We start from the raw sequence: 1056999 nt of genomic DNA on the forward strand, positions 1-1056999 counted from the left end.
TCTGCCTACAACAGGGTACACACAGGGTAACTCAGTTACCATGACAACAACTGAGTCCCAGGAACTAGAAGTGGGGGACTTGGGGCTCCTTTCCCCATTTCTTCCTACCTCCATCTCTCCTGATGAGAAAGAAGAGAAAGATTTACTAATCTCTCAATTGATGATCTTTAAAGAGAAAGACAGTGGCTGACGTTTTTCACTCATGGCCATGAGGGTTTTTGTCATTTAAGACTTCATTACTTTTTGCATTGCACAGAATGTCCCGTTACCTAGCATATTAAAGAATACTTGAAATAATTCAAATCAAAGAGACTTTGCCAAATTGAACTGACCAAAGTTCATTCTAGTTATTTCATTACATTGGTAGGTTGTTCTCTTGTTAGTTTTTTTAAAATTTTGCATTATGTATATATATATATATATATATATATATGATACGTTACTACTGATTATCATTTATTGGTTTTAAAATAAAAAGCATAAAAGGCTTCATTTACATGTTGAAAATATCCATCACTCAACACAACAAATCAACTCCAAACATTGATGTAAAATCATTAACCATTTAGCCACTCAGCTAAACAGTTTTATACACTGGCCTTGGGTGCATTGTGCTGACACTTTTGTCTAGATTCGATCATGGATTGATACTCATATCTAATTGCATACAATATATTTTGATTGCATTCTTTCCTCTTCCCCAATTCCTTCCAGAGCCTCCCAATCCACCTACCTACACAGCTTCATATGTTCTCTCTCTCAAAAAAAAAATAAAATAAGGCCAAAGAAAGCAAGCAAAAAATAACATACAGAATTACCAAAACAAAACAAAAATGTACACACACACACACACGCGCACACACACACACACACGTGGGCATGCGCAAACCCAAACCATGGAGTTTGTTTTGTGTTGGTCAGCTGCTCCCAGAGGAGTGGGATTCAGAGAGGTCAAGAGAAGGGAGGAGAGGCTGCCAGGGAGCCAGTTTTGGTCAAGTCCTTGGCTTTACTAAAATAGGTGGTTTCCCAACCTTTGCTGAGTGAGTTTCTTTCTTTGTTCTGTTTTGAGACAGGTTTTCTCGTCATAGCTCAGGTTGGCCTGAAACTCACTATCCTTCTGCTTCCGTCTGCTGAATGAGTGATGGAATTATAGGTGTGGACCATGATTTTCTAAGATTCGGCTTCCTGGTCTGCCAAGTGGTAACATTATTTCTACAGCTGAACCCTTGGGGTGCCAACTCAAGATGGAGATTAATATACAGGTTTGGAGGGGTGTGCTCTTGAGATTGACATGTGTAATTTAAAAAGAGAAGTAAGCAGGCTGTCTGTGGAGAAACACACACATACACACACACATACACACACACACACACACACACACACACACACACACGAACATGAGCAAATTGTGTGTGAGTGCCCACAGGTGCCAACTAGGTGACTTAGCATATTCAGTGTTCAACACAAAGTCAACCTGAGCACAGTAGTCGAGGGAGGGTGAGGGGACGCAGTGATTGGATTCATAATCCTGCTTGCTGCTTGTCCTAGCTTCATTTTCAGCTTGAGTCTCAACTGAAGGATGGCTCATATTCAGATTTGCCTGAAGAGGATCGCTTGACTGTCTTGTTGTAGAAGAGCCGACTGTGGGCAGCACCATTCCCAGAGCAGGTGCTCCTCGGATGTATGAGAAAGTTAGCTTAGCAGGAGCTGAGTGTGGAAGCCAACCAGCAAGGAGCATTGACCTTGCTTTCTATTTCAAATCCTGCTTGGGTTCCTGTGCTGACTTTTCTTAGTGATGGACTGTGACCTAGACATTTAAGTCAAGCAAACCCTTTCTTGTCCTAAGCTGCTTTAGGCCACAGTGTTTGGCCACAGCAGCAGAAGTCAAGCTATGGCACCAATGATCAGCGTGCGTGCTTGGAAGAGTCTCACAACGTCTTTGCGCCTTAGGTTTCTCTCCTGTACGTGTGATGTCCTCAGAGGCCTGTGTTTAAGGTGCTTTGAAAAAAACATGACAGCACGCCTTTAGTCCCAGCACTCAGGAGGCAGAGGCAGGCGGATCTCTGTGAGTTCGAGGCCAGCCTGGTCTACAAAAGCTAGTTCCAGGACAGGAACCAAAAGCTATGGAGAAACCCTGTCTCGAAAATCCAAAAGAAAAAGAAAAGAAAAAAACATGACAATACATTGAACACAGATTATTGTCATGTTCAGTTCAGGTCCAGGGATAGCCCTGAATGGGACATCAAGGGAATAAAGAAAAGACGACTGCACAGACACAACATGCTGGGTCTGGTGGTCGGGACCCTCTGATGGAGACGCTGCAGGGCCTTGGATGCTCAGCGTGTTATGGCTTAGATTTGAGCAGAGGCAGATTGTTGCACAGCTACAGCAAGGGTAGTCTTTGCTGATCTAGGCAGAAGCAGTCTCTGTAGGGAACAGTCTTCAGGCCATAAATGTCCTGGAGGGGAAAGCCATGGTGGATGTTTTCTAGACACTCACACTTGGATCCCCGAGGAAGGGTTTGCCATTTCTTGAGACTCACCCCAGGGCAAGGCTTTGCCATTCACCCAGGGGTCTGGGGTTAGGTTCCTTGGCATTGATGTGCTGTATTAGCCTCCACATCACTCAGGACTTAACTCACACAGGCTTCCTTCACTCCTCGTGGTTTATGGAAATTTACAAGCATTTAATAGCTGTTGGTGGCTTATAATGAGCCCCTCATACCTGTGTGTTTGCTTCCTATTGGAAAGCCTCAAGCCAGGTATCTGAAGTGTAGTCAAGGGTTGGTCTGCTGAGAGACGTTTTTAACCTGAGGGCATCTGCCAGCAAAGAAGCTATTTGTAAAGACACACATAGCTTTAGACAAAGCATTAATGCCAGTTTGGTAGGAAACTATCAGCAAGGCAGTGACTATGTAACCTAAACCATTTTTCATCTTCTAGCACCTCGTTTTCTGCCACAGCCTCTTCTTGCTCCTGTATGGGAGGCCAATCCAAAAATGAATGTCCTCTTTTGGGAATCGGCCTCAAAGCCATTGGAATGTTGGAAGAATGACAAGAAATCAGTATGGACTTCTTTTTGCTGAGCAATTTCCATGTACATCCAAAGATCCTGCTACTCAATATGTATGTATGTGTGTATGTGTGTATTCACCTCCTAAAACCTCTGTGCTAGGGCAAGGTTTCTAAATGTGTGTTGAGAAGAACCTTTTTACAACCATAAGCTAGATTTGGCCCATGTCTGTGTCTAGGCTGTGTCTGGAGAAGAAGACCCTGTGCAGTGGCAGCTAGGCAGTACTCACCTCTGAGGAGAGCGACATACAGTCACCAACAGATGGCTCCTTTGGCTCACATAGGCATGCTGCAAGAAGGGCTCATTCCACCTCAATAGACTGTTCTTTTAGCCTCAGCTTTCCACAGCCAGTGGTCTCGTTAGTGTCCCAGACCTCATAACAGCATGAGCATGGCCGGAAAGCTATGACAAATGCAGGCGTCTGGAATTGCCGCTCCCGAATCAGAACTTGCCTTGTAACAAACTGCCTGGAGAGTCATGTCACACCAAAGTTGGGAATGTTTGTTACCAATGACACATCATAACAAAAGTCAAATGACACATAAAATATATTCATATTAATGTATTTGTTATGACTCTCACATTTTTAGGACTTAAAATATGGCTGTTTGCATGTATTTTAATAAGGAAGATGTGTTATTGCTATCCAGTGAGCCTTCTGGCCCCTTTAACATGCAGCTCTGAGTTTTGGCAGTAGCACTTCTGCTTATGTAAAATATAAAATTCCATTGCCATTTACACTTCAAAGTTCATAGTTCCGTCAGTGTTGACAGCACAGTCGAGATTAAGGAACAGTGCGCTCTCCTCCCAAATTCTTTCCCGGTGTCTCCTCGTGGGTCAGATCCTTGCATCACGTCCTGTCCCTGGCGGCCTCCATCTGCTGCCTGCGTCTGTATTTCCTTTTCCAAAATGTCACGGAGGTGGAGTAACTATTCCATCATAGGCTGGGACTGGGACTAGGACAGTGGATGGGAGTCTAGATGAAGAATTTGGCAGGTGTTGGAGTCTGCGCTTCTGAATTCCTTTGTCCCTCTTTGGAGAGGCAGGTTTTGAGCTAGTGCCTGGCACCTCGCTAGCATTTGTTCCTAAATCATTTAGTCCCAAGGGTTCCATTAAAGGAATTTGCCACCTAGCAGATTCTGAGGCTGAACTTCTGGTTTTAATGCTAGAGACTTGCCAGGTTTTTATAACTGTCAAGAGCTCTTAGTACCTAGGCACAATAGAAGTAGCCTCCACTGTCATACAACTGAGACTTTTAGGGATTAGATCTACTCTACCAAGACTCAACCTGATACTGGGAAGCCATGGAAAAGACCTGAAGGTTTGAGCTAGGCTGAGATCTCCTTGTATTTTGAGGCAAGGTCTTCCACTGAGCCTGGAGGTCATCATGGCTGTGGCTAGACTGAATGGCCAGAAAGATTGACGGCTCACTTGGCACTGGATTTAAAAGCAGCTTTTTATGTCAGGATTGGAACCTAGGACCTCATGTTTGCACAACAAGCACTTCTTTGACTGAGCCATCTCCCTAGTGCCATATATATGTATGGTCTTTGTTGAAGAGGAGAGGCTGCCTATCACACTGGTATGTGGAATGGGCCACAGTCATCAATGTCCCTGTGCAAGCACAGCTGGAACAGCATGTGCACCTCCCCCAATGCTGCACACTGGTTCATCTTCCCCTTGTGTGACATTGCCAGATGGCAGTAGGTCTTATGTCTGCAGAGCCTTCCCTCAGTGCTGTGTGAGGGCACAGGTGAGAGAAGGAGGGAGAAACTATGAATACATTTCTGGAAGTTTCATTGAACTTGCCTATAAACTGTTTGAGATCTTACCAAGGTCAGAAAGCAGCCCTGGCCGAGAGGACTGAAGTCAGCTCTTTGGAGGCTGTGGCAGGCATGAGAAGGTTCCATAAGCAGCACTGAGGGCCGATGCAGTAATTGGTCCAGCATTCAGTAGCTCATTCACCTGTTGTTGAAATTGTTCCTTCACTGTCAATCACGGTAAGAGCTTAACAAGGAGGGTTACACTGCAGGTGAGAAGCCTGTGGCCTTCACTGTCCTCAGCAGCTTGATCCGTGGTGTCTGGTGCAGTACCAATGGCTTGTAAGCATCACGGTTTAGCAGTACACTTGTTAAGAAAATGTTAAAGGATGGGCAGGCCTCCTGTCTTATCAATAATTAGGTGATATTCGCAGAATTCTAAACTTTTCCACTGCCTGACATTTCAGAAGTAGCAGGCTACAGATCAAGATGTCTGAAAGTCTGAGAGTCTGGTTAAATCTGGTTAAAACCCAATACTGGTAAGCACTGCCCAGGGAGGTCGGGAAGAGAGCTGGGTGACAAAGAAGGCGAGGTCCATCAGGAATTCTAGTGGAGCCTTGTTGTCACCGTGAGCATTTTATGTGCCCGGAAGCACGCTCTGGAGCCTGGTCACTGACTTGGTGGTTGTTAGCACATGGCAGCTCCGCTGGATTGGCGATAAGGAAAGGGTGAATGGAAGGAATGTTATTCTAAATGTGGCAGGCAGGACCGCCTCTGCTCACACTCCGTCCCCTTCTGCTTGCTGTCCCGTGTCAGGACATATTTTGATAGCATCTCATTTGTTCAGGCCAGGCTTCTTGTTCTGTGTGTGAAGAGCTTACTATTCTATTTACTATTTCATCATTTCCAGTGCCTTATGAATAGAGCCATTTCTGTCATACTGATTGAAATAGCCCTTCCGTGGAGAAACAGATGAAGCTATGGTTCTTTTCCTCGGGTGTTCAGATCTGATCTGAGCGATGTTAGACATAGCTCCACCACTTCGTTTCTTAAAAAAAAAAAAGACAGGTGTCATGGAGCAGCTCTGAGGCGACAGCTGATTAAACTGGCACTTCAATGTTAGGACAGCGAAGCTCTGTATACACATAGCACTTGGCTAACACTTGGTAGCCAGCAAATAGAGTACAAGTAGAGGTGGGGCTGCATACCTGTGCGGAGTGAGAGACCCTTCCAGGATCCGGTCAGGCCTCCTTCCCTGTTGTCTTACGGGCTGGGGTCAATTAGTTATTCTTTTCTTGAGAGTTTGTTGGGTGTGAGGCATTAGCTCTGGGCAATCAGTGTACAACTCATGATCTTATGAGGGCAAATGCATAATTGAAAGTTTGGTTCAAAAAGCTGGAAGTAAATGGTGGCTGGAGAGGTAGCCAACTTAGCCAAAAAAAAAAAATCCATGCTTTTTTTTCTTGTTATTTTAAAAGGTGAGCATGGTTGATATATTCTTGCCATCCAGTGCTGGAGAAGTAGACATGGGAGGATACCAAGGCTTTATTGGTTAAGTAGCCTAGTCTGCATGGTGAGTTACAGGCCAGTGAGAAAGTCTGTTTTAAAAAACGGTGAATGGCATCTGAGGAATGGCACCAAAGGTCAAGGTCAACTTGTGTGTGAACACACACACATGCTCACATATATACACATGGAACACACACATGCTCACATATATACACATGGAACACACACTCATGCTCACATATATACACATGGAACACACACACATGCTCACATATATACACATGGAACACACACTCATGCTCACACATATACACATGGAACACACACACATGCTCACATATATACACATGGAACACACACATGCTCACATATATACACATGGAACACACACTCATGCTCACATATATACACATGGAACACACACACATGCTCACATATATACACATGGAACACACACTCATGCTCACATATATACACATGGAACACACACACATGCTCACATATATACACATGGAACACACTCATGCTCACACATATACACATGGAACACACACACATGCTCACATATATACACATGGAACACACACACATGCTCACACATATACACATGGAACACACTCATGCTCACACATATACACATGGAACACACACACATGCTCACATATATACACATGGAACACACACACACATGCTCACATATATACACATGGAACACACTCATGATCACACATATACACATGGAACACACACACATGCTCACATATATACACATGGAACACACACACATGCTCACATATATACACATGGAACACACACACATGCTCACATATATACACATGGAACACGCTCATGCTCACATATATACACATGGAACACACACACATGCTCACATATATACACATGGAACACGCTCATGCTCACATATATACACATGGAACACACACACATGCTCACATATATACACACGGAACACACACATGCTCACATATATACACACGGAACACGCTCATGCTCACATATATACACATGGAACACACTCATGCTCACACATATACACATGGAACACACACATGCTCACACATATACACATGGAACACACTCACATGCTCACATATATACACATGGAACACACACACATGCTCACATATATACACATGGAACACACTCATGCTCACATATATACACATGGAACACACTCATGCTCACACATATACACATGGAACACACACACATGCTCACATATATACACATGGAACACACACATGCTCACATATATACACATGGAACACACACATGCTCACATATATACACATGGAACACACTCATGCTCACACATATACACATGGAACACACTCACATGCTCACATATATACACATGGAACACACACACATGCTCACATATATACACATGGAACACACTCATGCTCACATATATACACATGGAACACACTCATGATCACACATATACACATGGAACACACACACATGCTCACATATATACACATGGAACACACACACATGCTCACATATATACACATGGAACACGCTCATGCTCACATATATACACATGGAACACACTCATGCTCACATATATACACATGGAACACACTCATGCTCACATATATACACATGGAACACACCCATGCTCACATATATACACATGGAACACACTCATGCTCACATATATACACATGGAACACACTCATGCTCACATATATACACATGGAACACACACATGCTCACACATATACACATGGAACACACTCATGCTCACACATATACACATGGAACACACTCACACATGCTCACATATATACACATGGAACACACACTCATGCTCACATATATACACATGGAACACACTCATGCTCACATATATACACATGGAACACACACTCATGCTCACATATATACACATGGAACACACACTCATGCTCACATATATACACATGGAACACACACATGCTCACATATATACACATGGAACACACACACATGCTCACATATATACACATGGAACACGCTCATGCTCACATATATACACATGGAACACACTCATGCTCACATATATACACATGGAACACGCTCATGCTCTACATATATACACATGGAACACACTCATGCTCACATATATACACATGGAACACACTCATGCTCACATATATACACATGGAACACACTCATGCTCACATATATACACATGGAACACACTCATGCTCACATATATACACATGGAACACACACACATGCTCACATATATACACATGGAACACACTCATGCTCACACATATACACATGGAACACACACACATGCTCACATATATACACATGGAACACACTCATGCTCACATATATACACATGGAACACACTCATGCTCACATATATACACATGGAACACACTCATGCTCACACATATACACATGGAACACACACACATGCTCACATATATACACATGGAACACACACACATGCTCACACATATACACATGGAACACACTCATGCTCACACATATACACATGGAACACACACACATGCTCACATATATACACATGGAACACACACTCATGCTCACATATATACACATGGAACACACTCATGCTCACATATATACACATGGAACACACACTCATGCTCACATATATACACATGGAACACACACTCATGCTCACATATATACACATGGAACACACACATGCTCACATATATACACATGGAACACACACACATGCTCACATATATACACATGGAACACGCTCATGCTCACATATATACACATGGAACACACTCATGCTCACATATATACACATGGAACACACACACATGCTCACATATATACACATGGAACACACACATGCTCACATATATACACATGGAACACACACTCATGCTCACATATATACACATGGAACACACACACATGCTCACATATATACACATGGAACACACACTCATGCTCACATATATACACATGGAACACACACACATGCTCACATATATACACATGGAACACACTCATGCTCACACATATACACATGGAACACACACACATGCTCACATATATACACATGGAACACACACACATGCTCACACATATACACATGGAACACACTCATGCTCACACATATACACATGGAACACACACACATGCTCACATATATACACATGGAACACACACACACATGCTCACATATATACACATGGAACACACTCATGATCACACATATACACATGGAACACACACACATGCTCACATATATACACATGGAACACACACACATGCTCACATATATACACATGGAACACACACACATGCTCACATATATACACATGGAACACGCTCATGCTCACATATATACACATGGAACACACACACATGCTCACATATATACACATGGAACACGCTCATGCTCACATATATACACATGGAACACACACACATGCTCACATATATACACACGGAACACACACATGCTCACATATATACACACGGAACACGCTCATGCTCACATATATACACATGGAACACACTCATGCTCACACATATACACATGGAACACACACATGCTCACACATATACACATGGAACACACTCACATGCTCACATATATACACATGGAACACACACACATGCTCACATATATACACATGGAACACACTCATGCTCACATATATACACATGGAACACACTCATGCTCACACATATACACATGGAACACACACACATGCTCACATATATACACATGGAACACACACATGCTCACATATATACACATGGAACACACACATGCTCACATATATACACATGGAACACACTCATGCTCACACATATACACATGGAACACACTCACATGCTCACATATATACACATGGAACACACACACATGCTCACATATATACACATGGAACACACTCATGCTCACATATATACACATGGAACACACTCATGATCACACATATACACATGGAACACACACACATGCTCACATATATACACATGGAACACACACACATGCTCACATATATACACATGGAACACGCTCATGCTCACATATATACACATGGAACACACTCATGCTCACATATATACACATGGAACACACTCATGCTCACATATATACACATGGAACACACCCATGCTCACATATATACACATGGAACACACTCATGCTCACATATATACACATGGAACACACTCATGCTCACATATATACACATGGAACACACACATGCTCACACATATACACATGGAACACACTCATGCTCACACATATACACATGGAACACACTCACACATGCTCACATATATACACATGGAACACACACTCATGCTCACATATATACACATGGAACACACTCATGCTCACATATATACACATGGAACACACACTCATGCTCACATATATACACATGGAACACACACTCATGCTCACATATATACACATGGAACACACACATGCTCACATATATACACATGGAACACACACACATGCTCACATATATACACATGGAACACGCTCATGCTCACATATATACACATGGAACACACTCATGCTCACATATATACACATGGAACACGCTCATGCTCTACATATATACACATGGAACACACTCATGCTCACATATATACACATGGAACACACTCATGCTCACATATATACACATGGAACACACTCATGCTCACATATATACACATGGAACACACTCATGCTCACATATATACACATGGAACACACACACATGCTCACATATATACACATGGAACACACTCATGCTCACACATATACACATGGAACACACACACATGCTCACATATATACACATGGAACACACTCATGCTCACATATATACACATGGAACACACTCATGCTCACATATATACACATGGAACACACTCATGCTCACATATATACACACGGAACACACACACATGCTCACATATATACACATGGAACACACTCATGCTCACATATATACACATGGAACACACACACATGCACACATACACAATGGAACATACCCACATGTATGCATATTTATACATAGTACACCCTTGTGCACATATGTACACATAGAACACACACATGCATACATATCTACACATAGAATATACATGCTGTAGGGGGAAAGGGACAACTGGGGCAAGAAACCAACCAATCACTGAGAACCCTGACTCTGAATCCAGAGAAAGAAACACACCCTGGATTTGAGAGCTGAGCCAGGAAAGAAAACATCTTTATCCCTGAACCCAGGACTAAAGAGAGGTGCCCTGGCTCTGAAACTAGTGTCAAAGAAACACACTTTGTCCCTAGAATTAAAGCCAGTGAAAGAAATATGCCCTGGTCCTAAGATTAGAGTCAAAAAGCTGAAAAGGACCAGCGAAAGAAACACAGATCGGCCATGAAGTCAGTCATCCTGCCCCTGACCAGCTAAACCGCCAATTCCTGAGCAGGGAAAAAATCAACCAATCCCCTTTCTTCCTGGGAAAACTCTACCCCTATATAAGCTCCTCCACCCCTTCTGTTGAGAGCTGCTGTTAAGTGGCCAAGGCAGCCACTCTCCTGGATTCCTCCTTCCCAAATAAATCTCTTTCTCAAAAGAGTCTTGGGTGAGGACTTTCATTTCCTGGTGCAGAGAAAAAGAACCTGGCTGGGAAGTCCCTTAGGGGACAGAGCTGAAAAACCTTGCTGAGATGCTCCCTCGGGGGCCTTAGCAAGGCAGAGGAGCAGAACAGAAGAACCTTGCTAGGATGTGCCTTAAGGGGGCTGAGCAAGGCTGAGGAGGGGAGGAGATTGCTATATTTCTGCAGGGGGGTTCCCCTAGCAGAGTGTTAGCAGAAGAAACATCTTGGGCTGGAGAAGAAGCAGATAGCTCTGCTAGGATGTTCCCGTAAGGAAGCAGAGCAAAACTCAGCTGTAGTGGCTCTCCAGGACAGGAGCAGGATCCCTATAACCTGCGCAGAGACCATCCCCCACTGCACCCCAGCTTCAGGTATCCCGGCTTCCCAGTCAGGACACCTTTCCTCCAGGGCTGAGCTGTCCCAGAATGAACCAAACTCTCAAGAAGGGGGAGCTATGTCTCCACAGGAATTCTCTGTTGTAAGCTTAGTCCCTAGTGTGGTGATACTGAGAGACAATGGAGCCTTTGGGGGAAATCCAGGATAAGATGGTTAGTCATTTAGAATGACTAGGAAAGCAACAGAGAGGACTCTCTCACTCTCTCTGTATGTCTCTCTCTACCTCTCTATCACCCCTCCTTTCCTCTCCCTCCCTCTCTCTGTCTGTCTGTCTCTATCTCTGTCTGTCTCTCCCCACTCCCTTCTCAGTGTATCCTCCCTCCTAAACATTTGTACTGTGGCACCTCCTATCATGACGCTTGCCCCAGAGCTGAACAGAAGCTGGTGCCATGCTCTCAAGCCTGTTGAACTCTTGGGCTATGCACTCAGAAACCTTTCTCTTCATAGCCTCAAATGTTTCATAGGGTGGTGGGACACAGCAGTACAGCGAGTGTCATCTCTGTTCAATTTAGTAGCATTTGGTGACCTCCCGCTGTTTATAGAAACTAGTGCTTACGATTAGAGGGAGCACAGAGAAATAAAAGATGAAATATATTTGCCTTTGAGAGACTGAAAGCTGACCTCATTTAAGGATATATTTATTTTCTAATATTTCATCAGGATCATTTTTAAAAAATGACTCACAGTTAGCACATCTGAATAACATATTTTGCTGATCTGGGCTTAACACTTAGGCCTGAAAAAAATTTTTAGTCTCTGTTAGTATCAGGAAAAAGACAATAAACCTTGTTGAATAATATAGAGGAAGTAAATAATGAAAGAGAATTTAGGAAGACAGGGTGCTGTGTGAATTCAATGCCTGACTGTGTGAATAGCCAGGTTCTGAGTTTCTACAAAGCCAGGCTGAACAGGCATCAAGACGGCACAGCTCTAACCCTCGTTATCAAGAATGGCAAAGCATTAGCAGTCCTTCAGGCAGGACCAAGCTTTTCACATGGCTTTGGACATACAGCATGCTGACTGTATCAGCCTGGGTGGTTTCACGGGAAACATACTTGTGAATTTCACAAAGGTGGCTCACTGGATGAAAAACCAACCACCCAATGGTGAACTAAGCCTTGCACTATTTGGGGGACTTAGCTAAGTATGTTTGCTTCTCAGTTCTCAAATGAAAAATATGTAACCCTTGAAGAAGAGATAGGCACAAAACTGAAGGCAGAATTTGATTTAAATCTTTTGGGGAATAAGTGATGGGGTGCTCCTGGCTGGTTGGATGGCTATATTCTCTATAAATATTTTATGTATATGGATGTTTTACTGCACTATGTATATGAACTACCTGGTACCTATGGAGGTCAGAAGAGGGTGTCAGATTCCCTAGGATGAGAGTTACAGATGGTTTGTGAGCCACCATGTGGGTGATGGGAATTGACCCTGGCTCCACTAGAAGAGCAACAATTCAGGCCCCATAGTTTCTACTCTCAGGCATTAGCTAATAGAAATGTTTTGATTTTCTGGTTTTTATTTTCCAAGGCAGGGTTTCTCTGTGTAGTCTTTGCCATCCTGGAACATGCTCTGTAGACTAGTCTGCTCTCAGACTCAGAGATTCGCCTGCCTCCACCTCTTGAGTGCTAGATTAAAGGTGTGCACCACCACTGCCTGACATTTTATTTTTAGGGTCACATTCATACAAATGTTCTGAGAACGAAGGATGTGGGATAACATTATGGAGTCAAGGCGGAGCCTCATCACTCTTCAGCTGTGCCTCTGTGTGTTGGCTTTGCCGGTTCTTTCAGCAATAGATTCTTCCCCGCAGTGACCAGGGAAGTCTTAAAGTAACGAAGCATGGAAGGATTTAACTCAGCTGTCCGAAGCATGTCCAGGATTTGTGATTAGTCAACTTTACACTACATCATTAAAAACAATTTGTGAATATAAAATTAGGCAAATAAATTCTAGTGGCTGAAGAAACTGGACAAGGTGCCAGGAAATATTTTATCCCCGCGAGGTTGCTCTTTGCCTGCCCTGTAGTTTGTAAACAGCTCATAAGTTTGAAACAGTACAGCTCTGTACAAGGACAGAGTCGCAGATGTCCAACCAAGGTTACTAAGGAAAGCATACCAATTCTTTGCTTACCAGTCTACTAACAATAGACCTACGTCTCCGAGTTGTCAGTGCGCACTGTGCTCCCCCACATCTGGTCATGGGCTTGCTCCTATGGCCTTGGGATCTTATGTTGCCATGACAATGCTTCAGCTCCCTAATCACTTACCCTAGGAATGTGATACTGACCAATGAGAAGGTAACTCTTGTAATTTCTTTATTGCTTTAAGGCTCCTGAAGGAGAAGAGATTTTAGAATAGAAGCCGACACTAGGAGAAGTTAGAAGAAGGACAGGAGAATTAGGGTAGGGGCGTGAAAAAGTCCAGAGGGAGAGATGCCTTTTCTGCCTTCAGGTCCCAAACCCCACACTTGCCATGGCTTTCTCTCAGAGCCCTGAGAGGGAATTGAGGCTGGTACTCCAGAGCCCTCATTAACCCTGCATTTAGCCACTGTCAGTATCTCCTCAGTGTGGTGGGGTCTGGGTCAGCTACTGCCTCATCTGCCTACACGGAAGACTGTCTGCTGAGGATGTCATTAGGGGCTGAGTGTTGCCAGGTGGCGTGAGGAATGAACTCCCCTTTCATCCAGGAATGTGACCTGTTTCTAGAGGCATAATGACATGCTTTCCTTGTTGCATCTTTTTTCAAAGGAAAAGAGAAGGGATAGTTTAGGCAGATGTCTCCGCTGGTTTTCCACCAACTCTTCAGCCCACTGAATGCTCAGTGAATAGCCCGTGTGTGAGCCAATGGGCAGATGTGTGGAATATAGGGTCAGACATAAGCAGGCTATCTTCTTTATTGCACACGTGGGTGTCCAAAAGGTTGTTCAGTTATCTGCGGGAATAGAACAGATCTTTGGTTATCCTAAATAGATCCTGAGTAAAGCCTTGGCCAGTTCTCAGCTAGGCAGGGAGCTGTAGACAACCTCTGTGATGGACAGCGGAGATATTATCTTCTGGCAGTCTTATTTTTATAACAGTCTCTTGAATCTCGGTTCCGCCCCCATTTCCTCTTACTTTATACATAGCACGTATCGCAAAGTGAAGGTGGTGCCAGAGGTGTTGGGATTCACACTTTCTGAGCGCCAGCTGCAGTGCGGGTGCTTGGGGCTGCCTCTGCACAGCTGCAGGAAGAATTACAGCCTATATCCGTACAAAATAACAAGTGCACGGAAAGACAGAAGCTGTGTAGCAGCACACTGTTGGTCTCTCCATAGTTCGCAGCACCCAAACTCCGCTCCAAAGGGAAGAGGTTCTGTGTTTGAACGCAGCTGTTGCCCACACCCAGGACAGAGCACTGTACTTGGGCAGCAGCTTGCTGGCTTCCTGCACCAGCATCACAGACTCCTTCCTGGGTTGTGGGGAGTCGGGGATAATGGCTGCCCTGAACTCTTCTGTAGGACCCTAGAATCTTTCATCTCTTAGTTACATACATGCAGAACTGTGTCTGTCTAGTGGGGTGAGGGTGGGGTGCATTTAGAAGCCGAGACATGTAAATCACATTTGTGACTTAGCAGCTTTGCTTTGGAAAGATCATTCAAACTTTTTGAACTTCCATTTTTCCTGCCCCATGAGATGGGAATGATGATGTAAAATGAATGAAACAGAAAGAGATAGGAACGGTGTTCCCTTTCCCCATTGGCTTGTGATGGATGCTGAATTGTATCAGTGATGCAAGCTAATACATGTCAGATAGCCTTGATCAAGCTGGGTTACTCACAAAACCAAACCAAAAGTAACGAAGTTGGGAAAGGAACTGGGAGGAGTGGCGTGCAGGGGAAGCGGGGAGGCTGAGAGAGATGGTGGGATATGAGAGGGTGAGGATGGAGCAGTAGTCAGAATACATTCTATACGTGTATGAAATTGTCAAACAGCAAAATGAATCAATGAAAAGAAATATGTTGTTGTTTCCCATGTATTTACTGAATATTGATGGGAAGGTTGCGTTGGGAGTGTGGATGACTGTGGACGAGCAGAAATATGGCAGACCTGGTGAGGTAGCTGACGTTGGCTGCTCTAACCTGAGACTCCTGACCAGCACTGAACAGTTTATGACTGAAGAATACAGCTCTTGCAAGTATGGGTGTATGGGAATAAGCATTATCTTGAGAAAACCATCCTGGAGAATCTGGAGATTCAGTGGAAGTTTAAGCTACTGGCTCGTGTTTCAGGGAACTGATGGATCTTTTGGTGGAAGCCCTCAAAAGCTGCAGAGATTAGAACTGATTGTTTGCTTTCTGGCAGTGCTGGGAATTAAGCTAAGGACATTGCTAAGTATTTGACCTACTACTGAGCCACACCCCTCTCTCCTGAACTTTTTAGAGGAACTTGTTCGTTGGATGTAATTTAAGGAAATATTAGAACTGGTTACACTAGGCTCAGAAGGTGACTGGGATACAGTGAGCCAGGAAGTCATGGATTTGGTTTTAGTAAGTTTTAATTGCTGAAGAGAAAATACCCAAAGCTCAAGCAGAAGAGGGTGAGATTTGTTGGTGTGTGACTGCCGAGATTTCAGGAGCCTGGCTCCTGAAGTCATGCAGACTGAGTTCAGACTCTAATGCAGTTTTTAAAACCACTAACAACTCTATGGTCTTGAACAAGCTTTCCTTGCCTCATTAAGATTTTTGTATGGGCATCGACAAAAATATGGACAGTGGGGCCTGTTTCCTGGGGTTGTATAATTAAGCCCCATGTGTGACGTGAGCATACAGTGTCTGGAGCATGGGAAAAGCGGTCACTGTCCATGACATTTATTACTTCACTCTCTGCCTTCCTCCTGTGAGTCAGAGTCAATGCCTAGTATGCTGCTTACTGGTCCAACTGATGTTTTAAATCCTAGTGTCTGACTAAAATAGACTGTGAGTGTATAGAAATAGTTCTCTGACTTTGGAGATGTCGCAGTATCTTCTTAGCTCACTGACCCTGGGGACAATGGGTACAAGTGGTGTGGTGATGAGACCACTTTATAGGCGATGGTATGACATTTCAACGCCCATCATGTGCAGAGCTCACTTAGAAGCCAGGTCTCCCAAGTATAAATCCTGATAATTACATGTTAAGTGGGTCTCAGGTGTGACTGTTTCCTTGGAATTGAAAACATTCCCTCCTAGGGGAGGAGGGAGACTAAAGAAGCCAAAGCTCAGGTAGAATTGACTGAAATCTATACATGGAGCTCCAGGGATGCAAAGGAGGTCCAGGGATGCAGAGGAGGTCAAGGGATGCAGAGGAGGTCAAGGGATGCAGAGGAGGTCCAGGGATGCAGAGGAGGTCAAGGGGTGCAGAGGAGGTCCAGGGATGCAGAGGAGGTCCAGGGATGCAGAGGAGGTCCAGGGATGCAGAGGAGGTCCAGGGATGCAGAGGAGGTCCAGGGATGCAGAGGAGGTCCAGGGATGCAGAGGAGGTCCAGGGATGCAGAGGAGGTCCAGGGATGCAGAGGAGGTCCAGGGATGCAGAGGAGGTCCAGGGATGCAGAGGAGGTCCAGGGATGCAGAGGAGGTCAAGGGGTGCAGAGGAGGTCAAGGGGTGCAGAGGAGGTCAAGGGATGCAGAGGAGGTCCAGGGATGCAGAGGAGGTCCAGGGATGCAGAGGAGGTCCAGGGATGCAGAGGAGGTCAAGGGGTGCAGAGGAGGTCAAGGGATGCAGAGGAGGTCAAGGGATGCAGAGGAGGTCCAGGGATGCAGAGGAGGTCCAGGGATGCAGAGGAGGTCCAGGGATGCAGAGGAGGTCAAGGGGTGCAGAGGAGGTCAAGGGGTGCAGAGGAGGTCAAGGGATGCAGAGGAGGTCCAGGGATGCAGAGGAGCTCCAGGGATGCAGAGGAGGTCAAGGGATGCAGAGGAGGTCTAGGGATGCACAGGAGGTCATGGATACAGAGGAGGCTCGGGATGCTGTTTTGGAGGCTTTTGGGTATGCAACTGTGCCTTTGATCACCCATACTCCCGTAAGTAATCCCTTACCTGTAAGTAATCCTGGTAGACTCATTGGCTCACCAATATAGATTTCCATGGAACAATTTCTTTGGTCTGTCATTGGTATCCTATCTAGGATGGATGAGTGTTTGTTTTATAGTCTCTTCAGGAAAATTCAAAAAGTTTTCAGGGATCCAAAAAGCCTTCTAAGTATCTGATCCTAATTGGTGTTTTTTGTTTAGAATACACTTACTTTGTATTGAATGAGCATTTGGACAACTCTCTTATTACTATAGAATATGACCATACCTGTAACAAGGAGCAAAGACTCAAGTTGCGCCCTCCTAATCTAGAGTGAGGCAAGAATAATTCATCCAGACTCTCAGGACCTCTAACATGCCCACCAGAGTAATTAAAGCAGGAAAACCAAGGATCAGAGGCAGAGGAGGCAGACAAGTCCTAGGAAGGCTTTAGAGTTGTGTGGGTTCGTTTTAACTGTCAACTTGACATACCCCAGCATTACGTGGGAAGAGAGCCTCAGCTGAAGAATTAACTAGATAAGACTGGCGTGTGGGCTTGGCTGTGGGAGAGTTTCTTGATGGTTAAGTAACCTAGTCCAGTATGGGTGATACATTCCTTAGGCTGGGTCGTGACCTGTATACGAGAGAAGACTTACTCTTTGTTGTAACTATAACTCAACTGTCTTTCTTTGACTTTTCCACCACCCAGCCACTCTACTTCTATATATTCAGTGTGATTATGTAAATGAGATCATACAGAATTTATGTGTGCCTAGATGATTTCATCTAGCATAATTCTAGATATCTGTGTCACTGCAATGGAAGAGTCACCGCTACTAAGGCTGTGTAATATTCCATACATCTGTACACACTCATACACACATCCTGCCATTCTTTATTCCCTCACACGATGACAGACAATGGGGCTGTGCCGTGTCCTGCCACTCTCATGTCGTTTTTAGTTCTCAACTCGCAGGTACGAGGACGCTGACAGCTTTAAGAAGTGGGTACCTATATGCAAAAGCAGTTCTCAAAAGACTGTCTCCTCTGTCACCTAGTCAGGAAGACAGCTCCTCTGTGATTGTTAGAAACAGGCCATTCAGACTGCCCGGTTTCCTGAAAAGAGAGGGAAATGTTAGCCCCTTCTGCTTTCCTACTGGAATTAAATGTGCTTCAGATGAAAGCCCGAATCAAACAGTAAAAACAATCTAATTGCCCATCACCGTATTTTCAAGTGATCCATAATTAGAGAAAAATTTAAAGCGAATACAAGCATATTAGAATGTGTTTGCATGGATCCTTCATTTGTCTCTATCGCACGGAAAGCCAGGCCCACCCGTTCTCCATGGTTTCAGAGAATCACATCAGCCTCTTCACATTGGACCCATTTCTCAATGTAAAACCACCTTCCCTAGGTGCAGTCAGAAGGCGCCTTTCGTGGCCTCGCTGTCCGAGAACGTCCTGAAGATGTACTAGTCTGTGTTTAGTCTTTTTTTTTTAAAAAAATCACATTTGCAAGAAGCATTCTTGGCCCTGAACAGTGATGCTCACCGCCTGCGCCTTCACCTCTCATCTGTGTCCTGGTGAAGCCCATGCACCCTCAGCAACTGCCTTCCTCTGACTATCTGTAGATTCCTCCTCTTACGGGATGAAATAATAAGGAAGAAGAGAGGAATAAAAGAAACAAGAGAAAAGTAAGGGGAGGGAGAAGAGGTGGAGGTGGGGACAGAAGAAAGCAGTGAGGAGGCCTCACTTACCTGCCTTGGAGATCCAGCCTCCCTTTCCTTCATCTTTTCAAGTTTATTTTTGCTCTTTGACAATTTTGCCTCTGTATACAGTGTATTTAGGTCATCGTCACCCTCATTCTGGTCTCTGAAATCTGACTTCTTCCCAAGAGCTCTCTTTCCTACTTTCTTGTTTTCTTATCGGGTGTGACCAGCCAAGTTTAATTAGAGTTTCCTGCACGGTGAGGGTGGGGGTTCTTTCTGGGTGGAGCACAGCAATTTGTCAGCAGCTGCACCGCTGAGGAAGATGGCGCCCTGTCCCCAGCACCTATTAACCACTACCAGTCCTCAGAGAGTGATGGCTTCTGCGCTGCCCTGCCCTGTCTATGACGAAATGTTTCCAGACCCAGTCTTGTGCAGGTAACAGAAGAGCCGTGAGGTCATGGATGCAATGGCCATGCCTTATTCAGAAGATACCACTCACAAGGTTCATTTGGGGTTTGTTTGCTAGTATTGATATTTGAGGCCTTGTCTTACTATTCACAGGCTGGCCTTGAACTCTTTCCTGGGCTCAAATGAGTCCCCTGCCTCTGCCTCTTGAATACTGGCACTACAGCCACACACCATTACAGCCAGACTGTTGGGACTGTTTCAAGAGCAAGAAGCTCTAAATATGCTAATGATACAAATATTTTGAAAAAGCAATATATATCTCTGCAAAGAAACATGATCCTGACTAGAAGGGGGAGGGGAGACCTGTGTGTGGTCACACCTGTTGTGGTCGTGTGGTGAGCTCTCTGGACATCTTCATTGCCTGAGCAGAGGGAACTTTGGAAGAGCGGCTGTGCTGTGTCCCCCGAGCCTGTGTTATAATCAAAGCTGACATAGTTTATAACACAGCCAGCAGGATGGTGAAGAGCCATTATCAAGATTTTTTTGGTGTACTTTGTATAACTTGGAACATTCTTAAGATGTAATACAAACTTTTTTTTTTTAAAAAAAAGCAAAATATTGGTTTCTTGTTCACCTTTCTTGAGTATTTTCCAAAGTTATTAAGTATTTCAAAAATATAATTAATTTCTCTACACTGTAATATCCTTCTGGGTTGTTTTCAGCTTTTCCCACTCATATATAATGTTGACATAAACTTTTTTTTTAACCTAACGTTATTTTCAGGTTCAGGCTTTTTCCTTTGATAAATGTCTTATAATTACTGGTTTAGAAAAGGTGACCTTTTATTATAATTACTGATTCATAGGGTGTGACCCTTGATGTATTCTGCCAAATTGGTTTCCATAATCCACAAAGATTTATGTGATGCTTCAAATTTTGCCAGTAGTCTTAGTTATTTTTCAACTTATAATTTATTGAACAAACTTGTAAGTTGGAAATCAAACAGTTATTAATGCCTTCTGGTCCTAGTGTGCAGTGTCTTTAAAGGCTCCGAACGCCCCGTGGCAGGAAGACACGATCCCTACCTCTCTGCTCACTGTGTCAGCTCAGCCTGATGTCGGAGAAACAGACGTTTAGAAGCAAACTGCCATGTGATGTGATTGACAGGCGTATAGAGTGCCATGGGAACTCAGCACACTGAGGGCATAATTGTGGTGGTGAACCAGACGGGTCAGATAATATACTTTTCATCGGACGGTCCTTTCCCGCCTTCCAAGGGTAGTTTTAACTCGGGCAGACCTGCAGGGGAAGAGCTGCTCTTCTTATCCTGTTAGAGTTCAAGTATGAACTGTACCTGATGAGGACAAAGAAATGAGATTCACCGTGGCAGTTCGTGTTCGCTATCAGTTTGGTGTTCTCTAGAATCCCCTGGGGGATTATCTTTCTCATATTAATTGAGGCGAGAAGACTCCTCCACTATTGGTAGTGTTATTCCCCAGGTGGGATCCTGAACATGTACATAGAGAAAGGGAGTCCAGCAGAATTTATTCATCTCTCTCTGTGTGGCCTGAGTTGGGTGCAACACGAGCAGCTTTGACTTCCCCGCCATGATGCATACTGTGGCTTTGAACTGTGAACCAGGATGAACATTTACCCCTTAAGTCGCTTTTGTCGGAATAGTTTAACACGGCAACAGGAAAAGAATCTCAGACATGTCCCCTAGTGTATTGTCGCGGTCTGGCACCATTTATGCATTCCTTTCACAGATCCAAAAATCAGGTTCCTTCCAGGGACACATGCATGCATCCTGAATCCGTAACCAGGCCTGATTTCCCAACACCTCCGCCTTCTGCGCTGCATAGGCAGAAGATGGAGAAGAGGATGCTGCAAGCATTGCCTCTGACCTGGAAATGCAAATCCGCAGCTGCCACAGATAGCAGTCTGTACTCTGTGTTTTTCTTTTCCTTTCCCAGTGTGTGTGTGTGAGTGTGTGTGAGTGTGTGTGTGTGTGAGTGTGTGTGTGTGTGAGTGTGTGTGTGTGTGAGTGTGTGTGTGTGTGTGCACGTGTGCGTGTGTGTGAGTGTGTGTGTGTGAGTGTGTGTGTGAGTGTGTGTGTGTGAGTGTGTGTGTGAGTGTGTGTGAGTGTGTGTGTGCACGTGTGTGTGTGTGTGTGTGCACGTGTGTGTGTGTGTGTGAGTGTGTGTGTGAGTGTGTGTGTGTGAGTGTGTGTGTGAGTGTGTGTGTGTGAGTGTGTGTGTGTGAGTGTGTGTGAGTGTGTGTGTGTGCACGTGTGTGTGTGTGTGTGTGTGTGCACGTGTGCGTGTGTGTACTAGTGCATGCAGGAGTCAACCGCAGGATGCCCTCTTCCACCTTGCTATTGGGACAGATTATCTCCTAGCCTGAAGATTATCACTGTCTATGCCAGCTGACCAGCAAGTCCAGAGATCCTCCCACCTCTTCCTCCCTCTGGAATTATAAGCTTGCTCCACCATGACTGGCTTTATTTTATTTTATTTTATTCTGGGGTAGAGCTCATGTTCTCCTGATTGCAAAGCAAGCATTTTACTAAGCTGCCTTCCCAATCTCCACTCCCATATATATATATTATGCATACACATGTATTTATGAAGTATATATTTCAGGAAGTCCTACCACAATATGCAGCTGCCAATATTTTATTATTTTGAACCTGTAAAAAAATTCTAATGGTTCAATATAAAACCCATGATTTAATTCTTCGCAAGACTATCTATATGACATATTGAATCAAAACTTTGTTTCACACCAAATGGTTTCTGCAATACTTGCCCCAGATACAAAGAAAAGAAGAAAAACGTCATTAGCACCGGCTTCTGCTTGTTTGACACCTTCAGTCAGATCATCGGGAAAACAGAATTAGAAGGCAGTGTTTCCAGATCCGCAGTGGGAAAGGGTTACTATTAGTCAGCAGCAGTGGAAGTTCTGCTCCATACGGCATACAGACGTAGGAGCCATGTGGCTAGCAGACCCAGGACCCCACCAAGCAAGTTGTAATCCATTTTCCAGCCCATGCCAGGCTGCAGTGCTCTTCAGATCCTGGCCTGGAGCCTGACTGATCCCGATGTGTTATGGACCAAAAAATGCTTTTCCCTCCTTATCATTTTATCTTTGTCTGGTACTAGCAATGGTGAATAGTGGTGGAGCACGATGTGCCATTTCAGTACACGTACACACTGTTTAGTGACTACATGGTCTTAGGCAGACCTATCATTCGCTGCTCATCATTTCCTGAAATTATTAGTAGGTAAAGCTCTGCTCGCACCAGAGGAAGGGTAGGGGCATTGAATCAGCCTGAACCCGACAGTTATACAAATGTGGGCTGAGTGCTTAGGCAGAGGAAACTGGCAGTGGGCACCAGTCTTTGAGCCTAGAAAGCTGGCCACTCAAGGAAAGCATCAGCATTCTCTGCCATGATTCATTCACAGGTGAATTGGTACATGTGTGCATATTCATCCAGGTGTATATGGGTGTGTCTGGGTATTCATGCACAGGCTAGGGAGCACATCTGGAGGCCAGAGGTCAACACTGGGTGATGCACCAATACACCACAGTAGCCACAAATCTCTCTCTAACCTAAATTCTTTACCAGAAAATTTTGAGATGTAACAGTTTACAGCAAAGTAGCAGGACATAAAATCAATAACCCAATAACAAATTTAATGAGAAAAACATTAGAGAAAAAATCCCATTCACAGTAGCCTCATATAAACAAAAACTTAGGACTACACCTAGCCAAGGTGGTGCAAGGCCTCTTTATTTGTTACAAAGTCACATTTTAGTGTGTTTGCGTATGCTTGTGTGTGTGTGTGTGTGTGTGTGTGTGTGTGTGTATGTTGGGGGGTGCACATGCACCATGGTGCCATATCTGAAAGTCAAAGGACAGTTGTCAAGAACAGGTTCTCTCCTTTTACCATGGGTGTTCTGGGATCAAACCGAGGTCATCTGGCTTGATGGCAAGTGCCTTTACCCACTGAGCCATCTCACTGGCCTTTAGATGAAGACGTTAAACACCCAAGGAAACAAAAACTGAAGGAGACATTAGAAGACAGGACAACCTCCATGGACTGGCAACTTTAACATAGTGGAAAAATGCAATATTATCATAACTGAATTAGAAAAAAACAAATAAACCCTAAAATTTATAAGGAAATGCATAGTTATAACCCGAGTAACTAAATCATTCTAAGGAGAAAGAACAATGCTGGAGGTAGCAAAACATTTGTCCTAAAATTAACCACAAAGCCACAGTAACAGACACGGTGTGGACGACAGAGACACAGCAACAGACACGGTGTAGATGACAGAGACACAGCAACAGACACGGTGTGGATGACAGAGACACAGTAACAGACACGGTGTGGACGACAGAGACACAGTAACAGACACGGTGTGGATGGATGACAGAGACACAGTAACAGACACGGTGTGGACGACAGAGACACAGTAACAGACACGGTGTGGATGACAGAGACACAGCAACAGACACGGTGTGGACGACAGAGACACAGTAACAGACACGGTGTGGATGACAGAGACACAGTAACAGACATGGTGTGGATGACAGAGACACAGTAACAGACACGGTGTGGACGACAGAGACACAGTAACAGACACGGTGTGGACGACAGAGACACAGTAACAGACACGGTGTGGATGACAGAGACACAGCAACAGACACGGTGTGGACGACAGAGACACAGTAACAGACACGGTGTGGATGGATGACAGAGACACAGTAACAGACACGGTGTGGACGACAGAGACACAGTAACAGACACGGTGTGGATGGATGACAGAGACACAGCAACAGACACGGTGTGGATGACAGAGACACAGTAACAGACACGGTGTGGATGACAGAGACACAGCAACAGACACGGTGTGGATGACACAGTAACAGACACGGTGTGGACGACAGAGACACAGTAACAGACACGGTGTGGATGACAGAGACAGTAACAGACACGGTGTGGATGACAGAGACACAGTAACAGACACGGTGTGGACGACAGACACACAGTAACAGACACGGTGTGGACGACAGAGACACAGTAACAGACACGGTGTGGATGACAGAGACACAGTAACAGACACGGTGTGGATGGATGACAGAGACACAGTAACAGACACGGTGTGGATGACAGAGACACAGTAACAGACACGGTGTGGATGACAGAGACACAGTAACAGACACGGTGTGGATGACAGAGACACAGTAACAGACACGGTGTGGACGACAGAGACACAGTAACAGACACGGTGTGGACGACAGAGACACAGTAACAGACACGGTGTGGATGACAGAGACACAGCAACAGACACGGTGTGGACGACAGAGACACAGTAACAGACACGGTGTGGATGACAGAGACACAGTAACAGACACGGTGTGGACGACAGAGACACAGTAACAGACACGGTGTGGATGACAGACACAGTAACAGACACGGTGTGGATGACAGAGACACAGTAACAGACACGGTGTGGATGACAGAGACACAGTAACAGACACGGTGTGGATGACAGAGACACAGTAACAGACACGGTGTGGACGACAGAGACACAGTAACAGACACGGTGTGGATGACAGAGACACAGTAACAGACACGGTGTGGATGACAGAGACACAGTAACAGACACGGTGTGGATGACAGAGACACAGTAACAGACACGGTGTGGATGACAGAGACACAGTAACAGACACGGTGTGGATGACAGAGACACAGTAACAGACACGGTGTGGACGACAGACACAGTAACAGACACGGTGTGGATGACAGAGACACAGTAACAGACACGGTGTGGATGACAGAGACACAGTAACAGACACGGTGTGGATGGATGACAGAGACACAGTAACAGACACGGTGTGGACGACAGAGACACAGTAACAGACACGGTGTGGATGACAGAGACACAGTAACAGACACGGTGTGGATGACAGAGACACAGTAACAGACACGGTGTGGATGACAGAGACACAGTAACAGACACGGTGTGGATGACAGAGACACAGTAACAGACACGGTGTGGATGACAGAGACACAGTAACAGACACGGTGTGGACGACAGAGACACAGTAACAGACACGGTGTGGACGACAGAGACACAGTAACAGACACGGTGTGGACGACAGACACAGTAACAGACACGGTGTGGATGACAGAGACACAGTAACAGACACGGTGTGGATGGATGACAGAGACACAGTAACAGACACGGTGTGGATGGATGACAGAGACACAGTAACAGACACGGTGTGGATGACAGAGACACAGTAACAGACACGGTGTGGATGGATGACAGAGACACAGTAACAGACACGGTGTGGATGGATGACAGAGACACAGTAACAGACACGGTGTGGATGACAGAGACACAGTAACAGACACGGTGTGGATGACAGAGACACAGTAACAGACACGGTGTGGATGACAGAGACACAGTAACAGACACGGTGTGGATGACAGACACAGTAACAGACACGGTGTGGACGACAGAGACACAGTAACAGACACGGTGTGGACGACAGAGACACAGTAACAGACACGGTGTGGATGACAGAGACACAGTAACAGACACGGTGTGGATGACAGAGACACAGTAACAGACACGGTGTGGATGACAGAGACACAGTAACAGACACGGTGTGGATGACAGACACAGTAACAGACACGGTGTGGACGACAGAGACACAGTAACAGACACGGTGTGGACGACAGAGACACAGTAACAGACACGGTGTGGATGACAGACACACAGTAACAGACACGGTGTGGACGACAGAGACACAGTAACAGACACGGTGTGGATGGATGACAGAGACACAGTAACAGACACGGTGTGGATGACAGAGACACAGTAACAGACACGGTGTGGATGACAGAGACACAGTAACAGACACGGTGTGGACGACAGAGACACAGTAACAGACATGGTGTGGACGACAGAGACACAGTAACAGACACGGTGTGGATGACAGAGACACAGTAACAGACACGGTGTGGATGACAGAGACACAGTAACAGACACGGTGTGGATGGATGACAGAGACACAGTAACAGACACGGTGTGGACGACAGAGACACAGTAACAGACACGGTGTGGACGACAGAGACACAGTAACAGACACGGTGTGGACGACAGAGACACAGTAACAGACACGGTGTGGATGGATGACAGAGACACAGTAACAGACACGGTGTGGATGACAGAGACACAGTAACAGACACGGTGTGGATGACACAGTAACAGACACGGTGTGGACGACAGAGACACAGTAACAGACACGGTGTGGACGACAGAGACACAGTAACAGACACGGTGTGGACGACAGAGACACAGTAACAGACACGGTGTGGACGACAGAGACACAGTAACAGACACGGTGTGGACGACAGAGACACAGTAACAGACACGGTGTGGACGACAGAGACACAGTAACAGACACGGTGTGGACGACAGAGACACAGTAACAGACACGGTGTGGATGACAGAGACACAGCAACAGACACGGTGTGGATGACAGAGACACAGCAACAGACACGGTGTGGACGACAGAGACACAGTAACAGACACGGTGTGGATGACAGAGACACAGTAACAGACACGGTGTGGATGACAGAGACACAGTAACAGACATGGTGTGGATGACAGAGACACAGTAACAGACACGGTGTGGATGACAGAGACACAGCAACAGACACGGTGTGGATGACAGAGACACAGCAACAGACACGGTGTGGACGACAGAGACACAGTAACAGACACGGTGTGGATGACAGAGACACAGTAACAGACACGGTGTGGACGACAGAGACACAGTAACAGACACGGTGTGGATGACAGAGACACAGTAACAGACACGGTGTGGATGACAGAGACACAGTAACAGACACGGTGTGGATGACAGAGACACAGTAACAGACACGGTGTGGACGACAGAGACACAGTAACAGACACGGTGTGGATGACAGAGACACAGTAACAGACACGGTGTGGACGACAGAGACACAGTAACAGACACGGTGTGGACGACAGAGACACAGTAACAGACACGGTGTGGACGACAGACACAGTAACAGACACGGTGTGGATGACAGAGACACAGTAACAGACACGGTGTGGATGGATGACAGAGACACAGTAACAGACACGGTGTGGATGGATGACAGAGACACAGTAACAGACACGGTGTGGACGACAGAGACACAGTAACAGACACGGTGTGGACGACAGACACAGTAACAGACACGGTGTGGATGACAGAGACACAGTAACAGACACGGTGTGGATGGATGACAGAGACACAGTAACAGACACGGTGTGGATGGATGACAGAGACACAGTAACAGACACGGTGTGGATGACAGAGACACAGTAACAGACACGGTGTGGATGGATGACAGAGACACAGTAACAGACACGGTGTGGATGGATGACAGAGACACAGTAACAGACACGGTGTGGATGACAGAGACACAGTAACAGACACGGTGTGGATGACAGAGACACAGTAACAGACACGGTGTGGATGACAGAGACACAGTAACAGACACGGTGTGGATGACAGACACAGTAACAGACACGGTGTGGACGACAGAGACACAGTAACAGACACGGTGTGGACGACAGAGACACAGTAACAGACACGGTGTGGATGACAGAGACACAGTAACAGACACGGTGTGGATGACAGAGACACAGTAACAGACACGGTGTGGATGACAGAGACACAGTAACAGACACGGTGTGGATGACAGACACAGTAACAGACACGGTGTGGACGACAGAGACACAGTAACAGACACGGTGTGGACGACAGAGACACAGTAACAGACACGGTGTGGATGACAGACACACAGTAACAGACACGGTGTGGACGACAGAGACACAGTAACAGACACGGTGTGGATGGATGACAGAGACACAGTAACAGACACGGTGTGGATGACAGAGACACAGTAACAGACACGGTGTGGATGACAGAGACACAGTAACAGACACGGTGTGGACGACAGAGACACAGTAACAGACATGGTGTGGACGACAGAGACACAGTAACAGACACGGTGTGGATGACAGAGACACAGTAACAGACACGGTGTGGATGACAGAGACACAGTAACAGACACGGTGTGGATGGATGACAGAGACACAGTAACAGACACGGTGTGGACGACAGAGACACAGTAACAGACACGGTGTGGACGACAGAGACACAGTAACAGACACGGTGTGGACGACAGAGACACAGTAACAGACACGGTGTGGATGGATGACAGAGACACAGTAACAGACACGGTGTGGATGACAGAGACACAGTAACAGACACGGTGTGGATGACACAGTAACAGACACGGTGTGGACGACAGAGACACAGTAACAGACACGGTGTGGACGACAGAGACACAGTAACAGACACGGTGTGGACGACAGAGACACAGTAACAGACACGGTGTGGACGACAGAGACACAGTAACAGACACGGTGTGGACGACAGAGACACAGTAACAGACACGGTGTGGACGACAGAGACACAGTAACAGACACGGTGTGGACGACAGAGACACAGTAACAGACACGGTGTGGATGACAGAGACACAGCAACAGACACGGTGTGGATGACAGAGACACAGCAACAGACACGGTGTGGACGACAGAGACACAGTAACAGACACGGTGTGGATGACAGAGACACAGTAACAGACACGGTGTGGATGACAGAGACACAGTAACAGACATGGTGTGGATGACAGAGACACAGTAACAGACACGGTGTGGATGACAGAGACACAGCAACAGACACGGTGTGGATGACAGAGACACAGCAACAGACACGGTGTGGACGACAGAGACACAGTAACAGACACGGTGTGGATGACAGAGACACAGTAACAGACACGGTGTGGACGACAGAGACACAGTAACAGACACGGTGTGGATGACAGAGACACAGTAACAGACACGGTGTGGATGACAGAGACACAGTAACAGACACGGTGTGGATGACAGAGACACAGTAACAGACACGGTGTGGACGACAGAGACACAGTAACAGACACGGTGTGGATGACAGAGACACAGTAACAGACACGGTGTGGACGACAGAGACACAGTAACAGACACGGTGTAGATGACAGAGACACAGTAACAGACACGGTGTGGATGACAGAGACACAGTAACAGACACGGTGTGGACGACAGAGACACAGTAACAGACACGGTGTGGACGACAGAGACACAGTAACAGACACGGTGTGGATGACAGAGACACAGCAACAGACACGGTGTGGACGACAGACACAGTAACAGACACGGTGTGGACGACAGAGACACAGTAACAGACACGGTGTGGATGACAGACACAGTAACAGACACGGTGTGGACGACAGAGACACAGTAACAGACACGGTGTGGATGACAGACACAGTAACAGACACGGTGTGGATGACAGAGACACAGTAACAGACACGGTGTGGACGACAGAGACACAGTAACAGACACGGTGTGGACGACAGAGACACAGTAACAGACACGGTGTGGATGACAGAGACACAGTAACAGACACGGTGTGGACGACAGAGACACAGTAACAGACACGGTGTGGACGACAGAGACACAGTAACAGACACGGTGTGGATGACAGAGACACAGTAACAGACACGGTGTGGATGGATGACAGAGACACAGTAACAGACACGGTGTGGATGACAGAGACACAGTAACAGACACGGTGTGGATGGATGACAGAGACACAGTAACAGACACGGTGTGGATGACAGAGACACAGTAACAGACACGGTGTGGATGACAGAGACACAGTAACAGACACGGTGTGGATGGATGACAGAGACACAGTAACAGACACGGTGTGGATGACAGAGACACAGTAACAGACACGGTGTGGATGGATGACAGAGACACAGTAACAGACACGGTGTGGATGACAGAGACACAGTAACAGACACGGTGTGGATGACAGAGACACAGTAACAGACACGGTGTGGACGACAGAGACACAGCAACAGACATGGTGTGGACGACATGGATATTCACATGCAGAAGAATGAAGCTATATCCCCATCTTTCACCCAGTAGAAAAATCGTTTTATGGTGCACGCCTTTAATCCCAGCACTCGGGAGGCAGAGGCAGGCGGATCTCTGTGAGTTTGAGACCAGCCTGGTCTACAGAGCTAGTTCCAGGACAGGCTCCAAAGCCACAGAGAAATCCTGTCTCGAAAAACCAAAAATAAATAAATAAATGTGGGTCAAAGACATTTTTTAAAAGTCTGAAAGTGCTAAAGGAAGACACAGAGGAGGCTCTTTTAGATACAGACACAGGAAAAGACTCTCAGAAAAGGACTCTAGTGTCTCAGGAAATAATCACAGTAATTGGCAAATGGAATTGCATCAAAATTAAAAATCTTCTGTATAGCAAAGGAAACAATTTACAGAGTTGAGAGACGGCCTGAAGAACAGTAGAGAATCTCTGTCTACTATAAACATTTGACAGGGGACTAACATCTATAAACACTAAAGAACTCACTGCACCCCACCCCATATCAAGTCATTCAGTCAACACATGGGCAAGTGAACTGAGCAGATAATCATGAAAAGAAGAAACATCAGTGGCCAATAAATATGTGGGGAAAACATGGCTAGTCATCAGGGCAATGCGAACTGGAACTACACTGAGATTTCATCTCACTCCAATCAGGATGACATCATCAGAAACAACAAAGACAACAAACGCTGGTGGGAATGTAGGGGAGAGGCACATTTACACACTGCTAGTGCATATGTGAGCCAGCTGCAGGCCCTGTGAGAATCAATATGGAGCTTCTTTGAAAGCCTAAAGCCAAGCAAATCCACCCTGTGGTTCATATCTAGCACTCCTGGGTATTTCTGGAAAGACTCTTAAGTCAATATGCCACAAGAAATCTGCACATGTTTGATGTAGGAGGTTCTTCTGTCTATGTGCTGCTTTCATTGGTTAATAAAGGAACTGTTTGGGGCCTATAGCAGAGATGTAGGGGAATAGAGCTAGGCAGGGAAAACTAAACACAATGCTGGGAAGAAGGGGTGGAAAGAGACGCTATGGAGCCGCCACCAGAGTGAGACATGCAGAATCTTTGCCAGTAAGCCACTGTCATGTGGCAATATACAGATTAATAGATATGGGTTAAATTAAAATCTAAGAGTTAGTCAGTAAGAAGCTAAAGCTATTGGGCCAAGCAGTGATTTAATTAATACAGTTTCTGTGTGGTTATTTTGGGAGTCTGGGCAGCTGGGAACAAACAAGCAGCCTTCCTACTAATGGTGTGTCAGCCCAGTGCTGTAGACTGCGCTGTGGGAGGAGCCTTGAGCCACCTCCCTTCCCTGGAGTAAGAAGTGTGTGAAGCCAGCAGGACTTGGGGCTCCTCTTCTCAGCCATCCCCTCACTGCACTGTAGTCTGGCAGCACCCCCTCCCAAATTCACACTGATACTTGAAACACACATGGCAGTGTTAGGAGGAGAGAGGGACGTAGGGAACGAAGAAGGAAATGAATTACCATTTAGGAATTAGGAACCACTTAGGGGGTGACCACGTCATGGAAGCCGCACGATCCTAAATAGCCAATGCTCCTAGGAAGAGCTGCAGAGGGAATTGCTCGTTTTGACCTTGTGTCTCCACCGTGTGAGGACAGAAGTCCTCCCCTCTTGAGGATCCAGGAACGTGGCACCATCTTAATATCAGAGAAGCAGTCCTCCACAGCTACCAAACCTGCCCACACCTTCCTCTTAGACGTTCTAACCTTTAGAACTGTGAGAAAATGAAGTTTCATTATTAATAATGGAGTATAACAATAATTGGACTGTACCCGAACTTTGGGTTGACCTCCTCCCCCTAGGACCCACAATGAATAGAAACCCCTGGGATCATGAGAGAAAGAGAAGCCAGCATGTATCATAAAAACACATTTCAGGGTGGAATGATTTTATTCACAACCATCTTCCTATTCAGCTGTCCTACAGGGCCTTAGAAATTTAGAGACTCAGTTAGTGGGCACTAAATAAAAGAATGTGGCTTGATATGGATTGAAGAGTCCTTAAAGCAGCTTTAAAGACTTTCAACTCCCCCCCCCCTTTTGAGAAAGGAAGATGTACATAAAAATGGATAGGAAATTAAGATGGAAGTTCTTTCCATTCGTGAACTGTGACTAACGGCAGTGATAGCCCTCCGCCAGGCACACCCCACTTCTCTTCCAGACACACCCCACTTCTCCTCCTTAAAAATGACAGCCATGTTCACATGAACAGCCTAAAGGATGCTGCCCTCCTTTTCCAAATCACAAACAACAGTGAGAACATCCCCTTAAATAGAAGTTTCTATTTTATGAATCTTGAGGGTCCCAATGCATCATTGTAGAAATAGCAACACGTTCTCCGAGTCTAAGCCTACATCCCCACAGTGTCACAGTGGGGAAGACCCTGGCTGCCCATTTCCTCCTGGCTGCACATGGGTTTATGGCCTGAATGGTTTATTTTCTTTGACCTATAATTTAGAAAACGATTAAAATTGGCTTCGGGTATAAATAGGGTTGAGACGACTCAGAGAAGAATCTGTGTTCCCTCGTGCCAGTGAGGGCTGGCCTCTGGGTGTGTCTGTGTTCAATAAGTGTGCTCTTCAGATCGTCTGTGCCATTGCTAGTATTTTGTTTTAAATTTTTATTTTGCGTGTGAGCATTTTGCTGTGTGTATATCTGTGCACAGTGTGAATGCAGTGCTTACGGAGACCAGAAGAGGGCGTTAGATCCTCTAGAAATAGAATTACAATGAGATGCCTTGTGGGTACCAGGAATCAAATCTACATCCTCTGGAAGAGCAACCATGCTCTTAACCACTGAACCATCCCTCCAGTCCTATTACTAAAGCTTTAAATTTGCCACTCACCAATGATACAGCAAGCTATATTTAAATCCTGTATTAAGAAGACATATCCCACGGGCTGGAGAGATGGCTCAGTGGTTAAGAGCACTGTCTGCTCTTCCAGAGGTCCTGAGTTCAATTCCCACCAACCACATGGTGGCTCTAAACCATCTGTAATGAGATCTGGCACCCTCCTCTGGCGTGTGGGTATACATGGAGGCAGAAAGTTGTATATATAATAAGAAGACATATCCAGTAAGTGGTTTATAATGCTTCATATACTTCTAGTTCGCAGTGGCATGCCTGTTGAGGATTTTTATTTTTCCTTGAGGTTTGAAGTGTTATCATTGTTTAGTAAGTCCTTATCCCTAATAATGAGTTTTTTAAAGGACTTTTTTATTTATTTATATGTGATGGTGTATGAACATATATGTACAAATATTCACACCTGCATGCTCATGAAGGCCAGATGCCCTCCTCTATGGTCTCTCAACTATCCCCTTGAAGCACCATCTCTCCCTAAACTTGGGACTCATTTTCTTGGCCAGACAGACTGGAAACCACCAAGTTACAGCGTCTCTAACCTGGGGCTGGGGCAGCCACCTTGTTGTTACTTGGATACTGAAATCCAAATTCTGGTCTTCATGATTGTTAAGCAACTGCTGAGCAATCCAGCAACTATTTTTTAAAACTCAAAATCTGGCTTGTATTAATATGACCACCTCAGATTTCATTTGGTTATGATCCTCCTGGTGTTTTCCTTTAGTCCTTTTTTATTTTTTCAGATTTGTTTTTGGAGTGTCTCTAGCAGTACCTGGCTGGATCTTACTCTAGTTGGTCGAATCTGTCTACTGTGACGGGGGTTAGAGTAGTGAATGGAATTGCAGTCACAAATAAGATGACCCTGTGAGGAATATTAGCTTCAATAGGGCACCACGCCAGAAAGGATGCAATATTGGGGGGAAAGACCCCAAGGTCAAATGTCCCATGGGGGAGCTTCATGCTACTGAACTGCACACCTGTTTGTGCAGAGCCCTTCTGTCTTTACCCCAGCCTTGTTCTTAGACCGCTGCGTGTGATACCAGGACCAACAGAGGACACCTTATTCATTCCTAATGATTCCTGATGCTTGTCATCCCCAGACAAGTCAAGATGGCAGCGCTAACTGTGTAATGTTCTTTGTCTGTGACTCTGCACCTATGTTCAGGGATGCCTTACAGTACATAAACCACTTTCAGGGCGTATAAAAAGCTGGGTATGAGTCTTTTGCCGATATGTGTGTGAAGGGCTTCGTACACTGTACATATGCCGACATGCATGTGGAGGGCTCCTATACTGTGCCTGAAGAATAGCCTGTGTGATGCATTTTTTTAAACTTAGATTTCATTATAATATAAAATTTCATGTTTTTACCACTTACTGGCCTCTTTGTGAATGTCCCCCCCCCAAAAGCCCAATATATCTAGAGAAGATAAAAGATATATTTTAAATAGTGTCAAAACCGCATGCTTACATAGATGACTGTATAATCGTATACTTTTACCATTATTGTTCAAACCGAGGAGAAGCATCAACACAGAGCAGCTATGCTATGCTGTTTGGACTTTAGATCTCCAGCATATGTGCTATATAATCTCCGTTTTCATCATAAGTAGCCTTGTGTGGGTTATTACCATGATGAAACACCAACACATCCACACTGTGTATAAACACATGGATGAAGGCAAGAGTATTCCTCACGTGCTTTCTGCTGCGTTCAAGGTCTCCGAAAGAGAACTTGGAACACAATCAACCCACACTCAAGCATTGCTGTTGCCCACTGTTGGATGCTGGGGGTGAGATGCTGTATTTTAGCCTCTGCTCTCCTCCCTTCTGAATGCCAGGATTACAGCGTCGTTTCTATAAAGTATATTTTCTTGCAGACAGTCTCTATGAGTGCCGTGTAATCTTTCCTCCCTCTCTTGGCAGATCAGCCATGCAGAAGCTAGGAACGGAAGTGTTTGAGGAGGTCTACAGTTACCTCAGGAGAGCAAGGCATCAGAAGGCCTGTGAAGCAGAGATCCGGGAGCACCTGGAGACGGTGGTTCCTCGAGCCAGCGACTGCTTTGAAGTCGACCAGCTCCTCTACTTTGAGGACCAGCTGCTGACCACAGAAGGAAGAGAGCCCACTCTCCAGAGCCACCACTGTGAAGCTGCCACCAAAGAAGCACATAAATTTCTGTGAAAATCGATGGGGTTTACACTCTGAACTACATTGTGGGAAACCAGTGCGCAACTGGAGCCGCCATCTTTACCTTCGACCCTGGTTAGAAGTTTGGTTATCTGACTGCTGGTGCTTGGAGCCCCAGGTCAAGGTCATAGATGATGTCTGGGGTCCTGGAAGGCTGTCCTTCATGCCTGCAATCTTCACTCAGGGTTTCTAGGGGGGTGGAAACTCTCTGACAACACAGATGCTCTGTGCTGTGTCCATCCGGGACATGCTCAGTGCACCACCACCATAATCTCCAGGAAGTATGGCCAACGTGCTTGTGATGGACACAAGACACTGGCCTGGACATTGGCCTGCTCATCTTCAGTGATTATTTTGATCAACACTTTTTTTCCTTTCTATGACTAATGTGCATGTAGTATGTAAATAATGGGCTTGGATCGAAAAATCCCCAAAGTGATTCCCTTCTGTGATTTATTCCCAAAACTCACTCATGGAGCAATAAAGCCTTTTATTCATGATAAATACAGATCTCATCATTATAAGACAAATCACCTATTTTATCTTTTTTCTATTTACCTGTATTTTTTAGTGAGTGCTCTATCTGCATGTATGCCTGCAGGCCAGAAGAGGGCATCAGATCCCAATGTAGATGGTTGTGAGCCATGATGAGGTTGTAGGGAATTGAACTCAGGACCTATGGAAGAGCAGCCGGTGCTCTTAACTGCTGAGCCATCTCTCCAGCTCTTATCTTTTTCTTGTAACAATATATTGCCAAATGTAACACATTTTGTAAAGGTGATGTTTGCTTTGTTTTGTTTGCTCTTTGTTGCTACTAAAAACATTTAAAAATTTACACGTGGATGAGGTATATGAGTTGATGTTTTAAGGAATATATATATATATATATTTGAGTCTCCATGTATGTGTGTCTTAGTTAAGATTACCATTGCTGTGATGGAGCACCATGACCAAGAACAGGCTGGGGAGGAAAGGGCTCATTTGACTTAGACTTCTACGTGGTAGTCCAGCACTGAGGGAAGCCAGGACAGGAACGCAAACGGCAGGAACCTGGAAGCAGGAGCTGATGCAGAGGCCATGGAAGAGTACTGCTTCCTGATTTGCTCATCTCATGAAGGAGCCTGCTTTCTTATAGACCTCAGGACCACAACCCAGGGATGGAATCACCCACAATGGGCTGGGTGCCTTCCCCATCAATCTCTAATTATGAAAATACTCTGCAGGCTTGTCTACAGCCTGATCTCATGGATTCGTTTGCTCAACCGAGGCTTCCTTCTCTGACAACTCTAGCTTGTGTCAAGCTAACATTAAGCCAGGGCCAGAAGAAATTCTTGGAGCCTGGAACTAGAGTTATAGATGGTTGTGAGCCTCCATGTGGGTGCTGAGAACTGAACCTGGGTCCTCTGTAAAAGCAGCAGGTGCTCTTAAGCACTGAGCTCTCCTTCTAGCCCCAAGATGTGTGTGTATGTGCGCGTGCACATGCGTGTGTGTGCATGTGTGTGCTAATATTATACTTAAGTCACACAAGCTATCTCCTCAGGCATCAATTATTTTATTCATTTTTAAATAATATTTTTTAAAGTTTTTTTTAGATTTATTTATTTATTTATTATGTATACAGCATGCCAGAAGAGGACACCAGATCTCATTCTAGATGACTGTGAGCCACTATGTGGTTGCTGGGAATTGAACTCAGGACCTCTGGAAAAGCAGTCAGTGCTCTTAACCTCTGAGCCATCTCTCCAGCCCTTTAAATAATATTTTTATTTTTTTTTAAATTTCATGGATTTATACATGAAATATACATAAAAATACGATGTATTTTTATGTCACCTTGACACAAAGTAGGGTCATCTGGGAAGAGGGAATCTTAATCAAGAGCTGCCGCCATGGGACTGGCCTGTAGGCAAGTCTGTGGTGCATTTTCTTCCCTGGTGATTATTATGAGAAGGTCCAATGCCACCCCTGGGCGGGTGGTCCTGGAATGTATAATAAAACAAGCTGAGCAAGCCAGGAAGCAGCACTCCCCCATGGCCCCCATCAGCCCCTACCACCAAGTTCCTGCGCTGAGTTCCTGCCCTGACGTCCCTGAGTGACAGACTATGCTGTGGAATAGAAAGCTGAAACAAACCCATTCCTCCCTCCACACATTGATTTTGGTTTTGCCTTAACTAAAACAACCTCTGTCCTCCACTCCCTTCCTCTGCCCTCCCCTGTGCACCCCATCCCGTCACTCTACCAACTTCACAGCCTCCTGTTGTTGTTGATAATTTCTACTCAGAGGAGAGGAGAGGACAGTTTGTGTCTTCACCTCAGGAAGAGTCCTCTGGATGCCCCCAGCCCTTTGATGACCCACCAGATAGCAAAGTGGTCTGAAGAGAAGGGGCTGCAAAAGAAGCCAAGTTAATGAATGTATCCAGTCTCCTTGATGATGGTTATAATATTAGAACGGGATAATGCTTGTGTGAGTTGCTGGGTCTGAGAGGAGTTGCAGTGGGCCCTGAGAACAATGTCTTGTGTTTTAGAACATGTTTCCAAGAAGACAGGTGCAGATAATATCCCACTCCCCAGGGGCTTGTGGTGAATGCCACACCAGCCTTAGAAGAAGGGAGAGCCAGAATAGCAGGCTTTGGGAGCTAACACTTAAAGACGATCACTGGGGTTTACCTTCCCTTTCGCTCACTGGTGTGGGAGTGAGCAGCAAGATTTGACCTGACTCGAAAAAGAGCATCTGTCACCTCTTTCTCCTTTAGTCTTAATTTGGGGCTACTTCAGTGTGGACAACTGATAATAATAACTAATCAAGGAAGATGACAGGGATAAAAGTCACAGAAATGGAAGCTGAAGGGATTTTGTGCCTCGCTGCTCTCTCTCCCTCCCCTGGTTCTCCCTGTCTTTTCTTCCCTTCCCCCCCCACAGACACAGACACACACAGACACACACACACACACACACACACACACACATTCTGCCTTCTAGGTATACAGAAGAAATGCCTCCAGCTATTTTGAGTGCTGCAGAGATAAAGCTCACCAAGAAGTGGAATGAAAGTTAATTATTTAAAGGTTTCTAGCCTGGGGCTGGAAGAAATGGCCTAGGTCTTCTAAGAGTCCAGCCACCACCCTGGGCTTAGCATAAAGGGGAGTGACACATTAAACTATAGCTCCTGAGTGAAGACATTGCAGTCTTCCTGAAGATGAGACATTTAACTAGGGTGTCAGAAGCAAGGAGGACCAGGAAGAGTAAAAGAGAAACGAAGAGAAGGAACAGATGTGTGTGTGTGTGTGTGTGTGTGTGTGTGTGTGCGCGCGCGCGCGCGCACGTGTGTGTGTGCTGGTGAAGCAGGGTTAGAGACACAGTAAAGAAACAACATTTAACAATAGTTCTGCCTCCCAAAATCTGTCTGAGGAAGAAGCTGAACACCAGATGGTGTGGCTCCTAGGCCTTCTCCTGCCATTACTGTGATCTCGAGCAATTCATTTCCTCCGAATCTGTTTCTTGTCCACCGCTGACTAGCACTGAGAAGAGTGCAGCTAATAGAGGGAATCATGGGAAATTGTCGTCATGGTGTGGTCTTGGTGTAGAGGTACTTCAGATGGCTGTAGATGCTCGTAGTGTTGAAGGAAGACCCAGTGACTGGGGTTAGCCTACTTGAACTTCTGTCATTGGACCCTCATCCACAAGCATTCCTTCACTTCTGAGGTTCTACTGTTACCGTTGCAAACACATCCTCAAAGAGAATCATTTGCAGACATTTGAATGATCCTTAAAGGCTGCTCTGCAGATACGGATGAGTGGCTGGCTCACGGGACCAGCTTTATTTTCCAAACAATCTCCACCCACTTCGCCTTGCTAAGCTGCCAGGATAGCCTCAAAACAATCATCACATGGTATCCTCAGGTTTTTCCCAATTTCAGAAAACTGTTCATAAATATGGCTCAACAAATAATTAGTATATTGGTAAATATTGACTAGGAATACAATGGTCATTAGAATCTATGTAGGACCCCAACAAAACCTGTTGATGTTTAATCTTAGTGAGACAGTAAAAAGCAAGACTAGGGGAGCCCTTTAAGCGGTGATTGAGTGAAAAAAAAATCTGCCTGCCTGGATGGTGCATGCAGTAATTGGTCCGCGGATCATCTACCTGTCATAAAACATGGCTCCTCTGGCCGTGTGATGCCTGTGCCACCTGGTGATTTGTCAAAGAGTCTCCATCAGCAAGAAGGTTAGCACAAGATGTAGCGCCTTAACCTTTGACCTTCCAATCTCTAGAACTAACATGAGCAGTGCTTTGTTCTTTATAAATGGCCTGGCCTGTGGGCACTAATGCAGTTGTTATAGCAACAGGATACAGACTAAGACACGCAGAATGGACAACTGGACTCCACATTAGTCCGGGAGGCAGCACTTGAGCAGCTAGAAACATTTTTGTTCTTCAGAAATGAGATTTTCACTGCTCTAAGAGATGGAGTTGTCTGGTTCACCTCACCCCTCCCTATACTTCCTGACGGTGACCTTATAACCTTAAGGCTATTTCTCAATGTCTTGACTCTCCATGGAGCCCAATTTGGTAGAGTTGGAAGTGTGCTGGTCCCGGATATGTTCTGTCATCCTGCTGTCTTCTCTAGCCTGTCCATCTATCATATGACACATGAGTGTGGGAATTGAAGCAGAGTCCCCCTGCAGCAGCCCAGCCTCTATACAACAAAACACAGCCATCCATACAACCTACAAATCCAGGGCAAGAGACCACTGTGTTTTACTGCAAGCTGTTCGGGGCCTGTGCTTGATCATCATATGTCACCATGGCAACAAGCTAACTTTCTAGCTTTCTGTCCTTTCCCTGATACTCAAAGACCAAGACTTTATTTGGGACGGGGGCAATGATTTTTACAAATTTTACAAATAGAGAGGGCTGTCTCACAAAGAAAAAATAGAGACATTCCTTTTCCAAGAAGCCCAGACAAAGCATGGACCCTGTCTTTGTGGCTTTCAGAATGTTTCAAGAAAGGACACAGAATCTACTGGAGCCGTGTCTTCCAAGACAGGGTGCACTCTTTGTATCCCTGCCGAATGCACACTGGGTTTACATTTCTTCCTAGGTACTAAGTTTAGGCACACACTGGTGTGTGTATCAGGGAGAGACTCTCACTCCGTGGTCCACAGCGCCCTGGAATTCTCCATGTCCAGCTGACCTCCGACTTTCAGGGGTCCTCCTACCTCAAACTGCCAGGTCCTGGATCGTGGGTTTGAACCACCACTTGTGGCTCTGCTATGTTTAAAGTTAAAAACAAGGCTCCTTAGCAGTGACCGCGAGCATTGCTGAAGACAGTGCTGGAGTTTGGTGACTTACCTTGTAATCGAAGATCTACAAAGAAGCTTAGCTGTTCGAAGGAGCCCAAGCAAACAACAGAACTAAATAAAGTGTGTGTCTGAAAGCAGAGAATGCTGAAAGATTGAAGCTAAGTTGTAATTCACCCATTTATAAGAAATTCAAATGAATATATTTGAAAGGTAGAGGGGGACCAGGGTAGTCCATGCTGCAGCAGTCAGACCTGGAAACGTCAGTGTGAAGCCGTGTTCTGATTAATATAGATGTAGATGTTTACACATGGAATATTTACATATATAGAGGGGGTGAGAGAGGTCAGGGTCACTGAACACACATAATTCCTTCGTCTTCCAACTGAGGGAGCCTAGAGCTTACAACACAGTTAAATTCTACCTAGACAGTCTTGGTGTGCGGCACAGTGTTGTAGTGGGTACCAACCGGCCCTGGAGTAGGAGCTGTGCTCAGTGAAGTAAAGAAGAGCACAGGAGTCGGGGAGGAGGCGGGGCCAGCAGCCACAGGAGCAGAGGCTGGAGGTTCAGGAAGGACCTAGGACGTCCTGGAACAGCCGAAACACTGTCTGACAAACGACAGCACCACCAATCCTGCCGTCACAGAAGCAGGTTCCACTTCTATCTAGAGAAGTTAGACCCCTTTTGTGGAAAGTCCTGAAACAGCCAGATCTACCTCCACCGTCACTGGATGCAGTAGAGACAAATCCAAACAGGTCATGGAGAAGGCAGCTCGAGATATGGCCCCTGAGGAAGTGTGCCACCTACCCAGACAGTTGCACTAAATTGCTGTTTTACATCTGCGAAACGCGGGAAGGTGCAAAGAGGCAGAATCTGTGTGTGTGCGTGCGCACACGTATATCTGTGAGAGGAGAGAGAGGCTGAGACCCTAGCAAATCTGCTGTTTCACACTGGCGTGTGAGTAATGTGGAAAATGTAAAGCCCTCCAGAGCAGGGTTGCTTGCAGGGTGACTCACTGTAGGCTCCAAAGTCTTGAAGGTTGTTATCTTAGTCCACTGTCACTGCTGCAACCGAATGCCTTAGACCGGAAGAGCCAAAAACTGAGATTTCTTTCTTTGTTGTTGTTTGTTTTTGTTTTGTTATTTTTCGAGACAGAGTTTCTCTGTAGCTTTGGAGCCCATTCTGGAACTAGTTCTTGTAGACCAGGCTGGCCTTGAACTCACAGAGATCCACCTGCCTCTGCCTCCTGAGTGCCCGGCAAGATTAGGGCTGGCAAGTGCAAGATCAAGGGGCAGGCATGTTTGTCTGGTGAGGACCTCGTGTTGTGACACCTCACACATCAGAAGAGACCAGCGAACTCTCTGGAATTTTGTTTTTTAATAAGGTCAAAAATTCACTCATTCTTCCCACACCAACCCCAACCCCCATTCTCCAGTTCTCTCAAGACCAAACCGGAGGTGGCTCTCAACACTGCTCCTTCAGCTCTCTGCACGGCTTGGTAACTTGCTCTGGACCGACGTAGAAAACCTGAGACCCGCAGCTTCGTAGCCCTCCTAACTATGACTTAGTACTGCAGCCCCACCTTTAGTCACGCCCTGGTCTGCGGCCCAACCCCGAGGAAGCTTTTAGCTTCCCTAGGCTCTTCTCCACTGCGGGGGGCCTAAAAGCCCCAGCCTGATTCGCTGCCATCGTTCCCCTAGCAAAGCCCGCACTGGTGTCTCGTTCTGCTCATGAACCCTGCAGGTATTGGTGGTCTGGGGTAAGAATCTTCTGCCGAACCACGAGAGTGAACGAAAGCAAAGATCTATGGCTGCGGCTAAAACAATGGATTTGGCGGAAGCGCTGGCCCTGGGGCCCCCCTGGCGACATCTTTGTTACGTGATGCTGTATGCGCCCAATCCAAAGACGCTCTTCGGTGGCCGCATCCCACTACGCTATTCCGTGCTGGTGAGGAACAACTGCTCGCTGCCCTAGCTCTGCGCCCTTCCTGAGGCTCACCTTTCCATCTCTCAAATATTCCCCACTCCCTCCTCTCTCAGATGTACATGCGCTTTGATGGACGACTGAGCTTCCCTGGAGGTTTTGTGTCCGATAACAGCCCCACCCTGGAGGACGGGTTCAATGATGTACTGCTGAAGAAGCTGGGTGAGGGTGTGTCCACTTTCAGTATGGTTCACAACGACTACCGAAACACCCTCAGGGATGACAAGTCGAAAGTGGTGGCCCACTTCTATACTAAGTGTCTGACCCTCGAGCAGCTCCAGGCTGTGGAAGCCAAGGCACCGCTAGCCAAAGACTATGGATTGGAGGTGGGACTAGCCTGGGATCTCTTACCCCTACCTCCCTTCTCTGTGGTCCCTTTTCAAGGAAAAGCCCCTTGGGAGGTTTTGGTCCCCGGCCATTTTGTCCTTCCCAGTGTGCAGGACTAGTCAAAACTCTAAACATCTCCAAGCTGGGTAATATTGTCAGTATGGCCACCTATGAAAGTATTACACACACACACACACACACACACACACACACACACACACACACACACACACACACACACCATGACTGTCCTCTGCAGAGATTTTTCTAGCACACACTCTCCCAAGTATGATAACGATTTGGGTCCAGGGGAGTAGGGGCACAGGTGTATACATGGAAGGGATTCTCCAATTCTGGCAAGTACCAAACTCCTGGGGAGAAGGGGAGAAGCGACTCCTGCCTTCACACTGGCAGCTCCCTAGGGAGAAAGGAACTTGGAGACTTCCCTCCGACAACCCTCCTTAAAAAGGCCTGTGAGTCTGCAGTTGTCTCGAGTTCCCCAGCCAGGCCTACACAGCTGGAATAGAACTCCTCACGTACAGGGCTATGCCTGCGTCTGCCATGCCTGGATTCAGGCCACAGGATAGCGCTGTAGGCAGGATTAGCATGGAGATGGACCCAGCATGCCTCGGGAACCTTTACCTCTACAGGGTTATACCCAAGGGGCCTCACAGAAATAGGAATACTTGGGACTTGTTCTGCAGGGGTATCTGCTCTAGAAACTTTGCTGCTGCAGTGAGAATTATGTCTTGTCCTGTTTGCTCCCCTTCACAGGTCTTTGGCCTGGTGCGGGTGCCCCTGTATATCTTGCAGGATGGCGTGGGAGGCCTGCCCGCTTTCCTAGACAATTCTTTCATTGGTGCTTCCAGGGATCAGCTCCTGGAAGCCCTCCAGGACTTGGGAATTCTGGATCCTGAAACCATCTTAACCCTAAAGGAACGAATTTTACAAAGGAGGCTGAAATGAAGGACCTTGGTTGTAGGAGTCTGGGGGGGGAAGGAATGTTTTCTGGGCCTGAGAGATGGCAACGGATACCAGATTAAAAGGCAGGAGTGTAACGCAATGTGTTTTGAACAGAAGATCTTGTCTTATGGCATCAAATTCTACAGCTCTTTGCAGGGGCCTGAACATGTGAGTCCTTCCCTACGCATGTGCACACAGACCCGGGGAACCCAGATATGCACATGTGCCATCTCCCTCATGTCCACTTTAACCAGGAACCAGCACCCCCACCTCCTTGCTAAGCAAGGGAGAGTCCTTCCCTTTTTGTAATACTGCCTTCTAGTATCCAGCTTCATGTTCGCTGGAGGAGCAGAGGCGGGAGATTTCCCCTTGAAAATGGCTTTACCTGAGACTCCACCAAACCCGCAGGTTCCATAGAGTTGGGAGAGGCCTTAACGAGCTCTGTCCCTCTCTTTCTTCCCCCATCAACTGAACCTAAGGGCCAGAAGGTGGAGACGGCATCTTGGCTTGACTTTGATTGAACATAAGACCTCTGAGTGTTTTGCCCTCTCTGGAGAATTTAGGAAGGGAATTGACACAGCCTGTCTTGCCTGCCATGTTCTAGGGAAAGACGCTGTGAATGGAGCCTCTGGGCTCTTCAGCTTTCTGGTGTCGTAAGAAGGCAGAGACTCAGCCCTACTGGTGAAGCCTCCACTGAAGGGCCAGATAGTGACCCGTTTAAGCTTTGGGAACCACACATTTTCCTAAATCTGGTTTTAGATGGTTCTAATATATGTTCATGTACTGCATGGTTAACGTTTGTGCATTTTGTGTAGGGGCTAACGTGTGCCGCTCTCATGGATGAACGCACTCCACTAAATCTTGGGATGCTGTTGCTTGTATTATATCTGACTAGCAATCGTTGCCCTTCTTGCACTTAGACATTTACAATTCCCCTGAAACCCCCGCCGTAATATTATTGACGGATGGTTCGTTTTGTCATAAAGAGAGATTCGTGCAGCTCTCCCAGACTGTGAAGATTTAGTTACCACAGCGTGAATTGGCATAAAGTGAAGACAGTTCTAGAAGTTTGTGTCTTCCTGGCATGGTCATTTGCTCTGTGGTTTCCTGTATGTGCTGACGCAGCAGGAGCTGCTAACCTGAAGCTGAGCAAAAGTCAGGTGCTGTGTCTTCTGGACGTCACAAGCTCTAGAACCATGGGTTCCAAGTATTCTGTGTGGACTAAGACAGCCTTGCTTCATCTTGCATGTCATATACTGTGTTTCATAGCCCCAGAATTTGTAAGCATTTTAGTGATGTTTATCTCTTAAAATGCTACTTTAGCCTTGTATTGTTTTCCTGACTTTCTAGAATTGTGTGTGGGTTTTTGTTGTGTGTTTGTTGTGTTTGTTTGTTTGTTACTGGGTTTCCTTAAAACAATTGTTTCCTCTGTCAGGCAATTTATAAATCTTCACACCTTTAGACTTGGTTATGATGTTTTGTCTTTTGGTTTGGGTGGGATGTGTTTTTCTGGTTCTTGTTCTTATGGTGGTTCAGAGCTGCCAGAGAGTATTTCGGGAGACCATGGTGGCAACTTTGAGGCCCTGATTTGGCCTTAGACATGAGCAGTGTAACTTTTTCAAGCTATTCAAGGCCAGCCAAGACTCAAGGGTAAGTAGGTTGAAAGTCATTTGCTGATGTGGGGTACGGGCTAGTTTTATGTCAACTTGACAGAAGGGAACCTCAGTTGAGGAAATGCCTCCGTAAGATCCAGATGCAAGGCATTTTCTTAATTACTGCTTGACAGGGGAGGGGCCCAGTTGGTGTTTGGGGTTCTATAAGAAAGGAGGTTGAGCAAGTCATGGGAGCAAGCCAGTAAGCAGCATCCCTCCATGACCTCGGCATCAGCTTCTGCCTCCAGCTTCCTGTTGAGCTGGTGGCCATGCCAGAGGAGCAGCAGGTGGCACTAGAAGTTCAGGTGCCAGCCCAAGAGGAGGAAAATCCTTGATGGGTAAGACTGTAAGATCACAGACTGCAGAATGTCTTTTGCTTCTGCTGTGCCTTTATATGTCTCCCACCTCTTTCTCTGGTATCTGGTATGGTGTAAATGGGTGTGGGGAGATCCCCACTGCCTATAATGTAGTGTGTTTATCTCATGGAAATATTCTGTCCTATTGGGCATTTTTACCTGTGGATCATTATAAAGATGATTTCTTGCTAGGCTGCACTGTCTAATTGATAAAGTTAGTGTCAATAGAGTCTTGATGATTAAAAAAAGACGAAGGACATGTCACCCAGCTAGAACACATGAGCTTCTATTGAGGAGTCATACAAACTGTGACGTAGGTTAATTATTTTAAAAAATGGACTCCCAGTAGTCCAGATAGTTTAAATTCTAATCTTAATGTTGGGAGATGTGTTTACAGGTTTTCGGGTGCAAGATAGCCGAAACAAAGCTTTGAAAATAACTTAAGACTACAATGTTTTCATCAAATCGCTTTGAGGTAAAAAACCCAAGAAGACAATCTAAAGTTTTAGAAAGGCACAGAGCTGAATGAGGAACGCGTTAAGGTCAGGAACAAGAACAAAGCAGCCCAGTTATCATTAGCAGACATGTCTTTCTTGCTAGGATTGGTGGTTGATGAGTAAAGGTGATGATTAACTTCTTATACCCATTTCTGCCCTCAATCTCCTGATAGAAGAAACTACTGATGTGTGGGTATGTTCCGTAAAGGTTTAAGGTAGAGCCCATGGATTCTTTTCCATATATAAAAGTTTAGGTGTGTGATTCCTTTAAGATTCCTTACAAGATTACCTTTCAAGATAAGCAGTGAAGTAATTGACCCTTTCTTTGTAACTGCAAAATGCAGCCTGCCAGTAAAAGACCTAAGAAAAACACCTTGCTTGCCAAATGATTAATCTATAACAAGTTTCTTGGGTATGAATGCACATGGGTTCTTGGGATAATTTGTCTTTCGCCTATAATATGTAAAATGTTTAAACATGTAAGGGATATGGATGACATGTTTTTTAATGTTTATTTTGTATTCATTGTAATCATTCACTTGGGAACCAGAATGTAACCACACTGTAATTTTATATTGCCTGAAAGATGTTGCTGAGGTATATAAGCTGTAAGGGAAAGAAGAGAGTAGAGTTAGAAGGAACACATCAAGAATGCGAGAAAGAAATCACCAGGAAAATAAAGAATAGAAAATTTAAAAGAAGAATAAAGAAAATGCCTGAAAGGAAACCATTAAGAGAGTGTGTGAGTGTCCTTTTCCCTAAGCTCCTCAGATAGAAAGTCTAGTGTGTACCAACTCTGTGAGTTTCCCTTTGAGCCCTGTGCTGCTGGAGGGTGGTTCCTCGGGCAGCAGTACCGTTCTGTTTCACTTCCTGTCCTGGCTTCCTGTGATGATCATAGAAAAGTGTAAGTCAAAGAAGCTCTTTCTTCCCCAAGTTCCTTTGGTCATGGTGTTTCATCTCAGCCATGGAAACCCTATCTAGGACATGGGGGTAAGTGATGGGCCAGAGCACTAACAAAGATTCGTCGCCAGATTTGACGAGATCAAGATCCAGAAGTAGATAAATTCTAGTTTTTTAGACATCAGTAAAAAGGGAAAACAGCCGGGCGATGGTGGCGCACGCCTTTAATCCCAGCACTCGGGAGGCAGAGGCAGGTAGATCTCTGTGAGTTCGAGACCAGCCTGGTCTACAAGAGCTAGTTCCAGGACAGGCTCCAAAACCACAGAGAAACCCTGTCTCGAAAAACCAAAAAAAAAAAAAAAAAGGGAAAACAATGTTGGAAAACTAGTGCAGGATCCCTATGGTACAGGACCATGGTGATTTGAAGAGAATGGTCCCATGGACTCATATGTTTAAATGCTTGGTCCCAACTTAATGGAACTGTTTGAGAAGGGTTAGAAGATAATAGCCTTGTTGGAGGAGGTGTGTGACTGGGAAAGAACTTTGAGGTTTCAAACACCCAAATCAGGCCCAGTCTCTGTCTCTCTCTGTCTGTCTCTGTCTCTGTCTGTCATCTGTCTCTTCTCTCTCTCTCTCTCTCTCTCTCTCTCTCTCTCTCTCTCTCTCTCTCTCTCTGCCTGCCGTCTTCAGATCAGGATGTAAAGTTCTCACTACTGCTCCAACACAATGCCTGTCTGCTTCCTGCTTTGACAATCATGGACTAACCCTATAAAACTGTAAGCAATCTCCTAATTAAATGCTTTCCTTTGTAAAAGTTGCCTTGGTCATTGTGTATCTTCATATCTTCATAGCAATAGAACAATAACTACCACAAGGACCTTACAGGCCTGGGAGATGTCCTAGTGATGTTTCAAGGAAGTATTGTGCAGATATGGAGGGGTTCAAAGAGCAAGGAGACAGGAAAAGTTGCCCCCATAGTTCTTATGGGAGAAGGTAGTGACCTGGACCAGGGAGAGGGCAGTGGAAATGGACAAAATTATCCATATGGAGGGAGGTCTTGGAACTGGTGTTGGCAGAGTCTACTGATCCCTGTGGGAAGAAACCAGGTAGAAGGTAGAGGGTTCTCAAGTTTGTATATTTAGGCATTCAGGTGACAGAGGAAGCCTGCTAAGTCAACCTCATAGCACACTGTTGAAGGAATTGAGTAGTGCTTGCTGGGTTATTATTAGAACCTTTTCTGTGGCAGTGATCAAATATCATGACCAGGAACAACTAACTTATAGAAGGAAGAGGGTTTGGGGGCTTCCGTAATGTGAGGAAGAACAGGAAGCTGGCTGGTCGCTTCTCATCACACAGGAAACCAAGGGAATGAACTAGAAGTAGGACAAGGCTATAAAGTCTCAGAGCCCCCAACTCGTGACAAATACCCTGCAGAAAGGTCTTACCTTAAAGGTTCCCTAACCTACACAAACAGCAGCAGCTGGAGGCCAAGTGTCTGAGCCTATGGGGGCAAATGGAAGCATCTTTGTTTCTCTTACTGTTCTAGAAGCTTAAGAACGTGTCTCTGATATGTGCTTTGCATCTGGTGGGGACATTCTTACCGGTAAGGATGCTGTCATTTTCCAAAGTGCCCACGGCATGCATGGAAAGACAGAGAAAGCTTGCCAGAGAGCAATTGTTTTCAGAACAACTCCACCTGACAGAGAGCTCATGAATCTATTAGTCCATGAGTAGATTAATCTCTCCTGATTTAGGAGAACCTCAGAAAATTTTGTCTGATCCTCATCTCCTCCTCCTCCTTATTTTTTCTTCAACAATATCTCACCATGTAGCCCTGGCTGTCCTGAAAGTTACTATGTATACCAGGCTGGCCTCAAACTCCACCTGCTGCACCACTATGCCTAGTCTGATCCTACTTCTTTATACCTCGCATGAGGATTACTTTCAACATGAATTTTGTGCACAAAACTTTTGTAAAGTTGACTGAAATTATTTGCTAAGGTTTGTCCACTGATGGTTCGTATTCTGGAGACTTAGCCCTCACTATGACAGTTTTGAAAGAGAACCTTTAAGAAGTGGAATGGTTAGGCCACTGGAAGAATGAAGCAGAGAAAGGCAAGTCAATTCGAAGGTCACACCCAGAAGAGGATATAATGAGGGACAATAGAGTCACCAGTTCCTCTCACTAATACAGGGACGGAGAGCGGTTCACTTTGTGAAACAGCCTGACAATGACGTGGCAGCTGGATGTGGAAAGGGTGCAGTGCGGTGGGTTTAAAAGAAAGGAGTGTTTGGTTACGGAGAACCCGGGAGATCTTACTCCAGGTTCAAGTGAGAACATGGGATGGCTGGTCACAGCCAAGGGTACTGCTTTAAAGTGTTGTATGGAGGAGCAGGCCACGTCCCACTGCCCGATTAGCTTAACCCCCCAAAATAACCACACAGAAATTGTATTAATTAAATTACTGCCTGACCCATTATTTCTAGCCTCTTATTGGCTAACTCTCACATCTTGATTAACCCATTTCTGTTAAATCTGTGTGTCACTACATGACTGTGGCTTACCGGCAAGATTCTAACCTACGTCCATCTCAGGCTGGAGATTCATATCATCTTCCTGTCTCTGCTTTTGTCCTCCCAGAATTCTGTTCTGTCTACTCTGCCCACTTAAGGGCAGCGCTATCAAAAGGCCAAGACGGTCTCTTTATTCAACCAATGAAAGCAACACTCAAACAGAAGAACCTCCTACACCAGTAAAGATTCAGGGGGAATGGGGAGGTAGACGGGAAATGAGCAGTTGAGGGGATAATGAGATCAGGAACTGACATGTTAGAGAGGTCAGGTAAACCGGGCGATATCCTCAGTGACAAAGAGGAGGCACAGAGACATGGCAGCAGAAGGGGAAAGTGGCCACACCAAGACATGCCCTCCTGAGACAGGCTCTCTTGAAGGGAGAAGGGTGAATAGAGGCCTGGAAGAGTAATGCAGGATCATGTGGACTACAGCAGGGCCCCAACTTTTGGCCTTTCAAATATGGGGTAGATGATCAGAAACAGCTCTAGCATTGGTGCCTAGAAGATTCAATTGTTGTGTCTTATCCTCTGATCTAACCCAGATCTAAGGGTCACATGTCATCTGGAAACTCCCAGGTGGCTGGCTAGTCAAAGGGAAGGGAAGTGTGTGTGTGTGTGTGTGTGTGTGTGTGTGTGTGTGTGTGTATCCTGCCAGGTACCCAGCCTGTGCCAAGTACATCTAGGTTGACACTATAGGACGTCAGCAACTTCTGAAAAGGACGTGAGGATCCCTGGGCAAGGACATAAAACCTCCCAGCTCAGGTAATGGTTCTGCAAGGAATACTGAACCCAGAGCTCATCCATGGAGGTTGCTAATGATTATTTTTCCAGTTCCCATGATGCTCTGCTGTGGCAAGGTTAAATGTTCTCCTAACCTGCTCCCGGACCTCCTTGGATGGCTTCAGTTCCACTTTTTACTTGTATGACACTGACTTAGTTTCTGTGCTCTCTGGTACTGGTGAGGGGCAGGTGTCTATAGCTCCCCTGCCTTCTCTAAGGAACATCCCTGTCTCCCAGGCAGTGGGGTCCTTCACCATCAGCCATCACACACTTCTATGGACTGGTCCAGGAGGTGCCTGCCTGGCAGGAGGGAGAGAGACAGGCTAGACTGTACATGTCTCCTCTCCCCAGCTCCCGTCCTGCTGGGGGATGCTCAGCCAGGGTGGAAAGCACACAGGACTCCCTGTGCCCCTTTAAGCACAGTGCTCTGGGGAGGGAAGAAGATGGGAGCCCCTGCAACCTCCACCCTGCTCCCAGCAGGCAGGACATTCAGCTGAGCACTGGACTTCCTTATCTCAAGCTGGGGGTTGTGATTCCTGGGGAGAGGGTTAATGGAGGGAGCCCTTGGCATTAGCTTTGTTCAGATCAGCCTGAACTGTGTCAGCAAAGGCTGCTACTGCTCCTTCCTGGGAAGGAGGGGGTTCTGGTCACCCCACTCTCCCACCCACCCCCACTAACACACATTGATGCCTGTCTCAGCAGAATCAGCAAGAAGTTTCTACTTCTCAACCTTGCGTTTTCCATGTTTGCAGAAATCACTTTCAGACTTCATTTTGTCCCGAGCCAGGCCCTTGTCAGTTGCCAGGTATGAGGCAAAGCTCCTGTTTCCTGGCACGACCATGTTGGGAAGGAGGGTGGTCTCCTGCCAATGAGCTTGGGCTCTGAGGGAGACTCCGTGAAACAGATGGGGCAGTGGGAGTGAACTAGGAAGGAGGTTTATTGCACAGAATGATCTAAATCCTGTACCCCAAATATTCCAGTGTGCCGGTGAACAGAAAAGCAAAAGTGGACAGGAGCATTTCACCCTTGATAACATTTGAAAGGCACGGCAGAGCTTGTGCCATCTGGAAGATGCTGGGTGTGGGGAAGAGAAGAAGAAAAAGGGGGACTACTCTGCTTAACACAACTGCAGTAGAAGGGTGTCGGCAGTGCAGGGAAGGAATGTCACCATTCTTCAAGCCATAGAACGTCACCAAAGGGAAACAGTCCTCCTCAGGTCCTCCAGGTTCCCTCTGCCAGGTTTATTCCATATGGCAGTTCCCATTGCTCGCTGTATTGGACACAGTCTGTCAGAGACACCATTGGAGAATTTAACTACCGATGTGACCCTGCTGGTACGTGTGCCTGCCTTCACTTTCAGACTCAGAAACATGAACTAGTGAAGGAACACTGGGGACATGAAAGACATAGTAGGCTCCTGTCTGCTCCTACATTCCAGACCCATCCCCAAAGTATAGCGTTCACCCTAATCTCTGGAGCAAAACCAGGGCCGCCCAGACCCAACCTCGACCCTTCTCCATGGACCGTTGGCAAAGATCTTCCCCTCAGCATGACAAATTACATGGGGCTCACGAAGTATAAGCAAGAAATATAAATGCAAATGGGACATTCTAGGTAGGAATTGCTTTCTGATCCTCACATTCTCCTCCCTCTAGGACTTCTAAAGTTTCCACCCGATAGATTGACAAGCACCCATCAGTAGTTCCAGGCTATGGATGGAGAAAAAAAGTCTATGGAGCAGGAGAGAAGGGCAACTGAATAATCTCATGTTTGAGGGCAAGGAGTGTACCCAAATCACTACAAATGCATTCCGGGGCAGCCTCACCATTAATTCTAATCATGCATGTGTACCGCTTCCACCCACAACATGCCCACGGGCCGGGTGGTGGGGCATCAGATTAATTGATTCATCAGGAGCCTCTAGTCTGGCATGCAGGGATGGAAGGGAATATCTGCTTGCTCTTAGCTTTCATGAGAGATTTGGGATATTTGCCCCCTTTGTAATGGACTTCGGCTGGCTAGTTTATGTCAACTTGTTACAAGGTCGAGTCATCTGAGGAAAAGAGAGCCTAAGTTGAGAAACTGCGTAGTAACTCTGGGCCATAAGCAAGCCTGTAGAGTATTTTCAAATTACTGATTGATGTGGGAGCACCCGGCACATTGTGGGTAGTGCCAACCTGGCCTGGTGGTTATGAATTCTGAAAGAAAGCAGGCTTAGCAAGCCACGAGGAGCAAGCCAGTAAGCAGCACCCTTCCATGGCATCTGCATCAGTTCCTGCCTTCAGCTCCCACCCAGTTGAGTTCCTGCCTTGGTTCTCCCTCATGGTCTGTGATTCAGGATAGGTAAGTGAAAGAAACTTTCCTCCCCAAATTGTTTTTGGTCATGGTGTCTCATCCCATCAATAGAAACCCTAACAAAGATGTTGGGTCCATGGAGGTCATGCTAAGATAGGGACGGACCACCAAAGTTTAGTAAACCAGAAGCAAACTTTATTCCAGGAAAAAAAAATAAAAAAAATAAATCTCCATGGGGCACAAAAATCTTATCAGCTAGTTGAGACCACAGCCAGAGATGGATTTGTAAGGCTGTGGCAAAGGGCAGCTGTCAAACCCTCCCTTTTTAGATTAAGAAACAATCTGTCTGCATTCGTTTACGCCGATACAGGTGTTGGCCTCTGCTATTGACTTATCCTGCACTCAGTAGTGGCAAGTGCAAGTCCCATCTCTGTCACCATGATCAAGCTGGAGACAATCACAATGTCCCTCGTGGGGTGAGGGCTAGTTCAGTTCGGGCAGGTGAAAAAACTGGGCATGTTTTCACACACCTGTCACCCCAGACTTGGGGAGATGGAGATGGGTAAATCCTGGGGCTTCCTGGCTAACCAACTTAGTCTGGTTGGTAAGTTTCAGAGCAATGAGAGACTCTGTCTCCAAAGAAAAATGGGCAGTGATTAAAGAATAGCATTCATGAATGTTCTCTGGCTTCTTCCCACCATCACAAACTCAAGAGTGCATGCATATCCTCATACACATACCCTTATGTGTGTGCACACACGCATGCACACATACACACACACACCTTATAGGGCTCTACTGGCTCTCTCTGGTAGCACTCCCTTGTCCCTTCATATTAATATATAATATATATATAGATATATTATATATATTAATCTATAGTCTGAAACACTGGATTTTTGATCAATCACATGGGAGAATCCTGTGGGGGCTGTGTGAGTTGGTTTCACTCTGAAGGCAGTTGGAGGCAAGTGGCAGGCGTTGGCCATCTTAGGCCCCCTTAGTCTTCTTAGACATGGTCTTGGTCCTTTAAGAGGTGAGACTGGAGCCTCCTTTCCCCTTCTTGTTCCTTGACCAGGAGGGAGCCCATCTGCTAAAGGGTTTTGTGAAATGCAAAGACTTCATTCAAATGTAAATTACAACCTTTACCTTCAACTCCAGGAGACTTTCTACTTTTAACTTTTACTATAGGAAACTTCAAACTATGTTATATTAAAAAAAAAAGAACATAATAAGCCCTTAATGGTCCCCAGAAACCCAGCTTCTAAAATTGTATTCATACCCTCAGCCTGTCTCTCGGAGGATGATTTTTAATGTGTGGTTCATACATATTTCAGTATGTAGCTATAAAAGGCAAAGAATTCTTAAAATTGTAACAGCACTATTATCCTACCTCAAATAATTATGCTATTCCTATACATCAAGCACCTGATCCCCATCTATAGATACAAAATGAAATGTTTTGCAATGAACGAATGAAAGCAACATTCTCACATTTTAACAACCAGGCCTTGACCTTTTGGAGCCTGACCCTCAGTGACCCATGATGCCTCATATAACTTACTAACTCAGGGAACCTTGCACAAGAAAATTAGCTAATTCTGTAAGCCTTGTTACTCAACAAGCCCAATCTGCCCACTGGGTACGGTTCAGGCTGGAGGCTGTCCGTTCCGCGGGGGGAGAATAAGACCACCGCCACTTCTGGGCTGAACTGGAAAGAAGCTTCATTTAACACTGGCCAGGAGCGTACCTGGGACTCCCAGAGAACAGCGGTGAACTACACTACTCAGGAGCTGAAAAAGGCAAAATCCACAAGGCTACGTGCTTCCTACTTTAGGCTAATCAGGGGCAAGCGAACATCTTGATGTACTTCCGGCCTACTCACCTCCTGCATCCTGTGCAGTTGGAACAACCAAGCTGTCTACAGAGGTAAAATTCCATGGCTTGTTACTTTACATGAACAGCTCCCAAGTGTCCCAGGAAGTTATCTGTCTTTGGGCAAGTGGGACTTACAGGTTAGAGGTGTTTCTGCTTTATAGCTCGCCTAAGTGCAGTAACAAACTTAAAATATAACTTTAGTTATCACAGAGGCCATGAGGATAAGGCAGAGGAACTCCCCCTGCCCCAAACATATCTCTCAACTGTTACAAAAAACAAAACCAAAAAACCTCTCCCTTCCTCTCAGCAACGGGCTTCCCTTTGAGCATTCACCTGATGCTTTTTTACAGTGTATTTCAAAAAATTCTCTCTTTGTCTGCTGGTGTCTTGGTGAATTCTTTTACCACCCATGTCAGCAACCTTCCATGTGACATTTCTCACAGTAGTATTCACAAGGTTCTCATAATTTTATTGTTTGTTCAGTTTTAAACCCAAATGTCACCCAAGTCCAGTTGCTTTGTTAAACCCAACCACTCAGGACCAGAAGGTGTCTTGATAAAAAGGGCCTAGAAATTCTTTTACAGCACACAGAAGCATAGCACTAGAGACTTCCTATTCTCCAGAATGAGGAGAATAAAAATTTTAATTGTTCAGTCGTTGAGGGGGGAGTTACATGGCATTATCCTCATGGTCCAACTACCATGATCCTGTGGGTGGAGGGACCTCTCCTTGTCTTGTTGAGTAACAGGTTGCTTTAGTTGACTTTTCTTGAACCCAGTCATTTGTGCAAGGTTCTCTGAATTGTTAGGGGTTAGGCTCCAGACATCTGTGTGAGGCATAGGTCATTGCAGGTCAGACTCCTAATAAACATAGTTTGATTGGAAATGTAATTTTTGGCAATTTTGTTTCCATAAGTAAGGGTTGGATGTAATATATATATATATATATATATATATATATATATATATATATATATATATATTAGCCATAAAAATCAACCAGGTCCTGGAATGGTTCTCTGAATATCCAACAGCAGGGTTATCAGGTAATAGTTGGCAATGTAAATTAGACCTAAAACTCAGTGTTTTTAAATTAACATTGGAAAAAGAAATCTCTGCTTGCATGGAGACTTCAATGAGAGAGGCGGGATCCTGTGATGCTAAGAAAGCTTGGGGCCAGAGGATCCAGGCAGGGTACTTGCTGTTCCTTGGTTGGTTGGTTGGGTATAGGCAGACAGTTATGGCGCCTGCATGGTCATCATTCTGGGGCTTAAGTCAAAGATTCAACATGAAATGAAGAATAAAGAGTCTGTTTTCTCCTGGGCCCAAGGCTGTAAGTTCTCTGGCTTCTCCCGTTTCTGCTCCGTTCCATCCTCAGGCCGTGTTACTAAATTTAGCACATCTCGTCATTTTCCCCTTCCTGGCTTCAGTTGATCTGTCTACTCAGTCTTTCATGGTAAGATCTGCCTGTGTATCTGATTCTTCCCTGTCATTCAGTTATGGCAGAAGCTAGGTCGATTACCCTGAAACACCCCTTAACCAGAATCTTCTGCAGCTGCCCTCCTGGTTTTTCAAAAATAAAATTAAATTTAGGCAATTTATATATTTACAGAAAATTTGGGAGACTAGTACAGGGCATTCCCACATAGGTCATTCTGTTTCCCCATCAATATCTTAAATTAGTATAGTATAGTTCTTAACACAATGAGCCAGTTTGGAAGCATTATTATTCACCAAAGTGTTATTCAGATTCCCTTGTCTGGTATCTTTGATCCTGGATACTCTTTTTTACATTCCACAGGCAGTGGAAATTTCCATTTTTATTTTATGATTGCTATAAAAATCCCGTGTGAAATTCTACCCTTGTGTTGGTGTCTGAGGGTGGGGTCCTTTCGGAGGGGACCAGATGGTAACACTGGAGCCTTCATGAATAGCACTAGGGACTTTACAGGAGACTACCAGTTGGTCTATGAATCAAGAACTGGAACCTCACTAGACAACAAGTCTTAGACTTCCATGTCTCCAGAACTGTGAGAAATAAGTTTTAGTTGTTCGTACGCCATCCAGTCTAGGCCATTTTGATCCTGCAACTCCAAAGAGCTAAGATTATGCCTTGACAGTTTTGAAGCTTGCCGGTCAACTACATAATGACCTCCCTCTGCTGAGACTGGCTGGGTGCTTTCCTCACACTTCAGGCCAGAACTCCCTCGGTTGATGGGGAAGGCCGCAGGCAAAAGAGTGGTGCCCACCACCTCACCTTGGTTGACCTCTGTCAATGGGACACACCCATGCTGCTCTTGGTTGTCAGGCCTTTGTTGGTCAAGTTCTCCCAAAGTTGCAAAGTTGCTCTGTGGCTCACCTCTCTTTATACTGTCTGCTCGTGGGAAGGAAGTCACTATTCAGCTATGCTCTACCTGAGAACAAAATAACTTTGAAAATGACCTCTAATTTTTCCACGTGGAGGATTCTTTGCCTACATGTATTCCATATCAGTTCAGGTGTATGGATATTGATTTTCTACTTTGCAATATAAATAAATAAACAAACCAAAAGTGAAGCTGCTTTAATTTTTTGCTCAAGTTGTTTCTGCTTTGGAAACTCTTCCAGCAGTGGTGGTGACTTCCTTTCTATCATATGAAAACAGTATGGGGTTTCTTCTTACATTTTTGCTCTTCTTTTTCTTTTGGGGTGTGGCGGGGTGAGCTTCTTTCCTGACATTACAAGATGGTTGATGTTCATTGTACACTCACTGAGCTTGCCTGGAAGCCAGAGAGTAAAACAGCTGCACTGGTCAGCCTTACAGACTAGTCAGTGGTGACACACCCCTTTAATCCCAGTAGCCACACTAGTTTCCATAGAAACCGGGCAGTAGTGGTGTATGCCTTTAATGCCAGCCCTAGAGAGGAATGTAAGACAGGAGGAGACAGCTCTCAGCCACAGTCTTTATTCTGAGAATTCCTGGAGGCGGGATCACCATTTCAGACTGAGGTAGAACAGCCAATGGCTGGCTCTTTTGCCTTTCTGACCTTCAGGTTGAACCTCAATATCTGTCTCTGGGTTTTCATTAATTGTGCTACAGAACATTGTTTTCTTTGTTGGGATATGATGTTATAAGCAACATCTGGGCCCTAAGTGGGTTGTTATCCTCAGGAATCATTGCCTCTGTGGACCTCTCAACTCATAGAACAACAACAAAGTAAGATGTTTATTAATCCTTGAGTGTAGACATTCCCATAAATGCTTCTATGTTTGATGCCTGTATGTTTACACAGGCCAAACATAAACTTACAAACTCATATCAAGTTTTAACCTGTTATTATAATCATAATACTATCTTCGGGATGTTTTGGAGGTAGTCTTTTGAGTTACTATAGATTGGACCGAGATTCACACTTCATCATAAACCTGATGTAAGAATCTTAAGCACCATAATTCTTAACACTCTGCTTGCACCAGGTTCTGGGTTAACTTTCTACAATATTGTAGCCCTGAGAGGAGTCCATTGAACGCGGAGAGCTCTGGTGCTTAATAAAAGGAATCCCACAACTAGCTCAGAACTAAGAAATATACAGGTATTTATTAATAGATAAAACTTACAAATCAGGATTCTCTGTGTGAACGATAGATAAAGATGAGATCCAAACAAACTGAACCAACAAAACCGGGGTCCAGGGGGAAAGACAGAGAGGAAGAGGGCCAGACGCTCTTCTGCATCCAGGTAAATAGTCTATGAGGCCACGCTCCAGTAGGCGGGTAGTTGTTAGCTATACACCTTCCCACAGCAGTCCATTTTCTTTTTAAACAGAGAGGCAATGTGTAATTTATTTCTCTGTCTTCTAAAAAATAGTCATTTGGGGCCCCTATCATCTTCCAAGAATAACCATGGTGTTACTTTTTGACTCTGAACAGCTATCCACATGGAACAGCTCTGGGCATATGGCTCGGTTTCCCTCCAGCCCCAACCACTGGGGAAGCTGCTTCTGTGTGATAGGGTAGGGGACGGGAATGCAGGGACAGGACAGATGCAAAGCATCATCTGAAAGACACAGTGCCCGAGTTTGCTCTCCTGTTGCTGTAATAAACACTGTCATCAAAAGCAACTTGCGGAGGGAAGGGCTCATTTGGATTATATGGTCCCGGTTTCAGTCCGCCACTGAAAGAAGTCAGGAAGAAACCACGGAGGACTACAAAGCTGCTTCTTCATCTCGGTGGTTTCACAAATGATGTGATTTTTAAAAGCCAGGTTGGGAAGAATCTCCAGCCAATAAAATGCCTGTCATAACAAGCATGAAGATTTGAGTCTGGATCGCCGACACCCACACAGAAGCTGGGAGCAGTGGACATCCTGTAACCCTGAAACTGGTGTAGGAGGGTCCCCAGCGCTCAGTGACCAGCCATTCTAGATAGTTAATGAGCTTAGCGTTCAGCATCAGACACTTTATCAAAAATAAGGGAGAGTGCAGTAGAGGAAGACACACAGCATTGACTTCTGGCCTCCCTGCACATGTGAACATGTGCCTGCATGTCTTATACACACACACAAATAATTACACATACCTATACTACACACACACACAAATAATTACACATACCTATACTACACACACACACACAAATAATTACACATACCTACACTACACACACAAATAATTACACATACCTACACTACACACACACACAAATAATTACACATACCTACACTACACGCACACAAATAATTACACATACCTACACTACACACACACAAATAATTACACATACCTACACTACACACACACAAATAATTACACATACCTACACTACACACACAAATAATTACACATACCTACACTACACACACACACAAATAATTACACATACCCACACTACACACAAACAAATAATTACACATACCCACACTACACACACACAAATAATTACACAAACCCACACTAACACGCACACACACACACATACACACACATGCAAACAACAGCAACGAAAAGCCATTATGCCCTCTTAATACCTCATGAAAATTTTCTTGCAGTTGGTCTGGGATGTGACCCTGGGATTGGAAGTTATCAAAAGGGTTTTATAGGCCTTTTGCCAGGTGACCCTAATGTTTAACCAGGCTATTTGCCAGTCCCTTGAACTTTAGCCAGAGGATGGCAATTGTATAACACTCATCACCTCACCATGCTACGACTGAAGGACCCTACAGACCCCCCCTCAAAACCCCAGCTAGCATGCTCCTGTGAGAATGCCCTGTTTGTGTGAAAGATTTACAGGACCTGCAGCTAGCCGGCTCTCATGAGAACATCCCATTTGCTTAGGGAAACAGGATGCCTATAGTCAAACTTAGAATATCAGCAGTTCACAAAAGAAACAATTCCCCCTATGAAAGATCCCAGCTTCACAAGGCTTTTGACGAACAAATGTAAGTGCAGAGTGAGGTCAGGGTCCCTGGCTGCAAAGCAGGATATCTATAAAATAGGACAATCTGTAAAGCAGGATATCTGTGAGATAGGACATCTATACGACAGGATGTCTGTGGCCATACATCTGTGCTGGGAAAGGAAAATCCAAAAGAGGAACAGGATATCTGTTCCCATACATCTGTGCTGGGAAAGGAAAAACCACTTATGCCCCTTGCCCCATTCCAACCAACCACTAACCACGCATCTGCTTCTGTAATCTGCTTCTGACACCCTCTTTCCTATAAAAAGACCTCCCCCCAGTCTGCAGGCGCGCAAGTCCTCCAAAAGACTTTACCACCCGCAGGTATCTGTGTTTACTCAGTAAACCTCTTGCTAATTGCATCCTGTGGCCTGGTCTCGGAGTGTCCTGGTTCTGGGGTCTTCATCGGAGAAAAAGTCCTCTCTGAGGGTCTTTCAAGGACTATCTCAGTAAATGGCATCTCTGAATCCTGCTACTCAGGAGACTAAGAAAAAATATCCCCAGGCACCTTGCTTCTGCCCCTTTTCTGAGGATGCTGGCCTCAACCTTTGACAGAAGACACAGCACTGAGCTTCTGCCCTCAGCTCCAAGAACAGCTGCTTACTATGTCCGGCTCTGGGGCCTGAGGGGGACTTTCCATCTCTCCATCCTAGCCTGGTACCATCTCCATTTAACAGATCCATACCTGGGAACCTGAGGGAGCTGAGTGGCTTCCACTAAAATCGTGGACCAGAGTCTGGGTGAGTTCTGAGCTCTACAATGAACTGGCAACTCCAGGCTATGGCTTGAAACTCAGACCTTCTTCAAAGCCACCTCTTCCCTTCCTTAAACACTCACAGGTTCTTGATATATGGACTAATCTTCGGGGGAGGAGCACCTCGCTGAAGCCAAGGTCCTGAACCCCAGGTTTTCGGCCTTATGTCCTAAAGAGCCCCTACTTTCCCATTCTTCTTCAGAAATTAAAGATCTGAATACATTTGAACTTAATGCTAAACTCCGGGGGTGGGGCGGTGCCCTATCTCTGACTCTTCCGCCCACACTTCTCTGTGTCTTTGTCATGTCCACACTCAGGCCCCCACCTAACTGTGACCGGTGGCATATCCATATACCCTATGTGCCAGGCTCCACACCACTGCCCAGAGCCCAGAGCCAATGCAGTTGCTCGTTGTAACCACACCTATCATTGGCCTCTTCCCTTCCCAAAAGTGTCATCACCCAGGACGAAACCTGTCCTGGCGCTGACCCTGCTCCCCATTTATATTCACTTAGTCCCCACATTTCCAGGACTCAACACTTGTTACACCCATCTCTCCTTTTCCCCCATTGCCCTAGGGAAGGCATGGTCTCAGAAGCCAGACTACTTCCCTCCTAGCCCTAGATTCCAGAAGAACCCAAAGGCAATTTCCTGAACACTGCGTCGTTCCTTCAGCTGCCGGGACTCCTGAGTGAATAAATTTCTGCTCTGGCTCCACAGCCTGCTCCTCCTAGCCCTCCAGATGGCTACTTGAGCCTGTAGCCACCAAGCTTCAGCACCAGAGGCTCAGGGACCTAAGGGCCAATCCTGAGGAGGCTTTCAGTTTCTCCGAAAGCCCTAAGGTATCTTTGGCTCAGCCTGAGAGCCCCATCCTGATTGGCTGCTGCCGGGGTCTCGCGAAGCTCCGCCTCGAGGAGCTGTCCTCGGCGGGAACCCGGAAGTGCGAGCCTGGAGATGGCGGGGGATCGGAAAGTGGAGCTCTGCGAGGCCCTGGCGCTGGGTCAGGGCTGGCGCCACGCCTGCCACGCGCTGCTCTACGCGCCCGACCCTCGCAAGCTGTTCGGCCGCTTCCCGTTGCGCTTCGCCGTGCTGGTGAGGACTCGGCATGCCGGTCTGCTCCCCGCCCCGCTGCCCGCGCGTCCAGGCCAACCATCGTCCCTCTCCTCCCCCAGATGCAGATGCGCTTCGACGGGCGCCTAGGCTTCCCCGGCGGCTTCGTGGACGCGCAGGACAGCAGCCTGGAGGACGGGCTGAACCGTGAACTGCGCGAGGAGCTGGGCGACGCGGTGGCCGCCTTCCGCGTGGAGCGCTCCGACTATCGGAGCTCACACCTCATGGACGGACAGCGCGTGGTGGCCCATTTCTATGCCAAGCGCCTGACACCGGAGCAGCTGCAGGCGGTGGAAGCCAGGGCACCTCAAGCCAAGGACCACGGGCTGGAGGTGGGACCAGCCTGGGACCCTCTCCTATGTCTCTCACCGGAGAAAGCCACTGGGTGGAGATTTTGACATGGCACTCACTCTCTCAAGTGGCATGAACTATTGGGATCGTGGTCATTTCCAGGCTGGATAACACCACCAACTTGGTCTCCCTTAGTAACTTTTGCAGAGAGATTTCTAGAATACACACGCAAGGCTTTCTTCTGCCCTGTATGCTAATCCCCAGGACACTCCAAAGCTTGACCTTGGGCCCTTATTTTCCGTTAGCAGGAGGTGTGCCAGTGATCCTAGTGCTAGGGAAAGGTGTGTGTGTAGGTGACTGTCCAACTGCGGGTGGGGACAATATTGAAACAGGTTACCGTGCGTACTTTGGGTATTTTGCCTTTTTCTTGATCACCCAAGTGACACCTAGACAGTCGTGTAAGTTCTGTGGTTGGACATACTGCTACAGCCATGCCTGGCCCCTGGAGGCAGTAGCCAGCGAGGATGAGGGAGAAGATGGAGCAGGATTAGTGTGGGTGGAGATTGGTACCCAGCATGGGTCATTTGTAAGCTTTCCTGAGGTGGGATTATTGGGCCCGGTTCTATCTGGTTGTTAGGTTAGATCTCCGCTCCGCAGAGCTCTGTTCCACGGTAGGTAAGGGAATGTGTTGAGATACTTGAAATACCGCATGCTGCCTGTCTGCTTTTCGTAGGTGCTGGGCCTGGTGCGGGTGCCTCTGTACATCCTTCGCGATGGTGTGGGAGGCCTGCCCACCTTCCTGGAGAATTCCTTCATTGGTGCTGCCCGGGAACAGCTACTAGCAGCCCTTCAGGACTTGGAACTTGTGAATCCTGACACTATTGCAAACCTCAAGAACCCAGCTTCTAAGTAGAAGCTGCCCACCACGGACCCGTGGAAGCCAAGATGAGGGCTTTGGTATAAGGGAAGGAGGGAGGGAGGGAGAGGCAAATGCGTTCTCTTTGGGGGCCGAGAGGTGAAAGTTGATACAAGATTAAAGGCAGAGGTGTGTTTTCACAGAGGACCTTGTCTGATGGCATTAGGGATCAAAGGCCTTGGTTGTATCTGAGTCCCTCCTTATACATGGATAAACAGCCTGGAAGCTCTAGGTATGCACACGCAATCTGTGATCACATAGCTGGCACACTCTCGTCTGTCCAGTTTAACCGTGATGTGGCATCGGGCACATCCAACTCCTTCCTGGTAATTGATGGTAGGGTTTGGGTTCTTTCCCACCTGCTGCAAGGGCTGCGGTCCAGGATCCAGCCCAGCCCATTCTTGTTAGGGAAGCAGAGGAGGGGTTTCTCCCTGAGAATGGCCATGGGGTGGGGCAGGGGGGTTACCTGAAGCCCAAGCAAAGCTGTGGCTTTCAGAAAGTCGGGTAAGGCCCTAAGCAGCCCTGCACTCTTCCCCAACTGCTGAGGGTTGGCACATGGCAGGGAATTCTGGGCTGAACCTAGACCTGAGACTCCAGTCCTGATGCCTTTCTTCCAGTGTGTTCATCTTTCAGCTCCCTTTGTTTCTGTCTAGCCTGCCCTGCCAAAAACAGTCATCCAAAAAGGCAGGCTGGGGCTCTGTTTCCTCCAGTTCTTTCAACAGATATGGGTTAATTAACCCCTGTTCGGTGGCAGGTATGGCAACTGAAATGGAGGCCCGTTACTCTTGTCCTCCAGACTTCTAAGTGAGGAGTAGGCACATCGCATTATACATAAATAGCACTACATGGTAAATACTATAAGCCTTGTCTGGCACGTGGTGTTCAGGAACTCTTTAACTCTGTCATGTCAAACTTACCCGCATGATACATGGTTTGTGTTGTTGTGTCCCAATAAAGCACTGATGAAAAAGCAGGTGTCAGACTAGACCATAGCTCCGTGACTGCTCTGCTGGGAAAGCTAGGTGACTGCTTGCGGTACTCATATGTGCACATGTTTACAAGGGAGTAAATGATGGAGCGGGTATGGTTCTGTTGACATCCTTTTACTTGGGTTGGTCCCGAATGGCCCTGGTAGAGAACTTTAGGCAGAAAGAAGAGAGGGCTAATCACAAAGAACTCTGGAAAGAAGCGTCTGAAAGGCATGTGTGATGGGCCTGCCGTGGGAAGACCTTGTCGGAACGTCCCCAGCATGGACTTCCCAATCGTGATCTTGCAACGTGTTTCACAGTCAAGTAACTTATTTATTTCAAGACCATTCCTGTGACGGATGTGGATCTTTGAAAACTCTCAGTGGAGGCTGGGGATATAGCTCATGTAGCTTTGCCTAGCATGCATGCAACCCCATGTCTAAACCCTGGCATTGCATAAATAACACCTGTAACCCCAGTGCTCAGGCAGGAGGATCAGAAATTCAAGATCATCCTTGGCTACAAGGCGAGCCTTCAGTCCGTGACAACCTGCCAAGACAACAAAAGTCTAGATAGTATTGAACTGGTAGATAAGGCCTGTCAGGAGAATTCAAGGTAGCTTCATTCATAGATCTGACACCTTAGTAAAGATGGTTCAAAGACTCGCCTGGGACCAAAGTGCCTGTATGTTACCTCCCGGATATGGTGATCTAGTTAGATGAGATTCCTCCATAACTCGATGCCCAGAGAAGGGTACCAAGAGCCTAGGGTAGAAGCTACAGGATGACGGATAGTTGTTTAATACTATAGTTGAGGGTTGGGGATTACACTCCTTCTCTTGCTGGTGGTATAATGGGGGAAGTGATAAAGGATCTGCCACCAACATTGGCAAGAGCCTAGTGTAGAACAGAATAGGGTCACTATAACTAGACATCAGGAAGCAATGGGAAGCTGTGCTTCAGAGGTGGCAGCCCTTTGGGTACAAGATCATACAGGCCTGGGCATGGCCAAGTTCATGTTTCAGGCACGTCTGGTGTGGATCAGAAATTGGACACAGGTTTTCATGGGAGAAGATGGTGACCTGGATCAGGGCTGGGCAGTGAAGGTGTACTCAGACAGGCATGGGAGGTGGGAGGGGGTCATGGTGTTATCCGATAGAGCCTGGTTGTCTGGTTGTTGGAAGAAAGCAGGGGATGCAAAGATGGCTTTAAATTTTGAACTACAAGGTGTTCATGTTGTGGATGAAGACAAAACCCAGTGCATAGGGGAACAGGGTTTGAAGACATGGAGACATACATCTGTGAGTTAACTCAGTAGACAGCATGAAAACTATTCTGAGATTATCGGTAGAGAAAAGAGGTGGGCAGGTCAAAGCCCTGAGGTTTGAGAGGACGGGTAGGACACGGTAAAGGAGACAAGGAACAAGGGGGGAAAGCTGGATTAACAAACTCAACACTTCTAGGTGCTTCAGAGAATTTTAGTGACTTAGCTCGGAGAAGTCCATCAGACTGAGCCTCAAAGCTTTTGCTGGCTTTGTTGGAAGCAGTAAGCAGTGTCAGGGAATGTGAAGGTAGAGGATTGACAACACACTTCTGAGGCAGGGTTGAGCTGTGAGGCGTTCAATTTAAAGGAGAAACCACCCTATACATTCAGAGTTCATTTCCTTAGCTGGTTGCTAGAGTGGGAAGTCAGGCATTCTATTGGGGCAGGTGTGGGGGGATGCTGTACATGCACCCTGTTTCCCTTCCCACCTGTGATGAGGAGATGCTGATTGCCAGCTGGATTGAATTGTGAGATGCCTATGAGAGGTGTGGCCTGGTTGTAAGAAGTGGGACTTTGGAGCTATATATAGCCTGCCTGGTGTTGGCCCAATCTTGTTTCTCTTCTTTTCTTTCTGGTCGCCATGAGTTGACCACTTTTTTTCTCTACTATATCCTTTCCTACACTGTTTCTGTCTTGCCTTGGGCCTCAGATCAATGCAAGAAGCCAGGCATGAACTGAAGCCTTTGAAAAGATGAGTTGAAATTAATCCTTCCCCTTAAAAAAATTTCAAAACGTTGACAAAAGGACTGGCTACCATACCATGAGTGTTCAGAAACTCAGATGGAGACACCCACCACAGTGCTGAGCTTATTTCAGGGAGGAATAAGGGGAGAGGTTGCAGTGGTGGGCTGTGAGGCTTAGAGTCTGGTCTGGGTAAGATGGGCACAAAGAGACAGTTGTCTTGAGCATGATCATCGAGTCATCTTAATGAGGTAGGGACTAGGAAGTGGATCTCAGACAGCAAGAGGCACTTGTGTCTGGGGAGCTGAAATGAACTCAGGGATAGTTAAGGACCAAGTGAGAACACGGGATGACTGGCCAGACGTGGGAGACAGCTGTTAAGGGGTGACACCTTGGGCTGGAGAGGCAGAGAACTGGGTGAGCTGCCAAGTATAATTGAAGCCAGAAGTGGACACATGGTAGAGATGAGGTGTAAATCAGGAGCCAGCATCCTTGGTGACTAAGAAATGACCAGAGCTGACAGAAGGACAGTGTGGACATGCCAACACATGGTCTCCTAGGTCAGTAACACTTGAAAATGGGGAAGCTGGACAAAGCACTGGAAAGCAATGCAGAGTCATGTAGACGCCAGCCACGGGATGGGTTGAATGGTGGAGAGAAGCCATTAGAGATCCCACTGTTCCTACAGGGCTGTGGTGTTAACTTTCCCTCAGGAGACAAATGTCTACTCACTCCAGACAGGGCACCAACAAAACACCAAGTACCAAGTACACCCAAGTCTAGCTTTGCCAACCAATAGATTTATCATGCTTACTTAGAGAAGCATGTAGTTTTACTTTCTCGTCAGGACTACCAGCCCCCAAATAATGACACAGAGACTTATTATTAATTATGAAAGCTTGGCCTTTAGGCTCATCCCACTAGCTTTTATAACTAAAATTAACCTGTTTCTATTAAACTACATTCTGTCATGTGAGTCTTTTACCTTTCTATTCTGTATGCCTGCCCCATTCTGTGTGCCTGCCCCATTCTGTGTGCCTGCCCCATTCTGTGTGCCTGCCCCATTCTGTGTGCCTGCCCCATTCTGTGTGCCTGCCCCATTCTGTATGCCTGCCCCATTCTGTGTGCCTGCCCCATTCTGTGTGCCTGCCCCATTCTGTGTGCCTGCCCCATTCTGTATGCCTGCCCCATTCTGTGTGCCTGCCCCATTCTGTATGCCTGCCCCATTCTGTGTGCCTGCCCCATTCTGTATGCCTGCCCCATTCTGTGTGCCTGCCCCATTCTGTGTGCCTGCCCCATTCTGTGTGCCTGCCCCATTCTGTGTGCCTGCCCCATTCTGTGTGCCTGCCCCATTCTGTATGCCTGCCCCATTCTGTGTGCCTGCCCCATTCTGTATGCCTGCCCCATTCTGTGTGCCCGCATCTCACTGGTTTCTCCCACCATGCCAAATTCTTCTTCCCAGCCGTCCTCTCTTTTCCAGGAAGTCCCGCCTATTTTCTCCTGCCTAGCTATTCAGCTTTTTCTTAAACCTATCAGAAGGCCCCTAGAAAAGACACATCTTCACAGTATACAAATATTCAGCAACAGGAACATATATGAGGGATTACTTAGAGAAGAGAGAGAGAGTTTGTGTGTGTGTGGAGGGGAGTGCATTGTGTGTGTGTATGCATTTAAGATTGTAAACTTGACTGAATGTAGAGTCACTTTTAAGACAAGCCTCTAGGAGTAGCCACGAGTGATTATTTAGATTAGATTTTGAAGCCTTGTCTCTACAGTGGGTGCCACCATCCAGAGGGCTGGACCCTGGACTGAATAAAGCGAGTTGGGTACCAGCCTTCATCTCTCTTTGCTCCCTCATTACGGATGCAGTGTGATCAGCTGCCTCAAGATCCTGCTGCCCCAAGTTTCGTGATGTCATGGACTGCACTCTCAAACTGTGAGCCAAGAGAACCTTCTCCCTGCAGTTTCTTTGGTCAGGGTATTTGATCAAACAGGGAGACAAGTATCTGACCCTCCCAAAAAGCTACATTGATAATTATTTTAAAAAATCCTACCTAGTGTGAGCGATTACCTCCCATAGCTGCATACATGTAGTCTCTCCTTCTGTCAATATTTTATCTCCTGTGTACTCACGCACTCCGAAGACCACATACAGCTAGGGAGGAACCTCATGTAGGTGGGCTGGGTATGCAGGAGGGAACAAGGGGCTGGACCCTCAAGTGAGCTTGTAATGACCCTTCCTTCTCCCTCCCTCTATGAGGAAATATCAGTCAGCAATCTGAAACTTGCTGAGGGTCTCCTGTCAGTTACTACAATTGCAACTGAAAGAATGAGCCCGTGTAATGCAGAGACATGGCAGTCCCTAGCATGGGTTTCATCACCCTGTCTTTTCTACTTTGTGTCTATAATTTCTGTGTGGAAGCTAGACACAACTGTCAGCTTGACACAATCTAAAGTCACCTGGGAGAAGGGCTTCTGAGAATGTCTGTGAGAGATTACCTTAATTATGTTAACAGATGTGGGAAGATTCCTGCGCCCCCACTGCCACGCCCCCTTGTGGATGCCACTGCTTCCCCGATTTGCACTGAACAACAGAGAAAAGTAGCTGAACGCTAGCATGCATCCATCCCTCTCTTCTGACTGCAGTGTGGCCATCTGCGTCAAGCTCCTCATGCCTCGACTTCCCCATCTTGATAGATTGTCCCTTAAACAGTAAGCCAAAATAAACCCTGTTCCCACTTAAGTTGCAGTTATTGGGGTATTTTTTCATGGCAACCAAAAAGGAAACCAGGGCAGCTCCCTTGCCTTCTCTAAGGAGCACCCTTCCTCCCAGGCCGTGGGGGTCCTTCACCATCAGCCATCACACTCTTCCCTGACCTGGTCCTGGAGGTGCCTGCCTGGCAGGAGGGAGAGAGGCAGGCTAGACTATACATGTCTCCTCTCCCGTCCTGTTGGGGGATGCTCAGCCAGGATGGAAAGCACACAGGACTCCCTGTGCCCCTTTAAGCATAGTGCTCTGGGGAGGGAAGAAGATGGGAGCCCTTGCAACCTCCACCCTGCTCCCAGCAGGCAGGATCTTCAGCTGGGCCCTGAACTTCCTTATCTCAAGCTGGGGGTTGTGATTCCTGGGGAGAGGGTTAATGGAGGGAGCCCTTGGCATTAGCTTTGTTCAGATCAGCCTGAACTGTGTCAGCAAAGGCTGCTACTGCTCCTTCCTGGGAAGGAGGGGGTTCTGGTCACCCCACTCTCCCACCCACCCCCACTAACACACATTGATGCCTGTCTCAGCAGAATCAGCAAGAAGTTTCTACTTCTCAACATTGCGTTTTCCCTGTTTGCAGAAATCACTTTCAGACTTCATTTTGTCCCGAGCCCAGGTCCTTGTCAGTTGCCAGGGGTGAGGCAAAGCTCCTTTTTTCTGGCACGACCATATGGAGAAGGAGGGTGGTCTCCTGCCAGTGAACTTTGATGCTGAGGGAGACTGCCTGAAATAGATGGGGCTAGTGGCAAAGGAGGTTCGTCTCACAGAAAACATTCTGTACTTCAACACACAGGTGAAACAGAAGATAAGAAGTTGTGAAATGGACGAGAACATTTCACCTGTGATGAAATTTACAGGTGACATTGGAGTTGGAGTCATGTAGAAGATGCTCATCGATCACCCACTCCACAGAAGAGGAGCAGCAGGCATGAATATGATCAATGCATATTACACGCATGTGTGGGTATGTCATAATCCCTCACTCTATACAGCATCTATGCCCTGGACTAGGAGCTCCCAGGCAGGTGTTCCCACCCTCCCAGTCTCCACCCTCTCAGACTACAGAAGGTCACACCTGACAAGATTTATGGCATCCTGACACTCACTGACACCCTGCAATAGTTACAGGGTGTGGATGGAGGCAAAGGTCTATTGAACAGGCGGAGGGCTTTGAACAATCTCATGTTTGAGGGATCTCATGTTAGAGAGTGGAAGAACTAACTCCAGTCGGCTTCAGGGAATGGGATGTGGCAACATCGGGTCTGTTCCACACCGCAACAAAGAAAGGACTGTGAATCATAGAAGGGGTGAAGGGCTGGCTTGATCTTGTTACAGAAACAGCTCTTACTCGGGGGATTTAAGGAAAGCATGGAGCTTGGAGAGGGAGGAAGAGGTGAGACACACAGGCAACTCTAAGGGAGGAGTTTAAGGAAACTGATCTGTTTAAAAAAGAAAACTTAATAGAGCCTCAGAAGAACAAAGAGCACCTCAACCCAGGGAGAAGTTACTCTGGTGCAGACAGGAGAGTGGATGTCCTCAAATACTAGGAAAAGAAAAAAACAAGCAGTGACCATAGACATGGTAGAATTGAGACCAGACAATAGAAAATGATGATTGTTGCTTATCCAATGGATGTGCTAACAGACAAGTCATCTGGAAAAGAAACAAGATTTTAGGGTCAAAAAAAAAATTCCTAAACACAGAGATCCCAGTTTGTCTGTATAAAAGATGACACTGTGCCCATGAGCATGGATAGTATAGTGCCCATGAGCATGGATAGTATAGTGCCCATGAACATGGATAGTATAGTGCCCATGAGCATGGATAGTATAGTGCCCATGAGCATGGATAGTATAGTGCCCATGAGCATGGATAGTATAGTGCCCATGAGCATGGATAGTATAGTGCCCTTGAACATGGATAGTATAGTGCCCTTGAACATGGATAGTATAGTGCCCTTGAACATGGATAGTATAGTGCCCTTGAACATGGATAGTATAGTGCCCTTGAACATGGATAGTATAGTGCCCATGAACATGGATAGTATAGTGCCCTTGAACATGGATAGTATAGTGCCCTTGAACATGGATAGTATAGTGCCCTTGAACATGGATAGTATAGTGCCCTTGAACATGGATAGTATAGTGCCCTTGAACATGGATAGTATAGTGCCCTTGAACATGGATAGTATAGTGCCCTTGAACATGGAAAGCACCCATGAGCATAGATAGAATAGTGCCCTTGAACATGGAAAGCACCCATGAGCATAGATAGTATAGTGCCCTTGAACATGGATAGTATAGTGCCCTTGAACATGGATAGCACCCATGAGCATGGATAGTATAGTGCCCATGAACATGGATAGTATAGTGCCCATGAGCATGGATAGTATAGTGCCCTTGAACATGGAAAGCACCCATGAGCATAGATAGAATAGTGCCCTTGAACATGGATAGCACCCATGAGCATAGATAGTATAGTGCCCTTGAACATGGATAGTATAGTGCCCTTGAACATGGATAGTATAGTGCCCTTGAACATGGATAGTATAGTGCCCTTGAACATGGATAACACCCATGAGCATAGATAGTATAGTGCCCTTGAACATGGATAGTATAGTGCCCTTGAACATGGATAGTATAGTGCCCTTGAACATGGATAGTATAGTGCCCTTGAACATGGATAGTATAGTGCCCTTGAACATGGATAGCACCCATGAGCATGGATAGTATAGTGCCCATGAACATGGATAGTATAGTGCCCTTGAACATGGATAGTATAGTGCCCTTGAACATGGATAGCACACATGAGCATAGATAGTGCTCATGAGCTCTCTGTAAAATGCAGGAACTTCTTAGTGTAGTACAGGGAAACTAAATAATAGCTAAGATAATGCTGAACTATCAAAGAACTGCTGGAGGCATTCCTGGTTTCAGGTTGTACCATAGAACTGTGGTCATAAAAATGGAATGAATGGTGTTAAAAAGAAGCAGGTTGATAAATGCAATGACTCAAAGACCCAGATGTAAACCCACACACCAATGGACACCTGATTTTTGATAAACAAGCCAGAAATATGCACTAGAAAAAAGGCAGCATCTTCAACAAATGGTACTGGTGAAACTGGACATCTACAGGTAGAAGGATGCCAATAGGCTCATGGGCTGCTATGACAACCTAAACATGCCTCTTCCTAGGATGCAATGTAAGTGTATGTTTGAAATATGCTCTAAAATGAAGCTAAGTCATCTTGAAGATTTCCCTAGAGAAAAACAAAAAGCAAAAATCCACTTCCCCCTTAAATCATGCAATAAAACACTTATTTTCAAATCTGCAGGACACGTATCAACTCACAAGGTTGCCCGCAGGTTTCCTAGCAATTTGTTACTGTGACATTTTCTAATCTTCAAGCGATTGGCATGGTACAGTGGAGCACAATTAATGCTGGGCTTTGAACTGGAGACCAGACTTACTATTAATTGATTCCCTCTGAACGGTGCTAGGAATGACTTCCCATCCTATTCTACCTGTTTGACTGGTCCGTGAGATTCGGTCTTTCATTTTCTTAATGTGTGTGGTGGTATAAACGAAAATGACTCCCATAGGGAGTGGCACTATTAGGAGGTGTGACCTTGTTGGAGTAGGTGTGGTCTTGTTGGGGGAAGGGTGTAACTATTTGTGCTGGCTTTGAGGTTTCTTTTACTCCAGCTTCACTTAAGGTGTTAGGGAAACCACTTCCTGTTACCTCTGAGCCAAGAAGTAAGGAGTCTCAGCTCCAGGACCATGTCTGCTGTACATCAACATGTCTCGTCATAATGATAATGGACCAAACCTCTGAATATATAAGCCAGCCCCGTTGAAATGTTTTTCCTTTGTAAGAGTTGCCATGGTCACGGTGTCTCTTCACAGCAATAGAAACTCTAAGTAGTACAATGTGAAATCCTCTATCATTCATTCTCTTCATATGAAAGCCTTATATCCTTTAATAAAACAGTGCCTCTATAATTTTATTCTCAATTATGCCCAACGCAACATAAGTATCTTTCTGCATTGTCTATACAGAGCTTTTAAAACTAACATGGACTAAACGAAAGGATTATATTCTTTCAATTTGGAGGTATCATTTTAAGGTAATTGATTTAGTAAATCTCTGGTCAGAGCCACTAGCATCAGATGACAGTGTGTTTTACTCTGATCATGGTGGCTAGGTGTCTCTGATCATGATGGCTAGTTGGGGTCTGTAAGAACACATAATAGTGCTGTGGAATAATACTTCTGTACACTGTGTGAATGTATGTTGCTATGATTGGTTAAATAAACGAGCTGACCAGTCAGTAGCTGAACAGGTTAAAGTTAGGTGGGAAAGCCAAACTGAGAATGATGGGATGGGGAAGGACAGAGTCAGAGTCATCTACCAGATGGGGATTGAGTTGGATACACAAAACGGGATAGAGGTAAAAGCCATGCGTGTCGGGGCAGCATATAGATGAACAGAAATGAGTTGTGTTGAAATAAGAGCGGCAGGGCTGCGTTCCCAGCACCCTGGCCACCTGCTTGGCTAGCTTATGCCCGAAATAACAACACACAAACTGTATTCATTTAAACACTGCTTGGCCCATTTCTATCTAGCCTCTTCTAGGCTAACTCTCGCACCTGGACTAGCACATTTCTTATCATCTGTGTAGCACCGGTCTTACCGGGAAGATTCTAGCCTAAGTCCATCCTGGGTCGGAGCTTCATCGCGTGCATCTTCCCGGGAGCGGGGAGCATGGCGTCTCTCTGAGGCGTCTGCTCCTGAGAGGAGAGCTGTGGAGTCTGAGCTCACTTCCTCTTCCTCTCAGCATTCTGTTCTGTTTACTCCACCTACCTATGTTCTAACCAATAAAATGGGCCAAGGCAGTTCCTTTATTAGCCAATGACCTTCCTCTATCAGAGTTAAGTTGTAAGAGCTAGTTAGTAATAAGCCTGAGCTATTGGCCAAGCATCTGTAATTTATATTAAGTCTCTGAGACAGTTATTTGGGGGAGCAGCTGCCAGTTATTTGGGAGCAGGCGGGCAGGACAGGAAAACTCTACCTACATATTATGTATAGCTAAATAATGCCATCGGGGATGCAGGAATGGATTTGTTTCCTCTGCTAAATATAGAATTTAAGAACAGCCACAGGCAGAGGTTCCAGAATAGGGTTCAAACAGAAGTTTGAGGACAATTTATTAGAGTTTAAAAGGCAAACCCCAGGACAGGAAGCCTGCAATCTTTCAGCTGCTTGGAATGTTAGAGAATGGAGAAGAACAAACGCCACACTGCTCAGTGATAACCTAGCATTCAGATACCAAGTGTGAATATCTACACAGTGGACAAAACCACACTGCTCAGTGATAACCTAGCATTCAGATACCAAGTGTGAATGTCTACACAGTGGACCAAACCACACTGCTCAGGGATAACCTAACATTCAGACACTAGGTGTAGGTGTCCACATAGTGGGGAGGGGAGTTTAGAAAAAAGGGGTAAGGGAGTCAAGAACCTTGCTTAGGGACTTTAAAATCTACTTGGGTTCTGGCCAGCATCTGAATGAAAAAGAAGAGAAGAAAAGAATTAGACCCAGGCCCAGTTGATCCTCATGGCAGATCCTAGCAAGTGCATCAGAAGGGTAGAAATTATGAGAAAGAAAAGAACATTATCATAGCAAGGTACATAGTGCACACTTTTAATCCCAGTACTCAGGAAGCAGAGGCAGGCAGGTCTCTTAAGTTCTAGGCCATCTTGGTCTACATAGTGAGTCCCAGGACAGCCAAGGTTACACAGAGAAACCCTGTCTCGATGACTACCCTGCATGAGTCCTCCTTCCTAGTGATCCCTGGCCTGCTCCACCAGATTAACCCTTAACAGGGGACAAGGGCTCATCTTCAGCTAGAAGTAGAGTCCATTCTTTGTAATTGCTGGAACAAGGAAAGGAAGAGAGTGTGGGAGAGCAGGAAGAACAAGAAGAGAGGCTGGAAGGAGAGGGATAGAGGAGGAAAGACATTTAGATATGTCTAAGGAGGCACAGTGGCATCCTTGATTTCATGACCACAATAATGCTATAGAACAATATGTAATCTAAGCATAAGCATGTATTTAGCTCACACATAGGCATCCCTGAAGCCTAATTGTCCTGAACCTCCACTAATCTGACTAGCCTACCAGCTTCAAGCATTCGGTCCCTGCCACCCTCCTTCAACAGAAACTCTGGGCTTACAGGCAAATGGTGCTGTTTCTGTCCTTAGGTGCCGTCTGGGATCTGAACTCAGCTCCTCACTCCTGTGTGCTAAGTGTTTCGCCCACTGAGCCACCTCCTTAGGCATTTGCCTGCTCTTTTAAAATGACAAACAAGAAAGAGAAATTGGCCTCTCAAGGGTATCCCAGTACACGCTTAATTTCTGCTAGCCTGTTCGTTGGCGTCTAGGTGTTAAAGCTGGTTCTTGATGCTCATGCCCCCGATGTTGTTCTGCATTACATGCAGGACATTACATTCATTACATGTAGGGCAGTAGTGATACTGCCTAACTGCCACCACCTCCTTCTCCACCTCCTCCTCTTGCTCCTCTTGCTTTCTCATTCTCCCATTCTCTCTCCCTTTCCTTGCTCCTGGCCACCAAAATTCCTGGAATTCCTTAGTCAAATGTCCAATTTAAGTTGCAAATTCAGGAGCTGTGTTTGACTTCAAATGTGAAGGAAAAACCGTTCTTGCTTAAGTGAGGCCATCTTCCTTTATCATGGATGCCACAGCAGAAGACTGTGGGCCTCCCTCCTCTCAGGAGTGTAGGCAGGCAGATATCATTTTGGAACTGCAGATACATTTCCATTTGCTGATGGGCATGTATTACTTATAAATAACACAAGGCTCAATTTCAACCTTTTATTAGTTCATACCAGAGACTCTCAGAGGCACACGGGATTTCGGATTATTCGGTCAGGCTTATTGAGTCCATTGTTCTCTCGCCGGAGTCTCAGGTGTACAAGAACAGCTCCAAGGCAAAGCCGGCTCATCTTCCTGTGTCCTCTGTGCTGCAGTGATTGGATCGTCATTGGGCCAGTCGCTAAGGTGGGAGGAAGACGTTGGACAGATTGACTCCGATTAAGGAACCTGAGTCAATGTACCAGCAATTAACTCCCAACTAATTAGCAATGATCACATAACGCTATGTAAGGAGCTCGCCATCCCGGCAGTGTGCATGGAAGTGCCCCCAAAGAAGCGACATCTACATTAACATTCTACAAGGCTGAGGGATGAATTAGAGTTTCAGTGATTGTTGGCAGTGGGAACATTGCAGGTCCAGAGCCTACTGATAATTTATCTTCTGCTGTCTTTGCTTTTTAAAGAACATTTATTGCCCACTTCTCTTTGGAACCTAACATCTTAGTGAGTACCAGGTAAACCCTTCTGGAATTGTATAACAGACACCTCAATTCCACCTACGCAAAGGCTAAGAATGTCAAAATAGCATACAGGGCCTATAGTAGAGGCTTCCCCATTGCTGTAGTTGAGGTACCCACCATTGTATTTGAAAAGGTTCATAACTCTCTTTGCTCTGTTGCTATGAGACTGTTACATGGCCACTCATACCTGCCTGCAGAATAAACTCTCTTATTGTGAGGCAGAAGCTGTGTCTTCATATATCAACAGCAGCATGCAGCATAAACATGTATTTCAGTCCTGTGTCTGCAGCCTGCAGCCAGTCCACCTGGGTTAGCTGTTCTGGTCTGGGTTGTTCCGTGTGTTTCTCATGGTTGCTCTTCCATGGCGGGGGGGGCACAAAAACTACAACATTCAAATCAGGAGTAACAGTGCCATGAGATTGGCTCCGAATTAAACACTATTATTTCTTGTCAATTGAAGTGCAAAAGACACAAAATGAAACTTGTATTGTTCTGCCTGATTTCCAACAATTCCCCAGAACTAAAGGATTTATTTGAAATCACTGTCCTCCTAGCCAGACCCCTCACCATGCCTGTATTTTCTCAGAGCCTGAAATCAGAAAGTATCCCCAGGTTCTGTACCATGGTAACTGATCACACGGCTAACAGCACTTCCATTGCTGTTTAAAATACTTGGGTGGAGACACAAAAGACAAACAGCCTCATCTCTGTCGGCCCTGCTGGCAAGCTCAGCGTCAGAGATCAACATCCAAGCCTCCACATCCAGATCTCAAGCAGTCAATTGAAAAACGAGATAAGGCCATTTTCCAAGGATGTTTTGAGCGTCTTTTTGCTTAAGTGACTATAAAATTAGTAATGTGGTTAGGGTCAAATTAAAGCTCAAGTGTTGTCTTTGAATTTATCTCACAGCCTGCACTAGGTTAGGACATTTTTGCATTGATTTGCAACATCCTTAAAACCAGCCAGTCATCAAGATTTCACAACCAAGATAGAGCCTTGCCTCCCCCGGGTGGCCTGGAGGCATGTTTCTGAACATATTTGCTTTAGAATCCAATGACATAGTATGTGAATGTTTGTACATTTCTATATGTCTGTACACGTACATTTGTGTTCATGTTTATATATCGGTGCCTGTATGAATATGTATGTACCTGTGTGTATATGTGTATGCACAAGTTTGTATATGTATGTATGTGTGTGTTTATGCACATACATGTGTGCATGTATGTACATGTGTGTCTGGCCATATTTACCATATGGGCTCACTATGAAGAGGCAATCAAATGTCTACTGTGTACAAGATAGTTAACCTAAATTATATTTTATAAGTATGTATATTTTATAATTTTCCCCATCTACTCTATTTTCTTCTCATTTCTCATGTTCTTGCTTGTATATAATTCAATAATCTATAATATTGTTTGTTAAATATTATACACCTTAATTTCTACAGTTATTAGTCTAAAGCCATATTCATAGTTATTTGCCTATATGGGAATGAATTGTTTTCTCTTATACATTAATCTATCTACCTATAACCTATGTAACTGCCTACCTATTTACCTATCATCTATCATCTATCTATCTATCTATCTATCTATCTATCTATCTATCTATCTATCTATCATCTGTCTATCATCCATCTATCTTCATTCTATCAGGTTATCATCTTTATACTAACAAGACAAATACATTGGCTTGCTACATTTTATTTTATTTCTTTCCCTTCATCTACCTTATTGGTATTTTTTGGGCAGTAGATCTTGCTACAACACCTGAGTTGCTACTAGCTTCTTTATTTCTCGATGTGCCTATTTGGCTTTTATTTTCGTTTTTAACAGCCCCTATCTGGGTTGCAAATATGAGCACCTGTTTATCTAAGAAAAATTTTATTGCACACTCACACATAAAAGACATTTTAATCAGCTATAAAAAAATCTAGATGCAAAGTACTTCTCCATATAATTAAGAGTCTGTTGAATCCAGTATTGCTGTTAGGACATCTGGTTTCATACTGATTGCTATTCCCCTGTGGAATTTCTTCCTAACTCTTAAAAGAATTTGCACTCTGTCTTTTACTTGATATTACCTGATATCAATCTCACTACAATACTTCACTTTTTCTATTTTCTTTCCCTGTCTTTCACCCTTTTCCTTTTTGGTGATGGATCCAGGACTCATGTGTGCTAGGCAACTCTCTACCACAGGCTTATAGCTAACTCTTTTGTTGCTGTTGTTGTTTTGTTTTTGAGACAGGACCTCATGTAGCCTAGACTGGCCTCAATCAAGTTCATCATAAGCTTTAAACTCCTAACCCTCCTGCTTTGCCCTCTCAAGTTCTGAGATCACAAGTGTGTAGCACTATGCACAGTTCTTTCTATTTTGAGACAGGGTCTCACTAAGTTGCCCAGGCAGGCCTTGAACTTGTCATTCTCCTAATTAAACCTCTCAAGAACTGAGGCTACAGGCATGAGTCACATGACCCAGCTTTGTGAACTGTCTTTTGTGTTTTCTTGGCACGACTGCTTCACAAGTTCCAATCAGTACTTGATCTGTTGAGAAGCCACTTTACTCACGAAAAGACTATCCCTGTGTGACACCACCCTGTCTGGAGTGATCTCTATGCTGCCTGTTGCTGTCCTGGGAGTCTGAGTAAGGAAGAGTGAATGGGTGAATGGCGGGTGTCAGCCAGCCAGTCCTGTGTTACGTAATGTTACATAGCCCTTTATTTTCTCCTCAAATTAAGCCAAACCTAAATCTTCTTTTAGATGACTCAGATGCCCTGAGAAGGATTTAATAATAGCTCTTAATGATTCGTTTGCATATCTTCTTCTGAAGTCATTCGCCTTTGAAGAGTGTTGGATCCCAGGAAGCATGGTGAAGCTCTGCGCAGCAACGGCTTGGTAAGACGGTTCTAATAGTAGTTAATAACCGCGTTTCTCTACACCCTGCCAAAGCAGTCGGGTGTTACAAAACCACTTTAGAATACAGCAATAAACAGATGAGTAGCTAAAGTCTTTAATTAAGCGTCTTAAAATAAAGCACTGTTTTGTTCCCTTTTCTGAACCCGGTGTCTACAAGCCGTATAAACTGGTTCTTGAACTAACTGCTTGGGTGGATCTCAGAGATTATAATTTGCAGTGGTGTATTGTTACAAAGAAAGTACAGAGATTCTTAATGCATTTAGTACCCTGTGTTTCGATCTGATGCTGAACCCTTTCCTACATCCTACATTCCAGAGCCAAAAGTGACAGAACCTGCTTGCCTGAGCCTGGCTGTGTGGCTGCAGGAAAGTTCCTTCTCGGTGCCTGCCTTAGTGTCCTCCTGTGTTAGTAAGTTTGCTGAAACAGCTCCTGAGCTCCCTCCTGCTGTGGAATTCTATAGCATCTATAAGTACACAAAGTCTTCCCTACTTTATGAGTTGTTAGTTACTAGCATTTTATTGATGTTAATGAATTCTGCATTCCCCAAATTTCAAACATAAAGAAGAAATTGAAGACTGATTGTCTATGTACCCACCTCCTCGATGGTATCACCGATTTACTCCTGTGTCCTTCCTGTCCATCCCTCCATCCCCTCGCCCCTCCTTTATCCAATGGCATTTTGATCTATTTCAAAGTAAGTCATGGATACCAGTATCACTTACATCTAATCACTTACATGGAGGACCGGAAGTTCAATGATGGCTTAGTGCTTTGTTTTAAAAATAAAGTTACATACTGAAAATTATACTAATCCTATGTGACAGCTGCATACGCTACTACAAGCTAAATCCCAAACATGATTTAGAAAAATGTTGCAATCATCCCTAGAATGTTCCCTTATGCCCCCTAGTCAATTCCTACTTCCCCCACCCTACCTCATATATGCAAAAATAGAAAATGCTTCTTTTGTGGCTGACTTTCACTCAGCGTGATTCTGGTTCTTAGGGCTAGGGAGGCTAAGACTGCCTGTTTCTCAGTCACCTCAGGATCAGAAGTAAACTCCCGTTAAATCTCTCTCTCTCTCTCTCTCTCTCTCTCTCTCTCTCTCTCTCTCTCTCTCTCTCTCTCTCTCTCTCTCTCTCTCTCTCTCCAGTGATGGTACTGTACATATTAGGGAAGCAATGCACATTAGGCCAGCACACCACTACTAAAATATATCCCATCCTCCCAAATTTCATTTTTAGGATCACCATGCTGTGGAAAATTTGGGGAGACTTTACTTCCCGATCCTTCATTTCAAATCATGCCAATCACAGAGATGCTCAGATTATGTTGTATTTCATAGATCTCAGCAGCTACAGTTCAACACTCCGTTTTGAAAAACCAGAATCTGGAGAGCTTCAGGTGGCCCTTTGTAACAAGTCTTTCTCTGTCCTGCCTGCTCTCAAATAATGACACCGAGACTTCTTATTAATTTTAAAAACTTGGCTTAGGCTTGTTTCTAATTAGCTCTTATAACTTAAATTAACCCATTTCTATTAATTTATTTTCTACCTTGTGGCTTTATTAGCTCATCTCCAAAGTGCCCACCCTGCTTGCTTTGTGTCTCCTGGCATCTCCACTTTTTCTTTCCAGCCTCTTCGGTGCCTGGAAATCCTGACCAGCTATTGGCCATTCAGCTTTTTTATTAAACGAATCAGAGTGACACATCTTTACAAAAATATTATTCCATAACAACCCTTAAATGGTATCCAGTAATAATGCAGGTCTACTTAACACTGTTATGTTAATTCCTGCTTTCCTCTGCCATCCCCTGGTTTGAATAGCATTTTTAGTACATTCACACAAATGTGTAGATATGGGCTGGAGAGGTGGATCAGTGGTGAAGAGTGAGACTGTTCTTGAAGAGGACCCAAGTTCAATCCCCAGCACCCATATTGGCTCACAGCTCCCTCTAACTCCAGTTTCAGGGAGATCTAATGCCTCTGGTCTCCAAGGACATCAGTATCTTAGTACACATACATATCTACACACAGGCCCAATCATATACACATACTTAAAGATTTGTAAATCTTTAAAAGTATGTATAGGGATGTATACATACATATATGTTCATCTTTATTATTATTATTTTTTTGCTGTCCAGCACATGAAGTCTTTTATATTGGTGAAAACTCTCAACTTAAGGCCACCTTTCCTGCAGAAGTTGAAAGTGCTGGGTAGAGATAAGTTTCTTTTCCAGACTCCCTTGCAGCTAGGTCACCAAAATTATTCAGGCTCTCCTACTTTGATAGACCCAGGCAGGCTTTATCCCAAAAGACAAATAATTGCTCTCATATAAGACAAATAGCATCAGTGGTTTCCTCACCAGAATTGGTAATAATAGTCATTTAAAGTCTCCTTCAAGGCTGATAGCATTTTTGTAAGCTCATCATTATCTAATTCCATAGCCAGAATCTTCTCTTACTCCCAAGTCAAACCCTTGGCAAGTACAACTAATAAAACTTATATTTTCTACTCTTACTGAACATAATAGGACTTCCATGCTAGAAATTATACTACATAGTTTACATTCATGAATTCATTTATTCCTCACAATAACCCCCCAATACAAGACAGTTTTCATACATGCACTCCACAGATCAGAGAATTGTATCCAGTGAGGAAAAAAATCTGAGCTGGAGAAATGTGTTCCAAAACAAGTAAGAAAATAGTAAGGCCAGGATTTGAATAAGGCTGTCAGGGTAGGTCTAAATGTTTTCTAAAATGCTTAGATTATTTTTATTTTATGTGCATGGGTGTTTTGTTTACATGTGTGTGCACCATATGTGTGCAGTGCCTCTGGAGGCCAGCAGAGGGAGCCAGATCCTCTGGAATGAATTTAAAATGATTGCTTGCCACTATGTGGGTGCTGGGAATGAAACCCAGATCCTCTGGAAGAGCAGCCAGTACCCTTAACCACTGAGCGATCTCTCCAGCTCCCTAAGTATAAGCTATTAAACATTATAAAGACTGCTTTTTCTCAGTTTCTTTCCTGAGTACACAATTAACTGTAGACATATTCAAACACTACAGAAAAGTAGAAGAAAGAAAATACAAATAAATTTTGCCTATTGTTTTTTTGAAGACTATAGTCTGCAGCTATACACACTACTTAGTTTCAAAATTCAAATTAAACAAATTAAAGATTCACTATTTTGGTTACTCAGTGCTCAGAAAATACATGTGCCTCCTGGCTACTGTTTTTTATGGCACAGAAAGAGAACATTTCTATCATTGTGGGACATTCTAGAAGGCAGTCTTCTGGTCTTTACCACAACTCCATGGATATATATATATATATATATATATATATATATATATATATATATATACACATACATGTATTTTTGTATACGTGGAACAACATTTCACATGTTACATGTAAGACTATTATCTTTAATCTGCAGCTTATTTTTTCCCATTTTGACCCTTTTCCTATCTTCTCTCTGATAAACCAAGTGTGTCCAACTCCTCTTAGAATGAAATAGAATGAAAAATAGAACCAAATTCTAAAGAAGGGCACCAAGAAGAATGACAGGAAGTGCTGCTCTCTCATTGAGAGAAATCGAATGGCGAGGGCTGGGAGAAATGGCTCAGAGGGCACGTGTTGCCTTTGCAGAGGACCTGACTTGGTGACTCACAAAGGCCCACAGCTCCAGGGAATCTGACACTCTCTTCTGGCCTTCATGGACACACACACACACACACCAAAATAAAAATAAATAAATCAAATGGCAGTTTGGCAACCTTGATAGTTTTCACCCAGACCTTATTCTAGAACAAGATTCAGTCAGACCAGTGTCCACAATCCAGCACTCTATCTTAGCACAAGACGACCTTTGGAAGTTTTACCAAGTGTAATACTGACATGTGATGAACTTTCTCGCAAAGTATTAAGATTTATCCCAAGGAGACGAAGGTGTAAAAAGTGGTACAATTTGGGAGATTTATTGAGGATGTATTTCTATGAATCTCTGACAAACTAATCCTGCCATGACTTTATTTCATGGGAAAGACACTTTTCAATCTGAAATTAATAAAAATCAATTCCCTACTGAATAACAAGTGAAAATACAATGACAAATCTAATTGGTCTATTGAATACGAACATGAAATTTTTGGCAAATTGTTGACATTTGCATAAGCTAAAACTCAAAGCAGTGACTTTCTTATTTCATTGCCAAGGACAGATGAGGCAATTTTGTCTCTTATTTCAAAACTTGCATTAATATCATTTTAAAATATTACTTTTCTTTTGTTGGGGGATTTTTGATATTCTTGATATGGCAGAAAGACATTTAAGAGATTTTAATTTTTTAGAAAAAAATTTTAAACAACTTTATAAGGCTTAGAGACATCTGTGCTTATAAAATGTTTTATGTTATGTTTTATATTGTTAATATTTAAACTTAAAATAACAAGCTAAAAATTAGGGTCAGAGCCATAAACACCAAAAGCTAACTAGAAACAAAAGTGTTCATTTCATGTGATGCAGAAGACAATGGCCTAAGCAGGTTGATAGAGGGCTTGGAACAGCACCCCAAGCCTATGAATCTCAGTCTTTTAGAGGTTGTACAGGGGTAGTCTGGGACCACCCATATGTCAGATGTTTAAACTGAGATTCACAACATGGGCAAAACTGCAATTGTAAAATAACAACAGGAAAATTCTGTAATGGTAGGATCACTATAACATGGAAAACTATATTAAAATGTAAAAGCATTAAAAATATTAACTAATGGCTTAAAAATGTATTTCCTTGTTCAAGATCTATTCAGGCTTTAAAATTTATGTTTAGCCTCCTTGTCTTTGCTAACTTTGTTGGGTTTAAGCTATTTGGATAAACTGAGTCATACATTTTTGTATTGATACTAAGAGGTTTGGACCTCCTCTTCTGGGGAAAGAGTGTTGTTTCTACGTCAATCACTCTGGGTAATTAGAGATTCAATGGCCTTGTTAGAGAACAGAACACTCTGTTGTGGGGTTGGTGAAGATCTTCTCCCAGTCAGTAGGTTGCCTTTGTGTCTTAGTGACAGTGTCCTTTGCTTTACAGAAGCTTCTCAGTTTTAGTAGGTCCCATTTATTCAATGTTGCCCTTAATGTCTGTGCTTCTGGGGTTATACCTAAGAAGCGATCACCTGTGCCCATCTGTTGTAGGATATTTCCCACTTTCTCTTCTATCAGGTTCAGTGTTTTCGGGCTGATATTGAGGTCTTTAATCCATTTGGACTTGAGTTTTGTGCACGGTGATAGATATGGGTCTATTTTCATTCTTCTACAGGTTGACATCCAGTTGTGCCAGCACCATTTGTTGAAGATGCTTTCTTTCTTCCATTGTATACTTTTAGCTCCTTTATCGAAAATGAGGTGTTCATAGGTTTGTGGGATTAAATCCGGGTCTTCTATACGATTCCATTGGTCGACTTCCCTGTTTTTATGCCAGTACCACCCTGTTTTCATTACTGTAGCTCTGTAATAGAGTTTGAAGTCAGGGATGGTAATGCCTCCAGACAATCCTTTATTGTATAGGATTGTTTTGGCTATCCTGGGTTTTTTGTTTTTCCATATAAAGTTGATTATTGTCCTCTCCAGATCTGTGAAGAATTTTGATGGGATCTTGATGGGGATTGCATTGAATCTATAAATTGCCTTTGGTAGAATTGCCATTTTTACTATGTTGATCCTCCCAATCCAAGAGCAAGGGATGTCCATCCATTTTTTGGTATCCTCCTCAATTTCTTCCTTCAATGCCTTAAAGTTCTTGTCAAATAGATCTTTCACTTCTTTGGTTAGATTTACCCCAAGATATTTTATGCTGTTTGTGGCTATCGTGAATGGAGAAGCTTCTCTGATTTCCCTCTCTGCTTCCATATCCTTTGTGTATAAGAGGGCGACTGATTTTTTGGAGTTGATCTTGTATCCTGCCACATTACTAAAGCTGTTTATCAGCTGTAAAAGTTCTTTGGTGGAGTTTTGGGGGTCGCTTATGTACACTATCATACATGCGGAAGCTGGATGAAAACTTGCTAAACTGGTCTCCTTAACAACCTTGCTTCCAGCTCTAACAGGGCCCTAATGATCTTGCTTCTTCTTATCAACAGACTTGATGGCTTTTGTTCAAGAATGGGTCAGTACTGTCCGACTGATGGTATTGAGGTCCCAGTATTACCCCTCGAGTCCCTGGACAGACAGGACCCATGATTGAGTCCTGTCATCGGTGCTTATGAAGGGGGAAAAGTAGGAGTCAGCCATGATAAGCTAAACAGAAACAGACCACTCAAAGGAAGTTCTTCACTTCCAACCATTATCACCTGCCAGAGTAGGACTTGATAAGTTTAATTGAGGCCTGAGTCTCAGTAGTTTACCCTGAAGCAATACATGGTTGTAGGAAGAACCACAAACTGAGATTACCCGATCACCACCCAAGAAAAAACATCCAAAGGAAGTGCCTAACGTTGCAACCTCTGTAGATAGGATCACCTGCCAGCACACACTCACCAGGACACCCCTAGACAAATGTCAGCCCATCAGGGGTCCTGAATCTCAGAGACCCCCTCACTCCCACCTTTACTACTATAAAAACCCAACTCTAACTGAGTACGGGGCTCTCTGTTTATTACAATACATTGGACATGTGGAGAGACCGAGTTTGCAAACTTGCTAAAATGAAGTCTCTTTGCTTTTACATATGGAACTCGGTCTCATTGTTGGTTTGGGGCGGGGGGGGGGCACTTTGTGGATCTGGGCATAACAAAGGTTGGCCTACAAAGAGTGAGACTCTGGTGGGCTTCATGGGTACAGATTATCTGCAGAACACCACTGTCATCTGAGTAAGAAGGCTGAGGCACCAAAGGAATCATACCTGATTTTATGAGCCACTTGCAGCTCCTCCCTCCCCACCTGGCTTCATCTCTGAGACAAGTGCCTTCCTTTCCCTAGCATTTCCCTGTGACAGAGACTTAGTCTTTTCCTACATTGGTCACCTGCCTACCTTCTATTTATTCTTTCCCATGGGTGATATTTCTTTCAGGGATATCTTTAAAAATAAAATGAAGTCTATGGATTTTTTTTCTTTAAGAAAAATGCATATTTCCACTTGCACCAAACTTTCTACTCACCTTCAGGGGCCTTTGGAGCTGTCCCTTGCTCATATTGCTGATAACAGAAATTCAGACTGATATGGGACAGGCTTGATGCTACTGTGCCTAGGTTTTCTCATTCACAGAATAGGAACACCACCCTTAACCACGGAGAATCAAGGCACGTATTAGATAAGGTAGCGTTTGAGCATTCTAGGCTAGAGATTTTTTAAATCAGTGGAAAGTTTGACTGATGGATCCTTAACCACATTCCCTTCAAATATTTTTTCAAAGTTTAAATTAATTTCCACAGTGTAAAGATGCAGAGTGCTCATACTTTAGAAAACCATCCCACATGCCTAGAAACCCCTGAGGTCCAGCAACAGTGGGCCATCTTGCCACATGGATGCAGGGGGCCAGTCTGGTGACACTGCCTCCTCCCTGGCCCCTTAGCGCACAGATCCTGTCATTCTGTGTGTGCTGCACCACCCAGGTCCTCAGCACCTGGCTGACTGCTGCTGCCCTCTTTCATCTGGTGCCCTTTCTGCATTCTCTTCCTGCTAGGCCAGCCCATCTCTGGACCCGAGACTCCTGTGCTCTCAGTGGATCCTCAGGGTTAGGAATAAAGTTTGTCAAGGGCTGAGATGCTCTGTCCTCTGGGAGAACACCCTGCATCTCTCTAACTGTTAAAAGTCTCAGTTATGATCTGAGAACTGTTTTTGCAATCTGGGGAAAAAAATCCCCAAACCAACAAACTAGTGTGGGAGCTGCTGTCACTCCACCTGCCAATCAATGTTTCCAACTTCTCTCTGTCCCCACTGCCAAGCCACTGCCGGCTGCCCAGACCTTTGAACTAGCAAATACTGTTAAAATACTGTCTGCGTCCTTATTCTTTTAGACTGTGTAAATAAACCCTTGAACTTGAGAAGCAGTGGATTCTCAATTGCTCACTGCTCTTGGTGGCGCCTGTTTGTGAGTTGGGGATTCAGTGGGAATGCAGACAAATCATTGTGGGGAGGTGGGGAGGGCCAGTTAGGCTGAGTGGCAGTGACAGGCGCAGGTGGAAGCAAAGTCGCTGTCACTGGCTTCTCCTTAGGGCAGAGACAGTGAGAGCATCAGGAGTGCTGGCGGGGCTCCCGGCAGGCAGGTACTCCTTAGTGTTTGTTACTAATGTAACCGGTAGACCTGAGCAAGGTCCTGCTGTCTGTGGTGAAACCAGTGCTGAGTGGGGAATCATGAATTTATAGTTTCAAAATTCAGCTTCTGGAAATCAATTCTGGATTTAACCACCACAGAGTCAACAGATCTCTGCGAGTGTAGCTGCCCTGGGAACACCCACTTGCTTAGCAGGTTGACGGGGTCCCTACCTTGTGCCCCTGCAAGGAAACATGCTATTCTCTAAGCATTTTCTCCATTATATTCCAACGCCACCTGGCCTTGATAAAACCTGAAGGTGTCCTGTTCTGCAGCAAATTCCCACAAACTCCACATCTCTTTAGCATCATCGTGTCCTTAGCAACCTGCACAGCATGGTGGTGTCACTATGCTTCCTGAAAGCAGGGTTATGAGCCTATATAACAAATGGAAAGGTGGAATTCAAAGATAATAGGTGTATTTGAAAATCTGCACAATATTGTAGGAGTGTTCACAGCCATCACATCTAGGCAAGGAGTAGCTTGGGCATTGCATGAACTGTTTGAGATCAAATATCATTGACGAAAGAGGTCAATAAGAAGGATTGGATCAGTCCAGCATTGAGCAGGGTTTCTAGACTGGAATTTTCCATGCAAGCTGTTGTTGCTTTTGTCCAAGGTTGATTGGTTTTGGATCTGGTAGAATTTTGATAATAGTTCTTGATATCAGGTATATGGATATGAGACTCTTTACTTCATGACCCCTTCATTTCTTTATTTATTGCATTGGTTAGTGCTTGACCAAAGACTCTACACTGAGTATAGCAACTTCAGACTTGACAGCAGGGCGAGGGGATTTTGCTGGAAATATACACCTTAGGTCTAATTGGCTCCCCGAGTCAGAACTTTCTAAGCTAGTGTGGTGGTTTGGATGAAAATGGCCTCCATAGGCTCATAGGGAGTGGCACTATTAGGAGGTGTGGCCTTGTTGGAGGAAGTATGTCACCGGGGATGGACTTTGAGATTTCAGAAGTTTGAGCCAGGCCCAGTGACTCACTCTCTCTTCCTGCTGCCTGCCAATCCAGATGTAGAACTCTCAGCTCCTCCAACACCATGTCTGCCCGCCTGCTACCATGTTTCCCATCATGATGACAATGGACTAAACTTCTGAACCCATAAGTCAACTCCAATCAAATGTTTTTCTTTATAAGACTTGCTGTGGTCATGGTGTCTCTTCACAGCCAGAGAAGCCCAAAGACAGCTAAGTTCTGAGAACAGCATGTTTAAGCTGGTCACATCTTATGTCCTTCACACTTAAAATCTACCAATGACTTCTCATTGGATTCAGGAAAGTGGGGAGTCAACACTGTATGTTTCCTTGGCTGACCTTGACTGATCAATACCATTAGGCTGTCTTTGCTCCTCCCATAACCAAAATGGTCCCTCAACTGCCTCTCGCAGCAGAGTTCCCTCCATAGGACCTTGTTTGTTCTCTGCCTTGAATGATTCTCTTTTCCCACTTCACTAGCTAACAGTGGTTCATCATTTAGGCTGCAGCTCATCTGCCAGATCATAGCTCTTACTACTTCTTCTCATACGACAATATTGTTAACTCAGGCAGCGTGCTCCTGAATGGCAGAAAATGTCTATGTTTTCTCCCATGGAACATATAAAAAACATAATGTAACCTGGCACATAGTAGGTGCTCAGACCATATTAATTATTGAAAGGTGTTCCCCCACTGTGAGCTCATCCAGTGCTGTGACTCTAGACCCCATCTTACAGTCAGTGACCCTCAAACAAAAGCCATCAGCTCTAATCTCATAGCATTTAAAGCAATGCAAACTGGTCTTTGTGACCCCAGAAAGTGGTATTATTATTCACCAAGTTTCCTGAGCCCCCAAATGTTATTTCTTCTTGTATCTCTGTCGCTTTACCCACCAGCCACTCCTACATCTTCCTTCCACCTGCTCCCTCACTCCTGCATTAGTTCAAACTTCCTTGTCTCCAAAGGCTTGCTTCCAGTATCCTTTTATAGGGGGAAACACACAGATTTGTAAGAATCAATGAAGGCCACAGTAATGAAAACAAATAGAAGATGCTTACTCAGAGTTTGGTACTGTAAGAGAGCAGTCCTTCAGGGCTTGCATTTATAGACTCAAGGCAGGCACAGGGTGTGTGTTGGGGGATAGAGTCTAATGCCCTCCCTTTCCCAATGGCCACAGAGTGTGGTTGATATGTGGTATATCTCTTAGGTTCAAGTATTAGAACTTTGTCCTCAGGGCAACAGTGTGAGAGATGGTGGGGCCTTTAAGAAGTGGGGTAGGATGGGGAAGAGGTTGTTTCTGGTCCCACAGAGTAAATACTTTTGAGAATAATTTGATATAAAAGAGTAAGATATTTTGTTCTCTCGTCTCTGTCTCCCTGTCTTTCTGAGTGACCCTCCCCTCTCACATGCCCCACTATAGGGTAAACAAACATAAATCTAACAGAAGTTGCAACATTTTTAGACTTATAATATCATGAATTAAAGACACCTCTTTTTTTTTAAAAAAAAGGAAAGTACCCAACCCCAAGTAGTTTGTTATAGCAATGGAAAATGGATTAATACAGATAACAACTCATTTCCAAGGAATGGGGAGTAGTGATGCTGTGCAATTGCCATATGTATGTTATTAAAGGTGACACAGGGTCTCTTCTGAGCTCTGTTTGGAGCATCATTGGTTCTCTGGACTATTTGGAAGAAGTAGACTGAGCTAAAGTTGTTACAGTGGAAGGATACAGTCACAGAGAAAATGGTTTGAGACTCCCCAAATTGCTCCAGCTCTGCACAGTGCAGGAACACATGTTTTGTGGATGAAGTAGCCTTTGAGATGACCTCAGGTCCAGCTACCATCTGAGTATAAATACATGAGAAATCCTGAGTAAAATCCATCACTGTGCATGGTCAGCATCCGACCTGTGAAAGGCTGTGATAGAGAAGAAAAAGGTAGCTGGTGTTTATAACTCAGAATGTGGTGACTGTGACAGGGTCCTTGAGCACTGCTGTGACCAGGAAGGAGCAAACCAGAGGGATTGTCAAGACTGGTTGTCATCTACATGGGACTTCATTGTCAGATCCACACTCATGCCAAATAGCAGCTCACATTACCGTGTCTGGCTTTGGAGGATCACCCTGGCGTCCTTTAAAGGAAAATGTTATGAGAAACAAAACTAAGCCTCCATAAGCAATGTAAAGAAAACTGCTAAGCACATCCTCAGGACAAAGAAATTTCGAAAGCATTTGAGTACATCAGAACTTGAGGGAATGGGATAGTCGAGGTGGAGGAAGGCCAGAGATGAGAGCAAGGAAAGAAATATCTTGATTGAGGGAGCCATTATGGGGCTAGCAAGAAACCTAGCACTAGAGAAATTCCCAGGAATCCCCAAAAATGACCCCAGCTAAGACCCTAAGCAATAGAGGAGAGGGTGCCTGAACTGGCCTTGCCCTCTAGTCAGACTGATGAATATCTTAAATGTCACCATAGAACTTTCATCTAGCAACTGATGGAAACAGAGACAGAGACCTGCATCAGAGCACTAGAGTGAACTCCCAAAGTCCAGTTAAAGAGTGGGAAGAGTGAGGATATTAGCAAAGAGGTCAAGACCATGATGGGGACACCCACTGAAACAGTCTACCTGAGCTAACGGGAGTTCACCAACTCCAGCTGGACTGGGAAGGAACAAGCACAGGACCAAACTAGTCCCTCTGAATGTGGTTGACAGTTGCATGGCTGGGGCAGACTGTGGGTCCACTGGCAGTGGCACCAGGATTTACCCCTATTGCTTGTACTGGCTTTTTTTTGGAACCTATTCTCTTTGGATGAAATCTTGCTCAGCCTATATATAGTAGGGAGGGCCTTGGACTTTCCCCAAAGCAATGTGCCTTACCCTCGCTGAGGAGTGGATTGTGGGAGGAGATATGGAGAGGGAATGGGGAGAGAGAGGGAACTTGGATTGGTATTTGTAATGAAAAAAGATAGTTTGTTTTCATTAAAAAAATAAAATCTTTTTTTAAAAAAGGAAAGAAATGCCAGATCTCGTCGGATAGAAGTGGCACACACCTTTAATCCCAGCACTTGCAAGGCAGAGGAAGGCAGATCTCTGAGTTTGAGGTCAGCGTGGGCTACAAGAGCTAGTTCCAGGACAGGCTCCAAAACTATGGAGAAACCCTGTCTTAAAAAACAAAAACAAAAACAAAACAAAACAAAACAACAAGCCAGCTCTAGACAAAGGCTTCAACTCGACACCCTTGGAAATCATCTCAATTTCCATCTGTTGTGATTACAAGATCCATTTTTATTCTTTATTAGAACAATAAGTCATTTTTTCAGTTAATTTTATTACTGTGATTAAATAGTATGACCAAAGGCAACTGGTAGAAGAAAAAGTTTCTGTATGCCGGAAACATGGACAAGAAGCTGATATCCTCTGTCATGTGGTTTGGAGTATCTGGACCATGCAGACTAGGAGTCCCTCTGGAAAGGGATGGAGCTGGGACGTGATGGGAAGAGAAAACAGGATGAGGCAGGCGCTTCTATCACTGCCACCTAGCGTGACACTCTGAAGAGCATTTGGATTCTGAGTGTGGCGTCCCGGGATACTACAAAGAACAGAAACACCCCCGTGTTTCAGTATATTAGCAGTAACTTTAAGTAAATCCAAATATTTAAAAATTACAAGTCTGTATTTATATTCTTACTCGGAGCACCATAAACCTTGGTGAAGAACAGTGGCATGCTGGTCGGTGCCCAGTGAGCAGCCCAGGAGGGTGCAGGTGAGATGAGGGTGGTGTGGCGGAAGCCAGGAGACCAGAGCTTGGCTGGTTTCCAACGCTACGATAGCGAGTACAAGAACAGCAGCTGAATATCTTTGCCCATGGAATTAGTTCTCAGGAGCCAGACGAGTCAGCTACAGTACATCGCCAGTGGCCGTCCTCCCAATGCCATCCAGCAAGCATGTGTCAGAGGCAGACCGGGCTGCAGAGTCTAGATTCTTCTTGGCTTTGCTGCTTCCCATCCAGGCTGTCTATTTCCAGGGCTGTGCCATTAGTACTAGGAAGTTCATAAACATGGCACAGTCAGCTTAAGTAATTCTGACACGCCGGTGGTTAAACTCTGTGGTTGTAACTTGCCACGGCTCACTGGGCCCCCAGAGCTGTATTCCAGTCTGGTCTCCATTCAAGCACCCCATTCTCAGGAGTATGAGCCCACCCCATTCACATGTGGGATATCTTATATGAAGAACATTTCTGATTTCTGTCACTCGCCATTCCCCTTCCTCTGCTCTCCAGAACACTGGACCTGCATGCTAAATAGAGCCAGGGAGCACATTAAATGCACGGAGAAGCAGCTGCGTCAAGCAAGCAGGAGTCCCACCAACCTCATACTGCTTATAATTGAGATGTTATACAATCTTGATAAAATTTTGCAGATATCTAGTTTCCTTTATGACTAAGCATTACTGAGCCTAGACTGATGAAACCCTTCAATATAGTCCAAAATCATAACGTTAAATCTAAGGTTTTAATGGAACCTTGTGGCTTTAGAACTGGATCAGGGGGAAAGTTTTAGATACCTAGAGAGGCCACAGGAGAGTGAGCGTGTCTCCTTCTCTGAAGGAGATGCATAGAGTTATTGAGCTGGGAGTTCCTAGGTCTATGGCAGTGTAGGCTGTAAGTGCCTGTTCCACATGCCCCAGGCACACTGACAGCTAGTTGCCTAATGTGAGTTCCATTGTCTCTGGCTGAGAGTTTTGTTTGATCATGAAGTGTGCTTGGCCATGTACTGGGTACACGGTGAGCTAGGAACTTTGGGAGATACATTTAGAAGTAACTATTGTGTGACTTCTCACCACAAGTCTATTATAATTAATACAAGTGTAGACTCCTAATACATAAAGAAACACTAAAGGGAATTCAGATAGGTTGTGAGAAAATAACAGTGAGTGAAATCGTCAGGGAAAGGAACAGAGCTGGTAGAATTATGTGTGTGTATACACACACACACACACACACACACACACACATATATATAGTATTTATTACTATACACACACACACACACACACAAAGACACTTGAAGATTCATTTAAAGGAACAAGGCAAGTCTATTCCTATTGCTATTTTGTAGCAATTTTGCAGTTGCTATGAGACCAACGTATTGCCAGCCCAGCCTGAGTGTGAAAGAACAAACTGCACACTGTACCGTGGGAGAAACCATCGCTCCATTTCTCTTGAGTTTGCACGCATTTCTCCTATACCCTGACTGCACACGTTCCTACCTTGTGGGAAACATACCCTGACTGCACACGTTCCTACCTCGTGGGAAACAGCAGAGTGAACCACGTGTTTCAGGGAGAAATGATCATTTCCAGCGTATTTGTGGCTTGTTCTGAGTCACGTTTTCGCTGGGGGAAGCTTTCCTCATCCCTCAGAAGTGCATTTTGCTGGGAACTTTCCATTTTTGTCGCCCTGATTGCCTCGTTTATGCTGGAAATCATTGATTTGGTATCTAGGAAATTGCCATGTTTGGGACAGCAACGATTGTAGTTAATGGGTTGATGAGTTTTAAACTTGCTATTTAAAAAAACACATTTAGGAAAAATAAGGCCCTTTACATTTCAGCTCATCGTTTGCTAGGTTTAGGGTAATGATGAGCAGGGGCCTCACATCATTTATTTCAATGCTCTGTGTCTAAGCAACCTGGAAGACCACATTTACCTCGTCTTCACTTGCGAATAGCTCAGTACTTAGTGAGTGGTTGAATAAATCAGTCTGTAACGTCTAGTGCCATCTTCCTGGATGCCGGATCTTGTTGGATGGGATCAGCCCTGGTACTAAACTGTGACCCTTCGCTCTGACACTTCCTGTCTGCAAGGCCCGCTGATGGACTTGGGAAATGGATGCTTAAAGCCTCCTCTGTGTCTGTGCTGGGCCACCTGGATCCTTCCCGGGTTGACTCAGGAGCAGGGGTGAACAGGAAGGGCTGAGCTGTGAACAGCTAAGTGCCCACTCTGCTCCAGACACATTCATTTCTAACCTTCCTTCTGGAGAAATCCCCAGAGAGCTCAGGACTGGAGGGAAACGGGCACCAGAATGCTGCTGCTGTAAAAGACCCAAATCAGCTGGGCAGCGGTGGTGCACGCCTTTAATCCCAGTGCTCCGGAGGCAGAGCCAGGTGAATCTCTGAGTTTCAGGACAGCCAGAACTACAAAGTGAGACCTGTCTCAAAAATTCTCTCCCTCTCCCTCTCCCTCTCCCTCTCCCTCTCCCTCTCCCTCTCCCTCTCCCTCTCCCTCTCCCTCTCCCTCTCCCTCTCCCTCTCCCTCTCCCTCTCCCTCTCCCTCTCTCTCTCTCTCTCTCTCTCTCTCTCTCTCTCTCTCTCACACACACACACACACACACACACACACACATGCTCACACACACTTATTCTCACACATACACACATACACTCATACACACACTTCTCATCAGGCAGGCAAGTGCTGGCGTTCTTGTTTGTAACTCTGGGTTCTCTTGGCCCCTGGTTTCCTGAACCAGCTGCTGCCAATTCCCCCACAGAGGACAACCTTAGAAGGCTAGGTTAGTGTTCACTGTGAGAAGTTGGAGCGGGGCCTCCCAAGTGCTTTTCTCCTGACAGGGATGGTGGGAGAGAGTCAGGGAGATGTCTTGGTCAAGCTCCTGTCCCCACATACTGCGGTGAGGGTCTCTGCCAGCTGCCAAGGCTTTTGGGTGGTGGGATCCTATCTTACTGGTTGACAGTTAGCTTCCCTCTGGGTGACTTCTTAGCAGACGTTTTCATTAGCAGGCAGGGGCTAATCTCATTAAGAATTGATACTGGCAGATTTATTTTTACTGCAGTTGCAAGACGGAAAAGGTTAGATTCTTGCAGAGCCATTCATATGTATGACTTCCTTGCCCCAGAAACCCCTTTGGTGGCTCTTCTGTCCTGGGGAACAGGGCAGCTTGGGCTTTAGAGGAAGGGAAGGAGGCTATGCAGTGCTTACCTAAACAGTCCTCTCCCTGCCTTCTGCTCATGGCACACGGGTACACACTCACTCACACTACACATACGCACACATGCTTGCACACACTGATCACACACACTACTCACACTCATATACACTACACACACAAACTCTCTCTACATTATACACTCACACACACACTACACACTCTCGCATATACTCAAGCCACACACACATAGACTACAAACACTGCACACACACTCATACACAACACACACTACTCACATACATATACACAATACTTAACACTGCACATGTACACTGCACATACATTCACACACACTCTCTCTTTCTCTCTGTCTCTCTCTCTCTCATACACACACACACACACACACACACATTTATGGAGGCATAAATGACAACCACCTTATAGGCTCCCATGGATATTAAATAGAAAAGTGTGTATAATTTCCAGTTTTTGATGCTTAAGCATTTGATAGATACTTCTTTTATGTGGAACACTGTGTGGGGCAGAGTAAGCAATGAGATATTTTGCTAAAGGAAGGGTTACTGCCTTATTAACTGCAAATATCATTGTGTAGTCAAGGACTTTGCTCTTTAATTCACACTGTAATTTTTAGGGGAAGATTATTATTTATCTTTCGGAGATGTAAACTACTCAGGAGGTTGAGTCAGGAGGATCACAAGTTTTGACATTAACCTGGGTTATTAACAAAAATATATCAAAAAGTAAAGCTAAAGACTTGGATAGTTTTACTCAAAGTTACGCCCTGGGAATCATGTCATATCGGAATAAATGCTAGAGTCCACTATTTCCTCTCCTCAAACAAATTGAGTTTTGGAGTTTCCTGTCACATACACACGCACACACACACACACACAATTCCATGAGTCTCGACAAAGATTATTATCTACCTTTCAGAGATTTAAACTACTGTGGAGGTTGAGCTGGGAGGATCACAAGACAAGATATACTTAGGGTCACTAAACAGTCCTTCAGTCCTCAGGTTCTTTGAATTTGCTCGGTGTCTGTTGTAATGCCTTTCCTTTCATCTTTAATTTTGATTCTCTCTCTTTCTGAGAGGTTCTTGATAGAGTCATCTGGGTTCCAAAGCACTTGGACACTCTCAGCCCCTCTAACTCTGATTTCTGAACTTGTCTGCAATTTTCCTTAGTGATTGGATAACCTATGGCATTGATAGCGCCAACATCCTGTGGTCTACACTGCAACCCAGGCTTCACCTTTACAGCTTCATGCAATAGACTTTAAGGGACTGTGTTCAGGGAATCTGAGTCTCCAATGACCCCCTCACACTTCCATCTTTCACAACTAGAACCCAATACCAGGGGGATGATGATGCCAAATTTTGCTGCCAGCTCAAGGTGTAGCCTTGCTCCCTTGGAGCACAGTTGCTGTGTGCATTCTAGGCCTAACACCAGATCTCTCCTGGACTAATGTGAAGAGACATTTCATCCACAAAGAAATGATAGCCAGACACAAAAATGAGAAGCAACCTGATAAAAATGAAAACCACCTGTAGCAATAGACAGCCACAAATAAGGGTCAGGTAAGGGTGGTCGGCTGTTGGGAGGAATGGCGAGGAGCTACAGCCTTTGCTGACCATAGCTTTCTACCAGGAAAGAACAGCATGACGGGAAGACTGAAGCCTAGCAGAAGATAGATTCACTGAAGCAAGGACTGTGGGACTTTCTACCTTTCTAGTACAGTCTTTATTTTATGTTTTCTATTATCATTATATAGTTACAGATTTTATTTTATGTATGTGAATATTTGCCTGCATGTATTTGCACCGCGTGTATTGTTGTTTGCGGAAGCCCAAAGAAGGCATTGGATCTCCTGGAATTTGAGTTACAGAGAGTTGTGGGCTTCTATGTGATACTGGGAACGGAACTCGGGTCTGCTGCAAAAATTCCAAGTGTTCTTAATGACTGAACCAACTCTCCAAATTCTGTAATGTTCTTATATATCTTTAATTACGAATAATGGCTATAACAAAGGTGAAGAGGAGAGAGGGAGACCTCCAGCTCCACTCAAAACCACAGAGCTCACTGAGATGACATGAACAAGGTCCACCCTACCTAGTTAAGAAAGTAATGGACAAAAAATTATCAATGGGATTAAATGATGGCAGACATATCCAGTAAATCCGATGGGGATTTGATTGTTAAATGATTCATATGGCTGATGAATATGTGGAGACGATGCCCAGGGGCAGTGTGATAATGTTTGAATGCTGGCCACATCAGGAAACACTATCACCAAGTTAGAGGCCTGGGGATGAGTTTAAACAATAACTTCTCTTCAGAAACACACATCCCCCCATAGAGGGCTCATTTCACTATGATGTTAGAATCAGGCCATGCATGTTTTCATATTAAATTTTTGCTAAATAAACAAATACTCAAAAATGATTTCTCATGTATTCTCAAAATAGGAGTATTGTATCTTTTTAAAAAATTCTAAAAAGTTGTTGGGTGGTGGTGGTGCATGCCTTTAATCCCAGCACTTGAGAGTCAGAGGCAGGCAGATCTCTGTGAGTTCGAGGCCAGCCTGGTCTACAGAGTGAGTGCACAGAGAAACCCTGTCTCAAAACAAACAAACAAACAAATAATCTTAAAAGCAGAAAAGGGAGATTTATTCAATGTGACTTTGTTGGAAAGAGGGCAGTGAGCCAGTGACCCTTTCAAATACCTTTAAAGGCTCCTTTTTCTAATCTTTTTCAATGTTACTTTTTTTGGCTAACATTATTTTCAAGTTTTGTGAGTTAAAACAGGTTTTCTTGTAGCAAGCTTTCCTATTGGAACATCTTTGGAACGCCAACCTGCAAATAATAACTCAGAGACTTGTTATTAATTATGAAAGCTTGACTTTTAGCTTAGGCTTGTCTCAACTAGCTCTTATACCTTAAAGTAACCCTTATTTTTAAATCTATGTTCTGCTACGTGGTGTTACCTCTCTTTCATCTTGCACCTCCTGTTTCCTCTCCATGTCTGTCTCCTGACTCTGTCTTTCTTATTCCCAGAGTCCTTCTGCCTAACCTCTTCTGCCTAGCTATTTATGGGCTACTCAGCTATTAATTATATAACATTCAAGGACTAAAACTTTACATTGTATTTTAAGATGAACTGCTTAGGTGCAATACCTTAAACAAGAGTAAAAACATATATACAGTATACTTAAACAAAGATAACCTTAAATTTGTATCAATATACAAAAATTCATACCTATGTCAGATATTTGAGATTAGTGACTGTTTAAATGTAGATTCAACAATTCACCCTTTTATCCCATCATTTCTATACTACATCTCTCATTTCCCCTTCAGAAAGAGAGCCCTGAATTTCATCTCCCTGACCATTGCCAATAACAATTTGTAACCCCCTCCCAATCTATGATAAACATTCATAATGCAGCAAATGACCAAAACCACCCATCCCACGTCTTGGGAATGTGGGCATCATGTTCTCTAGACTGCTTCCCATTGTCTTGGGGCAATGACATATTGGGAATATTATTTTAAGGTATGATGCTTTTTGTTTATGTTGCATTTGTTTAATTATGCGAAGTTGTGATACTTTGATCGTCTCAAACACCGGATGATCTAATAAAGATCTAAATGGCCAAAAGCGAGGCAAGAGAAAGGATAGGTGGGACTGGCAGGCAGAGAGAATGCACAGAAGGAGAAAACTGGGAGAAGTGGTGAGAGAAGTAGCCTGACAAGGAAGAGGACATCAGGGGCCAGCCACCCAGCTACACAGCCATCCATGGAGAAAGAGTAAGACTTAAAGAAGTAAGAGAATGAGAAAAACACAAAGGCCAAAGGGTAGATGGGACAATATAAGAAAAGTGGGCGAGAAACAAGCCAAGGTAATTATAAATAAGACTCCGTGTGTGAGTCATCTGGGAGCTGGGTCATAGCCCCCTCAAAAGCCAAAGAACATAACATCATACTACTATAATGGCATCTTTAGGGGTCCCTGAGAAAATTGGGGGTCAAGTCCCTGAGAGATTTGATCAAAAATAATAGGACCAAAAAATAATAGTTGTATTATTTTTTGTTTAGTTTCTGTATGATGGGAAAATATAGTGCTACTGGAAAGGGGGAGAGACTGCATATCAAAGAATCCCAAGCTAACTCCAAAATATTTCAATTATATTTCTTTATTATAAGGGGCAAAGTCATGGAACAGGAGCAAGAAGTCCAACCTCAGGTGTGTAATGTGGAAATATGTGGAAATGAGAGAGAGAGAGAGAGAGAGAGAGAGAGAGAGAGAGAGAGAGAGAGAGAGAGAGAAAGAGAGAGAGAGAAAGAGAGAGAAAAGAGAGAGAGAGAGAGAGAGAGAGAGAGAGAGAGAGAGAGAGAGAGAGAGCGAGAGCGAGCCCTGGGCTGGCCAGTGGTTTTTCTCTGGGTACCCAAAAGGTCTCACCCTAACCTGGTTTAACCTCTTTAAAGTTATTGGCTGGAGGAGGGGTGTCTTTGATGGAGTTGAAGAACAGATAGTTATAGTTTTCCTTAGTCACAATAAAAGATAAAACAGATATAAATATTGTAACTATAATTCTTGCTTGATAACTGTTTAATTATATGTAATTTTACTATGTTAAAGTTAAAACCTTTCTCTTATTCACACAGAAAAAGGGAGAGGTGATGTGGGAGGTGGTGTATGCTGTGAATATGCTTTATTGCCATTGGATAATAAAGAAGCTGCTTTTGGCCAATGGCCATGCCATGTAGCCCTGCTAGAGACAGACACCGGACCGAACTTTACTCGGTAAGCCACAGTCATGTGGTGATACACAGATTAATGGAGATTGGTTAGTTTAAGATATAAGAATTAGCCAGAAATATACTTAAGCTATTGGCCAAACAGTATTGCAAATAATATGGTTTGTGAGCGATTATTTCATGGTCTGGATAGCCAGGAATGAACAATTGGCCTCCTACAACAGTATAGAACTTATCTGAGGTCTTGGCTGGATAGTCTGGGAGATTTGACCATCTCAGCTAGCAGTTTTGAAATTGATGCAGAATTTTGAGAAAACTTCAACAGAGCCATTCTAGAGGTTGGATCACCTGGAGATACTTGTCTTTATTGTTGCCTGTTTGTTGTTGTTGTTTGAAAATACATAAACTTTTAAGTTTAATATTTATATCTGTATTAACACAAATATGGAAATATGCAGTGTGCACAAGTCAGTTAACGATAACGTTTTGTTCTATGTTTAAACAGGTAAAAGGTATCTGTCAACTTTATAAGTTTGTTTGGGCTGTATAACCAAACCCCTATCATGCTGTAAAAAGGGTGACGTGCCAGGCAATGATGGTGCACGCCTTTAATCCCAGCACTCAGGAGGCAGAGGCAAGCAGATCTCTGTGAGTTCGAGACCAGCCTGGTCTACAGAGCTAGTTTCAGGACAGGCTCCAAAGCCACAGAAAAACCCTGTCTCGAAAAACCAAAAAAAAAAAAAAAAGGGTGACGTGTAACAATGAGTCAGGAGGACTCTAGTTAACAAGATTTATCATGTCTTAACAGTCTCAGAGCTGTTCCCATAGTAAAGGGTCAGCATGCATGCCACCTGTCCTGTCAGCTTTTTTGGCTTCTTTTTTCATGTCTGTAGTCAAGATCTTCAGAAGGTCTCTGTCTTAGTTAGGGTTTCTATTTCTGTAATGAAACACCATGACCCAAAGACAAGTTGGGGAGGAAAGAGTTTATTTGGCTTACACTTCTTCCTCGTTGTTCATTACCGAAGGAAGTCAGGACAGGCACTCCAACAGGGCAGGATCCCGGAGGTGGGATGCATAAGCCATGAAGGGGAGCTGATTACTGACTTGCTTCCCCTGGCTTGCTCAACCTACTTTCCTGTAGAACCCAAGACCAGCAGCTTAGGGATGGCACCTCCCCCATTGAGCACTAATTGAGAAAACGCCTTACAGATGGATCTCATTGAGGCATTTAACTGAGGATCCTACCTCTGATGACACACAAAACCAGACAGTATAGCCTCCCTCGATCAATTATGATCTTCATTAATTCTGAAGTGAATCATAATTTTTTTTGCTGCTTATGGAAACAAAGGCATAACCTCTCTCACAATACAATGTATTTCCTGGCTTCCATCTTGAAGCTGAGACATTTCTAAGGTATATAGACTGGTTTAATTCAGCAGTCCCTTCCATAAGTCAGTGTCTCTCAGACACTGCCATTTTATTTGGTCATCATCATTCAAAAACTTCAAAGCCAACAAGACACTGTGCAGGATCCAGATGCCCTGTATATTTCCTCAAATTTATATGACTTTTTAAAAATATTACTTTACTCTTTCTTTAAAGACTTTATTATTTTTAAATTATTTATTTTCTCTATGAGTGTCTATAATATTTTCTTTTCTTTCTTAAGCATCTAAACATGTTCTTAAACTTATTATATCTGTTCATTTTTTTTTCTGTCTGGATCTGACTTCTGTGTTTCTGCACTCTCCTCTGATTGTGTGAGCCAAATCGTAAACTGCTAGGCTGCCATGGCATGGCTCTACTTGGCACATTAGTGCATGGTAGGCTGCTGGTGGGCTCCACCCTCTAGGTCTGCAGGCAGCAACAAGAACAATGCCTAACTGCCCTGGCTCTGGGAAGCTGTTGAGTCCGAGGTGCAGCAGAAGTTTGTACCTAGCACATTGACTGCTCAAGGGCTCTGCTGCACAACAGTTGTGCCTCTGTAAGGCACAATCACTGGCTACTAGGAAGCCCTGTTAGTTTTTGTTTGCTTGTTTGTTTGTTTTAAGATTTCTCAGGTTCTATGTGGAAATACGTGTCCCATGTTGGGTTCCATATATAGCAAGCTTTCTTTTTGGACTACTCGCCTGCAAATAATGACCCAGAGACTTATTAATAATTATGAAAGCTTGACTTTTGGTTTAGGTTCATCTCAGCTAGCTCTTATACCTTAAATTAAGCCATATTTTAAAATCTATCTGTCAGGTGGTGTTACCTCTCTTCCATCTTGCACCTCTCATTTCCTCTCTGTGTCTGTCTGGTGACTGTCTTTCTCCTTCCCCTAGTCCTCTCTCTCTCTGGAAGTCCTGCCTAACCTCTTCCTGCCTACCTATTGGTCAGTCAGCTTTTTATAAACCAATCAGAAGGTGCCTGGGCAAAGATACATCTTTACAGTGTAAACAATAATCCACAACCATTTCTATCAAAGGTTTCTATTAAATCTTTTAAGCTGTGAAGAACTGTTGGTTTAAGAGGCTGAGCATGACCCCCACTCTCTGGACCTGACCAGGAAAGCCACCAGCCCTGGGCAGGGCCCAGCCATGAGGCAACTGGCTGGGCAGGTGACAGTGAGTCCCCGAAGGTGCAAGTTCCCAGCAGCGAGAGGCTGGGTGGGTGAGAGGGTGGGAGAGTGGGTGGGAGACACGTGGACAGAATGGAATTGGATATTTATTAGTTGAATTATGGAATGGGAAGGAAAGGGGAAAAGGGGGAAGAGAGGAGAGAGGGGAAAGAAGGAGAAGAGGACAGAGCAAGAGAGAAAGCGGGGGGGAGGGCGCGGAGAAGTGGGGAGAGAGGCAGAAGTGAAGCTGCCTCTCTGAGAGGAAGGTGGAAGAGAGCGAGCTCATGTCGGAAGTTGAAGATCAGTCTGCCTCAGCAGATGGGGGAGGGAGTGGGCGTGGCTTGTACAAACAATCATAACAATTTCCAAGCAGACTTTTACAAGAGTGATGTTCTGCCTTCAGTGTGTCATATTTGGTGAACTATGGTAGTCATCTGTCACTCAAAAATAAGATTACTTTTAGTATTTTGATTTGCTATTAGTAAGTAATCAGTGGGAGACACTTTAAGACAATATAAATAAATATTCTAATCACCAAGACAATTAGTCTGTCCCTTCCTCTTAATTTGGTATCCACTGATAATTCTTAGTCTGGACGGTTCTTGATGACTGCAAAATGGCACTCCTGGTTCATCTGTCTATCAGTCCATCTGTCCGTCCATCCATCCATCCATCCATCCATCCATCCATCCATCCATCCATCCATCTGTCCATCCATCTATCCATCCATTCATCCATCCTAGTACTGGGGACTGAATGTAGGGCCTTGCCTGTGTTAGTCTTAGAAGTTTGAAGAGATGTAAGCAGTCTTAGTAAGTCTGCAAAAAGGGATCATAAAGTTTGTGTTTTTAACTTGTATTTTCAATTTTTCTGTACTATTATCTTCATGATACAATAAATGTTTTCAATCTAAAACAATCCTATTATTTCTTTTCTTTGCTGTCCTTTAAGATAAGAACACGAGTGTAATTCTCCCATGGAATAATTATATAATAAATTTTGTGTTCTTGACAAATTTTAATAATAAAAACTAAGTTTAAAAAAATCAAAACGAGTCTGTCTGTCCTATGTTCCTCACCACCTCACTAGGCAGAGATGAAATTGGGATATTGTCTCTAAAAAGCTGCAAGAGTTCTCTATTGAAGTAATTGGGACTCAGTACTTGTTTTTAGGAAAGGTGACTGAGCTGTTTTAGCTGTTATGACCCCTTTGACAAGTTTTGATGCCTGGATTTGTTTTCTTAAAGAAAGTCATATGGTGTTTTGCTGCCTGACTTTACTTGCAAATGTAGTCAATCTCTACGAGTCAGACACAAGCCCTGCTCATCTAGCTTGGGGTTCGCTGAGAGGATAATAGGACTGTCTTGGTCAGCCATGTGGAAAGGAGAGATGTTTTCATCCTTTTTTTATCTTTACCACCCCACCATCAACTCCTCAAATAACTACTCAAGTGTTTTCCTCTGGGGACAAGGACAGCAATGACAAAGAGCAACTTTACCCAACTCTAAACAGGGCTGACATCAGAGAGTTCACAACCCAGTGGTGCAGCGACTTCCCCAAAGTCTGCTTTTGCTGGGAGAAATCAAGATTACAACTGTGGCTTGCATTCTCCTACATGCCCCGGCCATGCCAGGGCGCTGTGGCCAGCTGAGTTGGTTTATTAGCTTCTGTTGTGGTACGGACTCATCCATTAGGATTAGTTTGGCTCATTTAACTTGAAACAGACCACCTCATTCATCTACAAAGAAAGAGACACGTGTGGCACGGACCGTCCGTAGGCCTTACACACCATGTTTACAAGTGGAACATGGAAGGGGAAGGCTAGGACTCAGCTAGGACAGCAAGAACATTTTGAGTCCTCTCCCTTCAGGGAGTCCTGGGCAGCTGTAGGGGCAGAATCTGAGTGGCACATCTGTCTGGGGCAGCGCACACCGAGAGACCACCGTCATTTACCAGTCTGATAGTGGGAGAGGCCTCACAGCAGACGTAACAACATTGAAAATGAAGAACTACTGTTGGTAGGGAGAATGGAATAGATGGAAAATTCCCCAAAGCAGGAGCAACTTTCTCTGCTATCTGGTAGCCTCTCGTGAAGGAGACTTCTTATACAGAAAACGTAGCCATAAGGACATGAGTGTGGAGTCCCTGAAGATGCCTGCCAACTTCAGCCTCATGGCATGGTGACCTACTTCTGGGTCACCAAACGCTTGCGTAGTTTAGCAGTTTAGCCCGACAGGTAACAGGAACGAGCCCCTTCTTCCAGGGGTGTTTCACTACAGATCTGCTACCAGCACAGGGTAGGCAATGCAAGTCCATCCCTCCCGACACACTTCCTGTCCAAGCCATTTTCCGGAGTGGTGATACTTTAGCAAGGCAGATGGCAGTGAGTTTTAGATTCATGCCATCCTTCCGAGGGAAAGGTCTCTGCCAGGGGAAAGCCAATCAGGTGGCACCACGGCTCCTGTTTAGGAGACAATTTCTACTGGACAGTGAGGAGTCATGTGTCTGAAGGTTTTCACAGTATCATCTCAGAGGCTCAAACAATGATGTTGCCAGGAACCCGACCACCCGAACACAGCCTTTTCCTCCCACGCTGGTTTGCTGCAGTGGCCAGCAGGGCCTCTGCAGGCAGGGGCTTACGTAGATGGAGGCCGGAGGCCGGAGGCTGGAGCAACATCACCGTAAGCAACAGATGCTCTCCCTGTGACTAACATCCTTTCTCAAAAAGGGTTCTTCCGACCAGCCACAGACTGGTGGAGTCTGCCCTGCAATGAGAACCTCAGGGCTGACTTGGCTCATCTGAGACTGTAAATCACAAAGCTCTGGACACCAAAGACACCTGGCCATAGTTTCCTCTGGATTCCCATCCATTCAAACTGACCTGGGGACCGCTGTAGAGGTCACTCCCATAGGCTATCCCTTGTCTTCACCTCAGTATTGAAGGCCTTACAGTCAACTACTACTGACATAAAGTTCTGTCCTTTACCTGTCCTGTGTGAGAAGTGCGCTCAGAGTGTTCAGGTCATGACAACTGCATCATCCAATCACCCAAGCCAGGACCACCATGTAAACAACTGATCCATATTGATTTTGGCTTTGGCTGCCTGAGCAGGGGGGCTAGAGGCCCTAGAAATCTAAAAAATAATGGCTCATCCTTGTCCAAGCTGGTGACCTTGACCAGTTGGCTTCCTTATTATTGGACAGTCTGGCTGTGTGGCTCTAGCTGGCCCTCAGCTCAAGCCCATGACCTTCCTCAGCTTCTCTAGAGCCTAGATCATGGTGTATAGCAGTCTGCTTATCAGCTGGTCCTCCTGAGGCTTGTGGAATTACTTAAGGCTAGTACTATCCCTATTTTACTGCTTATAACCAGCACAAATATTGGTCAGAATGGCTAATTGGAATGTAGTGTGGCTACAAAAAAATGGTCCCCGATTTCAAGACAAAACCCTGAAATGGCATTTCAGACCCAAATCAGCAGCCAAGGACATCTAAGAAGTGATGCGCCCATCTGCTTACAGTGCTCAGCAGCAGAGAGGAGCACGGCTCGCCCAGAGCAGGCCATGAGTTGTTTATATAGTTTAAAAAACCCTTAAGATCAACATAAATGTATCTAGAGATAAGAGTTGTTTATATAGTTTAAAAAACCCTTAAGATCAACATAAATGTATCTAGAGAGTGATGTCTACAAATGGCAAAACATTGTTCTTTGTTAATTGACAACTTGAACAAATCTAATCCACATGATTACATTATTTAATGTAGGAATTTTGCTAATCAGATTGAAGTGAGGAGGAAGAGATGCATTTGTCTCCTTTGATAAAAACAAGAGCACAGCATCGCACTAAGCAGAGGGACAGGATCCCTGGTTCCATTACTGTTCTGGTTCGAGTGCAGAGCACAGAGTTCTGGCACGTCAGTGACATCAGGCAAATGTAATAGAAGGTGCGCTGGGCTGCAGCACGTCCTCATCATACAAGTCTTCGGCAAGTTCTTCTTCGTCTCCATCAGGAAAGTAAGTAGGGAATGGCAGGCTTTTACAGTAATCCTTATATGCAGGCAGCGTAGAGTCTTTGACCTGAGGGAAAAAAATTATGGTATTTAAAATTACCACTAATAAAGAATATCTGTTCCTGTGTGTTTGAACAGGAATGCAGCCACTCCACGCAGAGGTGATCGATGACTCTACCGTTGCTTCTCTTTGTATTCTAGTAAGCTTGATTAATCAACTTTCCTCAACTGAACCACCTACCTCACAAGAATGAAACCAATTATACTTTATACTTACAATAACTGTCCAGCAGAATGGATATTTTAAAATCACATCACAATTATCTTTTACATCCACATTTATTTTTCAAATATGAAGGTCTCATACTAAATACAAATTTAATACCTAATAATCATCCATTTTATTATCTACTTTTTTGGTCTGTTTTTATTACTTTGTTTTCTATACTTACAACCAAATTTTGAAGGTGAGGCTTAAAAAACATGGAATTTTTAGTTAACTCTAAGAGCACGAAAAGGAAAACGTCACTTTTATTAAAGAAATTAGCTTACGTTTGGCAAAAAGCACTTTTATTAAGAGGTTAAGGACAGAATGCCAACAGCAATCAAAGAGAGCCGTAAGTGTTTACAGTAGCTCTGAGAACATTTTATGGCTGAAAATATTTCAAAGTATGTCTGGATTCATAGCTGACACATTTTAGCAGAAATACTGATACGATTTAAAATGCTCTATTTTAGTTTTGGATGTTACTGGGCACCACAAAGCTTCCATACACCTCATTCAGGAAGGAAAAATACACTTATATATATAGTAAAATAGGATATATTCATTTTAGCAAGAAGAAATGAATAATAGTCAAAATGACAGCTGCTAGGAACACTAAGTGTATAAAGACAGTTCTATCTTAAATGCCCTCATTATGATTGTTTCAAGAAATGAGCAGGACGTTGCGCAGAAGGAAACCATCACGGTCAGTTTTGTTTTGTTTCCAATTCACCAACCTTAGACTCAGCATTAATCAGGAAAACACCCAATAAGAAAACTATGTGCTTATTTGATAAAATCTGTCACAAGGGGTCCAAGTAGTGACTCCCCAGTCACGCTTACACTTTTATAGACCTGAGGTTTCCCATAACAAATCACTGATGATGTTTTCAGTGTAAGTCAATATATAATGCAACAGTTAAGACTGAGACTTTCATTTGTTTCTGCTGGAAATCGACGGTGAATGTTCTGTGTTCACTCAACCATGAACCTCCTGACACTCAGGCGGCAGCTTCTACCCTGCATCCCCAAGGCTTGTCTGAGTCGGCACTGTGGGTTTTATTGGATAGAACTAAGTCTCTGGAAGCTCCAGGCTCCATTTTACTCTATCTGGTCAACATGTTAGTTGTATTTCCTTTTTCCCTTTCTTTTTAGTTTTGAAAATGACAGTAGGTATTTGGGAAGGCAGGTGTGACAGAGCAATGCTGTCATTGGGAGCCCTGGCCTCGTCACCTTTCTGGATCATGATTCCTACCATAGAACTTCTGGTTCTTTGGCTCAAAGCAAAACTCATCTATCCCTGAAAGGACAGAGGAATAATGACATTTTGGCACAGGCTCCTTTCTTTCCCTGAAGCCCATTTTCCCACAAGCTCTTGGCTTTACAACTCCAGCGTGTAGCTATTTTGTAGTGCTCCTTTCACCGAGGTGCTGCTAACACATTCAGGTCAAAGGAGATGAACGAGTGGTAGAAACAAGATCGTTGTACATACCTTCACTAAGCAGTTTTTATGTCCAGGTACAGAGCCATTCACGTAGATTATGTTGTGCTTAGTGTTCACTCTCCACACCTATACATGAAGCGAACAACTTGTCAGAGATAAAAGCCCCAGGAAGTAGCAAATGTGTTACTAAAAGCCGAGGAAGTGCCCACAAAGCTGTGAGCAAACCTGCTACTGAAGACCAAGCAAAGGCTGAAAAGCTCTGAGTCTTATTTAGTGACTGAAGATCGCAGTGCGCCTTACTTTAGGAGTGGCGCTGATGACCACTTCAACTCCATGGAGTCTGCTTACACCAAGACAAACACGTGGAAATTCAGTTCTGGTTTGGTTATTATTTCTTTTCTACAACTAGCAATTGGGAATTCATAACTCATCGAATCTAATCTCCAAAATAAGCCAGGCAAGCAGACTGCCTTTGAAAACATCTCAACATGGAGGAAAACACACACACACACACTGGCTTAAAAAAAAAATGACAGTAAGAGAATAAATGGGCTATCAAGGTATTAATAATACCACACAGAAAACTGTGACAAGCAGATGATCCCTACTAAGGGTAAAATAGTAACAGTGGGAAACAGACTTATCTGATAATTAGCTTCAGGTGTCAACTTGACCGGATTAAGGCATGCTAAGAACATTACCTCCGGTATGCCTGTGGGGAGTCTGTGTGTGGACTTCATTCAGCGGGTGAACTCCATCCAATCAGCTGGGGCCACAATAAATGAGAGAGACTAGCACTAGAAGCCCTGCCCCAAGTCATTTGCGCTTCAGGCTCCCAGACTTTGGACTCAGCGCCTGACAAATGCCGCTGCCTCATTCTCAGGACTTCTGCTTCAGACTGAGAATTGGATCACTGGGTTTCTGGCTGATGTTATGGGCTAAGTCAGGGCTAGAGGCATTTCAGGGGCTCCAGTCTGCAGGAAGCCTACAGTGGGATTTCTCAGCCTCATACAACAATCATAGAAGGGAACCCTAAAAATAACCTTTGTTTACCTATCAGGTTGTCTAGTCAAGCATCCAAAGTCACCTGCTCTGGAGAAGTCTGACATAATTACATAAATTCATGCAGAATCTAAACATTAAATGTATGTAGAATCAACTTGGGAAGAAGATACATAAAATGCAACAGCGACTAACTCTGGGTGTTGTTGGTATGGGTAACTTATTTTGTCTTTTCTCAGATTAGTAGATTAAATATAACTTCTTTTTTAACACACACACACACACTCTCTCTCTCTCTCTCTCTGAATATGCATGTCCCACAATGCAGTGCTCTTTTCCCCTCTACTGGGACTATCCGCTCCATTCTTTACCCACATCTACCTCACTCACACACCTGACATACAATCCGAGACAGCTCAGCAACACCCTTCAACTTCTCTGTGATTCCACAGTACACAGGAGCACAGTGTCGGGGAGCTTCCGTTCTCTTTATCAAGGAAAAGATTCAATCTAATGCTTAGAGTCCCTTTCCTCCTGCAGGAGCTTGTGAAAATACTCCAGTTCAAATAGTAAATCACTGTTTCTTTCTTTTCTTTGTAACAAGTATCCATTTCATGGCTTAGATGTGAAATCTAACTATGCAGCCCCCATTACAGTACAACTCAGTTTCATTTCCTTTGAGTGAGTCTCACTCCACACCTGCAAACCAACCACACACCTCACACCCTAACAGTGAAGCACACTTGCTCACACCTACAAACCAACCACACACCCCATACCCTAACAGTGGTGAAGCACACTTGCTCACACCTACAAACCAACCCCACACCTCACAGCCCTAACAGTGAAGCACACTTGCTCACACTTACAAACCAACCACACACCTCACACCCTAACAGTGAAGCACACTTGCTCACCCCTACAAACCAACCCCACACCTCACACCCTAACAGTGAAGCACACTTGCTCACCCCTACAAACCAACCCCACACCCTAACAGTGGTGAAGCACACTTGCTCACACCTACAAACCAACCCCACACCTCACACCCCTAACAGTGGTGAAACACACTTGCTCACACCTACAAACCAACCCCACACCCCACACCCTAACAGTGGTGAAGCACACTTGCTCAGGACACACATGGACACTGGACCCTCTAGGCTTCTGCATACAAGCTTACAGCCAGTCCTTTACAGACCTACCTTCAGTCCGTACGCCGTCCTGCTCTGGTTTCCCATCTGCCCAGGCATTTTAGTTCCGGGCCAAACTCTGGCAACATCCTGAACAACAAAAACAAAGGTCACGCTTTCAGTACTTCTGATTTGAAACAGTAAGGACTAAATCACAGTGGACACCAGAAACAAGAATGATTAAGTTCTATTCTTCCAAATCCTTTGTTCGGCTATGTCAGTTCTTTAACTGAATACGGATGTTTATCTATTTATTACTCCTATGTTGGAACACAGTCAAAGAAGGAAGTCATATGAGAATTCTGAGTGCTTGTGAGAAAACTTAAAGAAAACAGACAAGAGTCTTGTGACCCCAGTTTCTTCAGAACACAGAACTGTTCTTGGAGTGTTTTGTGCTCCTCCCAGGTGCGGTGGACAGGAGCGAGTTCCCGTCAGCTGTTGTTATTCATTGCCTCTGGAAAAACACATTTTTCTTGTGACTGAATACTTTCTCATGTGACTCCTCTTAACCCTCAGAGTCTAACAGTCTGATGCTCTGAATAAAGCTGGCTATTGCATGAGACTTTAGTCTGCCTCGTTTTTAGGCCCTGCTCTCCGAGGTTCACGGTGCCAATTAGAGCAGTAGGCACTCCCAGACGGGAAATAAAGACAGATGAAGAAGCAGACAGGAGACGAACTCATTAGCAGGAATACTAAGTGATCTAACTCTGACAGGAGTTAAAAATATAGCAATAAGAAACACAGTAAACACAAACACACCACATCACTATATCATGGGAAACCAGTAGGCTGATTTCACCTCATCCTATTTCCTGGCTTACTGGCCCCCCACGCCCCCACAGCCTGAATGGGCTTCTCCCTCACCTGAGAGGCTACTTTCTCGACTCCTGTTATCTGCATCATTAGAATAATGTTCATCTAGCTCCAGCTGGCTCTGAGCATGGATACTAACCCCTCTTCTGAAGCAATTGAATGTGAAGTGAGGGGCCCACTCGCTGAGCTCTTAGTGAGCAGACAGTTTTGTGTGGCAGGCACACTCTCAGAGGCTGACACTCCCCAGAGGAAATGATGAGGAGCACACCAGGCAGCTATGTTAAAATGCCGAGTTTAACCAGGGCTCTGCCCATTCCCCTTCGCTGTGTTCCCAACACTGATTTTGATTTCCTGGCATTCTTGTGAACAGATTTCTCTTCTCAGTAGACAGTAAGACAAAAATTCCACTTCTTGGTAATACAACCTGCTGGGTGAGAACTTAGTATCTAAGGGAAGCTATCATCTCTTTCTTATTGAGAAAGAAATGGAATATGTAACCAACCACCAACCATAAGAGGGACTTTGTATTTCCTCTGAGGCTCCAAAGGTTTTATTCAAAAGCACCCTAGGCAGTCTCTGCTCTACCTCTGGGAAAGAAATACTGAATTAGCAAAACAGAGGGTCTTTTCTTCATTTCTTATGCTATTATTGCTTAGTTCTCCATTAATCTCAATGCCCCCCCAATACACTATAATGCTATCCTCAACAATCTCAGTTGTTTCCCCAGGGCAAAACCAGTATGTGAACCAGTAAATGGAGTAGCTACCTGCAGCTGCCTTAGGATTGCAGATAGGACGCTAGGAAAGGTAGGAACAGAGAGTGCTGCCCATGGGTATTTACGCACTAGAGCACTGGGGAAGCCTAGCCTACAAAAGGGGACGACTACAGACACCCACTGAAGTCAGGTTGAAGTCGTCCGGCCTGACTGACAAACAGCAGTCTGTGCAGAGGTGGAGCACCTGGCACTAAACGGATCAACACTGCTAGTCTATGGCTAATGCCTGCATTTCGAGCATGTCAGAGACTGAGGCAACAAGAGTACTGCAAGGTTTGGGCTAGCCCGGGCTACAGAGTGAGACCCTGCCCACCTCCCACCTCCCTCAATGAGCACTGCTATTTATACTCACTCCAGTTGAAATAGCTCCAGGTCTCCTGTGGGTCTTCGTTTGACCGTGAGAAGCAGGTTGGCCTTTAAATCCCCATCTCTTCATGACACCTTGAAAACCTTTACCAATACTGGGGGAAAAAAGTTAGAATTTACATAATGAGTGGAGTATAAGATATTTCTGACTACACTTTCTTGACAGCACCTTGGAGTTCTAACAAGACTTTTTATCTAAATAGCCAGAAAAGGCCATATAAGCCAAACTGCAAATGAACATTCCTTTGTCTGTCTTGGCTTGCACCTCCCCCTGGAGTCTAACTCTGTCTCAAATGTTAGGTCAAGACTGTGAGATAATAGCAAGTTAAACTCGGGGAATTTACCTAGGAAAGGTTCACCCTCCTAACCTTGTCAGTCTCCTAACAAACACAGCAGGCAGCCATTAGGATGGGCCCCAAAGGTCCCAATCTCCTAGTATTTATGCCGTCCTTAATCCCCTTCCCAGGAGCCTAGGGCTGATTCAGTCTAACAGAAAAATATGCTAGGAGATGAGCTGTCAGCTTGAGGTTTGCTTAGCAGAGACTCCTCCGGTACTCTCTCCTCTTGCTCTGCAAGAAGCCCCCGCATTAAACAAGGAGTTCTATGGAGCGGAAGGTAGAGGGTAGTTCCTGTCAGCAGCTGAGGCCCTGCCGCTGCTGCCAACAGCCATGCCACTGAGCATGGAGGCAATTTTCCTTTAGTCAGGGTCCAATGTAACTGTGGCCTTGTGAGGGACCTGTGCCAGGTACAGCCAGGCAAGGTATGCTGAATTTCTAACCACAGACACTGAGGTTGTAGATTTACTTAAGCCATTGTGTGAGGGCTGCGAGTCAGGGAGCAACAGATGGGGCACAGAACAGAGCACTGATTAATGCACCTCTAGTCTGGCTCTGCCACCTACAAGGGTGCCTTTAGCACGGTGGCTCGCAACAGTTCCTCATGCTGTGCTGACCCCAACCGTAAAATTATTTTGTTGCTACTTAATAACTGTAATTTTGCCACTGTCATAAGTCATAATGTAAATAAATATATCATATGCAAACCCAGATGGGTCATGACCCACAGGCTGAGGACCACTGCTCTAGATGATGGGCAAGTAGTTTTAGAGGACACCAGATGATCTTGATCTGGGCTGATAGGAAGCTAGTGTAAAAGCAAAAGTAGAGAAAGACAGTTTCTTAATAACCTAAACACCATTTTTAAGCCAGATGGTAGTGGCACACACATTTAATCCCAGCACTCAGGAGGCAGAGGCAGATGGATCTCTGTGAGTTTGAGGCCAGCCTGGTCTACAAGAGCTAGTTCCAGGACAGGTTCCAAAGCTACAGAAAAACCCTGTCTCGAAAAACTTAAAAAAAAAAAATTATATGAAAACACTTTGTTGCAAAGTCTGTTAGCTAAAGAAACAAGCTAATGACACCAAGGTTCTATACTAAAGTCCATCTCTGAAGGTCAAGTACATCCATCCCTATAAGTGATGCTATGCAGGTCTGAGGACTTGCAAGTCTACTCCAGACATCATCTACATACTCTTAAGGTGGAGATTTTCTTCACCTTTCACCAGTCAGTGGCGATACACTTTAACGCAATATTGTGGAGTTTCAACAAAGCCAGCTATGACTAGACGTGCACTGTTCAGACCAATTACAAAATAGCATGAAAACCACACTCTTTCTACAAGGACTTTGCTACACGTTTATTAACGAAGACGCATCGGACAATGGGCTGAAGAAAGCCCCTTGAATAACAGCTTTAGATAAACCAAGAACTGAACTTGAAAACAATTAGAAGCTATAAATGGAGTCCAACAGGCATGTGCTCTCAAGTCACACATCAAGACTGGTTCAGAACTAAATTAGACGTAGCTTACATCTCTTTCTGCCAGCATATACTACCCTCTCTTCCCTCAATAACTACAAAAATAAGTCATCCTAACAAAAAGCTAAACTAGAGTGTAACATAAATTCAATGGAAAAGGTACTGGATAATTTCATAGAAAGATGCACTCCAAAGAGAAGCTATGAAAATCAAACACTGAAATTGTACCTCAGATATTATTAATATTTCCACTTAACAATGAATTTTAGGGCATACTTGCAAAGTAATGCAAAAAGCTTAGCAATTTACAAATGAAGAGAAGGAAGTGAAGAATAATTTTGAAGTATTCTATCATTTAGCAAGCAGCAGCTAAGAGCAGCAGGGGAGAGCGGCCAGCAATACTCATCTTGAAGGAACACGCTTTAAAAATATCACATTCAAACATGGCTGCCTTTGTAGACGTTCACCACTGCCTCCAGAGTTCTCAAACTGATTATCTGCCTTAAAAAGACAGCTGAGTGCACGCACCAGCAAACGCAAGCAGGTAAATTACAGAAGATAATTGAGCTCATTTTAGAGTAAATGATTACAAGATGAAAGTGGTACCCTCAAAGTGCTAATTATGTGTCAGCTAATTGCATATTGTTTTCCAGTCTGGTCTGGAACACTTCATGAGCTCCGCTGTGTACAATGGAACCTCTTCAGTAAATAACCTTTAAACAAAAGGCAAGACCACAAGTGACAATTACTGGCTTCTCTCAGGGTGCGGGGAGAGAGTGCACCTGTTGAGCCATGGGAGGCACAGGTAGCGAGGCTCTGGCTTCTCCCAGTTGCTATCCAACTTGAGAACAAAAGGAAAGCAAAAGCAAGGAATGAACAAATCTGTACTTAGCCTACCCTGGTGTGACTCAAATATAATACTTTTGTGAGTCACAGAAGAAAGCTACAGTTACTTTGATACCAAAACCACACAAAGACTCAACCAGGAAGGAGAATTACAGGCCAATCTCACTCATGAACATCGACGCAAAAATCCTCAACAAAATACTGGCAAACCGAATCCAAGAACACATCCAAAAAATTATCCACTATGATCAAGTAGGCTTCATTCCTGAGATGCAGGGCTGGTTCAACATACGAAAATCTATCAATGTAATCCACCATATAAATAAACTGAAAGAAAAAAATCATATGATCATTTCATTAGATGCTGAAAAAGCATTCGACAAAGTTCAACACCCCTTCATGATAAAGGTCTTGGAGAGAATAGGGATACAAGGACCCTACCTAAATATAATAAAAGCTATTTTCAGCAAGCCAACAGCTAACATTAAATTGAACGGAGAAAAACTCAAAGCCATCCCACTAAAATCAGGAACACGACAAGGATGTCCACTCTCTCCATACCTCTTCAATATAGTGCTTGAAGTTCTAGCAATAGCAATTAGACAACATAAGGAGATCAAGGGGATTTGTATTGGAAAGGAAGAAGTTAAGCTTTCATTATTTGCAGATGATATGATAGTATACATAAGTGATCCCCAAAATTCTACCAAAGAACTCCTACAGCTGATAAACACCTTTAGTAATGTGTCAGGATACAAGATCAACTCCAAAAAATCAGTTGCCTTCCTTTACTCTAAGGATAAGGAAACAGAGAGGGAAATCAGAGAAGCATCACCTTTCACGATAGCCACAAATAGCATAAAATATCTAGGGGTAACCCTGACCAAGGAAGTGAAAGACCTATTCGACAAGAACTATAAGTCTTTGAAGAAAGAAATTGAAGAAGACACCAGAAAATGGAAGGACCTCCCTTGCTCTTGGATTGGGAGGATCAACATAGTAAAAATGGCAATTCTACCAAAAGCAATCTATAGATTCAATGCAATCCCCATCAAAATCCCATCAAAATTCTTCACAGATCTGGAGAAGACAATAATCAACTTTATATGGAGGAACAAAAAACCCAGGATAGCCAGAACAATCTTATACAATAAAGGATTGTCTGGAGGCATTACCATCCCTGACTTTAAACTCTATTATAGAGCTACAGTATTGAAAACAGCATGGTATTGGCATAAAAACAGAGAAGTAGACCAATGGAATCGAATAGAAGACCCTGACTTTAACCCACAAACCTATGAGCACCTGATTTTCGATAAAGGAGCTAAAAGTATACAATGGAAAAAAGACAGCATTTGCAACAAATTGTGCTGGCAAAACTGGATGTCAATCTGTAAAAGAATGAAAATAGATCCATATCTATCACCATGCACAAAACTCAAGTCCAAATGGATTAAAGACCTCAATATCAGTCCGAACACACTGAACCTGATAGAAGAGGAAGTGGGAAGCACTCTACAACACATGGGCACAGGAGACCACTTCCTGTGTATAACCCCAGCAGCACAGACACTAAGGGCATCATTGAATAAATGGGACCTCCTGAGGCTGAGAAGCTTCTGTAAAGCAAAGGACACTGTCACTAAGACAAAAAGGCAACCCACTTACTGGGAGAAGATTTTCACCAACCCCGCAACTGACAAAGGTCTGATCTCCAAAATATATAAAGAAATCAAGAAACTAGACCGTAAAAGGCTAATCAATCCAATTATAAAATGGGGTACTGAGTTGAACAGAGAATTCTCAACAGAAGAACTTCAAATGGCCAAAAGACACTTAAGGTCATGCTCAACTTCCCTAGCGATCAGGGAAATGCAAATCAAGACAACTTTAAGATACCATCTTACACCTGTCAGAATGGCTAAAATAAAAAACACCAATGATAGCCTTTGCTGGAGAGGTTGTGGAGAAAGGGGGACACTCACCCATTGCTGGTGGGAATGCAAACTTGTGCAACCACTCTGGAAAGCAGTGTTTCGGTTTCTCAGGAAATTCGGAATCAACCTACCCCTGGATCCAGCAATACCACTCTTGGGAATATACCCAAGAGAGGCCCTATCATACAACAAAAGTATATGCTCAACTATGTTCATGGCAGCATTGTTTGTAATAGCCAGAACCTGGAAACAACCTAGATGCCCTTCAACGGAAGAATGGATGAAGAAAGTATGGAATATATACATATTAGAGTATTACTCAGCAGTAAAAAACAAGGACTTCTTGAATTTTGCATACAAATGGATGGAAATAGAAAACACTATCCTGAGTGAGGTAAGCCAGACCCAAAAAGAGGAACATGGGATGTACTCACTCATATTTGGTTTCTAGCCATAACTAAAGGACATTGGGCTTATAATGCATGTTCCTAGAGAAGCTAAGTAAGAAGGTGAACCCAAAGACAAACACATAGGCATCCTCATAAATACTAACCTTCATCAGGCGATGAAAGGAGACAGAGACAGAGGAGCACGGGACAGAAATCTCAAGGTCCAAATCAGGAGCAGAAGGAGACGGAGCACGAGCAAGGAACCAAGGAACTCAGGACTGCAAGGGGTGCACCCACACACTGAGACAATGGGGATGTTCTATCGGGAACCCACCAAGGCCAGCTGGCCTGGGTCTGAAAAAGGATGGGATAAATCCGGACTGGCTGAATATAGAGGACAATGAGGAATACTGAGAACTCAAGAACAATCGCAGAGGGTTTTTGATCCTACTGCACATACTGGCTTTGGGGGAGCCTAGGCAGTTTGGATGCTCACCTTAGGAGACCTGGATAGAGGTGGGCAGTCCTTGGGCTTCCCACAGGTCAGGGAACCCTGATTGCTCTTCGAGCAGATTAGGGAGGGTGACTTGATCGGGGGAGGGGGAGGGAAATGGGAGGCGGTTGCGGGGAGGAGGCAGAAATCCTTAATAAATAAATAATAAAAAAAAAAGAAAAAAAAATGCAAAAGTTTTTTTTGTAAAATAATTTTTAATATGAAATCGTTGCACCTACTGAAGAACGGAGACTATAATGAAGCCTGAAGCATCCATCACTCACTGACAATTGCTGACTCCAGGCTTTCCATATTTCACCTGATTCTCTTGCTCTGCAATTCCAATAGGGTACTTAAAACAATCTCCAGAGAGTCTATCATTTACATTACAAATATTACAGTAAGGAAAGGTAGAGATTATCTCTTTGTAACCCAACCACTCGTCGTTTCACTAATGTCTAAAAACTTACTGCTCTGAACAGCTAGTAGATCAATTATTGAAAATGGATAAGAAATAGAGGACAAAGTAGAAAAGCCTGTCCTCACATTAGTCACAGGAGGGGGGAAACAAGAGGATACAGAACTTATACTCAAAAGACAAGTCTCCATAGATAAAGGGGAAAACAATACTCCCACGGACACTGAAGGGCTTAAATTCTGAACAGGGAACTGCCTTCCAAATAAGAAGCATTGAGGTTCGGGCACTAGAAAACTTAAGAGGAATAAAGAAAACCAAGCAAATGCGTGTGTGCTGTCCAGACACCCCACAGCCCGGGAAGTCAGTGGCCACGAGGATGAGCCACACAGCTACAGCCAACACTGTACTCGGAAGTTCAATCCAGTTCCACGTGAGCAGTCAGTCCACAAGCATTTAAAGGCACCAGAGAAATGCAGTAATGCTGGCTAGAAGTGGTACAGTCCCTGGAAACACTTGGCACTAGGTTACATAAGATCCAATGCAAGGCAGTCTGCATGAAGATGCACAGACCAGAATGCAGTGTGCTTCCATGGGGGTAGCCCATTTCCTGCACAGCAATGACATGGAAGCTGAGCTGCAGGCGTGCAGCAGCGAGGACCTCCAAGCGGTCCTCCTTTCTTCCAGAGCTGACCATCACTGTCTTAATCCTGAGGCTATCTGTTCTTCCAGAGCTGACCAGCACTGTCTTAATCCCGAGGCTATCTGTTCTTCCAGAGCTGACCAGCACTGTCTTAATCCCGAGGCTATCTGTTCTTCCATGCCTACCTGCTATTTAGACTTAAGACTTCCACATAATTTCAAATCATCTTGTTTTCTAGAAACAGAACCTTACAAAGGAAACATTCCCCACTCTTACTTGATACATAAAACTGGAGTTACCAAAAGAAAAAAAAAGCCAAAGACACTCAATGGTAGCACACGAACTGAAAGCATCCACTGAGCACAGGTGTTTGAAAAGCTAAGCTGCACACCAAGCTAGTCACAAGATAGCTGCTGACCAAGGCATCTGGCTTTGCAAGTCCTTTCAGGGTCTCCATATGTCCTGCAAGTTATATAATGGAATTCACACAGCACTGTATGTAAAGTTCACAGGAGAAGTGTGTGGTATCTTATGATTTGTAATAACTCATAAACTTAAAAGTAAAATAATGTGCTTTATAACCCAGTCTTCACTGGTTAACCAAACCAAAGGTTAGAAAAACTGAATAGTGTCACCAAGAGACAAGTCAAGTGATCTTCAGTAACTAGGGAAACAAAGGGACAGGGTCAGACTTCTAAATGCCGATCTACCCCATGTCATTTCTACAAAGCTGGACAGGTATAAAGGCACCCAGCTGCTTCTGAAGTGGCCTATGTGTGACCTGAGGTGGGCCTGGAGGGAAACCAAGCCCGACACTCACCAGGTGTCTTTGGGTAAAGCAGCTGTTGGGTCGTCACCATCATAGAGTCAACGCAAACAACCTGCTCTCTCCCAGAGTCTATGGACACCTTTACCTGTCAGAGGGCTCCTGGTGAGAATGCCCTGGTAGGCACTATCATGTGACTAAGAGAAGCAAACAGACAAAGGACTGAAGTCAGAATCCATGAGGAGAGGACAAGAATTGATAACAACTGGTGCCCCTGTAATTTTGGCTTTTCTAGGTTGTGTGAGTTCCAGCAGCCAGCAGGAACAGTTTCCAAACATCTACACAGACTTGGGTACTCTACTATAGCAGTAACTTCTCTGAGATCTAGAGAGTTCCTAGAATCATACAGACACCACACCATGGGGCAGAAATGGCTAAAGATTCTCAAATACTAGCCCAGACTAAATGAATCAAAGGCAGCGTTTCTGTTAGAGTGGCAGTCACACACAGCAGTCTCACCAGCTAACACAAGAATCAAGCAAGCTTCATGCTCCGAACGAGACCCGAGTGTGGAATTTCCTCTAGTTTCTGATGAAACAACTGCAAACAGGTTTCAGTTACACTGGGACACTTAAACACAACAACCACGTTCACAAACAGTATAAAATCTTATACTCCAAGAAACCGGAAAGAGCACACCCAACTAAACTACTCCGTGGTCACACAGAAGACATCAGCACTGCTCAGGCGTGTTTCACAATTGAAGTATTTGCTGTCCTGGTCTTCAAAGCAGACCTAACTGGGGATGCACTTAATTCTCAGGACCTTGCTCAGAGCCCCGTGTCTGGAAGCACACATCTCAGCTCACCTGATGGAAACTGCTTGGAACTAACCCAGTGCACCCTTAAAACTGACAGTCAGTGACTTACAGAGAGGCGGGGAGGGCATGGGTTTTTATTCACTGACTTGAATGACCGCACTTTCACCCACTGATCTCTAACATAGGAAGAAACCAAAGCAAAGGAGAAGTGCAGTGCTGAAGACCTACGTTTTGGCTGTGACATCCACATACTGTCCAGGGCGAAAGTGAGCAGCATAAAGAGGGGTCCCTTTATAAAAAGAAAAGGAGAAATCATGTTATCTACCACACAGAAAGGACTATTCTCAGACTCCTCCCCCACAGGGCTCCCAGCTGTGCTTTCAAATGCTTGTAGACCATGGGCAGTTAGGAACAGTAGAAATACCCAAACAATGGAGCTATCCACAAACTAGTTCTAGCTATCACTGAGAAGGCTGAGGGACAAGGGAACCCTATTCAAGGCGCACGTGCTAGAGTGAGCCACAGACCACATCTGACTAAAGCACCTTCATGGGCTCATGAAGCACCGGTCAAGATGAGTGAGTCCCGTGGTCATCCAGTCCTGCTGGCAAACAGATTTAATGATGGCCAGTTGTCTCAGTGAATAAGCATGCTGAATTAAAGTATATTATCCATTTCACACAAGGGGAAAAGAGAAAATATGAGAAGAATGAATGCATTGGAGTCTAATGCAATCTTCGTCATCCAGTGGACTGTGATGCACTGCCTGGACTCAGCCTCTCCTTTGCTGGCCACTGATTACAGAGGGGACATTCAGACAGCACCGGTCATGTCAGATTATTTCTGTTTTAGGCACATGCTGAACAAATCTTTCACCTAGTAGAAGCCTAGGTCTTTGGATTAGATAAAACCTGCCCTTATAGATACTCCTAAATCTGTATTAGAAATATGTGTAAGTCACAGCCCTGACCTAAAAAAATGTGTTATTTTTGGTTAAGAGTCAACAGTACACCATCAATTAGGAGCCAAAAAAAAAAAAAAAATGACAAAAATGACTAGATTCTCAATGTAGCTGAGAATGAAACTGAAGCCAGTTTTAGTTTGTTAATTAGTACACAGAGCAGGGTGTAGTGGTATTTAAGAGTGGTGGCTTTAAGGTAAGATTAATCTAGGGTTGCTAGAAACTTTATTCTGTGTATGCCAAAACATCACATTATACTCTACACATGAATACAAATGATTTGTCAATCAAAACTATTAATTTAGAAAAGAAAATTTAAAGGATTACAAGGGACCTCATTTTTGCCAAGCTGTTTGACCATCACCGCCTCACAAAAATGTAATTTAATATGGTTTGAGCTAGAGCAAAAATTAAAGTGGACTTGACTTTTATGATCATCCTAGACATGACCAGAGACATAATCTTAGACAAACGAGATATGCTAATATCAGTGCCTGGACTCAGCAAATTTGGTGGATATTCAAATTTGCTTCAGAACAAATCCTTTATATTCCAAGTGGAATATATGCCCATTATAAGTCAGATCAATATCCACTACTGAAAGTCTTACCAAAATTTTTATAATCCAATTTATTTTGCCTTAAAATTAAAAATTCACTATCTTCTTGCTGCAATTCAAGTTCAAAAACTGAGGAGCTCTCTTGAAGGTCAAAACACACCAAAATATCATACTTTAGTAACCTTATGCTTTAGTAAAATCACATGTCAAACCTTAATTTGACATTCCACGGACAGGGAAATGAATCTTTCTCCAAGGGATATGTTTGGAGGTTCTCCTTTCAAGGCTGTATTTTCTCACTCTCCAGGGGAGTGTACTATTCCTAGCAGAATCCTAGCTCGCAAATCAGGAACACAGTTTAAAGCTAGAACACTGACTTGGAGAGGCTTTTTAAAAAATGTGACACTCCACATTAGCAAACAAGAGCTCCTCCCTCTCAGGGAAAACAAAGAGGATCCTACAGCTTTCCCCTCTTACCAGGGACAAAGACTTGTTTGTTCCTAGTGACTAAATCAGATAGGTTTTATATTTAAAAATAAGTGTTTGGGACTATGTATTTTGTTTAGCTGTATTGAAAGGGCTGACATTAAACAAACCACATATTTGGGTATTTTTACCTCCCTCCTCTCCCGACCTCAGATTACCTGGCTTAATTACAGCATTATCTGTTACATGAAAGATTTTAATTGTCTGTTTCGGTGGCAATCCAAGTTCTCGGTAAAATTCCAATATAGAATCAGGTTTCTAGAGGGAAAAGTAGCATATATAAGAAGCACATTAAGAGTACAAGGGCCTGAATGCAGAGACCCAAATCAAGATACAAACACCCAGAAAAATAAAAATCAAAGCACATTTTATTTCCCTAATGAACCAACAGCATCTAAGTCCCCATTTACAGGAGATGAGCTTACATCTAAGAACAAATAAACGCACTGCTTAAGATCCAGCCAGGTGTACCAGTCTCAGACAGGATGGATGACCTCACTGGTCTGGAAGCACAACGGGCACTGGTCACAGGTCTGTCATCTCTGTTCATGGGGCCTTTCCAACAAATTTTTGGGTAACTTGCCCTCTTAATTACTCAGGCCTCTTGAATTACTGTCACCTGCCAACCCCTCAGCCTATTTTTTTATTCCTTAGACCTTTTATCTATGTCCATAATGATACACTTAATTAAAAATTGCTTAAATCATCTATACCTGCAGTTCAGTGAACACGGAGGGCACGGCTGTTCTAAATGGGGCTGTGCAGTGAACACGGAGGACACTGGTCTAATGGGGCTGTGCAGTGAACACGGAGGATACTGTTCTAATGGGGCTGTGCAGTGAACACGGAGGACACGGCTGTTCTAATGGGCTGTGCAGTGAACACGGAGGACACGGCTGATCTAATGGGGCTGTGCAGTGAACATGGAGGACACGGCTGTTCTAATGGGCTGTGCAGTGAACACGGAGGACAGTGTTCTAATAAGCTGTGCAGTGAACACGGAAGATACTGTTCTAATGGGGCTGTGCAGTGAACACGGAGGACACGGCTGATCTAATGGGGCTGTGCAGTGAACACTGTTCTCTTGAGAAGCCACTGTTCCCTCTGAAACACAGAAATCTGAAAGCCAGATTCTGCCCTAGTTCTCTGCTCTTTCCCTTCTCTCCTGCTGAGAATACCAAAGCCCCCTTCTTCACCCTCACTGGCTCTTAAAAGAGCAAACACTGAAGCTTTCCTTACAAATCTGGCTCCTGGAATTACTTTCCTGATGTTTAGAATTCACATGCATTTCATTTAGAAGATTTCGAATTTGCTTTTGACATTCACATAGTTCAGCTGATTTATAAGGCATAATATTATATTATTAATATTGAACTTGGAGTGTATCAAGACGCTTCTGAGAAAAATCCCTTACATTTGGGACAAAAATGATAAAATGAACATCACAGCCTATATTAACACTAGGCTCAAACATAAAAAGGACTAAGAAATATATACATTTTAATTACTCTTTAATTTCACTAGAAATGAATAATTGTTTCAACTAAAATTATAATATTATAATACTAGGTCTAAGGACGGAGGAGAGTTTTCTTATTGTCTATTTTTATCTTTTTGTTTGTTTTTTGAGATGGGGTTTATTTGTGTAACAGCCCTGGCTGTCCTGCAACTCACTCTGTAGACCAGGCTGGCCCTGAACCCACAAGATCCACCTGCATCTGCCTCTGGAACGCTGGGATTAAAGGTGTGTGCCACCACTCCTGGCTTTTTATTTTTTAGCTTTCCTTGGAGAAAAAAAAAGCTGAGGTGGGGGGCAGGTGGGGCAGGAGAAGACAACTGAGAGATGAATCGGATTTGGGTACATGGAGTGCGGTTCCCAAAGAATCAATAAAAAATAAAAGATAAAAGAAAATTAGGTTTTAGTCCTGATAAAAACCAAATGCTCAAATTAAACTGAAACCAGACGCACAGTAACAGTCTGGTTGGCCCCGCCTCCTTTCCCCTCTAAATTTCCAAATAAATGATTCAAAAAGGCAATTTGGAGGCTGACAGCATTGTCACACGTGGGTAACCCCATCCATGGAGCTGTCTTCCCTCTGCAGAATGTCTCAGCAATTATCCTTCCTACAGTGCAAGCACTGCTCTGCTCCCAAAATGAATTGATTTAATCAACTTTTAGGGCTACTTAATGTTCTTATGAAGAAACACTATGTACCACATCAATTTTTATTTATAAGACACAGGAATAACAAAAACAAACTAGTGTAGGTTTTTAGAGGTGTAAATTCTTTGCAGATTAAATAAACACAATGGTGCTTGCCCTATTATACACAAAACCATTTTAATCAACTTATTTCGATTGCCCAACTGTCCAATATTTTCTATTCATAGTCTTGTAAAAACAAGCAAACCAACAGATAAAAACAAGACCCCTCTATATAGTCAATCTGTATGCAGCTTCCCCGAGGGCAAAACATGTAAGTAGCCAGGGTATTTTTAGTTTGGAAAAAAATCTCTTCTTTTTAAACAAAAACACTTATAAATGGTGAATGCTTCCCACCCTGGCAAAGCAACTTTTTCTTCTTGTTAGCTCAGATCAATGACACAGGGTAACGGGTTTTACTGTACAATTCCATACATGCATAGCACATACTTTGATCATCTCCCTTCTCATTGACCTCTACCCTTTGTCCCATCTCTAACCCCCTTCCTTGTCTCTAGCAGACCATGGAGCTGAGTGGTCAGCATTTACCACAATGTAAGAAAAAGCACTCCAATGTCAAAATTCCCCCCGGTGCTGCAAATGACGTTAAGGCTTATATATAGAGGAAAGGGAGGACAGCAGTCTTGAGTGTAAAAGTGGAGTGCTATCATTTCTGAAAAAATTTAATTATTAGTAAGTACTGCGCTACTTTGGAAATATTCTTAGTGTTTGACTGATACTACATTTTTATTATTAAGTAAAAGAGAATATATTAAATTGTGCTTCCAAGTGTGTTTTCTTTGAGAACTAAAAGATTCAGAGAATTGATATGCATTTCAGAACTGGAACAGAATTCAGATATCTCCAAATTCTACTTTTATGAGTAGGGTATGGAGGGCTGGGGTGGGGGGCGAGGTGGGGTGAGGGAAGGATGTGAGAAAGCAGATGAAGATGAACTAATGGTAGCACTCAGGGTCAACCCTGTGTTCCCCATCACCTCCTATTTATTTTAAAAAATGATGATTTTTTTTATATATGTATAAGTGTTTTGCTTGCATGTAGTATGTGCACCATGTGTATGCCTAGTGGCTATACAGGATAGAAGACAGCATTAGACGTCCTGTACCTGGAGTCACAGGTGGTTATCAATTGCCATGTAGTGCTGGGAACTGAGCCTGGGTCCTCTGCAAGAGCAGCCCTGCTATCTGCAGGATCTGAGGAGTCACTATTCTTTTGGAGCAGAACAAACTGTCCCAATATGATGCTTAATTTATGTGTCAAGAACATAAGGTCATGGATTTACAAAATTGATAATGAAAATAAAATGACAGTAGTCATATAAAAAACAAGGAAATGGTTCCCACAAGCACTCTTTTTACATTCACTGTTCGTTTCTGTTCCCTCCCTGTGAATTGCCTTGGCCCTCTCCAAGGTGGACTGGCTGTCTCCAGTTCTGTGGCTGCTGAATATATGCTGATTTATGGGATGACTACCTCAGTCACTCCTCTTACCAGTCTGAGGGTTCGCAGGGGGTTAATATCCAGAAACATGTAAGTACACAAGTCTGTGGAGTCTGCCCTGCTCTTACCCGTGGTCAATCAGTCCTGACCAGTGATTCCACTCCTCCACCCCAGAGGCTAAAGTGATCACGTGTGGTAATGAATGGATGCAAGAGGCTTCACATGATGTCACCGGCCGATAGTAGGCACTCAAAAGAACTTAACTGTGACAAGCACATACACGCAGTGTAGCAATTTCCTCTGAATGACACATTCCTTCCAGGAAAGGAGGGGGCACTCATGAGATAAGAGCAAACCTCGCAATTTCCAACTATATTCGTGAGGCTTCACAAGGCCTTCCTGAGCCCACAGAAGCAGCCAACAGCTCAGCCCACTGCATGCAGGAGATTTCCTCAGCCTGGAGCAGTCCACACCTCGTGCCGGGAGCTCCGGGCTTGCAGACTTAGAGCTGTTACCCTGCCTGGGTTGGACTGAGCTGCCCAAACTCCTGTATGCAATCTTCACTCATATGCCTCTAAGTAACCCTGTGACAGCACTGGTTTGCCAAGCTGGCCTTGGTTTTGTCTTTGGTCTGCTGTGGGTTCCCTATTTGCGGGGAGTAGATGTTTGTTTGTGTCTCCTCAGGAAAAGTCACACAGTTACAAGAAATATTTGCTACTTGTTATGAATACATCCTGATTTTTGCCCATGTTTATTTTGTAAACAATGAAAAAAAACTGTTTGGAGATAGTGCTGTGTTCTAGTCACTTACTGGTGACCACCATCTTGACTTCTAGGGTTCGGTCTAGGACACCGGCAGAGGGTAGTAATTGGGGCATTTCCTAACAAGCTACACATTCAGCACCCTGTTAACACTCTACTTAGGAAATAATGCTTTTCTATATGTCAAAACACACACACACACACACACACACTAAAAAAACCGAATAAACAAAGCCAAGATCTGCGGAGCGTGTATGAAGCCCAGGCACATCAGAGCACCTCATTTAGTCCTGCGACAAGCCCACTAGGTGGGCGGTACCTTTAGTCCCCTTACAGATGTACAAACATTACATCTTGTGAGGCTTGAAGGCAGAGGAGGAAGCACTAGGGTCTCTCAGGGTCCAGAAGCCTCTGCTAGTCTGCCTCTCCCAAACAGTCCTCAGGGAAGTCGCATTTTGTGACTACAGAACGTTCTTCAAACACAAAAGCAGGCAGAGCGGAAGCTAATAAAATGCGCCATTTTAGGAATGGGAATATATACTTACATATAAGCGCGACACTGTTTTCCCGCCCACAGTGAGGGCTGCTGTTTTTCCATTATAGCTTTCCTTGGGAGTGTATTTTAACACATGACAGTCTTGTACCTGAAAACAATAAAATTCACAAAACTTAAGCTTGTAGTGTGATTCCCCAGCCAGCATGAGGGCCTCGTATAATTAGGATTTCAGAGTTACTTAACTCATTATCCACGCTGACAGCAACGTGATCACAGCTACAGTCAGGGACTGGAAGAACCGTATGTGAAAGTGATGGATGGGCTTGAGATATTTTCTAAGAATGGACTAAGTGGCAGATCTTTGAGGATCTGTTAGTTATCCCTCTCTGCCAGAGCACTGCTCCAGGTCTCCTAACTGAACTATGGGAAGACTGGTTTAAACCAGACTCCACTTCCCCAGAACCATCAGAGGCAAAGGTCCTCATTATTACCTGTCCCGCTCCCCTTTCCCATGAGGTTTTCTGTCCAGGATACACATTCCAACATTACAGCTTATGTACACAGATCTTGGCACACACACAGATGTTCCTATGTGTTCTTCTATGTTCTATGTTTCTTACCTGAAGTAATGTGACTGCATGTCTTTGACCATCTTTGGTCCATAAAGGCATCATGCCCAGCTTCAAGGCAACAAGGCCAACTCTGGAAGAACCTGGCAATAAATACAATATATTCAAGACTATTTACAGATTTAAATATCTTTAACTATATCAGGCACAATATACTGGTGGTTAATAAATGTTTATAAAATGAGCACATGTAAAACAATTCTAACACTCAGTTTTAATATAACAGAATTATACAGAGCATATAAATCTATCATTACTCTTTCCTAGTTTCAGATCCTGTCCAACATCATCTATCAGAAAACATCTGCTGGGCAGTAGTGGAGGCACACACCTTTAATCCCAGCACTCGGGAGGCAGAGGCAGGTGGATCTCAGTGAGTTCGAGCCCAGCCTGGTCTACAAATGGAGTTCCAGGATAGCCAAGACTGTCTCGAAAAACCAAAAGTCTATTCAAATTCTAAAAGGTATTGATGTTAGATGGTCTTATACTATACAGATGCCACAGGTTGTCCTAATGTACTCTATTGAGAACTTCTGGAGCTAGGAATGTTGCACGGGAAAGGCTCTGAGTTTGATCTCATGAACTACATAAGCTATGACCCAGCACTTAGGTGGTAGAGGCTGGAAAATCAGGAGTTCAAGGCCACTCTTGATTACTGAGAGCTCAAGCCAGGCTAGACTTGAACTTTTGTCACTAAACAATTTAAGTGTCTCAGTAATTTCAGAGACCACATGTTCAACAGGAAAGGCCCATCCTGCTTGGTCTGGTCCCGCATGGATTTAGATTCACACCAGAAACAGAGCGGAGTGTGGAACTATGCTTGTCCAAATGGGTACACAAGGATTCCAACTGAAACAGAGCTGAGTATGGAACTATACTTATCCAGATGGGTACACAAGGGTTCCAACTGAAAACAGCAGTACCCACTCAGGACACTTTACACTAGGTTTCTCCAACCTTTTCTTCATGGCATTTCCCTTTCATTTTACATTCTATGTATCTAGGGGAAGAAGGTCGTATATCCAGAGGGATTTTCCTCTCACAAGACACCTTCCTGAGGTCTTTTACTAGCAGTAGATGAGGAGTTTGGAAATAAGCTGGCAACCAAAACAGACTGAAACCGACAGGCTCAAGACATGAAAATCCGAGATGTCAAATTTATAAAGCAGTTACCACTCTCATGCATCCAGCCATACTGTGATTAAGAGGTCATGTTTTGACGCCCCCCAAATCACCTGGTTCCCAAGGATGTAAAGGCCACGGTTCATCTTTCAGGGGGTTTAGTTTACTTGATAACTGGGCTTTATTTTCATCAGAGACCAGCTGCTTAACAAACGAGGCATTTTCTTCAGAAAGATGCTCATCCCACCAAGTGCTACTGTTGCTGTGGCGAGTTCTCACACAAAACCAGATATTCGTTCTAAAAAAATCAAAAACAACAAGAAAACCAAATCATTATTTCCATTTAATGTAGGGGAGGCCACCGTGTTAGGATAATAACTCAAGGCCCCAGGGAATGGAGTGGATTGTGTACTTTCCCTAACATTTCTTCTTTTTTTTTTTTTGGTTTTTCGAGACAGGGTTTCTCTGTGGCTTTGGAGCCTGTCCTGGAACTAGCTCTGTAGACCAGGCTGGTCTTGAACTCACAGAGATCCGCCTGCCTCTGCCTCCCGAGTGCTGGGATTAAAGGCGTGCACCACCACCGCCCGGCTTCCCTAACATTTCTTATGAGAACTCTGGGGCTTCTACTTTCATCAAGGTTAGCTTGAAGGCTTTTCCGCTGCCTCCGCGAAGAACGATCTTACCTAAACTTATGAGGGGATACTAGCCCAAATAAATGTGTATTTGACAGTCTTAGAGCCAATGGAGCACGGGGCAAGCTGGATTTTCTCTCAGTTTTCCTCCTCCCTGTAATGACATGGCCTACGCTAAGAAACCAAATATACGAAGTTTTAGAAACAAAACTAAAATCCACGAAATGCAAACCTCTGACCAGCTGACACACCAAGCACCAAGAAGGATCTTAGTGAGCTCTGAGGCAGACCAAAGTGTGTGTAATTCTTGCACGGAGTGGGCCAGAACCTAAATGAACCTTTGGGCAGTCTCCTTTGGTTGCTAGTTAGGAAGTTCCAGCTTGGAATCAAGAGTGATTTTCTACTTACAAGCTGAGTGACTCTGGACAACCTATTTCCCTTTGGTGTCAGCTTTATCTAAAAAACTGTTATGACAATGGTTTGCTCACAGGGGGCTGGCTACAGGGCACACGCCTAATACACACTTAACACAAACTCTTCTTGTACAGTGCACACTGGTTAGAAGACATTACTGCTGCTGATAATAGTCGCAGCTAATAGCTAATTTCTTAAATATTAAAATGCTACCCCATTCGAGCCTTTGGATTAAAAGACGTTTTCTTAATCAGTGTCACACCCCTGGACACAGGACCCCTTCCGCTCCTAACGGTCGTCTGCGCGGGCCAAGTCTCTGTTCAAGGACACAGCTGTGATGGCTGTGCACCCCTCCACCCACCCTCTTGCCCATACCCACCTATTCCCTAAGCCCGGGGCAGCACCTAGGCCTCTGGTGCTACAGCCCAACACCTGGGCGCCGGCCTGCGCCAGCAGCCTATAACCCGGCATGGAGTGGCCGAGCAGGGATCGGCTCGCGATTCCCGCCGGCGCGACGCAGCGGAGCTTCCAGGGAGTCCCCAAACCGAGTACCACGCGTTCGAAGCGTGTACGGGACAGTAGTCACGCCGCTAGATCACCCATGCCCTCCGCGGAGGAAGAGAACAGCCGGCCCACTTCCGGTCCGTTTCTCAATGCGTTCCGGGCGGAGGCCCACCTCTCTGAACAATGGTTCCGTCTCCAAATGGACCTACTTAGCCAATGGACGCGGTGACTGACTTCTCTCTTTAGCAATGGGAAAGAAAATGTTTGGGCTTTAATTTTTAGAGAGCGAAGCAAGAAAGGATCAAACTTTTTTAGGAAGCTAAGGAAAGAGAATTCACCTCCAAAAGTCCCCACTGTGGGACGGGACAACTCACAGTGCTAAGCAGCACTTTGGCAGTTTTATATTGGATAATCCTAAGAACAGTCCCGAAGAGGAGTTATTTCTATATTATAAACGAGGGGACACAGACTTAAATTTTATTTTCATGCCAACAATAGATGGATAGAGTTAACACTGAATTAAGTCTGGAGTGTGTTAACAATAGAATGGGACCAAAACCATACAATGGTGTACGACTTTCAGGGCTGGGCATACATAGTTCTAGGCAGTTCTTTGACTCGTGAAAGATCTTGAGCTTGAAACATCCAGAGAGGTCGTTCGTGGATTTGAGATCAGGTGTGATTGCTGCAGAAAATGGTATTATCACAAAGTTTCAGAGTGCTTGTGACACAGCTACCGAGAGTTTCTGTGTCTTCTACGCCCCAGAATGCACAGTACATTCATTTTCCCACTTCAAAAGTGTCTTTCTCGGTCAGATGATCAGATGAGTGTTTTTGGGAAGGCATAAATATCAGTTTGTCCTTTCAGCGTCTTCTTCCTTCCTCTCTCTCTCCCTCCCTTCCTTCATTCCTTCCTTTTTTTTTTCTTTCTTGTTAAAGATCTGGGTAGCCTGGCTTAAAAGGTTCAGGGAAGGACCTAACTACTGCTTGAACTTGTAGTCAGTCTTGAAATCCTTACTTGTTCTTTCATCCCAATCAGCACTGTTGTTGGCCATGTCTCAGTAATGTGTTGATCCTTAGAGAAAATACTGCATCTCTTTATCCTAGCTCCTTGGCTTCACAGATACTTAAGAGAGGCATTTTCTTTGAGTCCTGACATATACTATGTATGAGAATAAGAAAAGCTCCCTACTATCACCAATTCTAGTGTTTTGCATGCCTGTAGTGTACAGTAGCATGTGCTCGGTATTGCATCTGTTCATCAGTCAATGATAACCAAGCGTATAATGAACTCATAGGAAGTTAAGTTTAATTAGCTTGATGCAACAACAAGGAGATGCTTATTATAAGATTTAGGTTTACACTGGGCATTTTAAAGGTACTTTCAAGGAAATGAACTTATTTGAAAATGAATGCTATGAAAAATTAAAGACGGTTCAGCAATTAGGCTCCTAAGTCGTTAATCTGGAGACAGGAAAGCCAATTTGGGCATTAAGAATGATTGATGAGTTTTTTAGCAGCCTTTAGAAATACCCAACGTTGGTGTTCTGTTGTAAACACAACAGGATGGGTGGTAAAAGGATTTATTTTCATTCTCTCAGTATATTTTCCCCCACTGAATCTTTACAATGACCTCATATGATACTGTCATTATTCCAAATGTAGGCAAGGAGAGACTGCATAACTTAAATAATGTTGTTCAGCTAGTAAGTTGTAAAGCCAAGGTCTAAATTGTGGCAGTGTCACCATAGGGATGTTTTCCAAGACACTTTATTTGTTTCTCTGTAGCATCTGTGTTGTCATCCTTGCCCTAGAACTTCTCTTAGAGAGGAAAATGAGTAAGTGTATCACACCCAATGGTCCAGGATGAGGGAGAATCCATATTAAACTTTGTTTTGAGTGCCAAGTTCTACCTGATTCTGAATGGAATTGTTGTGTGGATGAAGCTGCCGGCAGGCACCGCTGCTGAAGTGAGTCGAAGGAAAACCATCATTTACTGTCCCAATTGACACCTGGGATTAGGAGTTGTCATTATTCTTTGTTTAGTCACTGCTGAGTGCTTCTAAGCGACAGTCCCAGGTCCCAAGAGACTCAGCATAGATTTCCTTAGGGAATGCAGGCATTGATTTTAAGCTTCCCATAACTTGTGCTGCTATTCCTCAGAAACTGCCTACATGCCAGGACCCTAGGCCACTTTCCTTCATTTTCTTCACTGGAGCAGAGAAAACCTGCCCAGTCTCTTTTTATTATGACACTTCTGAAGTTCTTACCCCACTAATTCAGACAAGGGCTGATGAAAAAGAAGCTTTGTGGTTATTAAAGTAAGAGTTAATATATTTCCAATTCTGAATTACTACATCCATATCCAGATATGAGGACCACCACAGGAGTAGTTTCAAGGCACAGCTTCACTAGATGTGCTGACTGTTCCTGTGTGTTCTGACCATTTGGTTCTGCCATGAAATTTTAACAGTATTTGTGATGTGTTTTGTGTGGATGACTTATTTCAGGATAGTAACATTTTCATTATCAGGCAATTATATTTTAGTGGATATTTATGCATTATTTAATAATATGCCCTATACTTGACATTTAAAACCTTTAATAAATTAATTTAGCTCTTTAATTGAATTATCCTAGACTATGTCCTATTTTTCCTATATTGTCAAGAATTAGAAGATTTACAAATTGTTAGAGAGGTTAGGAAGATGGGTCATTTCACTGGTAGTGGAGTAGACAAAATGCACTTTAAGAAATTTTGGACTTGGGAATTCCATTGATGGCCTAAGAAGCCATAGTGTAAAATCCCCAGATGCTCATTCACCAAGAAAATGAACTTCTTTTAAATATTCACCAACAAGATCAAATCACATTTGCAGCTTCTCTAGAATGCCTTCAGGATACAATTTTTATTTTTACTAGATCAGACCCCAGACTTTACAGTTTCAAAGAACTATCAAATGGAAATATATTTTATTTGAAGAAAGAAAAAGAAAGAGGTGAAGAAGGGTGCAAATAAGAGGAAATGGAATGGAAGCGGAACAGGAGGAGGAAGGCACAAAAGATGAGGGTAGAGGAGGACAAAGAAAGGATGAGAAGAACAGCAAGAGGAAGCTGCCACCAGTGTGGTTCTAAAAACATGTTATACATATTTTTAAAAGTTTCCCAGAATCTTGTCCCCTTCTGTTGTTTTTAGTGTGGTTGTGATATAATGTAATTATGCCAATGTGCATTTCCTTAATTTTTTATTGTTATAAAAATGTTAGCATCAGAAAACCACATACCAAGGGCCACATGCCTTCTGTCGAGGCCATCTGGCTTGTCTCCATCCTGATGCCAGGCCAGTGATCACTGTTTCTATTTGTAAATGCATGGTACCCAAAGAATAGGTAACTTTCCCACACACCTAAAAAAAAAATGATTGCAGCTTTGCCACTTAGCTTCTGCTCTGAAACATTGGGGAAACAATCATCAGCATAAGAGGAGCTGATAGCAGGGAAGATGGGGGACACAAACAGTCGAAATGTTCATTTCCAAGTAAAAACATACAGACTACTTGAAAAAGATTCTCATAGAAGAGATAACACGAGTGAATTGTTCCTTGCGGGAAGAGGAGGTTGCCTAGGAGTAGAGAAAGGATATTATAACTAAAAGGAACACAATTCCTGCCAAACAATAAACCAACCCATGCCTTTGGTCACAAAACAACCACTTTTGTATTATTCGAATGGATTCTCTTTGCTAGGATTGTAGAAAGGATACAAAGGATAGTTTGTTTCTTCTGCAGTTTCTCAGGTGTTGGCTGGAACAAAGACATGGGCTAATATCAATGGGGCGGGGGCGAAACCACATTTCAGGCTTAGTTACTCCTTACACGGTGATAGATGCGTAGATGCTGCCTTTGAGGCTGAAACCCATGTCTGTTCTGCTTGTGCTTCCTCACAGTGTGGTGGGTGGCTTCTAAGAGCAAGCCTTACAAGTGAACACGCATAGACTGTGTAATCCAACTTGACCTAGCCACTTGAGACACGTGGTGTGACTTCACTGCCACCACACGCTGTTTCATATTCAAGGGGAATGGTCACTCTCAGTGGGGACATGGCAAAGGTACACTATAACAAGAGTGTGGGCTGGAAGACATTATGAGCATCTTCAGAGACACAGACACCATATGTCCCGGCAATAAGTAGGATTGGTTTTTAGGTTGTAGGGACCGATTGGTGGCTGACTGCCATGGCAGAGTGGTCCAGTGAAAACTTTCAAACTAGGCCCAGATGGCTTACAAGAGAGACAATATGACCTGTTCCATATTTTTCTTGGCTCCAGAGAAGTTTCTAGATATAGATCTAGTACCTCTTCCATTTAGAGAGACAAAGGCAAGAACAAAAGAGATTGTTGGTCCAAAGGGTGGGAGGACATGACAGTGGGCCAGCATGAGCATCTAAGACTAGAACCAAAGGGAATCTATCAGGGCAGGGCGGGCTGCTGACCTCAGGGCTGTTTCCTGTGGTCTCTGCATGCCCTTCTGGCAGCTGAGATTTGTCCAGAGGGGAGAGAGTGAACTACAAAGGATGGGAAGACGGCTGCCAGGCTGCTCAGGAGTCATGTGGTGACCGTGTTTTCTCCATCTGTGGCATTTAGACTCCAATCAGGCCCAGAAACATCGTCATGGCAACTTGCCCATCTGCACCGCTGAGCTGAGACAGGATTCCCTTAGTAACGGAGGAGCTGGGAGATGATGCTTAAAATAATCTTTTATGCCCAGACAGAAATGCCTTTGCAGTTTTATTAGCCATGTAGCATCATGGGGCCTGACTTTCACACTCACTTTATAACAAAATGGCTTTTTAACGTGAGAATTTCATTGTCTCCACTGCACAAAGCTTCCATCCCACTGAAGCCAATGAATATAACACCTAAGTTCCTGGAGTTGCTGGTCACTATTACATAAATGGCCTCCAAATAGAACAGGCAGTCTCCATCTGAAATTACTGGGCTTCATCTAATCTCTTTTCTATAGCCTACTGAAGTCCTGGCAGTATCTCTGTAGTGAAAATAGCTATGCTAAATAAGAATTTAACACATAGGTCATTTAGCTTGACAGTTCCTTCCATCTGATGGCCCTCCTTGCTCATGGCTCCCCTCCAATTTTCCCTCAGCTGTGGCTCTGTCTCCTGCATGAGTGCTCTTGTGACTGATAACCCTGGCTATTGAGTCCTCTCCTCTCCTAACATTTGCCATGCCCTTCCATGGCTGCACCCTCATTTGATAGTGAGAAGACTCGAGGTCTTAAACCATCGCCTCTCAGTAAAACTTGGCTCTCAGGGTCGGGGTGGTATCTCAAAGGTTACAAGCTTGCTTAGCTTGGATGGGGGTGGTAGCTCAGAACTTGCATGCTTGCTTAGCCTGCAACCAGCCCTGGGTTCAGTACCTAGCAAAACAAAGCAATTGTAGTTAACCAGGCAAGCTATAAACCCTCTAAGCCTCTTTCTCCCCCCGCCATCATTAGCCCCCACGATACTCATGTATCTCTGACAGTTGGTGACCTTACAACCTTTTTGCCTCCTTTTCCGCAAGAACCCTCCTTTCAAGTGGTTTCTCAAGGTAGTCCAAGTTACTCCCCAGGCAATATAGGTTATTATGCAGCCCTTAGTTACCTCTCAGGGTTGAGCCTGGGCCCGCATTGCTGAAGATACTACCCACTTACGACACAGGACTCTGATGGTTTAAGTTAGATCTGCCTTGAAAACCATGAAAGTTTAACTTTCATGGTTCCAGAAAATACTATACGAGCCTTCAAGGTAGGAAGCAGTTAAATAGTTCTAGTCAGCTGCAACACCTACGAGCCAGTGGGAACTACCAGCAAGGTAGTATATGGGAAATGGTACAAGAAGTGCCACTCACACGTAGGTGGCAGTCAACAGTGGACTTAAGTCACACTCAACAGGAAGGAGGCTGCACCTGGGAAACACAAACTCCTCTTTAAAATTTATTTGTCTGAGTCTTTTGCCTGCATGTATGTGTACACCCACATGTCTGAGCCCAAGGAGACCAGAAGAAGACACCGGATCCCCTGGAACTGGAGTTATGGATGCTTGTAAGCCATCACGCTGATGTTGGGAATTGAACCTAAGTCCGCCACAAGAACAAGTTCTCTTAACTGCTGAGCCATCTCTCCAGGGAACCACGAGGTGGGGTCCAATGTAGAGAGAGAGAGAGAGAGAGAGAGAGAGAGAGAGAGAGAGAGAGAGAGAGAGAGCCATCCTCAATGGTCTCCAGTGCTAATCCTTGTAACAATGCTGATGGACCATTCTGTTACAATTGATGATTTATAATGCCCTTCTATATGTCTCCATTTTCCAGAAGAGGAACCTGCGATCAGAGTGGATAATGCTAGCTAGCTGGAGGAGGGGTCTGCCTGACCTCAAAGCTCTCACTGGTAACCATAATGATTCTCTTCTTTCGGAAGGTCAGGCCAGCTTGCTGTTCAGTTTTCTAGGATGAATCAATGCACTTGTGAAAATGAACTCGAATCTGGAGAACTCGCTCAGCTTAGCTCACGTTGATTCGAAGATTAAACAAAGAGACCCGCAGAGCTGCTGCTCTGCTCAATGATATTTTTAGTCACTTTCAATTCATTGGCTTCATATTAAATTGTAAATTAATTATAAACTAATCTGAGAGATTATGAAATTATTTTCTCAACCTAATTCAGTCCCTGTGGGCATACATGTTTTTAATATTCCACACTCCAGTTCACCTGTGTTTGACATTTGGCATTCTGATTGCTTTCCATGATGGGAGGATTGAGATCCCAGGGGATGCTGGCGTTGCCAGGGGTTTACCTTTGTGTTGTTAATATGCAAGAAGTTCTTTCCAGCATTTTTACATTATTTGGGGGAGGGGGTACATTCAATGCATAAGAGGGAAGAAAATATCTTTCTTTTGAAATTACTAAGTCTTTGAATCACCAGGGAAATAAATTTCTCTTTTGGAAACCTTATCCTGATCATCTAGATGGGAGTGATGATGAGGGGGCTGGTGTCTGGCCATCCTAAAGGGAGCCCTTCCAATTCAGTTCTGTTTGTCAGCTTCACAGAAGCCAAGGCCAATGAATATAAGTGCATATATAATACACAGAGGACATTGCATGCCAGATGAAACCTGCACATGTATTTTTTAAATCCTTCTCCCTCATGTCACAAATTCCAGGCAAGATTCCAGAACTTGAAATCATATCTCCTTTTCAGAAAAAGGTTTTTTGTTTTTGTTTTTTGTCTTTTTTTTTCCTTCAGGAAGGTTGCAGTTTCAGCACCCAGTTCTGGTCTCAGATTATCAACTAGCTGAGTCAGACTGTAGGTTCATGATTGTCTATGAATTTACACTGGAGTTTTAAAGTCACAAACCACTTAAAGGGGGCTGGAGAGATGGCTTAGAGGGCAAGCACGTGTGCTGCCTTTTCAGAGCACCTGAGTTCAGTTCTCAGCATCCACATTAGGCAGGCAGGTCGCAACTCCAGGTGGCCTCCGAGGACACCACCCCACCCACATGGTATATGTTTATACAGACATATATACACAAGTAAAACTAAAATAAACCTTAGAGCACCACACATTTATCTCTGCAGGATACACTCAGAAAATCTCAGTCTACCTGGGTGAGGTATGTTCCCCATTCTAAGGACCCCAAACCTGCATCACCACCAAAGAAAGGGTGTGGGATACAGTTACACATTTCAACAATTTTGTGTGATGATCTCCTTAAACACAGAAGGCTTAAGAATAGTTGAGTAAAAGTCTCCTGGTCAACAGATTAGAATCCCAGGCCTAAGTGGAAACCTAAATTCCATCTGGGCCAGGTCATTCATTTGGCCAAGGAAGGACTCACCATGCTAACTAGGCAGACAGAATAACTAGTGCCTTAATTAAACTACTGTGTCTGTGTGTCTGACCGCCACTCCAGCATAAAATGGTGTGGTGTTCCTGCTTCTCTCCTTCTTTTCCTCCAGGGGGCTGTGGAGTTTTACAGTTGGTCTGCCCTGGGGTATTGCTTTAAATTCTAATAAAATTGTCCTTGAGTTTCAGTATATGCCCATGCTTACATTCTTTAATTAATGAGGCTAAGAATTCCAAAAGGGGATCTTGATTTCCCCTGTATCACAACCTTTAAACTTGAAAGTATACAAACTCAGTGAAGTGGGTACCTTTGGAGGGCACTGCCAGGCTATGCCCCTAAGAGAACACAGCACACACAATAGACTTAGTACAAGAGGTTTATTGGGGTGGGGGAAGGGGAAAGGGAAGGAGGAGAGTGGAAGAGTAAAAGACCCTCTCCAAGTGGGGGCAGAGAAGAGGCAAACAGAACAGATAGACAGATAGTGAGAACCAGCAACAGAGGAATAAGAAGAAGCAAGAGAGGCAAGAGAGGGGACTGTGACTGACAGGCACTCTTAAAGTGCTCAGGTCACATAACTGAGGGTGGAAAGGCATTTGGTGACAGTTGATGATATAACCACCTTGGTGGTCCAGGCAGGCTGGCCATGGAGGCAGGAACTAACAAAACTTGCTCTGCAAAGCACACTTAGAGGGCTGGAGCGATAGCTCTGCAGGCAAAAGCACTTGTTTCTTCAGGGGATGGAGGTTCGACTCCCAGCACCCACATACTGACTCACGACCAACCCTAAGTAGTTTCGATTTCTGGGGATCCAACACCCTCTTCTGAATTATGTGGTCCTCAGGCATGCGCAAGATACACTTACCTATATGCAAGCAAAACACTCATGTGCATACAAATATTTTTTACAAAATAACATTTATATGCATTTTGACGCTGACAAAGATAGGAGACTAGAATTTGGGGGATAGATGCGTGTTATCAGATAATACAAGATTTTTGGAAAAGTTTCATGAAGTTTTTGTTTTCCTCACAGGATGTATTAGCAGTGCATATGATGACCTGCAATTCTTCCCGATAGGCACAGTGTCCAGCTTTAGGTTTATGTGTTGACGAAACATAATTTCCTTTATTCACCTCAGGTTTTCAGGGAAGCTCTGCTGCCCGCTCTGTTACAGGCAGCAAGACAAGTGCAACTTGGTCTTATCATTGACCACCTGAGGGGGGTTGCTCAGGCACTTCACTCAGGTGTGGCCAGGATCTCGACTTGCTCTGCAGGCAAGAATTTCAGGAGGGGTTGCTAACTGGGGGTTTATTAAGGAAATGACAGTCCCACATACCCATAAGGTAGGTGGGGCACACACCCAGGTGTAGAAGGCACAAGAGCTCACAGATAAACACAGGAGAAACCAGGAATGTCAATCACACCAGGCTGTCTCCTCAGTGTAGGAACTGCACACCTGTCTTTTACCCAGAATTCTGAGAATGGGTGTCGTTAATGTTCCGGAGACCTTTGCCGTAGGGCTAGACATCACCCAAATCCCCGAATGATTTATCCCAGACTCTCCCTCCCTAGACCTTTATATTTGTTTCTCAGTCAATAGCACCCATTCTTAGGGGATGTCACGTGTACTTTATAGCCTGTTGACCTCTATACGCTCTTGGTCAGAGACCACACCAGATCCTAGGCCCTTACACTATAGAACCCATTTTCAAATGGCCGCATGCACTTTGTGAAAGAGTTCCAGTGTAATCACTCCTTAAGCTTTATTGTGCAAATGGGATCGATGATTGTTACTAGGAAACCTTTTTCCAAAATTATATTGTATTTAAATATATCTAAATTAAATATATCTAAATTAAATTATCTGGTGTCATGTCCAGAAGTTTGAACCAGTCCAACTAAGTCAGTCAGTACTAAATTTCCTTCTTACCTCCTGTGGATCGTTCCCCTGCTGACTGTGACACTTACCCTCAAGGGGTAGGCGGGGCTCACATCCAAGAGCTGCCATAGTCACTTGGAGAGAACACCCTTCAGTTTGTGTGCTGTCTGCAGGCTGTGTGGTGTGCTCCAGGTTCCCAGCGTTTGTGAGCTGTCAAGTCATGCTGGGGTAGGCCTTGGTAATGCAACTGTCTGTGAGTCATTTCTGCTCCTATAAGGAACCCCTCCCCTATGCTCCTGTAAGGAACCCCAATAAAACTCAATGGCCCACCAAGTTGGACCTCGGAGGAATGGAACTTTGGTCTCCCACGAGCGTCGTATCTGGGGTGAGCTGATGAGTGTAGCATCTCCCCAGGAAAACATTTGTCACCCAGCAGTTTCATTACATTTTGATCTTTCCAAGTCCATGTCCTTTAATGCACTTGGCGACAAATCACAAGACATTCATGAAGGGCTTCCACTTCATTTCCATTTAAAATCAGCCCCCCCCCCCCACACACAGAAAGAGTAAGCCTGTCTTCATGTTTGCAGTGGGATAGTGGCTTTCCCCCCACGGAGCATCGTTCTTCCAAAAACATTAAAAAGTGATTGACAGACACCGCTATTCAGACACGAATGTTTGGAGACATTTTTCTTGAAGTTAAGTGAAGTGAGCCTGCCACTCCAAGAAGAACATCTGACAGGGTTTATTGCCAATGATAACATTTGAGCTTTCTAGCAAAGATTAGGATTTTAAAAAAATTGAATCTGCTGCCACACTTTGACAGATTCTCAATACTTTTTGATGAGATCCGGCGATATTACACAGCAATAGATCACGTGATGCTTTGTTGTTGTTCAATCAACTGTGTTAAACATCGAGACTAATACACCCGAGTGAACAAATATGTTCTCAATGACCAATGCACAGCATTGCAAAATCCACTGTAAGCAAAGACGCTATTGGCAAGGGCCAGGCAGGTTTCATTGCTGATTCTGTGTTCTGCATTTACAAACATTACCATGGCTTGACTTTGAATGAGATGGAAAAATAAAATGAATGATTAAAATCAAAAGTTAAAAATAGGGACATCAATTAGGAAATTGCCTCCATCATTCTGGCCTGTAGACAAGACTTTGAGGGCATTTCTTGGTTAATGATCGATAAAGAAGGCCTGGGGGCAGTGCCACCCCCAGTCAGATGGTCCTGCATTGTATAGGAAACCAGGCTGGGCAAGCCGGAAAGCAGCGCTTCTCCGTGGCCTCGGCTTCAGTTCCTGCCAGTAGTCTCTATGCCAACTTCTCTCAGTGAGAGTGTGACTTGAGAGGTATAGTCTGGAATAAAGCCTTTCTACCCCAAGTCACTTTTGGTCATGGTGTTCAATCACAGCAATAGAAACGGGTGGTTTGCGATTTTCAGGGTCGTACTCCAGCTGGAGCATTGCTCCCCGTGCGGACTAACCTACACCCCCACCTTTCTGCCATCCCCAGCTTCGGTAAGCACTTTCTACTCTTTACTTCTAAGATTCTACGGTCAGTGAGGTCATGTAACATTTGTCTTTCTCTGTCTGGCATGTGTCAATTGACATAACATCCTCCAAATTCACCTTTCTTGCCTCAAAGGACAGAATTTAATATTTTTGACTGAACACTACTCCAGTATAGAATAAACATTCAAAGTGATGGATACGCTCATTGCCATGACTTAGTCATCCTACAATGTACTGAAACATCACACTGCACAAGATGAATATGTTCCACTAGTATGTGCTTATAAAAATAAAAGAAAAAATGGTAAGACAAGAGAAGGACACTGAAGATTTGCAAAATTAGAAGACTATCGGTATTGTTCTATTTTTGAAAATAGTTTAAATAAAAATATAATTTTTATTTGTTTTATTCATTTTTATGTGTGCATGTATGTGGTGTGTGCATGCACATGTGGGCATGTGTTTGGGGGATACTCACACATCGCACATGTGTGTGAGCATACCAGTGGAAATCATTGGTGAGTGATAGGAATCACTGTTTTTGAGATAGGGTTTCTCTGTGTGATTTTGGCTATCCTGGAACTCACTCTGTAGACCTCACTGGCCTCAGATTCACAAAGATCTGCCTGATTTTGCCTCCTGAGTGTTGGGACTACAGGCATGCACCACCACTGCCTGGCTAGGAATCCCTCCTGATAGCTCTTTCACCTTATTCTTTCAGGCAGAGTTTCTCAACCAAACCCAATATGACTGGTCTCATTAGCCAGGTTGCTATGGGAATCCCCCATTTCCACTTTCAGAGGGTAGATTTAAAGGTGGGCTTCCATAGTCACCTGCCCCTGATATTGCTTCTGGGAATCTGAACTCTGATCCTCAAACTTATGTGACACTTGCTAGCTCTTTAACCACTGAGCATCTTTCCAATCCTTTAAACATTTGTAGATGATAACATATAATGAGCTGACTGTTGCTACCTATTACATGTTCAGTAATCTTTTTTTGAGACAGGGTCTCATTTAATTCAGATTGGCCTCAAATGTGCTAGATAGCCTATAACCCTTGGACTTTGTGGGTCTGTGTCTTGACTGCTGGGATTATAATTGGGTACCACCATGTTTGACTTCTAGTTTCAAACTTCTAATACAACAAATATCACAGAACAAACTCAAAGAAGAGCATGACCTCAAGAATTGTGAGATGGGATGAGGAGGGGGCCAGATATGGTGCCAAATTCGTTTTCCAGAGCCAACTTAAATGTGGTTGTTTTTCTTTTGACTGGCACAGTTAGGCTCCTGCACTGCCTTGAAAAACTGGTAAACTGGCAAGTGTTTTAATATGTAATATTAAAGGGTTTCGTGCAGAACAGCAGGGTTTTCAGTTATCCTGAAGACAATCTGCACTGGGTCCATATTTCTGCACTGGGTCCATTTTTTTGCACTGGGTCCATATTTCTGCACTGGGTCCATAGTTCTGCACTGGGTCCATATTTCTGTTTGCTTTCCCCTCACCCCCCATTCTTACCCTCTGCTCTCGAGGTTCTGCATTGCTCACAGGGCTGGTTCAGCTCCTGGAAGCATCCACGAATGTATCTGATCTATATGATATCCTTAGTGGGTAGAGGGTGGGGAGAGCTGGCAATATCCTGCGGACCTACTGAACCCCACTTCACAGTGTGCGGAGCCTATGAAAGGAAGATGATGTCCTCAGACGAGAGAGATATTTCCAAATTTGGACCAATGGTCTGTTTTATTTCTTTTTATAAATTAAATCTCCATGTGTGTCTCCCATGTTTCTATCTGTGAATGCAGGTGTGTCCACACAATGTTGGAAGATAACTTTGGGTGTCCATCTTTTTCGTCCACTCCGAGACAAAATCTCCCATTGCTTGTTATTGTACAGCAAGATAGCCAAGCCTGTGAGCTCCCAGAATTCTCCCGTCTCTGCCTCCCACCTCACAGTACAAGGGAGGCGATTACAGACACAGACTGCCATGTCTGACTTTCAGTAGGTTCTGTGGGTTTGAGCTCAGGCCCTTGCTCACATGGCCAGCACTGTCCCCGCTTTCTTACAGATTCCCTAACGCTCTACTGTTGATATAGCAGATATATTACAGATGAATGAGTGAGTACACTACCGAGAGGTTAGAGATGGGGGTTTGGGTTCAGGGTTCACAGTATCCATTATTCCAATTCTGACTTTGTTATAGATAGCCAATGACATTTCCAGCTGGTGACAGCTTCACTCCATTTTACGGTAATTTCCCCCAAAACCTTGTATTCCTGATTTCTTATTCATTCTTCCTTTGACCTATTTCGTTTCATTAAAAATTTTTCATCAGTGTGTCTTTCCTGTCAGTCAAGGGAAAGTATGTTAGGACGTGTTATCCTGAAAATCACGTGGGCACCACGCTGCCCCGGCTTTGCTGGCAGTGCATTTCCTTGTTAGGTGTCCTCCTCTGACTCTGTCTGTGTGGTTGACACTGTCAAGGGAAATCCTGCATTTGCCTTAAAGCCAAAGCTTCCATTCTGGGTGTCAGAACTATGTACCTACCAGAAGCCAATTCATTACAGTTAAAAAGGGAGGGCTCCACTTGGAGCTAAAAAAAGACCCAAAAACGTTGTTTTAATTAATATTGGCTTTCTTATCTAACAAGGGCAGAATCCTGGGGCTAGCTTTACCTATGCCAAACACATTATTAGGTCCATTCAAGTATCGAATGTGTGCCCTTTCTGGCTGCATACATGTTGTCAATGCCAAGCTTCTTTGGGGGTCAAATAATGACTCTTCAGATGTGTGCACCCTCTTATCCCCCATCCCCAAGTACATAAATGCATGTGTGTAAACTATGTGCATATTTTGCCCACATCATACATACATCTATGTATATTCTCTTGTTTCTTTTTGTCTGCTGGAACGGTTCATAATAAAAAGATGCTGCCTCCAACAAGCAAGATTTAAGAAGAGAGTTGGGACATCAATAGTGAGGCTTTTGTATCTGATTTTGGAGCACTTTCATGAAAAAGAACAACAATTGGCTCCTGGGATGGAGGGCTCAGCTCCCCAGGCTCCTCTGTAGACTCATTCCACCAGCAGAAAAGATTTAGTCAAATTGTCACTAGGGCCGGAAGAGTTTTCTCTGTCTCACTTTCTGTAGAGTGTCTGCTTGTGAGTTCTTCATTTAGAAGGTGTATCCTCAAAAACCTGTCCTGGGAAATGGGTGGCAGGAGGAAGGAAAATACAATTTCCATTCTTCATAGAGAGCCTGGTACTGCCTAGCTGGGGATGCTGGACGGATGGAATGAGATCGTACAAGGACTTAGAACAGTGTCTGCTACAATCTCTTCTTGTTGTAGAATGGGTGTTTGTGCCCCTCCACAATTCTCACATGGAAGATCTGATGTCTTCTCCGATGCTATTGGCAGGTAGAGACTTTGGGATGTGTCTGGGTAATGAGAATGGGGTTCTTGTGGTAGGATTAGAGTTCTTGTAAGAATGACCAGAGAATTCTTTTTTCTGTATCATGGAAGATAAAGCAAGAAGATGTTTAACTGTGAGTTAGAAAGAGAGGGCCCAGATGGCTGGCACCTTGATCAGACTTCCTCAACTCCAAAACCATGAGAAAAAATTTTCTGCTTCTTTAAGCTACTGTGTTTATGGTATCTTGTTCTAACAACCTGAGATAAGATATCCTTAAATGATTGTTTGGTGATGTTGTATTATTCTTTGGAGCTGAACTTGAGTCTAGTTATGAAAAGGGAAAGAAATTACCTAAAAGTTTTGTCAGGGAAAGTGAACTCTGTCTTTACCAACTTGGAATCCCACGGAGTCTGCATCGAGTGAAGACATCCCGCAGATATTGGAGCATGGCATGGTACCTCATGCCATGGTGCTCATGGGTATGAGATGGATCAGAGGCCACATTGACAAAACTATTTATTTATTCACTCATTCTATTGTTCACCTCTGCATGGACTAAACATGTCAACTACTGAGTGCTTCCTACACGCCAGGCACATAGACACAGATGTTCATACACTGGTTTGGGTTAGAAATGGTCATTAGGTATTTCCATAATACAGAATGTAACTATTTCAGTTTTGAATCTGTGATGGAAGCACCAGTCTTCCTCTGATGCCCCTTCAAACACGGGAAATATACACCTCACTGGCAGGAGCTTGCTTTGAAAAGAGGAACAAGACCACAACTCTTAGAAAAAGAATTCTGTAAGTACCCAATTTATTCAGAAAACAATACAATTTAAACATTTATGACTTTTTTCAGTCTTACATTTTTTTAACCATCATTCCCAAAATGTTATGCATTTGATTGACATGTATTTGCAAGATTAGGATCTATAATCATAGCTCTGGAAATTGTACATTTGATTTGCTTAATTAATTGTTACTGCCCTCCCCCTAAACCTACCCCAACAAAACATTTCTTTTGCTATGGATACACATCACCATTCTTTCTGACCAAAACTAAGTTTCACTTTGTGCTTTTTGAAGCTTATAAAACATTTGTCCATTTCTCCGAGAGAAGATCAGAAAAGCAAAAACAAGTCGTTGTTTTGGTTCAAGACTACCGTAGATTCGGACAAAACACCCTGACCCTACACAGTCATTTCCACTTATGGAGATGTGCTCAGAAGTGATTAAAGAGGCCAAAAGGTGGCCCCACAGTGAGCTCAAAGACCAAGTGAGTAGAACAGAAATCCGGGGAGCCACGTTGCTATTTGGCATGGACAAGATTCCATTCAAGATCCAAGGAAGAATCTCAGGAAATAATTTCTAGGCACTGGAACCATCCATGCAGCAGGCTGTGGCTCCTCTTTTAGCCAAGCAGGAGCAAGCCAGAAGGAGCGCTCCTCGGTCTGGGGGGAGGACGAGGTGTGACTGGAAAGCATTGAGACTGACGTGAGGGGTGAAGCTTCTGGAATCAGCCCCACTGCTTTCTACTCTCACCTCTGGGATGGGCCGGCCCTGTATGCTACCGGCAGGGAAGAGGTGCCGCTGGCAAGCAGGCGAGGAGCTGCCCTGGTTGAGATGATCTCTATTGTGAAAGCCTTGAGTTCAGAACCTCACCAGTCCTTGTGAGGAATGCATGAGCATCACCGAGGATCTTGTGAGCCATGCAGAGCCTCAGGCCTGGCATTAAAAAGCTCCATTAGAACAAGATTCTCAGGGAATTTGTGTCTATGGTAGTGTGTAAACATGGGTACTGGGCAAAATGGCCCAGCTCCACTTCAAAAAGGCTACCTCTAGGTAGATAAATTTATTTAGTAGAGAGGCCATTCTCAGCAGGGAGGGGCTATAGATAACAACTGCAAAACCAGTGTAAGATTATTTTTTATTATTATTTTAAACATGCAAAATACAGTCCATGCATCTGCCATTTTGAAAAGTCTCTCATCATATAGGAGATTAAGCCAAATACGTTTTGGCTATCAACATTCAAGAAATGTTTCAAAATGCTTTACAGTGTAAAGATAATAAGAAATTTAGCAAAATTTCAACAAACCGGTATAAAAATGGATACGTATACCATTTTGTTTCAAGGCAACATGCTGTAAAGTGGATGTTACGACTGTATTTCATTGTAAAAAGTCTTTTACAATACAGATCAGGCCTTGGGGCTACACATGCAAAAAAAATATCAATTAGTCAAAAATCACCGAGACGTGCTATCTTTAAATGTATATTATCATTATTTTCTTTTAAAGTACAGGAATAAAAGTAGTAAATAATAGCGAACAGTGCTTGAGAACTCTGTAAAAGTGTGGAGTTCATGGTGCCAGTGTCCGGGAAGACTCATACACTTCCGATGAACACTTTGGTTTAATCCCTTTACCGTTGTAATAGTCCACGACTTGATTTGGGACTTCGGCCAACACACTCTTTGCGAGGGCAGCTGGCGACGCCTGCAGGGGAGAAGAAATGACCGTGACTTGAAGCAGATGCAGACTTTGCCTCACAGATCGGAGCCCTGCTCTCCTCAGCGGGTCTCATTCACTCAGTCACACAGCCACCTGTCCACTCACCATCCTCGTTCTGTGTCCACAGACGCCAATTCACACCTGAAGATGGATTTTCCCGCAGGTTTGTTTGTTTGTTTATTTATTTATTTTGCTTTCTTTACATTTTCACTCAGTTTTAAACACGTTCCATTCACTATGCCAGGAGCAGTGGGAATCATGTGAGGGGACCCACCATGGCGAAACCGAACGCTTCTTATAAGGTAACAAGCTGGAAAGGCTACCCACCAGTGATAGAAAACGCAAAACGCCCATGCTTCCTATCAGGTTAGCTGCTTAGAATGAAGCCAGAGCTCCTGAATGGGGACCTGAATTTTTAACATGATGCTCTGGTGATTCCTACTGAAGTCTGAGGTGCACTGTTGTAGAAAGTACAAACACTGTAAGGCAAAGTTATCTTAGAAGCACACCTCCAAGATATCTCTCTTTGGCAGCACACCTCCAATAGGAAACAATATTTAACTTGGGTGTATATTTCAAGTTCAGGGAAGGGAGAGGGGAGTGGCATTCGATGATTCTAGAGACAGTCAGGCATCTGACGGAGTTGAAGGAAAAGTCCGTGTGTGTGTGTGTGTGTGTGTGTGTGTGTGTGTGTGTGTGTGTGTGTTGGGCATGGACAGGGAGTGAATTTGGTAGTCATTTAGTTGGAAAATTAGCTTGAATGCCCTGTAGTATGCAGAATGCTGCTTCTGCAGCAGAGAACTGGACCTGACTCCTGGGTCTGACCTTTACTACTGCACAACCCCTAGGCAAGCAGCTTCAATAGTCTGAGCCACAATAGTTGCCACTGAAGGAACTGGAAGGTTGGTGAGTTAACAAATACTTGAGATTCTCAATGAAGGAGAACTGCCCTAAGGGCTGGGGGACCATTCTTCTGATCTGCTCTTTCCTGAACCATGCAACACTAAGCGCCAATCTCAGAAACAAAATTAAAAGGAAACAAGCCACTCTGTCTAACAGAGAGAAAAAGCAAGGTATCTGAAAAATCCAGGCACATCACGCAGAGTTTTGAACCCTAGTGGGCTGAAGGTGTTGCAGCTTGTGCCAAATCTGGCCGGTAGACACTCGCTTACTTTACAAATGAATGGTTGGGTTTAGGGTGTGGTCTGTGTATACGTGGTCAGAAACAAAATCATCTCGAGTTTTCCCCTGGTAGAAAGTTTAGAAGGCCAAAACCGACTTGATTTCCCAGCTTTCCGTCCATGTAGGAGTGGCCACATGACCAAATTTTGCCCTGTGAGACATAAGTGGAAATTTTCTAGATGAATTTTTTAGGACTCCTTTCTTCCTGCTTCCAGGGGACAGACCTAGTTGGCTCCATTTCCCCCTTCTTTTTCCCTTGAATGAGACTGTGATTCCTGGTAACAGCCCTTTTATCATCAGGAGGAACCATTGAAGGATCCCATAAAGGGTTGATTTTTCACACTATGGAATCAATCAGAAATGGAGTTGTCTGAGCCACAATCCCCAACATTTAGTTAGCTAAGAATAAGTTTGCATGCTCCTTATCAAAGACATTCCTTCTCGCAGCCTTCAGTTACAGAAAGTCATAACTGGTCAAAACGCAAAGAGTAGTTGGTGCCCAGCCTCAGCTGGTGCAATTACAACACAACCCCTATACCCAGCTCTAAGGGACCGTCTTGGAAGAGGGTTTGGAAAGATTTTAAGAATGAGTGGGCCAGACGGTCTGCTGAGACAGTGTCTTTTATATATGACAGGGGAGCTATACTATTTAAATCTCAGCAATATGGTCATCTAAACAAGAGCTGCAGGCTAACGCCAGTTGACAAGCCAATGTGGATAGGTGGGATCTCAGAAGGCCCTGTCCCTAGAAGAAGATCTACATACAATCAATGACTGTTGAGAAGACAGCCAGTCTTCTCCAGGGATGAGCCTCCCAGTAGGTTACCCAATCCCAGTCCCATGCGGTCTGCCCTGAATACGTGGACATGGCTGCTTGAGATTGAATTCAGGCCCTAACATCTGCACGGCAAGCACTTTATAGAGCAGTTCTCCAGCCCCAATTTCAATGAATCTGAATGAAAATATCCACATGTGGTTAGTGGTCCTGATGCATGAGAAAGCACCAGTCCTAAGACCCCGCCCCCGCCGCCATTGCATATATGTGCTGGTGCATGCACACAGTTATAGGAACAAGAGTAGAGGGGAAAAAGCCAAACCACAACCTCAGTTGGTAATAACGGTAATATGGACAGTATACACTAACCACTTCCACGGAACAGGCATTGTGCAGAAACTCCACTTTCTATCACCCAATACTTCTGTGGCGTTTGCCTTTGACTGAAAGTCTGTGTCACTGAAAGGTTAAACAATTTGCTCAGAGCCACGTAGCTCGAAGCCTGTGCACTTTAGCACCGCGTGCTACTATGTGGAGCAGCAAAAGAGAGGCAACGCATGGGTTACTGGCGTGTCTGAAATATCAGCTCCTAACCTCCCTTTATTTACGGCTTATTGAATTCTGAGTAGATTAGTTCGGATAATGAAATGCTTTTCGAAATCTAATTTGAAATCCATGAAGATAAGGTAGGTGAAAATGTTCCCAGCGCTCTGCCGGTGTCACCCTAGAGAGGCTGGAAAGACACAGCACAGAACGCATGAGGGACACCATGTCCTTGCCCTGCTGGGACAGTTCTCTTATGGGACAGGTCCCTTGTTTCCAGTTCCCCTTCAGTCCCTCTCAACAACCCTCCTTTTTTTTTTTTATTTTGCCAATGCCTAGCTTAAGCTGCAAGGCTTTCCCCGTGAATCTGTCTCTGCTATGAAGTCATTTTAGTGGTGTAAGACCTGTGAGCTGTGGGCCATAAGTAGTTAGGCTGCACGTAGTTAGGACAGGGTCAAAGGCGATCCAACTAAACAACAAACTGACTTCAAGTTGGGAATGTTTTTCTTTACAGTTCTTCCTGGAATTCAATGGCACGGTTCTCAGACATAAACTGTAGATCACAATATCCTGTTACAACGTCAGAATGTTGGACAGAGCTGGGGAGATGGCTCAGTCATTAAAGTGCTTGCCATGAAAGTTTGAGGACCTGAATCTGCGTCTCCAGCACTCATGTAAACAGATGGGTATAAATATTCCTGTGCACTTGCAATTGAAGTGCCGTGGCTATGGTATGGTGTGGTTAGGTAGGAGGGAGACAAACAGGTTCTTGGGGTTCATTGGTCAGCGAGGCCATGGAGCTTGTGTTTAATCAGAGACTCTGTCTCAAAAATAAGGTGGGAAGAAATATAAGAGGTAGAGTAAGGCCCCTAATGTCAATGCCTGGCCACCATAGACATATACCTACTTATGTGTACATGAACATATGCACACATACAAACACATACCTCATACATACACAACACACACACATCAGGCACAACTGTTAGCAATCCTTATCCACCCATGGGCTTCTTAGCATGTGGATTTTCCTCTGATATCCTTCTCCTAAATATTCACGTCTCCAGAAAATTTTTCCAAAGCCTGGACTCCTGCGTCATTAGCTCACAGGGGTCCCAGTGTGTGGATAGCAGAGGAGCCCCGAGTGTGTGAAGTCCTGAGCCCATGTACATTGTTGACATGGGTATGGCTATGTAAAGGATCTCAATGCCTCAGTCCCACGGGAATGGCAAAGCCTTCTCCAGGTGAGGCTCACTTCGAGGGATGGCAAAGCCGTCCTCTGGTATGAGTGAGGATGTTGATAGTGCATACAGAAAATGCCCATCACAGCTCTCCACACCATTTGTACAGCCCAAGTCTGTACCCTATAGAGGCTGCCCCCACCTTGACTACCTAAACCTATCTCTTTGTTCCGTTGCTTCTGGCACGCTGCAACTTCCGCCAGAGCACCAAGTCTGCCCCCCTCCCCCGTACGTCTCCATATGTCTGCCTGTCTATCTTTTTTTTCATCCCCTTGCTGCCCTAATTAGGCTTCTCTGGGAGCCACATTGAATGAGAAAGCAGTGTGTCAGGTGTGCTGGGAATACTTTGGGAATCTGAGGGTCAGCAGGAGACGCAGGATAGGCCAGCACCTTTTATGGCTTGATGGCATTGCTCTTGCGTGGGTCCCATGATGGCAAGTGTGACGGCTGATGGATCAACTTGGTGGCAGTACGTCTACTTTTATTTGGCCTGGGTGATGGAAGGCAAGGCAAGTCTTTAAGAATAGCCTTCCCTCTACGTCAGATGCATTAGGAAGCAGAGAGCATCACACACCACAGCTGCAGCAAACTGAGCCAGCATGCCCATGCTGGGCCTTTCTGATGCCACACTTTGCTGTCCATAAGCAGACAACTTGGGAGCTTGGGGAGCCTTGGTACTTTTCTTTAGAAACCTTCTCCATGGGAAAGCAGAAGACGGGCTGGCTGCCGGGGCAGTTACTTTTCCCTCACAACACTGACGAGAGACCTTGTGGTGAGATCGTCTGTTGCTGCAACTTGAAAATGCCCTCTGCACTCAGCTTGGCAGCAGGGGATTGGTTTCCTGCCTGCTTAATGATTTTAATTACACTGTGGCCATCTTTAAAAGGGGAATAGTGATCACATTGCAGGATAATGACGGACAAATTCAGGGAGCCCTGGAGTGTACAGTCCCTTCCCTTAGAGGTTGGGCAGGCCATGGACTCTAGGGTTCAGCTGAGGCTATGTGGCGAATGCTTGATTTAAATGATCACCGCAAAGCCTGTCACAGAAAGACAGAGGTGCAGACAGCCATGCCTGGAGAGCACAAGAGGATATCTCTGTCGCCGAGACTGCAGGTACTAGTGTGGCTGGGGTGAGGTCAAATTGCATTTGGTGAGCTTGGACACAGCTCAGAAAATGGCTGTGAAGAATGTGGAAACACATTTGAGTGAGCATCGTTGGAGCAGAATGGCTTTTCCAAATAGGCATCCAGTGGGAGAGTGCCTACATTGGATGACAAGACACTACACCTGCCTCTCTCTGTGACCTCAACAGCAATGAAGCCCCACCCAGGGAAAGGACTGCTGGAGAAGCCAACAGGAATGTTTCCAGAGGGGATACACACATATGTGCACTCATGGGACAGGTGACAGAGGAGAAACTGTAAAGGACACTGAAGACTTCGTGTCAGGAGCTCATGTCTAGACCCTCCCTGTGGAATGGTGGCCATGGCAGCAGGGAAGAATCCAGGACTGTAGCGGATAGCAGGGGCTGGGGCTGGGCTCTGTTGTTGGACATTGTTTACAAGGGATACAAATTAAAGGATACTGGAGATTCTCTGTGGCCACTTACAGTACTTCCATGGTTTCTTAGACACTGTTTAGGCATCTTTGAAAGGGCCTGTTATGAACCCAAGAAAGTCTTAATGTTGGTTCTCATGGTTTCATTGAGGGTGGGTTTTGTGGAAATTTCAAGGTACTTCTGTCTCCAAGAACTTGATAATTATCCCCAAATTGGAATTTTGGATAGAGTATAATGAGAATGTTTGTAACATCATACTAGGGCATTATCTAGAGCGGTGGTTCTCAACCTGTAAGTCATGACCCCTTTGGGGGATCAAATAACCCATTCACAGGGTTCGCCTAAGACCATTGGGAAACACAGATGTGTACATTACAATTTCTAACAGTAGCAAAATTCCAGTTATGAAGTAGCAAAGACAATTTTATGGTGGGGGGGGGGGTCACAGCTTTAGGAAGGCTGAGAACCACTGCTCTAGAGGGCTTTCTCCAGCCAGTTAGGAAACACAACTCTGCTTTAAATGCCCCACAAGTGTACAAACTGAGGATACAGGTGATTTCTGTCTAGCAGAGATGTGATTCAAAGATTATGCATTTGTATGTTCTTGATCATGAACCAGTCTGCTTTGAGAAGCCTATTCCAGTATTTTCTCCCCTCACTGACCACACTAAACTACACTAATACCCATTATTATCAGCTTGACCATACTGCTCCTGAGTGAGCAGACTAACTTGCCAATGCGGCTCACTATACAGAGGGTCTATCATTCCGCACACAACAAACACATAGTCTTTGGACAGAATTTCTGCTTATCCTTGCTCCTTTTTCATCTATCCCCGAGCCAACTGCCCAACTGTCTATAACAACCTCAGGCAACCATAGGTCCTAAAATTCCTGAGTGAAAACAAACATTTACAAACTGTTGGCAACTGTAGCCACCATGACTTCCTAATTCTAATTCCGTATATGCTCCTTTCCCCAAATAGTTATGATCTGTATATCCTTCCTACAGGATTTGTTCATCCTAGACATGGTCTGCTAATGCTGCTTAGGACAGGCCACTGTCAACACTGGTGGACACGCGAGAGATGTGAGGACGCCCCCATGATGTCTATGCATACGTGTTTGAAGTTCCGGAAGGGCACAAACTGGACGATGTCTCGAAGGACTGGCTCTCCCTTGGGTGACCTTAGAATTCCGTCGTCACCGTCCAGCATCTGCATGTCACTGAAGTCAGCGTTCCCCACTCCCACGATGATGACTGACATGGGGAGGTGCGAGGCGTGGACGATGGCCTCCCGGGTGTCGGCCATGTCGGTGATGACACCGTCTGTCAGGATCAGCAGGATGAAGTATTGCTGCGGGAGTCGGGAGTCCGGGACAGGCGACAATGAGGGACGAGGGGGGGAGAAAATGACAACAGTATCAGTTAGATATCTATAGCCAGGTGGCCTCCTTGTAGAGTGAATAATGGCAGCAGGGACAATATACATTTTGATGATTTCTTTAACTTTTTTGTTAAGAAGAATGTAATGTAAAAACAAAATAGCCTGGCCACATCTATGGGTTCACTACTGGGCATCAACAATTATCAGCATATGGTCAATCTTGCTTTATTTATTGTCCGCACTTAACTACTTTAAATTATTTTTGAAATATATATCATATATTACAGCATTTTCATAAAAATATGCATAGAGATAAAATTCTACTAATAAAAATAATATCTTATATATGAAACTAAAGGTTATAACCCAACCCATTGAGAAAAAAGGACAGGCTATTTGTGCTTTCTGTACACAAAGTTCCTTCACTTGCTTTAACTTTCTGCCCTAAACTAAAACCTTTTTGGTTTCAAAAAACATAGCAGTTCATTTCCTGATGACCCACATTTCAAAATGCAGAAGTTTTCCCTCAAAGGCGCCTCCAAAAAGAAACCAAGCTACCTCCACCAATCCCCAAAACTCTGTCTCCTTTCATATTCATTTGTTCTTATCTATTGATTTGGTTACTATCTCAAATAGGCTAGGGGTTTTGGCTCTGGGTGACAGTTACGTTTTCACTCCTGAACCAAGTCCCAAGCATTCATGGGTCTGCTAACCTTCAAATCAACTTCACTTTAGTTCACTGGTGCTCACAAGGAATTTGCTGCACAGGGTTAGAACACTAGGGACAAATGCTAACAGACAGAGTAGGGCCAAGGAGGCACAGCTTTGGATTAAATGGGAGATACTTCAGGAATGTCTACACAAGGGACGGAGGGAGGATGTGTTCCGGCACACAAAAGTAGCGGCTGACACTTGGTAGAAATGTGGTCCGCGGTCCGCAGAACCCAAGGGAACGGAGGGACAGAGGCAGCAACCAGGGGAATTATTACAGGATAAGGGTAAAAGGCTATCTTCTTTATGCGAATGTGTCATCCAGGAAGCCACGCTCAAGTTACACAGAGCTTCCAGACAGCTATAGTGCTTGCTCCATTTGGAAAACATCATACAGCTAGATAGGAACAGGCTGACACCATTAAATAACAGGCAGGAAAGGGTGACATGTTTACTTCTAAAATGTCAAAGGACAGGCTCCAGTTTTGTCTCAGCTTTGGAGCTGTAGTTTGTATCTTTCCTAAAATACAAAACAGAACAATGGAAGCAAATGTTTGTTGTGGTATTTTCTATTACTATTCTTCATCACCATGAGGTAGAATCACCTGTGTGTGTGTGTGTGCGTGTGTGTGTTTCACTGGAGTTTGAGGGTGCATGCACTCATGTGCACACACACGTGGATGGAGGTCAGAGGAGGATATTGGGCACCTTCCCCTGTCACCCTCACTTTACTGTCCTGAAAGAGTCTCTCACTGACCTGGAAGTTTAAGGTTTCAGCGAGGCTCAGAGGCCAGAGAACTCTAGATATCAGCATGTCTCCACCCCAAGTGAATGCTGAGTTTGTAGGTGCACAGCCATGCCTGGATGTCTGTCTAGGTGCTGTGGGTTCAAATTCACTTTCTCGTGGTTACATATCAAGCACTATTTGACTCTGAGCATTTCCCCAGCCCTTCAACTACTGCTTTATTTATGCAGTCTGGGTATATTGGAAAAGAAGCTCAGTTTTGGACTTGTTTTCTTTCCTGGGACAGAAGGTGACCACAGCAGCTTCCACTACGGAGTGTCTGTGTTCAGGCAAAGGGGCAGGCCATTGTGTCTGCCCTGAACTTTCCATCCTGGCAGATTTGGGTCTTATTAACCCACTGTTTCTTAGATGAAAAAATTGAAGGTAGAGAAGTTAAGCTATTTAGAAATACTAGGATCAGAACTCATGGAATTTCATTGCTCTGGGGAAGTCTTCACCAGTGATAACCTGCCTGCCTCCCCTCATCTCCTGGATTCTGCTCTCTCAAGTCACACCCCACTACCCAACCCCTCTCACCTTATCAACCTCAGCAGCCATCCCTTCCCCACAACTCCAGTGGACTCCATTGGCCCAGGTACAATTAACATCAGTGGGAAGAAAGGTAAATGACTTACCTTCTAGCTGAGCCTGGGCACTTTGGAGACCCTGATACAGGGCACATCCTTTGGCCCCTCCCCCTTGCTTACATCACCAGACCCTGACTCCAGGGCACATCCTTTGGCCCCTCCCCCTTGTTCTCAGCAGCAGCAGCTTTACCAGAGGCCAGACTGGTCCTAGGGACCCCAGGTAAGACACTACCTACTCCTACTAACACTTCTTAAAGCCAGCCCAACAAACTTAGACTGTACCTTCTCTGCTGGGCTCCATATTCTGGTCTACAGCGTCTCAAGAAGAATGCTTTACTGGAGGCTGGGCAGGATCTAGGGACCAGAGGCCTCCAAAACCCCAGTGGAAACACCCTACTGGGCCTGAAGACTCACCAGTCACCACAACCCTTGGCCTCTTGGGCCAGAAGACCAGAGAGGAAACAGAAACCAAGGGATAAAACACCCATTCAATAAAGACAAAATCAGGAATCAACACCTAAACCTACAGTCGTCCTACATCCAGATGCCTGTACACCAGTGTAAGATCATAATCAATAAAAGAAAGAACAATATGGTACAACCAGAACCCAGCAAGATTCAACTGTTCCAAATACAGCTGAAGCACAAGATGCAATTAATTAATTAATTAATTAAAATAAATACAAATAAAAGCAAATAATCTAAAAACAAAAGAAAAACTAGAATTGATTGTCAGACTATAACAGGTGTCATGACCAAAAGAGTCAGGGTAAGTCCCCAGTATAAGTAACCTGTCCCTCTCCTTACCGATGCCTCCTTGGTGTTGGTCTCCTCTGAAGCTGACTTGGCAACCTTCTGAATGATGGGAGCAATGTTGGTGGGACCGTAAAGCTGGAGTTTGGGAAGACAGCTCTGATAGGCTTCCACAACTCCTTGAATTCCTAAAGTGAGATGGGAAAAATCAACACTTCCATAGTCTCTTCAAATGGATTTGTGCACACACAAAAGTAAATCACCAACTTTGTCCAAATAGTCCTTACCTACACCACACATAGGTTTCCTCCCTTTTTTCTTTTTATTTATTCTTCTCTTATACAATATATCCCAATTTCAGTTTTTCCCCTCCACTCCTTCTAGTTCTTTACCCACTCTGTTCTCTTTCCCCAAGACCCACTCCTTCTCTGTTTAAAAAAGAGCAGGCTTCTCAAGGATATCAGCCAAACACAGCATAACAAGATATAACGAGACTAGGCACAAACTCTCATACCAAGGCTGGATGAGACTGCCTAATAGGAGGAAAAGGATCCCAGGAATAGGCAAAAGAGTCAGAGGCATCCTGCTTCCATTGTTAGGAGTCCCACAAAACTCCAAGCTAACAGGTACAGGCACATGTAGTTCTTAAAGCAAAAGGAAATACTAGGTCAGTGTACTGCTGCCTCCCTTCCCCCACTGAAATCAAACCACAGTGTGAGCCAAATCAAAAGCCATTGTTTCCACAAACTTTGTCCCACTTAAGTCCTTATTAGGTCACCATAGCTGAAGGAAGCAGAAGCCGCAACCATTTTCCAGATGAAGAAGCAGAGGCTTAGAGAGGTTACACAGTCTGCCCCAAGTTCTGGAAAATGTGAGTTGCCGACTCAACAAATACATCCAGGTCTTCGGGCTCAGAGAAGCCCCAAACAAGTTCCTGTTGTGTTTTACCATGGTGCTGATTGTAGAATAAATACTGCCTGGAATGTATGATCATTTCCATTGTTCTTTCAGCATCATTATTTTGTGAAACCAGGTGTGGGAATCTGGCCAGGAGAAAACACTGTCACATGGGCTAGACCAAGTGTTTAAGCCTTGGGGCTCTTTCTTGAACAAAACCATGAAGCTCTTTGTTTTAAATCACCTTGGTCAGTGTGCTGGGAGTGTCAAATGATTTCTGCCTTTCGCTCTCTCTTTAAATCTACACAGAGAGGACGCTGAGGAAAATCCAGATGAAAAGATGAGAAGCGGAAAGAGGAATGTCTCATCTTGGTCCATCATGGGCCATTCTCTTATTTAAAAAAAATTAAAATTAATCTTTAATCAATGAATTCAGTAAAGCTAATGGATTGATTAACTTTATTTTGGTTAGAAGAACCCAGAATTTTATTGAAAGCTCAGGATTTCCCAGCCTTGTCTCTTCCAGGGTGCACCGCCCCACTCTATAATGTAATCCTCCATTCCCATGGAGCAAGGTGGCTAATTTGGATTCTCCGAACCTGTTTCTGTGCTGCGGACACTCCCAGCTGAGCTGCCGCTCTAGGAGATAGGAACTGAACCCAGAGAGGTGCACAGAGCCAGGCTCTGAGACACTGGCTCCCTTTCTTGTTGTGACTTACCTGCACACTCTGGGTTGTCTTCATTAAAGTTGATTGCAAAGTCATGAGAGACCTAAACACCGATTAGAATTTTTTAAGAAAAAGGAAGAAAGGAGAATTATAACTTGGATCCAATAAGGAGGCACTAGGGGCTTAGGGTTTGCAAACAAATGGCCTTTCATTCATTGTGAGTTAAGCAGAAGGCACCGTTTTAAGCCATTATAGAATCAATCTGAGATGGAGGGTGAATTCTCAGCTCCCTGTGGAGCTGCAGTGACAGGAAGATTTTCTAGGATCTGATAAATGCTGGCAGGAGGGAAAAGTAAATCATATGTTTTTTTTTTTAAGAAAAAAAGAAAGAAAGAAAAAGAAAAGGCTTCAGAAAAAGGTAACTACAGATCGTTTCTAGATTAACTGGCCACAGACTGAAGGGTTCAAGTTGAATGAGCTCTGTGTCCACCTGTGTAAGAAAGTAAGCACCCAATGAACTCGAGCTGACTGATAGGCATGGTGCTGCTCACAGAGGCACTGGCTAAGCTGTTGACATTTAGGGATCATTCTGACAGACAGAATTACAGAGCACGAGGATCTTCATGTACACACAGGTGAACTAGAATGACTTCTACTTCGGAAAAAAATGAATAGAGTGATATAGCCTGCAATCTTCTGTCCCAAGCCCCCCTGCCTGGCAGTGCCTAAGCAGAAGGGCTGATGATACACTGCCTGCTATTTTCCTCCCCCTAGAATCTGATAAAAGAAATGGGCTCTTCTGCCATCTGGACAGTTTTAGTAAATCACTTGGAAAATGTGCATGGAAAATTCCACCTTGAAGGTATTTCTGACCATTGAATCTCTTGGGCACTAAAAAATAGGTCACTTCATTAAAAGACAGACGCCTCCTTTCTTCGTGGGAGGTCACAGGTGAAGCAGCTGGTGTGTGCCCACTGACCAGGCAAGTGAGCTGCCCTACTTGGTTGATTTAGCTCAAGTTTTTCTTTAGCCTGCAAATCTGGATGTACACAGTTTGAATCCCTGGAACCCAGTGGTTTGGGGGTGTTTTCTGAGTCTCTCACCATATTAGTGAGTTAAACTAAGGATTCCTGTAACCAGACCTTTAAAATACATACCAAGAATACCCAGATTTTGTTTATTTATTTATTTGTTTATTTATCTATTTATTTTGCCGAAGGCACTCTTGGACCACCATAGCTTCATTGAGAGCAAAAGCAAGCTTGCCAAGATGAGATTCCACAGTGCAGCACATGATCCCACCTCCGCTCACTCACCGTGTACTCTGGGGGTATCCTGGCGCCAAACCCAAAAGCCGGGAACATTTTGTCACTGGAATTAAACAAAAAAGAAGCCACTTCATTTATTCATCTAAGAAGGAAGGGAAATATGAGCCTGCTTAACCTCCCTAGGACACGTTGCCAAGCCAAGTGCTGACTCACGCAATGGCACAAATAATCAAAATGAAGAAACATTCCTTACCTTTCAGTACTCATTAGCATATACTCTCTAGCAATTTTTTTTTAATTTTTAGTTTTTACTAAATTTGATAACCAAGAGTAAAACGGACCCAAAATTTGTATATATCCCACCCCCGTAGCTGTGATTTTATGTTTCCTTGAAATAGTGAATGATGAGGAATTTGGCAACTCCAATCAATGACTGAATTAGGGTCGTCCATATACATAATTAAAAAAAAAGATGATTATTCTTTATTTTTCATGAAGGTAGACACATTGAAGAGAAGCACCCCCGAAGATGCTGCTGCTGATTAGAGCGAGGGTTCAAACAGAGACAACCCAGATCTGAGGAGATATCAACAGGCACAGGGAAGCTCAGTAGGCTGCTACTCCACAAGGCATGATCTCATTCATAGCAGTCCCTGTGCCTTCACCTTAAACATACACATAAGAAACAACTAATTATTTGCATTTTCTTTTCTTACTTCCTGAACTCAAAGGGACCCAGTGTTTTGTGGGGGTGAGGGTGGGATAAAGGGGAGGAGATGGGAGATGAGAACATGAGGGAACGGAATGGTTGAGGGGGGGAGAGGGACAGAGTGGGAGAACAATGGAAGAGAGATCTTGATAGAAAGAGCCACTATGGGGCTAGGGAGAAACCTGGTGCCAGTAAAATTCTCAAGAATGACCCCAGCTAAGACTCCTAGCAATAGTGGAGAGGGTGTTCCAACTAGCCTCCCCCTGTAATCAGATTGGTGAATACCCCGACTATTATCCAGTAACCAATGGAACCAGATGTAGAGATCCACAACCAAGCACCAGGCTGAGCTCTGGGAATCCAATCGAAGAGAGTGAAGGGGGAATACACCAGCCATGTAGGTCAAGGTCATGATGGATGAATCTACAGAGACAGTTGAACCAAGCTCGTGGAAACTCATAAACTCTAGAGTTTAGAGTAGTTGTGCAGTATCCATGGGACCAAACTAGGCCCTCCATATGTGGGAGACAGTGGTGCAGCTTGGATTATCTGAGGGGCCCCTTGCAGTAGGACCAGAATCTATCCCTGGTGCATGAGCTAGCTTGTTGGAGACCATTCTCTATGGTGGGATGCCATGCTCAGCCTTAATGGAGGGGGAAGGGCTTGGTCCTGCTCCAACTTAATGTGCCAGACCTTGTGGACTCCCCATAGCGCCCCTTACCTGTTGGGAGGAGTGGATGAGGGGTGGGCTGGGGTGGAGGCAATGGGGGATGGAAGGAGGGGTGGGAGGGAGAACCGTGGCTGGAATGTAAAATAAAATTTAAGAAATAAATAAATAATTTTTTTTGAAAAAAGATCTTTTTCGTTTACATGTTTCTTAGGCAGGGCCCCACTCTATAGCCAGACTGGTCTAGAAATTGTAATGTAGTCTAAACTAGCTTCTAATGCATGGCAGACCTCAAGCTTCAGCCTTCTAAGAGCCGAGACTCTAGACACATGCCATAGTGCCCAGGTATATTAATATCTTACATTCTCACTGCCTACTGACCCTGACTGCCCTGTCCCCTCAGCTTCATTGCTGTATTTCTTCACTGAAGGTCTGCTCAATAAATAGCCAATGGTACAGTCCACACAACCTTTAAAGTCACTAAGACATGGGTATACACAACTCTGATGAAGATCCATGCGAGTCACACCCACCCTTTGTTTGTCTTGGTGTCTTTTACAATCACTTCTTCTATTTCGTGTGTTATATCTTAAACCTAATTGTACTGCACTCCAGTTAAGAGGATGGGGAAGGGCGGGGGCTTTAACATTTATTGACACACACGATGCGCTAGCTCTCTCCCAGATGCTGTAAATACTTACACAGCCCTGGGAGTTCCACTTATTCTAATCTTAGGAAGACAGAGTAAATGTTATCTTGAGTCCATGATATTCTATTTACCATTATAATGGAATAACTACATGTAATGTTGAACAGCTACTAGCAATTCCAGGACCTCGGTCCCCAAACAGGCAACACACAAGACCTTTCTTAAGCAAATTGTGTGCTGCAGTGGTGCTCTGAAATACCGGTCTTGGGAGAAGGTGTGTCCTTCTCCTGCCAAGTACCTTTGTTGGGGTTCTCTCCTAGGAAGAACACAACTGAGGTTTGTTCCTACAGTTTTCAGTTCTCCCTAGAGTTGGTCAAGGACAAAGAAGGAATTCAGATTAGATTTTCTATAGGAAAAGAGGACATTCAGTCTGGGCCAAGCTCCACTTTCTGAGGGACTTCAAGAAAATTGAAGTAACAAAACCAGATTCTCTCCCATCCCTTCCTATTTAGAAGTTGTTAGCAACCCGTGACAGCTTTGACGAAACCTTCCAACACGTAGTCGATTGCACACAGGTGGAGTTAGAGATCTAGAGAAAGCAGAGTTCTCTAAAGCGAGGGCGGAAGTCCTCTATGAAACCACACACTCCCTCGTCTGCTTGTAGCTGTGTCAGGCCAGGCTCTGTCGTTCACTGCATCTGGCATGCCTTAGAGAAAGTGTGGTTGCAAATAAATCAGAGACTCACCATAGCTTATAGAGGATTAGTAACAGCTCCAAGGAGAAATAAAAAACAGGACTCCTGGTCCTTGGAAAGATTGAAAGACTTTGTCTCAACTCTTCCTCCTTAGCCAAAGAAAGAGTGGTAGGCAAGGGAGGCTCTTGCTGGCTAAGTTAGAAGACTTTCCTGGTGGCAAGCATGGGTCCTGGACCATCCACAGCAGGGTTGCCTCAGGAGTCTGAACCAGGAAGCCTGGGAGGTGTTACATCCTTAACTTACTGTCTGTTTTGATGAGTTTTCTCTCTCTCTCTCTTTTAGGGGACATCTGGTAAGGGTGTGTGCAGATCTAATGCTCTACCTACTTCCCATCACTGACCCTGGTGCCTTAATGATGCTCCTTTCACACCCACTAAACCACCCTTGGGAATTTGAAGTTTGCAAAGGTTCAGGCCCTGTTACGTAATTGAGTTTCAAGAGTGAGACAGTCAGGAAACGCCTCACCTACAAGGAGAATAATTAATGCTACAGAAGGGCTCAGTTCTCTGAAGTCAGCCACTATAAAGCTTCTACTTAATAAACATACTGAAGAAAAAATTCCCAGCCTAGCACAATAGATTTAAAGTCCATTCCTCCTACTTAAAAATAAGACCAGGCAGAAAGGAGTATTATGCAATGACCAAGGGAAGGAAGTGGAATAAAGGAAAGCTTTCTATGAGAACACTTCAAAGAAGTCAGAACCCAATCCACTGGGCACTGAGCAAATGGGCCATTAGCAACTATTGGGAGAAAAACCCAGGCAAACGCTGCCCACCTGGACATTTCAGAAGCATATTACCATGCTGGTAAAGGTTACACTTCTTACCATCACCATAAAGCAAGCAAACAAACAAAAAACACAACAAAAGGGTCCGTGTCCTTCCATGGTGACGTATCAGCTGTCCTTAGTTTCCCAGGAAATGGCCATGTCCAATGTCCAAATATCCCCCAGGTGGGAAATTTGATCTTAAGTACATTTCACTGTGTCCATTAAGGAAACACTGCGCTAAAGCAAGACATTAATACACGCCAAGGGATGCATACTACATGGCAGTGTGCATGCCAGTGGGGGTCAGCTCAAACACGGTGGCCTTCCAGAGCACTTGGGTCTTGGTAAAAAGAATTTTGCATGCAGTCATCTTAAAATTGAGGTCCAGGGATAGAAGTGCAATAGTCTTCTGGGGACATGAGGGTGTGACTTTCTTTTTTAAAAACAAAATCAGCATTCAATTCTCCTACTTCCACACATACAATTTGTTGAAATCAGTCTTCTGGGAGCTCTGTGATAGTGAGACCTGGTCGCATTCATCCCTTTCCCTTCATGATTCCTCTTTTCTTTACCTCTTCTGAGTCTCAACTGCTATGCTGCGTTGCTTCAAAGAACAAAAACTGACAGTACCAAGTAGAGGAACTATCCTACAGGATTCCGGCACCCAGTACAGAGTATGGAGATTCCACCTCCAAGTACAGGGCATCAGGATCCCAGCTCCGAGTACAGAGTACCATGATGGAGGAAGTTCACTGGTTAATTAATAAAGAAACTGCTTGGCCCTGATAGGTTAGAACATAGGTGGGTGGAGTAAACAGAATAAAATGCTGGGAGGAAGAGGAAGTGAGCTCATACACCTTAGCTCTGCTCTCTGGGGCAGACACGATGAAGCTCCGACCCAGGATGGATGTAGGCTAGAATCTTCCTGGTAAGTGCACCTTCGGGTGCTACACACATTATTAGAAATGGGCTAGTCCAGGTGTGAGAGTTAGCTGAGAAGAGGCTAGATATAATGGGCCAAGCAGTATTTAAAAGAATACAGTTTCCGTGTAATTATTTCGGGTTTAAAGCTAGCCATGCGAGCGGCCGGGTGCTAGGAATGTAGCCCACAGCTCCCACAACAGTACCAGAATTCCAGCTCCGAGTACAGAGTACCAGGATCCCAGCTTCGAATACAGAGTACCAGGATCCCAGATCAAAGTACCTAGTACCAAGATTCAATTACTGAACACAAGATTCAAACATCAAGAAAAGGAAAACTTCTACAAAGGTCAGTAGGAACCAAATTTTCTGCAACTCAGGTCATTGCCAATTTTCACTTTAAAAATTGTGGGTTGTAGCTAAGTTGCAGAACACCTACCCATCCCATAGATATCTTTGAGTTCAATCACTAGTACTGTGTAAAAGAAAGAATTTAGGATGTTGTTATTGTCAGTCATTAAATCATTAAAATAATTTTTTGGAGTTGGTAAGATATCTCAGTAGGTAAAGGTGATTGACACCAAGCCTGAAGACCAAGCTTGAGCTGGGCCTGGGACACACATGGCAGAAGCAGAGAACCAACACCTAATAGCTGTCCTCCAGCCTCCACAGGTGTACCATGGCACAATGCTGTTTAAGGATTCATTCTCATATGTGTGTGTGTGTGTGTGTGTGTGTGTGTGTTTGTATGTATGTATGTTTGTCTGTGACATGTGCATGTGAGTGTCAGAGGCCAGAAGAGGGAGCTCTCCTGGAGCTAGAGTTACAAGTGCTGTAAGCCTCCTGATGGGGGTTTTAGGAACTGAATTTAGGTCCTCAGCCAGAGCAGTATGTGCTCTTAATTGCTGAGCCATCTCTCCAGACTCCATCCCCTAAACAGTTTTGGTTATAAACTATTATGGTAGGGGGAGGGATGGTTATGTCATTGGAAGAATTGAGCAATACTATAGGTTAAAAGCCACTTTCACATACTTGTTTATAAGAGCAAATTTCTTAATATTTATATTGACACAGACAAAAAATTGGTTAGAATTTATGATAGATTCTGCATTGTGAGCAATAGGTAGCCCTTACCACCCATAGATATATAAGCAAACTGGGCTCCCCCACCTCCACACACACCATCTGTTTTGTTGAGAGCTGATTTCCAAAACCTTTATATTTCTTATATACAATAATTAAAGTCTGAGATTCTTAACATATGAATGTTTTAGATCAATAATATTCACATTAAGGCTGCAATAAAAATTCAATCCAGAGATATTTTTAGAATAATTTGAATCTCTTCATAATGAATCATTTTAGAAATTAAAAATTACATGCATATAATATCCTTGTTTTCCTTATATATTTATATGACTTCAAAATGACTTCAAACCAAATTTATAATGATACCCTGAGTACTAGAGAAGGGGTTCAGATGGTAGAGTGTCTGGCATGCACAAGGTATTTTTTGTAAAAAAAAAAAAAGATGGCCAATACTCAATCAGCACAGCATTTAAATTATATTGGGCAGTTACAAGAGTTACATGAGAGTTTGTTTTTAAATATCCGTATTTATAACACTCCAGAATTTTCAATTCTTATCTCCACTTAAACTTACAACAAAGAAAGATGTCTCCAGTGAAACACGCGTGAGGGCTGCATACCTTTACAGAATCCCTTCAGAGGCAAATGAACAAAACAATCAAACAAAGGGACAAACCCTTAGAGGTCACTTGTCCAACCTGACCTTTAGACACTGGAATCCTTTCTCCTTTTGTGTTCAGTTTATTTTTAAAGATTGAATTTTGAGTCTTAAAGATAACACCCTCCAGCATTGATTATTTATGACAGGCAGAACTGCATGGGCTCTGCAAAGAAAACTAGATGAGCCTTCAGTTTACAGCCAAAGACATAAATCTCGCGAGAACAGAGGTACCAGGTCTACCTGTCACCAGGACCCTTAAGGGTATGTCATCATACTCTTTCTATTAGCCTTGTTGACTCTTCTCCACAAGAGGCTGGCCTGCTCCTAATGATTCAGAATAAGAACTTCATCTATGTTCTTGTAACAGAGGCCATGTGTGTCAGAATACTGACTACCCCAGTCACCACTATGAAGGTTTTCTCCTTGTCCATCCTCCTTCCAGCAGGGCAGAGTGGGCCTTCCTCCCTTTACACTCTCCAGTCTTGCACAAGATAGGGTTTTCTGGGCCATGCTAAGCTGGGACTATGCTTGTTTTTGCTGTTTTGAGATATGGTCTCTCCACATATTTCATGCTGGCCTTGAACTCCTATGGTCCTCTGGCCTTAGGCTTGCTAGTGCTGGGCTTCCAGGTATGAGCCACAACACCTGATTTACTGTGGCTTATGGACACACCTCTGCAATCTACTAGACTTTGAGCTACACAGGGAAAATTCTGCCATGTTGTTTTTTTTTTTGTTTGTTTGTTTTGCTGTCCCACACAAGGGGATTGGTATCCAGGAGTTCCAGCAGGGACATTGCCATTCTAACTGACCCAGCACTCCTTACTCAATGGTGGATTTCAAGGCTGGATAACCATTAGAGCAACAACAATAAAATCCCATTCAAGGTGCACAGCAGACCACGAAATCAGCCTTGGTGACTTCTTGGTGAGATCCAAGTGCCAGCATGTTTGAAGCTTTCCAAGTGTTTTGTGATGCGCAGACAAAGAAGAGACTCCTAATGGAATGAGGTGGAGTATGGCAAAGGCTATACTGATATAGAACCCTGATCTTCTGTTGTCTCCTGGTCTCAGTTCCCAAAGTAGCTAAGATCACAGGCTGGTGGCCAGCAGGCCTAGCCAGGCTTTTTGTTAGAGGACTGTTCCTGCTTTTTGAGACCCAGAACTATGTTGGCCCCAAGAAAAGTATGCTACTTTGACACTGAGGTGTGCTGTGGGATATTTGTTTACTGTGTGAAGATGAATTTCTGTGATTGGTTTGATAAAGAGCTGAATGACCAATAACTAGGCGAGAATATAAGGCGGGACTTCTGGGTAGAACGAGAGGAAGTAAGAGATGAGTCTAGATGCCATTGAGACATGGAATGAGTTGGACACACAGAGTGGAAAAGAGGTAAAAACCCATGTGATAGAAGGTAGATTAACATTAAAAAATGGTTTAAATTAAGTTATAAGAGCTAGTGGGGTTGGGATGAGCCTAAGCTAAGGCCTAATTTTCATAATCAATCTCCATGTCTTTTTTTGGGGCTTGTGGTGGAAAAGAAAGTCCTTTACAAAGGTGTAGAAGCAGCGTGGACGCTGTGAGTGAACGCTCTTGAAAGAAGCCGTGGCAGCAGAGACTGATCAGGATTTCAGTACTGTGGAGAGACTGGAGCGCTTACATCTATTGGCTAATTGCTTTACCTTGGGCTAGCATTAGCTCCTGGGATAGCCATTCCTTACCCGACTCTAAGTTGGAGCTAATTCCACCAACCTGAAAGCTAAGAATAGTATCAGAAAGCAATCTGGGCCTATAGAAAGCCTTCCCTATCTTACTGTAACTACCTCACTGATGTTCCCACCAATGTACTTTAAACTTGCCTTAATTTATGACTTTATTTGTTCTGTGAAACTATAAAATTTCATGAAGCTGTTTCCACACTGGAACCTGCCACTTGGAGTAATCTAAATCTGTGTTCTCAGGCTGTGGTCATTCAAAATGGCTCCAGAATAAATGGTTTCTCCTTCTCTATAAGATGAGCGCTCTGGATTTTGTCTTGATAGTGCCGACCGGAACTATACTGCATCAGGGAATGTGTATATGTGTGTGCCCAGGTGTGCACGTGCATGTGTGTGCGCACACTCATTTGTGTGGGCAGTCGAGGCATGTGGGCTGGGATCGTTCTTGCAGAGGGTGAGGGACAGCACAGGCCAGCAGCAGTATCTTCTGAATTTGGGGACAGCTATCTTGTGGTTGGGGAAGCCTCTCTTCAAGGTCATTTGGAGAAGAGATTTATGACTCCTCAAGCTGTTCTCCTCAATGGGTCACCGCTAATGATTCAGTAGCGATGACTGTACAAGCCAGGGAGAAAACCCTTGGCCATCAGAGGCAGAGAGGGATTGCTAAGGCTCATGGGAACTGAAACCCCTGCATGGTTGCGGGAGGAGGGTGATGCCTTCTGTCAGTTTTTATGCGAGTTGTTTCTTTTTAAGCGCCAACCTTTCTGACTTTGATGCAAGAATAAATTAATTCCAGAGCCCTGACTTGAAATTTTCCGACTCTGCCTGTCTACTGTCTATCCACCCACACAAAAGAGAAACTGTCCAACCTTGTCAGCTTTAAAGGGAGCAGCTTGCATTCCAAGCTCTCCCAGGGAGTCTCTTGAAAGATCATGGAGGTTTTTCTCAAACCTCTTTTTCTTCTTTAGAATTTGCCATTTTAACGAAGACCTGCCTTCTTTAGACACAAAATGCTGCTTTCCTGGGCTGCCCGAAGGTGATTTACTTGTCCAGCTGGGCATGATGACTTCAGACTTACCCTATTAAAATTTAAAAGGAATAGTTTCTAATGACTCCTCATGTCACACCTAAGGTGACATAGCTTATGTTTATATGGAATCTGTGCTTTTGGCAGAATGCAAAATATCTGTCAACTTTTGTCTGATTGGCATTCTAAAGGGATAAAAAACTTTAAAGGATGTCCAGTCACTCTGACTAATCATTCTGCATGTGAGGCAACCAGGAAGTGAACACACTCTGCAGGGATTAGTCAATAAATGCTTTCTGATGATGGATGCGTATCTGGAGCAGCAAAGGAAGGTGATACAGGATCATGATGCAGACTCTGGGTCTCAGCATCTCAGTTCTGAAAAACTGACCACACCACCCTTTAAAATTTCATATTGGATGCCTTCTTCCCTGCAGGTTCATAGTTCTTGTAATATACTCCATAGTTTTCTTCAAGTTTTTATCCACTTATTTAGCTTTGATTTTATATGGGAGGGGGTCTTACTATGTTGCTTAGGTTGGGCTTGAGCACAGTGTCTACCTAACACTCCTTTGGGAAAGCTACTTTCTACTATCTACATCTCAAGGTCCAAACATTAGGGGCTCTAAAATCATTCCCTCCCTTCCTTCTTATCTCCTTATGTGTACACACAAGATTATACTGGATTATAAACATGCTTCTATGTGAGTGAAGGAAGGCAGACAATTCTCACGCCTCTATCTTGGAGAAGCTTGAAGAAGTCTCCAACACTGCATAGATGCAGTGCATCAGACTCTTTCCTCCCTAGTAAAAATCTTCCCCTGGTTCAAACCCCTCTAGATATCATCCCTGAATTGGAGCCTGAAGAAATCAGAGTGGAAGCTCTTTATTTTCAAATAAATGGGATTTATTAGAATGGCTCACAGGCCGTGGTCCAGCTAGTCCAACAATGGCTGTCTATCAGTGGAGAGTTCAAGAATCCAGGAGTTGTTCAGTTTCCAAGGTTGAATGTTATCAGCTGGTCTTTAGTACACACTGGAATTCTGAAGAAGTAGGCTCTAATGCCAGTGAAGGAATGGACTTGCCAGTGAGGGCAAGCAGGCCAAAAGCAAAAACATCCTTCTTCAATGTCCTTTATATAGGCCGCCACCAGAAGATGTGGGCCACATTAAAGGTGCCTCTTCCTCCCTCAAAAGATCCAGATTAAAAGTGGGTTTCCCCACTTTTAAATGATTTAATTAAAAAAATGCCTCACAGGTGTGCTGAGTCACTTGGGGTTTCGTTAATCCCAGATATAGTCAAGAAAACATGTCCAAGAGTAGCCATCGCCACACACTTCAACAAGGTCATTTAAGGAGGCTTTATGGGTGCAGCAAAAGACGTTGGAGAGGAATGTTGTGCATGTTCATTGCTCATTGATTTAATAGGACCCGCTAATGTACTCTCTAAGTGTCTCTATGACACATCGGGGTACTTTAGCAAAAACATGAATGACCAGGGCTAATGCAGAGACCTCAGCAGGCAGGAGGCTGATTGACCTTTCTTATAACCGTGACCTGGGCTTCACAAGCCTTTCCAGCCTTTACTATGTTGCGGCAGTAACAGGCTCTTTTGTTGCTATTGTTGTTTTTAGCATGGTTATTACCAATAATGAACTCAGGAAGAACAGAAATCACTTTATGTGCTGAAATTTCTCTAAACCCAGCGGATAAAGTTGTTTTGTTTATTTTCTTGGATGGAAAGGTCAGCTCACCACAGCTCATTACTGACTAGCCTTGTGTCACACTCACATCAGGGGGTCCTCTGAGATGTAAACGTTTATGTTTACACTGGTTCTACCTCAAAAAGCCTTAAACAAATGTCTGCGCTCCTTCGCTTTGTCTGGTGACACTGGAGTGACAGCCCGGATCCAGCTTACTGCAGTTGTGCTGATCACCTGTCTGGGGGAAATACTGTGGCGGGGAAGGCTAGCATTTATCATTGAGAAGTCAAGGAGAAAGTAGTGCTACTGACGGGCTCTCAAGATCATCCCTGCATACATATGAACACACACACACACACACACACACACACACACACACACACACACACACGTTCCTGGCCACATAGGTGCACACCTGGGCAGACACATAGCTCTAAAACAGTGATGTTTTGAACTCAATGTACAGAGCGAGAAAGACTGAAGTTCAAACACCATCTCCGTCTGTGTGGTGGTGTACAAATAACTCAGCTTTCCTTTAGTTTTGTGCTTTCAAAAGTGATGGCTGTTATAGAAGGGGTCTAAAGTATGAATACAGCAACATCCGATAAAATCATGTCTAAAACTCGGGCCTCCGAGAACCTCCTTAGGCTGTATGAACAGTTCAGTAGGTCAAGGGCGATGCTGGCTCACGGACAGAGTGTGAGTAGCAAGGATCCCTTCACACTCAGTCCACACAATGAAAGTTAGATTGCTGTTAGTGACTTCGCAAGCCTAATAGGAGTGGCAAGCTGAGAGGGGGACCTGTCGGCTCACTACAGTGAACGTGGCACTAACTCAGTTTCTCTAGGTACAGAGAGAATGAAATATCTGGCCCAAGGCTTTATTCTGTTCTTCCGTGAGCCTCTGCATGAGGGCTTGCTGGAACTGATTGCCACTCTTCTGCCATGAGTCAGCTAAACCCTATGGGACCCCACTTAAAAGACAAGACCACAGTTGATGCCCGAAGCCTCTTACCTGTCGTAATCCTGGCAAATCTCTCCCACAGCCACCAAGGCCTTCAGGTACTCATTGGGCTGGTATGGGTGGATATAGTGCAGGGAACAGCTGTTCCTGGGGTCTCCGTTAGAGGCCGTGAAATCTATAGCTACCTGAAGAGGAAAACCAGAAGAATAGGTGGGGTTGAGTCAAGTGCATTGTTTAGGAGCTAGGACTAACCTGGAGAGAGACCTGGCCTCAGACAGAGAAAAATGAAGAGCACGTGACATATCCGGCTCATTAGGAAAGTGAGAGAAGTTAATTACTTTTCTGAACAGCTAGTTATTAATTTGACTGACGTCAGCTCTGCTGTCTTTTCTAATCCCCATCTCTTCCTGACCAAGCAGAATTTGAGATTATAATTTGGAAAGCCTAGTCCTCATTGATCCATGTCTCCAGGCAGCCAGGGTCAGGGCAGAGTATCTGGTTCCAGTTTTACAATTCGCAACAAAACAAAACAAAAAACAAACAAACAAACAAAAAACCCTCCTGTGCTCTATGGGCAGAACACCTCCACCTATGAAGGACAGTCAAGAATCCTTACGGTCAAATTCAGTGTAGAGAACACCCCATCTCCCCAAGAAAGCCAATGTCATATTTCCATGAATGGTCTGCTGCAGAGATATGTATTGGAGTGGTTTTAACAAATTTTCTCCCAGGAGTAACCCTGTAAGCATTCTCGCCATTCACAGGAGAACTCCTTTTGCAATGAGGAACACACCTGGGTAGCTTAGCGTTTCAAGTTGGAGTTAGAGAACAGAAGCCTCTGTCTGGCTATCCAGTAGTCTTTTCTCTTCCAACTTCCTGAGGTTAGTCTAACTCCCAACTCAAAATTTTCAAAATTAATATTTTAAGACAGCATAAAAAGCAATGAGTTTCTTTATGGAGTTTGTGTACATGAATGGCATCATATTTTATTCTTAATTATCCTTCTGCACAGTGCCTCGTGCCCCTTCTGGCTGAGTCCCATCCTCTGCTTGCTTATCACTTTGATTCTATTACCCTCTTTCCCCATCCCTTAGGATTTCTTCTTCCTCTCGTGGTCCTCTAGTTTCATCACACACACACACACACACACACACACACACACACACACACACACACACACACACACATACACACACATACACTTTTAAATCTAAGTTCCATATATAAGAGAAAACACGATGTTTGTCTTTCTGAGTTTGGTTATTTCACTTCATGCAATGATTTCCAGCTTGCATCCCACTCGTGTTAAGATTTCACTTTTTTGGCTGAGTAAAATTCCATTATTTATCCTACTTTTTAAATCCATTGATCGGTTGGGGGAACATCTGGTTGTACTGCCTCATTACTGTAGCTAGTACAACTACAAACATGGGGTGCCACATCTCTGTGGGATGTTGAGCTGGAGTCCTTCAGGTATATTCCCGAGTGGTGTATTCTGGTCAGAGAGTAGTTCTGTTTGCAGTTTTATGATGAGCCTCCACGCACATTTTCATTGTGGCTACAGAAGTTTATGCTCCCCACCTATAGTGAATAAGGGTCCCTCTCTCCCTACTCCCTCATTCTCATTTGTTATTAGTTTTTTTGATGGAATCTCAAAGCAGTTGAAACCTGCATTTTTTGATGGCTAAAGATGTTGGATAGCTTTCTAAGTATTTATTGGCTACTTATATTCATTATTTTTTGAATAGTGTATGGTACATGTGTGTGAGTGCACATGCAAGTGTGCATGCACATCAATGTTGGATACCTTTCTTGATCACTCTGCACCTTATATATTGAGGCAGTGTCTTTTGCTAAACCCAGAGCTTGCTGTTGGAATAGTCTGGCTAGTAGCTTGGTCCAGGGATTCGGCATCTGCCTTTCACACACTAGGATCATGGCTACACTCATTCGAATTTTACATGGATTCTGGGATCTGAACTCTGGTCCTCACAGTAACTGGACTTGTCAATTCTTGGGCTTATTTCTCGAGCGACTGAAGTCCTTTGCGAAAAGTTTTTGGCTATGACTACATCTTGAAATATTTTCTCTAGGTTTTCCTCTAAAAGTTTCAAAACTTCAGGTTTTACATTAAGGTATTTAATATATTTGGAATTTATTTTTTACATAGGGCTAATGACAAGTTTCATTCATCTGCATGTGGAAATCAAGTTGTCCCAATACCATTGTTAAAGAAACTGTTTTCTTTCCAATGGATGTTTTTGACATTGTATCAATACCATGCTCTTGGTACTGTTTTCCTGCTATAGCTCTGTAATGTAATTTGAAGCCAGTGATTGTGGTACCTCCAATACTATTCTTTCTCATAAGGGTAGTTGCAATTTGGGATGCTCTGTGTTTCTGTATTAAGGTTAGTATTTTTCCCTTTTTCTGTGAAGAAAAATGTCATTGGGATTTTTATTGCATTGGATGTATAGATCTCTTTCACGGCCCTCATCCTATTTGCAACATTAATTCCGACAGTCCATTAGGATAGGGGGGTTTCTAAGCTTTACTGTCTTCTTCAATTTCTTTCAGAGAGCTTTCCCACCTCTGTTGTTAGATTTTTCTTAGTTGTCTTATTTATTTTTAACCTACTGTCAATGGTACCCACCCCAGCCTCACTCTCTTGTTGTGAAGTATAGAGAGGCCACTGATTTCTGTGCACTGATTTTTGTCTACTGTTATTTTGCTGAAAGTGTTCATCAGGCCCAAGAGTTTTCTGGTGGAGTACATAGGGTCTCTATGCTAAGTACAGGACCATGTCATTTAAAATTGGAAAATTTGACATCTTCCCTTCCTCTGTGTATCCCGTTCATTGACTTCTCTTGTTTTATTGCACTAACTAAGGTTTCAAGACTGTATTAAAGAACAGTGGGGACCCTTACCTCTAGAAGCAAATGTCTAAATTTTTCCATTTACTATAATATTGGTTATAGGGTCGTTTTATAATAGCCTTCATTATGTTGAATTATATTCTTTCCAGTTCTGTTTCTCAGTACTTTTATAATAAAGGGATGCTGGGTTTGTCAAGGTTTTTTTGGCATTGATCATGTGATTTTTTATCTTCAAATCTAATCATTTGCTGATCATACATTCTGATTTCTGCTTGTTAAACCAATATTGCTCCCCTGGCTTCAAAACAACTTGGTCATGATGTGTACTCTTCTTAATGTGCTCTTGAGTTCAAGTTTTGAGTTCAAAAAATTTTTTGAGAATTTATACAGCATGTGGCATATCCAGTTTGGCATCAGGATGACACTGGCTTTTTAGAATGAGTTGGTAATGACCTTTGCCTTCCTATTTCAGAGAACCCTTTGAGAAGCATTGGTATTGGCTCCTCTTCAAAGAGTTGGTAGAATTTAGCAGTGACTACCTGGTCCTGGGCTTTCCTTTGTTGAGAGATCTTTCTATTACTGCTTTCATATTGTTTATGGATCTTTTGGAACTGGAGTTACGGACGGGTGTGAGTCACCATGTAGGCGCTGGAACTTGAACCCAGGTCCCCTGGAAGAAAAGCTAGTTCTCTTAACCACCAAGCCACCTTTCTAACCTTAAAAGAGGTCAACTTTTTGATAGAGTCTTCAGATGGTTCTTTATCAAATACTTCTTAACATTGAACACTTAAAGCCCAGGGTGTTAAAGTGAGAGGAAGCATCTCAGATTTCCAACAGTACCACCATCAAAATAACCCAGCCAGCAAAGACCTCTCAAAAACAGTTTAGCTTAGGGTGGGGAAAGTTACAAAGTGATGCCATGGGAGAGAGTAGAATGCTTATGTTATATTGTCTTTTCTTTTTCTTTATACTACAATAGAATGTACTTCCTGGCTCCCTAACAATAAGAAAGCTCTATTTTTCTCATATGATCTTGGGGATTATAAGACAAGAATTATTTGGCTGTGTTATATTAGAAAATTCTATTACAACTAGTAAATGAGATGCCCCCTGGGCTTAAAAATAAGGCATTCTGGAAGGATAAAAAGCTACATTTAAGAGTATGTTGGTTGGAAAATACATTACTTTGTCTTAGGTTGTAGCCCTGTAATCAATTAAAATAAAAATAAGCCAACTGTGAATTACTTAAAACTTCCTTTGCTTTCTTTCATGAAGTTACCCCCCTTCCTTCCTTACTTTTCTACAGGACTTAGTTAAAAATAAACTTAGGAAGGTTTCAACTCTATTTTCAGAATAACATGTTCATGCTTGACAAGGAATATCTACTGATAAGATGAAAGTAGGAGGTGTGCAATAGGGAAGATCATGGAAAGAGAGTCACTACTCCAAGATGTTCTGACCGTGAACAATCATGGAAAAGGAGGAATAACTCCTGCTAAAACTTCCCTCTGTACAGTCTGCTCTATTGGCATTATTCTCCTACATGAAACTATAAGGTAGAGATTGTTGCTTATTTTATTAATAATCATGATGCCCAAAGGTGTTGAAGATCACATAGGTACTATAGGGTGGAGTTGTGTTTAAAGCTATGTCTATATGCCTCCAAAAACAATGCTTCATTATTATACTCTTATACCTCTAAAGAGCATGCAAGTCTCTATTTAACATCCACCAGTAGATGACCAGGATAAAGAAATTGTGGTGTATGTATACATATATACAATGGAGTCCTTTCCAGTCATGAAGAAGAATAAAATTATATTTTCAGCAGAAAATTAGATGGCTCTGGGATCCTGTTCATTGTGTTAAGCAAAATAACTCAGATTCAGAAAGCCATACATTTTCTCTTGCCTGTGGATACTAGATTTTAGATAGATACATAGATTCACACACACACAGACACACACACATACACACACACACACATGATAAAGGAACTGAAGTCAGACTGTCTTGGCAAAGGAAGATGACTATTAGGAGAATAGAGAGAGAAAGTCTGGTCAGTGATTTTGTCAAAATACAAACTATGAATGAATGAAAATATCTTTATAAAGCCAATCACTATGTACAGTAAATACATGATAATATTTTCAAAAATCCTAATGTATGTACTGGGGTATAAATGTCCCCATTGAAAAATGATCAGAGGTAGAGAGGCTGACAGGTAGGAGGCAGAATGTAACTGAAAATTCAGAGGAAGTGGTCTTGAATCAATCAGTTCTCTGTGATTAAACAGTTGTGGAGGGACGGGAAGGACAATCAAAATGTGTATGGCAGATGGATAAGGATGGGAAGACCGTCTACTGAGGGTGGATGGAGGTGGCCCCGAAGAGACCTCAAATGCTCTATCTTTTGGGATGGGCTTCATCCTGAAAGTGAGAACCAACCTTCACAAAGAAACTCCCTTGAATCCAGCACTGTGATGCAAGCCAGAGATAATTGAAACCTCCATGACTTCTGAGCAGGAGACAGGAAGCACCCTGGGACCTGCTCATGAGGCTCTTGCCAGAAAAATATGGTCAAAATGCATGCAGACAATTCCAGAAAAATATTTCTAAGAAGAACATGCAAGAGGGGCTCAGAGACTGGGCATGATGGTACATGCTGTTGACTCCAGCACTTGGGAAGGCAAGCTGATTCAGGAGGGTTGTAGAACAAGGCCAGCCTGGGCTACGGAACAAGAGATGACATTTATCATAGTATGGTAGGTCCCTGGGTTAGCTAAATTCAGCTCAGAGATCCACCATTCTCAACCTTTTTCTCTCAGACAAATTTTGGAGGCAACAGCTCCTCACAGATGCAACTGAGTTTAAAAGGTAAGCCAGGGCTATGGTGGTCAGATGTGATGTCACCACTTTCCTTCCTACTGAGAAAAGCAGTTAAAACTCTTGGAAACCCTAAGCTTGGTGTGATGACATCCACCTGTAATTGCAGTGCTTAGAAGACCCAGGCAGAGGGATTATCAGTTCTAGGCTAGCCTGGGCTATGTAGTAAGACCTTGTCAAATCAAAACCCCAGACCAAACAGCTACCTCTTCCAGAGATTATTTTGACATATGGCTATTACTGTGATGATACATTATCTGAAGAATAAGTCATTGGAAAACGTTGACAGCTTTTGTTGTTATTATTATTGTTAAAATAATGCTGAAGATTGAACCAGAGTCTCAGGCCTGCTAAGCCATCTCACTTCTGTTTACAAAACTATCATGACAGTATCCCTCACAATGGAAGGCATCCTGCCTGTGCCTTCTGACTGTCAATGTAAGCTGCCAGTCAACCTCAGGTCTTCAGAACCTGCAATGTCAAGGGTATCATGTGACCGCAGACACGTATCAGTGGTGTGATGTGAAACTGGGAGATGAAATCAGGTAGAATGGATGGAGAAGAACCCGTTCAGAAAAGCAGAAACTGGAGACAGAAGTACCTCTCCTGTTCTCCCCAGGCAGGCGAGATGCTCTAGTCATTCTGCCGCCAATGGCTGGTGTCTGAGCCTTGGTGTTTCATCTAGATGGTGACATGATACACGGAGAAGTGTGAACCACATCAGATAGGAAGACATAGAATTTTAGCAAAGATACATTTAAAAGTGATTTTTAACATCTCTTAGAGCTGAAACTGGGGTGTAGCAAAAAACATGCTTATATTGTAAACCCCAAGGAACCCTGTTAAGTCATTTCTAGGACTCCTGCATCCTCAGGCTTGGAAGAACCTCATTAGTTTTAATAAACTAGGGTGGAACAGAGATGGTGGTGAGAAGGGGATTGTCACTAAACACATGCAGGGTGGGAACCCAATAGGATTTAGTGGCCTATTTCATGTGGAGCTGGATGTCTTAGGAGAAAGAAGAGGCAGGTTTATTTGTGGTGAAAAGAAGCTAATACACCCGCTGGACAATAGACTAATATGAAGGCTGGGTTAGCAGGTTAGAATCGGGCTACTTGGTTTTAGTGGCCCGAAGCCACCCATAGGATTAGTACTTGTATCTATGTCCACCAGAGAGGCAGGGATAGGCTTTACAGCATTAGCTGGTGAAGAAGGAAATAAACCTGCAGCAGCTAGTATTTCCTGCGTTTGCCATACAGATCTTTCATCATGTGCCTATGGACAGTCTTAAGCATATAGCAGCTTCTTTTTTTCCTCTGCCCAGCAATTATTTCTAAAGTGTTCCTCCAGAAGCTGGAGATAAAATATCCATCTTCAGGAGGTGGCCTTCCACCAGGAGTTCCGTGCTCTTTAAAGTTAGCCATGGTGGGAAGAGAATGCAATGAAAGGTTAGATTTATTTTAGAAAGCAACAGGGGCGGGGGGCAGTGAAAGATGGGATTAAGTTGAGAATTAAAAGCAAGGAAATGACTGAAAATGCCAGTCTGTGGAGGTGGCTGCAGACACCCGGTTTCCTGAGTGCCAGCAAGCTAGCAGAGCTGGCGAGTTTTCATTTTCTGATAGAGAGCACTTAAGGAAACCTGGTCTTCTGGCCGGTGCGCCAATCTTCTCAGCGGGCAGCCGAGAGCAGGCTCCCGGAAAGCTGCTCACGTTTTGAAGCAGATGTGGGAAGCAACTGTGAAAACGGGGCATAGGAAGAAAGCCAAGCGCTCCCTGGATGCTGCCGAGTCTCTGACGTGTGGAGTTGCTTCTGGGAAGGGGGTAAATGTGAAGACTGAATGCATCTTCAGACAATTTTTGTTTTTTTTACACCAAGCAACCTGCTCTTCAGATACCTGCCCAACACTGGACTAACTAGTCATTTGGTGGAATCTGTTGGACACAAGCTGCTGGGTTGCAGAATTTAGTTACTTGCTGAATCTTTTATTACCCGGACCTCACATGTATATGGTCACATTCTGAGGCAGCTATAAAAAATTAGACACAATTCAGACTTATGCAATAAGCCAGGTAATAGGAGATGCAGACTTTGGTTTTTTTTTTTTAATTTGTGATAAGCTAAACTCTTGTTTTCTGTTTCCACAAAATTCCACAAGGCAGTCATGGAAAAAAAATTATTTTCCTGAACCCACTTGGCTCATTTCTTGGAAATGGTAAAACATTTGTCTTCTCTTCTTATTGTACCCAGGGTATGTGTGAGCAGGTAGGGCTTAGTCTTGTATCTCAGAGTCTATCAGTATTTAATATGGGGTCTAAAATAAAGATTTAGAAGCTTAAGCCACGATACTCAGTAGCTATAAGCCATGTTAAATGTGCTAGAGTAAAAAAAGATTTTCTGACAAAGTCTTGAATAAATAATCCAGGCTTCCGATTTGATGGTCAGAGTGGGAGAATCCACATTTGATGTGGGATTTCCCTCTGTATGCTATGATTACTATCGATAAATAAAGGAACTGCTTTGGGCCTATAGCAGAGCTAGAGGGGAACAGAGCTAGGTGGGGAAAACAAAGCTGAATGCTGGGAGAAAGGAGGTGGAGTCAAGAAAAGCTATGGAGCTGCTGCCAGAGTCGGATGTGTTGAAACTTTGCTGGTAGACCTGGTGGTGATGCACAGATTCATGGAGATGGGTTAAATTAAGATGTAAGAGTTAGCCAGTAAGAAACTAAAGCTAATGGGCCAAGCAGTGCTTTAAATAATATGGTTTCTGTGTGATTATTTCAGGGCTAAGCAGCCAGGAACTAACTAGCGGTCTCCCTTCAACACACATTCAGCTTCATATATAATACCATATTACTAAACACACTGTAAAATCAGAAGGAAGTGGAAAATAGCATCTTTAATTTTTACAACCACAAATCACACAAGTAGCTTTACAAAAAGATCAATAAAAATTGCTGCTCGGGATTCTATAGCTTAGGAGGTGATTTTTACTTCTTTTTCTAGCAGTTTTATTCAATGTTTCTTCCATCCGTTTGGTACTGCCATACCAGAATCCTATAGGCTGGGTCATTTACAGATGATAGAGATGGAACTGGGCCATGGTTGCAAGGGCTGGGGTACCCAAGGGCTCACTGCTAGAACCTGGCCAGGGCTATTTTACTGCTTCTTCCCATTGTGGAAGAGAGAGGGGCATGAGGAAGAGTGAACATAGACACATTCTCTTTTATAATTTGAATTATAATTATATTCTACTCTAATTTACCAAGAGGGTAAAACCCTTATGACCTATAAACCTCCAGAAAGATCCTAGAGCTCACTTCCCAATTCTATTGCTTTGAGGGTCAACACGCTCCCTAGGGACACACTCAAATATAATATATGTGTATGTATATGTATATGCAAACATATACCACTCATAGAGACATGCTTCATGATGATCTATTGTATAGCTGTAGTCACAGAGTCTTTCTGGTTTTCTTTTCCCTTGGTGCTACAATAGACATGGCTTCCTCTGATTACCTAGTCCTTGAAAGTATAATTTAAAATGGCTTCATCAGAGTCCACTTAGATGAAGTACTGTAGTTTACATAGGCGTTATTTTACTGTTGAACATTTAAGCTGTAAAAGTTCCTATCTGTGGAAATCTATGTGACAATGAACATTTTTATGCATCTATAAAAGCCACAGCTTTCAAAGGAAGCCTTTAATTCCTCCACCATCTCCTTTCCAAGCACAGCACAGCACCTGCCTCTTCTGCACTGTCTATAATTATATTTTGTCTATGAAGTTCTCATATTTTGTTTTATTTTTAGCTGCAGTGCCATGTGTCAAACCACATGCCTCCCTCTGTTATCTGCTTCACCCCTCCCCCGTTCACCTCCTCCAAGGTTGAGACACCATAGTTGATCTTGGTGTTTATGTCTCCAGGATTCTCATGAGGCATATATAAAGCTTGTCCTCAGGGTGATCTCAATTTTTCACGGTCGTGTGTACATCAAGTGTGCACATTATCTACGGACATAATATAGGTTGTGCATCAGGTTCTCAAATGTTCTAAAATAACCAAAAATGAATTGTTGACTAAGGCTCCTTTAACATCATTTGTCTTTCTTGTATTGTGATGCTAGGGATTGAACCCAGGACTTTGACACTCCAGACAAATGCATGTCTCTGAACCACACCACAGCTCCACAGAGCATCTTTGCCTTGCTTCACTTCTCTGCTTATTGCCTGACCCTAGCCCAACGCTGCTTCTCTCTGACCCTCAACTTTCCATCCTCCCTTTGTTGTTGATGTTCTTGAGTTCACACCTATGATGCTCTTTCTTTATCTTCTGTTTACACACTAACACAGGGTCTCTCTTACCTTATTCTGCTGAAAGTGTTCTGTTAGAGATGACCTATGCGGGCTCACCACATCCCTCAGTCCTTGCTTGTTCTCTTTCCCTCTTTTTTTTAACACTTGGAATTGTTCCCCTGATCTTATAACTCCCCCACCCCCTGGTCATTTGAGTTTCTGGACTTTTCTGCTTCTTTGCTATCTCTTCTTTTGTCCATCGAGGACTTCTGTGACTTCCTGTCATTGGGTCCCTTGTTTTTATTTATTCCCTTTGTCTATCTCATCCAGATGGAGATGCATGTAGTTACGCCTGTTTCTTGGAACTGAGACTTGCATTTTTGTAGATGCTATCCATGGGGACATTCAAACACACTTCCAACATCCCCTTAAGCAAATCCATCCTTTTGTTTGTAGCTCTCTTGCATTTGTCCATGAATAACACTGCCAGGCTTTGCTAGTCAGGCACCAAGTCCAAGTCATCCTAAACTCATGGGCTTCCAAAATTTCTTCTTTGTATCCAAGACCCAGACTCAGTACCTTACTTTCCACATAGCCCCTTCTCTTGCTGCCACACTAGGTCACCTTCTTGTCACCTTCCATTAGATTTGTTGCATCTGCTTTGTGCTCCATTTTCCACCCTTCTCCACTACCATCAGTAACTTTTGATAAGTAGTATGTGGTCAACACCTCTGGATTCACTTCTCGGAAACACATGGCTCTTGTTTCCTGTCCTGTTCGTTATCTACTTGAACATTTCATTATGCACAAAATTACCTCAACACTCAAATCACCTCAACTTCTGATCCAAAGATATCTCTCAACACACCCCTAAATATACTCTGCTGTTCATTTTTAATAAAGTAAGCTTATAGCAATTTTCATTTGAATTCACGTACATAAATGCTTAGTTCATGGGGGTGGTTTCAAACCAAATCCCTAGGGTCATATTTATTCATGCGCTTTGTTCTTTCAGCTAAAACTGATTATTTTTTCTTGAAAGTTTAGGGTTAAGTAATAGTATTTCAAACAATCTGATGTTGGGAGTGGTAAACCTGCTTTACCAGAGTCCCATGGAAGTCACAAAGGTTGCTCTTAGCCATTCGTGACATGTCACGCCAGATGCTCAGAGTCTCTCCAGAAAATAGCTCACTCAGAAGAGGTGACTGGGCAGAGTTTAATAAAGAGATGGCTGCATCATGAGCCTATGAGCATCTTTGCCTCAGGGTGATGCAGGGGTATAATGACTTCCCTCCCTCTTGTGTCTTCCCTGCCATCTCCATACCAGGAAGCCCTCCTCCCCTCACTTCTCAGGTCTCTGCCACCCCTTTTCATGTTGCAGGAAAGTTACTGGGTGAAACATAGGCACTATCAAGCCCAATTAAATCACATGCTACTTTTAATTAACTGCACTACAGCTTAAAATTTACATCAGTTTGTCTTATGAAAGCAGTAAGAATTTTATAATAGGAAAGCTGGCTTCATTTTGGAAGCAAATGCTGTTGGAGTGATGGGTGCATTTTCTTGGACCAGCATGCAGAATTCTCACTCTCCTTCAAGAGTCTAACCTGAGGTCCACAGAAGGGTTTGGTGGTGGAGCCCTTAATGGCCTGGCCCCTTCTCAGTGTTACCTTACATTCTCCTCTCCTTATTTTATGCTCTGGACTGCTATCTCTGCTCATATCTCCCACAGGTCTATCAATTGGCCCCAGAGAAGATGGGAAATTAGGACTTGGGGTGATGTTGATGACAAACACTGAGGTAGCCTCTACCCAGCTGGGGAAGGTCAATAAAGTGAGAAAGTTGAAGAACATAGAGCATGAAAGACAGCTTCCAATGTCAATCAGTCTCAGGCCTCCCCAAGAGTATAGACACTGGTTCATCGACGAGTGGATGGTCACACATTCAGAATAACTGCGTGACACAAATTGGCTTTGATGTGGAAAAGGAGGACACAAGTTCAATAGGAATGAAAATTGGGGAGAAATTAGGTAAAAATGATCAAAATCCATTGTATGAAATTCTCAAAGAACTAATAAAATGAATCAGGATGTGGTCCAGGAAGCCTGTGGGGTAGCTGATGCTCTGCAGCACAGCTCCAAGGGCAAAGCAAGCCTGTGAAGGTTGAATAAGGAATTGTTCAAGAGCCTAGGATCTACAGAATCTAAAACAAACTGAAATCAATAGAGCTTTCCCTTGGAAACCTATAAATAGTTTTCTGACATCAGTCTCTTGCCTAATATCTTGGGAAACTATTTCAGGGACTCTCCTTGACAAATTTTCTTGCTTCACTACTGCCCTGTAGATAGACATAGATCAACAATAAGCCCATCACACAGGTGGTGTTGGGGGTGTGTGCCCACAGGACATGTTCTCGTTGCCTTCATTATATACCCATGTGCATGCAGGAGGGGAGGTGGCTCCATCACTGGAGAACCTTAGACTTTATAGCAGTGACCAGCTCCAACAAGCATTCCAAAGTAAATGGGCAATTATAAGTTTAGACAGCACATAGGGTGATTTTTCCAACATTATTAACAGAAAGAAGTTATCTTAGTCAGTATTCTATTGCTGTGAAGAAACCCCATGGCCACAAAAACTCTTATAAAGGAAAACATTTAATTGGTGCTGGCTCACAGGTTCAGAAGTTTAGCCTGTTACTGTCATTGTTAGAAGGATGACAGCACTCAGGCAAATGTGGCATTGGAGAAGGAGCTAAGAGTTCTACATCTGAATCTGCAGGCAGCAGGAGGAGAGAGTGACACTGGGCCTGGCTTGAGCTTCTGAAACTTCAAAGCCCATCCTCAGTGATACACTTCCACCGACAAACCACACATACTCTAACATGGCTATGTGTCCTAATCCTTTAAATAATGCCACTCCCTATGGGCCTATGGGGGACATTTTCATTCAAACTACCATTTAAGTCTTTTGTTAAAGAGAACTGGCCCGCCAAATGGTCATCTGTCTCAATTCCTCTTTTTAATCCTATGACCCACTATCCCTGGTCCTGGGAATAAATGGATTTTGTCAATTTTGTTGTACACAAACACTTACAAAATTTAAACAACTCATTTTTCATGTTTTCCTCATGTGGCTGATTTGGTCACAAGAACTAAATAGAGCTCAGCTTCACAAGTACAGTCCTGTAAGAAGATAGCTAAGTACAAATTCCATCTCTTCAATGTTATAATCCATATTTCTTTCCTGTGCATTCACCTATATTTTGTTATCTGAGTATGTTCATCCTGAAAGTTACATCTGCCTATATCTCAGAACATTTTTGAATGCCGAGTGAGTAAAGGCAAGTTGTTCCAGGCAGATGGATATAGTTTTTGTGTGTGCATGTGTTCCATGACAATCATGTAGAAGATGGGGCCCACATGTGTGAGTTGGTCTGCTCTTTCCACCAGGTGAAGTCCTGGGGAGCAAACTCAAGTCATTAGCCTTCTGGCAAATTCCTTTACCCACTGAGTCATATCACAGTCTCCTTCATTTGTGATTAAAAGAGAATCAACCATCTAAGCCAAGCATACATAGTAGTGTCTAAATCCCACAAGACCATGGATTACAAATAGAAGATGACCCTCAATTCACCTGCTGAGACTAGATACCCGTTCTCTCTCAACCTGATTTAACCTGGTCCTCTGGTCTTTGAGATTCCCTTTTCATTGCCTGAGAAAGCATTTGGATAGCTTTCCCTTGCTACTGCTCAGTGGGTTTGACAATGATGCCCGTGTTCCAGACACATGAACACAACTAAGGCATCTGTCTTAGCTCAGTCAAATAGAGCAGCATGGCTCTCTTCCTTTTCATCCTTCTGCCTAGCCATGGGCTCTGGCAATCTACAGCCTGCCTAGCATCTCATAGCTCATGTAGTTGCTTTAGAAAATGAAAGCACAAGGGGGGCTTTCCAACCCATCTGAGGTTGAGGAGCAGGGATCATACTCACCAGAAGGAGCAGGAATACGATATCACTTTCAAAACAGGGTCCCATGCCATACTCTAGCAACAGGGCTTAAAAACATGCTTAAGAGTTTGAAAAACTCTTGTCTCTGCATGTCCTCAAACCCAACACCATTCCCACCCGTTATTCCCCAAATAAGAACACACATAAAAACAACTTACTGTAAACTGGATTTGGCAGCCACCCATGATGTAGTCCAAGAAGGAATGCATCTTGTGAATCTACGTGGGAGAGGCCTGGGTTAGTAACAGCATGATCTCTTTCCCTGCAGACTGAAGGTATGGGCTGCTGTGGTGGTGGGAATAGGTACGCCCCCCACCCCGGTAGACTCATGTTCTGAATGCTTAGCCTACAGGGAGTGACACTGTTAAGAGGTGTGACCTTGTTGCATGACAACAAGGAGTGTGTTACTGTGGAGGCAGATTTTGAGGACTTGTGTTCAAACTCTGCCCAGTATAGAACATAGTTCACTTCCTGTTGCCTGCAGATCAAGATGTAGAACTCTCGGCTTCATCTCTAGCACCATGTCTGCCTGTATGCTACCATGTTCTCCCTGCCACCATGAAGATAATGGACTAAACCTCTGAAGTGTAAGCCAGACCCCCTATTACATGTTTTCCTTTGTAAGAGTTGCTGTGCTCATGGTGTCTCTTCATAGCAATAAAAACCCTAACTAAGACATCTTCGAGATCAAGAAAAGGGATAAAAAGATATCTGTGGAGGGTTCTTCAATGTCCATACAGATGGGCTCAGGACTTCTGCAGATTCCTACCCTCTGCTCCCCTTTATTTGGGCTTATCTATTGCTTTAATTGACAACTACGTTTGGGCTGAGACCTAAACCATGTTTTCAATACTCATTACTATTTTAAAACAAGGAATGCCTCATACTTAGTCACTCTTCCTCACACCATTTGAGTATCTTTCTTGAGCACTGCCCTGTGCAGAGAAGGGCCTGAGCTATCACCTCCACTTTGCTGTTCTTTTGGGCCAGGACTGTCTCTGGGAAGGGGAAGGTAGTATTGGGCTGTCACAGCTTCTAGGCCATTCATCATCATATTTCATTTCCTTTGTCTGGTGCTACATTGATTTTATGAATTTTGTCTTAGAGAAGGTCATTCTCTTGTAAAACTTCTTCCCATTTGATCATACAACTTGAACTTCTTCCCCAAGACTACTCTAGCATTGTGCTCCTGGCAGGGATGGGATTACACATACATACCTTACACTGATTCAGAATCACCATGCCTGAGTTCTTGTAATTCTTCTTCTTGGCCTTGTACTTGGGGTTGATGCATTCCCACTGTACCTACAGCATAAAGGGTCACATGTAAGTGAGTACCTTACTTACATGTAAAGAAGTCAAGTCTTTGAATGAGGTCAAGCTTCTGGGGACAAGCATGTGGGAACTGGATAGCCGGAACGTGGCCTTGAGGTGATAACTCTGGCATTCATGAAAATGGCAAGGGAGAGCAATTGACAGAGACCAAGGCACCTGGTGCATATCCATGCCTTCATTTTCCAGCCATGTGTTCTATCCTGGGTTGTTTGACTCTTCTGTACCTTGGATTTCTCTTCTTTTTAACTGAGTTCATGGTCCCTCAGTTCTGAGCCTTTCCCTAGGCTCTGACCCCAGAGGACACTTCATGAAGGACAGAATCAAAGCTTTGGGAAGGACCGAGAACTGAGGAATTAACTGGTAACTGTCTAGAACAATTTTCAGCTCTTCCAGACTACAGAAGATTTCATGAGGCAGAAGTAATTGAGAGTCAAATACTCAACATTCCCTGGACGTTTCTGTTCATGGTCCTGAAGGAGATGGACCCTGAGTCCATCCACTTGGGATACAAAAGTTTATTCTTGACAATCAAAAAGCAGCAGCTTTGGAGGAAGACATAGCAGGCTACAATGACACTTCATTGGCCTCCTAGTGACCTCAGTGCCCATGCACTGGTTATATGACTTGGTTTGGCCAATGGGACACTAAAAATGTTGTGAGAATAGAAGCTAGAAAAACACCATTGTTCTGAAACTGCCTTTTATTGCTTGCAAGTTTTGTTCTGCCACTTTGTAAAAAAAATTATACATTGCAGGATAAAACCTCCACCACCACCTCTGCCTCTAATGCCACCCCACTGCTGCCACCACCACCACCACCACATAACAACAAAAACCAGACATCACATGGAGAGCTTCACCAGCCATCTCTGTTGCTTATACACAAAAGCATGCAAGTTTCATGGCATCATAGGAGGCACTATCCTAGGTTGTAGTAGGAAGAGGGAGCTTGTTTGTTCCTGGCTGCTCAGCTCCAAAATAACCACATAGAAACTGTATTAATTAAATCACTGCTTGGCCCATTAGCTCTAGCTTTTTTTAACACATTTCTATTAACCTGTGTTTTGCCACATGGCTGTGGCTTACCAGGTAAAGTTCTGGTGTTTGTCTCTGGTGGGGCTACATGGCTTCTCCCTGATTCCACCTCCTTTCTCCCAGCATTCAGCTTAGTTTTTTCCCACCTAGCTCTACTCTACCCTATCACAGGCCTAACACAGTTTCTTTATTAACCAATGCTGTTCACAGCATACAGAGGGGAATCCCACATCCCTGGGTGAACCAGACAAAATTGCCAACCAAGAAAACGTGAAGTAATAATGACTGTTTTCAGGTAGGAAGTTAGTGGGCAATTAATTACTCAGCAGCAGATAACAGTAGTGCCTTACCACCCAGGAGGCCACGGACGTGACTCTGAACCACTTCCCTGGTGACTCCGAGACTCACACATCAGTATTATCACTCTAATGACCCTCTCCAGCAGGGTCCTGGGGTTGCCCTCTTATTTGGTGCTGCAAAATTTTCCCTTGATCTCCTCAAACTAAAGATGCTTATGAGATACTCAAGAATTAATGAAGATTAGTTAAGAAATTACCCTGTTCTGTCAGCATGCTGACCCAGGCAAGGAAAAGGAGGGTGAACAATGGGGCTCCTCTTTTTCCCTCTGTTGTAGACACTGGGTTCTCAGGTTCAAGGCTTCCGCTCTCCTGTCTGTCAACTCTCCCTATTTACTCTACACTTTCATTCAGTCTTAACCCTTTCTCTTTGATGGAACCTAAAACACCTTTTCAGATAACAATCCTCTATGGTAGGTCCTCTAAATCCTGATTCTCTGACTTTTGTAACCAACTGGGCCTCTTCCACAAAGCTTCCCTTCTCAGGATCATTGCATTGTCCTTTCCCTCCCTCCCATTCCTCATCTCTCAACAAATCTTACAGTTCTTAAATCTTATTACTTTCATCTCTGTCCAGTGTCATGCAGTCCAGGTCATTATCACATCTTGTATCTTGTCCTACTATGGTAGTGGCTGCCTAACCAAGTACTTCCTCTTTTCTGTAAATGCTTACACACTAGTCATCCCCCCCCCGTGTGTGTGTGTGTGTGTGTGTGTGTGTGTGTGTATGGGTGCACATGTATGTACAGGCCAGAGACCCATCTTCAGGAGTTATCCACCTTTTCTTTTGAGATAGGATCATTTATTGGCCAGGCTAGGCTGGCCAGCTGATAAGCCTCTGCTACCCTCTTGTCTTCACCTCCCTAGTGCAGAGCATGCCACCATGCCTGACTTTCTAACATGGGCTCTGGCGATCAAACTCAGGCCTCGATGCTTATACAGCAATCATTCTACCAACTTAGCTATTGCCCCATGACTGCAAATACAATACTTTAGCAAATTCAAACCAATTTTATCTTTTCCAGCATCACCCAATGAAACTTTCTGCATTGATGGAGATACTCCATGTCCTCACCATCCAATATAACAGCCACTAGTTGCATGAGGCTACTAAGCACTTGGAGGGGGTCTAATATTACTGATAGGTGGATCCAATAACATAGTCACGTGATTGGTGGCCACTGTACTACAGATCACAGTTTGAATATGTCCTTTTAGCATTCAGGTGATGCGCTTAGAGCCAGCTCATCCTGGCCCCCGCTATCTTGACCACTTTCCATGTAAGGTCACCCCATCCTCTCTGTACTTGTTATACTGGTCCCTTTCCATGTCCTCGAGCACACCAAGCTCTTTCCTACCTCAGTACCTCAAATCATTCTTCTCTCTTTTCCCTTACTCATTGCCAGATGGGCTTCTTATCTTTAAAGGATCTGAAACTAAATGTTACCTTTTACCTTGTAACTCATTTTGTAACTAAACTGTTTTTTTCTAATTTTTAAAATAATCACATAGATCTCTATATATTGATAGGCATGTGTGTGTGTTTCTGTGTATGTATATATATGCACATGTGAATAATCCATGCACATATGTAGATGTCAGAGGATAACTTACAGGAGTTGGTTCTCTCCTTCTACTTTTTAGATCCTCGGGGATCAAGCTCATAGGCTTAGTAGCAAGTACCTTTACTGGAGGAGCCAGCTTCTCAGTCCCGTCTTTCTTTTTTAAATAACACCCTTCACAAATTGTAAATGTCTTTTAGCTTTTTGTTTATTTGGTTCATATTTAGACTCTACTTTGGCTCCTATCAGTCTGTTAGCTTCAGGAGAGAAGAGACAATGTTGGCATGGCTGGTCACTGCCCACCTATAGCTGGGCACAGCAGATTTAAAGTCACCAAAGAAAAGAATTGCCCCTGCCATATAAATGTGTCAGCAGAGGTGCAGAGCCTTGAGGTGGAACCAAATTCTCCTGGTATCTCCGGGATAGAGAAAAGTGCAGCGCCTTGCATTTCATGGCCTCTGTGGGAGTTATAGATTTATCTCTGTTTATCTGGAAGTGTCTAGGCTTGGTGGTCTTCAGTCATGATGAATGTTAGAATTCTACTTTGAATGGCCTCTTGGGAACCGAAAGATGAAATGTTTCCCCTCCTTATTGATTTGACTATTTCTGTTTATAGAGGAGAGCAGGATGCAGCTTTATGAGACACTTTGGATCTGCAGCAGGTGGTGTTGGTAAGCTGGCATTGACTTATTAGCTCGATAGGGCCTGACTCTGTACGTTCACTGCAGCAGCAGTTTCTCTAAGCTGTGTTCCTTAATATCCAGGGAGTGATGGCTTATCATTTAGTGTTGACTTTAATTGTGGCCCTTGGGAAAGTAATGCTACTTTTCCAAGATTGCATAGCTAAAGGAAATTAGGCATTTATTCATTGAACCACTCAATGAATTGAAATAGAGAGACTTCTATTTCAGGGTGATGTCTTGACAAGGTCACAGAATGGTTTTCATTAGGATTGTTCTAGAATCATATCCCACAATCCTCCATTTCCACCAGACTCAATCATGGAAGATTTGCCTTTAGAATTTCCATTTTTTTGGTTGTTTTTTTGAGATAGAGTTTCTCTGTAGCTTTGGAGCCTACAGAACTAGTTTTTGTAGACCAGGCTGGCCTCGAACTCACAGAGACCAGCCTATCTTTGCCTCCCAAGTTCTGGGATAAAGGTGCGTGCCATCACCATCTGGCTAGCATTTCTATTTTTAGCTAAAGGTACATTCTAGAGAGTGTCTGGGATAACCACCTACCTGTTTCCCTTCCATGGCTCCTCTCATCTCCTTGAAGGTGGAGGTGAATTCTCCGATAAAGTCATGCTTGCCATTGGAGTCCCAATCCCACACTATGCACTGTAAGACAAAAAGATGATTGTTTTCCCCTAAGATTTTTATCACAGCAGCTACAGGCAGAGTGAACTTTATGAGAAGGAGTATATCAAAGCTGTTTGGTCTGTAATAAAAGGTTGATGTAATATCCCATCGGTTTCTGTAGCGCTTTACTTGTCTTTGTTAGAGACAACATCAGTCACTTGTGCTAACCTAGCAGTGTTTTCAGAAGCCAGTGAGACCCAGAGGAGAAAGTTGTGACCAGCTGGAAGGGTTGTCTAGCAAATGTCAGCCTGAGTCTTGAAGGTAGTTGTCTGGCCTCCAATTTAGATGCCTTTTCTCCCTGATTATGATAAAAAAATATTTTAAGACCATCACAGATAATCTCTGGTTTACAGCCAGAGAACATATCTGAGTTCATGGATTCATAGCTTTCAGAACAGTGGCCTGTTAGTGATTTTGATTGAATGGCATTATTCTTATTTTTTCTATTTTGTGGATGATAAAAGTAAATGCCAACAAAAGCAGATGAAAAGGTCAAAAAGTGAAAGCTTTAATGCCACCTTCAAGAGAAATGGATGGATAGCAGTGACCAATAAATAAGCCACACTGTTAAATAGCACACATTCATCACCCAGTTGTGGCTGTTCACATCTAACAAGAGAGATCCATCTACAACTGTTATGGTTAGATTCTGGGTGTCCTAGCAATACTTTCTATAGTGACTAGATTAAGTCAACAAGCTCTCTGATTGGCTGCATCACTAGATAATTAGGAACAAAGGAATATGTCCTACCCCCAGATACAGGCTTACACATTTAATTTTTTGTTAAGATAAATTGCACCTACATCCATGTAGTTACTACAAACTGAAAATGGCCTCCATTCCCAGTATTTGTCTTTACCCTCCCATGTCACACACTGGTTCTCTCCATGCCGTCTGCTACACATTGCTTGGCTCCACTCCTCTTCTTTTCTAGACTTCTTCTTAACCTGTTACTACAATAGCCACCCAGGTGGTCTCCTGGCCTCCCTTGTATTTCTCCATCCTCATGATCTATTAATTATGCTAATTACCTCATTTGAGTAAAAATGAGTATCAGCTAATAGGTCTTCCAATACCTTCCAGGATCTTTTTGCCATCAGTATTTCCAAATTTACCCCTTACAATCCATGCTTATGATATTTTAAAAATAATTTTTAAACAATAAAAAGTGATGTGGGTGGAAATGTAAAAGACTTATTTTGCTAAGACTTTAATTTTTCTGTTTGAGGCATTGTGAAAAAAACTAATTTCTCAGCTTCTCTCTCCTTAAGCATGGAGGATTTGTTAGATAATCCTTTTGCTTAGAAAATATTAATAATACTTTCTGTGAAAAAAGAATGTATCAGCGCAGATTAGAATGGAAGAGGCAAGGAACTAAATTGCTTTGCTGAAACAGTAAGGATAGACTTAATTTTCCACTGGTAACTAGAGACCCAGGGGTGAGGGCTGAGAATAATTCCAGAAGTTTTCATCAGAAGTCTGAAGATGGGCTCCTGTGCATTGGGACTCGAGTGTGTTCCGAGACCCATACATTGAAGCCCCATGTTTGGTCTCTACCCTGGGTCACTAGTAGAACATGGTGTAACTTTCAGGAGGTTGGGCTAAGAAGAAAGTTATGTGACGGGGCTGTGCCCTGGAAGTAGATATTAGGATGTGTATGAGTTATTGTTTTGTTGCTTTGATAAAGCACCATGACCAAAAGTGACTCATATTGACTTATAGTTCCCGAGGGAAAGTCTGTAATGGTGAGGGACATGACAGAAGATGGGCACAGCTGTTGGAGCAGGAAGCTGAGAGGTCACATATTTATCCTCACACGTGAAACGGAGGGCAAACTGAAACCAGGGCAAGGCTATATACAATTAAAGCTGCTCCCCAATGATGTACTTCCTCTAACAAGATTCCACTTTCTAAAAGGTCCACAACCTCCCCAAACTGTCACCAACCAGGGACCAAGCATTCAAATATGTGAGCCTATGGGAAACATTTTCATTCAAACACAAGACCCTGGACTTTCTTCTTCGTTTTTTCATTTCCCAGCCACCTTGAGATGAGCAGGTCTCCTTGGTCATCTGCTCTCACCATGGTGAGACTTGGACCTTTGACTTGGACCCGAAAGCCGTGGGCCTACTGACCATGTACTGCAGCTGCCAGAACTGCAAGTTAACAGCAATCTTTTCTCTCACTGAGTTGACAACCTCAGGTGTTTTTGTCACAACGACAGAATATTGACTAACAGAGAGAATCAGAAAATGAGGTGGAAGCATGGGTATAAGACACCAGTGGTAACTTTCAGATAGGGAAGCTCTTGAACAGGAGCTGTGAGTAACATGTGTTTGGAAATGCCAACTGTCCAACAAAGGATACAAAGTCAATACCCTAACAGAGCCCTAGATGCCAATTAAAATCAAACTGCTTTCATGTAGAAACTACAACCAATGAAAATAAATTCTTCCTTCAAAATACCTAAGTAAAGATTTCAAGAGCTCCATTAAATACCACTTCATTTTTTTTATAATCCATCCTATATTATTTCACTATTCTTTGGTGAAGGAATTTTTAATGAAGTTCCTGATGTGTTAAAAAAAAAAACCAAAATCTTTCTTTTTAAAATTGGAATTGAGTGGAGAAAAATGTATAGCTTAATTAAAACTATAAAAAAGAAGAAAATTTATTGAAAATAGATTCTTTCCTCATACAATACATCCCAACCATAGTTTCCCCCACTGCCCCCCTCCCAGCTCCCCCCACTTCCCCCTTTCTCCAAGATCCAATCCTCCTCCATTTCCTCTTCAGAAAGAGCAGTCCTCCAAGAGATGACAGCCAAACGAGACAAAATAAGACACAATAAGACATAGCAAACCCCTTCTCTCAAGGCTGGACAAGGCAACTCAATATTAGGAAAGGAGTCTCAAGAGCAGGCAAAAAGAGCCAGAGAAACACCTGCTTCCATTGTTAGGAGTCTCACAAAACACCAAGCTAATATATGTTACATATATGCAGAGGACCTATTGCAGACCAATGCCTCTGTGTTTCCCCTTTCTGTCTCTGTGAGCCCATGTGAGAAGAGGGGGAGGAAAGACTGTAGGAGTCAGAGTAGATAGAGGACAGCAGGAGAGCATGGTCCACTGAATCAACAATAAAATCTTTCAAAGTTTAATAGTTACATCTAAGGACCATCTGCTGGATGAAAAATTAATTTCAAGGTTACATATTGTTTAACTAGAAGTATTGCCCTAGTGTTATCTTTCTGTGGATATTTATTATAATATGGTGTAGGAGGTCCTTCTGTATTTGTGTTGCTTTCATTGGATATTAAAGAAACTGCCTTTCCTAGTTAATAGGGCGGATCTCGGGTAGGCAGGAAAGACAGAACAGAATTCTGGGAAGAAGGGCAGAGTGGTAGATGTTGTGAATCTCTGGCCTGAGATGGACGTAGGTTAGAGTCTTGCCAATAAGCCACAGTCATGTGGTAATACACAGATTTAATAGAAATGGGTTAATCAGATGTGAGAGTTAGGCAATAAGAGGCTAGAGCTAATGGGCCAGGCAGTAATTTAATTAATACAATTTTGTGTGATTATTTGGGTGTAAGCTAGCAGGGTGGCCAGGACAAACAAGGAGTCCCGCTCCCTACTACAACAGTACCAATAACTTTGAGTATATTTCAGGTGACCTGAGCTTATATGATAAACAGGATATCTAAATTCTGTTTACAGTATGGTCGCATCAAGGAAAAAGAACATTCTGAGTACACTAACTGTAAACAAAAAGAACACCTGGAATATTATTATTATTTATAAATTAAAAATAAGCAAAATTTTGTTCTAGAATTCACTTAGCATCAGCATCTTTGATGATGTTCTGATAAAATACCTCAGGAAATAAGCTTAAAAGTAGGAAATAGTTATTTTGGCTCATGGATTCAGCCCATGGCCATTTGGCCTTTAAGTCTGTAGGAGGGTAGTACAGTACAGCAGAAGCATATGGGGCATTGGGGTTGGGAGATGAAGACTTACTACACATTGATCAGGAAGCAAAGAAAGGAAAGATAAAGAGAGGAAGGAGCTGAGCTCCTGCTATCATCTTTAAGAGCATGCCCTCAATGGCATCCTTCCTTTAACCTGGCCCCACTCACTGCCTCCCAGTATCACCATAATCTGAGTACCACACTTCAACACACATCTTTGGCAGGGGGACACACTTAGGATCTAAACCATAGCAGCATATAATGTATTTTCTTTATCATCCATCCTTTGATGGACACCTAGGTTGTTCCATATCTTGGCAACTGTAGGTAGTGCTGCACTAGACATACGAATGCAGATGTCTCTTTACCATGTGAAATTGGTTTTCTTTAGTTATATACCCCACAGTGGAATAGCTGTTAGTTAGATTTCTAGTTAAACATAAATCTTAGTGTGTCTTAATGCCTTTGGTTGTGATGAAGTTTGGACTTCCACATTTTGTGGAATGCTGACTCAGGACCTCAATTTGTGGAGTTATGAAGAACCTGCCAAGTAAATGATTTGTGCATTACAAGAGAGACCCAGAGGAGAGTGGTAGTCTGCTTAGCAATGATTGTGTTCTCAAATCTTTTGGCTGAACTAGATTACATTTCAAATTACAATACATTCTCTGAAAGTGGTTACCTAGGGTTACTTACAAATTCCTCTGTGAGTTACATACCAAAGCAATCAAAGCAATACTTAGTTTACAGAGCATATCCCAGCCCATGTAGGTGACTTTGCAAATATCTGCAACACTATTCAAGGTTCATGCAAGGCTCCTTTCCACAGAGCAAAGATACAGAGTGCTTTCCCCAACCCTCTCTTCTGTAGTCCAAGCTAGTCTGGAACTCAAACTTACAATCATCCTATCTCATGTCCTCAGGGGCTGTGATTATAGAAGCAAGCCATCTCATCCAGACCCAGAGAACACCCTAAAACCAAAACTTCTCATTAGGTAAGATGGTACCTGACTATAATCAAGCACTTGGGAGGTTTGGGTAGGAGAATCACGAGTTCAAGTCCAGCTTGATCTACTTATAGGGACCCTATATTAAAATATTTCTTAAAATCTATGCCTCTAGCTAAAGACAGAAATAGAAGTCAGGAAGATTTCTCTATGTTGTTTTAGAAACTTACACAGAGGCAGTTGAGATGTGAGATGCAGGGGTGCTGTGGGACATTGGTTTGTTCCCTGTCACTTGTATTTTAAATAAACGCTGATTCGCTAGTAGCCAGGCAGGAAGTAGAGGCAGGGCAATGAGAATTCTGGGAAGAGAAAAGTTTCAGTCTACAGTCATCATCCAGACAGAAAGGAAGCCAGACATAGAGCAAGCCACATGTGACTACCTCACTGAAAAAGGTACCAAGCCACATGGCTAACATAATGGCTTAATGGAAGATGTAAGAATTAACTAATAAGAAGCCTGAACTTCTAGGTCAAGCAGTTTATAATTAATGTAGATCTCTGTGCATTTCTTTGGGACTGAACAACTGCAGGACAAGGCGGGACAGAAACCTTGGTCAACACAGGGGTCTTCATCATGAAGAGTCCTTGGTATTTGCTTCCTAATCATCTGGCTTTAGCAATATATGAAACTAGAAGAACTTGCGATAGAACGTGCATGATTTTGTTAAGAAAGGAAGCGAGAGGTAGAGAACCAGCAGGGCAATTCTGTGAAGAAAGTAGTTCCCTGCTGTCTGATTATGAATTCTTGACAGCCTTGGCAAGGCATATAAAAGGAAAGCCACCATCTTGAATAAAAGGACACCCAAGGTGACTAACTTGCCAACAGGAGGAAGGCTCTCAGAATGAGGAAAAGGTGCTGAACTCTGGGACCTAGACCTGCTAATTAGCAGACTCAGGTGTGTTTTGTTTTCATAGTAACCCAGCTCCCCAGTTTAACCGACCCATCTATAGACTGCTGGTACTCTATGGTCCAGCTATGACAGGCTAGACATGGAAACCCAAACCATTAAACCACCAGAGAGAACAAAGACAAAATCAACCCAAGAGTAGTACAAAGCTAAAAATGACCTAATTTACAAGGGAGGCTATTCTCCATCCTTACAGTTCCACACCAGTATGTAAAGTGGTGTGTGTGTGTGTGTGTGTGTGTGTGTGTGGCAGGCATGCATCCCAATTCACTGGACTTGAGACCAACATGAGAAAGCTGCTTTTATATTTTATTACAACTCTGATCAGTAGATAATGCCTGAGTAGGACCCTGAATTGAGGAGGACATGGACAGTTGATTTATCGTTGAGGAAAGGGTAGACTTCATAGGTAGCATTTGCAGAGGAAAAGATAAGGAATGCATAAGAGAAATTTTATGGAAGGGGAGAGGAACAATAATTCTACAAGGCATTTTATATTGTAAATAAACCTAGTTCAGAGATGTAGAGGGGGGGTGAGAGAGAGGAAGGGGGAGGGAGGTACAGCGTCTCTCATAGCTCTGAGGACTTGGTTTCTCTTTCATGAGGGATAAGTTAAATAATTATTCCTTACTTCATAGGAAACACACAAACACACACACCCCTAATCAAAGGGGCCAGTATGTGAGACTATTGGATATCAGCTTCACAGAAGGATCTCATACTAATAAGAAAATGATTTTTCTCTCACAAATGAATTACAGCATTGTCTCAGCCCTCCTTGTGACCACATAGCACCTGAATGATTCTGAAGATTTAAGTAGCTACCCTGGGCAGAGCAGATGGTCCTTCCAGGCCATTGTAAATTTCATAAAACAGTTCGTGAAAGGAAAGGTCTGGATTGGTCTTGTCCACCCTTGCTCATAGTGAAAGTCATTAATAAGCTTTCATCATTCCTTATTGCCTACAAGAGAAGCTTTAGACACATAGAGGACTTGGGAACGATGAGAGAGGGTTATAAACTGCTAATGTTCAAAGCAAACCACAGAAAGGAGATTAAGGGAAAGTAAGTGCTGGTGGCTGAAGGAAAATCTCATGAATCATGAAAACGCACAGAGAAAGCCATTCTAGACAAAGAGGAGCTGGGGATCTCTTCTTTGTCACCCCTACAAAGAATATAAGTAAAAGATCAAGATAAACAGCAAGGTAGACTGGATACCAAGATGCTGCAACCAGTTAGACCTATAAATAGAGTCTCTATGACTGATGGCCTTACAAAACCACAGTCTAGGCAGAAAGTCCTGAAACATCTCAAGTCACCCTTGGCTTCCCACATGTACTCAGTGATGTGTATTTATACAATATGATTGGTTACTCCGTATTTTGCCTTGTCAGTCAGCCACAGTTAATTACACATTATTCTTGAGCATTATTATATATAATGGTATGGCAAACAGTGCTAAATGTAATGACCCTTAACATTCAACTATTAATTTGACAATACAACCACATCAGCATTGATGTATCAGTATGGGTCTTCCCTATCAAGCCTATCAAGGGTAATTTATCTCACTGAGCATGTTGGCTGTCCCATTCTTCTTCTTGCTGACTTATCATTCACACTGATACAGGCAATGAATTTGTCAATAAATGAGAAATAAATGTAGCTTGATTTTCCTTAATCTTTTATAAAGGCTGATCATGAAACAATATGAATTTTATAGCTCTAAGATATAGCCTAAGAGAAATTTGGGCTCACTGTAAAAGTTGCTAAAATGGAAAGAGAAGACAGATGCTGGCAGTCACTTATACCCAGCTGTGGTCTCCACCAAAGGATACCAAAGAGCTAGCCCACAATGCTGAAACACTCTTATTTCCACCACTCTCAAGGCACCTGAGTGGCACTCATCTTCCCAAGTGTATCTTCTGAGAAGTCTTTCCTGGCTACTGGATTTGGAGACAACTGTATTGTGAAGATTCCTCCAGAAGACAACACAAGATACATTCGAAGGTATTTCTGGAAACTTACGTGGGAATGGAGAGAGCAGGAGAGGAGACAAGCAAACCTTAAGAAGGGAATTTTGTGTTCATCTTTCAGGTATACCCCCAAGGTGAATTCTCACCTTGGAATTGAACTTTTGGGGGAAGGGAAATGAAACGTGGTCTAACTCTATAGCCCACAAACTTACCACTCTTCTCCTGCTTCAGCTATTCAAGTGCTAGGATTACAGGTATAAAATGCTAGTTCTAATTCAGGATTGGATACTTAAGCCCCACTGTGTTTTAGTCACTGGTAAAGGGCTGTTCCAAGCTTTTTAGTTTAACACATGCAGTGAAGCTGTCTTGGAAGCCTTAGGATAGTCCTCCAGTGGAGATATTTGTACTAAGTGTTAAGACAGAAAGAATGTAGGGACAAGCATGCTGCTAAGTTCTAAAGCAATCATGTGACATGGGTAAGACATATTGAGAGTGTCTGCCTCACTGACCCTGAAAATATTCTTAGAGTACTTGATAGACTATGATAAAATTGATCATGCTGTTTTATAATTGCTTGGTTAGTTATCTCTCTTTCCTATAGATTTGAAGTCTTGTTGTGGGTTAAACCATAGTTTGTTCATCATTTATTATCAGTGACAAACCTAGTCCCTGGCCCCTGGCCCCTGACCTCTGGTCTCTGGCCCCTGGCTAGTCTTCATAATCTTCAAAAATACCCATGAAAACTCAAATAGGGAGAGAAATGGGGCACATGTATGAAGACATGGGGCAAGAGGATTACTATGAATGGGGTTTAAATAAGCCTCTTGGAAATCTACTGTTTGGTAACCCAATTTAAAAACAGAAAAGAGAGTTTGAAGGCAGATCCCCTGCAAGACTAGACAATGCCAGTCTTAAAAGTCATGGGTTACGAGAAAAAAACAAACCAAAACAGAAATCTAGTACCAGGTGAGGGATATCACCAAAGGAGTTGTTGATGAGGGAGACCCTAGGAGACCTCCAAACAATGCAGGCTCTTGCCGTTTCTTGGTTGTCCACAAGAACTAGTTGATAAGACCTTAATGTTGAATATCCCTCACACTTTGGATACAAGATATGAAGAAATTAAGCTGGTACTCAACTGAAAGCCTCTGCTTTGCTGGCTGGTTTTCATAGGGCTTGGTGGTTGCCATGCAGGCTGCTGAGGTAGTCAACAAATCAATAGTCTTACCCAGATATGACAGTTATGAACCAGAATACCAACATGCTAGGCAAAATATGCCTATTGTTGCAACAGTGGCATGACCATTACAGTTGTAACCAACTGCTCTATGCTTGAATTTGGGGTCTGCTTCACAGAAACTGCCTATGCTACACTGGAGAGTATAAATGTTTGTGAATAGCTTAACAGCGTTACTATTCAACAAATATCTATTATTAACCAGGATCAGAGGCAAGAAGAAAAAGAGTTACAAGTCACTTTTCACTATATAGTGAGCTAAAGGCCAGTCTGGGCTAAGTGAGACCATATTTTAAAATGAAAAAGTTTAAATTATTAAGCACCTAGGATACATAAAGTTCTGTATTAACTGTTACACATAAAGTGGTCGGTGAAATGGGAGTGGTTGTTGCCTCTTGGAACTAACAGTATTTTCAAAGGAGATAGGAATTCATCAAGCAGTCCTGGAAATCTATAATCCCAAATATACATTGAAGGAAAACTTCAGAGAGAAAACAAATTTTATAACAAGCTAGATCTAGCTTGAGTACCCGAGGAAGGAGCATATGAGCAGATATCTGGGACTTGAGGAGCAATAGCTAAAAAGAGTGGAGAGGAAAACACTCCAAGTAGTAGGAACAGCACGAGCTGAGACACAAAAGTGGTGTGAAAAATGTCTGTCTAGTTGTAGTTCCGAGAATAAGAGTCTATGAGCCATGGGGATTATCTTAGTTATTGCCCCAGTTCTAGTGATTTCTTATTGTGTATGTCCTGTATATCCAATGGGTGCATATTGATCTGTGAAGGGCATTAATATACATGTACTAACTTTATATGATTCATGTCCTCCATTCCCCTATATGATGAACCTTAAGTATGGTCTGTTGAATGATACTTGGTCTCAGGGACACTTGTATTTGTCTCTGCTGGCTGTCTAGGGGGTCAAGAACAATACTGTGTATGTCCTCGGGTGTTTGATACTTGATGTCTTCACACATTATTGCACAAAGCACATACTTGCTGTTTCTTGTGCCTGGAAGGTTTATCATCCTCTCATAGTTCAGGCCTCATTGAAACCTTTATCCCAAATTGAGCTTTCTTAATCAGCTTGGTTGGTGGATATTCCATCACACTGTGAAGCCCGAGTTAGCATTTGCACTAATTAAATAAAATTAACCTTGGGTCAGGAGGCTGAGTTAGCAACTAGTTGACAGAGTAATCGGGGAGCCTCAGAGGGCATATGGAAGAGATAGAAAGACACATCGGAAGTAGTAAGGAGGGATTTTGAGTGGTACAGTGTTTTTTTGTTTTGTTTTGTTTTATTTTGGCAAAGCAGAAGAACAGACTTCTGGGGGGATGCCAGCAATGACAGAAGATTAGCTAGTTGCTACTCCACCTCTCTGAGCTAGCGGGTTTTCACCTGAGCCTTTGAATCTAAAGTCTTATTTATAAATAGAACAATAGAGATTTCGTTAAAGCTACCTTTAGTGACAGCCACAGAGCAGATGCCTGGGGGAAGAGAATTCCTGCCAGGCTGCAGCCTGAGTGGCTGGGCTGCTGCCAAAGAAGCAGGCCTGTAACTGTGAAGCCACAATTGCTGGCTGAAATAGCAGCAGATTAAGGTACAGCCATAGTGCTGAAGAGAAAACAATGCAGCTCTATTACGAACACCTCCCTATCTTTCCTCAAACTCCTGGATGAACCAGATGGTGTCTATTCCAATTTCACAATACTCTCTGTTAAACGCACATTCTAGCATGGCACTTACTTGATTGTATGCTTGGCTTATTTGAGCTGGTTGAAAGAAAGAGGTATTTCCACTTTCACATGCCAATACTATGTCATTGCTTTTTTAAATAGCAGGCACTCAATAGTATTAATTAAAGAAGCAAAAAGGTTAATTTATTCCTTAAAATTCTTTTCACAAGACAATTGGACAGCCAGTTTCATCTAAATGCAAATATACATATACAAGCTAAATAATATGGGGAAAGATCATGTATTATTATGCCCCAAACTAAAAGATTATTCACAGCATGCCTTAGTAGGACCTGGCCAGAGTAAAGCGAATAGATAATCAGGGTGGGAAACAGAAGAGAACAGTCACCCTCAGCTTCATGCGTGTGCCAACCCTGCACTTACAGCATCCTAAGAATGAGATGCTGCTTGAGCTGGCAGTGGGGACACCTCATTCTGTTACTATGCTCTGTGCATTTACATGCCAAAAGCTCTGACTTCCTGCAAGAGTCAAAATGGTTTGACTTCTGTTCCAAGGCAAGCCAGATGTATTTGAAGATATAGTCCTTTTGGTTATTAATACCTATTAACCTCCCATAGAACTGGTGCTCTGTGAAATAAAATTTAAAATACATTGTTGCCATATGAATTTTAATATTTTTGTGTTTGCAAGTTGTAGCCTTGATGTAGAGAATGAATTTTTGATGGAAATGTGGGTCCATTTCTCAAAACTACTTTTGAAAACACACCGAATGTTATGACAGTCAGGGAAGTGTCTAACTAAGTTCCCATCCTTTTGCTGGCATCCCAAAGTGGTTATTAGAGGAACGGATACAGAGAAGGTCATTGCCATTGGTGAATGGATGGATTTTCACCTCTAGGCAAGCAGGATGTGTTACATAGTCGCAAAGACAAATAAAGCTACTGGTGTATCCAGTAATAGGAACTGAATGAGAAGAAAAGTTCAATTACTGGGGTAATAGCCTGATGAGATAGGTCGGTGACCCTACTTAACACTGTCAAAAGCTTGCGTTCCACTTGTCCATCTTAGAAATACATGTCTGACTTTATCTGGCTGGAAGGAATGGGTGTCTCCCTGGCTGGACCACGGGATAAAACCCTATCTCTTAGGGACGTGTTCTTCAGAGTCTGTTCGCAAGAAGAGGAGAATTGATTCTTTTTGACAATAGAGAGTACCTGGTAGAAATTTCAGGCTTAACGACTGAATGCAAATTTCAATTTTCTCATTTCATCCAGGACTTCCAAACTGTCTTACACATCAAGCTCAGGAAGTATCACAATTCAGTGAAGTTGCCTACAAATGGCTAAACCAAGACAGGAAGGCTAAGGGATGAAAAGACACCATCTTAGCAAATCAACCAATCAATCAATTTTCTTGAAAAAGAGTATTAAGGTCTAGGGAGATAGGTAAGTTGGTAAAGTAGTTGTGTGGCAAACATGAAAACCTGAGTTCAATCCCCAGAATTCACATTAAAGAGAAAAAGACAAAGCAACCAGTTGTGGTGCTGCACACTCATCTCAGCCCTGGGGAGACTGACATAGATGGGTCCCTGGGGCTTGCAGACCAGCCAGCCAAGCCTGCTTGGTGAGCTTCAGACCTATGAGATCCCTGTCTCAAAATATAGAATGGGTGGTTTCTAAAGGACAGCTGCTGAGGTTAATGTTGGCCTCCACACACAAACACACACAAACACGCTTGCAAACAAGTTCATCTGCATAAAAATGAACATCCATATATATACATATATGTTTCCACAAGAGTGTTATTGGAGAGTGGCTGGGGTAGGCCTACACAAAGCCCAGTAAGTTATTGCTGTGGGACAGTGGTCTTGCACCCTGAAAAGATTGGTCACTTGTATTGGTTTAATAAAATGCTGATTGGCCAGTAGCCAGGCAGGAGGTATAGGCAGGGTGACCAGAATAGGAGAATTCTGGGAAGAGGAAAGGCTCACTCTGCAGTCATCACCCAGACACATAAGATGCAAGATGAGAATCCCTCACTAATAAAAGGTACCAAGCCATGTGGCTAACACAGATAGGAATTATTGGTTAATTCAAAATGTAAGAGTTAGTTCATAAGAAAGCCTGAGCTAATAGGCCAACCAGTTTATAATTAATGTAAGCCTCTGTGTGTTCCTTTGGGACTGAACGTATTTGGGCCTGGAGCAGGACATAAACCTCTGTCAACAAGTTATTCTCAATTAGACTCAAGGATTCGGATCTGATCAGACATGATTGCTACCCTACAGAAAAGCACAAGTGGGAGAATCCCAAAGGTTAGTTGGGCTCTGAAACGTCCTGGACATCGAGAGTCTAGTGCTACTGTTCTCATGGATAAATAAGATGCAGAGTCCAAGCAAGTTAGTGAAGCACTGTAGACACTAGACCTGGGCAGGGATCAAGATAAATAACAATAATAAAATAAGGTCTACAACAATTTTCAAGAATCTAGTGGAATGCTTGTGTTTCCTTTGTATCGTCTGATGGATGGGTGGTCAGTCTTACTTATGTATTTACTATTGGCTCAGACAAGATCCTTACAACACTAGTGTGGTCATTCTGTGTGATTGGACAGGACTAGTAAATTTCCCATGCTTTTAGGATCTGTTTTTCCCCTTTGACAAGAAACTCCAATTCTAAAATACCTATGGTCGAAGCACTGGCACCAATTAAATAAGAGAAGTGAATAAAGAAGCTTACGTTAGAAAGATACAGTAATCAACTTGCCTTACTCTGCCAAGATTTCCTCCTGGCTGTTAGGGAATGCCACATTGCCAACTTGTGGTTTCCAGACTGATTAAGCCATACAAATGAAACCATCCGTTCTCTCTAGGTCTTGTAGTGCCTTTTCTCCCTCGGGGACCCAACAGGAGGTTGTCTCCAGGCATCAAATTATAGCAATCCATAAACCTTTCACAGCACGGCTCATTTAGAGTCAGAAACATGGGCATTTTGCTAGAAGAAACAATGATTACCTGTCATGGGATCTGAGAATCATTGTGTTTATTACAGGTCAAGAGTGCAGACTCTCTGTGACCAAATGTGAAAGTAGCCTTGGGTCTATTCTCTGTGGAATCACATTTTGTGAATGGTACACTCAGTTATCCAAGCTAGTTGTTTGAGGACAATCTTCAATTTCTTCTTCCTTCTTTTCCTCGCATGCCATCCCAGCACTTACTCAGATATTGGGGCCTCTAGTTCACACTTCCTTGGTCTTTTCACAGTCTTTGAAGGGCCATATATTTAATACAGCACCCCAGTGGGCTTCTGTTCCTTGCAACCTCTTTTTCATTCGGCATTAACTTTCTCAATTTGTTGTCTTAATGTGGCACTCCTCTATTTCAAGTGTTTTTCCTTTCTAAATTGTCTACACACTGATAATCCTACAAGGAATTCTGTAGAATACCCCAGCATTTGGCAAATACCAAGTCAAGATAGACTGACTTCATAAAAATATAAGTAAAATACACGAAGCAATGGTTCAGCAGTTAACAGTGTTTAATACTCTTACCAGGGACTGGAGTTCAGTTTCTAGTACCTGGCTCAATTAGTATATAAGGATGGTCTCAAAGTTAAAAAAAACATGGTAGATCTGTAACCAAAGTCCACTCAGTAGTGAATGAGCAGGCCATGTGGTACAGAGAAAAATAACAGTGTTTCATCACACACTGAAAATGGTGTGCTTTGCATCCCAGCAGCAACTGGATTGCTCATGTTCTTCAACACCTCTGTGCTGGCTAGGAATTGTATTCACATGGGCCATTCTCTCAGCCCAACCACCTGTCAGGTCTCAGATCAAATATCAGATTCTCGGGTCTGCCTTACACTGGTAAACCGGTAGAAGATGGTGGCACAGTCTGAGGCAGGGCATAGTGACTGGTAATGAAGACCGACAAAGCCTGCCTCCTTGCTCTGCTCATGCAGCCATGGGGGCTTCGTTCTTTCTAAAGAGCACTGAAGTATGACCTTGCAGAGGTTTAGACAAACATTCTGGAACCCTCAACAATTATCTGAACTAGTCAACCCTCCTAGGGTCATAAATCTCCAAGAAAGCTTCCAGTAAAGAAACAGTTCTCTGAAAAACCCTGTAGCATGCCTACATTCCCCCCAGACATGTGTGTGACCTAGCCTGAAAAAGTCTACACCCCATGGTCTTTCATTCTTGGATACCTCTTCGTCTTTCTTTGTTGAGTAAAAATTTTAGGGTACCATTTGTCCAATTATAGCCTTGGTCCACAACACAATCACTAAGAACTCAAGATAGTCTCTGAATGTTTTCTATCTAGGAATAGGATTTGTTTTTTAATTAAATTGAAGACTTTGTGAGTGTAAGCCAGAATATAATGGCAACTCCTGCCCTCATATCCTACAGCATAGACTCCTGACTCTTCCATCCAGCAAACAAGTGTATCCAACCCTGCAAGGTGTTTACTTCAGTGTGTCTTTTGTGTTCTACTTCACACAACTGAATCAGAGCCTTTGGAGGTAGGGACTTGAAATCTGAAATTTAGCAAGCTTTTCTTTGGATATTCTAAATTCTTAAGGGTAAAGAATTTTTATTGTTATTCCTACAATGCAAACCAATCATATTGATTGCAGACGAAGACTGAGACCCAGAGAGGGGAAAGGTCCTTCGATTATATGTCTCATAGCAAGCTAACATCAAATGCTACATGGAGACCCGAATTTGCGCTTCCCAAGGTCTATTCTTGAGTCACAGTATCCTCATCCTCCTCTTTTGAGGCACTCACTATAGCACAGCACAAGGTCCTAAAGAGATTATTTCAGGGCTCATGAGAATCTCTGAGGTACAAGATCATAAGGCAAAGGACTCAGCCGGACAAATTACATTCCAGTTCTGTGCAGAATGGCATGCAGACAAAACCAAGGAGAAAGTATGTTTGCTTAATCTAATTGCCCCCCTTCAGACACTGGATGCTCTCCTGCTCTGTCCTCACACTATGCTTAGTGAGGTTCTGATATTAGACATTTTTTTCTCCTGTGTAAATAAAGCAAAGATATGTTTTTCTTGCATATGCCATTTACCAGGTGCTATTTTCTTATTTGCTCTCAGAAGAATGCCTTTCCTGAGTGTCTGTATGGAATACTCCTAGACCTCCTTCAACTTCCATTTCTGGCATTTGCACTTTGTGTGACCCTTATATATTTGCACATCTGTCTGTCTCCTGCAATCTGCTATCAGCATCCAGAAGCAAGGACCGAAGTCATTTCTCCATCCTGATTGCCAGCATCATTCTCAATTTGCTGCTGTTGATGAACTCAAGGAGGTGGAGTGAGAAGAGGTGAATCTAATGTGTGCTTTGGCCAAATACCTGATAGAAAGCCCCTTAAAGGAGGAGATGGTGCACAGGTTATGGGATACAGTCCCTCAATTTCAAGGCCTGGAGGTGGGACCTGTCCATGGTACCAAGCGTCTGCTTGCTGACATCTTACTTGATTAGGAAACAAACAAAAGCAGAGCACCAGCCCTTAGCTGGTTTTCTCCCCCCCCCTTTCATTTAGTCTTAGACTTTCTCCCCTTTTCATTCAGTCCTGGACCTTTCCCCCTTTTTAATACAGTGCAGGGGATGGTGCTACCCACAGCTATGACATGTCTTCATCCTCAGTTATCCTCTCTAGTAAGATCCCCACAGAAACATCCAAGTCTCCCTGTCTAGGCACCTCTAAGATAAATCAGGCTGAAAATCAAAACCAAACATCACAAATATTATCCTGACCTTTGCAATGGATAAAATAGGTTAGACAGAAGCAAACTAACTTGGAGAGGATTACAGTTAAAGTAGCATTTGAGTAGAATTCTGAATGATTCCAAGAGCTGTTGCTGCCTCCAGCAGGTCCCTGAGTTCTCTCTCCCTATCAAAATGTTCCCTTCCTTGCAGGTTGGTGGTATTTTTAACCAACTCTCTAATTTTGGGAAAGGAAGTTCTTCCCCATTGTTGCAAATGCAATGAGAGAAATGAAACGACAAATTAAGAGCAAATTTAAAGGTCTAGAATCTATAGACAGAGCAAGGTAAAAGAAAAAGTTATTGTAAATGGTGCTGACTCTATCTTGAAAGGGAGATCAGTATTCAAGATCTCATATATTCAAAATCCTCTGTATTCAAGGTCCTATGTATTGAAGATAGATGCTTAAAAGAATTCCTACACTAGATCAGAATTGAAAATAACAGATGGTTATTTATTTAGGGTTAGACTCACAAGTCAGAATCCTCTGCTGGAACAGAGAACAGAAACTCAATCCTGCAGCCAGAAAAAAAGGCTGGACTCATGCTTTACATCAGCATAAATAGTATAAGAGGCCATGCCCCAGTGGGCGGGTAGCTACTGGCTGTAGAATTTTCCACAGCAATGTATTATTCAAGATCCTATGTATTATTCAAGATCCCATATATTCAAGAACCTATGCCACTGCACAGATCTAGGGTTCAGGACTAGAGAAAGATCCATCAATTTGAACACATGTTGTTAATTGTAGGAAGTGACATAACCACAAGAAAGCAGATGTGCTGTCCATACATCACAGGTATTCACACCCTGACTGTCCCTAGATCACATGCCTTAGATGCCTCGTGTTTCCTCTTGAGGTACAGATCAGCATGTGAGGGCTAGCATTGGGTACAGAAAAATGGGTGGTGGTAGACAAACTCACTAACAAGGTCTGCCCTGGGATTAAACAGTAACGGCACACACAATATTTAGAATAGCATTTGAAGTAGATGCTGGCAGAACTTCCCTTTTATCAGAGACAAGGTCTCAGAATATCAAATGGCCAAAATAAACTTGAATTATTCATCATCCTTAGCCGCCAGGGAAATACAAATCAAAACAACTCTGAGCTTCCATCTTACACCTGTCAGAATGGCTAAGATCAAAAACACTGATGACAACTTATGCTGGCAAGCATGTGGAGTAAGGGGAATACTCCTCTACTGTCGGTTGGTGCAAACTAGTACAACCACTTTGGAAATCAATATGGTGGTTTCTCAGGAAATTGGGAATCAATCTACCTGAAGATCTAGCTATACCAGTCTAAGGCATATACCTAAAAGATGCTCAATTACACCACAAGGACACTTGCTCAGTTATGTCCATAGCACCATTATTTGAAATAGTCAGAACCTGGAAACAATTTTAAATGTTTCTCCACTGAATAATGGGTAAAGAAAATGTAACTTATGCAATGGAGTATTACTCAGCTGTAAAAAACAATGACCTCATGAAATTTCCAGACAAATGGATGGAACTAGAAAAAAATCATTCTGAGTGAGGTAATCTAGACCCAGAAAGACAAACATGGTATGTACTCACTCATATGTAGATATTAGGAATAAAGTACAGGATAACAAACCTGCAGTCCACAGCCCCAGAGAGGCTAGATAACAAAGAAGGCCCAAAGAGAGATGCATATATTTTTCTGGGACGGGAAAATAGAAGAGATCTCTTGGGTAAACTGGGGTTAGGGGTGGGGAGGATGGGGGGATGGGAACTTGCCAGAACAGGTTGAGCAGACTGGTCCTAGGAAGTGGGTTAGAAGTGGAAGAGAGGGGGAGAGTAATGAAAGAGACATCTTGATGGGGGGCATTTTGGGATTATGGAGAAACCTGGTGTCAGAGGAACTCTCAGGAATCCACAAGGATGAGCCCAGCTAAAATTCCTAGCAATAGTGGAGGGGGTGCCTAAACTGAACATCTGCTGTAATCAGGTTGGTGACTATCCTAATTGTCATAAGAGAGCCTTTACCTAGTAACTGATGGAAGCAAAAGCAGAGATCCATGGACAAGCACTGGGCCAAGCTCCAGGAGTCCTTCTGAAGAAAGGGAGGAGGAATTGCATTGGGGGTGTCAAGGTCATGATGGAGGAGCCAACAAAGACAGCTTATCTGAACTTGTGGGAGCAACCAAATTCTGTACAAATAGTTAGGGAACCTTCATGGGACCCACCTAGGCCCTCTGCATGAGTGTGATAGTTATGTAGCTTGGTCTATTTCAAGGCTCCTAGCAGTGAGATCAGAACCTGTCCCTGGTGCTTAGCTGGCTTTGGGAAATTGTTACCTTGTCAAGCCTTTATGCAGGGGGAAGAGCTTGGCCCTACCTCAACTTGTTGTGCTGTGTCTTGTTGAAGCCCATGAGAGCCTGCCCATTTCTGAATGGAGACTTGAGGTGGGGGATAGATGGGAGTTGAGGGGTGGGGGAGGGAACAGGAGGAGAAGAGGAAGGGGAAACTGTGGTCATTATGTAAAATAAAATAAGAAAAATAAAGTAAATATTAAGGAAAAAGACAAGGTCTCACTATGTAGCCTTGGCTGGCCTAGAAGTCATTATGAAGACTGGACTAGCCTCAGAGTCACAGAAATTCACTTGCTTCTGAGTTCAGGAATAAATAGCATGAGCCATCACAATATGCCCAAAGGCTTTTCTTTGATGCCAGTATTTGCCTATGACCACGAGGCATTCACTTACTCATTTACACTTCCTCTCTCTCTCTCTCTCTCTCTCTCTCTCTCTCTCTCTCTCCATTTCCTGTGCAATGACTATTGTCAGGTATGGTGTTAAATAATGAGTCATGGTACCTTGTCCCAGTATGAGTTGGGAAGTGAGATCAGGGTATGGGGAGGTGCCGCTTTGGAAGTGTGTACTGGAGATGGTCAGACTTTATCAAGGGACCCAGAGTGGGAGACTAAGGTGAGCAGCTCAACAGTGTGAGAGTGAGTACTGATGTTGTTTGGGAGGGCAGAGGCAACACTGATCACAATGAATACACATGGATTCATTTCTAAAACTAATTTCATTCCCAATTGAAAACTAATAATTGTATATATTCATAAGATACAATGTGATAGTTGATCTACATATTCATTGTAGAAACAGTCAAATCAAGATAATTAGCATATTTGTCATCTTATGCATGGGAATTTTTTTGTGGTGAGAATTAAGAAAAAATCTGTTCTTTCTACAATTTAAAATATTCAGTGTATTGTTAGTCACCCATTTCCTTCCTTATTATCATGTTTCTTTTGGAAAATTGCATTAATCTATCAGTAATTCACCTGTGTGTTCTATATTATCTGGAGTTTCTAAGAGCATCTCCAATATATTTTTGGGAGGACGGTGAAGTTGGAATAGTAGGAATATTCCTATGAAGTCTAAGGCCAGGCAACAGTTCTCTAAGCCAGCAGTATATTGTGAGTTTACTTTCAGAAGATGGATGATAGGCTGGGTATGGCTATCTCAAGCCAATACATGTCTGGATCTTTTAAGACTTTTAGAGATTATTTCTTTTGTTTCTTTAGATTATAATAGAATTACACCATCCCCTCTCCCTATTCCTCCTCAAAACCCTCCCGTATAGCTCTATTTGTTCTCTTTTAAATTCATGGCCTCTTTTTTCATTAATCTTTGTTATGTGCACAAACACACACACAGAGACAGACAGACAGACAGACAGACACACACACACACACACACATTTCCCTAAATATTTTAAGTTCATTCCTAGAATTTCTGGTTCAGTATGTCTGATTCATGACCCTGGAGTCTGAATTTCTAGCAATTCTTCAGGTACTGCTGGTGGTCTGGGGAGAACATATACTGTCAAGAATGGGAGAAGAAAGAGAAGAGAGTCACAGTGGTTAGGTCCCTGTGAATCTGCCACTTTAGGAAGAGGACAACACACGCAAAGATTCTTTGTGGTTACTAAGAACAGAATGGCTTTCTAATTCTTGTTGAGCCTAAAGCTTCCAAAGTACTTAAGAAAGTGGTCTTTAAAAATCTACCTCATGTCCTAGAGAATGCCAAATGCATGTCAAGATTGGATACATCATGTGATTCCTGTGGTGTCCCTGCTGCTGGTAGACTTAAGACCATGTGTGTGGTGACAGGAAATCCAAGAGCGTCTACCCAAATTTTACTTGTAACCTCATGTGGTTGGGTAGCAAACCAGGCTTGCTTTTTTTTCCCTACAGAAGAAAAGCAATTGGCACCTGGACACTTGCTGAAACAGTGGCTGCCGCAGCTGTGCCTGAAGATTAGCTTTCTTTGTGCAGCTGGGTACTCTAAAAAATCGGGAAACATTAATGAACAATTCCCTGTGAATACGAGGAAGCCATGTGGAAGAGAGTGCCGAGGAACCATGTATTTCCATGATGACGTTGACAACTTGAGGATGAGAACAGCCTGGCAGGAGAATTAACCAAATATTGCTGGCTGTCATCGAATGACAGTCACAGAGTCAGGAGACATTCCTCTGCTGTGAAAGTCACAGTATGGCCAGTATCCCAGGGATACTGGAGGGAAGTGGAGACAGAAAGGGAGAAAGAGAGAGAACACTAATAATTGACAATGATAAACTACAGATGCTTTATATACAGTCGAATGTATACACCATCCTATTCAGCTCTCCAACAACCTATACGTTGTCGTATAGGCTCAGAGTAGCTGAGCAAATTGTCAGCCTCCCTCCGCTTGAAATATTTTCAAATGTGTGCCTCCTTTCCAAGGCCTTCAAAGCCCATCCTGCTTCATCCTGTCAGTCTTACTCATCCTTGTCCAATAATAAGAATCATTGAGAGTGTTTGTTATTCAAGTGGATAACAAGATCTCCACCAAGAGCTAGGAAGTCAGACTTTCCAGGTGAGGAGCCTGAGTACCTGCCTGCCGAGTACATACTCCAGGTGGCTCTTCTTCTCAGATCACTCGTGGGGAGTGTGCAATGCATTCCACCATCTTGACAGGTGGCAGGAGACTGGAGAAGCAGCTAGAAGGGACACAGAGATGAAGGAAGTAGACTTGACAGATGTGTCTGTGATTGTGAGGGAGACAGCCTTTGTTTCTAGCAGTGATTCTGTTTAGAGTTCTGTGGGCTGTAAGCTACAGCCTCCTAACGAAGTCCCTTGTAGGTGAAGAAGTGAATGGCCACTCTGCCACGTTCCCTTGGGTTTGAGAACCAAAAAGCACTTTGGCCAGGGCCCAGCTGCATGTAATTGTCCTGCCCTGGTTACGTAATTGGTAGGAGATGGTTCCCTCACACTCCGAAGTGAAAAGAAATGCAGACGGGTTCCTGGGAGAGCAGCCAACTAGCATGTCCCTGTTTTCAGAACACAGAAATTATTGTAGTTGTTTGGCTGATTAAAACATAATGATGATGATGGATATGATTTTAAGAGAACTTCTTGGAATAAGAAATTATGTAAGAGTTTTTAAAGGCTTCAATTTGGCAAAACTGTAGTAGGATAATTCAGGTTTCTTCTTGCACAGCAGGTTAATTAACTCTTCAGGCCCTCAGCTACTTGCCTCTTCCAGGGCAGATGTGTGCTTTTTTTCTTCTTTCTTTAAATCTTCAGTGAAGATACCATCTATGTGGTAGTTCCTCAAATATGCTCACATCCCGGTCTCTTGAATTGCCACATGCGATTTGTTGCATTTACATGGCTGATGTACTTGGATAGGAAGATTATCTGGATTACCCAAGTGAGCCTAATGTAATCAAAAGAAGCCTTGAGGAGGAGGAGGAAGCTGGGTTAGGACCAGAGATGAAGAAGCTGAGTTCAACTCTTGTGAATGTTAGATGGAGTCAGGAGATCCAAAGATAATAACAATTTCCCCACCTGGAAATCAGCTGATTCTCCCGCAGCCACCAGAAGGAAAGGAGCTGTCCACGTTCTTAAGTTAGTCTAGACTCATTTTGGCTTCTGACCTGCAGAGCCGCAAGACAGAACATTTGTGCTGTTTTTAAGAACCAACTTTGAGGTGATTTACTACAGAACAATATGACAATAATATACCATCACCCAGTGGCTTCTTTGGTATTCCTACACTAAGAAGGAGGGCTTTCATAACCCAGGGGGATCCAGGTTCAGGTTCGATGATGGTGATCATCACTGAGAAACAAACACCGAGAGGATGAACCTAGCTCCTCCCTAGAGTGTGAGAGCGGCAGTTTGTGTTTCTTAGAATCACAGAGAAAGGTACATCTCAGAGTCTCTCCTGTGGTCTCTTCAGCACCTATCTTGACGGTGGCAACCTGAGTGTCTTTTAAGCTATCTATCATTTCTAACAAACAGCACTTTCACAGTGAGCTTCAGACACTTCCCCACTGATTGCTCTAGCTTGTGGATCTTAAGAAAAGCAGCCCAGACAGCTCATTAGTGGCATGTGTCTGTGGCTCACACTGCAACTGTGCTTTTTTGATGACAGCCAAATGGCTTCTTATGCTGACATCCATGCCTCGTGATGACTCTATACCTCAGAGGAGCTATTCGTAAGTGCAAAGGCATTGGTCTGGTTGTAGTTTCTTTTCTGGTTCCATTACTCTTAAAAAATCTCCTTTAACCTTATGTCTTTCCTCTCAGTTTTTGCTTTAGAGAGTGTAGTGAACATCTGACCATGAAGGCGGCTTACTTGTGCTCTACACCAGGGAGAGCGGCAGCTCGAGTTTGCTCAGTTGGTAAACAAATGAGAGCATAGACCACCCATCCATGCTCTAGTGCGTGTGGTTCTCTGAAGCAGCATGTCATGGATCAAGTCCCAAAGTGAGACTCATTTGAAAGCCATGAAGACTAATTCCTAGATTACAGACATGAGCAGGTATGAGTTGATAGCCAATAGCTAAGATTGATGTACCAAATCAGGGCGGCTGACCAGTGAAAAGCAGTCTAAGAAGTAGAGAGCCGTCCTTCATAACTTCTCTCATACTTAGCTATTGTGCTCCAAGCATGACGTGTGTGACAGAGCCATCTCCCCAGTCCTGCTTCTTTTTAATAGCTTAGCAATTAATTTCAATTAGGGAAACAAAAAGGTGTTTTCTAGATAGCCCACTAACATCCTATCTCTCTCCCCCCATTCTCTTTGATCACTCACAGAATTTGCTATACATTTAATGGATTCCAGCTCTAAGCAGGTTTGGTGAAGTTAAGAAATTACAGTAGAAACTATAACTCTTCCTTTGGAGTTCTTTTTAAGGAGACAAATGTCATTTACACTTTCTGTTCTTTTAATGGGGTACTGCATCCTCTCAGAGTGACTCCATTTGAAAACGTCCACTCTCTCTGCACTTATATAACACCTTGTGAGGATATTATGATTCTATATGATGCTATAGAAACCCTGTCACCGCCTGGGGAGATGGTTCAGTGGATAAGAACACTTGATGTGAAAGTAAGGGATCCTGAATTAAAATTCCCAGCGTCCACATATAAGCGGGCCATGTATGCATGTGCTTATGACTTCAGTGTCGGAGGCAGAGACAAGTGGATCTTACAGCTTCCTAGACAGCCATTCACGATGAAATGCCAAGCTTCAGGTTCAGTGAGAGTCTGTCTCAAAAAGTATGGTAAAAAGTAGTAGATCCCTCCCTTTGTCTACATATATGTACACATATGGACATAGATACCTGAATACATGTGTGAATATATTGCATACACACATAAACAGATATATCTATATATAGATGAGAGATGATAGATAAAAAGACAGATCATGCAGACATGCAGGCAGACATACAGATAGATAAATGCAGGCAGGCAGGCAGGCAGACAGACAGACAGATTTTGTGACATTTCAGCAGTTTGTCCTTGTCACATGGTCTCTAGTACTACACTTGTGCATGGAAGCCAATGAAGACACTCAAAATAGGTCCTTATGGCCTATACTCTGTACCAACAAATCTCTATTCCAAGTCAAGAGTCTGCTTTAATTACCTATTGTGGAATATTACTTTAACTATGTAAAGATGTGTTTCATTTGTTTATATTGTGGAATAATATTTTAACTATGTAAAGGTATGTTACATTTGCTTATGCTGCATTTGTTTAACTATGTAAATATGTATTGCTATTTTACATTGCCTGCCTAATTGCTAGGCAGTAAATGGATAGGCAGTGCTGGTGGTCAGAGTGAATAAGCAAGAGGAGGAATCTAGGCTTGAGAGAACAAGAGAAGAGAGAATGAGGAAAAAGAGAGGAAGATACCCAGGGCCAACCAGCCAAGCAGCTTCCAGTAAGCCAGACATAAGAAGCAGAAAAGCAGGACATACAAAATGAAGGTTAAAAAGGCCCTGAGGCAAAATATAGATGAAAATAAACAGGTTATATTAAGTTTTAAGAGCTAGTGGGACAAGCATAAGATAAGGCCAAGCCAAACATTCATAACTAATAATAAGTCTCCATGTCTTGACCGGGGAGCTGGTTGGTGGCTCATAAGAAAGTTTTCTACAATTACTGAAGTTTTCATCTTTCTTCCCAGGATCTTAAACATAATTTATTTCTGATCCTTTATTTCTTCCAGCCAAACAGAAGTTAACAGTACACCTAGAGTCCTCAATCTAGAACTCTTCACTTTCTTCTCATGCTTTCACCAACATGTCTACCAAACTTCTACGAGAAATCGTATCTCCATTATGTTGGCTAGTTTGTATGTCAATTTGACATAAGCTAGAGCCATCAGAGATGAGGGAACCTCAACTGAGAAAATGCCTCCATAAAATTGAGCTGCAGGCAGGTCTGTAGGGCATTTTCTAGGTCACTTCCCAGAGGGTTAAACTGAGGGGGAAGACCTACCCTGAATATGATGATGTCATACAATGATTGATGGGCAAGAGGACAGTTCACTGGAGGTGATGCCACCTATGGGGTGGTGGTCTTAAGTTGTATAAGAAACCAGGCTGAACAAACTAAGAGAAACAAGTCTGTAAGACACAGCCCTCTATGATCTCTGTACCAGTTCCTTCCTCCAGGTCCCTGTCCCTCCTGGAGTTCCTGTCCTGAATTCCCACAGTGGTGGACTGTCACCTAGAAGCGAAAACAAAAGAACCCTTCCCACCAATCTGATTTTGTCATGGTGTTTCATCGCAGCAGCAAAGCCCATGAATAAGACAGACAAGCACCTTTCACATCATGAATGACTGAAGGAAACTGTTATTTCAGGTTTCAATACGAAAGTAAAATCATGCAGATGGTGAGTTAAACAGAGATTTCTCCTCCACCATAAAAATTCATGATTTTATTTTTTAGTTATTTTGTATGTGTGTGCATTCACGTGTGCAGATAGGCATGCTTTATGACATGCATGTAGAAGTCAGAGAAGAACTTTTGGGGAATCAGTTCTGGTGCTGTAAACTGGGTCAAAAGCCCATGATTGGAAAAATCAGAAACCCCAGAGAGGTGTTTTACTGAAGGGTCATGTTGTCAAATTACCCTCTAATTATTTAGGTTTATACCTATATATTTGTGCTGTTTTTAAAAGATGAAAATCAGAAACTGTTCTTTTGATTGTCACCACCAACAGCAATGGTCATATTGACTATAAGATGTTGATTTATCTTTGAGATTCAAAAATGTGAGAAATGCATGTTCTTTAAACTCACTGAACCAGCAGATGTGGAAGTAGAGAGACAGTAACGACCAGGGATGCAGCAGGTGTGAAAATCAGCCCGGAAGAGTATCTAGGTCTGAGTAGAGGCATGCACAAGCTCTAAGTCGTGAATTCTTCCTCTGAGAGAGGCCAGTGCTGTCAGGAGCCACATGGGCTGAGGAGACTGTGTGTGACTAACAGGGGAATTAGCACAGAAATCTCATTACCTGGATGACCTTCTAGGACCCTGTTCTGTGGAAATTAGAACTGACACATTTTTGGATATCTTTCCCCCCACAATATGGCTACCTTTAACCTTTTGAAATTAAATTCATTTTTATAACGTTACTGTGTAATCATTAGAGTAATAAAGTCATTTGCTGAGTCCCAAAAGAATACAGAGCCAGCAGGAGACTCCCAAGTATAGTGTTGTAAAGGCAATTTTCTTGGTGTCTAGTTCTCCCCCAGCCTCATTCTTTGATGTATCTCTGATGATTTTTATTTTTTTACGGCTGACATTTTGGAATATGGTCGTTTTCTATAGGGAATGATGTGGAGCTACATTAGGTCTAGATGTGGCCCCAGTTTGACTTTACACAGTTTTAAAACTGTAGAATGACTTAATACACAGTTCAATTTAATAATGGGATATTTAACTTCAAGAGAAATTACTGGGTGACTTATATTTTTAATCATCTCATGCAGAAAATGAAAATTACTAACACTTTCTTTTGCTTCAGTTCATAACAAGGAGCAATTTGAGAGTGGTCCCCATCATGAAGTGCATGTTAATGAAAGAACCACCTTGTGTAGTGATAAATAATTGCTAGAATGGGATAAAATATTGAAGCAGCAGTTTTTGTTGGAGGCTGGGGTGGGATGGGTTTTCAGGGGTAGGAAGGGGTAGAGCTGTGGGTAGAGATATTAGGTAATTATTGAATACTGAGTCTGCATCATTTCTGTGCCTCGGGCTCCACACCCACTGTTCACATTCTCCTGCAAAACTCTCTGGAGTGTATTTTTATCTTTTAAACCCCAGAGAGGCTAAGTAAGTATCTTGCCAGAAGTCAATTTTCAGCAAACACCAGAGCCGTCTAACACCGCTTTACATCATTGCTCTTTTCACATGGATGGTCTTATCAGTGACCTCATGATGAAAAGCCCAATGGGAAGTTTTCTGGCCTTATCTGTTTTGACTCTCTGTAGCATTAGAGAAGGTCGATCACTTTCTTCTCTTTAATAGACTATCTGTACTTGACTTCTAAGACAAAACGTCATTCAGAGTTTTACTACTATACAGAGTTCTTGAGTGGTTCTGTTTCTTTCAACCGTAGTAAGGTGTTTCCCAGACATGAGCATGTCTAATCCCTGAATCCCTTCTCTTCTCTAGTGGGGCTTCTACTGCCAGCCAAGATTTCTCATCCTCAGGATTGTTGACATTGTAGGTCTGTTCATTCTTTTGGGTGGTGCTGTCCTACAGATCATAGTACGATGGTTCATTTTCATGGTCAATTTGCCAGGATTTAAATCCACCTAGAAGACACACCCCTGATATCTGTGAGGTCATCTTCATGGTAGAAATCATCACCCAGTAGGCGGTCTGAGGAGGAAGCTAAGCAACTTCCCTTCACTGCTTCTTCCTCAGCGCCTGTGGTGGCTACTGCTAAGGCACAGCCGCTGTGGGAGCTCCTTCAGCCAATAGCTCTTAAGAATCTGGCCCACTTTGAGTGTGGTCTCATGTACTATAAATGTAGATGAAAAGTGTGTGGACCTCTTGGCTGCTGGATTCAGTTCCAGTTCCTAGCACACACAGAGGACTGTGGATAGCTACTATTTCTGAGAGTTTATCCCCAATAAATAAACCTTTGTTATACTCCATTCTGGACTATTTTGGAACTCTTTTGTATGATAACAAATTGGTGCCTGATATGGTCAGAGTTGATACCGTTGTTGGGCCCTGCCCAGACCCCCTGTCTGTCACATTCTCCCACCCCACAGAGCTGAACTACCTCTCCACAGCTAAACTACCCCTCTGGCATGTAGCTGCACACAGTTTAACTGGCCCACCATGTGGTGATTTGGCAATTTCCCACCACCCTGGCCAGTGTGACTAAGTGACTGACTTACTGCCTCTGGCAGCTTTTTGCTGAAACTCCTCTACAGCTTCTCTGGCTTCTGACAGGCCTTCGCTAGCCAAGTCTAGCTCTGAATTATGGAGGTGGGTCTTGTATCTTATCGGTTGCTTTCATTGGTTAACTAATAAAGAAAACTGCTTGGCCTGATAGGACAGAAAATTAGGTAGGCAGAGTAGACAGAACAGAGTGCTGGGAGAAAGAAGCCGAGTCAGGCAGTTGCCATGATTGTCCCACCAGACACAGCCGCAGGTTAAGATCTTCCCTGGTAAGGCACCTTGTGGTGTTACAGGGATATTAGAAATGGGTTAGATCAATATGTAAGAGCTAGCCAATAAGAGGCTAGAGCTAATGGGCCAAGCAGTGTTTAAAAGACTACAGTTTCCATGTAATTATTTTGGGGCATAAGCTAGCCATGCGGGCGGCCGGGTGCCGGGGATGCAGCCCCACCGCTTTTAACACAACATCTGAATCCAGGAGCAGGAGTTGCTCTAGCTTGTGTTCCCAGTTTGGATCCGCAAATGGCTGGCCAGAGTCCCAGTCAGTCACCTCACAGCTTGGAACTGCCTGCAAACTCTGAGTTCCTTGATATTCTGTCCAGCTCAAACCTTTCCATATACGGATGTGCTTCTCTTAAGTGATTAACTAAATTTGTAAGTAATTAAGTCTCAGGTAATTCAGGTACTATCTATGACCTGCCTTACTGCCACAACTATGACACCTGCTGGCCAATCAAGGTTATTACACCTACAACAATTTTCTGAAAATTATAATGGTGGAAAGTTATATTGATAAATAAATAAATTTGGAAATTGTAAACAAACCCCAGGATGATTGCAGACACTATCACCACCCAGAAATTTAACAACTTTTTATTTTCTATTATGGATGGAATTCTGCAAGAACTATATGAGCTACCTTGTATACATATACACACATTTTTACTGTAATCTTTTTAATTTTTAATTTATTTTTTAAAAACTAATTTTCTTCATTTTACATATATTTTATGATCATGGTGGCCATTAGTTTTGTTCTTTTGGTTATATCATTAAAGAAATAGTTTGATAACAGAGTCAAGAATGAGAAACTTTTAGGAAGAATATAGTCTTTAGCTGAAAGGATTCATACTATTGAAAATGATAACTTTAATATGATGAGCAAAATTCAATCCATGTCAGTGAGTTATGAAAACTTATAAAAGGGTACTGAGAGATTATCTGAAAGGATTCATACTATTTAAAATACCAATCAAAATCTGTTAAAAAGTTATGATAAACTACCAATAGAAAATCCCTCCAGGAATGAAATCTATATGTCATCCCAATAATATCTAAGGATGAGAAAATATCATTAATATAAAATTTTAAAACTTTGGAATCACATGTTCAGAATGAGAACCAGAAATTAATTGATTTCATGACATCATTAGAAATATTCATAGGCCAAGAGATTCAGGCTTTACAAAAGACAATAATAAAAAGATTTGAATTGTTTGAGGAAGCTGTCAGAAGTGAGAAGAGGAGGTACAAGAAGGATTTAGTGTCACCAGTACCTCTCAGAGTCAGAAATGACTTACCAAGAGTTTTAGCAACTTATCCTGTTGTTATATCTGAGAAGCCAGCAAATACTCAATACCCAAATGGATGCAGAGAATATAAATGGAAACATATAGGTATGAAAGATCTAAAAGAAATTAAGCAAGCAGTAGTATCTTATGGTATGCTTTTACCATTTGTTAGGGAGACGGCAAAGACATGGGATTCAAGCAATGGTGCTACTCCACGATTGGCTTCAATTAGTCTCAGTGGTGCTAGAAGATGGGCCACAGTTACAGTGGAAGTGCTATTGGAGAGAGGAGGTTAAAGCCCTAGAATGGCAAGGTAGAATCAAAGGATTTGAGGCTTCCCAAGATCAAATTATTGGCAAAGACCATTATGCTGACCCACAGAGCCAAGCTATTTACAATGAACACATCTTGTCCCTATGCCATACAGCAACCTTGAATGCTTGCAACAAGACTCAAGAACCAGAAAGAAGAATTGAATCACACACTAAGGTTATACAAGGTCCAAGGGAATCCTTTAGTGACTTTTAAAATGAAGATTAACTAAAGCTGTACAATTAGGAGTAGAAGATTCAGAAGCTAGACAAGTACTTATTGAAAAATCCAACTTAGGATGAAAACAGATACTTGGACCTTTAAAGATCAGATCAGCACCAATGGATGAATGGATCCTGCACATAGACAATGTTAAGACATTTGACTATAATAATGAGTTTTGGGTAGGAGAAGTAATTATGAAGAGATATCAAAATACCAAATGTTTTGATTGTGGTAGAATAGGACATCTGAGAAAGGTTTGTAGACAAGGCATTCATAGAAATAATGTTTCCTCTAGAAATGACAAAAATAGAAGATCTCAATCTTCTTGATTATGTGGACGATGTGACAAAGGCCAATACTGGACCAATGAATGTAGATCATCAAGAAACAAATAAGGCAACCTGTTACCATTGGGAAACTACTTGGGGGGGGGGCTCTTGCAGGCCCCCAGGTCAAATGTGATCCAGTCATTCCCAGTCATTGTGGGAGACATGTCTTCCAAGGAAAATTAAAAATCTAGAGCCTGTTGTAAAAAAAGCCATACTGCTCTCTGGATTATAGAATAAACATAAACATAAAGGAGGAATAAAAAATTCCAATAGAAAATAGGACATGTATATTTTGACAGAGTTCTATAATTGATCAAAGACTAAAGCTGAGAGTACGAACAAATAACATTGTAATTGAAGGATTATTGGACATGGGTATGGCTGTGACTATTATTATTCCAGAATCTTGGCATCCCAATTGGCCTCTTCAGGAGGCAGATGTTATTCCTAGGAATTGGAACCCTATCTTAAGTCAAACAAAGAAATATATGGATTGAATGCATAGGGCCAAAAGAACAGAGAGGAAGGATGAGGCCATATGTGGCTAATATAGCAGTGAATTTATGGGGGGTTGGTATCTATTACAGTAATGGAATACCAAGACTAATATTCTTGCAGTCTCAGAAATGGAACATAAGTCAATTCATGTTTCTAGGAAGGATATCATAAGGTACTGGAACATAAACCAATTCATGTTTCTGGGAGGATAATATAAGGTACTATAAAAACCAACCAGTTTTTTTTAGGCAGTACAAAAACACAAAACAACTAGCAAACCTTCAGAGATACCAATGACCCTATCTTTAAAATGTTTAACTAGGGGACCAATATGGATTAAACAATGGGCTTTAAACAAAAGGAGAACCTGCAGGCTTTAGAACAGCTGGTACAGAAGAAACTAGATGCTCAGAATATTGAAGAATCAACCAGACCTTTGAATTATCTTGTATTTGTTGTTAAGAAGAAATCTGAAAAAATGGAGAATGGTAACATATCTAAGAGCTATCAATAAGGTGATTCAACAAATGTGTCTTTGGTTGAATGTCTTGATAAAGAGAAATGACAGCTCATTCACAGAGGTAACAATTCTACAGGTGGTAAGAAAATCTCATAAGGGTAGGGGCAGGGTTCTGTTCTTGTCTTTGCAGGAAAATACCCATCTTCAAAAAGTTGAGAGACCTTGAATATCTAGATGCCTAAAGAAGAAAGATAGCTATCTAGAAGGAATCACCAAGCAAAGAGAAATCTGACTTATGAGATACCAATATTCTTTGCAAGGAAGAAGATGGGGACCCACAATGATTCCACTTGGTTGATATGATGCCACTATGCTGTGAGCATCAATTTAAGATTGGTTTGGGGTTATAAACTACTCAAGATGATTCCAACTTGACTGGATGACATGGTACACCTTCTTGTAACATTCTGAACAGAACTTCAAATAAGAACTTCAGTAAGACCATACCAACTATTCAGAGACTATCTGAAATTATACCAATCATTAATCTTGAAACTTAGCTATCATTTTAGTTTTTACACGATCCCATAGATATAGCATTGCCCCTATGACAGATGGAAGTAATTATAAAAAAAACAACAACATCCTCCCTCTCAAAAAAGTTTGTTCTCAGGGTTAAGGACATCTATTAGTGGTTGGTTATAAGTGGTATATGTTTGGGGGTGGAAATGAAGTAAGTTCAGGGATCTCTTTTGATAAAAAGAAAAAAAAGGATTGAATGGGATAGAATAATAGGTAGATTCGATTATTACTTGTGAGTTATTATTTATAAACAATTTATATTGGTATAGATTCTTGCATATTGATGCAAATTCAAATTATATTTGTTATATTGAACATGCTCCTATTTCTGTTTACAATATTTGTGTACCTACATATAACAGTTATTTTGTCATATTGTATACATACATGTTTTACCTCTGTTTAAGATATTTTGTATATTGATGCAATTTTAGGATATATTTATCATATTGCACTATACATTTCTACTTCTGATCAAGATACCTATATATTATTTACATTTTGAGGTCATTGTCCTCATTTGCTGCATATTTGTTTAAAGATGGTTTACTATTTTAATATGAACTCTTACTCTTTAAGCTATATAGGTATTAAGGATTATAGGTCTATAGTTATCCATGTTTGTCATACTTATAGTTAGACTAATCAAGTTCTTTAGATGCATAGAGATTGTATTCCACATAGGTAGGTAATCTTCAAACACTTCAAAGAACTGTAGAATGGCATTTAAACAATTTAGGATTCTGTTGACATGAGACACGATTGTTCTTGGCAGCACCAATCTATTCCCAAGAGAATGTTGGGCACTGAAGACACTCCACTTGGAGCTTGTTTCTGTGTGATTATTTTGGGTCTAAGCTAGCCAGGCAGCTGGGAACTAACAAGTGGCCTCCTCTAACACACAAACATTGGCATTCTAGAGCTCTGGAAATGTTAAATGCAGTTCCTGGTCCTGTACCTCTATCCTGGTTGCAGATTTAGACTTGGCTTTCACAACCTGACCCAAGAGAATGTGGAACCAGCCTATAGAGCATGCAGAGGATCAAGTGTAGCTTAACAGTCTAAAGTTTGCTTGGTTAAAAAAGACTAGAAATACACAGTAAAAAGAGGTTCAGACAGAAAACCTCTAAACAGATTCCACTGTGTTTTACAATATGCAAGAGAAAAGAAAATGGGAACAGGCAGTTAAAAAAAGTTTTAATAATTAATTTTAATTTAATAATTGATTAATATAATACCTTTAAATAGACAGTAAAAGTAATATAAAAGAAAAATCCATGTAAAAATGAAAAAACACAGAGAGTTTTTATATTTGGATTCTGTATAGTATTGTGTTGATTTTGAATTTTTTGATTGCTGAAAAGCAAAGGACAGCTGTGTAAAGACCTAGTATTGAAAGAGTATAGTGTAAATGTAATCTTTACTTGATAATTGTTCTTATTGCATACAGTATAAATAGAAGGAGACATGAGGAATAGGAGAGAGCAAATGAGAAAAAGGAGATGAGGATGCTAGGGACCAGCACCCACCCTTCCAGTCAGCCAGCCATGGAGTAAGAGTGAAAGTAAGATCCACAGAAGTGAGAGAAGGAAAAAGCCCAGAGGGGAAAGAGCCAGGATAATTTACAAAAAGCTGTCAAGAAACAAGCCAAGCTGAGGCCAGGCATTTGTAAGTAATGATAAACCTGCATTTGTCCATCAAGAATATCATATTTAAAGCCACATGGACAATGTTTCCACTATTGTAGTTACTAGTTACCCATGCCAGTCATTTATAACTGCAAAATGCACAGTTAATCTCATGAGAAGATTAAAATTAGAATTATGAGACCAAAAGCATCCCATGCTTAATGCCTTTCCTCTGCTTGGGACTGTGCCATGTAGCCACACTTATCTGGCTGCATGCTGAAATCATTCCACCACGCTTGGTACACCAGACCCTTCTTGATCTTGCCCTCTGTGTGGTATATTGATGTATCCTGTGACTGATGTACATGGTCACCTCTCAGATACTGGAACTGGTTTAATAATATGAACTTTTCATACTCTGAGCACTCATTAATTGACTGTGTTTAGAATCTAGGAATCCCGAGACTGGCAAAAACAATCTGTCAAAGCTTTAGCAATATGAAATCTAGGGAGGAGTACTTTATTTGGAATCATTTCCCCAGGTGTAGCTGTCAGAATCAGTGGAGAAAGTAAGTAATCAAACTCTCTTATTATTACAATCCAATTTTGCAGACTTCTGGCCAGTAAAGCAATCCTAAGGATGCTTAAGCCAGGGTCTCCAGCTAAGGAAACAGTGATATTCAACAATTTCTTAGTCACTTCTTACTTGTTTATCTCCATTCTTGAGGTAACATTTTTAGATTGAGTAAATGTGATTACCTCTATGTTAAGTATCAAGCCTTCAAAAATGTTCATCTTGATCCTGATAATACCTTTTAACTGGAGGGGGAAATGATCGGAAGGCAAAGGTGGATCGATGCTCTTTCTGATTCCCTGTGGAAAATTGTTGATTGTAAGGGGTTTCAAGCCATGGTTTAGGAAAGACCACACAACAATATTACATCAAAAGCTGAAAGACTGAGGAGATGTCTCATTCAGTAAAGTTCAGACTAGGCAAGTGTGAGGACCCAAGTTCAATCCCCAGAACCCAGTTGAAAAAGTCAGACATGGTAGCACATGCTTGAAATACCAGTTTTGGGTAGGTAGAGGCAGAGAAATCTCTGGGGCTAGCTCACTGAACATTCAGCCTAGCCTATTCAGTAAATTCTAGGCCAATAAGAGACTGTCTCACAAATATGGGGGACAGCACCCAAGGTTAATCACTGGTCCCCATATACAGGTACAAATGTGTATGCTTGCTTGGACAAACATAAACACTCCCTTGAACACATACACGTTCATGCATACACAGGCACACTACACACATATAAATGCATATACACACATGTGCAGATATACACATACATAGAGATCTACTTGCATACACACATATACATACATGTATACACATGCATAGGTAAACACACATACATACAAGTACACATACATACACACATATCCATGCATATATGCACACATAGGTATGCACACATACACACGTGCACATGTACACACATGCACAGGCAAGCACACACTTGTGGAATCATCCTGAGTGAAGAACAAGTAACACTGGTTTCATTTTTCCTGGCTTAGAAGGTGGCTGGATACGAAACACTGGGTGCTCATCAACCACAGTTGCATATGAGTTTTAAGGTTCATGTTCTTTCATGGGGAGCTTATCCTTTTGAAACACTTGCTTAAGACAGCTCTTTAGTGGGTGACTTGTTGCTTAGTCACAAAGTGAACTTTGATTTTGATTTCTATGACTCTGTTTAAGAACTGTTGTTTACAGATTCTATTATTTCCACCTAATTTGTGTCCAGTGACCTTTCCCCATTTAACACGGATTATCAAAGAGCTGATGTCATGAAAAGTCTCAGAAAACCTACTGTTTCTAGAATGAGTTGGTACCCATTATGAATGGAAGGCTCTTAATTTTTTCAAACTATCCTAGTTGTGGATTTAGAGATAAACACCTTTAACTGGCTCCATAGGTACCTCATTCAGTATTTTAATTGTGTGCACACACAAACATAACCTTATATAGACACTTGAGGGGATGAAAGGTTGATATTGGGATGTCTTCCTTAACATTTTTCCACCTTCTTTTGTGGACGGACATAGGTTTTATTGAACCTAGAGAACTTGCCATTGGATAAGCCGATTGCCAGTATTCCTCAGGATCCACCTGCAGTGCAGGACAGTTCTATATTCTGCCATTTATATTTTAAATAAATGCTGATTGGCTGGTAGCCAGACAGGAAGTAAAGGTGGGGCAATAAGAACAGGAGTATTCCTGGAAGAAGGAAGCTCTTCCCCCAGTCCTGCCCAGACCACAGAAGAAGCAGGATGTGATCTACTCCACTGAAAAAGGTACTGAGCCATGTGGCTAACATAGATAAGAATAATGGGTTAATATAAACTACAAGAGCTAATAATAAGTCTGAGCTAATGAGCCAATCAGTTTATAGTTAGTATAGATCTCTGTGTAATTTCTTTGGCTGTGGGAACTGGGCAGGACGGAAACCCCAACAAGCAGGCCCTCGTGTTACACACCTGTCTTCATCCTCCAGTGCTACAGCTAAAGATGCACCCTGACATGTCTCCTTTATGGGTTCTAGGGAATCTAACTCAGATCTTCATGCTTGCTCAGCAAGCAATTTACCCTGTGATTCACCTCTCCAACTCAAGTGGCATGACAGCCTATGCCAGTTGTACAAAGTGACTTCATTATGACATCTCCACCCATGCACACAGCGTACCTTGATCATCTTTACCCTCCCATCACTCTTGCTTTTCCTTCCTCCCCTTCTATGTCCTATCAATGTTTTCATAAATAGCCCATTCTAGATTACCAATTTGTAAGCTTTCTAAGTACTCTTCAAAAATGCACAATCACATTTCCATTTGATAAATGATAGTGGATGATATTAGTTGAATCTATCAAGCATTAAATATGCCCAACACCATTTAAATGCAAACTCATTAAAATTAAATTAAATTTAAATTCTTCCCTTCTTGCTAAGCTGAATTAGCACTAAATAGCAACACCAATTTCAGTGCTTACCCTACTGAACAGCAACAATATCGAACATTTTATGAATGCTTATAAACATTATAAAACATTCTATTGACCCATTACCTGGGTTGCAGCTAACATACTTCATGAAGATTAAATAGCATTTAGAATAGGAAGAAATCTCAAAACTCTTCAGAGGCCAAGAAGACAGCAATGCTATGCAAAGCAATATGGCATTTAGGAAAGTGGCGTCTCTGTGGAACTGGACAATACAGAGCAGTACAGTCGGCAGCATCCATTCTCAGTGTGTGTGTGTGTGTGTGTGTGTGTGTGTGTGTGTGCATCTGAATCCCCGGCAGGCTGAAATCTCTGTGTTGGGAGGTGGTGGGTGAGGCCTGAGGTATGACATTTCTCATGTGTTTCAAGGTGACATCACTGCTTGCTAGTGAAAGAACAGTACCCTGAGAAATACTAGTTCATGTAATTACTGTCCCTTCTTTTCAACTTAAGTCACTTTCTGTGTTCACAGGTTAGATATAAACCACATTTGTGCTTCTGGGAGACAAGACTGTGTGGGCTGGAAATGAAAGCTCCCAGAGTCATTGTCATCTTCTGGGCCTAGGAGAGTATAGAAGGTCTAAGGGTACTGCAGATGCCAGAGAAAAGTAGCAGGGATAGGAGAGGGCATGGCCAAGGAAGTGTGAAGGCAGGCTGGGCACAAGCCAGAGTTACCGCAGTGTCCTTTCAGTAATGGGTAAAAGCAAAGATATGGCACACAACCTTTTCAGTTTTAGATAATTTACCCGCGGCTCAATAAAAACTAGTTTTCAGATGAGGAATAAAAGACCAAGAGTAATGAATGCCACACGAACAGAAACAGCTCTGTAGTTCAGGAACTACGGCTGGGAATTGGTCGCAAATAGCGATTCAGTATGCTCTGAAGGGAAAAGGAAAACAAGTTTTGAAATCATTCTGGGGAGACTTTCTCTGCAATGAAAGGACCAAGGATGTATGAGACTATGTATGTGCTGTTACCATTAACCATCTGTATTGTCCAAGTGGACATCACCCCAGACTAAAAGAGACCAGGTTTCAGAACTAAGTGCAGGGACCTGCAAGTCAGAAGACATCTTGTTAATTTTTAAGACTATTTTTTTAATCTTCTAGAGTTAGCATCCTCCCCACAACCCTGACACCAATAGTGTTTTGGTACTTCAGGCATCCCTACTATTAATTAGAGAACTTACTTATACTTGCTTATTTGGTATCTGGCCATAAAGAATCCTGGCGAATGATCTATCACAATGTTGAATACTAGCATCAGCACATACTTCCTGACCACCTATGCTTTTACTTTTCTCTGTTAATTTTTACACCTCCATGAGGCAGGGTTTTGTTTGTTATATTTTCATTTTATTAACGATGGAGGTACAGAGACATATTTTAACTAGACTCAGCAAGATTTAAGAAGCACCCCAAATCTCAAGTATACTGTCTTTGTAAAATTAACAATAAGGCAGATTTTCACTTTTTGAGGTCTCAATGCTCTAACGGCCTAATTGCTCTATGAAGTTCTCACTGCTAAGTGGGGATGTAGACAAATTCAAAGTGCTTTTTTTTAGTCTTTCTCACTGACGAAAATTATGTCACTGAGAAGTGGGCAAGAGCAGGCAGGCATGGCCATCTTGGTTCGTGCCATTTAAGCACAGGAAGGCCGCTCCTCTCAGAGAGGAGTTTCTGAACTGTGAGGAGAAAGCTACCCAGGAAGAGTATCTCTATTCAACAGCACCAGGGTAACTAGTTCCAGGGTTACTTTGGGCACAAAGTCTTTCAGATCTGGTTTGTGACTCATTTAGAACACAAAATCTGTGCACTAAGGTGACAAACAGCAAAAGAAACAGAGAATTTTCAACTTATCAGTCCAGAGTATTGAAGGTGTTTACACTTCTTTTAAAAACACACAATGCCCCAAGTGTCAAGAGTCGGGCCAGAGTGGTCTTTCACATCTTGCACCAATATATTTCTTATTGTAAAGTGAATCAGCAGGAAAATAGAGATTGCTTTTTGTGATAACATTCATTGAAATCTAGCTATGTTACCAAACCAGGGGAATTATTTTTCCTGTATAATACCATAGCAAATAAAGGTCACAAGGTCCAATTCTGTCCCGAAGAACCTTCACTGTAAAATCTCTCCCATGTCTCCAAGGTCCCATGGACATAACAGGTCAAATTCAGAAAAAGAATCCAGTTAAAGGCAGTCAAAGGCTGCAAAACCAGGGTTTCTTCTCAATACGGGGCCATTACTACTCTCTCAAATTTGATTGAGTAGCTTAGAGCAAAAGTAAATGGATACATTGAAGAAAATCACATACATAGGTGTATCAGGATGAGGAAAGGGCTGGACAGCCAGAGATATCTGATGCTGACATTATGCATCTTTGTTACCTTGGAAACCACTGCTGTTAAAGCTGTAGATCACAGGTAGTGTCTTTCTGCTACCTAAGCTATTAGTTCCCAGATACGGGGAGCAGAGTCTCATAGAGAAGACAGAGGAGAAGAGAAGGACTTTCTATACCACTTACAGCTGCCTTGAAATTGTTGTGCTGATTTAGAGGGAACAGAATAACTCCTATACACACACTGTCAAGGCATGGCTTTGACCAGACAGGAAGGTCCATGTTGTAAATGACTCCTACAATGAAGGATGCTGGGTCCCGAGAAACTCTGCCAATCAGCTCAGAAACTTGCTCAAGTTTCCTAAATGCTTTATCTTTTGCCTTTCTTAATGAAGCATGCCAGATACATCCCAATATATGGAGCTGTTTGAGTAGCCAAATCTAATGTGACTGTCGGCAGCTGAAGTGATTGATTGCCTGTCTTGACTTCTACAGACGGAGGAGGTGATCAGGTGAGCTCATGAATTCTGCACCCCACCTGGTGGAGAAGAGTAGTGCAGAAGGGATGTTGAGAGGGAGGAAAGCCTGGCTGTCCGACTCCATCCTCTATCTCCAAACCTCCAATGTCCCTGCTGGCCCCTTGTACCACATAGGGGCCCAGGGGAGAAATGTTGATTCAAAGAACAGAGACACAGGGGTTTGAGTGGGAAATCCTGCACTTTATAGACAGATGACTTGGGTTTAAACCTTGATAATGCAGGTTGTACGATCTTAGGAGTTCCTAGATGATATGGGATGCCCCTCTATATGCTGCAAATATGTTTTACTACCATTGGTTAATAAACTGTTTTGGCCTATGGCAGGGCAGAATATAGCTAGGTGGGAAATTCAAACAGAAATACAGGGAGAAAGAAGGCGGAGTCGGGGAGATACCAGCAGTTGCCAGAGGAATAAGATACCAGAGCATTACCCATAAGCCACGGGGCATGTGACAATATATAGATTATTAGATATGGTTAATTTTTATATAGAGCTAACCAGTAAGAAGCCTAAGCCACTGGCCAAACAGTTTGTAATTACAATTAAGCCGCAGAGTGGTTATTTCGGAACTGATTGGTGAGAAACCTCTAGTTACACTCAGAGTTTTTTTTTTAAAAAAATGATAAAAAAATCTTACAATGCAGGGTGGATGGGAATAATTTTTCAAGGTAGAAATTAGAAAGGCCTCTTGATTCCCAAATTGTCACCTTATCTCCCAAATGCCCTCTCAGGAATCAAGGTGATCTCATTTCCTTGGGGTGAGGGAATCTATTAGCCAAATAGACTTCTAAAAATGTCCCTTTTCTTTCTTATCCTCAATGTCGCTGGTCTTCAAGGTCTCACCATCTCATGGTTTTTTTTAAAAATATTTATTTATTTATTATGTATACAATATTCTGTCTGTGTGTATGTCTGCAGGCCAGAAGAGGACACCAGACCTCATTACAGATGGTTGTGAGCCACCATGTGGTTGCTGGGAATTAAACTCAGGACCTTTGGAAGAGCAGGCAGTGCTCTTAACCACTGAGCCATCTCTCCAGCCCCTCACCATCTCATGTTTGTACCACAAGGCACCATCACTGTTTCCTTGCTCTCCTCTGCAAGTATAAAGCACCAGATCACAAACATGGTTGTGACGTCACTCTTCTTGTCTCATCCCCCAGAGTAGATGCCCCAAGGACTTCTCTTTCCCTACTATTTCTGAGCTTCAAAAAACACACATCTGCTTATAAATAGGCATTGTGTTTCTCCACAATATTTGAATTGTTCTGACATAGAGACAATCATCTCTGCAAATCCAGGACCCAGCATAGTGCTTCACAGAGCACAGGTCTTCAGGGTAGCTTTATATGGGGCAGAATGAATGGCCATGCATTCAATGAACATTAAAAGGTTGGGATTCAAAGATACTCTGTGAATTCTTGTTATTTTTAAGGAACAAATACATAGTAAACATTTTAATTTTTATTTATTTGCATGTACACATGTGCACATGTGCACACACCCCCCACACGTGCATGTGTAATCCAGAGGACAACTTGTGGGAGTTGTCTCTATGGAGATACTTTGTTTGTGCTTTGACAAATATAGCTTGCCTGAGGATCAGAGGCCAGGCAGTGGTGGCACACACCTTTAATTCCTACACTCAGGAGGCAGAGGCAAATGGATCTTTGTGAGTTCAAGGCCAGCCTGGGCTGCACAAGATTGATGTAGTCTAAGAGAGAAACAGAGCCAGGTGGTGATGACTCACGTATTTAACACTAGTACTGGGGGGCACTCGCCTTAATCCCAGCAATAGGAAGGTGGAGACAGGGAGGGATATGGTTGGACGGAGAGAGGAACATAAGGTGGAAGGAGACAGGAGCTCAGAGAATTCAGTCTGAGGTTTCATAGAGACAGCATTCAGTCTGAGGATTCATGGAGACAGGATCTTGCCTGCTTTGGTCTGAGGATTCATTCGAGGTAAAAGGTCTCTCTAGTGGCCAGCTTCTTTCCTTCTCTGATCTTTCAGCACTTATCCTGATATCTGACTCTGGGTTTTTATTATTAAGACCAATTAGATTTTGCCTTACTTCTCTTTTCCCTTCTATCATGTGCATCTCAGGGATTTCCATCAGGTCATCAGGCTTGGCTTTTAACTGCTGAGCCTACTCACTGGCTGGGAATGTCACTCTATGGTGGAACACTTGCTTAAAATATGGTAAGTCCTAGGGCCAATGACTTACTTCCAGGTGATTGTACCAGAATAAAGAACCACCTATCTTTAATGTCCCCTTCCTTAATTAAAAGCAACAAGCAATCATTTACAGTGGTAACATTAATTGTACACTGTTGGGTAATGATTTGCAACAAAGGAACACTTATTTGGTATCTCATAATTTTGTGTGCCAGAGTCCACTCATGTTATCCTTAATCAGCTCTTTTATTAAGCGAAACGGGGGAATCAAACAAACGCCACAACAAAGCTCCTTGTGGATTTTTAAAGTAAGAACAATATTTTAAAGCAAGAATCAAATAACTTCCTAGTCTTCGTGTCATAACAGCCATTGTATTTCCTGTATTCCCTCATCTTTCAACCACTGACCACAACAGATACATGAATCTGTCACCTTTTTTCCTGTTACATAAAGACAGAGATTGAATCTGTTCCCTCACTCCTATTTAACCCTAGCATTAAAATGGTAGCTCTCAGGAAGGTAGTGTGGCCAAATAGAAGGACCCCTGAGTCTTGGGACACTTTGGATGATAAAGAATGAATCTGGGAATCAATCAAATCTAGACTTCAGGTTTTGTCTTTAAGAGGTTTGTGATTTATTTTTAGTAGTATACTCAACTCCCTAGCTCCAATTTCTTCTTTGCTAATCTTGCAGGTTTGTTGTGAGGATCAAAGGGACAGCATGTGGGAAAGTGCCGGCATCATTTCTGCCATACAGCAGGAGCATATTGGTGGATTAACGCCTTTTCCATCTATACATGCATGTTAACATCTGGTTTTGGCCTCTAATAAGTCATGTGGCTCACAGCAAACCATTTCTCTTTTCTAGATCCCCAAGGATTTTGTCGTTGGGATCATACAACAGTTGGGACACCTTAAGGATCCTAACCACTCTCTGAAGACTCTGAAACTTCACAGCTCATAGCCACTGTACACAGCTACGAAGAACCTGGGAGGACACTTTGTCCCCTTTCTCACTTCAGGTGAAGATCGGTGTTAGCATTCCTGACTGACTTGGTTTAAAGATAGCCAATGTGCCACAACGGCCATGTGCTTTGAAAAGAAGTGCTATGGCTTTAGCCCCAAACAGATTGAAAAGATTTTCAATTCCTATCTCTCTGTGTGTGTGGGGGTGCACATGCAACCTGACACGGGTGCTAGGAACCACACTCTGGTCCTCTCCAAGGGTAACAAGCACGATGGATTGCTGAGCCAGCCCCCCAGATTATTGATCACAAAGCTGTATCGGTTGCAGCTATGGAATGAACAAGACTGCAGTGTGTGACATGACAAATTCAATTTTGAAAACAAACAAAAGTTGGTAGCCTTGGCTTGCTTGCATTCACGTCAGTTTTGGTCATGTCTTGGCGGGTCACTTTAGGTCTCTACAGGCACTGAATTTAAGTGGAGATCAGGGCAAATTGGATAACTCTGCATAATGTCACTGTACAAAAATAGGACACACTTGCTCATCAGCAGGAAAACCCACTGGGACTTTAAAAATAGTCACTTCAATTTTGAATTTTTAAATAGGAACTAAAAAGGTCTAAGTAAATATAACAAGTTGGCATGTATATTAAAAACGTGTGGGGATTTTAAACAAGTGTTTGCCTTTTCCTTACTGCAAATGTAACACATTCTAAGGTAGAAAATTAAAACAAAACCCTATATTTTTTTTGTAATTTAGCCACTGAGAAATATATAGTTATCATTTTTTATTTGTTTTCTTCTAGTCATACACACACACACACACACACATATAGATATAGATATATGGACACATAAATTTATATTCACTGGGCCTTATATGTATGCCCCAGCTTACATCTCTTCTCCATGAGTCAAATTCATTTATCCAGCTGCCATGTTCACAGCTGTCCTGGTCTGTTCAGGACCCTGTGGCTTCCTCCACGATGTAATTCCCATTGATACACTGGGAGGATTCGGGGCTGTCTACTGAGATGTTCAGAAACACCTCAAACACAGCAACTACAAACCTGAAATCATATTTCCCATCCCAAACCTGTTCTTCCAGTGGCTCATATTAAAGTATGGTCCCTTCTCCACACACACGAGCAAGGTACGGATCAGAGTCCACTCTAGACTTTCTCCTTCTCTTCTTTCTATACCCAGCATATAGTTTGGGGCTGAGTTCATCACCTCCTACTGCCATGACTTTTAACTGGACTGCTTACCTTAACCTTATCCTCTCTCTTTCCAAGGACCACCCCAGAGCTCAAACAGAATTCCATCACCTGACAATGTAAAACCACTGCCTCTCCTTTCCTGAGATTAAAAACCTAAACTTTTAAAGCTGAGACATGGGGCTATGTTTAATTTACTAATTTTGCAATCTCCTATCTGTTCTTGGGGCCTCTGGCAACACATTGAAACAGTATAGCCTCCAGCCCATTCATTACAAACTCCTAGGCCTTTGGGACACAGAATCATAAACACTGTATTTTCCCAGGAAACCCTGCAGCCTCTGAAGCAAATACATAGTACTGATGTTCGAGCCAGTTACTTTGTAACTCACATGGCAGCAGAATCGATTGACTCACTGACTGGACCATCTTAGAAAGCTTTTTGGACAATGTTGTATGACTCTGGGTGGTTGTTTTCCTCCCTGATTTTAAGAAAAGCCTTCCCCCCTTCTCCACTCCATACAAAAAATCCATGTATGGCAGCACAAGCCTGTTGTACTGTCTACTCAAGAGTTGGAGGCAGAAGGATTGTGACTTTGAACCCAGTCTGTACAACACAGTGGGATCTAATCTAAGAAAACTAAAAGGGCTGTGGGCATAGCTCGTTGATGGAGTGCATGCTTGAAGCCCTGGGTTCAATCCTCAGCGGTGAAAACAGCGCCAACAGGGGACTACAATTTCTCAGTGTATTAACTTAGGCAGTGGACTTTCCCAGTGCACATTAGATTTACTTTGGCAGCATCTAAGAAGGTCTGACTGCTTGGCTCTTTGCCCAGAAATTTTGTTTAATTGTTTTGAGGTGCGGGTCTGGGAATCAATGTTTTCCTTAAGCTCCCCAGGTGATCCTAATATGTATCCATGGTTGATTTATGCTTCAAAGGCTGCTGGATGTCCATGCATAAAGGAAGGACTTCGCATTTATATAGCTCTTGTCTTCCCATCTTAAAAATAACTATGGCTTTTCTCACTTGTTGATTTTTCTTTTTCTTTTCAAGACGGTTTCATGTAGCTGAGGGTGGCCTTGAACGTCTCTTCTTCCTGCTTCCAACTCTGGAGAGCTGGTATGGCATGTGTGCGAGCCACAGTTAACCATAACCCAAAGCCTCCCAGAAGTCTTTCTTATCTGGGCATCAAGGATTATCTTTAGCAGCAATAAAATGACATTTTGGTCGCCAGGTTTCTGAGTTAAGTCTTTCGTTTTCACTTGGACCAAGATGGGGTGAATGAATTTTCACTCTTAAGTCCGTCCCCTTCCCCAAGAGGAAGAGATTAAAGAGCGTCTGGCAGTGTCTGGAGGCCAGCCTCAACAACTGAGTAGAGACTCATCACCCATCTTACCTTTCATGGTAAGATACTGTTCAAAGTAAGATGTCAGTTAATGTCCTAGGATCCACCGCACAATTATCCAGCCCAAAATGTGGGTCATGGGTAGGCCGAGAGTCCCTGACTGACATAGAACTCCAAAGTCTCCTTCTAGTGTTAAAATACTTGTGCCAAGGCCTAGCTGGGGGAAGAGTATTACGTCAGCGGCTGGAATGAAGTGGGCAGACGAATGCTGCTTTTGGAAGATGCAGATATAAAGAAATCTAGGGGGAGGAGAGGAAGACTTGAAGGAAATACATTATTATGGCTGTGGCTCATTTCTTCTATATTATTAGTTCTCTCAGTGCAAACAGCCAGCAATACCAGCAGCACCTGGGAATCCATCAGTCACGTGCATGCTCAGCCCCCAAGTCCTGTGGTATCAGAGACTCAGGAATCTGTGTTTTAACAAGCTCCCTGGGTAATTCTGGATGCTGCTCAAAATTGGCAGGATTGCTGGGGATCCCATGCTGACCTCATTGGAAGGTCTGCTGTGCTTTGGTGTATCATCGACTGTCAAGAGTCGATTTCATCATTGGAAGTAGCAGAGCTGAGGGAGTTGTAAGGGGGGGTTAGGTGAAGGGCCAGCTGGCCTGCAGGGGAGACGAGCTGGAGGTAATGCCTCCTGACAAGTCCATTTAGTGATTTTATTCCTTCATGGGATGTCTGCCATAATGTGTTTTAAATGCCAGTGCAGTCAGGCATGCTGGGTAGAGAACAATAATGATGCCGGGTGCAGGTTTAATTGCTAAGGGGAAGGAAAGGGAGGGGTGAGGGATGCATAAGTTGAAGAAAAGTTCTGAGGATTAGCATCTGAGGGACGGCTCTTCTCACACTCTCCTCAAGACTTTTAATTGAATCCTGTTTGTCTCAACCACCCCACCCCCTCCTGATTTATTCCACCGACAGTCTCATGGCTTAAAGGTAAGCCAGGATTTATCATTCTTAGCCTCAGACTTGGTTCATGCCATTTCAGAGACTCTTCAAAGGAAGCAAAGAACTAACCCATAAAATACGGCTTTGAAATGAAAGGGACCTGACATTTGGAAAATCCACGAAGCTACTTTCGTTTCCACTTCTTTTCTGAGAATAATTTAGCCTCCATATCCTCCAAAAGTTGTGCTCTGAGAGCCAGCTCTGTCCACAATACCTTTCTTCTTTGTGGGAATCTCCCTGCAGCCCCTCATTCCTGAAGGCTTGTTTCTCCTTTGCCTTCCTCCCCATCCAGACCTCTCCCTTCCTGTAATCTAGAGCTGGTTATATACAGAGAGATCTGGAGGGAAATATCTGGTAATGTAAAAAGGAGCTCTTAGAAGAGAATGTGGTGATAGTGAGCTTCAGTGGGGGTGTTCCCAAGACACAATGGAAACATTTACATATTGAATTTAAATCTGCCATAGGTGATAGGATGTGTCCCATGTCCAAAGTAATTAGATGGACATATTTCTAATTTGTGAATCAACGGATATGGACGGGCGAGGGAATTGCTTTTTCTTGGGATATTTTAAAAGGGCAGACCAAATAGTAAAACCTACCAGGGATGTTTTTCAAAAGTTCTATCTAATACTAACTATAGGCTTCCACATCCATCCATCCATCCATCCATCCATCCATCCATCCATCCATCCATCCGAAGATGGAATAGGAACGACATGTGTGATTACATCTGAGTAGGTGAATTCTAAACTGACACATGAAGGGTAAGAATTCACCAGCCATGCAGAGACAGGGATATTTAAGGGACAGATAGGGTTTTCAGGTTTATATCTGCCTTTAGAAATGTGGACTCAAGGGATTATTTGAATATGTTAAGAATATTATGCACAATATGGGCTTAAAGACATGGGTGTGCTGTGTGTCCTTTCAATGTCATCGGGAAACTGTTTATCAAGTCCTTCCAAGGGTAATTTATTTCCCTACAAGGACACAATACCGTTTGATTTAAAAACTTACTACTATTAATTAAGGGCTCACACTCTATAAATACATATGTTGAATACTATCTATGTGTGAATTTTATATGTATGCATGTGTATGATGCAATGACTTGTGTATAATAACAAAGATAACCCTGACATTGAGAGTCAGTTGCCCTGAGGATACTAACCCATTTCTATGTAGAAATCTTAGTTCTTCATAGGTGATATGGAAGGAAAGAGGGGATATATGGTGGCAGACATATTTAAGCAGAGATGGGGTGGCCACAGGGAGTAGGGATGGGGCACAGTGGAGACAAAGGGGCAGGGAGAGAGGGCTAACCAAATGAAGGGTGAATGAAAAACTTATGGAATTCTGCTACTCTGAAAGTCAATTAAAAAGGAAGGTTTAAAAAGGAGTTAGAAAATAGTTTCCTGCATGACTGGATGATGTTACTCCCCAAAGCCACAGAATATTAAAACATTCCAGTAGCAAGTATGTGCCAGCTCCTTATGAGTTACTGACCAGGGAGGCCCCAGAGAACATCCGAATGAGACAAACTCTTGCCATTCTACTTGGTTGCCTACCAGGACTAAATGATGAGGTCCTATAACTTAAGACAGCATTATTGTTGGCTGCAAAATATAGAGAAACTGCACTGGAACTTAACCAGAAGCTTCTGCCTGCTGGCTGGCTTTCCTAATCGCTGGAGATACCGTGCCTGCTGCCAGAGAAGAAAAAGGATCAGGGGCCGTATCGACCAGATGTGCTCCTTATGAACCACAAGACCAACATGCCATGAAAAGTGTCCTTATGAACCACAAGACCAACATGCCATGAAAACTGTTCTTATGACCCACAAGACCAACATGCCACGAAAAGTGTCCTTATGAACCGCAAGACCAACATGCCACAAAAGTGTCCTTATGAACCGCAAGACCAACATGCCACGAAAGTGTCCTTATGACCCACAAGACCAACATGCCACAAAAAGTGTCCTTATGAACCACAAGACCAACATGCCACAAAAGTGTCCTTATGAACCGCAAGACCAACATGCCACGAAAGTGTCCTTATGAACCACAAGACCAACATGCCACAAAAAGTGTGCAACTGGAGTAACAGTAATAGCACAACAGCTATAGCAATGACCAACCCTCTGGGATTCAATTTGAGGCTCATTTCTTAAGATGGAATTTACGATTCCATCTTATATATCCCCAGTAAAAACCCACTGCTGAGGAGGTCTCAGTCCGGGGTGAGGGGGCTTACTATTGATGTTCGATGAAATTGGCATGGCACCAAACTCCCTTTAAACACTTAAGGCTACACCCAGAGACAAATGCTACTCCCAATCTTAAACAGAGAAGCTCTCTTCACCGTGAGTGGTGAACCGCTGTCCAAGGTGCTGAGAATAAGTGACGGCTGAGTGTGAGTGAGCGTATTTAAACAGAACATTTATGCTACAGCATCAGAAATGCAGAGAGCAACACAGAAGACGGAACAGAAAGAGTGTAAAAGAGAGAAGATAGGGAGGGAAGCTGGGAAAGGCTTTCTTCGGGGGCAAGACAAGGCTACTGCGAACATGATCTCATGGCAGCTGTGGTCCTGCACTGAGTCTGCACATGACTGGACCTGTCAGCCGTCCTCTGGAGGCTGGAGAGGTGCTCATGGACCCTACTTCTCTCTGCTGAACTATCGGCTGTTGATGGATTCTGCAGGGGGCAATACACTCACTAAGGAGCCCAGGAGGTACCAATGGACAGTTCCAAACCTATCTTCACACAAAATGGCCCTAAATAAAATCAATAGGCAGAAATATATGATCGTGGGAAAGGGCTTAGAGGGAAATGGGGGGATACAGAGGTGGGAGAAAGGTGAGTGGGTGGATGGTAAGAGTAATAAGAATGTATTGTAAGCATCTATGGAATTGTCGAAAATCAAAAAAAGTGATGCAAATTCAAAAGGGAGAAATCCCAGTCATGGTCCTGTTTAGAGGAAAGGACAGTGTAAACTGAATTCCTGAAAATGCTCAGTTTTATCATCTCCTTGGGTTTCTCATTAATTGGTGAGGAGACTACAATGTAGTGAACATGTTCATCTGGAATGCCAGGGAGAATATTGTTCTTGCTTTATCAGCACTACAGTTTGAGAAGGGTCATCCACAGTCCGAGTCAGAGGTCTGGAAAGTTGCCTTGAAAGATTTCAGTATTTATTTCTGCACGGCTAGATGTGTTTTTAACTTAACCTTGTCAATAGGGAGGCGTTCAGAGGTGGACTTGACCTCCTCAGAGGCATTTGCCTCTGAGTCTGCTCTGCAGGGAATAGATACACATGCAGCCTCTATCCTACAACGTAAGCACTAAATAGGAGCGTGGTTTATGGGGTGGGGACCACCATCTATGGTTATCCTGGGCATTTCTCTCTGGAAAGGATCTTCAACAGAATCGTTGAACAAGACGGGAGGAGAGTATCTCTGAGGAAGAACACCAGCTTTTATAAAGACAGCCCTCGAGGCCAGGTTCCTTGTGCTCTAGTTACTGGTGTTCAGATACCAGAGAAGATCCCTCTCTATATGGGTTGTGAGGAATGTAGTTCTGTCAAATAAAATTATTAACACTTCATTAATCTTGTATAAATTAGCATTTTGGCTTCTGGACTTATATACTGCCTCTTGTGTGAGTCAATTCTTCCAGGTCTTGTCAAGCATTTAGACAAATTCTTATTCCTTGCACTGAAGAAGCTGGAGTCTGCACCAGCCTCTGGCTGGAAACCCCAAATGTGAGGAGCCGTTGTAGGCGATGTGAGGAGCCATCTCTCCACCTCTTCCTCATTCACCTCTCACTGCATGAGGCAGAGGTGTGGCTGGCCGATGTACTGTTTAATCTCTCTCTCTCTCTCTCTCTCTCTCTCTCTCTCTCTCTCTCTCTCTCTCTCTCTCTCACACACACACACACACACACACACACACTTTCCCCCACTTCTCTCTTGTTTTTTTTTGTTTGTTTGTTTGAGACAGGGCTTCTCTGGAACTAGCTCTGTAGACCAGGCTGTCCTCAAACTCACAGAGATCCACTTGCGTCTGCCTCCTGAGTGCTGGGATTAAAGGCGTGCGCCACCATTGCCCGGCTAGTACCACCATGAACCTACCTGGTCTTGTCTGTCTGTTTCTTCTCTTTCTAAATAACAAAAAAAGTCACAAAAGAAGACAACCCCCTTGTTATCGGAGAGCAAATAATTGGTTCCTTGCTAGGTTAGTAAGAAGTTTCTAGTTTCCTTCCTTGGCATTCAGTTTAAGGCTCTGTTTCATGTCTACCCACATACCATTGCCTTGACCTACAGTCCCACTTGATGGCCGAACCTGTTGCAGGTAGATGAGATCCTTGGAACACTGTACCTAGGAGGAGAAGCTGCTACATCCTCCGGCTCCGGAGGATGCTCTGCTTAGCATCCTAGTGAGTGAGGGTCACTACCCTGGGCCTCAAGGACTTTCCTCACAAAAGCTAACTTCTCCCTAGAGATAATTCTCCTAGTGTTTATTTGAAGATTCTATTGAAAATATTTTCTGGAGGAAAAGCACACAGAATATCCATAAACTGTGCACCCACCCCAACACATCGCTAGCTATTTAATGTTTATGCCGTGGGAGTGGAGTTGCATGCATATCCTGACTCAGAGGCAAAGACCTCTCAGGAAGTCCACTCCATTTTGACCTCCCTATTGAAAAGGCCACATTAAAACATTTCCAAACATTGCAATAACAAACAGCAAAATATTTGGAGGCAACATTTTCCGTTTCAGTGTTAACAAAGTAGCACAACGCATGATGGAGTGAGTGGCTTAGATTAGCAAGCAAGCAAACCAACCAACTAACAAATAAGCCCGGGAAGGAGCAATCACTGGGTAGCACACAGCATCCTTTGAATAAAGCAGCAGTCTCGCCAGTTAGAATTATCCTACAGCGTATCAAGGGATGCCCTGAGTTCCCACTCAGACTATTTTTTTCTGCATTAGCGACTTTTCTCGTTGCTATAATAAAACACCTGGCAGAAACAACTTAGGAGAGTAAAGGCTTGCCTAGACTCCTGGTTCAGATGGTTTCAGTCTGCCACAGCTCAGAAGGCACTGTGGAATTAATGGTGGCCTGGGAGTGTGTGGTAGAGACTTCTCACCTGGTGGCTGACCAGGAAACACACTGGAACCAGAGCTGGCCATAACCTTCAAAGGCCTCCGCCAGTGAATCACACCTACCAGTTAAGCCCCAACCACACACCTAAAGACTTCTGAGCCTTCAAATTAGCACCCAAGTGGGGAACCTAGCCACCCAAATATGAGTCTGTGGAGGGCTTTTTAGACTCAAATCACATCCCTGTTTTCTTTTATCACGAAGCAGGGTCATCTCTGCTCTGATTTCATCCTGAAAGCTGGCCACCTATCACTTTCCAGCATAGAACTAGCTTCAATGTAAGGAGACTGCCTCCCTTCAGAACAACTGTAAGTTACTCAGTTGGATGTCACCTGTACTGGGGAAACATGGTATCCAGAGGGACAAGAGGACTCCCTCTCAACTTTCATCTGAAGATCTCACCAGAGAAGTGACTGGTGCTCACTCAGAACCCTAAGTTCACAACTCAATTGATGTCTTCAAAAACATTCTAAACCAGTCAAGAACTGACAGGTTATCTTGACAGCCAGTTAAAGACATGACATGGCCGTGGACAATTTTGCTAATAATGAGAGAGTTTGTCATTACTTTGATATTGAAGCAGTGCCTACCACTGACTTCATGTCCCTGGCTGGGCAGTTACTAAGCACAGCAGGCAGAGGGGGATCCTCATTAGCATCAGGGCCATGACACACAGAGAGGGGATTTTCTATTCAATGAATGTTTGAAAGGCTGGTGTGTGGGGAAAAGGATGGGATATTGGCGCCACCTCTACTGTGCTCTTCATTCATAAGGGCTGGGCCAGGAGAGCTCCTCTTCTTCCCACAGAGGTTTATGAAACAGAAGAACCTGAGCGTCAGAAGGACTCAGGGAGCTGCCATCCCCTCATAGGATGTGACTGACAGGATGCAGGAAGTGCAGGCAGGAGCCAAGGCACCACAGACCAGCACTGTCTGGTCTCAAGTTCAGTCATGCTAACAGGAAGTGGATTATTTATTTATTGTGACAGAAGATTTATCATACTGCTTTACCATCAATTATTTTTAAGTGCATAGCTCTGTAGCATTAAGCATGGTCGTACTGTGGTATAACCTTTATCAGCACCCATCACTGGAAAAGCTCTGTCTTCCTCAGTAAAACTCATGCTCATTCAACGCCAGCTCTAAAGAGTCTGCTTTGTGCATTTCCTGAACAAAACAGGATTTGATTTGGGAAGATGGTCTCTCTCTCTCCTTTCTTTCTTTCTTTCTTTCTTTCTTTCTTTCTTTCTCTCTCTCTCTCTCTCTCTCTCTCTCTCTCTCTCTCTCTCTCTCTCCCTCCCTCCCTCCCTCCCTCCCTCCCGCCCTCTCTCTCTCTCTCTCTCTCTCTCTCTCTCTCTCTCTCTCTCTCTCTCTCTAATTCTCACCGATAAAACATCACCTTGATATTGAAGCAGTACCTACTGCCAACCCCATTTTCAGGAGACCTCACTCCCCCCTGCCTTTGGAGCTACTAAACACAAGAGGCAGAGGAGGGCTTTCCTGAGCAGCATGAGGAGGGGCAATTTTTTACTCAGTGAATGGAAAGAGTGATGTTCGGAGAAAGAGGAATGGATTATTAACACAGGACAGCTGAAAACAGGAGGGGGGTTAAAGAGAAAGGGAAAGGCTGGGAGACAATTGGTCTGGACAGGTGTGCGTGTGTGTATAGTCACTGCCCTTCTGAACGCGGAGACTTAACTTAAGGTGTATTTGTCCCCTCAGAAAGTTTAATTGTACATTGCTGGTGTGAAATCTAGTTCAAAAGTCAAATAGACTTGGTTCTGTTCATGCCATTTTCAAACTTTTTGGATCTAGGTGTTAAAATATTATTTTCTTCCTTTTCACCTCAGTTTTCTCATCCACAAAATGGTCAATAAAAACATTTCTCCATGTGAAAGTCAAATAGCCGATCGCAAAAATCTCTTTCTTCTTCTTTATAGGCATCTAACTAGACTGCATTGATCAGTTTGCCTTGCCGCTCAGTGTGACTGGGCTATGTTACTGAGTTCTAGGAATTGGTTTCAGCTAAAACTTCCGGAGATCCAAAGTTTCTGCTTTCTGTTTCCTGGATGCAAACTAGTAGTAGAGTGTGGGTGAGCCACAAATACAAGGAACCCGAGCACCAGCCCAAGGCTTCTCTGATTCTGTGGCCTGTGCAAGTCTGGCACTAGCTATGTAGAGCAGGGTGGCCTCAAACTCATAGAGATCCACCTGCCAAAGCCTCCCCTTGCTGTAGGTGTGTGCCAACCGCATTCAGCAGAAGCCTGAGTTCTTGGATCATGGAGAAGCAGACATTGATTTGAATGGTTTGTCTGTGCTTGCTATATAAGAAAGACATAAACTTCTGTTACTTGGCAGCTCTCTGTTACTATGGGATTGCTCTTTTATTTCTTGTGTATGTGCATACCTGTGTAGACAGGCAAAAGGTGCCAGTGTCTTCTTGAATTGTTTCCTCCCTTATGTCTTGAGATGATGTCTATCTCTAAACTAACTGGCCAGTGGGCTGGGGGATCCCTGTAGCCCCAGTGCTGGGATTACAGATGTATTCAGGTGTGCCTGCCTTTTAATGGGCACTAGGGACCCCAACTCAGGCCCTCACATTTGCATAACAAACAGCCTCCCCACTGAGGTATCTCAACCCCTGCTGGATTGTTTAAGCTAAGAGAATGACAAAGTTTAGTGAGAAAACTTAAACCAAGTGCCTAGCACAGTTCTGGAGCCTGGCCAGCACTCTGTAAATATTGTCTGTTCTTTAGCAGAGACACTGGGGCACGAGAGACCCGGGTTTAACCTAAGACTATGCTTACGTAGCTGTGAAATCTTGAATTGTTTTCTACAAAGCAGATCTCTAATTCCTCATTTGTGAAGGAGGACAATATTAATGAAAGGAAGAAATATTAAAAAGAAGAAGCCATGACCCCGTCTCGGTTCAGAAGCTTAGCTGATTCCTGAATTATTAAAACTGCTTTCTATATCATGGAATTGATTGCAAATCTCAGGTAGGATCAGGGATCAGGGGTGCCATTTACTCAAGTGGAGTCAAGAATTCCAGCACCCCAGATAATTGAATGAAGAGAGACTTGGGTGAGTCTTCAATCCTCCCGTAAACTTCTGATCATTTAGGCAGAGTGAAGGAGTGACAGGCACAAGACCAGTAGCCCTGAGCCCAGAAGGCCACAAGGAAAGCACTTGAATCTGAACAGATTTCCAGAAAACATAATAGGACTGTGGACATCCAAGTCCCACCCCCACTCAGCATTAGAAAGCAGAAGAGAGGGCAGAAGAGTTGCTTTCAATTGCCCAATAATGTCAGGCTCTTATTTCCAATAATACTGAGCACAGTAATGGCCTCTTCAATTCCGGTTCCCCGTAGTTTGCATGAACCACATTAAAAACAAAAAAATAAATAAATCCCCCCAAACAAATAAATAAACAAACCAAAAACTCAGAAAATGTTGAAATAGCCCTTGGAAAGTATAGTGATGAAGCTTCCTGCTATAGATTTGGGGTTTTATGGAGCTGAATGAGAACTTGGGGGGGGAGAGGTTAAACTGGGGTGTCATACCATTTCTCCCTTATAATAAATCAGGTTTATTAGAGATAGTCAGCAGTAAGGAAGAAAAATGTGTTGAAAGGATGGAGATAGACAGAAGATAATGGGTACATTGGAATCCAGAAGTTAAGAACCATGTGGGACTGGGGATAAAAAGCAAACGTCCAACGCCAAGAGAGTCCAAAGCAAAACAGTGAATTTATAGAGAAAATAGAGTAGCAATTAAAGACAGCGCAGTCATATATAGAAGGGGGAGACACAGATAGTTGTATGAGTAAAGGGACAAATGCAAAGGGTTTCACAGAGTGACAAGAACGGAACACTCACAGACATGTCCTCTTAGCTCTGTGTTGAGACGGCAGAAAGACAGCTGAGGTGCCAAATGGAGGGGCCGGTGGGAAGTCTGCGAGGTTGCAGAGGCACTGAGAAGGAGGCAGTGTCATTTAGGGCAGGCTTAGCACATGGCTGAGTTCAGCACTGTGTAACAGCTATTAAAAAAGAAGACTGTACCCTTACTGTTCTGCGGTTTTGACTTAACAGAGCACTCTAATGATCATTCAGAAGTCCAGCTTTGGGAGTGTCCGGCGACAACTTGGAAATATGGCTGTTTTAAGTCAATCAGCATGGCAGCCAAAAAGGAAGAGCAGAAAGACGAGCAAAGCAGGAGGTGGGCAACCGCTATCACGTGGGGGTCGCCTTTGGTCTGCATCAGGGCTTCCTTTCTCACACCCACGGGTCTGGTTTCCACTTTAGCGTCCACACCTTCCTTTCTGTTACTCCAATTCCCTGATGACGTTTTGTCTGTGCCTACCTCACCCTGACCTCGGTTACCAAGCTGGGCCTCTTGCCTGCGCAAGGCATGGGGGCTGGGGTCACAGAAATCACAGTCCCTCCTCTCTGTCTCTCTTCAGGGCAGTTAGCTGTTATCCACTCTTATTCCAAGGACATCAAAGGGACTCTATAGAGGGGAGTCTCCAAGCTGCCTTTGGGATTGAGCTATTAGAAAAACAGATAGAATCTGACCCTTTAGTGTGGGCAATTCAAAGTTCTCGGTGTAAGCTCGTAGAGTCTGTCGAGATTGCTCTGATGTGGTATTTCCCCTCAGTATCAAGCACAATTTTGTGTCAATAAATACTTTTTGATGGTGGTCCCCAACCCTCTATTTCTCTAAGAGCCCCCATCTGGAAAAATCTTTGGTAAGCACTACACTGTCTCTTAAAAATTTAAGTCTTGTAGAGGAGCTGTGTGCTGGTCAAATCAAAGGAAATGATGAATACAACATTTCACCGAGTTGTTTTTTCGGAGAGTACTTTTCCCTTAATGGAACACTGAGTGATTCAGGGTCTCAGACCTCATGAAATATCTTACATGTAGACATTTTTCTTGCTGTTACAATGACATAAAATGAAGCATTTTATTTGAGATGAAAAATATGCTTATCGTGGTGATTTATTTTTTTAATAAATCAAATACAGGAGGAATGGATTCAAGAGGTAGTCAACAACTTTACATTCACATAAAGACATATTAGGAAAAGAGAATTATAAAACCTTAAAATTCATGATTTCAAAGCTTTGGTTTAGAAAGCAAGGAAAACTATTAAGCACCTGATATATGATGTGTGGGTTAGAAGAATTCAAGGGCCAACTCAAAGGAATTTTCTGTGCTCAAATGTGGAATGATGCAGCGTGTTAAAAGATTAGTAGTAGCTGAAATAGACTGAAACACTCATATGAAAATCCATGAATTTTTAATAATACCCAGGGCATTCTCATCAGGAAACAGAACTTGAATGCGTTCAGCCCCCAATGACCCATTTCTAGGCAACAAAGAGTGTAGGAAACACTTCAGGAGAGACCATACTGGCGTTTTCTTTAAGAAAACTGTACAAAACAAAACAAAACTAAAAACACCAAGAGGGAACAAAAACTAATTTGCATTTGGTCTCATTTGCATCCTGGTCCTTGTTCAAAGAATAACAAAAGCCAGAAAAACAGGGGCTGGTGAGATGTCTCAGTGAATAAGAGAACTCGCTGTGTAGGCATAAGATCAAAGCCACAGAACTCATGGAAAAAGCTATGTGTGGCCTCCTGTGTCTGTGCCGGTAACCTCAGCACTTTGTAGGAGTGGGGTAGAGGAAGGTTTGGTGGGGCTTGCTGGCTGTTAGCCTAGCTCCGGATTCAGTGACTTTGTCTCAAGGGAACTAGGTAGAAAGAGAGAGAGAGCAGGGCACCCACCCACACATTCTCCTCTAACCCCAGCACTCCTTTGGGTACATGCACCTAAACGCATATGAACATACACAACAACATGCATATACATGCACACATTAAAAAACAGAAAATCCAACTGTTTAACAAGTGAGTAAATCACGAGGAGAGAGGCAGATAGGCAGAGGGCGCAGCATATCTGATAGCATTAACAACCTCTAGTTAATATTCTCGGGCATGGGATGGTTTCATGGTTGTGTTTATTGGAAGGCCCTTCATCTTTCAGTAGGTAAATCCTGGAGTATTTTCAGGTCAGGAAATATGGTGGCTAAGATAGGGCCATGGCATAGTATGGCTTGGCCTCAGGCTCTTTTTTTCTGGCTGGCTTTTCGTAGGAGAGTCCCATGGGCCTTTAAAACATCATCATTTTATGATGTAGCAAAACATGTAAATATTTCCTCCAGTTTGAAATATTCTTTTCCCTGATAATTTTAAAAGAAACAAGAGAAATTGGAGGTGGGTTGGGGTGTTCTCGAGAGCACCATATGCCTTCTGTCTGCTCACTGGGCTTCACAGGCGTTGACCCTGGTCTCGATTTAATGGCTCGGAGGTATGGGTGGGAGAGGATGACATGTAGTTGGCCATAATGAATAACTGCTGAATCTGTGTGGTGGTATGAAGAGGGGAGTGCCATAGCACTGCTAAAACTGCCTGTGTATTTAAATACTTTCATGTTAAATAAAGACATTTTGAAAAAAGTCATTTAGTCACTATTTTGACTCTTATCATGGATAGGAGTTCCAAACAAACCAACACACAAACAAACAAATGGATAATCAAGCCAATTATTTAAAAGTTGATATTCATGTAGCTGTTGCATACATAGGAAAGGCATTAAGATGATGTATTGGAACAAAAATTGTAACTATTAAGCTTGGATTTAAAAAATCTAACCTGACAGATGGTTTAAGAAATTCACTTTTCTTTTTTGTTGGTCGGGAGGATAACACCCATATGATCAGAGCTCCTGGCTAGCAGCAGCGTGGCTGTCTTTGGAGAAGGCCATGTTAGAGTGCCATAGCCGCTCCTGAAGCAAAATAACCAATAAATACAAACTAAAGCCGGCACAGGAATCCATCTGCCTTACAGAGGAGCCCATTTTACAGTGAGCGGGTGATGCCACCGGGGGCGCCAGCATGTCAGTGGGGGCTGGGCTCTTCCTGAGGCTCAGGAATGTCCCTCCCAGCTTTCCTTGCCACTTCATGCTTTCACAGGTCATTGCCAGAAACAGTTAGTGCATGTGAACTCCAGGCAAGACCTGGGTGTGCTGGGTGCCTGGAACACACACACACACACACACACACACACACACACACACACACACACACCTATATGTGCATCCTCCCTCCCACAAGGGTTTATAAAGTATTGATAAGTATGGCTAGGGAGCACCCCCTAGGTATTAGAGCCCCCAGGAAGGTTTTCTGTGAGTAGGAGAAAACTGAAGAGACTCAAATACAAGCAGTATGCTCCAGGAAAAGCGGAAGAATAAGGCGAGCATCCCAGGTCAGAGAGCCGACTCTAGCTAATCCTGCATGTGGAGAGAGTACAGCCTGGGTCTGAGCACTGGGCAGAGGGAGAGAGTGGCAGGGAGGAAGGCAGGAAGAGAAAGTCAACGTGGAAACTAGTGAAAGCCGCCAACGCTTAATCTCAGAAATGCTGGAACAGGCATATGAATCCCATCAGGAAACCCGATAGGAATGCAGATTCTTATGCCCGTTCTGTATCCCCTGAGTCAGAAACTGGCGGTTGGGGCTTGGCTCAGCCATTGCCATTTTCACAAGCCCTATAGGCATTATGGGTACGTCAGGAGTTTGAGAACATTGCTCTGTTCCAGCAATTCTTAATTAAAAGTGATTTTACCCTCTAGGGAACATTTTTCAATGTCTAAATATGTTTTAGGTTATCAAATTGATGAGAGGGAGGGAGGAAGAGAAGAGAGAGAGAGAGAGAGAGAGAGAGAGAGAGAGAGAGAGAGAGAGAAACAACACTAAGCTTCCTATAATATACAGCACAGTCCACAGTCCCCCCAGAACATTCCCAACTCGTCAGCTGGGAAGATGCTGAGAAACAGATCCTTCATCCATGTTTCACTCTTCCTTCTTTTCCTTTCTTCCTTTATCCTTCCAGCTCTCTCTCTCTCTCTCTCTCTCTCTCTCTCTCTCTCTCTCTCTCTCTCTCTCTCTCTCTCATTTCTGCCTCTTTCCATCAGATTATCTGCATATCTATCTCTTATGAGCTCCTGTTCCCACAGAGATCTCAGAGCCCTCAACAACCCACATTATTTATGTTATTATGCATTCAACCGTATCAAACACTCTTCTTTACCCACTCAGTAACTCCCAATGACAAACACCAAAGGAGGAGCTGTTTTATTCCCAGCCCAAGGAAGACATTTATCGTCCTGAGCACGGCTCGGAGCAGAGTTGGTAATTGTCACCTGTACCCGAAGCTGTCGCTCTCAGGCATCTTTGAAAAGTACCTTCTTCCAAGAAACCCAGGAAGAAGTCCCATGTTTTGGCATGAATGAGAGTTTCCAGAGGTTTTCCTAAAGTAACTATTTTTCTTAAGAGAAAGAGGTAGAATTTGGACTTGGCATTACCGCCATGGAAGCCAGCAAATTTACTTGACAATTCAACCACAAATTTCACACAGCGTGGGGTTAAACAGAGCTACATAATGTTAAAGAGACTACTAGGACTAACCAAGCAGATGGGATCTTACCCCGAGTAATAACACTGAAACCGGAAGAACATCACCCATCAGAACAGTCTTCAGAGTGAACTGGGTGAGGGGAATGCAGTCCCGAAGGCAAATGGTGGCAGGGCCTAAGATGAGTGTTTACTGTCACCCGGACAAACTTGAGACTCGCTCAGGAGGAAGATGACCTCGTAGGCACGTCTTTGTGGGAGTATCTTCATCATGTTAAATGATGAGGGGAGACCCATTTTCATTGTGGATGGGACCTGAACTGTGTTCGAGTGGAAGAAGTGAGCTGAGCACTTTGCGTACGAGTGATTCATTGCTCTCCTGGCCGCAGATACACTGTGAGTAGCTGCTTTTAAGTGCCTGATGCCTTCTCTCCCCCCATGGTGGACTGCAGCCTGGAACTGCAAACTGAGATCAACACTTTCTCCCTTAAGTTGCTTTTGTTAAAGTATTTTTTTTTATCATAGCAACAGGGTAAATACCAAGATAATTTTACAAGAATGTTCCCTAAAGGGCAAGCATGAAGGTTTATTTGGAGTAGTGGGTGAACCATACCTTTTGTCCACATGTGGAGGGGATGCTCTTGATTTTCAGCATCTGGAGCTAATGGCTGAGTTTCTGAACACCCCTGCCTATGCCCTCAGACTCTATTTTCCATTTCCCTCCAACAACTGTCTTCCCGGTTTGCTCACGATACAATGTTCTAGAGAAGCCAGTGGGACCCTGGATCTACTTGATAATCGTGTTCTCACTGAACTTTAATCAACCGTCTGACTTATAGACACTTTGTGTCCAATGAGTTAGTGAGTCATCCGGAATCAATAAAGTCAGCTCTGTGGTATTAGCAATGGAACTTCTTCTGCTTCCACGGTCAAACACAGGCCAGCCCATTGACCACAGAGGATGTCCATAGGCTCTGATTTCTGGCGTTTAGTCTGTTGTCCTCTCTCATGATCCCTGACCCTGCGAGTGCATGGACCCTACACCCCCAACTTCCAATTCCCATAATGCTCCAAACATTTGTGGTAGATTTTTAAAAATGGCCCTAAAACTTGGCAATTCTTCCCATGGAGAGATAGAATCTATTGTATTTGAATTTTGAGTAGGCATGTCACATACTTCGGCTTCGAGACAGTGGAGGAAGTCCCTGAGTTCTTAGCCTTGTACTCAGAGGCCTTGCAGCATGGTTTTGGCCTCTTGGAACACACGGTTATTCTACGTGAAAGTTTAAGGTAGCATGTATGTTGAAGACAGCTAAGGCTCAACCTCCCTCCCACCCTCCACCAATGACACCCTGACAACCTCCAGACGTTGTCACCCTGTTCATGGTGTCGGAACACAGATGCCTAACAGAGACCAAGCAAGCTCAGTCTAAGAACCACCAAACTGGCCCAAACCAGTTTGCCAATGCACAAAGTTATAAGTTAAACATGCTTACTATTTCAAACTATCACACTGGAGGGGGCTGGGGTTGGAGAGTCACACATTATATAGTCATAGATACTTAAGGCAGAAATATTTTCCTTCCAGAAACTTCCAATTATACTCTGAAGTTATTACCACATTTTGTTTCTGAGAAGCCCCAGGCTGTCTTTTGACATAATACGGTAGGATTTATTTTGGGCTTTTGTGTGAGCGTCAATAGCTCTGGCTGTAGAAACAGCCTGCCTTTCTTCCATTAAGATTTTAAAAGGTGAGGTTTGGAAAAAGTGACACAGCAAATCCAGTGTGCCAACGTTCATGTGTAAAAAAGAGGGAGGATTCAATGCACTCTCAAATTCACAACTCTTGGATATGGATCTAACCTTCAGCCGGCGGTCGGGATCTCCACTACACAGAGAATTCACTGATACTTTGAACGACTTCCAGGCCGGGCTTAAGTTATTCATCACAACCTGGGAAGAGAAAGGCATGAAGAGTGATTTGAAGAGTGAAGGCTTGACATACTTCAACATAAAAACGACTCGAGAAGCCACAGCCATGCTTACGAAAAGGACAAGTGTCTGGAACTTGTTGCTTGATGAAAACTTGAAGGAATGAGTATCTTTTTTTTTTATTTTTATTTTTTATTTTATTTTATTTATTTATTTATTTATTTTTGGTTTTTTCGAGACAGGATTTCTCTGTGGCTTTTTGGAGCCTGTCCTGGAACTAGCTCTGTAGACCAGGCTGGTCTCGAACTCACAGAGATCCGCCTGCCTCTGCCTCCCAAGTGCTGGGATTAAAGGCGTGCGCCACCATCGCCCGGCAGGAGTGAGTATCTTAAGAGCGGCCACAAAATGTATCACTATGGGCATAACTCCTGTAGTCACTGGCCCAGATGTTGTTCCATGCATAGCGACAGTGGCATTGCCCAGCATGTGGCTATAGAAGATGACCTCTTCTATAGCCAAAGGCCTGCGGTTAAGGCCTGGCTGCCTCTGGCCACTGATAAGGGATTCTCCAGTCCTACAGTCCTACATCAATCTTATGGCACAAATTCTTTCCCCTTGGAGCCAGCAGAGGAAAGGTATTTGGCAAGGGTGGATGGAGGGGTACTGTTGAAGAATCATCATCACCAACCAAGAGCAGTTCACGGTTGCTGGGGCCAGGGAGTCTTTTAGTCGTGTGGTATAGCTCCTGGTGAGTTGTCCATGTCCAGGAGACAACCCCATAACCATGCTCATGCAAGCAGCCCACATTAAACTCAGTGGGTCACACGAACACACAAAAAGACATCAAAGTAGGAGGCGAACTTTTGATCAGAAGGCATCCAGCGGGGGTGTAAGGTTAAGAGAGGCTTAAGGGTGACAAATGAACAAAATATACTATATATATGTATGTGTGACACACATATATGAAATACATACATACACATATATACATAAATAATACGTATATACATATACAAACATACATACATATACACATACATACATACATACATACATACAGGAGAGCTTTGGTAATCTGTAACCTTGAGTCATATCAGATTGGGGAGTCAGAGAACTTTCTAGATGAAGAATACCAACAGCAATTTTCCATTAGCTGATCACAATCTCAATTATAATAACATGGCCACTCTTCAAATTATAAACTAAGCCAGTAATATAGGACAATTTATTTAAAATCAGCTTACTAGCCATGAACTTGGCTGAATATTGACCAAGGGTCCATGAGACTTATCCTGTCCTTTGATGGCTTGAATAATTCAGCGTGGTTCAGTGTGAATAAAGTACCAAACACAGACTCTAGGACAGGGGCTACTGAACTGTGGTTCCTGGACTTCTTACAAACAGAAATTCTGGACTTTATCCAGTCCTATAAACAGAGGCTTTGTAGGAAGATCTTCCAGGTTATCTGAATGAAGCCTAAGAACTAGTGCATTCTGGAACACACAAATAAAGTTTAAATTGTTAAATTAAACTCTGCCATGTTAATCTTCCTTGATATGAAGTTTTTATGTAGACATCTTTGCAGATTTTTTGAAAAAATAATTCTGTCTCAAAATAATGTAATTATTTCACAAATGATTCCCACTTCTACTGAATTCTTTATTTTACTATGAATTATTGATTAGATCACAGATTCATTGTTAAGTTTATCTTAACATGTTAAAATACGGAAACAATGTTCCTTTGTGACTGTGTCTTATCTCCTGATATTCTGGGCATGATCAAATTATTGTGAGAAGGAGAGCTGAATAGTAAGGCCTGTGTTCATTTTAATTGCTCACATTCACTAGCAACATTTTGATGAAAATATTAAGGAGTGAAGATTTTTTTGGGAAAATTGAATAGAAAATCAAATTTTAACTAAAAATTTCAAATCTATAGGCATGCATGAGTATACATGTATGATTGTGTATGTGTGTGTATGTGTACACCAAGAAAGTAAAGCTGTGTGTTTATTTTGAACCTGCTGAGTAAGCAAGAGAAACTATCAATGCCATGTTATTTGATCTATTAGAAAGCTACGTGATCATCAATATTATGAGATTCCAAGAATTTCCCAGCCCTGGGACAGGGAGCAGAAGTTGCATAGCTTCTTGGGAACAGAAAAAGTTCCCAATATCAACAATTGCAGGACAACTGGCAGGCGTCATGGAAAAGAGGATCTTAGGAGAGAAGAACCCAACAGTATGCTGTGTGTATCTCTTCTCCTTTCCTCTGTTCACTGACTCAGCAAAAGGCATGAATGGACACCGTTGCTCTGTCTTCCCCAAAGCTGATTTTACCGTGGTAGCCTTGATAGCAGCAGGAAAGCATTTGGCGATAGTGAGACGGGAGCACTCAGGGGACCTGTACTTTCCACCCATAGCCAAGTTTCCAGGGACTGGAGCCCGGACAATCACACTGCTTTTCAGCACCCACACGGTCCCCCATTCATACAGCCAACTCTGTGCACTTAGCTATTCTTTAATTAAGCACATATTTTGGTGCCAGCCACATGCCAGATCATATCTGCTATTGACCCATTTGAGACTTCTCAATTCTTGTCAACCTTAAAAATGACAGAATTCCCCTTTGCTGTTTCAGGAAAAAAAGAATTCGATTGACAAAGTGACATGGTAGGAATATGATGCCCCCACTGTCACCCCGTGAAACATCACTGACGTTCCCGCTTCCTTTTCTTTGCCATTGGCACACAGTCTCTCTGAGTGTCAGGTCATTCAGCACAGTTATTCTGTTTCCTTCTTAGAGAATTTCTCGTGTTCTGTCTTGCAAATCTAATAAAATAACAGAGATTGGAGTTGGTTGCTGCATTAATTACTTTCCTTATTATGATGACAAAATGCTCGTCCAAAGCAATGAACACAGGAAGGTATATTTTGTCGTTGTAACAAGGAGAGCATGGCAGTGGGAGTGTGGGGTCACATTGCATGAGAATCAGAAAGCAACGAGAAGAATACGGGCACTCTGCTTGCTCTCTCCTTCTTATTTATTCTGAGACTCCAGCCCACAGGATTGTGCTGCTCATATCCGCTCCTTCCCCAGCATAGCCAATCCTCTCTGGAACTGTCCACATACGCCCCTGTGGTGATTCACAAGAAAATGACCCCCAAAGGGAGTGGCATTTTTAAGAGGTATGGCTTTGTTGGAGTAGGGGTGGCCTTGCTGGAGGAAGTGGGTCACTGTGGGGTGGACTTTGAGGTCTAGGCTCAGGCTACTCCAAGTGTGACGAACCATTTCCTGTTGCCTGCTGATCGTGATGTAGCCAGCACCATGTCTGTCCATGTGCTTCCATGCTCCCTACCGTGATAACGGACTGAACCTCTGGACCTGTCGGCTGCCATGCTCCCTACCGTGATAACGGACTGAACCTCTGGACCTGTCGGCTGCCACCTCAGTTAAACGTTTTCCTTTCCAAGAGTTGCTGTGGTCATGGTGTCCCTTCACAGCAATACAAACCCTAATTAAGACAACCCCATAGGTGTTTTGGTTTTTTGCTTTTGTTATTGTTGTTGTTATTTTTTTCCTAGGGGATTCTAAACCCTATCAAGTTGACAGTGGAGGTTAGCTACCATAGGCACTGGTCATATATGTGAAACAGTCATACCAGGGCTTTATGGTAGGGGATGACATAGGATAAGACCTGTTACAGTATAGCTCTAAAATGTCTCCACAGACATATATTTGAACATTTTTTTTCCTAGTTGGTGGCATCTTCTGAACACCTGTGGATCCTTTGGGAAATACTGCCTAGCTAGGAGGCATTGACCACAATGCAGGGCCCCGTTTCTGGTCCTGGCTCCATTTCCTGATCCTCCAAGATGTAGATAAGCCCCATTGCACAAATCTGTGCCTTTGACAGCACCACTTCAGCTGTTCTGCCTCCTCTCCCACAGCAGGCTGTATTCCTTGACAGCAAGAGCAAAAACAAAGCTCTCAGCCTTCATATTGCTTCTGCTGGGTATTTGGGCACAGGGATAATGAAAGTAGTGAAAACGGGACTCTTGGGAGGCAGAATGAGTGAGAAGGAGCACAGCTTGACCCAGTGACCCAGTGGCTGTGATAACAGGGCAGTAGCTCACATGACAGCTTCAGGATAAGTATTTTCCCCGAGTAACCATATTGCCTTACAAACTCAGTGAAGCTCACTCGAACGGTGCCTACATAAATCTCAGCTCCACTTGTCACCAATTGTGAAACATGGGAAATGGTGTGACTGTCTCAAAGTCCAGTTCCTTTGACTGGAAAGTGGGGACAATAGTATTTCTATCAAGGAATAAGAAGTAAAATACTGCATGTAAATCATTCTAGATGATGCTTCCTTCCCCTTTGTCTCATTAAATGTTAGCTTGTACCATAGTCAATGTCTTCTACATTTACTGTGTGTGTGTGTGCATGCATACACACATGTGAACATGTGGTTGCCAACCCATTGCATGGCCAGAGGTCAGAGAACAAGTGCATTGCAGTACATGGCCAGAGGCCGGTTTTTTGTTTGTTTTGTTTTGTTTTTTGTTTTTTTCACATGTAGGTTCTAGGGATCAAACTCAGGTCACCAGACTGAGCCACGTTGCTGGTCCTAGTATTCTTACTTTGTTATAAATAAATTGCTGGAGTCGGGTGGTCGTGGCACACGCCTTTAATCCCAGCACTTGGGAGGCAGAGGCAGGCGGATCTCTGTGAGTTTGAGGCCAGCCTGGTCTACAAGAGTTAGTTCCAGGACAGGAACCAAAAGCTACGGAGAAACCCTGTCTCAAAAATCAAAAAAAAAAAATTGCTGATTGGCTGTGTTGGAAGTCAATTATGTAAAAATGGATCTTGAAGGGGGGGTGTCTTTTCTTCAAATTTATAAAATTAGAGTAAAAACCCAAGCCTAAAATGCAGAGGATTAGATATTTGTGTGTAAACCAACATGGAAGGGGAACAGCTATGGTCCCCAAGCCCAGACAAAAAACTACAGACCACAAAGGAGTGGTCACAGCAGGAGAAATAGCCTTCCCAGAGAAGAGCCCCTCAACTGCTTTTCCAATACCAAGCGGTCACCTCTGAAATCACAAAGCAACATTTTATAGACTGAGCAGGTTGTACTTCTATATCTAAGAATACTACACACACACACACTAAAGAAAAAGAGGTCATGAATTTGAGAGAGCCAAGAGGTACATGGGCAGGGTTGGAGAGAGGACAGTGAAGGGGGAAATGGTATAATAATATTTTAACTTCAGAAACACTGAAAGTGGTTTGCAGAAAAGGGAAAGGAATCTGGATGCTTCTCTGCTGACCTCCTCAGAGGGCGGACACCACAGGCTTCTTACCTCCGTCCGGTGCACAAGCTGCTGAGTAGCGTCATCATTCATTCTGAAAATTTCCAGAAATGGGTCGGACTTACTGAAGAAATCCTAAAATAGATAAACAGAATTAAGGTTTCTTTCTTCTTCTTTTTTTTCTCTTCTGAACTTGATCTAGTGCTGAGTCCTGGGAGTTGTAATTACCATAAACTGACCTCTGACTTTCTGTGGAATGGGGTGGGCACCCCATTTCTTTTGGAAAGCTCAGCCTCAACTTCACCACTTTCACTTCCTTGCCCTGAAGCAGTGCACAGCACTCTTATTTACTGTGTTCTCGTCCCCTCTAATCCACTCCCTGGCCTGGAATTAGCTGCATCCGAACTCCGGGGTCTTTGTAAAATATCTGTTAGGCTGACTCTGAAGGACTCTCCACAGAGAGATTCAAATGCCAGTTTGTTGAGGAATGAGATAGCTGTTGTCTCAAATACGTCAACCGTGATTATTGCAGAGCCAGTGTCTGACCACTGTGATGTCCGGATCACTTACGTATCTGTCTCTGTTATCTGTTTCTTGGTTCTGCTTCTTGGTATATTTGTTACTTGTGATGAAATAATCACCACATAAAGAAGATTACAAAGGTTTTAGATTCATCCTCAGCATTTATTAAGAAGCTAGAATGGAGGCAGTGCCTTGAATCTAATCAGGATTAAGCTATTCAAAGATTGGATTCCTCCATAAGTCTTTCATAAAAGGAATCCATCTATATCCGAGTCCTTTCCTCCTTGGGTGCTGTCCTTGGAGTGATCTGAGAGTCAGCATTTGTGGAGCAGGTTCTCCCTGGTGAGAATGCAAGGCTCCTGTGGGCTGTTAGTCTCTATGGTGAGAACGCAAGGCTCCCTGTGGGCTGTTAGTCTCTATCCTCTTTTGGCTTCAGGTTTGTGTTCACTTTCTCTGTTGCTGTCTGTTAATTAATGAAAGCCTTGCGAGGCGAAGCCCATGGCTGCGCCCCTCCTCTGTAGCATCCCTATTCTCTTAGTGGTCCTGAACTTCCAGCTTTCCTTTTCCTATCCCAGAAGTCTATTAAAAGTTGTGCTCAGTTTTTTTTTCTAGACACTTCCTGAGAGGCTTCACAGTCTCTATATCCATGCTATTTAAGGAACCAGGCTTGCATGGGAAAGCTGCACAGACTATCTGAATTATCTTACTGGCTTTCTTCTCTGCTCAGTTCTAGGTCCCTTCATCTTCATCTGGATCCCTTCCCTGCCTGAGAACCCACAGACAGATGTCCCTCGTGTCTTTTCTAACACTTATGGATGCTTCTAGCAGGCGGAAGAGCCCATACAAACAGGCGCTTCATTACCGGCATCAGAAACTACAGAATTTACATCCTCCTTATAATTTTTTTATACAGTAGTTGGCAAATTCTCAGAAAGGAGGAGTGATGCCTGGTTGTCACTTACACGTTTACTATTTACTTTCTCAGCAATTTACACAGTGCATACTTTCTTGGTATTTTCCAGTGTATACACTTTAGTAGTATACACCTGGTGCTTATTGAAGGAACACAGGCATGAATGAATACAGAAATGATGAAGTAACGGATGAATGAACAAGCCCTTGGTATAGAATAGAAAGCCATCTATTGCAGTCTTACTCACACACTCTTGTCAGCCCCACCCCATCTAATCTGTAACAAAACAGAATTCAATCTATATTTGCCCTAACAGTCATCAAGTTTACAAGCTGTCATCTGACATTATTCTATTTCCGTTTGGTTTCCTTTGTAACATTTTCTTCTCTACCCAAGTATTGCCAGTTGTCCTCACGTTGAGCTTAGCAAAGAGTTTTCAGGGTGTGTGAAGGCCACGGTCTTTGTGCTGGCGTTAGGATCAAAGGAACACTAGTACCTCATTGCACTCTCTAAATGTCATCGAGTTTGGTGGGAAGTATAAGAAGAGACATGACTTAGCTAAAGAATGAAGGAGTAAGTATGCAGGGTTCTTTATAGAGGAGGGATGTGATCCACTTGACTGTAGACGGCGACTGTGAAGAGGCTGTATTCTAGAGCAGGAATACTGTGAAAGAATAAATATGGAGAGGAGTAGAGGAAGCAGTCTAATTTAACTGTGTGTGTGGCTAGTCGCTGAAGACAACGCTGGCAAAGTAGGCTCCATAGTAAAGGCCACTGATGCTCATTAGGTCTTTGCTATCACATATAGAAAGCACAGAGCTAGCAAAGGACCGGGAGGAAGAAAACAGCACAATTAACTGTCATGAATATCTGTCTACACAGGACCACTGTACATATGAACACTGTGTTGGTTTAAATAGGTATGACCCTCATAGACTCATGAGTTTGAATGCTTGGCCTATAGGGAGTGCCACTGTTGAAAGGTGTGCCCTTGTTGGAGTAGGTGTAGTCTTGTGGGAGGAAGTATGTCACTATGGAGGCGGGCTTTGAGGACTCATATATGCTCAAGCTACACCCAGTGTGGTGCATAGTTCACTTCTGTTGCCTGTGGATCAAGATGCAGAACTCTCAGCTCCTTCTCCAGTACCATGTCTGCCTGTATGTAGCCCACGCTTCTTACCACGATGATAATGGACTAAACCTCTAAAACTGTAAGGCATCCAATTAAATGCTGTCTTTTATAAGAGTTGTCATGGTCATGGTGTCTCTTCACAGCAATGGAAACCCTAAGTAATACACACATACAGAGACTGTAGAAACACACACAACACCTGCAGAGGTTCAAGTCAGGTGGGGTTCCAACATAGAGAGGGACCAGTAGACATAGGGTCCCACACCCAACCAAGAAACTAGTTGCAACTGATACCTATTGGTAAAGGAAAAATTGATGAGTTTTTTGAATGGAGTATCATTGGGTCTATCAAAAAACTACATTCTAGGGAAGACCACTAGTAGCCTAGAAGCAGTTGGCCAACACAAACGAAACAGATACCATGGTTTGGTGTGGGGGATTATCTTGTTTAAGCATATTTTGATTTTTTATTTATTTATCTTGATTTTAATTTTCAAGGCTTGCTTGGTTTGTTTATTTATTTCTTTTGAGAAAGAGAGGGCACATTAATTTCAGTAGGTTTGGAGGTGGGGAAGATCTGGGAGGAGTTGGGCATAGAAAAACACAATAAAATATATTTTGAGAATAAATATTTAAATTCAAATAATTTTTACAAAGAATATAAGCATAGAAACTTTGTAGAGCAACCTAGAAAGAAAAGAGATGGGCAATAGGGGAATTCCCTTCTCTACTACATTCCTCCCTGTTCAATCAAACACCAGCTCTTTCACTCGATATCTGGAAGTATGATAGTACCAAAGCCAACCTCTTACCAAGAACCCACAATATCTACTGTCTTCATTAGCCTAACCCACAAATCTTGTCTCATCCTCAAATGACCCATTTATCTTTCAGACACACTTGTAGCTGATTTGCATGCACCTGTCAAGGCATTTTCATCTTAGCCTATTTCTGTTTCCATATATACATCTAAAAATATTGTTGCCACCCTCTCTTCCCCCTTCCCTTATGGATGTGAGCCACATTTGCTTGTTCCTGTGTGCCCATGGGCCCCTGATTTGCCTCCATAAATAGATTACTGTCCCCTCAGGGGATGTTTATGAGTTATACTTAAAAATTGCTGACCACAGTAAAGGAACTCCATCATTTATTTTAATTTGTCCTCCTTATTGAAAATTTAAAACTTTTCTTAACATCATTTTTACTTCAAAATGGAAAATGTAGAAAAATACAAGATAAAAATAGAAATATTGGAAAACAAGCATAACAGTCATCTGTAACATGGTGCTTGGAAGATGAAGTTTGTATTGTTCATTACTCTCCTGGAAACCAAGAAGACAGAAGTTGGTAAGAGGCCTCATAGAACTCTATAGTTCTCAGACATCCTCAGAGAAGCTTCTTTGTGCAGATTATGGTGGTTAATATGAAATTTATAAGTAGCTAGAGTATAGAGAATAAATGTCTGTGGAGGAGAGCTCAGCCACCAATGGGCACCTATATCCTATTCCTGTCCATAAGACTCAGGGACCCTTGTGGAAGGGAAGATGGTAAGAGCCACAGGTCAGGGAAAATCAGAATGAAAACATCTGGACACAGCATGACCTCTGCACAGAAGTTGTGGTTGCCTGCACAAAGCCTGCATAACATCAAGCCAGTCAATATTTCAGCATGGAGAGGGGAGAGGCCTATGAACTCTCACACAGAGCTGAGGATCTATTGACAGTTGATGGAAGTATGGGGGCAGAGATTCAGTTTTCTTTAAGAGTGTGGTCCTATGTTCCAGTAAACAGCCCCACAAATTGGACTCGCTTGATTATTTAAGACAGAGAGACAGAGAAACAGACACATAGTTGGGAAGGATTGGGATGGGTAGACCAAGGAAAAATTAGGGGATGAATATGCTAAAATATATATTGTATGCATAAATGAAATTCTCAAAAAAAAGTAGTTAAAACACTGTACTACAAAAAAGAAATTGGTGGGAGACAACAGGTTTATTCAAGACTTTGGAATTACCGGGCGGTGGTGGTGCATGCCTTTAATCCCAGCAGAGGCAGAGGCAGGCAGATCTTTGTGAGTTCAAGGCCAGCCTGGTCTACAAGAGCTAGCTCCAGGACAGGCTCCAAAACTACAGAGAAACCCTGTCTCGAAAAACCAAAAAAAAAAAAAAGTACTTCATTTAAATCTATCATCTCAGTAGTCCAACGTGTTATATAGATGCTGCCTCTTGGCCTCCAGATAAAAACCTTAATGAGGGAAGCTCATTAATACACTGGCTGTTAAGGGAGGTAAAACAGTGGAATATCTAATATTTTTGGTTGTGAGCCCAGCCTTTAACAGTTGAGCCATCTCTCCAGCCCTAAGAGTGGAAAATCTTAAGACAAAATGTTTACAGGGAGGTGAAACAAGGGGATGGTGGAAGGGGAGGTGAAATATTCCATCCACTGGGAAACTTGTTAAACTCAGGAAGTAAACAATTAAAAAATCACTTCAAGAAGTTCCCAAAATTGAGCAGATTCACTAGGCCCTCACTTCCCAAGAGCATTTATAAGTATTAAGGTTTGCTGAGAGATGGTACCAGACAAACTGAGCTGTTAAGAAGAGTTTCAGATCTGATAAGCAGTCTGGAAGAAGCAGAGACCAGCAGAGCTGTCTGGATTAGAGTCAGACCAACCAGGCCACCAGAAAGGACACTCAACCAACCTGTTGAGCTTCCTGCAAGTTGCACAGTACAGTGTCCTCCAGATTCCCAGCTTTTGTGAGATGTCACTCATGCTGGGATGGACTTTGGTGATACTGCTATCTCTGAGTCATTTCTTTTTTTATAAATAACCCTTCACCCACTGTAAATAACCCTGATAAAGCTCATTGGTCCACCAAGTCCGTATTTTGGGTTGTTATCGTACTAGTGCTTCCTCATCTGAGAAGAGCAGAAGTCTCATCATGTCCCCCCAGGAACAGTGTCTCACAACACAGGGTATAAAGGTCTTATGGGACACAGAAGGGTTCCACTGAGATAATGGGTGGGATCTGCTGGGTTGAGGAGAGGCCCTTCTCTCTATAAGATCGATTGTCTCCTTGTTCTCTTCTTGGACGTCATTAACAGATTGATCTCATGGGGCTGTGTCAGCACTTTCTTTTTAGAGAAATGCATTACTCTTCAGTGAGTCAATTCATATGAACAAAGGAGATGGGGGGGACACTGGAGATGAAGGATTTACAAGGACTGCCTGCTGAAAAGGATGGATCCTTAAAAGATTAGGGGAAGGATGGAGAGGGGAGGCAAAAGGTAAAGCCACAATTTCTCTCTTTATATCACCATTTCCCTCCTTCAAAACAACCAACTAAAAGGCAGGAGAGATGTGTCTCAGTGGGATAAGTTGCCTGTCACCAAGTCAAACAGCTTTCTGGTCTCCACAACTCAAAATGTAGTAGTAGGAGATAGTAGATTCCTGAAAGTTCACACACACACACACACACACACACACACACACACACACAGAGAGAGAGAGAGAGAGAGAGAGAGAGAGAGAGAGAGAGAGAGAGAATGAAAACATAATAACCAGCCTAAATGTTTTGTACATTTTGTTTCAATTGATAGGTATATATTCTCTCACATTTTACTCGGTCATATGCTAAAACACTCTATTTCAGTTCAGACGTGTGTGTGTGTGTGTGTGTGTTCTATCTGCATGTATGTCAGAAAAGGGCATTAGATCCCACTAGCCCACTAGAGATGGTTGTGAGCCACCATGTGGCTGCTGGGAATTGAACTCAGGACATCTGGAAGAACAGCCAGTGCTCTTAACCACTGAGCCATTTCTCCAGGCCCTTACTTCACATTGTTTAAAAATGTGTATTGGGGTATGACTAAGAATCCCTGGAAGGAAGCTGGGACTGCCAAGGCGATTGACTAATTAGAACTTCAACAATGGGCAAAGGTTGCCAATGCAGAGCCAAATTATCCTAGAGAGAACGTTTACTCCTTTAGTAGCCACTGATTCCTCTGTCTGTACATGACCTAACATCTTTTGTGACTGTTAGGTAGATTCCTTGGAATGTGTGAACAGAGCCCTAGTTCCACCAACCAAAGGGCTAAGAGTGCTGCCAGACAGCATCAGAGGCCAATAGCAGTTCCCCCGGCTTTGCTGTAACTGACTATCTAAGGTACCTGCCAATGGAGTTGAAAGGTGTTTTTCTTTCATGACTGTTTAAATTATATTGCTATAAACATTCTCTTTTTTTGGATTTTCGAGACAGGGTATCTCTGTAGCTTTTGGTTCCAGTCCTGGAACTAGCTCTTGTAGACCAGGCTGGCCTCGAACTGACAGAGATCCGCCTGCCTCTGCCTCCCGAGTGCTGGGATTAAAGGCGTGCACCACCACCGCCCGGCTGCTATAAACATTTTATGGAATGGCTCCCTCATTAAAGGATGTTGTTTGAGAAAAAAAATCTGAATCTGGTACAATGGCCCCTGGCACATTGGGGCTGCTTAGTAACTGCAATTTTTCTGTCATCTATGCAGGCTGGACCACAGTTCCCAGGCAGCCACACACAGACACAGTGAAACACAGGACAGCGAGTAAAGAGTTCACATCTCTTTAAAGCACGAGTTAGCCAACTACAGCATGAGGCCATGGTCCCTCATATGTGGCTCTGGAATAAACCATCCCTGTTATTCCTATGATACGAGAACAGTTTCTTTAATTCAAGGGTTCACATAAAGATGCTGTGAGGGTATCAGAATATGAAAGGAAGAGGAGTTACATGCAGTCTCCAGCTTCATGTATGTAGAAATCTAATATGCTATGCATGGCTTTAGCATTACTCTCAAATTCGAACCCTCCCACTTCCACTCTGGATAGTCCTGGGCCTAGGTTTAATGTCTTATGGCCTCAGTTTCCCATCACAGAGTGCCGAGTTTCATTCTTGCTCCACAGCAGTGTGGGGAGGGTAGAAGAGCTGTCCACATGAATCTGGTGTCTGCTACATGCTACACTCATAAACATTGGCTTCTGGGACATACCAGTGAGAGAGAGAAGTCATGTAGACACTGTGAAGAACTATCCAAATATGAAGATAATGATAATTTGATTCCTGGAAACAAAACCACTCAAAAGCAATTCAAAAAGTATCCAGGCAGATAATAGTTATCTTCAAAACCATGACTCTGGGCACACTTAGTTGTTTGGTCACCTTAATCTGCACTCTTCAGCTTTCTTTGCATTGAAGCAGGCTTTGGGGACAATTTGCTCTGATGAAAGTGAATAAATTGGGCCTTTTAATCAAGTTCTGCTAAAGTGGGTCATTTAATATCCTGAAGGTCATGTTACTTTGCTCTGTAATCCAGTATGAGAGAAATTTGCTTCAGTGAGAGGGCGGAGTAATGGTCACTAAAGACTGGGAAGGAGAGAGGAGTGGGTAGAAGGACGTGGAAAAAAGGAAATACAGAGAGAGGCCCGCTCTAGTGTTCTAGAGCAACATGGGGTGACTAGGAAGTTTGTGGTGCTTTCAAAAACTTTAAAGGAAGACTGAAAAAGATCCCAACAAATAGCAATAACAAATGTTTGAGGAGTTGAAAATGTTAATTTCCATAATATGCTCATTATACACTGAATGTGTATATGAGATTATCATACAAATATTTGTCCATTTTTCAAAAAAGGAAAGAAAACAAGATGCTCTACATCCTTTAACAGAGATATGTAACACATCCATATTTCTATTGTTCCTTTCACAATAGCCAGGAAATCAAATCTGCCCAGAAGTATCAACTGATGGATGGATAAGGAAAACAAGGCACAGTTACACAATGGAGTTCTGTTCAGCCATAAACAAACAGGAAGCTATGGAATGTGCAGGAAGCTGGAAGGAGCTGGAAGACAGCATATTAACCCAAACTATCTAGGCTCTGATAGATAAATACCAAATATCCTCTCCCATACATGACTCCTAGCTTCTGACTGTTACATGTGTGTGTCTAAGTGGGACTAAATGTGGATAAAGGCCAGAAATCCAGAAAGGGTCCATGGGAAACAGGAGGGACCAGAGAAGGTAATAGAAGAAAGTGGGAAGGGGGATACTGGGGATAAATGGGGTGCAGAGGAGGAAAGGGGAGTAGGGTAATATGCGTGCGTGAGAGAGGAGAATCAGCCAAAACCAAACATGCATGAAAAATCATGAGGAAACCCACTCCTTGGAAAACAAATTTTAAAAGTATAGCTTCTATAAAGAAACACAGAGAAAAATAAGCGGTACATATCCACTGCTGTAGTCTTTGTAGAAGAACTGGAAGAAAGTGGCTGCCATATCCGGACTCCATGGATAGTTTGCTCTGTAAGCATAGGCAAAATTTTAAGCTCCTTGTGTTCTATCTGTAAGTTAGAAATAAAAATGCCTACCTTTGGAAACACAGTCAGCATCTTAGGGATGATGTGGGTTAGACATGTGACCCCTGGTACATTGGGGATTCTCAGGAACTACAATTTTTCCATCATCTATGCAGACTGGACCACAGTTCCCAGGCAGCCACTCACAAACACAGTGAAACACAGGACAGCGAGTCTCTTTAAAGCAGGAGTCAGCCAACTACAGCATGAGAGAAATCTAGCCGTTGCTTTTATGAATAAAGTTTTATTGGACCTTTGCCACACCCATTCATTTATGCTTCATTGGTGGCTGTCTTCATGCCTCAAGACACAGCTGAGTGATAGGAACAAAGACCATATGGCTTGCAAAGCCTACGGTACTTAGCCATCTGGTCCTTCAGAGGAAAAGTTTGACAACCTCTATTTTAGAGACAGATCTGCTTTGTCATCCACCACTCCATCAAGCTGGCTTTATAGGACCATTAAAATCAAGTCTGTAATGACATCCTTTACAGACATGGAGGCCAATGGAAGAAGTAGATTCTCTGCACCAGCATGGATACTTTCTCAGGGAAGGGAGAAGGAACATCCTGCGAGCTTTCATGGTCCAAAGTGGGTACCACACATGTCCGTGTGCTTACCTGTTTGTTAGGCTAATTGCTAACTGCCTACCAATGTAAGAAACGTATGCTAATGTAACCAAGGAAGTTATAAAGGCTCTCTCTCCATTAAGCGAGGTGCATGGGTCAGTAAGTCACTCTTCACAAATGTCATTTATTTACATGCTGGCTCTTAATGACAAATGCTTGTCAGACTTCAAAGATGTCCACCCTGGGTAGATGGCTGCTGAGCAGGATAAAGTGAGCTAAAAAAATGACTTCCCACCAAGAAGAGTGGACACACGTCTTTGAGCCTGTGGTTTGCAAAAGTACTTAGCACTCCCTGGTAAAGCCTACAACAGTGCTTCTCAGATTTTTGGTCATAATATTCCTTTACACTCAAAAAAAAATTGTTGGGGACCCCCAAAATTTTTATGTGATGGTATTAGTTAATACATACCACATTATAAAACATTAAAAACATTCATTTGGTATATTATTTTTTAAATGACAAAACCCACACCGTAACAAAACAGCATTTTGCTGAGAAAATAAATGTATTTGCCATTTTCAAGAACATAGTGAGGAGAATGTTATTTAACATTTGTACACAATAGTTTAGTGACCTCAACAGGAAGAAGAGGAAGCTGGGCTCTCATGTCCACTCCCGTACTCAGTGTGATTTATTTGCCCTTGGGAAAACTTCTTTGTTCATGAGGGAGAGAGTGAGAATCAAAAGAGAAAAGATGTCTTGGTGTTACTATGGAAACAGGTTTCATTTTAGGGATTTCCGTTGAAGGGTGCAAGGATACTAGACCTCCCCTTGAAAATGGCTGACCTCCAGCTTACCCTCACCTTCTCTCTCCTGGCTTCCTGTTCCTCTGAACCAACAGTCCTACCTCCTGGAAGTAACCCAAGCTTTGGCTGGCAGTCAGGAGACTCACTGGGTCACTCTCTGTCCCTGATTTTTGTTTTCTGTTTTGAGTGTATACATGTAGCTTTAGGTAAATAATTTCACATCTCAGAATCTCAATTTGCCATCTATAAACAAAGGCAGATGGACAGAGCAATGCTTTTTTTTAAATCTGCAGTATTTAAAAACTTGGAGGTTACCAGACTAACCAGGAAACAGAATTCAGATTGTTCTGTGACTGATATTAACTGGATACAGCCCATTCCTTCCATAGATTCATACTACGATTTTTAGATGTGTACGAAAATCAGTTACTTTAATGTTATTCACTAATATAATAAAATCCAAAAAAATATTTGTAACATCATGGCTTTTAGTCATTGGTTTCTAGCCAGTGACTATATCTGCTGACCACCTAAGTGGCTGCAAAATTACTTAAAGTTAAAAAGCTGGGAAGGAATCTTCCTTGAGAATGTCCAGAAATTACTTTTTTTCTACTCATGAAAGGAAATAATTGTACTGTATTATCTGTACCTAGCAAAAACACAATGGAAGTTCACATTTTCCAAAAATGGATTCCACAATGTTTGGGGCACACATATTTCCCATAACATGGTTTTCCCATTTTCCCATTGACCTGGAGTCTAATTCTCTGCTCCTATGTCTTATGTATGACTTCTCAGATTGAGTCAGCAAATTGTTTGAATTTCCTACCTGGTTCTTGAGATGCCCTGTCTGGGAGAAGCCATGTATGCTACAGGACATGTATTATGCAGGCACTCTGCCAACTATGCTGGCTGAGCCCAGCCTCTGGGGAGCCCGGGTGCCAGGCGCTAGCAACCTTTTAGAAGTACGTGAAAAGTGCAGAGGTCCTTTCATGTGAACAAGTGGTCAGAGGACTAGAGGGACACTGTTCAAGCTCCTTAGAGACCCCAGGGCCACTAACAAATCTCAAGCCCCTTCCCTTGTACCACACCATTAGTTACTGAGAGAACGAATGAGAGACGCTTAGGGAATAACTAGTGAGGAGAAGCCATTGCAAACCACTAAAGGAGCAACCTTGAACTATTATACCGGCTGCAAAGAGACTGCAGAGCATTTTGTGAACTCCTCTGAGACCAGGACAACACTGGAAGAGGAGGGGCTTAAAAGTGGTGAGAGGGTGGGGATTTAAAGTCCATCCCCAAGTCCACTGGGTGCACTGCAGACCTGGTATTCAGCTAGAAACACCAATAGGAACCACTTTGTAAAGTTTTCATAGTGGTTACATAAGACATAAAATGAAACAACAACAAAGCAAATAAACAATAAAAAAAACCCACTGATCTGTACTTAGCTTCTGGGACTAAAGAAATAGCTCAGTTGATATAGTGCTTAATAAAGGTAAGGACTATGTTTAATCTGTGGAACATCTGTGATAGTAAGACGCCACCCACTTTGACTGCAGAACATGGAGAAGCCAGTTGTGAATTGACCAGAAAATTCTCTACCCAACAGCTAGCTTTCGCAGCGCTGGCATGTGCCATGCAGGCTGTTGGGGGAGAAAGATATCAAAGGTCTCATCCAACACCGGACGCTCGGTGCTACAAAACCAACCTACCAGACAGGATGTACCCACGTGTATAATTGTGGCGAAATTATTTATGGGGTAACTGTTATGCGATCTGACGGCTAGTCTACAAAAGGGAATCCATGTCTGGTTTCACAAATATACTTAAAACCCATGGCTGTTGAAGTCATAACCCTAAGAGGAAAAGTTCTTGATGCGATTTTGCTAAATGGGAGTCAAACTGCCTTCTAAGCATTCACGTATAGATCTGTGTAGCCTTGGCCAGAGAGGCTTCTTATTGTAGTGGGTTATGGGTAATGCAGAGACTCAAAACTGGCCAAAGTATTGGAAATAAATGAATAAATGACTGGTAGTGCCTAACCATAGATGAGATATCTTTATCAACGCCCCCCCCCCCGCCCCGTGTTCAGGGATTTTGTAGAAGTTGAGATGCAAAGAATGTAGGCACCGGAGGATGGGGGAAGTGCCGTGACACGCTGTCCTCTGGACATGGCGTGGCTGTTGCCCACATGAACTCAAGGCAGCCGTGGTCATCTTCACAAGACCTATACAAAATCAAGCCAGTTAAAAATTCCAGTGTTGAGGCGGGGAGAAGATCCCCAGGCCTCACTCCTAGCTGAGATATTGGCAATTGATGGTTTTTTTGGTGTCACATGAATTTAATTGGTATTAATAATAAAAACCCAGAGTCAGATACTAAGGAGTGAAAGCTGAAAGATCAGAGAAGCAGCGCAGCCAGCCACTAGTTCTCACGTCTATGAAATCCTCAGACAGAAAGGGGTATCCTGTCTCTACAGGTCCTCAGATTGAATGTAATGAGCTCCTTACTCCTCCTTACATTCCTCTCTCCGCCCAGCCTATCTTTTCCTGTCTCCACCTCCCTAGTGCTGGGATTAAGGCTTGTGATTTCCAAGTACTGGCATTGAGGGTGTGAGCCACCACAGCCTGGTTCTGTTTCTCTTTTAGACTGGATCAACCTCGTGTAGCCCAGGGTGGCCTCGAACTCACAGGGATTCGTTTGCTTCTGCCTTCCGAGTGCTGGGATTAAAGGTCTGTGCCACTATCACCCAACTTCTATGGCTAACTAGTGAGGCTAATTCCACACTCTGACTTTCAGGCAAGCTTTATTTATTAAAGCAGAGACAAACTATCACCACGTCTTGGGGGAGTGAGTGTCGGTTTGACAGGTGTGGAACTTGGTGACTGGTAGGTGCCCATTCCCCAGTGGGTAGCTTCACATCTGTGTGCACATAGGTAGCATTTGTTGGACTCTGCAGTGGGCTATAATCTATAATCTTTTTAAATTAAGAAGAAAAACATGAGATTGGGAGGGAAATGTGTTGACAGGGGCCCCAGTGGGGTATGATCAAGATACACATTGTGCAACACTTTCAAAGGATAAATAGGAGAAAAACATCTAGATTTGGTAGTATAAGTCTGTAGTCTCCACACTGGGGACACAGAAATGTGTAGATCCCTGGGGTTTGCTGGCCAGCTAGTCCAGCACAGTCAGTATGTTCTAAGTCCTGGTGAGAGACCATGTCTTGAAAAAGAAGATGGATGTCTCCTGAGGAACAGTGTTCAAAGACACACACACACACACATACACTCAGGCATGCACACACACACACACACAGTATCATGCACATAGGCATACACACACATGCATGCATGTATGCACACAGAGAGAGAGAGAGAAAGAAAGAGAGAGAGAGAGAGGGAGGGAGGGAGGGAGAGAGAGAGAGAGAGAGAGAGAGAGAGAGAGAGAGAGAGAGAGAGAGAGAATTCATAGGGTTTAAAGTCTCTCCGGATATTGCCAGGCAGAATGATCAGCCACCTTTTCTAGACACTCTTATTCATACACCAATTATTATATCTTCCACATCACTGTATCATTGTATGTTATGTAGCTTTGCGATTTACATCTAACTTAGATGGTGAAACCCAGGCTGCGGTGTGAGGCTGGTGTGTCTCCTTCCTAGTCCTTTGACATGGGGTTAGATCTTCAGTTTTATTGCTTACCATCAGGCTGTGATGGCCATGGAAACACGCCTTGCACACTCATTCTCTAGGGAATAGAATTGACCAAGGGTTATAGGTTTCTGAACTCTGATGTCCATCCTTGCATTTGCAGTGTGGCCAGACTACCTAGGATTGCTTCGTCTAGTAACTAAGTGCAGAAGGGACATTATGGCAGGCTTTTCGCTGGGAGACAGTTCTCAGTTGTTGGCTTTGGAACCTCCCCATGGCTTTGCAGCATCCCTCTTGGTCTCCTTTTCCTTCAGGGTCAGAAGTTTTTCATGACCTGTCCATTTTCTCCCATTTTTCCCTTTATGCAAGCCACAGGCATAAGTACAATGCCGTGTCTTTGATTCTGCCGTGGTGTCTGCTACTCAGTAGCTCTGGACTATGACGTAGGGGAAGCTTGGACTAGTTATTTCATATTTAATCTCTTTCTTCACCTGCATTAATACTCCTATCTCATGGGAATTGTACACATGACTTAATCAGACAGTGTATGCAATGCTCTTAGCCCTGAACTTGGCAAACAAGGATGCCTCCTGATGTGCCATCAAACACCCCTTCCGGGCTTCACATTTTCCTGATGATGCGGGAAAGTCATATTTTCCTGGGCACAGCCGAACCCTGGCATTTGTAAACAAATGGTGACTTAGTCTTATCAAATTGTTTTACCAAAGGTTCCTCCATTTGGGGAAAATCTTGTCTTGCAGACCTCTCTGAAGTCTTTGATGTGTTTAATAATGTGGGTGGAAGGGGAAAAGAGCTGTGAGGAGGAATCTGATTAAACTGTGTGTCTTAGCTTTATTACTTCCTTCAGTGAGGTCAAGGCGAAACGTTTTACCTTATCATCCAATTTCCGTGCATTGAAAGCCAGCTCCACGTAGTCATCATTGCCTGATAACTCTTCGGCAATCACCTAGGGGAAAAAGCACACATCAGCTGCTATAGAGGACGGACCCTCAGTCCAGGAGCCTGTTAGCATCTTTGGGTAATTTTGATCTCAAAATGAACAAACACCGACATTGGGCAGGTGTTTCTCCACACTCCTTGTGCATAGGGTGCACCATTTTCAGCTCTGGAAGGAGCTCGCTAGTCTACACAGCAGTGGGTCCTAACTTTCATAGGCTGGGTGTGGAGTGTGAGTTGGGGCCCAGGCTGGAGGTGGAGCCATCAGGAACAGCAGCTAGGAAAAGCTTCATTTCTGGGTGAGGAGATGCATGCTTTTAATCCCAGCACTTAGGAGGGAGAAGTAGGCTTATCTCTATGAGTTTGAGGCTATCTTGGTCTACATAACAAGTTCCAGGCCAGCCAGGGTTACTTGGTGAGACCCTGTCTCAAAACAAGTAAAAAAAAAAATTAAAAGCACCTGCTTTTTCTTTAACAAGTCACTGGACTCATTAACAGTTGAACAATTCATTTGTTGCCAGTGTCACAAAGAAACTGAATTTCGGCACCTATTTCCTTTAAATAAAGAAGAAATTTGCTTAAACAAAGTCAAAGAGCTCAAATTCATTAGTCAATAAAAAATATTAAGGTTGGCCTCTCCTTGGCAAGCAAATCAAACTTTGAACTAAATACTTTTAAAATAAAATTGTTGGAGGGGGGCGCTTTGCCAATCCAAAAACTCCAGCCAATTCTGTATTCTTACTGTGTCCAACAGAGTCAACTTTCTTCTCTTTCCTTCTCTATCTTGTGATTTCTACTGTGATTGCAGAAGCTCTCAGCAGAAGTGAGTGACCCCACTTTCAAATCTACTTCCTTCCCATTTTCCCTAAGGGGAGAAGGATCAAAATGGTTTTCACAAGAAAGGAAAAGATGAAAAACAGAAAAAAAAGAATATAGAGACTCTTTGAACAGTTCAATTAGCTCCCAGCAGGCAGAGGAGTTCACCACCCTAGCATCTCTTTCAGACCAGTACTCACTGATCCAAACATGGGACCTAACACCTGTTGCCACCCCAGGGCCAGCTTACCGTGATGGAGGACTTCCCCGCTGTGTTCCCATGCTTCAGCAAGGACTTGGAAAGCTTTCTCTGGGACACAATCTGCAAAAGGAAACAAAAGGAAAACACTACGTATGCAACTCCGGACCTATTTTGAAACACTCTCCTCCGCAAAATGCTTCATTGGCAGCTCCACCTGAAATTATACACATACGTTGTCCCTGAGTCTCTCTGAATACAAATTAGCACCCCCATTTCCTCCTTCTATGTGTGCTGTAAGGAAAGGGGGTGAGGAATTTAGATAACTCATTTGGGCAGTGGTATTACTGCTGATGAGATGTTTATATCAGAATTAGGTGCGGAGTGTTGAACATGTATATCAAGGAGATTTCACAATCATCTGAAATTAGCATCAAATCTTTGCAAAGTAGGTGCAGGGAGGGGAACGTGTAAACACGTGACTTCTGGGTCTGTCATCTCTGTAGCTCTATTTTTAATATATCCACCAGGGAGCTATAAGTCTCATCAGGAAACCGATGCTCAGACAAGCCCACGGGAGTGACTAAGGTGCTTTTCAGGACCCAGGGTCAGTGTGTGCTCACAGGGACAGCTATGGAATCAAACGGGAAGTTATTCTTAGAAGAGCTTGCTTGCCCCTCTGGTTCCCCTCCTTCTTATTTCCCTATTGTGAAAGGTGAGCTTGGCGAGGCATTGTGGTTGGGGTTGCTACATAGGCCATGTCCAAAAGGGGAATGGCGTGAAAGGAATCAAGGTGCTGCTTGCCTCTACTTAGGGAGAGAAACCGCCATCTTGGTGGGCAGCTTCTGTCTAATATGGTCCCCAGTAATGCCAGCTTCTGGGTGTGGTGCTAGTGTGTGAGCCCGTCTCTTGAGTGTGGAGTGGTACAGTGACTGCTTCTAATCATCAGGGCACCTGAGGGATGGAGATGTCACGTATGCCTGGGAACTCCCATTTCTCTTATTATTCTGAGGGACTGTAAGTTAGCCCTGTACAAAGTCTCACATGGATAAGAGCACACGGCTCCTTTTCGACAGCTGTGCTCATGAGCCTGGGAGGAAATCCAGCTCTAAGCTGAGCCCAGGGACAGCAGCACCCTGACAACACCTTCGATGGACCCTTGTCTAGAAGACCTAGGAAAACCATACTCTGATTCTGGAAATGAGAAGTGGTGAGATAATAAATGTGTTGCTTTTTTAAAGCTACCACATCTGGGGGGAAAATTGTTTTCTTTTTGCTAATCGCAGCAAGATAGGAGAGGAAGTCTCTGTGAAAGGCAGGGGAGACAACCTCATCCTCTGAAATTCTCATGCTGTGTGTTTCCTGGGTCTCAGTTAGAGTCGTGGAAATATAGAGTATTCTGGGCAGAGAGAAGAAGTCTGGGAGACAGTCCCAGGCTGGGCAGTGACAGGTCCATCAGGATCATATTCTCAAGATGCTTATCATGCTGTGGGCCAAAGAGCAGAGAGTATTCCCAACATAAAACCACTTGGTGGTCACACTGGTGATGCTGGTAACACCAGTGATAACCGTGACAACCTCGGTGATAGCCTTGACAAGGCCTCCCACCTGAGGAGCGCATCCGTGTGTCAGGTGCCTGCAGACATGCACCCAGTCCTCACTACGTGTGAGACTTTGTGAATAGACACAGAAGCAAAACCAGATGTCACACCTGGCCTCGCAAAGCACACCGTTTTTTCCTACGAATCTTGCAGCGAGAGTACATCATGAAAAAATAAACCAGGTATTATCTCTGAGCAGCAACAGGGACAGCATCTGACTGAGGAAATTTGCTACGTAGAGGCTTCTCTTTCTAATGCCCTTGTGCTTCATCCCCATTGGTTACCTACCCCTGGCTCCTGTTGATCCCAACAACCTTAGGCTGACAGTTTTTGAGACAGGGTTTCTCACAGGCTTGGTACACCAGTTTCATTAGGCTAACTGGGCAGTGAATCTTAGAGATCTGCCTGTCTCTCTTTCCCCAGCACTGGAATTATTAGTACACACTACCATCCTTGGCTTGCTTATTTATTTATTTACTTATTTATTTATTTTTGGTTTTTCAAGACCAGGTTTCTCTGTGGCTTTGAAGCCTCTCCTGGAACTAGCTCTTGTAGACTAGGCTGGCCCTGAACTCACAGAGATCCGCCTGCCTCTGCCTCCTGAGTGCTGGGATTAAAGGCGTGCACCACCACTGCCAGGCTTCAGTTTATTTATTTTCTTAGTGTTGGTTCTGGAGATAAGAATGTGGATTACCATGCTTGTGAGGCAAACACCTTACCTACCAAGTCCTTTCCCCAGCCCCAAGTGCCTCTCCACTCTTACCCAGTTTATCTTATCACACCAGCATTTCATTTGCAGGTCATGGATAGCCTGTTATTGTGCGAGCTCTCTCCTTCTGTTCATGCTAGGAAGTGGGCATTTGGGGTACAAGTGGCTAACCAAGTGGGCAATCACAACCTGCTTCAGTCTCCAGGCCTCCAACTCAGCTTCAAAGACCGAGTAATAATTAAGGTTTCAAAGCTTCCATGGTAACAATGATAGGCAGTCAATGGGCTGTCACTGATGTTGCTGTTCTTGGGGCTCTTGGGCAAAAATAGCAGGGATGCCCAGCTGGGGTGTCGATCTATAGAGAAGCCTGTTCTCTGCAAACCCCACTTATCACGCATGCTCTGTTGCTTTTGAAACAACTGCACCGGGCGGGAGGAGACCTTAGGTCACGCCTTGGAATGAGGAAGCCAGAGTGACAAGGACCGACTCTGGCCGTAGCTGACATTTGAGGCCAACAAATAATAAGGTTTGCATGGCTGCAAGGCTAAAGGGGGTGTACCTGTCAGAAGTCCTCTAATTTGATTCTTTTCACCCTGTGGCAGGGTCACAGCTGCAGACCTTGGCATACAACAAAAGGGCGGCAAAGAAAGAAGAGATGGAAGCTGCAGACACCCATCTACCCCGGGTTGGCAAAGCTGGACCAGAGGGCCATTCGCACCACTGGGAATCTGGTCTGCATCAGCCCTGGGTCAAGGGGGAGGGCAGACTCCTCTAGTGAGGACGACAGCAGGGTCAAACAGCGCAGGTCTCCATTCAGTAAAGCCCAGGGTTTCATTTAAACAAATCGGAACAAAGCCAGGAAACTAAACATTTAAGCCCATATTGTAGCAAGTGTATAATCAGTTATATTTCAAAAACTGTCTATATTTCAAAAGCAGTCATTTGGAGACTAGACACACATTTGTCATGAGGCCATTTTCAGTGAAAATGTTCTCAGTATTCTTTTTATAAATTGCTACAGTAGCAAATATTTATTGAATATCTTCTATGTGTCAAACATTGGTTCATAGTCTACAAGGGTGGGGAGAAATCAATTACAATGTATTTTTAATATAAACAGGATATATCACATTCCTTGGTCCTTTTCTCTCCTCTAACCCCTCCCAGATACCATCCCTCAAACTCCTCTTATGTCCTCCACTCAAGGTGGTAGCCCCTTTTTTTCATTATTGTTATAGCATTAATATTTATATCTATATATGTATTATATGCATATATATGTATAGATCCATATATGTATATATACATATATACATACTCAGTAGGCTGTATATGTGTATGTGTGTGTGTGTGTGTGTTGAGTCAGTTTTTGCATACATGGAATCAAGGTTCACTTTGCCTTGGACAGCCAGTAAGAGGGATCACCCCTGGGAGAAGCTGATTCTCCTTCTCCCAGCAGTCATTAGTTGGCTCTAGTTGTTTGCCTGGCAAGATATGCATAAAAGTACAATAAGTGGCACTCACATGTTGGTGTCAATCAACAGCTGTCTACATGGACTTAACATTCATTCACAGGAGGGAAATCAAGCCTGATATTGGAAACCTAGCCAGTTTCCTCGGGCAAGGAGAGTCATGGAACTTAGAAAAGAATCTATGACCAACACTTGACTAGAACAGCATCAATCCTTACCACATGCTATATCTTATCCTTCTACCACAGAGAAGCATAGCTACCGCCTCTCATCAGAGAAACTTGTCTTTACACCAATCACAGAAAACCACAACTGGACACAAGGCAGCGAGCAACATCGCGGGACCCCAGATCCAATGGATACATCCTCCTGCATCTGTGGCTCAGAGAACACCTCAGAAAAGGAGGAAAGATTGTAAGAGCCGGAATAACAGAAGTCTGCTGTTAAACAGTGTCTGCTAGACATGGCTGCACAAACAAGACTGGAACAGAGGCAACATCAACAGACATGTTAACATGCAAGGGGAAAATGGTTATAATAGTTTTTAACCACAGATTTTGCACAGACTAAGTACAGTTCTCAGCCTTTAAGTGGAGCCCACCAAAAGACCATCCTGGGGAGAATGACCCAGAAGGGTAGAGAGGGGATGGACCCAACGGGTCATCTATTGGTTTGGGATTCCTGCCTTAAGTTTTCTATTAAGTACGATTCCAATTACTTCAGTGTAATTACAGGCTTTTACCCTTTGTCTGACTTCATTAGCAAGAGTTGGAGAGGAAGGGGGATTTAAGGTTTAATTCCTTCTGTGCACTAATTGCTCACCTTTGCCTGACACTTGTGGGTGAGGCCACGTTGCCATTTCTCTTCTTAAAATTCCACCTGCAAGATTATTTGCTCTTATTTTTCTGCCCGAGTCAGAAATCAGCCACTTTTAGTTTTATTCCCTGCTTAATAAAGGATCTCTCTGTGAAAACAGGTGTTTGGGTGTGGTTTGTGCATAATCTGGGGTCCAGAAGGGAGCCCTCACTCTTTGGGGATCTCCTTCAAGGACTATAAGGTGTCACTACACAATCTAAAGTAATAATCACACAGAAAGCTCTGGATGCCAGGCCAGATGTGGGTCCTTAATCAGCATCACCAGTTGTACCTCAGTTTCCTGATTTGTAAATTGGTGATAATATTGTCTATGGCATGGATTTCTCGTGTGCGTTATGACCATTAAAAAGATTTCAGAACCAGGTGATAGGTGCTTAGAAACATTACATCTTTCTTCCCTTCTGTTCTATCCAATCCATCACCATTTAGTGAGAATTTCAGTCATCTATTAACTTGGACTGGGGCCTGAAGTAGGGGAAATGGGCTGATGGAGGCCCTGAAGACACCGGATTAACTGGGCCACACAATCAGATGATCGGTCGGGTAGGGAGAAAAAGGTGAGGGAAGTTTTCCTTCCAGGTTTCATTTCTCCAGCACCCAGGAGAAGAAAGGTTCCACTCACTGCCTGGTCCCTCTAAAGGAAGGGTTGATGGAAGGGGCTCTGAGAAATGCAAGGGGAGATGGTAAGTTTGGAATGGGCTGTTGAATCTGAGATGTCTGTGAGCCATCTGCGGAGTTGTTGGATATCTGAGGAAGTGTCCTGAACCGGGAGTCTCCAATGCATGAACAATGAAAAGAAGGGGCTGATAGGGAGTATATGAAAGGCGAAGAATGCAGAGCTAACAGTGAGGCAGCCCTCTATGTTGAGTACTTAGCAATGTCATCATAATTCACTCTACTGCCTACTCAACCCTTGTGTACGAGGACTTTCTATGGACCACCAGCTCCCAAACAGTGACACAGAGACTTATGATTGTGAAAGATGGCCTTAGCTTATGCTTATTTCCTACTAACTCTTAAAGTTTACGTTAACCTGTTTATATCACTGTACGTTCTGCCACATGGCTCCATTATCTCTGCTCAGTACCATGCATCCCATTTCCTCTGTGTCTGGCTGGTGAATTCTGCCTCTCTTCTTTCCAGAGTTTCTATCTCTTCCCACAAGTCCCGCCCATTCTCTCCCACCTAGCTATTGGCTGCTTAGCTCTTTATTAAACCGATCAGAAGGTGCCTTGGCAGAAACATATTCACCGTATACAAAAAGATTATCCCACAACACCCTTGAACAAACCCATCAGTGGGGAAGTAACCTCCAGGGCTATGGGGTGAGTGAGTCCTCTGTGTGGTAATAAAAGCTTTGAAGAGAGACTCATTGAAAGATAAGAAGTTAGAGGTGTTACTGAGGATGCAGTAGAGGGGAACTTTGTGCACTAAAAAGGGACATGCATAACTTGCTTCAGTTTCTGTGTGGATCATCAGCAATTTGTGTCAATGTCCTTAAAATCAGTGCCAAAACATTCTTCTTAAGTTGTTCTAAGGGAAAAGCAGTAGCTAGGGTGCTCAGAGGTCCATAGAATATGATGTTCATCCACATGTTGTACAGAATGACAGAGGACTGGAAACAGCTTTAATGTCTATAACAGAGGACATGTCATACCAATTTTGTCATATATCCTTTAAAATAAATGAAGCAAAAGCAAGAACATTCACACTGACAGCTTTGTTGCTGTCTATTTATTGAAAGAGGTCAAACAAGAAGGCTAGTATGTGTTTCAGGTGGCAGAGGGCAAATCTAGCATGCATAAAGCCCTGGATTCAATCCTCAGCACTACAACTTCAAGGTCATCTGCAGAATAGAGAATCCAGGGCCAGACAGAAAGACATGAGTCCCCATCAAAATGAACAAAACAATAAAAATGAAATGAAACATGGCAATAAAAACAAAAGAAGACACAACAGCAAAAAAGCATCCATAAGTGACCAAGTATTTATTTAAAAACAGAATTGTGTATGCGTGCATCATGGGAGAAAATCTGTAGTGTGTACTGGAGTCCTTGAACTATCTCTCAGAAGTAAAAAGAGGGGTGAATTTCAAGCAGATAATCCCTTTTAGGCAGTAAAACAATAAATCTATTTTCTACAAGTAATGCGGCTGAGGGACAGGGAGTCTTTCTTGACTTGAACAGCTGCCCTGTAGAAGATCTTGGGTGTTTGTAGAAAGCCCCTGGGTTCAGCCCTTGCAAACCTGACAGAGAGCTGAGGGTGGGGCTGGGGTGGGGCTGGGGAACAAAGATTCAGAAGTAGTCACAGTCCACTGTCCCGTGAACTCAAGGGCCTGGAGATTTCATGGCTTTGTCCTGTGGACCCACAAGTGACGTAGGCTTTGTGGATGTTCTTTTTTGGGGATCAGTTCATCGCTAGAGCTTGCACAAAAGTGCTGCCAAGGAGGGTAAAACTTCCGTGCCAGCTGCAGAATCGCTCTGTATTGAGACAGTGATCTGCTCTAAGAGTCAGAAAGCCTGGGCTAGAATCATGATCCCCACACTGGCACAGCAGGTTACTTCAAGGTTCAAGTGTGCAGCACACAGACAAGGAAGTCATGGTATCTCTGGAGTTTTATGAGCATGAGTGAGGTAACGGGTGCAAATATTTCAGCACTGAGTCTAGTAACAGTATCACCTCCTGGTTTTCATCTTTAGAATTCAGTCAAGGTACTACCTGATATGAGTGAATAACATGAGCCTAACAGATTCTTGTCATGGGCAAAACAGCGCAAAAAGACCCCAAGTTGCTAAAATTCCCTGGTGCTGGAGTATTTCTGATAAATCTGCACAGGTGGAGTGCCAACGAGCTCCCTGAAGAGCTAGGAGAACGACTGTTTTCAGACCCAGGAGTCAATTTATCAACCCGTGGGAAAGAATGTCCCTGTGCTTGACCTCTGTGACCAGCTTCACGGTGGCAGCACTCGGGAAGGCCTGCTTCATGTTTACAAAGGGTAGGGCTGGAGAGAAGACTAGGCAGCTAAGAGCACTTGTTGCTCTTCAGAGGACAGGGTTTCAATTCCCAGCACCCACAAGCGGACTCATAAGCAAGTGTAACCCCAGTTCCACAGGATCCAACAGGCATGCACCCGGTGCTCACACATGCGTGCAGACAGAACATCCATACGCAGAAATTAAAGTAAATAAATCCAAAGATATTTCCAAAGGCTTGTAGAAATTGCATTCCATTTGGTAAGTGATGTGGTAGAGTGGAAGGCGCATGTGTAGATAAGCTCAGTTTAGTTTTGAATTGGAGCTATGCAAATTGCTTTCAGTGTGATCTTGGGTGATGGAGCTAGGCTCCCATGGCTGACCCTTTGTCACTTAGAGACAATGGTGCTCTTATTTAACTCAATACTTTTCATGAAACTTGATTTTTTTTTCTTCAACTTACCACTTAAGAAGAAGCCAGTGGAAAGACCTGGGAAATTTTCAAGTGTTTTTTTTTTTGTTGTTGTTTGTTTGTTTTTAATTTCTTTTTTTTTTTTTTTGGTTTTTCAAGACAGGGTTTCTCTGTGGTTTTGGAGCCTGTCCTGGAACTAGCTCTTGTAGACCAGGCTGGTCTCGAACTCACAGAGATCCGCCTGCCTCTGCCTCCCAAGTGCTGGGATTAAAGGCATGCGCCACCACCGCCCGGCTTTTTAATTTCTTATTAAGGATGTGAAACAAGAGTCCAGAGGTCACATAGCTTAGAAGCAGGAGAGAAGCAGCTTAGACTTTTGTGAACCCAGATGTCTGATGTTAGTTTCTGGTTGTGCCAGTTTGGAGGTTTGTATTATTTTACCAAGTGATGATGACGATGGAGGTAGTGGAGGCAGTGGAATGATGGTATAATCACTAGAGTGGTGCTGGTGATGATGACGGTGATGATGGTAGTGGTGTCGGTGACGGTGACTGTGGCAGTGATGGTGATGATGACGATGGAGGTAGTGGAGGTGGGGTTATGATGGTATAATCACTAGAGTGGTGCTGATGATGACGGTGATGATGGTAATGGTGTCGGTGACGGTGACTGTGGCACTGATGGTGATGATGACGATTAGTGGTTGTGGTGGTAGCTGAGGTAGTGGGGATGCGGTGATAATGAAGGTGATGGCAATAATAATTGTCGATGACGTCAGTGATGGCACTGATGGTGATGGTAATGGTTGTGTTAGTGGTGAAGTGATCATTACGATGGTGATAACTAATGGCGGCGATGATGATGAAGATGGTGATGATGATGATGATATCATTAATAGCAGCATAAATGCCAAGCTTGATCATCTCTTTGAGATGGCTTGATATAAAAGTGATTTATTATTATGAATTGGCCATAAAATAGACCTTTCAAGTTGGGGCATTTTTTGAAATTAAGGAGATGTAGATATCTAACACAAAATAATGTGTTTAAGTTAGATATGACTTGGGCAGGTGGGACCACAGTCTACACTCTCATTATGTGGATATCTGATTAGAGAGGGTGCAGAACCCCTCTACCCAAGTGTTATGGAGAGGCCAGGAGTACCAGGGCAGATTGAACCTGCTTTGTTGTGGGACTAAACCCATCCCTGCTTTGTCTCCTCACTTCTCAGCTGTCTGATTCCACTGGGGCCCCGTCAGCAAATTAACTATAACAGCAGATTTCTTGCTTTGAATTTTAACAGAGGGGATAGAAGTTGGCAGGATTTCTGCTCCTTTGTTCCTCTGACTGGTGAGGCCAAGAGTGCTGCCCTGAGCATTCAGGTGGGCAGATGCTCTGAGAGCAGGAGTTGCGACTGTAGTCAGCTGAGTCTGGGCCTCTGGGAGCTGGGACTCAGGAGTGTGCACCTTGGCTGACCTGCGCTGGTATAAGGAGAAGCCCCAGAGGCCTATGTTCCATGCAAAACAAAACTAATTAATTCATACCTGGCCTCATTTTGTCCTTGGATCTGAATCTAAGACTCTTGGGAGTGACTTTGTAAACCAAGCAGGTATTTTTCCTCCCCCTAAATCCTATTAGATTAATTCAAAATATAAATATTATGTTTCTCAATTTTGACTTGAATCAGCTCTGGGAGGATCTTACAGTCTCTTTGCAGATCCAATGGCGGCTCCTTAACTTATTTGTTATTAGTGCCCCAGGCCCTCCAAGGTCTTTTCTGTAGCTAAAAGTAATATTACAAAAGATCAGAATCAGATTAGCCAGGCCAATTCTGCTTCCCATGGGCAGAGGGTTGGGGACCAAGGTTTTCCCAACAGCATCCAATGATGAATTCTCAGAACCTTACAAATACCTCACACAGCAGGCTTTTCCTACTGACATATTGGGCTGAAATTCTGCACATATTGAAAAAGTTTATCAGCGGGTTAAGAGTCTGTGTGTGTGTGTGTGTGTGTGTGTGTGTGGTGTGCACATGGTATTACATGTGTGTTTCAATCTATGTTGACATCCATTGTGAGTGGGGTGGGTTTAAGAGTCTTTATAAAGTAGGTTACTCCCTCTTTTGCTTATTTATGAGTATTTATGATTCTGTTTTTACTGATAGACACTAATTATTTCTTGCTAAGTGTGAATACATATGACATATGAGTGTGTTTGTATATGTGTGTATACAGGTACTTATGTGTGTGCACATGCATATGGAAGCCAGAGGTTGATGTCAGGTAGTTTTTTCAATTGATCCTCATTGTATTTTTTGAGACTGGGTCTCTCACTAAACCTGGAGATCTCTGTAGGGTTGGGCTGGCCGGCCAGTGAGTTTCAGAGTTCTGTTTGTCTATACCTCCCTAGTGCTGAGATTCCAGACACACTCTGACTAGCCTGGATTTTATGTCTGTCCAGGGAACCACAACTCCAGTCCTTATGCTTGAGTGGCAAACACTTTACTGACTGCTGAGAGATCCTTTGTTGTAATTTTTATTGCGATTATGATATAAATTTATTGGGGAAAATATAGGAAAATAAGCTGTAACACTACAAACCAACCACAATCATACAACCCAGACACCATCACTGTTAGCGCTTAGACGTGCATCCTCCCGAGGCTTTGTCCTTAGGAAAAGTGGGAAGCATAATTACTATCACCATATTTTCCCACCGCTTTGGAAGAAAACACAAGAGACTATTTAGTTCTCTCATGACTATGTTTGATATTCAGAAAAGTTCGTCATCAACACTAACTGAATTTCATACATTGCTTGAAGAAGAAATCAAAACTACTCATCAGTTTTAAGATAAATACAGTAAACTTTATAAGGTAAAAAAATTTTCATTTTAATACATAGAAAGATTTTGTCGAGAATGGTTTGGGGGAAACTAACTTTTTGATTACTGGGGTTCACCAACTGGTGATTTGGCATATTGATAATTCTGTTTAAGTTGATACAGTGTCTTCTGGCTCCATGCTGGGACAAAGATAGCAAAGTCTTATCTGATACTCAGGAGGCTGATATATGATAAAGGCTTCAAGACAGCATTTTCAGAGGAAAGGCAAGTGACACCTGGTGGGAAGTGTATGCTAAGTGTCATGGTGACAGGGCCAGGCTGCATGGGCAGCCAGTTCTGAGCTGGGTGGACTTGAGAATCTAAGGAAAGCTGGCTAGGGTAAAAAAGCAGAACTTGAGGTTGTCTCAGCTATACCATGTGGCTCCTTGTCTCAGTAACCTGGTCTGGGAGCTGAGTGCCTTGTCTAGCCTGAATAAAAGGGCTATTACCAGGACTAATGCCTAGAGCTGTCTTTAACACAGAGATAGAAGCCTGTAAAGTCTCATTCAGTCCTGGCTGTCTTACATTCCTCCTCTGAGTCAGATAAGGCTAAGACAGGTATCAAATAGTTATAGATGTGAAATAGGGCCATAAACACAAGCTCATTTAAAATGCTACTGAGTATATCTTTTTTAATAGTATCTTTGAAATTGAATGGGCACAGGCTAGCTTTCTCCTGGGAAGGTGGGTGCTAAGGTAGAACAATGCCATCTGTCACTCAATGGCATCTCACACCAAGTGCTGAGTCACAGTTGGAAGGAAGCAGGAGCATGTGGGCTATGTGGTACGGACTTGAGGGACCATTTTTCAGATGAATGAGTACAGAAAAGAATGCTTAATGTCTGAGAAATGGAAGGTAAGAAATGAGTGGCAGTCATTGACTCAGAATGTGAAGGAACTTATAAAGGGATTGACCTAGAACATTCTATAAAGATAGATAAAGTCTATGAGCCATATGCTACAAAGATGTTAAGCAATTTGCCAGGGACACCATGGTGACTTGGTGGCAGTCCCCAGGTGTAATGTGTGACTCTAATTGTGGATCCTCTAAAGGAGGTGCGAGGCTGTGACAGGAGACTTCCTGGAACTTGAATTGAAGGTTACTAGTCAGAAAGAGCTAGCAAAAAAAAAAAAAAAAAAAAAAAAAAAAAAAAAAGAGGAAAGAGGATTTTATTCTCCTTGAAGACTTGGGGACTTGCATGGCCACAAGCACCCTGAATCCTGCATATTTTGAGCAGAGCATCAGCAGTAGGGAGTGGCACTGCTTTATGGGGTTCCATGGCTAGTTCAGGGGAGCAAAAGAACACTGTTTACTGTGACATCATTCATCACTTATGCAGTTGCCACTGCAGTGATTCTGCAAAATTAGGAAAAGCTTTTCCTCCAAGAAACAAAGGGGAAATGAGTTGCTTGCTAGAATATGTAAATTTGACTTCCCCAGGTGTAAAATTTAAGGCACAAAAACACTAGATATCATAGAACAAAATGCTGACCTTGGATCTTGCTCTCAGCATTACAGTAAATTTAGATGACATATTTGGTGTCCACAAATGGGGCCATTGTGACCCTAGACCAAATTCACATAGATGATGACAATTTGAGGTCTACTGCTCTTTTCGAGGGTCACTGAGCTGATATAATCTGGACAGCTCTCTATGTCAGGAAGGAAACCCATCATCTGGATAATAGGTCTATTTGACTATATTTAATGATAGCAAAAACAGTGGCAGCCAAGATCTCCATCAAGGACTGATGACATAAACAGCTCAGTTGGTAAAGTGCTTGCCTTGCAACCTTGAGGACCTTAATTCATCCCTTGGACCCATAATTTTACAAGGCAGGGATGGGTTGGGAAGATGGCTCAGTGGTTAAACAGCTCACCATGCAAAGCTTGTGGACCAAAGTCTAGATCATAAGAAACCCAGGTAAATATGGGGTGGGCATGACACCCTACCCTGCTGGCTTGGCCAACCTGGTCTATTTGATGAGTTCCAGGGCAATAAGAGATGGTTTTGCAGCTTCTACATTCACACATATATACATGCACTACTCTCTACAACATACACCTATATACAATCTCTCTCTCTCTCTCTCTCTCTCTCTCTCTCTCTCTCTCTCTCTCTCTCTCTCTCCCTCTCTCTCTCTTTCTCTCTCTCATATAACCCATGAGTCATGCTGTAGAGATGTAAACTTTGTGATGGAATGTTGTTCTTGCTTCTCGGTCCTTAATCTCTCTAGATAATTCATTGTATTGCTGGTTTCTTTCATCACTAAAGCCGATGACAGAGGCTGACTCTTTAGCAGGTGCAGGGTTCTCAGAGCATAGTCTCTGGTCCATCACAAGGGACATCACTGGGAAACTTGGAAATTCTCATCATGGAGCCTCACTCTAGATCCCCTGAACCAGATGCTCTGGGATAGGCCCAACAGTCTGCATTTTCATAAGTTTCTGAATCATGGGCTAGAGAAATGGGTCAGTGCTTAAGATCACTGGCTATTCCTATAGAGGACTGGGGTTTGATTCCTAGCACCCACATGGTGGTTCACAACTACCTGTAACTCCAGTTCTAGGGGATTTTATGCCTTTCTTCTGGTCTTCACAGGCACCAGGCATTGATATGATGCACAGACACACATAGGATGTGGTGTGCTAGCCTTCTGTTATGAACAGGAATCAAAGAACCCAGTGATACTGAGTCCAGTACTTCTTCAATGGCTTACCGATGGGGTTCTCAGTTATTTTCGAGAAGAAAACACATTGAGGAGTAGCCACATGGCAATAAAGAAGAGGAGTTTATATGGCTGTAAATGTTGCTGCAGCGTAGAGAAGAGAAAATGGCTGTAAGAACTTAGGCAATGAGTATGTCCAATATGGCTAGGCAAGGAAGGAATTCTTGTCAGATGGGGATGTCCCTGGATACCGATTTTATAAGAGTCTGGCTTTAGGGGATTGGCAGTCACACCAACAGTTTTCAAGAAGCCACATTGCTGCAGTCTTTCGATTTTAATTTTTTTAAGATTTATTTTGTTTTTAATTATGTGTATGTGTGTACATCTGTGCTGCTAGGTTCAGGCATCCGTGGATGACAGAACAGGTTGTTGGATCCCCAGAAATGGAGTTACAGGAGTCTGTGAGGGGCCCATCATAGGTGCTGGAAAATGAACTCAGGTCCTCTACAAGAGCAGAAAGTGCTCTTTCTTGCTGAGTTATCTCTCCAGGCCTTATATTACAATCCTAAATTAAGTGTCCTTCTCAAGGGACGATAACTAGTGCCGAGCGTTTGTGAAAGTGTTTATAGATTATCTAAGTTTCTTTTATATAAGTTATAAAACAAATTTTACTAGAAAAAAATGCTCTACCAAACACTACCAAGGTCAACTCCGACTTGGCTTTGCACTAATACTACTTTCTCATTTGTATGGGTTAGTGATGAACTAGCGACTAGAATAAATGGAAAGGACCATAAAGAGCCACATAACGCTAGACAATGCACCTGTGTTACTTGGTCTTATTTTTCTCAACTGTTCAATGACAATAACAGTAGTGAGTAGTGTCTCTCTCTCTGCGGGGTGCTGGGATAGTCAGTGAAGTGAGGCACAGCAGCTCCTTAGCCCAGCAGCTTGGGGACATCACTTTTGTTATTTATGACCACTGTCTTCAGTGTGTGAAAAAGATGGACACAGAAGGACAAGTGAACAAGCTAACAAGCAATGAAAGAGGGAAAGAGAGTCAGCGGAAGGGGCAGCTTCTCTTCCGTGTAGTGAGGGATCCTATCTTTTCCGGGAACCCCTTGTAGGGTAGAGTAGAAGATGACTTAGCCTTGTGTCTAGCTTGGGGCAGGATGGTCTCCGAGCTCTCCAGAAGGAAAGCTGAGCTCTCTGATGACTCGGTGTCCTCATGACTCGCCCCCATCTCCCATCTGCTGAGAATGTACGGTTCTGTCTGCAGCCCTCTCTGAGGACATGAACCTCCCTTGGCTTCACTTGGCATTTTTACTCAGAGTCACTTGCTGTGCTAGGACCCAACTGCACAGTCAATGCCAGTTTCTAGCCTGCTGAGGGCTGCAGCTTTTTCGTCCCTAAACCAAAAGTCAGACTGGCAAAGTAGGCAAGTAGCAAACTCAGCAAGCACCTCAAGTACCTGTGGAAGCCTTGAGGGGACAGGCTCCCTGCATGTGACTCCCTGTGTGGTTTTGGTGAATTCACTTCATCTCTGCTAGTGGGCCTTAGCTGTAGCAAGATAAGTGTTGAAATACCTGCCCAGATTACTTCAACATTCTATTTTAAAACAATTATTTACATAAATTATTCCTAGAAGAATAAATGCTAGGAAATCCAGTCACATGATCCAGTGTGTGCCTTGAATCTTTGAACTGAAGGAGATCACAATCGAGGTGAAATTGTACATTCAATATTGGTGACTGCCCGGGCGTGGGAACTCATCCTTTACAGCTCTTCTTTCCTCCTGACAATGCTAATCCTTCTCATCCATCCCTAGACCCTCACTACATGAAAAATGTCTCTCACACCACTTCTAACAACACTCCAAGCACTTCCCTCTATGCCAGGGAATCTGCCCAGCATTTTATAAACATTGGCTCACTAAATGTGTAGGTAATCATGTGTGATCTTGTGTGTCCATAGGTGGATGTATGTGTGTACTCACATTCATGTGGACATAAGTGTGACTGTGTGTATGCATGCACCAGTACGTGTGCACATATGTACACATGCATGAGGATATTGAAGAGTCCAAGAATAAGAAAATAAAAATGTAGATTCCAAAAATAAGAAGGTAGAAATAAAGAAATATAAAGTTATAAGTCTAGGAGAATGAGAACAGACTGTCAGCAGCTTTCTCAGCAGATCAAGGATCAGTCATTCATAGTGAGCTATTTTCTCAGATGCTTGGGGAGCTTAGGTCATTTCACAACTAGCTGTTTTATTTACAAGGACAGAGCTTCTCCCTGCAAATTGAGAGTAGTGTACTGGCCAACCCTGATAAACTATAGATGTGAACTGAGTTAACCTTTAGGAGACAGAGATACTGACCTCTGGGTTAGACACTATCTCCGTTATGGAAAACTGGCACCACCAGAGGAGAGGCATGGAACTCCAGTTTACACCTGGAGGTACCAGGAGGCAGTGGACAAATACAATGGGTTAATTAATGAGCTCTGGTAATGGAGGTTGTAAAGTATGGCAGTCAGTATCTGAAGATTTACCTTGAGATAGTGTGAAAAGCTTTCCACTGTCTTCTAAATTCTCAGCCTAAGAACCAGTTAATCCTAATCTATTAACCTTCTAGTATTACTAGCAGTTCCTTTCTGACTAACTGCTAAAGACATCTGTTTTCTCACAATTAGTGACTTTCTTTATAATCTTCTCTGAAACATATTTCATGATGGCTGCCTAGTTACCCACTGACATTAGCACTCACTCCCCTCATTAGGGTCTCCGCTGACCAACCCAAGGGTCAGGGCAAGGTTGTAAAAATTCCTTTGCCCAGACCTAATGCTTGGTACCCTTACTATAAAAGGTGGGTTCAGAAACTAGTCCGGGCCTCAGCCTAACAAACACCATCTCTGGCTGAGGTCTCAGCTAGCTAATAAGCTTCTGTGCCCCGTGGCGGTTTTGCTCTTTTTTTTTTTAATTTTAATTTTTTATTTTTAAGTTTGCTTCTGGTTTTCCTGGGATCTGGTTTCTGGAATAAAGTTTGCTTCTGGTTTATTAGACTTGGTGGTGTTCTCATCTTTGTGCTACCCCCCTGAACCCAACAGATATAGAGGCTTGCTAACCGCTTCTTCCATGCTACCTACTGTCATCTTTCAGGGGGATTTCCTGAAGCTGCAGCATCTATTCCAGACTCACGTGGGCAGCGGGCACTGGCAACTCCTCTGTTTTTTGCACAAATGTCCTGAGTTTAATTACAGGTAGGTATTACGCTCCTTCCCCGCCCCTTCCTGAACGATTACCCTTAGGGACTGTCATAGGGCCCCTCTAGTCACCTGGAAGACACACCCTTCCTCACATAGTCTTCCTGGCTTGCTGACTGCAGACTTTCTGCTGGGTCTCCTCCACCCACTCTCCTTCACTGTGGTCCCCCTTGCTCCTCTGTTACTGAACTAATCTCCTAAGTGCTTTCCTTGCCTCCACATCTCTCTGCTCCTGTGCCTACTTTGTGAGTGAGCATGCCAAAGTGCTCTTTCTAATGCATGCATCCAATCTTGTCCTTCCCCTGGTTACCAAGGGAACAAGATGCATTGAATCTAAGCTCTTTCAGTTTTAGAAAAACAAACAAACAAACAAACAAACAAAAGAATGCTTAAAGCTGCTTGGCCTGGCTCTTCCTCTCATATCAGCATCTTTATTCTCATTTGACCACCCAGCTAGGTCTCTTCAGATCTCTCTGTCATTGTCCTGACACCCTGTCCCATTGTGTCTTTGCATAGTCTGGTCATTTTGTTTGGAAGGTCCCATTTTTCTTTTTCTGTGCTGGTGAACTGCTATTAACCTCAAGTTTCAAGTTCAGAGTCATCTTTCCTGCGAGTTCTCATTGATGCCCTTTGGGCAGGGAAGTCTTTATCGTACCACTCCTGGAACACATTTCCATTGTAGCATTTAAGCACATGCACTTTGTTTATCTACAGGTCAATGCCACCAGCCAAGTGTAGCTTCTCTGGGTGTAGGGTCCCTATCTTCTTCGTCTTTGGGTCTCTAGCACCAAGTATGGTATTAGGCATATCTGAGGAACTTGGCAAATGCTTATTGAATGACTAAATAAATGAATGAATGTTATATTGCCTCCCCAAACCAATCACTCTAGTCATAAAAAATGGGACGCTTCCGTTGACTGAAGCTAGCAGTGCTGAATGCAAATGTGTGGGGAAAACCAATCCTGCCAATCACACGGCCAACAGAATGAGGTAAATTATCAATGACAGAGGCAACCGTGTCATCTGGAGTTGGATTCAGGGGCATCAGGTCAAGCCTGTACTTCCATGACTAGGTGTCAGGGGCAGTATGACAAGCTTGTACATCCATGACTAGGCTTCAGGGGCAGTATGTCAAGCCTGTGCCTCAGTGGCTATTTTTAGCTTCTGGCCCCCTGTGGGGTTATACATACCCCTAGTCTAGCTGCAAGACGCTAGGGTGTTCCCGGGATCTCAGGAAAAAGGGAAATGGTCTTTATTTGTGTCTCTACACTAGAAGCTTTCAAATGCTCTCAGGGTTCACTAGTTAGTGCTGGTCACAGTCATAGCTCTGCATCAAACTCTGCTAAGTGGAGGGGTGAGATCTGTGGCTGAGCTTAGGCAGGATTCCCTGCTAGGTTGGGGATGGAGCTATTTTCTATAGTCACATGGGAAAAAATAATGATCCCAAAATGATCAAAGTTTGACTGCTAAGAGAACGGGCGAATGGCATTGCCTTGGCAAGCTATAATAAGAAACAAAGAACAAGCCCATCAGCATCCTGCTTCAGTCACCAGGAAATGAGCACACATTCCTGCCTTCTGACCCCCAGCCCCTGAACTGCTTTGCTTGACACTTCTGCCCATCCTTAAAGCCTCCTTTGCTACCCAGGCAGTCAGCTAGGAATGCTGGGAGCCTGATGTTCCCAGCCTAGGAACAGACCTTAATCAAAGGTCATCCAGAGTGTTTTCAGCCAGATTGTATAGAAGTCCAGTTGTTTTCTGTCCTAGGAAACATACTCTGATGTTTGCTATGCACAGGCTTCCAGAATGTTCCTAACAAAATTCAGTTCCCGTTATAGTGGCGGCTGGCTTGACCGTACACCGTTGACTGTTGCTTTTCTTTCACCGGATCACATCTTTAGAGCGTTATGGTGTGTGTGTCAACTCTTTTCATTTCTTAATTCAGAGCTAGGGTTTAGGCAATATCAAACAAAGGTGCTCTCTACCATATGGCCGCTCCTCCCTGAGTCTTTCCATCTGCGGGGAGTGTGCTTCCTCTTCACCGTCTCAGCATCAATGCCAGTTTCAAAACTATAATTTTGTTAGTTATGAGTCATAATGGAAATACATGGCATGCAGTTCCAAAGGGGTCGTGACCCACAGGTTGAGAACCACTACTTGGTCATATAATCAGTCAGAATCGGATTTTTGTTTGATCTAGGAATCTAATGATGATATTTACTTCATATTCCCACTAGGATTAAATTAAAGTATCTCTATTTAGTTCCTTTCTCGGGTCGTTTTATTTTTTTGTCTCAGGAGACTTGGAATAAATTTGAATGAAGAACGTGCGTGAGTCTTACAGTTCAGTTGGGAGATGGGAAGTCTGTAAAGGGATAGGATTCTATTAACAGGTCCAAGAATAGAGGATGGTGCCCAACACACAGTTGTTTAAATGACCAACGCAATGAGGGCATTCAGAAAGGAAGATAATTAACTTTGCAAAATAAGAATGTCACCTATTTGTATGATCATCCTCTGGTAAATATAATAAATCGGACAGTAGCCAGAAAGTATTGGAAAATGCAAGAGATTAAAAAAAGAAAGAAGGAGAACTAAAGGAAGGGTGTGGGGAGGAAGGCCTGCAGATGGGGGGTCCAAGGGGCATCTCCTGCCTACCTGGCCCAGTGTGCACTCCATACCACCCAGGAAGTCAGCCTCCTTCAGCCCATTGTGGTTGCTGCTGATGTCATGGACTTCAAACCGGAGACGCTGAACCTCTTCAAAGTAAAAGTCCACCGTAAACAGTTTGGAGTACACCGGGTTTATGCAGGTACGGATCACCTCTGTCCTGTCCACCTGAAAGAAGAAAGAGAAAACCCACAGGGATTAGGATTTTGTTATCAACCTTCAGGCAGATTAGTCTTGTGGCACATCCCTGTGTTTCAAACTATAAATACCCTCCGGAGAGTCCTTAGGGCTGGCAAACTGAAACTCTACCAGCTACTCCAGAGAATGAAATAAGCGTTGGTGCAGACAATTTTACTGGACACGACAGTCTGAGGTTCCGTGTTTGGAGATTTCAATCATGCTATAGGGACTGGATGATGGAACAGAATGAGATCCTCGTTAGTGGAGGAGAGCCTGAGAGAACATCTGGGCTCAATCGGAAAGACATCTGTGATCAATTAGTGATGTCTGCTGAGCACAGTGATGGCAAATGATAGGCTAGCTGTCTCATTTCAGCCAAGTCTACTCTAATAGCGGTTTCCATCTCAAGATTCCCAGGGCAACGAAGAGGAAGGCCATGAGAATGAAGATCAAGCTGCCTTTTTTTTTATCACATATGCTCATTTAGGTGGGCATTCACCCATTCACTGAAATCCCTAGTCCTTCATTTCTCATCAGCGAACTGGCAACTAGAGGAGAGGAGGATGAGAGGCGGTTACTGTTCCAACATGCCATGAGCTGTCATTCTTCCTGTCTTTTGTCTGGCCCCTCCTCCCAGATCAAAATCTTTGAAGAGGTGGGTCTCAATACAAGAGTTTCCTGAGCTCTTCTGGAAGGGGCCTGTAGAAAGAGGGCTGGGCAGGTGACAAGTGAGCAGAGAGATTCTGGCCCGCCCACACACATACATTGCAGTCTCTTCCCCTCCATCCATCCCGAGAGCTTGTGCTGGAACCTGCTGGCACCAGCCCTCATCCTTCCTTGCCCCCTCTCAGGCTTTGTTACTGCTTGTTTTTAAGATTTTAAAAAGTATTATTGTGCATATGTGTCTTTGTGTGCATGTGTGTATACTATGTGAGAGCCATGCTTGCAGACTCTAGAGGGCAGTGCTGTCTCCTAGAGTAAGTTAATCGCCTGATGTAGGCTTCCATTAAGTCATCTCCTCAGCACCTACTTTTAATTTTAAGACAAGGCCTTTCTGTGTAGGATGGCTGGGAATAACTATGTATCTAGGCAGACCTGGAATGTATGGTAATTCTCTTGCCTCAGTTTCTCCCTGAGTGCTGGGGTTACAGGCATGCAATGTCACATCTCGCTTTTTGTTCCCATCTCTTGCCCAGTCAGATCAAAGGCGGTCATGGCATTTTGCTGTGATACTCCTAATGTCTTATCTGTCTGGGTTAGCTCTTTGCTCTTGTCCCGGGAGAGTCTAACTCTCTAGGGGCTCAGCTTCACGGCTGGGCTCTCTCTGGTTCTGTTATTAGTTTCCTGCCCAGACCTTGGCCACTATGTTTCTTCTCTTTTGCATCTGTCACACAAAGCCATTAATGTTCTTGGAAACCTGGAAAAAAAATCTCCCAGCAGTTTCCAATGGGAGAGAGCAGTTCTTCATGCTCCACAAATCAACAGGAGCCCACTGCTCCTACAGCGTGCCAGCTCTCAAGTAGACTCGTCTGCTGACTGCCTCTCAAGTGCTGGTTCCTAACACAAATTAGTCCACCACGTCCCTGCTTTCCCATAGGTAAGGGAAAACAGCATCCTTCCAGAGAAAAAAGGCCTCAACCCTGTCATCCATGCCCGAGTTGCTCCACTAAGAGAGTCTTGCTCCATCTGTCCCTCACAACACTTGGTGCAACGTCTTGACCCTGGCCCTGGCCACCTGCCTCCTCATGCTGGATTCTGTCTGAGGGAACCTAAGGATGAGGGGCACCTGTTGTGCATACACAGGTGAACAATCCAGGTTCTGAGGAAAATGAAGACCTTGCCCTTGTTGTGTTGCTATGTGTGCATCAGAAGCCCTGTCTTAGGGCCACTGTGCTTAGGATTTTATAAGTTGTTGCTCAGATTGGTAGTTATTTAACTATTCTGACACCTCATGATTCAGCTCCTATTTTAGATGAATTTTACACTATACATAAACACATATGTATATACACATGTGTACATACATGTATACACGCATATATACATACATACACACTTAATACACACATATAAACTCACTTGGGGGCAGAGTTGATGCTTCCACCGACTGTGCCAGTACAAGAATTTGCTGGCACAATTTTTGACTGATTTTTTTCTTGTTCTGAGTAATGGTAGACATCAGGTTACAAGCTTGTGAGTCACCAGTTAAAGGTGACGTGGAGATAGCTCTTTTCCTTCGCTCAGTGTGTTTTCCTTCTCCATCTCCAGTGGATAAAGGGCTGTTTTCTATTCTCCATTTGGACAAAGATGTCAGAACAGCTGACAACCTTTCTGCATCCCTCTCCATGGCCAGGGGCTTCCACACTAAGAGAGGGCAAACACTCTACAGGCTTTGTATGTCCTTTCAAGCCCTTCTCCATCTCTCACGGGATGGCTCCAATTGGCCCTGAGAGACCTGTTTTATTTTAACACCTGGGCCAAATGCATAAAGTAATGAATCACAAAACGAGAGTTAAGTGTATTCATTTGGTATCTTTTGATAGAGAAATTGGTTAAAGGTAGATTTGACCTCTTCAGGGCAGAGAAAAGAATATATTCTCCCATTGTGATTGAACAAAGAGTATCTTGGACAGGCTCAAATGATGAGAGACAGGAAATGGAGACTCTGGTTTTTGTTACTTGAGTTAGGCACTTCAGTTGACACAAATTGGGTCACTTTTTTAAATTTTCAAGTGTAATTCACACACTAAAATATGGTTCATATTGGCATTAAGCTACACATCTCTATAGGCTACTCAAGGTGAGCCACCAGCATGCGACCCTATCCCATGGAAATGAGAAATGGGAAGAAATGAAGTAATACGTATGTACTTGTGGATATTATGATTTGCAATAATAACCGGCAGCCACTTGGAACCCCAAGAGCAGAGTGCTCAGATGCAGAGGGAAGGCCGTGAGGAGAGTGCTCAGGAAGGTTCTAAGTTTTCTGCACCCCCAGGCATTACAAGAGACGCATCATTCTTCTGGAGGTTGAAGACAGAGTTCCCAGAGCAATAGCCTCGAGCAGCGCATACTCCTCTGTGAGGGATGTCACATTCAAGGCAAGCATCTCTAAAGATCCTTACTAACTGGTACTATCAGCTCCCACAAGGGAACAGTCCTTAAAACCCCAACCCCTGACTCTGTTTGCATGAGTAGAGGGTGGGACCCAGCAGTGCAGAGTCTTAAAAGCTATCCAGGCAGAACTGCATCTCCTGTGGGCTGGGTTTGAAGGTGTGAGCAACCACTTTCTAGGCAGTTGCCCTATGGATTTGGCCAGTCTTTGAGAAACAAGCTGTCCCCCTGTGAGGAGAGGTTCTTATTGTTGTTAAAGTGTGGCTTAATCTTGCTTGCTCTCTGCCACCCGGCTTGCAAAGGCATCGGTGCTTATCCAGCTCCTCTCTTCGGCCATCATCATGAATCCTATATCCATATTGCGTTAGAATTCTCAGGACATGCTCATATCCATTTAAATAATTTATTTGTTTATGTGTGTGTCTATACTTGAGGGCACTTCTGCCGAGATCAGAGGATGCTTTGTAGGAGTCGGTTCTCTCCTCCCGTCCTGTGGGTCTGGGAAACTGAACTTGGCTGCAGGTGTCTTTACCCACTGATCCACCTCTCCAGCTCTCATGCACATCCATGTGCTAACTTGGGTTTTTGCAGCAACCGTGTGGGGTAGCATTATACTGTTTTCCACCTGAGACAATTCCTAGACATATGTGCAAAGTCCTAGATGATAATGTAGGCTCTTGATACTCAGCCCTCTGATTGGCTGCATCACCTGGCCCTTATTTCATGTCTATTCATGTCCTTCATGGAAAGGCAAGCATGGCTAGGTTATGGAGAGATGGGAAGAGAACCCAGCCTCAAATAATCACAGGTAATGATGCTCTTTGAAAACATTTCGTCTCAAATGGTTTTTAATACAGTGACTTTCAAATAACTAATATTTTTCACATGGACACTCATTTAAAACACTGCCAGTGTTACCGAGGCATAATTGTCACTAAGAGTAGTCAACATTTTTTTTATTTAAATATTTCTTTTTTTATTTTTTTTATTGAGAAAAGGGAAAAAAATTTCCCCCTCCTCCCAGCCTTCCATTTCCCTCCCCCTCCTCCCACCCTTTTCCCCCTCCCCCCACTCCTCTCCCCCTCCCTCAAAGTTTCTTTTCTGTGCATGCTCAAGTATATGCATGTAGACCATATGAATGCAGTGCCTAAGGAAGCCAGCAGAGGGTGCAAAACCACATGCTTAGAACTGGTGTTACAGATGGTTATGAGTGCCGAAAACCAAACCCAGGTCCTTAACAAGAATAACAAATACTCTTAATCACCGAGTCAGCTCTCCAGCCCCAAGAATTCTTCTTTAAAGTGTGCAATTTAATGTTTTTTATATATACTCATATTTGTAAAACTATGGCCATGGTCAAGGCTGTGAATGCATCCCCATCTCTCCAAGCGCTCTCATTATAACCTCCTCTCAGCTCCCTACCCCATCCTCAGGAAACTGGCATTTGCTTTCTGTCTGTAGAGATTGTTTGTAACCCCTGTATCATGACACAAACACATATAACAGGCATATTAACATGTACATATGACATATATTTTTGTCTTTCAGCCAGCATATTTATTTTGAGTTTTGTCCATTGTTGTCATATGGCTTGTTCATCTGGAAGGTGGAAATAGCTCATTTGGAAAATTCTCACATGCAATCAGGAGCTGAATTTGCTACTGAGAACCCACATGGGTAATGGGAGTGATGACATACATGTACAACCCCAGTGCCATGGGGAAGGAGGAAACAGGCAGCTCCTTAGGCTTGCTGGCCAGCCTAGCCTAATAGACAATCTTTGGTCCAATCAGATATCCTGTCTCAAAAATAAGGTGAATGGCTCCTGGGGAAAAATGCACAAGGCTGTGTTCTGGTCTTTGCAAGCATGTGCACCCTTATATAGGTGCACCTCCACAAACATGCACCCCTTTTTTGTGGGTTCCACAATTCCACTATTGGTCATTCAGAGGGTTTCCAGTTCTTGATTATTGCACATAAACCTGCAAGTCTCTTTATGTGCAAACCTTTGCATGGATGTGTTGTTTATCTTGTAGATACATGCCTAGGAGTGGAAGAGGTGTATTTAACTTTTCAAGTTTGAGTAGGTAGGCGGTGCTTCCATTGTCGGTTTAATTTGCATTTTCCCTAAACCAATGATGCCTGAAATCGTTTCATAAGTGATTTGTCATCTGAATGCCCACTTTGGAAGTAGCCATTCAAATCTCTGGCAAGCAGTAGCTTGGCTACTTATCCTTGTGATAACAAGATTATATACTCAGCAGGAGAAAGAGAGCCAAACGTTCCTGTTTAGACATACATAGCTTACAAGTAAAAAGTTGGATTTGAACCCAGGCAGTTGAGCTCTGGAGCTGGCATGTTTAGCCTTGTTCATGTCAATCACTGGTCTTGCAAACCTAAAGCTTTTCTTCATAAATACCCTCCCACCAAGCTTCAGGACCTGAGTTCTAGTCCTAGGACCTACATGGGAGAAGGAGAGAACAGACGCCTGCAGGTCGTCCTTTGACCTCTGTGTGCTCACTGGGACATGTGTGGTCCCTAATAAATAAATACAAAGTTAAAAATTCACTGGTGTGAGTGAGGAAGAGGAAAAGGTGGGCACCTGTCCCTGAGGCCAGCCAATAATGCTCTGGAGTTTCTAGGAGAATACAAAACTTTGTTCCCAATAGACCCTGGTGAAGAATGACATCACAGACCAGAGAACTTGACCCCAGGGCAAGCTCCAAACTAGATATTTCCTCAGACTGATATTCTTTAAGTATTCTTTTTTCCATATTTTTTCAGGGTGGATAGAGAGAAACTAATTTTCTCAGAATGAAGAACGGATAAGCTTAGGCACTAGAAAGAAAGGAGCTATTACATGCAGTTTTTCAAACCATATTAACTTCCAAGAGGGTATATTAAACCACATAAAATCCTGATACTAAAACAGACGGCTGGGCCTGCAGAAAAATACACTGCTCTGTCCCTGGACCTCAGCTGTCGCCCAGCACCTGCAAGAATTTGTGTCTCCTTTAAGCCACCCACCTAGAGGCACTTACTTAAAGCAATCCTGGAAAATGACTGCACCCTTCTTTCTAGAAACATCCAGCCAGGTGCCTCTCAGATTCCTCTCCAAACTGGCACTCTTCATCTGCCCTGTGGTCAAACCTCCCAGCCCTGTAGAGCAGGCTGAGCAGGCTGGGGAGGGGCTTTCTCCTATTGGCAGTTCACTGAGCCCTCCCTCCCTTCCTGTCCTCCGCCCTACACTTGATCACCTCTCGGATATCAGAGCCTCTGATGCTAGAGGTGTTCTGTTTTAGGGTCCTGGAATCAACTCTGCTGTTGAACACATAGCTGGATGTTGCTATCACAATGGACACACCCTGAGGCTTTGATATTGTTCAAAACAGCCAACAGAATTGCACCACCTTGCCTGGAAGTGTGGTCTAAAATTTAGTTACATAAGTGCCGCTCGGCTGGTGCCTTCGGAGACGCCGCCGACAGTGTCAGCAATGGGCCTCAGGTGTCCGCTCCATCTAGTACCATTCCTGTAGGCTACCAGCTCTATGAATTTGGAACATTCAATCGTGCAATGGGCTGGCATATACATGCAGCCTCAAATATGCCATCGGGTGCTGAGTGCCTCCGTCCTCCACAGTCCACTTTTCACTCTCACAGACACTCAGCTAGTCAGGTTCCAGTTTCCTGATTACTATTCCAAGCCCTATTGCCTCCGGTCTCTGCTCAGTTATCTCGGAGGTCCTGCCACTGTCTTAGAGTTGCTTGATAGAACTTTGCATGGTGTTCCAATACAGCCCAAACGGCAGCAACTAGCCACATGCGTCTTACTAAACTTGAAATGGGGCCAGTGGGACCTAGGAACTGATTTTTATATTTTACCTGAATGTAATTATTTTAGATGCAAATACTCGTGGGTGGACAGCACCGTTCTAGCCTGTGTCAGATCTGTCTCCTCGTGGCTTAATGAAAGCCTGTATGATCTGCATGCACTCGCATAATGAGGCTGGGGATTCCCAGATGGTTTCAATATAGGGCAGTAATTCTCGAGCCTTGCTGTATCTTAAAGCCGCTTGGGGGATTTCCAGACCAATTAAATTAAGATTCCCTAGGGCTGAAATGTAGGCACCAGCAGTTCATAAATCTACCTAGGTGATTCCAATGTGTAGTTAAATTTTAGAACCAGCACCTTATTATCGGCTGTGTTGACTCAGCTCCCAAGGGGAAGAAGAATACGGACCAGACCTACTCTTTGTGTAGACCTACTGTGGGCACCACACTTTTTACACTAAGACAATCCATATCTTTAGAGTTAGGGGAATAGTCTTGCTAGTGGATTTTGCTTGTTCCCTCCTTTCTCTGTGTAGCAAATTTGGCAATGACTCTATCTCCCACCCCACCACTCTGGCTGTTTCAAGAATAACAATACCTCCCCAGGCCCCTGTGTGCCATGTCACAGTGAGAGAAGCTTCTCAATATTGCTATTCCGGTGCACCAAAACATCTCCTGACAATTCCTTCAATGTCACCTGCACAGCTCAACAGGGACCCTTTACTGACCCCCCCCCCCCCGGGAAACTCTGATCAGTTCTATGGTATTTTATGTTTTGCTATCCACCCATGAGTATTTAGTTTCCTAGGGATCAAACATTCCATAAAAATCCTGCTAATGTCAACAGAGGTAAATATGTGGCTGGTGGCTCCTAAATTTTATTGGCTTTTAAGATTTGGGAACTTCCAGCTGTAATACCCATGGTCACCTCTCTTCAGCGGCAGTACCCTGGGCCACAGCCAAGTTCAATAGGGGCCACAAAACACATCTGCAGAGCAACTTAGTGTGCTCCATAGCTATGCTAACCACTTCACATACCTCTTCCCACATAGTTATCCCAACGTCATGTTTTATAACGTCATATGTGTCTATGTTTTATACACGAGGAAACGTAGGTCAGAAAGGCTAACTGTGCGATTGACCCAACTATTAAATGATGGGATGTAGCTAGAATCTCCCTTGGAGCTCTTTCCTAAGGCATGACTCCACTCCTGGAGAAGATCGATCTATCCAGGTATCATCTCCCCACAACTCTCTCAGAAAAGGCCATTTTGATAGATCAGTATTCCACATGCTTTCTGAGATAGGAACAACTATCCTATCCTGTCCAACTCCAGCTGGGCAACTGTCCCTTAGAAATCTGCTCAGTGCGGCTGCTGAGTGTCCAGCAGGGCCCTCTTGGGTTTTGGATCTTAAGTTTTCTCATTCTTCTTCCTCCTCCTGATGTATTTTACTCAAGTTCTTGAGTGTATGTGTATATGTGAGTGTGTGTGTGTGTGTGTGTGTGTCCATGTGTGTGCAGGTGTACTCACCCTTGTGAATGCATGCATGTGAAGTCAGAGGTTGACATCAGGATGTCTCATGACAATCTGACCAGTTGCCTAGCAAGCCTTTGGGATCCTCCTGGCTCCTCACGCTCTCCACAAAGGTGTTCAGTACTCACCAAGCTTCTGACCTGGGAGTCATGAGGTCTGATCTTAGACCCATCTGCTTGGGCAGCAAGCATTTTACCTGCCAAGCCTTCTCCCCAAGCTTGACTCCTCAAGTTCTTCCTATTTAGACGGGGACCTCTCTCCAATGGCTCAGGAGACATGCAGATGCTCCAGGCCCAACGTGCTTAAGAGAATCTACTGCAAAAGGAAGGATCCATTTTCTCCATTTTAAATTAGCTGTCTTTGCCTGCTCACTGTGAAGAGAGGACAGAATGTTCCAGAATCAAGTGCAAGAATGTGGTGGACTGTGCTTACTCAAAGTGAAGCCAGGGTCAGATCTTGAGCACAGGGGAGCATGGGGGCTCACCCCACTCAAGTGCAAAGCGGTTGAGCAGTGTTTATTTCGCACAGGATGTTGGCTATTAATAGGATGTTCCCATCGTATGGACTCTGGCACCTCTGCAGAGTCCTCCAGAGAGGTCATTCAAGGCTGGAGAGCCTTGGTTTTCTTCTTCATTGGTATTTGAAAATAGCGCAGGAACTCCCCTGCAGGATGGTGCATACACATTTCAAGCCCAGCAATCACCAGACAGAAGGTGTGAAGATGAGATGGGTGGGTGTCCCTCAGCCCTCTTCACTATGGGTGTCCTGTGCAAGGTTCTGCAGCTATCCTGCAGCTTTCTCGTCTACCCTAACTTCTTTAGAATAATCATCCATTCTGCTTATGAGTCAATTCCTAATTGTGCTGATTGTGAATCAACCACAGGGTCCAAATGGACCCGTTCAGAGTGCCACAGGGTAAGGAAAAACAGGTTAAGTTATATGCCCACTGCCCTTGCCCATGGGACTCTGTTATCTGTCACCTTTCCCCGATGGCTCCAACCAGGGAAACAGGTCACCTTCCCAGTGGTTTATTTTGTTGTTTTTGTTTTGAGATAGGATCTTACTATGTGGTAGTCTGGGCTGACCTCAAACTCACAATTTTTCCTTTGCTTTCTAATGCCTGGATTACAGGCATGAACCACAGCACCTGGCTTCGTCATTTAAAAATTTCTTATTTATTACGTTATTCTGTGTGTATGGGTGTTTTTGACTGTGTGTATGTCTGTGCACCACATACATGCCTGCTGCCTGAAGAGGCCAGAAGAAGGTGTTGGAACTGAAACTTGACACACAGATAGTTGTGAGCTGCCATGTGGGTGCTAGGAATCAAACCTAGGCCTTCTGGAAAAGCAACTAGAGGTTTTAACCACTGAACTACCTCTACAGCTCCTCAGATTTTGAATGTAAGCCATTGACAGCAGTCGTTTTAGGTGTATTATTGAAGCTGAGAACAGTGGGTTTCTCCTGCCCTTTAATTCTGAGCCATCAGTGGGAACACAGAGTCTGGAAGGCACTTCCGACTGTCTGTGAACCTTGTGAGAATGATCCCTCAGCAATGTCATCAGGGGGCAGTCAGGTGGCTCCCTGCCACATGGATGTAATTCCGTGGGTGTTTTCTGACTCCATTTTCAGAAGAGGGAACTATAACCTACAGAAATTGAAATGATGATCCTAAATTTCTCTAGCTACACATCGACAGTTGAGCTATGCTGGTTCCTTGACTTCTGAGGCTTGTTCTCCACCTCCCCCAACTCTCTAGTCCATGACTTTCTATACAACATACCCAGAGGACCTGGTAACCGGCATTAATTCTAAACATAAATGCATGCATACATTCATTCAGCCTTCGGCGGGTTTTGTCAGTGAAAGCCAACCTCTTACAACAACTGAAACAAATTAGAAAAGAAGAAAAAAATTCCTTGAAGGAATCAACACTGTGGAAGCAGGCAATGCCAGGAAGCAGGGCCCCCGCAACGGGCCAGGTTATTCACCTTTACTATATGAACAGTGTGGGGAAAGGACCTCAAACTACATCAGACTGGGATGGCCAACTGACCAGAAACTGCATGGGTGGGTGTCATGGGTGTCCTCAAAGAAAGATGCTTAATAATTCAAAGTCTCAGTGACTCTGGCCAAAACATTAGCCCTGCAAGCAGCTATCACTAAAGGCTTCTGCAGTTAGATATACTGAGAAAGTGTTTTCCACTGTGTTCAGATCTCAGAACGTCATCAATCAGGATACCTATGTTAAAATCTGTTGTGCTCTGGTTGGGCAAGGTGGTGCACACCTTTAATCCCAGCACTTGAGAGGCAGAGGCAGAGACAGATGGATGTTTGAGGTCAGATTGGTCTACACAGTGAGTTCCAGGGCAGCCAGGGATATCCAGAGAAACCCTGTCTTGAAAAAGAGATTTGAGTTCTGCAGTAAATATTCTGCCTTTTCTAATGCTTCCATACATATTTATCCCTCATGTTTCTTCTTAAAATATATACATGTTGATATCAAAACATTTCAAGGAGTTTGTACCAAAATATTAGTAAATTAGGTATCTGTTTAATATCTTGGGTATTTTCTGAGTAAAAATGTTAAAAAAAATAAGTTAAACCAGTTAATTTATGTATCCTTCATATACTATCAGAAACCATAGCTTGTTCAATATTTTCATATCAAAGCAATAAACAAATGATTATTAGCTTATGAGTGCATAAATACTAAACACATGTTTATGTTTTATATAAACACATGTTTATATTCCAATAGCTCCTGCCTCTAATATTCCTTGTTGTCTCTCCTGACCAAGCTCTTCTCTCATCTCCTCCCTAAACTCCTACCAGAAGCCACATTCCAGTTACAGGTTACCATAGTTTCTTACTATTGTGACACTTTAGCCCAAAGATGAGAAAGCAGTTGGCAGAAACACCTAGGTTTCTGTGGAGAAGGGCCTGGATCTCAGTGTGTACACAGAGCCTACTGGCTTTTGTCTATGCTTGGTGGGGTCACACAGCTTTGTCAGGTGAGTGTCACATGACTTGTCCACGTGACAAATCGGAGACACCCAGGTAGCGGTCACTAACTGTACACCTGGATTTTGTCACCACAGAGGCTCAGTAACCCACGCCTAATCCTTTTCATGTTCACCCGTGATTCTTTCTCTTTCCTAGTTTCTGGAACACTTCCTCTGGAAGTCAGAAACTTTCAGTTTTATACAGCTGCTGCTTTAAAGGTCTCAGTTGTGTAAAGTGGATGAGAGGAAACACTGTGGGGTGCACACCCCGAGTTTAGGAATACAGTGGGGTGCACACCCCGAGTTTAGGAACACAGTGGGGTGCACACCCGGAGTTTAGGAACACAGTGGGGTGCACACCTCGAGTTTAGGAACACTGTGGGGTGCACACCCAGAGTATAGAAGCTGCAATCTCTTTCTTGAACACTAGAATGTTCTAGACTATTACAGGTGATAACTCCCTCTTCACTCAGGTGATTTAAGCTGTTCCATATATCACCAAAATCTCCAAATGTCCCACTTTTTAAACACCGGAAATGGTCCCTGGTGGACAAACAGGATCTGTAGTCAGAAGATTAATTTCAGTGGAGTATTAATTCATGAGCAGCCATTCAGGTAAAATGAATCATCATGACAACGGCCCTAAGATTGTCATCAATAATGGCTCTATTAGAAGAGGTAAAAACGTGTTTTTTCCTTTTCCCGTTTTTAACTGTGCCACCCAAAGGCTTAAATAAGTACATATGTCTTGTCACAAATCCATTGTTTTCAAGTCTCGCCTCGAGGCATCTCCCATGCATGTGTGACATCATTCCTGCTCATCCTTCATGGCTCTGTTGGCACACTGAAGAGCTTTTGCTGTGGGGCCCTTCACAACCAACACTGTCAGTAAGCCAGACCAGGTCTGTGAGTGGTGGTCCTGTCAATCACACCATCATCACCATCAGCATCATTGAAATGATCATCAATTACCAATCCTCACCACACATGCGCACTGCACAAACATGAACCTTGCAATCTGGTGCTAGCGAAGCCTCCACAAGTGAAGCTGTTGCTTTATAGTAAATTTTTCAAGTAATAACTGGAGTTCTCTGAAGGTCTACACAAGTTCTGTGCTAAATTTCTGATATTCATTGGCTCTGTGAAACTATGAAATAGGCTTCTGTTTGCTTCTTGCTTACAGGGCTAGGGATTTCCAAAAATGTAACTCAAAATATATGTCTTTGTTACATACAGGGTCTACACGTGGCCTTCCAGAAACTGATTTTCCCTTTTGATAACAACTAAACCATTTCTTTCTTACATCTTATTTATTTTTATATAGCAAATTCTTTTCTAAACTTTAATTTCTATGCATTAACTCGGGGAAAGCATAATGAATTTATGTGATTTTTTTAGGTCTGGATGAGGCCCTACAAGTTCAGTTTTACTCTTGGCTCATGCATCCATCTCATAGCAGAGTCCAAGGTATGGTAGAGGCTCTGCTCAGGGTTGAAAGCCTGGGACACACAGGGAGACATTCTGTGGGGTGGCAGCTGGGACTTATGGAGTCTTGCACTGAAGGCTCTCCTGCTACAACTCACAGAAAGAGAGAGAAAAACCAATGTGCTCATAATGAGCATCTTCAGATGAACAATGTGTGTGCTAAATGCAAGTGACTTTTCACTGTCATCATAAACAGTTTTGCTAATTCAATGTAGACAATTTATTGATCTGGCAGTTATTACAAGAGATGGGATAAATGTTTCTCATATATGTACAAAAAGACATCAAACTTTTAGGAGTTAATAGGCATGGACCAGAATGAAGCCATTTTGGTTCCATACAGGCTAAGATCTTCCAATATTAGAAAGATCAAATAAAATTAATCAAAAAAAGATCAAGGAATTATTTAGTGGGCAGGGAGCTGAGACTTTCTAAAAAATAGATTCGAGGTAGGAGGAATGATTTAAAATGCATGCTGTTTCTCCCAAAACTGAGGATATTTTTTAATAATTCATTTTTATTTTATGTGTATTGGTATTTTGCTTTCAGGCATGTCTGGGTGGGGGTGTCCGATCCCCCGGAACTGGAGTTGCAGACAGTTGTGCACGGCCAGGTGGGTGCTAGGAATTGAACTCTGCAAGAGTAGCCAGCATTCTTAACTGCTGAGCCATCTCTCTAGCCCCACAATTTGGAGTTTTAATTCCATAACTGGATCCGAATGTGGGCTTTTCAGACCCAGGCTTTGATTGCAGGAGAGTGGCTAGGTTTGAGCCCCTATAGAAATCTATATCATGGTTTGGAATATCTCTGGCTTGTCTCTAGCCTGCTACAAAGCGTACGCACAGACGCATCTCCAGAGCAGAGGGAGTTAATTAATCATGCTCTTGCTTCTCATATGTTTAATATTCTGATGGCTTGGAGCCTTGCTGACCCTGGAATATTACCCTTTTCAGATCTACTAGTTCTTAGAGACAGGTCAGTTTATCTATCAACCCATGAGCGCCCTCTCATACACCAACCAACCAACCAACCAACCAGGAGCCCACCTTCCAAGTACCTCTTTAACCACGTCCCCTTGCTCTACCCCAAGGCTAGGTATCAGACCAACAGACTTGGCTCTTTTGCACTGTAGCCCTAGTTGTAGCTTAAACTAATTACCCCATCTCAAACTACTTACCCCACAAGGACTGTTTCTCTCCATAGAAGCTACAATAGAGACTCCTGGCAGTGGAACGACTGATCCTGCCTGAGCCCTCCTTCCCTTCCTCCCCATTCTACGGGGTGGAAAGGTGGAAATTTTTCCTCCAGTGATGGTCTTTTCCATGTCTACATGCCTTGCCACAACAGATTAAAACAAGTCAGGAAATATTTAATAAACAATGCCACAATGAGGTTGCAAATTTAATAGAATGAACAAAAATTTGGGGATCATGTTATGGATTTAAATTGCCTTTCACAGGGCTGGTGATTTAGTTCAGTTGAAAGAGTACTTCCCACTGGAAATAGAGATGCAGGGCTTTAATTCCAGCACTTGGAGGCAGTGGCAGGTAGAGCTCTGAGTTCAATGCCAGACTGGTCTACAGAGTGAGTTCCAGGACTGTCAGGGTTACACAGAGAAATTCTGCCTTTGAAAAATGAGAGAGAGAGAGAGAGAGAGAGAGAGAGAGAGAGAGAGAGAGAGAGAGAGAGAGAGAGAGAGAGAGAGAGAGGAAGAAGGAGGAAGGGAGGAAGAGGAGGAGGAGGAAGAGGGAGGGAGGGAAGAAAGGAGGGAGGGAGGGAGGAGGAAGGAAGGAAGGAAGGGAGGAAGGGGAGAAAAGAGTTCTTCCATAGCATTGGCAAAGCTCTGGTTTTAATCCCCAGCATCATATAAAACATCATGGCAGCAGAAAGAGCAGAAGTTCAAAGCTGTCCTTGGCTATATATAAAGTTCAAAGCCAGCCTGGACTATATGAAACTGTCTCAAAAAATGTTTTTCTTCACCCTCTACAAGCAACAAAGGAAATATCTGACATTTATTGAATCTCTACTACATACTGTCTTATACTTTATACCACTTGTATTCTAGAACAAAACATCATTGCAAGATGGATACAAGAAATATCTTCAATCTAAATGTGAAGAAAGCGACACTGGAAGGAGTTAAGGGATTTGCCAAGGTTGCTCACTCTGTCCTTGGTAATATTGAACATGAATCAGATGTCATTCCCGAGCTTGCCTGCCTGCCTCCTCTCCCTTCTTCCCTTCCTTATTTCTTTCCTTCCTCCTTTCTTCCCTTCTTCCCTTTCTCCCTTCCTTCTTTCTTCCCTTCCTGCCTTCTTTCTTTCTATAATTCTTTATGTTTATCTCTCTTCATACCAAATATGACTGTCAAAATGGTATCCCCGTTTCTGCTCCAAGACCACAAACACAGCAAATGGGAAAGGATGTGTCTATCTCTTTTACACAGAACTGGGTAAGTTCCTTGGGACAGACACATGCTCGAACTGATGGTTGGAAGATTACAGCCAAATCTGAGACCATAGCATAAGTCCCTGAAGTTCACATGGTCACTATTCCTTTGAGATAGCTCAAGGATTACATAGGTGTTTCTGACTTGGTCTCAGGGAGGAACTCTTTAATATAGAGCTATAATTTAGCTCTATAATCTAATCTAAAGGCTTGGGGATTGGCATTAACCATGGATTAATTCTTAGGCTTTTACCACTGGCTTTCTAGGTCATTATCCAAGCTCAGATAAGGATGGTAGTTATAGAGGAAAATATCTTATATTCTAATATTGACTTCTGGTCTCAATCTGTACATGCATAGGTGAGTGCACAGCACAACACACTACACACACTACACACACACACGCACACACACACACACCACACAGGAAACCCAAGGGGAATCCTTTGAAAAACAAAATGAATTAGACCAACACCTCACAGTCTGCTTACAGATGAGAGGGAAAGTACAATGGCAGATGCAGCAATGATGAAAAGAATATTATGTATAAATTATATCCCAGAGAAATGACTTCTTAAACAATATACAATCTTTTTAAACAAAATATAAGCTACTTAAATGCATCTAAGAGAAACAGAAAAGCTTGAATAGACCAGTAAGTATGGACGAGCCTGTGAAGGTGACTGGATCCACTGTGGAAAGGGCACTGGGACCAGATGGGCTCACAGCTGAGGTTTATTTAACCTTTACAGGGTGGGTAATTATGGTGTTACTCCAACAGTTCCAGGCCAGACCGAAAGCCAGGCAGCTCACTAATTAATTTCATGGCACAAGCAAAAATTTAATAGCAAAACTCGATAAAGAACAGGAGAAAATAGCAAATATTTTCAGTATATACCAGCCCCATAGGGAATAGCAGTGCAAAATTGTGGTAAAAGGGAATTGGGTTCCGATTCCAATTGTGGTTCCACATGACCACATCTACAGCCGTGAAAATGATGCTGAGTGAGAGATGGAGGGCTGGAAACCACTTAAAACAACCAGAGACAAATCACATCTAAAGACAAATCACAACTAAATAGAATAAGCAAAACAATGAGATTGTTACAATTAAAATAAGCAAGGAGTAGGAAAGCTCATTATTATTTTTATTCCTGTCTAGACTACCATTTGAAGGCAATATGAAAAGAAAATGTTAACATAGGCAGACGCTTACAAAAAACAAGCTAAAATGATTCCTTGCTGCTGACTATAGGGCTGTACATCTATTAAGAGCCAAGACACTCAATAAGTCTGTCAGGCTTCATAAAAACGGTTTGGCAAATACTCAGGAATGGATATGGGAATGCTAGTATATTTATTAACATCAAGTTAAAAATGTAAATCTCATAAATATATTTTTATATTTATTTAGTATTAAATTTTCATTCAAAATTTGCAAGAATAAAAACAATCCCATCCCCTTTACCCAATTTCCCAACAGTAACTCCCTGCAATAAAAGTGTAATGACTTGATATTCAGTATTGCTAAGCCTTTCATTTGCCATTTATAGCCACTTCTGAGAGAACCAAACCAACGCCATGGCAGGCTCCTAGTGACCTTGTCAGAGTCCTCAGTTTTGGTTCACTAGGAATGAACAGGCTGAGAAAGCAGTTCTTGGGAAAGCCTTAACCCAGGGGCAACCAACCAGGGGCCAGTCCATAGCCTTTTGCTAGCTTATGAAAACTAGAGAGAGCTCCTCCCACCCTGCAGCTGGACCGCCCCTACCCACTAAAACCAGCAACCAATCCTATAACAACTCGAGTCCCTTGGAACTCTTCTCACCAATCATTCTAAAGACTAACTCACCCACGTTGGAGTTCTCCTAATTCCCCTTGCTTAAAAGGGGCCTGCAAGCATCACCGGGTCTCTCCATTTGCTCATTTGCTTGATGATTTACCCCTTGCATGCATGGATATTCTCAAAAAATAAACGCTCTTACTGACTCGTGTGACTGGTGATCTTTTTGTGGATCTTCTCACTGACCCTAAGAACTTCTACTCTTTCCATCTCTTCATCTTGTGTGTGTGTGTGTGTGGGGGGGGTGTTCGTGTGTGTAGATGTGTGTGCATGTCTGTGTGTACACCCACCTTGTTCCTCATGACAGCGTCTTTCATGGGCTTGGCTCTTGCCAACTAGGCTAAGTTGGCTGGTCAGCGAGCCTCAAAGATCCTTCTCTCTACCCCCTTAGGCACTGGAATCGCAAGCCCATTGCCCTGCACCGAGCTCTCTAAACACAGGTTCTGAGGAACAAACTCATATCCTCGTGCTTGTAAGACAAACACTTTATGGGCTATCTCTCCCTCCCAATCACCCTCTTTATAACTGCTGGCATCCGCTAGTTTGTTCTCCGTCCCTTCAATTTTGTCCCTTAGAAATGTTATTTAAATGGACTCATATAGTGTGTGAGCTACGGTCTCTTCACACCGCACAGCTGTCTAGAGACGTCCAGGCTGTTGTCTGCATTGGCAGTCTGTCCTTTATTACACGCAATGGCACTATGTACATAGCATAGCTTAGCCATTCACCTATTGAGGAACATCTGCTTTCAGATTGCAGCTATTAGGGATAATGCGCTACAAACACTTGTATGCAGGTTTTCATTGGAGCACAAATCTTAATTTCCCTGGGATAAATGCCCAGGGTGTAATTGCTGAGTCATGTGGTAGTTGCATGTTAATTTTTGCAGAAACTGACAAATTGTGAGAATGCCTGCCCCGCTTCATATTTCCAGCAGCGTCTGCACGATCCGGTTTTTCCTAAATCCCCTGCATAATTTGTTTTTACATTTTAGCTATTCTGATAGAAATATCCTTGTGGTTTATATTCTAATTTCCCTAATTGCGAACACTTTTTCATGTGCTTAATTCCCATCTGTACATCTTTGGTAAAATGTTTCTTCGTGTTTTCTCATTTTCTAACTGGATTGCTGTTTACCATAGAGCTTTGAAATTTTAATTAAAAATTGTTTTAAGTGTATGAATGTTTTGCCTACATGTATGTCTATGCATCACGTTGGATTCTGGGGCTTGTGGAGGTCTGAGAAATCAGATCCTTACGACTGGAGTTACAGACAGTTGTGAGTCACCATGTGGGTGCTGGGAACCAAATCCAGGTCCTCTGGTAGAGCACCCAATGCTCTTAATCACTGAGTAATTGTTTTTCTCCAGCCATGGTCTTTTTTTCTTTTTAAATGAATGAATGAAGTATATTATTTCATTAATTATTCTATAATTATTTTTAGTGGTCTATTAGTTCAATAGCTCACTCAAGACAAAAATCTGTGTATTGACATAATATAATATTTAAAAAGTTTTTTAATTAAAATATATCATCGCATGAATTCTTTTAAAATAGATAGTTTTCTTTTTTGTTTCTTTTTTTAAAATTTATTTATTTATTTATTAAAGATTTCTGAGTTTTGATCCTACTGCACGTATGGGCTTTGTAGGAGCCTAGGCAGTTTGGATGCTCACCTTACTAGACCTGGAAGGAGGTGGGAGGTCCTTGGACTTCCCACAAGGCAGGGAACCCAGACTGCTCTTCCAGGCTGATGAGGGAGGGGGACTTGATTGGGGGAGGGGAAGGGATATGGGAGGCGGTGGAGAGAAGGAGGCAGAAATCTTTGGTCTTTTTTTCTTTAAGGAACCATAATTAATATTGCCCTTAAAGCTTTGTTTTCCACACATTTACTGTCAGATGCAACGAATATTGAGGCTTTGATGAACTCACTTTTAATTATAGGAATTTCTTTGCAGGTTCCTTATGAGAACACATTCTTGCTCTCTATAAATAGGACACTTTTACTTTTTTCTTTCTTATGCTCTTTGGTGTAGTTATTCCAGGTCAAAGATATACGCCCTTGCCTTACTGTCCTGGCTAGATCTTCAGCATCACGCTGTATACAGGCGGTGGGAATGCGCAGCTTTGCTTTGCTCTTATCTTTGGGGAAAGTTCTCAGCTTCCCATCACTGAGCACCATGTCAGCTGTAGTACTTCTGACATGCTCTTCATCAAGTTCAGATGTTCCTATCTTTATTTTCCTGATTTGGGGGGATGGGGTAGACAGGATAAGTGTGAGAACTTGTGATCCTGTGATTTTTCTTCTTTTGCCATTTAATATGCTAATATATCATGGCATGGTTTGATTGGATTTTTCAATTTTTAACCAATCTTGCATCTCTGGGATAAATATTCTTTGTTCTGGCATACCATTTTTTGTTATATAATAAATTCTATTTGCTAATTTTTTTTTATTTAAAATACTGCTTGGCCCATTAGCTCTAACTTCTTATTGGCTAACTCTTACATCTTAATTTAACCCATTTATAGTAATGTGTGTATCGCCACATAGCTGGGGCTTACTGGCAAGGTTCCAACCAGAATCTGTCTTTGGTGGGGCTACATGGCTTCTCCTCTGCTCTGCCTTTCTTTCTCCCAACATTCAGTTTAGTCTCTATTTGCTAATTCTAAAGGTTTTCTATGTGCACTTTTCTAGTTTCGTTTCTGATGCTGTGACAAAAATATCCGCACAGTAGCAATTTTAATAGAGAAAAGGTTTGTCTGGCATACAATTCAAGAATACAGTCTGTCATTGCAGGGAGGTCAAGGCAGGAATTGAAGCAGCTGTTATATCCACAGTCAAGGACAGAGAGAGAGTGAATATGTAAGTATCTCCAGCCAACTTGTTTTCTCTATTGCCCTTAAACTTGATTAGTCACCATTACAACATGGGGCGACCCTATTGCTGAAGACACCACACACTGTAGCTACAGGATATATAGAAATCAATTTCAAAGCAACCAGGATACTTTCTGCCTGCCAGGTAGCTATGTTAGTACTGGAAGATACTATGCAGGCTGCTGGGGGAAAAGACACCAGTGGTTTTACCCAGCATTGGACCCCATAGGATGCAATATGCCAGGCAAGATGTTCCTGCTTGTACAATAGTTGCATGGCTTGTCATGGGGTAAGCAAGCACTTTCTGACTGGATTTGAGGCCTGTTCCACAGGAGGACAGTTCATGCTTGGCACCGTAGTCCTTGTCAAGAGCCCGTGATTTTGGAGGTTATAGGCCCTAGGGTAGAACATATTAGTATTATTTTGTCAAATGGTTATGGTGTCAAATTGCCTTCTGAATATTTTTACTTATACCCTTAGACCTGAGCAGCTATTAAGCTTGGTGAGGAAAGCCTCTTTTGGCAGTGGGTAGCAGTCAGTGGAGAGATGAGTAACTGGTCAGAGTACTGACAAGAGCCTCAGTGCTCAGCCCTGAGCAGGACAATGTATTAGCAACAATACCACCCCCCACACACACACCAAGGTTCAAGAAACACTGTGGAAGAGAGGGTAAAAGAATGGAAGAACCAGAGGGTGGGAGGAGAGCTCTGAAATGCTGTCCTCTGGAAATGGCATCAATCACCACAAATTCATAGCAGCGTGGTTACACGCACAAGCAAGATCTATGCAAGATCAAGCCAGCCAAACCGCCAGCATCTGGCAATCATCTCCAGGCCCCACCCCTTACTGAGGAGCTATTGGTAGTAAATAGCTACTGGGGGATGGAGAGTTGTTGTTTTTTTCTTTGAGGATATGGCGACTCATAGGCTTCCCATGTTCCAGTGGGTGGCCCCTTATCCATGCACATTTGGGCAGCAGTAGCCAGATTTAGTGAAGTATAAAATAAAGACATGAAGTTGGGAGCAGGACATGTTGGGGAGGCGCATGAGAGAGGGACATGGGTTTAGCTATGATCATATTTCATTGGACACGTATGAAATTCTTGAAAATAAAAAAGTTAAAAAGTTAAAAAATAGCCTTTCTCTCTAAGAACTATTTTTCAGCTCTTGGTGTACCTCTGCTGGCAACACTGTATTGACTTTTGCCTCAGATGGGAGTGTCTTTATTCTTCCTTCTGTGTGAAGGATGCTTGTTTTTGACCATGATAGAATTCTAGGTTGACAGGCCCTTTCTTTCAGGAGTTGAGCCCCACTGTCGTTCCAGTCTCTCCTGTCTGTCATGTGACGGGAAGCTTGCTGTCATTCACATGGGTTGGGGGAAGTGGTACTTCTCTTCAACCGCTGTCAGAGCTGTCCTCTCTTTTTCCCTTGCTTTTCAGAGATAAATTGTGTCTCTTGACACTGTTTTCTCATGGTCTGCTGAGCTTGGAATTCACTTACCTTCAGAATTTGCAGTTTTTAACCTCCCCAAACTTCCTGCCAGTGTTTCCTCTTCCTTTACTGGTGATGTCATGGTGACGCCTTTGTTAAGATACCCATGAGTTCCCGAAGCACCGTTCATTATTTTTCCAGTCCATTTCTCTCCCTATTGATCATATTGATTAATTTTCTATTACACCATCCAATCCACTGCGTCTTTCGCTGAGCCCTCCGTCCTGCTGCTGAGTTTTGATCTCTTCCATCCAATCGTTCAGCTCTGGAGTTCTCATTTTCTTCCTCATTATATCCTCTCTTTCTCTGCTTAGGTTTTCAGCCTTTTCATTTAAGTGTAATTGCTTTTTCAAGCATTTTAATTACAGCTGTTTTAAATCTTTGTCAGGTAAATTTAACATCACTGTCATCTTAATGCTGACATCCATTAATTACTTTTTAAATAAAAATGGTTTGAGTTTTTTTTCCCCCAGCTTTGGAGATGACAAATAAAATCTAGACATTTTTATATTACAAGACGTTAGATTTTGTTTAAATTCTTTGTTTTAGTTGGGTTTTTGTCTCCCCCCACCCTTACAGGATATTGCTCTGGTAAGTAGAGATAGGACATGAGCTCATTGTTACTGGGTGGAAGCTGAAGTCTAGGTTTTCCACTGGCGTCTGTAAATGCCCTGAAGGAGGTTTCTTGTGATTCCTGCCCAGCAATGGTGTTGTGGATCTCCACCAGTCTTCACTGTCCGGTGGACAATGGTTACAGGCCTGAGACTACACTAGGCTTCCTCTGATACAATCCTGGGGGCAAGGATGGGTACCCACCCACTTCCTACCCTGCAGTGGGGAAACCTGCATTTATCACGTGCTCGCCATTCCCACAGTAGATCGGAAAGCCAGGACCAGTTAAGGGGTCGGGGAGGGAAGGAACAGACTCCAGTTCCCCAGTTAGGTTTCTCTGACACCAGCCTACAGGGGGTATTGGACCCTGCTGCAGCCTCTGCTGGCACAAAAGGAGTGGAGCCATGTTTTGTCTGGGACATTCGGGTTGAACATTTCTCCGCTGCCTCTCTCCTTGGCCTCTGAATAGGCTTTCGTTGAACTCTTATTTATCGGCACATTTTACCGTTTCTAGGCCACAACATTTTTGTTGTCATTTTGTTGTGTTGTTTATTGTCTTTTTCAGCTCTAGTGTGACTTACTCTTTCCAATTTCTAAAGTCTTTTTTATGCTTGCTTAATATTTAATGTTCAGGGTTTCTTTTTTATATAACTAGAAGAAAAATAGGACAAAGTACATCTCTTCCATCTTAATAGTGGAAGTACTTTTTTCCAACTAATTTTGACCCAAAAGACACAATATCTCAGTGAAGAAAGTGGATTCTAATAGGACGGCCAAGATCTGCCCCTCCACTGTGCACATTTATAGTGTTTGGATAAGAAATGTTTATGTCATTCCTGAGTCTACATAAGAAAAACATGAATACAAAACCACCAGCGAGAAAATTCCTTCTCCAGACAATGAAACATATTACAAAACTGATATTCATCAAACAAACAAAGTCTCAGTACAGGAATTAACAAATAGATCAACATAACATCGTTAAGATGTCAGAAAATTTTCAAATATTTATGAGGATTTACACATGATAAAATCCACTTCAGTGGAGAGAAATGTATTATGCTTTAAACTCTCAACTGTCTAATAATTTAAGAAGCCTGTCTTGTTTTATATAAAAATTTTAAAGTATGCCTACAGACTTTTAAATGTTTAGCTGTAATAAAGAAAAAAACAACACTATTTCAAGAAAGTCAATGTAACTACACGTGTCTTGCTTAGTGCAAAAGAAGTCATTCTTGGCTAAGTGTACAAACACAAAGGTTTAAAAAAGTGTACACAGATATCATTGTTTGGTATCTGTTTGGAAGTGGGAAAACTATAAGAGCCAGAAGTACAAGAAGTTTGTTGTGAGAGTGTGTCTCCTAGAAATGTCAGAAGCTGTACCCAGAGTCTCATCAACATGATTACCTAAACAAGATCTGGACTGAGCAGATTGTACTTAGGAACACACACATGTGTGCGTGCACAGACGCACATGTTCATGCATATGCATGCATGTGCACAGACACATTTTTGTGTATAGCAATAGTTAAAGACAAAGAGGTCATAAATTTGAGAGAGAGCAGCAAGGATGATTGGGAGGAATTGAAGAGAGGAAATAAAAAGGGAGAAATGGTGTAATTACATTCAAATTTTAAAAGTCAAAATATTAGTAAAATAAATTATATTAAAGTATTGATGGATTAAACAGGATGCATATTAGAAGCTGGAAGGTGGTTCAGTGGCATCAAGAATACGTACATACTGCTCTTGCAGAGTACCTGAGTTCAATTCTCAGTACCCATGACCTGCTGGTCACAACTGCCTGTAACTTCAGGGCCAGAGGTTCCAAAGCCTTCTGGTCTCCACTGCACATGCAGTCACATGCATACCTCATACAGACAGGTACCCCTACTTAAAAATAAAAACAATCCTTTTTTTAAAAAAAGTATGCATATTTGATGCTACAAAAATATTTTTAAAAGTTTATTTTAATTTTAAACTGCCAGTGTATATGTGGGCATAAGAGCAGATACCCAGAGACCAGAGTCGAGGCACTGATTGTAAATTTCCCAGTGACGATGCTGGGAACTGACTCGGGTCCTCTAAAAAGAGAAGCTGTGCTTAACTGCTGAACAATCTCTCCATCCCTATTATAAAATATTTTAAGAATTATATAATGAAAACATCATAAAGAAAGTCAATAAACAAATAATAGATTTAGAAGAAGTTCAGGCACCATCAAATTCAGATAAGGAAGTTAATGCCAGCAATGTGATGGAAACCTGTGAGCTGGTGAAAGACAAATAACCCTGCAGAAACATGGATAATGGGAATAAGAAGATAAACTCATAGGAATGAAAGTTGATGTCCAACATACATAAGAATTCTCAAGTCCTAATGCTCAATAACTAGGAACTGAACCAACAACAACAAAAAAAAATCACTTGATTTTCACTAGACTCGTTAAAATTGTAGGGTGATATTACCTATCTGTTGGTTTTTCCATAAAGCACTTGCAGAGTGTTGGTCAGGAAGGTAGATGCGATAAGCCTTTGGGGAGAGCTTTTTGGTGGCATCAATTTAAGACTGTCTAAATGGCAGCTGTAGTGGTGGCTCAGGGATTCAGAACACACACTGCCTTTGTAGAGGATCCACATTCTCTTCTCAGCACCCACATCAGGCAGCCAGCCATGGTCTGTAACTCTAGCTATAAAAGATCTAATACCTCTGTCCTCCAGGAACATCTGCACGCAGATGCACAGCCACATCAGCACCCATTCATACACAGACTTTAAAATAACAACAAAAACTTAAGTGTACATATCCCTATAGTCTACCGTTCTGTATACGAGAGTTTATCTCTGGTAAACAAAACCACTGGCAGGAAAGAAAGTATTGGTATTGACAGCACCATTATTTTCAGTGCCAGATACACTAAAAACATCATGACGCCCATTACCAAGAGTGTTCAACAGGAGGATGAGCTGTGTTCACCCAAGTGATGTTTTAGCACATTATTACACTGCCATTTGAAATGAGTTAGAGACACACCACTTGTAATGGAAAAGTGATGTGTGTATCTTTATCATGAGAATCAATGACCAGTGCCCATATTGTGCGTATTTGATTATGTAAACACAGAAAAAATATGGAATGTTATACTCTAAGTTATAGTAGGGAATGAGGACGTGAATCAAGAAAGACAGGAAGATCGATAGAGCCAAGCCAATTAAGTGGTGGTGGGGGGGAGTGGTCTTAACATACATGAGGATAGGATCACACACATAGTTGTGCAAAACAATGTGCGTGTGTCAGTCTGTTGTGTATTTGAAGAAGTTTAAAAATGAAATATAAATCTTAAGTTACCTCAAAATACAAACACACTTGAAGGCATAAGTCATAAACAATGCCACACCAGTTTGGAATTATGATTAATAGGGTGGTATTTATTTAAAGGGGAAAAAACTTACAGATCACCGTCAGCCCTCTGCGCAACCAGGAAGGGAGTCTAGTCACCGGCGGAGCAGGAAGTGAAGAGAGAGAGGAGAGGGAAGTGGCTGCTTTTTTAAAGGGAGAGAGACCACGCCCCAATAGGCTGGTATCTCAGCGGCGATAGGCTGGAGGAGTGGGAGGACCTCCCGTAACACACACTCATATTCCAAAATGCCCACTTCTTCCACGTCAAAACAGACTCTGATTCTTCACATGGAACCAAAACCAAATGACTTGAGCTCAAAGTAGCTTCCAGCAGCAAGAGAGCAAGGGAGCTCTCCTGAGTGAGTTGCTCCTGTGATAATCAGGCTTGGTGCCTTGGCTCTCAACTTGGACACAAAGCTACTCTTGGGTTTCTCCATGAACTCTGGGGCAGCACCAGACATTTTGAGGAGAAAAGAAGACATGTTTTGTGTCTAGTGATGCCTTGGTAACTGCTAGCTTGAAGAGTATTCTATATTTTCAGATAAGAACAGGCATGTTTGGGTATATGGGTATAAACTGAAGGGGAGCCCAGGCTGGCCTCAAACTTGGGTACACTGAAATGTTTCTGCTACACTCCTTTCAATGGCATGCTACTGCTGCGGGATTAGATTTTGGTATTTGCTTCTCTGTGGGATGGGAAAGGAGGCTGCTGCTGGTGGGTCCAGGTGTGACTCCAGGGTGTGAGATGCTCTACAGTGATCTACAGGCACACACATTCAAAGGTCAAAGAAATATGACTGGGAGGGGGTTAAATGACTTTTTTTCTTTAACTTTTTGTACTTAACGTTTATAAATGACTTGGCCATCAGTTTGGACTCATCTACTTAATAAATGGAGTAGTTAGGCACTTCTTTAAGACTAGACTCTTATGGGAAAAATCACTGGGCAACTAGCGGAGCCAAGAGTATCATTTGCTAAAGGATGCTACAAACTAAGCGATTGCCTTAGGGGTAAAAGAGCCATGCAGACTCCCATAGGGAAGGAGGCAGTGGCTATAACTGCTACAAAAGCAGCTATGTGGGTCCGCGACCAATGGCCTTTTACTCAGTGATATAATTTCTTCCCATTTTATGCATAAAACAAAACAAAATTAAAGTCCTACAGGTACCACTGACACCTTTATTCCTTTTTACTGCAAGAAGCTAATTGGTATTCCACCAACTGCCTCCATGATAACCCGCAGGGATGAAAGACAACAAAACAATTACAAATCAATTACGGTTACACTGGGGTTTTCCAGAGTCATAAATCTGAGAGTTGCTTTGCTAGGAGACACAGCAAGTTTGACAAGTTTCTTAATATTCAGAAGCCATCTAGTCAGAATTTGCACATTCTGGTGTTGATTACTTCATCCATGCATTTCATAAGGGGAATAGTCAAATACAAAGGCCATTTGTGGTACCTTATTATATTATCATTAAATAAATTGCATTAGGATCATCTGTCTCACTGCATTAGTTGTCCTCAGGCTAGAGACTGGCAGGTTTGCTAGATTTCCAAGCACCTTTTTATGGAGATTCCCCTGAACGAATTTCAAAATGCAAAACTTCCCCGGATCAGTCAAGAGTGATTCTGGATGTCGCACTTGTGTGGTGCCTCCATTCCCTTCATAGAGATGCCAAGGTGCTGATCCAACTCTTCATGATCCAATTATCTCACTACCAGCCAGGCACCCGAGGGCAATGCATTCTGCCAAGTGTTGTGCCAGGCTATTATGGGTATCTATAGACATGGTAGAACGTGTTAAAAAGCTGTGCTATTTGAAGCATATGGTCTTTCATGTGCCAAACTCAGGGAGTATTGCTATTAGGTCTCACATCTTCCTTAGTGATTCAGCAGTGGAGCACATCTGCCTCTTCAGCGACAACAAACTCAGAGCGTTAATAGCCTAGGCTTCCCCTGCTCACTGTTCTTATAACCTGTGCTGAGAAAAGCCTGTGTTTTTCTGAAGGCACTTATTCTTAGCTCAGGATCCTTATCCTTGCCATCCCCCTTTCCTTACCTCCCCTTTTGATGTTGAGACAGGTTCTTATGTAGCCTGGGCAGGTCTTAAATTCAGTATGTAGCCCAGGTTGATCTTGAACTTATGATCCTCTGGCTTTCATGTTCCAGGTGTTGTGATTTCAGGCATGTGCCGTCTTATTCAGGGATCAGATTCTCATTTTCATTCCACAAATTTTAAAGTTTAGTGTTCACCATCTCCATAAAGGACTCTGCTTGGAAGGAAACCTTATAATGCAGAAGCAGAATCTGTCAGGACTATCAAAGGGCAGTGCTGGCCTCACTTCGTAGCCAGCACAGTTACATCAAGATGCTTTCGCCTAGAAATGTGAGTTTCACCCATGCCCTGCCTTAGACTGAAAAGGACAAATGACATAAGGCAGATGTTCAGTCTCATTGGACAGTTTGGGACAGGAGAGGGCAAAGAAGATCATCTCTCTGGAAAGGGCCACCCTTAGTGGAGCCTTCTGCCTCTAGACCATTAGTAATTCTTCTCAGGAGCTTAGCAAGTCCTGAGTGTGAGGCACGGGATTAACGTCTGAAACATGAATAACTCAAAGAGGTAGGGGTCTAGCCAAAAGATTGGAACGCCAGCTAGTATCCACTTATGAGTGAGTGCATACCATGTTCATTTTCCTGGGTTTGGGTTACCTCACTCAGGATGTTTTTTTTTCTAGTTCCATCCATTTGCATACAAATTCCAAGATGTCATTGTTTTCTACCGCTAAGTACACAATTGTGTAAATGTACCACATTTTCATTATCCATTCTTCAGTTGAGGAGCATCTAGTTTGTTTTCAGGTTCTGGCTATTACAAATAATGCTGCTTTGGACATAGTTGAACAAATGTCCTTGTAGTATGACTGAGCATCCTTTGGATATATGCCCAAGAATGGTATTACTGGATCCTGAGATAGGTTGATTCCCAATTTTCTGAGATACTGCCATATTGATTTCCAGAATGCTTGTACAAATTTGCATTTCCACCAGCAATGGAGGAGTGTTCCCCTTATTCCACATCCTCTCCAGCATAAGCTGTCATTGGTGATTTTGATCTTAGCCATTTTGACTGATGTAAGATGGTATCTCTGAGTTGTTTTGATTTGCAAAATATAACGAGCCTACAGTCTATGACCCTTGAGAAGCTAAGTAACAAGGTGAACACTAAGTGAAACATATATAGATCCCCCTGGGAAGGGAAAATATACAAGATTTCCTGACTAAATTGGGAGTGTGAGGGGGGAGAAAGGAGGGTGGAAGGGGAAGAGGAGAGAAGGGAAGGTTGGAGGAGAACTTGAGGGAACAAGATAGTCAAGATAAGGGAAGGACAGAGATGGAGAACAAGGAAAGAGATATCTTAACTGAGGGAGCCATTATGGGGCTAGCAAGAAACCTGGCACTAGAGAAATTCCCAGGAATCCACAAAGATGACCCCAGCTAAGACCCTAAGAAACAGTGGAGATGGTGCCCGAACTGGCCTTGCCCTGTAGTCAGACTGATGAATATCTTAAATGTCACCATACAACCATCATGAAGCAACTGATAGAGACAGGGACAGAGACCCACAGCGAAGAAGTGGGCTGAGCTCCCAAAGTCAAGTTAAAGAGTGGAAGGAGTGAGAATACAAAGAGGTCAAGACCATGATGGGGACACCCACTGGAACAGTCTATATGAAATAATGGGAGCTCACCAACTCCAGCCAGACAGGGAATGAACCAGCATAGGACCAAGACAGACTCTCTGAATGTGGGTGACAGTTGAAGAACTGGGGCAGACTGTAGGGTCACTGGTAATGGCACCAGGATTGTCCTGCTGCTTATGCTGGCTTTTTGAAAACCATTCTCTTTGGATTGATACGTTGCTTGGCCTGGATATAGTGGGGAGGGCCTTGGTCCTTCCTTGGAACAATGTGCCTTGTCCTCTCTGGGAAGTAAGATGGGGAGTTGTAGAGGGGGAAATGGAGGCAATGGAATGAGGGGAGGGAGTGGGAACTGGGATTGATATGCAAAATAAAAAAAGATTGCTTTCTTTTTTTTTTTTTGATTTTTCGAGACAGGGTTTCTCCGTAGCTTTTGGTTCCTATCCTGGAAGTAGCTCTTGTAGACCAGGCTGGCCTCGAACTCACAGAGATCCTCCTGCCTCTGCCTCCCGAGTGCTGGGATTAAAGGTGTGCGTCACCACTGCCCGGCTAGATTGCTTTCTTAAAAAACTAAAATAAAATAAGAAGAATGAAACTCCAGGCAGTAGGAGGGGCCCAATAAGAAGGAAGAAATAAATTAGGAGTGACAGTCTTAACACAAGTCACTGGGCAACAGAAAATAAGTCAGATGTTTGATGAAAGCCACTGAGCTTGGTGGAACCTGGAGATGGCCTGCCGGTTTGGGAGCCATTGTCAGACAGGCTATAACTTGTGTGTCTGGGTAGACTTGACAGCCACTAACTCTTTGTAAGGTGGTCCCATCAGATACGTCACCAAGGCCAGCCTACTCCACAGATCTCATAAGTCAAATCCAAGAGACTTAAGTCCTTGAAAGCTCCTCCCATTCTCTTAGTTCCTACAGTCAAGCCACAATACCATTTCTTCTCCTCCACCAAATCTCAACTCCTAATTCATAAATAGACACTCATCCCTGCCTTGCCACTCAGACCAGCAGGCAAGCATGGAACCCTTATTTTAAAAAAAAACTCATAAAAAAACAATGGTACAGAAGAACTTTGGGTGACTGTCCAGGCAGCAAAAATCTCTGTCAATTCTAGAGTTTTTGAAGTTGCTTACAATGAACTTATTGTTTACTTAGGTGACATTATATTCTTCTAGAGTCTTTGATGGAGTTGAAGAATTTATAGTTATAATTATAGTTTTCCTTAGTTATGATAAAAGATAAAATAGATATAAATATCATAACTATTATTCTTACTTGATACCTATTTTGTTATATGTAATTTTACTGTGTTAAAGTTAAAACCTTTCTTTACATTTAAACGGAAAAGGGGAGGTGACGTGGGATTCCTCTCTGTATGCTGTGAATACCATTGGTTAACAAAGAAACTGCTTTTGGTCTATAGCAGAGCTATAGAGAAACAGAGCTAGGCAGGGAAAACTAAACTAAATGCTAGGAGAAATGGGGTAGAGTAAGGGAGATGCCACGTAGCCCTGCCAGAGACAGACGCCAGAACTTTACGCCATTGCCATGTGGTGATACACAGATGAATAGAAATGGGTTAAATTAATATGTAAGAGCCAATAAGAAGTTAGAGCTAATGGGCCAAGCAGTTATTTAAATAACATAGTTTCTGTGTGATTATTTTAGGGGGCTGAGCAGCCGGGGACCAACAAGCGGCCCCTCCTCCTACAGTGCTTCATAAAAGCATAGCTGTAGGGAAGTTCTTCTGAAGAAATGATTAACATTGATGAGAAATGAAAACAGAAAATGAGGATTATCTCTCTGGAAAATGTAAATAAATCCAGGGCATCCTCAGGCAGCACTTTAATGTTCCCTAAGTGCTATGAAGATCAGGAGGTCATTAATATTAAGACATCACCCAGCATCTACTTCATAGGACCAATTCCAAATGGCTTTGTCACTTTTGAAATAGTGCTTTCTCATTATAAGGAAAGTGCCCTGGTCAGTGTGATGTACCACAATACCCACTTATCTAATAATCCTACTGATATCTTTGATACATTTGATCTGAGTGCTAATGGCATGGATTTGTTAACACAGGGTCAATTCCATCAATACTGGGACTGTCTCTGTTGTTATTAAGAATGACTTTATGGAAATGAAAATGCATGCCTACCAGCCCCACCTCAGTTATGATGATATGGACTTGTTTAAATGATGCACAGACTTTTGCTGAGAACTTATTATATATGCCACCTTCATATCATCTATGTGAAGTAGGCATGCTTACCCTGGTCTTCCAGGCAGAAGAATCATACTCAACAAGAGTTTAGAACTGACCAAAGGCTGCATAACCACCAAACTGTAGATTCAGTGTTAGACTGTGACTCCGTTGCACTAACTGGTTTGCAAAAACAACAGAGCGATTGACCAACAAGTGAGTACTATTCCAGTTCCTCAGTCACTGTCATCAACCCCAACTCCAATGTGATATGTGTTCCTATGCTATGTGTAGCCCTCTGGGCATTAGATATAACAGAAACCCTGATTTTTATGCCTGTTTCCCCAAATCACTTGATCTGCCCTCTACATGTCCACACACATATTTCATGGGAAGAGGTAAAATGTATCACTTTGCCTCCAAGGAAATTTTGATGAGCAGAGCTTTTGACATTATCGCCTATGTTCCGAACAGCCAGATATGTCATTCTCAAGAAAGCTTAAGTATGTGGCAACTTGTTTTTTCAGTTACAAAGTAGTAGCCCAATTTCACAAAATGAAATGACCAGTTCCCTCTATTCTCATGTCCTGAGGTAGTGATTGTGTCAAAAGAAGAGCAAATAAGATTGGGGTATGAAGTTAGTCAAAGCAAAGAGAAGAGATGTAATAATACAATTTAAACTTCTTTCTTAGAGAGGGAGAGAGAGAGAGAGAGAGAAAGAGAGAGAGAGAGAGAGAGAGAGAGAGAGAGAGAGAGAGAGATAACAGGTTGAATTTGCTTTATTTTCATCATATAAAAACACAATGGTAAGTCTGCTAGGACTTGTTCCCTCTGCTCTGAAACAATGGTGTGAATTTTCACAAGGTGGCTGGTGAATTTCTTATTGGGAGAACTGGATGATTTAATATTCTCAGCTGATGAATCAATAACTCTGAAGGAAGAAAGGGGTCCATTAGGAGCGAAAGCTGGGTAATTTCTCTCTAGCTAGGCTTTGGACCTTGAATGAGAGTGAACTATTTACCCTGAAACTTGGGATAAGGTTTCTTTCTTCTTTTTTTCTTTTTTTCTTCCTTCCTTCATTCCTTCCTTCCTTTCTCTTTCTTTCTTTCTTTCTTTCTTTCTTTCTTTCTTTCTTTCTTTCTTTCTTTCTTCAAAAAGATAAAAGAAAGAAAGAAAATAGAGGAAAGTGAAGGCCATCCAGGTATGGAAACTGGGTGTGGAACTAGAGGAGACTCTTTTCATACTGCTTGCCCAATGGCTAATTTGTACCAAAGCTACAAAATAAGAGAGAAATGAATTTATTCTTATGAAAAGCCTTAATATATTGTCTGAAAAGGCAGACATTGAGGATACAAGAGAAGATGGGGACCACAGGGGCAAAGCTGCACAAGAAGATGCACTTCTAAGAATTGAGTCACTTGGCAGGGAGCAGGGACGATTCTAGACTCCCACAGGCTACAAGTAGCACAAATCATGTCCAATGAGACATTGAAGGATACCATCTGTACTCATGTCGACACAATCCTATGTCCTTGCTGGTCTGGGCCCATTTGAGTCTCATCTCTAGGATTTTCCCCAGGAGATCTTAGGTTAATTCTCAATTATACTATGAAGAGAAAGAAGCCAGAGCAGAGCGTAGAAATGGAAGCAGCTAAAAACTGCCTGGTGATTCGCCCTCGGAGGGGAAATAAAAATCTGTATTTGCGCTGCCTAAACAAACAAACGAGCATGTCTTTCGTGTAGAAATAGATGACGAGATGCTATTTCTACTCAGCAGAGAAGCACATGAGAGCAGTTAGCAGAGGTCTGCTGTGTGGTAAAAAACAAACACTGGTCCATCACAATGCCCACTGTATTACCAAGCTGTCTAGCAACTGTAAAAGGAAAGTCAGTTTAAAGATACACGATTTCCTGCACTTGTATTTCCCTCTCGCTCTGGTAAGGCTCACCAACCATAGGTAAAAAGCCTTAGTTATCCCTTCCCTCCATACATCACAGTGTGCCGAAAATGATCACATCCCCAAAGACGTGCTTTTGTTCATTTGGTTGTGAGACAGGGGCTCTGGCTGTCCAGACAGGCTCCAGACTCACTGAGTAGTTGATGACAGCTTTAACAGCGAATCCACTTCCTTCTGTTCCCAAGTGTGAGGATTACAGGCTGGTGGCACCATGCCTACTGCTATTTTATGACCTTTCTGAAATTGATTTAACTATGCCTAGAAGACACTGAAATGAACAGGAATTTATTCTTTCCCAGGTTCCAGGCTACATATTTTATACACCCCATCTCATTCAGACTCAAGGGCTCTAGAGTGCAGGGAGTTTGCTCTTGCTTTGCTGATAGGAAGGGGAGGGCCGTCATGACTAACTTAACTTGATCATTTATTCACTTTCCTCCCGGTAACTCTTCATCAAAGGCCTTCAGTGAGAACAAAGACCAAAGTCCAGAGATTTGTGGAATTTACATGTGCCAGGAGACCAAAACATGAAATAAAATATAAGACATGAAACAGACAAATAGATAAGATATACACTCTGATGAGAATTGCCTTACATACAAAGAATGAATGGGTGATGGGAAGCATTAGAGATGAGATAATTGTTAATGGATGGAAAGGAAAGGCAACATTGAGGCATACGGCAGGCAAAACCTTCTTCAACTTCATGGGAACGTCTATCAAAAGGCTGGGGCTATTTACACCCTTGAATTCAGGGTGTGTGTCTACATTAACTGATAGCCTTTGGCAGAAGCTGTGCTCTGAACAGTTTGTGGGTGTCGCTTTAAGATGAGTACAAACTTCCACTTTAGTGTCTTGAAGCTCTGAAGTAACATCGTGATGAGGTCAACGCCACACACACACCAGGAGGCCTCGGTAAAGTGGGGTAGAAAGGAAACAGAACCCCTCTGGGCTTTGCCCGGTTTCCTGACCCAGAATCATAAGCCATAATGAAAATAACTTCTTGGAATTCAAATCACTGCTGTTTTTAGGAAAGTTTTCAGTTGATTAATTTTGCTATTTGACAATCTCACCATGAATAGAATATGTTCTCTCTCGGAGCTCTATCAGCTACTCCCATGCTGACCAGTCCCTCTCCGGTTCATGACAAGGGGTTTTGTTATGTACCCACTTAGTTTAACCAGGGCCATTTGTGTGCCCACTCAATTGGAAGTGTCCATTGGATCACGGGTGGAGTTATAGGTTAATCCCTGTGTTGAAAAGGTTTTTATCCTAGTGGATAAGGGAGGGGTCTGTATGCTCACACATGTATGGAGATCCGAGGGCAAAATGGCTTGGGGCTGCCTTTCTCCTTCCACCGTATGGGTCCTGGCAGCAAGTGTGCTTATCTATTAAGCATTTTTCCCAGCTCTCAACCACTGGTTTTGAGGCAGTTCATTACACAGTGTCAGACCAGCAGAACAGAGGCAGTTCTGAGTAGCAGTATAGGAATAAAGGGTGAGTCACAGTTATGTTACCTCCCTTTGTTGCTCTGGCAGGACTCAATCTCGAGTGATCTTCCTGAGGAGCTAGAACTACGGGCACATTCCACTGTGCCTGCTTGGGAAGGAGCTATTTCAAGCAATGCCTTCTAGGCAGAAGAAACAGCCTTCCAACTGGAATGGACTGGGAGCCTTCAGCAAATGGCAAGGAAGCCAGTGTGGTTAGATCAGACTTAGGAAGGGGAGATCACTATGAGACAGGCTCAGAAATATCAAGCAGACATGACATCATGGTTGCAAAACATCCTAGGACTCTTATATAATTATATATTATATAATTTGTAAGCTGAGTGATAGCTGTGGGAATTTAAACCCAGTGGATGACCTGGTATCACAAATACTTCCCCACTATTCCTGAAGAACCTGCAAGACAAGAGAGAGTTCACCCTATTGAGTAAAGCATAGATGCACAGTGACTTTGTTAAATGTCTTGAAGCTAAATGGCAGAGCCAGGACACAAGCCAGGTTGCCAGCCACAACTAAAGACTTTAATCACTGAGTAAACCAGAGGTGGACCAGCTCCCTATGATGCCACCTCTCTTAGCAAAAGTGTAGTATCTAAATGTTTTCTTTAGAAAGTAACTTTTTTTAACGTGGGAATTAAAATGTGTGTGTGTGTGGAAAAACCAAATGGAAAAATATTTATCCATCAGAGTTCAGACATTTTCACCACTTTGGGGGGCATTATTGTTAAATACCATAACTGTTCGTGTTCAGTTCAGTGTCAGGTATTCTGGAGCCATAGGTTTCGAAACAATACTTGATCAAATATTGTTTCAAGTGTGGATGTGTGGAAGTCTTGGAGGGGAAGCAGCACTAAGTGGGCTCTAAGTTATATATATTATGATCACTTTTAGAATATCTGCAATACTAATGAACAAATTAAAGACTCGGAGGAATCCTGGGATTCTCTTGGCAATGGCTTGTCATGAAAACACCTCTGATCCCTCAAAGGCATAATTAATAATCCCCCAGAATGTATACTTATCTCACTGCTGTGAGTCGACGTTAAATGCTCCATCACATACTCATTAATCATTGATATAATACTGAATCTACCATTTATCATGTAGCTTAATTGTACTGGCTCATCTGTAGCTGGCACTCAGCGGGTGAGTGAGTGCCAGCATTTTGTCTCCTCTTTGATGAACTTACTCAGCACAGTCTTCTAGAGATTTATTTCTTAAATAATAAGATAGATGCATAATCTAAGTTTTGATCATTATGAGTGTCAGGAAAGTCTACTGTATGGCTGCAGCTGCACCCTTGTGTTTCCATGTGTGTCCCCTGTATGTCTGTATCATTCTGGAGGGAGCAGATCAGGGACAGAGGGGAGGCAGTGACCTAGGAGCCAAGAACTCCACTCTCCCTCTTTAAATGTCTGGTTATTTTTTTCAGGCAACTTAAAAAGGCAGTATGATGAGGTCCTTGTTCTAGCATTTTCCCCCTCTGGGTTTCAGGGGCAGCTGACCTGAAAGGGGTTGATTAGAATAGCAGAGAGCTGACCTCTAAATAATATCAAGGCAGAACCAGAGAACCATTCTTTCAAATAAAAAAGATTTGCTAAGCACAATTTCATTCTCTTTGCAGGAAAGTTAGGGTGATAATATAAAAGAAAATCAAATGTCGTCCTACTTTCTTTATACTTACACATTATTTTTTCCTCAACCAAGTTACAGTGAGGTCAAAGGTTCATTGTGGCCATTTTATCATTACAGTGAAACACATGCACATGTCAAAAGAGGGGGGAAAGTGCTGATCAACCCTTAAGATTCCTATGGGGCAGGCGGCAGAATAGGCAAGAAGGATCATATGTAACATAAAGTAGTTTCCTTTCGAAAGCACTACAGTCTTCTATATAAAATGCAGCCAGTTAGCATTACCTTCGGAAAGAGTAACATGAATTCACCTAGAAGATTCTTGATTGTTGCATATGTCTTTGCTTATGATAAGTGGTTGTCATTTGATTCAACTGTACAATGATTTTCTCCTCATTTAACTAGACTCGTAATATAGTTCCACAAAGAATGTGATGAAGCAACTGACCTAAGAGCAGAGGTACTAGGAACTACAGTTACCACACTCACATAGTCTCGTGTGATGACCTGGGTGACAAGCACATCCTTCCTAAGTGTGTGCTGTGATAAACATGTCCTGGGCTCTCTCTGCCTGGGATGACTTTTTAATAAATTAGATTATTATTTCTCCAAGTCTTCCGTCTCTCTCTGAGATGTCTCACTGTAATGTAGCTCACGTTAATGATAACCCCAAATGCAATATTACCAGTTATGATTTCTCCCTTCACAGTAGCATCTAAGTGGCTAATGTTCCCTCCTGTAGATAACATCCTGGGCCAGCTAATGAGGAGATGATGATGAGAAGGACAAAGAGGCCACCGGAAATTGTGCCCCTGGCTCCGCAATCAGATCCTGTTTACTTCCCAGACTTCACATCTTTCAGGCATCAAGGGACCTGAAGGAAGTGAGCTGTAGCTCACAAAAGAGAAAGCACTACCGCACTATCGCACACCAAGCATGGGATGCTCTCTTTGGAAGAAAGTGTGCGGTAGAAGCCTCAACTACTGTATATTCTCCAGTGTAATGTTAAGAAATTTATCTTAGAATGTTCAGAACATTTCCATAGTTGAGGGGAAAAGGAAGAACAGAAAAGTCTACCAACACAGACTTGATTAAATTATTGTAGAAGATGTACTATTGTCTGTAGCAAGCACTTGCATGGTATGTCCTATGTGGAAGACTCTCTAAGAATTGTGTATTCCCATTTATTTCTCCTACATGCAACCTTAGAAGCAATGCTGTTTTGATTCATATTTCTCAGATGGCCAGATGAGTCATGGAGACCCAATAACTTACCACTCTGTGGCTGACCTGGTATTCGGCCAGGTGTTTGAGACCACAGTTGGGTGTCATAGTCAGTTCTCTGTCACTGTTTCTGCTGTCTCGATGCAATAACAGAGAGAAAAATGCCCAGGAGGCATGACCAAAGGCATGATACACTGATATGTGGAAATATGTTTAAAACATGTAAAGGAGTGGCAAAAAGTAAAAGTAGGTTATAAATATTGAATAGTATTCCTTGTATTTATGGATAAAAAGTAAACTTATTGAGAAAAAAATATGTCTATCGAAATATATCAATATATTAACAGATATATCAAACTAAATTCATATTTTTAGTAGAATCTTTTGGTACTTGAATTTCTTTATGCTAATGTCTCCATCCTCATTATTATTACAAAGACTGTATGTTTTGATTTCAAACTAACACAAATATCATCATAGAAATTTAAATAGGAGAAATATTATATACTTAAATTATTCATATTTACATATGTGTATGTCTCCACATGTACACACCAGTATACATCTAAAATCTAAAGCTAGTCATGATTTGCTAGGAAGGATGTATTTCTGGATTAATTCTGGCAGTGTAAATATTCACAACCCTCCCTTGATGGAGAGTTACCTTTTAACACAAATCAAGAGCCTAGAAAATGTTCATTTCCTGTTACCCTGCAGTTCCACTTCTGGAAATGATCCTATGATCAAAATTCAGAAGAAGAGAGCTGCCACGTGCTCAAACATTCAAACACAACACAAAATAGTCCATTAGTACATGCCTTGAAAGGACACTGAGAGTTGGGTACCAGGACAAACCATCCCCCATAAACCCATGAGGAAAGATAATGAGGCCTATTCAAGAGCACTAAGACTGCTCAGCAGGTCTTGCAGCAGGGCACTGGGTATCTCAGGAGATGCCCTAGAAAACTATAGAGTAGATCTAAACCCAGGGTGCCAGAGGCTTTGAGAGGTAGAACTCCTAAACTGGATGACTTGTGCCGTCCCTGTTTAAGATCTTAGTACAGAAGTTTCTAGTGATCAGTAGGAACTGGAATGCTACAGCAAGTGTGTGAGTTGTAGCACAAAGGTCACTGTGAGAAACCATAGCATACCTCCTCTTTGTCTGGGAGCCTATGGGAATTAGTGGAGAAAGTCCCTCAGCCAAGAACTAAAAATACAGGATGTACCATTATAATAAATGATGGTGGGAGTGAGAATTGTTTTTGTTTTATTTCCCCCCTTTTGGAGCAAAAAGAAAGCATTTAACAACTCTAGGAGCACTAGTATTGGGAGATATTTGCTGAACAAATGCAGCAGCTTACTTATGAAGACTAATGGCTTGCTTGTCAAGCATTGCTATGGGCCACTCATGAACTCTACCCACCCAAAGGAAGGTGAATCTCGAACTCTTTCCTGTCCTAGCCAGTTCCCTGTCCCAGTGGGCTGACTACAAGTCACAAAGCCCAGACCCTAAAGATGCCACCCTAGGACCCTGCCAAAGGGCATTCTGACTCATGTCAGTAAATTCAACTAACTTTGTTTAATCTCTGCAGTTCCTAGGTGTCTTTGGAGAGGAAACAGCTTGCTCCTCCTTAGGCTAAGGAATGGAAGAAGAAACTAGGAGAGAAAGGTAGAGGACAGATTTCTGAGAATGTGATAAACCTCACAGTCTGGGAGGGATGGCACAGCAATGGAGAACGATGAGGGAGAGGGCTGGGGACATCTGGGGACAGAGAAGCATCCTAGCTCACTCATGGCTGTGGTATGGACAAGACACCCCTCACAAAGGCTCACATGTTAGGAGGGTGATTCCTCTGTGCAGGGGTGGGAGGGGATATGGGACCTTTAAAGGATGGTTATCTGTAAGAGAGAGAGAGAGAGAGAGAGAGAGAGAGAGAGAGAGAGAGAGAGAGAGGAGGGGAAGGGATGGAGGGAGGGATGGAGGGAGAGAGGGAGGAAGGGAAGGAGGGAGGAGGGAAGGAGGGAGGGAGGAAGGAAGGAAGGAAGGAAGGAAGCAAGGAAGGAAGCAAGGAAGGAAGCAAGGAAGGAAGGAAGGAAAACAAGATCTCATGTAGTTTAGGTTGGGCTTAAACTCACTATGTAAGAGAAGCTGACCATGAGTTTCACGGTCCTCTTGCATCTGCTAGGACCACGACCATGTCTGCCTTTCCACGTGGTGCCGAGGATTGAACACGGGGCTTGGGCTTCATGGATGCTAGGCAGGCACATTACAACTGTTTGCATGTCTTTTGATGCTGTTATACATGCCATCTGTTTTCCTCTGCTAAGCACTGTCATATTGTAGGCAATGTTGTAAACTCACTGTCATTACTAGAGCAAGTAGTGGCTTATACAGTATCAAATATGCATTTTGATATTTATTAGATTTAGTTGGTTCAAGTTTGTCTTATAATTTTGTGTTACTTTCCTGAAGGTAATTAGGCAGGCTGCAGACCTGTCAGCTCAGTACCCCTCTTTTCTTTATAAAGTTAGCCTGCCTCAGGTATTCCACTATAGTAATGGAAAAGAATCAGGAAGAGAATTGGCAGTTCTGTCAAGACTATTTGACCTGGTGGATTTAGATCAAGAAAGAGTGGGTCCTGATAACCTCAGGCTCCCAGGAGTCCAGTTTTTGAGGCTCATAGCTAAAGCTCTAGAATTGCCACTAGCCTGTGGCTCAAGGGAGTGTATCCAGTCTTAGGTTGCTACAAATGCTGCCTGCGTTCAGACCCTGGCTCTGCTGAGATTGGTTGTGTGGCGTGGGGCAAGCCCCAACAGACTTTGGGCAGGCATAAAACCCAGTTTTATCTGTAAAATGAATACAGATAAGAACTCATTTGCAGCATCATGTTCTGGCTAAGGCAGCTGACATTGTATCTGTCATGAGGAACCTACACAGTGGTAACCTTCTCTTCAGTGCTATTCTGTCCTGAACACTGTGCTTATTGTTATCTTGCTTATGATGGGATCCTGCCAGGTGCTGAAAAAGAGGACATTGGGAAGCCTGGGCAAAGTTACTCATCATGGTTGTATTAGGTATTTTCCTGATGATTGAGACCAAATACCTGACAAGAAATGACATAAAGAAGGGCTTCCAGTTTTAGAATATACATTCTAGTAAATATTCTCTATATATTCTAGTATAATATGCAATATAGGATCTCCATCATGACAGAGAAGGTGTCACGGCAAGAGGGCAAGGCACCTGGCCACATTGCATCCCAGTGAGCAAACAAATGGATGTGAAGGCTGGGCCTCAGCTGGTTTTCTCCTTATTCAGTCTGAGACACCAGCCCATGGCCTGCTGCCCCCGACATTCAACATTAGGCTTCCCACCTAAGTCAGACCTTTCCAGAAATACTCTCAACAACAGACCCAGAGATGTTTCCGTCATGATTCTACATCTAGTCTAGTTGACAACCAAGATTTACTATAACCGTGAAATTTTGGAAATAAGCTCTATTTCCAAAACAAATAAAATTTGTAACATTGGCCAACTTTTCTGGTATAAATGTCTTCATCAGTGTGAAATGGTTGAACACAAAGGAGAAAGAGATAGACATACTTGACTCCCAAAAGCTGGTATTGGCTAGCATGGCATCTGTATCACCAGAAAGAGGCTTAAACACTTGCAAAATGGAATGCCAGTAGGGTGGCCCTTGATATTGCAATATGTTGTAACAAACATTAGAACTATAAACACAAAATTCAGTAGGGGAAGGGAGCCACACACCTTTAATCCCAGCGCTTGGGAGGCAGAGGTAGGTAGATCACTGTGAGTTTGAGTTCAGCTGGGTCTACAAAGGGAGTTCCAGGCAAGCCAGGGCCATATGGTGAGACATTGTCTCTAAATAACATCAGTCCTAAATACAGCCATATGTGATGCTCATAAAAGTAAGCAATCTAATCTATGACGAGATGAGAAGTCACACGGTCCCTGGAGTCTAACACAGTCCTCAGGGTTTGCTGATTTCTCTATGGATGATACGGTGACTGTCGGACTTGATGTCACCTTTCATGTTTTGTCCTCAACATTTGATAATCAGTGACGTTCATCATAAGCAGTGCTGTCCCCAAACTAAGGTTCGATGGCAGATGAAATGCTGCCGGCTTTGGGGTGGGGAGAGCAAAGCGGCCGAGGAGAGAGAAAACAGTTCACTTGTTGTCACGGCTGCCTGCGAATTTCCCTCTCATGTGATGAGAATGTAGGTCGTGTGATGAGAATGTAGGTCGTCTGCACCACAAAGCAAAACAGGAACATGAAAGTAGAACCCGAACCTGGGCACTGATGCATATGTGAGGGGAGGGGAAAGTCTTATCAATAAATTAATCTTTGTCTCCCTCCACTTTGGTCTATGGTCTATATTCTATTTGCAATTTCCTGGCTATGTGATAGTAAAGTCAACAGAGCAGAAGATCCTAAGTAAGTGTGGTTCTGTGTGTGTGTGCACATGCGTTTGCATGTATGTGTGTGTGTGCATGTGCATGTGTGTGTATGTTAAGCCATGATGTAGTATTTAGTTAGAACTGTACCTTTAAGAAAAAAAATTAAAGGGAAAACTTGTTTAGATTGAAGAAAAAAACACCAAGAAGGGTTCAGCAAGAAGGGCTGGGCTTCTGTGAACTCCTCGGATGGTATGTTTTCATCAGCAGCTCCATTGGTCCCGTCAGGCTGACTGGAGCACCAATGGGGGAGTTGGAGACATAGCTATGCTTCACCCCACACTTCCCTACTGGGCAAGGAGGAGCTCATCATTCAGGCTTTCTCAAACTCGAAAGGAAAAGGTCCATAGCCACATTTTTGTCTCTGTTACCTCGGTGAACTCTTTCTTCAGAACAACAGCTTCAGTTCCAATCTGTCACCCAGAAGATAGCTTAGGGCTACTGAGATTTCTTCCCAGATATCTGAATCTCTTCTCCCTCAACATTCACCCTTAGATTTCGTGATTTAGTTGTGTGTGTGTGTGTGTGTGTGCTTCAGGACAGACAGCTTTTGAATACTTTCGATAGACAAGGGCTTCCACCAAACACAGCCTATATCCTAATCTAGATGGAATCCAGGATTCTAGTTTTCAGGCCATTGGGGTCACAGGTATTTTATTTGTTTGTTTTAGAGGACTTGTGTTATATATAAACTTTATTTTGGAATATTTAAAAGGATTTGTTTAATATTTTGAGAATTTTTTTTTATTCACAGTTTCCTTCCCTCAACGCTTCCCAGGCCTTAGGCTTCTATGATGGGTCTCTACCTCCTTGTTCATTCAAGTCTAGTTAAGACAAACATGGAGACTAAAACCAAACAAGACAAAACAAACTCCCCTGATATAGTCAATACCGGTAGATCTGAGATCAACGTCTAGTAGAAGACAAAGCTGAGGTTTGTGGTTGTAATCAAGCTTCTCCAGTGCTCATATATAAGAAGTCTCAATTTTCTCCTATACCCTGCAATTCCTACATAAAACTAAGGGCTGGTTTTAAGTGGTACCCTGTTTAGTGCCAATCAGACTCCTGGTGCCCAGAACAGGTCACAAAGAAAGCTCATCCAAAGACATTCTGAGACTGAGAATTTCAATTTTTTTCCATTTGTAAGAACTAGAAGTAAAAACAGACTCCTGGACATTCTAAACAGTACACACTGGAGATGTGGGGGAAAAATCTTATCATAAATATAATATCATGTATCAACATGTAGAAGAATAAAAATAGACCCATATCTATCACCATACAAAAAACTCAAGTCCAAATGGATCAAAGACCTCCTCATAAAGCCAGCCACACTGAACCTTATAGTAGAAGTTCAGCATAGAAGAAAAAGTGGGAAGTACACTTAAATACATTGACACAGGAGACCACTTTCTAAATATAGCCTCAGTAGCACAGACACTGAGAGAAATAATTAATAAATGGGACCTCCTGAAACTGAAAAGCTTCTGTAAAGCAAAGGAAACAGTCAAAAAGACAAAACATTAGCCTACAAAGTGGGTAAAGGTCTTCACTAACCCCATATCAGAGGTCTGATCTCCAAAATATACAAAGAACTCAAGAAATTTGGCATCAAAAGAACAAATAATCCAATTTAAAAAATGGAGTACAGACCTAAACAGAGAGATCTCAACAGAAGAATCTAAAATAGCTGAAAGACACTTAGGGAAATGCTCAACATCCTTAGTGATCAGAGACATGCAAATCAAAACAATTCTGAGATTCCATCTTTCACCTGTAAGAATGGCCAAGACCAAAAACACTGGTGACAACTTATGCTGGAGAGGTTGTGGGGTAAAGGGAACACTCTCCAAGCTGGTACAGCCCCTTTGGATATCAGTATGGCAATTTCTCAGAAAATTGGGAAACAACCTTCCTCAAGACCCAACGATACCACTTTTGGGTATATACCCAAAGGATGCTCAATCATACCACAAGGATATGTGTTCAACTATGTTCATAGCGGCATTGTTTGTCATTGCCAGAAACTGAAAACAACCTAAATGTCCCTTGATCAAAGAATGGAAAAGGAAAATGTGGTACATTTACACAACGGAGTATTTACACAGCAGAGGAAAAAAATAATGACATCTTGAAATCTGCTGGCAAATGGATGGATCTAGAAAACATCATATTGAGTGAGGTAACCCAGGCCCAAAAAGACAAATATACGTACTCACTCATAAGTGGTTTTTAGACATAAAGCAAAGAAAACCTGCATACAAATCACAATCCCAGAGAACCTAGACAACAATGAGGACCCTAAGAGAGACATACATAGATCTAATCTACATGGGAAGTAGAAAAAGACAAGATCTTCTGAGTAAACTGTGAGCATGGGAAGCTTGGGAGAGGGTTGAAGGGGAGGGGGGAGGAAAAGAGGGGAGCAGAGTGAAATATATAGCTCAATAAAATCAATAAAAATACTTGCATTTCTAATATATATTATATTGTATATATACACATATAATATCCTGAACCCAAAAGAACTCCAACAATCAAAGTGGAGTTGACTCAAAAATCCTCCTTCGGGTACATGCCTTTCTTGTTGATCTTTGCTTTCCATCCAATGCTGTCAGTCTATCCAAAGGAATCTCTCAACTTTAAAAAAATCACAGGATTTAAAGGACCACATACTGGCCATAATTGAATTAACTGTGCAAAGACAGCATTTACCAGAAAGTACCTACTAAACAGCTTCATCCCAAACAACACAGGATTGGCTCCCTCTGGTCAACTGCCCAAAAGTATGGGAAAACAGAATCGATTCCTTCTGTCACTGTGGATGGCTGTTTTTATTCTTTACTCTAAGAATCCAATGTCACACTTCCCTGCAGTGCAACCAGATTGGAGATGAATTCTGAATGAGACCCTGAAATGGAACTTAAGCTGCAAACTAGGCAGTAGTTCAGGAGAAAGTCACCCTCCAGCACGCTCAGAGCAATTTGCTAATTTGAGGAAAATGCTAAGCTCATTTTCCTTGATAGAATGAGGTGTTTCAAATGTTTCACAGCGCTGATGACGAGGGAAGAGAAAATAATTATAAGCATATTTTAATATTCAAATGATGGCTTGAGGGCCTGGATTTTCATCGGGTATTGGAAGCATTGATTACATCCTAGCCGGGTTCATCTACTGCTGTTATCAGATGCACACACATTCTGCTGCCTGTGGAACCTTCCAGTGCTTGCAGACTCACAAGTGGTAGGTGAGATCATCAGATAGCAAACTCCAGGAAGGACTCTAAAATAAACTTAATATGTGAGTGGAAACACAGAGCTAGTGCTGGTAGTTATTTGGGTGGTGGAGAATATGAAAAACCTCAAGTTAACTTCTGACAGTGAGACAGGGTTATCTCTAAATGTCTACACGGATGTGTTCAGTCTAACAGTCCACGTCTTGGCCATCTTGTCTGTGCATGTGAATCTCCCATGTTATAGAGGAATAAAAACACAAAGGCATCACAAATCTCTTCAGAGGTTGGTATTTCATTTTATCAACCAAACCAGAACACCTAGAAACCTATTTAAAGATGTGATCTGATCCAGAAAGCCTTTGCCTTCGTTATAATTCCTTGTGTATTGTTTTGTTCACATTTTACACCCACCAAGTATTAAAGTCTATGAAAACTGGAAGCATGGCTGACTTCTGTGTAATTAGGCTCCATCTCCAGTGTCGAGTAGAAACATCCATCACATAAAAACACTCATTGGAAAACAAAATAGATATTTAAAAAGTTACTAGTGGATGTGTGCACACTATAAGGCATGTGGGTATATTTATTATGAAGAAATTTGGACATGAAATCATTTACATGCATGAGTGTTTTGCTTATGTGTATGCATGTGTGCAATACCCATGGAGGCCAGAAGAGGATGTTGATCTCTTGGAACTGGATAGTCATGAATTGTCACGTGGGTGCAGGGAACCAAACTTCTGACCTCTTCAAGAGCAGTAACTGCTAATCTATCTCTCCAGTCCTCTAACTAACTTTTTAAAAGTTTATTCTGCTCCTAGGCTGGTCCTATTGAAGATGACTCCACACATTGCCCATTCCACTTAAAACCCAGGATGCACAGAGATTACAGGTATAGAGGTGTGGACAGCAATAACCCCTGGATTTCTACGTGGGTTCTGGGGAGAGTGAACTCAGGTATTCCTCCTTATTCAGGCACCCTCTCCACTACTGATAGCAGTTTAAGTTTGGGTCTTCTTTGAGCTTCCTGGGGGCTTCCCTGGTACCAGGTTTCTCCCTAACCCTGAAATATCCCCCACCAACATGTCTCTTTTGTTATTCTCCCCCTCCATCTTTTACCAATAAACCATCTCCTCAGCCTTGATTTCTATTGATTTTTGAAAAAGCTGGGGTCCATTTCTGAGTCTCCTCCAGCACTTTTTCAATATATAAATGACCAGGAAAGAGATGGAAGACAGTTACTATCAACTCCTAGAGAGAGATGCCATAGGAAGTTTTATCAAGACTCTTATTCTTCAGAACAAGTTGGGCCCCTGAAGATGGTAACATCACAAGGGGTTGGCTGAATTGTCTTCCATTCTGTTGAGGGGAAGAATTTACAAAGACAAACAGGCAACTTGGCCCATCCTTGTCTTAGACCAATAACTGCCTAGTAAGTTGTAAGTGTTCAATAAACATATGTTACACAAATGGATGGATGGAATGAATTGTATTGATTGGAATTAAAAGAGTCTTGCCATAATAAATGTGTTCATGGAACATCCTTCAGACAAGCTCCACAGCATGTGAGCTTTGAGGTGATATCTCCATATTAGTCAATGGTCAAAGAAATTCACTTGGGGTCCCTTGACAGCACCAGAATCACGGGTAACATCTCCTCATGTCATGGGCTCCTCAGATAGCTACAAATGCCATAATTCCCACCGAGAGATAGAAATGATTGATGTGATGTCACCTGGTCGTCCTCCTCACATTTGTGAACCACAGATGGCCAGGTAATGCCCTGTCAGTCATAAAGAATGCACGCCGTGGGGAGGGATGTTTCTTCCCCATCTTACTGTGTGTGATGTATTAGTACATTTCTTCCATTTGCGCTCCTGTGGGCATCTTGTTCCTTCCTAGGACTTGTGATTTGTCTGGCTACATCATTAATAAATATGAGGAAATCCCAGAGTTAGAGGGACCTAGAGTTGTTCACTGAAAGTGGAGATGAACCTGGACTCAGGCATTCCTAACTATACCATTAACAGACAACCATGAGAGACAACACCCTCTTATGGACTAACCAGCACTCACTTACGGAAAATCTAATTGAAACACCCCTAGTCTCTTCTTAGACTTAAGTGAGGGATGTATCAGCAATGATAGAATTATTTAGACACAACACTGGGCAATACTGTCTGTCTTAGGATGCGATGTAGGCAAAACATCCTGAACTATCAATTTGTACTTTTACAACCTGCCAAATGAGGCAGTGTAGCAGAGAAGAACACACCATGATTTATCTCTGTAGAGAGAAACATAAATTTTAAACAGCATTTTTAGTAATACATGCTTTAACAAGTGCCGCAGAAGTATTAGTCATTGATCATGTAAAAATATTCATGTGATGTTAGAATTATTCTGTTTTAGGACAGGAGGCATCTTTCAGTTTTGTCCCCCTTAGTCCCTCCGTGTGTGTGTGTGTGTGTGTGTGTGTGTGTGTGTGTGTGTGTGTACCTGGAGTGAATCATAGACTATTTGACATGGTAGTCTAGTCTTTTACTATTGGGCTATGTTCCCAGCCCTGTTTTGTTTTTGTACACAAAGAGTTGACTGAAGTGGGAACTCTCCTGGACTAAATTCTGTGGTAACTGCAGTGGTGTCCCAGATAGCAATACTCAAATCTATGTTTTTGACCAGAGGAAGAAATGGATTCCTTGGAGTTTTGAAGACAGAAGAGCCCTTACCTTACAAGTGATGACTCTTACTTTATAAGAAAGGCAGTTGAATTTCATATAAAAAATAAGCCTTTATTTAAGATTACAGAGATTCAAAAGGACAATGAAGATGATACACAAAACTATTTTCTGAGCATCTTGTTGACTTTGTCCTGTGCTGAGTATGACAACACTTGTGTGACATTGACTTTGCTTCCCTAGTTTACAGATGAGGAAGATGAGGCTTGGGGCCACCAGAAACCAGACCAACAGGCTGCCTGTTGAATTGCCATCCTTTTCCAGTTCCTTGCTAAAAATCTCCAGCTTTATCCTCACAAAAGATTACTCCTGTATGGAAGTGAATTATGGTTGGTCAAAACCCAAAATGGTACTATCTACATTCTATCATTCTCTTCAGGCAGTGACTGACTCAGAGATGAGCCTGTATGAAGTCCCAGAAAAAAATACAGTGATATTCACAGCCATTGAAGAGATTCTGCCATTTATTTCCTGCCCTGAATTAAAAAAAAAGAAAGAAAAGAAAAAAGAAAAGCAAATAGAAAGGCCTCATTTCTTTTGCTGAACAAGGGAGAGTCAGGGTGAAATGCTGTGTGCTGTAGGTGCCATCTTGCTTCGATGTGAAGCCAGATGAATGTGAAAGTCAGCATGCTTTGGCTGGAAGGAAAGGATGAAAGTATCTGTGCTCACAAAGACATTAATAATTAATAAAAAAGTGAATATTCTATTACTTGCAGTCAAAGGCATTTCAGCGGGTCCAGTGACCAAAATGAGATTTAAACCCAAGCCTGACTGACCACTAGATGCATGAAATTAGCCAGGTCATGTGGTTTGCTGGCCCCCTGGGATTACCTTTCTCAGATGCTTGAGAGAATGCCTTCAGATCTTATGAGGGAAGATTTCTTTCTGTAGAGGGTGGTTAACGCAGAAGCTCCAAACTGATCAGGATGCAGAGAATAAGTGTCAGTGGCGTGCTCAGCCCCAAATGAGACAGCTGGGTTGCACAACCACTTTCCAAGGCTCCGGGACCGCTGCTGAAGTGGGGACAGAGATCACGAGAGCTAGCATGGGGGAACGACAGGAACAAGGCAGTGTTTTCTGGACACCATGGGACCGTTACACTCAGGAATGCTGTGGTCACCTGCAGACCTACACAAGATGAGCCAATTAACCCTTTAGCATGGGGCGGGAAGGGCTCAGGAGTCCGACCCTAACTGAGGTGCTATGGATGTTTGATGGCTTCTGGGGAGGGAGAGTCAGGTCTTCCTTCCTTCCTTCCTTCCTTCCTTCCTTCCTTCCTTCCTTCCTTCCTTCCTTCCTTTCTCTCTGTCACTCCCTCCCTCCCTTCCTCCCTCTTTCTTTCTTTCTTTCTTTCTTTCTTTCTTTCTTTCTTTCTTTCTTTCTTTCTTTCTTTTTATAAATTTTTTAAAACAGGGTTTCTCTGTGTAACAGTTCTGGGTGTCCTAGAAACCCGTTCCATAGACCAGGCTGACCTCAAACTCATAGAGTTCCGCCTGCCCCTTACTCCCAAGTGCTGAATTTAAAGGCATGCACCACTACTGCCTAGCTGAAAGTCAGCTTCCTTTAAGGGTGTGGCTCCTATGTCGACCACACTCCAGTGGATAGCCTCACAATTGTGAGTATATGGACAGCATAAGCTAGAGCGGAGGGGTTATTAACTATAAAAGAAAAGGACATAAACTTGGGGTATAGGAAGGTAGATTCAGAATTTGAAGGAGTTAAGGGGAAGAGATGGGGTGAATGAGATTAAAGTACATTATATGAAATTCTCAAAGAATTAATAAAAACATTTGTAAACCAGAGTAGGAGCAACTAAGGTGAAGAAAGCCCAAGCTGTCCCCTCCCCCACCACTATCCCTCCCTCTGTTCACAGAGGTTCAGGGTTTGAGACTGTTCTTCAAGTGCTTCTGGTTAAAAAAATAGAAAACCACAAAGAGCTCTTTTTTAAAAACTTGTGATTTTTCTTTAATTGAAAATAGACTTTTTCATATAATAGATCCTGATTCTGGTTGCTCTTCCTCCTAGTTCTTTCTCACATCCCCTCCTAGCAAGATCCATCCCTATTCTGTCTCTCATTAGAAAATAAATGGCTTCTAAAGGAGAATAATAAAATATCATAAAAATAAAGACAAAAACAGACATACTCGAGTCAGACAAAATAGAAGGCAAAGATCCCAAGAAAAGGCGAAAGAAGCAGATATAGATTCGGAGACCCACCCATTCACATGCTCAGGGATCCCACAACACGGATACCAGAAGCCATAATATATATGTAAAGGACCTGCAGGGGAAAGGGGGAAATATATTAAAATAAAAATAAAAGATAGTGAAAGATAAAATTTTAAATAATAAGAAAAAAAAGCCCTGACATGGCACTATGAGACAAGGAACTTGAAGAAATGATTTCCTTTTCTGTTGGCTGTCTACAGCTGGGCATGCAGCCTACTATTAAGAATAGTTTGTTTCCCTGGTGAGGCTACCATGGAAAACAAATAAATTTTCATTTGCAAGTAGCGATCATTTGGAGATAGCTTCTGTGTTAGGAATGGGGGCGTGTGTCTGCTTCTCCTTTCAGCTCTAGGACTCCGCCTGGTACAGACCTGTGCACGCTGCCTCAGTCTTCGTGAGTTCATATATGCATTGGTCCTTTTGTGTTAAGAAGGCCTGTGTTTTAAAGACCAACCCTAAAGATGTCTTTTACTTAAGAAGATTTTTAAAGGTTCAGTCTAATGCTCATTAAATTATTCTGGCTGTTGGGGCTGGGAAAGGTGAAACCCAGAGAGAGTTCCGCTATTGATCGTGACTTGTCCTAGTCTGTATTTTTTGTTACCTAGATGCCTAGTTCCCAAGGCCACAAACTAAATAGCTAAATCAGTCCCTTTCCATCCTAGGGTTTGGGCTTGTGTGTGTCTTTTGCCTTTTACTTCGTTGTTTTTAACTTCTAGGGAAAGCCCTAATGAGGAGCGGAATAACGTTGGTCATACAGAGGAGAAAAGAAAGTGAGGACCTTCGGGCAGGCTGATAGAGTACCAAACCTTTGGAGCCTTTAATTCTTCTTATATTGAGATTCAGGAATAATTTTTTTCTGTTTTTCCAAAATCAAGCAAACAAAAACAACTGTCTTTGGCAGTTTATAGACGATAACTATTTGAAGGTGTTCGGAAATGAGAATAGAAAGGTAAAGGATGAAAGGAGAAAGGAGGTCTTGGTGTTCTACTTTGGACTTGAGCCTTTCTTATTGACCCTTCTCCTGGTTTGCCCTGGAGGGTCTCTGACATGCTCGCCACATTACCTCATTCCTACTTCTCACTGGAAATAACTTTGCAAACCCATGAAACACGCTACTCAGGTGATGATGATTGAGCGTCTCCCTGTTTACCTTTCCAGACAGGATCTCATGCACTCCAGGATGACTTCAAATTCACTGCTACATAACCAAGGATGACCTTGAATGTCTGATTCTCTGACCTCCACCCCACCCCACTCCCAGATGCTAGGATTACAGGTTTGTTCCACCATACCTGATTTGATTGTCTACTAATGTATCTCTCAGGGATATAGCATTCAAACCTACAATGACCTTGTCTTTGTTTTGATAAGACTTAAGGATCATAAGCAACAAGAGGCAGACTGGGTTGCCAACGAGGATCCAGGCAGCTATGTTATTTTCATGGCATGAGGAACTGTTAAAGTCCTGCTGTCAGGCTTTGAGAACTCAGATCCTGCAACTAGAGAGGGGAGAGCCAGATAGCATCATTATTGAACATTCATTTCAGCTTCCTGTCACCACCCACAGGAGATAGGGAGAGACTGATAATGGGAACTTCATTTCAGACAAAATTATTTTAGTCAGCTTTAAATTGATGAAGAAAAGCCAAGCAAGAATTACCCCTGCAGATAAAGCAGATGCCAGTTTGGGAAAGGCCCCCAGACAACAACAAAAAAAATGTTTTGACTAGAAGCAATCAGTGTTTCTATAAGCCAACATTTTTTTAGACAAACCTGGGAAATGGGGCTGTCTCATGTAACACATCTATTGCATCTTGTTGGACAATGACTTGTTCATCAGGGGTTGACAGTTGATTAAAGGCCTTGCCACAGGCAGAAAAGAGCTCTTCAACTTAATCCTCCACCTGCCATGGAGATGTTTAGGGAGATCTTCTAAACATTAACAAATATACTGAGACATGTATATAGACTGAATTAGGGAGTATCAGGCTAATGTCTTGAGTTTTGTATCAGTTACAGCTACTCTAATCTCGTAGGAGCTCCAAAGAGCTGGCGAGAAGCTTCTGCATTTTCATCTTTTTTGGTTAGAAATGCATATTCCTCTTGCCCTCGGAGATTCAGCCACTGGATCTTTGCCTCATTCAACACACAGTTTCCAATTCTGTTTGTGTTTATTTAGAGTGTGTACACAAGTGTAGAGGTCACAGGACAGCTTGTGGGAATTGGTTCTCTCCGCCACATGGATCCTGGGGTTTGAACTCAAGTGGCCAGGTTCAATGGGAGGTGCCTTTACCAACTGAGGTACCTTGCTGGCCATCAACATGCATTCTAAAATGCATACATTAAGACTGGAGATATGGCTCAGTGATTAAAACGTTTAATATTTCTGTAGAAGACCCAAGTTTGGTTCCTAGCAGTCATGTAGGATGCCTCACAACCACCAATAACTTCAGCTCCAAGAGAGCTGATGTTTTCTTCCTGGCCCTTATAATGCCAATACTCATATGCACATGCCTGCATGAAGACATACATACCTACTGATAATCAAAATTGGAGCAAAATCTTTTTTAAATCCCCACATTTATCTTACTGAAAGGACTTTGTATTATAGGCAAGGTTCAGCTTAATGTGGGAATGCTTCTCCTTATTTCTCCTTGAGAAAAGGATGGCAAGGGGGAATTCTGGTAGTGCATGTAAGTTTTGCTTCTATAATGACTTGAACCCAACCTCTCCTTATCACAGGGTAGAATTTCCAAGACACTTTGTGTTAAGTTAGGACTGTAACTTCAGGAATGCAGACAGAAAGGTCAGTGGTCAACTTTCAGATTATAAATAGACTTTGGTCAGAGGCAATACTATTTTAGAAATTTTGATTATTTGATGATTAGTGTAGTGGTTTGAATGAGAATGACCTTTGTAGGCTTATATATTTGAGTACTTGGCCTCCAGCTGGCAGAGATGATTGGGAAGGATTAGAAGGTGTGTACTTCTTAGAGGTGAGCCACTGGACCTGGGCTTTGAGATTTCAAAAGACTCATGCCATTCCCAGTGTGATCTCTCTACCTCACAGTTGTGGACCATGTGAACCTTCAGCTGTTCCTTCACTCAGCCATCATGGACTCTGACCCTCTAGAAGCTTAAGTTCAAACTAAATGTTTTTAAAAATAAGTTTCCTTGGTCATGAGTGTTTTATCACAGCAGTAAGAAAAAAGTAACTGTCTTATCTGGATATATATATATATATATATATATATATATATATATATATATATATATATATATTCAGTTAGGTACATAGTTGAATTTAAAGAGCCCAGGAATTTCAAATGTTAAAAATAAAGCTTATTATAAATAGGACAAGGGAGGGATAACCTCTGCAGAGGCTAGTTAAGAGTTGTCCTACTGGGAGAGGGATCCAGTTGGAGACCTAAGAACAGAAGACCCAAGGGAAGACTTTGCATATGTATAAATAGTTTTATTCCTCAAAAGATAGACAACTTCTCTCCCAGAGGAGAATGTGTCATCATTAGGGGTCCCAGAGACTTGCTATATATTCCCAAGATGATGAAGTCCTATTGGTCCTACCCTTTGCAGCGACACCTAGAGAACAACATTCCTGGAGAATGGCCATTGGGCACAGAGGGGTGGTGAGGATGTGGGATGGAAACTGCTCAGCATATGTTCCTGGGTCAGGGTGAAAGGAAACATCTGGAGGGCTCTTCCTGAGCATTCTGGGAAGGAATGCTGTCCTTACTGCAGTACTGTGGAGTTATCAGTGCATGGATGGGACTGGTTGATGTCGCTTTGAGGGAACCCCAAAGCTCTGTCTTCAGCAAACAAACCCAGGTGAAGCCACGAGATTCTGATCTTGTCAAACCAAGCCCTCTAAGCATCACTGAAGTTTGATTCTCAGTGATTCTTAAAAAACTGCACAGGGAACCTGGCTTCCTGTTCTTCTCTACTCTGGGGTCAGAACTGGAGTCTGCCCTCCAATATCAGATCCGTTTCTTGGGGACCAGTGCCTTCTGGAAAGCTGCTGGTTGTTTGCTCCCACCCTCTCAGTTTCTGCCCATTGCCTAGAAATTCTGGCCAAAGGACATGAGCACTTCTCTCTCACTCATGTACCCAGGGAGCAACAGGACTCACTTGATTTCCTTCAGGCTGACCAATACCACAAGGAAGTAACAAAGCTTCCTCAGAGAAAACTTTATTTGAGAAAATTTTGTTGTTGTTTTTAAGTTTTAAAGTTAATGCTGACATTTCAGTACTCTATGGATTGAAGAAATACTTAAGGACACAGACTCTCAGGAATAGCCTTTGAAGTGAACTGGTTAATTCGCCTGATCAATATTGAGATCCTAAGTAGTGAGCCTCATCCCTAGTATTTTTTTATGTTGGAACCATATTATTTTATAAACTACTTGCTCCTTTTCCTAATGACTCTAATTGCCAATCAAGCTTTACTTTTATTAAGTCAATAAACCCACACAGTACTTTCTAATTGGTTCCAACACTGATGTCTTACATAAAATTGAATAATTATATCTATTTCTAGATGCTTTGGATATGGAGGTTTCTAATAGCACCTCCATCCCTTGACCAGTCAGCTCCAACTTCTGTTATAAATATAGTACCTAGATCAAGCCCCTGATAATTCTGCTGCTTTTGGCCTCTGGATTTTCTCTGAGGTTAGGGAAATCCACATAGAAGACAATCTGATAACAGGTGGGTGTCGATTCCTTAGGGAGGAAAAAAAAGATTTGCTTCAATTTATAGTTTGTAGTTCATTATCCAAAGAAGTCAGAACAAGAACATGGGGCAGATACCTAGAGATGGGAACTAAAGCAGCCTCTTTCTACCATCTTAAATCACACCAAACCATGGGTGGCGCAGCCCACACAGAGCTGAGTTCACCCACATCAAACCTCAATCATCAGTAGAGAAAATGTCCCACGGGCTTGATCACAGGCCAGTCTGGTGGGAACATTTTTCTTAGTTGAGGGTTCCTTTTTCCCAAACGACTCCAGCTTCTTCCAAGCTGACATAAAAGCGAGAAGCACGGTGGTTTAGAGCTCCCAAACGGATCACTTAACCAGCGAGTCAGGAATGGCTTAGTGAATCTCTCAGCCTACCAGTCTTTGGGAAAAAATACTGGAGTGTAGACTATACAGCTTTTCAGATCATCTCCAAAGCAACTGGACTCCACTGTCCAGAGTAACAGCCTTTTAATATCCTAAGAAACAACCAGTGTCAACAGTAAGAAACATTGGCAGTTGACATTAGTAGAAAGTTTGCTTTGTGGCCAATAAATCCTAGGGGCTGTAAATCATATTACTTAATTTAAACACAGAAACAAGTATGAAATATCCTAGTTCAGAGAAGAAGAAACTGAAGTCAGAGTAACTTTCTACAGACACTTAGTTGGTTGATGGCCAAAGCAACTAAAGTCAAGTGCTGGTTTAGCTACTGAGGTAATATCTTAGGTCAAACTTTAGACAGGATATGTGAGTTTCCTAAGGAAAGCAGAGGTGACATTAATGCTCACTGTGAAGATTAGTCTTTTTCAATATGACAATATACCTTAGTTTGGGTCTCTGTTGTTGTGAAGAGACACCACAGCAACTCTTATATAGGAAAACATTTAATTGGGGCTAATGTTCAGTTCAGGGGTTAAGTCCATTATCATCATGGCAGGACATGGTGGCATGCAGGCAGACATGGTGCTGGAGAAGGAGCCGAGTGTTCTACCTCTTGATTTGCAGGCAATAGGAAGTGGTTTATCTCACTAGGTGTGGCTTGAGCATATAAGAGACCTTAAAGTCCACCTCCACAGTGACACACTACCTCCAACAAGACCACACCAACTCCAGAAAGGCCGCACCTCCTAATAGTGCCACTCCCTTTGAGGACCATTTTCTTTCAAACTTCCAACCAGTATATTTAGGAAGTGTCTGGGTGATGATTAGCACATAGTATACCCTATAATTCTTAGGGGTATTATGTAACCCATATAAAAATCACACTTGCTCTGTTCAGGGAAAATAGAAAGCCTTCTCTTTGGACATGAAGAGATGATGCCTCCCTCGCTCTGCTTCAAGTTCTGAGTTCTGAGCACTGAGCATCAGTCCCTGCACTCTCTGGCTGCCAGGAGCATCCTTGCACACCTTCTGTGAGCACATCCGTTATTACTGACTTGAACTTCTGTCTCTCTATTTGTATCTTCACACATTTTAAATTCAAATGAGTTGCTAATTGATTCACCCACCATGCCCCTACTTATTCCTTATTATATCACAACTCTTTGTAATTACTCTCTGACGACACCCAGAAAGAGCTGATTTCCCACCATGTTCCAGACCAGTACATGGGGAGGAAGGATATGGCTGTCACAGAGGGCTCTGTAGATGTTAAAGTGGACTTGGGAATTCTGGTGTGTTTTGGGGGATGGTCTGTGGGTGGGGATTGGTGTCTGTGAGAAGAGGGCAAGAAGCAGGATTCAGAAAAGAGCAGGGAGGATGAACTCTTACCCTGTTTGCTTTTCAGTCTGGGGCAAACATGATCAGAGTTGCTCTGCCTTAAACACACGTGGTGAGGCTTTTACACTTTACATTGTTCGGTTGCTGAGTGGCACAGTGAAGATGCGCACTTGGGAGGCATCTTGCAGTGCAGGCACAACCCTGAGGATGCGGTAGCTGATGGCTTCCTGCTCATCAATCTCCCTGCAACTGGGCTTCAACCTTCCAAGAAAGAGATCTAATTGAGCCCTGGAGATAGAAGTGGTGCCTCTCTGATCTAAAACTAGACACGAGAGATCATCAGCCTAACAGAAGAGGTAGGATCTCTAAGATGCTGCTATCTTTCTCTCTGTATTCTGGTTCAAGAGTTGTTTTGGTAGCCAACGCCCTGCCCCCTTCTTTAGAAGTTCTTGGTGGGCTAGGGATTATGTCTCTGTAGACCCCACAATACATAGCACAGTGCCTTTTGGATCATGAAGATAGAGCAGGTGTTTATTAAACAAAATAGAAAAGAATTATACAAAAATTTTAAAGGGAAAAGGTGGCCTCTTATGTCAACTTTGAACAATTACTTAGCTGAAAAGGCAGAATTATTCACTGGTACCTACACAGAGCAGATATATTAAAATTACAAATATAAAGTTGAAATCATAAATTTCAGAAAACACTGGCAAGTATGACTCTGATTTCTTGCAGTATTAAAATGTTAGAAGCAAAGGAGAAGTCTACTGAGAATGTTGCTATCATTTTAATTTTTTCATAAGCCAGAAAGCATTTAAAAATTAAAGAAAAGTGAACCACTGGGAAAATATTTGTAACAGAGGAAGGCTTATTAATTCATGAAGAATTTATACACATTGGTTGGACTAATAAAAATCCCCTAATGGAGAAAAAAGGGCAAAGGATATGGATGTACACTTTTAAGAAGAAAAACAACTGAGCCATGGGTATAAGCAAAGGGTGGGCTCTTTTCTTAATTGATGCGTTTCGGTTTCAGAACTGAAGAGACAGATTCTTGTGTATCTAAATGGCAGGTCTTGAGAGCACAATAGCATTGGCAGAGGGCAGGGAGACGGAGTTTATATCTAATAGGGATTTGCTGCTGGAATCAATTTCAACAATTTTCATGAGGACATTTTGGTCACACAAATATAAAGCTTTTGAGCCAACCATGCTGCTTCTGAATATTTTCCCTAAAGAAGTCATCTGAGATATAAACAATGATAAATACCAGGCAATGAAAGATTCAGAGGGAAATAAATTAGTTTATTCACTTACTATGCAGCTATTAAAATTCACCCCGTTGAAGAAAACTTATTGAAATCAAGTTATAATATTAAGTTGATGAAAGTCAAATATAAACAAGGCAAATCAAAGCATATTTATGAATATTTTTATCTCTACATCCTAGATGAATATAGAAATTAATCACTATATCAGAATGATGATAATTATTTTTTCTTATTTCAGTATATTCATATTCTGTACGTATTATTTTGGCATTAAGATGAATCAACCAGACCTACTCTCCTGTTCAACTCCTCCCCTCTCAGCCTCCAAGGCTTGTGAACAAGACGCCAGGAATAGATGAAACTTTAGCACAGTTCTGTTCCCTGCTCTGGTCATTGATCTCAGACTACTTATCCTGCATCTTTGACTAAAGGATGTCCTAATCCTCTCATTTTTCTCAGTCAAAACACTTAGCTGTTTCTGTGCTGAGAAGGCACAAATTGTTCTGCAGTATAATGAATGCGGATTTGGAAACTTCCATGTTTAATTCCAACTCCCAGATGAAACAGTCACACTCTTGAGCTCTGAGACTCTCTCTCCTCTTTCAAAATGAAGTTATGAGCATCCACCAAGTTTTCTTTTCATGGGGACACAGACCTGGGTCCAGACTGTTTTGCCCCAAATGCTATCTTTGCTACTACCGACTGTAGAATTGGAATTATAGCCAAGTGTTTATCCTTTCTGTGACTGATTACTCACGTAGTAAGAGATAATGACAGCATCCGCTTTGCAAGGTTTTAGAAGCATTTTGAAGATTAACAAGCTCTCCAAGCAATCCCAGAACCAGCTGCGTGCTGTGCCAGCATTTGCCATGATTATGCAGTTGGGGCACTTGGTGCAAAACTCGTCATAGACAGACAATTCAGTTAATCAAGCTCTTGAAGACGGCTTGCTATGTGCCAAGCTCTGTTAGAGGTCTAGGGGTATCAGAAAGGCCCTCATCTTTGCTAAAGTCTTGAAGGGGAGGCATGTACATACAGAAACACAACTTGAGCTGAGTGGAGGAAGTCAAGGCACCATTCTGTATGGGGCACCTTACACGCTCCAAAAGCAAGCTGTCCTCTGGCACAGGAACACTAAGAAGGAGACGGACCTGATAGAAACTTGGGGCATGTAGCAGTAGCCACCCTTCTCCTTCTATTCCCTTCTCCTTTGAATCAGCTCTCGTCAAACCCTTAAGAGGTGACAGAGCAACAAGAAATAACAGGGAAAAAAACTAGAAGGAGAGGGCAAGTGTGTTTTCTTCCCAGTTCTACTTGCTCCCTTCTGTCTCAGGCAGCCTGGCAGAACCGCACTGCGATGTAGCCATAAGTGCACACTTTTTTTTTTTTTTTTTTTTTTTTTTTTTTTTTTTTTTTTGGTTTTTCGAGACAGGGTTTCTCTGTAGCTTTGGAGCCTGTCCTGGAACTCCCTTGGTAGACCAGGCTGGCCTCGAACTCACAGAGATCCGCCTGTCTCTGCCTCCCAAGTGCTGGGATTACAGGCGTGCGCCACCACCGCCCGGCCTAGTGCACACTTTTAAAGTTCAAGGTCCTTCTTCAGTTGCTGCCACCCAGGCATGGGAATTATGCTTCCTCCCTGAGCTGCTCTGACCTTTCATGAGAAGCCCTGTTCGCTCCCATGTCCGTAGTGGAGTAAATACCCAAGTATTGCTGTCACAGAGGCTCAGGGACACTCGTACATTGGAACAATGGGTAAAGCTCATTTTCCTCAAAGATTCTTCTGTTTTCTGAAGTCTCATGACTATACCTCACCCCAACACATCTGGTTTCAGTTGCCACTCACCCTTCTGGGTTCTCAGTGGTGCCCAACTTAAAGTTCAAGTTTCTCAAATACAAGTCAAGAACAGGCTGAGCCCAGGGAATGCTACAGGGAGTGGGTGCTCGCCTCTCTATAAGCCCTGTTCTTCTGTATCTGATTTCCTACTGGTCTTATGAGACTCGCTGGACAGCTCTTCTTGGAAACTTGCCCTCGACTTCTCTCCCTGGCTGTTATCATCTGCACTTACATCATGACATCTCTCAGGAGAACTCCACTTGGCCAAGTAGGCCAGGCGTTCTGAATGCGGTTATTACACCTTTTGTCTGCGCCTAGCACCCGTATAATGGTGACCTTGCATACAGATGGTTTAATCAATGTCTGGTGAGTAAGTGAATGAAAAACTGAAGTTCCCAGATACGTCAGATAGAGAGTTAACGTAAGAGTAACAGATGCCATTCTAGGGTAAGGATATCTTTGCAGAAGTTACCATATTAACTGAGTCTCTAAAGCTTCAAAGAATGATCCTTAGTGACAGGGAGCTGGGCATACGATGCATGGCTTACCTCCTATGGAAAAATAATGTGTCCAAATTTACCTTTTTATTTGTTATTTTACTGGATAAGTAACTCACATTAAAGGTTTAAGAACACAGGCTACCTAGTTCCTAACATCACTCAGGAGTTGTGGGACAAATATTGCCCACTTAGTGGAGTGGAAACAGGCTGGGGAGGAGGCGGTGACTTTCCTGGGGTCACAAGAAAAAGAATTCAGGAATTGGGCAGGGCAATTAGAGGCTGCCAGGCTGAACCCCAAAGAGAAAGTTGTAGGTGAGGGGTGAGCACAGAGTAAGGAGGTCTCAGCCATGGAGGCCGCACAGGGCTCTGTCAGGATTTTCACCAGCTAGATAAAGACAGTCTTCCCAGGAAGTGGCATAACAATTGAACTTAGGTTGTTTAAGAGCCTCAGAGGCCCCTAAACAGAGGTAGCAACCTGCCTGGGAGCATCAGAGGCCCCAACAACCCTGCCTGGGAGCATCAGAGGCCCCAACAACCCTGCCTGGGAGCATCAGAGGCCCAAACAACCTTGCCTGGGAGCATCAGAGGCCCAAACAACCCTGCCTGGGAGCATCAGAGGCTCAAACAACCCTGCCTGGGAGCATCAGAGGCCCAAACAACCCTCCCAGGAGCTTCAGGGTGAGCAAACTCTGGGAGTGGCTAGCAAAGGCCAGGAGTGGTGAGTGATTGCCGGGAGAGGCAACAGCAGGACCTGCCAGCAGTGGCTTCCAGAAACTACCTTAAGAATTTCCTCTGGCTCTAATAAAATGATCATATTTTTTTTTCTTTCAGTTTATTTATATGATATAAATAAATAAACAAAAATTAAAAGCAAAAAAAATAATTTCCTCTGGGAAAGAGGCCCTGTGTCCCAGCCAACAGTAACTACCATTCTCAATAGGAGATAACCCTGCCATTGCAGCAACCACCAGAACTCCAGCCCCACCCACACCTAGAGGACTGATCTGTGGAATCATGACCCTGCCTCCACCTAGAGGAGCAACCATCAGAGCTATTACTCCATCTACACCAAGAAATGACCATCTTTGCCTTGGGCCTGCTTGCACATGGAAGGGTGATCACCAGAGGCTCTGCTCTGTCTGCACCTGAAGGAACTTTCAATGGATCCATAGCTCCCAACTGCACCAGCTGGAGGAAGAGGGATTGCCTGAAACACAGGATCCACCTATACCAATTGGAGGAAAGATGGGTACACAACAAGGTAAGAATACACTCAGCAGCATAAAGAGCAAATACTGCAACACAGAACTAGTGCTTCTGCAACAGCAGGACCTGAACACCCCAATGCAGACAAAGTAGAAGAAAACAATCGTAAAACAACTTTATGAAGATGACTGAGACCCTTAAAGAGGAAATGAAAAATTCCCTTAAAGAAGAGAGGAAAAGACAAACAAAAACTTGGAAAAAATCAACAACACCCCCCCCAAAAAAAACAAGAAAAAACAATCAAACAAGTGAAGGAAATGATTCAATACTTGAAAAGTAAAATATAGTTAATAAAGAAAATACAAACCAAGGGAATTCTGGAAATGGAAAATTTGGGTAAAGGATCAGGAACCACAAATGCAAGCAAGCGTAATCAACAGAATACATAAAATGGAAGGCACTGAATATAAAATAGAGAAAATAGATCCATTGGTCAAAGAAAATGTTAAATCCAACAAATTATTTATACAAAATATTCAGGGAAGCTGGAATACCATGAAAAGACCAAACCTAAATATAATAGGGCTAGAAGAAGTTCAACTCAAAGGCACAGAATATAAACTCAACAAAAACATAAAAGAAAGCTTTCCCAGCCTGAAGAAAGGCATGCCTATGAAAGCACAAAAAACTTACAGAACATCAAATAGACTGGACAAAAGAAACCCAGAATTCCCTTATTCACATAATAATCAAAACACTAAACATACAGAATAAAGAAAGAATATTGAGATCCACAAAGAAAAAAGGCCAAATAACATACAAAGGCAGACCTATGCAGACACTAAGAAACCATGCATACCAACTCAGACTATTGTGCCCAGCAAAATTTTCAGTCACATAGATGGAGAAAACAATATATTCCATGATAAACCAGATTTAATCAATACCTATTCACAAATCCAGCTCTACAGAAAGTACTAGAAGGACAACTCCAACCCAAGAAAGTCAGATACATCCACAAAACTCAGGCAATAGATGATATCACAGCAGAAAATCCCACAAAAGGAAATGCATGCACAATACCAACAACAACAACAAAAACAAAAATAACAGGAACTAGCAATCTCTGGTCATTAATGACCCTTAATATAAATAGAATCAATTCACCTATAAAAAGATACAGGGTAACAGATTGGGTATGATTCCATCCTTCTGCTGCATATAAGAAACACACCTCAAGCTTAGAGACAGACATTACCTCAGAGTAAAAGGTTGGGAAAAATAATTTCCAATCAAATGGACTTAAGAAACAAGTTGCTGTAGCTATCCTAATATCTAACAAAATAGACTTCAAACTAAAATTATTCAAAAAGATAAAGAAGGCCATTTTCATTTAATATTCATCACAAAAACAGTCCATCAAGAGGAAATTTTAATTCTGAACATCTGTGCCAAAATACAAGGGGACCCACATTTGTAAAAGAAACACTTCTAAAGCTTTAATCACACATTAAGCCACACACACTAATAGTGGGAAACTTCAACACCCCACTCTTACTGTACAGGTTTGCCAGACAGAAAATGAATAGAGAAATAAGGCAACTAACAGATTTTATGACTCAAATGAACTTAACAGACATGTATAGATGTCCACCAAAACATAAAATAATATACTTTCTTCTCAGCACTTCATGGAACTTTCTCAAAAACTGAACACATACTCAGTAACAAAACAAACCTCAACAGATACAAAACAAAAAAAAAATGGAATAGCCCCACACACCTTATTGGATCACCATGGCTTAAAGTTAGAATTCAACAGCAGCACTAATTTCAGAAAGGCTACAAACATTTGGAAATTGAACAATGCTCACCTGAAACACTCCTGGGTCAAGGAAGAAATATAAAAAGAAATGAGATATTTCCCAAAATTCAATGAAAATGAGCACACAACATACCCAAACTTATAGGACACAATGAAAGCAGTGCTAAGAGGAAAGTTCATAGCACAAGTGCCTACATAAAGAAGCTGGAAAAATCCCACACTAATGAATTAACAGAATACCTGAAAGCTCTAGAACAAAAAGAAACAAACTCACCCCGAAGTAGATGGTAGGAAATAATCAAATTGAGGGGTGGACTCAATAAAATAGAAAGAAAACAATACAAAGAATCAACAAGACAAAAAGTTGGTTCTTTGAGAAAAATCAAGATTGACAAACCTTTATCCAAGCTAACCAAAAGACAGAGAGAGACTATCCAAATAAACAGTCAGAAATGAAAAGGAAAACATAACAACAGACAGTGAGGAAATCCAGAGAATCATCAAGTCATACTTCCAAACCCTATACTCCACAAAATTAGAGCATTTCAAGGAAATGGACGATTTTCTGGATCAGTACCACATACCACAATAAAATCAAAATCAGAGAAGCAATTTAAATAGATCTATAACCCATAAGAAAATAGAAACAGTCATCAAAAGCCTCCCAAGTCAAAAAAAAAAAAATCCCAGGGCCAGATGGTTTCAGCACAGATTCTACCAGACTTTCAAAGAAAAGCTAATACTGATTCTCCTCAAATTGTTCTACACAATAGAAGCAGAACAAACACTGTGAAACTCTTTTTAGGAGGCCACAGTTAACCTGATACCCAAACCACACCAAGTCACAACTGTGAAAGAGAATTACAGACCAATCTCCCTCACGAAATAAAATTTATGGACTCAATAAAATACTGGCAAACTAAATCAAAGAACACATCAGAAAAATCATCCACCATGATCAAGTAGGCTTCATCCCAGTGATGGAGGGATGGTTCCATATATGAAAATCCACCACAGAAGCAAACTGAAAGAAAAATCCACATGATCATCTCATTATATGATGAAAAAGACTCTGAAAAAATACAAAGCCCCTTCATGATAAAAGTCTTGGAGAGAAAAGGGTTACAAGGATGTTTCCCAAACATAATAAAGGTAATATACAGCAAGCCAAAAGCCAACATCAAACTAAATGAAGAAAACTCAAAGAGATTCCATTAAAATTAGGAACAAGACAAGGCTGTCCACTCTCTTTATATTTATTCAACACAGTACTCGAATTCCTAGCTAAAGCAATAAGACAACAAAGGGAAATCAAGGGGATATAATCGGAAAGAAAGAAGTCAAACTTTCACTATTTGCTGATGGTATAATAGTGTAATAAGTGACCCAAAAAATTCTACCAGGGAGTCCTACAGCTAATAAACACCTTTAGTAATGTGGCAGGATATAAGATTAACTCAAAACTTCAATAGCCCTCCTATATACAGATGATAAACGGGCTGAGAAAGAAGTGAGAGAAACATCACAATAGCCACAATACCTTGGAGGTAACTCTAACCAAACAAGTGAAAGACCTATATGACAAGAACTTTAAGTCTTTGAAGAAAGAAATTGAAATACTGAAAGTTGACAAGATTGTCGGGCAAAAGTTGGGAGCAGGGGCTTGGGGGTGGATTAGGGGGAAGGGGAGATGGGGAGAGAGAAGGGAGAAGGGGAGGATTGGGGAGAGCTTGGAGGAATGGGATAATTGAGATGGAGGAAGGGTGGATATGGGAGCAGGGAAGAAGGTATCCTAACCAAGGGAGCCATTTTAGGGTTGGCTAGAGTCTTGGCTCTAGAGGGATTCCCAGGTGGCCAAGGCGATTCCCCCAACTACTTTCATGGGCAGCAGAGGAGAGGGCACCTGTACTAACCTTATCCTATAGCCGCACTGATCTTGCATATCACCATAGAATCTTCATCTGGTGATGGATGGAGATAGAGACAGAGACCCACATTGGAGCACTGGACTGAGCTCCCAAGGTCCAAATGAGGAGTAGAAAAATGGAAAACATGAGCAAGAAAGTCAGGACCACGAGGGGTGCATCCACCCACTGAGACAATGGGACTGATATAATGGGAGCTCACCAAGGCCAGCTGGACTGGGAATGATGGAGCATGGGAACCGAACTCTCTGAACGTGGCAGATGAGGAGGACTTACTGAGAAGCCAAGGACAATGGCACTGAGTTTTGATTCTACTGCATGGACTGGCCTTGTGGGAGACTAGTCTATTTGGATGCTCACCTTCCTAGACCTGGATGTAGCGGGGAGGACCTTGGACTTCCCACAGGGCAGGAAACCCTGAATGCTCTTAGGACTGGAGAAGGACGGGGAGAGGGAGTGAGGGGAGTGGAAGGGAAATGGGAGGAGGGGAGGAGATGGAAATTTTTAATACATAAATAAATAAAAGAAAAAAGAAAGAAAGAAATGGAAGAAAATATCAGAAAATGGAAGATCTCCCATAATCATGAATAGGTAGGATTAACATAGTAAATACAACAATCTTAGCAAAAACAATCTACAGATTCAAGGCAATACCCATCAAAATCCCAGCAAAATTCTTCACAGACATTGAAAGAACTATACTCAACTTCATATGGAAAAACAAAAAAATGCAGGTAGGCAAACAACCCTGTACAATAAAGGAACATCTGAAGGCATCACCATTCCTGACTTCAAGCTCTATTATACAGCTACAGCAATCAAAACACGTTGGAATTGGCATAAAAATAGACAGGTGAAGCAAAGAAGTTGAATCAAAGACTCAGTTATTAACCCAGACGCCTATGGTCACCTGATTTTTGACAAAAGCGCTAAGAATATTAAAAGGAAAAAAGAAAGCATATTCAACAAATTGTGTTGGTATAACTGGATGTTGACATGTAGAAAAATGCAAATAGATCCATATCAATCACCATGCACAAAACTCAAGCCCAAATGGATCAAAGACCTCAACATAATCCATCTATACTGAACCTCATAGAAGAGAAAGTGGGAAGTACCTTTGAACACATTGGCATAGGAGACCACTTCATAAATATAACCCTAGTAGCATAGACACTGAGAGCAACAATTAATAAATGGGAGCTCCTGGAATTGAGAAGCTTCTTTAAAGCAAAGGGCATGGTCAACAAGACAAATAGCTGCCTTCAGAATGGGAAAAGATCTTTAGCAACTTCACATCTGGCAAAGGGCTGATCTTCAAAATATACAAAGAACTCAAGAAAGTAGATATCAAATTACCAAATAAGCCAATTTAAAACATGGGGTACAGCTCTAAACAGAGAATTCTCAACAGAAGAATCTCAAATGAACGAAAGACACTTAAGAAAATGCTTAACATCCTTAGTCATCAGGGAATTGCAAATCTAAACAACTCTGAGATACCATCTTAAACCTGTCAGAATGGTTAAGGTCAAAAAGACTGATGACAGCTTGTGCTGGAGAGGATGTGGATTAAAGGGATTATTCCTGCATTGCTGGTGGAAGTGCAACCTTGTACAGCTGCTGTGAAAATCAGTATGATTATTTCTCAGAAAATTAGCAATCAATCTACCTCAAGACCCAGCAATACCACTTTTGGGCATATACCCAAAGGAGGTACACTCACACCAAAAGAACATTTGCTCAACTATGTTCATAGCAGCATTATTTGTAATAGGTAGAAACTGAAAACAACCTAGATGCCCTTCAATAGAAGAATGGACATAGAAACTGTGGTACATTTACTCAGTGGTAAAAGAATAAAGGCATCTTTAAATTTGCAGGCAAATAGACAGAACTATAAAAAAAAAACTGTAAACAGAGACTGTTCATACATTTCGCAGCCACCCAGACCCAAATAATCACACAGGAACTATATTAGTTACAGCCCTGTTTGGCCTATTAGCTCAGGCTTCTTATTAACCTACATTTACATCTAAAATTAACCCATTTCTATTAATCTATGTATCACCATGAGACCGTGGCCTACCAGTAAGGTTCTGGCATCTGTCTCCTTAGGCAGCTATGTGTTGTCTCCTTGACCCTACTTGATCTCTATATAGATATCTCTGTTTGAATTTCCTGCCTGGCTTTACTCTGCTAAGCCATTGGCCAAAACAACTTTATTCATCAACCAATAAAGCAACACATATACAGAAAGACTTCCCATATCAAAAAGCCATCCTGAGTAATATAACCCAGACCCAGAAAGACAAATATAGTATGTACCCATTCACAAGTAGATACCAGACATAAAACAAAGGATAAACAGCCTATAGTCCACAACCCCAGAGAAGCTAGAACCCTCTTCCTGAAAGAGATGGAAGTAGAAGCAGATTTACAATTACTGCTGGACTGAGCTCCTGGAGGACAATTGAAGTGAGGGAGGAGAGATAATATGCAAAGGAGTTAAGACCATGATGAGGAAAACCCACAGAATCAGCTGACCCAAGCTACTGGGAAATCACAGACTCTGGACTGACAACTGGGGAACCAGCACAGGGCTGAACTAGGCTCCTTGAGTACAGGTGATAATGATTTGGCTTGGGCAGTATATGGGGCCACTGGCAAACTAACTGTGGAGCCCATTCTCTATGGAGAGTTACATTGCTCAGCCTAGGCAAGGGGGGTTCTTAGTCCTACCTCAAGGAGGTGGTAGGGCAGACTGAGTTGACTTCCCAGGGGAGACCTTACCCTCTCCGAGGAGTGGTGGGGTAAGGGGAAAATTGGAGAGCAGGAGGAGAGGAGGGAGGAGAAAACGGAATTGGTATGACAAAAATAAATAAAATTATAAAAAAAACACAGCGTTTAATCTCTAATAACATTTTCAAAATCCAATTCAAAGACTTGAATGCCAAGGGATATTTTCACATGGGATCCACTGGGTAGTTCAGAGTAATAAAACTCTCAGAGTTATACAGAAAAGAAGGAAAAGATTTCCTGTGCCTAGTTTGCTCTAAAAAAAAAACAAAGCCACCAATAAATGAAACTTCTGTTAAGTCATTGAGTCCTTTAAAGACTGCAAAGCTGGCATTTAAAATAGTCTATCTTGTGTCTCATCTAATGCAAATCATATAATATTTAGTATTTCTGATTTCTAGTCTCTTGTCTATTTTCTACTTATATTCTAAAGACTGGCCACTGATGCCACAATGATTTAATGCTATCATTGATTGAAAACAACAACAAAAAAATCATAGATGAGTTCTTCCTTCATGACTTTTGTAACCTTTACTTTCCCCCCCTTCTAATTGCATTTCCATTTTATTTTATTCATGAAATTGAAGCCAAATGAGAAAATGTAATTCCATACCTTAAAATGTTTTATTGATTGATCTTTCATATCTCTAAGACAAATACACGTTTGTAAATATAAGTCTCTTGAAGCACAGTTCTGCCAGTCTTAGGATTAAACATATCATTTGGACTGAGCTAGCATTATGAGTACAGAATTGGTCAAAACAATAGATTATAAAAAGTTGATGAATCATTATTAGTTAGTTCAAAATATTTCTCAATGAGATAAATGGTGGCGCCTCCCACACTTGCTTCATATATTTGTGTGCGAATAGGAGCAACTGCTAGAAGAAATAAAATTTATCCTTACTTGCATTTTTCTTGTGACTATAAATAGACACAAAAGTTTCATAATGGTTGTGTCACTCAAACTTCTGTACTCCCTCCAAGTTGCACATCAAAAACTTCATAGTGATTTATCATCAAAAATATTTTTAATGATCTATCAAGTGACAAGTTGATTATGTTTGTACTAAGTTTTGAGTAAAGAAAACAACTAGAGAACATGGCTTGGAGAAAGACTTGTTGATTACTGTGCCAGGATAGTGATCTAGTTTCTCAGTGCCCACGGTACCTTAAATGAGTGCTTGTTCAGAATTTGGAAGATGAGATGGCTGTTAACCTGAGGTATTGTACCGTAGTTAGCAAGCCACTTCTGACAAATTCTCCTATTTGTCCTCTGTTGTTGGACAGTTCAATGTTAGGAACTTTAAATTTTCAATTCTGAATTTTAGTTCAGATGAAATTTGACAATCTTCAAATCAAGCCTGCATTTACTCTTTGGGATTCTTCAAATTTCCCAGGATTCTCTTCCTAAGACTCAAGATGGCTACCTGAGGTCAACCAATCCATGGGCCATTGGGGAGGTAAATTACTGACATGTTTTCAGGAGGCAGAAGCTAATGGGGATTCTCTGGAGACACTCTTCCTGTGGTCACGTGTGCCCTGTGGCCATGCTGGTGAAGACTTCATCTCCCCTGCATCATCTGCAGGCAGGCCTTGCTTTCCTCATTATTTTAGCCATTACTTCTCTGACAACAGGGGTCATTTTCACTATTAGAGATATCTCTCTGCTGTTTGGGATGTTGAAATGCAATTATTCAGTAACTGAGTTTGCACTTTCCTACTGAGATAATCATTAAAGGACCCAAAGAACCAATAGTGCCAGAGAATTTCCAGCCTGGGAGATAGTGGGGGAGACCAGCCTGAGAAGAGACATAGGGCTGGAGAAATTGACTTTAATGATTCTAATGACTGGTACCTTGACAATCATAACATAAACTGATCCTGGCAGGTTATTACTAAAGTCTTTACTCGAACCCTCTACCTATCCCCACACTTCATATATGTTTCTATTTCATTTTTTTCTTAAGAAGAAAATAAATTGACTAGAGTTTATATAAAACAAACTCTTGGTTCAGTTTCCTTCTGCTTCAGATTTATTTTTTTAATTCAAGAAAGTAATTTTGATACTAGGTTGTTCTGAATGGGAGCCACTATTCTCAACTTTAATTCATTCAAAAACATCTGTATGCCTGAGATCTGGCACAGCCCCCCATCCCCCCCCCAAAAAACGTCAATTTCTGGTCTTAAGGAAATCCCAATCTATGGCTTGAAATACCAAAGATATATTGTAGAAACTCATAAATTCTCGGAATAGTTTTGATCTCTTTCCTAAATTCCCAGAGTAAATGTTTGTGTGCTGACCAGATGATTAAAGCTGGAAGTCTTAAAACAGTTATTCGGGTATCTATAGACAACGGAAACAAAGGTGTGCTTACTAGAGGGGCAGCTTCTGTTCCCAGAGGCACTGCAAGGAGAGAAGGCAGGGCGTGACAGGGGAAAGTATCTAAACAGGACCAAGAGAGGAAAGGGGGAGGATCCAGGGTCCCTATAAGTGCTTAAGCCAATGTCAGTTTAGCCAACTTCTAGTCTTAGGCTTGACCCCCAGTGAAAGTACAAAGCTACTGCTTTCCAGTTTCCTGTGGCTTGGTCTTTGGTCTTTCCTGGTTGTTCAATTCTCTGCTCATGCCAGGAAAGAAACTCTACAGCTTCCGTCACTCCAATTACAATCTCACGTGTGTTTCAATCTTCATATACAGGAAACAAGATTATTTCCTCCTCCTCATACAAAAACACTTAACTTCTTAAGAGCCTCGGTTTCCACGATTGTCACAACACACAGCATTATTCCAATGAAAACACCATTAGTCACCCGTCTTTACCATATCCTCAAATCCAGCACATCAGCAAGCAAACACTGTTGATTACTTGGTTTCACCCCATTCCATATGCTGTCTTACTTCTGTCAACCAGATAAAGACTCCACGGATGCTTGGCACACCAGCATGTAGCTTCCCTCATCCTTGCCTTCCTGGAGCTTTCGGTCCATTCTGTGGGCCATTTTAATCATAGATGCCAAGCCATGAAACCTGTTTGGAATTGTTTGTGCTTTCCCACTGTTTGTTTTCTGTCCTGTCCCTTCCACCCTTGGAGTCTCACAAGTCTAGGCTGGCCTTGATCCTGCTGGGCAGCCTATGGTTCAGGTTCACCTGGAACTTCCGTTGCTCTTTCTGATTCCCTAGTTCCCAAGTTCTGGGATTAGGGGGGCGAGTCACCACAGGAAGCTAGTTTCCATTGTTCTTAAAAATAAAACCCAAAGTTCTTCCCTAGCTGATAGGACTCTGCATCAGTGATTTTTAGCCTGTAATTAGAATCACCTGGAGAACTTAAAATAACCACGAGAGAGTAGCAACAGCAACAAAGACCAAGGCATCAGTAAGTGGCTTCCATCTCAGACTAGCGGCCTGAGGATTTCTACCTGCAGTGAGAACTGACAGTCAGTGCCCCGATATCCAACCACTACTCGGTTTTTTTCTTTTACTATCTCAGTCATTAAAGCTCAAATTTACTTATTTATATACTTTGTTCCTTGTTGTTGAGTTGTGAGTATGCTAAAAATCTTATAGCGGCCCAGAACTGTGAAATAGCTATTTTCTCTTTCTGGAATGCTTTTGCCCATATTTGTTGGCCCCTCTTGCCATTCAGGACTGAATTCAAACAGGATCTTCAGAGGGGATCATGGGGAGGACAACAGATTTGTTAGTCCTCATATCCACACACGTGAGACCAGAACCCTTGAGTCCCATTTTTCTGGACTCCATTATTACCCGGAGCTGCTCTTCCATCTCCTTCTTTGCTGCGTCTCTGTCCTAAAAAGCACTGGGATTATCAGATTCTTAACAAGAGGAAACGTGTGCTAGCCTCCGAGGAATGACGTTCCTCCTGGGGTATGCCCTGGCACAACGCTTCTAGCCACCCTTCAGTTACTTTTCCCGAGAACATACTCAGTGAAAATCCTGCTCAGTTTCAGAAACTATTCCTTTAGGGAGAGAGTTAACAAGGGTTTAAAGATGAGACCGAGTAGAAGGAGCTCTGATGCCCAAACCCAGATTTTACTCTAAAGGAATCTCTCTGTGCTCCATCACATCCAGTATCCTAATAGGGCTTACATGGAAAAAGGATACTACATGTTACATGTACAAATAGCAGTCCTTTATAAAAAGATCTCCCCCCCTCTGTGTGTGTGTGTGTGTGTGTGTGTGTGTGTGTATGTGAATATAGGTCCTCTGGTCCCCTGGAGCTGGAGTTACAGGTGATTATTCATCATTTGATAGAGTGCTGGGAACTGAACTCAGATCCTGGAGAAGAGCAACAAGTATTCTTAACCACTGAGCCACCTCTTTTTCCCTTAGATGTCCTTCTGTGGGAATTCATTCTGCCAAGAGCGATCATGCCCACAAGAAGCCATGCCCAAAGGCTGGTACCCCAAAGCTATTGGCAGAATGAATTCCCACAACATCCCTCTTTCTGTTCTCCCTTAAATCCATGAGTGACCAAGGCTAGCACCAGGTCCCTGTATTTGACTTTATAGCTTATGGGTCATAAAAGTGGACATGGAATGAAAGTTTCAGGAGTGGAATCCAGTCCCTGTTCCAAACCAAAGAGCTGGTCAACCCAGACACAGATTTAGCACCAGTTTTGTAAGAGCCAAAGCTAACCTGTAAACCCGACTTGCCCAAAGACAGATAACTTCGTGAAACGTTGGGGACTGTGATAACAAGCCAGATGTTTCCACTCCCTAAACAAGTTTGCTTGCACCAGATGTGCTTGATTGGGTACGGGCAGGAAGTACACAGGCAAGAAATACATCAAGATGTATGCTTGCCCTGGTTGGACCTGAAAGAAAGGATGATGGCTGGGTGATTTTGCCTTTTTAAGTCTCTGCAGGAGGTGGCTTGTGGTGGTTTCCTGGGAACCCAGGGGTGGACCTAGCCAGAGTCCATCATTCTGGCCAGTATTTAATTAAAGTGTGTTTCAAATTTGGCTCGGAATTGTGGAACTGGTCTTTCTCTTGAAAATCTCAGGATTAGCAGTTTCCTTGGGTTCTACCTTCCTTGGCTTGAGAAGATTGGCGCCGTCTGTAAGGAAATACTCTCTTCGCTCTCATCACAGCTGCCAAGTGTCATGTGAATAAAAATCACCCTGAGAGGCGCCTTCAGCTACACTAAGCCATTCCAGAGTCTTCTTCAGCTTCACTAACTGTACAAGGGGGTGGTTTGAGTTCAGTGACTTCCTTCTTCATCAGACTTGTCGTGAATTGAGTCCTTAACTTGAAGTCAAATGTTCTATCCCCAGGGGCTTAGTTACAAACACATTTATTGGTTCTATGCCTGCTCCCTCGGGTCAAGAGGACACAAGTACCCCATAGCTTTCCACAAAGAGGGGCCTGTTCTCTAAGCCTTGTGCTTATTGTGTCTGGAGAAAATAATCATGTTAGAGATGGACACAAATGTAAACATTTCTGTCTCAATCATTGGTCACAGCCACACAACACGGCCCCTTCCTCCTCAGCCTTCTCCTATCCCTACCCCCAGAACCTCCATCAATAAATAGATTAACCTCATTTGCTGCTCTGTAGGGAGAAGGCATTCAACCTGGGCTTCCTAAGGTGCTTCTGTTCCTGGTACAAAAAGCTGAAAATGTCATCGTATTTGCAAATGAACAGAAACTGCCCACTCAAAGAGCATCCATGCCACCCTGGCTCACTGAAGCAGCCCACAGGAGCCTTCCTCGGGATGCCATTCCTTTCTTGTTAGAGAATACACATATGTTCTTTTCATCTAATCGTGGTGGGGAAGTCTAACTTTCTTTGCAAAGGTAACAGCTTTCCCCCTCTGACCATAGATTGCTCTCTCTTTCTTTGGAAACAGGCAAAAAAAAAAAAAAAGAAAAAAAGAAAAAAGAACTCCTTTCAAATCCCTTATTGGGCCAATCACCTTTAGCTTCTAGACATGTCTTACCTCAGCTTCATTCCACACCAATAACTTAAACTCGGTAGGTCCCAGTGGGTTTGGTATTCTTTACCCATGGAAGTCTGAATTCTGGACCAAAATCCAAAATTCTAACCCCACCAAGCTTAATTCCCATGCATGTCATTACTAAGAAGAGATGAGCTAAGAGTTGGACTCGTAGTATCTCCGCTCTCTGTGGTTCTTGTGCCTTCAATTGGTTTTAATGTTTATATTCAACTCTGTATGTCCTGAGCAAGGGTTTCCCAACTCAGATAAATAATCAAGGCATCTGGTCATGCAGGACAGGACATCCTGAGTTTTCCAAGGAGCAGCCCATGACCTCTTAAACATGAGTGAATCACCATGTGCACAGCTTCACACCACTGGCTAATCCCGCCTGGTAGCTCCTTCTGTCCCAGAGACCGTCCTCACAGAGTGTAGCCAACAGTGTTCACCAGAGAGTCTGTTAGAAAAGTTTTACTTCCACCAAAAAAGCTACAGAGAAACCCTGTCTCGAAAATAAAAAAAAAAAAAGAAAGAAAGAAAGAAAAAAAAGTTTTACTTCATTTGCAAGCCTGCCATGCGCAGGTCTCCACGGTTTCTGAACGCAGGAGGGCCACCTATTACATGCTTTCTCTTGTGCTACAGGAAGGAAACGTGGAAATGAGGGGGCTCTAGTTGCAAACGTTACTGGAGCCCTCGGATTCAATAGGTAGAGAAGTTTGGTTAATTACAGCACCCTGGTTGCCAACGGTGAAATGAAAGATCATTGTTCATCAATGCTAGAATAGGAGCTTTCTGATAGGTAATTCTCCTGTTCAGCTGCGACCCAACAATGCCTCTATCATCAGAGCCACTGCATGCGCACCAAGCAAATGAAATTGCTTAGAGCGTTAGTCAGCGCCGGATGCTAAAACAAAATACCACACGGGGTGGTTTCAGCATCAGAAGTAAATTTTCTTGCATTCTAGCGGCTGGGAGGTCCAATGAAGTACCAGGTAATTTAGTTCCTGGTTAGGATTTGGTCCTAAGAGATTGGCTCAGCCTTTTCCTCTAGGAGATTAAGGGTTCAGTCTTATGACTTCATCTAATTTTCATAACTTACCTACAGACATTATCTTCAAACATAGTCATATTTAGGCGAAGGATTTCCATGTGTGAATTCAGGAAGACATACACATTTGACTCATATTGCCCAGTAAATGGAAAATTGCAGAACATATGACCTTAACCGTGCTGTCCCTGGATTTCTTCTATGATTATGTCAGGGACACATTTCAAAAGCATGAACAGTATGGACACTGTGCCGAGTACGATGTAGCTACAGAGACGTGGACAGCATCGGTTCGGTCATCACCAGGACAGCCTACACTGACTCATGACCTGACTGGTCTAGACAAGGAAAAGTTCAGTCAGACATGCATCAAGCCCTGTCAACATGCTGGCATATGAAGGTTAGACAGACATATGAAACCAGGTAATGACAAACATACACAAAGGGTGTAGGCGCAGTTTAAGAGATGCGTGCATCTAGGTTTCGATCCTAATGCATGAACTGGCTTTGTGGGAGCCTAGCCTGTTTGGATGCTCACCTTCCTGGACCTGGAGAGAAGTGGGAGGACCTTGGACTTCCCGCAGGGCAGGGAATCTGGACTGCTCTTCATTCTCCAGAGGAATGGGGAATAGAGTGGGGGGGAGGGAGAGAGGAGAGGAGTGGGGGGAGGGGCGATGTGTGGGAGGAGGGGGAGGGAAATGGGAAATGGGGAGGAGGCGGAAATTTTTTTTTCAACAACTAAAAAAAAGTAAACAAAAAAACCAAAAAAACAAAAAACAAACCTAAAAAAAAGAGAGAGAGATGTGTGCATAACATGAAACTTCACAGCGAAGACTACCAAGCCATCTGGCCTGTGGGGCTGGTGAGGATAAGTCCAAGCAGATGTGGTCTTTTGGTGGAATCCAATGTGGCAGTTTATGGAGAACCTGGATGTTGCAAATGAGGAGAGCGTTGGAAAGCCAAAGGTCAGTTCCAATGCTCTTGCGATGCTCTTCCGATCAAGTCGTGAACTGAATCTGGGGCCTGCAAATCAACACTGACTTGTGGGAAACCAGTGACAGTCGGTCATGAGGCTTTAATGCCAAGAGCACCACAGCTCTGATTTTACAAAGCAATGTCATTGTTTGCAGTTAATATTTCTTCTCTTTAATTTTTAAAGCCGAAATCCAAAAGAAAATCACTAAGATGGAATTGCGCAAGTTTTAACTCGATTCCACTTTAGAATTCAAATTGAACTTGTGTGCCCCACAGTCAATTAAAGACACTCTTCTCTGAGCTCTCCAGTCGAGGTATTTACAGAGATCTTCAGAGGTACTTATGCACTTTGTGAAGTTTTGAATACTGGCTCCTGGAGGAGCAAATGTGAATGTTACTGTGGGTGTGCTTTTCGCTTCTCAAGTTACCTCTTGAGAGACTGGATATAATTGAGTTAGAAAAGAAACAGAAGGCTGGAGCAGGACCTCTCCCCAAAGGCAAGATCAACTCATGCACGGTTAGAGCTGTGTTTAAACCAACACGATGAATGGAACTGGGATTCTAAATGGGCCCACGATAGTAAATACATTGAATGCATAACCCACCAGCTAGCTGAGTTATGCACAGAATTCCCACACACATTTTGTCAAAGTGCGTTCTGTCCTGTCTCACCGAGCCTGTCCTTTAGGCAGGGTTTGTCTACAAAAATGTGCTTTATGCTAAAAAAAGATCCTCTATGCTCTAGTGTTCTGTTTTGATTTTAGTTTTAATTTTGTTTATGAAGTTTTCTCATTCCTTCTCAGTCTCAGATTTTCATTACAAACCAGCCTGAATCACCTTCAGCAATGACCTCTCTCATGTCCAGCAGTCAGTTCTCCAGACTTGTTTTCCTCTACAATTAATTAGGGTTACATAGCCACAACAGACAAGTACAACCTGCTCAGTCTGCGTAATGTTCCTTGTACATATGTTTTTCAGGGCTGACCATTTGTTTTGGGATAGCAGATTGGTGTGCTCTCTGCTGGGGAAGACTCTTTCTCCTACTTTTGGCATTCCTTACTTCAATCACTGTTTTCAATGTACTAGAGTCCCTAGAAGATAGGCCACAGTGACCCTCTGAGGGTTGGCATATGCAGATTACCTAGACTTAATAAGAAGTGGCTGGTTCCTGCTCCCTCCCTACCTTTGAAGCAAGAAGCAAAGACAAGGGATGGAGGAAGTTGTATACTCTAAGGACCTTCAGCATTGGGTCTGGTTTGTGTGTGAATTTATTAATTTACTTTCTGTTTTCAGAAAGCTTTCCTAGAGTTTATGATCCTAGTATAACTATTATAATGGTTCCTGAAGATCTCCTAACATCCACTAGTTGCAGGTCTACTTAGAGATTGGTAGCTCCATTACACAGAAAAGCTTCTTCAGCGCCTTGCAAAGATCTAGCACATAGTAGCTATTCAAAGATAATTAGAAGGATGGATAAATGACAGAATTTGTGTTGACTATGGAATTGGAAACAAGGAGTATGGCAGGAAAAAAAGCCCTGCTTTGTATAAATAAACCTGATGATCCTGGTAATTCTGGCACAGTCTATCAACTTGGTGCCAGTAAAAAGAGAACTAAAATTCAGAATTCTGATCTTAAATATATCAACATATTTATTCCATAGATGCCCAGAATATCATGGCTAGGGTGAATATGAGTTAATGCTTACCAAAAATATTTGATAAGTGAGAAAATAGGGTTGATTTTCTTCTTAGTGCAGTACGTTCTGTGAGGTGCTCAGCCTATGTGAGGCTCTCATGTTATATCTCCCATGGATATATTCCATGTGGTTTGGGAAGGCTGGATGTGACAAAATTAAAAAGGGGGACATTGGGTTTATAGGGGATGCTTTTAATGTTATCCTATGCATATGGTATTAATTTCATAATTCATTAATCTAGTCTCTTTTAAATGTCGGCTCTCACTATGTAGTGCAGGGTGGTATGAAAATTACTATATAGACAAAGCTGGCCTTGAGCTCACAGAAATCCCACTACATCTACTTCCCAGTCTGGAACTATGAGCATGTGATACCATAGCTGGCTCATGATGGAGATTTTACATTCTGTGAGGAAGTAGTTAGTGTGACTAGACATTGAAGAGCTACTTTGGGAGCAGACCAAAAGCAGTCTTGTCTACTAGGCAACTACATAATTTTCCATGAGAACTATGGAGGTTTCAGTAAGAGTGGAAAGAGAAAAGAATATGGGTTCAAGAGATCTTTTAGGGTACACTCATCAGATCTTCATAGTATGAAATCATCCAAAAAAGATTCTCAAATAATTCCCACTTTAGCTGTAAAGAAGAAAGCAGAACTGAAGAAAGGGTTAGTGTTAAGTATACCAGTAGGGTCCTAAGTCAAGTATATAAGTATCTAGAATCCTGAACTCGATTGTGCTACCTGAATGGAATTTCACTAGTCGCCCATGCACACAACCTCCATAATTTGTTCCAAGGGCCTTGGAGAAGTGGCCTGTTTCTATTGGTAATGGCCACAGCAGGCCAATCAATCTGAACCTAGGCAGTGCCTGGGATTCTGTAAAAAGCTCATGCTGCTTTCCTGATTGAAACGGGGTCAGGTTTATTTTTGCACTTCGCTGCATTTTCCAATGAATTCCTGTCCAATTCCTGAAGACCTTATATACCACCGCAGAAGAGCTCAATCTATAAAATCAAGGTTAAAAAAAAAAAGCTGCCACTGCCTTTGACACTAAAGAGATAGAAGTTGAATCAGACTCAGATGTCTTAACAGATCTTCACTAAAGTCATGAGTCAAGAGAAGACAAATGGGGACACTGCTGAGCTCTGGGTTCTATGGTCTCATCAAAGATGACCACTCAGTTACAGATTAGCTCTTTCAAATGCAGGGCATCACAGTGTAAGACACTCTACGGCATACACTATGGCTAACTTAGCTGGCATTCTATTGGCCTCGGAGGACTGGTAAAGATACAGGAAATGCTCCAGGCCAGTGCTCAGCCTGGGTACATTTTTTAAGTGGCACTACCACCAATCTATACCAGACATCAGAAAGATCTGATTCAAAAGTCACTGGCAATGGGAAGAAGACAAGCAGGAGAGAGAAGCATCGGTAGGACCCACAGAAGAGAGATGGCAATAATAATATGTCAAGGAAATAGGGTGAGAGGCTAGGAAGAAGGAAAGAAAGCAGGCCAGTTTCATGTCAAATCAGAATACATATGCTTACAGCACAAGAGAGAAAGAGAATCATACAGAATAGAACCCAGGGAATTTTGGTGAGAATCCATTTCTGACCAGTTGATCAGAGCAATAAAGAAGGGAGGCTTCCTTTGCAATAGAAAGGTATTGCAAAGAAATGCTGGGTGATCAAGGTAGGAAATAACCAAGAAAATAGGAATTGTCAAGCAAATGTCCCAAACCTCTAGTTTTGGGTGTAGAACATTAGATAATTAAAAACTTTTCGGTTTAGCAAAGAAAAGAAAATGTTGACAAACTGCCCAGATATTTCTTCTACAAGTGTGGGGAGGCCGCATCAGAAGCTGGGTCTCCAGGGTGGCTCAGCATAGCGCTGACAGGCGCTATCAAATGTCAAGGCCTAAGTCGCAACATACTGAGCTTCTCCCAGCAAGACTGAATGACATCACGAACAGATATCTAAACCGAGCTCGTCAGCAGCACCAGGAAGGGGCAAATCGTTCACCAAGGACAATCCTGGAACTTCCCCCAAAGCTTTTACAGTGTCTGAAGGTACAGAACTGAATCACGGTGATACGTTATGAATATAAGGAAGATGCCACTTGTTATCAACCATAAAGAGGGACCACCGGGTCATGATAACACAGAGTCTCACTTACTATCACAGGTCAGCAGTCAGAAATAGCCATCCTGGATACGAACTTTAAGCGGTTGCCTTAGGTTTAATATTTTGGCTTTAGAGTAAGTAGATGCATACTGGATTATAGTTCAGTATTTTGTTGGAGAATAATCTTTTCTTATTTATTTATTTATTTATTTATTTATTTTTGAGGAGGAATCTTACTATGTAACATTAGTTGCCTGGAGCTCACGATATATACGAAGTTGGTCTCTATCTAACTCATAAAGATGTTCCTGTCTCTACCTCCAGAGTGCTGGGATTTAAGGCATGTACCTCCATGCCTGGCCTTTTCTTGACTCAAACTTGAGTCACCTGGGTGGAGGAAACCTTAGTAGAGCAAATGGCTCTCAGATCAGTCTCTGGAACATCTACGGCATTGTTTTGTTGCTAATCAATGAGGGCATGCCCATTCCACTTTGAGCAGCGTCATCCCTTTGCAAATGGGCCTAGGTTAGGAAGACAGCTGGGAGCAGGCCAGTAAGCAGTGTCTCCCTGTTGCTTTCTACTTCTTGCTCCTGTCTTGGCTTCCCTTGATAATGGACTCTAACCTAGAATCTAAGATAAACCCTTTCCTTCCCAAGCTGCTTTGAGGCATGGTGTTTATCACAGCAACTGCAACCAAATCAGAACAGCACACAAGGTAACAGTTTTCGTGATAGAATTTTTAGATGTACGTGTTATCACAATTTATCCCAACTTTTTCTGTCATTGCCCTTTCTTCTCGTACACCCCCTTTCTACTCCAGAAATCATGTAGATGTACCCATTACTCTCTCTTTTCCTTGTTTCCTTATGATCTTTTCCCGTCATAATTCCATTTTATTCTCATGTCCCCCACATATATAGACACACAAACACATAAATATGTATTTATATCTATAGTCCGCATATGAGAAAAAAGCATACAGTTTTGCTGAGCTGGCCACATCCCTTAACACAAGGACCTCCAGTCCCACCATTTGCTGCCAATGCGTATTTTTATCCTCCTTTATGGCTGAATAAAATTCCATTTTATGTATCATATTTTCCTTACCCATTTATCTAGAGATTGATATCTAGGCTGATTGGTTATATAGCTTATCTATTTTGAATAGTGCAGCAGTAAACATGTATGGAAAAGTACTGTTACAATAAAGGTTATATGCCAGTATAAATACCAATAAAGGTTAAAGCTCTGTTAAGGATTTTTAAGAAATCTCTATCCTCCAATTTTTTTAAAAAAAGGGGGGTGTATCAGGGAAGCAGAATCTACCTCTGAGTGGAGATATACCATTGTTCTCTCCCTAAAAAGCTAGCCCATCAATTTGCTGTGTACTGAAGTTGCAAGGATCAGTTTTGCATTTCACAAGAATTCAACATGTGTTCTTTTTTTGAGTCACTGGCTGTGAAAGTCAGGGTTTCTTTTCATTCTACTGACCAGCAATTAGTCATGATTTGTCCTTCTGACCCACTGAGGGGAAAAAAAATGACTTTTTTACAAACTTGTTTTCAGGGTAGTGGTTCTGTAACCTGAGACTTTTCTCTCCATCCTTCTGTTTAAAATTATATAGAATCATTTTTATTATAGTGTTATTTAACATGGAAAAATGTGTTGTTATACATAAACTATGCTTATTTTAAAAAGTCTTAGTTCAGTTGGGTCAATCAATTGCCTGGCGTCAGGAAGGCTGGTTCACCTTAAGCTGTGCTGAGGGCTGGTTCACCTTAAGCTGTGCTGAAAGGATGGGAGGAGTGATTGTCCCTTTAATTATGAAATACACTATGCCTTCCCATAACAACTCCAGATACATTTCCTAAGGGGCCACCATGAAGTTCCGTTCGATTTGCCTTTCTGGGTCCTCATCAGAAAGGTGTACCTTTTTTTTTTCTTCTTTTCTACCTCCTCCTTTCAAATACCCAGTGATGCGCAAGTGGGCTTGTCTCCCAGCACCCTAGGCTTTATCACTGCTCTGATGGGGTTCTTGCTTCCTCTTCTTCCTCCTTGGGTAGCTGTTGAGATGTACAGCTTGATCGCCATGGGTTTTATTCTTTCAAAGGGCAGTAAAATTGCCTTCAAGCTTTCTTTTGTAGCCATCCTTGAATCATTTACTAATGAGACTAGGAACCCTGAAAGCGACCTCATTTTCCCCAGGAACATGTGTCACCCAACGTAGGGATTCCCAAAAATTCTAGTGATAATATCTCTATAATAAGCTGACTTAGAACTCTTCATGTACATACCCAAATGTAATGTAGTAATGGTAATTCTAATTTTGGGTTTTTGAGGAAATTCTCTATTGATTTCCATGCTGGTTACCTTAGTTGATAATCATATCAGTAGTGTTCCTCCTTCCCCACAGCTCACCAGTCTTTGTTGCCACTGATTTTCTTAATGATAGTAATGCTGACTGGTGTGAAATAGAATCTCAGTGTAGACTGAATGTTCATTTTTTACTGATATCTAAGGATATTGAATACATTTTTAAATATTTACTGACCTATAGTATCTCTTATTTTTAGAACTATTGAATTCAGGTGCTGAGTGAATGATTAGATTGTTATGATGTTTAATATTAAGAACATTTGAGGACAGGCAGAAATTATAGCATCTGAACTCTGAGCTGGGACTGTGGAAAATACTTAAGGAACTATAAACAGACGAGGGAGAAAAACAATCTCAATCATAATAACACAGGAAAGAATAAAATCATAAGAGGAATAGATGACAAATATGAGAACTTAAATAATTTCTGACGCAGTAGATCAATGAACTAATGATGCTAATAAGAAAAGAAGAAATAAACAGTGATTCAGATAACTAGAAAAGCAAGCAACACAATTCCAAGAATTAGTAAGCCCCTCGCAATAATAATCTTAACTGCAGATGGCCACAACTCACCACTATAGAGATATAGACTAACTGATTGGATTGTACAGTATGACACAGTATTTATTATTTTCAAGAAATGAATCCCACTGGCAAAGGAACCCACAGGCTGAAAAACAAAGGGGAAAAAAGTCAAAATATCAAGTAAGAGGCTGGCACAACTATTGGAATACCCAGTAAAGTCAAATTCAGACCAAAAGTTAGCTAGAAAAGATAAAGGAGACCACCACATATTATTAATAAAGGGAAAATTTCACCAATAATATACCATAGTTATAAATATGTATGTTGGTGCATTCTCTAAGGTATATATTGTATTTGAATGAGAAAATCACTGTCTAGGAATTTCTTCTTAGTAAATAATTGAGAATATGAGAAACATGCTACCAGGTTAAAAAACACTAACACTGAAAAAAAAAAACCTACTTAGGTACCTATTCTGTGCCAGCCTGTATCCTTAGCATCCTCTTGAAGCTTATACACAGGTAATAAGAACACACTGTTTGGGAATGCTGACTGCAGTGCTATTTTGAGTTAAAAGAAATGAGACACACAGCATCAGTATTGAACAAGAAGAATGTTGGTTAAGCATGTACTTTGAGCTGTTGGGTCATTATATAATGATCAAGATGATGGCTATGAAGAAAACGGGCAGCATAATAAAAAAATCTGTTCTTGAACAGGCAGCATAGGTTCCTGACATAACATTTTCCCAGCATGCATAATGTTCTGGGTTCCATCACCCACCAGCACCTTCAAAACTAAAGCAATTAAAGTTCTTATTCAGGTTTGACTTCTCCTCTGAACATCTGAGTTTATAAGATCTGACTCTTGACTTAGTAAATCTTAATTCTTTTACTTCACCCCATTTCTTTTCTATGTCTCCAGATACCTAGAGCAGTGGTTCTCAACCTGTGGGTTGTGACTCTTTTGAGTGTCGAATGACACTTTCACAAGGGTTGCCTAAGACCAATGGAAATCATAGATATTTGCATTATGATTCCTAACAGTGGCAAAATTACAGTTGTGAAATAGCAATGAAAATAATTTTATGATTGGGGGTCAGTACAACATGAGGAACTGTATTAAAGGGTCACAGCATTATGAATGCTGAGGATCACTGGCCTAATATGAGTCTGTGCCTCTGATTCTAACATGCTGACTGGCCTATTCCATCCTAGAAGGGATGGTTGAAGTTCCCTGGCAGCACCAAATATTTGTGACTCTTGATTTCTGTCAGCAAGTAGAAGTCCTAAGAGTTATATCAGTTCTCCACCCACTCTTATTCAGTTCTATCATTAGGATTCATACTTTATAACACTCAATTTGGCTTCTATCAACAGAATCCAAATGTAGTGGGGCACTGGAGAAGAAATTTTAATGACAGTGGATAGACACATATCACAAAAAATACAAGTTGCAGATGCCCATAAAATATGTGATTTGAAAAGTGCTCACAAACATAGGCATCTCTCTCTTAAGGATGATTTCAGCCTTGTGAATAAATTTCTAGCATCCCATTATGTTTATCTGATCCACAGAAACTAACAGTGTGCTCAATCAAGACCAGAGATGAATGAGTATAATAGGAAGTGTTCACTACTTTCTGCGTGCAGGGTCTTTCACAGTGTGATCTTTAACTCATCTCATGAAAAGAGATAATATGCCCAGCATTGGTGGTATACGCCTTAAATCCTAGCACTCGGGAGGCAGAGGCAAGCAGATCTCTATTAGTTTGAGGCAACTTGTATACATAATGAGTTCCAGGACAGCCAGTACTACATAGTAAGACCCTGCCATAAAAAGGAAAAGAGAAAAAAAAAGAAAGAAAGAAAGAAAGAGAAAAGGAAAGAACATTCTCCAACAAAGTACCCAACTATAGTCCTGTATGATCAAAGCCAAACTAACCTGATGACGTTTACGAAACATGTGACTTAGTTACCCCCCCCCCCACCCAGTCATTTGCCAGACTTTACCTGCAGCTAAGCACCAACATATGAAACCCACTGGAAACCAAAAGAACAGCCCACCTGAGTACAATATGAACTGCTGACCCACAAAACGGGGAGATATAGAAATAGCTGTGTAAGACAGCTATTTTTGGATGAGGTACTATTGAAAGAATATATCTAGAGATAGTCTGGTTCCCAAAGGAGTATAATCCTGGGTACTTTCCATATTCATCTCCCTTGAGGATAATCCAGAAGAATTCTTGTTACCCATTCTGTGAATTTTCTATCCTCATACTCATATTAATGGGATGAATCACGAACTGGCTGCTGCAAACCTGAGAACTGTGTAGTTTAGAAAGTCCACAGCTTGCTTTCTTGATGCCCTGGGGAGAGACATTATTGTGGATAACTAATTTGAAGGAGAATATTGTAGAGATGCATGCGGTAATATGCATGTGTGAAAACACCGTGGCAAGATAGAGAGACAGGTGGAAAAATCACCACCAGCAAAGCTATGAGCAAGGATTCCAACAAATCTTACACCTTCTAATTTAAGGTTGATTCTGTCCCTGTTCCAATTTTCCATATCCTCTCCTCTAAAAGTATCACTCTGAATATGGTGGTAAAAGAACCATCATTTAATTGGGGATGCACCCCAATAGGAGAGTGCCTGCCCAGCATGTGCAAGGCTGTGGTTCCAATTCTCACCATTGGAAAGAGAACCATATCCGTCAATGTAGTGCAGTTCTGTGTACAGGAGAGGTTCAGTTAGATGATTCTTAGATGGGCCTCTCCTGAAGTTGTAGCCGGATGGCTCAAAGCATCCCATGAAAGCCTTCCTCATGCCTCTTCCTGGTGCTGGCTGCTGGTTAGCAGCCAGAACACCTACAACTGGTTGTCTTTACATGGCCTAGGACTTTCTCCACTGTGTGATAACTTGGCTTCAGGAACACATTTTCTAAGAGCTAGACAGAAGCTGCTGTTCTTTCCTTGTTTCAGAAGTCCTGCACTGCAAGGAGTGAGGCGGTCTCATGAAATGATGGCCAGCTGCATAAAAGGAGGACCGAGACCCCAGCATTCACACGTACCAATACGGAAAGGTCAGGCTTTAAGGAGAGCATGTGGAGTGGAAGATATTATCACAGCTTGCTATGGAAAGTTACATCTGACAGATTTACATGTAAATCATGGAAAGTCATAAAAACAGAGTCATTTCGCCTTTATGGACTTGCATCTGGAATCATGTGAACTGGTGAGTTAGGCATTGAATATTCTGTGGTGATAGCCAAGTAGGTCTCAAATATAATTAGATGCTTGAAATTTCATCTGGGTCTTCTAAAAAGCATCTTAGAAGTTAATGAGAACCTTTCTGTTGGCCCGATGCCATCGCTCCCACATACAACTAAATGACATTTAATTTAGAGTATGAACTTCACCTTGAGATATTAATCAGAACACAGTAATTTTATAGTTGCAAAGCCCGGGGCATGAAAACACAGTCCACTTCATCAGCTGATATTAAGACCCAGGTGTAGGGGAAAAAAATTAAATTTCATAAGGCAGTCAAGAAGTCACAAAAGTACAGTGCTTTTCAGTGATTTCCCTGCTCTGGTAGCCAGCAAATCACCTGAGCCCTTTTCCTCTGATGTGGGATCTGGTAGGGGAGAAAGAACAGTAGGTGCATCTTCTTGAGTTTGCCTCTCAAACCATGACATCTACTCAGGGAGATGGACTGAAGAGGAGAAAGTTTATGGTTCTCAAAATTCATTGCACACAAAGCAGATGCTGAGGTGGTGGAATGTAGAGGTCTTTTTGCCCACACCAGAGGTTTTCCAAGATTATAAAGGAAGAGATAATGACAGAGAAAGAAAAGGTGTGCATATCACCAAGGCAACAGACCTGCATTCCCGGCAAATTCAGAGACCTGGGAGAACTAAGATGTTGGTTGTTTTACACTTTTTGCTCTTTTTGCTTTTGCGGGGGGGGGACCACCCAGTTCCCAAGTCTTAATCTTTCTTACCAACGTCCAACCTTAGCTTGGCTTGTTTCTATCCAACTTTTCTTATCTTAAATTATCCCATCCACCTTTTGCCTCTGGGCTTTTATCTTTCTGTAAATCTTACCTTCCCTCTTACTCTGTGAATGGCTAAGTGGTTGGGTGGCAGGGTGGCTGGTTCCTGTTGTCCTCCTCTCCTTGTTCTATCTTGCTTTCCCTTCTTTCATATTTCTCCTCTGTTTATACTCTCTGCCTGCCAGCCCCACCTATTCTTTCTCCAGCCTCACTGTTATCCGCTCAGCTCTTTATTAGACCATCAGGTGTTTGAGACATGCAAAGAATCACAGCTTCACACAGTTAAACAAATGCAGCATAAACAAAAGCAATACATCTTTACATCATTAAACAAATGTTCCACAGCCTAAACAAAAGTGACACACCCTAAAATAATATTCTATAACACTTAGAGGTCAAGGATTGGTGTTTAAACTATCTATGGGTACCCTGGGAGGCTGAGGGCACAGGAAATTTCTAAGGGGCAGATAGCTATGGCAAGTGTGGGTAAAAGGAGGTAGACACATTGAGTAAGTTTCTCTGTACCAATGAAGCACTGAGCCTTTAAAGTCCTGAATTCTCTGAACATGCTGTTCAGGGCCTAGGATATTTTGCATAGTTACAAGCCACTGAATTTGTGATAATTTCATATAATAGCAATATAAAATGAATATGACCTCTCCCCTTATCTACAAAACTTCAATAAATACTTAGAGAGAAGCGAGATATCAGGAGATAAAGGGTCAACCCACAACTGTGTGGTCACAGAAATTGAATAAGATTGAAATGAAAATACACCAGGGTTAATAAAAACCCAGCAGAACGTGTGCTAATAAGAAATTGAAAGTGGACAGATACCGAGCAGTGTTTACTTGAGCAAGTGAGAACAGGTCATAATCATCCAGCAGATATTATAGAAATTTGTGAACTTTAATACATAAAAACAATAAACAGCTTCAACTGGACTATGCTATGAAGTCATCAAATGAGCAACATAGCTTGGGTCAGGTAGCTGGTATTTTAGGCTTCATTCACATGTCTCGAAAATCCTTTGTCACAGAAACACACACACACACACACGTTGCAGAGGAGTCAAAGAAGAGAAGAATGAAGAAGTGGAGAAGCAAATGAAGATCAGGAGAGGAAGCAAAAGGCAGTAGGAAGAAGAGGAGGAAAAGAAAGAGATGAAAACTAATGTCCAAGGATATCAAAAGTAGGAGGTGAAATTATAAAATTCCTGGGGAGGGGCGGGGGAAACAGAGAAAGGATGAGCTTTTGGAAATCAATCTTGGCCATGGTGCTTTGGATAGAATGTTAAAAACCACAAGCAGTGCCAGCAAAGGTAAACAAATGGAGACTTCATAAACCCAAAAAGTCAGGAACTTTTGATGGGTAATATCCACCGCTAGAAAATATATCTGTAGGCAACACACACACACTCACACACACACACACGTTAGTAATCCAATATACACGTAGCTTAACTCATAAAACTCAATAGCAAAACAAGAATAAAATCTGATTAAAACATGGACAAAAGACATTTCTCCAAAGAACATATAAAAATAGCCAAAAGTCCTGTGAACATATGCTCACCAAATTATTAGGAAAACATGCAGCAAAATCAAAACATGTAGACTGGCAAAATGGCTCAACCATTAAGAGCCCCTATTGCTGTTGCAGAGGACCCATGTCTGGGGCCCATAACAGCCTGTAACACCAGTTCCAAGGAATCCGATGCCCTCTTCTGGTCTCCATAGGCATTGCACTCATATGCACAAACCCATACAAAGATACACACATTTAGTTAAAAAGAAAAAAATCAGTCTTTAAGAAATCCTGAGATATTGCCTATGAGAATGTCTGTTAGCAAAAGAAAACAAAAAACAAACAAAAAAGCAAAACAAAAATCCCAAAAGATAACAAGTCACCGTGGGGGCAAAGAGGAAAGAGGACAAACTATATTCACAGTTGTTGGAAATATAACCTGGTTATGGAAAAACTATGGAGTTCCCAGAAAACAGTTTTTAAAATTAGATCTACTCTTTGATTCAGTCAAGGTCTGCAAAAGAATTGAAACCAGGGCCTGCCAGAAAAATTAGTATCTCTGAATTTAGAGTAGGCTTATTCACATTAGTTAAGATGTGGGTACAATCTAAGCATACAGTCATCAATGAGTAGATTAAAAAAATGTTGTCCACCTACAAAGAGTGTGCTATAATTCAAAGAAGGAAGTCCTGCCACTTATGACTGCAAAAGATGAGGATGTAGCACATTGTGATAATGAAATCATCTGGACCCCCAAAGACAAACATTATATGATTGCACACATGTAATCCAGAATGTGGTTCCTGAGCAAAAATAAAAGAAAGAAGAAAATGTGAGTGGCCAGGGTTAGGAGGCAGAGCTAACACAGGGAGTTGATAGATGCTCAATAAAGGTACAAAATTTCAGTTATACAAAGATAATTTCTAAAGATCTTTTAGACAGACAACACAAGGCCTATAGCTAATGATACCATATTGTACAATTACAATTTGCTTCAAAGGCAGATTTTATGTTCACTGTTCTTACCACACACACAAAATTTAATAGTAATAGTGAAGGTAAACAAAGGAGACTTTGGGAAGCGATGGATATACAAATGACCTTGAGACTGGTGGTTTGGGTTGGATGGTTTTCCCCTAATTTACTAAGTGATTTACACTGAACACATACATATGTATGTGTGATGTTTCAATAAGTGTGTGTGTGTATATATATATATATATATACATATAGTATAATAGTATAAATGTATATATGTTAATTCCTAGAAATAATCCAAATAAATACATTGGATTAGAACATTGGAACATAGAAGAAGAAATAAAGGACAGTCCATGGCTTCACACCGAGAAAGAACATGACCTTGGACAAGCTCAGCTTTCTACTATGTTCAACAGGTCTGCCTTTCCATGCTTCCTTCTATCCCAATCCCTACACTCATCCTTTCTGTGAGAATGCTATTCAAATTAGTCCTAATATAAAGTTCTTATGCCCCTGAGTATCCCAGAGGGGTGCTTCATGTAAATTTTTCTCAATGTAACAATTACTATAGTGAATTTCAAGATGCGCACACTCCAAAATAAAGAACGCACATATTTCTTCAGAAGAAACAATATCCTGGCAGTTTCTGGCTAAAATGTTTAAATGTTGAGTGCACCATCTCATTTAACCTCATCTTTATGTGACAGCTATAAAGAGTCCCATCAAAAGATACAGTCTCAAAGAGATTAAGCAGCTTGCCCAAGGTTACAAGGCTACTGGCTGACCAAGGAAAGAACATGACTTTTCAGAAAGACAGTGTTAAAGGGTACTGCTCACTATTCAAGTACGGGGGAGCGAGCCATAAAGGATGGCTTGGAAATCAATAGCATTCGCTAGGAATTTCAGCTTGCTGCCTGCCTGGGTGTTTTCAGGTCAATAAAGAACAAATTAAGAGTTTTATTCCTGTGCCATAACTTAGAGTCTAAATCACCTAGGATTGCAATTAAGATCTGGTGTTTGTGGTTCCCAAGGAGAAATAAAGGATATGAAAATTAAGAGAGTCAAACTGAAGGAACAACACGGAGCATGGGGAGTTCCGTTCCAGTCAAAGAATCTATAGAATTAGAGATAATAAGACGAAAGCATAGCAAAGACCTTTAACTTCCCGAGGGGAGGGGGCGGGTAAAACAAATGCTAGAGAAAGGGGAAATCAAAGATAAATACCCAGTATATAGTTATTTGATGCAAAAAGCAAGGTGAATATGCAATCAAGGCAGAGATCCAGGCTCAAGGGCAAAACCAAAAAGAGAGAAGCCTGCTGTTTTGTTGATTAGCCCAAAGCACCCTGACTACATCTTCAAATAAAAACAAAAGGATTCAGGCTTCTCTGCTCTCTGCCTGGGGACCCACAGGCCTGAAAATAAATATCACATATCATGTGGGACTGTGGCTGCCTGAAAGCACGCACCATCTTTTATTCATTCTGCTCCACAGCACGCTTGGGTTGTGAGGACTTGCTCCCGCCTAAGTTCTGCCAGTGGCATCGGTGGCAGAGTAACCCACCGTTCTTACCCCGCAGTGCAGAGGCCTGTGGAAACCCGACAAGAGTGTGCAAGAGCTAGAGAAGGCTATTGCTTCAAAGGTGGCTCAGGGCTGCAGACCAGACTGATCCAGAAGCTGGATCTAAAGGTGCAGAGTAACCCACCGTTCTTACCCCGCAGTGCAGAGGCCTGTGGGAACCCGACAACAGTGTGCAAGAGCTAGAGAAGGCTATTGCTTCAAAGGTGGCTCAGGGCTGCAGACCAGACTGATCCAGAAGCTGGATCTAAAGGTGTAGGTACAATAGCAACGTCTTCTGAGGACAGAATATCTGTTTTACAATAACAACTAGAGTTCCAATCTCAACTTTTAAAATCTTAAGGGTATACTCTCTCTGGCTACAGAGGCAGCATCATTGGGGCAGGGCCTTTTACGTTCGCTGTCACACAGGGTTCAGACATACACAGAAGTCACTACCTTAAACATTATTAGTAGCTGCTGTTCCTGAGAGAAAAACAACTTTCTGGAGTCTTCCACTGCTTTGAAAGTGACCCATTAAGTCATTCTTCACTTGCTGAAATGAGTCACAAGAGAAGCCCTATCAAATATAAGGAAGGGCCTGGGGGTTGCAATACTAGTGGATGTCCAAAACACAGAACTTTAAATGGCTAACAAACGCCATTCATGGCTGCCACAGGAGTCCATCTTTCTGCATTGCTTGTCTTTAACTGAGGCACAAAATACAGAGATAAGATTCAGCTAAAGCCTTCAAATGCCGTCTCAGAAATTAGAACTGTGGGAGCAGAGGGCATCAACAATCAAGAGGAGGTCTAAGGAACAGCAACACAATTTTAAGAAACTGGTGGGTCTGGTGGATGAAGGAAGATTAGAGAATTAAATATGCAGAGCTTGTCTGAGCAGACCCAGTAGGGAGCCACCGTGGGTGGTGGAGGTGGACACACTTGCAATCTAAAAATATCCCAGAGACAGAAAGATCAGAAGGAAGAATTGTTTAGCATGAAAATCAGAAAGATCACCGGGCAGTCCAGAGAGAGCTATGGAGAAGGGGGCTGTGGAATCCCGGAACTGGACAAACCGACAGCCGGTGGACCAGATGAAAGACAGAGAAGCGGTCTGGGTTACTTTATACTTGAGAATATGGAGGGGGGAAATCCAGAGACTAGGAACCCACAGAGGAGTTGACTCAGAGAGACATTCAGATGTGGAGATGACGACCCTCTGGAATAAATATTTTACTTATGTCCTGAGAGTTACTAACAGAAGACATGATCTATTGTTTGTTTTTTCTTATTGTGTTTTCCAAGAAGAAAAGATAAGGCTTTTGTTTCCCCTCTAACATGAAAAGCTGTGTGTTTTCAAAATTAACAGATTCTAATTCCTGTCCCAATATAGGAGTGAAACAAGGCCAGCTCACTTCAGAGTAAGATGTTATCTGGCTTTCATGGACTTAGGGCCCAAACCCTTGTACAAGACAGCCCTGGTAAAGCCAACGTCTGGGACTCAAGAGTCTACTGGTAGAGGAATAGGACCCAAGTCATATACCTGGCCTCGGAGGCCATTTTGAACTTTCAGGCAGGTTATTAATTAATAATCATCTATACCTGGCTCCAAGAGCTCTAAACTTTATGGGGTTCTTGTCTCGTAGGCATCTTTCTCTTATAGAAAAAACAAAGACTTACAATAACCCTCTCTTGAAGAGTCGATCTAAATGGATGTGTCAATCACCTGGACACACAACACTCTTTAGGAAAGCTGTCTGTTCCGGAGGCTTTAGACATAGTATCAAACCTGACAGAAACATGAATCAGCACAAAGGCCTCTCTGGCTGCTGCCCACCTCCATCCTGTGAGTGTTGGGATCTGCAGTGGGCCCTTTGGCCACTGTCCTCACTCAACCCTTGAGGTTCTCCCTACCTACTCTTTAACAAAGAGACCACAATGGCCATCTAGCCAAAGGGAGGCCACACAAGGTGCTGGTGGCAGCTGTGCCATCAGGGCTAGTAAGCGGAACTGTTTTGAACCAAGGAACAATTGGAAGACTGAGCTAATGTAACAGAGCCTAGAGCCAGAGAAGACTGAGCTAATGTTATAGAGCCTAGAGTCAGAGAAGTCAATCACTAAGGAAATAGGGGCAAGTGCATCCTAGTCTCGGCCCCAGATCCAAAACAATGGAGCCCAGAGACTAGCAAAGAAGGAATAAATGAAAAGGGGAAGCCAGATGAACCTAGAAGTTCCAGAAAAGACGGAAATGGTGCTGCTGATGTTTATGTAGAAATCAGAAGAGAGAAGTAGTCTTCTTGATCTACTGAGGGATGCAGAAACATCCTTTCGCACAAAAAAAGAAGCATTTCCCCACCACCTCTAAATGAAAAGAGTATAAATAAAACAAACACCACCTACCCACATTTTGTAAGACTCTCAGCCTTTCTCAGCTAGGGGCTACCTCCTGATATTAAAATGCACCGTGTCACTTTATACAGTTTCAACGACTAGGGTTTCCTAAGTGTCTGAGCCACAGTTCCCTTTTTCAAACTAACAACCCAGATTCAGTTTTTAAAGAGTAAGCATCTGATAAGTGGACCAAAAAGCAAAAAGCATTTCTCCATGTCATGCTGTCCTTGTCAAGAAAGAGCTGGTTTTCAGCAAAACATGAAATTGCTTTATTAGTTGGGTCTATAAAAACACTACAGGATTTATGTTCTTTCTCTATAACACATGCTTGGGTAACTCCCATTAGTAACAGCAGAGATTGTAACAGCCCACACAGGAAGAAAATAGAAGCTTCACCGGGTGAGTCTACATACAATAAGGAGCAGAGAAACCCGGTGGAATCATCTTACAGTCATAGGGCCTGCTTGCCTGTGCCTCAGTTTCTGTTTGTGGTTAATGGGTGTGAAGTTTTGTGCTCTTCTGCCCACAGTAAGGACTATTAAGGATGGATGCTAATAGTTTCACATGCATTTTACACACACACACACACACACTATATATATTCATCATTCTATAGACCAGCAGTAGTATTGCTTTGAGTTGGAAGAATGTCAGTAATTCCTAATTTGGGGAGGGGGTATCTATCCCTAACTAGTTGAATTAGAATCTATATTTTCATAAGACCTCCATCTTCTACACTAACAAAGAAGAAGTGCAATGCCAACCAAGTTTACCTAAAGCCTAGTGAGGTCTGAGGAGATGGCTCAGTGTGTAATTGTGCTTACTCTGTAAACCTGCGGACCTGCATTCAAATCTGCAGTATCCATGGAAAAAGCCAGGCATGGCTGGCTACATGCCTCTGAAACCCCAGCAGTAGGGGCTGGAGACAGAACTTGCTCATCATCCAGCTTAGGCAAAAGAACACGTTTCTGGTTCTGGATGGGTGGATATACACAAACACCTAAGAGCATGCACCCCCCCCCCCCGCCTCAGACACCGAATATAATCTCTGGATCAACTCTACACGTAGATAATGTTATTCCAATTTATCGATTCAGATGTTGAGGCTTAATTTGGACTTGACCTGCCAGGATCATACTCAGAAGCAGTTGATTCTATAAAGTAGATGGTATTTCTAGTAATTTACAACCCAATGACACATGTGACCACAGGGCAAGGCCGAGGGAGGACATAGGGGGCATCAACTGTGCTTACTCTCCTCTCATTGTTCAAAATAACAGAAATGAATCACTATCAAATTGGGGGGACAAGCATCAAGCATGAGAAAAGACAATGTGGTTACACATATGTAGATCTAGGAGAAATAATGAAAGGGAGAAGTGTGAGAAGCATGTCTTCTGCCGGCTATACTCTCTTCCCTTCTTCCCCTGCGTGCTCTCTCTCTCTCTCTCTCTCTCTCTCTCTCTCTCTCTCTCTCTCTCTCTCTCTCTCTCTCTCTCCCTCCCTCCCTCCCTCCCTCTCTCTCCCTCTCTCTCTCTCTCTCCCTCTCCCTCTCCCTCTCCCTCTCCCTCTCCCTCTCCCTCTCCCTCTCCCTCTCCCTCTCCCTCTCCTTCTCTCTCCTCCCCTTAAAATCAAATCCTGCCCGGCATGAATATGTATAATTAGATGTTCCCTGGGAGTGAGAAGTAGTAATTAATTCAGTGTTAAACATCACAATCTATTACTTGAACTCCATGGTAACCGCGGTTGCCAATAGAGAGAAAACAAAATTTCAGAGCCTATTTTAAAATAATTACATTGAAATTTTTGAAAATGTGTAAAAGCTGACGTTTCTATTTTTGGGTTAAAACAATAGGCAATACCTCCAGGAGTAGAGACAGACACTCGGGAATAAAAGAAAAAAAGGGAAAAAAAAATCTCATCTGAACCAACCAAAAGGGCAATGTGGAGCATGTGACTCTGAGCTGGACCTAAGTGCAGAGCCCAACTGCTGGCTTTGGGTGAGGTCAGTGCTCAAGCCATCAAGCCAGAAGGAGATGTATTAATAATTTCCCAAGAGACTGACTCTTTGCAGTCAGTCTGAACTGGAGTTTCCTCCCAGGTCTGTCGCTTGATGATGGACAACATTCTGATGTCTATGAGCCTTAATTCTCTCCGCTGTAAAGAATGGGGGAGGGGAATGACTTGTGATATTCTCGTATCAAATGTAGAATGCCAAATATAGTGTGGTCGGTGGTGTACCTCTGAAAGCACATTTTGAGTTTAAGAGCCAGGATGCCCTGCAAGCCAACAGCTTAAAAAGTGAACAGAAAGAAGGAAGAAAGATGGGGCAGAAGAGGTTGTTCATGATGAAGTCCTCTACACAGCCTGGGGTGTTCTCCTGGGACTCTCTGGAGCTAATGTGGCTCAATAGAGCTTACCAAGCATGGAACAAAAGGTTAAGAATGTTCCCTGTACCACAATCAGCCACTCAGTAGGTGTAGCCTCTCCATGGAGGACAGACCTTTGGTGACTGGGACGTGCAATGGAGGCAGTCTTTGAAAGGGCTGCCAGCTGCCAGCTATCTCTGCAGCTGGTCTCTGGGTCCCTGGAAGGCGAAGTGGGGGAGGGTCTACATACTGACTATCTATATCCATTGTATACTATGTGGATAGTGTTTGCTTTCTTTCCATAGATTATGTAATCATTAGAAACATTTCCAAAGAGCTAATTACGATGAGAAGCATAGCAATTTCTATTCTTTAAAATAGTGCAGAGGGCTAGGAGGGTGCAATCAGTAAAGCACCAGCCTTGCAAGTCTGAGGATCTGAGTTCAGTCCTTAGACGTGCATTGTAATCCTAGACCTGGGGAAACAGAGACAGGCAGAGCCCTAGGGCTCACTGGTCAGACTTGGCAAGCTCCAGCCTGTCACTTCATGCCTCTTCATCTCAGAGTCAACCCAATCCAACAACAATTGGACACCAGTGTTCTCACGGGAACTGCTTCTGTCCCTTCCTTCCACTGACAAAGGTGACTCAGTTCTGCTTTACACTGCAATAGTCTCACGGTTTCAAGTGCAAGCAAACTGTCTCCTCTCCCTGTCCCCACAGAGAACTTCAGAAGGGTACGGTCAGGTTATAGAACATCCAGAGTTCATTTCCTCCCCAGAATCCTCTACCAGCATCTGCCATATTAACTGACAGGGATTTTGTATTTTGAGACAAGCTTAGAATAAGTCTAGAATACTTAGGGGTTTTTGGTGGCAAGCAATAGGACCTGGATTTGGCTAATTTACACAAAAGGGAATTTGCTGATCAATGTAAATGGAGGAAGTCTGCAGAAGGCCAGGTGGCTGGATTCAGAAATCAGCAGGACCACCTGACCCTAGAGCAGTTGTTCTCAACCTGTGGGTCCCTGACCCTTTCACAGGGGTCACTGAGATATTTATATTACTATTCAAAGCAGCAACAAATTATAGGTATAATGTAGCAATGACAATAATTATATGGTTGGGAGTCACTACAACATGAGGAACTATTAAATGGTTGTGGCATTAGGAAGGCTGAGAACCACTACTGTAGAGGAACAGCAAGCAAAATGCCAGCAAGTCTTCTTACTGGAAGAAGTTTAGGCAGATGTTGTCTATTTTGTGGATGCATCCTGAGCAATAAGTAACCCTCAAATGCGCCATGTCACTTTGTCCCCTAGAGATAGAATGGTCTGAAGGAGAATCACATGGGTGTTCCCCATGGCTGCCCCAGAGGGAAGATAAAGAGCAGAATCCTTGGGTTTCCACTGTGGATGGAGATACATACACGTTTCCTCCCCTTAAGACCATCCAAAGGATAGTTTGCCCGAATTCTTTCAGCGTGCTATTTATCAGACCTCTCTGCTACCTCCCGAGGCCTTACACTTCCCACTGATATCTGATAGAACCCTCTAGGAAGTAAGAGGGGGTCAAGCTCTCCTCACTAATAATGGCACAGTCTGAACTACTATTTCCAGGAAGCAACTAGGATTGGGTAAAAATCCAATATAATAAGGACATTGGCATTTTATATCTATTCATAGTAACCTGGGGGAAGCAAATTAATTCCCAACTTCAGCAACTTAGAGGATCTTAATTTACAGCCAAGAGTTAAATAGTCAGCAGGTGCCTGGGTCAGTTACATAGAATGATACTGTTTTCAAGTTCTAAATTAAATTCCTTAGATTTTTTTTTTAAATCACTAGCCAGGCTATAGCAAAGGTATTTGAGTGGAGTACATTTTCTTACTATTTGTACCTGATCACCATTGTAGAATTTGGAATTTGGCTCTTGGCAAGTCTCTCAAAGAGGGTGTGTGTGTGTGTCCCTCAGGCTGGTTGCCCTGGTCCTTAGAACAGCACAGAAGGGTGGCTGTAATCGTTCGCTTTCTAAAGTAGTGATTTGAAAGGACTTGGAAAATTGTCATTTCTCTTGTATTCCTAAAACCCCACCTCTATCAGAATATCCATGTGACTCAGAACTTATTGATCTAACAAGAAGACCTTGCTTCTAAATTTACTGTTATCAAAACCAACACACTTGTCTTCCTAGGGAGTCAGCTGACTTTGGGTCCCTGCACAGTGAACCAAATGCCTTCCCAGCACAGCTTCACAGTGTTAGTAGGCAATTAGGCTGCAGAGCTGTAACACAGATCCAGGCCACATCCTTACACCCAAAGTCCTAGAAAAATCCATCTACCCGAGATCATTTTGAAAACATCCCTGTTTCAAGTCATTAAGATGACGTTTTCATCTGGGCAAGGATTTCCAAAATAATTACCCCTGTTTCTACACATCACAAGTTTTCTTATTTATGGAAAGAAAAGACAGTCAGCATTGATGAATGCCTCCTCTGCCCCTTGTGTTGGGCTGGTTCTTTCCTATTCTTCTCAATCCTTATTGCACTTTGAGAGGATGTCATGCCAGCTATGCCAGAGGACGCTGGGTTATTTTCCATGGACTGTGTTTGGAGGGTCATAGCATGCCTGGGGTCTCACGGCTTGCAAGCGGCAGAGCTGAGTTTTACATTGACCTCAGTGCCCTCAGTCCTCCACTAGGACACACTTATTGAACCACAAGCTTGGCAAAACTATGAACTGGAAATTGGCCTTTTGGGGAGAGTTGCATCAGTACCAACAGCACCTCCCCTGTGGGTGGGACTGGCATGTGCAGTAGCCTCTGAATACAGATAGGATGAGGCTTTCATTTTTACTGAGCATGAGAATTTTCAATACCTTCCTGCAAGCTAATGGTAAAGGAGACACTTCGGATGAGCTCTGATGTTCTAGTAGATGCAAACCTTTCTGAAGTTATAAATCATAAGGCAGCCACCCCCTCGTTAGAGGTTATGCAGAAAGGACAGCTGACTTTCATTGGCCACAGTGCAATCAGATTTAAATACGAGCCCATGTTGCAGAGTTGAAAAAAACAACCAAACTATTGTTTCTAATCTGGTATGAAGCAAAGACAGCCAGGTATTTCTTCTTTTGTTTAAATTAAAAGAGTGATGGGGGAGTGTCATATATCAATCTGTTGATTTCATTGGTTAAGCAATAAAGAAACTGCTTGGCCCTCATAGGTTAAAACATAGGTAGGCGGAGTAAACAGAACAGAATGCTGGGAGAAAGAAACTGAGTCAAGGAGTCGCCATGGTTCTCCCACTCCAGACAGACGCAGGTTAAGATCATTCCTGGTAAGCCAGCTCGTGGGCTACAGCAGATTATTAGAAATGGGCTAGTCCAGGTGCGAGAGCTAGCCTAGAAGAGGCTAGATAGAAATGGGCCAAGCGGTGTTTAAAAGAATACAGTTTCCGTGTAATTATTTCGGGTAAAGCTAGCCGTGGGGGCGGCCGGGTGCCAGGGACGCAGCCCGCCGCTCCAACTACAACAAAAGAGGGTTGGTGAGATGGCTCAGTGGGTAGAGGCTCTTGGCACAAGCCTGACAACCTAAGTTGGATGCTTGGGTCCTACAAAGCAGCAGGAGAGAAGTGACTGTTGAGGGTTGTCCTCTGACCACACACGTGCTATGGCATGCTCACACGGGTACAGTCACACACACACACGCATGCGCCTGTGAGTGTGCCCATACATGCACTTCCACAAAATAGGACAAATTTAAATGAGAAAAGGAAGAAAGAAAGCTACTGCTCTGCATGATGAAACTGTAACTAGATTGTCAGTTTAGGGCGCTCTAAGTATTTTATAGCTCATTTCATACTTTGGTACCCAGGACACTCACAGTGAATTCTTATTAAAGAAATGAATGGTGGTTTATTTCCTCAATTAGAGGGCAGAAGACAGAACCAAGGCTTGAGCGTTTCCATTACCCAGGCCAATGTATTCCTTTACTAACCTTCATCACTTTAATTAATGTTGTCCATTTCCGTTTAATGTAAATGGAATCAAAGGTATGGACTTTTCTAAAGTCAAGTCTGTAAGAGCTTCCCTCAACAATGCTTTCTGATGACACTCGCCTCTTTCAAGCTCCTCCTAGATTTGTCTGTCCCTCTTCCCTTCCCACCCAGCTTAATGTCCTTTAAAGTATGTACTTTTCATATTTAACTTTCTTTACTCAAAGATGTCGCTGAGGTATATCCATTATTATAGTTTGTTCTTTTGTTTCATTGTATGAAAATGCTATTTGTTAATGTGTTCTTAAGTTAAAGCCATTTGATTTTTACAAAGCTGTTACCAGCTCTCTTTGAGAAGAACTTATGTGGATACATTTCTTTCTCTTCAATGAAGGTCAGAAAATGCATTTCCACATTGTATTCTTGAATTTCTATCTAAATTTATCTCCCTCCCTCTCACACACACACACATTTTATGTATCTGAGAAAGAATGTAATGTTGTGTCCCAAGCTGGCTGCAATTCACTGTGTGGCCTAGGCTGACTTTGAACTAACGGTAATTCTCATGCCTCAGCCTCTTTTCTATTAGATTTATAGGGATGAACCCTCGTGTTCTTGAGAAATTGTTTACTTCCTGAGAATATACACATAATATCTTTATTTTAATGTACATAGATAATATATTTTAAAATGTACCCTTTGTCTCATCTATTGCCAATGCCATGGCTCTAAAATAGAGATAGGCATAATTCCAAAGGAACACCACCCCTGCTTAGGATTTGATCTCTGTGCCTGGGATGTGGTCAGATCCTCAGATGAACATTGACAGAACACCAAACTGACATTTCCCTGGTACAGTCTAGGCAGCCCCTGGTGTCCACAACCCCATGTCATCAGCACAAGATGTACAATTACAATGGTCCAGATTTGATATTCAATTCCAAAGTGCACCTGGTGAGAAAATAAATGCAAGGTAAAAATGTCTAGCGTATTAACTTTACAGCCCTATAAGCGAGACAGTAACTAATATTTAAAAATAATCAACAAATCCAGGAGTAAAGGGCCCAGTGTGACATGGTTTGGTAAATGTTGATGATATTAAATTGGAATAAACCTGAAGTGACACCTTTTACAAGCAGTCGTGGGGAGATCAGCTGGATTTCTCCTCATCTGTTGTAGAAATAACTTCACACATATCACTGCAGTCAGGGCTGTTAATCAACAGAACATGAGGTGCATTTTAATCAGGCTGTTGGCTTCGGATTTTCAGACTGAGAATTAACAAGACCACACACACACACACACACACACACACACACACACACACATGCCCGCCTGCCAATGCTATCCAGACTCGCACAGGGAGAGGAGATGGGCATCATTTAGGTCTCTTGGGCTATCTAGGGATAAACTAAGTCTTTTCAAGATTTGTTTATCTCTTGAATTAACTATGTTTGGAGTTTAGAAGATTCATTAAAATCAAGCTGCCTTGGGGCCAAAGACCAACAGTGGATTTATGGCTTCTTACAGTGGTTCTTTCTCGAGTGTTTGGTCCTGCACTAGCCTTTTATCTTTTAAACACATGCACTCATCATCCAAAGTAGCAGTTCTACCGTGGCCCCTTCAGACATGCATGTGACATACTTAGTTTGCATTTACCTCCTCACATTATTCCACTTCGCCTCCATTCCTCCCTCTTGCCTGTAGTACCCTTTCTACTTTTTGTGTATATTCTATACAGTTTAGATATAATAGAAAAATTCCAATCTATGCCATTTGGCTGTACTCTGTCCTAGCAGATAAATTCCGCCATTGTCTATATATAATTATTACCTATATACAATCTGTATACAATCATTGTCTGTATGCAATCTATATACAATCATGGTCTATATACAATCTATTACAGTCGTTGTCTATATATAATGTGTCGATAAATTGTTAGCATGTAGTATGAATCAGAACACCATCACTCATGCTCCCGTCTACCCTGGGCTACTATCTTCTCGTGTGTGTGTGTGTGTGTGTGTGTGTGTGTGTGTGTGTGTGTACTATTAAAATACAGGTCTACCCGGTCTTGTTGCCATCATCCTGATTCTCCTCATCCAGCTCTCAAACCAGCTGACAATATGATTCTTGTAAGAGGAAAGCGAGATCATTGTAGCTCTGTTTTCCTCCACACTTCATATCTCTCCACCCCGCTGCTTTACGCTCTCTACTCCGGCTGCTCTAGCCTCCCTGCTCTTCCTAGTGCACCAAGAGAGTTCCTCCCTCGGTATTCTGCTGGATGTCCCTTCTGTGCACCTTCCTTCAATATCTCCTCCTCACTGCAGCCTGCTCTGACCACTGCAGAGAAAGCCTGCAAACTCTGTTTCCCAGGCCTCTGTATCTCAAAGCACCAACCTCATTCTTACTAGTATTTTCTTACTGATTCTTATATAAATATATACATTATCCCCTATTTCTTTATGAACATGTACACACATGCAATAGTACATGAGTGGAGGGCTGGGAACAAACTATCTCCTTCCACCATATGGGTCCTGGGGATAGAACACTGGTCACCAAGCTGGGTGGCAAGGGCCTTTCGCCACTGAGCCATTTCACTAGCTTTGATTGGATATTTTTATTGGCTCTCTTTTCCAACTAGCTCGCCAAGGCAAAGTCTACAAATTTGTGTTTATTTTTCCTTTATTGATCTTTTCCAAATGTCCAATTCTCAGCATAGAGTAGGCAGGAATACATGCTGCATGAAGGAATAACCTTGCATTGGCAGTTTGTGGCAATGAAGGTCTTCTTTGAAGTTAACTTCAGCATGGAATTTAGGAAATAAACTGAACACTGTTGACACCGTTGTAGCAGGTCAGCTGTTGAATTCTATGTAGCCCTCCAGGTAAAGGTTATCTTAATTTGATGCTGATCTGTTGTTACTTTTATACTGTAGTCTTTTGTTTCTCATGACTGGATTTCATGTAACCCAGACTAACCTTGAATTACTATGTAGCTGAGGATGACTTCAACTCCTGATTATCATGCCTCCACATTACAGTCAGGATTGCAGACAAGCATCATCGTATGTGGCAGGATAAGTCTTTTAAAGAAAGAAAATTGATCATTATCCTAGATAGTTCATCTAATATATACTATTGTTAGCAACAACTCAAACCTTGGGAAAATAAGCTGTTCTGAGCCTTCCAAGGGCACCACAGTAATGCTCTGGTTGTCTTTCTCAGAAGGCGTGGCCTATGGCACAGGGTAGATGCTGAGAAACCCAGGGGGAGGAGTTACATCATGCTCCTAAAGCCTCACACCAGAAACTTTTTTCATCACCCTAAAACAAAATGTTTCCCACACATCTATCCTCCCAATCTACAACACTTGCATGAAGATTTGATTTTTTTCTTTAAATTGATAAGACAAAACTGTCTGAACACTTAAACTTTGTATCAAATATGAAGGAAAACTAACATGACCTGTCAGGATAAATTTTAAAATCCTTAAATTCCAGCAAGATACTGATGCCATCCCTATGCTCTGAGTGTGAGGTTGATCTTGTGGAAGATAGGGAACATAAAATACTAAGTAAGAGTGTCCACTTCTTTTGTCTGTGACATAAGCAGACACACCACAGAGGTGTGGCAATCAAAACGTCATATATAAAAGAACCAAAATAAAATACAACCCAAACACCCATTCAATGTCATCAGGCCACAAAGGAAACAGTGCCTCACTGTGATACTCAGTGTGACCAGATTTCTCCTGAAGTAACTGGTGTGTCACTAGAGCCATTCAGTGCTTGGTGAAGACTCATTATACAACACAGCCATTCTAATATCTCAGGTCACATGGACTTCACTCTGTACTTTGACCTTACTTTTGGTTTGTTACTTTTTTTCTAGGTCTTTCTCAGGGGAATGGAAATATCTCCTCTGTTTGTCCCTAGACCGTACTTTAGAAATACGTGGTTTTGTTTGGATTTAACAGATTCATAGCTGGAGTAAAATGCCTGTCAGGACGAACTGTATCTTGAGACGCCCCTTTAGACCTGGAGTAGAGTTAAGGCTTTCAGAGAAATTAGCACATAATGATGGAATAGCGCCTGTGAGAAGGAGGAGAATTTATGAACATGGGCAGGAATACTATGAAAGAGATTAGATGTTGTATCTTCTCAAAATGTTGATATCCTAACCTCAAAAGATGATGATATTAGGAATTGGAATCTTGGGGGTAGGAATTAGTGAAAGGAACACATTCAGGGGAAGGATTAATGAAAGAAACCCCAGGGGAAGACACAGCAGCAAAGTGGCCTCATAAGCCAGAAAGTGGGTCTTCCCATATGGAACTGTGATGCTGTGACCTTCGATTTCCCATGTCCCCAGCTATGAGAAATAAATTCCTCTTGTTTATAAGTTAACTTTTAATTTATTTATTTTTCCTGTTGTTATACCACCCTGAACAGATTATGATAACCTGGGCAGTTTTTTATCATTACTTTTATGAATATATATTTATGGACATAATGGGTTTATTATGACTATTTTTTTCTTTTTTTGAGACAGGGTTTTTCTGTGTAGCCCCAGCAGCCCTAGAACTAGCTGGCCTCAAAATCAGAGATCTGCCTGCCTCTGCCTCCCAAGTGCTAGGATTAAAGGCATGCGCCACCACCGCCCAGAGAATGACATTTCCATCCCCGTATTTAGATTATGGTCATCTCACTCCACTACCCTCACTTGTCCCCAGCACAGTTTCTCTGATCCTTTACTTCTTCCCAGTCTGCCCCCCTTTATTTTTGTGTAAAAAAAATTGAGTGACTTTCATTAGGGGTGCTTACAGAAACATGGCTAAGAGTATGCCCATGACTAGACCATTAAAGAAAACATCTCTTTCTTCCTTAGCAACCATTAACTGTATATAGCTCAGGGTTCTTATCAACTCTTCTAACTTATATTAGCCCATAATTCTTGTCTATGTTAGCCATGTGGCTTGGTAACTTTTTCAGTGAGGCAGTCACATCTTACTTCCTCTGAGGCTGGATCACAACTACAGACTGACTCTTTCCTCTTCCCAGAATCCTCCTGTTCTCATTGTCCCACCTCTACTTCCTGCCTGGCTATTGGCCAATCAGCATTTTATTCAACAAGTACAAGAAACAAATCTTTACAGGGTAAAACCATTGTCTCACAGTAATCTGTGTCAGATCTCTTCCATTTGTGTCAGAGGAGGACTGGGGAAGGGCACCAAGGTGTGAAGCTTGCCTGGGTTCACTTGTCAAGACCAAGGAACTCTGCCGAGATGAAAGAACTTTGTCAAGTCTGTGGAACTTTGTGAAGGTTTCCACTAACTCAATAAAACCAGAGTTGCCAACTAATCCCCATAGTCCTGTGTTTCATACACTTTCTGCTTCTACTGAGAGAGACATATTTTTAAACAAGAGGAACATGACATGTGGGAATATATTTCCCCATCTGCACAGAAGAGGGGGCAGAACTGAAAGGTAATGTATGGCCTAAAGTAACTACTAAAGAAGGCAGTTAAAATCATTTCAATAATTTAAAGAATTCACCAGATAAAGAAGGAATTTCCAAAAACCAAGAGAGTTGCAATTACTTCACTTATTCATGAAACATCAATTTTAATTCCACATTTCAAAAAGACAATAAATATTCATATTCCCCCTTCCATCCCTCCCTCTCTCTCAAAGATAGGAAGAAAAACACAGAGATGCAAACTACAAAGAAAGCCTGAGGTTTAAATTATTTTTTGATTTTTATAATAATCTTCACCTCCTGCATTTTCTGCTTTTATTAGCATCATGGGATGGGCAGACTTAATTATCTCCCTTTACACACACTCCGTGTTTCTGTGCTTGCTTCATTTGCTTGTTTATTCTCTTGCATTGGACTGAAGAGAGAGGATTGGAAGAGGGAAGACAAGGAGATAGGGTGTCACCTTTCATGAGGGAAGTCAGACTTTTAGTTTCTTATTTAAATGTGGAGAGCATTTGTTTGTTAGGCTTGAAGGTGTGGGTGGCAAAGAAATTTCTTGAAGAGAGAGAGCTTATTCTTTCAGTAATTATATTTGTTAGCAGAGACAGAGGGAAAGGCTCACCACCTAACACAGGCTGCCGAGACAATTACCTTTAGGAGAAAATAAACTCAGACCACTTCTCACCATGAAATAGATATAAATTAAAAATGGACAACGATTTAAATGTAAACCAAAGTAGAGGAAGAAATAACCTTATATCTGAGGATATGAAAAGTAGGTTAAAAAATCCATAGACTCTATAATAAACAGAAAGCAAGTAAAATCATTTGACAAGCTACGTAGAAATATAGAAAATATTCATTTCAATTGACATTTAGAACTCATTTGAAGTTTGCCTAACAGTGAACATGAAGTAAAAGGAAGACAGAAAAATTAAAATAAATATAAGTATAAAATGAATCTTGTCTTACTACTTATGAAAGCATAAATGGTTCCTGGGTATGACCCAAACATGTCCTAGAATCCTGTCAATTTAAACTAAAACCCTGTGTCCAACTAAGGAAATGGCAGAAATCTCTGAAAGATGGAATTAAGAAGCTGGTGACCTCTACAGACCAGTCTGGCCTTGAACTCACAGAGATACGCCTGCCTCTGCCTCCTGAGTGGGTGGCACCTTTGATCCTAGCACTTGGGAGGCAGAGACAGGCAAATCTCTGTGCATTTGAGGCCAGCCTGGTCTACAGAATGAGTGCCAGGACAGGCACTGAAGCTACAGAGTAACCACCATAAGAGGAGCTCTGAGAGCCTGAGTACAGTATAAAATACCACTCAGGAGGGAGGTCAGCCCCTACACAAGTTGGGCATACCAGAAGAGCACTTTAAAGACTTGGATGTAACATGTGGTCTTCTTGGTTGGGGTTTTTGTCCTGCCCAGTTTTCACAGCCTATAAGCCCCAAGGGAATCAAACAGAGAGTCTGCATTAGTGATAAACTGATTGGCCCATTAGCTCAGGCTTCTTATTAGTTCTTGTAGCTTATATTAACCCATTATTCTTATCTATATTAAACACATGGCTCAGTACCTTTTTCAGCAGGGCAGATCACATTCTGCTTCTTCAGTGGTCTGGGAAGGACTTGGGAAAGAGCTTCCTTCTTCCCAGAATACTCCTGTTCTCATCACTCCACCTCTACTTCCTGTCTGGTTTCCCCGCCTATACTTTCTGCCTGGCTATAGACCAATCAACGTTTATTTAAAATGTAATTGACAGATACAGAATTGTTCCACACCACTTGGAGAATAAAATAACGATTGGGCTGTATGCAATATGTTCACAGACACCAAAAATTACCAAAATATTGAGAAATACATAAATAGAATAATACACAGTAACCAAGTGAGGTTTAATCCACAACACAAAGTTGGTTTCACTGTTGAAGACAAATTAATGTGAGGATCTGGGTAAGGGGGAGCTCACTCGGTCTAGTGCTTGCTGTGCAAACATGATTAGGTCTCCAGAACCCAGGGCTGGGGAAGCTGAAGCAAACAGCTCACTGGCCAGCTGGCCTCACCAACTCAGGTGAGTTCCAGACACAAAGAGAAACCTTGTCTGAAAAATAAAAGGTGAGAGAGACTGTAGAGGAAGACACTCATTGCTAAAATCTGGTCTCCATAAGTCTATAAACAGAAGCGCATACACACACGCACCCACGACCAGTTCAGTGTCTCATACTTAATCTAAAGAAAAAGGGTCCACATGATCATATTCACTGAGGTAGAAAAGCCTTTGACAAAATTTAGCACCATTCCGAATAAATATTTGCAACAAAAAAGGAGAAGGGGACTTCCTCAGTGTGATAAAGTGCATTGATAGAATTATCAATAACTAATAACACAGGCAACAGTGACAGACTAAATGCCAAGGCAAGAGGTCAACTCTCGGCACTCCTTGTCCACAGAGCAGTATGTTCTAGCTGATGTAACAACATAAGAAAAAAGAAAAAAAGCCTGGAAAGGAAAAAAATCATGATAAGACTGTAGGCATGACTTCAAAAGATAGAAAAAAATCGAATTGATGAATTGGGCTTAGTTGAAATGAAATATGCCACTTTGCTTAGGGCACTGTTAACAGAATGAAATGATCAGGAAGAAATGCATGTAAACAACATGTCCAACAAGGTGCATGCATGCAGAATGTATAAAGACCTCTCTAGTCTGACAGTGGGGGTGCATACCTTTAATCTCAGCACTTGGGAGGCAGAGGCAGGCATATCTCTGTGAGTTCAAGGCCAGCCTGGTCTACAGAATGAGTTCCAGGGCAGGCACAGAAGCTACAGAGAAACCCTGTCTTGAAAACCCGACCCCCAAAAAGAACTCTCTAAACTCAACAGTAAACAGCCACACAGCTCAATTTCAGTTGGATAAAATACTTGAATATATGCTTAACCAAAGATATGCAGACATGAAAGAAGCACAAGGAAAGATAATCAGAATCACTAGATATAGTAAGCATCACTAGACTTTAGAGATACGTGAATCAAAGCCACAGGTAGACACACTACACATCTGCTGGAAAGGCAAAAACAGCATTAACACTCACTGATAACAAGCACTGGGGAGACAGCAGAACACTGCCTTCTCCCACCTGCTGCTGATGGGAGTGGAAAATGACTCTGCCATTCTGGAAAACAAAGTGGTAATTTCTTGAAAATCGAAACACCTTACTGCTGAGCAGCCCTGATCCTAGGAGTCTATGCTGGAGAAATAGAAACTTGACATTTATACAAAAGAAAGCAACACCAGGGTGGAGAGGTGCCTTGGTCATTGGAGGCTCAGGCTAACTGCTAACGTCGATGAGACAAAAACGTGTTCCAAAAATCTCACAGAACAAAAACAAAACAAACTCAAGTAATATGACAGGGTATTATGATGTATGGTCTCTGGTAACTTCTGGACATGCTAAGCATCAGGTTGGGAGATGGCTCGGTTAGTGAAGTGCTTGCCTCGCAAGCAGGAGGAAGTAAGTCTGAGCACAGAGCCCACATAAAAAAATATTGACTGTGACAGTCAGGTGGTGGTGGCGCACACCTTTAATCCCAGCACTTGGGAGGCAGAGGCAGCCAGATCTCTGTGAGTTCGAGGCCAGCCTGGTCTACAGAGCAAGTCCAGGACAAACTCCAAAGCTACACAGAGAAACCCTGTCACACACACACACACACACACACACACACACACACACACAAACCAAACAACCAAACCAAAACAAAGCAAAACACACAAAAGTCACTAAGTATGGTCATGCTTGCTTGTAATCCCAATGCTGAGAAGCTGGGAGAAGTCTATTTAGCCAAAGCAGTGAGCACCAGGTTAAGTGAATGGCCTGACTCAAATTACCTGGTAATTAGCGCATCCTGAGGAACTGAAGCTAACCTCTGGCTTGTGCATGCTCACTCCACACACATGTCCATACATACCCACACACATGACACACACATGTCCAGACATACCCACACACAAAGGTAAAATCTAAAGTTCTACATATATTTGTTTGTATGCATAGACAAACATGTACATAAATATATATTGTGAACTTTTATGACTTAAAAAGTATAATTCTGACCTGAAATTTTACTTATTCAAACAATACTCTCAGTTTTCTTTATAGTAAGAATGAGTGTATTTTAAAATAAAACATTTGAATATAACTTCTTATTTTAAAATGCCAAGTGATGACAGTGAGGGTGGGGAGAATGCCTTGGGGAAAGTTTTAGAAAACAATCTCTAATATATGTGAAAAGCCTTGCGCTACATCATGGCTCGGATTCAGAAATCACTTGTACAGAAACGTGAGGCACAGGCAACTTTTATGTGAAAATATGACCTCACACTGTGCATTCTGAAGGAAAAGTTATTGAGAAGAAATTGCATTATAATGGCAAGTATTCAAATACGTTCAAAATCCACATTATAGAAACAAGCCAACAAATTTGAAGTGCAACGAGCTTGTGTGTGTGTGTGTGAAAGGGCTTCACGTAGCCCAGGCTGGCCTTGAACTTGCTATTCAGTTAGGGTAACCTTAAACTTGGGATTTTCTTCTTATCTCCACCTCCTAAGTGATATAAGCACAGACATGTACTGCCATGCATGGTTTATGTGCTGCTGGGGTTGAACCCCAGGACTCCGTGCGTGCTAGGCAAGTACTCTGTTAACTGTGCCATACTCTTGGCCCTGGGCAGTTGGCTTTTAAATTTTTTTTATTTTTAAAATAACCTTATTTTACATACCAAGGGAAAGGGAACTGGGATTGACTTTTTAATTTTTAAAGATCATATTGATAGAGAAAATATATCACGAGAGATGCTGATAATTCAATGCAAAATGAATTCTTAAAATCAGGGCATAATATATATGTGTTATATATAATCATATTTCCTATAATTTTGTTGTTTAATATATATGTGCAATTAAAAAACAAATGTATATATTCATATTTATGTATAGAATTATATTTTTATACCTGCCTACCATATACATACACACACACACACACACATATATATATGCACATTTAATATAATATTGGTAGTGATTATTCTGGCTGACAGAAAGATGGTATTAAGTTTGTGATTTTTTTAAACATTCATTTGTTTATTTTTATTTATTTATTTAGTTAGTTAATTATTTGCATGCGGATGAGTGAAAGTCAGAGCCTAACCTGCAGAAATCAGTCCTTTACTTCCATCGTGTGGGTCTGGGATTAGACTCAGGTCTTACAGCATAGCAACAGGCAGCCTCACTCAGTGGGCCTTCTCCCCAGCCCTGAACTGATTTTCTACTGCATATTGTTGTCCCAGATGGTTTTATTACGATGACAATATAATCAACAAAAGGCTTGCGTGGAGATGTGGCCTGAGGTGCCTGTGTTACCTCTGCTGCAAGACCTCTACCCGGCTACCAGTGGGATGGAGGCTGCGGTCATGCTTTCTCCATGGTTCTTTTCTGTCTCTGATTGCACAGTGCAGGCACCTAGACTGTGTGAGATTCTATACAGCGAATCATCAGGTGATTGAGGCAGACTAACCAAAGGGCCCCTCACTTTAGTCAGGAAGAAGTCATCATGTGTTCATATGGATTCCTTCAGCAATGGGAGCATTGGGGGAGGGGTGCCATGAAGATCTGGTCTACAAAGGGAGACTGTATCTAGGACATTGGCAGCATCTTCATGAAAGAGTTCGTGCCACCAGCCTCTTCTCTCCCACTCCTAGTCTGTCTCCTCTATAATTTTCTCAGTTGGCTTCCCATCTTACCCCATTAGTCGTTTGGATCTTTATTAGGTTTGGATTCCCTTTTGCTCTGTGCTGAGCCCCATCAGCAGTGAAGGGGTAACAGGGAAAGGCTGAATTGGAACCCAAAAGAACAAGTCGCAGCTCAGTTAACAAATATGTTGGCTAAATGCCGGCCTCAAGTAGGAAACAGCCAGCCAAAATATTTATCAACAGGATTTGAATTCTACAGTTTGATTTAAATTTCTACTTAGCAGAGTGTAGGGTGTATCAAGCTGGCAAACTCTGGATTCCTAATCGGGACTGTTGAAGCAGCAAGACAAACATTTGTGTTGATGCTGCCATTGCTGACTTTGGTGGCAGGGCTCCTGAGCACCTCCAGACATCCCCTCTGTCACTGCCCTCCGTTATGGAAGTCTCTGGAGGTATTTACTTGCTAGCTTTTTATATCACTCTAGTTGCATATTGGGCTTCTAGAACAGACATTCTGGCTTCTTAATATATACTCAGTAGAAAACAAACTTTGAACTACTTTGAACAAAAGGCACACCTAGACATTTGACACAGCTCAGCCATGAGTCGAATTATACATCTAGCCATGGGCTACCTGCTATGTTACCCCTTTGGGGAACCTTCTCCAAGAGTAAGATGTTTCTGTTAGCCTTTATGTCTCCCTACTATATTGATCCTAACTGCAATCACACATGTCTCCTTATGACAGTTCTTCTCCAGCCTAGCACCCCTTCCTGAGGAGGAGAAATCGTGCCCATTTTAGTCCCTGAAACAACTGCATCCCAGAGCTCAAGGCTTAAAGGACAATCACAGAACTACTGAAGACAGAAACGAGAGCGAGACATTCTGTGCCAGGTTCTGTTTCGCCCTCGACCTCTCTGTGGGGAAGAAAACACAGGGAATCAGCTCCCTGTGAGGAGAGGGTTGTTTCCTTCTCCTTTCACTGCATGGAGCAATTCCTATATATATATGAAAAAACCATGTGGCATTCAGACGTGGATCCAGATAGTTAAGGCAGGGAGAAATCACACCAGGAAGCAAGCAGAGAAATCACCCATTGCTATCAGACAAAGAGGTACAGCATCCAGAACTTCCTTCATGCTCACTGCCCCAAGAAGAAGGAGGTACAGTCAGCAGACAGCCTTCTGGGGCAGCGCCCAGCTAAGGAGGCACTGTCATAGCAAGAAGCTGAAGGTGGCTCTCAGTCATACTGGATGCAATTGAAAACTTGCCTTGGTTACTGAAGCCTGCATCAGGGGAAGAATGCAGAATATGGGTGTGGACATAAACTGAGCCCAGGCTCCAAGCTCCTTCTTTTGGAAGAGATGGGATAGAAACCCCCAATGGGCTTGTGCTTCTGACTTTTCTAGAGCAAATAGATGGGCCAATTCACCTACTACTTGAGAGCTGTCATAGTTGGGGGCATCTTCAAAAGGCTTAAGGAGGCACCCTCGGTGAATGACCGACTGTCAGAGGTTTCTTACATGCCAGCAAAGGAACAGAAACCTCTACTTGGAACAAAGGGCGCAAGACAGGGACCACAGACATTAACAGATCTTAGCACTCCACTTCTAATTGGGGTTGATATACAAAGGAACGTAATACTGGACACAGACATCCGCTCAGAGGTGACCAACAGGGATCCGGTGGGTTTACCAATATGGATGCTTCCCAATGTTATGTGGTTATACACCATATTGGAAAGAGGAGAAGGAAAGGAGGGAATTTTTGAAAGGAGAGGATTACAAAGGGAAGGCAAACAGCAGTTTAAACGGACTACCTTTAAATGCTCAATTGACCGCTTGTACCAGGATAAGTGTGCAAATCTTGACGAGGCTATAACAAACCAGAGATGACAAACTGGGGTCTCCATCACCAACCACTGACTACGAATATGGCTTGGAAGCAAGTTATGGTCCTATGGAGAAAAGCCAGGTCCCACTTTTGACAGATAGGCTGTTACCAAAACATTTAAACTACTTAGATGCATTTGAAAGGAAACACTTATCCTTAACAGCAGCCCATCTACAAAAGGGCACATAATGGGAAGAATCAGAGACAAGAATAACATTTATCCGAGGAGGAAATGAAACATGTTTGAAGAATGCGCCAAGTCAGAGGTTGATTGTCACCCAGGTATGGCTCGGGCCCAACTTCATTGTCGCCGCCAATCCACAACAGCTCCTTGGACCACCTTTAACTCTCTCTGGGTCTATACTTGCCTTCAAGCAAAAGTAACAGAAAACACAATCATAGTCTTCATAAATCATTTTTTAAAGTGCTAAATGAAAACAATAATTTTATCTCGTGCACCTTCCGAGGAGTACACCATGACTGACATGACTCTGAGAGATTTCTGGAAGGCAGTGGTGGGAGCATTGGGTACGCTGCTGGCAGAGACCCAGAGAGTCTGCAAATTATGTATGCAAAAATGGAGTGGGACAGGGCTCGTTATCTGAATTATGCATGCTTCTGTTTTATCAACCCCGTTCCACCCCCGCGCACGTTTGAGGAGTCATCCTTTCTTATTTACACACTGCAGGGCACACTGCTCAAACACAGGGCAGAGTGATATGGTGCGTGCAGAAAAGAAGGAGTGTTTACCCAGAATACACGCACATTTAGTAATCAATTCAGCAGATTTTAGATACACATTTAAAAGCCGAAGCTACGCCCATGGTGAACAGGGGTGATTTTCCACCCTTGCTGTTCTGCAGGCTCCCCTGTGGTTTAGAACTCAGCATTAGTTCCAGCATTTGATCCCCCTGAGCCTCAGTTTCCTCATGTATAAAGAGAGAAGAACAAGACTCCATTCCAGAAGTGCTAGAAGGCTAGTAAGACACACTGATAAAAACAAGGCTATCGTGGGATGGGGCTGGCACACTGCAGCCTTTGCCCTCTAACCCCGGGTCAAAGACGAGTCACTGTCGGTTGCTCCAGGTTTGCATCGTTGGAAGAAACCAAGGACACTTTTCCATGAAGTTTCTAAAAACCAATGTTCCCACTTCTGACCACAGTCTAAAGAGGGCCTCAAACGCACCAGGGAATGTCACTTGAATAGAGCTGTGGGATTACAGAACAAGTCCAAGGCCAGCATGGGCAATATTAAATAAGACTCTCTATGAGAAACATGCAGACTATAAAAGGGGCTAAGAACATAGCTGTGTGGTAGAGTACTTGCCCAGTATATGCAAAGCCCTAAGTTCTAGTCCCAGGGCTGGAAGATCAACAAAACGGCAGTTCCTTTCTGTCATGATTGAATCCAAGAATCTCTGTATGTTCTGTGTGTGTCATGTTCTCATTGCTTAGGTCAAAGTTGATCAAACGTACCATCATGACCTCCTTGAAGTCAGACTGATATTATAATTTGTCAATGTATTATTTCATTAATCTATACCAAACAGGTTTTTGAAAATTTTAAATTATACTTTTCAGCCCCACGGTGTGTGTGTGTGTGTGTGTGTGTGTGTGTGTGTGTGTGTGTGTGTGTCTGTGTGAACATGCTACATGCTAGATTTGGTTCTCTCCTTCCACTACGTGTTTCTTTGAGTTCAAACTCAGCTCATCCAGCTTGACGGTGTTTGTGTTGTTTTTTGTTTTTTTGGTTTTTTTTGTGATTCTAAGTCTTTTTTTTAAATTTATTTATTTATTAAGGATTTCTGCCTCCTCCCCGCCACCACCTCCCATTTCCCTCCCCCTCCCCTGCTCAAGTCCCCCTCCCTCATCTGCTCAAAGAGCAATCAGGGTTCCCTGACCTGTGGGAAGCCCAAGGACCGCCCACCTCTATCCAGGTCTCCTAAGGTGAGCATCCAAACTGCCTAGGCTCCCCCAAAGCCAGTACGTGCAGTAGGATCAAAAACCCACTGTGATTGTTCTTGAGTTCTCAGTATTCCTCATTGTCCACTATGTTAAGCTAGTCTGGATTTATCCCATGCTTTTTCAGACCCAGGCCAGCTGGCCTTGGTGAGTTCCCGATAGAACATCCCCATTGTCTCAGTGTGTGGGTGCACCCCTCGCAGTCCTGATTTCCTTGCTCGTGCTCCCTCTCCTTCTGCTCCTGATTTGGACCTTGCAAGAAGCATACAGAACACCAAACAGACTGGATCAAAGAAAAACATCTCCTCGCCATATAATAATCAAAACACAAAATATACAGGTTAAAGAAAGAATATTAAGAGCTGCAAAGGAAAAAGGGCAAGTAACTTATAAAGGTAAACCGATCAGACTTACACCTGACTTCTCTATGGAAACCATGAAAGCCAGAAGGTCCTGGATAGATGTACTTAGAAGCTAAGTAACCTTGACGGTGTTTTTATCCCTAGCCCCAGACAGTTTTAATGGATATCGCCTCACAAAAGGTTCATAGCAGCTCCTGGACTAGGAAGTGTTATTATTCCCTTCCTATAAGTAGCTAATGGAGGCTCACAAAGGCTAAGGGTATTGAAGAACACATAGGGCTACCAAGGGAAAGAATGGTGTTTGAATACAGAACATCGGTTCATGGCTCTGAACTTTTAGGAGCTGTGTTCTCTTGGCTCTTTCCACATCAGAGTCCCTTGAGATACAGGTATTTAGTTGATGTTTAGTTCTTTCTGGTCAATTAATTTCAATTTGAAAAGAATGTTTTTGCTGAATACCTCCCCCAATATGCTTGTGTACTTGGTCCTGACCCCATATGACCGTGTATTTGGTCCTGACCCCATACGCCTGTGTACTTGGTCCTGACCCCATACGCCTGTGTACTTGGTCCTGACCCCATATAACTGTGTACTCGGTCCTGACCCCATATAACCGTGTACTTGGTCCTGATTCCATATGACCATGTACTTGGTCCTGTCCCCTGATATGCCCGTGTACTAGGTCCTTGGACAGGTATTGCGAGGTCACAGAGATGTTTAATCCATGGAACTTTGTGGGAATCCTGGGTTGTGAGGGCTGTGCCCTTAATGGGGACTGTAGGACACCGATCTTCATTCCTTCCTCTCTGAATATTATGGGCTGAATAGCTTACTCTACCACACATTCTTGCCATGGTGTTCTGACTAACCCCCAGGCCCCACAGAAACAGGGCTGAATAATTGAAATGTCTAAAAATAGAGCCAAACCAATCCTTCCGCTGCTATAAATTGATTTCCTCTAGTATTTTGCAACAGTGATGGAAGCCGACCAGCATCCTACCTAACCACACTGCATCTTCCCCATCATCTTCAGGCTTCTTTCTCTTCCAGACTCCCCAGCACCGAATCATACACTCTGCTAAGGCTTAGTCCCCTGGCTCCCGAGACATTCTCTTGAATAATCACGGTCTGTGTGGCCTGTGAGTTTGATCTCATTTGCCGCTGCCAGCTTGTACCTTCCCTGGAGATAATCACTTCCTTTCCTAGATCGCGCTCACCCATTTGAACATCAGGGGAAATAAAATGATGATTTGGGGAAATACCTACAAGACCAAGAAAACAGAATCAGGGTTCTGATTCTATTTATGTATATTCACCAGGCCTTGCAGTCACTAAAAAGTTGGATTGAATGGATTTAAAACCCTGACTCCTCATTGTATAGGAGTGTGCCATCTTCATGACCCCTAGGAATTTACATAGGCATCTGTCTTATGACAGGTATCGTGACCAAGGGTTTAGATTTACTATCCCGCTTAACCTTCACACAACTCTATGAGGTCATCCTTAACATTCCAGAGTGAGAAAAATCAAACTTCAGATACACAACCCTCTCACCCAAGGATGCGTCTAAGCAGTAGTCCCATGACTCAAACTCAGTTCCACCTGAAACCAGGCTTTCTGCTCTGTGCCACAGAACTCCAGGCTCCAAAGTTTACACAACTCACCCATTTAATGCAGTACAGTGTTCTAATACTCAACCCACTAAATCCACTGACACTCAGAGAAAGAAGGAATTCCTGTTGCATTCTACAATAGTCAAGAGGCACGGGATTAGAATGTGGTTCAAGGCAGTCAGAAAGTATCTAAGCATATTTTTCTGCTGGTTCTCTGTGTGCTTTTTAACATAATAGGTATCCAGGAAGGTTGTGTGTAGTAATAAGAGCGGCGGGGCTGTGTCCCCAACACCCCAGCCGCCTGCCCGGCTAGCTCAGTCGCTAGAGCATGAGACTCTTAATCTCTTATGCCCCGAAATAACAACACACAAATTGTATTCATTTAAACACTGCTTGGCCCTTTAGCTCTAGCCCTTATTGGCTAATTCTGATATCCCGATCAACCCATCTCTAATAATCTGTGAGCACCGGTCTTACCGGGAAGATTCTAGCCTAAGTCCATCCTGGGTCGGAGCTTCAGCGCGTGCGTCTGCCTGGGAGCTGGGAGCATGGCGTCTCTCTGAGGCGTCTGCTCCGGAGAGGAGAGCTGTGGAGTCTGAGCTCACTTCCTCTTCCTCCCAGCGTTCTGTTCTGTTTACTCCACCTACCTATGTTCTAACCAATAAAATGGGCCAAGGCAGTTCCTTTATTAGCCAATGACCTTCCTCCATCAGTTGTGTGATTGACTAATTAATTGAAAGAATGAATGAATGCATAATCAGTGGCACAGCAACATGGGCTAAGAGAGCTGGCGTATATTCATAGAGCCTTCCTGCCTGCAGAGGCTCTGTGAATGCTGTTCAGTTAATCTGTACCACTGACCAGAACACAAACTGGACACTAGCTTTAGAACTAACTGACTTTAGTTCCTTTCAGGACATTAAATTCCAGGCTATTTAGAAGCCTTGCAGTGTGCTTTAAAAAATAAATTACAATGAACCATGGACTCTGTTTGCATCTATTTTATTTTGTTGCTGAAATTAGATACACCCTCTCAGTTTGCATCCTTTATTCAAACTTTTAAATAGTTAACTGGATACCTCAGAAGGGCTAACTATAAAGAAACAAATAAAAATGCTGGCCAAGATACAGGGTAAATAAACCTTTACGTGGTGCTGATGGGGATATAAAATGTCTCGGTCACTGTGAAAATTAATAAGGAGATTTCTCAAAAACTAAAAATAGAGCGACCACGTGATCCAGCCACACCACTCCTGAGCGCACCTAAATCACCATAACACATATATGTTTGTTATTGCACTGTCCACAAAGCCGAGTTAAGGACTCAACCTAGTAGCCTGTCAGTAATGATGGAAAAGGACAGTGTGGCCCACGTATGCCACAGAGTTGCATTCAGAGTGAAGAGCACCACTATGTTGTCAAAAGGAAATGGTGCATTTGGAGATCACTGCATTAACCAGAATAATTCAGGCTCAAGAAGACAACTACCACACTTTCTCTCATTTGTGAGTCCTAGATTTTATAGACACATAACATTGCATATGTGCATAGGACATGAAAAAGCAAGACTAGCATACTGAGCGGTGGTGGCGCACGCCTTTAATCCCAGCACTTGGGAGGCAGAGGCAGGTGGATCTCTGTGATTTAAGGCCAATCTGAGCTACGGAATGAGTTCCAGGAAAGGCTCCAAAGCTACAGAGAAACCCTGCCTCAAAAAAACAAAGAAAAAAGAAAAGAAGGAAGGAAGGAAGGTGGGGGGATTAATGGGAAGAAGAGGAAGTTGGGATGAATGGAGTCACATTCAAAGTATACATTTTGATGATACACTTAGATAAAGATGTCTTTATGGAATGCACCATATGTAAAATAAATATATGTCAATTAATAAAAACCCAGTTAACTGGAATTAAATTAGATACATAAATATGATGGCACTGAGCTAATAACAGAAGGATGACAGACAGACTGCTTTGATTCTTTGGTGTGTTTTGTGAGACAGTCTCTCTCTGAATTGTAGATTGACCAAAACTCACTATATGTAGCCCAAGCTGAATGTGAAATTGAGATCCTCCTACCTTAGCCTCTAAAGGCTGGGATTACAGGCGTATAACACGGTACACAGTTTGAACTGCTCCAATTCTAAAGTCTATAATCTATGCAGTTGGGGACAAGATAAATAACCCAATTCTTATATATAAAATGGTATTAATTATATACTTGGCTTACAAAGATATTTTAATGAAATAGAAAACATGTAGATAACTTAGAAATCTCTGGCACTTGGTAAGGATATATTCTTTAAGAATAGCCACTGATGGCAGCTTGTGCTGGAGAGGATGTGGGGTAAGGAAAACACTCCTTCATTGCTGGTGGGAGTGCAAACTGGTACAGCCACTTTGGAAACCAGTATGGCCATTTCTCAGAAAATTAGGAAACAATCTACCTCAAGATCCAGCAATATCATTTTTGGGTATATACCCAAAGGATGCTCAATCATACCACAAGGATATGTTCATAGCAGCATTATTCGTAATAGCCAGAACCTGAAAACAACTTAAATGCCCCTCTACTGAAGAATGTAAAAGGAAAATGTGGTACATTTACACAATGAATATTACATATTGGTAAAAAATGACATCTTAAAATTTGCAGGCAAATGAATGGATCTAGAAAAAAAACATTGAGTGAGGTAACCCAGACCCAGAAAGACAAATATAATATATGCTCACTCATAAGTGGCTTTTAGACATAAAAAAGAAAAAGAAAAACCAGTCTGCAGTCCACAACCCCAGAGAACCTAGACAATAAAGAGGACCTTAAGAGAAACATACATGGATCTAATCTATATGGGAAGCAGGAAAAGGCAAGATCTCCTGAGTAAATTGGTAGCATGGGGGGTCACAAGAGAGGACAGAAATGGAAAGGGGAGGAAGGGAGAGGAGAGAAAAATGTATAACTCAATAAAAACAATTTTAAAAAGTTTGGGAAAAAATAAAAAGGTTGTGTAGTATGTTACCGAGGATCTGAGAGGCATTAGTTTTACACAGATGTCTGGAATGGGTTGCCTTCTTCTTCCCACCTTACTGCCTAGACTCTCTAACAGTGCTTCTGAAGGAACAGACAGAAGATGCTTGACATGAGTAACTACATGGATTCTTCTTGTCCCCTTTATCACTACATGTAACTATCAGGAAGTCCACCAATGAAGTTTATTGCATCACCCGTGATTCCCCAGCACAGCTGACTCCTCTGTACACTCATTCCTTGTGTGTTGATAGGGAGATGTCTCAGTAGAGATGCAGAGAAATACTAATGTGTTGGCTTTGCTCAGGATGGAGATGGTTATGAGCCGAATAGGTGGTTACTTATTAGAGATATTTATGCAAAGATATAATACACCAGCTGCTGATGCAGTGAAGGCTGCTTGTTGGTTTTCGAGATGTTCAGCCCCGAAATAATCATATAGAAACTATATTATTTAAATCACTGCTTGGCCCATTAGCTCTAGCTTCTTATTGGCTAACTCTTTTTTTAAATTTATTTATTTATTAAAGATTTCTGTCTCTTCCCCACCACTTACATCCTAATTTAACCCATCTCCATTAATCTGTGCATCACCACAAGGTCGTGGCCTACCAGCAAAGTTTCAGCGCATCTGTCCATGGCTTCTCCCTGACTCTGACTTCTTTCTCTCAGCATTCAGTTTAGTTTTCATTGCCTACTTAAATTCTGCCCTTATCAACAGGCCAAGGCAGTTTCTTTATTCACCAATGGTATTCACAGCATTCAGAGGGGAATCCCACAACAAGCTGCTTCATAAATAATACTCACATAGTAAAGAGGTGCATGATCAGTGGGAGGAGCTAGACTCTCAGGGCAGGGGAAGATTTTGGGAGTCTATCACCCTGATGAATGGATTAGGGGGAAGACTGCTTCTTTTTCTTCAAACTGAACCAATGCATGACCTGTCTGTTTTTCCATGCAGACACAGGATGGTCTGAACAGGATGGTGGCTAAATTCCTACAAATGTAGTCAAAAGCTGTTATTCCTTATTTGGGGTGCGAGTGTCTGTCTGTCTGTCTTTTCTCTCCCTCTCTCACTTTGTGTGTGTGTGTTCCTCCGTGTACAGATGTGGTGAGTGTGTGTGGAAACCACGGGACAACCATGGGTTTTGCTGCCTAGGTATGATTCATCTTTCTTTTTTTTGAAGCAGTCTCTTATTAGTCCTAAATTTTTTAGTTCCAGTTATCCTCCATGGCTGTGCCCTGAATCCAGTGCCCATCTCTACTTAGTTTTGCTCATCCCTGCTTGGCCACTTGTATCAGCTTTATCTAAATTTAATCTATCCCCTCCAACCCCATGTCCTTATCACTCCTCCAGAAATGAAGCAAGCTCCCTTCATTTCAATAAATCTAGTCATAATTGGTATAACTAGTTCCAGATACCCGTGTTTTCAATAATCTAACTTCCTGCAGCCCCAGGCATAAGTGATTGAGCAAAACGGAATGTACTGCTAGCCCTGACTATTAGCAAATCTGCTTATCTCATGGCTAGGGGCATAGCTGGAAAGGAAGCCTGAGTGTGTAGAGAGAGGGGCGGGGTCTGGGGCTGTGGCTGATCAGGTATTACAGTGTTACATCAACATGAGTCCCAATTCCTCATAGCCTGGATCTGTTCAGGTAGGTAGAATGTGTGTTGAGAGCCAGCACAAGAACACTCAGATTACATGTCCACCTCAGAGATGCCCTCATTTCAAAGCTGTCACTTTAAAGAGAGGACAAAAGGAGTCAAATGGACTGAGGAAAGCAGCTGTTTTCTGCAGGAGACAAGCTGTTAGAAAACTTTAGGAGGAAGAAAATGATTGCCCCTGTCTTAAAAATGTAATCTCTCTTGATACTTAAGGCAATTTGCAACATACTGGCAAGACAAAAGAAGAAAATTAAAGACCCGTTCATTCATAACTCAGAGGCAACAGTGCATACATTTTCTCCTTTTCACAATTTTAACTAAAATGAAATCATATTACTCCTAGAATCAAACATCTTACTGTTGTTTGTATATGTGTGTTTGCATGGCATATGCATGTGTACATGTTCACATGTTTATGCAAATGTACATGTGTATGGGTCTATGCCTGCCCTGGAGAGACCATGAATGATGGTCTCTTCCCCTGACATTCTTCACCTTAGCTTTGGAGACAGGGTCTCTCCCTGAGCTCAGAGCTCACTGATTCGAATAGACTAGGAAGCCAGAGTGCTCCACAGATTCGCTTGCCTCCACCTTCCCAACATGGATTGCAGGCATGCACCAACACACTCAGCTTTCCCCATGGCTTCTGGGGACTGAACTCAGGTCTTCAAGCACTTTCCTGTCTGATCTCCCTGACCTACCTCCCTACTCATATATTTTAATTTAAGTAGCATTATCCTATGAGCTATATCATTAAATCCTGCTTGCAAATCTCATTGTAACCAAGTGAACACTATTGAGTTTTATGGTCAGAATTTATTTAATCACTTCCCTATTGTTCTCAGTGGAAATTGTTTTCGTATGTTCACCATTAAGAATAGCATTGTGAGGCTCCAACTTGTAGACATAAGGTTCACATTTCTGAGTTCCTCTTTCCCCTGGCATTCATCAGAGCTAGGAAGGAACATCCCTTCCTGGCATTCTCAACAATACTGGATATTATAATTTATAAAATCCCAAGCAATTATGATAATTGAATATTTATGCCTTCAGAATTAACACTTACTTGATTATGAAGATAGCAGATACTTTTATATGTTTAGAAAGCGTTTAGATGCCTGCTTAAATTACCTGTGGAATTTTCATCTTTTGCAAATCTGCAGGGTATGATAATATTTGAAGCATGGATTTCTGAATTGTACAAGGAAAGAGGGAGGAAAGGTGAAGAAAAATAGCTGTTGAAATCTTTTTAAGTAGACCAACTAGATCTTTGTGGAGACTTGCAAACTAACCTTAAGCCTAAACAACTAGGAAAAGATGACTAATAACTCCCCTTTCAACCAATTCTGGTGAAGAATTGCAGTCCTCGTGGCAGCTGCCACAAGAGAGAAAGAGGTCCCTGTCCACTCTGTTTAATTTAACTCCCAAATCCAGTGCTGGCCTGACAGATCTGTGGAGCCCAAGACTGCTAATGAAAAAGAAGAGGCCATGGTCTCCTCCCCAAAACTTACAAAGATTTCCCAATAGAAAGAGGTGAGGGGAGATTGGGCAGCTGAAACAAAAATGAAATGTCTGCCAAGGGTCCCTTGGTCTTCACCCTCGGTTTAACCACAGTAATAAACAAGACAGAAACCAGAGATGATAAGGATGCGTGGAATCACCGTAAGCAAAGAGACACCTGAGCAGATGCTCTCGCTGTAGCTCTTTTATTTTATTGATTTTTATTGAGCTCTACATTTTTCTCTGCTCCCCTCCCTGCTTCTCCCTTCCCGTTCAACCCTCTCCCAAGGTCCCCATGCTCCCAATTTACTCAGGAGAGCTTGTCTTTTTCTACTTCCCATGTAGATTAGATCTATGTATGTCTCTCTTAGGATCCTCATTGTTGTCAAGGTTCTCTGGGATTGTGATTTGTGGGCTGGTTTTCTTTGCTTAATGTTTAAAAACCACTTATGAGTGAGTATATGTAATAATTGTCTTTCTGGGTCTGGGTTGATCTACCTGTTTCCCATGCTCAGGCATCAGAGTGCAAGCATGTACCTCCACACACATTTTTAACTTATTATAGGTGAGCACATCAGCACATAAACATGTTCATATATCTCCTAGTATACACACACACTCACATACATACATACATATACATACTCACACACCACATCACAACTTCTACTGCTAAATTCATAATTTATTTTCCATACATTCAAATAGATCAACATTGCAGTCAAGTTGTCATGGTAACCCGGTGACAAATTCCATTGACTGATACGTGGCTGTTCACGGTGATCTTTCTTCACTGTTTTTAGAAGACTGAAACTTTTCAGAGAACAAAAAGTTTGAGAAGACAATCATCCTACCACAAATACACAAGAAAGCTAATACATAAACATGTAATGTAACAATAAAATAAAACCAATGATTAGAGGAGAATACAGCAAAGGTAACAACAGGAGAGCGGATGGCTAGAAAGACCTTCCTTTTGTCACCGCCCAGGAACCCAGCCCAGGGAATGGTGCCTCCTACAGTGGAGAAGTCTGCCCACTGTAGTTCGCCCAGTGAAGACAACCTGAGGCCTGCTGCTTGTGTATTATCTTTCACTCAAGCCCCATGTTGGAATGCCAAAATGTTGCTGTCGGTATTTTGTTCTTTACTCTTTTGGCGGCCCACCACCCAGCTCCCTAATAATTCACACACTGATGGAGGTTTATTTTTACTTGTAAACGCCCAGCCTTAGCTTGGCTTGCCTCTAGCCAGCTTTTCTTATCTTAAATTATCCCGTCCACCTTTTGCCTCTGTGCTTTTATCTTTCTCTTACTTCTGTAAATCTTACTTTCCCTCTTACTGGCTGGCTGTTGTAGCTGGGTGGCTGGCCCCTGACGTCCTCCTCTCCCTGTTCCATCTTGTTCCTTTCTTCTCTTGGGTTCTCCTCCTATTTATTCTGCCTGCCAGGCCTGCCTATCCTCTCTCCTGACTGGCTATTGGCCGTTCAGCACTTTATTAGACTGTCAGGTGTTTTAGACAGGCAAAGAATCACAGTTTCATAGAGTTAAACAGATGCAGCATAGACAAAAGTAACACATCTTTACATTGTTAAACAAATGTTCCAGAGCATAAACAAACATAGCACACCTTAATATAATATTCTACAACCCCTGATTATCTCCCAGGTGGTCCTAGAGCTCATCAATTTGATAGCTGAGATTAAGCATCTCACTATACAACTACTTTCCTTAATCATCAAATTCTTAGATTTTCCTACCACATGAGCTTCCAGGATAGAGAAACAAGACAATGGGGAAAATATGGGATCCAACAATAGAAAAAGTTCCTCAGCTCCCACATAATAGAATCTGTCTGGCTACAGCCACTGTAAATACAGTCACCAAAGTCAAGAAGGGATTTGGGTTTCATGGTTCTTAGGGATAATGAGACTAAAATGCTGTGTATCACCCAAGTCCACATCATCTAACTTGAAGGTAGCATCCCAGCAGTGTCATGGTCTCCACATTTCAGAGGTACAAGGGTGGCCAAGGTGCTGGTAACTGTCCCAAGTAGCAGACAATATGACGTGTCTCTGGAGGTGAGCAGTGTGAGCTCTTTCCCCTGCCAAGGATAAAATGCCCATCAAAGCACAGGAACCAGCCTGGCACGAGATCTGTGATACCCATGGGCAGATGCACCAACTGACACAGAGAAATAGCAGCATAACTTTGGGCAGAGAAGCAAAGTAGGGCACAGCAAAACATAGGACCTACAAGAGGAAGGACATAAGAAAGGGAAATGCTCGCTGTTTCAGTCTTACCAGGCAACAGGCATTTGGGGATAGTATCAACAATGGAATGTGAAAATGTATTAACTTCGGAGCTCGGGCTGGCTTAGAAAGGAAGTGGGATCACTTACTAGCCATTTTGCATTAAGTAAGTCTTCCTGTGCCTCTGGTGTCCCGGCTGTACACTGAAATACCACCACCTAACTCACAGGGTTTTCAGTAAAGGTTATTTTAAATAATATATTAGATACCGATACAATAGCTGCCACTTAAAAGTATTCAGAAGCCTCCTGTCTGGTGTCATCACATATCAGCTGTGTTATGGGTGCCCATTAAGTTCAGGGGCTCCAATTCTGTACACTATGATGTTCCATATTTTAAAAAAAAATTTAAAAAGTACTCCACATTTGAAAAGTTTTTGGAAACATAGGAGTGTTCATGGTTGCTGAGGTGAACAGACCAGAAAGAGAATTCACTCAAACCAGATTGCAAGACTGTGACAAGGTTTTACGAAGTGGCCTAGACTGGCCTCAAAATTCTAGACTCACATGCTTCTCCCACTTCAGCCCCCAAATATACTTGTGACTACTCTATCTTAAAGTCTCTCTCTCTCTCTCTCTCTCTCTGTGTGTGTGTGTGTGTGTGTGTGTGTGTGTGTGCTGCACATGTGCAGGTTCCTGTGATGTGTGTATGTGTGTGTGTGTGTGCAGGTGTACATGTATGTATGTCTATGTGAGCGTAGATGCCCAAGTTGATGTTGGGTATCTTCCTCCATAGCTCTGCACTTTATTTATTGGTACAGCATCTCTCGTTGACCAATCCCAGCCATTCTAGCCAGCCAGCTCTCTCAGAGGAACCCCTGTCTCTGTCTCCTTATGCTGGGATTACAGAAAGGCCACCGTGCCTGCCCAGTTTTCTGTATGTTCTAGGGATCCAAACTCAGTCCTCAGGCTTACACAGCCTGTACTTTATCCGCCAGGCCATCTCCCCAGCCACTTCCCACTTTGCTACAAACACATGTGGGAAGAGGGGAAGCACACATGCTCCAGGCAGCAGGGTTGGGTTGCCTGTTCCTGTGCCTTGGTTCTTTGTGGTTCTTGTGAAACCCAAGGCTGAGGAAGCTCATTTCCCTCAGGACCAGGCAGCTAGCAGCTAGCATCTTGTATATTTAGACTATAAGTGTTACTGGTGGTGCTTTATACATCAGTCTAAGTCTGTTCCTTGCCAGCACTTCTCTTGTGTTCGTGGCCTGGGTATCTCAGGCAACATTTCCATCGTCAGCATCAGGCTTGAGAATTGCTTGGAAGTAGTGGTTCTCAACCTTCCTCGTGCTATAACCCTTGAATACCGTTCCTTGTGTTGCAGTGACTCCCAACCATAAACTTATTTCATTGTGACTTCCAAACTGTAAATTTTTACTGTTACGAATCATAATATAAATATCTGATATGTAGGATATCTGATATTCAACCCCTATGGAGCAGGTTGAGAATCCCTGCTTTGAAGTATAGCTATGGCATCTCCAGAGCTTTTATTTAAGGCCATTGTACACAGTTGGTCTGTGACTTTTATAATACCAATCCTCCTTAAGGCAAAGGTTTCTCCTTTCAGAATATTGAGGTCACAAGCAAACGAAAACACAGAATATATATCAATATATTCCAATATGCCCTCACCGTGTATCTCCTTGGCACCTTCCTCCTTCATTCCCAGCCCTTCCGCCTCATCACATCAATGAGGGATAATCATTACTTAAGAGAACACTGGTTTTGAGCTGACTTCCTTCAAGCCTACAGCATGTGAGCAAAAGTGACAAGCACAGAGGCGTGGAGTTTTTGTTGTTAAATATGAGAAAGGAAACAGAGGAAAGTACCAAGTCGACGAGTCTTGCCAGGGAGGCTTCTAAATCTGTCCTGCTGTGAATTCAAACTGGGACACTGGGAACTTCACATCTTTGCCATGTTTTTCAGGCAGTTAGTAATTAAAAGTGCATCAAAAAGGGGAAAAAAAGCCCTGAAGATTTGTGCCCAACTCCTATTTGGCTCATCTGAACACAGAAGCACTTGTGAAATGCAAAATTCTTTAATCACTCCAAATTGCCCAAGCACTAACCAGGCCAAGAGCATCAATTGCTTCTAAAATAAGATGCAGGTGTTCTGATAAATCTACATGCAGTCTGCTCTTTGCTCATTTTAAATTACTCTTCACTTGATGTGCCCATCGGAGAGGAAGGATTGGAGGAGGCATTCTCTCTTAGAGTCTCACTAGTGGAAGGGCAGTGGTGATTCCAAATGTGTCAAGGAGGGCAGGCTGGGATAGGACAACAGAGACACCAGCCACCTCCTTGTCATTGTGTTAGCTGTACAAAATGAGAGGAGCAGATGCAAGTCCCCAGGGGCACCCTGGCCATACTCAGTGTGGGTTGCAATATCAGCAACCATTTTTTCACCACCATTGGATCCTTCCTGTTTGCCAAGTAATGATGGGGATCTCCTCCCCAAAAGTGAACTGTGGATTTACCCATACATTGCCTTTGTCCTTTTTAGTTTCTTTATGAACACATAGAAGGGACAGTGTGTCAGGACTGAGTCTGTGATTCTCTCCCTGGGACTCTTGCTGTCACAACAAATAAAATATGGATGGGATGGTCCTCTAACCCCAGGAAGAAATAAGAAATTGACTCAGTAGAAGTGTTCAATCAAACAGAACGAAAGGAGCCCAATTTGAGCTATCTGGCTACCAGCCCAGCACAGACACCTTAGCCAAAGAACACTTGTATTCCTGTGCAGCAGCTTTCGTGGGCATTTGTTCTCCAGCATCGTGGAAGCAATAGCTAACCGATACACAACACAAAATCCAAGCTTTAGTGAGCTGAAAGTGTAGGACACACCGGCCACTACTATTCTAAGTGTTTAACCTGTGCTAAACATATTTAATTCTCTTAACAGTCTATGCAATCCTGTAGCATGATCAAGCAGAACCAAATCATACATCTAATAAATGACAAAGCAAGAACTTCAACTTGGCTGGTGTAACGCCAGAGCCCCTTTGTCTTACCCCTCTGTTACTATCTGTTAACTTCAGTGTGAGCCCGCTTCATGATATAGAGTTCTGCCCATCCATTTCTCTGTTGCACTTGTGTGAAAGATGATATACCATTTATGATACTGATAAACATAAAGAGTGTAACAAGGAAACGTACTCAAAACACACGTACTCACTGTTACTTATGTTAATATTTTGGATGCCTTAGGTACATGTACGTATATATGCAAATGACTAAGGAAAAGCCCCCATGTGAGAAATGATGTGGAAGGTGTTTGGGATGGGAGCTTTGAGGTTCAGAAGAATTCAGATATTATCAATAATGTTTAAAGCTTTAAAGATGAGAGATTGTATTTGTGTATTATCATTGAGTTGCAATTCATAGTTTCAATTTTTTTTCCTTAAAAGATTCAATGAGAAACTCAGAAGCTTGACCTACAGAATCGTCTCCAAGCTTAATACCCACTGTGTAATAAATAGTTGGGAAGTTTTGATCCATAGAGGTTTATCTCCTAATCTCACATTACAGCATCTTTATGAGATGCTCTCCCTTTCATGAGATACAAAAGAACAGAATAATAGCTAGCCTTGTGTGGAAAGACTTTGGTAATCCTCTAAACAACCAGCACGAAAGAGTTAGAAAGCAGATGGCAGAGCGACCTAGTGGGAGACACAGTCAGCTTGGCCTGAACTGCTCTGAGTTACATCCCCAGCTTTCCCACGGTCCAGGCTCCATTACCACATGTGTGGAATCTTACACACCAAAGGCGTCATGCAGATCTTTGCTATTTCACAGAGGAGAAAACAGAGGCTTGGGCAGGCAATGGAGGGTCTCCTGCTAGCAGGGGATCCCAAGCTGCAATCCTAGCCTTTTCCTGTTCACTGTATGTCTGATGGGATCGCCTGATGGTTTCTGAATGAGAAGAGAACCAGAGTGTCCTGGTCCACCCTGTGGGAAACCTTCCATCACCTGCACCTGCACAGGGCACTTACGTAAGGCACAAGGCTTCAAGCGAACCTACTCCTGGAAGAGATATCAGAGAAGTGAGTCATACCTGTTAGTCTGCTAATTCATGAATTCTTTCTTCTTAAAAATGCCTTTCTACACTTGCTGGGTGTTATGAGTATGTTTCAGTGAAGGTGGTTTTTGACATTAGAAAAAAAAAATCCCTTCTCAGGAGCTCAATCTAATGAGGGCTGTGTGCTCTTGCAATATTATCAAACAGGGCAGGGCAAAACTAATATCTCATAACATGTTCGAAGGAGGATACAGCTGTGACTAAATGGAGTTCAGCATCGAGTGCAGGGCTGAATAGCATCCAACCATGAATCCATCTAATGCATAGCATCGAAAAATAGGGGACAGCGGACTGCAGATGCAACTAGGTTTGAAAGCATTTGTCCGGGTCTCCTCCTCTCAGAAGGAGATGACTAAGGGGAAAACAAGCAAGCAAACAAGTGAGAAAAAGTCCTTATGAGCAAGAGATGTAGAAAAGGAACGTGACAAAATGTAATGTTTATGTCCAAAGCTCTCAGAACACTGGAAATTGACTCTTTCTGAGCAAATCTTCCGCAGTCCTGGGGCTGGTGCCTTGTTTAATGGTGAAACACCAAACACTTTCCCCCAAGACCAGGAATAAAGCAAATGTCTGTTCTCACTGTTATCTGTTCAACAGCAGATTAGGTGGGGAAAAAAAACCACTTTAGCTCCATAAGACTGCTGTCATTACTGACACAATAGTACTGAGGACTCAGAAAATCAGAGGTAAATTTAAAAGCTAAGAAGTTAAGCTAATTGAATAAATCAGCAAAGTTCCATAATGCATGCGAATAGATAAGTTACTTTATTTTATATAATAAATAATTCAAATATAAAGCAACTTAAGATAACATGAAATAAGATGCTTAGGAACAATTTTAGCACAACATGTATAATCTATATAGTGAAAATTGTAAAAGTAATTGTCAAAAACACATTTTACCGTGTGTGTGTGTGTGTGTGTGTGTGTGGTGTATGTTGTTGAATATTATTTTATGGTATGTTAAATTTGTGCTGTGGAACATTTGTTTAATGATGTGATGCAAAGATGTGTTGCATTCTTTTATGTTGCATTTGTTTAACTCTGTGTTATTTTGCCTTCCTAAAACACCTGATTAGGCTAATAAAGAGCCGAATGGTCAATAGAAGGCAAGAGAAGGCAGTGCTGGCAAGCAGAGAGAATAATTAGGAAGAGAAATCTGGGAAGAAGGAGGATCAAGGAGTGAGAGAAGGAGGAGGACGCCAGGGGCCAACCACCCAGATACCCAGCAAGCTACAAAGTAAGAAGTAAAGAAAGGTATATAGGATAAAGTTTAAAGCCCAGAGGCAAAAGGTAGACAGGATAATTTAAGTTAAGAAAAGCTGTCAAAAACCAATCCAAGCTAAGACCAGGCATTCATAAGACAGAAAAACTTCCATGTGATTTATTTGGGAGCTGGTTGGTGGGCTCCCCAAAGAGTAAGAGGAAAAAGAAAACAATAACCAAAACCAGGCATATTTCTCATTTGTGTTGTGCAGCATCTTGCAGCTCTGTAGTCTGCAGAAGCATCAGAAGGTGATGAGTGTCCCCCTGCATTGCCTTCTGCATATTGAAAACCAATTTTAGACTTTTTAATTTTTTGTATACATGAGTGTTTTGTTTGCATGTATGTCTGTGTGCTACCTGAGCACCTGATACCTGTGGAGGTCAGCAGAGGGCATCAGATCTCCTGGACCAGAGTTATAGTCTACTGTGAGCCCACAGTGGATGTTGGGAACCAAACTGGTGTTCTCTGCAAGAGCAGCGAGTGGTCTCAACCACTGAGCAATCTCTCTGGCACTGTTCTCCATTTACTTTACAGTGTTTTTGAATACAGCTTAATCATGTTAAGCTATATAGTTACTACATCAATTTTCACTAAATTGATGGAGAAACCTCCATCAAAATACCAGGAGAATTTTCTAAAGAACTTGTTCTCCAGAACTTAGAATTCTAGAAAGTTTTACATAATGTAAAAGTAAAAATAACCCTAAAAAATAAGAATATTGGCTGGCTTAGATTATATGAACTTAATATTTAGTCCTAAAATATAATAATAATTTTAAAAAGGTGATACTGGTGCACACACTAGAGAGTGGACAAATTGAAAAGGTAGAGCCCAGGGAAACTAGAATTACTATTGCGCAGCACTTTAACTGGTTTTCAACAAAGGAGTCACGAAAATTCATGGGAAAAAAATGTTTAAAACAAGCCGGGCGGTGGTGGCGCACGCCTTTAATCCCAGCACTCGGGAGGCAGAGGCAGGCGGATCTCTGTGAGTTCGAGACCAGCCTGGTCTACAGAGCTAGTTCCAGGACAGGCTCCAAAACCACAGAGAAACCCTGTCTCGAAAAACCACAAAAAAAAAAAAAAGAAAATGTTTAAAACATTTAATAACTAGGGCAGGGGTGGGGAATGCAAAGCCCTTGCCTAGCCTGAGTGAGGCCCTGATTCCTATTCTTAGTTCTACAAAAACAAAGTATCGCTGAAACAATTGGACATCTGTGTATTTCTGTGTACTTTAAAGAAAAACAAATCTTATCTCATTCTATAAATAAAAATGAATCTGTCATGGATCATAGGCTTAAATAAAAACTAGGATTCTAAACCATCTATGAAAAAACAGAAGGTAATTTTTTTTTAAATTGCTTATCCAATTTTATTTAAAATGCAGAAGGTATGAGTCAGCAAAATTGAGCAGGTTACAAACATCTGTCCTGGAGCAGAGATCCTTCCTCTCACAGGCAAGAAGAAACAGGTCCCTGCCTGTCTCTGGGCTTCAGCTTTCTCTGTAACAGCCTGTCAATCATCTCTGTAGTCTTTTTATTCTAATATAAAACAGGAATCTCTATAAAATCAGAGCACCAGTAATAAAGCAAACACCCACAAGTCTTTTCCAGTCACCTAAGGAAATAAAGCAACAAAGGTAAGTGTGAAGTCCACCTCGTGCCATTTCTTAAATACAGCCATTTTTATAAAGACACCTAGCACCATGCGATTTGTACTCTCATTTTAAGCTTCAGAAGGCAATGTTTTTGTGACTTAGAGAAAGACAATGATTTCTTAGATAGAATTAATTTTCAATAGACATTCAAAGATTTAGAGTTAATCAAATTTCAACTTTTTTCATTTTAGTGGCATGTTAGGAAACAAAAAAAATCTAAGCTATATACACGATATTGAAATATTAGCATAGATAAAAGTCTATGACCATTATGCTTGTTAAAATTTAAACGTTTGATAATATCAAATGTTGGCATGAATATAAAAAAAGTGGAGATCTCATTCACTCTACTGGGAGTGCAAAAGAGCAAACTAACCACTTGGGAAGACTACTTGAACTTTTTTAGAAAGCTAAACATACATTTACTACTTGACTCAGAAATTTCATGTTTATGTACTGACATAAGAGAATTTAAAATATCTATTTGGTAAAATACTTGTATAAGACTATTTCTAGTAACTGAAAACTGGTAAAGCATACATGTCTAAAACAGATGAAGAAGTGAAAATATTTTATATTCAAGTGAAGGACTGTTAGGAGAAACTACAGACACTCAAGACAACCCAGAAACATCTCTACAACATCATGTTGAGAGAGGAAGTAGCTAGGCAAAAGAACGTGTTTATACATTAAAAAGTATGTATGCAGCACTGGACTCTTGATGTAGACTGTTTTCTTGGAGAAGATGGGCTTGAAAAGGAGACAAGGCACCGAAGGACTTTCTGCTAGCTGCAGCTAGTCTATATATCATTTCTTCTAAGTATATACAAGAGTGAAAACAGTATGCATTGGCTATCAGACTAAATGGATCTGTCTGTGCTCATTTTAATGGCTAAAAGGAAGTCAGGAGTGGTAGCCCTTGGAAGGCAGAAGCAGGAGGATCAGAATTTGAGAGCATCCTCAGCTACACAGTAAGTCAAGGCCAGGCTAGGCTACATGAGAATTCTGTCAGAAAAAAGACAGACATAATTTTTTAAATGGATAGAATATTTTACCAAACCCCACTGAGGAAAGACAATTGCATTATTAATAACTACGGGATGCAGAATCCTACTTTGCAGTGCACATCTACATGAAATATGTATATTTTCTCATTCTATTACTGAAAGGAAAGCTAGCCAACAGTATTACAGAAAGATTGTTGGTTTTTCTTCTATTTGGTCTTTCTCCCTTCCTTTGTTTCTCCCTCTGTCTTCTCTCCACACCTCCATCTTTCTCCAAACTCCCCCTTCCTTTCTTACATGGATGCCTAGAAAATTGGAACAAGGTTTATCAAGAATTCATTCTCATATAATCCAGTAATTAAGACTTTGTGGTACCATAAAAATACACAGTCAGATATATGTCTATGAGATCTCTTCCCATTGCCAATACTAGCCAATCAAGACAGAGAGCTCTTCTAGTGCCTTCCAAATGGAGTCTGGTGAGAGGGATAGAAGAAGAGACAAGAGAAAAAAACAGTTTCTACTTTTTTATTAGTGTGATTCTTATGAGCCCTTTTTTGTGTTTGATGTGTCAATATTCTAGAAAGCCTGGTGTAGGCGTGACCTTAACTGATACATCTTGAAGTTATTGGATTTTCCTCTTCTGGATGCTAAGATATACAGTCATCCATGGCAAAAAGATTCTGATGACTGACAAACTCCAGTCAGACAAAGACTGACCTGTGATGAGAAATGTAATTTGGTCAACGCTTGGCCCTCACCACGGAAGCAGCAATGGCTTTGGGCCCATTAAGATTGGCACACAGAGGACAGGTGTCTAAGGCTGCCCAGTTACAGTTTCTGGGCACAAGTAGGTATCTTTAGCTTATCACTTGTCAGTAATTATCATCAGTCACAGCATTATGACACAAAGGGGTCCTTGCTGGGTTTCAGAAAGGTTATTCCTTTCAAAAAGTTCTGCTCTACTGCAAAGATGCATCCTCTGTTTCATGACTTGATTGGTTTTTAAGGAAACATTATTTCCATTGTTAATCTTACATAATGTATACAGGTAGCTAAATCACATATTTATTAGTTTCTCTTTTTATCTCAATTCTCATTTGTCTTCTTATTGTGACATGAGATTGTATATATGAGTGTGGGGTGCAATGTGTGTGTTTATTGTGAAGTTCAGTCATTTTATCTTGAGGAAGGCCTTGGGCCTTCGCTTATAAAGACCTCCATTTTCAGCCTTGACTTGTCCAGGCCTGAATTCTTTATCTGGCTAATATCTGCAGTTACTATTACTGCCCTCACGCCCAACTCTTTCTAGTAAATCGATACCGAGTTCATATAAAATCAAATGTGTTATATGCTTCTGGCACACTTAATTGCATATATCTGTCTTTCTGAGTTCTTCCCTGGATGAATAGCCATGAAAACATGAACTATACTTGAGATGAAAACTAATGGATAGTTTGCTTAGAGTAGTTCTTCTATTTGCTGGAACCCTGTGCTTTCTCCCTAGACAGAAACATTTCATCCCATCATCTGACATGGTGAAAAGGAAATGAGCAATCATGAAGCTTGATTTGGGAAGTCCCTTGAAGTCATTACACATCTGTGGAGCACCCACTGTGGAGAGCCTGGAAGGAACACATTTTCCTACACAACCATCTCTGATAATGATCATATATTCACATTTTCAAAATTTATAAGTTTTATAAAACAATGTTTCAAATATATGTCTGTGAATAAACCAGGAAAGTAGGGTGTAAAAACATAGCATTCTTTACTCCTTCAGAGGCTAATGGTTCTGCGCTTTGTCTTTACGGCGGGATTCCATTTCTACACCAGTGTAAGGGAAGAAGACAAGAAGATGCACACAGATGGAAAACCTGGGTAATAGAAAGCAAAACACACCAGGAAATAACGCTTGGAAAGACTGTCCATGAAATAACTTTCCAAACAGGATCTTTCCTAAAAGCAAATGCCTTGGGACTAGTGAGATGGCTCAGCAGATTAAGTCACTTGTCACCAAACTTGATGACTTGAGATTGATCCTAGACACCCACAGAGTGGAAGAAGAGGACTGAATCCTACAAGTTGTCCTCTGACCTCTCCATACATGCTGCAGAATGTCCAAATAAACATAGATATGTAGATAGATAGATAGATAGATAGATAGATAGATAGATAGATAGATAGATATGGATAGATGATAGATGGATAGATATATAGACGGATAGATAGATAGATAGATAGATAGATAGATAGATGATAGATAGATAGATAGATAGATAGATAGATAGATAGATAGATAGATGAGGTGGTTTGAATGAAAATGGCACCATAGGCTAATACGGAGTGGCACTCTTAGAAGATGTGGCCTTGAAAGAGGAGCTCCAGTTAAATATTTTTCTTTATAAGAGTTATTGTGGTCATTGTTTCTCTTCATAGCAATAAAACCCTAAGATGATAGATATAATAAAAGCAAATGTTTATGTGCTTAAAGCAACTGTCCTTCCCACAATGGAGTTGTTACTGTCTCCATTTTACACAGGAGCAAGGTTAAGCACCGAAAACTCACCTGGGACCACACAACTAGCATTAATGGCTGGCCTGAGATTTGAACCCAGCCAGACTAAAGAACCCTTGTTCTTCTCTAAGTTAGCCTATGATTGTGTTTATTCAGTGGAGTGGGAATTTTATTCAAAATTTGTTTCCATCATGGTGTTTCACACACAAATATCAGCTTTCCCTGATGTAGACTAGGAGAACCTACCACGTTGAATCATTTGTCAATGCTTGCCTCAAGGACAGGTGAATAAAAGGAACAAAGATAAAAAGTCAGCTGTTCCTCCCCATATAATCTAAACAAAAGCCCCTAGAAACACATCTTGTGCTGACTGACTCCTGTAACAGATTCTAAGGTCTCAAGACCGTATTGAAAGAACGTGACCTGTAGGCTACTAGGCATCACACATCTTTAGCAACACAAGCCAGGGCAGTTGCTTCCACCCTGCAGACCACAGCAGGAAGACTGCAATACGAATTGGGTAAAAGAGAGAGCTGGTCCGCCAGCAGCCATTTCATCCCTCGCTGCCAGATGGGAGATGGGAAAGCTTCCTCATTCGCAGAGTTCTGCAAACAAGGCAGTACAATGCTAGAATTGGTGACTCTCTGTCTGAACTTTAGGGTGTTTGCTGTGAGACAGCAATAAGCTGGAGCCTAGGAGACTTGATTAAGTTGATTTGGGAAACAGTTTCCAGTCTCCTTGAGTCTTAATGTCTTCATTTTATAGAAAGGTTTGGACATCCAGATAGTCTCTAAATTCTTGGCTACGGCATCCTATAGATCCATTGAACGGCTGTTTGCTGACCTCAAGGCCAAATGTTCTTTTCTTTCTGATCCCCACCGTCTGAGAAGGTCAGTGAAAGAAACCCTCTGTGGTCTGACACAGGGGAACACTGTGGTAGTCGCCCATGCCTCCCCAGCCTTCTGCTGCTCACTCTGTTATACTTCGGGACTAATTATGTTGTGGCATCCACCGAGAAACTGAATCCCACCCTCATTTCTCCTAACTGCACAGCAATTCCCAGCAGGTGTTAGGTGGTTAAAAAAATTAAAACAGAAAAAAAAAAACCCAACCCAGATGTAGCCCATATAAATACTACCACACAGGTGTTGGGGAAGGGGAGTTCTCCTAATTATACAAATTTGTCTCTTTTTCTTGACACTTCAACTTTTCTGAACAGTGAAACACATTTCTTTAAGGATGTCTTCTTAAATTTAAATTTTCAATGTTCTATGTTTCTGAGAGCTTTCACACAATTGTGACTTCAAATTTCCCTCAAACTCTTCAAGTCAAGAAAATTAAAGGTTTGGTCATGGTGATTTGCTCTTAGACAGTATAAGAACTTTTTCTTTTTTAAAAAAAATGTCTTTATCACTTCAGGTGTGAAAGTGTGTGTTCAAACCCAGCCTCACACTCTTCTCCCATCCCACCCTATCACCAGGTCCATTAATGCTAAGATAGCTGAGTTTCTTTTTACTATTATTTTTATTTATGTATATGTCTGCATCTATCTGCAAGCCATATATATCCCCAGGATCACAATGGCCAGAAGACGGTAGGTACCAGAGCCCCTGGAGCTGGAATGACAAGTTGCTGTGAGATGCCAGACATGGGTGATGGGACTCAAAGTCAGGTCCTCTGGGAGAGTGGCATGTGCTTTTAACCTTTGAGGCATCTCCCCAGCCTAGCCAGTTGAGTTGCTACTTATGCCTATTGGATTTTTTTCTGATGGATGCCAGTGAACTCAAAGAAAAGCAGCTCAACAAAGAGACAGTGGAGCTGGGGAAGCTCAGGCTCCACACAGAACTGCATGGGGAGGATAGTTATGGGCACAAAGAGGCAGTCTATGGTCACACTAAAGTGGGACACTTTTTCCTTCACTCAGAGCCTATTTTCCAAGTGAGCCTAGAGGGCATCCTCAGGCCCTGTCACAGTCCGCTAACAGTCATACTGAAAGTTCTCTTTGGGGTCTCATCACGTTTAGAAACCACCACTGTCAAGTTCTTCCCAAGGCCATGGCAACATAAAGGCCATGAGTCTCTAAGCCACCATATATGGCTCACTGTTTAGATGGTAAATTAGTTCTAGAACTTATGGCTCTAAAGCAATAGATCTCATCATAAAAACTACCAGAATCAACTTATTTGTCAACCATCAACTCTCCGCGAAAGGAATGCAAATACCCTCTACTCCTTAGGAAGCCATTCTCAACCACAGTAGCCAATTAACGTCACTTAGAAAGTTTCAAGAGAATAGCTATAACCGGAATCAACCTACCTAAGTCAGAATCTCTTGCAGGGTAGGGGGTGTGAGAAGATGAGTTGCTTGGGTGGTTTTTTTTAAAAGAAATTCTCCAAATGATTCTGCTGTGCAACTGAAAGTTACTATGAGAGTGGAAGAGATGGCTCTGACTGTAAGCATCAGCATGAGAACCCGAGTTCAGATACGCAGTAGCCCTGTGACAAAGCTGTGTGTGTAGGGAGTGCTAAGGAGGCAGAAAATTCAGCTTAGCCAATGTGGTCCACTTCAGATTCTGTTAGAGACCCTTCTCAAAACAGAGAAAGCAATTGAAGAAGACATTTTTTGCACCTCCACACTTATGTATAGTGCACAGGTACTTCTTACACAGACAGACAGGAGAGAGAGAGAGAGAGAGAGAGAGAGAGAGAGAGAGAGAGAGAGAGAGAGAGAGAGAGAGAGAGAGAGAGAGAGAGACTAATACCTCACAGTCAGAGCATAACTCAGGCTAAGAAAAGTAGAATCTCTTGGGGCAGAAGTCGCACATCAGCTTCTTAAGGGTCTCTAAGTAATTTGAATGTTTATCCCAGCCCACGTAACCACATTATCCAGGAGATTCCAATAAGCATCACTGACTTGGATTACAAGGGTACCTAAATTCAGTCGAAGAGTCTGTTGGTGCCTAGACTTGTTTATTTCTCAAGAATCAAATTCTGGAAGGGACTGTCTAGTGGAAGAAACACGCAAAGGGAGACACTGATCAGCATAAAGAGATTACAATGTTCCCAGGAATGAATAAAATGAAGAATTCATAGGATAAAGGAGGCCAGTACAAATCTATCCGCCGAACAACTCGAGCATGCCACACGTTCTCGCTCAGTCACAGTCTCCCAAGTTCTTCTCTTTGATTGCAAATCGACTTCTCCCAGTTTCCACCTGGCTTCTCAATGTACAGATTTATGAGAAGCTCATTCATTCAACACACCAAGGTACCTGTGTCTTTATCTATTCAACCCCCAGTTAACCTTTGGGTATCTATAAAGCCATGCTCGTGTACCGCAAAGCATAGCAGCAACTGCCTCAGAAGGTACACCTGGTGAGAATGATGATCACAAGCAATGATGATCTACCCACCAGAGCCTGCAGTTCCTAAGGCTGTACAGTCTACAAAAGCCAACACCTCACTAACTTACAGTGAAGTACTGGAAATGGTTCAGATACTAACCTAGAATTACTGTTCTATAGAACCCAGGGCAAAGGAGGGACAAGACACCAATAACCCCATTTCTCCCTTGAGCCTATTTTTTATTATTCTTATGAAACACATAAAAGACATATTGGGATATGAGATGGGAAATAGTTTAGGCAGTCCGCATATCCCAAAGAGTTCTCTGCAGTTAGAATAACCATTCTGAAGCTGTAGTACTTCACACTGGATTTTACACTCTCACCGTGAAATACAATTTTATGTACTTATCCACTACCAAAAATGAAAAGTCCACAACAAAGTTAGTACTAGAAAAACCATTAGTTTTCTACCCTCTTACCTATCTCATGCCTATTACCCAGACCAGTCTTTTCCATCCCCTGAAAGTAGCCTTTCTTGTTCTCTTTTCTACATGGTACACTATACCCACATGCAGGTACATTTGTGAATTTTGATCTTGATTGTAATACAAATATATTCACATTTGCCTTTATTATATAAGAAATATGGTTTGACTGTGTAATGTCCCCCACAGGCCCATGTGTTAAATGCCTTGCTCCTTGGTTGATAGTGGTATTTTGGAAGGTTCTAGGAACTCACGGAGGTGGGGCCTAGCTGGGAAGTTGGTCACGGGCAGCAGGCCTCTAAAAGTTATACCCAATCTCTGGTTCCTACCTTCCTCCCCGCTTCCTGTCTGACACTAGGTGAACAGTTTCCTCTTCCGAGAGCCTTTACTACAATGGCAACTGGCCTCACTATGGGCTCAGAATCAATGAAGCCAAGGACGGTGGGTGAATCTCTGAAGCCCCAAGTTAAACTAAATTCCCCTTTGAAGTTGCTTTGTCAGATATTTTGACTGTAGTGGATAGATAATTATTTATTGCACCTCACCTTTGCAGGAAACCAAGCGTTCAGATGAGGGTTGTGGCTTAGTTCTATTTACTTAAGTGCAATTCAAGGTCACTTGTAAACCGTCCAGCAGCCCAAAAGCTGTTTCAGAATCTTAACAACAAATAAAAGACTAAGTTTTACCCTGCTGTCAAAGACTGTTCCTGTTCAAGAATGTAGGATTTGTGTTGCAAAATGCCTCTGGCTTTTCATGCAAACCCTTCATCTTCTGGCTTGGCCGGAGATGTCCTACCTTGTGAAAAGGGAAACTAAGATTCTGGAGTTGCTGGATCTGAAAACAAGCCTGCTGAGACATCCCTTTAAAGACAGTACCAGGGAGATTCATAGGAACAGAAAATGGGCGACTTTAGGCCAGAGGATGAAGAAAGATAAACCATAAAGCTAGAACCAAGCTATAGCACACACTAGTGAAGAAAAGTGAGGACATTAATATTTTAGCACTTTTGTACCATTCAGGATGAAGCAGTATTTATTCAAGTATTACTTGGCACAGACATTTCCCAGAAACTCTTCATTTTGCATTTTTTGTAGTTTATATCCTTGTCTTTGAAAAGTGGGACACGAGCGTATAGCTTCAAGTAAAGAAACATTTCAGTACATTATAAACCTAAACATGGGGCCCGGAGATGCCTGCTTCCTAGTTGGGGTTTTCTCGATATCTTTGGTAGCTCATATTTCTCCATATCTTTGTCTGACTCTTGATAATAGCCAGATTCAGTCTCCCCAGACAAAATTCTCAGTACTTGTCAACTCCTGCTTCTTTCTTACTATTCATGGCAACCTGGACTCTGGGCCTGTTAGTTTTTCTATCAAATTTCCTAAATTTATCACATCTTATCGCTAATAATAGTCCTTACCATACTTCAGTATCCAGTCTGATGCCTAAATACCCCACCAGGCTCTTCAGTGGTTTTAGATCCCGTGTATAGTCTCTGTCCATTCAAGCTAATTTTGAGTGGCCAAAGATTCTCTGTCAGCAACCTTAGAGTGTTCTACAGCTTCAGTTCTCATCCCAAAAGGGAACGATGGCTTCCAAAAGACCTAACGTCTCCTGTCATCTGCCTTCAGCTCTTCTGTTTAAGTTTTTCTCCCCTCCTGACAGAAGATCATTTGTCCCTTTCAATCTTCCTGTGTCCTTTCAAGTTCTCACATTTAAAAAAGAAAGCCATGCTATTTCTGTTTAAAATGCCTCCTTGTCCCCTTCCTCCCACTTTGTATGTTAAACACCATCACATCCGTTAAGACTCCTCTTAATCCTCATGTTCTCTGGGAGACTTTGTCTCGCTTTTTCAATCTGTCCCTTGTAGTCCCACATGCCATCCTACAATAGAACAAATGTTCCTGGAACATAATTTCTTGTTTATGCGTCTGATTTCTCGCTGGACTAGGGTAACATGTGACCAAGGACTGTGCCTGGTTCTCCTGTGTGCTCCTGGGCATCCCACTACCAAGCAGAGCATGGCAAGGAGCCTAGTCCTGAATCAGATTCTAAGGAACATACAGAAAGCAGCTTATCAGGGACTGTGTCGTAGATTCTCCAGTTAGTAAACCTAGCATTTGGTCCCATGGCATGGGTGCTAATTAAGATGTGGCTTTGGGATCAGAACCTGTGGAAGAGAAGGACAGAACTCAGATAAGGGTTAGAGGGTATCAAAATGGGTATCAAGCTGGGACATTGGCAAGCTACTGGTGCTTTATGGTACTTCTACATGGTCTTTTTGCCTTACCTCAAGTTGGGCCATTGTGGAAGAGCATTTCTGTGGATTGTATAACAATTTCCTCTGAGATTAAAATATCCCATACTGTAGGAAGCTTCTTAAGCAGAAAGGTAAACAACTGAAAATAGCTTCAGGAAGTCCCTGAAACTGACAAGATTCACTAGTCCTCTCACTGCCTGAGTAAGTAATAAACGCTGAAAACTCAGCTCAGAAGGAAGGAAGTTGAGCTGCAAAGGTCTTAGAGGACAAAGCTACAAAGAAGACTCTGAGACCAGAAGCAGAAACCAGCAGAGCTGCTGGGAAGAGACTTAGATCACAGTCACTTGGAGAGGACATTCTCCAACCCATTGCGCTGCCTGCAGGCTGTGCAGGGTACTCAAAGTTCCAAGTTTTCGGAGTTGTAACCCGTGCTGGGGTGGGCTTTGGTGATGCACCTACCTTTGAGTTATTTCTGCTCCTGTAAGTGATCCCTCACCCATATATTCCTGTAAGTTACCTCCCCCCAAAAAAAACTCATGGTTCACCAAGTTGTGCTTTGGTGGTGTCTGTATTCTGGTGGGTTGTGAGCTCACTATCTGGGGTAAGTACACACGTGTGGCCTCTCCTCAGGAAAATTTGGCCTCACAGCATGAGGATCCTAAATCCTTTCTTGAATGAGGGACACTAGGAAATGGAATGATCTTGTGTGATAAGGCTTTTTGAAGTAGAGATCCCTGGAGGGACAGATCACTTGACAGCCTTAACATTGTGGCAACAACCTATTCCTCTCACAGAATCAGGGGGCTGAGTACAGCATCCACCACAAAGGCTGTGTTCACTTTCTTGTGAATGCAGCAGACTGACTTAGGGGATCACAGTTAGCAGAAAATGGTAGTCCCCCAAAACACTGCTGTGAATTCATGAGAGGCCTGCTTATTTTAATGAGAATGCTCATAGAATCCCCAATCCCTGAATCCAGATTCTTAGAAGTTAGAATGAGAAATATGCCCCCGCCCCGACACACACACACACAAAATGCTGGCAGCCATAGAAAACCAAACTTCTCCAGAAACCCCCAGACTTTACTGGTGGGAACACGATGTCATGGCAAGGGCACCAGATGATACAAGGAAAGTAGGAAGCTGTTATTTCTGCAGCTGGGCCAACTACCTCTCCCTGTAGTGTCCCTGTGGCAGAATCCTGCTTGGGAAAAGAGAACTAATGAATATTGTATAGGAAGCAGAAATTTGCCATACAAATGCAGATTTTGGAATCCAGGTTAAAAGAAAAACAAGTGACAGGTAATGAGATGAGATAATATGGAGACCTGGCAGGTGCACAAAATAATTGTTTTGTAAAGTGACTCTTTCCCTCTTAGCAGAACAAAATCATATAAATTAATAAGGCATTCTAGACAAGACAGAGGAAAGAGAGCCTAACACAGTAGAAATAGATTGCCAGGACAAAGAATCAAAGTCAGCTCCAATTACAGAGGCAAAGAGGAGACTAGTGAAGGAAAGGGCAAAATGGGAACGAGATACCACCTAGCATTAAAATAAAACAAACACCGAGCAGAGGCACAAGGACGTCAGCCACATACGCCGGCCTCCTTAGAACTTCAAGTGAGAAGGCAAAAAGACAGCTGGGGATGCTGGGAGTATGTTTGGAGCTGGTTGCCAGTGTTCATAAAAGAAGGGAAAGGTCACGTTCTGAAGATAGAAATAGTCTGCCTTGATGTGACGATGGGGTTGCAAAGAGAGCTGTGATAGCGAAGAGGAAATGAGTCCCCCTCCCAACACCACCACCTCCCTGGCACAGCTGTTACAAGAGCAGGTACCATTTAAAAAAAATCATCAGGAACTGATTGACTAAGAGTCCCTGGAGTCATACTGCTGCAGCTATGAAGAACAAGCAAAATGTAAGAGAGCTCAAGAGCACAGTAAAGATGGAGTCAGAGAGCAGAGGAACAGCCAGGGTCACTTCTGTAGCTAGGAAAGAAAGGATGCAAAGAAATATTGAATGAGCCATTATGGATTTTCACTAGAGGCATCAAAGAATGCTAATGGTTAGGGTCACTTATATGCGCCAACTAATGCAGCCCTCTGTGCAAATGGGGGCTCTGTCCATTCGGAGAAAATGCTACCAACTTCTTGACCACAACTTCCTTTGAAAGTTTAAGATCTATCCCCTCACTTTATAATTGATTTCTATTTCAGGGAGGTAGGGCCTCTGCAGTGGACACGACACGGAGTGTCCTGGCAGGGATCCTGAGTTTAATTCTGGCTCTGCCACTAACCAGCTCTAAGACTTCAGAAAAATAGCATTCATTTGCCAGACCTCATTTCCTCATCCGCTAAATGAAAGAGCTAGACCATCTGTCTCTTGGCTCCCTCAGCCTCTATGTAAATGGATAATGAAGGATATGTTTTCCTTCTAATAATCCTTCAAAAATATATTTCAGCAGTACTTCTCCAGAACAAAACATTACCTAATAATTTCCCTTTGAGAAGTAGGCAACCCCAATTCCTTTACCCTTCATTTCCCCCCTGGATTCCTACTAATAAAAATACTTCTGATAATATTTTAGTAATAAAATCTGCCAAGGAGGAATGACTTAAGTAAGCAAATTCTATTCCCCTAAAGTATCTCTTTTTGTGTCTCGCCTTCAGAGGAGCAGCTCCTAGGTTCAGATTTGCCTCGCCAGGCATTCTTTTCCACCTTCACACTACAGCTGGGTACCAACTTCTGGCAGAAGCAAGGTCCTTAAAGAGAAGCAGCCACACACGGCTTTCCTCTTTCTTCATTCTCACAATCTAAAAGGACAGGATGTTGAGCAAGGCTTTAAACTCTCCAGACCTGTTCCTGGGTCTTACGTCCTCTAAGGAGACTCTATCTCCTAAAGATTTCACAGCTTCCACAAACAGTGCCACAACCAGGACCAAGTGTTCAAAAACCCTGAGCCGATGGGGGACATTCTCTGATTAACCCACAGCCCAACCCAAAGAAACCGGAATAGAGAAAACACAAGGATTACTGATCTAATATTAAGAGAAATTTTGCTGGAAATGTCCATGGGGTTAGCATTTGAACAACTTCAACAACTAGGACCATCGTATCTCCAAGTTCTCTATAAATAAGTCAGAGCAACCATTAGTGCACGTCAAATGAAAGACAATCTTAAATCAGACTGGAACATCTCAAGAGCAGCTTGTGTTGCCTCCACATAGAAAAATATTCTTATGGCAAATACAGAGGAGAACCATCTGTCTAGAATTAAGTAGGAGATAGTGGACACCAGTTCTATGAAGGACTCTCGCTCTCTTCAAAGTATCTAAAACCTAGGAGAGTATGAAGACAGAGCCTCAGAATATTAATGGTCAAAGACTCCACACACATAACACGTGCATTTTAAAGGTGATATGATGTAGACCAAGGACCCAAATGGTGATATGATGTAGACCAAGGACCCAAATGGTGATATGATGTAGACCAAGGACCCAAATGGTGATATGATGTAGACCAAGGATCCAAATGGTGATATGATGTAGACCAAGGACCCAAATGGTGATATGATGTACACCAAGGACCCAAATGGATTTTAGAAAATAGAAGAACATAGTAACTTTTCTTCCATTTCCCTAACTCCTCTTTTCCAAAACCAGTCTTAAAAACAGACATCTGGATAAGGTAAATTTATAATTCCACAAAGGCTGGGTGAGGCGGGCATTGTTTCTCATTGTATTTAGTGAGCCCCCAACTTTCTCATTGCCAGTCGGTCTTGCCATACTGTGTTCTGAAGCTCATAGCAGCTGAAATACAAAGAATAGAGAAAATTATTCCAGAAATGGGTTATATTAGAACTATTAATTTCTTTTGTCAGTTTTAGATAAAATTCTTCCATATTTCTGACAATAATGATGGTCTCCTCTAAGAAGTAGATGAATACTAACGATAATTCTCAAAATAGCTTGGACAGCCCATTCAAAATGAACAGAGGAGGCAGCGGGAACCCATTAGTTAACTCCGCTTTTCATAATGTGAGGAAAACTGCCGGTCATGTATCCTCTTCTTCTGCATATTTCATAGTAATGGAATATTTTTAGATAAAAGCATAAATAAAAAATGTTCCTGAGTGTTTAAACAGTACGTTGTATATCCTGTATTTTATTGTGACTTTATCTTTTCATGGTACCATCATAACTACATAGATAACTAGAGTTGCATCTTGGGAGAAGAAGAAGGAAAAGACTATTCTGAGATGCATAAGAAAGAATTTGGTTTTTTATTAATTACTCATACACACTTTTATTCGTATTTCCTAAGAACAGCAGCAGCCCAGGCAGTCTGTTCCACACCAGAGGTACAGTGAGAGCAAGAAACTCACACACCTTTCTTTCACAGGGCTGGTGTATTGACAGTGACTACAATAAAGAACCAACCCTAAGATACATCCCCTCCTGTGATGTGAAGGGGGTAAAGGAGCAGATATGGTCTCTGTCTCAACAGGAAGGAAGGGAGAACAAAGGATGGAGAGATGATTTAAGGAGTTTCTCAAGGGAATAAGAGCTGAGTTCTAACCTACCTACAAGAAGCAGGAGCTATCCTGATGACAGTGGAAAGAGGAATTGGATGAACAACTCTTCAGAAGTACTCGAGTGGGGTTCTGTCAGAACACCATCTCAGGCATGTCCCACATGGCTGCCTTACCCCGAAGCAGACAAGTCACCACTACTTACCGACAATCTACTCCTGCATTCACTCAGTAAATGCTTTCTGAGCACTTCCCCAATGCTATCTGTATACTAGAACTGCCGAGCTCTAGTGTGGAAAAACAGAATAATGGCCATCAATGAGCAACCAGCCTTATGAGCAAAGGCAGCCCTTGCCTCCAGCCTCAATAAAAGGTATAAATGATACACAGTGTGACCAATAAATAAATTGCAGGCAACAATAATCCTGAGAGGAAAGGACAGGGCAGCGATAAATGAGGACAGAGGGATCGTCAAAGGATTCAGGAAAGGAGAAGAGTGGAAAATGAAACAGCAGGCACCGCATGTTTTCTTCTCTTCAAAGCCAGCCAACTTCTTGACTGCATTAGCTTTGTGGGGAGCACATTGTTCTCCCAACAAGCTTCTTTTAGATGTTCTGAGAAAGGATGCTAATTAATGATGGTAATACCAGAAGGTTTCTATTTAGCAAATGCTTGACTCTAAGTAGGAGACATGACACGAAGCCATGCTAGAGAAGCACAGGGAGCCATTTGTTCACTGTCCTCTGTGAAGAGGTCCTTCTGATGTTTAGTGGAGAAGCAATGGAGAGAAACAATAGAAGGATAGACCAATTATACTGTAGCTTCAATAGTCTAGGGTGAGTTTTGAGAAATCTAGACTGAGGGAGGGTAAAGAGAATATTAAAAGGTTTTTAAATATAAGATGCAGTATTTAGATATAAAATGATTTTCAGTTAGGAAGAGCAAGGGAGAAAGACCCTGCAACATGTAATTATTTATAACTGGTTGTTCTATAGGGGGTGGCAACTGTCTTGTAATTCCACTGTTATGGTATATTTTGAAAATGTCCCTAACACAAACTCGAATTTTGAAAGCTGATTCCCTAGCCAGAGATACTGGCCTAGCTGAAGGAAGTAGATCAGTTGGGGAGGGTCTTTGAAGGCTCTATCAAGTCTATGGCTCTTGTCAGCCCTTTCTACATCCCAGTCTGTTGTGATGTAAACAGTTGTCTTCCAGCCATACACTTTTACTACCATAAACTGAGCTTCTCTGCTACACTTTCTCCACCATGAAGGACTGAACCCTCTGAAACCAAAGTGCAAAATAAATCCTCCCTTCTACATTGTGCTGTTGCCTATTTGGGTCACAGCGCTGCAAAAGTAACAGCCACCAAGTAAAAGCAGAACATAGGCATACGTTTTCTCTATAGCAGGAGGCGAGCAGGGGAGCAAAGAAAGCTCTGTTGGAACTTTTCTCCATAAGAAGCATTAGAACTGGTGGATAATAGAACTTGATATCTCAAGGAAGGTGGAGGAGTTCCCTCGGCAAACTTCAGACACAAGACTATAGCTGCGGATGTTCGAAGTGGGAACCAACATCAGGATGCTAGCAGCAGCTAAATGAAGACATTGGAGGCAATTTGCTGACATCCTAATGCTCTCTTCCCACCTGTTCCCACCCTCCCTGGCCCTGGAAATGTCACTATTATGCTACCATGAGCACACTTGCTATTCAGCACACCTCCTGAGGTCCAGAAAGAACTGAACTAAGAGGATACAGGATGGGCCAGACTTCGAATGACATCTGTCCTAAGATGCCATTGTCCTGAAGCAATATTGCAATCAGAAGTCTGAGAACTTGAAAAGCCCAACAGGCTTCAAACCTCCAAAGAATTAGTATTTCAGGTCAGGTCCATATGCAGAATCAAGCAGGATAGATTCTCTCATTTGAGGGAAAGGAAGCTTTCTGTTACATCAACCTTCAACTAATTGGATGAAACCACTTACAATGGGAAGGGAAATTTTCTTTCTTTAATCTACAACCTTAAATGTTAATATACAAAACTTTTTCACACAAAGAACATTTGACTACCCCCTGGCTCAGTCAAGTTGACACATAAAATAACTTATCACAAATGATGAAATGAAATGAGATGAAAATCACAAAATGCTACATGGCCTGTGCCTCATAGTCCCTTCTCCCTCCAATAATCACCCTGAAGGCACAACCATTATATTATGAGTTAGCCTAGACCATATGTAGAGGCCAAATGTAGACATTTTGAGAAACAACACTAGCTAGGCGCCCTGAGTGGCCACACCATACACATGACTAAATGAGATGTGGGATAATTTCAGCCTTCAGCCTTTTCTAGCAAAGGTTCCAATATCACAAAGATATCTTTGATGTGCTTTAATAATAGAGCTGAAGAAAATGGAAGGGATAACACACGACTTCCCTTGTGCTGATTATGAGGCAAAGCTCTGCACAGCGACACAAATGAATGGGACTTCTATCTCCTGTGCCTATGGTACCAATTTTAATAAATCATATCTCCTAACATACTGTTATTGTCATTCTATTTGCTTTCAGAATCACAAGACTGGGAACCTTCACATGGCTGGATTCATGCCTTTTAGCCTATATGCGTCCCAGTCCCAGAACACAGCAATCAAGACACTGATGGATGGGTGAATTTACAGAAGATCCATTCTCTTCAGTCCGTCAACCCTTGCCACGCTCCGTCATGTACAGCTCGAAAGCAAAGCTGGGTATGTCCCTGACCTATAATCCTAGCACACGGGAAATGAAAGCAGGAGATCAGAAGTTCAAGGCCAGCAATGGCTATCTAGTAAGTTCCAGGCCAGCCTGGGCTACATGAGGCTACATACTGCCCACAACCCCGCCCCCCACATACATACAAGGAAAGAAATCAAAGACCTAATAAGAAGAATTACTATTTAATAAACTTCTACTAATACTGTGCACCAATTTATTTTGAATCCATACCCTCTCCAGCTGTGTAGGGTGGTCCTTTTTCTGATGAAATTGAAGGATAGCGCTAGATCCTTGCCTGGATAGTCAGTGGCAGAACCAAGGCGAAAGCTGTTGGGGAGATAGCTGAATGGGTAGAGTGTTTTCCACACAAACGTGAGGTCCTGAGTTCACATCTCAACACCCACATAAAAAGCCAAGCATGGTAACATGAGCTGTAACCAAGCACAGGCGAGACAGAGCCAGGTGGACTCCTGGTGCTCAGTGGCCAGCAAGTCTAGCTGAATCTGTGTGCTCCAGATTCAATGAGAGATGCTGCCTCTCACAATAAGATGGAGAGTGACCAGGGAAGACACTGACATTGACCTATGGCCTCTGTATACATGTAAAGTGTATGCGCACATGCATACATACATGCATGTAAACACACATACTTAAACACTTTAGGTAAGGTTCAAGCCTCAGAGCCTGTTTGAAAAAAAAGCACGAGTTCAATATTTTCAATTTATTAGAGAGCACAGATTGGCACCTGAGATAGGACAGGCAGGAATGGGTAATCTATCCTCCCCTATCTAGGACAGCTAGTAGTATACAGCTAGCATCAAATTACTCAACGGGGGTGTTAAGCTGTGTTGTAGAATACCTGCAGAAAACTCATGCCTGTGGCTGTCAGACCACCTGACACTAGAGGGGTGTGCTAATCACTAAGCTTGAACTGCGAGGCTGGAGAAGGAAGAAATGGAGGCTAACTCTCATCCACGTTGGTTTTCCTTCCTGGTCTCATGAGCATCAGCAACCTTCCCCAACCACCTGTAGATCCCTGTTTACAGATTTTGCTTTCTTTTCCTAGCAGTTTCTCGGCCGTCCTGAAACCAGCCTTAATGATCCCTGCTTAGCTACCTTCTTGTGCTTGAGGAAAAGGGCCAAGGAGAGAAAGGTTTATTCTGTATTAGCTCACAGTTCACTGAAATGTTTGTCCATCATGGTGGTGGTGGGAGCAATGTGCACCATGGTAGGAACCAGCAGAAACTAGAAAGGGAGTTCAATGATCAGCTCGCTTTTTCTTCTAAGCTCAGTCCTAGGTGCTGTCTACATCCAGTGTAGGTCTTCCTCCCTCAGTTAAGCTTCCCTAGAATGCCCTCCCAGACATGCCCGCATGTCTCCTGGGTGGCTCCATATTCCCACCAAGATGACAATGCATACCAACCACACACCATCTCTGTAGAGACAGCACATCCCTCTTTGAAAGGCTGATTTTTTGCTAACAGCCCCACCCTTTGCTGCTTTTACTCCCCGCCCCAGGGTGGAAGCTGCTGCCTGCCTGCAGCTTCTGTCTTTTTAACTCCCCAATGACATCACATCTTTAGCTCCTACTTCTCAATTTTTTAGATGAAATTTCCCCTTTTGAGATAATGCATGGTTTCTGTCTTCTGACCAGATGCTGACTGATAGAGGAGAGATGGAAATGATTATCCTGGCAAAGTTCAGGATGCTGTAGTCTTTCTTCCTTTCTTAGAAATGACTTCTTCCCACCTGTCCTTATCTTCTTACACCAAGTCATCCCTTATTGACTCTGTAGTGAGAACCGGAGACCACAATGAGGCGCTGGCTGTTCCTGACACTTCAGTAGCCGAAGTCAGACTTGTCCAAGGTAAACATTTCTTCTAGCCCGCTAGTGACCCTACTTGTGCCCACAGGTATCTATGCAACGCTGACTGGGGATAAATGGTGAAAATTTAGTAATAACACATGATCAGGTCGTGCACGCCAAAAGCCCATCCTTAAAAAAGGGCATCATTCATGAACAGGTCAACTCAACTTCACCCAGAATGGAACACAGTGGGCCCTGGGAGTAGTTTAAAAGGGTGGCAATCTTAGATGCCTTCTCCTGGATCCTCAGCTTCCTTCCTCCCTGCCTGCTTCTCATTCATCAGGCCACTCTTAAGGGAAAGGCAAGTCCATCAGGCAGATGGTGGACAAAGTAGACGATATCTAGGTATCTATCCTCCCACTCCTAAGTCATTTCAGTCTGTTGAGGTTCTGAAATCAGTAGCACAGCGGCTGTGTCCTGTGGGAGGTACTCTCTGGCCAGTTAATCTTGATTGAAAACCACTTCTACTGCTTATGATTTAGGACTCACTTATCCAGCTGTTTAGTGTTTATTTGACAAATGCATATCAAGCAGCTACCACTGGGCATCGGGCCAAACACTGGAAATAAAGCAGGGAATGAGATAAGGTCTCAGCCCTTACAATGCTACGATGCCTTTATAAATGGGTATTAAAAATAAACAAACACAAGCCCACTCTACACCCTTTCCTCTCCTCCTGCCAACAGGCTGCCCTGGAGTTGGGGGTACCAAGACCCCTCTTGTTGCTTGTGCAACCTTGGTAAATCACAAGGTCTCTGAGCGTTGGTTTCTTCAACTACAGATGAAGGTCAACATCCCAGTCTGGCTAGATTGTTGTGGACAGGGAACGACCGTGCTCAGGAAAGAACAGCATACAAACTGTACACCTTTAAAGGAGCCCGGCCCACTTCGTTTCCCTCGTTATACTTCATGTGCCCGTTTAATCTGCAAAGTCTTTTCACTGAAATGATTGAACTGCTGCTTTATGTTATGTTCAATAATTCGATTTAAAAATTCTCAGCTGGTGTTCCCTGTCACAATGGGAGAAGTTGGAAAGAATTTGGCTTAAAGTCAAATTAAACCAAAAAGGGGGAGGGCTGCATGCTTCGTGTCCGTGACGGTGGCGCTTTCTCACATCTATTCCTGAACCTGAGCCCTCTAGAGAATGTGCTGTAAGGTCCTTAAACTGACATGGAAGTTGGTGCTGTTCGGCATTTGCTAAGGAAATCTGACAGTGTGATACCTCTTGCCTGTCCCAGGAAACAGATGAATTAGATAGTATTCTTACTATGTAAACAAACTGGAGTGAGGGATGCTAAGGGCAGGCTTGCCCAGCTAGCACTCAGGTCCAGGTGTCCCCCTTTTAGTCTCCCACCTCTAGTTGGCTAGCTGCTGTTTGCCATCAGAAGTCTCACTGGGTTTGTGAAAGTGGCTCTTGGTTTTTTTTATTTGTTAATCCAGTAAAACTTAGAAATGGCTACTTTGCCAGAGGGGAAAAAAAGATCCTCTGTTTAGCAATAGAAAACAAAAAGCAAATATTTATCTGATTTACATAGAATTCCAAGCCTAACCAAGTGGAAGGCTTGCCATTCACTGGGGGAGAAGGGCTGTTTGTCGTGAAACATTACCTTCCCATTTCCCACTGAGCGTGTGTGCAATGGTGTGTGTTATCATCTATTTTACTAAAGGTCAATCAATCGGTGGCAACGGAGGAAAGGTGGCTGAACCTAATGAGGCTTGAGCACAGCATCACCCCTCGGAAGGAACAGCCAGAGAAGGCATAGTGAGTGCCCTCATAAGCCCATGTCCTGAGCACCATGCCAAAGGTGTACCTGAACCAGCAGAGGGCACTGTCAATTCCAGTGACTTTGTCCTCATGGCTAAAGAGGAGTTGAGTAAGTCGCATTGTTAGGGATGTCTGTCTCCAATAGCTACACCAGACATCATTTTTAATTTCTGCCTTGGCACTAGACTGACATCTTCTCCCTTGTTCTGTTTTAGTAGCTTGGAAAGCAACCACCAATTTCCCAGCCTCCCCAGAAGCCAGTACTGATCAATTGCTCAGTGGTCATCAAGACAGAGACCTAAGATGCTAGAGTTATGACTCAGCTTTGAAGAGAACTCGTCTTTCTCGCAGGGGACTGAGTCCTGCTGCCAGTACTCACACCTGGCCACTCACAACCTCCAGTAACTCCTGTTTCAGGGCATCTGATGTCTTTGTTTTGCTTCTGGGGCTACTTACACATGCGAGGCATATACTTATACAGACATATTTATTTTACAAAACAAATATATACTTATATACAATTTTATGTATTTATTATACATATTTATCATATTGCAATTTTTATTATTTTAAAATATGTGTTTATAAATATATAAATTAAATTACTTGTTTTAAAATAATAAAACTTTTTAAAGCCATAAATATGAGCATCTGATAGAGTACCAGGGATGAAATTCCAAACATAACTGGTAATGCCTTTTGCTCATTCACTTTTTTTTCCTGTTTAGAATATAGACAAGATATCTAGCAATTCATCGACCATTCTGTCTTCAGGGAATAGCTATGGAGATAATAAGGACTCAACTTGCTAAGAATATGGTAAAATTACACAGAAAAACAATATGGATTTCAGTAGTAATAAGGCCATATCAGATACACCTTTATATGAGAAAACATAATCTTATTTATGACTGTCTAGCCCATTTTCTTACTGTAAGTTGCTGTGTTTTGAATGGTACAGAAATTTAGCTTTGGTTCCAATGAAGCTTATGACACAACATGGATCACAATATATGTGAGTCAAGAACAGCATACTGGTTTTACGTTGGCTGGAAAGGAAACAAATACTAAACACAACCATACAAAGCTCCACAACACAAGAAAGGCAATGGAAATGGATACAATAGCAAAAGCTCAAAAATCCACTGGATAATTAGTCTGATAATGGCTGTAGGGATGAAGTAGTGTAGAAAGATCTGGGCGTAGCAATGCTGAGAGAAAACTCTCAACCTCTTGGGATTACTGTACTTTGCCCTTATTTCCTAAATCCACAATAATTTTTAAAAAATGGGTTTGTTAATCCTTGAAAAATCCACCGAAATTACAACTGAATCTATTTGTTCTAGCTTTGACTTTGCAGGTTCATTTTATCTGATGACCCCCCCCAAACAGCTCTGTACTGAACGGAACAATGTATTAAACGTGTGTGTTCCTGTGTGTATTTGCGTGCATGTGCATGTGTGAAGGGGGGAGGCAGCTGGGGTGTTTGCTGTGGTTTGTTAGGAGGGTGACTGCAGAGGGTGTGAGATCATCTCAGACAAAATGGAATTCAAAGGCATTCATGAAGTGAGTGTCCAGCGTAACAGGAGATATTTGAGATATGTGAGTGACAGGCTGAACCACACAACAGCTCTAACCTAGTGCACTTCATTGAGAAGTTTCCAGCTCTCTCTCTCACTCTTCCTCAAGACCTGGCGATAGAGCAGATGTCGGTTGTCGTATCTGACGTGCCTACAGGCTGTCTCCTTGGTAGATTCACAGGAAAGAACTCCATGAATTCACACAAGCTGGAAACCACATCGGGGTAATTCTCTATTCAAAGGACTTAGAGCTCAAAAGCAGCAATCCCTCCTGGGAAGTCCCTTCCTCTCTCCAGCTGAGCTCTTCTGCAAACCATCTGTGCTGAAGGGAGGACGCAGGAGCAGCAGGGGCCCTGGATGCCCAGACCTCTTCTTCTCATTCAGTCTTTAAAAATAGCAGAGAATATCTTTTCTGGGGGTTAAGGCCCCAGCCAGGATGCTGCTTCCCCCTGTGTACAGTCTTGTCAGAGCTATTCATCATCGAGTTACCAAGGCTTATGCACTGGGGTTCTCCCTCTCTTGGGGCCAGAGTTTCACAAGAAGTTTAAGCTTTCCTTTGAAAGCAGAGTCATTTTCCGCCCTTTATTCCTCTCTGGTTCACCACCTAAGATCAGGTTCAGGTCATATCTTCTCAGTGAAGTCTTCCTTGTCTCGTCTTCCTACTCTGGTGTGGAATGTACTTTTCCCTCATGCCCCAATCAAAGCTCGCAAAGAGCATTGTGATTCAGACATCCCTCTGTCCCCTGAGGGACATAACTGTTCATTCTCACACAAATGACAAGGAGGGCACGTAGCATATGGGAGGTATGCAGTGACTGCCAGCGCCCAGGCGACACTTAAAATGAGAGTTTTGAAAGTGAAATCCTTTCCAAACCACAACTGAACCCGGTGGTATAGGAGGTCTTTCTGTATTTGTGTTGCTTTCATTGACCATTAAAGAAACTGTCTTGGGCTGGTTGATAGGGTGGAACTCAGGTAGGTGGGGAAGACAGAACAGAATTCTGGGAAGAAGGACAGTGTGGCAGATGTCATGATTCTCCTGCCTGAAATGGACGCTGGTTAGACTCATGCTGGTAAGCCATAGTTAAGTGGCAATATATATTAATGGAAATGGGTTAAATCAAGATGTGAGAGTTAGCCAATAAGAGGTTAGAGATAATGGGCTAGGCAGTAATTTAATTGAAACAATTTCTGTGTCATTATTTTGGGTGTAACCTAGCCGGGCAGCTGGGACCAAAAGCAGGCCCCCTCTCCCTACGACAACCCAGCGTAAGAACTGAGGCAGAAATGAAGCCATCTATCCCACGTGAAGAAAAGTGGGTATTCTCCTTGCCAGAACCCTGGTAAAAGTACACATGTTTATTTTTTAGGTCAAAGACTATAAAGAAACAAAGAGGTACATAGGATGAATAAGCCTAAAATTCTAACTACAGTACAGCACAAGGAATTGAGCTGGTGAAATCATACCACATTTTGAATTTGTGTGAAATATGTAGATTTTTCACACTCTTATCACCAAAACCAAAAAAACAGGGATAACTGTAATGTCATAGATGTGTTAATTGCCTCACATTATAGTTACCTTCTCATACCTATATATAAAATCAGACTGTATTCTTTACATACGCAGGATAAATTTAAGTTTAAAGAGCTACAAATTGAGATGAAAAGAGACTTGCATATCTTCCAAAGAATTTGTGAGATTCTTTCCTTTATATGATCAGGAAGGTAGAAGAAAAACACATGGAAAAATGGTGTCAAATAAAACATTAACATATAGATGATAATTACTCTAAGCATCAGAACCATTCTTGGAATAACAAAGAGAAAAGCTGGGAGTGAAAGGTCACTTTAGACACAAAACTTGTTGTAGTTGATTTTTCCCTTCTTTTGATGCTTAGCTAACATTTGGTCTGTGGTTACATTAGAAGGGTAGCAGAGAAACATCTGAGCTTCATTCTAGTTAAGAGAAAAGTGGCCACTGATGGAGCTGACTTGGCTCTGTCTACCTAACCGGGTGCAGCCTGGATCTGACCTGGTACCCACAATTGAGCATCTGTGTTCTCCTGTCTAACAAAGATTTTCACAAAACACTAACGAAGACAAGGTCATTCTGTGCCCATGGTGGGGCATGACAAAAACGAGACAGTTTCATGACCATGCCTGCAGCAAAGACCCAAACATTGTCCAAACCACAAACATACACAAATATCTCCTTTCCCTGGACAAGATGAGTGAAATCTATTTCTTCACCTTCATCCATAGTCTATTCTCCCTACTTTGATAAGATTTATTAAGGTACACTCTCAGAATGCCCTGCCTTCCTGACAACAGTAATCTAGAATAAAGCCATCCCATGTAAGTCCTCTCCTTAATGCTGATTGATAATTCTGTGATCTTTTTTGAACTCTCTTACTAAGAAGCCTTGAGTTCCCCACAAGTTGTATCTACTCTAAATCAACAAGCAACAAATCCAACATATTTCACAACGGTGAACATTTTGTAGTCCTCTGGGAGGTATGGACACTTCTTTAACAACTTTATTCAGTCAATTGCACCAAAAGTCAGAATTTATACTAAAGTATTAGATTCCTTGGAAGAAATACTATACTACTATAATTTTTTGTCATAATTTGCCCTACTTCAGTTAAAAATGGAGTCAGTAGACATTCCCAGAAGAAATAATGATGGAAAATTATTAGTTCTGGATTTTATTTAAAAACTTTTTAAGTACATTTTGATCATATTCTTTCTTCTTCCCTAATTTGTCCAAGATCCTCTCCACCTCCCTACCTTCCCAACTTTATGCTCTTTCTCTCCTCCCTAAAAGAACTTAGAATAATAAAAATAAAAATGAAAATTCCAACAAAGCATCAATAATACAAAAAATACCAAAACAAACAACAAAACCCACTTCTAACCAAAAACATATTTGTAACTGATGCCTGCTGGAAAATGGAAAATAAGTTTTGTTTTGTTTCAACGAAGGGTCACTGGGGTATATCAACCACATTCCATGGCAGGATCCACATCAAGGAGAAGTTGGTCAATACAAAATAGAATAAATTATTTTTAAGGAACAATTGAGCTATCTGTTTCCTTGCTCTCCTTACACAAGAGAGAAGCAGCCATCTGCCTGTGGCGTTCTGTAGTGTCATGGTCCATGTCCATGTCCACGGGAGCAGCATATTCCCCCACATCCTCACTCATCCCCATGATCTCTGCCAGCTCCTGCATGAGGGTTTCTGCGGAGCTGTCACAATATTTCTCTTTCCACTAAGATTACCAGAGTGCTTTTTCTTTTCAATTTCTTCTTGTGTTGTATAATGTGACAGGTTATTAAATCAATTTCTCTTCCTCTCTTTAAATAACACACAGCATCAAGTACAGCGATCCTTCGGAATTAAAGATGACAACTAAAAATGTTTGGATTCATCATTGAGCTATAACACACATATATCCAGCCCACACTTTGTCAACGCATACACATTGTATATTACCAGTGTATGGGTTTGTTGGATTTTAATTATATAAGAATGTTACTATAATACCAGCCATATTTTATTTTATTAATAATCAATGTACTTCTTGACATAAAATCAGTTTTATAAAAAGGACAGAAATTGGTTAGAATCACTTAAGTGAGCTCAAATCATGTCAAACTAAATGTGACAGTTAATCTCAATTGTCATTTTGACTAAACCGAACAATACCTCTGTCAGTAACACATAGCTCTAGGTCTCTCTGGGAGGGCACTAAGAGACACGCAGATCATGAGGGTCCTGACGTACCCAATAGATTAATCCCTTGACAGATTCATAATGTGTTGGTGTAGGGAAATGGTAAAAGAAAGTGGGACCCATACGGAGGAAGTAGACCACCCTGGGTCTGACCTTAGGTCTCCATCTCACGGGGCACCTCCCTGTACTCCCCCTCCTTTGTCTGCTGGAAGACTGCCATGGAAAAGTTCCTCCACCTCAAGCCCCTACTACCATGTGGGGTAGTAGCCACAGGGTCAGAGACATGGAGTACAGTGATCATGGACTGCACCTTCTGAACCATGAGCCAAAGCCAACAATTCCTCCCTTACATTGGTGTTCCTGTTGGTATGTGATCACAGCAGTTTATCTAAATGTTACTCTAAAACTGCTGTGACTGGGGCAAGAATATCTGCCACCCTGGAGATACTTTAAATATTCTTTAAATTACCCTCCTGCATCTAACGTTGCTAGTAGGCATACATTGTTAAAATCACTTCAGAGAGAGACTTAGGTTATTTTTAAAGTTTAAAAAATGAGTATATTATTTGACATGACTTCTCACAAGGAATCACACAGCTTCATAGATATTAATAATAATATTAATAATAAGTTAATCCATAACTATATGATATAGATCATTTTACTATCTCCATTTATGAATGAGCAAATGCTGATAACTTACTTTTTTACAAGACCTCATAGACAGTAAATAATAGCTCTAGAGCTCAAACACATACTGACTCTGCCAGAACTGAACTGTACCAGCGTGCTATATTTCTGCAAACATTAAAAACTGCATTTCCTGCTGAGTTTTTTTCTGCAATCCCAATCCAAAAGTGAGTCACTCATCCCCCAATGCTTCTTTCATTACTCAACCTCACAGCTCTAGAATCTCTATCAGCTCCTAAGCTTTTCTCAGCCAACCCATCAGTACAAAGCATAAGGGTTGCTTTTACAATGAAGTTCATGTTCAACTACGTTCAGCTTCTCTGCAGTTACTTCCTGAGCCACAGTATCACAACTCTTAGAAGGACAAATCCAAGGGCCATCCAAGCCCTCTGCAGCATTTGCATCGGTGCACTTTCTACCACAAGCAAGTGTGGAATAAGGCACGTTTCTATTCCAAGCTCTCCAGTCCTGTTGTGAAACGATTTCCTGACAGTTGAAGTATTTGGCTGAGGTTCAGGAAGTAAACACAACTCACAAGTCTTAAGGAGATTCTTACAAAATTAGAAGAAATTTACAGGACTCACAAGTCCCTCTCCAAGGTTGTATAAGCAGTAACAACTGCTGGGTGAAGAGGCAACACAACCAATTGAGTTGTCTGTAAGTCATGTAGATACGGCAGGAATGTATCCTTGGTTAGTTGTGACCCATTGTGGTGGTTTGAATGAGAATGGCCCCCATAGGTCCTTATGTTTGAATACTTGGTCCTCACTTTATAGAATTATTTGGAAATAATTAGGAGGTGTGGCCTTATTGAAGGAAGTGTGTCACTGGGGGTGAGCTTTGGGGTTTCACAAGCCCATGTCATTCCCAGTACCACTTTCTCTCTTTCTGCCTTGTGCCTTTGGAACCAGATGTAAGCTCTCAACTACTGCTCCAGCATCATATCTGCCTGCCTGCTGCAATGCTCTCTGCCTTGATAATCATGGGCTCTAACTCTCTGAAACTATGAGGCCCAATATACATTTTCTTTTATAAGTTGCATGGTCATGGTGTCTCTTCATAGCAATAGAAAAGTAACTAAGACATAACTCCTATTGTGGGGTTTTCATTAATGCAGTTACTTGCAAGTCACCTAATTTCTTATAAGTAGATTCAATAAACTCATTGGTTCTTTAAAGAAAACTTGGACAGATTTTTTTCTTTGGTCTGTCATATTGGTGCCCTGTTTGAGGTGAAAAGATATTTGTTCACATCTTCCCAGTGTGGAAGAAAATCACACAACACATAGACTCCCATTATATATGTAATAAAATGCTCCAAAATCTCTCCCACTGACGACAAGGCTTTTTATGATCTGATGGTTGCCAACTCCAGGATCATTTTCTATTATTTTTCTTATCTCATTGACTTCAAGCCACTTTGCCTTCTTATTGCTTGTCAATGATGGGGATGAAGATGATGAAGGTGATAAGAGCAATTGGCATCAGGTCTGGCCTCTTATTAAACTTTTATGTACATGGTACAGTAATATTGACTTTAGATTCAATGCTGCACAGTGGATCTATGGTACACCTATCTGGCATAACCTCAGATGTCAGACAGCCTGTGGCAGGGCTTCAGCCCTCACCTCTGTCAGAATACCATTCCCAGTATTTAAGTGACTGATTCTTTGCCCATCAGGGCAAGTAATTCGAAAAGAAAATGGCCCTTCTCCCAACAAAGCTTGTCCTCAGGGTTAGGGATATCATTTAGAGGTTGATTATAACTGGTATAGGGTTGGGGGTTGGGGTGGAAATTTTGTAGGATCATGGATCTCACACACAAAAAAGGAAATTGAATGGGATAACAGGTAGACTAGTGTGAGCTTACTCACACTAATAATAATAATAGTGAGTAATAGAGTGAATACTTGTGAACTATTTATAGACAATTTTTATTGGTTTAGATTCTTGTATATTGATACAAATTCAAATTATATTTGTTATATTTAATATTCTCCTATTTATGTTTACAATATTTGTACACCTATGGAAAGTTATTTTGTCAGATTATATGCATGCATGTTTATACCTCTGTTTTAGACATTGTGTATATTGACATAATTTTAGGATGTATTTATCATATTGCACCATACACTTCTACCTCTGATCAAGATACTTATACTTTGTTTACATTTTGAGGTCGGTGTCCTCATTTGCTGCACAGTTGTTTAAAGATTGTATAACATTCTGATATGAAGCCTTAGTCTTTAAATTATACAGGTATTAAGTATTATAGGTCAATAGTCATCCATGTTTGTCAAACTTATATTAGACTAACCAGGATTTTTATATGTATAAATATTATATTATGGATAGATAAGTAATCTTCAACTACTTTAAACAGTAAAATATGACATTTAAACAACTTTTGTATCTGCTGATGTGAGACAAGATTGCTCCTGGCAGCACCAATCTATTTCCGAGAGAATGTTGAGCACCAAAAACACCCACTTGAAGCTTGTTTTCTTCTTGGCAAAACTAGCCTTTGGGCAAGGAACTGCCCATGCCTTGACCACTGACAAAATGCAGGGTGTATGGACTAGACAAGCAAGATACAAAACAAAAAAAAAAACAAAAAAGACTACTGAACCTTGCCAAGACAGGGTAAGATGATTTTCAAAATTTTCCTGCCTCTGAAAATGGTCTGTCAGTTACTCTAGGCCTTAACCAAAGTTGGTTACTCCAACATTGCAAATGAGACTTTGTGTGATTGCCTAAGTGACCAATTGTCTCTGTCATCTACTGCACATTTTGAAAGTTGTTTGATTGCATTTCCTGCCTACTCAAGTAATATTATTTCCCTTCCCAGGTCTTCAATGGGTTGAAGACTAGACAGTCGTAGTTACTTTCCTCTTTTGACTTAGCCAAGTCATTTCTAATACAAGACCTAGACTCCTTGGGATAGAAAAATTATTGAAACATTTAGCATGTGTTTCTTGCTTAATATTGTTTATGCTTGTTGTAATTCTAATTGTTTTACTTGATATTTGTTCTTATTGTATATAGGTTTGTATTGGGTTTGGAACTCTCTTATTTAGACAAGAGGGACAGGTGATGGGGAACCTCTTTCAGCCAATGGCCTTTAAGTTGTTGGACCAGGTTGGGCATGGCCTTGAGTACCAAAAAGGTGCAGGTCCACCTACTCACTCTCTCTCTGCCCGCTCACCACACCTGGATGTTGGATTCTGTTCCTATTCCCCATTGCGATCTATGAGTTCCCCTTTAATAGGGAACCCCTTATTATACTCTATTCAGAGCTAGTGTGGATTCCTTTATTCGTGTTTTCCCCCACCCTCTGATGCACTCTCTATTATCTCTGTATGAATATTATGTCTTCAGGGAAGTCCTTCTTGACTACAGTGTTAAAATCAGTTTCATATCACTCTCCATCCACTTTCTTGCTTTAGATTTTTATCAGCATACTTACCATTTTCTGATAATAGATTAGACATTTATTGCATATTTTCTATTGTCTCTGGAAAAAATTCTGTTCTTCCCTTCTGTATGAATCCCGATTCTTGAGAAAAGTGTCTTGGATATGGCAGGAACTGAATATATGTTTGCCAAATTAAACAAACAAATAAAAAGAGTTATTTACCCATGTAGTGGACTGGTAGTTAACTTATGGCTCACCTAAAAGATAAATTACTTTATGCCATTGAGTTGTTGTATAGATTGCCTATTTGAGTAGTAAAATGTAGTTTTATTTAAACAGAAGACTCTCAAATAACCAAAATACACTTCAAGAAATGTTCAACATCCTTAGTCATCAGGGAAATGCAAATCAAAATGACTCTGAGATATAATTTTACCCCTGTCAGAATGACTAAGATAAAAAACACTGATGACAGCTTATGCTGGAGAGGATGTGTAGTAAGGGGAACACTCCTCCTCTGCTCGTGGGAGTGCAAACTTGTACAGCCACTTTGGAAACCAATATTGCAGTTTCTCAGAAAATTGGGAATTGATATACCTCAAGACCCAGCTATACCAACTTAGGCATATACCCAAAGGATGCTCAATCATAACACAAGGATACGTAGTTGCTCAACTGTGTTCATAGCAGCATTATTTGTAATAACCAGAACCTGGGAGCAAGCTAGAAGCTCCTCAACTGAAGAATGGATAAGAAAAATGTGGTACATTTACATATTGGTATATTACTTAGCTGTAAAATATAATGACCTCATGAAATTTGCAGGCAAATGGATGGAACTAGAAAAAAATCATTCTGAGTGAAGTGACCCAGACCCAGAAAGACAAACATGGTATGTATTTACTCATAAGTAGATATTGTGAGTAAAGTATAGGATAAGCAACCTACGATCCACAGCCCCAGAGAGTCTAGATAGCATGGAGGGCCCAAAGAGGGATGCATGTATTTCCATGGGAAGGAGAAATAGAAGAGATCTCTGGATAAAGCGGGGAGTAGATATTGGGGTGAAAGTGGGAACTTGAGGGAACAGGTTAGACAGGCTAGGCAAACTGGGCTGTTTGCAGGAGGTAGTTGAGGAGAGTAATGAAAGAGACATCTTGATGGGGGGGGGTGGGTGGGCATTTCCATGGTTAGGAGAAACCTGGTGCCAGGGAAACTTCCAGGAATCCACACTGATGATCCCAGATAAGACCCCTAGCAACAGTGGAAAGGGTGCCTGAAGTGGCCATCTACTGCAATCAGATTGGTGACTCCCCTAGTGGTCATCAGAGAGATTTTATCCAGTAACTGTTGGAAGCAGATGCAGAGATCCACAGCCAAGCACTGGGCCAAGCTCCAAGAGTCCAGCTGAAGAAAGGGAGAAGAGATTGAGTCAGGGAGGTCAAGGTCATGAAGGGGAAACCCACGGAGTCAGGTAACCTGAGGTCATGAGAGCTCATGGACTCTGGAACAACAGTTAGGGAGCCTGCATGGGACCAACCTAGGCCCTCTGCAGGTGTGTGACAGTCTTGTAGCTTGGTCTGTTTGTAAGGCTTCTAGCAGTGAAATCAGGACCTGGCCCTGGTGTTTAGCTGGCTTTTGGGAACCTGTTCCCCATGCTGAAGTAGCTCACCTAGTCTTGATGCAGGCATGAAGCTTGGTTCTGCCTCAGCTTGGGCATGTCATGCTTTGTGCTAGCCCGTGGGAGGCCTGTCCTTTCTGAATGGAGACAGAGGAGGAGTAAATGGGGAAGGGGTAGATGGGAGGCAGCAGAGAAGGAGAGACAGGACTGTAGCCAATATGTAAAATAAATTAAAAAAAAAGTCAAATGTCAATAAAATAAAATAATGAATTTTTTTAAAAAATTAAAAAGAAAAAAGAAACATGTCATTTTCGAAAATGTAAATAAAATCAAAACCCTCAATATAGTATTCTGCTTTGATTGTGATTCCATAGCCATGTGTGTGCTGATCCAGTAAGAAATCAGGACTTGTCACCATGGGCACCAGAAGAGGAGGGCTCCTAGGGTGACTAGGGTTCTGAAGTCAGAGGATTTAGCAAGCAGGATCTCCTACAATGGCCACCTGCTCTTGGAAAAGTGACCATGGCATCTCAGAGTCTCAGTTTTCCTATCCATGAATATATGACTGAAATTGCAGTACCAGTCTTGATGGGTCAGAACTGATGAGAAAAACAATAATGACATGTCAAAGGGCTACCCAGGAACTGGTTCTATTTCTTCGTTTTTCTTATATCCAGTAGTGATAATACACATGTACATGATCTTAAAAGCAGGAGAGAGACTGTAATCCATATTTTCTTCCTCTCAATACTTCTTGAAATTGTCCATTGTCTAAGCTGAATATTCAGGGTAGAAAATGCATCCTTTCACGAACTCTACACGGACCCATTCAAGGTTCCAAGAGAGCTCTCTAAAGAGGAACGGAGATCTGAAGTATGACTACATCCCTCGTACCCACACACTTTAAAGCAATCCTGTTTCATATGATAATAAGATGAAATCTTCAGTCAGCTGATACAATGAGGTATAGCCCAGGGCTTTATTATATGGGAAAACTTAGCCTTTCCCATTAAAGCGAGGATGCACATCCTTATCCTGGGCCTGTCCTCAGAAGAAGTCCACATACAAATGCTCCACCTATTAGCACTGGCTTCCGGTGTGGGTGAAGTCACTTGTAGAGAATTTGAAACACTGGCCATTAAATCATGCCTAGTCCTTCAGTCTTCACTGCTACAGTTCTAGGCACTGTGGAATAGGAATGAACCCTACCACTGTGCCCTGTCTGACCTCATCCTAGAGAGTCGATTTAAGCTGTTTCATTTCTGGGTACTTGTTATACAATAGTAATACCCGGAGGAAACTGAAGGAAGGGAATCTCCAGCAGATAAAGCATAAAATAAATTCCTTACACTGCAGCCTCCTTGCTCAGAAATTGTTTTGAAAAGGTTAACGCTGAGCAAAGTAGGAAAAAGAGTGTCCAATCCTCCTTTGATACACAGTTCTAAGCTGTGATCTCTCACCAAGAACTTGCCTATGTACTCAAGAGGAAAAGATTCAGGACTAAATCGTTAGGTGAGAGGGAGCTGTCAAAAGAAATCAAGTGTTTGAAAATAGGATTCAAGATAGGGAGTTGAAGATTTCCAAGCTTCAGTCAAGATAAAATATTTAATTAGCCTGTAAGCTGACCCCAAGAACATCTGGAGCTTCCAGAAGGCAAGAAATTTTCTTGTCACTTGTAAGTCTGCCAGACAGTAGAGGTCCGTGTTGGTAAAGAAGCAGAAATGGGAAGGGAGGTTATCAGCATGGCCTCTCTGAGATTCCAAGCTTACTGATTAGAGAACGCAGAACAGCAGAATGAGTCTGTTCACGCCTATTCATCTTCTTCAGAACGCACAAAGTGGAGGGGATAGGGAGAGCCAGATAATTCCCCACCAGGGAGCCAAAACACATCAATCAGGTGGTTATTCAGGCATGTGGCTGAAACTTATGAAACTGTTAAATCTTCTTATAGCAAGGTCTCTTACTTCATAGAGACAATAGGACCAAGAATTCTTGGGCTGGACAACAACCCAAAACATTGCCTTGGGCATTACACACATCTAGATGTAAGCATTAAAAGATAAGTATTTTCATATTTCTATACAGATATGGAAGCGCGCTCGCACACACACACACATACCCAGTTGCTGTGGGACAATGGTCTGTACCCTGTCACTTGTATTTTAAATAAATGCTGATTGGCCAGTAGCCAGGCGGGAAGTAGAAGTAGGGTGACCAGGCAGGAAATAGAGGCGGGACAATGAGAATTCTGGGAAGAGGGAAGTTTCAGTCTGCAGTCATCATCCAGACACAGAGGAAGCAAGATGTGACTGCCTTGCCGAAAAAGGTACCAAGCCACGTGGCTAACACAGACAAGAGTTATAGGCTAATATATAAGTTATAAGAGTTAGTAAGAAGCCTGAGCTAAGAAGCCAATCAGTTTATAATTAATATAGGCCTTTGTGTATTTCTTTGGGACTGAACAGCTGATGGACTGGAGGGTTCAGAAACCTCAGTCAACACCCAGTGCCAACTGAAATGTAATATTAGTTTTCAAGAGGTATCAGTCTTCATGAATTATCTCCATTAAAACAAAATAGTATCTGAAATCTGCCAAGTGCTCAGTGTGCATCAAGTACTATGTTAAGCAATTCTTAAGCATTATAACTTTCACCTGGACAGAAACCTTACTGTTTCTATCATTGTGTGGATGATAAAAATGTAGGCCCAGGGAAAATGGTGAGTTTGTATAAGCTCATACGGAAACCTGAAGCGATCTGATTCTAGACTCTGTATCTTCAGTCACTTCATTATCTTGCCAGCCCAGTTTTCACAACCACTTAGAGATAAGGTCATATAAGCAGCTCACAGATGATGGGGACTTTTCCAAGGTTACACAGTGTATCTGTGGCAGACTTCTGCTTCATTTTATACTACCCTCAGATCAAGCAAGGCTTCTAGAATTCTCTGAATTGTCCAGAAAGATAATTCAGATTGGGCTGAAGTCTGATGGTCTGTGCCATAAATAGTTGAATTGTGAGGTAGATCAGCTTTGAGTTTAGGTTTTTTCCTCTGGTGTTCTTTCTGGAGTTCTCCAATGTTATTTTAGAAATGAAACTGTATCTCTTCCCTTTAAACCAAAATTTTATATATTCTGCTTAATAGCTTAATATATTTTAGCAATATAATACAGAATTTCCGTCAATTAACTATAATATCTTAATGGGCACACAATCTGAGAGTCAGTGGCTTCAAATGTTGTGGAAATCTAAGCATTTGTGTTAAGCTAACTGATCTTTGATAATGGGCCAACCATTCACAATAAAGAAATAATAGCCCTGTCAACAAATACTGTTGGGAAAACTGGACATCTACAGCAGGAGAATGAAATTGAATCCTTAGTTAACATCTAAGAAAAAAAATCAACTCATAATGGATATAGACCTCAAACTCTAAGTTTCTAGTAGAAACTTAAGGGGAATTTTTAGAAACTTAGAAGAAATTTGGGAGGATTTTTTGGTATTAACCTGGGCAAGGATTTGCTTTGGCTTTCACACCAGTCATATAAGCAACCAAAGCAAAAGGAGATGAGTCATGTTGTTTAAACTAAAGCATTTTTATACAGGAGAGGAAACAGTCAGAAGAATGGAAAGACTACTGATAGAATGGGGAAAAACGTGTTCATGTCACTTACCAGGCAAGGAATTAATTTCTAAGGTCATTAGGGATTCCTAAACTTAGCAGCTAAACAAAATAATAACAACAGAAAACGAATAACCTGATTTTAAAAATAAACAATGTACATGAAATTGACAGGTAGAGGTAAGAGCCAGTGGCTGGCTGGTTTGCTTTTCTGACCTTCAGGTTGAACCCTAATTTCTGTCTCTGAATTTGTCTCTAGCTCTTTCTGAAACAGCAATCCTGCCTCCAGGAATATCAGAATGAGAGTGTCTGAGAGATGTCTCCTACCATTTTATACTCTTCTCTAGGGCTGGGATTAAAGGCCTGCACTACCCTGTTTCTATGGCAAACTAGTGTAGCTACTGGGACTAAAGGTATGTGTTACCACTGCCTGATTTGTAAGGCTCTACAGTGGGTCTGTTTTACTCTCTGATCTTCAGGTAAGCTTTATTTATTAAAATATAAATGAAATACCACTATATTCCACTATATTTCCCCTTTCTGCCTAAAATAAAAATAAGGCTATAACTAATTTAAGAAAACTCTTGTGTGAGGGTCAAATGTCGTCAAAAACATAGAAAAGGACAATATTATGCTTATTGCTAGGGGACACAGAGAATATACGGTGAATTTCTGTTTAAATTATATAAAGTAGCAGGTGTATTAAGTAAATTAAGTTCTAGAGGTGAGTACTAGCACATAGTGCCTGTGGTTAGTTACAATATTTATAAAATTTTGTTTAAAAATGAATCTCATATTGTGTTTACCATCATAAACAACAAACAAAACCAAAGCAGCATATGGAGCATAAGGTAATAGATACATTTATTAGCTAGATTATGGGGATATTAGCAAGCATGCCTAATCTTATCAAAGTATATACATTGATTATATATAATATAATTTTTATATTATATTTTATATAATAGTTAGACCTTAATAAAGTTGAGAATAAAAATTAAGTATGACTTATTTGCATTGTATATATTAAAATATATGTTAGGAAATGTTCTATATGTTAGTTGGGATAATGTTTTCATGAGTGCACATTTTGTCAAAATTAATCCAGGAAAACAACTGAAACAGGAAGTATTTTATATGCAAATTGTCTCATTAAAGTTGATTTTAAACAATTAGGTCTCAGAACTATGTGTTGGAGGAGAGAGCCATTTGTTTGTCCCCAGCTGTTTAGCCCCAAAATAATCACACAGAAACTGTATTAATTAAATCACTGCTTGGCCCATTAGCTCTAGCTTCTTATTAGCTAACTCTTACATTAATTCAACCCTCTTCTTATTAATCTGTATTTCACCACATGGCTCTGGCTTACAGGATAAAGTTCCCAGTGACTGTCTCAGGCAGCAGCTCCATGGCTTCTCTCTGACTCCCCCTTTCTTTCTCCCAGCTTTCAGTTTAGTTTTCTCTACCTAGCTAAGTTCTGCCCTGCAATAGGTCCAAAGCAGTTTCTTTATTCATTAATTGTAACCACAGAATAAAGAGGGAAATCCCACATCAACTACTCTTTTGGGATCTGTCAACGTAGCTGTGTTCATGAAACAGCCATGGCTCATAATCATTCTAAGTATGAAAGAGCCATGATCCACAGAGTTTATTTCTACACACACTAAAGAGATCACTAAAATATCGTGTCCCATCACCCACTCTCTGGGACATATGAGGACTCCTATGCCCCCTTCTGTGTTGCTGATAGGGAAGCTGCAGCACATGGGGATCAAAGCCTACATCTGGATAGGTGAAAGTAGGGAAGGAGAAAAGAAAATGAAAAATAGTGGAGCTGAGAAAGTTTAGAAAGACAGGAAATGTGACGATGTGAGAAAGGAAATGAGCCCTTCCGCTAGGAGTCTGATTGAGACCCTCACCATCTAAGAATCAGGAATTCTAGCCCAACTATAACAGACTGTAAAAGTTGCCAAGACAGACAATATTTTTCTCATATATAGACATTTTATGTCAAAATAGCTATGAACTAGGCTTAGGGCTTAATGTATATGAACTCACTCTTCTCCCAGATATTCTCTGTGATGTTCACAAACAAGACTATTACAGTGATGATATACTACCATCCTGCATCCCTGTGCCCTAGAGTTTGACCTTCTCCACTGTAGTCCTATCAGGTGCCCATCAAAAACAAACCTGTGCTCTCATTTAGGTCTTTTGACTATGCTTTGATGGCAATAACTTCAAAAGTCACCAAAATGGTATCCATGGCTACTATAAAGATAATAAATATACATGAAATTGATAGGTTTCTTCTTTGAAATCCATTCACTTGGATTTATCTTATTCCTCTCCCAGAACTTCTTTTCTCTTAACCCTTCTGTGTATACCTTTTAATAAACTCCCAACTGTGTGTTACAGTGGCTCATCCTGAATTCTTTTTTGGCTGAAGCCAAGTATCTTGGGTTTGCATTGGTAGAAGTCTCTGAAAAAGAACTCCCCAGGCTGTGTCAGAGGACAGTGTGTAGATATACCTACTCCTGCTTAGTCTGAAAGAGCAGCAAAATACTGATCAATTTTTAGTACCACCCTGCTGTACCCACTTTACATTTAAGAATAAGAACAAATCAAAATCAAGAACTATTTGAACTCTTTCTCAAGGTCTGTCTGAGTCTCCAATCCTCTGTCTCCAAGCCAGTGAGTATAGACAGAAGTTTCTGTCCTACCCAGTCCCAAAGCTGTTCAGTTCCAAAGAAATACACAGAGGCTTATATTAATTATAAACTGTTTGGCCTAATAGCTCAGGCTTATTATTAACTAGCTCTTACAACTAAAATCAACCCATAGTTCCTATCTATGTGTAGCCACATGACTGGGTACCTTTTCTCAGTGAGTCATTCTCATCTTGCTTCCTCTGCATCTGGCTCTGCCTTTCCTCTTCCTAGAATTCTCTTAGGCAAGTCATCCCACCTATATCTTTTACCTGACTACTGGCCATTCAGCATTTTATTAAACCAATATGAGTGATAAATCTTTACATCATACAAGAGCAGTGTTCCACAGCAGAGTAAGTGCTGCTGGACAAGTACACATTTAGGGCCTTGCATCTTGCTTTCCTCATGGTACTCAATACACATTGTGATTAATTTTAATGTCTATGATGCCTTCTCACTGGGCTTGTATGAGAAGCAAATTACATAATGTAAGCAGAGATTGTGACTATAAAGGGCTATCTGCATATGATATCATCATTAATAACAACCTTATGTCAGAGTTCACTAATGATGTGTTAAATATAATAATGCTAATTATTTCTAACTGTTACTCCCAGCTAATGTCAAAGCCCAGGATTCACTGAAACATATTTTCATATGGAATTGATCCAAGGGTGATGAGTCCTGAGTTGCTCAGCCTCTCCTATGAGCCCAATAATCATATCTTCAAATTAAGTATAATTTTCGAAGTCTGCAATGCAATTTGGGTTTCCCCATGATAACAAGTTCTTGCCATTCATAGAATCTGGGCCCAAAGCCACACAATCATCAGCTTGGCCCTGTTTCATGGAAAACATCCAATGCTCCCTAGAAGGAGAGCCTATGTTCTGGTGAACAGAGGGAAAACCTTCGGGTCATGAGTATCTGCCTTTCTGCTCTCTGGGAAGGTTTCATTTATCACACCTGGTTAAAATGTCTAGTTCCAGGAGGTAATGAATGCATAGGCACTTATAAGAGACAAGAAGGAATTATTCCCACACCTCATCAGAAGCTGAGAAAATGTACATTTTCATTAACTATATATGTTCATCTTGGTGTGGCTAATGAAGAGTACAGAAGAGGTTCTAATAATGGGTATGAACCAAAATTAAAGACATGAAGCATGGTCTGAAACTTACCATTTGGAAAGTACATTCAAGTTGCAAATTTTCTAGTACTTCAGTAAAGTCATGTCAGTAAAGTACATAGCACTATAAAAGACTTATTTAAAGTTTGGACATGCTTGCACATGTGGACACACACATATATATACACACTTCTCCAGAAAAAAAAACAGCATTGCTTCTGAATTCTTAATTCTTAGACATATACTCCAAACATTGCTAATCTGCCAAAAGCAGCCATTCATGGTACATTTCATAAAAATTGATTCTCAATATTTCAAAGACACCTTAGCACTTTGTCATTGGCCATCAGTATAATCAACAGCACAGAAGGTCAGAGTGTAAGTCTGTTTGATATTAAACACCAGGCTCTTATAATCCCCATTAGGGGTCAAATGGTCTCTTCCCTTGTTAATAGGGCAAGGAAAACATTAAATGTGCACCCTTTATGTGGAAGGTTAAACTGAAAGTAGTTCTATCTGCTATAGCAGTAATGGGAGTTGTTAACACAGTACCACAGATCACTTTCTCTGACGGAATTCCATTTTAAAATAAAATGGTGTCTTAAGAGCTGGCTCTGTGGTTAAGAGTTCTGGCTGCTCTTCCAGAAAATCCAGGTTTGACTCCCAGCATGCATATGGCAGCTCACAACTCTCTGTTACTCCCATTCTAGATGGGATTCTCTTCCCTCTTTTGGCCTCCTTGGGTACCATGCATATTTGGTTCACAGAAGACATGCTGGCAAAACACCCATACATAAACATTAGGGAAAGCACCACAGTCATCAGAAGCAGTAAAAAATAGTTATGTCAAATTTTAATTCTAATTTTAATTCACTCATGCCCCACTTCAGGCTGCTCTCCTCCCCACCAGGAATGTCCAAAATCCCGTGCTAACTTGTAACAATTACAATGAATGTAAATGTTTCTTTAAAAATTTAACTCTTAGTTATGCTAGCGATCATCTATGTGCTCAGTTGCCACTCACTGCACAGAGCAGGTCTACAACATGCCACTCTTGGCAGAGAATTCTGCCAGGCATGCCAGCGGGCAAGTATGACCTTCAGCCCACAAGACAAATGCATTCCCAATAGTGAAGGGTGTGGCCCCACATGCTTGTAGACCATAGCGTCACGTTGAAATGTGAAAAGTTTGAACACTCATGAGAAAGCCCCTCTTTTGCCAAACCCTAATGTTCTCGCGAAAGGTAAGCATATTTTATTTTTCTGAGTCTCACCCAAAAACTCCTCAACAGTCTCTTCATTATTTAACATCTCAGATTCCCCATGATGAAAATACTGAGAAATTTAAACAGTGTTAAGCCTTGGCTTGAAGCCCTTTTCCCAATTCTGTGATTCTGTACATGGGAATCTCTCTGACACCAAGGTTCTCTTTAGGAGATGGCCACAGAAAAGTACACCCTTCAGTATATCTTCCAACTGAGTTCAGCTCATGCTTGCTGGCCTCCACTAAACATGTCACTCTCTCCTCTAGCATAGATGTGAGGATGCAGAAGTCACTTTTGGAACTTGCATCAGAAAGTAGGTGGTGTCACTAAATAACCACTCACCACTTGGTAGCTGTAAATGATTCTCCAAGTGGGTGGTTGGAAGGTCTATGTGTGGTCTACTTGCCTCTTTCGTCTAAAACACATTTTATGTTCTCTTCTTTCAAACTTTGCTAGCAGACTTCCAGCAAAGTTTGTCCAATAGAAGGAATTGGTGGGAGATGGGAGAACAACAAAAAGGGAAATGACAAGTTATCCCCATTGACTTTAAGATGGCTTCTCCAGCCCTATGTGCTTCACCACTGTTTCTCCAGTTTCCAGCAGGTAGGTCCTTCCTTCATCCCCATCTCCATGGATATAGCTTCTCCTTGATGATGCGCCTGCTTGGTTTTTTTAATATTAAACTCTTCCTTTTGTTCCTCTTGTCCAGGGGTAGACTGGTACATTTTTGCTAACCAAGTCTCTGTTTTGTTGATGCAATGAATACACACTGGCCCAAATGGTTTCTGAGTATTTTGACAACTTCACAAGTTTGTCCTAACATGCCACTTTTACAGTCCTAAGCAAAGTACCGATTTCTTGGTCCTTATCTCAGAGTTACTTCTCATCCTTTCTTTAGTTTTAACTTCTTCATCAATGGTCATTCAAAGTAAATTCTGGCAGCTACTTGGCATGGGATCTGTTTTCCTCGTTATCCCAATGAGAGGGAAGTCATTCCTAGTACTGTAAACCCAGTCGACTACCTGTGGCCAGAGAGGTCATGTGCTCTAGAGAAGCACTGACTACTGCCACTTTCTTAAATTAATGTGATTTGTGACTGTGCTTAGTTTTTCCTTATACCAGAGAAAAGTGTAGCTTTCATCCCTAATCAAAGAATCCTCTTTTCTGCAACAGGTGGAGACTATTACAGAAGTCCACAACTGGCAGAAGGGCAGAGAATAAGAAACTGGAGAGTACCCAGCCCTAACAGATACTTCTACAGCACAATCCATACACCTGTGCCTCAAGTAAAATAATGGAGGAGGGAAAAGAAGGAGTGTAAGAGCCAGCAGACCAAGATGCCTAAGGCTAGATAGTGTCCCTGAGACATGACAGGTAGAATGCTCTCCAACAATATGGTTGTCTGACTAGACTGGTGTAATAATAATACCACTTGACATGTCAAGTAGAGAGCAGAAATCCCACATGGTCCTACTGCTAGAGGAAGGGATACAGGTGGTCAATGGCTGCTGAGAAAGGATAAATCAGTTTCTGGCAGAGACAAACTTGGTCATAGGTTGTCCAATGCCAAGTGGCCAGTTCTGGACACATGCACATATGAGCAATCCTATATGGACTCAGTAGGTCAAATACACACATACACACACATGCATGCATGCACACACACACACACACACACACACACACACACACACACACAATATGTATATATGCAACAATAGTAAAGAAGAGGCTATGAATTGGGGAGGGAGGGGAAGACATGGGAGGAGCCGGAGTGATGTAAACGCGGTGCCCATGTGTGAAGTTCTCAAAAACTCAAACAAAATAAACCATCCTATCCTCCATCCCACCAGTTCTATTTTGATAGCATCTCTTCTAGGAACCCATCCAAAAATAAGTGAAAAATTTTGTGCACAAAGATGTTCAGCCTGGCATTACTTAAAGGACGGAATTTCAAAAGGCAGTCTCAAAGTTAAGAAATGGGACAGCAGTTTAAGTGAATCTATTCGGTAGGATATTATGCAACTTGAAAATTACATTTATCAAAGTTGTTATAATATGGAAAAGGCATATACTTCTCGGCAGTAAAATCAGAAAAGAACATTTTTACATGCCTAGGAATCATGTCAAAATAGAGCCTGTGAGATGGCCCAGGGGGTGAAGGCGCCTGTCACCGAGCAGGACAACTTGACTTCTATAACGAGAACCCAAGTAGAACAAGGCAAGAGTGAATTTCTGCAACTTGTCCTCCGACCCTCACACGTGTGTGGCAGGAATGTGCTCTCATCATCAGCACAAACTAAATAAGAAAATATTAAAAATGAAAATTTTCGAAAGGTTTAACATAGGTGTGTCAGAAGAGAAAAATAGAAAAGCTATATATGCAAGAGTTGACAGTAGTTAAAGCATAAGAGGTGTTTTAGAAGCCAATTTTTTCTCTGCTAATTTTTAAAAAGTGACTTTCCCCTACTGTACTCATTCCATTTAATTTTGTTTACTTAAGTTTTTTTTTTAAGGCTCACCAACAAGATCTATAAGATCTTCGCTTAGGAGAAAAATATGCCCAGACACATAAAACCCCAGTGAATGAAGGTTTTGCTGTTACAATGTAAGAGTTAAGATTCCCACCCGCCTGTCATCCGTTCTCCACACATGGTTCCCCTCACCTAGATCCCATCCCATCTGCTCATGAACAGCTATCAAAACTGCCTTTCAGTGAAGTGGTTGCTAGCATAGGCTTACAGGAGTAAATACATTGCCTCTCCAAGCTTATGGTGCTCCTTCCTACCATGTAGGGGATGACTGTCTGCTGGAGACACTCCAACCTGTTCCTAAGCAGATAAAAGGAGGGAAGGCTGCAAAGATGATCCTAAGAGATTGCAAACGGGGTTGGTTGATTTGGGGTTGATCAAAAGACACAGTGTTGGGCAGGGATTTCCTGCAATGATTAACTGAGAGAGAAAGTCCCTTCTTCAGGATCTGTACCATCCTTTAAAAGCAGCCCAGATAAGAAAGAGATCCAAGGAGAAAGAGGGCTGTTTTTGTTCAGCTGCTTACCTTTCTCCTAAGGCCACTGTGTGTGTCTGTGTATGTTGCTGTGGCTGTCATCATCTCCTGACACTGGAACCCAGATTCATTTGGGTTCAGTGAGGACAGAGGGCGAGTGACTCTCCAAGATCAGGCTTTCAGTGTCAGAGTGGGACTGACAAAATTGAGGCTGCAAGGAGCTACTGGATTCTCAATCTTTCTCCAGTGTGAAGACAGACATTGTTGGATGTCCCAGATTATATAGTGTAAGCCAATCTAAAATCTCTTTTTCATACATATTCATCCTGTTGTTTTATGTTCCTGTAGAGAACACTGACCCATACAGCATATTTTTGCTCATGTGTAAAATTTACACTTGAACATGCACACACTCACACACACACACACACACACACACACACACATACATGCACACACACACACACTCCACTCAGAGATATTTGGGGGAGGAAAGGAACCACAAGAATTGTGACAGAGAAAATGGAGTGAACCTTGTTGGGCACTAATAAGGGAAAGCTACAATAGTATATAATGTGGTGGTTTAGTAAGACCAGCCCCCATGGGCCCTTATCTTTAAATGCTTGGTCATTAAGGGGTAGAGCTACTTGACATCAATTAGGAGGTGTGGCCTTGTTAGAGTAGGTGTGGTTTTGTTGGAGGAAGTATATCACTGGGAGTGAACTTTGGGGTTTCAAATGCTCAAGCCAGGCCCATTCTCTCTCTCTCTCTCTTCCTGCTGCCTACCAATGTAGATGTAGACTTAATTCTCAGCTACTTCTCCAGTTCCGAGTCTGCCTGGGTGCCAACACACTTCTCACCGTGATAATGGACTAAACCTCCAATTGTAAGCAAGCCTCCACTGAAAAGATTTCCTTTATAAGAGTTGCCACAGTCCTAGCATCATTTCACAGCAGAAAACACTGTCTAAGACACACATACACACAAACACACGCACGCACACACACACACACACACACACACATCCTTAGTTTGATCATTTACTGGAAAAATAATAAAACTGTAAAGAAAAATACTTATTTAAAACAGGTATTTAGATGCAATGTTTTGATTTATAAATAAACAATACTAGCAAAAAAAATTTCCATCTGTAGAACTCAACCTTTAGTATTTCCAAATTTTCTACCAAAGACTATACCAGTTTCTTCAGTAAGTTTGAAACAGCAATAAAATCTTTGGGCTGTGGAGCTGCCTGGTTTTAAATACTCTTTTGCCTGCACAAGCAGAACAGTATTAGACAAAGCCATAGTCTTTCTGTCCATTTTGTTTTGTTTTGTGTTTTTCATTCAGAACCTGGAATTACTACATCATGTCACTTACAGCCTTTGATAAGTCATTGATATAATATAATTCACATTATTTTAAGTTTCACTCAAAACCTCAAATGCCAGGTGATGCATCCCTGTATGGCAGTCATCTCTGCTCTTCATCAAGTACCGCCGTGTCTACTGAACATCTATCAGCATAGCATCTAGCTAAGCCAGTCCGCGGGATGCAAAGAATCCCACTGCTGTTCTTCCCTGGGTCACTGGCTGACTAGAGTCCAACAGGCAAACAAACCACAAAAAGATCAAATCCTTCCCCAGACAAATGAAACAAAATACCAACTCATCTCTTGACAAATTGGAAATCACCACTCGCAAAGACTAATTTATAGCAAAAACCTTTCCATTCTCACCACTACCCAGTGAGCCACTGGGCTCTAGAGTTTTTCAGGGCTCAATTCCTTCCAACAACACTTAATGAACATGATACCCCACAGTTCCTTCCTTCTTCCTCCCACATCCACTATCCCAGTGAATCTCTTCGCTACCAAATCCCCTCAGGACTGACACACACACGCACACACACACACACACACACACACACACACACACACACACACTTCACTTTCTCTAGTTCCCAACCAACTCAGATTAAGGTTCTATACCCAACATAGCACCCCAGTGCCATGGACTAGGAATGATTCCTCTGGGTCTTGAGTTCTTTCACTGTCATCTGGTTCTGAGGTTCACAGCACCCCTGAAAATTTGGGCCATTCCTCACAGACCTGTGATGTAGACAGCTTCTTCAGACACCTGACCTCTAGTCTTGGCTCATTATGACCAATATCCCTGGACCCCAGATCCCAGGTCCTCAGACTGTGGGCCAGGGTCCAGAGATTGCACAGGACTGGCTTGCTTATGCCTTTCACCCTTGACTCCTCTCTCAACATAGAAAAACCTATGCCCTGTACCAACCCCATCAGAGAAGTTACTTCTTTCTCAACTCCCCAAATGTGCTCCCTCAGAAAAATGAGCCTCCTTCCTCTCACCTCCAGGAGTATGCTTATTAATATTGATGGTTATATAATAATTAATGGATTCTGCCTTGGCTCTGTGGAGCCCAGGTTTTATAGCATCCATCGTGTTACTCCAGTCCAGGCTGGGTCCCGGATGCAGGTGTTTCTGACCTGTTAGCATTTTGTTGATAATGGGTATAGGACAGAGTGTGTTATAGTTATCACTCAGTAGTTATCGTAAACATCCTGAAAATTTCAGGCTCACAAATTGTCAAAATATCACAGTTTCAAAACAGCGGTATTAAAACATCATGAGATAAACAGAAACATGGTTCTATTTCAATTTTTTTCTGGAACTTTCTATCTTTTTGGAATAAACCAGCTCAAGTCAGGGAATGTTTTTGTTTTGTGTTGTTTTGTTTTTAAATTGAACAGATAAGCCAGCCAGACTTCTGTCTGTCTCCGTGGGCAATCCTACCTCAAACCACTGCCCATGAGACTGCATCTTGAGGATGACGCAGGGGTCCGGCTTGGACAGAGCATCTCTGTCAGAAATCCCTTTGCACGCCACACGCAGTTCGACTTTGGTCAGGCAGGGGCTGTTAAAGATTCCCAGCGTGTTGGCAGCTGACTCATAAATGTTGCTCATCTTCTTCATTCTGTGTTAGGGAAATAAAGAGAATAAAAAATGACATGCCAGTCACTGCAGTGTTTTCCAAAGGGGAAGTCCTCCCCTTCCCGCCACAGACCGCCATTTGGGAAACCTGTTCAGCACCCACTTTCGAACATTGACAGTCTTCATTATTTCACTTTCCGACTGACTAGCCGCTTCAGCCAAGCAGGTACCAAACAGCCCTTCCTGCCACCACCAAAATAAAGCTTCCCAAACAGATGCTGGCACACTTGGCTAACATCAGCTTTTTCTGGTATGATTTGCAGATTTACACGGTGAAAAATTAATCCATGAAATAAAATTAATAAATTAGTGAAACAGACTGAAAAGCGCAATTCAGATTTATAGTAAGTAAAAGGTTTATGTGGATTTTTTTTCACTGGTCTTTCAGCTCATCAATTTTATCACGTTGTGTGTATTATTGTTTTATAATGTGTGTCTGTGAGCACAGGTTCGGGTTCACCATGCAGCATGTGCAGAAGTCGGAGGACAACACTGCAGAGGTGGTTCTCTCCTTCCACATGGAGAGAGGTTCCAGGAATAGAATTCAGGTCGGCAGGTTTGACAACAAGCTCCTTATCCACCGAACCAACTCACTGGCTCCATAAGTTTTTATAATTCTCTAAACTCTAACTCTCCTCCTAAGTAGTGGAGAAGATAATTCTGTTGTCTTATCTCTGGAAGGAATCCAAGTTTCTGACCTCTTAACTCTAGTTTGCTTTTCTAAAATGCTTCTGGCAAAACAGTACCCAAGGAAACCTCAGCATGGGCTTTTCTATCTCAAGTGTAGAAGTCCACTCTCCCCTTCGCTCCTAGGCTCCCAGTTACCATATCAGAACTCCAAATTAAAAAGGGAAAATGAAGAGACAAAAATAAAACAAAGTAACCCACAAATCTATGATTCTGAACTCCTGGAAACACCAGACATGGGTCTGCACGACAGGTCCCAGCCCAGTTCAACTTGGTGCCTTTCACAGAAAAACTATGCATTGCTCAGGCAGGGGCTACCCATGCATTGATCAGGCAGGGGCTACCCATGCATTGCTCAGACAGGGGCTACCCACTCACTCCTCCTCTGAGCACAGTGAGCCTGTGAAGATGCTCTTGGGATTAGAATTTTCCCAGCATGCTCTATGCTTCTAGCTTCAGTGGGGAAACCAGCAATGGTTTCCTAATCTTCATGTGGAGTTGGTGTCTTACAGTGAAATCACTTCTGTAAAGTGGGGGCAGTTCTTCCCCGTCTCCTTCCCTTCCACCACAAGTATTTAGCTTCTCCCTATTATCGCCATACTAGTTCAAATAAGCCCAACGTGCCACCTTGCGCAGGCTGATGGCCATACCTCAGCCCTGAGCATACGTGTGTGCACACACAGACACCACTTGTACAGAGACATGAGCACACAAGTACACACCAGTAAAGTTGAAATGAGACGCAGGCATATGTGCATGTTCACCTCTTTACTATCGGTGGCTGATCTGAGTAGCCAAGCTAGAGATTACAGAGTCAACAAAGCCTGAAATATTTACTATGTAGTCAGGAAATATGTGCCAACCCCATTTTAAAATGTCAGGTTAAGGTGCATTTGTGATCGAGGAGAATTGCCAACCTATTTTTTTTTCAAAATTGTCGGGAAATTAGTTCAAGAATGAGAGCAACACTGTCTTCTACCCAGTGAATATTAATAGAGTTTGGGGTATTTGATTTTTACATATTAGAAAATTTAAGCTCAGAGAGGATTGGCTGCTTGCCCAGGTCGCATAATTATTCTAATGGCAGAGCTGGAGCTTCATGGCCACTTTCTCTCTCCCAGACCACAGAAAGCAAAATCTTCAGCCTAGAAACATCCAGATCTACCAAGGTGCAATGGACATGACCAACATCCTCGACTTGTGCCGGTCTCCACAGACATACTGCCTTTCCATTTCAAAATAATTGTTATTATTCATGAGGATGCCTATGTGTTTGTCTTTGGGTTCACCTTCTTACTTAGCTTCTCTAGGAACATGCATTATAAGCCCAATGTCCTTTATTTATGGCTAGAAACCAAATATGAGTGAGTACATCCCATGTTCCTCTTTTTGGGTCTGGCTTACCTCACTCAGGATAGTGTTTTCTATTTCCATCCATTTGCACGGGACAGAAATCTCAAGGTCCAAATCAGGAGCAGAAGGAGACGGAGCACGAGCAAGGAACTCAGGACCGCGAGGGGTGCACCCACACACTGAGACAATGGGGATGTTCTATCGGGAACTCACCAAGGCCAGCTGGCCTGGGTCTGAAAAAGCATGGGATAAATCCGGACTGGCTGAACATAGAGGACAATGAGGAATACTGAGAACTCAAGAACAATCGCAGAGGGTTTTTGATCCTACTGCACGTACTGGCTTTGGGGGAGCCTAGGCAGTTTGGATGCTCACCTTAGGAGACCTGGATAGAGGTGGGCGGTCCTTGGGCTTCCCACAGGTCAGGGAACCCTGATTGCTCTTCCAGCAGATTAGGGAGGGTGACTTGATCGGGGGAGGGGGAGGGAAATGGGAGGCGGTTGCGGGGAGGAGGCAGAAATCCTTAATAAATAAATAAATAAATAAATAAATAAATAAATAAATAAATAAATAAATAAATAAATAAAACAAAATAATTGTTATTCAAATATAGGGAACAGTCAGGGTGCAAATCCATAGCTTAATAAATTACAGTTCCTGTATTTGTGTGAAATGTGAGCAATGTAAGAGACAAAGCACTCCTGAAGTGAAGTCCAGGACAAGGCAGAAGGAGAGAGAGAGAGAATCGGCTGGAATGAGGGTGGTTTGTGGAGAGGCAGGCTGGGGAGGGTGCAGTAGACTTTGCTAGCTCTTAGCAGGTCAGTGTCATCCTGAATGCCTGATTTTCCCAATGCACTCGTCAGTTCCTTTGAATCCATAATGTTCTTTCTGCCATCCTGGAGGCCACTCCTCTCCCTGGGCACCACGCTCTCTGTCCTTCATAGGCTCACACCTGACCTTTGCCAGCTGTGCAGCTTCCGTCAGGAATATTCCAGCTTTCCCTAGAGAGTGGAGCGACTTTTCTAATGCCAGTCTTTTATTTAAGATGTACTTACGTTTGTTTTATGGGCATGAGTCTTTTGCCTGCATATATGTAATTCTGTGTGTGCCTGGTGCTCATGGAGATCCAAAGAAGCTCTAGATCTCCTGGAACTAGAGTTAGGGACAGTTGTAAGCTGCCATGTAGGTGCTGGGAACCAAACTCAGGCTCTCTAAAAGAGCAACAAATGCTTATAAACTGAGCAGTCATGCTTTTAACTCCTCTAATGCCAGGCTTTCTCTTTGTTTGTTTGTTTGTAATATAATTTATTTAAATTTCACTTTACATTTCATCCCCAGTTCTCCCACCCACACCTCCACCTGTACCCTCTACCTACTTCTGAAGTCCAAACCCCATTCACTCCTCCAAATGGGTAAGGGCTCCCATGGGAAGTCAACAAAGTCTGACACATTAAGTTGGGGCAGGACCAAGTCCCTCCCCGTTGTATTAAAGCTGAGCATGGCAGCCCACCATAGCGAATGGGCTCCAATAAGTTATCTCATGCACCAGGGATAGATCCTGGTCCTACTTCCAGGTGCCTCACAGGTGGTCCAAGCTTCACCACTGTCCCCCACATATGGAGGGCCTAATTCAGTCCCATGGAGGCCCCACAGTTGTTGGTCTAGAGTTCATGATTTTCCACGAGCTTGGTTCAGCTAGCTCTATAGATTTCTCCACCTTGATCTTGATCTCCCTTGCTCATATATTTTCTCCTCCTTTTCTTCTGTTGGATTCCCGGAGCTCAGCCTGGTACTTGGCTGTGGATCTCTGCATTTGGTTCCATCAATTACTGGAAGAAGGCTATGATAATAGTTGGGATATTCACCAATCTGATTACAGTTCAGGCTCCCTCTCCACTATTGCTAGGAGTCTTAGCTGGGGTCATCCTTGTCTATTCTTGGAAATTTCCCTAGCACCAGGTGTCTGTCTAACATCATAGTGGTTCTCTCTATCAAGATCTCTCCCTCATTGCTCTTCTCCTCCATCCCTCTCTCCCTTGACCATCCCATTCCTTCAACTTTTCATCTCTCATCCCCTCCCTTTTACTGCACCGCCTTACCCCAAGTTTATCTGGGGGATCTCATCTAATTCCCCTTCCCTAGGCAATCCATATGTCCCTTTTAGGTTCTCTTCTTACCCTAGCTTCTCTGGGTCTCTAAATTGTAGTCTGATTATCCTTTGCTTTATATCTAATATCCACTTATGAGTGAGTACATACTATGTTTGTCTTTCTGAGTCTGGGTTACCTCACTCAGGATGGTTTTTTTCTAATTCCATCCATTTGCCGGCAGATTTCATGATATCATTTTTTACAATTGAATAATACTCCATTGTGTAAATGTATCACATCTTCTTTATCCATTCTTCAGTTGAAGGGCATCTAAGTTGTTTCCAGGTTCTGCCTATTACAAATAAAGCTGCTATGAACATAGTTGAGCAAGTGTCCTTGTGATTTGATTGAGCATCCTTTGGAAATATTCCTAGGAGTAGTATCACTGGGTCTTGAGGTAGATTGATTCCCAATTTTCTGAGAAACCACCATACTGACTTCCAAATGGCTGTACAACTTTGCATTTCTATCAACAGTGGAGGAGTGATCCCTGGCTTCACATCCTCTCTAACATAAGCTGTCCTCAGTACTATTGATCTTAGTCATCCTGACTGGCGTAAGATGCTATCTCAGAGTCATTCTTATTTGCATTTCCCTGGTGATTAAGTATGTTGAACAATTCCTTAAATGTCTTTCAGCTATTTGAGATTCTTCTACTGAGAATTCTCTGTTTAGCTCTGCACCCCATTTTAAATTGGATTATTTTGTATTTTGATGTCTAGTTTCTTGTGTTTTTTATAGATTTTGTAGATCAGCCCTCTGTCAGATATGTGGTTGGTGAAGGTCTTTTCCCATTCTGTAGGCTGTCATTTTGTATAGCTAAAACAATCCTGTATAATAAAGGAAGTTCTGGAGGTATCACCAGCCCTGAATTCAAATTCTACTATAGAGCTATAGTAATAAAAATGGCTTGCTATTGGGATAAAAACAGACAGGTGGACCAATGGAAACAAATTGAAGACCCTGACATTAATCCACACACCTATGAACACATGATTTTTGACAAAGAAGCCAAAATGGTACGGTGGAAAACAGAAAGCATCATTAACAAATAGTGCTAGCCTAACTGGATGCCAACATGTAAAAGACTGCAAATTGATCCATATCTATCACCATGCACAAAACTCAAGTCCAAATGGATCAAGGATCATCAGTTACATTGAACCTGATAGAAGAGAAAGTGGGAAGTAGCCTTGAATGTATTGGCACAGGAGACCACTTTCTAAATATAACACCAGTAGCACAGACACTGAGAGCAACAATCGATAAAGGGTACCTCCTGAAACTGAAAAACTTCTGTAAGGGAAAGGATACAGTAAATAAAATAAAATTACAGTTTAATGCCGGTCTTAATGGTGATGTATACTGCAAGAGTCTCCATGAAAGAGAAAAGTAGTTCTAGGCTTAACTTCTTAAATCCTAGCTCTTCCACTCACTACAAAACATTGAATAGGACACCCCCCCCACAATCTGTCAGATAGTAGTACATGTACGAAATAATGCATGTCAAGTGGTTTATGCAATGCTAGACACATCGTAAATGCTCTCAAACTGGTGGCTGTTATTCTCATTGTCTAGCCTCTTGCAAGATAAAATCATTCTACTGCCAGCTCAAAATCTCTTAAGATTTCTCCCTATTATTTTAAAAGCAAAGTTCAACTCACTCCTGTAAAGTCCTTCTGCATTTGAAGGCCGTGTAATCTGGGCATTCCCTCCCTCTAAACGCTCACAGCCACTTCTCAAATCAGCAGTGCACCAGAGAAGTCACACTCGTGAGCTATTATTTTTTCCACAGGTTCCCAAAGCAAGGAGAAAACAGCAATGTCTGCTCTGCTAATTTTGTGGAGCTGCATCTTCAGCTTTCCAGGACAGGTCATTTACCCTTCCATCAGCGCTCTTTCTGGAGCAGCAGCTGACTCCCTGGGAATCTCGTATACCATAGAAGACATAGAAGACATCTCTTGGTCCTTATGACAGGTGACCACAGGCCCTGGGTGCTGCATGGCGGATCTGATGGGAGCTGCATGAGTTCAATAGTGCGGATGCTCCATGGTCTCATCTTCCCTCAGTTTCCCATCTGCATATCACTACAATGCTTTTTTTCCCACATGGACCTTGTCCACTGGGCTTCAAGTGGTAATATTCAAGTGGTAATAAATAGTTTCATAAATGCAAAGGAAACCTCTGATTATAATGCAGTCATGCAGATAAAAATCCACTTGGGTGGTCAGAGGTGACACACATCTCTGCTCCTGGTATGAGGTTTCCATTAGCCTTCTCACCTACTCTAAAATGGCACCAATGTAGTCAGACGTGCCCAAAGTTGTCCAAAACAACTGAAAATTATCAGGGTTTCTTCAAGATAATTAATGATGGTTGCGTAGCAATTTTCTCAAAAATTGATACATTCCATCTGCCAGGGACATTTATTCGGACAGTAAAGAAACAACTAAAAATAACCTCAGGAAGTACCTGGAACAGATGAGATTCACAAGGCTCCTCCCTCCCAAAAAAAATAGATAGGAAATATTGTTGCAAGTCGTTCTCAGACAAGACAAGCTGTAAAGATTCTCAGGAAGCCAAACTGCCTAGAAGAAGCAAGTGCAAACAGAGCTGCCTGGAAGGGGCTCAGACCAACTGAGCCACCTGGAAACCATACTCTCCAACACATTGAGCTCCTTGCAGGCTATGCACTGGTGCCCAGGATTTGTGAACTGTCACCATGTTAGAGTGGGCCTTTGTAATGCAGCTGTCTTTGAGTCGTTTCTCCACCTATAAGTAATCCCACATTCATATTCCTGCAAGTAACTCCAATAAGACTCATTGATCCACCAATTTGGGCTTTGGTCTTTACTGGGATCCCCTCCTGGGGTGAGATTTTGGTGCTGCTTTTCCCCAGGAAAAGTTGTCACACAACATGGTATATCTTAAGGGTATGCCTTATCCTGAAATATTATATGACAAGAGTAAATCATCCTATTAATTAAATTTATTAATTATTTCATTTAAACAGGATCTCATGCAGTTCAATATGCCCTCAAATTTTCTATTTGGCCACGAATGACCTTGAAGTCTTTATCCTCCTGCTTCTACCAAAGTGCTAAGCTTACTAACATGAATCAAACCCAGGGCTTCATGAATGTAAGGGAAACACTTGATGAGTCGAACTAAAACCCCAGGCTTAACAATAGTGAATTTAAGCAGTTTATAAATGAATAAACAATCTATTTGTACATGGCTAGAGATTTTTTTATTAATATCTAAACCAGACTTTCGTGGATCACAATTTTAAGCAATAGGAATGATCTGGATGATGTGGAACTAGATGATGGATGTTAGAATAAACACTCTGAAGATCAGTCTGACACCAGGACAATGGCTGTACTGCAGGGCAAAAAGATCATTGTGCTGGTCACTGTCTATTATTTCCCTTCCTACTGATTCTTCTTCCTTCTGCTCAGGGTCCCAAAAGGCTAACCTTCACTGATTGCTAACACTGATTGCTGGTGAGTGTTTTGTTGTGTTTGACCAAAGAGAAACAGAATTAAGAAAAAGAGGAGAGAATGCACAGACTATTTCTTCCAAGCTCCTGCTTAGTCCAAACTCAGGAGCACATTTCCTATCAGACAACTCTCCAAGACCCTGGCTCTCATTGTCGCACCTCCCCTTGCTCTTCTAGGCTTATGGGTTAGCAATGGCTCCTAATCAGTCTTAATTGGGCATCAATAAAATGCAATAGAAAATGGGAAAGCATGTACAGTTGGTAAAATGTGCAGAGAAGAGAGAGACCAAACATTCTCCAGGATAAGGAAAGTTGTGACCCAGTAGCAGCAACACTTATTATTAGAAGGGCTGGGTATACTAACTGGATCAAGAAGAGTATCCAGAGTCTATTTGACTTACAGACGTGGGTCTCTGAAAGCCGGTCATTTGATTCATTTGACTTTCGTTGCCTCATTTTAAACATTCTTTGTTTGTTTGTTTGTAAAAAAAAAAAAAGTTCTTAAATCAACAGAGATGATTCAATTTCCTCCTTAGAAGAGAACTACATAAAAGCAGTAGACCTGGAAGAAAAATCAGTTGTGATAGTGACAAGGAAATATTGAGGTATCTTCGAGGTAACTACAGAATCTTTCTTGGGTAACTGGGTACCAGATACTTGAATGTCACCAAAAAACACCAAGCTTTAAAATTCTTGTGTTGCAAATATACAAAGCTTGAAATTCATAGACCACAGAGGGTGAGTTTTAATATTTATTTTATTATTATTTATTTATGTATATACATGCACTCTGTGTATGTGTATGTGCCTGCCATTTCCCCCACTCTAGAGTTTTAGAGAAAAGTTTATTATAGTCATAGGTGAGAGCTTGTAAGAGAGGGAGGGGAAGAAGGAGAGAGAGCATAGATATGCTAGTCCAGAGACTTTTTAAAGGACTTATGGAAAAATGTGGTTTGAGGTATAGAGAGAAGGATGATCTGGTCAACCAGTTGGCCCAACAAAGTTAGATACTTCTTCTCAGGATCAGATATGATCACATGCAGCCTTATGGCAGAGGTGCCCATTTAGGAGATAACAAAGGCACAAGAACTGGAACCCTCTTCCAGAATTCGTGATCTACAGCAAGGATATTATTGTTGGAGATATTGTCCCTGTCCTACCTGACTAATTTGTGTCTCCATCATTACAGTAGAAGTTAAAATGTCCACGTCCTAATATTTACATACTACATCCCTTTCTCTCTTGAGTGCAGGTAGGACCTGCGACTTATTTTTCACCTTTGAAATATGTCAAGGTAAGAGAACATTTGTTTAATGATTTTTCTACATTAGTGACACCATCTTGGTAAGTAAGAGCCTTGGTCCTTGGCTGGCTTTGATGTAGTAGCCATGTCAGGAAGTCAAAGAACAAAAAGTAGCCCTCAACTGACAGACAACAAGAAACTGAGTCCCATAGGCTCAAAAATATGAATTTGGCCAGCAACCATGTAATTATAAAAGCATATAGATTCCAAACCGAATTTCAGATGGGACAGTAGCCCTGGCTGATACCTAGGTTACAGTCTCACAAGACTCTGAAACAGTGACTGTAACTTTTTCATGACAAGAGGCCTAGGCCCCAGACAGTCAGGGCAATCACTGCTAAAACATGGGTTTGTGCCTTTAAGCCTGATCATACAGTCTGAATCAGGCTATGCCACTCTGCAAACCCCACCTTCTTCCGGGGGCATTGGGTACAAGGCAGAAATGTGGGGGTATTAAAGACAAAGGTCCCAAATTTCCATAGTTCTACTCAGCCTCCAGTTTCTCTCTCTGCCCATGCTCAGATGAAAGCCTTGATTGGATATAAGGGATCACATGAATACCTAAGTACCCGAGGCTGCTTGGAAGGATCAGCAACCCTGACCTTGGCTCTGGTGATGGGACTGTTTGGCCTCGACCCAGCTGAAGCTCAGGGCTGAAAGGTGATCACCAAGTGTAGCTCTGTCAACGAGTGATCAGCTTCCCCCATGGCCCTGGATAAGTGGAATAAACAAGTAATTTCACACTCTGTTAGAGCCCGGGATTAATAGGGCCAGATTATCAATACATTTTCCATGGCCTATTTAAATCCTCTTTGTTGCCTTTCATACAACACCCCGGTTTTACAGAGACTGATGTCTGCTGAGAATTATTTTGATGAAAGCTGACATTTGGCCAATTTTAGAAGTAAATTATAATTGTCCTTTCACTCAGATAATTTAAGGTATAAAAAAACCTACCACTTCAGCATACCCACAGTCTCTTACAGGACAGACTGATCCCGGAACTTAATTAGTTTCTGAATGAGTCGCAAACAACACCAAGACAATAGAGAGCTCAAGAGGGAAGGAAATCAGCTGGAGTTCACCAGGGACCCAATTGAGCAGAGCTTGTCCCAAGACCATTAAAAATAAGTGCATAATCACTGTTCAGCTTGCCATGGCATTATTTAGCCTTTTAAATATCGCAGCAAATCCAAGGAAGGCAGGGGTGCTGGATGTCACCACCATGCAAGCTTTCAATCTCAGTTTAAGAAATTCATGAAGCATCTTCCAGGTATGTCGGGTGGCAGTGGAGGCCAGGAACACCTAGGTCACCCAGAGACCAGCCAAGTCAGTAATAGATCTATTCTCAGTTGTAAGAAGCAAGCACTCTTAGGACACTGGAGGAGGAAGTGGTGTGAACAAGACGAAGCAATCTGTCTGACTGGAGGCTCCATTCTGAACAATGCTCCTTAGACCTAACCTGATCATGAGTGGGTAAATGTGCTTGCCTCTACGCCTGTTGGTTTGAGCTTGATCCCCAGCCCTACATGATGGAAAGAGAGAATAACATTCCAAATCCCAGTGTTCCCATACCCATGCTAATGCATTTGTAAACACACACACACACACACAACTTATATTACATATTATATATATATATTATGTATAATATATTTTATATACATATAATATATTAATCATAGGGTTTGGCAAAGGCTCAGTCAGTAAAGTGCTTGCTGTGCAAGCATGACAACCTCAGCTGATCATCCAGAACTCATGTAGAAAAGCCAGGCTCAGTGACTTGTAATTATAGTACCAGTATTAAGGAATTAGACACAAAAGTATCCTTAGAATTTGCTGGCCAGCCAGCCCAATCATATCAGCAAGCTCCAGGTTCATTGAGAGACCTTGTCTCAAAAAAGTAAGGGGGAGAGTAACTGAGGAAGGCACTTTTTGACACGTGAACTATACACACACACACACACACACACACACACACACACACAGATCCCTGTCCTTGTTTCTCTCTGTGTGTCTCTGTCTCCCTTTCTCTTCTCTTCCCATCCTCCCTTCTCCACTCTTTCTCCTCCCTCTCCATCTCTCCAAACCAGACATCTATTCAACAAAGCAAACTACCCTGGAGGTTGCTTCTCTTCAGATACCACACTCATACAAAGGTACACATGGGTACAGGTGTGAGCACAGATCTCACATTAGAGGGTGAGTGTTTGAATCCCTGCTCCATAGTTCACTAGCCCTGTGACGTTGAGCGATTCACTTGAAGCTGGGCCTCTGATTTGCCATCTTTCAGATGAAGGCAATAGTCTTTTGTAGTCTTTAGGATTTAATGAATGAATTCACATAGAGTTCTCAGCAGAGTACCTGGGCCATAGGGAATGTTTTAATATTTAATAGGATTACTGTTGATTTTAATCACACCACTAAGCCCATGTAACATTTATCAAACCCTTACATATTTGCCAAGCATTCAGCAATTAAGTCATCAGATCATCAGGATAATGCTGCGGTGGTTTTCTGTGTAAGAGGCCCATTTCCCAGGGAAGACAACGTAGCTTAGAGAAGGATAAACCCTGCACACAGCTACCTGGCCACAAAGCAATAAGATAAAACAAACGCAAACCTAGCAACTGTTCAGGGCTGGAGTCAGGGTCTTCAACCACTCTGTTTATGGCCTCTCCTAGGCTTAGATGTTTAGGATGCTTCAAAGAAGTGGAGACTTAAACCATACACCTCTCAAATTCTCTTGATTTACTTGGTGCCCTTGGATGTCATAGGTCATCTTCTCTCCATCTCTTCCCTAAACTTCCTGCACAGTCACGAAAGCTCACAATCAACTGTAGCTCTAGGTCAGGAAATCCAACCCCCTCTTCTGGCTTCTTCAGACACAAGGTTCACAGACATACATGCAAGCAAAAATGCTCACACACATAAAGTAAAAATAAATACATCTTTGAAAATTAGAAAAGCAGTGACTCAAGGTATTATAAAAACAATGTGTTTGGAGTAAGGCTTCACCACAGCCCCTGACATCTCTATATCCAAAAAGTCTGGAATGTTTGGGTAGAAAGTTCCATTCCAAGCCCCCTTCCCTGGGGTCTCAGTCCAGACTCCACCTCTGAGAAAGTCCGCCAAACAATGACCCCTCCTCAAAGATGCTCAAGGCCACTCCCACAGGGTATTTAAACTGCCCCCCCCAGAGAACAAACACATGGTTTGCCAGTCTTCCTTCCCCATCTCCTCTCTGAGGGCCTGGAAGGCCACCCAGGAGCACTGGCATCCATTAAACCTGGGCTTTTCTAATTTGGTTATATTTGGTCTGATTTGGATTATTGTATCAGCAGAGAGATTTATCAGGGTGCAAAAACTTTTCATTTGGAGGTCCCACCAAGGGGGTTTGTTTATCCCACCAGTCCAGGGCCATGTGTTGGAAAGCACCCTCCCTTGCACTATTCTCTGTCAAGCTAAGATAGGCTTCATCTGGGTAAATTCTGAGTTCCAAATCATTGCCTTAGGGGCCCAGAGCCTCATGCGGTTTTCGGGCCAAACTGTAGAAGTCGAGGCCATACCAGGGACCAGACATGACCCGGCAAGGACCTGCCTTATTCTGGGGAGACAAGGGTCTGCCTTGTCCCTGTAGGGTTCCTTCATCAGGAGACATCCTTTCAAGGAATTCCCACACCCCTCTGGTTTTTTGACCCAAAGTCTATCGCAGTGGATGCATTGCACTAGGTTTTGAGTCCCGAGTCCTGGCATAAACTTAAAAAAAGGAACACTTATGATTCAAGGCCTGATCTCTAAATCCCCTTGGACTTCTTTTTACCAAAGTATCTTTTTAAATTGGGGCTATCTGACACCTTACATCCCTTAATGCCTAAAAAATTTTGCTGACATAAAACAAACAAGCCCCCATATGCCCATGGTTTCTGGATGCTATTCTCCCATTTCAAACCATCGAGTCGCTCAGAATCTCGGCTGCTTCAGCGCGCGCCCAGAGAGACTGCTCAGAATCTCAACTTCTTCCGCGCATGCCCAGAGAGACCGCCGCAGCGGCCCGGGGTGCAAGAGACTCCGATTTGGGGCCGGTTCTCGGCAAAGCCCCACGTTGGGCGCCAATTGTACCCGCACAAAATAAATGCAATGCAGATATCAAAGAATATTTACCACTTTAATGATAAACTTACAGAACCAAAGTTCCAGCGTAGTACAGGTAGGGAGGAAAAGAGAGCGAGCCGCCTCTCCGTGCACCCATTTATTGGCAGGCATTCGCCCGAGGCAAACCCCGCCCTCTAAAGGGGGCTGTCTTAGCCCTACACTTAATGGGACCACTTGTGTGCTTGCCTGGCTTCTGCAGCCTAAACCAGGATTTTAAGTTGGTCAACTGATACAGGTTCCTATGAAAGATTTGTTTATCTGTCTGTTAAAATAATGTGGCCACAGCGTGCTTGTTTTATGTCTGTGTTTCCACAGTATGCTTCGTTTATGTCTCTGTGTGTATGTGTACTTGTTTTAAAATCTGTAAAACTTGTAACTCTAGATTACAACTCTGGAAAAATACAAACACATGGACAGCTGTCATTTTGACCTCAGCACCATTTTTGGTAAGAGTACTCACATGTGCTGGACCTATTAAGGAGATGTCCTGCCTCCAATATTATTTGACTTACTAAAATATTCCTTCTACTCTTCTTGCCTCTACTAGCATTGGTAAGCTGTAACTGACTGGGTAAATTATATGTCTTAATTTAACTCATGTCTAATTTATATATATCTGACAGATAATAGTACCTAACTCCCAAATGCTGTTAGAGATCTGAGAATATGGCATTTAACAAAAGCGCTTCTTCTGACATAGGGCCATGCCAGCTCCTGCAGCATCCTATAGCTCCTCCAAGAAGATACATGGTTGCAAAAGACCTTCTGCCTAGAGACTTGCCTTTGAGTATGGCAAAGCCACCCACACAGCAAAAAGCTGCCTTCCACCTCATCAGTTTCCTAGATACTACACTGGGGAATCAATCGTCTCATCCTGCCAAGACAGGTAGACTAAATCCTACCCCCCACACAGGAAAATCTTTGGGCCTACTGGGCTCAGCAGCTAAAGGCAAGTACTGCTTCTAAGACTGATGTTTACCAAAGACAATGGAGAGACTTGAGATTGCCTGTCTCATTTCTGCTCATTTATTCCTCTTAGATTTGTCTAATGGCATTTGATAACTTAGGACAGTAGTAAAAAAAAATGTAGACCGGTGTACCTCTTTCACAGGCCTCATAGTCCAAAATTAAAAGATTTCAGATGTATCTTCAGAAGTCTAATTATCTTCTAAATTGTTCATGCCTTTTAACCTAAAGTCATAGCCTTTTGCTATGATACCAAAATGTAAATCTATTCCAGTTGTCTTATAGATACCTGAAGGTTCTTAAAAAGAAATTCTGCTGCTTTATCAAGGAATCTGGTCTGGTAAAAACTAATAGTCTCCAGAGCCAATTTTAACCCCACCCATTTTCACGCATATTTTACAGGTCATTCCTGCTGTCTAGGCCCAAACCAACCATAAGCCTCCTCCCCTAGGAGTTATCTCAGTTCAGACTCCACCTCTGAGAAAGCCCACCAAACAATGATTAAGAAAACAGCTTTTGAAACAAATCAACATCACTTCCTGATAAAATTCCTGAGGAAACTAGTTACAAAAAAATAAACTATTATAGTAAAAACTATAGATGCCAGACTCATAGTCAATATTATACTCAATGGGGAAAAATCTTAAAAATTCCCTGTAAAATCTGCAGGCAGAAGATGTTTGTTCTCATTTATTTTTTATAGTGCTTGACAAAATGCTATAGCCAGATGATAGGACAAAGGAAAGAAAGGGGGAAAAAAAGAAGTTCAATTATTTCTATTTTCACATGATGTGATCCTATAGTTAAAATCCCCAAAGAATTAGAGAGTGTTTGAGATTTGATCTGATAAATATTTTCAGCAAAGTAGCAAGATACAAACTCAATGTATGAAAGCCAGTAGCTTTTTTATTTACCAATAATGAACCTGCTGAGAAAGAAATCAAGAACTAAATCACATTCATAAAGGCCCCCAAAAGAATCAAATGTGAGGAACAAACCTATCCAAGGTCATGAAGTAACTACATGGTAGAAATATAAAACACTAAGGAAAGAAACTGCAGGCTTCTCCAGTTGTCAGGAAGACTTCCCATGCTCACAGACTGCAGCATTGGTATTGCCAAAATGACCATATTGCCAAGGTGATATACAGAGTCAAGCTAATCCCCATCAAAACACCAAGGACATTCCTCCCAATGCTTATAGAAAGCAGGAAAGATCCCAAATAGTCAACACGTCTGAGCAAAAAGAGTAAAGCTAGAGCTACCACAATATTGAATTCCAACTGTATTGAAATCGGTAGCTTAAAAGCAGACACGCAGGGAAATGGTAGGCAGAAGTGAACCTAGGAACAAACCCAAGAAACTACAAAGACAGAAATACCAAATGCATATGTTGGAGAAAGCAGAGCCTCTTTGGACAAATGGTGCTGATGCTGAGAAGAGTAGATGTCAACTACTGCAATGAAACCCTTATTCTTACCTTACACAGAAATCAACTCAAAATATGGACCAAAAGTTTGCTAAGACAGAAATTTAGAGATGACAGCGGGATATCACTTCAGGATTTAGAAGGGCCAATGACTTTCTGAATAGAAATCCAGCAGTTTAACATGCATCAGAAAGAGTTGACAGATGGAGTCGCAACCAACTAAAATACACTGTGTAGGGAAGGAAACAACATTGAAGACAAAGCCCACAGAATGGGGAAACACAATATCTTGCAAGGTGTTCATGTTCAAAATGTGTAAAAATGTCAAAATAAAGAATCTGGAACTGACGGTCAGGGTTAAGAACACTAACTGCTTTCTTGAAGGACCTAAGTTCAATTCCCAGTAGGTCCATGGCAGCTCACAACAATCTCTGACTTCAATTCCAAGAGATGTAGCATCCTCTTCTAGACTTTGTCAGCACCAGGCCTACATGTGGTGCACAGAAACAAGCAATACAATTAACAAATAGAAAATAAATTTTAAAAATACTTCTCAGGATAAGAAGAACAAATAGGCAATACATACATGAAAAAAAATGTTCAACACACTAAGCCATTATGGAAAGGCAAATTAGAAATACATGGGCATTCTGGTTCACCGCAGTCAAAATGGTTATCATGGAGGGGAAAGTCGGAGATGAAGGCTTATATATTGTTGGTCTGAATGTAAATTAGTACAACCACTATGGAAATCAATATGAAGGTTTTGAAAGAAAGAAAGAAAAGGGAGAGAGAAAGAAGAAAGGGAGGGAGAAAGAGATGGAGGGACAAGGGGAGAGAGGGGGGAAAGAAAGAAGGAAAGAAGGAAAGTTAAAATTAGAAGTACAAGATGTCTTAGCTATTATCAGCCCTGTTATAAAGCCAAAGTCACCATACCAAAGAGATATCTGCATATCTATTTTACTGTGACAGCTACTCCCATACCCAAGCAGTGAGATCTAGATGTTTATCAAGAAATAAAAGAATATGTGGTTTATACACACAAATGATTATTATTCAGGCACAAAGAACTAGACACCATCATATTAAGTTAAATAAGCCAGACTGAGAAAGAATCTGAAAGAAAAACTATGTTTTATTTTTTTTCTCATAGGTGAAATCTAGGAGCGGGGGCAAAGTAGAATAGAGACAACCGAGAAAGAGGAAGGAGTCAGAGGAAGGCTGAGGGAATAAGAGACAATTATAGCGGGGATAAATCAAAGAATTATATGAGTATTATGAAAACATAATGAAACCCAGTGTTTTGTACAACTGAAATGCAATGATAAATTGTTTGATCAGGAAAAAAGTCTTGCTTTTTCTAGCTAATACTATTAACTATATAAATTATAACTATATTATATTGATAATAACTGATAAAAAGGAGAAACTGTGCAAGTATTGTCTCATTTTGGCATTGACACACTCTTTTGAGATAGGCACTGTCAACCTTATTTTACAGAAGTGCATAATGGGGCACAAATGGTTGGTTCACTTCCAGTCCATCACCACAGCTGGCACCTGCCAGAGCCAAGAATTTAGCTCATGACTAGTAAATCCTGAAACGCATAGTTTTTTTTTTTAACAAATCATTTTATATAAAGTGACTAATTTTTCTAACAATTTCTTTCCAGGTCATAAAAGACAACATTCAATGTTGTGTGATATTAATAAATATTTAGGGTGTGACGTGTGCATTCCTGATATTGTAATTTAGCATTCCTTAAAAATGCATTTTCCTGAGGCTGCAGAAATAATTCAGAGGTGAAGAGATTCATGTGCTGCTCCTGTAAAGGACCTGTGTTTGATTCCTAGCAAGCATGCGGCACTCAGCAAATGTCTGTAACTCCAATTCCAGAGGATCCAGTGTCCCCTTCCAACCTCTGCGGGCACTGAATGTACACAACACACAAACATACAATCAGGTAAAACACCCATGTAAAGAAAAATAAATTAAATTTCTAAATTCACTTTTTTCTATCCAGTTAGTCTCGAAGCAGCTCAAGTCATCACCCAAGCCCACTTGCAGGGTAACTCCAACAAATCAGGGACTCTGAGAACCTAGGGTTCCTGCTGCAATTTTCCCAAATACTAAACATGATAAATCACAGGTGGAGAAGCTGCACTATGCAAGAAACAGGAAAGTACAAGCCACGTGAGTCACACAGGGATATGATTTCAATTACACAAATTGACAATTATGAAAATTGGTATGGGCATTCAAAACTGACAATATGCACATAGAATTTTTTTCTGGAATATCCTATACCCACATGATTCAAGTATGAGAAAATCATTTTTTTTAGCCATTTCCTGAAATTTCTTATGGGAACCAATAGAGAGACCAAAGAGAAAGGCAGAGTCCTCTTCCTGAGAAACACCATTCTTGGGGAAATATGCAAAAGGAATCTGATGTATTGATGCTCTCAGGAAACTCTGGGCATATAATTTGGGCTCTATCAGTGAGTCACACAGATGAGATTTTTCTAGAAAGCAATTATGTCCATTGCATCACATTCATATTAATTTCGTAGTACTTAAATGTCAGCCATTCTTAGGAGAACTAACTGCGTGCATAAATGTAACCAGATAATTATAAAGGCTGACAGAAACTTTCAGAGGGAAAATTTCAACTAAACACCAAGGGAAATAATAAGAATGTATGTCTCCTCCCTGCCACAGTCCCTCCTTTTCATATTATGTCAAAGGCAACTCTAGTTCCGGAATGAGACGGAAAAAGCAAATCCCAATGATGTTTCATTATTGTGGCTCTAAAACCATTTCCTCCTGTTTCTCAGGCAACTAAATTTAACCAGTAGGAAGATCAAACCCTAGCTTTCTTTTGTTCCGTTATTCTCCCTTTTTAATATAATCATGTGCTGAGTCTTTCGGCAAATGCCATGTTAACAGGAAGCTGGGGGCTCAAAAGACGAATTTGAGGTTTCTCGTCTCAGACATGAGATACGCTCAAAAGAAAAAAAAAGAGCAAGATTATTTTTGTATTCAACAAGAGATGTTACAGACAGCAGATGAAGCCAGAAGCCAATTTCCTGGAGAGACTGCAATGGAGGGGTCGTGTACAGCTTCTACTCTTTCTCATTTAGAGCCTGCTTCGTCTGCTTTTAATTATATCCTAGCATTAACGAGCTTTTGCTTTGGAAGCAGAGCACAACATGGAGTGTTTAGGGAAAGAGAAGAGACGGGGTAGATTTTTTTTTTATTTAATACAGAAAGAAATGCCTTTTCAGTATATGGAGCACAGTCTCCGGGTTGGCGCTGTCCAACAAAAATACATGTGATCATCTATGCCTGCTCGGATCAATGTAGCAGCCACCAGCTACAGGTGGCGCTTGGGCAACTAGTACAGCTGAGGAAATAGATTTGTAATTTATGTCAACTTAGGTTTAAATTACCACCTGTGCTAATGACTACTGCATACGATATGTAGTGTGCTTAGCATTTGGGCTACTATTGGTGACTTTTTTTCCCCCATGTAAACAAGAATCATGAGAGACATCAATATTCCATTATTTGGTATAAATCAGATTCAGAAGTTCTAAAGGACATAGGCAAAGGTTGATTCCTGCCATTCCCTTGGTTGCCAAAAGTCCTGTGTGGAGATAGATGCATGGGAAAACTTCACCTGATTGACTCACAGTGGTTGGAACAAAGATGGGACAGCTCATGCAGAAAAAAAACTAGGTACAATATTGAAACAAATTTTCTTGAACTTTAATCTCCAACGGACAGTGATATTTCTGTCTAAAGTTTCAAAATAGGTCTAGGGAAATGGTTCAGTGGGTAAAATGCTTGCTATGCAATCACAAGGACATGAGTCTGTAACACCACATAAAAGCCAGGTAACACACCAAAAACCCTTGCACTGTGAAATGTACAAAGACGGATCTTGGGTTTGCTGGAATGAGCTTTAGGTTCAGTGAGAGACCCTGCCTTAAAAGGTAAGACAGAGAAGCAATTGAGGAAGAATTCACTATGTAAATTTTTTACCTCCAAACTGAACTACATGAGTGAGTACATCAGCACATACACACATACATGCACATGTGAATTCAAACCACACATTCACACACAGAAAGAGAGAGGGAGAGACAGTGATGAAGCTTGGACTTTCTGAGGAGTTACTGGCAATAGGACCAGGACCAGAATCTATCCCTGGTGCATGAGCTAGCTTGTTGGAACACATTCCCCATGGTGGGATGCCATGCTCAGTCTTAATGCAGGGTGGAAGGTCTTGGTCCTGCCCCAACTTAATGTACCCGACTTTGTTGACTCCACATTGGAGCCCTTTCCCGGTGGGAGGAATAGATGGGGAGGGAGGTTGGGGGGAAGGCGAGGAGGGGTAGGAGGAGGGGTGGGAGGGAGAACTGTGGTTGAAATGTAAAATTAAATTAAAAAAATAAATATTATGAATTTTAAAAAGAGAAAAATAAAGAGAGTTCAAAATGACAGAACATCAGTTTTCACGTCAAATGGGCTTCCTGGAGCATTTATTGATTAAAACAGACTTCTGCTGGCCATGGTGGCTCATACCTTTAATCCCAGCACTCAAGAGGTAGAGGCAGGTGGCTCTCTGTGAGTGTAAGTTCAGCCTGATCTACAGAGGGAGTTCTAGGACATACAGGCAATACCAAGAAACCCTGTCTTGGCAAAACAAAACAAAAACTGATGATGACAACAACAACAACAAAACCCAGAGACTTCTGGAGTGGAAGAGAAAGTGGGTTTAAAGGAAGGACGTGTTAGAGGCCGGCATCATGGTCATCTCAGAGATCCATCAAATTCCGAGTCTCATGAACACATGGGCAACATTTATGGAAGAGGCGAGTCACAGAAGATGGAGAGGGGGGTACCTGGATATCCATGAGCACACGTGGACACATGACTTCCTGGTACAAGGGTATCTACCTGGTGAGATGCATCCCCTTGGAAGCAGGTGAGACCTGTGCCATGACAGGAGATCAGCAGCGATGATCAGAAAAGGCAGAGATTCCCTACTAGCATGGGGAAATTTCAGGAGCCTGTGACAGAGGGGCAGGTGCTGACTGAATTAATTAAGCTCGTGTGCCTACACACAATTTAGTGTGCAGCCTCAAATGAAGAAGTTTAGCCAGTGCCATGAGCTGGGTAGCTGAGAGGTCTTTGCCCCTCTAATCCTCATCAACTATGAAGAGAATTCAAGAATGTACATGAAGCCCCATGGTCTCTGCTGCGAGCCCAGACTAGAGAAACAAGTGACAAGTGGCAGGGGACAATGGGAGTGGGCAACAGTGACACCAAAGCTGTACTGTTCCAAGAGGCTTGGTTGCCTCCTCTCGGGACTATGACACTTCATCCTGAGGGTTACAGTAGTAAACTGATGATAGTTCTACTGTGTAAATGACAACAAGAGAGCACTCAGAAAATCTATGAAAAAATGTTCAGTCTTGGGTCAGAAATAGAGGAATCACATTTTAAAACTCAACATCTTCCTTTCCTTAGACTTCACATCTAAGTTTGATGCTCACTGTATTTGAGACTGTCAGTGCTGGAAGTCTGAGAATGTTAGAGCTCCTTCATTCATTCATAAAATATTTATTGAACACTTCAAGAATGTGCTGAGAACCATGCTGAGTGCTGGGAGACATGAAGATGAAAAGATGGGGCTGCCACCTTCATGGTACTAACAGGCCGGTGGGGGAAATGACAGGAGAACAAATATCTACAATAGATACATTTTGCTTGCTCTACCGTCTGCTGCATTCTCGTTAAAACAGACACCGAGAGACTTAGAACGCAGCTCTAACACTGCAAAGGAAAATCTATGCACGTGGAATTCCCCATGTTTCCCACAGAGCAGCTATAAAGCCGATGCTGGAACAGGAACCAGAGAGTATTCTCAAAAGGAAATTGCAGAGTTTATAGCTTCAAGTAGGTTTGTTCAAAGCAGGATATTTCTGTAATCAATATGTGAGCCTCTAAAAACAGCAGTGAGGTATATAAAATTCTGCAAATTATTTAATCATAGAAAAACTCCACCAGATACATTATAATATAAATAATTAAGACACAGACAAAATAGTATTAAAAACAGTAAAGGTTGACGTGTCATGGGCAGAGGCATATTGTATTTGAGAATATCTCTCATATTTTTTAATGTTTCTTTTTAAAATAAAATATTCTTGCTAATTCACTGAGAACTTCATACATGAATACTATGTAGTCTAATCATACTCAGCTCTCACTCTCTCCCCTAACTCCTCCCAGATCCACCCTCTACCCCACCTGACCCCCACGGTGGTCATTTGAATTAGAATGCCCTCCACAGGCTCATATATCTAAATACTTGGTTCCCAGTTGGTGAAACTATTTGGGAAGGATTAGGAGGTGTGGCCTCACCAGAGGAAGTGTGTCACTAGGGGTGTGCATTGAGGTTTCAAAATTCATGTCATTCCCAGTTAATTCTCTCTCTCTCTCTCTCTCTCTCTCTCTCTCTCTCTCTCTCTCTCTCTCTCTGTCCTGTGTCTGTGGATCAGGATACAAGCAAAGCTCTCAGCTACTACTCCAGTGCCATGCCTGCCTGATGCCATGATCCCCATCATGAGCATGGACTCTAACCGTCTGGAATCATGAGTCTCAATAAACTCTTTTCTAAGTTGCCTTGGTTATGGTGTCTCTTCATAGCAATGGAAAAGTAACTAAGATACCCCAAACTCTCTATCCCCTTATTTGTTTTTACTATACATATTTCAATGTATATATATATAGTCCATTTTGAGTTACCCTTAACCTCAGGGATCCATTGGAGCATCATACACCTACCAAGGGTCACATTCTTAAGGAAAACTGAGTCTCCCTCTCCCAGTAACCATCAACTGTCAATAGCTCCTTAACTAGGGGTGGGATCATTCTTCCATGCCAGAATGTTCATTGAGTTGATCTTGTGTAGATGATTGAAGCCGCTGTGAGTTCACAAGTGCAAGGGTACTGTCGTGTTCAGAAGATACTGCTTCATTCTGGTTTTCTTCAGCCTCTGGCTCTTTTTGATGTTTTGTGTTTTTAGACAAGGCCATTTACGTAGCCCTGGTTTTCCTGGAATTCATTGTGTAGAACCAGCTGACCTCAAACTCATGGAGATCTGCCTACCTCTGCCACATAAGTTCTGGGATCAAAGATTATGGGTGTGACACCCATATGTCTCAATGCCTGGCAACCTCTGGCTCTTATAATCTTTCTGCCCCTCTTCTGAGATGATTTCTAAGTCATCCAGGGAAAGGATGTGATATAGATGTCTCGTGTGGCTGAGCACTTCACAGATACTTATTGTCTATACATTGACCAGCTGTGAGTTTCTATATTAACCACCATCCAGTACACAAAGAAACTTCAAGTATTTCTTACCCTTGTCATGTATGTTCACAGGATTGTGTTAAGATTTTTGTGCATATGAAAAGTTCTTATTTATTCATACATTCATGCCCCAATATTAACCTTTTGACAATGTCCATTCTTGATGGACATTGATTAATCTATGTCCGTATGGTCCTTGTTTATAGTTCCCTCAAACAAGTTATCACATATCTAATCTATTGGCCTCCATGTCTATAAAAGTCCTGGTGGTTAAAGAGCAAAGACTATCCAGTGACTCAAAGTATAACAGACTAGAATTGAAGTTTCCAAATCCATACAGTGAAAGATCTTCTGGTGGCAGGGAACTTTCAAAACCAGTAGTTTCAGTTATTACTAAAGAAGAGATTTCTAAGTCAGAAAGAAAAGACTGGTATAGATAAGAAAGTAATAACTATCCAGCAGCCTTTCTTATTCCCGGAGCAGCAGCAGGTGCTCTCAACTGAGTCATGACCACCATGTTGGAAAACAGAAGAGGGATTTCTGAAGCTAATTCCAAGAGCTTAGCCTGATTTTGGAAAAGCTAAGATGACAAAAAAAACAACAATACATATGATGTTCACCCCACAAATGCCCCAAACAATATGCTGTATCTAAAAGCAATAATTGTTTACATCATTGCATGATGAAGCAGGATGGAGTTGAAGAACATTATAGAACCATAGACTTTAGTTTGTGTTGGGATTTCCCAGTGGTGCTACAATTTTCCTTAGTTTGAGTTTTCTCACTCTAAAAACAACATCAATAATACTTGCTTCTCAGGCTACTGTGGGGATTAGAGGAGATAATAGAGCAATTACAAAACCAAGCATAATAATCAACACAGTAGACTGTCTAAAAATATTATTTCTATTTTCATTGCTCCTGTACTGTGCTACAGATCACAGCAAATTTCAAATTATGTCTGTAATTTTCGAATCACGTAAGAGCTATGATTTAAAGATAAATCATTGTGATAAACTAAGATTCTAAATTTAAAAATCCATTAGTGTTAAACGTTATTAACATATTTTTATTTGAACCAAACATTTAGAACAACCAGTTTCAATTATAAGTTAAAAGTGTTTTATTGGATACGTATGACTTGTTTATAAGAATTTGCTTTGAAAATTATAAAATAGTTAGCTTCATTCTTACTTAAGGGTCAGAATGTAATACAATTAAAAAGCCTGGTATGATTTCGCTAATTATTATTGTTTAACACTCAGTTCAGTACGTACTTCTGTATGAAATTCTTAAAACTATAGCAAATAAACAACTAAAGCCTATTGTAAGACTATCCTCTAATAGGACAAAGGAAACAACGGTTAAAGTGCAACAGACAGGTAGATGGGAAGACTGTCTGTGTAAATCCCTTTTAACAAGTATCTCATCTACTCACTCAGCACAGACACAGCGAGGCACAGCCACCGTCTTCTTCTGCTAAGCAGTGTGCTTCGGGGGTAAGGATGAGAAAGGCAGTGTGTGACGCTGCCCTTTTCCATGCCAGTTGGACTAACGAAGCAGCCCAGGCAGTGAAGCAACATTACCAAAGCAGCTGCCGTCAGTTAGGTGCTACTGAAAACAATCGCTGAAGAATGATCAGGGTTTGTCAAAGACTTTATGTGCACAGGCAAGATGGCTCAGTGGGTGACAGTGCTTGCTGCCGAGCCTGACAACCCAAGTGTGATCTCTGGAACGCACACAGTGGAGGAAAAGAACCAACTCCTGGAAGTTATCCTGTGACCTCAATACATTCACACACTCACACACACACACACACACACACACACACACACACAAAGTAACTAAGATGCAACAAAACATTTTTAAAGCTGTATTAGTCTGTGGCGATTTGGGCATTTTGCACTACAACATGGTTTAGTTTTCCCTGATTATGATAACCTTGCTCTCTTTTGAATCAAACAAAATGTGCGGGTATGCTGGCTTCTGTCGCTTAACCTCGTCAGGTGAAGGTCTTCTGGGATCCTTTATCTGCAGTGACAACCAAGTACTCACGAGTGGCCATTCCTAGAATGGCTTTGAAGTAGAAGGGTGCCTCAGAATCCAATTCTTATTTTTCATTAATCCACACCTTAAATCCCTCTGATCTCTCTTCCAGTTTCTCTGCTACCAGTAGCTAAGCACCTGTCACTTAGCATCAAAGACATATCTGTCCTTGGATGTTACCTCAAGTACCATTCACAGAAAATCAACTATTCCTTTAAATGCAACTGATATTTTGTAATACTCCTCATACATAAAATAAATCAAGATTATGGGCGAAAAAATAGAAACTATTAATAAAGCACGAAGGAAGCAGATTCATTTATTATTTTACTATTTAAATAAAAAACAGTCATTACTTTGGTATATATTATTATTCTTTTCTATGCTTGTGTGTTTTAAAAGGAGTTGAGGTCTGTATGTAGTTCCCTCTGCTTTTTAACCTAATCATGTATTAAAGAACACTTTTTAAACATGAATATGAATAACTAATATTCTTTAACAAAATTTATTCAGCTAACCTATTTTCCTTGCCTATTTTTTTATTTCAATGTGTTTCTAACTTAAATATACTGTAATTGCATGCATATTATTTATATTTATCAGTGCCCCAAAGATATATTGGGCATTAGCTTTGAAATACCAATTTAAATTGCTTAAAGCAATATAAATACCAATTTAAATTGCTTTGTGGTTATCAGTGGCAATCAGGGACCATCTGGCCCAGAGACTCCAAGAGACTAGTGTTTAAGATCCAACAGGACCAAAGAAATTTTGGGGGGAAAATGGTGTCTCAATGTGTGAGCAGCTCATGCCCTCTGAGCCTCATGTCCTAATTTTTTTTTCTAATCATCGTTTCTCCACCAGTGAAAGGTCAAAAATGAAGACAAAGAGACCAGAGACCAAGTTAGCTGTCTCAATTCATCTCCCAACTCAATAGACCAAAAACATTTTAACAACTCCTTCGGTCCAGGGCAATTTGGTGGAAGGGGAGATCTGAGAAGAAGCATCTGGGTCAACGGCAGACCCTGCAAATGTGCTTGCCTACAGCATCTTTCCCTAGCGTCCTACTTAGAACACGGATAGCAATATATCTACATGAGGACTCTGTCTCCCTCAAAGCTCCGAATCCTCATTTCTCCTTTCCTTGGACATCTCTTCATCTCCTTCCTCTACCTCGACCTCCAGCTTACCAGATCGGACAGTGAAGCGTGAGAGGGATGAGCAAAGGAGGTAGGCCCTTGAGTTACAGAATTCAGACATGAAATTTATTCACATACTTCCCTAAATATCATTGTCATCACCCCAAACTCCCCCCCAAAAAAATCTAGATGTTCTTGATCAGCTGCACTTGAACAACTTATCAAGTGCATGAGTTACATGTCCCCGAGGCTCAAGCAACAAGACCATAGTTGCAATCTCTGCTCTGCTCCCCCTCAGTTCCTTCATGTAGTCCCCTTTCTTCAGCTTTCTAAATGCCACTGTGAGCTTGTTGGTGTCAATTCCACAGCATAGCTCAAGCCAGCACAGACCCTGACTCAATCAGTGAAGGCCCAATCAGTGTTTACTGAATGGGAAATGAATGAATCAGTCTATTAAAGTGATAATGTTACTATCAGGCATTTATTTCCTTTATTTCATTGATATTGGTATGATCATGTGCATCAGCCAAGCTTCTATAAGGAAACACAACATGTAAGAAATACATATGTGTTTAGAGCTGGACATATATAGGAAAAGATTTAATATGTGGAGTAGATTCTCAATATTGAGGAGGCTGGGAAGACCCAGATAGATACCCAGGAGTGTCAGTGGGGCATTCCCAGTCTATGCCTGAAGATCTAGACAAGTGTAAATAAACCATGACTGGAATCCAAAGGCTCTAGAGCTGGAAGTGTGGCCACAGAGCAGAAGATGGATGTCACTCTCAATCAGAGGGACAGTGTGTGATCACCTATGTAAAACAGCCTTCTCGACACAAGGCCGGACAGTTGTCCCTTCCTAGCTTTTAACAGAGTTTCATTTGCTTTACTTGTGCTGACTCCCTCCTCCCACTCTTGAATCCTGCTCTTGGGTTTGTAGCAGGAGGCAGAAGTGACTGTGTAGGATCAAGAAACAAGGCATTCAAGAAGAATCGTGCAGCCAGGCAGTGGAGGTGCATGACTTTAATCCCAGCACTCGGGAGGCAGAGGCAGGCACATCGCTGTGAGTTCAAGGACAGCCTGGTCTACAAGAGCTAGTTCCAGGACAAGCCCCAAAGCTAAAGAGAAACCTTATCTCGAAAAGCCAAAAACAACAACAACAATATATCATGCATATAGACAAAACAAATTTACATTCTTTTTATGTGTGTTCTTGATATCATAGCTTTGTGTATAAACAATATTAAGTACTTGGTAAAAGCTCAAGAGAAACATATTAGAGTGTTAATAAAATTTGTCTGAGACTCATGACTGTAGGTGATTTTAAGTTTTATTGTTATGCATTTTGGTGTGTTCTAAATTATAGGCAATAGGCATATATGTGCTTTATGTTTCATTACAAAAATCAATAATCATGTTTTAAAACATGAGAAACATGGGTTCTTTTATATTATCAAGTTTAAAATGAGCATCTGTCCATTATTTAATATAATAATGATTTTAAAGATACACTGAAAAATTTAGCAGTCAACTTTTCTTGAGAAACCCAAAGGCATAACTGAGGATTATACTTAATGCAAAAGCATCATAATTTATTCTTCAAATCTGATTTGCTGTGGAGTCTAAAATATTCAGCATGAAGGCAGAGAAAATCCCTTCAAAGGAGCAAGCCTTTCAAACCAACAGCTCCTGGCGCAAGTTTTCTTATTATTTGACAATACAACTGCCCTGCCTATCGTAGAATAAAGTCTAAATGGACAATGACTTAAATCTGGACAGCCCATGAAAATGATTTTCCCCAACCTGTGTTCCAATGTGTGTGCCTAGAAAAAAAAAACCTGAATTCTGACTACATTGTACTTGGCCACACTCGTCAATACAATGTCCCAGAGTGGCCATTATGCTGTCCACTCTCAGACAGGACTGGCCTGGAACATGTGGAGAAATGCAAAGTTCTGAGCATCAGCCAGGCGAAGCTGTCAATAGAAGCTATTGTTTCCCTGACATGTCTGTCAAGATAGCGGAAAACGGAAGAAGTTGAGCGTAGGTTGTCTGCTGTAGCACTGGAGCCTAGCTTCAGCTTCTGGTCCTGACAATGAGTAATGAGGCTCTGGACACGGTCTAGAAGAGAAGGCCAATCCTCCAATTGTCGAGGAAAGCCAGAGAGCTTTCTAACAGCAAGAACTCCCCCTGTGGCTTCTAGTATTTCTGTCAAAAAGGCCTTGCAGACATCTCACGCAGCTCCAGAAATGGTTAAAATTCCTCAGACTGGCCAGATTCAGAGTTTATCTGTCCTGTCACCGCTCTCTTCAAAATTCCAGCCCCCCCCCCCCCAAGTTGCCCTCATATACACACAAAGATTTGCTGTGTTCTGGAAGACTCCATTGAGATCATAAATGCCTTTGATTGCTTCTCACTCATTCCTGCCCAGGAGCACATATAATCATATCCATATGATCATCACACCATGTAGGTATCTAAACTCCTTCACATCGCCATTGGACCAAGTCAGAGATGTTTACCAAGAAACAAGCAGAAAAGATACTTACTGTCTATACCTTCATGGAGCAGCAATTAGTCTGATGCCTGGTAGGAAGGAAATGGTCACTGAACATTTTGTAAGCAAAGTAACTAAAATTTGACTTTGTAGTTCATTGTACCATTTTCTTCAAGTCAAGGTTAGTGAACATCAGCAAGAAGCCTACCTTGACACGCAAAGCCAAGTTAAATTTCCCATCTCTTTTATCCTTCTTTACCCCTCCACTCTGCCCTTTCTGTAGCACACACCATCCTGCGTTTTAATCACGTTCCCAAGCTTGACTCCTCCACTCTCAGGGATGACGGCCAAGAGAGTGGCTCTGCATCCTCCCGCAGACCCATCGTCCCTTTTCGTGCTTATCATTCTGCAAACCCTCAAGAAATATTTGTTTACTGGATGAATAACAAAGAAAACCTGCAAGATGGTTCTGAATTGCACAGCAAGACACACACCAACAAACCCAAGATTGAGTAAGGCCTTCTTGGTACCAACCCACCAACTGTTAACGATATTTTTTTCTTATTGAATTAATAGTAATAATTCTCCCATCTGCTTTAGAGGGGAACTTTAAAATGAGCTAGGAATTATACCAAACTCTGATTAACTATCTGGATTCTCATGGAAAACCTGCGATGTATGTATGTATGTATGTATGTATGTATGTATGTATATGTTATACAATCCTAATGATAAATAAAGAACTCGAGCTCAACAGGTTATGAAACTTAGACAATGACAGATGTTAATCAAGGAGCCAGCTTTGACACCAGGGCTTATTCCTAGCTTCAGCCCCCACCTCACTGCACATAACCTTTGTATTCCACTCCTTCCTCTTTCTTTCATCCATAGAGAGTACACAGAGGTGGCACAGATACAAGCGCCAGCGGTTTCAACACTGGCCCCTATGATAGCTCGGAGTCTAAATTACATAAAGGATTCTTCAACTTTTTCTTTTCACACCATTTTTTTTGCCTGGGAAATTTCTACATAACCCTGGATATAAATGCGTAGGAGATTGGTATATAAATAAAATATTTACTGATGACCTATCATAAAGAAAATTATTTCAAAACAATACTTTGATATGCATATAATTTTACCGATTATGAAACATGAAAGCAAATTTTCATGCTAATGAGATAAATGTTCATGTTAGTCTAACACAATACAATCTACAGACATACTAATTTGGTACTTCTAGGCTGAAGAATGATAATAGAAAAATATCGTGTTTTTTTCTGTAATTAAACTATTACGTTTCTCCAAGAGCAGTACTTTCATGCAATAAAAACACTGTAATTCGTAAGTAGTATGGAATCTGAGCTGCAGTGTCTCAGGCAGCATTTGATAATGCCGTATGTGGGATGGCAGGCACAACACTGTGTATGTGATGTGTGCTCAGAATCCAAGATGCAGTGACACTTAACAATGCAAAACAGGAGAACGTTGTTACAAACACCCTGGATGTTTGATTTTGAATTACTTTGTGGCTGTTCTACATTCAGGCATATTTTGACTGTGGGTCAAATTTCCACAACCCCCACCTCCAGTTATGTTGCCTATGTGAGGCTGAAATGCAGTTAAAGAAGCACCGAGTTTAGGGGTATCAACATAAAGAATGGATATACACCCCTGAAAATATTACAGTCCTTCCTATTCTTAGAAACTTTTTTCTGGGGACCTTCTTTGGTGCGTGGACTAATTGCTGATAATCTACCTGCTTTGACCTTCTCTGGGATATAACTGGAATAAAGGGATTCTTCATGCTCATGTGCACAGATTGTGCTCTGATATTTGCCAGAGAGCTACAGAGGCTTCCATAGCCAGCCAGGTAGTGGGAAATTTGAGTTCCGTCCCATGTCTCACGTCTGTCTGTTTTCCATGTCTGTGGGTCCTATTCTGAATGTTGTCCATTCTTGGTCAATAGTGGTCCCATCTGCAGCTTCTCCATCCCCCACCAGCTGTCTTTTTGGAAAGCTCAGCAACTAATTAGTTTTCCCGTCAAGAATATTTATTCCTGACAAGAGGTTTTGTGTTATACTAAACGCTTTTGGATTTGCTTCTTCCTGCTTTTGACTGGCTCTGCATTCATGTCATTGGCTACCTGGTGAGGTTCTGGTTGCTGGGAGGCACTTTACAAAGGAAGCATTTGTCTAGTGTGTCGCAGTGTGTGACCCCTTAAGCACCACCTATGAGATGCACATAGATGTTGGTGGAGAGCTTGTGAGTAGACACCTAACATGTCCATGTAGGAGGTTACTGTTATCAGTTTCACTGAGATCCGCAAATCATGTTAAAGCATCGACCTTTTTCAGTGAGTGTTAACAGGGGGCAAGTGTCTTCACCTTCTAGTCAGAAAGACTTTGTCTTGAGAATACAGCTTGTCGAGTCATGAAACAGATGACACACTAGTATAATTGTGATGCAGGGGAGTTAAGAGGGATGTTTCAGCAACCCTTGTAGTCGAAAAGCTAATGGAATTGTGTGTGTGCGCGTGTGTGTGCGTGCATCGGGGGAGGGGAGGGAGATCAAAATACATGCAGTCCAAACTAATTTTCAAAAAAAAAAAAATCCAAGGGAACACAAACCCCAACCCCACCCTTTTTTTAATCTCCTTCTGATTTTCCAATGTAAAAAAAAAGGGAGCCAAAAGACCTACTGATCGGTGGGATATTTCTAAGGCAGTGGTGTAGCTGTGAAAATAAAGGTAAGACTACCACAGTGTATAACTTTACATTCTACATCGTACCAGACTACAGTTTGAGTGATATTCCCTAGACTCCTACCACAGGCCAACCCTGCTAAGCACCTAGCCCAATACTTGGCACAGCCTCCCACAATAGGGCAAGCCTGCTAAGCTCCTAGCCCAATACTGGACAAATGTTGCATGAATACAGACTCCCTCTCCTCTGTCAACTGGGACAGACTCAATTGGCAGTGCCCACTTACCCATGGGCCTTTGACCCCGCAGGTGGAAGCTGAAAGATAAGCCACCTTTTAAACGATCTCACACCCGTAAGTAGCAAAGGCCTTGAATGGCAAGAGAGTCTCAAGCAAACCTGAGCATTCACAGAATTCTCACAGACCGGTGCTTTCAAAATGATGGTTCCCTCCTGAACGCTTCGCCGTCTCCCAAGGTGAGAGGAGGCAGATGGGAAGTGAGAAAGAATGAGCTCACACACAGGACACTAAGAGTGTTGATTAGAAATATTTCCCAGCAGTTCAAGAGCCAGTGCTTCATGCAGGAAATGTCACTACCTGATATTTTAGCAAAGGAAGCTCACACTTACTCACTCCCGATTGCAGACAGGTTCTGTGATGGTGAGGACAGCCAGTGACGTGTGCCCTGATGATCAGGCAAGGAGGTTCTTACTCAATATGGTCCTGAAATTCAATTACCACTGGATAAAATCCAGCCTCAGAATAAAGGCAGCATGAGATATCTCAGGAAAGGCGACTTGAATGAAAACTGAAAAAGTGGACTCACTTAATTCAAACAGTTGAGATGGAGCTAGGGCATTCTCGGGTAGGAGAAGGGCTAACTTAACTTTATTTTCACCAGCAACACCCTTTATAAACAAATCATACATGTAAGAGATCAACCTTCACCCCTACTTATCTCAGATAAGCAGCGCACCCACGGGTCTGGAAATGCCCTATGTTTGTGGCGGATGTGACCTCTACAGACCCCTTCAGTGTTGAGGGATGAGGAATCTGGTCTTTCCCTGTGATCACGGACAACACCACTGTCTTCCATCACCATTGAGCTCTTACTTTCACTCCTTCTAACCTTTGTGCACCTCAGAAAAAGAAAATTCTAGAAAAGCAGTCTCAAAGCAGCAGGCATAGTTTTGTCCTGAAGACAAGTGCGCAATGCAGCCAAAAAAGAGGTCACAAACTGTATGATCTTAGAGCAACTTCTCCACTTCTCTGGGATTACAATTTCATATCTTTTCCATGGGAGTTAGGATTATTACTGTAAGGTATGTACAAGTTCTGACAGCCAGTGATTCTAATAAAAATGGAAAGATTCCCTTTGTTTCTTATATGGCAAGGCCTATGGGCTTTAGAAAATCGTTATTTTTCTACTACAATTTTACCATTATGGCATACATAAACACTGTATGGCTAGAGCTGCAGTGGCAACACGTCAGGTGTACAGAGCCATCAGAGGGCAATGCAGACAGACAGGCTTGGTGAGCAGTACTGCTATACATACCAGAGATATCTCACACAGTAGATCACATGTCCAAACAGGATAGCAAGGTCTACAAGGCAAAGGCTGGCAGTGGAAACAGGAGTACATACGTGTGGACAATTTGAAAGGCCTCATTATATGAAATCCACTGATTTGGTTATGAGGTCACAAAATTCAACCCTAAAACAACTCGACTATCTGATACATGACCGATTGCCACACAAGCTTTGTGAAGAGCAAGCCAAATGAGAGGGCGTAGGTCTACACACCTAAAACCCCAACACCTATGAAGCTGAGGCAGGAGGATTGCATGACCAAGGCCAGACTGGGCTACATATTGCATTAGAGATCATACCGGGCTATAGAGTGAGACTCTATCTCAACAAAAGTGAGTTGATGAACAGAATGAGAAAGAGGTAATAAACCATGTCTATATCCAAGAAATTAAAAATATGTAAATATGTTCTGAATGACATAACACTAGGAAGGAAGAAATAGACACCAAAGCAAAGTAATGTAGGAGTATACAAGATAAACTAAAAAAAAAATAACCCTCATTTACACAAGTGATAAACAGGCTGAGAAAGAAATTATAAAAACATCACACTTTACAATAGCCACAAATAGCATAAAATATTTTGGTGTAACCCTAACCAAATGAGTGAAAGACCTTTATGACAAGAACTTTTAAACTATGAAAAAAGAAATTGAAGAAAGCACCAGAAAACAGAAAGATCACCCATGCTCATGAATAGGTATAATAAACATAGTAAAAGTAGCAATTTTGCCAAAAGCAGGCTACAGATTCAATGCAATGCCAATCAAAATCCCAGAGAAATTCTGCACAGACCTTGAAAGACTAATACTCAACTTCATGTGGAAAAACAAAAAACTCAGTATAGCCAAAACAATCCTGTACAATAAAGGAACTTCTGGAGACATCACAATCCCAGACTTCAAACTCTACTGTGGAGCTACAGTAATGAAAATGGATTGGTATTGGCAAATAAACAGATAGGAGGACCAATTGAATCCATCAAAGACCTGAATATCAATCCACACACATACGAATACCTGATTTTTGACAAAGAAGCAAAAAATACCAAATGGAAAAAAGAAAGCATATTCAACAAATTGTGCTGGCATAACTTGATATCAACACATAGAAGAATGCAAATAGATCCATAGCTATTGCCATGCACAGAACTCAAAGTCAAATGAATCAAAGACCTCAAAATAAAACCAATCCCACTAAACCTCATAGAAGAGAAAGTGGGAAGTACACTTGAACACATTAGCACAGGAGACCAATTCCTGAATATAACCCCAGTAGTATAGATACTGAGAGCAACAATCAGTAAATGGGACCTCCTGAAACTGAGAAGCTTCTGTAAAACAAAGGGCATGGTCAACAAGACAAAATGGCAGCCTACAGAATGGGAAAAGATCTTCAGCAATCCCACATCGGACAGAAGACTGGTCTCCAAAATATACAAAGAACTCAAGAAACTTGACATCCAAAGAACAAATAATCCAATTTAAAAAATGGGATGCAGACCTAAATAAAGAACTCTCTACAGACAAATCTCAAAAGGCTGAAAGACACTTAAGGAAATGTTCAACATCCTTAGTCATCAGAGAAATGCAACTCAAAACAACCCTGAGATTCTGTCTTACACCTGTCAGAATGACCAAGATCAAAAACACTGATGACAACTTATGCTGGAGAACATGTGGGGTAGGGGGAACATTCTTCCATTGCTGGTGGAAGTATACACTTATATAGCTATTTTAGAAATTAGTATGGCTATGTCTCAGAAAAATAGGAAACAATCTACCTCAAGATCCAGAAATACTACTATTGGATATATACCCAATGATGCTCAATCATATCATAAGGACATGTGCTCAATTTGTTCATAGCAACATTATTTGTAATAGCCAGAATCCATGGTGAAGGATTCTGCAATGAATCCAATGGAACAGCAGAGACTAAGTTGCATAGGCTGGAGGGAAAGCCTACTAATGCATAGAAAGGGATGATGCCAGGAGACGCCTGTGGAAAACTGCCTGGTAGATAGAAGAGGGATGCTGCCTTCATTGGGCATGACGGGGAGGACAGATGATGCTGCAGATATAACAGTGAAAAGAACAGCCCTACATTGATGGCTGCCATTCCCGTGGTGACCCAAAAAACAGCATTTGATAAAGGGAGAGAGAAGAACTTTAGTGACCTAGGAGATTAAAGGATATGTAAAATAAGTATATAATTGCAGCAATTGTAACACAATTAATAAAAACCCAGAGACAGATATTGGGGTTCAACCTGAAGGTCAGAAAAGCCACTGGCTCTTACCTCTACCTCAGTCTGAAATGGTGATTCTGCCTCCAGGAATCTCAGAATGAGACTGTGTGTGAGAATCGTCTCTTCCAGTCTTATATTCCTCTCTAGGGCTTGGATTAAAGGTGTGTACCACTACTGTCCAGTTTCTATAGCAAACTAGTGTGACCACTGGGAATAAAGGTGTGTGACACCACTGCCTTGTCTGTAAGGCTGACCAGTGGGGCTGTTTTACTCTCTGATCTTCAGGCAAGCTTTATTTATTAGAATACAAATGAAATATCACTATATATAGTGGTGAAGAAAAGATAAAACAAAAAGTAGATATGGTATTTTGATTTCGGTGTGGGCTTGCTAGCTGGAGATAGTGAATTTACCCTATATTTTAGTCTCTCCTGAAAATGTGAACAAGAACTTTGAGTGTGTACATGGAGGATTATTTGTGTCTCAGTCATGCAGTTGAAATGAATATAGAGAAGAGCAAGTGTTGGGTTGCTGCTCCCTATAGATTGAAAGAAATTCTCAAGAGAGCAGAGAGATTCCTTCCCCCAAGTTCTTTATGCAGTAAGAATTGCTGGGTAAGGAGGTAACTTCCCAGGGGAGCAGCCACCCGCAAGTGGCCCAGGGAACTCTAGGAATGCAGCTTTCATGAGTGGTTGTTCGTGTTGGAGTGTGCTTTTCAGTTATGCAACTACCTAGGAGACACCTATGCTCCTATAAGTCATCCCAACGAAGAAACATTTGTTTCTCTGGTCTCTCACTGCCGTCCCCAGCCAGAGTGATTGGGTGTTTTTCACATCTCTTTGGTAAATGTAGCACAAGTTATGCATAATTACAGAAGAAAACCATGAAAACAGAGGCTTGCCATATGTGGTGTGGAGAGGAGTGGAGTGAAGCAAGAAGGGTCCAATAAGGAAACTGGGAGAATTAGTCACTGAACATCACCACAAGGTCATGGGGTCATTGTAGAGCCACCACCAAGCAAGTAAGCTGGACAGTGAGATCTATACACAGCACTGTTAGAAATGCATCACAGTGGGCTGATGACCAGACTCAAAAGCAGAAAGACAGAAGGGAATGAAACAGGAAGAAGGCAAGATGTCATTGCAGAGAGGATGTAGCAATGAAATGAGAAGACGGGGTCCTTTGCAGGGATGTCTACATAGATGCTAAACTTTAGCTAAAAGTAAGGACCTGAGGCTGAAGGTATTCAGTGACCAAAGGGGTGTGACTAGGAACTCAGGGGAGAAGCAAGTGTGGATGGGAAGAATGTGTGGAGCTGGGGAGATGTCCCAGTGTAAAGTGCTTGCCATGAAAGCCTGACGACCTGAGTTTGGACCCCCAGCATCCACATAAAATCTAGACATAGTGGTCCATACACCTGCAATCCCAGCACTCCTGTGGAAGGGGTGGAGGTGGAAGCAGGGGGATATCTAGAAACTTCAGTCAGCAAGCAGCCAATGATAAGAGACTGTCTCAAACAAGGTGAAAGGTAAAGACTAACACTGGAATTTTAGCCTGATTTCTATACACTTGCTGTGGTATGCACACACACATGCACTCATGCACAGATTTGTTTTTAAATCTCCGAAGAGACTATGGGGGAAGTGCTACTTAGGGTTCAGAGCAAGATGGAGGACCCAATATCTGTGCAAATTACACAATTGAAGAAATTTTCTCTTGGGAGAAGTCTTGGAAACAGCAAGTAGAAGTGAGGGGGTGTTTGTTTGGGATCTGTAAAGAAAACATGTGGATTAACGCAGGGGTAGAGACTGCCTTTTATGGATTAAGAAAGGCCCAGGAAAGATGAGGGCTGGCAGCCAATGTACTGCCCAAGACTGTGGGCCTCCTGCATTGCTTTGTTCTGCTTTATTTGTTTTATTTTGTTTTGACAGAAATAATGTGCAGGCCTCCTGATACGATCACGGCTCTGCATAAGTCAAATTTCTGCTTTTCTCCACATGAGAATCATATAAAAGTCACCAAGAGAATAAAGAAGAAAACTGTCAAATTCCATTTTTAGTGAGGCCAGGGGACATATTTAATCCTCAGCGCCTCCAAACATATAAAAGAGCTGCCAAGAGCAGCTGAGAGCAAGCAGGGGCTCTTCCAAAAGAGGAATAAGAAGAATCAACACAGATGAGAGAGTTCGGCATGGACAGATTTTTGGGAAGGATCAACAAAATTTGCTTGAACGTGAAGCTATCCCCTGGAGTGTAAAAGGTGTTTCTGATCTGCTGAAGTGGGTGTGGATGGGCTGAGCAGGGGGAGCAGAGGGGTGGGGTGGCCAAAGTCCTGTACAGAGAAAATGCGAGAGGGTTAGACAGAAGCACTAGGGTAGGTGTCTCCATAGCTGCAGAGAAGGGGAAACCGATCGGGCCCTTCTCATCAAAGAGACGTTCTCTGCTTATAGCTAACTCAAGAAAATCCAAGTTGTCAGAGACAAGGGGAAAACGTGCATCAGCACAGGCATGCTACAAGAAAAATAACCTTTGAAATGTTGAAGAGGGCAGAGAAACACTTACAAAGCGTGGTCATTACATAGGCTGTAAAAACTGTGATCAAAATGCTTTACCACCGATTTTAAGCATGGAAGGAATCATGCCATTTACTAGGAAAGACTACAGAGAGGAAACAAAAGACATCAGGAAAGAGCTGAGTGAAGAGCGAGAAGGAGAATTTGTAGAACACAAAAAAAGCAACAGAAGGAAAACAATTACAAGGAAAGAAGCAGAATGAATATTCAAAGTGGGGATGTAACAGAGCCCAGTGAAGATGAGATGCTAGATGTGTGGAAAGTGGGGAAAAGCTCATAGATGAGGGTGTGTGAGACAAAGAAAAACATGAAAGGCGGAGGTCCATCGTACTCATTCATTTCCAGTGAATACCGCTAAAGTAAAACAACGGATGAAACAGAGAACAGAACGAAAGGCCCCATCAAGAAAACTCTAACGATGTAAAAGCATTGCATGTGCCTACTAAAAGGGAACAACAGTCACCGCAGAGACATTCAAGTCTGAGGTGTCTCCTAGAAAAGGTTATCACACTTTATAGAGTTATTCGGGCAACACACAAAACCGTGGGCGATAAATGAGCCTGACGTATTTCCCACGGAGAAACTCCACAACAGAAAACAAGACAACCACACCAACAGGGTTTGCAGAGACTGAAACAATGAGCCAAGGATTTTAAGTCCAATTTTCCTTTGGGTAGAGGGGCCATGGACTAATTTTATGAGTTTGTAAGAATGAAGGCTATGTTGCACTTAGGTGCCTGTCTTGAAAAAAATGCATGGTACAAATGTCAGCCACTTAATGAGATAATAAAGGAAAGTGGTAGCGTATACTACTGAATAGTACTGGATCCATTTGATACTCTAATTAGGATCAAACTAAATGCAAGCCTTAAGGAGTCAAGGAATAATGCCTGTGTTAATTTATTAGGAATATATATATATATATATATGTATATATATACTTAGATATATATACATATATATAAAATCTTAGACATACACACACACGTGTATGTGTGTGTGTGTCTATATATGTATGTTTCCAACCAGAAACATTTAGGCTTTTACCCTGAGGTTGAATGATTCTCAAATGAGGTTGATCTCTCTGCTAGTTCTGCTAATTTTGCTCTAAGATGAGCAAAATTAAAGAATCTCTGATACAGAGGAGTGGGCAGTGAACCAGACACCTCGGTTTTTTGGAAGAGGAACAGATGTTAACAAAGAAAGATGAAGATGCCCATGTCTTTCTTCCTCTCATGCAGGCTGAACTTTCTCAGTGCCTCTCAGCCCGTTCTCTTGAAAATCTCAAGTTGCATCAAGTCAGCTTGTCCTCAGACATCGTGGTAAAACTAGGAGTGCTATCAAGAACCATGAGGAGAAAAGAGAGCAGAAGAAAACACAACAGAAAAGGAGACAAGATGATCATTTGTGGCAGACCTCAGACACTTCAAGGTACCATTGCATACTTTTAACCTTCATTATGCCTGGAAGTGAGAGATGAGCTGGCCAGGGCTGGTGCCAAGAACCATGTGTAAGTTCCCAGGAACTCTGAAAATTGGTCACTAAGTGTAGCTATTATTAAAGATTAGATTATATAAATTTTAACCAGGGTTCCCTGACCTGTGGGAAGCCCAAGGACCGCCCACCTCTATCCAGGTCTCCTAAGGTGAGCATCATAAATATAAAATAAATTTTAACTTAAAAACATAGGTTATAGGCATTTAAAGTTCATCATTTCCCAGTAATACTTACTACATTTTCCTCTTATTTATGTCCTTACAATTCTTTACTTTTAGTGCATTGTAGCAAGAGAGAAAACACTACCCAATTATGTTTTGATGTTACATTGGTTGCTTGGAATCAGCCACTCTGGGGTATTTACACCACGTAAGCTAGGTTAACTGAAAGTCGATGTTCTTATTTATTTTCCTCCTGTTTTCATTTTTGGAGGAGGCTGTTAAACATTTAACAGCACCCTACTAGGCCTGCCCCTCCGTCTACAGATGAGAAATTGAAGACAAACAAGAGAGACCATGTTTGGAAGAAACAAAACAACAGTTCAGTCCGTCTTCTGCTATTACCTGTTAGATCCGTACAGACGTCATCAAGGAGCCTTATTGACAGATTAAGAAAGTGACAACTTCTGTTCTGGGGGAGACAACATCTTAAATCTAAAGATTAAAGCAGTGACTTTCTCAAAGTCCCCTCCTCTACCTCATACAAATTAGGTGTTAGGGCTGGAGAGATGGCTCAGCCATTAAGAGTGCTTGTTGCTCTTTCAGAGGATCCAGGTTCAATTTCCAGATCCCACATGGTAGCTCACAACCATCTGTAAGGGATTTTATGCCCTCTTCTGACCTCCATGGGAACCAGGCATGCATGTGGTCCACTTACACACATGCAAAGAAAACACCCATATACATAAAGTAGTAAAATAAACCTTAGACATTTAATTCAAGAAAACTGTCTGTTCCTAATGTAGGTTAGACAGCCTAGTAATATTTTGCTGAGCCAAGCACGCTTGTAATCCCTGCACTCAAGAATCAGAGGCAGGAGGTTGACTGCAATTTCAAGGCCATCTTGGGCAACATAGCGAGATGCTGTAGCGAAACAGAAAAAAAATTCAACAACAGCAATAATTAAAATAATACCTTGCTTGACTAGAAATACTTTTCTTTAATTAACTGTTGACACAGGGCTGGGAAGACAGTTTCCTCAGTCAAGTGCCTCTTGTACAAGCTTGAAGACCAGAGTTTAAATCCTTAGCACCTGTGTAGAGTTGGGTTCCTGTCTTGTGATGCAGATATACTGGAGATACAGGTGCAGACTGGGCGGATCCTGAAGCTCACTGAGCAGGCAGCCTAGCTAAGCTGTGATCTTTGGGCTCAATGACAAACAATCTCATAAAATACAGCTACAAGAAAGCAAGGAAGACACTTCAACTCAATCTATGCTCCACACACATGAACAAGTACATGGGCCACATTAATACACATTTAATTAAACAAATCATACAAAACCTCATTTACATAGAATGAGGTCATAATAAACTTTTAAAAGACCACCTAAACTTTCTCCTATTATTGATACATTACTGAAAGTATTGCTTTATTTCTACCAAATGAACTATTATAACCTAGAAATCCTTTAAAAATATTTTTAACCACAATAAAAGGAACAACTATAACTTTAAAAATAAGAAAAATATTTCTCAAAACAGGAGATCATTCCAAGCAGTTTTAAAAAATAAAAACAAAAAGAAAACAAAAAAAACTACTTTTTAACTTCCCAGTATTTACAAGCAAATGGAATTTTAAAAAAAATAATCTATTCCCTAAGCAAGTCACCCATCTTCCCATATTGATTGAATATCTGTGAGTTAGAGACTTTCTTGCTTTATTACACCTGAGACTATGTCCCTTGTAACAGAGAAATTAAAAAGCAGATTGCCTAACTCATAAAGAAGAAGCAGATCATGTGAAAAATACTTACAACACTTTCCAAATCAAAACCCAAATCACAGAGCTGGGGGGTAGCCCAAAGGCAGAGCACCTGTCTAGCATTTGTGCGATCTGTGTTTTATTTTCAGAACTACAGGGAAAAAAATCATTGAGACTCTCATCATCCCAAATCCACCCCTGCTTAAAACTATGTCTGTGTGCATTTCGTCTTGCTAGGTTATAAAAATGAAAAAGAGCATTTCCCATCAACCTTTTGACACCGAATCACTCCTGAATCTTTATCTGCACCAATGATCTACTAAGCTACATCTAATATACGTATCTTAGAAATCTTTCCCGTGATTCCATGGTCTTTTTCTGTGCCCAAAAGGTGAAGTTGGTGATGGAATCATTTGTCTTGCCTAACATCCATTAGGAGTTGGGAATTCTCATCCCCAGAATCCAGTAAAAGAGAGATACCATTTGCCCCATCTGAAAAGTCATCTCTAGGGTCTATTTCTGCCAAACTCTGCAGACTACAGGAGAAGGGCTGAGGAGACAGGTTCCGCTGTCCCCAAACGAGGGAGTCTTATCCTGTCTCTGCCATCTCTTGGTGGTGTCTCTGCAGATTCTTTTCTATGCCTCCATTTCTGCAGCTAGGCATGGGAACATGTAGACACCCACATATTTACCTGAAACTGGTGTGGCTAAGTGTCCTATGGAAACAAGGTTGCTTTAGAGTTCACAAAGATTACAATGACTCGTGAGAGATAGGGTTGCCCCATAGAGGGCAATAGAACATCTACTGTATGTGTGATAGTGTCTTCAGAAGTGTCTCAGCAGCACCATGCAAACACATAAATATTACCAAGTCACAATGCTTGGAGACCCGTTGTAGGTGACAGAAATAAAGTTATGACTGGCCTCCTGTCATTTCAGGTCAGAATTTTCCAATGAGTGGAGCCAAAAGTCTTGTCAAGTGTTAATGCAAATGAGTGTGGAAATCTTCAATTTCAGGGTTTTAGAATTTTTTAAATCATGGACAAGAGAGTGGGAACCTATAAGAGCTCCTAGGTCATCATGGGGGATGAGAGCTTAGCTATCAGTGGCCTGGTGAAGACTCGAGATCTAATGAGTATCACCATAGCAACAGCAGCCACCCTGACTACACCCCCAGCACTGTTTCTGCTTACTGCTCTGGTTGGCTCTGATCCACAAGCTCACTTATCTCGTACACGTAGCCTTTTCTCTCCTATGCAGCTGTTACGTGCATCAACTCCAAGCTTCATATTTTTGGTGTTTTGGGCTGTGTCTTGCTATGTTACTTTGATCGACCTGGAACTTTCTATATAAAGGACATTGGCCTTGGAATTACAGCACCCCAGCGCCTCCTAAATGCTGGGATTATATCCAATTTGTTCTTTTTGAGAGGACAGAGCTGTGGTGCAGTGTAGCCTTCTCAGGCTGGTGATGCCCCTGCCGTTACCTCCTGAGTGCCGGGATTACAAGCATGAGCCACTATCCCCAGCTTGGTCTTCACTGTTTCTTACTTGGTCTCCATTATGGGCTCTCTTCTCCACCCTTCTGCCTCCAGAGCACCAAACTCCTCTATCAGCAGAAAATACCAGTGTGACCTTGAGTCTCCCTGAGTCTTCACTGTTTTTCCACCACAGACTTCATGAAGCCTGACTTGCTGGGCATTGTCTACAAAACCAGTTCTTAACTGACCTTCTTCAACAGCTGACACATCCTTCCATATACTTTAAGAAAATTCTATATGACTCCAGAGGACAAAGGCACATAAAAACAGGTATATAAATCAAACATTCACTGATCATCATAAGGAAATGTTGTTTAAAACAATTGTTGATATACATATATTTTTCCACTCATTGAAGAGGAGAGTCAGTTTGCGTACTAACGAGATACATTGCTTGTTTTGTAGCACAATACTACCCAAAGATATACTAATCTGGTAGCTTACATGCTCAGAGAACATAACAAGTCTTTGATTTCTGTCAGGAAGCCATTTCATTTCTTCAAATGCAAAATACTTTGCATGTACAGTAAAAACACAGCGATTCATTACACAGAACTCTCAACTCTGGGCAGAATAGTTACAGACAGCATGCACTGGTGCTACAGGGTATAAGTGTAGTGTAAACTGCACATATGTGTTCAGAACCAAGGCTACAGTGACATCACATTACACAACACAGGCAAGCATGAGATTATTTTGTGTCACTGTGCATCAGAAGACTTTTGGAGCATTTATTCAAAAGGAAACCTTTAACCCCTGACTACTGTCAGAACTGAAAACTGACATCTGCATAATGGAAGTTCAGGTCTAACATTGTGTCCCAAGGTTAACTGAATGGCAGAGGTTTCTGTTGTACCTCAAGACTACGATGTCAAAGGTTTACGTTGTGCCCCAAAGCTAAGATGTCAGAGGTTTGCACTGTGCTCCAAGGGCAACGGATGGCAGAGGTTTACTGCCTAAATGACAAAGCTGGACCTCTTCCTCTTTCCATAACAGAAACGAATCAGTTCAGGAAAAGCCCAGAGAGAACAGGTAGCTTTCATCCCCTCTACCATGGAAGGTGACAAATGACTTCCTGGTCATTTGAGAAGGGGAGGAACTGGGTGGGCTGCCTTCCGGAGAGCAAGTGAGATGCACGGCATAGAGGCTGCAGGGTGCTTGGTGGCCATGGGGTCTTCCCTGTGCATAGGTTGCACCTGGCTATTAGTAACATTGCTGTTACACTTTCCACACTAGCAGGAGTAGCCACTGGGAGGCCAGAGTTCTCCTCCGCTGACATCCTGACCCAGACAGAAGCAGCTGGGGTTCCCTTGCCTCCCTCCAGATGATGCAGGAGAGAAACAGCCATTTCCAGCCAGGCTCTACCAGCTTAGAGAGTCTGAGTGACGGAAGTGGTGAGATTTAAATGAGACCAATTTACATCTTAATTTTTTTCCTCCCAAGACCGTGTTTTTCAAAGATGAATATTTCAGTGTTGAAACCATGGCCATCCTTCCAAAAACTCCACATGCCAGTTTTCCTCTGACGGTAGAAGTCACTTGGCAGTTCTCTGTGGTGTGTGGATGGGAAGTCAGAAATGAGAAAATGAAGTAAGACCCGCATATGTGCACACCCTGGGCTGCAGATGTTCCTCTGTGGACAATTTTATAGACTATGAAGGGTTGGTGCAGTGCACAGTTCCAAAGGGAATACATTTTTATGTAGGGGTGTGCTTGAATGAAACATGCGTAGCATATAGAACCAGGCTGGGCACCTGGTCCTTGCACCTGCCCAGAGCTAATCATGTGTCCTGCTCACACAATCCCATTTCCTTCCTCTTCCTTTCTCACAAGTCGTGGGCCTGCTCCCGTCTAAAGCTCTTCCAACCTACAACGCTCATTTATTCTGTTGCTCTTTACAGTGACACCAATGGCGAGGATGTGCATAGAAGCTACCATCCTTCAGGAAGAGAAAGGATGGATGCACGGTGCCCTATTCATAAGTTCTTATGCTGCTAGCAGGCTAATAGATGTACAACAAACAGAATAATTTTATAAAGCATATCCTATGTTATAAATGAATAATTTTACCTCAATATATGCTTTATGAAGAACTAAAATAGCATACATATCGCGTATTGACCACTGAGTCAAGTTTTAAGATGACTTGAAATGGAATAATGAAAAGTAATTCTTAAAAAGTAAAAGTTAAAAGCATTCATTCAGTAAATATTAATATATCACATACTATTTGCTACATTGTGAAGCAGAAAAAAAAAGTCTGCCATTATGGTTTTAGTAAGTTCTAGACGTTATGAAATGAGAGACCATCACATTCTATATATCATTGCAAGAAGGTGTATCATGGAGTATCTATTCAAATTTTCAAAACAACTCCCTCTCAAGACTCACCATTATCTTCCTTCTATTATCTATCTTTCTGTCTGTCTTTCTATCTATGTATCTATCTATCATCTATCTATCTATCTATCTCTTATCTATCTATCATTTATCTATCTATCTATCTATCTTATATGCAAGGCCTTGCTATGCCTCCCTGAGTTGCAAGAATTTACTATGTAGACCGAGCTGGCCTTGAACTCATGGATGATGCTACTGTCTTTCCCTCCTGAGCATTACAGGCAGGCACCATCACAGCTGTAACGCAGAATATACATCACAGGGTGGTGCCAGTTATCCTGCGTTCCACCCCTAAAGTACTACAGCAATGAAGTCACTCTACAGAAGAACAGCATGTTTCCATCCGATTCCCCTTGTGGAGAATACCAAGGCTGTATGCACACTGTCCCCATCACAATGTGTGCGTTCAGACATGCCTCCTGAGTTTCTCAATGTACACATAGATGACCACAAGCAATATATGCAGTATATGCAGGATTTATGTTCAGCTAACACTGAACCACTGCTGCCGGCAGAGAGAGAGTTAGGTACTGGAAAAGCCTCCATTTTTAATTTTTAAAATCCTGTTGGAATTTTTACTGGGACCACATTAAAATGATAAGTTAATCTGTATAGAATTAACACCCTTAAAAGAATCAATTACTATCTTCTCTGTTGCAGTTTTAAGAGCTGTTCTGTAATCTTCTCTGTAAGGACACAGTGCATGTGGGGAATGAATTTATTCATAGGTGTTCTATAATTTTGTGTGACTGTAATTATATGTTTGACTGTAGCTCTTCTAATTGATTGCTGTTAGTATATGGTTCACTACTGGAAATTTTAATATTTTATCTTGAAAAACTCTGAGCTTTTCTTTTAATTGCTGTTGATTCCATTGGTTTTTCAGCCCTACATAACTATGGCAGGAACTACTAATCATAGACCAGCATAGAGCTGCTACATTTTTGTTGTGAATGACAACATTCCCCTGTGTCCTGGCTATCCTTCACTGTACCCCTGCTGTACAAAACCCTCAGTGTTAGCCCCTCGCTGCACACCCCCTCACTGCAGACCCCCCTCACTGCACAGCCCCTCACTGCACACCCCCTCACGGCAGACCCCCCTCACTGCACAGCCCCTCACTGCACACCCCCTCACTGCAGACCCCCCTCACGGCACAACCCCTCACTGCACAGCCCTCTTGAACACCCCCTCACTGCACACCCCCTCACTGCACACCCCCTCACTGCACACCCCCTCACTGCACACCCCCTCACTGCACATTCCCCTCACTGCACAGCCCCTCACTGCACAACCCCTCATTGCACAGCCCCTCACAGCACAGCACCCTCACTGCACAGCACCTTCACTACACAGCACTCTCACTGCACACCCCATCACTGCACACCCCCTCACTGCACAACCCCTCACTGCACAGCCCCTCACTGCACAACCCCTCACTGCACAACCCCTCACTGCACAGCCCCTCACAGCACAGCACCCTCACTGCACAGCACAGCACCTTCACTACACAGCACTCTCACTGCACACCCCATCACTGCACACCCCCTCACTGCACAACCCCTCACTGCACAGCCCCTCACTGCACAACCCCTCACTGCACAGCACTCTCACTGCACAGCACTCTCACTGCACAGCACCCTCACTGCACAGCACAGCACCTTCACTGCACAGCACTCTCACTGCAACCCCATCACTGCACATTCCCCTCACTGCACAGCCCCTCACTGCAGACCCCATCACTGCACAGCACCCTCACAGCACAGCCCCTCACTGCACAGCACAGCACCTTCACTGCACAGCACTCTCACTGCACACCTCATCACTGCACACCTCATCACTGCACATTCCCCTCACTGCACAGCCCCTCACTGCACAATCCCTCACTGCACATTCCCCTCACTGCACAGCACCCTCACTGCACAGCCCCTCACTGCACAGCCCCTCACTGCACACCCCCTCACTGCACAGCCTCTCACTGCACAGCACCCTCACTGCACAGCCCCTCACTGCACAGCACAGCACCTTCACTGCACAGCACCCTCACTGCACAGCCCCTCACTGCACATTCCCCTCACTGCACAGCCCCTCACTGCACAGCACCCTCACTGCACAGCACCCTCACTGCACAGCACCCTCACTGCACAGCACCCTCACTGCACACCCTCTCACTGCACAGCCCCTCACTGCACAGCCCCTCACTGCACAGCCCCTCACTGCACATTCCCCTCACTGCACAGCACCCTCACTGCACAGCCCCTCACTGCACAGCCCCTCACTGCACACCCCCTCACTGCACAGCCCCTCACTGCACATCACCCTCACTGCACAGCCCCTCACTGCACAGCACCCTCACTGCACAGCACCATCACTGCACACCCTCTCACTGCACACACCCTTACTGCACACACCCTCACTGCACAGCCCCTCACTGCACATTCCCCTCACTGCACAGCCCCTCACTGCACACCCCCTCACTGCACAGCCCCTCACTGCACAACCCCTCACTGCACACACCCTTACTGCACAGCCCCTCACTGCACACCCCCTCACTGCACAGCCCCTCACTGCACACCCCCTCACTGTACAGCACCCTCACTGCACACCCCCTTACTGCACACCCCCTTACTGCACAGCACCCTCACTGCATAGTCCCTTACTTGCAGACTGCCTTCCCTGCAAGCTCATGGACACCACCTAGAAATGACATATTTCATCTCTCTTGTAGTTATCTGTTTATATCCTAGACTTTTTTTCTCTACTGCTTGATTGATTGACTTATTAAGTGTTCAGGATTGAACTAGGGCTTTTCACTGTGCCACTGGCTTATACCCCCAGATCCTGTGTTCATTGTTAAGTGTCAGATCTTGAATAGAAGGTGGAATGGTGTGCATTGCACCTTCTCTTATACTTGACTATATCTAAACTTACATCAATATGAAGTTTGCCATGGTTTTTCAATAGATGTATTTGTCATGTTATATAATCCACCTACTGAATACTATCACATTGCCAGATGTACAAAACATGAGGTCTCTGTGCTATGAGTTATAGTCAAAAAAAGAAGAGTTTTATTTTTTGGAGACAATTCTATTAGCTGAGGGAATGTGATTGCATATTTGTAGCTGAATGTCTTTGCAACTTAACTGGAAGTGAAGGCCAGCACAGCAACACAATTACATCACGTGCCTTTGTCTTCTATACTCCATTTTCCTTACATTCACTTACAACCTCCATTTGGGTTCTGTGATCCAGAAGACCCAGCTTAGTTACTGAGAGATTCCAGCCAGATGCAGAGGAAACAGGAGATAAAAATGCCATGTTCTAAAAAGGTACTGCCACACGGCAGAGTGTAGATAAGAAACCTGAGTTAATTTAACTTGGAAGAGCTAGTTAGTGACAAGCCTAAGCTATTAGCCAATCATTTATAATCAACAGTAAGTCTCTGTGTAGTTATTTGGGGAGCTAGTGGTTCTGACAAAAATCTCTGCCTACACTTCTTAACTACTGAGTCATCTCTCTAGCTTCTACACTAAATTTTACATGGTTTTATTTAGGATTACTCACTTGTGATCTTTAACTGAATCATATTTTTCTTTTACTATCACTATTCATTTCAGCATCAAAGTAATTCCTCTCTGTAAATTGAGCTAATATATTTTCTTCTGTGTTCTCTGAAACACATATAAAATCTTTTGTATATTTAAGATCACTTCTCTTAAGAACCACATATTACTATAATTTTAGATGGGATCAAATGTTTTAGTACTAAGTCAATTTTATGAATATTGGTTCACTGAGGTTTCCTATGTCTCTATCAGTCAATCAAATCTTAATATCAAAATGGTTTGCATTAAAATACAGTTTGAAATATGTATGATATGTTAAAGCACACTCCTTCCATTTAATCCAGGAAAAAACTTTACAATCTTTGTGATTCCTAACTGGCCTAGTTTGCTTTCTGTTGCTGTGATAAATACCTTGGCCAAAAAAGCAACTTGAGAAAGAAAGAGGTTATTTCATCTTACAGCTTATAAATCCATCACTAAAGGAAACCAGGGCAGGGACCCAAGGAAGCTAGGGTGGGAACAAACAGACAAGAACTGAAACAGAGGCCATAGAGGGCTGCTGCTTACTGGCTTGCTCTCTGTGGTTTTCTCAGCCTCCTTTCTTATATAAGCCAGGACCACCAGCCCAGGGGTGACATTGCCCACAGAGGGCTGGGACCTCACATATTTATCATTAACCAAAGCAATACACCTATTGTTGATGGAGGCCAATTATCTGTTCTCGACTGCTCAATCCCAAAATAACCACACAGAAACTATATTAATTAAATCACTGCTTGGTCTATTAGCTCTAGCATCTTATTGGCTAACTCTTACATCTTAATTTAACCCATTTCTATTAGTCTGTGTGGCTTACTGGTAAGGTTCCAGCTCATCTGTTCCCAGTGGTGGCTACATGGCTTCTCCTGATCCCACCTTTTTTCTCCTAGCATTCAGTTTAGTTTTCCCCACCTACCTCTATTCTGCCCTGCACAAGCTTAAGACAGTTTCTTTATTAATCAATGGTATTCATAGCATACAGAGGGGAATCCCACATCAACCTATAGACTTGCCTTCTGGCCAATCTAATGGAAACAATTCCCCAATTTGAGGTTCCATCCTCCAAAATGACTCTAGTCAATGTCAGGTTGTCAAAAAACTAGCTATCATACTAATTGAAATTATCATAAATGTATATAAAATGTATATGTCCGAATAGAAGTTCGACAAAACATTTATTAAAATATCAGTAAGTTGGAAACTCTATCAATATCTAGGAGAATGGTTTTTCAGTGTTTTAAATGAATACTATATATCTAATACAAATGATATTCTTCAAGTAAAGACTGAGAGAAAGTTCTTATTTTTTGCAAGTAAAAACTATCAGATAATCTATTGCTTGATTTGTTCATAGATGGAAAGACAACCAGGGCCCCAGTTTCTAAACTTGTTACAATCGTCATTAGAATTTTATCACAGTGATGAGGAAGGACACTCTTCTCATCAGGAACCAAACATTTTCCAAGCATACTTAAAAGTCACTAATAGTTCAAAGATGTTTTCAAGCCACATTTTGCTACAACAGGGTATAAGGTCAGCTGGCATCCAAAGCATTCTCTCACTCCGTGCCATGTCCTACTTAGACTGAGCAGGGATGCAAAGTAACCCCACATAGAAAGTCAGAGAGAAATTGCTGACAACAGTGACTGCCTCTGAGTATGAACACCAGAGCCCTAGTACTGTCAGATGCATCTAGGGCATCCTTCAAACTGTGAAAAAGCAGCCCCATCAAAGAAAAACAGTGTCTCTATGCCTACCTGCCAGATCCTGACACAAACATGATCCCTTCTCAAACCGAGCCAAAGGGATTTCAGAAAAGGAAATTCTTCACAGTGTGCACAAGCATAGCAGCCCACTACCCATTCGACACCAGGTTCCCAGGCATGAGCCCTGTTATGGAGGCACCTTGTGCTGCCAGCATCACAACCAAACAGTTGGATAAGAAACGGTTTTCCATTTGGGTGATGGTGGCATGCACCTTTAAACCCAGAACTCTGGAGGCAGAGGTAGAGGCAGGTGGATCTCAGCGTTAGAGGGCAGCCTGGTCTACAAAGTGAGTTTCCTGACAGCCAGGGCTACACAGAGAAACCCTGTGTTGAAAAACCAAGAGAGAGAGAGAGAGAGAGAGAGAGAGAGAGAGAGAGAGAGAGAGAGAGAGAGAGAGAGAAGAAGAAGGAGGAGGAGGAGGGGAAGGGGGAAGGGGAAAAAGAAGAAAGAAGAAGAAGAAGAAGAAGAAGAAGAAGAAGAAGAAGAAGAAGAAGAAGAAGAAGAAGAAGAAGAAGAAGAAGAAGAAGAAGAAGAAGAAGAAGAGGAGAGTGTACCAACAGAAAAGGATACAGTACATTTAAATGTATAATTCTAACGCAGGACTTTCTCTAAGGGAAAAGAAATCCCCTAGTAGGAAGTAACTCATCTCAGGTGGTGTGGCTCTTCTGACTCCAAGCTGTCCAGCTCCCTCATGTAGCCATTCACTTCACTATGTACTGATTAGACTCCCACTAACAGAAGGCTTTGGTTTCCTGCACATAGCCCCAATCCTGAAGACACTTGTTCTAGATGGGGATCTCTAATGCTCCCACGACATCTAGCTTGCATGGTAGACAAGCAGAAGACCAATGGACTCACAGTTGAGTGAGCACAATCAAAAAGCCAGAGAGAGGGCTGGGCTTTATCTTCTATGGAGAAGTAGAAGATTTGAAACAGTTTACTTTTGGATGGGAGAAGAAAAATGTGAACTGGGGCAGGGACTGATAAAGAAAAAAGAAATGAATACCTGGGAGATAGATAAAAATTGATGTAGGTGGGATAAAACAAAAAATAATGGGGCTTCAGAAATGGAATATATGAGGTCTTGGCAAAGAAAAAAATGAACAAAGGCTAGAAAGAATAATTTCATAAAAAAAGAAAATAATTTGGAAATTTACAGTGACTGTTAGACTCCATGCTTTCTTGAAGCTTCATTCCACCTCATCCCACGGAAACTCTAACAGGCAGGTTGTGGGAGTTTGTATAAGAATGTCCCCCAAAAGACTTATTTGTTTGAATGCTTGGCTCATAGAGAATGGTACTTTTTGGAGTTGTGGCCTTGTTGGAGGAAATGTGTCACTGTGGGGGCGGGCTTTTAGGTCTCATATGATCAAGCTACATGCAGGGGGCACATAGTTTCCTTCTGCTTTTCATGAATCATAATACAGAACTCTCTGCTCCTTCTCTAGCACCATGTCTGCCTGCATACAGTCATGCTTCCTGCCATCACAGAAACTAAACCTCTGAACTATAAGCCAGCCCAGCTAAATGTTTCTTTTATAAGAGTTGTCATGGTCATGGTATCTTTTCATAGCAATGGAAACCCTAAGACAAAAGTGTACTGAGTAATAAGTAGCTCAAAGATAAAGTGGGTTTTCCCAGGTTCTTTCCCCAAGTAAGTAATGAAGCCAGTATTTAGCTCCCAAGAGCCTATATATATTATTCAGATATTATAACCCTATCATAAATTCAAGTAGTAATTCCTATTATTGAGTTCTGACAATATAGGTCGTTCAAATGGCCCCAAAATGGCATTAAAAGAATTGTGAGCCCTATAACACTCTGTGTTAAGCAGATGAGAGTGAGGGAGGGATTGATTTATGCTAATTAAGTATATGAGAAGGAGGGATTGGTCTATGCTAATTAGCACAAAATGGATATATAATCACATTCAGAAATTCTTATTGCTTGGGAAATGCTGATAATGCCTTGTGACAATATTTATTTGGGGGATGAATTTGACTTATTATTTTTCAATCCAGAGAGTTTATTATAACTAGGTCAGCCTGACTGCCACAATTTATAGCCAAAGAAGGTGGTATATGGCTTCTTATACTCTGATCTCTGTAGATATATGAGACAAACCCATATGGATATCACAGGGAACAGATCCTGATCTCCCAAAAGCACAGTTTTACCACCTGTTGTCTGTTTCTCATCTTCAAGACACAAACCCTGAAGATGAAAGGCAGGACACCTGGGCTAAACGAGCCCCGTGATCCCTCACTACAATCCTCAAAACTTGGTCCTGAAGAAAGACCACCAGATGAAAGAGTATGGAGCCACAGGGGGAATCACCATGTTGCACTAAACATCTCAGAGAGATCGCTTGGTTTCTCTCTCCCACCTCTCTTTCCCTTAACCCAGACCCAGATTCGGGTACCTATCACCACATCTTCCCCATCCAATATACAGAATCTTAACCAGTTCATTATCTTGTCTCCATCCCTACTGGACAAACTAAATTCCCTCATTTACTAGTCATTCATTCATTGACCCTGCTAACCATTTTTGGTGGGTATCAATGTCTGGGGTAGTTCATTTGAAAATATCCTTGGCTCTCAAGGAGATGTTCATGTTAGCAATGATATAACAGGTCTCTGCTACTATTCTTGTGCCCTGGGATCTATCTGTTATGAAAGGCTTTGTTAGCTTCCAATACAAACAACAAAAAGGAACGAGCTCTCTGAAGGTCTCAGAATCCCCTGCACAGGCACACGACCTGCCTCTGCAGTTTCTCTCTAACTACATCCCGCTTCTAACCCTGGAAAGTCCTATTTGCTCTTCAGTCACCGTCTTCTTCTACAGCCCCAAAGCAAGTTGCATGTCTTTTCGCTGTGGCTAATTTAAATTTAGTTTTTGACAGTTTCATGCATTGTATTCATAACACATTGTATGAAAGTACCTACTTGATATTAAGCTAAATGGATATGTAGCCAAACTGTCTTCAAAATACTTAGATGTATACCCTTCAACTAGCACTGCCGTCTACCTTGGCCAGTGAAGTCTCTGTGTACAGTGGGTGATGACAAACACCGTGACTCATAACTGGTCAAACTGCTAAGAAGTGACAAGAGGTTAGCCCTGCACGGGACAACAATATCACCCCCTCAAAGACACAAGTAAAAAGAGGGAGTAAATATTTTAAGAACTAAAGGAAGGGAAAAAGTACTAGGAAACACTGCCTTCTGGGTATGAGGTGGGTGGTTTCTGTTTCTTTATGCTTAACAAGTATCTGGGGATCCACCAAGGCTAAATGATCAGAGAACTTTCCCTTATTGTCTAAAGTGGTAGCATGTGTCAACACTGCTCTAGGAGCCAGATCTATCAGCTATAATCAGTCCACTACTTTATTTTCATTTACTATTTGATCTTCTCTCAGTTCCCCTGGGCTCAGTTTACATCTGATGAATAATAATATTAAAATAAAATAAAATAATATTGTGCTGATACCCCAGAGCAAAACAAGACTCACTTTTGTGTGTGACAGCCACAAAGATCACAAGAGGGATGCATCTCAGATGTGTCCTCTTTCCATTCATTGAATCAGCTGTGTTTGGGAGATGCTCCTACAGTGTTATGTACTTAAATAATTGAATATTTACCTAAACCACAAAATACTAAGCGAATAGATGGACTTGTGGTAGGAAATGCATTTATACTCAAACTGTAAGAAAAAAAAACTCAGCGTGTAAATACATTTTTATATGAGAATAAGAATAACTTTTTGGCAGTGTCCCAGAGGCCTTGCTTCAAAGAGGAAAAAATAAAAATTGTCATTCTAAATGGTTCCAAATCCTGCTTGGGATAACATATATTTATATCTGAACAAGTTCCAAGATTTTTCTACTGGCTGTATAAAAGGAATATTTTTTGAGGGGAAAAAAACCACCTTGTTTAAGTGTCAAGAGATGCACTGCGTATTAATTTATAAGTATACCCTTCAAGTGCCTTCAAGCCTTTCCTTAAAATATTTCTATCCTCTTTCTTCCGGTGTACTAAACTGTACAAGGACAGAGCTATTTCCTGATCTGAACACAGTGGGGACTCTGAGACTCACTAATCATGCCCGAGCACTTCAGAGCACATGTCTAAGGAGAAGCAAACCGCCTTATTAAGATGAAAGTGACCCCAGAATGCAAATATAATTATTAAATTCCCTTCGCTTCATTTGACCTTGCTAATTCCTAAAGGGTGTGAGCATCTTAATAAACATCATGTCCAAACAAACAACACACACCTCGATATCAGATCTAAGAATTTGGGCTGCAGCTTCCCTCCTTCAGTTGTTTTGTGGTCATGAAAGGGGGGTTGGCCTCCAGAGGCCTGTTTTCCACCTATAAGATGGGCTATTTGTTGGTTGGTTTGTTTGAAGCTGGGAACCTGCCTTAGTGTTGGAGCACACTCGCCTTCTATCCCCAGCATCAGAAAATATATGCATTGGTTTTTGTTAGACTCCCCTTGCCAAAGCACCTGTGTTATATAACAGGTGCAGACATTTGTATCTGCTGATGTCCTGTAGGAATTCCAAGGTCCTCCATCCCCAGGGCCCTCACTTCAAACTGAAGTGGGGCCACATGACTTTCTTTGCCCAGTGAGTAGAACAGGGGTCATCTACTTGATTTTGAGTGAAGTTTGAAGCATTGGTTATATGAATCGCCACTATTCTTTCCCAGTGCTCTGGAGACCTTGGAAGTGCATGCCCTTGTGACATTTGTCATGATGCATGTCTGAGTGCATCTGGTAAGCAGAGATTTGCCTCCCATACACATATTAATAGCCACTGGGAAAAAGGGGTTTCTCTACTAAGTCACAGGGGTGCAGCGCTTACTTGTTACCCTAGAAGATGAACCTCAGTAGTACTCTGACCAGTGCTAAGTTTAGTAATATTCTTAGTAAGCTTCCTTTCCATTAAATCTCATTAACTACACATTGGCCTGTCAGACTTTCTGTTAAAAAGTGGTCTAACCTCACTATTTAGCATGGCACAAATATATTCATTTTTAATATTTATATTTTGCTATATATGTCATATATACATAATAATATGGGTGAATTTACATGTGAGTAGATATGCTTATAGAGTCCAAAAGAGGGTATTGAATATTCTGGAGTTAGTTACAGGTGGTTGTGAGCCATTCTATATAGGTTCTAAGAGTAGAATTCAGGTCCTCTGCGAGAGAAATCCCTGTTCATAACTGCTAACCCATTTCTCCCCCACCCTCCCATGGTTTTTTCTTGATGAAGCATTTGGGTGAGGAGCATAGACTGTGTTAAAATTTTTTTAATGAACTTTTTATTTCAAGACAACTAATAAAATATATAATTTTTCCCCCATGCTCGGCCTTGTCTGTAAATTCAAGTGTCAAGATGATGGTCTTTGGATAGCTGAATTTCTCATATAGAGTAGAGCAAGTTTCCCAAGAAAATCTTTTCTAAGACATCTTAGAGATGCAAGATCTCTTTAAATGTAGACTTGTAAGTGCTAGAATTTCACATCTGTTAAGGCTTTTCTTTTATTTTTTTAAAGCCAAAACAGACCAAATGAGATTATATCCAGGTCATATGAAAGGAAAAAGAATTCCATGTCTCCTTAGAAGGAATGGAAAAAGCCTTTTCAATCATCTTTCTTACACCACGGAACCATGACTTATTGAAGACCTCTCTGATTGTCTAAGGCATCATTGGATCCAAAGCTCTCAGCCTCCACATTAAGCTTCCAGAAGAAAACAGCAATCCCTTTATTTACAAACTCTAATGTCTTCCCTCCAGGCACAGTGGGTTATTAGGACTCGTTTATAAAACCCCAATGTTCTGGGTATTTTCCTTGCCTATCCCATGGACTCTCCAGTTTTTCTACAATCCCCGGATATGGGATCCACAATTCTAGGCCACCTCAATGACACCTAACCCTTCGGTTTCCAGTTGGGTGAAGTCAATCAGAAGCCCTGGCGGGGGGCGGGGGGGGTAAACACCAGGAGGATCATATGCAGAGTCTTCTATCCCATACCCAACCTCTCAATCCCTGTGATTAGTCATGTTCAGTTAGCTAAACTCTTATCAAAGTTCCTGATAGGCAGATCTCTCTAGAATGAGTTCTTTTCTCTAGTCCAACAATCTCTGTCATTTCTTGTTCCTTTGGGAGTAGGTGTGATTTGCTTGTGTTCACTTTGTATTTAGCTCTGGTTTAGCAGTCGGGACAAGTGTAGTGAATGGATTTAGAGGAATACTTGGATGAATACATGGATGAGAGGTGGCATTGAAGAGAAGGGAAAATACATGACAACCAAGGAAAAGGCCAGGACTAAGGAAACTTCTAATCTTCACACCCCAGGTTTGAAAACAAAAAGAAAAATGCCTAGCTTCTCAGAGCATGCTCAAGTCCGCTCTCTCGGGCACTGTGAAGCTAGCGAGAATGCTGAGTCATTCATCAAGGCCTCATTGCTAACGATAAATACGGCAAAGACAGGAAAGGCTACAGCTTTGTTTCTGATGAATCCCCCAACCACGGACAACATGGAGGTTCATCCTCTCATGAAGAGCAGACATTCCCTGGACATAGAAGAAAGGCACAGAACTTGGATGAGTGACAATCATCAGTGACCACTCATGTCCCTTAAAATAAATAGATGGAATTGATTAGAGCACAGAGCCCTGTCTCTACTGTTAGCGCTCCAAACCATGAACCTTAGATGAGCATGAAGTTGCCTCCCCTAGCCCTTATGTCTAAGAGTAGTCCTCTATCAGTGTCTGGAATCAGGTGAGACCAAGACCTGGTAGCAGATTTCAAAGAGCAGAAGATAAGCGGTACACAAGATTCTGGCCTTAATAGCTTCGCTATTAGAGGCAGCTCTAGGCCAGGCCAGAGGAGTGGCTTGCATTTAATTCTCTCTGTTGACCTTGAGTAAGCCATTCATTCACATTCCCAAGAGTTCTTTGTATTGATTGTCTATCTTCTTTCTGTGACAAATTACCTGAAAACAGCAATTTAAAGAAATCTTTATTTGGGCTCACAGTTTAAGGGTCCAGCCCACCAAGAGCGGAAGTCATGGCAGCACAGGGGTGACAGCTCGTCACACTGTCCCCACTGACAAGGATCGGAGGGAGATGAATGCTGATGTTCTCCTCGTTTTCTCCTTTTTATTCAGTCCAAAACTCCAGCCTATGAAGCGGTGCCACCCATAGTGGGCTAATCTCACCTAATTCAATCTAGAAACTTCCTCATTGCCATTCCCAGAGATTTATCTCCCAAGTGATTCTCAACCCTGTCCAGCTGACAATCAGTGTTAACCATCACGGGCTTCCTCCTCTATATGTAGAAAGGCTGGGTCAGATGTTATCAACAGGCTCGCCAGTGGAGTATCCTGAAACCCCAGGTGTCAAAGCATACCTTCCCACAAGCACACAACACGGGGTCTGACTTGGATGAAATCCTGCCTGAGCTCCCAGGTTTCTCCTGTGCCTTGGAAAGTGATGTGAGCATGGAAGCCTTCTGGTTTCCTGTGGGTGGAGTTTCCAGCACCCATTTGTAAGGTGTTGTGTATGTTTCCAAACTGTTGAGTAAAGCACGATTAATAAAAGCTCAGGGTCAGTAACTGGGGCTCAACCTGAAGATTCAAAAAGAAAAACAGCCAGTCCCTGGCTCTTAGCCCGACCTCAGTCTGAAATGGCGATTCTACCTCCTGGAATCTCAGGAGACTGCATCTGAGAGTTGTCTCGCCCCATCTTAAATTCCTCTCTCGGGCTGGGCATCAAAGGCATGCACCACTGGGATTAAAGGCCTGTACCACCTGATTTCTATGGCAACTAGAGTGGCTACTGGCTTTAAAGGTGCATATCATTAAGGCTACTGAGATTAAAGGTGTGTGTTACCATCCTCTCTGATCTGTAAGGCTGACCAGTGGGACTTTTTTACTCTCAGATCTTCAGGCAGTCTTTATTTTATTAAATACATTTGAAATGCTTCTATAGTTGAGCCATGATAAAGATCTACACCCCAGGGTCAGCCTTATGTCGCTTCCCGTCAATGTATTCATCTTCCTCAATTCACCAATGGCTCCGACATTCCCTGTAGTCACAGCAGAGGATGACTTAGCAGAGACTCGGAGTGCTTCTGATGGCTCGGAGAAAGCAATGCCATATGACTAGGTAGTGGTATCACTGCCAGCTCCAAAGTTAAACCGCAAATTCAGAAGAGAAAAGAAAACCTGGAGATGCTCAGAAGACTTTGAGGGATCTCAAAAAAATCGATCTGTCATTTCAAAGTTCTGTTCACCCTGTGTTCTGTGGACTTAATGGCTCTTATTCTCCCAGAATCTATTAAAGAGTAGTAGGAAATGGGAATAGTATTAATTTTACCTACTGTGATTCAGTGTAATAATACCAATAGAAATTGTGGCAATGAGATCTGTCATATCTGCAACCACTAGAATGGCCGAGGCATGGTTCTGATATATATATGTGAATTTACTCTTCTGTAGAGCTCTAAATAATAGATGCTATAATATCATCATCCTTAAAATGAGACAGAAAGCTGAGGCTCAAGAAGGTTCAGTAATTTTCTTAAAGTCTCATAATGGAGCTGGTGGCAAAGCTGGCACTCCTTCCCATGCGATTCGATTCCAGCATTCATGCTGTAGGTCCATGCTGACCAGCTTCTCCCACGCGGGTTAGCTGACTACAAAGAAATCTGGATGGAATGCTTTGACACGCTTTAGGAAGACATGAGAAGGCTTGAAGTTGTGTCCCTAAGGTCAATTTCCTTTCATCTCTACGTCCACTTAGCAATTACCTGAGAAAAGTAGAGATGCTTGAAGCATTAACTGGGGCCTACAAGAGATCTCGGTGAATAAAGTACCTACTGGTGCTCACCAGAATTAAGATTCCCAGAACCTATGTAAAGCCAGGCAGGCGTAGTGGCCACCTGTAATCTCAGCACTAGGAAGGGAGAGACAGGGGCTCTCCAGGACAAGCCTGGCTAGCCTGCCTAGTCAAATTAGTAAGCTCTGGGTTCAGAGATAGATTTTTCCCTCAGTAAATAAAGCAGAAAGAGATCAAGAAAGACTTCCAGCATATCTCCCGCACACACATGTCCACATGTTCCTACACACATATGTGATCATGCATATACTGATATACACATCATACATATAAAAATTTTATTTAAAAAAAATGGATCACCAAGTCCAGCACTGATCTTTTTTGCTCTAAGAATTAAGCACAGATCAACAAGGCAGCAAGTCACAAAATCAACGCTCTCTGGCTCCCTACCTCAACTGTTCAGAGAACGTTAACCAAATCTGAAGAACTGGACTAGTTGGTCTCTAATCACTATGGCAACCAGCTTCCTTAGAGATGTCCCCATGTAAACATACAGAGAAAGGGCTGTCATTAAAATCCATTATGGAAGAAAGGGAATATTTAGAAAAAAGTCATCCCGTTGAACACATATCATTTTAGGATGAGAAATATACTTGCTTTTGCCAGAACTTTCTGTCCTTGGGTCTTCATACACCTCCCTATTTCTCTAGACAAGAGGTTTATAAAAGTCCTCAACTCCTTTCTTTCACAATTATATATTGTAAAATCTACTGTGTGCATGCCTGTGTGTATCTGTCTATGCACATACTTGCATGTATATACGCACAGGTAAATACATGCATGTACACATATGCGGTAAATGTATACACACAGAGATAACTTACACAAGCACACACCGAATACATACAAGCCATCTTCCCAATCTCTCCTCAGTTTAAAGGACTCTGAAGGATGAGCTGCTCATCTGGAAGCAGATTTAGCTGAGGCAGAAACCAAAGCAACATTACTCTTCCCTTCCTCTAATGAGAAAAGGGCCAGTTCAAAATGATCAGATCCATTATAGTCACCACTGTCAACAAAAGGAGTCTGCCTGCTCCCCTCCACACACACACACACACACACACACACACACACACACACACACTATGCCAAAAGGGCCAGGTCAGTCTGTCCAGTATTGGCTCTGACTGCACAAAAGGGGTGCAAAGGAGCAACACAGGAATGGGCATCCTTCAAAAGGAAAGTTCTAGCACGAAGCCTTAGCAGTGGCTTTGAAGTCATCAACAATTTAAACAAGAGTCTAGGAGGAGGTGGCAAAGTCTCTTCTACAAGAAGGAATTGCTGGTCAAATTTTAATTAGGTTCTTGAGGTTGGATGAGGTGGCTTATACATGCTCCTTTCTACTCCGGGTTTTCAAGTCAAGAAAACCCAGCCAAGTTCAAGTGGAGACATGATGAGCAGGGAAGACGCCCTGCCGGAGACTCAGAGAGGAGAGCACAGGGTTTTACTGTGCAGTTATAGGAGCCCTGATTATAAGTGAGGGGTCCCTGCCTCCCACTTGAAGGAGGACAATAGTCCTCACCTCAGAAGTCTCCAATGGCCCATATATTAAAGCTTGGCACTTTTGGGACAACAGAAATTTTGAACAGTAGGACCTTAAAAAAGTGTTTCACTGGGGCAGGCTCTTGAGGGGACAGCTGGGCTGGCCACTCCTTTTCCTTTTGGTAACTTGGCCATGAAAAGAATGGATGACGCAAATCCACTCTTTCTTGTCCAGATGGGCTTGCTACCCATAAACCCAAGAACTATGGGCCAAATGACCATGGACTAAAACTCCCAAAAATCCGGGACAAAACAGACCTTTCCTTTTCGTTAAGTTGACTTCTACTGCTTTACTGTGTGATTCACCGCATCCTTGACTGACATCCAGGCTTGAGACTGATGATTCCTAGATGTCCAGTCCCTCACTGTGAACATGAGGGATTGCACGCATCACCCACAGGCATCTCCTGTTCCTATCAGTCTCAACTTCTGGGTAAAGCCACAAGAAACCTCTCTGTGGCTGGTTCCAGCTTCCCCGGCCCGGTGTGTCTTAGATCCAGAGAAAACCATGTTTGCTGCCTCTCCAGGCCGTGAATGCCTATACTGCAGCTACACAGCTACAAAAAGGAAATGAAAGGTGACCCCTCCACAAAAATCAGGGTGGTGTTATACCTATCACTATCCTAAGGGCTCATATAAAGAAAGGAAATGAAGGGACAGACCCTGCATTCTAATGCTGCAGTACACGGGTGTTTGAAAGGCATTTATCCATGCCCAGACACGTCTGCCTTGTGTATATAGAACTCAGGCAACAAACGTGCCAGGTTATGAGGAAACAGTACTCCGTAAAGATAAGAATGGCAGCCAGGCTCGTTACCACAAAATACGCAAACAGAAGTCAGAAATGAAGCCATTGAAACATCCACGGATTGGGCTGACTACACAGTGTAAAAGAGATCAGCACCTCCCCATGAGGCAGCGGGGACAGAGGGTGACTTAGACTGAAAAGCGGAAAACAATCTGTCACTTTTAGTTAAAAAAAAAAAAACTGCAAGAATCTTCTACCATTCCTTTTCTTGTGAAAACGTAGTGTTCTACCCTTGAAAGGTTTTCTCAAGGTTTCCATGAGCTGGCCTGGGTGTTAACACCCTAGGAAATAGTCTGAGACTGGAGGAGGACCGACTTTTGGAGAGTTTGATGTTTATAACAGTGTGTCAGTGGTAGATTTTTAAGTTCTTTTTAGATGATCAAAACCCAACAATACCAACGGAAAGCTGCATTAAAATGTCCCTAACCTACTTTCCTCCAAGGTCTCACACTGTGTGCACTATGGGGCTGACATCACAAGGGAAGAAAACACTAGGGGTTTTGTTTTCTCCAGACAGTGAAGGTGGTGAGGGGGACAAGAGATGAGAAGAGAAACTCTAGTGTCCTCTACAGAACTCAGTGAAGGGACTGTTAGAAACATGAGTAAGGCAAGCTCAGAGGGACACACCGATGATTCAGAGGAATTACATAGACAGACACAAAAAAGTCAGACACTAAAGTATTAAATGAAAATGCTGTTCTTACCAAGCCCACTTTAGGTGAAACTTGCCTGATGCTTTTCTCTAATAATCTTGGCAGAAGTGCAAGTCAGATACAAATGGATTTTTCTAAGCAGTAAAACTTCGATACTTTGCAATCAAAGGAGGAAGGTGAAGGAGACTGTAAGAGGGATGTGAAGATCAGAGTCTCCCTCCTGAAACATCCTGGCCACGGCAACAAATAGGTTGCAAGCACACATCTCCCTGAAGTCACCTTACATTGTAGAGTGTGTCCCTGGAGGAGGTCCTCTGTGCACTGGCTAATACTTCATCCAAGCGAGACACAGTTTCCCCTTTACAGTAACAGACGAAATACAGTATTAATTAGCTTCCCAACACCTTCCAGGACTGTGAAAAGCAGCACAAGATAAGAGAATCTCACACCTCAACTAGAACTTGGAACTTAAGTCGTAGTCCAGGCTGAAAAATCTATTAATGTATATGCCACCTTCCCCTGATGAAGCCCACGCCCTCCCACCACCCACCCCAAACACCAACAGAAACCAGCCATGCTGTTGGGTTTCCCCACATGCCAGTGGAAACCAGGAGTGCTGTTGTGTCTCAGCTATCTCCTATAGACAGTTCTTTCAATGAACTACAAACAAAACAAAAACAGACAAACAAAAAGCCATATTGCCTTCACAAGACCCACACAAGATCAAGCCAGTTAAAAATGCCAGCGTGGATGGGGAGGGGCCACCCAGGCCCTCCCCATGGCTGATGAGCTATTGGCAGTTGATGGCTGCCAGAGAGGGTCTAGTCACTCTTCTTTCTTAGGGACGGTCACTGGGTGGTTTCACGTGCTTCATATGACCCCACGATCATGTGCATATGGGCAACACTAGTTAGACTTAGTGGGGTCATGAAAATAAATAAATAGAAAGGAAGAAAATAAAGAAGAAAGGAAAGGAAGGAAGGGAGGGAAAAAGGGAAGGAGGAAGAAAAGTAAGTTGGGAGAAAGATGTATCTGAGGAATCTCATGGGGATTTAGAGGTGGTCTTATAGGGGTGAGTATGACCAAGATACATTGTACATATGTTAGAAATTTTCAAAAAAACCAATAAAAATGTTGTAAGAAAATAGTTGTAAATGTGTTTATCACAAAGGAAATATTTGAGGAAAGAGCTGTCTTAAACGTTACCCAATCCTTATGTGTCCAAATGCTACGTGCTATGTTATAATTATAAATACATGCACTCTTATCAACCGAAAGCGTTTTAAAGTACCCTTGGTGTGACTGCTGAAGCCTGGCTATTTCCTGCATGGACCTCACTTGGTTTCATTCCCCAGTGTAGCCTACAAGATAAATTGTGTTACCACTAAAAATGTCTCCATTCAGAGTTCTTATCAAAGGCGCAATTTAGGTGAACCAAGTGTCATACACATACAATATAACTCAGCAAAAGCACTTCAAACATATGAATAAGTTGATCCTGAGAGATAAGCTAATGAAAATATCAGAATTCACAAGAGTCAGTCAGTCTGCAGCAATTCATTGTGCGCTTCCTAAGCGTAGGATACAAACACAGGCAGGTCCTTTAACTTGAGGAAATGAAATGCTACAGTTAGAAAATGGAATAGCATAAAAGGAACAATTGGTTTGCCGAGGGCAATTGTTGTTTATTCACTTAGCAGCCAACCTACTTTGCCCTCTTTACCTTTACTGGGATTTAGAGTTTATGGCTAACACAAGGTCATGGCTTCATTATGTAGGTGCTTTATTGCTGGTATCATTGATGGTACACTATCGCTATTTGCTTATATGAATATGTTTAGGTCATACATGAATACATATTGCTTTTTAAAAGACCAAAAATTACTCTGGGAGGCATGTTTATCGTATTCAATGACCTTGAATTGGCTTATAGTGCAACCGTCTTACACACATGCATACACACACAGAGTAGATATTATTTAGAAATATTCTAGCCACATTATCTTTGTGGATATTCTGAAATCTCATGGTTTTGCTAAAGTGCTACCTGATCCTGGGTTGAGCAAACAGAACCTTCAAATACAAGGAAAAGATACTGATTATTTCCTGGGTTTAATTTTCTTACCTCTTTGGTTTTCTAAGTCAGTTTTCAATCTCTTTCTAAAAATTAAAACTAGGAAATACTAAGAGCATACAAGAACCAAATAATGATGGTGGTGAATTTTAGATTCCTTAGCCTGGAAATATCTAAACATCTAAAAGTACCCGAGTTTAGGCTGTTAAGAGTGAATTCTGTTCGACTGTGGATTTTTCTAAATTTGTGAAGGAGCCAAAGGAGATGCACAATTGTGTGGTGGTGACACAACTGTGCGGTAGTGACCCAACTGTGTGGTGGTGACACACGCCTTTAGTCCCGGCACTCACAAGGTAAAGGCAGGCGAATTTCTGAGTACAAGGCCAGCCTGGTCTACAGAAAGAGTTTCAGGACAGCCGGGGCTACACAGAGAAGCTCTGTCTTGAAAAAAAAAAAACTAAAAAGAGAGAGAGATGTAGCTATTTCTCTCTATAAGTGGGATGATCCTAAAATGTACAAAAATTGTGTGCTGCAATTTAAAACACAAACCCTGGCAGGACTAATTTACATTTCCATCATTCTGAGTGTTTGGTTGCCAGAATGCCACATTGCATCTTGAGATACACACACTATAAATCATTTGCTCTGATGGGAAGCTGTGGGACTTACACTGGGTAACCTAATTTATCAGGGACCTCTTTAAATTTCAAAACTCAGATTTATTCATTGTGAGTGTTTTGCCTGCATAGATGTCTGTTTACCATGTAGGTACCTGATGCCTGTGGAAGTCAGTGAGGCCTTCAGATTATCTGAAACTGGAGTTGCAGATGGTTATGAGGCACCATGTGGGTGCTGGGAGTTGAACCTGCATCTTCTGTAAGAGCAGCAAGTGCTCTGAACCACTGACCCATCTCATCATCCCTGAAGAAGAGCTCTTTAAAGGTTCACAATGTCCACTCAATTTTTTATTTTTTTGGCGCTCCAGATTCTTCTACTTAAATATCTACTCAGCTGTAAATTAGCTCAATATCTGAAGACCAGTGCCTTACAGGTGGGTAGAATGCAATTCAGAATACTGTAGTCATACTGAGGCAAAAGCATCCCCCTCTGACAATTTATTTGACTGTCTCTTAGATTTGGGGACAAGAAAGCATGGCCAGGTGTTGGTCACATTTAATCCCAATGAAAAATACCTTAGCAAAACAACTTAAGGAAAGAAAAACTAATTTATTTTCGCTCCTTGATTTTATGGTTTTAGTCTTTTGCGACAGGAGGGTGCAGAGGACCCAGCAACACAGGGAACACTTCACTGGATGGGGAGGAGAGAGAAGGGCAGAGGGAAGAAAGGCCTATGCTAGCAACCTTTCTCCACTTTCCTCTAGTTCAAGAGTTGGTGCCACCCACATTCAGTGCAACTCTCTCCGTCTTTGCTAATTTTCTAAGGAAACGCCCTCCCAGAGGTATGCTTTACAAATCTACCAGGCCCCTCTCAACCCAGCTGACAACCCGTGAGCCACAGAAATAACCCACGAGAACGGGAAATGAATCAGCCAGTAGCTACCACACCGTCCAAGACCAGTGCTGCATGGAAACCTCAGAACTGGCTGATTGACAGCCGTGTGTCTGAGGTATCCCATGAGAGGCAATGTGTCTTCACACCACAAATCACTTCAGCACAAAGCAAGAAAAGCCTGAGATAACACCAAACCTTGCAGTGAACTCCAGATCTACAGTACAGTACAGCCACCAAGAAGCCGCTGTTTGCTGATAGAAGGCTTGACGGCGTGTGTGTAGACTTAAGCGTCTGTGACAATCCTCCTGCAGGACTCTCTCTCACACAGCATAACCAGGCAACAGATCCTTCTCCTCGGTGCTGACTCGGGGAGACTCTGCTCTTTTTAGTGACCACACAAATGGCAATAAGAACAGTGACCAGGCTAAGTCCCCACAGAGACCTACTAACTGCTCATTCCCCTGGGTCTTTGCACTGAGTCGATGCTTCTAAATAAACCCATCCTTTATCTCAGAAGAGTTTAAAAGGTACAACACCCTTTTCCAAAGTAAAAGAGAAGACTGCATAGGGTTTCTTAGACTTTAATCTCTCTAGGGATTAAAGCAGCAATGTTTCTTTGGTTAGAGAAAATATGCCATAAAATGTTAGTGAATATTAGAGCTCGGATGAACCTTTGGAGATGAACTAATAATCCTTTAACAAAACTATTCTGCATCTCTCCCAGCATAGGTGTCAGGGCTTGCCTGGATCCCTTTGGTCCTCGCATCCTTCTAACAGCCACCACCTAGTCACAGTTCTTTGTCAAGTATTTTCTCCAGCCATTGGTTCCTCACCTGTCATACCTGTGGACATGTGCAGCAGCAGTTCATTAACAACCAGTGACCAGAGCCCAAGGTGGAGCCTAGCAGTTAAGTTCTCACCAGGCGTGTTCAAAGTCCTGATCATTTCACCTGACACCATGAAAATACATGCGTACCTGAACAGCAAGAGTTGATGAATTGTTTGTCTGTTACTAGTAGTGACACGTCCTTCACAGGCTCGTGCATTGGAATACTTGGTGCTTATTATTCTAGTTAGCTTTCTGCTGCAGTTTCAAACCACTATGACCAAAAGCAACTTGGGCGAGGAAAGAGTTTATTTGTTTTTACACTTCCACATCACAGTTCATCTTCCAGGAAAGCCAAGGCAGGACTCTGGAAACAGGAGCTAAAGCAGATGATGATGGAGGAGTGCTGCTTGTTGACCCTCTCGTAGACAGCCCAGTACCAACTATCCAGGGCTAGCAGTGCTTACAGAGGGCTGAACCATCCCACATCAATAATTAACCAACAAAATGTCTAAAGGCGAATCTGATGGTGGCGTTTTCTCAGTTGAGGCTCTCTCTCTTCCCAGTGATGGCAATTTGTGCCAAGCTGACACAGTGCTCAACTGATAGGACTCTTTGTGGGAGTCCCAGCACCTTTAGGCTGAAGATCCTAGCTAGAGGAACCAGAACACCATGGGTGGATCTTATGGGTTGTGGTCCTAACAGCTTCTAGCCAAATCCCTTTCTTGACATGATTCCTAGTTGTCTAACATGTGAACAAGCGCCTCACAATTGTGCTGACACAACCTAGAACCATTCCCGTGGCCATCCATCTTTTCCACCATTATGGATTATACCCTCTAACTATGAGTTAAAATAAATGGGCTTTCCCTCACACCGCTTCTTGTCAAGTATTTTGTCAGAGCAACAAGACAAGGAACACATACATTTCTTCATCTTCTCACTCCTATACCCTCAGTACCAGGATTCACCGGGTTAGCCTCTGTCTTAGCCCAGAGGTTACTGTAGGCAACCACCACACACCAGGAGGCTTATGAGCAATTGATAACTATTTCTTATAATTCTGTAGCTAGAGATTTAAGGCCAGTAGGCTGGGTGCCAGTAAAGCCCTCTTCCAAGTGACAGACTTCTAACTTCTCATTGTATCCTTATATGACCAGCTAGAGATCTCCACGGGTTGTGTTTCCTAAAGGCACTAAACCCATTCATTCAGCCTCATGAGCTTCCTACTTCTGTCTCCTAATTGCAATACAGTGAGGATTAAAATTTAAACACGAATTGGGAGGAAGCACAAGCCTTAAGTCTATAACAATTCCTCAAACAACTTGTATGCAAATCTTGGTCTTGGGATCAGCTCCTGGGGATGAGCCTAAGGTACTGTTTTACTCTGCCAGGTTGCTGCTTATGTTCTTCACCATTTTACCTTAATAACCATCACACACCCAGAAATATTTTAACACTCATTTTTTCAGATAAGAATCATGAAATTTAAAAGGCTTTGTAACTGGCACGTGATGGTTGAAAGAGTAGAAGAGACAGAAATCAGAAATGGATCTGCTGAGAACTGCTGCCTTGAAGGTTTACATAGACAATGTCTTTTGAGTGTTTGAATTCGAATTCGTGAAACTCAACAGTGAATAGAAATTAAATAAATCACATATATCGTGTGTATATGCATTATGTGTGTGGACATGCCTGGCAACTCCAGGAGGGCACTAGATTCAGAGAAGCCTTGAGGAAGATGCAATAATAAAAGCCATCACTAGTGTCTACTCCCTTTCCAAGACCTACGCGCAGCCCTGTGTAGAATGGTTTAAACTATTGGAAACAGGATTCTAGGGGTTCCTAACCAAACTGGATGAAAGAAACACAATAATCTCATTCATCTTCTTAGAACGCACAGATGCTACAAGCATTGCTAGCATTGCTTACACATGTCATTGCTGGGCAAATGATGAATTAAAGGCTAGAAAAAGTGACAACTTGAGAAGTTCAAGCCCTCTTCCTTAACAGTCTTTGCCTCTAGGGAATATATGGGAGAAATGCAGCTCCCTAGGAAGACGTGAAAGATGAAAAAAAAACTATTTACAGATTTCTAAGGTGCAAAGACTCCCACTATAGCCAAGTTCAAGTCGCCAAAACGATGCACTGAATGCATAGCTGAGGGTGGGGTGATCATGCAATTGCTCATCACAAGCCAATACGAGCTAGCTCTAGCACATCGTTGCTTCTATAGGCTCCAAATAGCTTAAGTGCATCTCCTCCAAGCTCTGGGAAGGTGAGAGATGAGAAAAGGCAATAAACAATAAAAAAGAAAGGAAGGAAGGAAGGAAGGAAGGAAGGAAGGAAGGAAGGAAGGAAGAAAGAAAGAAAGAAAGAAAGAAAGAAAGAAAGAAAGAAAGAAAATCAGGCAAATCTACAATGAGAAAGCCCTGCTTTACTCTGAGAGGTAAAAAACGATACTTTGCCAGCATGGAGTAGGAAGATAGACGAAGCTATGCAATGTAGAACTCAGGGAATGGGTAGGGAATGTTTTCCAATTTAGGCTGCAAATTAGAATTCCCTGAGAATTTTTCTTAACCCCAATGTCCAAGCTGTACAGAGGCTAATTAAGCCAGATTCACCGGGACTGCTACCCTAGCATCAGTTAATATCCATGTCCGTCCAGTGTGAACACATCACGGCGGTGAGGGCTACCCCAGTGTGAGTTAGTATCCACATCCATCCAGTGTGAACACATCACAGCGGTGAGTGCTACCCCAGTGTCAGTTGATCTCCATGTCAGTCCAGTGTGAACACATCACGGCGGTGAGTGCTACCCTGGTGTCAGTTAGTATCCATGTCCGTCCAGTGTGAACACATCACAGCGGTGAGTGCTACCCTGGTGTCAGTTAGTATCCACATCCATCCAGTGTGAACACATCACAGTGGTGAGTACTACCCTGGTGTCAGTTAGTATCCATGTCCGTCCAGTGTGAACACATCACAGTGGTGAGTGCTACCCTGGTGTCAGTTAGTATCCATGTCCGTCCAGTGTGAACACATCACAGCAGTGAGTGCTACCCTGGTGTCAGTTAATATCCATGTCCGTCCAGTGTGAACACATCACGGCGGTGAAGGCTACCCCAGTGTGAGTTAGTATCTACATCCATCCAGTGTGAACACATCACAGCGGTGAGTGCTACCCCAGTGTCAGTTGATCTCCATGTCAGTCCAGTGTGAACACATCACGGCGGTGAGTGCTACCCTGGTGTCAATTAGTGTCCACATCCATCCAGTGTGACCACATCACAGTGGTGAGTGCTACCCTGGCGTCAGTTAGTATCCATGTCCGTCCAGTGTGAACACATCACAGCGGTGAGTGCTACCCTGGTGTCAGTTAGTATCCACATCCGTCCAGTATGAACACATCACAGTGGTGAGTGCTACCCTGGTGTCAGTTAGTATCCATGTCCGTCCAGTGTGAACACATCACAGCGGTGAGTGCTACCCTGGTGTCAGTTAGTATCCATGTCCGTCCAGTGTGAACACATCACAGCGGTGAGTGCTACCCTGGTGTCAGTTAGTATCCATGTCCGTCCAGTGTGAACACATCACGGCGGTGAGTGCTACCCTGGTGTCAGTTAGTATCCATGTCCGTCCAGTGTGAACACATAACAGTGGTGAGTGCTACCCTGGTGTCAGTTAGTATCCACATCCGTCCAGTATGAACACATCACAGCGGTGAGTGCTACCCAGGTGTCAGTTGATCTCCATGTCCGTCCAGTGTGAACACATCACAGCGGTGAGTGCTACCCTGGTGTCAGTTAGTATCCATGTCCGTCCAGTGTGAACACATCACAGTGGTGAGTGCTACCCCGGTGTCAGTTAGTATCCATGTCAGTCCAGTGTGAACACATCACAGTGGTGAGTGCTACCCCGGTGTCAGTTAGTATCCATGTCCGTCCAGTGTGAACACATAACAGTGGTGAGTGCTACCCTGGTGTCAGTTAATATCCACATCCGTCCAGTGTGAACACATCACGGCGGTGAGGGCTACCCCAGTGTCAGTTAGTATTCACATCCGTCCAGTGTGAACACATCACAGCGGTGAGTGCTACCCAGGTGTCAGTTGATCTCCATGTCCGTCCAGTGTGAACACATCACAGCAGTAATTCTCAAATGTGATGCAAACACAAGTGACCTGGGCATTTTGAAAACAGCTAGAATTTTAAAATACTAAGCACCTGGAGTGACACCTTATAGACTCAAGAACATGAAACACTGGCAAACTAATTTATAGTGATGGAAACACAGCTGGGGGCTTCCTCTGGAGAGAGGAAGAATGAACCATCTGGTGAACTAGAGATGTTTGACCCTTGATATAGGAGGCAACACATTAAAGTGTATACTTCAGCAGGCATGGTGACTTATGCCTACAACCCCAGCCCTTGGGAGGCAGATGCTGAAAGATCAGATGTACAAGGTCAGTCTCAGCAACAGAGCAAGTTTTGGGACAGCCTAGACTGTTCGAGCCCCTGTCTCTAAATAAATAAATAAATAAGAAAAAAGGAAAGAAAGTTATACAATACTATGCATTTTTACAGACTCGCTGTATATCTATAACGTAAACAGTAGTACTGCGGGGAGTAGATTTGGAACTCCTGAAAGTCTGAGATTCTGGATTCTAAGATTCTATATTCCTGACAAACTCCCAGGAATGCTGATAGAACTGATCCCACTTTGAGTCACAGGCTCTGGATCACTGTCAGGAGTGACGTACAGTCAAAGTACTATAAATGGTTACCTAGGGTCTATAATGTACCAGACATTGTTTTGAGCCCTGTTAACAGTGTGGGATAGAAAGATGGGGATAAAAATCAAGGAGACATAAGAAGAGAAAGGATTCCCCTCTGGAGACTGGTTGACCAGATTATTTACCCTCAGGAATTCAAGTGATGTTAACCTTTGTTGAGAAGACAGCCTACATAGAGACAGTATTCCTTATACATAAAGATTTCCAAAGGATGCTAAATTAGCAATGAGCAGATGACTGTATAGTAACCCATGACCTTTGACTATGGCCTTATTCCATTCCTAGCTATAAACCTATAATTTTCTGGGGAGCGTAATAATTAAGACGATAAGTTTTTGTTTCTGCTGTAAACAAAAACTTATCGTCTTAATTATTGCACTCCCCAGAACTCGCTGAACATAGCGGACAATGAGGACTACTGAGAACTCAAGAACAATGGCAGTGGGTTTTTGATCTACTGCACATACTGGCTTTGTAGGAGCCTAGGCAGTTTGGATGCTCACCTTACTAGACCTGGGTGGAGGTGGGTGGTCCTTGGACTTCCCACAGGGCAGGGAACCCTGATTGCTCTTCAGGCTGACGAGGGAGGGGGACTTGGCTGGGGGAGGGGGAGGGAAATGGGAGGCGGTGGCGGGTAGGAGGCAGAAATCTTTAAGAAATAAATAAATAAATGTCTGAACTTGCCTTGCAATCCTTTTCGCTAAGCTCTCCTCACAGCTGTAACCCTGGAATGCGTGCCTGCAATGATTGTCTGTTCTCATTTATCCAAAAAGAAAATGTTCCTGAGGAACCTTGAGATCTCTCTCTCTCTCTCTCTCTCTGTCTCTCTCTCTCTCTCACTCACTCACTCACTCACTCACACACACACAAACACACACACACACGGCTATTGAGCATACCTCTGAGGGTGACTGGCCTTTAGGAATCCCACACCCAGACTTTTAAGTGTTTTGTCCTTTCTCCAAGGGCTTCTTTATTACTCCCCACGCTTAAAAATTATGCTTAAATTCCATCTTGGCCTCAAACGGATGTCTCCTAAAGTTTTTCCTTCAGTCAAGAATCCCAGCTTCCCCTGGGTGGAAGGTCTCTGGAAAGAGCTCCATGGGCTTCTGTGGATGGCAGGGTGGAGCTGTGTTTCTAGTCTTTATCACACTGCCGCTACTCTACGTGCTCAAAATCAGGCCATAAGTAACCATTATGCTGTACGCTCTATTTCAGCAGGACACACTAGTGAAGTCAAATAAGTAGTATAATAAATACATCCGTGGTTTATAAATCCTGCAGTAGGTCTCTGCCGTGTATTACAAGCAGATAAAATAGACATGAAGAAGTCAGGGACGACTCCTGCTCCCTTTCTAACCCAGGTTTGTGGGTATTGGGCTACAAAGCATATACATGTTTATTCATCCAATTTGACCCACACCATCCATATAAGAGAAGGGAAAGTTTTGCTGCGTTCAGTAGAATGAAGACAGCTGTGGCTGGATAGTGGGATGGTGGTAGACAGTGAGGTGGCTGATCCACGCAGGGGCAGAGACAGTCAGGTTTGGGGAACTACAGTAAAGGCTCTGGTCTTATCTTAAGAGCAATAGGGAGCCTTTGAAAGGTTTTAAGCACGGGGTGGTGGCATAATCAGATTTACATTTTTAAAAAGATCACTCTAACCACAGTGTGGAGAACTTATTGGATGGGGGCCAGAACATAGGCTAGGATCCAGATGGATGTTATCAGTTTGGAAAAGAGTGACCTCTGTAGAGACAGGGGTGGACCTGGTTTACAAATATTTAGGATGGAACCTGGGCCTACTGACTGTAGGACTGGGTTGCTGCTCTTCTAGAAGCGTGGGATTTTTACTTGAGGCTGAATATGCTGAATAGATAACCACGTTCAGGACAGACCTTGGCATTATAGTGATATTTTATTGTGTTTTAATAAATAAAGCTTGCCTGAAAATCAGAATGCTAAGCTATCCACATTAGTTAGCCAGCCACACAGGCCAGGCAGCAATAGCACATACCTTTAATCCCAGCAGCCACACTAGTTAGCCATAGAGGCTGGGCGGTGGTGGTGGACATCTTTAATATGAGCACTAAAGAGGAATAAAAGGCAGGATGAGACAGAAACTCTCTCTCTTTCCAGTCTGAAGATTCCATAGAGGTCAGAACTCTCTAGTGACTTAACTGCTTTGCTTTTCTGATTTTTAACTTGAACCCCAATACTGTCTCTGGGTTTTTATTATTCATGATACATAGCATATTTGCCTGAATTTGGCACCTGTCTCCTTTACTCTGGGTCAGATTCCTGCCCAATTTGCACATGGGGTGTCTATTGCTTAAGAGGTATCCTCTTCCCTCCTCAAGGCTGAGGACAGTAAGATGGGAGAAACGAAAGCATTCCCAAGCGCCATGTTTTACAAAGTCCTATTCAAGACCACTAGGATACCATCTGAACGTCTCCAATCATTTCCCTGGACTTACCAAGAACAAAGAATCTTGCGGGCATTTTATCTATATTAAGACTGTACCCCCAGGCAGGAACATCTCATAATGGGAATGGAATTGCTCACGTGATAGCTAAGACATCCTCAGCACCTTACAAACCAATCCACAGCTTCTCCAAGACTTCCTGACTTTCCCAAATCTGTAATCTTTTTTTTAAAGCTCATATTCCTATCTCCCAAAGAACATAACAGATTATTGACCCACTCATCTTTATAACACAGTTATATTAAATAAATCATTTTACTGCCCTTCACCGTGTGTGTGAGTTTGAGGCTAGTAGGATCTACATTGTGAATTCCAGGCCAGACCAGGCTACATAACGAGACCTCATGTCCAAAGATAGCATACCTTATTACTCAGCTTGCTTATCCTAACATTTCTCTACCAACTTCTGTAAATTATGTGACTACATTCTGAAAAATAAAATGTTCTAATCTATTCAGATTTCTAAAACAGAACACAATCAGTAGTTTCAGTTTGCAAAAGTGTAATTTCAGTCTCTAATTGGGATTTGCATTTGAAGGATTTTTTTTATTTTCCTTAACAATTTTTTTTTTAATGTTTGGGTCAGTCACCTGCCTCTGGCCACGGGCAGGCATATTAAGCCTGGAAAGTATCTGTCTATGAACTGGTAATACCTCACCTCACCCCCTTTTCAAGACTGAAGGTGAAATGAGAGTATCTGAAACATTTGCCAAAGTTTACAACGTCCTGTTCCAGACCCCACCAGAAAACCTTCCTGAAGGCTTCAGGTAATAAACACATTTATTTATTTACTTTGTGTGTGTGTGCATCACATGCACATGTTCATGGTGGGCACATGCTACATCATACACAGGTCCATGTGGCACTCAGGGGACAAGTTAGAGATGTTGGTTATCTCCTTCCAGCGTGTGTCCTAGGGCCTGAACTCGGGACATCAGCTTTCACATCAAGCTCCTCACTTGCTGAGCCAACTCAATAGCCCCTAAAATTTCTCTACTTAGGACTGAATCGAGGTTTGCGTTCTACCCAGGTTTTTAGTGACTAAGTCCAAATAGCTATCATTACACAAAGATGGAGTAAAAGCTGGCTATGCTTAAAATAAATGTCCTATATTCTTTTCACTCCTTTAAGACCTCCAAAAAACAAACAACAAATGTATTGCATAAAGAATTTCAAGGACATACTTAGTGGCATGTATAAGAAACTTATTACCCGGCGAATACACACACTGAGAGACTAGGAAGAAGCAGAACAAGGCCTACAATGCCTTGGATCCTCTGTGATAAAATAAATATCCGAATTGGAAATCCATTTTTTAAAAAACAGATTAGAATAACCACTGCTGTCATTTTCTCTTTCTGTCCCAATATAATTTATCCAGCATATATATGCTAAGAATGACAGAAACGGAGGCTGAAAGAGAAAGAAAGCCCCGCTGGAGCAGGACTCTTCGGAAGAGGTCCTGAGAATGAGAGCTGCCGCACATGGTCGTAGGTCATGGGTCCACACCTTCACTTCACTGCTGTGGACAGTACTCTGTAAGGAAAGCTGGGCAAGCACTTAAAAGTATTTAAGAGGAAAGGAAGGATGACTCCTCACTTGGGCAGGGACATCATGAAGTCACGGACAGCAGAGCAAACACCTGACATCTCTACCTTCCTTTGGCTCTTTCTCCCTTACTTTGGGTCAGTCACCTGCTGCAGGCTGTACGCAGGCAGGCAATTCCTGCAAAGTGTCTGTCTGAACATTAGTAATCCCTCGCCTACCTTATCCCCTCCGAGACAGAAGGCACAGAAGAGAGATTGAGTCATCTGTCAGCTTTTACAAGGTCATTTTCTGAGACCTTTACCTACCAAAAAAGAAAAAGAAAGAAAAGGAAACCTTCCTGAAGCCTGCAGTCACTGCTCTAAACATGCTGCCAACTGAGATTCTAGGAACAGAACCTCCAGACAGATCAGCCCCAAGCAGGAGCAACAATCTTGTAGGAACTGAATTTCCACCTTCGGGAGAAATTCCTGGACTCCTATACAGAACCAGGACTGCAACAAGGACCAACTAGACAATGTTCTAACCAAGACTAAGGAAGTGTGCACCTCTTGATCTATGGCCCAGTTCTTCTTCTGGTGAAAGCTTAATCTCATGCCAGAACCCAGGAGATGCCTGGGGTGCCTGTTTTCTGTCTTCACAGCACAGCTGTATTGAGCCTTTTCTGGCTGCTGCACCTGTGTCCTTTGGTAATGGGAAGAGCTGACATGCTGGACACAGCCCCACCCCACAGAGTGGAGACTCTGTCCTAAGACTCTGGTTACCACATACTGGATGTGTTCCTGTGATGCCAGGCAGATCGATAAACACTAGCCTGGTTCAAGACCTTAAAGAAGGGCACAGGACACTTGTAATTTGTATTTCATGATCAGCATTTTCTTCCAAGAAGCAGACAGTCACAGAGAAATGCTGCTAACATTTAAGCATGGGTTGCTGAAGCAAAAACCACCTGTTTTTTGAGGAAGAATGGTGGGGGAGGAGGCATGGCTTCCCACAATCCCTAGCATGATTCCATGAAAGCAAGAAGGCAGGGATAATCCAGTGTGCTGAAGACAGCAGAAGCGGAAACTAAGCACCCAGGTCAACCCTGAACTCTGAAAGGACTTCTCACTTAGGGCAAACTACCTTTGTCAACACAGCAAGGATGAAAGCCACGGCCCAAACGTGTAACTAGGCAATGAGCCCTGGGCCTAAGCCACGATCCCCAGACTTCTGTCAAACTGCCTGTTAAATATCCCAAGAGTGAAAAGCAGTCAGGGCTCATATTCAACCACGTACTCAGCAGATTTGTTCATGCAAAACTGCAAAGAAAAGCATCTGGGTTACAAGAGAAGAGATCAAACTGTCCCCAACTGCACAGAAAGGGACAAAAATCCCAAAAGTTGGCAAAGAGGCGACTGGAACAAATAACACTCCATCCTAGCCTCAGAGAGGCTCAATATGTTGAAGCTAATCTGGCTAATACAGGGAGACCCTGTCAAGAAAAAGCACAAAAGCAGAAGAAACAAAAGCATGTACAGACAATATAAAATAATAGAATTTATGGCAATGGCTCAGTCAGCAGCGCTGCCTCAAAAGTTCTTGGAGGTGAGGGTGAAAACAGGCCTGGAGCTCCCAGACCAGGCATCCAGCTGAATCAGTGAGTTCCAGAATCACTGAGGCACTCTGTCTTAAAAATAAAAGTGGCATGCAACTGAGGAAGAACCCCAACTTCAGCCTCTAGACTCCATGTGTCCATGTACAAGTACCCACATGTACACACACACACGCACACACAGGAATATGTACATATACCACACATGAATATACACACAGTCAGTCTTTCTGGGTGCTAACTATGGAATAGGAAATTAAAATTTTTGAAAAGTGCTATTTATAATGTACTAAAATACAGTCTGTAGTACGTACAGATGAGATAAAAAAAAAACTATGCAGCTATATATGCTCAAGATTTGCATGCTGAGAACTGGAAAATTTTAATAAGAAAAAAATCAAAGCCCCATATATCTGGAGGTACAGGTGTGCGTTTTTCAGACTGAAGGATTAACGTTTGTTGCATTCACAACCAAAAATACCTATGAGTTTGTGATTAGATCTTTCTGTAACTCGTAACCTTACATAAAAGAATTAAAGACAACCCCAAATTCCAAATATAACGGGATTACAGTTGAAATGCCAATGCCTGAGTGTGTCTGATGGAGCAGCACCCCTATAACCTGACAGCTGCCCCTCACCTGCTCAGCCGTGATATGCACTTTTCCCTTTATTGAACCTACATTGTTTCCTTACATAATATATCCTGATTACAGTTTCCTCTACCTCTAGTCCTCCCAGTATTCCCCTACCTCTCCTCTCCTCCGCTCCAGATCGACCCCCTTTTTATGACCCATTAAGAAAGAATAGACTCCCAAAGGATAATAATAGACGTGACAAAATAAAATAAAATAAAAGTATCACATCGAAGTAGGACAAGACAAAGCAAAGAAGGAAAAGATCCCAAGAGAAGGCATAAAAATTGGAGACACACTGGTTCATACACTCAGCCTGGGAGTCTGGCTAAAAGGCTTATCATGGCACGTGATACATGACAACCAGACTCCTTAACCAGACTCTCAGGCATACAATTCCCATCCTCCCGAAAGTTCTAGAAGAGCTGAGCTGGGTGTGATTTTTATTTCCAGTTCGTCCTTAAAACAAATTGCTGTTAGGCAAAGACTTTCCCTTCCTTCAGGCCACCAAGTGCAGACAGGCAGGCAAAGGAAATTAATTAAATCCCTTTGAAGGCTTATGTCTTTGAGAATGCCCCAGAACTAGACCCTAAAGCTGTCTCTAAGGTTTGAGCAGGTTAAAACAAGTAATTAGCTTCATGAGCACAGACTCCTCCCCCCAAGGACCTAAACTTTTATAGTAATGTATTTACTGGGAGTCAAGAGGGATATAATGAAATTGTCCTTTGTACATTAAAGGAGTTAATCAATGTTAAAAAGAACAAGATCAAGACTGTGTTAGCCAGATGCGCAGTCTGATCAATAAAGTGGAAGACACATCGCCTTCTTTTCTGCTTAAAGTTTCCACTTGTCCTTAAAGTTCACCTCGTAGGCAAGGAACTCAGGACCGCGAGGGGTGCACCCACACACTGAGACAATGGGGATGTCCTATCGGGAACTCACCAAGGCCAGCTGGACTGGGTCTGAAAAAGCATGGGATAAAACCGGACTCGCTGAACATAGTGGACAATGAGGACTGCTGAGAAGTCAAGAACAATGGCACTGGGTTTTGATCCTACTGCACGTACTGGCTTTGTGGGAGCCTAGACTGTTTGGATGTTCACCTTACTAGACCTGGAAGGAGGTGGGAGGTCCTTGGACTCCCCACAGTGCAGGGAACCCTGACTGCTCTTTGGGCTGATGAGAGAAAGGTAGTTGATTGGGGGAGAGGGAGGGAAATGGGAGGCAGTGGCGGGGAGGAGACAGAAATCTTTAATAAATAAATAAATAAAAAAGAAGTATATGAAAAATAAAAAAAAGTTCACCTCGCAGTTTCCTCTACGATGGAACTTGCATCTTATTGCATTTTTCTTGACGCAGATACACACACACATGCACGCGCTCACACACCTGAGCATTCTTTGCTAGTTTACTGGTTGTCCTAATTGAGGATAGGAGACTTTGGGCAGAATATCAGCAAGTTATCAACACTTCTTCAAGTTTGTGTGTCTCTTTGTTACCAAAGAATCAAACTTCTATTCCCTCTTGAGCCTCTACTACTTTCCCATCAGTGTCTCTGGAAAGGCCTTTCTCATTCCAATATAAGGTTCTTCAAACTCCCCCTGGCAGGGAAATGCTACTTTATAGTTCTTCCAGCAAGTTCCTTCACAAAGCAGCAGATCTGACCTTGAGAGCACATCCTGACCCCTGCACTTTCTCAGCTCCTGTCTAAGAAGGATGTGTCAGCAAAAGAGAAGATACAAAACAATGGGGCTCTAAGAGAAAACCAACCTGAGGACAAAGAAAAGGAGAGGGCTAATGCAGAGCCCTTAGCCAGGCAACTGCTTAGCAGCTAGGAATCCTGGGCTTCTCCCCCACCAACTCCATGGACCACCCATCCCTGAGACATTATCTATATGAAGTCTGCTGACGTAAGCATGGACTTGTCTCACAAACTCATTATTGCGATATAGTCTAGGAAAGAAGAATTGCAATTATCAAATTTCACCAACCATACACACACATGCACACACACACACACACACACACACACACACACACAACAGAGGACAATCTTTGGGAACTAGTCCTCTCCTTCCACTATGTAGGCTCCAGGGATCAAACTCAGGTCATCAGGCTTGGCAGCAAACCCACTGCCGGAGAGCCCTCCCCCCAGGTTTATCACTAAACCTGGACCTCACCATAGGAGCTAGGCTGACTGGCCAATGAGCTCCATGGACCTGCTGGTCTCTGCTCCATGGTACTGTGGTTACAAACGCAGGCCACAGCACTGACTTTTAAACCTGAGTACTGGGGTTCTGAGCTTTGGTCCTCGTGCTTATATGGCAGGCACTTTACCAGCTGAGCTCTCTCCGCAGCTCCTACCTATATCACTCCCAACAGATAAGTTGTGTTCAGGGAACACTAAGCAAGGAAGCACCTATAGTTTGCAGTATATCATTTTGGAAAAGAAACATAAAGAAAGAACACCATTGGTCAGGGAACTGCCACCGTCACATGTGTCACAGTTGAGACTCTGTGGCTCATGCTGCTGCATTTGGAAGTGTCATCCTTGCCTAATATCTGACATTCATTAGCAAGCTCCATTTTTAATATGCTGCTGATGGAAACAAACCACAACTTTCTTCCCTCTTGAAGTAATTGGCTGTGACTCATTCATTTGCACAGGACCCCATAAAATGCTCTCTGTGTTTTGAAGAAATCAAGTGCCTGATTTAATCCACGTGTCTTCCTTTGGAGTTTTAATTATTCATTTCTCCGTGAGAGCAAAAGGTTGGGTGCCTTGGGTTATTTATAGCTGGGAGATTGTGGAGGAACACAGAGAGGAGGTGGAGAGGGAAGAGAACCAGCAGAGAACTTCCATTAAAAATACGGTGAACTCTGGCAGGAAGGCAGAGGGGCTAAAGATGAAAAAGCCAACAAGTAGAAGGGAGAGGAATCGGCACGTGGCAAAGGCAGAGAAAGATGCTGCCTAGAAAAAGGAGACACTCAGTGGTGTCAAAGAAATGGAGGAATTAGCTAGAGAGGAAAAGGAGGGAGAAGCCACAGACAGGTACCCGAGAGCATCCTTGTCTCACCTGTGGTTGCAGAGTGAGGGTACCAGTTTGGACTGGCACTTTATCTGTTGCCTTTCAACCCAGTTGTCACCTGCTTGCTTTGCAGAGGTAGGATGAGCAGATCCGCCTGAGGGGTTACTACTGTAAGAGTTTTCAGTTGGTGTGGACATGGTGTGGAATCCCCAGCCTCACGGGACTGTGTGTGACATCCTGCAAGGTGGGGTCTGTGAGCTGGGAGAGGAGCAGGAAGGAAACTGCTACATCACTTCAAGTGTCTTCCTATATAGAAATGGAAAAGCCTAGGATCTTAGTGCTAGAAAGTATGCACCGGTGTTTCTGGAACGTTCTAAAATGTACAGAGTGTCTACTTTAAAGAATTAGAGAGCTGCCAGGCTGGTGGTGAGGGAAATAGGCTACAAGAAGGTATAAGAGCCTGTCTCTCCATCATGGCTGGATGCAAACCATTGCCTACAGAAAGCCTCCTGGGTTCTAGTGTCCCTCTGACTTGTAATTCATCTGCCTGAAAGGTGTATGGTGTGTGTGTGTGTGTGTGTGTGTGTCTGTGTGTATGTGTGTGTCTGTCTGTGTTACCCAGAATATTTGTTATAGTTTGAATGTGAAATGCCCCCCAATAGGCTCATGTGTTTGAATCCACAATCTCTTAAGAGTTTAAACACTTGTTCCCCAAATTGGTGGTGCTGTTTGGAAAGGCTCTGGAACCATTAAGAAGTGGGACTTCACTGGAAGTGAAGTGTGTGGGAGACCTTCAGGCTTTACAGCCTGGCCCCTTGCCCATTCAGCGTCTGCTTGCTGAATGCATCCGCAATACAACCATCTCCCTCCCACCACTGCCACCACGTCCTGTCTGTTCTGCTGTGTTCCCTGCCGTGATGGACTCTATCCCTCTGGATCTGAGAGCCAAAATAAACCCTTTCTCCATTAAGTTGCTTTTATCAAAGTATTTTATCACAGCAACCAGGAAAGAAACTGAGTTAATATTGAAACCTGTTTTTATCAGCAGTGGAAAGGGCAGACCTCTGAGGCGTGAGATGTTCAGATAATTGTAACAGTCACTGTTACCCCAAACACAAAGGTATGCTTGGTAAGTCAGCTTCCCCACTCCTCCCCCACTGCCTGGCTTGATCCTCACAGCTACAGGTGCACAATGCTCCAACCACCAGCAGAAAAGGGGTGAGCGGAAGCGTTCCCTCGGTCCTCAGTCAGCTGCTAGGAAACTATATAACGTCGATCGAGTAATTGTAGTTGCTTCATTTTTCTTTGTGTATGTGAATAAAGACAAAGGACTATCCCAGAAAAAGAGAAGGAGGGATGGGGGGGGAGAAGTAGGGAGGGAGGGAAGAAGAAAGGAAGGGAAAGAGGGAGGGAGGGGGGAGAAAAATACTGTTTCTACAGGTTAGAAAAACAAACAAAATAAAACAATAGCTTCCAGAACCAGTGCACAGAAGGAATGAGATAAACATCAATTGCCATGTCTTTCATTTAAAGCAGGAAGCTGGAGAATTTTTTTATTGCATGCAACATGAAGATTTATTTTTTTTTTACAACAGGGAGATGGCATTCAAGATGGAATGTCTAGCATGGCCACAGGTACAGATATTTTTCAAAATTAGATGGATGGCAATAAAGTTGTCACATTTAACAGGGACTTGACGGTTAAGCTGCAGTGCAAACGCCATCCTGCAAGCATCAGAGGAAGGAACTTTTTTTTTTAGCAGCTAAGTGGCATAATGAGGGTGCTCTTTGCTAAGCAATTTGTATTTCTGGACTGACATAGTATCAAGTGAGAGCAGTAAGCAAACAACCACTCTGAAAGTGACGCTGCGAGTTTCTGTGAGTTTGCCGCCAGGTTAGAGCTAATAGGTGGGCAAGTGGTCCTCAGGGAAGCACTGTTGAGGAAGCCTGAGATACTTCACCGTGAAGAAAAGCCAGGCCTGGCTAGATCGACTCACTGACCACGGAGCAAATGCCTTTCTGAAGCGTGAGGGCGGCCTAGGTTTCTTCAGATATAAACAACAGAAATCTGCCCCTTTGTTCTCGGCAAAGAAATCTACTTGGCAGATGAGGAACAGAACGCGGAAGTCGAGAACATCGCTCAATTTGGACGACCCATTCGGCTGAACGCAAGCTCTGTGCTCCTGCCCTGGCTTTTCTGTTGCTTGTGAAACGCGCGCAAACTCACTGCTTCCTGCTGCCCTGGTCTTTAAAAAGGAAGCGGTTGGATCAGACAAAACAGCAATCCGTTTAAGATTTGTCATTTTCAAATGGTTCTGTGTCCCAGGGTTGTTCTCCATGACACTGGGCGTGGCAAAGGAGAAGTGAGAAGTAGGGACATCCAAGACTTTCCTGGGGATTCTGTGCTGCTTGGTCGTCTCTGTGACCCAAGCTGCGATGAAAATATCGACTGGGGAGGAGCGCCAGTCTTCCGGGCTCTATCTCTGTCACCAGTGGGCATTTCTAAAAGTCATGTGACCTCATACTAAGCACACCCTTTTCAGAGAGGCTACTATGAGGCATAAAATTTCAAATTCTCACAGATGTTATTTGCATGGTACTATAGCTTTCAAAGTTGGAGGTCAGCAATTTCCAGTCAGTCTGACTCTTGCTTCCCTCTCTTGCTCTCCCTGTGGTTTTGACCACTCGGAAGCTTCCGTGTCTCCTATCCCGACTTTGTGTCTAAGAGCTTTAAAACTCCAAGCTTGTTCTTCCCTTTTTGGCTTTTTTTTTATTTTGTTTTGTTTTGAATTCGGTGGTGGCTTTTGGACAATAGATCTGAGTTCCTCAAACTACAGAAATTTCTGTTTCTTACTACTTTCAAATGACCGTCTTCCATCGGTCTCTCTGCGGACCTTCTAGAATGCCTGTCAGGGGACTGGGTCTGTGTTCCGGGTTCTGAGCATTCCTCACTGTTTTAATATGTGCATCCTGTTGCTCCTGCTTTAAATGATTTCTGTCCCTTTGTCTCCGAGGCCAGTCCTCTGGTTCTTCATTGTCATTATTCTCCTGTACTTCTTCTATCACATTTAAAAATACCGTTCAACACAACCTCAGACACTTGATGAGGGCTCATCTACCTGATTGGGTGAGGCAGGTCTCTCAGTCAAAGCCAGAGCACATCAATGGCTATGCTTTCAGAACCGGTAATTACAGGAGGGTTGCCATGCACACCTGTCATTCACATGGGTTCTAGTGATTCCCAATTCTGCTCTTCACTGTTGCATGGCAACCACTTACCCACAGAACCATTTGCCAAGTACTCTTATTGTCACTGATCTTCTTGTACCTCTGCATCAGTTTGACAATGCGACATCTGTGCTAGGCATTCTGTGTGACCCTCCTCCCGTTGCTCTCCCTATTCCTCCTACCTGCCCACCTCTGACATGGAAGCTCTCCTAGACGGAAGGAAACCTCCAGGCAACAGAATCAACAGTCATTTCAGAGGACCTGAAGGAACCCACCCCTCTTCTCACTCTCCTAGAGTAACCCCGCCCCCAGGGCCAGCAGAACTGCCAGTGTCAGTGGCGCCCAAACCTTGGAGTAACTCTGCAATTACCCAGGAGAAGATCCACTGGGTCTCCACAGATCAGCCCTGGACTCTTTGTCAACAGACATTCAGAAGGTCCTTTCATTTCCCCATAGCCAGTTTCTTACTGCTGCTCTCTTTTCCTTCCTTCCTTCCTTCCTTCCTTCCTTCCTTCCTTCCTTCCTTCCTTCCTTCCTTCTTCCGCCCTTCCTTCCCTTCCTCCTCCTTCCCCTCTCTCTATTTTGTTTGTTTGTTTGTTTTGAGTCAGGTTTCACATAGCCCAGCTTGGATTGAAACTTACTAGCAAACATAAAGATGACCTTACACTTCCGATCCCACCTGCCTCCACCTCCTGAATGCGGATTACAGGTGGCCTCACTGCTCCTATGTTTATCCACTTCTGGTGACTGAGCTTCATGAATGCTAGTCAAGCATTCTGCCAAGTGGACCATATCCATAGCCCCCTTTCCTTGTTGTTTTTGTGTGTTTGTTTGTTTGTTTGGGGTTTTTATTCTTGGGGGTTGTCATTGATTTTTGGTTTGGGGGTTTTTGTTTGTTTGTTTGTGGTAGGGCCTCATATAACCAATATTAGTCTTAAACTTGGTATTAGCAAAGAATGACCTTTACCTCCTGATCCTCCTATATCCACCTCCCAAGAGCTAGGATTATAGGACCCACCACACCCAACATTCTCCACTGCTGACCTTTTGTCCTCTGGATTCCCCCACATTCCCACTTTTCACACATGTGTGTGCTTTGTTTTGGTTTGGATTTGGGGTTTGTTTGTTAGCTTGTGTTTTTTTTTACATATAAGCCTTGAACTTTCAATCTCTCATCTTCGCTATAATGATAGATATGAACCACCATGCCAGGTTTATGTGGTTTGGTGGATTGAAACCAGGGCTGTGGGAACATGAGGCAGGCATCCTCTTTACCAAACAAACTACATGCCTAGCTCAGTCTCTGAATTCTTTAGAAACTGTTTGACACAAAGTCCTGCTCTTTTTACAAACAAAAACAAAACAAAACAAAAAGCCAGGCTGGTGACTCCAGTGCCTTCCAGTGCATCAATTACTCCTGTCACGTGACTCTGAAGATGCTTCAGATGGGAGTTGGTGGTGATGCAGATTCTCTTCTAGATTGTCGTTTCCCAGAATCCTTCACCTCAACAAGCCCTTGAAAATTATAACTTAATCATTCAAAAAGAACAAAGCCCTAGTTCCTGAAATATATACTGTAGATTGTGGGTTACTCACATCCAGCACCAGCTTTGCTTTGCAAACCATGGCACTGAAGAGCAGTTAGACCTCCAGAGGATCACAGGAGTCTACCTTCAGAACCTCAGAGAATGCTATTCTTCACAGTATGCCTGCCAAGAACCAAGACCACAGCGTTCCCTCAAATCTAGCCTCTCCCTTCCAGCTGTCTTGATGGTATTAATATCTATCTTTCTCTCTCAAACCAAGGAATTGGCCAGACATGGTTCTCCTCAACTTCCTCGTTGAGTGAGATCTTAATTGAATGTGAGTTTTACTCTCCATTAAGGAAAGGAAAGCAAGTGGGATATTGATGGGAAGGCACAATGGAGGATGGCTTCTTCCATTTCAAACAACTCTTTCCTGCCTATGCATGGGTGGAAGATTAAGCATAAAGGGTGAGCATTGGTTCTGGGGATAAAAGCAGTGTGAACCGCAATTTTATTTTTTATGTTTTCTTAGCATGTGCTGATTTTATATAATAATGGGTTCCACATGGCATTGCTGTACATTTATATAACATATTTTTCGTCATATTTATTCTCCATTGCCCTCTCTTGTCTCCCTCTGCCCCTACTGATTTTCTTCCTCCTCCTATGGATTTTGGTTTGATTTGACCTTTGTTTGCTTCTGTGACCCAGTCAGGGTCATTAGGGTCTCTTACAGGAGCATAGGCACCTTCCCAATGATGACACTGCTACCACTGAAGAGAATGTCTCTCTGTCACCAACAATCACTAATTACCTATAAGTCCTTTGGGATGGATGGAGTCATGCAAACCACTCCCTAATCAGAGACAAATGGTACCTAAGCTCAGACTTACACAGGTCTTGAGCAGTGCTGACAGTTACTTTGAGCTCATGCCTTGCTGAAGACAGTCTTCCACAAACTGTGATGCTCATCTGATTCTTGCATTATTTCTGTCCTTGCTTTCACAGTGATGTCCCCTACACCTTGAAGCAGTTGCCTGTCATCATGTCTGTTTATGAGACTCAACTATATGGATATTCATGGTCAGTACAAGGAGAAGCAGATGCTGGGAGGATTCTCTCCCAATGGCCTTACTAGTTGTCCACACCATGAGACGCTGAAAGACTGAGAGTTCCTTCTTAATTCCTAGTGTCAGTAGATCCTGCACAGTACAGTCTGCTAGGTGGAGGAAGCAAAACTCTAGACATAGATATGGCCAGACATCATTTCTCTTGCCTTTCTCTGCCACATCAGGAGATCTGAAGCAAAGAGATGCCAATTTTTGCTTTCCTTGAATATCAAAGATGTTCTGTAATTGTGGTTACATGTGTCCTGAACACCAACCCATGATCAAGACAAGAAAATCATGTCCAATCACAAATCCCATCATGCACCCTCAATATCTGGACAATAAACACTTCCTTCTTTACCCTTTTCTCCCAGTTAGAAGGAGCCCAAGAAGCCAAGCATGGAGAAACACATTTGGCACCACTGAAAGTCAAAGTCATGAAATTAGGCCCTTCACAAGCATTCCCAGGCATTTTTTAGTTTACCAGTAGTATTTTCTTCCTGGAAGCCTCTCACCCAGCTGTGACTCATTTAGTATCCAGGTAATGAAATCTAGCAATAGCCGAGTTTAGGAACTAGATTAACTGCCAAGGCAGGAAAGAGGACATTTTGCAGAATTGCATTCTGACCTACTAAGAAGTCATTGTCACATGTGCATCTACCAGCCACACAGTATGCAGTTCATACATGGTGGGGACTAAGTTGGATATGGTCCTGGTAATTCAGGATTTTGTTCATTCATTACTGTGTCTACAAGTCTGTCAAAAATTTACATCATGACTACTATCCTATTTATCCTGCTTTTTCTAAATTATAGAATATTTTAAACATTTAAAAGTAGACTATTATAGGAACCCTGGGATTATAGGACGACATTAGACAAGTAGATGATCTCTAGCCTTAGTTTACACTATGATGGAATCAGACCGAATTATCAGATGGTTGGGAAAAGATGTCATGCAAAAAGAGTGACATCTTAAGGGTGGCACTGTCCTTACTGTGAAATGGTGGTCAGGGAAGAGTGAGCTACGAATAACGCGAAAGAGGCAGGTGCATGACGGTAAATAACAGGGAAAGCATCACACATGGATGACAACATCCTGAACAAGGAAAGAGGAAATACATGCAGATGCTATGAGGCGTGGAATAATTTACTCTACGATGGGAACACTGCAGTCTCTGGCCTAGGAGGCTCTCTTCTAGGTATGTGTCTGAGATGTAAAGGTAACCTTCACACATTAACATGCGCGAGCAGCCACTTTGCTCGTCATGTCTGCCGAGCGGTGCAAAGATAAAGGAATCATGGGGCTTCCACACCCGGGAGTATCACTCTCACTGGAGATAAAAGGAACACGATCATAATGACATAGATGGAGCTCAGAGAAACAAATTGGAGAATAGGCAATCTACATAAGAGACTACTCGCCACATGCTCTCATTTATATGAAGTTCTAGAAAAAGCAAAATAATTGCACACTAGAAAATATCAGGATGCCAGTTGCAATACTCTGATTCAGCACATGGTGATATGATGAGGGGAAATATACAATGTCTGCCATTTACTTCAAAATGCATCAAATATAATGACTTAATACAGAAAAGGGTAGATGATTGGGGAGAGCTGAGATAAAGCAATTAAATTAAAATCATAATGCTAGGGCCTAATTGGTAAGTTCATGGGACTTTACCATAAAACCCTTTAGACTGTTCTGATATTTAGAGTTTAATTCTTTTTTTTTCCACTCTAAACTTCTGGGCCAGACTAATGTGAGCACTGTGGTGTGATAGAGAGAGGCACAGCCCGACGGGTTTACACAGCAAATACACTTCACTCATGCGGGCATTGCTTCTACACAGCAATATTTCTTTTCCTCCCCTCAACCAGCCCCAAGGTCTCCAGTTAGTAAGTGATAAACCCCGAAGTCACACAGCACATCGTTGGTGTAAACTGAGGCAGCTCCGGCAGCCACCGAGCATCCACTGCGCTCAGAACAGCACACAGAAGAAAAAAGAGGAATGAAGCTGTTCCTGCTAGCAAGAAGCTTGCCAATAACAGTTGGGAAGATGGGCCTTACTCATGTGAGATTGCCAGAAACCAGGGGCGGAGACCAGAAGGCATACCGCGAGCATCAAATGGGATTTAAAGGCAGAAGAAGGAGACAGGCAATGGGGAGTTTCTGAGGCAAAGCAGAAAGTGTTTATCTGCTCTGTTCAGCCATGGAGCTTGGGTCACAAATGAGGAGAAGGCAATTCGAGATCACCCAGGCACAGGCTGAAGCTTATTAGATGCTAAGAAGCACTAAGCATAGTACATTAATCTAACAAATATTTATTGTCTCCCCAGGCATTAGGAATAAAAACAGGGCACACAATTTCTTGACTTTATGACTTTCCGGGGGAAACAAGAGCCAGTTCGGAAGAGACACCCAGTTGATTAGATAATGGTAAGTAACTAATGGACCAGGAGGGAAGGGTGAGCGTTAATGGAGATGGTCAAGTTTCGAAAAGTCCGATCTTCGTTGAGTTGGAAATTCTTGAGTAAAATCTTAAAGGGATGGGCGAGCAGACAGTTGGGGAGCGGGTGGAAAAACACTTCGGGCAGACAGAGTGAAAGTGTGCAGAAGCCCCAAGGCAGTGGCCTCTAGGACACACAAACACGTGAACCACGGGTAAAGCATCCCCACCTCCCTTGTTACACCTGCAAGTCTCCAAGCTGAGTATTGCAACCATCTCATCTTTCAGACAGGGGAAGCTAAAGCATAGAAGGGTGAAGAACCTTGCTTAGCTCCACCCAGAACAGACTCTGTGTGGCTACTTCAAAGCAAAGTGGTTTTAGTCTCTAATTCTAGCTTCTCTTCTCTTTACAGACAGATGTGTCAGAGGGAAGACAGAGCTGGGGTGCAGGGCAGTCTTCACAGTATGATTTGAACACACAAGCAAAGCAGATTCTGTTGGCTTCTGACTGCCAAGTGATTCCATCTGCTGGCTGGGGGGCAAGAAGGTCAAACAGGTCCACCACAGGATCTGAAGGCTGAACAGATGAGCAGTGTGATTCATCTTAATTCAGAAGAGCAGAAATAAAAACACTTTCGCAGAAGGGGCAGAGGGGAAGCCTTACCCGGTTATGACGAATGCATAAAGTCAGCACTGTGGTTATTTTAATCAATAGACCACAGATGAAATGATAAAGGCAATCTGACTGCCAACAAAAACCACAAAAACATCACAAACATGAATAGCAACTGTTTCCAGAAAAAAAACAAAATCCAAAGCTGAGACTGAGGGGAGGGCTCACTTGGTCAAGTGTTTGACATACAAGCATAAGGACCTGGGTTTAAGTCTCTAGAACACATGTTTTAAAAGAGCAAAGGTGTCTACAATGTGCTAAGTTCAGTGCTGGGAGTGGGGAGAGATAGGAGGATCGCTGGGGCTTGCTGACAGCCAGAATAACACCAGGTTCAATGAGAGTGGGGTATAATAAAGTGGAGGTGGTCGAGCAGGACAGGCAACATTTTCCTCTGGCTTCTACATATGTGCAGGGTCCCGAGCACCTGCACACAGGGGCACACAGCACACACACACACATACATGACACCCACACAGAAATAATTTTTAAAAATAAAATGAAAATCTTGAAGCACAGAAACAAACAAGGGATGTGGCTCCCTCCTGAGGAATAGCACCCAGTCCTGTGATGAACGAGCCTGAGGTTCCCTTCTCATGTCCTCATGCATGTGCACACATATACACATGCACTCCGTGCACGCATCAATATGTTCATGCACACACACAAAAGCAAAACAAAAGAACATCAACAAACCACCCTAAACTGTACTGGACTTGATGTGATGACTGAGTATTATGGTTTTCAGCATTAAAAAAAAAAAGAGAGATGCAGGTCTGAGCTGTAACCCCACCTACTCAGGAGATGAGACAAGTCACAAGTTCAAGGCCTATCTTGGCTATAGGGTGTGTCCAAAGGCAGGGTAAGTAACTTAGTAAGATACTGTCTCAAAATTAAAATAAACCAGGAAAAAAGAGGGCTAGGATACAACTCAGTGGTAGACCTTTGCCCAGACTGTGTCAGCCCTATATTCAATACCCAGTATATAAAAAACAATCCAAGCAAAATAGTGGGCCAGCATGATAGTTCAGTGGGTAAAGGCTTGTGGGAATCAGGGGTTCAAACCAATCCTAAGGACCTGCGTTCCACCCTCAGAACCCACATGGTGGAAGGAATGAACCTGTCTACCCTCCAATGTGCCCCATGGTATATGCATTCCCACAGAAATACAAAGATGATAGGCAGACAGACAGGTAGATGATAGATTAGAAAACAAATCAAAAAAATCTCATCCATACTGAGTGTAAGATTCCAAGCACTGAGTCTTGAAAGTGTCTCAGTCTACGTGAAGCAGGTGGTGGTGGTGTGTGTGGGGGTGTCTTATGCCTTTGTCCTCCTATCCACCCCACAAATTTAAAGGCTGAATCCAAGCAGATGCTATCCGTGTGGCTGTGAAGGTTATTTAGGGTACTCCAGTGTGGTTATTGGTATCACTCCTTGTGAACTCCAGTAGACCAAAGCCAACTGCATTCACATTTTTAACTTCCCATGATCATCTGCTGCTGAACAAGAGAATCACCATCTCCCTCTAGGCTTTTCCAAGTGCTTCAGTTCTCCTACCCCAGGTCATGTTGCTCTCAGTAAGATGGGTGCGCTTATCACAACACAGCTTCAACAGCAAATTATCTGCCTGCCCTGTACCCATACCACTGAGCCCATGCCCACACCACTGAGCCCGTACCCACACCACTGAGCCTGTTACCACACCACTGATCCGGTATTCACACCACTGAGCCCGTTCCCACACCACTGAGCCCGTTACCACACCACTGAGCCCGTACCCACACCACTGAGCAAGCACCTATATCTTCTTTCTCATATTTGCTCCACCCAGTCATCCCAACAGCTCACTATAGCCTTCTCTGGGGAGTCTCAGAGGCCAATGACCATGCTTTGGTCATGGGGGTTTTACTTCAAACCCCAAGGCAGAGAACCTTGTCCCTTGACTTCCACAGAGCCTCAGGCGAGGGAGAAAAAGTGACGTGGACTGAGTTTTTCATTAATGTGTTTCCAACTGTCACACCACAGGGATCTTGAAAGAAACTGAGCTCCAGTTTAAGCACGAGTGCAAAGCAGGGAAGTTCCAGCAGAAATTCCTTGACATTTCTGTGCTACATCTTACTGCAATGCATTTTTCCCAAGCTCATTCCAACAGACCACAATCAAAATGATAAGCATGTTGAGAACAGCAAATCCTGATCCAGGCCTTGCCTGTCTTCTTCCAGAAGCTCACAGTCTATGGGGAATGAAGAGGGATTGACATGCGTAAGTATACCTGCCCGGCCTGTACAAAGTCAGTCAATGACACCTGCTCGGGAAAGTCCATTCTGGTTTAAAAAACAAAACCCAACTTGGCTCAGCAGGTAAAAGCATTTTTACTTACTGGAGGCCTCCAATGCACTGAGTTTGATCCCCTGATTCCCACAAGGCAGCAGGAGAGAACGGCAGGTGATTTAGTTTGTCCTTTGACCTCCATGGGTGCATAGTGACACACATCTCAGATCAACAAGCCAACCAAGTTATTTACACATCAAAGTGTACATAAGAAACAATTATGCTTGTCAAGAAAAAAAACACGTAAGGAAAAACTACAGAAGCCAGTCTTTTCCAAAGGCCCTTTGAATAGCTGGTGATCCCTAGGGAGACAAGCTGTTGATTACACTTTTCTTACTGGAGGTGTGGTCCCTGGATTTGCAGCCTTCTACTTGTCAGAAAGGCAGGCTCTTCAGACTCCAGCCACGAGACCTGAGAACTTGCTTGTTTATAAGCGTCCCACGTACCTCTTAGGGTTGAAGAAGCACCGAGTTAATGAATGAGCTATGGGTTCTGGATGAAGCCTGTGTGTTTACTCATCTGTAGTGGATGTACACATGAAGAGCTTCTGTGTATGATGACCATGTGTGTGCCCACACATCACTCTTAGAAGCACATGTCACAACATAGCCAGTACATAGGATGTCATGGCTTCTACTGTAGGGAAACTCTACAGTTAAAGAAGTCAGAGGTATCAGGGCCACGTGTTACAGGGAATAATTTTACAGCCTGGAGTAATGCTTGCCTGTTGGGAAGTTTTGGGGTGCTAGTCTCATTGTCTTTTCACAAAGCCTGCAAGACTCACACTAATTCATTCTTAGGGACCATGTGAATGAGGTTCAGATCTCCTTTCTTCCATGACTGAGACAGCTGGCATGTGATGATATTTATAGCCAAGGGCCCTTTCTCTGCTCTTCATCAAATGCTTCTGGGTACCAGTCTTTCTCCTGCCCCACAGCATCCCACCGTGGATGAGAAGATGGCAGTGACCAGACCTCCAACAGGTGTGTCGTCATCCCTCCATTGGCAAGACATCCTAAGGCTACTTCTTTAGTGTATTTTCTAAGTGGCAAGATGAAATTAAAATTCAGCTGATGTCTTTCTCTTCCATCCGTTGTCACCTGAGAAAGTTGAAAGTTGCTTGATGGAAGGGAACAATATGGGTCCTGATTAAACAGGGGCAGCTGTTGACAGCTGGGGTTGTGGAAGGAGATGCAAAAACACTCCAGTCCCAGCATTTTAATTGCAATATGGTAACCATCAGAAGATGCCTGAGAATACTTAACCTAAACAAGCACAAGAGGAGAGGGGTGAGGGGCAGGTTGACCCTGATTAAATTGGGTCTTGTGATATAAATGATATCCCCCCCCCATCTCTGAATGGCACCTCTCTCTCTTCCTGCCTTGTATGTCTTTCCTTAGGAAGGTCCTACCTGCTCTGGGCAATTTTAAGAAAGAAACAGGGCAAACAGATAATAAGCATATGTAAAATTTATCATTTTTATTAGATCATAATTCAGCAATAAAGGTGGTATTTTTCATATAAATTCTTTTTTAATTTAGAAAAGTTACAGAAAAGAAAATAAAAATTAAGCTCATAAATAATGGCTGTCAATATTTCCTGGTGTATGTGTGTTTACAAAGAGGAGACAAACAGAGAGACAAACTGAGTGCTGTACCTTGTCGTCTTCTACTTTGTAATGCACGCTTAGCATTTACTGTGAAGGAGCTTAACAGTCTAATGGGAAATAGCCCTGTCCTGGCAGTTTTTAAAGGCAAGCACTCATGTCATCTTCTGAGACAGTCTAAAGAAAATGCACAATTCCCTGAACTAAAGCACTCCTGGCAGTTTGGGGCAAACAGTTCTAAAAGATGACAGATGGGAAAGGAAAAGCAAGAGCAGCTAGAGGTGTAAGCAGCACTGAGGGGCTTCAAGTCGTCAAGCTGACAACGAGTGGAAATCGACAGTGGTTCACCATGGAAGCAAAATGAATACTGCATGCCCAATCGAACTGCAAACCTGTAGATTCCATCTTGGGGAATCCAAGAGCTGCCTCAAATTCTTTCTGTCTCCGTGTTAGCAATAAGAGTCATTCCTGTTGGAATGGCGATTTTTGGAGCCCTTAACATGGTCTTCCTCCTTCTTCCCACCAAAAGGAACTCCTCTCCTCCCCGTCCTCTGTAGCCTACCAGGCCCCAGAGATGAGCAAGGGCTGTCTCTTCTCCAGCTGGCACAGAACAGACCGGCACCCAGCTCCGCTGTGCTGACCATGAAGCAGATCTTCCACTGACTGCAGTCCCTGGTCACTGATAATGCGGTAGCTGTGCTGCAGTCGCTCCATTGTATCGAGCCATTGAGGTGATTTGTCAAGTTGGCACGACCTGATGGCTAACAAAGCCATCAAAATGAATCAATGCTGAATTTAGATTATGAGATGCTATACCCAGCACCAAGACAGCCATCTGCTGCACACCTTCCTCTCACCTGTCTACCTGAGGTACAGAAGATAGGAAGAAAAGCATTCCACAGAGGCCACTGTCTGACCCAGTGACATCTGCCGTGGCTAGTAAGAATAGGAAGCCAAAGAATTACCTCAGTGGGGAGAAAAATATTTTTCAGATAGTTTGAGGGATGGAGGGATTAAGTAGAAGTAATTCATCATCATTTCTAGAAACATAAAATCCAACAGGAAACAAAAAGACGTAAGACTATGAAGCTGGGATGATTGGCTCTGCGGTAGAGCGCTTGCTGTTCAAGCATTAGGACCTAAGTTCGCGTCCCTAGCACCCATGTAAATACTCAGGCATGGCTCTGCATTCTTGCAGTATTAATGCTGGGTGGAGGAGTGGCAGGAGGCTCATTGGGGCTCAACGCCTACCAACCTAGTTCCAAGATTAGTGTGAGACTTTCTCTTAAGGAATAAGGCAGAGAATGACAAAGCAAGATTCCTAATGTCCCCCTGGTCTCCACATGTATACCTGCAAATACATGTGCAAACATACCCTCCAACATGCATGCATATACAAAAAGATGGGGCACTTCTAACAACTGTGTGACTTTGGAGAGGCCATTTGTCTCTCTGGACCTTAACATCATCATCTGTCAAATGGGATGGAAATCAGTACCTTCCTCACTGAAATGCTCTCGGAATATAAAATCAAGCCCAATGCCTGACCAGTGTGATTGCTGACTAAGTAGGGGTCACTCTTGTCTTTACCTATTCACAGGGGGTGTGACCATCATCCCCTTCCTTCTATTTAGGGAACTAGCACCCTCCCTGGTCATAAGAACTCATACTGCATAAAGAACACACATTACACAGTAGTTACTGGAGATGAAAAATCCCGAACCAAACGCTCTGGATGCACAATTGCTGAAGACCTCAGTTTCCTCACATGCAACACTTAGGTAATAATCTCTTCCTTGGAAGGATTCGTGAGTGCAGCATGTATCTCTGCCTCAGTCTCCCCATTTTTATTAGGAAGATCAGCACAGAAGGCATCATGGAACCTGTTCAACACTAGTTTATTATCTGTAGGTTCTACAGGCTCTGAAATTCAAAGAGGTGCTCACAGCACATGGAGCCAGATGTGTCCGCAAGAAGTATACCGTACCGTCTTGAAATCAGAGAGCTCAAAAACCTCATTTCCTAGAACCTCAACGTCATCTCCATTACTATCTATACCTTTTCCAGCATAATGAAAGCCTCAGTTTTATGTTTTGTGGCCCCCGGGAGCTAAGGGTCTGAGTGTTTACTGAGAATTAACTAAATAATGAGCAAGGAGCATCATTGGAGACTGGGTTCCCACAGTTTCACTGTATGTGGCACCCCCAGACCACAGAAAGACAGACTCCCCTCAGGATCTTGAGAAATATTCAAGGAACCCCATGTGTGACCCAGCAGTGTCCTCCTTTCCCTTCCTCTTCCCTTGTTTTAAGGAGGAGGAATAGGACAGAAAGTGTAAAATCCTGCTTACAACTGCAACCACCCAAGACGTAAGGAGAGAAGCAACAGCCACCGTTGGTGCAGAATTGTCTGTATTCTGTCAATCATGTTTTAAATAAACACTGATTGGCCAGTGGCCAGGCAGGAAGTTTAGACAGGACAACCAGACAAGAAGTAGAGGCAGGGCAATGAGAAAAGGAGTATTCTGGGAAGAAAGAAGCTTCCTCCGAATCCTGCCCAGACCACCAAAGAAGCAGGATGTGACTTGTCCTGCTGAAAAAGGTACTGAGCCATTTGGCTAACATATACTAGAATAATGGGCTAACGTAAGTTATAGGAGTTAATAAGAAGCCTGAGCTAATGGGCCAATCAGTCATAACTAACACAGAATCTCTGTGTGATTCTTTTGGGGCTAAATGGCTGTGGGAACTGGGCAGGACAAAAACCCCAACAAGCAGGCCCTCTTGTTACACACAGTTCTCTATTACACATTTTTTACTGCGGACTCCAAGGAAGGGCAGATATTCAAAGAGAGTTCAAAGAGAAACTGTGATAGAAGCTGTCTCTCTTCTCCCCAGTTCTGCTGACTCCCTTGATTTTCAACAGTGCAGAGCCTTGGTCAGCTGGTGTTTCCTGGGGTCTTTCTCAAGTCTTCTGAGAAAAAGAAGAGTTTAGTAGATGGTGTGTTTCAGCAAGAGAAAACAGGACAAAGGGCTTGTAAATGTACACCGGGAAGCCCAAGACCTAGAAAATCTCCATTTCTGTGTCTTCCTCTTTCTCCCCAAAGACCTGACTGCTTCCAAGACTCCCTTACAGTTCATCATGGAGGAGCTGTTCTTTCTGTTCTCCATGCTGGAACTGTGTTCTGACCCTCCCTGATATACTTCATGAACGTAGGGAAAAACTGACCTCCCTGTCTGGAGACTCCAAAGCTGCCACAGTGTGGGGAGATGCCATTCAAACAGTAAGTCGGATATAGGAAGGACTTAATGAGACTCTGTGAGCAAGATGATGAACAGAGCTGCTGTCCTTGGCCCTGCAGCCACCATCTCAATGGGATGCCCTTGGAGTTGCACAGGCAGTACCCTTGCAACCGTACATGGCAGCCCTTCCTTCAGTGAACTGTTCATTCATGCACAGTCTTACGTAGTATATTCCAGGCACCATGCCTTGACATGCCTCAGTAAAAAGCCTTCATGAATTATTCATCCAGAAATGTATTTAAAAATTCTAGGATTATCAAGACACCTGTCATGAATCTGCATTTTCTGTCTCCAAATTAATTGCTCATGTACCAGTTATCCAGCTCGCCCACCACTGAGCCTGAATTCCAGAATCTCTGTTCTCAGTACACCCTTCTTCCCCAGCACCCAACACAGAACGAGCAGGGCACAGTTTGTTCACAAACGCTCTAACAATGCTGAGCACCAGACTTCTTTCCTGGAGGCATGGCAGAACCACACTGGGCACATAACCTCCAAGAAAGTGAGACAAAGAGATGGCTGGGTGAATGAAGGCATCACTCCGCAAGCATGAGGGACTGAGTTCAAATCGCCAGCACGTATGTAAAAGGCTAGCACCGGGAGAGGAGGAGACAGGAGAACATGGGGTGCAGGATTGCTGGCAGCCAATTCAGTGAGCTTTCATTTTCAATGAAAGACCTTTCCTTGTCCCCCCCAAAAAATGAAGGTGGAGAGAAATTGGGAACAAATCAGACATTGACATGATACTCTACATGAGTATGCCCAGATTAATACACATACATGCACACACATACCCCAACACACTAAAACAAAAAAGTTTTAAACATTATTTTTTTTAAAAAGTATCATTGGTTTTTGTCTATTTTCACAGCTGAATCCAAAGCCCCTAGGAGAAGTGCCTGGCACACAGTAGGTGCTCAATAAATGGTCATGGAATGAATGAAAAGCTGGAGCCCTAGAGACTTAGTAGGAAGATATTTCAGGTGTCTGAAATACGGTCTTCTAGTCTTACTGAAAGAAAGCATTCCAAGATACAGAACCTCCTCACCCAGTACCAAGCATTCAGTGAGGTGAATACGTTTCATATGCATGTGTATTGTATATGTATTTATACACATTTACATAATTATATATGCATACATACTGTATGTGTATATAGTATATTATATTGTAAATGTACATATATTATATGCATTATATATAATTACATATGTAAGCCATTGAGGAGTCTAAATCGAGACATGGTACCTATTTTCTCACCACAGATAAGAGCACACTGTGTGACAGTGATACCTCTCATCAAGAGCCTTCTGTGCTTTTCAACACCTAATGCATCATCTATAACCACAAAGGACCAGGGCCAGGGATATTAAGTAACTCATCCACTCACTCTAAGCAGGAAGTGACTAAGCTGAGCCATCTGACCCATACATTCACACTGTGTATGTGGTAAGGCACAGATACTCTCATACCTTGTCACATACATGCACAGTGCCCACCTTCAACTATGGCTCAGAGTATCCCCACTGAAAATGTCTTGAGAAGGTTTTTCTAGGTAAAGCTGTGCATGTAGCCCAGGTGGCAGAGGACATGAAGGCCTGGGTTACATCATCAGCACTGTGCAAATAGGAAAGGGAAGCAAGATAATCAGGGTTCAAGGTCATCCTAAGCTAATAGGAAGTTCAAGACCAGCCTGGGCTACGTGAGACCATGGTTCAAAAAAGAAATGAAGAGGGGGGACATTTTTCCAATGATTCTTACTTATTCCAAAAGATCCACTCCTAAAATAAACCCCATGAATTTATCCGTTATAGGACCAGTGAGATTGTGACTTACAATGCAGTCCTGATGACCTAACTTTGATCCCCAAAACTCACATAAAGATGAAAAGAAAGGCAAAGTTGTGGTCTGACCTCCACACAAACACCACGCTGTATATCTCCTGCCACCATACACATATACAATAATAATAATAATAATTAATAAATTCAATTTTTTTCTTTTTCTTTTTTTGGTTTTTTTAAATTATTTATTTATTTATTAAAGATTTCTGTCTCCTCCCCGCCACTGCCTCCCATTTCCCTCCCCCTCCCCCAATCAACTCCCCCCTCTCTCATCAGCCTGAAGAGCAGTCAGGGTTCCCTGCCCTGTGGGGAGTCCAAGGACCTCCCACCTCCTTCCAGGTTTAGTGAGGTGAGCATCCAAACTGCGTAGACTCCCACAAAGCCAGTACGTGCAGTAAGATCAAAACCCAGTGCCATTGTTCTTGACTTCTCAGCAGTCCTCATTGTCCACTATGTTCAGCTAGTCCGGTTTTATCCCATGCTTTTTCAGACGCAGTCCAGCTGGCCTTGGTGAGTTCCTGATAGAACATCCCCATTGTCTCAGTGTGTGGGTGCACCCCTCGCGGTCCTGAGTTCCTTGCTCGTGCTCTCTCTCCTGAGTGAGGTAAGCCAGACCCAAAAAGAGGAACATGGGATGTACTCACTCATAATTGGTTTCCAGCCATAAAAAAAGGACATTGCGCCTATAATTCGTGATCCTAGAGAAGCTAAATAAGAAGGTGAACCCAAAGAAAAACATATAGTCATCCTCCTGGATATTAACCTTCATCAGGCGATGAAAGGAGACAGAGACAGAGTTCCACACTGGAGCACCAAACTGAAATCCCAAGGTCCAAATCAGGAGCAGAAGGAGATTAAATTCAATTTTAAAATGTCCATTATCAGTTGGGAGGTAGTGGCACATGTCTTTAATCCCAGCACTCCAGAGGCAGAGGCAGGCAGATCTCTGTGAGTTTGAGGTCAGTCTGGTCTACAAGAGCTAGTTCTAGGACAGGCTCCAAAGCTACAGAGAAACCCTGTATCAAAAAAAAAAATGTCTATTATCATCATGCCTTGATGACGGCACCCAGGTATGATCACTTTTGGTATGATCATGAAACTTCATAGCCAATATGCTTTTTGGATAAAATATGCCAATGGCCTTTTCTAGCCTTGTTCGTCCTGGGCTTATTAAACTGTGCAACCTCCACAGCTGATCTCTGACCAATCCCGTAGGCTAATTGTCTGCCAAGAGTCGCCCAGGTGATGGATGTCACCATGAAGAGCCCATGCACACAGAATGCAGTGGGCTGCTGCTGAGCTGTTCACATCCTTTTGCCTAATGGAAAGTAGATGCCTCCCTGGGTTCAGACATAAGGGCTAGTACTGGGCCACACGGCTGCTCCAAGTCCCTCTCCGAGGCAGATGTCAGGGTCTGGAGCAAGCCTTACTGAAGGGACAATACATCATAGTTTCAAGGCACTAACCCTCTTGCACATAACGCATGGACTGTACAGAATCAAGTACCCTAAGGAAAGCCAGCCCAGTCCTCCTAAGGAAGGGGACATCCCAATCTGTCAACTTTCTGAGCCTAGCACAACCTGTCTCCCTTTCCTCTATGCTTGTTAACCTCCCAGGATGGCTTTCAGAAGCTGTGTTGATGCCATATGCTCACGCCGCTGAAGCATTTTACTGCCTGAGCAGAGGCACTTAGCCCAGAGACAAGCACACTGCTCTCATAGTCGGCTGGCTCTTAATACTTCCTTAGGAGGCTCCAGGCTTCAAAGAGAAAGTGCTGGAGAGATTTGGGAGGGTGCCAGCCAGGCAAAGGCTTCCTAGTGACACACACCAGGATCTCAGCCAGCCAGGAAGAGGGGCCTAAGTCATTAGCAGCAGAATTTTGGTATAAAGGAAAACAAAATGGAACACAAGTTAAAATATATTTCTACACCTTTCTTTGGATGGCAGATGTCCATGTGGGCCATGTGACTGAGTCTCCTTTTGTTGCGGTGAGGCTGGGACATGGAAAAGTCTGCGAACTCGGGATGCTGCTATCACTGAGTGAGAGCATGGGGGGAAAGGCCTGCTACTCGCAACAAATGCATTAGAGGCCAGGGATGGTGTCACAGGCATCCTGCGATGCTCAGGGAAGTCTCCAATAGTGAACAGTTCTGGGACCTGACGTGTAAGAGTGCTGAACCCCAAAATACATTACTGTGTAAAGCAGGGCACTGTTCTGGCCTGCAGCTGCAGCACTCAGAGGTGTGCACTGGGAGGAAAGAGTCCTCCAGGCTGGCTTTGAATTTTGAATGTAAAATGTCCTGATGCAGCAGCCATGGGAGCTGGCTTCAGGGAGCTTGTTTGTCCCTTGGTCAAATGCAAACCTAACTAATTACTTTTCTTCTAAAAAAAACCCAAACCACACACACACACACACACACACACAAACACACACACACACACACACACACACACTTTTTCCCAGAGAAATAGACTGTCTTCTTGGGCAATTGGAGGAAACTGATGGTTGACTTGAGTGTGCCTAGACCTGTTATCTCTCTTTGTGGAGGGTTCTTTGGCCCCAGCAAGAGGAGCCCCAGCATTGTGTACTTATGGCCTCCAGTGACCTGTTTTAATGACTCTTTCCCCTTTCCTTAGTCTAAGCACCACACTCTTGGGTCCAGGTATGAAATCTGCAAAGGCCAGGTGTTATCCCAGCTCTGGTCTGAGCAAGGTGGAAAAGACCATAATCCGTGCTGCATGGGCGCTTCTCTAGCTCCTGGATCCTGAGGGGCTGTGCTCTCTCCTTTGCTCCAAAGTTGGGCAAAATTAGTCCAGACTCAGGCACAGGTGCCTGTGGTCTGGTACGTGCCCCATCCCACACCTCCAGCCTCCAGAGCCCTGTTCTTAGAATATCCAAGAGCTCCCTTCTCTCCAAGCCCCAGGGACTTCCTGGCCTACTGGTTTCCCTGCTGGTTTCAAAGGCACCCCGGGGGCTAGAAGCACCACAGAGCATGAAGAGCCCTGCCCATGGCCTCAGAAGGCCTCCAAGCCAAAGAGCCAGAAGATGCCTTGGAAACTATCTAGTTTGATTTCCCCCTCGTGGGTAAAGAGGAGCCCACAAGGAGGCAGGTCAAGAGGATCCCTAGCCCACAGAGCTCCTGTGTGCTCGTCAGCAGTGCTGCCCACCTGCGTGGGGCAACCCTGAACCACGTCAATTTCCTGTGGAGTCTAAGTGTCCCAGACACTTAGGACAGCAAACAGGACACCTGTGCGCTAAGAAAACATGTTAGTTATTTAAATTACTGGCACAAGCAACTTAAGGAAGGACAGATTTATTTTGGATCGTGAGTTAGGACGGAATACAGTCCCATCATGGCTCGAAGGTGTGGAGACGGGCACAGGAGACAGCTGATCACCTTGTATCCAGAGGCAGGAATAAGAAGAAGGATGGGACTTGGAGCTGGGCCACTCCCATTTCCTTCAGAGAGGCTCGACCTCCTGAAGTTTCTAACAGGGCACCACCAAGTGACCAAGTGCTCAAACAAAGGCATCTACGGGAGACATTTCACACTGCAACATTGTCATTTGTTCAAAATGACAAGAATGACTTGGCATAGAGCTGGGTTCACACTAATAATCTTCTAATACAGACATTAGCCACGTATGGACAAGAAATAGTACCCAAAGCTTTCCATCTTTGTTGGTCCAAAAGCCTGTGCTGCACCCTTCATTGTTAGCAATCTCCATTGTTGCCTCCTTAATGATGGAGGGGGTGAGCTTGCCATGGCTGTGGATTCCTTAGGGACCTTTTACACAGTGCTGGTTACCCAGAAAACATAACACCTGCAAAGTGGCAAAAAGATTCTGGTTGCTGGGGCAAGGGAATCCAATCATCTAGTTCACGATCAATGCTTTAAAAACACAAGGTCAAATCACACAAGATTTTTTTTTTTCTGAAACTGTGAAAAGCCAGTATGGCCCGGCTGTGGGAGAACAGAGCCTCATTTAAAAGAAATCTATTCAGCTCCCTGTCCACTGGAGTGTTTTATTATATGTAGCTTTTGTGATGAAAAACTTTGGCATATTATTAAGGACAAATCCGACTAGGATTTGAGTAGCTTTGCATCCTAAACTTAGGTGGCAGGAGCTCTTCTCAGGCGTCTTGCAGGTAATCCCTCACCCACCCTGTTTTCTGCAGGCCTCCTTATATTCTCTCTCCTCTCTCCCTTTCTCTTTCCCTTTCTCTCTCTCCCTTTCTCTCTCCTCTCTCCCTTTCTCTCTCCCTTTCTCTCTCTCCCTTTCTCTCTCTCCCTTTCTCTCTCTCCCTTTCTCTCTCTCCCTTTCTCTCTCTTCTCTCTCTCTCTCTCTCTCTCTCTCTCTCTCTCTCTCTCTCTCTCTCTCTTTCTCCAGTGTTTCTCTGTGTAGCCTTATCTGTCCCAGACTCTCTGTAGACCAGGCTGGCCTCAAACTCACAGAGTTCTGCTTGCCTCTGCCTCCCAAGATTAAAGGCATATGCCACCATGCCCTCGTGCCCCTTTATATCCTCACCTCATAAGAGGTTTCAGACCCTATCTGTGGACTTCTACCTGCAAACTACGCTGACCAGGACTTCCTTCTCTTCCTTCTAGGATCAACTTTCTAATTGTTAAGTATCAGAACAATTTTTTTTATAAAGGGCCAGATAATTTGTTCTGGGGCTTTGAGAGTAATACGGTCTCCATGAAAAAGGCAGCCCCACATGATATAGAATCTGTGGGTGCAGGTGGAGGCAGACAAGCCTAGGCAGGGAAACTTGTGTGCAGAGCGTTGAGTGTCCCAGTGTTAGCAGACAGCCACCTTGCACTGTGGAAAGGGGTTTGCTCAAAATGACATGTACTAGTGTCGCACTGATAAACTCAGAGTGCAGACAGCATTAGCCATGTGTGGAAAACAAACCATGCCTGAATGTCTGCTGTCTTTTCAAAACAGTATTTTCAGCTCAGGACACCTGAAGAAAAGGGAAAGGGAAAGCTTTTTCTTCAGCTACCACTGTTGAAGGGTTGAGAACAGAAACGGGATACCCTCCTGCATGGGTCCAGCAAACGTCCCAGGGCCTGCTCCACATTCTTAAACCCTTGGTTTCTGAGAAGGATGGGGATCAAGCTGCTGAGTTTCCAGTAAGAGCTGTGGGGGAGCTGATCAGGAGCAGGAAGAGGTACTTGGGCAGGAGGGGGTTTATCTCAGAGGTAGTGAATTTGCCCAGAATTTTCAAGGCCATGGATTTAATCCCCAGCACTTAAACAAACCTAGGCTAGAGGTATGACTGTGTTCACTGGACTGCTTTCTTTCTTTTTTGTTTTGTTTTTTTTCCCTTAAACTATTTAATCTGTTGGTTTTTTTTAACATTGGCCTAGCAAGTAGAAAACCTAATTTTATTAAAATTTGGTTGTATTCCATATGATTTTTAATTATTATGTTCTTGGTTTCTGTCATTCACAAAATAGTCATTTGATGGTTTTTGATTAGCTGGCTAGGTTTGGCTTTTTTACTATTACCTCTGAAGGTTTTGCATGAGGTTATAATAATATAATGTGTAATAGGTCTGACATTATTTAATCGAGAATATTTTTTAATTGATCATATATGTATTTCATTAAATTCTCTGTATTCTTTTAAAAATCCCATAGTTTAAAGATTTCTTAGAATTTCTATTAAATCACTTCTAATCAAATTGGGAACAAAAGTCAATTTATTCTGCTGACCCAATATTTAATTTTATTGTTTTGTTGGGGGGTTTTTTGGGTTTTTTCGAGACAGGGTTTCTCTGTGGTTTTGGAGTCTGTCCTGGAACTAGCTCTTGTAGACCAGGCTGGTCTCGAACTCACAGAGATCCGCCTGCCTCTGCCTCCCAAGTGCTGGGATTAAAGGCATGTGCCACCACCGCCCGGCTCCAATATTTAATTTTATTTATCATTTTATTCTTTGCCTAATACATCTTCACAATTGAGGATAAATGTTTAATTTATTTATTTCAAGATGCAAAAGAGTCCATGCTTGTATCCTGGTTTAATTTTTGTTATTGTTTGTTTGTTTTGTGAGACTGGACCTCCATCTGTAGACTAGGCTGGCCTTGAACTCATCAACTTAACTCATCTTTACTCTGCCACATCACTTTAATCCAAATAATTCCCCTTCACCATAGGAAGGAGCGTGGTCTTCAAATTGCCATTTAATGACCCCCATCCTAACACATGATGGGGTACATACATCACCAAAGACCTCATCCCCCTTCCTTCCTCTACGGGGCCACCTTTGCAACCAGGTCTCACTTGAGAAAGCAAAATCTAGACAGACTCTAGGAATCACGCAGTGTTCTTAGACTGACAGGCATCTTTCCTAACGCAGCAGACACACACACCCACAGTGGGCACACACATCATAGGCGGTGTGATGTCATGAACTTTTCAATAATCAATGGAAGCAGAGCAGTGAGAACATTTACATTCTAAGCAGCCAGCAAATATTTGATCAAGGGATTATTTCCTTTGCTTCAGAGCAAAAATCCAAAGGTCATGAGCAGAAGAGACCCCCCAACCACCCTCCATCTCCCCGCAACGCTAAGGTAAGGCTAAGACATCTAAGCATCACACGGAACAATCACAGGGAAATGCTAGCCTCAGAGGGAATAAACTTAGAAGCATCAGCTCCCATAGTGAGGCTGATAACACAGCGCCTCAGCTGGATTCCATATAAGCACTTCCACGGAAAGAGATGCAGACACAGGGCTAGGACCAGCGCTCATCAGCACAGGGTGTTTCCCAGGGTGCACACTTTTGTTGCATATTTATTTAATGTTCTGTCTTCGGTATAATAGAAGATTTGCACGTCAGTGCCCCCTGTCCACATTATATACCCATCTCATCCGAGGCAAAAGCATATTTGACAGTTATATCTGGAGGTATCAGTTTGTCATTCCCACCGCATTTTGTCAGGTTCTCAGGTATATGACAAAGCATGCTGATGACCCAGATGCGCGGACAGTACGGCATACTTTCTCCTCTTTGGGCATCCGCTTACTGTACGGGTGTTACAGCAGCATTAAGATAGCCGTCTATGAGTGAGGGATGTTGAAAAACCACAATTTGAATTGGCTTCAGTTACACGTCCACTATGAAAACCACAAATGCAGATTAAATGTACCTGTCAGCAGACATGTAAAACTGTAGACTTTTCCTGACCTACAGAGTTAGGCAATGCAAGTGACAAGGCAATTGAAGCTTTTCAATGCCAAAGTGCTGCAATAAAGAAGAAACAGAAGTAAAGGGTATAGCTTAGAGACACTGCACTCGCCTAACATGTAAGAGGTTCTAGGTTTGAGTGCTAACACTGAAAAAAAAATCCAATGCCATGCCAAGCACAAACTAACCCAAACCTTAACTTCCAGGCTCCCTGGGCTCTAATTGGTCAGATTCAGCTTTGAGAGCTTTGGTTACCTAAAAATCTGACAGAAATTACGGGTTGGAATTTCTCCCCCTAAGATGGGGGACTCTGTTTTAACACTTTCTTTTCAGCCTCACCTTCTATATCAGTGGATTTTCCAGTCACAATTTAAATGGACCAACTGGAGTTTGGAATGGTCTGGTTAACCCCCGTGCCTGTCATCGGCTGAAGAGAAGCATTCAGGAGAACTACGGTCATGCTCCGGAATGAAGGGAAGTTAGTCAGCCACAGGAGCCCTGAGGAAGGGCAATATTTTCCCATGGAAAGTGGAGGTAACAAAAATATAGGTCAATAACATGGAGTTTTTGTCTACGTCCATTCCTGTCCAGTACAGGGGTTTTGTCTCTTCTCTGAATATTAATAACATATAGAAATTAAATTTGTATTCACTGTCTAAAAGGTTCTACTAAATTGATACACACACATAAACACACACACACCATGAAAAATTGTTCCATTCTTGAAACTCATCTAACAAGATTGCTCAGACCCTCTTGCAGCCCTGGTTATGGTTTTGCAGGATTACATAACCATGGCGGTTATTTAGTTTTGCACATATCTGTACCAACGTTCCTGAACTAAATCTTAACACGCTGGAGAGTCCATCACCATTTCAGCCTTCTTTTCTGAACTAACAGCTCATAGTAGACGTCCAGTATGTGCTAGCTGGCTGTGTGGTTAAGGAAGACAAGCCAGGAAGAGGGGCTGGAGGTAAACATGGGTCAAAAAGGCCCCTCGGTAACAACAAAAGGTGGAGCTATTATGGTCTGAATTGAAGGAAGGAGGTACAAGTGGATGGGAGGAATGAAAGAGAGGAGATTAATTTAAATGATGAGGAGGAAGAAGGCAAGAAAGAGGGATGAGGGAAGAAAAGAAAATGGAGGTAAAGACAAAAAGGGAATAGTGAAGGATAGGAGATGGGAAAATGTGAAAAACGTGCAGAAAGGACTTACCCTTGTGCCTCTGAGTCTTCCATGTTTATTCTCGTTCTTCCTCTATTTCCCAAACAGCTCTTGGTGCCTTACAGGGTGGACAGCACCTAGTTCCAAGCTTGTTGGTCCACCACCAGAAGGCTATGTGAATCCTTCTAGTACTAGATTGGTGCTTCCCTGGCTAACACCTGTGTCCTGTGAGTATGGAGCTGTCACGATCTTCGGGAGTCACTTCTAGGAAGCTGTATTTCCTGACCCAGCGTAGAAAGCGCTGAAGGATGTGTAGGCAAAAGCTAGGGCAGGACTGGCCCTCCGCCAGGAGCTGTGGTGGGAGGTCCTCTCCTCTTATTAGTCCCAAGGAATCACATGACATTCTCAGTCCACTGGCTTCCTGCGCAGCCCATCAGGGAATCCAGGCTCAGAGGCTCCATGGGGCAGGCAAGGGCAAGGGCCTTTGAGGATACTCATTGGCATGAATCCATGGCTCCCTCCCTGCCAAGTCCCCTAGACTGTGACATCTCTCCTCTAGCTCCCTGTGAGGACTCAGTGACTGGAAACAAGAATACCCAAGACAATGAAGACAGGTAAGTACCTAAACCTTCATAATGCAGCTAGCTCTTCGTAATGACTTAAAAGCAAAACCAGCCCAGGCTCGGCAGTGTTCTCAGTCCTACTGCCCCCTTTTCTCTCTAACAAGTGCCACAACATAAAGAATGCTGGCACGCTTTTTTAAAAGACATTTTTCATGATGAGAAAGGGACTCTCAAAGGGAAAAGTAGATAGCATCTACGTTCGGGAGATCTATGTAGTACAAAGACTTGGGAGTGCAAATACGTATGTCAGGTTTGGAGCACCTTTTCCAAAGGGCTTCTGACCCAGACAAGCCACTGAGCACATGAAGACAGATCCAACTGTTACAGAATAAAATCAAGCTTAGGAAAACCGGGACAATGCTCTTGAGCAAGCACCGACACCCAAAATAATGGGAAAATCTGCCTTAGCGCTTTATTTTAAAAAGTAGTTTGCAGACTTCGTTAATCACTATTCACATATGGCATGACTGTCGCCTTTATGAATCATGTCTTATCTTGAAAAAAATTTTTCTATTACCTTTCTTTTTGTTCTGTGTGCCATGAGACAAGAAATGAAGGAAGGCTCTGAAGTTCGTTATGCTAGGATCAACATCGACAAACAAGGTCAGCCGCATGAGCTCAAACATGAGCATCTTCATTCCCAAGCTACAAAATGATCCTAGCCCTTACTAAATAACAGCAACATTTCCCCCCACTGAGGCTTTACCCTGATCTTAGGGTACAACCCTTCATGGTGAGTAACAGATATAGATATATAGATATAGATATATAGCTGTGAGGGCAGAAATTTAAACAAATCTGATTCAAAGTAAGATCTTGTTTAGGTCATAAATCCCTTGGAGAAGCTACCCAGGTTGTGATTCAAAATAATAATCATAACTGCCTGTGATATAATCCATCTGAAAATGATCTGAAAATACACTAGATGAAGTGTTCATTAGTACAGCATATATATATATACTATATGGATATATTATACATATATATATATACACACACACACATATATGAATGGAAGACGAGGTTTAAAGTCAGATATTTCGGGCTTCTCTTCATATTTTGGAAAGTGGAATGATACAATAATAATGGAAATGACGGGCTTCAGAAAAATTTGCCATCATTCTCTTCCTTGACACAATGATGTCACTGTATGGAGCCATCTATCATACAAACATAACTTTTGTTTTCACATCCTGGACCAAAAAGTCACCTCTGTGCCTCTAGCCCCATCACTGACAGTGTTTGGAAGTTCTAAAAAGATCAAGAATTCTCAGACACAAACAGCCTCCACCAAAGCTGTCTCTCAGGAGGAAAGACTAAACAGCCTATTCAAGCAGCATACCTGAGTGTGACTGTCCACCTGTCTGTATGTCTGTCTGTACCTGCCAGCTTCTAGCAGAAAGACCATTCAAACTTGGGACCGTTAAGCATATTCCCATACCAGCATGGTCTCTAAAGGAAGCCAATTGCAAACTAGAACTTAAGAATCCAAGAATCAAAATTTCATCCCTCTATGTTTTTTTCCGAAAAGGGAAAAAGTGGTCAGGTCCTATCTAAGCCAAGATCCTAAGAGCAGGCTTCCCTGCCTCAGCCCAGGGTTCCTTGCCATCTGCCTGTCCTCAGCCAGCCATCCCACACAGGCAGTGAGTCACTTACCACAAACGGGAGGCAGGCTGAGTTGCTCTGTCTGCACCCGGTGCTCCTAAGGTTGGAGTGCCTACAAGGAAAACCCTGCAGCCCCGTAGTGTGATGCAGAGGCTGAAGCCAGAGCTCTGCTCCCCTCTCAGCTGAGCCCGTGTGGCTGCCTCCCAAATGTCGGAATTAATAAATAACTCCATGGTCAAATCTGTGGAGTTGAGCAGATGGGAGCCCCGGCTGTCTCCTCGGGAGAGAGGGCAGTGGGAACTCTAGCATACTCTTTGAATTAGGAGTCAGCTACCCTGAGTTCACTATAGAACACCAGCCTGTCTCCCGGGATGACAAATGTCGTTTTCTTCTGGAGGTTCGAGCACATTACAGGCTACCCTCGCTACCACTTCCGCTCCACCCCCCTCTTCACAAGTAATGAATTTATAACAGCCGTCTTCCCCGTAATTTCTGGAAACTACGGGAAACGCCATTTCCACCTGTGATTTTGGCCCATGAGTGAAGGGACCTTAGGCACTCCGAGTCTGTGGTTACGGAGGGCTGTCAATCCACAGAACTGTGGATTACACACTGTAAGCATGTTCTCCAACCCCATCACTATAGATAAGGTCAGAGCCAACACCAGGCAGGATTGTGACGACGCCCAGATTCCTTGTCTCTCTCTAGGTGAGACACTGTGACAGCAGACACTCATGGGCTTTGTGTCCATGTAATAATTCAAACTGATGCTGAGTGCCTCTGACTGAGGCTGACTCAAGGGACTGCAGCTGCTGTTGGGCACACTAGGGCACAGTGACCCCGAGGATGCTCCTGTTATCCATCTCCTCTCTCTCTATTCTACAGAGTAACCATGCACAAAAGAGATCATCAGAAAGTAAGATATTTAGATCTTACAAATAAAATGATAAATCATGCATCACAAATCACATATCTACACCCAGACAATTACCCAAACCGTAAGCACCTACTGTGTGCAAGCACTGCAACCAAGGTCAGGCACTTAGTTATCTGACCCAGCATCTATTCTTCGAGATAATACTCCCTTGGGCATTTTGAAGAGCGTGTGTATTTCTTATCTGGCGATGGCCAAATCGAGACACCCAAGTAAAGGACTTCATAGATATTTCTACAGAATTCTAGAGCGCAGGCTTGGCAGGCATGTCAGTCTGTATCCCAGCTTTTCAGCTCTGCCGTTGTCAAGTGGAAGAAGCAACGCGCAGGAATGGATATAGGTATGTTCTTATGAAACTTAATTTACAAAAAATGAAATATCTACAAAAAATAATTCCGTTTAATCACAGGCTAGAGTTTTCTGGCCCGTGTTTTAATAGATCACATTTGACAAAGACTTCGGGGTACAGCCAACCCCCAGTTGCCCGAACCAAGTCTTATTTCACCTCAAACTTCTCTGAGACACAGAACAGAACATTTGGAGAGTTTAGATCATAGTGAGAAGTTGGGATTACTTAAAAGATGGGAAAGGCATGGGGATCCGAAAGGGATTGTCACTTGGTCCTCCAGGCCTAGAGGTAAAACTGGTACCCTCTGATGAACTAAGCATTGAGCTTCCCTTGGCATTCTGTTCCTCCCAGCTTAGGCACATCAGTGTCCTCGTGTTACTCCACAGGACCATGCGTGTTCTCTCTCACTGCCCCATCTCCATGGGAAATGACTCTCATTCCTTCCTGCTGAAGGCTCCCGGTTCATTCCCAGACTTCCTTAAACAGAGGAGCGCATCTACAGGCAGGGGTGATGAGAAAATGAGAAGGAGGACCCAGCTGTCTCCCCTGCTGTGCCTGCTGGAGAAAGGGGGCTCTCACAGGCAGCCTAGCTGCAAACCCAAGGGGGCTCATTATTTTGAGCGAGGGTATATATTGTTCACCTGGACCTATTGATTCCAGTGTTTTGGAATTCTGAACAAGCAGCTCACATCCTAAAAACAGCATGAGAAACTGAGTTAAAAGAGTTCTAGAGATGGCCCTCATGGGAGAAATCACAGACTCCTGCTTGATGTGACAAGGCAAGAAGGCGTGACTGGCCAGCCCGCTCACTCGTGCTTGGGTATCCCTGCATACATTCCTCTCTCTGCATTTCCTGTGCGCACAGGTGCTGCGCCAAAGGACCCACACAGCCTGAGGTCAGCAGGCAAATTTCAGCTTCTGTGAACAATGACAAACAGCCACACAGCATTGCCTGTCGTGGGTCTGCTTATTTGCGTGACGGATGGTGCCTGTGACATAAAACATCTGGATAGACACTTTAAAAGCTGCCCCGGGAACCAGCCACCCAGATGTTTCGTGTGAAAAAGGTCACAGTCAGATGGCTACCACCTTCCCTTTGCCCTAGCTGCCCGTCCAAGGAGCTGTTACCGCTGAAGAATCGCACAACCCTGAGACAGGAACCCCTCTCATTCATTTCTCTATTAGGATAGACGGAGGTTTGAACTCATCGATCATCAGCTGAGAAGCACATTGAATTATGTCAGCTCCAGTTGGGTTGCATTTACTCACTAGCACTTAACGACGCCATAAAGCATTCAGAGTCAGCCAGAGCTGATGCTCAACAACCATGGACCATTACACGTCAAGGGAAAACATGTACTAGAATCCCTCGTGCCATCAGATGAGGAACTAAGATAACAGGGATATGCAGTGCTTCCCCCGTTAACCTTCGATTAAACATAGACCAGTGGGCAGCGATGGAGGAAAAGGCCTCCCTCTTCAGGGCAGCCGTTCATCTGTGTCTCTCAATGTACTGAAGTAGCACAAGTGATCCCTCAGCCAGCTCTCCTGGCCTTCCCTTCAGTGGCATGTATCCTGGGGGACACGGATGCAATGTGTGTCACAAATGTAGATGAGTTGTCACCTTTCTAAGCGCCCTCAGCTAGGACAGAACTCCCTCAGTGGAGAGCAAAACCGCATCTTAGTTTGGCCTGTGATAGACAGGTTAGCTCTTGCTTTCCAGTTATACAAACAAATACTTCAATACTGTAAAGTACAGCTCCAAAGCACGCTGGCCTTTTGCTTAGGAAATCACCATTAGAGAAAGCACGCTGGCCTTTTGCTTAGGAAATCACCCTTAGAGAATGCAGGCAAGCAAGGCTTTAAAACTGAGCCTTGTGGGGTGAAAAAACCAGTTTGGGGGGAAACAAGATATTTCTCAGTTTTGATGGTTCCAAAAGTCATTAAAAAAAATAGGACTCGGAGTCTGGGAAAGGTGATTTGAAACGGGATTTAATACAGCAATCCTCAAAGGGTGAGTGCCTTTAATTATAATATAGTAAATACTAATATAGCAACATACATGAACAAAACCTCATTGAGATGGTTGCTAAGAGTGGGAAGGAGCATTGAAGCATTTAAGCTTCATGAAGAGTTTGAGCCGTCGTGTTTTAGCAGGAATGTACATTTTGGAGTAAATGGTGCTTGCCTTTGTCTCGTGCGTCCATTGTTCAGTATGCAATCACAGCCAAGTTAGCCAGCATCTCTGAGATGCTTATTTTGTGCAGATCAAACCCATTGCCCCTACAATTATTTGCGCATGCGTATCTTCCCTGCTGAAATAGAGCAGTCGTAAGGGCAGGGCTATGTCCCTCTCACTCATTCTATGTCCCCCAGAGCCTCATACACCATGTTGCATGACACTTGGTAGATAATCCTGGACCACTGAGCAGTGTGACTCTGAGGAAAACATAGGATAATGTGTGCACAGAACCCTGGGAGGTACCTGGCACACAGTAAATGCCATAGGTGCTCAACAAATGCCAGGGCCTTTTCTGTTTGCTTTTTGTTTGTTTTTTTTTAAACCACTAATGTTCTTCCCAGGTAAAGCACAGGAGGGAAAACACATAACTAGCCTATATTAAGTAAATATTTAAGAAACCAGCTCTCAAAGTGTGGCCTCTAAACCAGAAGCTCAGCATCACCTGGGAAACAGAACCATAAAGTGTTTTGCTCCCGCCCTGAGTGTACTGAGTCAGAAGCCTAAGGTGGAGAGCCAATCCATCAACTGTGTTTCAGGCATCCATCTAGAAGGCTCCTGTTCGTGCTCAACTGTGACATCCACAGCTTGAAAATAATATTTTAGGCTGGCCGTATTTGATACTTTCTTTTAAAAGGTTTATGTCTAACGGGGTGTGTGCACACACATGTGCATGTGTGTGTGCATGCATGTGTTCATGTGTATGCTGTGTATGTCCCCTGTAGCTGGAGTTACAAATAGTTGTGAGCTGTTCAGTAAGGGTATTTACTCAATTATGCCCTTCAAAAGAACAGTACATGCTCTTAACAGCCAAGTCATCTCACCAACTTGGACTTTCATGACGAGAGAATGCCCACCGTCCTCACTATGGCTGGTTGCCTTGGACATCCTCTGAACACAGATTAAGAGATTTTAAGTCTAATGTAGTAACTGTTTGTTGCTAGCCTTGTGGAAGGCAAGGGCTGATTCTGTGCTCAGTTGTGTTCCTGAGGCCAGGGGTAAGCATGCCCTTGCATTTGAAATAAAACTGGGACCAGGAGAAACAGGAATTCTGAACTTAGAGGAGAAGCCCCAACTTGGGTGTTGCATCATCTCTGTGCTGGGGGTTGGGAAGAGAGGAAAGGAAGAAGAGGTACAGGACAGAGGGGTACTGGCTAGCAAGAAGCTGTGTAATGTGTCCTTTTTGATGCTGATTTCATTGGCTTTATAAACACACTCCCAACTTTTCCAACTTACCCTGCAATACAGCAAACTACCATTAGGGAGTCACTTCAGGCTACCTTTTGAGAGATGTGCACAGCCAAGAATAGCTACAGTATGAGTCTACAAGCCTCACCGTTACCGTGGCACCGTCGTTATCCTCCAATCACATCTACGGCACTTCAACGGGACAAGCAGAGCCAGAATCTTAAACCCAGGGACATGTCACTCAGAATTTATGTCCATCACCCTCAGGCAACCTATCTGACTATATGACCATACAGAGCATTGCCCTGAAGAGTGTCTCAGTGAGCTTCCCATTGTTATCACAAAGACCATGACCAAAAACAACATGCATAGGAAAGGGTTTATTTGCCTTATATGTCTAAATCATAGCTCATTATTGAAGGAAGCCATGGTAGGAACCTAGACGCAGGAACCAAAGCAGAACCACAGAGGAGCACTGCTTACTGGCTTGCTCCCCATGGCCTGCTCAGTTTACTTTCTTATACAATCACCTGCTCAGGGGTGGCACACCACCCAAAGTGAACTGGACCCTCCCTCATGAGGGCTCACAGACTTGCCAATCTGATGGAGGCATTTTCTTAATTAGATTCCCTCTTCCCAGATGACTTCACCGTGTGTCAAATTGACAAAAACCCAACCGGCACAGAGATAGAGCGGGACATTTATGAGGACGAAAATCAGCCTTTTAAGAATTCTATGATCTGCAAGCCTGATATCTAATGTACTTACAGACAAATCCACAAATGCTGACATGCAGAACTTCACGCATCTACTCACATCATGTTTTTTTGAGCATACAATCAGGCACGGGAGCATTCTAGACAAATCTCAGTGGTACAGAGTAGATGTCAGGTGAGCACATGTATGGGCTACACACAGTGTGCTTGCTACAGAAAGAGCACACACAGGGTGGTAGGTGGAGGAGAGGGGCTTCCTACTGGCTCTGTGAACTACACCAATGATCAGCTGAGAGACAATGTGTAGAGAATGCAGTACAATATAAGTTAGTCTGTCGTCATGCCTTAAGTAGCATAGACTATGTAATAATCACATTTTATTAGGTATAGTAAGTAACTAGAAATAATTACATATAAGGATTGTGTAGGATACATGCAAATAATGTATCATAAAAGGGAGTGAGAACCCAAAGATGTTAGCCTCCAGTGGCATCAGCATCCATGGATATCAGGGTCTTAGAACCTATAGCCCAAGGATACCAAGGAGTGATGTATTTTGTGTCCATTGACTTTAGGGTCTCTGAATTTATCTTTTAAAACCTTCCATGTATAGTTGCTACCTGTAAGAGCTTGTGATGTACCCTGGGGATTGGTGTGTCCATACATAGTCACCTTACAAAGCAATGACACCATAAGGAAGAGAAAAAGTAGGGAACTCAGATGCGTCTCAGTGGTGGAATACTTCGTTTAGAGGTGCAAAGTCTTGGTTTGCAGCCCCAGAACCATGGAATGCGAAAGGTCAGTACTAGAACCACGGAATGAAGGGAGGAATGGAGGGAGGGAGAGAGAGGGCATCCAAAATTTGTCTCGTTTTGTTTTAAATGATGTGTATGTGTGCATGTGCCTGCATGGGTTGATGTGTACCAGTGCATATGGCTGCACAAGGAGGCCATGGGGGTCCTTGAGCTGAAATGACAGGAGACTGTGAGCCACCTGATGTGCACGCTGGGAACTGAACCCAGGCCTTCTGTGACAGCAGTAAGCAGTCTCAAACACTGAGCCATCTCTCCAGGACCCCAAATTTGTTTTTTTTCCTCCCCAGTAATATGGGACATTGAACAAAAATCATCTGTAAAGCAAGACTAAGCTTAACTAATCCATACAACATGACTTTTACCAATTATGTGTGTATGAATAATTTCCTCTTTTAGGCAAAGCAATTGTGAGTAATAAAATTGCTTATTTTAAAAAACACTATTTGGGGACTGGGGTCAGGCCTTGCCTGATCAGATGGCTACCACGTAAGCATGAGGACCTGAGTGTCAGGCACAGTGGCCAGCATCTGCAATCCTGCTACTGGAAAAGCAGATACAAGGGGATCCCTGTGTCTTGCTGGCCAGCCAGTCTAGTGAAATAAGTGAGAGGCAGGTTTGGTGAGAGACTCTGTTAGAAAAAAATATTCCTGAAGAAGTCAGAGAAAAGCAACCCTTAGCACATAGTGAGGATGGGCCCACTTTCCGATTACCTTCAGTCTGCCCATCCACTCTTTAACGAATGAAGGAATAAGACATAAAGAGGCTGTGCAATTCAGCCAAATCCAGACACCCACAGAGTGGTAGAGTCAGGGTCGAAAGCAAGTCCGTAGTATTACAGCCTTCACTGTAGACCAAAAGTCTACAAATACTCGTTTGTCCTCATTAAATCATATCACAGCCCAGTGGTTTCCTGGCATATACTCTAAGCAGCACAAAGAACCTAGAGTGTTCTGTACACACACCATCCCATCGTGCTTTTGAAGGAAATGTGATATAGATATGAATAATTTACATTGGTATAAATTTTGCTTTATTGGTATTAAGTTAAGGTCAATTTCGTTATATGTATATGTATATGTATATTTCTAATCTTGATTAAGGTATTGCGATTGTGTAGTTCATTTTAAAAATGTAATGTATAATTAGGAAATATAGGTTGTTGATGGATAATCATGGATAATAGTCAAGCTTGTAGTCATGTTAGTTAGATTTTCTGGATATATAGAAATATATTTGAATTAGATAGGCATTCTTCATATCTTTCAAAGACTACAGAACATGGCATTTAAGATATTTTAATAACTTAGGGCTTTTCATGAAAATGAGACACATCTGCTCCTGGCAGCACCAGTCAACTTCAAGAGGAAGATGGGCATCGAAGAGGCTCCTTATAGAGTTTGATAGCCATTTGGGCAAGAAACTGCTCTTGCCTGGACTGATGCATAAACTGGACACAAAGAACCCACAGAGATAGGACTGCTGAACTTGCCTAAAGATGAAATGGTCTTTTGGGGTTCCTGACTCATAAAAGAGTCTGTGAGACATTCTGCAGGACACAGCAGATAGTGACTGAACTGTCTTTGAAATTTCCTGCTTCATGGAAATGTCTGCTGGATACTATGGGCCTGTAGGCTGAAGATGGATGCCCCAACAGTACAAAAGAACTTTGGGTGACTTTTTAGGCAGTGAGATGTCTCTGTCATTTCTAGAGTTTGAAGTTTCTTAGTTCTTGTTTACCTAGGTAATATTATATCCTTCTGGAGTCTTTGATGGAGTTGAAGAATGGATAGGTAATTATAGTTTTCCTTAGTTGTGATAAAAGATAAAATAGATATAAATATTATAACTGTAATTCTTGCTTGATAACTGTTTTGTTATATGTAATCTTACTATGTTAAACTTAAAGCCTTTCTTTTTTGTTTAAACAGAAAAAGGGGAAATGATGGAGGTGGGTCTTGTATCTTATCTGTTGCTTTCATTGGATAACAAATAAAGAAAACTGCTTGGCCTGATAGGACAGAAAATTAGGTAGGCGGATTAGACAGAACGGAATGCTGGGAGAAAGAAGCCGAGTCAGGCAGGCGCCATGATTCTCCCACTCCAGACAGACACAGGTTAAGATCTTTCCTGGTAAGCCAGCTCGTGGTGCTACACAGAATATTAGAAATGGGTTAGACCAATATGTAAGAGATAGCCAATAAGAGGTTAAAACTAATGGGCCAAGCAGTGTTTAAAAGAATACAGTTTCTGTGTAATTATTTTGGGTATAAAGCTAGCCGTGCGGGCGGCCGGGTGCCAGGAACGTAGCCCCGCCGCTCCTCATTACAACAGAAATGCTAGAAGGCTGACAGTTTTCAGGTCAGCTCTGAAATAGACAAGAGGATCTACCCTCATTCTTCAGGGACAGAAGGATGAGCTGAAACCCAGGCCCAGAGTTGAGGAAGCTCCCTCTGGGGTAACCTGGGCCCCAGATGGTTCGTGTATCTGTAATTTACTGAAGTTGTTCCCTCACCTAGAAGAAGAGGTGAGCAAGATGGCTTGGATGTTGGCTCCCATAAAGCCCATAGATTTTAACGCTTGGTCACCAGCAATGGAACCCTGACAGACCCTCCTCTCTCTCTCTCTCTCTCTCTCTCTCTCTCTCTCTCTCTCTCTCTCTCCCTCTCTCTCTCTTTCTCTCCTTGCAGATCAGAATATAGCTCTCAGCTCCTTTTCCAGCACCATCCATGCTCCAGGCTTGATAATAATGGACTAAACCTCTGAAACAGTAAACAAGATCCCAATTAAATGCTTCTTTTATGAGTTGCCTTGGTCATGGTGTCTCTTCATAGCAATAGAATCATGACTAAGGAAAAGGGTGTTCTTAATTTCATGGGGCTGTCTGGGGCTCGCATTTCTTGCATTCATAGAAGATACATTTTTATCTCTTTACAATTAAATCAGCCCAGGCCAGACCCAGCCTGATTGTACAGACCTGAAATGCCAGTTATTTGGGAGACTGAAGCAGGAGGATTAAGGCCAGATTATGGAATTTGTAAGATGCTGTCTCAAAACAAAAAGAAACATAGAAACTGGGCTTGTAGCTCGATGGCAAGTGCTTATCTAGCATGTGTGAGGTCCTAGGTTCAATTCCTAGTTGCATACAAAAATAAATAAATAAATAGAAGGAAATAAATCAGGCCAGAAGCTATGGTCAATGTTAATAGTGGCCCCCAAATCTACTGTTTCCAAATTTTCCTCTTATGCTCCTTTGCTCTGATATGATTTACAGTCACTACAAATCACAGAGCTGAGGAGGTACCATGCAGAAGAAGTCTGGCCATAGTTTCTTTTTTGTTCTAGAAAACAGTCTTCCTCATCTAGAAAACCAGAAGGGTGTTCTCCAGAGCCCAGCTCTAGCTAGAGAGCACTAACCATGAGGGCAGAGGTGCAGGCACCTGGTTTTCAGTGACACAGTGTCAGGTGCAAACCAGTGGGGTTTTCATTTTGTCTCTAAACTTTTGCCTTTGAGTCACCTGTTGAGTCAACACAAAAAGAAACAAAGGCATAAAAGGAGGAGTCCTGCACTCTGGTGTTGGCCAACAAAGTCAAAGCTGGACTTGTCATTTTAATGGCAATGATAAGACATCCTGTATTTTACTGTTCTTATTTTTAATAGTATCTACATTGACTATATATATATATACTATATATATATACCTTTAAATATTCAAAAAAGTTTTTAAATTATTTCATGTTTACGGTTGTTATGCCTGCATAAATGCTTGTCAACCACATGGATGCGTAGTACCTGCAGGTGTTAAAACGGGGCATGTGATCCCCTAGAACTGGAGTTACAGACTTTTAGGAGCAACTGTGCGGGTGTTGGGAATTGAACTCAGGTCCTCTGGAAGATCAGCCTGTACTCTTTACCACTGAGCCATCTCTTCTCCAGTCCTACCTTTAAATATTTTAAAATAGAAATCATGGTTTGATTGATTGTTTCAGACATACCATTTAGGGATTAGGATGCTTGTTACATTTCTATTGAATTTCTTTCCAAATCATTTTCCATATAAATGCATTAAATCAATTACTTAAGCATTTATTTTATTATGGTATTGATGAAACTAGTAGATACAAGGCAGTAGTACAACTTGGTTTGATTTATGAATATTAACACATTCATAATATGTTGAATATATTTGTGAGGTATACATGTGTGCGTGTGTGCATACATATCACACACACACACATTTTGGTACAGAAGGGTAGCTGAAGATGATGGAGCATACTTATAACCCTGGATCTTAGAAGACTGGGTTAGAAGGATGAAGAATTGGAGGACAACCTGGGCTACACAGTGAAACACTGTCTCAGAAAAACAGATAAAGAATGGAAGATAGATAGATAGATAGATAGATAGATAGATAGATAGATAGGGAGAAGAAGAAGAGAGAGAGAGAGAGAGAGAGAGAGAGAGAGAGAGAGAGAGAGAGAGAGAGAGAGAGAGAGAGAGAGAGGGGTGGGTAGGTAGATATAGAAAAGATATAGAAAACGTTCAAGTGCCTGCTGGATAAGATTCGACCACTCATCCTTCTCTCTCTGAATTACCCTCCACTGACCAAGTTCCTTGATACACAAGGAGACAAAGACACCGAACAGTAATGAGTGTTGTAAAGAACCCTGTCCGGGTTTCTAGAGACCAAGTGGTGGCCCTCTTTCTCTCACCCTGCCATCTCTCTCTGTTCCTCCAGCTGTGACTTTCAACACGTTGCTTTGCCCCTTTCCTCAGTATCTTCACCCGTGGCTTTTGGAACAGAGCCTGTTGCTCCCCTCTTAATGAGCAAGTGAGTGGAAGAGACAGAGGGACCTGCACTGGGGGACAGAGGAGTCAAGAAACCCGATGGGTGCCTCGCACCTGGGTACAGTTCTGAACCTAGAAGCCAGGCTCATGAGCCCCAGGAGGTGGGCTCTGCCGGTGCTCCGGCGCCCTCTAGCGACCGACAGTCCATCCTAATGCTAACCCTCCGAAGCCCAGCCTGATCTAGGCAACTTAGGGCTTGCTGGAGTTGAACTCCAGCCAAGCAGCTTCTGGACTTCCTTCATCCCCCCTTCCCCCCAACACACACACACACACACACACACACACACACACACACACACACACACTTTCAGAGAGAAGTAATTTGATCCATAAAGAGCTAGATCTTTGAGACAGGAAAGTATTTCATCCATACACTTTAAGCCAGAGAAGTTTTCCAGGGTCCCATTGAAATTCTGTATTACCCCGATATTTCCAAGGAAAAAATACCCACTTTTCTTTTAAAAATAAGAATAATGAATATATATATATATATATATATATATATATATATATATATATTGTGTTCTGAAACAGGCATGTAAAAGCAACATTTGAGAAAGTTTATTCATTTTAAATAGCTCTTTAATTAAAGCAGAGTTAAGATTCCTCCATGGATTCTTAGACTCTTGAACACTTAGAACATTTCTGTTTACTTTATTGACTCCATGTGACATTAAAGTAGATGTCTAAACCTATGCAGCAAGGACAGTTCTTCACAGAGCATGCTCACTAGCAGAAATGGCTGCAGACAATGGCTTTGTACAAATGTAATCACATCTGCTGGGTAAATATTGCAGTGTCTCCAAGAGAAAATGTAATAAACTCCCAACTCTGCTTCTCTAAACACCCCAGTGGGGGTGGGGGTTCCCCCCATCATCTCCAACTCATGCGCCACCGAGATGATCAGTACACATGGCGCCAGGGATTGGCGCCATCGCCGTAATGGCCTGCAGGGAACTGGAGTCTCTTGACAAGAGGAGTAATCAAGACGGTTGTCGAATAAGACTCCTGGCCCTGCACAAGTCAATTCCCTGAGTTTTCATTTCCACGTCTGTCCAATTAGAGTCAGTAGATTATCCTCAGGCTCAGCCAGTCTGGAGAGTCATAGTTCCAGGACGCTAAGCTATTCTTTGCCAGTTAGCAGTGAATCCGCCACAGAGCTATGTCAGTGACCTCCACCACCTCTGGGCACAATAAAATAAGAGGACTGGAAAAAGAGAATACTCTCACCTACTCTCTCTTTACAAGAGCAGCCTCAAGGCCCTCAATACGTACTGACCTAACAGCTAATGGTCCTTTGGAGGCTTTCAAAGGACTCAGCAGACAGATTAAGGACTTATTGGGATTTACTGACTCAGAAATATGTTAAACAATATTTTATATATGAAGTATGTTATATGACATATTCTATTAATTCACAAGATAACAGAAGCCACTTAGGAATAAGATTGCTAGCACAGAAAAGCCTGTGAGCTCATATCGGCACTACCATGTTTGTGTTTTGTAGACACAAGCATTAGCAGATGTTCACTGGGTGAGTTGGATGCCAACTGAGTCCTTACTATAGACTGCCTAGCTCAAATATCATAGGAGAGATCATGTACCTGACCCTCACACACTTACTGAGTTTGGTCTTCAACATAATGCCAACCTCTACATACCCAACCTTGAGAATGGATTTGAAATGGCAAGCTTGTTTACTTTCATGACATGCCTCCAGAAGAAGGAGGAGGAGGAGGAGGAGAGGAGGAGGAGGAAAAAGAGGAGGAGGAGGAGGAGGAGGAGGAGGAGGAGGAGGAGGAGGAGGAGGAGGAGGAGGAGGAGGAAAAAGAGGAGGAGGAGGAGGAGGAGGAGGAGGAGGAATTCTAAAAAGAATAAAAATAAAAACCCAGCTCTGACTATCTGTGTTTAGATCTGGATAAAACAACTTTTTCTTTTCTTTTTGACTATTTTGTTGTTGTTGCTTTTTTTGTTTTGTTTTGTTTTTGTTTTCCCAGACAGGGTTTCTCTGTAGCTTTGGAGCCTGTCCTGCCTGGAACTAGCTCTTGTAGACCAGGCTGGCCTTGAATTCAGAGATCCACCTGCCTCTGCCTCCCACAGGCATTAAAGGCGTGCGCCGCCAGCACCACCAACTGGCTTAAGCAAACAGCTCTTACTGAGTGCTGGGAGGTCAATTTCAATGCCCTGGAGAATGGTCCTGAACCTGGTGGCATTTTATTTTGAATGCATTTAGAATTTTCTGCCTTGCTATTTCATAACTCCAGTGTATCACTACCGTTGCCAAGGAAATGTGACTTGAGTTACTGCCATGGATCCAAAGGGGTTTGTTTGTTTTGTTTTAAAATATTAAGAAGACAAAAATGGAAAGATCAAATAAAGGAAATGAATTTACTTCCTTCTCCCTCTTCAAGAGCCACGAAATACAAATCTGATCACATTTAAAAAATGCAAAGAATCAGCACATGATTTTTCCCAGCTAGAAAACTGACATCCCATCAGCCTGGTGGATATCCTCAGAATGTGCTTCTCAGTCTCTCCTCTGGGCGCAAACCCACCGAAGCTGCAACTCTCCCTCTGTGAGTAAAGGTGGTCCTAACCTTCCAGGCACCAAGGGGAGTCGTGGTGCACAGCTTATAAATACATTTAGCTGAGTCTCAAAAGATAGATTCTAATAGAGATGTGAAAAAGATTCCAACGCTGACCCAGTTTCTCACGGTCAGGTAAGCCGAAGGCTTTCACTCATAATAATGGACTCAAACAATTAGATTTTTGAAAACTCTCTCTCTCTCTCTCTCTCTCTCTCTCTCTCTCTCTCTCTTTCACACACATACACACACACACACAACTTTTGGTCATTTTCATCAAAATGCCGCATGCAGATGAAGAGAACCTTTACAACAAGACAACTTTTAATCCAAAACCTGTAAAAAAGCAGGGTCCCCTTCCAAGGAAGCTGACAATTTAACCAAGATGTCCCATAGCTACACCTGGAGATAAACGGGAAGTCATTTTCTTTTCTTTTTTCTTACAATTGAGAAGCAACTCACAAATCCCAGACCATCTATCCTAAAGTAAACATTTCTAAGTTTTAGTAAAGTTGCTGCTCAGGAGCCGAGAAGCTGTCTATGCCCAAGAGCCAATGTAAGGCCTGCATGGAAAGAGTAAAAACCAGGCTGACCACTCAGGAAAAGTACGGAGTCGACAGCCACAGGAGTTCTTACATGGGACCGTGTGAGTGGAGCATTGGTTTCATCACAGGCAGCTTTGTTCATACAACCACTGGCAACTGTCCAGGCTTCGGTATCCACCCTCACTATGGACCAACAGATCTTTCTATAGAATGTGCAGGGGGAATCACCTACTTTTGATGTGGTTTAAATTTGAACCTGAGAAACTGTCAGAAAATTTTGGCCTAACACACACAGGTGTCCTAACTATATTTCCCAAGCGTCGTCTCGATTTTTGTCTCTCTCTGTGTATGTAAGAAGCTTTGACCAGCTCAGCTCAGAACCCTGACCTGCTAAATGGACTTTTGGCCAGCCCTCTTTCCTACCAGACAGGGAAACCAAATGAGTTTGGCCCAGGGGCAGTTCGGGGAGGCAAATGGAAGCAGCAGAAGTTATCTAATTTCAGAGAAGCCTCTCTGAGTCTTGTCTCATCTTCTGCTAAGAAATGCAGTCTTCCTAAACTTGAAAGGCATTAAATAAAGTTGGCTCTTTGACACTGGCTTTAAGGCAACTATGGCTAGGACATTTAACCCGTTACTATGAACTATAAAGCAACACCATGGATGCAAAATTACCTACCTCTACATTGTAAAGAAACTTTGAAGGGGCGGGGCTTAAACTGCTTTGCTATAAAGCAAAACGAACACAAATGCCTTTAAAATTAGAGACTGTGAAGGAGTGCTCAGAGGCTGGGAGTAAGGAGGACTCTGTTTGAAGCCAAGGTGGTTTTGTGGGTTTTGTTTAAATAAAGATGGGGTTTTGTCTCAGTTTAAGAACACTTAAGCAAGGGCTAAAGAGATAGCTTGCCAGCTGAGAACACTTAAGGACTCTGTGACAGCCCCAAATGCTGTTCAGGAAATGGAAAAACAAGTGATCCATGAGAAACCAGAGCAGCGCTTGGAAAATCCTTGCACAGCAGTAATAAGAGGAAGCCCTTGGCTTGGTCTGCGGCGTTTCAAAGATAAACTGTGAATTGTTGAAGCATTTCGGTTCCAGAGGCAGGGAGATTCTAGGAACTGGTTGGTCCACAGCAAGGGGGCTTGAAGGAGGCTGTACCTCTCTCAGAAACTTTCCCAGGGCTCTGTGCCCTCTTCCATCCCACCCCACTTCACCTCTGGTGCTCTCATTTCCTTCCTCCAGCTCACTGACTTTTCACAGGTAATCTTCCCTAAGCCTCTGTCCTTACATCATCTCTACAGCCCCCTGCAGCCCCCTCTCTCTTCTCCAGTAGAACCTGGAAGACAGAATGGGAATAGGAACCTCGAAGCCTGCTTACCCTAAGAGGAAGAAGAAGAGCCTATTCCTAAGAATATTCCTTAGAATCTGCCAGCTCCCACTGGACCCTGTTCAACTCAATTCTGTGAGGACCACTTTCTAATGGACCCCCTTGGACTCAGTTCTAGCAATTCTGTTACCACCATCTAGTCAGAACCGCTTTCCGGCGTTTCTGGTTCCTCTTTACCACCTTGCTATTTTATTTAACCAAAAAGAAAAAAACAAATCCTGGAGACTGAGCCAAATAAAGACATCCACGGGCAAATCCACGGGTGAGTTGTAAGCCTGAGAGTCATGGACGTGGTTAAATATCATTAGGACCTCTTGGCAAAGAATGGAGAGAATCGGGATCCAAACAGTAGGAGGTCAAGCCATTGGCTAACATCACCATGTCCCACACCTTTCTCCCTTTCTTTCTGTCAGATGGGAAGCAGAAACTTCAGCCTGGACTCTGATCCCCTCCCCCTTCCCGTTTCTAAAACAATAATAATCCTCCCCCCAAGCCAGTAGGACTTCCCCAGCCGGACCTCACCGAGGTGCCTTGGTCCCGCCTGGGGTCTCCCTCTCCACTCCACCTGGGAGAGTAGAGTTATGTGAGAAAGCATGTAAACGGTTGAAAGTTTATTTTTTTATTTTTATTTTTTTTGCCTTTTAAGAAGGACTGCTGGTCCTGCCGCCGTTCAGAACAACAGCAAAGACAAACAAGCCAGGCTGGGCGAAAACCCAGTGCTTCTCAAAAGTTGGTCTGGCTACGCAGCAGCCCTGACGAGTTTGCAAGAACGCGGGGCTCGGAGTTGGCATCTACTCACCTGGGTGTGCCAGCCTCGGAGACTAGAAAGAGAATTCAGCCCGGGACAGGTCTGTCCCGCCCCCAGGATACAAAATCCGCCTTTGGAGTGGAGGTCCTGGATGGTGTAGTTGAAAAGAGGTCTTAGGAGGGTCGGGCTTCCCTCCTCCCTCTTTGGTCAGCTGGGGCCAGTTTAGCAACAGCCAAGGAAGATAAAGATGCTGGGAGGAGAGTTTGGTCGCTCTGGAAACCCCGACTCCATTCTTGGGGATGGGGGCGGGGGAAGAGGTGAACAGCGTGAAGGGAGCTGCCAGGCTCGGAAACTCGCAGAGTAAAGAGGAAGGAACTAGGGAAGGAGGGAGGGAGCAGAGGAGTGAGGAAGGAAGGAAAGGAGGAAGGGAATGGGGTGAGGGTGGGAGATAGCAGCTTCTGAGATTTCCACCTTCTGACGAAACCCTTGCGCCCAGCAGCCCGGCAAGATACTAGTTCCTAAACCTCCTCTCCAGCGCCCCCTGGGGGGATTCTAGGGACTGAGCGACGCCCCGCCCTGAGCTCGGCCCTGGCGCTCTCCATGGTCCTGCCGCGCCCTCAGTCCTGATTCCCAGCTCAGCTTTGCAACTCCCACCAGCTCCCAGGAGGCACGTGATTCATTTCTCCTTAGTCCCTGATAAAGCAGTGAAATCACAGGAGCAGAGAGAAGAGAATATGAGCTATACTTTTTTGGTTTTTGCATACATTCAAGGAAACTTCTTGACCGGCTCAACTGTCACTAAAGTGGGGGTGACGTTGAGTACTAATTTGGTATATACATGTCAATAAAGACATGAATAAATGAACGGACAGCTAGTCTTCTCTTCACCTCAGAATGTTTTGGTGAATACAAAACCTCGCCAACAAATAAATGCTTAGAGGATGTATGTTTAAAAATAGACCTTACGGCTGTGGTTTTAGCTCAGTTGGTAGAATGCTTGCCTAACACACAGGGTACTCTGTGGTTCAAGCGCCAACATCATACAAAGTCAGGCATGGCACTGCATTCCTGTAACTCCAGCATTTGGGAGGTGAAGGGCGAAAGGCTCAGAAAGTTGAAGTTACCATGAATTACACAGGAGGTTTGACGTCAGCTTCAGTTAGAGACGCTGTCTCAAAAAGCCCAAACCAAAATGATAGGTCTTATTTAAGGCGCAACCACTACCACATATTATAAAGCACTTTGAGCACAGTATTAAGCATTTACACAAGAAGTGGCTGGGTTTGTTGTTTTGCTTTGTAATACCAGTAAACAACATCTTGAGTCCTCAGGAGGCAGTTTGGAAATGATGGCTTTTCTGTTATAAACATATTCAAAGTCAAATTCAGGCAAAGGAATGATGAAAAGACACACCAGGCTGCTTTCATTTGTCTCTGCAGAAGTAGATAAACTAGACAGCCAAAACCTCCCTGCACATTGCCATAATCAGAATAAATTAGACTTTAGAATCTATAAAGTAAAATGAATAAAAGTTTCTCTCTCTGGACTTGGACATTACATACGGGTTAGAAGTGATGGGCAAGCACACAGGGTGAGGGAGAAAGGGGTCTCCCTCTCTGCTTGTTGAAATAGTACACAGCACAGCAAGATCTCTCTTTAGGTGAAGGGCTTGGTTGTCAGCTTCACACCACTCCACAGTTCTCAGTTTCAAAGGCCAGAAAAGGATAAATGACAGGATTGAGGCAAAGGAGCCTCACTGATGGTTCCAGAAAGGAAATGGGAAGACTTTTGAGAAGAAACAGCTTCCAGGAAAAAAAATCAACATTTTCCTTTTTCCAGTCACCTCACAGGCCATTCTATGATGGCATATTAAATCACAGCCTGGGGAAATAACCCTGAGAAAATCTGGCTGCACATGGAGCTTACACATGTGCTTGTGGTTTGCCGTGACAGTAGACACTTGGGTCATGTGATTATGCACAAGTCAGTCATTGAGGCCTTGGCATGTGAAGTCACAATAAAAGACAGGCCCCAGGTTTGGAGCATGAAATATGCTCACAACGCCCCTGGAAACAAAATAACAAACACAGACTTCACTGGAAGGACTAACCTCCCAGGAACACTCAGGGTTTCTTCCTAGGGAAGGGGGATGGATTCTGGGAAACCCATTTGCAGTCACCATCATGCCTGCCAATCCTTCCTAGATTGGATTCAGTAGCACATGGCCTTAGAGATGAAGTCTGTGTTGGACTAAATCTGCAGAGATGAAATAAGGAAAAAAAATTGTTTTTGTCCAATTTGTTTTCTTTGCATGTTGACTGTGAACTCTAACCTTGAAATTCCACTGAGGGGATCACCTCTGTTAACTTGTTCATGATTGGAACCACAAAACCTAGGAGAGCATCTCCACTTAGCAGACAATTTAATACTCAGTTATTAAATTTAAAAGTTTTTTAATGTCTTATAGACCATTTAACACAAACCTCTCTTATTTTATAGGCAAGAGAAAGGCAGTTGCGATTTGCTGAACACGTGTGATTTCCTTATCCAGTATCAGCCTTATCCAGTATTTCTTCTTATCAGCCCATCTCATTTTCAAGGCAGCCTTCCCAAGTAAGTTTTATCATATCTACCGCAAACCTGATTCAGGGGGCTGGGATAACCAGACCATGACTCAGTTAGTTGCTGCATATTACTTGAAACAAGCTCTGAAGGTGCCCAGCAACTAACCGTGGACGATGGAGAAGTTAGAGTCAAAATCAACAGAGAAAACCCTAGTACAGTTACCCCTCCCCCTTTGTATAGGCATGCGAACTAAACACAACACCAAAACTTGCGACTGCCAGCAGGCTTCGGTTCCCTAATTAGAAACAGTTGCCTGCAAGCCAGTGCGCAGAACACGTGTGCAGCTTTATGCCAGGGTATTTTTTTCCCCTTGAGGCATGACACTGAAGGTAAATGCAAAGAGGCTTTTTGCAGGGCACATGGGCAGAACTTACTCCCACCTCACATATGAAACCAACAGCTGAGCTACAGCTAATAGGCTGTCTTCTCCATCACTGCCCCGCAGCGAGTTGCCCACCAACCAGCCAGAGTCCCCCCAACAACTGTGAAATCAAACCCTCCTTTGCTCCGGGTCACTCACCGCCTCCCGACTCTCCTTTTCATGGATTCTGTGTTGCTGGGTTCTACAGCCATGGTTAAGGTTATCTAAAGCCAAGCTGCTGAACTCGGTGGCACCAGCGTCCCCAAGCTGAAAGGAGGGCTTCAGTTCTGGGTGGCTTCACTCGCTGGGTCCGTTTGATAACATAAGGGGAGGCATCCGCTCTGTGTCCTGTGCCAGTATGAAAGGCATCTCACCCATCAGGATGACAAGTCAAAGGCTGGAATGGAGCCAGGGAACAAGAGGGAAGGGATGTGAACTCTTCCCAGTGCAATGGAGAGCATTTTTAAGGGTGGCAGATGATGAAGGGAAAAAGCAGACGGAGAGTCGCTGCCCTGCATCAGAAACCTTGGCTCCTTCCCTGAGTGAGTCAGGGTGAGCACTTTGTTTTGAAATGGAGTCTCTGTTTTCTTTCTTTTGAGCTGTAGGATGGTTACACACTCAACCAGTCAAGGCGATGGCTGTAAATAACAGGATTTATTTTTGAGACCGTGGATCAAAGCAAAGCCTTGAATCTCACCCCAGGGTTATTTATAGCCCGAAGGTGTGTCTTTTTTATTTTTCCACTTCATGGAATTTTGAGAACTGGGGATAAGCTTTCCCTTTATATTTCCATGCGCTGCTGAGGTGGATGGTGTTGCTGGAAAGCAGAAAGGACTTTTCCAGGGAAGCCTTTCTAAGATGCGAAGAGTCAAGGGAGAATTCGTGTCCCAAATGAATTCTGAATCACATGTTCCAAACTGAGACAGAGGTTACAAGGACCCAGTATGACCTGTCAATGCCTCTAATACTCGATAACAAGTCACTCTATGGAGGGGAACCTGATACGTTTGTCTGCCAATAGGTGGCATCAAAATCTCTCTAGCTTTTCCTCCCTAAATTTTAAAAGCCATAAGCACAGGGCATTTTCTCCCTGAGGCTTTCCGGTTTCCTGCGATGGTGTTTGGATGGGTGCTAATTGAGCCTGTTATTCATGGCAGGTCATCCCATCATCTATGAAGAAAAACTCATTCACTTTTCTGAACCTCAGTTTCCACATTGTAGACAGAACGTTCTTGAATGGACTCCAAGACTTAGGACCCTGCTTCCCAGGCACAAATCTCCTATCACATGTCTGCAATAAGCCCTCGGGACCTCATTCATTTGGGTTGAAGGAACATTCACATGCATCTAGCCCCTTGTACATACTGCTGTTTCCCTGCCTCTATTAATATCTCTTTTTTGTTGTTGTTGTTGTTTGTTTTGTTTTGTTTTATGAAGAAAAGCACAATTTTCTGAAAGATATCAGTGTTCCCAGCCCCTGAATCTATGATTTCCAGCCTTGCTTCTGGGTTGGTTAGTCACGTGACTCAGATCTAATACATTTGCGTTCATTAAGTAGAATTAAAAATGTGTTTCTGGAGCTGGGGCTGGAGAGATGGCTCAGAGGTTAAGAGCATTGCCTGCTCTTCCAAAGGTCCTGAGTTCAATTCCCAGCAACCACATGGTGCCTCACAACCATCTGTAATGGGGTCTGGTGCCCTCTTCTGGCCTGCAGGCATACACACAGACAGAATATTGTATACATAATAAATAAACAAATAAATATTTAAAAAAAAATCACCCTTAAAATAATTAAAAAAAAAATGTGTTTCTGCAGTTTTCCTAGCCCATACTGAAAGGCAGGAAGTCATGGGTGGCTAGTAGCTAACATCTTGACGAGTCCTCACAGAAGCCTGCCAGCACTGTGGGAGGTTCCGCTGCTGCTGGCTGTTCAGGAGCATTGCAGAAGGAAGTGGGGTGACTGAGGCCACTGCAGCATGTATTTCCCACGTTGGCCCCTCTCTTGCTTCTACCCAGAGTGAAGCGGGTCCGACACTATAAGGCCACAGAGTAGCATTTGCTAAGGCAGGCTGAGCAGAAAGATAAAAGGAGCCTGGGCTTTTGATACCCGGAAGACAACCATTATCTCCAGGTTTGTTTGTTATGAGAAAAAGAAAGCCATCCATTGATTCAAGCCATTATTCTCAGCTTTTTCTTCCTTAACATCAAATATTATTTCTAATTGATATGTCCTCAGAACATTACACGGACAACTTTGTATTAATGGTTGTAGGCAAACAAGGCTCTTTTCTGGTTTCCTTTATTTGGTCAGAGTAGAAGGCTCGATGTTAGCTAAAGGAGACAAAGTAACATGTTCACCAGAGAGAGCATTATGGAGCACTCATTTCAAAATGCCAAAAGAGACGAAAGGAGAGCATATGGGCATTAGCAGCAGCTGAGATGAATGTCTTCCAGTTTATCACTCGGCTGAAAAGCAGCTATGACTTTTCCTGGAAGGGAGGTTGGTGGGTGTAAACAGAAAAGTGAAACAACATACTGGGGCTAGGGACTTGACGACATCATCATGGTGGCCTCTCAAGACAATCCAACACATTAAGCACCCATATCATCATCTGTTTTTTTCATAAACTGAGTCCCAGGGATTGTAGCCTGGCAAAGGCTGCACAGCTAGCTAGCTCCAGTGTGAGTTTCACATCCAGATCTTATGGGTGCTGGCCACATTTCCTAATGAAATCCCACTGGTGGGCGGAGGCTGCTTGTTCGTTTCCCGGCTGCCCAGACCTAAAATAATCACACAGAAACTGTATTAATTAAAACACTGCTTAGCCAATCACTTAAGCATATTGCTAGTTAACTCTTATATCTTAAATTAATCCATTTCCTTTATTTTACATTTTACTGCAAGGCTCGTGGTTTATTGGTAAGGTTCCCGGGCATCTGTCTCCTTCGGTGGCTACATGGAGTCTCCCTGACTCTGCCTTATTTCCTCCTCTACCTGCTTAGAATCCCTGCCTTACTCCATCCTGCCCTGCTGTAGGCCAAAGCAGCTTTATTCATTAACCAATAAAAGCAACACATATACAGAAGGACTTCCCACATCACCCACTAGTTCGTGCTACTAGATTCTGGCTTGTGCTTACTCATCTCAAGGCTTAGTCCAGTTGCTGTCATATCTTTGAACATGCTTTACTCTTCCCTACCATAAAGAGGCATTAACTCTCTTTATCTGTATGGACTCAGATGTACTGTCAATCACACACACACGAGTTTTTTCTCTGGAAATTTGGGGGAATTCGGGCTAGGGATGGAGAATTTCACATGAGTTGGAGGGGTGCTCTCATTACCGGAATCTGGAAGAGGGGCAGAGAGCAATTTGAAGAACCCAAGATGTGAAGGGCGGAGAGAAAGGGTTTCAAGTTCAGAATGAAATTAACTATTTTTTTTCCTTTTGCAACTCATAGAAGAAAGAAAATGAACCAAATTGCACTCTAATTCATGAACCCATCCTAATGTAATAAGAAAGCCATGTAAATGGAACATAAATTAATGAAGAAAATTAGAGATAAATAATATCACTAAAGAACTTAAATTCACAATCTCTCCAAGAACAGAATGGTGATGTTAAAGACAGAGGGAACTGAGAATGTAGCTCAACGGTACAGAATCCACCTCATGTATTAATTATTCTTTTCATTATTGTGATTAAATACTTGATAAGCATATTTAGACCCCAATTTGAGGAAACATAGTCTATCATGGTGTAGAAGGCATGGCAGTGAGCCACTCCACGGTGGCAGGAGCTTGGACTAGCTACTTATTCAGACACCCATGAATCAGAAAGTAGAGAATTGACAGAAAACAAGGTCTGAATCTACCCCCTTAAGGCCCACCACTCAGCATCCCAGTTCCTCCAGCTAGAATCTGCCTCCTAATGTACAACCTCCCAAAACAACATGGTCAGTTGAAGAACAAGTGTTCAAATACATGAATCTGTGGGGACATATTTAACTGAAATCATAACATCTCTCATTTATAAGGTTATTGTGGGACAACAGTCTTGTGTCCTTGTCACCTGTATTGGTTTAATAAAATGCTGATTGGTCAGTAGCCAGGTAGGAAGTATAGGCGGGGAAACAAGAATAGGAGAATTCTGGGAAGAGGAAAGGCTCAGTCTGCAGTTGTCACCCAGGCCAAGAGGAAGTAAGATAAGAATGTCTCACTGATAAGAGGTACCAAACCACATGGATGACACAGACAAGAATTATGGGTTAATGTAAGATATAAGAGTTAATAAGAGGTCTTTAATCCATTTGGACTTGAGTTTTGTGCATGGTGATAGATATGGGTCTATTTTCATTCTTCTACAGATTGACATCCAGTTATGCCAGCACAATTTGTTGAAGATGCTCTCTTTTTTCCATTGTATACTTTTAGCTCCTTTATCAAAAATGAGGTGTTCATAGGTTTGTGGGTTAAAGTCCAGGTCTTCTATTCGATTCCATTGGTCTACTTCTCTGTTTTTATGCCAATACCAAGCTGTTTTCAATACTTTAGCTCTGTAATAGAGTTTGAAGTCAGGGATGGTAATGCCTCCAGATGATCCTTTATTGTATAAGATTGTTTTGGCTATCCTGGGTTTTTTGTTTTTCCATATAAAGTTGATTATTGATTAAAGACCTCAATATCAGTCTGAACACACTGAACCTGATAGAAGAGAAAGTGGGAAGTACTCTACAACACATGGGCACAGGAGACCATTTCCTACGTATAACCCCAGCAGCACAGACATTAAGGACAGCATTGAATAAATGGGGCCTCCTGAAACTGAGAAGCTTCTGTAAAGCAAAGGACACTGTCACTAAGACAAAAAGGCAACCCACTGACTGGGAGAAGATCTTCACCAACCCCGCAACAGACAAAGGTCTGATCTTCAAAATATATAAAGAACTCAAGAAACTAGACTGTAAAATGCTAATCAACCCAATTATAAAGTGGGGCACTGAGCTGAATAGAGAATTCTCAACAGAAGAAGTTCAAATGGCCAAAAGACACTTAAGATCATGCTCAACTTCCTTAGTGATCAGGGAAATGCAAATCAAGACAACTTTAAGATACCTGTCAGAAAGGCTAAAATCAGAAACACCAATGATAGCCTGTGCTGGAGAGGTTGTGGAGAAAGGGGTACACTCATCCATTGCTGGTGGGAATGCAAACTTGTGCAACCACTCTGGAAAGCAGTGTGGTGGTTTCTCAGGAAATTCGGGATCAACCTACCCCTGGACCCAGCAATACCACTCTTGGGAATATACCCAAGAGATGCCCTATCATACAACAAAAGTATATGCTCAACTGTGTTCATAGCAGCATTGTTTGTAATAGCCAGAACCTGGAAACAACCTAGATGCCCTTCAATGGAAGAATAGATAAAGAAAGTATGGAATATATACATATTAGAGTACTACTCAGCAGTAAAAAATAATGACTTCTTGAATTTTGCATACAAATGGATGGAAATAGCAAACACTATCCTGAGTGAAGTAAGCCAGACCCAAAAGGAGGAATTTCTAGCCATAAATAAAGGACATTGAGCTTATAATTTGTGATCCTAGAGAAGCTAAATAAGGTGAACCCAAAGAAAAGCATATAGGCATCCTCCTGAATATTAACCTTCATTAGGCAATGAAAGGAGACAGAGACAGAGACCCACATTGGAGCACCGGACTGAAATCTCAAGGTCCATATCAGGAGCAGAAGGAGAGAGAGCATGAGCAAGGAGCTCAGGACCGCGAGGGGTGCACCCACACACTGAGACAATGGGGATGTTCTGTCGGGAACTCACCAAGGCCAGCTGGACTGGGTCTGAAAAAGCCTGGGATAAAACCGGACTCGCTGAACATAACAGACAATAAGGACAACTGAGAACTCAAGAACAATGGCACTGGGTTTTGATCCTACTGCACGTACTGGCTTTGTGGGAGCCTAGGCAGTTTGGATGCTCACCTAACTAGACCTGGAAGGAGGTGGGTGGTCCTTGGACTTCCCACAGGACAGGGAACCCTGATTGCTCTTGGGGCTGATGAGGGAGGGGGACTTAATTGGGGGAGGGGAGGGGAATGGGAGGCGGTGATGGAGAGGAGGCAGAAATCTTTAATAAATAAATAAAAAATAAATAAAATGACAAAAAAAGAGTTAATAAGAAAGCCTGAGCTAATAAGCCAACCAATTTATAATTAATGTAGGCCACTGTGTGTTTCTTTGGGACTAAATGGCTGCAGGACTGGATGGGACAGAAACCTCAGTCAATATAAGGCGGTGAGCTCAGTTCCTGAAACTGGAAGCAAACTGAACATACACCCCCAAACAAAAAGCATCAGAAAACAACTGATATTCTCCATGACCTGGATTACTGCAGAGAAGCTTTTTTAGTGTCTCAACTGTTTATTAAGAAACAAGAAATAAATTTTCTGAATTTCTTTATAAAGACATTTAAAAAAATGGTTAAATTGGTATTTGAGACCAAGTGATCACTAAGAACAGCTTAAATTCAAAGAGAGGTAACTTTCACTTGCCCCTTGATGAGTGAGGGCCTATTTTAAGGCCACCTTACCCTCCAGCCTACAGATGTCCAATTCTGTCCAGCTACCTGTATCTAATCTACCCTGATATAGTAAAAGTATATGAGAAATATGTGAAAATAGGACACACCAGGAAAATATATACCTCCTAACAGGAGTTGGGGATTCAGCCAAATTTTGGATCTGGTGTCACTAATTAACTAAGTCCTAAGATGTCCCTGTGGCCCTTTGGTACAATCACAGGTTCATATACCATCATTTCTCCTAAGTCTATATCCAGCCCGTCTTCACTCAAGGAGAGAAGAGATTCCTTTTCCAAAGGCCACACAGAGGCATCTTCAATTCTATCTCCTCCTTTCTCTACCGATTGAACTTCACCAATAACAAGAGGCAACCCAAACACACCATTCTATTTCCTCAGCCACATAAAATAGCAACAATAAATTTAGTTAACCTATAATACTCAGAATTATATTATGATTTCCCCTGATTATTGTCTCTAGATTATTTTTCTTGGACATTGTCTAACTCTACAATCTAAGCTAAATTGGCACTTGGTATATGGTCCAGGCTGGCCTCACGCTTGTGACAACCTTCCTGTCTCTGCCTCCTCTGTGCTGTCATTAAAAACAGGAGCCATTGTGTCTAGGTTCATTTTGCTGCTGCAATCAAATGCCAAAGATGTGGTTATTGATAATGAATATAAACTTATCCCTTGCAGCTCTAGAGGCTGGAAGGTCCAAGACCCACAAGGTCTCCCAGCCAGAGAAGGTCCATTCTATCTGCCTCCAAGATGGCAACTGTTGCTGTATTCCTGGAAGAGGATGCATGTTATGACTTCACCCGGCATTGCAGGAGGAACAACAAGAGGACTGACTTGTGTGTGAAATCGCTTTCATAAAAGGATTTCTGAAACTGTGACCTCATCACCTCTCAGAGGCCCAACCTCATAATATCATTGCATTGATACAATGATAACCAAGGCAGTGCTTATCAATCAAGTCAGAGGGGACCCAAAAGAAACAAAGAAGGAGACACAAAGGGATTAGGAACATTGAAGAGGAAAGACTATAAACATAGGTAAGTCCTGTGACGATGAGCTAAGTAGTCACTTGGAAATGGCTCCTAGGGGATGATCTAAAAGCCCTCTTTAATAAGAACAGTGGGCTATAAGAAAAGAGCTGGGGGGAATTCATACTCAAGACAGAAGGAATAGCAAGGCCGGAGGTAGAAAACATCCTTAATAGCCAATCCTAATGGCTTAGTCAACAGAGGACGAGGGAGCCATGCCAGACTCAAGAAGGGGTAGAGGAAAGAAGGATAAAAAGTTTATGGGGAGTGTCATATTAGGGAAGATTTGTTATTTTCGTTAATTGGATGACTTGAGCATCTAGTATGGGCCAAATTCCACTTTAGATACCAAGATTCACAAAACAACATCTTTATTCTTTAAGACATCAGCACTCCAAAGGAGGCATAGCACAGGAATCAAAACCCAAAGGAGCCTTGATTAGAAATAACTTCCATCCACAGTCTACAGAGACAGTCGCTCTCATTGCCATCACTAGAGGAGAAGGGCTCTGGGCTGGGAGCCCAGGAAACCAACACACAGGAGGTTATTTATGGGGGCGGCTGTCCATATGTGCACACAGGAGACCTAAAGGAAGAACAGGATTTGCCTCAGCGGGCTCCCTTCCATTCCCATTACATCTGTTCTCTTAACGACTCTTCAGATTTGACCAGCATCTATCAAATGCTTTCATGTGTGTTATCTGAATGTTTGCTATCTCTTTTCTCTACAATAAATCTAGGGGGCGCCACTGACCTTGGTATACAGAACATGTCTTTGAGAAATATGTGGTTTACCCGGGAGGAGAGACATTTTCCTGATGTGAGCTGGTTGTTTCTTGCAATGATCAGCCCTGTAGGTTTGATTGGAATGAGAAATACCAAGGATATCAGTAAAGTGCACCTCTGGGTGAGTCTTTGAGGGTGTTTGTGGAGGGGATTAAATTATGAGGGCTCTGATCTAATGAATAAATTAATCCATTGGTTGTTATATTGATAATACAATGGAATTATTGGAGGTGGTACAACTTAGAAAATGATGCTTACTTGGAGTGAGTAGGTCATTTGGAGTATGTCCTTAGGACTATATCCTTCCTGTGTTTACCTTTTCGGTCACTGTGATATGTGATGCTTTGTTCTGTTTCCCTTCCCTGCCATGAAGGGAATCAAACCATCTGAAATGGTGAGCCAATATACACCCTTCCTCCTTTATGGCGTTTTTCCTGAGTGTTTAGTTACAGGAACACAAAAGTTACTGATACACTTGGGAGAGGTCTGCTGCTTCCTAGGTCATGGAGTCAAACCCCTATGTGGCAATGTGTCAAGGACCAGCTTGGCAACATTCATACATTCCAGGGTAGGAGCATGAAGATTAGAATTATTAAGCAAAGGGAATAGAGATATGAGAGAAATAAGAGACAGAAACAGAACAGTGCTGGGAGGGGCATTCAGTGAATACTGAATTCATGTTTATTTTCCACATGTTTATATACTTCACTCCAAAAGGGGAGAGGGCAGCAACAGATTTCATTAACAATAACAAGTCTATAAGGAATAGACTTGAATTCTCCAATTTTTGGTCCAGGTAGAGTGGATCCACCTCTATAGCCAAAGTATTAACTAACCACACCCTAGGTCAGGATCTCTTGTTTGAAGCCACATCTGTTGTCAACAACTTTGAAAGAGCAAAAACAAGCTCAAACTCTCTGACCTCCAGTCAAGGTGGAACAGGCTCTCATCTATGAGCCCTCACAGCAATCAACACCAGCTCCCACCAGAGAATAGTAACCCAGCATCAAGGAGCAGGCCATTGGGGAGTCAAAGGCAGGCTCAGGATGAGGACATCCTCCTCAGACGGTTGAGATGATGTAGTATACAGAGGTTCTAAGACTACATGCATATGTAGATATTTCAAAGTATTAAAGGAAGCCTCTCCATATCCTACTTTGCAATCTGCCTTTTAGAGAAATAAATATTAATTGATATCATAACTTGAAATAGCAAGAAAATACACAGCTATAACAAATAAACAGCTATGACAAAAAATATGGTTGAACTGGAGATGTTGTTAAGTGAAGTGCTTGCTAGCATGCATGAAGCCCTAGGTGTGATTCCTATCATATTACACCGGCTGTAATGGAAGACACTTGCAATTCCCATATTCAGGAGGCAGAGGCAAATGGATCAAAAGTTCAAGGTTATCCTCAGCTACTTAGTGAATTCAACATCAGCCCAGGCTGCATGAGATGCTGTGAAAGTCTGAATGTCATTAGTCCCCAAAATCTCACAGAAAGTGGCACTATTAGGAGATGTGGCCTTGTTGGGGCAGGTGTGGTCTTGTTGGATGAAGTGTGTCACTGTAGAGGTGGGTTTGAAGTCTCATATATGCTCAAAATGCCACCCAATATCTCCGTTCACTTCCAGTTGCCTACAAGATGTAAGAAACTCAGTTACTTCTCCAATATCATGTCTGCCTGCATGCTACCATGTCTTATCATGATGATAATGGGCTAAGCCTCTGAAAATGTAAGCCACCACAATTAAATGTTTTTCCTTTATAAGAGTTGCTGCGGTCATAGTGTCTCTTCATAGCACTAGAAACCCTAACTAAGACAGCAGTTGGTAGCAGGGACTGGTGTGTTGTTGTGATAGGCCTGACCATGCTTTTGTTTGAAGGAATATGGACCTTGGACTAGATTAGACCTTATGGATAAGAAAAGTGTTGAATGCTTTAAGTGTTACTTAATGGACCATATTAGTAGAAGCATGAAAGATAGCTGTGCCGGGTGGGATTTGAACTGTGGGTGCCTGGATCGAGAGGTTTCAGAAGAAAGAATGTTAGCTTGTGGCCTAGAGATGGCCTTGTAATACTTTGATGAATAATGTGGCAGCATATTGTCCTTGTCCAAAAGTCTTTATGAGGCTTTGGCAGAGGAAATCTCAAAACAGCCCAGTATAGACGCTGTCATGTGATTATCAGTGTTAACTCTAATGAAGATTTATAACAAAAAGAAGCAAGCTGAGCAAGGAAGCATATTTGAGGAGAAAAGGAGCACCAGGAGGTGGAATGATGGTTAACCCTGTCTTCAAGAAAATTAACAGATTAAGAAATGGAATAAAGGGAATGATGACCTCAGGAAAAGATTACACCCAGTAAAATTTCCAATTTATGAAAAGGAATTAAAGAAAATTTAGAGAAGGGTGTGGTGGTGTACTCCTTTAATCCCAGCACTGGGAAGGCAGAGGTTGGGAGATCTTTCAGTTTGAGGTCAGCCCAATGTACAAAGCAAGTTCCAGAACAGCCGATCTTAAGCAGTGAAGAAAACCATGGAAAGCAAAAAGTTGGTGAATATGTAATTGAACAAAGGGACCATGTTCCAGCCCCAACAAGTAGCAGAACTTGACAGCTTCGGCCACGCGCTTCTCCGGCTTTTAGAGTCAAGAATAGAAGAAAGGGATTACGGGATTTGCCTCCTTGGCTAATGAAAGCTGCTGAGGACAGGCATATGTCAAGAGTGTACTTGAATGGAGACTCCAAGATGTTGAAAATGCCAGAGCCATGGGATACCTGCCAAAGAAAGCTGTCAGCAGAAAGGGGAACCAAGAGAAAGAAATGTGTTGCAGTTCATCAAAATTGAATGGAGTTGGAGATCTGAAGATTGCTTTGACATCAGACATGGAAATGCAGAGTCTGGAGTTTGCCCAGCTGGTTTTCAGTCTTGCTTTGCTCCAGTATTTCCTCACTATGCTCCCTTCCCTATGTTTTAGAAAGGTAATTTATATCCTGTGCCATTATATGTTAGAAGTATGTTAACTTTTTTATTTTGGTTTTATAGGAGATTGCAATTAAGAGATTACATGAGCTTTCTTGAGTTTTTTGAGCCAGAGCTTTTGTAAAACAAAGGAAACTATCCATTGGGTGAATAAGCAGCCCACAGAATGGGAACAAGTCTGTGTCAACCAATCTTCTGATAGGAGGTCAGTTTCTAGAACATATGAGGAACTAAAAAAAAAAAACACAAGTAAATGTTCTGTTTTTTAAAGGGATATAAAAATAAACAGATTTCTCAAAAGAAAAATTACAAATAGCTAGCAAAGACTTAAAAATATGTTCAACATCCTTAGCCATCAAGAAGATGCAGATGAAAACTGCTTTAGGATTCACTCCATCTCACCCTGGTCAGAAGATCTGCCATCCTGAAAACAAATAACAACAAGGGCTATTGTGAATGTGGGGGAAGTAAACCTTGGTGCATGATTGGTAGGCATGGAAACCACAGCCTGGCGGTTTCTCAACAAACTAGGAATAAAACTACTGTATGTCCCAATGTGAAGTTCACTGGCATATATTCAAAGAAATCTATACCCTGCTATAAAGACACTTGATCACCCATATTCATTGCTACTTTACCCACAGTAGCTAAGAGATGGGAACAGCCTAAATGTTCATCACTGATGAAAGGATAATAAAAATGTGATCCATTTACACAATGGAATACTGTTAAAATAAGGAATTTACAGGTAAGTAGGTAAAACTAGAAAAAAAATATGCTGAGTAACCCAGAACAAGAAAAACAAATGCTGGATATTCACTCTTCTTTGTGGGTCCTAACCCTCTTTAGCTTTGTTTGACATGGAGTGTACCGGCACAGAATAAAGGCAATGCAGATATCAAAGAATATTTACCAGTTTATTGTTAAACTTACTGAACCAAAGTTCCAGCGTAGCACAGGTAGCGAGGAACAAAAGGGACGAGCTGCCTCTCCGAGCACCTTTTATTGGCATGGATTCGCCTGAGGCAAACCCCGCCCTCTAAAGGGAGCTGATTTAACCCCTTTACATGGAGTATCTGTGAAAGCCAGGGACCTAGAAAGGGGATATAGCTAGGGAGGTTTCCTAATTGGGGGGGGGGGGGGGGCTAGCAGAGCACAGGCGAAAGGGAAACAGAGAGAGGAACATTGGAGTGGGAAGGCTTAAGCGGGGATGGAGGTGAGGGAATTGGGGAGATGAAGCTGTAGGAAGGGAATTAAGTGGAATAAAAGGCATATTAAAAAGCTCTATGGAAGCCTGTCTTATAACACAAAACAGAAAAGAGATAATAAAGGAGTTACCCTACAAGACTAGATAAGGCTGCCCTTAGACACAGAGGGTTGCTAAACAGAATTTCCAGTCCCAGGTGAGATACCTGCACAGGAGCTGATCAAGGAGATCTCGGAGGCCCCTAAAACAATGCAGGCTCTTGTCAGATATAGAAAAGCAAAGTGGAATTCAGCTGTAATTCCCTCACTGCTGACTAGCTGTCACAGAGCCAGGAGGCGCAAAGCAGGGGGCCGGGGTTGGAGGGTATCAGTGGTCTTGCCCAGCTGTGAATGCTATGAGCCCAAGAAACCAATCTTCCAGTCAAGCTGTGCCCACTATACAACAGTGGCACAACCGTGGTATGGGATAAACAACTGCCCTCTGATTGGATCCAAGCCCTCACTCTATGGGAGGGAACCCATGCGTGGTATTGTAAGCTTGATTAATAACCCATGCCTGAGGAGGTCATAAACCCAAATGGGGAACTTACTACAATTGTGTGGTGGTTTGAATGACAACAACCCCAGTTGGTGGAACTATCTGGGAAGGATTAGGAGGCGTGACCTTGTGAGAAGAGATGTGTCATGCGGACTTTGAGATTTTAAGCCTCATGCCTTTCCCAGTATAGTCTCTGCCTCCTGGTTACTGATCCAGATGTGAGCTCTCACCTGTTCCTGCCACAGTGCCTTTGCTCTGCCATAATGAACTCCAATCCTCTGAAACCATAAGCCCAATGGAAAGCTTTATTTTATAAGCTGCTTTGGTCATGATATTTTGACACAAAAATAGGAAAGGAAACAAATACATGTTGCTTAACTAAATTGATGTGTTGAAGGAGCTGCGGTGGACTGCGTTCCCACCCAGCTCCGCACGGCTAGCTTTACCCGAAATAATTACACAGAAACTGTATTCTTTTAAACACCGCTTGGCCCATTATATCTAGCCTTTTCTCGGCTAACTCTCACACCTGGACTAGCCCATTTCTAATAATCTATGTAGCCCAAGAGCTGGTTTACCAGGAATGATCTTAACCTGCGTCTGCCTGGAGTGGGAGAATCATGGCGACTCCTTGACTCAGCTTCTTTCTCCCAGCATTCTGTTCTGTTTACTCCTCCCACCTATGTTTTAACCTATGAGGCCAAGCAGTTTCTTTATTACTTAACCAATGAAATTAACACAAAACAGAAGACTCTCCCCCCATCATTGATGTAGCATCAAAATGCATGCCAAATATCTACTTTATTGCTGTAGACAAGAACTACTATCAGCATTGATCAGGAAAGGCTCTCAGTGGAGATCCACGGCGGCTCAAGATGCTGAGAATAGGTGACAAGTGAGGGCTCAGTCCTACACAAGACCTTTACATCACCCCCTCCAAGGCTCTGGGAACCCTGCAGAAGAAGGGGTGGGAAGTGCGTAGAAGATAGAGGAAAGCTTCCTTTTCCGAGTCGCCGCCAAGATGGCCAAAGTGGAGCAGAAGAAGAAGCAGACCTTCCGCAAGTTCACCTACCGCAGCGTGGACCTGGACCAGCTGCTGGACATGTCCTATGAGCAGCTGATGCAGCTCTATAGCGCCAGGCAGAGGCTACGCCTCAACCGCGGCCTGCGGCGGAAGCAGCACTCACTGCTCAAGCGCCTGAGAAAGGCCAAGAAGGAGGCGCTGCCCATGGAGAAGCCCGAGGTGGTGAAGACCCACCTGCGGGACATAATCATCCTGCCCGAGATGGTGGGGAGCATGGTGGGCGTGTACAACGGCAAGACCTTCAACCAGGTGGAGATCAAGCCGGAGATGATCGGCCACTACCTGGGCGAGTTCTCCATCACCTACAAGCCTGGGAAGCACGGCCGGCCTGGCATCGGTGCCACCCACTCCTCACGCTTCATCCCCCTCAAGTAGCTGTGGCCAATAAAGACTCATGTTCAGTCAAAAAAAAAAATAGAGGAAAGACTACAGTGAAATGCCGCAGTCTAGATAAGTCGTTTCAGCTATGAACCCATGACTACTGTTACCTGCATGGGGTTGGCACAAAACTGAAACTGTAAACAATCAATCTTAGAAGGCAGGACTCATGGGTCCTTCCCCCTACTGCTGAATTATTGACAAGTGACAGAGTCTGGGAGAAGGAGAATCGTTGTCTTCCCCTGTGTATCCAGGCTTCCAAGTATAGTTTCCAACCCACAGTTACATAGAAGGCTCTAGGTGACTCTGTCGATCGCAGAACAAAATAGACAAGGGCATGAGAAAGAGGAGAACTACAGAAGTAATAGGGAAATGGGAAGTTGTGGTAATGGATGAGCGTGATTATTATACATCATACATATGTGTGCAATTGTCAATGAACACATTTAAATAATTTTTAAAAAATGAGAAAAAAAACAAGATAAAGCAAAACCATGTGCTAAGCTAATCCCCTGTGGTGAAGCCTTGGTTTCCAGTTTTTCAGTACTGTACACAGTGCAGTCACTGGCAAGCGTGAATGTCAAAAACCACCAACATGATGACAAGAATGTCCAGAATGGCAACTTTGTAACATTCACCCCAAAAGCCCATAATCAAGTATGATCACAAGAAAAGTACCAACAGGATCCAAATGTTCTATAACACCCCCACCAGTCTTTTCAAAGCTGTCCACATCATTAAAAACAAGGAAGTCTGAGAAATCATCACAGGACAGAGGCTACCGGGGAGACGTGGTCATCAGATGCAGCACGATGCCCTTGATTGCACCGGGAACAACGAGTGAGTGGGTGTTGGGGGAGCAGGGAGAGTCGTGTGGAGTCTGGATTCTGCCGTTAGTCACTTAGCTATGACAGCTCTCCCATGGTGATGTCATCTGTTAACACAGGGAAAATGGTTGATGATTAGATGAGACGCCCCTGGACATCCTTAAAACCTTGCCACAAATCTAAGGATATCACAAATTCAACGTTTATTTAAATATTTTTTTACACTTACTTGAGTGTGGGTGCGCGGGTGCATGCCACAGTGCGCATGTGGAGGTCAGAGGATCTTTTGAGGGTCGGTTTTCTCCCTTCATCCTATGGGTCCCAGGAAAGGAACTCTGGTTGTAGGCTTGATTGGAGGTACCTATACCCAATGAACCATCTTGCTGGCTTTCAACTTTTATATTTAAAGACCAGAAGTTTTCTTTTTTTGCTTGTTTCCTTTGGATTATAAAATGTAGGGAGTTGCTTTGAGAGTTCTGACAAATTTTCAGGTTTTCCATACATTTTGTGCAATTACCATTGTGGGAATGTAATTTAATGTATCATTTCGGGCAACTTTTTAAAAGTAAAGACCCTACTTCAGCTGCTTGGCAGCCTTAAGTCAAAAGTCTTTTGGGCGACTTACATAATAATATACTCTCCAGTTAACGCCTGGCATAACTCAGGGAGGATACTGGAGAGATAAATAAGACACAGCCTGCCGTCCAAGACAGGTTGGTTCTCAAGGATTAGGAAGTCGGGGTGGGGGAACTCCCAGGGAAATAAGGGCAGAAAGACAGAGGAAGCCATTTTTACATAGTCATTTTTCTGATTGCAAGTCGGCTTCCTGCACTTTTCCCCAGCAGCGCTGCCTTTAGAGTGAATCACTGGTGATCAAAGGCAGACCAAAATAACGCATTGTTCCCCTCGAGACGAGAAGGCAAAGTCCTACCATTCCAGCGGGTATTCTTGGGGGAGAAAAGAAAGAAGGGCAAGACAGACACCACACGGCCAAGGTTTCCTCAAAGCGAGGCCTGTAATTTCGCTCTTTTGAAAAGTCCTTTTGAGAACACTTGCCTGATGAAATAGGCATAAGCAGTGTTCACGCGTGCATTGTAAAGTCCACCTGCTGTGTTCCTGCAGCTCCGCTATTGCTGGGCACCAGGAGAGTCTGACCCTGTCTGGCCTCTGCTCTGTACCCTATTGCTGTGTGCCTGGAGGGTCTGACCGTGTCTGAACCCTGCTCAGTACCCCTATTGCTGTGTTCCAGGAGGATCTGACCGTGTCTGGCCCCTGCTCAGTACCCTGTTGCTGTGTGCCAGAAGGATCTGACTGTGTCTGGCCCCTGCTCTTGGCCTCTTTTTGTAGGAAAGAAAGACGTGGACATAGGCACCACACATCTGTGTGCCGGCTGCTGTCTCAGATACCTCCAGCTGTGTTCTTAGAAAATCCCCCCAACAATGCAGAGTAACAGGGTGGACTTCTGAAAAACAACCGCTGTCAGGGAATGCCCCTTGCAAAAATGCCTCCACAGCTCCTCCCATGGAAGGAGGGCTCCTTCTCCACACATTTGATTCTTGGGGGGCCTTGTGATTTATTTGGTCAGCTGAGTGCTGTGGATGGAATACTCTGTCCATTCTTAGCCTAGGCTTGAGAGGCACCTGGCACATTTCCACCCAGCCACCATGATGAGAACACACACAGGCTTTCTTGACAAAAGATCAGAGAGAGAGAGAGACCAGAGAGATGGGCCGCTGCGGTGGAAGCTCAGATGTGTGAGGAGCCCAGGCAAGACCAAGACCCCAATCAGCCCTCCACTGGCCATGGACACACCGGTGAGCCAGCTCCATAAACCTTTATTAGTAATCTTAATTGTCAACTTGGAGGAATGAATGCCTAGAAGATGAGATATCTATCTCTAAAGGTGTCTGTGATGTTTTCAGAGATGATTTAGGTCGTGAGGGCTCTAACTCCATGCATGGTTCAGTCCATTTATCTGATGGCACTTTTGAGAGGTGCTGAGAGGTGGGAGGTAGGCTCTAGTTAGGGGAAGGGGTCTCTAGTGGTGTGTCTTTGGGGCTGTATCTTGTCCTGGGTCATGCATGTTCCTCTTTCTGCCTCCTGGCGGTCATGATGTGAATTTCTCTACTCTGCTATGTCCTTGCATGATGGACCTATACCTCTTACGATGCTTAATATTGCTTAGAAATAACTAAGACACAACTCCAGGAAGGGCAGCCAGGCTAATTCCCAGAAAGATTATGTAAGAGAGAGAACCCTTCCCCACTGGGGCTGGCAATTTCCAGCTGCAGCCCAGACAAAATGTTGTGCTTTGCCTGCCTGCCTGCCTGCCTGCCTGTCTTCGCCAGCAGTATGCAACCACATCTACTCCATGCCTGTCTCTGCTGCTATCTACTGATGTCTGAACCCAGCTATTGAAGATCAGTGGCTATCCAGGAACCCTCCAAGCCTTCAACATCAGATTGGGGTTGCCAAGGCCTCTAGCCTCAGACTGGGTGATACTGGGTTCACAGCCTCTTGGGTATCACACAACCATGGTTGGCCCACTTACCCCATAGCCCATGAAAGCCAATCGAACAAGTTCCCTTTGTAATATATTTTTATTCTTTCAACTCTGTTCTTCCAAAGAAGGCTGACTAACGAGCCTCTGAAATGAAATAAATCGTTCTTCCTTTAAATTCATGTCACCTGGATCATGATGCAAAGAGAACTACATGCACTCAGGCTTGCCCAGAATGAGGAAGTAATGGATACATACCATTTTTTACTTCACAGGCCATTGAATTTAATATTACATTAATTTACTGGGAAGTTAGTTAGGTTTCTAGGACCAGGGATTATCCCCCTCCTACTGAGTGGGCATTAGGTCTGCTCAGACAATTGCTGGTCTTTGTCACATCTTGACATGCTGGTCCTTTGCTGTGGTTCCTAGGTGTCGCTGTAGGATAACACTGTCAATTGGTTCACTGCCCTTGACAGCCTGTGTAATATTGTCTGATACTGTGAAAATCAGACCGCAGGAAGGAGGCTTTTAGGTTAGGTCCAGTTCAAATTATCCGAGTCCTGTGTCTGAAGTATGTGACTTCTTCAGCGAGAGGAGGTTACATTCAACCTCTGAGAGGAAACCAAGGGAAATAGCAAAAGTCTACACTGCTTTGAGAGTCACTTGGACTACACTGACATAACATTTGAGGGAGGTTTCTTGCGCCTGGTTCCAGAGTTTTCTATTAGTCTCTGTCAGCCCAAGTAGCATAACTTCCTTTAAGTTATATATGTATGTGTGTATGTATATTTGTGTATGGATATACTTATATGCATTGTGTATAATTTTAGTTAAATATAAAATAATAAGATTCCTTGAGGCTTTATCAAACAGTTTTGTTCCTTCTCCTTCCATCTCCTTCTGTATTAACCTCTCTCCCTTCTGCCATAGCTGGAGGCCTCTCCTCAGTTTTCCACTTGAGGATTCATAGCTGTATCCTGCTATTCCCCTGCCCTCTGCTCCTCCCCTTCACACCGAGCAGAGATGGCTCACCATCAAAGAGAGATCTTGGGCGGTGGGTCTAGAACTGAGCTTTTGAGTTTGTAGATGGCATTGGAATGGAGGAGAAGCAATTTGCTGAAAATGCTCATGAGTCCTGATTGGATCTTTTGAAGTCACATGACAAGTAAAAAGCCAGTTCTGAGGCCAGAGTAACGCATTAATCTGTGCTGTAGGTTAAGCTTCCTACTCACCCCTGAAGAGGTTGGGAAATAGTGACTTGTGTGATGTGTGCGGGATGTCATAGTAAGAAGCCTCCATTGTCACCACCTCATCTTCTGTGACCAAGCTCATCTTGACCCTACAGGGCACAGGCAATGAAGGGGGAGGGGGCTTCTCTGCCTGACTTAAGCGGCAGTTAACATAACCCCCTTCTATCCTTTATTCCAGACACAAGAAGTTAATTTGGGGTTCTATGGAAGTGGGAAGCAGAAACTGCTTCTGGAGGTTAAGCACCCCAACTCCAAAAGTAAGATGTTTGAAATGCTCCAAAATCTAAAGCTTTTTCTTAGGGTTTGTTCATTGTACAAAACAAGGGTTTCATTATGACATCACCCACAGCCTGAACTTCGGTCGTACTTACTCCTTCCCCACAGTGCTCTCAACTGCTGTCTCCAATCACAGCATCTCCAGGAGGCACCCACACTCCTGACGAAAGTAGTGACTCTGCTATCAAACATCTAAGAGACAGGACTTGTTTGGTCATGGCTCTGAACAGAAGGATTGGGGCAGCAGAAGCCACTCGCCTTACATCAAGGTCACGAGGGTTTGTACAGCTGCTGCCTGCTCCCCCAGTCATCACTCTCCCAGAGGAATCTTTTCTACAGCCATGGTAACTTGAAAGCAGGATTTTGTGCAGGTATCAATGATGAAAGATCAAAAGTATCTGGATGACCAGTCCCCCTCCACTTAGTTTATGTGTGTTCCAGTCAGCACAGAAATGTAGTCAGACAATGTGTTTGCTCACCAGAACTAGCAAAAAATTCCTTAAAATATTAACTTTAGAGATTTCTGAGTTAATAGGAGACAATTTCCACTAAATACATTGTCTTCATTGTGTTTATGTGTCACTTCTGATATGAACAGACATAGGAAAACTCTTTTCAATAGTTTGTTTTTATTCTATGTGTATGAATACTTTGCCTGTGTATATATATATAATGTGTGTGCAGTGCCCAAGGAGGCCAGAAGGAGGCCCTAAGACTAGAATTTCAGACATTTGTGCACCGCCATATCAGAGCTGTGAACAGAACAGAGATCCTCTACAAGAGCATGAAGTGTTCTTAACCAATGAACCATTTCTCCAGCTTCATAAATGGTATAAATAAAATATGCTTTGAGTAGACATGAAGAGGTAAAAACACGAAATTGATATTTAAAATCATATATTTTTAAAAAAATAAAATTATCTCTGGTACCTCCCATTCAAACAGAATTTCTAATAGTTAAAATTTTCTCCCAACTTTCAACACCGCAGAAAGAAATACACATTTTAAGGACTCGCGATAAGGAGATGGGGAAAGGCATAAGACCTGAGAAACTGGTGAGCAGGCACACTGAAACACGAGTAAGCTCATGGGTGAGAGATACATTTATAAAGCATTATGAATCCGTACAGGAGCATACACAGCGACCATTAACCAGGGTTCCTAGGATCAGATTGGTAGGATACACAACAACCATTGACCAGGACCCCTAGGATCAGACCAGGAGAATACACAACAACCAGAGCTCCTCGGAGGGCTTCAAGGGAAGGTTCCATTCTGGCTTTAATCTCTGGTTTGCATAAAACCATTTGCTGTGTTTTCCTCACCTTAATTCTGTGTGTGCACATCTGTGTCCACCTTTCCTACCCTTCTAAAGCAGGTATCGGGGGAAAGCATGGTAAGAATATATGTTATTGAAGTAGAGCCTGACTTAATGACCTCATTTCAAATTAACTCTTCAAAGACCCTATCTCTAAATTCAGTCACATTCAAAGATACCAGACTATAGAATTTAACATATAAATTTTAGGAGAATCCACTAACCCCATATCTTAAGAAAAACAAAACATTTATAAGGATATGTTATAGCCTCATACAACAATCCATAATCCTTGACAGCTTTAACACTCTCAAACATTGAGGGTATTTGTTCAGACTGAAGTAAGACCCCAATTGAGGCTAAGAATCTGCCTCAGTTGGTAAAGTGTTTTTCTGACATGCATGAGACCCTAAGTTTGATTACAACACCATATAAAATGGCTGTGGTGATGTACATCAGTAATTCCAGGACTTGGTATGTAGAGGCAAAAAGACCAGAAATTCCAAGGTTCTCTTTGGCTACTTTGGAGTTTGAGATCAGACTGGGCTAGCAGCCCTGCCTCAAACATCAATGAAACAACCAAATCTTCCTAACAGCAATTCTATGTTCACAGTCATATACTTTGGGAGCAAGAAATTGGGTTACCAGGTGACTCACTCGTTACCAGAAATATAATTGGTCCACGCTTATCTCCCGTTATCTAAAATTTAATCAATGAATGGTTCTGTTTGTTATATATAATCTGTAGGTCTCTATATACAGCAGCTTTACCGAAGATTCCCAGGCTGCTGCTATGGGAAAAGCAATGGCTGTTTTACAGAGCAAGTACCTTTATCTGCAGTTGGTCCAGCCGCAGCTGGTCCAGCTCATCATCTCCCCATGAGATGTATTTCCACAGGATCTCATCTTAAATCATCACCTCCACAGCTACAAACTGATCACCACTGTCCCTTATCTGCCCCTCAAATGACCTTTCAGCATTCTCTTTCAGGGACCTTGAAGATGACATCTCAGCCAACAGAGGTCATCATGGTCATGTGCCACTTTTGAACAAGTCTCAAGGAATTGCAAAGCTTTTGGTTCCAGTCCAGTCAGGAAGGAAGTCTAGCCCTCAGCCCGGCATTCCCTTTTCCCCGTGGATGGTTGTGGGCAACCAGAAGGAAATACACCCACTTCAGTAAGCTCAACCCAAGCACCTTGGCTTTAGGGGTCTTCATTTCATTAATACGTATTCACCCTCGCTGGACCTTGTCAAGTCCTTTCCCTGGAAATACAATTGGCTTAGTCTCCAGTTGCTCTTGATGATATCCTGCATTTCACACAGAGAATTTGAAAGGAAAGTAGCACTCACTGTCTAGGGATTGGGTCTGAAGGCAGATGCTTCATTGCTGCCCACCACTTAATTTGGTGGAGATCATAGTATGAGGTGAAAAGGTTTTCGTCTCAGCAGTGTCTCAGGCTCCCAAACTCCTTCCTTCACTGAGCACCGAGTCCTCTATCCTCTTAGCTCTGAAGGGAAGCCAGGTCTGCAGACCAGAAAGGAAGGAGAGGCAAAGGCTGCAGGGAGGAGTTGGGAGGGCAGGGACAACCATTTCCCAGCACCAGAGAGGTTCCAATGGGTGGCAAATGTTTTGAATATGTCTTCTCATTTAATTTGCCTCCATAATCTTCATAATAAGAGGTATTTTTCATATCTAAAGTTTAATGAGGTTAAAGCCCTTGGAAACATCTCATGTGTTCATGTGATGAAGGCTAAATTTAATCTAACACTAATTGGAAGAAAATGGAGGTGCGGAGAAACTCATGTTTTTTTACATACCTTTTGATTTCAAGCCTTTCTGTTTTTACTGTTTAATGTGGATATTCTTTTTTTAAGAATGGTTTTAAAAGCCTTTTCTGGCAGAACTTTCAGTTAGTGTATTCCAATATCTGGAATTCCCACAGGAGACTGCATCACCAACATTAGTGTTGGGCTGGGAGGTGAATCAGGAGTAAAGCACCTACCCACCTGAGTCAGAGTGAGTGGATGTCTACAGTGAAACAGTAATTTTCAGACAGGACAGCACAATTGCACACAGAGACTCACAGTTAGAATGAAACCATGTACAAGACTTTCACAAGATCAACCCAGCCAAAATAATGGCATGGATGGGCAAGAGCTCATGTTTTGCCCATATCCAAGGAGCTACTGGCAATTTCTGGATGCTGGGAGATGGAAAGCCAGTTTTCTTCATGGCCCTGAGAGGCCACCCATGATCCAATAGATGGTCCACACCCAAGCTATAGTCAGAACCAAGTGGATTCAGTGGGAAGGAGGGAGGAAGGGAGGGAGGGAGAGGGAGGGAAGGAAGGAAGGAGGAAGGGAGGAAGGAAAGAAGGAAGGAAGGAGGGAGGGAGAAAGGGAGAAAGGGAGGGGGGAGGGAGGGAGGGAGGGAAGAAGAAAAAGGGGTGAGGAAAGGGAGAGAGGGAGAGAAGGAAGGAAGCAAGCTAGCAAACAAGCTTATGAAGTTGGGAGGGACGTGTGCTGGAGGAGATAAGGGAAGATTTGGAAATGAAGGAATGAAAAGTGAATTTGATGAAAATACATTTTATGCATGTATGAATATTAAATAAAGTATTTTTATAATAGCAGCAGGGCCAGTGAAAGATGAGCTTCTGTGGCTTTCCACAGCATGATGGGTAAAGTATATGACTCGGTTAACCTGAGCATCATGACTAACAGCCCCAGGTGTTCACAGTCAGCAGTGTGGCGGAAGTTGTAGAGACTCCGCCAAGGGACAGAGAGATTGCCAGCACTTCACCTGGGCACCATCAAGGCCAAAAGAAACAAGAGAACGGGAGGAAAATGGCATATCTACCATCCCCAACCACAACCGAAACTTGAGCAAAAATCAAGTAAGACTGACGACCACAATAACAGCAACAAAATCCTTTTCTTTGGGTATCAGTGGTACACCCAGGTCTCCATGTGAGGACTCACTTTTCCCTCAGAGCAAGAACCAGGAGTAAAATTTCCAAACACTGTTTTAGTCTTTTCCTCTACTAACAGAAATAGACACAACTCTAAGTTCAAGGACAATGAGTAGAAATGATAAGATAAACAGCAACTTCATGTTGACCAACTTCATGTTAGCATGGTCCATGATGACTTAGAAGACAGATGCAAAGGAAAGTGGCAATCCCATCCCCATTCATCTCTGCAAGAAAATATGCAGCTGAACCAGCCGAGGACTGTTAGCCGTGATGCAGGGTATCTGAAAGGGTCTCCAAAGAAGAGAGGTATCAGGTACTTTAAAGGCTACAGGTCAACCCACGAAGAACTCTCCAAAATCTCTCTCAGGACTCCAGGCTGTTTAAAAATAATAAACCTTACAATTTAAAAAGTAGCTCTTGGACTCGGGAGTTGGCTTAGTAGGTACAGAGCCTGCTGCACAAGCATGAGAACCTGAGCTTGATCCCCAGAATCTACTTTATAAAAAACTCAGTGTGGCTGCCTGCCCCTCTAAACATCTCTGGCAAGGATGGGGTACAGACACAGGAGAACCCCTAAATCTCACTGACCAGCTAACCTTTAGAATCTGATGAGCTCCAAGTTCAGTGAGAGACCCTGTCTCAAAAATAAGGCGGAAAGGGATGATGGTTGACACATGACATTGTCCTCTGGCTGCCACATGCACACATGCGCACACACATGTGAACTCACAAAACACATGGGTGCAAATGCAGAAACATGCCCAACATGCATGCACCCAGTAGCTCAACAAAGGCACTGACAGATGAATGAATAGTTAGGGAGAATCTGTTTACACCATTAAACAAGTGGGAATTCTGATTACATCTCTCCATAGTACTCAAAAAGAAATTGGAAGGAAACAGTGTTGTAACAAGAATATACTGCAACCAAATGAGAAAGGGGAGAAGCAGAGGTCAAATATATAAGTATCCCCCAAACTGCTCAAAATCTTAACACAGAAGAAAACCCTCAGGTAATAAATACTTTATGCTGTTATATTTCTGTCAGTTTAGAGACAAGACCACATGCAGGATGATAAGGGGAGAGGATCAGATAAAAATCAAAATTGAAAAGACAAGACAATTAGTCACAAACCAAAACAGCCTGTGGTGGAATGCTGAGCATAACAGGCACAGCTGAAAACAATTACAAATATAGGAGAATTTGTAATCACAGTGGGCATAGACAGAAAAAGACCAGTAGCCTCAAAACAACATGGGGGGAAAAGATAATAAATTGAAAGAAAAAGGAAAATGGCCAGCCTAAGGCATGTTATCATTACCAAAATAGAAAATTCAATAATAGGACAAAATATATTAAAATATATAGAAGAGACCTTCCTTAAAATAAAGTAAAACAATCTATATCCTAAAAATACACAGAATGTTCCGGTAAAAAGTAATAACAATGAGAAAATGGCTAGAATTGTAGTTGTTACCGAATTCTGAGACTATAAGAGAACTCCCCAGATATTTAGTGGGAAATGAAGCAAGGCAAACCACCAACACTGGATTCAGATTCCCCACTGCAAACTTTAAAGACTGAACTTGTTGTCCTAATTTCCTTTCCTGCTGTTAAGATAAGTGACCAAAAGAGAACTTGGGGAAGAAATGGTTTGTTTCAGCTTAACACATACGATCCATCATGGAAGAAAACCAGGGCAGGGACTTCAGACCAGAGCCTGGAGGGAGGGACTGAAGCAGAGGCCTCAAAGGAGTGCTGCTTGCTGGCTTGCTCCCCATGGCTCCCTCAACCTGTTCTCTTAAACAGTCCAGGACCCACTGTGCATGGGTACCACCACTCACAGTGAGCTAGGCCCACCCACATTATTAATCAGAAAATGCCCTGCAAAGTTGCCCACACATGATCAGATGAGGCAACTTCTCAATTAAGTCTCTTTTCAGATAACTCTAGTTTGTATCAAATTGACAAGTCTGACCAGAACAGAACTAGACCAGCCATCATCTACAGATGTTTGGGTTTAAGAAATTCTGACCCAAGACTGTCTTGTCAAACTAGAGTGCTGTGCAAGTATAATTAAGCAATTATCTCTGCTATGAAACATTTAAGGTATTAGAACATTTGGGGAACATTTAAACACACAAACACACACAGAGACACACAGACACACACACACAGTTTTTAAAAAATTTTTTAGAAGTAGCTTATAAAACACTTTTAAGAATATTAAGGTTGTTAGCAGCCATAACAATAAACTATAAATTCATGATTATTCAGTCAAGATTTCAGCTTCTTAGTATGACCAGTTCATGTTTGGAACATCATGGTAACCTCTCTTGGTGACAGTCACATGATACTGACCACTCGACCCCAACACCTTCCCTCCAGCCATTCTACAGAGTCATCAGCCAAGGTCACGCTTATTTCCTGGAAGAGAGATAGCCTTCCAGTTCCACATGGTCTTTTACAAGTCTCACATGGGTCTTGTGTGAATTTAAGCCTGGCTTTAAAATCTGGAAATTAGCTCTCTCAATTTCTTAGGAAATTTGGTGACTAAGTCCATATTAAGATTTTCATATTCTTTGAAATTATGTATCCCCTCTGCTTATCATATCTCTAGGTCTTATAAAAGCTGTCTTTATCTTTTTAAAGTCTTTCCTAAGATAGTTATTCCACAATCCCTTCCATTTTTAATATAGTATCTCACATGTCCCAGACAGTCTCAGGCTCACTAGGTAACAAGGATGACTTTGAAGTCTTGACTTTCTGGACACCACATCCCACATCCTGGGCATGTACTACAACATTTGTTTTCTCCCAGTTGGTTTGAATTCTCCTTTGAGTGAGTGAGACATCTTTTCAGGACATCTCCGTTATATTGCTGAACATGGTGATAAATCAAGAAGCCCACCCCCAAAGTCAAGGAGTATTTCTCAGGTTTCCCCTAGAGCAGAAAATGAGAAAAAGGTAAGTATATTAAAAAGCCATTACCAATTGTCAAATTTCACCTTGACCTTACAGTCGTCTCCCATCAGTGATTGAGATGTGGATGGTGTAACTACCACTGAAATAAAGGTAACAAAAGCATCAATGCCGAGTCACTATACACAGCCCGAGTGGAGAGAAACTGGCAACGGTACCTGACAGCTGGATTGGAATTCCTTGAGGACTGGGAGTGTGAGCAATGGCTGATGGGCCACTGAGATTATTAGATGAGGATCTGCAACGATTTCGTCTATGCTAAATCAGAGAGGATGATCTTGAAAGCTTTCTGTCCCATAGTCTAACTATAAAATAGTTCCTAATGTGACACCCCCGGGGCTATAACTCAAGATAAGGTATGGCTCCCTCGTTAAGATACACAACACTAAATCTTAATACTCTGCACGCTTTCCAACTCTGCTGATTTTAAAGATTTACCCTGTATCCTTCCTTTTCCCTAGAAAAGAGGGTCCGATGGTTAATCCTGACTGTCAGCTTGTCTGGATTTAGAATCATGTAGGGGGTGTACCTCTGGGCATGTCTGTAAGAGCATCCCCAGAGAGGGCCAACTGAGGGGGACAGACCTACCCTCCATGTGGGAAGCACCTTCCAACTGATGGTCAAGTTATAAAGAGTCGAGGAGAAAGCAGCACACATGTGCCTGAGCTCACGGCCATCTAACAGGGGTTCATCCCTGCCACTCCTGCTATGCTGGGACTCCCCTCCACTACCGTCAACTCATCTGGCCTCCCAAAGTGGACTCAATACCAGAGACATTCCCGGAGTATCGCAGGCCCTCAGAGCAGCATTGAGAGAGCTGAGATGTCTAGTGTGTTGGTGAGCAGCTACCAGGACCTCTGCCTCTCTAACGTGGAGACGGCCATTGCACTTCCTAGCTCTTGTGGTGTAAACCAATAATATCATCATTGCCATCATCATTATCATCATCCCCTTCACACACATTCTCCATCTCCAGAGTTTTATTCTTCTACAAAACACCGCCTAATCCGTATGGTAACAGAGAACACTCTCTGCCTGAGCACCCACTATCTTGTTGGCCAGATCCATCCGTCAACCACCTGTGGATAGTCACCAGCATCTAAAACCCCTCGGTGTGTTCTCCCCTGGATGTCCGTGCCCATAAGATGGTACAGCGGGATCAAACAGCTGTATCTGGAAGAACTTAATGCTTCTATCGTAAGTTTTTCTTCAACCTAGTGTAGCATTTTTCGCACTCATTTTTTCCCCTCATTCCACACTAACCAAGTTGTTCTATGTCCGAATGGCAAGGTGCATTCTGGGATTAGAACTGAAAAACACTCGTTCTACTGCTATGTTCCAGTCACTCCTTAGCTGCTCTGTGATCTCAGGTATACAGATACAGCTGAGGTGGAATGCAGTTTCCTGTCTGTTAAGTGCAATCACACTCTCACAGACAGCCGAAGACAGAGCCAGAGAAGAAATAAAGAGGAGGCTCCCTGCCTACAAGTTTCTCTAAAAACAAAAGGGTTTGTAATGTGGTAGTATATAGAAGGATGTTTGCTAATAACATTCCCACTGTCTGCCTCCAGATTGCTCTTGGGAAGTAGGAATGGAAGGGTGGGGGAGGGGCCTGGCAACTTTACCGCAAGGAGCAGATTTTCATTCCTTCAACCTTCATTAAGGACCTCCTGTATTGAGTCAGCCAGGACTGTGGCAACCGAATACCTTACTCTGGGTGGGGGATGAACAAGAACACTTTATTTCTTATGGTTTTTGAGGCTTACAAAGGATCAATTTCTGTCATCTGTGGTTGCTTCTGGCTATGTCTTTACGTAGTGGAAGGGTCTCCCACTCACAAGGGCTTCACTTTCAAGACCTGCCTCCCCCAAATACCAGAGACCACTACAGTGTGGGGTTAGAATGTCAACACGGGGATTTCGAGGTCCACAAGTGTTCAGCCTATGCATATTGTAAATATAGCTAAGCACAGGGGATTCCATCCTCATGACTGCTTTAATTCTCAAGAAAGCTAAAGGTTTAGGGAGGGACACAGCTGGGAAAGCAGGTAAGTATATTAGACTGTGATAAGTACCCTGACCTAACGTGCATGGGACTCTGGGAAAAGGCTAGCTCTGACCTAGACGGGGAGACATGCTCTTTTTAGAGGTGCTGGCTAGAGGAAGGGCTGGCTCAGCAGAGTTTGAGTCTATAAGTCTGCTGTCCCAGCACAACTGTCAATACACCCGAACCAGCCTTTCCCAAGAGTGTTCAGTAAAGAGCTGCGCAGACAACTCCGCGGATGAAGCACATGCTGTGCAAATATGACAACCTCAGTTCGAATCCCCAGAACCCACGCAAAAGCCAAGCTTTGGCATGTGCTTGCTATCCCAGTGCTCTTATGATGAGGTGGGAGGCTCAGAAGCTCCAGGGCCAGCTATCCTGGTATATGCAGTGACAAACAATAGAAGTCCATGATTTAAACAAGGTGGAAGGTGAAGACTGAAACTCAAGGTTATCCTTTGACCTTCACACACATGTTGCAGGATGTTCATGCACGCACACACACACACACACACGCACACGCACACACACAAATTCGAACATTATGGCCATGGGCACGATCTCCTTTTCCAAAAGAGAGAAAGTGGAGTAGTAGTAAGTTCTCTGGGTGTTGATGAGTTTTATTCATGCAGCAAGGTAGTCTTTTACTGAGTGTCTATCCTCTCAGTCGGCCCTACAGAGTACTCAGGACAGCATTGGGTGAGTCGTAGTGTGCAAGCCACACTCTGCGTACTCACGGCAGGCATCGTTAATTGATCACTATGATCCGCACTGAAAACAGTCCAACTACAGCCTCACTATTCTTCTCGGGCTTCTGGTGGCCATTAACAGTTGACTCCAGATGAAATCTCGTCTTCTCAGCCATGGGGAAGAGAAAGTAGGGCTCTCCTTCACCACCACTCAGCCCTCATCTAGAAAATAAATCCAGTTGCAATGTGGTCTGTACATGTGTGTGCCTGTGTGTGTAGAATGTTGGTCAGCCTGTGATGGGTACTGCAGAAATAGTCAACAAAGGGCATTCTGAGGCCGTGTAGCACCCGCAGCCCTGGCCTGAGCTTTGCAGAGAGACACACATCTGTGCTCGGTGAGGTCAAAGTCAGCTCTCCACTCCCTGCTCCGAGAAGGTTCCCACTTGAAGAACAGAAAAGGAGGAAGGAAAATATAGTCTGTACAGAAGTCCTGCAAAGAAATCTTCAGCACAGGGTAAAGAGTGCAATATAACTGCCTCTGATGTGAACAATCACCACTTGAGGTTTGAAGCGATAGAATGGAGACAATAGCCATTCATCTGAAAATCAAAAATTAGCATTTGTGGTACAAATGCATCCTTTCTTCTCGTGGGGCTATGATGCTCCTGGGGCTATGATGCTTCTCTTTGGCATCAGCTTCCTTCCAACTCAGGCCCCCAGTTCTCCACAGCTTCCCCTCGATCTGTCTGTCTTCTAGTTCCCTCACCTCTCACCTATGGAACTTTTTTCCGGACAGCCCTCAGAAATTAAAAATCCCCTGCCATGATTTTGCTTTAACATGCAGAACAACACTGCTGTCCTTGACTGGTGTTCTCTCCTTCAGAATGATGCCCTGGGAGAAAACAAGTTCAATGCCAACCCTCCAAGAAGCCATTGCGACAGATTTGTAAAGTTCTACCTTCCTTGATGGAAAACAAAACACCCCTTAGCCTACAAAGCACTGCATTCATTTCTCCTGCTGTTTCAAATGGCATTTTACTTCCATTGTACAAATAAAGAAATAGAAATATCACTGTTCATATGATACACATCTATTCTCTACCTACTGAATTTAAGGAATGGACACAAAGAAAGCATTTGCAAATAATATTCTCTTGCTAAATGGCCCATTCTATATACATGTGAAAAGATCTGCATGCTTCATATGCCACAAATGTATTTTTAGATATAGACATTTCTACCCTTTTATTAGCATTATTATTTTTGTGTCCCCTTGGGAAGAAAAATCCAGAGTTTCAGTGTTATCAGTAAGTAAAGAGGGTGGGAACTGAGGAATTGGCACCTCGAGTTGTAATTTGCAGCCGTATGCTGTTCTACATGGCCATTGGTGTGTTGAGGGAAGTATACTTGACTTCCGTTGTTATCTGAAGCTAGAGCCAGAAAAGACTACAATGAAGACATGCCTGCTCCTTGGTCAAAGGGAGAATTTCTAGGCTCACCCACTTTACTGGAAGAAACTTCCAGAAACACTACACTGTCTTGGGGAAATGTTCTCTAAAAATTCAATTAACAGTTTGGGTCAGAATACAGCCAAGGTTGCAGTTGGCTGGAGAGTTTTCTATAGTGTTTGTAAGGGACTGACGACTACTGGAGTGGACGGTTGTGCCCTGAGCTGTGCCCTCAGGGACAATTACAGATGGAGTCAATATGAGGCTCAAGATATATCCATCCTTCCTTTTTCTCCCTTCTTCATTAGGAAAGTTATACATTTTACTAACGTATATTCACGTACTATCGACCAAGCCCCCAGGCTATTTTAACTGTAAGATACCATTTATTCTTTGAAATGAATTCATAAAATGTGCACCATTAGTTATTACTGTAATGTTGATTAGTGTGAAGACAGCTGAACAAATAACTGAAAGAGTCCTGAGCAGTTTAGGCCTGAAAAGAAACAGCTGTGTGAAAAGGGGTCATTGAAGGAAAGCCAACAAAGGGAGCCTGGAGAAGTGACAGGCAAGGGGGAGGACAGTCACCAGCACCCACACCAGCCCAGGCAGCTCTAAGTGCTTCCCTCCCCTTGTTCTATAAGAACCCCAGGGGTTGCAATGAATAGGGGTCACCCTATAGATGAAGGTACAACTGTAGGCTATGCTGGTCATGATCCGAAAATTGTTTGTGGGACCTGAATCTGACTCTGTGTGGTTCCATTGTACCCAGAGTCTGGAAATTGAAATGAAGAGCAACTGTAATTCAGCAAGCAACTTTCCAACTCCTGTTCTCAACTCCTATCTGAACATCAATACCTAAGATTTGCCTGGTGGAAAATGAAAGGCTAAAGAGATGGCTAAGAGGTTAAGAACTTGTCTTGCTCTTGCTCAGGACCAGGGTTCAGTGCCCAACACTCATGTTGGGCAACAGTGCACAACTTGCTGGAACTGCATCTCCAGGGCCTTTGATGCCCTCTTCTGGCCTCTGTGGCCACTGCACTCACATACACTCCCACATGCCTTAAAAAATAAAAGAACTCCTGTTCTCCCTCCTTCTGCTCCTCATTGGGACCTTGGGAGCTCAGTCCAGTGCTCCAGTGTGGGTCTCTGTCTCTATCTCCATCCATCACCAGATGAAGGTTCTATGATGATATGCAAGATATTTGTCAGTATTGCTATAGGATAGGGTCATTTCAGGTTCCCTATCCTCAGCTGCCCAAGGAACTAACTGGGGACCTCAGCTTGGGCACCTGGGAGCCCCTCTAGGGTCAGGTCTCTTGCCAAACCTAAAGTGGCTCCCTTAACTAAGAATTGTGGTTCCGTGCTCCCCTGTCCAACCTTCCTTTATCCCAATCCTCCTGTTTCCCCAAGGCCCCACCTCCTTCCCTTCTAACTTTTCTCTCCCCATCTCCCCTTACCCCCATCCCACCCCACCCCCAAGATCCCAATTTTCTCCCCGGCAATTTTGTCTACTTCCCTTAGCCAAGAGGATAACTATATGTTTTTCCTTGGGTTCCCCTTCTTACTTAGCTTCTTTAGATTCACCTATTGTAGACTCCATGACCCTTATTTATGGCTAGAAACCAATTATGAGTGAGTACATCCCATGTTCATCTTTTTGGGTCTGGGATACCTCACTCAGGATAGTGTTTTCTATTTCCATCCATTTGCATGCAAAATTCGAGAAGTCATTGTTTTTTATCACAGTGTAGTACTCTAATGTGTATATATTCCATACTTTCTTCATCCATTCTTCCATTGAAGGGCATCTAGGTTGTTTCCAGGTTCTAGCTATTACAAATAATACTGCTATGAACATAGTTGAACAACCCACCCACTGAGACAGTGGAGCTGATCTATTGGAAGCTCACCAAGGCCAGCTGGACTGTGACTGAAAAAGCATGGGATAAAACTGGACTCTCTGAACATGGCGAACAATGAGGGCTGATGAGACGCAAAGGACAATGGCACGGGGTTTTGATCCTACGTAATGTGCTGGCTTTGTGGGAGCCTAGCCAGTTTGAATGTTCACCTTCCTAGATATGGACGGAGGGGGGAGGACCTAGGACTTACCACAGGGCAGGGAACCCTGACTGCTCTTTGGACTGGAGAGGGAGGGGGAAAGGAGTGGGGGGAGGGGGAGAAGGGTGGGAGGAGGGGGAGAAGGGTTGGAGGAGGGGGAGGGAAATGGGAGGCTGGGAGGAGGTGGAAACTTTTTTTTTCTCCTTTTCTCAATAAAAATAAATAAATAAAATAAAAGAACTTCTGTTTGAGTTGAAAGGATTTTGGAGCCCAGCCTACATACTCATACACACTGGACTTGAACCATACAAGTCTAGACTAAGCAGTAAATATCTCAGATAGGATATTTACAAGCAGTAATTGGGTAACAATTTTCTGGACAATTAAGAGCCCGTTGAGTTGCCCTGCAGACTGGCTCTTGCCCTTTTAGGATGACAGACCATCCCAAGGACACACATACGGATTACCGTCTTCTCCGCCATCCCATAAGATAATATAGAAGACCACATTGGTGGAAACAGCGCTGAGGGGTTGGTCCCATATAATCCAGCACTGGAAGATGTCAAAGCCCCTCTCCTTGGAGTCCTAGTCCTGATTTCTGAGACAAAGAGACCGTCTCTGCGGGGGTGTCCTGTTTCTGCCATGAACTCCTGAGTCAGCCTGGAGGCGCCGGCTCCAGTGGCACCAGCTCCACTTCCCAGGTGGAGTTAAAATTAGCCATGGGAAAAATCAAACTTTTTTATTTCATCTCACAACTTGGAGAAATCACAGCTGATGTTCAGGGAAGAGAGATGTCTGTGTGTGCAGGTGTAATGTCTGTGCACACCCAGGTGTCTGTGAGCATGCACACACACGTGCATGTGTGTGTGTGTGTGTGTGTGTGTGTGTGTGTGCATTGTGCTGATCTGTACATTTGTGTGCCTTGGTCTCTTGCATTTTTGTTGTATTTTGAATAAATCTTAGAAGTCTTCTAGCAGATGGTCTTCCAATCCTGCTAAAGCCTAGCCTCCCACATTAAATGTTTATTGTGATTCTGATCAAGGGTGAGAGGAGAGAGGAAAGACAATGCGGAAGACAACAAATTATCAAAGCCCTTTCTTATTTGAGACAGCAAGAAAATATGTCTATACTTTATAGATAGCTAATCACATGTTTCCCTCTCAAACACGCATGTGTATTTATTTCAATTTTACACATAAGACAAATGAGGCTCAAACAACGGTTCCCAAATCACATAATCTCTAAATGGGTAAAAAGGAAATAACCTCATACACCACTGTCCCACTTGGCCCTTTAACTTCCTTCCTGCCCCTTATTCCTGTCCTCTTAAGGGACACTGTGGAATTATGAAATGGAAATAGTCATCATGCATACACCTTTTCACCTTCCAAAGATTTCAGAAAACATAAAAATGAAAAACATGTGGCGTTCTTCCCATGGAGAAACATTTTCCCTCTCACACCAAATTTTTTAATAACAAGGACACCTGTCATAAAATGCATCCAACAAAGCCGAGCAGCACATGAAGGGTGAGCCCATTCATCAAAGCCTGGGCTGCAGCAGTCAGGTGCAGCAGGATGCGCAGTGGTGTGGATGAAGACTGAGACAACCTCAGGCGTACAAGAGAGCTCACCCGGGTGCTTAAGACAGGCAAGTGGTGATGTGTAGAACAATTGATTACAGCTGGTAGACCTATATGTGTCCTCTCGACACATAGCATGAAGTAAGAATAAAGACAGCAAGAGTCTCCAAGGTGAGCTGGACAGATCAAAGGATTGAGGTAGCCACTCTGAGATAAGAAAGGAGATGCTATACAAAAATCACACACTCTCCCTTTCTCCCCGTCTCCTTTCCATGAATATTACCCTAATTAAGAAACTGGATTGATTATAGGCTGGCTCCTCCCTACCCCTGACTTACAAGCCCCCTTATATTGTCCTTTTATTGGCTTAGTTCTGGGAATTCGGGCTCCTCAGAACAGCTCTTTGCTTGAGGACCAATTATGGATAAAGTTAGTGGTGGAGGTGGAGGATCAACGATTTAAATTGTCCTTACACTCAGCAGCTGCAATTTTTGTCTGTGTGGCATTTTCACTCAACAGAACATATCCACTTCCTGGTCCAGAAAACACCAAACAATCCTGAGAGCTGACAAAGTCAATGCCAGTTTACAAATGACAAGGAGGAGCTTTTCTGTTCACATGGGCATCAATTTGAATTCAAGCTCTGGCTTTGTCAGCCTCCTGGTCTGTATTCTGCCCACTACTCAACACTGCAGGGCCTCTGAGGAGCAGAGTGTCTAGCCACAATAGAGAGAAAACAACAATGAGGCTTCCCTTAAATTCAAACCCTTTGCTTTTTTTTTCCAAGTTCTACTTGCACAGAGCTTTTCTATTATGGACTGGATAAACACTGTGTTGTGACAGGATACTTCTCTACCATGGAAAACTGCTTTGGAAAAGGTAAATGGTCTAGCTGGCCATAGTGGTTCATATCTGTAAGCCTAGCATTCAGGAGGCTGAGGCAGGAGGACTTCTATGCATTCCAGGCCTTGACCTCTCCTGTCCTCAATGGGGGATTGATTGCTTTTAGAGGATGCATGCAAAAAGGGAAGAGAGCAGAAACAGATTAAAACAAGCAGTGTGCACACTCAAAAGATTCCATGGTAATCCCCAACAAGGAAGGACAAAGCAGAAATTGTTTTATTGGTGTTATCTTCAGAGTCTGCAGTCAGGTCTGCCCAGCTCCCAACCCAAGCACAATAACTCCATCCTACAGCAGGGCCTTTTCTGACCCCTCAGTAACAAGCTTGTCCAAGAAGTGAGTCAGAGCTGAGCCAGGAGGTTATCCTCAGCCCCAATATTCCATTATTCAACATTATCTTTGGGTGGTAACTAGCATCCCAATTCCTATATTTGTGTTTGGCTGTCTTTAATCATTTAAAAAACATCCCCTGAAATACTGACTGTTACAGCCAGGTCACTCTAGCCACCTGCTGTGGGACAATGGTCTTGTACCCTATAAAGATTTATTACTTGTATTTTAATAAAATGCTGATTGATCAGTAGCTAGGCAGGAAGTATAGGTGGGGTGACCAGGCAAGAAGTAGAGGCATGGCAATGAGAAAAGGAGAATTCTGGGAAGAAGAAAAACTCAGTCTGCAGTCATCACCCAGATGTAGAGGAAGCAAGATGAGAACACCCCACTGATAAAGGTACCAAGCCACATGGCCAACACAGACAAAAATTATGGGCTAATATAAGACTTAACAAGAAGCCTGAGCTACTAAGCCAACCAGTTTATGATTAATGTAGAACTCTGTGTGTTTTCTTTGGGACTGAATAGCTACAGGACTGGGCAAGACAGAAATCTCAGTCACCAAATGGCACCCAACGTGGGGCAACTAAATCCACTTAAAACCTGAGAGAGTTTGGGAAGCAACTCTAGACACAAAAGAACAGAGTTAAGTGCAGCTTCTTGGTAGCAGCATATTCTCAGATGAGCTCTGTTTACTAGAGGCAAGCACATGTCATTTAAGAGAGGCTTCCTGACTCAGCTTTAGCTGAGAAAACTTTGCAGCCCTTTATAAGGCCCTGCCACAAAATACTTAAATTGTGTTTATGAATAGCTGACTGCATGATTTTGGTAGTGGCAGGGACCTTGAAACTCCATAGAGTTGTGGCAATAAAAATGGCTCCAGTCAGTACCTCCTCCATGAGGCTAGACTTTCAGAAAGCTAAAGAATGGAATGGATTCAGTCATCAAAGCCAATGCTTTATTCCTAGCCATATTGCTTAGCAAATTAAAGACTCATGTGCTTAGAAAAAAAGAGATTTACAGTAAAGATAGTTTCAGACAATAAAGCCTCTAAACAGTTTACAGTGTGTTTAAATTAAATATAAGCTTGGGAGAAAAAAACGATAAAGGATAAAGTCCTTAAAGGAAGGGGGGGGAATTGGGTGTGGTGGCACACACCATTAATCCCAACAGTTGACAGGCAGAGGCAGGTGGATCTCTGTGAGTTCAAGGACAACCTAGTGTAAAGAATGAGTGCCAGGACAGCCAAAGATACACAGAGAAATCTAGTCTCAAAAAGCCAAAAGCTAAAAATAAAAATAAAAGAAATGGAGTTTAAAATAAAGCCATGTAAAGATGAAAAATACACAGAGAATCTGGATACTGTATATTATTGTGTTGCCTTTGAATTGTATGACTTGAAGAGGAGTAAAAGCTGCTAAAAGACATTTGATTATAAATGCTGCTGGATTAATCCGACATATACATTTTGAAAATGCCTTGACTTCAAAATTAAAGTCAAATGGTATGTTACTTTGTAGAAGAGATTTTGCTTTTGTTTCCACAGGAAATGAGAGATTGTGGATTTATTCTGGGCTAAGAAAAATCAGGTTTGATCAAGGAAGACTCCCAGAGAAATCTCCAATAGGAGCAGATGGCCCAGATGTTTGAGTTCTACATCCAGAACAGTTTCAAGACTGCTGGCTGCAATGATCAAGCCTCACAGAATACTCCAGTCAGGACTTAATCATAATTCTAAATCATCTTTAGGTTATCATAAGATTATCAGCACCCCAATCAACAGGAAGTAGCCTGGAAAACTACATCCACATTCCTAAATAATGGATTATGGATGTTTGTCTTTGGTTAGATTATTGGTTACAAGTTGTTATGAATAATGGCCAGGAAAAAAAGCTAAATAAAGAAGATTAGATTCAGAGCTTTTGTTTTGAAAAAATGGGGGTGGGGGTACGAATTCTGTGGGACAATGGTCTTGACCCTATAAAGATTCGTTATTTGTATTTTAATAAAACACTGATTGACAAGTAGCTAGGCAGGAAGTATAGGCAGGGTGACCAGGCAGGAAGTAGAGGCAGGGTGATGAGAAAAGGAGAATTCTGGGAAGAGGAAAGACTCAGTCTACAGTCAGCACCCAGATACAGAGGAAGCAAGATGAGAACACCTCACTGATAAAGGTACCAAGCCTCCTGGCTAACACAGCAAGAATTACGGGCTAATGTAAGTTATAAGAGTTAACAAGAAGCCTGAACTAATAGGCCAACCAGTTTATGATCAATGTAGACCTCTGTGTGTTTTCTTTGGGACTTAACAGCTGCAGGACTGGATGGGTCAGATATCTCAGTCAACAGCCATCTATTTCCACATTGTGCTGGACTCATCTGTTAAGCCATTACCATCATTTTCCGATAAAATCTACCCCCATTGCAGTGGTGTTATCATACTATATAGTGGTTTATGCCTTATTATCTAGCTACTGTGTTCTACACCTCAACTGCATCTCCTTCCAGCTTCTGAAAGTGGTTCCATTCTATAAAGTGTTGACTCATTCCAATAAGCAGATAACCCCAGCTGTGGTGCCATCTTGGTTAACCATTTTTCTTGTCCTCAATATAGACAGACCTGTCTGTGTATGTACAACCTAGACACAAGACAGGTGCCTGCCCAGCTTCAACAAACTGGGAATCTTTGTCCACTTTATAGCACGTACTTCTACATCTAAAAACACTTGCTGGATTCAGAAATAAAAGGCATGTGTGACAGATTTTGAGAAATATCTCATGACACTGCTGGCTTTGACTTATACATCTCAAGGAATTAAAAGATGGAAGTTGGCCCCTACACCAATTTTAGTCTGAATCAAAATGTATAGCGGGTAAGGAATTTGTAATAACCTTATATTTCCTGAGTTCCGCTCAACAGCTTCAAATCATATCATATCTTCAAGAACATCTTACTTCTTCATCAACCAGAAGGATAAGGAAGAAATCAGTACACCACCCAGACAAGTTTTCTGAGAGTGCTGAGGTGAAGGGGAACACAAACCATTCAGAACATCTCTCAGCAGTAAGATGGAGAAAAATCAGAGAACACAGACAGCACTGATGACTTTCTGGACAGCTGCCTCTTCTCTATCTTTCCTGGCAGAGGACTCAAAGCAGGGTAATAAACATTCACCTTTAGGATCAGGGTCTTCCCAGGCTCCTGAGGATGACCCAATAACTAATTCAACAGTGGGAACGTCCTCAGCTAACACAGCATTAGAGATAGTACCCTTTGCCAGCTGCCAAAATACAATGCTGAGGAAGTGCACTTTGGTACTTTACCTTGAAAAAAAAGAGGAAACTTTTGTAGCACAGATAGTATAGATAAAAAGCTTCAAAAAGTCAAAACATATGAACCCCTGTAGTTCCTCTAAGAATTGATATGAATAATCAAAAATGAGACAGCATTCACAGAACTACTATCTATAGTGAATAAAAATCAATAGGAACACGTTATCAGTTAAATAGTTAAGTGCAATATGCAGAACATTGTAATTGTGCTGTAAATATATTTAGCAATACAGACAAGTTCTCAAGATACAATGTTATGGTCAGCATGGGAGCATATGCCCATAATTTCAACACTTGGTAAGTGGAGACGGCAAGATCAAGAGTTCAAGGCCAGCCTTAGGTATGTAGAGAGTTTTAGGCCAGTCTGGGCTGTATGACACCCTGTCTCAAAAAAATAAATAAATAAATTTATTAATGGGAAATCTATGTATATGTAGCAAAAATATAGATAAATACCATTTGATAAATATTTATTGTAAAATAAGTAAAATCTTATTTTATTTATAGAGATGTGCTTAGAAATGAGGTTATAGTGAATATAAAGTTAATCTTTGGATGCCTTTAAACTTTCTGAATTTGAGGCAGTGAGATAGATTAGCAGGTCAAGGTGCTTGCTGCCAAATCTAGTGACCTGAGTTCAATTCTTCCCTCTTTCCATCAGGACCCACATGGTTAAAGGATAAAATGGATTCTTGAATGCTGTCTTCTGACCTCCACACACTTCCCAGATAGCATATATGCTCCTCCACACAATCAAGAAATAGATATTATAGCTTTCATTATTCCTAACTATTAGACAGGCACTGGCCAAGTCAAGGGCTTAGCGCCCTGCTCTGGCTCACTTGTCTTTTCAACAGGGAACTTCTGACACATGAACTTGACTCACAGGCTCATGCGTCCTTTGCAAGAGCTCAGATCACTCCTCGTAGATGGCTACTGGGAATAGAGAGTGAATCTAATTGTCCTGGTCCTTTCCAGCACAGCTTGGAAATTCAGTCTTCCTGTTCACCCTCTTGGCCTCACATCTGGCCACAGCACAAGTGTATATTTTTTGAAAATGGAATGTCTGAAGAATTTCACAGAAGCAGAAGAGAATTTTAGGCTGTGTTCCAGACACAGGACAGGTACTTTATGTATGCGTGATAAACAAGAGAATGAATGACTGGACCTAGCCATCAATCATCTGTGATGTGGTGGGTTCTTGTCATACTACCTTAGTTATTAGGTGCTCCAGGAAAAACGTCCCACCCACCAGATTTCTTTCCTACCATTTTGGGTCTCTAATGATGAGAGTTATTCACCACTAACAAGACACCCAAGAACCTGGCTTTAAGTTTGTGACCCCTCACATGTCAGTCCCTTGCAGACACAACCTCCCAGTGTAGGCTGCTCTCTTCAGAGGTCTTGCCCACCAGTGTAAGTGTCTCTGGAGGGAGACCCAATGCTCCCTCACAATAGGCAGGTTCGGCAATGAACACCGGAAAGAAGGAGAATTGATCAGGCATCGATAGCTCATGGGTTGGTTCTAGTTACACTGCGTAGCTCTGGAGGGTCAGCAATGCCTCTGCCACTCGTCTTCACAGACTAAGGGGTGAGAAAATGTGCAAATAGAAGCCCCTAGGCAAATCTCAACCAAATAGTCTGATGCCATCCATATCTGTAGACACAGTACCTGACTTTCATGCAGCCCTTAGCTTGCTGGTGGAGTAGGTATCCGTTTGTTTATAGTACAATGATATTAATTAAGATTCCCCCAAAGAATAAGTGCATGTGTGGTGGGGATACAGTAAGGAAGCTTGACCTGGAGCTGCAAAATTAACAGAATCTCCACAACCATAGAGATCAGATGTGTCATCTCCCAAGCCTCTCATGAGCTCTGTGCTCACTTCACCTTCTCTCTGTTCCTCCTGTTTGACTCTATGTGGGGATGCCCAGGTCCTGATAAGTCCAAAGTGCCATTATGTAACATTATATCATCTTGAGCCCCTTCTCTACTTCTGGTGCCCCCCTGTCTCTCTCTCCCTTCTCCTTCTTTCTACTTTTATCTCCATCTCGGTCTTCTAGGAATCTGATGAATCCAGCTCATCTTTGGCACCTAGCAATAAATGCTGTAAGTGGCTGGAAAGACAATAGATTAGTTAACAAAGGAACGATCCATTGTCTTCCCAGCAGGACCATAACCAGAATACAGGAGCAGCTGTCTGTCACCAAGAACTCAATCATTAGAGGCAGGAACTGAATCTTCAAATTGCACTTTATCCAGATGGCAGTCTGAGAAGACGGGATTAGCATCCCTCCTCCATCTCATCGCTGACCAGAAGACTGTGTGGTAAGTAGAAACAATAGCATTCAATTGTTCCAAAGTTTAGCCTTATGTCTTTGGTCAGGTGGTCAGTCTTGTCTGTGAGATCCACGGTGCTAGTGTGTCTCCCCTTGTCTCCTCCTACAGCTTTTCCTCATTGCCATCTTTGTCTGTGTGATGGCTGCTTCACATACACCAAAGCTGCTAGTCTCACACTCCTCCTGTGTGGCCATTGGGATTATATCTAGATCAACTTAGAACAAAGACACTCTTCCCAGCATATATGCACTGCGCTATTTACAGTGTATGTGCAGATTCCTTCTCACAACATGGCATCTCCATATGTTATTTTAGAACATAGCGGCGCCCCCATCTGTCCCCTACCAGGACAAAGATTAAACAAGGAGCAAATGTGTAGATGTAGCATACACCAGGCCTAGAGACAGTTGGAGAGTTGTTTTTCTGTCTTTCCCCTTCTGCTCAGCTGAGTGAAATTTTAAGTTTGAATTTTCTTTTCCTTGGAACATGATTTTTGGTCTCTAGCTTTGTGGTGCCGCTGCCACAATTTCTGTCTACCTCATAGCACTTCCTGACCATTTCAAAGACCCTGGGTTTCAGCTGGTATTCTTCTCTGGATGAACAACTTCTGGCACAGAGTGAGTGAACTTTCTCAACAATGAGTTAGCGGCAAAGCTGAGATGTAACAGAGCCAAGATCTTTCCCATCTAGATTGGGCCACAAGGGCGGTGGTCTGAATGAGGATCACCCTCAAAGGCTCATATGGTCCTCAGTCTGTGAGACTGTGTGAGAAGGATTAGGCATTGTGGCCTTGTTGGGAGAGGTGTGTCACTAGTGGTTGGTCTGAGATTTCAAAAGCCCATGTCATTCCAGTTAGCTCTCTCTCTCTGCTGCCGAGTTGTAGGTAAGATGTAAGCTCTCAGCTGCTGCTTCAGCATCACGCCTACCTTCCTCCTGCCACACTCCATGCTATGATGGTCAGCAACTCGCCCTCTGAAACAGTAAGCAAGCCCCAATCAAATTCTTTCTTTTATAAGTTGTATTGGTCATGGTGTCTCTTCACAGCAATAGCACAGCAACTAAGATAATGGGTATCTGTTTTCAACAGTGATTAAATATTAACAGAGAGAAACTATAACTAAGCTGACATAAAAGAGAAAAATCAAAATAACCAGAACCTCTCTGTAATAGAAGTGGAAAATCTGTATCCAGGGATTGGTGTGGGACAATTCTGTTCTGTCAATTATGTTTTAAATAAATGCTGATTGTCCAGTAGCTAAGCAGGAAGTATAGGCAGGACAACCAGACAGGAAGAGGCAAGTCAAGGAGAACAGGAGAATTCTGGGAAGGAGGAAGCCCGTTCCTCCCCAGTCCTGTCTAGACACTGAAGAAGCAGGATGTGACCCGCCCCGCTAAAAAAGGTACTGAGTCATGTGGCTATCATAGATAAGAATAATGGGCTAATATAAGTTACAAGAGTTATTAAGAAGCCTGAGCTAATGGGCCAATCAGTTTATAACTTATGGAGACCTCTGTGTGGTTTTCTTTGGGGCTAAACGACTATGGGAACCTGGCAGGACAAAACCCCAACAAGCAGGCCCACATGTTACACAGGGATTGCTTCTGACAGAGTATCTGTAGATCAAGGTGAAGCCCACGGGGGAAAGTTGTTATCTGGGACACAGAAAGATAATTCATAAAATCACAAGATGTGCTAACAGAAATGGACCCACACTGGAGGGTGGACTGTCTAGATCATCTACTTGGACACTCAAGTTTTAAAAATATCATCCTTTTAGAACAGAGTGATTTCTACAAGAAATTCAACAATTTAAAAGGCAATGAATGATTCCATGTGTCAGGGTTCAAATATTCTAGTCATCCACTTGTATTCTGAAGGCATGCTGAGCATTGAAATGAACCTTTACCCAATACCTGGGCCGTCCAATCAACACACTGTCGATAAGAACCAGTTCCGCTTCTTTCTTCCCTTTAAAAAAATGCTTTCTAACCAAAAAGAACACTGCACACTAATTCTGAATTACTTATAACTGTTTTAAGAGAAGTTTAATATAATAATTATTCAATTTGGAGCTGAAAATGTGGCTTAGCTATTAAGAGGTCTGGTTGCTCTTACAGAGGACCCACGTTCCGTTCCCAGTACCTGCATGGGAGCTATAACCACCTGCAATTCCAGTTCCAGGGAGATCTAATGTCCTCTTCTGGTTGCCTCGGATATGCATGCGCATGGCACACATACACACACGCCAGCAAAACACTCACTAGACGTTAAAAGTTTAAGTTTAAAAATCATAGGATATTTTAAAGACAGAGATTGTCTTAGTCTAATAACGTAAACATTGTGGCTGGGAAAACCAGCCACTGTGATCTAGTTTTTTACATATGTCCAAAGAAAGACACATTCATCATTCCAGTGGCCCTTGAGCTGCTGCCACCCAAGGGGCCAGACTAGGATTATAGATTGCCTTCATAGAACAAAGACTTCAAGAAGCAAGGCATGAACCTATCACTGAAAAGAAAAAGAAGTGGATGGAGCATATGCTCACTGTCTCTGGTGACCTTAGAGAGCAGGGTCTATTTCTAGCAAAAAGAACATTCCCCCTAGCCAAGTAACTTAAGAAGAAATCTCGGCCATTGCAATATTTTCACTTACTCAACTATCTGTCTTGTACCTGACCATGTAGGGTTCAGAATGCATTGGTAACATATTGCATCAGCAATATAGTTGGCAATAAAGGTGCAAAGTAAAGAATAGGGCTGGTGGTGGGACAAAGAATGTCCATTCATTGAAGTCTTGAGGATGTAATGTCCCACCTGAAGTGCTTCATGGTCATGGAAGCTTCTGGATGTAATGTCTTCTAAGGATGCTTTACAAAAGAGTTTCTCAATCTCAGCATTGTTGACATTTTGGCTCAGACAAGTCTTTGCTGAGGAACCATCTTTATACTATAGAATATTTAACATGATCGCTACCCTCAGCCCAGCAGATGCCAACAGCCTAGTGCTTCAGGTGAAAAAAGAAAAAGCATCTATAGACTGTGCCAAATGGACTATGAGTGTGGAAACTTCCACTCATTACAAAATGCTGTAACTCAGTTGATAGACCATTTGCCTAGAATATGTCAACCCTCGAGAAAGAGAAATGGGTAGACAGTATACACTCCTGCTTTCTGTAATAAATTCTGTAATGTTATTCAACTTTAGACCATGTAAGCCTTTGATGAATATGAATACTTGAAATACTGGCTTTACAGGGCATAATTAAGCAACCAGGTAAATCTAATAGTGCCCGAAGCCAAATGAATAGAAAACCATAGTGGCATTTCATTTGTATTTTAATAAATAAAGCTGGCCTGAATATCAGAAAAGTAAAACAGCCACACTGGCCAGCCTTACAGACCAGACAGCAATGGCATATACCTTTAATACCAGTAGCCACACTGGCTTGCCATAGAAACCAGGAAGTAGTGGTGCAAGCCTTTAATCACAAAACTAGAGAGTAATCTAAAATGGTAGGAAGCAGCTCTCAGTCTCAGTCTCATTCTGAGGTTTCCTGGAGGCAGGATCCCTATTTTCGGGTTGAGGTCAAGATAAGATCCAGTGGCTGGTTGCTTTGCTTTTCTGGTCTTCAGGTTGAACCCCAATATCTGTCTCTGAGTTTTTATTAATCATGTTTCATAAAAGGGTTGGTGTGTGTTTCATGGGCATGGATTTCGCAGAATTTTTAGAATTATCATTTACAACCTGGAAATGAGTTCATCTAGGATGTTCCCAGAATGAAATTAAACAGCCTTCAACTCCTTTCCACCCATTCACGCGAAGGCTTCAAGGCTACACCTGCGAGACTCGGAGCTCCAACGTGCAACTGACCTGAAATCTTCAAAAAGGGAACTCACTTTCTCAGGGAAGTAGATATCCCAACCGTCCTATGATTTCATATAACACTTACTTTCTAGATCACAAAGTTAGGGAAGAGAGCTGTCAGGAATTTGCCAACTACTTCATCCCAGAGAATCCCTGACACCCCAAACCTCCAACATCTTTATCTCCCAAGAAGGCCTCTGAAGTTCACCACAGTCATCCAAAGTTCCCCAGGGAAGATGCAAGGACGGTGCAGATGGAGCATAGATTATTATACCTAGTCTGTTTGGTTCAAATTCTAGTTCCATTATTAATACGTTTGTGATCTCTATAAAATTAATATCTCTTAACCATCGTTTTGACTTCCAAAAATATGAGAACTGAAACGCCTACATTACTCCATAGTTTTCAAGTCTGAAGAGCTCATTGTAATAAAGTCCTTGGCATATAGATGGTTCTTTGGCAAATGTGGCTAATGTTATAATTATTGTCATCAGTACAGCTACAATTAATAATAGTTATTATTATTACTAATGCTGTTGCCAGAGGAATTACTTTTAATCCACAGCACAAAGGCTTTATAAAGCAGCTTCAGCTCCCTTCGTTTCATCCTGGGTGGGTTCTGACCTTGCTGGAGCCACTGGTGTTGCAGGAATCTATTCCAACTCAGCTTTCCCTACTGTTGCTCTCCCAGTCCCATCTCCCAGGCATGTTAAATGCAGCCCACTGCCCACATCTCCTTTGATCCATTAGCAACATCTACAAACTCCTCACTCCCCCTGTTTTATGTATACTGTTCCCTGGGGTCCTAGGGCAGTGCATTCTTCTGGCTCCCAGCGACCTTCTAGATTTTATTGTCTGTTTTCTTTCCAGGCTTCTCTGATATCTGAACTCCTAAAATTGTGATGTACCAGGTTTGGGACCTTGGTTACTACATTAACTGCTTGTCCATTGCTGCAACAAAATAACCAACAAGATAACTGTAGGAAGGAAGGGTCTTAATGGCCCTAGAGAGTAGTCAGTCTATCCTGCCTAGCAAGGCATGGAACCAGAACAGGCTAGTCACATGACCACAGTTAGGAAGTAGAGAACAATGATGCTAACCTGCTCAGTTACTACTCCTTTTTATTTAATCCTGAACACCCACTCATGGAATAGTACCACTTACATTCAGAATGGGTCTCTCACCTCAATTAAACTAGTCCAGATAATCCCACACAGACTACATAGTATCTAGAGATGTGTTTCCATGGTGAATCTAAGCCCCATCAAGTCAACAACCAAGAATAACAATCACCATTGCATCTCTCTCTCTTCTCTCTTCTCTCTCTCTCTCTCTCTCTCTCTCTCTCTCTCTCTCTCTCTCTCTCTCTCTCTCTCTCTCTGCACTGACAGTTTCATGTTATCTTGTGGATTTAGACACTCTATACCCAACACTCACTTCACAATTTCCATCTCCAGCCAAGAGCTTTCTGCTAATTCCAGGATTCAGCATCTGGTGCCTGCTTACCTTGTCCTGAATGTCTTATAAATGTTTCCTTTCCAGTATGCTTAAAACTAAACTGATTTGTCTCTCAAGCCTTCTCCATCCAGAAGCAAGACATAATAGTTCCAGTTGAAACAGCAAAATATAACTTTTCTTTCTGTGCGAAGAACCCCACCTGGATTCCCCAATCCTCCAATTGCCATCTTATAATCTACATTCATACAGTAGATACACTTATCCTCCATAAACACCATCAAGTTGTGTTATTCCATGGCTAGAATACCTTCCAGTGGTTCCCTCTCCTACTTGGAATAAAATCAAGTTCCTTTACAGCATGACCATGGGATTGTAAGCCAGCTACTTCCCGGATTTCATCTCCCACTTCCCACTCTTCCTTCTCTCTCTCCAGTCTCTGTGGGCTCCGTGCTATTCCCATCAGACACACTCCCACCTTGAGGCCTTTGCACCAGCTGCTCCCTCTACCTAGAATACACATCTCCACGTACACACAGACTCAATTCCAGTCTTCATTCAAATGTCAACTCTAGAACCGATCAGGGCTCTGAACACTCTGTTGAAAATCATATCCTTTCTCTCTCCTACCTGTAGTAATTCTGCTCTGGTGTTTCCCCATCACACTCATTGAATTGCATCACATGATATCATTAGCTATGTGGGTATTGTTTCTTGTCTACCACCCTACAGAAGCATGTAGGACTCATGAAAACAGGAACCCTAAGCCATTGTGTTCTCTGACATTTCCCACCTACCTAGTAGAATACACAGGAGCTAATTAATATGCATTTGCAAAAAAGAAGGGAGAAGGGGAGAAAGACAGGAAAGGGGAGAACGAGGGAAGGGCATGGAAGAAAGAGACAGTGCAGCATTTTAGGTCCATTCGCAAACAACGCAGCTGCTCTCTCTGGACCTCTGTTTCCATCTTGAAATAGAAGGCAGGAGTTGAAGCAGATGACTGTAAGATTCTGGCCACTTCTGCATTTAAAGGTTCTAGGAACTATGTCAAGCTGAAGGAGTTCAGAAAAGATAAAAAGAACACATGGACCTTATTATGGTGCAAAAATCTCAGGACACGTAGGAAGACTGTTAGACTGTGAGTGAGGCCATTGTGGGGCTTTCGTGGCTGAGCCACCTCAGCCCTCCTCCATATGACACTGATCTTAGAGATGCTGGGGCATCATCCCACTCCACCTCCAAGGCACAGGCTATATAACCAGAGGCCTCTTTGTGAGAACATAAAACATTTGCCAGAGACATAAGTCTCTGCCAAATTCAGAATGTATCACTCAACGTAACTTATTTAGACTAGGAGGGTCATACTTATGCCTTGACCCTACTCCCCTGCTACCCTTTGGTTCTATAACAATGGTATAATTGCCAAAACTGTGCCTAAGACCTATGCCAGCAAAGGGTCCTATGAAGGTCTCTGTTCTTGGATATAGAATCCTTAGAACAAACACTAATGTGTCTGCTTTTCTCACATAAAACAAATGCTGTCCTGAGAAAGGGGTACGTGCTGAGTTGAAGGAAACACTGGGTCCTAGCCTGTGGGAAGGGCCCTTGCTCATGCTGCAGGGCCAGATGGAGAACTGGCTATGAGATAGAGGTTATCAAAATGCTATATCAACGTGTGAGGAGCAGGTGTGTGGTAGACTGCACTGTCCCCAAAGTCACCCAGGGAGGAAACTCTTCCAGCAATCGTGCAGCTGGTCTAGTCTTGTTTCCTTCCTTAAATCTGAGCCTCCATCTCTTAATCATACATGTCATTTGATAAGTCAAGTCAATGTGCCAGTGATGAGAGGAGGGGCTAGGGATATAGCTCGGTTGGTAAGGTGCCTGCTCAGTGTGCACAAAGCCCTGGTTTCAGTCCACAGCACTCCATGACAAGATTTGGTGGCACATGCTTGTAACCCTAGTATCCTGGATGTAGGTGCAGGTGGATCAGACATTCAAAGTCATCCCCAACTAGATTGAGGCCAGCCTGGGCTCCATGAGACCCTGTCCCGAAATGAAAATAAGAACATATACTTACATATTCTCTACCCAAAAACAATAAAACATCTTTTTCCGGAGAATGCATGGCTCATGTGCAAAGACTGACAGAATAGCTTCACCAAACAGCCTATTCCCAAGAGGTTCCCACAGGTTAAGATTGCTGTGGGCAGTGAGGATGCAGCCAATGCCTCTAGCAAAGCCCTATCACTGTCCCCAACTCCCTGCGAGGACAGTTCCTGTGGCCTGGAATGCCTTTCATCTGATTCTCCACCGACAAAGCTCCTCCTTATCCGTCAACAGCCAAACAAAGTTTCCTCTATAAAAACCTTCCTACCTTCCCCAGATAGTGCACAAATACACACACACACGTGCACACACACACACATGTACACACACAGATGTGCACACACACATTTTCTTCTCTATAACACCTCAGTACTTTCTACGTAGTTAATCCACAAACAACCTAAAGAAAAAAGCTTATACTAAAGTGTTTAATCATAATAACATAATAAGCTACATATTAAATAATTTAATGTATCTGATGATTGCAACCACTGTAATAGAATTAAAATATATTTACAGAGCAAATATATATATATATATATATACACACACACACACATACACACACACATAGTCATTTTGCTTTGGTACTGAAATTGGCATTGTTTACTTGCTTATATTTAAGATATATATATATAAAGTATGTGTAATGTTTTATTTTGTTTTTTTTAACCACATTATGGTTGAACAACAAAATTTCCATACAGCATACCATCAGGTGACAACGTTTTTCTTCCTCTCCTTTACATGATGAACACGGCTTACCTGCCCAGCACTCTCCAGCAGAAGCTGCCTACAACTTCTGGGTATACATATACAGGAGATAAAACCGCAGCCACACCAGTGTTGGGGTTTCTTTTTAGTTAGCTTTCAAGTTTTAGACCTCACTTTGTGTTGCTCCTGTCCTGATCATGGGAGAAAGGGAAAGTGCAGGGACCTTTAATCCAGCTGGCTGTGAAATAATTAAACAGCCAGGTTCCGTAGCAGATCAAAGTGCACCTTCCTTGGGCCAGCAGAGATACAATGAAGCTTGGTCAACCTTGCGGGCTCAGTCCACACAAGCAAGATCTCTTTAGTCCTGTCTTCACAAACAACCAAGCATCCTCATTTCATGGAAGATACTCCTAAAGAGCAGGGTTCAGAGGATGTACCCTGCAAGAGTGAGGACTGGAGGTCAGATACTCAGAATCCCATGAAAGAGCCAGGCCGGCATGGCGGCCCGCCTGCAATCCCTAACGCCAGTGGCAGGGGATCCCTGGAGCTAGCTGGCTTGCTAGACTCACTGACAGTGAGCTCTATCATCTATAGCTTTATTTGAAATAAAATTTTCATGACCCTGCCTCAATAATACATAAAGTAGAGATGATAGAAGATACACCTGGTCAACCTCTAGCCTGCTCATGCACACACATACATGTGCATAAATATCTGCGCGTGCGCGCGCACACACACACACCACCTGACATGTATACATCCAAAGGGAAAGACTTGATCATAGAAATGAACAAAATCAAACAAAGATAGCACCTGCCACCCTGGCTCTAAAGTGTCACTTATTAATCATGTCCTATTTGGTGGGACATGCAGTCTCTCTAGGACCTGCTCGATGCTACCATTATAGCTCAAAAGCAGACGAGACCATACTGCAGTGAAGGGACAGGCTGGGTGAATCACTTAGTTTCTATGAACAGTCATCTGACGTTTGCAGACCCCTGCTATAAGCCGATATTTATCAAACTATTGTGTGCATACAAGCCTGGCTGTACTGCTGATTTGGGGTTGCTCACACAAAACTGTTTTTAAATTTAAAATGTTTACAATTTAGTGTTTCCTTAAAACAAACATATGACTTACCAAGCTTGATTCCAAACTTGATAAGTCATATGTTTATATTACTTAGCATAAGGCTAAGTTTATTTTAAGTGGGAAAAAAAGACTTCATTTAAAGAAAGATAAAATACAAACAGATGAAGATATTGCAAAAAAAAATATAGGCAGTATTTAAATTGTCCAGGCTTTGACAACGTATGAGCTGCAGTGACATCCCACCCACGGCCACTGTTTGCCCTCGCATCGTCTGTCGCTGCTCTCACTACACTGAGCCCAGGGAAGGCCACGTCAGATCTCCAGACGCAACTCAAAGGGCCGCACAGATTGGTTCACACGAGGAAGCTATGTTTAACTCTTCCAACTGTCGTATGACCACATCTATGGCTTTATTTGAACTAAGATTTCCATGCTGTTAAAGCTAGAGAAAAATAGGCATCATATCTTTGTTGCATTAAAGATTACTAAGTTATAGGACATTTGCTCAAAGGAGACCAGAGATGATTGTGAGAACTTCTATGGAAGGGTTTGAGGGAGACAGCACTTATTATTCTTGATTTGACTCTCGATATGCCACCTAGAGATGCCATTGTTTTGAACATGCTATGTGTCAAACTGAGGGAGCAAAAAAAATGGCCAAAGATGTAAGATTTTCTCACTCATACCTCTGGATATTTAAACCTTTTGACAATTTCTTCTCACGCTCCTGCTTAGCTGTGCATAAAGATTTTGGTGCTAAAGGAGCCGAATCTTCTTCCCTAGAGAGGGAGCTCAGGTGAGCTTCTGCGCATCCTCAATGGGGCCCAGAAATGTGCAGAACAGAAGTGTCATTCATAAACAAGACAGGGATTCAAACTTGTAACCCTCTTTGACACAGAGCCTGGAGAGAGGGGGAAGGGAGGGGAGGAGGGAGGAGGGAGGGAGGGAGGGAAGGAGGGAGGGAGGGAGGGAGAGATCAGCAGTTAAAAGCAATTGTTCTTTGTTCTTGCAAAGGACCTAGGTTCAGTTCAAGCATCTACCAGAGTTGTGGTAACTCACAACCACCCTTAACTCTAGTTCCAGGGGATCTGGTGTCATCCTGTGGCCTCCTTCAGCGCTGGGCATGCAGGTAGAGGCAAAACACTCATACATATAAGATAAAATACATTTTTAAAAAAAAATGTCTTTTACATTGTATTAGTTACTTTTCTATTACTGTAATAAAACACCATGAACAAAGTAACTTATAAAAGAAATAATTTCTTTGAACTTGTGATTCCCGAGGGATAAAAGGCCATGATGGCGGAGCAGAGGCAGTATGTGGCAGGAACTGGATACTGAGAGTAGATGCTGAGGGCTCACATCTTCAAACCAAAGCCACAAGACAGAGAGAAAAAAGCTGGTCAGATTAGGAGCATCAAAGCCTACATCCAACGATACACCTCCTCCAGTGAAGCCAAGCCTTCTAATCCTTTCCAAACAGTTCCACCAACTAGGGGACCAAATATCAAACATCAGAGCTTATCGGAAACATTCTCATTCAAACCACCACACACATTTTTTGACTAGAGTTGTGATTTTCTTGTTGTTGCTCAGGCAACCAAGCACTGATTCTTGTGGACTCTGTATGACGTCTTGAAATTATAGTCAGAGCAGAGAACTGTAGCACCAGTTCAAAAAAATTAACCCAGAATGGATAATACACCTAATAATAAAAACTACGCTTGGAAAACATTGAAAAGAAAACATAGTAAAATATTTCTGGCATTGGGTTTCTAATAAGCAGATTTTTTTTTCTCATTGTGTTTTGTATTTGGTCTTTCCCAGGATCCACCTTGTTCTGGGTTTGTTTCTTTGTTTGTTTGGGTTATGGTGGTGGTGGTGTGGTGGTTTTGGCATTCTGTATTTTATCTGGTAACCATACAACAACACTGCACACTTTGAGCAAATGTCAGAAAGTGTTATCTTTATTAGAAACTCAAGCCCTTTCTGTCCCTTCACAGGAAGAGGGAAGAGAGATGTGATGAAAATCCCAAATGGATGTGCACTCAATCGATTAGCACTTCTCTTCTCAAAAAAAGGAGACTTGATTTTAGATTTAGAGAGAAACTCCAGCTCTGTGCTGAACAAGGTAGATCCTAGGAAAAACCAAGCACAGAACACAAGGAGAAGAAAATCGTCCTGCTTGTTAGAGACGTGACCTCTGACCTGGTCTACAGCTATGTGCCCTGACTACTGTTCCAAGATGGCAGAGTCCACCCCGGGGTCAGTTCTTGGTTGCCCTGAGTGACTTCTCTCAGGTGGAGACTTACATTTCTACCATAGGGAACAGTTTCCAGACTCCCAGCTGTCGCTATATTTGCCTTTCATAGACGCCAAATGCCCAGAAGTCATGGGTGCTTCTTACTACGGGATAGCAGATTTTTCTTTTGTCATGATGCCCCAGCAAAAGGAACTTAAAATTCTCCATCCCAAGGGTCCCAGTCCTGAGGACCACGTGGCTTGTTTTCAGACCTCTCCTTCCTATGGCTCCTCTGAAGATGACTGACTGGCAGTGCATTTTGGGAAGGCAAGCAAAAGGCAACTGAGAATTCCTTGGACTTGACCCTAAATAACGTTTCTCATCATTACTGAACAGAAACAAAACACCCAGATGTGATGTTTGTGACTGCTTCCAGGCTTGGTACTGAAAAGAAACATGTAAAAGGGATAAAACAGATCCCTGCTGTCTGCAGTGAGGCTAATAAATATTCTGGAGTGCACGCTCATTAAAATATAAGTAGATCCTGAGTGAATCACACGATCAATCTTTTCAAAACACTGCTGAGCTCGTGACAAAGCGAGGCACACTAGATAGTTTGTAAGCCCTGACCAGAATAATGACCAAGGAGAACAAAAGTCAGCATTTATTTGAAGAATAAATACCAAGGCCATCATCAAAACAGGGAAATGAATTCTGAAGCAAGGTGGGAGAGAACACACACACACACACACACACACACACACACACATCAGGGTCAGATTCCCAAGAGACATAGAAGTAGCCCTCGGGTGATAGCAACTCCATCTTGTGGCACCTCATAAGATCAATTAAACATGATCCCGCAGTATAACATCACCAATGCACAAAGATAGAAACCATCATGACTTAGCATGTAAAATATGAATTACCAGATACAGAGTAACGTGAGCTAAATGTTTAAATGAATAAATGCAGAATTGAGCAAATAAAAACAAGTATACTAAAAAAGACTTAAAATTGAAAGCTAACCAAATTAAAGTTGTAGAAATAAAGTGATAGAAAAGATTTAAAATAGAAGCTCACTGAAAATACTAAAGAAAAGAGTGTTGTTACAGCTGGAGAGATCAGTGGGCTAGTAGTAACAGCCGAGCATCCATATTTAAAACAACTTGACTTATACCTCACACATTATGAAAAAAATTAACTCAGAATGGCTGATATACCTAATAATAAAAACTAAGCTTGGAAAACATTGAAAAGAAAATATATCTGGCATTGGGTTAGGCCAGTGTCTCAACTCTAATACCAAACCACAATTAATAAAACAATTGCTTAACTGACCTTCATCAGAACATATAAGTTCTGCTATCCAGTGAAAGACACAGCACAAATGTTGGGACCATTTGGAGATCTGGCCTCCAGCTGCTCTTCCCTGCTGGAGATCTTTACTTTCCTTCTGATTTGAGCTACTGAAAGCTGTGTCAAAGTTGTTTACCAGCTCTGCGTCACGAGCACATGTCACCTTGGCCTTGAGGATCAGAGGATAAGATTTTCACCTGTTGGCCCACCTGACTGTGTTGGGTATCTAAGCCTCTGTAGTGCTATTGAATAAAGGACTTCTTACCAGTGACTAGAGGTCCATGTCTCTGTCTCTCTGTCTGTGTGTGTTTGTGTGTTTCAACCTCCAGCGCCTTTCCCGAAGCTCGGGAACTGTATGGTAGCGCATTGAGTGCAGACAGGCATTGTGGGCTGCACATATACAGCGAAAAGACAAGCCACATGCTTGGTGAAGGACTCATAACTTATATTTCTGACATGGAATTCTTAACTCATGTACATAAAGAACACTCACGATGCATTAACAACAAATTCACAAAAACATGAATAAAATATTTGAAACACTTCACCAAAGAAAACAGATGGATCTTAAATAATTATTCATGAAAACCATGATCTTTATACTTTAAAAGACTGAAAATTAAAACCACACTGAGGAAAGGAACGTATCTCCATAGTGGAGGATTTCTCTACATGCCCTGGGCTCTAACCCAATACAGACAAACACCCTTAAACAAGCACAATGAGATTCTACTCTGCATAATAAAAGAGGACATTTCAAAATAATCCCAGCACATGATGATCTGTGTACAGTATTTACAGGAATCCAACATGGGCCAACCATTGTAGAAAACAACTCAGCAGTCACTTAGAAAGCTATGTGTGTATAAAACTATGTGATCCAACAATTCCACTCCAGCTATTTCTTAGGAGAAATGACACTGTACATTCATTCTAAAACCCACACATATTTTTACACCTTTATTTATAATTACAATATGATTTAAATCCTTCAGAAAATATAGGGGTTAATAAAATATGGTACAACCATTCAATGAAAGTAAAAAAAAAATTCATCACTGTGGTCTGTTTGTTGAAAGTCCATTCATTCTCCGTGGAAAGTCTTTGTATGCCTTTCTTAAAACACTGTTGGTCACAATTGTGTGTATATGTTCCCGAGGTCCTTATGAGTCTGTGTTGCTATCTTTACACTTTCTAACTTCCTATATAGCGAGCTCGCAAATTATTAGAAGGGGTTAAATTCCTACACTGTAAAAATGCTAAACACATTACATCAAAATTAAGAACCCATTCGTTCTATGACAGAGGCTGTGAAGACACTAAAATCCTGAGGTATAAACCAGGGAATGTCTGAACATGAATTATACAGTAGGAGATTAATATTTATATATTTGACAAAAATTCATTTTCCAGAATATACAAAAAAAACCTTAAACTTCCAAAGTAAAATAATTAAACAAAACAAACTTCAGTTTGAGTCCCACTCCACATGAAGGAGCTTAAGATTTTACTCTATCTAGTGCTACAAACCTGGTCAAAAGTGCATAGCTAGGGAGATCATAGGCTCTAGCAGGGAAACCACTATGGTTATTTTACTAAATGGAAATAATACTCCTACCAAATTGTCTTCTAGATAATTGTGTTTATGCCCACAGACTACTGCTCCGGTCGGCTTTGGTCAGAGATGTTGTGTTTTGCAACGAGCAGAAGTACTGAGTGCAGAGTACAGATACTCAGACTCACGACTGCTCCCGGCGCTGAGGATACGTGACTACTGACTGGTCGTCCCCCAATAGCCCATCTGCAGAATACCCTCCAAGGTTGAGGGAAAATTATGGAAGTAAGAACAGAGATCATTTGAGAGCTGAAGAAGGGGGTGGAATGTTGTAGAACCCTACCACCCAGGCATGGAATGGTCTGTTTGCTCAATTCATGGCAGCTACAACTAACACAGAAGATCTGCGCACAGCTGGGCTTAGTCATGAGACACCACCACACCTGCCTAAGGATTTCTATGCATTTGATCATTGCCATGGAAGAAAGTGACATCTCATTTTCTTCATTGCTATAGAATGAACACATCTGTCGTCATCTTCACTCATGTACTGTAGGTAACCCTGATGAAATACATCAGCTCTCTCTCTGTCACACACACAATAATAAAAATATCAATAAAAACAATATCAACAATAATAACAGTAATTTAAAAAAGCAGAAAGGGTCTAGTTGGGAAGAGGAAGGAGGGCAGAAGGGAGGAGAAGAGGTTAATGGTGGAGGGAATATGAACAAACTACATCATGTACATGTCTGAAAATACCATAATGAAACCCATTATGTATAATTAGCATATGCTAATTTAAAAAACTCTTTAAAAGCTAGAAAATAGGCAGAAGAGATGAATAGAAATTATGCTAAAGATCAAACTGTAATGTCAAGCATAAGAATGTAGGTTCAGTATTATTAGATAATAATAGAATGAAAATTAAAACCGCAATGAGAATATATTTTCATATATATTCTGATATATAATTCTTGTTATTTTTAAGACTATTATCTTGAAATGTTTCCTCTTTGGTTTTGTTTCTCCTTTCCTGCTTTCCTGCGAATTTCTGGAAGGTATTTTTTAACGATAATATACATTTTAAATCAAAATGCAGTTATATCACTTTCCTCCTTCCCATCCTTCCCTCCCATCCCTCCAAAGTCTTGTTTGTAGTCATTTCTATGAGAGACTCTTTCATGAAAAAGTTCCCCTGATTCTGGCTCTTACAGTCTTCCTGCCTCCTCTTCCGATTTTTACATTCTACCACCCTGTACATGTATTGTTTTGAAGGATAGGTATGTGCACATGAGCATGCGCACGCACACGCACACACACACACACACACACACAACACAGAGTTTATTGCTTGTTCTGAGAATTAAATACCCAGTCATACTTTACCAATCTGTCAGTATGAACACTTTATTACCACTGGTGGAAAGTAAGCACCTTGGCGTTGCTTAACACATAATTGTCTTAAATATTACAGTTCTAAGAGCTGAAGATGGGGTGCTCCTCAGCGGTAGAGGACAGGCTTAGCATGGGGGAGAGCCTGAGTTCAGGCCCCAGAGCATAAAAACAATAATAATTACATTTGTAGGTACGTGGGAGGTCCTGAGTTCAATCCTCAACACACAAAAGGAACAACAATTACATTTATAGGCATTGCAAACCACATCAAAAATGTTTTAACTTTACCCTCCAGCCATCAAGCATTGGCAATAAAAGGAGCAGGCAGTCATGTCTGGGCTCTCCACCACTCTTGCTTTCTTACTGGTATTGAAAGGCCCGTTTTGCTATCACTGTTCTTCTCCCATCTGAAGCCTTTTCTTCGGCAGTACTTTCATTGCAGTGCTTTTGAAGACAGATTTTCATGGTTTCCTTTATTTTATCTTAATTCGTGGGGACATTTAAGCAGAATAAATAATTCTGGGCTCTTTTATTTTGCAGCAATAATGCAGGGCCGTATTTAACCAAACTCTTTGATCTCTGAAGAGATCTTTGCTTTCGGACCCATTGCTGGTCCCTTTCAGCTTTAGCCTCTCTACATTTGTATTATCTGCAAAATTTTAGAAGACTTGAGAGATTATTTCTTCATTTTTTTTTTACCTCTCTTTCCAAAATATTGGAGACAATGACGGAGGACACTTTGCGCTCCTCTCAAAGGTGCGTATTATTTAACGGTATGTGTCTCCACGCTAGCTCTTCGGTCACTTTTGCTAATCGCTCTTTACAAAGCCCACAGATCCTCTTTTCCTTGCCGCCCTTTGGTTATCGAGCCCATCACATTTTAAAATTCTCTCAATGTGGCACTTTTCAGTTCTAGCATTTCAGCTTGATTCTCTTTACATCTTTCGTCTCTTTTCTGAGAAGACAAAATCTTCCTTAGTTAATCCCATTTGTTTCGAGATCCAGCAAGACTGACTGGCTGGGACCTGAACTGCAGGGTCCTCATGTCTGCATGGGTGCTGGTGTTAGGAACAGAGTCTTCATGCTTGTGCAGAGACACAGCTGACTCACAGCCCCTACCTTCCTGTGCTTATTAAATGTACGTATCCATCTAACCAGAAAGACTCTTTACTGCCAGCGCTTCATATAGGGTTCTGTGTTCTTGGATTCAATGAACCATGGATAAAATAATACCTAAGAGAAGAATGCATCTCAGCTGAACATGGACGAACATTTTATTATTGACATCACTTTCTAAACAGTGCAAGGTAACTGCTATATAAATATTATAAATAATCTAAAGAGTACTTAAAACACACAGAAAGATGTGTATAGGTAATATATAAAATTTCTAAAAATAAATCAGAAATGTTATTAAATATATGTTCTATACGTTTATATTTATACAAATATAGAGAAATTCTAGAAAATATACCAAGTTCGTAAGAGTGAGTCCATTTGTGGAAGTATATTTACCCAACAACTTTATGAAGTTATTCTCTTTAGTTTTGTAATTCTAAGATTTAAAAAGAAGCAAAAGGAAAGGAAAGCAATGTCAGCATCCATCACAAAACATTCCCTTGAGTCCTAGAGCTCGGGATGTTCAGACACGACCTCCGCTTACTCCACGCGCAGGTTCTCCTTTTTCCCGGGTTGTGTCAACAGCACTTCATAGCCTGAGAGCCGCCCCAGGAGACCTGACTCGTGAAGCGGTGATGGACAGCCGCCGTCTCTGGATCTGGATTTGCTTCTCAGCCTCCAGGGCCACGGTGATGAAGGCCTGTCTGACCTTCTCACAGAAAACCTAAAAGTGTATCGAACTAGGGACTGAAAACTGAAAGCCCATGACAGCAATGTGCAAATTTTATTCTACAATCCCAGGGCTGGGGATGGGGATGGCCCATGTTATTGGTAACATTATAATATTACCTTCACAGAAAATCCTTCGTTTTCCACTTATCTTGAAAAAATATCTATTCACCCATCCACTAGCCACTTCACCTACCATGCTACCCATGGACGGCGTGGCATTCTGCCATATCAAACCCAGAGAGGGACGAGAGACAGTCCACTATCAAAACACACCGGATTACTCCAGGGCCATGTGATATCCTGTGCCTCTGATCCCAGATAGGGACCTCTAAGCTGGTCACCACCACACCCACCTCCACATGTGAGGACTATGCACCCTCCTGTGCCCTGCCCCCACTGGATACTAAGGCAAGAGAGCTGCCCCCTCCCACTCCTCAGGGGAGAGCTGGCATCTGCCCTGTCCCTCATTACAGGTGTGCACCTCACTGCTACTCTCACGGTGACCACAATCTCTGCCACAAAAGGGCCACCTATAGAAGCCAGCAAGCCTGCTACAACTTCCAAGGACTGGTAGCAGGAATCTTCTAAAACTGCAGATGATTCTTTTCCTGAACCAAGAAAGTCGCACCTCTCCCTAGCTGAGCTGGGACAACATAAGATACCCCATTGTTTCAACAACACGGAGTTGCCCCAAGACTGAACGTGAAGCAACATTCAGCTTGTCTCTAGCCTAACAAGTAGAGGATCACCAAACAAGACCCAAACACCAACTCAACAACGGTGAGACCAGATATCCAAAATAAGAAACATCCCCAACAATCTAACTCCAGATACCTAAGTCCCATAGTAAAAAGACAAGCAACTTAAACAATCAAGACAATATTAATCCCATCATCATAAGAAAAGCAACTTATATGATGTACAAGACAATGATTTCAAAATACCAATTATAAATATGGTCAACTAACTCAAAGAAGATAAAAATAAATGCCTGAATAAGACCATAAAACTAGAAACGATAGCTGAATGAAATAATGAAAACAATTCAATACACAAAATTACAATTTAATAAAAAAAAATCTGGAAGAAAAGCTAAATAGAAACAAAACTCAAAATGAAAAATGAAAGAAGTCAAAGTGCTCAGAGAAAAAATAACCTCATAAACAAGGCAGCAAAAATATCAGGTCTTACTGAACTGGGTGATCTCTGATGCCACTGTCGCCATGGTGGTGGCTGGACTGAGCTGCTGCCAAAGGCCATTTCTGGGTCCATGGTCCTGCTGCAGCTGGGGTCTGTGATGCTGCCCTGGCCTGGGTTAGCACAGGGGGTCATGGGAACCATGCTGTGCTGATCCAGCCCCACCCTTCACTGGCCCTGGTATAGCTGTCCCTGCCCCTGGCTGGCTACTGTAGCCGGAGAGCTGGCTCCCACTGCTCAGGGGAGAGCTGACACCTGCACTCAGGAAAGATGGCCCCAGCCCTCACCACAGACATGCACCTCACCGGGGCAGCACTCAAGAGCTGACCCTGCAGTCAGGGACATAGGTGAGCAGCCCCTGAGGATATGAGAGCAGGAGAGCTACCCCCGGCCCCCATGAGTGGCATGAGTGAGGGAAGGATGCTCTGCCCCCTCACCCATTACCATCTGCAGCAGGGGAGAGAACCTGAGAATGGGAGAGCTACTGACCACCACTGATTGAAGGAGACTAGAGAGTGGGCTTTGTACCCAATCTGGGCAGCCCCAAGCCTCCCCTTATTCCCTCAACAGCAATCTGGAGAGGGGTTCTGCACCTCCCCTGGCCAAAACAGTCAAGCTGGCCATGGTGGTGTAAGTGTGGGCAAGCTGGATCTGAGGGCCTGAGAGAAGAGAACTGGCCCACTCCTTGCTGTAGGCTGCCTTGGGTGAGCTATCTGAGGCAGTGCTGGAGAATTCGCCTAGGTAATGACCATGAGGGAAAGTTGGTGGACTGACCAATCCAGCTTCCACCCAGGCCCAGAACCAGGGCTATGAGTTGGCACCACCCCAACATCCACTGAATCTGTGAACTGTTGGAGCAGGTGAGAAAGACAAACCTACTGATCCAGAAGAGCAGGATCTCCATGACACGAGCCCCAGCGAGAGCCCACTACCAGTGGTGTAGCAGAGACAGGAGGCCTCAAGCCAGTGACTCATGGGAATGAACACCAGCAAGTAAAGATGAATGGACTAAAGGGTGAAATGTGTGACTGAATGGCAAACACTACAGCTTCCACAATGAGCTGCTCCTCCTTTTTTGTTGGCTTGCTTTGTTTTGTTTAGGTTTTGGTATTTCATTTAGAGATTCTGTTTTGTTTGGGGGAAGGCTGTAAGGGCAGAGGGAGAAAAGAAGGATTGGAATGTATGGTGTGAAATCCACAAAGAATCAACAACAACAACAACAAAAGCCTCAGCACAAGCCACACCAGGAACAAGTCACACCAGTCACAGTAGGAACAAGTCACACCAGTCACAGCAGGAACAAGTCACACCAGTCACAGCAGGAACAAGTCACACCAGTCACAGCAGACACAAGCCACACCAGTCACAGCAGGAACAAGTCACACCAGTCACAGCAGACACAAGCCACACCAGTCACAGCAGACACAAGCCACACCAGTCACAGCAGACACAAGCCACACCAGTCACAGCAGGAACAAGTCACACCAGTCACAGCAGGAACAAGTCACACCAGTCACAGCAGGAACAAGTCACACCAGTCACAGCAGGAACAAGTCACACCAGTCACAGTAGGAACAAGTCACACCAGTCACAGCAGGAACAAGTCACACCAGTCACAGCAGGAACAAGTCACACCAGTCACAGCAGGAACAAGTCACACCAGTCACAGCAGGAACAAGCCACACCAGTCACAGCAGGAACAAGTCACACCAGTCACAGCAGACACAAGCCACACCAGGAACAAGTCACACCAGTCACAGTAGGAACAAGTCACACCAGTCACAGCAGGAACAAGTCACACCAGTCACAGCAGGAACAAGTCACACCAGTCACAGCAGACACAAGCCACACCAGTCACAGCAGGAACAAGTCACACCAGTCACAGCAGACACAAGCCACACCAGTCACAGCAGACACAAGCCACACCAGTCACAGCAGGAACAAGTCACACCAGTCACAGCAGGAACAAGTCACACCAGTCACAGCAGGAACAAGTCACACCAGTCACAGCAGGAACAAGTCACACCAGTCACAGTAGGAACAAGTCACACCAGTCACAGCAGGAACAAGTCACACCAGTCACAGCAGGAACAAGTCACACCAGTCACAGCAGGAACAAGTCACACCAGTCACAGCAGGAACAAGTCACACCAGTCACAGCAGACACAAGCCACACCAGTCACAGCAGGAACAAGTCACACCAGTCACAGCAGGAACAAGCCACACCAGTCACAGCAGGAACAAGTCACACCAGTCACAGCAGGAACAAGTCACTCCAGTCACAGCAGGAACAAGTCACACCAGTCAGAGCAGGAACAAGTCACACCAGTCACAGCAGGAACAAGTCACTCCAGTCACAGCAGGAACAAGTCACACCAGTCACAGCAGACACAAACTACACCAGCTTGAACAGACTTCAGCTGCTCAGGTACAGACCACACCAATCAGAAGAAGAGAGACCCCATGCTGCACCAAAGGCCAAGCTAACTTCCAGAAAGCCAACTCCACCCTTGGACAGAGACTCTCAATTAGACCAGAGGTCAAGCTGGCTGTCAGAAAACCAGGCAACAAGACTAGAACACCAAAAAGAAAACAGAGATCAACAAACAAACCACCCATCCAAAAAGGCAAACTCATCTGGGGCTAGATCTAATTATCCCAAACTTCATGCCTAAACTTCAGTGTAAAAATACAATCAGTAACAGTCAAGCCAATATGACATCATCAGAGCCCAGCTACCCTATAACACCAAGACCTAAACATTCCAATACAACTGAGGCACAAGAAAATGACGTCAAAAAGAACATTATGAAGATAAGAGATGTTCTTAAAGAGGAAATGAAAAACTCCCTTAAAGAAATCAAGGAAAATACAACGAAAAAATTAGAGGAAGTCAATAAAGAATTATTAATCCCTTAAAGAATTCCAAGAAAGCCAAGAAAGAAAAAAAAACAGATGGTGAGGAAGCTATTCATGATATGAAAATGGAAATAGAATTAATAAAGAAAACACAAACCAAGAGAATTCAGGAAATGGAAAACCTGGGTAAGTGAACAGGAACTACAGATGCAAGCATCACCAACAGAATGCAAGAGATAGAAGAAAGAATCTCATCCATTGAAGAATACAAGAGGAGAAATAGATTCATCAGTCAAAGAAAATGTTAAATTTACAAAACTCTTAATAGAAAACATCCAGGAAATCTGGGACAGCATGAAAAGACCAAACCTAAGAATAGTAAAAATAGGAGAAAATCTCAGCACAAAAACCCAGGAAACATATTTAACAAAATCATAGAGGAAAACTTCCCTAACCTAAAGAGAACATGCCCATAAAGGTAAAAGAAGCTTACAGAACACCAAATAGATTGGATCAGAAAAGAAAGTCCACAAGTTACATAATAATCAATACACTAAAAACACAGAACAAAGAAAGAATATTAAAAGTTGCAATGGGAAAAGGCCAAGTAACATATAGAGGCAGACCTATTAGAATTACACCCAGCACTCAAGAGGGACTCTAAAATCAGAAGACTAAAAACAGGGACTCTAAAATTAGAAGACTAAAAACAGGGACTTTAAAATCCAGAAGGGCCTGCACAAACTTCTTATAGACTCTAAGAGATCATGGATTCCAGCCGAGATTAATATACCCAGCAAAAATTTGAACATAATAAGAGAGAGAAAACAAGATATTCCATGACAAAGTCAATTTTAAACAATATCTATCCACAAACTCAGCCCTACAGAAGGTACTAGAAGGAAAACTCCAACCCAAGGAAGTTAACTACACTCATGAAAATCTAGGCAATAGATAATCCCACACCAATAAAACCCAAAGAAGGGAAACACACACACACACACACACACTACCATCGCCACCAACAACTATAACATAATAACAGTAATTAACAATCAGTGGTCATTAAGACCTCTAAATATCAACGGATTCAATTCATCAATAAAAAGAACAGAATGGATATGAAAACGGGATCCATTCTTCTGCTGCATACAAGAAAAACACCTATCAACATCAAAGATAGATATTACCTCAGAGTAAATGGTTGGAAAATATTTTCCAAACAAATGGACCTAACAACCAAGCTGGTGTAGCTATTCTAATATCTAACAAAAATAGATTTCAAATAAAAATAAAAAGAAATGAAGGAGGACATTTCATACTCATTAAAGGAAAAATTCACAAGACAAGTGGAGGAGAAAAGAAAAACATAGGAAAAGTATCCTTATTTGCATATGATGTGATTCTATACACAAAAGACCGTATTGACTCCATCATAAAACTCTTACAGTTGATGATCACATTCAACACAGTAGCAGCATACAAAATTAACACACAAAGCAATGGCTTTCCAATACATAGATGACAAGCAAGCCAAGAAAGAAATCAAGGAATCACTACAATAAACAATTACCAAGAAAATCTTAGAAGAAGTCCAACTATGGAAGTGAAAGTCATCAGGTTGGGTGGGTTGGAAGCAGGACAGAGGAGGAGAATAATGAAAGATGTCTTGATAGGGGAGCCATTTCAGGGCTAGGGAGAAAACTGGTGTCAGGGAAATTCCCAGGAATCCACAAGGATGATCCTAGCTAAGACTCCTAGCAATAGTGGAAATGATGCCCAAACTGGCCATCTTCTGTAGTCAGATTCCACCCTCTGGTCACATCCTCCAGAAGCCATGGACTACCTTATGCCTACTATGGCTCACACAATTAGGCTAACAGAACATGTCATTCATCCAATAGTAAGAATGTCAAATACTCCTGTGTAACCCACTCCAATACACCTATGTAATCTCAGATGCTTACAAATAGTAGGAAAGAATTATAACTTCCTGTGACCTCAAGGAGCTTGGGCCTTATCCAGCCCCAGTTAGGTACATGACAAACTATGTTGTTTTGGGAAATATATGCTATGCTTGAGAGTTGTAGGGAGGAAGACTTCTGGAGAATACTTGCTTGAGTGTTCAGAAGTGCTTTCATTCAACCCACTAGGATGACGTTCTTTCAAAAACTTGTTAGTGTATTCTCTGCCCCCAAATACTCTACTTGTAAGAGTATGTCTGCTCTCTACACAGCAAATCCACTGTTTGGTTATTTTCCTAGGAGATTTCAAATGGAAGCAGGAGAGAAAAGAATAGGAAATGAATTACGACAGATTTGAAGACCTTGGTGCTAGGAGGTATCAACCATAAGAAGCAAGTTTTGTTCCATTTTAAGAGAAAACCAATGCTTAAGCTGTAATAAGTTGACCAATTAGTCGATGACTGAGATACCCTTTAAACTCATGTGTATATGCAAAATCTCAGCTTGTACCACTTTCAAAATTCTAGAAGCTTGGGCTTAGATCACTACCACCAGCCGCAGCAGCATGCGCTTTGACCTTTCGAATGTGTTAGAAAAGTCCCACCAGACCTCTGGAAAACAGAAATGTGTCCTACAAACCTTCCGGATAATTAGGAAACACTGTATTTGAGAACCGCCACAACCTGCCAGAACAGTTTACAAACAGGGAGACTCGCGCTTTAAACAGTGTGGAAACAATTTACAAATTCAGGTTTGGTGTTTCGAAGAGATGTGGTAGCCAAGTGAGCTCCCCAAGACCAGCAGACCCCACGATATTGTACTGCTACTGCTGCTACCTGAACTTTGCTAAGAGCAGACTTTTAAAATATGTTTTATTTTTATTTTGTTTTATGTGTGGGTATCTTGCCTATGTGTATGTCTGTGCCTGGAGCCAGGGAGGCCAGAAGAAGACATCAGATCCCCTGGAACTGGATTTACAGTTAACTGTAAATGTGAGGGGAATGAAACAGGGGTCCTCTAGAAGAGCAGCCCGTGCTCTTAACCACTGGGGTATCTCTCCAGCCCCGCTCAGAAGAGATCTTAAGTCTTCTCAGCTCTCTCTCACACAGGAGGCAACTGTGTGAGATGACGGATGTGGGCTTAGTTTGATTTACAGTAGATTCAGTGAGTACATGTATCGAAACATCACTTTTCAAGTTAGATGTTCCACTAGTCCTATTTTTACTTCAATAAAACAGAGAGAGAGAGAGAGAGAGAGAGAGAGAGAGAGAGAGAGAGAGAGAGAGAATACGCACTAGGTGGCTTCTAGCGTGGGTGCTGAGGAACAGAGTCCTAGTTACAAAACACCGTGGGGGTGAGAGGTGAAAGAGCTTAGCCAAAACTCTGAATGAGATGGAATGATCCAGCGTCTTTATTTCTGAGCATCTTAAATCTGGAAAGAGACTGGTACCTAGGCAGCTACAAGGCTCAGAAAGGTGAGTGAACACGCTTCAAGCCACAAAAGCATCTGATTAGAGACAGCTGGAAATCTAATCTGTGCTTCTACTAAACCTCTATGACATCTCGGCTTCCATTTCTTCCAGTTTCATCCTTCAAAGTAACCAGTAGCTACAGCCTTGCTTCCCACTCTTCCAGATCACCCTCTGGAACCAGACATGATTTTTCACTTTGAGAGTCTCAAAAAGAGTTCAGATCTTTAGATTCAGCCTTCCCACCTCCTGTCTCGGGGCCAAGGAAGCTGGCCACCTGTTCTTCCTCCATTCTTATCAACTGGAGAAGAACTTAGTAAGTGATGTCAATAGAAACCACGTCTAGAAATAGGACATGGCCCTTCCTGTTACAGAAGCCACAGTAGGCAAGGGAATGGTGGGGACAGCTGGCAGGCAGAGGAGGAATCGAGAATAGAGACACAGCAAGGGCCTGCCAGCATCAGGGCCTTTTTGCCTTCCCAGGTTTCCACCTCATTAGAGCTCAGCTTCGTTGCGAGAGACAAAATAGAGAAATTAAAACCAGGCAAAGGGATTAGGAACGATGTTCCAGTGACAGAGGCAGAGGGGTTGGGGTTAGAAAAGATGTCCAAGGAAGCAGAAAAAAATCAGCAGCTCTGAGCGGCTAATTCTCAAGCAGAGACAGGTGGAGAACAGAAGTCATGGGGCTACAAAGGTTTTACAGAAACCTTTCAGAGACCAGCGGGCAGAATTAATAGAAGGGAGAAGAAATAACCGCAAGGAAGATGGAAGAAAGTTAATTACACATCTGCAAAGCAAAATCAAGGGAACACGTTTGGCTTCTGATGTGTGACTGGGACAGGTGCTGGGGGAGCACTGTAACAAGCTGGGTAGAAGACCTGCGGTCAACCCAGTTAATCTTGGCTTCATATCCTAAATGCTGGGATGCAAGCAAGGATCTGGTCATTGCTCTGCTCTGAGCAGAATTGTGTTGTGGATTAATGAGAAGGAGGCAAGCAGACACAAAGGAAGCAGGGTACTGGTCTCTCATAAGAGATGAGTGACCCTGGGTTACTAGCGGGTGTGTGGGTTCCCCTGATCAAGGAGAAAGGCTGTTGAATCAGTAACTATATTTATAACCTGGACAGGAGGTCAAAAGGAATGTTGAAAATAACTTCAACTATGGCCAAGCAGAAAGGTGTGAAGGTAGAAGCAGAGAAAAGGTGAGGGGAGCAGAAGGTGGTCAACAAATGGCCAGCGATGTCCTCAGCAGTCTAGAGCAGGCTCCATAAGTGAACTTCCAGGTGCTAATCTCAGTATTCGCGTAGGTATCCAGTAAGCGCCTAATGGATTACTGCCCTTTCAAAACCAGGCTGCTTGTATACAAGAGTGAATCCTGGGCCTCCTGATGTTCCTGCTATGTCTGCCCCCACCAAGTGATCTTTGGGATCAGATTTCAAAACTTAGGAACTTGAGGTAAGAGGTTTGCAAGCTCAAGGCCACCCTGGACTCTACAGACCCTGTTTCAAAAATATATATAAAGACGGTGATGTGTGTAGAACAGACCATGACGGTCAAGGGCCTGTTCAAAGGCAAGGCAACAACACTACTATGGCGTCATGGTTCTTCTACCTCGACCCCATTGTGCTGGCGTGATGAGAGGAATGGCGTGTCTGTGACTCTTAATCTGAAAGGGGGAAAAACAGACAGAAATGATATTTTAGGGACAGCGGCTTTTAAAAAAAAATGTCCAGGCAATCTGGCCAGAACGTATGTACAAGTTATCCAAGACACCAAAGTTAGACTAGCCATGTCTTTGTTTTCTCCCTGTAATGATGAGAGGGTCGGTTTCCATTTCTGAAATGAAGCTTCCACCCCGGTTACACTCTCGACCGCTCGCTGCAGCTCAGACAAACGTCTCACACCTGCGTATTCTCTTTGTAAATTTTTTAAAAACCAGCGAGAGAAAACTAAAATGCCTACTGGCTTCCATCCAGCGCCTTTGCCTGAAACTACCCACTGGGTTGCATAGCAAGGGCAGGAACTCGGAATGACGATGCATGTCTGCCTATGCCACACTAAGATATGTCTAAGCACAGAGGACCCGACACTTAGCAACAGAGGCACTGATAGAATACAGGTCTACACTGTCTATTAGAAAAGTCTACTGGGTTCTCCCCCCCCCCCGTATGAAAATAACCTTGAAATCTGTGCAAAGACACAGAAGCAATTGTGAAAACAGCATGATAAATGATAGGCCCGCACACTGACTCTAAATATTATCTACCAAGGCCATTTCTCCACTGCCCGTTGCCACGCTCCACACTTCTTCCTTCCTAGCCTGATTTGTTCAGGTTGGCAACATAGCCTACTAAAAATACATGACTTCCCAACCTCCCTTGTATTCCATGGCATGCCAGTGGCGAAGATATGACTGATGTCATCTGGGCAAGAGAGCCAAAGTCATACCTCTGCCTGGATGAAAAGGGCTGTCTTTCTGAAATGCCACTCCACCGCCCACCGCACACCGCCCACCGCACACCGTGCTTCCTGCTTATGACACTCACTGTGCCCAGAGGTCACATAACCATCTTTCTGGCGGTATATTGACAAAAGCACAAATGGAGAAGTACCCAATTAGGGTAGAGAATGTGAAGGAAAGGCCTGGGTTCTTGGGGCACCGCAGGCCAACCGTGCCAGCTCCGCACTGCCTGCCAGCGAGCTTATTAGCTTAGGAAGACAAACTCCATATTTGAATGTCCTCTCCCAGTCAGCCTTCCTTTTGTTTTCAACTGAGCATATTTCTAATTGGCCAGATCCATCGCAGTTCCTGTGACTCACTTACTGAGAAGACAACAGTGAAGCTGGGTTGTGCGCAAAGAAGGAGAACAGAATTCTGGAGAGACAGCCCAGAGGGAGTGGTGTTTACCATGTCCATCCATATCCTGATGCTAATAGGAAGGTCTGATAGCATTTAAAGGGTACAAACTGGGGGCTTGAGTCTTGCAGGGTACCTCAACCTACTAACCTAGGAACATTTACCTAAGTCTCATCTGTTCCCAGCATTGCCCCCAACTCCTTTCCTTAATCCCATCCTGCAGTGGTACAAAGGAGCCCTCTTCCAGGGATCCTAAAATGCTTTGGCAAGGACTACAGGGACAAATGTCCTGGCCTAATCTACTGAGAACCGCCGCTAAGTCAGACTCACTCAGCATCCTAGGAAGTAATAGAATACATGTCTGTTCAACTGGCATTTTTTTTTAACTTGTATTGATTGTCATCCTATAAGGCCAAGAGACCGCGAGCTGAACACCAGCAGAAAGATGAGCTGACTCTCTAGCGCTAACAAAATGAAGCCTCTTGAGGTGGTGAGCAACGGTCAAAGCAGGAACTCATTGGCCAAAGTGGTGAGAATAAGACAGAGCTAAGTGCTTGGGTGGACCGTGAGAGCCCACGGGAGGGAGAAGTGGGGACACAGTCAACCGATGTGATGTGAGCACTGCAGTCATGAGCACACGGTGGCTGTGACACCCTGCGTGGAGCCTGGAAGGAAATAGGAAAAGAAGGATGGGAGAATAAAACAGAGGCTGGTTGGGAAGGAAATGAGGATCAGAGGGAGTGGAGAGAGGGAAGAGGGTATGGGAAGTGTGGCAGAAGCCATCATGATGCATTGGATACATAGGTAGCAACACTAAAATGTTAGAAGATAAAAACTTGCACATCTAAGGCAAGCCAGTGCTAACTAGAGTTGTGTTACTCGAGATGATGGCTTTATTTGACTGGTAACTAGCACACATGAATGATGGTAAATGCTGTATACGAACAAACAACTCTTTCTGTCTTTCTCCTCCTGTGTTTGGTTTCCTCACATCTACAGTCAGCAAGCAGTCAAGTTTTTGGAAGTGCTATTCTAGCATCATCCCTTATACACATGTCCACGCTCTTGGGAAAAGATAAAGCAGTCAGATTCCTGGCAAAGTACAACGGCCATTGCCTTTGCTTTGCCCTCCCAGGGCCCTACTCCATTCACCAAGCTCCTCAAGGGACGAGCTCTTCTCTTTCCGTCCATACAGCAGAATCCGGTCAACCAGTCTCCTCTGTATTGTTCAAGGTTACCGAGACGTCAGAGCCATCTGTCACATATGCTGCCGAGCTTTGAAAGTGCGACTTCTGATCATTGGACTATAAAAATGCCACTCTGTGGTGTGTGCTGTACTCAGCACTCTCGTGAATTCCACACCCTTCACCCGTCCCGTCTTCACAGAACAGCACCGTGAGTCAGAGGCTGCCATCACACTCTGGAGGTGCAGAACAAGGTAAGGGGTGTGAGTCGTTACCTAGCAGCAACCACAGGGAAATGTCAGGTGCACAGTGCTGCCCCAGGTGGTCTGCCTTCAGGACTGGAGCATGTCAACGCTATCCTCTCTCTCCTGTGAGCGCTGTGGACCCTGCCGGACCTCAGCTCCCAAGCATCCTAAGTAATCTTTCTCCTCCTCAATGCTGGAGCCTGGACCTGATCTGGTTGTGTTCTGAAAGATGGTTAAACACTGTAGTTGAATTAGTAAATTCCTTTCTCTTTTTGGCTTCCAGCTGGAGTTGGCCAATGGAAATGACTAGAAGGGGATAAGAAAGAAAGAAGGGGGCATTTATTTTCTGCTCCAGTCTTCCCCCCCACTCTCTCCTCTCCTTACCACTCAAAACACATCCCCTTCCTCAACAGCCTCGGCTCCTGTTTCATTCCCTCTTTCATTCCCCTCTGTCTTTAAGCCTGGGGACAACTTCTGCCTTCTCTTGTCAACCTGTAAGCATTTTCTGACCTTTACTCGTTCCCTGAACTCTGTTCATACTTTGTTCATTTTGCTGGAAACCCTAAACATCTAAAACTGAAGCATGATTAATAAAAGCCCAGGGACTCAAACTGGGGTTCAGTCTGAAGATCCAAAAAGCAAAGCAGCCAGCCACTGGTTCTTACCTTGACCTCAGTCCGAAATGGTGACCCCCGCCTCCAGGACTCTCAGAATGAGACTGTGTCTGAGAACTGTCTCCTCCCATTTTAGAATCCTCTCTAGTTCTGGGATTAAAGGCGTGTACCACTATCGCCTGGCTTCTATGGCAAACTAGTGTGTCTACTGAAATTAAACGTGTATGTCATTGCTGCTGGCCTATAAGGCTGGACAATGTTTAAAAAAAGTTTTACTTTTCTGATCTCAGACAAGTTTTATTTATTAAAATACAAGTGAAATGCCACTACATAAAACGTTGAAGCATGTTAGCTATTTTCTTTCAGGATCCTGGCCTATACAACTGTCATATTAAAAAGATTCCATCTTTGGTCTAGAGGAAAGGACATACAATCCCGACACCAAGCTCCATATCTAAAAAGAACATGTCATTCTCCTTTAGTTCTTCTTCAAAACAGAATGGTGGGAATTGGGGCAAAGTGCCTGCTGTAAAATCAGGAGGACCTGGACCTGAGTGAAAAGCATATACCTTAAACCTCAGCACTGGGAAGGGTGGGATGGAGAAAACAGAGGTAAGTGGGTCCCTCAGACTCACTGGTCAATCAGTCTAGCCCATCGCTGAGCGACAGGTTTAAGGACAGACCCTGTCTCAAAAATTAAAGTGGAAAGCGACAGAGGAAGATGCCCAGCATAAACCTCTAGTCTGCACACATGCGTGCAGGGATCTGTGTACCCACAGCCACACACCCACCCACACACACACACAGACACACACACACACAAACATTCAAACAACACAAATGCATACACACACGGGGTGATAGGCTGCAGACCTTTCAAAATAATAACAGGGCCAATGTGTCAGACAGACATAACGTTTATAAATGTTGTCTGCATCTAATAACAACAGTTTTAAGTATGTGACTAAGAAACTGACAACTAAAGGGAGATACACAAATTGCCTCTAAGATTATTGTGGGAGATTTTAACCTCTCTCTTCCAAAAGGGACAGAATGAGTAGCTGAAGACAGTCAGTGGAGATACAGAAGATCTGAAGAGCTGACCACCACCCTCTCCCCACCCTAGACATAACTGTACACAACACAGCTCTATAGAGAACACATCTCCTCTGCTATGCCAAGTCAAAGCGCCCAGCAGAAATCTGTGGCGGTAGGAAATGTGGACGCAAAAGACGCTGAATAGCGGGAGAGCTTCTGAGATGGGAAAAGCCTCAGAAAGGGCAAGGTGTGCTCCACAGAGTCCTAAACATCAGCTGCAGTGCTAGAAACTGGCACAGTGGCTACCCTTGGGAGACAGTAGCTAGACACTGTCACCACGTGGAGTTTTGAGATGCTGACTCTGAGGATTCACTTAGAGACCGTGCACTTCATTTTTTCAGTTCATGAGAATTCTGTAAGCTGTACCCTAATGGTTTGGATGTTTTGGAAATGCATATTATTCTTCATGAACAAATATTTTAAAAGCACAGATTCCACACTTTGATTTCAGTTCTTGCCTTATCTTTCAAATGTTTCCTATCCATTATGCTTGGCCTTGTGGGAATGTGAGGAAAACATGAGCCCACAGTTCAGTACAGCAAATCATGAAGACGTTTAATAAAATAGATCCTCAGTGAATTTAGGCTCTCCTTTTTGATTCCTGGCTAGTATCTTTGCCCTCAGGTTTTAGCCACTTTGCCACATATTCATGCCCTATGTTATGAGATTTTGAAAAAAGCAAGTCACTTGTGCATATATCAATAGAATACATATCCCCTCCCCTTGCCTTTGGGCTTAACCATGTGACTTTCTTTGGCCAATTGTAATATGCTATGCATTATACAATATAAGCAAGTTGTATAATTCTGTCTGATTTCTTTAATCTGATAGACAAATTCATATACAATGTAGCTTTTCCAGATTTTAAATGATAGTAATGACAAATACGATAGAAATAATAATAGTGGTAGTAACCTTGCATGTTAACTCAGCTGGGCTGGGGGATGCTGAAACAGCTGTTAAACAAGGATGTGTGTTCCTATCCTTGAAGAGATTAACAAAGGAACCAAAGGGATACATTAAGATGACGTCATCATAACTTTTCAGACTCTGCCCAGAACCTAACACTGTCCAACCTGCTCTCAGGACTCAGACTCAGACTGCATGTTCTAGTGAAGCATATTGCCTAGACAGGCCTCAGCTCCTTGCACCCTTGAGTGATGACCTAGCTGTTGATGTCCTGGCCTGGAAAATGGATCCAAGCAAAATAATTAAGAAGAGCCTCTCAATATGGACAAAACAGGACAATTTCACACACACACCTAAAGAGGGAATTAACACTTCCCTTTCCAAAGGTTGCCATTTACTCTTCTATCTCAAAACTACTGTTGCCTTGGGGTGTAAGAAACTCAGCCCACATCTGCATCACAGTGCCCTTGAGTCAGTCTTCTGACCTCCAGCTGTTTCGCCCTGCTGCAGTGCCAAATAAGGCCTGCCTTGGCAAACCCTGGAAGCTCTTTGACTTTAAAAGTCTTAAAAGTACTCAGAAGGCTCGCGCACCAGTGGCACCAGCTAGCACATCAATAGTCTCTGGCGGAAGCGCTGTCTGCTGACATTCAGCAGCTCTTCTTGCAAAGGCTTCATTTGCATAGCAGCACTGCCTCAGCCCTGGGCCTGCAAAGAGAGTCTAGCATCTGTCAAAATAGGAACGCGCTTGAGAGTACCTGACAGGAATCTGAGAAGGAGGCCCGACTTGAAATCACACCGGCTTCCCACCTCCAGAGCAACCCACTTGCTCTTGTGATTAGCTAGGAAATAAAACAAACGAAGAACCTAGAATGTGGTGAAGGACCTAGAATGTGGTTGACTAAGTGCTGGGGGAGGGGGGTAGGGCAATTGTTTCATTTAATCCTTGGAACAGCCGGCAAGGTCAGTGTGTGTTGTCGGTGTTCACAAACAAGGAAGGGTGGGAGACTCGGAGAGATTGAGGCTGTGCCGAGAAGCATGAGAGTGCCTTGGTGGATCTGACCCACTACGTTCTTAGAACCTGTAGAAAAGCTTAAAGAAAATGTTAAAATGTCATCAGTGATGGCCATACTGTCAAAAGTCCACAGTTGGTTTATCTGAATGGTAAAGACAGGAAACAAACCTGTCTCTAGAATCTACTATCAGCCATGCATTTTCTCTCAGCGCCAAGTTCCAAGGTCAAGGAAGGAGATGGTGAATAGACCTACTTCAGGTGAAAACAGAGTCCTCTCACTGGGGGGCTGGCAGGTCTCAGCTCCAACTGAAATCACCCGACGTCAACATCGTTACCACCACACAGACTGTCTCTACCACACAGATAGCAGCATCATTGGGATAATTTGACTGGAAATGGGATGGACAGAGTCTCACCCTTCTAGACACATCTAAACACCAAGAGCATAATCTTCTTAAGTTTCTGGGATCCTTCATTTCCGGATTCCAGAATACAGGCTCCTCTGTGAAACTTGCTATGATTCTGAAATGAATTTAGGTCCCAACGGAGGTAAACTTTCAATTATTAATCACTAGCCTGCCAAGAATACCAATGACCAAATGAAGGAACAGTTATATCAAATTCCAGCTTGCTCAACCAATGAGCTTATCAGGGTTGCTTACAAGAGTGTAGGTTAAGGGTCACTTAAAGGAGCAGGCATGAGCTAAAGAAAGGTGCATTATTAGAAAGCCCAACCCAGCACTGGAGTATTCGATTGCTTATAAAAGCTATAATCTTGACATTTCCACAGAACTCACAGGCAATGCAACAAGTTGTGGTTTCTCCTTTAGGACTGAGAGTCTCCTTCCTCCAGTGATGCTTACTGCTTATACAACCCAGGAGTGAGGGGCCTTGTGAATCTTGTGAGTTTCAGGGACTATCTGATATTTGGGGGCTGTTTACTTCTTGAGTCACCGCGAGCCACCTTCCAGGATGGAACTGTTTAAACTACAGGGATATTGCCACTCAGTAATGCCCCGCCAGTGGGGGAAGGCCATCACTTCTGCATTCTAATTGATCATATTTACCAGAGGCATCAGAAAACAGATTCATGGTGTATCTGTTCTCAGTATCTCACTCAACACCCTGCGCACAAAAGTGTCAAGATGGGCTTCAATGTCTACTTCTACTTACCATAAAGAGCATCTCAGAGCTTAGTTCTAAAATACCGTCCTTGGATATAATCACTTGGATTGTGTTTACAACCATCAAACAGAAAGAGTACTATAATATTTTGAGCAAGCTGGGGAAAGATGTCACATTAAAGGGTAAGGTGACTGACTGTACTGAAAAGTGTAGGTGCAGATGAGTCTCCTTAAGAAGACACTTATTAAGAGCAACACAAAGCAGCATTTGCACATCTAACTTAAAGCACTAGGTAGGTAAGTAGATAGATAGATAGATAGATAGATAGATAGATAGATAGATAGATAGATAGATAGATAGATAGATATGAAATGGATATGAATAATATAGATAGATATAGATGTCATCATTGGTTTAGAAAGCCTACTCCTGCCCAGTATGGAACAATAGCACTTTATTACTTAGATGAATGAGCAGGTCTATAGATCCTTAAATACAGAGACGCTGCTGCAATTTTAGGAAGGGTTTTGTTTAAATTCCTTTTACAGGATTAGAAACAGCTACCAGAAGATCACCAAGAGTTCTCAGAGCTCTACCATAGATGGTCTGCCCTTAATTAAGCATATTTAATGATTAGGGGGAAAGGCATGTCTACCAAAACATGGCCGTACAAACCAATAGATGCACCAGGATCATTTGGACTGAAATCATATTAACTTATTGACTCTAACAACTGGTAGAAAGCCAAGGTCAGCAGGTAAAAACTTAAGCAGATATAAGTGCTCACTATATTGTGAAAACCAACTAACTGCTATGTGTGAGTGTAGATTTTGTAACAAAATGCAATCTGATAAAAAATGCAAAGAGTTATTTTATTAAGAATAAAAATTATGACAAAAATATGACTAGGCAATTCACAAAACAAGGAAACCCCAAAGCTAGCAAAGCTAATAAGGAGAGAATGCAAGTTAAATATGCTAATCAGCTACTTGATATGCGTCAGAGTCCTGTGCTGCAGGGGACTGGCAAGGCTATGCTGGCATGAAAATCACATGCAGTAGGACTGGGACCGTGGACCTGAATGGGAGTTTTATGTCCACTGTGAAAACAAGAGTGTATGTCCTTCCATTTCATTCCTTCAAGAAGTCCGTGTCTGAGATCAAAAGAACTAGTTATCAGAATTGTGCTTTTGGAAGCAAAGAATCAGATGTAAACTGATTTCTCTAGCATTAGGAAAAATGGAAAGATACATTGCTGTCTCAAACTGTGGAATATTTACCTGGAAGCAGAAACAATGAACTAAATGTGTGTAGAACATGGCTAAATCGCGGAAAGTTAATGTTGGGTGATTAAAACAAAAATGTAGAACATGGCTAAATCTCCAAAAATTAATTTTGGGTGATTACAACAAAAGTCAGAATGAAGGCTATGGTATAACACCATAGGTGTTAGCCTACACACACACACACACACGCACATACACACACACACACGCACATACACACACACACGCACATACACACACACATACACATACACACACATACACACACACACACATACACACACACACACACACACAGAAGCATGTACACACGTACTCACTTTCACTGTGTTTTCCAAGAATGTGTGTGTTCTCAAGGCAATGAGATAGATCAGAGGGTAGGGGGCTGTATTTCTGTGGAACACTGGGTTAAGAGTCAGGTATTATCAGACTATTGTTGAATTCCATAAAATCAGTCAGTGTTACTGATTTCTTTATTCCAACCACTCCTTTTAATGCTTATTTTCCCTTTAAGTGAGCTGAGATGTTGGACGTTGATAACCTCACTCCCTAACTGACAGTTAGCTGCAAGCCCCTTCTCTGTGCTCTGCTTGCTGGAGTGAAGGACTCTCACCAGCCAATCCCACTAGGGCTGCTTTCCTGCCAGCACCAGCTGCTCTGAACACTCCTTTGGTGCCTTGAGAAAGCTGCATGATAATCCTTACCTGGCTGTCATGGGTGGAAGACCCTCCTACCCAGGGCCTGTCTGTGAACGGCAATGCTACCAGATGTTTGCAGCTACTGGTTGGTGTCTGCTCCCCCAGTTCACCACTTACTCCTGAAAGCCAAGAGCAGTAAGGGTCTGGCTTCTTAAGCCTGAAGCAATTGGTCTAAAGCTCAAACAATTAGTCTCCAGCTCTAGGCTCTATAGACTCTGAGTCTTTCAGTTCAGACTCTTAACCCAGGGCAGGGAAGGGCTCAGGTGTCTTTCAGTGCAGAGAAATCCTACCCACAGTTTCTATCCAGGTTGAGCACGAGGTCCCCAGACTTGGTCGGTAACACATAGCGAATATGTTAGAGAAGCGGCCTGCAAAGAAGTAGGTTTACAGACAAAAGGTAGTTGAAATGAGACCAGTGCATAAAACAATAGATAAAAGTAAAACAAGAGAGGAACTGTGGTGTTAGTGTGCCCATCACCTGAGGTCAATGACAACCCAAGTGTCCGGAGGTCAAGTCAATAAGGTATAGATTGCATGGAGTTGGGGGGGGGAGGTTAATGATAAAGGGGTAACCGAGAACTGCTAGGGTCTGTGGATCACCCAGCAGCACAAAGACCACCACATATGCAATCAGCAAGAGTATTATTTATTCCAACATGCTGGGGTCTGCCAGTGAGACAACAAAATGGCTGCAACCCTGAGTGGCACATAGGCTCCTTTTATGGGGGGGGGGGGGGAGATTAGGTCATCAGAAACCTGATTGGCTGAAACAGTGGTGCTGACTCATACAGAAACCAAAACTGAAACGAAACTGGAACTCAGGCCTAGTGAGGCCTTGAGCTAGGAAAAGCCTAGCTTTGGTAGTAGAGAGTGGGCGCTTGTGCCAAAGGGCTGGGGCAAACGGGAGGGGCTGGCCAGGGTTGGAGCAGCTGGCCAGCCCCTCTGTCACACTTGCCCGAGGTACCCCGTTTCACCATAGCCAGGTGCCGGCTCTGTGTTGCTTCTCACTGCCCTTGGTGCCGCAGCAAGGCGCCATCTCAGGGCCACCTGCATGGGCCTGGGAGGCCTGAGATGCCATGGGAACACAAGCCAGGAAGGGCACTGCCTCAGAAACATTGAGATTTAAAATGATAATCTCTTTTCTTGCCAAAATGATGAACAGCAAGTTTTGCTAGCTGTTCATTTCACCTTATTTTCCTATTGTGACTCTTACTCAAGGGCTCCAAGCTACACCAAGTGCTCCCTGGGACCTTGTACTATCACCAGCTCTCGGAAGGAAAGATGACCAACACAAATAACTATTATGTCACAGATGCCCTGAACTTGCACCGCATCTTAATATAGAATAAAATCCTTTGCTAAGGACAGACAGGAGACATGAAACCCTGGCGAGCGCTAGGGGGGAAGAGCAGCCCACTGGCCTCAGTGGTGGCCTGTCACGGCACCTCTGCAGCCAAAGTTGAAGACTGTTGATCACTGAGGCACTTTGCTGAGGTTCCCATGTTATCCCTCCAATAGGCTGAGAAATTCCAGGGGAAAAAAAAAAAAACAATCAGAAAAGACACAAATCCTCGGGAATATAATTGAAGATATTATCTTCCCAAATCACCAGACTGCAAGGCTCCTGCTTTTTTGCTCTTGCTAACAATCAAATAAGCAAGCAGATAAATAAATCAGCAGTAGTCACATTCGCTTTCAACAAGCAATTAATAAAACCCTCAACAGGTTAGCAATATTTTTTAGCATATGAAGTAAAATAACAATGGGAGGGATTTAGCTGGTGTGTGCAAAGATAAACAAAGCGTGTATTTGAAGATAAGTCAGCTGGGAGCTGTTGGGATGGCTGGGTGGATGAAGGTGACAGCCGCCAAGCCTGGTGACCCAAGGAGAGGTCTGATCCCCCAAAACTGTCCTCAGACCTCTACAAATGCACTGTCACACTCATATGCAGACAGAGGCAGCGGCCAAATAAATGTATCAAACTGTAAAAAACGAATTAGCTGGAGGCCAGCCTATTAAGTATAAAACTTGTGGTGGGACACACCTTTAATCCCAGCAACCCAGGGGCAGTGGCGGTGAATCTGAAAGTTCAAGGTGAACTTGGTCTACAGAGCTAGCTCCAGGACAACCAAGGCTACACAGAGAAACCCTATCTCAAAAGAAAAAAAAATAGAGAGGGAGGGAGAGAGAGAGAGGAAAGGAGGGAGGGAAGGAAGGAAGGAAGGAAAGAAAGAAGGAAGGAAGACAAGCAACTTAAATCCTTGTTTAAGGATACATTCTTATTTAAAATAAAGCTGCAGGTATTCATTAAAATTTATGACACACAGTTGTATGGCAGTCAAAAGAAAATCTCATCGCTATGGACGGAACATTTGCAAATACCACACAAGAGTTTCTCACACATATGTTAAAAATGAGACCTGGAGTTACACTAAATTTTATTAAATGGAAACCCAGGGTCATTGGCCTAAAGAAAACACAATGTACATAATCTAGACTCTCTGTGACCCATCTACACCCCATCCCAAGACTCCTGCCCACTATCTCAGCCCTATATAAGTTCTTTCCCTGCTGCAATAAAGTGAGTTCCTGCTTCAACAGACTCCCAGCTCAGTGTGTGTTTCTCCCCCGTGGCCAGCAGGGAGGTCAGGGTGGTAGACACTCACCATTCCACTCAGCCCCAGGGAGAGATCAGCTGGACCACCTTTGCCTCAGCCCAACAACGATATTGCTGGGTCTGGAGGTAGATTGTTTCCTAATTTTCTGAGAAATTGCCATACTGATTTCTAAAGAAGCTGTACAAGTTTGCACTCCCGCCAGCAATGAAAGAATATTCCCCTTATCCCATATCTTCTCCAACATAAGCTATCATCAGTGTTTTTGATCTTGACCATTCTGACAAACATAGGATGAAATCTCGGACTTGTTCTAATTTGCATGTCTCTGATGACTAAAGATGTTTAGAACTTCCCATTTTCCTTGGAGTCAAACATTTGAGATTTGTCTGTTGAGAGTTATCTGTTTAGATACCTCATTTTTAAAAATTGGATTATTTGTTCTTTTGATGTCAAGTTTCTTGAATTCTTTGTGTATTTTGGAGATGAGTCCTCTGTCTGATGTGTTGTTGGCAAAGATCTTTTCCCAATCTGTAGGTTGCCATTTTGTCTTGTTGACCATGTCCTTTGCTAAGCTTCTCAGTTTCAGGAAGTCCCATTTGTTAATTAACTCTCAGTGTCTGTGCTACTGGGGTTCTATTTAGGAAGTGGTCTCCTGTGCCAACTTGTTCAAGTGTACTTCCCACTTTCTCTTCTATGAGGTTCAGTGTGGTTGATTTTATGTTGAGGTATTTGGTCCATTTGTACTTGAATTTTGTGCATGGCGATAGATGTGGATCTATTTACATTCTTCTACATGTTGATATCCAGTTATTCTAGCACCATTTGTTGAATATGCTTTTCTTTTTTCCATTTTATATTTTTTGTTTCTTCAACAAAAATCGGGTGTTTGTAAGTGTGTGAATTGATATCTGGGTCTTTGGTTAAATTCCATTGATTCTCCTGTTTGTTTTTATGCCAATACCAAGCTACTTTCATTACTGTAGTTCTGTAATAGAGTTTGAAGTCCAGGATTATGATGCCTCCAGAAGTTCTTTTGTTGTACAGGATTGTTTTGGCTATCCTGGGTTTTTTGTTTTTCCATATGAAGTTGAGTACCATTCTTTTGTGGTCTATAAAGAACTTTGTTGGGATTTTGATGGGAATTGCATTGAACTGTAGATTGCTTTTGGTAAGATTGAAAAGTCAAGTGTCTTATCAATCACTCTCCACCTTGTTTTATTGAGACAGAGTCTCTTGCTACCTGCGATAATCAATTTAGCTAGATTTGCTAGCCAGTAAGTCCCAGGTAGTCTCCAGTCTCTACTTTCCCAGCTCTGTGATTACAGGCATGTGCCACCACATCATATTCTTATGTTAGCGTTGAAATCCTAACTGAGATTTTCATAAATGGAAGGCTCTTTACCAGCTGAACCCCAGGAGCCCTGTGAAGTATTTTGTACATCTGGAAACCTTAAACAATTCTCCATCCCTCAATCCTACAACTACTGGCTCTTTGTTTTATTTCACCATGCACGCACATGCATGCACACACACATGCACACACACACACACATGAACATAATTTTAGATCCTTTCCTGGTGGCTTTTATCCTTGAAATAGCAATGAGCTCTCACTTTTTGCAGCCAGTCTTCTTAGTAAACTCTTAATGTGTTCTAATCAGTAGTTACTGCACCTTTTCAGTTCTCCAGGTGAAACAGGATGGAGGTGAAATCTCCGCATGCACTTTTACTACTGAAAGGGGGAAAAGTCTTGTGCCACTGACTTACACTCTAGTGGGGAAGAAGCTGGGATAAGTTAGGGGTATACAATACTGAGGGGAGAATTACATAGCATCAATGATTGTAAGATTTTATGGGAGAATATAAGCTATTCTTGGGAAAGGGGAGGAAGAAGATCATAGGCCATTGCCTAGGGGATATGATCCTTAAGTCATAACTAGAAAAGCATGCCAGATGTAGGCAAAGAAAGAGTAATATACTCAGAGCTATGATCTCAATTTCCTATACCCTAATGCTTCACCAATCCCGGAATGAATATAAGTGGAGCTTTATAAGAGCTGGTCAGTGGTTTGAAGATTTTTAACTTGCATAGAGTAGTGGTCTGAATTTGAAGTGTCACCCATAGGCTCTTCCAACTTGGTTCCCAGATGGTGGCTCTGTCTTGGAAGGTTCTGGAACTTTTAGGAAGTGGTTACAGGAAGTGGGTCACCAGGGACCAGCTTTGAGTTCCATAACCCAGCTTTCCACTACCTGTCTACCCTCTATACTCTGACTGAAGACAGATGCAAGGTCACCATGATAGACTACACTTTCAAACTGAAACCAAATTAAACCCTCCCTACTAAGTTCTTTCTTTCTTTCTTTCTTTCTTTCTTTCTTTCTTTCTTTTTTTCTTCCTTTCTTTTTGTCAGAACATTGGGGAAAAAAAGAACTAGTATAGGTAAATATTTGGTAAGCACCAGAGGCCCCACACAGCTTGGTGCACTGGTCTATCACATGGCTATTCCAGCCACCGTTGATTTCTAGAATTGCCCTTCGGGAAAGCTTCTGGTTGACTCAAGGAAGCTGAATGGTGGTGTCGTTCCCCAAATCAACACTCACTTCTCTGCCGTTCAAGTTTATTTTTGTGTTACCTGATCAACACCATGACCGAAAGCATCTTGGAGAGGTCAGGGTCTATTTCATCTCACAGCTTACAGTCCATCATCAAGAGAAACCAAGGCAGGAACTCAAGGTAAGAGCTTGACATTGAAAGAGAAATCATGGAAGAATGTTGCTTACTGGCTAGATCCCTCTGACTTGCTCAGCTGTCTTTCTTACACAACCCAAGCCATTTGTCTAGGAATAGTACTCCCCACAGTGGGTTAGGGTCTCCTAAATCAATTAGCAATTAAGAAAATGCTGCTCAGCCATGTCCATAGGCCAGAATAATCTGGAAAATTGTTCAGTTAAGGTTCCCTCTTTCCATGTGATACTAGGTTCATGTCAAGTTGACAACTTAAGGTAACTATGATACCTCCTCCAAAGTCTATTAAAGGTATATATGCAATCAATAAAATTATAGTGTTTTTAAGTTATAGTATGTGTGTGTGTATTGTGTATACATGCTTACAGAGACAAAATGAGGATATCGGGTTATTGGGTTCCCTAGTATAAGTGGAAGTGTCTGTCCTGCCCAGTCCCACAGCTATTCAGTTGCAACAAAACACATGGTGACTTATATTAATTATACACTGGTTATCCTATTAGCTCAGGCTTATTATTAACTAGCTCCTACAACCTAAATTAATCCATAATTCTTATTTATGTTTAACCACGTGGCTTGGTACCTTTCCTCAGTGAGGCATTTTCATCTTGTCTTGTCGCCCCGCCTGTACTTGCTGCCTGGCTACTGGCCAATCGGCATTTTATTAAACCAATACAAGTGACAAATCTTTGCAGGATATAAGAACATTATCCCACAGCACTCTGGAACCAAAGTTACAGATGTTGCAAACTCTGTGCTCTGAGTGTTGGGAGCTGAACTCATGTCCTCTGCAAGAGCAGTAAGTGCTCCTAACTTCTGAGCTGTCTGCCTAGCCCCAAGAATGTAATATTTTCCCTCTTCCCTTTCTAACAAGTCCTAGTTTCATAAAAGTAGACCTGGATAGAAATGTTCAAAATCTAAGCTAGAGTGATGGCTGTACAGGTTTATACACTTAATGATGAGATTATTACAAAGATGGATTTTAATGTAAAAACCAGAAGTGTTTTAGTAAAGTATTAAAAATATAAATTTTACCTGAATATATTATACCTTAATAAATACTCTTGAATAAATTGCACCCAAAGTGCACTAGGCCCTGTACGTTCCAAGCATTTCTATGTATATAATAACCAGAGGCATCAACCTAGCCTCTGTATCATGGTTCCCACCTCAATCAGCTCTGTGACCTCAGCACACAGCATAGCTTCTCTGAAATTTCCTTTCCTCACACTATAAAATGTGTTTGCCTATCACTTTCACACCCACCTCATAAGGTAGGATGAACAAGACTATGCATGGATGCTACCAAACAGGGTCCAAGCATTTAATGAAACTTCTATAAATACTAGTTGTTTTTCTTTCCTTCTTGCCTTCTGTGTAATATTTGATAACAGTTTTGTCGTGCTGACAGTGACTCCTCTTCTACCCAGGATTTGTACCTAATTCCTAAGAAGCATTAGTATCATATAGCAGCGATTCACCTGGTTCAGGTCTGTCAGGAATGCATCCTTCCATCTTGCTGGTCAGTCCTCTGCCTGATCTGTGAGTCCCAGCTTCCCGGGAAGACCTGTTTTGGCCATGGCCTTCTGAAAGTGATAGTGTTTTGTTTTCGTCTTCATTTAAGATACAGAACTCTGGCTCGAGGCAGCATCAGGCTTGTAAAACTGCCTCCGCCATCCATCACTAGGTCGCTGGAGAGTTGCCACCCAGGAACATAAGATCTCCCTCATGGCTTCTGCCTTGGCAGTACCCGGAATACTACAGTTTCCCTGACTGTGGAGTTAACGCCTTGCCAGGGGAACAAGGGGAAACTAAAATGTCTGGAATGAGAATGGGAAGCTTGGACCCTGACAAAAGTTGTGGCTCAGACTTGACATTGCTGTGGAATTGTCTTTCTATACACTGTGGATGTGTATTGCTCTCATTGGTTAGGTAGCCAGGCAGGAAGTACAGGGTACAGCCAGACACAGAGGACCCTGAGAAGAAGAAGGCAAAGTCAGGGAAGATAACAGCCAGCCACTAGGAAGCAGGATGTGTAGAAAATGAGGAAACAAGCCATGAGCCACATGATAAAGCTTAGATAAGACATATGGGTTAATTTAAATGTGAGCATTAGGTAGTAACAAGCCTGGGCTATCAGCCGAACATTTACAATTAATATAAACCTCTGTGTGTTTATTTTGGAGTTTGAGGTCCTAACAGAAACTCTGCCTATATGACATGATTCTGTGTGTTTTTCTTTACCCCTCGTTGACTTATGCTAACAAGTTCTAGTGGTTGTCCCTTCTCAGTAGTTTCGGACCAGGACAGGAGCTGGGATCTTGGCTGTAGTCTTCATCTACATAAGCAGCTCAATGCTATCTATGAAAAGAGATTACACAGTCAAGGCCACTGCTCTCCGGGTGTGTCTTATGTGCCTCTTCTCTTACTCTCTAGGTCTACAGCCCTTCTGCCTCTTTGGTCTGTTGGTGTCTGCTTGAGACCATCTCAACCCAATCTACTTTCCATAAAAGCTAACGTTTCCCACCGGTCTTTCTTTCCTACTTGTAATCAATTGGTCAACACTCTAGATTCCCAAGAAGAAATGGGAATCAACTTTTATTCACTTGAAATACAACTGCCCTGTTGATTAATGCTTACGATGTTTGGCTTATCAGCCCTACTATGAGAATTCAGTCTGATGAGAGAGAAACATATATAGCCATTTGACAGCATACTAAATTTAAAAAAAAAAAGTGTTCCCAATTCTTCCACTAACAGTGAATAAAAAGAAAAAGATGAAAATTATACAATGAGCTTGATCCAACAACAAATACACATCCCACATGCTATTATATGTAGAGAAAATTGGGGGGACGAGGCTCAAGAATGTTGACAGTGTTTTCTTCTCCAGGAGGCAGGAGTATGAATGGCTTTTATAAAAATGTCTAGTCCTCTTTTTTGTTTTCCTTTAGTGAACGCGTGCTCCTTTTCTATTGACAACAAAGGACTTTTCCAAACAAACTGATGGAACTTCCACACTTTTCTGGAAAGCAGAGCGCTGTCTGTCTGTTCTGGTGCTTCACGCCCATCAGTCCCCACATCGCAGGCATGTCAGCCTCAGGTCTGCTAGGAAGGCAAGCGCTCATAGAAGGAAGACTCCGCATGTTGAGCAGTGAGCTTTGATGGAATGGAAGGGGTGGTGTTGATGGCCTGGGAGTGAGACAAGAGACAGACTCACATGGCCCCACCCCTAACTCATGCTGTCCCTTCTCAGAAACCGGAAACCACGTGCAGCTATGAAGAGACTGCACATGGGCACTGCCAAGCACTGCGGCTCGGGGCAGCATGAAGAGAAGAGCCTCAGAGGAGCAGAAAGCAGGCCCTGGAGGCTCCCCCTCACTCTGAATTGCACACACAGGTAGATTTTAGTTTCTCTGGTTTAAAATTTTACAGAACAGCAATAGCAGACAAGATCGTCCTGCCAACATGATAGAGAAAGACAAACACAGAACCTTTCAGGAATAGTGTGAAGCCAGATGTGGTGACACGTGACAGGAATCCCAGACTGAGGCAGGAGAGCTGCAAGTTTGGGGCCATCCTGGACTGCAGTATTTGTGTGTGTACCCGCACACACACGCGCCTATGTATATGCGTGTGCATGGATTATCTCTGGAAATTTTTAATTTTCTGGACAAAGTTTTGAACAATTGCCACATGGCACGGTGGGGGCTGCAATCAATGAATTAGCATCCTTTCAGTCTAGCCAGAGGGATCAGCATCAAATAGACACACAAATACACTGTATTTCTATGTATCAACACAGATAAGAGTAGGGCTTCTCAACCTCTGTACTATGATCATTTGGGGCCAGATGATCTTGTCTTAGAGGCCACTCTAGGTACCATGAGATTTTTTAGCAGCATCCCTGGCCTCTTGTCCACTAGATGCCAGTACCATCCTTCCTCTTCTCTTGTGACAAGAAACATCTCCAAATACTGCCAGATGTTCAGGAGAGGGTGAAAGCAAAGATCTCCCTCCTTACTCCTTGTCAAGAAGAACCATTGCTATGGGCTGGAGACAGCTCAGTTAGTGAAATGCTTGCCTCTCAAACATAAGAACCCCAAGTTTAGATTTCCAGAATCCACGTAAAATGGTAGGACATCTGCAAGATGGAAAGTGGAGATGGGCAGGCAGCCTATGTAGAACAGTTCCAGGGCAATAAGAAACTTGTCTCAAAGATAATGTAGAAGGCACCTGAGAACTGACAGCTGAGGGACCAAATTTAGACTTTGAGTTCAGAGAACACTTGGGGGCAAACCCTAAAGTTGAGACCCAAAAGTTGACCAGTATAGAAACATACAACTAGTAAGAGTGTCCAGGCAGGTCCAGCGCCCATGTGACTGCCCGGGTCTTGGAATTCTAGAGGAACTGGAAGCCCCGTATGCAGGGTGGCTTGAGGACCCTTTGAGGTCAAGTGACAGAAAGAAGGCCGCTCATGCTGGGTATAGTTGCCATCCTCAATATTCTGTTTCCATTTGTTCATTTAGTCTCTGTTTTGTCTTCTCAACAAGAAATGACAGAACGAGATAATAATAATTTAAAAAAAACAGCATGGCAATAATCATAGGCTGTACATCAAGTCAGAGCTCATCTCTTACTCCTGAGACCCGGATGTGAGCCCTAGCTGAGGCCACCAGTCTGAGTTCCGGCCTATCATATGTGAGCAAAAGCATTATTTCCAACCTGACATCCAGCCTAGGAGAAGCACAGATGTCACATGACTCTCCTGCTTCCTTTATCTAGATGCCAGTGTCAGGGGAAGAAGGGGAAGAACCCAGTTGATGGCATTGGTTTGGTTCTTCAATGGTACATGGGCATTGAAAAGCAGACTCCCACTGACCCAGCTCCCTCCCAGTTAGGAATAGCCATCCAGATTCTTCCATCAGACAGAAACAAAGTTCTGTGTTAAACCCTGAAACCTGGCGATCTGTTCGGGAATTCACCTGAGATTCCCCTAAACTAAGCAGCACCTCAATAAGCGGCTTTTCCTGCTGGGCGGATGTGCATGCCCCATCGCTAGGTGCTTAATATGGAAAAGAACTATATCCTGCAGGCAGGGAACATTCAGGAAAAAGCTAACCCTTGAACAACTCAGACCCATAAAAGGGATACTTTTAGCCTTCAGTTTTGATATGAAGAAATCTTAGGAATGAACAGAGAAGTTCCTCTCCTTTTGAAATCACACGGAGACAATTGCTTTTTCTTTGAAAAGCTAGAGTAGAGGGATAAATTCCCCCCACAGTACAAAGTTCCAAAACCAATATGGCTAATAAACTCTAAAATCTTCTGGAAAACTGAAACTGCTATCATCAAATTGAAAAGTAACTGATTAAAATTAACTAAAGTGCATAAATAGGATATTAAAGATGCATAAAGTAACCTATATTATTCCTGCCCTAGTCTTTTTTTGTCATACGTCACACTTTTTCCCTACCATGCTTCTCCATCGACTCTCAGGAATCCAAATGTCAATAGCTAGAGATGATTTCCACGGTCAGCAGTCAAGCACTTAGCAATCAAGCAGGTGAGAGGAAAGCTTTACTGTAGACCCATTCAGATGCACAGCTCCAAGTCAGTCTAATGGATGAAATAGAATGCAGATAGGTGCCCTGGCCTTCTCGGAGGAGCAGCGAGTGACCATTGAAGTGCAAGGTGTCATCCCTCCAGGAGGAAACTCTCTGATGGGTCAGTCTCGGATAGGCAGGGCCCCAAGACCCCAGACCCCAGAATGTCTTTCGCTTCTGCTGTACTTTTACATGTTTGCTGCTGCTATCTTTCTCTAGTATCTGGCATGGTGTGAACGGAGAGATTCCCCACTGCCTGTAATATAGTGTGTTTATCTCATGGAAACATCCCATCCTACTGGGCATTTTTACCTGTGGATTATTATGAGAATGATTCATTCCTAAACTGTACTGTCAAATTGATAATAATGTTTGCCACGGACCGGCTCAGGGGAGCCACTTAGACCGTGGGAGGAGCAGGGTCTTGGTAACAGGAAGGCACAAGTTCGACGAATGACAGGCAGACACAACACACAAGAGAGTGCTTGGAATCTGCTGCGATTTTACTGAGTTCATGTTTTCATTATATAGTATTCAAACAAAGAACAAATCAGAAGGTAATGTTTCATTAGTTGGCACAGTATGAAAGCTTCTTTTAGTCACATCATCAAAATTTAAGAAAAGTACATTATCAGGAACAGGTGTTAGACATAAAACATCCTTAGAAGAGGAAATCTTGTCCTTGGGAATGTAAACCTCAGGCAAGTGGTTTCATCTTATGAATAGAAAGTTTCTGTCTAGCCGGGCGGTGGTGGCGCACGCCTTTAATCCCAGCACTCAGAGGCAGAGGCAGGCGGATCTCTGAGAGTTCAAGGCCAGCCTGGTCTACAAGAGCTAGTTCCTGAGAGTTCAAGGCCAGCCTGGTCTACAAGAGCTAGTTCCGGGACAGGCACCAAAGCTACAGAGAAACCCTGTCTCAAAAAACCAAAAAAAAAAAAAAAGAAAGAAAGAAAGAAAGAAAGAAAGAAAGTTTCTGCCTCATTATGGCTATCATGGCCCTTCCTCTTCCTAACCCTTTATTTCATCTAGTGACCAAATATACCTAATCAGTTCTCTGCACCTGTTGAACCATACTTTTTAGTACCTTCTTATGCAGCAGACATCATGGGGGTTGGGGTCTAGCAAGCCTATCCATAAAGTTTAAAGTATAATAACAGTCTTTGTCCATCAACATTAACCCATCTATTCCCTTGCTCATCACACACCCTGTGTATGACAAAGGTTCTGCTGTAGTCTTATACATTTCCATACTGTGCTTCCTTATCCCAGAGCTGTTTCTGAAGAGAATGATCCTTGTCTTGAATATATATAGAATATCATTATTATAAAAGAGATTGTGCAAAGCTCATATCCTGCATAGCCAGCTAATCGAGAAACCCATCTATGCCTCAGCTGTGGCTAATACCAGGCTGTCTGCCATTGACCTCCAGGAAGCCTAGTCCCATGGGACACGTAGCTCCCGTCCGGCAGAATGACATATGTCATGTCACACAGACGACACTGGAGTTGGTGTGGCAAATGTTAGTTTATATAAAGGTTTGATGAATAAAAATATAGCCAAGGAAGTGTCACACAGCTAGCGCAAGTGAGTTTCTATGGAGGAGCCATATAGACTGTGGCTTAGGTTAATGATTAAAAAAAACAATTGAGTCCCAGTTAGCACAACTAGCTTAAATTCTTTTAACCTTAATGTTGGGATATGTGTTCACAGGTTTCAGAGGGCACGATAGCTGAAACAAAGCTTTAAAAATGACTTTAAGCCAGACTAAGATGTCCTTGTCAAGTAGCTTTGAGGTGAAAAACCCAAGAAGACAATCTAAAGTTTTAGAAAGGCACAGAGTTGAGTGAGGAACTCGTTAAGGTCAGAGAACAAGAACAAAGCAGCCCAGTTATCATAGTTAAGGTGCTTTTCTTGCTAGGTTTGGCTGATGACAAAGGTGATGATTAATTCCTTGTACCCATTTTTGCCCTCAATCATCTGATAAAAAGTAATTGATGAGTGAATATGTACCCTAAAGATTTAAAGTAGAGCTGACTGATTCTCTTTATATGTATGAAAGTTTAGGTTTGTGATTTCTTTACGATTACCTTGCAAATTACCTTTCAAATTACCTTTCAAATTAAATAATAATTGACCCTTTCTTTGTAACTGCAAAATGCATTCTGCCAGTAACTGAGAAGAATACTTTGCTTGCCCACACAGTTAATCTATGATAACCTAGATTGCATGGATATATATATATATATATATATATATATATATATATATATATATGTTCTTGGGATAATTTTGTTTCCACCTGTAATGCATAAAATGTTTAATCATGTAAAGGATATGGAAAACATGCTGGTTATTGTTTGTTTTGTATCACTGCAATCATTCCCTTGAAAAACAATGTAACCACATTGTAATTTCTATATTGCCTGAAAAACTTTGTTGGAGTATATAAGCTATAGGAAAATAGTATACAGCAGAAAGAACACAAGAATAGAGAATAAGGAAGGAAACCATCAAGAGGATGTGTATCTTTTCCCTTTCCCCTCTTAGATAGAAAAGTCTAGTGTATGCTACTCTGAGGATTTCCCTTTGAGCCCTGTGCTACCGGAGGCTGCCCCTGCCCTTAGGCAGAAATAGATAGGTCATCTCAGAGGAGCTAAGATGGGACTAAATGCTCTTGGGATAATAACGGAAAATCTGAATTGGCCCTGATGGAGGCATGTAAACCTGGCTATTTGGGAGGCAGGATAAGGCAGGAAGGTTGCAAATTAAAGAATCTACTTGGATGACAGAGTGAGTTCAAGACCAGGCTAAACAATTTACAGAGACCTGATCTTAGAATGAAAAGTCAAGAGAAGACCAGGGATGCAGCTCATTGGCAGATGTTTGACTGTGATGTGTTGGTTCTAGATTCCATCCTTAGTGCTGGTACAAGAGAGGGATGGTCAGGAAGAATGGGGAAATACAACTTTCAGTTGACTTCAGTTATAAATGTAACTGTTTTGTACACATCTGACAATATTGGGGTAAATATTTTTAATATTGCAACATAATATTGATATATTTTATTTTGTTATATTTTTATACATCTTGTATTGAGTATGTGCACACATGTGCATGCACATGTGTGTATGCATGTGTGCATATATGTGTGTACATGTGTGTATCAGTGTCTGTGGAAGCCAGACATTGATATTAAATGTTTTATTTGATCGCTGTCCACGCTATTTTTTTTTTTGAGACATGGTCTCTCACTGAACCTGCAGCTCACATATTTGTCTAGACTTGATGGTCAGTGAGTCCCCAGAGCCTGTCTTTGCTTTCATGAAACAGTATTTCAGGCAGGATCCATGACACCCAGCTTTTACATCGCTGCTAGGATTGAAACTCGGGCCTTCATACTTGCATAGCAACCACTGGACCTGCTGAGCCATCTCCCCAGCATAAACACTTGCATTTTATCTGTTCACACATAGGTACAAGGTGTCTAGGTTTAGAAACAAAGTTTACTAGCTGTAATGCACTCTGATACTGTCTATTCTGTATTAATTCACTTCATTTTTAAAAGTAGCAAAGAACCAATTAAAATGAGAAACATATATAAACAAAAATTTCAAAATAGAAGATGTACAAATCAACCATGTACACATGTAAAGAGATCCATAGAGAAATGGAAATAAATAAGATGATGGAAGATTATTAATACATGTAAGAACATCTAAGAAGTTAAAACATTTACAATGATAATTGTAAAAAAAAAAGTTGTTGAAAAAAGTGCAAAGACACTCACTACAGATGAAATCTAAAATGATGTCATTACTAAAGAAAGCAGTTGAACAAATTTTTATTAAAGTGAAATATATGCTTACATACAATAAGGTCTAAAATCATAGAAAATATGACACAGAGATTTGCCCATAAAGATTCATGGTAGTTTCACCCCTACTCATCCCATCAAGGTGGAAGCAACCATCCTCTGATGTAATAATATTTCGTCTGTACTTTAAGAAGTGAAGTTTGTCTGAAGTTCAGAGAGTAAAACAGCTACGCTCATCAGCCTTACAGACCGGGAAGTGGTGACACACAACTTTAATCACAGCAGCCATACTAGTTTACCATAGAAACTGGGAGGTAGTGGCGCACACCTTTAATATCAGCCCTAGAGAGGAATATAAGACGGGAGGAGACAGCTCTCAGTCTGAGATTCCTGGAGGCAGGATCACCATTTCAGACTGAGGTCGAGGTAAGAGTCAGTGGCTGTTTTGCTTTTCTGGCCTTCAGGTTGAACCCCAATTTCTGTCTCTGGGTTTTTATTAATCATGCTAAACTCTGCCCATCATCTATAGGTGAATAGATAAGCAAATTATGACATATCCCAAGAAAGGAATACTCCATAGTGACAAAAAAGGAACTATTCCTATTCACATGGACAAACCTCAGAAATTTTCTGCTAAGTGAAGGAAGTCAAATGCAATTAGTATATATTATATGACTTCATTTATTCAAAATTGGTTATAGGAGAAATCTATCCTTAATAACAAAAAAAATCTATAGTGTCTGGAAGCTGGAAAGTGGAACTGACAACCACAAAAATTGGCCCAAGAAAATTTCTTGGGGTATTGGAAATATATTCTATGGATTACAGTGATGATTACATGGGCATCTAGATTTGTCAAAGCTCTTTAATCATAGAGTGAGTACATTATTTTTGGCTGTACCAACAGGAAATGCCTTAGCACTGGAAAAAATAAATATTATCATTCTAATTATTTTGACTCAAAATTACAGTCTTATCTAGAACCCAAAGTATTAATGAAAGAACCCAGTAAGCTGTCATGTTACCATTACCAAGTTAAACACAGTGTGACAATTAAACATGAGACCTAATAATCATTTTAATTTTCTCAGACTTTTGAAGTCCATCTTCATCCTTAATTACTTGAAGATTAGTAAAGTGCTCCACTAGAAATATATTTACGGATGGAGAGGCCTTGAACCCAAAGAAAGGCTCACATTCTGGTGCTATCTCTTTTGCAGCTGAGGAAATGAAGTTTAAGATCTCAGAGTACAAGGCCAGGAAGAAGGGCTAAGTCCTGCTTGCATCCACTGGCATTACACTTGGAACACTGAATCCTCCCCTCCTGACTTTGGGTTTCAATTTCTAATGTGATTAGGACATATTTGGTACGTTGTAGTTGCTTTAAAAAACAAATAAAAACATTTAGTTCTGTTGCTGTCATTCCAACCCGCAGATCTATACTTCACGGGTTCTAGAAGATCAAATGGAAGTCACCCAAAGAAGGCAGCTTTAAAAAAAGATGTCCTCTGCCTGAGCATTTCCATTTTTCTTCCTCACAGCAGTCGAATGTGCTTTCCTCAACAGATTTGCCTAGTTAATCAAAAAGAAGAAACCACCCAGGAAGGGAATCTGTGACCTCTTTGTCAAGGGAAGCCAGATTATTCAATGCCAAGGAAGGCTATTTTTACTTCCATCTGATGGGCTGTGAGGTTTGTTTTAAAGGTTAACAGAAGAAAGCAAAAGAAACAGCCATTTAGCAGGCAGGATTTCAATCCTCTCCCCTAAGAGCCTCAGCCTGCCCTTAGGTAGTAGCTTAGCTTGAATGGTTAGAGCTTAGTTACAGATTGGGGGCCAGGGACCCATGCTATTTCTAGGGACATCACAGAAGATGCTTTGAAATATTTTGCATGCACTCAACTCTGTTGACACCCACGGCCACGGCCTGGGGCCAGAAGATGTAGGAGGACCATCCCTAATTCATGCTCCAGCCAGAGATGCAAGCCAGTAGCATCCTAGGAACAGTGGGGGAAAGGGAGAGCCTGCAATTGTTGACTTTATCCTTACAAGGTAATCTCAAAACCAGACCTCAGGAGGTAAGAAAAACAACATAATTAAAGTTAACAGGATACAGTTACCAAAGCTGTACAATCTTGACCATGACCATCTGTCTTGTTACTGTTCTGCTGCTGTGTAGAGACACCATGACCAAGGCAGTTTGCAAAAGAAAACATTTAGTTGTGGGCTTGCTTACAGCTTCAGAGTGTGAACCCATGACCATCATGGCAGGGAGCATAGCAGTGGGCGAGCAGGCATGGTGCTAGAGCAGTAACTGAGAGTTTACATCCGGATGAATAAGCAGCCTGCAAACAGAGAGTCTGGGTCTGTATGGAATGGGCTTTTGAAACCTCAAAGTCCATCCCCAATGACACCCCTCCTCCAACAGGGCCATGCTTCCTAAATACTTCCACTAACTGGAAACCAAACATTTAAATATGTGAGTCTATGGGGGTCATTCTCATTCAAACCACCACACCATCTTATAGGATGCCAGTTTCTTCAAATGATCAAATGATTCCAAGTAAGTGTGTGTGTGTGTGTGTGTGTGTGTGTGTGTGTGTGTGTGTGGTTTTCATTTCACTGGAGAACCTGACTAATACAAGTTCTGGGCCGATTCAAGTGGCATTTGACAATTGTGATACACTGGAAAAGTGCTGAGTTGGCACAAGTGTAGCCTCCTTTGATGTGTTGTAGCTCTGAGGGGAAATGTAACTTGGCCATCTGGATCCAAAGAATACCACAGAGGCACACTGCACAACAGACCTCATGCAAAAGATTTATTGAGAAAGACACACAAGGATGGCTTCTCTGAATGGGCAAGACACAGAGGAGAACTGACAGGCGATGAGCTTATATAGGGTTTCTTGGGGGAGGAGTTTTCCAGGTAGAGACTTCCCTGGTTGGGGATTGATGGGATTTCAAGTTCTGAGCTTGAGGCAAGACCATGAATTGGTGGGATTTCAAACTCAGGGATTGGTGGTTTTCATGGGTTTTCAAGCCCAGAAGTGAGCTTGAACTTTTTACTCTGTATCCTGGTGTGACAACAGGGGCAGTCACAGAACCCTAGACTCACACTGGCTCTGTGTCTGTGTTCTACAAGCCACTATCTTGAAAATGGCCTTGATTTTTTTCTTGTGTTTCGTGATGGAGCACATGCAGGGCCAGAGATGTGTGTGTGACACATGGGTTCACTGACCTTCCCACCCTGCTTACAAGAGTGGTGATTTCAAGTCAGCGAGGGGCAGAAAGCAGATGGTCAGCTCCTGCAGACAGGGGCAAGAAGAGTGGAGAGGGGCGATGGAAGAGATCACAGGGGTCACAGATTACAAGGGGGACATAAAAATATGAGTGGTCAGGGATGCTTAAAATGTACACTCATTATCTTAGCTGTGTGTGCATCAGGACCTTTCAAATTACATGCTTTCAGTGCATGCAACTGCTTGTTTTATATACCTATAAAGCTTCCTTAAATGCTGTCTAAGGATCCCTTGACTATTTTATCTACTCCGCATGCATTTAATAATTCCAGAATAAAAAGTTGAAAGGAAACAGCTCTATGAGCCTCCTGGAACTGGAATTGGCTGGGAAAAAGCACGGTGTGGGCTCACCTCCCCTGGTGGGAAAAGCCACAGTGATTTCCATGTGTCTGCTTGCTGTACCTGGCCTGTGCTGCTAGATTTGCAGCAGCATGCTGCGTTTGCTCAAATTGAATCTGACCTCTCCACTCTCCACGCTCCCTGAATCAGGACAGTCACCAAACTGTCGCTGTTGGCAGCAAGACTGCCACACAGATTCTGACCCTGAGAGCCAACAGGTGCAGAGAAAAGTGAAGTAAAATATGTATTTGGTCCCTCAATCAGCTCCAGGCTCCCTCTCAGGGGGCTGTGGCTGATTCAGCTCCCTGAATGGCAATCAGAACTGATTTTTCATCCCAAAATCCCACGCCCAAGTTAGCTAATATCCAACCTTGGGCAAGTCACCTCCCTCTTAGTCCTCAATTCCCTTCTCTGCATCGTGGGAGGGGGGCACGTTGTCTACCCAATGTCTCTTCCAGGGTGATATTTACAACCTTTGTGCTTGTATTTTCAACATCCTCAAAGAATAATAAATTACAGACTCATCAAGAATCCTGCAATATGGGCACCAGGCTATGTCAAGGGGAAACCAGGCTATGTTTGGGGGGCACCAAACTGTGTCTGGAGACACCAGGCTGTGTCTGAGGGGCATTAGGCTGTGTCTGAGGAGCACCAGGCTGTGTCTGGGGAGCATCAGGCTGTGTCTGGGGGACACCAAGCTGTGTCTTGGAGGACGGGGGGGGGGGAGCACCAGGCTATGTCTGGTGGGGGTTAGGAAGACAGCTCAGATGAATGGGTTTCATCTAAGCTATCGTATTAAGTTCATGTTATATAAAGTTGAAATACATCTTGATCAGCTGTGGTTTGTACATTTGGTACTTCTCAAGCAAATATGAATAGTTCCAGAAGTGGCAGTGGTTTTCTGAAACCTAATTTGAAGCACAACTAGATAGTACAAGGAGCTGAAACTCAGGACCATCGCACCATCAGTACTGTTTTTACCCTGACTTTTTACTCATGTTTCTTCATTCCCTTTAACCTACTCTCTCTGTCTGTCTGTCTGTCTGTCTGTCTGTCTCACACACACACACACACACACGCACGCACACACGCACACACACACACACACACACACACACACACACACCTTCCATCAAACTCCTATGCTTCAGTGGCATAGCATAAGCAATAGTTTAACATGTTGTCCCGGTTCACCATCAGAACCGTTAGCTACCTGTCCTATATCTCTAGGAGAAGACTTCTGTGAGGTCAGCTTAAGTTCTACCAGAGAGGGAGGCAACTGGTCCAAAGCCCTGCTCTTTGGTGTAGGGCAAAGTATCCATCATCATTTCTTTTCTGTCACTCCAACAAAAGCAACGTAAGACAGGAAAGCTTTGCTTTGGCTTACAGTTGAGAGGGATACGTTCCATCGCGGCAGGGAAAATATGACAGCAAACACATGAGGCCTGCTTGTCATGCTGCATGAGCAGTATGGTAGTAGAGAGAAAACCTCAGAGCTCATCCCCTGTGACAAACCTCCTCCACAAAGTCCCCATGCCCTAAAGGTCACATAACCTTCCCAAACAGGGCCACCAGCTTTTGTTGTTGTTGTTGTTGTTTTAGAGAAACAGCATGAAGCAGTCACATTGAAAGAGATCACATTCATGTTGTTCAGGAAGGCAACTAAAATTCACAGGGATGGTGAAAGTTTCTTTAATAACATGAGGAGAGGGGCCAGAAGGTCTCAGATTTCTACAGCTTTAGAGAGAAAGAGGTCCGGCTGGCTGTGACAGGAGTGAGTCTGGAGTTCTGTCTATTCCATTTACAGAATATGTTTGTTCAGAGCCTTCTCTTTATATCCAGGATGGGGCCAAAGCAACCGGACTCTCATGCCAGGAATGATACAGGTTGTGATGACCCCAACCATGAACAATGAAAAAGGAACAACTGTCTCTGACGGGTTGTTGTCCAAAGATTATTATAACTATGCCCTCATCTCATTCTTCCCTTACGCCATGACCTTGCTGTCCCTCCAGTGAATGGTAGAATCTATGTGGCTTTTGCTTGGATGTTGGCAGAACCCTGTTGGTTGGCTTCCACGACCAACAGAGCAGAGATGAAACTAGATCGTACAAACACCTTCACATCCACCATGTTCTTGTAGGCTGTTTACTTTTAGGTCCTAGCCACTGTCAAGAGAGCTGTACCAGACCACATGGAGAGGCCACATGAAAATGTACAAGATAAGAGCCCAGCCATGGTTCCAGCCAATGGCTGGAATCAAATGACAGATACAAGACATGTACCTGTCATGTATCTGACATGTACCACCTCCATGCCTGATATGTACCCTTACCATACCTGACAGGTAACCCCACTAGGCCTAATATATACCCTGTCATAGCAACATGCACCCCCACTCTGCCTGACATGTATCATCATGCCTGACAAGTACCCCCACCATCCCATGCATCCCCACTGTGCCCACACACACTATCACCATGCCTGTCATATACCCTTGCCATGCCCTATACCCCCACCATGGTGACATATACCACCTTCATACCTGACACATACCCCTACCATACCTTACACGGACCACCACCATGCCTGACATGTACAACCATCATGCCTGACATACACCCACCACCACACTTGACGTATACAACCACCATCCCTGACGTGTACCACCCCTATGCCTGTCATGTACCACCACCAAGCCTGACATGTTTACACGGGCTCTAAAGATAGAACTCGGGTCCTCATGCATGTGAAGTGAGCTCTCTGCTGACTTGGGGTTTCTCCTCAGCCCAATTGCTTTCCCCTAGGTGACCCATTGAATTTATTTAGGTTTCCTTACAGAAGCAAAGGCAAGTTGATAGTGGCTACATCACTGAAGAACATGTCTGTCAACCTCAGCCACTGCCTCCAGATCCTGATGAAGAGTGGGACACCCCTCCTGCTCCGTGACAGGATGCTAACACGGTGCTTTTGCCCTACTTACTATTCTAACAAGGAAGGATTTCACTGTGTGATAGGTACAAGAGCTACAAGGAAACTGAAGTACAAGGTAACCTCAGAGTTCAGAGCTCAGCGTATCCGAGGCACTCACGAAGTACTCTCTTCCTTTCCTGCTTTCTTTACCTTCCTTTTCCTATCCCTGATTATTCTGCTGTATGCTTTGAGTCCCTTTGAGTCCCTACACCTCTGGCTGACCCCTTCTGTGATTCGAGGATGCAGTCCCTTCAGACAGGGAAACGACAGAGCAGAGAATAAAATAAAAATTAATATATGCCATGTGATAGGATTTCTAGAAAGTCAGCCCATCCCCTCCTTTCACGTTGCTCCTCTCTTGCCTGCACCTGCTCCTCTGAACCAACCTCCTCATGCACACAGTAGGTCCTACCACCCAGTCTCCTGTTTAGTCTTAGCCCCTCCAAGCAGTAGCTGATAGACAGGTGAGTGGCTCGTGGATAGAGAGAGAATGGTGGCAGATGCTTCAGACACAAATACAAAGACGAAGCCAGTATGGTATGAAGGTCACAAGGCCATATTTAGAATACCTTTAAAATGTTTCTGTTTTTTTTAATGTTTGCAGATTTATTTTATTTGGCATGTGTGAGTATTTTTCCTGCATGTATATATGTGCACCACATATGTTCCTGTTGTCTGAGGGGTCAGGAGAGGAGGATGTCAGATCCCCTAAAACTGGAGTTACAGATGGTTGTGAACTATCATGTGGATGCTGAGTTGAATCTGGATCCTCTGTAAGAACATATATTCTTAACCACTGCGCCATCTCTCCACCCCCGAGTTTCTGGTATTCAAAAGCATATAATAAATAATTTTCACAACTGGACCCAGATCTGCCTATTTACTGCTTCCACATCTTACGAAGTTTGGCTCTGCAATTTCTCCCATTGAAACATGGAATTGAGGTTTTTCACAACTTAAATTTGGATCTGCTCTGAAATTCGTCCCTTTCTGAGTCTGGGTGTGCAACCTCTCACTGGGGTGTGAACAAGCTTAGGCTAGTCTGCTAGAGGCTATGCAATAGAGACCAGCTCAGCATCCCAAGTGAGCCCCTGGAGCGGGCCACAGGCAACTAACACCAAACATATGAGCTATCTCTGCCATGATCGGGTGCCACTCGGGCCACCACTGAGCACAGCTGCAAGAGAGAGTGACTGAAGAAGAGGAACACTCACCCAGCTCATAGGCTTTTATAAGAAGCTGATGCTTGGCTTGAGGCCACTGACTTTAGAGTGTTGTTTTGTTATAATAACTGAGGGATAAGAACATTCTTTTAAAAAAAAAATCTTAGTCTTGGTTCTCAAAGCAGTGGCAGTGGAGGTTTTGGGGACTGGGAAGATTAAAATTTGTTGGTAAGTTGTGTGTGTGTGTGTGTGTGAGTGTGTGTGTGTGTGTGTGTGTGTGTGTGTGTGTGTGTGTGTGTGTGCAGGAGAAAGGCCAGAGATTGACTTCAGGTAACTTCTTCAGTTGCTTTCCACCTAACTTTCTGAGACAGGGTCTCTCGATGAACCCAGCACTCACTAATATGGCTAGAACGACTGGTCAGCAAGCCCTAGGGATCCGCTTCTCTCCACCCCTGCCCCTACCTCTATCCTCAGAGCTGGAATTATAGGTGTGTGCCGCTGTGCTTGATTTTTTTCTCTGGGTGCTGGGGAAAGGTCAAGGCAGCAGGAAAGGGAAGCAGCTGGTCATGCGACATCCACAGTCGGGAAGAGGAGAGCAGTAAATGCAAGCAGTTGCTTAGCGCTCTTTCTCCCTACTCAACCCAAGATCCCAGCCAGGGAAGAGTGTCACCCATAGTGGGGTGGCTTTTCTGACCTCAGTTAAGTAAATCAAGCTAATCCCTCATTAGGCATGCCCAGTGATTCTGGATTCTATCAAGTTGAAATTTAACACCAAACATCACATACCAATTTCCATTCAATGAAGAATTCTAGTAGGCAATTCCAACCCCCCCACAAAAAAATGGAAGAGAGAGAGAGAGAGAGAGAGAGAGAGAGAGAGAGAGAGAGAGAGAGAGAAAGGAAGGAAGAAAGAAAGAAAACTAAAAGTCTGTTTGCTTAGCATCAGAGTGGACACTCCCTGAACAGCCCTCCCCCTTCCTTGCCCCCTCCCTCCTCTACTCCGCCAAATTGTTCCTGGGTAAATCTTTCTAGTTCAGCCTTCCAACATTTTTGGAAAACCCTAAATGTCATGTTTAATCATCTATTACCAAAAAATAAATAATACAACAGAGATCACAAATACTTTAAAAGAAAGGGCCCTTCCTACCAGTGGAAGAGATGAAGACAAACATGTACCCATGCCACATTTTGCCCAAACTTCTCTAGTTCTTTTCTTCCCAGCATTCCAAACTTACCAGCCCAACAGTGTGACTAAATCTTGAGCCCAACTCAGGAAAGGCTTCTGATCTACCTGCCTGTGGTATACAAGAACTTGTTTCCAGCCCCCTCCTCTCTCCTCTAACAATCCCTACCCCCTACTGCCTACTTCACTTCCTACCCCATCTCAGAAGCAGATTAATGGACAAACTGTCGCTCTGAATAATGCAGACCTTGAACACGTCTGAGCCATTTATTCTGAACACTTCTTCTTCTATCTAACCTTGAGCTCACAGGTGTATAATAGATAGCTGGACATGCATTTTAACCTGATTTTTTTTTTCATTTTATCGTCTACTGATACTTTAGAAAGATTTATACTGGGAAAGAATTGTAACCTAGCTACTGTTTATCTAGGTAGTCACCGGTAGGCGTTTTGGCCTTCGAGGTGATACAATCCCCAATATGATTTGTTTTCCTCTAGCCTGACTACCATGAGCACATTCACTTAACTTTCAAGAATCAAATACTTTAAACCCCTCTTTTTATGCAGATACTATTTCTTCAACGTCATTAAGAGTCGAAGATACAATTTTGATAATGTATGGTAACTATGTAGTCCTAAAAATGGCTGCTATGATGATTCATTTTGCAAATTGATTGGGTTCAGGAATGCTTAGGCTCATATCTGGGTGTGTAATGATGGAATCATGGGGCCCCTGACATAACCAATGGGTGAGTAATACGGGAGGATTTATACTGTGCTAACATTGGTAGAAGGGAGTGAAAGAAATGGACCCAGTTGAACAAAGAAGGCAGTGGGGTGGGGGTTCTTGGAGCCTGTTTCTGCCTATTTCACTCACCTCTCTCCTTCTCCCTCCTCCTCACCCTCTTCCTGTCCATCATGAGATGACATGTTTTCCTACTACATGCTTCTCCTTCCATAATGTTCCACACAAGTACTCCGAATAGAAAGCAGAAGCCACAATCCTTTCTGTTGAAGCCTTGATTGCAGTGATTCAAAAAGTAGCTAATACCTCCACTAACAATGTCCATGTCTTTGTACACTCTTCCTGGGTCTGGATGGTGTTAGGAATGTTTTGATCTATGCATTACAGGAAAAGCAGCATTCTTGAAGTTCAGGGGTCAGACCAATGTGGATAGGTAGCTCTGCTTCTTCTCCAGGTACCCAACAGCTCTTCTGTGAAAGATCTAAGCCACATGAATGAGACAGCCAACATTGACACTAAAGAGATGAGCTATCTCCATCTCTCTAGCTCAGTGAGTTCCAAAAATGTAGCCCTTGATCGTGTAACAAGGAGTAGGGACACATCCAACAGAATCCAATAAGCTGTGGACTCATAAGAGAGTGCAATGGCAGTGGTTTCAGAGAGCACTGTTTTGAGGCATTTTCTTATACACTAAAAAACAAACAGCAAATCTTAGAAATTCCTACTTAAAAACTAATATGGAGATGTGGGGGATGGAGACTCACAGTCTACAGGTGGGAGAAGATTCATATGGTTATAGTAGGTAGTTTGGAAGGACTTATTCTTATTTCAAATGTGTATACCATGGTAATTCAGCAATTTTACTTCCAAGTGCCTAATCTAAGATATCAACCATACATGTTCCAAGGAACAGATACAAACAGACTTATCTCAAATATTTTAAGAAAAAAAGATTATCCACCAATAAAGGAATTTTCACATACCTAATATAGAATATTTCTTATCTACTAAAAGAAGAAGATATATTTACCAAAACTTATAGAAGAAAAAGTGGGAAATAATCTTGAGCACATTGACACAGGAGGGAACTTCCTGAAGAGAACACCAATAGCACAGGCACTAAGTTTGACAATTAATAAATGGAACCCCATGAGATTGAAAAGTTTCTATAAGGCAAAGGACACCATTAATAGAATCTACAAGGATGACCCCAGCTTAGACTTCTAGGAATAGCAGATACATAGCTTGATCTGGCCATCTCCTGTGACCAGATTAGTGCCTAGCCCAATTGTCATCAGAGAGGCTTCATCCAGCAACTGATGGAAACAGATGCAGACAGACCCACAGCCAAACATTAGGCAGAGTTCAAGGAATCCTGCAGAGGGAAAGAAAGAATTGTAGGAGCCAAAGGAGTCAAGGATAACACAAGGAAACCCACAGAATCAACTAACCAGGGCTCACAGAGACTGAGCCAACAACCAGAGAGCCTGCACAGGACTGCCCTAGGCCCTCTGCATATATGAGACAGTTGTGTAGCTTGGTTTCTTGTGAGACTCCTAACAATGGGAACAGGGGCTGTCTCCAAATCTTTTACTGTAGGAAGGGGGCCCTCTTGCTCTTCCTGGCCACCCGACTAGCTTAGCCCCGAAATATCACACAGGAACTGTATTAATTAAATCACTGCTTGACCCATTACTCTAGCTTCTTATTGGCTAACTTTTACATCTTAATTTAACCCATTTCTAGTAATCTGTATCACCATGAGGTCATGGCCTTCCAGAAAAGTTCCGGCATATCTGACTCTGGCAGTGGCTCCTTAGCGGCTTTCTCTGACTCCGCCTTCCTCCTCCAAACATTCCATCCAGTCCTCTCTGCCTACCTAAGTTCTGCCCTATCAACAGGCCAAGGCAGTTTCTTTATTCACTAATAGTAATCACAGCACACAGAGGGGACTCCCACATTATTTTACAGGCCTTTGGAAACCTACTCCTCATACTGGGTTGCCTTGCGGAACCTTAATACATGGGGAGGTGCTTAGTCTTCCTGCAACTTGATATGTCATGTTTTGTTGATATCCATGGGAAGGGGACAGCTGCCCTTTCCTAGACAGAAATGGAGGAGGAGTGGATTGGGCAGTGGGAACAGAGGGGGTGGGGGAAGGGACCGGAAGGAAAGGAGAGAGGGGAAACTGTGGCCAGGATAATCTCTAGTAAACAATTAATTAAAAAAATAAAAATAAAATAATAATCTAAAAAAGAATAAAGTATATTCTAGTTTCATTCCGGTGTTGTGATCAAACCCTTAGACCACTTTGGGGAGGTGATGGTTTGCTTGGCTTACATTGCAAGTTACAATCATTGAGAGAAATAAGGGCCAAGTCTTGGGGACAGGAACTATGAAAGAACTCTGCTTGCTGCCTAGCTCACCTCTATCACTTCTAACTCGAGATCATCTGCCGGAGGAATGGAGCTTACCACAGCGGAAGGTATTCCTATATTAATTACTAATCAAGACAATAACCTACAGACAATATGATCAGGACACTCCTCCAATAGAAACTGCCTTCTCATATGACTCTAGGCTATTTCAAGTTGACAGCCTAAGCCAACTGACACAATGGAGCTGTAGGACCCTACATAGAACACACGTCCCATATATTACTAAGTGATAATAATAAAAAGTGATACTACAGCATGTAGAGTAAGAGCACTAATAGCAAACATACGCATAACAACACACGTGTGAATAGATCCTGTACTATATTACTGCTTATATATCTGAATGTGTTGACAATCTGAAGACCTTAACTGCATTTATACTCGTGATAGAACTGGATATATTGCAATAAGCTACTCTGAAATTTTGATCATTTCACATAAGAGTCTATTTTGTCCTCTTAGAAAATGTGATAGGGGTCAAGAGGCTTTCTTATGTGGTTCCCCTCCAAGGCAGCTTGGCAATCCGGTTTGCTTCCATCGCAGAGTTGCACAATGTGGCCCTTGTGGCCTTTAGCCTGCTCACACCTGGGAGATGAACTGTGGAGCGGGGCCCATTAGCTTTTAACTAACGCAGCCTAGGCATGGAAACACATCATTATTGCTCACCGTGCACTGGCTGGGATGATTCACAAGGTGAGTCCCAACCTACTGCAGTCTTGCTTTGAGACATTTCCATAATTTTAATTATTTCCCATCATCACAGATAGTACTACACCGTGTCTGCATGTGATAAGTCGACAATCTCCTAATCCATTATCTCACTTTAAGCTCACAACAATCGTGTGTGAAAGGCAAGCTAGCTGCGAGCCTCACTGTTGAACAAAGAGAAGAAATTACAGCAGTGAGACTCTTGACCAGAATTTCGTGGCTATCAAACAGCTGAGATTCAAATGAACTCCGTGGTGCTTAGGTCTGGTTCCCTTGGGACAAAACTGCCAGTTACCTTCCTTCCCCACAGCGTGTCTTTTGAGCTAGCCTCGGTATGAGAGGATGAAAGGAATTTAGCCAGAGAATAGATAAGGGCTTTTAGGACATGAAAGAAATAACTGTTTCAAGAATCTGGGTCAGAGTGGATTTGAAAAAAAAAAAATGTTTGCTTTTGTGTCTGTCTCCTTGGCTAGAATATCACGGTGTTCTAAACACAATGAGCCATATTCCCCGCCCCCTCTGCAATCCTCCTCTCTGCCACAGGACCCAACCATGAGCACTAGACAAGTATTTATTAGATGGCTACACGCATGGAAAAATGGATGGAGACAAAGATATGCTTTCTAGATCTGGACTAATAAAAATCATTGCTTTTTTAAACCTTGACTACATCTAGATCCTTTCTACTCAAACTTACTTTCTGAAGCAGCCAAGGTTGGAATTTCCAAGAACTGAAAACACACAAAGAACCTCAGACCTCACTTAAGACATAATAAATTAAAGATATTTGTTTTTGTAAGACCTCAAGATGGCCCATGAGGGTAAATACAGATGCACTGTCCGGAATCACCTCTTCTAATGGTACAGACAGAGCAGCCCTGTAGATCATTGACAGTCTCCAAGATGCCCCAAGACTTGCTTAGAAACCAGCCTGGAATCATAGTCCTACCCGCAAGGGGATCGGATGCTTGTCTGTGTCAGAGCCTCTTCCTAGCACTAAAGGAACACAACAAATTGAGTCTGTTTAAATCGGATGCATTTAGTGTCTGTGTGGGGGTAGGTTGGCAGGATGGGATCTTTAATGACAAAAGGAATACGTTAGTAAACCTGTGGAAATTTTAGGAGCTACAGGATCAGAAGCAGCACCCCAGTGCCACATGTAAATCTTCCTTCGCATGCCCTAATGTCACCTCCCATCTTCCAAGGCTTCTCCAGCTTCCCATTGCTTCACAATGCCATGCAGGGCACACCCTGGAATGTATACCACGTTCCAAAACTAGTACTGATACTACGAGCTAATACTGATACTTTTCTGCAGAGGTAATTTGCTTTAATTCCTATATAAACGCAGGCTGGACTTATTCACATATCACAAGCAAAGAAATCTAAGCCCAAAATATTGTTCTTCACTTGTCTAAGTCACTTTGGAGATTCAGAATCTTAGCATCTAGAAGTCCAAAGTGGCCTGACATGAACCCTCTTAAACTGGCTCTGGTGGCCAAGACACATCACGGGCTGCAATATCATATCCACTTTTGCCAGCAGAGAGAGGATGATGCAATGGGGGCAGAGGTCAGCTGGCTCTAGTGTCTGAGCCCATTTGAAAATACTGACAGAAGTGACCCGAGACGAGCCTGGTTCTAAACCTCCTGCTCACTCTCCAGTCGCACATGGAGCTTCAGGGCCCTGGGAAGTTTCTTCTGACCTCTCTGAAGATAGCTCTTTTCCAGACACAGGGAGATGGATGCTACACAGCAGCAACCATGTGACTGCAGACACCAGAGCATCACCACGTGTGTGGCATTGCCAGAACAGGGCTTAAAACTGCTGGGAAACTAGGAGTCTCTACTGGTGTCCTGTGAGTCTAGCTGCAAGACTTTCTCCCAATACTGGATGGATCTCTTACAGCCCAGTACCTGGATAGGTGGAGACAAAGAGATGTTCCTGAATAAAAAGACATGGAAATCAAGCTGCTTTGTTCCCCCAAGTGGACAATTACTGCTGAAATCAAAGGCTAGAAGAGGCATAGCTTTGTAAGATTTGTCAAAGTCAGGGAGCCAATGATGTAAAAGGGTCAAGCCATGGCTGGTAAGGAGCCAGGAATTAGCACCTGGATCTAATGCATTCCTGTCTGGAGTGTGAGGTTATCTTTGATGTGTTTAAACCCAGTTATATGCTTCCTCTTTTTAAACACTGGGATTATTTTCCTCCATGTTCTCTTCCAGTCACATGACTATGACAATACTTACTCACCTGACACAGGCCTGAAAACCCCTATTTCCAATTTTCATCTCACTTCTGAGTTAAGAATGTGTATATTGGGCAGCTCACTCAACTTTTCGTGTGTGTGTGTGTGTGTGTGTGTGTGTGTGTGTGTGTGTACCACGCATAAGCAGGTGCTGATGGAGGACAGAAGGTGTTGGATCCTCCGAAGTTGGAGTTATAGGCATCTGGGAGCTGCCCAATAGGGGGTATTTGGAACTGAACTCGGTATTCTAGAAGAGCAGCAAGCAGTCTTAACCACGGAGCCATCTCTCTGGCCTTTCCTTGACATTTTTACTTGGATCTGAACAGACATCTCCACCTAATTTGTGTAATATGAACTCCATCTGATCTTCTACCTAAACTTGTTGCACCTTCATCTTTCTATAGTTTGATAAATATGCAACCCTTTACTAGTTTGCTCAGTTCAAAGCAACCAGTAACATGTAATGCTCTTGTGCTTTAAGACCTCACATCCTATCTACTAGCATGTTCCATAGCCCATAATGTTAAACTGTGCCATATCAATCTACATGCCATCCTCGCTGCTGCGCCTCCTGAGTCAGCCTCTGTTTCCTCTCTTGCCCATTTCTTAACACCATGCATCAGGCCATGCCACGACTCTAGTCCAAACTATTTAAAAATTTGCCAAAGTGCTTGGAACAAATGTGGAGTTGTGGTCCATAAGGCTCTTTGCTGAGCCAGTCTCTGCCTGTCTGTTTAACTTTATCTTCTATCTTGCTTCCTTTCTCTGATTCAAACAAAGAGACCCTTTCCTGATAGCTAGAATACACCACCTTGATTCCACAGCAGGGCTTTGTTTCTGCCTTGCAAATACCATCTAAGTACATGAACACATCTGGGTTTCAATAAAGATGTATTTACAAAAATAGATCTTCAGCTGGACTGGACCCATGGCCCGTGGTTTGCCAGCCTGTCATCTAGATGAGCACTTGGCTATAGGGAGTGTTCAGTAAATATTTATTGAGCATTATATGCATAAAAGAATGGCATCACAGAACCAACGCACAACACTAAATAAAATGTAAGAAAAAAAACAAGTATCAGCAGGGTGTCTCTTAAACACATCTAGCAATTGATGATTATTAGCACAGCCTTATTGCCTCTTTAAAACTCTAAAAGCTAGTGTTTCAGTCCCTCTGAAAATTATCAAAGAACTGAAAACATGCTGTGTACTGAAATCAGATGGGTCAGCTAGACCCTACGGCATCAGAATATTCTTGAGAGCCAAGCGAAAGACCCCTTTCTGTGCTTGGATCAGAAAGGGTCTGAGTGTACAAAGGGTGGCATATCTCATCTCAGGATAAGCAAATGATGTACTTGGTACAGCAGCATAAAAGGCTCATTGAGGGAAAGATAATACCTCCCAGCTCCCTAATCTCTGAGTGGAGAGTACCATTGTCTCCCCTTTAAGAGTCAGTCTAGCTGGAACAGCCAGTCTCCTGGCCAAGCAACTGCTGCTCAGAAAGTTGGGGGTCACTTTATACCATGCTGTAAGAGGTAATAATTATTATCCCTTTGATGAGACAACATACTTTTCTTTTCCAGAATTCTACCCCTACCACAGTGCCTACGAACCCCCATGAGGTTCTGAGTTGGTCTGCCTTTCTGATTATAACATTTCCTTTTTCTTTTCCTTTGTCTCTATCCTTTGGACATTGGCCAGAGCCGAAGTGTGCTTTCTCTGGTAATTTGGGCTTCCATAACTTCTTCTCTAGAGCATCCCCTCCTTCCCACCATTTTACCGTCTGTCTGAGGTACGACTTACCTCCATGCCAGCTTAATTCAAAGGACATGGTTTCCTCCTCCTCCTCTTCTCCATCTCCCTCCTCCTGGAGCTGCTGAAATTTACAGCTAGGGTCTCTAATCAAATGGTTCTTGAGCTTCCTTTTGAATCTGTTCTTAAATTCTTTATTAATGACACTAAGAAGCCCTAAAGAGGACTCCAATATCCCCTTTAGCCAGTGCAATTCAGACAAGACTCCCAAAAATTTCTGGCAACACACTATTTCTAAAAGACTTTGGGGGTTTCCCCACTGGCAATGCTTTCCTCTGATTCTACCACCCTTTCAATTACATTCTTAGTAGCCCTCGCCAAGTTATCCTTTACAAATGATTTTTAATAAAACCTGTGTTTAGAATATGATAATATATTATGGCCCTTTACCTGCAAAAGATGGGATTACTCAATTATCAAAAAAAAAAACTTGTAGACACAGTAGGAGATTTGGGTTTGTGGGAAAGAAAAGCCCAGTTTTAAATGTGGTAAATCTCAAAGTTCTGGATAAGGGGGCAGGATAGGGACCACCCCAAGGGTAATTGTCCTCCCTGGCCCACCTAAGAGTAACAACATTTACAAAATTCCCCTCTATAATTCACAATGATTGGCTGGGTTATTGTTTCTAGGCTCACTGTTGTGGCCCCATCAGCTCACAGAGAGAAGAATTTAGGATGAGTTCTCCGGGAACACAGTTATATATTTGTACCTATTGAGATTACATGGGGCTCTGAACTCCAGGCACCTCAGGGGTTAAGAAGACATTCGTGGTCACCTTACCACCACTTAGGGGGAAAAATTCAAGGAGTAGGGGACTTTTTAGTTAAAGGCAAATGATCTCAATAAAATCTCTTTGGAGCCCATTGTATACAGAAGGCAGGGGTACACTCCTACCCAGTAGCTGGGGAAGAAGACACAGTCTCTAATGAGAATCTTCTCCTCTCTGGACTATGGGTGATTTGGGAGTTTTACACACACATATGCACGCACACACACACAAAGAGAGAGAAAGAAAAAGAGAGAGAAGCAACTTTCCCTCATGCTGTTTGGATTATGATTTCTGAGGAAAACTAATGTGTAAGGAGCACAAACACTCCTGTCACAAAGCTCTAGTCTTCTGGAAGTCTCTGAGTTCAAATCAAATCACATTTTAGTAACTCTGTAAAAACTCAGGCTACTTTTTGACTAAATTGATGATGAGCACCATCTACTGGGCATTACCCAAACTCTGTTTTAGGGATATTTCCATGAAGTTTGCAAAGAAATTCAGGGTCCCTGTTACACAATGGTCCTTTAGTATATTTAAGGAATATTCTGGAAATCTGGCAGCATCTTGGGTTCATCTAAAATTACTGTCTTAGTTTTTCTTATAGAGTTGAAGGTTTCTGGGGAAGCAGGTGGGGAATGAAGGCCCAGAGAGCAGCTTTATTAAATGGCTATAATTCAAGGGTAGCAGTCTTACAGGCTGAGGCGTTTCTATGCAACCTCTCCTGCTTGTCCCACTGTTTTCAACTGGCTGGACGCAAGGTCCAGTCCCTAAGGGACAATTCTCAATAAATGGCAATCCCAGAAGCCTCATTTATTGTTTTGTAAAACAGACTTATATTTCCTCCTAAAATAATGTCCTCTGCATCAATTTATCCTTTAGTGACAAAATAGTATGAGAGATGTTAAGTCTGAATTAATTCCTCACTATGGTCATCATCACCTGGCTAAAACAATGAATATGCATTTGTGTGTGTGTGTGTGTGTGTGTGTGTGTGTGTGTGTGTGTGTGTGTGAAACCAGTGTAGGTGGTCTTTCAAAGTTGACTACATTTCACTCTGGTTGTAATCTCTGACTGAAAATGCCACAGTCCTATCTATGAGGTAAAGAAAATGTCTGTTTCTGGGTTTCCTTACCTCCGAGCTAAGCATATCTTCCTGCCTGTGAGGTACAGAGTTTTGCACAGTCACTCCTGTCTTGCTCATGACTCCTTTATGACACTATTAGTCTCTGGGGTGATGTCTAAAGTCAAAAGAAAACCTGACTCACACAGAAGACTGTTCATATGAAACAATAGCAACAGACGTATCCTTCTGAGGGAGGATGGAATTTTTCCTAGGAGTAGGCCAGCAATACAGTACAAAGAGCCTGTCTGAGTTCCACCGTGCTCGGTTGCTAGGGGGACAACTTTGCACAGATTTACATCTTAGAATCTCCCTTTCTTATTCTGTAAAATGGGGTAGCATTGCCTCACCATATGATATTAAGGTCTTGTTTGAGTTGTCTGGTGTATACTGAGCATAAATCATTCTATATCTTGTTCTCTTCTTTATAAGACTTTTGTGAACAGGTGTTAGAGGCCCACCCAGGATGTCTCATCGGAACTCTGAGGTTACCTTTGCTATCTCACCCCAGGACGATCTGCAGTAGAACTACCATACTCTTAAAGCATGCACAAACCCTCTGCAAACTAGTATCTTCGCCCACGAAAACAACCACTCCAATGGAGGAGTCTGGCAATAAACAAGAAAGCTTATAATCACATTTTTGCACATTTTTAAGGTATACAACCACATTCATGAGGGGACTTGCCTAAACAACCAGATGCTATCCGAACAAATCAACTCACCTGATTTTCCTGCAGCATATATTCTAATTGGTCTTAATAATAAAAACACAAAGCTAGATATTAGCTTTGAAAGCTGAAAGATCAGAGAAGCAGAGCAGCCAGTCACTAGTTCTTACCTCTACAAAACGTCCTCAGACAGAATGGGGTATTCTGGTCTCTACAAGTCCTCAGACCAAATGTCTGAGTTCCTGTCTCCTCCCACCTTCTCATCCTCCCTCTCTGCCCAGCCATACCCCTTTCTGTCTCTACCTCTCTCGTGTTAGGATTAAAGGCATGTGACTCCCAAGTACTGGGATTAAAGGTGTGAGCCACTACTGCCTAGCTCTGTTTCTCTTTGAGACTGGATGGATCTAGTGTGGCCTTAAATTTACAGGGATCCACCTGCCTTCTGAGTGCTGGGATTAAAGGTGTGTGTCACCGCAGCCTGGCCTCTATGGCTAACTAGTGGCTAGCTCCACACTCTGATCTTCAAGCAAGCTTTATTTGTGAGATCCCAAACAAATTATCACCACACCTTCCCAAAGTCCAAGGAGGAAGATTTTTCTCCACCAATTGTTTCCCTTCTCTTTACTCATAAATCATAATTTCAGAGATCATTGATTTAAAGGTTTAAATCAGTAAACTCCCAAAGTCTACCTAGCACATAGGAAACATTTGCAAATAGCGTTAACTTTTCTGTTTGTTTGGGGTTTTTTGTTGGTTGGTTGGTTGGTAGGTTGGTTGGTTGGTTGGTTGGTTTTTCGAGACAGGGTTTCTCAGTAACTATGGCGCTAGTCCTGGAACTCGTTCTGTAGATCAGTCAAATTCACAGAGATCTGCCTGCCTCTGCCTCTCGAGAGCTGGGATTAAAGGTGCATGCCACCACCACTGCCTGGCTAGTCTTAGTTTTTACTATCAACATATTGAAATTTCAGTGTCAGCAAGAAACTCTATTGTTTGTTCATTTGCTGATTTATAAAATACTTACTGAATGCCTAACTTGAGCCAGGCAGCCTTCTAAGTATGGGGGATACAACCATGAATGAGACAGTCCAAGTTCCCTGTGCTCATTGTGCTTATTATTCTAATTAGAAGATAATAAATGTGCCATGGGAAATATTAACAAAACACAGGTCCCTAAAGTCTGTACTCTTAGGTCCTCTGTGATAATGTTTTTAAAATCTGAATTATAAAACAGAGCCATGCAAACATTAGGGGAGAAACCATCAGACAAAAGAGAGATCAAAAGCTCCTAAGGTAGGAACTAGATAGACTTGCCTAGAAGCCAAAGCAATGGTACTCTGGTGGGGGGTAGTAAGGTCAGAAAAGCTGCGTATAAAAATCCCTTAACTAAGTGGGTCTGGGTGGGACCTGAGAATCTTCGTCTCTAACAAACTCCCAGGAAACATTGATGCTGACGGTCCATGGGGCCCACTTTGATTGGCAAGAATATGGAAACTTGTATGCCATGCAGAAGAGAATTTCCCACTAGCTACAGTCGAAAACCATGTTTATCTGATGCTCTTCTGACCTGCGAAGCCCTTCAGGGTGACTTAAAGGTCACAGCTCTTTGATATTTCCATACACCTCAGAAAGCTTAGTGCTTAGTAGATGCACTGTGAATGCCTGGATTAAAAGATAAGGATGATTAGCTAGGCCCTGCTTTGTGGATTCCTGAAGTTTAAACAAAAAAATAATGAAATGAAATAAGAAATAGGAGTAAATGGGAAAGAGACACACAGGCTTTAATTCTGATATCTGTGGCTTCCCATCTCTTACTAGCTTCTAAAAGGACTTTCAGCAGATGGCCAAGTTCTCTGAGCACTCTATTTCATTTAAAAATAGGATTAATAACTATTTCATTAGGGGAGATATGAAAATCACATACGTTATATGTTTTCATAAGCACTCAATAAATGTTCATTTTCTTTTCCTCCACCTCAAATCCGCTTCAATATCAACAACATGGTATTTAAATCTGAAAGTTTTCCAAATATCAACTAGTATATAAATAATGAAACAAACTGTAGAACCACAAAATGGAATACTGCTCAGCAATAGAAAGGAGAAAACTGTTGACAATCACAACAGCAGGGAAAATCGGTATCGGTTATTCTCAGTGCCGGGACAAGACCGTTGACAAAGGCGACTGAAGGAAGGAAGGGCTCCCTTTGGTTCACATTACCATCATGGCAGAGAAGCCATGGCAGCGAGAGCTTGAGACAACTGGACAACTACATCTTCCGTTAGGAACCAGAAAGAGATGAATGTTGACCTTCAATCCGTTGTTTTCATTTTTATTCAGTGGGATATATTCACAGGGTATCTACTCCTGCACCGTGGAAGATTGCTGGCCACATTTAGGCTAGGTCTTTATACCTCATATAACTTGATCTAGAAATACCCTTACAGACATTCCCAGAAGTTTCTCTTTTAAGTGGTTCTAGATCTTGTTATGTTGACATTAAATACTGGCCATCACAACTCCTCCATCCCTTCTCAGGTTAATGACATAAACACATCAGTTTTCTTCATAACCTTGAACCTCCATCTCCATAGACTCAGGGCCATTTCCCAATGCAAAATTCACCCAGACCAGCTTCACAAGTCAGTACCATCTTTGGCAATTCCAGCAGTGCTCAAAAGTGTAAGGAGAGCTGGGGCGATGGCGCGACACAGAAGCCAGACAACCTGAGTTTGGCTCTCCAGAATGATATAAAAGCCAGATGCAGTAACGTGGTCTGTAATACGACCACTCCTATGGTAAAATAGATGTGGGGACAGAAGAATCTCCAGTGGTCCACAGGCCAGTGAGTCAGTTAGCTTGACTCTACAGCAGTGAACAAGAAAGACACTGTCCCCAGGAAAATGGAAATCAAGGACCAGCCCCTAAGGTTGTTCTCTTACCTACATCACACAGTGCGGCATGTGTGTGCCTACACTCGCACATATGAACACACACATCATCCACAGACGATAAAAGAAATGATGTCTGTATAAAAAAGTGTAAGTGCAGAATGTCTGCTGAGACCCATGAAATCTCTTAATTATGAGTCCTTATAACATCAAAGTAGAAATTATATACTTCCAGCACACAAAAATCACAGCGTGAATGTTGTCATTCTAAAAGATTATACCTGGATATGTTGGATAATGTTTTCATTCTTTGTGTCTCTAAAGATTGGACCCAGCCAACACATATCAGATTGTTCAGGCTGGATATGGAAATTGTAGCGCATGGTAATTTTATCTCTATAAAAAGTTGTTAGGAATAAAGAGTGTGTAGTCAATTTGAATTCAAGTGACCTGGAAGGCCCAGGACCCTGCACTCTGTGTGGTTTTGGGCAAGGCACTCCTCCTCCCTAAGAATCTGTTTCCTCATACATTACGTGGTTAGAGTAACAGCTGCCTCCTTTTTATTTTAAGAGTTATTGTGTGCCACTGGCAAGAAGAGCATATTAATTCCAAACCAAATTCCTTCTCCAAGCAAAGTACAGGGATTTCATGCCTGTGCAGATTCAGCTAGGAAAGTCGCCCTTTAGAGCTGGTGATTGTGGGGGCTAAACGAGAGCATTTGCGTAAACCATTTGGACAATACCTGGCTCATGGGAAGTATGCAATAAATATCTGCTATCATACCACAAAAAATCAGTGAGCATTGTATAGCACGTTAATTTCCAAATCAGAAATGCAGAGCCAGCATCCACATAAAGTAGGTGATTGTTAACCTAACCTTGTCATACCTGTATACTGTGACAATTCTCACAACTAGGCTCAAGCTCTTGTTTCAAGACAGTCTTTTGTTAAGCCTTTGCTGTCTGTGAGGTGCACACAGTCTGAGAGAGACTGGACAAGCATGGAAAGGAAAAGAAGAGGTCAACATGGTCATAGGAAACTGATACAACCAAATGCTGTTGGGAACAGAAGACCCACTGGGAACAGGATTGCCCTGTATTGGAATAATGTGAAGGGCTTATGAGAAGAATGAGGGGTGGGAAGGAGAAAATTGCCATATTGCACACCAAAATGCTTCACTCCTAAGTAGTGCAATTCCTTCTTTACACATAAATGGAATTTTCAGATTTTCTGTGGCCATAATGAAATAATCCACTAGATGAAGAAATCATTTCAAAATAGTTGTGCGTGTGTTGGTTAATCTTGATTGTCAACGTAATGGGATTTGAAGTCACCTGGAAGATAGAACTCTGGGCATGTCTGTGAGGAAGTTTTCGGAAAGGTTCAACCAAAGAGGGAAGACCCACCCTAACTGTGGGCAGCACCATTTCCTAGATGAAGGTCCTGGGCTGAGTGAAAAAGGAGAAGCAAGCTGAGCATGAGCATCTGTTTCCTTCTGCTTCTTGACTGCAGATACAACGTGGCCTCAAGCTTCTGTCCTCATGACTTCCCACCATGGACTGTGGTGGTTTGATCGAGAATGGTCCCCATAGGCTCATAAATTTAAATGCTTAGTCACCAGGGAGTGAGACAGTTTGGGAAGGATTAGGAGGTGCAACATTTGTTGAAAGAGGTCTATTGGAGGAGGTGTGTCACTGGGAGTGGACTTCAAGGTTTCAAAAGCCCAGGACTGGCCCAGTGTCTCTCTGTTTACCTGCTGACTGTGAATTATGATGTAAACTCTCAGGCACTGGTCCAGCACCATGCCTGACAGATTCCCAACAAGATAATCTTGGATGAACCCTCTGAAACTGTAAGCAAGCCCCCAATGAAATGTTTCCTTTATACATTTACTTGGGTCTGTGTCTCTAACAGCAATAGAACAGTGACTAAGACATTAACGCACACTCAAGCCAAGCAGAGGTTACAAGTTTTTCTGTTAAGTAAAAGTCCTAGAGTAGATAGTTATACTTGACCATGGCATCTTTCAAACCTGGTTGGTTAACTTCAGTCTCAGAGGATTAATTTCTCTGTGAAGAAAGATGGCAGGAACCCAGCAGCTGAGACATTTGAGGCACGAGATCCAAATCCATCGGGAAGTGGCATGAAATCCTTACCCATTAACCTTGGCCATCACACATCCTCACCCACTTCCTTCCAATCCCATTATTCCAGGACCCAGAGTGCCAGAAATATTATCTCATCCTTACTCAATCTTTAATATTTTTAAAAGCAGCTGACATCACAGGAAAACCCGAGAACAAGCCTTAATGGAATCAAACGTGTGCCTTCCTTCTCCATCACGTAGGGGTGTTAGAATGCTTTATTTCTATTTAAAAAAAAAAACCTTCAGACCAAAAGAAATCTGTAAAAAGTGCTTGCAATGACCATTCTTGGGTGTCAACTTGACTACTTCTGGAACTAATTAAAACCCAAATGATTGCGCATGAATTTCTTCTTAATTAAATCATTTGAAGTGGGAAGACCCACTTTTAACCCAGATCTTTGAGGTGAGAAGACCACCTTTAATCTGGGCCACATCTTCTGCTGGCAGGCTATATAAAGGACATGAAAGAAGGAAACTTGCTTTCTTTACCTGCTTGTTCTCGCTCTCACTAGCAAATCCATTCCTTCACTAGCATTAGAACCTATTTCCTCAGGAGTCTGGCATGTACTGAAGACTAAGCTGAGACATCCAGCCTCACAGAGTGAACAACTCCTGGATTCTTGGACCTTCTGTTGGAAGACTGTCATTGCTGGGCTAGCCGGACCACAGCCATTCTAATAAATCCCGTCTGTGTGTGTGTGTGTGTGTGTGTGTGTGTGTGTGTGTGTGTGTGTATGTGTGTGCATGCATGTGCGTGCATGTGTTCATTCTATAAGTTCTGTTCCTCTAGAGAACCCTGACTAATACAATGTCAATATTCTAAAACATGAATTTATTAATTAAATTTGCTTTTAGATAACGTTGCACATGTGCACAATTCACACCAATCATTCTCACCCCTGCTTCTCCACTGCCCCTGTCAACCCTCCCTCATACTCACAAATCTGTCCTGTGTCCATGATTATTTCTCTTGTTTTATGAACTACTGAGATTAACCAGGGCGGCCTGTGTGACCATGTTTGGAACACTATGTTGGAGCCTGGTGAGCCCAGCAGTAAGTATGCAACTAAAGACAGGGGTCCCTCTCTTCCAGAGTCTTTCAATAGCCTGTAGTTCAGAAGTGACGAACTTTTGGTGACTTACCGTTGATAGGCCAGTCCTGTGTGAGCCAAGGGCAAGTGAAATAGTTGCGAAGAGTTACTAATCGTAATAGTTATTTGGAGCCTACGGAATGGTGCTTTGCAGCCCTTCATTCTACCTCCTGGCTCTCAGACATTTCCCAACCCCTCTTCTAAAGTGTTCCCTGGGTCTTAAAGGAAGTGGTACACAGGTCCTGTTTGGGGCTGGGCCCTCAGCCATTGATATTCTCTGCATCTTGGAATGCGCAGCTAAAGATATATATCTTGAAGAAATGGTTCTGTAGAAGCTTATACATAAGGAGAAACTATTTCACTGAAGGACAGATTCTGAGACAGGCGCAGTATCACATGACTATCATCCCAGCACCAGTGGATGCAGAAGAATCAGAAGTTCAAGGTTATCCTTAACTACACAGCAAGTTCGGGACCAGCCTGGGCAACCTGTGACACTGCTGTGAAAATGGAGGAGAAAGAGACAATGATGACAAGGACAGAGATGAAGACCAAGAAGAAGGGCTGCTTCATCTAAGACTGGTTCTCGGCCCCGCCCCCCAGGACACCAGGAACTTTCAGAAATGAGGACAGAAGCAAAAGTTTCTCTTCCCTCAGACCCACACCCAAAGAGAATCTCTTCTTAGCCTGACTGACTCTCAACCTGAGAAGGTTTGTGCCATTTGCTTCCTTATCCTGATATTTTTTTAAGATTTGAAAGGCTAAATAAATGGAGGAAAGGCTTCAGAACCGACGGGAATCCACAGTGTAGTTCAGGGAGCTTACGGCGGCAGCGGATCTCCTGATCATTAAGAGGTTAAATCGTGTGTGCCAGAGGTAGACATTTAATGGACCAAATTATATGTGTGCTTTTCTGATCCGCAGGTCTACAGAGCAGGCAAAGGAGCAGGTGCTGCTTACGGAAAACACAGGCTCTTTTAGTATCATCTCGGCTCTCTCCCAGCCAAGGGCACCCATAATTACCGCTCCTAAGCTGAACCTTCAACCCCACTGTGCCTCACATACACACACCCGCTGCTGCAAATTGTATTGGCAATTAATTTGTCAGGAAAATGCTAGGGGATGTGAACACTGGTAATTTTATACCATAGATATTCAAATTAAGCCTCCAGCCTAAGTATTTTTGGTGTCAACTTGTAGAATTGTTGCAGAAGAAACACAACCTTCTCTTGCTAGCTCCCCAGGAGGACAATAAAGAATGCCACAGTGTGGATATAACAGCCTGACTCCATCTGTAGGCTTGGCTTGGGGACATTAAGAACAGAAAGACTAATTATGGGTGACACTCCTTGTGTTCCTCCTCTAGTGAAAGGGGATGCATTGGTTGTTTTTTCTGTATCATTCCTCAAATGCTCAGAATCTTTTTAATGGAAAACAACTGTGTCAGCTACTGATGACCTCTGGATCCCACTCCAATATCACACGGTAAGTTCCCAGAGTCGCTGTGCAGGTGTGCAAGGGTGATGGAAAGACCCTGGGTTGAATGGTAGCTGTGAAAGGTTCTCAGGACCAGAGTGTCCGACAGCATCGGCGGAGAGTCCCCCAACCATCTCAGTACGGCTCTGGGACACAGAGTCTCATTAGAGAGAAAGGCATTATTCTGGTTTTACTTTGTCACCGTGATAAAATACCCTGGGAAAAGGCCACTTAAAAGGGAGAAAAGGGTTATTTTTAAATCACAGTTCCCGGTTACAGTCCATCATTGCAGACAGGACTAGGCAGGAACTACGACCAGGTAGCCGCACCCACAGTCACGAGCAGAGGGCAAAGGAATGAGTGCATGTATTTAGCTGGGCTAGTAGACCAGCAAGCCTTGGAGATGCTCCTGTCTCTGCCTCCCTGGCATTGAGATGCCAGGTGCATGGCACCACGCCTAGCTTTTTATACATGGCTGCCAGGGATCAAATTCACTCATGTTGGATCTCACTTTATAGCCCTGGCTGGCCTGGGAATGACTAGGTAGACCAAGCTGGCCTTGAATTCACAGCAATCCCCCTGCCTCTGCTTCCTGGTTACTGGAATTACAGAAATGAGTCACAACACTCATCCTGAAGAAACTAATTTTTAAAAAAGATCATATTCCTAGTGACTAACTCCATTCTATTAAGTCAGACTCTCTGCAGAGGAGACTCAAGAAATGGCAATTTTAGTTAAGTTCTTTGGGTGATTCTGTGACTCCTAAAGACTGAGAGCAACTGCCAAAACAGATATTGTGAAATGAATGTTAAGTGCACAGTACTGTATCTAAATAATATTCAAGAAGTTAGTACAGGGTGTGCAGGACACAAAACCTTGGGCAGGTGAATCTTGTCCTCAGAGAACATGAATTGCTAACACGTTATTCCCAAGGGGGAATTTGCCCACACACTGCAATGTGAGGGTACTTAACTTGAGAAGCACGGAGAACTGGTTTTTTTCTTATTTCCCCTCTCTATTTGGCACAAATGTCATCGTTCCTGCTTATTTTATTCTTTTTTCACATGCAGACATCACTTCTTTGACATACGCTGGCTGTCAAGGGTGGCATCTCTGCTCAGCTATGATAGCAACCTGTTTGGCTCTGGGAACTGTGACGGAGGAGAACCCTAGAGTGATGAGAGATATAGAACTCGGGGTTCTTACACTCTAGTGCAGTGGGGGGGGGGGGCGGATCTGTCTAGGTCAACATCAATGAACTGGCATGAGCACTGTGCTGAGAGAGATTTCCTAGCCCATGTCCACCTGAAAGGGAAGAGATTGGATTTATCCTGAAAGCATGGAGACACAGTAGCTGGTGTTTGCTCTCCTTGCTCAGAGAAATTCTGTATTTGCATTGGAAATTCTTCCCAGGTCACACAGCACCCATTAACAGAGAATTGTGGGAACCTCTCTTCTTCCATATCCCACGTTTAATATATGAGAAGCTGGTGCAGAAAGGATGAATCCCCCAAGGATGCATGTGTACTTGCTGATGCAGACCAACAGCAGAAACATTGATTTCCTCCCCATCCAGCTCTCTTGCACAGCATAGAAACATCTCGCAATTAGACAATTCCCTTTAACTCAAGCCATATTTGTTACACAGCTCTTGAAGAAACATCAGGAAAAAAATCACCTCAATGCCAAGTCAGAGGCCAGATGTCCTGTGCTGCAGGCTGAGACTCCCCCCTCCCCACAACAGAGTTGACATCCAAGCCATCCAGGGAATAATCCAGAAGAGACCAGTTCTAAAATAACCAAGACAGTTAATGACCAGCTCCACTCCTCGAGACAGACACCTTTCCAGGAAATGCGTAGGCAAGGACGGTTTTCTGAGACAACATCTGCTCTGTGAAACAAAACAGACACAACACAATGAATGCTGCCGTGTTTTCCTGCCTGGAAGCCCCTCCGCTGAGGGATGGAGACCACCGCTAACCCTGTGGGGTTGTGGATTCTCCTCTCACCGAGTCAACAGCAAGATGAGTGGCTTCCTCCTAACGAACTTTCACACTAAGGTGTCCCCAGCTTCATAGATGTCCCACTTAGATGCAATGCCAGCAGGGTAGACAAGCCGGCTTGGAAAGAAAATTGTCAATTAGACATCTTTGTTATCTTGAAACCACTAAGTCAGTAGCTTTCTTTTTAAAAAAAAAAAGAAAAAGGAAGAGGGGGAGGGAGAAAATGGAGAGCGAGGGGAAGAGGGAGAAGGAAAAAGGGGGAAAAGAAGGAGAAGGAGAAGAAGAAACAACCTCATATAGAACAGAACATCTTTTCTGTTTCTAAAGTCATGTGTCATTGGTTCCCATACAGACACAGGTGCCCTATATAAGAAGCCTAATCCAGAGCTAGAGACATGGCTTAGGGGTTAAGGGCTTTCATTGCTCTCACAAAGGACCTGTGTTCCATTTCTAGCATCTCCATGATAGTTTATAACTTTCATAACTATAGTTCCAAGGGACCTCTCACCTCTTCTGACCTCAGAGGATACCATACATGCACATAGTGCACATATATACATGCAGGCAAAATAGTCACGCATAAAATAAATCTTTTTAAATTAAAAAATAAAGAAAAAGATGTCTTACTCTGACTCACCCTACAATGCAGACATCACAGGTGAATCACAGAGAGCAAGAACTGAGGCCTGAGGTTAATGACAGTCTGGGGCTGCATCTGCATCTTGGCAACAGAAGTTGGGGGCTGATAAAGAGAGGCAGCTCCTTTTCCAAGTGTGAGGCTTTTCTTGTTGATCACAGCTAAGACAGGCCATGCCCAGTTAACTATAAGGATACAGGGTGAGATGAGAGAGGCAGGAAACTGGCCAGAACCTTCTGCTAGATTAGTGGGCAGACTCCGTCAGCAGCGCAGGTGCTAGCTTATTTGGGGATTTTGTGGAAACTAGAAAAAAAAAAGTGCCTGCTCAAAATATTTTGCCGCCATCTACTGGGATGTTGTCAAAATAACTCATGGTACCCAGAGTGGCTGCCAGTGAATGCTGCCTCCTGCAGGTGTCCCCTGTTGCTGCACACCCCCCAAAACACACACACACACAAGGAGAAAGCCCTGGAAGGAAATCAATTCTGGCAGGTAAAGAGGGGAATTCCAGGACTGAGCAAGCCAAGGCGCAGGCAGAGCTTACTCTACACCATGGACAAGATGTAAACTAGAGGACTAAGCAGACAAAGCAATCCAACAGGGACCCAGTCGCAGAAGCCAGTGGGACTTGGTCCCTGGGGCAAGGCTGATTGTACACCCAGCTGTGAATGGAGGCAGAAGGAGCTCAGCTCAAGCCCAGACTGAGCAGACTGAGGAAGCAGGGCAGGCTCACTGGCAGAATCAGGTGCAGATCTTCAGAAGGTGACTTTCCATCTCCGTGAGGAGGGAAGAAAGTAGGCCTCCAGATAGTGATGACCCCGTCTCAGCTGTCAGTAGTGCAAAGCTACAGACAGAAACTGGGTTTCTGCTACTAGTTAGATGGAAGCTACAATAAGCAAAGAGGAATAAAAATTAAATGATGGTTGTAGGGCCATGCTTATGATTTACATCAGGGATTCATGGACTGAATTAAAAACAAAAAAGAAAAACAAAAAAAAACTTCAACACACCTTTTAGGTGCTGTGTAAATTCATTAAAAATATCAATAAATGTTAGTGAGTACCGTCTATGTATCTACTCCTGTAGTAAGCAATGGAGAGCCATCAGTGAACTAGAAACAGTCCAGGCCTGCAAAAGGCTAGTCACAAACAAATAATTAGTTACAGCCAGTGGACTATACGTGCTTTGGCATTTGTTTTTTTTTTTTTTGTTTGTTTGTTTGTTTTGTTTTTGAAGCAAGGTCTCACGTAGTCCAGGGTTCAAACTCACTACGTCTGTACCTGAGAATGACCTTGAATTCCTGGTCCTTCTGCCTCCCCGTCCCAAGTGTTGGATTTACAAGTGCTTGCACCACATCTAACCCTTAACACCATGAACTATCAAAGAAGAAGAAGAAGGGCACTGAACTCAGTCTTGGGGAATGTAGAAATGGGTCCCAGAAAAAAAAGATAACTGAAAAGCATGAAGTTGCCCTTCTCAGAAGACTTAGGGCAGGAGGACACACCAAGCTGTCCACACATGGCTACTGAGTGCTTGAAATCTGACCATGACATTGGAGATAATAAATAAATAAAAAAAATTTAAGGTGTTGTGGTTTGAACCTAGGGCTGGCAAGTACTCTACCACTGAGCTACATCCTCATCCCTAATTTTACCTTTTATTTAAAAACATGGTCTCACTAAGTTGCCCACATTGGCCTTGAACTAACTTTGTTCCTCCAAGCAGGATTATAACATGTGATCCTCCTGCTTCAGCCTCCCTCGTGTTGAGGTTACAGACCTTCATCACCTGGTCTAGCTGAGAAACTATAAATAGTTATATCTAATTTTAACTCATTTAAAATTTAAAGCTGAAAGAACACAATTTTTTCCTTTAAATATAACTATTTTTTGAAGCGTTATATTACACTTCAGCCAGGTTATTGCCCACAATGACATTGCAAGTCCCTTTGCCTTTTATAAAACTTTGTAGACTACACATGTGGCTTTCATTCTATTTTATATTCTAGACCAGAGAGCCAGTCACGAGGCTAGAAAAGTGAAGTGGAGTACCCATTAGACTGCTAGGAGGGACGTCTGCTCACCTGCTACTTGCTCTTGCCTGGAAACATTAAGGCAAAGTGCTCTTGGGAGATCCTAAGTGGCACAGAAAACAACTCAGGTCTAATACAAATGAAAGCAGGATGACCTTATGAAGAATGAGTAACATGTGCTTAGGCAGAGGAGACGCGAGACCTTTTAGAGGAACGCCTCATAATCTGGCTCGGATATGCTCACCTGCATCTCCCCCATCAGCGTGCATTAGGCAATAAGTAACAAAAAGACACTGATTTAAGCCCAAGAGCCGTTCGCTGTCTGCTTAGCAAGCCCTGGGGAGGAGGCCGTGGCTGGTTCAGCAACTCAGACATGTCTTCAAGGAGCAAGCCATGGCTACTTTTCCTACCACCAACCTAAGAATTTTGTTTGTTTCCTGAACCTTGTTACCATGAAGATTCCAAGGAGGCAGCAGGAGCTGGGAGGGCCAGTTAGAATATTCCTTTACGCCATGAGCAGTGATTTTTACCCTTAGCTCTCAAGGAGGCAAAAGGAAACTAGAAAGCCATGACATTTACATTGGTCACAGGCGTCCGGTTGCTGTCAGAACTGTCCGCAAGGACCAAGGGAAGGCAGCTCAGTGCCAACCACACACACCAACCCTGTGATATTTATTTTATGATCCTTAAATATGATCCTCCACCTTTTAGCAAGTAATTGGCTAGAAGGTTCTCGCTTAAATGGGAACACAGGTGATTCTCATAATTGTATGTGAGGGCAGAAAGATGTAAAAGCTCCGGTCAGAACAGCTCATAGTAACCCATAATAATCCACAGTAACCCATAGAATCCATAGTAACCCAAAGGCAATTCACATATAATTCCTCTTTCTCACCTAGAAAAGTGATGTCATCTCAGAGAGAGGGATAGTGTAAGATTCACAATGACTATGAAATTTGTTTTACTGAGAAAATAATGTTTCATATTTCTATAAAGGAGAAATTTTCAAATTGGCCAGCATTCTAGAGTCAAGAACAAACTATTGTTCAAATTTCTCCAAGAAATAAAGACCACTAATCCTACCAACTGCACTTGATATTCAAGACAACTCTGTATAGATAAATAAGCTAATAAAAGCTACAACATCGAGACGTTGTAGAAGCCTCAGAGCTGGTCACTGAAGAAAGAGGATCTTCACGTGACTGTCAGGTGGAGATTAAAGTGTGCTTTGGGTTTCTTCATGGGATCACTGTGAATCTTTATGTGAGATGGTCTTGCCCGTGGGAGAAGTCATATGTTCACCCTCTGCGAGAACATGCTGCGCCCATCACTGAGAGGAAAGATCCATTTGCAAATCAAATTATGCCTGGGAATTAGGAGCACCTGCGGCCCTTTCTTTTCTAACGATGTTTATTTAGTTGGATGTATGAGGGTAGGTGTGGGCCATACAAAGGCAAAGAGTGCTATATGCTACCCATCCTCTGTTCACAGCCTAATGAGAAAGACAGGAAATCAGATCCCGGTCGTGCATAGTCCGCTAGGCCTTTTATGAATGAAGTGGTGACTATGGGATGGTCACAAGGACTGTTAGCTATGTTTCACATTGCTGTGACCAAAATACCTCACAGAAACTACAGAGGGGAGGGGCTTACTCAGGGACTACAGTCCACAATGGCAGGGAAGGCATGGCAGCTGGAGCTACCAGGTCCTTGACATGGGGAGCTTGCCATGAGACCTGTTCCGCTTATCTCAGGGAATCGGGAAGCAGAGATACAGAGATGAAGTTTGCCAGTCTAAAATCCCTCAAGCCCCATGTCCATCACATAGGCTCCCACATCCAGAAGAGTCCATGCCCTCTCCAAACAGTTCCACGAGCTAGAGACCGGGTATTCAAATACAAGAGCTTTGGGAAGGATGTTTAACATCCAAGTCACAACTCAGAGAATGTTATGATGTTCTTGAATTGTTTAAATGTCCAGATTGGGCTGGAGAGATGGCTCACTGGTTAGAAACACCTACTGCTCTTCTAGAGGATTCAGGTTCGAATCCCAGCACCCACGAGGCCGTTCCCAACCGTCTGTAGCCCCAGTTCCAACAGATCTAGAGCCCTGTTGTGGCTTCCTTGCACACCAGGTGTACTTACAGTACACAGACACACCTGCAGCCATACATTCGTACTCATATAACAAAAGTCAATCTTTACAAAATTAAGTTGAGCTAATATTTTCCAAGAAGGCAAAGAACTAAAGTAGATTCCTGGACAAGGACACAGAAAGGCAATCTGAAGAGAACAATATTTGGGGAACTGGGAAGACAGTTGCCGAACAACAATAAAAGAGAGCATTCAAATGTCTCCTACAAAACACAACAAAATGCCGAGAAGACAGGCAAAGAGGCTTTGTATAATACAGAGCTGTCCCGCCCACTCCACTACCACTAGGATTTGTTTTAGATAAGACATTTCCATGTTTATGAGGCCAAATTTTCTCCTTGTCAGTAAAAAGCAGGAACTAAGTATTTCCCAGAGTTCTTGAGGTGATAAAATGTGACAGTTAAAGTATCAGGTGAGATCTCTAAGCGTGTGTGGAAGTGTGGAGTTGTATTTGTTATACACACATTGCTGTTAAGCTCAATAAAAATCAATAAAAAATAAAATAAAACCTCAAAGCCCCCCCCCCCAGAAAAAGCAGCACCACATGGACTGACTGCCATCTTGAAAGAAGAATGATGCTACTCTTTCCCAGTGAACCACTGGAGACAAAAGGCCCGGCAGACCAGCTTCAGTTGTAAAAAAGCCCAGGGATAGCTGAAATCACACTATTTAACAGCAAAAGGACTGTTCCAGCGGAGCTGCTGAGACCTGTTTCGAAGAACACTAAGAGCATAGCAAACAGGGTATTGGTGTGACTTGGTGATTTAGAGAACCTTATAACCTTATACAACCTTTCATTTTCACCCAGACTTATTCGCTGCTAGGTATTCCCTGGTCCTCTCCCATGAAGCAAAAGAACAACCATGTTTGGGGTGGGGCGGGGAATAACCAATTATCCTGGTTATGGCTTCACAACCACCACCAGCATCCAAGCTGTGCCTGCCTGCCTTGGTGGCTGTGATGACTACACTTAGTTGCCACTTGACTACATTGGGAATGAACTAAAACCCCAAAATGGTCACAGCTCTGAGGAATTTTTGCTTCATTTTAAGTGGGAAGATCTACTTCTAATATGGATCTTTGAGGCGGAAACACCTGCCTCTAATCTGGGCCATGCCTTCTTTGGAAACCTATATAAGGACACAGAAGAAGAGCTTTCACCCTTTGCCAGATTGATTTAGCTTCACATGTAGGTTTATTTCTTCAATGGCACTAGCCCCTCCTTCTTTGGGATTCTGGAATATACTGAAGGCCAGCTGAGAGACCCGGCCTCATGGACTGGACAACTACTGGATGCCTGAGCTTTCCATTCATAGACAGCCATTGTGGGATTAACTGGGCCACAGCCTCTGAGTCATTCTAATAAATCCCCTTTCTATACATAGAGATTCATTCTATAGGTTCTATTACTCTATAGAGCCCTGACTAATACAGTCGCTGTTTACAAATCCACTGAATATCTTTTGCAAGGAGTTCTGCTGGGATTTAAGGCAGTGGCTGAAACCAGGATGAGTCCATTGGCATGCTCACCTCTGCTGTCACCAGAGATAACTAAGGACTGAGAAGTGACCTCAGCCTTGTGGATTCTGATTGTTCCTTATATGGAAAAAAGAGCTAATGAGCTCTGTTGTACTTTTGTAGGGCTAAACAAAGCAGGTTTAAGGCCAAAATGAGCCAGTACTTTATGAAGATATTCTACCAGAGACTTCCATGGTTTGTGGCTTTGTCCACCCAGGTGTAATGGTCTGCTTTATTCTCTATTCTGAGTCATCTAAGTGAATTTCTCCAATAAACCCTTTTTGGAAAGATGCACTGCCACAAAAAAAAACTTGCATTTCACAAATAGGTGACAGTATGTATTAGTACTGTAAAGAGTGAATTAAAGCCATCCCAAGGAACTCTGGTGCAGCCTCGCTAGGTTGCAGTGCTGTGACCTCGGTGTGCAGTTTGCCCCAAAACCCTGCATCAGTTACTTTTCTGATGCCATGATAGAACACCATGACTAAAAGCAACTTAGAGAAGAGAGGGTCTCTTTGGGGTTCCGATTCCAGAGGGCTAAGATACCCATAATGGGAGACAAGCTATAGTGGCGGGCTACAGGAGTAGGGAGCTGGATGGCCAAGTCTCATCCCAACAGGAAGTCTAGAGTGTGAACTAGAAGTGAGAGAAAAATATAATAATTTAAAATAGTCCGTAGATTTGTGTCTTTAACGCTTCTACATTGGATGGCACAGAATTAATAGAGGAGGTCATTATTTTATAAGTTAATAACTACACAGACTGACAGTACAGAGAAGCTCTGTGTTGTGGGGCTAGCAATGACATAGCGGTGGTTGTTTAGCAACTGGTGACCGGGGCGTACATAATTGGTCATGTGTAGTAATATGAGCGGCGGCGGGGCTGGTCCCAACACCCCCAGCCGCCTGGCTCTGCCCGGCTAGCTTATGCCCCGAAATAATTACACAGACACTGTATTCATTTAAACACTGCTCTGGCCCATTTCTAATAATCTATGTAGCGCCCCTAGGTGCGCTTACCGGGAAGATTCTAGCCTAAGTCCATCCTGGGTCGGAGCTGGGGCATGGTGTGCGTCTTCCCTGGAGCAGGTAGCATGGCGTCTCCCCTGCGTCTGCTCCGGAGAGCGGAGCTGCGGAGTCTGACCTCACTTCCTCTTCCTCTGGGCGTTTTGTTTTGTTTACTCCACCCACCTAAGGGTGGGCCTATCAAATGGGCCTAGCAGTTTCTTTATTGCTTAGCCAAAGCAATCAACAAATTGATATATGACACTCCCACATCACTTCCCCTTTTTCTGTTTAAACAAAAAAGAAAGCCTTTAACTTTAACATAGTAAAATTACATATAACAAAACAGTTATCAAGTAAAAGTTACATCAGAAACATTTATACATATAACAAAATTGACCTTAAATCTCTATAAATAAAGCAAAATCTATACTAATGCAAATTATTCATATCTATATCATATCCCCCTTTAAATGTAAAAGAACGTTTATAAACCATATTTGGGAACATGGGCGCAGTTTTTCTCTCCAAACTGCTTTCTGCTGAATGGGGGCGTCGTTAATTAGGTCTTTTATGGTATAACCTGTGTGCTAGTTTCATCTTAGTTGGCAGTTGAGCGAAGCAATTTTCTGAAGATGTTCACAGCAACCTTTTAGGAGGGCGTGGTCCATCATACCAAATCGGAATAGAAGAAATCCATAGAGTCTCATCCTCTGTGAAAACAAAAGAAGAATCTCTTTTCCAAAGTATCATATCCTTAGACCCAAATTCTGAAATCGTAATACCCTTATATCCATTCTGGTTTAGCTTGGCAGGCCATGTAATGAAATGTCTGTCTGTACTTAGCTCCTTTACAGTCAAAAATTTTAAAGAAAACACAATAATACAAAGAATCCAGACTCTCTGTGAATTTTTTATCTTTACGCGGCTTATTTTTACTCTATCACTTTACTTTATTCTGTCTCTTTAAAGACTTTACCTTTTTTTTTTAAAAAAACCATTAACTTTATTCTCTATATTCTTTTTCTTCTCTCTCCCAAGCCTACGTACATTCATCCAACAGTGTGACTCCTTTAGTGGTCTGAATCTGTCCTATTGTGCATCTGCAATTTTTTACTATCCAGGAGCACTTTTGATTTGCGCCTTTAAATCACTAGGCACTTAAGAATCTCAGCTGTGACATTTCTAGGTTAACTTTTTGCTTTTTGAGCATATATCTTTGACCTGGAATAACCCTGTAGACCAGGCTGTCTTTGAACTCTCAGAGATCCGCCTGTCTCTGCCTCCCAGGCATTGGGATTAAAGGTGTTTGCTACTACACCTTGAACTCACAGAGATCTGTTAGTCTCTGCCTTCTAGGCACTGGGATTAAAGGCGTGTGCTACCACACCTTGAAGTCACAGAGGTCTATCTCCCTCTGCCTCCCAAGTGTTGGGATTAAAGGTGTGTACTAAGACACACAACAACTCTCTTCCTTTTTTTGTTTTTTGCTTTAAGAACTTTAACTTTTAGCTTGTATATATTTTTAACACACTTTAAACCATTTAGAAATTTTTTCTGTCTTTGAATCTCTCTTTATTGTATATCTCTCTTTTTCTGACCACATGAGCCTTTAAATTACTGAGCAATATCAGTAGGACTAAAGGCGTGTCTTTGCCAGCTAGATCCAGTCCATTCCTTAGCTTTCCAGCCTCATGGCTGGTGTACAGGCTGCAGCCATGTTTATAGCCACACCTGGCTTTTCAAGGTCCCTGCCAGCCAGCGAGCTACAACAGACAATACTCAAGTCCTCTCTCGGTAGCCAGCCCTCCTACCTCAAACAGTCAGAGTTTGCCCTGGCAGGATGGCCCAGAAAGCCGGCATTTTTAAATGGCGCAGCTTTTTCCTGCTACGGCTGAAAACCGAAAAGCATGCATTCAGCTTTTCGTCAACACCATTTAAGTGTTTCGTGGCAGGACCTCTTAATGAGCTGCAGGGATTTGCAGCTGAAGCTGAGTCAGGAAAATTTCAAAATGGAGGACGTACCATTTTGTGCTAGCTCTGGGGCCGCCAGGTAGGAGCGGCACTCAGCACTTTAATTCTGAGACTGAGCACGCAGCACAGAAATTCTTTTCATCCAAGTTACATCCAAATCTGACATGTAGAGCACTACGCAGTCTGAAAACACGTCTCTGTAGGGCGGCAGGAATCCGCCATGCTCTTCCGCCTGCCTAAGCCTGATTCTGCCTTCTGCCCAGGAGCAGGCGGGGAGCTCTGAATCATCGTCACGGTCTCAGAGCACTCTCCTTCCGATCCCAAGCGGGAACACAAACATAAAGCCAGAGTTTGCACTGGCGGCAAAGCCCCAGGAAGCAGCATTTTAAGATAACGCAGCTTTTTTTCTGCTGCTGTTGCCGAATCAGGAAATCTCTCTACAGCACGCCACCAACAAACAGCAAAAATCTGTGTTAAACTCTCTCTCCCTTATTTTTAAGACTTCTCAGGTTTTTTAAGTGGGTTTAGTTAGCCCCACGTTGGGCGCCATTTGTAGTAATATGAGCGGCGGCGGGGCTGGTCCCAACACCCCCAGCCGCCTGGCTCTGCCCGGCTAGCTTATGCCCCGAAATAATTACACAGACACTGTATTCATTTAAACACTGCTCTGGCCCATTTCTAATAATCTATGTAGCGCCCCTAGGTGCGCTTACCGGGAAGATTCTAGCCTAAGTCCATCCTGGGTCGGAGCTGGGGCATGGTGTGCGTCTTCCCTGGAGCAGGTAGCATGGCGTCTCCCCTGCGTCTGCTCCGGAGAGCGGAGCTGCGGAGTCTGACCTCACTTCCTCTTCCTCTGGGCGTTTTGTTTTGTTTACTCCACCCACCTAAGGGTGGGCCTATCAAATGGGCCTAGCAGTTTCTTTATTGCTTAGCCAAAGCAATCAACAAATTGATATATGACACTCCCACATCAGTCATGGGTTTTATTTCCATGGTGATCTAATCAAATTTTGCGTTACCATGACACTTTTCTTGGGACAATTAACTTGTTCTTTGGGTGCTGATGAAATAAACTTTTCAGTTCTGGAAGGGGAGCACAAAAGTCAGTCAGAGCCTTTCTAAATAGAACTTCAGTCGCCTGGGAAACAAATGAGGCCTCGTGAAATTAAAAAGTTTAGAATACAGTTACCCCAGTAAAAAGACAGACTATGTATAGAAGGGAAGAAAGTCTTTGCTAACTGTGCATCCAACATGGGATTAATATCTAGACTATACAAAGAACTCAAAAAACTCAACAACTAGAAGTCAAATAGACCAGTCAATGAGAGAGCTAATGAAATAAGCAGACAGTTCTCAAAATATAAAATACAAATGGCTAATAAGCATACAAAAAATGCTCACCTTCATGAGCCATCAGAGAAATGCAAACCAAACTACGTTGGGATCCATCTTATCCCTGTTGGAGTAGCAGTCATTAAGAAAACAAGTAATAGCAAAGATTCATCAGTGAAGATGTGGACAAAAGGAAAACCCTACACACTGCTACTGTCAATGCAAACTAGTCCACTCTCTACGAAAATCAGTAAAGACGTTTCTCAAAAACATAAAAGTGGACTAAACCCGCTGAAAGAACTGAGTCAACAAAGGAGAGAGACATGCGCACATAAATGTTTACTACAGCACTATCCAGAATAATTAAGTTCTAGAACCAACTTACCTGCCCAACAACAGTGGAATGGGTAAAAAATAATGTGGTGTATGCACCGTGAATTGTTTTCAACCATAATGAAGAATGGGGGTGTGTCATTTCCAAGAAAATAGATATAACCATAGTTATATCATACCAAGTGAATCCAGTCTGTTTCAGAAAAAAGAAAAACAAATATCTTCTATTTTCTCTCATTTTTTTGGTTTCTGGTATTTGTAGAGTCATATAAAACATGTTTATATATATGAAATGAAAATAGGAATGTCTAAGAGAACAAGAAGAACAAATTGGAAGTGGGGGAAGGAAAGGGGTGGGAATAATACGCTGAGTATACAATATGCACCTATATGAGAAAGTTTTTTAATCTAATAAAATTTTTAAACAATTAGAACAACATCGATTTCAAAGAAGAAATAAAACAAACCTTGTTATTAAGAATTAGTAAGTAAGTCAGGCCATCAGGCAGACTGGCAGCGGGCAGATGTCTAGTGTGCAGATGATCAAAACCTAATCCTAGACGAGAAATTGCTTTAGGAAGCCCCTCCACTTACCCCCACCTGTGAAATGGGAACTATGGCAATTGTAAATCCACAAAACCACAAAATATATGAAGGAGTCTTTTGAGGGCCCCCCAACAGCCAAAAGTTGATTACTCAGTTCTGCAGACTTCAAAAAGATTTTTAAAACATGTTTTAATTTGGCAAAATTTGTATGCATTCATTGTATTGGTCGCATATGTTTTTGTTTTGAAACATGCTACATTGTAAAATGACTAAGTCAATCAAATAACATACGCATTGTTTCACATTCATTTTATGATGGTAGCATTTAGAAACAACCATCTTAGCTATTTGTAAGGCCTCAATGCATGGTGGCTGTAAACACTATGTTGTACAATAGATCTTCTAGACTTATTTCTCCTCACTATGTAAAATTTGTGCCCTGTGCACATCCCTAATCCCTTCTCCTGCTCGATGAGTTTTCATTAATAATTCCATCTCTTCCTCATCACATCTACTTCAGAAAAGCAGATGACATTGAAAAGCTCTAAGAAAGATCTCGATTACAAGGATGAGAAGTGTTACACCGAGGCTTCCCAACCTCCTCCACAACACATGCCAGCTGTCCAGGAAAAATGGCTTCCTGGAGAGATACAGTTGAGTCATCATTATCTACGAGTCTCTGTGGTTCTACGCACTAATAAAGGGGGAAGGAGTGTGATTTACTCATGGACCAGTAATTATCACAAAGTAATTCAGTCTCCCAAAGAAATATTGTCAACCAATTTCCATTAATCACAGTGCCCCCAAGCCCCAGTTGTGATTAATGGGCATTTCCATCAAAGCTGCTCCCAGAGTGAGCCTTACCCAGATGGCGTCAGGTGATTAGCAGATCCACATGATATAGGGCCAGATATTAATAAGTGCCATTATTTATCGAGCATTTCCTTGAGCTGGTCCCAGCCACACAAGCTGGTATATTCTGACTTGTTCATAAGGATTATAACGATGCTCAATATCTGAGTCAGGTAGGAGCCTTCCAGCCAGCATCCTGCCATCAGTACACATAACAGCTTCATTATAGCAGACACCCTTGAGTGCAGTTTAGAAGACACGTTGCAGAATCATCGCTACTGATCTTTGAATGAGAACATAGGAGACACCAAAATCTCTGGTACAATGTTCAGAAAGTCTCATGATACAAGAATCTCACAAGAGGAGATATTGATAAAAGGATTAGGGTTCTAAGGACATCCGGTAACATTCAAGTAATAGTTACATTAATAAGTTATTATGAATATGAATTTAACTTGGTATCCTGTATTACACATTTTTGTATGTGTATAGACACACGTGTAGGTACACATGTTAGTGTGTGTGTGTGTGTGTGTGTGTGTGTGTGTGTGTGTGTACCCGTTGATATGGAGGCCATAGCTCAATGTAAGGTATCTTCCTTAATGAGTTCACCTTACTTTTTGTGGCAGGGTCACTCACTGGAACTGGAGCGTACTGGCTAGCTGGCCTACATGGTCAGCAAACCCCAGGATTCTCCTGTCTCTACTTCCGCAATACTAAATTATAGACACACCACTCCACGGCTATACCTGACTCCATATGTGAGTAACGTGAGGCCAGACTTGGGTTCTCATGTTTGCATAGCAAGCACTTTACCTGCTGAGCCATGTCTCCAGACTCTGTGCCCTGCATTTTTATCTGTTTCATCTGAGAACCTTAAGAAGGAGCTCCCCCAGATAGGAAGTAGAGCATCTGTCTACGTTATTCCCCTCCATAGTGATAGCCCCTATGCTCCCCTGTTTAATACAAAGGAAATATATATAATGTACACATATATATGTATCATGTATCTATATATACATATATACACATTCATATATGTGTGTACGTAGGTATGTATGTATATACGCACATGTGCATATATATATTTTTTCATTTCAAATTACTTTTAGTCCACATTTTCATGCTTTGAAGTAGACTCAAGACAGTCCATCTTCTGTTTTTCCTTTGGCTTTACAGAAGTAATTAAGAAAAGCCTCCCATGTTTTATTGTCTAGAAGGGTCTTGGTCTTGTTTTGAATTAGTGAAGTTGCCATCCATTGCCAGGGTGACTAAGGGTTTGTCTTGGTTCTGCACTAATCACCACAAGCTATTCTCCACCCAACAGTTCACACAAAAAGATCGCCATTCAGAATCAAACCAAGAAAGTGCTCATAATATCCAGTAAACAAATGAGTTAGGTTTCCTAGGACGCATTTGCCTGGTTACATAGGTGAATAAATGGCAGAGACAGAATTCCAACCCAGGTGAGACCCCAGAACCCACAGTGGGATGTGTCTGCTGAAAATCCTATCCACAGAGATTGCCTTGAAGTTTTCCTTTTAGACACTGAGGAATCTTCTAGAAATAGGCCTGTCGCCATCTAAGCAGGATGACCTTTCTTCCAAGAAAACAAGATCTGCTAGACAATTTAATGGTCACTTGACCTTCAGTAACGGAGCACTGGGAGCCTGAGAATAGTCCCAAGCTCATGTGCACCATCGGATTTGGACTGTGGAGGCAAGCCTGAAGAAAGAGAAGCAAGAAGATGTTCCAGAACAGCAGAGCAGCTCAGGATCAGTAGCCTGGAAATGGGGGTGAGAGAAGTGGGTCGTTCTCCTCTGATTGACTACTGAGCTTTGTAGGCTTGGTCAGGAAAAGAGAGCCACAGTCAATGGGTAAATGATGCCTTGGTTCTTCCCAACCACCTTTGCTGTCAAGAAGATGGTAGGAGTGCTGAGCTCTCAGGTGATGGGTGATCCTTGCTTAGCTAGCAGTCTCTGGACAGAGATGGCCCCAGAGAGGCAGCAAAAATTTAATCAGGCAGCCTCAGCACAGGGCCTCAAAGGGCCACCGCAGCAAATCATAGCATGAAGGGACTGAGACTGAAGGCAGAGTCTGTGGAGAAACCGAATCCATATGAGATGTGCCGCCAAGACTTCGGGAAAACCAATAGCCCACAAGGCAACTGAGAGCAAAGGCCAAAACAAACTCATTATTTCTATAAAATATCCTTAGATCCCAGCTGACTTTCCCTAAAGTAACTAGGGTTCATTGAGAACCAGGGCAAATCCATTATTTTTACATAGTTTCCAAGTTCAAAAATAATCTTCTTTCTCAATCCTAACAAAATAATGAAAAAGAAAATACAAGGAATAATTGGTATGACATATCTTAAAATATACATCTAAGAATGTCTTTCAACATAAAAGTCTGTGCTTAAATAGATTAAGGTTTTAGTCTGTCATTAAAAAGTATTAATTCCACTGTGAATCTAGTTCTAGATTTTTGCCAAAGGTGATGCATACTTTAACTCGGTTAGCATATTGTGCTCCCCTGTAGGGGTCAGTCATTTAAAATATTTTTGCACATATCTACTATTCTTTCATATTACTCTGAGCATTATGAAAATGGCTATTAACAGGAATTTTCTCCATAGCATTTGTCCCACGCCTTATCAGTTACCAAAAGCCTACATAACCACTTTTTCTGTTGAACTCATATATATTCTGTGGGGGTATGCAGGACAGCCTGAGTCAGTAATACGGGTAACTTGCTTATTGGTGCTCTGTTGAGTTGGGCACATAAGTGATGGTTTCCTGGAATAGTTAACATTTGTGGAAGAATTATTACATCTCAAACACTGGGCTAGACTCCTTCCTTTGAACTATTTAATCCCAGAAGGCTTCAGACATAGACCATAAACAAAGGCACTACCCATCAATACCCAGTCTACTGAGATAAAGAACCCCTTCGAGATGGATTCTTTTCCTAGAGAAAAAAAAAGCTACCCTAGCTCAATGCATAGCCTGTGTCACCTCATTCCTAGAGCTGGTGCTACCAGCTGGCTGGAAGTTGACCCAGAGCCAACTGGCCTATGCTCTAAAGCTTCAACATGGCTGTTCATTGGGTTCAAAGCACTAGGGTCGGGACAGACTGGAATCTTGTTTTTTTTTTTCAGACTGGAATCTTGATCCTGTGTTTCTTGGTTGGTCAAAATTTTTTAATCCAGGGAGCAGGGAAGTACCTTCATATCTCCCAAGCTGTGAATCAGGGATTAGACCCAAGATCCTGAGCTTCAGCTCTTCCGTGGTCTTCAAAGGAGCCATTAGACAAGGCATTCTGAGACCAAACTGGGATGTGAGGCCTGCAGTATACATAAGGGACTGGAGTTGGGAATCTGGATCATATTCACAATGCTTTGTTTCTCAATGCTGAAGATTGAACCCAAAGCCTCAGACATGCTAGGCAAGGCATCTGCCAAGGAGATGCTTTTTGTTTTCTATGTTTAATATCTTGTGGATCTAGGAGAGATTGGGGAGCTAATCAATCTCTAGGAACTGCATATAGCTTGCTTGTGAGCATACACCTCAGGTACAAACCAGCAGGCCTCCTTTTCTCATCTCTGGTAGTCCAGGACACTATTCCAGTTCTAATTATCCTAGGACTAAAAATCCAGAAAGCCCTATGCCCCCAGAGCCCACTGTTCAAACCAGGCGATCCTGAATCTCTCACCCTACTTAACCTGGTTCATCCATTCTTTCTTGTGAAGACCATAATAAAAGGTCTAGCCTATGACTTTCTTCCTGACAATATTCATGTTTTGTGTGCCCTACTAAGTTTGATTAAAATAAATTCTGTAAACAGAGACTGCTCTTTCATTTCCAGTTGCCCAGACTCAAATAATCACACAGAAACTATATTAATTACAAACTGTTCGGCCAATGGCTCAAGCGTATTTCTGGCTAGTTCTTATATCTTAAATTACTCCATTTCATTTAATCTGTGTATCACCACAAGGCTGTGGCTTACCAGTTAAATTCTGGGTATCTGTCTCCTTTGGCAGCTACATGGTGTCTCTCTGACTCTGCCTACTTTTTTTCTCTATCTCTTTTTTGATTTCCTACCTGACTTTACTCTGCTAAGTCATTGGCCAAAACAGCTTTATTCATTAGCCAACAAAAGCAACACATATACAGAAGGACTTCCCATATCATCTCCCCTTTTCTGTCTAATGAAAAAGGAAGGTTTTAACTTTAACATAGTAAAATTACATATACAAAACAATCTGTTTCCTAAAGGAATGGCAAATATGCTAAAGCCCACATCTTCCACACCTTGAACACTCATCTTTTTTATTGTATCTAGCCTAGTAGGTGTGAGGCTGCATCTCATTGTGGTTTGGATTTAGATCTGATTTCTATTTAGACTGATCACATTAGCAGAGGCTAATAACATTGAGGAGCTTGCCAGGCATTTCTTTTTCCACCTGATGCACTCTTCATACAAAAGATTATTCTATTCAGACCCTTATCCACTTGTTTATCTCATGAAGACAAAAGCAAGCATGATAATGAGATGGCAGAATGATGGGGAGGAGAGAGAGCCATTGACAGGCTCAGTAAATGCAATGCTTTGGAACAACTCCAGGTCTACAGATTTTTGCTAGTTTTTATATCACTTCTTTTATACTATAATTATATAATTTCCTCCTTCCCTTTCCTCCCTCCAAACCCTCCCATATTACCCCCTTGCTCCTTTTCAAATCCTTCCCTTTTTTTATTGTTGTTGCATACATATCTATGGTACATATATGGAAGAAATACATTCCTAACACCTAAGTACAGTGTGCTTGCCTTTGTTATTTTAAAGAGAAAATCACCTTATAAGATCAGACCGAAGATCAGCTCCAATTCCTTGATGCAACGCTCCATCTACGTGCTTTAGTGGATGAGTTTGCCTATTTGCCTGGTGCTGCCACTATTCTACTGTTGTCTGCAGAGCAATGAGAACCATCACATAACACAAAGAGAAGGTCTGAACTGTATCAGACTCAGAAGAATTGCAGGGATGAAGTGGGGTACCTGAAAGGATGCTCCAAGTAGAACTTAGCCAGCTGACACCCTCCTCCTCAGAAGACAACCATAGAATTCCAGAGTCATGCTGATTCTTGTTGGAGACCTCACCGATTCTTTTTCTAGTCATGTTACAGTAAATCAGGCAAATGCCTTGAGCTTCAGGATTCCCAACTATAAAACAGGGATGAAAATACCTTCCTTAGGGGATTGTTGAAAGTACTAAATGGGATACAGATAAATGATGGTTTCTATATGTATTAAAGGCCTGGTCCCCAACAACTAAGAAGTGTCTGGATCCTGACACCTCTGTCCTAATCAATGGATCATTCCTCTGATGGACTCAAATAATGCTGACATTATTGGGAAACAGAAGCTAGCTGGAGAAAGCGGATCTCAGGGGACAGGGATTGGTATATCCTAGAAAGATGTAGCTGTCCAGGTTCTTTCCTATTTGTCTCTCTGCCTTGCCTCTTGGACACCTCATAATGAGAAACCTTGTTCCATCAGCCCTTTCCAGCACAATGTTCTGCCTCAACACATGCCTAGGAATGATGGAGTCCGCTAGCTAGAGACTGAAAGCTCGAACACCATGCACCCAAATAAATGTTTCTACCTTATAATTTAATTCAGGCATCTTGCACAATAGCAAAAAATACTACCAGGTAAAAACGCATGTTCACCAACTGTAAAATGTCCCATGGACATTAGTCATCGTTGTGTGTCTCATGGACCCACTACCTACAGCTTGGCCAGTGAGTGTAAGTTCTGCTCCATCAACTCAAAGAGAACAAAAAGAAGTTTCCAATCAACTCTGTCTTCATGATAGGAAACTGCCCTGAAGTTCCAACCTTGTATTATGTGTGTGAAAGGGAACTGTATGTTTCAAAACACACCTTTCCCATTTCAGAGTACATCATGCCCTCAATCACCAGTAGCAAAATCTAGTTCAAAGAAAGAAACACTTAGTTGCTTTTTTTTTTCAGAATTTGAAGGATGAAACACTTAATTATGCATTCTGTAATTAGTTTGTAATTCTCACAAAAGGCAGGCAGGGAATGTTAATGGTGGCCGCATGCCATGCAAAGAAGCTGTGGCATATTTCATATTCAAGGGCCCGTCCCAGGGAGAGGCCCGTGGAACGCAATGGGATCTCCTTCAGTTGTTTGCATCTCCAGGAAATCCTAAAGGTAGTTTCCATGAGCACAGTGAAGGAGGAAGGCAAAAGTCTTTACAGAGAAGGTTTGTCAAGACACTCACCCAGGGAACTGCCTGCTTAATTACTTTGGAGCTGTTGGTCATTCCCCAAGAAGGGGATGGAGGAGTTGCGCTGGGGTGACATTTTTGTCTCAGAAGCCATGAGGCTTGCTTGCATCTTTTGAATTCTTCCTTCTGTCCGTGTTCTACATTCCTCACAGAAATGGTTCCTTTGGGTAGCAAGCAATTACCAAAAGCTGTTCAAATATGAAGGCCCACAGAGTATATTCAAGGTAATCAGGACCAAGAAGCCTGCTCTCCAAGCTCAAGACCAAACAGGGGAGCAGTAATCACTGCACTGCCTCCAGTTCACTCAGTGGGTGCCTGAACAGACACGGCCTCTCGGGGAAGAGCTGATTTTCCGCACAAACTAGAAAGTGACTTAGGTTCCGATTTGTTGCCTCTGCCTGCTCCTTGAAGGAAAGGAACAATTGAGTATACTCTTTGCAGAAAGTGGCCTTGATTATTCCCCCATGTATCCATCCCTGTCTGCAGTAGGATTCGGCAGTTCTTCCTAACATCACAGCCTCCTGCGTCTGACCCGGTTTCATGCTTTGCTTGGCCTGTGGAATGTTACTACAGTAAGTTTAGGCCAGTGCCCACCTGTACTTGAAAAGACCTGAATTCTTTCTTAGAACCATTCCTAGCTACCATGCAAATGAGAAGCCCAGGCTAGCCTGCTTGTTAACGAAAACACATACTGTTATTTTTATGATTTTCTTAAAAATCCCCAGTGGGCCCACAGAACAGCTGGCGGCAGGTCCCGGTCCCGGGTCCCGAGCAGTGGGGGCAGGGCTAGCAGGTCCCGAGCAGCTGGCAGCGGGAACTGCTGGCAGGTCCCTGGTGGCAGTAGGCAGGCAGGCCCACAGGCAACCAGTCCCAGGCTGCCAGTCCCAAGCAGCTCCCAGCAGTCCCAGGCAGGCTGGCAGGCGGGCAGGTGTGAGCAGGTAGTGGGTAGAAGGCACATAGACAGAATAGAATTGGATATTTATTACTTAGAGGAGAGGGGGAGAGAGAGAGAGAGAGAGAGAGAGAGAGGAAGAGGGAGAAGGAGAGGGAGAGAGAGAGACTTGGGGGGGGGAGAAGGAGAAGAGAAGAAAGAGACAGAGAAGGGGGAAAGCGGGGAGGCACACGTGTGCCAAAAGAGGGACAGTAAGAGATCCAAGATGTCGGGGGGGGGCAGGTGTTACCAGGAGTGGGTGTGCTTGCCTCTTAAAGAGACAAAAACCATAACAATTATAGATGTGGATCTGAGTCCAGAGAGGGTGTCAGCTGAAACTTCTTATGGCTGGACCAACTCACTGAACCAGGAACATATGGCTGATAGAAATAAAGACAGTCGGTCAGAGAACAGAAAAACACTGTCAAGAATGAAAACAGGAGAGAGAGTTAGGTCAGTCCTGAGATCCACAAGCCGCTAGCCCACATCTTCTCTGGGAGATCTCATGGGTTCACACAGGTTCTCTTTCATTACCTGCAGCCCATGGCCACAGGGGTTTCCAGACCTCCAACAACTGGCTACTTTAACAAGATAATCTTGATGTCTCTCTCTCTTTATGTCCCGCTGCCTCCTGCCACAAAGTGGTCCAGTTCCCACCACGTCTCAGTCAACAACTCAGACTTAGAACCTCCAAACCAACTCCTCACCCTGTACAGGTACATACCTGAGCCTAAGTCTAAGTCTCCAACTCTTAAGTTTGGGAATTAAGTTAATGTGGTAAATGTCAATGTAAACTACTAAATTTCCACATGGTTCCCCAGGCAGCAAATCTCTGTGGTGAGTTATTTCATACTCCGTTCTGGTTGGGGAAGTGAAGCAAGAGGAAGCCAGAGAAACAAAGCCTTTGGCGTCTAAGAGACAGCAAACACGAAGGCCAATTCTAGACAGAGATTCGGCACCAGTCAGCTGTCTTCGGACAGTCTTGGTCTTCCCGCTGGGATGGCTGGAATATCCATCTACAGAAGCCCTTCCTCCATGTATGGAAGGAACTCCATCTCCAGGCCATCCTGCTTGTGCTCCATTCTCTGTTTCTTTAGCCTAGTTTCACTAGCTAGCTCTGCTTCCTCTTCCTGGTCCTATCCACTTCCCTGTCTTCTGACCTCTGGGAACTGTTGCCCTGGGGCCCCTAATGGCCTCCTAAGTCCTATGCTAAATGGCCCCATATCCATTTTCTTCTTAGTCAACATTATTTTAGTACTTGACACTTCTTTACACCTTAAGGGGACTTACTTAGGGAAACTTCTGAAGAACCTTCCTTTTATTAAAAAAAAAAAAAAAGTCTCGAGGCCTAAACATGGTCATCATAAAGGACTAGCACCATTTTTCTAAAGAAAACAGTGTGCTCTTTTCCAAAGAGGGACCTGAGGAAATATGCAAAATCTGAGTTATTTTGTGAAGAGCCCAAAAAATAAAATTGTAAGCCTAAACACCTTCTGGGGAAATTGGAGCTGACAGTCACTGTTATCTTTCAACAATTGCTTTGCTTTCTGTCTCAAGAGCTAACATCCTGGGGGTTGGAGAGATGGCTCAGAGGTTAAGAGCACTACTTGATCTTTCTAAAGGTCCAGAGTTCAATTCCAACACCCATATGGTGGCTACCATCTATAATGAGATCTGGTGTGTGTGGTAGAACACTGTATACATAATAAATAAATAAGTACTTTAAAAAAAGAGCTGGCATCCTGGCAGCCACTATGTACAGAGGTAAGCTTTATTTATTCATTTATTTTTAAACTGTCTTCTCATTTTACATACTAATCACAGTTCCCACTCCCTCCCCCAAAAGGTAAACTTTTAACCATCGCTTCCTGCCCTGTCAGCTAGGCAATTTCAAGTTAGGCAGTTACAGTGGACAAAGATTAGCTTCTAACTATTGCCTCTATGGGACCCCCTGCATTGTATTCCCTTAACTTCTAACTGTCCCCCTATGTGACTCTACCGTCTGCCTTGCATTCTTTCAGGGGCAACGAAAAGCAGCTGTGTCGGTCATAGGCTTTCACAGACATCTTAACATCCTAAACTCAAACGGTGTAAGTTTTAAATATAACACGACCTTAAGCCTGACCTCAAGGTTGTAAAGGCTCTTTGACCAATTAAAAAGAAGCTCAAAACCAGCTCCCATTGTCATAGCCCGAACCTGTGGTCCCAGGGAGCTGGAAGGTCTTCCTTCCCCTCCCTCCTCCTCCTCACCTGGCCCATAACCCTGCAGTGACTGGAATAAAATTTGCTTCTGGTTCCAAGACTTCATTGTTTGCACACCCCTGTGATCCAACATTTTGGTTCTTTTGCTGTTTGGGTATTTAAGGGTTTTGTTGAGACCATCTTTTAAGACAGTCAGGCTGACTTCAAACTCATAATCCTCCTACTTCAACCTCCTGAGTGCTGGGATTACAGGTGTAGGACACCAAACTGGCTGAGTTGTGGAGTTCTCAGCGTGTTCAGGTCAAGATGGATTGTTTTGTTTTGATTCTTTTTTCTTTCTTTCTTTCTTTCTTTCTTTCTTTCTTTCTTCCTTCCTTCCTTCCTTCCTTCCTTTCTTTCTTTCTTTCTCCCTTTCTTTCTTTCTTTCTTTCTTTGGAGGGGGGGAGGCATCTTTTAAAACACAATCTTCCTATGTAGCTCGGACTATCCTGGAACTCACTCTGTAGACCAGGCTAACCTCCAACAGAGATTCACCTGCCTGTGCCTCCCAAGTGCTGGGATTAAAGCCTGTGCCAACATCCAGACTATTTTTTAAAATGGTCTCATTTCATCTAAACAGATAGAATGCAGACTAAAAAGAACACTGTACAGTAAGTCATGGGTTCAGAACTGTGACCCATTTATGAATTTCCCAGTCCAACTGTGAAAACGATTTAATATCTTTGAGCTACACTATGTAGATAATACAGTGTAAAGCAAAATAAAACAAAAAAATCTGTCAGACTATGACTACTCAGAAAGAGAACGTGTCTATTCACTGAACCTACAGACCCTAGTGCATTGCCTACAATATAGGAGGAACTTGATAGATGTTCAAATGTTTGTTGAATAAATTTTGAAAGGCCTGCAAGATCACAAAAACAAGATCATAAACCGTCGGCATCATTACCACGTCCCTAAATTGTCAAATCCACCAGAATTCAAATATCAGTGTGCCTTTCTTTTCCGCCCCCGGGACTGATTGTTCTTAATGGGCATAGGAGCAGTCTTCCCCTGACTGAAGTTGACAGCAATGGGACAAAGGATACATGCGAAGCTGAGTGCTGTCAGCCTGGCAGAATCCAGTTACCTGGGAGATGTGCCCCAGGGCATGCCAGAGAGGATTATTTTGATTACATTACCTGGGGCAAGAAGAATGACCACCGTGGGTAGGACCATTCTCTGGGCTGTGGATCCTGGATTGTGTAAGGTGAAGGCAGCAAGCTGAGTGCAGGCACTCATCCCTCTGTCTCCTGACTACGGCTGTGAGGTGTCCAGCGGCTTCAACCACCCCCTGCCTTAATTTCACCATCTTCGTGGACCATGCCTTGAACTGAGAGAAAAAATAAGTTCTTTCTCCATTAAGCTGCTTTTGTCAGAGGACTTTATCACAGCTACCAGAAAAGAAACCAAGTTCATGAGCTTAGTCACTGGGGAAGGGGCGTCAGAATCACACAGGTAAGGAGCTGTGTCTACAAAGCCTGGATTCCTGGGTCCCGTCCTCAGGAACTCTAATTTGGAATGGATTGAGTCAAAACCCAGAAGCCTTTTTGAAAAGTCAAAAATGATTCTGATACCTGTGGTCATTTGGTTATGATTAGAGATGTTTACATCGCAACCCGACCCATCCTCCCTCCGCTACACTAAAGAGCCCGTGGATAGCCATCCCTCCTCAGAGAATCTTAACAGTTTTAACTATCTCAGCCCAGACTGTAGATTTCAAATGCATTTAATTACACAGCTACACAAAGGAGAATGAGTATCTGGTCTCCAGAGGTGGCTGAATTCTGGCCCCAAAATAGTAATTCAGAACCCATGGAGCTGACTAGTGAGGCAGGCTCGGTCCCCCTATGAAGCTCTGAGTCAGAACATCTTTTTCAGGCTTGAAAGCGATTAATAAAGCAGAACAAAGCCTTTGAAGCATTGTTTTCCCCCATAACAAAGAGACAAGCACGCATCTGTTTAAGTTGGCGCCGTTGTTATAGAAACTACCTATTTAAAGTGAGCTGTAAAGCGGCGCACACTCCCCTGAGATGAAGGAGCCCAGGAGGGCGTGACTGCTCTCACTGTACATGTTGGTCGGCTCGTGAGTCATGCTGATGTGTCTGTCTCTCACCATGGAGACTTGGAGCACCAGCTCCTCAGAGCTGTCTCCTTCTATCTCCTCCAGCACAAGCCTCGGGACTCCAGGATATCCAAAGCCTTTATCGCGCATACCCAGTGTTGGCATCAGAGAAAAGAGCACTGGCCACCCTCTTTTCCTCTATTGCATGACTCTGACATTATGAGAACTGTTGGCTCTCCTCATGACAGCATCACATCCGAGAAATAATCTTGGATCTCCTTTGACCCTTTCTTATGAGGGGGAAAGGAAGCCCTGTCCCAGGCCCCTGCAAGTTCACTCAGTGGGTGATCCAGGAAGTTGCCGCCTAAGCCCGATGCAAATGAGGCAAACTGCCCAGTGAAACTCATGGCCTGAACAGGGATATTCTCCTTACTGTTTACTGCTTACCTTCCTCCTCATCCTCCCTCTCCCACCACCCTGCATTTCACAAAGACCATGAAAACGCCTTTGGAGAAAGACACTCTGGATTGTATTGATTCTATACCAGGTGTCTCAGGCCAAAAAAAAAAAGGATGCAACAGAAGAAACATCTCCGGCTGTCGCTATAACTAAAAATCAAAGCAGGCACAGTGACATCCACCTGTAATCCCAGCACTTGAGAGGACGAGGCAGGCCACACATTCCAGACAAAGTGGGGCTGCAGAGACAGTACTGTCCTGGAACTCACTGTGAAAGACCCCCACCATACCCGGCTTAATCTTGCCCTTCTCATAGCTGGCAAACCTGTTGAGATTTTATTGTAGACAAGAAAGCTAAGAACCAACACCAGAACCGGAGTGGCTAAAGAATAATATGTTAAAATGAGATTGAAACATCCTTGAATGTGTCTCACATCCTAATAATAGTGAGTTTGTCAATGAGATTTGTTAGTCAGGGCTTTGGGGGTATTCCTTTGAAGAGGCCTTTCTTCCTCTCCGTTTCTGAGCTCTGCTGTTTAGGCATAAACCTCAGTCTTAGCATCCCCGTGAGAGCGGCACGCACTGTCTCCAGTCCCAAGTCAGAGGAGAACCCTTGCCTCTGCTCCACCCTCAGTGATGGTCTAATGAGGCTTCACTGGTCTGGTCACAGAAAACACACCTGGGTGGCCAGAAGGCATACAACGAGTTGAATGGCTTGTGCAACCTTCCTCACTATAAAGCTCGAGAACGAGAGTGATCAATTAAATCCCAACCCTTGGTAACAGCAGCGAGACAGAGAAACATCCAAATAAAAGCAAATAAAATCTGCCCTGTCAGTGTATTGCACATAATGAGTTCTAGATATACAAAAACTGCTTTTAAAAACTCCTCCGTGCTAATGGGTTCACGCAACTTACTCTCACAAAACTGAAATCAAGAAAGTATTATGATAATCCATCGTGTGTCTTTGTTTGAGTCCCTCAAAGCTTTTAACATGTTCAATAGACTTCATCTCATTCTTGAGCCACCTCCCAAGAACCAATCGGAAGAAAACGAACCTCAGCTTCTGCCTTAGAAAGATGTTTTCTCCAAATCAAAACTGTGGCTTGCGATATTTTTTTTTCCCTGGCAGACCTCAAGAATACAAGCTGATACGCTTTTATACCAACATTGAAATGAGAAGATTCAAAGGCCCACACAGTCTGGGGAGAAAAAAATCAGACAGAAAATTAATTACTATGTTTCCTAGCTGAGGAGAGCCAATGGGAGAGAACTGAAGAAGGGATTCTTACATCAGCAGCCAGGATTCTCTGCCTGCGTTCCCCACCTCCCCTGGTCCCTGGAGAAAGAGAACCTTCACGTCCTGTGATGCTAAGGGACAGAGGTTCTGGGGACGTTTTTGTCTTCAGCCCCGCGCTAGTGACAGACCTGGTGCTGGCCAAGTCTCCGCTGTCACTCTGGCCTTTTGTTTAGGAGAGTTTTAGCGTTAGATGATAGGTGGTCTGGCAGAGCCCACAGCAAAATGGATCGCGACCAGCGGGCAAGCTTTCATATTCAACTCTTTCAGCTCGCTCCGGCGCCTCACCTGCAGTTTATCTGTAAGAAGCGCTGCAAGCACAAAACTTAGGTGAGTCACAAAATGAAAAGAATCTGGGCCATGTTTGGAGGTAAAGGCCACTAAATGTTCTAATGCAGCCCCAGGCTCCAAGGAGGAAGCATGTACCCACCAAACCCACGCCATGACAGACTGAGTGGGGCAAAGAGATCCACACGCAGGTCCAGGGCGGTCCACCCTTGGGCTTCTAGGAGAAAACACGAGCCTGCTGGTCCACATGGCACCAAGCAGATGGGTACTATTACAGTGAGCCATGTACGGTGTGGTATAGGAGACAGAGGTGGGGGGGGGGGCTTCATTTCCTGTGGACAGAGGTATAAAAGGTAAAAATGACGAGGAGAGGGCTGAGGAGGGTGGCATGGTTGCCACCCAGGGTGATGGTGATGTTTGGGCCTGGGCTGCTTCTGGGCCCCGCGTCTGGGTTCATAGCTCTGAGGCAGCTGTGGTCTGTGTTGATGTCCAAGGCTCCTGATACCACTGAAGGTTGAGAGGATAGGACTGTTCACAGTTGGCCCCATCCATCCCTGGCTGTAACACTAAGGAAAACTGGTCCTGCCCTTCATCGGCTGAACCCCTCAGGAAAGACGGTCCTCCACCTCACCTGGGCAGTACCTTAGAGCTGACCCTGTCAACAAGAAGAGCATGGGCAAACTGACCCTGAGGGTGTGAGGGGGGCATAGCAGGTACTGCCTCCCTCATCTTCGGTGTAGTGGTGGCGTGAGGAAAAGATACCCTCCCCACTTGCCCCTACCACGCCCAGCTGGCTTGGGAGGCGACCCTCCCTTTGACCAGATGCAGCACTTGGGAAAGTTAGCCCTGCACCTCGTCTGGGCGGCACAGTGGAGCTGATACTGTTGACAGAGACACAGGTGAGCCCGTCAGAGAACGTGAGCTTAGGAGACCCCGCCCCTCATCTGCCATAGGGGGCATAGGCCGGGGGGGAGGATATCCTCTTCTCCCAATCCCCCCCACACCGCCACCCCTCTACACCTGAAGCAGGTAGGAGAGCTAACACTGAGGTCATATAGGAGAGCTGGCCCAGAGAGCACTCAGAAAAGCAGACCCTGCACCTCAGCAGGCGGCAAAACAGAGTCAACCCTGTTGGCAGAGGCCTACGTGAGCCAGTTCCAAAGTTATGAGCATAGGAGAGCTGTCCCCACTACTCGGCTGTCACATGGTGTCCCCCTTACTCTTTGCCTCTCACCACCTGCAAGGGATGAGGGAGCTGACCCTCCCCCTTAGCAGGGCAGCACTCAGAAAAGTCGCCTGCTCCTCACCTTGGCAGCACAGTAGAGCTGACCCTATTGACAGGGGTGTGGCGAACTAACCCAAAAACATAGACATGGCAGATCTGGGCCCTCCCCTCATCTGCCATATGGCGGTGTGGGCAGGGAGAGATCACCTACCCCTCTCCCCTACCCACTGCCCCTCACTGCCTATGGCAGGTGGGAGAGCTGACCATGAGGTCACAAGAGGGGAGCTGTCCCTGCCCCTCATCAGCTGCAGCACTCAGGCAAGTGGCCACTGCACCTCACCTGGGCAACAGAGTGGAGCTGGCCCTGGTGGTGTAGGTGTGGGAGAGCCCACCCTGAGGGCACAGGGGAGCTGGTCCTGCCCCTTGTTCATCGCTGCAAAAGGTGAACTAGCTAAGATGATGCTAGTGAGCTCACCCTGGTGATGAAGACTGGGAGAGCTGGTACAGCGGCCAACGCCAAAACTTCCCAGGCCCAGAACAAGGGTTATGAGTTGACCCACCCCAACATCCACCCCAACTGTGAACTTCTGGAGCACATGAAGGGACCAGTCCTGCAGAAGCAAAGCTGCATGATCTCCATGACAACAGACAAACAACAGGATATCCAAGAGGAGGGTCCAGCATCGATAGTGTAGCAGAAACCAGAGGCCTCGAACCAGATCAACAACTCCGCAATGAACAATTGCAAGTAAAGATATGGATAAAAGGATCTACTGTGTGACTCATTGTGTCGCACTGCAGCTTCCATGAGGAGATTTTTCCTTTTTTTTTTCATTTTCTCTCTTAAATTTTATTTTATTTTTTTTTTTTTGGAGGGGTGTTGCAAGGGCAGAGAGCAGATGCAAAGGGATGGATAAATGAATGGGATTGAGATACGTGATGTAAAAGACACAAAGAATAAATTTTTAAAAAGTTAAAAATGTTCTAATGCACAGAAACCAGGAAGGCTCTGTGCAGACAGTGTGGTTTCACTAGGCAGAGCAAAATCCAGGCTTATCCCAGCTGTTCTACAGAATGGTAGGTAGGTAGATACCTCTACCACACTCAAACAACACACAGTGACTCAGGTGTCGGCTTCAGTGACCTTACAAATTTGTGCAGGTATGTGTGCATGGCCATGTGTGTGCTGCTGCCTGCAGGGGAGGGGTTGAGGCCAGAAGTCAACCCCAGCTACTGCGTTCCAGTTGCTGTCCACCTTGGTTTTCAGGATGAGATCTCATTGGCCTGAAGCTCATGGAGTAGGCTAGACCTGCTCTCCAGAGAGGCCCAGGCACCTTCCAATCTCTGCCTCTACCCCAGCACTGAGATTATTCGTGTGCTTTGCTGGTCCCGGATTTGTTTTACTTTACCTGGGATCTAGGGACAAGACTCGGGTCCTCACACTTGCTTAGCAAGCATTTTACCACCTGAGCTGTCTCTCCTGCCCTGGCCTTGCAAATTTAATGTACTTTTTTTTTTTGCCAGCAAACAAGTTATACCATTTAATCTGCTACAATCCATTTTACTTACTCATTTTCCTCAACATTCTATTTTTTATAGAAAATTCAAAAATAAACATAGGATTTTGCAAGATTGAGACAATTTTATTATGGGTCCAATTTATCAACATCAAAATTTTTTGTCCTGTCTGTAAAAAAAATTGAAAAAATATGACATAGATGAAGAACATGAAAATTTAGTGTTTCGTGTCCTAGGTTTGTGAGTGGCTTTGTAGAGGGGATATCTGAAAAATATATAGTAGTTACACAGTTCATCTTCAAGGGCTTCATGCATTCCTGCATGTCAATTATAAAAAGCCATGGACCAGTAAGATGGCTCAACAGGTATTTTATTTTTTTTGGAGGGGTGTTGCAAGGGCAGAGAGCAGATGCAAAGAGATGGATAAATGAATGGGATTGAGATACATGATGTAAAAGACACAAAGAATAAATTTTTAAAGAGTTAAAAATGTTCTAATGCACAGAAACCAGGAAGGCTCTGTGCAGACAGTGTGGTCTATTCAAGTTTGATGGCTAGAGTTGGATCCCTGAATCCCACAATGCAAGGAGAGAATCTAGTCCCAACAGTTGTCCTATGGCCTCCACAGAAACATTGTACTACATGTGTGCCCATACTTACATACATCATACATATATACATACACACAAACACAGACACACACATACAGACATACAGACACAAATCAAATATTTTTAAATAAAATAAAGAAACAATTAGCCAGAACAGCAAACTGTGGCCCAAGGGGTCAAGTGCATGTCTGGCTTTATAACTCAAGTTTGGGTGAACATAGCCTCACTCATTCATTAAGTTTGTTCCTGGCTGTCTTTCCGTGACAGTGATAAGTGGTTGTCTTAGAGACTACCATCATCTGTATTAGACAAATAGCAAACGTTTTCCCAGCTATCATCCCAAAGACCAGAAGCCAACAGTCTCTATATGCCCTTGTCTTATTTCCATCACCCAGTGGCAAGGGAAGTCCAAGAACAGGTGCACTCAGGTGGAGAGCAGGTGCAGCCCCACTGCCCTAGGCTCTGCAGGAAGAGCTTTTCACTCATAAGGGACACACTGGACAGACCCAGAAAGAAAGCTCTGACTATTGACTATCAGGCACCATGACTACAGACCAACTTCTTGGAGAGGGAGATTATGCTGATGTACAAAGGCAATCTCTATATGATGACCACACCCTGGATTTATTCCATACAGCAGCTTTGAATGCTTGGGACAGAATTTAAGAAGTTGGAAAGAAAATTGAATCATTTACTAAAGCTATATAGGGTCCAAGGGAAACCTTCATAGATTTCTTACAAACATTGACTTTAGCAATAAATAGAATGATACCAAATTCAGAAGCTAGACAATAATTGAATACCTGGCTGTTGAAAATGCTAATTCTCAATACAAAAGGATAATTAGGCCATTAAAGGCAAAATCAGCACCCTTGGAAGAATGTATTCAAGATACAATCAATATTGGATCTCATGACCATGATGATGCTTGGATAGGAGAGGTGATTTCCAGAGATTTGAAGAAAAATCAAAATGTCAAGTGTTTCAATTGCAGTAAACATGGTCACCTAAAATTGACCATTTATTTTAGTATTGTAAACAAGGCATCCCTGGAAACAATGTCTTTTCTAAGCATAATTCAAACACAACACCCTCCCTTCTGGATTATGCAGAAGGTGTGGCAAAGGCAGGCATTGGACTAATGAATGTAGATCAACAAGGTAACTCTTTGCCATCAGGAAACTCCTTGGGGCCCATGTCAAGTTCAATTCTTAATTTAACCCATTTCTAGTATTCTGTATATCGCCATGTGGCTGTGACTTACCAGCAAGATTCCAACCAGCATCTGTCTCTGGTGGGACTACATGGCTTTTCTATGACTCTGCCTTCTTCCTCCCAGCATTCAGTAAAGGATGTAAAGGTAGATTATTGCATCTATTCTGAAAAGGAAAAGAGGGGATATAGAAACAGGATAAAAAGGTAGATTATTGAAGCTACTTTTAAACAAAAAAAAGCAACTACTTGTTTTAAATATATTACATTGGATATATCCAATATATTATATATGGATACAAACTTGAGATTAATTTTGTTAGAACATAGTGTACATACATTTCTCATCTTATTCAAGGTATTGTACCTATATAGCTCATTTAATGATGTAATGCAAATCTCTAGTTCTTGAAAGTTATTATTTCCAGCTAATTAGGATATATAGAAATACAAGTTAGTAGTTAGTCATTACAATCAAACTTGTGACCGTATTAGGTATGTTTTCAAGGTCAAACAGAGGCATATTTTAGATAGACAGGTTGTCTTCAAACACTTCAGAACTCTAAAGAATATATCATTTAAGATGTTTTAATAGGATAGGTTCTTTTATTTTATATGACAATGAGACATGTCTGTTCCTGGCAGCACCAATCTACTTCAGAGAAGATGATGGGCATCAAAGAAACTCCACATGGAGTTTTCTTTCTTTGTGGCGAAAGTTAGCCACTGGGCAAGAAAGTGTTCTTGCCTCAACTGCTGACAGTTTGCAGTGCAAATTGGACAAGCAGAACACAAAAGAAAGGACTGTCAAACTTTACCAAGACAAGGTAGGGAAGTCCTTCAGAATATCCTGCTTCACAGAAAAGTCTGTCAGATATGCTAGGGCTATTGGCCGAAGATGGATGCCCCAACACTGCAGAGGAACTTCAGGTGACTGTCCAGGTAGGCAACTGTTTTTGTCATATCTCACATTTTTGGAAATCACTTTCTTGTAATTCCTGCTTACTCAGGTAATGTTATTTCCTTCTTGGGTCTCTGATGGAGTTGAAGACTAGATAGTTATAGTTTTTCATGTTACCAGATTCAGAAAAGAAATTCCCTAAAGAGGTATAATGTGTATAAAGTTGAGAGAGATTAAAAGATAATTTTGGTAAAATGCAAGTTAGAATAGAAAGTGAATTGCAACTTTTTGGACTCATCATCATAGCATAGATATGAAGTATTTTCTCTGAATTTGTCATTTACTAATGGAGTAGATATCATTGATGTATTTATTGCCTGCATATATTGTACATAGTTATTTTACTTACTGTATAGAGTTTTTCTTTTATCAGTTATAACCTTTATTTTAGACAAAAAGGGGGGAAATGTGATGATGTTTTACTTGTGCTCTAACAAAGTGTACCTAAAGATCAGAGGGTGGAGTTAGTCACTAGTTAACCATAGAAGTATGGAAGTCTATACAGACAGACAGAAAGTGATATGGCTGGGCAGAGAGGGGAATACAAGGCAGGAGGAGGCAGGAGCTCATCCATTTTCAGCTGAGGAGTTAGCAAGGTAAGAGTTAGCTATGGCTTGCTCCTTTCTCTGTCCGATCTTTCAGCATTTGCCACTACATATGGCTCTGGGTTTTTATTATTAAGACCAATTAGAACTCATGCAACATGATCACACCAATACTTCCACACCCATCCTCAGAAATTCACAACTCTTTTGAACACAGGCAAGACTAATAATCTCTTCTAACAGTCATTAAAATTAGTTGCATAGAACATACATGAAGCTCTTCTAGCCTAGAAGTATTGCCATAGAATGAAGATTATTTTCTGTGCGTGCACCTAAGCCCCTTCCCATTGCAAAAAAAAAAAAAAAAAGAATGGAAAGAACCTTCTAGACCTCAGTCTAAGCATCCATCCATGTGCCTTATCTATATGATATCACACATAATTTGTAAGCATTTCCAAGACTACACCAAGAAAGGACACAGCAAGTCTCTGCAGACTATGTGTCTTTCTTGATTTGCAAGACCATGCCTATGCCTCTTGCAGTTCTCACTAGATGTCTATGGCCAACTCAGGGGGTAGATTTACAATGGGAACTATCCAAATCACGTACTGGTCAGTCAGAATCTCAGGACTCTAACCTGAGAGCCCGTGCTAGGATGTGTGTGAGAGGTGCCAGGTTCTTTCTCATCCAATGGAACTCACTATCAGGGATATCTCAGCAGAAACATATGAAAGAAAAGTTCATTGGGGGATACAAGGTATTCTAAGGTGGCTTCTGAACTGGCTGGGAACATATAAGGCACATCTAAGCCTGGGACATGAAAGGTACACTGGTCAGTTTGCATGAGGGAAGATCTGCCAGAAGGAGCTTGGAGACAGCACAAACAGATTTGATGATCATATACAAGAGATTGATTTTAGATTAAAATATTCTAAAGTTTGTGTAGAGAACACACAGTGTACGGCATGCTAGAGGATAACTGGTGGGATAGCAACAGGAAGCTGGAGGGATTTCTTGGCAGGACTTGGCAACCCCTTCATGACAATGTCTACTGTGTGTCTGCAAGAGGGTTATGTGGTTCACAGCATTTCCAAAACTAGTTTTTCTGTGAAATGCTCCTACTTTAAGATATCTTAAACAAGCTTTAAGATATATAAGAGATAGCCACACAAATCAATTAGCTCAGGTTCCTACTAACAAGCTGCTCAGAGCCATGGTAAAGATAAACAAGAAAAATTCAAATATAACAAGTTGCGTAGTGACGAACTTCGGCATTTTCCTCATCTCTTCTCTCGTTGTTTCTTCTCCTTATTTTCCAAATGTTAAACAAATAATTTTAGCATGACTGAGCATCTTTCCCTTATTCCCTCACACTGAACTCGCCCTGATCGATCTGAAATGCTTATTTCCCTAGAGAAAGTGACTGGTGGCTGTACCAAGAATATAAAAGGAAAAACTGTTAATATTCAGCTTCATGGATCCAAAATGGGATTTTGTAACAACTTAACGGCTTATAGAAGCAAGATTTTTCAGGAGAAAGGGAATTTTCTAAATCTCTTTAACTCCCCAACTTAGTAAGAGCTAAGCCTAAGTCAGCTAATCATACATGTTCCTCTACCTCTGTGCTTCCCAAATCTCGATGCGCACCCAACTCACCTGGGACATTGTTACAGCATAGGTTCTGATCCATGAGAACCAGGTAGAGCCTGAGACCTCATTGCCCACAAATCCCCAGGTGATGCCACTGTGCATCTAGGGACTGCACGTTCAGTGAAATACCACAGGATTACTTTTGGGTATTTGGTGGCTCGCCATGAGGCTGCCCTCAGGTAGGAGAAATTTCAATGCTAAGGAAGTGAAAAATCCAAGTCTCTCCCAACTAAACTGTGGACTGGGAGAATGAACAAAGAGATAGAAGGCAGTAAGATGTACCTTAAGTTCCCTTCTTTGGATCTCAGACTAGACATCATCAGTGTGTTAAGAAAGGGTCAAGGAAATGTCCTAAGGAGAAAATGCTGTCTAGGTCGGACTGCCAATGCTGGGATACCTGTGTCTTGGTTTGCATGAGTGAGCCCCTTGGCCCCAAATAAAATTAGACAGTGGGAAAAGACCTCTGCTAACTCCCCAAAGACCTCTGCTGACTCCCCAAAGACCTCTGCTGACTCCCCAAAGGCTTCTGATGACTCCCCAAAGCTGCCTTCTGCTCCAGTGGATGGCCTCAACAGCTTCACTTGTCTCCTGAAAGTCAGCCTGGGAGTCCCACCTAGGCAACTACAGAGTGCGGCTCCCGCTAGAGCACAAGGGTACCAACCGTACCCCAGGAAGCTGGTAACTAAGTTAACAGGGAAACCTAGTGCAGCCAAAAAGACCAGGCTGCTGGCCACAAATGCAAAAACTGTCAACAGTAGCCATTAGCCAGCTGAACACACCCCAGATGGAACTAGTTGGCCTTGGTTTTCTCCAAGCTGTACAGTATCCCAGCCTAGCCCCTCTGCCACAGACAAAACCAGGATGGTTCCAGAAAACCATGCATGTAATGGCCCAAGAATTCCACCCCCAACACAGCAGGCAAGACCATGAAGCCATGTTCTCTAACACAACCACCACTTCGAAGACACATGTGGCTGAAGACAAGAAGCGAAGGCAGTTGTGTAGCTTGGTCTGTTTGAAGGACTCCAGGCGTGGGACCAGAATCTATCCACAGTGCCTGAGCTGGCTTTTTGAAGCCCATTCCCTATAGTGAGATGCCTTACTCAACCTTGATGCAGCAGGGAGGGGCTTGGTCCTGCCTCAACTTAATATGCCAGGCTTTGTTGGCTTCCCATGGGAGGCCTTACCCTTTTAAAGGAGTGAATAGTGGGTTGGGGGAAGGGGGGCATTGGGAGGAGGGGTGGGAGGGGCAACTGTGGTTGATATATAAAATAAATATTTTTTTTAAGAAAAGACACACAGTCCTATAAAGATAATTTTTCACTGCCCTGGCTTCAGTCAAGCTGGGTTCAGCAGTGACTGCAGATTTGTAACTGCCTGTAGCTACCCTCATTGTGGGGCAGTAAGCACTAGAAAGGAATTCCTTCCTTCACATCTAAACTTCCCCTTCTTTCATGGAGCTTCAGATAATTAGCTGTAATTTCTCTTTTCCCTTCCTCCAATATGTTTATGAATGCTCTGACACCCTGACAAATGTCTAAGGGGAATAAATACCTTCTTAAAAGATTGCATATCTCACTAGTAGTCTCTAGGTAACTAACTAAAACTACCTCTGAGCTCCCTGCTAACTCCTGCTGTCAAGAAGAACCTGTAGAGGTGCTTTCCGAGACCCACCCTGGCACAACGCCGCCAGTACTGCCCAGTGAGTAGCCTGCTTTCTCCTGGGTCCCAAATGGGAAGCAATTTGACCTGTCAAAAGGATTCACTGATAGGATTTATAGGGCTCCTGATCCAAGAGCAGAGAGAGAAACAGTGTTGCCATAAAACACCTACAGAGGAGGGAGAGAGAGATAAGAATCCTGGCAGTACAGCCCTGCCTCTCAGGAAAAGCACCTCAGAGAGTGGAGAGGATTTCACAGGAGTTCTGTGGTGTCTCCTATATTCCCAGATCCCATCCCACAGTGACAGGCATGTGCTTTCCTGCTCTGCCTGCCACCTCGTTCCCACTCCCACGGAAGTCATCGCCACGGGGATTTACTGTGACCAGTGGGAAAGCAGTTTGCTTTCAAGTTGCTCAAATAACTGGAGGGGGAGGGGAGGGTAAGAGGAGGAAGAAGAGGAGGGAGGGAGGAGGAAAAGAGGAAGAGAAGAGGAGAAGGGGGACAAAGAGGGGATGGGGGAGGAGAAGAGGAAGAAGGGGAAGGAGGAGGGGAGGAAAAAGAATAAATATAAAATGGTTCAGTCAGCAAAGTACTTGCTTTGCAAGAACAAGTTCAATCCCCAGAACTCACATTAAAAAATAAATAAGTAAGTAAATAAATAAAACAATGGTGCACACATTTGTAACACAGGTGCTGAGCAGAGAGAGGTAGATTCCCGGGCTCATTGGCCGGCCAGCCCAGCCTAATCAAAGAGCTTCAGGCCAGTGAAAGACCCTGTCTCAAAGAAATGAGGTGGACAACTCGTGAGGAATGACACCCAAGGCCATCCTCTGGCTCCACATGCATGCAGACATAGGCATGTGCACCTGTATACACAAGTGAGTGAACCTGCACACAAGTGAACACACGTGCATCTAGGCATATACACAAAACAAGAAAATGTTAAAAATAGAAACGTTTTACACGAGGCAGACAAGATCTGTTGTGTCTCCAAACTCAAATAAAAGCTAACGTTTTGCAAATGTCCTGGGAAACTAGGAAGCCTTTTACAAAAATTCCGTGGAAAAGGCATGTTATTTAGACAATTATGTAAGTAAGCACAAGAAAGGGGGGAAAGATCTATGGGTGATTATGTATAAAAAGTAAAAAGTAAGCCGGGTGGTGGTGGCGCACGCCTTTAATCCCAGTACTCGGGAGGCAGAGGCAGGTGGATCTCTGTGAGTTCTAGGCCAGCCTGGTCTACAAGAGCTAGTGCCAGGACAGGCTCCAAAGCTACAGAGAAACCCTGTCTCGAAAAACTAAAAAATAAATAAATAAATAAATAAATAAATAAATAAATAAATAAATAAATAAATAGTAATCATGCCCAGAGAGATAGGATATACAAAGACAGTCCACACCCTGAGTTTTAACTACCCCCTGCGCCGCGATCGTGAATGCTGATCCCAACCCCACGAGCAGTCAGAACATGTACTTCTGTGTCCTGCATTGTATAATGGACTGGCTATCTTAACCATACCTGGTTCTCCCTGCAGAGTTCCCAGCTAACCCCTTTAGCATCATTGTAAAGACCCAGGTATATTCTTATTTATCTGGACAGAAACTGAGCAGACCCATGTCTATTCAGAGTCAAGGTTATAGGGCTCCCGCTGGCTCTAGGAAAGAAGTGGACATACGTGCCCTTGGAAACGGTCTCACTGGGAGCCGCTGGGTCCATTGTATGTGCATCCATATTTAACTTTTCCAATGTTAATGATACACTTTATCCTTGAAGAAAGTGAATTATGTTCTTCAGAACATGTGGTAAACATCCAGGAAAAACAAAGCTTATCAATGCCCAAAAGGTGGGTTTACTTCCCAATATATTACGTGTTCAGAAGCGTCCTGGCAGGCCTGCAGAAAACCAAGCCACCACTGGGCTCCCTGCTGGGCTTTCTGAATCATCCTCTTCCATTACTGCGCAGATCAAATTTCACTTCCTTAAAGAAGCCTCCATTGATCTCTCCTTTCACAGAAACTTCTAGAGCAAGTATCGATTGTACCGTAATTGCAGTATTTAATCACATATTGTCATGTATTTCGTAAGTTCTTCGTTTTATGCAAAGGCATTTTCCAAAAAGAACTGGAAGATCTCACTACCTACCATAAGGTTTCTCAGTAAGGGGTTGGCTTCCAGGCCTTTCCATAATCATAGGTTAATGTGTTATAATTGCATGTTTCATTGCTGGTGGCTCACTGTTTCCTGGTCTTATCACAGCAATGGACCACTGGGATACTGAGTCCTGATAGCTGCCTGGGAAGAGCCCGGGGCTCCTGAGCTGCCTGATAACCCCACTCTCAGTGCTCCTCCCTGAGCCAGTTTCTGCCTCGCCAGCTGGCATCCCTGGCTGCAGCCCTCTCCTCCACCCACTAGCAGGGCATTGTCTTTCCTCCTGAGAAACGGCTGCCTGCCCTTCAGACTCAGCTCTCCTGGCTAAGAGCTGCTTAGGTAGAAGTGTTCTTCGCAAACACTCCCCAGGTAGCCTGGTCTGTGCTGCAAAGCCAACGTCTTTCTAATTGATAACCTTGGTTCGCGTGGCCGCTTGGAACCACTTGGTAGCTCTCTGCTGCTCCCTTCTGGCAATTTTAGGACACTGCATCAAGTCTTTCAAGGAATTCGGCCCTGCAGCTTGGAATTCCAGTTTCACTGGGTAGATTGGTGGTGCCTGAGGGCAGGGGGAAATGGAAGGAGGGGAGAGCAAGAGGAGGGAGAGGAGAGAGAGGATAGGTGAATGAATGAATGAATGAATGAATGAATGAATGAATGAATGAATGAATGAATGAATGAATGAATGAATGAATGAATGGAGAGAGAGATAGACAGATGATAGATATCACATGAGAAATGTTTTCAAATTTCCCTGTGTTTTGTTAACTCTTACCTATTTCATTGGCTACTCCATTCAGCTAGCCCTGCATCATTAGATACTAAGATGTAAAAATAAATAAATAAATAAATAAATAACCCTGGTGCCAGATATCTATATATCAGACGCCTCTACAGATGCAATGCAAGAGCCATGTATATGTGACTCTATACTCTCTCTCATCCATGCCATAACAAAGGTTACTCCTGACGGCAAATGGGCAATTCACAAAGATTAGTTTATATGGTTGCACGAGAAGCTTATTGAAAATTAAAACTCCTAAGCATCTCGAGACTCTGATTTTCTAGATGGGGCCCAGAGACTCATTTTTAACTGGCACCTTGTAATTGGACCGCAAGAGGTCCATGGGAGACATTGGGCTCCTAGCCATCTTCTACCCTTTTCTTCTACATCTTGAGTCAGCCAAAGTAAACACCCTGGGGTTTAGAAACCAGCACAGTCGGGGATGAGGGGCAAGCTTCCTCGAGTAAGCATCTAACTATCAGAAATGCCCTCTTCTTTGCAGTTTGATGATTGCAGTACCTAATATACGCCTAACAGTAGCAAGGGTGCAAGGGAACGTAGTAATTTAATAACCCTCTCTTCCATGATTTATCGCACAAGATCTCGCAGCACATAGAGACGATAAGTCGCTGAGTCAGCAAATGGTTAAGCACCCAACAATTATTCCAAATACATTGTGGTGTGCTTTATTAGGCCTAGAGATGTGATCTCGCAGAATTTTGTTTCAGTTATTTGCTTAGCCAAGTGAACATGCACCAGACTGACCTGATTTCTTAATAATTCTCTAATGGGGCGGCGGGGCGGGGGTTGGGGGAGACAGACTTCTGCAAGCATCCTGGCTGCTAAAACTAACTTTGCTTCCTGCCAACGGTGATGCTCGGTAACAGCGCTCGTCCAACCTGAACACGCTTATGATCACGGGGTTCTTGTTGAAATTTCATTTTCAGGTTTAGCACGCAGATCAGATTCAGTGGTTTCAGTTAAGCTCCTGGTAAAAGCACCAGTCACGCCTGCGCTAGCCCACTAACCTGCCCTTCTTGGTTGCTTTTAACATCAGTTTCACGGCCCGTCTCTCTAAGCAATGAAATCCCATGAGCTTTGTCACAGACCGCGCCCCTGGCAAATTGGCCACCATAGTAAAGGGTACCTAAACTGGCTTTCTGAGACTTGCAGGTGGCGCAGACCTTCTGACGTCAGAGGCCAAAACTTCATCCTCGGAGCCAGCTAACGCTGCTGCTCCGAGTGTCCTAGGGAGAGCAGCGAGGCTTTCCTGAGCACACATGGACCACAGTCACTTCACTTTCCCGCGCTTTAATCGTCTTTCCCACACTCCGGAGCCTTTAACCTCTAAGTACCCCTACACTCTGTCCTCAGGGAGGCAGATCTGAGGCGACCTGCCCCAGCTGCACAAGCGACTGCCTCAAGAGGGAGCTTTTACCATCACCTCCCACATGGTCTAGCGGTTAGGATTCCTGGTTTTCACCCAGGCGGCCCGGGTTCGACTCCCGGTGTGGGAATGTGGGTGAACTCTTTAGTTGACTGCAGAGAAGAATACGAGCTCTTTAGCTGAGCTTAGAAAAGGCTTTAGCAAGCAAAGGCAGTTGTACGTGTGTTGTACGTCATATTCCTGCATCCTTCTGAAAAGGGGACCTCTTTTGTAAAACAAGAGGATATACACGTCGGGCAGTCATTCAACATATTTTCTAAATGTTCGGACAATGTTGTTGGGCAAGCACTCCACACGGCCTTTTTTTTTCCCCATGTTGACACGGGGTCTCACTAAGCTGCCGAGGCTGACCTTGAATTCTGTAACACAAGCAAGCCTTAAATTCACCATTTTCCTGCCTCAGATTCCAGAGTCGCTGGGCTTACAGGCCTGTGCCATCTGGCCCGGTAAAGCTTCTGGGCGAGTGGCATACTGCACAGACGGCAGGCTAGGCCTGTTGCAGCCAATCATGCTCCAGTAGCAAGGCTTGCTTGCAGCTTCTGCTCAGAACTCGGCTACCTGCGTTATAATCCTGTTAGCAGCCCTGATTAACCCGCCTGAGGAAGGGCAGGTTCTTCCGTGTACTGTGGTGGTGAGAATTAAAGGAGGCATGGCTGTCAGGTTCCTGATTAGTGGAAACCTTCCCCTTTGTCAACATTTCCCAGAACTCTGCAGCGAACTGTGAACACTGCTTTCCAGCCCCACTTCCTCGCCCTTCTGCATCCCATTCCAGCCGGGATACAGTCTTCGCCATCCCCAGCTACCGTCAGCTGCTCACAACAACGCACACAGAGAAGGGATGTGACAGGGACATCTGATGACACTGTGCTGCTGCCTTTAAAGACGGAAGAGAAGGCAATATGGACAGATTCTCCCTAGAGGCGTCTGAGAGGGTAAAGCACTGCTAAACATTTTGCCTTTAGCCCACTTGAGTGGAGCTGAAACTTCTGCTCTCAGAGCTCTGAGGGGAAGAATACAGATCACCACTGATGTGTACTTTAGTGAACCCCCAGGCTCAACTGCACCAGCATGGATTGTCTGGAGCTTCCAGACGGATGCTAAGGAACACTCATACATGCACACATAGAGTGGGGGTGCTGAAAACAGAACTCCCATCATTTACGGGATCATTACTATATGCTGTGCATACAACTGACATACTCGGTTCTTACGTGGAACTCGGGGAAGAGTGAACTATTGCTAACCCTAATGCACATCTAAAAAGGAACTAGAGCTCGCTCAGATGGGTGAGCTAGCTGGTCTGAAACCACTGCGGAGAGCTGGGACAAAACCACCCTCCCACCCCCAAATCTTCCTAATTGCATTACAATGAGAGAGGGATAGTCCTTTCAAAGCAGGAAAGCCCAATTTGCCCCAGAGTAAAACAAAATCCATCAAGTACTATATAATGAGCTTTATTTGTCATTTCTCTTCCAAGAAAGATGAGACCAGCCTGCACCCTATTTAGTGAAAGCCTGGGTGCAATTCATTTTCTTTTAAAATGGAATATAATCAAGAGCCTTTTGATTTTTCTCTAAGAACCCCTGTGATAGAGCAACCTTCAAGAAAACATCAGACAGAAACCAGGATAAATCTCCATAGGCTTCCCTCCTTCCCTCCACGCACACAAGCATTAATTTTTCAGGGTGCAACCCAGGAAGCAGGTATGAGCCAGAAGTGTGGCTGGAAGGGAAAGTTAAGCAAGCTCAAGGCTGTGTTTCCAAGCTGCCCATCGCATGGAAGCTCATGCAAGGATGGATTGATCTCAAAGCTGTCAAAATGTAGGAGCTACTGCATCCCAGGACTGTTTGTCTTAAGGAGAAAAATGTGCCCCTCAACTACGGCATCTCCTTAACCTACCCGGGACCCCAGCAAACACACGGTGGCTTACAGCATCTCTGTAATGAGATCTAGTGCCCTCTTCTGGCCTGCAGGCATACATGCAGACAGAACACTGTATATATAATAAGAAAAAAAAATCTTTGAAAAAAACAGAAAACCAACAACAAAATAAAATATTAAAAATAAAATATCACAACCAAGGCAAATTATAGAAGAAAGCATTTAATTTTGGGGCTCACAGTTTCAGAAAGTGAGTTCATGACTAGCATGGCAGGGAACATGGCAACATGCAGTCGGGCATGGTGCTGGAGTCATAGCTAAAAGTTCACATCTTCATCCACAAGCACAAGACAGAGAGAAGGAAAGCTAACTAGGAATGATTCAGTTTTGAAACCTCAAAGCCTGCCCCAGTCACACCCTTCCTCCAACAAGGCCACCCCTTCTAGTCCTTCCCAAACAGTTCCACCAACTGGTGGCCAAACATTAAAAAAATGTGAGTCTTTGAGGCCATTCCCATTCAACCATCATGACCCTTCACCCTAAAAATGTTGACTTCCTTGATCTTATGTAGGCAGCTGCTTTGAGTTCACGAGTGCTGAAGTCTTGTTATGTCCAGTCCTTTCTGACATCTGGTTTTTACACTCTTGCTTCGTCCATGGTTCCTGAGCCTTGGGGAAGATGTATGGCACACATGTCTAATCTGTGGCTGAGCACCCCCCTGTTACTTATTCTTTGCACTTGGGCCAGTTGTGAGTGTCTGTGTTGACCACCGTCCACTGCACACAGAAAGTAAATGTGACTGTCAAGTTGGGAGCATAGGCCCCAGCCCCTCGCATCTATCCCAGCCCCCAGGCCTGGTTTGGACTCCAAATCCCAGCAGGCCAGGTTCTGACCTCTCCCTGGGGGTAGGGTCAATACCACTTTCCCAGGGTATTTAAATGAGTCCCTAAAAGAGGAACACGTGGTCTCCCTTTTTCCTCCCAGTGGTCTCGTTTGTATGGCTTCCTGGTTCCCCCCTCGGGGCCACCCGAGAGCACAGAACTCCCATTAAACCTGGATATTTCTTAGTTTGGCTTGTTTTGATTTGACTTGATTGGAAATTTTGCATTGGCAGGGAGCTCGCGTTAGGAAATATTCCTAACAGTTATGTGGTAGCCCAGGTCCTAGAATAGCACCAAAAAGTGAAGGAAAAGAAAGGAGGAGGAGGTGGGGGAAGAAGAGGAGGAGGAGGACAAAGAAGTTTAAATCTGAATAAATTTTGTGGTGTGATTAATAGGGTTGTACCAATGTTTATTTCATTGTAGTGATATTTCACTTGTATTTTATTAAATAAAACTTGCCTGAAGGTCAGAGAGTAAAACAGCCACACTGGTCAGCCTTACAGACCAGGCAGCAGAGACACACACCTTTAATTTCAGTAGCCACACTAGTTTGCCATAGAAACCAGGCAGTAGTGGTACATGCCTTTCATCCCAGTCCTAGAGAGGATATAAGACAGGAGAAGACAGCTCTCAGACACAGTCTCATTCTGGGATTCCTAGTGGCAGGATCGCCATTTCAGACTGAGATAGAGGTGAGAGCCGGTGGCTGACTGGTTTGCTTTTCTGATCTGCAGGCAAACTTTATTTATTTAATACAGATGAAATACCACTCTATTTCATAGTTTTAAAAAACATGCCAGGGTTCTATACGAGATTAACCAATGTTAAGGGGGAAGTAAGGGACTTCTCTGTACTATCCTTAAAACTCTTGTTTGCAGAATTAAGTTATTTTAAGCTTAAAGAAAGAAGTTGCCAAGGGTATGGTTAATAAGATTGACCCAACAGAAAAGGAAAACTAAAGGTGTATGTAAGATGTGTGTGTGTGTGTGTGTGTGTGTGTGAGCTTGTGGCTCCCTTGCCAGGCAATCAGCGAGCCACAGGTTAACATGAACCTCAGAGGAAAGGCTCCTTTCAGCTTGGAGCTCTAGACAAGTGTTTGCTGTATCCTAGTGAGGACTTGTCACAGAAGCTGCTGATTGAAACAAAAAGCCTGATGACAGGGGGCACCTGGATTTGAACCAGGGACCTCTTGATCTGCAGTCAAATGCTCTACCACTGAGCTATACCCCCCATAGCAAACACAGGCCTCCTGTAAATATTTGTGCTGCTCTTACAACCTACATCACACCTCATAAAATGCTTCTCATGCCTGAGATTCCTCTAGGACTTGACTCATCCCTGATTAGCTTCTCACCACACCGCCTCCTGCTGTTCCCAGAACTTAAGCATTTATTTTCTTCCTGCCCCCTAGAGCTCAGGCCCAGCTCCTGAGTTTTATCAGCAGGTGTGCACACAGCTCCAGGTGAGTCAGAGTGTTCTAAGCAGATGTTGCCGCCTTTCCTAGGGTGGAGCTAGGAAAGGATCTGGACTCAGGTCTGTCCACATATGTCTTCAGAAGTTCACGCTTGACTCTGAAACTACAGGCAAATGTTGCTGTGTGCATGTACTGTGCGCGCTTTCGCCAGATTTCCATGTAGGGACATCAGTTTTGTGCAAAGCGAAGAAAGACGAATAGTTGGAAGTTCACAGTTCACCCCAGATTCCTCGTCCCTTGGTTCTAATTTCAGAACTCTCAATCCTGTGCATGGCTAAGACTGAGCCAAAAAGTCAGAGAAGCGCCCATCATTGTAACAAACCAGCCTTGACGAGGCCTGTCAGACACTGTAGGGCCAGTGAGTGACCAGCAAGAAGCTGGGGCTGGGGCTCAATAGCTTTCTGAAAGCCCCAAATTACCCACTTCCACCCTATCTATTCTAATGCCCAAAGAGAACCTCAAATTTCAAAACTGTTTGTGCCTCAAATTAAGCTTCTTATCTCCCTGCCCTACATCTCCATGTATTTTGCTCTGTTGGAAAGAACAATAGCTCAAATGCACTGGTGATTTACAGTGTGCCTCACCATGGACTGAATGTTTACCCACAAAAATCCCACAAAAAAAAAAAAAAAAAAAAAAACATTACTGACAGTGTGCTCATTTGGCACGTGAAAAATAGAGGCACAACATAGGTGAAGTATCTAGTCGAAGCTCCCAGAATTAGCAGGTTGTCAGGCCAGGATTCTGGTGTAGGCTCAGGACTGAGTGCTGGGCCTGCGTATCTAATCATGTGAAAACCTTCCCCATCTCTGTCTTGCTTGGTGACACCACTGTCATCTGGGCCAAATATTTCAGGCAACTCTGGGTCGTGCCCATCTCCAGCTAATGACCAAGTGCTGTTGATTTTACATTTGAGGTTGCCCAAGTCGATTGCCACCCTTTCCCTGTCCCAGCCTCCAATCGCCACCTCCACCCACACTGTGTGCAGAGCCTGTCAGAAAACAAAGTCTATTTACACACCCCTTGCAAATGCATTTCCAATAAACTCTGAGTCTCCTAGACCGCACACAACGCTATTCACCCTTGATCTCTACTTGTCTCTTCTTCTCACTCCCTACATTTCGCTCTAAGCAGCGTCCTGGCTCCAGCCTCTCCCAGTGCATTGCCGCTGCTCTTGCCGAGAACTGCCTACACCATCCGTCTCCAGCCATCCCCGCCTCATCCACTCTCCACCTGTGGGACATTATTCTCTGAGGCCGACAGGCCATAAGCTCCTCTCTCCGAAGCCTCCCCTAACCTCCCCTCCTTTAGATGAATGTAATCGCTGCCTCTTCACTCTGCTAAGCCTGGTACACCCGGCATAGCTCATGCCTGCCTTCTGATCGGGAGCAGAGAGAGCTGAGTCTCTGCCATCTCTGGGTTCATGCTTTGTACAGTTCCCACGCAGAGTAGATGCTCAAAATGTCATCAGAATGCTACCAAACTTAAGGTCGGTCACAGCCTCTGATCCAACAAGCCGAGCTTAGCCACCCATCCACAATAAGCCAATAAAAGAGCCAAATTCATAATGAAAAGCAGAAAGGAGAGATTTATTCAATGTGGACCACATTGGGAAAGATAAACACACACACACACACACACACACACACACACATATACACTGTCACTAAATTCCTTGGATGTCCTTACAGTAGGAATGTTGTAGGAACCAGGGGACCTTGGAAACATCACACAGAAGAATTTGTTTGGTGGTTTGGTTTTAAGGTCGGCATCACTTAGCCAACTGGCTTCAAACTCATTACAGTGCCAAAGATGGCCTAGATCTTCCCCTCACTGCTTCCCAAGTGCTGAAATGACAGGTATGTGTCACCAAGTCTGACAGTTTTAGTTCAGAATGGTAACGTGAGCGGAATAGTGAGGGCATGGAAGGTGTGTCTTGAGATCAAATCCTAACTTCCCCTTTGCAGCTTTGGACTTTTACAAGTTACAAATGATCCCTGAATATCCATCTCCATGAATGAAGTTCAGACAGCACATACCTTGTAAAATTACTACAAAAAAAAGCAGAAGACAGTGAACATTAGGAGAGCCTAGACTGATACTCATAATATCCAAATAACTCAAGGGAAATTGTTAACTCTTCCGTCATCCATGAACCACAGAGAATATTAAAAGTCAAATTCAATCTATATTCTAAAGCAAAATCAGAGATGGACAGGGGGCACCTGGATTTGAACCAGGGACCTCTTGATCTGCAGTCAAATGCTCTACCCCTGAGCTATACCCCCAGTAAGGTAAGTTTGTTTTTATAGTGTATCTGTCTCTTAGCATTCTGATTCTTAAAAGCCTCCAGTGACTCAGAAGAGCTATAATTAGGAGTGCTGCCTAGAAGGAGTCTGGGCATTAGAAGCGGTAGAGGAGATTTATAATGAAACAAGACAGGGATCTGAAGAGCTTAGTTCACAGGGCCCAGAAAAATCTCCTTTAGGCTGGCCAGTATTCAAAGCTCCATTCCTGCTGATTGTATTCCGTATAAAGCAAATCTGACTTGCTAGGAAAAACCACCAGTGTCACCACAGCTGAGAACATGGATAAAATATGAGTGATTGGATTCCCAACATGGTTACTCAGCTCCTACTTACATGGGTCCTCATTGTTCTCCAGGCTGTCACAGAACAAAGCTCCAAACTGGCGCTTGGAAGATAACTAACTATAGCACTAAATTGACTCATGGGGGGGAGGGGGTTCAATAAATCTCAATAACAATGGGTGAGAGACAGCTGTCCTGAGCCATAACTGTAAATGATTTCTATCTGCTGAAAATAGATGATCAGTGGCACTCTTGTGTAATATAAATACTAGGTTATATATATATATCCCAACTCACCAGAAACCTGCAGTACTGTCCACCCTGAAAGCTCATTTGATTCAAGAAACAGGAATGGACACGAGAGGCTCACAATTGACTAACTAAATTATCGACCCCGGTCCCACTGCCAAAGCTTCTTTTTAACTCCCAAGTGTGCCCCCAATTCCAGCAGCCGGTGTTTCCTGACCTCATCGACATCTTCCTCTTTCCGAGTAACATTCACTGAGGCCTCCTATGGAAACCCATGTGTAAGCATCTATGAGGGAGTTCCTCCTGACAGTTGCTCAGGCCCTCTGCATTATTTAGGTCTTTCTCAAGAATCTTAATTTGGGGAGTAATCAATCCGTATGAAGGCTGTGGCGAGTAGAGACTCCGTCCCATTTTTGGACACCCTGCCTCACACTAGAAATGAGAACATTAGTTACTTCAGATCATTGACAAAATACTTGATACACACAACTTAAGAGAAGAAAGATTCATTTTAGCTGATGATCGTAGAGACGTTTGTTCTGTAACAGAAGGCAAGGCATAGCAAGGTGAAAGTGTGGCGGTGGGCTGTGTGCTGGAAAATGTTCACATGATGGTGGGAGAAATTTTTGTTCTATGCAAGGTGAATCACCAACCGACCACAATATTCCATATCCCCTCGCCTTGTAAGACTTTGATGCAAACCTCTTAATCCCCCCAACTCCAATAGACTTCTGTTTACACAAAGGTCCCACTGCATTCTTAGAACTTGACGGCCTGCAACAGCAGCCCCTTCTTCTTTGCCTTCTTTTCTTTTTTACCAACTCTTTCTAAACCAGTCAACTGGGAGAGAAGGTAAACAGTCAGACCCCATCCAACCAGGGAAAAGACATTCACTCCAGGTAATAAAATAACAACCAAGTGAATGTCCTGCCTCTGGCTGCTTGATAGCTGGGCCTTGGCTCTGGTGTGCCCTTTCTGCAGAAAGAAATTGCCACTTTCACTCTTACTTTTTTTTTTTTTTTTTTTTTTTTTTTTTTTTGGTTTTTTGAGACAGGGTTTCTCTGTGGTTTTGGAGCCTGTCCTGGAACTAGCTCTTGTAGACCAGGCTGGTCTCGAACTCAAAGAGATCCGCCTGCCTCTGCCTCCCGAGTGCTGGGATTAAAGGCGTGCGCCACCACCGCCCGGCTGCCACTTTCACTCTTATGTGTTCCCTTGAGCAACACCAAGATGATTTAGTATTGGTTTGTTTCTAACAGTGGCAACTAGAAAACAAGGAATGCCTTTGGACACGGGGCCAGGCCCCATCAGCGAGGGGTAAGTGTTCAAATTCTGACACTGTGAAGAGCTAAGACTCAGAGCACATGCTTTATTTACTCCTTGTTCTTTCCTCTCTTTGGCATCAGTGGGAGCTGAGATTTCAACAGTAGCAGAGGAGCAGTGTGCTTGCTTCTTACTGAAGGGCCCCAGTGCCTGGGGGGATTTAGAGATCATTCCAATCACTTCCTTTGCAGACTGAGTACAGGGTGAGAAACGACGAATAGCCTTGTTTAAGGTCAGTGGTGTATCAGGGAAGGGGCTACTCTACTCAAGGTGCCTCAAAGGCAGTACCCTTTGGAAACTCTCCATGGCAGGGGGCCATGTTGGAACTCAAAAAAAAAAAAAAACCGGTTTGTTGGATAACTAATGGATTGTAGTCACCAATCACGCTCATTTTCTAGGGGACTTCCCACGTGGTAAGACTAAGCGCCTGTGTCTCAGGAAATCCTTCAGGGACCTGGATCCATTATCATTCTAAACACCACCTCCCGGCCCCCATCATTTTCGGAATTTCCCAAACCTCATCACTCACTTTTTCCTGGCATAACTTTTACTATTTCCACAGCGTGTCTCCTGTGCTAAGGCTGCTGGTTGAGGTCTCAGAGCTGGAGGCCACAAGCAGAGTCCTCACCTAACCCACTTTCCAGGTTCTAGTCCGCACCCAAGAATCCTGTGATAAGATAAGGCTAAAAGTACACACCCATGGCCGGGAATTTCTGCTTCTCAAAGAAGCGCCTCACCCCTCACCACCCAGACTCTTGGGTAAAAGCTCCAGTGGGTGAGAGATTTATGTTCCTGAGGTAGAACAGGGTGGAGGGAAGGTGGGAAATTCCAGGAATCAGCCAGAATTTCCTCCAGAAATGTTTCTGCCATTGCACAGGATTTTCTGGACGTGTTGTGGTGTCTGTTGAAAATGGGAGAAGCCATTTGTAAGGCTAATGATACAGAGACTTCGATACGCTGAAGCAAAGGTAGTAGCAGAATTAGCAGACATCTTGGTTGGTCATGTTGACCCCAACTGGTTTGAGATAATCTTTTTCTGGTTTATTATTTTTATTTTGTTATTGTTTGTTTGTTTATTTTTTGAGACAGGATTTCTCTGTGTAGCTTTGGAAGTCCTGGAACTCACTCTGGAGACCAGGCTAACCTTGAATCCATGGAGATCCACCTGCCTCCTGCCTCTGTCTCTAGAGTGCTGAGATTAAAAGGTGTGCACTACCACTGCCAGGCTTTGATTTTTGTTTTGTTTTTTGGTTTTTACCATTTGTGTGGTCTTAAGATGCCCTATTGTCAGACAACTCTGAGGTTGCATCAGCTGCTGGCTTTCATGCAGTTGGCTTTTCTCGAGCCTACGTACCCTTCCTCAATAGTATTTGCTTAATATTTGTTTGAAATTTGTTGCGCTTTCCTGTCACTTTAAGGGACAAGCCACGCCCACTCCCATTACCTCTGACCTGCCCGCCGCCATCTTGGGCCCTTCCTTTTCTGCTTCCTTGACGCGTGCACATGTTTTTTCTGTCTCTCTCTCCTTTTATCTCTTTTCTCTCCTTTTATCTCTTCTCTCTCTCTTTCTCTCTCTCCCTCTTCCTTAATAAATACTTATGGCTATTTCCTGTGTTTATTTGTCTGTTACCTGCTGCCACCGCCTGCGCGGTGCCGCCAGCCCGCCCGGGGATCATTTTTAAGAATAACAAAATCAACCCACAGTTTTTACTTAGCCTCATACTAAGCAAAAACATCCTTGAAATCATGCCAATTGTATTTTGTTCTATTGCACATTAAAATAAATACATAACTATTGGAATACATTAAAAATTATGTTAAACACATGTTTTTACAGTTTGTGACGAATGTTTCTTAACACTTTAAAATGCTGTTCACTTAATCTTCAAAATAAGCAATGTAGGAGGAACTATTTTCACCTTTATTTTCACAAGTGATGAAATCAAGGCATAGTGAAGCTCTCTGTACCCTCTGCCCTGGTCATTGTAACTTTGTTCATAAATGCCCAGCACATAGGAACAACTTTTACCGTCCATCAACAACAGGTAAACAGTTAAAGAAAAGGTAATACATGCTTGCATGCACACAGTGCAAGATTGTTCAACTATAAAAATAAGGCCGTTCTGCTGGTCGCATCAACATGGGTAAAACTTGAGGGCATTACACAAAATGTAAGAAGCCGAAAAGAGAAACAAAGTACTGTACCACCTCACATGTGGAACCCCAGCTCTCAAGTCACCCCAACCTTCAGTCTTCTTAGCTGGGGCCCTAGACAATGTGGAGCAGAAAAATTGGTGCACACTACTAATTTAGGCTTACTTTATGCAGCACACCCAGCTGGCACTGCATGCCTGTGCTCCCTCTCAGTGTTGTCTCTGTGGGGGCATCCTGCCACCCATTCCTAAAGAAGGATGGCAGATTGTTAAGGAGTTTGGATCCTGATCTTTTCCTGCCTCCCGACCGTCTACCATCATCAAGCACACTGTGCCTGCTCTGTGCAGGCCCTGCCGTGCTCTGATTCGCCAAGAGAACTGATCCACTTTATAAATGAATCCCAAATGCATCCACAGTTTTGGGCTGGTGGGAGGTTTCATTGGGTTAAAGTGTTTGTTGCCAAGTCTGTGAGTCCCTGGGACTCATATAGTGGAAAAAGAGAACCCGTTCCTTCAAGTTGCCCTCTTGTAGTAATATGGAGCGGCGGCGGGGTTGCGTCCCCAAACACCCCAGCCGCCTGCCCTGCCCGGCTAGCTTATGCCCCAAATAATTACACGGACACTGTATTCTTTTAAACACTGCTCTGGCCCATTTCTAATCATCTGTGTAGCGCCCCTAGGTGCGCTTACCGGGAAGATTCTAGCCTAAGTCCATCCTGGGTCGGAGCTGGGGCATGGTGTGCGTCTTCCCTGGAGCAGGTAGCATGGCGTCTCTCCTGAGGTGTCTGCTCCGGAGAGCAGAGCTGTGGAGTCTGACCTCACTTCCTCTTCCTCCCAGCCTTCCCTTCTGTTTACTCCACCCACCTAAGGGTGGGCCTATCAAATGGGCCTAGCAGTTTCTTTATTGCTTAAACAATGAAATCAACAGATTGATATATGACACTCCCACATCACTTCCCCTTTTTCTGTTTAAACAAAAAAAGGAAGGCTTTAACTTTAACATAGCAAAATTACATATAACAAAACAGTTATCAAGTAAAAATTACATCAGAAACATTTATACATATAACAAAATTGACCTTAAATCTCTATAAATAAAGCAAAATCTATACTAATGCAAATTATTCATACCTATATCATATCCCCCTTTAAATGTAAAAGAACATTTATAAACTATATTTGGGAACATGGGCGCAGTTTTTTCTCTCCAAACTGCTTCCTGCTGAATGGGGGCGTCGTTAATGATTTTAGGGTGTAACCTGTGTGCCAGGTTTATCTCAGTTGGCAGTTGAGCAAGGCAATTTTCTGAAGATGTTCACAGCAACCCTTCAGGAGGACGTGGTCCATCATACCAAATCGGAATAGAAGAAATGAACAGGGTCTCATCCTCTGTGAAAACAAAAGAAGACTCTCTCCAAAGCATCATATCCTTAGACCCAAATTCTGAAATCATACCCTCATGATATCCGTTCTGGTTCCACTTGGCAGCCCATATAATGAAATGTCTCTCTGTACTTAGCTCCTTCACAGTCAAAAATTTTAAAGAAAACACAATGTACATAATCCAGACTTTCTGTGAATTTTCCATCTTTACGCGGCTTATTTTTATTTATATCTATAACTATCTGTACTCTGTCTCTTTAAAGACTTTACTTTTACTTTTTTCTTTTTAAACCATTAACTTTATTCTCTATATTCCTTTTCTTCTCTCTCCCAAGCCTACGTACATTCATGTGTGACTCGTTTAGTGGTCTGAATCTGTCCTATTGTGAATCTGCAATTTTTTACTATCCAGGAGCACTTTTGATTTGCGCCTTTAAATCACTAGGCGCTTAAGAATCTCAGCTGTGACATTCCTAGGTTAACTTTGTGCTTATCTTTGACCTGGAATAACCCTGTAGACCAGGCTGTCTTTGAACTCTCAGAGATCCGCCTGTCTCTGCCTCCCAGGCATTGGGATTAAAGGCGTGTGCTACCACACCTTGAACTCACAGAGATCTGTTCGTCTCTGCCTTCTAGGCACTGGGATTAAAGGCGTGTGCTACCACACCTTGAAGTCACAGAGGTTTACTTTAAGAATTTTAACTTTTAGTCTGCACATATTTTAACACTGTAAATCATTTAAAATTTTTCTTTGTTTTGACGTTCTCTTTACTGTATCTCTGTTTTTCTGACCACATGAGTCTTTAATTTACCAAGCAATCTCAGTAGGACTAAAGCCGTGGCTTTGCCAGCTAGATCCAGTCCATTCCTTAGCTTTCCAGCCTCATGGCGGATATACAGGCTGCAGCCATGTTTATAGCCACACCTCTATGGCATTCAAGGTCCCTGCCAGCCAGCAAGCTACAACAGACAACACTCAAATCCTCTCTCGGTAGCCGGCCCTCCTGCCTCAGACAGTCAGAGTTTTCCCTGGCAGGATGGCCCAGAAAGCCGGCATTTTTAAGCGGCGCAGCTTTTTTTCTGCTATGGCTGAAAACCGAAAAGCACGCGTTCAGCTTTTCGTCAACACCACTTAAGTGTTTCGTGGCAGGACCTCTTAATGAGCTGCAGGCTTTGCAGCTAAAGCCGAGTCAGGAAGCCTCTTGGGGCTACCAGGTAGGAGCGGCACTCAGCACTTTAATTCTGAGACTGAGCATGCAGCACAGAAATTCTTTTTATCCAAGTTACATCAAAATCTGACATGCAGAGCACTGTGCAGTCTGAAAACACGTCTCTGTATGGCGGCAGGAATCTGCCATGCTCTTCCGCCTGCCTAAGCCTTATTCTGCCTTCTGCCCAGGAGCAGGCGGGGAGCTCTGAGTCATCGTCAAGGTCTCAGAGCACTCTCCTTCCGATCCCAAGCGGGAATACAAACATAAAGCCAGAGTTTGCACTGGTGGCACAGCCTCAGGAAGCCACGCTTTGAAATGACACAGCGTTTTTTCTGCTGCTGTTGCCGAATCAGGAAATCTCTCTACAGCACGCCACCAACAAACAGCAAAAATCTGTGTTAAACTCTCTCTCCATTATTTTTAAGCCTTCTCAGGTTTTTTGTGGACTCAGTTAGCCACACGTCTGGGCGTCATTTGTAGTAATAAGGGGCGGCAGCGGGGTTGCGTCCCCAAACACCCCAGCCGCCTGCCCTGCCCGGCTAGCTTATGCCCCAAATAATTACACGGACACTGTATTCTTCTAAACACTGCTCTGGCCCATTTCTAATCATCTGTGTAGCGCCCCTAGGTGCGCTTACCGGGAAGATTCTAGCCTAAGTCCATCCTGGGTCGGAGCTGGGGCATGGTGTGCGTCTTCCCTGGAGCAGGTAGCATGGCGTCTCTCCTGAGGTGTCTGCTCCGGAGAGCAGAGCTGTGGAGTCTGACCTCACTTCCTCTTCCTCCCAGCCTTCCCTTCTGTTTACTCCACCCACCTAAGGGTGGGCCTATCAAATGGGCCTAGCAGTTTCTTTATTGCTTAAACAATGAAATCAACAGATTGATATATGACACTCCCACATCACCCTCTGGCCTCCGAATTCATGCTATGGTACGTGTGCCTGCCCCCCTATACACACACAAATAAATAAAATAAATTTAGTTTTTAAACCCCCCAGGGGAAACACATAACCACACAATCATAGTGGCATGACTAAGATTAGGCAATAAATAAGGAAAAGGAAATCGTTGTTTAATAATGGGCCCTTGGCAATACGCTCTGGTGTGCTGAGCCTGAGATTCATCACGCTGTCATTTGTCCTGGCACCTCCATCTAGCAAGTGGCATTATATCAGCAACTTCCTAGACTCAAAGATCAATGGACAGCAAGCTCCTGGCAGGTAGTCAAGCTTTGCTTGAGAGACCTCCAAGGCAGATACCATCGTAACAGACTCCTCTCTATGCAAACCAGGAACTGTACCTTCCCACCAGCTCCGACTTCCTGGTCAGTGCCTACCACTTCTCCTATGCACTGAACCCCGTAGTCCTGGAATCTCAAGGCATCCCCACATCAAGACAGTCTTCCTCTCCCAAGATATCATTGGCCCACGTGCACACATGTACCCATGGACAGGCACACATATATACATACGCATAAGGAATCAACAATAAACAAATGACTATCTCCTCTCTGAGAGAACTGGATGAGAACCCCTGCTCCTGAGAGCAATCATGTCAGGTAACCTGCCAGACACCTGTCAGGCCTGGTGGCACACACCTGTAATATTCGCACTCGGGAGACTGAGGCAGGAGGATCAGGAGTTCAAGGGAAGTCTTACTACGCAGTAAGACTCTGTCTCATAAAAGCAAAACAAGCAAGCAAGCTAACAAACAAACAGCAAGTAGGAAATGATAAGAAATCAGTTAAATTTAAATTTCAAATAAACGATAACTTTTGATAATGGGTGAAGGGCTTTAACAGGCCCGAGCATGGCAAAAACGGTGCTGGCAGATCTTGCCCTCTGCCCTGCCCTCTCTCTTGCTAAACCGTTAGATTGCATTCTTAAAGCTAACCACCAAGGTCTATTTCTTTATTTGGCCACTTCTGTACACGTGACTAAAACTCCAAGGTCCAGCTATCAAAACACCAAGGTTCAGCAATCAAAATTCACTGTTTGATTACACTGTTTAACGTGTCCAGTCAGGGCTTATCAACTCATCTTAACACAGACTTCCCCTTTTTCTTCTTAAAAACCACTCCTACAGAGACACCTGCTCCTGTCTTTGCCCTCCAGGGGGCAGCTCCCACCCACCCACCCCACCCCACTTGTCCCTTCAAGAGTAATAAATCTCCTTTGTGTTGTGTTAATAAATTGGTGTCTGGCCAGGCGGTGGTGGCTCACGCCTTTAATCCCAGCACTCGGGAGGCAGAGGCAGGCGGATCTCTGTGAGTTCGAGGCCAGCCTGGTCTACAAGAGCTAGTGCCAGGACAGGCTCCAAAGCTACAGAGAAACCCTGTCTCGAAAAACTAAAAAAAAAATAATAAATAAATAAATAAATAAATAAATAAATAAATAAATAAATTGGTGTCTGGGTATATTTTGTGCCTACTCCAAGGCCCCTTCAATGGAACTTACAAGAGCTGTAAAATTATGCATTATTTATCAGAAGCTGAAATTTAACTGGATTTTCTGTACTTTAGTTTGATCAATCCAGTAACTCCACCCATTCTACTGGACAGTCTTCAGTTAAAGGGGAGTTCAGAGGCGTGCAGAGGTACAGGTGAGATTTCACACAGCCAGCAGAGTAGGCAGGAAGACTAATGTCCTGGGCACCTCTTCAAAGAAAGAAGCCTGATATGGTGAGGAAGAAAGAGCGTCTGGCAGCAGCTCCAGGCAGAAGTTGTCAGAATATGGAGGAGGTCAAAGGCTGGCCTGCTGGGAGAGCCTGTGCTTCTAGCGGAGAACCACCATTGTGGACAAAAGAGCAAGCCTCTAACCATCTAATCTGTTTTCATATTCCATTCTGAGTTCACCAAGATGCCTGTACATCCTGGAAGACACTCTTTGAAACAAGGTCTTACTTTGTAGCCCAGGCTGGCTTGAAGCATGCCATCCTCCTGCCTCATCCTCCCGAGGACTGTAAGAGTATGCCACCACCTCTTACAGTCATACCTTGGTATTTGTGTGTCTTCTGTAGCTTAACAATGCACTATACTTTCTCTAGCCTAATGAAACCATTTTACCAGGCCTGGTGACACACACCTGTAATTCTAGTGTAATTGGGAGGCAGAGTCGGAATCAAGGGCAGCCTAGGCTACACAGTGAGACTATCTCAGGGGGGAAAAAAAAACCAAAAGAATCTTGACATGGTGGTACATGCTTTTAGACAGAGACAGGCAGATGGAACTCTGTGAATTCTAGGCCTATCTATGTGCATAGTGAATTCCAGGCCAGCTAGGGCTACAAACCCTGTCTCAGAGGAGTGGAGCGGGACAAAAGCTCTGATTTTCTTCTTACATTATATGTTGTAACAACAGGTAAAGGCAGAAAAATATGAATTTGTTCCATTTTCTGAATATTCCTTCAAATGAGAAGGGAGATGTGCTTCCACAAATTTCCCAAACTGTGCATTTGTGGGTTCTCAGGGGCAGCAGAACTACAGAACTATGAGGGAAGCCTGTGGTGGTGGTGGTGGTGGTGGTGGTGGTGGTGGTGGTGGTGGTGGTGGCGGCGGCGGTGGTGGTGATGGTGGTGGTGGTGATGGTGGTGGTGGTGGTGATGGTGGTGGTGGTGGTGGTGATGGTGATTGGTGGCGGTGGTGATGGTGATGGTGGTGGTGGTGATGGTGGTGGTGGTGGTGGTGGCGGCAGTGGTAATGGTGGTGGTGGTGATGGTGGTGGTGGTGGTGATGGTGGTGGTGGTGGTGGTGATGGTGGTGGTGGTGGTGGTGATGGTGGTGGTGATGGTGGTGATGGTGGTGGTGGTGGTGGTGGTGGTGGTGGTGGTGGTGGTGATGGTGGTGGTGGTGATGGTGGTGGTGATGGTGGTGGTGGTGGTGATGGTGGTGGTGGTGGTGATGGTGGTGGTGGTGATGGTGGTGGTGGTGGTGGTGGTGGTGGTGGTGATGGTGGTGGTGGTGGTGATGGTGGTGGTGGTGGTGGTGGTGGTGGTGGTGGTGGTGGTGGTGGTGATGGTGATTGGTGGTGGTGGTGGTAGTGGTGGTTGTAGTAGTAGCTGTGGACTGTGTTCCACCACCCTGCTCCCAGCTGCCTGGCTAGTTTATGCCCCGAAATAACAACACACAAACTGTATTCATTTAAACACTGCCTGGCCCATTTCTATTAATGTGTGTAGCACCAAGGTGCGCTTACCAGGAAGATTCTAGCCTACATCCATCCTGGGTCGGAGCTTCATCGCGTCTGCCCCAGAGAGCAGAGCTAAGGCATATGAGCTCACTTCCTCTTCCTCCCAGCATTCTGTTCTGTTTTTCCACCCACCTATGTTCTAACCTATGGGGCCAAGCAGTTTCTTTATTTTTTAACCAATGACCTTCCTCCATCAAGTGGTGGTTGCTGTGGCAGCATGGCCCATTCCAGGTAAGTCCAGAATTTGCATCCCTCACAGTTTCTAAGACGCTGCTGCTGGTGGTCCAGAGGCCACACTTGGACCATTTCCTGATGAGAGTATCTTTAGAGTCCTACACAGTGCCTCTTGAGACATTTTGCTCTGCTCTGTGATTAGCATTTCTTCAAGTTATAAACCCAAAGAATACCACCTGGATAAGCAGCTGCTAGGCAGAGTCAGTGGCCTTTGCTGTTGATGTTGACCAAGGACATGGACAATGTGGGGTTTCTCCATCATGAGTCAGATGATCCATCTGCAGAGGAGGTTGGAGGAAGTGACTCAGAGGTGATGCTCTGAGAACAGGTATCTCAAGGAGACCTTCTCTGCTCCCTGGTTACCATAGTTCCCTCCACCTTTCATGCACTGTGCTTCCTTCTAAGAATTTCTGAACTTCTCTGGTCTATCCTCTGCTTCAGGCTCCAGTCACTACTCTGGCCACAGGAGGATGTCTTCCTTACTCAAACCTCAAGATTTCTGCCACCCAGAAAGGTCACTTTGGTGTATACAAAGCCTCAAAGCTGACTAACTTGGGGTTAAGAAACCTAGTCGGGAGCAATGTCTTCACTTCTTGGGGCTAAGCGAAGAGCTACTATCCTGTCAGAAGGCAAGCGCTCAGACCTATCATTCCCTGGTAAATGAAGAAGACAGAATTCCCTGACAGGGCAATAATGATTATATTTAGTGAGATTTTCAGCATTTGCCGGGCATTCTGACTTTTTAATTCTCTCCTGAGGCTCAATATCCAGTCCTCCTTCCCAGAAGGCTTCTGCAGAGCTCTGTGTGGTCCACTCCTCTTTAGAACTCTCTGGATGATTTCTTGTCTTCCCACATGCCCTTTCTAGCTTCCCATAGGTCTAAACATTACTTATGTAATGACTCAATCAGTAAATTAATGGAGCTATAGGGCCAATCAAGATCAAACATAAGGAAACCCAGAAGGCCAAAATACCTCACTCACTACCCGCTGCACACTATCTCTCTTCCAAGAAGCACAGAAACCCTTGATGCTTTCCTCAGGATTCAGAATACCAACCCCAGTCTACTCTCTCATGCCCTTCTCTAGCCATGAGAAGCCCCTTCTCTAGCCATGAGGAGCCCCTCTCATGAAGACCCCCAGAGAAGTCTTCATCTCCGTCATTTGGGGGCAGATCCATAAACGTGAATTAAAGACACTGATATGTGTCGGGGACCAGCCACGACAAAAATAACACTTACCGGGATAAGGGCACAGGTTCAGAAATGTTAGTAAAGGATATGAAGACATGAGTAAAATAATAGAACAAAAATATAGGATAATATTGGGAGGAAATTTCAGTGAATACTGAAATCCCACATTTAATTTTCTATACACTTTTATACCCTAACACAAAAGGGGAAAGGAGGCAACAAAGGACTTCTTAACATGATACAAATGACAACTCGAACAGTTAATTGCTTCAATACTTTGAGCCATGAAGCCATTAATCCATTCATTACATCCTGTTGTTTAGGCAGTGAACCTACCCTAGACCAAATATCCTGAAGGCAGCCATTCCCTAGGTCAAACCTCCTGGTACAAAGGAAGGAGCAGAAATATGCTTGCATATCCTGACCATCCCTCAAGGTGGAGTGGATCTACCTGTACAGGGCATCTTACTGTCAAAAGAACCAACTGTTTTTGGGTCAGGCTGTGTAGCCTGGATGTTGTCAACAATTCTGAGCAACCTCAAACTCTCTGACCTTCAGACAAGGTGGAAATAGGCTCACATTTTTGGACCTCCACAATTCCTCCCTTTTTACTAATTTTAATGAAGTCTGTGCTTCTGCAACAGGACAGATGATCGCGGCTACCTTAGGCGAACACTTTCCTGTTTCCCAGACTTACCTGTCCTCGGTACATGCATTCTAATCATGCAGGCTATGTCTTTTTTTCTGATCTAAACTGCACGTCTGTCTAACTGGCAGGCTTAAACTTACACATTTACATTTTCACAGACACCTGTCTGGGCCTGGGGATGCAGTCCCCTGAGGTTACATTTTTACAGCTTAGCTGCCAGACTGGGAACCAGAATCTGGGCTCACAGCTGAAGTTGGGCCACACAGTGAGGTACAAGCTATGCTCCCTCTGTTGTTTGGGGTCCCACCCAGGAACTTGGGACCAGGAGGCTGCTCCCTCATTGCCTGCTGTGCCTGGGCAAGGCACAGGCCACATTCAGCAGTCCCTGCCATAGACCATGATCAGCTGGCAAATTTAGCTCAGGTTCCCAGGAACCCACCATGTCAGTGGCTCTGAGACTACCATGTTCATAAGCTTAGGCGGATATAGCTATGCTGATTTTTATTGCCTCTGCTTTTTATTTTAAATCTTACAATCACAAAATTAAAAGAATTCATGAATCCTCAACTCTGTTAAAAGTTTTAACATAAAAAACATTTATCCATATAGGCTCCTTGGCTCATGGGCCATTTTTGCCAAGCAGCTCTGAGCACTGATGGTGGGAGGTAGAGCCCTTTAAACCTTCCTGTCTCCTGCCTTTCCTGGCTCCACAGCGCAGTGTGGGCCAGACTCACTCAGCTGGCTCCAGCGTGTATATGGCATAGTCTCAACAATAGCCCAGGCCATCGTTGGTTGGGTTAAGCCCCATGCTCCCTTCATTCTTCACCTCCAAAGGGAAGCATTCCTTGGGGAACTTGAAAAGGGTCTTAGAGAGAACGCTGATTGGTTACAATGAAGATTTTGAGTTCTACCCGGTCACTGCTCAGCGTTTCATTTGATGCTATGGCTAGACAAGCCCTACCCTTGACCCCAGTCTGTAGAACTAAGCAGATTATGGCTACTAAAAGCACATTGCAAATTAAATAAACCTTAGAATCCAAGCAATTTGTTCGTTAGGCGTTCTTAACAGAGTCAGTCAGCCACTTTTCCACATATAATGACCAATTTCTGGAATCCATTTGCCATTGGCTCTGAATGCAGATTTCCCTGGAAGTCAAAACTAAAATGTTCTATACATATTCATTTTTCTCCCTTGAGAAAGAAATTACCAAGAAGTATTCTGGTGACTTATTTCCCTATTTTGTTGTGATTATTTTAAAGAAGAATTTCTGGAATCATGTTCATTGGAGGCAGTTGTGTTAGGAATACCTGGGATACTTGGGTGCAGTAAGAACCTGTTGGAGAAGCTCTATTCCTACCAATCTTCAGAAGTGCCTGTTTTCGGGGCTTATTTTATTTTTAATTATGAGCGTCTGTCAGTCTCTGGGTTTTGTGTGAGTGCAGTACCTGAAGAGGCCAGAGGGACCTCAGATCTCCTAGAGCTGAAATGAGCCAACAGGTGCGTGCTGGAAACCAAAGCTAGGTCCTCTGTAAGAACAATATGCTCTCTTAAATGCTAATCCACTGCTCCAGCCCCAAGAGCTGATGGTTATGTTAGCCAGTCTTTGAAAACCAGTACCATAACTACAGCCAACAAGTACCTAGTAAACTTTGTGTAGGTGTCCACGTATGCTGAAGGTAGGCAAAAGTTTAACACAATTAGTCCCTCTCTATGGCTCCAGTTAATCCACTGTTTTAACTCTAGGGAAACACACACAGACACAAATACACACAAAACACAACATTTATCTAAATAAAACTCACCACTAAATACAAAAGGCTTCTTCACTTTTCCCCCCCTGTATACTGTCACTTATTGCCTCTCCTCCGCTCCCCACATCCTCATGCCCCAAACTCCAGGTCATGAAATGCATCCTTATTTCTTCAAGTTTTGGTTCAAAATCCCTGTTACCATTTCTTCTTACCAAACTTGTATCTTCCCCAAGGCATGACTTCTGGAGAAATGTGGGTTCTGTGACACTAACCCAGCTTGGCATTCCTGATTCTGCCAGCCCAATGCATTTTTACCTCTAGGGAACATCAGTGCTGAGGAAGTGGGGGCTGCAGCTCTTTTCCTTTGCGTTGGCAGTGACTTTGTATGTTCCTTTTTACAATGGCTTGGGATGGAATGAACCTTATTAAATCATCCCACCTTCATTTCTCCAGTCACACGACCACACTGCCTTCCCCTGCACGTGCTTCCAATGCCACCCGTCACCTTCCAGGTGGAAGCAGCTTGTTGCACCTCTCTGTGTTGGCTCCACACTTCAAATACACTTCAGCAATTACACTACAGTATTGCATTTGCCTCCCTGTCTGTTTTCTCAACTAAATATAAACACCTAGAATCTTCAACATGTTGGCATAGGGCATTCAGCAACATGTATGTCAAATGGACATCTCAGACTTCTATGAGTAGATATTCTTTACTTAAGATTTATTTTGCCACTATTAGTTCTGAGAAATGTGTACATACACACACATGCACACACACACACACACACATATATATGCCATAGCTGAGCAATGACACCAATGTATTCCTTTTATAAAACTAATGTTAATAGAATCTAGAGCAACACTAATAGAATTTTCTTGAATTACAGAAATATTCTGTGTCTGCACTGTTCAGTGTGGTGATCACTACTTATACAGAGGAAAAAATAAAAACCTCTTACAATGCTAATTTTAACATTATTTAATTTTGATTGACTAAAAATAAAAAGTTGCTGGGCAGTGGTGGCACATGCCAGCACTCGAGAGACAGAGACAGGCGGATCTCTGTGAGTTCGAGGCCAGCCTGGTCTATAAAGAAAGTTCCAGGACAGCTAGGAGTGTTACACAGAGAAACCCTATCTCAAAACAACAACAACAAAAAGTAAAGAGCTATGAAGGGGTTCGGGGACCCCCTGGATAGCAGGCTGGTGTGTGCTAATGTAATGCTCTCATCCGGCAGGAAATGACACACCAAGCTGCTGCTGTCTTCACTGTGCACAGAGCCCTGCAGTCCCCAGTGGTGTTCCCAGTAAGAGAAAGGATGGGCGTGGTCAGTGGAGGAAAGGAGAAGAGTTAGGGATAGCTGTTTAGAATTATGCGCATGATGATAGCAAATCCTGGAGCCTTTTCATCCTTTCTTTTAAACACTTTGCAAACAATGCACCCCCTTGTGTTCTGAACCATGGGGACTGTTTTCACCTGGACCCCCACTAAGCTGCTCTCTTCAGTCCTCATGTCCCATGTCAATAAGCATCTCTGACCCATAATGGATAATGAGAAATAGGTTCAAGGGGTGGTGCTAAGAATGCAACTGAGTATTAAAATACACCTTCTCCAGAGAGAATGTGGGTAAACAGGGTTCATATGGAAAACTACCAACCCTCGCCCACTGCAGAAGCTTAAAGGCATTTTTACATCATTTGTTCCCTAACTTGAGAAGTTTTATAAAGAACCCAAAAAGGTAATCAGTTTGTGGAAAGCCCGAGGGCTTGTCCTACACCAAACCCTGCTTGTCTTTATTTATCCAGCTGGCCTCCTAGGTCCAGACACTCACTTCATGCTTCAATAGGCCATGCTGATACTTCTCAGTCAACCAGCAACATAGATTCAATACACCATACGGGACTAGCAAACTGCATTTTAAGATAATGGGTAGAATCCATGGACATTTGTAACAGGAATTCAGCACTCACGTGGTCTCATCTTTTACTGTAACTTGGATACTTAGGACATGTCTTAGAAAATATGGCACCATTTATGTGTTACAGGGAGTGGGGTACCTTCTAACAAAAGATGTTTAATATAATTCTAAACATACACAGGTGTGTGTGTGTGCTTGTGTAATGTCACTATATAATGTGTGCATGTGTTTAATGTTTCTCTCCACATATCCAGAGAACAAAACATTGAGAGAATCAACCAAAGAATAGCAACGATTATATATATATATATGTATATATATGTGTGTATATATATATCCATGTACTAAGATAACAAACTATAATAAAGATATAAGCATATAAGAAATATTCCATAAAAAAGGGCAAATAAGGGGGAAAGGTTACTTTAATTGTCAGTATAGTCCCACCTTTTAGACTTCAGATGCAGGGCACCCTACTTGATGACTTTCAGATTCTCAGAATTGAGCAATAAGACAACAAAAGGAGATCAAGAGAATACAAATTGCAAAAGAAGTCAAACTCTCACTATTGGCTGATGATATGATAATTTACATAAGCGACCCCAAAAATGGCACCAAGAAACTTCTATAACTCATAAACATTTTTAGTAATGTAGTAGAATATAAGATTAACTCAAAAACCAGTAGCTCTCCTTTACACAGATGATAAATTGGCTGAGAAAGAAATCAGAGAAACATTACCCTTCACAATAGCCACAAATAGCATAAAATATCTCAGAATAACTCTAACCAAACAAGTGGAAGATTTGTATGATAAGAACTTTAAATTTTTGAAGAAAGAAATTAAAGAAGACACCAGAAAGTGGAAAGATCTCCCATGTTCTTGGGTAGGTAGAGTTCACATAGTAAAAATGGCAATCTTATCAAAAGCAATCAGATTCAATGCAATGCCCATCAAAATACCAGCAAAATTCTTCACAGACCTCAAAATAACAGTACTCAACTTCATATGGAAAAGCAAAAAACCCAGGATAGCCAAAACAATCCTGTACAATAAAAGAACTTCAGGAGGACTCACAATCCGTGACTTCAAACTCTACTACAGAGCTATAGTACTGAAAATAGCCTGGTATTGGCATAAAAACAGACAGGAGGATCAATGGAACTGAATTGAAGACCCAGATATTAATCCACACACCTACAAATACCTGATTTTTGACAAAGAAGCAAAAAATATGAAATGGAAAAAAGAAAGCATATTTAACAAATGGTGCTGGCATAACTGGATATAAACATGTAGAAGAATGAAAACAAACCCATATCTATCACCATGCACAAAACTCAAGTCCAAATGGATCAAAGACTTTAACATAAAGCCAGCCACACTGAACCCTACAGAAGTGAAAGTGGGAAGTACACTTGAATGCATTGGCATAGGAGACCACTTCCTAAATATAACCCCAGTAGCACAGACACTGAGAGAAACAATTAATAAATGGGACCTTTTAAAACTAAAAAGCTTCTGTAAAACAAAGGACATGATCAATAAGACAAAATGGCAGCCTACAGAATGGGAAAAGATCTTCACCAACCCCACATTAGACAGAGGACTTATCTTCAAAATACACAAAGAACTCAAGAAACTTGTCATCAAAAAAACAAATAATCCAACAAAAAAAAAAAAAACAGAGTGCAGACCTAAACAGAGAATTCTCAACAGAGGAATCTAAAATGGCTAAAAGACACTTAAGGAAATGCTCAACATCCTTAGCCATCAGAGAAATGCAAATCAAAACAACTCTGAGATTCCATCTTACACCTGTAAGAATAGCCAAGATCAAAAATACTGATGACAACTTACGCTGGAGAGGTTGTGGGGAAAAGGGAACACTTCTGCATTGCTGGTGGGAGTGCAAACTGATAGAGCCTCTTTGGATGTCAGTATGGCGATTTCTCAGAAAATTAGAAAACAACCTTCCTCAAGATCCAGTAATATTACTTTTGGTTACATACCAAAAGATGCTCAATTGTGCCACAAGGACATGTGTTCAACTATGTTCATAGCAGCATTGTCATAGCCAGAACCTGGAAACAACAAAAATGCCCTTCAAACAAAGAATGGATAAGGAAAATGTGGTACATTTGCACAATGGAGTACTACACAGCAAAAAAAAATGACATTTTGAAATTTGCAGGCAAATGGATGAAGCTAGAAAACATCATATTGAGTGAGGTAACCCAGACCCAGAAAGACAAATATCATATCTGCTCACTCACAAGTGATTTTAGACATAAATAAAAGAAAACCAGCCTACAAATCACAATCCCAGAGAACCTAGACAACAATGAGGACCCTAAGAGAGATATAATGGGGGTCAAATCTACATGGGAAGTAGAAAAAAGACAAGATCTCCTGAGTAAATTGGGAGCATGGGGACCATGGGAGAGGATTGAAGGGGAGGGGAGAAGAAGGAAGGGGAGCATAGAAAAATGTAGAGCTCAATAAAATCAATAAAAACAATCAAACAAAAAAACAAAAAACAAACAAACAAAAAAAAATCAATAAAAATAGCTTAGGCTAGTGGGGCAAGCCTAAGCTATAGGCCGAGCTTTCATTAAAGAAAGATGAGTTAGCTGGGAGGTGGTGGCGCACGCCTTTAATCCCAATACTCGGGAGGCAGAGGCAGGTGGATCTCTGTGAGCTCAAGGCCAGCCTGGTCTACAAGAGCTAGTTCCAGGACAGGAACCAAAAGCTACGGAGAAACTCTGTCTCGAAAATCAAAAAAAAAAAAAGAAGAAGAAGAAAGAAAGAAAGGAAGGAAGGAAGGAAGGAAGGAAGGAAGGAAGGAAGGAAGGAAGGAAGAAAAAAAGAAAGAAAGAAAGAAAGAAAGAAAGAAAGAAAGAAAGAAAGAAAGAAAGAAGGAAGGAAGGAAGGAAGGAAAGATGAGTTATTGTTTGGACTCCAAACCAAAACCTTGATACTTTCACAGTGCTGAATGCAACAAGGAAGAGCCAGCTCGATGAAGCCGTGGTACCATCCAGACACATTGGCAATTTCAGACATCTGGCCTGTGTTCCAGAATGGGATGGATGGTACACTCAGATGCATCCTACATGACAGATGGGATAAATGCAAACGAAACAGACCTGGATTTTAAATGTGATGTGCAATCACTTCACCATAGAAACAATTCAAGGTAATTAGAAACCAGGCCTGCCTAACTAGATGATTGGACTTGCACAACAAAATATTCTCAATAAACCCAGTGCTGGATGAGGCAACTCTGATACCAGGTTGATGTACTATATCTTCTACCAAGAGAGTCTGGGGAAACTGGCTGTGCTCCCTGAGACCTAGACTCCTGTAGACATTAAAATATAGACATCACTACTTATCCTCCAGACTCATTACAACTATTCAGGAATTTATATGAAAATAGAAATATGCTATTAATATACTCCATTATGTACTTATTCACTCTAAAGGAATTGGAAAGGAGCACGGGTAAATGTGTCAGCTCTATCAGCCCTCTTGAACAGGAAGCTTCATGATTCATGGTATTACTTATAGTAGCAAGACATTTCCTATACCAAGCACACCAATAATGAGACAGGATACCAACTTGGGGTTCCCCACTAATGTAAATTGCCACGTGGGAGGTGCTTTATGGTGTGGTGAGTCATAATTCTAGTCTTCCACCCAAAGGAAGCAATCAACTCCAGACATATTGCTGAAGAATAGATCAAAGATGGTGGGGAGAGCTAAGAAACGAGGAGAAAGCTTGTGAATGGGTAGACAGGTCAAAAGTAGGAAATAAGAAGGCTTGAAAGTCCTGAAGCACTCTCTACTAATGGTTATCCAAGGACGGGAAACAGGGGCAGAAAGGACTCATACCTTGAGTTTATGACAGCCTGTGTCATTTTCCCCAGAGCAATGAGAAGTCAGAACCACCACCTACTACGGAGTTAATGCAATCGGTTAAGATTAACATTGACATGGGAAGAAAAAGAAATAGAAAGTGTTTGGTGTCCTCAAAAACAGCAAAGGACAGGTGAGCTGAAGGAGGGTTGGTGACTCTGTCAAGAAGTCGGAGTCAGCTGACTTACTGATTCCTCTAATGCTGTGAAGAGACATCATGACCATGGTAACTTAGAAAATGTTTATTTGGGACTTATGACTCTAGAGGATGGTAGAGCCCATGACCATCATGGCAGGGAACATGGTGGCAGGCAGGCAGGCAAGGTGTAGGAACAATGGCTAAGAGCTTACATCCCAATCTACAAGCAAGAGACAAGGAGGGAGAACTAATTGGGAGTAGCATGGACTTTTCAAACATCAAGACCCACGTTTACTGATGCACCTTCTCCAACAAGGCCACACCACCTAGTCTTTCCCGAACAGTTTTACTGGGGATCAGGCATTCAAATAAATGCACCTATAGGGTCTATTCCCATTCAAACCACCACACAGGGCAAGTGTGTTCTAGCATAACCAAAGGGTAGCAGGATACTAGCCTGTCATGTGGGCAGGCAACAGGAACAGATTCAAGTCCAGAAGTTGAGACTAAACTAAAAGACTCCAGGTTTTTACTTTATCATGGGCAAAGGGAGATGAAAAATAGTAAGGGATAAATTGTCCCCTCTATCCCAAATGCTTTTGCTGAAACCCCTACCCTCAGTACCTCATAATATATCATTTAAGAAGGTAATTAAGATTAGATGATGCCAGGGTATTGGGGCCCAACCCCCAAGGCTGGAGGCACAGTAGGTGAAGATACATGGAGAAGGCAGTCATTCTGGTGCCAGAAGGAAAGGCAGGCAGCTCTTGATGTCAGACTGCAGCCTCTGGAACTATGGGAACACACAGTTCTGTTGTTTAAACCACCAGCCCGTGCTTAGAGCTGGGCTAGAAATTAATCTAAGTGCAAATGTTATAGCAGTGTCTATGAGGATTAAATGGGAAAAGGCAGAAAGCAAGAGAAGGCAGACATTTAAGGCCAGTCATTTCTGCCTCCTGCTTAAAATGGTGTTGGGTCTGTAGATGGTTACTCGGGTAGAAGAAGATCAAATATATGACAAAGATTGGGTGCAATGAGAGTCTAAACCCAAAGCCTCTGAGCTTCAGAAAATTATCACAGTTGCAGATTCTAGGGAACCTAAGAAATATAGATGTGTTAGTGTGGCAGGAAGTTCATGGAACTGTTTTTCCAGTGATAGAAGTTATAATTAGAATGCTTTTAGAAATATTTCTTCATATGTGTATTCCTGTGTATGTATGTGTCTGTATTAGAATGCTTTTAGAAATATCTATTTATTTATATGTGCATGCCTGTGTATATATGTGTCTGTATGAGTGTCTGTGTGGGTGTATAAACACATGGGTACAAGTGCACCAGCTGTGCAGGTGTGAACCCCTGTGCAGGTGTGAATACCTGTGCAGGTGTGAGCCCCTGTGCAGGTGTGAGCCCCTGTGCAGGTGTGAAGGCTGGCAGAAGGTACCTGTTCCCTTGGAGCTAGAATCACAAGTCTTTGTTGGTCACATGGGTGCTAAGATGGGAACTCTGTTTCCATGATTGTACAGCAAGCACTCAACCACTCAGCCATCTCTCCAGTCCCCCAAGTTTTTGGAGTCCTCTAAATGGTTTATTTGATAAGTTCTTTCAAAAAACATCTAATGTGTACTATTTGTTTCTACGGATGAATATGTCTGAACTCTTAAATCATACTAAAAGGTATGGCTGAGTGAACCAGAGTCCACGAAGCTTGCAATCTGACTCTTTCTGGAAATTTTCTCTTTTAGAAAACCACTTGCTCGCCGGGCGGTGGTGGCGCACGCCTTTAATCCCAGCACTCGGGAGGCAGAGGCAGGCGGATCTCTGTGAGTTCGAGACCAGCCTGGTCTACAGAGCTAGTTCCAGGACAGGCTCCAAAGCCACAGAGAAACCCTGTCTCGAAAAAAACCAAAAAAAAAAAAAAAAAAAAAAAAAAAAAAAAAAAAAAGAAAACCACTTGCTCTTTCATTCGTGAGCACATGGTGAGCACTGACAACGGTCAGCCCTGAGTCTACGAGTAAGACATTAATTTTCATATTATTCCCAGCCTCTGGTTCCAAACACAGGGGAGGTTCGACAGTTGCCAAAGGCTTAGATTTCGAAAGTCGCTGAATTTCCAGGTGTCTCACTTTTAAGTCACTCTGAGGGAGGAACCGGAAGTCCTTTCCTAAAGGATGATCTTCACCTATAGATGGCGCTCTTAGGCTGTAAGAAAAAAATCTTAAAAAACTAATACGGAAAATTTAAAACAATACAAAACTAAAGACTATTGTGATAAACTCCCAGGTACCCATTACATAATGTCAGTCAATTAGGAACCCCCATAATTTATTTCACCGCCGGATTTGTACGTATTTCTGGACTGTGGGCTGAAGCCTTCGTGTTCTGATACATGTACACGTTACAGACTGATAAATCCGAGTGGGGAGAGTATGCAACAGCAGTAGCCGGTCTCCATTGCAAGGGCACTCGAGTCCTTTCCTCAGCTGTGTGAGATACACCACGCGCTGTCATTAGCTACAGTCTGCAACACAGTGCTGACAAAACTCCTATCTGACACCGCCGCTGTACCCACGGACCACCCCGCCTCACCTCTACCCTTCTTGACTGTGCTACTGTGCCCACGGACCACCCCGCCTCACCTCTACCCTTCCTGACTGCGCTGCTGTATCCACGGACCAGCCCACCTCACCTCTACCCTTCCTGACTGTGCTACTGCACCCACGGACCAGCCCACCTCACCTCTACCCTTCCTGACCTCTGACATCACTGCGGCAGTCTCAAAGTCTGCACGAAGAACATATTTTAGATCCCTCACATGAATAGAATCATAAATCATCTTTCCATGCAAGTTTACTTTGTCCAGCAAAAAGCTTTTCAAGATCATCCAAGTTACCAAAACGACAGGACTTCCTGCTGAAGGTGGAACTGTGTATCGTGATATGTACACAGAAATATATCATATTTCCTTTAACCATTCTTCTGTTATAGATATTTGGGTTCTTTTACATCTTGGCTACTGTGAATTTCCAATAACTTGGGAATGCAGAGGCCCCTTTGAACATGAGGAATTCACTTCTTTTAGACCCAGTAGTGAGATTGTTGAATCCCATGGACCAGACTGACCTAAAACACACAGGGGTCCACCTGCTGCTGCCTCCTGGAATGCTGGGATTAAAGGTGTGCACGATCACATTTAATTCCACTTTACATCTTTTACAGGCATCTTTCGTCTTTTTGAAAAGAGCCGAAGTAACTAGTATGACGTGATGATCTGTTTGGGGTTTTGGTTTGTGTCTCTTCATGGTTAGCGATAGCTGCCTTCCAGAGACCTGCTGCCAGGCGGCTATCACATCAGCAGGTCCCAGACGGTTTCCTCTAGTGATTTCAGAGTCTAATTCTTACAGTTAGCTGTTTGATCTAGTAGGAGTTGGCTGTTTTAACCAGCGAGTGAAGCCCACCGCCATCACCACTCCCCACCTTCCATGAATATCCAGGTTTTTAAGAACCATCTATTAAAGAAACGATCCTTTTCTCATTGTGTGTTCTGGATATCACCCTGGAAAACTAGTTGTCTATGAATGCATGGATTTATTTCTGGGCCCTATATTATAATTTATTAGTCTATGTGTTTGTTTTGTGCCAATTCCATCAACACGGAACATGTTCCTATGGAACATATTTAATATACTTTGGAGCATATATTAAAGTCAGGTAGTTGCTCCTGGAGCTTTCCAGGCCGATCTTCAGAGGTGCCCGGTTCTGAGCAGTGGCGGCGTTTCCCGGTTCTCTGAAATTAAAATAATTTTTTAATTTTTATATAAAAAAGATAAAAAAAGAAATAAAGTCAAGTAGTATAATGCTTCTAGATTTTTCCTTTGTCTTAAGATTGAACAGCTGTTCAGGGGTCTTTTATGACTTCAAACAAACGATACAATTTTTTCTGTTTTTACGAAGAATGTCACTGGGATTGTGACAGGAACTGCACTGGAATCTGTAGGTTGCTTTACACAGTAATGGAGGTTTTTAAGATTTATTTTTACAAATCCATGAGCACAGGTCTAATGAGTGATTTTAAATCAAGTCTCAGACATTATATCATGGCATTAAAAAACATTCTGGTGTGTACGGATAAAATTTGGTGGCAAGCTGAGTGCCTGCTGGGCCACAGTGTGTCAGGATATAGATAGCTAGAACCGGCCATTGTGAGCAGCAGAGATGGATGCTGGGTGCTGAGAATCGAGCTTGGGTTCTCTAGAAGAGCAGTATGTGAGCTCTAAATGCCCAAGCCCTCTCTCTAGCCCACAAAGAACTTCTTAAAATGAACTCTTCAGAAGCTGTGGGTAAAGTGCTTGCTGAGAAAACCTGTGGAGCTCAGTAGAAAGCCATTCGTGCCACAGTGTACTTAGAATCTTACTGCTGGAAGCCTGAGCCAGGACTATCCTAGGAGCTCACTGACAAGCTAGCCTAGCCAGTTGTTAAATTCCAGGTTAAGCAGAGATGCTGTCTTCAAAAGTAAGATAGCCAGAGATAAAGGTTGCCCAACATCAACCTCTACCTTCCGCACTTGTTTGTAAAGATGCCCATACCCACACCTACAAATAAGTGTGCATGTGCACACACATACACACACACACACACATTTGTACTATTGTTTCCTATCCTATCTTAATGCAAAGATCTGCAGCACTCTGCTCTCTCTCCCTCACCCAGCACCCCCCCCACACCCACTCTTGTCTCTCTTCCTCTTCCATTTGCATATATTCAGCCCACAAGTGATCACACCATAAAAATTGGCTAAAGCTATTTAGACAATGCACAGTTTTGACAAAGCTTTATTACATCCAACTTGTTATCCACAGGGAGAGGCATTAAGAAACAGGGCAGTGAACAACCACATATCAAACTAAGATGATGGATTTTGGTCTTGGGAAGGTCACAGTGGGGAGCCTTGTCTTTAGAAGCCATAGCAACATGGGTTTTGTGACATGCTCTCCCTAATGAACAGCGTTCTGACACTATCTCATATTCACCGAAGTCCTGACTACACACACGTTTGAGCTGGAGAAGGAAGCTGGGGCTGGAGAAGAAGCTGGGGCTGGAGAAGAAGCTGGGGCTGGAGAAGAGGCTGGGGCTGGAGAATGGTAGCATTTAATGAGGAGCATGAGTCTTCAAAGAGCCTGGACTTGGAGAAGCTGTGGACCAGAGATTTCTTCCATCCCCATCACTGGATTTCACAGTGCCTCAGCAGCTCTGTACCTCAGTTTCCTTTTCTGCACTCGGAGAATGAAACATCATACCCATCCTACCAATCACAACTCTAGCAGAGATGAAGGGCGACTGATAAAAAGTCTTTTCATGCCCGCGATCCATGAACTTGGCAGACTGGTGGTAGCTTCAGCACGGGGGTCCAAGGACATTCAGATCTGAGTGAGAATCCCTCCATGTGTGACTTTCGGCAGGTGACTATCTTTCCTCAGTTTCAATAGCTATAACACAGTATAACACAACCATAGAACCTATGCCAGGGGTTGACTTTAGATCAAAGGGGGCATGCAGGGAAAGTGATTACCAGGGGGCTCAGTCCATCTGGAGACTGGAAGACTCCGAATCACGAAGCAGAATGAACGGTAGAGTCCTTTTCCTAGGAGTACTTATCCTCTGTCCCGATGTCAAACTCACCCCAGACCGCTCCACCCATCTCTCTGTCCCTTTACCCCAGCTGGTCTTCACAGGGTCCCTTAACCCAATCCTCACCAGTTCTGGACCTAAAGCAAAGGGAAGTTGACCTCCTGACTGAAGCTTTTGGGAATTCTGGTCCATTCCTCAGCCTCCTTGTCATCCATTGATATTTTTAAATTATCAACCCAGATGTTGCTTCAAGGAAATGGTGACTGTGGCCCCGTGGCGGATGGAGATGAGCTAAGTCGCTGGAGTGTGGTGACTCACGGGCTACTAACTATGTTACTCCATCTATTCCCAGGAAGCCCAGCTGTCTGTATGGGGCTTTCCCCAAGCTTTAGCCTCCTCATTCTCAAGAGGGAGGGACATGGAAGGAACAGATGCCTTAGAAAAGGTCTGAAGGCAGTTCTCACAAACACCTATGGGGTTAGCCACAAAAAGAATCAGCATCGATCCCATCTATTCTTGTCTGTGTCATTTTTAAACAACCTCTTAAAGTTGAAGGTGAACAATGAAAAGCCTGTGACACACATATGTGACTGCTACACAAGGCATCACTAGGGCACGTGGAGACTCAGAATAGACCCTGTGTTCGGCTCTAAGTGTCCTAAGAGAGGCAGGACGAAGGAGGAGGACTTCGTCAGAAATTCCCTGTGACTTTCCCTGTGAATACTTCAGCCGCCTTTGCCTCTTACAGGATAGTAGCCACTGGCAGGGCCTTGACCATTCAGAGAAAACCCAGATATAACAGGAAAGAAAGGGAGTCACTGGGGTTGTCACCTCTTTTCCTGCCACTGGAGACACCCACTATTTTCCCAAACACATCTGACCAAACGATATGGCAAGTTAATAAATTATGTAATAGGCAGGAGTGGCGGCCCACACCTGAGATCTCGGTGCAAGGAATGCAGAGAAGTTGCATGTTGGAGACCAGCCTGTGCTACACAGCGAGACCTAAAGTTTTACTTCAAACTTTAAAAAAATGATATAGTATGTCAATAATTATTACCCCCAATAGATGAGACTCTGGTTTAAAACACGTTCCAGAAGCACTGTGTCTAGATAAAGTTAAAGAAGTCATTTATTCCAAGACTTCTTGGTGTTTAACACATCCTTATACCTTAGATACCTGGGGGATCTGAGAAAGGTCTCAGGTGCTTGCCAAAGATCATCACAGATAAGAAATGAGGAAATTTTCCTTAGCTCGTTTGTTTGTTTTAGTTTGGAGTGGGTGTTCTGTTTCATTTTGTCTTTGTTTTGGAGAGTGGGGCACAGTCTCTCTCTGTCTCTCTGTCTCTCTCTCTCTCTCTCTCTCTCACGCGCACACACACACACACACACACACACACACACTCACTGTAGCTCAGGCTGTGTATTACATTCAGGTCTAAAACCTGCAGTGCCATCATCCTGCCACTGCCTCCCATGTGCTGGGATTAAAGGAACATTGTACCACTCCAGCTATTCTATTTTTTAAAGCCTGGGTTTGTTGTTGTCGTTGTTGTTGTTGTTGTTGTTGTTGTTGTTGTTGTTGTTGATGATGATGATGATGATGATGATGATGATGATTTAACTAAGTCCTTTTATTTCTGTTTGTTTGGCTGGTTGATTGGTTGGTTGATTTTTTGAGACAGGGTTTCTCCGTGTAGCCTTGACTGTCCTGGAACTTGCTCTGTAGAGCAGGCTGGCCTTGAACTCTTAAGGCACGCACCATCACCCCTCAATTTAAAGCCTGTCTTTCAAAGTGTTATATGATTCCTCAAAGGTCAATGATAACATTAAAATCTAGGGAGAAGCAGCCATCTTCTATGGAAGGGAGTTTGTGTGAATCTACTACTTGTCAGTCAGATCTCATTCCTGTTCCCTTAACACACAGGGCACCAAAAACTTTCTAACGCTCTCAGCCTTGAACTCCAGTTGCCATTAAAAGAAGATGTGGAATATTATTTTAACTAAACAAAGATGTGCTATATCTATTTATGCCATGGAATATTACTTTAACTGTGTAAAGGTGTGTTACATTTGTTTCTGTTGCCTTTGTTAATGATGTAAAGATGTGTTGCATTTGTTTCACTTTATCTGCCTAAGGCATCTGATTGGTCTAATAAAAAACTGAATAGCCAATAGCTAGGCAGGAAACAGTTAGGTCCAGCTGGCAGGTAGAGAGAATAAGTAGGAGGAGAAATCTAGGCAAAGAAGAAGAAGAAGAAAGAAGAGGAATCAAGAGAATGAGGGAGAAAGAAAGGGAGATGCCTGGTGGTCAACAGCCAGATAGACAGACAGGGAAGAAGCAGAAAAGTAGGGCAGAAGGGGGGAGAGAAAGAAAGAAAGAAAGAAAGAAAGAAAGAAAGAAAGAAAGAAAGAAAGAAAGAAAGAAAGAGGGAGGGAGGGAGGAAAGGAAGGAAGGTAAAAAGCCCAGAGGCAAAAGATAAATAAAGACAAACAGGTTAAATTAAGTTAAAAGAGCTAGACAGAAAGGAGCCTAAGCTAGAATGAGAAGTCTCCATGTCATGATTTGGAAGCTGGTTGGTAACCAAAAAAGAAAGCCTGCTACAGAAAGAGGTTTTAACTATCTGGGAGTTGAATTTTGCACCAACACACACACAAACCCCGTTTGTGTTACACACTGACATGCAGTACCTCAGACAAAAACATGCACAGAGAGGGAATGTTGTGAAGAAGTGGAGAGAAAACAGCCATCTGGAAACCAAGAAGAGAGACAGAACACAGACCCATTTCATGCGACCCTGGAAGGCTCCAATCCTGCCAATTCCTTGAGTTTGTAGTTACTGCAACTAGAATTGTAAAACAGTAGGTCCCCATGGTTAAGTCCCCAGTTTCGGGCAGGGTGCTGTGTTAATTTTCTTCTCCATTGCCGTCATCATTTACCTTACAAAATCAACCAGACAAGGGCTTGCGCTTGAAGTTGCATTGAAGTTGTGGGGGCATCCTGACAGGAGCATGAGGCAGCTGGTTACAGCTGGTTACAGCTCGTCCTCTCAAGAAACAGGTGAGTGTCAGTGGTCTGTTCACTTCCTCTTCACAGTCCAGGACCCCTCCCAGCCCAAAGGAATAGTTAGGCCCATGTTCATGGTGGTTCTTCCATGCTCAGCTAAAACTTCCTGGAAGTGGGAAATAACAAGAGTAATTCCAGATCTAGTCAAGGATTGGCAATGCCAGTGACCATCACAGTGGTTAGCAGCCACATCCCCACTGAGCTAATGGGCTGTCGCCACACCTCCTACTTATTACCAAATTCTTTCTGAGGGCCCCTTTATTTCCAAGACAACTCTAGGTACTAAGGACACAACACTGAGCAACCAAGGTCAACTCCCCTGCCATTGTGGCTCTCTAGGGAGGGACACAGACATGAATCAGTCATTCAGACATGTAAAGTTGCAAAAAGAAAGAACAAAAAATAGTTCAAAGGAGACAAGGAAGACACTGAACCATCCATAGAAGCAGAGGCCTGTCCTGGGTGGGTGGGGGAATCTTTGAGTGAGAAGCAATGAACAAGCTGAGAACTGTGGGATTGGTAGGATGATGAAGAGGAAGGGGAGGGGTGATGGCAATGTTCACACCAGAGGGAGAGGCGTGTTCAAACTTCAGAAGCAAGTTCAAGCGGAGGAAAAGGTCAAAAACGCTGATGTGACCAAGACTGAATCAGCTCTCAGCTGGATTCTGAGACAGTCCAATTCTGGAATCTTCGATGTTTGTGATGACAGCATGGGACACTCTCGTATGACTTCATACACCCCAGTGAGCAATTCCCCTCCCAGGACATACCCAAGAAACCTGAAGAAGGTTGTCCACACACGCATACACCTGTATTCAAATATTTATAGCAATATTATTTATAGTAACCAAAAATAGAAAAATTCCAATAGTAACCACCTGATAAATGAATAAACAAAAGCATCATATGTACACACGATGGAAAAGTGCTTAGCCCAAAAGCTACATGCTACAACAGAGGTGAACTATGGCATTGTGCTACGCGAAAAACTAGTCATAAATGACCTTATAACATCTTCTACTTAGATAAATCGTCCATAAATGTCAAATCTACAGCATTGGCAGGGGTCAGAGATGGGAGGATTGCAGAGTCACTCCTGAAGGAACACTGTTTCTTTTAGAGATGACAGAAATTGTTTCGTTTAGATAATGGTGATGGTTACACAACCCCATGCATATACTAAAATCCACTGACTCATGCCCTTCAAGAGAATGTCCTTCCTGGCCTGTTAATTATACTCAATAAAGAATGCATGAAACGAAAATGGCAGGATCCACCTCTATGTCTGACAATAGTTACACGGAACACATTATCTAACGCTCTCAATTAGTGACATGCTCTGTATTCAAAACATCTTTTAATTACATTGGTAATTGAGCTGAAGAGATGGCTCAGTGGTTACAATCACTGGCTGTTCTTGCAGAGGACCTGGGTTGGGTTCCCAGCACCTCCATAGAGGCTCACAGTCACCTGTAACTCTAGCTCCAGGGTATTCAACACCATTTTCTGGTCTCCTCAGATACCTCCACATGTTGCCCATACACACTGAGAGACACATAAAATAAGTGTCTAAACTTTAAAAATAATTAAAATATCACATATAGTTTAACCTACAAAAATTAAGCTTCAGTGATACCTCTATTTAACCTCTTAGATACTGTTAGGAGAATCATACTTTAAATCTTGGTAATGAAGAAAAGGGAAAACAATTCCTTCAAGGCATGAGTGTTCACCTTGAATTACATTCAGGAAAAAAAATGGCTTTTGAAGAACAATAATAAATGATGTTTTCAAACATCTAACAGATGGGATGACAGATTGTCACTGCAGAAATGTCTAATGGTGTTCATCTTTCAGAAGGAAAGCAATTACTGAGGTCACGGGGATGGTTCAGCAGGTAAACCATCAGCCACTGAGACTGCTAACCTGTATTCCATCCCCAGGACACAGAAGGTTGAAGGAAAGAACTGGCACCCTGAAGTTGTCCTCTGACCTGCAGCACTGGCGAGACATCAGAGGATAGGAGGAGTAACAGGGCTTATATTCTCTAACCCCTGCATTTGTCATAGGCTTTGGGAAGGTACTAGCTTTTCTAGAACAGATCTGTAGGAGCAGCGGGCTGCGTTCCTGCCACTCGGCTCCTGGCCGCATGGCTAGCTTATATCCCAAAATAATTACACAGAAACTGTATTCATTTAAACACTGCTTGGCCCATTAGCTCTAGCCTCTTACTGGCTAACTCACATCTTGATTAACCCATTTCTATTAATGTGTGTAGCACCACAAGGTGGTGGCTTACCAGGAAGGATCTTAACCTGCATCCATCTTGAAGAGGCGAGCTATAGAGTCTGCCTCACTTCCCTTCTTCCCAGCATTCTGTTCTGTTTACTCGGCCTACCTAATTTTCTGTCCTATCAAAGGACCAAGCCAGTTTCTTTATTAACCAATGAAAATAACACATAGACAGATGACCCACCTACATCACAGATCCTTCTAAGGCAAAAGCTCTTACAGGAGTCTAGAACAAGTCCATTTTCACTTCACAATGTAGACACATCTATTGCTGCCACATCTGTGTTATCTATTCCTTCTGGCCATATTTAGCCTGAAACACATAAGTAAATACTCTCTGAGTTAAATTTTCATAGCCCTGTCTTTGAATATGTCATTTACTTCCTGCCTGGACCATAGCTGCCACAGCTGCCACAACTGCCACTGAAGAAGAAAAGACTAATGGTGTTAATCCAGAGAAAATAAAGATGAGCTAGCATTAGCATAATATAAGATACACACAGGCATATACAAATGCTTTCAATACATGTAGATGAGAGGGTAGAGTAGAGCTGGCAAACTATTAACATCAAAAAAAAAAAAACCAAACAAGTCCTTCCAATGACAGTGAGCACTTTGGAATTTGGTGTCCAGTTTGAAAGGACATTAAATCGACAGAATGAGCGATTTTATGGCAATAAATTTGAAAGGAGATGAAACAGAGAAACTTCTAGAAGAAAAATAATGCAATTCCATTAAAAATAACAGAAGCTATGCCTTTCCAAGCTGGGCCCTGGAGCCATCTCAGACTTAGCATCAACCCTTAACAGGAAGAATTTTAGACAGAGCAACAGATCAGCAGTAAGAGCACTTCTCTTGGAAAGGACCTGGGTTCAGTTCCCAGCACTCACATGGTGGCTCACAACCACCTCTGATGTGGGATTCCCCTCAGTATGCTGTGAGTATGTTTTACTACCACTGGTTAATAAAGAAGCTGCTTTGGCCTATAACAGGGCCGAATATAGCCAGGCTGGAAGATTATATACAGAGTAGACGGAGTAAGGGAGATGCCATGTAGCTGCTGAAGGAGAAAGATGCCCACCCTGGAACCTTACCAGTAAACCATGAGCCTCGTGGTAAAACACAAAATAACAGGAATGGGTTAATTTAAGATGTAACAGTTAGTTTATAAGAAGCCTAAGTTATTGGCCAAGCAGTGTTGTAAATACACACACACACACACACACACACACACACACACACACACACACACATATATATATATATATATATATATATATATATATATATATATATATAATCTTCCAGCCTGGCTATATTCTGCTCTGCTATAGGCTGAAGCAGTTTCTTTTATTAACCAATGGTAGTAAAACATACTCACAGAATACAAGGGGAATCCCACATCATCTCCCCTTTTCTGTCTAAATGAAAAGAAAGGTTTTAACTTTAACATACTAAAATTACATGTAACAAAACAGATATCAAGCAAGAATTACAGTTATAATATCTACTTTATCTTTTATCATAACTAAGGAAAACTATAACTATCTATTCTTCAACTCCATCAAAGAACCCTAAAGGATATATTACCTAAGTAAAAAGGAAGTGCATTGTAAGCAACTTCCAAAACTCTAGACTTGACAGAGACATCTTGCTGCCTGGACAGTCACCCAAAGTTCTTCTGTAATATTGGGGCATCCATCTTCAGCCTATAGGCCCATAATATCTGACAGACTTTTCCATAAAGCAGGAAATTTTAAAGACTGTTTTGCCTCTATTGGCAGTTTGTCAGTCACTTTCTTCTGTACCTTGCAGAATGTCTGGCAGACTCTTTCATGAAGCGGGAACCCTGAAGGATGGCCTCACCTTTAGGCAAATTAATCAGTCACTTCTCTGTGGGTCCTGCATGCCCAGTTCACACCACACAACATCAAGTAGTCCAGGTAAGAACAACAAATGGCTAACCAATGTCATAAGAAGCCTCTTCAATGCCCATCATCCTCTTGAAGTAGACTGGTGCTGCCAGGAGCAGATATGTCTCATTGTCATGAAAAGTCCAAAGTTCTTAAAACATTTTAAATACTGTATTCTTTTAGTCCTTGAAAGGTTATCAATCTAAAACATATCTCTATACATCTAGAAAATCCAACCAACATGACTACAAGCTTGACCATTATAGATCATCATCTATTAACCTATAATATTTCTTAATTATATATTACATTTCCAAATAAGATGCACAAACACAATGCTCCAATCAAGAGCAGAGATATACATAAAACAAAATTGACCTCAAATTTGCATCAACAAACCAAGATCCAAACCAATTCAAAGCATTCATCTCTATAGCATATCCCCCTTTAAATGTAAGCAAACATTACAAATAATCATTTAGGGAATTTGGGTGTTGTTCTCTAAACTAGTTCCTGCTTATTGTGAGTGCTGTTTATCAGGTCTTTCATGAGGTGTACTATGTCGTAGGTTCATCTCAGCCAGCAGTCCTGAAGCTGTCATAGATGTTGGACCATCTAGGTCACTGCTTCAAGGGGTCTTGCTTGATCAAACCATATTAGCCAGTAAGGAATACACAGCTTTCTATCCTCTGTAGAAACAAAAGCAGAACCTCTTTTCTAAAGCAACATATTCTTAGACCCAAATTTTGAAGTCAAGATATCTTTATGTTGGTTCAACTTAGCAGCCCCCAGAAACAAATATCTATCTGCAGTCAAAAATTCATAATAAATACAATAATATGCATAATCCAGACTCTCTGTATATTTTCCATCTTTATGTGTGGTGTAGGTTAAATTATATTGAATATTGTATACATGTATTCTTCTATCTCTGTTTGAAACATTGTTTATGTATTGACATATATATTTACCATATTGCAGTGTACACTACTACCTCTGATCAAGATACTTATACATTGTTTACATTTGAAGGTCATTGTTCTTATTTATTGCACAGTTGTTTATTGTTTTTGTCTTTAAGTTAGATAGGTATTGAGAATTATAGATCAATAGTCATCTATGTTTGTCATATTTATATTTAGGCTAATCAGGTTCTTTAGATACATAGAGATTATATTCAGTATAGATAGTATAATCTTCAACCTCTTCAAAGAGCTGTAGAAAATGGCCTTTAATCTAACCTAGAGTTCCATGGTAGTGAGACACTATCACTCCTGGAAACACCGATCTACTCCTGAGAGAATGTTGAGCACCAAAGACATTCCACTTGGAACCTTTCTTCTTGGCAGAGCTGGCCTTTGGGCAAAGAAATGCCCATATCTCCACCACTGACAGAGATACAGAGTATCCGTAAATGGATAAAACAGGACTGTCATATCCTGCCAAGACAGGGTAAGATAGTTTTGAAAAGTTTCTTGCCTTTAAAAATGGTGTGTCAGTTATGTTAGGCCTTAGCCAAAGTTGGTTGCCTCAACATTGCAAATGAGACTTTGGGTGATTGCCCAGGTAGTCAGTTGTCTCTGTCATTTGTTGCACATTTTGGAAGCTTCTCGATTGTACTTCCTGTTTACTCAAGTAATATTACTTCCCTACTCAGATCTTTGATGGAGTGAAGATTAGATAATTGTAGTTACCCTCCTCATGATTTAGCTAAACTTAATTTCAATACATTATTTAGATTCCTTGAAATAAAATTCTTAGTAAAAATTATGTTAAGTATTCCTTGCTTAATATTGTTTATTGTTTGTAATTTTATATTTAGTATCTGTTCCTATTGTATATAGCTGTATTGGGTTTGGATCGATCTTGTTTAGACAAAAGGGGGAGATGATGGGGAAGCTTAACCAATCACATCTGATTAGGGTGTGGCCACCTGGAGCCCAGGTAGAAAAACTGGGAGAGGCAGGTGCTCTCTCTCGCTCTCTCTCTCTCTCTTTCTCTCTCTCTCTCTCTCTCTCTCTCTCTCTCTCTCTCTCTCTCTCTCTCTCTCTCTCTCTCTTGTGGTGCTCGCCAGACCCTTTTGGATTTCAGACCTCCCACTCTTGTAGCGTGACTTCCCCCTTTTTCAAGTATTAAAATATAACTATTGTTCTTGATCTGGTCTGATTATTTGTCGTACTGACCTAATTTGTTAGCATATGTGGCTTATTTTTAACTCATTTAATCTATGACTGTCTGTACTCTGTCTCTTCAAAGACTTTGTTTTATTTTTTAAACTATTTTTTATAACTATACTCCTTTTCTTCTCTTGCTTAAGCCTAAGTACATTTTTTTAAACATACTGTGACCCATTCGTTCAGAGGTTTTTTTTCCGCCTGAATCTGTCTTTACTGCATATCTGTAATCATTTTCTGACCAGGAGTGCTTTTAAAATAGTAAGCAGCTTGGTCACAACAGCCCTGAATGCTGACTCCGCCTCTCTCAGCCTTTCAGTATGGCAGAGGTAGTTCACTGCCCATTGTGGGACTGTCGGGTGGGAGCCGCCCTCCCCACCTCAACTCTGAGAAGCACCATGCAGCATATAAACCCTTTTTATCTGAGTAAAAGCTAAATCTGCCATGCAGCGCACCATGTGGCCTGGAAATATCTCTGTGTATGATGGTGGGAATCCACCATGCTCTCCTGCTCCTAGCAGACCTGATTCTGCTACCTGCCCAGGTGGGGAGCGCTAAGCCATGGGTATGGTCTCAGCCACTTTCTTCCTGACCCTGAGTGGTCACATAAGCACCTGGTCTGAAGTGGATGGCAGGCATCAGCTCCATGTTTGTGCCACTTTGTAGGCAGAAGCTGCTTGTTTGTTTTCTGGCTACCTAGACCCAAAATAATCACACAGAAACTATATTAACTACAGCACTGCTTGACCTATTAGCTCAGGATTCTTGTTAACTAACTCTTACATCTTAAGTTAACACATTCCTATTATTTTGTATTTTGCTACGAGGTTTGTGGTTTACTGGTAAGGTTCCAGAGTGGGCATCTTCCTCCTTCGGCAGCTACATGGCGTCTCCTCGATTCCACTTACTTTTTCCCTCTATCTCTGCTTGGAATTACCACCTTGCTCTATTCTGCCACCATAGTCCCAAATACAATTCTTTATTAACCAATGGTAACAACACAGAGGGGAATCCCACATCACGCCTGTCATTCAGTTCCAGGTGATTCACCACCTAATCTGATCTCTGTAGGCTCCTGCATACACATGGTATACATGCATACACTCAGGCACATACATAAATCCATAAAATAAAACATATTTTAAAATGAAATGGATAAACCTGGTTGTCCAGAATGTTAGTAGATTGGTACTGACTACAGTAAGAAGATCCACAGTGCAGCAATCTGAAAACACCACAGTTTTTGGAACTTGCTGTGGCATTTGCTACAAATCTATAGATGTGCTGAGAGATGACTCAGAGGTTAAGAGTCCTGGTTGCTCTTTCAGAAGATCCAATTTCAACTCTCAGCACCCACATGGTGGTTCCCAACCATCTGTTCCAGGGAATCCAATCACCTCTTCTGGCCTAGGTACCAGACACGCACACAGTGCATAGACATACATTATGCAGGCAAAACACTCATATACATAAAATATAAAATTAATCTTTAAAAAATTATATTTAATCTACATACAAGGAAAACCTGAGAGGCTTAAATAAACAGCAGGCTGTGCTAAGCAGTTATGAGCCACATAGTTCCAACCTCATTCAAACTTAGGTAAACAGGCACTCGTAAGTCCAGTGTCCAATCTGATAAAGGATGAGTAATAAAATCATGAGACATTCTCGCCTATTACCATAGTAGCAAAACACTAAGCCAAATATTAGCAAATCCAGTCTACTACAGGAACAATAGACTTTCCCAAGAAATGTGAGGATAATGTAACCTTAGAAATTAGTTATTTAGTGTACTTCTTGGCTTTAATCTATCCATGTTTTATCTCAATAAATTCAAAGGGAATTTGGATGAATCTTTGTAATATGCATGACTTTAAAAGAGAAGAAAAGGATGGAGAGGTGGTTCAGTGGATAAACGGCTTGTCTTGAGAGCATGAGGACCTGAGTTCAAATCCCCAGAACCCATATGAAGCCACCTGTCTGTGATCTCAATGTTCCTCTGCTGAGCTAGGAAGTAAAGACAATAGAATCTTCAGAAGCTCAAGGCTGGCTAGCCTTGAACACACATCTCTGTGTTCATGGAAAGCTCTTGCTCATGAGATGGAAGGTGGGACCAATACCAATGGTGGTTCTCTGGCCTACCCACATGCATTGTGGTACGCACATGCCTGCTCTTGTGTACACACACACACACACACACACACACACACACATAAAATAGAGGGGAAGTGAGGACAGAGACAGAGATGGACAGAGACAGAGGGATTTTTTAAAAAGAAAAATCAACAGGAGAATAGAAGAAAATTTCTTGAACCCGATAAAAATCCTGCTCCCCAACCTTTACTCTTATGTTCTTGGCTCTGAGCCTAGCTTTTCACGGCTGAGCCAGCTCCCAGCCCACTAAACCTTTACTCTTGTAGAGTAAAATAAGAGCCAGCGTGATGACCCACGGAAGAAATTTCTTATACAGTTACAGACAACTCAAGGGTACTTCCTCACTGCTTCTGCACAGCATGGCACTGGGTGCTAGCTAGCATTTTAAGGGACGGAGAAGAAAATGATGTGTATGAAATAACAAGGCTCATTGCAAAATACAGCGTGGGAGAACATAGCTGGCGCCATTCTCAAGGGGGTAATTTAAAGCCAGTGTCTACGCTACAAGAAGCCTTGAAGGCAAGGAGAGAAGGTTTACTGGGGAAGGCCGGAGAACCTAGGCAAACAGTTTTGTTCCTTGCTCTTCCCAAATCATTTGATTGACAGAAGGAGCTACCAACAGTAAGCAGTCAAGGGGTCCTGGGCTTGCAGGGCTGGAAGGCAAGGTGGGCAGGATTTTCACGTTACCAGTCCCACTTTGACCTCCAGAGCCATCCCAGCAAAAAGCAAAGCTTCTTCCCCTGTCAACTCTGGAGCCCCCATTCTCTATCCACCTTGCATGACAGAAGACTCTGCATACCTTCTAGAAAAACACTGAAGTGCCATCCACCCAGTTCTGCAAATAGACTGTTCCCAGTGGAAAGGTGCAGAAATTAACTGTAAACACACAGAACCTGTACAGCAACTTGGTGCAGCCTATGTCAGAGGATCTAATAACCCCCTTTTAAAGTGGGGGTTTGTTTGTTTGTTTGTCTTTTTCTCCCACTGATTTTATTTTTCTCTTAATTTTTTTGTAGCATTTAAAGTAGCTAAGATTGAAAATTTAAAAACAAAATTAAAAAACATCAGCTACTTTACCTGTAACACTTTTAAAATATCCCATAGGAAGGAAGGAAGGAAGGAAGGAAGGAAGGAAGGAAGGAAGGAAGGAAGGAAGGAAGGAAGGAAGGAAGGAAGGAAAGCAAGCATGGATGGTGGTATACACTTATAAACCCAGGATTAGGCTGTTGGAGAGATGGAGACAGAAGATCATTGGGGCTCCCTGGACAGCCAGTCTCAGGTCCCAGTAAGAGACTCTATCTCAAAAACAAGGTAGACGGAATAGAGAGACGGTTTGGCAGTTAAGAGTACTTGCTGCTCTTCCAGCAAACCTGGGTTCAATTTCCAGCATCCACATTTTGGCTCACAACTGTCTGTAACTCCAGTTGCAGGGGATCTGATGCCCTCGCACACAATGCACAAATAAACATGCAAGCAAAAAAGCTATACACATAAAATAAAAATAAATAGAAATTTAAAAAACAAAAACTATGTGGGTGGATCCTGAGGAATGAATGAGACCTGAAGATGCTTCTGACCTCCACAGGCGTGCATGCGTGTGTGCGTGCGTGTGTGCGTGCGTGTGTGTGCGCGCGCGCACGGGGACACACGCAGACAAAATTAATGAATGAATGGATTAATTAATTAATTGGAAAACTTCCTAGTACACAAGCCACACCTTGCACCTGGACCTATTACCTATCACATCAGAATCTCTGGAGTGATGCAGATTATCAGTGCAAAACAAAACAAACTCAGACTACTCCTGCACAAATGAGGTGCTGGCTGGTTTCTCAAAGGGGATCTACAGATCAGAACATTGGCCTTCTGGGTAGAACTACAGAGGACTCTACCTACCCAGACCTACTGAACGACAGTTCACAGTTCAGCAAGGAGGCTTGCATGGCCAGTACAAGACTGAGGACTGATTTAGGGACTAGCCATAAGTACTGCTTGTTGAGGTGCCATGGCACAGAGATACTTCTGTGGAGTGGCAGGTTGATCTGGGTTGTCACCAGCAAAGATATTTCCAGAAGGTCTCTCTACCCCATCCGTCCTTCCCTCTGCTGTCAGAATGATTGTCCAGAACCCAGGCCTGTCATTACCTTTTAAGAGCCTATAAGGAAAACTTCAAACTACTACTAACCATGAGGAAAAGGTCAAACCCCTAGCTCATCTGCCCATCTTCAGCATTCTCTGTCCTTTGTATCCGCCCGAATCCCTTGAACACCTCCGACATGCTCACACAACATGTCCACAGTATGTATACATGCCACACACCATACACCATATACCTCACACACCATACACCATATACCTCACACCATGTGCCATATATACCAAACCACACGCATGCCACAGCACATATATACACACAGAAACTGGGTATGTTGTTATAGTTCCACTAAGTTCCCTCACTATACCTGTAATTCTGCTGCCTCGCAGCTCTGGAGTTAGGATTCTTTTCCCTGTTTCAAGATTGAACTTAAATATCTGCCCTATTGACCCTTCTGGAAAAGCCAGGCATTTCTTTCTGCCATTTCCCACAGCCCCGTCTGTGGCAGCTCAAATATAACTGTGGTTAGAGTGGGAAGTACTATTTATGTCTCTCTGGCTAGTGTCTTGGTGCTCTTACGGGCAGGAACCATGTTCTCATTCCTGCTGTTGATCTCTGGCATCTCCTGTCCACTCCTCAGCCAAGGGATGGTGAATTTTCCAAGGAACCTTGGCCAGGGCTCTCACTAGATCCTCCGCCTGCAGCTTCATCCCTAGCTCAGGATGAGGATGTGTGTGAACTGGCTCTTCTCAACAACACACATTAATAAAACACACATAGCAACAGTCAGTGAAGGCTGCCTTGGGATTTCAGTTCTGCCCTCCATCCTCACCCAGTTGCATACAAAGAGAAAGTGGGTGATGAAAGCAAGGCCTGTGAGAGATAAGGATGATGTTAAAATGCTCCTAACACATGTCTCTTCTTAGATAATATTCCAAATACTGTCAACTGTTGTTATCCACAATAGTTGGTTTCCTAAATGTAGCTCAACCTGTGAACAGATAAATATGTAAGAGTTAGGTACCTACAAGCCTCTGGTTGAAAGACTTTCAGCACTAGGGACACGGAGACAGACCTCATTACGTTAACCTCTCTCTCTCTCTTTCTCTCTGTCTGTCTCTGTCTCTTTCTGTGTGTGTGTGTGTGTGTCTGTCTGTCTGTCTGTCTGTCTGTCTGTCTGTGTCTCTCTCTCCCTTGCAACCAAGGCAGAGGCAGGAAAGAAGTCAAAGTCATTCTGTGGCTGGGGCCCCTGAAAGCTAGGGAAAAGAAAATCAGAAAATAGCCACGTGGGGGAAGCAATGTCTTGAGTATACATAAACTTGACCACATTTCCCTTGCAACCCACTCCTAGATGACAGAGCCTTCCCAGAGACCTTGAAAGAAGGGCAGAGAGGTCAACATGTGGTCTAGTCTCTGCCAACATGCTTAAAAGAGACCTTGCAACAGCTTCTGAGAGACTGCACCTGGACCTTATTAAGAATCCCACTTTAAGGTTTTAAGCAAGGAAATGATGTTACCACATATGGGAGACAAAGCATGAAACCTCACGTAAAAAGCCTTTTTTACTGTATTTAGCTCTGTCCTTGCAAAGAAGAGTTCACCTCAGCCCGTGCTTGCACATCAAATTGTTGTCCTGAAGTTGCGGTGCCCTGTCGCTTTGTTCAGAATCGCACAGCAATCCTCCACGACACAGTAAATTTGAGGTCAGCCTTGGTTTTACAGATGTGCACCACCACATCTGGCTTATGCAGTGCTAGGGATGTGCATGCTACATAAGCCTTCTACCAACTGAGCAACAACCCCAGCCTTTCTCTTTTGTGTGTGTATTATTTTCTATTTTTATTTTACTGAAAATAGATGTTTTTCATATAATGTATTCTGATTATGGTTCCCCCCCCAAATTCTCCAAGATCCTCCCTACCTCACCTCCAAATCCACACGTTTTCTGTCTCTTGTTAGAAAACAAACAAGTTTTCTGTATTTTTTAAGCAGGGCCTCACCACATAGCCCAAGGTGCCCTGGAATTCAAACTCCCCCTGCTTCAGTAAGCATAAATGTTGGGGTTGCAGGTGTGCCCCACCAGGCCTAGAAACATACCCCCTTTTTTTTATACTTGACATCTTAAGAGTTTTGCTTTTCTCTTCTTAAGAACATTAGGAATGTTTTGGGGTTCATCAAAGTTTTTTTTTTAATCTACTGAGATGATCACAACGGTTTATTAAGTTGGAGAACCACACTGAAAGATTTTCTAATGTCGTCATCCTGTATTTCTTGGGGAAATTAATTTTATTACTTATAACCATTACTGGGTTTACTTTGCTATTTTTTTGTCTTCTGCAGGAATGAGTAAGATTGTCCTATGATTTTTCATATTCATATTTTATCAGATTGGACAGGAAAGTTCCATTACATTATTAAACAATTTTCTGCTTACCCAAAAGACATTGTATAATACTGGAATTGTTTTTATTGCTGTTTAATAAATTTCTGCTTTAACCCCTTGGAGCCTGTGACTATGTGTGTTGAACAACTCAAATTTTCCTCAGCATGTGTCCACAAATAACCTTGGAGTCTCTGTGGTATTCATTGGAGGATTACAAGTAGATGTTATTAAGTGAACATACTTATTGCTCTTGTTGTTTGAGACAGGGTCTTACAATGTTACTTGGGCTGGCCTGAGACAGTCACTATGTAGACTAGGCTGGCCTTGAACTCACAAAGTCTGCCTGCCTCTGCCTCCCAAGAACTGGGGTTAAAGAAGCAAATCATCATGCCTGGCCTGGATGTACTAATTGTATTAGTTATGCTTCTGTTGCTAGGATGATACACAGTGGGGTAAGAGTCCATGATGGCAGACTCAGAACATTGAAGCCTGTCCTGAAATAACACTTGTATACCAGGCTGGCCTCAAACTCATAGAGATCCGCCTGCCTCTGTCTCCCCAGTGCTGGGATTAAAGGTGTGCACCCACCACCCCCAGCCCAAGAGCTCACATTTTAAACCACAAGCAGAAAGCAGAGAGTGAACTAGGGCTGGTGCCTGGCTTTTAGACTTCAAAGTGTCCCCCCTACCCTAGTGACATACTTCCTCCAGCAAAGCCACTCTTCCTAAACCTACCCAAATAGCACCACCAGCTGGGGACCAAGTGTTGAAACCTATGAGCCTGTGAGGGACCGTCTCATTCAAAACACTACACTCATGAAGTTGGAATCTGTGAGTAGCGAGGATGGGGTTCATGTTGTAAGTGGTAGGAATGCTAGCAAATCAGAAGAGATGCCAACCACGTCATTCCAGCCCTGGAAGTTCCTGCTGGGCTGGACAACAGTGCTCTGACTGCTTGGGGCTGAGTCACGGACACTCTGAGGAGAGCCCAAGCTCTGCCACATCTGGACAGCCAGGGTGGCACAGCAACAACTATGTCTCCAATTCCTTCAGCTACACTAGGCTTCTTGATGCCGAGGTTATTTACCAAACTGGGAAATCTCAATCTCATACATTACTTAGTATTTTACACACGTGTTTGATTCACTTATGTTAGAAATTTTATCAGCTCTCCTTCAGACAGAAGTTCATTATACCTTTAAACAGGGGCTCTCCTGACAACTGGGCAGTTTACTAGCTATCTGGTGGCTACCAGCAAACCGCTTGAGTTTCAAGTGGTACCACTCCAGTCTTCAGAGACAAGAGTAGAGCCAGTTCTGCAAGAACAGCCTGGTGCTGTTCAATTTTGCAAAATATCTGTTTCTGACGGCGTCACATAAGGGCACAGGGAAGTAAAGTTACTCAGCCTATAGGCATGTTTCAGGGCTTTGGTGACTGCCATGGGAGGCATTATTGCTAGCCCTGGCTCTTGGCTAGCTCTAGGAACACAGTGTGTTCTAATCGGAGCTTTGCAAACTGTGGTAGCCTGGCAATGTCTGGGAAAGTGAGAATTCTGACACAGTAGGGTGGGAATGGGACCGGGGACTATCTTTGTAACAAGGTCCTTAGGTCTGTTGATGATAGTGGTCATGGTCCAGAGACCATGCTGGGGAAATCAGGGTCTGGAGTCATGGATGCTTTGGGCTTGCTTCGGCGTCAGAGGGATGCTCTGAGAGTATAGACTGCAGCTGACTGCTTCCAACTCCCAGACACTCAGCTGCAGTAGCCCTTCCAGCTGCTTTCTAAGTGACAAGAATGCTCTTTGTCTGGAGAACTCTTGGGGACTCACTTGCTTAGCCTCCGACCTAGAGAACCCCACCCCCATGAAATTCTCAAGGGCAGGGCTGATCTTGTATTCATTTGATCTTGTGTGACTATGGCAAGAACGGTCATCACCACCTGGATCTATGGCGATTAACAGTAAACTTTATCATCTGTTGGGAACTGTCTTAAGGCCGTTCTGTCTCAGCTGGCACAGAGCTAACCGCCACTTGCCAAATCTTGCTGTCAGCTTCTTCTTATATGTTCTCTCTTCTCTAATTTCTCCCTTTTTGCAAGTGACAAGCTCTGGAAAGAAGTTGGGGGGTAGAGGGCCTTGGCCCCTTCTGTTTGCATTTCTTACACCTAAAACAAGACCTGTCCAAACGCAAGTGATCCATGAATACTGGAGGAGGATAGGAAGGAAGGAGGAAGGGAGGAAATGTATCCCCTACTGTGGATTTTGTTACCAGCGTTTCTTCAAAATAACTAAACTGAATACTTTGCCTAAAGAAGAACGCTGTTCTAGAACTTTGTTGTTGTTAGGCCTTTACTACCAGTGAAGCCCCTCTAGTGATAATTCAGATTTCTTAATAAGAAGGATTAAACAAAAAAAATGTCAATGTGTTACCATACTGTTGGCTGACACAAAGTATCTGGCAATCAGGTTTCTGGGAAGAGTGTGTCTAGGTCTGTTCTCAAGACACAGAGCGTTCTCTGTTACTGGCTTGATTTCTCAGAAGATTGATCTGCCTTTCATGGACAGCAGCTGCCCACCAATTACGTTCTGTTTGCACAACTAAGACACCTGCCTGGGCAAGTCAATTGTCCCACAGCTCGGCAATTAGCTTGTTAGGCTTCCCTTCCCTTTCCTTTCCTTTGATGAGATCAAAGGCTGCAAATCTTTATAGGAACTTACTATGTGCTGGTGGTTTCTGGGGATCAGTTTGGGGGTTATGGGACAATCAAATGTAGCCTATACCTGCAGGAGGTCACAGTTTTTCTGGAGGGCGAAGTGTCGGTGGCTTTATGTTACAACAGAGCCCAGAAGCCATGAGATAGTGAGGGGGTGACATTATTCTTGAGACATCCTAGGACTTTGAGAAAGAGTAACATTAATAGTGGCTTTTAAAGGATATAGAGAAATTAATTCAAAAGCCAAGCATAGCAACACAGTGCTGGTACCCACAAGGCGAAGAAGATGCAGAGATGCAGGAGGATTGCCTTGAGTGTGAGGCCAGCTTGGGTTACGGAAAAACCCTGACTTAAAAGGGGTGGGGGACAACAGATATGGTGGCATGGGCCTTTAATAGCAGCACTTGGGAGGCAGAGGCAAGTGAATTTCAGGACAGGCTGGTCTACATAGCAAATTCCAGGCAGCCAGGGATACATAATGAGACCCTGTCTTAAAAAAGAAAGAAGAGTTTGGATAGGGGTTTATCAATCTTGTTGATTTTCTCCAAGAACCAGCTTTTTGTTTCATTGATTCTTTGGATTGTTTTCTGTGTTTCTATTTTGTTGATTTCAGCCCTCAGTTTGATTATTTCCAGTCTTCTACTCCTCCTAGGTGAGTCTGCTTCTTTTTTTTCTAGAGCTTTCAGGTGGGCTGTTAAGTCTCCAATGTGTGCTTTCTCTGTTTTCTTTAAGTGGGCACTTAGTGCTATGAACTTTCCTCTTAGCACTTTTAGACCTGTTGGTCGCAAAGAATTAGAAGAGGTTATCAAAAACCTCCCTACCAAAAACAGCCCAGGTCCAGACGGTTTCAATGCAGAATTCTACCAGAACTTCCAAGAAGACCTAATACCTATACTCCTTAATGTATTTCACAATATAGAAACAGAAGAGTCATTGCCAAATTCCTTTTATGAAGCTACAGTTACCCTGATACCAAAACCACACAAAGACTCAACCAAGAAAGAGAATTACAGGCCAATCTCACTCATGAACATCGATGCGAAAATCCTCAATAAAATACTGGCAAACCGAATCCAAGAACACATTAGAAAAATTATCCATTATGATCAAGTAGGCTTCATCCCAGAGATGCAGGGCTGGTTCAACATACGCAAATCTATCAATGTAATGCATCATATAAATAAACCGAAAGAAAAAAAACCATATGATCATTTCATTAGATGCTGAAAAAGCATTTGACAAAATTCAACATCCCTTTATGATAAAGGTCTTGGAGAGATTAGGGATACAAAGGTCATACCTAAATATAATAAAAGCTATTTACAGCCAGCTGACAACTAATGTCAAATTAAATGGAGAGAAACTCAAAGCCATCCCACTAAAATCAGGAACACGACAAGGATGTCCACTCTCTCCATACCTCTTCAATATAGTGCTTGAAGTTCTAGCAATAGCAATAAGACAACATAAGGGGATCAAAGGGATTCGAATTGGAAAGGAAGAAGTTAAACTTTCATTATTTGCAGATGATATGATAGTGTACATAAGCGACCCCAAAAACTCCAGCAAAGAACTCCTACAGCTGATAAACACCTTTGGTAGCGTGGCAGGATACAAGATCAATTCCAAAAAATCAGTTGCCCTCCTATACACAAAGGATAAGGAAGCAGAGAGGGAAATCAGAGAAGCATCACCTTTCACGATAGCCACAAATAGCATAAAATATCTTGGGGTAACTCTAACCAAGGAAGTGAAGGATCTATTTGAAAAGAACTTTAAGTCTTTGAAGAAAGAAATTGAGGAGGATACCAGAAAATGGAAGGAGCTCCCTTGCTCTTGGATTGGAAGGATCAACATAGTAAAAATGGCAATTCTACCAAGGGCAACTTATAGATTCAAGGCAATCCCCATTAAAATCCCATCAAAATTCTTCACAGATCTTGAGAGGACAATAATCAACTTTATATGGAAAAACAAAAAACCCAGGATAGCCAAAACAATCGTATACAATAAAGGAACTTCTGGAGGCATTACCATCCCTGACTTCAAACTCTATTACAGAGCTTCAGTATTGAAAATAGCTTGGTATTGGCATAAAAACAGAGAAGTTGATCAATGGAATCGAGTAGAAGACCCGGATTTTAACCCACAAGCCTATGAACACCTGATTTTTGATAAAGGAGCTAAAAGTATACAATGGAAGAAAGAGAGCATCTTCAACAAATGGTGCTGGCAGAACTGGTTGTCAACCTGTAGAAGAATGAAAATAGATCCATATCTATCTCCATGCACAAAACTCAAGTCCAAATGGATTAAAGACCTCAATATCAGTCTGAACACACTGAACATGATAGAAGAGAAAGTGGGAAGTTCTCTACAACATATGGGCACAGGAGATCACTTCCTACGTATATCCCCAGCACCACAGACATTAAGGACAACATTGAATAAATGGGACCTCCTGAAACTGAGAAACTTCTGTAAAGCAAAGGATACTGTCACTAAGACAAAAAGGCAACCCTGCAACAGACAAAGGTCTGATCTCCAAAATATATAAAGAACTCAAGAAACTAGACTTTAAAATCCTAATTAACCCAATTAACAAATGGGGCACTGAACTGAACAGAGAATTCTCAACAGAAGAAATTCAAATGACCAAAAGACACTTAAGGTCATGCTCACCCTCCTTAGCAATCAGGGAAATGCAAATTAAAACAATTTTGAGATACCATCTTACACCTATCAGAATGACTAAAATCAAAAACACCAATGATAGTCTTTGCTGGAGAGGTTGTGGAGAAAGGGGTACACTCATCCATTGCTGGTGGGAATGCAAACTTGTGAAACCACTTTGGAAAGCAGTGTGGCGATTTCTCAGGAAATTCGGGATCAACCTACCCTAAAACCCAGTAATCCCACTCTTGGGAATATACCCAAGAGATGCCCTATCATATGACAAAAGCATTTGTTCAACTATGTTCATAGCAGCATTATTTGTAATAGCCAGAACCTGGAAATAACCTAGATGCCCTTCAATGGAAGAATGGATGAAGAAAGTGTGGAATATATACATATTAGAATACTACTCAGCGGTAAAAAAACAATGACATCGTGAATTTTGCATGCAAATGGATGGAAATAGAAAACACTATCCTGAGTGAGGTAACCCAGACCCAAAAAGATGAACATGGGATGTACTCACTCATAATTGGTTTCTAGCCATAAATAAAGGACATTGAGCCAATAAATTTGTGATCCTAGAGAAGCTAAATAAGGTGAACCCAAAGAAAAACATATAGTCATCCGCCTGGATATGGGAAGTAGACAAGATTGCAGGGCAAATATTGGGAACTTGGGGGTGAGGTGGGATGGGGGTAAGGGGAAATGGGGTGAGAAAAGTGAAAAGGGAAGGATGGGGAAGCTTGGGGGAATGGGATGGTTGGGATAAAGGAAGTGTGGACACGGGAGCAGGGAAATATATCCTAATTAAGGGAGCCATCTTAGTGTGGACAAGAGACTTGACTCTAGAGGGGCTCGCAGGTGTCCAGGGAGATGTCCCCAGCTAGTACTTTGGGCAACTGAGGAGAGGGAACCTGAAATGACCCTATCCTATAGCCATACTGATGGCTATCTTGCATATCACCTTAGAACCTTCATCTGGCGATGAATGGAGATAGAGACAGAGACCCACACTGGAGCACCGGACTGAGCTCCCAAGGTCCAAATGAGGAGCAGAAGGAGAGAGAGCATGAGCAAGGAAGTCAGGACCGAGAGGGGTGCACCCACCCACTGAGACAGTGGGGCTGATCTATTGGGAGCTCACCAAGGCCAGCTGGACTGGGACTGAATAAGCATGGGATGAGACCGGACTCTCTGAACATGGTAGACAATGAAGGTTGATGAGACGCCAAGGACAATGGCACTAGGTTTCGATCCTAATACATGAACTGGCTTTGTGGGAGCCTACCCTGTTTGGTGCTCACCTTCCTGAACCTGTATGGAGTGGGGGGAGGACCTTGGACTTCCCACAGGGCAGGGAATCTGGACTGCTCTTCAGACTCGAGAGGGAGAGGGAATGGAGTAGGGGGAGGGGGAGAGGAGGGGGAGGAGGGGCAGGGAAATGGGAGGCGGGGAGGAGGCAGAATTTTTTTTCAACAAAAAATAAATAAATAATAAATAAAAAATTTTTAAAAAAGAAAGAAGAGGAGGAGAGGAAACATAGCTCCACTCTGAGGTGCTCCAGCTCTGCGCACCTCTCTGTGTGTTCACCGGTACAAACAGCTATTTACGCTTTGCTTACAGGATTTGACAGCGGCCACAAGTCATTAAAATGACTGAGTCCAAACTGAGCTGAGTAGCCTTTGGTAGGAACTGGGGGCGTGGCCACAGGCTCCAGTTCCCGAAGTGGCTAGTATGGATTTCCCACTTCCCACCGCAGCTTGCTCAGCTCAAGTCGCCCTCCCTCCCGCGAGAGTTTGGTCATGCACTCCTCTGAGTGTCCTACCTTTGCCACCACAGTGTCTCCAGTTCTGTTTTGGTCGTTCAGGATCCTCACTACCAGGGCCTGTCTCAGCGTGCTCCTTTTTTTGTTTTGTTTTGTTGTGTTGTTTTTCGAGACAGGGGTTCTCCATAGCTTTGGTTCCTGTCCTGGAACTAGCTCTTGTTGACCAGGCTGGCCTCGAACTCACAGAGATCCACCTGTCTCTGCCTCCCGAGTGCTGGGATTAAAGGTGTGCACCACTGCAGGCTGCTTTTGTAATTGAGACTTTGCCAACCAAGAAAACTTCTCAGGCTGACTCCGAGTTGTTAGTCCGCAGATCCCTCTTCGGCAACCAAGCTCTGCAGCTTTCTCTCCTCCACCCGGATGTAAACGTGTACTTCCGGAGCTTCTGCCTGCGTGTCCTTAGGAATTGGGAATCTGAGTGGTACAAAGGGGGGGGGGGTCCCGTGTCTTTAAGAGTGGGGAAAGTTTAGGTTTCGGTTTTCTTTTTTCATAATTTAAGAACAAACAAACTTGTGTGGGTGTGCCGGGGGGGGGGGGGGGGGGGGCGTGCTCGTGCACATGAGTGTTGAGGCCAGAAGTCAATCTCAGACACTGTTACTCAGTAATTGTTCACTCTAATTTTTGAAACAAGGATTCTCACTAGGACCTCATGACGTTCACCTACAGGGATAGACTACATGATTAGTGAGCCCAAACACCCTGCTGTCTCTGCCCCAGCCTTGGGATTAGAGATTAGAAATGAAATGAATGCCTGCTTGCTTTGTTTGCTTGCTTGATTTTCTTTTTCTTTTTTCGAGACAGGGTCTCACAGTGCAGCCTTGGCTGACCTGGGACTCATTATACAGACCTGGTTGGCCTTGAACTCACAGATTCACCTGGCCCTGCCCCTGAGTGTCTGGGACGCTGCATTCAGACATACCTGGCTTTTTGTATGAGTGTTGGAAATCAAATCTGGCCTTCAAGCTCTCATAGCGAATACTTACTGTGTAAGCTACCCACCCCCAAGCCCCGGGTTCCACTTTTCTAATGGGCCATAAGGGGTGCCAATGTTGTCGGTCTGTGGGCCACTCACTGACGCAATCACATTCTGACAGAAGACATGGAAAACACAAGGTAGCACAGTGAGATGGCTTAGTGAATGAAGGCCCTTGCTACCAAGCCTGGTGACCTAAGCTGGACCTCAATGAAAGAGGAAGACGGCCAACACGTCATCCTATCCTTCCCGCGTGCACGCTTTGTCTCTTGCACTACCCCACATACTCACGTGTGCACACAGTAGAAGTAATTTGAAAACATTTTAAATAAAACAGAACAGCAAAGCAGCAGAAGAAGGGCCCAGGGTAAGAAATGAAAATGGGGAGAGCGTGTTGAAAATAGGTTTTTGGAACATGACTGCTGTCTGGTATGAAGGGAAGCCTGGGAGTGAGGGAGAGGCTAAAGACACAAGCAAGTAGTCACTTCGATAATGCTAATATGTATGGAGCGCTTACGTCATGCTGAGCAAGGGCAATGCCTCCAGAGAGCCATCTAGCCAAGTCCCTTCAATAGCCCTGACACAGGTGATGGTGGTAGGCAGAACAACGCCGCTAAAAATGCCTATGCTCTGGCCCGTGTGAATATGGCAAAGGACACTTAAGACTGCAGACTAATGTTATCATCTCACCCTAAGCTAGGGAGATTGCCCTGGATTTTCTAAGCAGTTGTAATGTAACCGTAGACTACCGGAAATAAATGAAGGAAAAAGAAGACAGTGTCAAAGTGATGCCGTGTTAAAAATGCTCAAATAGCCACTTCAGGTTTTGCAAGCAGAAACAAGCCACAAACCAAGCAGCCTCTAGGAATGGAAAGCATAGAGCATGCATCTCCCCCACCCCAAAGCCACAGAAGAGAGACAGCCCTGCCACCATCTTCATTTTTGCTACTTAGGATCCCGAACCGTAGGATAACAAATCACAAATGTTTTAAGTCACCAAGATGTTAGGAATTTGTTATAGCAGGCACAGGAAACTAATACGGCACCCTTTGAGTATATGGAAATAAATGTACAAAGTTCCCTTTACTTTGTAGTAACTGACTAATTTGGAGGCTGAACTCTGGAGATGGACTTGACATTGGTTAATAAGGCATTTGACATCGTATAGTAAGCATCTGGATTTAAGAAATCAGACTTGGTAGGATTTTGTGACCCTTCCATATGCATAGGTTCAGGAAATGAAATCTAGACTAGGTGTGTGAGTATTCACTATAATCGCAGCCACTTGGGACGTTAAGTCATGTTGTCGGGGTTTCTGTCCTGCCCAATTTCCACAATTGTTAAGTCCCAAAAAAAAAATCACACAGATGTCTACATTAATCATAAACTGATTGGCCCATTAGCTCAGGCTTCTTATTAACTTTTATAACTTATATTAGCCCATTATCTTGTCCATGCTAGCCACATGGCTCAGTACCTTTTTCAGTGAGGCAGTCACATTTTGCTTCTTCTGTGTCTGGGTCACACTGCAGAGGAATGGGCTTCCTCCTTCCCAGAATTCTCCTGTTCTCATTGACCTGCCTCTATTTCCTGTCTGGTTTGGTTGTCCCACCTATACTTCCTGCCTAGGTACTGGCCAATCAGCGTTTATTTAAAATATAATTGACAGAATACAGACCATGGTCCCACACCAAAGTCAGGAGAACGAAGCATTCTCAAAGCTAAAATAACAGAAGGAGGAAATGGAATCAGTTGAGGGGAAGGAGGAGGAGAAAGAAAGGGAAAGAAGGAGGGGGAGGAAAAGGAAGGGGAGAGGAGAGAAGGGAGGATGAAAGGAGAGGAGGAAAAGATGAGGACGAGGGGGAAAGAAGAAGAGAGGCGATAAGGGAAGAGAAATCCAGGGTAAAATCAGGTTTTCTGTTTTCCCTATTGCTGGAGGAATGGCATCTTTCCATTGTTACTGATAGGACTAGAAGCAGCAGATGTGCAATTGGATCTTCTGGGGGAGAGTGAAAATACATTTGTATCTAATGTCCATCCTTAGTTCCAGACTCAGCCTGCTGTCAAACCAAGCTATGACAGCTTCTCTTTAGGAGACAGTGCTCAAGATGGTCTTCACTATGGCTCTCCATGCAAGTTCAAGGGGGGCAAAATGGGTGTGGGCGATGGACACATGGCCCCTGGGGAGACAGTCAAGCAGGGTAGACCTTTAATTTTTCTTTTGGTGCTAGGGGCTGAACCCAGGGCCTTGTACATGCTAAGCAAGCTCTCAAGCTGAATACCCAGACTTTAAAAAAGATGTTATGTGGAGACAGGGTCCCACTGAGCTACTCAGGGTCATCTTGACCTTACTCTGTACGCCTGAATGACCTTGATTTTGTCATCCTCCTGCCTCACACTCCTGAGTAGCTGGGATTATTGGCCTTTCTGGGCCACCAGACCTGGCTTATCCTTCAAAGTCTTCCTAGTGGTCTGCGAATCATGTGGTTAAGCATTTCTCTTCTATACCGCGCTCTTTGCTCCAAGTCAGCTTGTGAAACTCCTGCCTGTGAAACATCTCTAGATCTCACTTCTTACACTGTGGGGACAAGCAACCTCTCTTAGGAGAAAGCGTCTTAAGTTCAGAGGAAGGAAATAGCCTGATGCTAAAGGCAGCCACAAGCTCCTATTAGAGGGAAACAGTGTTGAAATCTCACAGGCTTTGGTGTGGCAAGGGCCTGGTTCTGCTGGCTGTTATCTGTGTGGTCTTGGGCAAGTTATCTAACCTCTCTGCATCTCCCTTCCTCATTTGTAAAGTGGAGGATCTAAGTGCTCTGTGCACAAGACAAGCTCAATTGAAAACTAGAATTAAAAAAGCAAAGCAGAGAACCCTACCTATAGCATACCCTCACCGGCCGTGGGGGATTAGTTTTGCACAGCCTGTTTTTCTCAGCTTCCATGTGAAGTACAGAATTCTGCTATTCATTTGTTTCCAAGTTTCAAAGTGTGGGTTCCCAACTTCAACAACCCACAAAAAAAAGGCAAGTGCTCACCAGGCCCAGCTTCAAGTCACAATTGTACTAAAAAAAAAAAATTCGTCTAGAACCCAAGATGGAGACGTTAACTCTTTCCTTCCATTGCTAGGTTATTTTCCTTCCATGTGTCCCAAGACACACTATGGTCTTTTTTCAAAAAGCCACTTAATTTTTCTGGCTATAGTAGTGAGTGCCTGGAATCCCAACACTCTGAAAACAGAAACAGGAGCAATGGAGTATTAAGATGATCCTGGGCTACACAATGATGTCTCAAAAATAACTGACAAAAATAAAAGGCCTAGGGGTGGTGAGGTGGCTCAATTGATAAAGGCTCCAACCATCAAACCATACAGCCTCAGTTTAATCCCTGAGACCCACATGGAGAAGGAGAAATGGACTCCCTTACTCCTGCAAATTGTCCTCTGACTTATAGACACACACACACGAGAGAGGGGGGGGGGAGAAAGAGATAAGAGAGAGAGAGAGAAAGAGATAAGAGAGAGAGAGAGAAAGAGATGAGAGAGAGAGAGAAAGAGATAAGAGAGAGAGAAAAATGAAAGTCTCATAAGCCACATGCGTATCCAAAGAGGTCTCCCATGTCTTCACCTTGGCGTCATCTCCTCTTTCCTCCAGGTTAATTTTCTTCATACAATTTACATGTGTGTGAAAGTGTGTCATAGATGTGTGTGAGTGGTGTCTGTCACTTCCATGCCCAGCTGTGTGCAAGGAATATGGAGTCTTTCTCCACCTGTTGGAACTATCTGTGCTTGTAGGTTCACTGCCGTATTCTTGCCACTGAAAACTGGTCTGCCACGTACCGGATGCGGCACTTGTTTTTGTTAGCTGAATGTTTGAAGATGGATGTTCAATGAGTGAGTATATTCCTTACTGGTCAGGCTCTGCAAACTGCTTTGAATAAGCAGTCTTTTATCAGCCTCGAGTTGTTGGCGAGGAAATAGGCTTGGGGTACTTACCCAAGGCATACAGACAGCATCTGGTGGGATCTAGACTTAGCCTATACTTGTGCCTCATCCCTGCTGGAGCATGCAGTGGTGACACGCCTAGAGAGATGAATCCAAACCCGCAACATGACATTGTCATCTATAAACCTTACACTCAAGAACCAAGCAACTGAGGTTACAATAAAACCACCCACACCACATACGTACACACAACTGAATACTATTTTAAGTAGTTCACCATTTTTGTGTTGGGCCTCATTTATAGCTATCTTTGGCCACAATGTAGCCCACAAGCCATGAGTTGGGCGCACTCAAAAGGATCTAAAGATCTTAAGACTTAAAAGTCCCCCTCTAAATATGACTTTAATTGACATAAAAACACTTGGTAACCATATGAGTTAAAATATAAAGCGTTTTAACCCATAGTTAAGTTTCTCAGCCTCTTGCTAAGGCCTCACAAAGCAACAGACACATAATCAAAGCACGAAGACAAAAAGCAGACACGTTCTAAAAAGAACAATATTATTTTAACGAGCCCATCAGCCAACCCAGACAAATCTGTTAAGGGTCCATTTGGAAACCAGAAACACTTCTGCTCCAAGCCGCACGCTGTGTTCCTGTCTGTGAGGCACACAGTGGATTACTGCAGGGCAGAGGGGGACAGAAAATGGGCTTGGGCTGAGAGCATGTGAGAGCAAGCCATAGTTCGCGTGAAGACAAGATGGAAGTGATTGTACCTGCCCAAGGTGGAGGCCGCGTGGGGAGAGTCACCTCCAGGGCTGGGATGGGCTTGCTAAAGACTGACCTAGGTGTGTAGAAAGTAAGGACAGATTGCCTTTAACTTCAGAGTGAGACTCACTGTCACACACACAGCCCAGGGGCTGCTTTTCTGAGCTGGTTGGCTGTAGCGCCTGTTTGGCAATTGCTGGTTTATCTGATCTCACTAGCCTTGCTCTGCAATGTTTCCCAAGAGTGAATTTATTTCGCCTTTCTCCCTCACCAGAACCTACCACAATGCTTAGGAAACTCCAGGCTTCAATCAGTTTAGAAAGAACCTTTCAAGGTTGTTGGGAGGAATAGTGACACCATTTAAAAGGGTTTCGGCAAACCCTGGGTGTTCCCTTTGGAAAGTGTGTTGGCTTGACTCTCAGTTTAACCTCCTCCCACTGACCCATGCCAGAGCTCTAGTAAATAATTGACTAGCCATTTTCCAAGGTTAACAAGTTTAACTAAAACACTTACACAGTGATCATGTAAGAATTTATTAATACTTCATCATGCCATAAATAATAACAGCAAATTGAGTCAAATAAAATAAAAAAAATATTTTCTATAAATAAAAGATTTAATATTCAGGTAGGGAGACTAAATGTAAAAGTTGTTCAAACATTGTAAAATTGTTGTAGGAGGTTCTTCTGTCTTTATGTTGCTCTCATTGGTTAATAAAGAAACTGCTTTGGGCCCTTAATAGGGCAGAACTTAGGTAGGTGGGGAAAATTAAACAGAATTCTGGGAGAAAAAAAGCAGAGTCGAGGGATGTCATAGACCTGCTTCCAGAGATAGACCTTCTGAGACTTTGCTGGTAGGCCACAAACTCGTGGTGATATACAGATTAGTAAAAATGGGTTAAACTAATATGTAAGAGTAGCCAATAAGAAGTTAGAGCTAGCCGGGCGTTGGTGGTGCACGCCTTTAATCCCAGCACTCGGGAGGCAGAGGCAGGTGGATCTCTGTGAGTTTGAGGCCAGCCTGGTCTACAAGAGCTAGTTCCAGGACAGGAACCAAAAGCTACGGAGAAACCTTGTCTCGAAAAATCAAAAAAAGAAGAAGAAGAAGAAGAAGAAGAAGAAGAAGAAGAAGAAGAAGAAGAAGAAGAAGAAGAAGAAGAAGAAGAAGAAGAAGAAGAAGTTAGAACTAATGGGCCAAGCAGTGATTTAATTAATACAGTTTTTATGTGGTTATTTCGGGGCTAAGCTAGCCAGGTAGCCAGGACAAACAAGCAGGCCCTCCTCTTTGCAACATAAAATAGGTAAATGGTATTAACAGACAATTCATCAAAAAAAATTAAATGATTAAGAAAAAATAAATTTGAAATAAAGCTTTTATGTTTCCCAAAAATTGAAGACTATAAAATGAAACAATAGATCTTTTTTGCACGTCAAATTAGTACGAATGAGAAGAGGGAGGAAGAAGGAACAAAGGAAAGAAGGGAGGAAGGAGGGGAGGAAAAGACACTACGGTATGGAGACGATACATTTTCAAGTAGGTTTTACCTGTAGGATTTTCAACGATAAAATAAATTTTCTAAAATATAATTTGTTAATATTATGAAGAACATATCTAAAGTGTTTATCATTTGATTCAGTAGCTACAGTTCTACAATATCTGCTTGGGCAACAATCTAGAACTATAGAACACTTATAGAGAATGGTATTCATCTCAGTGTAACTTGGCATAGGAGAAAATACACAAACGTTAAACAGCTAAGGTACAAAAGGCAATTACTAAACGTTTTTCAAATATATGATACCTTTGGAAAGTATTGATCTACAATGTAGACAAAATAATGAGAGGCTCCTCCTTTCTCTCCTTTCATTTCTTCACTTCCTTTGGATTCCCCCGCCTACAATGAGACACTTCCCTCTCTCCTTCATAATGCAGCTTCCCGCTTAGTTAAACCTCTCTGGAAATGCCCTCCCTACACCCAGAGGCGCGCTGCATTAACCAGTGGGTACTTCTCGGTCCCTCAAGCTGACAGGCAAGAGGGGTCGGTAACAAAGAACTATCATACCGCCATTTCTTCATGGGTTCCTTAACCAGAATCCTTCTCTACGACAGTAGGTCTTGTTTTTGTTTTAAGACTTTTAATTACATGTCTATATGAGGATAGGGTATGTACACGTGTGGACACAGTGCTTGCAAAGTCCAGAAGAGGGTGCTGGACCCCTGGAATGGCAGGCAGTTGTAAGCCGACTGAGTTCTGGTCCTCTGGAAGAACAGCACATGCTCTTAACTGCTGAGCCATCTTTCCAGCTTATTTACAATCCCCATTTCCACCCCTCCAAGTCTTAAGAATCAGAATCTCTGGGAGCGGAGGCAGAAGCCTACATGTTTTACCAAGCTTCAGATGATGACAAGCAACCAAGGCCTAGCCACCCTGTGCTTCTTCAGGTGTGTAAACTATAGCCTGGTGTGTTAGGGTGGTTTGGTTTTATGGGGAAGACATACCCCCCATATTCTCTGGGCTAAGGGAACAGCTAGGAATCTCTCAAATTCCAGCAATATGTATTAGGCACTTTTCTCATTTGGAGACAAAATGTCTGGCGGGGAGTTATTTCGGCTTACAGTGTGAGGGTACCCTCATCCGAGAGGGGAAGTCATGGTAACAGGTGCTTGAGGTCACGTTAAATCCAAGTCAGGAAGCAGAAAGGTTTGGACCCTCTATTCAATCCAGGACCCTATCCTTGAAATGGTACTGTCCATGTTTAGGATGGGTTTCCATATCAACGAGCCTAATCTAGAAAACTCCTCACAAACATACCCACAGATGTGTCACTATGGAGCCTCAAAATTCCAGCAAGTTGACGACGTTAACGACCAAGATTAACCATCCAACAACACAATGAAGCTGTGGATCAAAATGTCAAAGTGATGAGTTTGTCTGTTCTTTATTATGTTATGTGAGTTCTTTGATGATGGGTGAGCTCAATATGGAGGAAAATTAAAGCATATATTGTAATGTGAGTATATATTATGTTTATTGTGGTAGTTTGAATGAAAATGCCCTCCCTAAACTCATAAGGAGTGACATTATTTCAAAGGAGTAGAATGCGTGGCCTTGTTGGAGTAGGTGTGGACTTACTGGAGGAAGTGTGTCACTGGGGGTGAGCTTTGGGGTTTCAGAAGCTCAAGCTGGGTCCAGTGGCTCTTTCTTTCTTCCTGCTACCTGCTGATCCAGATGAAAAAGTTCCAGCTCCTTCGCCAGCACCATGTCTGCCTGCACACCACATGCTTCCTGTCAGGATGATAAAGAACTCATCCTTTGAACCAGTAAGTCAGCCCCAATCAAGTCCCAAAGCTTGCTGTAGATTCTGCTGCTAAAGAGGCTTTGGGAAGAAACAAACAGCAGTCACATGTCCGAGATGCTATTGGAAACCAGAATGGCCATTGGTCCATGAGCCTGGAGTCAGGAGAATGGCTGGCACTGAGGACATCCATCTATTATCCTAGGCATATGGATAGTTTATAAAGTCATGGGACGGTATGAGGTCATCTCTACAGAGTGTGGCAGTAGAAAATGGTAAGCACTGGGTAAAGACTGAAATTTTTAGCTGTGGATGAGCAAGGAAGATACTAGGGTAAGGGGTTGTTCAAGAACTGGATTGTAGTGATGGCTGCTCAACATCATATATTTATTTAAAAAAAATCATAGAATTGTGTACTTGAAGTGGGTAAATTTGTTTTATGCCAAGTATATCCCACTGATGGTTTAGAATTTTAAAAAGACCAAGAGAAGGGTGCTGGGGAACTCCAGTATTAGATTCAAACAGAGGAGGAGGGGCCTGGAATGAGGTAAGGGCGGTAACCCATGGCACAGAATAAGAGGGAAGAGAAAGTTCAAGGAGAAGTGGCCAGTTTTAACAGTTGCGAGTGTTAGCAGAAAGGTGATGACAGAGAAATAGCCTCTGGATTTGGTCAGATGCAGTGATGTTCACTGTGGTAGCCTCTGGATTTGGTCAGATGCAGTGATGTTCACTGTGTTAGCCTCTGGATTTGGTCAGATGCGGTCATGTCCACTGTGGTAACCTCTGGATTTGTTCAGATGCGGTGATGTTCACTGTGGTAACCTCTGGATTTGAGCTGATGCGGTCATGTCCACTGTGGTGGCCTCTGGGTTTGAGCTGATGCAGTCATGTCCACTGTGGAGGCCTCTGGATTTGAGCTGATGCAGTCATGTCCACTGTGGTAGCCTCTGGGTTTGAGCTGATGCGGTCATGTCCACTGTGGTAGCCTCTGGATTTGAGCTGATGCAGTCATATCCACTGTGGTGGGCTGTACATCTGGAGTGATGGAAACAAGAGTAAAGTCAGAGTCACTTGAGAGGAGAGTGGAAGACAGCCACCATTAAGGACTCTGAAGAAATTTAGCTGCAAACAGAACAGGAAATAGGGAGGTTGATGGGGATGTCAAACTGCCATGGAAGCCCTGAATTTTCCTGCCGACGCAATACAGAGAACGGAGAAGAGCCTTTGAGTCGAGCGAGGCAGTGGGATACAGAACACGGTGCGACGAATAGTCTTATAACACAGGAAGTCATCAGTTCAGCCACTCTAGTTTGTACACCAGCCTTGCTCCTGTGGCCTCGGCCTCTCAGGTGCTGCAGTAACAGATGTGTGCTGCTGTGATCAAATAATCCATCTTCATTTCAGGAGGAGGGGAGGTGGAGGCACAGACATGCTATTCTCAGGACCTTTACAGTCGCAGTTGAAAAATAAAGAAGAAACAATGTCTTCGAAGGAAATAGAATCATGGAGAGTGGAGAATGTTTTAAAAATTTGGGGATGGAGGGGCTAAGCGCACAGCCCGGAAAGCGGGGAATTGAGTCTGCAGAGCTGAGGACGCACTGGAGGTCTGGCTTTTCATATGGCAGCATTCACTTATACAGATTACCATAGCCCAGCTAGTTAAGGGCACCTCCTACGGTCATGTCTTTGTTCTCCTTCTTGATAATATTCTAAAGTTGATTTGATTTCATAGTCATGATACAGGGACATGGTAAGTCCAGTTCTGATTTTGAAAAGAAACTGGTAGTGTTTCACATTGAGAATGAAGCTGGGGTGTTGGTGGATGGATGGCTCAGTGGATAAGAGCACTTGCTGTTCCTGTAGAGAACCTAAGTGGGTTTGGTTCTCAGCACCCAATATGGCATGGGCACAGCAGATCTGCTATGCAATAGAACCAGAATCATTTCCGGCTCTGAGCTAAGATCTTGAGCTGGCGCTCCCTAGCATTAGGTAAACCTCCCATCCTAATGGTCTCTGATCCCGATGGCTAACACAGAGCCTTTGTGATTTCCTGAAGGAAGGAATGCCTGATGGGAAGCTCTTAAAATCTGGGGAGTTTCCTGGTGTAGTCAAAATATCTAAGAAGGCGACTCTTGGCAAGCTTCTAGACTGCTTCAGGGTGGAGTGCTGATCTACCAGAAAAGCGATGAGATTGGAAAGTTGTTGGTCAGGCCCTGGTCCCCGAGAAGAGAGAGGGGCTAGAGATTGGGTTGATCACGGATAGCTAGTGCTGGAATCAACCATATGCACACAACGAAGACTTTGTGAGACAAAATAACAAAAAAACAAAGTCATGATGTGGAGAACCACTGAGCTGCAGTTCGTGGTTAACGCACCCCAAGGGGACGTGGAAGCCCTGCACCCCTTCAACCACACCCAGCCTTCTCCCTCAGCTGCCTGTTTTCACTGCCTTATTGTCTTTTTAAACTAAACTGATAAGCAGAACTATCTCTATTAACTGGACGCAAGGAAAGGGCAGGTTGGTCAGAAGCACAGATCACAATCTGGAGCTACTGATTGGCATCTGAAGTACAGGGCAGTCTTGTGGAACTGGACTCTTAAGCTGTGGGGGCGGGCAGACCTGGAGTGGAAAAAGTCAACCGCTGTTCCCAATTCCCAGTGAACGCGGAGTAAACTGTGACCGCCTTAGCTGGCAAAGATGCAATCCGTTCTTAGCCAGCACCAGCTGGGTTTTCTCCAGTTCAGTTCTGACACTCCCTCTCTATAGGCAGCATGGACGCTCTAGGCTGGGCTTTCAGTCTCCAAGACTTCTTTTCACTTCAAATGTCTGCCACCGTGCTCCCCAAAATGAAATCATTGACCCACCCTCTGAAACTGTAAGCGAGCCCTCAATTAAATGCTTTCTTTTATAGAAATGGCCTTGGTCATGTTGTTTCTTCACAGAAAGAAAACAGTAACTCAGACACCACTCTTAAAGTAGCAACATTTTTCTCCTTGGTTTGTCAGCCACATAGAAAGAAATTATTTTTTTTCTGCAGATGCTTTTGTTCCTGCATGCTGGGGCGCTGTGGTGATGCTTCTGTGCCCGGAGGGTGGAGCTGAATCTAGAATGGTGGTGGACATCTTGAGATGATGAACAGAACTGTTCTAAAGATGAAAAAAAAAGCTTAGGTTTTTTTATGACATGCTGGACTCCTTGCTATGTGAAAATGCAGAGGGTTCTTCAAAATTCATGGTACAAATATGTGACCTTAATAATAGTGTAGCCATTAAGTTCCTCAAGCCCGAGGCCTTGGAGTAGTCCTTGAACCTCACCCTCTCTCTCAAATCTCACTCTCAATACCAGTCAGCTCCTCCTTCCAAGCATTTTTTTCAATTCTTTCTATTTCTTTTTATCTCCTCTAGGTCCACTTCAGTTCCCGTTACTACCGTCTGCCTCTCAGGCCACTGTGAGCACCTCCTGGCCATTTGTGATCTGTTTTTTGCTCCTTTCTGATCTTTTCTCTGTAAATAGCAGCCACGACTTTTTAACACATATCACTCCCTTGATTAAAATTCCCCACTTGGCTTCCCACTGCGTCCAGAGTTAAGTACAAACTTCTCACCACGGCAAGCAAGCTCTTCTGTGGTTTGACACCTTCTGTTTTGAATCTCAATACCTCCTACTCTTCCCCAAGGTCACAAGTTCCAGTGACACTGGCTTTTCCTCTCTCAGACGCCACAGCCTCACTCGGTTTTCACATTTGTCTCCTCTCCCTGGCATGCTCTGTTCCAGATGGTGCATGATCTTTATTTGCTTAGACCTCAGAGAAACCCTCTCAGCTAAAGCGGTCCAACTTCATGACGTCACTCACCTTGTGACTTGTCCTTTCGCCCTGTGTCATTGTTCTCATCATAGTTCTATCTGACACATGTATTCTCTGCCTCTCCCTACTGGGATGTGAGCTTCGTGGAAGGGACTGTTTTGTTTGCTTCAGCATTCCAAACACCTAGATCAGTCCTGACCCGTATAAGCCTCGGTGGACACTTGGATGAGTCAGAATGAGCGCAGGAACACGTGGTGGGAGCAGGGAGCGGAGGGAGAGGAGCGAAGACTCTTCCCTGGGGATTTTAACTGCAGTTGGAAAAGAGCCCTTTCTTCTTCCGTCACAATCGGACAAGTCCTAGTTGTTTGCCTTGGAAGCAGGTAGAGCTGGAGAAGTGAGTCTGCGGATGAATGAAAGGTGGATGGCGTGGACTCCAGTGAAGTTTCTTCCGGGTCTTCAGTGACCTTTTCCTTCCCTTTGTGCAGTTACACAAAGTCAAGAATTGTCTTACTTACTGTATTAAGTTGCCTTTTTTTCCTAATTTTTAAAAACTCGTTTTATTTCATGTGTATAAGCATTTTTCTTACCTGTATATATGTGCACAATATTCACACTTAGTGTCTGTCAAGGCCAAAAGAGGGCATTGGAGTCCCTGGAACTAGAATTATGGATAGTGTCACCACATGGGTACTGGGAACTGAACCCAGCTCCTCTGAAAGATCAGCAAGTGCTCTCAATGGCTGAAACATCTCCCAGCCCTGCTTTTCTTTCTTTTTAAATTTTTATTCCTTGCGAGTTTTATACACATCTACAATGGGTTTTGATTATTCCCATTCCCACTTTCTTTCTCCAACTCCTTCTGTATCACCCGTGCCCTCCTCCCTACTTCATCCTGTCTTTTCAAACAGCCCACCAGTTGATTTGCTCATTACTTTGACCAAGTACGTGACCAGGAGCAACTTAAGGCCGGTTTTATATTGGCTCACACTTTTAGAGTACAGCCATTATGACAGGGAAGGCAGGGCTACCCACACATCTAGGGGACAGTCATCATGTCAGGAAAGGCAGGGCTACCCACACGTCTAGGGGACAGTCATCACAACAGGGAAGGCAGGGCTGTAGGTACATGGTCCCAAAGCCTCCTCATTCACAAAACAGAACACAGGAGGTGGGGAGCAGGCTATAACACCATTATGGCCTATGGCCGGCTTCCAGTGATCCACTTCCTAACCTACTTCCTGAAAAACTCTACTGCCCAAAAGCTTTCACAACCTTCCACACAAGCACCAGTAGTTGAGAACTAACTCTTCAAACACATGAGCCTATCGGAGACATTTATTTCAAACAACAACATTTATTTAAGATTATCAAATTAGAGTTCTTTTTCATCTTTTTCATGCCATCACAGTCTATCATCGGCTCTTTCGGAAGGGAGGCTCTGGCCTGGAGCTAGTTACCTGTGCTGGGTCCCTGCTGTTCGCTCATCTACACCAACCAAGTGTATGGGGGAAACAAACAAACAACAGCAACAACAAACAGGCTGTATAACAAAGACGACTTCTCACTTAACAAGAGTGTTCTGGGAAGTCTATCTACATTCTTACATCCACGGGCGCATCAGGTAACCAACTGAGAATTAGCATGTAGTAGACACTGGGGCTACAGGGGTAAGGATACAGCTTAATGGGTAGGATGCTTGCCCAGCATGTATGAAGCCCTGAGCTCAGCCCTCAGCCCTGTGTAAACTGGTGTGGGGCTCAGTCCTAGAGTCCCGACGTTTGGAAGGTTGGAGGCAGGAGAACCAGAAGTTCAGAGGCATTCGTTCATGGCTACTGAATGAGTTCAAAGCCAGCCTGGGCTACATGAGACTCTGCCACAAATTTAAAAATTGCCAGACATTTTAAAGTTTTGGATTTTGTTGACCTTTTAAGGCTGTATTATAGGTGGAGTCGAGATAGGATATTTGCCATGTGGTTCCAAGCATCAAATCCTTGCATGACACTCCAGATGGACGGCCCCAAAATGTAAGGACTTTGTTTTTCCGCCCAGTAATAAATGGTTGCTTTGTTCTGCATGGTAATTTCAGAGCTGCAGAATCCTTTCTGTGTCTCCAGAACTCCTAGATGATGTCACGATGAGCTCTGTTCCCTCAGGGTATTTAAACCCTTTTTACACACTTTTAATTGAAATGTAATTACATCACTGTCCCCTTCCCTCTCCTCCCTTCACCTCCTCCCATGTCTTCCTTCCGACTCCTTTTATGCCCCCTACTCTCAAATTGGTAACTATTTTTTCTTTTGTTATTTTTATATACATATAAAATATTCACAAAATATAACTACAGTCTGCTGAGTCGATGTTTGTTGTTTGTGTGTTTGTGGTTTCAGGGTTGACTACTTTGTATTAAATAGCCAAGTGGGGCCTCATCCCTGGAAGAGGCTAACTCTCCTCTCAGCAGTGGTTAGTTACTTGTAGTTCTTTGTCTACGGGGTGGAACCTAATGAGAATTTTCTCCTTCTCTGTTAGCTTATCTATTGATATTGTCATTGCACAGTCTAGTGTATACAGCAATTTCTAAGATAGACCTTTCCCATAAGATCCCAGTATTCTGGCTCTTTCTCCACACTTTGCCAGTGTCCATAAATGCAGGAGCTTTGATGTACATGTATCCGTTAGGTCTGGACTTCCCATGACCCATTGATCTCTGCATTGTATCCCATTGAGGTTTCCTATGATGGTCTCCATTTCCTGTAAAGAAAGGCTTCTCTCATGAGGGGTGGTAGCTACGTTTCTCCATGGGTATAAGGGTGAGGTTCAGAATGCACTTGGACCCTTTTCTTAGAAGCAGGAAAAATTTGAGGACACCTGTCTGTAGGCCAAGTCCAGCAGGTGGCTTGTAGGCAGCTTGGTTCAGCCTCAGAGATCAAAGCAGACGGTTCCTTGACATCCAGAAGCCTCAGAACAATTGGCCAGTGTCTGCTTCATCTCATCCAAGCCTGCATTTTCTTGTTGATTGAAATCAGAAAAGGTTAGGACGGTTTCATCTCAAGAGGAAACAGAAGCGGTTATGTCCTGTCTCCCAATAGAGTGATGGCTGGGAATCAGGAGGACATAAATGAGCCATTCACTTTGTACACTAAATTCAGGGGCTGTCGAAAACCTCTAATATCAACATGATTGTTTTAACAAAACATTAAACAAAAAATTAACAGGTACTCTTTCTTGTGGCGTTCAGCCATGTCAAGATGAAGCTGAATATCTCCGCCCCAGCCACAGGCTACGAGCAGCTCATTGAAGTGGATGATGAACGCAAAGGTCGCTCTATGAGAAGCAAAAGGCCATGAAAGTAGCTGCCGATGCTCTCGGTGAAGAGTGGAAGGTTCCTGTGGTCAGAATCAGTGGTGGGGATAACAAACAAGGTTTCCCCATGAAGCAGGCGTCTTGCCACACGGCAGAGTGCACCTGCTACAGAGTACAAGCATTCTCGTTCTAGACCAGTGGTTCTCTACCTTCCTAAGGCTGCGACCGTTTAATACAGTTCCTCATGCTGTGGTGACCCCCAACCAGAAAATGATTTTCATTGCTACTCTAACTGTAATTTTGCTACTGTTATGAATTGTATTTTAAGCATCTGATATGCAACCCAAAGGGGTCGCAACCCACGGGTTGAGAACCACTGTTATAGACCAAGGGAATGGGGAAAATTGCAGGTCTGTTTGTGAGTGTACCGTGGATGCCAATCTGAGTGTTCTCAACCTGGTTATTGTAAAAACGGGGGGATATTCCCGGACTAACAGATGCCACTGTGCCTCAGCAGTTGGGGGCCCAAAGGAGCTAGCAGCATCTGAAAGCCTTTCCGTCTCTCTAAAGGAGATGAAGTCCACCAAGATGCTGTCAGAAAGCCCTGAAACCAAGACGGCAAGAAGCCCAGGACCAGAGCACCCATGAGTCAGCGTCTTGTTATTCTACGTGTCCTGCAACACAAACGCCTACATTTTGCTCTGAAGAAACAATGAGCTAATAAAAACAAGGAGGTTGCAGAATATGCTAAACTTTTGGCCTAAAGAATGAAGGAAGCCAAAGGGAAAACACCCAGAACAGACTGCCAAGAGACAAAGGCCATCTTCACTGAGAGCTTCTGCTTCTGAGTCCAGTCAAAACTAAGTCTTTAAGAAGAACAAATAAATGTTCTGCCCTTAAATCTAAAAAACTTAATGAATGGTGGTGGGAAGTTTACCGTAGGAGAGATGGCTCCGTGGGCAAAGGCTCCTGCCACCAAGCCTGAAAACCTGAGCTCAGTCCCTGGTACTGAAGGGCTCCTGCAAGTTGTCCTCTGACTGAACTTTTTAAAGTTAGTTTTAAACAAGCCATGATAAGCAGGCGTCCATCTTACGTGAAGACAGAACAGATAGTGCCGACATTTCTCATTTTGTCTCAGGCACCGCCTGGTCCTGGCAGCCACTAGTCATCTGAGTTCGCTGCTTCAGATTTCCTGGGACAACCATGAACCTGTTTTAGTGAGGCTTCCAGGTGATCTTCGCATATGATCAAGTTTAAGAATTACTAAAAAGATAATCACTGATGTTTCTCTCCTGCCTTCCGGGCTGGTGCACCCAGAGAACCACGCTACCATACTGGAGGGACCCAGAGAGCAAGGAAGGAACAGAATCTCACCTCCAACTACATGACCTGGGAGATGACCCCAGGCCTGGCTGCACTGAATTGCAGCCTTGTGAGAGGCCTTTTCAGCCCTTTTATTCATCCCTGGACTCTTGACCCAGACATAAGGTCAGATGATAATTACAGTTCATTTTAAGTCACTAACTTTGTGTTTATTTGCTTCAAAGCAGTAGAAACTTTAACATCCTAGGCTTTCATGTACCTACATGGATCATTGTTTTTCCAACTTACTCAATCATGATGGAAATCATGTGTTAAATGTTAAATCTCTACAAAATATGTTTACTTATTGATGCTCCTATTAGCATCTTTATAGTAAATAGAATAGTGGCTGTACATAAAATTATTTTCATAAGTACTTCCTCATTGGTTGTGCACTAAATTATTTTCATAGCCACTCTATTGTCGTATATCACCCGTACTATACAATCTATCCACTTAAAATGAACAATTCAGTGGTCTTAGTGCCTTGAGAGTGGGGCAAGCATCAGAGAATTGTCTCAAGGCCCACGAGATCATACGCCCTTTGACTATCACCCCGGGATCCGACACTTCCCCCCCTTCCCCAGGCAGAACCTAATCTACCTGCTGTCTCCTAAGATTTTCCTACTTACCGCATCCTGTGTAAGTAGAACGGTGTGATGTGTGCCTTTGCGGCTGCTCTCTTAGATGTCCCTAGGTTTGCTCAGGTTGGAACATGTATTGCTTCCTCTTAGGGCCAAAAAATATCAATTTAAAAACAATCTGCTATAAAAGAAATTTCCGCTGGCTACCCCCCTCTTTAAACTCAAAAATATACATCATAAAAGTTTTACTAGTTTCTTTTCTTTGAAAGAGCTTGCCTATGTAATGAACTCCCTGAGGTATATGCACCTTACTTTAATGATGCCATTCGTGGGGACACTTGAGAACATTAAACAATAAAAACGTATGCTATGTTATGGACAAGAGAAAAGACATATGTACATACACTCACATTCTCTCTCTCTCTCTCTCTCTCTCTCTCTCTCTCTCTCTCTCTCTCACACACACACACACACACCTTCTCACACACATTCGCATGCACTCATACACATAGCTAGATTATAGGCAGAACATGTATTTTAAACCCATCTTCTATTAAATGTTGACTAGGAGGAGCTCATTTTAGACCAAGGTGCAGATGGCTAATCAATCCTAGAGTTGGCTGGAAGTCTATCAGGTGCTAAGAGTCCAATAACATAATAGTGAGGATGATCAGCATCCAGACGGGTGAGGCAGCATTCCCACCTGGTGCACAGCTATAAATTCCAGCCCCCATCCATCTCCTCTTCAGCAGCACATTGAAAGCTGTTATGGCCCTTGATCCACCTAGGAGCATCAAAGTGTTTCCTAAGAATTTTTATTCGTTGCCATAGCTTTGTGTCGCATCACCCAAATGCCTATCAAATCCTGAGTCAATTTCTCCCAGATCTTTTACATATTTATTTATTTATTTACTCATTTGATGTTTGTGTGTGCCCCCACCGATGCCACAGCTCATGTGTGGAGGTCAGAGGATGGCTTGCAAAAGTTGGTTCTCTTCTTCCATCATGTGGGCTCTAGGAATAGAACTCAAGTCATCGGGCTTGGCAGTAAGAGCTCTTACTAAGTCATCTTCTCAGCTCCTCCTCTTCATATTTTTTAAAGATGTATTTACTTATTTTATGTATATGAGTGCTCTATCTGCATCATGTATGACTTTATGCCAGAAGAGGACATCACATCCCACTATAGATTTTTTTTGGGGGGGGGCTACATTGTGGTTGCTGGGAATTGAACTCACGACCTCTGGAAGAGCAGCCAGTGATCTTAACCACTGAGCTATCTCTCTAGCACCCTCCTCTTTATATCTTAAGAAATTTTCATCTCACTCAACTCCCATCCTATCCAAAGACAGCCTTGTCAGAGGAGCTGCCTTTACCTTACCTAGGCCACCCTCCCTATCAGGACCCAGTGGAAACCTGGCTAGTTCAGAGGTAAAAACAACCTTGCCTCTCTTACCCCAACTCAGGACAGCTCCAAAAAGACATCAAAACACCTAGCAGGGGCAGCTTGACTGTCTTTAACATTGCATTGCAGCCGAGCTTCTTCCTCTGTCAAACCCTGACTAGTTTTCTTCCCCTCTGCTCGTTGATGAGAGCCCTTCCTAGTGAGCACCCTGTATGCAAATCTCTATCTGAACATAGACTTCCCAAAAGTCCCAGCCTGTCCCAATGATGGGACTTCTCAGCACTGTGTTAGCCAAACGTTGGCACGCAACACTCGACAAACGAAGGGATAAGCAGTAGGATAGAACACATGATTTGGACTGTACTGCATTCTAACCATGGGAAATTATTGCTACCCTTAACTCATATAAAAGCTTCTAATTTTTTTTTACAAACCTCAGTTTTAAGGCAAACACACAGCTCTCACCTCAAAAAGGATAAAAAAAATAGTTTATTCCAGAGTCAAATATGAGTGACCATGGCCTTGGAACAGTTTTAGGGTACCCCAAATTCCAGTACAACATGGCAACAGTTTCACAAAACTTTATAGAGACAGAATGAAGGAAACCATCCACCAGGGCACGTTTTAGATACCCTGGTGGGGTGAGCGAGTAGGCGGTCAGAGCGGAGAAGGGAAGCTTCTGCTTTAGGCGTCCGATGCTCTCTGATGACAGTCCTAGCATTTATGTTGGTGGATGTGAGGGTCCATTTACACATTCCAAAGGACTTACCTGACCCTCACAGGAATGCTGTATTACATACAGAGGTGGGAACAAGGTAATTGTTTAAGGGGCTAAAGATGAACCGAGATAATTCCACTCTGAACCTGTAACAGTACAGCTTCTACACATCAGTGAAGTCCTAATAAAACATCCGGTGAAGGCGCAGCTTCTTCCTGAAAATTTTCATTCATATTCCTATACCATAATCAGCCTTGATTCTTTCCAACGTCCCCACAGAAGAGGCTAAACTGTGTTTGATTTGGGTTTTTTCTTACTTGAGGTTTTTTCGGGCTCAAGTTCATAGTTTTCAGGATTTATAAGACATGTACAATCTTTTAAAATGCTTTTTTTAGTTTTTAAATGTGAATGTGTGTACATGTAAAGAATTATGCATATAGGAGAAGGCACCCTTGAAGGCCAGTAGTGTGGGATCCCTCTGGAGAAGAAACTGTGCTGGGAATTGAACTTGGGTCTTTCGCAAGAGCATTGTATGTACTTTACCACTGAGCCAACTCTCTAGCCCAGTTACTACCACTACTACCATTAGTGTGTGTGTGTGTGTGTGTGTGTTTGCCATGTGTGGGGGGATACCTATGGAAGCCAGAAGAGGGCATCAGATCAGATTCTCTGGAACTGGAGTTACAAGTGATTCTGGGACACCTAACATGGATGCTGGGAATGGAACTGAGGTCCAAAAAAAAAAAAAAAAAAGCAAACACTCAACACTAAGCCACCACTCCAGCACTCCATGTGTATAATGTTAATCTGTCTCTCCTTAGACTTGATGATCAAAGTCTAAGACATCTTAGATGGAAGTGAAATAGAAGCCATCTTCCTAAGTCAACAGAAATTGCATTTGAGATGTTTCTATTCAAGCAGCCTTTCCCTGGTTCTGTCTTTAAGAAAGCTTTGTTTTTGATATTGTTAGAAGTAAGTTTAAGGTCACAAAGAAAGAAAATGCTGCCCCAATGAAAGTGTCTGAAGCAGGCAACCGTGTGCTTGTGAGAAGAGTGCGCTAAGCACAAAAACGAAAGATCAAGCTCGAGAGGACAGGGCATTCTTTGGTTTTTATTGTAGCTTAGATGATGACTGTCTTTCCCCAGTGGCTGGGTCTCACCTCACAGTCTTCCTCGATTGCCTCATTTTAAAAGAATCTGTGTGAAGGAAATGAAGGAAAGCAGGACCGGGGCACTTAAGTTTGGGGATGCAGCCTGGCCTTTATGTAAACAGAAGTCTTACCTGGTGGGAGTTGGAGGTTAAACATTTGCATCAAGGTTTTATAAGGTGGGAAAAAGAAACACATTTCTATCCCTTGTGGCTACAAAATGGAAGTGTTGCAGTTTTGACAAAAAGGCTAATGTTTCTTAAGATCTTACCATTTGGGAGGGAGAGAAAAACTCAACCGAGATACCACAGAGACACAAGGATCAGAAATGTTTACACAGTCCAAGAACTAGGTAGCCCATCCAACCACAGCCTTTTCAGGAAGGGCAAGGGCCGTAACTACAGCAGTTCCCAGCATGACTCGGGGAACAAGAAAGGAGACAGAAGGAGAAAGGAGACTGGAACCTGAGAACTTGGGATGCTCAGCAGAATGGGGATCCAGCACTAGTTAAGAATTGGGAGCTGACTAAGCCTGTGTGAACTGTAGCTGATGGAGAGTCCTTTCTGTTACCAGGTGAAGACTGCAGGGATTGCCATGGCAACTGTCTGCCCTGGTCTGGATTGTTTTTCTTCTTGTTATGACCAGTTACCTGACAGGAAGTAACCCAAGAGAGGAAAGGCATGCTTGGTCTTATAAGGAGATACAGTCCATCGTCGCGGCAGGCGGTTCCATTGTGGCAAAAATACACAGCTAACACTCTTTCATCTTGGCAGAATAGGGAGCAGAGAGTGAGCAGCTATGCCCAGCTATAAAACCTCAAGGCTTGTCCCTAGTGGCCCATTTCTTGCTGCTCGGCTCCACCTCCCCAGAGACTCACAACATTGTAAAACAGTAACACCAGCTGGAAACCGTGCATCAAAACACACGAGTTTGAGGGGGACATCGCTAACCACGGCGCTGAGCAGCCATCCTTGGCCTTGCACCCGTCTTCTCATCCCCGCACTCAGTAAAACTATTTGGTGGAGAACCCAAAGAGGAGAGCACGCATCCCTTTAAAAGCATAATCTACCACATGCACCCAAAATCTGACTTCCCCATACCAGAAGAGCCACAACTCTCCCACACGCCACCTCCCAGGGCTTCCTATGACCACAGGGCAATGCAACCTGCTGTCCTGGTAAATTTAATACAATGCTGACTACGTTGTGGGCAAGTCATTGTTCTTCCTCCATCCTGGGGGCGGAAACGTCACAGCAGGCCCTCCCTCTGCTCCACCCACTTCTCCTGCAGGTTCTCACCAAGCCTCTCCAGCAGGTGTTTTAGTCAGTGGTGAGACAGACAGGGTGGGAGCAAACAGAAAGTCAAGTGTCCTCTCTGCATACCATCCTCTTCCTTAGCGTCCCAGTGATGTCATGGCTAGAGAGTCAGGGATTTGTTTCTTCCAGAAGGTTCACAACGAAAATTGTTGACTGTCAATAAAGCAAAGCAGTATGGACTTCTTTGGTTTTGCTTGGGTTTTGTTCATTTATTCGTTTGTTTCGTTGTTTTGGTGTTTGTTACTGGCATATGTTAGTTCTACATCATAATAGATTTCCCTGTGACATCTCCATACATGTACATTATGCATTTCGATCTTATTCACCTCCATACCTGTCTTACTCTTCGGCTAATCCCTGCTTCCCAATTGGCCTGCTGCTATGTTAGCTCCTTTGTTGCTGTTTTTATTGGGTCTGTGACCGAGGGAGTTTGTTAGGCTTATTCGTGGGAGCTCAGGTGGTGGCTGTAAGTTGTTTGTTATTGTTTGTGTGTATTCTTTCTAAAAAAGGGGCCCCCAACCCCAACTTTGCATTGCCACAAATGACCCCAAATACCTTAAGGCATGAAGAGAAATCTTGAACATATCCCCATCCTCACTTTCCTGCCTCTTAAAAACACCTTTATTGACTGCACGAGAGTTGAAATGCAGACACCACCTTTGGCAGGAGAATAAGCCTTGTCATGTCAACACATGCCCACAACTGAAGCTTCCTCAAACACTAAGCGCTGAAGCCTAAGCCTTCCAGAGGCAGGGAGGGTTTCTTCCCAGGTGGCTGCCTCCAAGCCAGCACTGCATCACCATCCAGATGTGGAAGAGATGAAAGCAAAAGAGGAGGCTGGGCGGGAGTGGAGGCCTTGAACTGTTCCAGCTGAGCCTCCACGGGCTCCTAAAAGAAATAGAGAAGGCTGGGATCTAGAACAGCAGGCATTATTTGCATGCCAAGCCCTGCCCCACCCTTCTTGAAATCCTACTAGGGAAGAACATGGCCCCGCCTTCCTGTCAATCTCTCGATTAAATAGGCACTTCCCTCCAGGAGGCCTCTGGAGTGCAGCACCTCCTACTGCTGCCAGAAGCAGCTCTGTCCCACCATGAGAGCTGTGCCTCTGCCCCTGACCCAGACAGTAAGCCTTGGCTGCCTGCTCCTGCTTTCCCTCCTCCCAGACCAAGGCCAAGCCAAGGAGTTGAAGTTTGTAACGTTGGTAAGTACACTTTTCTCATTGTTCTTCCTGTTACCAGGGTCAGAGAAATTGCCAAATGTCACCTTTCATGTTTCCTTTCTGTTATCTGCCTGAGACCAGCCGTTGTTCAGACTCGGAAAGTGGACAGTCATGCAAGCTGGCTTAAATGAAGACAGCATTCCCATTTGCCGTCGATGGCACTGTTTCATTACTGACTTCACAGCTGCTCTCTGGTCTGATTCCTGCCCTCTGTGATTCCCCAGACAGGGGAAGTCACAGCTAGCGCTGTTCATATGCGGGGAGCTAGCCTGGCTTCTTTCCATTTAATGACCATTTGTTTTCAAATCAAAGAACAGTCACTTTTGAAGTCACTCCTTACGTTTTTCACGACACTGGTGCATATGTTTGTTGTATATATTTGGGAGCGCAAAAGAGAAACTGAGCACAGAATTTCAGAACTATCAACTAATTTAGTTGATCACTAAAACCATGATGTCCCCTACATATAGTCACTGTAATAATCCATGAATAAAAAAGGAGAGAGGTGTGTGCTGCCTGGTGTCAGGGGGAAAATATAGACAATTGAGAGTTAGAAACATATGGAAAGAACATTTTTCAAAGTTAAAGGCATTTGCCTCCCCCCCTTTTTCTCTCTCACCTTCTTTTATTTCACATCCTCCATCGCTGTTTACATTTTTATTTAATGTAGTGAAAGTTGGCGGATTTATAAGCGTGTTTTCCTTCTACAAGAATACTCAGAAGCTATTTTCACGATTTAGAGAAAGGGTCCCTCTCACCTAAGCCTTCAACATGCTGTTCCTCTCCTGTCAGTGAGGAAAATCCTTTGCAGAAAAATCTTTCTTGTTACATAAATCATGATGCTTACTCTGGTAAATCTTTACCGGTTTTGAGTCAGGAAAGAAAGAGGAGAAAAAGCAAGAAAACGCCATCCTCGTCCTGAAAACCATTTGCCAGCTGCCAGGCTACTGTGTTGATGAAGCAAGGTTCCAGACTGTACCTCCTGCGGTGCGCTTTCCCTGACACGCATGAGCTCCTTGCCAATGTGCTCATTATCAGAGTGTAGGGGGCGTGGGGTTGCCTTGGGTTCTGCTGGTCTTGTCGCACTGGGCTTGGAACCAGCTGGCTCGAAGGCAGTCTTCTCTGAGATGGCAAGTGAGCTCCAGTCAGCTTCATGCAGAGGCAGCTCGCTGAGTTCCCCCCACAGCCCAGGTAGCTGCTGCTGCCGCTGCCAAATGGTTGTGGTTCCCTTCCCGACCTTTCTGCCTCTCTACTCTCAGTTAAAATATGTTCGGTGACTACCAGTTAATTCTTCCTTAAAGAGAAACCAAGCTACAAAGACAACTCTCTAACAACTCAAAACTTAGCCAGTACTGCATAAAGCAAACCTTAACCACACTTTCTACAGTGGTCTCTTCCTATGAATATTAAATAATGGGCAATTTGATTTATCTTCCTTGGCCCCTAACAAAACAACTTCTCTCTGATGATAAAAGTCAAAAATACCATTTTCTTCCTTTTATTGATGATAGAGACTATTTGAGTGTACATAAATGGTTAGACTGAACATTCAGAAAAATCCTTGGGAGTTTATTAAGAGAACAAGTAGCCAGGTGGTGGTGGCACATGCCTTAAATCCCAGAACTCAGAGACAGAGGCAGATGGATTCTTTCTGAGTTCGAGGCCAGCCTGGACTACACGAGAGTGACTCAGTCTAAAAGAGAAACAGAGCTCACACCTTTGATCCCAGCACTTGGGATCCCATGCTTTTAATCCCAGCACGAGGGAGGTAGAGACAGGAGTGATATGACTGGGCAGAGAGAGGAATATAAAACAGGAGGAGACAGGAGCTCAGGGATTTAGTCTGAAGTTTCATAGAGACAGTGTTCAGCCTGAGGATTGGTAGCGACAGGATCTTGTTCCTTTGGTCTGAGCATTTGGAGATGTAAGAACTCTAGGGACTGGCTTCTCTGCTTCTCTGATATTTCAGCTTTCACTTCAATATCTGACTCTGGGTCTTTATCATTAAGTCCAATTTGAATTTGAGCTACAAGTTTCTGTCTCAGAAAACCACCAACGAATGAATAAAACAGAGACAAAAGTTGGGCAGTGGTGGCACAGGCCTTTAATCCCAGCACTCAGGAGGCAGAGGCAGGCAGATCTCTGTGAGTTCAAGGTCAGCCTGGTTTACAAGAGCTAGTTCCAGGACAGGCTCTAAAGCTACAGAGAAATCCTTTCTCAGAGAGAGAGAGAGAGAGAGAGAGAGAGAGAGAGAGAGAGAGAGAGAGAGAGAGAGAAGAGAGAACAAATAGAAGATGATATGGTGTGGTGGCGCACACCTTTAATCCCAGCAGAGCCAGGCGGTTCTCTGTGAGTCTGAGACCAACCTGGTCAATATAGTGAGTTCTAAGTAGTACATAACCCAAATCTAGTAACCCCATTACTCAGGAGGTAAAGGCAGCAGGATCAGAATTGCAAGGTTATCTTAAAAGCTAGTGCAAGACCAGCCTGTCCTACATGAGATCCTGTAAAACAAAAATAAAACAACAACAAAATCCCACCCACAAACTTCTTGTTCCTGCTTTCAAGATGAAGATACAAGTGAAAGAGGTTAGGAAGCTGGATGGTGGTCACATGGGTAGAAAGGTAGCCTCAAACTCATTGTGTGAGCCTTTGACTTTGCCCCTGATCACTAGATTCCAGCTATCTCTGTTTATTGCACATAGCCCAGAACCTGGAGCTGATCTGAGCCAACTGCACAGTTTGTAACATTACCCTGACTCGGAGGCTGGAGATGGTTTCCTTGTTTTTCCTCCATAATCCAAGAAAAATAAATCCTCAATTCTTAAAAGCTATTTGTTGGGAAAAAAGAGGAGACTGCCTTTGGTTCTTGTTCTTGCTGGTGAACAAACCCATGATTTGTTTGTTTGTTTGTTTGTTTGTTTATGTAGTGCCAGGGACTGAGTCCAAGGTCTCATACATGAATCCAAAGCCTCATCTATGCCAGACAAGCAGCCAAGGAGTACATGCTCAGCCCACTACTACATTGGACACATAAACATCATACACACACACACACACACCATGGAACACATGTAAAGTCAGAGGACAGTTTGGGGGAGTTGATCTCTCCTTTCAACACTGAATACCAGGGATTAGAGTCAAGGAATCAGGCTTGAATAGCAAGCCCTTTTTACCTACTTAACCATTCGCCAGTCCTACGTGATCTGTTTCTGCAGCCCTAGCTGTCCTGGAATTTGCTCTGTAGACCAGGCTGGCCTTGAACTCAGAGATCCACCTGTCTCTGACTCCCAAGTGTTGAAATTAAAGACTTGAACCACCACTTCCCAGCTAATTTACATGATCTTTTAAAACAAACTTACAAAAGTATTTCCTGTGAAATTGTGGTTTGACCACTTATTAACAGTTGGATAAAAAAAAAGGAAGAAGTTAAGTCTAATACAGGTTTACATGTTTTAAAAGGCTCTCTTTAAACCGTTGAATGAAATACATCTTCAACAAGCACTATGGATTTCAAGGAAGGAATCTATGAAGTGAACTGCTTCTTGGCACGACTATGCGCCCACCTCCCTAGACTGTCTGTGGAGAATTGGTATTTTTAACTTTGTAGAGAGAGGAGAGTAAGTTTGCTGAGTCTCAGCGTATGCTTTGGTAATTATCACTCCGCGCCAGTCTTGCTTTGCTGTATACCTGCTTATTTTCCACACACGCTCACTTGCCTTCTTTTTACAATAATCTCACGCACTGTATTATCCCACCAGAAAGAGAGGATGCCATTGTAAAGCATCTCTCTCTCTAGCAAGGGGAAAACCACAAGTCAGGTGATCTCAGACAGACAAAAATTCTGGGTTGCTCTTCTGGCTGTTTCTAAAGAAAGGGATGATGACTCACAACACAGCACCTCCTTGTATTCTTCAGGGTTGACCTGATTTCTGCAGTCGTACCTGAGTCATAGCGTATTCTTGGCTCAAAGCGCCTCCAAGCCCTGTGCACATTGCCTCTTCAGTGGGATGGTAACCTAGTCAAGCTTGGCCCTGCACATGATGCTAGCCATTGCTTATTTCCAGGACCACTCATCTTCTTCACGCCCATGCCTCAAGGATTAGCAGTCAATCCCATGATTAGTTTTCTAGTGCCTTTTCATTAGAACTGAAGCTGAAAGTGATACCTAAAAAAAGCACAGAATTTTTTGCTAACTCAATTCCACTAATGTTTGTTAACCAGGTCTGGGAGCAGAAACAGGCCATTAATAAAAACAACTGAGTTTCAAGTTCCCTAAACTTAAAGCTGACGATCGCAACCACGGCCAAGCTTCCACTTTCACGGGTCATCTTCAGGATCCAGTGACATGATTTAGATATGGAAGTGTGAATGGGGCCAACATGAAGTGCTGCTTGGAGTCATGTAGACGGACTTTTCTTTAGGCCTCCAGCTCATAAAACATGACACAGAGACTTGTTATTAATTATGAAAGCTTAGGCTTGTCCCATTAGCTCTTATAACTTAAATTAACCCATTTCTATTAATCTACGTGTTGCCACGTGACTCATGGATTTTACCTCTCCTCCTGCATGTCTGTTCCTTCTTTCTCTACTGGTGACTCCTCTGTTCTTCTTTCCAGAGCTCTCTTGTCCCCAAAAGTCCCACCTTAACCTCTTCCTGACCAGCTAATGGCCATGCAGCTCTTTATTAAACCAATCACAATGACACATCTTCACACAGAGTAAAGGGATATATTATTCCACAAAAGAGTCGCCATCTAAAATGGAAGGTTTCTAATGTTTTTGGTTAAATTGTAGATGATCTCTAGTTAATTTTAAAGTTTATGGTCTTAACCATCTTAAGAATAGGCTTCGATGGTGTAAGTGTATTCACAGGCTTCCACATCACCATGAAGCTCTGGAACTTTTTTTCAAAACTGAAACTTCATACCCATTTCCTGGTGGCTCCTCGTTTGGCCCTTCCCATCTGGGCCTGTCCAATCTTTGGCTCACGGGCAGCATCTGACCAAGGATAGCTATGAATTTGACCCAACGTAGCATTGTAATTCACTTTAACAATGAATTTCTTTTGCAGATGACTGTCTCATTGCAATGTCAGAAGGCTGCACGTATCTCTTAGCCCTCTGGAAGCCAGTGTTCTACTCTCTGACTCTATGAGTTAGACTCTCCTTGCTCCCTCCTATCTCTAGAACTGCACCATAGTTGTTGGGACCAGCTCAGGCTGCTTACCATAATGTCCCCAAGGTTCTGAGGAGACCCTTCATTCTTAGATAACTTGTTGATTGAGTAGAGGCAAAGAAAGGAGGCAGATGTTGGACTGTTAGCAGCTCTTCTCGCTTCGTAGACCAACCACACCACTCTTTTGCATATATGTCTTCCCCACCTATTAACTCCAGCTCACTTTTTCCCCCTTGGGGACACTCAGTTCTGTGCATCTGGTGTGCCTTGTGGAGAAAGGCTAGGAGTGGAAATAGAGGGACTATCACACCACAGTTCAGACAAAGAAAGCATTGTGAAGACCCAACTGGATCAGAATACAGTAGACTTGGAAAGCAGAGGTAATGTTCTAAATTATGCAAACACAATCTAGTGGGTTGTAAATATTACAGGAAATGGCGAATAGCTAATGACCCCATGATTTTAATGTGGGTTACTGGAGAGATGAGGATGCCGTGGAGGTAGAACATGTAGAGAAGGTTAGAAAGTAGCTCACACAGTTATTGTATGGTTACCATATAATAGAGCACTGTAGCAGAAAGTGCAGATCCAAGAATCAGACCACTTGGGTGGCCATGCCAATTCAGCCCAGTGCTAGCTGTGTGGCTTTAGATGAGCCACTTAACCAGTCTGTGAGTCATCACTGGAAATGGGGCTAATAACGCCTCATGGAGTTATGAGGCTTTAGGAAATGCATGAGAAGTACTTACGCCTCTCTTGTGAGTGACCAGCACTAATATTCATATACTAACCATTCATGTAACCAGTTCATTCTTTTTATTCTCAAACGAATCAGGTAAGTATTTACATATCTTTTAAGTTCAGTCCGCTTTCTTTCTTCCTAGATTCAGGCTTTGGCCCAATAAACACAAGAGAAACATGTGTTGGTGGGAGATGCAGAATCACAAAACCTATTGCTATTTTCCTCAGTATACTGGTTCACTCAGTTCCTTTGTGCCTTTTGGTGGCAGAGACGTTCGATTTGCCTTCATCGTCACTGTCTGTGTCTAGACAATGTCTTTGGCCACAGGCATGGATTTTGCAAGACAAGTTCCCCTTTTTCTTCTTGACTTGAATTGAAGTAGAATTTCAAGTGTAAGTAATAGGTTATAAACATCTACCAGATGCCAGGCACCTGACTTTTCACACTCAATCTTCCAAATTACCCAAAAGGCATATTAGTGTCACATGAGGGTCAAGTTATTGCTATTGTTGTTTCATTTTGTTTTGACCTAGACCTTGTCTTTAATGGCCCGGCATTCAATAAATCCTATTCTGGATTGTAAAGAGAGCTACTACATAAAATGCCCCGCTAGAAAAGAAAAAGTGGTCCTTTTGCTCACAAACAGCCTCCTGCTCTTTCTCCCTCACTGTGTGGCTCCCTAGTCTTGAGTGCCCAGGAGCAGCAGATGTCTCTGGCAACCTGCACGTTCTGCAGACGTGGGTGTTGGAAGCTGATGGTCCTGAGAACTGGTGTCGGCCAGGCAGGAGTTAGTCTAAGCTTGCAAGCTCAGGAACTTCTTCCCACTTGCCTGTTCACATATTTTGCAAATTTTCAGAGCACTGCACTCATTAGAGAGAATGTATCTGGCCCAAAACATTTTAGGTTGCCAATCGAGAAAAGTCAAGTTTGCAGAGTGGCCCAAATCCAAAGGCAAAAGCAACATGACTCTTAGGTAAATGCTTATTCGGGGAGATGATTAGATATTAATAGAGGTGTTCCTTGAAAGAGAGGGCTGTTTTCCTTTGCTCAACGGAATATGCCCTGGATGCTACAAACCACCTTCAACAGGAAAGGAAGCACACAGGACATTTGTGGTTGTGAATAACATTAGTAACAAACATAATAAGAAATACCATGGACGGAATGTACCCTGTGTATCAGTACTCATACATACTACTTCACACATATACTATTACACCTGCAGGTCTCATGTTGCTCTCGAGTGATCAAAAATGATTCTGTTGTTACCTGGAAAGAGAAACCGAGACACGCAGAACTTTGAGTTCAGTCATTTACTCAGGGTCCATGGGGCAGTGGTTGACAACGCTGGGGTCTGAAACATGGCGTAGGTAACCAGGATAGCAGAGCTTTCTGTTTACAGCTTGTGCACAACGCAACACGCGGTTTGCCCCACTTCCCTTTCCTGTGGGCTTCTTGCTCTTCCTGGGCCCTGGAGAAAGATCTTGCTTAGGCCTCGCACATCTTCCTCGTGGCCAGGGCAGGATGTAACTGCATACTGACTCTTTACAGCTGGCTCTCCCCTTACCTCTTACAGCATTCGTCTATAGCAATCATCGTTTCCGCCCAAACTGTCTTATGTCCTGATATCTGCCAATAGGTTTATTTCTTAGTTCCTTAAAAGGAGAAAATAGGACTGGGGAGATGGCTGTGAGTATGGGCACTGGAGTTTGGATCCAAAGACATCCCAAGGTTTTTCTGCTATCTAGAGTTCTAAACTGGAAAGGACAACACGGTGGTTTGTTAAAACTCCAGCATAGCCCAAGGCAAGACTCACTGTTCTGAATCAAAGGCAGAAATTGGCATGACAGAAGGGGAAGTTGAGGGCAAGGGAGGCAGGAAGAAAACAGGATGGCACAGCAGAGCTTCTTGTCACGTGACAATGAAAATCAGAAGCTCTTGTGACACCAGAGGAACAGAAAGATGCTTTCAGAAGTCTGGAGGAAGGAGACCCAACCCAGGGTCCATTTGCTCATCCAGACAGGCCTTTAGTGTGTTATTGTGTTCTAGGTTGTGGCCGTTTCCACAGGGGTTCTGCTTCCAAGGACTTCTTAGGAAGTTGCAGTATCAACTTGACTGGCTCTGCCATCACCTAGGGACACTTCTTGGGCATGTCTGAGAGTATATCCTGAGAGGTGTCACTGAGGAGGGAAGACACACTCTGAATGCCAGTTCATCCTAGGGCCCAGGGTCCTAGACTGGATAAAATGGAGAGTTTTAAACAAGAGAAATCTGACTGAGCACCAGAATTCCTCTCCTTGGCTATGCTTCTTGACTACATATGCAATGTGACCATCTGTTTTGTATTCCCAATACCATGCCCTCCTCGCCATAACAGATCATATCCAAACCCAGAGCCAGAGGAAAAGCCTTCCTGCCTTTCCTTAAGTGTTATTGGCAAGTATTTTGTCACAGCAATGAGAAAACTAACTAGTATGAACGAGAAGAACCAGGTAATTTTTTTAAAAAATCTCTAAAGAACACAACCAGAAAATATTAGAGATGGAAACAAAACAGTAAGAAAAGATTGAAGTTATACAAGGGCTACTTTCATGTTTTCCCATTGAGAGAGAGAGAGAGAGAGAGAGAGAGAGAGAGAGAGAGAGAGAGAGTCCTGAGAAGCAGCAAGCACCGGGCATTCATTCAAAGCAGATAAAGTCACACTGGGCAAAGGCACGGGGTTGGGCCAGCGGGAGAGATCCTGTGGCTAAGCCCATTTAGCGAGACAAACTGAGGACATTGAGAAGGAGGGGCCTGATCAGGTAGGGTTTAAGGGGCGGGGAAGAGCTCTTATAAGGACTTTGAATTTGTTACAAAGAGCAATAACATATGATATTTCTAATAGTGATAAGGTTGTAAGTTAAATACTAACTATATACAGACTGATCATAGGAGCTGGCAGTGGGCTCATAGGAATTCCTTATTTTAAAAAAGTATTGTTATTGGCAGATCATATGATAGTATTAATTAATTAACCCAAAATTTCTACCAGGGAACTCCTAAAGCTGATGAACATCTTCAGTGAAGGGGCTGTATATAAGATTAACTCAAAAAACTCAGTAGCCCTCTCATATACAAATGATAAACGGGCTGAGAAAAGAAGTCAGAGAAATGATACCTTTCACAACAGCCACAAATAATATAAAACATCCTTGGTGTAACTCTAGCCGAGCAAGGGAGAGACTAGTATAGTAGAAAGAAATTGAAGCTATCAGAAGATAAACATCTCCCATGCTCATGGATAGGAAGGACTCACATGGTAAGAGTGGCCAGGAAATCCAGGTGTGGTGGATCACACCTGCAGCCCCACTGTTTGGGAGGCTGAAGCAGGAGGACCGTGGCAAATCCAAACCAGCCTGGATTAGATCAGGGTATGCAGAAGGAGACCCCTTCTAAAGCAATCACAAGACATAGCAGAGAGTTCTAGAAAGCATAGAGGAGTGTGAGATGGAGAGTTCTCGTGGTCTCAGGTCTCCTCCTGTTGCAATCATCACTAGTTCTGTGGAAACTCCTGACCGTTAATAATGTATTTTTTACACTACACACACACACACACACACACACACAGAGAGAGAGAGAGAGAGAGAGAGAGAGAGAGAGAGAGAGAGAGAGAGAGAGAGAGAGATCCAAAGACAGACACTTTAGTGAAAGATACATGGCCAATGCCTGGTTAGTTCTACTTACCTGCTTGAGGATTTAGACTCATTACGTATCTAAGATGAGCTGTGAAGTGTATATCATAATAATGGCTATGTTGCAGAACTGGTCAAGAGAATTAAACACAAAAGCACTTAGCAACTCCTCAAGGCAGAGCAATAATGGAAAAAAACATAAAGGATTGTTGTAGTTGGGTGCTGGGAGGAAGGGTTGTGCTCTGGTAGAAAGAGTTGTTCATTGTTTCGGTAGAATGCTTATTATCGGATTTCTCCCTGGCTACCTCAGTGGTGAGGTGTTTGGTCTTTGCAATTGTTGTAACAAGGAAATACAAAAGGCCAAGGGCCTACTAAATCATCCACAGGGCAGCTTCCTGCAGTGGAGAATTATCTACCTCTGAAAATGTATTGTGCTAAGATTGGAAAACCCTGAGACATCAATGTGAGGCTAGTAACCTGGGAAAGTCTGTCACAACTTTTGTTCCTCAGGTCTGGGAGGTTTGCTGCACAGTGAGCACAGATCCAAGCAGTCTAAGATGCGCCTGGTTGTGGAAACAGAGTCACTAATGGCTAATATTGGTGGTTCCCACTCACGTCCAAGTCACTCCCATGAACTGGCACCAGTGGCTGTTCTTCCTGCTGAAAGGGAAACTTCAAGCTCTATTTCCTTACCTTCCCCCAAGGGGGCCTCTTACCACCCTCTGCCCTGTTCCCCTCTGTGTTCTGTAGGCTGTCTTCCTGGGCTTTTAATTTTCCACTGGTTTAGGGCAGCAAAGAATCACTTTATTCAGAAACCAGAGTCATAGCATTGGTCTTAGAAGCCTTCCTTGCTATTCTAGAATTCTTTCCTGAAGATAACTCAAGTTTGAGGCTGTTCCTTCCTTGGTGTCTACTGAATGGTGCTGTAGGTGTTCAGAAATACAGCATCCTTGCTTACTTACAGTAGGGTCTCCCAGTAGGTAATTCAAGTGACCAGCAAAGGTGAGATCAGGTCAAATGAAGTGTTCAACAACTATCCTGTATGTTATTAAATATTTTCTGCCTCCATGTAAGACCTCATCTTGTCCTTCTTGAGTAGGTTTCTTTTTTATGTTTTGATTATAAAATAGCACTGAGTTTGGTCTGGCATGCTACTATTTTAGAATCAAAGAACTGAGGTTTCAGAAGTCCAAACGTCTCTCTTCAAAAGCAAATGCACAGTCCGAATAGCATGGTGTGTATCCAGATCTAAGAAGCGTGTTATTAAAGTGCTGAGATCCGGCTTTCCTATTCTACCAATCTGTAATTCATATGCCCCTAACCTCTAAAAATTAAGTAATCTCTGAGCCAAAGTATTCCCAAGTGAGGGTGTCATTACAAAACTACTGTTTTTATTATGTGTGAAATTTTAAGAGCATTGTTGTTCTTAGTAATTAAGAGAAGAATATTTCTAATCAGTCTGTCTGCACCAAGTGATCTTGTATGTTCATGCATCTGTCTTTCATCTTAGATACATAACTCTATCTCCATGCATATATCATTCAATCATCTTGATCATATAATTTTCTCATGCACAAGAAAATGTTGGTGGTTCTTCACCTGAGTTTCATTTGGACAGAATTTTAGAAGACTTATACCCTTTAGTCATAAGCCCAACTAATGTAACTAAGATCCCAGGAGAGGGGGCACTTTGTCATTAGAATTTTCTAGAACTCTCCAGGTGATTCCAGTGGATAAACATGGTATCAGCCATGGTTTAAGAAATTGTATTATGACAAGTAGAGGCAAGACACTCAAGTGAACTTTGTAATGTTGTTGTCCCACATCTTTCCTTAGGTGTTTCGGCATGGAGACCGAAGTCCCATCGATACCTTTCCTAACGACCCCATTAAGGAATCCTCATGGCCACAAGGATTTGGTCAACTCACCCAGGTTAGTTTGATCTCTTTTATTGTGGTTTTATATTTTATGAGGCAGGGTTTCATATAGTACAGGCTGGCCTTGAACTCCCTACACAGCCAGGAATGACTTCAAACTCCTTCCTCCCAAGTGCAGAGATTTCAAGTACGAGCCACAGCTTTGGGTAATTTTTTGAGTAAAGGAGAAATATGTACAGAATTTTCCACTTTGATGCATTTATCCTGCTGACTGCATTTAAGTGTGAGAGGTTTCCATGGAGATTGTCTATTAGAGACGTGTTAAAAATAGCAATGATGTCTTACTTAATTGGCATAGGGCATGGCCTGGGCATTAGGATGTTTGGATGCTCCTCAACTGATTGCTTTATTTTAATGTGCAGCCAAAGCTGAGAATCACGACCCTAACCAACCATCAGGTTTTGTAGACATTATAGCTCAGAGAAGTCATGGGAAAGCCAGTATCTACTGCTTCAGAAGGTCAGAGCCCTTCCAACCATGGCCTAGCCATCTTTCTATCTAATGAGAGAACGTGACAAAGGCTCATATATTGTTTTCTTAGTACAGGACACCTGTTTCCTTGCTCTAATTTTCTAGTGAGACTAAAAGACTTTTGAGGACCATGAGGTCTGGATTCACACGTAGAAGTCTCTTAAGTAGCAATCAGATTCCAAAACTCAGCTGTAAGCTAGAAGACAATTGGATCCAAAGTACCCACATCTTCAGCTACTCGGCCATGGTACACTGTCCTTCGCAACAGCCATCCTCATATTTGAGGAGAGACTACATTTTCCCTGATTTGTAAATCTCTGGTGAGGCTCTGGATTAATAACAAACCACAATGCAATGCTCCTCTAAGCCTGGCACACCTGAATCGTTTGGGGGTCCTTCCTAAAACGGGTTCCAGGGCCACATTTCAGATGCAGAGAGCTAGAATCTTTGGGGGAGATGCTGATGAATCTGAGTTTCAACAGGTGCATCTGGATCCTTTTGTTTTAATGCACACCAGTGCTCAAGGAGCATGAGTTAAGGCTGATCTCAATGATCCACTGGGCTTTCTAAGAGAGATGGTTAAGAACAGATTCCTGGGGCTGGAGAGATCACGCAATGGTTAAGAGTACTTGTTCTAGGATGATTCAGATTCAATTCCCAGGACCTACATGATGTCTAACAACCGTCTGTAACTCCAGGGGTTCTGATGCCCTCTTATGACCTCTGTGGGCACCAGGCACACGTGTTAAACATAGACACACATTCGGACAAAATACTCATACACATAAAATAATAAAATAAACCTTTTAAAAGATTTCTGAGCCCCTCTTCCAAAGTTACTTACTTTGTACACCAGGCTGGTCTCTCACTCACAGAAATCCACCTGCCTCTGTCTCCCAAGTGCTGGGATTAAAGGCACTGCACCACTACTGCCCAGTGCTCCCAAAGTTTCTCTTGCTCAATTCATCAAGAGTAGGGCCCAAGAATTTGATTTATAACATGCTCCCAAATGATGCCAACCCTGCTGATCTCTGACCACACTTTGAGTAACAAGCTCTATTTTTTTATGAGCCAGCCATAGATAGACTGTGGATATAATAAATCTGTTTACTGCAAGGCTTAAAGGGACCTTCAGATTCAGCAAGCTCAACTTCATTAGACAATTGGATTTTGTTCTCAAAACCCCCCTAGGATGTGATGAACCAATCACTTTGAATGTTCTGCCCATAGGGAATCCCACCACACCTCAAACGGGCCATTTACCTAGATAAGTTGCCAATTATCAGCTAAATACATATATACTCAGCCTCTTCATTGTGTGCTAACAACGATGAAGGAGTATTCTCAGGACATCCTGACTAAGGTGACTGCTCTCTTCTGCCTTAGTTCAGATAGGAGATTTTATTGTGGAACTGATAGGCACATCTTGTTCACGCCACGCACAATGAGGAAAGACATGTTCTATGATAACACATACCTTTCCCTAACCTTCACTTTTCTTCTCCATAGCGGGGCATGGAACAGCATTACGAACTTGGAAGTTATATAAGGAGAAGATACGGAAGATTCTTGAACGATTCCTATAAACATGACCAGGCAAGTTGGGGAACCAAGACTTTGAAACTTGACCCTTGGAAAAAAATAATTCTTCATGCGTACGAAGAACTTATACCTTTGCCTATTTTCTGAAGAACTTATATACATCAGAGATCTTATTTACAGATGTTTTTCTCTTTATGGACTATTTTCCCCTATATAGTCTTAGTTCAAGTTTTTATAGGTACCTGTGCAAATACTTTGGCTTAGTGTCGTTGATCAGTTCAACTATTGGCCTACGGACTGCTTTGTCCCATTGTATTTTCACGTTACTATCCAATCCCCTGACAGATGTGATTCTGATGTTCCCACAGAACCTGCTGATATCCTGTGTTTCCGCTCTTTCCCTAACACCCTGGCAGGTCCAGAGAAAGAAAACTTCGAGTTTCCTCTGACTTTCCATCTGCTTTGATTTATCCCCCTCTAGGTTTATATCCGGAGCACAGATGTTGACCGGACTTTGATGAGTGCTATGACAAACCTTGCGGCCCTGTTTCCCCCAGAGGGGATCAGCATCTGGAATCCCAGCCTGCCCTGGCAGCCCATCCCAGTGCACACAGTGGCTCTCTCTGAAGATCGGGTCAGTATCCTATATAATTCAGTAGGAGGAAGTCAGGCTGCTAGAGACTTAGAGATTCAGTATGATGGATACACGGGACATGAAAAGACTCGGACAACCAAGGCTAGGAGCTGAGTTTCAATTTGGATTCATTTTGCTTGACTAGCATTTCAGCTTTTGTTAATTTCCCTTCCTCCATCTACACACGTGTGGCTACACACACACACACACACACACACACACACACACACACTTCCTAGTGTTCTGTCTTCAATCCCCATGATTTTAGTGTCCAACATAGGTTTCTCATCTCCCCTAAATATCCAAAGATCTCCATGTCCACCAAACACTCCTTTCTCATTAAAAATTTACATTCTGGGGCAAACGAAATAAGGCACTCAGAGAGGTAAAATAACAAACTTCGCCCAATGCCTCACTGCTCGTAAACAACAGTCAGTCCTGGGCCCCCATTCAAAGCGTCTTCTTCCCTGTGAAATGGTGGTTCTCAGACTCAGCTGCAGGTGAGAACCACCTTGAGAGGTTTCAGGACGCCTGATGACTAAGGACACTCCTCAAGTCAATCCCTGAGGGTAGGGCCTGTACATCAGCATATTTTTTAATTATTTTTATTTCATTATACATGTAGGAGTGTTTTGCCTACATGTATGTCTGTGCCCCATGTGTGTGCCAGGCGCCCTTGGAAACCAGAAGAGGGAGTTGGATATGGAACTGGATACAGATGGTTGTGAGCTGCCATGTGGGTACTGGGAATCAAACCCTGGTCCTATAGAAGAACAACAAGTGCTCTTAATTGCTGCACCATCTTTTCAGCACCAACATCAGTATTTTAAAATATAACTTTCTTAAATTATTTTATGAACAGCCAAGTTTGGGATGCAGCACCGTACACCAAGTTGCCTAAATAGAACTATTTGAGAGAAATTCAACTTAACTCAGACAGGGTGGGTTGACCAAGAAATCGAACCTTGTCAAAGGAACTGGTATCTAGAAAATATGAATAAATAGATCTAACCTTCCAATGTAGAATGTAAGGGAATATAAAGGAAACAGTTTGGAAGAGAGAGTTATTGCTTAATTTCCCTGACCTGTATTGTTAGCTTGGCCATTTTGTGTTTTTATAACTGCTCATTCCAGACTGGGCCGTTTATTTAAATACAGAGGTTCATTCAGCTCACACTTGGAAGACCTGAGGTCCAAGGCATGACACGAACATCTGTTTAGAATCTGGAGTGGGTCCTCTTGCTGGTCATGACCTGCCAAGGGATGTCAGAGGGTGAGGTGGAGCAAGTATATCCAAGAAAGTTAGCTTTCATAACCAACTCCCTCCCACCCATAGAGAACCACTAATCCGTTCCCGCGGACAGGGCACTTGGGACGCAATCAATCACCTCTCGCAGGTTCAACCTCTCAACATAGCCTCACAGGAGACCAAGTTCCCACCACGGGACTTCTCCAAGGGACATATCCAAATCACAGCAACATCTCCCACTCTGCATTAGCATTGACCGAAAGCTTTTCCCAGGGACTTCTGTGATACACCGTTCTCCTCTCTGCCCTGGCAACACTGCTAGAAACTTGACTTAATGGCAGTATGAATTTTTCATACATGCTTTGTAGAGTTTTTCAAAATGCTCTGTAGCAACAGCCCTCCCTGCCAACCTCACTCAAGTTTAATCTACTGTAACCATTTTTCTGATGTTTTCTGAAAAGCTAGGATGATGTATTTATAGCCTTACCTTCACAGATTGAAATGGAAGCATTTATTACCAATGTCTGTGAACAATACTTTCCAAAAAGAAAAGACAATTATGTTTGCCACACCCTTTTCTGCAGAGAAGAAGCCTGACATGCAATATTAAGCATAGCCAAAGTAAAGCAAAGAAACTAGTCCATCTGTAATCCTGACAGAAGGTAATCACGTTACACAATAGACACTGGTGCTCACTGGAAGATGAAAAAAGGAACAGAGAGCGAGGGAGATGGAGAGAGAAGCAGACAAATTATCTATCCATAGGTTCCAGATACCTTTTCATTAAGGCAAGCAAAATTTTCTTAAAGAACACTAGGTTACTCCCTAGTGTTGAGTGATAAGACCAAACTTCATCCCTAACTTAAGATTTGTTTGATGAAAGAAATTGAGCATGCATCAGCCACGCGACACAGTACAAGATGATAGGCAATGATTTCAACACAAGCTACATTTACTGAAGGAGTTCAGAGAGGAGGCCGCCCAGGGCAGGGATGCAGGTCCTCACAGAATCCAACTGTGAGCTTTGCACTGAGCTAAGGGAGGAGATGAAAACATGCATTCGTCAGTATTGCTTGCATGTGATGAGGGGTGGGTTAGTCACTGTGCTGACAGCGCTCAGAAAGGGAAGATGTGGGAGCCTCAGAAAATGTTGCTGATGCAATTCAGGGATGCAGAAATGAAGGTCGGAGATTACATGCTCATAAAAAAGGAAGGAAGCAAAGGTAAAACCAGGTGGCATACAGAGTCAGACAGGACAGACAGGAAGCCATATAAAAGCCTTCTGAGCAGCAGCTAATACACCACCCTTGTTCTGGTTGTTGACAATACGTCCGTGAGTGTGACAGAGAAGAGCCTAGTTTACTTGAGATTGCTATCTTATAGACAATAAAGAACACCAATAAAATGCTCTCAGATTGTGATAAGTTCCTTGGAAGAAGGAAGTGAGTTGCTGGAGCGGCTGGAGCGGAGTGACTTAGGAACCTAAGGTGGAGCACTCACAGAAGAGGTCCCCAGTATTTCTGTACAGAGAAAGTGAGATGGAAGAAGGGGTGGGGGAGCAGGTAAAGCACTTACTGTTACTTACTGCTCATCTCACATAGACTCTTAGAAGGCAAGTTTGCATTTGATTCCAGGTAAAATAAAAAGTCTGTGGAAGTCAAGACCTACAAAAACAGTTTGATCTTTGGGGTGCCCTTAGAGATGGTGAGGCTGCTGTGAGGAGAATGGACTGTACAGTCAGAGGAGTGGACAGCCACTGACCTGCTAGGGGGCATGGACAGTGACTGAGACAGATTACACCGGTCCAGACCAGGAGAGACGACCAAGAGGAAGGAAGGGGTCTGTGTTAGATCTAGGCTGAAAGTAGGCCAGCTCTAGTGTGACTGCCCACAGAGCAGCTTTTTAACGTTATCATGGGCAGGAGGAAAGAAGTTAGGAAAAGGAAATGATTGAAGATGAAGCTAACCTCGGCTTTATACACACTAAACTTCAGAATATCAGGGCTCAAAGAGCGGTCCTTTGAGCAGTGCTATCAAGGGCTGCAAAAACAGACCAGGTGAAAAAGCCTCACAACAAATTTGTAAGTCGGCAGCCTGCGCATTTCAGTTAAAGCTAAGAGAGATTGTGAAGCTTACACTAATTTCACAATGATCGTTCTGTCCTCCTCCTAGATTTTAAATACTACTATCCATACATTTAATTCATACCCTTATTTTGACGGTCTGCAGATTTGCTAGAATGAACTCGGTGAAGAGCTGATCCCTTTAAGATTCTATCCCAAACCTCTAATTTATTTCTCCTCACTCCTGGGGAAGAGAGGGTGCACACAGAGGTGCACTTAGTGCCAGAATTAAAGGGGTTGGGGAGGAAGCAAGGTAACAGCCATCCACACAGAAAATGAGCAACCGAGAATATTCCCCAGCAGCAAGCTCATGAGAGAGAACTAAGTAAATCACAGTTTCAGCAGCATGCCCCAGTGTGTTAAGACCCAAGGACCATTTGCCTCATTGCCTCTAATTTCAGAACTTCTATTCAGCTCACAGGACAGTAGGAGATTTTAAGGCTGCTTTAGACCTGATGAGGCTTAAAAGGTTGGCACCGAGTATCTGCCGATGCTCCTCTGGCTAATCAAGGTCTTATGTTGTTTTCTTCGTCTGCAGTTGCTCTACCTGCCTTTCAGGGACTGCCCTCGTTTTCAAGAACTCAAGAGCGAGACTTTACAATCTGAGGAATTTCAGAAGAGGCTTCATCCATATAAAGTTAGTAGTGTCGCCTTCCGTACACTGGGGTGCGAAGGTCAAGAGAAAGGGTGAAACTCGGCCTTCTTGAAGGAAGTGTGGGGTGAATGTGTCTGTCAGAGGCTTGTTTTAGCAACGATGGCCACCAGCCAGGACAGACGCCAGTCCCTTCCAAGTGCTTTACCTCTGTCCTTGACAAGTGAGTGACAGTGAACACAGGTGTCAATCGCCTGCTTTGAGGAGGAGAAACTGAGGCTCCTGTCTTTTGATACACAGCGTATGCTGTCCCCTTTTGGGCAATATTTGCTTTTCAGGGTGGCACAAAAGGTAGATATGATCACCTGGATTTTCAGAAAGTAACCGTCTGAATTAATTACACATCTATATGGTCCAAGAATTAGAAAACATACAAAGTAAACACAATAGGACATGGTGGTCTCTCGATGACCGCCTACAAGTGACAGTGATGTTGCTTCCTATGTAGTCTTTTAGTTTTCTGGTATTCAGATTGATAGCTTTCCTTCCATTACACGGAAGCATTATACCAATCACAAGGCTGACCACTCCTTTTTTTAAAAAAAAAAGTTTTATTATCTAACAAAATATCTGGAAAATATTTTATATTTATATGTGAAGTATTTCTTCAATTTTTTGTAAATGTGCAGTTTTTTAATTGATGAACATAACATTTTATTATTTTGATTTATTTACTGGAAATGTAGGTTTCTGATCCATTTATTTATTTATTTATTTATTTTGCTTTTTTGTGTGTGTTTTTTTGTTTGTTTGAGACGGGGTTTCTCTGTATAGCCCTGGCTGTCCTGGAACTCACTCTGTAGACCAGGCTAGCCTCAAACTCACAGAGATCTCCTGGTCTCTATCTCTTGAGTGCTGGGATTAAAGGCGTGTGCCACCACACCCCCAATTACTTTTATTAACACTTTGTGTCCAGAAGATCTTTCAGTTGCTCCATCACACTTTGTTAACTAGTTCATCATTTCTCTCAATCTTAATTTGAGTTCTTATGTATTAAAATCTCCTTATAGATGGAGCCCATTTCTAGAATTTAAGTTCTATTTCTTCTTCTGATTAGCCAAACCATGACTTATTATAACTTAATAGTGTATTTTAATATCTAAGGTGCTGATCACCTGTCATTTTTCTGTTATCTTTTCTTTTCCTTTTATTTCCTTTTGATTTTCAAGACAGGGTTTCTCTGTGTAGCTTTGGAACCTGTCTGGAACTCATTCTGTAGACCAGGCTAGCTTAGAACTCATGGAGATTCACCTACCTCCTGAGTGCTGAGATTACAAGTATACACCACCACCATCCAGCTGTTTGTTTCTTTCTTTGTTGTCATTGTTGTTTTGAGACGGGATTCTCTCTGCATAACACAGGCTGTCTTGGAACTCAATCTATAGACCAGGCTGGCCTCGAAGTCACAGAGATCCGCCTGCTTCTGCCTCCCAAGTGCTGTGATTAAAGCTGTGCCGCCACACCTGGCTCCTCTATGTTCTGGATTTTCATGTGTATATTTTTAGCTTCTTTGTGAACTGTAGCATCAGCCAGCCTCGTTTCAAAACTAGTTAACGTTTTAGTGGTAATTACACACTGAGCCAGGAGCTTTATGATAGCCTGTGCTTCCACACATGATAGTTAAGACTTGTACCAGGAGCCTCATGATACGAGTGTGCTGTCTAATGCAAACTAGGTGATGACCCAGCCACTGTCCCCGTCCCTTATATCTCCCCTCACTCAGTCTCTATATCCTTGATTCTATGATTACAAGCTCGTGTCACCAAGTGTGACTTTTTACATGGGCATCAGGAATGAAGCTGTACTCCCAGCCCCATGAATAGAATATTCTTTAACACTTATTTCTGTTTATTTGATAGAAGTCTGTTGAGATTAATATAGGCAAGGAATAGTCTTCCAGAAAATTTATCCATCAAACTGTCTTCCAAAAGACCTTGAAATGGCTACCAACTTCACAGTCTGATAGCTGAACATGTATCTTGTTATGACAACATAGAACTGTCTAGTACATTGCCTGCACAAATAGATATAGCATTTATACACAAGAACAGACACCTACCTACTCCTATATACCCTCATCTCATTTTTATAGTCAAGCCCATTCTTGCTCTTCTTGCCTCGGGACATTCGTTTGCATGTGTTATACTTCACCCATTTCTAAAGAGTCCAGGCAGAGTGCTTCCCTCAGCTTCTAGCACAAACCAGGAACATATGGCAGTAAGCTAGCATATATCTGCAGTTTTAGTGTACTCTGAAAAAGAAGCTCACATCAAATATGTCAGTCACCATCATCATTGCCAGTATCATTCACTGCATCTTGCTGCAATAGGTATCAAAATCTATGGATGATGAGAGGTCCTAGTTTTGAAATATTTTCCTTCTCTTTGTGTTCCAGAGCTTCATAGAAACCTTGCCATCGCTGTCAGGATTCCCTGGCCAGGATCTCTTTGGAATTTGGAGTAAGGTTTACGACCCTTTATATTGTGAGGTAAAAGAACTTACCAAAGATTCATTTGCAATCTTATTTTGTGATTTGATATGTATATTGAATCAGATAAATTCATTCATCTCCTTTCTCTTTTTAAAAATGTACTGCTTATATGGCCTCTGATATTGAAATATAACTCGAGCTGTTCTTATACAAGCTTGAAAATCTGTACTCCTCTCTTCTCCTTACTTATGTTTCTGCCCTTTAGAAAATTGCAAACAAAATTGCTTTTCTTCAAAACATTGCCACTCATTTATTTTGCAGTCACACTGGAATGCCAGGTTCCTGTCATTGGTTTTAATGAAAAAAAGCAATGCTGTTATATATAAAAAGGGGAGAAAAATTGCCAGGTTCTGGATATTAAAACAAGTCAGACAACTATATGCTAGGCTGTCAGCCATGGCTTCTGAGGAAAGAACTCCCCTGTGTGGTGCGAGGGAAATCATCTTGTAGCCCGATAAAGCCTTTTGTTCACCGGGCTCCATCTTCTGGCCAAAAGAAGTAATTTTTATTCCTGTGTCTTGGAGCAGAATTCTGACCTCTGCAAGCCTCATGTCCACTTCTGACATGGAGGCCATCATGAGTGTGTGTGGCAGGAGCTACCTTCCGAGTTCTGTCTCGAAGAGAGATCACCCAGTTCACCCATCTCCATGACAGTCAGCCCCCTCACCATGCATTCACCGATATTTCCTCTTGATCTTCAGCGTTTGTTTAAGGCTCCTTGTTTTAGTCCTGGCAATAGATCTTCAACTCCTCCTTCTCCTTTCTTCTCTTCTTCCTCCTCCTCCTTCTTCTCCTTTTCCTCTTTTTCTCCCCCTTCTCTTTTTCTTCACTAAATTTTCTGCTTGTTCATATGCTTGTTCTGGAGATTAAGGCCAGGACACAGTCATAAAGCTACCCCAAGCTTTGTCACTGAGTCATACCCCAGCAACTTCATAAGGTTTTCCCTGAGCTATTCTTTAATAAGGCCATGTCACCTGACGTAATTGTCACATCGCTTGCATCTTCCTCCTGCATCCCTTTACTCTGCTCTTCTCAAAACCTCTCTTTTTTTCTCTTTCTCTCCTCCCTTCCTCTCTCTCCCTCTCCCTCACCCCACCTTCTCCCACTTTTGAGACTAGGGGGGATCCTAATCAACTCTCCTGAATAGGTGAAAACATCCCCACAAGATCTGTACCTTTACTAATTGCAGCTCAGTCAGACATTCAGCAAACACTTGCCAGTACTCACTGTGCATGAGGTACAGACGTTCCCCCAGCCAGGAACTAGACGTTCATAGTAAACCTGCGAAGATTCCAGAAATACACAGATTTTTATAACTGGCCTCGTGTGAAAGTCCTGACTTTTAGGAAACATCACCTAGCCCTACACACCCCTTTTGCCTTTGTCCTAGAAACAGACCACAGGGGAATGCCACTTGCTGCCTTGCCCCCTTTACTCACACTCACTCAGCTTTCCTATACAAGCCAAGACCACCTGCTGGCACGGGCTGCTCACAGTGGCCCCTCTGCCATCAATTACCTGCTAAGAAAATGCTCCACAGACCTGCCTGAGGCTAATTTGATGGGGGCCATTCCTCAACTGAGAGTCCCTCTCCCCAGGTGACTCTAGCTTGTATCTAGCTGACCACAACTAACTAGCACAGCCTCCCTCAAAGGTTCATAGCAATATTCCTAAACCTTTCTAGAAGGAATGAGGAGCATCCTTGCCCCTGAGGCGGCATCCCTTTCTGTAACTGAGCCAGAGTTAAGCCTTAAAGCCTGTAGGGAGGGACAAATTAGTTTATTTTGATCTTCTAACTGAAATCCATGGCTGGCGCTCACAAATTCTTAGAGAGAAATGGCAGGATCAGCAAGGTCGCCTGGCCTGAGTTGTTCTTACAGGACGAAGAGGAAACGGAAATCAGCAAAGGAGGTCCTAATCACAACTGTGTTCACATCTCTCTTCTTTCCCATTCCTGCAGAGTGTTCACAACTTCACCTTGCCCTCCTGGGCCACCGAGGACGCCATGACTAAGTTGAGAGAGTTATCAGAATTATCTCTGCTATCGCTGTATGGGATTCATAAGCAGAAAGAAAAATCTAGACTCCAGGGAGGTGAGTGGTATATATATATATATATATATATATATATATATATATATATATATATATATATATATAATGAAAAAACCTGTTGGCATTGCACTTGGACAGTCTGGGTCTGAGTTCCGGTCCTGCTAACCACCCCCTGAGTGACTTCACACGGATCACTCGAGCGTCTTACAGTTTCCAGTCTGCAGATCAGATACGAGGAGAGCACTGCTCATGAGGCCGTGAATACGAAAACAAACGTGTGTTTAGGAGGCTGAGAAGAAACAGGAAGTGGTACCCTACACATCATCCATAAACACTGCATTGCCATAAGAGACTGATGTTGCCCACTCTGGGTGTAAATTTTTAATTCTGGGAATGAGAATTTGGAGCTAAAGTCACACAATCCTCTCAATTTCTTCCAGATGTAATAGTTAAGGATTTTTTGTCTGCGTTCCACGAGAACGAGTTGTGTCTGGCAGCTGCTTGGATGCACTACAAGTGTGAAGTTTGGCAAAAGTTGATACATTTTGCAAATATTTGACAGATACTGCAACTGGCAAGTTTATATGACTTCTTCCACTGGTACTGGAAGATATCAAGATATTTATCAGTGACCCCACTTCATGGTTAGGATTGGCACTTTGTAGTCTTTGATACCCTCCCATCCCGGAGGCAAGGCAGAAAGAGGAATGCATGAGACGAATAAAGTAGGTTGAGACTGACAATTTAGGACAATGGTCATTAAGAATCTTGGGGTGCTATTTAGCTGCTGTGGCAGAAGTCCCAGTCGCATGGCACAGATGCATACCGAATGAAAATGTTCTAGCCTTCCCTCTACAATGATGCAAATGCAGCAGGCCCCAGCCTTCTAGGAAAAGCAGTGCATCACAGAAAGGAGTCTTAGATGGAACCTGATATACTGAGAAAATACTAGGATACAGAAGTATGGAAGACGCTCCATCCTGCATGTTTCACAGCAAAGGATGCAGAGGACCTCATGGGCCATACAAGCAGCAGGCCTCATTTCTGGTCCAGCAGACAACAACAGTATGTTTCAGCCCCAAGCCCCTTCAAAAAGTGAAGGTGGAATCCTAGATTCGTTCCTCCAGCCACATCAACGATGGGTCCAGGAATGTTCTGTTCAGAGTACAGCGGGAAGCATCAGCAGACCCAGCAGGGGCTAGGGGACTCTCAGACCCCGCCCAGTACCTACAGAGTGAAAACATGCATTCTAATGAAATCCTTACGTGCTTTATATCAGAACTCTAATGCTAGCTGTAGGGATTTGTTTATAGGAATATAACTAGGGTTCATTCTAGTGAGCTACTAGAGGAGCGCACCAGGAGGAAGCCACTTCCTCTCTGAAGGTATGAGTTCTCAGTTTGAAGAGAGGATTAAACTAGATTCTCCACAGAATAGTCCTTCTTATGAGATGTCTGGCCTTAGATTATAAAGGCCAGCCCGACCTGTTCTATGGGGCAAGTCCATTGCCCTTGACTAGCCAGAAAACTGTTCCCCGAATGGAGTTTTCTGCTATTGAGAGTTCTTATTGTTTGGGGATAGGATCTCATTGTGTATAGCTCTGGATGTCCTTGAAGTCCATAGGTAGACCGGACTGTCCTTGAACTCATAGACATCTGCCTGCCTCAGCCTGCCAAGTGTTGGGATTAAAAGCATGTGCCACCATGCCCAGCTTCCTGCATGGTTTTGACAAAGCACTGTCTTAGCTTGTTGTTCTAACCTGGCTAGGTGAGAGAGACTTGTCAATCACGTGATGACTGAATGATAAAAGAGACACAATCCTATAGAAAGCATCCATTGCCTCAATGGCACAGCAACACAAGAACACCTGGATGGTGGCCGATGTTCTCTAATCATTGCTGGAACTTCTGTCTTGTACTTGGTTTTGTGGATGGCAGTGCTTAGCAATATGTACCCACACATACTCAATAAAGTTTCTGTTATGTTCCATTTAACCAGCTTTTAATGAAAGATAGATACAATATTAGTCTATGCCTGCATTTTCTCCATTGCTTCTTCTTTGTGGTTGCCCTTTTCTTCTACTTGGCAAAGTCTGGCTTCCTGTTCCAGGATTGTTTTGAGGCCTTTGTATCGTGTTAGCCTGATGCTAAGCACCATGCTGAGGTGAATGCCATGTGGACACCTGTGCTTCTAGCTTTCCCCACTGCACCACAAGTCTTCCTTCCTGAAAACCTGTCCTGCTGTGCCGACCTCCGGACCTTTATAGTATTCTTGTACAAGACGAACATCAGCATCCGTTGGATGGACATAGATGGAGCATGGCACTTCTGCCTAGCCCTTTGGAAGAAGGGCAGTCAGTGTTCCTCTGAATGGAAAAGATACTTTGAAGTTAGAAGTCACAAAGAGATTGGTGGCTGATGTCCCATAAATGGCTACAAAGGGGGTTCTACTAAGGTCTTTTCGAAACAGCCACACTCACGTATTCTATTCTGCCTATAGCAACTTCCCTGGTACCACTATAAAACTGGGTGGTGGCTGCAGACCTATGCCTCACAAAATCTAAAATATTTACTATCTGGCCTTGTACATAAAAAATAAGTTCACTAGTCTTCGCTGCATGGGACACACTCAACTTCTTTTCCAAGCTGTGTAAGTCATATGTGCCTCTGAGTTTCAGCTTGCACAAGACCTAATCACACTGTCTGACATGAAGCAGATTATGTGGCAAAATAGATTTTTGCCTGGTCTGTTAACTCACGACAGATAGAACTCTTGAGTGTGGTTAGACAAGAAACCCGCAGACCATTATATAAGTCTCTGTGTGTTTTATCTCTCTTGTTGGTTTTGTCTCCTATAAGGTGTCCTGGTCGGTGAAATCCTCAAGAACATGAAGACTGCAACTGAGTCACAGAAGTACAGAAAATTTGTCATGTATTCTGCAGTAAGTGCCTCAGTGTTCACTTAGCATAGACATGTTCAAGTGTATGACATCATCATCTTCATATCTCCATCACCCAGAGAATGGTAGAAGCCTGCACAAAGCTTCTGGAATGAAATACATCATTCCACCCTTGAGGAATTTACAATGTAATACTAATACCAGCAGCAAGACAGGCATACAACAAACATGATACCAGACGATACAACATGAAATCCAGCAGAAGAAAGTGTCTTTGCGCCTTCAAAGAGGCAGCCAGCCATCTTTCTGCTGCAGGACATGGGAAAAAGATGCACTGGGTATCCTGAAGTAGGAAGCCCGCTGAGTCATTAAGAGAAAGGGTGAAAGGTCCTCATTGTCGTGAAGGCTCATGAAAAAACTGCTAAAACAGTGAACAGCTAGAAACACTTTTGTGGAAACTCTGGTACAGAATTAACAGATAACTGGTCTACCTGCTATAGAACCTTGCAGCTACATACAACTGTTTACATTTAAATCAGTTCTAATTAAATAGAACAAAACCTCAGGCTGAATATGATAGTTCATGCATGCAATCTCAGCATTTACCTAGAAGACGGGGACAGGAAGATTGCTATGAGGCCAAGGCAAGTCTGGAATGGATAGAGCAGGAGTTCTCAACCTGTGGGTCACAACTCCTTTGAGGGTTGAATGACCCTTTCACAGGGGTCACATATCAGATATTATGCATATCAGATATCTACATTATGATTCATAACAGTAGCAAAATTACAGTTATGAAGCAATAATGAAATAATTTATGGTTGGGAGTCACCACAACATGAGGAACTGTATTAAAGGGTTTCAGCATTAGGAAGGTAGAGAACCACTAACATAGAGAGCTCCAAGATAGTCTGGCCATACAGTGAAACCCTATCTCAAAAAGCGGGGAGAAGAGGATCAGGAAAAAGCTTAATTGTCTCCATTGCACTTTCCACATTTACACTGTTCATGCAGCCATGCAGCCAGCATCTCCTGAACTGGACAGCATAGATGCAGGGCCTTCTCATCATCACCATTTTGTTAGGCAACCTGCAAACAGTGCAGACTGTCTGAACTAGAAGGCTCTGCAAGGCCATCTTGTCCTGTGTGCCTGTTGTGGTAAAATGTGTGAAAAGCCCCCAAAGATGTTAGCACAGGGAAGACAGGACCAGGGAGGTGAAACAGGGACATCGCTCCAGGAACACATCCTCCTGAAGATGAGGAAAAGCTGGGAACAGGATGTAGTATAGAAGACTGGTGTATATTGAGGGGAAATGGGGCGCATCATAAAACTGGGGTGGCAACAGGAAAGGAAAGGGTTAGCTTAGATGAGGAAGGCTAAGCTTCAGCTGGAGAAAGGGGAAGAAATGCCCGAAGACAGGGGGGTTGTTACCTGCATGCACTCGAAATAGGAAGGACTAGAGAAACAGCCCATGGAGAAAGATAAGGGAAGTGCTTCTGAGAGGGAAGTGAGCCTGGGGTTAGACAACGCTGTCTGTCTCTCAAAGTTTCTAAGTAAGGTTCCAGTCCTGACTTGTGTGAATTCTGGAAAGTCTTAGATTTAACTAACTTCTTTTGAATATGTGTGCCCCGTCATTCAGCTTAGGCATCCAGATATATGCAACAAATACGTGTGTGTGCGTGTGTGTGTGTTCCCCAATACGTGGGATTGAACCCAGGGGTTTGTGCTCTCTACCAACTGAAGTATAGCTCCAGCCCCAGGCAGTCAAATGTCCTCCCATTTTATACAAATGGAAGATACAGTTACCTGAGATTAAACAGCTTACCCATGCCAAGAGTGGGATTAAAACCCACTCTGAGGTAAAGAACTACTACATTAATCATTTAATAGTTTAATCTTACACTCCCTACTCCCTTACATCTTTAACCCCCATAAACATGCTTGGCATCGGATACTCTCCTACAACTTTAAAAATCGGAGATGTTACAAATCTGTGGGAAATGCAACTTAGCATTCATGTGCTCCATAATTTTTAAATGTGTTGAAAACCAGTATAGCATGCAGAAGGGAAGGAGAGACCACTATAGGCACAGGACTTAAAATCAGGAGATTTGCTTCACATGTATCCTATTTGATGACTATATGAAATTAAGCATGGTGCCTAATTTCTTGGATATCAATTTCTTCATCTTTTAGATGAAAACAATCTATGAGTAAATCTTACTGCCCAGACACACCAGAGAAACACGTTCTTCTTCTTACATAGTAAGTCAGTGAGAATATGGAGGGATCAGGAACCACCGCTGTATCTTACACTTGCTGACGTTTGTTACCTGTGAAGCAAACAACAAAATGATTCGTTTCCTATCTCCGTAGCACGACACTACTGTGAGTGGCCTGCAGATGGCGCTAGATGTTTATAATGGACTTCTACCTCCCTATGCGTCCTGCCACATAATGGAATTGTACCAAGAAAAGGGGTAAGCAGCTGCTTTGGTGTTACTAGTTTGGGTTTGTTGGTTTGTGTTTGAGACAGGATTCTACTAAGTAGCCTTGGACGCCGTGGAACTCATTATGCAAACCGGGCTGCCTGAAACTCATAGAGTTTTTTTTTTTAATTCATTAATACTTTGAGAATTCCATGCATGCATTCAATGTATTTTGAACATATTCACCTCCATCCTCCCCTGAACCACTCCTGGATCCTCCTCACTCACCACCCCCGCACCCCACCCCCCCACACTTTCCCAACTTCATGTCCTTTATATGTTACCCTACTAAGTCCAATTTGTGATGCTCATATATTTGTGGAGAATGGTCAACCTTCCAGGACCCTCTAAAGTAAACCAGCTATTCCTCTTCTGAGCAGCCCTCGATAGCTCCTTAGCTGAGAGTCTGATTTGTTTGTTTAGACAGTGTTTTATTATGTACCTGGGGTCCGCCTTGCACTCACTTTATAGCAGAAGCTGGTCTTGAGCCCGCTCACAGGCGCTGGAGCTGCTGCAATGGGCTACTATGTCAGCCTGCTATTTGTTGTTGTTGGCTTCATGTCCACTGTGTCCGTCTCCGTTTGGTTTCATAGTCAGAGGGAAGGGTTGGGGATAACAGGACTTTGGCTCTTTCTATTGCATGAGCCTTTTATTGGGAAATATTGTGCACATATTAGAATGATTGGGAGAACCATCCAAAGTAGAGGAAATGACATTTTTTTTTAATGAAGGCAATAAAAAAAGAAGCAGACATTACATTTTTTTTCCCCTTGGGGAAAAAACTCTCTGGTATAAGACACCAAGAGGGAAATAAGGAAGCCTGATGCTTTTGTAAAATATCTTTCAGTTAAACAGCCCAACCTGTCATACCGCTCCTGGTGACTCATATCGAGCATCCAGTGTCTTAAAGTCAACTGCTGAGCAGTGTTTACCCCGATATGACCTGGTGTGACCCTCACTGATGACTAGTTTGACCCCTGAAAGAAAAAGAGGACAAAGAAAATCAGGCTAGAGGTTTAAATGGTCTAGTTTATCTGGAACCAAAGGACTTCGGGGGTGAAGATCAAGTGGGAGATCTCTGGGAAAATCAGAAAAAAATATAGACAAATATATTAGTTACTTTGTTTTGCTTTGGTAAAATACCATGACCAAGGAAACTTATAGAAAGAAGGGCTTATTGAAGGCTCACAGTGCCAGAGAGGTAAGAGTCCATCACCGTCATGGCAGAGAGCATCGTAGCAGGCAGGCTGGCTGGCATGGACCTGGAGCAGCGGCTGAGAGCTGACGTCTCACTCCGCAAACAGGAAGCAGAGAACTGGGTCTTAAAATGGCACAAGGGTCTCCGTGGAGCAATGGGCAGATGTTAGTAAGCATTTGTTTAAAATCTGTTGAAATTATTATCAGTGTTGATGATATGCTCTTTGGCTTCTCGTTGTAAGCATTCCTTCTGATGTTCATTCACCACTAGGCAAAAATGTTGAGGGATGGGGCAATTTAACTCCTGAATTGGCGGCTGTTGTACTCTCCCTTGCTACCCTGGCAGCCTTGAGCAAGAAAACTATCAAACAGCTACCGTGCTGGACCACCGTTGTAGTATAGGCCGGTATGAACGCCCTATGAATAACATCCTATGAACGCCTTCAATGCTCCGGAGGTGCAGTGCCAGCAAAGATTGTTTCATATAGTTTATATCAGACATTTTGCTAACACAAGGCTTGGTGAACTCTAGATGGCTCTGTAACCATTTCAAACTAGGTCAACGGCAGAGTACTTCCACTGGTGGCAGAGCAGAGTGACTGTTGTAACTGGTGCCAACAGGGAAAAACTAACTGATGAAACATATACTCTCTGTTGTTGTTGTTGTTGTTGTAAGACAGGATATCTCTGTAGCTTTGAACACTGTCCTGGAACTGGCTCTGTAGACCAGGCTGGCTTCGAACTCACAGAAATCCATCTATCTCTGCCTCCCAAATGCTGAGGTTAAAGGCATGTGCTACCACTACCCAGCTAAACTCTCATTTTTACATGAGGTTTGTGCTCTGATTGGTGCAAATTCAAGCCTTCATCTGCATATCATATGCTGTGATTGGCCCATGTACCTCTTCTCGTGATATATTTGCGGGCTGTTCAGAGTCTCTTAGCAGGGAGCCCCTAAAATAAAGTATAACAGCACCAATACTTCATCCTCCGTACCTTCACTCCTCACAAAGAGAGTGGGCCCTGCACAGTCAGGAGAAGGTAGACACTCTCTTTCCTGAACCTCTAACTGGGCACCAGGCATGAAAAAGTGAACCTAAAATGTGAACTTGGCTACTCCCGTATTCAAACACCTACCATCAATGCAGAGAAGAGTTCATAGTGGAAACTAGCAGGCAAATCAGAGCATGGCAGTAAGAGGCCTGGAACAAGAAATGCTCTCCCAATAACACAGGAGTCTGAAGGCCAACTCTGGGCACGTGCTGAGAGACCCAGCTAAAATCCTGGCATCCGTTCTAGAGTAGTCCGCCTCTTCAGAGATAAGAGGGTTTGTCAGTTTCCTCGAGCCCTCTATTCTCTCCAGTGTCTTCACCACAGCCCAGCTTGCTTTATTAGGGTGTACAGTTCTAAAATTGCTGTATTGAAGGGTGCAGTCCCGAACTTGCTTTACTGGGGTGTACAGTCCTAAACTTTCAATATCAGGGGGTGCAGCCCTAAACTTTATTGGGGTGCTGTAGTATATTCTCACTGGATCACTGTGTCTCACAGCCTCACCCCAGTCCCTGTTACTAACCAAGTCTGGGGTTCTTTTCCATCAGAAGACTTGGGCACTCATGCACTTTAGCAAATAGTCACACACACACATACCGATCTGGTGGTTATACTAGGATGTCTTTTTCTAGACTTCAGGCAAGATTCAAGGGCTAAACTTGATTGCTTGTTTTTTAGTTAGAACAAGGGGGACCCAAGTTAACATGTTCTTTGGTTGTATATTACCTAATCCTGACTCGGAGCCTGTAATTTCTCCTGAAAGAAAAGATGGGACACGAAGGGAGAATGTGTTCAATTCCTAGCCATTTTACATATGTGGGCTACTGAAACTGTAGATGCCATGGCTACGTGTGCACTTGAAGCCTTTGTTTTTGGAAGGAGGGCCTCACAGTGTCGCCCAAGCAGGACTTCAGTTGGCGACCCTCCTCTCCCAGGTCTGTGTGGTGAGGTTACAGGCCTGCAGTACCGTGCCTGCTGCTCTTCAAGAATTTTCTCTCTAATCGGGCATATCAGTTTAAAGCCATAGATTACGTAAAGTAATTTATTATGTTAAATAACTGTATTTTTCCATTTTCTCATTTTATGCCACATTTTTATCCATTTTTGTGTGCCTTTAGTTTGTATTTTCACCACCAGATCCACTTTAGAAACTACTCGGCAGATAGATTCATTCAGAAAATTAACTTTCCCTTCAGCATCAATGAACCTAGGGTTCTCAGGCTTCGCACAATGGAAAGTTATCGCTTGTGTATTTAACCCTCCAGTGCAGGAAATAGCTGGCTACTAGGTCATTAGGTCAAGGCAAGTGCTGTGATGTCATAGGATGACAGTCAGACACTGGGCTTCGGACCTACAGCTTCAAGGGCTGCCCACCTGCTGGCAGATCCTCCAAAGCAATTCCTAAGTGGAAAGGGCAAGTGGCTTTTCAAGTACCTCAGCCCCAAAGAAGCATGGTCTGTTTGTTCATGCTTTATTGGCTAAAATGGAATACTTGATCCCACCGAGGTGCAACAGACTCTGAGAAATAATTCTAGTCTTTGGGTATAATCATGATTTTGACAGACTATTGGTCATCAAGTCCACTTGGGAAAACAGAGTTGCTGTTACTGAAAATGTCACCCAGAGATATAGTCACCAGTTTGTTCCATACTGGGCGTCTTAAGAAATGTATCTTGAGGGATGGGGAGATGGCCTAATGAATACAGTGCTTGCTGTGCAGATTGAGGACATGAGTTCGTTGGAGAAGGCCAGCTTGTTTGTTCCCGGCCGCCTAGAACCAAAGTAATCACACGGAAACTGTATTAATTAAAACACTGCTTGGTCCATTAGCTCTAACTTCTTATTAACAACTCTTATATTAATTTAACCCATTTCTATTAATCTGTATAGCTCCACGTGGCAGTGGCTTACTGGCAAAGTTTCGGCAAGTCTGACTCTGGCTGCGGTTCCACAGCATCCTTGACTCTGTTTTTCTTTCTCCCAGCATTCAGTTCTGTCTTCCCTGCCTACCTAAGTTCTGCCCTATCAACAGGCCAAAGCAGTTTCTTTATTCATTAACCCAGAAAAGCAACACACAGACAGAAGGACCTCCCACACCATGAGTTCAAATCCCCAGCACTCATGTAAAAACTCTGTGTGTATGAATGTGTATACACACACACATACAAGCCCAGTGCTAGGAGGCAAAGACAGGCAGATCCTGGCAATCAACAGTCATCCAGTGCAAGCAAAACAGCAAGCTCCATATCCATCGATGAAGAGCCTAGCTCTAAATTAAAGAGAAAAACAGTGGGGGAAGATACCAGACATCAGCTTCTGATCTCCACCCTTGAACATGTATGTGTAAACACACACCATACCACACACATATACACAGAGACACAGCAACCTCTGATCTCCACCCTTGAACATATATGTGTATACACACACCATACCACACACATATACACACAAACACAACCTCTGATCTCCACCCATGAACATGTATGTGTAAACACACACCATACCACACACATATACACACAAACACAACCTCTGATCTCCACCCATGGACATATATGTGTATACACACACCATACCACACACATATACACACAAACACAACCTCTGATCTCCACCCTTGAACATATATGTGTATACACACACCATACCACACACATATACACACAAACACAACCTCTGATCTCCACCCTTGAACATATATGTGTATACACACACCATACCACACACATATACACACAAACACAACAACCTCTGATCTCCACCCATGAACATATATGTGTATACACACACCATACCACACACATATACACAGAGACACAGCAACCTCTGATCTCCACCCTTGAACATATATGTGTATACACACACCATACCACACACATATACACACAAACACAACCTCTGATCTCCACCCATGAACATGTATGTGTAAACACACACCATACCACACACATATACACACAAACACAACCTCTGATCTCCACCCATGGACATATATGTGTATACACACACCATACCACACACATATACACACAAACACAACCTCTGATCTCCACCCTTGAACATATATGTGTATACACACACCATACCACACACATATACACAGAGACACAGCAACCTCTGATCTCCACCCTTGAACATATATGTGTATACACACACCATACCACACACATATACACACAAACACAACCTCTGATCTCCACCCATGAACATGTATGTGTAAACACACACCATACCACACACATATACACACAAACACAACCTCTGATCTCCACCCATGGACATATATGTGTATACACACACCATACCACACACATATACACACAAACACAACCTCTGATCTCCACCCTTGAACATATATGTGTATACACACACCATACCACACACATATACACACAAACACAACCTCTGATCTCCACCCTTGAACATATATGTGTATACACACACCATACCACACACATATACACACAAACACAACAACCTCTGATCTCCACCCATGAACATATATGTGTATACACACACCATACCACACACATATACACAGAGACACAGCAACCTCTGATCTCCACCCTTGAACATATATGTGTATACACACACCATACCACACACATATACACACAAACACAACCTCTGATCTCCACCCTTGAACATATATGTGTATACACACACCATACCACACACATATACACACAAACACAACAACCTCTGATCTCCACCCATGAACATATATGTGTATACACACACCATACCACACACATATACACAGAGACACAGCAACCTCTGATCTCCACCCTTGAACATATATGTGTATACACACACCATACCACACACATATACACACAAACACAACCTCTGATCTCCACCCTTGAACATGTATGTGTAAACACACACCATACCACACACATATACACACAAACACAACCTCTGATCTCCACCCTTGAACATGTATGTGTAAACACACACCATACCACACACATATACACACAAACACAACCTCTGATCTCCACCCATGAACATATATGTGTATACACACACCATACCACACACATATACACAGAGACACAGCAACCTCTGATTTTCTCCCATGAACATATATGTGTACACACACACACCATACCACACACATATACACAGAGACACAGCAACCTCTGATTTTCTCCCATGAACATATATGTGTACACACACACACCATACCACACACACATACACAGAGACACAGCAACCTCTGATCTCCACCCATGAACATATATGTGTATACACACACCATACCACACACATATACACACAAACACAACCACCTCTGATCTCCTCCCATGAACATGTATGTGTATACACACACCATACCACACACATATACACAGAGACACAGCAACCTCTGATCTCCTCCCATGAACATGTATGTGTATACACACACCATACCACACACATATACACACAAACACAACAACCTCTGATCTCCACCTTTGAACATTTATGTGTAAACACACAGCATACCACACACATATACACAAACAAAAACATATCTCATAAACGAATATTTCACGCAGTCACTATCTTCCTTCTTTAAAGTAGTATCTTAAAAGTTTGCTTATATGACATTTGCAATTTGAAGTCATTATAATGAGACAGATCATTAACTCCTACTTGAATTTCCCTCCTGACTCTTTCATTGGTGAGTTACTTCCACAAACAGGTTGGCGCGGTCCAGTCAACCTTCCTGGATAGAAGCAGGTTTCAGGGAGAGCCCTTAGAATGACTCAGGAATTGAATCCATCCCTTTCTCTTCAGAGAGAACTTTCTCTGAAGTGTTGGCATATGCCCAGATGTCTTGCATTGTTCCCTTCTGTGTTTGCTGCTGAAGGAGACAAGAGACACATTTAAGACAAAGCCTGAAAGAATACCTGAGAGCAGAGAAAAAAAGAAAGGAGTGAACGAGAAGCATTGAAGGGACAGACCAGGAGAAGGGAGACCCAGCATCTAGTAGACCCCACATTTCCTGACCCCTCTAGAAATCAGTAAGACTTTATCCACTTCTATATTTGCCATTAACAGGAAACTGGAAAGCAAAATTTTCCCTGTTTACAGAGATCAAAAGCCTCCTTACCCAGAGATCAAATGGGAACAAGAGAGATGAACACACTTCTCCTTCCTTATTCCCTGAGCTGACCTTGGCCCCTTAAAGCAGTGGTTCTCAACCTTCCTAATGTTGTGACCCTTTAATATAGTTCCTCACGTCATGTTGGCCCCCAACCATAAAATTATTTTCATTACTACTTCATAGCTGTGATTTTGCTACTGTCATGAGCTATAATGAAATATTTGTGTTTTCTGATGGTCTTGGGGGCCCCTGTGAAAGAGGTCATTCAACACCCAAAGGGATCTCAACTCACAGGTTGAGAAACGCTGTATTAAGACGAAGCCTCTGACTTTTTCCTTAGGATCCTATCTGTGGCCAGTTTAATAAGAGAGCTAAGAAATTAGAACAGTCCAGTCCCTCAGGACAAACATGAAAGAAGCTACACCGAGGATTAAGTGTCTGTTTTCAATAGGAACCAGGGGTACTCATAAAAAAATAAATAAAATTAAAAATAACAACAACCAGCTTACGAGAGGTCTCTGCAGTTAAGGGTAGTGCAGCTCTTACAGAAGACCCGAGTTTGGGTCTCAGCACGCACATCAGGCAGCCCACAACTGCCTGTAATTCCAGCTCCAGGAGATCCGAGCCCTCTTTCTCCCGTGGGTACCCACAAAACACATGGCATACACTCATGGGCATACATACATATAAAAATAAAACGTCTTTAAAAAATAGTAGATTTTCGTTCTTACTCAAGGTCACACCCAGCTCTGCTAATGATCTCTGATGAAGGATACTGCCCCCCACTCTCCATGCCTGGCTAACCTAACAAACCAGCCTTCCCCATTCCCTTGGTCCTTAGGGAAGGGCGACAGTAGGGTGGAAAGAAATCCACGGGACAGCTTAGCATCGCGGAGCTAACAGTGCTGTCCTCTGCCTGTCCACCAGGGGGCACTTCGTGGAGATGTACTATCGGAATGAGACCCAGCACGAGCTCTACCCACTCACACTGCCTGGCTGCACCCACAGCTGCCCTCTGGAGAAGTTTGCAGAGCTAGTGGATCCCGTGATCCCCCAGGACTGGTCCACGGAGTGTATGGGCACAAGCAATAACCAAGGTACTAAGGGCGCTTCGGCTTAGTGAGCTTGCAGGGCTCAGCAAGAAGTACAGATTGCTTTCTCAAGCAACCGGGGTTTCCAGAAAGTTCTTTGACCATTATCCCCAGCTTGGAAGGAAATGAGTTTGGGTTGGTAATTGTATATTTTAGGAACCTCTCACTTTGAGCAACTCCTACCTCTCTATCTATCTCAATGCTTAACTTGGTTGGTCTTTCTTTCAGTGTTGCTGTAAAGAAAACCAGGTCCCAGTATAACTGGGAATAAGAGCTAGGTCAAGGTTGTGGGGCTGCCATGGCACCGTGATTAGCCCAAGAACTCTCCTGTTGAAGGGCTCCCAGGTTCTGCTTGAGCAGGATCGAATAAGGCTGCACTGAAAATGTTTGAAGTGAAACAGGTTTCAAACAAAGCCCACAAGTTAGTGTACAAACAAGAAAAAGAAGACGCTAACCCTAGGCTAATGGACAAAGGACTAATTTACCCGACAACGGCATTTACCGGTCACTGCCTTCTCTTAAAGAAAGGCAAAATGATGAGACAAGAGAGACACCTGGAGAAGTTTTTCATACCCAGCCTCGCATGATCGGATTTTATATGCATGTCAAAACACATTGAGTAGCAGAACTAAAAGATGAAAACCTCTTTGTGTCCATTCATGCTCCTTTCAAAGAAACTAAAAGCCAAGCTTTCCAGAAAGCTCCATATATGGTATCCATACAGCGGCTCCTGGAAGGCACTTTGTAGCCGATAAAAAAAACCTGACAAGAACAAGAAACTCAGAAGCAGCACCTCCGAGGTAAGGACGCTTCGCCAAATGCCTCTCGATACTCCAATGCCAAGAGATGCAGAATCTAAAGCCGATTCATAAGAGGAGATATGAGGACACGCACACAGACACACACGCATGCACACAGGCATGCATGCACACATGCATGCACACACAGATGCCACTGAAACAAAATGAGAATATTCTAGATGCCTCCAAGTCCAAAACTTATCAGAACATTGAGTGTAGCTGCAAAATCTGCTCAGAGGACAAATGGAATGTTCGAGGTTCTGATTCTGATACCTTCCAAACCCCTAAGTGAAGTACCTGGTCTACTGCCACTGCTCCTGATGCAGGAAGGTGTTATCTGGATGATGCTCTTGATTGGCCATGCAGCAGAACAGAATTTATTTCTAAGGTGGATAAAGTTACGATGACTGCTGGAGGTGGCCCCCATCGGAAGCCAGAACCTACATCACGGCCACCCTCTCTCAAGTTGCTTATGGAAAGAATAACCCAAGACATGGGTTGACAAGTTGTTTTGAGATACTTTCCCCCATGTAAATACATGTTGTTGGGGCCATGCAGCATCTACACTTTGTGAATGTCTTCCAGCGGTGAGGCAGGTGAAAACTGGCGAATAAAGTCTTTATTATTAGGACATCCAAAGGAAGCACTTTTATAGTGAACTTTGAAAAACTTGTGTGTGTGTATATTTTGTTAGAATACAATTCCTGCAGGCATATGTAAGGGCTTTTTCCCTGGGGGAGGGAGGGTTGTTCTAATATAACAGAAGTGACTGTATTATATATAAGATTATTCAGCTGATTTAAATTCACTTTTACATTAAAAACATAGTTTGAATTACTTGTGATAAAGAGTAAGCAGTCTATCTAGCTCTACCTCATCTGCTCAAGATAGAACTTGACAAGAAGACATCCTTAGACCTTAGAAAGTTTACAGCGTAGTATAGAACTGGTATGTCCTACTCAGAACAAGGGCATGTTTTGCAACTTATATATTTATTGTATATATATATAATAAGATAATAATTATAAGTTTATAAGAAATATAAGGTAGCATATCAGCTCCACAAAGCAAGAATTTTATCTGTTGTGTCCTCAGTACCTCAAAGAACTGGTAGGGTGCATTGTTTGGTGCTCAATAAATGTTTTCTCGCTGGTGTATAATTAGTCATCTTTCCTCCTCAGCCCCCTCTTATCTTGATGAAACACAATAGCCATCACGTTTAGCCCACTCTGTGCCTTATCCCCCAGCCAGTTTGTCTCCTCTTCTTACACCTATCTGCAGCGTGTTTTTGGAACCTCCCCCTTACAACAGCACCCTTGGCCAGTCCATACCCAAGGGAAGAGAAATAGGAGTGAGCCACAGGGCATTTCAACCATAAGAAAATCCAGTGGCTACCATGTGGTAGTATCCCATGCAGATTCAAGGGTGAAATGTGTATGTGTGTCTTCCCGGCACTGGCTTCCACAATTTCTCTTTGGTAACCCGAAGTTGGCCACAGCTGCCCATCACAGAAATCAGCAATTGACACAAACCAGGGGTTGCTTCAGATTCAAGTCACCAGCACCCTGTTGATTTTAATTAGCAGGAAGCTTTTCAGGAATCTATGAGACAAGGTGGCCACCAATAAAATAAACTTTATATTTGAACTCCTTAATGAAAAAGGACTAGATTACACCATTCAATAAAGTCTCAATAAGTGATCTAGAGGTGGCAGGCCAAAGTGGAGACATTCCTGATACAGGGAATGACCACTGGGGTTGGGTGACCCCTTGCCTTAGCATAGGTACTAATCAGTACAAGATAAGCAAGGCAGCTGGTAAGGGTTATGAATATCATTTCAATGGAACCACCAAATTTAGTACATAATTTAGCAAATAAAAATGATAGGGGTCCAAGATCAATTTAACAAATAGTTCTAACAGCTGAGTTATGATCTTGTGGGTGGAGGGTCAGGGGTCAAGGGGTAGAATACAGAATATATGTTCTAAGAAAGTCAATACCTAAAGCAATATAAAAATTATATATAATATCCTACATGTATGACGTGCTGGCAACCCTGTAATTGATGTTTGCAGACTGAATAATTGTTCAACCCTCCAGATTTAACCTGACTTCCTTAGGAACTCTAAGTTAGCTGGTCAGTAATAGGGAGAAAAACTAGGGATGAGTCTCAAATGGAATTGCTTAGTAAAGACCCAATCACTGGCTATATTTATAAACTCACATGCCAGCTGATCTGTGTCACTCAGCTTCTGTTTTTAGCATCGTCATAGTGAAGAGCCCTTGCTCCATGATGTCCCTCCCAGCGCCATTCCTCCCTCAGGAATGAGGCCAACTGGTGAAAACACTTTGTTCTCACCCTGTCTTTAGTGTCCCAGGCCATATCTCATTCATTATTAAAGGTCGTGGCACTTGCAGGAGTAGTTGGCAGGTAGTAGTTTGATCCCACGTCTACTCCTGCCCTCAGTGGAGGCAGCTGTGGCACCCATAATGATGATCTAGCCTGTGCCTGCCAACCAAACCAACACCCAACCCTGGGGACAGGCAAGACAAGCAGGGAAAGAGTTTAGAAGCATGTCCCCGCCATATAGGAGCACCATGATGAAGGGCATACAGGCAACTCTGAGAACAAACTACAGAAGCAATTAACTAAATTGACTAGTCAGAGTTCTCTCTGATGGGGTAATGGTCAGACAGGAGCCTGAGGAAGAAAAGGAGCCAGCCGGGTGAATGGAATGAAGCTGAGCAGGAAGAAAAATGTCCTAGACAAAGGGGAAAGAGAAAGTATGGAGGCCAAAAAGCTGAAGACAGTATGGGGCATTTTAGGAAGAGGTAGGTATTCAGTGCTTCCTCAGTGAAAAATTTAGGGAAGAGGACTGAAGCTGCCATTGGCTTCTTGCTTTAAAAGGCTCTGGCTTCAACAGCCAACATCAAACTAAATGGAGAGAAACTTCCAGCGATTCCACTGAAATCAGGAACAAGACAAGGTTGTCCACTTTCCCCATATCTATTCAATATAGTTCTGAGGTCCTAGATAGAGCAATAAGACACCAAAGGGAGATCAAGGGGATACAAATCAGAAAAGAAGAACTCAAACTCTCACTTTTCGCTGATGATAAGATAGTTTACATAAGCGACCTCAAAAATTCTACCAAGGAACTTTTACACCTCATAAACACTTTCAGTAATGTAGTAGGATACAAGATAAACTCAAAAAAAAAATCAGTAGCCCTCCTTTACACAGATGATAAAAGGGGGGGGGGAATCAGAGAAACAATGCCCTTCACAATAGCCACAGATAGCATAAAATATCTCGGAGTAACTCTAACCAAACAAGTGGAAGACTTGTATGACAAGAACGTTAAATCTTTAGAGAAAGAAATTGAAGACATCAGAAAGTGGAAAGATCTCCCATGCTCTTGGGTAGGCAGAATTAACATAGTAAAATGGCAATCTTACCAAAAGCAATCTACAGATTCAATGCAATGCTGATCAAAATCCCAGCAAAATCCTTCACAGACCTCGAAAGAACAGTACTCAACTTCATATGGAAAAGCAAAAACCCAGGATAGCCAAAACAATACTGCACAATAAAAGAACTTCTGGAGGCATCACAATCCCTGACTTCAAACTCTACTGCAGAGCTACAGTACTTAAAACAGCCCAGTATTGGCATAAGAACAGAAAGGTGGACCAATGGAACCGAATCAAAGACCTGGATATTAATCCACACTCTTTCGAACACCTTTTGACAAAGAATCAAAGAATATCAAATGGAAAAAAGAAAGCATATTTAACAAATGGTGCTGGCATAACTGGATATCAACATGTAGAAGAATGAAAACAAACCCATATCTATCACCATGCACAAAACTCAAGTCCAAATGGATCAAAGACCTCAACATAAAGCCAGACACATTGAACCTTATAGAAGAGAAAGTGGGAAGTACACTTGAATGCATTGGCACAGGAGACCACTTCCTAAATATAACCCCAGCAGCACAGACACTGAGAGAAACAATTAATAAATGGGACCTCCTGACACTGAAAGCAAAGGACACGGTCAACAAGACAAAACGACAGCCTACAGAATGGGAAAAGATCTTCACTAACCCTCACATCAGACAGAGGTCTCATCTCCAAAATATACAAAGAACTCAAGAAATTGGTCATCAAAAGAACAAATAATATAACAAAAAATGGAATGCAGACCTAAACAGAGAATTTTCAACAGAGGAATCTAAAATGGCTGAAAGACACTTAAGGAGATTTTATCTTACACTTGTAAGAATGGCCAAGATCAAAAACACTGATGACAACTTATGCTGGAGAGGTTGTGGGGTAAAGGGAACACTTCTGCATTGCTGGTGGGAATGAAAGCTGGTACAGCCCCCCCCCCCTTTGGATGTCAGTGTGGTGATTTCCCAGAAAATTAGGAAACAACCTTCCTCAAGACCCACTAATACCACTTTTGGGTACATGTCCAAAAAATGCTCAATTGTGCCACAAGAACATGTGCTCAACTATGTTCATAGCAGCTTTGTTTGTCACAGCCAGAACCTGGAAACAACCTAAATATGACCGAAGAATAGATATGGAAAATGTGGTACATTTACACAATGGAGTACTACACAGCAGAAAAACATAATGACATCTTGAATTTTGCAGGCAAATGGATGGAGCTGGAAAACATTATTTTGAGTGAAGTAACCTAGAAACAGAAAGACAATTATCACATGTGCTCACTCATAGGTGGTTTTTAAACATAAAGCAAAGAAAAGCAGCCTACAAACCACAATTCCAGAGAACTTAGACAACAATGAGGACACTAAGAGAGACTTACATAGATCTAATCTACATGGGAAGTAGAAGTAGAAAAAGACAAGATCTCCTGAGTAAATTGAGAGCATGAGGACCTTGGGGGAGAGTTGAAGGGGAAAGGGGAGATGCCGGGAGGGGAGCAGAGAAAAATATAGAGCTCAATAAAATCAATAAAAAAATAAGGAAGCTTTAAAAAGAAAAAGAAAAAAGAAAGGCCCTGGCTTCAGCGAGAGACTGGATCTGATAAGAAGGAGGCTGAGGGCATAGAGGGTAAGAGGCTACTACAGTGGACAAGCCTAGAATGAGAGAAAGAGGACTGGGGTGTAGTTCTGGAGGTAGCGGCACACAGGAATACCTGGGCTGGATTCCCAACACCGCAAAAATACCAGGTATGACGGTGCGGTGCACATCTGTAATCCCAGCAGTTGAGGGGTGGAGGCAGGGAGACCAGAATTCAAGGCCATTCTTGGCTACCTATCCAGTTAAGGAAAGATTGTGTTGGGACATTTTTTTTAGCAGCTTTTGTGTGTTTCCATGGGACAGGGCCTCTTTTTCAGCCCTGGCGTGGTTTTCAGACCCCTGCTCTTTGCAGTAAGGAACCAACGATCACTGTCATTTCTCAGCTTCTAGAACATAACTCTGCTAAATTTCCAAAGTCTTCTATAGTTCAATCAAGCATATAATTTTAAATTAAATTCTAAAAGTGTAAAGCTTCCCAGAGAGGCTGGTGTGGTGTGTGCCTGAAATCACAGCACTTGGAGACAGAATGATCTTGAGTTCCAAGCAGGAGATTTACCTCATTGAAGAGTGCTGGGCTAGCGTATATAAGGTTCAACCCTCGGTACTGAAAGATGGGAGGGTAAAGAGAGAAGGGGTTGTCTTTCCTGGGGGGTTTTGTTTGTTGTTTTTCTCTCAAGTCCCTTATCCAGATTCTTTTGGATAGATTCCTTCCACAAACCGCTGAAATAATCAGATCTCAAAACCCCGTAGCTGTGCCCTCATCCCATGCTCACCATGAGCCTGTCCCTGTCATCTCCAACCCCTACTGCCGCATCTAAGTGAAAAATTATAGACTGTTTTTTCCAGCTACCTCTTGGCCACGTCTATCCACAGAAGAGCTCGTCTCCATCCCATTTGAAAACAAAAGTCATTTCGTCCTCTAGTCTGTACCAGCCCTGTCTGTGGAGCTCATCCCTAGCCACAGCACAAATCCATGTGGTCAGCTCAGCCGCATCTTCCCCTTGATCAGTGAGTGGTCTTTAGTCTGTCACCAACACTTTTCAGCTCAACCGAGGAATGACCAGCATTCTACTTCCCTCGTCTGTGTCCCCACGTCCACAACTCTAGTTCTGAGCCTTGGGTACCCAGCCTGAGATATTTGAACGGCTCCCTACCCAACCTGCCTTGTCATCACCATCATGACACTACAGGTTATTTTTCCTAAACTCAGACAACAGTTCATCCCTCCCGAGCATTACTGGTCATTTCCAGGTGCTTCAGAACAAGACTAAACCAGAAACCCAAAAGTTGGACCCCAAGATACACACCAAGTCTTACCCACCCCAACTCCCATGCCCCACTCACTGTGTCCCAAACATACCCTGTGCTACAATTCCTGTCTCACTGAAAATCCAATTTCTTATACAGGTCATCTTACATCTCATAAGCTTTCCAATTTTTCCCTTTTGCAAATTCAATATACTCTGCTGGTTGCAGTTTTCTCTGTTTGAATGGCAACAGTAACACCTCCATTTCAGCATGGGTCACACTATCTCATAACTGCCTATCTGGTTCTCCCAGCACATGCTGGGTTTCTCAGGAGCAGAGCATATAGGGTCTCCCATAGTCTATCTGGTACAGGCTATGAGCTCACTGCAGGAAAGTGTGGGGACTCTTATCCCATGGGACTGCTGTAATAGCATAGCCAAAGTTAGTGAGTTAAGTAAAAATTAAATTTCTAAATTCAGAAAACTAACCATGAAAATAGATTTACCTTTTCAGGAACTCACTATTATAGCCCAGGCTACTCAGGAGCTTAAAATCCTTCTATTTCAGCATCCCAAATGATAGGATTATAGGCACGTGTCATCATTTCCAGCCCTGTGAAAATAGATTTTTTTCCCCGAGACAAGATAAAGATGATAGATAGATAGATAGATAGATAGATAGATAGATAGATAGAGATAGAGAGATAGAAATCATTAGTGTTTGTCTCTCTTCTTTATTTCCACCCAGTCTCTTCTTTCCTTCTTCAATTCTGTTCGGTTCTCTCTAGCTTTATTTTAGCTCCATCTACAGCTCTAACTGACTATCTGTTAGGCTCTAACTTTCCTAAAATTAGATTTTTCATGGCACTAAGCAGCATCCTGGTCATGAGAAAAGCACTGAACTATAAAACCTGGCAGTTTATAAGTCATCATTTTTGGTGTATTTTTCGGGGGGGGTTGTTTAGTGTTTGGAACATGGTTTCATGTATCTCGGGCTGGCCTCAAATTCCCTATGTGCTGGAAGAATATCCTCGAGTTTCTGACCCTCCTGGCCCTGCCTCCTGAGGTATGGGATTGTGGGTGCAACTCTACCATCACCCAATTTATGCCGTACTGGGACTCAAACCCAGGCTTTTGCTCATGCTAGGCAGGCGCTCTACCAACTGAGCCATACCCTCAGTCTTTAGGTAGCTAATTTTATGATTAATATTCATTAACACCTATGGGCCAGGTACTGATCCATAAATACAAAGTTCCTGAAATGGATAGTCAATTAGAAGAAACGAGAGACAAGTGATAAATATAATGAGTATTCTGAAAGATTCCGATCACAAGTGTCTGTTGGCAGAAGGGAGTGGAGGGTGGTACATGAATGGGACTTTGAAATGTGAAGACTTCATTGAAAAGATAAGACTTGAGCAAAGACCGTAAAGGCATGTCCCATCAGGCTGGAAGAGTATTCCAGCAATGCTATCAGCTGAAGCGATAGCACCAAGCAGGGATGCTAAGGGGTGTTTGAAGAAAAGCTAGAAGGCCGGTGTGACAGGAAGAAAGTCGTTATCAGGACCTCAGCTTCTTCTCCAATGGACATAGCCACAGTAGACTTCCCCTGAAGGAGGAGAAGGACAGGATTTGACTTGTAAGCATTTGGCTGCTGTGCTTAAAACAGATTGAGAAACAAGAAGCTGGGGATAAGTCAAGAGGGCATTACAGTGGTCCTGGTAAATGGGGCTAGAGGAACCAGGGTGGTTGCAGAGATAGGGAGAACCATTGACTTCTAGATTTTTTTTCCCAATAGAACAGGTTTTCCTGACGGATCGGGTGTAGGCTATTTAGAAAATAAAGGAATCACAGAAGACTCATTTTCCCCCTAAGCCAAGGGAGTTTTCATCGTCCAAGGAAAGGGTGGCTATGAGAAAAACCTATCTGTAGGGAGGAGGCTTGGGCTTCAGTCCGCAGGACCGCATAAACCCAGTGTGATAGTGTACTCCTATAATCTCAGTACTTAGAAGGTGGAGACAGGAGGATCAGAAGTTCAAGGTGTTCCTTGGCTATACAGCAAGTTTCTAGCTACCTGGACTGCATGAGATCTGGTCTCAAAACCAAAACAAAGATAGAACAATTATTTAAATGTACTACAATGGAGGGCATATGAATGTACTCGCTCTCTCTGCTGTGTATCTTCACCCTTCACTCAAGGAAAATACATTACAGCTTCTCTTCGCGAATCCAGTTTCCAGTATTACTACTCTTGTCTCTTTAACCATTATTGAGAAAATTGGGGTTGCATGAACACAGGCACTGAGATCCATGACAACTGCCTGGTAACCAAGGTGCTATGGTGTGATTGGTGGCAGGCAGGATAAACAGCATCGTCTTGCCAGACAAAGTCATCACTTCCATCCTATCCCAGGTGGGACGGAGTGGGACAGTGTGAGATACCACCATGCTTCCCAGAGAGGTGCAGCATTTAAAACTCAGGAGTTGTTTCTTTCTGGAATTTTCCACTTAATATATTCACACAGTGGTTGACTGCCATGGGTAATTGACATCACAGACCGTGAAGCCATAGATAAGGGAGACTGCTACATACCAAGTACACATTGCTTATGCATCAAGCCTGAGGTGGAAGTCATTAGTGAACAGATGGATTGGAAATCGTGCGACTGATAAGATCCTCTGTTTCTAGGGCAATAAAATTACCTGCTGAGCCTTTATCAAATGATCTACTTCTTCATTTCCTCCCTCTGCAACAAGGTTAGGCTAAATCAGTGATTTTCGTCTGTGCTCTTAGAGCACTACTGTTCCATAGATGAGACACCAGGACCAGCAATGTTTGCTTCCCATTGCCTCAGTCACCCCATGTTTGTACAATTGAAAGATGTGTGGCTGGGCATGGTAGCAGCTGCCCTTATTCCCAGAACTCCAGAGGCAGAAGCAGGCAGAACTCTGAGGTCAAGGCCAGCCTGATCCACAGAGCAAGTTCTAGGACACCCCGGGCTACAAAGAGAAATCCTGTCTTAAGCACCAACAACAGAGGTGTGCACTGAGAGATGGAGCAAGCTGGTATGGTATGTCAGCTTCGGTGAACAATGTGTGCCGGGGAGAGCAACTTTCTAATGTATTAGTTTCTCATCTGAAATATGACCTTGTGTATCTCCTCACGGCTGCTCACCATCATCTATCAAGAGATCTTTCTCAATAATTACAGATTCACACTACTCTGTGATTATGCAATAAATGTCCCCCAAACAAAACTATGCTCAGTTTCTCCATAAAATATGTTTTTTTGAAAAATCAGTTTTATTTTTTTTGGCTGTTTTGGTATTTAATAACAAATTCAAAGAAGAAGTAGGTGCAGGAGCCAAGGCCCACTCACTGTGTAATACTTCAGTTTCTTGTTGTGCATGTGGATGATATTGGTACAGACCCCATTCAGAAAGTCCTGGGAATGGGACACGAGGACCAGGATGCGCTTGGAAGTCTTAAGTTCCTCTTCCAGCCACACACAAGCATCCAGGTCCAGGTGGTTGGTAGGCTCATCCAGAAGCAGCATGAAGGGCCGAATAAAGAGGGCTCTGGCGAGAGCAACTCGCATCCGCCAGCCACCACTGAAGTCTTTCAGCTTCTTGCGCTGCATGGAACCCAATCCATGTAAGATCCTTGAGGCCCTCATCTCAGCTTTGTCGGCATCCAGCTCTTCCAGCCGCTCATAGAGCTCCATGAGCTTCTCACACTCCACATCCTCGTGAGCTAAGCGCTCGGCCTCCCTCTCCAGCATGGCCCGCTCTGTGTCCACCTCCATCACACACTGCAAGGGTGTTTTCTCGCTAGGAGGCATCTCGCGAGTCAGATGGTAGATGTCTACGTGCTCAGGGATGGGCACTTCACGCTTCCCAATAGCAGAGAGCAGCATGGACTTTCCAATTCCATTTAAGCCAATGAGGCCGTAACGGCGGCCTGAGTTTAGTTCTAGCTTGGTGTCACTGAGCAGCTCTTGACCGTGAAAGGTGAGAGAGAGGTTGATGATGTGGACATCAGTACTGCTGGGGTGAGAGGCCAGGACGCCGGAGACAGCGCGAGCAGCTGCTTTCTTCATCTCAAAGTCCTCTAGCTCCTTGGTCAGCAAATCCACTTCTGTGGCCTCTCTGCCATTGGCCTCCTCATTTTTCTCCTCTGTCACCTGAGGTTCTGTGACAGCGTCTCCATTTTCTTCATGTCCCTTTTTGGGCCGCTGTCGAGCTTTGGCAGCTTCCTTCTTCTTGGCCAGGTCGGAGGGCATGGTGATGAGGCACAGGGGTAGTTACTGTTCTTTGAGGAGTGGGGCCTCGCCGCTTGGCCTCTGTCGCAACAGAGCTGCTCCTTGAGCCCCTCCGCATGCGGCCGGCCGAAAGATCAGTTTTAAAAGACGGAATGGTTCCACTTATTTTAGTCAATTGCTCCAAGTGAGTTATTCAGATTTTCCACTGAGCTTCTGAGCCGATTCAGTTGATAATTTAACCATAGAAAAATGCATGAAATTCACTGAGGAATCTGAGGCAATAGAATTGGAAGTTTGAGCCCAGTCCATGGGGTGGGGGGGAGGGGGGAAAGGAGGAGAGAAGAAAGGAAAAGAGGGATGAAGGAGAGAATTAGCATAATGAGAAGACCGTATCACTATGGTCTTCCATATCACTAGGATACCAGATACCAGGCAAATGCATGGTGCCTTCATGGATGGCGCCAGCCTTAAAGGTGCTTGGTTGAGTCATGACTTATACATAGTAAAAGTGGATGAAAAAATGTTCACAGAAAATAATCTAGATGTACTTCTACATTTATCTTGTCTAGATTCTTCCATTTTAGATTAGGAAATTAAAATTTAGGCCAAAAGCCAGTATGCTGTCACTCCCCCCACCGCCCCCTACCCCAGTCCATGGGAGTGAGGGGGAAGGAAGGGAAGAAGGAGGAGAGGAGGAAGGAAAAGAGGGAGGAAGGAGAGAAGTTACATTATGAGAAAACCTTAGACACTTCATTCAGTTACCTTCCCTCTGCAGTGGAGAGCTGAGGCCAAATGTCAAAGGTCATGCTGAAACCAGAACTTAAGTCCCCTCCTGACCTGAGTTCTATGTTCTGTCCAACACTCTCTACTGAATCCAAGGCTGCTCCAGACATGCCTCTAGAATTTACCATCGAGGCAGGAAAGCTAGACATGATGGCACACACTTGTAATCCCAGTACTTGGGAGGTTGAGGCAGGAGGATCAAGAGTACAAGCTAGCTAGCTCATCCTTGGCGACATAGCAAGGACAAGGTCCCTCTGGGCTCTGTGAGACCCTGACTCACACAGCAAAAAAGCAGAAGGACAAAAGCAAAGTTTTGCGAAGACTTTATTGCTGACACAAAATAAAATACCTGTTTAAGTTTTAAATTAAGGCAAAAAGTCAACAATGATACGCGGTTTTCATCTGCTTTTTAGGGCGTTCATTGAGGGGGGTGTTGTTGTGATCTCCGCCTGTTCTTAACATATTAATTTCCCATCGGTGCATTTGTCTTTGCAGTCCTGAGGGTCATCCTTGCCATTACCTTTTGCCTGGTGTCTGGTATCCTAGTGATACTGCTGCTCGCCCTCATCCGCCACGGGCCCTGCTGGCAGAGAGAAGTCTATCGGAACATCTGAACAGACGGCTGACCTCCAGGGACATCTATCAGTGAGGTGGCACCTTCAGGGTGGGCTTCTGCCATGTGGGCATTGAGAGTTGGTGTGAGCTCACTGCCATGGGGACGAGTGCAGAGCTGGCAGGCTAAGTAGGTCTTCTGGCCACCGAGCTGCTCGAGGGCTACCACAGGACTCCCCTGCAAGAGCTCTTCAGTTCTTCTCCGTTCTCTCACACAGAGGTCCTGAGAGAAACAAGAAGCCAAATTCTAGTTCATCTTGTGCCTGCCAAGAGGAAGGGAGAGAAAATAGGACCAAGACACAGGTTAGAGCAGAGTAGGTAATCCGGAATGTTAGACTAGAAGTGGAGAGGCCACAGGAAAGTGACTTAGTTATTTACTAAACCTCTCTCTCCTCTCTCTCTCTCTCTCTCTCTCTCTCTCTCTCTCTCTCTCTCCCTACCCACCCTCTCTCCTCTCTCTCTTCTCTCTCTCTCTCTCTCTCTCTCTCTCTCTCTCTCTCTCTCTCTCTCTCCTTGTCTGAAAAGCAATTTAAACCCAGTGTTTGATAACTGGCAGACTTGTACCTGTACATCTAACACACACGTACATTTATCCATATTCAAAATGTCTTAGGTAAGGCATTTGACTCTCAGAAACTGCAATGTCTTCCACTTTAAGAATAGCTTGGGTTATTTTCTCCCAATTCCCACACAGAGAAATAACTGAAAAACCGATGAGATAAAGTCATTTTTCCGACTCTCATGGCCTGATTTTTGTACAGTTTGTATTACCTTCACTTTAAAATTATGATCTCTTATACTCACAGGGCTGTTCATGGCCAGTATGAAATGATAATTTTTTTACTTTTTAAATTTTTGGTGTAGTGCTGGAATGCAAACCCCTGGGCTTTGTGCACACTAGGAGAATGCTTTACCAATTAACTATGCCTTAGACCCTTCCCAACAATGTATCAACATAGAAAGGAAAGTACATGGGGCAGGGGACTGGGAAAGATTGACAATATACTGGCATTTGGCCTTAAATTTTAATTTCCTCATCTAAAATGGAAGAATCTAGACAAGATGAATGTAGAAGTCGCATCTAGATTGTCTTCTGAGAACAATTTTAGTCCACTTTTACTACGTATAAGTCATGGCCTGATCAAGCACCGCCAAGGCTGGTACCATCCATGAAGTCATTAAGGAAAAGACTAAAATTTACTTGGTATCGTTATATTCCACTCCGGACACACAAGCATTCAGCTGGTGACAAATTTGATCTCACTCCTCAGTCAGTTGCTCTACTTCCTTGGGGTTGCCTACAGATCTCAGAGTATACCAGATTTGGGGTGGGTGGGTCAGAGAAGGGCCTCTGGCCCCACTGTCCACGCTAACGCGTCTTTCTGAAGACAGGCAGAAACATCTGGACTGCGGATCCCAAGAGCATCCTCAGAATTCACTGTCTGGATGTCTCTCTGGGATGCTGGGGTTGTTGACACCCAGCAGGGAACTCTGCTCTCCACTCGGATCCCCACCCATCCCTCGAGTCCCATGGTGCCCCTGTTAAACACCGAGCACTCATCTCTATAATCTGTACTTTAATATCATTCTCAACGAGCCAAAGCCATCAAAAACAAAACTTGAAGAGCGTTCTCTCACTCTCCCTCCCTCCCTCTTTCCTCCCTCTCCCTCCCTGATATGTGTGTGTATTTATGTGAGTATGTATGTGGTTTTTATACACATGTTTTGCTTTCCCAGGCATGCTCAGAGGATGAAGGAGGATGTCACATGTCCCTTCCTATTCTTATTACTTTAAGACAGGATTTCCCACTGAACTCGGAGCTATTCTGGAATCCGGAAAGCCCCAGTAACCCTTCTGGTTTGTCCCCCACAGCACTGGGGTTAAAGGAATACACGGTTCACACTCAGCTTTTTACACAGGTGCTTAGGATTTAAACTCAGGTCCCCACCCTTGTACAGCAAGGCCTCTTACCCATTGAGCCATCTGCCCAACCCCCAGTACCTACCATCCCTCTGATTATTGTATAGAAAGCTCTCGGGCTCAGTATCACCATCTCCTTTACCTTCTTCCGCTGGCAAATGCTATAGCCATTTTTCATACAACATAGCAGAGGGAAGAATCACAAGTGACAAAGATCTATAGAAATAAAGCAGAACGCACCGATGAACTGCAGGGTCTCTCAGAAAATAACCGGTAATAATGCAACTTCAACAACGGGGAAGGTGAACTCCCAATACTGATAATTGCCTGGCAGGTGGGACAGATGTGACCATTCTAGTTGCCATGGTAATACTGCCGAAATATCATCACTAGAGCTGAGATCACCTCCGTTCTGGTGTGTGTTCCTTGTCAATTTGAGAGGCCTTTGTGTAGAATTCACACAAAGCAAGCATTATCATGTTGATGATAATTACATAACAATACCAGTGATGAGTAAACGGGAATGCACTGAGAGAGACACGGAGGGCTATCCTTAGCTTTAATGGCATAACTGACAGGGAATATAATATAAATGAATATAATTGTGAAAAAATACTAGTGCTTAAGAAATGTCATACATGAGGCTCCAACATTTACCTGGCAGTCACTTGACAGCCTTTTGTACTAAAACTGGCATCTTGTCCCTGAATGTACTTGCATTTCCTATTTTCTCAACTCCCTACCCCTTTCCTATCTTATTCTAATAATTGTTAGCTGACTGACTCCTTTTGGTCAGAGAGGCTTTTGGGTAAATGACTGTTTTAACTGTAATAACTGTTTTCTCTTTTAAAGCTCTCGACAAAAACCTCTCGAGCAATAATTCACATGTGAAATGTTGGTGCCTCAGATCAGGGCCCCTAGACACACACAGTCACATATGCCCTCTTAAATGTCCCACAATCAGAGCCCAGAGACACATACAGTCACACACATGGTCTTAAATGTCCCACAATCAGGGCCCAGAGACATACATAATCACACACACCCTCTTAAATGTCCCACAATCAGGGCTAAGAGACACATACAGTCACATACATGGTCTTAAACGTCCCACAACTACATTTGCACATTTGTAAAGATAAACTTTTTTTAATTAAATGAATTTTAATATAAAATTTATTTTTTAAAATGCATATAAAATATCATTTCAACAGGTAACTGATATTCAAAAGGTGTTCATGGAATATTTTAAAGATGTTTCTCATAACAAGTATTTAAAATCTGATACATTTTAGTCTTTTACCACTTCCCAAGTTGGAGTATCCGACTTTGAAGACTCAGTAGTGGCTAGTGGCCCCTACACTGACTAGGGCCATAGACAACAGCCTTTTTAAAGCAGAGAGAACACATTCTTTATTTGTAAAATACACTTTGGGGCCAGATGGTGGTGCCACACGCCTTTAATCCCAGCACTAGGGAAGCAGATGCAGATGGATCTCTGTGCGCTCAAGGCCAGTCTGGTTACAAAGTGAGTTCCAGGACAGCCAGGGCTGTTACACAGAGAGCCCCTAACTCAAAACAAACAAACAAACAAACAAACAAACACACTTTTGGTTATTGTGACAAAATGGCTGTCATCTTTAGGGCTGGAACACAGCTCACTGATGAAATGCCTGCCTACCGAAGGCAAGCCCTGAGTTCCACCCCCAGAACCACAATAAAGTAAAAATAAAAGAATCACAGGGGATTATTTTTCTCCTGTGTCTTCGTTTGTTTTTTACCTTTGGACAAACTGATGAAAGATTGTCTGAAATGCTTTAGTTTAAAACCTGTCTTAAAGGTAGTAGCGGAAACCTCTTCTAACTTACCTCCTACTAAATGTTCGATGTCTAGAGAAGGAAGCCAGTAACAAAGGCAGAGGGATGCCTTTTCAAGGTAAAAAGGAACAAAGGGCAATGACTTCTCAAGGAAACCATTCACACGTCATGACTTCCCACACAATTTGCTTTATCGCTAAATCAACAGAAATATGGAAATATGTTTACCATGATGAATTCTGAGCCCGAACACATCACACACACAAACACACACGCCCATGCACAGGTGTTGTTTGAAACAGGGTTTCTCTGGATAGCCCTGGCTGTCCTGGAACTCACTGTGTAAAACAGAGAAAATGAGCTGGGCACCAGCACGCATTCATTAGCCCCTCCCTGCTTCCTGACTGTCACGTGACCGGCTGCTTCAAGCTCTTGCCACCTTGACTACCCTGTCACGGTGGGCTTTACCCTTGTGCTGTGAGCCATAGCTAACCCTTGGTCACTTATATTACTTTTCTCAGAGGACTACATCACAGCAACGGGAAGAGAAGTTAAGAGAGAAGGAATCAGTGCTGATTCCTTATAATTCTTGCATTTGTGCAGGGCTGGATTCGATACCATGATGATAAGTTATTATAAAGAAAGTCTGTCTCTCTCGCTGTCTTTCTGTCTACCTCTGCCCCCCATGCTCTTCCACAGCTACCTGCTACCCCACCAGAGGCCCTCCCTAAAGCAGATCCTGGCACCATGCTCTTGAATTTTCAGAACTGTGAACTAAATAAACTCTTTGTAAATTGTTCTGCCTCCGGTATTTTGTCATCGCAACATCAAAACAAATCAAAGTAACTTACGTGGAAAGCAGAAGAGAATAAGGTAGTGAAGCCAGATGCATAGGCTTACATCCCAGCTTGGACTCTTACTAGCTATGTGGTGATAGTCTCCTAAATCTTTTACCAGTCTCCTTGTCTGTCAACTGCAGACAGCAGTGGCTCCTAGTCAAAGTATTATGATGAATAAATGAACCACTACTTACAAATGCCAGAAATGGCCCTGGGCCCTAGTGAGCAATATATTATTATTAAAATAATAATATTTCATTAAATATTCAGTGTAGGATGTCAAGAATTTGTCACTGTCTGCCAAAAAAACCTTATCATTCTGAATTTTATTGTTAAACAAACATGAGATGTGATTTTTCATTAGCTCTCTATACACTCTCAAGAGTGGATTTCAATCTTACCCCACATCTTAAAGTGACAACCATTATTAAAATGATGGAGTTTCCATTGGAGGAGCAGCAGGGACACCAGAGATCTCATTAAAACTGTTTTTTTGATTGAGGATCTGTCTCTGAGCGAGGAGAACACTGCATTAAAGAAAGAGTAAGTGGATTTCAGCAGGAAGCCAACCGCCAACAGAACCTTCAAATAAAGTTCATTAACGCATGAATACAGAACCTACGGAGGAGATGCATCAAGTCGGCTCCACTGTCGTGAGAGAATAAAAAAACAAAACATGGCTGTATAAAGATTTGTTGTCTTGCTAAGCATAAACAGGAATTATTTCAAACAGACTATCAGTGAAGGCTGGTGGTGGTGATTTTTTTTTTACTTCCTTTAGTGTTTTGATACATATCAACTTCTTATAATTACAGAAGTAAATTGTCACCCTCAGGCACAAATTCCATTGACCTTGAGGCTGATGGAATCAAACAGGGTGCTACAAGCAGGTGGTCTTCAGAAATGCAAGCAGGGCCTGGCCGTGCGATGAGGGCAGGAGAGTGGGTTTTCCTGGATGGAAGCCAGGCATTGTCTCTTCACCAGCCTGCAGGAAAACTGTCAGTGTCCCTTCTTCCCAGTCATGTGGACTCATCCCTTCTGCCTCCTACAGACTCTTCCTGGCCTCTTGAGGTTCAGGTCAGGGAGGTAAAAGCCACTTGGATGACACTTGTATTGAGTATATAGACTGTTGTCAGGTTTATGGTGGTTTGGGTCAGAACATCGAAATTGTGGCATTTAAGGGGTTCTAGTGAGACCCTGCATCCTTTCTACTTTGTAAGATATTTTTTGCCTCCATTTGTAGTAGATCAAGAATAAGATGCAAGCCGGGAGGTGGTGGCGCACGCCTTTAATCCCAGCACTCGGGAGGCAGAGGCAGGCGGATCTCTGGGAGTTCGAGGCCAGCCTGGTCTACAAGAGCTAGTTCCAGGACAGGAACCAAAAGCTACAGAGAAACCCTGTCTTGAAAATCCAAAAAAAAAAAAAAAAAGAAAAAAAAAAAAGAATAAGATGCAGGCTGGACAGCTGTCTCAGGGCCCATGAAAAGACAGACAATTATGGAGGGAAAAAAAGTAAATTTTAGAATTATGGATAAATACATATAAAAATTAGTATAAGATAAATATGATTTTTCTGTGAAAAATGAAAATATGAGTTAAGTCCCAAGTGATAGAAACATATTTAAAAAAAATAAGTCTGGACCTTTAACAAAAATAGCTTTTAGAGGAATCATATGTTCCTACTGTTTAAAAATTACACATTTATATTTTTAAATAAAATTATACATAGAAAACAAAACAAAAATATTAAGAAAATCAAGTGATTGAGAGTTTCAAGTCAGATATGGAAAAATGGAAAGCGGGAAGGGTAGAAGGCAACACAAAGAAAGATAGACAAAGAGATCAGAAGTTTTTATGGGGTTAAGTGGTGTTTGGGCAGGAAAGAGCTAAAAGAGTAGAGGAGCGGAGGGTTTGCTCAGAAACTTTAATTTTTTAAAGACAGGTTCTCAGTTTGTAGTCTTAGCTAGCCTAGAATTCACTATATAGACCAGGCTGGACTTGAACTCACAGAAATTGGCCTGTCTCTGTCTTTGATTAAAGGTGTGCAATACTATACCTGGCTATTTTAGATTTTTATTTCTATAATGGATTATAAACAGAGGCAAAGCTTTTCTTTGTGTCCTGTTTACCCAGTCCCAAATAATCACACAAATGCTTATATTAATTACAAAATGTTTGGCCTGTAGTTCAGGCTGATTATTAAATAGCTCTTACAACTTAAATTAAAGCATATTCATCTACATTTTTCCACGTGGCTTCATGGCTTTACCTGTTCTCTAGCATCTTGCTTCCACCTCCCTGGACTCTGCCCTTCTCGTCTCTGTATTTTCAGTTTGCCTTTCCCACCTGTCCTTATTCTGCCTTGCTATAGGCCAAATCAGCTTCTTTATTAACCAATGAGAGGAATACACATTCACAGCATACAGGAGGATTATTCGACAGCAATGGATCACACTTCTAGTTACAAAGCACAATCCCGTGTAGTCATTAGTATTGAATTCAAGCAAGAATATCTTGAGTAATCATCTACAAGGCCACCAACAGCCTATGGGGAAAGTGCCATGACTGAGGAGTATGAGGGACTGAGACTCAGCTACTGGCTTCCCTAGAGAGGCCAAGAGATCGTGGGGACTTGACAGCCAGTCCTAACCTGATTGACTGCTCTATCCCAGTTCAATTAGTGACACTTTCCCCAGGGAGCTCAGACCTGTGTAATAATTTACACATAACTCCCCTATGATGGCAGAGGAAACTTAATATGGTACCAGGCATCCCTTAAGGGCCATTGATCTTTGCCCTGGATTGCCAGTGAGGTCCGAGTGGCCTGCAGGCAAGATAAGAATGGGATAACGTGTTCCTTCCTGCTTTTGTAAACTTGCTGACCACTGTGGGAGTGAGATGAAATGGTCCTTTTATTACTATCCACCAGGAAAGGAGACAGCTGAGAGAAGCAGAACAATTTTCTTGCCCAGCCATGGATTCCATAGATAACTGTAATGTCCGCCTTTGATGTCCACCTTCATAAACTCTTCCCTTTGTCCCCTTGCTGTTGGGCTCGAAGGCTGCTATCCTTCTGTTGGCAGTAAGAATAAATCTATTTACTCTAATTTTGAACTGAGTCTAAGTCTTTGGTCTTTCCCAGTGGGCTGGAATGCCACGAGATGGCACAGCGGGGCAGCCCCAGCATTCCCAAGGCAGACTGGCTGGGAGCAGAGCAGGGATGAGGGCCTGGGTTTGCCAAGGAAGGTTGGTTAGGGTGTCAGAGCTAGACTATAACTATAGATTTCAAGTTTTCAGATGTTGTGGTTTGAATGTGAAATGCTCCCATAAGCTCATGTGTTTCAATATTTGGGGCCCAGCTGGTATTGCTGTTTGGGAAGGTGATGAAAACCTGCAGAGGGGCAGCCTCACTAACGAAAGTGAGTGCCAGGGGCTGGGTCTTTGAGGTTTAATAATGATGTGGGAGTATCATATATCAATCTGTTGATTTCATTGGTTAAGCAATAAAGAAGCTGCTTGGCCCTGATAGGTTAAAACATAGGTGGGAGGAGTAAACAGAACAGAATGCTGGGAGGAAGAGGAAGTGAGCTCAGACTCGACAGCTCTGCTCTCTGGAGCAGAGACGCCATGCTCCCATCTCCCGGACAGACATGAGCGATGAATCTCCGACCCAGGATGGACGTAGGCTAGAATCTTCCCGGTAAGCGCACCTCGGTGCAATACACATCATTAGAAATGGGCTAGTCCAGGTGCGAGAGTTAGCAGAGAAGAGGCTAGATATAATGGGCCAAGCAGTGTTTAAAAGAATACAGTGTGGGGCTGGAGAGATGGCTCAGTGGTTAAGAGCATTGCCTGCTCTTCCAAAGGTCCTGAGTTCAGTTCCCGGCAACCACATGGTGGTTCACAACCATCTGGAATGAGGTCTGGTGCCCTCTTCTGGCCTACAGACATACACACAGACAGAATATTGTATACCTAATAAATAAATAAATATTAAAAAAAAAAAAAGAATACAGTGTCTGTGTAATTATTTCAGGGCATAAGGTAGCAGGCGGCCGGGGTGCTGGGGACGCAGCCCCACCGCTCCTATTACTACATAATAACCCCGCTCTACTTCCTGTCTGCTCTGTTTCCTGTTCCAAAGAGCTGGTTTGATTTTTGTCATCTTGATGCAAATTAGGGTCATCTGAGAAGAGGGAACCTCATTTGAAAAAATGCCCTGTAGACCAGCCTGTTAGAAGCCTGAGGAGGGGCATTTTCTTGATCAATGATTGATATTGGAGGCTCCAGCATACTGTGAGGGATGCCACCTCTGGGCAGGTGGTCCTGGGAGGTTTGAGAAGGTATCTGACCTTGAGGAGCAAGCCAGCAAACAGCATCCCTTCAAGGACTCTTCTCCAGTCCTTCTTACCTCCCGTTTCCTGCTTGAGTTCCTGCTCTGACCCCTGTCAGCAATGAACTGTGACCTAGAAGTATAAGCCAAATAAGCCCTTTCTTCTCCCAGGTTGCTTTTGGTCATAGCCTTTCTCAGAGCAACAGAAACCTAACATGCATCAAGATTTGAAGACATCAGGATGCTAAGTGCTACTTCCACCATGACTTGCTGACATAACAGACTGTCCCCGCAGCCTGTGAGCCAAAGCAAACCCTCCCATGCTTGGTTTGTCAGAGCCTTTATCACAGTGTGGAAAGTAACGTATTTGCTGTTAGCACCTCTACTGACGATATCAATTTCATAAGCGTGTGTGGCAGTTCAGTAAGGTGTCATAGGGAAGGAGCCCAGTGCCATGCTAGGTGGTATTATATTTAGTATATAATTCACCTTGCTGTAAACTCCTGAGAGCAAAGGAAAAACACACATAAAAGTAACCCCATCTACAGTCTCATTTTTCAAGACAAGGTCATAGAAAATAGACCACAGGACTTGTTGAATTATGTCACTTTTCTGTGATCACAGATCCTTCTGAAATTTAATCTTCACCGGATTTAGTTGGTTATAGGTAAAAAGTTGCATTTATGAGGAAATAAAACCCAACAACCCTTGAAATGCAGATAGACAAAGGAAAATTTGTTTTTAGATTCATGTGGACAACAGAAAAGATGTCTTAAATAAAATGGGAGCACTTGAGTAATATCAGAGAATGGTAACAATTGCCATAAATTAGTGTAGCATGAATAATAAAAACCCAGAGACAAAGATTGGGGTTCAGCCTGAAAATCAGAAAAGCAAGGCAGCGAGCCACTGGCTCTTTCCTCTCCATCAGACCAAAATGGCCATCCTGCCTCCAGGAATCCTCAGAATGAGATTCGGCTAAGACCTATCTCTTCCGGTCTTATATTCCTCTATAGGGCTGGGATTAAAGACATGGGCCACTACCGCCCAGTTTCCATGGCAAACTTTGGCTACTAGGATTAAAGGTGTGTGCCACCACTGCCTGGTCTGTACAGGCTAACCACTGTGGTGTACTCGCTGATCTTCAGGCAAACTTTATTTCTTAAGATACGAATGAAATATCACTACAAGACAGAAAACGCAAGTTGGAGTTTCACTGATCAGCTTGGTTATCTTGATAAGCATGGGAATTTACTAGGGAAGGAGCAAGTCACGTGAATTTTAGTAACTCTAGGTGAAATTTAGTTACAGGTTCGAGTCATGTGGCTAAACGGGTCGGTGAAACACAGGTTGTACAGAATACTCATTTTGTAGCCATTAATTAAGTGGCTCGCTATTACAGTCACTTGTTAATTAAGCTTTTGAAGAACTGCAATTACAGCTTCTCATCTTCTTCAGCTGGCAGACCAACTCAGGCCTCAGTGTGGGTGACACAGAAGAGCGCCAGCCAGTGCACGGCTTCACCGATATGGCTTAGCTTCCAAACAGAAGGCTGCAGTTTCCAGATGTGCCCAGGGGCCTTTGTCTCCCTTTCCTTAGATGGCCATCTTTCGTGTGGAAAAGGAGAGAGAACTGAGCAAAAATTGAATATGAGGAAAGTCAATTTGGCCCTAACCTCTCCACACCGCCCAAGGCTTTTTGAAGAGAAGGGACGTTTGCTATTAAAAAAAAAAAACTACCTCAATGTTATTCTGATTTTAGTTCCAGGAAATTGGTTTTTCTTGCTTATTTATGTGTCTGTGAATTGTAGACATAACAGATCCATGCATTTCCCATGAAAACAAAGCAGTTCTGCCAACCACAGAAAAGCCACCTTTCTACCCCTCCCTCCCCTGCCTGTGACTTCTCCATCTCCCATCTGTATTTTCAGGGAAGTCATTTAAAAGGAATCATATAGAACGTAACCTTGTGAGACTGACTGCTTTTTTTTAAGCTTTTTAATGAGAATATAATTAGATCATTTCCCCTTCCCTTTCTTCCTTCTGACCCTGCACATGCTCCTGTATTTCTTCCTCCCAAACCCATGGCCTCTTTTTCTTTGTTATTGCTATGTTTATCTTCTATATGCATAAATATAGATATATAGCCTGCTTGGTTTGTTTAGTGTTACTTGCATGTATATGATTTGGGGGCTGACCACTGGGTATTGAATAATCAATTATGGGGCTCATCCCTAGAGAAAACGATTTCTCCCATTCTCAAGCTAGGCTTGGTTGAAAAGCTATATAGGAATGATATTAATTTTTATTTACCTAAGATTACATATAGCACATATAAATGTATGTATGTACACAGACACAGTTTTAATAAAGTTATGTCTCTTGGGCTACAATTCTTCCCCCCAAGAGCCATAGACTGTCTAACAAAACACCCAATACCAGGCGTGAGAAAACCCCTTTCAAGTTGATCAGGCAAGTCCGAGAGACATTGTTGCCCTGGGTTACCTCCCAGAGGTTGAGGTTAAATCCTATTGCTGAGGACACCACACATTTTGGACAGACTTAGTGGATCCACACTGGATCGAAGGAACTGGAAGACGCTATGCAAACTTCTGAGGGAGTGAAGCAACCGATCATCCTGTCTGCTATGATCCCTGGGAACCACAATAACGGCCGGCATGGCATGCTATCCCTAAGAGTGGAATAGTGCCACAGCCAGCATCGTGGAACAAGAATGAAAACTGGCGTGGTTAAAGGATCCCCTTCTCTGAAGAGAAAGAAGCTAATGGGAATTCAAGGACAGCCTGCATCAGATCTAGAAACTTCTAATGACCTGCACTGAAGACCAGACACAGAACCAGGCCAGTCAGCTGAAATAAGCGGTTTGCTGGGAAAAGCTTCTGAAACTGCTCATCATGTTGAACTTGCTTCTCAGCTCCGGGAGTTCAAATGATTCGAGACATGGTGGTCACACACACATGGACGTGAAGCAGTGCACGTGCTGTGTGAAGGCAGCGGGGGAGTTTATGAAAGCCCCAGATACCCTTTTGGTGGGGGAAGAAAACTCTCACTGCAGATGAACTCTTCCCAGTCTGGAAATGAATTGCTCCCTGCAAGGCCTTTGTGACTGAAGTCATTGCACGTGAGGCAATGGGCAGGCTACCGATGGAGACTTTGATCTGGCACAGTGAGGACACTCAGCCTCTGTGCATATCAATTAGCACCTGTGGCCAGAAACGGTAGACGGTCCAGCTCCTCCTCCAAGACGCCCTCTTAAAATGCTGTGCAAACAAAACAAAAGGGCTTCTTGGAGAATGACAATCCTTTCCAGATTTTGTTTCCTATGGGTAATGTCCCCACATATCCTTTTGTTGGTGATTTTAATCCCCATACCAAAGTGGTGTTTCTTTCTTAAAAACCACTTCTTTGATGCAAGCAAAGGATCAAGAAATCATGGGAGCTTTTAAGGCCTACTAGCTGCTCTGCTGGGGCTGCTGTTACAACTGAGCAAGACACTGACACCGTTCTAGAAGAGTTACAACATCTCTGACCACATCAAGAACCCCACATGGGTTTGGCATGATATCACTAAGGAGTGTATAAGTGTCATCTGGAAGAGAACACTTATAAGTTCCCCTGACCAGAGATTTGCCGTGGGTGAGGTGGCTGCCAAAACAAGCAAGCTGTGTCTATGATGGCAAACTTTATGCCAGGCACAGCTAGGATGCTGCGGAAGAGCTGAGCTGAGACAAGAAGTTGAGGGAGGAAGGGCTGATTCTGTCTTACGGTGAGAAGGGAGACATCATGGCAGCGAGGGAGGCCCGGTGATGGGAGCGTGAGTCACTTGCTCATATCTTGGAAGACTGGGAAGCAGAGTTCAGGCTGGAACTGTAGTAGGCTGTTGGATCCTCAAAACATGCCCTCTAGAGATCCACCTGCTCCACCGAGTCTTCCTTTCAACTTCCTAAAACTGTGCCTGCCATCATCTCGGGACCAAATGCTCAAACACATGAGCATGCAGGGGACGTTATAGCAAGTTCCTGGAGGTGGTCTCGGTGACAAATGAAGAACTGTTAAGTCCTGGAACTTGGATGCACAGCTACAGGAGAACTGAAAGAAAAGACAGTGTATAGGAGTGATTCTCAACCTGTGGGTCACGACCTTCCACAAGGGTGGCATATCATACATTTATGCTATATAATTATATTTATCATATGTTATAGTAATGAAGTAGCAACAAAATTAATTTTAAGGTTGAAGAACTGGGTTAAAGGGTCGTAGTACTAGGAAGATTCATGAGAACCACTGCTGTAGAGCAAGGGGCCCCAAGCCAACTCACAGTGCAGACCTCAACCATTTGCTTAAAATTTAAACATGGACCCCAACTGTGAGGGAGTTAATGCAAAGACGTGTTCATGGTACATTATCTACTAAAAAACAAATTCATGATGTTAAAAAAAAAGCCAAAGAAATCCATGGAGTTTACGGTTAAAGAACGATTACAGCAGGAGATTACAGTTCTGTGATAGCATTCCAGCAGGTCTTCCTGCAGGACAAATGCAGATGTGGAAGACAGCGAAAATGATGAACCTGACTTAGTATTGACAAACCGATGTTTGTCTTAGTCTTTAACCCAAAAGTTTAAATGCTAGGGAAAGGTAATTTAGAATTAGACAGTTATATAATAAGGGCACAAACAATGTTTGTATAGATTTATGGTTTTATGTTTTAAGGTGTTATTACAAAAGAGTCCAAAAGTTAAAAGGAAATAAAATTAAAATTTTGTTGAGTGTGGGAACACTCCCAGCACACAGGAAGTGGAGGCACAAGGATTACAAATTCAAGGTAATCTGGGCTATGTAGCAAGCCCCTGTTCTGTAGCAGGCTTTCTTGGACTACCAGCCCCCAAACCGTGACATGGAGACTTAGTATCAATTATGAATGCTCAGCCTTGGCTTTAGGCTTGTTTCTCACTAGTTTTTTTTTCTTTAACTTAAAGAAACCCATTTCTATTCATCTATGTGTTGACCTGAGGCTCGTACACCTCATCTCTGTACTGTTCTTCCTGCTTCCCCTACTTCTGGGTCACTGGGCCCTGGCTGGTCGGGCACCAGCTGGCCAGCTCCCCTTTTCTCTCTGCCCGCCAGCCCCACCTATCCCTCCTCTGCCTAACTATTGACCATCCGGCTTTTTATTAGACCAATCAGGTGTCTTAGGCAGGAAAAGTCAAACAGCAACACACCTATACATAGGTAAACAAACTCAGCAAAAACAAAAGCAACACACCTTTACATAGTTAAAGAAATGCAATATATCTTTACATAAACAATTATTCTGCAACAGAAGCAAATGTAACACATCTTTACTTAAACAAATATTCGATTCCACGATACTGTTTCAAAGAAACAAACTAACAAGCACACAGCCTAAGTGTGGACTGTGTTAATCTATGGCAGTGCACAGTAATGTCGTAGACCTTCCCACTCTGTCATTGCTCACCCACTGGCTTTTCCAAAGGAACACCTGTCCTGCAGGTTCCATGCACACTAACTACTCGAGATACAAGTGCACGGCAGCATTTAAAAATCTTACCTACTGTACTCTACTGTGCCTTCTCTGTGTTTAGATGCACACGCGTTTACCATTGTATGGCAGTTTTAGTACTATGGCTGTGCAGGTTTGGGGCTCGGGAGCATTAGGCTACGCCACAGAGAGAGCCTCGGCGTATAGGATGCTCCCATGCGGGTTTATGCAAGTGCAGCCTGCGGTGCGCCCACGAGCATGAGTTCTCCTGATGATGCACTTCTCAGAAAGCATTTCAGTCAGCACATCACGCATTGCCAGAGCTGAGGGGCTCGCTGGTTTATTACACTGGTTTGTGGGTATGGTCTGCCACCTAATGTCCATACGTGATCCTTGCATGTCTGCATTCATGAAAACTTGAAAAATAATTCAAATGTAAACAGGCTTTGCTTTTCCTTTAACATAGGCTTTTTTTTTTTTTGGTTTGTTGTTTTATCCATATCCCTCCACCCCCACCACACACACACAGCCCATCACTGTGTGCCCACAGCTCTATGCTGCCACGCCTCCCATGCCCCCCTGCAGTGTGCTTGTTTTCCTTCTACTTTATCTAAAGGGGGAATTCTTTCACAAACCATCAAAATCCCTACAGTGGACTTTACATCTCTCTTTAAATATGCACGTTGGGCAAAACTGGAGCAGAGTACGACATAATAATCAATTTACCACTGTCTGAGTGTAGTAAGTACTGTTCTGACTAGGGGGGATGTTGCAATCTTTGGCAATGAGGGATTGTCTTGAGGATTCTTCCTACTGTTTTTTGTTTAGATACCCCTTTCTCTTGAATAGTGGTTTTTTCCTCAATTTCGCCATGATTCTTACTTAAGCTTCTGTGACTGGGATCAGAGCAGCTTGGAGAGGAAAAGGTTCATTTCGCCTTACAGTTTACAGGAAGGAAGAGGCTCACATCAGAAAAACATCTTACATCTTACCGTCCATGATGAAAGGAAGTCAGAGCAGGAACCTGGAAGCAGGGACTGAAGCAGAAGCCACACTTTTTGCTGACACGCTCTTGGTGACTGGTTCAGTCTGCTTTTTGATAGCTCCCAGGACCGACTGCCCAGGGACAGTGTGACTCACAACAGGCCGCACCCTTCCACAGCTAACACCAATTAAGAAGATGCCCCACAGGCTCGCCTACAGGCCAAGCTGATGGAAGGGATGCCTTTATCCCTCGAGATTCCCGCTTCTCAGGTGACAGCAGCTGTATCAAACTGACCAAAGCAAAACAGAACACTAACTAGGGCACCGTGGCTTCAACTTGAATTTTTTAAAATACAGATTTGATGAGTGAGTGTTCACATGCATGTACGGCATGATAGCTCGTCTGATATGAGACACGGGTTTGTGCTTCTGCTGTTTGCAGGTTCCAGAAGCATTTACTAGGCTATTGCTACACTCCTGTAATGCAGGAGGTGCCTTCAGAGCACTGCTGTGTAGCAAACGCCATTTTAAGTGCTTCGGGAGTATGAGCGCACACACATAGGAAACGGACACTACCTCCAGCTTTGTTTCTCAGATGAGGCCTGGGACACACAGTTTTAATAGTACGACGAAATGCCGCATTCTCGAAGGGCTGGTTTATGAGAGAAATGAAACTCAAATTCACGCAGTCTGGTTCTGAAGTTCAAAGTCTACCGCGCTGCTGTAGCCCATTGAAGCTGTGTGCTCCCGGACCTCCTGGAAAGCTTGTTAGGACAAACTGCTGGCAGTCACAGACCCTAACTCAGCAGATCTACAGAAAGCCAGGCATCAGCCACTCAGGGAGCGCCCAGCTGATGCTGATTCTGAGGCTCGAAGAGCATTTGAGAAGGCAACTAAGTGCACCTGAGAGAGGCTGGCTTTTCCAGGCTTCTCCCTCCACTCTGAGACAGGGACCCATGGAATGCAGGCTGACAACAGACTCACCATGTAACTGAGGAAGGCCTTTAAATATAATCCTCTTGCCTCCCCCTCCAAGCCCCCGCCCAGTGCTGGACTTAGAGGGCTGTACCACCATACCTGGCTCTTGTTACCCGCACTTTACTATGAAACTATGAAATGTGAGCCCTGCTGGGTTTGAGGTGAAGTGTACCACATTCTGTTTCCTTACTCTTTGACTGTACAAACGCATGCCTCGATTCTGATCATAACCTCCATATGAAGTGACACTATGATGGCCCTTTGATTGGGACTTTCTATTTGTCCCTTGATCATTTACCCACCTCTTTCAATTCTACCTAAGCAACTAAGGAGAAGAATATTCTGAAACAGGGCCGTGCTTCATGCTAACTATGAGAAACAGGCAGCCCACATTTGATCCTGGAACCCACATGATGGAAGATGAGAAACAGCTCTGATAAATTGTCCTCTGACTTCCACATACATGATGTGGTATGCACATCCATAATGCCACTTGAAATAATAATAAATAAACAATTTGATATTTTACCATGCAGCTAAGCAACTCCACAATTAGTTTTTAATAACTACCCCCAGAAAGTAAAACATATTGGTGCTTGGAGATGACTCAGTTGGTAAAGGAATTGCCTTGTAAATGTGAAGTCTCAAGTTCAGATCCTGGAACCCAGGTAAAGCTGGACATGGTGATACGCATATTTGTAATGCCAGAGCTCCTTTGTGGATGGAGGAGGGGCAGGAGACTCTCCAGAAGCTTGTAGGCCATCTAGCCAGGCCTATGCAGTTCCAAACAACAAGAGATCCTGGTCCAAACAAGATGGCAGATCAAGAGGGACATTTGAGGTTATTACCTGCTCTCCTCATACACACTGTGGGGTCACATACCCTGAACTCACTCACATACAAACATAACTGTGCTCACACACTTTATTTTTAACTGTGTGATGGTATATGTAATATATAGCACACATATAAAATACATTGGATGACAGATTGCAAAGCTAAAATAATTGCAGGAATATTCTACTAAGATGAATGAGAAAGGGATCAGTAGTGAATATTGCAATGGGATTTAAAATAACCCATGTGCAAGGAGGTTCATCTCAACCTTGTGAGTCAAAGAAACAAACCAGAAACAACCTACAGGTCCTTCAGGAGGAAAGAGGCTAGATTTGGTTCATATGCAGTATTTGGCCTTCATAAATAATGAACAAGTTACCAGCTGTAGGAGTTCTGTGGTAGAGTTTTTAGGGTCGCTTATGTACACTATCATATCATCTGCAAATAACAAAAGTTTGACTTCTTCCTTTCCAATTTGAATCCCCTTGATCCCCTTATGTTGTCTTATTGCTATTGCTAGAACTTCAAGCACTATATTGAAGAGGTTGGAGAGAGTGGACAGCCTTGTCGTGTTCCTGAGTTTAGTGGAATGGCTTTGAGTTTCTCTCCATTTAAATTGATGTTAGCTGTCGACTTGCTGTATATTGCTTTTATTATATTTAGGAATGAACCTTGTATCCCTAATCTCTCCAAGACCTTTATCATAAAGGGGTGTTGAATTTTGTCAAATGCCTTTTCAGCATCTAATGAAATGATCATATGGTTTTTTTCTTTCAGTTTATTTATATGATGGATTACATTGATAGATTTTCGTATATTGAACCAGCCCTGCCTCTCTGGGATGAAGCCTACTTGATCATAATGTATAATTTTTTTGGATGTGTTCTTGGATTTGGTTTGCCAGTATTTTATTGAGAATTTTTGCATCGATGTTCATGAGTGGGATTGGTCTGTAATTCTCTTTCTTGGTTGAGTCTTTGTGTGGTTTTGGTATCAGGTGTTCCCAGGTGTCCAAGGGGATTTCCACAGCTAGGTCCTTGGGCAGCAGAGGAGAGAGTGCCTGAACTGGCCTTCTCCCATAGCCACACTGATGAATATCCTACATATCACCATAGAACCTTCATCTGGCAATGGATGGAGATAGAGACAGAGACCCACATTGGAGCACTGGACTGAGCTTCCAAGGCCCAGATGAAGAGCAGAAGGAGGGAGAACATGAACAAGGAAGTCAGGACCATGAGGGGTGTGTCCACCCACTGAGACGGTGTGACTCATCTATTGGGAGCTCACCAAGGCCAGCTGGACTGGGACTGAATGAGCATGTGACCAAACTGGACTCTCTGAATGTGGCTGACAATGAGGGTGGACTGAGAGGCCAATGATAATGACACCAGGTTTTGATTCTACTGCATGTACTGGCTTTTGGGGAGCCTAGTCTGTTTGGATGCTCACCTTCCTAGATCTGGATGGAACGGGGAGGGCCTTGGACTTCCCACAGGGCAGGGCACCCTGACTTTTCTTAGGACTGAAGAGGGAAGGGGAGGGAGAGTGGAGGGAGGGGGATGGAAATAAGATCGGAGGAGGTGGAGATTTTTAATAAATAAATAAATAAACAAACAAAACAAACAGAAAAAATGAACAAGTTATGTACTCTAACACTGAAGATGTGGTAATGAAAATGGGAGATACAGAGCCACAGGTGCTGTTTGACACTGTTTGTGTAAAAGCTACACAGACACATACGTATGTACATACGCATGCATTTATCTATTATAAAAAATTAAATAGTATCAACTTACAAAATGTGTGTGTGCGTGCGCACGCACAGTGTATGTGTTCAAGGGACTCTGAGTGAAGGGTCAGAGGTTGACCTAAGCATCTTCTTCTATTGCGTTCTATCTCAGTTTTGAGATAAGTTCTCCTACTGAACCGAAATCTCTCTGGCTACATAGGTGCTCAGCACACCCCAAGGATCCTCCACCTCTGTCCTCACTGCCCAGCTCTGGGGTTAGAGGCATACACTAAATGCTGGGCTTTTTAATGTGGGTGATAGGGACCCGAACTGAGGTTCTTGCATAGCAAGCCTTTTACCAACTGAGCCATCACCCCAGTCCAAATACTATCAGGCTTTTTCTTTTAAAAAAAGACTTATTATTTTTAACTATGCTTACGCGTTTATATGCGGTTGTTTATACACATGGGTGCAGGAGCAGAAGGGATCAAAGGCATCAGAAGCCCTGGAACTGGAGTTGCAGGCAATTGCAAATTGGTGGAAACTGAGCTCAGGTTTCTCTCTAGTTTTGGTGCCTGTCCTGGAACTTGCTCTGTAGACCTAGACCAGGTTGGCCTAGAACTCACAGAGATCCACTTGGTGTCTGCCTCCCGAGTGCTAGGATTATCAGATTTTTAATCATGCAGGTTCCCACCCCCAAGTGCATAGAAATCCACATAATCACTCCACCAATTATGTATTCCTTTATATTTATTTCAAGTTGATGGAATTAAGCAAAGAGGGATTGGGAGAGGCAACTTGCCTTCTAAGTGAAGTGTGGACTGTGTTCTTTGCTCATCAAAGAAGGTTAGCAGCCAGAATCATTGTCATCAAAGGTCTGGTCTGATTCCACCCACATCCTGCCCAAGTGAACTCTTTGGTCATGCTGACTGAACACAAGGCTTAAAATGCCTACCTTTGTTTCAAAGCTCTAACAGTACTGAGAGGCAGGCTCTTCAGAAACCTCAGCTCAGGCAACCTTGCCATTTAACTACAAAAGGAAAAGTCCCTTTCTTCTTTGAATCTCATGCATTTTGGGGAAAACTACTTTCCTTTCCAAGTAATGTTAAAGAAATTCCCACCGGAAGGAAGCTGTGAGCAGGGATTCCTGATAGTGGTGTGGAGGTGACAGAGATGACAGGAACCGCAGAAACAGAGAAAAGATGTAAAATACAAACTTCCCAACTGCCAATTATAAAACACAGTCTGAGTAACACTGTGTCTCCTACATGATCAAAACAATTTACCCCAAGATGCTGAACTGACACCCCTCTTCTCTGAAGCAAGCTCAGAGCGCCAGATACAAAAGCCATGGAGATGTCAGTCATTTGATTTTGGACTTCAAACTCTCTCCTAAAGAAAACCGGGCTTGAGAAAAACGCAGTATTGATAATTTAGCCAAGCACAAGCCATAAAACAGTAGGCTAAGTCCTGAGAGAGCAGTGGGACTTACTTCTTGGAAGGCTTTTCCCCAGCGACTCAGCTCTGATGTGGGAGCTGGGACGCTCGCTGCCGTGGCTTGAAGGCCTCAAAACAGTTGACTGGTTCCCTGTAAATAAAGTGCTTTATAAAGACGCTGATAATCCTGAACAGACACAAAGGAGGGAGGGATGAAAAGAGGACACGGAGCAGGGTGGGAGTGAAGAGCTTCAAGGAAAGTTGAAAGGCAATCGTTCTATCCACCTACTTATCTACCTGCCGACTTAATCTACCAACTTATCTATCTACCTGCCTACCTACCTATCCACATACTTATCTACCTAGCTACTCATCCATCCATCCATCCACCTCTCATATATTTGGGTTTTCATTTTATCCTTTCCCATCACAGATATTGAGGGTTTTATCCTGGCTACTTAAGCCTCCTTCGTGACAGAGGAACAAGGAAAAGGTAGAAAACACCCACCCACCATTAAAATCAGAGAGTGAAATGTCAGCAAAAGGTTTGCTGTTTTTTTTTTTTAAATCCTTTCTACCAGGAAAGCCATTGTGGCACTATTGTTTGCTGGCCTAACAAAAATGAAACCAAGCTTTCACTGAAAAGTCTCTTATTCTCCGGCCAAATGCTGAATCGACAGCCCAGTTTCTGCAAGCACTTGCTTAACGGCCACAGACAGCTTCTGTTCCAGTGATATACTGGGTCACATGGAAGAGACACAACAGAAAGCAGGACCAGGCAGAAACTAAATTAGTGCTTTGAAGGTTTGCTGGGCTGGCATCAGATCAGGCATCTCCGCCAGGAACTGTTAGCTTTCTGCAAGGGTGTTTGGTAGTTATTTCGTGGCCTGAAAAAAAAAATTAACTCTTTGTAAAAAATCTCGATCTTTCTTACTCAACCGAGAATATTGGCCATTCTCAGTAAGTCCTTCTGTGATCTCTACTTCTCTGGGAATTATCATTTTTTCCTTTGTTTTTATGTGTATGGATGTTTTGCTTACATGTATGTAGGTGCACCCCATGTATGTAACGCCCACAGAGATTAGAACAGGGTGTATATTAGATTCACTGGGACTGGTGTTATAAGCCACCATGTGGGTGCTGGGAATTGCACCTGGGTCCTCTGGAAAAATAGCCAATGCTCTTAACCCCTGAGCCATCTCTATAGCTCTATGATTTTGTTTTCAAGTGAAGGCTGGCCTTGAACCCATACTGAACTTCTTGTCTCAGCCTCCTGGGTGCTAGGATTAAGGACAGGAGCTACTGTGTACCAGAAAATACACTGATTCTTAAACCACAACGGCCTTACCTGAGAAGTACAATCAGAGTTTTGTTTTGTTTATTTTTCAAGACAGAGTTTCTCAGTGTATCCTTGGCTGTCCTGGGACTCACTCTGTAGACCAGGCTGGCTTCAAATTCACAAAGCTCTACCTGCCTCTGCCTCCCAAGTGCTGTGGTTAAAAGCATGCTCCACCACCACCCAGCACACAATAAGGTTTTAATGCAAAACCCAATAAGCAGCCTCAAATTCCAGAGTCTTGTGAAGTTTTGAGGAGCCACATGGTTCATTTGGGCCCTTCAAGGGCAAGGCTGAAGGCTATCCCTCCATCAGAGATGCTGTAGACTCAAGTGAGATGCCAGGGTTACAGAAGGAAGTCGTGTCAAAGTAATAATCTGTGATGACTGTCACAGGATACTGTATCAGTTACTTTCCCATTAGTTACTTTCCTGTCTGCAAAACAGCATGACCAAGGCAACCTGGAGAAGGAAGGGCTTATTTACACATATGGTTTCTGCTGGATAAGAGTCCATCACCATCACTTCCCAGGCATGGAACAGCAGCAGAGAGCTCAAATCTTGAACGGCAACTAAGAAGCAGAGAGGATGCACCGACTAGCTCTAGGCTTTGAAACCTCAAAGCCTGTCTCTATTAAATACCTCCTTCAGCAAGGCCACACCTCCTTAACCCACCCAAATACCCCGAAAAGCATCACCTGAGAACCATGTGGTTAAACATCTAAACCTATGGGGGACATTCTCATTCAAACCACCACAGACATTCAGCTGCAGAGTTGGGATTCCTTTGAGGATATTCAGGTCAACACTCCCTCCCATCTTGTTTGTGGCAACAGATTTGGCATCTTCCAGAAAATCCGGATGAAGGATGCTCAGGTGTATAGTGACAGAGGGCAGGCAGCAGGAGTGACTGCTTGCTGCCCTCAGTGGAAGTTACACCAGTCTGACGTTATGGCAACACAATGCTGTCGGAACCAGTGGATCCTGAAGAACAGCAATGGATGGACTTCACGCCTGCCCTTCAACTCTGCTGGGGGGTGAATGATTCTAAGTCAGGTTCCTTTGAGGTTAGGAATCGTTCTAGTCTGCTCTTTTGCTGATATGATAAACACCACGACCAAGGGCAACTTGGGGTTGGAAAGAATTTATTTCCTCTTACTCTTTACAGTTCGCTGAGAGAAGAAGACAGGAACTCCAGGCAGGAACTGAGCAGTGACCAGGAAGGAGCGCTGCTCACGGGCTTGTTCAGCTATCTTTGTAGCCCAAGCCTACCCGCTCAGGAGTGACACCACCCACAGTGGGCTGCATCTTCCCACATCAATCAGTAATCAACAACAAAAAAAAAAAAACGCCTCACAAGCATGCCCGCAGGCCAAAATCATGGAGGCAATTCATCAGCTGAGATTCCCTCTTCCAAGGTAAGTTGGGTTTGTGCCAAGCTGACAAAAACTAACAGCACAGGGGTGATTTTTTTTAAAAAATAAAATAGGCAGAAAGAAAAAAAATTAAAGTTAGAGAGAAAGGAAAGAAAAAGAGATCAATTAAACATTTTTGAAGATGAAACCAGCAACCTCTGCCCACGTTCTGTGTAAGCCACTACCTCTATTAATAGCAAACACAGTAACATCACACAGCCATCTGCTCCCTTCTTAAAATACTGGAGGCTGGGCCCAGTGTTAAGCAAACTTGGCTCATCTTTTCCTCAAGACACGCTGAGCAGAGGGGAACAAAGGGGAGCTAAAAGGTGGCACTAAGGGAAAAAAGAAGAGTGGACGGCTCCCATGGCCTGATTTATAAATCTGCCAGCCACTACACGCCGTGGATTCCAGCCTCCCATGACCTGATCTGTTAATCTGCCTGCCACCACACAGCCTTGGATTCCAGCCTCCCAGGACCTGATCTGTTAATCTGGCTGCCACCACTCAGCCTTGGATTCCAGCCTCCAAGACCTGATCTGTTAATCTGCCTGCCACCATGCCGCCTTGGATTCCAGCCTCCATGACCTGATCTGTTAATCTGCCTGCCACCACTCAGCCTTGGATTCCAGCCTCACAACAGCTGTCACTATACAAAATTAACTCTGACACTTAGATACAGCTGTTTAGCAAAAGAGGCGAGATAAAGGATGAAGATCCTTTTCTCGGTCTGCCAACTTGGACCACACACAGCTCTGTCTCCTGAGATTTTCGATTATTTTGCAGTTTCACTTCTTCCTTGTCATTGATTTCAATTTCACTAGAAGCAGCGCACTTTCTTGTAACCCTAACTGAAGCTCCAGATGGGGCGGCACGGAGTTAAGTACAGATGTAGGAAGGCCGTGCTTTCGGTACTTGCAGATGCTTGTTAAATTCTGCAACTCTAGACGCTTGATGGCTTTGAAGAGTTGGTTTAACTAGCAGTCATTTTTCTTTCCTGAGCCAGGGTTTCTCTGAGTAACATCCCTAGCTGTCCAAGAACTCACTATGTAGTCCAGGTTGACCTCAGACTCACAGAGATCCGCCTGCTTCTACCTCTCTAGTGCTGGCATTAGAGGCACGCACCATGGCGCCCAGCTGCCATCATGCCCAACTAACTAGCACTCGTTTTCAACAAGAAGATCAAATGCTGGTGCTGGAGAGATGCCCAGAGATTAGGAGCACGGGCTGCTCTTCTAGAGGACCCAGGTTCCATTCCCAGCACCCAATAGCGGCTCATAGTTCCAGACTCAGGGGATCTAATGCCCTGTTGGCCCTCCATGGGTGCAAGTCAAACATATGGTACACGGATATATGCGGGCAAAATACCCAGACCCATAAAAGAAAGTGAAGTGATTTTTAAATGATTAAATGTTGTATTCTAAGACTAATGTTGGTAAGAATGAAATCCAAGTTGAAACTCTAGCACGCCATCCTGGGAAAATACACTATGAGCTGGGAAGTACAGCAGTTTGGCTTTGGCTTTAAACTCTCTAATGTAATCTTTTCACAAAAGGATTCGCTGTGGTTACTCCCGACCAAGGGGAGAGGAAGTCATAGAACAGCTTATGTTTACCTGAGTACAGTGCTACAGAACATGAATGCTGAGATCCAAGAGTCCTGCCTGAGAGACCTCACTGTTCTCCAGTGACTTGACACTGGGGAAAGCCGCATGCCATCCTGTTTAAGTGTTGGGCTCCTAATCTGAAAAAAATAGCAGTATCTTTGTGTGTGTGTGTGTGTGTGTGTGTTCTCTATCAGAAGGATACAGAGGTGGTTCCGCTGTTAAGAGGCCTTGTTGCCCTTGTAGAGGGTTGGGTTTGGTTCCCTGGACCTACATGGGGCTTACAACCATCTGGACCTCTAATTCCAGGTCATCTGCTACTCTCTTTTGACCTCATCAGGAGCCCAGAATATATATGCTGCACATATAAACAAGCAGGCAAGACACTTACACATGTAAAATAAAAATAAGTAACTGTTAAAAAAAAGCTAAATTCAATCAGGAGCTGGAGAGCAAGCTTGGCCAGTAGTGTCTGCAGAGCAAGCATGAGGACCCAATTAAATCCCCAGCACACACAGAAAACCTGGGCTTGGTGGCATACGTTTGTAATGCCATCACCAGGGAGACTCTCCTGCCAGGAAGCCTCACTTAAAAACAGCAAGCTCTGGTCCAGGGAGAGACCTTGCCTTAGAATAACCCATGCATGGGTCCTGGAGAGCACCGCCTGAGGCTGACCTCTGGCCTACACAGATAGGAGCACACACTTATATGCCACTAGTAACAACGAGTGAAAAAGACAGAGACGGCTTGTGAAGGAGCTAAGAAATTAGCACAGTACAAAGTAACTGTTTAGTGATTGACAGGCTGATCCAAAAGCTGAACTATTTTTTCCTGGGCCACCTGAGGCAGTACAGAAAACTAACAAGTTAATTACTTATTGGGAAGGTGTTCAACAATGAGGAGCGACCTTATTTCACTTGTCTCCTAGCTAAAGCACCAGAGAGCAGTTCAGTTAGGTGCTGGCTCTACTAGTTAGCAGTGCTGGCTGTACTAGTTAGCAGTGCTGGCTGTACTAGTTACCAGTGCTGGTTGTGCTAGTTACCTGTGACATTTTTGCAAAACCTGAGTGTAGGCAGAGTTTCTCTGTGTCTAGGCAGCTGCTCCCAAATAATCATTCAGAAACTTATTATTAATTGCTCGGCCAATACCTCAGGCTTATTACTAGGTAACTCTTACAACTTCAGTTAACCCATTTCTGTTCATCTATGTGCTGCCCTGAGGCTCATGGCTTTTACCTGTCCTGCATGTCCTGCTTCCTTTCCATCTGGCTGGAGACTCCTCAGACTCCCTTAACTCTGCCCCTCTTCTTCCCAGCATTCTCCCTGTCCTGAAAATCCTGCCTAGCCATTGCCCAGTCAGCTCTTTATTAACCAACAAGAGTAATACATATTTACAGTGTACAAAGGGGTTATTCCACAGCACCTGAGCCCAGGCGTGTTTTGTTGCTCAGTTGCTGTCTTGGTTCCCTTCCTGTTGCTGGGATGAAGCCTCCTGACAAGAGCACTGTAAGGAAAGAAGCGGGGTTTATTTCTTGACACAGGTCAAGGCGTGGAGGGGAAGTCAAGGCAACTGGTCACACTGCGTCCACGAGCAGAGAGCAGACACTGATGAATGAATGTGCTCAGCTCACTTCCTCCTTTTCATACAAATAGGGCCCCAACCCAGGAAATGGTGCCAGCCACAGCGGGCAAGTCTTCCATATCAAGTAAGCTAACCAAAATAATCCCTCACTGGCCTATATAATTATTTCTGTATTTAGAGTTGAGTATGCTGTCTCTGTGTACATAGATAATTCATTGCAATGTTTCTGAATGAAGGTTTTCTTCTAAGGCTTTAAGGCGTACAGGGTAAGTATCCTTTATCTGAAATGATTTTGTCAGAAGTCTTTCAGATTTCACATTCATAAAAGGGGGCTAGAATGTGTGTTATTTTAGCAGGTGAACATCCATAACTGAAAACTTTGAAATATAAAATCTGAAACTTCTTAGGTGCTGACATCAATGTCAAATTTTGGATTTCAGATTTTCTGATTAGAGATGTTCAACTGTATCCATGAGTAATATTTGGCTCAACACATATTGTATTAGTTATTTTCTGTTGCTGTGATAGAACACCATGACCAAGACAATTTCTAGTACCAAGAGGAGTTTCGGGCTTACGATTCTGAAGGGATCACAGGCCGTCATGATGGGGGAGTATGGCAACAAGAAGCAGGCACGGTGAAATTCTGAGAGCGCACATCCTTTACCATAAGCAACGAGCTGAAAGCAAACTAGAAACAGGCGAGGCTTTTGTTTCTCAGAGGGTGCTTCCAGAGACACAGTTCTTCTGGCAAAGTTGCCATTCCTAAACCTTCCCAAACTCTGCCAACAACACTGAACCAAATGTTCAAATGCCCAAGATCACAGGGGCTCCTTTTCATCCTATCACGCAAATAATAAAAAATTATTCATGTGCTATTTTGCATTTTTCAAATTAATGTTACTTCATGTTCAATTGCCACATTAGGAAGGTGGTTGTTGCATTTAAAAGTGGTTTATCTGGGTTTGGTGAGAGATGCCTGTAATCACAGCATTCCAGGAGCTAGAGAAATGGCTTAGCAGTTTAAAGTACTTGTTGCTCTTGCAAAGGAGCTGAATTTGATTCCTAGCACCCACATGGTGGCTCGCAACCATTCATAACTTTAGTTCCAAGGCACACTCTGGCCTCAACATGCACCAGGCATGCAAGTGGTGCAGATACAAATGTGGGCAAAATTCACATACACTAAAATAAATACATCGAATAAAAATTTAATAAACTAAACCCACAGAACAATGGAAAAGGAGAACTGAAGGTTAAAGGCTACGAAACAAAGCAAGTGATGGGGGAAAAAGACTCTGTGCACGGTACAGAGTTCTCAGTGATTATTTTGGGTCTGGACATTGATATAATTAGGAAGGTCGTTTTAACAGGAGCAGAGAATTCAATAAACAGGGCTTGCCAGGTGGAACTTTTAAGATCTTGAACCTCTCCTGTGTTCAATGTCAACTTAGAACACAGATAAAATTACTGCTGTCTAGAAAGTGGTGAGGTGTATATTTAAAAAGCTTTGAAATATTATATCACACAATTTGGACTGAAAATCTGATAGGTGCGCACTATGAAAAAGTATTTGCAATCTTGGACTTTGAAGAAAGAAAAGATAAATATAGAAAGAAAAGTTTGAAGGTCTACCTTGAATTTGACACCCTCTTCAAAAAGTTTAGGGGGTGGGAACAAAGTAATTTAACAGAAGTCTAAGGAAAGATGAGCCAAGTCCTCCTCCTTGCCCCAATTCTTGTCTCTAGTTCTAGCATCTTGAAAATAGTGACAGATTTATGTAAACTCAACTCAGAGAAATTAGAAAGTTGTACAAGGGCTGCATCTGTGAGAGACAGGTGAAAAGGCAGGGAAGGGCAGGGTAAGATGGCATGGTCAGGTGCACTGGCAGAGACTAAAAGGCTCTGACACAGATGAAGAAAAGTGGAAAAAAGCAAAAGCAAAACCAACCAAACAACCCCCCAAACTACTCCTGCAAGAGAAGACTTGTTGGAACAATCTGCGGCTTCTCAGCTTCAAGCTCTCTTCAGAGGCAGGGAATTTTCCACTACAGGGGAGCAAGACAGTTCATGTTACCTAAGCTCATTTCCACTCTGAGGATCCATTTAATGCTTCCGAATATTGAACAGAGAAGTAGTGTCAGGGTTCAGTCGTTTGATGGCCTTGGCGCTACATTCTCTGTGGCCAAATCTTGGCTCAACCTTTAGGATGAAGTTCACCTAGAACTGGCCACTTTAACTCTCTGGGTCTGCTTCCTCTACCAAATAGAAATGGTACAACCCACATCTAGTTCTGGCACTACTCTAGGGTTCCATAATGTATAAAAAGCCACATAGCTTTTCTCCCCCATGATGGATAAGCCAAGAGGCCCCTTAACACTCGTCTTCTTGTTTCTTTTTTCTTCTCCCTTCCCACTCAATTTCAGGCCCTGTCTTTACAAACTAGCTGTTCCTGTTTGCTCCTTATGCATCTTATCTTACTGCCACACTGCAGGAAAGCCTATCTAAGGAAAACTGCAGTAGTCTCCAGTAACAGAATGCGTCCATTAGTCAAGAAGCAAAGTCTGTAAAAACGATTTTACATGTTTTTAACTCATGACCACCATCTATAAAATGAGTCAAGCACAGACTCGGTCCCTGAGAAATTCCAGTTCCAGCATTGCTACACAAGAGGAATGTTGAGCTCACCACAAGCCTTTAAACCTAGATCTGTGTGTCCATGCAAGTTGTCTTCTAAGTTTTTATTTTATTTTCATCGAATTACTTTTTAAAGGGCAGTCTGCACATCTCAGATCTGAAATAAAGCAGACTTTCCTTGCTCATAGATCCAACACAATTGCCATCTGAACCCTAGTCTCATTCTGATACTCTCCATCTTTGGAGTCCCCCCCTCTTTTTATAGTTTCAGAGAGCTGCTACCCAGAGAGCAGAAGTTCTTTGTTTGTTTGCTTTTAGTTTTTCGAGACAGGGTTCCTCTGTGTATCTTTGGCTGTCCTGAAACTTTTTCTGTAGCCCAGGCTGGCCTCGAACTCAGAGAGACTGTCTGCCTCTGCCTGCCTAGCGCTGGGATTAAAGGCGTGCCCGGCTGGATAGCAGAAATTCTGGAGTCAACTTCCTTGAGCTCAAACGCTAAGTCTACTACCGTGGGACTAGACCTCAATGTACTGAACATGGAGCGTAATCCCCATCTCAAAGAGCCCTGGCTCTGGGACCAGAGGACAAGGACGGCAGCAGTGTTACCTGTCCGGCATCCCACCTGCAAAGGCCTTTGACTTCTGAGTCTTCCCCATCACCTCAGACCACCCGAACTTAACCCCCTGCTCAGCTATGGATCTGTGAGTGCCAACAGCAAGTAAAACATTTAGGCTCCCGATGTAGCTAAACCAGAGCTGTGCACTGAGGCTTCCAACGGCTTCATTGATGCTCCAGGACACTGAAGTCTAGGACCGGGCAGCAGGGACGTCCCCATTCAGAGTTACAGTAGCCGGCGCCTGCTGGGCACAAGCCGAGGGGCGTGGCTTCACCTGCCCACGCCCGCTTCAAGAGGCGTGGCTCCTCGCTACCCGCGGGGCTTGGAGATCTCTGGGCCCAGCCTTACGCTCTGCGCACGCGTAGTTCCCGAGAGGCGGAACGGCGGGCGGAGCGCACGCGGCGTTTCCCGGAAGGCAGCGACTGGGTCGCAGAAGGTGGGGCAGTGTCCGCCCGGGGGCGGGGCGCAAGGCGGAAGCGCTGAGGTCAGCTGATTGGGTCTCGTGACCGCCGGGGCGGAGGCCACGCAGGCGCGTTGGTGTTCAGCGCTCGCAAGCCTGGGCGAAGATGGCGGCGTCCAGAGCGAGCCTCTGAGAGGCGGAGGGAGGAGCGGAGGGGTGGGGGCCGCGGCGCAGGAACCCGCGGCGACAGGCCCCGGCGGGGAAAAGGAAACCGAGAGGGGACGGGGCCGGCCGCGCCTCATCCCGCTCGGGACGTGGAGCCGGCGGCGGGCGGAGCTCGGGCTGGAGCGCCTCCAGCCTCCGGCGAAGGTAAAGCCGCCTCCGGCTCGAGGGTTCTGCGGTACCGCTCCCACTCGCGGTGATCCGGGGCTCCGGGCAGGGACCCCTGGGCGGGCGCTGTTAAGCTGCTGCGGCCCGGAGCTGCTAAAGCCAGCGGCTGCTCCTCCACTCGCTGGGGTGCCTGCGCCCGGACCCTTCCCTCCCCCGGCTCTGAGTGACATTTGCCCCGGACACTGCCCTGGCAGCCCCACCCCTCTCTCTGCCTGGTAGTCTTCTCTTCTCCCATCACTGTCCTTTTTCCCTTCTTCTCTTGGTAACTCGCCCTGACTCCGACTCCACACCTCCTTCCCCTGCGGGCTCCGCCCTCGGGATTCCCTCCTGGATGCCGGCGCCTCCGGTTTCCTTGGGTCAGCGATCCTCTTTCCTTCCTCTGGGGTCCCGCGTAGACTCGCTTTACTTTTTTTCTTTTTTCTTCCCTCGGCTCTGTTTCGATTTGATGGGAAAGGAGGAACAGCTGCTCCTCTCTTCTCCAGGCCTTTTATGAAACATCAAGTTTTCCCCCAAGGCTTTTCCTTCGTACAAGGTAACCTGGCCTGTTCACTGTTGCCGGTGCTGGGTTGCTGTGGTTTCACCTCTGAAGGCGGCCTTTGGGGAAGGTGAAGCAGAGCGTGGACGCTCAGTGAAGTGGCTGTTGAGACTACACCTGCGTGCTTTTTCCCACAAAGCTCCGGGTTGTAGGATGCTAAATTAACCGCTCTTGTCTTGGAACCGTTTCCTTGATCACTTGGTGGAGGACTGATGTAAATAAAAGTCGCCCCCTTCATAGAGACGAACTCCCAAAGGACTGATTCCTTACTTCCCTGATCTGCTTTTCCCTTTTATTCTACACCGTTTAGTTTTTTGTTTGTTTGTTTCTAGTTCTTCACTGTTTAACTTTGTTTAGCTTCCAGCATAAAACCCTTTTAATTTTCAAATACAGTGTAAAACAATGTATAAGCCGCAGTATCGCAAATGGTGGCTTGGGCTGTTAATATCGCTCAGCATCCAGGGACCAGAAGTCCTAGTTGAGAAAACACCGCGTTTACTTGTTTAAAAACAGGAAGTACAACTAAGGAGGAAAAGAGGAGTCAGAGTTAAGAAATAGGGATGTAAAGACCTTAAAGCTAGGCTCCTGGGCCAATATATTTGTATTTCCTTGAGAAGCTATGCATATTTTTTCTTTTTTTTTTCTTATGTGCCAGTAATAGTCTAAAACATACTAGCAAGCCTAGTTGCAAACAAATCAAGTTGTTAAGGTAAAAAATACTTTTATTCATATTTACTCAAATATTAATACCATGGATAAAAAACGTTATACAGTGGTGGACTGCATAATTTATTTGCAAGAGTTTATCTCTATTACGGATAAACAGACGATGGTTGCCTAGGTAGACAGTAATAATCTGCTCTTCTTAAACTTCAGAGGAAGGTTCATAGTGGAATCTGGTTCCTAGTAAATTGGAATTGAAATAAAAGGCATCTTATACCTAAGTTGGCCCTGTTCTTCGGGCAGTTGTATTTACACAGGTGAATGTGAGGTTTCTGTTGCATGGGCTTCTCCCCTGCTTCTCTGAGGGACTGAAAGCCAGCAAGGTGTAAACAAGTTTTACAGCTAATTGGCAGCCCAGTCTTATTTGCTGCTAAGGCTTTGCTCCATGTCCAGTGTTGGGCAGTGGTTAAGGTGCTGTTCTTAATCGGGTATGCTTTCTTTTAGTTTCTGCATACCAGGGCGTTCTTTCTGTACTTAGAATATTGTTTCTGTTTACTTGTGTGTTTGTGTGCCATGATGCACATGCAGAGGTCAGAGGGCAACTTGCATGCGTGCTTCTGTTCTTCATTGTGTAGAGCCTGGGGATTGAACTCAGGCTCAGAGAGTTAGCTGTGATGGTTGGCTCCTTCATCATATGAGATAGGAAGATTGAACTCAGGTTGTTAGACTTGTCAGAAGGCCTCTTTACTTCCTGAGCCATCTTCATGGTATGCAGTTGTTTTGAGATACTTTTTAGTGTTTTTCACCTTCATCAGCTTCATTAAAACCTTCCTTTTTATATAAATTGTTAACATGCCTTTCACTATCCTGGAATCATTTATATCATTTAGCTTTGATTCTGCTACTAAAAGCTTTGCTTACATCTTTTCAGCAATGGAAAAAACCTAACTTCAAGTTGATTACTTCAGACTGCTTAGAGAACTGAGGAGATAGTGAACCATTAGCTCAGACTTTAAGGAGGAGTTGGAGAGGGAGGGTGAAAGCTAGGGGAGGACCTTCGGACAGTGGTTAAGAGTTCAGCCAGAAGGGTTGAAAAATGTATGAAAGCGAATGTGCCAACCTAGAAGCTATTTATTATACACAAAATCCACTGAGTGCACTCCTAGAAAACTGGAGTCTGTTATTCAGACCCAGTGGAGGGGAACAGCAGCAGAGCTTTTAAAAGGTCAAGAAATTGCTCCAAATTGTTCTCTCTTTGAAACAACAAGGTTTAATATATGTGTGGGGATGATATTACAAACACACACACGAGAGACAGAGAGATAGAGAGCGTGCACTTAGGCGAATATGGAAAAAGTAAGAATATCTAGGGGAGGGTTAGTCAGGAGACTCAAGAAGGCCATATTCCTGACCCTGTGATGTAATATAGGATTCAGACTGATACTTAATCAGGACAGAGACTACATCTCCATCTCCTGCCAGTAAATGGTCTGAATCTGTCACCCTGATCACAGAGTACTGCAGGGAAAAGCACAAGGTTACATGAAGCACAACGCAAAGGTCAGACCGATTTCTCTGGTAAATCACCTCCCACCACAGACACATATTATTCTGCAAAAGAATGAAGTCTGTGGTGCCCTGAAGTTAACTGTCACAAGGGCTTAAAGCCAGCTCAACTCCTAACTAGGTTAATGTACCCTTTGCACTCACAGCCTGGCAAAGAAGGGGGATACTTATTTCTGATAACAAAATTATCCACCTTAGTTTCCACCACTCTTATGTGTCCAGCTTCCAGTGAAACAAGAAGCGTATGAAAAGCTAAGGAGGGGGCGGGGAGGAAGAAATTCCTAAGAGAGCAATTGTTATAGCTACACTCAGATTGATGTAGGTAGATAGTGCTATCCAGCAGGGAGTTTCAAGTGACCGTTAATGGTTGAGGCAGAAAACATGGTCAGATGCTGGATGATCTGAGTAATTTCAAACCACAGGAACTGAAGGACTTGAACAGAAGTCCTGGAAATGAAAAACATAGTAAAGAGATGGGGAATGCCTTTGGGCTTCCCTATTTGACACTGCTGAGAAAAACAGCAAACTCCAAGCATGGCAGCACAAAATATCTGTTCTATGTCACTAAAACATTGAAAATACATCCAAAGATTTGCAAATAGGGGCTGGAGAGATGGCTCAGTGGATAATAGAACTTGTTCCTCTATTTGGAGACCTGAGTTTGTTTTCTAATACTCATGCAAAATTACTCACAACCGCCTGTAACTCCTGCTCCAGAGGATCCAATTCCCTCCTCTGGGCTCAGCAAGGACTACATCTGCTTGCAGATAGGCACACACATACACATTTAGAAACAATAAATGTTAAAAAGTTTGGATAGCCAGGCGGTGGTGGCACGCACCTTTAATACCAGCACTCAGGAGGCAGAGGCAGGTGTCTGTCTGTGATCAAGACCAGCCTGGTCTACAGAGCAAATTCTAGGACAGCCAAGGCTCACAGAGAAACCCTGTCTCAACACCCTCCCCCACTCCCAAAGAGTCTGGAAATAGCAACAGGTTTTTTTCCCCACATTAATAGGTAAAACTTAAGTCTACAGAGATAGAGAGAGAGAGAGAAGGAAAAATTAGTTTTTAAGTTCTGTAAGATTTTGTAAGGGAAATTAGGAGTGTATTTCACTTGTATCATGTAAAATTAGAAGGTTAGACAATAATACAAAGGATGAGGAGATATAGAAAATGCTCTGAAATATTTTCTTTCAAGGTAGAATGGTCAAAGTTCTATTAGAGTTCTAGTGTGTATTTTAAATATATATATATATATATAATATAATATAAAACACACATATATATACAAACATGCTTGCATATACATATATAGACTATATATATTTGCTGTGTGCAAGTGTACATGTGTATACACGCACACACCACAATGGTGTATAGTCTGCAAGATTCCCTCTGTGAAAGATAGGTAAAAATAAAAGGATGGAGAAAGATATTCCGTGAAACCAAAAGATAGCTCCATCAACTACATTAATAGACAGAATTGGCTTTATGGCATATTGTATTAATTTATTATTACAGGCAAAATTTCCAAGAACATAGTCTTAATTGCACAACATAAACCTAGAAAAAATTCTAGAAGACAGGAAGACATTTGTTGGAATGTTAGTTTTTAGATAGTATACCAAAAAATACCCATAAAAGAAAAGATACAGATTTGGCCAACAAATGATAAAAACGTGCTGTACATTTAAGAAAATAACCACACCTGTCTGGTAGCATATAAAGTTGAAAAGCATTTATGATAAAATATAATCAGTTCTGCTATAACAAGGCCATGTGCTTTCCTAAAAATCACTTTGTTATGTAAGATTTAATAAAAACAGGATTTATCTGAAACATAGGTTAGGATCACAGAAACGGGAAGCTTTAAGTAGCACGTGTAAATCAATGGGAGCTTGGAAGCAGCACTGTTGGCACGTATCTGGTACTTGGTTAACTGCCTATAGAAGTGAGCATTGCGAGGGGTATTGAGTTACTGTAAGTTTTGAAAGGAGGAAATGAAGTTGTATGGTGTTCACATGAACTGTCGTTCATTCATCTGTGGTGTGCATGTGCATGCTTTGAGAATTTCTCGGTGGCTCTGCTGAGCTGAAATGTTTTCTGCATTCATCTTATGTTTCCCGGTGGCTTTTGAAAGCAGCAGATGTGAAATTGGAATCAAACTCCTCCGCGTGTTGAGTATATTCTAGGCAGATACCATGTCCCTGAACTGTAGCCCCAGCCCAGTGTACCAGCCATGTTGGGATAAATTAATACATTATCAAAATGGCATTGTAGCAGAACTGATCATATGCATTTCAGTATACAAATAAGGATGACCACACACACCACAGTAAACAATGAAATTGTCAGAGATGTGCACCTTTGCATAGAATCAGTTTGTGACAGGCATGGATGGGTACACGTTTGTCATCTTGGTGACTCAAATACTGCAAGTGGAATTGCTGTTAGCTTTGTTTTCTGAACTGAACAAGGTAAATACAGTCTCTCAATTTATAGTACTGTTGTGCTGGAAATTGGTGTACATTAAGCCCAATAGAATATATTTTGTGTTTTACATTGAAATTGAATTAGATTGTGGGACTAGTTCATTATAAATAGGTTTTCCTCTATGCAAATGAGCACTTGGACATTGAGGACAGGTTTTCTGGTCTGTTTGTGTCTGTGTCTGTTTCTGTGTCCTTAACTGGAAGTGTCCCTGGAGGCCAGAGAGGGTGTTAGATGCCCTGGATTTGGGGTTTTAGGCTGTTGTGAGTCCCTTGATGTGGGTGTGTGAAGCTGAACTCAGTAAGGTCTTCTGGACAATCAGTTCATGCTCTTAACCACTGAGCCATTTCTCCAGCCCCTAGTTCAAAATTTAATTCAGTATTTTAAACATGTTTTCCTTCTGGAGCAGTGTACTTTTGCTGAGTGCATGCCAGTCCATAATCCCCCTCTTGTTACAGACACTGATTCATAGTCATGGGAACTCCCCAGAGAGTCACTGATTTAGGGAATATCCTTTTAGTAACTAGCTGAAGCCAGGGCATGGTTATTGTCGTTTTCAGTGACTTAAGACACAATTACTTGTGAAAAGGTGCATCCAATTTGGCATACTTATGCACAGTTATATCCGTGTGCTCTTAACTTTATTCAACAACCCACATACTGAACCATACTGAACCTTTGGACTGCTTATGAAGAAATATGATTTCTAAAACAGGGTCAAAAGCAATAGGTTTTGCCATGTTTCCTTTGGTAGACCTCACCACCTGAGCAGCTCATGTATTTCGCCCACATCCTGAGCACTGGTTTGTATTTGACTAACGGATAGGAAGCAAAACTCCTAAAGCAGTCTGTAGTAATTACTCTCGTGCGCTGCCTTTAACCATAGTTATCGAACTTAAAGAACAACTAAGGTTTGCATGGATCAGGATTTCTTTCATAGATCCAAAATTCTATACCAACTTTACTGAAAGTTGGACTTTTACAGGCGTCTCTGATTTGTGTTCCTTTGGCATTTTTCCTGTAGATTCCCCTTACCCTCAAGTTGTAGTCACAATTCAGAATGTATTTTGAGTATTTATCAAATTTTAGAGCAGATTAGCTACATTTCCCCCAAACCTTTAAGTCACTTGCTTAATTTTTAAAACTAGAATATTCTTCTTTAAAGGTAAATCTGTGGGTTATAACCCTGTGGGAAGGTAGAAGCTGCTCCTGGTAGTTAGTATTGGGTGAAAGAGAAATTTTAGCCACATAAACTGCCTATATTTTAATATTATTTCTTATGTATGGGTGTTGACTATAAAACATAACTCAGACTATGTTTGCTGCAGGGTTAAAGGGAAAGCAGGTTAAAACATAGCCATCAAAGATCTCCCTTGCCAACGAGGGCATCCTTACCATGGTAGAGCTTAACTTTGAAGTGTCTGCTACCTGAGCTGAAGAAGAGCTTAATCATCCAGAGTGTGTTGTTCTTGCAAAAGCAAGCAAGATTCTGCTTTGAGATACAATGAAATAGAAATGAGGAATAGAAAGTCTGAAAAATATGTAGGAATTAGAATATATAAATAAATGATCAGCAGCACAGATTTTAAAAGAATTGAGCACATTTCTGAAAAGATAAATATTCTTTCAGATGGAATAGATTAAATATTTTTCAGTTTTGGAAAGGGCAAAGTCACAATATATTTTCTATGAAAAATTTAAAATTTTAAATAATAGATAAATCTATCTAGAAATGAAAACTGTTCTCTCAGATGGAATCAACATATGTATGATTAAAATAGGAAGATGCCTCAGTTGGAATCAACATATGCATAATTAAAATAGATCTGTCTCAGCTCAGCATTTGATTTATATTGAAGTAGGAAGGACAATAAAATTAACTGTTGTGATGAGGTTGGAAGGTATCTCAGCACAGCATAAGATCCCAAGTTCAATACCCAGAACCCATTTCAAAAAGCCAGGCATGGTAGCATCTGTAATCTCAGTACTGGGAAGGTGGGACCAGTGGATCCCCTGGGCTCACTCACAGATCACCTTAGAGTAAGCTGTAGGTTCCAGGCCACTAACAGACCTTGTCTACAAACAAGCAAAAAGAAGGTCCTGATGAACAACTCTGGAGATTGGCCTTGGCTTTGGTCTGCACACCTGGGCACACAGTTAGCTGCTGTGGTACATAAGCCCAGCCCTTCTCCATTGAGATCATACTAAGAGTACCTTCAGATTTAGGAGTTGCCTTTTAATTACCACCCCACTTTATGAAGAAATTTCTTAATGTTTTGACATTTTAAGAAAGAATGAAGCAGAACTGAGATTATTAATACTGGCATGGCAAATAATACAATAGCACACTGTAACTTCTGGACAGTTATTGGGGTATATGATCGTCATTCAAACATAGATGTTACTGTTTGCTTCCCTGTTTTGTGACAGCATTTTTCTCTAGGGGTCAAGCTCTTCAAGTTAAGGGGCATTAAACGGGGTGTGCTGAAACCATAGTGATCTGTTTCTTGCTATTTTAAGGTTATTGTAGGGTATTACACACATACAGTATTTATTTGTTCTTTCCAAATAAAATACTTTAACTTAAACTCAGTCATACATTAAAAAGAAAGTTTTTTAAAAAAATGACCTGGGTACAGTACTTTATGTCCCAGTTATTGTGGGTTACTGAGGCTGGAGGATCACCTGGTTGTAAGGGTTTGAAGGCAGCACCTTGACTAAAAACAGAAAGAAAACAGGGTTAAAGTTCAGGTGACAGGTTTATCCAGACACAGCACATTTTATCCAAAACAGTTTAGGTGTAGCTTTTAAATCTAGGTAAAAATTGATATTCTGTTAGCCATTTTTTAACCCTTTGTTTGAAACAGTACTAGGCTAGTAGTATAATTTAAATAGATTTCAAATCTGATTGTGAACACTAGATTTTTAAGAACCAGTGAATCCCATTCTACCATTTATCATCTTTTTAAGGTGTGCCTGTGAAAAGAGACTCTTACTGACATTACCTGCTTGATGCTTCTCTGTACCCGGAGGTCTGCAGTTTTCTTCATGAATAATAAAGAATAATGGCTGCTTAAGTGTTTTTGTCCATTAACAATTATATTTAAACTCCTTAGAGCTTATTAAAAATAGAGAAGAGATAATGATGAGACATTAAGTTTATTCATGAATTTTCTTTCTTTCTTTTTTTTTTCTCAAAAGTTCACAAGTGGTTAAGTAAAAATTGTGAGTGCTGATGAAGTCAACAGAACCCGGTTCTTTTGAAGTTAGAAATTCTAGGCGATACACAGTAAGTCCTTCATCTATTGGGAATAGGTTCCCAGATACCCAGTGAATTGTAAACCAGCTGGTAGTGCTGAACTCTTGTTTGCTGTGTTTTTCACACACACACACACACACACACTACCTTTTTCACCTCAGCTAATCACGTATCAGTATGGCCGCGGCTTTTGAAATTGATATGACTGCAAAACTCATGATTTTTCCTTCACAGTCCATGGGAGGAAGTATTCTTTTCATCATAGACATTAGCATCCTTAATGTGCACACTTCCTTTCCTTATTGAGAACATTACCCTTTCCCTGGAGGGAACTCACATGTATGTCCACGTTGCCCGCATCTCTACTCCTTGGTGTTGGGTCCATTGTGAAGTAAAATAAGCGCACGCTAACAACACAGTGCCACACCGTGACAAGCAGTCTGATTATAAGAGGCTACCAGGTGACTAATGTCTTCAGAAGCATGCACAGTGGAGCAGAGGGAGTTAGATCTCATCATATGACTGAGACAGTATGCAGTATAAAACTTTAAATTGTTTCTGAAAGTTTCTTTTTTTTTAAAATTTTTTTAAATATTTATTTATTATGTATACAATGTTCTGTCTGTGTGTATGTCTGCAGGCCAGAAGAGGGCGCCAGACCTCATTACAGATGGTTGTGAGCCACCAAGTGGTTGCTGGGAATTGAACTCAGGACCTCTGGAAGAGCAGGCAATGCTCTTAACCCCTGAGCCATCTCTCCAGCCCAGCTGAGCCATCTCTCCAGCCCTGAAAATTTCTACATAGCATTTTCAGACCATGATTAACTAAGGTAGCTGACACAGCATGTAGGTTGAGTTGCTCTACATTGAATTATAGAAGGTTGGTATTAATAGAAGATGTAGTGCCAATTCTAGTTGGTCTTAATAATAAAAACCTGGAGTTGGATATTGAGGTAAATGCTGAAGATCAGAGAGACAAGGGAGCAAGCCAGAGCCACCCCATACCTCGCCAACTTCTCAGCCAGAAAGGGACCAAGCTCCTTTTCCACCCTGCCTTATCACTTCCTCCTTGGGCCTAGCCATATCATTTCATGTTTCCTCCTCCCAGGTGCTGGGATTAAAGGCATGGTCACCACTGCCCGGCCTCTGTGGTTAACTAGTGCTAGCTCCACACTCTGATCTCCAGACAAGCTCTATTTGTTATAGCATAAACAAAATATCACCACCAAAAGATATAGGGGGATCATGTGATATCATCCCCCCCATGCCCTAACGTATACTTGGAAATAAAAGGGGAATGGAAATGCACGTGAGATTGTGGCCAGTGGTGGCACTTGCCTTTATTCCCAGCACTTGGGAGGGATCACAGAGACCCAGCTGGAGGATCTCTGTGAGTTGAGGCCATCCTGGTCTACAGAGAGAGTTCCAGGATAGCCAGAGCTGTTATACAGAGAAAACCCTGTCTTGAGAATCAAACAATGAACAAAAGAATTTGTGTATCTGGAGTATATTTAAAGAATGATAGTTGCTAGTTAATATTCATTCCTGAGTCTTTGTTCTGAGTTAATTACTTAACTAAGTTGTCTCCTTTAGTCCATACCACTCTTGGAACAGATATTCATCCCTATTTTATAGGTGACTGTAACTCAGGGAAACTAAGAAATTTGTTCAAGGTCATACATCCAGTGAGTGGTACCTATGTCTGCCTTTGGCAGTAAGTAGTATTTCTTTAAATTTACCGTTCTTACCTTGGTAGTAGATGTATGCTGATGTAGTACATGGACCAGTAGTTCTGGGATCTGTGCCACAGCTGCCAAGGTATATCACCTGACCACTGCTCCAAGCATCCCCGACTTACTGCCACACTTTTTCTGTGGTTCGTTTGAAGTTTTTGTAGTTCTTCCCTGGATGGTACACTGTCAACACACCCTCTTCGCCTCTCTTCTCGTCCTAAAGCTTGGCTCGGAACTAGCCCAAGCTAGCCTCATTATGGTGATACTCCGGCCTCAACTTCCTAAGGGCTGGTATTATACTCATTCGTCACCATATCTAGCTGTATTTCTTGTGTTTTCTGCTTTGTGTGAATTGCCACTGCATTTTGTGAGTTTGTTTAGAAGCATGATAGTAGTCTGAAAGAGTTCATTCAGTTTTCAGGCCACATGCTACTCACTGGATAAAGTGTGTTAAAAAATTACCAGAGATTTTCCTGAGAGTATAAATAAACTTGAAAATTTAGGAAGGTTAATGTCACCCTGCTGAGCAATGGGTCCCAACCTCAGACCTCATTTAGCCTGGCTATTTATTTATTTATTTATTTATTTATTTATTTATTTATTTATTTATTTGAGTTTTTCAAGACAGGGTTTCTCTGTAGCTTTGGAGCCTGTCCCGGAACTCCCTCTGTAGACCATAGCCTAATTATTTCTAAAGTGCTCAGAGTTAGTTAAAATACCCTTTTTGTGAAATCTCCTCAAACAGTACCTGAAGTCATGCATGGATAGATTGTTGTCACGTGTTTGTTTGGAACACTCTGGAAAAAGTGAAGAGGGCAGCAAGCTGTAGGAGGAAGTGCTCTGTGCTATACTCATGGGTGGTGGGATAGTGCCGCTTTGGAGTCTGCCTGCATTTACTGTGGTCATTCGTTTGTTTGAATTTGCAGTTTCAAAAGCCACTTCCTACAGGTGTTTGATCCTTTCCAGATAAAGATAACAATTGAAATCAGTTTTGGTTAGCTCAGGGACATGCTGTCAAAAGATACATGAGTAATTAGATGGCCGAAATGGATTTCCTGAGGTTGAGGGAATAGGGAAAACTTGCATCAAGTGTACAGAGTGAAGAGTTTAAGCAGGTTGTACCAGAGGCTGACCCAACCATTTAATTAGCTGTGTAACCTTAGCATATAATTGAACTTCTCTAACTCAGTTTTCTTGTCAACAAAATGGGAACCATCAGGGCAAGAGAATTTGATAAATGTGTGGTAGATGCCTAGCCCAGTCACTAGCAACCGAGTACTTGGTAAGAGTTGCTGTGTAATCAATTTTAGGACATGCCATACAGTTAGAATAGGATCACAGTCTTCCAGCCTTCAAGTATCCTTCAATGGAAGTATTATGATTTCTGTTTTGAGACTGTGCAGATATGAATAACAGCTCTGAATTACCTCATTTGTAAGGTTACTTGACTACTTGGAGCCCTGTCTCCTGCTCCTCTGCTCCCCATTATGAAGACATACTTAAGTGAGTATACCACAACTAAAGGAAATTTCATGCCAAGGAGCAGTTCCCGGTGCCTATGGAGGTCAAAAGAGGTCATTGGAACCCCTGGAGCTGGAGTGAAAGATGGTCGTGAGCCAAGTGTGGGTGCTAGGAATTGAACCGAGGTCCTCTTCAAGAACAAGTATTCTAAACCTCTGAACCATCTTTTCAGTCCCACCTATAGGAATCTTGATATGTAAGATTTGAGTAATTCTGTAGTTCTGTTTCTCTTCTGCCACCAGGCTAATCCCCTTTGTATATATGAGGGAAAACTATCTATACCATATGTGTAGTTCAGGTATTTTGTTGTTGTTTTTTTTAAAGTCTTTGGTAATATCTCAGTTTCTTTTCAGCATAACTACTGCAAATGATTCAGAAGGACTGGATATTGATGGGTTTAATAAATTTTGGTTGGCTCTTCAAGTTACATCAAATGCAAAATACAGAAATAAGTAAAGTGTCATACCCATTCAAACAAAAGTCACACCAACTCAAGCAAAGCGTCACACCCACTCATAGTATCAGACCTCCTCAAAGCAAAGGGTCACATGAGCTGTCCAGACTGCATTTTCTTGATGCTCACCAATAAGAAAATGCAAGTTAACTGTAAGATAAATTTCTTCTTTCTGATAATTAATAAAAACTCAAAAATTGGTGGTGTTCTTCTGTTCCTTAGAGCATGAATTAATGGTACTTTTCTCAAAGATTTGTCAGATTCTTGTTTGGACTGCCCCTCTTAGAGCATCAGGCTTTAAGTGGTCATTAGAACTGCCCACAGGATTGCCACATTACGTTCACTCATGCAGATGCTTGTCCAGTGCAGCTGTTTTATGTCAGTCTCTCCTGTGGACTCCAGGGACGCATTTGTGAGCTACTAGGACTAGATAGATAACTGAGCTTTAGACTGTGAAGAATGCTGTGAGGAAAACAAGGACTTAAAAGAATAGAAGTGCAGACAGAGGAGGTGCTAACTGGGTAGGGTAGATCTCACTGTAAACGGGATGGTGAGCATAGATTTGAAGGAGAGGACAGTGCAAGCTACAGACTATCTGGGGGAAGAGCATTTTGTCTAGAGGCTAAAAACTCAGGTGGTGGTTTAACAACAAGGAGGGAGAATGAAGGCTCTCTTTCCCTTCTAGTGTATACTTAGGAAACGAAAACATTTCCACAACAGCTCGCACACATATGTCATAGCAAGCAGTGTTATGTATAATAACCAGAAGGAAGAAACAACACAACTGTCCCTCAGTAGATGAATGAACAAAACACATCTGCAAACAGTAGAACATCATTTGCCAAGATCCCTTATATAGGCAGAAACAATAGCAGAAAGTCTATTTCTCACTGCCAGGTGCTGGGGGAGGAGATCCAAGGTATAACTGTCAGTGAGGATCTGTTTTGGTTTTTGTTTGTTTGAGACAAGGTCTTACCATACCCAAGCTGGCCTGGAACTTACTGTAGACTAGGCTGGCCTCAAACTCAGGAGATCTGTCTTGCTTCCTGAGTGCTGGGATTAAAGGTATGTACCACCACGCCCAGTGACAGCTGGTGTCTTGGGGTGATGAAAAGATTTTTGAGTTGGTGATGGCTGTAGAAGGTTTATGCATAGACCAAACAGAATCATGTACTTAAGATGGTGAATTTATGGCCTGTGAATTAATTTCAAAAGGGAGTTGAAGTATGTAAAGATGTAAAGCAAGTTTAAGCAAGCTGTAATTCCTATTGTTCCATCTGAATTATTTACACTTTGGTGAAGTATCTTACAGTAAGTTTTAGCATGCGTTTCTAGTAAGGCCAGGGAGAAGAGGCCACTTCACAGCTGAGAAACCAGGTCCCACATTCTTCTTTAGTTTTTTGTGTAAGTTTTGCTGTATCTTCAGAAGATCACCAACTTTTCATTAATAGTCACACAAATCCTGTCTTTCAAAGTTACTTAAAGAATTTAAGTGTTTTATTTTTGCTTTTTGTTTTTTTACTTCCATAAAATAAGTTTTTTCTGGGTTTTGTGTATTGCTAGGCTACAGTCAGTAGATACTGCACAGCTTTATTCTCACTGCAGTGCGTCACAAACCCAGCAACCCTTATCTGTTTTTGCTCTGTTTAGCCGAGGATTCTACTAATCAGACTGCCATAAAAGTCTATGAATGCTCATCTTCAATCTCTTTATTGCCTTGATATAGTCAGGTAATAAAGTTTACAGATAGATGCTCTTTGCATAGTGCTGTTCTAGCATGGTCAGGAAGTGGAATACTGTCTAGTCTTAAATATTTTCTCAATATTTAATTTTATGGGGAAAGATTACTCTGTAGAGGTGCAGGGTGGGTTGTTTGTTTTGAGATAGGGCCTCACTGTGTAGCTCTGGCTATCCTGGAACTCACAGAGGTCTGCCTGCCTCTGCTTCCTGAGTGCTGAGATCAAAGGTGTTCGCTATTATACTCAGTCCAGTTTCCTCTCCTCTCCTCTCCTCTCCTCTCCTCTCCTCTCCTCTCCTCTCCTCTCCTCTCCTCTCCTCTCCTCTCTTCTCCTCTCCCCTCCCCTCCCCTCCCCTCCTCTTCCCTCCCCTCTCCTCCCCTCCCCTCTCCTCTCCTCTCCTTCCCTCCCCTCCCCTCCCCTCTTCTCTCCCCTTCTCTTTCATTTTTGTAAATATAAAAAGGGAGGATGCAGTGTATATTGGTATATTTTGGGATGAAAGATATCTTATGAGCATTTTGTATTTCTTGTTGTGACATGTACTACTTTCCTAATTTAGAGAGTTTCTTATTTGTAAATTCTGAGTTAATACTGCTCCCTAAAGTGCTAAGGGACAGCAGTGTGGCCAGCCCTTAGCTGTGCAACAGAAACTTTCTGTAATTGATTTGACTCTTAATAATTAATTTTAGGTGCTCACAATGTGCCAAGTCACTGTTTAAAAGTATTAGAGGTAAAGATTAATTTTCTCATCTGAAAACTTATACTAGATTTCCTTGTACTCAGGATGTTGATTGAGGACAGCTCTTGTCTTTAAGCAACGCAGACCAGCGGTTCTAGGGAAAAGGTAGTGGTTGAGGATGCAATCATGATATGGTACTGAACACAGCATTGATGTCTCATGTCCTTAAGTACTTTGTGGCAATGCAGAGCTAGGGAACAGAGAGATACTGTCCTTTACTTACTGTGAGAGATTCAGGAAAAATTAACATTGTATAACACTGTATTAAGAGAATCCATACCTTTGTCTTCCAGGTTTCAGCACAAAATGAACATAATTAGGGAAAATAAGGATCTGGCATGTTTCTACACAACCAAGCACTCATGGAGGGGAAAGTAAGTATCCTTTGCTTTACACTTCTGAACTTCCATAGAGTATCCTTTAAAGGCATTGTCAGTATCTTTCACAGTGAGGCACAACCCAGCGGTACTGTTGAACTTTCTTTTCTGGGAAGCTATGTGCACATTTTAAACACATAGGTCACATGGAAATGAATTGTGTCCCTATTTCTTTTGATCTTTCTTTTTTAAAAAATTGAAAAGTAACAAGAGAAAGGGTTGCTATCATGTCCAGTTTATGCTACAGTGTTGTCAACTTTATTACTCAGAGTCTAGCTTATTCAACCATTTGCTTCTATTGAGATTTGGAGCTGTTTTAAAGACTGTACTTAATTATTTAAGAATGAATTTTTTAGTTGCATTTTTTTCTTGAGTGGAAATGATGTCATTTCATGTTTGTATTTGTTTTATTCAGACCAAGATGTCTTTGTGTTCCCTTTCTATAGGATAGATTTCTTCCCTATAGGTTATTGTAAAGATTAAATGAAGTGATGTGGAGTGAATGAAGGCTTTGAAATTTTGCCTGTAGTACATTGAGTATTCAGTGCATGAAACTGGACTGTTAAAGAAGAGGTCATTCTGAGAAGCATTGAACAGTGAGACTGTGTCTAACCTTGACAGACAGGTGACCACAGTCTTCTATGTTGGGTCATGAGTAACACAACACACATGCATAGTTTTTGTTCATATTCCTCACTTATCATTTCTTTGGTTGATGGTATGGTGGCCTCTTAGGGTAGTTCAACATTTGAGCACTAGTGTTCTGACTTACCTTAGCAAACTGACTAATTTTGAAAGATTTGATTGCTTAGACTTGTTTTTTGTTAGTATCTTGCTTTGTGAGCTTATGTTAGTGAGCATGATTATTACCCTGTAGAATACTTGCCTGTGTTTCACTGAGCAAAGTTAAGTTGCTGTGCACAAAGTAGTGTTAACCTCTAGTTCTTTGATTGGACTTGATTATCTGATTTTTTTTTTGAGTAGTAGATTGCTCTGATTATCATTATGTAGCTCCTGTTTTTGTTTACTATACACTGATACTTCATTTCTGTGGGGGGAGGTTCGCTGTGATGCTTGCTGCTTTGTGAGCTTGTCGGTAATGTGAGCCTCTAGAATTTTCAATGCTTCTAGAAAATGATGACTAATGCTTAAGAGAATCCCATTTATTCTGTAACAGTAAAGTCATTTCTGTTTTCTTTGCCCAGTTCCCTTCCCTCAATTCACATATGGAAACATGATGTTTTTCTAACAGCAATAACACATTTTATAATAAAACTTACCCTTACAAAGAAAATATATAATTCATTGAATTTTTCTAGTATATGTAAAATGATGATGTGTTAACCACTATCATTAGAGCACACTTAAAAAAAATATTTTCTTTAGAAACCACTGTCTGCCAGGCACTTACTTACTGAGTGATGTTGGTTTGTTTGTTTGGAGGATCTCGTAGAAACCAAACTGGTTGAAATGTGGGTCTTTTGTAGTTGTTCTTCCAATTAATGTTTCAGGGTTCTTCTGTATGTTAATAGCATGTATCAGTACTATTTACTGCCAAATCATAGTTGGTTTCATGATTGTACAACATTTTGATTGTTTGTTCTTAAATTAATGGGCATTTGCGTTGTCTACACTTTTTTACTCTTATGAATAAAGCTTGTATGAATATTCTAAATATGGTTTGGATGAGTCAGTATTTCCAAGAAGTGGAATTGCTGGGGTTTATGGTGACTCCATATCTAACTTCTGAGAAACAGTGGAATGCTTGAATATGTTTTCATGTGCTTTTTGGGCATTTGTAATCTTTGATGAAATGTCTGTTCACATCATTCATCCATTTTTAATAGGTTGTCTCTCTAATTGCTGAGCTGTAGGAATTCTTTAAACACAAATTCTGTACCAGATAAGTGATTGCAACATATTGTTCCAGTTCTGCGGGATGCCTCCAGCTGTCTTGATGCTGTCAATTTTCAGTGTTGATGAAATCATGCTTTTGTCTTTTTTGTTGTTGTTGTTACTTGTACTGTTTGTTACGATTTACTCCTGTGTTTCCTTCTGTGACTTTTATAACTTTAGTTTTGAGTTAACTTTGATGTGGTGTGAAGTGAGGGCCTGCATGTGAAGATCTACTTGGACCTGAATCACTTGTTGAAAAAAAAACATTCTTTTCCCATTGAGTTGTTTGGCCCCCTTGTCAAAAGTCCTTAAATGTGAATTCTGAGTTTGATTCCTTTGACCGGGATGCCTGTCTGTGCTAAAGTAAGTAACATGCTGATTTGATTTACTGTAGCTTTGTACCCTTTGAAATCGGCAGGCATGAGGCTGTAACTTCAGTATTATGTTGAGTATTCTCCATTTCTTATACTGCTATATCAATTTTTCAGTGAGTTGTCAATTTTACTAAAATGTGGCTGGAGTTTTAATGCTGTTGCATCGAGTTTATGTCTGTTGGGGACAAAGTGCTGCCTTGGCAGTATTAACTGCCTGATCTAGGAACAGAAGATAATGCTCTTTGCAGGGGTGTTTTACTTTGAATCCCCTTCTCTCAAATAGTGACTTCAGTTGGCTCTGTGCATTGTGCAGTACTGAAATCCATTACTATATTTATTTCTTTTCTGACCAATTCAAATCTAGGTTTAAGGTATTCTTCAACAGTGTTAAAATAAAAAATAAAAATGTCATTCAATATTTTATTTTAGTTGTTAGTTGAACATTTCTCTAAATGTGTTTATACAACAGATTCTACATGTGATTTTTTTTTTTAAATTGGGGCTTGTTTTAACAGAGTCTAGACTCATGCAAGTTGCCATCCCAGATCTGCCATCTGGGGAAATTTCTGATTGTAGTGATCAAATGAACACATACTTCCCTTTCTCTTCACATGCTCCCTTAAAGATAACCCCACAGATTGTACCCAGGGAAATTCGTGTGACCCATTGTTGTACTTTTGCGCTGTTTCTGCCATGCCTCAGGTCCAGCTGTGTTCTGCTTCTATGAGTATAGGCTTGTCGGATGCAAGTGTATAGACAGACCCCTGGGCTGGCACAGCAGCTTCTGTGAGTATAGATTTGTCGGATGCAGGTGTATAGACAGACCCCTGGGCTGGCACAGCAGCTTCTGTGAGTATAGATTTGTCGGATGCAGGTGTATAGACAGACCCCTGGGCTGGCACAGCAGCTTCTGTGAGTATAGATTTGTCGGATGCAGGTGTATAGACAGACCCCTGGGCTGGCACAGCAGCTTCTGTGAGTATAGATTTGTTGGATGCAAGTGTATAGTCAGACCCCTGGGCTGGCACAGCAGCTTCTGTGAGTATAGATTTGTCGGATGCAGGTGTATAGACAGACCCCTGGGCTGGCACAGCAGCTTCTGTGAGTATAGATTTGTCGGATGCAGGTGTATAGACAGACCCCTGGGCTGGCACAGCAGCTTCTGTGAGTATAGATTTGTTGGATGCAGGTGTATAGTCAGACCCCTGGGCTGGCACAGCAGCTTCTGTGAGTATAGATTTGTCGGATGCAAGTGTATAGTCAGACCCCTGGGCTGGCACAGCAGCTTCTGTGAGTATAGATTTGTCGGATGCAGGTGTATAGACAGACCCCTGGGCTGGCACAGCAGCTTCTCTTCTGTGCTTGTTGTTTTTCTCACTGGGGCAGTCCGTTTGTAATTTAATTACGTGTTTCTTTAGAGAGCAACAAAGGGAGATTACAGGGAATAAAAGCACTTTTCTTCCATGAAAACAAGATTTCCTCTTTGGCTTAAGCAAGACACTTCAGGCCGGAAGGAAGGTGCAGATGTTTGGCTAAAGCGGAAGTGCAGATTCGTTGTGGAAAACTTCAAAGTAATACGTTGTTTTTTCTCTTTAGATGGAATTTACAAGTACAGACTGTCTATGGGTTACTCCAGTATTAGTTAGTAGAGCAGGTACTGTAATTTTGAGTGGGATTTTAGTATCTAGACAGGATTTTAAGCCCATTATGATAGGAAAATCTGCAATTGCTCTGTGAAGTACAGATGTTCATCACAGTGCAGACAGTTGCGATGATTAGAGGCAAGGGAGAGAGGGAGGGGTTGAGGAACATGAAGCTGCTACATTTTTATGCTTATGTTCTAGAATAAGAGTTGGATAAGAAAAGGGGTGCCGGTTCTAGTAACCAGAGGGCTCCTACAGGGCTTGTTTTCCTTGTATCCTAGCTTTGATGCTCCCAGGCTCAGCCTTAGATGAGTCCATCCTGAATTCCCATGTTCTGTCTGTATAGCTCTCTGAAGCTATTACCAGGTGATATGAAATTTGAAAGTGCACACTGGATCACATCTTTTTGGCAACTTTACATTTTACAGTGTACAAAACTTTTGCTCCTTCTCATCTGAGAAAGACTATGGCTATCGATTGTGTATCAGAACCAAGACCTTTAAAAATGCTCCTTTTCATGGGGCGCCTTTATAAGAGAGAAAGGCATCTTGCTGAGTTATTGGATGGTATTGAAGTTTGTCTTACCTGTTGTTTGTCTTCTCTGGTCTTATAGCTTCTAATGAGAATGAGCCCTCTTAGGTAAAGTAGATTTTTACGAGAAACTGAGTATTCTGATGGTATAACCAGATGACAGACTTGCCTACTCCTTTTATTCTGTGTTGTTTTTTTTTAAAGTATGAATGTACTGAAGCAGTCATGATTAGTAAAGGAATATTTAAAACTTAGAATTATAATCAATTTATTTCCCTGGAATTTTAAAATCTGCCCCCCCCAATAATTAATGTTCATTACTCTAGCAGAAAAACAGCAATAGGATTTGCTAGCAGGGATTGGTTGTTTGCTTATGTGGCAGACACATAGTTTCAAAGCCCTCACATGCATTATTTCTTACGATTCTTATATGCTAAACATATATGTTACCCACATCTTTCAAATGAAGAAACTGTTCCTTAATTATCAGAGGGTCCATAGTTGATGAGTAGCCCAGGAAGTATTTCAGTGCAGACAGTGTGACCACAGAGTTGGTGAGCATAACAGTTATGCCCTGGTGCCTCCTGTAGCAGCAGTGTCTGGTAGGAAGTGGAAGAAATCCTGAATGTATAAAGTTCTAAGTATGTTTAATAATGTTTAATAAAGTTTAATACTGTGTGTTGCTGATATGAGCATGCTATGGCAAGGACCCTAGCCTCAGATCCTTGGAAACCGAGTGTGAGTGTTGATGGCAAACAGAAACTGTCTATCATACCTTTCTACCCCCTGAAGAATTTTACCCTACAAAGACAGCTTTTCCTAAGAATAGAAAAATCTGTCTTGATGATGGAAGTTACAAAATAATCCCACACTAGTTCAGAATTACGTATAATAAAAGGTTATTTATTTAGGGAAAACTCACAGATCACTGTCCTAGGTCACAGTCCTCTGCATGAACAGGGAAGAGGAACAGAGTCTAGCAGCCTGAAAGAGAGTGAGCACAGGCTACAGCTGCATTTATAGTATAAGAGACCACTCCCAAGTGGCCTGGTATCTTAAAGGCTATTGGCTGAAGGAGTGAAAGGAACTCCCACAGCACCTCCCCCTTTTGTTTAAATAAGAGAGTTCTAAACCCAATACAAAACTGTATACACAGGAACAGATATCAAATATAAGATTTTTTTGTTATTTATTTATTTATTTATTAATTAAAGATTTCTGTCTCCTTCCCGCCACCGCCTCCCAGTTCCCTTCCCCTCCCCCAATCAACTCCCCGTCTCTCGTCAGCCCTAAGAGCAGTCAGGGTTCTCTGCCCTGTGGGGAGTCCAAGGACCTATTACATTGATAGATTTGCGTATGTTGAACCAGCCCTGCATCTCTGGGATGAAGCCTACTTGATCATAATGGATAATTTTTCTAATGTGTTCTTGGATTCGGTTTGCCAGTATTTTATTGAGAATTTTTGTGTCGATGTTCATGAGTGAGATTGGCCTGCTGGGATCAAATATAAGATTAGAATTACAACCAGCATAAGCAATATTAAGCAAGGAATGTATGCTAAATGTTTTAATAAGCATTCTATCCTAAGAAGTCTAAATCTTGCATTGGAAATGGCTAAATCATAAGAGGACGGTAACTGCTACTATCTAATCTTCAACCCCATCGAAGGCCTGAGAAGGGAGATAATATTACCTGAGTGGGCAGGGAGAGCAAATGTGCAGTAGTTGACAGAGACAGCTGGTTGCCTGGGCAAACACCCAAAGTCTCATTTGCAGTGTTGGAGCAACCAACTTTGGCTAAGGCCTAGACCATTTTCAGAGGTAGGAAGTTTTTTGGTGTTTTTTTTTTTTTTTGAGGTAGGACGTTTTTAAAAACCATCTTACCCTGTCTTGGAAAGATTTGCCAGTCTTTTTTTTTTTTTTTTTTTGAGACAGGGTTTCTCTGTGGTTTTGGTTCCTGTCCTGGAACTAGCTCTTGTAGACCAGGCTGGCCTTGAACTCACAGAGATCTGCCTGCCTTTGCCTCCCAAGTGCTTGGATTAAAGGCGTATGCCACCACTGCCTGGCCACAGTCTTTTTTCTTATATCCTGCTTGTCCAGTTCAGACATTGTGCACTTTGTCAGTGGTCGAGGCATGAGCAGTTTCTTGCCCAAAGGCTAGTTGTGCCAAGAAGACAAACCCCAAGTGGAGTGTCTTTTGGTGCCCAACACTCTCTCAGGAATAGATCGCTGCTGCCAGGAGCAATTGTGTCTCAGAATCTTAAGTTATTTAAATGCCATGTTCTACAGATCTTTGATCTTTGAAGTAGTTGAAGGTTACCTATCTATGCATAATACAATCTCTGTGTATCTAAAGAACCTAATTAGTCTCACTAAAAGCTTAAGAAACATGAATGACTATTAACCTATAATATTAAATACCTATATAACTTAAAGATTAAGACGTCATATCAGAATATTAAACAATCTTTAAACAGCTGTGCAGTAAAGGAGAACAATGACCTCAAAATGTAAACAGTGTATAAATATCTTGATCAGAGGTAGAAGTATATAATGCAATATGGTAAATATATCCTAAAATTGTATCAATGCACAAAATGTCTTAAACAGAGGTAGAAACATGAATGCATACAGTATGACAAAATAACTTTGCATAGGTGTACAAATATTGTAAACAGAAATAACAAATATAATTTGAACTTGTATCAATGTACAAAAATCTATACCAATGTAAATATAATAGCTCACAAGTATTCATTCTGTTATTATTATTAGTGTGTGTAAGTTCACACTAATGTACCTATTATCTCATTCAGCTTTCCCTGTTGTTTGATCTTAGGCCTACATAATTTCCACCCCAACCCCCAACCCTATGTGAGTAATAATCAATCCCTAAATGGTATCTCTAACTGTGAGGACAAACTTTGTTGGGAGAGGGGACGTCACTTTCTAGAATTGCTTCCTGCTGTCATGGGGGCAGTGTTTTTCTATGGGATCCTGTAAAAGTAAAATGATGGTTAAGTTTCAAGATTGCTGTTTGGTATGATTGCAAGTGGTCTCTGAGTAGTTGATAGGGTTTTTGTTTGTTTGTCTGTTTGTTTTTTGAAGTTCTTATTTGGAGTTCTGGCCAGAATTTTTTAAGAAGGTGCGCCATTTCCACAGCTGGCACCCAAAAACCAGTCTCATAGTAGCACTATCAGCATCATGACGTCATATCAACCAGGTGGGTTCATTGTTGTGGGGCCCCATCTTCCTGGAAGCTTCAAAGATTACTGCAGGAAAATCTACTGTTCATAATTGAAAACTTAAACATTAGTCATATAGACATATATTCAACAAAAGATATAATTTAGACAAAGTGGGCATGGAGAAAAGTATTTCCTTAAAATCTATCTTCTTTCTGTCGCATACCAGATGACTGCTGACATGAGACATAAATTTTTAATTTTTCTTTTAACAATGTGCTTGGATTTAGAGAAGGATAGCCATTGTCCAACTCCAAAGCCAGTTTTTTTTTTTAAAGTAGAGATGTATACATGTCCAGATGATCAAATTTTCAAATTTTACCATGGAGATGGTATAGCATCATAAGTCAGATTTTTCTTTGTTTGTTGATTCTTTCTGGATAGCTATGTCTTCATCTTTAGGCATCTTGATGTCCAAGGTCTCTCCACTCTTTGAAGATGAGTATTTTCCTGCAAAGACAAGAACAGAACCCTGCCCAACCCTTATGAGGTTTCCTTACCACATGTATGTGTGTCACCTCTGTGGATGGGCTGTCATTTCTCTTTCTCAAGAGGCTTCTCTTTTTCAAACAGAATCTTTATTAATTTTGATGGTAGCCATAGTTTTTCTTCTCCTGTGGAAACAAGAGCAAAACCCCTTCCCCAACATAACACATCTCCTGGCTTCCATTGTGAGGTCAAGACATCCTTGAAATATACCAGCTGGTTTAATTCAGAAGTTCTTTCTGTTATCCAATATCTCTCTACTGCTGTTGTTCCTTTCTCATTAGCGTTAAGAAATTCAAGGTTAATAAAGCATTATGCAATCTATTTCTGAGGGTATTTTCCATCCCTTTCTGTTTAGCATACCCTTTATAGTTCAATTTGATCTTTCTGTAACTGCCTGACCTGTAGGATTGTTTGGTATACCTGTAATATGCTTTTATATTATAATAATCAAAAAAATCATTTTATTTTCTTAGATACATATGCCAGACCATTATCTGTCTTTATTTGTGTAGGTATACCCATGATGGCCATAACTTCTAATAAATGCGTGTTTACTGAATCAGCCTTTTCTGAGCTCAAGGCAGTTGCCCATTGAAAACCTGAATAAATGTCAATGGTGTGATGTACATATTTTAAATTTTTTCAAATTCTGTAAAGTGGAACACATCCATTTGCCAGATCTCATTCCTTTGAGTACAGGTAATGGTGTTTGGTTATTGTAAGAGCAAGTAGGACATCTCTTTATAATCTCCTTAGCTTGTTGCCATGTAATAGAAAACTTTCTTTTAAACCTTTGCTGTTGACATGATTTTTTTTATGAAATTCTGAGGCCAATTAATAATCGATCAATTTTGGTATTGCCTTGTGCTAGAGGATCTGGCAGACCCATATGGAATCGGATATGTGTTATGTATATGGGACAAAGCCTATTCCTGATTATATCTTGAACCTGTATGAATAATGAAGTCAACTCTGTATCATCTGGTATAAATTTATCAGTTTCAATATGCAGGACAACTCTTTCTGCATATTGCGAATCAGTAACTATATTGAGAGGTTCTTTAAAATCCGTAGTACCATGAGAATAGCATATAATTCTGCCTTTTGGACAGAATTATAAGGGCTTTGTTCCACCTTACTTACATCTTCTGATTTATAACCTATCTGATTTATTTGCATCAGTCTAAAATGTATGGGTCCCAGTTATTGGTGCATCATGTACAGTTTGGGGAAGTATCCAAGTAGTTCCCTTTAAAGGTTAATTCTGTCAAATAACCACACTGAGACTATTTATTAATTATAATTGCTCGGGCAATAGCTCAGATATGTTACTAGCTAACTCTTTTAAATTATTTCAAATTAACCCTTATTTCTTATCTAGACTCTGCCATGTGGTTTGGTACCTTTTCTCAGTATGGCAAGTTCATGTCCTTTTCTCCAGGTCTCCTCATTATTCTGAGACTCTTCCCCCTCTTCTCTCTTTCTTTGTTTGCAAGTCCCGCCTAACCTCTGCCTGTCCAGCTATTGACCACTCAGCTTCTTTATTAACCCAATCACAGTGACACATATTCATACTATAAAGGAATAATCCACATTGTATTACTCAAAATGATCTACAGATTTAATGTGGTCTCTGTCAAAATGCCAGTGACACTCTTCACCAAGCAAAAAGAAATTCTCAGATCAGAACAAAAGTACAACAAACCCCCACATTACTAAAGCCATCCAGAAGGAAAAGAAAGCAAAAGGTCTTATGTACCTGACTTCAAATTGTACAAAGCTATAGTGATTGAAGTAGCATGGAGCTGGCATAAAAACCGAACAGCGGAGCAGGACAGAGCCTAGATATAAGCCTAGCATCTGTGGTGGTGATAAACACATACATTGAGGAAGGATGGCCTATACAGTGCAGACAGAAAATGAGACTACACCCTCACCTCTCACAAGTTAGAAAAATCAACTCCAAGTGAATTTAAAGACTCGATATAGGACCTAAAACAAAACTTTGAGAAGAAAACACAGAAATACTTTAAAGTATTAGAATGGCCAGTGTTTGGGCGGATGGGCAGAAAGGAGTCACAAGACCGCTAAAGCAAGGGAAATGAAAGCAAAGTAAGTACATGGCATCAAACTGCTACAAAACTAAGAGGAAATGGAAAGACAAGCCACAGAATGAGAGAATGTATTTGCAAATCATACAACTATCCAGGGGCTAATAACCAGAATATATAAGGAACTCCAAGAACTAAACAGCCAAAGTGATGAACAAAAGCCCTAAGTAGACATTTTACGATGCTGATATATACTAGCCACACATGTGAAAAAATGCTCACTGACACTAACCATCGTGGAAATATGAATGACAATCACAGGTATCATTTCACCCTAGTGAGGATGGCTGTCATCAGGAAAACTGTGAGGATAGATAGAGAAGATAGAGAGGTGCCCTTAGACACTGCTGGTAGGGATATAAATTAGTGTAGTTTCCATGGAAAGTGGAAAGAGAGTTCTTTAGAATGTCAAAGCAGAACTAGTGTAGGAGACAGGAATCCCACTATTGGATGTAAACTAATGGGACAACTCTGATTCTTCAAAGTTTTACAACTAGCTATGGAGATAAGTCTTAACTACTTCACCAGTCACCCAATCCTTACTTCACATTAGGCAGAAATGTGTTCTGTTTAAAGGAAATAATTTTATACTTTAGTTTCTAATTCTACTTTAGACTTTAAAAAATTGGGCAAAGTGTAGTATGAATTTTATCTATGATAAAAATTCACATCTTAGCAACTTCTACAACTCATAAACACTTTCAGTAAAGTGGCAGGAGACAAGATTAACTAAAAAAAAATCGGTAGCCTTCCTGTACACAGGTGATAAAAGGGCTGGAAAAGAAGTCAGAGAATCAACACCCTTCACAATAGCCACAGATAGCATAAAATATCTCGGAGTAACTAACCAAACAAGTGGAAGACTTGTATGACAAGAACTTTACATCTTTAAAGAAAGAAATTGAAGAAGACACCAGAAGTGGAAAGATCTCCCATACTCCTGGGTAGGCAGAATTAACATAGTAAAAATGGCAATCTTACCAAAAGCAATCTACAGATTCAATGCAATGCCCATCAAAATCCTAGCAAAATTATTCAAAGACCTCGAAAGAATGGTACTCAGTTTCATATTGAAAAGCAAAAAACCCAGGATAGCCAAAACAATCCTGTACAATAAAAAACTTCTGGAGGCATCACAATCTCTGACCTCAAACTCTACTACAGAGCTGCAGTATGAAAACAGCCTGGTATTGGCATAAGAACAGACAGGAGAACCAATGGAACCGAATCAAAGACCTGGATATTAATCCACATATCTTCAAATACCTGATTTTTGACAAAGAAGCAAAAAATATCAAATGGAAAAAAGAAAGCATATTTTACAAGTGGTGCTGGCATAACTGGATATCAACATGTTAGAAGAATGAAAATAGACCAATATCTATCACCATGCACAAAACTCAAGTCCAGATGGATCAAAGATCTCAACATAAAGCCAGCCACACTGAACCTTATAGAAGAGAAAGTGGGAAGTACACTTGAACACATTGGCACAGGAGACCACTTTCTAAATATAACCCCAGCAGCACAGACACTGAGAGATAAATGGGACCTCCTGACACTGAAAAGGTTCTGTAAAGCAAAGGACACAGTCAATAAGACAAAACAACAGCCTACAGAATGGGAAAAGATCTTCACTAACCCTCATATCAGACAGAGGTCTGATCTCCAAAATATACAAAGAACTCAAGAAATTGGACACCAAAAGATCACATAGTCCAATAAAAAATGGAGTACAGACCTAAACAGAGAACTCTCAACAGAGGAATCTAAAATGGCTGAAAGACACTTAAGGAAATGCTCAACATCCTTAGTCATCAGAGAAATGCAAATCAAAACAACTCTGAGATTCCATTTTACACCTGTAAGAATGGCCAAGATCAAAAACACTGATGACAACTTATGCTGGAGAGGCTGTGAGGTAAAGGGAACACTTCTGCATTGCTGGTGGGAATGAAAGCTAGAACAACCCCTTTGGATGTCAGTGTGGCGATTTCTCAGAAAATTAAGAAACAACCTTCCTTAAGACCCAGTAATACCACTTTTGGGTATATATCCAAAGAATGCTCAATTGTGCCACAAGGACATGTGCTCAACTATGTTCATAGCAGCATTGTTTGTCATAGCCAGAACCTGGAAACAACCTAAATGCCCCTTGACCGAAGAATGGATAAGGAAAATGTACATTTACACAATGGAGTACTACACAGCAGAAAAAAAGACAACATCTTGAATTTTGCAGGCAAATGGATGGAGCTGGAAAACATTATTTTGAGTGAGGTAACACAGACACAGAAAGACAATTATCACATGTGCTCACTCATAGGTGGTTTTTAAACATAAAGAAAAGCAGCCTACAAACCACAATCCCAGAGAACTTAGACAACAATGAGGACACTAAGAGAGACTTATATAGATCTAATCTACATGGGAAGTAAAAAGTACAAAAAGATAAGATCTCCTGAGTAAATTGGGAGCACTGGGAGCTTGGGGGAGGGTTGAAGGGGGGAGGGGAGTAGAGAAAAATGTAGAGCTCAATAAAAAATCAATAAAAAACTAATAAAAATATAAATTTAAGAAGAAAAAATTCACATCCTATCAGGGTTTTTTTTTGCCTATATGGAAATAACTTTGGCATTATTATTATACAATATGCTGATTAGATAATAAAACAATGTAATAAAGAAACATGTTTCTGATCTCTCAGAGGTTTTTTTGTTGTTTGTTTTTAATACCTATCAGGTTCAGTTTGTGTACTCATATATTCTTGAATATGTGGTCTTCCATTGAAGTGCAGTTTGATTAACAGGGGCTATACTCTTAAACTGACTTTCTTTCCCAGCAGTTGTTAGTTGGCAGTAGTTTCTTTGGTCAGGGTGGCACTGTGTGTCACTCTCTCCATGGTAGGATTTGGTATGGTTTGGCCTTACACAGGTTTTATACATGTCACAATTTTGCGTTCACCTGTGAAACTGACCTGCTGTGTCTTGAAGAACCATTTCCCTCTACTTATTCACCACCTTTGATTCTTACATTCTTTCCATCCCCTATTCTATGAGGATCCTGAGCCTTGGGAGAAGGGGGTTTGATAGAGAGATTTATGTGCCACTTAGGGCTGAATATTCCACACTCAGCGCCATAACCATTTGTGGGTCCTGTGTTTATCACCATCTTCCAATAGAAGCTTCTCTGAGATGGGTTGAGAAGCATTGATCTATGGGTATAACAGTGAGTCATTAGAGTCAGTTTCACACTGTTCCTGTCTAGTAGGATTATAGTGGTAGGTTCTCCTCAGGGGCTGTGACTTGTCTAGTCACAGGGCCTTGGCCCAACAGTGGTTCCAGGTATGGGTTCTGTATTGTGGAGTGGTCTTAAACCCAGGCAGAAAGTAAGTAGTTACTCCCATACAGGTGTGCCACTCTCGTACCAGTGGGCATTTCTTGCCAGGCTGATCATCACTGTAGCTCCCATTAGTCTTGGGGAAGACTAATGATTGCTTTTCTCTTCTGATAGTGCACGCGCACCTCCAAGCACTGCAGAAGCTAGCCAACATAAATGAAGCTTCCAAGTCAGGACCGGCTTGATAGTCCCATGTTCTGTGACTTAAATATATGGTGTCTTCAGCAGTGGGGTATCACTGTCAGGTTCTGGAGCACAGCCAAGAGCATTGGCATAGACCCCCAAATATTACAGGCTATTATTGGTGCAGTTGACTACCCTGTCTTTAATAGAAGCATGATGTGTTCTCCTGAGTCTAGTAGTAGCTTTTGAGCAATATATTGTACATGTTTTTAGTATATTGGTTAACAGCAGAAAAACTTAGAGGTCTGGAAAGTATTTGATTTACTTTAGTGTCCATTTTTATAATTAAAATACTACTGAATACAAGTATTTCAGTAATTGTTATCAGTCATGAATAGTTTTTTTCTAACTGAAATTTGTTTCTCTGAAATGAATCGTCTTCTTTGATTTTAAGAAGCTACTTGGTTATTATTTATGCTTGCTTTAAAAACAAACCAGTGTCTTGGTTTTCCTTGTTCAGTCACTGGGTTTAATATCATTTAAAGAGTTAAGATGCTGCCCTTCCTCTTGTCTACAGTTTTTAAAGCATGGGTGTTGCCACTTTCTTCCCTCTGGAGACTGCTGAGTCTGGTGTTTTATATATTGTCTTTCTTCACAGCTTTCTAACGTTTTGTGCAGTGATTATTCTTAATTTTGAAATTTATCTGCATAGACTATTATAGAGAATATTTTTTTCTTAATTCTGTATCTGTGGTAGTGAATTTTTTTGTTCTCAGTTTTTTCCTTACATTTTCTTTATTATTCTATTCTACCTAATGTTTTTGTTCATTTTAATGTTTATATATAAAGAGCTGTCTTTATTTTTAAATGTTTTTCTAGTTAAGTTTCTACTTTATCATCAGTATAAGCTCCTCTTCATGAGAATTACTGATAATTCAAGTGTCTTTTCTTGTTTTCTTTGTTACTTTCAGTAAAGGCAATAAAGTGAGAAATGAAAGGTTGCTTGCCTGTGATGCAGGCTTCCTATGTGTTTAAAGTTGCAACAGACACACGGCAGGTAGCTGCTTAAGTAGGAATTGCCATTCCCTTATATGCTTTACTGGGCAGTTGCAGGCCATAGCTTTTCCTCCTTCCCATTGTGGCTTTGATGGAAGGATACTTTGAAAGAATTAGCCATGTGCAGTGTCTTGTTAAAAGAAAAATGTCCTATTTAGAATTCTTTCAGCATTCTTGGCTACTGCCTTTTACTGAGTTAAATCTGTGCTAACATCACCACATTTGTGAAGAGGTCATATTTTCTATGTAGAACACTAATAGTTTCCAGTAAAATAAGTGGTGCATGGGTTTTAAATCTGATAATATTTTAGGATATTAAATATGAAAACAAAAATAAGCTGTATTTAATCACCATTGATCAGCCAACACATTTCTATTTATTAAAATGTTCATTTTGTGTTAGTATCATATGTATTCAACTAAAAATTTTTGTTGCTTAAAACTAAATGTAAGATTGTCTTTCCTTGTAGGTATAAGCGAGTCTTTTCAGTTGGAACCCATGCAGTTACTACATATAATCCCAATACCTTAGAAGTAACAAATCAGGTAATTAATGTTAGAAGCTGTTTAAAGGTTTATATGAACTTTTAAAAGCCAAGATTGCAGTCTGTTTTACCTGTTGAAGTCAGCACTTCAGGAGAGAAATGTCAGTCTGTAGATATGTGTTTGCATGTGCTCTGTGCTCAGGAGCAGAAGTAAAGTGTGTGTGTACACTGTTTAGTCTCTAAGGAATGACTATTTTATGTTACTACTGTTTCTAGTCTCTAGCAATATCATTTATAAAATTAGTCCATTTCTAAAGTTGTTACTATTATTCAAGCATATATTAGTTATGTTACAAATTTAGTTGTTCACAGACTTACTGGAAAATTCGAATGGCTTGTTTGTAAAGGCAAGACTAATTGAAAATGGATAAGTAAGCATGCTTAAAGATAATCCGGCTTCTTTTAATTTTAAATTAGGCATGTTTTATATGTCCTTCTTAATGAGTACAATCATGAAATAGTATTCCCTATTTCTTTTCGCTTACTTAAATTGCCTTATATTAATAGCATTAAAATCATAATACAGATTTTTCTTGCTGTTGTCTTTGATAGTTAAAACCCTTTAAGAGAACTTGAGTTGTGGAATTGCTGTAAACGCTGCTCCACTCTTCAACCTCCAGTATTTGTAAAATGTTCCTTTAAGCAGTGGATATGGAATAAAAGAAATGAAAACAAACTTTACAGCTGATATTTCAGAGCAAAAGTTAAAGGTTTCCTTTCTTTTTGCCAGTGGCCTTATGGAGACATTTGCAGCATCAGCCCTGTTGGAAAAGGACAAGGAACAGAGTTCAACCTCACATTTCGTAAAGGAAGTGGGAAAAAGTCAGAAACGTTGAAGTTTTCTACAGAGCACAGAACAGAGCTACTTACGGAAGCTTTGGTGAGACGACCCATGTGTTTAAAGTTGCAGGTCTCTCTGCTTCTAGAAGTGAAGTGGTTACATTGAGTCCTGAGTTCTGACCCTGTGCCCGCTCTGCTCTCTGACCCTGTGCCTGCTCTGCACTCTGACCCTGTGCCCGCTCTGCACTCTGACCCTGTGCCTGCTCTGCACTCTGACCCTGTGCCCGCTCTGCACTCTGACCCTGTGCCCGCTCTGCACTCTGACCCTGTGCCCGCTCTGCTCTCTGACCCTGTGCCCGCTCTGCTCTCTGACCCTGTGCCTGCTCTGCTCTCTGATCTTGTGCCCATTCCTCTGCTCTTTATTAACCTTTAACTTGACAGTGAAACTTCACCTTTCCCATTAAAACAAATAAACAAAAGAAAACAAAATTTGGAAGTTCTTTATATTTAATAGTGTGCTAGTCTTTTGAAATGTACATAGAAGACAAAGCGTTATATGTTTAATCTATTTTGCTCATTAGTAAAACCCTACAGTATTTTTTTTGTTTTGTTTTTTTTTAACCTTTTATTTTACATACCAATCTCAGTTCCCTTTCCCTCCTCTCCTCCTGCTCCACCTGCCTTCCTCCCACTCCTTCCCCTATCCACTCCTCAGACAGTGTAAGGCTTCCCATGGGGAGTCAACAAAGTCTATCACATCACTTGAAGCAGGACTAAGGCCCCTCCCCCTGTATCTAGGCTGAGCAAGGTATCCTTCCATAGGGAATGAAGTCCCACAATCTTTATTAACTATCCTTAAACTATAAATTTTATAACATAGTTTAGCATCATAATTACCGAATTGTGGCTTTTACCTGTTTGGGCTATAAAAGGCTGACTCATGAGCCTTCCTTACCTGTGTTTTCTCTTTCAGAGATTTAGAACTGACTTTGCCGAGGGAAAAATCACAGGCAGGGTAAGATTTGACATTTATCAATGTGCGTTCTCACATGATTAAATGTTGTCCTCATTGTAGAAATCATTCCACAACCTGTGTGTTCCTATTACAGTAAAGTCCAAGGGAAATAAAACTTTAATGCCTCTTAACATGAGAAATAGATGAATGTAATTTAACAGGAAGCTCAAATATAAGGAAACAGGTTTCAGATTTATTTTGTCTGAACATTAAGAAAAAAATCATCCACTCTAAAACCAGAGCATTGAAAATGGTACTAGAAGGCTGGCTCAGCAGTTGAGAGTGTCTGCTGCTCTCACAGAGGACCTGGTTTGGTTCCTAGTACCCACATAGCAGCTTACAACCATTGGAAACTCCAGTTCCAAGTTCCAAGGGATCCAGTAACCAGAATCTGACCTCTGCCTGTACTAGGTGCACACATGGTGCAAAGGCTCACATGCAAACAAGACATTTGTACACTTAACATAAATCTCTAAGCAGTGCTTCTTACAGTGCTCCAGACAGTGACAGTAGTCCTCACCACACTGCAGCAGGCTGTTAGAGCTGGTAGCAGTTTGGTTTATTGAAGATTTGAGGTCTGGGAGGTTTGGTTCTGTCTTTCTGAATGTTTCCGTATTAGGTCTGGCTTATCTGAAGTCCAGCATGGTGCTGGCATGGTGCTAGCAGCTTTGGGAAAAATCACTTGCTTAGTACAGTCCTGACTTTCCCAGCTGAACCTCTTTAGTGTGTCACTGCAAAGCTTAAACTAGAGACTTCGGGGAGAAGGAATGAGGAGTTTTGTTTTTTCTCATGAAATATTAAATTTCTTAACCATGAATGGGTTTTATGTTTATTTGCACTTTTTATTTTCCTGGTACCAGAGATTAAATCTAAGGCCTTCTCCACACTGAACTCTGTCTGCAATCCTCAGTTTTTAAAATTTGAGACAGGGTCTAATTAAGTTGCTCCCAGGCCTTGAACTCCCTCAGTAGCCCAGGCAGACAGTCTCTGGTCTCAGCCTTCCAGGTAATGAGGACTGCAGACTGTCTGGCTGTTTCTGCTTTTCCAATGGGGAAAATAAAGCCTTCCATTCTGGCACTGGTGGGAACCACTATCTCTGCTGAAGTTAGAAGTAGATTCTCATGTGCTACAGAACTGGCCCTCTCCTTTTAAACTCCAGTTCTTCCTGTGGGCATTTTTTTTGTTGGCTTAAGCTTCCAGAGCCTCGTGTATTTCAGTGCTAGCCCTTGGCTGGTTGCCCAGGAACCATTTTAAAGAGTTTCATGTAAGCTGATGAGCCACTGTTTATTGTCACTGAGGAGCTTCTGTTGGATTTGTATGAATCACAACTTAGTGTGCTTATCTTAATTATCTCAGGTGAATGTTCTGTGTGTCTCTTTGGATAACAGATGCACCTGAAACTGGTCTATAACCTCCCCTTTTAGTTCGTCACTGCTACCTGTCAAACTTAGAGGTAGGACAGTGTTAGTAGAGGATGTGACATCTGTATCTCCCTGGAATAAGGTGGGGGCTGCATTACAAATGCTGGGCTTATATAAGCAGTGATTACATAAGTTGAATTTGGTCATGAGTCCTGCTGTTATCTTTGCTGTACACTAAATTATGGACTTTTAAAGTCCTTTAGGCTTGGCCTCAACAATAGGTCTTAGAGATAATGATATATTTCCATTAGCAGCTGCTGTCAGTTGAGAGAAATGGAGAATATCCTGTAGAGTGAGTTTGGGTGTGTTAGCAAGCCTAGTAGGAAAGCACCACTGAACAGTAGACATCTCATGCTGACATCTGATGCCCTGCTACTCCGATTTGCAAGGGATCTCAGCATCCCCAGGGCACTTTCTTACTGCTGTGATCAGAACTCAGAGGTAACCTTTCAGTGGTGTTTTTAAGAAATCCTAGAAGTCATACCACTGGTAAAATTTTGACTTCAGAATTTCTTTTTGGATATAGATAAATTGTATGTTAATATAACTGGTCTAACACAGTGTTTAAATGTAATACTGTGACTTGCCCAGAAATTCAACCTAATCAAAAGTCAAAATCTTTTTTCCTTAACTCACTCAGAATACATTTCACTTTCTGTTTAGGGTCTCCTTTGATGGTGTATGTTGTATGTGATTTTGGGTCTGCTTTTGGGGTGTGGCTGTGTGTTGTATGTGATTTTAGGGTCTGCTTTTGATGTGTGACTGTGTGTTGTGTGTGATTTTAGGGTTTGCTTTTGGTGCGGGCTTTATGCTGTATGTGGTTTGAAGGGTTTTTTTTGTTGTTGTTTGTTTTGTTTTGTTTTTTGCTGCTTTGTTTAATTTTTGAAACAGGATCTGGTTGTGTTGCTTCTGCTGCCCTGGAATTCCTGGGCACAAGCAATCTCCTGCCTCATCCTTTGAGTGGCTAGGACTCTAGGCACATCCATTTGCCAGCTGCATTTCATCTTGTTTCCTCTTTCCACTTTAGAGCTATATAAGGGAGTTTAAAAATCTTTCACAGCATAGTGTAAACCATAGTCTTGGCTAATAAAGGAAGAATATAATGTCTTCAGTTTGTATGAACATTCTAATGAAATAAACACTCCTATCCTCTTCCCCTTCTCCCTAGCTAAAATTAACAATCTTACAGTTGAGTTGGGAGAGTAGCAATTAAAGCTTATTAGAGTTTGGCTTACATTTGACCCTGAAGGTAATGCTGTGCTTCTCTCTAGAGATATAACTGCTATAAGCACCACTGGAGTGATACAAGGAAGCCTGTGATTCTGGAAGTAACTCCTGGAGGCTTTGACCAGATAAACCCTGTAACCAACAGAGTACTTTGTTCCTATGACTATAGGAATATTGAAGGCTTTGTAGATCTTTCTGATTATCAAGGAGGATTTTGTATACTTTATGGAGGATTTAGTAGATTGGTAAGTAGTATTTTTGAAAAGGCATTTTCAAACAGAGTCTGGGAGTCTGGGACGATGACTCAGTTGATGAAGGACTTGAGTACCTGAGATGGATCCACAGAGAATAGTTTAATAATAATAACTGGGAATGGCAGTATATCTGTCCTAGCATTGGAGAGACAGACAGACAGACAGACTGGATCTTGGTAGTTAATCAGTCTATCCTACTTGGTAAATTTTTGGAGGGGGTGGGGAGAGGTGGACAGTCCTTGAGGAACAACACCTGAAGCTGGCCTCCGGCCTCCACACACACAGGACTATATAACTAGGCAGAAGTGTGATATCAAGAGTCTGGAAGACTGTAGTGTCAGAGATACCTAAGATTGAATCTGTTTTCTGTCTCTAAAATGAGGGGGATAACACGCAGACATTGTGTTTGTGTGTGTGTGTGTGTGCACACTCATACACATTGCTTAGTAGCATTCCATAAATGGTGCTGTAGTTTTCATCAGCATCATGTCATACCAGAAAGTTTCTAGGTGTTCTTTGAAAAATTTAATTCAGGAGGAATTCCTTAGTTACAGGGAATTCTGTCCTCTGTTGAGCCATTTGTAAGAAGAAACATGAATGTGTCTGGGGCCTGCAGCATGGTTTTCTCTTGTCATTTTGAGTTACTAAGAGACATCAGAGAGACTGGGAGACATCAGACACTGCTTGCAGTACTGAAATCCTATTAGTAATGGAAGCTGTTCTGTTTGGATAGAACCATCTTTGCAGAATCTTGCCTTTAATAAAACTTAAGCCTTTGACCTCATATGTAAGCACTAGTGTCTAAATTGGATAGGCCTAACTGCACATTTCCTAGTTCCTGTAGCTGCCTTGTGGCCAGGGAACACTGTCCCAAAATTTAGTGTTCATTGGATAAAATACCATCCCCAAGGTAGCAGAGCAAAGGCAGTACCAGATCACTGAGATACATAAGAGGATAGATGGTATTAAAAGGAAAGCAAGCAGAATAATGGACATGCAAATAACATGATTTATAACATGCAGTGTGCTGTCAGCCCTTTTCTGTGTCAGGCTCTTTGTTCGATAGATACAATCCTGGTTTCACTAATCTAGTAACAGGGTAGATATTTTGTTATATCTGAGTATTAAAAAAAATGAAAGTCCAAAGGAAAAAGAATGTTTCCCCTCATTTTAAAGTAACAAAGTCTCCTGCCCAAAGGCTGCCTCTTCCCTAGAGTACAGACATTTGCTATGATTGACTTCTTGACAGGAAATGTGCCTAATACTGTCATGTAACAAACTAACTGTCACAATTACTCAGCTAGGCCATATTGTGGAGCAATAAGGTGAAACTGTTGGGACATTCCTTTTATTGCCTTGACAGTTGGTTTGTAGCAACAATGCCCAATAATGACAAACATTAAAATATTTAACATAATTTTGCAAGAAAATTATCATCTAAAACAGTTCAACTCAGAGCTGCCTTGATTGAAACAGGGACTCTTACTTCACAGTCCCCACCAACTTCCATAGGCTTGGGCTCTTCCTGGGAAACTAGCATGCTGTTTGGTACCAGTGGTGATAACCAGACTCTGAGAAGCTATGGTGTAATTTCTGTTGGCTGAGTTGGTTTAAGGCTTCCTATTGAGACTATGTGTTTTAATTTGTGTTTGTTCTTAACTTACTTACCCCAATAAGTTCTGTTGCTTTTTTTCTTAGAATTGTTACATTAATATTTTTCATGTGTGTTGAGTAAATATGGTACCGTTTTAGTTTTTTGAATCCTGACTTAGAAATTTCAATATCTGTACAGCATTTATTTGCATCAGAACAAAGAGAAGAGATTATTAAAAGTGCAATAGAACATGCTGGCAACTACATAGGGATCTCACTGCGGATCAGGAAAGAACCTTTAGAATTTGAGCAATATTTGAATCTTCGCTTTGGAAAATACAGTACTGATGAGTCTATCACATCTTTGGCAGAATTTGTGGTCCAAAAAATATCTCCTAGACATTCGGTAAGATCTGTATGTTGAACATAAAAATGTGTTCTGGAGTTTTGACAGCTTTCTTTAATAACTTTTAAATATATTTCCATTTTACTGTTTGAAGGAACCTGTGAAGAGAGTTCTAGCAGTCACAGAAACATGTTTAGTAGAACGAGATCCAGCAACCTATAATATTGCAACCTTGAAGCCCTTGGGAGAAGTAAGCAAGCTTTTTTCACTTAAATGGGCCAGCTTCCTACTGATAAAGTTGGCTAAACTTCTGTTTTAATATACGTGTTCATTCCTAAGAAATGAGAAACAGGCTGGTGTGATGGCTCAGGAGTTCAAGGCCAGTTTCAGCTACATAGCAAGTTCATGGTTAGCCTAGTCTATATGAGCTCAAAAATCAACAACAACAAAAGTGAATGGGAAACAAGCATAATCTGTATTTAATTATTAACCTTCATATTTATTAGTTTTAGGGCAATGGAGATCATAAACATTACCTTCCAGATCTACAAAGAATGGAACGTTTATTTCCATAGTTGCATATAAAATGTGAATAAAATTTTTAAAATAATTTTTAAATTCTGACATTAAAGCAGGTTACATTTTTTAAAATTGACTTTATAAGATACCTAGTTTTTACAATGAAATACTATAGAGCTAAATGTTTAGGGATTTTGGTAAACTTTTTGTTTGGTTTTTTTTTTTTTTCTTAGGTGTTTGCATTGGTTTGTGACTCGGAAAACCCGCAACTTTTTACCATTGAGTTTATAAAAGGGCAGGTTCGGAAATACTCGTCAACAGAAAGGTAGGGTTTGTGTGTGCATGCGTATCTACTTTTCTTTTCATCATTTCGAGATCATAGTATGCGCAGGGCAAAGGAATTGATCAGCGAGGGATAAAAAACAAAGGTTATAGTTTAGAACTTAGAAATTATCTAATTTGGGAGATAATATTGCTGCATGTTTTATTTTTTCATTTCAATAAATCTTTATTAAAATTAGAGCCAGTTACTAATAAAAAGTATTTTGAAGTTATTCATACAAGTAAAATTAAAATGTTTTTTAAAAGAGAAAGCAAAATATCTTTTTTCATTTTACATACCAGTCCCAGTTTCCATTCACTCCTCTCCTCCCTTTACCTTTCCCTCCACCCTACCTGCCGTCCACTTCTCAGTGACGGTAAGGCACATTGCTTTGGGGAAGGTTCAAGGCCCTCCCTACTATATCTAGGCTGAGCAAGGTATCAATCCAAAGAGAATAGGTTCTTAAAAAGCCAGTACAAGCAATAGGGATAAATTTTGGTGCCACTGCCAGTGGCCCCGCAGTCTGCCCCAGCCATGCATCTGTCACCCACATTCAGAGGATTCAGTTTGGTCCCATACTGGTTCCTTCCCTGTCCAGCTGGAGCTAGTGATCTCCCATTAGCTCAGGTAAACTGTTTCATCATGGTCTTGACCTCTTTGCTCATATTCTCATTCTTCCCACTCTTCTACTGGACTTGGGAGCTCAGCCCAGTGCTCCTCTGCGGGTTTCTGCCTTTGTTCCATCAGTTGCTGGATGAAGGTTCTATGGTGACATGTAAGATATTCATCAATCTGACTACAGGGCAAAGCCTGTTCAGACATCCTCTCTTCTATTGCTTAGGGTCTTGGGGGTTATCCTTGTGGGTTCCTGGGAATTTCTCTAGTGCCAGGTTTCTTGCTAGCCCTACAATGTCTCCCTCAATCAAAATAACTCTTTCCTTGCTTTCATCTCTGTCTTTTCTTCATCTCGACTATCCCATTCCCTCAAGTTCTCCTCCTCCCTCCCCTTTTCTCCTTCTGACCTCCCTTCTCCTCCCACCCTGCTGCATATTTTAAATGACCTCAGTTATCCTGATCAGTGTTGATGTGCGTATCCAAAAGCTAACCTAATCCTGATAAGGCTTGTCTTGTCAGTGATTCTGTCACACACAGCCAAGAAGCACTTATATTCGTGGTAACGTTTTAGAATTGCCAAAAACTAAAAACTGCTTGTATCATGAACTGAGTCAGTACCCAGAGTGTCGTGTATCCACACAGTGGATGATGACTCTTAAGCAGTGTAGACACTGTCCATGAGCAACTAGGATGAATCCTGAAAACAGGTGATGAACAATATAAGCAAGACTCGTGAGACTACATGTTGTGTGGTTCTGCTTTGTTGACTGTTCTTTAGAAATTGGAGGTAGGTGCAGCCCATCTGTGATCAGGTCTGTACAAATAGACACTAAGAAACTTTTTGTGGTAGTCAAAATGAATAAAAACTGGATCATGATGATTCTCCAACTATTTTAATTTATACAAAATTATGAAAGATTTTTGTGGAGTGAATTTTGTGATTTGTATGTCAGACCCAAGGAAAGATGGTAAAGATAGATAATCTTTAGACACCAAAAACTGAGAAACATGCAAACCAGAGTGCTGTCTACCTAATACCAGGTCATAGAGTAGCAGTATGCTGAAGGACTGCTATGACTATGCAGTCTGTGCTGGAACTCTGCTGTTCTTGCTGCCCACTGAACCCTAGTACATCCCCTAGCATGTTACCTGAAGAAAAGCCTGTGCTGTATTCTGGACCCAGAGTCCCCTTAAGTATCAAACCTAAAGCTTTTTACTTTTTAACTTTGCTTAGAGATTCCTTGTTAGCAAGTTTGCTGGATGGAGTAAGAGCCTCTGGTAACAGAGATGTTTGTGTTAAGATGACACCAACCCACAAAGGTCAGCGATGGGGGTTACTCAGCATGCCTATAGACGAGGAAGTTGAGAGTCTTCACCTCAGATTTCTAGCCACACCTCCTAGTAAGTACTTGTTTAATGCAATTACATTTCCACCCACCAACATGACAATAGTTTAAAAACTAGGAATTCAAAGCTTTAAATCTCTTGAACTTTTTCATCTCTTTATAGATGGCAACTTTGCTGATGCTGTATTCAGGTTCAACGCTAACATTTCCTACAGCGGAGTTCTGCATGCAGTAACGCAGGATGTAAGATACATTGTGTTGTACTCTTGCTCATTGTAATTGACTTTGGTTATGGAAACTCTACCCAATTACTTACTCTTTCTTTACTTAGGGTCTCTTCTCAGAAAACAAGGAAAAGCTAATCAATAATGCCATAACGGCATTGTTGTCCCAAGAAGGAGATGTTGTTGCTTCAAATGCAGAACTTGAGAGCCAGTTCCAAGCTGTGAGGAGGCTTGTAGCCTCCAAAGCTGGTTTTCTGGCCTTCACTCAGCTTCCAAAGTAAGTTAGCCAGAGTGGGAGAGGGCTTGCTACTTCAATGCCAGGGCCTGGATTTGGTCTCTATGACTATAAAAAATAATTCATGTTATGTTCTAGACCTAACTTATTTTGAGCATCTTAAGATAGAAAATACTTAGTAATTTATTTCTTTTTTTCCTTTTCTTTTTAAAACAATCTTATTTTACATATTAATTCCCTCTCCCTCTAGTCCTCCTGCTCACCTCATCTTCTTCCCATCCCACCTCCTCCCATCCACTCCTCAGAGAGGGTGAGGCCTCCCATGAGGAGTCAACAAAGTCTGTCACGTCACCTGAGGCAGGACTAGGGCCCTCCTCCCTATATTTAGGCTGGACAAAGTATCTCTCCATAGGGAATGGTCTCCAGAGATCCAGTTCGTGCACTAGGAATAAATACTGGTTCCTCTGCTAGTGGCCCCACAAACTGCCCAAACCACACAATCACTCATCTTCAGAGGACCTAGTTTGGTCTTATGCAGGTTCCCCAGTTGTCAGTCCCACTAGCTCAGGTCAGCTGTTTCTGTGGTTTTCCTATCATGGTCTTGTCCCCTTTGCTTGTAATATTGCTCCTCCCTGTCTATGGCTGGACTCCAGGAGTTTGGCCCAGTGCTTAGCCGTGGATCTCTACATCTGCTTTCATCAGATACTGGATGAAGGTTCTATGATAACAATTAAGGTAGTCACCAATCTGATTACAGGGGAAGGGCAGTTTAGGTGCCCTCTCCACTATTACTTAAATTCTTACCTGGAGTCATCCTTGTGGATTCCTGGGAATTTTCCTAGTGCCTGGTTTCCCCCCATAATAGCTCCCTCTTTCAAGGTATCTCTTTCCTTGCTCTCCCTCTCTGTTCTTCACCCAACTTGATTTTCTCGATCCCTCATGTACTCCTCCCCGCTCCCCTTCTCCCTCCCCACTCCCTACCACCCTCCCCTGTCCCTCTACAATGACACATTACTAAAGAGATGTTGTCTACTTCCCCTTCCCAGCAGAATCTGTGTGTCTCTCTTAGGGTTCTCCTTGTTTCTTGTCTTCTCTGGGGTTGTGGACTATAGGCTGGTTAATCTTTGCTTTATGTCTAATACCCACTTATGAGAGTACATACCATGTTTGTTTTTCTGTGTCTGGGTTACCTCACTCAGTATTTTTTTTTCTAGTTCCATCCATTTGCCCACAAATTTCAAGATGTCGTTGTTTATTACCACTGAGTAGTATTTGATTGTGTAAATATACCACATTTTCTTTATTCATTCTTCAGTTGAGGGGCATCTTAGTTTGTTTCCAGGTTCTGACTATTACGAATAATGCTGCTATTAACATAGTTGAGCAGATGTCCTTGTGGTATGGGTCTGCATCCTTTGGGTATATGCCCAAGAGTGATATTGCTGGGTCTTGAGGCAGATTGATTCCCAATTTTCTGAGATACCACCGTACTGATTTCCAAAGTGGCTGTACAAGTTTGCACTCCCACCAGCAGTGGAGGAGTGTTCCCCTTACTCTGCATCCTTTCCAGCATAAGCTATCATCTGTGTTTTTAATCTTGGACTTTCTGACTCATGTAAGATGATATCTCAGAGTCATTTGATTTGCATTTCCCTAATGACTAAGGGTGTTGAGCATTTCCTTAAGTGCCTTTTGGCCATTTGAGATCCTTTTTTGAGAATTCTGTTTGATATTGATATTTTGATATCTAGTTTCTTGAGTTGTTTGCATATTTTGGAGATCAGTTCTCTGTCCAATGTGGGCTTGGTGAATATTTTTTTTCTCATTCTGTAGGTTGCCGTTTTGTCTTGTTGACCGTGTCCTTTGCCTTATAGAAGCTTCTCAGTTTCAGAAGTTCCCATTTATTGTTGATCTCGGTGTCTGTGGTATTATATTCAGGAAGATTATATATAATCTCTTGTGTGAAAGCGTTCAAGGCTATTTTCCACTTTCTCTTCTGTGAGGTTTAGTGTGACTGGGTTTATGTTGAGGTCTTTGATTCATTTGGAATTGAGTTTTGTGCATGGTAATAGATATGGGTATTTGTATTCTTCTACATGGAACATCCAGTTATGCCAGCACCATTTGTTGAAGATGCTTTTTTTTATTGTATAATTTTAGCTTCTTTGTCAAAGATCAGGTGTTCATAAGTGCATGGATTAATGTCAGGAGCTTCAATTTGATTCCATTTGTCCTCCTGTTTTTGTGACATTGCCAAGCTGTTTTCATTATTAAGCTCTGTAGTAGAGCTTGTCAGGGATGATGATGCCTCCAAAAGTTGTACAGGATTATTTTGGCTATCCTGGATTTTTTATTTTTCCAATTGAAGTTGAGTATTGTTCTTTCAAGGTCTGTAAAGAATTGTGCTGGGATTTTGATGGGGATTGCATTGAATCTGTAGATTGCTTTTGGTAAGATTACCATTTTTACTATGTTGATTCTACCGATCCAAGAGTATTTCTTTATGTAAACTAGATGTAATAACTTACATACGGTGATTTGGTGGTTTTTATCCATGAGCAATGAAAAGGGAAGGTAGGTGGAGCTGATATGGGATTTTGGCCCCATATTATCACTGACTTGTATGTTAATGAATTTGAGTAATTATTTGCCTTTTCCTTAATACTAAAAAAGTGTCCTGTTAAAGCAAATAGCGAGGCTTAGGAAAGTGTATCCCAGAGGTGGGGTTCAGAAAATACAACTGATGCTCTGCCACTGTGAAAACTTAAGATGACTTGTAATTTTAATAAAAAAAAAGTTCTGATTTTCTACTTGGTGTTTATTCTGAAAGGTTTCGGGAACGCCTAGGAGTGAAGGTAGTGAAAGCACTCAAGAGAAGCCACAATGGTGTTGTCCACGCAGCTGTCGATATGCTCTGTGCCCTCATGTGTGTAAGTTTTCTTCCCAAGTGGCTGGAGGGTCCTGTTTCCATAAATCCAGGTTTTCTTTACCAATCCAGTTGTGCATTTCCTAAATTGTTCTCATGGCCATTTGTTTATTAGTTAACATTTATTAGCATATTATATGTACTAAGTGGTGTTTTATGTGCTAGATATAAAACTGTTGGGAAATAGTTCCTGTCCAAATTGTTAGCAGCCTAGTCTGGCAGACTCATGTGCAGTGTGAAGCAGAGGCCGTGGCACCACTGAGGGGCAGCCCTTAGCAGTCTTTAGTGGTGGTAAGGAGAAGGATTCTCAGTGTTTCTTAGATCCCATATTTGACCTTAATCTTAAAACTGGAATAGGGTCTTTCAGTTCTGGCTAGTAGGCCTTGCCTGGCATAGAAGATGGCTTGTCCAAAGGCATGTGTGAGAAGCCACAAACACTACAGTTAATGATTGGAATGTGTGTGGAATGGGCAAAGGTGGGTAATTTGGACCCGAAGCTAGAGGTGTATGCAGAGACGGTTGTTGAAAAGCCTTCTCTGTCAGAACAAAGAACGGGATTTATCCTTTATGTAAGGATCACCTGAAAGGTTTTTTTCAACAAGGGAGCAGTCACAAGACTAGGTTTGGCTTTCAGAAAACCCACTCTGGTGGAACATAGAGCAGAGATAAAAGTTAGAGACTGGTAGACCTGATTGTCATGTAAAGAATGAGATGTTAAGCTGGAGTAATGACAGTGGCTGAAGAAGCAACACATGAAAATCCAGTGGTAACAATCTTGCTTTTTATGGCACACTGTGTGGAGAGAGTGACAGCTGTTGTGTGTGGCCAAGTTTCTGATGTATCTCAGTATTTTGTGCAGTATCTGGGCTTTTTCTATATGCAAAGCTTTATAGGCAATCAGTGATAGAGGACAAACATACATAATCACTGTATAACACCTGTATTTATTCCCTGAAGTGGATTAAAGTTTATTATCTTAACTATTCCATATAGTCCTGTTTAAGAGTTAAACTAGAACATAAAACAAAAGTAGGTGAAACAGGCCGAGTTCTCATTGGTGTTGGAATTGGCTGTGTGTATGGCTGACAGTGGTTAATTCTGGTAGTTGTGTTTCACAGCTGAGTCATCCTTACCTTGCCTAAGCCTCCTATTAGGTCAGGGCCCGAACTCTGCTTCTGACCACCATGCAGGCATGCAGTCAAAGGACAGCTGAAAAAAATGAAATGCATGCCCTGGCAATGCTGAAGCATGCATGGGTAGCCCGTGTATTGACGGTTCTGTTGAACTTGTCCGCATTGGGTTTCATCCTCTAAACTGATGAGAAAACTGACCAGGTCTCTTCCTCAGGAGGGCACCAGATCTCATTGCAGGTGGTTGTGAGCCCTCATGTGGTTGCTGTGAACTGGACTAAGGACCCCTGGAAGAGCAGCCAGTGAGCTCTCTTAACTGCTCAGCAATCTCTGTATTTGCTACTTCACTAATTTTAGCACTTGCTTTCAAATTCCAAGTTTCATCATTTCAAATTTAAGTTATAAGATTCTTGGTGTGGGGAATTGTTTTCCTTTGGTGAGAAAGGCCTGTGACTGAAAAAGGCATTGCTTGTGCATTGAATATATAGTAAGAACATGTTGGGTTCTTTGTCGGGGAGTCACCAGGTCTAAGCAGACACTGGAGAAACTGACAGTTCTGCCTGCTTCTCGTCACGAGTTTCCTTTCTGCTGTGTGATTTAAAGGCTATGGGTTTTAATTGCTTCCACGTGATGTGAACGTTCTCCGTAAATACCTTTTTTGTGATGCCAGCACAGAATACTGCTTCTGAATTTCACTCTTTTTAATCAATAGCCCATGCATGATGACTATGACTTAAGACAGGAGCAGCTAAACAAAGCTTCTCTTCTCTCTTCAAAGAAGTTTCTGGAAAACTTACTGGAGAAATTTAATTCCCACGTGGTGAGTTGTAACTACCCTTTCCTTCATGGGAAATGTGATACAGAGATTTCCTAGAAGTACAGTGTGGACTTGTTTTGTCACAAAGCTCATCCCTCAAATAGGCATGTTTCATCTTTGCTACCAGTGACAAAATATTTGTGCATTTTATTAGCTAATATAGCAACTAGAGATCGCTAATTTTTATTATTAGCTAATACATCAAATGGAGAAGGGTACCAGTAAATGCCTTCAGACTTTTATAATGATATTTCAGATTTTTTTTCTTCTTTAGAAAATGTCATGAAATAAATTGTTCTAAAAATAAGTCTTCCTTAACTGACAACTAGTCTCTCAGGCACTGGATATCTTAGAGGACAGAAATTCTGTGAATACAAACACATTCCCACAATTTTAAAAGTATTTTTAGATTGCATTTAAAAAAATTTAATGTATGTGGGTATCTTGCCTGCTTGTATGTCTGTGCCACATGGGTACAGTGCCCATGGAGGTCAGACGAGGTCATCAGATCCCCTGAGACTAGAGTTAAATTTAGTTGTGAGCTTAGCTGTCATGTGAGTGCTGGGGTCTGAACCCAGGTTGCCTGCAAGCACAACAAACATTAACTGCTCTGTTAACTGCATGCCTTTAATTCCAGGACACAAGAGGTAGAGACAGACAGCTCTCAGAGTTCGAGGCCAGCCTGGTAACAGAGTGAGTTCTATGACAGCCAGGGCTACACAGAGAAGCCCTCTTTTGAAAAGCAAAACAACAACAACAAAAAGTTAACTGCTGAGCCAGTTTTCAGGCCTGTAATTGCTTTCTTTCTTTGCTCCACTCAGTTACAGATTAACTTTAGGTAGAATGCATTTTGAGAAATTTGGAACATTGTCTTGAGCTTTGACTGAATTTTAATTGTTTCTTTTGAGGATAATAAGCAATGGATTTGCTTTATTGGCTAATAAATAAGTACTTAAACATCATAAATTTGAATCTGTTGAAAAATTCAGGTCATTATTCATGTCTGACACCAGAATTAAGAGACATGAACTTGTCATTGCTGTGTTGGAACTGGAGCTCACTGTGTCTGTTCTAAGCAATGTACTGCTTTCTTTCAGGATCATGGGACTGGTGCCCTAGTAATTAGTTCACTCTTGGACTTCCTTACCTTTGCCCTCTGTGCTCCATATAGTGAGACAACCGAAGGGCAGCAGTTTGATATGCTCTTAGAGATGGTAGCCTCCAATGGAAGAACCCTCTTTAAGCTCTTCCAGGTGAGCCTGTCTAATGACTGCACTGACTGAATTTTTACATGAAGAATTTTTGCTTCCCCACCCTTTCCAGTGCAGGATCAGTAATTCAGGGCCTTGGCTGTGTACCAAGGCAAGCACTCTGCTGCTGAGTTCTACCCACAGCTGGATCAGAGTTCAATAGTGTGTACACTTCCATTGTACAGTGTAGCCGTGGACATCACATGTCAGAGATTTTTAATTGCAGGTTTTTTGGTGTTTCATGTAGAGCTTTCCACATGCTATTGACTGCTGTTGTGTGTACTTTGTACTTCTCCAAGTGAAAAGCTTACTTTGTGGGGAAGGACTAAAGTTCCCTTTTTTTACAAATGTCCAAATAATCAAATGAGTTTTAACCACATTTACATATATGAGATTTTAGTATTATTAGTGTTGCTTCAAATCATTCAAATTCAGGTAATGATTGTATATATTTTTATTCATGTAAGTGTTGCCTGTTTTCCACCTACGTAGACCAGCTTGTTTAAAATTTGACTCTGATCTGACTTAGAGATGTATCTTTTCCTGATTGGTTTTCCTAGTTTGTTGCTTTTACTTGCACAAATTGTGTGTGCTCCTTAGGCCTGACAGCTAAATGTGTCAGAATGAAATTCTCTTATTCACTGATGTTTTCCCTTTCATTTTTAAAGCATCCTTCCATGGCAATTGTAAAGGGAGCTGGATTGGTTATGAAGGCAATAATAGAGGTGAGAGAATAATTTTGAAGTCTTAAAGTTCCTGGAATTTTGATTGATTCTTTTAACTGACTTTGACAACATTGCCATTCAGTCTTTGGGAAACTTTCAGTTCTCTGGATAAGAAAGACAGTTTTAGATCTTTATTCAGAATTTGAGCATAGAGCTCATGCTGAAAATATATTTATACTGTCATCTCCAGATATTGTACTCACACCTTGCTTATTTGCTGTGTCATAAAGTCAGCTTTCTTCCATTTCCCTTGATGGTGGGTGCATTGAATTTGAGATATGGAGGCTGTGCCGGGATCTGCTGTGGAAAAGTTAATGGGAAAAGGATGCCATTGTGAGTGATAGCAGAAGTCCCTGCTGTGGTCGCTAAGCTGTAGGCATCAGGACTCATGGTAGCCATGAGATACTGCTTCTGCAGGGTCAGTGCTTTAGCCTCCTGTTGTTAAAAGATAAAGTCATGGGCTGAACAGATGGCTGGGTGATTAAGAGCACTGATTGCTCTTACAGAGGAGTCTGGTTCAATTCTCACCACTGAAGTGGCTCCCAGCAGTCTTTCATTTCAGTTCTTTGGAATCTGTTGCCCTCTTCTGGCTTCTGTGAGCAATGCATGCATTTGGTGCACAGATAAGAACAGGCAAAAATAAAATAAAATCTTTTTAAAAAATTGAAAGGTAAAATCATAGTTACCAAATAGCAGCTGCATTCTGTGATGTTTTTGGTGCCATTGGTTTAAGTGGCTTTTGAATTCTTGTATCCTTATTATGTCATGCTAGCAGTTCAGATGAAATGTGAGATTCTGTTCATCACAAAGCTTGACTATTGTGGTGCATAAAAACAACTTGATGAAAAGCAAAGAATTAGTTTGCCCTTAAGTATTTGCATGCAAAGAAAACTTTTTTTTAAAAGGATGTAGATGTCAAACTGGTTAGAACATCAAAGTTTGCTTTGTTTCTGTCATGCACGTTTAGTGTATATATACATCGCTGAATTCTAAATTTCTCGCTCTAGCTAATAGGTTCTAAAAATGGCTACCACATCCTTCACTTTTGCAGAGCTCATGGCATCCAGGCACAGTTAGGACCCTGATGTCAGTCTTCTCTTGACACTGTTATTCCAGCGTTTGCCATTCCTATAATAGAAGCATTCATCCTTTATAAACAAGGCACTGACCTTGGGCTTCCCAGACAGATATCACATTCAATTTATAGCCAGTGATTAGACCTCATGTCTATGAAAGATATAATTTGTACACAATCTTGGCAAGTAGTGCAAATGTATGTAAACCTTGAAGGAAATGTTCTGATATTCAGTAAAAAGAAACACAAGTGACAAATAAAAATAACCTATTTTTAATCACTGAGAAATTCATAAGCATTTTGGTGAGTTTACCCTCAGATTGCATACTATTCAAAGTGATGCATGTGGTCCAGGTATGTGGCACACACCTTTAATCCCAGCACTCTGGAGACAGAAACATGTGGATCTCTGAGTTGGAGGTCAATCTGGTCTACATAGCAAGGTCTAAGTCACCAGAGCTATGTCTTTCAGACAGGACAGAACATAATGATGTGCACACACATGGTGCTATGTTCCAGGCTTGCATTCATCTTGTGTGTTGTGTGCTTGTACTTTCTCATTCACACAGGCATCTTGGCTGCTTCATAGAGCAGAGCATCTTATGTATCACATTGCCTTTTGGAGTCAAAATGCTTGGATTATCTTTAGTATTTATATTCAGTATTTATATACTGTTATATTTCAGTATTTTCAGTAGTTCTGGTGTGTTGCTATTGCCAAAATAAGTCTGTGTACGTGAAGTAGGATTGGAATAAAGAGTTGCCCACATCACACTGTCCTTTAATAACAAAAGTCTGACTTGTATATGTCTAATATAGGAATTGCTATTCTCCCTATGCCACCTTTCCCTGTGATTAGCTGATAAACACTCAAGAAATTATTCTACTTTTAATATTAAATCCAGCAAAGCATAATTCATAAGGTAAATTTAGCTGGAAATTAGGCTTCATTCCAAAGGCACAACATTAACTGCAGTCCCTGGTGTTTTGGGGGGGGGCGGTAACTAGAAGTTACTTTTATTTTATTGTATACTACCTGATTCTTTGTGTCAAGCTGCAGGACTGGTTTTATGAAGCTGGCAGAGTTTATTCTAGATAGCTTTTTAGGGACCATCTTTCCCTTTTTCCAAAGGAAGGTGACAAAGAGATTGCTACTAAGATGCAGGAGCTTGCCCTAAGCGAGGGCGCCTTACCCCGACACTTGCACACTGCGATGTTTACAATCAGTTCAGATCAACGCATGCTTACAAACAGGTAAGTTGTCTAATTCCCATAAACTAACTTTCTGCTAAGGTCATGTTTCTACATTGTATGAACAAAGAGAGTTAGGATCATGCCAGCATTCCACTTTCTTTTGATCCTCCCAGTTCCATGAAGGATGGAATGATTATTGTCTCTGTTCATGGATAATTTGGGATAGAATTGGCGGAGGGTGGGGTCTGGTTCTTTTTCTGTTGTCATGTCAGAAGTCTTGACTCACAGTCCTGGGAGGGGAGCTTAGAGAAGGCATTCTAGAAACTTAGGAATCTTCAGTGTAGGCCCAGGCCATTTTGTTTCCTCAGACTATTTGCATCACACAGCCCCACATGGGAAGCTTTCAGGGTTAATTTTTTAGAAAATTTGGTCAATTAGGTAATCTACTTTATAAAGAAAGAAAAGAGAAAGGAAAAGATCTTAACCATATTTCCACCCTATTTTAGGCTTGTTCCAAATCTTTGACCAGCCATCTTTTTTCCACCAAGTCACTTAAGTGAAAAGAAACATCAGTTGCCTTGTTTACTCCAGGCTGCATGAGTTGCACCATTTTAACTTTATGGCTTCTGATAGGTGGCCCTCTCAACTACCCAGAGCATACCTGATTCTGAAATTTCAGTTTTGACTTTAGATGTAGCATAACTTCCTCGTGCATCTTTTGTCAGTACTTGTAATAACAGATTAACTGTATCAAATCAAATTAACTGCTGTGTGTACACATATTTTAATTTTTTATTTCTTTAAATGCATAAGCACCTATGGCATATTTATAAAATAAAAATTCAAGCCAGTCAGATGGCTCACTTGGAAAAGGCACTGTCCACCAAGCCTTCCAAAACTGAGTCTAGTCTCCTGGACCCAGACAATGAAAGATGAATACCAACTCCCACAGATTGTCCTCTGAACTCGGTGACCCATGCACTCACATGCACACTCACGCACACACACTCACACACTCAATAAACCAATGCAATAAAAAATAAGAAAGTAGTGCTCTAAAGCAAATTAGTGTAGCTGTTAGTGAAGCACTTTAATTTAGAGGAAATTCTGAAATATTAATATTTGATAGAGTGTCTCAAAATCTTCCCCATTGCATATTAAATTTTGACAGTTTTTAACATCTAAATTATTTTTTGTAGCCATATTTCTTATAATTATGAAAGTTGTTCTTTAAAATTCCTTTCTGTTCTAGCATAGCTAAAGCAGAAACCCTTCTCAACGTCTGCTTTTTTCAGACAGCTAAGTAGACATCTAGTGGGACTCTGGACAGCTGATAATACAACCGCCACAAACTTGTTGAAACGCATTTTGGTGAGTCCACAGAGGAAAAGAAAAGCTTTTTTTCTATGTCTATCAGACAGAATTTATGATGTTATTCACACCCTAACTGAAAAGGCATGCACTCTAGGACATCCACACAAGTTGCCCCAGTGACCAAATTGTAGTGTTAGCATGTTTGGGTTTTGACAGCGATTTTCTTTTGTTTTCAATATGGATTTTCTATTTTGTTGTTAGCCACCAGGCTTGTTGGCATACCTGGACAGCTCAGATCCAGTTCCGGAGAAGGATGCTGACCGCATGCACGTCAGAGACAATGTGAAAATAGCAATGGCAAGTACTGTCCAGACTGGCTCTTTGGGGCTACAGTACTATCGTACCTCTTCTCTGGAAGACTAAAAGCCAGAAAACAAGAGCTGCTTTGAGTCCTGAAGGTTACGTCTCATAAAATCCACCTGTTTCAAGTTGTACAGCTAATTAACTTTTAATAGACCCACAGAGTTGTGTAACTATCACCACAGTCTAATTGTATGAATGATAGTATGTTTTTCTCTAATTCAACTTAACAATCATACATTCTTTAGAAATTTCAAGTGTATGTGCTATTTTATAAAGAAGATGGTAATAGGGATAAATGCTGAATACAAGTTACTGGTAACTTTTCCTCTTTCATTAGCTCTGTTAATTATGACTGCCCTGAGCTGGATGTGATGGCACACACCTTTAATTCCAGCTCTTGGTAGGCAGAGGCAGGCAGATCTCTTGTCTACATTGTGAGTTCCTTGCTATCCAGGGCTACATAGTGGGAACCTGCAGCCAAAATATATACATACATACATACATACATACATACATACATACATACATACATACATACATAGTGAGTTCCAAGTCACCCAGGGCTACATAGTGGGAACCTGCCGCCTAAATAAATAAATAAATAAACAAACAAACAAGAAAAGAAAAATGTACTGTCCCTGAGTTAATTCTGAAAGTATTTCTCATGTTGCTGTGTGATGTTTCTTACATCTTCCTTGCCGTCTTAAAACATGAGTGAGGAGACTGATTCTCATATAGGAAGCTTTATTTCTTATAGAAGTTTTCACTTCTGTTTCTTCATTAAACTCTAATGTATAGTTTTTATTTTCTTATTTGAAATAGTGTGACCCAACTGTATATAGTTTTAAGACAAATGTGATAGTAGTTAAGTAATGAATTTCAATATTACATTACAGGATCAGTATGGAAAATTTAATAAAGTTCCTGAGTGGCAAAGACTAGCTGGAAAAGCTGCCAAAGAAGTTGAAAAGTTTGCCAAAGAAAAAGTTGATCTTGTGTTGATGCATTGGAGGGATAGGATGGGCATTGCTCAAAAAGAGGTATGTCTTTACTTAGGAGAAAGGTTCAGTGTGTGTGTGTGTGGGTACAGTTTTTTTTAAAGATTTATTTATTATGCATACAGTATTCTGCCTGCCTGTATGCCTGAATACCAAAAGAGGGCACCAGATCTCATTATAGATGGTTGAAAGCCACCATGTGGTTGCTGGGAATTGAACTCAGCACTTCTGGAAGAACTTCTGAGACATCTCTCCAGCTGTGTACAGTTAAAGAAAAGAAGTTATGAGTTTGAAAAGAACAAGGAGGTTTGGAGGGAAGAAAAGGGAAAGGAGAAATTATATAATTTCTGTCTCAAAAATTATTTTTAAAAAAGAGGTAAAAAGGAAATGTATCTTAGTTCAGACCCATTCATTCACAGGTGTGACATTCCGATATTCCTGACAGAATACTCAGAGCTTAAAAAAAATTTAATGTCACTTAATTCTGATTCATATTTTCCTCAGTTACTAGTTTGGATAACTAATGATTAGAATTTTAGTTAGATAATATAAAATTGCCGTGTTAAATTTTCTCCTACATATTCAAATTTTCGTGTTTTGTCTTGCAAATGCAAAATATAGTATACTTGTTTGCCTGTTTTATTCAGAACTAAACACATTTTTGTGATACTCTTCCTTGAACCAGTGTCAGAGGTGAAGTTTGTTTCATTCTTCTGACACATGCCATGTAAGTCCCTGCAGCCTGCACACTGTCATGGGTTAAGTATGAACAGAGTGCTCTTTGGGAGCTGACTTACTCTCAGTTTTTCTGATGGCACCTCACAATGTCTTTATTTTGGAAGATTATTTCCTTATTAAAAGAAAATAATTTTCACCTTCAAATGGATTTCTAGCAAAGTTGCCAGACTGCCTAAATATGAAAGAACAAACATGTTGTGTATTATCTGAAATTTGGATCTATCTTGAGTTATTTAGAAGTTGAGAATGATAGGTTAATGCTAACTTGTCTGCATGATGACCACAGTGTAAAGAGCCACTAAGAGGCTGTCAGCCTTCTGGGGTGCAGCACACCGAGGTCGAGGCTGTGCTTGCTAGCCCTGTCACCCTCTACTCAAGTTGCAGTCTTTTCAGAAATGCATTTTCCCTCTTTCTAAAATCAGAATAGCGTTACTTCCCATCTCTGTCTTACGTAGTTGCTTTGATGTACAAATGAGGTGATTAAAGCACTGTGTAGCTATCTGTCCATGACAGTTCTGCTGCAGCATTTGAAATATGAAATACATGTATGTATGATTAAAATATTTTTCAGTTCTTTAAAATTGCAAGTTCCTGACTTCAGCCAGTTAAGCCCATTTCTAAAGTAATGGTTATTTCAACTTTTTAAATACAGTTATCATATCATCATATTGCCAAAAAGTTTTCAGTATCTGATATCATGTGTAACTTTTATAAAACATACATAATCCTGAACATGAAGCTGCTTAGCTAGCAAAGGGATATCTGTTGCAACAGTGATTTAGAGGAGAAAGAAATATTTTTAGTACCAAAACTATCTTACTGATAGTTGGTATTATTTGCATTGTATAGCTACAATTTTGAGCACATGGTGAAAATATTTGGGTCATGAAGATGAACTGATTATTACTTGGTTTGTATATTGTTTTTAACACTAATTTATGAAGGGAACAAAGGTTAAGTTTTGTGGCTGTCACCTGCATAGAAACAAACAACATCAGAATGGTGGTATTTGTGGTGGTCTGTACCTTTTGACTGCCCAATTTTGAGAGAGCTACATCTCTTAGAATGAGATATTCATGGGGCCAGTTTCAACTGCTGTTGATGCTATGTGTTAGATTAGGAGCAGCCTTTGGTTAATGCTGACTAATTGATGAAATTTAATTAATTAACTAATTAATTTGGCATTTTTGTTGTTTTGGTACATGTTTTGTGCTTTCAGTTTAGGAATTTTCTTTTTTAGCTAGTAATGATATTAAGCTTAATTTTGTACACTTATGAGGAATTTATTATTTTTATTGGTATGAAATTTGTATTTTTACTATTCTAAACTGCTGTCGATGTATATGAAAGGGTGGGAATTTAATGAAAGCACTGTATTGTTGTTGCTTTAGTTTGGATTTTGGTTTTTAACTGGGCTTTTCTAGAACTTACCTTTAGCTCTCCAGCCACCCACCTCAGCCTCTGCGCCATGTCACTGGAAGTACTTCTGATTTCTAATGAGAAGTTTTCAGTAAAGAATTGAGTTTTTGTAAACACCAAACTTACACTTATTCAAGTCAGTTTGTGTTAGTTTTATGATGGTGTATGGAATTAAATTTTATTGTAAACACTTCCATACATAACCAGTAAGTTGTATTTCAAGCAATTTTTTTTTCAGATTTAGTCTTTATTTTTATTCATTCTATGCCGTATAGTCTGTTTTCTTGTTTTATCTGAATTGTCACACTAATGAAGTCTAGACTTCAGGTTTTTATACCACTCTGTGCTTTGTGCTTGTTAATCGAGGATTAGGGTTTTCATATCTGAAATATGTACAGTTACACTTAGAGCAGGTACCCCTAAGGCCATGATAACCTTCAAGGATTGTTTAAGATCATCTCTACCTTCCAATTGCAAATCTTACATAGCTACCTATTTTAGAAACAGGGTTCAGTGCTTTATAGGAGTTCTGAGGTCTACAACTGCCGAAAATTTGAGTTATAGGTTTCAAAAAACATTGAAAAGTGGAGATGATTTATATCGGTGACATTCTTGTTTAATTTGTATTATAGGTAACAGCTTACCAGATTTAGATTTATACTGTCCTTTTTATATTTTTCACCTTATTTTTTTTCCTTTTTACAATTAAATTCAGGACAAAAACCATATGGTGAGTTAAGCCCTTTACATGTGTAAAGTGTGCTGAACTGGCGTGTGGCATTGTCTTGACATGCTTTGGTGTTTCCATCTGACTTCACATTACCTGGATGCAATGCTAATTTCTTCCCCATCAGCTGCTTCCATGTGTGCTCTCCCCTCTTGGCTTTGGGAGTGGTGTAATAATGTAATGTTTTTACACTTGTTATGTTTTTTCATGAATTTTTATTAATTGCATGTAAATGTTTGAAGCAAATCAGTTTTTGACTTGTAAACTTTCCTTGTGATAGTGTAAACATTATAGCTTTGGTGTTGAAATAGCAATTTTTGGTTACACGGGCGATATTTGAGCATCAGTGAAAACAATTGCTAGCAGATGATTTGGAATGGTTAATGTTATGAACTGTTTCACTAACTTAGTTTCTGCCAGCTTGACAAACACAGTTTTTAGGTGATGTCCTCAGTTTTTAGGTGATGTCCTGCTGCCGTGTCTGATGGGTTTGTTCAGTGGCTATGTTGTGTGCTGTGTAGTTGTACTTGTCTGTTTTCTTTTCTAGAATATAAATCAAAAGCCAGTAGTTCTTCGAAAAAGAAGACAAAGAATAAAAATAGAAGCAAATTGGGATCTCTTCTATTACAGGTAAACTTGAGGCCTCTCTCCTCCTGGAGGAAGTGGGGCAGGATTGTCTCTCAGGGAACAGTGACTTATGCTGCAGATACAGATCCTGAAGATGGAACTGTTAAGATTGGCTCCATTAGACATGCTCTTATAAAGTTAAGGCTAAGTCAGCCATCCAAGGAGCTTAAGTTATTTTAAGAATTTTATTAAGACTTTGTGTTGATTACATAGGCTACTCCTGTGGCTTAGAATTAGCTGCTTACCTACCTTCACCCATGTTCTAAGTGGAGTCTTAAAAGTGGTGAATGATAGCCGAGCAGTTGTGGTGCACACCTTAAATCCCAGCACTTGGGAGGCAGAGGCAGGTGGATATCTGTGAGTTGAAGGCCAGCCTGGTCTACAGATGGAGTTCCGGGATAGGCTCCAAAGCTACAGAGAAACCCTGTCTCAAAAAGCCAGGATAAAAAAAAAAGAGGTGAATGCCTGCAAGAATGGCCAAGATCAAAAAACTGATGACAGCTTATGCTGGAGAGGATGTGGGGGAAAGGGAACACTTCTGCATTGCTGGTGGGAATGAAAGCAAGAACAACCCCTTTGGATGTCAGTATGGCGATTTCTCAGAAAATTAGGAAACAACCTTCCTTTAAGACCCAGTAATACCACTTTTGGGTATATATCCAAAGGATGCTCAAGTGTGTCACGAGGACATGTGCTCAACTATGTTCATAGCAGCATTGTGTGTCATAGCCAGAACCTGGAAACAACCTAAATGCCCCTCAACCAAAGAATGGATAAGGAAAATTTGGTACATTTACACAGTAGAGTACTACACAGCAGAAAAAAATGACATCTTGAATTTTGCAGGCAAATGGATGGAGCTAGAAAACATTATTTTGAGTGAGGTAACAGAGACACAGAAAGACAGTTATCGCATGTGCTCACTCATAGGTGGTTTTTAAACATAAAGCAAAGAAAAGCAGCCTACAAACCACAATCCCAGAGAACTTAGACAACAATGAGGACACTAAGAGAGACTTACATAGATCTAATCTACATGGGAAGTAGAAAGTAGACAAAGACAAGATCTCCTGAGTAAATTGGGAGCAAGGGGACCTTGGAAGAGGGGAGAGGCAGGGAGGAGAGCAGAGAAAAATGTAGAGCTCAATAAAAATCAATAAAAAAAAAAAGAGGTGAATGATGAAAGCCCAAGAAGATTGGTAAGAAACGAATGCCCATTCTACTGGGCCTTCCACACGCTGATCCTGCCCCTTCTCTGGGTGGACACACATTAGAGAGGTAGCATTCAGGAAGACAGTTGCATGGTTTTGAAAGTTCCTTAGGGTTACTCAGGGCGCTCAGTCTGGAGATGGTTTGAAAACATCCTGCATTAAGGTTAGGGTTAGGGTTAGACATTGCATACCATTTCAGGTATAGGATACCTTAAGTATATGCTTTGGATTTCTTCCTCAGGAATCTCAGTTGTAGTTTTCCCTGAAGGCACCCTTGAAACCCTGAAGTGGCACTTGATAAAGGGCTGCTGACTAATAAACAGCAGAAGTAAAATCCATTCACCACAGCCTAGGTTTTGTCCACATTTGTTGTAATTATTTTTCCTGCAGTCCTACAGAAACTCATTGGGTCATCTGTGAGGGCCACAGGTTGCCCTGAAATGGAATAACTGATGAGATTCTTTTCTCTTTTTTTGTTTGTTTTTGGTTTTTTTTTGTTTGGTTGGTTTTTGTTTTTTCGAGACAGGGTTTCTCTGTGTCTTTGGAGCCTGTCCTGGAACTAGCTCTATAGACCAGGCTGGTCTCGAACTCACAGAGATCCTCCTGCCTCTGCCTCCCTTGTGCTGGGATTCAAGGAGTGCGCCACCATCACCCAGCTGATGAGATTATTTTCTAATTTAAATTTTTATTAGCTACAAATAACTGAAACTGAAATATCCATTTCAAAGCTTCATGCAAATTTATATAATAGTATAAATTTCCAAAATAAAAGAATTATATAGTGAATACCTATGTGTTTATTTCAAGGTTCTACTATTGACATTTTACTGATTGTTTAACACAGAGTTTTGGGTTGGTTTTTTTTTCTTGGTAAAGTTTAATAATCTCGTGATTTTCTTGCTTATTATAAGGTGTAATAAGGGCTGTTGATAGATCTTGAGAGATGCTTGTTTCTTACTATTTCGTGATTGGTTATGTGTCTAGGTTTAGTCAAGACCATGCTAGATCAAACCTCATTTGGAATTTTAAAACACGAGAAGAGCTGAAAGATGCCCTTGAGTCTGAAATGAGAACGTTCAACATTGACAGAGAGCTTGGCAGTGCCAGTGTCATCTCCTGGAACCACCATGAATTTGAGGTACAGCCTTGTTTTCAGAAAACAATCATCTCAAAGAATAAAAGCATCTTTGGAGATTTAAAAATATTTATTTAACTGTGTCCTTAATATAACATAAAATATTGGAGAATTCTAATCTTTGCTTGAGACAAAAATAAAGAATGAATTTTCATCAGTAACTTAACATTGTATCTGATAATTATGCATGACTTTTAGTAATAACTTTAACTTATGCATTCAAATCTGATCTTTGCATATTGTTGTGCCCCATTTTTTGTGACTTTAGTTTTTTTCTTTATTGAAATGTAGATTTTTAAATTATGTTTTTATTCTGGTTAAAACTATATTTTGCTACTTTGTTAAAGTAATTGATGTGAAGAGTGAAGAAAAACACATGGTAGATAATTTGATGTTTTTGAATATTTAAGTATATGAGTATGATGTATGTTATATTTATAGTGATGTGCTATGTGATGCTGTTTTGCTTATTCATGGAAGATCATATTGGCCAGTGACATTATAACCATTTTATTTGGTATTAAACATGTTTTGGACTGTTTGCAAAAAAGCAGAATAATCAATCCAGCAACATGCCTATCAGAGTGTATACCCATTGCTAAGTGATATATGATTGTATATAATTGAAACCAACGTATTCGACCATGCGCATAATCCTGCTGGCTTTGATATTTAACCTAGTTAAATGTACTCAGCACCTCCTTGTTTTAAGTCACCTGTAGTCTCCTGGGTTTCCTTTTCTGTGCACTCTTTTTCAATCTTCTTTACTCCTCTCTCATCTCCATGACCACAAGTTGGCCTGGTATCTTAGGGTTTCTATTGCTACAAGGAAACACCATGACCAAAAAGCAAGTTGGGGAGGAAAGAGTTATTTGGCTTAACAGTTAGACGTCATAGTCCACCATTGAAGGAAGTCAGAACAGAAACTCAAGCCTGGAACCTGGAGACAGAAGCTGATGGCAGAGGCCATGAAGAGGTGCTGCTTACTGGCTTGCACCTCATGGCTTGTGTAGCCTGCTTTCTTATAGAACCCAGGGCCACCAACCAAGGAGTAGTACCACCCACAATGTGCTGAGCCCTCCTCATCAATCACTAATTAAGAAAATGTCCTATGGACTTGCCTACAGTCCAATTTTATGGAGGCATTTTCTTAATTGAGGTTTTCTTCCTCTCAGATGACTTCTGCTTATATCAAGTTTACATAAAACTAGCCAGCATACCCAGGGATAAGTTCTTGGTCCTCTTTTTATTTATATTCATTCCCTTAATGATCTCATCATCTTATGGTTTTGATTTTTTTTTTCAAAAAATTCATCAGTTTTTGTCTCCTGCTTAGGCTTTCTTTCCTAGAGAATGTACATACGTTCATCCTCAAATTGGACATATAATGGTCTTTCTTCAGGCTTGTGCTGTTTGACCTTCCTTCTTCTCTTGTAGTCTCTTTTGACCTTAGATAACAGATAGTTGTAGTCAGAGGCATTGGAACCATCTTGTATACTACAAACCTGGTTTTACAAGCAAATTCTGTCATATAGCCTTCAGAAATTATCCAGAACTCCCCTTTCTGTTGGACTGTATCACCATCAGCCTTGCCTCCCTGAACTCTTGCCCACACAGTAGCGACAAGGTCACCTGATTCATGAGCAGGCAGAGTGTTGGAGGTAGAGCTCAGTGCTGAAGTGCTTGTCAGTATTGCAATGAAACACAGAAGTGAGTGGATTGTATAAATTCTCTGCTCAGTCCTTGGTGTTTCTGTGGCTTGTCACTTCATATACTGTTAGATTAGGTTCTTGATATGACTGCAGGGCCTGTGTCCCCCTCAAACCAAAATGTTTTCACTTTGGCCTTATCTCATCCTTCTCCCCCACTCTGACTTTGTTCCATTTACACTGACCTCTTGGATACCACGTATTAGTACCTCAGGGTCTTTCTGCTTGATGTTAGCCTCTGCCTCTAAGAAATCTTTTTTGAAAGCCTTTTAATTTGTTTTCTCATCTCCTTCTTCAATGCCGTCATCTGATGGGCTTTCCCTGTCTATGCTGTTAAAGCTTAGTCCCCTTTGTACGTAGGCATGTGTTCCTTTGCATTCCCTTTCCTTTCCACTTTCCTACTTCACTCTTTAGCACTTACTAGCACCCATTCAATTTTTCAGAGATACCTAAGATACATTTTTATTCTTTCAGAACTTCATGCATGCATACAATATTTTTGGATCCTATTCATTACAGTTCCTCCTCCAACTCCTCCCAGATGTGCTTCCACATCCCCCTTACAACTTCCTATCCTCTTTACTTATTTTTTAATAACCAACAACTGTCCAGTTAGTGCTGCCCGTCTATGCATAGATGTAGGTTTATCTACTGGAGCATGGTCAGTCTTCTGGGGGCCACACTACTAGAGAAGCTGGTTTTCCCTCTCCTGGCAGCCATCAGCTGTCAATAGCAGTTAGGTAGGGCTCGTGCACCTCCCTAATCATGCTGTCTGGTGACTGGCTTGTCTTGTGCAGCAGCCACAGCCATGGTGAGTGTGTGAGTGTAGTGGTCCTGTCAGGCTCAGAGGTCACGGTTTTGTTCTGGTCCTCCCCAACCTCTGGCTCTCACCATCTTTCTCCTTCCTTTTCCTCAATGCTCAGATCCCACAGCTCTCTGGACAGCCAGTCTAGACAAGATGGCAAATTCTTCAAGATGGAAAGCTGTAGGGGTACACACAGTGATGACCTCTAGCCTTCACATACGCATGCATGTGTACACACACACACACACACACACACACACACACACACACACACAGTGTATTACCTGGTATTTTAAGGAATGATAAACTCAGCCAGGGATGGTGGCACATGCCTTTAGTCCTGCACATGGGAGGCAGAGGCAGGCGGATCTCTATGAGAGCAACCCCAGCCTGGTCTACAGAGTGAGTTCCAGGACAGCCAGGGCTACACAGAGAAACTTTGTTTCAGAAAGCAAACAAAAAGAAAAAGTTAAATTCTAAATAAGAAAAAAATCTATTATAGACTAAAATTGTGTTTATATTTGTTAATAAAGGTTAAGTATGAGTGCCTGGCAGAGGAAATCAAAATAGGAGATTATTACTTAAGATTGCTGTTGGAAGAAGATGAGAATGAAGAAAGCGGATCGATAAAGAGATCGTGAGTCCTATCTTTAAATCTCTTTAGGTTTGTTGTCACTATTTGTTTCTTGGTTATTTCTACTGAACCTCTTTTTAAATCTAGGTATGAATTTTTCAATGAGCTCTATCATCGCTTCCTGCTCACCCCAAAAGTAAACATGAAGTGTTTGTGTTTACAAGCCCTTGCGATTGTTTACGGCAGATGCCATGAAGAAATAGGGCCCTTCACAGATACAAGATACATCATTGGGATGTTAGAAAGGGTAAGGACACCATAAAGGAAGACCACTGTGTTTAGTGTCAAAACTAATTTGATCCTATCATAGTGACTTTCTACATGAGTTTTTCTTTAGTTGCTGTTATACTTGCTTAAGTTTAAGACGAAGGCATAAGCATATAGCAGATGAATTAAAATTTGTCCATGCCAGTTTGTTCCATGCCCATTTGTTTTTCCAGCTTTTTATTTTGAGCAGCTTTGGTGGCTAACTCACTGTCTTGAAGTATGGTGAGCTCATCATGTATATACAAGAAATAGTAACTTGTAGACTTGTGTGTATCCTTGGGTTTTCACTTTTGAAAAAAACCATAAATGCTTCTGACTTGTTAAATTTTAAAGTGTGAAGATAGTGAAGTTTCTTAGAAGATCCATGATTTTAAACAGGAAATAAGTCAGCATGCATTTTATTTTATGTAGTTTGCATTGGCACTCAAGCATGGGGTGTTTGTTAATTTGCTTGCTAGGCAGTGGATTTGACTGTGATCTATTTGATGCAGAGTTTGTCCTTCACTCTTGAATTAGTCTTTATGTTCCTATATTTTTAACCATTTAAATATTAGCAAGTTGCATGGAAGAGAACCATTTTACCAGTTTTCAGAATGCCCATCCATGCTTGTTCCAGTTGTCAACTCTGAGCCATTGCTTTTGGGAAAGTTTATGCAGCAAGCAGCACAGCCAGGATGAAACCCTGTTGCTTGCTATTAACTGAGCAACAGCATTGAGTCCTTTGATATTTTTTATTTGGAGGTGGAGCAGGGAGTGTTAGGATTTTTCTAAGTGGCCTAGGCTGCCTACAAACTCAGTGTTTAGCTCTGGCTGGCTTTGAACTTGCAATCCTTTTATCTCAGTTTCCCAAATGCTAGGATTAGAGCATGTACCACCATGCCTGCTTTGCGTAGAGTCCTAAGTGCTCTTCCAGAGAACTGGAGAACTTAGAACATACTGTTTGTGTTTTAATAAACAAGTATGTTTTTTCTTCTCACTTATGTTCATTTTAATGAAACACCAAACTTTTCCAAGTCAAAGGGTTTCACTTAGCTTTACCTTTCATGTCTTTTTAAAGCTAATATATTAGTTTGTATGACTCAATAATATCTTCCATTTTAGGAAATTAAATAAGTTCTATAAAATTGCATAAAATGTAGGAATTGCAGTAATTGGCAGACAGACACCTGTCTCTTAATGTTTCAAAGATGACATTTTCTTATGAGTTGTCAGTTGATCTTTTGAAACTGTCTCATGAATATTTTATCCACTGTTGACTAAATTGTCGTTTATTTCATTAAGTGCACTGATAAACTTGAACGGGATAGACTGATCCTCTTCCTGAACAAGCTGATCCTTAATAAGGTACAGTATTCTGTATAAATACACTGTCGTTTCCAAGTCATGTGTCCAAGCACAGCTAACCTGTCAGTCAAGTCATCCAAAGACCGTTCTTTTCTTCTTTAGATGAAAAAACTGAGTGCTTTGGGTTTATAGTGGGGAAAGGTTTTTGGTTTTGGTTTTTTGTTTTGTTTTGTTTTGTTTTTGCCAATTTTCCTGAGTAGCCTGCCCTAGTGCTAAATGAAACCCCTTCCTTTACATTACAGAAACAGAGGGAGGTGCTGAAGGGTGGCTCAGAGGTAGAGCACTTGCAGAGTGTGTGTATGGCACCACATTAATGGGAACATTAAAAATTTTTAATGTAATATTTTACTTTTGTTATTGGATAGCCTGTTTATTGATCAGCAGGATAATTGTGGGATTAGAGTTTATCGTGCTGTTTTGTTTTTCTTGGGGAAGAGGGGTGCTTAACTCGGACCATATTTAAGTGAAAATTCTAAATGATCTTTTTATAGTATAATTTTGTGCTTTTAGCCCTAAAACACCAAGTAAGCATAGTTGCAAGCCAGTCATGTCTGAAGAAATCCCATATGTGCTAGCAGCACTAGAGAGTGTGCTGAGTTACAACACTGTTCAATTATGCAAAAATGTTTTCTTATTTTAGAAAAACGTTAAAGATCTCATGGACTCAAATGGCATTAGAATTCTTGTGGACTTGCTTACCCTTGCACATCTTCACGTGAGCCGGGCAACAGTTCCCCTGCAAGTATGTTTGCTTTCTAACTCCTGCAAGCTTTGTGTTCTTTGGATACTGTAACATGAACGGTCCAGGCCTGCTTGTTTGTGTTTTCTGTCCCCCCACCAGGTCCCCCAGATGTTTAGCCCAAAGAAAATCACACATAGGTCAACATAAATTATAAGCTGATTGGCCCATTAGCTCTAGCATTTCACTTGCTAACTCTCACATCTTGATTAACCCATTTTTCTGATCTATGTTAGCCATGTGGCTCAGTACCTTTTTTTTAGCTGGCAGCTCACATCCTGCTGCTTCAGTGGTCTGGGCAGGAGTAGGAGGAATCAACTTCCTCCTTCCCAGAATTCTCCTGTTCTCATTACATCATTTCTATTTCCTGTCTGGTTTTCCCACCTATATTTACTGCCTGGCCAATCAGTGTTTATTTATAACATGATTGACAGAATACAGACAATTCTCCCGCAGATACAATTTTAGAATCACAGGGGTCACTGAAATCTGCATTTGGGTCATGTACATGGCTGGCAAAACATTTCTCTAATAATTACAATAGTGCCAATGCAGGGAGATTAATGCATGCCAAAAAAGAATCATTACCACCAGAATCAGTTTTATTTTCTGATGCCATTTGTCTTTTATGGTCAAGGAACTGTATCTCTACTATGGCTTGTTTTTGATGCGGTGTGACCGTTCAGTTAATTTCATTGGATATGTAACTAGAACATTCAGCATTGGCAAGAACCAAGAATATGTTTTGTCCTAAGGCCACCGCAGGTGTTATTCAAATCATCATATAACAAGACAAAGCCACCAGGCCTTCCCTGGTGCTTGATTCAAAGGGAGATCTGTATTTTAGCTTATTTGATGTTTTTTAAGTTTTTAGATACAATTTAAATTTTTTTTTCTGGCTCAAGATGCTTTAATTATGACAAAAGGCCTTTAAGTATTTTAGAATGGTTGTTTTCTAGTTTTAGATCTGAATAATAATACAGTGCTTATAAAGTACCATTGCGGTACACCAGGTACTGTTCTGGAGTACATTTGCACCCTAAACCCTTAGTGGCCTGTGTGGCGGTTTTCATTTCCCCATTTGCAGCACCAGAGGAGCAGAGGGACTGGGTACATGCCCTGGTCACCTGTAAGCTCGAGCTCAGACCCAGAATTAGGAAGCCTGGTGCTCTTAGCCATTCTGCTCTATTTACAGTTCGACTTTAACTGAAAGCTGATCACTACAGGGGTATTTAGAAACCATGATACACCAAAACTTAATAACATAAAACTCTTTCTTTCAAAACCATTGATTAAGAAAACTATAAGAACTATCTGTGTTGATAAAAGAGAAAAATATTACAAATCTAATTTTTCTAATCTTCGTTAGCTTTGTCTGTGATTCTGGAAATTGGCAACAGTCTGAGTCCACAATAGTTCATGTTGCTCTGTCTCCACTAGGCATCTTATATTCATAGTCAGAGAAGGAAGTGGCATGTAGAAGACAGAGTAGGTAAGGTACAAGGAGTTGATTGCTGCCCACTTCTGCCCTACCTGAACATGTTTGAGCAGTTGGCTGCCTGTGGCTGGCTAAAGCTAAGCCTCAGCTTCTGTTACAGAAGTAGATTAGGAAATGGTTCGTTTGCTAGCTTACGGCTCAGAGAGAGGTTTCAGGCAAAACCTAAGTGTGTGCAACAGCAGCAGCAGCTCAAGGCCACACCTCACTAATTTTTACATCATGAGGAAGGACAGAAAATCTTTAACCTGCTGAAACCTATGCTGGCATTTCGACTCTGATCTAACTGCTTACTGAAGTACAGTTTCCCTTCCCCAGAACCTTAATATGTTGAGCATTATGACTTCAGATTAATAATATTTGTTTATTATATAATTACTTATAGTAATTTTTGCTACTGAAACTTTAGTGCCATAAGAATTTATTAATGGCCACAGGAAATACAGGTGTTCTTAAATTTAGACAGATGAGGGAATTTAGGAACAAACTTACATATATTAACAAAGAAATATCTTTCTTTGGCTGTTCCTTAGGCATTTAATCCTATTTCTGAAAGAATTTAAAAGAAAAAGTTTCAGACCAAAATTTGGTACTGAATAAATTGTTTATGGCACCTGCCCCTCAGATTTCTGTCTTGCAAATAACCGAAATCTCTTTTAACATAGAGCAATGTGATTGAAGCCTCTCCAGATATGAAGAGAGAGAGTGAGAAGGAATGGTATTTTGGCAATGCAGACAAAGAAAGGAGTGGTCCGTATGGATTTCACGAGGTGTGTGCTGTGTAGGAACTTCCCGTCATCTCTACTTTGTTGATGTTTCTTTGTGGAAAGAGTCTTCCTGCTTTTACCATGTAGCCTGGACTGACAGATGCTGACAGCACAGGTGTGCAGCATCATGCCTGGCAGGTCTTTGCCTTCTTATGCCCTCTTTTTTAGTATTCATTTAAATGTTCAGTATTTCCTTCTAGATACAATTTTATGTATGCATGTATGTGTCTGTAAATGTCTGCCACATGTGTGCAAGAGCCCAAGCAGACCTGAATAGGGCATCAAATGCCCCAAAACTGGAGGGACATGTGGCCATGAGCCACCTAACATGGGTGCTGGGAACTGAATTCAGGTCCTCTGGCTGAGCAGGAAGTACTCTTATCTTCAGAGCCAGCTCAAGAAGTTTAGTATCATTAAACTCATTTCTGTGTTTAGCACCTAAATCATACAGCTCCGTTTCCTTCTAAAGTATTAGGCGACTTGAAGTTCCAGAGATGTACTTATGTGTACAAAACTATGGTTCAAATCTTTCAAGGCTGTTCTTACAGGAGTATCACTCAAACAGTAGCATTGATTTTTTTTCAATGAATTTTTATACAGTAACTATTACTATCTTAACTATATATTATACAGTGCTTCACATGGTATAAGCATTGAATAGTACATGCTCATTCTGGAAGCCAAGAGTATCCCCCTTCACCAAGTATTTGGTGCTGTCCTCCTATCCCCCTCAGTCTCGTCAGAATGAGGGACCAAGCCTTCTCATACATAATTTGGTTTCTGGCCACTTTGCTTATCATTTGTGCACTTTACCATGTTCTGCGTACTTTTCTGTGGGCCAGATAGATGGTTATGCTTACCTCGTCAGTCAGATTTGGGTTCCTAAAATGCTGTTGGCACGATCTCACGTATTCGTGGTATATTTGCCATATTGGCACATCACTGTCTCATAGTGGATTGTTGTTTTTTATGTATTGTACTGATGTAGAAAACATTAGCAAACATTTGATTTGATTTTGTGTTTGTAATAATGATGCCTTCAATCAATTAAGATGCAAGAATTATGGGCCAAAGGAATGTTGAATGCAAAAACCAGATGTTGGGCTCAAGGCATGGATGGATGGCGACCTCTCCAGGCGATACCTCAGCTTAAGTGGTGCCTATTAGCCAGTGGGCAGGCTGTTCTGAATGAAACTGACCTTGCTACCTTAATACTGAACATGTTGATCACAATGTGTGGATATTTTCCAAGCAGGTACAATGTCATTAATGTTTTCATGACTAGCAGGGACTATCAGACATCCTGATTTCTCCATTGTGTGGATATGTCCTCTGTAATGTTATAGGATTACTCTGGCAGTTTAAAACAAGGGTGTCCTATATGTGGCTTGGAATAGTGCTTCCTTGACCTTTAAACTTTCTGAAACAGTTAAAAAGAAATAATTTGCAAGTTATATTGATGTGGTAACTGAAAACAACTTTTTCTGGGGGATTTCAAGTAGTTTTACATAAATTGATATCAGTTGAACTCTAGCATTGGTAACAACCATAATATTTATATGGATTAGATAGGAATGTTTGGAAATAGATATCTTTAGCCCATGTCCGTATTGAGTACCAGCTCTTGATCTGCCTGGCTAGCCAGACCTGCTGTTAAAGATGGGATAATTGACAGCTCACCCCACAGGACCATTACAAGCAAGGATTTGCTTCCTGTAACAATCACATATGTAACCTTTACCTGGAATATTTCAGTCTCCATAAAATATTTGCACACACATCATTTTGTTTTTGTGCTGTTCTAAAGATAGATAACCTGATAGAAATGACTAAGAAATACATATCTTAACACTGTCTTTATCTCATAGTTCTCTTTAAAAATCAGGTTAGACTCAAAACCATACAATTAGCATTTAGAAATGGTAATGCAGTAATTAAAGCTGTATTTGAAAAGTACTGGCCATTGTTAAACTAAGGTTCAAGTTTATTTGACAGCTTGATATAGGGCCTTTGTGGGGGGATTGTCCACAGACAGTGTGTTAGACAACAGAAAGTTTAATCAATTAAATAATAAATAAGAGTCTTTGGCTCTTCTAGGGTACTGTTTTTCAAGGAAATCTTATGGAAGGAAATGAAGTCATATTAAACAGCCAGTAGATTTAAACCAAATACCTAATCATGTTCCCAGCTGTATGAGAGCTTAGTCTTCATTTACAAAAGAGGAAGGTAACTTGCTTCATGCCTAGTAGAATGTCATATGCTCTGAACATACAAATTCCAATCAATATATTAAATGTTGACCTTAGAAAATATTTTCTAGGGATCAGGACAATGCCATCATTCGTCCTTTGCCCCGAGTGAAGCGACTGCTGTCAGACAGCACCTGCCTTCCCCATGTCATCCAGGTGGGTCACTTCTAGTCACCAAACTAGACACTGTTTTAAAGATTTCATAAAGATGAACCCTAAGTTATATTTACTTCATATATACTTTTTTAAAAAATTTAATTTTTTGTGTGTGTGTATGGTGTTTTGCCTTAATGTATATTTGTGCATAATGTATATTCCATGTGCATGCCTAGTTCCCCTAGAAGCCAGAAGAGGGTATCAGGACCTCTGGAATTGGAGTTTCAGCTGGTTGTGAACTGCCTTGTAGGTTTTAGAAACCAAATCCAGGTCCCCTACAAGAGCATTCAGTGCTCTTAACTGCTGAACCTATCTCTAGCCATAGTTCTACATTCTAAATTGAGTTGTTACTGGGGAAGGTATATCCAGGAACCTAAATGTATGATATTCTCAGATTCTAGAAAAATTCAAAAGGGATTTTATTTATTATCCATTCTTAAAAATACCATCACTTTGGGAATGGCAAGGGTGCACTCCTTGTGCTACAGATTGATGTGGGCCTATAGGCTTGCATGCACTAGCAGCTCACAGATAGGGGCACACTCATTTCTCTAACAGCAGACTCACTAGCATTCTCCTTGGATTTTGACTGTTTTCAGTTGAGGGTTTTTATGGATAATAACCACTTCAAAGCATAGAGTTGGATAAGTAGGTTATTGTAACATGAAGGGCCAGGCCTGCTTGTTTGTGTTTCTATCCCGCCCGGTACCCCACAACTGTTTAGCCCCAAAGAAAATCACACATAGGTCTCCATAAATTATAAGCTGATTGGCCCATTAGCTCTAGCTTCTCCCTGGCTAACTCTCACATCTTGATTAACCCATTTTTCTGATCTATGTTAGCCATGTGGCTCAGTACCTTTTTTCAGTGGGGCAGATCACATCCTGCTGCTTGGTGGTCTAGGCAGGAGTGGGAGGAATCAACTTCCTCCTTCCCAGAATTCTCCTCTTCTCATTACATCATTTCTACTTCCTATCTGGTTTTCCCACCTATATTTACTGCCTGGCCAATCAGTGTTTATTTATAATATGATTGACAGAATACAGATAATTCTCCCGCACCAGGTTATACTAAAATTTCTCTTCTTTTTCTGCATTATGCTGTTCTTTTGGAATTTCTAATACCTACAATTGAGACTAGCAATAAACCCAAATAAGTAGATTCCAGAGATTTTTAGGTAAACTTCTTCCTATCTATTTATTATTCTAACCTCCTAACTGTCTTCATTTTTCCATTAACTATACATTAGACCTTATGATCTGTGGCGATGATTTTTGTCATTTTAATTCAGAGTGACAGTTTATGTTTTAACATGTGTTGCTATCTAAAACCCATGGAAATCACTGATAGTACAAAGACTGCTGAATTGGCTTAAGAATTTTTGGGGTGGTTTAGTGCGCAGAGAATAGATGTTCTAGGTTTTCTCATACTGTGACAACTTGAAAATCTCTTATTGTTTGATTGATAATGTGAGGTAAAACTCAAATTCTGCTATTTTCCAATCCCTAATCTCAAGCTATAGCTGCCCTTAATGTTGGAGAAGATCCTACATGACTGTTATTCCTTTTTTTTCCTTCCTAAAACTTACCATAACATGCAGCAGTGTGAATGTCTTGTTAAACAGATAGGACATGAAGCAGAAGAAATTTGTGACACCAGCTTCAAAGACAAACAATTCTTCTTTGTCACTCCTAAATCTAGATTATTGGCTTGTCACAAAAACTCTTCATCTTCTCCCTGAGTCTCTTGGCCTGTCCCATGGGGACAATGCTTACAGCCTGCTCTGTGTGTTTTTGTTTTTACTAGTAGTAACTGACTCCAAATTTGGAATTTTTTGGAAGAAAGTATGTTGTAATAAGGAGTGGCAGCGGGGCTGCGTCCCCAACACCCCAGCCGCCTGCTTGGCTAGCTTATGCCCCGAAATAATTACACGGACACTGTATTCTTTTAATCACTGCTTGGCCCTTTAGCCCTAACCCTTACTGGCTAATTCTGATATCCCGATCAACCCATCTCTAACAATCTGTGAGCACCAGTCTTACCGGGAAGATTCTAGTTCAGAGCTTCATCGCGTGTGTCTGCAGGACACAACAGATAGTGACTGAACTGACTTTGAATTTTCCTGCTTTATGGAAATGTCTGCTGGATACCATGGGCCTGAAGGCTGAAGATGGATGCCCCAACGGTACAGAGGAACTTTGGGTGACTTTCCAGGCAGTGAGATGTCTCTGTCATTTCTAGAGTTTTAAAAGTTGCTTTTTTCTTGTTTGCTTAGGTAGTATTGTATCTTTCTGGAGTCTTTGATGGAGTTAAGAATAGTTAGTTATAGTTATAGTTTTCCTTAGTTATGATAAAGATTATTGTAACTTTTACTTGATAACTGTTTTGTTATATGTAATTTTGCTATGTTAAAGTTAAAGCCTTTTTTTTTTTGTTTAAACCGAAAAAGGGGAAATGATGGAGGAAGGTCATTGGCTAATAAAGGAACTGCCTTGGCCCATTTTATTGGTTAGGACATAGGTAGGTGGAGTAAACAGAACAGAATGCCGGGAGGAAGAGGAAGTGAGCTCAGACTCCACAGCTCTCCTCTTGGAGCAGATGCCTCAGAGAGACGCCATGCTCCCGGCTCCTGGGCAGACACACACGATGAAGCTCTGAACTAGAATCTTCCCGGTAAGACTGGTGCTCACAGATTGTTAGAGATGGGTTGATCGGGATATCAGAATTAGCCAGTAAGGGTTAGGGCTAAAGGGCCAAGCAGTGATTAAAAGAATACAGTGTCCGTGTAATTATTTCGGGGCATAAGCTAGCCAAGCAGGCGGCTGGGGTGTTGGGGACGCAGCCCCGCCGCCGCTTAATATTACTACAAAAGTATTTAAAGAAAATTGAAGTACCACCTTTATTATGTAAGCAATAAGTAAAACTTACTAAAGTGGGTTAGCACACATTTGTTCAGAGCAGGCTCTGCTCGGATCTGTATTAGCTTAGATGCAATCCGTGAGTTGAGGTGTCCCCTCAGTGTTTTAGAGCCTTAGGTCTCTCAGTGCCTTGTGGTCATCCCAGCCTCAGAGTTGCACTTGTAGCCCTGCTTTTCAGTGCCGTTCACTAGGGGCTGGTTTGTGTTCTACTCCTCAAGTATCCTTCAGGGTATTGTTCATATCAGCTTAACTGAAATTAATGCAGCACAGATGCACATATATGTGTGTACATGTGCACACTCACACATGCTCTCATATATGATCAAATGCATGTAGACAACACACACATACACATGCACTCTTATATGTGTGTGCATCAGAGACACTCTGAAACAAACAACTTTACCTATGACAGCGCAACAAAACTAGCTTTGTCCACATGGAGGCCTTTTCCCATCTCACTTCTATCAGTTCTAAACAGTGTTTTACCTTCTGCATTAAATGTAGAATGAATCCTTTTAAAGTTGGTTTTGCATCTGATACAACTTTATTGAATCCCATGGATGTAAGAAATGATAACCTCACCCAACAAAATATTTTGTTTACTTTTTCAGCTACTGCTGACCTTTGACCCTATCCTTGTTGAGAAGGTTGCTATCTTGTTACACCACATTATGCAAGATAATCCTCAGTTACCTCGCCTCTATCTCAGTGGAGTGTTTTTCTTCATCATGATGTACACAGGTTCCAACGTGCTTCCTGTTGCTCGGTAAGAACAAGAAAACACTCTGTCTTAAACTACCTGTTACATGTGTCACACTTGACAGGAACTTTTGCATCATTGATTTTTTTTCATTATAACAATTATCTAATTAGATGTCTAAAAATTTGGAAAGTAAAGGAGAATGTGGGGACTCAGAATTGTGCCAATTTACCAGAACTAGTATTTGAAATTTATTTTATTATATGTATACAGATACGTAATAGAAATGCATTTATCTGTGCATACAGTTTTATATTTAGCCATCTTAATGAATGTCTCTATTACTATGTAATCTTAATATAACTGTATTTCAAAATTATTATAGAACATTTCAGGTCTTTCCTTAATCAAATTAAGGAAATATGGATTGATGAGTTGACCTTTTAACTTCTTTTTTAACCTTTTTAAAATGCATTAATGATCCATTCTTTAAATACATAAAGTCACCAAAACCTAATCAGTTTCTCTATCTGAAAGACACTTTATTTTTCTTTCTAGGTTTTTGAAATATACTCATACCAAGCAGGCTTTCAAATCCGAGGAGGTAAGCACATTAACTGCCTTCACACAGACACCCAGTGATCTGTCTCCACACTCTCAGGTAGTTTTCAGAGTGTGTAAGGACTTGAAGGTCGGCATCACATAGTATTTCATTTACGTTCTTTGTAGTACCTACACATAAAAAGGCTAAGCAGATTTTGTAAATGAAAGTGTTGCCATTAAGTCTACATTGAAATCGCAACTATGATTCATCCCTTGATAGATTTTAGTATGTTACCTTCTTCATGTAGGAGTCAGATTAATAGCTTTTGTAGAGCTGATATTGTAATCTGATAATTCTTAAGATTCATTAAGACTAGAACTTCCTTGTGTTCAAATCCCAAGGCAGAAAAAATGGCAGGTTTCCTTTTTGAAGCTATACTGTCTTCACATGCTGTCATAGCATTCTTGCCCTTACATTCAGGAAAACTTGATGTTGACAAAAGATGGCATTTTAGGAAATTCATCAACCTGAAATTTTATTACCTATCAATATTTTACAGAGATACTTTGTTGTCAAAAAGTTTGTAGCAGGTGTTTCAAATTTGTTCCACTTTTGCTAGAACATTTAATTTTTTATTTTGCCCAAAGCAGACCATTGCTTAAGACCCTGAAGAGTATTACACCACTCTGACATCAGAAACTAGGCAGTAATGAAGGCTTCACAGAGCAGCCACTGAAGCCCTAAGCATAACGAGTTTGACTGGCACATTACGTGAACCAGGTGGTGCTAGCATTTTACAGGGTTTATAAGTAGAAAAGGCGAGGATAAAAAGCAGTATCTCTAGTGATCTTAATACAATATTAGTCTTTTGGGGCATCCTTTCTCCTTTACTTCTGTGCATCAATATGTAGGTAATTTCTTTAACAAAAAAAAAAAAAACTGGGCAAGGGGGGTTTGTGTGTGTGCTTTCCTGTGTACCTATAAGGAAGCCAGAGGTCAACTTGAGATGTCTGTCCAGTGTTTTACCTGGGCTGGCTGATCAGTGAGCTCTGGGATCTTCAGATCTGTCCTAGTGTCATCTCTCCCATCCGTGCACTGAAGTTACAGCAGGAGCTCTCAGCTTTGATGTGGGTTCTGGGGATCTAATTAGACCTTCTGAGATAGCTCCCCACACCCTGGAAACTTCTATTTTAGAAATTATTTGCCCTAAGTATTTTGAATAATTGCAGCAAAATTCTATATGTAGGAAGTCCCAAATAATAGAACTCTAGGAAGCTGAACAGCAGATTTTTCACCCAGCAGTTTAACAAGTAAATTTATCACTGTTGTTGGCAAAAAGTCTGAAAATTCTCGTTTTGAATATGTTTCTTTTCCATCTGTAGTGCTGTCCTAGAGAAGCAAAACACATTAACTCACCTAGATGGGAGGAAGAGAAGCATTTGCATTCACTGGGATCAGATTTCAATCCGAAGAGAAATGAGTTTTAAAATATAGCTTCTTAAATTGTGAGCAGATTTGGACTTCTTGATCCAATTCATTGTAATTGCTTTAAATGAAATCTCCTTTCTTAAATTTTATGCCTCTTTAAGATCTTGATTTAAGGACTAGTGAGATGGCTTACAGGTAAAGTGCTTGCTACCAGATCTGGAGGTCTGAGTTGAGTCTCCAGGACTTACGTAGTGGAAGGTGAGAGCCTACTTCTACAAGTTATTCTTTGACTTCGGTGAGCATACCCCGGCAAGGGGAGCACACACACACACACGCACGCACAGAGTAAATAAATAACTTTCAAAGGAGCTAGACTTACTGGGTTTTGAAAACGGCAGGTATGGGTAGGAACTGTAGCGACTGGTAGAGTACAAGTAGGTAATGTCTTTATGGGTCCTCCTTGTTGTCTATCGTTGTTATTCATGGCCACAGGCTCATCATCCTTAGTCCTGTGTGGTGGAGCAGGTGACCCCTGAGAAGTCTAAGACGGCTGCAAAGCTGGTGGCTGTTGCTTCTGCCTTTGACTTCACATTTTGCTGTGTTCCTCCAACCCCCTACAGCACAGAAGTGCTTTGTTCTGGTTGTGTTTGTTTGTTTTTGAGGCAAGGTCTCTCTGCCTAGTCCTGCTGTCTGCCCTTGAACTCACAGAGATGCTGGGATTAAAGATGTGCACCACCACACTTGGCCTTGTGCTCTTATCTTGAAATGCTCTAATTATTCATTTATCAAAATTTTAAAGGTGATTGTTATTGTTTCTAACTACATTTTGTCCATTTTTGTTGTTTTTATTTTAAGACTAAAGGACAGGATATTTTTCAGAGAAGTATACTTGGACATATCCTACCTGAAGCAATGGTTTGCTACCTAGAAAATTATGAACCTGAGAAGTTTTCTGAGATTTTCCTAGGTGAATTTGACACTCCAGAAGCAATCTGGAGCAGCGAAATGAGGTGAATAACCTGGGCTTGTGTTTATGCTTTGAATGTTTGTTGCTGATCACCTGGCTTGATTTCAATTGCAAGAAGCGTTCTTATAGTTCCTGTATGTTCCAGATCAACTGATAGGTTTTGACAAGACCTGAAGCCTCTTCTGTTCTCCTAGAAATTGATAAATTACTGTTAATATAACTTTTATATAAGAGTGTTACCTGTTACCACTAATGGCAATACAGTCAAGACACAACTTCTGGATTCTTGGGAGTAGGCCTGCACTCCACAAACTATGCCCACATAAAATGAATCAGACTAGAGATGCCCACAAGAGTTTTGATGAACATTTCCTAGCTGTCTTAAGGTTTTATTGCTGTGAAGAGATACCATGACCACAGAAAACATTTAATTGAGGCTAGCTTACAGTTTCAGAGATCTAGTTCGTTATGTCATGGCAGGAAGCATGGGGGCATACTGGCAGACATGGTGCTAAAGAAGGAGCTAAGAGTTCTACATCTTCATCTGCAGGCAGCAGAAGGAGACTGTGTGCCATACTGGGCATAGCTTGAGCTTGAGACCTCAAAACCTGCTTCTACAGTACACACTGCTTCCAACAAGGCCACACCTCCCAATAGTGCTGCTTCCTATGGGCCTACAGGGGCCATTTTATTTCAAACCCACCACCTTAGCCAACAGGTTTTGACATTACAAGGAAAGCATGGGAGAGACCCAGAAACACATGGCAGTGTACACTGTGCACTTCACCTGTTCCTGGGAGACATGGCTGCCTCTGTGAAACTCTCAGCTCTCTTAACTACATGACATTTGGTCTTTACACCACCCAGTTCTCAGGCCAACTTTACATTCTCCATGCCCCCTATTTATTATCATTGGATTTTGGGGGTAGGTTGACCTTTATACTTGTTTTATGCTGGCCACCATGTTTAATGGTTACATTCTGTGTCTCAGTCATATTTCTGTTGAGAGAAATATGTAGGAATACAAATAAATTAGAAATAGTTTTTGTGTGTAATATTTTTCTTCTTTAATTGTCCTGAGTGCCTCTCTCAAAAAGATTTTTCTTACCACATTGAATTCTGCTTTGCTTAGGGCCCGAAAAAGACCAGTGCCTGTAATGAGCTTTTTGGGCGGTAAGAAGTCTTAGTGTCTGGCTATCCTGCTACCTGATACACGTGCAAACCCCATGACTCTGTAAGGGCTAGGTTTTTAGTAGGAATGACTGAGCCGATCTGCGTTTGTCTTCGGTCCTTTTCATCAACTATTATAGATAGGCTCATTTCTTCTGAGTATTTACAGTATGATTAAAATACCCAGTAACATTTAATCTACCTTTGTAATTGAGTAATTCTGAAGATTTATGTAATTTTCTTGCATGATTACCCATGTTTCTCTTTAAGTAAACTAACCCTTGAGAATGCCTGAATGGAAGCTTCTGTGATTGTAGGCGCCTCATGATAGAGAAGATTGCTGCCCATCTTGCTGACTTTACACCTCGCCTGCAGAGCAATACAAGAGCACTTTATCAGTATTGTCCCATCCCGGTTATCAATTATCCACAGCTAGAAAATGAACTGTTTTGTAATATTTATTACCTCAAACAACTTTGTGATACACTCCGGTTTCCAGACTGGCCAATTAAAGATCCAGTAAGTTCAGTTTGTTCCTTCTTAAACTGCAAAAACAATTTCTAAACGCTTGTGGATATTCTTTCCTCCTGTGATAAAAATGATAGTAGCTTCTTTAGGTGTTCATAGTGCTGTGTGCCTGTAGTCTCCACTGTTTGGGAGGGTCACACTGGAAGGTGCCTAAAGTTCGCAGCAAGCCTGAAAACTGGTGAGATTGTCTCAAAGGAACAAAGAGGAAATCACTGTTTCTTAAACAACATGTACAAAGTAGTTTCTTAATACATTTGGGTAGATTTTAGACTGAAAAGTATTTAATTTTTTACAGTTTTTTTATCTTTTATGACAAAGACAAGTTTCACTCTCTGGCCGGTGCCCATCTCATGGACATAGGTGTTTGGTACCTGAGACAGTTTTAGGTTGGTTGTTATGGGTCTGTGTACATTCAGAATGCTGCCTGATTTCACCAGGCATCAAGGTTCATCTCTAAAATGGAGGTGATAGAAATGGCTGCTATCTGAAAGGAGGTTCTGAATATTGAATGTTCATGTAAGCACAACTCCTTGATGTCCAGAAGAGCAGAGCTGGAGTCGTTGGGTCTGTGAAAAGGAGTAAAGTAGCCTGGGCGCCCGTGCTATCACTTCCTGCAGCACAATTTCCCATCCAAAGGGTCAGAACATCTGCCGTTGGTCCCACACGAACTGTCTCTGCACAGTGCTGCCACCAGATACAGACAAGCCTGGCACTGGTTCAGACAGGATTCTATGAAAAGGCAGAAAACTTTTAATTTCTCTAGTGAGATAAAACTTTATTCACTGAGAAATGTACCTTATAGAATTTTAGCGTGTTTTTGGGATTTTAAAGAGTTAGCTTTAGTAGTAAACAGGGGCCCCTGTGTTATCCTGTCTTCTGGAGGTAGGAAGGTTGCAAGGCCAGCCAGGGATAGACAAAACAAAAATGAATCTGACATCTTGTGTAAAGTGTCTGCTCCTTTGGCATGTAGGCATACAGGCATGTTGTAAGTATTAGCCGCTGTCCTCCCATCCCTGTGCAACCTCAGTGAGTTTTCTGTCTCTTGCATTTGTTTGATGCTAGCATATTAATAATAAGTAGGTGACATTAAGAAAGGCTCCATGGGGTGCTTGCTTTCTTAGTACAATGTATCTTGTACTAATTTTGAGGTTTTTTTTATGTTTTATGAATATTTCTTTAAAAGTTAACAGATACTTTGTTGAAGAACAAAAAATACAACTTAAACAAAAGGAAATTCTGTAACTAATAACCTGGCTGCCAACAATGTTAACATTTTGTATTTCAATATACTATAAATTGGATAGCTGAGAAATGTTGATTTAAATAAATACACCACAAATATTATACAAACCTAAAATTCTATTTTGAATCATTTTACTGGATACAGATTTTACTGTTATTTCTTTAAGGTTAAGCTTCTGAAAGATTCCCTTGACGCTTGGAAGAAGGAAGTGGAAAAGAAGCCGCCCATGATGTCAATAGATGATGCTTACGAAGTGCTCAGTCTGCCTGCGGGCCAGGGGCTGTGAGTTATTTCAGAATTAGAGTAGTAGACGTCTGCTGTATAGTAAGACATTAGTACCAAAGATGAAAAGCCATATAAACTAGCCATCTTTTTTTAAATTTTATTGATTTTTATTGAGCTCTACATTTTTCTCTGCTCCCCTTCCTGCCTCTCACCTCCCCTTCAACCCTCTCCCAAGGTCCCTATGCTCCCAATTTACTCAGGAGATCTTGTCTTTTTCGACTTCCCATGTAGATTAGATCTGTGTATGTCTCTCTTAGGGTTGTCATTGTTGTCTAGATTCTCTGGGATTGTGATTTGTAGGCTGATTTTCTTTGCTTTATGTTTAAAAACCACCTATAGGTGAGTACATGTGATAATTGTCTTTCTGGTTCTGGGTTATCTCACTCAAAATGATGTTTTCTAGCTCCAATCATTTGCCTGCAAAATTCAAGATGTTGTCTTTTTTTCTGCTGTGTAGTACTCCATTGCATAAATGTACCACATTTTTATTATCCATTCTTTGGTTCCAGGGGCATTTAGGTTGTTTCCAGGTTCTGGCTATGACAAACAAAGCTGCTATGAACACAGTTGAGCACATGTTCTTGTGGCACAATTGAGCATCCTTTGGATATATACCCAAAAGTGGTATTACTGGGTCTTGAGGAAGGTTGTTTCATAATTTTCTGAGAAATCGCCATACTGACATCCAAAGGGGCTATACCACCAGCTTGCATTCCCACCAGCAATGCAGAAGTGTTCCCTTTACCTCACAGCCTCTCCAGCATAAGTTGTCATCAGTGTTTTTGATCTTGGCCATTCTTACAGGTGTAAAATGGAATCTCAGAGTTGTTTTGATTTGCATTTCTCTGATGACTAAGGATGTTGAGCTTTTCCTTAAGTGTCTTTCAGCCATTTTAGATTCCTCTGTTGAGAGTTCTCTGTTTAGGTCTGTACTACATTTTTTTTTATTGGATTACTTGTTCTTTTGATGACAAATTTCTCAGTTCTTTGTATATTTTGGAGATCAGACCTCTTGTCTGATGTGGGGTTAGTGAAGATCTTTTGCCATTCTGTAGGCTGTCGTTTTGTCTTGTTGCTTTACAGAAGATTTTCAGTTTCAGGAGGTCCCATTTATTAATTGTTTCTCTCAGTGTCTGTGCTACTGGAGTTATATTTAGGAAGTGGTCTCCTGTACCAATGCATTCAAGTGTATTTCCCATTTTCTCTTCTATAAGGTTCAGTGTGGCTGGCTTTATGTTGAGGTCTTTGATCCATTTGGGCTTGATTTTTGTGCATGGTGATAAATATGGGTCTATTTTCATTCTTCTACATGTTGATATCCAGTTATGCCAGCATCATTTGTTAAATATGCTTTCTTTTTTCCATTTGATATTTTTTGCTTCTTTGTCAAAAATCAGGTGTTCGTAGGTGTGTGGATTAATATCCAGGCCTTCTATTCAGTTCCATTGGTCCTCCTGTCTCTTCTTATGCCAATACCAGGCTGTTTTCAGTACTGTAGCTCTGTAGTAGAGTTTGAAGTCAGGGATTGTGATGCCTCCAGAAGTTTTGTAAAGGATTGTTTTGGCTATCCTGGGTTTTTTGCTTTTCCATATGAAGTTGAGTACTGTTCTTTCAAGGTCTGTGCAGAATTTTTGCTAGGATTTTGATGGGCATTGCATTGAATCTGTAGATTGCTTTTGGTAAGATTGCCATTATTACTATGTTAATTCTGCCTACCCAAGAGCATGGGAGATCTTTCCACTTTCTGGTGTCTTCTTCAATTTCTTTTTTCAAATATTTAAAGTTCTTGTCATACAAGTCTTCCACTTGTTTGGTTGGAGTTACTCTGAGATATTTTATGCTTTCTGTGACTATTGTGAAGGGTGATGTTTTTCTGATTTCTTTCTCAGCCCATTTATTTTATGTGTACATGAGAGCTACTGATTTTTTTGAGTTAATCTTGTATCCTGCTACATTAGAATTTTTGGGGTCGCTTATGTAAACTATCATATCATCAGCAAATAGTGAGAGTTTGACTTCTTCTTTTGCAATTTGTATCCCCTTTATCTCTTTTTGGTGTCTTATTGCTCTAGCTAGGACCCCAAGAACTATATTGAATAGATATGGAGAGAATGAGCAACCTTGTCTTTCCTGATTTCAGTGGGATCACTTTGAGTTTCTCTCCATTTAGTCTAATGTTGGCTATTGACTTGCTTAAACCAGCCATCTTAAAGGGTTTATTTTATTATAGTTACTTACTTATTCGTTCATTCATTCATTGAGGTTGCATATTTATTGATATACACAAGACCTATGAGAATAATCTGGAACTCTAGTCACTAACTCTGACCTATTTCTGATTTACTAACCAGATACATTCTTCTGGTTAGTTGGTAGCCATTGCATTTTATCAGTTGAACTCTTGTGTGCAGTGTGCCTACCATCGTCTAGCACATGGTGCTCCTGCACATTCTTGATTCCCGCTTCCTCCTCCAGTGCATGTGTGCCCAGGGCACTGCATGTGGACTAGCGGCATCCCTGGGAAGTCTGTAGTGACTACACATGATGGCAGAGGAAAATGCCTTCAAAGGCATTCTTTTAGAGTACAGAATGTTTGCTAAGTTTTCTTAATACTGATAAAGTAACTTAAAATACACAGTTTGCAGTGGCATTTTAGACATTATGACTAATTTTTGGATTTTAAAACATACTTCTTATTTTATCAAATCCTAAAAACAATTTTGTAATTTTTTTAAATAGATAATACTAAAACTATATTATAAGCAACTAAACTTTATAATATAAGTTTAACCTTGCTTAGGGAACTTTTAGCTTTTACTTCACCTATAAAGATAACATAAAAATATAATCTTACTTAAATCTTAATGGATTTAATTGGATACCTAATAAATGATCAAGTCCAAATATGGGATCAATACTACAATTCTGCCATATAGATGTAGCATATTACAGCATCATGATTCGATGATTGTGTTTTTTTTATGTACCTTACTGTATTCACAAACAATTTTCCTCCTTCCAGGCATGATGAAAGCAAGATTAGAAAAGCTTACTTCAGACTCGCACAGAAATACCATCCCGATAAGAATCCAGAAGGAAGGGTATGTGCCACCTTTGGAATGGGCTTCACTTGATTTTGCTCTGGTTGCCTCATCCTGTGTACCTAATGTATGAACAGGCTTCCAGCCACACCACAGCCTGTGCTTTCTCTGTGGGTAGTCTTCTCACAGTCAGCTGGAAAGGGCTGCTCCTGTGACGAGTATGTTGAGGACAAATTAATCCTCTAGCCTTACCCATTTCTGTTTGAGAATTAACTCTCATTGTCAGTCATAAGAATAATAGATAAATTGTAATTAAGGTATGTCATCATCATTCAGATTGAGTAATGTTTGTATTTTTTTTTCAAATGGCTCCCAAAATTCTTATTATCCTAAGCAAAGAAGTAGGAAATGGGAAACATAAGTATTCCTGACAAGGAAGACTTGGTGGTGAAAAGATGCCACTTATGTGAATGTAAACGCTTTTAAAGTTAAAGGCCTGGTTGACTTTTTGTTTTTGTTTCATTTTGATTCATTTTTAATTTAAAGGGAGATGTTTAATGAGTTTTTGTTGTTGCTTTGTTTGATTTAGCAATTCAAATTCAATTCATATTCATAAGTAAAAATCTTATAAAATAGCAAGTTTGATATTACTTGTCAAATTGCTAGCTTTAACGTTTTAGATTATTAAAATACTGTATAAAACCATTGTAGTGAAACTTGCAGGAGTCTGGCCCTTACATAAGGCTTTATGCTGCTGCTGACCGACGTTTCGTTTTTAGTAAGTCATTTACTGTCTCCGAGTTGCAGGATCCTCATGAAGACAATAGTGGTACACACCGAAATAACTATTCTGCAGATTAAATAATAGAATTTAACACAGAACTTGGTGTAGTGCTCAGTAAACAGTAGCACTTGGACTCATTCAGATGAATCAGCAAGTGAAACTGCTTGTCATCAAAGCCAGAACTCAAAATGAATAAAAGGGAGAGCTAACTCCCCCGCAAGTTGTCCTCTCATTTCCTTCCACATGTGAGGTGGCAGGTGTGCACCCCTGTCTTCTCCCACATAGATGAAAATGTAATGAAACAAAGATTTTAAAGAATAAAATATACAGTAGTTCTTATCAGTAGTCTTCTTACATTGAGTCAGTCTTCAGTATAGATGAGAAATTTAGGGATTTTTGTTTTGGGGTTTTTTGTTTGTTTTGTTTTGAGACAGGATCTCATGTATCCCAGGCTGATCTCTTAACTGTCATATGGCCAAGGATGACCTTAAGCTGTTACTCCTGTCTTCTGGGGTCACAAAAACATACTACTATGCCCAGTTTCTTTGGTGCTGACCTTCAAACCCAGGACTTCATGTATGCGAGACAAACACCTTGCCAACTGAGCTAGACTCCCAGGCTCTTTAATATTTATGAGTGTTTACATATACTTATGTCATATTTAAATTTTTATGCAAATATTTTCCTTGCACAAAATTGAAATCCTTGGATGCTTAGTCAAGAAAAACAAATGTAGTTCCCTCTTAGTATTACAACTAGATGGCAGTTGGAATGAATTCCTTAATGTGAAGGTAAAATTTAAAGGAATTGGTAAATTATAATAATAAAATACCAGTTATGTCTTGTTTTAAGTTTAATTAGAAAATTTCCAATTAAATCCTAATTGTTTGTGGTTACATACAGGACATGTTTGAAAAAGTAAATAAAGCGTATGAATTTTTATGTACCAAGTCAACAAAAATAGTGGATGGGCCAGATCCAGAGAATATAATTTTAATTCTGAAAACACAGAGCATCCTTTTCAACCGACATAAAGAAGGTAAATCCTCTGTTGTAACAGATTGTGGATTATTTTACAGCTAATCTCACTGAGTTACTTGTTTGGTAGCATTTTCTAAAGGATTTAGAATTGGTATTGAAAAGGACTTCTGGAAAGCAGCTGTCTTCCAAAGGAAGGCCTCAAGCGGTTGCTTGCTGTGCGCCCTCTCTTCTGCCTGTGGTTTTCAGAATTTTGCATTGCTAACAAGGTTATTATTCCTTCCGAAATGGTGTTACTGTTCTGTGGTGCTGTTTGATTCGTTCTATGTTTAGCCATATAATAGCAGACTCATTAAATGATCTATAAGCTAGTAAATGGAATCAGGAATTTAAAGATTATTTAATTATCTTCAGTGACATACATGTAAAAAACTACCTGACTTGGCTCCAGCAGCCCCAGAAAGCAGAGCACACCAAGTATGTATGGGTTTAAAATGAAGAAGAAACTTGAAAAGATTGTCCCTCTCACATCTGCTATTTCATACTGTCTCTCTCAAGACCCTCTGTCCTTTGGGATAGTTAGAAAAACATTGGATTCTGTGAAATAAATGCTATTTCAGGGTTCAGGGTTGTCCAAATGTTTTCAGGGCCATTGTAGTAAGTATAAGTAGTCCTAGCAGTTAACAACCCAGAATGTCTAAGGCTATGTTGAACATGTTTTATTCTTCGTTGATATGATATGAGGTATATATGTGAGATATATATATATATATATATATATATATATATATATATATATATTGTATTGATGTAGGAGCAATGTAAGGTGGTGGTGTGGAGAGAGAAGGAAGAGTGTAAGAAGTAAGGATTCAAGAACAGCATTGATTGTCTGGGGAACTGAAGAAGAGAGGGAGTTGCAGTTGGATTTGAAGGGGACAGCTGAGAAATTAGCAAGTGAATCATTGAAGAGAGCTGTGATCAGCATACTTGTATGTGACTTGAAGAGAACATAAACATCTTAGTTAAATGGCTTCTAGAACTAAGAATGAGGGTACAAGTGTATCTCAACACCCCCCCACATACATACATGCGTATATACACACGTTTGCTTTTTTCTTCTTAAGCTATCTTAAAACAGTATAATTTAGAGCAGATAGATTTTGATTATCTTCAAAATACAAAAACACTTTATTCTTATTTCAAGTGAAATTACAGAGTACTTAAGAATATCATGGCCAAGGGGGCAGGGAAGTAAGTGGCTCAGAGGCTAAGAACACTGACTACACTTCCACCCCAAGACCTAAGTTCAATTGCCATCACCCACGTGGCAGCTCACAGCTCTCCATAACTCCAGCTCCAGGGGATCCAGTGCCCTCTTCTGGCCTCCAAGTGATGTACAAGTGATATATAAATACAGACAAAAACCTCATAAACAAAAAATTAAATATATATCATAACTGATTATTTGCATATTTTTCCTTATTTAATAGTTTTTTAAAAACAAACTGGATTTTAAAATTCTTACTGTGTACTGATAACAGCTTTTACCTCTGAGTGTAATTATCAAAACAGAACTAGGTAAATAGGTAATACATTTTTTTTTATATTTCTGCTAGCAATTTATATTTCAGGATTTGTAAATGTTTAAAAGAAATAGTAAAATAGAGCAAGGAGCCTATTCTTAGAAACTGATCACACAGTTCTCATTTATACTCCTTAAGAGAAATGTGTTCTGAGTGCCACTGTGATTACAGGAGCACTTGCCGTGTCTTGCTGAATGTAATCAGATGAAAAATTACAAAGGTCACATGGGTGACAGCAGATACTCTGGTAAATCAGTTGTCTTCATGCCAAGTGCAGTTAATTTACCAAGAAATATTATAGTTCACCACAAGATTTCACTGAAAAGGAAAGGTAAATTAGGACACATTTAGCATACAGAGTGTTTTATTTTTGAGGTACCGTAACTGAATCATGATGCGACTTTAACACTGTCCTTCTGTTATTTCAGAGTTACAGCCTTATAAATATGCAGGATACCCCATGCTAATTAGGACCATAACAATGGAGACTTCAGATGACCTCCTTTTCTCAAAAGAGTCACCACTGTTGCCTGCTGCTGCAGAGCTGGCTTTCCACACAGTCAACTGCTCAGCCCTCAATGCTGAAGAGCTCAGAAGAGAGAACGGGTTAGAGGTAATAGGCACAGGCCTTGGGCTTATCTTAAGGCACATTAAGTGGTTCTTGACAGTTCAGAATCTCTCCGCACAAATGCATTGGGCACAGCTTTTTCTTTTCCTTTATTTCACCAGATAGCACATTTTATAGCAGGAGTCAGAGTCCTGAGTTCAGAGGTGGTCGGTAATGTTACTTATAAAGTAGTTCCTGGGAATGCTTTAAAAAAAATCAGTACACCATGCAGCCCTTTGTTTACTTGTTTATGTAACAAATGTCAATTGAGTAAGTGTTCATCTGTAACGTTAAAAGGTTGTGTGATCTTATCCATGCTGGAAGAGGCTTTTTACATTCAAGTCCAAGTGGAGACCTAATGGCATACTTCTTCCTTGATAGGTGTTACAGGAGGCATTTAGTCGCTGCGTGGCTGTCCTGAATCGCTCCAGTAAACCAAGGGACATGTCAGTGCAGGTGAGGCTAAATGGTATGTTAGATGGTGGTTCAGACATCGACTGGGGTGCTTCTTAAAACTGCCTTCCGCCTTACTGAGTTTCTCAGTGTAGGATAGGGTAGATGATGTGATTCTCAAGCAGGTTTGCAGGCAAGGCTGGTGCAGCTGGTCATACTGTAAGAACACCACTAAAAGTCCTCACAGCAGTAAGTTTCTCCCCCCCCCCCTTTCTCGTTTTTTTGAGATGCGGTCTGTGTAACAGCTCTGGTTGCTCTGGAACTTGCTCTGTAGACCAGGCTGGCCTTGAACTCACAGAGATCCACCTATTTCTGCCTTCCAAGTGCTGGGATTAAAGGTGCGTGCTATCACCGTCCAGTACCTTTCTCCATGTGCTGGCCCTTTTTCCATCACCAGCTTGAAACACTCACTCGTCATTTCTGTCGATCTTGTTTCAGTTACCTCTGCACCTCTCTAGTGTCCTCCTCACACTATATTCAGACTGTTGTTTGTCAAGGTTGAAATAACTTGATTCTTTAACAGAAACCCATCATTAATTCACTAAATTATAAAGCATAGCTTTTTATGTGACCCTTTCTTTCCTTAGGCATAGACTAAATAAGTTGGGTACTGGCTCTGAGTTGAAGCTGCTGTGTTGAAGTGGCTTGTATGAAAAGAGTTTTTGATATCCTGCCATATTGAGCACAAAAATACCTTAACTAAGAGTCCCAAGAGCTTTTTTAAAATAAAAGTTAAATGGGTATTTAAGTCATTAAGTTTACATTCTCTGTTATTTAATATTTTTTAAATTTATTGTTTATTTTTCATAGCACTTTAACGTTTTTTAAAAAATAAAACTATTTTTGCCAGGCAGTGGTGGCACATGCCTTTAATCCCAGCACTTGGAAGCAGAGTCAGGCAGATCTCTGAGTTCGAGGCCAGCCTGGTAAACAAGAGCTAGTTCCAGGACAGGCTCCAAAGCTACAGAGAAACCCTGTCTCAAAAAACAAATAAACAAAAAAAAGAGTACCTATTCTTATAGCTCAGTGGTAGCACAAAAACAAGCCGTGGTGTGTTTGTTCATAGTATGCTGACCTCTTTATCTATAAGAAATCTTAAGATTTCCCCTAATTTAATTGAAAAGTCCTGTTTTTAATTTTGGAGCATTGTGTACAACGTTAAGTATTGCTCACATCTGTGCAGATTTGTCTTCTGTCATGTCTTTCATAATGAGTACATGTGTGGTTGCTTCTGTCTTTTGTGCTGTCTGTAGGTGTGCGGACACATAAGCAGATGCTATAGCGTGGCTGCGCAGTTTGAAGAGTGCCGGGATAAGATCACAGAAATGCCCGGCATCATCAAGGACCTCTGCCGGGTGCTGTATTTTGGCAAGGTATGGCTCACACCTTACAGGGTATAATCACTGTAGGTTTTCTTTTCAAACAATGAGTGCTTGATTTATAGCCACGTGTTTACCCAAAACTATTTCTAAGTAAATTGCTCATATCTTTTAAGTATTCTTCTAGAAACATTGCTATAAACAATGGGTTTCATCTTATTCTGGCCCACAAAAGGTAAGAATGTAGTGACATAGCTAGAAGTGAGTCTCAGTTTCTAAGGAAGGAAAGAGAGAAGATGAGACTAAAATCTTCTAGGGCAGGACATTGTAGAACCTGTGATGTGGTCACTGCTTACTGCGAGGGCTTCCGAGAAGTAAGAACATGCTCACTCCCTCCCAACCTGGAACCACCAAGAGAAACCGGCTCTGAAGATGCTGTGCCTGATAGGGAAGAGACTTGAGTTATGCTGAATAGAAAGGACGGAGGTGCTGATCTTGGTTGAGGCAGCTGGGACTGGGGACCTGGTCAGATTCCTCCGCTTCTTCTGCTTGGTGCCTTCTGAAGGCTTAGGAGGAACAAGGCTGTTGGTGTGAAGCTCAGATCTCTGATTGTACTAGCAGTTTTGCTGTTGTTCCTTTATTGCATTTACATGAAAGATGAGAAAGCTGATCTCGGAGTCTTTGCACTTGGTAAGATATTTTGTAAGAAAAGATAGCTAACTGGGCATGATGTACTAGCTGGTTTCTCTTGGCAGTGTTTTTCACCCTGCAAGTCAGTGTGTTGTTTTCCTTGCAGAGTATCCCACGGGTGGCCGCCCTCGCAGTGGAATGTGTCAGTTCTTTTGCGGTAGACTTCTGGTTACAGACACATCTATTTCAAGCTGGAATTTTATGGCATCTACTTGGTTATCTGTTTAACTATGACTATACGTTGGAAGAGAGTGGCATTCAGAAAAACGAAGAAACCAACCAGCAGGTAACTTTACCCCAATCCCAAATCATCAGGAAACAAAGCTTGAGTCATTTAGAGATGCTGTTTCAAGATGGCTGTTGACTGCTCCGTACACTGGCACACTTTCTTTAATTGCAACCCAGAGTGACTTCAACTCACTCCATAGCCCAGACCATCCTGTCACCTAGACTGTCTTCCATCTTCCCGCTTTCCAGTGCAGGGATGGGTTTTACTTATGTGTGAGGGATTTAAGGCAAGGGAATTGAAGGAATGGAAATCATATAACATTTTCTTACTTAGTCAACTTTATGATTTCAGAATTATATAATAGGGAAGTATAAAAATGTATCAGGCTCTTGGAACTAGATTTTCCCAGAACCTTTGTATTTGTCTGATTTTTAAAGTTTTTTTCTTCTATTTCTTGGTTCATATTTGTTGTCATTTATTGCTCATATTCCCAGCATGTGCATCTAGCAGTTAGGTCTCCCTGTCTCTTCCTCTCACCCCACTTCCAGGTGATTCTATAGGATAGATAAGTATGTCAGTGCTGAGGGGTTTCCGTATTTAAAAACAAAATAAATCTGGAATGTATAAGTTCTATGGTGCTGATGTTGGTACGCCTGTGCCAGCTGTTTCCTTGCTGATCATTAAAATATTTCTATACAGTATTGATACCATAAAGCTATTTATGTCACTTATGTAAGGGAACATACCTACTTTAATGTCTTATTTTATATATATATAACAGGAAGTGGCCAACAGTCTTGCCAAACTCAGTGTCCATGCTCTGAGTCGACTTGGTGGATATTTACTTGACGACCAAGCAACCCCAGAAAATCCAACTGTAAGGAAGAGTTTGGCTGGCATGCTGACACCCTACATTGCTAGAAAGCTAGCTGTGGCTAGTGCTACTGAGGTAAGGACTAGAGCAGTAAGCTGGGTTTGTGAATAATGCAAAATCCTTTAAGTTCTAAAGGAACAGGATAATCCCGATTGCTCTGGGAAACCTGAAAATTGAATATTCACTTGCTTGTTCTCTTAGCCAAGAAACTGAGTATATTGTGGGTTTATGGCAATGACAACAGACCTTGGAGTCTAACTTCTGGGACAGAGAATTAGCTTCATGTTTCTCAACTACAGAGCCTACCATTATTCTTAACCAACCTTGAATCACAAAGGGCTAGGACAAGAGAACGAATTTGCAGTGATGTTTGCAGTCAGGAACTAAGTTTGTTTAAATGTTTGTTGTAAGTTATAGCTATTCTTGGTCAAGGTTGGAATGCTGAAAATACATCCATGCAGCCCACACCCTCCACATACATGCATTTTCATCAGTTCATGGTGAATAAGTACTACTCGGCTCCCACTTCCATGTGTGCCCTCTTTGGTGAGGGTCACTGAGAACCAGGCTAGGAAAACAGCATTGAAATGATATGGGGCCATTCTCACTTAGACACCACACATGGTCGACTTCCTTTCTGGCCTAGAGCTCTGGAAATGAGGAATGGAAACATTTTCATTCAAACACTTGAGGTGTGGAATATGTGTTTACAGTTGAAGAGAGCCAACTGGAAACATCATCAGCCTGCAGAGCTCCTCAGCTGCAGCCTGAGTCAGGGTGTGCACAGGAAATCCACCTGGTGCACAGGTGCCCATCCCCCATTTTCCTTAGGGGTGTGCTTCATAAAGATGTAGATTTTGTTTCGAGCATATGTATGTGCAGAAAGTATGGTGTGTATTTAGAAATACTTACTGCTAAGTAGATATTTAGGGTACTGGGGTTTCCACCAAACAGAAGACTGAGGAGTTGATTGAAATCAGGCTCGGATTTCACCCCCAGTCTCACATTTACTGGTGTAAGACCTGTGACAAATAACGTCAGCTTTTGTAGCCTTGGTTTTCCTTACTGCAAGATGGTTGGCATCAACAAGCTTGTCAGACTTACACAGGTACCAACTGCAATCTGATACTCAAGGCTCCATGAGTGTGACTTAACAGGAATACTGTCTTCCTAGATTCTGAAGATGCTTAACAGCAACACAGAGAACCCTTACCTGATGTGGAACAATTCTACAAGAGCGGAACTGCTTGAATTTCTTGAGTCACAACAAGAAAATATGATTAAAAAGGTATGTTAGTGTTTTATATGCTCTTAGGTGACAGGTTGAATCTGTCTTGAAACAAAATGTGCTATTTGGCCCATTTTAAGGATAGCCTGGTGTTGTACAAGATAGTACTTTAGGGTGTTAGAGAGATGGTTCAGCAGTTGGGAGTACACACTGCTCTTCCAGAGGATCTGAGTTTTATTTGCAATCCCTATAAGTCTGCTCATAATTCCTGTAACTCCAACACCAAAGCTACCTGGACTCACCTGTGCAGTCCCACACATGCAAACACACAAACATAATTAAAAATAATAAAAACAAATCTTTAAAATACTACATTGGGATTTTCTTGTTGTTTTTACTTTTGTACAGCTAGCAAAGTGTTGCTCATGATGAACTGATTTTCCTGTCAGTTCATGCTTCCATTATCAAAACTGACATTTCCTCTTATTCCCACCTTCTAATGGAGAAGCTCGTATGCACTAGGAGAATCTGGTGCTTTAATCAATATATTTATTACTTGTCACTCCTAGTCCGCGTGTGTCATAGCCTGCTTTCTATTGCCAATTCTTAATTCTTGACTCACCCTAGTGACCTTCTGAGACTTCAAAATGAGTCCTAATAGTCTTAGTAGAAGTAAAACGCCCTGCTGTCACTGAGCCAATCCGGCAATGTACTGCCCACATACATCACAGTGCATTTGCCCTCTCTCAGGTGTGAGTGGATTTCCTGAAGTATTCTGTGCATTATTAAGCAAAAAAGGGTAGATTTACAAATGACATTTACATCTAACAATCTTTTTTCTCTTTTTAAAGGGTGATTGTGACAAAACTTACGGGGCAGAATTTGTTTACAGTGACCATGCCAAAGAACTGATTGTGGGTGAGATTTTTGTTAGAGTATATAATGAAGTCCCAACTTTTCAGCTAGAGGTAAGTGCTTGGCTTTTAATTTTTTCTGATGCCTGTGATAATATTTACTGAGAACTACTACTGACTTATTCAAGTTGTACAATTTGGAATTAATACCTCTTTATTTGCTGAGACCATTATATGTTGTCCTGGTACGAGCATCTTCATCTAGATCAGTGGTTCTCAACCTGTGGGTCATGACCCTTTTGGAGTGGTCAAACAACTCTTTCACAGGGGTTGCATATTAGATACTTGCATTACAATTTATAGTAGTAACAAGATTACAGTTATGAAGTAACATTAAAATAAGTTTATGGTTGGGGTCACCACCACATGAGGAATAAAGGGTCACAACATTGGAAAGGTTGAGAAGTACTGCTCTAGATTATTGAAGAATTGAGTTTCATGAAGCTCATAAAACAACCACTTGTTTCTTATCTGTCCCTTGTATTTGCTGCTTTAGGGGAAAGGCAAAATTTTGTAGTTGAGTGTCTTGTAAAGAGAAGTGAATCATACCGTGTGTGTGTATATGGATGTGTGCAGACATATGTGAATAGGGTCTTTCTTTGTGGCCCAGGCTAGCCTTAAATTCAAACTTCTCTTGACTTAGCCTCCCAGGTAGCTATGATTACAGACATTCATTACCAAGGTGGGTTAGAAATAATGTTTTGTTTTAGAATTTGCTCCTGAAATTGGAATTTACCAAATTAGTGTGTATTGTTATTTACAGAATAATATATTTAACTAGTTAGTCAGCAAAATGAGTTAAATGATTAGAACAGACCCTTGAAAAGCTGGCCTCTGAATTTCTGTTGCAACTGTAAGTAATTTTTGTATTCTAAAAATACAATTTAATTGTAAAAAGTCACAGATGTTCTTACTTAGATTAGTAAAAGGATCAGATATCCTAATCTTAACATTGTACCAAGATACTGGTGAAAGTGTGTAAGATCTCAGAAAGTTAGGTAAATTTTAATTGGTTTTGGTTTTCCCATTCCTTTATGCATAGCTATATGCATTTGTATTCACAGTTCAATCACATTCATTCAGTTTCTTGAGGTTTTTTTTCTTTTGCTCTTAAAATTTTCAGGATAAGTTATTATGATGGCTCGCACATTTATATATTTGTGTGCTTGGCTTAGGTTCCAAAAGAGTTTGCTGCGAGTCTCTTGGATTACATAGGCTCTCAGGCCCAGTACCTCCACACGTTCATGGCCATCACTCATACTGCAAAAGTGGAGTCAGAGCAGCATGGGGACCGCTTACCGAGAGTGGAGATGGCTCTGGAGGCTCTGAGAAATGTCATCAAATACAACCCAGGTATGTGATTGCACCATTGTTCATAGCACCATTAGAACAACCAGAGAGCTCCAAAACACTCTGAATTTTATTGTGGGGACTCAGGGAAAACTCACACTTGGCTCTTTGCTACATGTGATATAATAATAAATAGAGGTGACACCATACTGTCTCCGAAGGCTAGAAGAGAGTTCAAGCTACTGTGTTTAGAAGAATTCATGATTAAGAAAAAATAAATTGAAATAGCACCATTTGTTACTGAGAATTTTCATATTACTACTACAAATTGGCATGCCATGTATATGTACTTGAATATTTATTAGATGATCTAAGTGTTGCCTCTTTGGTCCTCAATGTATTATTTGCATATGGACACTCATTTTCTGAAAATTGTCTGAAGTTTTAAAAAGGGTGAGATTTCTTCTCTTAAATGTCTTTCAAAGGACATGAAAAAATGTCCAGATGACCATCCTAGCTGCCTGGATCTAGGCTATAACAGTGCAGGTAAAATGATGTTAACCTAGCACAGCCTTCATTTCTAATCTCTGCCAGCAGAGGGAGACCCTGAAACAGCACAGATTTAAAAATTGAATTTCTTTCTTTCTTCTTTTTTAGATTATTTATTTTTATTTTATATATATTGGTGTTTTGCCTGCATGTATGCCCTTGTGAGGATTTTGGATCCCCTGAAACTGGAGTTAAAAACAGTTTTGAGCTTCCATGTGGGTGCTGGAAATTGAACCTGGGTCCTCTGGAAGAGCAGACAGTGCTCTTAACCACTGAGCTATCCTCCCCACCCTTCAGTTTAAATTTCTTTAAAGTACTTATTTACCCTGTTCAGTGACTATTGAAATGCTATTAAAATTTTTAACTTTTTGGTATTTGCCAAAATTTTGTTCAAATAACCAGTAGCAGTATTAGGGAAATTATTTGGTCACAGGGTACATTGACTTTTAAAACCCAGAGAATACATCATTCTGTATTGTTTGAGGTCATCATAAAATGCTACTGGTGTTTTGAGGCACAGTGAAGCTTCAACACAGGATGTCTGTGGGTTGCAGCTGGTGAAGACCTGAGGAGGCTGCGTGGGAACTCGGCTTTGAGTCTACCCCTGCAGTTCTCATGTTAGGACTGTGCGCGCTCCTTGCTTTCCTGCATTCCATTGATTAGTTGGCACAGTTCTTACCTATTAATAAGTGGCTTACAACTGAATTTTAAAGTAGCTTATTGAATGTTTTCAGACTTTTAGGGGACAAAGGCATCAAGGACCTCAAAAGATCACATTATACTCTTTTATGTGTTTGTAACAGAAGGAAGGGTATGCTGAGCGAAACCCTCTGTTCTGTGTTTTGCTTGATTAACAAGAGTGCTAGCAGATATATCGAATTAGGACTGAAGTGGGTAGGAGTGAAAACATTCTTCTCTTCTAAGAGTCGCTGATGTGTGCATATCAAATTGTTTCTGATGTTGTCTTTAAGCTGCAGAGTTCTGTCCCAGTCTTAATTAAATATTAAATGATGTCAGATTCTCCCAAAGTACAATTGTGTTGAGGGGGTAATCCTAAAATCTAGACAACAGCTGTCCAATCTTTCAACATTGCACAGCATTATCATCTAATGAGTAATTGTTACCCCCTCAAACCAACCACGCCCCACAGTGCTTTGAGTCAGTTTACATTGTGTTGGGCTGCGATCATATGTGTCCTGAGGCTCATGCCACTTTTGGGCTATAGGTTGGAGAATATTCGTAGAGGTAATGAGTAAAATTACCTTCCATTTAGGATTTTTGAGTTGTGTTTGGACTGATTATTTTAAATTTTTCTTGTTTTTAGCCTGGGACTAGAGGTAGGCATGTAAGCAAACTAAAAAATCTCTAACATTCTGTTCTTTGCTGCTTAACACCCTGTTCACCTTCCAGATACTCCTCAGAGTTCCAGAGATAAGATTCACAGCAAATAACAGTGTGTTTTCCAAAGGCCTACAAGTGTATCTCTTGTAAATAATATAACTTCTTGTTCTCATTCCCTAGGTTCTGAAAGTGAATGCATTGGACACTTTAAGTTAATATTTTCTCTGCTCCGGGTCCATGGAGCTGGTCAAGTGCAGCAGCTGGCTTTGGAGGTAAAGCTGTTTTATACTAGGGGGCCACACCTCCTACCACTTACTGTCAGTGCTTTGAGACTTGATCAGCCACTGTCTAAAGTTGATGAAAATCTGTGTGCTATATTCATTTTGTTTATTGCCTCAAATTTGTGTATTTTTCAAGTTGAATTGATGTAATTATTAATATAACCTTAAAGAGCAAATGCTGGACACTGTTGTTCAAGGTGGTTCTATCTGTGGTTGTTGGCATGCATCAGGGCCTGGGTATATTGTAGAGTGCCACGTGGAGTGTGTTAGAGACTAGACTTTACTGGAAAGTTTCGTAACCACAGATCAGCAAGAGGAGAAGGCAGTTCCCTGTCTTGGTGCCCACAGAAAGATGTGTTATGACTGGGACACCTCTTTCCCATTAATTGTTCCTCCTCCTTGTACACCTAGCACAAAAATAACCGTTTTAGCAAGACTTGCAGACCCCTTGGTGAAAGGTTATAGAAGACACATCGCAAACCCTTGGGTGGTAAGGGTACCAGAGAATTTGGAGCCCTTTCTCCAAAAGAATGAAACTATTAGGGCCACAGGATGCTGTTTGGTTGCAGCTATTGACATAATAAGGAAGCCCCTAATCATGGTCGTACTTGTTCAGGCAACTCAAAGTAAGAGCTTGCGGTCATCTTCAGATGGCCCTGTCATTAGAACACATGGTTTATTACCAAAAACACCACTTTCAACCTTGCAGGAGAAGGTACAAAAATAGCTCTAAAAAACAAAAAACACCGTGTAATGTGTGCTAAGATTACCTTTTGGTTTGTCATATTCGTAGTAGAATAGTAATCGTTAGATTTATCAGAAAGCATTAACAAGCATGTTCTTTGCATTAAGAAACACGCTTTACTGTTTACTTCCTTCAGAAATCTTGTAACTTTTAAATTGAACATTATCAGACCTAGAATACAGTGTTCTGGAATGCTGAACCTGGTTCGGGTGACATCAGTCTTTCATTGCATACAGCAACGGCTAGACTTGACAGAGCTTTACTTTGAAAGAAGAGTGCACCAATTTCTCTATTATAGAGGCTAGAGCAGTCTGTTATGTTAGCTACTAAGGACATTTACTTCCTAAAGCAAGAGAAAGTTGTGAGAAAGACTGGTCCCCCAACTGCCCCCCATTTGTGATCACAGTTCTGGAAGGCATTCAGATAGAAGGTTCCTCAAATAATCAAATTAGCAATAGCCAATCTTTTGAAATTAAACTCTTCTAAAAATTTTGTCTTCCAAAGATTTTTGTCACTTTTGTAAAACCATCACTTCATTTAATTTAGGGCCAAAATTATTTAATATCCTGTTGATTAATTTTCAGGTTGTGAATATAGTGACATCCAACCAAGACTGTGTCAATAATATTGCAGAATCCATGGTTTTGTCCAATTTGTTGGCTCTTCTACATTCATTGCCATCAAGTAGGTATATGTACAGATGGAATTTTGGAAAACACAGCATAATAGCTGATAGGGGACAGTAGATCATGGTTGATACAAAACGAGACATGTCGTTCATGTTGAGTTTTAGAATATTTAAAGTAGTACTCACCATATTAGATTTGTTTTTCTAACTATGTTTTGTATAAATGAATGAAATTATGTTGTTTCCCATATAAAAGTAGAAAGTTAGGGAATGAGAGAAGTCTAAAACCCAAGCAAAATACCTGGAAAATGTCAGTTTGTTGAGCATAGTCTTGGTCTGAGTAACTGAAATGTGCTGGTATTCCATAATGCATTATACTTGGAAGGTCTTGGGTACTAGAAGGTATGTGTAAGGTAGTGGTGATTGCTTTGCACTTAGTCCTGTGCCCTTTATCTTTTACTGATTTGATTCCAATAGAGATATTACCACTAAGGTGATGGTGATACTGCAGTCTGATTCTGATACAGCCTGTACTGATGCAGGTTCTTTGAAAGCAGTACAGTTGTCCACTGTAATAGTTGGTCATTGTGCTGGTCTAGCCTTAAGATTGTTTTGTGGGAGGAAGGTCATTGAGGTTTTGACCAATTGTAGTCTAGCTTCAATCACAAAACCAATACTGAGATACATCCCTAGTCCACTTCACTAACTTCTGAATGTTGTACATACCTTAGTTCAACCTCTCTTCAATCTTGTAAGTAGGGCCCTCCTTAGTCATCTTTTTTGTTTGCTGTTTCTTCATATCTAATTGAGTAGCATTTTTCTTGAATAGTGTTTTCTTTTTTTATTTAATTATTAAAAATTTCCACCTCCTCCCATTTCCCTCCCACTTCCCCATTCCTCTCCCTCTCCCTCTCCAGTCCTAAGAGAAGTCAGGGTGCCCTGCCCTGTGGGAAGTCCAAGGCCCTCCCCCCTCCATCCAGGTCTAGGAAGATATGCATCCAAACAGATTAGGCTCCCCAAAAGCCAGTACATGCAGTAGAATCAAAACCTGGTGCCATTATCATTGGCTTCTCAGTCAGCTCCCATTGTCAGCCACATTCAGAGAGTCCGGTTTGATCACATACTCATTCAGTCCCAGTCCAGCTGGCCTTGGTGAGCTCCCATTAGATCAGTCACACAGTCTCAGTGGGTGGACGCACCCCTCATGGTCCTGACTTCCTTGCTCATGTTCTCTCTCCTTCTGTTCTTCATCTGGACCTTGGGAGCTCAGTCCAGTGCTCTGATGTGGGTCTCTGTCTCTATCTCCATCTACTGCCAAATGAAGGCTCTATGGTGATATTCAAGATATTCATCAGTGTGTGTTTTCTTTAGAATAAATAACAAACTTGGAATAGCTCTTTCAAATGGCAGTACTCAGGAATCACAAGCAGATGGATCTCTGTGAGTTCCAAGCCATCTAAGGTTACATTGTTAGATCCTGTCCCCCACCCCCCAAAAAGGAAAAAGGCAAACCTTAAGAAGCTATTTGCAGATTTTTGTTGTCATACCTCATAAGCTTATGTGACTTTTCTTTTTCAAACTTTGTAAGACTTACTGCAAAACAAAACTGGTTGGTAAAGTGAAATATAACATAAATCATAGTTTCAAAATATAAATTTAGGAGCTAGAGAGATGGCACAACAGTTCAGAGCGCTGACTGCCCGTGCAGAGGACCCAGGTTCAGTTCCCAGCACTCATATCTCGGCTCACAACTCCAGTTCCAGGGGATCCAGCACACTCTCTTCTGACCTCTGGGCACCAGGCACAAATGTGGTGCACAGACATCCATGCAGGCAAAACGTTAATATACACAAATAACCTTTAAAAAGACAAAGTAAAAATTTATCACTGCTTCATTTATATAGTATAGCCAGCACTTTACTCTTACAAGTAAAATAGCCTGCATGTAGATAACTCAACCGACTCTAAGGGGTGTCGCTGTTACTGTTTTAGTCTCAGCCCAGTGCTTGTCAGCCTCTCCTTTGTCAACTCTTCCTTCTTTAGCCTCTTGTCTGTCATTCCTACTTAACTCTGAAGGAGCCAAGTCTGTTAGTTCAGTGTACTTATACAGCATGCAGCTATGGCCGAGGAGTGCAGCACCGGTTTACAGTTGTTCTTCCTCCTGCTTCCCTAAGATGCTAACAACAGGTAGACATCTTAGGTGCCTAGTGGGGTGTTCTCTGGATGGAAAGAAATGATGGTTTGGGCCATGGAGAAAACAGTTGGTAGGAAGCTAGTATATAGCATAGTGGTCATGAATGTGGACTTGAGAGGGAAGGAAAACCAGCTATACCACTAACTCACTCTGAGACCTTCGGGTTGAATGTTCTGGGCCTCAGCTTCATCACAGCACAGCTATAACAACGCTTGTCCTGCTGGCTACTGTGAGGGGGGAATCTGATACACTACAGAACATCTGGCTAAGGGTCTGGCACAAGCTGATGCCCTGTGAATGTGAGCTAAGGAGTTGATGCATTCCTTGACATGTCTTTTGCTCTACAGGCCGACAGCTTGTTCTAGAGACTCTCTATGCTTTGGCATCGAATACAAAGATAATCAAAGAAGCCATGGCAAAGGGTAATGTACACAACTCTTTCTCCTCCATCTAGCTCAGTGAGCCGTCCTTCACCTTGAGCTGCCTCACAATCTGCTGATGTAGAATGCACTGAAGTGTTAAGAGTTCTTAAAATTAAGACAGCTAGCTAGGCATTGTGGTGGCCCTGTTCCCAGCTACATAAGGCTGTGACAGGAGGATTGTTTAAAATAGTGGAACTTCATTGAAAGACAGACAGAGAGAGATGAAGGTATAAGATGCAGTAAGTTGGAGTTAGGTGAAGTGAATAGAAATTACTTGTGAGAAAAGTCGCTTTCTGCATGGAAGCATTGCTTATTTTTCTTTCTTTCATAGGAGCTTTGATTTATTTACTGGATATGTTCTGCAATTCAACACATCCACAGGTTCGGTCCCAGACAGCAGAACTTTTTGCTAAAATGACAGCAGATAAACTAATAGGTCCAAAGGTGAGCATAAAATATCAGTTACTCAGGTAATTATTTCATGACATTTGATTATATGTCTGTTTGGGATGGCAAAGACAGGAAGTGCTTTTCTGTGGAAGCTGGGGTTGTTGCTGTGTGTCAGGGAAGCCTATGCTGAAACTTGGAAGGCTCAAGAGAGTGGAACAAGGTGATTGCTGTTTATCTCACTTGAAGAGAAAGGGCAGGGCTGGGGGGGAGGTTCAGTGTGTAAGAGTGCTAGTTGTGCAACAGAAAGACCTAAATTCACATCTCTAACTCCCTGATGAAAAGAAGGACGAGGCCTTGTGTGCCTGTAACCCCAGCATGGGGAGTAGGGGAGGAGATCTCACAAGTGCTCAGCTTGTCTGTGATAGGAAGCAGCCTGGAAGCAGCGCTGTTGCAGTGAAGTGTTGATGTGCAGCAGATGTGGTATAGGCTAAGCCGCTGTCCAGCCCTGCCCTAGACAGCTGAGGAGCACAGACATAGCACTGGAGGGTTAGGGGGAGTCAGGTGTGCACACAGGTTAGGGTCAAGTTAAATTCTGAGCACTGGAAAGGCTCTAACTTGAAACTACTGCTTACAAATGAAAACATGGGCCATCATCCCACTGCTAAACAGATTAGCACTCTGAGACTCAAGGAGTAATACTATTATGTATAGTGGGACCAATAACTTAATATGCCCGTGGCAGACTAGATTACAGAAATTTAGAATGGAGAAGACTCGGTAGGTTAAGATAGTTTATCTAAGTAAAATTAAAGTTTGCTTTTGAATCAGTTTACTAGCATAACTCTGCTTAAATCTGACACATCGGAAACCCATCTGTCTGGTCAATAGATGGCTTCTACGCAGTCTTACAAATAGAGCTACAATAAGCGGCTACCAGTGGGCATACTGTGTTCGGTGCTGGGGTGCTTGCCCAGCAGACACAAACTCGGGGTATGATCTTCCAGCACTCCTGGAAGAGAGTGGGGTATGAGCTCCCAGCACTCCAGGAAGAGAGTGGTGTGTGTAATGGTTTGCTTACAGAGAACCTGTTCCTCCAAATTCATGAGAACAGTTCAGTTTGGACTTTAAGCCTTGAAATATTTTAAAATATAAGGTAAGTTATTTGGAGTTTTTTTTTTTAAAGAAAAAAAAAACAGATCCTAGACTGTAATAAAGCAGTTTTAAAACTATCAGCCATTTCTGCCATAAATTCACATAGAACAATGCCAAGATTGTTAGATGCTGACTAGTAGTGAGAAGGACTCTACTGGGTTTCTAACTAAATGTCCTCCACAAGATGGTTTTTTTAGAACTTTGAAAAGCTCAAGTGATGGGAAAGCTAAAGGCCAAGTGGCCTGGGGTGGTGGGTGGCAGTATGGCCTGTGATCTGAACTCTTGCTTTATGGATCTCAGCCCTGGGCTGTGAACCTAGTTTATGACATAGTATAACTTGTCTCCGGACCTAAATGTCTTTAGATTCACAGAGAGGAAGTTAAAGTCTTTCACTCTGACTTTGGCTTTGAGCACTTCTTGGGGCTGTGGTCTCTGAGCTTTAAGAATGTGCTGTTGGGGGTGGGGCACAGTGCGGTAGTCTGACAGTAAAGAAGGGTTCTTACCCTCAGGAGACTGATGGCCAGGAAGAGTAGTGGGCTCAGCTACTTTTAGAAGTGCATGATGTTTCTGCACTCAGGTATAAACAGAAGTAAGCCTAAGGCTGGGAGGGTCTGTTCACTGCATTTACTGAGTAAGAAATAGCCTCCTGTGGGACCTCGGCACCATTGCTTCCTTCACTCTAGATTGCTGGCTGACCGTGAATGGGCTGGCATTAGTCATTTGGGGAGTGTCCTGGCGTGTAACTGTCATTGCTTTAGTTCATTGGCTGTTAGAAGTTAAAACTCAATCTATGACCAATAGTTGTACAGAACTTTTGGCATTTGTGTGTGCATGTATGTGTGTGTGACTGTGTGTCTACTGACTTCATGTATGGTCATAGAATAAGCATCTCTGTGTCAGGAGTCAAGAAAATACCTAGCAAGTGAAGTTTCCACAAGACAAGATTTGAGCAGTTTGACGTGGAAGGAAAATGTGTCTTCCCAGCCCTCATTTCCCCTTTGCCCTTGTGCCTCCCTCTAATTTTCAGATGTTTTATGCACTGGATATTCATGTGTGTGGTGTGTCTTGGGTGGGGTTTATGCTTGGGACTGAACCCATAGCTTCCTCTGTCTGAGCTGACGCCAACCCCTGTGTTTCAAAACTACCATTAAAGTTCTTTTTTGACAAACACAGTGTGCCCTGAAATATGATGGAGCAAAACAAATGCACTTAGATTACTTGTTGGGCATAGAGATGCACTGTGGAAAAGTTAGTTTGTGGGAGTATAAAGGCAGAGGGATGGGGAACAGGCCAACCAAGGGTTGTACTGCACATAAAGAACCTGTTCAAAGAGTTCTGGAAACTTTACACAAGGACTTCTGAATTTTTTTCTTGGGTGGATCTGTTGGTTGAATGGTTGGTTGGTCTTTCTGTTTTGAGACAGTGTCTCACACTAGTCCAGGCTGGCCTGAACTCCCTATGCCTTGAACTACTGCCAGTCCTTTGGCCTCAGCCTCCTGAGTGCTGGAATGGCAAGCATGAGGTACCACACCCAGCTAGAGTTCTTTCAGGTTTCTTAACTAGAGGGAGCAGAGAAAAAACTAGATATAAATAAGTATGGCAGGTCATGGACTTGTAAGATTACTTTCTCATTAATCCAGATTTATCTCTTCTGCTTTTCCAGGTCTTTTAGGGAACTGTTATTAGGTCTCACTCATAGCACAGATTGCACTGCTGTTCTGTCTTAGGAAACTTGGAAGGACGTGTCAAATATTGATGTTTCCAGTGGCCCTTAAAACTCTGAACTTCCTCCCCTAGGTTCGAATCACATTAATGAAATTTCTGCCCAGTGTGTTCATGGATGCCATGAGAGACAACCCTGAAGCTGCTGTGCATATATTTGAGGGGACTCATGAAAATCCAGAGCTGATCTGGAATGACAGTTCCAGGGACAAGGTGTCTACAACTGTGAGAGAGATGATGCTAGAGTAAGTAAAGAGATGGGCGTGGTCCTGCTCTGTCTGTCCCCTTTCCAACACTTGTTCTGAAGGTTAATTTAATTTGACTAAACTTTAATGTTCTTACCCCCCCCCCCCCAAGGCACTTTAAAAACCAACGGGATAACCCTGATGTGAACTGGAAGGTAAACTACACTTTTACTTCATAAGGCTTTTTGTTTTATATTTTTGTTGTTGGTTTGTTTTTGTTTTTAATTCATGTTAAATCAGTTTGTCAGCCTTTAGCTGTTGATTACTCCATTGTTAAGATATGTTGGACATGACCACGGAAGGCCAGGCTTCAAACAGATGTAAAAGTTGTAATGCTTACACTAGAACTAAATGATAGAGACTTCTTTTGTAGGCTCCATTAAGAGGAAATGTCAATTATTATAATTTTATTGTGTTTAAAACAGTTGTAACTAATGACTATCTTTATACTAGTTTATTGTGTGCAGATTTCATTAATTGTCTTACGTTTCTGGCTTCGCAGAGGAGTGATGATGTAAGATGACTCACCCATGATTCCTTCTCCTCTCTCTAAAGTTGCCTGAAGATTTTGCTGTGCTGTTTGGAGAAGCAGAAGGTGAACTCGCTGTTGGGGGAGTTTTCTTGAGAATCTTTATTGCACAGCCAGCTTGGGTGCTAAGAAAACCCAGAGAATTTCTTATTGCATTGTTAGAAAAATTAACTGAGCTCCTGGAGAAGAACAATCCACATGTAAGTGTCAGTCATCAACAAAACACTTGAAATAGTTTGCTGAATATACCAGTTACTTTTCCCTCAAAACCATGCTCTCACTGACCGGGGGAATTGGATCCAGGGCTAGGGCTTTACCTAACATGTGCATGGCTCAGAGTTTGAGCTCCTGTACTGCATGAAAACAAAATCTCAGAATAGCAGCTGCCTTTGAATTCAGATGTGCATGTTGAGTGTGTGTGTGTGTGTGTGTATGTGCGCGCTCGTGCGTGCGTGCATGCTTGAGTGTATTGGGGGGGTACATGTGCGTGCGTGTTTGTGTGTGTGTGTTTGCAAGCCATGATCATCTATATGAAGACCATAATGGTCATCAGAATATTAAATAGAGGTTAAACATGTCAGCAAATAGAAAGTCTTAGGTGCTCTAAAATCAGAACCCTTAAATATCACAGTGATGCCCAAACTCAGGTAGGAATGTCTGTGTAAATATTCTTAGATTTGAGACACTTCTGGATTGAAACATTTTGAGTAAGGTATTGTTGGCCTATAAGAGGACTTTTCCTAGAACTGGGAGAAACATCAGCTAACAACTCCTGAATTCCTTTGTATTCCTGCGGCTGACTCACAGTAGCATGTGTGTAACCCTGCCTTAAATTGCCATATAGTCATTTAGGTATTATCTTCTACCTCTGCCATAAAAACACAGTGTACCTGGCCCAGTGAAGTATGTGATGGCACATTCTCAGGTCCTTAGGTTTGTGCCTTTTATCAAAGAAAAAGAAAGTTTGCTGCTCTGTTGGGGTGTGCGAATTAGATTCAGGTGTCAACTTGAATCTCTAGTTTTGAATAAATGTTTTAAGTCTATTTAAGAGTTTTTTAAGTGCTTTGTGGTTTATTTGGCCTGGTATTTTATTTGTTCTTCCCAGGGAGAGACTCTGGAAACCCTGACGATGGCCACGGTTTGTCTCTTCAGTGCACAGCCTCAGCTGGCAGATCAAGTCCCACCGTTGGGACATCTTCCCAAAGTTCTCCAGGCGATGAATCACAGGAATAATGCCATCCCCAAGAGTGCTATTCGTGTTGTTCACGCCTTGTCTGACAATGAGGTATTAATAAATCCTCAGGAGCCCAGAATTCCAGAGTTTTATCTGTGTCCACTTGACGACACTTCGGAGTGTCAGTCCCTGTCTCCTGTGTGCCTTTATCTATCAGTTTCGGTGATTAGTAGAGATGGAACTTATTTTCTCTTAAACAGAAAAGTGGGTTTTAAATTGCATTTTATTACTGTGGAACTTACCTTACTGTGTATAACATTCTACTCCACAACTGTCCTTGTTTTGGGGCTCTCAGCTGTGTGTTCGAGCCATGGCATCTTTGGAGACCATTGGCCCACTGATGAATGGAATGAAAAAGCGAGCGGATACTATTGGTCTGGCCTGTGAAGCAATTAATCGAATGTTCCAGAAAGAACAGAATGAATTAGTGGCACAGGTAAGTGACTCTCCATGAGCAGACAGGCCAGACAGGTGCTCTGTGGCTGTGGTCTTAGGTCTTTGTGAGTGTCCTAAAGTTAAAGTCTCACCAGCTTTTCTCTCCCCTCCCCTCCCTTCCCCGCCTCTCCACTCTCCCCTCCCCCTCCCCCTCTCTCTGCTGTCATCCTTAGCTTCTTTGTAAAAGTTACTTTGGGCTCTGTTCATTTCTAGTATTTTTTGAGTCATGTGAGGTTTTATTCTTCTCATAGAGACCACTCACCTGGTAGAAATCAGACTTGGTAGATATTGGTGTCACAGACACTGAAAGGAAAAAGTAAACTCAGGCAAAAGTGAGTTTTCTTGTTCTGGGTGTAAATACCACGTAATCTCACCTTTGTGGCCGTGGTTCTGGAAACAAAGACTGTTTAGTTACCAGAGGCCAGGGTGGGAAATGGGTGGAAGGCTTTAGTTTGTGGGTCTGTTGCACTGTGGTGACTGCAGCTGTGTGCACATATAAGAATAAATTTAAATGCCCTCATTATAAAAGATACTTGAAGCCGTAATTTTGTTCATTAGCTTGATATTTTACATTGTCTTAGTGTTTGTATTGTTGTGGAGAGACACTGTGACCATAGCAACTCTTATAAAGGAAAACATTTAAATTGGGGCTAGCTTACAGTTCAGGGGTTTAATCTGTTTTTATCATGGTGGGTGGTGTGCAGGCAGACATAGTGCTGGAGAAGGAACTGAGAGTACTACATCTTGATTCACAACAACAGGAAGTGAACTGTATCACGCTTCTCCTGACCTCTCCCTTCAGCTTCTTCACCCAGCCCTCCACCCTCAGTAAACAGAGGTACAGAGTGGGTATAGAGGAGGTTGTGAATCTACTGCTGGTGGCTCATCTGAAGTGACTAACATCAGGTTCATCTCACTAAGTCAGTAGGTGGACAGGGTGTACACACCTCTGGAGAGTCTGTGGGAGCGATAGCATGTTATTCAGCTCTTTCAGGGTGCTAACTAAGTGATGACTGCAGAGAGCGGTGCTGGAGGAAGATACAAAAGGCAGCCAAGTCCTTCGAGGCTGCTGCCTGTTAGAGTGACCCCTTTAGCCACAGTGGCTCAGAGCTTGGTTCTGTCCCTCCTGGGTCCAGATGCAGGTTCCATTATGCCCAGCTCTGTGGTGTACACTTGTTTCTTTTCCCTTAGGCACTGATTTTCTTATTTGAAATAATAATTGTATCTTCATTCAGTGTTAGGAAGATTACATAATTGATGCATAACATTTAGAAAGTTTGGTAGAACTGAATCAAAATCACTTTATATAAGAATGCTGTTTCCGTTTGATACTAAAATAAAAATCTGCATCTGCATTGAAATGCTGAGAACAGGTTGTCTTACTTACTGTAGATAAGATCCTAGTGGTGAAATTACATCTTCAGTAGCTGGTGTATAACATCTTCATTGTGCTTTATTCCAGGCTCTGAAAGCAGAGTTGGTCCCATACCTCTTAAAGTTGCTTGAAGGCATAGGCCTTGAAAACATAGACAGTCCTGCCGCTACTAAGGCCCAGATTGTTAAAGCTCTCAAGGCAATGACTCGAAGTCTGCAGTACGGAGAACAGGTGAGTCTGTAAGAAGCACCTTGTGTTCCCTACTAAGAAGTATGTTCAAAGTCACGGTCTTGGCTGTGGATGATCTGGGAACCTGTATTTGAGTCCTCAAACCAGTGTGGCCAGTGTTCACATAACTGCTTCACAGCTGCAGAAAAAGCATAGGCTTGTGTCCAACATGCATGCAGGGGGGTTCTTTTTCTGTGTAGTAACAGTATGTTCTCTATTTCAAGAAAACCATTAAAAGATGTAGATGAATTTGGAACACTTAGTGTAGAATCAGATATCATTGAAAAGATCTGAACATCATTTTAAATTATATTAGTGCTTGAAAAGTGCTAGCTTCTTTTCCCTTTGCAGAGTGGCTGTGCAGTAATGTGTTTCAAGTGCACATACACTGATTTCAGACCTCTTAAGGATCTACTTTTCATCTTAGCTTTAAATTTATTTCATTTTAACAAGGGATGTGTGTGCGTGTGTGTGTAGGCGTGAGCGCGCACGCACGTGCACATGTATGCATAAGTACATACATGCCAAAACTCATGTGTGGAGGTCTTTTGATAATTTGCAGGAGTCTATTCTCTCCTTACACTATTTGGTCCTGAAAATTGAATTCAGGTTGGCAAGCTCAGCAGAAGGCACCTTATCCACTGAGCATCTCTCCAGCCCCCCTGTTTTTGTTGCTTCTAAAGCGTTTTGGTTTGATTTGGGTTTTGGGGGGGGGGGTTCAAGACAGGCTTTATCTGTGTAACAGTACTGACTATCCTGGAACTCACTCTGTATACCAGGCTGGCCTCGAGCTCACAGAGATCCTCCTGCCTCTGCCTCCCAAGTGCTGGGATTAAAGGCGTACGCCACCACCACCTGGCCACCTGTTTTCTTTATTGAAGTGACATCTATATAGCGAGTTAGTTTCTTTTCTTGTTTTTGTGACAAACTACTCTGGCTCACAGTTCAAGGTGCGTCGTGGTCAGGAAGTCCGGGTGGTAGGAGTGGAGTATTCTGGCTCACACAGACTAGGTCTGTCATGGCTGAGAATCAGGGTGGCGTGAGCTTAAAGCACCTGGGCACACCACATTCACAGTCAAAGCACAGAGTGAGAACTATCTGCTGCTGCCCAATGACCTTTTCCCCTTGGCGTCCAGGGTCCCACTAGGGGATGGCGCCACACCCGATGAACAGGTCTTCCCACAGCAGTTAAGGCATTCAAGGCAGTTTTCCACAGGCATGCCCACGAGCCCATCTCCAGCTCGTTCTTGATTCTGTCAAGTAGACAGTTGACACCAACCATTTAAACTCCAGCCCTTGCCAACTTGCCATGCAGACACGTCATTTTTTAAGCCATAACCACCCGCCATTTATCCTTGGAGATTCATGATCATGTCATTACATGAAACACACTCAGTCCAACTTTTTAAAGTCCCATGGTCATCAACAGTTTTAACACTTGAAAATTCTAAAGGCTCTCCCTGTGCGTTTCTATAAAAGTAGAAACAAGTTTCATGCGTAAGTCACAAAAGAGAGCAATCAGGCCAAAGCAAGGTAACATTTCTAGCATAACAAGTACTAAAGCTCAGCTCTGTTGCAGCCTCTGAGGCTTGTCGTATGATGTGCTGCGCTTCAGAGAGCTTACGTAGCCCCACCCTCTATACCTACAGCTTTCCCATGGGTCCAGGAGCTCCACTGCGGCTTAGATTCTGCTCTCATAGGCTCCCAGGGACTCTGCAAGGACTCCCTCCTAAGGATCTTGTCTAGCTTCAGGTGCCCTGTGGCTTTCATAAATCTTGTCTCTTTCGTGTGTTAAAAACCAGTACTATGTAGATGATGTTCCCAGGTTCTGCCACCAGCTCAGGAGGGTCCCACCCCCAGGAACATAGCTGTATCAGTCTCTGTTTTGACCCTGAGGAAACACTTCCAGACAGGTGTTTTTAAGGAACAGGAAACCTCTTTAGTATAGGTTCCCTTCTTCTAAATGGTTCTGGTTCTTCACAGGCTAGACCTCTGAGGGGGAGAGTGTTGTCCCAGTACAGCATGGGAAATTTCTGTTCAGTGGTGCTAACTTCTTTAGCATCAGCCTGAATGTTCTCCTGGCTTTGGAGTTTTCTGTGCCATACAAATTAGTCTGTTATCTTTTTTTTTTTATAGAGCTATTTTTTTTTTAATTCTATTTATTTATTTATTTATTCTGCCTGCATGCCAGAAGAAGGCACCAGATCTCATTACAGATGGTTGTCAGCCACCATGTGGTTGCTGGGAATCGAACTCAGGACCTTTGGAAGAGCAGGCAATGCTCTTAACCACTGAGCCATCTCTCCAGCCCCCTAGTCTGTTATCTTTAAACTAAAGTACACTTCACCCAAGTTCAGAGTATATGGACAGAATTGGGCCAAATTCACACAGATGCCCTCTAGCCCAGTCCTGAGAGAGTCCTTGTTCTCCCCCAGAAAGCTCAAGAGCCAGGCACCAACTATACCTAATTTCTTGTCTTCCAGTCTCCTGCCAGAATATCCCATTATGCTCTCTTTTCAGAAGTGAAGGGTTTTCTAGACCAATCCTTCAAACTCTTCCAGATTCCTCCTGCAAGCCATTTCTAGAGGTCTGCAATCCGCATGCTCAGAGCAGATCTTCCTGCCTCAATTCAGGCAGTTTAGACAGTGCCCCTCAGTCATAACACAGTTAGTCTAGGTCAGTGGTCCTCAACGGGATCATAACCATCAGAAAACACATTTCTGATGGTCTTAGGAACCCCTAGCCCTTAAATTTATTCTTGTTGCTGCTTCATAATGGTAGTTTTGCTCCTCAGTGGCGTCTCCGTTCCTAGGACCATGAGAAGTGTGTGTTTCCCAGTGGTTGAAAGCTGCTAGAGTCTTTCAAGTTGACAATGCTGACCATCAAACAGAACATGAAGTTAACTATAGTGAACAACGAACTGGCCTTTCTCACCTTAGCACCACTGCGATAATCTCACCCTGCCTAGCTCCTGAGCATATTACCCCTGTGGCTGGTAATTTACTCTCTCCCACAGCCCCAGCCATACAGCCACCACTCTGTTTCCGACATGTGGGTCTGTGTGTTACACGTATTTTCGTTTTTGCATTGAGATTGACCCATGTTGTGTCAATTAAATGTTTTCATTTCTTTGTATGTTTAAATTTTCCATTGTGTGTATAATTGCTACAGTTTGTCCATTCACTGTTCAGTGGAGGTTTGGGTCATTCATTTCTGTGTGCAAATGTTAATTTTGTGCTTAAATATACTTTATTAAACTTTCCTATAGTGAAATTAGGCTTCTGTGTTTCAAGAAAAGAAACATTTTTGATGCCACTGACTTTCTCTCAGTATTTGAATCATTTAAAACACTGCTAAAGAAGACAAGTCACATACGTTGCTGCAGTCATTTACTGGTATGCCTCTGGGTGTTCTGAACGGCTGGCAGATAACTCCGTGTGCCTTCCCTGTGGACCGTCCCCTCCATCTTCATTAGCATTTCTAGGGATGAAATTAGCCAAGTGGCCCCGGCACCCACTCTCTACTCCCAAAGAAGGGGTGAAAGAATAACACCTCCTAAAACCAGAGCTCTTCCATCCCCAGCTCAACTCCTCGTTCACTACTGCTGCTGCCCAGGCTGGAATGGGGCCCATCCTGCTTCACGAAGAGCTCTGCTTCAGCACACACAACTAACTGTGAGCTTTCCATCTGACTTAGAGACTCAGGATTCTCTGAATTGTGTCTTCCAGGTCTGCACCACTTAAGTTACTATTTTCTGTACATTTTCATCTTCCAGTCTAGTACACATGGACACAGTAGTTCTGTTGTAAAAATGTTTGCTCGTTTTACATGTGATACTCTGATGTTTTGTCTGTTCACTTAGTTTCTTATGTGTGTGTGTTGTTCATGATCTGCTCACAAGACACAGCACATCCTTTGAAAGGCTGATTTAAAGTTGTAACTCCAGTTTCCAGCATCTTCCCCAACCCTTCCTAGGTCTGGTTCAGTGAGGCATGCCCAGCACAGTGCCCGGGAACATGTGTGTGTGATGTTGGCCAGTTCCTGGTCCTTCCCCAGTGGCCTTCTGACTTCAGAAGTTGTTTTTCCTTCCTGGTTCAGTCTTCCCACAACTAGTCCTTTACACAATCATGCTAAGTAGGGGTTGCTTTACTTCCCCAGGTGAATGAAATCCTCTCCCGCTCTTCAGTCTGGAGTGCCTTCAAAGACCAGAAACATGACTTATTCATTTCTGACTCTCAAACAGCAGGATACCTCACAGGTAAGTCAGACCCGAAGGTGCCTGGCAGGCCCTCTTCCTGCCCTGACCAGACTTAAAATAGCATTCCTCTCATCACTTAGGCATCTGGCTACCATTTTTGGGGGGTGCTGTGAGCATGTCATAAGCATCTGTTTCAACCTTGCACAGCGTGTGGTGTGTGGTGTTGGATGTTTATGAGGAAAGCTGCACGTAGCCTAGTTTTCATCCAGTATGTTAGCAGCAGCTAGCTTAGATGTGCAGTATGTCTGTGCAGTGTTTACCTTGAATGTGGGAAAAGAATGTGTCAGAAACCAGGTAGCCTAGTGCCCTTTCTGTCTCAACAGAGTGAGACTTCATAGAAATAATTGTGTACAGAGTTTTTTTCTTAAAAGTTTGCAGTATAGTTTTGCTAAGTATCTTTCCCATGGAGAAAATATGCCAGTGCTGTTAGAAATAAGACTGCCAAGGGCTCAGAAGACATTACACGATGCTCAGGACGTGTTCATTTGACACACAGCTGCATGGTAATTTAAGATCATGGCTTTGGTCTGAGAAGTGGCAGCTTCAGTTGCTTTATGAAAGGGAAGGCACTCCACCTCTTCTAAAGATCTTCACTGTGGATTTAGCCTTGTGAATAGGAGGCCACTCTTGGTGCCTGCCTGAAATGGTAGCATGTGAATAGATAGCAGCCCCACGTGATCTTCTAGCAGAGATGACGGAGATAGAGAACAATGTTAACAGCCAGTACTCCCCAGACAGACAGAGCCATTGTTTTAATAGCCCTGATTGCTCTCAAAGAAGGCTGTAAGAATCATACCTACTTGATTCTCAAATTTTCAAATCCAAAGGATTCAGAGAACAGCTTCCCTGCTTTCAGTTTTCAGCTTGCTCATGACACTACTGCTTCCCCTTCCTGTGGCTCCTGTGTACTGTGTGTCCTGTGTAGTACCAGTCACTGCTCATACTACTGAAGCTGTCTGCTTCTGACTCTGCTGTGGGCCTGTCACTTGTGTCCTCCTGTTTTCTGTGGAGAGAGGTCTACTCACACCTCCCTCTCTCAGGTAAACTGTCTATATAGGAGTGTATTTGTGCCCACCAAAAGCCTCCTCAGTGTTTCTGAAAGGTGACGGGCCACATTTTCTTTCTTTCTTTCTTTCTTTCTTTCTTTCTTTCTTTCTTTCTTTCTTTCTTTCTTTCTTTCTTTTAGATTTATTTATTGTGTATACAGTGTTCTACTGGCATGTATGCCTGCAGGCCAGAAGACAGCACCAAATCTCATTAGGGATGGTTGTGAGCCACCATGCAGGTGCTAAGAATTGAACTCAGGACCTCTGGAAGAGCAGCGAGTGCTCTTAACCTCTGAGCCACCCCTCCAGCTTGACAGGCCATATTTTTATGCATTATTTTTGATATAAGAATGGGGCTTAGTTGTAGCGAAGAATGAAGGACTGGTGCTGTGCAGGTCAGGAGCAGCTTCAGTAGCTTCACGTGATGCTTCTGTTCCCCATGTACCCAACTTCCATCAAGGTCTAGTAAAAGCTCCAAGGTGTTCCTGACACCGCTGCTTTAGCAGGGACTCCGTGATGAGATCACATGGCAGTTTCTCTTAGAGACCTGGAGTTCCCATTGGCCTCACCCTTCCCAGGTCCCTAATTACTGTGCTGCTCACCAGCACCTCTGCTCCTCGTACGATACTGAAGTGTGGAGGGTGCGCAGGAAGGAAGATGCGGCTTGTCTGCGTCTTTTCTTCCATCTGTGTCCCTGGGATGAATGAGACCTCTAACAAACAGTGTGACATTGACAGATGTCTGGACAGGTGCAGCCAAGTAGCAATGGTGAAACATCCCATCCCTCCCTTGGAAAGGGCTGGAACTTCTGTGCAGTGCTGAAGCCTGCAAGCAGGTCTGTACTGGACAGGATGGGCTGTGAGCCACACTTGCCTTAGATCTGTTCCTGGCACTTCTCAGGCTGGAATGTTCTCTGTTAGTTCGGAGGATTTTCTCGCTGATTTTACTCTACTCCTTTGAAAGGCTTTGAACCTGTGCTTCACAGAGGCTCCACTTCTGAGTTTCCCTGCAATTGAGGGAATGCTTCCTTAGTGCCCAGGCTGCCAGACGCTTTTTGGTGTGTGTTGTATTTAATTGGAATTTAGTGAAAACCCAATCTTCATATGCTACAGACTGTACTAAGCTCTTCTCTGGTTCACGAGGAGACTAAGGTACTGTGAGAATACACACCCAGCCTCCCTCCTAACTGAAGTGTTTGAGTGTGTTTGGCAGTTATATGTGGATATTGTTTAAGAGACAAGGAAATAAGTTTCTGAGGAGAAAGTATTACCTCAAAGAAAGCTGCAGATAAAGGTAGATTTTTCTTCTCCCGACTGCTTAGCAAATACCAGTTGGTTACATGCTCAAGATGAAGAAGTGAAAGTCCTGAGTAGGGTTAGTTAGGATTGATAAGAAGACAGGACCACCCATTTCCAAAGATCCTCTCATGGCATACTGTTTCTTTAAGAGCGCCTCTGCTAGAGTTATCCCGTGCAGTAGATACACAGTGGTGTGTCATCTGAGCCCTGTTACTTAGGCTTTTTGCTAGATTCAAGATCCAATTGGCTCAGAGCCTCTAAAATTCATTTTTGTAGTAGGAATTTTTCAAGTTATTTCCCCTAGGAAATCAATAGTAAAAGAATGCAGCAGTGGCATGAGGCAGAGTCGGTGCTTTTAGGGGCTGCAGAGATAAAGAGCTTTCTGTGACAAGTGTGTCCTCAGTGGGTCCCTGTTCATTCTGTATTCCTCTGAAGTCCGACACACTTGGATAATGTTCCCCTGTGCCCTGGAACCTCTGCTCCTTCCCCACTTATCCCAGGCAGCTCTTTAGCCCAGGGCAGCCTAATGTATTCTTAACAAAACCCAGAGGCCCAAAAAGTGGGCCTCTGAAACTCAGTTGACTTTCCCTGTGGAGACAAGTGATGGCTGTAGAATTAGGCTTCATTATAAGCTCATCATTTCACAACTTGATTTTGGTCTAGAAGTTCCAATTTTTTTTTTCAGTTCAGAATGCCCTTCACATCTCTCAATGTCTCATATCCTGTGCAGTATAGTTAAGTTTATGAAGCCGTTGTGTGCAGTTGTGAAGTTTTTATTTGTATAACTATGATGATCAGCAAGTGTCCCTGTGTCTCATCACTGTTAATGATTTGCTGGCCTGGTCTGTCACCTGGGTACTCTGTCCCTTTAAGAGACAAGCCCTGCCCTCTCCTAACCCCTCTCCTTCTGCAGAGGGAAGTGGATATCCCACCTCCTCCAACCTGAGTGCACTCCCTCTTCCATTCTTCCCTCCCTCCCCCCTCTTTTCCCTCCCCCCCTTTTCTCCCTCTCTTTCTCTGCCTGGCAGCTATCCATCTCTCACCCACCGCCTCCCACCTGCCTGGGACCCACAGAGGCCCCAGGTGGTGGGACCTGGCTGCCACTTTTATCTAAACCATTACATTGGTGCCCTGAGAATAACAATCACCCCATCACCCTCGTGAGTTAGCCCAGGATTCCCCAGTGACATCAGTGTTCCCTGCTTTCATATGCCTTATAACCTCCTGCTTTGATATGAATCAAATTGAATTTATGTCTTAGTCTTTCTTCCTCTCACCATGATAAAATACCCTGACAGAAGCAACTGAAAGGAGGAGAGGTTTATTTTAGCTGTTCCAGACACAGCCATCGTGGTGGAGAAGTCAAAGGCAGCAGGAGTCTGAAGCCAGCTGGTTACACCGTATCCACCATCAATAGGGAGATGAATGTGTGCGCACGCTAGTACTCAGCTCCTGTCTCCATTTTCTGTGATCCCTGGTCACGTGTGGAGGGAATGATGCCACTCACAGTGGACGGGTCTTCCACCTTAGCTAACATATAACTGAGACAGCCCCCACAGGCATGCTGAGAGGCCTATCTGTGAGGTGACAACTCTGACTATCACAGCCCCCAGTCTGAATTGCTAGGAGCCACACCCCTCTGTAGTGTTTGTGTTTTGGTCATCTGGACCCGTCTGGTAGTCCTGTGGTAACGGTATTTCTGCTTAAAGTGGAGAGCAATGTGGTACTTGGCTCTGAGCTGCACTGATGGACTGATTTGTTTGGTCGTTGTCTTCCTGGTTTGATGATTAGCAGAAGGTGATAGTTGATGGAGTAGACCCCAAAGACCTAAGAAGGGAAAATCCTTTTTGTAAGTGTTAAAGTACATGGTTCCAGGTGCCCAGGCACTCTGGTTAACTTTAGTCCCAGCTCATTCTGGTAGAGTCAGCACATGTACAGTGTGTGACAGCTATTTCCATGAACTCAGACGGTGAGAAGTGAGACAGAAGTGAATGTTGGCCTGTCCACCATCTGTCCTGTTGCCTTACCCTGCATCTGATTGCCCTGCTGTGTGTACTTCCTCACCACTCCCTTGCTGCTTACGTTTCTTTTTTCCCCCAGGTGTCTCTCCTTCCCTTCTAACTGGCAGCAGCCCCCTTCACCTCAGGAGTGGGCTTTAGAACCGCTCTGCCAGGCAGCTTGCTAACTTCTGTGTAGCTCTCTGGAGCAGGTAGAGAAACCTTTTGCTCAATGCATGCTGCTCGCACTGCCTTTCCCATCCCAGCCCTCCAGTGTACACATTGGCCATGTTTCCTCAGCTAAGCGCTGCCCCTGTGCAGTGCTACGCCAGTTTCTCTTGCAAGGCGCTTGTTCCATTGTGTGATGCTTCTGAGGTATATAAACAGATGTCCGCAGTGCTCCACGTCAGCTCCAGAGGCCAAAGCCATGTGCTCCTAGGACTGCTGACAGTCACAGGACACATGAGTCTGGACTAAAATGCTGATGTCTTCCTTGGAGCACTCTCCGACTGTGAGATGGGTATTCGAGCCTTCCTCTTGCACCACGTGAGCGCAGGCTAACTGGAATGTTCTCAGAAGCTGCTTTTGTGAGAGTCCAGTCGTGCATCACTTTGAGATGGGCTGAACGGGTGGGGAGACGGTGTCCTTCGTTGTTCTCATTTTTCCGTGTAACATAACTCCTTAAGTATCCTGGAATTTTTTTTTTTTGTAAGATTGAACTTCCCTGGTGTGAAAATAGGGGAAACTCTTCTATTTTCTACACCAGTGTTACTGCATGAATTTCGAATTTCTGATTGTGTCATATAATAAAGCAAGCCATGAACCTAGTGCTGTGTCACTGTCATTGAAGGCAGTTACTCACATCATTTTCAGTTTCCCAGTGCTTTACTGCACACTGGACCCTGTGTTCGCCTGACTTATGTAGAAAATGCCTTCTTTGCTTTCTCTCTTGCAGGACCTGGAGTTGCTGGCTACCTTACTGCAGGTACATCCTCATCAGCCATGTCTAACCTTCCACCTCCTGTAGACCATGAGGCAGGAGACCTTGGCTAATCAAACTTGAAACACTCAGAGACAATAAATGCTGAAAGGCCAGTGCTGCATCCACATTCCTCCAGCCAACATGTTGAAACAGACTCTTGCTGCCTTTCTCCTGGTTTCATGACAGTGTTATTCCTTTTTCTATAAATATATTTTTATTTAGGAAAAGAGTCAGTGATTCTGACATACCGCGTTTTGAGAAAGCACTCTGGGTCAGCCTCCATGGGTACACAAGAATTTCTTTTTCTTGGTGTATGTAAGCACATTTTGTTCTTTTTTATCTGTTTACAAGACTGTGAATCAAAAAGACAAACTTTCCTCCTAGTTTTTATAACGTTTTTCTTTTTTTTTTTTTTTTAATTACTGTGACTGTGGAGTTAAGCTGCAGTCTACAGACATTGGGCTAAATCTTGTCCCCAAGAAAGGGCACTTCCCTTCACTGCACCCAATCTCCATGGCCATCTTCCTCCATCATCAGACATTAGGTTCTGTCCCTCCACCTGTGACCAGATCCTCAATCCTTAATTCTCCAAGAGCTCGGTGCACATTGGTGTGTAGACAGGCTTCACCAAACTGAACGACAAGGAGCTTGTGCAAAAAAATTAAAGTAAAAATGGATGTCAAGATGTTATGTAAGAGATTAGTGTAATTGTGAAATGTTCTATACATTATCAAATATATAAAGCTTTCTATATTGAATGTACATTATACAGATCATTCATATGTGTACATAAAATTTTAAAAATAAAGGGAATTGACTGCTTTGTTAATGAGATATGTTTGTTCTTTAATTTTACCCTTTGAAAACCTCTGTGTTCACTTCTGAGGGAGATGGAGCAGTCGGAGGCAGGCTCACCCCCTCAAGCTCGTATGCATAGCTGTCCACCTCTGCTCATTCCTAACCAGAAACAGAAAGCAGCGCGGTTATTTTTTGTCACAACCCACAGGTTGAGAACCACTGCTCTTTTTGCTTCCTAAATATATATATGGTAGGACACTAAATGGAGTCAACAAGTAATAGGGGAGAGAAAGCCACAACTTTTATTTTATTTTTTTTATTCCACCAAGTAAAACGTCTGGTGTCAGTAATGGGCTAGGTTACATCTTGTTGAGTTGTTGACTAAAAGAGCTGCATAGAAACCCCCAAACATCGCAGGCTATTGGTTGTTCTCCACAACCTGATAATGCCCAACGAACATGGAAAAGTTGAGTTGGTGGCAAACTAGAAGCTTCCCCTTACTAATGTCCATGGTACTAGAAGGTAATCTGCATACTATTGGAGGAGAAAGGTGATCATCAGTATTACCCAGCTACCAACCCTGGGACCTGCAACTGAGACCTACCTGCAAGATATACCGGCTCAGTGATGGCACAAATGTTACAAGAGTCACCAACCAATTTTGCTTGATTTAAGAACCCACCCCATGAGATGGTCTGATACTACTAAAGTGGCCAGGACCCTGAGGCTAGATAGGTCATGGTCTCCAGGGGAATGTTCTGCTAAAGGAACATATCAATAAAATGAATCCTAATGCCATACGGTAGATCAGTACCTCCCTCAGCCCTCATCAGAGAAGCTACTTCTTGCAGTGGATGGAAATTAACACCGAGATCCATAACTGGCCAATGTGCAGCGAGTAAGAGGCTTTGGAGAACTCAGTCCTTTCAAACCCTTCCCATCAAGGCTCAGGGATCTACATGGAAGGGGAGGGAAAAGATCCTAAGAGCTAGAGGTGATGGATGACTCCCAGGAAACGGTGTCTTCCGGGCAACAGGACGGGTGCACATACGAACTCAGAGACTGGCAACACACAAGGCCTACACACTTTCCAGTCAGATGGGGTCCCGGGCACAGGATGTCACCCCTAACCAAGAAGTTTTCTGCAATTGATACCCACTTAAAAGTTTTCAGTTTTCTCAATGGGGCCCCCAACACAAAACTTAGCGGTATTTTTGTGGATGTTTTGTTTTATTTTGTTGGGGGTTTTTGTTTATTTGGGGCACGTTTTGTTCTAGTTTGTCTTTCCCTTTAATTTTGTTTTTGTGTTTTTGATTTTTCGTTTTTCTATTTTTTTTTTGAAAGAGAAAAAGTTGGGTAGGTAGATGGGGGGTCTGCCAGGTTCTGGGGCAGGGGTAAAAACACAAAGTTGAAAAAATTAAGAAAAAAAGATTTATTGGGTAAGATCAATTTGGTGTGTTTTGCAGAGAGGACAGCACTCCCCACTAGCGCACAGCCCTTGAGAGCAGCAGCGCAAGAACACTAGCCTGGGTCAGTCGCAGACATCACTCTGAATGTGAGGATTTACACTAGGCGAATCAGATTCCAGGACCTATATGTGTAAAACAAGAAACCACATTGATAACATTTGGGAACTAGCACTTAGAAGGAAAAAAAGAAACTTGGAACTTGACTGTTTTGAGTTTGGGAAGGGTATGTATGGCCTCTTGGAAAGTAGTCCCACCTTATCTGCGATTTCAATCACTTGGAATCAGTTGTGACCAAGAAATACCAAATGGAAAATTACAGAAATAGACACATAGGTTTTGAGTTGAACGCTTTCCTGAGCTACTTGATGTATTATGGTAGCTGCTTTTCTTGTCTCTGTGACAAGATAATTCACCAAATCATTTATGGCAGGGTTTGTCTTGGCTGAGCAATCGAGGGTACAGGTCACATTGTGTCCAAAACTGGGAGGCAGAGAGCAACACGCACCAATGCTCACTTTCATCTTTTTTTATGCAGTCTAGAATCTCAGCCCGTGGAATGAGGCCTCCCACAGTTTCATTAGGCCTTCCCATTTTAATTAACCTAAACTTGAAAAATCCCACACAGGCTTTCTCTTTGGTGATTGTAGATCCCACTGAGTTAACAAAAATTAAGTGTCATTTATACATGGCAAAGTCTCACATCCACCTCCTCTGTCCTGCCCTTGAATGGAATTCAGATCCTCAGCTTGAATATCCATACTGCATATAGTACCCACCCATTAACTGCACGCTAACTCTCTTAGTAATCACATGACTATTGAAGTATGACAGAGCTCTTTCCCCAAAGCACGTTAGTATACATCATAGAAGTTACACAGCACTTCCTCTAAGTCTGTGGTTCTCAACCTTCCTCACGCAGTGACCCTTTAATATAGTTTCTCATGTTATGCCCAGCTCACAGTGTCCCCCCAAAACCAACTAGGAAACCGAGTCCTATATGTAAAAGCAAAGAGCCTTTATTCTTACACAAGTTTGTAAACTCGGACTCTGTGTGTCCAAAGTATTGGCATGATTGGAGACCCCCGAGCTCTGTTGGGGTTGGGTTTTTAGAGTAGTAAAAGTGGGGGTGAGGGATTTCTAAGGTTCAGGACCCCTAGTTGGCTGACATTTGTCTAGGGGAGTCCTGATGAAAAGCAATGAGTGTGTGTTGGCAGGTGATCTATCTACAATGGTTGGAACGTTGGGGATTTCCGTTGGATGGTCTGTTCCTGGGTGGTGCCAGCTTATGGCTTTTCCTGAAACCCAGTGCTGCCTGTATTGGAAGCTGTGTGGCCTGAGCCCCACAGTGGTGACCCCCCCCACCATAAAATTATTTCATTGCTACTTTATATGAATTGTAGTGTAAGTATCTGATGTGCAGGGTATCTCATATGCAAGCTCTGTGAAAAGGTCGTTTGACCCACAAGTTGAGAACCACTACTCTTAAGTGAAAAGATAAAACTATAATATTTTGTGAGCAGCCATGTCCACAACATTATCACAGCATATTATAATACTAATCTTGCTGTACCTAATTATAAACTCCCCACAGGTGTATTGATACAATTCCCTTGCCACAGTGGGCTGGATCTTTCCACATCATTTGCCTTAAGACAATCTCCAGGCACGTCCACAGGTCAACCTGATTTAGACAATCCCTCACTAAATTCCCAAGGTGAATCTGGAGTGGGTCAAGGTGACAATTAAAATCCTTACGCCAGGGAACTCGGTTTCTCTCTCACAGTAGAAACATCTTGAGACTTGTCCAGTTCCTTTGCATTCGCCCTGTGCTTCCTAGGTGTGTTGTTTAATACTTATTCAAGATGGAAAAGCAAAGAGCTTGATTGGCATTTTTATTTGTGGATGCCCATTAACGTTTTAATTCAGAGACTGGAGAGGTGGGTCATGGCACTGAGTAGAGGAAGTGGGGGTGGGAAGTTTAAAAACATTTTTACTATCAAACTCATAAAAGATGATACATACATTGCCATTGTTTGTATAAAAGAAAAGGTCCCAGAACTGCTTGTGGAAAATCTGGTTACATGCACAAATAAGAATGTGGATATTTTTAACTGTGCAAAAGCACGCGGTTTCTATCACAGGTTTATGTGGTTATCGCACGCAGGGGTTTTCAGTAATTCAGGGTAGTGTTCACAGAGCATAGTCCCGGCAAAAAACACCACCTCGCTCTATGGCTGCCAAACAAAGGAAAAAAGAAGCCTTGCACCCATGTTTTGTTTTGTTTTGGTTTGGTTTGGTTTTGGTTTTGGTTTTGGTTTGTTTGTTTATTTCAGAGAACAGTTTATGAAGACGTGATTTGAGTCAGTGGGGAATGAGTCATTTGCCTTTAGAAGGAAAGGCCAGATGCAAGTAATTCTATAAATATTTAGCTTTGCCTAAATTCAGGAAAGCCATTTCAATTAGAGATTTTACCAGTCATCCGTTATTTTACGTGATTCCCCAAGCCCCTTTCATATGCATCTCTCTGGAGTCTCAATGTCCCAAGGCAGGAAGTGGAATAAGTTCCAGGCAATATCAAAGTTATGAGCTTGACCTGTCTTGTGAGCCCAGGGAGGATCAAGGTGAGGTCAGAGTTCTGAGAGCTGGAACTGGGAGCAGAAGCCCTTATCTGATAGCCACGCCCTTCCTGACTTGGGGACTTTCCTAAAGGCAGGAGGGAAGAGCTTTGCAATAAGACCCTAGTCTGAGTGTTGACAGGTGTATCCTCAGCCTGAGAGCTTGAATGTGACTTGGGCCAAACAGGAAGGGACTGCTGCGGAAGCAGGGGAGCAGACAATGAAGGAAGAGCACACAAAAATCCGTCATTCAAAGGAGAACATTTTTATCCTCCAGACAACGGGATGCCACTTTAGGAGGCAGAATTCTCCTGTTCTGAGTTAAAATCCGGATTTACAATTTTTAGGTTATCTTTGTTTACTTGTGTGTTATTATGAGCATGTGTGCCATAGCACTCAAGTGGAGAGCTCAGGACAGCTGTCACTTGATTCTCTCCTTCTATCACATGAGGCCCAGAGATCATACGCAGACAATCGGGCTTTGTGGCAATCACCTTTACCTGCTGAGCCATCTCTGGCCCAGGGCATACATTTTAAAGAGCAAAAAAATAGCAGCAATGAAAACACACTCTATTGAAAGATAGGTTGCCAAGAAGCACATGAGCCAGGCGTGGAAGCAATACCTGTAATGCAGGGCTTACGGGTTTCAGGCTAGTGTAGGCTTCAGTAAGAAGCTGTCTCAAAACAAGGCAGAGCTGGGGACATGGCTTAGGTATTGTGTCTGCCGCTCAAGCTTGAGGGCCTGAGTTTAGACCTCTGGAACCCACAAAAGGTCAGCGCAGCCTCACACCAGATATATGAGCAGGACAGATGGAACTCAGGTTGCTTCTTACATTTTTGTTTTTAACTTGGGAGAGAACATGGGGGCGGGTCCAGAAGGAGGTGAGGGGGTGAGTATGTTTCAATATAATTATGCAGGCATGCATGGAACTCTCAAAGGACAAATAAAATTTCTGTATTTTAAAAAGAAACAAGCCAGGTGGTAGCAGTGCATGCCTTAATCTCTGTGAGTTTGAGGCCAGCCTGATCTACAGAGAGAGTTTCGGGACAGGCTCCAAAGCTACACAGAGAAATCCTGTCTCAAAAAGAAAAAAAAAGGAAGGGAAGAAAGAGAAAGAAAAGAAAACAAACAAACACAGGAGTGACAGGTGTCTCCTAGAATTCTGAAATGAGGAAACAGAGACTGGCAGATCCTTAAAGCTCATTGGCCAGTTCCTGAAACCAAATTGATGAGCTTTGGGGTTAGTAAGAGACGTCTCAAGAACAGAAAAAGAAGAGCAATCAAAAGATAGCAGCCACCAGGTGGTGGTGCACAGTTTTAATCGCAGCACTCGGGAGGCAGAGGCAGGCGGCTCTCTGTGAATCCGAGGCCAGCCTGGTCTACAGAGTGAGTTCCAAGACAGACAGGGCTGTTACACAGAGAAACCCTGTCTTGAAAAACAACAGGAAAAAAAAGAATCTATATGCATGCACACCCGCAAACACACTGCATACAGAAGACCACACACACACACACCTGGTTATGGAACAAAACCAAAGAGACAGAGATACCAAAATTGAGACAAGTTAAACAGAAGTCCAGCCCAGGATGCCCTCAAGCAAAAAGAAATCGATTGAGAAAAACACACTAACTAGTTTTGAAAAGGGGGTAAAAAACAAGATCAAACACTTTCCCAGAAGGGAGGACCCAACATAATGGAGCATCTTGAATCTTCACAAATGCACACTGTGGAGTTTTAGTGTGGAGACAAGTAAGTCCTAGGAGCTTTTAGGGAGTTCTAGGCACAGAGGAGAGAAAGGAGAGAGCATCAGATGAACATTGTAGGCTCAATGAAGGCAGAAGCTAGGAGACGAGGGAGTTGTAGGAGATGGGGGGTCATAGGAGATGAGGGGTTCATAGGAGACAGGGGGGTCAAGGAGATGGGTGGTCATAGGAGAGACGAAGGAGTCATAGGAGACGAGGGGGTCATGGAGATGGGGGGTCATAGGAGATGGGGTCATAGGAGATGAGGGGGCCATAGGAGACGTGGGGGTCATAGGAGATGAGGAGGTCATGGAGATGGGGGGTCATAGAAGACAGGGTCATAGATGACGGGGTCATGGGAGACGAGGGGGTCATAGGAGACAAGGGGGTCATAGGAAACTGGGGTCATAGGAGATGAGGGGGTTATAGGCGGCTGGGAACTGGGTGTCATAGGAGACGCGGGGAGTGATGCCTTCAGAGTTCCATGGCCAGGACTCTGTCCAGATTGGGTGGTTCTGATTCGTCTCACCGAGAACCCAGAAGGCTATGGACTGCCCGAATGAGAGAGGGTCTGCTTAGACTTATCAACAACTTGGGAGATGCTTGAGCTGGGGGAGGACAGTGCTAATGTCAGCTACCCGAACTGCTCCACCTGAGCAGCCGTTTGAGAATTGGACTTCATGTGACAATGGTTTCTCTATTGTTGTTTGGTGAACATTTCAAAGCTTCTAATTTTATCAACGTCTTGTGCCAGTTAAGTAAATTTGGTCCTAATCCATAAAGACTGCTCTAAAGATTCTAGATCAAGAAGACTGTCCACAAGGCTATTCCTTCCTTAATATTTCCAGCCACCTAGGTGGCCACTGAGTGTGCAATGGCTAGGTGTGTTTCATGACCTTGAGTTCTCTGGTGGTCTTACAGAGCGTGGCACCCACCTGAACACTTCTCTCCATAGACTGCAGGAGATGTATTAGTGATAGCTACAGGGGAGAGATGGACGTTACTGAGACATCCCTGGGAAGGAAAGGAAATAATCTGATGGGGAAAGGGCTGGTGCTTGTTTGGGTGGAAAGTTCCATCCCGAGCCCCCTGCTCTGGGAGTTGCCTCAGTCCAGACTCCACCTCCGAGAAAGCCCGCCAAGTGTTGACCCCTCCCCAGAGAGGCTCAAGACCACTCCCATGGGTTATTTAAATGCCCCCCCCCCCGAGAACAAACACGTGGTTTTCCTGTCTTCCTTCCCCAACCACCAGGGAGGACTGGCATCCAATTAACCTGGGCTTTTTCTGATTTGGTTTGATTTGGACTGATTTGGATTATGGCGCCGGCAGAGAGGTTTATTGGGGTGCAGAAACTTCTCAGTGCTCCTGTCCTCTAGGATGCTATCTGGTTGTGACTGAGGCTGAGGGAGCCGTGAATGTGAACAGTGGGACCCAATGAGCAATAGTCCCAGGAGGGTTTTAGTTCTGCTGAAAGGAGCCCTAGATAAGTCGCATCTACCCCCTTCATGGCATTGAACCTTGCTCAGAATGTCCCTAATAGGAAGGGAATGTGGGCTATTCCGGATCTTAGGCCATGTCCTGTAATTCTGAGGGCTGATTAATGAGGTCTGGCAGATAACAGATTTCAGGGGAAATCGGTCCTTCTATGGCTTACCCTGGACACTTTGATCTGGATTCCGCATTCTACACCTAACTGTGGCCCCAGCCTTTGTGTTGGGGTCCTTGAGGCAGGTAGAGCCGTATGGACAATGTGGCAGGGGCATTTGTGTCTGTCATAGTATAGATCCTCTTGAACATGAAAGAGTGAGTGCTTTCCCAGATCTGTGAGACCCAGAGAGTACCTTTCTCAGGTCCCAAGGGACAAAGGCAAGTGACTCATGAACACTGGCTCCTTTCAAGGCTGGACTGTTTAGGAGAGTTTCTCTAGGCATGCACAGCCACACACAGCTGGTTGATTTACAGGGTACCGGTGGTTGGACCTCAATCCTAATGCTGCCAGGGCAAATGCTCTTACTGCACTATCTCCCCAGCTCTCGGTGCATCTTTTGTCCGTTCCTTACAGCTGGAGAGGGTCTCCGCCACAGTCTACATCTCTAGAAACCCAAACATTACATGTCCTTGTGTAATGACTTCACTGGGAGGCCGGCAGTAATGAGCGGAGACAAGAGAATCCCAAGAGCACCTTGGCCTGGCAGCCTCTCTGAAATGGCTAACTTAGGGTTGCCTCAGACACTGTCTTCAGACAGCAAGGTTGAGACAATAGAGACCCAGCAGTTCTACACACTCAACACTATACGTGGAGCACACACACACATTTTTCTTAATTATAGAGAGAAAATAAAACTAAATCCACAGGGAAGGAGCTGTGCCTCACAGGAAGGAGTAACCACCCTCTGCTGGACTTTGATACCCAATGTAAACAAAGCCCTGGCCGACCTGGCGACCTGGCCGACCAGACTTCACACTGTCTCCTAATCTCCTGGCCCAGCGAGAGGCATTCAGAGACACTTCCTCCTCCCTTTACCCATCACCATTTCCCACTTGCAAAATTGCTGTGATAACAGGGACACGGGAGGTCAGGCCAAAGGAAAATCTCGAAGCAGAAGACAGAGCTGTACTCAGCTCTGCAATCCTTCAAAGGTTGTGTCACCGAACAAAGAACCTTTCCCAGCCTGGGGATTAGTGTGCTAGTGCAAGAATCCACCCGCCACCCCATAGACGCCCCAGAGACTACTTCCAACTTTGGAATTTTCTGTGAGGTGTGCTATCTGTACCCCATTTCCCAAGCCTATTCCCTGGCCAGTGTCTGTCTGTTCCAGTAGAAATTATAGAGGTTAGGAGCTCCAGGCCCCTGTGGCAGCATGGGTCCCACAGCTTGAACAGGAGTGATTTTGGAGCTTGGAGCTTTGTTATCTAAAGTTCTTGAGTCTGAAAAGAACATCCCTAGCACCAGAGGACAACCACCGGCTTGTGGTGTTGGTAACCTTGATGGTAGAATCTTGTGGCATGGATGAGACCTTTACCTGGGTAATTCTTGGACGTTTGCATGGTCAGGGCAGGTGGTGTTGAGTTTGCTGGAAGCTGCCAGCCTGGATTTATTTGTGGGACAGGTGCTTTGGGCACCAGCAAGCATAATTCCAAGGACATTCGTCCAATGGGAGATCTTTCCTACAGTCTATTATAAGCACAGGTCTGACTATGAATGTCACTTGTGATGGGGCTTCGTGGTTCTTCTATCCCAAAGCAAAGAACTGGATCAGAGACACAGAACTAAAACAACAGACAGAGTTTTATGAAAAGAGAAGCGTTCCAGTGAGTGGGGGTGAGCTTGTGAGTTCTGGGAAAAGCCCAAAAGCACTAGGCTGGAAGCCACAAAACTTTTATAGGTCATTTATAAAGTACCCCCTCTCCTACATTTGTAAATCACAGGCTTTTCTTATTCAGGCTCTGAGCCTTGTTTGCAGACCTGGTAGGGAAGAGTTGTCAGTCTCAATGTCAACTGGCTTATTTTATATTGATTTTTTATTGCATTCTTATTATTTGTATGCATGTGTGCTCCTGTGCCACACTGTGTGTGTGGCGGTCAGAGGATAATTTGTGGGAGTCAGTTCTCTCCTTCCACCCTGTGGGTCCTGGGAACTAAACTCAGGTCATCAAGCTCAGTAGCAAATGCCTTCACCTGCTGAGCCATTTTGCTGGCCCCTTATGTTCTTTTATAGATATCTCCAGTCTCAATTCTCCTGCCACACTGTGGGATGAGTGGTAGTGGTACTGGGGCCTGGTAGCCGTGTCTGAGGAGACAGACGTGGTTGAGACCTTTCTCAGCTCCCAGTGGATTGGGGTTGGTGAAGCCAGAATCCTGCACCAGCAGTTATAGCCCAAGGCCATGGACGAGGAAAGAGACCTCCCTAGTTCCCGGAGGGTCAAGCATGGGTGGGACTCAAGCCGTTTCCTTCCCATTTTGTGGTATCTTTGCTGCCTCATGAATCTTACTTAAAGTCTGTTATAATGAATACATTTTTTATTCCAGATGAAGTAACACAATACAGGCAGACAGGAGGAGAAACAACAGGAAATGAATAGACTAGGGACCAGCCAGTCTGATACTGTTTGCTGATGCCCATGGAGGAAGCTCAGTGACAATGGCTCTGTCTCTGTCCTCGGGAGGCAGTGTATTCATCTGACTCTCAGTCCAACAACCCCACCCTTCCTTACTAGATAGAGCGGATTCTCCTCAGCCTTGGGAAACAAACAGGCTCTACCTAAAAAATAAAGGGAAAGCATGCTCAAAATTGATCTTCTAAGCTCTCACGTCTGCTACTCAAAATTGATCTTCTAAACTCCCACGTCTGCTATGGAAGCTAGGGAACACCAATGCAGTTTTAGATGAAGACAACACAAACATATATTAGTGTTAAATATTAGAAGACAGGGCTCTAGGAGAACAGCAACATTACACGTCTCAGTGGGCTAGTGAGATGGTTCAGTGGATAAAGGTGTTTGCCACCAACCCTGAGCACTTGAGTTTGATATCTGGAACTGAATGAGGGGCTGTGGGCACCCTAGACAGCACAGAGGAGTGTGAGAGCCAGAGAGAACTAGAGAAGGTGTTAGGAGGAGCCCACAGTCCAGCATGGCCCAGGACCTTACAGGAAATCATCCACTGCCTTGGGGGCAGCAGGTTAGTGAACTGAATATTCCAGAACAGCTCACTCCCCCTTCCATTTTAGATGTTTTTCCAACCAACAGAGCTAACAGGAACACACAACACATGACATAGTTATACAGAGAGACACATAATGAAGACACCCAGGGGTGGTCACCACTCGTCATGCACCTGAACATACCAGGGGAGTCTGGTAACACCTCACATGGATCCCGGACATAGCATCTGCAGCTGTATACGATCTTCTCTCCTTCTGGGTCCTAATAGTGCCTGTTTGTTGTTGTCCTGAACTCTCTGTGTAACCCAGGCTGGCCTTGAGCTCAGAGATCCGCCTGCTTCTGTCTCTCTAGTACTGGGATTAAAGGTATTCGCCACCACTGCCTGGCTCCAAATAGTGCCTCTTACAGACCAAACTTACCTTCAGAGATATCAGATCAGATGACTTTTTCTTATTTTGGAAGGCAATAGTGTCAGGATGCCTTCAGAATGTTTGGCCATTTGGTCAGAGAGAGTTTCCTTGGGGCCCTTGAACATCTCAGGGTGCAAACCCCAATAGTTCTTTCTAGCTAGTACACTCTGTCCTGCTCCTGCGAGTCCTAAGGCCCCTATGTGTTGGGATCCTCTCTCTGGGAATCTTACTGGGGCCTCCAGAATGTTATGGAGAGCCCACCAGAGATGACCACTCTGTGTATAGTCAATTGAAAGTCTTTATTCTATCTGGGACTACACTCAAGTATTTGGGACCAAAGTGTAGCTCTGAGCATTTAGACCAAGGGACTTTTAAAGGCAAAAACTATATCCTATTATCTAGCTTAGCAGCTACCAGAGGAAATTTGATCAAGCATGCAGTTTAACATAAAGCAAGTTAATCAGTAACTGAAAGAGGGAGGTTTGCAGTCAGGCCATTTAATAGACTCTAAGATAAGTTAGCTGGAGCATCTTGACCTTGGGTTCCTAGAATAGATTTGGGAAATTTTCCAGGGGATTCTCCATCAAGGACATCAAATTCTAGTTAAGCCTGAATGGTCTCAGCAAGAATACAAGATGGAGGAGCTTGTATTCCCCTGTCACAGAGGAAATCAAACAGATTGTAACTTCAATCCTGATTGGGGTAGTGGGCCAGCATGAACTCCACACCACTAACGGTAAAGGAAACTGCCACCACACCTAGATGCCACCAGCTCTGACTACAGTATTCCACAGTGTTTCACAGGTTCATATCCAATGTGGGCAGCTGGCTTATCTCAGTGACTGCCATGTTCCAAAGACTGAACTCACACTGGGTCCTTCCAAATTCCCAGAACCCACATTTCTACAGTAACTATACCATCTTGTCCTAGGGGTTATCAGCTGTCCCCTTAACTCGGCCAGAATGCTAGGGCCTGTGTGCCTCCCAAGTCACAAGACAGCTCCTTCAGTATCCTGCATCCGTCCTAGCAGAATTTTCATGCTAAGACCAACACATCTCCCTTCATCCAGCCTGGCACGCAAAAGCCAGGCCACAGTGAGCAAGGAAGCTTATTTGATTCTCACTCCTGAGGAAAGGTGAGCTCTTCTGTGGGGAGGCTTACATGGCTAAAGAGAAGCCTTGTGTTATAGCTTAATGATGTGGGATTCCCCTGTATGCCATAAATATGTTTTATTACCATTGGTTAATAAATTGCTTCAGCCTATGTCAGGGTAGACTATAGTCAGGCTGGAAAAGATAGAGAAAGAGTAGGTAGAGTTAGAGAGATACCATGTAGCTGCCAAAGGAGAAAGATGCCAGAACAGAACCTTACCCGATAAGCCAAAACCTCATGACAATACACAGATTAATAGAAATGGATTAATTTAAGATGTAAGAGTTAGTTAATAAGAAGCCTGAGCTAATAGGCCAAACAGTGTTGTAATCATTATAGTTTCTGTATAATTATCTGGGTTTGAGTGGCCGGGAAGTGAGAGAATAGTCTCCATCTATAGCTTAGTCATACTAGGAAGTTCACTTGGTGTCTTGAAGGCAGAGATGAGTAGTGTGGCCTACACTAAACGCAATAACACAGCAAGTCAGTCCTCGGAAGCCAATTCCCCCAAGCCAAAAATGTCATTTTAAGCCATTTCCACAGAACAGACTTAGAAAGAATAATGATTACAGTTTTGACTTTTATAAAACTGTTTCCTCTATTCTCATGACAAGATCATCATTAACTCCCATGGAGCTGGGAGGACTCTGGCTCCTACGTCGACCATGATATCATAGACACAGACTTCATAGGCTTCCATTCTCGACATCAGAGCCAAGGTGCTTTGTTTGTCATTTATCACCATGAACCAATCTTACTGTGCCCTCAGATGACCTCCGACAGGCTTTTGGCTATTAGATGGGTCTTTGATAAACTAGACCTGCTTAGCAACTTCCTGTTGAGCTGAATTTTTGCTTTCTTAGATGCAAGATATGGGCTCTAGTCTTTTCCAAACAAAAGTGACAGGGATACAGATCACTCTCCACCCTTACTGACTAGCGTGGACCATTGCTTTGCCTGATCATTTCCCCATGCTAATGATGCCGCAAGTCTTTTACTGGAGGTGAGTGATTTCACATTGCTATGACCTCTCAGGCGGTGCAAACCAAGGGCAAAGGCATTTGCATATGGCTGGGCACATGTCACTCATGCACATTTAAACATGCCTGAGGAAATAAATTAATAACTTACTTTAATCAATATGTATAAATTTTTAAACCAGCAGTTTAAGTTTTAGGAGACTTTTAAGAATATCCAGAACAACTTAGATATGAAAACCTATTTTTATTATAAATTTTATGAAATCTGAAGTTAATATTTTACAGAACAAGTATTTCCATTGAAATATTTAAATGAAAAGGAACATAAGTACATTCTGAATTTGAGGAAAAATGTAAAATATTTTTATATTAATTATATGTTGAAATAATATGTGGACATATTGGGTTAAATAAGATTGAAATTAATTTTTATATTTTAATACAGCACTAGATAATTTTAAGTGCAGTATATTATTGATTTATAAACTACACACATTTATGTAATATTTTCATAGATGTCTATGTTGTTCACCGATCAAATCTAGCCATTCTCTTCCTACTTTGACTTCTGCTCTCTTTCTATTCTTTATTAACCACTGTTCTATATTCAGGTAGATTTTTGGCTTTCACATGATGCTGTCTTTCTGTCTAGCTTATTTCACTAACCTATTATCCTCTACTTCTATCCATTTTACCGCAAATGATGCCATTTTCCTTTTTCTTTGTGGTTGAATACTGTTTATATATGATGTTTTCTATACCCATGCATTTAGTGATGCATATATGTCTGAATTCATGTCTTAGCTATTATGAATAGTATCTCAATAAACATGAGCATGCTCTCTGTGTTATGATGGTTTCTTTTCATGTACACACACACACACACACCTGGAAGTGGTATTGCTGGATCTTGTAGTTTTTAGGTTTTTGAGGGATCCCTATGCTATCTTCTGTAATGCTGTACTCATTTGCATTTCTACCAATATTGCATAAAAATTCCTTTCTCTGTATATCATCACTAGTATTTCAGTTTTTTTGTTTTGTTTTTGAAAGTGTTTTAATATCTTGTCTCAATATCGATTACCTACTTAGCCTGATTCTCACTACCTACCTCAGGGTGACCCCAAATTTTCAGCAATCCTCCAGTCTTAGTCTCTGAGGGACTGGAAGTACAGGTCTGTTCCATCATGCTCAATTGCTCTTTTTATCTCTTGAGAATTGCCATTCTAATGAGAGTGAAATGGCAACCTCATAGTAATTTATGTGTTTGCCTGTGTGTGCATATGTGCACATGAGCATAGGTGCCCACAGGAAAGGGTGCTGGATCCCTAGATCTGGAGTTACAGGCTGTTGTAGGGTACTCGGTGTGGGTGATGGGAACTGACCTTTGGAAGCTACGAGAGCAGAGCATGCTCTTTGCCAAGTCAACTCCTCAGTTGTAGTAATGTGTAATTTTAATTTGTGCTTCCCTGACAGATGATAATAGTGAGTGTTTTTTGCATATTTGTCAACTATCTGCATTTTTCTTTTCTATAGACCATTTCTCCCTTTTTTGCTGATTGTTTCAAGTCTTTGAACCCTGTGTGAACCCTCTGCCAGGTGACTACTCTGCCTATATGTCTTCCACTTTTCAGGCTTCACCCCATTGGCTGTTTTCTTAGTTGCACAGTTTTAGTCATTCCATCTGGTTTGTGGTTCTAGCCAGATTCTTCATGTTTGCCCTGTCCATCTGCCCCCCCCTCCAGTTTCAGGTCTTCTATTTGGCTACCTGATCCATTTTGACCTAAATCTTTACTGCTAATTAAGAATGAAGTATCAGTCTCACGCACATGAGTATCTACGTTTCCCACCACCACATACTAAATTCCTTCAGATTGTGTGTGTTTGTGTGTGCACGCACATCCATCACTGTCGGGATTTTCAGAAGGGGGAAGTGGTGTGGGACAATTCTGTATTCTGTCATTTATGTTTTAAATAAATGCTGATTGGCCAGTAGCCAGGCAGGAAGTAGAAACGGGACAATGAGAACAGAATTCTGGGAAGGAGGAAGCCCATTCCTCTTCAGTCCTGCCCAGACACCAAAGAAGGAACATGTGACCTACCCCGCTGAAAAAGGTTCCGAGCTATGTAGCTAACATATACTAGAATAATGGGCTATAAGTTATGAGAGTTACTAAGAAGACTGAGCTAATGGGCCAATCAGTTTATCATTAATATAGAGTTCTGTGTGATTTCTTTGGGGCTAAATGGTTGTGGGACCTGGTGGGAGGACAGAAACCAGGCAGGACAGAAACTTCAGTCAACAACATTGAGGAAGCAGGGTGAACATTACAGAGTAAAGGTATCAAAGCCACATATAAAGGCATATAAGATATGGGTTAATTTAAATTATATGAGCTAATGGGACAAGCCTAAGCTAAGGTCAAGCTTTCATAATTAGTAATAAGTCTCTATTTTGCTTTTTAATAAGCTGATTGCCCAAAGAAAAATACATCTACAACTTCAGACTTTTCTACATATCAGAAGTGTATCATGTACAAACACAGATATTTCCATTTTCTCCCTTGCTGCAGAGGCAGGTGGATCTCTGTGAGTTCAAGGCCAGCCTGGTCTACAAGAGCTAGTTCCAGGATAGGCTCCGAGGCTACAGAGAAACCCTCTCTAACCTGCCCCCCCCCCAAAATTTCCCCAAGCTAGGGATACAGCTGAGTGACAGAGTGATTGCCTAACTTGTACCAGACACTGGGTTCAGTCTGTAGCAGGGGAAAAAAAATCATAACCCAAATCTCTTAGATACTTTACACTCTCAAAGTAATAATAAATTAAATTAATTTGTTACTGGCTATCTCATCCCCAA

The 1056999-nt window shown here is 42.7% G+C and overlaps 7 protein-coding genes, 3 non-coding genes and 2 pseudogenes across 14 annotated transcripts in view; 7 read left to right on the forward strand and 5 right to left on the reverse strand.

Annotated features, from left to right (window-relative positions):
* Nucleotides 1-36597, forward strand: part of Nek11 (NIMA related kinase 11) — a 219299-nt gene extending 182702 nt beyond the window's left edge. The window contains 1 exon segment of the mRNA XM_075967715.1: nucleotides 36419-36597. Coding sequence (XP_075823830.1) covers nucleotides 36419-36597 — 179 coding nt within the window.
* A 7193-nt stretch (nucleotides 36598-43790) lies between these two features.
* LOC142846715 (U8 snoRNA-decapping enzyme-like) lies at nucleotides 43791-45260 on the forward strand. Its single transcript, XM_075967548.1, has 3 exons — nucleotides 43791-43931; nucleotides 44024-44293; nucleotides 45069-45260. The coding sequence occupies exons 1-3, from the start codon at nucleotides 43791-43793 to the stop codon at nucleotides 45258-45260; spliced, it is 603 nt and encodes a 200-aa protein (XP_075823663.1).
* An 18036-nt stretch (nucleotides 45261-63296) lies between these two features.
* Nucleotides 63297-65681, forward strand: LOC142845648 (U8 snoRNA-decapping enzyme-like). Its single transcript, XM_075964803.1, has 3 exons — nucleotides 63297-63469; nucleotides 63550-63819; nucleotides 64512-65681. The coding sequence occupies exons 1-3, from the start codon at nucleotides 63332-63334 to the stop codon at nucleotides 64689-64691; spliced, it is 588 nt and encodes a 195-aa protein (XP_075820918.1). The 5' UTR covers nucleotides 63297-63331; the 3' UTR covers nucleotides 64692-65681.
* A 42345-nt stretch (nucleotides 65682-108026) lies between these two features.
* Mrpl3 (mitochondrial ribosomal protein L3) lies at nucleotides 108027-132756 on the reverse strand. The gene is made up of 10 exons (XM_075964805.1): nucleotides 132507-132756; nucleotides 131195-131379; nucleotides 129951-130042; nucleotides 129380-129478; nucleotides 124568-124667; nucleotides 122632-122692; nucleotides 114263-114371; nucleotides 112335-112412; nucleotides 110176-110253; nucleotides 108027-108485 (listed from the first exon to the last, which is right to left on the reverse strand). The coding sequence occupies exons 1-10, from the start codon at nucleotides 132596-132598 to the stop codon at nucleotides 108333-108335; spliced, it is 1047 nt and encodes a 348-aa protein (XP_075820920.1). The 5' UTR covers nucleotides 132599-132756; the 3' UTR covers nucleotides 108027-108332.
* A 15386-nt stretch (nucleotides 132757-148142) lies between these two features.
* On the reverse strand, nucleotides 148143-605173 carry Cpne4 (copine 4). Of its 4 annotated transcripts, XM_075964809.1 has the most exons (17): nucleotides 585182-585496; nucleotides 582954-583482; nucleotides 475390-475570; nucleotides 296530-296709; nucleotides 277063-277134; nucleotides 275932-276006; nucleotides 261103-261186; nucleotides 255662-255751; nucleotides 193449-193547; nucleotides 189139-189225; nucleotides 188079-188138; nucleotides 173907-174040; nucleotides 162276-162330; nucleotides 161011-161062; nucleotides 159449-159582; nucleotides 156293-156529; nucleotides 148143-149855 (listed from the first exon to the last, which is right to left on the reverse strand). In XM_075964809.1, the coding sequence occupies exons 2-17, from the start codon at nucleotides 582974-582976 to the stop codon at nucleotides 149721-149723; spliced, it is 1698 nt and encodes a 565-aa protein (XP_075820924.1). In that variant the 5' UTR covers nucleotides 582977-583482; nucleotides 585182-585496; the 3' UTR covers nucleotides 148143-149720. The 4 variants fall into 4 exon arrangements, with proteins under 4 accessions (XP_075820924.1, XP_075820923.1, XP_075820925.1 ...); XM_075964808.1 differs by lacking the exons at nucleotides 582954-583482; nucleotides 585182-585496 and adding an exon at nucleotides 604623-605173; XM_075964810.1 differs by lacking the exons at nucleotides 582954-583482; nucleotides 585182-585496 and adding an exon at nucleotides 601529-602122.
* Nucleotides 605174-618623: 13450 nt separating this feature from the next.
* Nucleotides 618624-619131, forward strand: LOC142846951 (small ribosomal subunit protein uS19 pseudogene; annotated as a pseudogene).
* Nucleotides 619132-765694: 146563 nt separating this feature from the next.
* Trnae-uuc (transfer RNA glutamic acid (anticodon UUC)) lies at nucleotides 765695-765766 on the forward strand. The gene has a single exon. It is a non-coding gene; the product is annotated as a tRNA-Glu (tRNA).
* A 3850-nt stretch (nucleotides 765767-769616) lies between these two features.
* Trnac-gca (transfer RNA cysteine (anticodon GCA)) lies at nucleotides 769617-769688 on the reverse strand. Its single transcript has one exon. It is a non-coding gene; the product is annotated as a tRNA-Cys (tRNA).
* A 2460-nt stretch (nucleotides 769689-772148) lies between these two features.
* Trnac-gca (transfer RNA cysteine (anticodon GCA)) lies at nucleotides 772149-772220 on the reverse strand. Its single transcript has one exon. It is a non-coding gene; the product is annotated as a tRNA-Cys (tRNA).
* A 73179-nt stretch (nucleotides 772221-845399) lies between these two features.
* Acp3 (acid phosphatase 3) lies at nucleotides 845400-895417 on the forward strand. Its single transcript, XM_075964806.1, has 11 exons — nucleotides 845400-845561; nucleotides 857009-857104; nucleotides 859090-859176; nucleotides 859604-859756; nucleotides 863666-863764; nucleotides 866175-866267; nucleotides 868231-868363; nucleotides 871183-871265; nucleotides 873601-873704; nucleotides 881986-882155; nucleotides 894797-895417. Exons 1-11 carry the CDS (start codon nucleotides 845451-845453, stop codon nucleotides 894913-894915), a joined length of 1248 nt encoding a protein of 415 aa, XP_075820921.1. The 5' UTR covers nucleotides 845400-845450; the 3' UTR covers nucleotides 894916-895417.
* Nucleotides 892598-893681, reverse strand: LOC142846664 (ATP-binding cassette sub-family F member 2 pseudogene; annotated as a pseudogene).
* Nucleotides 895418-925038: 29621 nt separating the features above from the next.
* On the forward strand, nucleotides 925039-1041142 carry Dnajc13 (DnaJ heat shock protein family (Hsp40) member C13). Of its 2 annotated transcripts, XR_012909962.1 has the most exons (57): nucleotides 925039-925264; nucleotides 940276-940356; nucleotides 955696-955771; nucleotides 956501-956650; nucleotides 957524-957565; nucleotides 960258-960458; nucleotides 962260-962466; nucleotides 962561-962656; nucleotides 963159-963250; nucleotides 965097-965263; nucleotides 965372-965451; nucleotides 965540-965709; nucleotides 968498-968597; nucleotides 970436-970543; nucleotides 971638-971793; nucleotides 972459-972515; nucleotides 974723-974844; nucleotides 976080-976155; nucleotides 976360-976455; nucleotides 977358-977501; nucleotides 980891-980973; nucleotides 983166-983319; nucleotides 986364-986467; nucleotides 986552-986711; nucleotides 988013-988075; nucleotides 988716-988817; nucleotides 990975-991079; nucleotides 992129-992331; nucleotides 993397-993481; nucleotides 997014-997168; nucleotides 997661-997706; nucleotides 999930-1000084; nucleotides 1001529-1001730; nucleotides 1003149-1003264; nucleotides 1006290-1006368; nucleotides 1007996-1008131; nucleotides 1010082-1010266; nucleotides 1010642-1010716; nucleotides 1011967-1012086; nucleotides 1012829-1013008; nucleotides 1013733-1013900; nucleotides 1015000-1015113; nucleotides 1015905-1016021; nucleotides 1017143-1017320; nucleotides 1019328-1019419; nucleotides 1020758-1020857; nucleotides 1023343-1023417; nucleotides 1023749-1023861; nucleotides 1026757-1026926; nucleotides 1027039-1027081; nucleotides 1027482-1027655; nucleotides 1028561-1028740; nucleotides 1028985-1029125; nucleotides 1030587-1030730; nucleotides 1034886-1034985; nucleotides 1039430-1039538; nucleotides 1040282-1041142. XR_012909962.1 is itself a non-coding variant. In XM_075964807.1 (56 exons), the coding sequence occupies exons 2-56, from the start codon at nucleotides 940289-940291 to the stop codon at nucleotides 1040377-1040379; spliced, it is 6723 nt and encodes a 2240-aa protein (XP_075820922.1). In that variant the 5' UTR covers nucleotides 925039-925264; nucleotides 940276-940288; the 3' UTR covers nucleotides 1040380-1041142. The 2 variants fall into 2 exon arrangements, 1 of the variants encoding a protein (XP_075820922.1); XM_075964807.1 differs by lacking the exon at nucleotides 1039430-1039538.
* Nucleotides 1041143-1056999: the final 15857 nt, after the last annotated feature.

The sequence above is a fragment of the Microtus pennsylvanicus genome, chromosome 3 (assembly GCF_037038515.1).
Source record: "Microtus pennsylvanicus isolate mMicPen1 chromosome 3, mMicPen1.hap1, whole genome shotgun sequence".
In the NCBI taxonomy this organism is placed as follows: Eukaryota; Metazoa; Chordata; class Mammalia; order Rodentia; family Cricetidae; genus Microtus; species Microtus pennsylvanicus.

Coding starts and splice junctions, on each gene's coding strand:
- Cpne4 (XM_075964808.1), bottom strand. CDS start 604,675: ATGGCTGTAGAACCCAGCAACACAGAATCCATGAAAAGGAGAGTCGGG. Junction 193,548..255,661: donor ATCCCGACCGCCGGCTGAAG/GTTAGATCCATA, acceptor TTTGTCTTACAG/TGCATAGTGTGGGATTGGGA. Junction 156,530..159,448: donor CCAACACCAAGGAGGCATCG/GTAAGGAGAGGG, acceptor CGACTCCCGCAG/CAATACTTCATCCTGCTGAT.
- LOC142845648 (XM_075964803.1), top strand. CDS start 63,332: ATGGCGGGGGATCGGAAAGTGGAGCTCTGCGAGGCCCTGGCGCTGGGT. Junction 63,470..63,549: donor CGTTGCGCTTCGCCGTGCTG/GTGAGGACTCGG, acceptor CTCCTCCCCCAG/ATGCAGATGCGCTTCGACGG. Junction 63,820..64,511: donor CCAAGGACCACGGGCTGGAG/GTGGGACCAGCC, acceptor TGCTTTTCGTAG/GTGCTGGGCCTGGTGCGGGT.
- LOC142846715 (XM_075967548.1), top strand. CDS start 43,791: ATGGCTGCGGCTAAAACAATGGATTTGGCGGAAGCGCTGGCCCTGGGG. Junction 43,932..44,023: donor CACTACGCTATTCCGTGCTG/GTGAGGAACAAC, acceptor CTCCTCTCTCAG/ATGTACATGCGCTTTGATGG. Junction 44,294..45,068: donor CCAAAGACTATGGATTGGAG/GTGGGACTAGCC, acceptor TCCCCTTCACAG/GTCTTTGGCCTGGTGCGGGT.
- Dnajc13 (XM_075964807.1), top strand. CDS start 940,289: ATGAACATAATTAGGGAAAATAAGGATCTGGCATGTTTCTACACAACC. Junction 965,264..965,371: donor ATTTCTAGCCACACCTCCTA/GTAAGTACTTGT, acceptor ATCTCTTTATAG/ATGGCAACTTTGCTGATGCT. Junction 1,028,741..1,028,984: donor ACGCCTTGTCTGACAATGAG/GTATTAATAAAT, acceptor TGGGGCTCTCAG/CTGTGTGTTCGAGCCATGGC.
- Acp3 (XM_075964806.1), top strand. CDS start 845,451: ATGAGAGCTGTGCCTCTGCCCCTGACCCAGACAGTAAGCCTTGGCTGC. Junction 868,364..871,182: donor AAAATCTAGACTCCAGGGAG/GTGAGTGGTATA, acceptor GTCTCCTATAAG/GTGTCCTGGTCGGTGAAATC. Junction 871,266..873,600: donor AATTTGTCATGTATTCTGCA/GTAAGTGCCTCA, acceptor CTATCTCCGTAG/CACGACACTACTGTGAGTGG.
- Mrpl3 (XM_075964805.1), bottom strand. CDS start 132,598: ATGCCGGGTTATAGGCTGCTGGCGCAGGCCGGCGCCCAGGTGTTGGGC. Junction 114,372..122,631: donor GTGGATGTCACAGCCAAAAC/GTAGGTCTTCAG, acceptor TTTTTCCCCCAG/TATTGGTAAAGGTTTTCAAG. Junction 112,413..114,262: donor CTGGAGCTATTTCAACTGGA/GTGAGTATAAAT, acceptor TTTGTTGTTCAG/GATGTTGCCAGAGTTTGGCC.